This window comes from Triturus cristatus, chromosome 2_2 (assembly GCF_964204655.1).
Source record: "Triturus cristatus chromosome 2_2, aTriCri1.1, whole genome shotgun sequence".
Taxonomy (NCBI): domain Eukaryota; kingdom Metazoa; phylum Chordata; class Amphibia; order Caudata; family Salamandridae; genus Triturus; species Triturus cristatus.
Genome location: NC_140582.1, coordinates 1,153,588,330 through 1,154,741,762, shown reverse-complemented (window position 1 = coordinate 1,154,741,762; position 1,153,433 = coordinate 1,153,588,330). Strand labels below are relative to the sequence as shown.

The 1,153,433-nt window shown below is 47.2% G+C and overlaps 1 protein-coding gene across 3 annotated transcripts; it reads right to left on the bottom strand.

Annotated features, from left to right (window-relative positions):
* Positions 1-208,755: 208,755 nt before the first annotated feature.
* ATRN (attractin) lies at positions 208,756-1,109,364 on the bottom strand. 3 transcript variants are annotated; one of them, XM_085642692.1, is made up of 29 exons: positions 1,108,784-1,109,364; positions 1,058,784-1,058,867; positions 1,025,773-1,025,886; positions 981,538-981,666; positions 974,877-975,076; positions 968,400-968,568; positions 964,808-964,898; positions 938,474-938,717; positions 931,395-931,578; positions 899,589-899,743; positions 883,167-883,251; positions 848,571-848,791; positions 841,361-841,479; positions 813,078-813,216; positions 810,269-810,444; positions 801,493-801,712; positions 775,291-775,476; positions 750,409-750,642; positions 706,109-706,246; positions 675,619-675,712; positions 665,855-665,907; positions 660,967-661,061; positions 591,651-591,726; positions 589,669-589,826; positions 575,675-575,736; positions 512,716-512,794; positions 265,171-265,278; positions 235,607-235,721; positions 208,756-211,590 (listed from the first exon to the last, which is right to left on the bottom strand). In XM_085642692.1, the coding sequence occupies exons 1-29, from the start codon at positions 1,109,047-1,109,049 to the stop codon at positions 211,466-211,468; spliced, it is 4,119 nt and encodes a 1,372-aa protein (XP_085498818.1). In that variant the 5' UTR covers positions 1,109,050-1,109,364; the 3' UTR covers positions 208,756-211,465. The 3 variants fall into 3 exon arrangements, with proteins under 3 accessions (XP_085498818.1, XP_085498817.1, XP_085498819.1); XM_085642691.1 differs by having other exon boundaries at positions 810,263-810,444; positions 1,108,784-1,109,213; XM_085642693.1 differs by lacking the exons at positions 208,756-211,590; positions 235,607-235,721; positions 265,171-265,278 and adding an exon at positions 365,590-365,725 and having other exon boundaries at positions 810,263-810,444; positions 1,108,784-1,109,213.
* Between the last annotated feature and the right edge of the window lie 44,069 nt (positions 1,109,365-1,153,433).

Genomic DNA, 1,153,433 nt, shown 5'->3' with positions numbered 1-1,153,433 from the left:
CCTGTCTCTCCTCTTCCAAGAGGGGTCGTGGAGCGAAAAGCATTGACATTATAATGGTTTGGCCTACATGAAAGGGAGTCAACACTTTTGATAAAAAGGCTGCTCGGTCCTCTGCACCAAATTGCTTGGGAGAAATGGGGCCGAGGGCAGTTGCTCTGAAAGCATCCGTAGTTCACATATGCAGTGTGCATAGGTGATAACAATGAGGAAGATAGTTTGAGTTTTAAGAGTCACAATGAGCAGCTGTGCATTGGCTGAAAGGGCGTGCAAAAGAGAAATATTAACATTAGATATAAATATCATTGTGGCATGCTGAATGACTTAGTGGAAATATGTGAGTCAGACCTATGATACAATGCATTACAACCACTGATTTGAATAATATGGTTCATCATGTAAACACAAACAGGCAGGAAGGGTCAATAAGTGTTTCTGCCTGCAGAGGTACATTTTGCTGAGCACCACACAAGGAAGCAAATTTAACCCAGTGTAGTTGGACTCCATGGAGCTGTGGGTACCAAAATCTCCTGGCCTAGTCCGGGGTGATTAAGATGACTTGGTTCGGGTCATCCTGATATTTCTCATAACTTGAGGCAGGAAAGTTGGTGCTGGAAATGCATAAGGTAGACTGTTTGCCAGCTCATAGAATAAGTCTGCTAGAGAGTACCATGGCGGAAACTCCAACACACAAACATTTGGTCACAGTGTGTTCTTGATGGTGGTGAATGCATCAATCTGAGGCATAACACATTGGTCGCAGATGCCCTGCACCACCTCTGGATGGAAACACCTTGTGGCCTGCCAACCAACATCTACTCAGCTCATCTGCTCTGCAATTTAGGGATCCAGCTAGATGTTTGGCAACCAGAAAGATGTTCTGCTGGTCCAACCACCTGTGACAGAGAATCCAGGACCCCACTACACCCTGCATGGTGGTGAAATATGATGGGGCAGTCATGGTGTCAATGAGGACTTGTACTAGTCTCCCCTTGATAGACAGGAGGTAGAATGTAAAGCCAGATGAATCACATGAAGCTCCAGAAGATCTATGTGGAGCTGGATCTCCACTGGAGAACAAAGCCTCTGATCTCCACCTCTCCAGGAGACCCTCACTACCCAGCAAGGAAGCATCTAGCACAACTTTGAGATCTGCGTGAGGAAGGAAGAATGGCTTGCCATATGTCAGGTTTGTTCTTGTCAGCCACCATTTCAGATTCTGAACCGTCTCCTTTGAGATCTGAATGGAGTCAGAGAGGCAGCCCTGATATTCGGCGCAATGGGACCTGAGGTTCCCCTGTATGGCCCATATATGCCATCCGGTATGCAGAACAAGAAAAATGCACAAATCAAGCAGCCTCAGAGCCATCCTCGTTGAGATTCTGGCCCTAATTGGCGTCTGTCTGTATAATTACTAGTTACATCTTTGTTATTTCATAGTGCAACACAGGCCTCGAGTGGGTCCATGTCAATTCGGGGTTAGAGACAGGCATCGGAATCTAACCTCAGGCCGTCAGAGTTGATGTTGACACCATCACGTAAAGAACTGTATAGGGCCATGTTGCTGGTGTGGAAGTCTGAACCTGTGTCGGTACGGGTACTCCTGAGTGGTCAATCAGCGTTATGGGTTGACCCACTATTGGGGGACCCTGCAGCACCAGAGGGAGCTGGAAGTGCCTGAAAAATGTACACTATGTCTTCTTTGAAAGCCACTTTTTGCTGTGGAATGAACGACTGCCTGGGAAGTTTTGGTCACACTGGAACCAGCTGCAACATCTGGTTAGATTCTGGAGACACTGGAGGGCTACGATCCTTAGCTTAATGCCCTCGTGCCTTTTCATCAGACTTCAAGTAGCAGGATGGGGTAGAGTCCCGCTTGACATTCTTTCACTTATGGTGCGTATTCAACTGGACGACTTCGATTGTGAGTTGGCAAACGACTTGCACAGAGAGTGGGACTTGTGTTTCAACCATGATCGCTTATGTTTTATAGGGTATTGCTTCTCATTCTCCAATAGTCTTTGAGGGCATAAAGGTGCACTTATTCCACGACTGCATAGTGACTAGAGCCAAGTCAGCACAAGCACACATCGAGCAGGGCCTTGTCGTACACCTGTTTCTGCAATTTTGGCACAGTTTGAGTCCTGTTGTTTTTAGAGCAGACTATTTCCCTAACACACTGCTGTAATATGAACTCTGAAGTCGTTGGAAGACATTTAGAGTTGGGAGACGAGCTTTGTATCTGTATTGATGTTGTCAGCATGCAGAGGTGGTGCTTACATGCATCTCTTGCCTGTCACTTCTGTGGCAAAACAGAGCCCCGTGGCGACACCTACAAGAACATTGCTGGAAAAAATAAATCGGATCCGGTATAGCATCTGGGAATATTCTATATATGAGGAATCTGCAGTTAGAAATACGCATCAGAATGTACTTTACTGTCAACACACAAAGGGTACTACTGTACACAAAAATCAGAGAGCAACAATATGGAACACAGTTACTGAGTTTTAAGAGTCACAATGAGCAGCTGTGCATTGGATGAAAGGGCGTGCAAAAGAGAAATATTAACATTAGATATAAATACCATTGTGGCATGCTGAATGACTTAGTGGAAATATGTGAGTCAGACCTATGATTCAATGCATTACAACCACTGATTTGAATAATATGGTTCATCATGTAAACACAAACAGGCAGGAAGGGTCAATAAGTGTTTCAGCCTGCAGAGGTACATTTTGCTGAGCACCACACAAGGAAGCAAATTTAACCCAGTGTAGTTGGACTCCATGGAGCTGTGGGCACCAAAATCTCCTGGCCTAGTCCGGGGTGATTAAGATGACTTGGTTCGGGTCATCCTGATATTTCTCATAACTTGAGGCAGGAAAGTTGGTGCTGAAAATGCATAAGGTAGACTGTTTGCCAGCTCATAGAATAAGTCTGCTAGAGAGTACCATGGCGGAAACTCCAACACACAAACATTTGGTCACAGTGTGTTCTTGATAGTGGTGAATGCATCAATCTGAGGCATAACACATTGGTCGCAGATGCCCTGCACCACCTCTGGATGGAAACACCTTGTGGCCTGCCAACCAACATCTACTCAGCTCATCTGCTCTGCAATTTAGGGATCCAGCTAGATGGTTGGCAACCAGAAAGATGTTCTGCTGGTCCAACCACCTGTGACAGAGAATCCAGGACCCCACTACACCCTGCATGGTGGTGAAATATGATGTGGCAGTCATGGTGTCAATGAGGACTTGTACTAGTCTCCCCTTGATAGACAGGAGGTAGAATGTAAAGCCAGATGAATCACATGAAGCTCCAGAAGATCTATGTGGAGCTGGATCTCCACTGGGGAACAAAGCCTCTGATCTCCACCTCTCCAGGAGACCTTCACTACCCAGCAAGGAAGCATCTAGCACAACTTTGAGATCTGCGTGAGAAAGGAACAATGGCTTGCCATATGTCAGGTTTGTTCTTGTCAGCCACCATTGCAGATTCTGAACCGTCTCCTTTGAGATCTGAATGGAGTCAGAGAGGCAGCCCTGATATTCGGCGCAATGGGACCTGAGGTTCCCCTGTATGGCCTATATATGCCATCCGGTATGCAGAACAAGAAGAATGCACAAATCAAGCAGCCTCAGAGCCATCCTCATTGAGATTCTGGCCCTAATTGGCGTCTGTCTGTATAATTACTAGTTACATCTTTGTTATTTCATAGTGCAACACAGGCCTCGAGTGGGTCCATGTCAATTCGGGGTTAGAGACAGGAATCGGAATCTAACCTCAGGCCGTCAGAGTTAATGTTGACACCATCACGTAAAGAACTGTATAAGGCCATGTTGCTGGTGTGGAAGTCTGAACCTGTGTCGGTACGGGTACTCCTGAGTGGTCAATCAGCGTTATGGGTTGACCCACTATTGGGGGACCCTGCAGCACCAGAGGGAGCTGGAAGTGCCTGAAAAATGTACACTATGTCTTCTTTGAAAGCCACTTTTTGCTGTGGAATGAACGACTGCCTGGGAAGTTTTGGTCACACTGGAACCAGCTGCAAAATTTGGTTAGATTCTGGAGACACTGGAGGGCTACGATCCTTAGCTTAATGCCCTCGTGCCTTTTCATCAGATGTCAAGTAGCAGGATGGGGTAGAGTCCCGCTTGACATTCTTGCACTTATGGTGCGTATTCAACTGGACGACTTCGACTGTGAGTTGGCAAACGACTTGCACAGAGAGTGGGACTTGTGTTTCAGCCATGATCGCTTATGTTTTATAGGGTATTGCTTCTCATTCTCCAATAGACTTTGAGGGCATAAAGGTGCACTTAATGCACGACTTCATAGTGACTAGAGCCAAGTCAGCACAAGCACACATCGAGCAGGGCCTTGTCATACATCTGTTTCTGCAATTTTGGCACAGTTTGAGTCCTGTTGTTTTTAGGGCAGACTATTTCCCTAACACACTGCTGTAGTATGAACTCTGAAGTCGTTGGAAGACATACAGAGTTGGGAGACGAGCTTTGTATCTGTATTGATGTTGTCAGCATGCAGAGGTGGTGCTTACATGCATCTCTTGCCTGTCACTTCTGTGGCAAAACAGAGCCGCGTGGCGCCACCTACAAGAGCATGGCTGGAAAAAAAAAAAATGGATCCGGTATAGCATCTGGGAAAATTCTATATATGAGGAATCTGCAGTTAGAAATACGCATCAGAATGTACTTTAATGTCAACACACAAAGGGTACTACTGTACACAAAAATCAGAGAGCAAAGGAGGTAACCAATGTGTGAGAGAACCAGTGGGCCTTGGTTTAAGTTGTTGCCATTGGTAAGGTGAAACCAACAGAAGGTGCACAGTCCGTTCAGAACAAAATAGCAACCCAATAGTTATTGTAAAGACATGCATGAGATCCTGCGAATAGTTGAGACACCCCCCCGCAGGAGGTAGGAGTCCATCAGCCCACCCTTATTGGCGGAGCATCGTCATCTGGAACTCCAAGGAATCACTGTCTGAGCCCGGGGTCGCAGATCACCAAGGACTCTGCCTGGTGCGCAGGCTAGTGATACCCAGAAAGAAAATGAACTCCTGCCAGGGTGTATACCCAAGTAATCGAGGGCTCCAGTGAAGTGCAGTGCTAGAGAGTGATGTGAAGTTAAAAATGAATACTTGATCAAAAAATGTGTTTAATATGGATCAACCAAGTTTCATCTCTAAAAGAACCTATAGTCTGATAGTAAAATTCATATCAGACTATAGGTTCTTTTAGAGATGAAACTTGGTTGATCCATATTAAACACATTTTTTGATCAAGTATTCATTTTTAACTTCACATCACTCTCTAGCACTGCACTTCACTGGAGCCCTCGATTACTTGGGTATACACCCTGGCAGGAGTTCATTTTCTTTCTGGGTATCACTAGCCTGCGCACCAGGCAGAGTCCTTGGTGATCTGCGACCCCGGGCTCAGACAGTGATTCCTTGGAGTTCCAGATGACGATGCTCCGCCAATAAGGGTGGGCTGATGGACTCCTACCTCCTGCGGGGGGGTGTCTCAACTATTCGCAGGATCTCATGCATGTCTTTACAATAACTATTGGGTTGCTATTTTGTTCTGAACGGACTGTGCACCTTCTGTTGGTTTCATTGTGTCTATTTGGGATTGGAGGTGCTTCAGTCCTTAAACCAAGTCCCTTTTGTCTTTGACCCTCTTATAAAATTGTTGTTTGGCCATTGGTAAGGTACCATGTCATACAGATACAGTCAGTGCAATATAGGACTAATTGCCCCCTCCCCATGCCCCCGGGGAAATTGATGGTTAAAGGTCTCCTGACGCCCGTTTGGGTTCCCTGTCTAGGCGCCTCTCCATATCAACAGTTTGTGTTTATGTTCTTGGTGCAGTGTGGCTTGGCCAAAAGTCCAAAATTCAAACTTCTTGCATCCCCTTGCACAGTAACATAGAGTGCAGGGGCTCTCTTCTGCCACCTCGGGCAGGAGCTGTGCTGCTCCCAGTGGTGTGCATTTCTCTACAGAAAGCAGAGGCTGAACAGAGCGACGGACCAAGCAGGTTGCACCTCACTTAGTAAGTGCAATTTAGTGTTGAAGTTTGCGCACAATTCATCCAGTATGTGTTGCCCTTTTGTTCCACTGTAAACAGAGTTCCAAATATGATCAAAGCAAGGAGGTGCACCAAGAAAGCAGATTCAGTCCATTGTAAGTGTTGAAGAAAAATTATTTATTCGAAAGTTCGTGCAAATTCAATGAACAACCAGCCAACGCCTTTTATTCCCAAGAGACTTTCATGGCTACTGCATCACAAGCGAACTTGGAGGAGAAGTAAACAATGTGAGAATATGAATCTCTACACATGCATCTGGTATACAAGATTAAAAATACCACTGCCCGTGAGCCCAACCTTCACGACTGTGTTCATTCTTATCAGTATGAATCGATGGACAAAGTGTAGAGAGTAGAGATTCATTTTCTCATGTTGTTTACTTCTCCTCCCAGTTCACTTGTGAAGCAGTTGCCTGAACAGTGGTTCAGCTTTCAAGTACTGTTATTTGCTCGAGTTATCTCATCTGAATATATCGGGTCCACCATGACGAAGTTTCATGAAAGTATCTTGGGAACGGAATGCGTTGGCTGGTTGTTCATTGATTGCACAAACTTTTTAATAAATAATTTTTCAACACATCCAATGGACTGAATCTTCTTTCTTGGTGCACCTCCTTGCTTTGATTGCATTTCTCTACAGCCTAGTAAGAGAAGCCCCGCTAATTCTGCCCTGGCTGACACTGTTTCTTATGGTCTGGTACTTACCTAAGTCCCCTACTGCACTACTGGACTCTACAAATTATGGGTATGGATGTCATCTCCCTTCCCCCTGGCTACAGCATTGAAACCACACCACTGGGAAGGATGACTCCCTCGGCCCCCGCACCCCGACAGCCTACTTACCAGCTGTCACTACCCCTGGAGTTACATGGTGCTCACCGCTAAGGACCGAAGACTATGCTTACCAAACATGACCTTACCACCCGACCAGAGACACACAACTAAATACGACAAAATTTAGCTGAAACAGAATCTCAAATACTACACTTTTAATATATGTTAATTTCAACAATTACATTCAAAACTTCTGCTACCTGAAAATGAAGAAAAAAGGTTAGGAAACAAAAGCAAAATACCGATACATTCGCAGAACAGGCCCTTCCAAACTCTGCCTTAGGGGATGGTGGGTTGGAAAGGAAAAAAAAGGTTACGGGCCCTCGGCTGGCCCGGTGGACAATTCTGTGGGGAGCAAGAACAAGAGACTGTTCTTCTCCCCACTGCTCCCTTATAAAGGGGGGCACCCAGGCTGACCAGTCCAGGCCGGTCTGCCTGGGCGTAGAAGTGCTTCCGGTTCAAACGTGCCGCCTTTTGCCGATTGGTTGGGTGGAAGCGCCACGTCACTGATTGACGCGGCCTCCCCTCCTCCTAAATCCCCGGGGACTAGTGCGACCGCCATAATGGCGTCGCAGGCTATGCTAGCCCTCGCCTTCCCCATATGATCTGGTACTTACCTAGGTCCCCTACTGCACTACTGGACTCTACAAATTATGGGTATAGTTATCACCTCCCTTCCCCCTGGCTACAGCATTGAAACCACACCAAATATTATATTTTTGGATTGGGGGGTGTAACCCCCCCGGCCGTATTTATTTAACAATTAAAAAACATCTTTAAAACATTATGTACAAAATTTACGCAGAAAGTACAGACACATTGATAGACAAATGTTGTTACAGGGCTAACCTTAACACAGTCTAATACACAAGACACTCCTAACGTAAATCTAACAATGCATACATTTACTTTCTGCGTGTCCCATCTAGAGCCTACGGCAAGGTCAATGACTGGCAGCGCCCCTGTTCCCAGTGTTCTACCAATACTACTCCCGGAGTAAGGTTGCGCAGGGGGTACAGCTTATCGGACGGATACTTTCCCCCGGGCCCCCCCTACGCCCTGTTCCTTAAACTCTATTACAAGGGCTGCAGACTTCTGCTTACTGGCGCCTTGATGCGCATGCATGTGCGGGGGTGGCCCTAGGCCCACTGGGAAAGATGACTCCCCCGGCCCCCGCACCCCGACAGCCTACTTACCAGCTGTCGCTACCCCTGGAGTTACATGGCGCTGACCGCTATGGACCGAAGACTATGCTTACCAATCATGACCTTACCGCCACAGGCCAGCGTAGTTGCCCGACTACCTGGCCTGCCCCACACTCACTAGGAAGGTCATACACTGTGCCCCATACGCCCCACCCAAGCTAGGATGTCCTCCATGCAAGCCTGATTCCCTCTATGTGTGAGGTGCACCCCGTCTTGGAGAAAGAACTGTTCCCCCCGATGTATCTGTGTCCTATTGATCTCAATCTAGCGGTCCTGAAAAGCTTATCAAATTTGTTGTTGATCCATTTTACGGTGTGATTTAATGCTCTTACTGACTCGCCCCCCACTCCACTGGAACCTAGGGATCATGTGAGACCATGCGATTATCGACTGAGAACATTGCTTCACCAACCACCCCACTTCTGTGAGCAGATCTTCCACTAGCACCCTCCGGCCCAATCAGGCCAAGTCATTACCCCCTTGGTGCAGGATCCAGATCGCAGGTGGTCCCTTACTTGCTTTCAAACTGTGGTTCACCAGCTCCCTGATTTGACATACGCACAAGCCACCCTGTCCAAAAAATGATATCCTAAACCCCAGCTGCTGCGCCCTAGCCCTTAAGCACCCTGAAAAGAAAGATTTTAAACGGCGGATATGTGAATGCTCCACAACCCAAATATCTTGATATTCCTGGGGCGAAGAGTGAACTTGTGCCATCACCTCTGCTGTTTGCTTGAAGTTTGTCGTCCGAAGTTCTTCAGGTTGGTGCTGTGGCTTTTGAGTGCGGAGCAGTGCAGGCTTCTCCCCTGAGTCACAGGATGAAGAAACTGCAGGTAACGTGGAAACGAAAAGGAGCCTAGGTAAATGCATTGCTATGCCAGCATGCTAAACACCTCACAAACTGCCCATAGCACTATCTAATAGTGAACTGCAACCTCCTCCCTGAGTCACAGGATAAAGGAAAGACGCAATCTGTAGGTAAGACCAACAGTTCCACCATGCTAGAGCATGTGCAGCCGCACATACCTCTTAAAACAATTAGAGGACCACCTACCAATCCTCTTGAGACGCTCGTCCCCCAGCCCTCTTGCTGCTGCTTCAGTGGCAGCCCCTATTCTAAAAGAATGAGTCCTGAAGTCAGCAGTGTCTAGCCCAGCATTCTCCAAGGCCAGAAACCTTAACCTCTTAAACTGGAATATAGTGAGGGGTGACCTGTCCTTATGTATCAAGAGAGGCCCTCTCGTGACTTGTGCACGTTGGGCCATAAAGGCCTCCAGCCTGGAGACAGGGCAACATGCATTGTTCCCTGCCCTGTGTGGTACCATGCTCTCCCCTCTCCCTGCCTGATCAATTTTGGACTTCTGTATGGAAATCAGCACGGAATCCCTCCCCACGTTTACATGTCCTATCTGTAGGCCACCCAGCCAATCCTTCTTGTTCTTTGGCACCAGTTCTCCTACCCTAAATGCCCCATAAAATGCAAGGCAAAATGCTGCTTGAAACAAGACCACCTCACCCGGGAAAACACAAACCCGTGGCAGGGCCCCCAATAATTTCCCTAACGTTTCCAGTCATATAGGTCTTCTGACATCTGGCTGTCCTCCCTGCAAGCGCTGCCATCCTTTCAGCGCCTGTCTCACTATGAAGCTCCTCGTGGGATCACCTCTTCCCCTTATTTTTGCAAAAAATGATATTGCTGTGATATGTCTCCTTGCCCCTGATACTGTGCGTTCCTGTTCCCTCATGAAAGCGAGATATGCCACCACTGACTCGGGGTCGTGCCACCTGTGTTCCCACTGTTCCCCCAAGAAAAGACAAAAAGACCCAAACACTCCTTCGTAGGCACTCCTGGTTCTGGGCGCTAGGCTCGCTGCCACGAGGTTCGATACTCGGGGCACCAAGCTGCCAAAGCTGTTCTGGGAAAGGTGTTGGGTGCACCGCTGCCTCTGGGATGTGTGCCCTGAATGCCTGCATTTTAAAACGAGACAATGCATCAGCTGCATGGTTCAAAATACTTGGCACATGTTTAGCTTTAAAAAGGACATTCAATTTCATGCAGTGTAACACAATTTCTTTCAACAAACGCAGCATCATGCTGCACTTAGCAGTTTGGCTATTAATGCATTCTACTACTGCCATGTTGTCAGACCAGAATATCACAGACTGGTTCCTCAAACCCTCCTCCCATACGGACAGTGCCACCAGGATTGGAAAAAGCTCTAGGAAGTTAATGTTACTTGTGAGCCCCGAGTTCCTCCACCAACTTGGCCATCGCTGAGCCACCCACTCGCACCCCAGAATGGCCCCGAAACCTTCGCTACCAGCTGCGTCGGTCATCAGGCCCAAATCCGGACTGGACCTGGGCGGGCTAGGCCACATCACTCTCCCATTAAAGTCACGCAGGAATGCTTTCTAAATCAGCATGTCCTGTCTGACTTCGCCGGACAGCCTGGTGTGATGATGCTTCTCTCTGAGGCCTGACATGGCCTGAGCGATGGTGCGGGAAAATGGGCGTGCCATTGGAATTATGCGTAGTGCGAAATTCAACTGACCTACTACCTGCTGTAACTGATGCAGTGTAACCTTGTCCTTGCTGAGGCAGTGTTGCAAAGCCACCCAGAAATCCTTCACCTTGTCTGCTGGTAATCTAGACACCCCTTGCACAGAATCTAGTTCAATCCCCATGAATTCAATGGTAGTGCTCGGACCCACTGTCTTACCGGGTGCCAAAGGCACGCCAAAAACCTGCATAAGGGTACAACATTTTGACAGAGCGGCCCCGCATTCCCCTGAGCCTGGTACCCCTAGAAAAAGAAAGTCGTCAAGGTAATGCAGCACCCACTGGTGCCCCGAGTCCCTCCTGAATGCCCACTCCAAGAAAGAGCTGAATTTTTCAAAGCAGGCACAAGACACTGAACAACCCATTGACATACATTTGTCTACATAGTACTTCCCCTGGAATTGGAAGCCCAGCAGGTGGAAATCTGAAGGGTGCACCAGCAGTAATCTGAAAGCGGACTCAATGTCGGATTTTGCCAGAAAAGTTCCCTGACCTAACGACCTGAGCATGTCTACTGCCTAGTCAAAAGATGCATATTTCACACTACAAAGTGCGTCTGAAATGGCATCATTCACAGAACCGCCCCTTGGCGCAGAGAGATTGTGGATCAATCTGAATTTGCCCGGCAGTTTCTTAGGAACCACCCCTAGAGGTGAACATACAAAATCCTCCATTGGGACGTCCTCAAAAGGTCCTGCCACCCTACCAAGGCTTACTTCCTTCTGAATTTTTGCTGCTGCTATACCTCCATTGGACCTAACTGAGAGCTGATTCCTGCAATGTGCCACCCCATTGTAGCTCTTGGCTGGAATCCTGAAACCCTAAAAAAAAACCTCTCTGATCGTCCTGGCTGCTTCAGGGCAATTGTACAATTCTAGCCAGGGGATCATAGCGCTAACATTAACTGGGGATCTCGCCTTTCCTAAAATTTCCTCACTATTCTTGCTTTTTGCCCCCTTTTTCTCTAGATTTTTTGTGACACCTGGACTCGGGGTAGGACGCGTTACCACAGAAAGCACATGAATGTTTGAACCTACATGTGCCTGGCGCTCTGCTGCAGGTTCTTTTGTTATAATCGAAACAGACACCTTTTCTACCTGTGCCCTCCGTTGTTACCGGCGGGGCCTGCCTTAAAAGGCTGGAACCACAAACTGTCCGGTGTCTGACCGTCTGTTGTCTGTTGGGCCTTGAACCAAATGCTTCAAATGAATAAACATATCAGTCTGGCTCCATGTTAATGTTGGGTCCTGTGCTTTAGCCCTCCTAAAATCTTGATCATATTCCTTCCACCCATCACCCCCCTTTGTTGCGTGTGCGGCGGTGATCCTATTCTGGTAACATGCCATCTCAGACCCAACTGCCCGGAAACGCTCTAGCATGACAGCCATGTATATGGTGAAACCCTGAATCCAATTGGCCAGGTTCTCCTCCACCCTGTATTGCAGAATTATGTTTGACCACTCCTTGTGATGTGTCCATTCTTTATTCTTAGTTGCCTCTTCCCTTTCTGCCTCGTCTATCAACAGGGAAAACATGCTAACACAAGCCCCCTTCCATATCTTCTCTTTAGTTTCTTGAGACAAATGCCGTCCCAAATGTTCCCTCTCTGAGCGCATTTCCCCCAAGCCTATAGGAGGCAATGTCGCACTCGTACCTGCTGGTGCTGCTGCATCAGCCGACTTACCCGCTTCTGTGTCCTTTGTGTTGCTGACTGCTACCAGGACGCCTGGCACCGGGAGTTGCACCCCCCACCGGTACTGCCGGCACCCCAACTGCCTTCCCTTTACTCAAGTCAGCCATTAGTTTCTTGGCTCTTTCAATTGTGTCTCCCCCGCCGCTGGATGCCCCCGTTGTGTGAGACCAATTCCCCACCGTCTCCAAGGTGGGATGCTATGTCCGGCTGATCCGGCGTGGCCCCCCCTTGCCCTTCCAATTGAGAGCACTCAGGAACACTAGCCTGACCCTCTGTTAGCCCTACTGGCCCTGTGTTATTTGGGCCCTCATTGCCCTGAGGGCTTGGTGTAAGAGCAGGTGGCACCTGCACTGGCTCACCTGGTGCCACCCCCGGGCCCCCTCCGCCCCTCTCCCACTGGGCCTGTGCCTGCTCTGCTTTGGCAATGGTGGGGAGTAGGTTTTTGGAGGACCAATCCGCCGCCTCGGCCTTCCTTCTAGCACCTCTGGACCGTCCACCTTATCTTGCAATCTGTTGAGGGTCTGCCCCATCACCTGTACTTGCTGCATTAAAGCCTCCAGCAAGACGTCCGTGCGCGAACGCTTCTCATTCCGCCGTACCTTAGGGGCCATGGCAAATGAGACTACTGATCTTGGACTTGCCCGTACGCAACCTGTAACACGCGTAGCCTGCAGCCCCCGATAGATGACTGTATCACCTCTTACCTTCAAGCAGTAGCAGCCCCAGCCAACCCTTGCATCCACGCAACCAGAGACACGACCCACTGGCTAACCCAGTAGGCTCAGGTGAGCCACCTGCTCAAACCCTCTGTAGCTCCCGGAGGTGATAAGATGCTGGCTAGCCGGTGGTGCCCAAACCCGGTTCTTCCAGTGTCCACCAGCGACCTCCCTGCGTGGGCAACAGCCTTGTCCTCCCAGCAATGATCCCTGTCACCGTTGGAAAAAAAAAATACTGGTTTCGCTGCGCGCCTCTAGCTGTCCCGCACCAAAGAGACTAGCCCCTCCTGCTCTCTAATGTGTCACCACCCAACCTTGCTGGTGTTCTCAGCGTCAAGATCACGTAGTGCACTATGCACTTCAGCTAAAACAGTGAAAGCAAAATACTAAGCCACATGCGTTCACCACAGCACCCTGCTTTGCCCCCGGCAGTTTCTTAGGCTTTAAAAAACTATGCTGCCCCCAATGAATGTCCCAAAACAGCCCCCCAAATGCGCGCTCTCCACAGAGGCTACACGCGCCTTAATACAAATAAGGGAAGGGAAAGTGAAATACTCTTCGCGGTGGTGGGGAGCTGAATATCAGGCACTCATGAAAGAGATCTAACCGAGCAGAAACATTGGGAATTGAACACTTAACCTTGAAGCAAGAGCCTCAGACCCTAACCATTACGCCTGCCCCCAACACAGTTACTCGCCTACAAAATGCCTTCAAAGGGGCCTGCGACAGTGCCTCTGCGCTATCGCTCCTCGCCTCGCCAGTTACAGGGCTGCGTGCCTACTGGGACAGTTAGCGGTCCCGGTAAGGTCTGCTCACCGCCGTGCTGCCTTTGATGACCTCGATCCTCTGCCCAAGTCCTGCCGAGGAACGTGGTAAAAAACACCCGCTCCGCTCCTCTACGCGGTGAACCGAAGCTGGCTCTTCCTTGTCCGCTGACCGCCGGGGAACCTGTAAGGGGCGATAAAACAAGGAGAAAGTTCTTCCCACGATGTGATGACTGATGCGCGGCTCCTTCTTCGTGCTCCACTCGCAACGCGGCTCACTGCCCCCGACTTTCACACCTATAAGTAACAAAGGAAAAAAGGTTACAGGCCCTCGGCTAGCCCGGAGGACAATCCTGTGGGGAGCAAGAACAAGAGACTGTTCTGCTCCCCACTGCTCCCTTATAAAGGGGAGGTGCCCAGGCTGACCAGTCGAGGCCGGTCTGCCTGGACGCAGCCTGGACCGGAAGCACAGAAGTGCTTCCGGTTCAAACGTGCTGCCTTTCGCCGATTGGTTGGGTGGGAGCGCCGCGTCACTGACTGACGCGGCCTCCCCCCCCCCACCTGAACCCCTGGGGACTAGTGCGACCGCCATAATGGCGTCGCAGGCTATGCTAGCCCTCGCCTTCCCCAGTCTCAAGCTTCCGCATCTTGTGAGCAGGCATGCACCTCTGGCTGTTAAAGATGTGGTTACCTGAACACAGGTGATCAGGGCCGAGTAGATCATTTCTCTTTGGGATCTTCCTTTGGCTTCAACACAAATCCATCACCCAAACTAAGTGAAGACACCACCCTGGGTCAAAGCGGTGCTGAAGGTACCTACAATTTTATGCAAGATATAGCAGCAAACATCCAGAGGCTTTGTCTGAACAAGCAGTCGAATGCGGTTGCAAATAGCGCCAAGCTGTGACGGGTGCTTCAGCTTCCAGCCATAGTGCAGGGGAAGCAAGAGCGCAAGGTTTTACCACAGGGCCTGGGGGTGCACCTCTTATCTGGAGTATTGTGATTCATTCCCAGCTCCTTGCAGTTCTCCTTTCCTATGTAGACTTTCTGTCTAGCAACGGTATCTCCAGCAGCCCTCCGCTGCAGTCAGTCATTTCCAGATGAGTAGCTTGGTCAGTAAGATTTTTTTGGGGGGGGGAGGGGTGAGCTTAAGATTTCCGTACAATCAAGCTGGAATATAATAAGCATTATATGACAAGCAGGGCCCGTAAAATAAGAAACTTTTTTTTTACTTTCTAAACAAAGATGAGAGAATGTGTTGTTGTCAGTGTTTGCGTGCAAGATTCCGAGGTGAAATCCGACAGACACCTCCACATACCTGACTGAAAGGACCTGTACCCCACTATTCATTAGAAATACATGTATTTGGTGGGTGTAACACCCCAAACACCCCCACCCCCCTGAAGCTACGCCCCTGGTCATCTCCTTCCAAAACTGGAAAACAGGAGTACATAAGAATTTTTCAGTCACCACTGATCTCTACTGGTATTAGACCTTGAAAATCATGGTAGAAAGACTGGTTGTCTCTGCTCCAAAATTATACTAAGTCTGCAGACTGTTTGTTTTTCCCAGAGTCCTGCTCTACGACCCCTTTTAGGCTGTTACTGACTTTCGTGTGTTCTTTCTGAACTTTGGTGCGTTCTATAGCCTCAAGTTGCAGCAGGAAGGTGGGCTGGGGAGACCCAATTCAAAGTCACAACAGGTGGAGAGGATTAGGGGCATATGTATCAAAGAAGAGAATTACCATTCCCAAATAGTGATTTTTACCGAATCGCTATTTGAGAAACGCGATGTATGTAAAAAATTGCAAAGATTTAGCGAATCGGCAATAATCACAATCGCCGATTTCTAAAATAGCGATTCCTTAATAGCGTAATCGCTATTAAGAATTCGCAAATTTGATACCAGGAATTGTTACTGCCCATGCTGTTTCTGATTGCCTGAGGCTGTATCAGAGGCTGGGAGCAGGAGCACACCTCTCTGAAGTCCATCTGTAGTGCAAAGACACCATCCAAAACACTATGGATACACAGGGAAAGGAAAAGGAGGCTGCTGTAAGGAAAAGGTAACAAACAAATTTAGTGAAAAAGAACTTGAGGTCCTCATTGAGGAGATGGTGAAGGGTCAGGAAGTGCTTTTTGGCAAGAAATCTCTGCACATCCCAGAGTCAGAGAAGATCAAATCTGGCTGGACATACAGGCTAAAGTAAATGCCACTGGTGTCACACAGCGCTGACATTGGGGACCTACGGCATGCGCTCAAGAGCTAAAGAAAAGGTTGCCAACAGGCTTGCGGAGACTTAGAAAACTGGTGGAGGTCCATCTACTGACCCTGCATCCACATCCTCGGCTGTGAAGAGGTAAGAGAATGTGTGGCGATTTGTTCTTCTTTTTAAAATCAGGGAAGGCCCAGCAAGACACATACTTTGTGTATGCTTTATTTACAATAAAAAATGTCCAGATAACTCTGGTGATTAATGATCCTGCTAGAGCGCAATCCTTTGTCTGTTGGTAGTTTTGAAATGCAGATAAACTGTATTTTATGTGGCTATCTCAGTGGGTTACCGCCTTTGTCACAGAGATTCTTGTGTTACTTGCAGTTCAGTAGTTACAATCCTATCATAGGGCAATGACCGATGAATTGTCATCAAAGAGCTACATACACACCTGAATGGTATAGTTAAAACATAACTTTTTTGTGTGTTGTGATATAGTTAGAACTTCCCCAGTCTTTCATTGTTCTAATGTTGCTAAAAAAGAGTTTGTTTGGGCAGATGAACATTTTTATCAGTAAAACCAACCGCTAACCACTGGGGTACGCTTTAAATCCTGAGTTTGTGCTTCTCTAGACCAAACCCTCCTAAACCATACTGCCCACCAGTATGGATGACATGTGATTCCTCCATCTTGTAATCCTCATTGCTTATGTGACATTCCCTGTAGACTGATTTAAATACTCGCATAATTGATTGTCTCTGCATATTGTGTGCGTGATGTAAAGTACCGTGACACCCTACACTGATATGAGTAGCGCTATACAACAAATGAAATGCATATAAGAGAGTGGCTATGGAGAGAGGAGGGGCGCTGGTGTAGGGTGGTAGTGAAGGAATCCTGAGGAGGTCATAATGGGGAGGGACAACGAAGAGATGAGGGGCACTGAAGGCGGGTGGTAGTGAGGGACTCTGAGGAGGAGGTCATGATGGGGAGGGGCTATGGAGAGATGAGGGGCGCTGGTGGAGTGTTGTAGTGAGGGAGTCCGAGAAGGAGGTCAATGGGAGGGCTACGGACAGATGAGCGGGGCGATGGTGGAGGGCGGCAGTGAGGGAATCCGAGGAGGAGGACAAAGGGGGGCGGGCTATGGAGAGATGAGGGTAGCTGGTCGAGGGTGGCAGTGAGGGACTCCATGAAGGAGGTCATTGGGGCAGGGCTCAGATGAGGGGCACTGGTGAAGGGTGGAAGTGAGGGAATCCGAGGAGTAGGTCAATAGGGGGAGGGGCTACAGAGATGAGGGGCAGTGAAGGAGGGTGGTAGTGAGGGAGTCTGAGGAGGTCATTGGGGGAGGGGCTACGGAGAGATGAGGGGCATTGGAGGAGAGTGGCAGTGAGGGAGTCCAAGAAGGAGGTCAATAGAGGGGACTACGGAGAGATGAGGGGCGCTGGTGGAAGGTGGTAGTTGTGGTGTCGTAGGAAGTACGAGAAGGAGGTCAATGGGGGGCTACGGAGAGATGAGGGGCGCTCGTTGATGGTGGCAGTGAGGGAATCCGAGGAGAAGGTCAATGGGGGGGCTACGGAAAGATGAGGGGCGCTGGTGGAGGGTGGCAGTGAGGGAATCCAAGGAGGAGGTCAATGGGGGAGGGTCTACGGAAATGAGGGGCACTGAAGGAGGGTGGTAGTGAGGGAGTCTGAGGAGGTCATTGGGGGAGGGGCTACGGAGAGATGAGGGGCATTGGAGGAGGGTGGCAGTGAGGGAATCCGAGGAGGAGGTCCATGGGGGGGCTACGGAGAGAGGGTGGTAGTGAGGGAGTCTGAGGAGGTCATTGGGGGAGGGGCTACGGAGAGATGAGGGGCACTGGTGGATGGTGGCAGTGAAGGAATCCGAGGAGGAGGTCATGAGGGAGAGCCCAAGAAGTGTCACTTGCCTGATACTCCCACCTCAGAAACCTCCTCTTCCCATCAAAGTGACATTACATGGGAAAAAAACACTTTTTGAGAGTGATAACATTTAGAAAGAGATTTGGAAAAGAATGCGTTTTACTGGGCCTTGTAAGACTAAGAAGAGATAAAGGAGGGCCCGGAAGCAGACCTGACTAGAGATATAAGTGACAAATCGGGCCCACAGTGGCCCACCAGAATGCGTTCTTGGCCCACCCAAATAAAGATTCCTGGAGCCGGGCCTACACCCACTGTGGCACCGTGCGAGTTGGCAGGTATGGGGATAGGTCTTGATTATTTTGCCAATAACAACTTCACTTTATTAAAAAGTGGTCCAAAGACTGCAACTCTTTTATTTGGCCCAGCATTATAGTCGTGTATTTCTTCCCAGTCTAAATGCAGGCAGACGTCTCCTTAAAGCTTTCTCAATAGTCATGCATGGACAAGTTTCCCGAATGTACCCAGTGCCAGCATAATTTCACTTCGCCCACTCCGACATTCCATGTGTATTCTCCAACATAAATAAGACATCAAGCTAGAGGGAAGGATATTTCCACTCTGCCAGCTGAATGGCACAGAGGATACAGAATAAATACCAGTCGACTGCGGCCTTTCCTGGTTCTGCTGCCGGAAGTCCCGCCCTGGCACTTCCGGCAATAGAAACAAGCATTTGCAATGCAATAGGTCTCGCATTTGCCAGAGTTTGAGCTATTGGCATTGTAAATGACAATGCCTTTTATTTATGTGCTTTGAAAACCTGCAAGCGGTGCGTAACCACACACTTTGTACTCATAGTCCTTGCTTACGAGAAGCAAGGCTGGTAGTAAAAGAGATTCAGTTACTGCCAGCCTTGCTTCTCATAGGCAGCGACTATAAGTACAAAGTGCGTGTTTACGCACCGCTTGCAGGTTGTTAAAAACACATAAATAAAAGCCATTGTCATTTACAATGCCAATGGTTTGTGTAACGTGCTATGTGACAAGCTCGATGTGTGTGTCCAATACATATATCTGAAAGCATTCTTTGACATGCACTGAGCAGCACTCCCGCTGTGCTCCAAGCAGGGCCCATTTGGTGCATGTGAGAGCTGCAACGCTGTTGTGCAAATTGCAACCTCGCCTCTTAGAAGTGTGGCACTGACTCTAAATCTGGTTGAGAGCACACATATAGGCTTAGAGATGCGGCTGCTTCATTACAACACATGCTCATCGTCAAACAAAAAATGCAACCAAAAAGCTGGGAACAGCAGTTATGTTGGGTGTCTCATGTGCGCAAAAGGGTAAGAATGGAAACAAAACAAACATTAGAATCACGTTACGTGATAAGAGGGCTAACTGATACCCCACTACCTCGTGAGCATACGCGCTTGGACTTGAAATTGACCAGAAAAGGGTCAAAATCAATGGAGCACACGCCGTTCACAACAACTCACGAGCCACGAGTTGAAAGTAGAAAATGATTTTCTTGCAAAGTGAGAAGCTATCACAAGTTTTTTTCTAAATCTCGCTTTTACTGGCCGTGCCATATTGCTTTTAGAACGCTTGAGAAAGTCTGGTGGGGGCTGAATCTTTTAAGCCATAATAAAGAGTGGAACTGGAGGGGCACTTAGAAAGGGTGAAACAACAGCAAGGCCTCATTAACTTGCAAATGGTCTTTTAAAGACCTGTGAAGTGCTCGGGAGCGGCTGTGTGTGGCCCGGGAAGCTGTCTCATCCGGTGCTGCCACACCCGAGGAGGAGAGCGGGGGGGGGACGGGCGCTGAAGCCCTTTGAGTCCAATGAGTGTTGCGCGCCTGGCAGTTGCCGTGTGTTTACAGGCAGAAGTTACCCCTTGAAACGATTGGATTTAAGCAAGCAAAGTCGGACGCCGCCCCCGCAATCCCAGAATCCTGCATTAATTTCTTCCAGACCCGTGTGGAGCAGCCATGGGTATCCTGTATTCAGAGGTACGTTCTCATTCTACGTTTGGTGTTTGACTGAAACCTAAAAGCCACCTCGTGAGTGAACCCACACGTTAAGTTAATGAATGCATAAACATGTATAATGAATGCATAAACATGTCCATTTTAAATGCGAGCAGTTACCTCTATGGTTCCTTAAAAAATAATATTTTGAGCCAAGCTGTTTTATTTTATCTCCCACATGTATATTTTGCAAAGGCACGCTGAGGGTGATAACGAGTCTTTCTTGAACCAACGGAAAAACAGTCACTGTCTCTAATGCTCAGAAATGTTGCTGACTTTTTTTCCCCTGAGGTACTGAATTCTAAGCATGAAACTTTTGAGAGTTAGTCGGTCCGTGTTGCATAGTACATTTACCCGGCGTTGTGCAAAGCCGGGGAATAAGCCGATATGCAAACATGCCGGCCCCTGGAGCAGTTTTGAAAAATAAGTTGCCTCTTTCGAGCGATCAAAGCGTGCCTCACTCGCTCAACCTATAACGTAGAGACTAAAGTGAACGCAATACTAGCGGGCCTCAAGTTTGCCTACGATGGGTGGGAGCGTGTGGTTTTCACAGTGAAAGCACTATTTATACTGTCTTGTACTCGTTTTGCAGGTGAAAGCTTGTTAGTGTCTACAAAATGCTGTTTTCACATAGTCCGATAGATACTGTGAGAATGTGTGTGCGGCATTGGTATGTGAAAGGAGTGTGAGCAGTGGCCTGTTTGTTCCTTCTTTTAAGATATGTGAGGGTGTAAGGAACTGGGAAAGGCGAGGTTCATTCCACTCTGCAAAGATGGGGAGTAGGGGCAGATTACAGAATGAAGAAAAGCGGATGTCAGGTGAAGAGGAGTGCGTAAAACTCACTATATGCCTGAATGTGTAATGTAAATGGGGTGCTATGTAAAGCGCTCCAATACCTTCGGGTCGAGTTCGCGCTATATAAATATGCACAAAAAAAAAACAAGACAAGCGTGGCACGCGCGCTTGGCGGGGGCGGGGGAGCGGTCATTATCACAGCATGCCTCTGCAGACCTATAATTAACTCAGCAGGTCTTCCGGAGAGGAGCACTCAACGCGCAGATGCTGTTCATGTGAAGCGCAGACACATGGCGCTGCGCGCGTGCACGTTCACGTGCACTGTAGCTTTAGGCAACGGCAGCACTTTGAAAAAGCCCAGATATAAAATGTCTCTTCGAGCCTTGCTCGCGAGACCTAAAAAGGCTCTAGAATGGCACCTCACAAAACATAGGTAGGCAACTGCGGAGCAACATTCGCCAAGCTGCAGCTGGAAGGTTCCATCTGCAGGACAGAGTCTGTCTGCAGTTTGTGTTCAGTGCTTTAAATGGCACCAGCTTTGCGGACTGTGAAGCCAGCTCAATCTAAGACAAGCATTTGCAATGCAATAGGTCTCGCATTTACGCGAGTTTGAGCTATTGACATTGCAAATGACAATGCCTTTTATTTTTGTTTTTAGAACTTAAATAAAAGGCATTGTCATTTACAATGCCAATAGCTTAAACTCGTGTAAATGCGAGACCTATTGCATTGCAAATGCTTGGTTTCTTTTGCAGACAAAATTTTCCGCAGTTTAGACCGTGCAAAACTTTGCTATGTGAGAGCTGTAAACTTTGCTGAGCTCTGCAGTTTTGAAATGTAAATCCCATCTGTAGCTATTTGAAGTGAGCGACAGTGGGTACAGATGGGTAAGAAAGGTGGTTCCTGCGCTCAGCCCCCTCTGGTTGGGGAAGCTGAAATGCAACAATAAACCTTTACTGCTACAAAAACATGGCTTCTGCCCCCCGATGAATGACCCGCTGACCTTGAACCTTCGAGACGGGGGCCTGGGGCGGTACCACCTCCTCCGCAGGTGTGGGACAAAGCTCTTTAAAGCCACCCCCCCCCCCCCCCGCAGTGTCCACCACACCCTGAACAACCCCCGCCCCATTAATCTTCTACGATATTCATGAATTCACCAACCTGTAGGTAGGTACACCCGCCCCGTGTGGGGGCTACCCTGGCCCGCATTACTCATTCATCCACGGATCTACGGGTGGTTCATGCCTCGGGTAGGCGAGGCCTACGGTGCATGGCTGACCTGCTCCACATTTCACTACTCATCAGTATCCAGGGGTCACCGCAGGGTCACTGTGCGAGTGAGTGACCCTGCACGGGCCGCCGAGGTCTGAGGCACTGATGCCAAACCCACTCAGCTGTATAATGATTGATTTAAGAGTAGCAGCTAACTCTAACTAACATATCTACAGGCAGCTCTGTGGGCCAGCTGAGGCGCTGCACACCCCCTGCTCCAGCGAGTAAATGTACTAGCTCCTTACTCCAGGCCGTCTGGACTATTCACGTCACACATGTACACAGTGCTTGTGAGAGGGCGTGAAAATCCTTGCACCCTTCCCAAAAGATGCACTGCTTCAATCGTGAGAAGAAACTTCTGCAAAAAGAGACTTTACGAAAAAAATCCCAGTAACAGCGCGTTTCTATAGGGAGAGCTCTCTGGTGCCCACAAGAAAAGTCTTCTGTAAGAGGAATCACGAAATGTAAAAGAATTTTACCCCAGTGAAGTGCAGCATTTTTAGGCTTCACAGATGAAAAGTAACATGCCAGCTCCTCTTTCTCATGAGTGAGCGTCCCCCGCCCACCTCAATCACAGGTAAAGGACTGACACACACTACACCATTCATTCAGTCAACAATAATCAAACATCAAGCAAAAAGCTTCATTGAACAGTCTCGTGGCTTCATGGCGCTACAAATACATTGTTTATGATTGTCCAAACCATGGAAAGTCGTTTTATGTCCAACGTGGCACGACAGAAGTAGGAGTGAGACCAAGATGGGAATCTGGGACTAGCAGGCTGAAGGCAGTAGGCGCAGTAACCCACAGAGCTATCCTGCCGCAACATGCTTTAAAAAGTCTGTAACGGTTAGTGAGAGCTCTGAGAGGTGGAGGGGACACCGAGCACAGAGGGAGGAGTGCAGGAGGGATGCGAGATCCCTGGGTGGATGAGATGTGGATAAAGACAGCTCTGAAAGGAAGAGAGTGGAGGAGATATCTAGAACAGAGAGGGGAGGGGGAGATCACAGAGGAGTGTTTGGTGGAGGGGAGCGAGAGTGTCCGGGTAGAGAAGGGCAGTAAAGAAATGAGTGAGGGGGGAGAGAGTGCTTGGTAACTTAGAGAGAGATCAACTCTAGAGCACAGAAGTAGGCTATAAAGAGGGTGTCTCCAGAAGGGAGAAAAGTGGCTTGAGAGGCCCAGAAAACAGGAGGGTTAAGATTCAGAGCACCCCCTGGGTGGTGATAGTAAGAATGTGGGTGGTGAAAGAGATGAAAACAAGGCACAAGAAGAGAAAAGGCAGGCTAGTGAGACAGTGAAAGAGAAACTGAAAGTGAACTGGAAAGAATGGAAAAACGAAAGTGCTCGAGAAGGAGGCATTGATCGTGACAGCGAAAGGGTTCAGGAAAGGGACGTACTGAGAGACAATGAAAAACAGACCAACAAAGACAGGTAAAGAGACATACATTGAAAGGCAAAGATGGGAAAAAGTCACCGAGGGTGAAATGAGATAAAACGGAGCTTGCGAAAAAGTGTCGTAAAGAGAGTAAGTAGGGAGGGGGAGGTATGTGTTGGCACAAACAGAACTTCTAACAGAACCCAGGACTTAGTACTGAAAAAAGGGCCCGTGGGACAGGGTCAGACCCGCCTGGTGTAGGGAGAGGGGGTGCGGGGTTTATGGAGGCCAAGGGAGTAAATGTGCGTGCCTCGGGGGTTTCAGGCAGTTCCACAGGGTGGGGGCTCCAGAGGAGAAGCCCCTGCGACACAAGAGTGAGCGAAAGCCTGGAAGTGAGGACCAGGGGGTATCAGTGGAGGTTTGTGTGGGGACGTGCAAGGCCGGGGCTTGGGAGGGATGGTCAGTGCACAGTCGCTCACTCACCCTCAGGCACCAGTACCAGGAGTATGTGCTGTGAGCTGCGAGCCTTGGGCTTGGTGATGAAAGGACGGGGTGGAGTATGTCCCGGCACGGATGACCAGGGTTCCTGTAGCGCAGGAGTACAGAGCACGTCCAACGAGCCGATATCCAAGTCACTAAACCGGCTCAGCACCAGCGCAGCAACCAGAGGTTTTGATGAAGGAAAATCTAGGTTTTTGGGTATCCGGAGGAGGGGTGCGCGAAATTTAGGTCATTTGCTTTCATGTCATTAAATGAAATGAAGACATGGCTTGGCAGTTCGGGCTGGACTGTTCCCATGAGGCACAGGGTCAAGACTGATTTGCATATGGCCATGTCTGAACTGGGGTGGCGTAGTGGGCAAAAGAACGATGTATTTAACCCAGATCTCTTGACTGGGGGAAAATGTCTGCATTGTCAGCATTCCGTCCATCATTTGTTTGTTGTAACGCTTTTCGCCCTTAGTGGGATGGGTATTCCCAGACGTGGGACCCGTGCTCACTACGCCACTGGAGTCAAGCTATCCTGGCTGATGACGGCTGAAAGCCAAAAACCGGTCCTAGGATGCTTGATTCCGGTCCAGGGAAGACATGGCTTGGCAGTTTGGGCTGGACTGTTCCCATGAGGCACAGGGTCAAGACTGATTTGCATATGGCCATGTCTGAACTGGGGTGGCGTAGTGGGCAAAAGAACAATGGATTTAACCCAGATCTCTTGACTGGGGGAGAATGTCTGCATTGTCAGCATTCCGTCCATCATTTGTTTGTTGTAACGCTTTTCGCCCTTAGTGGGATGGGTATTCCCAGACGTGGGACCCGTGCGCACTACGCCACTGGAGTCAAGCTATCCTGGCTGATGACGGCTGAAAGCCAGAAACCGGTCCTAGGATGTTGACTCGAAGATTCCTCGGGAGCGGAACGATGCAAAAAGGGGTCCACCTCTCGACAGCCCCAACCCTGACTGCTATTAAAGCACAGGAGAGTGGGATGGTCAAGCGGGGGAAGGAAAGGATGGGAACAGCTGGGAGGGAGATCTGAAAGTAAAAGACACTCAACACATTAGCCTTTCCCTTAGTATGTCTATTCAACTCACTCTAGAGGAAGAATGCGTACCTGCAAATAAACTTAAACCATGTTTTCTCCAGGTGTACTCATCCTGGATCCCACTCAAGCAATACCCTGTTCTGAATGATATAGAGGATTCTAGGAACAAAAGGAAGGCAACATGAAAACACCTCTTCACACTCTGTGGCCAAGCAAACAGCAAACACTCTATCATATGCTCTTTATCATACACACCACTTGGGTTGACTTGCTTCGCTTCACAGGGGATGAGCAGACTGACGCCTCATGGCCCCCTGTTAATAAACAATGGTCCGGAGTTAAAATGCTTCTTTCAACTCCGTGGCATTTAAGTCAATGTCAACCGTTGGTTAATGTTTCAGGGTGAGCATACACAAGTACCACTAATCACCTAAGATCACCCAGGAAATTGTACACAGAGAATGCAAAATAATAATACTCATGAATATGGAGTAGCCAAGCGGCCAAGGTATACACTCAGCAAAGAACAGCAGGGTAGGGTTTCTCTCGCCACACAAGGAAAGTCTAGGCGGGAGTACGAAGTCTTTGCAATAACAATATCGAGAGCAGCGGCTCTCAATGATCCAGGTGGTGCATGTGCACCCTTACCCTACACGGGCGAACAGCAGATGTCGGGGATCTCGGCTGCATCGGAGGAATAATCAGCAACGAGTGAAACGCCGAACGGCGTTTTCAAAGGTTTACCTCTTCCGGGTTCTTCCCACGTGATCGGACTTGGTTGCGGAAGTGCAGGGATCATGGGAGTTGTAGTATTAACTCCCGTTTTGCTCTCGTTCCGTCTCCACCATCCGGCTAACCACCCCATCAGCGCTCTCGCCTTAGCGTCTGGTGAGCTATTCCGGGCATGACGTGAGTCAGGTAAGGCACGGAGAGGAAGGAGTGTAACAGCACATCCTTTCTTCGGGGCCCCCTTTTGAGGGCCAGGTTTACCAGGGTTCTTTTTATGAAACAGATTTACCAATCGAGGGGCATGCACGTTAGTTGCTGGCTCCCACGAGTTTTCTTCAGGGCCATAGTTCTTCCAAGCCAAAAGGTACCATAAGGAATTGCGTCTCCACTTGGAGTCGAGTATTCTCTTCACCTCGTACTCTGGTTGTCCATCTATTATTGCAGGAGACGTTGGTTGTCGAGGTGGTTTGGCAGATGGTTTCAGAAGGGAAACGTGAAAAACCGGATGGATCCTCATGTGTGAGGGTAAGGCGAGTTTGAACGCCACTGGATTAATCTTTTTCACTATGCGATACGGGCCCACGTATCGAGGATTGAAAACACTGTATTTGCGAAACCTGAAATTCCTTGTGGACAGCCATACATAGTCACCCTTCTTATAGGTAGGACCTGGTCTACGATGCTTGTCGGCCTGTTTTTTGTATTGTTCCTTGGTTTTTTGTAGGTTTGTTCTGGCGGTTTTCAGAGTTTCTTGAATCACTGTAACCCTTTCTTGTACACTCGGTATTTTCTCATTATACTGAGGTTTCACTATGGGAAGAAAGCGTGGATGAAATCCATAGGTACAGAAAAAGGGTGTCATTTTGTTGGAACTATGCTGAGTGTCGTTGTAGGCCACTTCTGCTAACCACAGAAGGTCCACCCATTCGTCCGTTGTTTGATCCACGTAGCAACGTAATTATTTCTTTAAGGTTTGGTTCAGACGTTCTGTTTGACCGTCTGTCTGTGGGTGGAAGGCCGTGGAGGTGTTGTTTGCTATATGAAGTGTTGAGCACCAGGTTTTCCAAAATTTGCTGGTAAATTGAGGACCCCTATCTGTAATGATGACTTTGGGTATCCCATGAAGACGCACGACATTTGTGAGCAGCAAGGTTGCCAATCGGGATGAGGAGGGCAGGTCAGCGCACGCTATGAAGTGACCCAACTTAGTTAGGTTATCCACGACCACTAAAATGGTCGTACAGCCTTTATCCTTTGGTAAACTGACGATAAAGTCCATGGATACGTATTCCCAAGGTTCTTCTGGAGAGGGTAACGGTTGCAGCAGCCCTTGAGGTTTTCTATGGTCTGCCTTGGCCTGACAGCACACAACGCATTCTTGGATTCTTTTAGTGATGTCTTGTTTAATCTTGGGCCACCAAAAGTGGTGTAGAATTTTTTCCATAGTTTTCTCCAAGCCTGTATGACCAGCGCGTGGGTCTTCATGGCACCAAGCGAAGACTGTTTTTCTTAGTGCAGAGACAGGTATTAACAGCTGATGCTGGCGCATGGGAAGACCGTCCTTTAAGTGCCATTCTGTCTTGTCCTTCATCCAGGTTTTCCAAGAGGGGCTTTTAATGGCCTGTTTTACTTGGTCTAGGAAGTTCTCTGTTTGTATTACACACACAATCTTTGTGGAGGGAATGATGGCCTGCTGCTCCTGTTTGTTCTCAGCAAGGGAATTGTCACGACGAGATAAGGCGTCTGCCTTCCTATTCTCCGTCCCGGGTCTATAAGTAACCACAAAGTCGAACTCCGCAAAGAACAACATCCACCGTAGTTGACGAGGAGTGAGTAACCGAGCCGACTTCATAAATTGCAGGTTTCGATGGTCTGTATATACCGTTACGGTATGTCGTGCCCCCATCAGATGATGCCTCCATTCTGTAAAGGCGTCTTTGATAGCAAGGAGTTCTTTTTCTGCTATGGTGTAGTGGGTTTCCGCCGTGTTTAATTTTCGGGACATATAGGCCACCGGATGTAATTGCCCGTTCATTTTGTTTCTTTGTGATAAAATGGCTCCAATGGCCACATCCGAAGCATCTGCCTCCACTACGTATGGTATGTCAGTGTCAGGGTGGGCAAGAATAGGTGCAGTGGTGAAGGCGGTTTTTAACACAGTGAATGCCTGCTGGGCATCTTCTGTCCACACATAAGGAACGTTCTTCTTCAGTAGTCTGGTTAGAGGAGCCGCCACTTGCGAGAACTGCTGAATAAAACGTCTGTAAAAATTGGCAAACCCCAGAAAACACTGCAGTTCTTTTATGCCTTTGGGGGGTAGCCAATCTAAAACAGCTTGTATTTTACGTGCTGCCATTTCTTGTCCTTCAGCCGATAGAATGATTCCTAGGAATTCCACTCTCCTCACGTGGAATTCACATTTGCTTATTTTACAAAATAAGCGATGTTTTCGTAGTGTGAGCAGAACCGCTCGAACGTCTTCTACGTGGTTTTCTTCTTTCTCAGAGTATATTAAGATGTCGCCAATATAAATGATAACCGTAACATCAAGGAACTCACGCAGGACGTCGGTTAAGAAAAACTGAAATGCGGCTGGGGCGTTGCATAGGCCGTATGGCATCACACAGTACTCAAATAGGCCATACCTTGTGCGGAAGGCCGTCTTCCACTCATCACCAGCACGCATTCTTACCAAATGGTAAGCGCCTTTCAAATCCAAGCGGGTATATATTACCGCTCGGCGTACTTGGTCTAACAATACTGGAATGAGGGGCAGAGGGTAGCGATTCTTAATGGTGATGTTATTCAACGCTCTGAAATCCACACAGGCTCTGAGTTCTCGATTGGCCTTAGGTATAAAAAAGAGTGGTGATGCAGCGGGTGATTTGGACGGTCTTATGAAACCGTTGTCTAAGTATGTGTCTAGATAGTGGCGTAAATGCTCATTTTCTGGTTCGGTGAGCGCATAGATTCTTCCACATGGCACCACAGCCCCGGGAACCAGATCAATTTGGCAGTCGTAGCTACGATGCGGTGGTAAAATATTGGCTTGGTCTTCGTCAAACACGTCCCGGAGGTCGTGGTATGGTGAAGGTAAACAAACGTCTTTCTCCTCAGCAGTGGCTATCATATGCGTTCGAGAGGACCCTTTCGTCGTACTCTGTTGATTAGAACTACAGTGTTCTATGCAATAGGGTGAATTAAATTCGATCGTCTCTTTCTCCCAATCAATTATCGGATTGTGTTTCCGGAGCCAGGGGAGACCCAATATGATTCCGTACTGGGGTGCCTTTATCACATTGAAACAAAGCGTTTCCCAATGTTGTTCTTCCCAAGATATCTCAAGGTTTTCCGTACAGTACCGGATGGGGCCAGAAACCAATTGCCGCCCATCTACCGTCATTACAATTTTGGGTTCGGCCTTAGGTATTAGTTTTAATTTCAAGGCGTGAGCTAAGTCCTTATCTATAAAAAGACCAGTTGCTCCCGAATCTACCATGGCCTTGAGGGGGCGTTTCTGCTCTCCCAGATGGAGGTGTAATGACACATGCAAATGGGACGTCGAACTGTCATCAATGTTTTGTACTGAAGGGATCGCCTTTATGCCCAAGAACCTCCCTTCTTGTCTTCTTGAGCCTTGAAGTTTTCCGTCTTCAGAGTTTCTCCACTCCTACGGGACAAGACCTCTTTATCCCTTCCTGGAGGTTTAGCCAAACACTCCCTCACATAATGCCCCTTTTTTCCGCAATATAGGCACAGCCCATTCTTGCGTCTCTGCTCCTTTTCTTCTGTGGTAAGAGCGGCTCGAACTGAACCTATTTCCATGGGTTCCGAAGTGGAGTTATATCCTCCGGGAGCTGGTCTAGCTCGGTCAAACCTAAATGAGGTTTTCTCTCCTCTCCTTTTATCCACCCTACGTTCTGCTAATCTGTGGTCTAACCTCTGGGTTAGTTCAATGAGTGCCTTGCAAGAGGTGGGTTGAGGATCTATAGTAGCCACTACGTCCTTCAATTCATCCTTAAGGCCCTGATAAAACAACGCGCGTTGTTTATTCTCGGGCCACTCGGTCTCTGCAACCAATCGTTGGAAGGCGTTGACATACACAACTAAATCTTTATTCCCTTGTCTTAATTCGAGCAGTTCACGTTCAGCTGTAAAGGTGGCGGCTCTGCGATCAAACACTCGTTCAAATTCGTCTCGAAATGCATCCCAGTCATACAAAAGTGGATCATCGCGCCGCACCAAGGGAACAGCCCACTGTGCGGCATCACCGTTCAAATAGGAAATGGTGAAGGCTACTCTAGATTGGTTGGAAGGGAAAGCCTTGGGTTTACACGAAAAGTGCAGCAGGATTTGTGTAATAAATACTTGCACCTTATGGGCATCTCCTGAAAACCTTTCAGGAGCTGCAAGGGGAATAGGCGTAGGCAGCTCTACACTGAAGGGTGCGGCTGAGGCTGAAAAGCCACCGAAGGGAACCCGCCCCATACCTGCATCAAAGGGGTTGCGTTGCATTCCTTCAACCCTCTGCCTTAAGGCTGCTGTTTCGGCTCGAGAAGCGGCTAGTTCTTGTTGTACTAAGGTTAAGGCACCTACAACTTCATCTAATGTGGCCATGTTTTGCATCGACCCGCCCAGGAGGAAGTCAATTCGTGGGCTGATTATTCTGTTGACTCGAAGATTCCTCGGGACAACCCCAACCCTGACTGCTATTAAAGCACAGGAGAGTGGGATGGTCAAGCGGGGGAAGGAAAGGATGGGAACAGCTGGGAGGGAGATCTGAAAGTAAAAGACACTCAACACATTAGCCTTTCCCTTAGTATGTCTATTCAACTCACTCTAGAGGAAGAATGCGTACCTGCAAATAAACTTAAACCATGTTTTCTCCAGGTGTACTCATCCTGGATCCCACTCAAGCAATACCCTGTTCTGAATGATATAGAGGATTCTAGGAACAAAAGGAAGGCAACATGAAAACACCTCATCACACTCTGTGGCCAAGCAAACAGCAAACACTCTATCATATGCTCTTTATCATACACACCACTTGGGTTGACTTGCTTCGCTTCACAGGGGATGAGCAGACTGCCGCCTCATGGCCCCCTGTTAATAAACAATGGTCCGGAGTTAAAATGCTTCTTTCAACTCCGTGGCATTTAAGTCAATGTCAACCGTTGGTTAATGTTTCAGGGCGAGCATACACAAGTACCACTAATCACCTAAGATCACCCAGGAAATTGTACACAGAGAATGCGAAATAATAATACTCATGAATATGGAGTAGCCAAGCGGCCAAGGTATACACTCAGCAAAGAACAGCAGGGTAGGGTTTCTCTCGCCACACAAGGAAAGTCTAGGCGGGAGTACGAAGTCTTTGCAATAACAATATCGAGAGCAGCGGCTCTCAATGATCCAGGTGGTGCATGTGCACCCTTACCCTACACGGGCGAACAGCAGACGTCGGGGATCTCGGCTGCATCGGGAGAATAATCAGCAACGAGTGAAACGCCGAACGGCGTTTTCAAAGGTTTACCTCTTCCGGGTTCTTCCCACGTGATCGGACTTGGTTGCGGAAGTGCAGGGATCATGGGAGTTGTAGTATTAACTCCCGTTTTGCTCTCGTTCCGTCTCCACCATCCGGCTAACCACCCCATCAGCGCTCTCGCCTTAGCGTCTGGTGAGCTATTCCGGGCATGACGTGAGTCAGGTAAGGCACGGAGAGGAAGGAGTGTAACATAGGATGCTTGATTCCGGTCCAGGGAAGACATGGCTTGGCAGTTCGGGCTGGACTGTTCCCATGAGGCACAGGGTCAAGACTGATTTGCATATGGCCATGTCTGAACTGGGGTGGCGTAGTGGGCAAAAGAACGATGGATTTAACCCAGATCTCTTGACTGGGGGAGAATGTCTGCATTGTCAGCATTCCGTCCATCATTTGTTTGTTGTAACGCATTAAATGAAATTAGGCATAAATATAACGAAGCGCGCACTGAAGTTGACGAGGAGGGAGTGGGAGGGGGGAGTGGGGGCGGGCACAGTGGTGCGGCCGCAGTTGTAAAAGAACAGGGAGAGGGTGAGATTGAGAAAGGGAAACATAGGGATCAAAGGAAACAATAACAAGCAGGAAGGGGGTGGCAAATGGTGTGCATTTTGATGTCCTCAGTGGCCGCGCGGCTCACTGAGGACATCAAAGGGGCCGCAAAGTGATCAGGCAGTGCTTTTCAGGCCGCCAAATGGTGCACGCGCCCGGCGCACATGCACTGTATTTGGAGGCCTGAAAAGCACTGTTTGCACTTCCAGATCCCCCTTTTACAAAAGCTCTCGCGAGAGCAGCGCTAAAGCGCTGTCTCAGGCGAGACCTAAAAAACGTGCAAAAATGCAAGGTTGCCGACTTTACTCACTCGGACACAGATTTTAACTTCACGCATCCTTACTAGCTGCTCATTTCCATAGCGTACACTTGTTTTTTAAATTAAATACTTCTCTTTTTAGAGGGATCAGATAATCTATTAAATATATAATTTGATATTTGATTAAAACCTGTGTTAGACCACAAGTAAATGGCAGAGCATCCAGACTGCATCCCGACCGACAGTCTGCCACTGCCCGCGTCCCACGCAGGGGGACATCAGCAGGGCAGCCCTCTAGTGGCCACCCGTCGGAGCCTCCCCCCCCCTTCTTGTTTTATCTCTCCCGAGAGGCCGTGCCATGGGGGAGGGGAGGCCTCATTAGGCATAGCTGGGGGCGCGGGCCACCGGTGCTGGGCGGGGCGAGGCCCTACTTAAGCCTTTCCGCCCCCGCAGACCGCCCTCTGCTTCCTGGGGTACACACCTGTGCCGGGACCTGCAAGGGTTAGAGCCACGCGCACATGGATGATATCGGGACTCCGAGTCCACTGTTCTCTCAGGAAACTTCGATTGACGAGACGCAGACGAGCGCGTCGCAAGACGGGATGTGGGCAGAATTCATGGCGATCGCTAGAGAGAAGGGGCCGGCGTGGGTTCAGGGTTTTATCGAAGCTCGCAGGCAGGACGACTCGGGCGTGGTGGTCGCATCGCCCCCTTCCGAGGGTAACCCCGGCCTTTCGGGGGCGGAGCCCTGGAGGTCCACCCGGGTACTCAAGCCCACAAACAAAGACATGCCGGAGGCCCCTCCGGCAAAGAAACGGCAGGCGGCGGCGCCACGTAACACCGTGCCAGGTGCTGCACCATCGGGGGTGCATGACTCTGCCACGGGCATCAAGGACATTGCGCAAATGGGTAAGGCCATGGACCACATGCTGTGCCTCATGACTGTATTCCAGGGTCGATTGGACGCTTTATCTGCCCCGCCACAGGTGACACCAGCAGCGGTGACCGCGGCAGCACAGGCACCTGTGCTCCAAGTTTGGGCAGGCCAGACCGCGGCTTTGGGAACACCTACTGGTGAGCCAGGGGGGGGCCCCAGTGCTGGCACCCACAGGGAGTGCTAGCCCCCCCCATCTACAACACCAGTCGTACCTACCGGTGGAGCACCGGTTACCACACCCACCCCACCAGCAAGTGGTCCGGCCACCGCCAACGTTTCTCTTGACCCCAGCGTAGGGAGCGGGGCGGCGCAGCCGGCCCAGCCCGCCGTGGCCCGAGGGTCAGCTGTTCCACCAGGGGGGGGTGCAGGGGAGGTTCCGAGACCCCTTGTCACCCAGGCACCACTGGTATCAGGCCGTTGTTCCCTGGCGTGGCAGGTACCGCAGGCCGCGAAGGAGGGGATATGGAGGCGGGAGTACATAGATATTCTTACACTGCTTATGCACGGTTCGGCAGGCACGGACACTAGAAAGATGGGTCGGAAGGAGGATGAAAAGATCAGATACCAACGCTGGCCAGATAGGACAATTGAGAACTGGACGGCAGCATTCAACATCTTAGCGGCAGTAGTTGTGCAGAAATTCCCAGACCAGAGTGAGCCCCTCATGCATGATGCCAGTACAATTCAGGAAGAGGCTAGGCTTTCTGGGGGGCTGGGCTGGTTTTATTATGATCAGGACTTCCGGAAGAGAATGGCCATATGCCTGGACCTGGGGTGGGACCAGAAGGAGATCCAACTCTGGGTTCAACACATGTGCCGGCCCACCCAGGAGGGGAGGGAGCAGTCATACAAAGGGCAAGGGGAGACAGAAAGCAGGAGAAAGGATCAGTTTCCTAGGCGCCCCTTCAAGCAGTCCCTTCGGGGGGGCTGGGGGAGAGGGCAGAGGCCAGGCTCCAGGCGCTTCAATTCAGGCACGTGCCGGCTATACAACGGGGGCAATTGCACCTGGGGCAGGGCATGCAAATTTACACACAGCTGCAGCAAGTGTGGTGCACAGCATCCAGCGAACTCCTGCACGTCTAGCCAGTGCGCCCCCCAACCCACCCAACACAACAGAGCAGATACGCAACGCCAATGAGGCCACAAGTGCCTGTGCCCCCCCCCCCATGGAACCTCACCACCACCCCACGCACACCTGGCACCCCCGCGCAGCGCCCCGAAGCCTCCAAGGGCCCCTCCCCCATCATCATGGATAATTTCATTCCACTCATCAGGCGCTATCCATTGGTACAAGACAGAGCCATGCTAGCAGGAGGGTTCATTGATGGTTTTAAGATACCATACAAGGGGCCACTGGTGTCCAGGGACGCATTGAACTTAAAGTCAGCCAGGGACCTGCCCGGGGTGGTAGCCCAAAAAATACAAAAGGAGTTGTCAGCAGGGAGGGTGGCGGGGCCGTTCAGCAGCCCTCCCCTCGACCACTTCGTGGTTTCACCGCTGGGGGTGGTACCAAAGAAACAGCAGGGCGCCTATCGCTTGATCCACCATCTATCTTACCCGGAGGGAAATTCAGTGAACCACTGGTTAGAAGAAGGGGGATGTTCAGTGTCGTACTGCTCACTGGACATGGCCATTGACATGATACGAAGAGCTGGAAAAGGGACGTGGCTGGCCAAGGCGGACATTGAGTCTGCATTCCGCCTGCTGCCGGTTCACCCCTCCAGCCAGCACCTGCTGGGTTTCAAATGGGCGGGGCAGTTCTTTTACGACTGCTGCATGCCAATGGGGTGCACAGTCTCCTGTGCCTACTTCGAAGCCTTCCGCTCGTTCCTTCAGTGGGCATTGGCGGACCTCCATGGGATCACGCAGGTGACCCATTACCTAGACGATGTTTTGTTTTTAGGCCCTTCAGGAACAGGAGTGTGTGCGGCAGGGTTGAGGCGCTTTGAGGATATGGCTGAGTACCTAGGGGTTCCCCTTTCCCCAGGTAAGACCGAGGGGCCGGCGCAGGTCCTGACCTTTTTGGGTGTGGAGCTTGACACGGTTAAAGGTGAATCGAGGCTCCCCGCTGATAAGGTTCAGGGCTTGCAGCAGGACATCCAGGCGCTGCTGGGCAAGTTCAAAGCGACCCTAGGGGCTGTCCAGAGCCTGGTGGGCAAGTTGAACTTCGCAGCTAGAGTGATACCAGCTGGCAGGGTATTCTCACGGAGGCTGGCGGGGGCCACGGCCAATGTAGTACAGAAGCACCACTTTGTAAGGTTGGGTTCAGGTTTGAAGGCTGATCTAGCGACGTGGGCGGAATTTCTCATCAATTTCAATGGTACAGTGATTTGGAGGGCCCCTTGGATAGCTAGCCAGGAGCTTTGCCTGTTCTCAGACGCTTCAGGTAGGGAAGGTTTTGGCGTAATCCTGGGCGAGGAATGGTGTGCAATGAGGTGGCCGAATGCATGGCGAAAAAAGAAAGTAACGAGCAATATTGCAGTATTGGAACTCTTCCCCATCCTTGTAGCCCTGCACTTATGGCGGGCAGCGCTAAGCAACAGGAAAGTGGTGTTCTGGTCGGACAACATGGCAGTGGTGCACGCAATAAACGGCCTTACCGCATCTTGCCCGCTAGTTTTAAGCCTGCTTAGGGAATTAATGAAGGCAGGACTGCGCAACAACATCGAGTTTAGGGCGCGGCACATCGCGGGTGTCAAGAATGTGGCAGCTGACGCTCTTTATCGCTTTCAGTGGCTCCGGTTCCGAGAGGCATGGCTGCGGGCAAGGGCGGAGATGACACCGTTCCCAGCACCCCTTTGGCGTCTGCTACGGTGGGGGAACGACTGAGGAAGATGGGGGAGAGGTCCCTGGCGCCGGAGACACAGAGGAAGTACAGCTCCCAGCTAGCGACATTTAGAGCAGTATCGGAGGCACTAGGTGGACAAGCCTTGGGGAGCGAGGAACAAGTAGAGAGCTTCGTAGTGTGGGCCAAGGAGAACGGCAAAAGCCACTCATGGACATGTGGTCACCTGGCTGCCGTGCGCCACGACACCAGGCTAGATGGGGGTGTCGACCCAACGGGGTCATTCAAGATCAGGGCGGCCCTGAAGGGGTGGGCCAGGGATGAGATCAGACAACCGGACACAAGGGCGCCCATTGAATTTGTTGACCTGCAGCACATTCTAGACGCAGTGCCCCTGGTTACCCACTCCCCGTTTGAAGCTAGGCTCTTCGCAACGGCATTCTGCCTGGCCTTCTTCGGGGTCTTTAGGGTTAGCGAACTGGTGGCGAAATCCAAGGTCGACATGTCTGGGGCAGCGCTGGGAATAGCAGATGTCTGTCTGAATGTAGCACTGGAGCTCCGCATCCGGAAAGCCAAGACGGACCAGGCAGGGAGGGGAACGACAGTAGTCTTACAAGCACTGGGGGACACCAGGTATTGCCCGGTCCATACAGTCAGAGAGTACTTGGGCATGTGCCCAGCGGCCCCGGGGCCCTTCCTGATACATGCAGATGGGGCTCCCCTCACCAGGTTTCAGTTTGACCGCATCTTGGGGGCCGCCCTTGCCAAGGGGGGTTTGGCAGGGAGTGGGCGCAGATTCTCCTCCCACTCTTTCCGAATTGGCGCCGCCACCTCTGCAGCTAAGGCCGGCATGGGTCCAGAGGGCATTAAGGGTGTGGGGCGCTGGAGCTCCGATTGCTTTAAAAGATATATCCGGCCTTGAGGCCGCGGTATTCCTTCAGGCGTGGTGCGAAATATAGATGCAAAGTACATGTACATTACAGTAGTGTTCCATAACGTGTGTACCCAAAGAGTGTTGTGTGCAAATAAATATACAACTGCCTAAAGCTGCTTCAACGTTTTATTTGGCAGGCCACCAGGTATGGTTGATGGGACACTCTTACATCAGAAGGCTGGAACGCTGGGCAGCGCACAGAAACTGGTCGCAGAGTTTCGTTAACACTCAGTTCGTATGGTTGGGCTCCCCGGGGATGAAATGGAGCGAAGCACGGGGCACAATCGAACAGCGCCTGGCGGCCGGGGGGGCCCAGCCGTCGGTCCTCATCTTGGGGGGAATGACTTTGTTGCCAGGGGGAGGAGGGCTCTGCTACAGTCCATGCAAGCTGACTTGGCAGCCATCAGTCAGGCACTGGGTTCGTGTGAGCTGTGGTGGTCGGAGATCATCCCCCGCAGGACTTGGAGGGGAGCCAGGTCCCCGGCTGCAGTAAATAGGTCGCGCAGGAGGGTCAATAGGTCCATGCAGAAATTCATGGAGCACAGGGGCATGGGTTTCATCAGACATGCGTTGATCCAGGAGAAGGTGGAAGGGTACTATGAGGCTGATGGGGTACACCTGTCCAGGGTAGGGATGGACATGTTCTTGCTGGATGTGCAAGAGGCGCTCGCAGGGGCAGGGCATCAATAACAGCGAAGGGAGGAAGGGGGGGTCTCTGGCAGCGACGGGAGCCTCCCCAGAGCTGTGGCGGAGTTACAGGACGATCTGGAGGCAGAAGGGTACAGTAAGGGTACCTCTGCGACAGTTGGTACAGTAAGGGTACCCCTGTCCGGCACAGTAAGGGTGCCCGAGCCAAGGTCTGGGAGCCGAAGGAGGTTCTGGGAAGACCGCGACGGCGCCCCGTTAGTCCTTCGGGCGGTTGGGGGGCCTGACCAACCGGGGGTGTGCCATAACACGCTCCGCCCCCGTTAAAGGGGGCGGGAGTATTAGACAGATCACGTGATCCAAAGGGGGATCTGGAAAAGGTGCCGCACTGCCGGGCATCGACCCACCGTGCTGGCTGGCTCGTAAGGCGGGTGGAGCAGCGAGGGGCTGCTTGCCCTGGGTCGCCCGTAAGATAACCCACTCTATCGTCATACTTATATTGTATGAAATAAACCTGCAGCAGTTCTTCACCCATAACAAATGTGTCAGTGTATTCATTGGGTGATGTCTGTGCATACATGTTGAGTGGAGCGGTTGACGGTGTGGTCACTATGAATGTTGTCAGTGAACTCATGCAGTTGCTAGTCTTATTTTTATACTAAGGAGAACATTTCTGTCTTTACTCCTACAGATATCGGAGACCAATCTTGTCCTCCACATTTTCCCTTCAATGACATCTACAAGGCGCTGTTTGATCTCCGTGTGGCTGGACGACAAAAAGCTAAGGCACAATGTTGGCGTCATAGGCTCTTACTATTGGGCTCAGCATGCAGCCACCATTGCAGTGAATGAACCTTAACTGTTCAGTGAAAATGTAGTCTGGAGTATTTGCAAGTAAGAACAAAAAGAGAGCAAGGAAAAAAGAGAGGAAACTTGTCCTCTTTCCCAATAACTTTAGCAAAACAAAGTGGACAAGTTTTTTTGGGTGATTTAGAGCAAACGTTTTTCGCTGTCACCTATTGAGAAACTTGGAAGGAGAGTACACAACTGTTGTATGAAAACCCCTCACCCACCTACCTAGTAGGTGGCATGCTTCATCATTGGGGCCCAACTGGATTGCCTCGTGCAACCCAGCTGTGCTGCGACGCCTGAGTTACAGCGGAGCTGGATGTTTGAAGTGGAACAGAAAGTGACGTGCTATGTGAGGTGTAGCTATGGGTTAAAAATGTCTCTGAGAAATGCCCTTTTAGGAAAAGTTTTTATTAGAAGGGTCCCAGGACATGAGTTAAAAACATATACGGGATCTCTACTAAGGAATATTATTTTCCTTGGTATCCCTTGTAAATAAGGTCTACTAGTTTCAGCCTACTAGATGGTTCTGGAGGCTTTCGTCAGGACCGAAAAAATGGTGAATGGCCGCAAAAAATAGTAAAGGCCAGGTGAAGTGTAGATATCAGCACACACCCTAAAGTGTGCTGTGAGTGTAGTGGGTAATGGCGATTTACTCACAATACCTCCGTTGAGAGTACTTGGGTTTCGAGGTGGTTATGCCTCTGGTATCCGATCGGTGTGTAACATCCCCTGTTGACCGTTTGTCAGGGGAAGTTAGGTCCGGAGTACCTAGAACGCCGATCGGGTCCGCTGGAGTATTTGGTCAAGAGACTGCAAAGAGTGCAGGCAGCTACAGCTAAACTGACTTTAAGCAGATGCCGAAGATCCTCTGCGTCCAACGCCCTCAGGGAGATTCATTGACTTCCCATAGAGCAGATGATCCTTTTCAAATCTATGTGTAATGTGTTTAAAGCCCTTCAGAGTAAGGGGCCGGCTCCATTGCAAATTTTACTTAAAAGATCCGTTCCGAGGAGACTACTAGGTTTCACTATGGCTAACCTTGTTCAGGAGCATAGGTTCTGAAAGGTACGCCAAGGCTGACGAGCTTTCTCAGGTGAAGCGGCTCAGCTATGGAATAAGCTGCCACCAAATTTAAGGCCACAAACGGATTTGCTGAAATTTAGGAAAGCTTTGAAGACCTGGTTGTTCCCAAAACAATAAGTGCCTGAGATTGATGTTACTATTCTCTGCTTGTACATTCGGGAGGACCAGGAGCAGCCGCATAGGACGAATGAGGAAGACCTTCCTGAGGCAGGCTGACAACAGGAGTTTTCCCTCCCCCTCCCCCCAAGGGGCAAGTAGTTGTTGCATTTAGGGCTTGACATTTGGCAGCCGTTTTGGAAGTGGAGAGTGGCACAGGCCACACCCGCACAGTGGTATCTTCTTGCCACCAGTTGGTAAGAACGGAGCCCCCTTCTTTATACTTAGGTCCTGATGAATGCCCTGGACTCACTTGGGCCAACACGGCAGAAACATGTTGACCACCTACACGACGGTTAGGGGACAATAAATTCCCCACACACCGTCCACTGATTTTAATATCATATAGTTATTAGCCACATTAAAATGTATTTAAAATTACTATAATGATTTTTATCTTCACTCACATCCTCACGGGTCCCCACTTAGTTTAGAAGTGCATCCCTGTCGTCAGGTGTATGCCCGCCCTCTATCAAACTAAGGTTTTAGAGGGCGAGGACTGATCAATGATGAAGCATGACACCAGGTGGTGTGTGAGACCAGTCCGTCACATTTTGTGAGATGCCCTTACTCACAATGTAATCGTAACCTCAATAGGGTCACTACACTTGGAGCAGCTCTTTTTGTGGTAAACTATTCTCTGCTTCTCTTACTCTTAGACTTTAGTTTCCTCACAGCCAGGATACCAGTCTGGTCACAGTGAACTCTATAAGTACAATAAATAAATAAAATAAATTACTATCCTTGGTTTCAGTTCTGTCAAAATGATCGTTCCAAGAAGATGCTTTATAAATCATTATACCTTGTTATTTATAACTAGCGGCCTCCTTCAGCGGATCCTCTCTCAAGAGATCATCTTGTTCTTTTGGTAGTTAATGTTTAACTCATACTTGTTCACATAGAGTTACAGTGCATTATGCATTAAGTTGTTACTACAATCTTTCCTGGGTCATTTTTGGAATAAATGCATTATTAACATAATGGATCCCAACTCAATTCAACTAAGGTGTGTGAATGGGAATCTCATATTAAAATATTATTCCCTATTCTGGCCTGAAAAACCCTGAATCAGAAGGCAAAGCAATCTGCACTATTACGTAGACCATGCGATAACTGAATATTCTTCAGGAGGTTTCATCGCTCGATTCTCCAAGCAGGTCTCTGCATGAGGTTGTTAGTATCAGTATGCAAAATATATATCAGACTTACAAGGTCAAGATCCATAACCCCTATTCTTGATTTAGTTCATAGTGTTATTTAATTTCGAACGTTCCCTTAAAGTCAATGATAGCAACCCTTCCTCCTTTTAGCAATTGTTTCCAACCAGCCTGGTAAGAGTGGGTTTTGCAATTTGCAGAAAGGACACCCGTCTGATTAGAGTAAGATATAACAGTCCTAATGCAATTCTTTTACCTGCCTGAGGAGTCATTCTGATAACAATGCTCTCCTGGGTCCCAGAGGTAATTAGCCTGAAGATGGCTGACTCGTTTGTATACCCCTACCAATGTATTAGGTGTGTGTTAAAAACAAAGTCTACCCTACACATGAGTCAAACAGATATGCGCTGCATTGTACATGCTGTCCTAGTGAACACTATATATGCTGGGGAAAACAGATATTTTATGCAAACACCCTGATCATGAATGTGTCAGAAGAGGGGGTGCTGTTTATCACACCCAATACAATCAGACAACACTAAGATCAAAATTTATCAGGTGCAATAAATAGCACCTGTTACAAGATTTCCCAGAAATAATAGAGAATAGCACACAAAATGTGGGGCTTAGGACTAAAATATTTGGTTAGACTGATCACAAGCACACAATTTTTGGGATGACCTTCTACACTTGGCAAGCACTTTCAAACCATTTTCCTACTCGTAATGATGCCCATTTCTTTTTTTTTTTGGATCAATCATATTATTAACCTGGGTGCCCCTCATGAGCTTCCCTGAACTGGACACCAGTTTCCCACCTTTCTTTTTTCAATTCACAAAAATCGTAGGCCTGCCAGGATAGTCTCAGAACTTTAAAAGAGTCTGTCAGTAGCTATCCTTCTTTGGACGGTTGACAAATGTCTCTTGATGCGAAGGTGAGGTCTGTTGCGTCTTTGTAGGTCGCGCATTCGAGACCTCTTGAATATACTTTAGTATATACTTATGTGTGTATGTACTTTGTGGGCTTGGGAGATCAGCCCTAGGACTTGTCTGCTTCCGCTTAGGGACTTTTTTTCTGTTCAACTGCCTCTATTTAACTGTCTTGATAGTAAACGACCAGCAGAGGTCAGTAAAACACCAGAATTGCATTCTGCTTTCAGTAAAATTCCAGAATCACTTTAGCATTCTCTAGATTCCCGTCTATAGAAATTGTCTTCCACGAGCACCCTTAGACAATAATATATATATTTTTTAAATCTTGTACTTTCAGTGACATGTTCACCAAAGGCCCTGATTTTATATTAGAAACAGTGCTTTGGACTATACTATTTCCGGCTGAAGGGCAATATTTCTCTCCATGTGTTCCCATACCTGGCATTTGGTGCTTACTTTCCCTTCATGTTAAAGAACAGTAGATGTTTCAGCACCCAGGCTAATGTGCTGCATAGCTAAATACATATAAGGCTCCAAAGGCGAGACCGATGCATTGCACATGCTTGTTTCCTGCTTGAAATCAAGAGTTGTAATAGGAGAGAAGGAATGGCCAGATTGTTGCCCCTGCAACAGCACCAAGACATGGCCACAAGGAGTGCCCACACCCAGGTGGACTGCAATGGCAGCTCCTCAGTAAGGGTGTTCGGGCTCTGCCCTACCACTTGTGAGTTATCCTACAATACCCCTGTACACTGCCTACACTGCTATTTATTTTATTTAGCAATGTTTATGAAAACATGAAGTTCGTGCTCTCACAAACAGTGCCTGTGCACAGCCTCTCCAGGCTCCTGATGGGGGAGGGGGAGGGGCTGAGCCATGGTCCTTCTGCAGGGTGCTGTTTGAGATTACAGGACTCTGTCTGCTGAATGTGTGGGGGAAAAGGCTAGGGGCATTATATAGCGGCTCACCGGAGGCAGAACACTGCCCAAATGCCCTGTTGGCCAGCTGCCAGTGTTAAATACACTCTTAGCTTTTCAGAAAGCTTCATCTCAGGATTGTGCTTTAAGATGCATTCATTTCAAAGTTTTCTCGGGAAGAGAACCCCCAACATTTGCAGAAGATCAGGCTTGCCTGGTTGACTCATTGGACTTCAATGTTTACATTCACAAGCTATTATGGCCTCATTAAAGATGATTTACCATGGGCGTGGCTAGGCGCCCGAAGGAGATGGCGGCGTCCGGGTGACGGCTCCGTCCGAACCGGAGAGTACCGGCGGTTCGCGCACCCGTTTCCAGCAACGAAGGGAAGCCCCTTGCACCGGAAGATGCCAGGCTCATTTTCATCCCCCTTTCGCTCCTGAGGCACAGCTATTTTGGACTTAACAGCCCTTTTCACCTCCGGTCGCGGCTTATCATCGGCCGCGGCCGCCATTTTGTCTATCTTTGCCCGCGAATGCTTCAACAGCGCGTTCTAGCGCGCATGAAATTCATGGATGCCTCGTTCGCACACATATGACCCCAGCAGCCTCTGAGGCACAAATGCGGCAGACCAATATTCTAAGGTGACTTTCTTTATTTTTCTTTTGAAAGGGTGACCTTTTTCATGGTTTTGACTGGAATTTTTTGGCTCTCCTCATCCACGGCGGCCATTTTATGACCTTAGCCTTAGATAGCTACGTCTACAGTTTTTTGTCTGGCACATCTATACATTAATGTGTCCTGTGGAGTTCTTTTTAGTTGAACATTGAGACCATCTTACATGTTCTGACTGGAATTTTCACCTCTCCTCATGAAGGGCGGCCACCTTTAGGACTTCAGTTTCTAACTCCTACCAGTCCAATTTTTTGACCTGGCAAGTCTCTGTATTAATCTGCTTTCTGCTCCCTTCTGAGTCAGGCAATAGGATATCTTAAGACCTCATGCTCCACAGGTGTGCTGATGGCGGATTGCTCCAGTAGAGTTCAAAAGCGTAATTTCATTAAAAATTCCAAGCTATTCACTGCACTAGCTCATTTGGAAGCTTCAACTGAGATGACGTCGACTGCGGACACCCCCTCACAACCCTCAGCAAAAGCGAACTCTAAGAGGTTAAAAAAGGACCCTCCTTCGCCTCCTAAGCCTTCTTCGCCCATTTCTATGGAGCTACTTCTCGAAGAGATACGGGCCTTGCGCCCTTACATGGAAGAGACCAATGCTAAGCTGCAGATTCTCACTGACAACTGGGCTTCGATGGATGAAAGAGTTTCGTCGGTGGAGCGTGACGTGTCCTCTCTTCAGGACTCTGTCACCAAGGTCTCTCACGTGCACACGCAGATTTCCTCCCTTCAGAAGCAGGTGGAGGATCTTGAAAACCGAAACAGACGCAACAATCTCCGTATTTACGGCCTGATGGAGGGTTGTGAGGGAAATGATCCCATTAGTTTCTTCAAATCCTTTCTCCCGAAGCTTCTTCATCTTCCTGAAGATACCTCACTAAACATCCAACGTGCCCACAGGCTTGGTCGAGCTCCCTCTTCTCCTTCCACGTCAACGAAGCCTAGAGGTGTAATAATGTACTTTCTAGAGTACACAGACTTGCTGAAAGTTCTCTTAGCCGCCAAAGCATCTCCTCGTCTCACATGGTCAGGCTCCACTTTGTTCTTTGCACAGGACTATGCCAGGGCCACTGCAAACCGTCGTAGAGCCTTCCTTGATATGAGACCAGACCTTCGCTCCATTGGTGCCAGATATGGGCTTTTTCATCCTTGTTTATTTAAGGTCACTCACAACAACAAGACAACGACATATGAGGATCCAGCGCGACTTCGAAGCTTCTTGAACTCCTGTGGTCAACATGACATGGAGATAGCTGGTTCCTCTTCCCACCCACCATGACTTGTTTTTGTAGTTGCAATTTGACCCTCTAATCTATTTACTTTTTTTGCCTTCATTTCTGCAGGTTCCTCTGATTTTATGACTTCTAGTTAAGATTATATTTCTCATTTTATAGTTTGATAGTGTTGTTCTAGTTCCTCAGTTGGTCATATGTTTTCTTTTTTATCTTTGTTGCGTTCGAGTTTCTAACCTTGTTATTTTTCTCCCTTCACAGATCATTGTTTTGCGTTCCGTTGTGTTATCTCTGGTTGGACGTTCCCCTCATCCCGACTGCCTTGCCTCTCCCAGTTGGCCCTACCTCCCTTCCCTCATCTCCACATGTATTTCCGTTTGTTCCCAGTTCCTGATTGTATTTCTCCCATGCTTCCCCTCGTAAGTACTCTTCATTCCTTATTTATCATGTTTTTTTACGTTCGATGTTTCCTTACCTCCCCTTTTCCCTTGTTGCCTTCAGATTTATTGGTGTCACTATCTTTTCCATGGTTCTTCTACACTTCTCTTTCGTCACTCTCTATTTTCCTCATTGTTTGTTGGCTCTCTTGCTTGTATTCATCTCTCTTTACCTATTTGATTCTCCCTCTCATCTCTCTCATCATTATCTTTAAGAATTATTGTGTCTTCCTATCATTCTTCTTACTTTCTTGGCTCTTTCCTACCTCTATGGCCTCACTGGTTCCTCTATCTCTTTTTCTTCTACTCCTGTTCATTCACATTAATTCTCGCCTCACTCTCTTTTTCTCTTGTGCCCTTGCTCGTTGCGAGGTATTTCCCTATTGTCCTACCTTTCAACTGATCCACTTTCTGATTAATCCTTAATGTCAGTCCGAATTGTTTCCTGGAATGTTAAAGGTCTGCATTCTCCTATTAAGAGACAAAAAATCCTTTCTCATTTAGCCAAACTGAATGTAGACGTTGCCTTTTTACAAGAAACACATCTGTCTGATGATGAGGCTGCCAAACTTAAGAGAGGTTGGGTGGGTTCTGTGTTCTCATCTCCGGGTGATGGTAAGAGGAACGGAGTGGTTGTTTTAGTTCGTAAATCTTTTGCTCACTTGCTCTTGAGTTCTGAATCAGACCCTGATGGCAGATGGTTATACGTTAAACTCTCCTCAAAGGGCGCCCCTCTTTCCCTCCTTAATATTTACGCCCCTACTGGTGGTGATCAGTTTTTTTGGCGTGCAATGGCCTCCCGTATCACCGAATATATCGACGATAATTTTATCTTAGCAGGTGACTGTAACCTTCCCTTCGACCCTTTTTTAGACAGGAACTCCAAGGTACCCTTTGTCCCTAATAAATCCCACAAGCTTTTCGCCCAAGCGATATCCCAACATAAACTCATTGATGCTTGGCGTCTCTGCAATCCCACCTCTAAAGAATTCACCTTTTATTCCCCAACTCACCATTCCCAGTCACGTATTGACTACATTTTCCTCTCCCACCATTTGTCCCAATCCCTAACCCACGCTGATATAGGCCCCATCTTATTTTCTGATCATGCCCCCGTTTTGGTAAACATTGACATTTTACCCAAGTCCACCGGACCAAAGAGATGGCGCTTCAATAACACTTTACTCCTTGACCCCAAATTCTCCGCCTCCTTTGTAGATTTCACCACAGAATTTTTCACCATTAATGATACACCCACTGTGCCTAACCACGTTGTTTGGGATGCCTATAAAGCAGCAGCTAGAGGTTTCATTATCAGTTTTGTGGCCACCAAACGCAAGAATGCTCGCAAACGCATCAATGATCTCCTCTGTATGATTAAAAAGCTAGAGCACTCTTTCTACACATCCCATTCGCAAGAAAGTCTGACCGCCCTCATTGCTGCTAAGATGCAATTTAATAAACAATCCACTGAGGATGCTTCATTGTACTTGTTGAAATCCAGTTCAAAATTTTATGGTGGTAAAAATAAGGCGGGGAAGGTTTTAGCCAACTATTTAAAAGTCAAACAGAACAAACTGAATATTGAATCTGTTTACGATGCTAATTCTGTTTTAAAGCATACAGATGTTGACATTTTAGAACAATTTTCCCAGTTTTATTCCAAACTCTATTCTTCTGAGACGCACCCCACTGCTCAATCTCTTGCTGTTTTTTTTGCCACCATCCAACCGCCTTCTAATTTCCCTGTTGATTTATCTGCCCTTGAATCACCAATTTCTGGTGATGAATTACTCACAGCGCTTCAGTCACTCAAGAAGGATAAGGCCCCTGGGCCAGACGGATTCACAGTAGAATTTTATTTACATTTTTCTAAATTGTTGCTGCCCAGACTCCACTCCCTTATTGATTCCTTCATATTAAACGGTTCCTCCTCAGGTACATTCTCAGACGCCCACATTTGCATTATACCCAAAGAAGGCAAAGACACCCAGCATTGTAAGAATTACAGACCAATTTCTTTAGTCAACATTGACTATAAATTGTATGCCAAATCTCTCGCCATTCGATTAGACCCTTACCTTCCCGAACTGCTAGGCCCTGAACAGTCTGGCTTCGTTAAGGGTCGCTTCATCACTGATAACACCAGACTGTTGTTTAATGTCCTTTCCAAATCTCCACAGTTCCAAGACTCATTAACAGCCATTGCCCTAGACGCAGAAAAAGCGTTTGATAGGGTGGAGTGGACTTTCCTTTTCTCTGCCCTCAAATGGTTTGGATTTGGTCCACGTTTTATTTCTTTTATCTCCTTCCTTTATTCCAGTCCTAGAGCGGCGGTTTGCGCCAATGGTCTAGTCTCCTCTTTTTTTAACCTTGGTAGGGGTGTTCGTCAGGGATGTCCTCTCTCCCCTTTTCTCTTTAATTTGGCCCTGGAACCTTTTCTTTCAAAACTTCGTCAAAATCCCAACTTACACGGTTTCCAAATCTCCCACACTAACATTAAACTTGCTGCCTACGCAGACGATATTCTATTATTCATGTCTAATCCCGCAACTTCCATTCCCGCATTCTTAGCTGAAGTCCACGAATACTCCCAGATTTCAGGCTATAAGCTAAACAATGACAAGTGTGAGATTCTACCCCTCACTAAGTTCACTTTTAAACCGGACTTTATGGCATCCAACTTTACTTGGAGCCCCTCACACATCAAATACCTAGGTCTACACATAACTCCCTCCCTCTCCGACACTGTCTCGCTGTGTCTCACCAAATGCACCCAGAAATTATCCGACCTCACTTCCAGATGGCACCCATTATACCTTTCCTGGTGGGGTCGTCTTGATACGATTAAAATGATGCTTTCCCCGTTAGTCCTCTACACCATCTCCAACATCCCAATTCCTATCCCTGCTAAGTTCTTTAAGAAAATTAACACCATTCTCTCCTCCTTTCTTTGGTCCGGCAAAAAAGCACGCATGTCCCTGCTTAGATTGCAACTTCCCAAATCCGAGGGTGGAGTTAATTTCCCGAATTTCCCCGCTTACCACAAAGCATTCCTTTTGCGGCAAGCTTCCCATTGGCTGCAAGACCCTGCTGAGCCGTCCCCCTTATGGGTTACCACTGAGCGGCTTTCATTAGCCCCTTTCACTTTTGCTGAATATCTCTCATTCTCTCGTAAACCTCACTTTTCCTCCATTCCTATCCACAAGTTCACAGCCAAGTTGCTTCTTTCCACCTCTCCAGACCCCCCTTCCTCCACAGCAGAGTTCCTCAATTCCACTATCTGGCACAATAATAGTATTACCATTAATCGCAAGCCCTTTTATTGGAAAACCTGGAGACAGAGGGGTCTACTTTGGGTTTCTCAACTCTTCTCTAATTCTGATTTCTTATCCTTCTCCGCTCTCAGCCAGCACTTCCATCTCCCTCGTTCTTTTGCCTGCAAGTATCTTGTGCTTAAAAATGCAGTTATGTCCACTTATGCTCTCCTTTCTAACCCCCTCACGCATGCCCATCCCCCAAATCATACCTCACAGCTTCACTCCTTCTTGCGCACTCACCCTACAGCCTCCTCAATATACCACTCATTTCACACGATTCTCACACCTAGGCCAAAGTCCAAAGTTGAGGAACAATGGGAGTCTGACCTTGCCATCTCTTGGCCCACCTCCCTTTGGGATAAACTATGGACCAAACTTCGCAAGACATCTAGAGCTGCTTCTCTTACACAAACCCTCTTTTTCATATACAACAGGCTTCTCTTTTCTCCCCAGGTGTTGAACAAGAGATTCTCTTCTACACCAGATCTTTGTTGGTCCTGTTCTGCTCCTAAGGCCACTCTCTTCCACATGCTTTTCTCTTGCACTTTCACGCAAAATTTCTGGACACTAGTTTGGACCCAAATCAATGCCATATTCCACACCACATTCCCCTTCTCTCTTGTCAATATTTTTTTAGGAAGCCTTTCACCTTGTTGGGATAATACTGACCTTAACACGCAAATTGTTGACTTGCTATTAGCTGTTGCTTTCCAGCAAATCACCGTCAACTGGAAAGACTTTACGAATATTTCTTTTAAAGCATGGTGGTACAATGTTTGCTATAATCACAGGCTAGATACTGCTTTTGTACACCCCCTTAGTCTAGCTGCTAAACGACATGATTTATGGCTTCCTGTAACCTTGTATCTAGATACCTGTGCTAAACGTTCCTCTCATGTCTCACCTATTCAGCAAGAGGTCCCTAAGCCCCCCTGATTGACATTGATTTTCATTTGTAATATTCTATTTATATAAGCTACTTTATTGCTCATTAGTACCAGTGCTGATTTTTGTTACTCAGCCTTAAAACTTCTGTTATCCTCTGATCAATTGTATATTTTCATTACCATGTTTTACTTTCTCCTCTAATTGAAGATATGTTTGTATTTTCTTTTTCCTCATATATTGACACCTTTACTTATCCAATAAAAACCTTTTGAACTTAAAAAGATGATTTACCATGAACATCAGCTTTAAGACAAAAGGGTCAAATAGCTACTGGATGCGATTCTTCATCTGTACAATCCTATAACATGGATTCTTCAAAGAAGAACAAAAATCTAAAGAAACCAGACTCCTTAAATACTATTCATTTATTACAACAGAATTCAGATGGGAACATCCCCGGAGGACAAGAAACCCTTGCAGAACAATGTACATCTTCCTTCAAGCTCTCGACATGTTTCTTCAAGAGATGCAGCGATGCAGCTTCCACCGTTTATTTTCTGATAGCACAGAAAACTGGTATTGATTAAGTTTAGATTGTATCCGATGGTTTTTCAGACGTGTGGCTGTTTCTGGCGGCATAGTTTGTAGGAGGGATCAGGCGCGTGGGTTTCGTTGGACACCAGACAAAGAAGAACTCGGCAGATTAGAGAAACACATCGCTTCATCACTGAATTATTCACAACAAACCCCGCAACTGAAGTAGTCAACAGTATGGGAAATAAGATGAAAGTGGCTACCTGCCAACCAATAGAAAACTAAAGGTCTTTACACAGAAACAATGTTAAATAATAAAACTATTGGACAGCAAACTAATGACGAGTGGGAGAATACAAGAAAACCACCAGCCTGGACCGCGAAGACCAAATCTTCTGTTAAAAGTTTCACAAATTAGACTGTGACTGAAACTTGAGAAAGATGGCAGGTTTTTCTTCAACACTATGAAATCATATACTGAGCAGCAGTTGATGAACCACCCTTGAAAATAGACACTTTTTTTAAACAATATATTTTTATTGAGTTTCTGCCGTACCAACAGGGCGAAGCCCAGCAGGCATACGACATACCAAATGCAAGAGGTACACTACGTATATCAAAGAAAATAGACACCTTTTGGCCTCAATTTAAATTTCCTAAATGTACAGAAGAACAGGCGACAAAATTATTAGATCCCATTGAGACAAATTCATATCCACTTTGGGAGATCTTGCAAATGGAAAGGGCTTGTGGTGGGGATTGCTTTCCTCTAAATTATTTGAATTTTTTTACCCAGAATGGTGAGCCAGTCCTGAATGCATTTTATGAAGTGATTGTTACGTTTTTTGGAAAGAGGGAAAAATTCTGATATTCTGAGGTCCTATCTCCAGTTTCTTCGCTTAATTCAGACTATAAATTATTAACCAAAACACTAACTATAAGAGTGACACCAAAAGCAAGGAATTTGGTACATTCTGCTCAAAACAGCTTTATTTTTGGCAGGCAATTAGTGCCCAACACGTCTTAATACAACCCTTTGAATCTTTTTCTATTTCGTACATTAACAAGGATGTGATCATAACTGTTGATGTTGAAAAAGCATTTGGTCTAGTTAACACCGTTCCGGTTAGTTCCTGATCACTTCAACCACTGCTATTGCCAGGAAATCACTCACATGGAGTTATGTGAGTTAGGCAGGCAGTCGTCAGTCTCTGTAATGTGTATGTAGAACCAGTGATCTCTATAAGGTGTCGAGTGTTCCTCTATAGATTGAACATGTCCCATTACCATCTCCTGGGACACTGGAATTATGCAGCAGGTTTGACCAAATTATGCGGCAAGAAAAGGCAAATTATGCTGGGGAACGTGGTACATTTTGTGATAATATTACTTCATTATTTTGCCAGTTTTACACATGGCAACGTTATTTGGAAAAATAGTACATCATTTTATTACCAGTTTAATACCCAAGTACAGTAATAAGCAGCCGAAAGGTGACCAGTCAACCTTTTCCAAGGGCCTTCACTGCGCAGAAACACGTGTCGCCATGTTTTTAGTAACTTTTCATCCGTTTGAGCTGAAAATAGTAAAAAAGAAATCTGCATATTATGCAGCAGATGGTGAATAACGTTGCAAATGCAGCAAATCCTTTGTAATGCGGAAACCGCCACGGAATCGTATAATTCCAGTGGCTCTGACCATCACCAATGCAACCTGGATGACCTCACACATAATCTTAGGGGCGTCTTTTCTTCCTGCTCTGTTCTGGTTACCTCAACCTGCCAATAACTGCAAAGGCACCATGAGCACACCACAGAAATCAACGCTGGCCTAATTAAAAGGCAACAGAGATCCCCCAATCAACACAAGATCAGCCCTTTTCTTTTCAAGACAGTCGCTACATCCTGTTTCCGAGTCGTTTCGAGAGTTCACGCTGCCGTGTTGTTTCCTGATCGCATCCGCATCGTTCTTAACGTTGGGCAACAGATGTGCCCTGCAGATGTGTGCATGAGCGGCCGCTCTTGACTGACAGGTCGTGGTTGGTGCAGTCCAAGGTCGTGGTTGGTCCATTCCAGGGGCGTGAGTTGGAATAAACGTGGTATTTTAGATTATGCTGGATCTCATAAACATTTTCTCAGCCTGCTCTTCCAAAGGATGGTTTCAATCAAAATAACATGTTAACCCAGTCGCACTTCAGGTTCTGCCGATATGTTTATCGTAGGAATCAATAATCGGCTCTGCCTTGCACCTCCACAGCGCCGAAGCAGGAAAACTAGAAAATTACAATTAGTGACTGATATTGCCCAGGATTTTCAGGGCTCAGTGACCAAGGGATTGTGTGTTGGGAGAAGTGCCTTGAAACTGAAGGTTGTCCAGGGAGACGTGAAAGCAGCTTGGAACGAGACCTCATCTGGACACCTAGGCCTCTGGTCCTGGGCTCCGCCGAGGCTGCCCTCTAGGAGAGGGGTGCCAGAAGGAAGTGCTTTCTGAACGGAGAGTTGACACTGAGACATCACCCCCAAAACAGTGTCATGCTAGAGCGAGCCAGAGTGCAGCCTCAAAGGTGCAAACTGGAAGCAAACAGAACTATTGAGTTTGGGTGTGTGGTTAACGTGTGCCTGTGGGCCCTACTAGTACTTATTTCAGGGACCAGGGGCCCTTTTAATCTTTCCGCATGTGGTGGCCCACAAGGCCTTTTAGGCTGCCTGCCCTTTGGGTTCTGTGAATTCATAGCACGAGCCTTGTGCAGTGCCACAAATGATGCTCTGTGATGGTACTGTGGCGGGCAGTACTGGGAGAAGGTCGCGAGGCCAGTCACTCCACTAGGCTTCCGTTCATTCTCAGCTGTGATGGCATAATATTTCAACAATTGGATCCACTCCTGTGCTGCCTCCCCTCAAACCCAGCAATACAACAAGATCTAGACCCCAGGCCATGGAAGAACTCAGACTGATGAAACATCACTGCACACGGCTGGAGAGCAAATGGAGAATAAGCCAGGACAACACAGGCAGAAGCACACTCAAATCCACTCTGAGATGCTACTGCTAAGTGATCCGGACCACCAAACGAGCTGCTCCAGCAGAGTGCATTGATGCCAGCAGCAACAGAACTAAAGACATTTTCGCCATTGTGAGGAATTTCACCTCACCAGCACCAGCAGCTGCCTCCAAACTCTGCAACAGTCTCTCTCAGAACTTCAGCTACAAAATCACCACCATTTACATCAACTTCAACCTACAGCTGAACCAGCCAAACCGCACTAAAAGCTTTCAGATCTTACCCAAAGAACTAATGCTAACCCCATCTTCCGTCATCACCCCAGAAGAAACTGCCACCACCATGAAGTCCATCGACCCAGGGGCAATATTGGACCCCTGCCCTCACCATCCCTACTCCAGAGGACCGCAGCACCTCAGCTCCATGCTTACACCCATTCTTAATGCCTACATCTCTTCTGTATGCAAAAGAAACAGTTGATGGACGGAATGCTGGACTATGCCAACATTCACCCCCAGTCACAAGGATCTGGGTTAAATCCATCATTCTTTTGCTCATCACACCACCCCAGTTTGGACCCAGCCATATGCAAATCAGTCTTGATCCTGTTCCTTGTGGGAACAGTCCAGCCCGAACTGCCAAGCCAGGTCCTCCCTGGACCAGAAACAAGCATCCTGGAACCGGTTTCAGAGCATCACCCTTCATCAGCCAGGCTAGCTTGAATCCAGTGGTGCAGTGAGCACGGGTCCAAACTGGAATAGCATGGTGAGCAAAAAAACAATGGATTTAGGCCCAGATCTCTGTACTGGGGTGAATGTATGACATTGTTCTGCATTCTGTCCATCAATTGTTCTTTTTGCATTTCTCACCCCGAATGGGACGGGTATGCCCAGAAGTGGGTCCCGAGCTCTCCATGCCACTGGAGTCAAGCTATCCTGGCTGATGAGGGCTGTAAGCCCGAAACCGGTCTTAGGATGCTTGTTTCAAGTCCAGGGAGGACCTGGCCTGGAAGTTAGGGCTGGACTGTTCCCATTGGGCGTAGGATCAAGACTGATTTGCATATGGCTGGGTCCAAACTGCAATGGCATGGTGAGCAAAAAGCAATGGATTTAGGCCCAGTGCCTCAGTAAAGACATTGTACGGACAATAGTTGCACTGGAATGTGTGGCCGAGCGCAGGCCAATCCCCCATCTCGCTTATGCTGAAACTAAAACGTAGGCACACACACCAGTGTTGTGGAGTGTCGTTGAGTGGATTAGAGTAGAGTGTCATAGAGTAGAGTGTCATGGAGTAGAGTGTCATGGAGTAGAGTGTCATGGAGTAGAGTGTCATGGAGTAGAGTGTCATGGAGTAGTGTCATAGAGTGGAGTGTCGTAGAGTGGAGTCGAGTAGAGTGATGTATAGCGAGGTGGCATACTGTCGTCGAGTGGAGTGGTGAAGAGTTGAGTGGCAGAGTGGAGTGGAGTGGCAGAGTGGAGTGGAGTAGAGTCCAGTAGTGTGTTATAGAGTACAGTGGAATAAAGTGGTGTGCAGTGGCATAAAGGAAGCTGCGTAGAGTGACTGTTGTAGAGGAGAATGTCAAAGTGGAGTGTCATAGAGTGGAGTGTCATAGAGGGTCTTAGAGTGGAGTGATAGAGTGGTGTAGAGTGGAGTGGTGTGGAGTAGAGTAGAGTGGACTAGTGTGCCAGAGCATAATGGAGTTAAGTGGCATGAAGTGGCATAGAGTGGAGTAGAGTATCGCAGAGTGGCATAAAGTGGAGTAGACTGTTGTACAGTAGAGTGGTATAGAATGGAGTAGAGTGTCGGAATGGAGGGGCATAGAGTATCATAGAGTGGAGTGGCGTACAGAGGAGTAAAGTGTTAGAATTGAGTGGCGTAGTATAAGAGTGGAGTGTCGTGTTGTAGAGAGGTGTGGTGTGGCGCTGAGTCGAGTGGTGTAGAATGTAGGGGCGTAGACAGTAGCGTAACATTAGCCATTACAGACAACACATCTTCAATGATAATTACCATTATATTTGCACAGACACACAGTTTTACTGATAAAAGTATACAGCACACAAACGATAATGGGCGGAAATATCATCACCTAGTGTATTGATTGTTTTGATCATATTAAAATATCTGTTTCCACCACACCAAGCTCCCTCGAAAGACTTGGCCTGACATTTGACCTCTGTCTATGAATGCACAGCAAATGTGACAAGATAAGAGCAAGATTTAAAGGGCTGTTTACAGAAAGGGAGCAATCGGAAGGTTACAGTAAATAAGGAGATACATATAAAGCCAGCAAACAGAAAACCAGACAATGTGACTTACAATGCCAACGGTAAGCAATGGATGGAATACATTCCCAGGGAAGCTTTCCGATAGTGCGCTAGATGTTGTTTGCAAACTAGACAGCTGCGCTGTCTGGTTGGCTTCGACCAAACAAGCATTTGCAATGCAACAGGTCTCGCATTAGGAAAGTTTGAGCTTTTTGTCTTGTAAATTGACTAACTTTTTATTTATGTGTTGGTATTGAAAATATTGAAATTACTAGCTTTCTCATGTACAATGTCAATAGTTTTAACTGTTGCAAATGTGACACCTATAGCATTTGTAATGCAATATGTGTTGTATTTACGTGACTTAGATGTATTGATATTACAAATAACAATGGCTTTTAATTTTTGCAAATAATTAATATTTAAATAAAAGTTAATGTAAATTATAATGCAATCGTTTAAACTTTTGTTAATAACTCTTGTGAAGATTATGTTTAGTGTATTTAATTGCGCCTAAAATCCAAGAACAGAAGTTAAATATTATCATTTTTTTGTGCCATTTGTAATAAAGCCTAAATATTGAGAGAACATATTAGAGCCAGTTGTTGTTGAATGGTTGTACAGATTGATACTGTGGTGGCGGTGAGGGATGTTGTGGTGGTGTCGAGTGATGCTGTGGCGTTAATTGATGCTGTGTTAGCGCATAGTGATGTAGTGGTGCCCTTGAGTGATGCTGTGGTGGTGCTAAGTGATGCTGTGGTGATGCGATAGATAGATAGAGTGCAATAGATAGATAGATAGATAGATAAGATAAGATAAGATAGATAAGATAGATAAGATAGATAAGATAAGATAGATAAGATAGATAAGATAGATAAGATAGATAAGATAGATAAGATAGATAAGATAGATAAGATAGGTAAGATAGATAAGATAGATAAGATAGATAAGATAGATAAAATAGATAAGATAAGATAGATAAGATAGATAAGATAGATAAGATAGATAAGATAGATAAGATAGATAAGATAGATAAAATAGATAAAATAGATTAGATAGATTAGATAGATTAGATTAGATAGGATAGATAGATAGATAGATAGATAGATAGATAGATAGATAGAGTGTAATTATGTAGAATATAATTATGTGGCACTAAGTGGTTTTGTGTGCAGTGTATGTTGATTTTAGTGGCGTGTAATTATGTGGCATTGAGTGTTATTTTGAGTGTATCTTGCATTGTTTGCATTGTAATTAATTGGCACTGAGTGTTATTTGGAGTGCATGTGGCATTGAGTGTAGTGTAATTATGTGGTGTGTAATTATGTGGCGCTGAGTGGTATTTGAAGTGTATGTGGCATTGAGCGCTGTGTAATTATGTGGTGTGTAACTATGTGGCACTGATTGGTTTTTGGAGTGTCTGTTGTATTGAGTGCATTGTAGTTATGTGGCATGTAATTATGTGGCTCTGAGTGGCATTCGGAGTGTATGTTGCATCGAGTGCAATGCAATTATGTGTTGTGTAATCATGTGGCCCTGAGTGGTATTTGGGGTGTATGTTGAATTCAGTGGAGTGTAAATATGTGGCGTGTAATTATGTGGCAGTAAGTGGCATTTACAGTGTATGTTGCATTGAGTGCAGTGTAATTATTTGACGTTTAATTATGTGGCACTGAGTTGTATTTGGAGTGTATGTTGCCTCTAATGAAGTGTAACAATGTGGTGTGTATTATGTTGCACTGAGTGTGATTTGCAGTGTATATTGGATTGAGTGCAGTGTAATTACGTTGTGTCTAATATGTGGCTCTGAGTGGTATTTGGGGTGTATGTTGAATGCAGTGGAGTGTAAATATGTGGTGTGTAATTATGTGGCAGTAAGTGGCATTTACAGTGTATGTTGCATTGAGCGGAGTGTTATTATGTTGCGTGTAATTATGTGGCATTGAGTTCTTTTTGGAGTGTATGTTGCATTGAGCGCAGTGTAATTATGTGGAACTGAGTGCTATTTGGATTGTATGTTGCATTGAGTGTAGGGTAATTATGTCACATGTAAGTAGGTGGCATTAGTGCAGTGTAATTTTGTGATGTGTAATTATATGGCATTGAGTGTTATTGTTTTGTGGGTTTGTAGCATATCAATATGTGGTGCTGAGTGGTATTGTGTGGAGTGTGTGTTGCATTTAGTGCAGTGTAAATCTGTGGCGTGCAATTGTGTTGCATTTTGTGGTATATGTAGTGTATGTTTTATATAGTGCAGTGTACGGGAGCAGAGAGTAGAGAGGAGTGGATGTAGTGGCAGGTACGAGTATTCGGTGTGTTTGTAGTGATGTATTATGTATCCCTTTGAAAAATAAAACTAAAATTTTATTTTCCTTTAAGGTGTTGTTCCGAATATGTAAAAAATATAAATTAATCTTAAATTCAATATTTCCTGTTTTTTTGTTTTCTTTAATGTTGTGGCTGTTTTTTATGCTGTGTAATAAAAAGTGTACCGGAGTCTTTCGAAAGTGCTGTTGTTAAGAATGCGCTTGTTTGTTACGCGTGCAGGGTAAACTATTTTTTGGGGTTGTTTGAGACGCAGGGGTGCGTGTGATGAGTGCCTGTGTGTGTGAGCTGTGGGGCTGTGTGTGTGAAGTGCCTAAAGTTGCAAGAACACATATGGTTATTTAAATCCTTAGACGCAGAATTAATGGAGCCAATGTTATCGACCTTAGAAGGATGAAAAGGGAATGAGCGCGGCATATGTTAACTTTGTAAGCGCAGAAAGCGTGCAGGGCAAACTTATTATTTTGGTTGTTTGAAACTCAGATCTGGGCAAAGCTGCAAGAAAACACGTAGAGGGGAGGGCGGGGGAGAGATAGGCGAGAGGCATGTGTGTGTGGCAAACACTGGTGGGGCTCAGAGCGTTCTGTTGCTGCCTTGTCTTGTATTTCTATGGTTCCTTAAACCCTTAGAGGCAATTCTTTTATTTTAACTAAAAGGATGGTAGTTAAATGGTGTTTACGGCAGGATGGTCGTAAACGCAATAGCTAGGCGAGACCTAAAAACGCTGAGGCCACGGAGAGACGGGAAACACATCATTGGGCCAGAATCGTGGCTACGTCATACACACGTGCCCGCTCATAGCGTGTGCACACAGCTGGCCTGCTGGCACGCGCAGAGACGACCGGAAGGGTTACGGCCCCCAGCAATGGTAATATGGTCGGTTAGCTTATGGACCTGCAGCCCCCCAAAGATATACCTAACTGCAGTGTTCTTTGAATACACGTGGTTAAAGCACAGGGCATGCAGCAAAGTAACGAGATTAGCAGAATCTCAAGAACACCCCTGTCCTCAACTTCAGGACCATGTGTGGTGGACGGAGACCCAGTTAATAAAAGCCGACCTGTCTTCATAAAGTGAAATAAAAATGAAGTAAGCAAGCTCTGGCAGCTCACCATGTCAAAAGACTGTAGGCACGTCTCTTGTGGTCACTCTAAAACCCGCAAATTAAATGCACTGCCAGCAAATACAAGCGTCCTGTCGCAATAAAAGAAATAAATGAGGCGGCAGATCTTGGCCGTTGCTCTGTTTAGTGGGTGTTTGATGCACTCGTCACAAAAGAAGCCCCTTCCATCTTTTGACTCGGTGGGCCACCTCTGACCTTGCCTGCGTGTTTCCCTTTAAAGCAAGTCTTAACTGCGGTCGGAGTGGTGACAGGAGACTCGGGCTTTTATAGGCCTTTCTAGAGCTCCTTGCAGATCTGATGTGTGCAACGACCTGGAAATAGCGGGGCTCGGCGGAGTCACTGATGGCCGTTAAATATTGCCGCGCGCCCTCGTGGAACAGATTGAGGCATTTCTTTCGCAATATTGAATACACTGGCTCGCGCCGAGATATGCGGTGCGAGTGGAGCATTAGTGGCGCTTTGTCTCTTCAAGAACGATTTTCTGAAGCAGTGTTTGCGCCACAATTTTGTCAATGTGTCCATTTCCAGTTTCACTGTCCTGCTGTGTTTAACGGCACTGTCGATATTTTCAGCAAACAAGAGTCTTAAAAACAAGGTTGACGAATAAAAGCATAGTCGAAAATCGTCCTAAAGACTAGTGCTCTATCTCGGTTGTGAAAACAAGCGCTTTTCCAAAATAGCATGCCTGGGATCTAGCGCTCAGGCGTTTAGATACACATACATAGCTGAAGGACTCCAATGCCTTTACACGAAGAGACCCACCTGCCAGGAACGCAACACAAGCATTGGCATAGCCAATAGGTCTTGCTTTTGGGACCTTATAAGTGTTTAACTATGCAACAGTTGCATAACTAAATACTTATAAGGTCCCAAAAGCGAGACCTATTGGCTATGCCAATGCTTGATTTTTGGTAGGCACGAAGAGCCACCCTCCCCGTGTAATGCCAGCTGCTGCAACAGGGGGAGGGACGGACTCTGAGGAGAGAGAGCAGAGGAGGAAAGAGCAACAGAGAACCAGTCTGCCAAGTAGGTGCGAACGTTAAAGTGAAAGTAATCATTTCGCGGGCGCTTTGATGTTCGCAGTGGCCGCGCGGCTGACTGAGAACATCAAAGCGCCCGCGAAATGTACACGCAGGCTGCCAAATGGTGCGCGCGCCCGGCGCACATGCACTGTAGTTGGGGGCCTGAAAAGCACTCGTTTGCACTTCCAAATCCCCGTTTTCTATAGCTCTTGCCAGAGCAACGCTAAAGCGCTGGCTCAGGCGAGACCTAAAAAGGGCAATGGAGGGAGCAGCAGCCAGGAGGGAGCCAGAGGGGGGGGGGGGGAATTACCCGAATCACATTGGGAGCAGCGGATGGGCACAGATCAAGTTTAATCAATCGGTGCTTAGTCCCTGCTCCACAAGCAGCATCCTTGGTGATGCTGCGCTGCATCGGCCAATTAAGACACTGAAAAGAAGAGTGACGCTGAAGCAGTCAAAATGGTAAGCAATGGGTGAGGTCCAAGCTCTTTTTGTAGATAACAGTGTCTCTCAAGAAAGACGAATTCGCTAGCGCATGCTCTCGCAGGCTGCACCCTAAAAATGCTGAGCTGACAGTCATGTTTTGAAACATGCAATTAGTTTCACTCTGAGGTAAAAGTGGGTGCCAGTGGTTTATTTTGAGTCAAATCTGAACAGGGTTCAAAGATATCCATACTGAAGGGGTATCAACCAGCACAACTGGTCAAGTGTCAATGAGATTTAAAGGCCACTTCACAGCCGCTTTGGAGGCTCTCCTGCAATGGAGGCCTGTCATCAGTGGTGGCATATGGAACATCACAAAGCATGTAGGAACAGTCATATTAGGAAACATGGCAAGCAATGCAAATGCAGCTTTACGTGGTTTGGAGATACCCCTTCTCCTCTAAGGACTGTGAGAAAATGGGGGCCAATGGCACATAGTACAACGGGCCTGCGATATTGATGAAAACTGGACAGAAGGAAAAGATGGCTTTATGGGTCAGGAGCTAGAACTTCCAGAAAGCTGAACAAAATATTTTATTTTTTAAAACAACTTTAGCCATAAACATAGTGTACACTGGGTCTGGTTCAATATCAGTTCTGAGCTTGGTGGACAAACATATTAAAAGCGGATACACATTAGTGCCAGCTCCATGCTGTGGGAACCAAGCTATTTCATCGTACAGCATCACAGGCCACCCATAAATAGGTCTGTAAAAATCTCCTGCTGGTCAATCGCTGCAAGTTCTCAGCTCCACAAATCTTCTGCAACAGCTTTCAGCAACCCCCGTTATAATTCTGAAGAAAGGGGCCGCTCTATACATTTATACAACATTGTTTTTCTTGTAAAATCATACAGGGGCACTCGAACTGCATCTTCACTCCTGCCAACTGCGACCATTCTCTGGTTTCTCTGTTCTGGTCAATTAATAACACATTTGCTTTGAAAATACCACAGGGCTCAACTGCGTTGCCTTTAAAAGAAGCGAGGAAAGCTAAAGGCCTCAACAGGAGAATATGTGTGCGGTGCTTGGAGAGATTTATTGAAATGGAGGAAATGTGAACTTAGAAACCTTCAATCCGGCCCTCCCGCACCTTTAAACTTGCATCCACCTGGCAGCCGCCAAATCACCCTTCTCCATCAATCCTCTCCTCAAACATAAAACATGTCTCCAGGATGCACACAGATACTCCTGAGGAAAGACAGGTCAATCTAGTTGGGATCAGATTAAAGGAAAACATAATAGTTTGGGCCTCGGTGGAGAGAAGTGAATTATGCGCAGGTTGCAACAGTTGTGCACCCCTAAAGGCCTTTAAGATTTATGCACATCTGGAACTTTCATGTTATGAAGTTTTACCAACAATTGCCAGAACAGATGTGGCTGCGCCAATGGGGTCTTGAGCATTCGCAGGATACGAGATAAGATGCTTCGTTTAAGAGTATTTTCGTTTCCTTTACAGAGGGTGGATCTGTAGCTAGTAGCATGTAAGGTTTTGCGTCCTGGTACTTACGTCAAATGTGTTCTGGGGCTCGTTGGTGAGGACGCTCACCCCAAAACAAGGCCCACAGTGAAGTCTGCGGCGCCATGTGTTTCCACTGTAGCTAGAACAGAGCCAAGTTCCATGGGGGAGCACGCGTCATAATAACTTCAGGTTTCCAGGAACTCTCTTTACAAAGCCCAAATGGATTATTTCATCTGGAATGACTTGCCTTTGCTAGAAAGTTCTGCTCATGCAAAAATACTTAACTGACGCCGCGCATGAACTCTGAATTGAGGCAATAACAGGCAGAGCAGCGGCCTCTGTGCCCTACACAGGTCCTGCGTGTGCTTGGTAGGCCTACCCAGGCCCTGTGTGTGCCTGGTAAGCCTACACAGGTCCTGTGTGTGTCTTTTAAGCCTACACAGGTCCTGTGTGTGCCTGGTAGGCCTACAACGGTCCTGCGTGTGCCTGGTAGGCCTACACAGGTCCTGTGTGTGCCTGGTAGGCCTACACAGGTCCTTCGTGTGCCTGGTAAGCCTACACAGGCCCTGTGTGTGCCTGGTAAGCCTACACAGGTCCTGTGTGTGTCTGGTAAGCCTACACAGGTCCTGTGTGTGTCTGATAAGCCTACACAGGTCCTGTGTGTGCCTGATAAGCCTACACAGGTCCTGTGTGTTTCTGGTAAGCCCACACAGGCCCCGTGTGTGTCTGGTAAGCCTACACAGGTCCTGTGTGTGTCTGGTAAGCCTACACAGGTCCTGTGTGTGTCTGGTAAGCCTACACAGGTCCTGTGTGTGCCTGGTAGGCCTACAACTCCCAGATTTGGGCTCCTTCTGTGGGACCCGCAGACTGGTAGATTGGTCCTGTGAGTTGGAAATCAATCAATCAATCAGGTCTGGTAAAGCGTAACTACTCACCCGTGAGGGTCACAAGGCGCTTGGGGTGGAGGGGGGCGGCTCCGTTGAGTGCTGGGGTCACCCGAAAAGCCAGGTCTTGGGGTCCTTCCTGAACTGGGGCAATGAGGGAGTTAGCTGGAGGTGGAGGGGTAGGGTGTTCCAGGCTTTGGCTGCGTGGTAGGCTGCAATGAGGCTGGCATACAGAGGGGGCCAGGGGGGCTGCCCTTATTTAATGGAAATGTTATCTTAATAAACCCAGCTGTAACCAGACAATGACAATGCCGGTTTCTTAGAGTTTGAGTTTGGTGGATTCGGGGCTTCAGTACACACATTCAGTAGGGCAAACGGGGCATCTGCCAAAATCTGGAAGATGTCCTACATCTGCCAAACTCTCTATAACCGGTGAAATATCCTGTCAAAATCATCAGGTCTCACAGGATATCATCTGAGGTGTGTCAGGAAGTGCATGTGAAAATAATCTGTTAAAACCAAAGTCTAGGGAGTGGCCTGAGGCGTCAAAATGGCGGTCGCACTCTAAGAGTGCTCCGGACCTCCCCGTCATCCGCCTTGAATCCGGCCCATATTGGCAACAATCCGTGTGTCCTACCTGCATCTGGGGAGTCCCTGACACGGTGGCATCTTCCTCCTGAGTCCGAAGTTTCGGTGTGGGGCCCATGGAGGCGGCGGTGACATGCGGCCTGCGGCAGCCTGCTCATCCTGCAGTGGCGCCCACTGTGTGCTGGAGCGGGCCAGAGCCCTGTAGGCGGTGGCGGTCGGGATGCCGCTGATACCCTGACCTTAGTGGCAGTACCAGCATATGGGGAGCAGAAGTGACCCTGAGGAGCTCCGGGGGTCCGACCGCCAGCGGAGCTGGTGGTGGCGTCGGCAAGTCGCATATCCGGCATCCCTGGTGATCGGCCAGTGTCTCGGCTGGTGTGAGGAGAGGTGCGGGGCGCCTGCGGATCCCGATCGCGGTTGGCCCCAGACTGCGGGCAGCAGCTACGAACTCCGGTGGTGAGTGGGGCTGGGATCGGCTGTCAGCTCGGGCAGCAGGGCGCTCTTCCCCCCAACCCCCCCTCCCGGTCCGGCGAGGTGCTCTCTCCGTCCTCCCCCACTGCCGGCTCTGCCACGCATCTCCAAGGGCGGCCTGGAGTGGTGCACAGATTTCCAGCTGGAACTGAAGGCACTCTCAACCCCCGGGGTGCGGTGGGGATCGGCTGTCAGCCCGGGCAGCAGCAAGCTCGTGGGTCGCGTGCCCCCTCCCCCTCTGGGCCTGGAACTGCGGGCCTAGCACCAATAACTCGCTGTGAGGTGGCGGCCTCAGGACCTGGTGGGCCCTGGCGATTCCCGCCGTTCCCGTTGGGTTAGGAGCGGGGGTGCACACGTCGCGGCTCGCTGTGGGGGTGAGGCTGGCCCTGAAGGCTGACTGCGCCAGCGCTCATCCTACTGAGACTACGGGCGGCCCTATCCTCCGGTGGGTAGGGGTGGGGACCGGCTGTCTGATCGGGCAGCGGGGCACGTGATATCGCGTGCCCCCCCGGGTCAGGTGCAGTGTGGCGTTTTGCACCCCCCCAACGCTGTGTGTTGATCTTGGGACTCTGAGGACTGGAATGAGGCCTGTTGCATAGGAGGGGCCGGGGCCTTTCCCTTTTCTGCGGCCTACTTCCTAGGGTTTTACTCCTAGCCTCCGTCCCCCTACGTGTGGGGCAGGTCAACGGCAGCGGTGTGTGTGGGGCACGGCCCGGGGAAACCCCCCCCCCAATCTGAGACTGCCCCAGGGTTGCGGCGGCTGGATAAGCTGCAGTGGCCCTCCTCTCACTGGCTCCCTGAGGTCTGAATACAGTCTGCTGTTTCAACGGAGGGGGTGTCCTCTGGCTGATTGTTGAGCAGGTGCCTGCCGGGCCGACTGGTCACCCGGGGGCTCCCGGGGTGGATACCGGAACACTTCCATCTGGTGAGGCCCTCGAGTCGCTTGTGGACTTCCCATGCATCTGCAGGTCCCTGGCCTCCATCCAACCCCAGTCTCCTGCGGCCAGTGACATTGGGACCTGCCCCTGGCCATGGGGAGGGATAGGGGCCCCAAGCCTACACCTGCCTCCACACAGACCAAAATGGACCGGTTTACTACTTCCGAGTCGGAGCCTCCCGGGGGGGCGGCGGGGAACCCCCACAGGACACGGATCTGGCCACCATCCTCCAGGCTATCAGTGCCTCTCAGGCGTCCGTCGAGGGAAAGATTGGAGAAATCAAGATGGATGTGTCCCTCCTCAGACAGGACCTTCGTAACACCACCACGCGATTGACAGAGGCTGAATCCCGCATCTCCACGGCCGAGGATGACATCTCCCAACTTAAAGATCAGGTGGCCCAACTTCGTGCTTGTACCGGGGAGCTTCACAGGCGTGCCGAAGATGCTGAAAACCGCGCGCGTCGTAATAACCTCCGTCTGGTGGGGTTTCCCGAGGGGAGGGGAGCGGAAGCGGGACAAACGGCCACCTTCGTTGAAGATTGGTTCAAGTCATGGATGCCGGAAGATGCCCTGTCGACATGGTTTGTTGTGGAGAGGGCCCACAGGTCCCTGGCGCCCAAGCCTCGTCCTGGTGCCTCACCCCACCCCATCATCCTGAAAGTCCTCAACTTCAAAGATCGTGACGCAAACTTACGGGAGGCCAGGGCGAGAGGTCCCCCAGGTTCCAAAACCACGTCATTATGATATTCCTAGACTATACCAGGGAAGTCCAAGACCTTCGGCGCTCCTACACAGAGGTCAAGAAGAAGTTGCGCACCCTATGCCTGCAATATCAACTCCAATTTCCGGCACGCCTTCGAGTAATTTTTCAGGGCAACACACAATTCTTCGAATCGCCCCAGGCGGCATGAACATGGCTGACAGAGGAACGTCCCCGCCGCCCCGACACGAAGGCACATCGGAACACACTGAGTCACAGCCGGTGGGGCCGGGATCGCCGGGACGCCAGCGCCCGCGTCGCACAAGGTCTCGTAAGGGGTGCCAGTCACATACTTTGACATCCAGATCCCTCAGTGTAGTGGCTCCCGACCGCAGTGACTCCTCCAGTCAATGAGGCTCTCCGCCGCGCGGCAGGCCCCGATCCTCTGAAAACTTACTGGGATCAGCCCTACCACAGGCCCAGGTGGACTCGGACCTTTCCCGCACTCCCTCTCTCTAGCAGCCAAGTGTTCAGCTTTGGACAAATGACCGCCAATGGGGTACGGTGCTTCAACGGGGGGGTCATCAGATTCTGATGGACTTCTATGTTAATGTACATTGCTTCATGCCGATGCACTGCTTATCCGTTCTTCTGAAGGGGTCCTCCACGCTACAGATCCGAGCGTTTTAATTTGGTTTAGTTAAATGGGGGGTCGACAGATGCTTCCGTTCTCGAAGTGTAGGCAGGGGGGAGGTGGATGGGGGGTGGTTTGGGGGGGGGATTTCTTCCCCAGTTGTTGTTCTTTCATTTGTTCTGTGGCTTCAGCTCCCACGGACAGGTATATGCCTCATCTGCAAAGACTGTACTATCTCTTAATGCGCGCGACCAACCACACACATATCGGCCCCAGCTCACACTCACCCCCCCAAAGGGGTGGCACAGCCTCGTCCCAGACACCGCCCACCATGATTGATGACACCACGACCAGGGCTTCCCTCCAAGTTCTGTCCTGGAACATTAAGGGTCTCCTGGACAGGCTGAAGTGCACCGTGGTCCTGCGCTATGCGCAACGCCTCCACATTGACATCCTTCTTCTCCAGGAGACTCATCTTCTGGGTAACTGCTGCTCCTTTCTTGCCCGGTGCGGGTACGACAGAGTGTGGCACTCCGGCTTCTCCAGGGGTTCCCGAGGGGTGGCCATCCTCATGAGATGCAACCTACCCTTCGTTCTGTCCCGGGTGATCCATGACCCTCAAGGCACGTACGTGATGGTATGTGGCTCCCTGGCCAGCTCCCCGCTCCATCTTGTATCCATATATTCGCCTCCGTCTATGCTTACCCCTACACTGACACAGACCTCCGCCCTCCTCGCCACTCTCCCCCTAGGTGTCATGGTTGTGGGCGGTGATTTCAACGCGATCTCCAGCCCAGCACTAGACACAACAGGCCCTCCCTCCGCTGTCCGCATCACGCAAGCAAAACAATTGAGGTCATTGGGCCTCTGTGATGTGTGGCGCACGTGGCACCCACGGGCCACCCACTTTACTCACACCTCCGCAGCCCACCACACGCAGACACGCATAGACATGATCTTTCTCCCTGCAGCTGACTGCTCAACAGTTGTAGACACTCGTATCCTACCCAGGGGAATTTCAGACCACTCCCCAGTGCTCCTCAGGACAGGGACTCCTCCCCCCTCAGCCCGCCAAACGTGGAGGATGAATGCATGGTTCCTCCAAGACAAAGATTTCAAGAAGACGGTAGGGAAGGAGCTCGAACAATATTTCCTCACCAACGAGGGCTCCGTATCCTCCCCAGGGAACCTATGGGAGGCTGGGAAGTCAACCATTTGGGGCTTCGTGAAGGGGCAACTCAAGAAGCAGAGGCAAGAGCAACATCGGGAAATCACCGCGAAAGAAGCGCAGGCGCTTCGTTTGGAACAATCCCCTTCCCTGCTCGACGACGACGCCCAAAGCCGACAACTAGCTCTTATCCGGTCTGAAATTAGACAACTATCTCTAGAAGCAGCCACGCTCCTATGGAGGTCCTCGGTGGCAAGAATTTATGGCTGGGGGAACAAAAATGGCACAATTTGGCACAGGCTGGCCACGTTTCTCAGGGCAAACCGTATAATTCCGGAAGTGGTGGACGGCCAGGGAACGGTACGCAATGCCCCTTCAGCGGGTAAGACTCCGGGACCAGATGGTCTTCCCCAAGAATACTACGCGGCTTACCGCGACACACTAGTGCCCCACTTGGCTGGCCTTTTTCAGGAGGCCCTTGATCAGGGCTCTTTCCCGCTGGAGACAGACATTGCCACTATTGTGGTCCTTCCGAAATCCCAACCCCCCTCCCATCACTGCGCAGATTACCGGCCCACATCCCTCCTCAATACAGAGATCAAACTTTATGCCACCATCCTGGCCCAACGGCTAAAGCCGCACCTGCCCACATTGGTCCACCCGGACCAATGTGGCTTTATGCCCGCACGCGCGACCCGTCATTGCCTCCGGAGGGTGCAACTGGCTCTGGCCCACCGACACGTACTCATCCCTTATTTGGCCCTCCTCCTTATAGATTTCGAAAAAGCTTTAGATTCGGTGGACTGGGCATATCTCCAAGACGTGTTGACGGAGATGGGATTTGGGCCCCAGTTCCGGGCTTTGGTCCGGGTGCTGTATGCCCAGCCACGGGCGCTAGTGAACGGCGTCCTGTCCGAGGCCTTTCCCATTGCTAGGGGCACGCGGCAGGGTTGTCCCCTTTCACCCCTGTTGTTTGCTCTGACAATGGAACCCCTGAGGGCCCTGGTGCGGGCTGACGTCCGTGTTAAAGGATGGGAGTGGTCGAAAGTCGACACGGACAAGATCGCGCTTTATGCGAATGACGTCCTGCTCTTTCTGGCCGTGCCCGCTTCCTCGGGACCGCACTATCTCCGATTGTTGCAGGCGTTTGGGCAAGCGTCAGGTCTTAGGCTGAACCCCGCGAAATCAGTACTGGTCCCACTTCACCTGTCAAGGGACTGTTACGATTGGCAGTCCAATATTCCGATCCGACACAATTCCTTTAAATATCTGGGAATATGGATTACCCTGCTCCCGGAACTGGGCTGGTCCCTCATGTGACCCCACTGGTCAAAAATGCCAAAGAAGACCTTCAGAAATGGAAGACACTGCCCGTGAACGCTCTAGGCCTGGTCGCCTTGTTTAAAATGCTGATCCTTCCTAGGTTCCTCTACATCCTCCAGAACACCCCGTTCTGTTTCCCCAGATCCTGGTTTAAGGAGTTGGACGGCTTACTTACCCGATTTTTATGGGGCGGTGGGAGGCCGCGTCTGGCTCTCTCCACATGCAGGATTCCTTCCTTTGACGGGGCATGAGCATGACACACCTGTACCTCTACTATATAGCCACACGTTTGCTGGTGGTCCATGATTGGTTTAACGGGGGATGGTCTGACCCGGCCTACCGGCTGGAGTTGTGTGAACTGGGATTTTCTAAAGTACAAGCCATGTTGTACGGGGGACCCGTCCCGATCCAGCTGCCAGACGTGACGCATTCGGTATTCCTGACTTGGCAGGCTTCACTGCACCATACCGGCTGGACCGGCAAATTGACCCAATGCACCCCCCTCTGGCATGGGGCTTGGCTCCGGGAGGTGAGGGGTCTGCCCGGGTTCAGGACCTGGGACCTCATAGGCATAACACAGCTTGGGAACGTCTGGGCGGGGGTCCACATGCTTTCCTTCCAAGATATGCACAACCGTTATTCCCTACACCTATCCCAACTCTACAAATATTTACAGTTAAGACACGCCCTCCACACACACATCACAGATGACACTCGGCTCCCAGAATACAGCCCCACGGAGGCCCAGACGTTATTGGGGGACTTGGGCAGGGGGGGGCATTTCCCGTATGTACCGCACCTTAATTAACAATACTCCCACCTCCTTGGACAAACTGAAGGACCAATGGACAGACTGGGTGGGGCCCCTGGACGAAAAGGACTGGCGCGATGCGCTCATGGCGCCCAAAACAATTACCGCCTCCGCCAAACTTAGACTAATCCAATTATACTATTTGCACACCGCTTACCTCACTCCGGTACGCCTTCACCGAGCGGGCCTACGCTCTGACGCTTCTTGCGCTAGGTGCGGCCAGGCCCCAGCAGATTTCTTCCACGTGGTCTGGACCTGTCCCTGGCTGGCAAATTTTTGGGGAGCCATTGAAGAGGAACTTACGGAGGTCTTGGGGTGGACAGTTCCTCACGATCCACTGCACTCACTACTGGGGATAACAGATGGGCTAGACGGGTCCCGGAACGATAAGACCTTCTTTAACACAGCTATGATAGTTGCCAAGCGCGACATAGCGGCAGCATGGATTTTTCCCGATCCACCAGCTCCGGGAAAGTGGCGCAAGGGAGTGGACTGGTGCGCGATACAAGATAAAGTTCTATACGCGGCACGCGGATGCCCCAAGAAATACCGGAGGGTGTGGGGTAAATTGATGGGCGCTGTCGAAGAAAGCGAATGATACTCTAACTCTATCTGTGGTTGTACGCCCCACGTGGTGCAGACCCGGGGTCATATGGACTTTGATGATGTAACTGAATATCTACTATCCGTGATTTTGCTGATTTGTTTGTGTGTGTTGAAATTCAATAAAATTTGAATATAAAAAAAAAACCAAAGTCTACATTGACACAGGGCGGCTCCCCCATAATGGCAGAGGAGCGTCGCACCCAGTAGCGGCGCCTGGAGGGAGTGCTGTGGGGCGGGGGAGGATCAGGGTAGGGATAGTACACTACGGCATGCGGCTTAACAGAGGTAAGTAAACAAATAAATAAATAAAACGAAATTCATTTTGCGTGCTGCATTGTCAAATGCGATGCAGCGTGCGCAACGAAATTCGTTTTATTTATTTATTTGTTTTCTTACCTCTGGTTGGCCGTATGCCATAGTTTACTACCCCTCACCCTGCTCCTTCCCCGCCCCGCCCCACCGCCCGCAGCACTACCTCCAGGAGCCGCTACTGGTCGCACCCCTAAGTCAGTCTGAGAAAAATAAAATGATAATAAAAAGATATTATCACTTCTTTTCCGCTGAATGACCGAGCCAGGGAGCATTGGGTGGGGTGGCACAGAGGAGGAGTGGTAGGTGCACTGTAAAGTGTGCATGTCGGTTGGGCCACCCGTCTCAGGCCTGACAAACAGACATGAGCACTTAGCTTTCTCCAACCCAGATTTGTTGCACTGCCAGGTTGGAGAACTGCACAGACTCCCAGGCACACCAGGCCGCTCGGACCAATCCTGGCGCTGCTCTCATGCTATTGAGAGCAGCGCCGGGATTGGGTATGGAGCCTGTGCTGGTGTCCCAGGGACTACTGGGACACCATCAGGAGCAGGAGAGAAGAGGAGCACTGAGAAGACCAGCAGCCTCAGCAGGTTTTATTATTATTATTTCCCTAATCCCAGGTCCCCTCCTACCCCCGCCTCCCACTTGAGTTTTGCAGCAGTCGCCACTGCAATGACGTCATATGAGGTCAAGCTGGAAATTTACATGGAAATCCTCTGAAGTCAAACAAGAAAAACTTGTTGAAACCAACTCACTACGCTGAAAGCACCTGATTATCTGACGTTAAGCAGGAAGTACATGCTGGAATCATCTGAGATTAAGAAGGAAGCATCTGTTGAAATCATCTGAGGGGAAAGAGGAAGTATAACAATCATCAATAAGCGTCGCCTTCATAATATGAGTGCTAAGCTTTTGGCTGTGCCAGTGCTTGTTTGTAAACATTGTTTAAAAAAGAAAAGAAAAAGCATTTCAGAACACTGGAGAAAAAGTAAACACATATCTTAAGGTACTTTACTGTACATTAAATTTATTATTATGAATCTTAATAAATGGCCTGTTTTCTTCCAAATATTATATTTCACTCAGTATGCTCGGAACATAATTTAAAAAGAAAAGAGGAAAACTCAGAATTTAAAAGAAAAAGCTTTCCAAGGCCTCATTTTCTGTTTACAAGACTCCAAAGTGAAATGTGCTCCAGCCATTTGCTCCTCTGCAGTAGCCCAAGGAGCAGATGTATGGACCTCCATAAGAAGCCTGCCTCAAATGGCAGCTGAATGCAACAACCTCCCCCAGCACCATTAAAGACTATTAAAGACTATGCAGAAGACAAGCATTTGCAATGCAATAGGTCTTGCATTTTCGAGAGTTTAAGCTATTGGCATTGTAAATGACAATGCCTTTTATTTATCTGTTTTGATAATTAACACATAAATAAAAGGCATTGTCATTTACAATCCCAATAGCTCAAACTCTTGTAAATGCAAGACCTATTCAAAGAAGCGGCCGCCATTGTCCCGGCCTGCTAAGAACGTGAAACCGTGCATGGCGCGCTGAATGTTGCATGAAAGCATGTCGTGGCTGGAGTAGGAGAAACTATTTAAATAAAATAGTGCTTACAGAGTAAAAAAGACTCACTGTGTAACAACCGAAGTAAAAGGGCCAGTCCTTATGGGAGGTTACGAATGAAGACAAGGTGGTACTAAGGAGGGACGAACAAGCCTGTTATTGAATCAGAAGCCAGCATTTATGAAGGACAATGACACAAGCCAATAACAAAGTGGTCGGGGTTTCTATTCGGTACCCGAATACAGCATGGCTCGCAGAGCAGCGAATGCGCTGCCTAGGCTTCACCTAAAAATCACCATGGTGTGCAGGTATTTTGCCTTTGCAGGAAGGCAGGGATAGCATACCTCTTGTTTATGTTTCTACTTTTTGAATGACCTCTTATAGTGTAAAGGTTTTACAGCTTTTTTTTGGGCAACAGTGATAATTGTGTGGTACTTCATCTAGCCACACCCTACTCCACCTCCCTTGAGCTATGCAATGACTGCTCACCCATGTCTTCCCACAGAGTCAACAGTGTTTGATAAACCTATCTTTCCATCACAAACCATGGGCTTGAGTGGTTCGTGGCCTTGGGAACTGTAGGCACAGAGATAACGCCTGGCAATATTGTCTTGTCAAACGTTTTTTGCCTTAAACTGGGTGATTTTTATGCGCAAATAAAATACACCAGAACTCAGTTCATTCTGGTGAAACAACTCCTGAGTCCTGGGGAAGTTGTAAGGTACATTCTGGACAAGCAGAGAAATTGGTGCACTGTACTTATTTTGAGTAGGACTGTGATTTTTTCGTGATTTTTGTCAGCCCACAGTTGACCTACGTTGGAGGATGCGACAGCTGATCTCACAGTTCCAGGACAAAGGCGCCCAAGTCTTCCTCCTGAACCCGTCGCGGTTGAAGATTGTTGTTAAAGGGCGGACAATGATGCTTTTTGATGAGTTATCGGCCAAGGAGTTTCTTCAGACTTTAGAACATTTAACCGATGAATGCATTATTCTTCTTGTACAGTATGGAGAAATTGAATTGCAGTTACTAGATTTAGTTCTGCTTTGGGAGAGGAGACAGGGGAGTGGGAGGGGTGGGCGCCCGACTCTGCATCGCAAGGGACTTGATCCCAATGCCTCATGGGGTGGCAGGGTGATTGTGGGGAGGTGGGGGGGTTGGGGGTGTTTGCACTGGGTGGGGGGATTAAGGGGGAGGTTGGGGTTGAAAATTTCAGCAGTGGAAGATTACTTCATGTATCGGTCTGGAGGGTATTCCTCAATTTATTTTTTCAGTACTCGTTTGATATTAGCAATAATGTGTCTTAGTCAGAGAAGGAATGCTGATTGTCAGTGGGGGGAGTATTGGGGGACGAGAAGTGTTGTATTTGGGGAAACTTGCAGCAATATAAATGGGTAAACTTACAATCTGTTCTCTCAATATATGTGGTCTGAATGATTCTAACAAGAGGAGGGTTTTGGCTAGAATAGTGCATGACTTGTCTTGGGATGTTTTGTGTTTACAAGAGACGCATATAGCATGGTCGAACCGAGGTTGGCTTAAGGCTTTAGGTATGGACCTGGTTGTCTGCTCTCGTCAGTCAATAAATTCACGGGGGTTGCTATTCTTTCTAAGAAGGGGGTATTAGCGGTTAGGAAGTTTAAGGAGGACAAGTGGGGGCGCTGGGTACTTGCTGAGGTTATTTTTAATAGTAAAACGTTTACAATTTGCACTGTATATGGTCCAAATTTAGATGAGGCCGAATTTTTTGATAAGATTAATTTAGAATTGTCCACCTGGCCACAATCGTTTGTAATCTGCGGGGATTTAAACATACATTTGGATGGGGGGTTTGATGTCAAAAGCAATCAGGCCTATCTTGGTAGGAAGCCCAGAGTATACAAAAGTGTGCGTAGACTGGCCTTGGATCAAGGATTATTTGATGCCTGGAACGAACTTAATGTGGATCAACCAGTTTACACGTTTTTCTCTGCCCCTCATAAAAAATTGGTTCGATTGGATTACTTTTTTGTTTCTAATTCTCTGCTGAGTAGGGCGAATATATTTACTCTCCCAAGGTTTATTTCTGACCATAATCCTTTAGTTTTAAAAATTGAGTTGGATTTAGTTACCTCACGGAATTATGAGTGGACATTTGACAGAAAACTGCTGTCCGATACTGAGTATTGTAATCATATTAAGGTATGGATTCCATGCTTTTTCGAGATTAATAGGAATTCTGCTCCGGAAGGGACGGTATGGGACGCTTTTAAGGCGGGACTTAGGGGTGAGACGCTTAGTTTTGCAGCTTATAAACGCAAGAAATTGAAGGCAGTTTTGGCAAATCGCATTAGGGAGCTAGGTAATATTGAACGTGAGGTGGATAAAAAAATTAAAGAGGAAGCGGACTTGACTGAGATATTGAGAAGGCTTGCTATTAATAGATCTGCTTTATTTCAACAGTTTGCTGAGGAGGTGGCTGCTAAGTTTCAGCTATATAAAAGGGAATGCTATGAGTATGGGGAGAAGACTGGAAGAGCATTAGCCAATCGACTTCGACAAAGAGAGGTGCAGAATAAAATCCTTAAAGTTAAAGATACTCAGGGAGTACTCCAGGAATCGCCCCAAGGGATGAGGAAAGCTTTTCAAATTTTTTATGAGAATCTATATTCTAATGAGGACACGGATAAGGCGGATAGTTACTTAGCAGGGATTGCCTCCTCCTCCTTAACAGAAGAGCAGAAAGATATTCTATCTGAGTCAATTACACTAGAAGAAGTGGAGGCTGCTATCCTCTCACTTCCAAGTGGCAAAGCAATGGGCCCTGATAAAATACCTTTGGAGTTTTATAGCAAGTTTCGGGCAGAGTTGGGGTCAGAGTTAGTGGCTCTAATGAAAAATGCTTTTAAAGGATTTTCGCCGGACTCATGGTCTAAGACGACAATTATGGTCTTCAAGAAGAAGGGGAAGGATGGGCTACAACTAGGCTCATATCTTTAATAAATTCAGACAGTAAAATCTATTCGAAACTCCTTGCCAAGAGAATCGCTGAAGTCATCACCTCAATTGTCTCATTGCGTCAGCATGGTTTTATTGCAGGACGGGGGACCACCGACCACATTGCCCGGGTTATATCCTTGCTGGATTGGGCACAGGCTACAGACTCTCAGGTTGGCGTGGCCCTGTTGGATGCCGAAAAGGCATTCGACAGGGTCTCCTGGGCTTACCTGTGGGAAGTTCTTTTTTGGAAGGGATTCCCCTTTGACTTTTTTGTGGGCTATACAGACTTTATATATAAATCCGGCTGCCACAGTAAGGGTTTCTGGGGTGGAAACGGAGGAGTTTAAAGTGTTACGGGGCACTCAACAGGGATGCCCTTGCTCGCCCCTTCTGTTTGCCCTTTATATAGAGCCGCTGATTTGTAAACTGGAATACGACTTGTTAATTATTCCTGTTAAACCTCAGTTACATGATGTAAAAGTTTTAGCCTATGCGGATGACCTTGCGGTATTGACAAGGGATGTGGCTACCGCGTTAATTAGAATTGAGATTCTGATGAACGAATTTGCTCAGTTTTCAGGCTATAAGCTGAATTTAGCTAAGACCCAGATCCTGCACTCGGAAAAGGGACGCCCAGCAGACCCTAAAATTGTTGCTGAGGCAGTTTATCTGGGTATTATAATCTCGGCAAAAGTACAGGATATTCCTGCCTGAAATGTGGATCCTATTGTTTTAGAGTCTAATAAGACTTTGGAGAGATTAGATCATTTGCACTTATCACTTTATGGGAGAAGTAATGTTATTAAGATGCTAATCTTTCCGAAGTTTTTATATGTTTTCCGGGCTGTTCCGCTATTGTTTCCTAATTCTTTATTATTGAGGATTGAAAGGATGTGCTCTCGGTTTTTGTGGAGTTATCAGAGGGCGAGAAGAGCTATGAAATGGCTTTATTTTCCTATTGCTCGTGGGGGGTGGGCTATCCCTAATTTTCGGTTTTATTATTATGCATTGATGCTTCAACACTTTGGAATTTTGATTTTTGGAGACACGATTAGCCAGGACTTGGCTATTTTTCCCTCTATTTTTGAATTCGTTTTGGGTCTAGAAGCACGGTATTTATTAGTTAGGGTTATTGAGCCAAGTTATTACAAAAAAACTAGATTTAAAATTTTGTCAGCAGCATTTTTTGTTTGGAAGAGGATCTGCTTGTTGTGTAAGATAAAGGAATTTAATTGTTTTACTCCGATTGGTCTCCCAGGGGCTTTCTCAACAGTCCTTATAGACTCTGTTGCCCGGAAGTGGCGTACTGTTGGCATTCGGACTGTTGGTGATTTATATGAACATGGCCAAATAATGTCGTATGCCTCACTGAGAGTAAAATTTGATTTAGATAAGGGTGACTTTTTAAAATATTTACTGCTGCAAAGTTATCTAGATAAAAGTATAATGAAGGGTATTTGTTCTTTAGAGGGAATTCAAATTCTTGAGGCTGTATTACGTAGGGGGAAGTTGGCGCAAATATATCATTAATTTACTCGAGGACAGCTAGATGACCTCTTTATGCAGGAACTAAAATGGGAAAGAAGGCTTGGAATTCAGCACATAGATTTACAGGAGTCTTTAGAACTGACAAGCTTAATCTTGCTATCCGGAAGTCTGAAGAGTCAGTGTTTTATGTCAATTTTTGATCTTTATTATACTCCAGCCAAGATTGCAAAACAGAAGTCGGGTAGGGAAGATAAGTGTCCCCGATCTGGGGAGATTGCAGCGGATGCTGCACATATGTTTTTCTTGTGTCCTTCATTGGCCCCTTTCCTATCTGAATTGCAACTTTTTTTTATTCCTCCCTAAAAATTTCGGTGGTTTTTAATCCGGGTTTTGCCCTCTTTGGTATTTAGTTTGATCCATATAGGGGTTTTCTATTTTTATGTATGGCTGTGATGCGCCTTTGTATAACTTCACAGTGGCTGAGCCCGGATCCACCCCTTTTCTCTGAATGGAGGGCAAGGATACTTGCTTTATACCGTATGGAAATGGCCCTCTATAAATTGAAGGGTCATAGAAGAAACCAATTTGGCGAGCAATTATGGGCGCCAATAACCGGATGGATTTGAATAGTGATGAATGTTAATAGTCTTAGTCTGGGAATTTATGTTTGCTATGTTTCTTTTACTGTATAAAGTTTGGCTATTTTGTGACTTTTTTGTAATCAGACACTGTTGAATAAAACTTCAAAAAAAAAAAAAAAAAGAGTCCTGGGGAAGTTGTAAGGTACATTCTGGACAAGCAGAGAAATTGGTGCACTGTACTTATTTTGAGTGAAGAAAGTCTCCTCTATGTGCATAGTGTTAATCTTTCCAATCTCTGCATCTTGTGTGTTGTTCCTTAAATCTATCCAACATAGTTCTTCTCAGAGAATCTTGCCATGTTTTGCAAAACCCCTGTACCTTGATATATATATATATATATATATATATATATATATATATATATATATATATTGAGAGTCTGACAAGCGAAATAGTCAGATATTGCAAATCAGCACATTTTTAATGTGTAGAATGGAACAATGGCTGACACTGTTAAACCTACTAGCATGTTAGCCTGTTTGAGGATAAAGAATTACAATCATCACCACATTCCCTTCTTTGGTGAGCTGATGCTCCTGCTAAAAGCAATTGCTATTAATGTATTCTTCTCCAGGAGTCGTTGGCATGCATCCTTTCAATCCCGTCCGCCATCAACGCGATGTCGTAAGGGCTCACTTACCTGTTGGTGGGCCGAAGGCTGTAAGGACATCATCATTTTCACTTTTCCTGCCAGGGAATGTCATGCTGGACAGGAGGATGCAGGCAGGAAAAACCTCAGTGGACTCTGTGTTGGATGGGTTGCCTTAAAAAGGGTAGCTGCTCTAACCCCTTGTGTACATCGGTCGCATAACAGACAGCAAGGTTGCCTAGATAGCAAAGATGCATTCTGAAAGAGGTGGGCAGGCCCCCCCATTGCTACAGCAAGTGCTTGAACTCTTAATGGGCATTTCCTCTAAAGTGCTGCCTTGGGGCTCTGTTTTATGTCATGTGCAGATCATGCTAGCTCAAATCTTTTTCTATCATGCTGAGGCACAGTGAGTACATACTTTCACCACTGCAAAGAGGAGGAAACTCCATCTCATGTCAAATATCTCTATAACAGCAACTGTACATTACCATTAAAAATGTATTGCTGAGAGGCAGACATAACAGGGACAGAGTCAAAGTCAGTTCAATGCGATGCAGTAATGTCAATAAACTGACTCGGTAACTAACTACCCCAGTCATCCCTGCCTTTCAAGGTCTGCATTCACAGCACAGCTGTCTGCAAGCCTCCTGCGCGTGGGCTCTTACCATTGGCTTATTTGGATCATACTCAGTATCATCAGCCAATCAGTTGACGCGTTGGATACACATCTTAGATCAGCTTGGAGGATTTCTCACTCAACACATATTATAGGCCGTCCAATGTATTCAAAAAATCTCATTCCATCTCCTAACGAGCACTTGCATTAAAATGCATGAGTGACTATTTTACAACAAAAATGAATACAATACCATGACACTTTTAGTTCATTGTTTGCCTCATACAAGCATTGGATACAGAAAGCAATATTTGATACTGCAATGGGCATATTTCAATACTTTTGATATTCCCATAACATGGCCTGCTAATTGTTTTATGTTTAGTATATCTAAAATACCGCACATCCACCAGCACTATACCAATACCACCACTGTATTGCACCACGGGTACCATCACAAATACCATACACTATACCTAAATCAACACCACCAATACCACCATCACTAGTACCAATTCTGGCACCACCAATGTAACCAATGGCCCCTCCACCACCACCAATACCACCAGCAATACCACACCACCAAGACAACCACTGTTACAGTGACAATCCTACTGAAACGAGCACTACAATACCACCCGAATACCATCACCAATAGAATTCTACCACAATCAATACCACGTCACAGACATCAACACCTTCACCATTAACAATACCACCAAAGCCAATAGTGAGGTCTTTTAGATGCTGTCACACAGAAACAAATCTTTGCATGCCTCTGTTTGCTTGTCTTGTCAAAGTAATATACCTGCCAACCTACCCGATTTATGAGGAACTTTACTGCAAGAAATGCTCGTACATTAGCTTTCTCCCCTGTTAAAACTTCCCCACTCCAATACAAGTTTATAAGGAATTCAAGGCCACATCATTTTTTATTTTTTACTGAATCTTCCTCGTAGCTATGTCTAAATGTTGCCAAGTGTGTATGAAACTCAGACCAATTGGTTTTGGCAATGCTTGTTGAGAAAATAGCCTACAGCTCACTCGTTAGACTAATGTTAAATCTTTCATTTACACTACAAAAATGTACATGACGGATTGTCATGCATACCTCTCGCACAGCTCTGAATTTGTTACTTTGCAAGTAACACAGTATATAAACATATTAAAACTGAACTAACCAAAAAAGTAGACAAGCATTTACGCGAGACCTATTGCATTAGAAGGCATGGACTTCGGGAGGGCAGGCGTGGGGGTGGGGGAGGAGAAGAGAAGGCATGGACTACGGGAGGGTGGGCGGCGGGGTGGGGGAGGAGAAGAGGCACGGACAGCGGGAGGGGGGTAGGGGAAAAGAAGGCACGGACAACAAGAGGGGAGTAGAAGGCACCAAAGCATACATTAACTGGTCAATGTTCTGCGGCGGGCTCCGGCTCCAAAAGGAAATAGTACACACGCGCTCCGTGTAACAACCAAGTAAAGGGGCCAGTAGGCATGGGAGGATACAAATGACGACATGGCTGTACTAAGGAAGGACTAACAAGTGTCTTAATAAATCAGAAGACAGCATTTACAAAGGACAAACACACAAGGCAATGAAAAATCAGGGGAATGGGCGAAGCTTCTCTCCGTACTGAACTACCACAGCTCTTTGCAGAGCAGCACTTGCGCGCTGGCTCATGCTCGACCAGGAAGAGTAAGGCTTGGTCCGTTAGGAAGACCAGGTGCAACATGGCCTATATTAGCAGGCTACACACCTCATCCTGACATTGAAACAATGTCACAGCCAGAATTACTCATCCAACACAAAGATTTAATTAGAATCTACAGAAACCTGACACAATTTGTCATGAGGACTTCCACAGTCCAACCAACAACAGTTGCAACAAATGGAACTCAACATCAGAGTACAGGAACTAAAATTACACCACAAACACTACACGCGGTAATGCCATTCTGGGTAGCTCAGAAAATACCTCAGCTCGAAGCAGTATTCCCGAATACTACCCCGTTTGAAAAACACGGAATGCTAACAATCTGCTAGCCCATGGGGATAACACCACAAGTAGAGGACTGCACCACTTGGGGTACAGTTTTTGCTGCCATATATACCAGAACTCATGGTATTCCTTCATTAGCGGTGATAACGGATGTATTAAGACAAATAGAGAACGAGTATGGAGCAGAGTCTGCTCTGAACTTGGGGATGATGTTACTAAATAACTATGACCAGGTATCAGCCATAATACTAGCTAATATTAAAGGGGAAGCTGCTTCAGTGGCAATCCGCCAACGCCTAAGGGAGTACAGTCCGTTGGATCAACAACACAAACTGCCCAAAATAATTGAAACTGCATATGCAGAATTAGGCAGAGACAGTTCGGGTGAGAAAGCTTTAAAACCACAACTGATGGGCAGTCCTGAAAAGGACACTTCAAAGCAGACATCGGCTTCTTCTAAAAAGAAGTGGGATAATAAAAAAACAACAACATTTTAGAGAAAAGAGATCCGAATCCCGAGGTAGATCACCACAGAAGCCCTCTGAAAAGAGGTATAATCTCAGGAATAGGGATAATATTAGGAAACCTGACAGGTATCAGGATACTGATACACGTTCCTCTCGTTCCTTTCAGGGCTCGACAAAAAACTCAGAGAGAGAAGGACGGTCAGAACACAAAGAAGAGTGTACAAAGTCCAGAGACAAGCAGCACGCTCAAGACTACACTTCCAAAAAAGAAGACAAGCCAAAATTAAAACCTCAATTTAAGAAAAAGAAAGTTGCAGGCCTGAAGATCAGACATGCCCAGAATTCTGAGGACACAGCTTCTGAACAGGGAATGGGCTCTGATGATGCTAGACAGTGCGGCAGAAGTAACAATAGCTCACCAGAACCTGATGGAATTTCTGGTGACAGCGGACTTGAATTATTACATCACGGTGGAAACACCAGACACAAGGGTGAGCGTCCCATATAAGTTAGATGAAATAACACTCCAAATAGAGGGGGACAAGTCCAGGAAAGTTTAAGGTCTCTTTTGGGAAAATCTGTCATCTGGTAATGACATTCTATTAGCAGAACAAGACTGGCCGTTAGCATTAGTTATGGAGTGCCCTAGGGGGGGAAGATATCATTTTTCCAGCATTCTCAGACCTCGTTCCCATACATCTTAAACATGCATATGCACGGGAGAGGGCAGTAGCCCTAGCTCCAGCATTTTATAAGAATCATGAGGATTCAACCCACCACGTGATCCCATTAAAAGTTTCACCAAATGCTCAGAGGCAATACCCAATAAAGCAAGATGCTAAAAAACAGGTCAGGGAGATCTTAGAACAACTTGAATACCAAGGGGTGATTGAAACATGCACCTCACCAATGAACAATCCTTTGTTTCCCGTGTCAAAACCAGACAACACATATTGTTTAGTTTTAGATTATAGACATTTAAACTCATGCATAAAGACATTTGCTGTCCAAAATGCAAACAGTGCTGCATTAATGAATAACATTGTATTTGAAAAAATACAAAACCGCACTTGATATCTCAAATAGATTTTTCTGCCAAAATATAGCCCCTGGGGGCATGGCCAAGATGGCGGTGAGGAAGGACGTGCCTCGCTACCTCTCCACCGACCGCCGTATTTTAGCACCGCATCACAGCCACTCACTGCACGAAATTTAGCAAGCGGTGACCTCCAACAGCAGCGCACCATCTGAGTTTGAGGAGGGGCTGATTCCGGTGCCCTGAGGCCGAGTAGCCGGCTCCCGATCGGGAGCTGGTGTTGAGCGGTGGGGTCCCGTGGTTGGTGACGGCGTTGCTCCTGTGGCGGTCGGGGGGCTGACCCTGAGGCCTCCGGGCCGTGTTGGCTTCCTGTGGCATCTCCCAGCTGATGACTGCCCACCCAGCCGCTCTGGGCTGGACAGCGAGGCCACCACTATCGAGGCTGGGTGACGAGCGAGTGCTGCGACCTCTAACCCACCATCTTGCCGGGAGGAGGCGGCCCATCCACTGTGGGAGCTCAGCGGTGAGCAGACGCCCGCTCGGACTGCAGGGGCTCTGCGGGCGCTGACAAGCGGAGGGGAACCACACCTGCGGGGGACAGCCTGTTGGCCGGTGCTTTAAGGATGGAGTGGGAGGCCGAGGTGAGTCTGCCCGCTACGGCCACTTCTAGGGTGGACCCTGTTCGAGGCCCCGATTTCTCCACCATCTCAGCGGCCTGGCCCCTACATACACCGCAATCCTGCCCCGGCCGATAGACTGCTTGTACCGCGCCCCCCTTTAACTCTTGGGGGGGTGCGCTTCTACAGGAGAGGTCTGCCACTACAGACTCCCACGGTGCGATCTCTGTTGGACTGGACCTGCCCCGGCATTGATGCCAGAGGCGCGGGCCGAGGGTCTGCGGCCGCAGCGGCGCACCGCCATCTTGTTGGGTGGTGCCCAGGCCTGCATTGAGGGCCGTTGTGACCGGTGGACCCTGGGTGCGAGAGAAGCGTCGAGGGCCCCTGTTCGTGGTCCTGTGGGCCATAGACTTTGCCTGGAAGAGGTGGGAGTGGCGGCCTCCACCATCTCCCTAGAGTGTGCTGTAGCGAGCCTGGGGTGGGCCCGGGCGGGGGAGAGAGCCTGGGGTGTCACTTGCCTGAGAGGCGGAGCGTGTTGGGTGCAGAGATATTTCTGTTGCTGCACCCTGCAGTCAGCTTTCCGTGGTCCTTGCACAGGGAGTGAAGCACCGGTGGGCCAACCCGTTGTGCGCGTACCTGACTGGCGTGACCTTACTCCAGCACTTCGTGAGGGTGGGTCTGACTGGCTCGACCCCGGCAACACCGAGCCGGGCTATGACCTCCACCCAAGCCAAGAAAGACAGAAGGACCCCAAGTCGGACCTCCCAAGATGAGGGAGATGCACGAGAGGAGCCAGTGAAGCGTGCCTTCCTTGGGTCTCTCTCTTCACGGCGCTCCGGGAGGACCTGCAGAAGGTGAAGCGCGATCTCACCTCAGAGATCCAGGACATTCACAGGGATGTTGATTACACTGGGAATGGGTTGCAGCGCTCGAGGAGAAAGGGGACAGCAGGGAGACGGAATTCTCCATGCTCCAGCAAGAGGTTATCCGCATTCATGAGCAACAGGTGGACCTTAAGGCGCACCCTGAGGACCTCGAAAACCACTCTCGGAGGCATAACGTTAGAATTTGGAGGGTTGCTACAAATGCGGAAGCGGGGGACATTTTTGCATATGTGAGGGAGCTGTTCAACCACGACCTGGGGAACCCTCCTGATTTTGATATCAAGATTGACAGAGCCCATGGGATGGGGCCTCCCATGGCAGACAGAGCGGCCCAGGCTGATATCCTGGCCTGCATCCAAGACTTTCGCACAAAAGAAGAGATCCTTCGCAATGCGAGAGCCATGCACCCAATTACTTACCAGGACCAAAGCCCTACCCTTTACCAAGATCTCGCAGCGATCACCTTGCTGAAACGCAGGCTTTTTCGCCCCATCATGTCCCACCTTTGCCAACTGGACATTTCTTACTCCTGGGGGCCCCCGTTACGACTAATCTTCCGCTTAGACGGGAAACAGTACCAGCTTCACTCCCTGTCGGAGGCCTGCAAACTTCTTGGCATCGAGGTCCCGGAGGAGGAGGGGGGAACCCGTGGCTCGAGCCCCGTCGTGGGTGTTCTGCTATCGGACTGGCAGCGGCGCCGAAGACGCCCTAAATTCCGAGTCAGAGGGCGACCCTGGATTCCCTCCCGGGAAAGCTCGCAAAAACTCATTCCTCATGACTCTAGAAGGAGCCGCCAGTTCATTTGAGGCGGGGAGGGTACAGTTTTGGCCACTCTATGGACACCTTGACGAACATTTCCTGGTCATCCTGGGATGACGGACTACCTTGTTCAAGATGTTAGCTGCCTGTTGCTTTCCCTTTCCCCTCTGGTGGAGTTTGCTTTCACTCTCCTTCATGGAACAGATCAGTTCTCGTTCATATTCACAACATGGTGGTTCTTGTCTTTTTGGTGTTTTTCTCTTTTCACTTAATTTTCTTTGGGGGCCATCGTTCACTGTCTTTTAATGTTAGCCCTGTTAGGCTCACTTCCCTGACTACACATCCCTACTCAACAGGCCCTGGTAACCAGATATGCCTATGGTTCTTCCTCCTCTAGATGGCACCCACCACACTTAGTATTCTCACCCTGAATGTGCAGGGGCTCAATAACCCTGTCAAGCGGAGGGCGATCCTCTCTCTCTTAGAATATTCAAAGGCAGACATAGGGAGTAAACAACAATACAGCGCAGCGCGTGCTATCAATATCATGCGGGACCGAAAGTTCCATCCAAGTTGCACTAAAATGCAATCTCTAGGAGACTGCATGGCTCAGTTGGCAGAGTTAAAAGCACTGATACTGACACTTGTAAATACGGATCACGAATTCCCCACACTAATAGTGTGTGATTCTTTTTACTGTGTACAGTCATACAATGAATACTGATATCATTGGGAACAAAACAGGCTTAAAGATGCAAAAGGCGTCACAATTAAGCATAAAATGCTATAGGAACAGGTAGTTGAGTTGAAAAACGAACTACCACGGGCTCACGTGATGCACACACTGAGTCATCAACGTGATGTCGTTCACGTTGAAGGGAATTCATTGGCTGATGAAGCTGCAAAGGGGGCTGTACGCACGGCTTCCGTAGCTGCAATCACTCGTTCTAAAATGAGAATAGACGGCGAGATAATGGTGGCTGTCATTGCTTCACACAAGGGCACCTCAGCAGTACCAAAGAAATTTCCACTCCAAGTACTCCTACAAGTTAGATGCGAACAACATTCCATATGCTCAGATTTCTGGAGTGGGGGACAGAGTAACACCAAATATGGATCGTAGACAAGGTTTGATTATTGCAGTACACAAGGGTTACAGCGACTATTTCTTTATTGAAACACACTATTAGTGGCCAGGACTAACAAAACAAACCAAAGACTACGTCTTTGAAATGTGACATCTGCCAACAGATGAAAGGCTCCACCATAACACGCCCGGCACAGACACCATTATTAAAATCAGACAACCCTCTTGCTTGTGTGTATCTGGACCACTGCGGCCCCTTACAATCTGATGTGGCTTACAAGTATGTCTTGGTGGCAGTGGATTCATGCTCAAGATTCCTATGGGTATGGCCTCAGCGCTCAGCTGACGCTTAAACTGTTATCAAAGATTTGCTAGTCTTTATAGGGACATGCGAAGTTGGCACGCTACATTCTGACCGTGGCCCGGCGTTTAGCTCTTGGGCTTACAAAGAGGCCATGAAAAGTATGGGCGTAGCATTGCGGTACTCCTCTCCATACCATCCTGAGGGAAAATTGGTTGTGGAGTTGAAAAACAGGGACTCAAAGCAATCTTTAACAGCTAGGGTATTAGGCAAGGGCGGTAGTTGGGTCAATCACTTATATGGGGGTACAGAGAGACCTCAACAACCAGGCAAGAAGTTCTCTAGGGGGTGTAACTCAATATGAGGTCCTATTTGGGACGAGAATGTGGGTACCTGATCTTGAATGTGAAGGCGAAGTGGCGGATGGAAAAGCATTTGATATCCATGATCGTTTGGCTGTTTTACAGGATCCAAGTGAATCCAGGACAAGACAAAGTAACGTTCACATAAAATAGACCGCCACTGGGGAAGTCAAGGCAGTCACGGCAAGAACTGTCTGGATCCCAAAGGACAGGGATCTGGTCATAGGAGGAAATAGTGGACAAAAAATAATTTGGGCCATCCTACAGAAAACCTGTACCGATCCTAGCAGTACAAGGAACAAGAACTATATTTTTGCCACCTCTTGCCGGAAAAAAGGAGAAAAGCTTTGTCTCAATTGACTTAATCAAACCACACTATGTGGCCGATACTGAAGAGTAGGCCTCATGGACTCCACAGTAGCAGACACCCTCCTCTAGCTACAATACAAGAAGTTCAAACAGAAAGACTCATCACGTTTGAAGAGCCTCCTTTATGGAATGAAGGACTATGCAACAATGCTATGGAACTCGTTCCCCTTAAATCCGAACTTCATCATCGTAATGAAACTCAAAACAACACTCAAGTTGCAATTAGACCGAATACAGACGTCTACATCAACATGCCTCGACGATAGCAAAATACGATTTCAACAAATCCTGATGCAATTCCAACAATTGATCGAACTGCTTCTGGCTACTTCATGAACTTTGATATGTTTTTTTGGATCCAAGTGAACCTGAAACGAAGCAAGCCCAAAAATCATTCAAGCAGCAAATGAAAGACTTTCTGAACTTTTTCAAAAAGACTTACCTGGTATCACCTTGGTTAGAGCTCTGGGTAATTACTGGGATACTATTTTTTCTTTTCTGGCTAGGTTTAGTTATCACTTTTAGCATGCTTATTAATGGACGATACCTTCAACAGAGCTCTACAGCCCAAAAAGTTAATTTGATTTTAAACCCACATCAATCGTCTTATCGTAAACAAAGGGACTTGTCATCAGTGAACATCACAGCGGTTCCTATACCGGATGGTGTGGGACAAGGTTGATTTCGAAATATTCGGTCCTACTGAACTTTTAACATTTTTTACATGTATTTAACATTTCATTAAGTGAGATCATTACCTCCAGTACATTTTCTGATGATTGGGACACTGAGACTGTTAATAACTTGTTGTCTGATTTAGGAAAAACTGCTGCATTTCCGAACACCGAAATGTTAGAAGGTATTTCAGACTAACACGTTGTACTGTTACCAACATTATGGTCATCATTTTCTGCACACATCTATTTCACCTAGAAAATGTTTTGAGTACCATCAGTGGGAACATTGCCCTACACCTCCTAAAAGTATTTCCCCAATATTTGCACAGACATTTTCATATTTTTCAGGGTTTAACACTACTGACCCAACCTCATATTATTATAAGGTTACACCGACATCGGCGCTGAAAATTTTGCTGACCAACACCAAACCGATTTACTCTGCTGCCTTTATTGCCTAACTGACTGAACAGGGTTTTGACCTATAGAAGGACACAATAGACTTAGAATCAGTTTGGGGTTCTAAAGACTGGCAAGTACAGGGAACAGAAGCGCTATTTAGAGCATGCCTCATTCCACGGCAGATGATTTTTCTAAATGAAACTGTGCAACACACATCCTGTCTCGGACTAGCCAAGAACAAGGACTTTAACACACCTCGGTTTCCAACACCATCACAGATGGGGTGGGGGTGGCAAAATTCAACTTCACAGTAAGGGGAAAAAATAGATGACATTTTTGCAGTACAATAGATCAAACCCTAATTGGAAGGAATGGTTGGTTTGGCCCTTAGACACAAACAGATGTCAGAAAATATTCTGGGATACCACCGAAGGGTTTAGTATCCATAAGCCAGATCCACGTTATTTACAAAGAGAACACCCAGGGGAAGTGACATCCTACAGTGTTGGGAAGTTGTGCCTTGATTGGCTAGAAACCTCAACACTCACAGAAGTGAAACAACACTTATCCTTACTCTCACAGGACATGGATCGTAGGGATTTTCTACAAGGTCCCAGGAAACATCGTAAACAAACCAAACATTTCATATATGCTGGCATTTATGCTGCCTATAATGAAATCTGGAAAATATCTCAACAAGAGGCTGCAGAGAGGATAGGGGAAATAGACCGTATTAACTTGGAGAAATCTCTAGCAGTGGTAAACAATATGTTAACAACTTTGTCCTCCAGGATATATTCCTTAGGCAACATTGTATCTTCTGCGATAAATATACTGGAACAAGATTCAGCCATATTACAACATGGGCAATCTCAGTTACGTTCTATTATGCTATTAAGCTGGATGCTGCAATCTTTCCATGCAGGCTATGTGCCTTGGCGTTTTATCAACAGTACGTCTCTGTTTTCTGAATATAATCTAACAGATAAACAGGTTGAAATTACACAAAGTGGAGCGAAATATACAATGCTGCGTATTGAAAAACTGGACTGACTACCATTTACACTAGCGGAATCTCCATCTACGGAGTAGCTTATCCACCGCCACATAACTCTACTGGTCACTACTTTTCAGTTTCAATATTGCCTTGAACAGAGGCAGGGGGTCAAATATGAAAAGTGGGTAAGGAATACTTTAAGGTATCCTGGGAATTACCATATAGATTTCGATGCCGGAGTAGGGATCGAGAAGTGTTTCTAAGTGGTACAAACTGCAAAAACGCTTTGAGCGGTTCTCTCATGTGCCAGGACATTTCACTGCACGGAGCATGTAATGGTTCGGTAGTGAATTTGTCTTGCCACATGAAAGGGACTCCAACTGCCGTGATTACACCGGTATTCGAGCTGCTCTCGAATGGGAGTTACTTGATGCTGAACAATCAAGGTTGTTGTGGGATGCTTCCGGGCATTGCCTATCTGGTCACTGTGAACTCCAGGGTTACTAGCTGTCTGCAAGTATTGTTTCCCCCAACAAGTACAGTCAGGGAGGCGCCGTTATGGCCTTCGTTGAATGTTTCCTTTATACAATTTGATACTTTGAGCAGACTGAAAGCCATGCTTTTACAGCAAACAGTACCCTTATTATTATTATTATTATTATGTTTCTTATATAGCGCCTGAATCGACCCCCGAAGGGGTATCTCCGCGCTTGTCTTGGGAACCCGTCCTGGCTTTTCCCTGTGAGATAGCCCCTACAGGACATCCCCAAGGTGAAAGCCAGGCATCCCGCCGCAGGGGGCCGTTGTGGAGATTAAGCAAGCTTAATGCCCAGAGTTGCAGAGTGTGAACCCATGATTAGGTCAGGCACCGAAGCGAGAATTATCGAGTCCATGGACATTTGAGCTCAAGACCCTGCCGCGTCTGGAATTGAACCCTGGTCCCGGGTCTGACCTCTGCTTCAGGGTCTGCCTGCTCTAACCAGTGAGCCACACTTCTCCACAACCTCAACCTTAACCTCAACTCAAGAGACCTTTGATCTTTAAATCGCATGGACCTTGACTGAGATACAGACACATATACATACAAACTTCCCCTTTCATTTCACAGAAATGGTGGGTCGTATCTTCAATATTTCTGATATGCGTGGTATTGTACACCTATTTAAGACCATAGTGTCAGGATTTCTAAGCACCTTCCAGACAATCCTCGGAATTATTCCAAACTTTATACACTCCATATTTGGAAGCATTTTTGGAGGTCTACCTCTGATCCTGCTATCAATAGCGGGAATCCTGATTGTCTTTTATCTGCTACGCAATGGATGGCCCGATCACCAACAAGATGGCAAAAGCACTCCTGGAGTGCAAGTACAGTGAACGCATGGTACAGCATCTAGGCACACCTCGCCTACAGGAATTAAGCGCCTCTTGGTTCCTATTGTTTAGACCAGTCTGGATGGACTGCATCTTACCTGTTCTTCGATGCCTGTTTTGCGGTGAATAATGCGGGTTGGACCTCTGTCTGACACTTGCAATGGACACGCCGACAAACTTGAATACCAGGCTGGACCCCCTGAGAGCCCATGCTCGGCAATGTCCCCAGTGTATTCCCATCTTGATGGCTGCATTCCTCGAGAATCCGCAGGTGCCTTTTACAACTGGATTGAGCATCGGCTCCTCCACTAGCACCCAGGTATCGACTACAGCAGCAGCTGCCTCTACACCAGCTATTATATATTCCTGCCCATCTTAAAGACACTACAGCCTTTTTAAACAGAATAGCATCGGTCAGGTTTGACAACAAAAGCCAGTTGATGGTGACACTTGATGTGGTGTCGCTTTACACCCAAATACCCCAAGATCAAGCGTTAGAGACATTAACGTGGTTCTTAGGCAAAAGAGAACGGCCGGTCCAAGTTCCTACGGAATTTATCCTGACACTTGCCAAATTTGCACTGTCAAAAAACTATTTTACATTTGAGTCACAGATTTTCTTTCAAACAAGAGGCGTGGCGATGGGGTGTCCTTTCGCCCCAGAATTAGCGGTGCTATTCATGGGACTTTATGAAAACAATTTCATATACAACAACAACCCGTATTCAGCAAACATTTCCAGCTACATGCGGTACATAGATGACATCTTTTTAATTTGGTCTGGCACACAACAACTACTAGACGAGTTTGTAGGATGGCTCAATGAACGATCGAGAGACATCAAGTTTAGCTGTTCGGCATCAAATCAATCTATTACATTTTTGGATGTAAAAGTGGAGGAATCGGAGGGTCAGCTAGAAACTACACTTTTCAGAAAATCAACTGATAGAAATAAGGCGCTCCATTACACCAGCAACCATCCTCGAAGTTTGAGACAGAATTTGCCATACGGTCAGTTCCTGCGGATCCGCAGGAATTGTTCAAAAAAAGAGGAATATTTTGCTCATGCTAACAAACTAAAAGAACGTTTAATGGAAAGAGGGTACCCAAAAAAATTACTCAAACACTCCCTTAAGAGAGCATGGTGGACTCCAAGGGAAACACTGTTGGAGCAAAAAACAAAGAAGATGATTAATAGGCCAGTTTGCGTCACAACGTTTTGCCCGAACACACACCAACTTCGCAAACTGATCCTTTCAAACTGGCCCTTGATCAAAGACCTCCATGAGGACTTTTCTACACCACCCCTCTTTGCGTTCAAAAAAGAAAAAAGCGGGAGGAGGAGCTTAGCGCGTGATCAAGATGGCCGCGTGAGCCTAGAGCTCCCGAGACCCTCGCTCCCTCCGGCAGCTATCCTGTCTATTATCCTGCTTTTGATGCCCGGAATATTGTAGGGGAGCCGTTGCTGAGGCGAGAGCCGCTGTCCAGATCGAAATCGCCCACCGGAGACCGAAGTTGTACTGCCTGGAAGTTTGTGGCCTACTCCCCGAAGGGTGCCCGGGACTTGCGTTGGCACAGTGCCCGTGCACTAATTGAACAACAGCGGCCGTGCTGGGGGAGAGTCGGCGGAAGGAAGGTGTTTTCACTTTCACTTGCACTTTCGCCTTCCAGTCTCCACCGCGCCCGGGATGGGGCGTGCGTAGTGCCAGCCACTGGTTGCATGGTTGTTTACTCTGTATGGGCAAGGAGATTGTCTACACGGCAGATTGCGATGTCGAGCAAATCGGACGCCGAAAAACAGAAGCCCAAGAGTACCAGGCGGGGCGGCTACACCCAGACTAACAACATGGACCGTTATGCCCATCAGAAGGGGTCTCCGGGCGGATCGGGCCCGACACTGGAGGCCTCGAAGGACGCGACACCCCCCTCCGCAGAACTAACCCTGCAAGATATCATGGGTGCCATCGAAGGGATGAAGTCCTCGATTGGGCAACAATTCGAGACCCTTGCGCATAAAGTGGATGCCATATCGATTGACGTCAATCTGGTTCGGGCAGACCTGGGTAAAACTAATGAGCGGGTTCAGTCCTTGGACCTCAAGACTGCCGGCCTCCTGGGCGACGTCTCCGGCCTTCAGCAGGAAGTCCGTACCCTGCGGACGGCAAATGATCACTTTGCCCGACGGTTGGAAGAGTTTGAAGGCCGTGCAAGGCGCAATAACGTGCGCATCATTGGGGTCCCGGAAAATTCGGAGGAGCAGTCGGTTGACCTGTTTGTGGAGGACCTGGTGGTGAACCATCTGGCGCCCAAAGGCCTCAGCAAGTTCTTTACTGTCGAACGGGCCCATAGAGTCCCTGGCGGGAGGCCCAAGGTGGGGGCCCCCCCGAGGCCGATTGTCGCCAGGATTTTTAACTTCAGGGACCGAGATGCCATTCTGCAAGCATCGCGGGTGGCCGGCCCGCTGCCATTCCAGAACACTACCGTAAGTTTCTATCCGGACTTTACCCAGATGGTGCAGAAGCAACGGCAAGGCTTCCTGGCGGTCAAGAGAAGGCTACGAGATAAGGGACTGAAATATGCCATGCTCTTCCCGGCCAGGTTGCGTGTGGTGTTCGAAGAGCGGACTTTCTTTTTTGAGTCACCTGACATGGTCGGAGACTGGCTGGACACATTGCCCCAAGGACGGACTGGCGTGGAACGCTCCGGTGGCGCAGACGGTGGTGGGGATGAACACTGAGCCAGGACTTAAGTACTAGGACTCCGGTTCCCCCGGGAGGTTGATAGTCCGGGGGGTAGCGGGGGCAGTATGGGAGCTTTTTCCTCCTCTGGGGTTCTTTTTGTAGATTAGTCGTTATAAGGGGCGACAGGCACACTGCAAGTTGGGGGGCACTTTAGAGCTTACGCAGGGGTGCAGGGTGGATGGGGGTTGTTGTTGGGGTTGTTGTTGTTTTTGGTTATGCAAGGCGTAAGGATGCAAGCTTCTGTGACTCGGGTCTGGTTCCACGCGGGGGGTGGTGGTCTCCTTACATGTTGGGATGGGGGGTAGGGGCCTAAAAATACTCAGTTGGAATGTAAATGGCTTGGGGGATCGTATTAAGCGTGGGATTGTCCTGCAATTTCTGAAGCGATGTACCCCTGATATTGTCTTATTGCAAGAGACGCACTTGATTGGTAACACGTGCTATGCACTCAATAGGAAAGGCTATAAATTTGTCGCACACTCCGGGTTTTCCTCGGGTTCTAGAGGGGCGGGAATACTTGTCAGGTCCTCTCTGCCATTCGAGGTTGACTCCACTACTGTTGACGATAGGGGACGCTTTGCGGCAGTAGCGGGGCGGTGGGAGGGCAGGACGCTGGTCCTGGTGTCGGTTTATGTCCCCCCTGCACTGCAGCCTGCTACACTTGCGGACTTAGAGAGGACATTGTTGGATCTCCCAGAGGGAATGTTGGTGGTGGGTGGCGACTTCAATGCGGTTGGCTCCGGCTTGCTCGACAGACACCCGCAAAGGAGTTCGGGGGGGGCTCAGAAGTGGCTTCCTGATTTTGTAGATACCCTTGGGCTGGTTGATTGTTGGAGACTGTTGCATCCCACACAACGACAATACACTTTCCATTCAGGGGCGCATGGCAGTCTCTCCAGAATTGATTATGTCCTTACCCTAGCTGCGCACGCCTCCTTTGTCTCTGAGGCCAGGCACATGGCACGGGGTATTTCCGACCATTCTCCGGTGTGGATCTGTATGGATGTTGGTAGAGGAGTGGGTGGTAGGGTGGCCCCAATTAACCCGTGGTATTTCAGGGACCCTACGACTCGTAGTGCGGTACTGAAGGCGGTCGATCGTTATTTCCAAGAAAACCTCGGCTCGGTCACGTCGGCGGTGTCTTTGTGGGAAGCGTTCAAAACAGTGATTAGGGGTGAGGCCCTCTCCTTGATAACAGCGGCCAAGCGTCGGAGAGACGCGGAGGTCGCCCAGATTGAGGCGGAGATCGCGGATCTAGAGCTGGCTCTGGAGGGGGGGGTCACGGCGGAGGCGCTGCACAATTTGAGCCTTAAACAATCGGAGTACAGGGCCCTCGTGACGGATGCGGCCAAAGCCTTGAGTAGGGAACAGCGGGGCCGTCTGTACGACGTCGGGGACAAGGCCGGGAAGTTGATCGCGTGGCTGGATAAAAAGGAGCGGGTCAATCGTGTTGTGCCGGACCTCGTGACGGAGGATGGCGTCATGGTCACGGAGCCGGATGGCATAGTCCAGTGCTTTGCGGATTACTTCCACACGGTCTGTACCTCCGTGTCGGACAGGCCTGTGGAGGATTCATGTGAGCTCCTGCGCGACCTTTTTCTGCCTTGCCTCTCCGACATAGACAGAGACGATCTTGATGGCGACATCACAGTCGACGAAATTGCGGGGGCTATCCGTTCTTTGCGTCCGGGCAAGGCCTCGGGTCCGAATGGCCTGCCAATTGAGCTTTACAAACTCCGACCGGATAAGATCGCTCCGCATTTGCGAGCTATGTTTGTGGAGGCGCGGGAGACGGGCTGCCTCCCGCTCGACCAGCGCCTGGCAACGATCGTGGTCATCCCTAAAGATGGCAAGCCCAGGAACAGGTGCAGCTCATACAGGCCTATCTCGCTCCTTAATGCTGAGCCGAAGATCCTCGCCAAAATCCTCGCTAACCGGCTGGTCAGGGTGGTCGGTGATCTGATCCACCCTGACCAATCTGGCTTCATCCCGCATCGTAATACCGCTTTGAATCTTAGGCGCATCCACGGAGTGATCGCAAGGGTGGGGACGATGCGGGAGCCGGCCATGGTGGCTGCGCGCGACGCAACGATGGCGTTCGATACGGTAGAGTGGGCATACCTGTGGGCTGCGCTTGCGAAATTCAGCTTCGGGCCCGGATTTGTGGGCTGGGGGAGGCTATTATACGAAGGACCTCTCGCCAAAGTCGCAGTCAACGGTAGGGCGTCCCGTCCCTTCGACCTGGGGAGGGGTACCAGGCAGGGTTGTCCTCTGTCGCCGCTGTTGTTCGCTCTCGCCCTTGAGCCGCTGGCGGCCTGGATACGATGGCACCCAGATGTGAGGGGGATTCGATGGTCCCCTGATCACGAAGACCGCATTTCCCTCTATGCCGACGATATTCTGCTCTATCTCACTTCACCCCGGAAGTCCCTTATAGTTGTCTGCAACATATTGACTTCCTTCGGGAGGAATTCGGGACTAACCATTAACTGGGGTAAGTCATATCTGTATGCCCTGTGTGGAGACGTCCCGGTTCCCTCGCGGAATTGCCCGATCCAGATCGCCCGGGAGGGTTTCATGTATCTTGGGATTTATATCTCTGCCGACCCAACGGTACGGTATGAGAAGAACCTGCTCCCTCCATTGGCGCGCCTGCGGCGGGACGTGGCGGGCTGGCGGCGGCTGCCGCTTTCCCTCCTTGGCCGTGCGGTGCTATTCAAAATGATGTCTCTTCCCCGTTTTCTCTATGCCCTGCAGAACACCCAGGAGCTGGTTCCGGCCAGCTACTTTCGGGAGGTTGAGAGTCTACAGCGCTCGCTGCTGTGGGACGGCCGCCCGCGTATAGCGATAGCAAAATTAACTCTCCCTTGGTACGATGGGGGTCTCGCGCTTCCTGACATCCGAAGATACTATTGGGCCTCCCAACTGAGCGCGATCAATCATGGAGTCTACGGTCCGGCGCTTAGCCCTGGCTTTGCTATGGACCGGTGGCTGCTGCGTGGTGGTGGCTACTATAGAGCACTTTATTCGAGGCCCCCGGCTGGGTCCCTCACGGGGCCGACCGAGGTGGCGGTGCACGTGTGGAAGACAGTCACGAACTCACTGGGATGGAAGGATAGGCTCACCCTCGCCACTCCGTTGTATGACTCAGACATGCTGGGGAAACTCTGGCACTCTAAGGGATTCGACAAATGGGATCTGATTGGCATCTCCAGGGTGGGGGACATGCTGACCAAGGGGCGGATTAAGTCGTTTGACGAGCTGCGGACGGAATATGAGCTGGAGGGCACGGAATACTTCCGGTATGCGCAGGTGCGCCATGCGCTGCGGTCGGTCCTCGTTGAGGGGGAAAAGGTGCCTGAGTCCTCTCCATTGGAGGACCGGATCCTGGACGGCCATATGCCGGAGAGCACAATCTCCCTAATCTACAAAAAGCTTGTGAACGTTCGGACCGATCTCCTCCTGGGGGTGCGGGATCAGTGGACTAGGGACGGCCTTGAGCTGGACGATGAGGATTGGCAGTACGCCGTCTCCTCCCCTAAGGAGGTCGCAATCCCCGCCAGGTTGCGGCTGGTCCAGCTTAAGATACTCCACAGAGTCTATGTCACTGGGCCCCGGCTGGTCCATATGGGTTTTTCCGAGGATGGGCTGTGTAAGAGGGGCTGCGGGATGGTGGGCACCTTCCTGCACATTATATGGGAGTGCGGTGTGATTGCAGAATTATGGAAGCGGATTCACGTTGTGATGCAGGAGGTCACGGGTATTGTACTGCACCCAGAGGCGCGGCGCTGTCTTTTGAATGTGTGGGGTCCTACAGACTACGACGCTGCGCAGACTCAATGGGTGACCCTAGGCAATATGGTGGCTAAGCGAGATATTGCAAGATTGTGGGGATCCCCTAGCCCGCCCACCCTGGATGCGTGGAAGGACAACATGGACTGGTGCATGTTTCGGGAGAAAACGGTGTATAGTGCGCGGGGGAGGCCTAAGAAATGGCATAAGGTATGGGGAGGTTGGAACCAGTATAGGGGGTGCATATGTTTGCCTCCTGCCACTGAACCACCAGAGGAGCAGCTTTCCCCCTAGCCTCACCTCCGACCTGGGTCTTTCTGATGCACCTCCGTTAGAATGTTAGCGCCTCTGCTTCTCCCTCATCCTCTCGATCGGTGGCTTTGATCTGATGCTGGAAATGGGGCCGCCCCCTCGTTGGGAACTGACGCGAACTTATGATGTATATTGCCTTGCTTGTTGTGTTCATTTTAGGTAGTTTTCAAAATTGAAACCTTTGTTTTTATCCTGCATGAGAGCTATAGATGACTTCATGTGTCGATTGACGAGCTGCCGAACCTCCGGGATGTCGGCTGAATAGCTGTGTATCTGAATTATACGAATAAAGGTTTTATTAAAAAAAAAAGAAAAAAAAAAAAAGAAAAAAGCATAGCCAATTTCATCGTTAGAGCAGCTTTACCGAAACAGCAGACCCCTACTTTGAGAGGTTTGCTAGCCCTGCCGCCTATCGTAGGGCATCACAAATGCGGGACATGTATGTGTTGTGAGCAAACTATAGAAGGAGATGTCTTTTTCTTCGATAACATTAATTGGAAACACAACACATTTACAAACTGTAGAACCAAGAATGTTGTTTATGCAGTAACTTGCCCATGTCCAAAACTCTACATTGGAAAGACTTCTCAAGAAGTGTGGCAGCGCATCACTCAGCACAAGTCGAGGATTCGACGGAGAGTGGAAAATGCTCCGCTAGTAAGTCACTGGGTCTCAAAAACACATTGTGAGGAAGACTTCAAATGGACAGTGCTGTCCAAAATTGAGAAAGACCCCCGTGGGGGCGATTTGGAAAGGCTCTTGAGCCAACGAGAGGCCTTTCTTATTATGAAATTTAATACGACAACGAACGGACTTAATGAGACAGCAGAGATCTTTAGACCAATCATTACATGAAGATGCACTTAGGTCTGGCTGTCCTCACAGGCTATGCGTTTAATTGTGCCACTTAACCATCGCAGCATTGTAGGCTCCGTTTTACTAAGTTTATCGTTTATTATAGCAATGCCGCTTTCCTTCTAGTATGCATAAAAAACGCCAGGTCGGTATCACTCCATCAGGAAACTACATCTCCCACCTTTTTGTTGGAAGAAACTACAAATCCCATGAGCTAATGGCAGCATCGTGACCCGGGAGGAATCAATCGTAACTCCATCCGGTTTGGGCTGGACGTGCCTTACATGGACTAACGGGATCGTGAGATGCCGCAACAGTGAAAACTTCAGTAAGCGGGACACGGACCCTTTTTCACATCTTAGTCAACTGCGTCGATAGAAATAGTCGATTTTATCTAATGGCGACGTCTTTTTGACCTTTAGTTTCAGTGGACGGTACGAGAAACGAAAGGGAAATTACTAAGGACCCAGCAAACGTCGGGACAGAATTATTTGATCTGCCCAGACATTGAGTCAGACTATAGGAGGAATTCATGGTGAGAAAAAATGAAACTTAGCTGTTGTGTTGCCGGTTATGTTTGTCATATCATAGGAAGAATGACAATACGAGTGGGAATTATCTATTTGTTTTCACAGCTCCAGTTGAAGCGTTTAGAGTTCTTTGAAGGTCATACTGACACACTTTCGTAAGGTGGGTGTTCTAAACCGCTGGTGGAGGCTGGCGTTAGTTCTCAAGCTGTGTTCACTTTTCTAAATAGGTTTCTTGTTTTCTTGTTTTGTTTCACAGAAATTGGTTGGTCCTGAGGAGAACCTCATAAAGATAGAGGTTCGAAACGCGTCGACCAGTCGGTCCTTTATACATCCATTTTAAAAGCTCTGCCCTATATGTGCTTTTGGTGCTTAAACTGTATATGAAAAAAAGATAAAATGTCACAATACACATAAAGTGTGGATAATAATTCATCTCAAAAGGGAGAGGTGTCATAAGGACCGTTTTTTGTAGTTTTTTGTAGTGTATGTCAGTTGCTGGTATGAATGGATTGGCCAAGAATGCTTGATGAATGAATGCAGTTTAAAAAAAACCCTAGGGTATTTACAGTCTTGTTTTATTTTGTTTGAATATATTTGTATGTTTACTGTATTGTGTTTTGTAAATTTCAAATGTGCAATGAATTATTGCGGATCACACAAAAAAGAAAAATGTTGAATAAATAATAAATGTTTTTCTGAGTAATAGGCAATTCGTAAAGCCTTCCTTTCCTGTTTCACTTCATGATTGGTTTTTGCTGAAAAGGGATTGTTGTTTAATAGGTCTCAGTTTGGACAAGATGTGTTGTTGGTCTACACCAGCTATTGGCAGTACTGAATATCATCTGTGCTGCATTGACGTACTCTGCGAGGTGTTACAAGGACCGTCCCCTGCAGCAGCAGGCAACAATGATGTTACGTCTCCCAGCCAGGACACTTAATCTAGAATTGGCTCATCATGTGCTGAGAAAGAAATCGGATTTTCCTTTTGGTTTCAAAACTCGACTAAATTTGGAAAATTGCCTAAAAATCGACACTTTCTCGCTGAAAAGCCTGGCCTTTTGACGCTTGTAGAAGTTTAACTTATATAAACTGACTCAATTAAGAACTGCGACTTAAAGTAGCAATTCCAAACAATTGATTTTCGTAGTAGATATTTTTTCTTCCTTTTTAGTGTTTTTAAAAATGGTTTTAACGTTTTACAGAGCTCACTGATGGTTTTTATGCACTGCTACCTAGTAAAGATATGAGTCTGCTAGCATTTTTACCATTATTGACTGTTCGGAAGAGGAGTGGGTGTTGTGTCATATAGGTACCCTAATATAGGACCAGGTAATATCATACACCGTCACCTACATTATCCCCCTTGTACTACATAGTAACAAGCCTTTAGGATTGAACCTTTACCTAGTTCCAGTACTGGGTGCGGAAGGAGGGTTTCTCCTGAACAATCGAGTCCTATAACTTCATCAATAGACTCACACTGTATGAATGAATATTCATAAGGGTTCATGGAAACCAGGCAGGGGCTACACCACATACCCCACCATATCTACGCATAAGGTCCATCCCATACGTCATCCTCAAATCCAACAATGGCTAACACATGAGACAAGGGACAAAGGAGCCCTAGGTACTTTCTGCATAAATACAGCACATCTTGCTGGAATTAGGCAGAGGGAACCGAGACTTCCAGGCCGACACACCGACCAGAGACGCTGAGGCTCCAGCATGCAGACGCTCCAGCTGACAGTGGTCTAAACATCCCTCGCGGGGTGTCCAACTCAAAACCAGGACGGGCTCCTACATTCTCACACTTCAGGTAATGGGTTCGACTAAATCCTAGAGGGATTCTTGGCTTCACACCTACTTACAGGCTAGGTACACTTAGTTACATCTAGACTGTCATCGTAGGAGTATGCACACTTTTATCCTGCATTTTATATTCATGTGTTTATTCATGCTTATTGCAAGATGGTAGAACTGTACTATCCTTTTATATTCACAGTACTGCTAATCATATATTTCTGCTACTGTCTAATGGTTGTTGCAGCTCATATATTCTACATGAGAATAACAACTGTTCAATACATCCTTATTGAAATGCCAAGACTGTTTATTCTGTGTATCTCTGAGACAAACTAAGTGAGCACGAGTGACTGACCGAAAACTAATACATTGTTTCCACGATACTGAGGGATCAGGTTTGTCATGTTCTAAGGTTTCCAGAAACTATTCTCTCCCACATAAGAGGATACACTAGTGACACTGTGAGCTAGCTAATGCATACAGGCTTACATTTCTCGGCGGGGGTGTTCAGAGTCAGTCTGCCACCAAACCCACAGTTTATGTTATTCGAACCCGCAGGTCCTGTAGGGGTACTATAGGAACTTCACGACACTAAATGCCAGGTAGAGGACGTAGACTTATTGCATATGTTGGGGACATGCCCACGCCTCAGGGGGTTCTGGTCCTCAGTCACACAAATCATAGGAGATATAACGTGCCTCCCCAACTGGGACACAGCAGAGCGCTGCCTGTTAGGACCATTCCGGCGCCCTAAGTCACAGAAAGTGCGGCTCTGATTCGCTGATATGGCCCTCCTCATAGCAAAGCACTTTATTACAATGAAATGGAAATCAGCCTTTCCCCCAACTGTATCTACCTGGCACGGGGAGACGGTATGATGGGGTGGAGCAGAAAGCTCAGTCATCAGATGGGAGGAGTACCACGGGCTGCGGAAAATATCTATCTCCATGGAATGGGACCTGATGCTAGAGGCCTTTATGCCATCGACCCTTTTACGCCACACAGCGCATAGCACACAACACCCCCTCTCCTTAACATGAGACATTGTTGAGCCTCCCCACTCATCCCCACCTGACTCTTGCTCGATCCACGTGACCTTTACCCTTACCCAGTGACTCTAAAAACATGCATATTCAAACAATAAGCAGAAGCCTCAAGGTTGAATCATTTCTTCTAGGGGTGAGCCAGACCAGTGGGAGGGGGGTGGGCTGTTCCGAAATGTTCTATTTTTGGTTGTTATTATTGTACAATGTATAACTGGAATATCTGATGCAATTGTCCTATCCTGAAAATGACGATACCCACAACGGGTTACTAACTGCACTTAAATTAAAATGCTACAATGCCTAAGCCGTACCTCACTGTGTAAGAAATACAAGAGCTATGTACCAATGTTCCATTGGAGGCGACGATGACCAAGGCGCCACAATGTACCAAATCAATAAGATCTGTTTGAAAAAAAATGAGTGGCAAAGAGGTTTATCTGAAAAGTCCCCCACAGCTGGAACAGGGTTCAAGTCTCGGCATCGGCTCAACATCCTGTGATTCTGGGCAAATCACTTAATTTCCCTGTAAATTAATGTGTCCTTAACTAGCACTCATGGAAAGCACTGGTGTTGCTGATAAAGTTCAAGTGCTGAGCACCGGAAACCACCGGCTCAAATTAAGCACTGCACTGGAGGGCCCTCATGTGCCAGTATGCATGCCCAACGTATCCATACAGGAGGCTAGCAAACCGAGCAGGCATAAGGCAGTCAGGACGTGAACGGTCTCTCCACTCTCAAACATCAGGAACATAGCCTGAATATCTTGAATGCTCTAGTGAGGAATGGCTTGATGTGGTGTCTTGTTCTGCCCCTATGAACAGGATGTGCTGAGAGGGTACTAGTTGAGATTTAGTCTTGTTGATCGAAAAGCTCAGATTGAACATCAGCGTGGTTGTTGCCTGCAAGTGGCAGGACACTATCTCCAAAGACCTGGCTTTGATGAACCAGTCATGCAGGTCAGGGAATACCCAGATTCCCCTTCGTCTGAGACAAGCAGCAACCACCACCGTCACATTTGTTAATACTTGAGGGGCGGAAGTGAGGTCAAATGAAATACCCACAAACTGGTAGTGTATGGATCGTAAATCCAAGTTGACAACAAAACTTTTTTTACGCGGACTTTGACCCCGCATACCATTACTCCGCGAGGACTTTGATCCCGCATACCATCACTTCGCATTTTTTTACAATGCGTGTGCATTTACCACGCATGCCTTTACAACGAATTACGTTGTAAAGGCATGTATGGTAAATGCACACGCATTGTGAAAAAAAAAATTTGGGAGATCCACATCATTGTGAGGAAACAGAAGCTCTTCCGTTTTGTCACTACGACGTACAGTGCCCCGCAGAGACAGACGACAGACTTCGTGAAGAAGGAACCAGGAGAAGAGAGGAACCAGGAGGAGAGAGGAACTACGAGGAGAGAGAGGTAAGGGGGATTGGGTCAATTTTTTAGGGGTGGCAGTGCTGGGGTAGTGTTTTAGGGTTTAGGGTAGTGTTTGTGTAGTGTAGGGCAGTGTTTTAGGGTTTAGGGTGGTGTTGTGCTGTTTGTGTAGTGTTGGGTCACACTGGGGTAGTGTTTTAGGGTTTAGGGTAGTGTCTGGGGTCTTGCAGGGTAGTGTTTTAGGGTTTAGGGTAGTGTTGTGGTGTTTGTGTAGTGTAGGTTCGTGCTGGGGTAGTGTTTTAGGGTTTAGGGTAGTGTCGGGGGGGTCATGCAGGGTAGTGTTATAGGGTTTAGGGTAGTGTTGTGGTGATTGTGTAGTGTAGGGTACTGTTTTAGGGTTTAAGGTAGTGTCGGGGGTCGTGCAGGGTAGTGTTTTAGGGTTCAGGGTAGTGTTGTGGTGTTTGTGTGGTGTAGGGTCGTGCTGGGGTAGTGTTTTAGGGTTTAGGGTAGTGTTGTGGTGTTTGTGTAGTGTAGGGTAGTGTTTTAGGGTTTAGGGTAGTGTTGTGGTTGTGTAGTGTAGGGTACTGTTTTGGGGTTTAGGGTAGTGTTGTGGTGTGGTGTTTGTGTAGTGTAGGGTCGTGCTGGGGGTAGTGTTTTAGGGTTTAAGGTGGTGTTGTGGTGTTTGTGTAGTGTAGAGTAGTGTTTTAGGGTTTAGGGTAGTGTCGGGGGTCGTGCAGGGTAGTGTTTGAGTGTAGGGACCGGACTGGGGGCCAGGGGGTTCGAGCTGGGGGTAGTGTTTTAGGGATTAGGGTAGTGTTTGTGTAGTGTAGGGTAGTGTTGTGGTGTTTGTGTAGTGTCGTGCTGGGGGTAGTATTTTAGGGTACTGTTTTAGTGTTTGTGTAGTGCAGAGTAGTGGTTTATGGTAGTGTTGGGGGGTCGTGCTGGGTAGTGTAAATGTAGGAAAAGGACTGGGTGTCGAGGGAGGGTCGTGCAGGTGTACTACATTAGGGTGTAGGGTAGGGTAGGGTACTCTCACTTACCTTTAAAACTTTTACAATGAGTATACCTTTACCGCGCATGCCTTTGCGTTGTAAAGGCATGCGTGGTAAATGGCATAGTCGTTGTAAAAGTTTGCATTGTGATAATTTGCGGGGTCATTGTAATTGCGGGGTGATGGTATGCGGGATAATTGATTTTGGGATAACGTCACATATTCGTATGGATCAGACCGTGAAGCAAAAGATCCTTACTGTGTGCAGGATAAGGATATGGAAGTAAGGCATCCTGCAGGTCGATAAGCACCATCCAGTCTTCTGCTTCCAGTGCAAGTAGAACATGAGCTGAGGAAAGCATTTTGAACTTTCCCTTTTTGAGGAACCAGTTCAAAACCCTGAGGTGTAGGATCGAATAGAGGCCACCATAGGCACCAGTAGCATCCTTGTTCTCTTTCTTGCTCTGGAACCAACTCCATTGCTGCTTTGAGAAGCAATGACTGAATTTCTTGGTGGAGGACGCGTAGATGGTCTACTGAGAGCATAACCAATCTGGGCGGGGGGAGGGGTTTGTTGGAAGGGTAGAGCGCACACCCTACTCCACAATTTGCAAGACCCAAAGGTATAAGGATAACCACCCTCCAAGGGACTGTGTGTGGTCTGGTAAAATGGAACAAGGGCTGCTTCTCTGTGGTGGCTGGGGAAGTGGAGAATGAGGTAGGGAGCGGGATAGCTAGTGTTTGGCCTTTGGCTTGTCCTCTATATTGTATGTAGAGGGGGTTCATAGGCGGTTATTGAGCTGCAAACTGTTGACGGCCTCGAAATGAAAAGCCCCTGCTAAAGCCACAAAAGGTTCGACATGGACAGTAGTCTCTAGGTTGTATTTGGAGACCGAGGGATCTGGATGTGGCTTTACTCTCTTTGCAGAGTCTGAGATATGTCAAATCAGAGGTCAATTAGTGTGGTCTGCACATCTGGTGAAAAGCCTGAGATTCTCAACCAGGCATGATGTCATAGGGAGAAGGATGTCCCCATTGCTCTTGCCATTGAATTTGCGTTGTCCAGGCTCAACTTACCTGCTTCATGGCAGCCTATGCGCCATCTAATGTGGCATGCAAGTATCTGCCCAGAAGTCCGGTGGCGTTTATGAGCATGGGGCTTGTTAGCTTACCAGATGGGATTATGAATGTAGGAAGGTAGAGTATTATGTGTGATACTGGTGAGGCTTCACCACGCAATACTCTTAATACACCAAAGATGGTCCTTGGATTCACAATAATAAATCCGTAGCTCACTTCTGGTAGAGTGGCAAAGAGCAGTCAGGCTTTACTAGTGGAAGATGTGTTAAGCATTTCAGAGTAATACCATGAACGATAAGTAATTGACATGACTTGAAAGAAATCTGACACTAATTCATAAAAAATAATGTAGATTTTTATCTTAATTTAGACACCAAAACAAATGCGATCATATACATATAACCAGAGTTACGGGTTTTAGAAGAAAACATAAACCACAACAATTCAATACTGCAGAACGTTTGCATTGCAGTCAATGAAAAAATGTGTTCTGACAATCGGTCACTTGCAGGTCGAGTTACATAGAACCCATGGAGGGTAAAGGTGAGACGGGTCCCAGGACAAAGCCACAACAGTCAGTTCCATTTTACTTGCCTCTAGAAGCCAGGGAGCAGAGTTGTCCTGGCTGTCTTTGGTGGTGAAGCGGAGCTGGGTTTACCGCTTTACCGCTGGTGGAAAACTGGTGGGGAACATGGTGCAAAAAATTGTCAACGAACACGCGGCTGACGTCGGATGAAGGTCTTGCGATGATCCCTCGAGATGCAGCATTGAGTAATGAAGACGGTTTCTCGGCCTGGGGACCAACAAGACTTGGCAGTGGTAAGCACAGCAGAAAGGGATTTCAACATTCGTAGGTCCTGGGGAACACGGGAGCAGCATGAAACTCCATGGAGGTCAGGACTGAGTTTCTAACAATGCACTGGACCATCTACTACTGGGCAATCTCTGAGGGGCTGATCGCCAGCGATTCTTCTGTTCTGGTACGTTGTTTTTACCTGCTGTTGCGGGGGACTAGTACCACTAGTCCAGGGGAGGATGGTAATCCCTTTGGCTCACAAAGGGCTCCCTTTGTCTGGGGGAACCAGACTTTGGTACAGGACGAGCTGTGTTTGTGCAGTTCTAGGAAGGTTGGTACAGGTGCAGAGTATCACACCTTTGGTTTGTGCAGCTCCTGTTGTCACAGAGACAGGTGTCTTCCTTTGTCCTTATTTCAAGTCAGAGCAGAACTGAGATTCTGGTGTCAAGGGGGTCCCGTAAATCCTAGATTTAAGGGTGTTAGGAGTGTAGGTGTAAGTGGCCAATAGCTACTAGCCCCAGCGGCTAATCCACCCCTGTGGTGACCACATTCGGGGTTGTAGGTCGCTTTTCTCCCAAGAACTTACTATTCTACCACTTTTAAAAATGGCAGAAGGCTTCCTTAGCTGTACAGGCCAGGTAGCTCACCCTAGAGGTGTGGCTAGACATTTTTGGGCATACACCTCCTGAATACCTAGTTTTCCCGCCTCCCCAGGTGCAATTGTGCCTGAGGGCAGGGGGAGGGCTGTGGCCTCCTTTGGGAGGCAGCCTGGTCGTATATCACAGGTGTTGCAGCTTTAAAGCTCACCACCTTGATGTGCCACTTCATGAGCCAGACTTTCTTGGTGCAAACTCCCACACCGCGACGGTCACGGGTCCCAACGATTCAACAGTGGTAACTTAATTGGTGATCCCTGGCATGCAGGGTCACTGCAGTCTGGTGTTACAGGTTTGCCCAGGACTGCATAGCACTTCACTCTTGGCTCAGTCTCCAGTGTCCCTCTCCTGGCATACAGGGGTCACAGAGTGCACATGGGCAACAGCTCGATCAGTGCACAGCCTGACACCTTACTCAGAATCCACTTGTAGGGCTCCACACTGGAACTCTCTCCCTCCAGCGCTCTCCTCTTACACAGAGGGCGCATTGGTCTTGGCAAGCCGGCTGGTGCTTCAGGCTCTAGGGCCGGTGATCTTGGTGTCCTGGGTGATGTCCCCTCACCCAGCAGGAAGACTAGCCGGTCTTTGCCCCTAATCTTGGTCACAGTCAGAAGTCTTGCAGAGCTTCCCCTTCTAACACAACCGGTCTGGTTGCCTTTCAGAAGACCGATTTTGGGATCTCAAACTACCGTTATAGTCCATTTCCCGATACCAAATGTGATTTAGGGTCTGGGGCTTTAAAGTTTCATGTTGGGTTTCTGCTTCTTTTGAAGAGGACACTTCTCCTTTTCTTCTGCCTTCATGAAAGACTGTCTGCCATGGCAGGGAAGACTCCAACGCTGATTGGTTACTCCAATGCATTGTGTTGTGGGACAAAGTTCACACCTGGATGTCAGCCACAGTGTTATGTGCATCCCAAGGTTAATCCCAGACCCCCAGCCTACGCTTTGATTCCCTTATCAACCCCCATCTCCCTTTTGAGAAGTGTCAAGGTCCCTTCCTTATAGTTTTTCACTGCATCTAAGAGCACTCTTTTGAAGTGTAAAGGGATTCTCCCTTTTTAACTCCAGTAGAGCTATTGGTGTTGTAAATGGCAACGTGTTTTACCCTTGTTTTATGTATGGAGTGTAATATATGAGCAACATAAAATTAATTTTAATTCAAAGAGCCGAGAGCATTGTAGGCAAGTTTTTTAAATTAAGCATTGTGTACCATTTTGTTACAATGCTAATGAGGTTTTTGTGTAACGATAAACTAAAAATAAATACAAATTAAAGCAAATATATGACTTAGAAAACAGAGTAGCGCTGTAAGTTAATACATAGACGGACTTGTTTGCTAATCAGTGTGAATGTGCTACTTGATACCACACTTAGCAGTGGTGAAGAAGACCGTCCCACAACAGCTGGACCAGATCATGTATGCTACTGGGGAAACAGATATTTCCCAGTCCTAACTTTCTATTAATTTCTTACCCTTTTCAGAATTGTTCAACTAAATAACATGAACCAAGACTGCAACTCCCAGAAAGCACTAGCTGAATAAGCAATTGCTGTTGGCTAGAATAGGTGATGAGTAAAGACCAGGAGCATGAGGCTTTAATATTTCCCAATCAACTTTCACTTCAGCTCATCAAGTGAAAGCCCACGCCATGCCCACTGAGCTGAAAAACATGAGCAAACATTTAGCCACCGCAGCTGCAGACGGGCTGAAGAGCATGGTACCAGACACGAAGGTTAATGAAGCAACTTTAAGTCTCTGTGTTGCAACCCCTAATGCATTCTGGGACTTGTAGTCCTGTGTGGTTCAGTTAAATATTCACACACTTAAAAAATAATGTGTAAAAGAAAAGCCCACAAATGGTGCATTGCATCGCTGGTGACCTGCAGTCACCTGGAAGCCTTTCCAGAGCCACAGCTTAGCCCTGGTGTGTTCAACCCTGCAAAATGTGTCTGTCGCTGGTGAGGAAAGTGACAAGGCCTGTCCAGCAGCTGCTTTCCTCAAACCCCACTTACATTCTTCCCCAATAACACTTTGCAACACTCTAACAGAAAGCAGGAATAAGCTATTTCCAGGGGCAGAGAGGTGTGTTTAGCTCTGAACTTTCCATGAAAATACAAGTTTGAAATCGAGACAGATGCACTTAGTCCCACAAAGAGGCTAACTGCCCTATTTCCGCCAAAGCACGTCATGTCATAACACTCCACAAGCAGTCCTAGCCATTTAGCTACAGGAACACTGCATTCTGGGTCGTGTAGTTGTGTTTCTTTTCATAAAAAGGGCAGCAAATAACATCAGGAGTGGTCGAATGCATTACAAAGATATCATAGGGGCCTCCTTAATTCAACACTGCACAACAATAACAGAATACGTTATAGCATACTGACACACACTGCCTATGGAACCGCTTCTTACAGTGCATATATTTAAAGCCACTCTGAACATAGGGACATCAAAACAGAAAGCATGTTGGAGGTGTGCTGTGTTACTAGTGAGGCATACCAATGTGGTTAGTCGCCCAAGGGATGTTTGTGTGACTCCCCCCTTTGAGCGTAAGTCCAGATAGTCACGACTCTGACGTAGGGACGAGCGAAGTAAAATAAAAAGGCTCGGCATGCAGACGAGAGACACTGGCCCCTTACGCTGCATTGAAGACATTGTCTAGGCAGTTCACCACTTCACAGCTGCCTCCCGAACGGCATCAAGAAGTCTATAGCAGACAAGAACAAAGCCCGGAGACAGCGGCAAAGGTATCGCACCCCTGACCTGCTGAAGAAGTACAATGAGCTGACAAGACAGCTGAAGACGCAAATAAGTCAGCACATAGGTGAAAAATGGGAAGCAGCTACTTCTAACTTGAAGGACTAGGACAACTCTCTCTGGAGAATGACCCGACTCTTGTCTGGAAAGAAGGAAACAAACCCACCAATACAAGGAAAGACACACCTGGCATGCAGCAACAGGGACAAGGCTGAGGTCTTCGCAGACACACTGGAGGCATTCTTCAGGCCTAACCAGGCAAGTAAACTGGTAGCAGAAGTCGAGCAAGAGGTCACTAAGCATCACCTGGAGCACCCGCCAGAAACAGAAGCTGCAACCATTGAGGAATGCTCAACCGGATGAAGTACTGGCCCTGGTAGAGAAACTGAAAAACAGCAAGGCTCCTGGAAAGGACGGAATAACCAACTAAGCCATCAAGATGCTCCCAGATGCCGCAGTGGATCGACTTGTAGAGATATTCAACGTGTGTATGCAGCACCAGTACTTCCCCAACGTTTAGAAAGAAGCAAGAGTTTTGGCTAAGGCTGCAAAACCACTACAAAACCCTGCAAACTACCGCCCCATAAGTCTACTATCAGGTCTATCGAAGCTCTACTAAAAAGTTATTCTTGGTTGTCTCATCAACTGTGCATCAAGTGAAAACATCCTCTCCAAAGAAATGTTTTGGTTCCAGAAAGACCACTCAACAAATCACCAACTTCTCAGAGTTGTGTATATCATTAGTCATGGATTCAACATCCACAAGTCTACTGGAGTAGTCTTTTTGGATGTAGCCAAAGCATTCAACATCGTATGGTACAAGCTTATCAAGCTCAAGTTACCTGGTTAACTGCTGTCTAGCTACTTGTTAGAACAGACCTTTCATGTGGCGGTACGAGAAGAATGCTCAACATCACGCCCTATTCTTGCTGGAGAGCCTCTGGAATCAATTCTTGGACCTTTCCTCTGTAATATATTTATGAACGGTATCCCCACAGACTTAAAGAAGACTGATCTTGCTCTTTACGCCGATGATGTTGCAGTCATCTCCCAATCCTTCAGCAAAAAAGAAGTGGCTAAGAACCTTGAGACATCGCTGAGCAGACTCTCCAAATGGTGCAGCAACTGGCAGATAACCCTGAACACAAGCAAAACCACAGCAACATTATTCACCAGAAAGCTGAACAGTAAGCATCCACAGATCCTCCTCATTGGAGAGATCAAATGGGAAACCAACAGCTCCTACCTAGGGATGACTCTGGACTGCATACTCAGCTTGAGAAACCACATAGAGAAGACCTGCCAGAAAGCAACAACCAAACTGGCTGCATTGTACCTACTCCTGAAGACCAAGTCGATGCCCATGCAAAGCAAGGTGTGAGCAATCAACGCAATGATTCGACCAACAATGACATACGCTTCACCAGTTTGGAGTAGCTGCCATCCAAAGTATCGGCAAGACTTGCAGAAAGTACAGAGCAAGGCCTTACATATTGCAGTAGGGGCTCCTAGCTTCACAAGAACAGCAGACCTCCACAGAGACCTAGGCGTTGAGATGTTGGACGACCATCCCCGCAAAATCAACAAGAATTTCTACTAAGGTTTGGATCAAAAGGAAAACCCACTGATCAGGAAACTTGCCGACATCTCTACAGACCCATTTGACCGCTACCCGCGTCCCATCACAGCGATGACCTTGTGAACCCGAAACAGTGATTAGAAACAAAATTCAGAAAAAATGTGGAGCAATCAGGCTACTGCCTCGGCATCCAAAATTAATCACTGTCAGAAGGCTACAGCCTCGGCAGGCATCCAAAAACTCATCACTATCAGAAGGTATTAGACAGACAAGACTCTTCGAAGAAACTTGCTGACATTTCTGCAAACTCAATTAACCGCTATCCTCGGCCCATCACAGCGCTGACCATGTGAACCAACTTCAACTGTGACAAAGTGTCACAGATCAATAAGAAAACTGAAACAGTGACTAACAAACTAAAAATAAATGTGGGGTAATGAGGCCACTGCCTCGGTATCTAAAACACACACCTGTCAGAAGGCATTTGACAGCCAAAGAGAAGACCAAGACGAGCGTAAGAAGAGCACCAAGTTATTGTGTCCTGGTTTGCTTAATTGCTTGATCCAACGTACGTTCACCGTCAGGAGAGGTGAACATAACAGGAGGGCGCACCTCTCACCATTAAAAACACATTTTCTCAAACCAGTGCCTAGAAAATCCATGTTCATTAAACAAATTGCCTGGCTATAAAGTACACCAGTTCCAAAAACAACTAAGAGCACAGGTTTCAAATAAATATTCCAAGCATCGAAGACATATTCCAAGCATCGCACCAACAAACAAGAAGCTGGCAGAGGGGGGCTGGTGGAAGGGGCTGGCGGAGGTGGGGGCACACAAAGTCACCTGGATGGTGCATCTTTGCTTGTTAACACCTCCCAGCCTGGAAGGCATCATCAGGCAGCCTGCCTCCGAGGCTGAGACAAAGATGCAGGTCTCCATAAAGGGCTGGTGAAGCAGCCCACAATGATGCGACAGCAGATTGAATTAAACAAGCATTGGCATAGCCAATAGGTCTCGCTTTTGGGACCTTAATAAGTATTTAGTTATACAGCACAATATCCTTGGTGCAACAACATTAACTGTTGCATGGTTAAACACTTATAAGGTCCCAGAGGCGAGACCTATTGGCTATGCCAATGCTTGTTGTGCATGAAAATAGTGCTAGGTGAGTGTGTGTAAGAAACAGCAAAAGGGCTGCAACTTAAAGAATGCATCCATCCTTGGTGCCGCATGCTGGTACCAGTGCGTTTTACACCACTAAAGGTAGGCAAGTGAAAAGGCATTAAAAGGGAAACTCACAGCCAATATTCCCTACAACCTTTATGCAGTGCCGTATCCCTACAGATCAGCATAATTCTGAAGTTGCTTGAACGTTGCATTATTAAAGGGTCAATGTGCAAAACATTGAGTGTTGCCTCCGGGTACTTGTTTCAAAACCAGAAGGGTGGCGGGTGGCTGGCTGTCAAGAAATATTGATGAGGAGTTCATGTTGCTGAATGACCACTTTTTGTCACCGTTACTGCTGTTCCTTTTATCTATGTCGTGCCGCTCCATTCAAGCTCACGCACTCGGAAGGCAGTCTGTGAAATGTTACTGTTTCACAAGCGAAGTTACACTGCAAGGGATTAAACTGATGGTAAAACAGCAACTGCCTGCTATAGCTATGGATACCTTGAAACTTCTCACAAGGGAGGGGTAAAGGGTAACTGGGAAGAGCTGGTTACACATTCATATGCCAGAGGACGCCGCTCAAACCCATTCTGCCCAGGATTTCCAAACAAAGGCCACAATTACGAAAGCTTTGGGGGCTTCTTAAATATTTGGACATCATCTGGCAATTCCACTTTAAAAACGAGAGGTAGTAGGTGAAACTCAAGTTGCAGTGTTACTCTCACAGTCTATGTTCCTATAAGGGACTGTGTGTTGGCGTCATTTGTTGCTCGCTCTCGATGGCTTTGTGCTGGGGTGTAGAGGGTTAGAGCGTGCTCTGACACCGAAGTCTGGCCGGAGCATACAATACTAAAAGATAAGGTGGCCATAAAGCGTGCAACGTAAGCAAACAGTGACATGAGCTGGGTCCATGGAATAATGAAAACAGAAAAAAGCACTAGAAAATGTCTACTGTCTGAGGCGGCATTGGCTTAGTCGGAAGTGAATTGCTCCTTCAAGCATTCATATCAGATGCTTCCGAAGTTAAGCATAACAAGCTAACGAGGAGGGAGGGGTGAAGGGAGGGGGCAGTGAGAGCAGACAGCAAGGTGTGGAGCAAGGGGTGGAGGAGCATGATTCACACACTGGAAGGCTTAATGAGCCATGACAGAAAGGCAGATGGCGTCACGTGCACGCAAGCTTTAGGCCACCAAAAGCCTGTGGCAGCACTTTGAAAACCAATACACTAAATGTCTCGCAGAGCAGCGCATGCTCTGCCTCAGTGATACCTAAAAATCCCTCTGCAAAGAGGGAAATAAAGCGAGCATGCAGCCTGAAAGGTGTCTATAAGCATGGTTGCTGGTGGGAGAAGGGCTACTCACTTCCTGGATGGGCGCACGGCACCGTGTTTGTAATGAACGGTGGTTGACGGGGCTCATGATTTGCAGGAATGGTAACGGCTGTAGTGGGCAGGGCTTGTGGTGTGCAGGGATGGTACGGGCTGTGGTGGGGCGGTCCTGGTGCACCTAAGCATACACGCCCAAGTGCACAATGCCACCGCAACCTGCTTCTGGGGGGAAATGAGAGGCTGTTGCAATTATGAACCCAAACTGCTGTGGAGCAAGCATTCTTTAGGACAGCCCCATCGGGATTCTGCGAGGGGAGACATCCCCCATTCCCATGCAGGTTGAAGCACCACTGTCAAGAGGTTAGTCCTGACTGCCACCGTAGGGAGCTTGAGGTTGAGAGCCTCAGCTGCCCTAAGCAACACCACTGCATAAGACGCTCCCTCCTCAGTAGCCATGGTAGGAGGAGACAACAGGAGGGCTGGTGGGAAAGAGTGCATCCGGAGGTTATCGACTATGGATCAATAGAAGGGGAGGTGCTCCGGTGAGCGCTCAGACAGCTTCCAGGTGCCTAAACAGCTGCCTCAGACGAAGGGCGAAACCAAAACTCAGCCTCAGAAAAGAGCTGTTCTCAAAGGTTTGCTGATGCCCTGGACCCGGAGGGTATCGATTATGGATCAATAGAAGGGGGGGATGCTCTGGTGACCGCTCAAACTGGTTCAATGTGCTTGTACAGGTGCTGCAGTCGGAGGACAAAACCAATACTCGGCCTCAAAAAGGAGCTGTTCTCAAATGTTTGCTGGTGCCCTGGATACGGAGGGTATTGATTAAGTATTGATTGGGCAGTGCCAGCGGGGAAAGTTAGCGGTGTCTTTGATTTAGTCTTCATCGGGACGCCACAGTACACCGGACCTTCTCGGAAACATTGCCGCACATAACCCGACATCGGAACTTTTGCTGCTGATGACGGTGCCAAAAAGTTGATCTTTGATGCCTTAACTTGAAACTTCAGCCGGGCTGCTGTTCTCGCCGAGAATCAGTACGGGACCCCAAAATGGCGCCTTCACTGCACAGACGCTGATAAGCTAAGAAGCTGAGCAAACTCCGTTCTGCCAGTGCACCTCCACTACCATCGCAACTGTTCTTCTGCCACAAACAGTTGGGCATATGGACACAAGGTACCCACAGCGTTATTTTAAAGCGGAGGAAACCTTGTTTGTTCCAGCGTGAGCTTGCCTGACCCAGATATGGTGGCAGAAATGTCTCTGCGAGGCGCGGCTCTGTCTGTAACCAAGACTGCCTTACATACGTGGTAGCGACGGTTGCTGGAAGGGGGTAGGCACTAGAAGCGGCAGAAGTTTATGTCCAACAAGCTAATCGGCCATGGCTCAGATTCAGGGGGTGCATCGGGTGAACTACACGTTGCTTCACAAGCTTGCCTGACCCTGACATGGCGACGGGTGTCAGACAATAGACCCGATCCTGAGAGAGCGATCATGGAGTGTAACAGCTGCTTTACTTCGGAATACTCCCTCGGCACCAAGGCCACCAATTATCACCTGCTACCATAAGTAAACGATATACCTGCACAACGAGGTATCTACAGCGATCTACACATCCCAACAGATCATCCTGCTGCAAGAAGGATACACTTTTTTTTGTAGAAATATGTTCTACAAAATATGTTCTACATGTGTCCTATTGGATGGGGCTTTGGTACACAGGCACCTGAGTGTCCTACCTGAGTGACTGTTGAGGACTTGGGCACCCTTGGAGATCGCAAGTAGCCCTTGGAGTGAGCTCTAATCCCAGCCTGGAGTGAGCACCGATCCAGAGACTAAGGTAGGACCAAGGTACCGTGACTGTCTTTGACGATCAGCAGTTCTATGAGGCCTCATGATGACTGAGGAGGTTTGAGTCTACAATGCCTGACTTTACAAAGGAGCCATACAGCGCACTAAGGCAGTTAACCTCTCTTGACTACTGGTATTTGTGCCCTCTTCTTCCTCTTACACTGCTTAGTTGGGTATCTTCACCAGACCTCTGGAATATGTGCCCCCTTCTTCTCCTTATACTTCTACTCATCACCGCTACCCTAGTAACTCCCTTCTCATATCCCCACCACCCTCCTCCTCCTCATTCTCTCAACATGGCCACCATTCGAGTTAAGTCTGGAATTAATTGCTACAAAATCATTTACCCTCCTAACCTGAGTAAAGCTTCAGCAAAACGATTCAAGCACAACACCATTGAATGTTTCCCCGATTCCCTTTTTGTTGATCAATTCTACAGTAGTCGTTATGGGAGGCTCAAAAACGATTTCATTTTTTTCACTCACGACATCCCCTCCTGGTCCACCAGCTTATATAATTCCCTTAACGTCTCCTCCTCCTCTTCTATCCCTCATGGGAAACAGCTAAAAAATATCCCCCTAGGAGTGTTTTAACGGCTCCCTCACTATCTCACTCTATAACAACGGTACTGTCATGATCCACGATAAAGACACCCGTCTCTCTCTCTTCGACCACCTCTTCCCTTCCCTGCTTCCCTCCCCTGTGACTGAGTCCTCTCCTGACTCTTCTTCTAACTCCACCCATTACTCCCTATCTCCTCCCATGACCCCCCCTACACTCCAATAAGTTGCACCCTCTGGAGGCACAGGTCAACCCTTCCCCCCCCCCCTCATCACATCAGCCTCTCTTTTAGCTAATATGCTCCCCGTCCAATCTGCACCGTCCCGGTACTCCAATTTTACCTCCTACCCCCAACCCTACCTGCCACCCCCCTACTTAGTCCACCTCATCTCCAAGCTACTCTCCAAGTTAACTTTCCTTACGTTCCCCCTATTCCCTCCTCTTTTCTACCCCCTCCTCCCCTCGCCGTGTACCCTGAATTCTTCACACACCCCATGCATCCCTCTTCTTCCCCCCACTCCTCCAGTAATGTTGTGCTACTCCCTATCCACCCTTGGTAATCCCTTCCCTTTCCCTCCCTTGGACCTTGCAGAACCACTCTTTCTTCAACCACCCAATCTCCCAACACCCCTCACTCTACCAGGTGCCCGTTCCCTCACATCCACCTCACCTAGCTTACAGGACCTCTCCAACTCCCTCCCCTCTCTTCCTCCCAAACCTCCTTCCTTTCTACGACTCCACACATTCCCCTCCGCTCTCTCTACCCCACTGCCTCGTTCCTCTCCTATCTCCCCCTCTCCCCCTAATTATGTCCTCAATTCCTATCCTCCATGTAACTTCAACAAAGACAACTCTCTTGCACCCCTGATGCACCAACACCCACTCTCAACCATCACCTTTCCCCACCCCTGAACCTTGTACCCCCACCTCTCCCTGCCCTCCACTGCCAATTGCACCCCCTCCTGTTTCCATCGAGCCACCAAACATGCCGTGCTCTGCCTTACTCTCTCTGGAAAATAAGCTTGGATCTCTCATCACCTCCATCTCCCAGCTTGACACTACCATCTCACTCTTAAGCTCCAAGATTGCCACCTTTCCATACACCTTAATTCCTTTGGCAAACACTCACTTTCCCAAACCCACGAGATGCACCTCGCCCCCAAACCCCAAAATAGACAATCATAATCTGTCATCTCCAAACATTGCGAACTCACACAAGTCCTCAAACGCCACCCTTCTTCCACTTTCCTCTCCAAGTAACCATACTATCTACACTATTTCTCTGTCAGAACCAATCACCAGCCTAAATACTCCCGTGCACCCTCGTACAAGTACAATATTCCTATCACTCCTCATAGCCCAAGTGCCCCCGTCACCAAAACAGGGTTGCGCTGTCTGCTGCATAACTGCAGATCTGCAATGAAACACAAACTTGAAATCTTCATTACCATCATCCTTCACAATATTGACATGCTCTTCCTTAAAGAGACCTGGTTCAACGATACCTCTCACTCTATGTTTGATCTCCTAATTCCCACAGGCTACTCTATACTTAGAAAGGACAGAATAGACAAAGTTGGAGGAGGTGTTGCAGTCATTTTTAGAAACTCCCTTCAACTCAAGGCTTTTCCTAACAGCTCCTTCCATACCTTTGAATGCCTATCTCTTGAGCTTCAAGTGCACCACGGCTCACCCCTCAGATTGCATGCCATTTACTGCCTGCCTGTTAGTGGCCCTTCGTTTTTGGAGGAACTCACTGACTTCATCAGTGACCAATACTCGCAAAGTGACAGTCAGATCTTTCTGGGTGACTGCAATCTCCACTGGGGCTTGCTGGAAGACTCCCCGGCGAATTTGCTGGCCACCTTTCTCTCAGCAAATGATCTTGTCCAACATTGCACAGAAACAACACACTCTAAGGGCTCAATCCTGGACCTTGTTATTTCTAAAGCAGATATGCTTACTATCGCAATCCCTGTTCATGTAGGCTGGTCTGACCACCTCCTCATCCCCTTCTCTCTTCACCTATCACACTCTATAACTCTCTGCCAACCTAAGAGGACTACCACCTGGTTCCGCAAAACTAAAAATATTGACCTTGGCGCTCTCTGTGATTCGGCTTTGCTATCACTTCGAAGGCTAGACCCGAACCTAGATGTCAACAAACTCACCACCCAATGCCTCTCAGTCCTTGCAGTCGAAATCAACAATGTCGCTCCTCTCCAAAGCAAAAAGAAAAGGCCTACTCCCTCTGCACCTTGGTTCAACAAACCCCTTTATGAAGACAGGAAGTACCTAAGAATCCTGGAGAAACAATGGAGACAGGCGCCCTCCACCAATAATCTTGCTACGCTTCACTCAGCAAGATCCAAGTACCACAAGCACATCTTTCTTGAAAAAGCATCACACTTCAGAACCCTCCTCAACTCAGCCAAAAATAGACCCAAAAAACTATTCGACATCATCAACAATCCAAACTGCTCTCTCCCAACCCCCAAGTTGGAGGACTCTACAAAGAAAGCAGCGGAATTCGCTATATTCTTTGACCGAAAAGTGAAATCCCTTGTGGAGCAGGTCATTCATCCTACCCCTCCAGAGGAGCGCAAATCCTTAGCCATTTGGCAGAACTTTGACACCATCTCTGAAGATACCCTCCTCAAATGCATCCTTGAAACAAAGCCCTCCAACCATTCTCTTGACCCCATCCCTAGTGACATTACCATAGACTTCTACACCCATTCTCTTTCCTATTGGACCACTCTGGTTAACCTCCCCCTCAGTCAAGGCTCCCTTCCTGTGTCCTTCAAAACTGGGCAGGATACCCCTCTTAAAAAAAAACACAGCTGATGCGAACGACCTCAACAACTTCCGCCCCATCACTAACCTACCTTGTCTGGCGAAAATCACAGAAAGATGTGTAGCGAAACAACTCTCCCGTCATGTCAAGGATAATGATCTTCTTGACAATTTCCAGTCTGGCTTCATGCAAAACTGCAGCACTGAAACAGCCCTGCTGCAAGTGATTGATGACGCGCTGCGGATACTCAATGTAGAGGTCTTGTCTTCTGATTCTCCTTGACCTTTCTGCAGCCTCTGACACTGTCAATCACAACACTCTCCTTAACACTCTTCAACAGAGAATGGGCGTGGAAGGCACATTGCTTAAATGGTTTGCTTCCTTCCTCTCTGATAGATCCCAAATGATCAAAATAGCGAACAGTCTTTCACCTCCTTTGGCGGTAGGTCAAGGTGTCCCTCAAGGCTCTATTCTTGCACCCACTTTGTTGAACCTCTGTTTGGAACCATTGGGAAATCTCTTAAGTAAATCTGGGATCCTCTATCATCTTTATGCGGACGACACCCAAATCTACCTTAAGGTGTACTCCACACACGATAGCTCCATACTAAACTCTACTCTCAACTCCATTCAAAACTGGATGTCAACTCATCAACTCATTCTGAATTCCTCCTCCTCTCCTCCTCACTCTCTCCTCCTCCGGTTTATTCATGGATGGATTAGATGAATCTACTTAACAATAAACCCATTGTTGTCGACAGCGCAAAATCCCTTGGTGTCATACTCGACAAAAGACTCAATCTACTCTCCCACATCAATTCCATTGCAAAGACTGCTCGATACCAACTGCGCCTTCTTTGGGGGATCCGACGCTTCCTCCCGGAACAAGACCTGAAAACCCTGGTGCAATCGCTGGTTCTCTCTAGATTGGACTACTGCAATTTTCTTCTTACTGGCCTCCCCAAATCTCACTTGTCCCCCCTTAAATCTGTTCTCCATTCTGCAGCTCGTTTCATATATGGGGCCAAAAGAAGCGACCACATCACACCCATTTTATCTTCCCTCCGTTGGCTTCCCATCGAGGCAAGATCTATCTACAAGACTGCCTGTATCACCTACAAAGCCTTGCACTCCTCCTCTCCTTGCTACTTGGCGAATAAACTGAAACTCTCAGGAGGCTCTAAACCATCACGCAATGCGGAAAATGTATTGCTTGAACCTCCCACTTTCAAAAGGGAAAGATCGATGGTCCAATCCTTTTCAGGCAACGCAGTGAGAATCTGGAACCCACTTCCGCCTCAGCTCCGGACCACCACCTCCCCCCGGTCCTTCAAAACTGACCTCAAACTTCTCCTCCTTCAAAGATACTTCCAAACCTAATCCACGCTATATCTATTCCCTAAAGGAAGTTCTCTCACTATAGGAAATTCTGTACTCCATCCCTTTAGAAGTGCCTTCCCAGTGTGTTCTTGTGATTTTAATGACTGCCACTTATTGCAGTATTATATCTCTACTTTTATCCAGTATGCTTATGTAATTTACCGAATTCATGCCACATCTATTCCCTCAAGGAAGTTCTTTCACTATAGGAAATTCTGTACTCCTTGCTTATAGAAGTGCCTTCCCAGTGTGTTCTTGTGTTTGGAGTGACTGCCACTTATTACAGTATTATACCTCTATTTGTATCCAGTATGCTTATGTAACATGCACACTTGTCACTCTTTCCTCTTGTAACGTATCGTTTGCTACCTCATCTTGTATCTTGTTTACTGTTATTACTTGCACAATTGTCACTTTTTCCTCATGTAACATAACATTTGCTCTTGTACTATGCACACTTGTAATTGCTCCTCATGTAACATTACTGTTCCTATTGTGAAGCGCTCTGCCATGCCAACGTCCGGTGAGGTATCCAGACCACTGGCTTCCCCCAGTTCCCCTCTCCAGTCCGGTCCGTAACCCAACTGCTGAGTCAAAGGATCTCCAGACCCCTCCCAGTCCTACTCACCCTCCTCTGGATGCCAATCTGGCCTAAAAGAACTAGGGTAGAACAGGGGCACAAAAGTACCCGTCGGCACCAGATCCGTTTCTACATCGGGGTGGAGGGCGGGGTCAACGGCGGCTGGGGACACCACCGTCGGCTGCGGGCGTGGCGCCGGGGGAGGTGTGATCAGGTTGACCAGTGCCGATGCGGATCCAGGCCTGGATCCAAGGGGACTCTGCGGTGCCAGGGCCGGAGCCGCCGGCATCGAAGGCCCAGGGCCACCAGCCGAGTCCAGGGGCCGAATGCGCACCAGCGGAGTCGGGCTTCCCAAAGATGGCATGCATCGCTTCGCAAAAGGTGCAAAGCTGGGCAGGGGTCGCTCTGGGTCCCAAGAAAAGAGAGAAACTCGAAGTTGACCATTCAGGTAACACACGCGTAGCCGCAGGAGGGGCACCACCCGCATCCCTCGTCGCATCGGCCGACCGATGGGGAGAAGTTGAAGAGCGACGATGCTTCTTCGATTTCTTCTTGTGCTTCGAATTACCTGAGGAGTGTGAAGACTTTGAAGAAGACTGGTGGTGGTGGCTCCGTGACCGGTTCCTCGACCTGCCACGTGACCGGTTCCTCGACCTGCCACGTGACCGGTTCCTCGACCTGCCACGCGACTGGTCACTCGACCTCCCACGTGACCAGGTCCTTGAATGGCACGGAGCCGACTGCCAGGCCTCGAGAAGCTCTCGGGACCGCTCCTGCAAAGATTTCAGATTCATGGTTCAGCAGTCGGAGCACGACTTGGGGTCGGGGTCGCGCTCCAGGCAAAACAGGCACACGCGGTGCAGATCCGTCACCAACATCAGTCGGCTGCAGGAGCCGCAAACCTTGAAACCGGGCTTCCCTGACATGCACCATGAATCGAAGACTCAAACACAGTGTCTACACAAGTCATCCAAAAAGTCAGTCAAAAAGTGACTGGAGGTACCACTCTTGCCAGATCTGCGCTGGCTGGCGCGGAAAAAGGAAGAACTAACGTCAGCACGCAACGACGAACGCGGGGCAAACCGACGCCACCTTTCGACGTTCAGGGGCACTGCTGACCAAAAAACTTTCCGGATCCAGTCTGACGCCTGGGGGTAATTCTAAGGTGAGGAATCCATAACTAATTGTCTCTTTCAGATGACGGTAATACTACCAGAGTTTCTCTACCAATTCAATAACATCCCCAGTCGCTTATTTAAACAAGCATTTGCAATGCAATAGGTCTCGCATTTACGCGAGTTTGAGCTATTGGCATTGTAAATGACAATGCATTTTATTTATATTTTGGTTTATAAAACATAAATAAAAGGCATTGACATTTACAATGCCAATAGCTTAAACTCGCGTAAACACGAGACCTATTGCATTGCAAATGCTTGTTCTCTCTGGTCAAGGAACTGTGCGCTCTCTTGGGGAGCTCGGTGTGCTTCCTTTATGGATCTCTGCACTCTTGCTCTCGCTGGTCGAGGTGCTCGGCACCTGTTCTGGTGGGATCTCTGTGCTCTTGCTTTCTCGTGGGGGTCTATGTGCTGTCCCTGAAGGGGCAAGTCTGTTCTCTCTTTCTCTGGCCGTCTCTGTATACTTTTGGTGGGTCAGTGCTTTCTTGCTCTTTGTTTGAGGATCTGTGCTCTCTCTTGGGAAATGCTGTGTTCTCGCTCTCTCCAAAGATCTATGTGCACTCTTTATGGATGTGTGAATCAATTGTCTCCCTTTTCGGGTCTCTGTACACACTGTGGGGGAGTGACCATGTGCGCTCCCTCTTGGGGACTACTGGACATGCTCTGCGGTGAGAAGGCTTCATTGTTCTCTCTCTGAAGTGGGACTCTGTAGTCTCGAAGTTTCTGGGCGTCAGTGTTCTCCCTCTCCCCAGCCGAGGTGTGCACTCGCTGGGGAACTCTGTGTGTTGCCCCTGTCCCTGGAGAGGGGTGCTACTCTGATCTTTCTAGGGGGTCTGAATTTGCCCAGTATTCTGGAGCTGTGCACTCTCGGTGGGGGAGCTCTGTGTGTTCTCCCTATCTCAGGAGGGGGGCGTGACTGTAATCTTTCGGGGGGGCAGTGTTCTCCCTGTCCCCGGGGATTGGGGCTGTGCTCTCTCGGGGGGGGGAGGGGGGTCGAGGGGAGCGCGGGCAGTATTTGCCCGGTCTTCGGGGGCTCTACTGTACATGCTCGGTGGGGGAGCTGTGTGCTCCCCATCTGTTTGGGAATGGGTGTTAACTCTGGGGTCACGGGGGGTACACTCTCGCTCTCTTTGAGGGAGGGGTGTCAGTGTTCTCCTTGTCCCCGAGGAGTTGGTGAGGCTGTGCTATCTTGGGGGATGGGGCAGTTTTCTCCTTGACCTCGAGGGGGGGGGGGAGGGGGTGATCAAGTTTTCTCCCTATCCCGGGGCGGGAGAAGGAGGGGGGCTGTGCTCTCTCTCGCTGGGAGGTCAGTATATTCCCTGTCCCTGGATCAGTGTTCTCCTTGTCCTGTAAGGAGGGGGGGGGGAGCTGTGCTCTCCTGTCCCCGGGGAGGAGGGGAGCTGCGCACTCTCACTCGAGGGTAGGTGAGTGTTCTCAGTGTCCCGGGGAGGGGGGGCTGTGCTCATTCTCGGGAGGAGGACAGGTCAGTGTTCTCCCTGTCCCCGGGGTGTGTTAGAGGGGAGCTGCGCACTCTCTCTGGCGAGGCTCAGTCTGCACAGGCCATGCCACGGCGTGAGAGGGGATCCCATGCAGCTCCTGAGCCGCGCGACCCGGAAGCGGTTGCTGGGCCGGGAGAGTTCGCTTCCGGCTGCGGCAGGGCTGGCTGGCGCTGGGGGGAGCAGCAGGAGAAGTAGCGGCGGTGGGAGCGCTAGGCCTCGGAGGGCAGCCAGAGCCGGGATGTGAGCCACCCCTAGCGGCACACAGAGAGAGGCAGATGCAACGGAGACAAGCCGAGGTAAGGGGCGGGCAGGGTCTGGGGTCCCGGGGAACAGGAAGGGGAGGCCGGCCCCCGGGGGTCTCAACAGCCTCCCACACCTGGGGGGCTCTAGTCTTTAGGTCACCAAGCCAGCACCGGGGGGCCACGGAATGTGAAGCCGGGCTTCTCTAACCAACACTTACCTTGGACAGAGAACACGCCTCTGCATAAAAATAAAAAAAATCAGTGGCTTGTCGGCCCCTCCCCTAAACATATTTATGCAGTCTGTAGTCTTCCCAGCAGAGAATCATAAACAAGCGCTTGCCATGACGTATTTGCTCGGCTTTCTCGCCTGCTAAAAGGTTTCTTGTTTTTATGGGGCCATGTGTTTGGCCCCATAAAGATAAGAAACCTTTTGCGACGAACGCAAAGCAGGCGAGGCCGTCCAAATGGGACGGCCGAAAAAGGCGAGCGAATACGTCACAAGGAGCTCTTTTCCAATGGCTGGCCACCGTTGAAAATAAACGGTGACGCCAGCCAATGGAAAAGAGTGGCGGGGCTTAATGCCCCTTACAGAAAATACCCATATCATTAAATCTCGCCAGCGAGACTGCGCATGCGTGCAGCCTACGCCAGGCGAGACCTAAAAAGGCTGCACACACACTTAGCATGGGAGAGTAAACAGCCCAGAAAAGAATGGGACACCATGATGCTTCCATATGGGACAGGTGGCTTTGCGGCAACTGACTTGTACTTATACTATATAAGCACCCAAGCTCAATACGTTCATTACTGGTTACACCCCCCGGAACAAACCGCATCTGGCAGTGGAAATGGAAGACGCACACCCAATACTGCTAAGAAGCATGCTGCCGCACCAGTGTAGAGACATTCCACACCGAAATAAACACGTTCCATTGCACAATGGCGGCATGGAATGCAATGGGTGCAAGAGCTGCAAAACTCCCCTTATACACCCCGTCAATGCTGCCGGAATATCACCCGTCTATATCAGAGTCTCAGGAAGGGAGGGAACCGTACTCTTCTCAAACGGGTGGGTATCATGACGATGGGAGATCTATACCAGAAGAGCCAGTTTTTGGAAGCGACAGACATGGCCTATGTATTTGATGAAACATCAATATTCAGATTTACATACTGCCACCTTCGTGCAGCGATTAAAGCGCTATACCCATAATTACTGAAGGAGCACCCCCCCATGCTGACCGCACTGCAGAAACGAATCACTAGCCCCACAAGTGGCACACGGTCACAACACTGTACAGGGTAATGCAAGCAGAGGACGCACGGTGTGAGAGTGAGGCGCATGAGAGATGGACCAAGTGCTTGAGTTGCCCCAGACTCAAGAGGAATGGGAAGTCTGCTGTGCCCTGAATGGGATGCAGACTCCCAATAGTAACCTACGCATTATACATTTTGAATACCTGTACTACACGCCAGCTCGGTTACACAGATATGGGATGCAGGAGGACACGCAATGTAAAAGATGTGGAGTTTTAGATGCGGGCTTTCTGCATGTAGCTGAGGTCTGGTTCAGGAATTCTGAGGAAAAGTGATAAAGGATTTCTGTTCTATGACGATGTGCCCTGTGGAATGTTCGATGCAAGTGTGTTTGTTAGGAATGCTTAAGTTGATAAAACTCCAACAGTGTAAATGTATAGCCATGACACTGGTGTTGGCCAAAAGGAGAGTAGTCATACACTGGGGGAGTCGCTCAAAGCCCTTATACAGACAATGGCTTATTGACATGGTATATTGCAGGGACAATCTGATGGGGAGGAGTAGCCAGTCTCTTCGCGACCAAAAGATAATGGGACTCGCTAACTGCTTACCTACAGAAGCATCCAGACGGCATGGGAACCGTACAGGTGGACTGATAATGAAGGGAGGTGAAGGTATCGGTCTATTGAGAATGCAATAACTGGTTACCATGAGATGTGTACGTACAGTATGTAACAGAAATGTAAACCTGATGGCTTGACCTTTTGCTCTGTTGTTCAGAATAACTAATAAAAGATTTTAAAAACATTAAAAAAAATATTATGTACAAGTTGAAATTACAGATCAGCAGCTAAGCCCTCCTGAAAGACTATGATTTGGAAATACAAATTGAGGGAGACATACAACGTACTATGAAAGTAATATTCTGACAGAATTTAACTAATGAATACAGCATTCTCTTGGCTGAGGCTGATTTGACACCAGAGTTTGTTAGCAAAGTCCCACAAGGGGAGGATGTTGTATGTACTTTGTGGGGTTTGACTCCTCCCATCACTGTGGTTTGGCTTTTGTCTGTGTCACTTAAAAATCGTAGCCTGGTACATGTCCCACCTTTTCTCACAAGCTATCTCACATGGAGTATAGCAGTGGAAGTAAGAAGAGGGGACAGGACACGCTTTGCTCCAACAGCTCTTTCCTCTATGTGTATTTGTCTGGCCAGAACATGAGGGCTCGTGTTTTGAGTCGCTGTTGGTTTCTGGCCGTAACAATTGGTTTTATAGGTCTCTGCAACACGTCCACACAACGGGAAATGCTGCAGAGTACCGCAGTTTGCTTAACTTAACGCACTTTGTTTAACCTACAGGCTGACAAAAATCTGTCATTTCGCATTAAGAGCTTTTTTAGGCAAGGAGCAATTAAGCAAGCCTTTACTTGTATAAGCCATGCCCTACTTAATGGTGAGTTAAGCATATGTAAAGGATTCAAATCATTGTCTACGTGTAGTCCTAGTGGGGGGGTAGGAGGAAGTCTTCTTTTTATCCAATTGTAGGCTTTCTTGTAAAGCACGTGAAGAGAATTCTCTCCCTGTATCACCTCTGTGTCCTTGTCACGGAGTATGAACCAGCTTTCTGGTTCCTACTAATGACCGCCCATAAAAAATCTGCTTGTCTCTCCCTGTCTTTGGATTCCATCTAACCAATACACAGAGGCAATCAATGAGACGGCAAGTCTGCAATGATTAACAGGCTGTGGGCCGTACCAAAAGGCCCCTCCTGGCAGTACTGACCAATAACGTCTGCAATTGGTTATTAAAAATAAAAGATCCGTACCAAGGCATCTTGTACTCTTTGACCTGCTCCCCTGCCCGATGTCCCGCTGTCCTTCCTCTTTGGGGGCCTGCTTAGCCGCGCCTCCACTGGCCCCCTCTTCTGTCCTGGGCTATGGCTGACCCTCCTGTCCCTAGGGCCGCCATGCGCATATTATCCTGGAACGTCAATGGTCTTCTGGACCGTTTCAAACGCATGGCGGTCCTCAAATACGCGCAGCGTGCGGAGATTGATGTACTCCTCCTCCAGGAGACTCACCTCTTGGGCAATAACTGTCCCTTTCTTGGCCGCTATGGTTATGACAGGGTGTGGCACTCAGGTTTTACAAGGGGTTCCCGGGGGGTAGCTATTCTGCTCCGCAAGTCCCTTCCCTTTGTCCTGACCCAGGTGCACTTGGACCCCCAGGGCATGGTAGTGGTGGTATGTGGTACTCTCGAGGGGCGGCCCCTCACGCTGATGTCCCTTTACGCGGCTTCGTCCCTCCTGCCGTCGGCCCTCTCCTACACCGCGGGCCTCCTCCCGACGCTTCCGGCGGGTTCCCTCATTCTCGGCGGGGATTTTAACGCTGTCTACACGCCCCACCTGGACTCGACGGGTCCGATATCCCTGGCCCGCGCCGCTCGCGCGAAGCAGCTCTCGTCTTGGGCTGAATCTCAGGGCCTCTGCGATGTATGGAGGATCTGGCACCCGCAGGCTCGCCAATACACCCACACATCAGCGGCCCATCACTCCCATGCCCGGATCGACCTCATCTTTGTACCGTCTACCGACTGCGCAGGGGTGCAGGATGCGCGCATTCTCCCGAGGGGCCTCTCGGACCACTCACCAGTACTCCTTGCATTTGGCCCCCCCCCCTCTCCGCCCGTCCGATGTGGCGTTTGAACGCCTGGTTCCTCCACGACAAGGCTTTCCGGAAGGTGGTCGGGGGCGAGATAGCTGATTACTACTCTCACAACGAGGGCTCTGTCCCCTCCCCTGCCGTCCTGTGGGAGGCTGGCAAGGCGACTATTCGGGGCGCCGCTAAGGGGCATCTGCAACGGCAACGGCGGGCCCAATCTCAGAGGCTCGCGGACTGCGAGGCTCAAGCCTTGGACCTGGAGCGCAACCTGGGGGGGTTGGATGACAGCACACGGTCTCGTCGCCTGGCTTTCCTGCGGGAAGAGATTCGCTTACACTCCTTGGAGGCAGCAAAGACTCTGTGGCGCTCCTCGGTGGCCCGGGTATACGGCTGGGGAGACAAAAACGGCACGCTTCTCCACCGGCTGGCTACTTACCCCCGGGCAGGTAGGATCATTCCGGCCATCACGGACTCGGCGGGGGGCCTCCACACAGCCTCGGTGGCGATGGCCCAGGCGTTCGCCGACTACTATTCCCGGCTGTACCGACTCCGGACGTCCACGCTCTCCCTAGAGGAGTTGCTGGGGACGAATGGGGCGATGCTTGAGCGGCTGCAGCCTGAGGTCTCTGAGAGCCTCGACTCGCCTATAGAGCTGCAGGAGATTGAGGAGGCGATCGGCTGCCTGGCGCCCGGGAAGACCCCGGGACCCGACGGGTTCCCTCAGGAATACTACGCTCACTATCGTGAGACTCTGGCCCCGAGGCTTCGGGACCTGTTCGCGGACGTGGTGGAGACGGGCTCGTTCCGGCCTGAAACGGACACAGCGACCATAGTTGTCCTCCCCAAGACGCAGCCCCCCCCGCGGTCCTGCTCGGACTACCGGCCAATATCCCTTATCAACACCGAAATCAAAATCTATGCCACAGTCCTCGCACAGCGGTTGCGCCCATCTCTTGCCTCTCTGGTCCACCCGGATCAATGCGGATTTATGCCGGACCGAGGGACCAGGCACTGCCTGCGGCGCCTGCACCTCACGATGGCGCACCGCGGCCGCCTTTCCCCCTATCTGGCCCTCCTGCTGGTCGACTTTGAAAAGGCTTTCGACTCAGTGGGGTGGGCATACTTGGGTAAGGTCCTTGAGCACATGGGTTTCGGTCCCCGGTTCCGTGCCATGGTTGCGGTCCTGTACGCGAGCCCGCGGGCCCGTGTTTTGGTCAATGGGGCTCTGTCTCACCCGTTTCCCATAGGTCGAGGTACGCGTCAGGGATGTCCGCTCTCGCCCCTCCTGTTCGCTCTGGCCATGGAACCCCTGGCGGTATTGATTCGCTCGGATCCCGCTCTTCGCGGATGGGATTGGCCAGGCCTGGCCCCTGATAAGATCGCCCTCTACGCGGACGACGTCCTCCTCTATCTTTCTGATCCAGCGACCTCGGGTCCCCAGGTCCGCCGGATTCTCCGCCGGTTTGGCCAAGCATCGGGTCTCCATCTGAACCCTAAAAAATCCGTTCTCGTCCCGCTGCACCCGTCCCGGGACTGCTTCGATTGGCAATCGGATATTCCCCTCCGGAGACTCTCCTTTAAATACCTGAGGATCTGGGTCACCCTCCTTCCGGAACTCTGCTGGGCCCTCAATGTGGCTCCTGTAGTCAACAAGACCAGATCCGATATGCTCCGGTGGCAATCGCTCCCGTTTAATCCGCTGGGGAGAGTCGCCCTCTATAAAATGATGGTCCTCCCCAAGTTTCTATACATGCTACAAAACACTCCGTGCCCCTTTCCGCGCCCGTGGTTCCGGGAACTGGATAAGATGGTGACTAAATTTCTCTGGGGCGGCGGCAGGCCCCGCCTGGCCTTAGATCGCTGCAGAGTCCCCTCCTACGACGGCGGCCTGAGCATGACAAACCTATATCTCTATTATCTGGCCACCCAGCTACTGGTGATCCACGACTGGTTCTCGGGTGGATGGGGCGATCCGGCTTATCGACTCGAGGTGCATTGCCTCGGGTTCTCCTCTATCCAAAACATGCTCTATGGAGCAGCGGTTCCCCTGTCGCTCCCCGGCGTCGTGCGGGCCCCTTTTCTCGCGTGGCGCGCAGCTCTGAGGCACACCCGGTGGTCGGGGACGAACACGCAACTCACACCGCTTTGGCACGGGACATGGTTGCGGGAGGTGGTGGGACTGGTGGGCTTTCGGCAGTGGGATCTTCTCGGGATCTCCACTCTGGGCGATATATGGCGTGGGAGCCACATGTGTTCCTTCCAGGAGCTTCAGGCCCGCTTCTCGCTGCAGCCTTCTCAATTTTATCGCTACCTTCAATTGCGCCATGCGGTCCGGACCCACGTCCCTCTTGACTCCAGATTGCCTTCCCATAGCCCGCCTGAAGCCCAGGTGATGTTAGGGTGTCTGGGGAAGGGGGGCATATCCCGAATTTACAAATCCCTGATTAACAATACCCCGGTAGACTGGAGCGGACTAAAACAGCGATGGGAGGCCTGGGTGGGACCCCTAGATGACGCGGACTGGAGGGACGCCCTTATGGCCCCTCGGTCGCTTACCACCTCCGCTAGGTTGCGGCTCATCCAACTCTACTACCTCCACACCGCCTATCTGACTCCGGACCGCCTATACCGTGCGGGCCTCCGCGTGGATGCCTCCTGTGCCCGCTGTGGGATGGCTCCGGCGGACTTTTTCCATATGGTGTGGTCTTGTCCCCACCTGGCAGACTACTGGGCAGCGATTGAAGCCGACCTGGCGGAGGTTCTGGGATGGGAGGTCCCCCATGAGCCTAGAATGGCCCTGCTGGGCATCACGGACGGGATGGATGGGTCCCGTAACGACAAGTACTTCCTCACTACTGCCCTAATGGTGGCTAAGAGGGATATAGCAGCCGCATGGTCACAGCCAGACCCGCCCAGAAGGGCTACCTGGAGTAGAGGGGTGGATTGGTGTGCGGCCCAAGAGCGGTCGTTATACGCTGCCCGGGGCTGCCCCAAAAACTCCGCAAAATATGGGGGAAATGGTTGGGGGGACTGCTTTGAGGGGTGGGGGCGCAGAGGGTGGGGACGGGGGCTGGGGGGGGGAAGGGGGTGTTTTTACATTCGTTTGTCGATACCTTCCTGATTGCAGGTACTGATGCCATGTTCAATGCACTGTTGTATATCTTTCTTGATATTGTCCTTTATGCTGTAAAACACAATAAATTTGTTTATCAAAAAAAAAAAAAAAGATCCACACAACAATAAATAACCAATCCCCACCATCTAGAAACTGACCACCCTCCCGCATGTGGGTTTGCACTCAAAGCACTGTGCACCTTTGTTCTTCGCGCTGCTGCTGGAGAAGGCGGTCCCATAGAAGGCTACTGGGGTGGCTATGTATTCACCTTAGGCCAAGGGCAGGTAGACAGGTGGACACCTGCAGCAGCATGTGAGTTGCAAGAGGGTACCATAGTGATGGTGTCTCTGTTATTAGTTGCTCACCAAGCAACAGCTTGAGAGTTTTGAAAAGGCGACAGCGACTCTCAGGTCACCTGATCGGCACTTCAAAAGATCTCTGTTTCCAACACAGATCTCATGAGGTAACATTATTTGGTGCATCCTGGTGATTCGATACAAATAGCTCTTATCCATCAGTATTTAGCTGATAATACTAAGTTATTCATAAAAATACACACACTGACATATCCAGGCTGAGTATATGTGGGATCACGTTTTTCCTGCTGTTCTTGTGCTGCACTGGCTGCTAGATTATGAACACATAAAATTCAAGTCTCTGCATCTTGCAATGTATAATCTATTTCCCAGTTTTATCACAATTTTTTTCCCAAATTCAGAAAGGGTCACCCTGACCATTGTTTTTTCCAGCAGCTAAGCTGAATAACTCTGCCATGTATTTTAAATTCTTTCAAGGCCACTGTGCTTTTTGGCACTCAGTATAAACTTACTTGCTTAATGCACGTGTCAGTGGTCTGTAGATACATTCTAGAATCAAAGATACAACCTAAGTGTTTACTTAGGCTAGTAGCCACTCATAAAAGAGAGGCAATGGCTAATTTTCCCCAAAATCTATGCCCAGCTGCCAGTGCCTAAAGGAACGAAAATGTTGGTGAAAAGTGCCCTAAAAAGAGCATGGTATACACCGAGAGAAACTTTATTAATCCCGAAAGAACAGGATAAGAATATCCCTTTGACATGTGTACTCACGTACGATCCAAAAGCGAACAGAGTTAAAAAAATCCTTCAAAAAAATTGGAAAATAATTGAACATCTAGGAATTTCCAAACCACTTTTTGCTTTAAAAAAGGGAAAGAATATTAGACAACAACTTGTGAGAGCAGCCAGGCATACAGGGACATCAAAAAAAGATTTGAGAGCCCTACTTAGTTTACCACCAGTGGTGGGACATTTTCGATGTCAGAACTGTTTGGCGTGCAACTTAACAGAAGACTCTAAACAGTTGAATATTAATGGTCAGATACACTATCAAAGAGTGTTCTCGAATTGCAACTCAAAGAATGCAATATACTGTATAAAATGCCCATGTAATAAATATTACATAGGTCAAACGACACAAGCCTTAAAAAAACGCATTCTACAACACAAATCAAGGATCAAATGCAAAGTCCAGGGGGCACCATTGGTACAGCATTATCAACATTTAAATCACTCCGAAAATGATATAAAGTGGTCAGTTTTATGTGTGATCAGATGCGTGAAAAGAGAAGAATTGCAAATTAAATTGAACAGATTGGAAGCTAGACTAATTGAGAAATATCATACTGCTGCGAGGGGCCTTAATGATAAAGATGAGATTTGGGCATTATTACAATAAAATATTTGTCTAGATGTAATGAGACATAAATATGGATTGGATTGAGATTATTCCATACAGTATCCACCAGTCTATAAGAAATACCATGGATGAGAAGATTGTAAGGAGTGGCGTTTCAATAATGGGTGTTAAGGTACCTATATTCACATATTATTTTTTCTTTAATTATTTTCTGTTTATTTGTAGCATGGGTGATTGCAAAATAGCTACGAGTTCGATTTGGGGTAAGAACGATAAGATTAATATGCACTATGGTACATATGGTCTGTGGAATATTTGGCAATAATTCAAAGAGATGATAAAAAATTAAATAGTTTTTCCTCTATTGCGAGGTGGTTTACAGTAGTAGTCTTTTCTCTGTATTTATTAAAACATGAGACGCCTTTCTGTTGTGTCGGGACTCTCACTTCCGTAATTATACAAACCTCCGCATTACGCAAGTAAAATACGAGACATAAGGATCAATATAATACAAGTATGTTAAAACGAGTGTACAATTGTTCATATGGTCAGTTGATCAAATATTTGGCCATAAAATATACTGATGATACCGCATTCTTTTCTTTTATGTTTCTTTTGTGTTTGTCTTAAATAGTAGTCTTTTATCTGTGTCTATTAGAAAAAGCGAGTTCTTTTTTATTGTCGAGGACATTTACTTTTATATATAGACTTACTTCCGCATTACGCGCGATTGTGCGGGTGAAATACGCGGTGGAAGGATAGAGGAGGAAGAGCCCCGGATACAATGACACAAGGTATATTATACTAAAATAGTCTTTATAAAATAGTATAAGAACATTAGAGAAACCTAGTGGGATCCGTTTTGTTTATTTATTTGTGTTTCTTTGTTACTTAGTGATGTTGCCAGAAAGAATTTTTCGGTTCCGTGAGGGGAGTAAATCGCATTGAGATCGTTTTGAAAGGCACAAGGTATGAATTGTAGTGTCCCAATGGTGAAGATAGTATAAAGACTGAATAAAAAAGAAGCATAGATTGAGTTTTATATATTTTCGTACTAGAAATAAAGTGGAAGCTGAATAGAAAGAAAAGAGATCGAGGAAAAGCTCCATAGATATTGGGTTGAAAGTGAATAAACCACTCTTCATTAAGTAAGTAATGAAACTGACCAATAAGGGGGTCAGTATGAAAGATATATATCTAGATAAAGTTGCTTTTGGTATATTCGGAATTTAGAAGATATGGTATTAGGAGAATTGGTTATTTACATAATTTGGGAGAAAGTGCGGTAAATAGGTATACACTCTTTTGGTATTTGTTAAATATTTGGTGTTGGTAGAGGCTTGTCTAATTGCACCTCACGTTCCTTTGGTTCCGAGCACGTTTAAAAAATTGTTTTTATGCACATTTTGGGAGTGGTGTATAAATTAGTTCGTGTGTTGGACGCCACTTCAGAAAAATATATGAACACTATCTTGTTGAGACTCATGGAGTCTGTGGTTCCCATTTGTGTATATATGTAAATAATAGTAGACATGCTGTACATATGGATTAAAAGGTGTATTTAATTTATAGGTTGAATTACGAAATTACACGTTCAACTGCCTTAGTCCTGAAGAGGCCTGAAATGATTAAGGCTGAAACGCGTCGACAGATAATTTGAAGACACCCATATGAATCTAAATAAGATCAAATAGATAAAAGAATACTCAATAAGTGTATGGTGGAATAAATAGACCTTTGAGTTTCTTTAGAAGAGTGATCTTCGTTTCAAAGGAATGCTGGTGTGAAAAAGTGTTGAAAGCATCCTCATTGATTAATAGGGCAAGGAGAAAAGTGTAAAATGTAAATTTGAAGTATAAATATGTATATATATGTATAATTTGTCTCTATATATATTATGAAAAGAAGAAATACATGTTATGTAAAAGGTAGAATAAATAGTATAAACTTTTTTGACACATATTAGTCAGTATACATTTTTTGCTGGATTTTCTTTGACTTTGGATTTAAAAACATAAATATATATATTTTTTAACAAAAATAAGACGTTTATAAAGAGATAACTAAACTAGCTCTTCATTTAATTGTGTTCTGTATTGATCCCAAGGCATTACTTATTTTATAATCTTGTTTATTCACCCAGATGCCAGAGGGTTAAATGGGTAAACCCCCTTCTTTTTGAAGAGGTTTTCATTACACTTAGTGAAGTGTGGGGGTATTACGAGAGAGAAGACATACATTAGGTCTAAGGTACATAAACAATTGAGAACTAAGTATATCTCCAGTCAAATGATGATTCAGCTTTTATTATCTTTGTAGAATAGTACACGTATGGGAACACTTCACAAAAACATCCATAGATATATTTTTTATCATGTCAGAACCTCCGGTAGTGAGTTACACTGAAGAAGAAATCAGTGCTTTATGCAAAATTCCCTCATTATTGAGTGGGGACCAAGCAGTGGTACAAATCATAAATGTGGACAAAATAGAAAGACTAAAACAACTGAAAAAGAAAAATATTATAACTCAACTGCATGCACAAGTATTGTTAGAACATCTAAAAAACAACACTATTCCAGTGGGACTGCAAGTGAGAAATATTCCAGTTATTTTCATCACAGACAAAGCTTACTTAGGTAGATTTGGCGGTGTTGGAACAAAATGTTCAAGAGATTGGATGGCATTATCAATAGAAACAGCGTTGAGATTGAATGACGAAGAACTTAGAGAAATAGAGGCACTAGAACAAGAAATTCTAGGAGACACTACTATTAAAGATTCTAAGACGTTATTAGAATCTGTAGAAAAAACGATTGCTGAGTTTAAAGTGCACACTACAAACCAAAAAACTACTAAAGTAGCAAGGGACATAAAAAACTTCAAACTAGAAGAGATTTACCCCTATTTGAAAGAAGATTATCAAAATAATAATCCAAGTTCATTAAATCTTCAGTATAGAGGTAGATCACGAAGTACATTTATCACTTTTTCACATACCTCGTCTGATTCAGATCAAGGGTCATATAGTGGCTATCGTCCATACCCCCAATACCCAAGATCCCAACCTTTTTTTTGGCAGAGGCAGGTATCGAAACAGAGGAGGGGGAACAGGATGGCGAGGCTACAACCACCAAGTGGGCCAATATCAACAGCAGGGCCAGTACCAGACCCCAGATCAATATCAGAACCAAGAATCAGAACCGTTCCGAACCCGGAAGAAAACATACAGACGGTGAATAAAAATAATATGAATCTGCCAGAAATACTTGAAACCATACCGATCTATAATTTATCTAATTACATTCCAACTGAAACAGAACTATCAGGGTTATACAAAGGGTTATCCTTTGTACCCACTGTTTTACAAAATCCAGTTGATACAAAAACAGAGGTTTTACATTTCTTGAGAAAGGTTAGATTAAAAGCTTTCTTTTTAGAAAGAGAAATGAGGGAACAGACCAATATTAGCGGGTTGAGAATAAATCAGACTATATTCCAGAAAGTGTACTTCTACCAGCAGAAATACTGGTATTTGAAGAACACACTTTAGGAGAATTAGATGCCCTTCAGAATAAGAAGATCTTCTATAATGCCAATTGTAGCAAACAAGAAATGAAAGCCTTAAAAGATTTATCAGAGAATCCAGCGATAATAATCAAGCCGGCTGACAAAGGGGGAGGAATTGTGCTCTGGGATACCAAAAAATATGATGAAGAGGTTACACAGCAGTTGTCCAATCCCTTACATTATAGACTACTAGAAACTAACCCTACATTGGAATTAAAACAAGAGATCTTAGAAATTACCAAAGAAGGGTTAGATGAAGGTTGGCTATGCCAAAACGAGTTACATTTTTTAAATAGAAGTACCTAATATATATGTTTTGCCAAAGGTACACACATCCATGACAAATCCACCAGGAAGGCCTAGTGTTTCGGCATGTGGGTCAATTCTAGAGCCCCTAGCAAAATATATTGACACCTTTTTGATTCCCTTAGTAAAGGAGACACAATCCTATGTTAGAGATACAATGGATCTGATATCAAAGGTAGAAGGGTTACCTTATGCTATGGAAAAATAATTTTTGGTATTGTTTGACATCGAATCATTGTACACAAACATACCTCAGGATGAGGCATTGGCAGTGATGAAATATACACTGGATCAACGAGTTCGGCCCCATCAGGTTCCCACTGATTTTATAATATCATTAGCGAACCTGTGCTAAAGAATAACTTCTTTAAGTTTAACGAGAGTTTGTATTTACAAGTCTCAGGAGTTGCAATGGGTTGCAGCTTTTCGCCAGAAATTGCAAATCTAGTCATGGCAGAATTCGAAAAGAAATGGATATATAGCGACACCAACCCGTTTAAAATCTTTGTAGGGTTTTGGTGTCGTTATATAGACGACATATTTATGATTTGGAATGGAGAGGAAACACAATTGATAGACTTCCACAATTGGTTAAATTCAAGAACACTGGAGTTTAATTTTACCATGTCTAAGGACCATGCGAAGATAAATTTCTTAGATGTATTCGCGCAACAAGAAAAAGACCAATTAGGGGTGAGTCTATATACAAAAACTACAGACCGGAATACCCTGTTACATTTTGCCAGCAGTCACCCTCGCACGTTGAAAGAAAACTTGCCATATGGGCAATTTCTTCTTGTAAGGAGGAACTGCACCAATAGAGAGGATTATTTCTCTAATGCCGAGAAACTTAAGAATAAATTGATAACTCGGGGATACCCTAAAAAGTTGGTGAAAGGTGCCCTAAAAAGAGCATGGTATACACCGAGAGAAACTTTATTAATCCCGAAAGAACAGGATAAGAACATCCCTTTGACATGTGCACTCACGTACGATCCAAAAGCAAACAGAGTTAAAAAAATCATTCAAAAAAATTGGAAAATAATTGAACATCTAGGAATTTCTAAACCACTTTTTGCTTTCAAAAAGGGGAGGAATATTAGACAACAACTTGTGAGAGCAGCCAGGCATACAGAGACATCAAAAAAAGATTTGAGAACCCTACTTAGTTTACCACCAGTGGTGGGACATTTTCGATGTCAGAATCTCAAAACTCATCTGTTTTAATCTTCTATTGTTCTACAGTCCTCGTGGCTCGCGCCGGGACACTCCTAGGAGTAGCTGAGCGCGCTATAAATTCACAATACCATAACATAACATAACTGTTTGGCGTGCAACTTAACAGAAGACTCTAAACAGTTGAATATTAATGGTCAGATACACTATCAGAGTGTTCTCGAATTGCAACTCAAAGAATGCAATATACTGTATAAAATGCCCATGTAATAAATATTACATAGGTCAAACGACACAAGCCTTAAAAAACGCATTCTACAACACAAATCAAGGATCAAATGCAAAGTCCAGGGGGCACCATTGGTACAGCATTATCAAAATTTAAATCACTCCAAAAATGATATATAGTGGTCAGTTTTATGTGTGATCGGAAGCGTGAAAAGAGAAGAATTGCAAATTAAACTGAACAGATTGGAAGCTAGACTAATTGAGAAATATCATACTGCTGCGAGGGGCCTTAATGATAAAGATGAGATTTGGGCATTATTACAATAAAATATTTGTCTGGATGTAATGAGACATAAATATGGATTGGATTGAGATTATTCCATACAGTATCCACGAGTCTATAAGAAATACTATGGATCAGAAGATTGTAAGGAGTGGCGTTTCAATAATGGGTGTTAAGGTACCTATATTCACATATTATTTTTTCTTTAGTTATTTTCTGTTTATTTGTAGCATGGGTGATTGCAAAATAGCTACGAGTTCGATTTGGGGTAAGAACGATAAGATTAATATGCACTATGGTACATATGGTCTGTGGAATATTTGGCAATAATTCAAAGAGATGATAAAAAATTAAACAGTTTTTCCTCTATTGCGAGGTGGTTTCCAGTAGTAGTCTTTTTTCTGTATTTATTAAAACATGAGACGCCTTTCTGTTGTGTCGGGACTCTCACTGCTGTAATTATACAAACCTCCGCATTACGCAAGTAAAATACGAGACATAAGGATCAATATAATACAAGTATGTTAAAACGAGTGTACAATTGTTCATATGGTCAGTTGATCAAATATTTGGCCATAAAATATACTGAAGATACCGCTTTCTTTTCTTTTATGTTTCTTTTGTATTTGTCTTAAATAGTAGTCTTTTATCTGTGTCTATTAGAAAAAGCGAGTCCTTTTTTAGTGTTGAGGACATTTACTTTTATATATAGACTTACTTCCGCATTACGCGCGGTTGTGCGAGTGAAATACGCGGTGGAAGGATAGAGGAGAAAGAGCCCCGGATACAATGACACATAAGGTATATTATACTAAAATAGACTTTATAAAATATTATAAGAACATTAGAGAAACCTAGTGGGATCCGTTTTGTTTATTTATTTGTGTTTCTTTGTTACTTAGTGATGTTGCCAGAAAGAATTTTTCGGTTCCGTGAGGGGAGTAAATCGCATTGAGATCGTTTTGAAAGGCACAAGGTATGAATTGTAGTGTCACAATGGTGAAGATAGTATAAAGACTGAATAAAAAAGAAGCATAGATTGAGTTGTATATATTTTCGTACTAGAAATAAAGTGGAAGCTGAATAGAAAGAAAAGAGATCGAGGAAAAGCTCCATAGATATTGGGTTGAAAGTGAATAAACCGCTCTTCATTAAGTAAGTAATGAAACTGACCAATAAGGGGGTTAGTATGAAAGATATATATCTAGATAAAGTTGCTTTTGGTATATTCGGAATTTAGAAGATATGGTATTAGGAGAATTGGTTATTTACATAGTTTGGGAGAAAGTGCGGTAAATAGGTATACACTCTTTTGGTATTTGTTAAATATTTGGTGTTGGTAGAGGCTTGTCTAATTGCACATCACGTTCCTTTGGTTCCGAGCACGTTTAAAAAATTGTTTTTATGCACATTTTGGGTGTGGTGTATAAATTAGTTTGTGTGTTGGACGCCACTTCAGATAAATATATGAACACTGTATCTTGTTGAGACTCATGGAGTCTGTGGTTCCCCTTTGTGTATATATGTAAATAATAGTAGACACGCTGTACATATGGATTAAAAGGTGTATTTAATTTATAGGTTTTATTATGAAATTACACGTTCAACTGCCCTAGTCCCGAAGAGGCCTGAAATGATTAAGGCTGAAACGCGTCGACAGATAATTTGAAGACACCCATATGAATCTAAATAAGATCAAATAGATAAAAGAATACTCAATAAGTGTATGGTGGAATAAATAGACCTTTGAGTTTCTTTAGAAGAGTGATCTTCGTTTCAAAGGAATGCTGGTGTGAAAAAGTGTTGAAAGCATCCTCATTGATTAATAGGGCAAGGAGAAAAGTGTAAAATGTAAATTTGAAGTATAAATAAGTATATATATGTAGAATTTGTCTCTATATACATTATGAGAAGAAGAAATACATGTTATGTAAAAGGAATAATAAATAGTATAAACTTTTTTGACACATATTAGTCAGTATACATTTTTTGCTGGATTTTCTTTGACTTTGGATTTAAAAACATAAATATAGATTTTTCAACAAAAATAAGACGTTTATGAAGAGATAACTAAGCTAGCTCTTCATTTAATTGTGTTCTGTATTGATCCCAAGGCATTACTTATTTTATAATCTTGAAGGAACTTGTTTGTCCCTAGGAATTGGCTGTGATTTCATGTAAGGTGCGATGGTCTGAGAGTGCAGGGTGCATTATGGTTGGCAGGTGGCTAAGAGTGCAGGCAGTGCTGAGTTAGGCACAATGGGGACAACAGGTGGGAAACATGAGAACTTGTTTAAACTTACAAAACAAGTTACTTACCTTCGGTAACAATATATCTGTAAGAGACATATATTAGTTATATATTCCTTACCTTAGAATTACCCCCAGGCTCAGTCAGACTGGATACAGAGAATTTTTTCTCAGCAGTAACCCGGCGGGTCAGTAGGTGGTGTCGGTCGACTCCACCTTTGTATTTGTGATCGCCGGGATGACGTCGCAGTATCTACTTGGACGCTGCTGCTGCGCGCTGACGTCAGTTCTTTTACACTAAATTCCACAATAAAAGTGCAGAGCCATGCAAAACGCTGACCACTGGTGCACAAAACTAGGGCCCTGAAAGGGAGTACCTTACTCTATAAGTCAGTTCACAGAACAGGGAGGATGGGTGGGTTGGTAAGGCATCTATAACCAATATATGTCTCTTACAGATATATCATTACAGAAGGTAATAACTTGTTCATCTGAAAGAGACTATTAGTTATAGATTCCTTACCTTAGAATAGATACCCCAGCAATACCAACCCCAGAGGTGAGTCTGCAAACAAAGTTCACACCAGAAAGTCCTGGAGAACTGAACGGCCGAAGAAGCCGTCTCTCCAGACTTGACTATCCAGGCAGTAATGTTTAGAGAACGTGTGCAGTGATGACCACATGGCTGCCTGGCAGATGTCACTGAGGGGGAATCCACGTCCCAAAGCAGTAGGGGCTGCCGTCGCCCAGGTGGAATGGGCGCGCAGTCCTACCGGAGGCTCCTTTTTCGCCAGGGAATAACAAATCTTAATGCAAAGGACGACCCATCGAGGGATTGTCAGTTTTGTATGGCCCGACCTTTCTTGGCGCCCACATAAACAACAAAGAGTTGATCGTCCACCCCGAATTGTTTTGTGCGATCTAGATAAAATGATAATGCACGTTTTTGATCCAGACGGTGGAGTCTTTCTTCCTCCTTGGAAGGATGCGGGGGCTGGAATAAGGTGGGCAAAGAGATGGTCTTTTCTATGTGGAAAGAGGCAACCACTTTGGGTAGAAAAGAAGGCCTAGTTCGAAGGACAACCTTGTCCAGATGGACAGCAAGGAAAGGAGGTTTAGAAGATAGCGCCTGAAGCTCACTCACCCTGTGAGCAGAGGTAATGGCAACCAGAAAAGCAGTTTTTAAAGTCAAGAGTCTGAGAGGCCAATAATGTAGTGGCTCGAAAGGAGCACACATAAGGTAAGACAACTTATGCCCCACTGGGGTATTACGAAAGGAATAGGAGGAAAGAGGTGAGTAATGCCCTTAAGAAACCTATTTACAATAGGGGACTTGAAAAGAGAAGGCTGATCAGGAAGGTGAAGAAAGGCCGAAATGGCTGAAAGATAGCACTTAAGGGTGCCTAGAACAGAGCCCTGTTGGGTCAATGAAAGTATGAAGAGGAGAACCTCAAAAAGAGGGGCAGATAGGTGATCCACAGCCTTTGTGGCGCACCATGCCACAAATTTGATCCATCTAAAGGCATATACTGTTTTAGTAGAGGGACACCTGGCTGCCAAAATGACATTACAGACTTCGGGAGGGAGGGCGAAAGCTGTCAACTGTCATCGCTCGATCAGAGGATTGATGGTCATGTTCAAGAGCTCGGGATACCAGACTCTTCGTGCCCAGTCAGGGCCACAAGAATGACTTGGGTCCGGTCGCGCTTGATCATCTTCAGCACTCTGTGGCATAGGCGGAAAGGCATATAAAAAACCGCAATTCCACTACTGCCGAAAAGCATCATCTAGCGAGTGCGCCATGGAAATTCCAATGCACAGAACTGCTGACATTGCACGTTCTCTTCGGTGGCGAACAGAACCAACCAAGACTCTCCCCACTGCTGAAAGAGACCTTGCATCACCTCAGAGTGAAGACGCCATTCGTGATGCATCATACACCGGCGGCTGATTTTGTCCGCCCTGGCGTTCAGGGAGCCTGCCAGGTGTTGAACCACCAGGGACATGCTCTGATGTTCCAACCATGGCCAAAGACGGAGAGGCGGTGGTGTTATCCGTGAACACCTGCACTACTCTTCCTCTGACAGAAGGAATGTCTTCAGTGCAAGACTAATCGCCCGTAGCTCCAGAAGGTTGATGTGGAGCCTGTACTCCGCCGGAGACCAGAGGTCTCTGAACTCCACCTCTCCCATGTTGCCGCCCCATCCCAAGAGTGACAGATCTGTGACTACTATGAACTCTGGTTGGGGAAGGGAGAGGGATCTGCTGTTGACCCAATCCTGGTCTGTTATCCACCACTGCAATTGGTGTGCAGTGCCCTCCAAGATCTGGACGCAATCAGAAAAATTCCCTTGATGATGCACCCACTGGAACTTCAGGTCCTACCGCAGAGACTGTATATGCCTCCTGGCATGATCCACCAGCAGGATGCAGGAGACCATGAGGCCCAGCAGCCTCAGGATCATTCTCACAGAAATCCGGGATAGAGGCTGAAACATCGGTATCATAGCCCGAATATCCCAGATTCGCTGCTCGGGAGGATAGGCCCGAAACTGCGCTGTGTCCAGAACCACTCTGATGAAAAGGAGTTTCTATGACGGAATCAAGTGCGACTTCGGCAGGTTAAGTGTGAACCCCAGTGAAGGCAGGAGGTCCGCTGTAGTCTGGAGGTGGGAGATGACAGCCTAGGGCGAGCCCGCCTTTAACAGCCAGTCGTCAAGATAGGGTAAGACTGGAATCCCTGATCTGCGCAGATGAGCTGCGACCACCGTCAACACCCGAGTGGCGCTGGTAAGGCCAAAGGGGAGCACGGTGAACTGAAAACGCTCGTTGCCTACCGTGAACCACAAGTAGCGTCTGTGGGCTGGCAGAACAAGACTATGGAAATAGGCATCCTGCAAGTCCAACACCACCATCCAGTCTTCAGGGTCGAGGGCAGACAGGACCTGAGTCAATGTGAGCATTTTGAACTTCTTCCGGAGGAAGCGGTTGAGGGCCCTGAAGTCTAGGATAGGACGCATTCCTTTGTCCTTTTTGGGCACCAAAAAGTAGCAGGAGTAGCAACAACGAGCCACTTCTGGCACATCGACCCTTTCGATTGCTCCCTTGGCCAAGAGAACTAAAACTTCCTGGTGGAGGAGCACCAAATGATCCTCCGACATGCGATCGGAAGACAGTGGCATGGAAGAAGGGGTTAGTCTTGAAGGGGAGGGAGTAGCCCCTTTGGACTATCTGCAAAACCCACCTGTCGGACGTGATGGTTTGCAAGTGGGGGGTGTTGATGAATCCTACCACCCACTGGCCACTGATGGGCCTGAGAGGTCAAACTAGGAGGGTTTGGAGGCTGCTGCAGGGGGGAAGGGTGGACTGGCCCCCCTGCTGGGTCCCACGACCGCGCAGCGGCTGTGCAACTAGCACCGACCGGTGGCTAGACTGGGCCAGACGTGGTGGGGTGCCGCTTCCGTAGCCACAAAATGGGGTAAAGCCAGACTGTGATGGACGGGAGGACGCTGCGAGGCCTAAGGAGCTGGCCGTAGCTCAGGAATCCTTAAAGCGATCCAGCGCCTTGTCACCAAAAAAGGCGACGGCCATGTCCAGCAGAGACATGGCTTGGCAGTTTGGGCTAGACTGTTCCCATGAGGCACAGGGTCAAGACTGATTTGCATATAGCTGTGTCTGAACTGGGGTGGCAAAGTGAGGTAAAGAACAATGATGGATTCAACCCAGATCTATGACTGGGGGTGAGTGTCTGAAAAGTTTCAGCGCTCCGTCCATCATCTCCTTGTGTTTCCTTCGTCCGCCCTGAGTTTGCAGGGTATGCCCAGACGTGGGTCCCTTGCTCACTTTGCCACTGGATTCAAGCTAGCCTGGCTGATTAGGGCTGTTAGCCCAAAACCGGTCCCAGGATGCTTGTTTCCAGTCCAGGGAAGACATGGCTTGGCAGGTCGGGCTGGACTGTTCCCACGAGGCACAGGGTTAAGACTGATTTGCATGGGAGGAGGAGCCTAGCGCTTGACCAAGATGGCCGCGTGAGCTTTGAGCTCCCGAGACCCTCGTGCCCTCCGTCAACTATCCTGTCTCTAATCCTGTTTGCATGCATGGCATCGTGCAGATGACTTGTCAGGGAGGCGATTGATGCTACCCGAGGTCGGATCGCCCACCGGGAACCGGAGTTATGCATGGCGGAAGATTGAGGCCTATCTCCGAGGGATGCCAGGGGCTAGAGTTGGCAGGATGCCCGACCTCTAATTGAACAACAGCGGCCAGGCGAGGTGTGAACTACCGGACGGAGGTCCCCATCCTTTCACTTTCACTTTCTCGCCCTTTGTTTGCCCTGCCCAGGGAGTGCTCTCGGCTGCTTTATTACCATTTGGACGCTCTGCATGCTACTCAGGCGGCCCATCGCAGGACTGAGCACTCCTGATCCCTTTCGCTGAGAGAGGGCCGTCCGGTTTGAACCAACTCGCTTGAGCCAACCATGTTGGGCAAAGCAGAGGTGGATCGGCTGAAGCCTAAGGCCACCAGGCGGGGAGCCTATACTCAAGCCAATAATATGGACCTCTATGCCCAGCAGAAGGGGTCACCGGGTGGACCGAGCCAGTCGCCGGATACACAGAAGACTGCCTCACCCTTGGCCCCGGAGCTCTCGCTGCAGGATGTCATGGGCGCGCTCGAAGGGCTGCAGACTTCGATTGGGAGACAGTTTGAGGCCCTGGCGCACAAAGTGGATACCATCTTGGTGGACGTTAATCTGATCCGCGCGGATTTGGGCAAAACAAATGAACGAGTTAAAACCCTGGACCTCAAGACCACGGGCCTCGCTGACGATGTCTCGGAACTACAGACCGAGGTCCGTAAGCTGCGGACCGAGAGTGATCTCGCCGCCCGTCGGCTGGAGGACTTTGAGAGCCGGGCCAGGCGCAACAACGTGCGCGTTATCGGGGTCCCGGAGTCCTCGGACGAGACTTCTGTAGACCTGCTCGTGGAGGACTTGGTGCTTAACCATCTGCAGCCTAAGGGTCTTGGGAAGTTTTTCGCAGTTGAGAGGGCCCATAGAGTGCCGGGTGGTAGGCCCAAGGTGGGAGCCCCACCGAGGCCGATTGTCGCCCGGCTCTTTCATTTTCGAGATCGGGACGCTATCCTGCAAGCATCGAGGGTGAAGGGCCCGGTCCCCTTCCAGAACGCGTCGGTGAATTTCTATCCTGACTTCACCCAGCAGGTACAGAGGCAGCGGCAGGGCTTCCTGGGGGTGAAGAGGCGGCTTCGGGAGAGGGAACTGAAATATGCCATGCTCTTCCCTGCCAGACTACGTGTGGTGTACGAAGACCGAACATTCTTCTTTGAGTCGCCTGCCATGGCCGATGAATGGCTGGACGCTCTGCCCCGACGACGGACGGGAGAGGACACTGCCGCAGACGGGGACAGTGGCCGAGATGAACAAGGTTGATGTCTTCGGAACCGGACTGACTCGATTTGACTCTAGCTAATGACTTGAACAGAATGCAGTAAATACGGAGGGTTGTGGGAGGACGAGGGGAGCTCTTTCCTCCCTTAGGGTACTTTTTGTAGATTTTGGGTTTGGTAGGGCGACAGGCACACTGCAAGTTGGGGGGGCTTTGTAAGCTGCAGCAGGGGTGCAGGGTGGGGGGGATAGTTGGGATTTTGGGTTTGTTGTTGGGGGGTTCGTTTCTGCAAGGCGTATTGATTATTTTCAGGACTGTTCCATGGTGGCTCTTCGGGTGTGGGGTGGGCCTCCTTACGTTTGGGGATGGGGGGTAGGGGTTTAAGTGTTATTAGCTGGAATGTTAATGGTTTGGGGGATCGCATTAAGCGCGGGATTGTTTTGCAATTTTTGAAACGGTCATTGCCGGATGTCGCCCTACTTCAGGAGACGCACCTTATAGGTAACACGTGCTATGCTCTTAATAGGAAGGGTTATAAATTCATAGCTCATTCGGGATTCTCCTCTGGGTCCAGGGGTGTGGGCATCCTAGTCAGAGCCTCGCTACCATTTGAGGTGGACTCCACCATTGTTGACGATAGGGGGAGGTTTGTGGCGGTGGCGGGGCGGTGGGAAGGAAGAACTTTGGTTTTAGTTTCGGTTTATGTCCCGCCGGCCCTGCAGGCCTCCACGTTTACAGATTTGGGTAGGGCCTTGCTGGATCTCCCGGGGGGGATGCTTGTGGTGGGGGGTGATTTCAATGCGGTCGGCTCTGGGCTGCTGGATAGATACCCGCCCAGAGACACAGGGGGGGCTCAGAAGTGGCTTCCAGACTTTCTAGACACACTTGGCCTGATAGACTGCTGGAGGCTCCGGCACCCCACACAGAGCCAATACACCTTCCACTCCGGGGCGCATGGTAGCCTCTCTAGGATTGATTACCTGCTCACTCTGGCTACGCACGCCTCATTGGTGTCCGAGGCCAGGCACATGGCGCGTGGTATATCGGACCATTCGCCAGTGTGGGTCAGGCTGGATGTCGGCCGTGAGGGAGGGGGAAGGGTGGCTCCTATTAACCCTTGGTACTTTCGAGACCCCAAGATGCGCAGTGCACTGGTGAAGACAGTTGATAATTTTTTCAAGGACAATCAGGGATCCGTGGACTCGGCAGTGTCGTTGTGGGAAGCATTTAAGACCGTGCTGCGAGGGGAGGCCCTCTCCCTTGTAGTGGCGGCCAAGCGGCGGAGAGATGGCGAGGTTATGCAGGTTGAGGAGGAGATCGTGACTTTGGAGGGAGCGCTAGAGGAGGAGGTTACAGAGGCCACACTGCATGAGCTGAGCTTGAAGCAAGCCGAGTATAAGGACCTGGTGACGAATGCCGCTAAGACCCTCAGTAGGGAACAGCAGGGCCGCCTGTATGATGTTGGTGACAAGGCCGGGAAACTCCTAGCTTGGCTGGACAAGAAAGAACGGGTTAATAGAGTAGTGCCGGAGTTGACGGGAGAGGGGGGAGAGGTGATTGTGGAACCTGAGAGGATTGTACAGTGTTTCTCGGACTATTTCCGTGTGGTTTATGCCTCAGTGTCGGATAGGCCGCCCGAGGACTTGCGTGACCTCTTGCGTGATATCGCTTTGCCCTGTCTCTCTGACGTAGATAGGGATGATCTTGATGGAGACATAACGGTCGATGAGGTGGCGGGAGCTATCCGCGCGCTGAACTCGGGCAAGGCCTCGGGCCCGAATGGCTTGCCGATTGACCTGTACAAGCTGTTTCCGGATAGGGTTGCCCCTCACCTGCGCGCCATGTTCGTGGAGGCGCGGGGGAGTGGGACCCTCCCGTTGGATCAGCGACTGGCGACAATTGTTGTTATACACAAAGATGGTAAACCCCGAGATAAGTGTGCCTCATATAGGCCTATCTCACTCCTTAACGCCGAGCCGAAGATTCTGGCTAAAATCCTGGCGGCCCGATTGATCAGGGTACTTGGAGACTTGATCCACCCGGATCAATCCGGTTTTATTCCGCATCGTAACACTGCGTTAAACCTTCGGCGCCTTCATGGTGTAATCGCCAGGGCGGGCACGCTGCGTGAACCAGCTATTGTGGCGTCTCTCGATGCCACGATGGCCTTTGATACGGTGGAATGGGCATATTTGTGGGCTGTGCTGGCCAAGTTCGGCTTTGGCCATGGTTTTGTGAGCTGGGTGAGGTTGCTGTATGAGGGACCCCTTACGAGTGTGGTGGTAAATGGCCGGGCATCGACTCCGTTTCAGCTTGGGAGGGGCACTCGGCAAGGTTGACCCTTTGTCGCCATTGTTGTTCGCCCTCGCCCTTGAGCCGCTGGCAGCGTGGATACGCTGGCACCCGGATATACGGGGACTGAGATGGTCGCCCGAACACGAGGACCGCATTTCGCTATATGCTGATGACATCCTGTTGTATCTTGCCTCGCCCAAGAAATCACTTATAGTGGTCTGTGACGTTCTTACATCTTTCGGTAGGAATTCGGGTCTCGTCATCAACTGGAGTAAATCGTATTTATATGTTCTGAGTGGCGAGGTTCCACCGATCCCGCGAACTTGTTCGATCCAGATCGCTCAGCAGGGCTTCGTGTATCTGGGGATCTTTATCTCCACGGACTCCGCTTTGCGGTATGAGAGAAACCTGCTCCCCCCCCTAGCGCGCCTGCGGCGGGATGTAGAGGGCTGGCGGAGGCTGCCGCTCTCCCTCGTTGGGCGCGCTGCCTTGTTCAAAATGATGTCTCTTCCCCGGTTCCTCTACGCATTGCAGAATACTCTAGATTGGGTACCGGCCAACTACTTTCAGGAGGTCGAAAGCCTCCAACGAACGTTGTTGTGGGATGGGCGGCCGCGAATAGCAATTGCTAAGTTGACGCTTCCATGGTATGATGGGGGTATTGCGCTTCCAGACATCCGACGCTACTATTGGGCCACCCAGCTGAGCGCGATTAATCATGGTCCTGCCCTCAGCTCTGGTTATGCCATGGACAGGTTATGCCATGGACAGGTGGTTGCTGCGTGGTGGTAACTATCACAGGGCGTTGTACTCGCGGTCCCTGGACTCGTCCCTCACGGGGCCCACTGGGGTGGCGGTGCATGTGTGGAAGATGGCAACTGACTCGCTGGGCTGGAAGGATAGGCTCACGCTCGCTACCCCGCTGTTTGAATCTGAAAGATTGGGTAGGCTTTGGCATACAAAAGGTTTTGATAAATGGGACTTGATCGGCATCTCCAGGGTCGGAGATGTGCTGATTAAGGGGAGGGTGAAGTCCTTTGAAGAGTTGCAGAAGGAGTATGAGCTGGGGACATCCGAGTTTTTCCGCTATGTTCAGGTGCGTCATGCCCTCCGGTCAGTCCTCGTGGAGGGTGAGAAGGTGCCTGAGTCCTCTCCTTTGGAGGACCGGATCCTTGATGGCCATATGCCTGAGAGCACGATCTCGCTCATCTACAAGAAATTGATAAATGTCCGGGCGGATATGCTTCTGGGGCTGCGGGACCAGTGGACTAGGGATGGACTCGAGTTGGATGACGAGGATTGGCAGTCTGCTGTTTCCTCTCCCAAGGAGGTTGCGATCCCGTCGCGTCTGAGGCTGGTGCAGCTCAAAATACTGCATCGAGTGTATGTAACGGGGCCAAGGCTGGTTCATATGGGATTCTCTGAGGAAGGCCTATGTAGGAGGGGATGTGGTATGGTGGGTACTTTCCTGCATATCATTTGGGAATGTGGTGTCATCACGGAATTCTGGAGGAGAGTCCATGCAGTGATGGGGGAGGTGACGGTTATTGCTATGCAGCCAGAAGCGCGGTGTTGTCTCCTGAATGTCTGGGGGCCCACTGATCACGATGAGGCACAGACCCAATGGGTGACTCTGGGTAACATGGTCGCTAAAAGAGACATCGCGCAATTGTGGGGCTCCGTGGGGCCCCCCACATTGACCGCGTGGAAAGAAAATATGGACTGGAGTATGCTCAGGGAAAAGACAGTATATTGCGCTAGAGGCCGCCCTCGGAAGTGGCATGCCATCTGGGGGCGGTGGAATCAATACAGGGGGGGAATATGTCTTGCCCCTGATTTGGATCCCCCCGAGGAACAGCTTTCTTCTTGACATTCTTTCCAGCTCAGTATAAAAGATGTGATGGTTGACTTCTTGGGCCTCTGCCGTCCCCCTTCTTCCTCTTATCACAGTACTGTGACTGTTGGATGATTGGGGTCCGGCCTCCCCTGGGGGGCTATCACCATGGGCATTCAGTGTTCTTGCCTTGCTGGGGTTTGTTGTGTGTTTGTGTTTATTTAAAAATGGAATCTTTTCACTGCTCCTTTAATGCAATGTGGACGCTTCTCTGTCCTTCTCTACCGAAGCTGCCGAACCTCCGGGTTGTCGGCTGAATAGCTGTGTCCAGACTTTTGAAGAAATAAAGGTTTTTAAAAAAACAAAAAAAAAAGACTGATTTGCATATAGCTGTGTCTGAATTGGGATGGCAAAGTGAGCTAAAGAACGATGATGGATTCAACCCAGATCTGTGACTGTGGGTGAGTGTCTGAAAAGTTTCAGCGCTCTGTCCACCATCTCCTTGTGTTTAGCAGTGGCTTGGACATCCCCCGAAAAGCCAGATGTCCCTAACCAGCATTAGTGCCAAAAGGCTCCAAACGTGGCAATCATTCTGCCCAGTGAGTCGGTGGTATCCAGTCCACAGCGAATAGTGAATTTCACTGCGCCTCTCCCATCTGCCATGGCCTGTGAGAGAACGACCCAGGCTTCCTCCGGGCACGGAGGCAGCACTTGCGCAACCATATTCTAGACTGTATGGGTGTCTCGGCCCAAGAGGCAAAGGGTATTCACGGACCGCAGTGCCAAGCTGCAGGAAGAGAACATGCACTTCCCAAGATGATCCAGCTTATTGGCTTTCTTGTCTGGGGAGCAGAAGGGAATGCGCATTTGGAGGAAGAAGCTTGGACCACCAAGCTTTTGGGGGAAGGGTGTTGGGTGAAGAAAATGAGATCACCTGGAGCTGGACAGTAGTGACATGAAATCTTCCATTCCACAGGAGCCCCTGTGCTGGGTTTGGGCCAAGTGCCCAGAAGGACGTCCATGAGGGCTTTGTTGAAGGGAAAGAGGGGTTCTGAGGAATTTGCCTCAGGTTGAAGCACCTCTGGCAGGAGATTAGTCCTGAATGCCACTGTAGGGAGCTCCAGGCCCAAGGCCTCGGCTGTCCTACGCACCACCACTGCATAGGACGCTCTCTCCTCCGTAGCCACAGTAGGGGAGAAAGCATGCCAAGGTCTGGTGAAGTGTCCAGACCACTGACATCACCCAAGTCCTCTCTCCAGTCCGTTTCTTCCAACTGGCCTGCCAAAGGGTCCAAGGGCCCCTCCAAGTCCTCATCACCACCTTCAGGGCGATAGGGAACACCTGGGATGAACAAGGGAACAAAAGTACCCTCCGGCATCGGATTTGACGTCGGCTGATGTTGGTCTGGCTAGGGTCCATCTCGGGTATGAGGATGAGAACAACGTCGGCCAGTAAGGTCGACCGGAGTTGATCCGGAACCAGGCTTGGACCCATGGGGGCCCTTCAGTGCTGGGGTTGGAGCCGCCGGTTTCGAAGGCCCAAGGCCCCTGACTGACTCCACGGGGCGAAGGCACACCAACTAAGTCGGGTGCTCAAAGATGCGGTGGAGGGCTTCGTAGAAAGTATGAAGCTGGGCAGGGTAGGCCCCGGCTCCCGGAAACAGGGGGGGGGGGGGAGGGAGGAAGGGTGTCGAGTCGTCCCTAAATTAGCCACCAGAGACAGAGCTTTAGAAAAACAACACTCCAGATCTTGCGTCAGCTGTCCGACCGAAGGGGAGAAGGTGAAGAGTGATCATGCTTCTTCACCTTATTCTTGTGCTTTGACTTACCCGAGGAGTGGGAAGACTTGAATGAGGTGTGGTGGCTCTACAAACGGTCTCAAGACCTTCCCCTCAAGCGAGACCGGGAGCGACGTAGAGCTGACTGCCGGGCCTCCAAAAGCTTTGGGGAATGCTCCCGTAAAGACTTTGGATTCATGGCCCGGCAGTCGGAGCACGACTTTGGGTCGTGGTCATGCTCCAGACACCAAAGGCACACGAGGTACGGGTACGTCACAGACATCAGTTTGTGACAGCCCTCGCAGGGCTTGAAGCCTGACAGACGATAGGATATCCCTCGCGCACCTGGAGTCAATGACTTGAAAAAAGAAGTCAATAAAAGTAAAAACTAGCTTATTCCAAAAATGACTAAACGGGTAGGTTCTCTCCGGATCTGCACTAGGCTGGTGCAGAAAAAGAAAGAACTGACGTCAGTGTGCAGGGGCGCATCTAAGTAGGCACCGCGGCATCATCCCAGCTACCACAACGCCAATGATGGGTGCATAGGGGTACTGATAAGAGAAAATATTCTCTGTATCCTGTCTGACGCCTGGGGGTAATTCCAAGGTAAGGAATCTATAACTAATAGTCTCTTTCAGATAGTAGAATGTTGTACATGTGTAAGGTGCATTGATGAGGAAACGCCTTGTGTTAAATTTATTTCTTAACTTATTTTGGGCATGCACTAGCAAACGTTTTTCACTTGAGATCTTTTACTCTTGACTGCAGTGTATGTGCAGTTTCTAGTTCCCCTTTCTGCGTTTATGCAGTGGCTAGAGATGTCTTGTTCTTTAGCGCAGTCTGCTTCCCATATACAGGTATACCCAAAAACTGTCAGTTGGACTAGTTTGAAAAATGTGAAAGCATAGTCTAGACTGTATTAATTTATAGTGCCTTTCCTGCTACTTATTTTAAGGAGGGTGTGCCTTTCCCATATATTTCCCAGACCACAGCAGGAAAGCTGAGAACTAGTATAAGAACTAGTGTATGTGAAAGATAGTTCTAAAGTTTTTCCTTCCACATGAGCCACCAGACAGTTCCCATTTACAAAAATATGAGAAATGGGTGCTGTGCATTCTGACATTTGATTCTAGCTATGTACACATGCAGACGTTACACATTTTATTGAATGTATCAAATAAGAACAGCTGATGATGGGAATTAAACATGAGTTTATAATTTGAACTATCATTGATCAATAGACACACACCTCATCTTGGATCTTATACCGCAAACATTGTGTACCCTGATCTGTAATGGAAACCTTCCCTATGCAAAACGAGGTTTCTCTGTATCATTTGTTTTACAACTTCAAGAATTCCCAGGATAATGTGCTTAATAGCTAAAAACATATAAGGTCCCAAAGGCAAGACCTATTGCATTGCAAACACTTGTTGTTCTTGTTCCTGAGGAAGTTAAAGCAGGGTATGCTGCAGAATGGGCTCTTGCACAGGCCCCAGCATTATATCGCACTCAAACGGGTTGGGATAAAGACTCACCTAATCATGTTATACCTATAAGGTCCAGCCCGCAGGTGCATGCACAATAGCATATTAAACACGAGGCTAAACGCCCTGTTAGAGAGATTCTATCACAGTTAGAATATGAAGGTGTGATTAAGCAGTGTGTCTCCCCAATGAATAATCCATTATTTCTTGTGCTTAAACCTAATAATTCATATAGTACAGTCTTGGACTATCGCCATTTAAACAGTCACACATGGACTTTTGCTGTACAAAATTCACATAGCATATGCTTCATAAATAATATAGTTTGCAAAAAATACAAAACTACATTGGACATTTAAATTTGTTTTTCCTTCAGAATATGGCGCCTGAAAGTCACAATATGAACAGTCACGGTCTGTTTTCTGACCGAGTGACGTCAATTTTACAAGAATTTAACTCATTTGCATTGCCCTATGTTGAAGATATTTTTCTCACAGATAATTTAAATACACATTTGGCCAGAGTAGATCGTATTCTTTTCCATTCGCTGACCATAGCTGTAAATTAAAATTTTCAAAATCTAGTATTGCCTCAGTGTCCTATTCTTGGGATACGAATGATCACACGAAGGCAAACGCCTAGCACCACATTTTGTATATAAATGTGCTCTCCTGCAACCACCAAATACACTATAAAAGCTTCAATTGGACTCCTCAACTTTGGTAGAACATACATACCAGGTTATGCACAACAGGTTAAACTGTTGTACAATTTAATTATTCCTGATTTTTCTAATGCACATTGGACTACTATTCTCAGAAACCTACATCTTTGCTAGAGTCTAAACATTTACATACTCGTGTTACCATTACTAATTTAGTGATGTGCATAATTGTGGTTCCCATATGTTTTATTCAATAAAGAAGAAACAGGTGTGATTGCTTATACTTCTATTACAAGGCAGAAATGCGTTTTGCATCAGACTTTTTTTTTTACTGCAGTTCTGGCAGCCGTCCTGAAGGAACGTCCAGTAGCTCTGGGGAAACACATTATTGTAGTGTCTCCTGTTACAGCCTTCGAGGATGGCCAGCATTCCAAACGTGAAAGCCTTACATCCATGATGGATCCAGTGAGCCACTTCCTTGACAGCTACTGACTTGGGTTATGTTTTTTTTTACCCTACTTTGCAAATACAAGAATATCTCTAATATGAACAAGAATACCCCTTGTCCAGTGAAATTTGCCTCTAGATCAGTATGCTTTCATAATCTCCATTGATGGTTCCGCTCAGCCCATGGCTGGGACTGAATACAAGTACTAGTATGATGCTGAGGCTGCGGGCATGGTCCATGGGTGTAGGTGGGTTGCCTAGGGCAGGGGGCCAGCAGGTCTCGCTCCACGCGGAGGGGGCAGATCTGAGGACGAGGGCTTCCGTCTTCTCTGAGTTGAGCTTCAGGCAGCTGCTGCTCATCCATGTTGCGACGTCCTGCATTCCTTCTTGGAATTTGTGCTTGTTGATGTCTGGTTTCTTGGTAAGGGAGAGGATGCGCTGGGTGTCGCCTGCATAGGAGACTATACTGAGTCTGTGTTTTCTGACGATGGTTGAAAGGGGGGCCATGTAGATGATGAAAAGCATGGGGTTGAGGGAGGATTCTTGGGGTTCTCCACGTCTGATCTCTGTGGGTTTCGAAGAGTAAGGAGTCTAATTATTTTATTAATTATTGGCACTTGAATGGATTCAGGGATCTTTAAGGTAATGCTATCAGGCATAAGCTTCATAAGGATAAGGTGCTTTGTCACTGGCTCATGTGATCCACACACTGATTAATCAACATGTTGGTATGCACGTTGCAGGAAATTCGTTGGCTGATGAAGATGTCAAGAAGGCTGCTCAGACTGTATTAGCAGCTACGATTACTTGTTCACATACAAGGATAAATGACATCGTGCCTGCTGTCACTACTTTGGCTAGTGGCTATTCAGCAAAAAAAGATCTATTTAGTCCTCAAAATATTCCCGCTGCCTACATTCCCAAGGTGGGTATCGAATGATACCCAACCGGGACCGCAGGTTAAAGTTAATAATAGCTGCTAATGAGGGACTAGCATCTGTCCATGCTGGTGTGGCAGCTAGTTTCTTTATTATAGAAACGCTACTGGTGGCAGGGTCTTTATAAAACTGACTCGAAAACGCGTCCTTTGCTGTAACATTTGTCAACAAATTAAAAGTTGCACACCCACTGCAGACACCACTTTTAGCTTAAATAAGCAATTTCAGTGTGTCTTTTTAGATAACAGTGGACCACTCCATTCGGAGGGTGACTTTAAATTTAGCTTAGTGGCAGTTGATTCTTGTTCTCCATTTCTATTGCAGTATTCCACTCAGACCAGGGACCGACTTTTGCTTCTAAGGCATATGGGAATACTATGGGCAGTCTGGGTGTTTGTTTTGAATTATTCCACTCCCTACCATCCTGGGGAAACTTCAACAGTGGAACAGAAGAACTGTGACTTAAAGCAGTCCTTACCAGCTAGAGTATTAGGTTCAGGTCGTAGTAGGATCTATCACCTGATGGGGTCCGGCGAGAGTTGCATAATCTGTTTAGACAGCTTTTGGGTGATTAGACTTCCTAATTGGTATTTTTTTTGGGCCCACATGTTTGTTCCAAATCTTGACAACTCTGGCGTAGTGGATGGAGTTGGCCCTTTGACATCAATGAACTTTTCAATCTCTTACAGGAATTACAAGGCTTCTGAGATAAGCACTCCAAGAGTGAAGGAGCAACTAGTAGTTTCTGGCTGGATTTCTAAAGTTTGAGATCTAGCCGGGGAGAAGACTGCAGATGAAAAAGAGTTTGGCCCATCCTGCCGTGCCTCTCCTTGCCATCCACAGTTCTCGAACTGTGATTTTGAAAACCCTTGGTAGTTGTAAATAGAAACAAGTTTCCATTGGTTTGAACTAGTTACACAATGTGGTCAGTTCTCCAAAGTAGGCCATGGGGGTTTCTGGGTAGTTCCTTGTCACCTCTTCCTACCCTGCTTGAAATCCCTTTACAAGAAATAAGTATAACTAATGACAATATTCCCCAGCTTGGGCCTTTAGGTGCGGAACTTTCAATCATACCAGTTAATAATGAAAATGAACAAGTTACTTACCTTCGGTAACGATATATCTGTAAGAAACATAGGTCAGTTATAGATTCCTTACCTTAGACTTACCCCCAGGCGTCAGACTGGATCTGGAAAGTTTTTCGTCAGCAGTACCGCTGCGCCTCGGAAGGTGGTGTCGGTCGACTCTGCGTCCGTTGTTGGTGTCGCCGGGATGTCATCGCAGTAGCTACTAAGACGCCGCCTTCGCGTGCTGATGTCAGTTCTGTACAGGACTTTCCGCGCCAGAAATGCAGAGCCATGCAAGATACTGACCACTGGTGCACAAAACTAGGGCCTTGAAATGATATCCTTAACCCTAGAAATCAGTTCGCAGAACAAGGAGGATGGGTGGGGCGGAAAGGAATCTATAACTAACCTATGTGTCTTAAAGATATAGCGATATCGAAGGTAAGTAACTTGTCATCTGAAGGAAACAGTTAGTTATAGATTCCTTACCTTAGAATAGATACCCTGCAATACCAACCCCAGAGGTGGGTCTGCGAACCAACATCTCACCAGAAAATCCTGGAGAACAGAACGGTCAAAGAAACCATCTCTCAGGACTTGGCTGTCCAGGCAGTAGTGTTTTGATAACGTGTGCAGCGATGCCCACGTAGCTGCCTGACAGATGTCATTCAGAGGCACACCTCATCCCAAAGCAGTAGTGGCTGCCATCGCCCTGGTGGAATGGGCGCGTAGTCCCACTGGAGGCTCCTTTTTTGCTAGAGAATAGCAGGCTTTAATACACAAAACGACCCATCTAGAGATGGTCCGTTTGTGTACGGCCCGACCTTTCTTGGGGCCCATGTAGCCAACAAAGAGCTGGTCATCCACCCGGAACTGTTTGGTGCGATCCAGATAGAAGGAAAATGCATGCTTTGGGTCCAGACGGTGGAGCCTCTCTTCCTCTTTAGAAGGCTGCGTAGGCGGAAATAAGGTGGGCAAAGTGATGGTTTGCGGTGACCACCTTGGGAAGAAAGGATGGACGAGTTCTTAGGACAACCTTGTCCGGATGTACAGCCAGAAAAGGAGGCTTGGATGAAAGAGCCTGGAGCTCACTGACTCTTCTGGCAGATGTGATGGCTACCAGGAATGCAGTCTTAAGAGCTAAGAGTCGTAGAGGACAGTTGTGAAGCGGCTCAAAGGGCTCGCACATCAAATAGGTCAAGACCAAATTCAAGTCCCACTAAGGCATTACGAAGGGAATAGGAGGAAAGAGAAGAGTAATGCCTTTTAAGAAACAATTTACAACCGGGGACTTGAAGAGAGAAGGCTGATCAGGAAGCCTTAGAAAAGCAGAAATGGCCTAAAGATAGCCCTTGATAGTGCCCAGAGCAGAGCCCTGCTGGGCCAAAGAAAGGAGGAGCAAGAGAACCTCGGAAAGAGGGGCAGAAAGGGGATCCACAGTCTTTGCTGCACACCATGCCACAAAGTTGTTCCATCGGCAGGCGTATACCGTCATAGTGGAGGGATGCCTGGCTGCCAAGATTACATTACAGACTTCGGGAGGCAAGTCAAATGGCGTCAACTGCCGCTGCTCAATCTCCACGCAAGGAGGTGGAGGCTGTACAGGTTCAGGTGGAGGAACGTCCCCTGCTGCTGTGACAGAAGATCCTCCCGAAGAGTATCAACGGCGATGTTGAGCAGCTCGGGATACCAGACTCTTCGTGCCCAATCCGTAGCCACGAGAATGACTTGGGCCCGGTCACGCTTGATCTTCTTCAGCACTCTGGGCAGAAGCGGTATAGGCGGAAAGGGTATACAAGACCGCAACTCCACTTGCGTTGAAAAGCGTTGCCTAGCGAGTGCCGCGTTGGAAATTCCAAAGCGCAGAATTGCTGACATTGCACGTTCTCTTTGGCGGCGAATAGATCTAACCAAGGCTCTCCCCACTGCTGAAAGAGACCTTGCGCCACCTCCGAGTGAAGACGCCATTCGTGATCCATCATGCACCTGCGGCTGAGTTCATCCGGCCTGGCGTTCAGAGAACCTGGCAGGTGTTGAACCAACGGGGATATGCCCTGATGTTCCAGCCATGTCCAGAGGCACAGCGCCTCCTGACTTAGGTTCCACAACCCCACCTCGCCTTGTTTGTTGAAGTACCACATTGCAGTGGTGTGGTCTGTGTACACCTGCACTACTCTTCCCCGAACAGAGGGAAGAAAGGCTTTGAGTGCAAGATGGATCACCTGAAGTTCCAGAAGGTTGATGTGGACCAGAGGCCTCTGATCTCCGCCTCTCCCATGTGGCTACCCCATCCCAGAAGGGATGCATCTGTCACCTGTCGTTAACCCAATCCTGGTTCGTGAGCCAGCACTGCAATTGTCGTGCAGTGCCCTCTGAGATCTGAACGCAATCGTACAGATTGCCCTGATGCTGCGCCCACTGGAACTTCAGGTCCCACGGCAGAGCCCGCATATGCCACCTGGCAAGATCGACCAGCAGGATGCCGAAGGCCATGAGGCCCAGCAGCCTCAGGGTCATCCTGATCGAAACCCCGAATCATAGCCCGAATATCCCGGACTCGCTGCTCTGGAGGATAAACCCGAAACTGCGTCATATCCAGAACCGCTCTGATGAAGAGGAGCGTCTGAGAGGGGGTCTGGTGTGACTTCGGCACATTGATGGAGAACCCCAGTAAATGCTGGAGGTAGGCAGTAGTCTGGAAGTGGGAGACGACAGTCTGGGGCAAGCCTGCCTTCAACAGCCAGTCGTCGAGATAGGGAAAGACTGGAACTCCTGATCTGCGCAGATGTGCTGCGACCACCGCCATCACTTTCATGAACACCCGAGGGGCGCTGGTAAGGCCAAAGGGGAGCACGGTAAACTGAAAGTGCTCGTGGCCTACCGTGAACTGCAAGAACGCCGGTGGGCCGGCAGGACGGGGATATGAAAATAAGCGTCCTGTAAGTCCAACGCTACCATCCAGTCTCCAGGGTCGAGGGCAGACAAGACCTTAGCGAGTACAAACATCTTGAACTTCTCCTTCCGGAGGAAGCGGTTGACGTTCCGGAGATCCAAGATAGGACGCAGGCCCTTGTCCTTCTTGGGTACCAGAAAGTAGTGGAAATAGCAACCAGACAACTCCTGGTCCCCCACTTGATATCCTTGTTTGAAGAGATGGGTGAGAGTGGTATGATGCCGCCGTCAAAGGAGGAGGCTCTGTTGATCACCCTCCTGAAACCAGGTAAGCCTCCGGATGAGTGCTCATCATATGGACCGCTTTCCTTACTGAACGTGGACACTAAACTGTTTGCTAAAGTACTCGCCAATTGTTTGGCTCCACTGGTACCGATACTGGTCAGTCCCGAGCAAGCTAGCTTTGTACCGGGCCACACTCTCACCCACAATCTGTGCAGAGTTTTTGGAGCTATCCGACATACCAATCCCGAAGTCAAAGCACCTGCAATATTCTTGGATGCCGAAAAGGCTTTCAACTCGGTTGAGTGGGACTTTATGCTGTTGGTCCTGAGGTGAATAGGCATAGGCGACCTCTTCTCCAACCTAGTGTCTAGCCTATACAACTCCCCCAACGGCCAGGGTCAAGGTGCTTAATATGGTCACGCCCCTCTTTAGGATTTCCAGGGGCACTCGTTAGGGGTGTCCACTGTCGCCACTCCTTTATGCGATTGTGGCTGAGCCCTTGGCGTGCGCTCTTCGGGAGTATTACAGTCACCGAGGGATTCGTTTCCCTGGGTATAACCTAATCATCTCTATTTACGCAGACGACACCTTCCTATACATTAGAGACCCGAGTCCAACCTCTCCCCAGTTTTGAGGGAGGTGGTGCGTTATGGCGAGTTCTCTATTCTACATATTAACTGGACTTAGTCTGCCATTTTCCCACTCATGCCGGCCCTGGAACCTATTGAGCTGGAGTTTCCACTGCAGTGGACTACCGACTGTGCAATATCTGGGTATACAAGTTCACACTAACTCAGAAGTGGTGTTCAATGAGAACTATGGCAGTCCGGTGGCCAGACTCGAAGTTTATGTCTGCAGATGGGTGCGCTTGCCTTTATCCCTCATGGGCAGAGTCTCTTTAATGAAAATGGTAGTTCTCAATCGGTTTTTATTTCTGTTTTGCAACATACCGATGATACTCCCTGCTCCTTTCTTTAAGCGCATTAAGTCGCTGTTGATTCAACTAGACTGGGCTGGTATACAGTCACGGGTCAGATGGGACGCTACCTTATTCCATGGGAGGTCTGGGTGCCCCGGACTTGGAACTTTACTATTATGCGGCACGTTTGCCTGCTTTTTACTGGCTACACCAGCAAGCCCCTCCGCCTCATTTGCACATAGAGAGGGTTGTGGCTGCGCCCTCTTCACTGGCTTCGTTCCTGTTCCGTGCATGGTACAACATACTGAAGAAGCAGGCAGCTACTATTTTATATTCTCCATCAGCCCCAGTAGAACTGTGCTCTTGGCTGCTGGTCCTCATTGAACCGGGGATGCAGCGCACACTAACATCACTCGACATTACCCGTATTGGTGACCTCTTTGAGGATGGAGTTGGGCGAGGATGGGAAGACATTGTTTCAGACCGTCGGGACGTCACCCCTCTGATGACATTTCACTATTATAGGGTTAGGCAAGCAATTCGTGGCATTTTGGGCGATGAAGTGTCCGAACCGCCAGAAGTTGACCCTTTTCCCCTCTTGCTGTGGGCAGAATCCCCTCGGAAGGTTGTTTCAAACATTTACTCTCTTACCCAAGATTAACAGAAAAGTCATTTCACTAAAGCCAGGCTCGACTGGCAAACTGACCTAGAAAGGGTACTAGATGATACATGGAGCTACTGTTGCGAGGACACACAACACCTCTCCCTGAACATGCGGCACCGCCATATACATTTTAAATCTATCAATAGAGCATATTACACCCCGGCCTTCTCCACAAATATGGTTTCCGTGACTCCACTAGATTTGAAAGGTGTGGTATTGACCCTGCAGGGTTCATCCACATGGCTTAGTTGTGCCCTGAAGTGGCCAACTACTGGATGGCCATCTTCCAGAAACTTAGTGATATTACTGGAGAGACTCTGAATCCTGACCCACTGCTGGCTCTGCTTGGCTTCTCCAAACACATTTGCAAAGGTATTCGGTGTTTGGTCGACATAGGACTGCTGTTAGCTAAGCGTGTGGTGTCAATGCACTGGGCCAGAGGTCCCACATACACCAAAGTGTGTCGTACTTTAACATTTGGGACCGCGTAAGAGGCAGGGCCCTACCCCCGTCTATCCCGGTATTAGCGAACCGCGAATGGTCAATGCGGTATGTACAAGTGCTTTGTGTAACGTTTTAGCTATGAATGCACTGTGTATACGTTATTATACATTGACTCCATGGGTTCCATCTTAGAGCGGTGGCCATCTTATGGTTGCCCTCACATAGGCTACATATCATGAAGCAAATACGGCCCTTTCAGAGCACATGTGCCTTCCTTTGACTTCTCTGTGACCTGGGCAGCTTGGCTCCGCTGCCCCAGGTCAGTCCGGTCCCACGAGCTCCCCGTCCTCTGGCCACCTGTGATTAGCATCAGGGTTTGACACACCATAAAGCCTTTTCATCCCACACGAGCCTCCAGCTAATCTCTTTCACACCTGACTGTTCCTGCTTTATGGCTTGTTTTCTAAACAGGAGATGCTCGTGTTTATTGGGGCCTATCGATATCTGATGTGGGATCTGAGCCTTGCTGGGTAAATAATTGTGGGCTGGTTTAACTGGAATGTGGGATGGTCATCATGACTCTGCCTTTTCGTTTGAAATGTATACATATGAATGACCATGCCATAAAACAAGGAATGTATGCCTGAAGCAGGATATTTTGTATTTAAGGAGAAGCCCGTTTCTGTAATTTTTAGCAGTCTCCTGAGAACATACACGCTGTTGTACTTCTAGGATACCTGTGATTGGTCTGCAGCCAATAAACTGATCTTTGACTTCACCCAGAAGACTCTGTGTTTCTGTAGGTCTGAAACAGGAAGAACCCGAAGTCATAGGGTGTGTTCCCCTGCACCGCTGGGCTTAAAATTCCCAGTACTTCAGTTGGCGCCCAACTCGGCGCGATTTCAGCGGTACCGGTCCAAGCCAGAGGTTCGTGAGGAGCTTCGTGTGGAAATTCTGGAGGAAGGCCGCCACTTCATCGACCCCTGCATGTCGACGTGGTCCGAAAGTCTTTTCTGCGAGGTTCTCCGCGTCCCGACGGCTACGAAGGACTGCTGCCCTGATTAATCGCCCTGTTTTGGACCCTTGACGATTTTGGTAGAGCGAAACAATCGAGAGAGTCTTCTGGTGACGCCATTGATCATCGATATTCAGTTAAGTATAAGTGGAGCGTCTCCCAGTTTGAATTTGGTATCCTTCGGGATTATTTTGATTTGGAGTTTGCAAACGCCAAAGCCAGAGGACTCGTGTATTCACGAGACTATCGTAATCGATAATCCTTTGAAGTTTGGAACTAGACTAGTGAGCAAAGATGCCTGGTGCTAGTGTATTTGGAAGATTGTTTAGTTTGAGTTGTGGAAGGGATTTCCAGTTAGAGGATTCATGTCCGGTTCCTCCAATTGGAACTCCAACTTATGAGCTTTATGTAAAACATGGCGTGGGCCCCATTGCATATAATGAAGTATGGATCCGATATACCAGAAAGGACGGTGTTTTAAAATGGCCCCAAAATGGTAGTTTCGATACAAATATCTTAGATAATTTGGAAGTGAAATTGTTTAAAAAGAAAGCCCGGCCGGAGATGTTTGATTCTTTCCGCCTATGGCGAAAGGAAGCCAAACAGAAGGAAATTAAGCTAGCGAAAAGGAATAAGAGAGAAAGAGGTATGTCAGTTATGCAAGCAGCTGTGCAATTTAAAGATAATGAGGAGGAACAAATGAATGAGCAATTACATAGACAGCGCAAACTAGGGATCGATAAATGTTACCCTGTTTTGTCACCCCTTGTGCAAGATGAGACAAAAGAGAAAGAGAAAGATTCCCTAATGTCCCTTTTGCTAAGTTCGCCACCCCCGTATGCGCAAAATGCCACAGCACCTCCACAGCTTGTAAATGTGCAGCCTCTAGTAAATATGCCGCAAGCCTTCCCGCAGCTGCCAGCTCCTCTTCAGCTGGCTCCTATCCCTGCAGTGCAGCCCTCTCAAGGGCCGCCAGTTTTGCTACCTGTTACCCCCGCGCTTCCTGCGACTTTACCTAGCACGCCAGCGGCTTCCCCTGGCGCTCCTTCTTACACTACCCAGGTACCTGTATCTGAATCCATTTTTCTTCCCTCTGTCTATCCCCCCGTTTTCGCCTCAACTTCTCCTTCTGCACGACAACGACTAGCTAATGTAGTTACTAGTTTAATGTCGCCTCTCTTTGGGTCATCTAGTGCGACTCCTGGCTTACAGCGTAAGCAATTGCGCAGTCAGCTGCCTGGTCCCGACGAGAAAGAGGTGTTAGATCATCTGGCGCGTAGGTGGATTGGTTTCCCTTCACTCTATGATGTGGAATCAGTTAACGTTTTTCACCAATGGGATGCCCCAAAGCAGAGGTATGTCTTTGATAAGATGTGTGAATTCCTCTGTGAGGAATTGGAGGATAATGGTGCAAACCCAAACCCACAGGAATTGTGTCGAGTGCGATTTGATTTTGAAACAGGTATAATTGTGGGCCCCAATGTAGATAAAGCAGTTGCGACTTTACTGTCCCTCAGAAATGGGGATTGTCAGCAATCGTTGTTCGAACAGGAATTCCCTGTGGGGAAGAAGGTAAAAGCACGCCAATATCCAATGCGTGAGGTTCCTCCAGTTTGGAGACCTGGTGATTTAGCTGCTAACCCACCTGTTCAGCCATATTTTCAGCGTGTTTGGGTGCATGTCCCTTGGAAGCGTTCTGAGGTCTTAGCGCTTAAACAGACATTGCCTGACCCCTGTAAAAATCCTACAGGTTATTATAAGGAGTTATCACAAACTGCAGAATCATGTGTAATGAATCTGGCTGACATAGACATGTTGTTTGGGAATGTTGTTCCACAGCCTTTATGGGGATCCATTCGTAATGTAGATCATGCTGCAGAATTGGGTAACACATGGGCTAATATCATTGCTGCAGATGCTGGACAAGTTGGTGGCGCGAAGCCTGACCCTTTGGTAGCAGAACTCCCTGGTAGAATTATTACATACATGAAAACTATAATGCCTGCGATGCGCGTAAATTGGGATAAGCTATCCGCATGTAAGCAGAAGAAAGATGAGACAGTGTCCGATTTCTTTACCAGGTTTGAAGAAACGTTTATCGACCACAGTGGTCAAGACATGAGTACTGAAGGTGGCCAACGGTTATTTGTTGATAAATTTGTGCAGAATCTACTTCCCGAGTTGTGTAAAAAATTAAAAGACTCAGAAAGTTCTTGGGCTGTTTCCTCTTCAGCGCAAATACTGGCTACTGCACAGTATTATGAAAATAGAGATAAAGACGAGAAAGATAGAACAGATAAGAAAACCAAAGAACTGAAAACAAAGGTCCTCTTGCAGCAGGCTTATCCACCACGTGGAGGACAGAATAACTATAGGCAAACACAAGGTATCTATCAGCAACCCCAACAGTTTCAGAATAATCAACAAATGAATGGGTATTATCAACCACGTATCCCTGTAGGTCCCAACCAATGTTCATATTGCAAAGAGGAAGGTCATTTTAAATATAGTTGCCCTAAATTAATGCAGCATAACAGTAATGCGTATGGCGCAAGAGGTAGAGGTGGTCAGCAAGCTCCTAGAGGCAGAGGGCGTGGAAATGTTCCCCAGAACGCGCGTCCTCTTCCACCTCAAAATACCATAAATAGCTTTGATCAGCAAGCCAACGCGACTGGTAATACAGCTCAGTACTACAATAATGATTATTATGCAGAAGACGACAATGTAGAAGATAATGATTACTAGGACAGCCGTAGACAGAGAGAGGGAGTTGTTTCAGTGGATCAGAGCGGACCTTATGTTAAAGTAACTACAGCAAATGTAATGGAGCCCTTTCTGCTGGATACTGGTGCTGTAAAGAGTTCAATCATGCATTCAAAACTCCCTGGCGCGCCTTTGTCTGGTGAAATGAATGTCTCAGTAGGTTTTTCTGGCGCCCCAGTTAGGAACCCGATTTCTAGTCCTATGTCGCTTTCTGTTGGACCTTGTGAGCTAAAAGCACCCCTCATTCTAACAACAGGTTGTGGTGAAAGTTTGCTAGGATTAGATTTGCTAAAAAGATTGCATGCAACACTATATTGTTCTCCCTCAGGAGTACAACTTACATTAGGCAAGAAAGTGATTTCCCCGATGTATTTGTCTAAAAATGCAATGCCACCTGAATTGTCATCCCTTCCGGATGTCCTTTGGGCTACTGGTCCCAATGATGTGGGTCTTCTGGAAATACCGCCATATGTGGTAACTTTAAAAGCCAATGTCAGATTGCCACGTATTCCCCAGTACAAGATCTCCAATGAAGGTCAGAAAGCATTGTTAGCAATTGTCAGTGATTTGATTAAAAAGGATGTAATTGAAGAGACAAGAGGCAACGTTTGCAATAGTCCTGTTTTACCTGTCTTAAAACGAACGGACCCTTCACAGCCACCTGTTTACAGATTTGTGATTGATCTTAGAGAGGTTAATAAGATTGTTGTGCCACAGTTTCCAGTTGTCCCTGATATAACTGCCTTGTTAACCATGATTCCAGCCTCCACTGCATGGTTCTCGGTGATCGATCTAAAGAATGCTTTCTTTAGCATCCCAATTGCAGAGGAGAGCAGAGATATTTTTGGCTTTAGTTTAGGAGGTCGCAGCTTCCGCTTTAAACGCGCTCCCCAGGGCTACTGTGAAAGTCCATCAATATACAGTCAAGCTTTAAAAGCGCAGCTTGATGCACTGGTTTTACCCAGTGGCGCTATCCTCATTCAGTACGTTGACGATTTACTAATCGCCGCGGATACTGAAAAGATTTGCAAAAACGCTACCTTGTCATTGTTGCGTCATTTGTCTGCCTTCCATCACAAAGTGTCTCTCTCAAAGCTGCAATATTGTCGACAAGAAGTGACCTACTTAGGTCATCTCTTATCGAAGGAGGGAAGGAAACTGACCCCAGAAAGAATTCAAGCCATTACACAGTTGAGTGTGCCAAGAACACAGAGAGAAGTGCGTGCTTTCTTGGGCATTACTTCGTACTGTAGGCATTGGATTCCCAATTTTTCCTTGTTGGCAAAACCTTTGTTAGCATTAACATGCAAAGACACACCGAATCCTATTCCATGGTCTGAAGAGTGTCAGAAACGTTTTTGGGAATTGCGTAATGCATTATGTTCAGCTCCTGTGTTGGGTACCCCTGACTACAGCAAGCCTTTTACATTGTATGTTCATGAAAAAGATGGTTGCGCATTGTCAGTGTTAACACAGCCTTTTGGCGATAGACCGCGTCCATGCGCATATTTTTCGTCAACCTTGGACCCGGTAGCGAGGGCATTGCCAAGTTGTCTGAGAGCTACAGCCGCCGCAGCTATGTCTATTCGACAGTCTGCTGGCCTAGTAATGGATCAAACATTGATTGTTATGGTTCCACATGCTGTGGACACATTGTTAAACAGGACCAAGAAACAACACTTAACTAGTGCGCGATTATCTGGTTATGAGCTGACACTGTTAGCAAACCATATACACATAAAGAGATGCAACACGTTGAATCCAGCTACACTATTACCAATTCCAGCAGACCTAGATGAGATTGAGCAACATGATTGTCTGTTCAGAACAGAAGAAGAGACGAAAGGGAGAGTAGATCTTAAAGATACTCCCCTGACTGAGTGTGATGGTACTTTATGGGTGGATGGTTCGTGTTTCAAGCTTCCGAATGGTGATACGACTGCTGCATATGCTATCACGACTTTGCACACGATTGTGGAAACTGCACGTGTGCTACAAAATTCGGCTCAAGCAGCAGAACTGATTGCCCTTACGAGAGCATGTGTGTTGTCTGAAGGAATGAAAGTGAACATATATACGGATAGCCAATACGCCTTTGGCGTGTCTCACAGTTTTGGGCGATTGTGGAAAGAACGTGGGTTCCTGACTTCGCATGGAGCTAAGATTCAGAATGGCAAGTTGGTGAATGATCTTCTTGAGTCACTGACCCTACCGTTGCAAGTTGCGATTATGAAATGCAGTGCGCACAAGAAAATCACTGATGATGTTGGTCGTGGTAATGCGTTTGCTGATGAAGTCGCAAAAGAAACAGCAAAAGATGTGAAGACTCGAATGTATGTTGCAGGCCCTGCCAGATGGGTTGGTGATGTTGGAATGTGTGAAAAGACAATAGAAAGTGTAAAGTCCCTTCAAGCTGAAGCCACAGAGAAAGAGTTGAGCAAGTGGAGAGAAAGTATGGGTAAGTTGGATGAGAATGGTTGTTGGATTGATTTGTCAGAACATAGGCGATGGTTGTTACCTGATGCATATGTGCTTCCAGTGGTTACTATGGCACATGGAATGGCACATATCAGTATGAAAGGAATCTGTAAGTTGTTGGCTCCAGTATGGCAGAATGCTGGAATTCCCAAGTGTGCAGAGAATGTGGTCAAGAATTGTATGGTATGCTTGAAATACAACCCTGGTAGGGGAACCCCAACTCCAGCTGGTCATTTTGCGCCTCCATCATATCCATTTGAAGTTTTGCAGCTAGATTTTATCCACATGGAAAGGTGCAACAACCTGAAATTTGTATTGGTGGTTGTTTGCGCTTTTTCAAAATGGATAGAGGCCTATCCCCAAAAGGACAACACTGCTCTATCCACAGCCAAAGCCCTTGTGAAGGAATTTTTCCCTAGGTTTGGAATGCCAAGAATGAGGTGGAGTGATAATGGGAGTGAATTTGTGGGTCAAGTGATGAAGAATGTGTGTGAGGGATTAGGGATCAAGCAGAAGTTCTACGCTGCAAATCACCCCCAATCAGCTGGATTAGTAGAGCGCTACAATGGCGCTCTAAAACTCAAGCTGGCCAAAATCCAAGCGAGCTCAGGTCTTAAATGGCCTGACGCTCTGCCTCTAGCACTCCTGTCCACCAGAATGACCGTACACTCACGAGTGGGACTTAGCCCATACGAGGTTATTTTTGGCCGCCCGGCTAATGTATGGGATGTGCAAAGACCGGCGAAATTCAGCAAAATCGAACATCCAGTACTGCTTGATTACTTGTATGAATTGACGGCTAAATTGCGTGTTTTACACCAACAGGGGCACGATACTCTTCCCCAGGCCTCTGAGGCTCCAGGACACCCTATCGACCCTGGCACGTGGGTTCTGGTGAAAAATTTCCAGCGCAAAAGCAACGATGAGCCTAGTTGGATCGGCCCTCATCTCGTACTTCTGTCTACAAGATCAGCTGTTCGGGTAAAGGGGAAGAAGAACTGGATCCACGGCGCCCACGTTAAAAGAATCCCTTTGCCTCTGCCGTATGACCAGTGGGTCCAGGAGGGTATCGCAGACTCTGAAACAGACACTGTACCTCGTTTTGTGCCGTTCAGTGATGCACGCATAAAAGGCACAACTTCAGCACAACAGAGCGACGATATTTTGCAAGAAGCTGTGCCACCGTCAATTCGATTGGACACTACAGAGCCTGAACTCTTGTTTCAAGATCAGACAGTACCTGCCCGTCTCCACTACAATCTAAGACCAAGGCCTATGGACAAATAAATATTCTTTTCCTTACCTTTTTGGTTTTTGATACCATAGCTCTCCCATCTGAAGGACTTTCTTGATTTTTGTTTTTCGAACCACCATCCGGGTTCAGCCGCAGGGTCGCGGTGCCAAGACTTTGGGGTACAGGCCGAAGACGTTAGGTCAACGGTTCTGGTTGGTCTAGGGCGTTCCCTGGACTGACAGGCGTACTCCTTAGCAGAAGATACTCACCCGCCGCGAGCGGCACGATTAGAGGATGAAGTTTTTTAAGATGGAGAGACTCGCTGAGGAAATGAACTTTAAAGCAAGAATGTGTAAAATACTGAAGAGCAAACGTTTTGTATTTTTATGTCTGTTTATACTATGTAGTATGGTAGTGTTTGCTGTAGGATTTGTATTCTTCTCCTCTCAAGAGCCCATTGCACCCACTGTACAGCCTATATCTCCTCCTACTGTCTCCTCACACTCTTTTCACCCTCTGCCTGAACATGAACAAGCTAGACGGTCTGAGTTTGTAAACAACTCGTTTATTCAGCTCCTGCACCAGCACCAACTAGTCATGAATACAACCAATTGTTGGGTGTGTGGTTTAATGCCACATACCATTAATAAGGGTATTCCATATCTAGTGCTGCCGTTTAGTTACAATGGGTCGTCATGGGGATTCCAGACCATGTTTCTCTTTGCTCTAGATGCGTACTCCCCGCGACAACCGCGTTCCATCAGACCTAGCACAAATAATAAAGCTTTAATGAAAGGAGTTGCCGATATGAGCAGAGATATCGACGCATACTCATCTATACCCAAGGAGGAATTGAGAGCTTATGTAGGGTGGAACGCCACGGGGTATAGTATTAATCTGGGTGAAAGACAGCGAAAAATCTCATCCCCAATCTGGGTCGTACCCCACATAGGTCGGTTCTGTTTACAAGGTAATGGTCAGAATCCAAGAGCTCAGCTGGGGAGAAGTGACTGTACTGAAACGTACACCTTTCCATCACAGCTTTCCCCAGCGTTTTTGGCTGCCAAGGGCACATATTTTGTCTGCAATGACCGAGCATATACATGGTTGCCCCCTGACTTCTCGGGCACATGTTATATTGCAAATTTGCTACCGCCAACATTCACTGCTGCCTCCGACTATCACAAGACCAGAGTTGTGAGAGGCGTGATTAGTAAGGAGGATACTGCCAGTCAGGAAGCGGGAGACTTCTTTTTGGGTTTCCTGCCGTTTTGGGGACCTATAGTTAATAGTAGGAACCTGAGACAACTGACTCGTGTGGTTGAATCCACCGTTAATGTTACGGCTGGTGCCCTTGGTAATTTAACAGCTGAGCTCCAAGCGGATCGCCTCATGACTTTGCAGAACCGCATGGTTCTAGACGTTATACTTGCAGACCGCGGTGGGGTATGTAAGGTTATCCAATCTAGTTGTTGCATTTTCATACCAGACAACGCTCCAACAGTTTATCAAGCCATCTCCAAACTACATAAAATATCTGAGTCCATACACGTGGATAAAGGAGATTGGTCACTGGTGGGGTGGTTCTGGGAACTGATATCTGCCTGGGGTTGGAAGATTCTGATGATCATTGGAATGATCTTAGCCATCCTTTTCCTGTTCTGTCTGTGCATACAGTGTGCTCCTGCGATATGTGGCCTCTGGGCTACATTATGTGTAAGGAAACCTGTATCGAGGGATGAGCTAAGTAATAGGATGATGCTACAGCAACATCTCCATGACTTCGTGAATACTGACCTAGACTCGGATTGAAATGAGTATAGTTATTGCCTATGTAAGGGCAAAAGGAGGGTCTGTCGTACTTTAAAATTTGGGACCGCGTAGGAGGCAGGGCCCTACCCATGTCTATCCCGGTATTAGCGAACCGCGAATGGTCAATGCGGTATGTACAAGTGCTTTGTGTAACGTTTTAGCTATGAATGCACTATGTATGCGTTATTACACATTGACTCCGTGGGTTCCATCTTAGAGTGGTGGCCATCTTATGGTTGCCCTCACATAGGCTACATATCATGAAGCAAATACGGGCCTTTTAGAGCACATGTGCCTTCCTTTGACTTCTCTGTGACCTGAGCAGCTTGGCTCCGCTGCCCCAGGTCAGTCCGGTCCCACGAGCTCCCAGTCCTCTGGCCACCTGTGATTAGCATCAGGGTTTGACACACCATAAAGCCTTTTCATCCCACACGAGCCTCCAGCTAATCTCTTTCACACCTGACTGTTCCTGCTTTATGGCTTGTTTTCTAAACAAGAGATGCTCGTGTTTATTGGGGCCTATCGATATCTGATGTGGGATCTGAGCCTTGCTGGGTAAATAATTGTGGGCTGGCTTAACTGGAATGTGGGATGGTCATCATGACTCTGCCTTTTCGTTTGAAATGTATACATATGAATGACCATGCCATAAAACAAGGAATGTATGCCTGAAGCAGGATATTTTGTATTTAAGGAGAAGCCCGTTTCTGTAATTTTTAGCAGTCTCCTGAGAACATACACGCTGTTGTACTTCTAGGATACCTGTGATTGGTCTGCAGCCAATAAACTGATCTTTGACTTCACCCAGAAGACTCTGTGTTTCTGTAGGTCTGAAACAGGAAGAACCCGAAGTCATAGGGTGTGTTCCCCTGCACCGCTGGGCTTAAAATTCCCAGTACTTCAAGTGCAATGGTCCCAAGAAATGCTATATTGCAATACACAAACTGTATTGCTATCCCCCCCGGAGCAGTCCCAAGAATTTCTGGAGCCTATATCAAGACTATCTGGCGGGTAAAACGTAAACAGATAACTGTGGAATCCTTCTCTCTCACCCGGCAGGGGGCAGTGGCAGGATATTAGTGGTCCCCCTCGTGGGAATCGTTTTTGAGTGGCTGCTCAGTGTATTGCTCCCGTAGGCAGTTTTTGTTGACCTTCCTTGCGACCTCTCACCACCTATTGATACTCTATATTGTTATTACTGCTTCTTAACAATGATTGTAACTGTCTCCCTGTATTGCTCATCATCTCTTACTGTAAAGCCCTGCGATAATGTGTATTACGCAAGAGAATGTCTTTGGAACAAGCATCTATGCATACTGTGATTGATGGTTATTGTTCTTTTCCTCAGTCATAATTGCTATTATTTGTTCTGTCTTATTTGATTGTAAAATTAATAAAAAGAAAAAAATAGCAACCACTACCTACTTCTGGGGCAGGAATGCGCTCGATGGCTCCCTTGGCCAGGAGAGCCGTGACTTCCTGTTGGAGAAGGCCCAGATGATCCTCCGACATGCGATGGTACCGAGGTGGCATGGCTGGAGGGGTAGCCTCAAAGGGGAGGGAGTAGCCCCTTCAGACTATCTGTAAAACCCACCTGTCCGACGTGATGGTGCGCCAGTGGGGGAGGTGATGGCGGATCCTGCCGCCCACTGGCGGTTGATGGGCCTGAAATGTCGGACTAGGAAGGTTTGGAGGCTGAAGCAGGGGGGGGGGGGTTGCTGGACTGGCCCGCCCGCTGGCCCCCAGAACCGTGGCGGTGGTTCCCACATCCCATGCCGCACGAAGGTTGGGGGAATAGTATCAGCCTGTGGCTCTGGGCAGGACATAGTGGGGCATCCCTTCTGTAGCCATGAAAGGGGCGAAAAGCAGACTGCGCAGGGCGGCTGGAGAGGCCCAAGGACTTGACCATAGCCCGTGAGTCCTTGAAACGCTCTAGAGCGTGGTCTGCTTTGTCGCCAAAAAGGTGACGGCAATCAAAGGGCATGTGCATAACGGTGTTCTGGACATCCCCAGAAAAGCCAGTCGATCTCATCCAGGCGTAGCGTCGAAGGGCTACCGAGGTGAAAATCGTCCGGCCTAGAGAGTCGGCGGTACCCAGCCCACAATGGATGGTAAACTTTGCTCTCAGGGGTGGGGTGTTGGGAGAAGAAAGTGGAGTCACCCGGGGCCGGGCGGTGGCGTCGGGCAATCATCCTATCCACGGGAGCCCCCATGTTGGGCCTGGACCAGGTGCCCAAAAGGACGTCGGTTAGGGCTTCATTAAATGGCAGCAGGGGCTCTGAAGAGCTTTCTTGAGGTTGAAGCACCTCTGACAGGAGGTTAGTCCTGACCGCCACTGTAGGGAGCTTGAGGTGGAGAGCCTCGGCCGCCCCAAGCAAAAGCACTGCATAGGAAGCTCCCTCCTCCGTAGCCACAGTAGGAGGAGACAACATGCCAATGTCAGGGGAGGTATCAAGACCACTAGCATCCCCCAGGTCCTCTCTCCAGTCCGGGTCATACTCCAACTGACCCCTCCCAGTCCTCCTCGTTCTCTGGGTGCCAATCTGGCCTGAAAGGGACCCCAGGAGTGAACAGGGGCACAAAAACCCCACTCGGTGTCGGATCCGGCACGGTGTCCACATCAGGATGGAGGTTGGGGGTCAATGCATTCCCTCTGTAGTGAGATTTGGTAACTGCCAACATTTTGTTAACTTTAGAGAAGAACTCCTTAATGAAATGGTGCAGAATGAAACATACAATTCTTCACTTTCTGGTTCAGATGGGTGGTGATTGTGGCTGCAATGTTTGTGTTTTAAACTCCCCAAGGGGGTTAAAGCTAACAGGCAAGACCCCCAGGGTATATTCAGTCACAACACTTGGGGTGGTTACTACCTTCGGCGTAGGAGAATTATGCCAGCAATGGTTAGAAGATTTTACCTTATCAGCACTTAAACACCACTCATCCCTCCTTTCAGAAAATATGGATTTACAGGATGTTTTTATTCAGTCCCAGATCTCCTTGTTCTAAGCGTTTTGTGTATTCCTCTAATAATTAAGTTTGGAAAATTTCGCAACAAGAAGCTGCTGAACAGTTAGGACAAACTGATAAGAAAACTTAGAAAAGCCTTTGGCTGTTATCGATGGAGGCAAGACTACAATGTCCACCTGCATTTATTTGTTGAATAATGTAAGTAAGTAATAATCTTTATTGCACGATTAATAAAAAACCTTTGCAATGAACTACTTGATAAAACACCTGTGCAGAACACATAAAACAACCTATTTCCTCACAATGAGGTTGATTTAAAATCCTTTTAAAATTTGCAATGTGTTTATGCTACTGTAGGGAAATAAAATATAAAACCTCACATTCAGTGCAAGCATTAAAGTGCAATGAAAAAAACATAAGAGTTCAAGTTGATAGTTATTAGACTGATGCTAACTTCTAGGTATTGAGCCCTAGAAGCCATAACTGATCTGATACAAAAGGCTAGTGTGATCTTCAGGGTATCAATAAGTTTTTAAGATCAGTTCATTTTTTTGCCAATAAAAGATTATACAGCTGGTTCTAGATTTAGCAATATTCACAGATTTATGACCAGTTTTTCAGCTGGCTACTGGATTTAACTTAGTTCTGGCTATACTCAAAGCGGACCAGCCTACAGGTTAACTGAAAGTCTCCTCCTTCGAAACAAGCTTTCAATGCCTGTCTACATGTTCGAATCTGTCTTTGATTCAAGAGTGGTTTTAACAATAGTCTTCATTCTTTTTCTAGACACTTACAAATACACAGTAAATGCAGAACATCCTCTTTAGGGTTGCCACAGAGTCTGCAGTTTGTTATGTCTAAACATTTCCATGGTGGAAGGTGCTGCCGGTAGAATTCCCAACCTCAGATGCAGATAACCTTTCTTCATAGCTCTCGAGAAACCTGTTCCCAAATAGGTTTGCAGCAGGCGCCTTGAATAACTTTGGATAACAAACCATCCGTGGGCCCACCTGGTTAGTGTGGCTTTATCTTCTTCCAGAGACCGTATCTTTACTGATTTGTTTACATGCTCCTTGAAACATTTATGGAGCCCAATAGTTTCCCAGAGGCCATGTAAAGCAAGAGAACTTAATGCCAATTGAAGGTAGGCCATGGCTGGACTGTCTTTTTTCCTTTTCAGCTTTACATAAGTATGAGTTCAGCATGCCAGACTCGGCTCCCTTTATTTTGTGCCAGCATTTGGCATGAGCACCCTTTCATGTTATTTGCTGCTTTTGGAGACCAAACTCTAGCCTTATTTGTGCTGGCGAGGTGTACTGTGGGAGGTTGCATATTATTCAAGGCTTTGGACACCACTTTGTCCAGGGTGGTCTCATCTCTGTCTCTCATGCATTCACTGCCGTAGGTGATGGTTGGTAAAAGCCTTGCTCGAAGCACCTTTAATAGAGAGGTTAAGTTTAGGCCTGTTATTTTGTGCTTGATATTCTTTAGTGCAATGGCCAATGTAGTCCCTATTGCTCAAATAGCCGCTTTTTGTTGCAGGAACAAGCCCTTCCGGTCAAAGATTATACCCAGGTACTTATATTCTTCGATCGTTTCCAACTGCTGACCCCACAGTTCCCACCGAGGATGGTGGTTTTTACTCCTTTGATTTAGTAGCATCGCTTTGGATTTTTCTAGGTTTATACATAACCCATCCTTTTATCTGAAAAGTTACTTGTGGTGTTTATAAGGTGTTTGCAAGCCGACTGGGGTTTGGCTAATCATTATTAGATCGTCAGCGTACAGTACGTTCAACAGTGTTAGACCCCCCCAGATTCGTGGCATGATGGTTACAATTGTCTAGCTCTGTTGAAAGATCAGACATAAAGAGATTAAATAAGGTTGGGGCAAGGACGCAAACCTGCTTCAATCCCTTAGTGGTCGGTACTTACCTTGATAGGCAGTCACCTGCCTCCAGCTTTATTTGAATCTATGTCTTGGGATGGAGTAAAATTAACTGATTCAGGAGTTTCGGGGCTATTTCCCAACCAGATAATTTTGCCTAGAGCTTTCCCCTGTCTATACTATCGAAGGCGGCTGTATAGTCTATAAAGCAAACAAATAATGGCTTGTTGATGTTTTTGGTAGCATCTATTAGGAGTGAAAGAGCGAGGATATTTGTTGTTGTCCCCATGCATTTTTGGAAACCTGTTTGGTTAATGGGAATTAAGGCGTTCCCCAGTGCCCACTCTGTAAGTTCATCCAGTAGGAGGCCCACAAAGTATTTGGCATCAACATCAATTAATACAATGAGCCTTTAGTTCTTTGCTTCATTCCTACTGCCTTTTTTTAATAGATTGGCGAGATGATTGATCCCTTCCAGGAGTCTGGAATTCTTTCAACTTCCATAATGTTACTGAAGAGAGGCAATAGTGCTTCAGCCCAGTAATTCGAATCCTGCTTATATAAGATTGGTGGAATGCCGTTGTGCCCAGGTGCCCCCTCCTTTCTGCCTTTTGCTATTCTGTTCTCAATCTGTTTTATTGTGAACGAATAGTGGATCTCCGAGGCTTGGCATTTTAGGCCCGGCAGGTCACATTGGCAAACCACGGCGCCTTGTTCGATTTCATCAACTTCCCTATTAAAGTGATGCAGTAGATACTTTACCCAGGCTTCCTCAGTTATGTGGGAGTTGATTCCTGGAGCCCTTGAGTTCCCTATGTTGGTCACTGTGTGCCAAAACCTGGCACTATTGTTGGTTTTTGCATAATATAACAATTTAGCCCATATCTTATCTGCATTTTCCTGTTTCACTTGCCAAATGATTTTATTCTTACTGGACTTCAGCCTCCTCAATTCCATCTGTATGTTGTTAACAGGGCCCATTTGATGGAGACTGCGAATAGCTCTGTTAATGTCCCTCTTTATTTGTCTTCGTTTAGCAGTTTGGATTGTTGAAAGATGGATTCTTTGGTTACTTGTGTGCCCGAAAGATGTTTCCTGTTGGTCTTTCGACCCTAGATTTGCTTTAGTTGGTTTTGGTTTAGAATTGACTAGACTGAAGCTTTTTGTAAAGTTCTCCCAGGCTTACAGACTATTGTCGTTCAGCAATTTATTTTCTTCCCACCAAATCTTTGCCTCTGCCAAAAACTTTCCTGGATCACTCGTTTTGCATTTAATTCTCTTGAAGTTTGATGTGAGCATTGAATTTAGATCTTCACTTGGAAAATTAAGTGCTGTTCCATGTACGACAAGTGTAAGCTCTTGTGGCAAATGGTCACTGTAATCAGACGTTCTGATCCTAAAATCTTTAATTGATTTAAAAAGTGGTAAAGATAAGAAAGTATAGTCTATTGCAGTACTTGCCACGGTAGTGTGAAAAGTTGCTGCTTGAGGGCGATCGCCCACAAATCTACCATTTAATGCTACCAGGCTCAAACTTTCAAAGTCTTTCAGTAGGTCTTTGGATACCCTAGTTTGTTTGCCCCATTTGCTTTCATCCTGGGGTGGGACCACCCCATGCCGACACAAGGTCTTCTGCCAGCTGCTCATTGTCCGCTCTTCCTGAAAGGAACATATTGAGGTCTCCTGAGAACATAATTCGAAGTTACCTCTTCAGTAATTGGCCTCGTCAATTCTGTCACCAGTAGTTTTGCACCAGTTTTTTTCTCGCTTGAATGTAAATAAATATTTACAAGTATTAGCTGTTGTTTATTTTTTCCATAGGCTGATGTGTGTTTTCTCGTCAATTCTTTAGCTGTATTCATGGTTTTTATTGAGGCATACATAGTGAGACCTCCTTTCAAGTGACCGAATTTCAAACTTCTGCTGGCTGGAAGATGGCATGACTTGTAGCCTTGCAAGTGGAAGGGCTCTTCCAACCAGGTTTCTTGGAGTAAGATTAAATCAAATTGTTGGAAGTACTTCAATAGATCTTTGTCTGTGATTTTGGATCCTAGATCATTTATATTCCAAGAACAAAGCTTTAGCTGTGGAACATTCTTTTCCTGTTCCGTGATCTGTCATGGGCCTTCGGGCCTGGTATTTATTGCTTTTGCTATCCAGGTCCAATGTTTTGTTGTATCGTTTTCGCCTTTGTCCTAAAGACTCTGAGTGTTACTGTCCATGACCTCCACACAAATACTTCGGGCCCCTTTAAGCACAGATTTGGTAGGCCCAGTGGATCTGTATTTCTTGACTTTTTATTGTTATGCTCTTGGTGGTGCCTTAGTAGTGGCTCTGGGTAACCTGACATTGTGATGGAGCTTTAGTTGGATCACCCAGGCTTCTAATTGATGTTCCTCCTTTAGAATTTTCTCCACTATTTCCCGTGTGACCCAAGTTGTTTTTGTTACCTCTTGTTCCGACAGGTGTTTAAACTTTTCGGATTCAAGGTTTTGAGAGTCTGTGCCGGCCAAATTACTGATGGAAGTTAGCAATCGGAGAATATTGCTTCTACTTAGGATATCTCCCCGACCTTTTGATTTAAACTCTGGAATGAACAGAATTATCTTGGAAGCCTCCCGTCGGAACCTGTTTTCAGGTTTTTCAATTCTTGACGGTTTCCTTTCTCCACAATTTTCGGGGTGGCTGGGTTTTGGAACCCGCCTTGTTTACTATTTCCACTTTTAATATAATATCGGCTACTTCTGTTGGCTCGGTGGGCACTTTTACGGCTGCGGCTTCCTGGAAGTCAATTTTCCCTGCTTTTGCCATTTCCATGTTGTTTGCGGCCTGTTCTGTTGGTCTGTTGGCTTCTGAGGTCTTACATTCACTCAGGGGTGTCTTTCCTGAATCTTCTGACCTCATTGGATAAGATTCATTGGTATGCTTCACCTGCGCGATTGGTGGATCGCCAGTTTCTCTTTGATCTATTTGAATTCATGTCGGGGTCTTACTTGCTAATTGAAAGAAAGATTGTATAGGTGTATTTTTGTTCCTCCCTTTTCTCCTCTGTTTCCGGCGTTGTTTCGTTCATTGCCTTTTATTAATCAGTATATCTTCTACTTCTGGATTGCTTGTCTGCTTGGTGAGGCTACTAAGATGCGGCTCTTCTTGTTGAGAGTTGTCTGGGAGCCCTGTTTGAAAAGGGCCCAAAAACCTACTCCCCTTGAAGTTGCCTTTATCCCAAAGTTCTTCTTGTTGTACCGACCCTAGGACGACGACTCCTTTCCACAGATCCTTTCCATCCTCAGAGGAGTCGTCCAATATATTTTCATTCTTATTGGGTTTAAAGAAAGCGGTGCAGTCCCCCTTCTATTGGGTTATTACAGGGTTCTCTTTCTGGTATGATTTCTGATCTATTTCCATCTGTGTTAAAATTTCCTATATTTTTGGTGTTGTGTTTTTTATGTCCACTAGGAGATCTACCATCACTGCTGGTAGAGTAGCAAGTTTATGTATAATTGAATAGCAAGCGCAGCTCAGAGAGCGTTTCGGATTGAACTCTCTTAATCAAATTGTTCAATTCCGACAGCTTGTTGTCAATGCTTGTAACATGCGTGGCTAAACAATTAAGGAGAGTTCGTTGGATGTCCATCTTATCTGAGTGATATTCCATGGCCTTTGTTGAGAGTTGCATGGTGTTTAAAAGAGAGGCTCATAATGTATTCCCTTCCGTTGATGTGTCCTCAGTCACATCCTTTGTTGCATTTCCTGTATCTTGATGTATTGTGTCACCTTTTTCTTCTGAGGAATATGTAGTGACCAGTTTTTCCCACTCTTCTGTTGTGAGAAAGGACATACTGCTGGCTACGAGACTAGGGTTCTCTACTCGTTCACTGCCAGTCTTCTCTATTCTGCTATCAGGAGTCTTGTGCATGAATTCTAATTGTTGTCCAACTGAAGCTGGGTCTATGAACTCAACATTCATTAAATCCTTTCCCTGGTCCCGGCTATGCTGTGTTCTCTTGTTGGGGCTATTATAATCTGGAGCTGGTGCATCACTTGTGGGTCCGATGGTTCTTCAGTTTTTGTTGGTGATTCAACTAAGGTGGCAACGTCAGCTTTGCTTTCTGAGGGCGTGTCGAAGATGGATAAGGGCTTTTGTTTCCAGATATGTCGCCGCCGCATCAATCGTTACATGTTGGCGAGTCCGAATTTTAATGTTTGGTTCCATTGGTATTCTAGCGACCTCCAGGGAACAAGTAATACAAGTAATAGGCGAATTTCCTGAGGTATGCCTAACTTCCTTAATCTCTTTTTCTATGTGCTTAACGGTAAACTTGTCTTTACAATCCTTGGCTTGCGTCCGATCTTGATCTAATTTTTCCTTTCCACTTCTATGAATTTTTTGTTCTGTGTAGTGCTCTCTACCGCTGCCATTTCCCAGTGTGGGTTCGGCTGATATACCTATTCCTATTGGAGCATTTTTTTCTGGGTGTAGTGGGGAGGGGAGCCCCTTTTGCGGGTTATTGGCAAAATTTAGCACAGTTCCTGCATCCTTTAAAAATGAAAATTTCGAGTATATTTTGGGTTGGTAGCAGATTTTTATTGGTTTCGCAAGTGACGATGCTGCTCTATCTGTTGCTCTTTCTATTTTCACCAACATAACATGGTCCTTGTTGGCCGGTATATCAGTTATATCCGTTATAGCATTTTTTCCCTGGCCGTTAATGGATTCACTAAGAATCTTGTTTTTTTCTTTTCCGGTTATTGATAACGTTTGCGATGGTCCGCCTTGCTTTCCCAGACCTCATGCTTGTCTTCTGGTATTGTGGCATGGTAAGACGATTATAATATTTCGCCAGGTTTAGGGCTCGCCTGATCGGTAGTGCCCAAACTCGGGCTTAAATTAGATAAGGTAGTAACTTTAGTCAATGCGAGGCTAGTCCCCCAAGCCAATATGCTCCTTAGCTACCAACCAGGAGGACCACCAGGGGGGCCGCCTTGATCCTGGAATTGATGCACTGATTCAGGGATCAATGCACAACAGCAATGGCAGCAAACAAGAGAAGGCAGCCCCAGACTTCCTCGCCTAACCAACCGTACACTGCCCTCCTATTTGCCCCTCTCTTCAGAGCGAGCAGGGCTCACAGGTGGTCCACAAGCTGCACCCGACCTAGTCGGGCTGCCTCCTTGGGCTCACCGGGCTCACACTCAGTGGCCACACCTAATGGTGGCCACGCTCGCCACTCACCGCACGTAGCTGTCTTAGTTGGCAGGTTGAGTCGGGTAAGGTGGGTCCGGGTATTGCACCTCGGGCTTCCGGCTCTCAGGCTTCTTGACAACTGCTCCCCCTGCTGTTGTTGGCCGGCGTCGATGACTCAAGACTCAGGGGCACGGGGCTGACTGCACAATAGCCCCCAAAGGCCCACCACATCTCGAGACTCGCGGCTGCCCCGATCCTGCTCGGTCCTATCTGCCTCAATTCCGGTCTCCTACCGGACTTCCACCAGAGAAAGGAAATGTTCGGTCTGATGATGCGGGTTTATTCGCTAAAAGGGGGGGTGGCTCTTCAACGTTTGATAGCAGCATATGCAAATTTTATGACATCACTGGACTTGAATGTCAATGAAACAAAATATTTTGCCCTACTAACAGGCGTACCACCAGCTAAGTGAGTCACACAGTTTTATATAGGAGCCAGGAGATTGGAGCTAGTAGATTCCTTCTCTTATAAAGGGGTCACATTTGATAAAGCCCAGACCTGGTCAAGTATTGTGCAAAAGAGGGCTTTGGTGATGGAGAGTAGTATGGCAGCCATCTCTAGCTTTGTTAGGAAACTCAGGTCAAAATCAATTGCCCCCATAAAAAAGATATATGGGGCAAAGACACTATACGTGGCAACCTATGGGGCTGGTGTGTGAGGCAAGGAGTCGAGGAAAGCTCCGCCCCACCTCTATTGATGTGTTCTGTGGATGCGGGTTCCTTCTTGGTCCCCAATGACACTCTGGAAATGGATGTGGTGGACATTTCAGAGATGTCATTCTTCAATTCAGATGCCCCCAAGACTCATTAATTGGCTTTTTAAGTTTTATGAAATTCTGTTTATTTTATAGCAGTTTGCGCGTTTTTTGAAATTTGGTATTTTTTATGGCTTGAGTTACATATATTCATTGCTATTTTTTTTACACAAGTTGTCGCATTCAACCTAGGTGAGGGTGCTGTACAGCTTACATTTAACCTCCATTTTAGCTCTCTGTTTTAACTTAGCCTCTTTTTCTAATAGTGGTTTGCACGTTTTCCCATAGTACAAAAATGTGCCACATGCATTTATTCCTGGTAGGCACTGTCGCCCTATAGCCTGCACAATTAGTTCCAGGGTCACACAATTAGAACACGATGCCCTCGTTATATTTTTGTGCTCATAGGCGATGACTCTTGCTCCCCAGAATAACTAAAGATGCTGCCCTGCACTTCTGGTACAGTAAGGTAAGGATGGTTTTATTATTTAAACAGCATTCATGCTGAATCTGGTAAGAGGCACTTCATGCTGAATTAGTATGGAAACTGCTGTGACTGAGATGCTGCCCTGGTGGCCCTGACCTTCATCCTGAGAAGGAAAATAGCCGTACGAGAGAAGTGTGCAGGCCTGCACTCTCAGATGGGGTGCATTTGTTAATGCACTGAGGCCAGCTTCCTGACACATCATACCATGTGAGGTATGATCATTTCAACAGGTCTGGCAAAAGGGTAGCCCTGCATCGCTTTCTCTAGTATAGATGCATCAATGATAATTAGGAGAAACATTAGGAAAAATTAACGTTTGAATTGTTTTATTTTTATTCCATTTTAAAAATGCCCAAAATGATGTGTCTCATCTGTCTAATAATTGCAACTCATGTTTTATTTACAAGGATTAGAGCCCTCAATAATCATTTGAAAATGCAATATTGTTTCTTTTCTTCAACTTGGGCATGCAAAAGCGACAAAAGAAAGGGTTCGATCTGTTTCCACAAATTCCTTGGGAATCACCTGAACATGACCACTGTGTGGTGGGGTGGTGCTGTGAGCTAGCCAAAACCAACATTTACGGATATTAGTAGACTCAGTCTCTATACTGTGAAGTTTTATTGACCCAATATAGAGTTCTACAAATTTGTAGGATCCGTATAACAACTTCGACTTCTTCTCCACGAATGAAATGAATCATCTGTAGCAGACTTTGAAACTTCACCTACAGAAATAAGTTGCATGACCTAATGTGGGTTTTTAAAAGCAGACAAGAAGTCCAGCATGCTAAAGGTTATCCCTTACTGACTTCGGCCAGGAGCTATCCCAAAATGTAATCAATGATGTTTCAATCTCCTGCCTGGGACGTAAATTGAACTGATAATTTTCCAGGATCCATGCCAAGTAATTGGGCCAGGGCCAGGTAACAGATGTAAATCAGAACCATCCGGAATTCACTGCAGAAACAACCCTACATTGCAAACCCAAGATGTTTCACTGAAAGAAATGCCCTTTAGCTTTAATAGCCCTGTTGGCAGATTAAGCTGGATAACCCCATTACTCACAGTGGTAAATGATACCTCTCAGGGACCGAGGACTCCACATCCAGATGCGATGCATTCAAGGATGGAGGTCTTGGTGCTAAAGAACAAGTTACTTACCTTCGGTAACAATATATCTGTACGAAACATTGGTTAGTTATAGATTTCTTACCTTAGAATCTCCACCAGGCGTCAGACAGGACCCAGAAAGTTTTCTGTAAGCAGTACCCCTGCGTGTCGGAAGGTGGCATTGGTCGACTCCGCGTTAGTCGTGGTGGTCGCGGCAGCTACATACACGCCGTCTCGTGAGCTGACGTCAGTTCTGTACACGACTTTCCACGCCAGAAGCGCAGAGCCATGCAAGACACTGACCACTGGTGTACAAAATTAGGGCCCTGAAAGAATTACCTCAACCCTAGAAGTCAGTTCGCAGAACAGGGAGGATGGGTGGAGGGGGTTAAGGAATCTAAAACTAACCTATGCTTCTTATAGATATATCGTTACCGAAGGTAAGTAACTTGTTCATCTGAAAGAGACAATTAGTTATAGATTCCTTACCTTAGAATAGATACTCCAGCAATACCAACCCCCGGAGGTGGGTCTGCAAACTAAGTTCACACCAGAAAGTCCTGGAGAACAGAACGGCAAAAGAAGCCATCTCTCCATACTTGGCTGTCCAGGCAGTAGGGTTTGGTGAACATGTGCAGCAATGCCCACGTAGCTACCTGACAGATGTCATTTAGGGGGGGACTCCTCATCCCAAAGCAGTGGCAGCTGCCGTCGCCCTGGTGGAATGGGCGCGCAGTCCTACTGGAGGCTCCTTCTTTGCCAAAGAATAGCAGGCTCTGATGCACAGAACCCACCTGGAGATGATCTGTTCGTGCACGGCCCAACCTTTCTTAGCGCCCACGTAACCAACAAAGAGCTGGACGTCCACTCAGAATTATTTTGTGCGATCCAAGTAGAATGAAAGCGCATGTTTTGGATCCAGCCAGTGGAGCCTCTCTTCCTCTTTTGAAGGATGCGGAAAGAAGGTGGGCAAAGTGACCTTGTCCGGATGGACAGCCAGAAAGGGAGGCTTGGATGAAAGAGCTAGTAGCTCACTCACCATGCGTGCAGAGGTGATGGCCACCAGAAAGGCAGTTTTCAAAGTAAGAAGCCTGAGAGGGCAGTTATACAGTGGCTCAAAGGGGGCACACATAAGATAAGTAAGCACCAATTTCAAGTCCAACAGGGAATAGGAGGAAAGAGATGAGTAATACCCTTAAGGAATCTATTTACAACAGGGGACTTGAAAAGAGAATGCTGATCAGGAAGCCTAAGGAAGGCAGAAATTGCCTGGCTGCCAAGAGAACATTGCAGACTTCGGAAGGCAGGTCAAACGACGTCAACTGCTGCTGCTCAATCTCCACGCAAGGAGGTGGAGGCTGGGCAGGTTCAGGTGGAGGACTGTCCCCTGCTGCAGCAAAAGAACATCCTCCCGAAGAGGCAGTCTGATCAGAGGATCGATGGCCATCATAAGCAGCTCGGGATACCAGACTCTTTGTGCCCAATCCGGAGCCACAAGTATGACTTGGGCCCGGTCGTGCTTGATCTTCTTCAGCACTCTGGGCAGAAGTGGTATAGGCAGAAAGGCGTATAGAAGACCGCAACTCCACTCGTGACGCCAACCGAGTGCTGCCTTGGAAATTCCAACGCACAGAACTGCTGACATTGCACGTTCCCTTCAGTGGTGAATAGATCTAACCAAGGCTCTCCCCACTGCTGAAAGAGACCTTGCACCACCTCCGAGTGAAGATGCCATTCGTGATCCATCATGCACCTGCGGCTGAGTTCGTCCACCCTGGCGTTCAGAGAACCTGCCAGGTGATGTTCCAGCCAATATCCACCTTGTTTGTTGCATTACCACATGGCGGTAGTGTTGTCCGTGAACACCTGCACTACTCTTCCCCGGACAGAGGGAAGGAATGCCTTGAGTGCAAGACGAATCGCCCAAAGCTCCAGAAGGTTGATGTGGAGCTTGGGCTCCATCGGAGACCAGAGGCCTCTGATCTCCGCCTCCCCCATGTGGCAGCCCCATCCCTGGAGTGATGCATCGGCCACCACTGTGAACTCTGGTTGTGGATGGGAGAGAGATCCGCCTTCGACCCAATCCTGGTTCGTAAGCCACAACTGCAATTGGTGTGCAGTGCCCTCCGAGATCTGGACGCAATCTGACAGATTCCCTTGATGTTGGGCTCACTGGAACTTCAGGCCCTAATGCAAAGCCCGCAAATGCCATCTGGCATGATTCACCAGCAGGATGCAGGAGGCCATTAGACCCAGCAGCCGGAGGGTCATCCTGACCGAAACCCGGGATAGAGGCTGAAAGATCCGAATCATAGCCCAAATATCCCGGACTCGCTGTTCGGGAGGATGAACCTGAAACTGCGTCGCGTCCAGAACCGCTCAGATTAAGAGGAAATTCTGAGAGGGGGTCAGGTGTGACTTAGGCACGTTGATTGAGAACCCCAGTGAATGCAGGAGGTCGGCCTTAGTCTGGAGGTGGGAGATGACAGCCTGGGGTGAACCCGCCTTCAACAGCCAGTCGTCGAGATAGGGGAAACCTGGAACCCCTGATCTGAGCAGATGAGCTGCGTAGGCCAAAGGGGAGCAGGGTATACTGAAAATGCTCATGGCCTACCGTGAACTGTAGGTAACGCCTGTGGGCTGGCAGGACGGGGATGTGGAAATAGGCGTCCTGCAAGTCCAACGCTACCAATCAGTCTCCTGGGTCGAGGGCAGACAAGACCTCAGCAAGCGCCCACATTTTGAACTTCTCCTTCCGGAGGAAACGGTTTACGTTCCGGAGATCGAAGATAGGACGCAGACATTTGTCCTTCTTGGGCACCAGAAAGTAGTGGGAATAGCAACCACGACCTACTTCTGGGGCAGGAATGCGCTTGATGGCCCCCCTGGCCTAGAGTGCCGAAACCTCCTGTTGGAGAAGGGCCAGGTGATCCTCCGACATGCAATGGTACTGAGGTGGCATGGATGGAGGGGTAGTCCCGAAGGAGAGGGATTAGCCCCTTCGGACTATTTGCAAAACCCACCTGTCCGACGTGATGGTGCGCCAGTGGACGAGGTGAAGGCGGATCCTGCGACCCACTGGCGTTTGGTGGCCCTGAAGCACAAGTTACTACTTGACATTAGTTAGTGATAGATTCCTTACCTTAGAATAATCTCCAGGCGTCAGACTGGATCGGGACAGTTTTGATAGCAGTACCCCTGCGCGTCAATAGGTGGCGCCGTGTGGCTCCGCGTTCGTCGCTGGCATCGTAAGCGCTGAGATGACGTCACGGAGACTACTTATTCACCACCCATGCGTGCTGACGTCAGTTCTGTACACGACTTTCCGCGCCAGGAACGCAGAGCCATGCAAGAAACTGACACTGGTGCCAAGAAAACTAGGGCCCTGAAAGGAATGACCTTAACCCTAGAAATCAGTTCGCAGAACGGGGAGGATGGGAGGGTCGGTGAGGAATCTAACTAACTAATGTTTCTTACAGATACATCGTTACCGAAGGTTAGTAACTTGTTCATCTGAAAGAAACACGTTAGTTAGATTCCTCACCTTAGAATAGATACCCAAGCAATACCATCCCCGGTGGTGGGTCTGCGAACCAAGATCACACCAGAAAGTCCTGGAGGACAGAACGGCCAAAGAAGCCATCCCTCCGGACTTGGCTGTCAAGGCAATAATGCCTGGCAAACGTGTGTAGCGAAGCCCACGTCGCCGCCTGACAGATGTCCTGCAAAGGGACTCCCCGTCCCAAGGCAGTAGTAGCCGCCGTGGCCTGAGTAGAATGGGCGCGCAGCCCAACAGGAGGGTCCTTTTTAGCCAAGGAATAGCAGATTTTTATACACAAAACGACCCACCGAGAGATGGTTCGTTTGTGCACAGCTTTCCCCTTCTTAGCGCCCACGTAACCAACAAAAAGCTGGTCGTCCACCCGGAACTGTTTTGTGCGGTCCAGATAAAAGGAGAGCGCACGTTTTGGGTCCAGACGGTGGAGCCTCTCTTCCTCTTTGGAAGGATGCGGAGGCGGAAAGAAGGTGGGCAAGGTGACAGACTGCCCAAGGTGAAATGGAGTCACCACTTTAGGAAGAAAGGAGGGACGAGGCCGAAGGACAACCTTGTCCGGATGAACAGATAGAAAAGGAGGCTTTGAAGATAAAGCCTGGAGCTCACTCACCCGTCTAGCCGAGGTGATGGCTACCAGAAAAGCAGTCTTTAGAGTTAGAAGACGAAGAGGGCAATTGTGAAGAGGCTCGAAGGGAGCGCACATCAGGAATGTCAAAACCAGATTCAAGTCCCACTGAGGCATTACAAAAGGGACAGGAGGGAACGTGTGTGTAATGTCTTTGAGAAGGCCTGTAACCACAGGGGACTTGAAAAGAGAAGGCTGATCAGGAAGCCGCAAGAAGGCGGAGATGGCAGCAAGATAACCTTTCAGGGTGCCCAGGGCAGAGCCCTGCCGGGCCAGAGAAAGAAGGAAGAGGAGAACCTCAGAAAGAGGGGCGGAAAGGGGATCCACAGCCTTTGCTGTGCACCATGCCACAAATTTGTTCCACCGGCAGGCGTATACCGACTTTGTGGAGGGACGCCTGGCTGCCAGAATGATATCACAGACTTCAGGAGGCAAGTCAAATGGCATCAACTGCCGCCGCTCAATCTCCACGCATGGAGGTGGAGGCTGGACAGGTTCGGGTGGAGGACCGTCCCCTGCTGCTGCGACAGAAGATCCTCCCGAAGGGGCAGACGTATCGGGGGATCGGTCAACAGACTGAGTAGCTCGGGATACCAGTATCTTCGTGCCCAATCCGGAGCCACCAAGATGACTTGGGCCCGGTCGCGCCTGATCTTCTTCAGCACTCTGGGCAGAAGTGGTATAGGCGGAAAGGCGTACAACAGACCGCAACTCCACTCGTGACGAAAAGCGTCGCCGAGCGAGTGCCGCCTTGGAAATTCCAACGCGCAGAACTGCTGACATTGCGCGTTCTCTTCGGTGGCGAATAGATCTAACCAAGGCTCTCCCCACTGCTGAAAGAGACCTTGCGCCACTTCGGAGTTCAGACGCCATTCGTGATCCATCATGCACCGGCGGCTGAGTTCGTCTGCTCTGGCGTTCAGAGAGCCCGCCAGATGTTGAACCACCAGGGTGACGCCCTGGTGTTCCAGCCATGTCCAGAGGCGCAGAGCCTCCTGACAAAGGGTCCACGACCCCACCCCGCCCTGTTTGTTGCAGTACCACATGGCGGTGGTGTTGTCCGTGAACACCTGCACGACACTTCCCCTGACAGAGGGAAGGAAGGCTTTCAGTGCAAGCCGGATCGCTCTCAACTCCAACAGGTTGATGTGGAGACGAGACTCCGCCGGAGACCAGAGGCCTCTGATCTCCGCCTCTCCCATATGGCCACCCCATCCCAGGAGGGACGCATCCGTCACTACGACATGCTCCGGTTGGGGAAGGGAGAGGCTCTTGCCCTTGACCCACTCGCGGTCCTTGAGCCACCACTGCAACTGCTGTGCAGTGCCCTCCGAGATCAAGACATGGTCGGACAGGTTGCCGTGATGCTGGGCCCACTGAAACTTCAGGTCCCACTGCAGAGCCCGCATGCGCCGCCTGGCGTGATGCACTAGTAGGATGCAGGAGGCCATCAGCCCCAGAAGCCGCAACACTAGCCTGACCGAAACCCGGGATAGAGGCCGAAAGATGGGAATCAGGGCCTGTATATCCCGGACCCGCTGTTCCGGTGGATGGACCCGGAACTGCGCCGAATCGAGAACCGCTCCGATGAAGAGGAGCTTCTGAGAGGGACTCAAGTGTGACTTCGGCACGTTGATGGAAAACCCCAGCAAATGCAGGAGATCCGCCGTAGTCTGGAGGTGGGAGACGACTGCCTGGGGCGAGCCCGCCTTCAACAACCAGTCGTCGAGATAGGGGAAGACTGGGACCCCTGATCTGCGCAGATGAGCTGCGACCACCGCCATCACTTTCGTGAACACCCGAGGGGCACTGGTGAGGCCGAAGGGGAGCACGGTAAACTGAAAGTGCTCTTGGCCTACCGTGAACCGCAGGTAACGCCGGTGGGCCGGCAGGACGGGGATATGGAAATATGCGTCCTGCAAGTCCAACGCTACCATCCAGTCTCCAGGGTCTAGGGCAGCTAAAACCTGAGCCAACGTTAGCATCTTGAACCTTTCCTTTCGGAGGAAGGCATTGACGTTCCGGAGGTCCAAGATAGGGCGCAGGCCCCCCTTGCCCTTCTTGGGAACCAGAAAGTAGTGGGAATAACAACCACGACCTACTTCTGGACTCGGAACGCGCTCGACGGCCCCCTTGGCCAAGAGAGCCGAAACTTCCTCGCGGAGAAGATCCAAATGATCCCCCGAGATACGGTGGTGCTGCGGTGGCATGGCTGGAGGGGTCGTCTCGAAGGGGAGGGAGTAGCCCCTTCGGACGATTTGCAGCACCCACCTGTCCGATGTTATGGACCGCCAGTGGAGCAGGTGATGGCGAACTCTGCCGCCCACTGGCGTGGTATGGGCCTGAAAGCTCGGACTAGGAAGGCTTTGAGGCGGATGCTGCCGGGGTGGATGTGGGCTGACCACGTCGGCCTCCATTTCCGCCACGGCGGAAGCCACGTCCGCGACCGCGCGCAGGTTGGTTCTGCGGCTGGTGGCTTTGCGGACGTGAGGAGGCGCCCCTTCCTTGGCCACGAAAGGGGCGAAAAGCGGAGGTGTGCGCCCGCGGAGCCGAGAGGCCCAAGGACTTGGCCGTAGCCCGGGAGTCCTTAAAGCGGTTCAGAGCACTGTCCGCCTTCTCACCAAACAGGCGAGTGCCATCAAAGGGCATGTCCATGAGGGTGTTCTGGACATCCCCGGAAAATGACGTGGAGCGCATCCAGGCGTGGCGGCGGAGCGCCACCGTGGTGGAAATCGCCCGACCTAGCGAGTCCTGGGTAAGACGCGGCCGGACCTCCTCCGGACACAGGGGCAGCACGTCCTCCACCGTATCCCACAGGGAATGGGAATAACGGTCCAAGAGACAGGCGGTATTTAAGGACCGCAGGCCCAAACTAAGGGACGAGAACAGTTTCTTGCCAAACTGCTCGAGTCTCTTGGAATCCCGGTCCGGCGGAGCGGTCGGGAAGGAGGATTGGGAAGTAGAGGCCTGGATAACCAGACTCTCGGGGGTGGGGTGTTGTGACAGGAAACTGGGGTCGCCCGGAGCCGGGCGGTGGCGCCTGGCAACGTTCCTATCCACAGGAGGAACTGTGGAGGGCTTGGACCAGGTGCCCTGCAGAACGTCAGTGAGGGCCTCGTTGAACGGCAGCAGAGGCTCAGTGGAGCTTGCTGAGGTTTGAAGCACCTCAGTGAGGATGTTGGTCCTCACAGCCACGGCAGGCAACTCGAGCCCAAGGGCCTCAGCCGCCTTGCGCAGCACCACGGAAAATGCTGCACCCTCCTCCGAAGCCACGGTCGGAGGAGAAGTGAATCCAGCGTCTGGCGAGGTGTCCAGCCCGCTGGCCTCCCCCAGTTCATCTGCCCAGTCCTGAGAAAGCTGTGACTGAACAGCCAGAGGGTCCTCGAACCCCTCCCAGTCGCCCCCTTCTTCCGATTCCTGATAAACAGGAGGAATGATCGGAACCGGACTGTAGAGATGGTAGGTCTCAAGCGGCGTCGGATGCGGCGTCGGCGGACGCCATGCCGGCGTCGGGTCCGGATGAGGGCTAAACCGGGGCGTCGGCGTCACAGGCGTCGGCGGCTCAGGCGTCGGCGCCGGTGGAGGAGTGACAAGGTCAACCGGCGTCGACTGGGGCCCAGGCAAGGGCCCCGCGGGGACCTGCGGCGTCGAGACCGGAGTCGTCGACGGCGCCGGGGCCGGAGCCGCCGGCACGCGAGGTCGCCCAGTCGAGTCCGCGGGGCCCGAAGGCGCGCCAGCGGGCGTCGACGGCGGGGCCAGGCTCCTCATGGCCGAGAGGAAGGCACTGATCTCCGCCGGCGCCGCGTCAGCCCCAGGGACCGGAAGGTATGGGGGCGGACGCGGCGCCTGCGGCTCCGCCGGAGCCGCGGGGGTGGAACCACTTGGACCCTCGGCCGAGTCGCGCGATCGGCGAGGGGAGTCCGAAGAGCGATGTCGCCGCTTGGACTTCTTAGAGTGTTTGGACTTACCCGACGACTTGGAGCCCGACGATCGATGGTGGCGTCGGCTAGGGCTCCGCGAGCGATCCTTGGACCTCCTCCTGGACCGGGATCGCGCACGACGCGGAGCCGAGTGGCGGAGCTCGAGAAGCTTGCGGGACCGCTCCCGCCTAGCCTTCGAAGTCAGGGCCTGACAGTCGTTGCACGACTCCGCATCGTGGTCGAGGCCTAAGCAGTAGAGGCACCGGCGGTGGTGATCGGTCACCGACATCAGTCGATGACAATCTTCACAAGCCTTGAACCCAGGCATCCTACCGGCACCAGATGTCGACAGACAAGGATCAAAAATGATCAAAAAAGATTTAGTCAAAAAAGACTAAAAGGGGTAGCTCTCCCGGATCTGCGCTTACTGGCGCGGAAAAAAGAACTGACGTCAGCGCGCGAGGGCGGCGTCTAAGTACTCCGACGACGTCATCCCGGCGCACGACGCCGACGACGGACGCGGAGCCGCAGACGACGCCTAGCGACGCGCAAGGGGTATTGCTGACGAAAAATCTTCCGGATCCAGTCTGACGCCTGGGGATATTCTAAGGTGAGGAATCTAACTTACGTGTTTCTTTCAGATGCAGAGAACGACCCACCGAGAGATGGTCCGTTTGTGCACAGCCCAACGTTTTTGGGCGCCCACGTAGCCAACAAAGAGCTGGTCGTCCACCCGGAACTGTTGTGTGCGCTGCAGGTAGAACGAGAGCGCACATTTTGGGTCCAGACGGTGGAGCCTCTCTTCCTCACTTGAAGGATGCGGAGGCAGAAAGAAGGTGGGCAAAGTGATGGTCTGCCCGATGTGGAAGAGCGTGACAACCTTTGTCAAGAAAGAAGGACGGGTCCTTAAAACCACCTTGTCCGGATGAACAGAAAGGAAAGGAGGTTTAGAGATAAGAGCCCGGAGCTCACTCACTCTCCTGGCAGAGGTGATAGCTACCAGGAAAGCAGTCTTTAGAGTGGGAAGACGCAAAGGACAGCGATGAAAGGGCTCAAAAGGAGCACACATCAGAAAGGTCAAGACAAGAAGCAAATCCCATTGAGGCATTATGAAAGGCATGGGAGGAAACATGGGTAATGCCTTTCAGGAAACGGTTAACAACCGGGGACTTGAAAAGAGAAGGCTGATCTGGAAGCCGTAAAAAGGCGGAGATGGCCGAAAGATAACCTTTGATAGTGCCCAGAGCAGAGCCCTGCTGGGCCAAAGAAAGAAAGAACAGAAGGACTTCGGAAAGAGGGGCAGAAAGGGGATCCACAGACTTTGCTGTGCACCATGCCACAAACTTGTTCCATCGGCAGGCGTATACCGTTTTAGTGGAGGGACGCCTGGCTGCCAGAATGACATCACAGACTTCGGGAGGAAGATCAAAAGCTGTCAACTGTCGCCGCTCAATCTTCACGCATGGAGGTGGAGGCGGAGGCTGGACAGGTTCGGGTGGAGGACAGAATATCCTCCCGAAGAGGCAGTCGGATCGGGGGATCGATCGCCAGGCTGAGTAGCTCGGGATACCAGTATCTTCGTGCCCAATCCGGAGCTACAAGGATGACTTGGGCCTGGTCGCACCGAATCTTCTTCAGCACTCTGGGCAGAAGTGGTATAGGCGGAAAGGCGTACAACAGACCACAACTCCACTCGCGACGAAAAGCATCGCCTAGCGAGTGCCGCCTTGGAATTTCCAACGCGCAGAACTGATGACAATGCGCTTTCTCTTCGGTGGCGAATAGATCTAACCAAGGCTATCCCCACTGCTGAAAGCGACCTTGCGCCACGTCCGAGTTCAGACGCCAGTCGTGATCCATCATGCACCGGCGGCTGAGTTCGTCCACCTTTGCGTTCCGAGAAACTGCCAGGTGTTGAACCACCAAGGTAATGCCTTGAAGTACCAGCATATGCAGAGGTGCAGAGCCTCCTCACAGGGTTCAGGACCCCACGCTGCCCTGTTTGTTGCAATACCACATGGCGGTGATGTTGTCCGTGAGCACCTGCACCACACTTCCCCGGACAGAGGGAAGGAATGCTTTCAGTGCAAGTCGGATCGCCCGAAGCTCCAAAAGGTTGATATGGAGCAGGGACTCCGCCAGAGACCAGAGTCCTCTGATCTCCGCCTCTCCCAAGTGGCCTCCCCATCCCAGGAGAGTCGCATCCGTCACCACGGTGTGCTCCGGTTGGGGAAGGGAGAGGATCTGCCACTGACCCAATCGCGATTCGTGAGCCACCACTGCAATTGTCGTGCAGTGCCCTCCAAGATCTGGACATAATCGAACAGGTTGCCCCGATGCTGCGCCCACTGGAACTTCAGGTCCCACTGCAGAGCCCGCATATGCCATCTGGCATGTTGCACTAGCAGAATGCAGAAGGCCATCAGGCCCAGGAGCCGGAGGGTCATCCTAACAAACCCGGGACAGAGGCTGAAATCATAGCATGAATATCCCGGACTCGCTGCTCGGTAGGATAAACCCGAAACAGCGTCGAATCCAGAACCGCTCCAATGAAGGGGAGCTTCGGAGAGGGACTCCGGTGCGACTTCGGCACGTTGGAGAACCCCAGCAAATGCAGGACGTCAGTCATAGTCTGAAGGTGGATGATGACTGTCTGGGGTGAGCCTGCCTTCAACAACCAGTTGTCAAGAAAGGGCAAGACTGAAAACTCTGACCTGCGCAGATGAGCTGCGACCACCGAGAACACTTTCGGGAACACCCGAGGGGCGCTGGTAAGGCCGAAGGGGAGCATGGCAAATTGAAAATGCTCTCGGCCTACCGTGAACCGCAGGTAACGCCGGTGGGCCGGCAGGACAGAGATGTGAAAATATGCGTCCTACAAGTCCAACGCTACCATCCAGTCTCCAGGGTCGAGGGCAGCCAAGACCTGAGCCAAAGTCAACATCTTCAACTTCTCCTTCCGGAGGAATCGATTGACGTTCCTGAGGTCCAAGATGGGGCGCAGGCCCCCTTTGTCCTTCTAGGGGACCAGAAAGCAGTGGGATTAACAACCACGTCCTACTTCTGGCCCAGGAACGTGCCCCATGGCCCCCTTGGCCAAAAGGGCCGTGACTTCCTGCTGGAGAAGCACCAAGTAATCCCCCGACATGCAGTGGCACCAAGGTGGCATGGCTGGAGGGGAGGACTGAAAGGGAAGGGTGTAACCCCTGCGGATGATCGGCAACACCCACTTGTCTGATGTGATATCGCGCCAGTGGAGGAGGTGGTGGCGGATGCTCCACAAAGCTCGGCTTAGGAAGGTTTGGAGGTAGAAGCAGCGGGGGTGGACTGACCCCTACACTGATTCCCAGACCCGCCCCTGCGGAAGCCGCGTCCGCGCCTGAGGCTGGGTCTGCACAGGCTTGATGAAGGAACGTGCCTGGGCGCCTCTGCTATGGCCACAAAAGGAACGAAACCCAGGAGTGGCCGGGCTTTTTGCAGAAAGACCCAAGGACTTTCTGTGGCCCGCGAGTCCTTAAAGCGCTCCAGAGCACTGTCGGCCTTATCGCCAAACAGGCGAGTGCCATCAAAGGGCATGTCCATGAGCGAGCTCTGAACATCAGGCGAGAACCCGGTGGATCTCAGCCAGGCGTGGCGACGAAGTGTCACCATCGTAGAAATCGCCCTGCCGAGTGAGTCAGCGGAGTCCAAACCACATCGAATGGCGAACTTAGCCGCATCTTTACCCTCAGCAATTGCTTGGGACAGCACAGCGCTGATCTCCTGAGGACACTGAGGCAACACCTGAGCAACTGCATCCCACACCGCGTGGGAATAGCGGCCCAACAAGCAGACGGTGTTCACCGACCGCAGCCCCAACATGGCCGAAGAGAACAACCGCTTTCCAAACTATTCCAGCTTCTTGAGAGTCCTTATCCGGCGGAGCCGTGGGAAAGGCACTCTGAGGCCTGGATGACCAGACTCTCAGGCATAGGATGAGTGGTCAGAAACGCGGGGTCACCAGGCGGTGACGCCTGGTGACATTCTTATCCACAGGAGCCCCTGTGGCCGGCCTCAACCAAGTGCCCAATAAGACGTCAGTGAGGGCGTCGTTGAAGGGAAGCAGGGGCTCCGACGAAGTGGACGCCGTCTGGAGCACCACAGTGAGGAGATTAGTCTTGAGAGCCACCGTAGGGAGGTCGAGATGGAGGACCTCAGCCACCCGACGGAGCACCATCGTGTAGGGGGAGGAGAGGCAAACCCCGGGTCAGAGGAGACATCGAGGTCACCAGCGTCCTCAAGGGTGTCCACCCAGTCCTGCTTGGAGTCACACTTACGAGCAAGCGGGTCCTTGGACCCCTCCCAGTCCTCCTCCGCCTCCGTTGCAGGAGGAATCAGCCGCGGCGTGGTGCCGTCTCCCCAAGCGGATCTCCGGCAGGAACAAAATGGTCCTGGAACCAGGGCAAGGGCGGAACGAACAGCACCAACTGCGGCAGCGCCAGACCTCGTGGCGCCGGGGCCGGAGCCAACGGTGCAGGATCCTGTGGCGCCGAAGCTGGCTCCGCCGGCGGCACCGACGGGCCAACAGGATCTGGACACGGGACCACAGGGCCCAAAGGCGCGCCGGCGGGAGCCCGAGGCCTAAAAAGGTGGTCCATGGTGGCAAGAAACTCTTGCACCTGTTCGGGAGTCGCCGATGGACCCGGGTAAGGCTGGTAGGCCGCGGGACTCTCAGGCTGCAAAGGAGCCGCAGGGGCAGAGCCCCTGTCCCCCTCATCCACATCTGAGGACCGACGGGGGGGACGTCGAAGAGCAAGCACGCTTCTTTGACTTCTTTTTATGACATCGCTTACCGGAATCCGAGAGCGAAGACTTGGAGCTCGACGAACGACGACTGCGGCCCTGCGAGCGATCCCGGGAACGGTCCCTGGATCTGGAACGGCGCTGGGACGAGTAGCGGGCCTCCACCAGCTTCCAGCGCCGCTCCCTAAAGGCCTTCGGGGCCATGGCCCGACAATACAGGCAGAACCAGGAGTCGTGGCCGGTGTACAGGCAGTAGAGGCAGACATCGTGGGGGTCCGCCACCGACCTATTGCGACGGCAGGCCCCACAAGACTTATACCCAGGCATGCCTACGTGCACCAGGAGAACAAAGGGGAGACAAAAAGTCTCAAAAGAGTAGTCAAAAAGTGACTAAGGTACGTGCTCTAACCGGATCTGCGCTTGCTGGCGCGGAAAAAGAAAGCACTGACGTCAGCGCGCATGGGTGGCGCCTAAGTAGTCTCTGACGTCATCTCGGTGCTTACGATGCCAGCGATGGACGCGGAGCCGCACAACGCCACCTACTGACGTGCAGGGGTACTGCTAGCAAAACTTTCCGGATCCAGTCGGACGACTGGGGATATTCTAAGGAATCTATCGCTAACGTGTCTCTTTCAGATAGGTTGGACTATGAGGATTTGGAGGCTGCTGCAGAGGGGGCTGTGGTGGACTGGCCCGCCGCTGGCCCCTAGAACCACGGCCGTGGTTCCCATGTCCCCGGCCGCATTGGGGCTGAAAAGCTTGCACTGGCCTGTGGCGGGACGTAGCGGGTACCCCTTTGATAGCCATGAAAGGGGCGAAAGGCAGGCTGTGCAGGGCGAGTGGTGAAGAGGCTCAAGGACTTGACCGTAGCCTGAGAGTCCTTAAAGCGCTCTAGCGCGTTGTCTGCCTTGTCGCCGAAAAGGCGACGGCCATCAAAGGGCATGTTCATAAGTGTAAATTGGACATCCATGGAAAAACCAGTCTAACGCAACCAGGCGTAGCGTCGAAGGGCTACTGACGTGGAAATCGTCCTGCCAAGTGCATCGGTGGTATCCAGCCCACAGCGGATAGTAAACTTTGCTGCGTCTCTCCCTTCAGCAACCGCTCGAGAGAGCACGGCCCGGGCCTCCTCCGGGCACTGAGGCAGCACTTGCGCAACTGTGTGCCACACAGAGTGGTTGTAACGGCCCAATAGTCATGTGGTGTTGGACTACCAAACTCTCAGGGGTGGGGTGTTGGGAGAAGAAAGAGGGGTCGCCAGGGGCCGGGCGGTGGCGTCGGGCAATCATCCTGTCAACAGGAGCCCCTGTGTGGGGCCTGGACCAGGTGCCCAAAAAGATGTCGTTAGAGCTTCATTATACGGCAGCAGGGGCTCCTTAGAGCTCGCTGCTGGTTGAAGCACCTCTGTCAGGAGGTTAGTCCTGACTGCCACCTTAGGTAGCTCGAGGTGGAAAGCCTCGGCTGCCCTACGCCACACCACTGCGTATGACGCTCCCTCCTCCGTAGCCACGGTAGGAGGAGACGACATGCCAAGGTCTGGTGAGGTATCCAAACCACTGGCTTCCCCCAGTTTCTCTCTCCAGTCCTGCTCATACACGAGCTGGTCTGTTAAAGGGTCTCCAGACCCCTACCTGTCCTCCTCACCCTCCTCTGGCTGCCAATCTGGTATCAAAGAGCCAGGGTAGAACAGGGGCACAAAGGTACCCGCCGGCATCGCAGCTGGAGCCGGTCCAACTCAGTGTCAACCTCAAGGTGGAGCCCGGGGTTGACGTCGGCTGGGGAAACAGCAGACACCGGTGGTGGATGTGGAGCCGGTGGAATTGGCGCTGGGGGAGGCGTAAAGAGCTCCACCAGCGCCGATCCTGATCCAGGGGGACTCTGTGGCACCAAGGCCAAAGCCGCCGACGCTGAAGGTCCAGGGCCCCCAGCCGAGTTTGCAGGGCTCGAAGCCGCGGCAGTGGAGTCGGGTGGCCCAAAGATGGCATGCAGCGCTTCCTATAAACTCCGAAGCTGGGCTGGGGTCACACCGGGTCCCGGAAAGGGAGGGAAGCCCGAAGTCGATTCAGCAGGTTTCACACGCGGAGCCACGGGAGGGGCACCACCCACATCCCTCGTCGCGTACACTGGCGGACGGGGGTAAGTCAAAGAGCAACAATGCTACCTTGACTTCTTTTTGTACTTCGACTTACCTGACCCCGAGTGCGAAGACTTCGACGAAGAATGGAGTTGGCTCCGCGACAGGCCCCTCGACCTCCTCTGCTACCGGGACCTCGAGTGGCATGGAGCTGACTGCCGGGCCTCGAGTAGCTTTTGGGACCGCTCCCGCAAAGACTTCAGGGCCATGATCAGGCAGTCGGAGCGCGACTTAGAGTTGTGGTCGCGCTCCAGGTAGTAGAGGCATACGCGGTGCGGATTCATCACATGAGTCAGTTACAGGAACGGCAAGCCTTAGAGCCAGGCATCCCTTGTGCACCAGGAGTCGAGGGACTCAACAACAATGAAGTCAACAAAAGTGGAGAAAAAAGTCCAGTCAAAAATTGACTGGGGGTACCGCTCTCTCCGGTTCTTCGTTTGCTGGCGCGGAAAAAGAAAGAACTGAAGTCAGCGCGAGAGGGTGGCATCTATGTTGCTACCGCGACATCAACCCGGTGAACACGATGACGAACGCGGAGTCGACCAAGGCCACCTTCCGTACGCAGGGGTACTGCTGACAAAAAAAATTCCGGATCCATTCTGACGCCTGGGTGAGATTCTAAGGTAAGGAATCTATAATTAACTGTTTCTTTCAGATATAATGAGTATCTAGGCAAAGAGGATGTGTAAACCTGTGAGGTATACATTCTTAAGGTTGGGTGAAGGTCCCAAATATAAAGATAATGAAAGGTTTTGGCTATCCTTGGTTCTCCACCTAGCACTAAGCCGCTCAATCCAATATCGTGGGAGAAAAAAGGAAGAAATATCAAATGGGCCACAAAATGTTTTATTTTAGTGAGAATCATGTTGCCAGGTCCTAAAAGGATAAACAAGCTTTTGGGGCACAATGAAAAGTTGGGTAACAAACTGGCTCAATACACTTTATTGGAGTGGATTTTAACCTACTGCTAACGATAAAATAAACCATTATTCTGCACTGTATACCTCTAAGGCAGAGGTCTTCAAACTTTTGTATGTTGAGCCCCCCTAGCTGAATTTTTTTAGATGTTGCCCCCCCCCCCCCCCCCCCCCCCCCGCTGAAAAATTTCTGGAATCGACCGCCACACGCATATTCCGGGCATATCCAGCAAATAATGTTCAATACAATAAGAGTGTTTAGTAAACTGCAGGTTTATGAGTGGGTGTGGTGAAATGACAGAGGCTTATTACACAGCACAAAACACCAATTTTCAAGATAAAATGTGCGCAGATTGTTTTTACCAGGATGCTTTGTTTTATACATGACATAGATTGATATCAACACCCTCAACATAAATGTGACAAGGTGTGCCTGTTTTTCAGAGACGATCAGTCTGTGGATGGATTTTTGCTACTGCCATCCTCAGATTGTGCTCCACATCCAGTCTTGAACGGTACTTAGTATTTAACACTGCAAGTGCTGAAAACCCAATCTCACATAAATAGGACGAGCTGAAAGGCAAGAGAGTTTTGATAGCAGTTTCTCCCAAAGTTGAATATTCTGCAGACTTTTCAGCCAAGACAGGGACTGTAAGGGAGACAGTTAGATTTTTCGAGAACTCCCTAGCTCAGAGCTCATACACGAGAAACAATTCTTCTCTAGAAATCATTAACAAACATTTTAGGCAGCATTATAATGGGATAATTGCCCACCAACCAGTTATGGATCCGAAGACAGTTGAAAGCCCACAGAGAGGGCGTTGAACGAACACCTAATTGAGAATTCCTAAGTAGTACGATAAGTTGCTTGCCTGAAGCAGTGGGAGTTTAGGACACCACGGGCTTAAGTTTAAAAAAAAATAGAACTAATAATAAATTAATGATGTTGTCTATTTTACTTCAGGGTAATGTTGTCTGAAAGACTTTGTGATGGCATGGACATGTTAGTAATTGTGGGTGCCCTGGGCCAAAACTATTTTGGGGGCCCCTGTTCAGTACAGCTTTGAGTTTAAATGATTTACTTTCAACTCTGCCATACCCTATTTAGCCAGGCTACTAACGGTGCATAGGCACTGTAGTCGAAATTCTAAAAGCGTTTACATCTAATATTCCGAGATAGTGATGTGTTTTCACTGTTGTAACAAAGCAGCAGCCCACTAATTTTACAGTGAATAATATCTGTGATATCCTCCAATTTCTCATATGTGAGGACTCGCTTGGAGCTAACTTTTTTATGGTTAACGTTTTTATGGTTGTTGCATGAAACAAACACATTTCTCTGCAAATAGTAATAGACTCCCTCACATCAATCACATTAAAAAGAAATTAAACAAAAGGGTATTTGCAAGAATCTGTTCAGGAATTATTACAGGCCATCAAGGCAAAAACAGAACTGTCTCTATCAAGGAGCCCCTGGAAGGCTGGATTGCAGTGCATTTAGATGTCTCCTTTTGTAATTTAGGACGAAAACCTTGATGGGGCAGGACATGCCCATACTTGCGTACAGGGGTGAGTGAGGTGACCATATGAATTTGGGTGCGCATGTTGGTGCAGAGTGGGACGAATGAATGTATGGTTAGTGGTGGGCTTATTTGAGTGAGATTGCAGATTGAACAGTGAGGGGGACAGTTGAGTGAAGTGTCACGAGTGTAGGTTGAGTCGTGGGCTCGTGTAACTGCAGGGTGAGGTTCAGGGTGAACAGCGCAAGTGCATTGTGAGTGCAGAGTGATCAGTGTGAGTGCAGGGTGAGCGGGTGAATGGTGTGAGTGCATGGTGATCAGTGTGAGTGGAAGGTAAGTGGGTGAATGGTGTGAGTGTATCGATCAGTGTGAGTGCAGGGTGAGGGTGAAAGTGAAGGGCGGGAATGAGGAACGAGTTGTCTGAATGCAAGGTGCAATCCCAGACACTTGAAGTAACTCAGCATGTTATTGACCGCAGCGTAGGGTTTCAAATGTGTTAAACTATTGCTATTATGGCAGTAACCAGGGATCAGGGTGGAGGAAAGAAATAGTGTGCTGATCCCTCAACAAACTTCCAGTCTTATGATTAGGGTAGGCCAGCTCATTATTTTGATGTCACAGATGGTATAAAAATAAGCAGTCATCTAAAGCCGTATTTTCAGCACTTGTCTGTGCATACTTTGAACAGCAAATATAAATAGAAAGAACGTTTAATTGTTTTCTAGAGATGCCTGAATGATCCATGACTGATAATAAAATGGAACAAAGACAGAAAAGTCACATTACAAATGAATACATACTACTTTATTTATAACCATATTTAGTGTCAAGACAAGCAATTTGCATGCTGTTTAAACACCACATGGTTGGCTGGCCTTTTGCGTGCCTGCCTGTGTAATTTTAAAAGAAACTTTCAGGGATGTTGTAAAGATTTTGAGGGCCCTGGGCCAAATGTATTTTGGGGGCCCCTGTTCGGACCAGCTTTGATTTTATGATCCAGTCTCAGCTCTTTCATGCCTTCTTTGGTCAAATACTAAATGTGTGTACATATGATATTCAGGGATAGTGATGTGTGTTTTCAGTTTGTAACAACAGCACTTCACTAATATTACTGCAAATAATTTGTCACACCCTCCTATTTCTCATATGCGAGGTCCTGTATTGATCTAAAATAACTTTTTAAATGGATGTTACATGACGCATAAACAACTTTTGGCTGCAAAATGTCTGTAATAGACTCTTCTTACACATTAAAAATGAATGATAGAAAACGCTATTTACAACATAGTATTTAAAAAAAATGTCAAAGTCATGAGGGCAAGACTCTGTAGAACAGAGCTGGCTCTTTCAGCACCGCCTCCCCCCCCACCCGCTTTAAAAGGCTGGGGCCCTGGGTCAGAGCCCACCTTCCCCATGCCTTAAAACATCCCTGGAAACTGTCTCCTTTCTGGGAAGAGCTATCTCTCCCAGGAGGGGGTTAATTCATAGACCTGAAATGCTTCAGCTGCAGTGGAAGGCAAGGGGTCTCCTCTGCTGTGATATCGATCGCAATGGAACAGGACTGTCTGTTCCTTTGCTTTCGGTTTTAGCAGAGGAGACATCCTGCCTCCCACTGCAGCTGAAGCGTTTCAGCTCTATGAATTACCCCCCCCCCCCCACAGAGTTAGCAAAACAAAAGCATGGGATCGTAAGGAAATATTAGAGAGGAGTGCGCGCCCCCCCCTGAGATGGCGTCGCGGCCCACAGGGGGGCGCGCCAGACAGATTGAAGATCTCTGCTCTAAGGGGAAATGGCAGTGGCATGAAAATGAAAAGGATAAATCTGTGGTTGTGCCGGTTCAGTAAATTCAGTAGTAATGATGCAGAGATAACCTTTTATAAGATTAAATTACTTCCAAGAACTTAGTGATCCTACACTGCAAGTCTGTCCAAAAACAGGCATCCTTAATGTAGCAACCTTTGTAAATGAGAGAAATTCTAAATAAAGCCAGGAGCAGCATCATTCAATTTCCTTTGTTTAAATTGCAACCCTTAGCAGCATACCACAGTATCCTTTAAAAAATAAGTTAAATGTTGAATGCACAGAGGATGCTAAAGTAGCAGTAGCTTTGGTGGCCTTAGGGTGTGAATTTTGATATTGATAAACCAAATCATACATCTAGGATGTTATAACAGATCTAAGAAGCTTCTTACAGGTAGAGCTGGCCAAATAAAAATCGCCAAATCTGATGGTCAAAGAGGAAACCTTAGATCATGACACTGAAGTATACGCAAGTATTTAGATAACAAACAAAAAAAATTGCTCCTTTGAAATATGTACTATGATTAAAAGCTTCCTTTGAATCGAGGCTCAATTCTAAAATGTAGACTTATTTGATGTACAGGTAATGGAGGAACAACACTTTAGAGTGGTGACCATAATCCTGTCCTTATGTTAAACTTGGTTGAGTATGATTTGAGGTCAAAAGAAGACAGTACTAGGATTGTGTGTTAAGCTACTACTCTTTCCCTTTAGACTTGGTTTCACTTGTAATACGTTACGTTGTGATAGAAGTGAGTTAGGTCTTGGAACCAAACCAGTGGCAGTTCTCTTTGAAGTCTTCAAACTGACTGGACTACTACTATGACTCAATATGAGTTCTTTTGGGGGATTGATCTAGAGCCTGATCACCCTCAAACAACCAATACATAGTGTGTGTTCTTAATGAGACATTAGTGTGAACTCAGATTTGCATGCAGAACAACTTGTTTTAAATATAATACAATGCACCTCAACATCCATGACTTGAAACTGATACTTTGCACATTTACTTTGTCTGATGGGATCTCCAATTCTCACATACCTCGAATTTAAGATATGATTCCAAACTCAGAAATGCAATACCTCAAAGCATCTATGCACATACATCTATGATGTGAAGTACTCAAGACACTCAGTCAGGGATTTATTGCTATATGTCAAAAACTAGGTAAAACAATGTAATAAACTGCAAAAATGTGGTTAAGGTATAATCAATATTATCGAATAATTTCATACATTAGTGGGATCTTTGTATTCTAAACTAATGTGTGAAGGGAAAACTATCACTTTCGTAATACAGATTTTTGATGTGCAACACTAAACGAGCTAGGCCCTAAAAATGGTGGAGTTACCTTTACAGAGGGAAAAAATAAACATTACACAAGTTTATCAATGTGCTAAATTTTACTTAACTGTATACTGGGGTATGGTGTTACTTATATTACTTTTGCTTTTACCTGAAACATGATCAAACTTTAGCACATTCTGAGTACATCAAATACAAGAATCAAATGAACGGACAACAGATAAAGGATCCCTTTGCAGGTCAACTCTGAAGAAAAAATGTCTTCAAAAACCCTAAAGAAAAGGATTACATAATACTGATAATAGTTTCCCTGCTACCACTGGTGCAATCACAAGTTAGCAGTGTACAGGTATGATACTAGGGTACGTGTTAACAAGGCGTGTATTCTGGTGGGGGGTAGTCGGTAACAACAAAATGTATAGCAATAACATCTTCTATGCGAAGGATTTATGAAAGCATCTGCTCTGGCAAACTATCGGATTGGAAAGGAAGCTGAAGAAAAGACAATTCAAGTTGCCAACAACAAACCGATCAACTACAAAATAACAGAATAAAAATACAACCAGATAAAGTTTTACTTTTATTGCAAAAACATTTTGTATTTTTTTTATTTTGTACATGTGGTTCACTATTGTGTTTAAATGTGGATATTCCATTATTCTATTGTTCCTTCTTAAATTAGCTGGTATCTTACAATAAAAAGTATACCAAAAGTTACAGCCTTAGAGGTTTTTCTTACGTTAAAACTCCAACCTCCACCCCCCACACAAATAGTTTACAATACTAACTCAGTATTTACAAACTGTATGAGTGCAATCAATGCAAAATTATACATATTAACAACTATAGTAATTTGTACAAGAAACCACGGTAACGGAACCAAAGAAAATTATGAGGATGATGGTTCACAAATTAGGCAAACAGATTTTCTAGGTCAAAGAACAATATATAAATAAATTATCTGGAAGAGTGCAGTTTCTGTAACTTTCTCAAAATAACAAGTTTATTAATCCTTATCAAAAAGATATCTTTTGTCACAGATAACTGGGTTTAACAGACGAAACGTCTTCAGAATGAGCACAGTACCCGGAAGACGCACACAGCTGTTTGTATAACACTCAATTGTGAGTCCTTCTGTTACAGAAGACAAACTACAGCATTTCTTAGAGAACATACGAGGAAGGTGAGGGACTAAGCCACTCAAGATACAGGCATCATATATATATATATCCAAAGTCCAATGAGAGTACAGAGTGTGTTTTAAATAACAAAGGTCAAGTGCTACCTACATTTTAAGCAGATATATCAAATGTTTCCTTGTTTTGCTTCTATGGGAAACATGTGTAATGAGTTAAGAGTTTAACAAACTACAAGCCAGGACATATCGTTGTAAACATCCTTGTGCCATAATTATGACAAGATGGATTGGTGTTACTGCATTTGTGGGATTACAAACAACAAGGTGTCCCAGATAAGTCGGAAAATAGACTATAATGTAAAGACACGAGACCTGTCAAGTGCTGGAAATGCTTTGTTTAATCCAAGCAACCTAAACAAAAGTGTGGACAAATAGTTGCTGCTGTTGCACATGCTACAAAAATTGATTCCAAGGTGCTGTCTGCATAAAGTGCACAAAAGAATTGGCAAAATTAACAGCGAATATACTATATTTGCCCGTTTTAGATTGAGCTGTACTACACACTTCTCTTGAAGTATATTTTATTAATTAAAATGAGCTCCAGAAGGTATGCTGCAATGGAATTTGTGTGCTTATGGGTTGAATTGCTAATATTTGGTATTCACAAGTAACATTAAAACAACTCTGACCAGCCTGGTATATTTTTAAAAAGTACTTAGCTTATATTTCAGGAAATGTATTTAGTCTAATTAATACCATTCTTAAGAAAATTAAATGCTTATACTCCATTAGCTGATCATTGAAGTGCACCAACTATGTGCTTTGGCTATGCCACCTAAGCAACACAAAGTGACATACCAAGTACTACAAAGCTGTATGAAATCTCAGAATGGACTACAAATTTTATTTGAAACAGGTAATTTGACGAAAGAAAAATCCAATTCAAGTTTAATATAAATAGTTGCTTTGCAATTAAAATTACACCTCGAGCAGAAAGCGCCTAATGCAATATGAAAGATGTTTATAGGTATTTTGGGGGTTCCACATATAACCTGCATATTAGTAGAACATATAGGCTGGAGGGTACAGGATATAATGAAATGGAAAAATAATATAAGCTCAAAATTTAAGACGTAGGAAAATGGTAGTTTCACAATTTAGCATGTTTTAGATTTGCTTGAACGAGCCCAGAAATATCGTTTTGTTTATCAAGAAGGAAATACATTGAAACTGAATCTTCAACATTAGTAATTTATGTAAGGCTAACAGTGTTTTACCAACATTGGTCAGTATCAGCACTTCATGTAATGATTACACAGCTTTGGAAAATATTGAAACAGATTAAAGTACTTTTCATCAAAAATACATTAGACATTTTTCTTTTATATGTACACTTGAACCCCCGCACAACAACACACCTCCTTATATCATATTTACAAGTGCAAAACGTGGCTGTTTATCTGGCTATTTACAGAATATGAAAACTTTGCCTTTATATCTATTGCAGAATATCATAATTCACATAGCACTGGATTAGCCATTGAAATATTTTACTTTTTTTATCCATGGGTTTCAATGGGTACAGAGCAGTTGTGCCACAAGGAATACCAAAGTGGCTTTTGTCTTCATAATAGATATGAGACACTACAGTTTGCCCATTTTCCCTCAAAATCTGTAAAGCAGTGAATCTAGTAATTTTAGCACTTGTATGCATTGCATTAAACAACTGGTTGTTGGTAAATGCTATAAAGGACCATTAACACATTACAAATAGTAAGCAAGCTAATATATTAAGATTAACCTTCAAAACAAGTCATTTGCATTCTTTAATACATGAACTTATGACACTTCATCTGACAGCAACTGAAGCTGAAATGCCCTATATGCTATATGGCTCACAACACTTGTGCTAATAATGTTTAGTAATGTTTTGCAGATTGAAGTTCAAAAGTAAGATCTGACAGCAGTATATGATCTATTACATTTCACTGCATTTAAAGTTTGTTAATCACATGATTTCAAGACAATCGGTTCCTCATAATTTAAGAGAATATTGTGCTACCCTTCGAGTAATCAACATGATCATTAATGGAGTTGTGTGTGAATTGAAGTTACGCAAAGTTCAAACCCTAATTTGTCTAGTCCAAATGAGTTTCTAGAATAGATTAACCTTAACCTGTTTGAGGTAATGTGTATATCGTCTACTTAACAACAAATAAAAAAGTACCACAAAGTTAAAAAATAATTTTAACTTGGGATACAAAAACTAGTAATAGAGAAAATATCAGAAGAAATTACATTACAACAGAAGAAATAATGTACAGCTAATCTTTACAATATATACACAAATTTATACATGTCTATTAACAGGACACAGCAGATTTTTCTGAACTCGTGTTTAGGAAGGTGAGGAAATGTCTTAAAGATTGTAGCATGCACTTCTCCAAGAATACATTTGGAAAGATCATTACAAGCAAACTGAAATGTAGGACTCTAAAGGATGACAGCTTAGCCATATTTTACCAACAAACAAAATGAGCAATTTGAAACAAAAACCAGTTATAGTGAATATGAAGACATTATGAAATTGTGAGCAAGGGAAAATATTACTGCGCATCTGTGTATTATGTTTTAGAGATGTATACCTAAGCACACATGAATCCTGAAACCCAACCAATGTCTATTTATGAATGATTTCTCTTAAGACAATGGAAAATAATGTTACAAAAAGGTACTACAAGAAGAAGAGTAGCATATGAGAGGGGGAAACTACCAAGGACATGCAACAGCCCATCAATCTTAGCAAAAAGACATTTCAAAGAGATTAAGCATTATGCTCATCGGAACCAAGTCATTCATTCACAAATAAAGTTTACTCTCGCCAGTGATACAGGGAAGAGAAACCAGTAAACCTAACCACCCTCACATCTGGAACACAGAATACTGCTTAAATAGTTTCAGCCACATCTAAATTGAAACTATTAAAATACAGTGTAAAAATAGTTTTTTTACTTATAGTTGCACTGGTAATAGATGTAATTACCAAATTCACCAAATATACGTATAGCTACTGTGTTACAGTGTTGGACAACATTGTTTAATTCACATATACGTACTGTGGACTATTCAAGACCTTAGGAAAATATTTAGATTTGATAAAATTCCTGGAACCACTAAAATTCATAATCAAATGTGCCTTAGGGTTAGCCATTAGACATCCAGCAAACACATATAAACATTTTTAACTTGCTCCAGAGTCTAACCACGGATATATATATATATATATATATATATATATATATATATATATATATATATATATATATATATATATATATATATATATATATATATATATATATATATATATATATACACACACACACACCATGTCATGGGAGCTGCTGAACATGATAGCTATTGAAGTATTGATACAAATAAGAAGTATGGATATGGTAAGGGCCTTATAATTCCACTGAGTTGAACTGCCTAAAGAAGAAAAGTACTCCCTTCCCCACAAGTGCAAAACATTTTGTTCAGGTTTCCAAAGCCGCAGATCAGAGATGCTTACCCAGCAATTGGTTAAACACAGGGTACCTGCCACCTTTTTTCCCAGACAGGTGCCACTACTTGGTCATCTTCACACAATGGGCGTTGAGTGAATGTGATCAAAAGATAGGAGTAGGGAATGTCACACAAGCTCTAATCTAAGCTGTGCCCAGCTCTAAGCATCGCTCTGCTTCTGACCAATGGTGATCATTATGGAGCGAGCACAAATGAAAAAGAAATCCAATATAGCAGGGAGACAGAATCCTGCATGTTTGTACAGTGACTATCAACTAAAACTACATGTGATGCCCAAAGTTATAGGAAGCCTACACAAGTAAACACAGGCTATCTTTGATCTTGCTCTTTTAATGTATTTTTTTATTGATTTCCTGCTCTCTCTCTCATGGGACTATTGATCATCTTACAGAAAGGAGACCTGCAACAAAAGATCCTATTGATGATCAGTGGGTTGAGATTATGATGTTCACTACAACTTCTGGTTAGGCTTAAAGACTCTCAAAATGTGAATGTTTTAGATTTTCTCAATTCTGAAAAAGAAGCAAAACAGTAGGAATTGGAAGTGATACAACAGCCTTTCTAACTAGTTAGCTATTACGATGAATAATTTTGCTAAATATTCTTCAAATATTTCCCACTTCTACATCAATGAATAAGTATTACAGTAGGGGAATTTCTTGAATATATGAATAATAATGTAATTCCATCTAATTATATACAAATACATAGTGACCAAATGCAAGAAACGGGTAGAAAGTGTTCGAAACAGGTTACTTTTATCAGTAAACATCTTGCCTACGATGTTGTCATCCTCTATGAATAGTATAGCTGAAATGCAATGGTGTAGGACTTTTAGCTGCTTCTTTACCCCCTCCTCAAAGATGTTCTGTTGGAGGCATCTGCCAATTACAAAAGGTACATTCTGAAAACGCTAGTATACCTACCACTTTTTTAAGCTTGTAGACGAGAGAACCAAGGACACAATTGGAAGAGGATTATTGTTAGCTGTGGAGATATTTGGCAATGTGACGACAGAGTAAAACGTACCAATTTTAAAAGTTCAAAATCTTACACTTCCCTTTTTAAAAACACCCTACTGTTTAGTTACACCTGAAATACGAAATTAAATCCAGTAAGGAAAAGTAAAACCTTAAGACCTCTTTCCACAGTAAATCATAAATACTGCTACTGTTTTAACACGGACACATTAATTATTGTATGCCTGATTAATATATTAAGAAATTAATGTATGCTTGCATGACAAGGGCCTAGAGGTATACTCTGTAAATCTTATGCTACATAGATAGTTGGTGCATAGCTTTCTTTCGCAGGGCTAAAATCTAGAAGGATTATTATATATACACACACACACACACACAAACATACAGGTAAGGGTTTGTGGATATGATTTTTAAGGAAATACTCTGAAGTCTAACATTTTCAAAATTATGTTAACAGTTCTTATAGTTGTGTATGGAACATCTTGACTGTGTGCTGCATTTACGATCAACCTGTATAACAATGTAAGATAATCATCCCAGGGATTAAAAATTGCCCCATTTAAGAAATTTGAAACAAATAATTTATTCTATATACAATCTGTAAATTGTCCCTCTGCACTATCTACTTGCCAAAACAACAGGCATATATTAGAGGGAGTTAATATGTTAAGGGGTAATTAAATAGCTACTTACAGAAAGTAAACTAGGGCATGGGATTACTGGATTAAAAAGTAAGGCTGAACACGCATCAAGGATGTTGCAGAAAGAACGATCATCCGAAATGCTATTGATACTTATCCGTCAATTGTACTGGTCTTTGTAAAAACAAACTCTGCTTCATAAGGAAAGATATAACAATCTTTCAAAAATAAATACCAATGTAAAGCACTGAGCTCCAATGAAATATCAAACTAAAGTCTAAATCAAGGTGATGAACCAAATTCTATTTGAGGAGTGAAAGACACATTTCTAGTGGTAGTCACTAGAGAGGGAATATTAAGATGTGTTGCTCAAACAAGCTGTAACGACGGGATACAATCATATGTGACTGGTGGGACAGTATCCAAAAGTATAACAAAGCCAAATTATCAATTCTTCAGTTATATGATAATTCTTTAGGAGTTTTGTTTTCATCCTTTTAAGCCGAGTAGGTGTCACATAGGTAAATAATGTTGCTTAAACCTCTTTCCTAAAATGATCATTAGATCAAGCAGAGGGTTCACAAGAAAGATGTTATTTCATGAATTAATACAAAATTATGCAACAAGTAGGTGGGGGGGAGACATTTTAAAGAGCATAATTCATACGGGCTTGTAAGGTTTCCTTTAATGTTTCTTGATTCAGAATGCGTCTTAAGTACAAGGCCTTAGTGTTCACATATTTACAGAGACAACAAGCTCCTTAAAATGCCAGAATTACCCCCCCCGCCCCTCCAAAATAAAAACCCTCAGTAGCTCATCAGGGTCTTATTATGTGTGATGGTTGGCTTCACAGTTTCAATTAAACATTCCACAGAGATAAAAAGTTTAAGAGATTTAGCAAAAGAGTAAAAACTCCTACATAGAGTGGATGTTTCAGAAGCAGTCACATGGCATATCTTAATTACAGTTGAAGGTCAGTTGTTTAGAAAACTACTTGCAAGGTGGACATGAGGCAATGAGTGCCTCGCAAAACACTTAAAAGAAGCGTGTCCTAAATTTATTCCCCACTCTTAACAAATGAAAGCTAGTACTGGCCTTTAGAGCATCGTAAACATTGAGATTTGTATTAAAAGGCTCAACTATAACCTCCCATGTTGGGCAAGGAGTAGGTTTTCAAGGATTTGCTTGAACATTATTAGAAAGCCGTGAGAGGTTACGAAGGTCAGTAGGGAAAACATGGAACTGCAATATCCTTCATTGAGTTTCTTTCATTGAATATGAAATAAGTGGTTGTGAGAACCACAGGAACTCAGAGATGGCACAGTGAACATCAAAAACGCCTCTACCACCCTCCATTCTTATTTCTGCACAATGAAAATACACAGAAGACATTGCAATGAATAACGATCAACAATGTTTCATACTGAATTGACCACAATAACTATGTCTTGGCAACTAATTCATCCTTTTTCAAGTAGCAATGGTAGTGTACAAACGTGTGTAGAGTCAAACTAACAATTGACTTGTATACACAGCTGTAAATCTTTCACAAAATGTTAATGCTTGTTGAAGGGTGAATATGTTTTAAAATGTTTCATATGCCAGGAATTGATCTCCAAAGGAGATTTCAAAAGCTGTGATAATCAAGAAGAGTTCATCGGAATGCAATAACATGCATATTAACCATCAGATAAACATACATTAACTGGTGACTATCTTGCACTTTTAAACAATTAAAACAATATTAAGTAGGCAGATTTGATGAAAACTGCCCCCACAAACTCTTCTGCTTATTACTGCATCAATACTATCACAATAGTCAACCAAACAACATACTAGTATTCCACAAGCAAAGCGTGCCAAAGTTTAACCCAAAATAAAGAAGAAAAATGTTTGACCAATATTTCTTTTGGTTTCAAGTCAAGTCCTGCAAATCTCATGTTTCTGCTCTGAGTGTGCTGTGATCACTACTCAAGTATTCTGCTGATTCTCTCCCGCTTGAAGATCTACAGATAAAAATCGAGCCATGGTACCAATGCAAATTGCACTGTACATATCTCTCAGTACAATAATGGCACCAAACTTTACCACATACCTTATACATTTTGCAACACTATCCCAGAGTACAGTGCCGTTCACCTAGATTACATTATCAGGAATTATCAAATAATTATGTGATGATTTGGTAAACATCAGTACTGCACAGTGTAAGGCATGCCCACTTTTCTTCAATGAGGCCTGTGTACCAGTAAGGTGTTTTTACTGCTATAGCAAATAGAGCAAACACAATTAAGAAGCAAAGGCACCTATGCACAGCTCAATGGTCTCACTGTTTCAAATATTAACTATAGTATACAAGTGTGTATTTAGCAGAAAGTTGAAACAATTTACAGTAAACGGCACAGCACGGTAGACGAGCTTAGGAACATACAAATCCTTACTTTAAGGCTGATTCTAATCTGGCACAGGTCATCATCAAAGGACTTCATTGCTATTTGAATGCTCTGGTGTCCTACTTATGAGCTTATTGGTTGTATCCCTGTAGAAGAGGCAACATCTCTTCAAATCAAAAAAGAACTTAAAATACCACATTTGACACCAACAGTGTAGCAGTCATTATCAATAAGACGGATGTCCATTGTTATGTAAGTCTTGGCAGTAGATAACTATTTGTCTAGTGTACAATTCTATACAAATGTCTTAAATTACTGGTTTACGCCTGAATTGCGCTATAACTGTTGCATAGTTTGCACAATAACTGGAAGAAATCCCTTAAGTTTAAGCAACACCGGCTTGATTTCCCTCCTTTAATATAGTATAAAGTTTTGGAACCTGAACCCCGACATCTATATGTGAGACTTCCAGACTCTTTAATAAGCACCTTAAATTGTTCAGATAAGAATCACATTCAGGATGTTAAACATTAACTTCATCTGTAAATATTTTAGGGCTATAAAAACATATCCTTGTAGCAGAATGTTCCAATAGTGGAGCAGAGTGGATTCCACTGCAGCAGAAAACACCTCCTGGAGAGAAACCTGAGTGTTGTTCCTTCTAGATATCCCTTTGAGATTTTTATTCTGACCAACATACAAAAGATGAGTTAAAGGTTACAGGGCCTGCTGAGAATGGCCTGACAATTTTTTCAAACATAAAGAGAAGGCAAGACATTGAAAATTGGTACTCCGAATGAGGAAAATAACCTGGAGCAATTACATGATGTCATACTTCAGTCATGCACCCCCTGGAAAAAGGTTGGCTCAAGGAAGATGAAAAATGTTTCAAGGTTTCCAGTCTTTTTGATCAGGAACTCTAAAATAATTTTTTCGCCTAGGCATATTTGTGTTTAAAACCCTACAGATAGTCCAGATCACCAATCATATACATGTTCCCGGTTGCGCGGAGGGATGGTGCTTTCTGTTCCGTGCTCCTCCAGACTTTTCTTTGTAGGCGATTGGCATTTGCTGTGAAATGTCCACCAAAGCACTTGCTACTGCAAGACCTGAATCAGTAAACAATAAACAAGAATTAAGAATAATAATACTCATCAGTAAAAAAACACAAGTTACTTACCTGAACACTGTGGTTCTCCAGTATTGATATCTTTCATAGATTCACTTGCTTGAATCTTCCCCATTGCCATTGTCCACAGTAACATCAATAGAAAAGCAATGTTAATAGATAGGCCTTAGAAAACCAATTGAAAACAGTTAACCTATTGAATTTGTTTTAAAGCATCCAAACTTCAGCCAATCAGGGCAGAGACCCAGAAGGAGTAGTTTCTTTTCTGTAACTCCAGTTCTGTAGTAGGGGTATCTGTTATAGTCATAATCTAGTGAATAGTCCCGCCCATGTGCGTGGACCCCGGAGCAATAAAAATAATCTCTTAAGTTGTCAAGCCATGCAGACCTGCATCTACACTTAAGAGAGAATTCAAAGACAGATAATGCAGCCTATATCCACAGGATACACTGTCCAGTACTTCAACTAGAAAATTCCACCAACATCCACCAACAGCACTGCCTGCCCAGCTTTTTCCACAGAGAAAAACCTGCCTCTACCAGCAAAAGCCTCTGGAATGACAGACAAGCCCCATAGGCTGCCATTATGTGGCTCAGAACAGGATACTGTGCCTTTAATAAAACTTTCCAGAACTTTTCCAGTATCCCAGAATGCACAGTAGGTCCCTTTCACTTTCAGTTCTTTTTGAAGGCGTAACACGCCAGACCTGTAGCATTCCGTACATTAACATTTATCTCTCCACCGGGGAGGAGGGCGGGCGCTTATGACTATAACAGAGATACCCCTACTACAGAACTGGAGTTACAGAAAAGAAACTACTCCTTCTGTAGTAGGGGATCTCTGTGTATAGTCATAATCTAGTGAATAGAATGGCAAGCCCATCCCCACACCAAAACGGCGGTGGAGAAGACTACAAAATAATACCACTACTGTGCGAACAAATTTCGCAGCGAAGCCTGCCCAACCTGAGCATCTGCCCTGGCATCCGTGTCCAGACAGTAATGCGCAGCAAAGGTATGGACCGACCTCCAAGTGGCCGCCTTGCAGATTTCTGCAATCGGAACATTACGCAGCAAAGCAGTCGTGGCAGCTCTGCCCCTGGTGGAATGAGCCTTAGGTTTACCCCCTAAGGTCTTATTAGCCTTTTGGTAACACAATTGTATACAGGACACAATCCACCAAGAGATGGACTGTTTGGAGGTAGCAAGACCGGTCCTGACTGATCCATAATTGATAAACAATTGGACTGACCTACTAATATCTTTGGTCTTATCAAGATAAAACTTCAACACCCTACTAACGTCCAGGGAATGTAGAGACCTTTCCGCTGGAGAAGAAGGATTCTGAAAAAACGTAGGTAAAGTTATGGTCTGGTTGACATGAAAATCAGATATAACCTTAGGAAGAAATTTAGGGTGTGTACGCATAACAACCGTAGCAGCATGAAATACCATATAAGGTTCTAGGCCGACGTAATGGCCACTAGGAACGCCGCCTTCCAAGACAGGTGCTGCAACGAAGCCTTGTGAATAGGTTCAAAAGGCTCCTTCATCAATCTGGACAGCACCACATTCAATTCCCATGAAGGCGAGGGAAGTCTGACAGGAGGGAACACTTTCTTCAAGCCTTCCAAAAAAACCCTTGATCACAGGGATCTGAAAGAAGGAAGTCTGTGAAGGGCATTTCCTGTAAGCAGTAAAAGCAGCGAGATGGACCTTAATGGAATGGAAATTAAGGCCAGACTGCGCCAAATGGAAAAAGGTACGGAAGGATGACATCTTCCTTACATGTCGTCGGGTCAAATTGCTTGGACTTGCACCAGATGCAGAACCTCTTCCACTTGTAAGCATAGGACGTTCTAGAGGAAGGTCGCTTAGCCTCCTTCAGTATATCCATACAATCTGCTGGTAGATTCAAATGGCCATATTGCACTATCTCAGGACCCATGCCGCCCAACTCAAAGACGAGAGGTTGGGGTGCACCAACTGCCCCCCGAACTTCGTGAGAAGGTCCGGCCTGCACGGCAGCCATATGCGAGGAAGGAGAGACCGGTGAAGCAGGTCCGTGAACCACCACTGTCTGGGCCATTCCGGGGCAATCAGGATCATCCGCGCCCCGGACTGGGACAGCTTGATGAGCACCGCCGGAATCAGGGGAATGGGTGGAAAAGCGTACAGAAAGCTGTTCGACCAGTCGATCCATAGCGCATTCCCCAGCGTCCCCCGCTGGTAGTACCTGGATGCGAAGTCTCGGCATTTGCTGTTTTCGGCGGTGGCGAACAGATCTACGTCTGGAGTCCCCCACCTTGCGAAGACGTCCCCTAGCACTTCGTTGTTTTCCTGAATCAGTCTGCTCAGTGCCTCCGCCTGAACATTCTGCACACCTGGCAGATGCGTGGCCGTAATCGTCAGACCTCGGGCCAGAAGCCAGTGCCAGATCGACTGCGCCTCCTGCGACAGCGTGCGTGATCTCGACCCCCCCTGCTTGTTGAGGTAATACATCGTGGTTGTATTGCCCGTCTGCACAAGCAGCGAGTTGGTCTGGAAGGACGGATGGAAGGCCTTCAATGCCCAGTGAACGGCTCTGAGTTCCAGGAAATTGATGTGGTACGTCGACTCCAACGGGGACCACTTTCCTTGTATCTGTAAGTCTCCGGAATGCGCTCCCCAGCCGTGGAGAGACGCATCCGTCACGATACTCTGCGTGGGAATGTCCTTGTGGAAGGGAACCCCCTGAGGAGATTGTCCGCCGAACACCACCACTTCAGCAACTGAAGAGCATGCAGAGACAGCCGTATCTTGTCGTCCCAAGAACCTGTCCTCTGATCCCACTGATCCTCCAAGCACTCCTGCAGTGGTCTCATGTGCAGCCGTGCGTGAGGTGTGAGGAAGATACATGAGGCCATCAATCCCAGCAGCGAAGACACCTTCCTCACTGTCGTAGATGGCGCGGTCATAAGATCCTGAGCCTTCCGAAGGAGTGATAACCGTCTCTCCTCCGAAGGAGACACGCTTGCGGACAGCGTATTGATGGAGGCCCCCCAAGTACTGTATGCACTGGACCGGAGTCGGGACAGACTTGGACATGTTGACGTGCAACCCCAGCTTGTTCAAGAGAACGCATGTCTTCTGGAAGTGCGCTTGTGCTTCCGAGAAGGAGAAGGCCTTGATCAACCAATCGTCCAGGTACGGGTAGACAAACAACTTGTTCCTCCGCAGGTGTGCAGCTACCACTGCCATGCACTTCGAGAAGGTCCTGGGCGCAGACTTTAGCCCGAATGGCAGTACTGTGTATTGATAATGATTGGCGCCGACTTGGAATCGCAGGAACTTCCTGTGCTTCCGTGCAATGGGCACATGGAAGTACGCATCCTGTAGGTCTATGGCACAGAGCCAGTCTCCCCGTTGCAGCTGAAGGTAAATCTGGTGCAACAATAGCATGCGGAATTTCTCTCTGCGAATCCATTTGTTTGCTTGCCTCAAATCCAGAATGGGCCTGAACTCGTTCTTGTCCTTCTTGCGAACCAGGAAGAACCGAGAGAACAGACCTCTTCCCCTTTGAGACAGAGGTACGTCTTCCACCGCCTTTTTCCTCAACAGGATGTCTGCCTCCGCCTGGAGCTCTCGCAGTTGATACCGTGAGCTTACCGGCGGAATCGCTGGAGGCGGGCTAATGAACCGAAGACTGTATCCATTGCAAACAATATTCAGCACCCACTTGTCCTGAGTAATTTTTCTCCGCTCTGCCAGAAAAAATTGAACGCTTCCCCCCACTGGAGTGGGTAACGGTTGAAGGGGAAGTAATCACTCAGGGCCGAGACCCAGCCGGGCCCTTGGTCGCTGTAGCGGACTGCTGGCCTCCTCTACCCTTCTGGCGCTTCTGGAAGGGTTTCCGGAACTGCTGGTGCTGTTGTTGCTTCTGTCCCGAGGCCTGCCCACGCCCTCTGCCTGCAGCCCCGAACCGTCTCTGGAACGGGCGCTTTTTCTTCTCAGACTTCTCTAACCCGACAGCCGTCAGGGTCTCTGCCTCCGTCTTCATGCGGGCCATTTCGTCGTCCGCATGCTGGCCGAACAGGGTCTCCCCCGAGAATGGAAGGTTGGGCACTCTCTGTTGTGCCTCCGGTTTGAGTGAGGTAAGGCGAAGCCAAGCGTGATGCCGTTGGTTGATGCCATGACAATATCCATGTGCCGCTAACAGAGACACATCCGCCGCCGCGCTGATAATCTGATTTGACACCAGCATCCCCTCACGCAAAGTCTCCAGAAAGTCCTTCTTCTTGTCGCGAGGCAGTAGCTCTGCGTACTGCTGGAGAGACTCCCATAGGGCACGGTCGTAGCACCCCAACAGTGCCCCGGCACTCGCCGCCTTCATGGTGGTAGAAGCCGTCCCGAGTCCGGTTTCGGGTCCATCCTCAGAAAGGTCGGGTCCGAGTCCGGCGCCCGATACTTCTTCAGGAGCCTTGAGGGGGCTGGTTTTGTCACCGCCGGAGTGAGGAACAACTCCGTAGCGGGCTCCACCAATCCCGGCACTAGTGGCAGCAGGGGGCGAGACAGGTGCTTCTTGTGCAGCGTCTCGAAGATCACGGACGTCGTAGGTGTTGGCACCGTCACCGTGATCCCTAGCTTGGCCGCACCCCTCAGTAGCACCTCCTGGAAGGAGACTACATCGTCGACAGGCGATGCACCCATCACTGGCGAGTTCGACAGCGTCGGCGAGTAGTCCCTGGTAGACGATTGGGTGCGGGATCTGGTTCTGCGCCTCCTGCGGCGTCGGCCAGATGCCGATGACAACCGTCCACGGCTCCGTGACCTTCATCTCCGTCAGGAGTGGGATCCGTTTGTCTTCGGCCCCCCAGCCGGCCTCACAGGCGCAGGCGATGGTGGCGTAACCTGGTGCCGCGGCCTCGGAGTTCTCTTCGGTGGCGTCGGATACCTAGGCAACGACACCGACCGTGGCGGGGCCACAGGTGGGCCCGACGGTGTGTGGGGAGGAGGAGGAGGAGGAGGAAGGGGAGGAGGAGGAGGAGGAGGAAGAGGAGGAGGAAGAGGAGGAGGAAGAGGAGGAGGAGGAGGAGGTGGAGGAGGTGGAGGAGGTGGAGGAGGTGTATACACCACTGAGTCCTCTTCCCTTGTGACCCCAAGGGACTCCCGGCGTCAGGACTCCTCCTGCGCTGCCTCGGCGTCGACGAACGCCTCCTCGACGGCGAACGCCTCCTCGACGGCGAACGCCCCTTCGACGGCGAACGCCTCCTCGACGGCGAACGCCTCGGACCGGTCCTCGACGTCGGGGATCCCCTCGACGGTGACCTTCTCCTCTTTGTCGACGGCGAACGGCGACCTCGCCTCGACGGCGAGTGCCTACGACGGGACTGGTTTCGACGCCGATGACTCGACGGAGAAGTCGACAGCGTCGACGAAGATGCTGATGTCGTCGACGGCGGACTGCTCAGCTCCCTCGACGGCGAGCATCGACGCCGTTTCTCCCCAGAGCCCTGGGGAGACAGGGAACAGACTGCAGCCATCCCCCTCGACGCCATAGTCGACGGAGAATGGGGGCGTTTGCTGGGCTTCCTGCCCCTGGGGAGCCCCCCAGGGGCCTCAGCATGTCCTGACCCACCTTGTGACCTCAGCCTTCTGTCCTCCAGGCCTTGGAGCCTGATCTTCATCCTTTCTCTCAGGGTCCTGACTGAGAAAGATTGACAAATGTCACACTCCTCTGGAACATGGGACTGGGGAAGGCAGACGATGCACACCCTGTGTCGGTCCGTCTTGGCCTTCTTTCTCTCACACTCTGGGCACTTGTCAAACAGGCCAGGCATGTTGACAACACAGAGCACACACAAGAAGGAAGGCAACAAGGTACGTAATAAGCACTTGAAAAGTGAACAAATTCAAACTAAACCCTTGAAAAGGGAGAGCTCAATGCTCCAGGGTCCTGCTAGCAGGAGCTGGAAAAAAGAACTGAACGTAAAAGGGACCTGCTGTGCATTCTGGGATACTGGAAAAGTTCTGGAAAGTTTTCTTAAAGGCACAGTATCCTGTTCTGAGCCACATAATGGCAGCCTATGGGGCTTGTCTGTCCATTCCTCCCTCTCTATCATTCCAGAGGCTTTTGCTGGTAGAGGCAGGTTTTTCTCTGTGGAAAAAGCTGGGCAGGCAGTGCTGTTGGTGGATGTTGGTGGAATTTTCTAGTTGAAGTACTGGACAGTGTAGCCTGTGGATATAGGCTGCATTATCTGTCTTTGAATTCTCTCTTAAGTGTAGATGCAGGTCTGCATGGCTTGACAACTTAAGAGATTATTTTTATTGCTCCGGGGTCCACGCACATGGGCGGGACTATTCCCTAGATTATGACTATACACAGAGATCCCCTACTTCAGAAGCACTCTTCCACTGTAGAGCACCATACCTCAGATTTCGAGCATGAGTTTAATGCCTGGAGGATAAAAGGTGAAGTAATAGTGAGCCTGAAAGGGTAGGGTTGCATGTAAATCTATGAAATATATCAATACTGGAGAACTACAGTGTACAGGCAGGTAACTTGCTTTTTCCCCAGTATTATATCTTTCATAAATTCACATGCCTGAATCAGAGTAGCAAGCAGTATCAAATGGGTTTAGGAGGTGGGATAGGCGAACCTTCCCACTATGAAACCCGTACAACGTTATATGATATACTGGTGAAATAATGTATTCACAAGAACCAATGTTTTATAACTGCATAAATCAAACTCTTAAAATATTGCATTTGAACATCTTCAGAACTTCTAATCATATATGATGACCTAGACATTTAAATAAAAGAGACAAAGAGGATAAAGAAATATGAAAAACGTATCTTGTTATAAAAGACTTAAACTTGCATACCTTATGAAAACAGGCGACGTAAAGCAGCTTGCCCAACTGCCACATAAGCCTTGTGCCACGAGTCCAGGCAGTAGTAGATCGTACAGGCATTAACCCATGTGGCTGCCTTACAGATGTCAGGAAGTAAAACCCCACAAACTGAGCCAAAAAAGAAGCTACTTTTCTTGTGGAATACCCCTTCACTTTAGTTGACAGTGGTCTTCCTGCTTTTTTCATGCAAAATGTGAAGACTGCAGCAACCCAATGTCCGGTACTGGCCCTAGAGAGGGCTTGTCCTTTTCTGGTGAGGCAAAAGTAGATCAGATTTTCTGAACGATTTAGTTCTGTCCAGGTAGAACTTGAGACATCTTTCAATGTCTAAAGAAGTTAAAACAAATCCGCAGAGGAAGATGGATTATGGAAAGAAGTTGCTTGTTGAGATAAAAAGTGGTTGGTAGCTTTGGAATAAACTTGGGGTTAGTTCTCAGAATTACTCTTAAACTGAAGGTATGGTTCTCAGATTGCCAGAGCCTGAATTTCGCTTATTCTCCTTGCGGAGGTAATAGCCAGGAGAAATGTCACCTACCAGGAAAGAAATGTTAACTCAACCTTGTGAATCGGCTTGAAAGGAGGCTTCATTAATTGTGATAAGACTGTATTGAGTTGCCAGGTCACCGGTGGATGCTTGACCGGAAGATAAGACCAGAACTGTCCTTTCACATAAACTCTTTAGCGAGTCTGTTGGACCACAAAGTGAGCTTTCCTTTCTGTCATCTGAATCTGGAGATTGCCGCCAGGTGAACCTTCACATAGACAAGCTTGACTTTGCCAGGTGCAACGAGTAAGGAAGAACTTGTTCTAGTGTTGAAGCGATAGGATGTACAGAGTGAGAAGCGCACCAACGACAAAGCCTTTTCCATTTGCGATATAACACTTATTTGTAGATTCCGCTTGAGCTTGACGCAGAATCATTCTGCAAACTTCAGACAAATTTATTGATTTGAAATCAAATGTCATGAGGAGCCGGGCAGTCAAATTTAAGGTTCAGAGCTGCAGATGCAGAACTTAAACCTTGCTCAATGAAAGGAGATCCTCCCCTGGCAGGAATGTGTGAGGAAAACTGTCAGAAAGGAGAAGAAGCTTGGCGTACCACTACTATCTTGGCCAAGTCAGAGGTATTAGAATTAGACGGCACGGTTCTAGCTGCATCTTCCTGATGATCCTGGAGATGAGAGGAAAAGGCGGAAAGCCATATGCAAACATCCCTGTCCATGCCCGATTTAAAGCATTCCCTAGGGATCCTGGTTGACGATATCTGCTGGCAAACAGATTGCATTTCTTGTTTAGCAGGGTATCAAACAGTTGGGTGTTTCCCTTTGGTCAGGTTATATTGATTCAGCACCCACTCGTGACCGTGTTTGTCCATCCAGCTTAGGGCGTCTGCCCATTCATTGTTTTCTGCTGGGACATGCTCCACCTTTAAGCTGATAATGTTGTTGAGCACCTATTTCCAGATCTGTTGTGTTGGAGTGGAGAGAACCTTTGATCTTGTGCCCCCTTTCTTGAACAGGTAGAGAATGGTGGTGGTGTTGTCCGTCTGAACTAACACTGAGGAATTGCATACCCTGGTTACAAAAGCCTGAAGACCCATGCTTTCAGCTCCAAAAGATTGATGTGGGAGGCAGCTACCTGCATGGTCCACTTGCTGTGGATCTCCAAATCTTGCAAATGAGCTACCCATCCCTCGAGGAAAGCATCTGTTGTCATCATTATGTGAGGCCTTGCAGGGATATATGAGAGGCCCTGAATTTCCATTCACCAGGACATTGCAGACTTCATTTGACGAGGTATTGGGATGGAATCCACAAAAGACCCTTGACTTTGTGCCCATTGCTTGTTCAACACATTCTGCAGCGGGCGCACTCGGAAAAAGACAGTTTAGTATTAACGGTACGCAGGATGACATCCCCAACATTGACTTGTACTTGCGTAATGAAGTGTACCTTCTTGTTGACAGCAGTTTTATTTAAGCGGTTGAATTCTCTCTGAAGTAGGAAACGTCTTTGAGGTCCTCGTGTCTATCACTCCTCCTAGAAAGTCCACTATTGTTGAAGGAATAAGTGAGGCCTTTCCTTTGTTCAACTGGAGACCTAGAGACTGGAACTGTTTAGACGGGCACGAGTCGAGCTGGTGGCTGAAAGAAAGGTGGGTACTTTGATAAGCCAATTGTCCAAGTAAGAGAAAAACCGGTGACCTGATGTTCTCAGAAAAGCCATCACCGGAGCCATGCATTTCGTGAAGACTCTTGCGGCAGAGCCAAAGCTAAAAGGAAACACCTTGAACTGATAATGACACCCTGCAACTTCGAAGCAAAGGAATTTCGGAATGTTTGGTGTGGATGGGTATGTGGCAATACTTATTCAGATCATCTAGGGATGTCATGAAATCTCCTGAGTCACCTAATTGGAGAATTTCTTGCAAAAAAAAAAAAAAGCATTCAGAAGGATTGCTTCTTGATGAACTTGTTCAGAAGCCTTAAATCCATCACCTGTCTCCATTTGCCAGTTTTCTTTCTGAGAAGAAAATAATTAGAATAGAGGTCTTTGTTGCGCTAATCTAGCGGGATGTCTTCTATTGCATTCTTGGAGAGAAGTACACTCCTCTCCTGCTAAACTAGGTCCCAGTGAGATGTTTTGCATGGAGGATAATTTGGAGGCTTTTGAACAAATTCCAGGGTGCGACCATGCTTGAGCGCTGGGCTGATATCGAGCCTGTTGGTATAGCGGTTAGTTTGTGAAGAACAAGTTACTTACCTTCGGTAACGATATATCTGAAAGAGACATTAGTTAGTGATAGATTCCTTACCTTAAAATTACCCCCAGGCGTCAGACTGGATTCGGAAAGTTTTAGTCAGCAGTACCCCTGAGCGTCGGTAGGCGTTGTCGGGAGGCTCCACGTATGTCGGTGGCATAAAAGTTGTCGAGATGACTACGCTGGAGCTACTTAGACGCGCCCACACGCGCTGTCAGTTCAGTACACGACTTTCTGCGCCAGTAACGCAGAGCCATGCAAGATACTGACCACTGGTGCATTGAAACCAGGGCCCTGAAAGGGATGACCTTAACCCTAGAAATCAGGGCGCAGAACGGGGAGGATGGGTGGGGCAGTAAGGAATCTATCACTAACTAATGTCTCTTACAGATATGTTGTTACCGAAGATAAGTAACTTGTTCATCTGAAAGAGACACGTTAGTGATTAGATTTCTTACCTTAGAATAGATACCCCAGCAATACCAACCCCGGTGGTAGGTCTGCGAACCAAGATCACACCAGAAAGTGACAGAGAACAGAACGGCCAAAGAAGCAGTCTCTCCGGACTTGGCTGTCCAGACAGTAATGCTTTGTAAAAGTGTGCAGCGAAGCCCACAGGGCTGCCTGACAGATGTCTTGCAGGGGGACACCACGTCACAAAGCAGTAGTAGCTGCTGTCGCCCTGGGAGAATAGGCGGGCAACCCCAACGGAGTTTCCTTTTTAGCCAGAGAATAACAGGCTTTGATACACTAGATGACCCAGCGGGAGATAGTCCTCTTGTGTACAGCCCGGCCTTTCTTGGCGCCTACATAGCCAACAAAGAGCTGGTCATCCACCCGGAACTGTTGTGTGCGATCCAGGAAAAAGGAGAGCGCATGTTTTGGCCCAGACAGTGGAGCCTCTCTTCTTCTCTGGAAGGGTGCGTGCGGCGGAAAGAAAGTGGGCAAGGTGATAGTCTGCCCTATGTGGAAGGGAGTAACGACCTTTGGCAATAAAGAAGGACGAGTGCGGAGCACAACCTTGTGCGGATGAACCGACAAAAACGGAGGGTTTCAGGAAAGCCTGGAGCTCACTCACACGCCTAGCGGAGGTGATGGCAACCAGGAAAGCAGTCTTCAAAGTCAGTAAACGAAGAGGACAGTTGTGAAGCGGCTCAAAAGGAGCGCACATCAAAGAAGTAAGAACCAGATTCAAGTCCCACTGTGGCATCACAAACTGAATAGGAGGGAAAAGGTGAGTAATGCCTTTGAGAAATCTATTTACGACTGGGGACTTGAAAAGAGAGGGCTGATCAGGGAGCCGAAGAAAAGCCGATATTGCAGAAAGATAGCCTTTAATAGTGCCCAGAGCAGAGCCCTACCGGGCCCAAGAAAGAAGGAACAAAAGGACCTCTGAAAGAAGGGCGGAAAGGGTATCCACCGCCTTTGCTGTGCACCATGCCACAAATTTGTTCCACCTGCATTCGTATACAGATTTAGTGGAGGGACGCCTAGCTGCCAAAATGATATCACAGACTTCAGGAGGCAAATCAAATGGAAGCAACTGTCGCAGCTCAATCTCCACGCATGGAGGTGGAGGCTGGACAGGTTCAGGTGGAGGACCGTCCCCTGCTGCTGCAACAGAAGATCCTTCCGAAGAGGCAGTCGGATCGGGGGATCCACGCTCATACGGAGTAGCTTGGGATACCAAACTCTTCGAGCCGAGTCCGGGGCCACAAGAATGACTTGGGCCCGGTTGCACCTGATCTTCTTCAGCACTCTGGGTATAAGTGGTATAGGCGGAAAGGCATACAATAGACAGCAACTCCACTTGTGACGAAAAGCGTCGCTGAGCGAGTCCCGCCTTGGAAATTCCAACGCACAGAACTGCTGACATTGCTTGTTCTCTTCGGTGGCGAATAGATCTAACCAAGGCTCTCCCCACTGCTGAAAGAGACCTTGCGCCACCTCCGAGTGAAGACGCCATTCGCTATCCATTATGCATCTACGGCTGAGTTCGTCCACCCTGACGTTCGAAGAACCTGCCAAGTGTTGAACCACCAAAGAAATGCCTTGACGTTCCAGCCATGTCCAGAGACGCAGAGCCTCCTGACATAGGGTCCACGACCCCACCCTGCCTTGCTTGTTGCAGTAATACATGGCGGTGGTGTTGTCTGTGAACACCTGCACCACTCTCCCCTTGACAGAGGGAGGGAATGCCTTCAGTGCAAGTAGTATTGCCTGGAGCTCCAGAAGGGAAAGGCCTCTGATCTCCGCCTCTTCCATGTGGCCATCCCACCCCAGGAGGGACGCATCTGTCACCACTGTGTGCTCCGGTTGGGGAAGGGAAGAATGATCTGCCGCTGACCCAATGCTGGTTCGTGAGCCACCACTGCAACTGCTGTCCAGTGCCCTCTAAGATCTGGACATATTCGGACAGGTCCCCTCTTGATGCTGCGCCTACTGGAACTTCAGGTCCCACTGCAGAGCCTGCATATGCCACCTGGCATGATTGGTCAGCAGGATGCAGGAGGCTATGAGGCCCAGCAGCCTCAAGGTCGTCCTGAGCCCCCTTGCGGCCATCGCTCGCCAACACAACCTCAACATCATCTCCTACGCCGACGACACCCAGCTGATCCTCTCCCTGACCAACGACCCCGCCGCCGCCAGAGCCAACCTCCACGAAGGGATGAAAGACGTAGCCGAGTGGATGATGACCAGCCGCCTGAAACTGAACTCAGACAAGACGGAAGTCCTCATCCTGGGCTCCTCGCCCTCCGCCTGGGACGACTCCTGGTGGCCCCTCGCCCTGGGCACCGCACCCAAACCGACAGACCACGCACGAAACCTGGGCTTCATCCTGGACTCCTCCCTCTCGATGACCAGACAAGTCAACGCCGTCTCCTCGTCCTGTTTCAACATCCTGCGCATGCTACGGAAGATCTTCCGGTGGATCCCCACCGAGACCAGGAAGACGGTCACCCAGGCCCTTGTCACCAGCCGACTGGACTACGGCAACGCCCTCTACGCCGGAACCACCGCCAAGCTCCAGAAGAGACTCCAGCGGATACAGAACGCCTCAGCCAGACTCATCCTCGACATCCCCCGAAGCAGCCACATCTCCGGACATCTGAGAGACCTGCACTGGCTCCCCGTCAACAAGAGAATCACCTTCCGTCTCCTCACCCACGCACACAAAGCCCTACACGACCAAGGCCCGAGCTACCTCAACAACCGCCTCAACTTCTACGCTCCCGAACGCCATCTCCGATCAGCCAGCCACGCCCTCGCCGCCGTCCCCCGCATCCGAAGAGCGACAACAGGAGGAAGGTCCTTCTCATACCTGGCCGCCAAGTCCTGGAACTCCCTCCCGACCGACCTGCGCCTGACCCAAGACCACCTCTCCTTCAGGAAGAAGCTCAAGACCTGGCTGTTCGAGCAGTAGCGGCACCCCCCCCCCCCCTAGCGCCTTGAGACCCTCCGGGTGAGTAGTGCGCTTTATAAATGGCTTGATTGATTGATTGACCGAAACCCAGGACAAGGGCTGAAAGATCGGAATCATAGCCCAAATGTCCCGGACTCGCTGTTCGGGAGGATAAACCTGAAACTGCGCCAAATCCAGAACCGCTCCGATAAAGAGGAGCTTCTGCGAGCCCGCCTTCAACAGCCAGTCGTCGAGAAAGGGGAAGACTGAAACCCCTGTTCTGCGCAGATGAGCTGCGACCACCGCCATCACTTTCGTGAACACCCGAGGGGCGCTGGTAAGGCCGAAAAGGAGCACGGTGTACTGAAAGTGCTTGTGGCCTACCGTGAACCTTAGGTAACGCCGGTGGGCCGGCAGGATGGGGATATGAAAATAAGCAACCTGCAAGTCCAACGCTACCAGCCAGTCTTGCGGGTCTATGGCAGACCAGACCTGAGCATCTTGAACTTCTCCTTCCAGAGGAAGCGATTGACGTTCCGGAGGTCTAAGATAGGACGCAGGCCCTTGTCCTTCTTTGGAACCAAGAAGTAGTGGGAATAACAACCACAACCTACTTCTGGCGTTGGAACGTGCTCGATGGCCCCCGCAACTTCCTGCTGGAGAAGTGCCAAGTGATCCCCCAACATGCGGTGGCACTGAGGTGGCATGGCTGGAGGGGTAGACTCGAAGGGGAGGGAGTAGCCCCTTCGGACTATTTGGAGAACCCACCTGTCCGAAGTGACGGTGCGCCGGTGGGGTAGGTGATGGCGAATCCTGCCGCCCACTGGCATCCGGTGGGCCTGAAACACGGGACTAGGAAGGTTTTGAGGCGGTGGTGGATTGACCCGCCCGCTGGCCCCGGGACCCACCACGACAGGCCCCACGACCGCGAGCTGCGCTGAGGTCGCGTTAGCTGGCGGTTCTGAAAGGAACGTGCTTGGGCGCCTGGACCCTGACCTCGAAAGGAGCGAAAAGCAGACCCCGAGGAAGCGCGTGTGGTGGCGAGATCCAAGAACTGGGCTGTAGCCCGAGAGTCCTTAAAGCGTTCCAGGGTGCTATCTGCCTCGACAACAACAGAGTGTTCTGGACATCCCTGGAAAAGCCAGGAGATTGGAGCCAAGCGTAACGGCGGAGCGTCACCGTTGTGGAAAGAGCTCTGCCGAGGGAGTTGGCCGTGTCAAGTCCACAACGGATAGTGAATTTGGCAGCATTTCTCCTCTAGGTAATGGCCTGGGAGAGCACCGCCCGAGCTTCCACAGGGCACTGAGGCAGCACTTGTGCCACGGTGTCCCACACAGAATGTGAGTAGCGGCCAAACTGGCATGCAGTATTCACCGCCGCAATCCGGAACTGGCAGAAGTGAAAATCTTTTTCCAAATTGCTCCAGTTTCTTAGATTCTTTATCCGGAGGAGCAGAAGGGAATGCTCTCGGAGAGGCAGAGGCCTGGACAACCAGACTCTGAGGCATCGGGTGTTGTGTGAGAAAGCTGGGATCGCCAGGCGATGGCGGCATGCTACACCCTTATCCACAGGAACCCCGGTGTTAGGTTTGTTCCAGGTGGTCGACAGGATGTCAGTAAGGGCGTTGTTGAAGGGCAGCAGCGGCTCCGCGGAGGAGGACGCTGGCTGTAGCACTTCAGTCAGGAGATTGGTCCTGATAGGCACAGAAGGGAGCTCGAGGTTAAGAGCCTCAGCCACTCTTCGCAACACCACAGAAAAGGTCCCAACCTCCTCCATAGCCACGGAGGAAGGGGACAGGGGGACAGAGTACCAGGGTGTGGAGAGAAATCCAGATCGCCTGGACCTCCCATATCATCCTCCAGTCCGGTTTATCCTCGCATTGAGCTACGAGAGGGTCCTCAGACCCCTCCCAGTACTCCCCTTCGTCCACCGGCTGTGGAGGAGGCCGGTAAGTACTAGGTGCTCTCGACCTCCTACAGGAGCAGGACCTCGAGCGATACAGAACCGATTGTTGGACCTCCAACAACTTTTGGGAACGCTCCCGCAAAGCTTTCGGCGCCATGGCCTGACAACCGGGGCATGCCTCGGGGTCATGGGCGTGCCCCAAGCAGAAAAGAGACACGTCACGCGGGTCCGCCACCGACATGTTCCGACGGCAGGCTCTACAGGACTTAAACCCGTGCATCCCTACTGCACCTGGAGTACTCGACAAAACAAGTTCTCAGAAACCAAGTTAAAATATCAACTAGGGGTACCGCTCTCTCTCTCTCGTGTTGAACTATGCTTAAAATGGCCACTGAGACTCCATTTCGTGTTGCCATGCTCTCGGCAACCTGGTGAAGGATTGCTTTCTATGTCCCTGTTAGAACTTGCTTAACCCTCCTCGCGGTTGAGCCGATTCCTGAAGCTGCCTGTGTACCTCGCCCCACCCCTCCCCCCCCCGGTTGTGCCAGAGACTTAGCCACATCCTGTCCACTGTTGGTAACTCAGCCTCTTACACCAACAGCTGTGCTCCTTGACCATGCCATCTGGGCGCTGAAGCAAGAGCCTGTGTACATTGTGCAATCAGAGACAGACTCTCTCTGGCCACGATTACGCCACCTGAGACTGATGAGGAACTTTTTGGATGTGTCTAGTGCTATAATTATGTGTACGCTGCGGAGTGAAGCAGCAGTCTCCGTAGAATTGTCTTTGTACCATTCTGGGACCCTGTCCTTAGCTCGAGCTAATAAATTAAATTTACTTTCCTCCACAGCCAAGTTGTCCTGGTCTCTTTGGTAATGCATGAGTAATCAAGGTGAACCCGTAGATTCTAGGTGTCCCCTGCACCGCTGGCTTTGACCCTCCAGTCGGGAGGGGTCTCTAAAAGCCGGTTCTACAATCGGATCTACGCTTGCTGGCGTGGAAAAAGAAAACTGTCAGCGTGCATGGCCGCGTCCAAGTAGCTCTGACGACGTCATCTCGGTGGCTACGATGCCAGCGACGTACGCGGAGCAGCATGACGACGCCTACCGACGCGCATGGGTACTGCTGATGAAAAACTTACCGGACCCAGTCTGACGCCTGGGGATATTCTAAGGTAAGTAATCTATCACTAACGTGTCTTTCAGATATGCATAGTCTCTTTTGTTCTCAACGACGGGATCTTGGGCAGCAACGATAAAGATGTGACTGGTGCTATGCGGGCGGCCATTGACAGTCTTGCTGGAGCCTTCGACGTAGAGCAGGAGTTGGTCGTCGATGTTCTAGTTGGTATCGACGCTTCAGTGGTAACTGGCGTCGAGGCTGACTATCGTCGATGCTCTCGACAACAAAGCTGCCAATGACGGTGTTGCTGTCGTCAACGGATTTGTAGACAGGATCATTTCTAGAGTCACTGGCTCCTTGAAGGCTGTCACAGGAACTGAAGGAGGAGCAGATGGAGATCTTCAGAGGGAGGAAGATGCTCTAGGAAGATTCCGGTCACTCGACCTCCCAGTACTTGGTTACCTGGAATGGGATTTCGCCCTCTTTGGAACTTTGCTGCATCTGCCAGTCCTAATTTTTACACCATTTAGAGGTTGTATGTCCTTTTTCGTTGCTGTCAGAACCAGAGTCTGACAGAGACTTCTTCTTTATCAGGAGCCAGAGTAGTATTCTGGCCTGCCTGTCTTTCAGAGTCTTCGCAGAAAAAGTATGCGAGAAGGTGGCCTGAAATATGCTGTCCACTTGTTCTAGTGGGCACCTTGTATCAATCCAAACAACCCCTTATGGTGATTGGTTAAAGGCAACCTTTATTGAAAGCTATCCTAGTAGTAGCTATGGAGAGCAGCCTTCAGGCTAAGTCTTGAAGGAATGTAAAGCAGCTTGTTTTACCAGTCTATAATCTCTTGAATGATCAAATGAAAGGACAACCACACCAGGTATATATTCAAAATATATGTATTTAAGATAGATCACACCCCTCTAGTCTCTTTAAGAGACTAGAGTTCGAAGTACTTAATTTACAAGTTAGCAATCAACAGTAATAGCACAAATACACGTTTGGGCCCTAGGGGCGTACCAAACCATATAGCAAAAAAGTGGTATAAGAACCACGACTTAACTAGACACAAGGCCTAGAGCCTGTAGAATCGCTGAGACCCCAAGGAACCGCCCAAGGTAGTGACACAGGGGACCCACGGGAGCCGTGTGCAGTGTGTAAACACAACAGCGGGTTCTCGTTAGCTTCTATGGGCAATGTCGCGGTTGAAAATTTAAAGATTAGGGACACTTAAAATCGAGTCAGGACCAAACCCTTTTGGACTTAAGAAGTTCTAGGGCTAGCACCCACGGGAACACCGGAGTACTCAAGTTACCTCACCCAGGGAAGTCGGGTGCATAGGTGTCCGAAGAGATCCAAGCCTGGATCTAGGATGGAAGGCGCTTGAAAGCAGAGGGGACGGAGTCTGGTCACTTGCCAGTGACCTAGGGCAGGATGGACCAATGCCCACAGCTGTCGGATGCTTCAGGTGAGTTGATGGGTGTCTTGACTCTTCAGCCATGAGGTCCAGGAGGCGTCGACGAAGTCCACGAGCCGGATTCGAGCTGTTCCACGAAGTCTGTCGAGTGCTGCGGTGTCGGCGACCAGATTGGACCCAACAAGCCTTGGCAACGGCAAGTCTCGTGGAAAGAGAAGAAGGACGTTGGTGCAGACCAGCAAGGTCTGAGGGACTCATCCAGCGAGCGGAAGTCAGGGCACATCTGGAGCAACCAGGGAAGCCCAAGTAGAAGAGGAGTTGCCTTCGTGGGGACACACTAGCCAACGGGCTAGCGATCGCAAAGGAGCCTCGAGCGGTCGCACTGGAACCCGGCCCATGGGTCACTCGTAGAGCGGAGGCCAGAGATCTTCGGTGCAGTCAATGCTCAAGGCTGGGGCTACTCGGAGCCCAAAGCAGAACTTCAAGGATAAACAGGAAGTCGATGTACCAGCAATAGTACGCGGTGCCCAGGGGTCAGGGTTCCTCGTCACCCACGATAGCCACGGGCCTCAGCTTTGCTGTGGCCTCAGGGTAGCCTCGGGAAGTCAGGAAATCCACCTCTGGTGATGCAGAGACTTCGGCGTCCAGCGGGAGCTTGGAACTGCAGACCGGACAGTTGCTTCTTTGGTGCCTGCTGAGCAGGCGAGTCACTCCTTGACTCCAAGGGAGATTTCTTCAGTCTTCTAGTCAGGATAGAACGTCGAAGGTCCAGAATATATGTTGCAGAGTTTCGTCCAGGGTAATCTAAAGTCGCAAGGACTGGGTTCCCATACTTATACTAAGTTTGGGGGTTGGACATACTCTAGGGACCCACCTATGGGAGGGTTTGGAAAGAGGGGTGGTTACACCCATTTCCTTTGTCCAGTTTCGCACCAGAGCAGGGGCAGGTAGCCCCTGCAGCCGGTTTGAACTGGACTATGCACAGGGACACCAAGTGAGCCCCCAGTGCAGGACTTCAAAGCACCAGAGTGCGCTCCCGCCCAGCCCCAATACACATCTGCCTGTCTGGGGAGGTGGTTACACCTCCCTGCGACAGGAAACCTATTGTCCAGGCCTCCCCTGCCGGAGTTTCGGTCAGCAGCAGGAGGCCAGACCCGTGTCTGTGGCAGAGGCATCCATTTTGTGATGCCAGGGCTCTAGAAAGTCCTACCGGGTTAAACCAGTGTGAACATGTCTCTCCCTCTAGAAGGGTGGAATGATGCACACGCCACCAGAACTGGCGAGGGGTAGTATTCCAAAGCATTTGACACCAAACACAACATGTTTCCGTGCAGCCATCCCAAAGTTAGCATTGACCGCGAGGTTATAATGCACTTAAGAGTATATGGTCAGGCTGCACCACAAACCGCATCAGAGGAGATACTCCGAACGCTGCAGAGGGGCTCTGCTCATGCAGGGGCACCCTCTCACATAAAAACTAAGCACTCTGCCTTCAGGATTGTTAATGCCTGCCATAGGAGTGACTTATCGGTTTTATATGTGTGTGCAATGGTAGTGATATAGGTAACCTATACCACTGTAAGGGGTGCAAGCAAACCCTTACCCAGGCTGCAGTAGTAGACCTGTGGTGCCATATTGGAGTGCTTCCCAGGGGTGGCATAATACATGCTTCAGCCCCTGGTAGGCCTCTGAGGTACCTATGCCCTAGGTACATAGTATACCATATACTAGGGGCTTATAAGGCACTCCAGAATCCAATTAAATATGTACCTAATGTACATGGAAACCATTTTAGAGAGGAATCAGTTAGGCTGTGGTCCTGATTAGCAGGGCCACAGCCAGACTAAGGTCGAAAAACAGTGAAACACCAGCAAAAAGTGGGGGTACCCATGTGAAGCAAATCCTACCCTCCTACACAGTAGAGCAGTACTTGTATTCTTTTGGCATGTGTTGGGGCCACAGGCAGTATAAACACTCTTTGTGGGGATCTTCTGAATAAAGCCTGGATTTCCCACAAGATTTGCAGAACCTAAAAGGCTTTTTCCTGGACTCAGATTTGACCAAAGTTTTGAGAAGTAATCCCCCACACTATACCTCAGAAGTAGCCGGAGGTTCAAAAGTCACCGAATAGTTGACAAGCAAAAGGTCAAAGCGGACTGAGCAGAGCTCAGGGAGACTCCCTATCATATAGCATACAGTAAGAAATCTGTGGTATGGTGGCCTCTGCAGGGGAAGAGTGCTTCTGGGTCTCTGCTCTGTTTGAAGTTTGGATGCTTTAAAACAATGTCAATAGATTAACAATTTCTATGGTGTTCAATGGGTTTTCTAAGGCCTATTTATTAGCATTGCTTTTCTATTACAGTTACTGTAGGACTCCCACAATGACAGGAGAGATTCAAGCATGTGAATCTATGAACTATATAATAATGCAGAAAATATTTTATTCAAGTCACGTTTTTAAAACCCCTTCCTTAGCAGTGTCATACACTGTTATAACATTTGATAAAGTGAATCTCCAAATGGCCAGTAATCACTGGATGCCCAGCACTGCCACAGAAATCAACTTGCACACTATCCTCGAGAGACCAACAACAAGCACTCATCATACTCAGACAGCGTAAACAATAAAGTGCTGGTAATGTGTCTTACTCCTGGCATTAACTCGAAAGGGAATCATTCTCATTAGGGTATCTGATTGCAGCCAGTTATGCCGGTAAGGCTGAACTCTAAAGAGGTCAAATTGGTGATAGTGGATAGGTAAGACCAAAAGAACACTTCACATGTTCATATTGAGTGAAAGACTGATGAGGTACACAGTGGAAGGGTAAGGAAAAACCAGATTCTCCCAGCCATTGTGCACAAAGTTACTCTCAACTGTGAGGGAACTGAAGAAACTGGCTCTGGGAAAGCAGGACATTTACATGAACGTGTTCTCCAAGATCAAGGACACCATCTATCTATTCACCAGGATCTAAGGCAGAATAAATCTGGGACAACATCTTGAACGTGCCATTCAGAATATAGGTATACAGAAGTCAAACGTCCATTTATTTATTTACAGTGATTTTCTATAGAGCGTTTACACCAGGTAGTATTAGAGCGCTGCAACATATAATAAAAATTACATATTTAGTGAGCTTATATACAGACAAATATGTCAAACAGCAGAATAATCAAGAATGGGGGGTGGGTATGGTTGTAGTGAGAGGTACGAGTAAGTGGGTAGATGGTGTCAATATAGTGACTTGATCCAAATAATATGAGAACAGGAGTGAACTGACAATTTGAAGAAGCAATGATAGACGCATTGCATTTTGTCTAGTCTAGAGTCAATTTTTTTTTTTTTGGCACCAAAAAGTTTCAGGACTAATAACCCTTGTGCTTCAATGCCTCCGGAAATTCTGGCTATGCTACCTTTGACCAGCAGAGTGAACTTACTGGGACAGGATGTAGACATGATCTGCCAAATTCTGAACATACAGATGTGGAATATGAGGTGGCAAACTGCTATAAAAAGGAGGGAATAAGTATGCAGAACAACCTGCAGCGCCCACTGGTTTGAGGTAATTGCACGCCAGTCAAACAAGTAAAAGGTGAATTCTGTCCCCTACCAGCCATACATGATCAAGGCAGAATGAATGAAAGCAGCTTGGTAACAGTCAAGGCAGGCAAGAAGGACTACTACCTCCTGTGGGGGCCACACCTTGGTTACCATCCCATCCTCTGGAGCAGGAAACGCAGGATGTGCTGATTGTTGTACAGGTTGTGAGGGCGCTGTGTCTGACAATGCTGATGAAACTGGTGTGCCAGTGATAAACAAAGAGCAGGATATAGCACATCTTTCTTTAAGGGCCAGCGTCCGAGAGGTCAAATGGCATACCCGTAATGGGGAAATCCTGTTGGGTGCATTTAGACATGATACTTGATCACTACACTAGTGACCATGGCATGACCCACACAGATGGTTGAGTCCACGGCAACTCTTAAGATATACTTAGAGACTTCCTATTCACTTTGCTGATGGAGACTTGAACTACCAAGCAGTGGGGAAATCGGATGCTGGCACTGGGGCGGGCCTATGAGGCCTAGCCACCAAACTAAATAGATGGTGAGGTCCAACATCAGTGTAAAATTATGGGGGGAGTACATCATCAGCCTTCTCATTATAATGTATAACATTTTGAAGTCTATGAATGATCAAATCTCATCAGAACAAGGCATTCAGCACACAATAGTACTGGCATTGAAGGTGAGGCTGCCCAGGCTGACATCAGCTCTGGAATAGAAAAAGGGGCTGAGTTTAGCTCTGGAGTAGGCAGGTCATGAGCTGAGGTCTGCAAAAGTGTGGTAGGAACCGAAGAGGCCTCTGACACAAGAGTGAATGATTGGACCTGCGCCGGTAAGAGTTTGAGCAGAGGTGCTTTGGGGTCAATGGTCATCAGGGCAAGGCCCACCAAAGTCTGACAGGCTTCTGTAGCTCCATGGGAACATAATGTGCTCCAGAGAAAGCAGATGTCTTCCAAATATTTTCAGCATGGCTTCCATGAATGTCTCTATGTGCTGCCAGGTAGAAGACAGCCCGTGGGGCCCATTGGGCATTGCAGCGCAGGCCCAACGAGGAGCTGCCCTATGATGAAGCATGACACCCTCAGGGGTGTGTGAGGGCCCTTGCTCCTTCTTGGAGCTATCCCTGGACGAGCACTCACTTTCTCGCTCCCTTTAGCACCTACCTTTCCCGACGTGTCCTGTACTCTTCCTCCCCCTTCCCACGCTCCCTCCTCAGTCCCCCTAGGAACAGCATACCCTTTGTCTTCCGGCAATTTCTATGATTCAACTTTTGTGAACTCCCTAGTAAAATCAATTTTTCAAACGTTAAGTTAGCCTGTCTTTGGTCCACAGTCAGCATGCTATCTTTCGCAGAACTGGTGAAAGTGTAATTTTCATCTAAACGCAATTCTGATACAAACTCTTCAATATCAACATTTCAAGATTTAACAGTAGATATGGAAGATAAACATTGGACGGTCCCTTTGTGCCTTGACCCCTTCTCTCTGGAATCTCCCCCCCCTCCTCCTTAGGAAAATCCAGAATCACCTTCTCTTTAGAAAATCTCTCAAGACCTGGGTTTTTCCATCTAACCCTCGTTTCTCATTTTTCTGTAGGCGTTTGCAGCTCGTACGTTTTCAGGGTCTATTGCTGGGAAGCCCGGTTTCGGGGCAGCTATGCACTTTACAAACCATGTAACCTAACATGAACATGTAGTCCAAGTTGATGTATTTTCATCTCGCTGGTTGAGACCGTATGCAGCTAGAAGTTTGGAAAATCCTCACAAGATACTGCAATACAGGCTCAAAGTTAGTGGTCAATATCCAACATAAATCCCTGGAATTGAGTATTGAGTAATAGAGGCCTTCGCACCAGGTTATCCGGAGAGGTTGTGCCAGACTGTTGGAACATCCACACTTATGCCAAGAGTCAATCCAGTGAGGAGAAGAGCTGAGCTCCAGCTGATAGTGTTTCTTTGCTTCTGAGAGCACACTTGCTTCCTAGTTGAAGGCTGATAAACACAGCTGATCCACTGTGAACAGATCTGCAGTGCACAGGGCCCCCAGAAACTGTAGAGGAAAGTTAGCTATTCCATGGTCTATAGTGTAGCACACAGAAGTAGTGTTAGTATGTTAGGAACATTCTAAAACATGTAAGAACAGTTCATTGTATTCTCGCTTCTAGCAATATGCACTAGTGTTAATTATATTATGTGTGGGTACGCTTCATGTTCTAAGCAACAGTATTAGACTGCTGTAATAAACTATTTACCATAAACAGTGTAATTCTTGCTTGAGTGCGACCTGAACCCTTTATGAGACTGTTAGTAACCCAGAAAACACCACCTGTGCAGGAATGTGGGACTGCAGTTAAAATGGACTTCCTTCCTCAGTGATGGTGCAATGAACTAAGTCTGTGCATCAGTGGGTTTGAAACCCAACCCGACCTGGGATCTAGAACACATCATTTTTAACACAGTCAAGTGCCTGGGGAAATTCGAAAAGGGAGGAATCTGTGGATAGAAGTATTCACCAGATGATGACTGACTTAGAAAGCATAAGGAGCAACTTGGCCGAGAACATCAAACCCTGCCAAGCCATTCCTGTGTTCAGGCTTTCAGCAGGAGAAGATTCTACATGTTTTCACTGTGGATTTACTGCCTGCTGCAATCCATTGTTTTGTAACCTATAAAATTTCAGTGTTGACTTTTATGCAATGCTATGTAATTAAAATACATCATTTTGAGTCCCCCACCCCAGCAACCTATCAGAGTGCGTCTCAGAAAGGCATTTCCTTGTAACACATATAATTTCCAATAGAATAACAGTCATCAATACTGTATCTGGAGTGTTTTTTGAAGTCCTTGGATGTATGGAACCAAGCCACAAATGAAAAAATATTCATAGACATATATCCACATATATGTAGGTTTAGCAAACTGAACAATTCTCACCTGACTGCCCAGGTGGTGGAATACCTCCAACTCCACGTGGCAACCGAACAAATATTGAAAGGACAGCAGCTCTGTTACCAAAACAGGGCTCCAGGGCTATGGGTTTCGGAACAGTCTGTAATAAAGAAGGAAGACAAAAAATAGAGTAAATCTGAAAGGAACTCATTACCACTTGAGGAATAGTAGAGTTTTATACATTCAACCGTGGTAAGTTAACACAGTTTAACAGCTACTTATTTGCAATACATTTTTTGGTGTAGGATTGTCAACATTATTAACAATTTCCAAGAACAAAGAGGTTAGTAATTAAATCTGTCACTGCCACAGATTTCTTATTCCACAATTGTACGAAATTGAGTTATTAGTCAAGGGGAATGGGGGTGATTGCCTGCTTTGAGGAAATAAAAACAATCCTGGTGAACCCTCAAGGCCAATAAATTAAACTGAGCTCAACCCCCTGGTAGCTATGGCACAGACAAGACATACTTAACATAGGACAATGTGTAAAGTATTTGTACAGCACCAAAATAGTAATGTAGTCACAACACAATAAAAACCCCAAACCGAATAAGGAAAGTGAGTAAATATTAATAAATAAAATGACACCAAAACAAAAGAAATCCATTAAGGGGGAATCGGCGATATGACTTTTTAAAGCTATAAATAACAATAGTGCTAAATAGTGTTAGGAGCAAACCGTGGTCAAGTGGTCATGATAGGCCGGGACAAAGGCGCAATTTGAGTTTTACGGAAGAATGTGATGGAGGGCGAGTCGATACAGAAACCAAGTTCAACCAAGTTGGAGGTCTTACCCTGCACATGAGTCTTAAAAATGGAAGATCATAATCTTCAGGGGCTGGGGCTGAAGCGGGCTCCATGAGTTCAGATAGCCATTGGATTCAGTCTTGGTGAAGCCATTGGTTTTGGCAGGAAAAGCTTTGAGTGGCAGAAATTTGAATTTCATGCCCAAGGAAGTCCTCTCACCAGCTGGATACTTTCGGTGCCTTCACCCGGCCAAGATTTCGATGTTCACACTTAGGCACTTTTTCAGAGATCCGAATTCTTCAGTGGCACAAGGCAAGGATAGGCTGTAGCCAAAGAGGTCTCCAAGACGCCAGATACCTTCTCCGCGAGGTCCTGCCAGATCGCCTTTGCTGCTGTGGTGAAACCTGAAGCGGTAGAAACTGGAGTCTCCATCCCTGTGGCAACACAGCTTGGGCGGATCAGCTTGCGAGGCTTGGAGTTGAAAAGGTTTTAAAGTGTCAGGTTTTCGGGGGAAGTAGCCCACTAAGACACAGTCAAGGGTCCCATGACCTCAGGAACAGCAGTTGAGGGTAAGACCTCACACCAGCAGAGGTCAACAGGAGGGACCAGGTTAGGTCCAGTTGGAACTGGTCAGCTGGGCATTTTCAGGAAAAGACCTCTTGTAGCTTGTTGTGCCCTGTAGCTTGGAAAGGAGGCCAACCCTTATGACACTTGAAGTCAACGTCTTTGTCCTGTGTATAAAAAAGAGAGCAGATTCAGTCCCTCAGGGCTGCTCTCAGGTCAGACATCAGGTGTGGTCCTTGTCAGGTCCAGAAAGTGTTCTGCATAGGATGACAGGGGATGCCACACATGTACGAGTATAGGTGAGGTGACTTATTGCATCCACCTACCCAAAGGGATACAAGTTTCAAGGGGTAACCCTACCCACTTTTGCAAAGGTTCCTGTCTGCACTACTGCAAACAATGCCACAATGCCTCAAATTCAAATATCTAAATAGTAAAACCCTTCTCCCTTTGTGTAGAGCCGGTGCTCCCACCCAGAGGTGTAACCAGTGTAATGAGATACCCTCCTCTGTAGTCACTGTGAAGCAGTGCTGGGGGGGGAAGTCTCCCCCACTAAGCCTGGTGCCTGTCTGACTGGGAGCACAAAAGAAGGGGCCTGTCCAGGTGTCACATGACATCTGCTTGTGACAGGGTTACCCCTTTGAAATACAATAAATTCCTGGGCGTAGTCCAAATTATCATCCTGCCAGAGTGTAGGAGAGTAGGGTCTGCAATCCTATGATCACCCAGATTTTTTGCTTTTGCTTCATTGTTTTACGACTTTCCCCGGCTGTGGGCCTGCCAATCAGACCCACAGCCTAGCTGTTCTCTCTCGAAATTAACACACATGTACATTAGGTGCATCCACTAATTGGAACTGGGCCACCTTGTCAGTCCCTGTCTCAGCATACCACAGGTATCCAGGGCATCGGTGTACCCAGGGCCTACCAGGGGCTGCAGCATGTATTATGCCACCCCTGGATGGCCGCCCCAAATCTGACACAACTGGCTGCACGACAGCTGGGGCAAAGTGGTGTAATCACCCGTTGCTGTAGGTGTAGTATTCCTACACCTAACCCTAAAATGGACACATGGACTCCTATCAGTCACTCCTATGGCAGGCCTTATCAATCCTGAAGGCAGAGTGCAGGGAATCATGTGGGACGGTGCTCTGGCGATAGCTGAGCCCGTCGACGGCTTGCGGACCCAAGTCCTAATAGCCGTTCCATGGTGACGCGGGCCAACTACTTTTAATGCATTATAATCCTTGCGGTTATTTGCTAACTTTGGCATCGCATCACCTACACATGTCGAGTAAGGTGTCATACGAATTGGAATACGAACCCCTCGCCAGTCCTGGCGACGGGGTTAGCATTCCCCCCTTTTAGAGGGGCACGACATGGAAGTAACCTTGAACCCCGGTTAAAGTTGACTCAAGCCTCAGCATCACTAGATGGATGCTGCCACCAGACACAAGTCTGACCTCCTGCTGCTGGGAGACCTTCCAGCGAGGGGAGCTTGGACAAAGGGTTTCCTGTCGAGGGCGGTGTTAGCACCATCCCAGACAGGGTTTGTGTATCCCAGGTAGGCAGGGCTGAAAGGAAGGTGATTGCAAGTGGCACCCCGGTGCTCACTGTGCATAGCCCGGCTCAAACCAGTTTCGGGGGCAACCCTGCCCCTGAGCCGGGGCGAAGCCGGACAAAGGATAGGGGTGTCACCACCCCCCTCCTGGCTCCACCCATAGGTAGGACCTAGTCACGGGCCAGCCCCTTTTCCTAGAATAAAGGTAGGAGCGAGTCCCCTTCCCAAATTGGATAATTCTGAATCTTGAACTACTTTCCACGAAAGGAACTCTTGACTATTTCTGAAGACTCTCCCTTGTGGCTAAGGAGTAGCCACCCTGCACCAGCAGGCACCACCTAAGCGCTTGCGGTTTGCTGTAAGTCTCTCCTACGGATCAAGACTGCCCAGCTCGACGAGACCCGAGTTCCCTGCCATCTCTGACCTTTTACCTACATCATCAGCCCAGCTGAGAGTCGTAGGTGTGACGAGACCTGCGGGACCGGCCATCTTCAGAACCTGCACGACGCTTATCTAGCACGCCCACCGAGGGACCCTCGAGTGAGTGCACCTAGGGTTTGAGAAGCCCTAACCCTGAGCAGCTCCAGCACCGAAGTCTGCCTCCCCAGCATCCACGAGATCTGCGTGGGGGCCCTTCCGCTCCTTGCTGTTCACCGCGTTGTCCGACCACTTGCCGACCGGCTTGTGGCCCTCTTCACGATGCACCAAGATTGTTTCATCACTAGTCTGGTTGCTCCAGACTGGCCCTTGCTCCCCTTCCAGAGAGGAGTACCACGGACCCTCCTGGTCCACTCCAGACGCCATCTTGACTCCACCGCATGGGCTTGCCACTGCCAAGACCTGCTGCCCCACTCCTGGGCCCAGCATCATCGACAGCAGACACCTGCGTGGGACAGCTCGCCCTCCATCCTGGTCGCCGCCGCGCCTCCTGGTCCGAGGAACAGCCGAGTCCGACGTCATCCACTCACCTGGTCGAGGTGACTTCAGCCGGTACCCTCCTGGTGCCCACACGATCGCTGGCTAGCGGTTGAGAACTGAGTCCCCTCTGCTTTCAGGTTTCCTTCATCACCGATCCAGGCTTGGATCTCGCTGAACATCGTCACTGGTCGCCTGCCAGCAACTTCTTCTTTCAGGCTCCTGAGACTACAACGAGGACTCCCGACATCTTGCCGAACCTCCCGCAGCCGCAGCCTCTGGGCTAGGTAACTCGAGCATTTCGGTGCTCCATCGCAGGTTCGCTCTACAAGTGTCCAGTTCCTTTTTCGTTTAGTCCCATTGATCGGATCACTCCGGAATCAGTAACTCCAGACTCTAACCATTCGCATTTCACTGTTAGTGTATATGGTTTCTCGTGCCCCTCGGGCATTTGTGTAAATTGTGCAACTTGAAGTATTTTCGTAAGAGTTTTGTAGTGTGCTTAGCTCCCTGACTCATAAAGAGCCAGGGTAATCTTGTTACAAATAAATATCCTTTATTTTCATAACAACTTGTGTGGTGTCCTTTCACTTGGTGTTCAAGGGGTATATGTGATGGTAAACAGCTGGCTTAACACGCCCTCTAGAGTTTAGCCTAAGACTGCTCGTATCCACGCTACTAAGATAGCTGGTCTATAAGGTTGACTTACAACCAATCATCAATAAGGGTCGTTTGGAATGATACACAGTGATCACTAGAATAGTGAGCACTACATATCAGGCCAACTTCTCACACAGAGAACAAAAGAAACTTGGAACACCCAGGCTTTGTCTCTGCTCTCGAAGCAGATTTTGCACCTCATTCAGGGCCATTCACTAACTGGTTAACAGCTGGAAAGATCATGTAAACTAGCCTACACGAGTTTTCGGCAGCGAAAATCTGACTTTCTAAAATGTACTCTTTTTCAATATTGATTAAACATTTGACTTACTCTTCTTCAATATTGATTAAACATCTGACTTCACCCCTGACATGGGCTTTTAATAAATATTAAAAAGATATTAAACATATTTCTAGCTGTTCTCTAAACGGAAGATAGCAAACTCTTCTCAGTGTTTCTCTTTGAGCCAGCCAGGCTTCCCCTAAGTGAATATAACTTTTAGGAGCTAGTCACTGTAAGGACACGTTAACATTTTTACATGTACTACTTTTAAAAACCATGGACTCTGCCTTCTGGGCTACAAGGCATACTTAGGTGTGACTTTTTCATATATAAAATGAAAGCTTACACCTGTCAAAAGGTTTTATTGGGACAGGTTGATTTGCAGTTTGTATGCTGCTCCAGTCGGGGTACAATAGTAGGTCTGAAGCAATGTTTGCACTGCTACTGCAGTGGATGGCACAATAGGTGCTTTAGTCCACCGGTGGCATTTAACTTCCAAGGCCTAGGTATACTTTGTATGACATAATAGGGACTTTTAGACCAGGTCAATATACCAATTAGGAGCATGCCATTTAAATCATGTTTAAAGGGGGAACTTAGGCACTTACCTACTGGTTAGCAGGGGTTTAGTGCACAGAGTTTTAAATCCGCAAAAACAGTGTGACCATGAAGAAATGGCAGATTTCTTACAACAATGATTCTCTCATTTGATTTGAGCTGACGGAGATATGCTATATATATTTTTAGCCACTATCAGAACTCATATCAACGAGAGATTTCTATTCCCAGAACTAGTTTCCCTCCTAGTGAAACTGAGAGTTTTATCTTTAAATGCAATCCTATGGAGGGAAAGATTTCACACTAACTTGCTGCCTACATTAAGTCACAACAACATGGTACTTTAGAACAACTTCCACAAATAAAGACACTTCCATAAACAGATCAACGTTTGAGTTTAAAGTTCAGATAAAATGTTGCAGACAGTATGGTCAACACAACATAATAAAACCACTGTGCTAGGGAGCAATGTGAGTTCTAAAATGCATACATGAATGAGCTGGTTTTATGTTGCAATATGCTGAGGTAAAAATATTGACCTACACATACATCAGCTTTGTAAGATGGATAACAAGTATAGTCTCAAGGTAAGTGTATATTGGGAAGTACAGATTTACTATCCTTAACATCTACTTACATTGACAAGATGTGAAGTTGATTTAAGTGCAGGTTGATGTTAACACTTTAATACCGTGGCAGAACATTTGTGGACTACAATAAAGTGCAAAGAGCAATACACTGGGTCCCAAGACTAGCGTTATTCCTTATCCCTTCCATAGGATCCTCCTTCTTTCTGAGCTCAAACACAGTATATTGGTGGACAGAAAGACAGACCCAAAAGGACTTCTAGTACGGATAAACCTAACTGAACACGCTGCCTTTAAAAATAAATTACTTTTTATACCCTACAAACGTTAACTTGACAGCGTACAACATATGTGTATGCCATGCCATTAAAAATGAATGTGGGCCAATACACATTATTTAAAGCAGGTACAATAATAAATGCCCATTCACACAACTAATAATACACTGAAAAGCTCACCTAGCACATTAATACAACACAGTGTAACAGATATGTGAAACACTGCTTACTGAATTTGTAGTACATTGAAAAGGCAGAGGAAATCTTTGCTAATAGCCATGAGGTCTAATTTGTGATTTTATCTCAAATATGTAATCATTTGTTTCCTGGGTCTAGGCAAATGTGGTTATGCATGACTTCTCTAATATACAAAACAGTTACTAACAATACATGCACGTAGAGATCACTGGGAGGTATAGGGTAGCCTCCCATAAAGCATATGTATCTATATATAGAAGACACGTGTACAAAAATTAATGTGGCCAAATAGAATACGTACCTACCTTCATTGATGATTTTTCTGGTGGACTCCATCTAACAGCAGATTTCTCATCTTAAGAATGTCACAGGGCATAAGCCTGGATGTGAGACAAAGCCCTAGAATGGATCCGCTCCTTCCTCACCGGCCAAACGCAGCGTCAGACGTCCACAGTCAAATACAATCCTCCCGAGCCCCACCCTCTTCAACATCTACATGGTACCACTTGCAGCCATCGTCATAAGTCACGGACTCAACATCATCTCCTATGTCAAAGACCCCATGTTCGCAGCAGGAAACGGCGTTCACTTCAGCCATCACAGACGAACCCACAGCGGACAAGAGCAACCGCCAAGACGGGATGAAGGCAGTGACCACTTGGATGGACAGCTGCCTCAAGCTTAACTCAGACAAGTCCTAATCTGGACTCCTCCCCCAACACCTGGGATGACTAATAGCGGACTGCAGCGCTCAGAATCTCCCCCCACCACTCCCAAGGACCATGCACGAAACCTCAGCATCATCCTGGACTCCAATGACCACCAAATCAACGTTGTCTCGTCATTCTGCTTCCACAGGCTCCGCCTCCTTCGTAAGATCTTCAAGTAGATCCGAGTCCAGGAAAATGGTCACCCATGCACTCGTCAGCAGCAGACTAGACTACGGCAACACACATATGCCAGCACCACCCAGAAACTAAAAAGTAAACTGTAGACTGCCCAGAACGCCTCCGCCAGACTCATCCTGAACATCCCACGCTGCAACCACATCAACGCCCGCCTGAGAGCCCTTCACTGGCTACCTATCAATAAGAGAATCACCTTCAAGCTTCTCACGTACACCTACAAAGTCCTCCACAATGCCAGACTTGCGTTACCTCAACCACTGCCTCTCCTTCTACACTCCCACCAGATATCTCAGATCCGCCCACCTGGCCCAGGCCACCATCCCACAGATCTGCATGACCATGGCTGGAGGAAGATCCTTCTCCTATCTTGCTGCAAAGACCTGGAACTCCCTGTCTCTGCACTTCAGGCAATCTCCATCGCTACCGCAATTCAGGAAGGACCTCAAGACCTGGCTCTTCGACTGAACTGCAGATCCAGCACCCACTCCCCCACTAAGTTCCTTGAGACGCTCACAGGTGAGTAGTTGTGCTTTATAAGATTCTGATTGACTGGATCTGGAGAATTTATCAGCAATGCTCCCACAGGTTGATAGGCAGAGTTGTGTGGCTCTGTGGTGAGTATATCGACCCAGAAGTGATGTAACCGAGAAGCATATAAGAGTCACCCCTGCATGATATCAGTTTCTTAATCTTGTGATATTCTTGTCCACAGATGCAGAGCACTCTAACGAATCGTAGGTTATAGCGATCTAAAATCTAACCTCAGACCTTATTATAATGGTCAGGAGTACACACTAGAGTGTGGGGAATTGGGAGGGCAGTGAGGAATCTGCGGTTAGAGTATCGACCAGAAAGAGCGTGACCAAAGGTCAGTAACTTGTCCTTCTGATGAATACCTCTAAACCTAGATTCCTCACCTTTTTCAATAGGTTCTGAGGTGTGGAGTAGGACCGTGACCTCCGGCCTGGGTCCACTCTCTCCCCGGCAGCTCTGCCACACCTACGCCTTGCCGTACTGCTGAGCCTTCCTCCTGGTCAGGGTTCATGGATGCAGTCCAAGACTGTCTGCACCAGAGCTGCGCCTGTCTCCGCCTGCCTGCTGCCTCTAATCTTTAGGGTCTCTGCCTATTCCCCCTTTACACAGTAGCCCCTTATTCTTAATTACCTTATCCCCCGCCGCTTTTTCCTGCCGCTGCTGCCCATGCGGCCCATCCCCCTGCACAGCCCCTGCTCCCACCTGCCAGCCTCGTGCACCGCTCCCCTCCCCAATGGCGGCCGCTGGCGCGCCAAAGGCAAGGCCATCTGCTCCCATCCGCAACCCAATCGCGACCAGCACCAGGAACCCTGGATCTCCCACCATCCACAGATACAGCACAGCCGCCCTCCACGCACTCAGCCCCGGAAGACTCAGACTGCCAACAGGCCACGCCGAACACGACCCACGGACAGTTCTCCTGCCTCTGCTGCCGCCAGACCTTCACCACCACTCTGACCTCCAACACCGCAGAAACCAACACCGGCGAAACCCCAAGATGCATGCTCCTCAACGTGCGCTCCATGCACAAACACGCCATGGAGATCTGGAACCTGCTCGACTCTCTCTCGCCAGACATCGCCTTCTTCACGGAGACCTGGACCAACGCCTCATCCACCCCCGACATCAACGCCGCCATCACCGACTGGTACAAGATCCAGAGGAAGGACCGCCCTAACCAGCAGGGAGGGGGGCCTCGCCATCGCTCACAAGAACACCCTCCAGCTCACCACCTCCAATAAACCTTACCCTCCGCCAAACACCTGCACTTCCAGATCCAGACCAGCCCCAACTCCACGATCGGGGGAACCCTCGTCTACAGACTCCCCGGCCTCCGTTCACCTTCATCACCGACCTCATCGCACCCCACCCCATCGCCACAATGAAATACATACTCATCTGAGACCTGAACTTCCACCTCGGCAACGCCAGCGACTTCAACTCCACCAAACTTCACGATAACCTTGCCAACATCGGACTCAAACAACTCGTCTCCACACCGACCCACAGGGCAGGACACACCCTCGACCCCATCTTCGCAGCAGGGAACAGCTTTCACTTCAGCCATCACAACGCAACCCCCATGGACCGACCACTACTGCGCACATTTCACCGTCTACAAACCCAGGGCAACCAAACCAGCCCCACGCCCACCATGAAGGAACTGGAGCAAGGTCACCGACTACCAACTCAACTCTGCCCTCACCCTAAATAACCACACTTCAGCATCCGACGCCAACATCGCAGCCAGAGAACTCCACACCTGGATCTCCAAATGCACGGATAAGCTTGCCACTCTACGCAACCCTGACAAACAGCTCCCCAGGAAAGCCGCCTGGTTCACCACCGACCTCCAAGAAGCCAGACGCACCTGCAGACGCCTGGGGAAGAACTGGAGAAATACCAAGACACCCGAAAACCACACCACCTACAAGGATGCCATGATGGACTACCACAAACAAATCAGAACCACCAAGAGGACTTTCATCCACACCAAAATCCTCGCCAACTCCAAGGAACTAGTCACTGTCATCCTGGAATTCAGACACCCTTGCAGCGAAGCCACAGACATCACACCGTCCCAAGACCTCTGCGACAAGCTAGGAACCTACTTCCAACTCAAGATCAAAAACCTCTACGACAACTTTGACCTCCCACCTGATACCTCAGCCGGCCCTCCCCCCACACGCACCAGCCAGCCCACCATCTCCACCTGGACGCTGATCACAGCTGAAGACACCACCTCAATCCTGAAAGGCATCCACTGAGGGGCCCCACCGACCCCTGCCTCCCTCACATCTACCAGAGAGCCGCCATCGCACCTGAACTACAACGCACCATCAACACCTCCCTCGAAACAGGCACCTTCCCAGATGACTGAAAACACACATAAGTCAGGCACCTGCTAAAGAAGCCGACAGCCGACCCTACCGACCTCAAGAACTATCGGCCCATCTCGCTCCACCCTATCGTGGCCAAAGTCGCAGAGAAAACAGTCAACAGGGAACTGACATGATTAATTGAAAACAATGCCATCCTCGACCTATCCCAATCCGGATTGCCAAGCAACCACAGCACATAAACTGCCCTACTCGCCGCCACAGATGACATCCGCACCCTCCTGGACCAAGGCCAATCCGCAGCCCTCATCCTACTCGACCTATCAGCAGCCTTCCACACAGTCTCCCACCGCACACTAATCGCCAGACTACATCACGCCGGCATACAAGGAACAGCCCTAGACTGGATTCGATCATTCCTCACCGGACGAGGCCAAAGAATCAGACTGCCGCCCTTCCTCTCCGATCCCACGGAAATCGCCTGCGGAGTGCCACTGGGATCATCACTGAGCCCGACCCTCTTCAACATCTACATGGCCCCCTTCGCCGCCATCGTCCGACATCACGGCCTCAACATTGTCACCTACGCCAACTACACCCAGCTCATCCTCTCCCTCACCAAAGACCCCGCCACCGCCAGACTCAACTTCTAGAAAGGAATGCAGGAGGTTGCAGTCTGGATGACCAACAGCTGCCTCCCCTCACACCAGACTGTTAAGTAGTGTTTGAGAACATACGCACGGACACCCATCACAGACAGGCAGGTTTCTGTAACTGGCAACCCTGTCAAAGCAGCCGTAGCAACATTGGGGTAGATTGAGCGCCTAGGTCTTCAGGGGCTTACTTCTTAGCTAACTTTCAATGCAGTGTACTATCAATCTTGACAGGGTTCTTTTCTGGTCCACATTCATTTTCTTTGCTCTGTAGATTTCTTTAAAGAGTTGATCATGCACACAATGATCTGTCGTGTATTCCATGTACAAACTCAAAGCCCTCTTGTGGTCAAGCTGATTGAGCCTCTCCTTGAAAAAGTTACTTACCTTCGGTAATTATATTTCTGTAAGTCATATGTTAGGTATAGATCCCTTACCTTAGAATTACCCTCATGAGTCAGACTGGATCCGGAGATTTTTTTCTTCGCAGTACCCCTGCGAGTCGGTAGGAGGCGTAGGTCGACTCGGCGTCCATTGTCGTCATCGTGGTTGCAGGGATGACGTTGCGGTGTCTACTTAGACGCCGCCCCTGCGAGCCGACGTCAGTTCTGAAACGACTTTCCACACCAGAACCACAGAGCCATACAAGACACTGACCACTGGTGAGCCAAAACTATGGTCCTGTACGGGAGTCCCTGTTCCTAGAAGTCAGTTCGCAGAGCGGGGAGGATGGGTAGGCCAGTAAGGAGTCTATAACTAACATATGGCTCTTACAGATAAATCGTTACAGAAGGAAAGTAACTTGTTCATCTGAAAGAGACAGTTATAGATTCCTTACCTTAGAATAGATACCCCAGCAATACCAACCCCGGAGAAGGTTCTGCTAACTAAGTTCACACCACAAAGTCCCTCCGGACTTGGCTGTCCAGGCAGTAATGTCTGGTGAACGTGTGCAAGGATGCCCCCGTGACCGCCTGACAAATGTCAAGAAGTGGGACTCCACGTGCCAAATCAGTAGTTGTTGCCGTAGTCCTAGTGGAGTAAGCACGCAGCCCTACTGGAGGTTCCTTTTTTGCTAAAGCATAACACATTTTAATACAAAGTACAACCCATTGAGAGATGGTATGCTTTTGAACGGCTCAGCCTTTCGTGGCAACGACATAGCCAACGAAGAGTTGATCATCCACCGGAAATCTCTTGTGTGGTCAAGATAGAAGGACAGCGCATGTCTCGGGTCCAGACCGTGGAGTCTCTCCTCCTCTTTGGAAGGGTGCGGAGGTGGGAAGAAGGTAGGCAACGGGATTGTTTATCCTATGTGAAAAGGTGTAACCACTTTAGGAAGGAACAAGGGCCTCGTCCTAAGCACCACTGTCGGGATACACAGAGAAGAAAGGGGGCTTGGAACAGAGGGCTTGCAGCTCACTCACCCTGTGAGCAGAGGTGATGGTAACAAGGAAGGCAGTTTTCAGGGTTAGGAGCCTAAGAGGACAGTTGTGAAGAGGCTCAAAGGGAGCATACAGAAGGTAAGTTAAGACAAGGTTCGAATCCTACTGGGGCATTATGAAAGGAGATGGTGGAAAGAGATGAATAATGCCCTTAAAGAATCTTTGTACAATAGGGGACTTGAACAAGGAAGGCTGATCTGGCAGCCGAAGGAAAGCAGAAATAGCTGCAAGATAACCTTTAAGAGTGCCCAGAGCAGAGCCCTGCTGGTCCAAAGAAAGTATATACAAGAGAACCTCCGAAAGAGGAGCAGAAAGGGGATCCACAGCCTTTACTGTGCACCATGCCACAAACTTGTTCCAGCTACAGACGTATACAGTTTAATGGAGGGACGCCTGGCTGCCAAGATGACATTACAGACTTCGTGCGGGAAGTCAAAAGATGTCAACTGTCACTGCTCAGTCTTCATGCAAGGAGGTGGAGGCTTGACAGATTCGGGTGCAGACCGTCCCCTGCTGCCGCAACGAAAGATACTCCTGAAGAGGCAGGCTGATCGGAGGATCGATGGCCATGCTCAGAAGCTCGGGTACCATAAACTTTTTGCGCAGTCTGGGGCCACAAGAATAACTTAAGCCAGGTCATGCTTGATCTTCAGCACTCTGGGTAGAAGTGGCACAGGCAGAAAGGCGTACAGAAGGCCGCAACTCCACTCGCCACAAAAAGTCACCAAGCGAATACCGCCTAGGAAACTCCATTGTGCAGAACTGCTAACATTGCATGTTCTCTTCGGTGGCAAACAGATCTAACCAAGACTCTCCCCACTGCTAAAAGAGTCCCTGCACCACCTCTGAGTGAAGACGCCATTCGTGATCCATCAGGCACCGGTGGCTGAGTTAGTCTGCCCTGGCATTCAGAGAGCTTGCCAGGTGTTGAACTACCACGGTCACACCCTGGTGTTCCAGCCACGTCCAGAGGCGAAGAGCCTCATGACACAGGGCCCACGACCCCACCCCACCTGTTACAGTACCACATGGCGGTGGTGTTGTAGGTGAACACCTGCACCACTTTTCCTTTGAGAAAAGGAAGGAACGCTTTCAGGGCCAAGTGGATCGCCCGGAGCTCCAACAGGTTGATATGGTGTTGGACTCCGCCAGAGACCAGACGCCTCTGATCTCCATCTCAGAAGTGACGCATCTCTCACCACTATCAAATCTGGTTGTGGAAGGGAAAGGGATCTGCCTCTGACCCAATTTTGGGTCATTAGCCACCACTCCAAGTGGTGTGCAGTCCTCTCTGAGATCTGAAAGCAGTCGGCGAGATTCCCCTGATGCTGCGCCCACTAGAATTCCAGGTCCCATGGCAGAGCCCGTATATACCCTCTGGCATGATTCACTTGCAGGAGGCCAAAAGGCCCAGCAGGCTCAGGGTCACTCACCAAAATGCGGGATGAGGCTGAAACATCGGTATCATAGCCTGAATATCCCGGACCTGCTGCTCTGGAGGATAGGTCAGAAACTGCACTGTGTCCAGAACAGCTCAGATGAAAGGTAGCGTCTGAGATGAAGTCAGGTGTGACTTTGGCACGTTTATAGTGAACCCCAGCGAGTGCAGGAGGTCCGCCGTAGTCTGGAGGTGGGAGCCATCCTTCAACAGCCAGTCGTCGAGATAGGGGAAGACTGGAACCCCTGATCTGCGCAGATGAGCTGCGACCACCGACATCACTTTCGTGAACACCCGAGGGGCACTGCTAAAGCCAAAGGGGAGCACGGTGATCTGAAAATGCTCCCGGAGAAAGACTTTGGATTCATGGCCCGGCAGTCGAAGCACGACTTCGGGTTGTGGTCGCACTGCAGACACCAAAGGCACACGAGGTGCGGATCTGTTACAGACATCAGCTTGCTGCAGGAGTCGCAAGGCTTGAAACCGGTCCGGCGTTGAGACATCTCTCGCGCACCCGACTTGAAAAGAGTTCATCAAAACATCGAAAAAAGTTTGTTAAAAAGTGACTAAGGGGTAGCTCTCTCTGGATCTGCACTAGGCTGGCGCAGAAAAAGAAAACGGACGTCAGCGCGCAGGGGCGACCTCTACAACACCGCAACGTCATCCCAGCGATCACGACGCCAGATGCAGAGGCGACCGATGCCACCTACCAACGCGCAGGGATACTGCTAAGTAAAAATCTCCAGATCCAGTCTGACGCCTGGTGTTAATTCTAAGGTAAGGAATCTATAACTAACAGTCTCTTTCAGATAATGTTGGCAGAGTGAGAAATGGGTCAAAGTGTCAACTTTGGGTAAGATCCTCAGCACTAATTTGTCTGGGAAGAAAGTATTGTAAGGCAGTTGCACTGAGACCGCTTGCAGTTCACTTAGGCAACATGCAAAGGTGATAATCAATTAAACAGCTTTGAGCGTTAGCAGTCACTGTGAACAGTTGTGCACTGGCTTAAACGTAATGCACATAAGAAATGTCAACACCAAGTTCAAATCCCATTGTACAGGATGATTGGTTTTGGGGTAAACGAGCAAATCAGATCTTTGATAAAACATATCACAACAAGTGATTTAAGCAGAGATTGTTGATAAGGTTAACACAATAAATAACCCTCCCGGGATAACAATTTACATAACAGTGCCCAGTGTCGATAGGACAAGCACTACAAGAGGAAACCCATTTCTCCCAGTGCCAACATACAAGGAATTTGTTGAAGGGTGTCTGGCTGCAAGTATGACCAACTAATGGGGCTGGCAGGGCAAACATATTTAACTGTTACTTCTCAATCTCCACGCTTGGAGGTATAGGTTGGGAAGCACCACCCCCTGCTGCTGAGACAGGAGGCTCTCCTGAAGAATTAGCCAGAGAGGAGGGCAAATGCCAATGCTAGGAGTTTTAGATATAATTCTTCTGGCACAGACCAAGGTGATTAAGATGACTAGAGCCCATATGTCTGGATTTTCCTCAGAACTTGAGGGAGGAGAGGAGAACTTCAGTGTGCAGCTGTTTTGACACTGCACGTTCAAAAGTGGCAAACAGAACTAACCGGGTCACCACTGATCGAAGATTTCCCTTGCCACCTTGGGAGTAAGATGCTATTTTTGAGCCGCTAGCTGATGCTCTGGCATTTAAAGATTCTGCAAGATGGTTGGCTATCAGAAAGATGTTCTGCTGGTCATGCCACTCCAGCCTGCTTGTGACTATACCACATAGCAATCCCGTTGCCCGTGAGGACATGCATCAATCTCACACTGGTGGATGTTAGGAAGGCTTTCAGGGCCAGATAGATCACCCAAAGCTGCAAAAGACTGATGTGGAATTGGCTCTCCACTGAAGACCAGAGACATGTGATCCCCTCCTCCATCTGACACCCCTCTACCCAGCAGTGATGCATCTTTCACAACAGTCAAATCTAGGTAGGGAACGTAGAGTGACCTGCACCAGATCAGACTGATGCTTGTCTGTCACTACAGAAGATTCTGGGCATTCTCTTGCCATATCTTCTCAGAGTTGGAGAGGCCGTCCTGATGCTAACCCCACTAAAACCAGAGGTTCCACTGCAATGCCTGCATAAATAATTTGACGTTTGGATGAGGAAAACGCAGATGGCTAGGAATCCAAGAAACTTCAGTACTATCCTCACAGAGACCCAGGACAGGACGCAAATCAGAGAACATATCCTGAATGTCTCAGACTCGTAGCAGTGGAAAGACCTTGAATGCCACTACGTCCAGGATAGTCTTTAAAGAATAACATCTCTACCAGACAAGGTGTTACTGAAGGTAAGTAACTTATTCATCTGATAGAGACGTCTAGCTGCAGATTCCTTACCTTTGAATGCGATACCCAAGCAATACAATCCCGGAAGGGGGAGTGGGGGGTCTGTGAACCAATTCCAAGTAAGATCCCTAGCTAGGCTATCTGGACTACATAAGAAAAGGCGAGGGGGAGAAAGAGAGACCGCTTGCCAGGAAGGGAGGGTGAAGAAGAAAATATCGTGCCAGAAAACTCAGGGAGAGCCCAGTACAGAACTGAATCAGCAGCTGGGCAAAAACATGGGAAAAACAACAAGGCAGAAGAATAAGACGAATGGGAAGAACGAACAAGTTACTTACCTTCGGTAACGATGTATCTGTAAGAAACATTAGTTAGATTCCTCACCTTAGAATATCCCCAGGCGTCAGACTGGATCCGGAAGATATTTGTAGCAATACCCCTTGCGCGTCGCTAGGCGTCGTCTGCGGCTCCGCGTCCGTCGTTGGCATCGTGCGCCGGAATGACGTCGGAGTACTTAGACGCCGCCCTCACGCGCTGACGTCAGTTCTTGTACATAGCTTTCCGCGCCAGGAACGCAGAGCCATGCAAGAGACCGACACTGGTGCCAAAAACTCTAGGGCCCTGAAAAGGATAGCCTTAACCCTAGATGTCAGTTCGCAGAACGGGGAGGATGGGTGGGTCGGTGAGGAATCTAACTAACTAATGTTTCTTACAGATACATCGTTACCGAAGGTAAGTAACTTGTTCATCTGAAAGAAACACGTTAGATTCCCCCCCTTAGAATAGATACCCAAGCAATACCAACCCCGGTGGTGGGTCTGCGAACCAAGATCACACCAGAAAGTCCTGGAGGACAGAACGGCCAAAGAAGCCATCCCTCCGGACTTGGCTGTCTAGGCAATAGTGCCTGGCAAACGAGTGCAGCGAAGCCCACGTCGCCGCCTGACAGATGTTCTGCAAAGGGACTCCCCGTCCCAAAGCAGTAGTAGCCGCTGTGGCCCGAGTAGAATGGGCTCGCAGCCCAACAGGAGGGACCTTTTTTGCCAAAGAATAACAGGTTTTTATACACAAAACGACCCACCGGGAGATGGTCCATTTGTGCACAGCTTTACCCTTCTTTTTTTTGATAAACAAGTTTTTATTGTTTTCTTGTGCAACAAAAAACAGTGAGCCTTTCAGACCAGCCTTATACATTAGTCCCATCTGGGAATCAATCCCCTTTAGCGCCCCCCCATCCCCGAACCACCTCCCCCTTCCGCCCCACCAATCACAATACATTCCCTAACCATTTCCCCCAAACCCTGCGATACTTTTTGTGGCAGCCCCGAGCTTGGTAAAGAGTCCGCTCCTGCGCCGCACACCAGTCCACCCCCGCGCTCCACCTGGTCAGACTAGGCGGCTGCGGCTGTTTCCAGGCTGCCGCAATGTCCCTTTTTGCCACCATTAACTCTGTCATGATAAACACTTTTTCAGCGCGCGTGCCGTCCAGGCCGTCAGTGATACCCAGTAGGATGTGTTTGGGGTCGTGCGGCACCTCCCACCCCAGGACCTCCGTCAAGTCAGTCTCTATACCACGCCAATACCCCTCCAGTTCCGGGCAGGACCATACCATGTGGAGGAAGTCAGCCGGGTCAAAACTACAACGAGGGCAAGCTGCGTCGGTGGAGAGGCCCGCGCGGCGCAGGCGCGCTGGTGTAAGGTAGGCCGTGCGCAGATAGTAGATTTGAATGAGTCTCAGTTTGGCGGATGCCGTCACTAGCCTGGGAGCCATAAGGGCTTCCCGCCAATCGATCTCGTCCAGGGGACCCACCCATTCCTCCCATCGCTCCTTCAGACCCTCCTGGGGCACAGGGGTATTGTTAACAAGGGAACGATATATTCTGGATATGCCTCCCCTTCCTAGGTTACCCATCAGGACCTGAGCCTCCGGTGGGCTATGATCCGGCAGCCGGATGTCAAGCGGGGTGTGGGCCCGTATGGCGTGTCTCAATTGAAGGTACCTATAGAATTGGGACGAGTGGAGAGAAAAGCGCGCCTGCAGTTCCGAATATGAGCACATGCGTCCCCCCCGCCATACATCTCCCAACTGGGAGATGTCCGAGCAAGTCCCACGGCTCAAAACCCTCCAACCCCGCAACCTCCCGTAACCATGTCCCATGCCAGAGAGGGGTGGCGCGCGTCAGCTTCCCGGTCCATCCGGTGTGGCGGAGTGCTGCCCGCCAAGCCAGGAAGACCGCCCTGGTGATGTCGGGGCAGGAGGTAGGAATCGGGGCTCCGTACATGCGGTCCTGAACACTGGAGAGACCCAAGGCCTCCAGTTCCACCCTATAGGCCGGATCGGACCATCCCCCCCCAAACCAGTCATGAATGACCAGAAGCCGGGTGGCCAGGTAGTAAAGGTAGAGGTTGGTCATGCTCAGCCCCCCGTCAAAGGTGGGGAGGCGGCAGATCGGCAAGGCCAACCGTGGCCTCTTCCCACCCCAGAGGAACCTGGTGGCCATCCCGTCCAACTCGCGAAACCACGACCTCGGAAAGGACACCGGAGTGTTCTGCAAAACATACAGAAACCGGGGGAGGATCATCATTTTGTAGAGCGCCACTCTCCCCAGCGGGTTCAGCGGGAGAGAATGCCACCGAGTAAGGTCTGCCTTGGCTTTCTTGACCAAAGGGGCCACGTTGAGCGCCCAGCTCAATTCCGGGAGGAGGGAGACCCAGATGCCCAGATACTTGAAAGACAGACGGCGGAGGGGAATCGTGGTCTGCCAATCGAAGCATTCCCGGGAGGGGTGAAGGGGTACGAGGACCGACTTGTGCGAATTGAGGCGGAGGCCAGAGGCGCGGGCAAAGCGGCCCAAGATATGGAGAGCTCGAGGGCCCGAACGCGCTGGGTCACCAAGGTACAGCAGAACGTCGTCCGCATAAAGGGCGATCTTGTCCGCCTCAAGGCCCGGCCATTCCCACCCCCGAATGAGAGAGTCCGCTCTGATTAGGGCAGCAAGGGGCTCCATTGCGAGCGCAAAAAGAAGGGGTGAGAGTGGGCACCCCTGCCGCGTGCCCCGACCGATCGGGAACGCTCTCGACAGCGCCCCGTTAACCAACACTCTAGCGCGAGAGCGCGCGTACAGAACCCGCACCATCCCAACAAACTTGGGACCGAAGCCCATATGGGCTAATACGTCGAACAGGTAGGGCCATCCCACCGAATCGAAGGCTTTCTCGAAGTCGGCGAGCAGGAGAGTGAGGTAGGGAGATATGCGATGGCGGTGTGCCAGAGCCACGTGGAGGCGGCGGAGGCAGTGGCGGGTGCCCCGATCCGGCATAAAGCCGCATTGATCCGGGTGCACCAGGCATGACAGGAGGGGCCGGAGCCGCTGGGCCAGAACCGCCGCATACAGTTTGATATCGGTATTGATCAGAGAGATCGGCCGGTAGGCCGACCTTTCCCTGGGCGGCGGAGTGGATTTAGGCAGGACCACAATCGTGGCAATGTCAGCCTCCGGGGGGAAGGAACCTCTTTCAACCGCCTCCGCATATAGGGCACCCAGCCGCGGAACCAAGTGTTCCTTGTAGGTGGCATAAAATTCCTGTGGGAACCCGTCCGGACCAGGGGTCTTCCCGGCGGACGTGCGCCCTATCGCGTCTCCGATCTCTTCAGGAGAGATGGGAACCTCCAGACTCTCCCAATCACTGGGCCGCAGCCGGGGAAGGCGTAAATTACCAGCGGTGAGCAATGACGCCAAAGGCAGATCCGTTGCTCGTGCCCGGTAGAGTTGTGAATAGTACTGAGCGAAAGCGTCTGCTATAGCCACGGACGAGGACTGAAGCGTGCCCCCCGAGTCGGTCACCGCCGGGATGATGCGCGATGCCCTGGGATAAGTGGCCAGCCGGTGCAGGAGCGCCCCATTTTTGTCGCCCCAGCCATATACCCGCGCCACCGAGGATTGCCAGAGAAGTTTAGCCGCGTCAAGCGACCGCTGACGAATCTCCTCGCGTAGGAGCTGCAGCTGCCGGGTCTCGGCCGGATCCCCGGAGTCAGAAACCGATTCTTCCAGACGCAGCGCCTGAGCCTCGCAGGCCGTGAGCCGCTGCAGCCGTGCCTGGCGATGTTTCACCACCTGCGCCTTGGCAACCCCCCTAACCGTGGCCTTACATGCCTCCCAGAGGGTGCCCGCCGAGGAGACCGATCCGTCATTGTCGCCAAAATAGAGGGCCAGCACGGATCCCACTTCCTTACGGAGCGTTTTGTCCTGCAGGAACCATGCATTGAAGCGCCACATTTGGCGAGCCCCGTGAGGCGGGGGGCCCAAGCCCAACAAGAGCGGAGAATGGTCGGATATCCCCCGGGGAAGGATACGGACGTCTTGGATACCCGGGCAGTCGGCCGGGGGGACAAAGATCGCGTCGATGCGTGCCTGAGAGTGGTGGGCGGCTGAGGTGTGTGTATATTGTCGCGTGTGTGGGTGCCAGAGCCGCCACGCGTCGCAGAGTCCCTGAGCTTCCGCCCACCCGGCCAGCTGCCTCGCCCGCGCCGCGCGGGAGTCCGAGACCGGGCCTGAAGAGTCGAGGTGCGGGGCCGAAACGGCGTTGAAGTCCCCTCCAATGACAACAGTGCCGAGCGGAAAAGTCGCTAGCCAGGACGCAGCCAGAGCTAAGGCCGAGGACAGCCCCGTGGGCGGCACATAGAGTGACAAGAGGCTGAGTGGTCGGCCTTCAAGCGTGCCGGTAACCGCAACCCCCCTCCCCTGGGAGTCGTGGACCACCCGGGCCAACACAAAGGGAAAGGAACGGCGCAGGAGGACCGCAACCCCACGCGACCCGCGCGAGAACCTGGAGTGCCACACCCGGTCGTATCCGAAGCACGCCAGAAAGGGACAGTTCTCACCAAGGAGGTGGGTTTCCTGAAGCAGGATCACGTCAGCACCCACGCGCTGGGCGTATTTGAGAGCGACAGTGCGCTTAAGCCGGTCCAGCAGGCCATTCACATTCCAGGACAGGATGCGCACCTGGGCTTTGGGAGCTAAATCAGCCATGGCAGCAGTGAGAAAGAAGCGCGCCGGGAAGGGGGCAGGCAGGGAGCGCCGGGGGGACACCCGTGGACCCGGGCGCCAGCGGGATGGGGCACGGAGCGCGTATGCCCCGGAGGGACCATTGGGCTCCACCAGGGGAAGTGGTCGGACGGTGGCTAAAGGTGAGCGGCAGTAGAGTGCACAGGAAGAGCGGGATGAAGGGACACGACGCCGGGCGCCGCGCAGCGCTGTATGAGAGGCTCAGCAAATAACAATTCAAACCCAAACAGAACAGTCTCATAAAGAGAGACCCCAAGCAAACACCAAACCCCAACCCCCCACCCCCCACCCTACACTTCGAAACCAGAAGCATCTGTCGCCCGAACCAAACTAACAGTCACAAGACCCCAAGCTCAGGTGCTCGGGTATAAAGAGCGTAGTGGACCCCTCCTGAAGTACGGATGACATTGTTCTGACCTGGGCTGGCACTGGGAGGCACAATATGGTGAAGCCCCCCACCCCCGCCCTCGGGCAAGACAGTCACCTTCCCCACAACTGCAAGAAACAAGGAGAAAGTCATATAGCGGGACTGCGGGAAAGGTCCGATGAGTCAATGCGCGTGATGAGGGGGGTCGGAGACCCGTCCGGCCCAGGCGATGCTCGGCGTCGGGATCCCCCGGCTGCCCGGGAGGAGGCTTCGGAAGAGGCGGAAGAGTCTCTCATTGGTCTGCCAGAAGCGCTCGCAGACCCGACCTTGGTGACCGCGGCACCTCGCCGCTGCCGGGAGCGCGTGCGCTTCCCGCGCCGTGGCCGCTGGGACCCAGCCACCACAGGGCACCCGGGGCCCGCAACGGACTGCCCCCGCAGGGGCCTCTCCTCGTTAAGCCATGTCCAGGCCGCCCTGGGGGTGTCGAAGAACAGCGTCTTACCCTGAAAGACAAGTCGGAGGCGGGCCGGGAACTGGAGCTGGTACTGAAGGCCCAGGGAGCGCAGCTTTTGCTTCACCTCCGTATATGAGCGGCGTTGCTCCTGGACCTCCCGGGTGTAATCTGGGAAAATCATAATGGTGTGGTTGTTATATGTCAGTTTGCCACTCACCCGAGCCTCCCGCAGAATGGCATCTCTGTCCCGGAAGTTAAGGATCCGAAGAATAAAGGGGCGTGGAGGGGCCCCCACCGGAGGCCTGGACGCCAGCGACCGATGTGCCCTCTCCACTACGAACCAGGTAGACAAGCTGCCCGCCGGCATCCAGGATTTAAACCAGGCCTCTAGGAAGTCGTCGGCCCGGCCCGACTCGACCCCCTCCGGAAAGCCCACCAGGCGAAGGTTGTTGCGGCGGGCGCGATTTTCGGCATCCTCCGCCCGCCTGTGCAGTTCCTTGGAGTGGGTCGTGAGCTCCCGGACTTGGTCCTGCAATTGATGGATGTCGTCCTCCGTCGCGGAGATCCGCGATTCTGCCTCCGTGATGCGGGCCGTGGCGTTGCGGAGATCCTGCCGCAGAAGCGCGACATCAACCTTCACCACCCCAACCATCCCTTCCAGAGAGGTGCGAGATGCATCGAGTGCGTGGAGGATGGTGGCCAAGTCGTTGTTGGGGGCGGGCGCCTCCCCCCCGCCGGGTCGGGGGTCGCGTAGCAGTCAATCTTCGTTTGGTGGGATGCCGCCGGCTGCCTAGGGCCTTTTTCCTTGCCCATGGTGGGTCCACACGTCTCACCACCCGAACCAGAGTCCGGACCAGCACCGCCCCGCCACTAGCCCCGCGCTGCGGGCAATTCCGGGAGACGGCCCCCAGGCTAGCTGCGACACTCGGGCCACACCAACGCCGTCCACGGCCTCAGTCCGTCGGGGCAGTCCTGCAGCTCGGAGCGCCGCTACTCTCCAGCTCGGGGCCCACAGCTCGATCCTTCCCAGGACGCAGATGTCGCAGGGCGCCCCTTTCCAGCCCTGACACAGCTCCGTGGGCAGCCTCGCCGGGCGAGGAGGACGAGGGGGAAGGGGCAGGGGGGGGGGTCCCCTCAGCAACAGTCACCAAACAGATGGCACCAAGCAGAACAGTCCAGCGCAGCTCCCCCGTCAGGAGATCCAGGAAGGGCCAAGCTTCCACCCCGCCAGCAGCAAATCCCCACCTGGCGTGCAGAGCGGGAGGGCAGGAGGGCAGAGGAGGGCAGTCCCCCGGGGGACACACCGGCCCGCAGGCCAAGGCGCTACGACGCGCAAGGTGGCGGCAATCACCAAGCCGGGCCCGGTCACACAGGCTCTCAGCACCCGGGCCGGCCTGCCCGCCGATCGGGGCCCCGCGGCCGGGGTGGTCCGGGGAGGCGCTTAGGAGCCGTCGCCCCCCCCCTCCCCCGACTCACCCGCAGCGCGCCACAAGCCGAAGTTCGTCTCCGCGGGCGTCTCCCGCCTCAGTCCAGTCGCCAGCAGACAGCGGCCCACGTCCCTCGTGTGGCGCCGCGGGCGCTCGTAGCAGGCGCCGCCGGCCGAGGAACCGGCCGAAAGCGCGCCTCAGCAACGGTGCCGCTCTCGGGCGGCAGAACTCAGTCCCCAAGGCTCGGAAACGGCCCAAAGTTGCGGCGAGGGTAGGGTTACGGCTCCGCAGCAGATATCGGGAAGCGGAGTGCGCCCAGGACAGCAGCAACAGGATCAGGACGGATGCGAGGGGTCAGGCATCGCAGAGCTCTACCTCGGCGCGGCCATCTTAGCTAGCGCCACCTAGCGCTCTCAGCTTTACCCTTCTTAGCACCCACGTAGCCAACGAAAAGCTGGTCGTCCACCCGGAACTGCTTTGTGCGGTCCAAATAAAAGGAGAGCGCACGTTTTGGGTCCAGACGGTTGAGCCGCTCTTCCCCTTTGGAAGGATGCGGAGGCGGAAAGAAGGTGGGCAAGGTGACAGATTGCCCAAGATGAAAGGGGGTCACCACTTTCGGTAGAAAGGAAGGACGAGGCCGAAGGACAACCTTGTCCGGATGAACAGATAGAAAAGGAGGCTTGGACGATAGGGCCTGGAGCTCACTCACCCGTCTAGCCGAGGTGATGGCTACTAGGAAAGCAGTCTTAAGAGTCAGAAGACGAAGAGGACAATTGTGAAGAGGCTCAAAGGGAGCACACATCAGAAACGTTAGAACAAGATTCAAGTCCCACTGAGGCATTACGAAAGGGACAGGAGGGAACGTGTGAGTAATGCCACTACAGGGGACTTGAAAAGAGAGGGCTGATTAGGAAGCCGTAAGAAGGCAGAGATGGCAGCAAGATAACCTTTCAAGGTGCCCAGGGCAGAGCCCTGCTGGGCCAAAGAAAGAAGAAAGAGGAGAACCTCAGAAAGAGGGGCGGAAAGGGGATCCACAGCCTTTGCTGTGCACCATGCCACAAATTTGTTCCACCGGCAGGCGTATACCGACTTTGTGGAGGGACGCCTGGCTGCCAGAATGATATCACAGACTTCAGGAGGCAAGTCAAATGGCATCAACTGCTGCCGCTCAATCTCCACGCATGGAGGTGGAGGCTGGACAGGTTCGGGTGGAGGACCGTCCCCTGCTGCTGCGACAGAAGATCCTCCCGAAGGGGCAGACGTATCGGAGGATCGGTCAACATACTGAGTAGCTCGGGATACCAGTACTTTCGTGCCCAATCCGGAGCCACCAAGATGACTTGGGCCCGGTCGCACCTGATTATCTTCAGCACTCTGGGCAGAAGTGGTATAGGCGGAAAGGCGTACAACAGACCACAACTCCACTCGCGACGAAAAGCGTCGCCGAGCGAGTGCCGCCTTGGAAATTCCAACGCGCAGAACTGCTGACATTGCGCGTTCTCGTCGGTGGCAAATAGATCTAACCAAGGCTCTCCCCACTGCTGAAAGATACCTTGCGCCACCTCGGAGTTCAGACGCCATTCGTGATCCATCATGCACCGGCGGCTGAGCCTCCTGACAAAGGGTCCACGACCCCACCCCGCCCTGTTTGTTGCAATACCACATGGCGGTGGTGTTGTCCGTGAACACCTGCACGACACTTCCCCGGACAGAGGGAAGGAAGGCTTTCAGTGCAAGTCGGATCGCTCTCAGCTCCAACAAGTTGATGTGGAGGTGAGACTCCGCCGGAGACCAGAGGCCTCTGATCTCCGCCTCTCCCATATGGCCACCCCATCACAGGAGGGACGCATCCGTCACTAAGACATGCTCTGGTAGGGGTAGGGAGAGGCTCTTGCCCGTGACCCAATCGCGGTCCATGAGCCACCACTGCAACTGCTGTGCAGTGACCTCCGAGATCAAGACATGGTCGGACAGGTTGCCGTGATGCTGGGCCCACTGAAACTTCAGGTCCCACTGCAGAGCCCGCATGCGCCGCCTGGCATGATGCACTAGTAGGATGCAGGAGGCCATCAGCCCCAGAAGCCGCAACACTAGCCTGACCGAAACCTGGATAGAGGCCGAAAGATGGGAATCAGGGCCTGTATATCCCGGACCCGCTGTTCTGGTGGATGAATCCGGAACTGCGCCGAATCGAGAACCGCTCCGATGAAGAGGAGCTTCTGAGAGGGGCTCAGGTGTGACTTCGGCACGTTGATGGAAAACCCCAGCAAATGCAGGAGATCGAGGTGGGAGACAACTGTCTGGGGCGAGCCCGCCTTCAACAAACAGTCGTCGAGATAGGGGAAGACTGGAACCCCCTGATCTGCGCAGATGAGCTGCGACCACCGCCATCACTTTCGTGAACACCCGAGGGGCACTGGTAAGGCCGAAGGGGAGCACGGTGAACTGAAAGTGCTCCTGACCCACCGTGAACCGCAGGTAACGCCGGTGGGCCGGCAGGACGGGGATGTGGAAATATGCGTCCTGCAAGTCCAACGCTACCATCCAGTCTCGAGGGTCTAGGGCAGCTAGAACCTGAGCCAAAGTCAACATTTTGAACCGTTCCTTCCGGAGGAAGGCATTGACGTTCCGGAGGTCCAAGATAGGACGTAGGCCCCTTTGCCCTTCTTGGGAACCAGAAAGTAGTGGGAATAACAACCACGACCTACTTCTGGGCTCGGAACGCGCTCGACGGCCTCTTTGGCCAAGAGGGCCAAAACTACCTCTCGCAGAAGATTCAAATGATCCTCCGAGATACGGTGGTGCTGCGGTTGCATGGCTGAAGGGGTCGTCTCGAAGGGGAGGGAGTAGCCCCTTCAGACGATTTGCAGCACCCACCTGTCCAAAGTGATGGTACGCCAGTGGAGCAGGTGATGGCGAACCCGGATCCCCACTGGCGAGGAATGGGCCTGAAAGCTCGGACTAGGAATGCTTTGAGGCGGATGCTGCCGGGGTGGGTGTGGACTGACCGGGTTGTCCTCCAGTACCGCCTCGGCAAAAACCACGTCCGCGACCGCGTGCAGGCTGGTTCTGCGGCCGGTGGCTAGGCGGACGTGAGGAGGTGCCCCTTCCTTGGCCACGAAAGGAGCGAAAAGCGGAAGTTTGTGGCCGCGGGGCCGAGTGGCCCAAGGACTTGGTCGTAGCCCGGGAGTCCTTGAAGCGATCCAGCGCACTGTCTGCTTTCTCACCAAAAAGGCGAGCGCCATCAAAAGGCATGTCCATGAGAGTGCTCTGGACATCCCCTGAAAAGGACGTGGACCGCAGCCAGGCGTGACGTCGAAGCGCCACCGTGGTAGAAATCGCCCTACCCAGCGAGTCCGTAGTGTCGAGTCCACATCGGATTGCATGGCGCGCTGCATCTCTCCCATCGGCCAGAGCCGAGGAAAGCCGTGCCCGGGCCTCCTCTGAGCACAGGGGCAGCACGTCCTCCACCGTATCCCACAGAGAGTGGGAATAACGGTCCAAGAGACAGGCGGTGTTCAAAGACCGCAGGCCCAAACTGAGCGAGGAGAACAGCTTTTTACCGAACTGTTCCAGTCTCTTGGAATCCCGGTCCGGTGGAGCGGACGGGAAGGAGAATTGGTAGGTAGAGGCCTGGATAACCAGACTCTCGGGGGTTGGGTGTTGGAACAGAAAATTGGGGTCGCCCGGAGCAGGGCGGTGGCGCCTGGCAACGTTCCTATCCACAGGAGGGACTGTGGAGGGCTTGGACCAGGTGCCCTGCAGAACGTCAATGAGGGCCTCATTGAATTGCAGCAGAGTCTCAGTGGAGCATGCGGCAGACTGAAGCACCTCAGTGAGGATGTTAGTCCTCACAGCCACGGCAGGCAGCTCAAGCCCAAGGGCCGCGGCCGCCTTGCGCAGCACCACAGAAAAAGCTGCACCCTCCTCCGAAGCCACAGTCGGAGGAGAGATGAATCCAGTGTCCGGTGAGGTATCCAAACCACTGGCCTCCCCCAGTTCATCTGCCCAGTCCTGTGCAAGTTGGCCCTGAAGGGCCAAAGGGTCCACTGACCCCTCCCAGTCGCCCCCGTCATCCGATTCCTGGTAAACAGGAGGAATGATCGGAGCCGGTCGATAGACATAATGTGTCTCTAGCGGCGTCTGATGCGGCGTCGCATCGGCGTCGGGACCGGACAGGGGCTGGACAGGGGCTGAACCGTGGATCGACGTCGACCGGAGTTGGCGGTGGCACCGGTGTCAACGCCGGCAGAGGAGGCGTGTCGAGGTCGACCGGCGTCGACGGGGGCCCAGGCTCGGGCCCCTCAGGGACCTGCGGCGTCGGGGCCGGAGCCTCCAACGGCGCCGGGGCCAGAGCTGCCGGCGCGCAAGGTCGCCCAGTCGAGTCCGCGGGCCCGATGGCGTGCCAGCGGGCATCGACGGCGGGGCCAGGCTCATCATGGTCGAGAGGAAGGCACTGACCCCCGCCGGCGTCGCGTCAGTCCCAGGGACCGGCGGGTATGGGGACGTGCGCGGCGCCTGCGGCTCCAGCGGAGCCGCGGGGGTGGAACCACCCTGACCCTCGGCCGAGTCGCGCGACCGGCGAGGGGAGTCCGAAGAGCGGTGTCGCCTCTTGGACTTCTTGGAGCGCTTCGACTTACCCGAAGACTTCGAGCCAGACGAGCGACGATGTCGATTGCGGCTCCGCGACCGATCCTTGGACCTCCTCCTGAACCGGGATCGAGAGGGGCGCGGAGCCGAGTGGCGAAGCTCGAGAAGCTTACGGGACCGCTTCCGCCTAGCTTTCGAGGTCAGGGCCATACAATCGGAGCACCACTCCGCGTCGTGGTCGAGGCCCAAGCAGTACAGGCACCGGCGGTGATGATCGGTCACCGACATCAGTCGGTGACAGTCGTCGCAGGCCTTGAAACCAGTCATCCTACCGGCACCAGAGTCGAAAAAGTGACCAAAGAGAGTCAAAGTTAATCAAAAAGTGACTAAAGGGGTAGCTCTCCTGGATCGGCGCTTACTGGCGCGGAAAAAAGAAGAACTGACGTCAGCGCGCGAGGGCGGCGTCTAAGTACTCCGACGACGTCATTCCGGCGCACGACGCCAATGACGGACACGGAGCCGCAGACGACGCCTAGCGACACGCAAGGGGTATTGCTACAAAAATCTTCCGGATCCAGTCTGACCTCTGGGGATATTCTAAGGTGAGGAATCTAACTAACGTGTTTCTTTCAGATTCAGAGTTTGTTGAGCCTTAATGGCTTGTATAGACAAATGTGTAGGTTAGCACACACTATCTCTTACATTCAGGGGTACACTTTTCAGCACTGTATGTGGTGAGGTAGCAACAGGGGGGGGGGGCAACCATTGTAAGGTACCCACTGCATCCCATTCATGGCTTAGCTTTTACTACACATCAGGCGGGGAGTGTGGCCTGTTTTTCTTGCTTGGTGCCACTGCTTTAACTTTTATCAAAATGTAACTTTAGTCATCTTTATATCTCAGAAGAGGAATCCAAGTTTTAATGTTCACTTGCTTTTTGGTCAGTAAACGCCTGAGTAGAAGTGTGAATGGAAACTTGAAGTTTTTCAGGGTTTGAGTAATCTGGATCAAAAAGCAAAAAGTCATCAGTGCCTTATCACTGGGATCTTTATGGTACGAAGCATGCAGAGTACTTCTGTGCTACTGCCATGATGTCAGTGAAATATCCCAACTGGGATAGTTTTTAATATATTAGTTGTGTATACGTTAGTGGAAGTATTTTAGGAGGCAGATCTCATATGTGGCAATTTTTGGAACGTTAACTTGGTCAATTCATTTAGTGAAATGTCACAAACATCAAAAGAGCATGATACGCCTAATTTGTTTTCAGTATACATAAGAAATAAACTCAAGAATAAATAACTACTTCTAGAAGGCAGTTCACATCACACAGCAACCTGAAATTCAGAAAGCTCATAGGAGGAGGACCAGAAGCAGTACCTCTGGCATAAGAACAAATAAGTAACAGACTCACTTGTACAAGGCAGAGAATCGGAGTGATATTTCAGAACAGTAATATGCCAAAAGCAAGCTAAAACATTCACCCTCAGACCATCATGGGGCCCTGAAACACATCTTTACAATAAAGTGCCCAAGTTAATGTGCCTACGAAGGGCAATTATTTAATTTTCAGTCCCTCAACTGCACTTGCCAACCATGGGGACTCCTCCACCAACTGAGTAACTATAGAGACACACTACCCACCTTTATGCTTCCACCAATTAGATCAGGAGGCTCCTCATCCATCTCCAATGCAACATTAATTGAAGCGAACGGGCGACTTGCCATCTGCTGCATCTCACGAAGAAGTTGCTAATAAAACAAAATATATGCAGAATCATGGTTAAACTGTTATCATTTCCTGCAAGAGCAAGTAACACCATACATACCTTTGGTAACATTTTCTATGGCATGTCTCCAACTTGCAGAATTATTTTATGAAATACCTTCAAGGTGCAGACTGCATATGGAAAGCTTTGCACAGCCATTAAGGTTGAGGAGGGGGGGAGGGGGTGGCAGGGTCATAGTGTCTCTACAGTGATCGCATCATGCAATAAACAAACTGGACCAGAAGTAGTATACTGTAATACATGCCCATTCGGACCTTCTTTGTCCCCCTTCACATTTACCAAATTTCTTCACCCCCACAGATCAGATGTACTGCTAACATTCGGGTCACTACATTATTTTCTTTTTAAAGCCAACTTAACAATTGGTACTGATTTGTGAGTGTTTCATATGTCAATTAAAGTATAAGTAATAAAAGAAAGTTACTCACCGTCGGTATTAATGTTTCTGGTGGATGATGTATCTTCCTGCAGATCCTTCACCTTATGAATCACCCAACCCCCAGATTGAATCTGGATTTTCTTTTTTGGCTGGCATCAGCTCTATCATGGTCAGGATATGCCATGAGGCTTCAACTGCCCAAGCTATGATGACAGGAGAACTAAACAGCCAGTTGGCATCGGTTTTAGGTGCTTTTTCAACACTACATAAAAGCAGGTGGAAAGGGAGCGAGAGGGCGTAAATGACAGCAACAATAGAAAGCACTTTAAATACCACAGGATCTTATTAGCACAGGCACTTTCGGGGGAGGTGAGGAATCAGATGATATATATATATATATATATATATATACACATTCACACATATATATATGAATTAATCAATGTCCACAATATATATATATATTTAACTTATAAGCAATTTTTCTTCTGAGGCATACTTCATTCCACAGGTTCTTCCTCTTATGAATGGGTCGCAAAGCAATGACCTTGGGAAATGGAATTGAGTAATGACAATTAATCAAGCAAGTCATGCAGTGCAGCCATAGTCAAGTAACGATCACTTAAACCTAAGTCGTGAGGCAATAATGCTCAGCAAAAGTATGTAAGGCTGACCAGGTCGCGACCCACACATTTTAGCTATTGGGACACCATACTATTGGCTGCAGTGCACATGAATGCCAGCCAGATGGTCTTTGTCGTCCCCGGGAGAGCAGATAATAATACTGATAGTAAGCCAACATAAGATAATGCGTTTCGTTACCACAACCTTTCTTGGCTCCAGTGAAGACCACTGAGAACTGATCGCCCACTCTCTATGTGTCTATCTATGCTGTATTCATATAGCGTGAACCTAGCCAAAAGACAGCAGAGCACAGAGTCAAATACAAGAGTAAAGTTAAAGTGTGATAGAATAGAGAAGTGGTTTGTTGACTGTTAATGCATTATGATGTTGTGTTTTTTAAAGACATGCATCTTCAACTCTTTCCTAAATTGAAGCAATGCTGGGGTAGTCTTGATGGATAGGAGAGTGTGCTCCATATCCTGAGAGCACAGATGGAAAGGGTTTGCTGCCTTGGTTTTTCTCTTTTTTGTTTTACACTTCTTAGTTTGCAATCTGGAGGTGTCCTGGCTGCAGGTGTGCTGAGACCCACTAGGACACGATGGCTTTATAAATGATGTAGCTGGTTTTGAAGATGGTGCGTGCTGGCAAGGGGAGCCAATAGAGTTCCATCAGGATGGGGTGATGTGATCATACTTCTGCAGGCAGTCGATGAGATGTGCTGCAGTATGGGGATGCCCTTATGGGGAAGACAGTGTGGAGTCTGGAAGGCCATGGAGCAGAGCGTTATCACCATACAAAGGCAAATACCACAGTTCTGAAAGTGTTTTCTGGAATGGTTTCACTTTTTGTAGAAGTGAGATTGTTGCTTTAAAAGTGAGGTCTTAGCTTTTTTTTATCAATCTGGTTCTCAAGGTTAAGGCAGGTGTCCAGGGTAAATCAAAATTACTTGTCATTTGATGAAAGCTGTGGTTACTAATCGTCTAGGTTCATGTCATGTTGAGCCAGGTTTATAAAGGTTCTTGTGGGTGTTCTTGGTAGAAAACAGGAGTTATGTTATATGTTCTTATAAAGCGCATGGCTGCCCCAGCAACGGGGCGTCCCAGCACTAAAGCGGACAGGAGCATGCAGAGGAGAGATTTGAATTAGAGGTTAGAGAAAAGCCACGTTTTGATAATTTTTCTGAAAGCCCAATGGTCTTGCATGCCACGGGTAGCAAGAGGAATAGAATAGGCAGTGCAAAAACATAAGGGCAGGCGCGTCCTGCACTCGTTGGAGTCTTTTAGTCTAGGCTTTATTCACACCGAATAATAGCCCGTTACAGTAATTAATTGAGACTGCACAGTGGATTGGACAATCATTTGACGGGTCGGTGCGTCAAGGAATCCTAGAATGGGTTTCAGGCCGCGTAGGAGACCAAAGCAGGTACCTGTCACTGTCTTAGCTTGACTCTCAAATGAGTCTTGGTTGGGTTGAGCTTCAGGTATGAACAGGAGATCCAGGGCTGTCCTTTTGTGAGCAGGCAATACATTATGACTCCGCATGCCTCAAGTCGAGTCTATGCAGTCACTCCTCATGTTTGTGGGGTATGCAGGAGAGAAGGTGGACAACTGAGAGAACAGCTCATGTTAAAGGCCAACACTTCGCATAAATGTAGGACAGGTGCAACGCATCAGTTTATCTAAAAATGACTCTGGGGAAGGTGGTTAGACTGAAGCACATGCAGTTCATCAACCCCATGGCCAAATTAATTGTGGCCAAGAAAATAATTAGCATCATTAGAAGGAGAACCAGACAACTGCGCATTAGTTCAAATGGAGACACCATGAGGAACATTAAAAGTAAATTCAAATCCTGCTGTAGAATAATGAACAGATCCGTCAGAGACCAATAAAGCAAAGCTTTCAGAAAAGGTGCCTTAATTGTCAGCTTAAAGGCTGCTCATGAAGGCAAGTAGCCTTTAACACTAGTGACTGCGAAGCCCTGTTAGAACCATAGAACATCAGAAAGGTGGGACCAAAAAGGATTACTTATATCACTCAACAAACATACTCCATTAGCACGCATAATTATATTTTGTTTCGTGTTTGCTGACGGGTAAGATGATGTCTGCTACCATCGCCAAATCTCCACTCATGCAGACGCAAAGTCAGATGACTGGGGTAGAGTATCCAACCACCCTCCTGTGAAAGCAGATCTGCACATTGCAGGAGACAATCGGGCACAGTGCGGATTTCCAAGATATGGCACCAAATCCTCCTCACAGAAACTGGGACCATCAGTTGGGCTTCATCCCCTTCTGCCCCAGACGCTTTTAGGACTCTAAGCAGACATGGAATCAGCAGGAATGCATTAAGCAGATTGAGAATGACGGTCGTAGAAGACATTGATGGGGAAGTGCGTGGAAGAAAATAGAGGACACTTCCATGGCTATGGCAAATATTTCCATGCATGGACACACCAATCTGGAGCGGATTAGGTCTGTTACTTGGGCGTGAAGCACTCACTCGTATTACTGTAAGGAGATATCAGTCAGCCCACCATCACAATGCAAAAATGGGACTCAACTGAAAAAATGCTCCACTGCAGAACCACAGCTCTATCACTTACCAACACAGGATTCATGACACAACAGCATCTTGAGAGAGAGACAGTGAGTGAGTGCACACGTGTGTGTTTTTGAACAGTGGCTCCCGCTTAAGTCTCATGCACCCCCAACAAGCAGCATCAGAGAAGTTCATGGAGTAAAGAAAAAAGAAAAAAAAGAAAAAAAAAGAACTACGAACGTCAATAGGTTTCACCTATACAAGGCCTATTGGTGTTCTCATGTTTTTTTTAAAGATGTTGCACAGCAGACAATCATGGCTTTTGTCTGTTTACCCTTAAGCCTGTGCTGCTGTGCAACATCTTGAAAAAACATTGACAACGCCAAGAGGTCTCTCATAGGCCAAACGTAATAGCTTTGCATCAATCACTAAAGATTTTGCAATTGCTGTACAGACAACACCTTATAATTACGAGAGGATTTACAAGGTTTCGCTAGCACAAGCAAAACCTACTGAAGAACCACTCCTTTAAAGAATTGATTTGATAAAAAAAGTCAAAATAGCTGCAATTAAATGTGATCAGTACAGACATTGTCATCTATATATCTGTTTACAATCTACAGTTCATTTAAATTCACCCGAAAAGTATTTGTGTGTTTTGTTTTAAAGTACTCCACACTTTACAAAACGTGCTCCACAGGTTGATAAAAGAGAGTACGATGCAAATGCAAAAATAGCAATAAATAGCAGGCAACACCTGCCTTAAGTTATGAAGAAATCCCTAGTAAAGCAGATGGCGGCTGTCTGTTTCCGAGTTTCCTTGAATACACAGTCACTTTTACTACCAACCACAGACAGCTGCAGATGAATACTTTGGCGATAGTTCCTTATTGCCATTTAAATCTAATACAGTCCAGCAGTGACACCCTCCCTTTCCACAGCACGTTTTGATTACCATCTAAGTATTTCAGTGGCAAAAAGGGACTGCAAACCACGGAACCATGTGTGCTGGACTGTTGTTGAATGTTTACTTAATACGTGGGGGCTGGTGCAAGCAACAACATGTGGGGAAGGGGCTCTGGGTGCAAGCAACGATGTTCAAGGGGTGCGAGAGTGGAGGGGAGACCATCAGAAAAAAACGTGCACTCTTCTGGAGTATACATAGTAACTGGAGGAGCATGTGGACAGTGGAAGGACATCGGCTCCCGGCTGGAAACTGTACTTGGTCCATGCTCCAGGGAACAGCCGAACAACAGGGAGAGGAAAGATGAAGTGAAACCTGATGCTGCTGAACAGTGAGAAGCAAGAAAATGAGTGATGGCGAAGCCAACGAACGTTAAGTAACTGGTGGGTTGTAAGCCCCTTTTAAGATTTCCATTTATTCATTACAAGAGATTACGAAAGCACATTGCAAATGGAACCTAATAATTACAAGTGATTTCGCAAGCACAGCAGGCAAAACCTAAAAATGAACAGTCACCTTTCCATCTATCCCATCCCTTCCAGTGCTGTAAATGCGTGGCCCAGACTTTGATGCTGCACAGGCCAGGGCTCCTGAAGCATATGCGCTGCGCTCTGGTCGAGCATAAGTCAGCTCGTGATTTCTGCATTAAACTCTCTACGTCTCTTATTTTGTCATGAAGGATAAATACATTATGAATGAGGGAATGGGTCGGATTGTCACAAAAACAGTTTAAGGACCAGGACCGTGTCAGTACATATATATATAAAACATTAGGCTCGCCAAGCCAATATCAGACTTTATTGAGTTCGGAGACATCGGAAAGCGTACGTTAGTCCATGTAACACTCCATACATAATTATGTTGATGGTAATAATAATGCATATTAATGTTATTTACATACCACTTTCATTGTAGATGCCCATCCACTAATAGCTACACATATGGGGCATTTTAGTACTCAAATTAAATGGTACTCCTTGTATCTACCTCTGAAAGATGACATACCGATTTTCTCTGTCAGTGTTAAAAACACACATATATATATATATATATATACCCGCACACACACACACACACATATACAAATATAGCATACAATAGGAAACACAGCCAGAGCGCTCAGCAGCGGGTGCGGTCGTGAGGCCGAATCCGTGGTCTGAATTAATTTTTAGAACCAAAATAACGCCACTATCGGGATTCTTTGTTTGCATTTATTAAACAAACAGACCCAGACTGTCAAACCAACGCGTTTCAGCCACACAGGGCCTTGCTCAGGATAGATATCTATCTATAGACACATACACACACATATATATATTAGCCCAGATGGAAACGCGACAACAAGGCCGACCAAGAACAACAACATGGGGAAGGGGGAGGGGTCAAAACCCACCCCAATAAGACGTGGCAAGAGAAGGAGCAAGGCCAAAAAGAGGAGAAGAAAAGAAAAAGCAAAAATAAAAAACTTCACTTAGTCAAAATCTAGTCATCAACCTTTCCAGCTTGATCTTGAATTCGGATCATATTAGCCTGCTTAACAAAGGACTAACTTTCTGCCCTAATACAACCTTAGACGTTCCAAATGTACGAATCGACCTATACAAATTTTGTCGCAAGGTCAAATTAAAAAAATACTTTGAAGAAAAGTCGACATCAGCAGGAGGGGACTCAACTATTAAAATTCTAAACATCACCCCATTAAACCGTAAAGATCTGCCAGCTTTAAAGATATTGTCCAATCTTGGGAGCTCGAACCCAGACAGCCATACTAGTTCTAGTTCCAGCATTGAAGATGACCTAAGATTTTGCCAAGAAGAAGGTATTAACACTCATGTAGGTGGAGAAAGTGGGTTAAAGTCTAAGTCTAAATTTTGTCCACAGTTACCCCCAGGAAATAAGATTGACCTATTTCACGAGATCGTAGTAGATGAAATCAATCAACTGTCCATGAGAAAACAAAGGAGACATAATAAACCATCATGGAATCTCTCACGGGGGGGGGGGGGAAGAGAAAGCAATGAAGGAATGAAGAGATAATCATAACATCATTATAAGAGCCGCCGATAAAGGCGGCAATATTGTTCTACAAAATCGAGAGCAATACATTGCTGAAGCCTACAGGCAACTCAGGAATCTGGATCATTACAAAAAATTGGATAAAAAACCGACGATGCAATGGACCGCAGAATATCATCAACAACTATTAACCTGGAAAGAGAGAGGGCTAATCAACTTCGAGGAATTCATGTACCTCAAAGTTGATAATCCGGTTACACCTATCATTTACATTCTCCCAAAAGTGCATACATCAACAATAGATCCTCTAGGCAGACCAATTGTCGGCTCAATGGGTTCATTTTTGGAAAGAACATCTCATTACATCGATGTGTTACTGATTGAATATGTGATGAAATTACCCTCATATTTAAAAGATACCACGGCTTTTCTGAACAAATTAAAAACTATCCATTGGAACGAGCATCAGATCTTGATTACAATAGATGTAACCTCATTGTATACGTCTATTTGCCATAAAGATGGTCTTGCAGCAGTCAATGCTTTTTTGGAAACCAGATCATTGAGCTTTTTGGAACATTCACAAATGATCATAGACATGTTGAATCATTGCCGGACACAATGTTTTTCTTTTTAATGGGGAGATATTTGTTCAGAGACAAGGCACAGCAATGGGGACTTCCTTTGCCCCGACGTATGCCAATTTATTTATGGCAGTCTGGGAAGATGTATGAATCAAGTGGAGGGAGAAAGAAGGAGTTGCGACCCACTCAGATTCTTTTACAGATATCTAAATATCAGATTGAGAGTGGATCACTGGCCCTGAAAGAACCAAGGTAAGCATCACCAGGTCAGGGACTGTTAAGAAACCCTCAATCACGTTTATCGCAGGTGGTATTTCAGCGGTATGTTCGATTATCCGCTTGTGCTTAACAATGTGACAGCATCATCATCGTGTTACTGTGTGCTTCCTCCACCCGGAGGTTTTTGCCTCTGGTTTTTTCAGTAGTGATCGTAGTGTGGGGTGAGGTGATCAACGTGAGTGTAAGTTAAAAAACTCGTACAGCCAGTCAAAACATTTTTTTAATAGAACTGGGTTCGGGTTTATTAAAAACGTATATCGTGCATAGATAGACGCTTTAGGGTCTAATGCACTAGGTGAAAAAGTCCAAAAGATAGGTCGACATGTTTCAGCCCTGTCTCGTGCCCCTGAGGGTCAGGTGGGCTTTCATCAGGACCAAGTGTAAGTGTGGAGGACCCTAATATTCAAGGGATTCCTTGACGAGGATGGAGTGATTAGTCCAGCCAAAAAATAAAATAAGAATTCAATTTGAACCCGTTTGAAATGAAAAACGGGGGGGGGGAGGGAGAGAAAGAATGATGAAGACTCATATTCAGTCTGGATGCTGTAGCTGTGTTCAAAACTTAGAGCATCAGCCGTTGTTGCAACTGTAAAATGGCAATACTTTTATGGTAATAATGCCAATTAACACAAAGGCTCATATTGACATTAAGTTACGGCAAAAAATAGCCCTCTTTTTGTATTAAAAGCAAATTGTAAGAAGACAAAATCACAAACCCAAGATCCATTTTTGTCATTAAACACAAAACAATACCAATTTTTGTCAAACAATGATACAGAGACCGTTCGCGTTTTAGCGTGTAAAGCGCGGTAGGACATGCTGGTATAATGCTATCGTTTCTGATTGCGTGGTAATAGCCTTAGTGGGGGAAGAAATGGTAAGATGCATCTAAATAAAACACAGTGGACTGCATCTCTGATATCACAAAATAAGGACAATCGCATCATGAATGCCTGTTTAGGTATTACTGTTTTACGCTGCAATTAACAAAAGGAGTGTGCTAATTGGGAGGGGAATGTTACCATGGGTGGAATTGGTCATTGTGCGCACAGCTGTAGAGCTTAAATCATTTTGCTAAAAATTCCGTTTAGTTTTTTAACCTGCGTGAAAGCTCATTCAGGCATTAAATCATACAATCAGATGGTATTAGGGAAAAGAATACCTTGTTTACTCAAGTTGAGGAAACCATCGGGTACAGGAGGCTAAATCCCGCTCTTGAAAAAAGGGAAGGAACAAGCAAAATATTAAGAAAGAACAAATACATTACGTTCCTTCGTCGGCGTCCTCGTGTGTGTTCCAGTCGTTACCTTGCGCTGGGAAGTTTGTGACTTGTTCTGCCGCCGCCTCTCTTGCCCCGGTATGCAGCCCAGTAAGCCGGGTCAGGACTTAAGTAGGTGGGGCCATCACACAGATAGACAGAATTGACAATCTGAGTTTCTTATGGTTCCTGTTGAAAGACGGCTTCGCTTACAAAAACGTTTTTGTCAACCGAAAAATATTCCATTGATAGAAAATATCTTGGATTTACAAAATAGGGGAAGATTACTAAATTGCAAAAGTGGTCTAACTCAAGTAACAAGAAGCGCATCCTGTCAACACTTGAAGACGGAGTGTTCATATTGTCCCGCAACGGTCTCAAAGTTTTAGAGTGATGCAAAAGATGCCTTTCAAGCAATTGTTCTTCAAACATATCATTGAGCCATGCAGTGCAGAAATTTACGTTTCTCGACCTTTGATGTGGCTAAGATCGTTAGTAGAGGGCTCTCATGTGGGTGATACTCATGTCGCCTGGTAATCGACTCAGATCACATGGAGCAGATCCTGTCATCACTTAAAACGTAATGTTCATATTGCCCCGAAAAAGTCTTTAAAAAGTTTTTGTATGATTCCGAGTATATTTATCTTTGAGGAGCATAACCAGTAGTCGTGAAATGTAGAAATTCACTTTTTTCGACTTTTAGTGTGGCCAAAGTCTTTGAAAGAGTGCTTTTATAAGGGTGATACTCATAAGAAGTAGGTAGTTTATGGAAGGTGGTTTAAGGTTATTCCAAGGTTATGGTGAGACTTATTATAATAAAGAGGTACATCCTTCAACTATGGTGTAGTTCAAGATCCATATTTTAACTTTTTACGCTACAGTTATCATTTGTAGATGCTTAACCACGGGATGTTATCATTTAATCCATGTACATGAGTGCATAGACGGTGGACCCATCTTTGTTCTTTTTCGAACAAGATTTTTTCTGCGTTGTGATTTTTGACGGTAAGTGTTTCCAAAATTACCCACTGAAGGTGATTGATCGTGTGTCCTTTCTCCAGGTAATGGTTACTCATTTTAGTAGAGTTTTTTTTACATTTGATATTACTCCTATGTTCGCAGAGTCGTTGTTTGACTCTGCGGCATGTCATCCCAATATAGCGTAGTTCGCAAGGACATGTAATCATATAGATCACATGGGTGGTATTACAATTTGTATGTGTTCGGATTGTCCATTGTAAATCTGGCAGTAGTTGCAAGGTTTTGGCTGCTTTTGTGAGATGGCAAACTGAACATGTGCCACAGGGGTAATGGCCAGTTACTGGTGATTTGCTCCAGAGACTCAAGGTCGTGTCCAAACTAGGTTTTTGAGGGGGTCTTGTGTGTACCAGTATGTCCTTTAGGTTCAGAGTCCTCTTATTTGAGAATCTAGGTTTGGGCCATTTTAAAGCACCTGACGTTAAGATTTTCCAGTTCTTGTTAATGATTTTCTTAACGTCATTGGATACCGGACTGTAGGTGCTGACACACGTGACCAGATCTTTAGTAGATTCTTTCACAGTTGTTTCCATTAGGGTTTCTCTCTGTTGGTTTCTAGCCCTCTTTTGACATTTCTTGATGGTACTTGGAGGGTAATCTCTTTTCATTCATTTCTCACGAAGATCTTTCGCTTGTTCTTTGTAGTCCTGGATGTTACTACAGTTGCGTCTAAGTCGGAGGAACTGACTATACGGAAGGTTCTCCCTCATTGGACGTGGATGGAAGCTTTTAAAGGAAAGTAAGCTGTTCTTAGCAGTGGGTTTAAAAAAAGTTTTTGTCTGAATGGTATTGTTATCAATAAAGATGGTGACATCCAGGAAGTCGAGTTTATTTGGACTTGCTGAGTAGGTAAATTTGAGCCACTCATCTCTGATGTTCAACCATTGGTGAAAGTCGACGAGGGTTCCCATATCACCTTCCCAAATCAGCAGGACATCATCGATGTACAGTTTCCAAAAGATAATTCGTTTGAGGAATGGATTGGTAGGGCTCTGTACAAAGTTCGCTTCGAAATCGTTCACATATAATCCGGCCACGCTCGGCGCGAAGGTACTTCCCATGGAAGTACCATGGCATTGTCGGTACATGGTTTGGTTGTACTCGAAATGGTTCTCGGTAAGCGCTAGTCTGCAGCACTCCAGAATGAAATGTCTGGGTGTCTTGTGGTTCCACTGCTGATTGAACAGCAGCTCTTCAAGCGTGTCCAGTGTTTTCTTCTGTGGGAGACTGGTGTACAGACTTTTGACGTCCAAAACAACTAGTAGCATACTTCCTTCTGTGAATTGTTGGTCCCTTAGGAGGTTAAGGAGATCTTTAGTATCCTTAAGATAGGTAGGTGTCTGTTGTACTAGTGGTTTTAGATAGTGGTCCGCAAACTGTGATAGAGGTTCCAGGACCGAATCGATCCCGGAGACAATCGGTCTTCCCGGCGGTGGTCTTCGTTCCTTATGAATCTTGGGAAGGGAATAAAAATACGGCATTCTAGGTGTTCGGGCTACCAGGAACTCTGCTTCACTCTTGGAGATCCAGTTGTTAATTTCCGCTTTGTCAACCATCAGTGTGAAGGTTCTTTGTAGACGTTCTGTTGGGTCCGTTGTGATGATCTCATAGAACTTCCTGTCAGATAGGAGGTCTGTGCATTGCTGATCATACCCTTCTCTACTGAGCAGCACAATACCTCCGCCTTTATCGGCAGGTTTTATTACCAGGTCACCATTTTTCCGTAGTGTATCCAAAGCTATTTGTTCAGCTCTGGATACATTCACAAATGGTCTCTTGGTTTGGTCTTTGAGACTTCCTACTTCTCTCATGATGGCTTGTTCGAATGCCACGATCTCCACTGGGACCTGATGGTTGAGTGGGCAAAATCTAGACTTGCGGCGTAAGGTGGTATCGCCGTCTCTCGTTCGTTCTTCTTGTTCCTTGAAGAAGATGGCATTTTGAAAAGCAGACACAGGCCTAACATCAAAGCATGGATGAGGTACATAGACGATTTGTTTGTAGTGTGGGAAGGAGACGAATCGTCCTTGGAAGAATTCATCCAGAGCCTGAATGAGAATAATTATAATCTATCCTTCACATCCAACTGGAGTAAAAATCAAGTAACCTACTTGGATGTAGAAGTGTTCATATGTGAACAAAAGATCTGCACCAGAATCCATCGGAAACCCACAGCAACTAACAGCATCCTCCATGCCAATAGCGGACACCCACAACATCTAAAATGGAGCATTCCGTATGGTGAGATGCTCCGCATCAAGAGGAATTGTTCGGAAATCTATGACAGAGACAAATTTAGAAGACGAGAGTGCTAGATTCCTGGCAAGAGATTATCCCCTGAAAGTTATAACTGATTCAAAGAAGAGAACAATGGAAAAACCGAGAACAGAACTATTGAAAGAACGAGATGATACGGACAATGATGAAACAGTGAGGATAATTATGGATTTTAATTTTGAAAATAAGTGCCTAAGGAAAATCATTAAAAAGAATTGGAACATTTTATTGCTTGATGATTCACTAAAGAAAACTTTACCATCGACTCCTAAAATAACCTATAGGAAGACCTCTTCATTAGGTGATATTTTAACACAAAGTCATTTGAATATACCCAAAAATGAAAAAGCAACATGGTTAACCACACCTGGTTTTTGGAAATGTTCCAAATGTAAAGCATGTGAACATGGCAATAACACACTGTCATATACACTAGCCAATGGTAAAAAGGAATGGATCACTGCACATACCACGTGTGAAACAAAATACATGGTATAAGTTTTAGAATGCCCATGTAAACAACTATATGTTGGAAGTACCATCAATAAATTAAAGCTGCGCATCCTACAACATTTACGAGCAATAAAAAACCGAGATCTGGCGTATCCTATGGCTAAACACTTTTTCGAAAAACATCAAGGGAATTCAGAAGGATTACGCTATTTTGGAGCTAAAATGATGAAACCAAATGAGAGAGGGGGAGATATAACTCTGGAACTAAGAAGAGCTGAGTCCAGATTCATCTTAGCTCTTGGAACAGAAAAACCCTTTGGCCATAATTTGGATGCAGAACTACATGTTCATCTATGAGATTCATGAAGATCCAACCTTGACTATTGACATTGAGTGGAGAAAATAAGGGGAATACAAGGCCGATTAAGACTGAAACCAAATTGACTGCCAAAATAATTAATGAATCGTGGTGTATCCCGAGCAAAAACATATAGAGATAAAAAAAAGAGTTCTTGAAGCTATGAAACTATTATTGATAATATACTTGAAATTGCAACTTTGCACAACATAATAGTACTGTATGTAAACTTAGATAATTCGCAGCATCAAATCATAGATCCTAAGGGGTTGAAACTGCTCTTTAGCACAATATCTTTGCACTATGTGACAGTTATGGTAGTCTGTACTTATGAGTCTAAAAATTGCATTTTTGCACAACACACCTGCACTTTAAATTAATTACTTAAATTTTTTTAGTGAACAATATGCTTTGCTGTACTTTATTGGATACTTATCTTTCTCCCTTCCCCTTCGCCTGTAGGATAATATTATCTTTGAATTGACAATTTGTTGAGATATAACTTGCACATTGCACAAGTCACTTTCGTATCTAACTTCAAGCTTTTATAACTTTTTTGCTCTGGAGTGTAGTATTTGAAACCATGGTTTTTTGACTTTTGACTTTTAACTTTTAATTGTCGACTGGCTCTCCTTTGTGTCTTAAGGCTGTTCCCTAACTCAGGCAATGCTATCTTTTTAGAATGTGTATATGAGCAAAGGCATGTATATTCAATGGCCCATATTTGTTCACATCAATGCTTTCCAATCCTGACGAGTACTTTACTAAACAAAACTGCCTAATTTGTTTGTTTATCTGTTAATAAGATCAAAATTACAATATGCAATAATTCGCAAAAAAAAGAAAAAAAAGAAAAAAATCAAATTGAAATGTAAAATGGCACCGAACGTATGCCACGTTAGTAGAAGTTGAATGTGGGTTAACATTCTAGCTTATTGAAACACATAAGGTGAATTTTCTGTTTTTACTGCACTTGTCACTTTAAAAAGATTGTCTAGAAATCGGGACTCTATGGTCCAGTTGAAGGCATTCGCCGAAACGCGTCGACCGTCCCTGTTGTTGTGCACTTGGTGAAGAAGATAAAATAAAAAAAGATATCCAACTGACCTTGCCGTGTTGTGAACTCCTTGGTGCCGTGGATGCTCTGGTGGGGGACGCTGCCGAGTTTCCTTTCAAATATATATATATATATATATATATACACACATACATATATATACACATATACACACATACATATATATACACATATATATAGGAAACTAGGTCCTAACTATAACTATCTACTGGCGACTGCCAGTAGATTATATATATATATATATATATATATATATATATATATATATATATATATATATATAATCTACTGGCAGTCGCCAGTAGATAGTTATAGTTACAACCTAGTTTCCATAGGAAATCTCAAAATTCTATTTTGAATAACTTTGGCGCCGGTTGACGAATCCTCGCGAAATTTTCAAAACTAATGGGGCGCTCCGCTCAGCTCCCACCCTGAAAGTCTCGGGGTGATTCGTCAAGCGGGGGCCGAGAAAAAAGGGGGGGTCCCAAAACGCGTTTTCCCCATGTTATTTTCCATAGGACCTTTAGACACAGCTACACCCCGAATGGCTGAACAGAATTCCGTGAAATTTGGCAGAGAGGTAGCCATAAGGTCAAGGAAGTGTCTTTTGGTGTAAATCTGTTCAGTATTTCCTGAGAAAATAGCATTTAAAAGCATATCAATATCTATACGCGCGCACACTGTGCGCGCACCCTGCCGTGCGCGAGCGCAATTCTGATTGGTTGTCAGATGTCGGTAAACATTCGAATCGGTCGAAACCAGCAAGTGTCGGCATTTTGTCTCTCGCAGTCTGAGGGGGTGAAAAAAAAGGTGGAGAACGTGAAAAGGGGGCAGAGTGGACAGTTCCTGACCCCCTAGCCTTGGTCAGGGGGTCACAGAAGGACCCCCAAGGGAGAAAAAAACAATCTTTTTTATTTTTTAAAAATCGCGAGGTGCGCGCACGGCACGAACTGCGAACCGTGGGTGCTCAGTGCGAGAAGCGCACCGAGCGCCCACAGTGCGCGCAGGGTGCGCGCACCGAGCGAGTTTAAAAAAAAAAAAAAACACGGTGGGCGCACGGTGAAAAACCTGAATTTTTTTTTATTAATAAATACATAACTTAGCATTTAAAAAAACGTACAAATTCACTGAAAAAAACATAGGTTTCACACACGTTATAGTTACGAATTAGCATTTAAAAAACCTTGCAAATTCACTTAAAAAACCACAGGTTTCACACATGTTATAGTTAGCTGGACATTTCACTCGTAAAAAAACAATGAAATTCCCCCGTTATAGTTACTGCAGGCACCTATAATTCACGCGACCGCAATCCTCTGCTGATGACCTCAGATATTACATCACTGATGACATATGTGTATTTATGAAAAATAAATATTAGTAATAAATGTATAGCTAAAGATTTAGGAAAAAGAAATGGGTAAATAAGTGTCCAAATACAGTGATGTAATATCTGAGGTCATCAGCAGAGGATTGCGGTCGCGTGAGTTATAGTTGCCTGCACTAACTATAACGGGGGAATTTCATTGGTTTTTTACGAGTGAAATGTCCAGCTAACTATAAAATGTGTGAAACCTATGTTTTTTTAAGTGAATTTGCAAGGTTTTTTAAATGCTAATTCGTAACTATAACGTGTGTGAAACCTATGGTTTTTTCAGTGAATATATATATATATATATATATATATATATATATATATAAAATCTACTGGCGACTGCCAGTAGATATATATATATATATATATATATATATATATATATACATATACATATATATCAGCAAATCGTAAACTCCAAAAACCTCCAGAAACTGGAGAAAAAGGAGACAGACTACAGGAATCTGGCGAGATGATTTATTTAGACCAATGTCCCAGCATACGACGCGTTTCGGGCCCAAGAGCCCTTGTTGACATACGGGTCACAGCAGAAATTACTTTTCTTAAATGCTTAAAGTGCACACCCACCCCCATCACATTTTTGGTCACCTAACCATGAAAAGTGAAAACATACTTTCATTCGGTTTGATGAGCTTCATTTCGTTTTAGTCAACGAAACAGAGATAAGTCTCAATTTTGCAAATGCTCATAAATGCAATTATAAAATAAAGCTACATTTGATTATTATTCACAATTAGCAGCAAATTGACCTCATAATGTATGCTATTCTGACCATTCTATTTGTATAAATACGCTGGTAAAAGAAGAGTTGTATTCTAAAATATATACAATCAAGATTATATTTCTTACTCTTCCTTTAATTTGGACATTTGTTTACAGGGCCTAAAGTTCCCTATTTCTAATAAATGGATAAATCCTATCAGAAAAAGCCGCTAAATGAGATATATATATTAAATATTTAAAATACAATTGCAAGATTTAAATGTTAAAAAGAATGCTGTAATATGGAAGACTCACTAAAGTGCAAAAATTAAAACAAAGCAGCAATCAAGTTACTATGCAAAACTGTGCAAATAGTGCAAACGTATTTTGAATTAAAGTGCAATCCGTATGATTAAAATGCATAAATATTACTAACAATAAAAAAAAATCCTGGGTAATATTGTTTAAATCATATTAATAACATTCCTAAAATTCATCATATCGGAAAGATAGTGCAAAGAGGTGTTAAAATTATTTGTTTTCATATAGAAGGCATTAGAGCTATTCGGATACCTACTTATTAAAACAAAAGAAGTAAACAAAACTTTGTGTTAGATAAAAGACACATATCCTGGCAAAGTTATATATTCACAAAGTCGATGAGTACACAAAACGGGGAACTAGAGGCATTAAAGAAAATTGTACATATCCTCTGTATTGTTCAACCCGTTTGGCCATTTACTATCAAATTCCAAAATCATTTTGGTTTCAAGTTGTCTCAACTGACGTTCACGATTTCCCCCTCTTCGAGATTTCGGAACTGACCCTACCACAAAATATTTCAGGCATGTTACACCATTGTTTGGGTTCTCTTAAAATGGCGTGCTACAGGGTATGCAGGATCACTGTGCAGAATTGCACGAAGATGCTGAAAAATCCTAACATATATGAACAAGTTACTTACCTTCGGTAACGATGTATCTGTAAGAAACATTAGTTAGTTAGATTCCTCACCTTAGAATATTCCCAGGCGTCAGACTGGATCCGGATGATTTTTCGTCAGCAATACCCCTTGCGCGTCGCTAGGCGTCGTCTGCGGCTCCGCGTCCGTCGTCGGCGTCGTGCGCCGGGATCACGTCGGAGTACTTAGACGCCGCCCTCGCGCGCTGACGTCAGTTCTTGTACACAGCCTTCCGCGCCAGGAATGCAGAGCCATGCAAAGACCGACACTGGTGCCAAAAATAAAATCTAGGGGCCTGAAAAGGATAACCTTAACCCTAGATGTCAGTTCGCAGAACGGGGAAGATGGGTGGGTCGGTGAGGAATCTAACTAACTAATGTTTCTTACAGATACATCGTTACCGAAGGTAAGTAACTTGTTCATCTGAAAGAAACACGTTAGTTAGATTCCTCACCTTAGAATAGATACCCAAGCAATACCATCCCCGGTGGTCGGTCTGCGAACCAAGATCACACCAGAAAGTCCTGGAGGACAGAACGGCCAAAGAAGCCTTCCCTCCGGACTTGGCTGTCAAGGCAGTAATGCCTGGCAAACGTGTGTAGCGAAGCCCACGTCGCCGCCTGACAGATATCCTGCAAAGGGACACCCCGTCATAAAGCAGTAGTAGCCGCTGTGGCCCGAGTAGAATGGGCGCGCAGCCCCAACAGGAGGGTCCTTTTTAGCCAAGGAGTAACAAATTTTGATGCACAAAACGACCCACCGAGAGATGGTCCGTTTGTGCACAGCTTTCCCCTTCTTAGCACCCACGTATCCAACGAAAAGTTGGTCGTCCACCCGGAACTGCTTTGTGCGGTCCAAATAAAAAGAGAGCACACGTTTTGGGTCCAGACGGTGGAGCCTCTCTTCCTCTTTGGAAGGATGCGGAGGCGGAAAGAAGGTGGGCAAGGTGACAGACTGCCCAAGATGAAATGGAGTCACCACTTTCGGAAGAAAGGAGGGACGAGGACGAAGGACAACCTTGTCCGGATTAACAGATAGAAAAGGAGGCTTTGAAGATAAAGCCTGGAGCTCACTCACCCGTCTAGCCGAGGTGATGGCTACCAGAAAAGCAGTCTTAAGCGTCAGCAGACGAAGAGGACAATTACGAAGAGGCTCAAAGGGAGAACACATTAGAAATGTGAGAACAAGATTCAAGTCCCACTGAGGCATTACAAAAGGGACAGGAGGGAACGTGTGAGTAATGCCTTTTAGAAAGCGTGTAACCACAGGGGACTTGAAAAGAGAAGGCTGATCAGGAAGCCGCAAGAAGGCAGAGATGGCAGCAAGATAACCTTTCAGGGTGCCCAGGGCAGAGCCCTGCCGGGCCAAAGAAAGAAGAAAGAGGAGAACCTCAGAAAGAGGGGCGGAAAGGGGATCCACGGCCTTTGCTGTGCACCATGACACAAATTTGTTCCACCGGCAGGCGTATACCGACTTTGTGGAGGGACGCCTGGCTGCCAGAATGATATCACAGACTTCAGGAGGCAAGTCAAATGGCATCAACTGTCGCCGCTCAATCTCCACGCATGGAGGTGGAGGCTGGACAGGTTCGGGTGGAGGACCGTCCCCTGCTGCTGCGACAGAAGGTCCTCCCGAAGGGGCAGATGTATCGGAGGATATGTCAACATACTGAGTAGCTCGGGATACCAGTACCTTCGTGCCCAATCCGGAGCCACCAAGATGACTTGGGCCCGGTCGCGCCTGATCTTCTTCAGCACTCTGGGCAGAAGTGGTATAGGCGGAAAGGCGTACAACAGACCGCAACTCCACTCGTGACGAAAAGCGTCGCCGAGCGAGTGCCGCCTTGGAAATTCCAACGCGCAGAACTGCTGACATTGCGCATTCTCTTCGGTGGCGAATAGATCTAACCAAGGCTCTCCCCACTGCTGAAAGAGACCTTGCGCCACTTCGGAGTTCAGACGCCATTCGTGATCCATCATGCACCGGCGGCTGAGTTCGTCTGCTCTGGCGTTCAGAGAGCCCGCCAGATGTTGAACCACTAGGGTGACGCCCTGGTGTTCCAGCCACGTCCAGAGGCGCAGGGCCTCCTGACAAAGGGTCCACGACCCCACCCCGCCCTGTTTTTTGCAATACCACATGGCGGTGGTGTTGTCCGTGAACACCTGCACGACACTTCCCCTGACAGAGGGAAGGAAGGCTTTCAGTGCAAGTCGGATCGCTCTCAACTCCAACAGGTTGATGTGGAGACGAGACTCCGCCGGAGACCAGAGGCCTCTGATCTCCGCCTCTCCCATATGGCCACCCCATCCCAGGAGGAACGCATCCGTCACTACGACATGCTCCGGTTGGGGAAGGGAGAGGCTTCTGCCCATGACCCAATCGCGGTCCGTGAGCCACCACTGCAACTGCTGTGCAGTGCCCTCCGAGATCAAGACATGGTCGGACAGGTTGCCGTGATGCTGGGCCCACTGAAACTTCAGGTCCCACTGCAGAGCCCGCATGCGCCGCCTGGCGTGATGCACTAGTAGGATGCAGGAGGCCATCAGCCCCAGAAGCCGCAACACTATCCTGACCGAAACCCAGGATAGAGGCCGAAAGATGGGAATCAGGGCCTGTATATCCCGGACCCGCTGTTCCGGTGGATAGACCCGAACTGCACCGAATCGAGAACCGCTCCGATGAAAAGGAGCGTCTGAGAGGGACTCAGGTGTGACTTCGGCACGTTGATGGAAAACCCCAGCAAATGCAGGAGATCCGCCATAGTCTGGAGGTGGGAGACGATTGCCTGGGGCGAGCCCGCCTTCAACAACCAGTCGTCGAGATAGGGGAAGACTGGAACCCCTGATCTGCGCAGATGAGCTGCGACCACCGCCATCACTTTCGTGAACACCCGAGGGGCACTGGTGAGGCCGAAGGGGAGCACGGTAAACTGAAAGTGCTCTTGGCCCACCGTGAACCGCAGGTAACGCCGGTGGGCCGGCAGGACGGGGATGTGGAAATATGCGTCCTGCAAGTCCAACGCTACCATCCAGTCTCCGGGGTCTAGGGCAGCTAGAACCTGAGCCAAAGTCAACATCTTGAACCTTTCCTTCCGGAGGAAGGCATTGACGTTCCGGAGGTCCAAGATAGGGCGTAGGCCCCCTTTGCCCTTCTTGGGAACCAGAAAGTAGTGGGAATAACAACCACGACCTACTTCTGGACTCGGAACGCGCTCGACGGCCCCCTTGGCCAAGAGGGCCGAAACTTCCTCGTGGAGAAGATTCAAATGATCCCCCGAGATACGGTGGTGCTGCGGTGGCATGGCTGGAGGGGTCGTCTCGAAGGGGAGGGAGTAGCCCCTTCGGACGATTTGCAGCACCCACCTGTCCGATGTGATGGACCACAAGTGGAGCAGGTGATGGCGAACTCTGCCGCCCACTGGCGTGGAATGGGCCTGAAAGCTCGGACTAGGAAGGCTTTGAGGCGGATGCTGCCGGGGTGGATGTGGGCTGACCTCGTCGTCCTCCAGAACCGCCTCGGCGGAAACCACGTCCGCGCGCAGGTTGGATCTGCGGCTGGTGGCCAGGCGCACGTGAGGAGGCACCCCTTCCTTGGCCACGAAAGGGGCAAAAGGCGGAAGATTGCGACCGCGGGGCCGAGAGGCCCAAGGACTTGGCCGTAGAGCGCACTGTCCGCTTTCTCGCCAAACAGGCGAGTGCCATCAAACGGCATGTCCATGAGAGTGCTCTGGACATCGCCCGAAAATGACGTGGACCGCAGCCAGGCGTGACGTCTAAGCGCCACTGTGGTAGAAATGGCCCTACCCAGCGAGTCCGTGGTGTCAAGCCCACAACGTATAGCATGTCGCGCGGCATCCCTCCCATCGGCCAGAGCCTGGGTAAGTCGTGTCCGGACCTCCTCCGGACACAGGGGCAGCGCGTCCTCCACCGCATCCCACAGAGAGTGGGAATAACGGTCCAAGAGACAAGCGGCCCAAACTAAGGGAAGAGAACAGCTTCTTGCCAAACTGTTCTAGTCTCTTGGAATCCCGGTCCGGCGGGGCGGTCGGGAAAGAGGATTGGGAGGTGGAGGCCTGGATAACCAGGCTCTCAGGGGTAGGGTGTTGGGACAGAAAACTGGGGTCGCCCGGAGCAGGGCGGTGGCGCCTGGCGACGTTCCTGTCCACAGGAGGAACTGTGGAGGGCTTGGACCAGGTGCCCTGCAGAACGTCATTGAGGGCCTCATTGAATTGCAGCAGAGGCTCAGTGGAGCTTGCCGCAGACTGAAGCACCTCAGTAAGGACGTTAGTCCTCACAGCCACGGCAGGCAGCTCGAGCCCAAGGGCTGCGGCCGCCTTGCGCAGCACCACAGAGAAAGCAGCGCCCTCCTCCGAAGCCACAGTCGGAGGAGAGACAAATCCAGTGTCTGGAGAGGTATCCAGGCCACTGGCCTCCCCCAATTCATCTGCCCAGTCCTGGGACAGTTGAGCCTAAACGGCCATAGGATCCTCGGATCCCTCCCAGTTGTCCCCATCATCCGACTCCTGGTATAGAGGAGAAAGTAACGGAGTCGGGCGGTAGACATAATGTGTCTCTAGTGGCGCCGATCTCGGCGTCCATCGACGCCGGACCGGCGCCGGGCCCGGAGTGGGACTGAACTGGGGCACGACGTCGAGCGGAGTCGACGTCGGCGGTGGTACCGGTGTCGACGCCGGCGGAGGAGGCGTGACGAGGTCGACCGGCGTCGACGGGGACTCGAGAACGGGTCCCTCGGGCGCTTGCGGCGTCGAGGCCGGAGCCGTCAACGGCGCCGGGGCCGGAGCCACCGGCAGGCAAGGCAGCCCAGTCGGGTCCGTGGGGCCCGAAGGCGCACCAGCGGGCGCCGACGGCGGAGCCAGGTTCCTCATGGCCGAGAGGAAGGCACTGACTTCCGCCGGCGTCGCGTCAGTCCCAGGGACCGGAGGGTATGGGGACGTGTGCGGCGCCTGCGGCTCCGCCGGAGCCGCGGGGGTGGAACCACCCTGACCCTCGGCCGAGTCGCGCGACCGGCGAGGGGAGTCCGAAGAGCGGTGTCGCCTCTTGGACTTCTTGGAATGCTTCGACTTACCCGAAGCCTTGGATCCCGACGACCGATGGTGACGTCGGCTGCGGCTCCGCGACCGATCCTTGGACCTCCTCCTGGACCGGGATCGAGAGGCGCGCGGAGCATAGTGGCGAATCTCGAGAAGCTTACGGGACCGCTCCCGTCTAGCCTTCGAGGTCAGGGCCTTGCAGTCCGAACACGACTCCGCGTCGTGATCGAGGCCCAAGCAGTAAAGGCACCGGCGGTGATGGTCCGTAACCGACATCAATCGGTTACAGTCCGTACAGGCTTTAAACCCAGGCATCCTACCGGCACCGGTGTCGAGACACGATCAAAAAGGATCAAAAAAGTTAGTCAAAAATTGACTAAAGGGGTAGCTCTCCCGGATCTGCGCTTACTGGCGCGGAAAAAAGAAGAACTGACGTCAGCGCGCGAGGGCGGCGTCTAAGTACTCCGACGACGTCATCCCGGAGCACGACGCCGACGACGGAGCCGCAGACGACGCCTAGCGACGCGCAAGGGGTATTGCTGACGAAAAATCTTCCGGATCCAGTCTGACGCCTGGGGATATTCTAAGGTGAGGAATCTAACTAACGTGTTTCTTTCAGATATATACATATATACACACACACACACACACACACACACACACACATATATATACACACACATAAATACGTACCAGTTACTTTCCTACGGTAACAATGTATCTGAAAGGCTGCGTTTAGCCCGATCTCCATTTTAAATTGCATTTTGTTTCACTGTTCGTTTTATTGAGGGAAATTGGGGGGGGTTTATTTTAATTGTGTGAATTTGGTATGAGCATCGTGTAACGGCCTGCTCCTCTGGGGGACTTTCTGTATCACAGCGGCCATCTTGAAGGCGACGCGCGTTTTTCGCGGTCAGCGCTCTAGATGTTGCACGCAGAACCCCGGTCCCAGCCACACTATTTAAGTAGGAGGCCTGACAGGAAGCGCAGCAGACGAGCGCAGCGGGCGCGCCTAAGGCAAGCCCGTCTGCGCCCGTCAGCGCACAGTCAGGGCCCAGGGCATGTTATTCTGCCCATTTTGCCTCAGAGTCCTTCTCCCCTATTATCTTCTCGGCAGAGAGGCTGAAATCCCTGCAACCCCCTCCGTGTCCAACTTATAAAGTTTGTTCTAAAGTTCCCCCCAATGACTTTTCTTGTAGTGACTGTGCGTTTCACTTTTCACCGGAGCTGACACCGATGGGTTTAGCTGATGTCTCTTTAAGTTCTGTAACCATCAGCGCCTGCCTCATTAATGCGAGATCTGTGAAGAAGCATTGTGTGGATGTGTTTGATCTGGTCACAGATAATAAACTGGATATCTTGTTTGTGACTGAGTCTTGGCTAGACGCCTTCTCTAATCCTGTAGTGGCCATGGCTACGCCTGTGGGAATTAAAGTTCACCGGGTGGATCGCTGCTCTGGCAGAGGTGGTGGCTTGGCCATTTGGTATAGGGACAACTGGACCTTTCGGAGTGAAATTTCTACTCTTTGGTGCCATTGAGAAGCTTTGAAATTTAGTCTCCAACTTTCGGCCCAATTCACTCTTGGTGGCTCTCTGATCTATCGCCCCCCTGGCTCAGCTGTGAACTTCCTAGCGTCTTGTGGTGAGGGATTAGCAGAGAAGGCCCTGAGGTTCTCGAAGTTTGTACTCCTTGGGGATGTTAACATCCACCTTGATTGTAGCGAGGAGGCTGATTCTGTAGCCTTTTTAGACTCCCTACATCTCGTGAATCTCTCCCAAGGGGTCATGTTCCCAACTCATCAGGGTGGCCACACTCTAGATATAATTTGCACAAATTTCCCCATATTAGTTATGAAGCCGCGTCCAGTGGCGTGGTCTGATCACTTTCCTATCTTCTTTTCTTGGGCCTTGCGAGAGTTATGGAGACAGTCCAACTGTAAACGCCCGCCCCTCTCCAGGAAGGTTGATCCTATTCAGCTCAGCCTTGCGCTAGATGCCTCTCTGCCCATTTTCGGCACAGGCTTGGAGGTAAATGTCACCCATTTTGCGGATTGGATTACTGGTGGCTTCGGTGTCGGCAGTAGGGCCGCCAAGGCTGAGAAGAGATGCACCTTCTAAGCCATGGTTCACTCCCACGTTGCGGAGTCTTAAGCACGTCTGCAAAGTTGCGGAGAGGACCTGGCGATCTGGTGGATATCAGCACCATGATAAAGAGATTCTTAGATCTAAACAAAAACTTTACTACAGAGAGATAGGGGAGGCCAAGGGTCTGTATTATGCAGCCCGTATCGAACGTGCTAATAACAACTCTAAAGAGATCTTTGCCATAGTGCAGAGTTTCCTAGCCCCTAGTTCTCAGGTGGCAGTAGCCCCTGTCTCGGCAGCCTGGTGTAATACCCTGGCATCTTTTTTTAGGGATAAAATTATTAGCATTCAGGAGACATTTCGGCCCTTGAGGAGGTCTGGGCTCCTTTCCTGCCCAGGGCCTCTCTGATTTCCAGCTTCTCTGAGTTTTGTCCCATTGACTTGATTGGCTGCCTTAGAATTCTTAAAGCCCTCAAGTCTGGCTCGCCTAACGACCCGTGCGCTGCTAGACTACTTTCGGATGTGGCTGATACCATCAACTCAGAGGTTAATTTCCTGGTTAATCATTCAGTAAAGGAAGCGCATGCTTTAATTTTGCCTCTTCTTAAAAAGCCATCCCTTGATCCTTTGCTCCCAGAAAACTACCGCCCCATCTCGCTTCTGCCTAGTTTGGCCAAAGTTTGCGAGAAGGCGGTCACGTCCCAACTGACTAATTTCGTCGAGGGTGCAGGTGTGCTCCATCCGGCGCAATCTGGATTCCGTGCCTCCTACAGTACCGAATCTGCTCTGTTGGAGGTTTCGGAGTCGATTCTGGAGTGTCTGGATGCCGGCGGGAGAGCTGCACTGATACTGCTTAATCTCTCGGCGGCGTTCGACACGGTGCCCCATGCCATGCTCCTTGACCGCCTTTCGGATATTGGTTTATCTGGGAGAGCACTGCTTTGGATCAGCTCCTTTTTGGAGGGAAGGATGCAGCAGGTTTGGCTCCCTCCGTGCGCCTCGGTCCCCTTGAGGGTTACCACGGGGGTACCATAAGGGTCGTCACTTAGCCCTCTGTTATTTAACATCTATGTGACTCCGCTGATTTTTCTGGCGGAGTCTCGGCGGGCTAAAGTGATTGCCTACGCTGATGATACCCAGCTGCTGTTCACTTGGAACAAGGAAGACGACTCAGTGGCTAGACCTCATCAGTGTTTGTCCTCTGTCTTTTAGTGGTTGGCTAATGCACAGCTGAAATGCAATGAGGCAAAGTCGGAGGTCCTGTTGTTCGGCTCTTTCTCTTCTGAGTTTAGAGCAAGACTCTGGCCCTCGGGCTTTCCATGTCCCCCAGTGATTAATGGGGCCGTAAAAAATCTCGGCGTCTGGTTCGACGAGAACTTGAACTTTGCATCACATGTAAAAAAACTAGCTGGCACATGTTTTGGGCTGCTGAGGAGTCTGAAGAAGTTTTTTCCCTTGCTGCCATACAGGGACAGAGAGACGTTGGTGCGTGCACTGGTTCTCTCCCGCCTGGATTACGCAAATGCCCTCCTGGTTGGCAGCCCGGGCTACCTTGTAAAGAAATTGCAGGTGGTCCAAAATTCGGCTGCCAGACTTCTAGGGGGGCTGTCCCCCAGGCATAGCGCTCAGGCACAGCTTCGGTCACTTCATTGGCTTCCTGTGGAATCACGACTCAAATTCAAAATGCTGTCTATCATGCAACAGGCCCTTTATGGTTTAGGCCCCTTGTATTTGCAGGACAGATTCTCCTTTTACATGCCTAGGAGACAGTTGAGGTCGTCCTCTTTGCTGTTGAAGCAGGTCCCCAAATTTAAGCGTCAACGGTTGGGGGGCAACTCGTTTGCCCGTAGAGCCTGCCTTGCCTGGAATTCACTTCCTCTGACTTTGAGGGCTATCTGTGAGCCTCGTCTGTTTAGGAAGTCCCTGAAGACTCTGCTGTTTTAATGGACTTCTGTGTTTTTAGGCCGCCTTTCTGTTGTTAGCGCCTGGACACTTCAGAGTAGCTGTGCGCTGAAAAAATTAAAATAACATAACATAACATCTGGTAGAGACGATTCTAGCCGCAGATTCCTTCACGTAGAATTATCCCCCAGGCGTGAGACTGGATCCGGAAATCTTTTTTGCCCAGCATCCCCGCGTGCCGGGGGAACGGCATCATGCGACTCCGCCCAGGAGTCTTCCGCGTACGTGACGTCAGCGAGGTCACATAAGTCGCACCCCAGCGCGCCTACGTCAGTTTTCTTTGGAGAACATTTCCGTGACACAATGCGGAGTCAGCAGACAAAACTGTGAGAGTATAGGAACAGTGTACGAAAGAGCAGAAAAAAGAATGTTGAGGAACAACACCATAAGGAGCAGCGCCTGGCACTGCAGTACCCAAAGGCAGGGAAAGAATAAAGAACAGAGCAGCAACCCTGTCAGTACAGGGACAGCCCCCCTGGAGACAAGGGACATATGTAAAAATGTCACGATAACCTGCAACAGGACTACAACCCCAACCGAAGACAAGGAAGGGGAACCAGTCGGGGACACACAGGGGACGACAAAACTCCAAGACATCCCCATCACAGAGTGTGATAACCCCCATCAGGAGCAAGGGCAGAGGCACAGCCAAAAGACCCCAACCTCAAGGATCGCAAAGAGCCGGAAGTACCAAGAAACCTACCCTCCCAAGTGACAGCGGGGAGGAAAAAGGGACAGCCTGACAGAAAGAATGTACTCATAGAGACACAGCCACCCACAGGGAAGCAAGTGCAAAAGACCAAATCACAAGCCCTCGCAGAACGGGGAAGGGCAGGCCGTGAAGGAATCTGCGGCTAGAATCGTCTCTATCAGATATATCGTTACCGAAGGTAAGTAACTCGTACCTCTGATAGATACTACTAGACGCAGATTCCTTCAGGTAGAATAGATACCCTAGCCCTACCCAAGGGGAAGGAGTGTCTGCGAGCGGACCCCAACCACCTGAGCATAGCAGAGGACCACACAGGGGCCAAGTCCGAAAACAGGACAAGGAGCCCCGTCCCCCAGGCAAAGGGAAAAGAAGAGAAGAAGAAGATTGACTGTCCTCACTAAGCAGAGGAAAGAAGGCAAGGCGCAAAGAGGCCAAACACCCCACGCGAGGCAACAAAACCTCCGGCCAAGGCAAGGAAAGGGCACCGAAGGAGAAGAGCAACCGAGAGACTCCAAGGAGAAGAGGCAGAGCAAAGGCACTCCCAGACAGGATGGTGCCGGCAGCAAGAATCAGGCGGAAGCCGAAAAGGGGAACTCAAGGTCACCCAGAAAGAATCGTCCAATGCCCCGCAGGGACAAACTGCGCCCGCAAGAGGGTCCAGAAGTCAGTTACCACCCCCCCCCCCCCAACAGGGAGAAGAGGTAGAACCGAGTGCAAGGCCCACTGGACGCAGCGGTGAAGGCAGGATAACAGTCTCACTAAAGCCCCAAGAAGGCACAACGGTGCAGAAAGAAAAGAGGGCGGCACTGGCAAGCTCTGCTAGACGTCAGGGACACCACAGAACGAAACACTCAAAGCAAAAAGGCGAAGAAGAAGGTTGCATCCGCAACATACCAGAACGCCACAAAGAGCAAAAGCCCGCAGGCAACCACAACTCCCCAGCACATACCATGGCTATATAACAGCCAACCCTGCCCCACATAGGGCATGTCATATCCCAAGACATGGGAACCTCTTAGGAGGAAACCTCCGCAGCAGAGGACAACACAAAAGACCTGCGGCAAAAAACCCAGCAGGAGGCCAATCAAGCAGCCAGAGGGTAACGCAGAAGGCCCAATCTCAGGCCCAGCATGGTGTAAAAAACCCAAAGGAAAAACACACAGTCAAAAAGGGCTAGCCAACAGAACCACAGTCTCGGCCAAAAGAGCACCATCGAAGGGAAGGTCCACCAGCCATTCTCGAACATTCTCCGGGAACCCACTGTCCCGAAGCCAGGCATGACGATGAAGGGCCACCGAAGAAGCCATGGCACGACCCAGCACCTCCGAGATGTCCGGAGCGGAGCAAAGGATAAATGACGCCAGCTCCCGACCATCCAAGACATGGTGTCTCACATCCACACAGGCACCCTCCTGGGAAGCGGCAGACATAAGGGACTCCGCCGAATCCCACAAGCAAGAAGTGGCCCTAGCCAAAACACACAGTGTGTTAAGGGCCCGCAGAGCCGCACTGGTCGAGGCAAACATATTGCGCCCCCAGGAGTCCAGCCAGCGTGCCTCCCGTGACGGGGAAGACAACAGCAGTGGCAAAGCAGGAAAGGCAGACTGCAGAAGGGGGCCCCTGGTGAAAGGGTGAAGAGAAATGCACACCGGATCACGCAATGCCGGATGGTGGAGGTGCAGAAGGTGCTGGGGCACCGGGTCCCCCCGTGGCGGGTCGGCCCCAAGTCCCCAAGAGAGAAGAGTGGAGTGAACCCTCGAAGGGAAGCACCAGTTCCCTACCACCAGAGCCCTGATAGAGAACCTCCAGAAGATGATCTGCGGGGAAATGGGTAGCTGGATCACCCATGCGCAAAATTCCCACAGCCGTGGAAACCGCGCTGGCGAAAGCCGCACCCGCCTCCGTTGGGCCCCGCGGAGGGGAAAGCAGCTCCTCGTTGGGTAACAGCTGCAAGCTAAGGCGGCCATCCCCCAAGCCAACCGGAGGAAGGGCCAAGGCCGGAAGGAAGGAAGAGGGACGAGGAGTGGGGGACCTGCGGCTCCTCCGGCGAAGACCGCGGTCGTGGAGACGGCGAGGAGTCACCTTTAGACGACGTCGGGGAAAAAGCCACAACACGGTGGCCCGACTCCGGCGAGGATGACAGCAGCAACCGCCAAAACTCTGGAGAAGAGGAGACGTCCTAAGACGAGTCAACGACCCGATGCCGGCCCGGCACCGAAGAGTCCACAACCTGAGGCAGGACACCGTCGTCGAGCTCGACCGGAGCCAGGGTGGCGAAGGGGTAGCGCCGACCTGTCCTCCGACAAGGCAGCCGCCTGCGTGGAGGGACGAGAAAGGCCTGGGGAGGGACGAGAAGTCCCCTGGCAGCCGCGACCCATGACAGGGCGAGATGGGCCCTCTGCCGACCCCTGTGGCGCCGTAGCGGCGTCACCTCGGCCAAGGCTGCCACCTGTCCCGAGGACCGAGAGGGGCTCGGGGGTGCGATCCAAGCCCCGACGACCACCCGCGACACCACAGGGACTCCTGCTCGAGTTTGCAGCTAAGCAGAGGCGCCGTGGTCCGAAGGAGGGACCCCTGAAGGGCCGCACCACATCCTCTGAGCCTGGATCCGAACCAGCCGGGGCGGAGCCACCGGCGACGGCGCAGAGGGCCCCGCACACTGCAAGGGATCTGCTGACATCCCAGGAGGGGGAAGGAGGAGGAGCAGAAGTCAGCAAGGCCTGCAAAGCCGCCACATATGTCTCCATCTGGGCTCTGGTCATCCCCACGCGGAGAAGGGGACAATGCGTGGGGCCGCACCACCTGCAGAGAGCTCACGTCCCCGACAGACTGGAACCCGACCCTCGGGGACAAACTGCGACACTTACAAAGAGTTGAGCGGCGCTCTTGCGACCTGGGAGAAGATCGAAGTCTGCGAGGGAAGCCGCAGGTCAGAGAACCCTCTGCCAACGCCCACGCCGACCTGAACACACGAGCCGAAAGAAGTTTCATCCAGCGCTCCCGCCGGGATTTCGGCTTCATCTGCCGGCAAGGACCACAATGAGTGGAGTCGTGGTGGTCCCCCAAACACCACATACAGATGGGGTGAGGATCCGTCGCCGACATAAGGGGGCCACACGACGTGCAAGTTTTAAAGCCCGAAGGCATTCGCACACTGTTCCCACACACGCAGCAATAGCATTAGGGAAAGGCCTAAACAGGCCCAGAGCACAAACCGGATCCGTGTTGTACGCGGAAAAGAAAAAAAACTGACGAAGGCACGCCAGGGGGGGAGGGGTAAACTTATGTGACCTCGCTGACGTCGGGTGATGCTGGGCAAAAAAGTTTTCTGGATCCAGACTCACGCCTGGGTATAATTCTACATGAAGGAATCTGCGGCTAGAAGTCTCTATCAGATATACATATATATATATACACGCACATATATATATGGGAAACTAGGTCCTAACTATATCTACTGGCGACCGCCAGTAGAAAAAAAAAAATATATATATATATATATATATATATACATATATGTATATACATACATATATATCTCCCCAAAAAGACTCCTGATCCAAGAAGAAAAGGCCACACGGGGAAATTCCCCTGGAAGCACTTTATTGGACCTTTTGCAAGGCATATTGCATTTTGGCTATGAATAGCCTTCCTCAGATGCCGCTATTGTCCGGATGCTGTCACATCAACGTTTAAATAAGTCCCATAGCACTTCAATTGGTGCAAGCACTGTTCACCCCAGGTCACGTGATCGCCTGTCAGAAGTAGCCTGGTGCTGACTGCAACTCTCAGAGTTCACCTTGGGAAGATGTTGCGTGGGGAACCTGTGTTGGAATGCTCGTCGCAGTGGACTGGTGCTGTGTGGGACTCGACATGATGTGTCCGATAGAAGGGGTTCGGTCAGGTAAGTGTCCTCAGGGCTTTGAGTCCCCGCATATGTTCCAGCCCCAAGAGCAAGAGTCTGTCGGGCCGTGAGCTGGAAATAAGTAAGACCAACTCCTCGTACAGTGACAATCTGCACCTGGCAGCAGCCCTTACTTTACTTGCTCGCTGAGGCGGGCCGGAGCTTATCCAATACCTTGGCGAAAAACGAAAACTGCAGATGCAGATTCCAGTAAGGCTCCAGCCTGCTTGTGGAACAGGGCCTCTAAACACGCCTCTGGCTGACGTGAAAATATCCCAAAAAACCCCTCCTGAACCAAGAAGGAAGAGACCACACGGGGAAATTCCTCTGGAAGCACTTTATTGGACCTTTTGCAGGGCATAATGCATTTCGGCTTTGATTTGCCTTCCTCAGATGCCGCTATTGTCCGGATGCTGTCACATCAACGTTTAAATAAGTCCCATAGCACGACGAGGAGGGAGGGTGAGGGGGTGTGTGTGTATATGTGTATGTGTGTATATATATATATATATATATATATATCCCCCAAAGGGTAAGAGTGAGCCTCACACATCGTGGTAAAATTAGAATTTCAGTTCAGCGGTTGATCAAGCTCCGTATGCATTTCAGCCACCTTGGCCTTCCTCAGAGGAGGAGCTGCAGACATCTGGGGGCCGCACGAACACATGTTAGAACCCGGAAAGTTCTCAATTTAATATCTCTGCTTATTGGTTCGTACCAGAGGGCGAGTTCAACACTCTACCATATAGTTCACCTTCTAACTCTCACTATGGGATCCAGCCGAGAAGGGACACTCACTCAGTAAGCCGGGGAAGTTCTTGCTGGGAACTGTGATTCATTGATGTTGACTGCAGGGAGGCCTCATTTACTAACTCGGCGCAGCTGAAGTGTCGCAACCGACGTGAGAGCGTTGAACATTTAAAGGCAAACTGGTGGGTGACACATTTGTTTTATGGCATATGAAAAAGGCCGAAACGCGTCATGCCATTGCTTCTAATAAAGTACTCCTCCTGGTATCCCCGCTGTGTCCCTCCGATCACTTCAGCAGAAGGAAATCGCAATATATATATATATATATATATATATATATATATATATATATATATATATATACACATATACATACATACATACATACATACATACATACATACACACACACACACATGCATATGTACAGGCTCCCACCATTGAACGGCGCCTATGGAATGTCGTGTTTGTTGGCAAGGTTGCACGAGTGCACTTGTAATTTCCGTTGTTACTCCTCGGAAGCCATCCCGTGATCAAGGGCGAGGACGCCCGCAATGCGTAGGGGAATTTTGACAGACTTGAGCTGTGTCCGCGGAGCTGTTGTGAAATGCTGCCTTGCCAATAAATAACTTTACAACACGCCATGTGCGGCATCTTCAATGGGGGGAGCCTGTCAAGTGGAGATATATATATTACCTACTGGCGGTCGCCAGTAGGTAGTTATAGTTAGGACCACGTTTCCATAGGAAAACCTCAACATTCTATTTTGAATAACTTTGGCGCCGGTCGACGAATCCTCGCGAATTTCTCAAAATAGGTGGGGCGCTACGCTCCGCTCCTACCCTGAAAGTCTCGGGGGGATCCGTCAAGCGGGGGCTGAGATAAAAGGGGGGTCCCAAAACGCGTTTTTCCCATGCATTTTTCCATAGGACCTTTAGAACGAGCTACAGCCCGAACGGCTGAACAGAATTACTCAAAATTTGGCAGAGAGGTAGTCCCTAGGTCAAGGAAGTGCCTTTTGTAGGTTTGGTGTAAATCTGTTCAGTAGATTCTGAGAAAATAGCCTTTAAATCAATATATATATCTGAGCCAGCTTACGGTACGCTTACCGTACGCTTACGGTAAGCGTACGGTGGCGTGCGCGAGCGCGATTCTGATTGGCTCTTAGATCTTAGTAAACATTCGAATCGGCCGAAACCAGGAAGCGGCGGCCGCCATTTTGTCTCTCGCACTGAGAGTGATTTTTAAAATATCAAGCCCAAAAACATGTAAAGGGGCTGTTTTGACACATAGTCATGTTGAGGGAGTCCCCAAACATCCCCCAAGTGCAAAAACGGTTTTATTTTTTTTTCGGCAATTTCGCGGGGTACGCTTACCGTACGCTTACCGTAAGCGTACGGTAAAAAAATAAAAATAAAAAAAACACTATCCACACTTACCCCACCCCCTGTGCTTTTGGTGGCCGAAGGCCACCAAAAGCACAGGGCTTTTGTTAAGGGCAAAAAACACTATCCACACTTACCCCACCCCCTGTGCTTTTGGTGGCCGAAGGCCACCAAATGTACAGGGCTTATTATAAGGGAAAAAAACATAGCATTTAAAAAACCGTACTAATTCACTGAAAAAACCATAGGTTTCACACACGTTATAGTTAGGAATTAGCATTTAAAAAACCTTGCAAATTCACTGAAAAAACCATAGGTTTCACACATGTTATAGTTAGCGGAAATTTTACTGATAAAAAACCAGTGAAATTCCCCCGTTATAGTTAGCGCAGGCAACTATAACTCACGCGACTGCAATCTTCTGCTGATGACATATGTGTCTTTATGAAAAAAATATATTTGTAATATATGTATAGCTAAAAATGTATGGAAGAAGACATGGGCAAATAAGTGTCTAAATACAGTATTAGCATCAGCAGAGGATTGCGGTCGCGTGAGTTATAGTTGCCTGCGCTAACTATAACGGGGGAATTTCACTGGTTTTTTATCAGTAAAATTTCCGCTAACTATAACATGTGTGAAACCTATGGTTTTTTCAGTGAATATATATATATATTACACCGGAAGGTTTCTTGGCGCTTTGCTTTGGACAGTATCAAGGCAACAACGGATTACGCATGAGCCTGCTTAAATAACCATGTTTTGAGCATTTTTCTAAACCCCAGGGGGTTGTTGCATGATCGAATCCCTAATGGTAGGGAGTTCCAGAATTTGGGGCCCAACTAATAAAACCTACACCCTCCCTGGCATTTAAGCTTGAAGGTGGGGGTGATGTGCTGAGCGCAAGTTGCAGGACGAAGCATGCCTCGATATCAAGCAGTTGATGAATTTAGGACTCCTACAATGAAGGGCCTTGAAAATTAGGCACCCTGTCTTGAAAGCTTCCCGTTGTGCGATTGGGAGCCAGTGGAGTTTTACTAGTAAAGGTCTGGCAGATTACCATTTTGGTTGTTTGTGAACAAGTCTCGCAGTTTGGTTTTGCACCAGCTGGAGGCATTTAAGTAGAAACAGAGGCGGGCCAAAGTAGATTGAATTCGAGAAGTCAAGATGAGAGAGTACCAGGGCGATCACTACCTGTATGAGGGCAATGTGGGTTAGCAGGTGGGCGATCTTCTATAGCTGGAAGAAACAAGAGAAGACCACTGCCCCCACTTGGCCTCTAAGCGAAAGAACAGCGTTTATGGTGACTCCTAAGCTTTTTACCGAGGGGGACGGGATGGGGGAGGTCCCAGTTCGGTCGGCCAGTAGTGTGGGACCCAAAAGGTCTGGGCCTTCCCGACCAAAACTAATTCGGTCTTACCAGGGTTGAGTTTAAGATGGCTAAGATCCATCCAACGCTGAATATGAAGCATGGTGGCTTGGAAATCCTGCATTGAGTCAGGGGAGTTATCTATAGTAAAAATCAGTTGGAGGTCATCCGCGTAGTTAAAAAAGGTTACCTTCCTGTTCCTTAGGGAGTGAATCAAGGGCAGGAGGTAAAGGTTAAACAGGTGGGGAGACAGCGATGAGCCTTGTGGGACCCCACATGTGGTAGCGATCCTTGTAGCAGTGAAAGGGGCGAGACGCACTGCTTGGGTGCGGCCCTCAAGGGAGGATTTAATCCAATCGAAGGCTGAACCCTGTATGTCGGCCTGTCTGACACGGTCCATCAGGATTTCATGGTCGACCGTGTCAAATGCGGTAGACAGATCCAGGAGCCCCAGGGCCTGAGGTGTGCCCTTGTCCGCCTTAGCTCGTAAGGCGTCCAGGACCGCGTGTATAACCGACTCATTCGAGTGAGCGGGTCGGAAGCCAGCTTGGTGAGAATCAAGGTGTTCAGAGTGTTTAATAAAGTTCGACAGACACCTGGCAACATGTGCCTCCAATATCTTGGCCAGAAATGGGAGCAAGGAACTAGGACGATAGTTCAAAGGATTCAGGGGGATCAGCTCCTTGTTTTTTTAGGAGACCACTATTGCATTCTTGAACGCGCTAGGGACCCGACCTTGCGATAGAGATTCATTTAAAAAGGGCAGCGCGGTGTGTGGTAAAGCAGAAAAGATATCCTTTAGAATATAGGGGGAGGGCAGCAGTCTCTAGGGGAGCCTGATTTGACTTGGGCCAGCAAGTCAGAAGGTCTGTGAACAAATGGCGGGGAAGTGATCTAAGATGTCTGTATTAGTGCACAAAGTATGTGAAGGCACCATATATGCCTGGCAGTGGAAATGCTGGCTTTAATGCTGGCAATTTTATTCATAAAGTAGTCATTCAGGGAGTTAAATAGGTCTTGAGTAGGAGACTGTTTAGGGAGTGTTGTCTCGGCATTGCAAAGGTCATTAACAATCATAAAAATTTCCTTTGACCTATTGTGGGGGCTCACGATTCTAGCGGAGAAGTGAGCGGCCTTGGCTGCAGTAATCGCGTTTTTGTACTCTTTGCGAGCCTTTAAGAACTGAATTTTTTCTTTGGGGGAGTAACGTAAGCTCCATCTCCTCTTTTTCGGACGGAGGGCTAGTTTTAGATTTTTTAATTAGTCAGAGAACCATTTCTGAGCGTCGGCTTGGCTCGCCCGCTTGAATTATGTGAGGGGGCACGTGTGTTGCTTGCGGCAAGCAGCCAGGTAGAGATATTGTCTTCCATGGAATTAATATTGGGTGCTGAATTGGCTTAGGTGTTAATGAAATCCTGTTTAAGAGCCCTAGAATTTCTTATCATGTGTGTGCGCACACACACACACACACACACACACACACACACACACACACACACACACACACACACACACACACACACAATAGTTAGGACCAAGTTTTCATAGGAAGAGCATTTGTAATTCTGCTTATAACTTCAGCGTCATTTGCTGAATCTTCATGAAATTTTCCAAACTAATTCTTTGTTCATATCAGCTCATATGTGAGAAGTTTGGGGAGGATTCGTCAAGGGGGGGGCTGAGAAAAAAGGGGGGTCCCAAATCAGGTTTTCTCTATGTTAATTTCCATAGGAAAGTTTAGACAAGGCTACAGGTCGAACGGGTGAACAAAATTACCCCAAATTTGGCAGGGAGAAGGGTCTTGGTCTAGAAAGCACACTTTTGTTAATTTGGTGTAAATCCGTTCAGTAGTTTTTGAGAAATATCTAAATTTACAAATATCGATATTTGTGAATTCTGCCATGTGATTGGTTGAGGCGTTACAAGCACAAGCTTGCTTCTTATTGGTTGTGAGCGCTCTGAGCGGTTGCAAATAGGAAGTGTTGGCTGCAATTTTGTGATTCCGTTGAAGCGAGTAAGGGGAAAAAAGGGCGAAAAGAGTAGGAAAAAGAAGGGTAGGAGCGCTGTGAGGTGTGTGGGGTGGTTAGGGTGTGCTACACAGTGAATGTGAAGCAATGTATTCACCCCTACCGGTGTGAAAGTGCTGTTTTGAGATGGTGCTGAGGTGAGGTGCCGGTATACTCGGGGATGAAACCTTGAGCTGATTGCTGTAAACTGATGTGCTCTGAGCGTTGTAGGATACTGGCCGCTGTAGCATAGCTGTGCAAGTGGTGTTAGTATGAGTTTAGACTATAGCGGGAGTGGGAAGCAAACTACTCACCCCTACCGGTCTGAAGAATCCAATGGAGTGTTTTAGCAAGCAGGAATAAAGAAATAATCGTGAAGAATATAATGCAGAATGTTGCAGTGCCACAGAAGACAAATGGTGAAATTAGGTGTGTTTAAGAAAGTGGTTGTGTGGGATAAAGCGATGGAGTCTGCAAGTTATATAAAAAGTGTCTTTATATAAGTGCCATAAATGGAACCACTGGTGCAAGAGCGAAGGCATCTAGCTGAGGCAAACTCCAACCGCTTCTGTTGTATTCAAACGTAAGCTCCTGCATCAGTCATTTCCACATTACATGTTACAGTTCAATGTGACAAACAATACCTATTAGACATGAATGACTGTAAATTTTAAAATGAAAATAAAGGTAGGATACGATTACCACACTGTGCCAACCAGTTCCTAAACAATGCCGTGTTTTTTTATCTTGATCGCCAGTTCGTGAGCACAGGCTGAGGATGAGTTAATTTGTGTGAAAGGGCTTCGTGGATAAGAGGCAGGCAGAGAGATGTGTGTACAAAGAATAGATATGGTTTCAAAATGGATGTCGGGTTTAGGGTAATTTAGCAAGTAAATAGTGTATTTGCATAGGCCATACATCATCCATTCCTGTTTAGTGTGGAGAGGTAAGGGCCAATAATGAAAACAGAGTTCAAATGGCTAAGCATACTTAGAAAGTTATTATATGAAAATAGTTCAATTGAAGTGTATTAAAAAAATGTAATAGGAAAAAGTCAAAAAAGTTGGAAAAAATCAATCCAAGAATAAAGTGAATTTCTTACAAGTCTTGGAGATTGCAGTCCGGAAGTTCTTCAGCGGCTTGAGATGCGTAATGTTCCAAGAGGCGATTGTTGCCATCGTGTGAGAAAAGCGAAGCGATCCAATTCATATCCTCGAAGGGACAGTAATGTTCCTCGAATGTTGGAGCGGCAATTTGAATTGGCAGGCAATCTGCGAAGATGTCACAGGTTGCACGTTGCAGGAGATCTTGCGCGGCTGCACAGAAATCCCATTCCGCCAGGATACCTTTGGGCGTTGCATCCGCCATTGCTCCACTGCCCGAACAATCAAGTTCATGGTTTTCAAGATACATTACCTGCTGGATATCGGGAGTGTTTGCTGGGATGTTGGCAAGGCATAGATCCATTCGCCAGTCGATTGGGCAAGTTTTTCACTAAAAAGACGGTTGCACGCAGATTGTATATGTGTAAATAAATGTCATGTTGTAGCTGGCTCCGATAATAGATAGAGGCAGGCAGCCGAAAAGCTGTTCCATTTTTTCACGGTATGGATGTAGCTTCGCGTAGAGGCGTATTCTGTCGGACATGCTTGTTACCACAGTGAGCGTAGCCATTTTTAAGAAGCTAAAGTAGTAGTAGGATGGTCGCAAACAGAGCGAGAATTATGGGCACTGTTGCTGTTATTCCAGAGATGATCGAATGAATGAAGTCTGGTATTAGACTAAAAACAGTTTGAAAGCCTGTGAGAAGGCCAGAGGAGACAATGTTATAAATGTGTGCCAGACTTTAAATGTCAGATGAGTTGAAAATTGTGCAACAATTCACAAAGTGTAATGGGAGGTTCGTATTTAAAAGGGAGCGTATTTTACTTGAAGTTCATGCTATCTGCAGTAGATAAATTACTTTTGGAGAGGTAAGGGACACTTTTGTTTGAAACAAAAGCGCCTTCAGTTTGCTCCATTTAATAAAATCTGTTTTCAAAGTAGGTATTGAAGGCCAAGTTGAACTTTGGGAGTTACTTTGTGTGGGTGGGAACAGAGATTGCCAGATGAGGTTATCCGGTTTGAAACAGTAAGGACATACGGTATGCCAGCTCCCATTGCGTAGCAGTCCATGTTATTAAGAAGCAGATAAAACTGCCGTTAGAAAGCTGTGTGAATGTTGGTCTGATTGTGGGAATTGGCGTGCTTTTAAGAAAGCACGCAAGATTGGGGGCTGTAAGCTTAGAAGCGTCGTGCAGTTGGACATTCTTGCATAGTAATGAATGACTGCCATTGTGGTTGCACTTTTCACCTGTGAGAAAAACTTCTGTATCCTCTTTAAGACAGCGATATGTAAATGGGCGAAACCACTGCTCATGAATAAACACGCTACCTTATATAGTCACATACAACATGACAAACAACATGTACACCTAGCAGACACAACAACACTACGTACTGTGGGAACCGTGGCTAGCCATGTACACAAACCAAACATGGCATGGCACCTCTGCCATACAATGCAGAATGCGGGGAGAGATGGGAGAAAAGTATGTGCGAAGGAGGCAAGTGATTCTCGATTATAAAAGTATACAATGCAAAGTGTTGAGGGGATGTGCCGGAGAGACTGGAGTATGCAGAGCACACACATTTACATGTCAAGATACACTGATGGTCTATTGAGTGAAGTCGACAGTGGACGCAACCATGATAGTACAGTAAATAGGGAATATCACGAAAACATAGCGCGTACGTGCCCCCCCCCTCCAAATCTTTAGCGTAGTGGGCTGGCTTGGCGTACGCAAGGCTAGCGTAGGGGTATGAATAAAAGGCACGTTTCTCTGGGTGTGGTTCTCTTCCGGAATGGCGAACATGTCTGCCAGGTCTGCGCAGCTTACACCGCCACGAGGCCGACGCCGTGACCGAGGGTGGCTGCGGGAATAATGCTCTCAGCCTGCTGCTACCCAGAAACCGGCATGGCCACTGCGACGCACATATGCCCCACAGTTCACCTTTCGACACAGTCGTATGTGAAAGAGGGCCCACCACGTGCTGGCGGAAGTTTTTGGGCCGAGGTCTGCGAGCTGGGAAGGCTCCTGAGATCAACGCTGGTTACCGCGACAGAGGCAGACAGCGCCCAGCCTGAGGCCCAGCACCGTGAAGTGCTCTGTATACTACTAACACAGTAGTCGAAGAGGTACCAACAGTGGAACGGTGTCTTGATCCCACAATGGACGATGTTCGAACTGCATCTGAGAGTGCAGATGAAGGTACTCCTTTAGACCAGCTGTAACCAACTCTAGGTCCCAACAGTGGAACGGTGTCTTAACCCCACAATGGACGATGTCCGATATTAGCTGCTGCTTGTGAATTCTCACAGAAGTCCCTGCGTTGACGTGCATCAGGCTCTGTGCTTCCATAGCTAAGTGCTGCACATGATTATTGTGCTTGGTTGGCACCAGTCAGTGGAGTACACTGCGGTACAGCAGGTCCGAACAGTGGAACCGGGTCTTGATCCGAAAATGGATGATGTTAGAACTGCATCTGAGAGTGGAGATTAAGGTAACCAACTCTAGGTCCCCCAACAGTGGAACGGTGTCTTGATCCCAGAATGGACGACGTCCGATACTACATGCTACTTGGTTTTCACAGAACTCCCTCAGTTGAGGTGCATCAGACTCTGTGCTTCCGTATCTAATTGCTGCACATGATTATTGGGGTTGTGTGACTGCAGTCGGTGGAGTACACTGGGGTACAGCAGGTCCGATCAGTGGAACGGGGTCTTGATCCCACTATGGACGATGTTAGAACTGTATCTGAGAGTGGAGATGAAGGTACTCCCTTCAACCAGGTGCAAGCAACTCTAGGTCCCAACAGTGGAACTGTGTCTTGATCCAAAAATGGACGATGTCCGATATTACTTGCTGCTTGGTTTTGACAGAACTCCCTCCGTTGAGGTGCCACAGACTCTGTACTTCCGTAGCTAACTGCTGCACATGATTATTGGGCTTGGTTGACTGCAGTCGGTGGAGTACACCGTGGTACAGCAGGTGGGAACAGTGAAACGGGGTGTTAATTCTGTGATTGAGGATGTCAGAAGTTACAGTTTGTGATGATTTCCGTGTACCCACTCTGATCAGGTGCAACCAACTGCATGCTTCCGAATCCAACGGCACGTGGCTGTGAGGCGTTAATGAGAACTGCCTCTGGCCTACAGTGCGGTCAGCAGGGCTCACAATTCAGATGGAGTGGTGATTGTTTAATTACAGAATCCAGTAGGCAACTAACTACAGCCTCTATTGAAATATACACAATAGCCTTTTAGTATACTTGCTTGAAGAAGTTTTTAAAGATGACTTATAGGTCTAGTACAATGACCAAATTCTTCTTGGTAGTGGTAAAGAACACTGAATAACAGTGTACACAGTGGACAGCAGAGATCGCAATTCGCATTGTTTTGATTTATTTATTGCAGAGTTTTGTTTAATTTATGTTGTTGTATTTTGTGAAGAGGAAGTGAGAAAAAGTATTCATGGAAGACTGTGCTCACTACTGCCTTCAATTTACACTGCAGACAGCAGTGTTCACAATTCAGATACGAGTCGCTATTTTAGATGACGTAGTCCTTTAGGCAAAAGACATTGCTCCAGTGCGCTCTGTCCGCACCACGCATACGCGTCCGCACACAGTTTTTGTTGCTTCGCGTACGGAAAACAGGACGGCTCAAGTCAACGCCACGTGGCTGTGGGCCCTTGCTGACCGCTCTCTGGCCTACACTGCAGACAGCAGTGTTTACAAGTCAGATCGAGTCGCTATTGCAGATGATGTAGTGTTGTAGGCAACAGATATTGCTCCTAGTACGGCCCGCCCGCAGCACGCATCATCGCTGGCTGTGCACATGCTGAATGCTTTTGATGTGGCTATCTAAGTGCACTAGACCTGATGGACCCTTTATGATACAATCTTTTTGTGTATTATTTCAGATCTACTGCCTGTATCTTAGTATACCACAAGTTATGGTTATTTTACGATAGAATTTTTTCTGTATTATTTCACATCTAGTGTCCCTACCTTACTGCAGCACACACTATAGACCCTTTTATTATTGAATCTCTGTGTGTGATCCAATGATTACTGTTGTAGTTGATGCTAGCAGCAACCATTTCCTGAGGGCTGCTTTACACTCATCCCACATCCCACCATGTCAGGAGTGATGTAATATGTGACATCATCAGCAGTGCATTGCTGGGGCGTGAGTTATAGTTAGCTAAACTAACTATAACGGGGGAATTTCTATGGTTTTGTACGAGTGAAATGTCCAACTAACTAGAACTTTCCCTAAAACCTATGTTTTTTCCAGTGAATTTCAAAGGTTTTTTAAATGCGTTTCTAACTATGCCTACAGAGGTAGGACATGTGAAGAAAAAAGAAAAAACGCACAGAAAGTAGCAAAAGAAATGCAGAAAGAAGCAACAGAAGTCCACAAAGACTAAGAAAAGTGCAGGAAGAAGCAAGACATGTGCAGAAAGAACCGACAGAGGAGCAGAAAGAGGACTTATTGAAAAATCATCCTGTGCCCACAACTTTTTCCAGACGAGTACTGGTGGTAACTGACTGCCTAAACAGGCCTAGAGCCAGTGCTATGCTAAAAGATACTTAGAATACAGTGAAAACACCTACATAAACTAGGGAACACTATGCGTTGGGGTACCCCTGTGATTAGCATGACCTCCTCTGTAAGTCCCTAGTACATAATAGGGCAGGGGGATTAAAACTACCTCTTAAAACGCGCTACGGGGAGATTCAGTCCCCTTGAGTCCTGACCGTCCCTGGGGTCCAACTAGCCAACCAGGTACCTCCAGTAAGCGCCACAGAGCTGCGTTGCAGAGAGGTGTAAAAAGGGGCGTGGCCTGGCCCACCTCTCTGCAACGCAGCGCAGTGGCGCTTACTGGAAGCACCTGGTGGGCTAGTTGCCCCCCAGTATTGAAGGGGAATTAATTCCCCAACTTAAAACGCGCCACAGGGTGTGTTTGCACACATGTCACCTCAGGCCCCGCACGGTCCCGCCAGCTTCCCGCGTGAGCCGGCATTGCTTTTCCACATGGGGAGCTGCTAACATGCAGCTCCCCTTGTGGAAAAGCAATCTGCTTTGCTTCATTGAAGCGAGAGCAGGTTTCCCTGCTCTCGCTTCAATGAAGCAAAGCAGTTTGCAATGACAGGGCGGGAGCAAACAGCAGTGGGCACCCCAGGACATTGCAGGAGCCGACCCTGGGGGGTGGTGGTTCCCAGGGCCATCAAGGGCTCCAGGAGGAGGGCCACGCGGCCCCCCTCCCACCTATTGCACAGCCCCGAGGGGGTGGTGGTCCCCGGGCTCGGGGGTCCGTTACCGACCTCCTAATTTGCATATTAGTGCCCCGGGGAGGTGGCGGTACCCAGGGCGTGTGTGTGTGGGGGGGGGGGGGCCCTCGAGCACCTCCCCACAGGTGTATATTTTATAAAATAGAAGCCCCGGGGCATGAAGCTCGTGATCGGGAGGGTGCGCGGATCCTCCGTGCCTCTAAATATCGAAACTTTTATTTTGTCGGCAACTACTGAACGGATTTACACCATTTTTAAAAAGGTCGCTTTCTGGGCCAAGCAGTACCTTTTTGCCAAATTTGGGGTAAAGCCGTTCAGTAGTTTCGGCTGTAGCCTTGCATAAAGTTTCCTATGGGAAGTAGATTTTTTGACTCTTATTTATTGAATTTCTTAGCAACTACTGAACGGATTCGCACCATTTTAAAAAACGGTCCATTTCTGAACCAAAGGCTACCTTTTTGCCAAATTTGGTGTAATTCCGTTCAGCAATTCGGGCTGTAGTCGTGTCTAAAGTTTCCTATGGGAAATAACATGGAGAAAACGTGTTTTGGGACCCTCCTTTTTTCTCAGCCCCCGCTTGGCGAATCACCCCGAAACTTTCAAGATAGGAGCTGACAGGAGCGGGCCATAGGTTTTGAAAAATTTGCGATGATTCGTCAACCGGCGCCAAAGTTATTGGTAAAAGTAAAAACGCTTTTTGTATAGAAACAAGGTCCTAACTAGAACTACCTATATAGCGACCGTCAGTAGGTAATACACACACATATATATATCTGTGAGCAAGGACATTTTGTCCGAAACGCGTCAGATTGCAGCTCTGAAATAAACATTTCATCTGTGTCTATTACCTGGGAGATATATATATATATATATATATAATAGAAATAGAAACAGTCCTTTTCCGCTCTATTTTCAGCAGAAGTAAAGGTACGGACCTCTCGCCTCCAGAAATCGAATGAAACATCCCACAACACAGAAAGTGGGTGAAGCAGGTGATTTATTTCCTTCCTCAAAAAAAAATATAAGTTTCAGAAAATAGCAAGACCAGTGTCCTCCATGACGCGTTTCACTCCACGCAGGGAGCTTGATCACATGATGCGTCTCCGTGTGATGATGTCATAAATAGAGACACTGAGCACCAACCAAGAAGTGAAATGAAAAACAGACTCCAAAATTTTCTAATCATTCAGTATCACAATGTCCGAATAGTTGATAATGCTGTTATAAATAACAAATGCAAAAAAAGAACGCTAATGAAGGATAGCACATCGTAATGACAGGAAAAAACACAGATGTCTCCAAAATCACAAATAGATGACAGAAAGGCGGTAATCAAATGCATACATAGTGTATAGTCCGCCTCTAAAGTTACCTAAATTGCCCTTTGTAAGAACTGTGTAGAGAATAGAGGACAAGTGTCCAGATTTGGAAACCACACAATACTGTCATGTCTTAAATAAATGCGTGAAAGGCGAATAAAAAACCTTGTAAATGCATAAAACTGACATTATGATGTTGAAAAAGAAAAGAGAAATAAAATGCATAGAGTGCTAGCTAAAACAAAATATAATAACAAAGGAGATTTCAGCATATCTAAATAATCAGATTGGCAATATACATGTTACACTCAAATGCAGGTGTACTGGTAAACGAAGCTTGTCACTGAATAAAATCCATATGCTAAAAGAGCATAGAGTTACAAGAAATTGACCAAACATAATGAACTAAAAGCCCCTATTGGTAATATTAGCAGCATGTAGGAAAAATAGCAATGCTAGTGCAACAATTCTAAATAAGCTAAAAACCATAAATAGATAAAATCTCCAGTTATAAAATTGCATTGAAAAAATAGTAAGACTCTATACAAGAAAATACCCTGATGGTAAATAGTCTGTAACAATCTTAAAAGCTAAAGTGCTTAAAGGAACAGTGCAAAATAGTGCTCTGAAACAACGATAGAAACAATAGCAGCAAGTCAAGATAGTCTAATGGGCAGAGAGAACAGATGTATAAATAGTTTAAATAAATAAATAAATAACTCTTATTCTCAATGTACACAGAAAGAATAAAAATATACAGGGTATCTATATATATATATATGTATCCTACTGGCAGTCGCCAGTAGGTCGTTATAGTTAGGACCTATTTTTCATAGGAAATCCACAACGTTCTATTCCCAATAACTTTGGCGCCTGTTTACAAATCCTTGCGAATTTTTCAAAACTTTTGGCCAGTTCCAGTCCGCTCCTATCGTGAAAGTCTCGGATTGATTCGTCAAGCGGGGGCCAAAAAAAAAGGGGGGTCCCAAAACGTGTTTTCCCCATGCAATTTTCCATAGAAACCTTTAGTCGCAGCTACAGCCCCGAACTGCTGAACGGAATTACACCAAATTTGGCAAAAAGGTAGCCCTTGGTTCAGAGTCGTGCCTTTTGGTTAAATGGTGTAAATCCATTCAGTAATTCCTGAGAAAATTAAAAGTAAAATCACATATATATCTATGGGCGCGGTGGATCCGCGCACCCTGCCGAGCACGAGCTGTATGCTAATTGGCTGTCAACACTCCAAACAAGGAAGTGTTGGCAGCCATCTTGTGCCTCGGTAGAACCGAGGCACAGGAAAACAGAAGGAAAAATGCACAAAACGCAAAAAGGGGGCAGGGTAGAAACACCCTGACCCCCTAAGCCTGCTCAGGGCGTCCCACAAGGACCCCCAAGACCCAAATATTTTTTTTCTTTTTTAAATCGGCAAAATCAGCGTTGGGTGCGCGGATCCTGCCGATAAAAAAAGAAAAACTAAGCGCAGGCTCCCGCGCATCTTTGGTAATTAGCCCCCGGAGGGCCAAATCCCAGGAGCAATAGTTATTATGTATAGAGAGGCCCAGAGGGCCCCCCCAGCCCCTGGGACCGCCACCCACGGAGCTTTAAGAAAATACCCTGTGTGGGGGGGCTCAAGGCCCCCCACACGCCCCGGGGACCACCACCACCTCCCCTGGGCTCTAAATATTTAAATTGGGGGGTCCGTGACGGACCCCCCAGCCCTGGGGACCACCACCCCCGGAACTCTGTAGATTGTGGGAGGGGGGGCCACGCGGACCTCTCCTGGAGCCTGTGATGGCCCTGGGGACCGCCACCCCCCAGGGCCGGCTCCTGTAGTGTCCCGGGGTGCCCACCCCTGGGACACTGTAGTTTGCTATGGCAGGGCGGGAACCTCGCGGCTCCCGCACTGCCATAGCAAACTTGGTTTGAATTTTGAAAGAGAGAGCAGGGAAACCTGCTCTCTCTTTCAAAATTTAAACCAAATTGCTTTTCCACACAGGGAGCTGCATCTTAGCAGCTTCCCATGTGGAAAAGCAATGCCGGCTCCCGAGGGACACGGGGAGCCGGCAGGGACCGTGGGGGGATTGGGGACTGCCCCCACGGTCCCCAACGGAGAGGGCCAGCCCCGGGGGATGGGATCCCCGGGGCTACAAGTGGCCCAGGAGGGGGGCCACGCGGCCCCTCTCCCCAAAATTTAAATAATTTTTTAAAAATTTTAAAAAACAAAGGCTGGCCCCGCAGGGACAGCTTAAGGATTTTGGGGGCCCTGGGCCAAACATATTTTGGGGGCCCCTGTTCAGAACAGCTTTGATTTTATGCTCCAATTTGAGCCCCTGTTTCCCACACAGTTTCCGCTTCCTCAGCTGTGTTAGTGATCCAGTTTTCATCATAGGCATTTGCCTATAAATTCCCGATGCAAACAGAAACGCGCAGCTGACAGTGGTAGGATTTAGTGTTTCCTGCCATGCTACTATGTTTTTAATACTTTTTAAATTGTATATATGTGGCTTAATTACTCTGTGCTTTTTAACAATTTCTTCTACCTACGCGCACTTGCACTTTACTGGATTCTGCTTGCCTACACCTCCTTAGCTGCTTCGATTCGCATCACGCTTTTCCTCCAATCCTGGTCGGCCGCGGCTGATACGCCGATTGTGCAGAGGGTTGGGGCTACTATCGGGCTCCACACTACTGCCCACTCAGTTTCCACTTCCTCAGCTGCGTTAGCGATCCAGTATGCATCATTGGTATTAGCCTATATATTCCCGATGCAAACGGACGCGCGCAGCGGGCGTGCCGAAGGCACACCAAAGGCAAGCCCGTCTGCGCCTGGAGGCGTTCCGGAGGCGTCCAGTGCCGGCCATGCTGCCCAGTTCCCCTCCGGTGTGTTTCTTCCACTATATTACAATAGGGAAAAACTGCTTAGCCTTAGGCGGCTACCATTATGTCAGTGTACAGCGGCTGATCCGAGCTTGGAGGTAGACTTTTGATGCAATAAGTGCAACTTGTCTCTCCTCCAGACCATGATACTCACACCCAAGACCCTCCCACGCAACAATAAGTGTAAAAACAATAAGAAAACAGAGGACTTAAAGGCCATCCTTTTAAATTGTCACTCTATGCAAAAGCATGAACCACACATTTATGGCCTACTTTTAGACGAACAGCCTGATCTTTTATTTCTCACTGAGACCTGGCTGTCTGAAGCCTCCAACCCTACTATCACCTCGGCAATCCCTACGGGTTATAAAATCCTTAGGAGGGACCGGCCGAGTGGGAACGGGGTGGTGTCACCAAAATTTACAATAAAAAACTAGACTGCTCTCCCTTCCTGATGGAAAAAATCGAGGGTGCAGAGTCCTTAGGCTTCCGCTGTCCCTTATTCCCCCATCATAGCTTAGCTGGTTTTCTGATTTACAGACCTCCCAGTGCCATTGGAAATTGTATTAGTACGCTTAATACAGCCACCACCTCCCTGGCCTTAAAATACAACAACTGCCTTATTCTGGGAGATTTCAATAAACATATGGACAATGGAAAAGAAACTCAAGCAATTTCCTTGTTGGAGACTCTGCAGGCCTGCAACATGTTTCCATCTAATTCTTCGGCCACCCATGAGAAGGGTCATACCCTAAATCAAATCTTTCACAACTTTGACATATCAGTAAGCCTACCTCTTCCCATTATCTGTTCTGACCACCTCCTATCAAAATTCGTCATTCCCAACTCTGCCACAGCCCCTCGGGCTAACGCAGGGCAGAGGGTCCCTAATTACAGGACGTTCCATAAAATATCCATCCCGATGTTCGCAGACGCCCTCGGTCATTCCTCACCAGAGCTGTCTGGCTGCCCCGACTCGGACGCCCTCTCAATAGATTCATGGCTCCGAACCAACATTGATGCAGCGGTACTGGTTGTTTCGCGCTCCTCAAAGAGTTTGACCCCACCAGCTCCATGATTTAACGATTCCCTCAGATCTAGCTAAAGAAATTGTAGAAAAATTGAACGAAATTGCGTAAATCCTATCTACCTGAGGACAGGAAGGTGTATAAAGACAACTTAAAAGCTAATTACATTCTTGTGAAGGCAGAGAAGAAAAACGTCTTTCAAACCAAGGTAAAAAATGCCCAAAATAAGAGTAAGGAAATGTTTAGCATAGTCAAATCCTTTACCTCCCCGAAAGTCGGCACAAAGGCAGGGCCATGCAAGGAAGGATGGTCTAAGCAAATAGCTCAAATCTTCCACAAAAGATGTCCGTGATCCAACAAGCCTTCACTAACATCTCACCTCTTGGATCCTCCATCTTTACTAGCTTTCCCTGAGTTTCAGCTTGAAGAGTCACTGACCCTTCTCCAAAGCATTAAGTCTGGCTCGCCTACCGTCCCATGTCCAGCGAATATCCTGAACCTATTAGCTCCCACCATAAACCCCACGATAAAACAGCTCTTCCTTCCTTCTCCTCAGACAACATGCTGAAATTATGGAAGAATGCTAAGATTCTTCCACTGATAAAAAAGGCTAACGCCAAACCGAAGGACCCTGCCAACTACAGGCCAATCTCCCTTCTTCCGGCCCTCTCCAAATTATTAGAGAAGCATGTAAACAAGGCCCTCCAAAAACACATTGAAAATGGGAAGCTCCTTCATGAGTCCCAATCCGGTTTTAGGGCTAACTACAGTACGGAATCTTCTCTGCTGGAAGTGACTAAATTTCTCAAGGGTAAGCTGGACCAGGGAGGCAAGGACGTATTGATACTGCTCGATCTGTCGGCTGCCTTCGATACGGTCCCACATGAGAGGCTCCTGGAGAGACTTACTAACATCGGCCTGGGGGGACTGCCTGAACATGGATGTCATCCTTCTTGGCAAATAGATCTCAGGACATCTGGCTCCCCCCCCTTTCTCATCCCCAGTTCCGGCCATGAATGTAGGTGTCCCTCAGGGCTCCATTCTCAGTCTTACCCTTTTTATTATATATCTATCCCCGTGCATTTCTGGTAGAGGATGAGGGCGCCAAAATGGTTTCCTATGCTGATGACACTCAGCTGATTTTTACGTGTGAAAAAGTAACCGACTTTGACGGGGCAATGATTAGGTCTTGCCTCACAAAGGTTTTTAACTGGCTTAAGATCTATCAGCTGAAGTGCAATCCGGACAAAACTGAAGTTATTTTCTTTAGTAATCCAGAAACACCTGACAGGAGCACTTGGTGGCCAAAATATCTGCCGCCCCCGCCCGCGGAAAAGGAGAAAGTCAAAAACTTAGGAATTGTCATAGACAAGACCCTCTCCATGCGCTTTCAAATCCAAAATCTAACTGGCGCTTGCTTTGGCATACTCTGGATGCTAAAAGAATTCCTGCCACTGTTACCGCTTGAGAGCAGAAAGATCGCGGTGCAGGCTCTGGTGACATAAAAGCTTGACTATGTCAACAGCTTGTACTTCGGTCTTCCCAAATCCCTTATCCAGCGCCTACAAGTAGTACAAAATGTGGAGGCCAGAGCCATCCTGAGACCTAAACCCAGATCTAGTATGACACCTATTCTTAAGTCTCTACACTGGCTCCGCATAAAAGAACGGATTGACTTCAAAGCGATGACCATCTTCTTTAAAGCTTTCCACGGCTTAGAAGCCGGCTACCTAAATAAGTGAGTTAATCGCTACACAACATCTAGACCCCTAAGATCTTCCAATGCCAACCTGGCCAACGAGCCTAAAATATGCCCTGCCCGCACTGGAGGCAGATCCCTCTGCTTTCTAGGCGCAAAATTGTGGAATAGCCTCCCTGAGTCTACCCACAGACCTACTCTCTTTCAGGAAGAACCTTTACACACGTTTTCCTCCCGCTGTCACGTGCCAGGACACTCTAGTCTGAGTAGCTGCGCTCTTTGATAAATACACTATTTCATTAGGTCCCTGACAGTGCAAAGGAACACTCGTTCAAATTCTAAGGGCCTTTTATGCCGCCAGTGCGTCATGTTTTGTGACGCACCGGCAGCGTAAAAAAATGTGCCATGTTGCGCCCTATTTACAAAGTGACGCATCTAGGCAGATGCGTCACTTTGTAAACCCCTGCACCACATTATACCTGTATGCAGGGTGGGTGCTGCCCCGCAAAAAGCCTCGTAGAAGTGGCGCATTGAAATCTATGAGAACTCAGTGCGCCACTTCTAGGACGCCATTGTGTCAATATCTTACACCTGCCTCACAGCAGGTGTAAGACTGATGCAGGGCCTTTCACAAGGGGCTTGCCCCATGTGAAAGGACACATTACTGGAGCTGCGTCTATTTTCAGACACACCCCAGCAATGCATCACTTGTGCGCCTACAAATACGTCAGAAATGCTGCTGTATCTGTAACTCCTTGCGACATAATGCGTCATACAGTAAATATGATGCATCCATCATGTTGCATGGGGGGCGCGCTAAGAAGTGGCGCATCCCTGTTTTCACACAGCGATGCGTCACTTCTCATAAATGAGGCCCTAAATGTGTTTACATCTAATACTCAGGGATAGTTATGTGTGTTTTCAATATTGTAACACAGCAGCAGTTCACCAATATTACTGCAAATAATCTCTGTGACGCCCTCCCATTTCTTATATGTAAGGCCTTGTTTTGATCTTAAAGAAAATTCTTTTATGTATATTGCATGAAACAAACAACATTTCTCTGGAAAATGGCTGTACTAGACTCTCACACATCAGGTACATAAAAATAAATTAAAGGAAAATAGTATTTAAAACAATCTGTTTGAGAAATATTCCAGGTCATTAGGGCAAAACTCTGGAGAACAGAGCTGACTCTGTCAGGGGGCCCCCTGAAAGGCTGGGGCCCTGGGCCAGAGCCCACTTTGCCCATGCAATAAAAGTCTCTGTGGCCCCGGGGGATGGGGGCCCCGGGGCCTTAAGTGGCCTGAGGAGGGGGGCAACACAGCCCCCCTCCAAAACAATTGTTTTTTTTTCAAAAAGGCCATGCCCCGGGGGATGGGGTCCCCAGGGCTGATTAAGGCCTCCGAAGGGTGGAGGGGAGAGGTGGGGGGGCACACGGCCACCTTCCCAATTTTTTTTTAAAAAATTTATAAATTTGGGGGCATGCCCTGGGGGATGGGGTCGCCAGGGCCAAGGATAGTGGGGTAAAAAGGGGGGGGGGGGGGGGGGCACAGCCCTTCTTAATTTTTTTTTTTTTTTTTTAAAAAGGACCGGCATTGCGCCGAAGGCCACGTCCCCTCCTTTGAGCACTCTGCAAACGCACCCCCTGGCGCGTTTGCAGATGGGGAAAGAATTCCGCTTGAATACTGGGGGTCAACTAGCCCACCAGGAACCTCCAGTATGCGCCATGGGGCTGCGTTGCAGAGAGGTGTTCTGAGGCCACGCCCCTTTTTACACCTCTCTGCAACGCAGCTCTGTGGCGCTTACTGGAGGTAGCTGGTGGGCTAGTTGCACCCCAGGGACCCTCAGGATTCAAGGGGAGTTAATTCCCCAACTTAAACCATGCCACGGGGCGCGTTTACACAGTGAATGGAGGGGGCGGGGCCTGAGATGACATGTGTGCAAACACACCCTGTGGCACACTTTTAAGTTCGGGAATTAATTCCTCTTCAATCCTGAGGGTCCCTGGAGGCCAACTAGCCCACCAGGTACCTCCAGTAAGCCCCTCAGAGCTGTGTTGCAGAGGGTTGTAAAAATGGGCATGGCCTCTGAACACCCATCTGCAACGCAGCTCTCTGGCGCGTGCTGGAGGTACCTGGTGGGCTAGTTGGCCTCCAGGGACCCTCAGGATTGAAGAGGAATTAATTCCCCAACTTAAACCGCGCCACAGGGTGTGTTTGCACACATGTCACCCCAGGCCACGCCCCCTTCCTTCACCACTGTTCAAACACGCCCCTTAGCGCTTTTTAAGTTGGGTTTAACTCTTTCAATACTGAGGGTCCCTGAGGGCCAACTAGCACAACAGGCATCTCCAGTATGCGCCAGGGAGCTGCGTTGCAGGTGTTCAGAGGCCACGCCCCTTTTTACAGCTTTCTGGAACACAGCTCTGTGGCGCTTACTGGAGGTACCTAGTGGGCTAGTTTGACCCTAGGGACCCTTAAGATTCAAGGGGACTTAATCTCTCAAGTTAGAACGGCCACAGGTCGTATTTACACAATGGTGAAGGGAGGGGACGGGGCCTGAGGTGACGTGTGCAAACAAGCACTATGGCGCATTTTAAGTTGGGGGAAATAATTCCCATTCAATACTGAGGGCCCATGGGGGCCAACTAGTCCACCAGGTGCTTCCAGTAAGCGCTACTGCGCTGCGTTGCAGAGAGGTGGACCAGGCCATTCCCGTTTTTTCTGCAACCCAGTTCTGTGGTGCTAACTAGAGATACCTGATGGGCTAGTTGTACCCAATGGACACTCAGGATTCAAGGGGACTTTATCCTCCAAATAAAAACGGCCACAGGGCGTGTTTGCACACATCAGCTCAGCTCCCCCCCCTCCCTTCACCAGTGTGCGAACGCACCCTGTGGCGCGTTTTAAGAGGTAGTTTTAATCCCCCTGCCCTATTATATACTAGGGGCTTACAGAGGAGGTCATGCTAATAACAGGGGTACCCCAACGCATAGTGTTCCCTAGTGTATGTAGGTGTTTTCACTGTATTCTTAAGTGTCTTATAGCTTAGCAATGGCTCTAGGACTGGTTAGTCAGAGTCAGTTACCACCAGTACCCATCTGAAAAAGTTGAGGGTACAGGATGATTTTGCAACAAAGGCCTATTTCTACTCCTCTGTTTGTTCTTTCTGCACGTCTTCCTCCTTCCTGCACTTTTCTTCGTCTTTGAGGACTTCTGTTGCTTCTTTCTGCATTTCTTTTTCTTCTTTTGTGTGTTTTTTCTTCTTTATGCTTCTGTAGGCATAGTTAGAAACTAGCATTTAAAAAACCTTTGAAATTCACTGAAAAAACCATAGGTTTCAGGGGCGTTATAGTTAGCTGGACATTTCACTCGTACAAAACCATAGAAATTCCCCCAATATAGTTAGTTCAGCTAACTATAACTCGCGCGCCCGCAATGCACTGCTGATGACGTCACATATTACATCACTCATGACCTGGTCAGTGACATCACTGATTACATCACTGATGACATCTCAAATGACATCATCCTTGTGATAGAGTGGCAGACCTCCTCTCACCCTAATATAACCTTTGAGAAACACATTCAAAAATAGAAACTAAAATTTTCAAAAAAATGGACATACCAATACCAGTTACAACAACTTATTCAGTAATTCCACGATCTACATACACATTGACCCATTCACCAACAGTCCTATATAGTCACTCATACATGTACTCACTCATCATATGTACTCCTACACCTATACATCCTATTACACACCGCCACTCATTCATAGAGTTACTCACACACAGTTACTCATGCTAATAAAGAATCAAACATCCATTTACTTGCATATACCGTTATACACACACCACTACACTTACTTCTACAGAAACATACATATACTTACTCTCTTAAACAATCACTTATAGAAACACATACTTAATTATACAGGAACTCTTCCTATCTCTCACTCTCACATATACTCACTTATATACACCAATACTCACATATACTAGTTTAAAACATATGTAGTTACTCATAAAAACACTATTGAGACAGTCATTCACTCACTAACACACCCATACACACACTAATCCACCCACAGTCCTGCACACATGCTCTCTTCAAAACACATACAAACAGTGAGTCACTCATTCATGCATCTATGCGCCAAGTAATACCCCCACCGAACCATAGACACTCATGCTAATACTCAAAAAACCAACTAATAACCCATATAGACACTCATGTAGCTACTTACCAACCCATGCAGCCAATTATACACAAAGCGAGAGACTGACACAGATATTTACATATTTAAACATTACTCACTAACCCATGTATTCACTAAGATTATCAGTCCATTATACAATCAATTTTACAAAACAAATCATCCATTTACACACTTATTTTCCTATCTATTCTTCCATCGAGCTTGAGATATACATATATAAAACATATTTAATTTTCAGAAAAACACACATTCACTGGATGATGTCATCAGTGATGTCACTGACCATGTCATGAGTGATGTAATATGTGACGTCATCAGCAGTGCATTGCGGGCACGCAAATTATAGTTAGCTGAACTAACTATAACAGGGCAATTTCTATGGTTTTGTACGAGTGAAATGTCCAGTTAACTATAACGCCCCTGAAACCTATTTTTTTTTCAGTGAATATATATATATATATATATATATATATATATATATATACACACACACACACACACACACACACACACACACACACACACACACACACACACACACACACACACACACACACACACACACACACACACACACACACACACACACACACCCACACACACGAAACACGTCCGGTATGTCCTGGTTCTATGACTGAAAGCGGCAGGGGTGCTCCGATCGCCGCCTAACCCAGTTGTGTCCGACTGGGCAAGGACACTACCACGGAGGAGGATTGCATGAGTAAGAGTCAATTGTTTAAATCTAAACGTGGCAGGCGATGCTACTACAGTAGCGGAATGCTGAGAGAAAAGATTGGGCCGTGGCAGGAGTTCTTTACTGACATTGTTACGATAAGATTCCTAAACTGCAAAGTAAACTCGTGAACAGTGGTTGCTGCCGACTACGGTAGCGGTTTGCAGAGAGAAAAGATTGAGCCGTGAAAGGAGTTTTTATATTGACATTGCTACGATAAGATTCCTAAGCTGCAAAGTAAACTTGTGAACAGTGGTTGCTACCGACTACGGTAGCGGTTTGCAGAGAGAAAAGATTGAGCCGTGAAAGGAGTTTTTATATTGACATTGCTACGATAAGATTCCTAAGCTGCAAAGTAAACTTGTGAACAGTGGTTGCTGCCGACTACGGTAGCGGTTTGCAGAGAGAAAAGATTGAGCCGTGACAGGAGTTTTTTTATTGACATTGCTACGATAAGATTCCTAAGCTGCCAAATAAACCCGTAAATGGTTGCTGCCTTTTTCCCGTAACACGATCCCCGCCGTATATCGGACAGTGTCTAGAGATTGTTACAATTGTTACAAGCATAGCTACGGGGTATTCTTGTCTAACTGAGAACGTCATCAGCGGCTGCTGTTTTCCCCCCAGGACACTATACCCGTTGCACGACAGACTCTGGGACGGCTGCCGGGATTAACTGTAAAGTTACGGAGACCGGGGGCTTGGTGAAAAATATCCTAGTATTCAAAGGGATTTACCAGAGGGGATCAACGCAAGCGGCCAACTGCTGTTACGATCTCTTTATCATGAGCGAGGCGCATCCACCCTCAAAAAGGAACTATACAGACTAGAAAAACTGTGCAAGAAGGAGATCAACAGAAGTTGGGAGGTTATTTCGCTCCACAACTACATCGAGGTGGAGCGCGTCCCATGTGGACTTCGGATCCTGATTACACCTACTTATCAGAATCCCAACCCCAAACTCCTGGAGGATTGGTCTGCACTCATGGCTTCCACACACAGGCAGATGTTGGAAATGCTAGCCAAATATGCAGCCCTCGAGTTGGAACAAGTTGAGGCATAAATTAAATCACTTCGTGAAATGCTGGACAAGCATGAATCCCAGAGTGAGATCGCTTCCTTTTTGAAAAGATATGGATGTCAGGCTTCTGAAGTAAAGGAAGGCATCAAATCCAAGAAGCGTTGGAAATTTGTAAGGGACCGCAATGATTATGCCCAAGGACGTATACTAACCTTTGGTCGCAAATATGACTCAGCAAGGAGGGATTTTGTGTAATCCGAGACGGCGCACACTGCGGAACCTGGAACCTCGGAATCCAGCTCGGATGTTCCATCGGATCTGGACGAGGCACCTGGCATACTGGCACCAATAAGAGGCCCCTTTCCTTAACTCACTGAATGCCGTTTTTACGGGAAAGCCTGGGTGGAAGAAAGAAACCACCCAGGGGAAGAGGAAAAGGCGGAAACAGCGCACAAGAAAAAGACAAACCAGGAGAGTAGGCGAAGGCCAAAGACAACGAGACACCCTATGGGAAAGGACAACGGCATTCCAAGCGCAACAAATGATGGGTGAGCAATCTAATACTAACAATCTTTCTATTATTAACATCTCCTCCCACAAAAATATTACCAATGAGGAACGTGCAGTGTTAAAACTTGGTTTGTTCTTTTGCCCCACTGCTAATTTTAATTTCCCAAGAGCCCGCATTGACATTTTTCTGTATATAAGGAAACTAAAACTTCTTAAGGTCCACACTTTGAAACAAGGTGGGGCTGTTCCTGCCTGGACACCACCACCCAGTACTCCGAGTCTTGCACCTGACCCTTTGACTGTATGTGACATTGTTCTAATGGCAGCGGCAAGAGAGACTGAGCAGGGTAGCAAAGACTGGGACACGGATCGGGAACTTCTGATTAATATGGGAATTACTATTGATCACAAGCGTAGGAAGGATTTTAAGCCAAAATCCAGATTTAATCCAGTGACCCTACATGATGGAATCTATACATATCACGAGACGATTCTATCGGAGCTTTTGGGGCTCCGGGAGAAACAGAATAATTCCTTTAGCAATAACCTTACATCTGCACAGAGGGTGGGCCTACAATCCCTGCAGAATGCCAATTCTCTTGTCATTAAGCCCTCTGACAAAGGGGGGAACGTTGTACTGTGGGATATCAATAAGTACAAGACTGAAGCAATTCGGCAGCTGGAGTTCTCAGGTAGCTATTTAAGATCAAGCCAAGCTGACTATAGCAATACCATTGTCCGATATCACCAACTATTAGAGACATGGTATGGGCAAGGGACCCGGAGACGTAATGAATTCCTCTTCCTGATGATAAAGACACCAGCTGTCCCAGTATTTTACATGCTCCCTAAGTTGCACCAAGACCTCACCAATCCACCTGGGAGACCCATCATTGCAGCCAACCAAAGCTTACTAGAAAACTCCTCCATATACCATGACTTTTTCCTCTGCGACTATGTTTTTAATTTACCCTCCTACTGCAGGGACACTATGGATTTCCTTTCCAAAATACAAGGCATTCCATGGAAAGCGTTATCGGTACTTGCTACCGTTGATGTGGTGTCATTGTACACCTGCATTGAACACAATCTAGGTCTGGAGGCATGTAAATATTTCCTACGTGATAGACCCATCTCAATGTTTGACCACATTGTACTACTCTTGGACATGCTACACTTTTGCCTGCATAACAACTGCTTTCTATTTGGGGACACATGGTACAAACAATACACAGGTACTGCGATGGGGAGAAGCTTCGCCCCTCGTTATGCCTGTATCTTTGTGGGAGGCGGAGCATCTCTGGCATCAAGGCAATGGGTGCTACTCAGATATTGTTATCCTGTGGACCCGCAACATTGACGATATTTTTCTGATTTGGGATGGTCCACAGGATTCTCTACAGGATTTCATTGCTGGACTCTCCACTAATAGCCTTAATCTCAGGTTCACTAGTAAGATTAATACCACAACCATAGAATTTCTGGATGTCCCAGTGGAGGTTTATGACACTATGCACACAAGCCTGTTCAGGAAGGCTAATGTCGGAAACATCATTCTACATGCACTGGGTCACCACCCAGAAGGCCTTAAGAGGAGCATCCCTTATGGAGAGCTCCTCAGAGCTAGATGTAATTGTAGTACTCCACAGGCATTGTCCAAGGAACAAGTAAATATGGTTGACCGCTTTAAAGCCCGGGCTACTCGGGAAAAACCATTCGAGCAGCCATTGAGAAATCTTCCACCAGAGACCGGGACAGTCTCATGATCCAGAGAACACGAGAAAAGGGCAAACAGGAAGTTAGGCTTATCACCACGTTTTCCAATGCATCTCAGGCACTACATAAGATTGTTAGGAAACATTGGTACCTGGCCAGACAGGATTCAGTCATCGGTAAGCTGGTCAGCCCCAAACCACAAATCACATACCGTAGGTGCAAATCCTTACAGGACACACTGGTACATAGTCATCTCACGCAACAAGTTAAAACAACAGGCACGTGGCTAAAGGAACTCCCCGGCTTTCACAAATGCGGCCGGTGCAAGGCCTGTGCTAACAGTTGCAATGTTAAAAGTTATTTGTTACCATTCGGAAGGAATGAGAAAATACTTACTTTTATCAATTGCACTACGGAATATGTTGTTTATGTTGCGACTTGTATTTGTGGTTTGCGCTATGTTGGTAGCACTCTGTTTCCTGTGAAGAAGCGTATACTCAGAAATAGGGATTTAACTTACACTGTTGCCAAACACTGCGCGCAAGAGCATGGAGAGGTATCTGATGTCAGCTCTAAGATTTCATATTTTGGATCGACTGGGTTGCAGTGCATCCTCGCGGTGTTGACCGAGAACGCTGCCTGCGACGCTTGGAATCAGAATACATCATTCGCCTGCAGAGCAAGGCTCCCGGAGGCCTCAATCGAGAGGAGGACCTTCATGTTCATCTAGGATGAGGAGATCATATTCCTGTGGTGCCCCAACATTTTGGACTATATATATATCTATATCTATCTATCTATCTACATATATACACACACACACACACACACACACACACACACACACACACATACATACATACATACATACTCTGGTTCCCAGGGGGCCCCCTGCAGTTCCCCCCTTTTTCTCCTGTCATTCCACCTCTATGATTATCCCCGCCCATGATAGTCTAAAGTCCTCTCTCTCCTGCGATGCTCTTTTGGCCGCAACTCCTTCCAAGCGGCTGCTTGGGTGAGTAGTATGCATAGCCACCACGTTTTGACTTTATTGCACTGGGGGGTGGGTTTTTCCAAGCCTTTCTTTATTTTTCCTCGGATACACGGACTGTGAAATTTTTATAATTTTTCTATTCATGTTTTTCACCTTAATTCCTTAGCCTTGCCATTTAGCGCCCACCCTAGGGAAGTCGATACTTGCAGAGCAATAGTATATTACAGAACCTGCTATTTGTTAGGTACTGCTTAAGATACATGAACGTATATGCTTCCTTGGTGTTTATTTCCCACCAACGTTATTCTGCTTGCATCTGAAATGCCACTTGGCAGTTTCACTGACTCTGGATGTGAACCATTTTTTATCCTGGTACACATTTGATGGGAGCATTCTTTTGCACACAGCGGTTTAAGCTTGCGCTAGTAAGATGGCTTGTGCTTCTTTCTGGTTTGTTCATATTTAATTCATTTTATTTTATTTTTTCATTTTCCACACTAAGCATTTATAATAAAGGCATGTTGAACAAGTTACTTACCTTCGGTAACGATATATCTGTAAGAAACATTAGTTCGTTAGATTCCTTACCTTAGACTATCCCCTGACGTCAGGCTGAATCCAGAAAGATTTTTCGTCAGCAATTCCCTTGCGCGTCGCTAGGCGTCGTCTGCGACTCCGCGTCCGTCGTCGGCGTCGTGATCGCCGGGATGACGTCGGAGTACTTAGACGCTACCCTCACGCACTGACGTCAGTTCTTGTACATAGCTTTGCGCGCCAGGAACGCAGAGCCATGCAAGAAATCGACACTGGTGCCATGAATCTAGGGCCCTGAAAGGGATGACCTTAACCCTAGATATCAGTTCGCAGAACGGGGAGGATGGGTAGGGCGGTAAGGAATCTAACTAATGTTTCTTACAGATATATCGTTACCGAAGGTAAGTAACTTGTTCATCTGAAAGAAACACGTTAGTTAGATTCCTTACCTTAGAATAGATACCCCAGCAATACCAACCCCGGTGGTGGGTCTGCGAAGCAAGATCACACCAGGAAGTCCTGGAGAACGGAACGGCCAAAGAAGCCGTCTCTCCGGGCTTGGCTGTCCAGGCAGTAATGCTTAGCAAACGTGTGCAGCGAGGCCCACGTAGCTGCCTGACAAATGTCCTGCAGAGGGACTCCCCGTCCGAGGGCAGTAGTAGCCGCTGTGGCCCGAGTGGAATGGGCACGTTTTGGGTCCAGACGGTGGAGCCGCTCTTCCTCTTTCGAGGGATGCGGAAAGAAGGTGGGCAATGTAACAGACTGGCTGATGTGAAAGACAGTAACCACCTTAGGGAGAAAGGAAGGACGAGTCCTGAGAACAACCTTGTCCGGATGGACAGAGGAAAGGAGGTTCAGAAGAAAGAGCCTGGAGCTCACTCACCCGTCTGGCCGAGGTGATGGCAACCAGGAAAGCAGTCTTAAGAGTCAGAAGACGAAGAGGACAATTGTGAAGTGGCTCAAAAGGAGTGCACATCAGATAGGTTAACACCAGGTTCAAGTCCCACTGAGGCATTACGAAAGGGACAGGTGGAAACATGTGAGTAATGCCTTTAAAGAATCTAGCAACAACAGGGGGCTTGAAAAGAGAAGGCTGATCAGGAAGCCGTAAGAAGGCAGAAACAGCTGAAAGATATCCCTTGAGGGTGCCCAGAGCAGAGCCCTGCTGGGCCAGGGAAAGAAGAGAACTTCAGAAAGAGGGGCGGAAAGGGTATCCACAGCCTTTGCTGTGCACCATGCCACAAATTTGTTCCACCTGCAGGCGTATACTCTTTTAGTGGAGAGACGCCTGGCTGCCAGAATGACATCACAGACTTCAGGAGGCAAGTCAAATGGCATCAACTGCCGCCGCTTAATCTCCACGGATGGAGGTGGAGACTGGACAGGTTCGGGTGGAGGACCGTCCCCTGCTGCTGCGACAGAAGGTCCTCCTGAAGAGGCAGTCGAATCGGTGGATCGATTGACAGACTGAGTAGCTCGGGATACCAGTATCTTCGTGCCCAATCCGGAGCCACAAGGATGACTTGGGCCCGGTCAAGCCTGATCTTCTTCTGCTCAGAGTGCTGAAGTGGTATAGGCGGAAAGACGTACAACAGACCGCAACTCCACTCACGATGAAAAGCGTCTGAGCGAGTGCTGCCTTGGAAATTCCAACACGCAGAACTGATGACATTGCGCGTTCTCTTCGGTGGCGAATAGATCTAACCAAGGCTCTCCCCACTGCCGAAAGAGGCCTTGCGCCACGTCCGAAGTTCAGACGCCATTCGTGATCCATCATGCACCGGTGGCTGAGTTTGTCCGCCCTGGCGTTCAAAGAGCCCGCCAGGTATGGAACCACCAGGGTGATGCCCTGATGTTTCAGCCATGTCCAGAGGCGCAGAGCCTCCTGACAAAGGGTCCACGACCCCACCCCACCCGGTTTGTTGCAATACCATATGGCGGTGGTGTTGTCCGTGAACACCTGCACCGCACTTCCCCGTACAGAGGGAAGGAATGCCTTCAGTGCAAGCAGAATTGCCCGCAGCTCCAATAGGTTGATATGGTGCCGGGACTCCGCCAGAGACCAGAGGCCTCTGATCTCCGCCTCTCCCATGTGGCACTCCCATCCCAGGAGCGACGCATCCGTCACCAATGTGTGCTCCGGTTGGGGAAGGGAGAGGGATCTGCCACTGACCCATTCACAGTCCGCGAGTCACCACTGCAACTGTCTTGTAGTGCCCTCCGAGATCAGGATGTGGTCGGACAGGTTGCCCCGATGTTGAGCCCACTGGAACTTCAGGTCCCACTGCATAGCCCGTGTCCACCACCTGGCGTGATGTACCAGCAGGATGCAGGAGGCCATCAGACCCAGCAGACGCAGCACCAACCTGACCGAAAATCGGGATAAAGGCTGAAAGATCGGAATCAGAGCCTAGATATCCCGAACCCGCTGTTCTGGAGGATAGACCTGGGAGGGACTCAGATGCGACTTCGACACGTTGATGGAGCCGGCCTTCAACAACCAGTCGTCGAGAAAGGGGAAGACTGGAAGCCCTAATCTGCGCAGATGAGCTGTGACCACCGCCATCACTTTCGTGAACACCCGAGGGGCACTGCTGAGGCCGAAGGGGAGCACGGTAAACTGAAAGTGCTCGTGGCCTACCATAAACCGCAGGTAACGCCAGTGGGCCGGCAGGACAGGGATGTGGAAATATGCGTCTTGCAAGTCCAAAGCTACCATCCAGTCTCCAGGGTCTAGGGCAGCCAGAACCTGAGCTAAGGTGAGCATCTTGAACTTCTCCTTCCGGAGGAAAGCGTTAACGCTCCTGAGGTCCAAGATAGGGCGTAGGCCCCCATTGCCCTTCATGGGAACCAGAAAGTAGTGAGAGTAACAAAGTAGTGAGAGTAACAACTACTCTGGGCCAGGAACGTGCTCGATGGCCCCCTTGGTCAAGAGGGCCGTAACTTCCTCCTGCAGAAGTTGCAAGTGATCCCCCGACATGCGGTGGTACTGCGGTGTCATGGCTGGAGGGGTCAGCTTGAAGGGGAGGGATTTGCAGCACACACCTGTCCGACGTGATGGTACACCAGTGGAGCAGGTGATGGCGAACTCTGCCTCCCACTGGAGTGGAATGGGCCTGAAAGGTCGGACTAGGAAGTTTTTGAGGCAGATGCTGCTGGGGCAGATGTGGGCTGACCGGCTCTGCCTCCCTGCTCCGCCTCGCCGGAACCCACGTCCGCATGGAGGCTGGTTCTGCGGCCTGTGGCTAGACGAACGTGTGGGGGCGCCCCTTCCTTGGCCACGAAAGGGGCGAAAAGTGAAAGTTTGCGGGCGCGGGCTGAGAGGCCCAAGGACTTGGCCGTAGCCCTGGAATCCTTAAAGCGCTCCAGCGCACTATCCACCTTGTCGCCAAAAAGGCAATGGCCATCGAAGGGCATGTCCATGAGGGTGCTCTGGACATCCCCGGAGAAATTTGTGGTACAGACAACTAGCATCAAAACTTCCTGGGCAAGGAAGAGTAGCCAAATAATAGCCAACAAGTACCCCACATAGAGACAAGCTCGTAGGTAGAGGCTCAACAAGAAAGGTAAAAACAGCTGAACCAGAATAAAGGAAATAAACTTGGCTGAACAGCCCGACTGCCCAGAAGGAGGGAATGTCTTCAGTGCAAGATGGATAGCCCATAGCTCCAGAAGGTTGATATGGAGCTGGGACTCCGCCGGAGACCAGAGGCCTCTGATCTCCTCCTCTCCCATGTGGCCGCCCCATCCCAGAAGTGATCATCTGTCAGTTCTGTGAACACTGGTTGGCGAGGGAGAGTGATCTGCCGGCGACCCAATCCTGGTTCAAAAGCCACAACTGCAGTTGGTGTGCAATGCCCTCGGAGATCTGGACGCAATCGGAAAGATTCCCTTGATGCTGCGCCCACTGGAATTTCAGGTACCACTGCAGGGCCTGCATGTGCCATCTGGCATGATCCACCAGCAGGATGCAGGCCATGAGGCCCAGCAGCCTCAGGGTCAGTTTAAATGAAACCCGGGACAATGGCTGAAACATCGGTATCATAGCCCGAACATCCCGGACTTGCTGCTCAGGAGGATAGGCCTGAAACTGCGCTGTGTCCAGAACCACTCCAATGAAAAGGAGCTTCTGAGAGCGAATCAGGTGTGACTTGGCCACGTTGATAGTGAACCCCAGCGAATGCAGGAGGTCCACCGTAGTCTGAAGGTGTGAGACGACAGCCTGGGGCGCACCTGCCTTCAACAGCCAGTCGTCGACCTAGGGGAAGAATGGAACCCCTGATCTGAGCAGATTAACTGCGACCACTGCCATCACTTTCGTGAACACCTGAGGGGCATTGGTAAGGCCAAAGGGGAGCGCGTGAACTGAAAATGCTCGTGGCCTACCGTGAACCGTAGGCAATGTCGATGGGCAGGCAGGACAGGGATGTGAAAATAAGTGTCCTGAAAATCCAATGCTACCATCCAGTCTCCAGGGTCGAGGGCAGACAGGACCTGAGCCTGAGTCAACATCTTGAACTTCTGCTTCCGGACGAACCAGTTGATGTTCCGGAGGTCCAAGATAGGACGCAGGCTTTTGTCCTTCTTGGGCACCAGAAAAGTAGTGAGAGTAACAGCCACAACCTACTTCTAGCAGAGGGACTCGTTTGATGGCTCCCTTGGCCAAGAGAGCCGTAACTTCCTGACGGAGAAGGGCCAAGTGATCCTCCAACATGTGTCGAAATACTGGTGGCATGGATGAGGGTGGCGAAGTCTCGAAGGGGCGGGAGTAGCCCTTCGGACTATTTGCAAAACCCACCTAGTCGATGTGATGGTGGACCAGTGGAGAAGGTGATTGCGAATCCTGCCGCCCACTGGTCTTTGGTGAACCTGAAGGGTCTGACTAGGAAGGTTTGGAGGCTGCAGCAGAGGGGGCGGTGTTGGACTGGCCCACCCTCTAGCCCCCCCAACCCACGTCGTTGGGTCCCACGTCCCCAGTCGTGCAGAGGCTGGTTAGTTTGCGCCGGGCTGTGGCTCTGGTCGGAACGTGGTGTGGCACCCCTTCCGTAGCCATGAAATGGGCGGAAAGCAGACTGCAAGGGACGAGAGGACACTGCGAGGTCTAAGGACCTGGCCGTAGCCTTAGAATCCTTAAAGCGCTCAAGTGCGTTGTCTGCCTTGTCACCAAACAAGCGACTGTCATCGAAGGGCATGTCCAAAAGAGTAGATTGGACATCCCCTGAAAAGCCAGATGTTCTCAGCCAGGCATACCATCTGAGTGCTGACGTTGAAACCGTCCTGCCTAGTGAGTCGGCGGTGTCCAGTCCACACCTGATGGTGAGCTTTGCTGCATCTCGACCCTCTGCAACGGCATGGGCAAGGACAGCCCGGGCCTCCTCTGGGCATTGTGGCAGCACTTAAGCAACCGTGTCCCACATAAAGTGTTGGCACAGGCCCAAGAGACATGCAGTGCTCACTGACTGCAATCCTAAGCTGGCAGGTGAAAACATTTTCTTTCCAAGATAGTCCAACTTCTTGGATTCCCCATCTTGTGGAGTTGTAGGGAACGCGCTACCTTTTGAAGACAAGGCTTGAACCACTAAGCTCTAGGGGTAGGGTTTTGGGAGAGGAAAGTGGGTCGCCCGGAGCCGGGCAGTGGCGTTGGGCGATGTTCCTATCCAAAGGAGCCCCTGTGTTGGGCTTGGACCAGGAGCCCAAAAGGACATCAGTGAGGGCTTTGTTACATGGCAGCAATGGCTCTGAAGAGGATGTTGTTGGCTGAAGGACCTCAGTTAGGAGGTTAGTCCCTACTGCCACTGTAGGAAGCTCAAGGCCCAAGGCCTCAGCCGCCCTACGCAACACCACTGCGTATGACGCTCCCTCCTCGGTAGGGAGAGAAAGCATGCCAAGATCTGGGGAGGTATCCAGACCACTGGCATCACCCAGTTCCTCTCTCCAGTCAGGCTCCTCCAGCTGGTCTGTTAGATGGTCACCAGATCCCTCCCAGTCCTCCTCCTCATCCTCATCCTCTGGCCGCCAGTCAGGGCGAAAGGGAACACCAGGGAAGAACGTGGGCACAAAAAGTACCCTTCGGCTCTAGTACCGGCGTCGATCGACATTGGTCCGGCTCCGCGTCAGAGTCGGGAGGAAGGCTGGGGACTCAACCGGCGTCGCCTGCGTCAGAGTCGTCGACAGTCGAAACGGTGTCAGGGAAGGACCAGTGAGGTCGACCGGCACTGATCCGGATCCAGACCAGGAACTATGGTGGACCTGCGGCATCGGGCCGGAGCCGCGGGAGTCAAAGGCCTAGGCCCCTCAACTGAATCCACGGGGCCCGAAGGAGCACATGCGGAGTCGGAGTGCCCAAAGATGGCATATATCACTTTGTAAAACTGACAAAGCTGGGCAAGGGTCGCTCCGGCTCCCGGAAAGGGAGGGAAGTGCGGAGTCAACCCTGCAGGCTCTGCTGGTGGAGCCGGAGAGTGATGACCCTCCGCATCCTGCATCAGCCGACAGATGGGGAGTAGGCGTTGAGCGACGATCCTTCTTCACCTTCTTCTTGTGCTTTGACTTACCCGAGGAGTGCGAAGACTTCAATGACGAGTGGTGGTGGTGGCTCCCCGACCTTCATCTGGACCGGGACAATGGGACATCCCTCGCACACCATGAGTCGATATTAGACTCGAAAAGACGTCAACAAAAGTAAAAAATGTTTTGTCAAAAAGTGACAAAAAGAGGCAAGCTTCTCTCGGGATATGCGCTGGCTGGCGCGGAAAAAGTAAGAACTGAAGTCAGTGCGCAGGGGCGGCGTCTAAGGAGATACCGCGACACCTTCAAGGCGATCACAGCGCCGCCGACCGACGCGGAGTTGACCGACGCCACCCACCGGCACGCAGGGATACTACTAAGAAAAACGTTCTCCGGATCCAGTCTGACGCCTGTGGGTAATTCTAAGGTATGGAAGCTATAACTAATTGTCTCTTTCAGATACAAACCTCACAGGATGTTTCTTTGTGTTCCTTAGACAAACATAGATTGCATACTTTATGTAAGTCCTATCAGAAATGGAATATTTAGCATAGCAATTTGGGTAAAAACTGAAGGGCGTACTTTTTCTCCCTCATGGACGTATTCTTGTAAAATGGAGTAGAAGAAGTTGATTAAAGGTGGGTCCGAGCCCAGGGTGTGCCGTGCATATAGAGGTATCACCAGTTTCTGATTTCCGGATCTCAGATTTATCGGCTCGGAGAGAATACCGAAAGCCTAAAAAGGCCTCGGTTTAGACTGATGCTTTGATCCCAGAGCTGCAATAATGCCGTCCGAACCCAATGGCGGAAAAGAATCATCTAACATTGGAGCAGAGGAACATGCGCAAAACACACTGGAGGAGGAGTCACAATACCTTGTGAGTCGAAGACTTCCTCGAAGAAAGAGAACTTGTAATTGTCCGAGACACTAATGGCAGGATAATGCTAAGCATATATATCTACGCTCAACACATGCTATGAATTTTCGATATTGCAGCAAATCGTATGATCGCAGCAATCTTATGTTTCAGTATAAAAATGCTCTTCGTAATCCATGAACGGCAAAGTTGCGACTCAGAGTCTGACCACCGCCAAGTAATAAAATGTGGTTAGTCTCTCCAAATTGTCCCCACTCGGTGCCAGTTTGTCTCTAAACTTCTTATGTGGGTTTATTACAATATATATTTGATTTTACTTAAAAGAATTTATCTCTAGGCCAATCAGTGCTCAAAACTTTTTCCAATAAAGTCTGTAACCCATTTGAAGTTTTTGAAACCAATAGCGTGTTCTGTACATAAAAAGGTAGGTGTTTTTATGCCAGCTATACTTCGGGAATGATTCTCGCAATTTCTTATGTAACTAACAGAACCCTTTATAAATATAAGAAATAGGGTGTGTGTCATGTGGTCACATTCTGACCGAGCGAGAACACTACCATTTTGCATGTTTACTTTTAGACTTGACATCTTTTCTTGACCACTGAACATTTGACACATTTCATTGCGGGCGTGCCTGTGCAGCATAATATTCTCTGAAACCGCTTTCATTTCCACTTTGTGGGCATATTACCAACTACCTTGAACATTCTGTACAGGGGCTAAGTTCATTACGCAAAATGTTGTCACTTATTTTTGTCCGCTCGGCAACAGTGAGATCACAATATAATAAAATAAACAATAGCAGCCTGACTGAGGCTTTAGCATGGCAGCATTGGTGAGTTTTGTTCAGGGGGGGTCACCAGCATCAAAACCCTTGCCTATAGGTTTTAGCAATCCACTCATAACAGCTGTTTGCCTTTAATCCATACTTTTCACAGTAAGGCCTACATTATAGGGCTGATAAGCCATTCCTTTAGTTTGGAATGTTCTCCTCTTACAGTTCCCCTATCATTCCTTTGCTTCTCTTTTCACTTTAATATTTCCTAAGAGGATACCACAGCTCTCCAGACAGCGCTAATGAGTTGCTTGCTTGCTGCTCACTTCATTTGCAGTGTGCTGCATTCCAAGTGAACACTTCTGCTAAACAAGGAGATCACTGTATCGTTGCTTTACCATTTCAAGATGGCCAACACCTTGGCTCTAAATGTGGGGGCCATGCTTGAACTTTAAAAAAATTAGACTATTTACAATACCTTTGCAAGACAGAAACTGTTTAGTTTTGTTATTGCAAACATATGCCAGCTGTGTTTAGAAGGCAGCATGTTTGCTTTTAATTTGTCTTCCATATGTTGTTGAGTTCATGTGTGTTTAATTGCGATTGTGTCAGAGGTTGAATGGAAGGATGAGCCAGTGTATTGATGCATGAGTGCAAAGATGTGTGACTGTGTGTGTATGGTGACTTATTGTGAGTCTACAACCATCAGAATTACAAGGGGCCCTTAAATTCATAAGCCAGACCTATTAACAGTGCCAATGCTTGTTTGGGTTAAGTGTGCAAATGCCTCAAGGAGACATCAGATGGGGAACATTTTGAAACTCTCCTTCACACTCACAGACATAGCAGAGAGAAAACGGGTTGTAGGATATAAGGGCTACCCGCGCTTGGTTTAAAATAGAGAATTTTTTTTTAAAACTGCTCTACTGTTTATCAACTAATACCAAAAAGTGCACAGCCCCTTACTCTTTAACCTCTTTTCATGCTTTAAGTTTGTGATATTTGGAGAGTAATCACCACATTGTACCTATATGAGACCACTTCGGGGTACTTGTAAGCATCAACAATTCTAAACTGTGTGAAAATGTTGAAATTTCAAAACTAGTGTAGCTTATCCCCAGAATGCACACAGTTTAAATGTAAAGAATGGATAAGTGTGTGTCAGGGAGTGCAGTGCCATAAAGACTGCTTTCGCCAAGAGACTATGAACAAGACAACACTTGTTATGAATTGAAATAGTGTTTGCCATGGCAACTGACTATTCTAATCGAACGTTTAAAAGGTTTAACATTAACTTAATTGTTTGACTTTTTTTCTAGTCCATTGCAGTTTTTAGGTGGATATGTTCCCCGAGAAACCTGCCGCAAGGGCCAGTGCCTTTTTCATCATTTCAAGTTTTGGAAACTGCTAGATTGTATTGGTACCTAAATTCAGAGACTTAAAACACAAGTTACTTACTTGTGTAACGATATATCTGTAAGAGACATTAGTTAGTGATAGATTCCTTACCTTAGAGTATCCCCAGGTGTCAGACTGGATCTAGAAAGTTTTTCTTCAGCAGTACCCCTGCGCGTCGGTAGGCATCGTCATACGGCTCCGTGTATGTCGCTGGCGTCGTAGCCGCTGAGATGACGTCGTTGGAGCAACTTAGACACGCCCACGCGTGCTGACGTCAGTTCTGTACACGACTTTTACGCACCAGGAACGCAGAGCCATGCTAGAGACAGACTACTGGTGCAATATAACTAGTACCCTGAAAGGGATGACCTGAACCCTAGGGAACAGTTCGCAGAACGGGGAGGATGGGCGGGCGGTAAGGAATCTATCACTAACCAATGTCTCTTACAGATATATCGTTACACAAGTAAGTAACTTGTGCCTCTGAAAGGGGCACGTTAGTGATTGATTCCTTACCTTAGAATACATACCCAAGCAATACCAACCCCGGTGGTGGATCTGCGAAGTGAGATTACACCAGAAAGTCACGGAGAACTGAACGGGCAAAGAAGCTGTCTCTCCAGACTTGACTGTCAAGGCAATAGTGCTTAGTGAAAGTATGCAGCGAGGCCCAAGTGGCTGCTTGACAGACGTCTTGCAGGGGGACACTGCGTCCCAATGCTGTAGTAGCCGCAGTCGCCCTGGTAGAATGGGAGCGCAGTCCTACCGGAGGATCCTTTTTAGCCAGAGAGTAACAGGATTTAATGCACAGGACAACCCATCGGGAGATAGTCCGCTTGTGCACAGCCCGGTCTTTCTTGGCGCCCACAGTCAACTAAGAGCTGGTCATCCACCCAGAACTGTGTGTGCGGTTGAGATAGAATGAAAGCGCACGTTTTGGGTCCAGACGGTGGACCCTCTCCTCTTCTCTTGAAGGGTGCGGAGGCGGAAATAAAGTGGGCAGAGTAACAGTTTGCCTGAAATGAAAGGCAGAGACTACTTTTGGTAGGAAGGAGGGACGCGGTCGAAGCACAACCTTGTCTGGATAAATCGCCAGAAAAGGAGGTTTACAGGAAAGAGCCTGGAGCTCACTCACCCGCCGAGCGGAGGTGATGGCCACCAGGAATACAGTTTTCAAAGTTAATAACCACAATACTGATGTGAAGATTGTAGCAAAAATATTGGCCACTCGCCTTCAGCCGTTGATGCAAAATTTGGTCCTTCCAGACCAATCTGGGTTCATACCCACTTGATCTACATCTTATAACTTTCGCACTTTATTTGCGTTGTTCCACACTCTCTCTCCTTATTTGCCAGCTGTATCTGTCATGCTTGACGCTGCCAAGGCGTTTGATTCAATTGAATGGGACTATTTATTTTTTTATACTCCAGCGAATGGGCTTCTCTCCCTTCTTTGTTAATTGGGTCAGATTACTTTATGCACGGCCTACGGCGCGGGTCCGAGTGGGGGGTCATACCTCAGACTCGATTTCCATAACTAGAGGCACTCGGCAGGGGTGCCCACTGTCGCCACTGCTGTTTGCCCTAACATTGGAACCCTTGGCCTGTCTCATTCGACAGTGTCACAAACAAACGGCTATTAAAATGCATCATCGCCCTCTCATCATTTCGCTTTATGCGGATGACATGCTGCTTTTTATACGCGAACCCCGCACCTATTTGGTGCCGGTTCTGCAAGAATACATCCGGTTTGCTCGCTTCTCTGGATTGTCTATAAACTGGTCTAAATCGGTGGTAGTGCCACTAACCATATGTACACATCCACATGAGCTAGAATGCCCCCTCGTATGGGCGACCGAGTCGGTAAAGTATTTGGGAGTTTGGATACACCGTGATCCCGATATAGTTCTCTGGGAGAATTATGGCACCGCTACAACGTGGCTGGAACACCAAATAGACAGATGGATTCGCCTTCCACTCTCTCTTGCGGATCGCATCGCACTTATAAAGATGGTGGTACTGTCGACATTTCTATATCTTTTTAATAACGTGCCTATCCCTCTCTCTCAACATTTTTTTAAGACACTACATACGTTGCTCCTTCGTTTAATCTGGGGTGGAAAGCAGGCCCGAGTGGGCTGGCAAACTCTTCTTCTTGATTATAAACATGGGGGCTTTAATGTGCCGGATATCTATCTGTACTATTTACGTGCACAGGCACATTACGCACATTTCTGGTTCACATCTCATGACTTCATTCCCCATGTGGCGGTGGAGCACTGGGATGCACACCCCATTCCGCTGAGCTCCATCCTTGCACACAGCCGTCAGCTTACGCCCCGTGATACAATCAATACAATCAATTCAACGATTGCTGCGTGGCAGGCATTGGGCAACTACCTTCATATTCTCCAAAGCTCCCCATCGCTTGCCATGCGGACATTTCAGTGACGCATGAAGAGGGAATCATGCGTATCTTGGCTCACGCGGACAAAATGCAGGATTTATTCCCCAATGGCTCTTTTTTACGTCTGCCGATACGGATTGCATCCACCATAAAACACCCTGCTGTTTACATTCTCGCTTCACTGATTGAGAGGAGCGTCGCAGGTCCACTTCCCCACAAATCCTGTGGAACCTCCGTCGTCCTTGGCCTTGCACACCTTACTCACTAGCTCCACTAGGCCCAAGCTTGTTACTAAATTATATCATGCCGCCAGGGAGATAGAACACTCCCCGAGGATAAGAGCTTGAATAAATGGAACGAGTGTCTAGACCCGCAGCTCACCCGATAAGATTGGGAACACTGCTGTGCATTAACTGGTGCTCTCACATCCAACGGGAACTTACGCATTATACATTTTAAATTCCTTCACCAGACCTATCATACACCTCACCGGCTTTTTAGATATGGTCTCAGGGAGTCAGATGTGTGTACACGATGCGGTGCTTTGGGAGTAGATTTTTGGCACTTAGCCTGGTCCTGCAGCAAGGTAAAGAATTACTGGACCGAAGTGACCGCTAGACTGTCAAAAATTATTTGAGTTACCTTGATGTGTTCACCTCAGGTGTGTTTATTGTGTCTGCTCCCCTTTTTAAAAGGTGTTACAGGTAAACTAGCTAGAGTACCACTACTTATTGCGAAGAGACGAGTAGCGATGGTATGGGATAGTAAACGGAGCCCCACAGTGGGACAATGGCTCAAAGACTTGACATATTGCAGGCAAAACTTGGTGTTATATGCGGAGGAGCTGCCTGTGGCCTCTCGGCCAAATGATATTTGGGAACCCCTGTTGATATACTTACGTTCCATTGTTCCAAATGATGCCTCTGATACGGAGACTGTATAACTGCTATTACTATAAATGTCTATGATGTATTAGTACTACAACTACACTGTCGAAATTGGAATCTACCCTTTATTTATGTATTCTATGGCCGCTTTTCCTTTTTTTTATGTTTGATGACACTGTTCCTTTTTTTCCCTGTCCATCCATTCTGTCATCATTTTGCATTATCGTCTTTATGTATTTTATGACACTATATGGAAAATCAAACATAAAAAAAAAGTTAATAACCGCAAAGGACAGTTATGAAGAGGCTCAAAGGGAGCGCACATCAAATATGTGAGAACCAGGTTCAAGTCCCACTGAGGCATCACAAAAGGAATAGGAGGGAAAAGGTGAGTAATGCCTTTGAGAAATCTAGTGACGACAGGGGACTTGAAAATTGAGGAATGATCAGGCAGCCTGAGAAAGGCTGAAAGAGCAGAAAGGTAGCCCTTGATAGTGCCCAGAGCATAGCCCTGCTGGGCCAAAGAGAGAAGGAACAAAAGGACGTCAGAAAGAGGGGCAGAAAGGGGATCCACAGCTTTCGCCATGTACCATGCCACAAACTTATTCCACCGGCAGGCGTATACAGTTTTAGTTGAGGGACGCCTGGCTGCCAGAATCACATTACAGACTTCAGGAGGCAAGTCAAATGGAATCAACTGTCGCCGCTCAATCTCCACTCAAGGAGGTAGAGGCTGGACAGGTTCGGTGGAGGACTGTCCCCTGTTGCTGCGACAGGAGATCCTCCTGAAGAGGCAGTTGTATCAGGGGATCTACGCTCATACTGAGTAGCTCGGGATATCAAGCTCTTCAAGCCCAGTCCAGTGCCACAAGAATGACCTGGGCCCGGTCGCGTCTAATTTTCTTCAGCACTCTGGGTAGAAGTGATATAGGCGGCAAGGCGTACAACTGACCGCAACTACACTTGCGATGAAAAGCGTCTCCAAGCGAGTGCTGCCTTGGAAACTCCAACGCGCAGAACTGCTGATATTGCGCGTTCTCTTCGCTGGCGAATAGACCTTGTGCCCCCTCCGAGTCAAGACGCCATTCGTGATCCAACATGCACCTGCGGCTGAGTTTGTCCGCCCTGACGTTCAATAAATTATTCAAGAACATCTATAGAGCGCGCTACTCATCCGTGAGGGTCTCAAGGCGCTGAAGGGAGGGGGGTGGGTGCTGCTACTGCTCGAAAAGCCAGGTCTTGAGGTGTTACCTGAAAGTGAGATGGTCCTGGGTCAGTCGTAGGTGTGCGGGGAGGGAGTTCCAGGTCTTGGCTGCCAGGTAGGAGAACGATCTTTCTCCGGTGGTGGTTCTCAGAATCCTTGGGACGGTGGCGAGGGCGAGGCTGGCGGAGCGGAGCTGGCGGGTGGGGGTGTAGAACGAGAAGCGGTTGTTGAGGTATTCTGGGCCCATGTTGTGGAGTGCTTTGTGTGCGTGGGTGAGCAGCCTGAACGTGATCCTCTTGTTGACGGGGAGCCAGTGCAGGTTTCTCAGGTGGGCAGATATGTGGCTGTGGCGAGGGATGTCGAGGATGAGTCGTGCGGAGGCGTTCTGTATGCGCTGGAGACGTTTCTGGAGTTTGGCTGTGGTTCCTGCGTATAGAGCGTTCCCGTAGTCCAGACGGCTGGTGACGAGGGCTTGGGTGACAGTCTTTCTGATTTCCGTGGGGATCCACCAGAAGATCTTTCGGAGCATGCGCAGGGTGTTGAAGCATGCGGACGAGACGGCGTTGACTTGCTTGGTCATCGTGAGGGAGGAGTCCAGGATGAATCCCAGGTTGCGTGCGTGGTCTGTGGGTGTAGGTGCGGTGCCCAGCGATGTGGGCCACCAGGAGTCGTCCCAGGCGGATGGGGATTAGGACCTCCGTTTTGTCCGAGTTGAGCTTCAGACGGCTGTGCTTCATCCATTCAGCGACATCTTTCATTCCTTCCTGGAGGTTGGTTTTGGCGGTGGCTGGGTCATTGGTGAGGTAGAGTATCAGCTGGGCGGTGTCAGCGTAAGAGATGATGTTGATGTTGTGTTTACGTGCGATGGCGGCGAGGGGGCTCATGTAGATATTGAAGAGGGTTGGGCTGAGCGAGGAGCCTTGGGCTACGACACAGATGATCTCGGTGGCCGCGGAGATAAAGGGGGGGAAGGCGAATTCTCTGGGTTCTGTCGGAGAGCAACAAGGTGATCCAGTCCAGGGCCTTTCCTTGATCCCAGTATTGTAGAGGCGAGTTATTAGGGTGCGGTGGCAGACTGTATCAAAGGCTGCCGAGAGGTCCAGGAGGATGAGAGCGGTTGTTTCTCCGTTGTCCATCAGGGTCCTGATGTCATCGGTGGCTGCGATGAGGGCAGTCTCGGTGCTGTGGTTGGCTCGAAAACCTGACTGGGATGGGTCGAGCGAGTTTTTGCTCCGATAAATGTAGTCAGCTGTTTATTGACGTCTTCTCGATGACTTTAGCCAGGAAGGGGAGGAGGGAGATGGGGCGGAAGTTCTTTAGGTCTTTGGGGTCCACTGTGGGTTTCTTCAGAAGGGCGTTGATCTCTGCGTGTTTCCAGCTCTAAGGGAAGGTGGCTGACATGAAGGAGCTGTTTATGAAGTTCCGGAGGTGGGGTGCAATGGTGGTGTCGGCTTTGTTGAAGATATGATGAGGGCATGGGTCGGAGAACCTGCCAAGTGTTTAACCGCCAAGGAAATGCCTTGACGTTGCAGCCATGTCCAGAGACGCAGAGCCTCCTGACATAGCGTCCACGATCCCACCCCGCCTTGCTGGTTACAGTATCACATGGCTGTGGTGTTGTATGTGAACACATGCACTACCCTCCCCTTGACAGAGGGAAGGAATGCTTTCAGTGCAAGGAGGATCGCCCTGAGCTCCAAAAGGTTGATATGGAGCTTGTACTCCGCCAGAGACCAGAGGTCAATAATCTCCGCCTCTCTCACGTGGCCGCCCCATCCCAGGAGGGACGCGTCCGTCACCACTGTGTGCTCCGGTTGGGGAAGGGAGAGGGATCTGCCACTGACCCAACGCTGGGCCGTGAGCCACCACTGCAAGTCCTGTGCAGTGCCCTCCGAGATCTGGACGTAGTCGGACATATTTCCCCGATGCTGCGCCCACTGGAACTTCAGGTCCCACTGCAGAGCCTGCATATGCCACCTGGCATGATTGATGAGCAGGATGCAGGAGGCCATGAGGCCCAGCAGCCTCAGGGTCTTCCGGACCGAAACCCAGGACCAGGACCGAAAGATCGGAATCATAGCCCATATGTGCTGGACTCGCTGTTCGGGAGGATAAACCCGAAACTGCCTGGGAAATCGAGATAGGGGAAGACAAACCTCTGATCTGCGCAGATGAGCTGAGAACACCGCCATCACTTTCGTGAACACCCGAGGGGCGCTGGAAAGGCCGAAAGGGAGCACGGTGAACTGAAAGTGTTCGTGGCCTACCGTGAACCGTAGGGAACGCCGGTGGGCCGGCAGGATGGGGATATGAAATTAAGCATCCTGCAAGTCCAACGCTACCAGCCAGTCTTGCGGGTCTAGGGCAGACAAGACCTGAGCAAGCGTGAGCATCTTGAACTTCTCCTTCCGAAGGAAGCGATTGACGTTCCGGAGGTTTAAGGTAGGACGCAGGCCCTTGTCCTTCTTTGGAACCAAGAAGTAGAGGGAATAACAACCACGACCTACTTCTGGCGTGGGAACGCGCTCGATGGCCCCCTTGGCCAAGAGGGCCGTAACTTCCTGCTGGAGAAGTGCCAAGTGATCCCCTGACATGTGGTGGCACTGAGGTGGCATGGCTGGAGGGTAGACTCGAGGGGGAGGGAGAAGCCTCTTTGGACTATCTAGAGAACCCACCTGTCCGAAGTGATGGTGCGCCAGTGGGGGAGGTGATGGCGAATGCTGCCGCCCACTGACTGCCGGTGGGCCTGAAACACCGGACTAGGAAGGTTTTGAGGTGGTGGTGACAGGGGCGGTGGTGGATTGACCCACCCGCTGGCCCCAGGACCCCACCACAGCGGGCCCCACGACCCCAGCTTCGCTGACGTTTCGGTTACATTGGCCAGCGGTTCTGAAAGGAACGCGCTTGGGAGCCTCAACCCTGACCACGAAAAGAGCAAAAAGCAGAACCCGAGAGAGCACGCGTGGTGGGGAGACCCAAGGACTGGAATCCGACGAGTGCTGGTGTCTGCTGCGCGACTGGTCCCTCGACCTCCCACGGCAGCGGGACCTCGAGCGGCACGGAACCGATTGTCGGACCTCCAACAACTTTTGGGAACGCTCCCGCAAAGCTTTCGGTGCCATGGCCCGACAATCGAGGCACGCCTCAGGGTCATGGGCGTGCCCCAGGCAGAAGAGACACACGTTGTGCGGGTCCGCCACCGACCTGTTTCCACGGCAGGCCCTACAGGACTTAAACCCGGGCATCCCTACTGCACCAGGAGTCGAATACTCGACAAAACAAGAGAAACAGGTTCTCAGAAACAAAGTTAAAATATTAATTAGGGGTACTGCTCTCTCTCGGATCTGCGTTTGCTGGCGCGGAAAAAGAAAGAATTGACGTTAGCGCGTGTGGGTGCGTCTAAGTAGCTCCGACGACATCATCTCGGCGGCTACGATGCCAGCGGCGTACCATAGCCGTATGACGATGCCTACCGACGTGCAGGGGTACTGCTGACGAAAAACTTTCCGGATCCAGTCTGACGCCTGGGGATATTCTAAGGTAAGGAATCTATAACTAACGTGTCTCTTTCAGATAAAATATATGAACGTGGCTTCAATGTTCAGTAAAAGCAAACTGTTCATAGCGAATTTATTTCAATTGGGAAAAGAAATCTGCATTCTGAATTTGCAACATTGTCTGGGCAATTAATATGTTAGTATTTTTTGCGATATGTCATTTCAAGGGTGTTTAACAAAGATAGATTGATATTAACCAGTTCAAGTAACAAAATGTGACTCAAAGGTGTTTCTGCTAGCAAAGCATCCTTATGGAATCAGACCCCAATGAGTCTGATCTTGTATCAGATCAGAATTCTTACATGGTTGCACTCTGAGATCAGATCATCCCCAGGTGAATCACACCCTGTCTGAGATAGGGATCCAGATGACAGACTTCCCACGTTTAGTGCTGCGTCGTAAACAGTGAAGATCCCATTCGGGGTACTAAACCACCTGAAACTAGGATCATTTTCCTTATGATTCTGGCCATAGGAAGAATTTCAAACTATGCTGAGACACAAGGCGCATGACTATACCAACCCTGATTTAGTCCTACTGGACGAAACGCGTTTACTGGGCTGATTGACTGTTGATGAAGAAATCCATAAAATTGGATTTGATTAAAAATACACAACTTCTGATGGACTGAATTTGAATGGGTGTCATTTGTGACTTTTGGATGACAAACGTTTCTATTTAGAAATGTCATTACTGAAACTGATACAACAAACAAATGATGGACGGAATGCTGACAATGCAAACATTCTCCCCCAGTCAAGAGATCTGGGTTAAATCCATCGTTCTTTTGCCCACTACACCACCCCAGTTTAGACATGGCCATATGCAAATCAGTCTTGACCCTGTGCCTCATGGGAACAGTCCAGCCCGAACTGCCAAGCCATGTCTTCCCTGGACCGGAATCAAGCATCCTAGGACCGGTTTCTGGCTATCAGCCGTCATCAGCCAGGATAGCTTGACTCCAGTGGCATAGTGAGCACGGGTCCCACGTCTGGGAATAACCATCCCACTTAGGGCGAAAAGCGTTACAACAAACAAATGATGGACGGAATGCTGACAATGCAAACATTCTCCCCCAGTCAAGAGATCTGGGTTAAATCCATCGTTCTTTTGCCCACTACACCACCCCAGTTTAGACATGGCCATATGCAAATCAGTCTTGACCCTGTGCCTCATGGGAACAGTCCAGCCCGAACTGCCAAGCCATGTCTTCCCTGGACCGGAATCAAGCATCCTAGGACCGGTTTCTGGCTATCAGCCGTCATCAGCCAGGATAGCTTGACTCCAGTGGCATAGTGAGCACGGGTCCCACGTCTGGGAATAACCATCCCACTTAGGGCGAAAAGCGTTACAACAAACAAATGATGGACGGAATGCTGACAATGCAAAGATTCTCCCCCAGTCAAGAGATCTGGGTTAAATCCATCGTTCTTTTGCCCACTACACAACGAACGATGGATTTAACCCAGATCTCTTGACTGGGGGAGAATGTCTGCATTGTCAGCATTCCGTCCATCATTTGTTTGTTGTATTACTGAAACTGAGACATACTTATAGGGATTATTAGCGCTCCTTTTCCAGTTGAGAGTAACAGTTAAAAAAAAAGAAACAGACACTAGTGCGATCCTAGATGTCCTACAATGCTTATGTGTTGTTTCTTGTGAGATCCATTAGGAGTCACCCGCCCCACCACAGGAGTCAGACCCCGTCTGAAATAGAGTTCTGGAGAGTCAACCCCCCAGGAGTCATACCCTGAGATAGGTATTCGTATGGAGTCATCCTCCCAGGAGTCGGACCCTGACTGAGATAGGGATCTGTATGGAGTCATCCCACGAGGAGGCAGACCCTGAGATGAGCAATCATATGGAGTCATTCCCCCCCCACCCCCCCGCTCCGATCCCCCTTCCAGGAGTCAGACCCTGAGACAGGGATATGTATGGAGTCGCCCTCCGCCAGGAGTCAGACCACCCTGAAATAGAGATCTGTGTGCAGTCATGCCATCAGGATTCAGACCCAGCCCGAGATAGGGATCTGTATGGTGTTATACCATCTGAAGTCAGACCCTGTCTGAGAAAGATACCCGTATGGAGTCATCCCTCAGATGTTAGAGCCTGTCTGAGGTAGGTATCCGTATGGAATCATCCCTCTCAGAAATGAGACCTTTCCTGAGATCTGAATCTTTATGCAGTCATCCGCCCCCCAACCACAGCAGGAGTCAGACCCTGTGTGACATCCGGATCCTTAAGGAGTCAGCATCAGGAGTGAGACTCTAAGATTAGATCTTGATTCTTTAAGCGCGCACAACTCAAATATCGAGTTCAAATCTTCCTCCTTAAGCTCAATGAGGAAGCTTTTATTTTCTATACTGCCTTCTCATCATCTTTACAGAGGCTACTTTATAAATTGCATACACGGGTCAGATAATTATATATTCCAAGTCATTATGATCCAAATCTATGGGTGAATTACCCAACAACAGTTATAGTTCACGGTCTTGCAGTTCTGCTTATTACTGCAAGGAGGCAGATAATTCCATCAGAGATTTGTCTAGCAAGTAAACAGTATAGTGAAGGTCGAAGCTGTTCATTCTAAATATTCAAGTTTGTTTGCATCATTATTGATCTCAGCTGAGGTCTACAAACCACATCATAACAACATAGTAAAAACACACCACCCCAGTCATAAAAATCACCACAATACGTATCACCAAACTCATAAAATATATACATAAAAACGGCTATAAACTTTTTTCAAATGTATAAACTTTAAAACGAGTAAACTCATTCAGCAGATTTTTTTGCATCTCCATCACATCTTGATGTGTGCCCAGATTCTATCTCTTTATCAGGGGTAATGAATATTTGGTTCGAGCCTCTTGCAATGCCAGACATAAATGCAAAACATGAAACATATTTTGAGTTCTTTTATAGCAGAGTTCACAAACATAGGTTTATCAGGAGTTCTTATTCCATTTTGCCACAACAATATTTAAAAGGACATTTCCAAGCATAAGGACATAATAAAACATCTAATGCTATGAGGGATTTGAAAGGACAAATATAGCTGGACCAGTGTGAATGAAATATTATTACATGTTGAATCATACGATTTCAAAGAAACAGTGATTCTTATCGAGCTTAAAACTAGGAAGCAAAGATTGGGGTCTAGGAAACAGTTGGAAAATGCTATGGCAACCGTCCCTTTAAAAGTGGATAATTGCACTTACCCAAACAAACTGAATACGTTGCAATTTTATACAAAACTTCTGTTTTAAGGAGAGATCTCAAAGTAGGGGTCATGGAGCAGTGTATATCCCAATCAAATAATATTGTCTAGAGACTGAACAAATGTACTCAATTCTAAATACCAATTTTAAGAATTGGACAGGCAGAGATGGAGTTTGCTAACAGAACTTTCTTAAACATTTACCTGAACACTGGTTTAAAAAAGCCCAATCAGATTAAAGGTACGCTCTAAACGATTTAGTGTGGGGATAAAATTAGAAAGGCCTTGAACTCCCCCAGCAGTAGTTTACGCCTAGCTGAAAAATGCAAAGACACCAGAAGATGCAGATCACTCAGTAACCCTAAGGCGGAGAATTTTTGCCATAGAGAGTCTCTGCAAAGAGAGAAATGCAGTGGAAAAGTCAATAAAAGCTGCGTGTAAATCAGACTTATTCCTTACAACATACTTTTCTAACAAAAACGGACCGATTTTCTCTAAAACCAGATTGTTCAAGGGGAATAATATTCGCTTTCTAAATCCAATTCTGCATGTGCTCAAACATGCTCAATGCAAAGACCTTCTCCACTGTATCCAGCAAGGAGATTTGTTGGTAATTTCCTGGTAGTGATTTACTTCCTTTCTTGTGTAAAGGAATGATGACACTCCCCCTCAAATGTTCTGGAAACTTGCCAGTAGGATAACAAAATTTGAGTGTGTGAACAAGGTGTCTGGCCACATGTCAGAACTATTTCTATTGCCAAAATAGGAACTTCATCTGGAACCACTGCTGCCAAGGACCTTGTTTTCTTAACATTCCCTATTATCTGATCAAAGGAGAGGGACTGAATAACTTCAAATCTTTGCAGGAAAATCTCAGAAGAGCATGCATCCTTATTTGGCTTAAACAAGTCCTTGATGTACAAGTTCTTGATGTACAAGTTACTTACCTTCGGTAAAGATGTATCTGGTAGAGATGATTCTAGCTGCAGATTCCTTCACGTAGAATTATCCCCAGGCGTGAGACTGGACTTGGAAAACTTTCTTGCCCAGCATCGCTGCGTGCCGGGGGTCGGTACCACGCGACTCCGCCCCGACGTCTTCCGCGGGCGTGACGTCAGCGAGGTCAGGTAAGCCCCACCCGGCGCGCTGATGTCAGTTATCTTCTTTTCCGCGTGCAACACGGATCCGGATCGTGTTCCTGGCCTGTTTCAGGCCTTCTTTTTCCACCTTAAGCGTTTTTTCTTGAGAACAGTGTGCGAATGCCTTCAGGCTTCAAGACGTGCTCGTCTTGCGCGCGCCACATGTCGGCGATGGATCCTCATCTGCATTTGGTGTTTGGGGGAGCGCCACGACTCCACGGACTGCGAGGCGTGTCAGCAAATGAAGCCAAAGTCCCGGCGGGAGCGCCGGATGAAACTCCTTTCAGCACGCATGTCCAGGTCGGCGGCGTCGCTGCGCCCGTCCCCCGCGGAAGGCTTCAAGACTCGCCGCTTCCGTCTCTGACATCGTCCCTCTCCCAGGCCGCAAGGGCGTCGCTCACCTGTTGGTGTCGCAGTTTGTCCCCGAGGCCCGGTCCCCGGCCTGTTGGGGGCGCGGGTTTTCCACGGGTGGTGCGGCCCAGTGCGTCGCCACCATATCCGCCGTTCCCTGGCGCGGGGCGACCAGAGCCCAGATGGAGGCCTATGCAGCGGCCTTGCAGACCTCTTTGGCTCTTCCCTCTTCTCTACCTGGGACATCTGCGGATCCCTGCAAATGGAATCTTATTTGCTGTTGGGCCCTGCTTTAGGCCAGAGTTTTGAGGGATTATATTTCAGAAAGCATTTGTGAATTTCTCTGAGGCTGCTTGCTGTGGAGAAATCCAAAGCAGAAATTGTTGCTTAAACTACACAGATCATCTTTGCTATTTCCACTTCTCCTCCATTCTTTATGAACTATTTATTCTCTGTAGAGAAGAATTTATATTGTTTCTGAATTAACCTATATATTTGAACAGATATCTGCCATTCCATGATATCCTTTAATGGCCTTCCAATTCTTTGCCTATTTCTATCTGCTTTTTTTAATACACTTAACTGTTTCAGCCATTAGACACTCATATGAGGAAACTGGATCACTTGTCTGCACTTCCTTCTGACTACATGAAGAACGGCAGCCTTTTAGTTAAATTTAGCCACATTATAGGGATTCCAATATAACTTATCATTTCCTGTATGAATATCTGCCATCCCAGTATATGCACACAATGACAGGTACTTAACACTTTCAGGGAGTGATTTCAGCACAGAAAGGATAATTGCATGATCACTGAATAGAGTTTCTATTACAAAGAAATGTGCTATTAAATGGAAGGTCATACAAGAAGATGTGGTATAGCCAATAATAGAAGAACTAGGAGACCCATGTCTGGCATCTTTGCCAGAATGTCGGAGTCTTTTGGACCATTCAAATGGATCATACCAAGGAGATTTATTTTAGAAATATAGCCTCCGGTATTCTCCAGATTTCTTCTAGGTCAGAATGCTGAATTAGCTCCAGCAAATTATTAAAGATTTTAGAATTAAAATATTTAGTAATTAAGATTTTATAGATCTTTTATTTATCTCTTACTTCCTTTATAGTCATCATAATTTATTTTAAAATACAATTATGGAGGCATCCTGATGGCATAACCATTAAATACTGAAAATGAAATTCCCCAAGGTGGCAGCAGGAATGTCAACGAGATCTTTAGACCATGAAGGTATTTACTTTCTATAGTAACATAACATAGTCAAGCCCCCTTTAGCATGTCCTATTTTTGGTGCTATTGCAGGGTAGTTAAAACACATAGTAAGAGCAAACTGTTAAAGCATTTACTAACCAGGTTTCTTGGAGACAAGTTTGGGCAGGAATCTGAGGTTTAAGGACATTCATTTTACTCTTGCGAATTCCATTAAAGAATTAGGATGTATTCTTGCTAAACAAATCGTGAATTTAAAGAAGTGATTCTGCTACTGTTCACTGCTCCTTGGGGCTATAGCCATAATGAGGCTTTCATTATGGGTTGATCAGACTATTGCTGTTCTTGCGTTTTAATCAATCTTCCCGTGGAGTTTGGTTTTAGTTATACAGACCAAGCAAGGTGGTACAAGTACCTCCAAGAGTTCAAATGACTTGGATTAGAGAGGAAGGGGCTCTCAAGATAATTACAAATTACTTTATCATATGGTTCTTCTTTCAGGCTCTGTGGGAGGAGATAAAGAATATATATCATATCCAATCTTCCTGAAGAATTAACATTTGATAAAACGATTTTAGGTGCCATACGAGAACAGAAATCTTATTTTGATCAGGAATGAAACCTTTTTTTGTTTCTGCTGAAGAAATACTATTTAACAGAGTAAATAAATGCAATAAAGGTAAGATCTTCTCTGTTTAATTGAACTTTGTTGCTTACAAATAAGAAGGAAAAATCTATTAAACCTGGTGACCAATGGGGGTTTGATGTTCAATTCAGTTAACCATGAAATTTCACAAGTAGCAAAATTTTTTAGATTCCTTGCATTTTGGGAATCTAAAGATGCAGACCCAATCGGATGAATGTTGGTAGCAAGGGGGTTAAGTGGGATTCTTCCCTCCATCTTGTTTCTTGATTTTGTTTGCTTCATAGTGTGCGTGTGTGTGTCATCTTGACATCCCTGCCCTTTGCCTACTTGTCGAAGGACCTATTGCAGAAATACTAGAGTTGTGTATTTCAACCTCTAACATACGTTGTGATTCTGGAGACGTTTAGTTGCTATCCGCTGATCAAATAATCCCCTGCATTGAACCAATGGGGTTGGCTGTATCTACTTCAGACTCCAAGGTGGCAATGTCTTCCCTAGCCACCTTATTTTTTCCAATCTCCCTTTCTTTTGTATTCTCCTATTACTTTTAAATCTTTTGTTTCTTCCTATCTTTTTTACTTTTTCCTCAATATTAATATTATTGGGGGCCGGAATCTGACTCTCTGAGCTTTCAATTTCAGCCAAAGAGACGACTGTGACTGAGATCAGCTTACTCAGCTTGACCCATTTTTTCTCAAATATAGCAGAAAGCACTAAGGGCACCTGAGCATTTTGGCACTGACGAGTACTTGCGTTAAATTTGAATCTCACAAATCACCCCTTTAGCATGATTCAAAGAGATTCCGAAGAGAGTAAACTACTTCATCTGGTCTTTTTGCCATCTTTTTTTTCTTGAATGTGTTGTTACTTCTTTTGTCTTTGTTACCATCATTTCTGGAGTTAAGGGGGATGCAAACATTTAAAGAGAAGTGTCTTAGGAAGAGGGAAGATTCACACAATACCATACGTCCTTTTTCTGAGTTTTATGGGTGATAGAGAATTCCAGAATTTTAATATAGATTCCAATATACCCAATGAGGCAAGGAGAGCTACAGACAAGACAACATATTCTCCAGACTGATGAACACTAGCATTTATTGGGAGTTCTTGATGTATTATACCGATCATCCAGGGGTAGTGGAATACTTTAAAAATTGTACACAATCAATATCTACATATAGTCAATCACCTGGTACTGCTGTCGGAAGAGACATTTTCCCCAACGAGAATCTATTTTAGAAGATTCTTGAGGCTGGAGTAAAATCCCCCAAACTGGTTCGAAGTTCAAATTGTAATCACTCTTAGTTGGTGTTTACCCTACAAAAGTATCTGTGTTTACTGTTGAATTAGTAGAAGTTAGAAGTTGAAGGAGAGTACTGGTCCCAGTGTCAAAAAGGCTCGAATCGGCACACCACAGAAAAAGGCCACAATGTACAAGGCACTGCAACACCCCTTGGCTGTGCTTTTATAATGAAACGTAGTGCAGGGAGATCTCACCACAATATGTCCTTTTCTCAGCTTTTTAATTGTCATGTTTCACTGATTGAAAACTCCTCTTACGAAGAAAGATCACAAGGGGATGAGGAGAAATGTAGCTCCACTTCTAAAGGTCTTAAAGTACCCAAAAACCTTTAGTCACAGGGGTGGCAAAATGAGAATACATTTTTGGGATGAAAAATGTGAAATTTAAAATAGTCCGCTTCTGACCAGAATATGCTTCATAACCCGCATACCACACCAGGCTCCGCCACCGGCGCCTCTTGCACTGCTCAATTCCTATCCAGCCCTAGCCTTACCACGGAGCTCCTATGCCCCCGATCAGAAAATGATCATCCCAAAAACCACCAACCACCCTAAACATCAGTACATCAACATCCTCTCAAACAACTCACCACAGCGCCAATCAAGGAAGGAGGGATTCTGGCAACATAGTTAGAAAAAGGATCTGCCCACTGCCCGACTACTCATGCAGTAGAGCTGATCTCTCGTAAGGGCTCACCAGCCATCTGCAGTCTCACTTGTTTTCCAGCTCCCAGCAGGACCACTGATATTCCTACCGAACCTGTAGTGAATCGCGTTTGGGAGTGAGATTATGGGGGGGGAGGAGGGAGGGAAGACTCAGACGAGGTAAATGTGTGATAGGGCAAGATTCACCCTCCAAGGAGAAGTACAGAGCTCCTGCAGCTCAGCGTGGCTCCTCACAAAGACTAAAGTGCAGGTGAGGGCATGAGCATGCGCGGCCGCTTTGCGAGTTAGCTTTAAATGTAAATGCTAAGTTATTTCAATCTGTACAGTGTTTCTAACATCAGGGTAGTACCACACCCATTTCTTAAACTGGGTGTGCTTTTGTGCAGCTCTGGGAATATCATCATCTGGTTGTGTATGTTGCTGAACAAAATAACATAATAAGTTTTTCTTGCATGCCTCTATATTTATTTGAACATTCCACACTAGGAATCAAACCATAATCCCAGTACTTGACCACAGACACCACAGTAGTGGTTCGAAGTGATTAAAAGCGGAAGCGGAAATGGTAAGATGTAGGAAAACAGGAGACAAAACAGTAATATGTCTGTGGAGATAACCAGAAGTAGAGAACATCCAACCACAAAAACAAGTGGGAAACTAGATCTGGTCAAATGTTAAGGCCACTAGCTTTCTTAAGTTATAGTCTCGTGTGTGAAACAACTGGAGCAAGTAACTCCAAAGAGTCATCTCCCACCAATAGTAGCAAGATTACCCTCATCCTAAACCTCAACCTAGAGACCAAAACGTTATTTTATCAGAATAACCTGGAAATATGGCAGAAAATATTATTTGCTAACTTGTAGTGAAGGAGGAGTGGCACACAGGCTCGAGTGTGGGGTGGGCACAGAGCTGCAAGTGGTGCCCCTGACAGTGCTTGAACTGTATCAAATGTTGCCATTGTCAGAAAATGTCACGTTTCGACTCATTATGTTGGTGGAAGCACAAACCAAACATGCAGACTTAAAAATCTGGGATCTCATGGCAGCTGAAGAGCAGTGACGACTGGGAGATGTCCTTGCAGGAAAGACCACATGGCTTTGCTCCATCAGCACAGAGCATGGAACCTTACCTTTATCTTCTCTAGGATGTGCAGCAACTCTGCAGTGGTCTCAAACATCAATTCTTACAGTGGTTCTTCTGGTAAAGAAAAGGGCTGAAGAGACTTCGTCTGAGCAGCTCTTGAAAGAGGACACTCTGACAAAAAGTCTATTTTCTTTCTCAGGTCAGTGGATGGTGCTTACTTAGCCAGACACACTTAATGGCTGATTGGAATCTGACTTGAGAACGGATTGCGAGATCAAGGCCTTCACTACCTGTTCTTGGATTGTTTTAGTATTTGTATGCTGGCCTTGGTGACCCGTCACTCCAGACAGGTACTTTCAGCATTCTTTGTAGGATAGAAAATTAAACGTTTTCAGTGTTAGCTTTCATATAACAAGTTCAATAATTTCAGAGGCATTTGTCATACAAACACTGTTGAGCTAGATCAAGCTTTAAAAATAAAACCATGACGTCATGTGGGAAGAGCCATTGTAAGAAGGATAGCATTGTGATGGAGAAGTACAAATATTTAATAATTCAGTATGTGCTTACCTAATTTCAGAGATGAGGAATCTGCAGGTATGGATTTTATCATAAATATTCTTTGATTGATTATTTTATATAACAAAAGAATATACCAATGAAAGCTAACAGTATATATTGTTACTTTCTCGCTTAAAACGCATGTAATGAATACCAATGTAAGCTGATGTAAAAAAAAAAAGATTTCAGCTTTAAGCAGGTTTTGATGTAGGCCCTTTCTTTAAGAAATAATTTGAAAATGATCTTCATACATTTAATTCATCTAGAAACAGCCCTATTATACCATGTGCAATAAAGATTGAAATTTGCGCCTAGCAGGTATGGATTTGGGCAATGCAGCAAATGCATCTTAGCTCAGACCTCTTATTCCTTTGCTCAATACACCATCCTGTGTTGATTTTGGATTTTATATATTCATATTTAGTGTAACTGTTTAAAATGCAGCTTGAGTGCGTTTCAAATTTAGAAATGGAAAGTGCAATTCGTAGTTTAGGTATAACAGGAATCCAATGTAAATGGGTTGTGATATTTTCTAACACGTTAGTGTGTCCTTAAGTCTTTCCATATTCCTCTGCTGCTAATGAAATCAGAGCTCAATCCTACAACACAGCGTCTTTGCACACAATTCATGCTTTTGCACGAAACGTCATTGCATATCAAGGGATTCCTTTCATTTATAAGGCCGAACATACACTTCATACTAATATCTGTGGGTGAACATAGTAATGCACTGTGACATTCCACAGTGCATGGATTCAGGGGGTAAGGAGCAGTGAAAAGTATGCACTCTGTCAGAACGTCTTTTTGATGTTCCATGAAAGGTTTTCCATAAGGAAAAGCAAATCCATAACTGATGATTCAGAATGGCGCATGAGTATCGAAAAAAAGTGAGTGAAACAGCACTGTTATTTCAGATTGGATAGAACAAGAATGTACCATACAATTATATTTTATGAACTAAGCTAACTGCCCAATGCTGGTACTTCGCCTGTTTTTTAATGAATCTCTGTTAAAACTCATTTAGAAAACAGATTTTGACCTCTGAAAAGCTTACATTTATTTGACTTGGACTTTCACAATCAACATTAGATCCACAAGATTTCATGTTCCCAGAGAATTCTATACCAGCGACTTTGCTTCACAATGTACCTTTCTAAAATCCCAGTTTCCTTAAAAGAGTACAAAGTGTCTTTATAAAGGTATTTATCACCATAAACAAGCTAAAACAGTCTCTGACGAGAAAGGTTAAAAGTGGTCTTGTGCAGTTAAAATTATTATCAAATACCACACAGTAGTACCAGAAGGACTAAAAAGAACATAAATCTGTCCTGCAGTAGAAATTGTGCTTGGATGCCATGCTTACGTCAAACTCTAATTTTGTGTTTCGTGGCGTCAGTGTCCCTCAGCAGCGAAGGTTGATTAATAGTTCTACTCTCCAAAAGAGATTAGGTGGTCAATGGTGAAACTTGATTTAAGTAAGGCACGTGTATAACAGTAATATTGATTGTTATGGTGTGTTATGTTTCAGTAACAGGAAGCAATGTACAGGACAAGCGAAGAGACTTCGCCAGATTTTGCGAGGACAAAACCTGAATCAGGAAAACTTTACAAAAAAGGATTGGAACCAGAGGTGCCTGCACATGCCTTTTTTTAACCTACCCATCTCAAGCTATTTTCCTCAATGGTGTAACAGTAACCCGTCTAGCATCTTCTGGACTCAAAAGGGACTTGCCCTAGGAAGATGGTACCCAGATCACACTATTCTATTTAGCTTGTAACATGTTCACAAAATATGGGACTGGGGCCCGGTCAAGCTAGGAAGAAGGGACATTTGCGACTCAGTTCAGTTCAGTTCAGTTCAGAAGGCTTTATTCGGAGCTTAAAACAAGTCCATAAAAGCAAGACAAAATACACATCAAATACATCAGACAATACATAGTTAAAATGTAGACAGGTTACATGATTTAAGAATATAAATAATTAAAAAAGCATACCAGGCCTTACTTTGATAGCTAATAGGAGGAAGGTTGCAGTAAAAAAGCATACATCAGGATATGGTTTAAAAAGCAGCTTCATGGCGTCTTTCCTGTTCCTTACTCCATATTTTAAAAAGATGGGTTTGAGATAGGCTCGACGGTAATTATCATAAAGGTTACATGACAAAAGAAAGTGCATGGTGCTTTGAGCTGATACGTTATCGCATGGGCATAGGCCTACCGGGTGTTTTTTAATATATGGGTAAGCCACCAGATGGTGAACTATCCCAAACCTTAATCTGGTGATAACGTACCTGTGGGAGGGTCGAGTGACTAGACTCAGATATAACTGAAAACCCTCATCTTCGCAAAAACTACTATAAAATACACATGTACTTAAATTACTTCTAGTTCTTTCCCTTTGCTCTTGTTTAAAATTCGTAAAAGCTAATTTCATCACTTTTTTAGACAGACTGGAGGAGGCGTTACAGTCGTTTTTAAGACTAATACCATAAATCTCGAAGTAACAATTAATGACATATTTAATCCAAGGAATTTTCATATGGCCATCAATGGAGAGACAATCTCCGATAATTGCTCTGCTTAGGGAGGTCTCTTCTTTTAACCATACAGAACGCCACAACATTAAGGGCCTTAATGCCAGTAAATCTGAGAGGTGGGAGATACCTAGTTCTCTATGAACCAAATCATTTGTGGCAGATTTAGGTAGACACAACAACCTTTTTAGAAAGAGGTTTTCCTCTACTTGCAGGTTCCCTGTCTTGGTATGCCCCCACACTCCAGCTCCATAAAGGGCAACGGACAAACATCTCATTTGAAAGATCATCAACATATCTTTGATCCGTTTATCTCCAATGTTTGTAGCGAATTTGAACACCCCATGCGAGCTATTCGCCATCCTAGCCTGGACATTATTAATCTCACTAGTCCAGCTGCCTGATTTAGAAAAGGTGATGCCGAAATAATTAAAAGATTCCACTGCTGACACCTTGTGACCTTCCAAAAAGTAAGCATGAGGTTTTTTACATACCGCCCCACACTCCATAATGAAGGTTTTAGTCTTGTTGATCAACAGTTTTCTATCGTTGATGAACAGCAAGAACCTGTAGGCCAATAGGGGTCCTAGACAGAATTACAGCGTCGTCCGCATAGAGGAGTACGGGGACGCTGAAATCTTTAATTTTTGGTGCGTCAGCCGCAATCTCCTTTAAAGCTGCGTCCACTTTATTGATAAAAAGAATAAAAAGCAGAGGGGCAAGCACACACCCTTGCCTGATTCCCCGTCTAACCCTAAACTTGGGGGTACACTCCCCGGCCTGGCCGTAGCGGACACTAGAATTTAATTTTGCATAGAGTCTCGCTAGAAAGTAAACAATTGCCTCTGGGGCCCCCATTTCCAATAGTGTGGTCCATAGGGTACTGTGATCCACCATGTCAAAGGCACTGCTCAGGTCTGCAAAGCAGAGATAGAGCGATCCTTTTTTTGCCTTGGTATATTTGCCTATGATTAAATCTAGGTTGAGGCATTGTTCTAATGTTCCTCTACCCCGCCTGAAGCCGTATTGGGAATCAGCAAGGATATTATTGGACTCGGCCCATTCTTCTAACCTGACCATGAGTACCCGGCTCATGACTTTCACCGAGGAGTCCAGGAGGGATATTGGGCGGTAATTCTTTGCATCCCCCCTGTCTCCTTTCTTGAAAATCGGTACGATAATGGATTCTTCCCAGGTGTGTGGAACCCCAGAACGTACAGCAGTATTAAAAACTTTTGTGAGCAGCGGGCCCCATAATTCAGGTACTGTTTTGTATACATCAATAGGGACCCCGTCAGGTCCCTGGGCCTTCCCACCCTTGCTGGATTTAATACTATCCCACACTTCGGCAATAGTGATGTCCAAGGATATAACAGGCCATCTGTCGTCATGGGAATCTCCGATTCTGGTCGAATCAAAGATCTGGGAAAAATGGGTAACCCAGCTCTCTGAACTAACATTAGCTGTTAATTCTGGGATCTTTTCGTCCTTCAAAAAAGGGCTATTTACTGTTGCCCAAAATAGAGAAGAATCCGCTGTAGAGGCTGCTAGATCTAATTTTTCCCAAGCCTCTTGTCTTAGTTCAGTTTTCCTGGACTTGGTAGCCATCTGATAAATCCCTCTTAATTCCCTGATGGTTCCGATATCTCTCTTCTTATCTGACAATGCTATTTTAAGTTTTTTAAGTGCGATAGGGCAGGCGTGGTCAAACCATCCCTTGGGCTGGTGTTTCGTACCCTTGTGCGGTACAGTGAAGTTGCTATTTATAATTAAATTAAGATTGGTAAAAGTATGCAAGATTTCAGCATTTCCCTCCTCCCGTTCTAATATAGTAACTATTTCTGTGAGACACTTTGACACAATGGCATTGGACTGAATGTCCGCTTTATTGCCTTTCCATCTGATACGAATACCGTTAGGGCGATGGGGCTCGATATTAGTAATGGTACATGGGGCTGACACAGGTCGTTCCTTCCATAAAATTAACTCGGCAGTGATACAGTTATGGTCGCTAATCATGTTGTCTACAACCACAGGGGTAGAGCACCTTGGAGCGATTCCGGATGATAAACAGATAAAATCAATCACTGTGTTGGCGTTCCTTCCCGTATAAGTGGGGACAACTTCGCCTGAGTTGTTAGTCTGATTAGCCAATATTTCCATGTCATATGTCGTTAAGATTTTGTTCAAAGAATTACCATATGCGTTGTGAGGGAAATGGGGGACCCCATCCCCCCAACAATCAATAAAGCCACATACCCTTTGGGTGGCAAAAGGACACACCATTGTATTGAAGTCTCCCACCCAGATGATATCAAAAACAATATCAAACTTAGTTACTATATCTTCCATAGCAGATTCTAATGCGAGTACAACCTGGTACCTTGAGTTATCAAAGACATTGTTATAAAAATTAATTAAAAGCATATTCCTGTCCTGCTCCTGTTGAAGCCATAAAATCTGAGAATGTGTGCCAACCAACACATGTTTTTTGACTTTGACAGGTATATCAACAGCAATCATAACCAATAGCCCACCCTTGGCTCTACCCGATGATGAGGCCTCAGCTGGTAGGTTATAAGAAACAAAGCCATTGTAATTGATTGGATCAACACACCAGGTTTCCTGAAAACATAAAATGTTAAAAGTGTTAATAAATTCAGCCCATCCTGGGCAAGTAATCTTAGAGGAATGTCCAGCAATGTTCCAGCTAGCGATCGAACAGACACTCTGGCTCCGGGATCTAAGGCGGGAAGGGGGGTTAGTGGAGTCAGAAGGGGTGGGACTGCAGGGCTGGTCACTGAGCAAAGGGGCACAATTCTCGCCTTCACAGTGGCCAAACTTTCCAGCGGTAATAACAGACCCACTGACGTTCACTGGGTCTGGAACCCTCACAGCATCAGTCCCTCCCTTATCTCCCGTGATATTAGCCACAATGGTTGACTCAAACAGATCTATCCCCAGTCAATCATTCCCGTCTAGTCCGCTCAATGCTTCAAATCGATTTACCATGGTAAAGATAGGACCAGGGGGAACATACTTATCTTTTTCCCTCACCCCAGTATGTACAGTATTTGGACGGGTGTTATGGTGCCTGTAAAAATAACCTAAAGGCCGAAGGGATATCCCTTGGTCCAATGAGGGAGACGATTGCGCTCTTAGCAGAGCTGTGGAAGCAAGGTGCGGGTTACGGAAATTAACTATAAAACAATCACCCCCACAGGTCTTACGCGAGCTCCCAATCCAATCAGCTCTTCTAGTACTTATGATATCCTTTGCCAAGGCTACTGGAAAGCCGCACTCCCGGTGCAGCCAGTCCACAGTTTTATTTTTCAAAGAAACATGGCTTTCACTGGAGTTACGGCCAATTTCTTTAACTTGTGGCACATTGGTAAGAACCGCCACGAACGGAGCGCAGGCTGGGGGCAGGTCGGGCCTGGGGGTCCCCAAATTTTTTACGCCAGGACCAGGGGTATATGGCAATCCTTGTTGGTCCGGGATCGGCAGGGAATCAATGGCATTTCTACTTTCATTAACTTGCACGCCTAGTGAGATCTTAGTGGGGTTGACCGCTGGGTTAACTAACTCAGGGGCCGGTCGGAGAGCAGGACTGTTTACTGGGGTTTCAGCGATCGCTTGAGCACCAGTGCTTGCTTTAAGGTGAGATTCTAACAGACCTCCCAGCCTAGCCACCTCAGTAATTGCCATATCTAATTTATTCATTAAAGGTTTGATTAGTAAGTCAAACTTGGCGTCAATCATGCTAATTAGAAGGTCCAACTGACCGCTTTCAATAATGACCGGATTACTATCCATCACAGTGGGAGGGGTTTGGGTAGAATTCACAGCTAAAGGATCAATTCTCTTAGGTAATGCTCTCCCCCCCCCCCCCCCTCCTAGAATGCACAGTCTTATTGTATGTCTTATTATGTGACCGACTGGAACGTAATATTCTTTGCGATGTGGTAGCCGCTGTAACAGCAGTCGAAGAGTCTACAGTACATGTTAGGTCCTCAGGAGATGGATCAACTATGTTGGTGTCATCAGCGGGGGCAACCACACTCAGATCTGCCGTATCATGGGTCCGATCATGATCACGGAGCTCATAGTTAGCATTGACATTGTCTGTAGCAGATAAATGGGAAGGAGGGTTGATATCTACAAGAATAGGGTCAATAACCTCCACCCGCCCCAATGATTTTCTCCGCTCTTGATTTATTTTATCTACAATCTTCACCAAATAATTGTCCATGGTTGATTTAGTCGTGGGAGGTTTGGCTTTAGACATGGGGTACTCTAACACCACACTGCTATGAATCAATAAAGATAAACAATTATTTCCCCTGGCACTTCTCTCGCGTTCCCCTCAGTCCGCAGTAACCAGTTACCAGGTAGTGCCACAAAAAGAAGACAAGGGGTGGATGGAGCCCCTCCCGTCCTCAACGAACAACAGGATGCCACAGACCTGCACCTAGTATTGATAACAGTACCTTCACACACTGTCCCACTATCCGTGTCGCGGCACCTCAGGGGGGTGGCCCAGCCCGGCCTCCTCTGGCCTCTGACGGCCACAGACGGTCCCGCCCTTGTCCCGGGCTTCTCCCGGCGCCGACCCGCGCGCGGTCCCGCGACGCGGAGGGAGCCTCTGAACAAGTAGCGCCTCCGGGCGCGTCGTCCTGCGTGAGTGGGCGGGGCTAAGGGGAATGCTGGGGCTTGCGGTTCTACCCTGCGGCAGCCTCAGGTGGCGCGAGGCAGCAGCGGCAGGGGAACCGGGCGTCCACACGAAGCTGAAGAGAGGATCACAACAGCCCCCAAGAGCCTGGTAGGTGCAGCGCTTGTCCACTTCAAAGCGACTCATTTCTGCCCTTACCACCTGGTTGTCCCTTCTATTCTCCTCCACACACACAGAGGCAAATCTCTTCGAAAGATTATGCAAGCACTTACCAATTGGGTGGATCACACAAAGTAGGAAGTTGTCCAAAAGGACCCTTGACAATGAATCAAGTAATTTTAAGTCTCTGAGATGGCAGATAAATATGAAAATGCAAAGCAGCAATCAATTTTTAGAATTAAAGTGCTTTCAACGTCATAAACTGATTAAAGCACTGGCAAGATATGCAGACCTCACATGTTTCAGTGCTTCGCAGAATAATTAATACACCTATGCGAATAACCAAGTCTAGGAAATAATCAAACTAAACACCCACATAGCCAATAAACAGTTTTCTGATTCCCATCAACTATTTAAAAACCTACATTATCAGGAAGAATTATGCAAAATAAATACCATTTTCTTGAGGCATCAGAAAACCCAAGAAAAAGTTCAGTTACTACATAAAGATAACTTCCTTGGTTTGGTTACCAGCGACTGGAAATCACATGTTGAGACAACTAAGAAGTTGAAACTGTTCTGCTCAAACGTTAGAAACTGGATCAATCAGATCAGACAGCTCTTTTTCAAACAAACAAAAATCCTAATGTTCCTAAAACACATCTATAAACTTTCTAGCTTAAGCAAACACAGATCAAAAAGCACAAAGAAAATGCAAAGAAAATGCCGGAATTTTATGCTGAAACTTCTGCAAAGAACACATTATGCTGCTGGAAGTAGACAACAGGTTTATTCCAATTTAGACAGAAGTTAAAAAGTTGTCAAGAGCCATGCAGCAAAAAGGTCAACATCCATGAAAGAGAATTTGACACACAGCTCAAATCGAATGTGATAAAGTTAATTAAGCAGGATGTTTCAGACATTAAATAAACGCCTACAAACAGTTCTATCTGTTCGAACTGAAATCACCACAAAATGACCACCTACAAATGAGTAAATGAAGAAATGGTCAGAGAACATTAGAGAGCTCAGAGGGATTCACTGTTACATATCCTTGAAACTTCGGGCCACTCAATTTTAAGCACACCCCTCTAGGTAACTACAGAAAAAGAAAAACAGTGTAATGTTTTAACAACTGCTAACTTTGTCTGAGCTTATATTTCTATGATAGGAATCACATTGTTTATATGTTTTGACCACATAGAGAACCGGAAAATTTCAACTATATCTAAAACGGGGAAACATAGAAGATAAGAAGATCAGGACTAACTTTGTTCTGTGACTAGTTCTTCTAAGCGATGCTAGTTATGGCAGGCAGCGGGGAATATCCGGGGAAAGTGCAATGAGGCTACAAATGTAACTGAAAATATAGAACTTGCCTTCAACCCGGAAAATGCAAGAAACCACTAAGGAAGAATGGAATAACTTAAGGAAAAAGAACAAAGGATGATGCTAGGAGACTGATAAAGTCGACCTTTTAAGGACATGCTTTGCCCACCTATCCCCACACTCATTTTTTCTCATCTTCTCTTTACCATCACCTGCAGTGTTTTGAAAACTTCACTGTAATATGCCACTCCGCAACAATTTCCTAGGTATTTTCTTGAGAGGAAGGAATCGTACAACCAAAAGTGGTGTTGAGGGATGCCTGTGTACTCTGGTAATAATAATGGTGAAGTAAAGCCCCCCACCAACTTGTCTTCAATGCCAAAAGGCCATAAGAGAATTATATTTGGCTAGCAAAAATGTATCACATAGTATTTAAAAATACATTACATGATCAGTAGTTATGAGGAAGCACTGTTTTGCTAGTTGGTGCATGGAATATAATCAGAAATACTGCAAGTAGACATTATTTCGTTCCGGCATTTAGCCATTTAATGGGTTACACATTATAACAGTGCATATATAGCTCACGATTTGTAAATGTAGACTTGTAAACAATATGTAAATGAAAACCTATAAAAGACAGTTATATTAAAATTCTCCAGAATCTGTGCTTTATTTTAACTGAGAATTTTGTTGGCCGCATGGTTTATACCAAACATGCGTATGGATGATGGCGTTAACCAGCAATAACATTCAATGAAATACTGAATTCTAAGAAAACAAAAGTATCTATCTACTTTTAGTAATGTTAGAAGTAATTGAAATACTACTCCATTAATGGTCTATCAGCTGGTTAACAATAAAGGCACAAGTTACTACATTAGTTAGTGATAGATTCCTTACCTTAGAATATCCCCAATCGTCAGACTGGATCGGGAAAGTTTTTTCGTTAGCGGGTCAGTAGGTGGCGTCGTGCAGCTCCGCATCCGTCGCTGGCGTCGTATGCACCGAGATGACATCACGGAGACTACTTAGGTGCCACCCATACGCACGGACGTCAGTTGTGTACACAACTTTCCGCGCCAGGAATGCAGAGCCATGCAAGAAACTGACCACTGGTGCCAAGAAACTAGGGCCCTGAAAGATGATTAAGTTCACCCTAGTAATCAGTTCGCAGAAAGGGGAGGATGGGCAGTGCGGTAAGGAATCTATCACTAACTAATGTCTCTTACAGATATATCGTTACACAAGTAGTAACTTGTGCATTTGAAAGAAACACGTTAGTGATAGATTCCTTACCTTAGAATAGATACCCCAGCAATACCACCCCCGGTGGTGGGTCTGCGAATAGATTACACCAGAAAGTCACGGAGAACAGAACGGCCAAAGAAGCAGTCTCTCCGGACTGGACTGTCATGGCAGTAATGCTTGGTAAACGTGTGCAGCAAGGCCCACGTAGCTAGGTGATAGCTACCAGGAAAGCCGCCTTGAGAGTAAGAAGACGTAAAGGACAGGTATGAAGGGGCTCAAAAGGAGCGCACATCAGAGAGGTCAAGACAAGATTTAAGTCCCATTGAGGCATTATGAAAGGCACGGGAGGAAACGTGTGCGTAATGCCTTTCAAGAAACCGTTAACATCCGGGTACTTAAAGAGAGAAGGCTGATCTGGAAGCCTTAGAAAGGCGGAGATGGCCGAAAGATAAGCTTTGATAGTGCCCAGAGCAGAACCCTGCTGGGCCAAAGATAGCAGGAGCAGAAGGACCTCAGAAAGAAGGGCAGAAAGGGGATCCACAGACTTTGCTGTGCACCATGCCACAAACTTGTTTCACCGGCAGGTGTACACCGTCTTAGTGGAGGGATGCCTGGCTGCCAGAATGACATCACAGACTTCGGGAGGAGGATCGAAAGCGGTCAACTGTCGCCGCTCAACCTCCACGCATGGAGGCGGAGGCTGGACAGGTTCAGGTGGAGGACCGTCCCCTGCTGCTGTGACAGAAGATCCTCCCGAAGAGGCAGTCGGATCGGAGGATCGATAGCCATGCTGAGTAGCTCGGGATACCAGTATCTCCGCGCCCAATCCGGAGCCACAAGGACGACTTGGGCCCGGTCGCGCCGAATCTTCTTCAGCACTCTGGGCAAAGCGTCGCCGAGCGAGTGCCTCCTTGAAAATTTCAACGCGCAGAACTGATGACATTGTGCGTTCTCTTCGGTGGCAAATAGATCTAACCAAGGCTCTCCCCACTGCAGAAAGAGACCTTGCGCCACCTCAGAGTGAAAACGCTATTCGTGATCCATCAAGCACCTACGGCTGAGTTCGCCCGCCCTGGCGTTCAGAGAACCTGCCAGGTGTTGTACCACCAAGGTAATGCCTTGATGTTCCAGCCACGTCCAGAGGCGCAGAGCCTCTTGACATAGGGTCCACGACCCCACCCCGCCCTGTTGGTTGCAATACCACATGGCGGTGTTGTCCGTGAACACCTGCACCACACTTCCCCGGACAAAGGGAAGGAATGCCTTCAGAGCAAGTCGGATCGCCCGAATCTGCAGAAGGTTGACATGGAGCCGGAACTCCGCCAGAGACCAGAGTCCTCTGATCTCCGCCTCTCCCAAGTGGCCTCCCCATCCCAGGAGGGACGCATCCGTCACCACTGTGTGCTCCAGTTGGGGAAGGGAGAGAGATCTGCCATTGACCCAATCGCGATTCGTGAGCCACCACTGCGATTGTCGTGCAGTGCCCTCCGAGATCTGGACATGATCAGACAGGTTGCCCTGATGCTGCGCCCACTGGAACTTCAGGTCCCACTGCAGAGCACGCATATGCCATCTGGCATTTTTCACTATCAGGATGCCATCAGGCCCAGGAGCCGGAGGGTCATCCTGACTGAAACCCAGGAGAGAGGCTGAAAGATTGGAATCCGAGCCTAAATATCCCAGACTCGCTGCTCGGGAGGAGAAACCCGAAACCGCGTCGTATTCAGAACCGCTCTGATGAAGGTAAGCTTCTGAGAGGGGCTCAGGTGCGACTTCGGCACGTTGATGGAGAACCCCAGCAAATGCAGGAGGTCGGCCGTAGTCTGAAGGTGGGAGATGACTGCCTGGGCCGAGCTCGCCTTCAACAACCAGTCGTCGAGGTAGGGGAAGACTGACACCCCTAACCTGCGCAGATGAGCTGCGACCACCGCCATCACCTTCGTGAACACCCGCAGGGCGCTGGTAAGGCCGAAGGGTAGCACGGCATACGGAAAATGCCCCGGGCCTACCATAAACCGCAGGTAACGTCGGTGGGCCGGCAGGAGGGGGAAGTGAAAATATGCATCCTGCAAGTCCAACGCTACCATTCAGTCTCCAGGGACGAGGGCAGCCAAGACCTGAGCCAGAGTCAGCATCTTGAACTTCTCCTTTTGAAGGAAGCGGTTGACGTTCCGGAGGTCCAAGATGGGACGCAGACCCCCTTTGTCCTTCCTGGGGACCAGAAAGTAGTGGAAATAACAACCACTCCCCACTTCCGGCCCAGGAACGCACTCGATGGCTCCCTTGGCCAAGAGGGTCGTAGCTTACTGCTGGAGAGTTGCCAAATGTTCCCCCGACATGCGGTGGCACCGAGGTGGCATGGCTGGAGGGGTAGACTGAAAGGGAAAGGAGTAACCCTTGTGGATGATCTGCAACACCCACTTGTCCGATGTGATAGTGTGCCAGTGGGGGAGGTGATGGCGAATCCTGCCATCTGGGCTCCGAAGTAGCCACAGGGGCAGAATCACTGTCCCCCTTGTCAGCATCCGGGAATCGACAGGGGGACGTCGGAGAGCGTCAACGCTTCTTCAACTTCATTTTGTGTCGTCTCTTACCCGAATCCGAGGGTGAAGACTTGGAGCCCGAGGAGCGATGATGGTGGCCCTGCGAGCGTTCCCTGGAGCGGCCCCTGGACCACGAACGGCAAGGGGACGAGTGCCGGACCTCAAACAGCTTCCGGCACCACTCCCTCAAGGCCTTCGGGGCATTGGCCAAACAGTCCATGCTGGCCGGGAGTCGTGGTCGCTCTCCAGGCAGAAAAGACAGACGTCGTGGGGGTCCGTCACCGACATATTGCAGCAGCAGGCCCCACAAGACTTAAAACCAGGCATCCCTACAGCACCGAACTCACACTTACAGGAGACAAAAAGTCTCAAAAAGATAGTCAAAAAGTGACTAAGGTACGTGCTCTAACCGGATCTGCGCTTACTGGCACGGAAAAAGGAAGAACTGACGTCAGCGCGCATGGGTGGAGTTTCCGCGACGTCATCTCGGCACATACAATGCCAGCGACGGACGCGGAGTTGCACGACACCACCTACTGACGTGCAGGGGTACTGCTAACAAAAAACTATGTGGATCCAGTCTGACGCCTGGGGATATTCTAAGATAAGGAATCTATCACCAACGTGTCTCTTTCAGATATGGCACTAAATTTTTATTACAAATTCTTCAATGGAACAGTTCATGAGAAAATAATAGGAAATTTCCTGGACAATTATGGTCCCTTTGGCACCTTCAACAACTCCAAGACGGCATGCCACGATGTTAGGAGCCACTGGGTGAGGACATTGCTCGGCCATAGGAGGTCTCCTTATGATAGCTATTTTCTGAAGCTTGTTAGAAGCGAAAAAAATCCTGCACATCTTCTGCAGGGCTTGCATCAGGTGTACTTTGCAAGAATCCCAAAATTTGCCATGTTACTGTTTGGCAGAAAAAAAAACACTAGCTAAGCAATGGATCATATACATCAACAGCACCTACACATCTAAGCTACGACGTGAAACAACACAAAATATAGTGCTTATGTGACGATTAAAACGGGTCTTTGAGTCAATCATCATTAAGAAAATATAACTTTATATCTGACAGCATCATAGAAGAGCTAATAAAGCGCAAACTGCAGCTTAACATTGAAGTCAACCACTCAAGCAAATGACCGCTGGAACCACTGTCAATATGAGAAAAGTGTACTTAACTAAGCAAGCAGCTTCTCTCCTGTGACGGGTTACTTGGAAGTGCATTAATCGGCCACGTGCAGAACGAGAGCACCATGACTAGCATGTAGAGAACTTAAAGATTGGATCAGCAGAGCCAGGCACTCTTATGTGAAGTAGCGGAGTGCTGTTCCTTCCGAGTACGAAACAGCAGTCTATATTGCACGTGGGTAGTGCATAAAAATGCACTTCATAAGGTGAGCTCAGTACTGATCTATGGAAAGTATTGCTTCAATACTTGCTAAAGACGTTGCCCTACAATTCCCTTTTGCCGCTGCTTCTCAGGTGAAACCAGACTCGTCTATACTGCTGCCCTTCAAATCTTCCTCCAGTCTGTCCACCCCGTGTACCGCTGTACTGTCCATCTACAGGCTTTCACTTGTCTTAATGTCTTCAGGTCACTGCCTTAAGTGGGAACGTTGAATTAGCGCCAGTGAGGACATCTTGTGTATTGCAATTTTGTGTTTTAGATGGTTCTTCTCGCTATGATGGCACATTAAGTTGATATCTAAAAAGCATCGGCAGAGAAGTAATAGTGTTTTAAAATTAGCAGAAGAAAAAAAAAAAAAAAGAAAATTGGATATTGGATATTTCCAATTCAGGAAGAAAACATTACTTGGTAACAACTAAACGCTGTGAACAGGCAGGTGTAATACCAGCATCCCAAACTACTGCCCACCACTACCTCCTACTAGCAAAATGAATCAGACCTCTATTTGTCAGGGGATAAACCCTTCAGAAATACCAGAAGGAAAACTGTGACATATGAATATTCCATCACCATCCATGCAGTCTACTGTGCGCTTTTACAGTCAGATTTCAAAAGCCACAGCTGTTCCTCTATATCTCCAGTTACAACATGCTCTGAAAACAACATATGTTAAGTTTCCCAATTATGCATGGCCATCACACTAAGCATGTTTGTGACACAATAAATCAATCAATCTGTACTTATAAAGCACAGCTTATCACCTGTGAAGGTATCTAGGCGCTGGGCTGAGGCTCTCAGTTGAAGAGCCAGATACTAAGTCCCTTCCTGAAGTCCGCCAATGAGAGTGCTGTTAGAAGGTGGAAGGGAATTAAAGGATTTGGCGAGGAGGTGGGAGAAGGATCAACCTTCGGTGTGGCAACGGCAGATGCGCGGTGTCTGTGCGATGGTGAGGTGAGCAGAGCAAAGGTACTGGATGGTTGGTGGAAGTTCAAGCAGTGGTTCATGTATGCCAGTCCTAGGTCGTAGAGGGTTTTGTAGGCATGGGTCAGGAGCTTGAAGTGGCATCTCTTCTGGATGGGTAGTCAGTGGAGGTCTCAGGTGCTGGGAGATGTGGGTCTCATCCAGGTTGAAACGTTCTTCATGCAGTTGTGAAGGTTGTTTCTTGACGTAGTGGGGTCCTCTGAGAATGAGAGGATGAGCTGTGTGTCGTGGGCGTAGGAGATGATGTTAATGTTGTGGGCTCTGACAATGTCTGCTAGCTGCGTCATATAGATGTTGAAGAGGGTGGAACTGGTGGATGAGTGCCGCAGATGGTGCGCTTGTGCTCTTGTGCTGTGAGGTCAAGAGAGACAAATCCTCTGTGTGCACACCGTGAGGAGGGATGCCATCCATGTAGGAGTGCCATCTTTGATGCCGATCTGGTGCAGAAGGTATATTAGTGTGTGGTGGGAGACAATGTCAAAGACAGCGGTGGGGTCGAAAAGAATCAGGGTGGCTGCCAGGGTGGCTGCTTCTCCTCGGTCGAGTAGGGTACAGATGTTGTCTGTCATTGCGATCAGGGATGTCTTGGGGCTATGGTTAGCTCTGAATCCAGACTGGGAGTGTGTCTAGAAGGTTACTTCTCTCTAGGTGTTCAGCGAGTTAGAGGTTGATGGCCCTCTCCACAACTTTGGCAGGGAACGGGAGCAGCAACATAGGGCAATAGTTCTGGAGGTAGTAGGGGTCTGCTTTCGGGTTTTTGAAGAGGAGACGGACCTCTTGAGTGTTTCCAAGCATCGGCAAGGTGGCTGTGGAGATGGACCATTTGAGGATGGTGGTGAGCTAGTGGCTAATCTCGTCGCTTCCAAGGTTGAAGAGTCGATGGGGGTATGGGTCAGTGGGTGCACCTGAGTGAATGGCTCGCCCTTCCTCAGGGCTATGTGCTGAAGACGGTTAATAGAGAGGTGGGGCATGGTGGTGGTATTGCACTAATTATTAAAGATGTCTATAACTGTAGTTTTATAAAAGAAACTATTGTGGAATGTGAAAGTGCAGCGTTTAAAGTTATGCTGACCCCTAATTTCACTATGTCAGGCCTTTTAGTTTACCGGCCCCCGGGTCCCGCAACCGGCTTCAGGGAGGACTTTGAGTAAAATTGCAGGCAGGGCGTCAAATTTTACTATTTTAGGGGATCTCAACCTTCATTTTGAGATGCATGAGAAAGCGGTGATTTCGAACCTGCTGGCAGATTTGGAGGCCTTTCAGTTGATGCAATGCGTCTCTGCGAATACTCATGAGGCAGGGCATTTGCTGGACCCTATATTCTCGAATCTACATCCTTTACAGGTCTCCTCTCCAGTTCCCCAGGCCTGGACGGATCATTTCTTAGTCCCTTTTGTGCTGCGATTGCAGGGGAAAGCTGTACCCCTACGCTCTGTCCCCGTGCTGAAGCGTCCTTGGCATAAATTAGATCTTTGCCAACTTTCGGCCTGCTTGGCCGATAGTAGGCCTTTAATGCCCTCTGACATGGAGGCAGCAATTTCTTGCTTCCATGAATGGGTTATTCTGGGCCTGGATACTTGTATCCCGGCCCGCCTGGGAGCAAGAAGTACAAGGTCTTCCAACCCTTGGTTTGACACATCACTTGTGTCTGCCAAAAAGGGCTGTAAGCAGCTGGAACGTGTCTGGAGACGCTCTTATGACGTCTCAGCTAAGCTGGAATATCGGGCTGCCATTAAACAGTATCACCGACTTATCCGGAAGGTGCAAGCTGAGTATGTGGCTAAAGAAATCTTGGCAAGCACTAATCCTGCCAAGTCGGTGTTTGCCCTGCTTAAAAGTATGAAAAGTGCAGGCTCTGTGGTATCCTCCCCGATTGTCTCCAATCAACAGTGTAGTGAGCTGGCTCGTTACTTCCTGGATAAGGTTGAGCAGATCTATTCCAACCTGCTGCCGGTAGATCTGTGTGCTGGGAGTGAGTCTTCTATCACATCTGGCCCCATGGCGGGTTGTAGCCTGGTATCCTTTCCATCTCTATCTTCCAACGAGTTTGATGTACTCTGTTTGAAGATTAAGTCTGGATCCCCAGCTGATCCCCTGACTCCTGCCTTATTTCGTCAACTCCACTCTGTGATCGTCCCTTGGGTTATGGGTTTAGTGAATCTATCCTTGTCTTCTGCAGTGGTCCCCAGGGTTTGGAAACATGCCAAAGTTGTTCCTTTACTTAAGAAACCCTCCCTGGACCCTGTGGAACCGGGCAATTATCTCCCTGCTCCCGTTTCTGGCTAAGGTGACGGAATCTCATATCAACTCTGCCCTTTCGGAGTATATTGGTCAAAACTCCATTCTGGACCCCTTGCAACATGGCTTCCGTGTGCGTCATGGGACCGAATCTGCACTGTTGGCAGTGTCGGAAGCTATTAGGGATAGTCTGGATAGGGGTGACTCTGTAGCTTTGGTCCTTTTGGATCTAAGTGCCGCCTTCGACACCATTTCACATGCAACTTTATTAACTCGTCTGCAGGAAATTGGTGTTGAGGGTGAGGCTTTGGGCTGGTTCCGCTCCTTCTTAGAGGAAAGGTCTTTCCAAGTCTCCATGCCTCCGTTCCATTCCCAGGAGTTTGCTCTGCATCAGGGAGTACCGCAGGGCTCAGTTTTGAGCCCGCTTCTGTTTAATATCTATGTTCGCCCCCTGGCTGCGGTAGCTAAAAACAGAGGGCTTGTATTGGTGTCATATGCCGATGACACCCAACTGTTGATCTCTTTCTCTAAGAACTGTGATGCCAATCTGGGGAAATTCAGGGAGGATCTTCTAGCAGTGGCGGACTGGATGGCGGCTAACTTTCTGCAGCTCAACGCTAGCAAATCAGAGATCCTACTGTTTGGGAAGGACCAGGAACTATGGTCCGAACAGTGCTGGCCGGAGCGTCTTAAACCTGCGCCCTCTCACAAAAAGGTTGTAAAGAATCTAGGGATATGGTTTAATCAGGGTTTGACTTTTGAAGCGCAATCTAAAACAGTGGCTGGGGTGTGTTTTGGGCTTTTACGAGGCCTTAGACCCGTGATTGGCTTTTTCCCCCCCAAAGTGCTTCAAACCATAGTCCAGGCCCTAATTTTGTCTAGGCTGGACTATGCGAACGTACTTTATTTGGGCACTAATAAGGCCAGTATCAATCGTCTGCTGCGGGTCCAGAATGCTGCTGCGCGGCTGCTGGTAGCACTTCCTAAGTCTAGCTCAGTGGCCGCTTTGCTCCCTAAACTGCACTGGCTGCCTGTGGAAAAACACATCCAGTTTAAGGCTTTATGTGTGGCGCACAAAATCTTGTCTGGTCAGGCCCCTGGGGGCCTGGCCAATCTACTTAAGCCCTACACCCCACAACGCCTATTAAGATTGGCTGGCTGCGCCCTGGTCTGTACCCCTCGCGTTTTCAAAGCCAGAGCAGGTGGCCGCTCCTTTCGGAACTTAGCCGCCAAACTCTGAAACTCATTACCCGTCTCTATCAGAGTTATTCAGAAGCACTTGGCCTTTCGTAAAGCTATAAAAACCTGGCTGTTCTCTGACCCTGCTAAATCTGTATATGTTTAGCTCTCATCTTGCTTCTGCCTCCGGGTTGTTGGTCCTGGTTGGGGTCGCGCTGGGACGCCCCGTTGCTGGGGCAGCCATGAGCGTTATAAATCGGACTAATAATAATAATGGAGTTCATTAAGGCCTTGGAGTCGCTGTGCCGAGTTTGTCCCATGTCGTGAGAGGGTGGTTGGTGGCGGTCTTCAAAGAAGTGTCTATGCTGAGAACGGTGGCTTGGGGATTGAAGTTTCTGTAATTGGTGGCTATCTTTCTGTGGAAATGGTCTGCATGTGCGTCGCAGAATTCCTTTGAGGGCGGAGTCAAGTTTTCTCTGGCTGATGGGCCGAAGAGTACCTTGGTCCGGATGGTGCTGGCCTCGATGCGGTGAGTCAGGGCACTCTTTTTCACAGTTTTAGGTTTAAGTACATGGTGGTAGTTGTTGAGGGCAGACATGAAGAAGGCTCGATCACTGTTTTTGCTGGTGCGCCATTTTCTTTCCAGGTGTTTGCATCTGCATTTTGCTGTGCTGAGTTCTGGGGTGTATCAGCTGGCTTCTTTGGTGGTCTGTGCTTTCTGGCTGGTTTGGTGGTGGGGGTTGGGAAACAAGCATTGAAGATCTCTACTGCCTGGTTCAGGTTGGTGGAGGGTCTGGGCGAGGCGGAGGGCCTCGGTCCACTGGTGACGAGTGACCTTGGCCCGGCTGCGGAAAGGGGCGATGTCGTGGTTGGGGGTGGTGATGTGACCGTATCTGATTTTGTTGCTGGACATGGGGTTCAATGCGTGTCCAGCTGTGTGTGTGGGGTCCGAGACGATCTCTGTGAGGCTGATGTCCATTTGTTTCAGGAGGTCGTGGAGTTGGTGTCTGTGGGGTCATCCAGGTGAAAGTTGAGCTCTCCCAAAAAGACGTAGGGCCATATGTAGGAAGCCCAATACCGGTCGGTAACGGCCGATTTTCGGTAAAAATCCCGTTACCGACCGGTATTCAGGCTTTTGGTATATAGGGGGCACATTTCAGGATTCGGTAATTTACCGAATCGGTATAATTACCGATTTGGTAATTTTACCGATTCGGTAAATACCGAATCCTGAAATGAGATGTAGGGGGAGTGTGTGGGTGTTGTGTGGATTCGTTATTTACCACCAACTAAAAGTTGGTGGTAAATGACGAATGGCTTTGAAAAAGCATTTTTTTGGACTTAGAAGTGTGCAATGTGGCAGACATACATGCCCTTAGGGCATGTATGTGTGCCACATGTGCACACATGCAGGAATCAGGGGTGCAACAGGGTGTCACTGTGACACCCTGCCACCCTTGATTGTGCTCCCCCCCATTACCGAATCGGTATTTACCGATTCGGTAATGGTAACTGGCTTCCCATTGATTCCGATGGGCCTCCTGGCCCATAGGAATCAATGGGAAGCCAGTTACCATTACCGAATCGGTAAATACCGATTCTAAAATACCGACTCATTCGAACCGGTAAATATTACCGATGGATTACCTACATAGCATTTACCACTTCATAAATACCGAATCGGTAAAATTCGGTATTTATGAAGTGGTAAATGTTAGGCCACCTACATATGGCCCGTAGTGTTCAGAATCGATGGCAAGAGGGGTGAGGAATTCAGTAATGGTGTCGCTGAGGCCGGTTCACGGTCCTGGGGTCTCTATGCAAGGGTGCCGCTGATGGTGGTTTTGCTGTTGGTATGGTAGGAAATTCCGGTGTTCCATGAACGGCCTGGTTTCGGCTTCGGTGGTCATACAGACAATTGCTTCCTTGTGTTCGATGGGGATGCCGCTTCTAGGTCTGTTACTGTGGTGTTTCATCTTGTAGCTGCTGGGCAGCGTAGTCCAGGGATAACGTGGGGTGAGCCAAGTCTCTGTGATGATCACGTCAAGGACGAGAGTAGAAACGGTGTCCCAGACTTTGGTGGCATGTTTGCACAGTGATCTTGCTTTGATCAGGAGGCATCTGCGTTGATCGGGGCAGGTGCCTCTTGCTGCGGGGACCATGCTAGGGCGGTCAGTCATAGGGTGGCAGTGATTGACAGGTGAAAGGTCCTGCTGTGGAGCAAGGAGATGTGAAGCAGCAGTCTTTGCATCCGGGGATTAGGGTGTGAAGATCAGCGGAAGTGCACCTGGGGGTGTCGGCGGGCATCTGAATATACACAATGAAATCAGCCTCACCATCTGCCTATTAGTCTCACAAATAGTAGTATGAAGATGAAAGAATCCTTGTATTTGAATTAGATAAGCGTGCACTATATACATATAGTTCCAGAGGGTCTTTAGAGAAGTCAGTTGATAACGTTTTTACGATTGTCCCACTGAGAAAATTCAAATCGTACTCAACTAGTTTTTTTCTTTCAAGTATTTTAAAGAACTGGGAAAGTTGAATGTCATTTTTGTCTCTCGAATGAAATCGCAGGAATGCCTAAAATTGACAATTGATGACGTCTAAAATAACAAAAAGCCATTCCCTTAGTCAATTCTAGTTCAGTTCACTTTTTTGAAATTGTTAAACACTGACCTCATTTTTGTGTGACAAGTGATGGGTGTTATGTGGTGTATTTAGTCATGGCTGTAAACAAAATAAGTTGCTATTGTAGTAGAGGTTATGGGCCCAGTGTTGACATTTGCAAACTTAACATGAGCTTCTCTGCCATGCGGCTGCTTTTGCGCACGACACTGCAAGCATGTGAGACATTGGCCTGATATATGATGTCACTAATTCTAGTGTACACCTTGTATCAGTCCAAACAACCCTTATGGTGATTGGTTGTAAAGTCAGCCTTATAGAACAGCTATCCTAGTGGTAGCATGGACAAGAGCAGTCTTAGGCTAAACTCTGGATGGCATGTGAAGCCAGCTGTTATACCATATGTAATCCCTTGAATACCAAATGAAAGGACACCACAACAGATATATATAAAAATAGAATGTATTTATTCTAGTCAAACCCTCAGCACTCTTTATGAGATTCGAGGTAAGTACAACACAGTCTTATTTAAGCATACATTAAGTCACACAGGTAAGTAATACAGTTAGGCCCTAGGGGCCACGCAAACCATATACTAAGAAAATGGTATAAGAACCACTGTCACGAACACAGGATAGGCCTAGGGAATCGCTGGGGCTACACTATACTACCAAAGGTTAGGAAGTGGGAGGCCCACGGGATTCAGGTGCAGAGTGGAAACACTCACGCGTAATGCGTAAAAGTCGATAGAAATGGAAGTTGTTAGAAATTAACAGTTTTAGGACACTTCTGGTATAGCTAGGAAGTCGAGACTCGGAAACTAGACCCTAGGATAGTCAATACCCTTGTGAGCACCGGAGTACTCAAGTTACCTAGCCCACGGTCTGTGGGTGCATAGGTGTGAACTTGCGTCGGGTTTCGTCGTTGACTCCTATGGATGCCTGAAGGAAAGTTGGTGACAGGCAGTCAGTGAAGAGTGTCCGGTGGATCCCAAGGATGGGATCAAGAAGGAAGGAACCTGCAAGCAGAAGGGACAGAGTCTAGGTCACCAGCCAGGAGTCGGGAAGGGACCAGGAAGGAACCAGGCGATGTCGTGAAGATGCAGGTGAAGAGGTGAAGCTTGTCGCAGCAGTCACGGGTACCAGGAGGCGTCGAGGACGACCAGGACCAGGAGGTGAGCTGTCCCACGAAGGCTCTTGCTGTCGGCGGCGAAGTCGAGTCAGGACCCAACAAGCCTTGGCAAGCGGAACCCACGCAGGATGGAGGACTTGCTTCTGGTGCAGACCAGGAAGGTCTGGGGTGCTTCTCTTTCACAGAGGAGCGGGTGCCAGTCTGGAGGAGCCGGACCAGCAAGATGAAAACAAAGGTTCGTCGTCGCAGAGGTCACTAGCCAACGGGCCAGCAACCGGACAACACGTCGAGCAACTCAGGTGCAGAAGGGCCCCACGCAGAACACGTTAAGTGTGGGGAGCTGGTCTTCTTTGCAGATGGTGCTCGGGATGGGGGCTTCTCAATTCCCAAAGCACAGCCTCGAGGGAGCCTCGGAAGTCGTGCTAGTCAGTTACTAGCCACTTTTCCCAAGTCGCCGGTCCCACGTCCCTCATCGCCTCCACGGGTCTCAGCTTCGCCGGAGATGTGGATCTGGGTCAGAGGTGTCTGGAAGTCTCGGCGCTGGTCAGTCTCTGCAGTCGTCCCTCGTAGGATCAGTCGCAAAGCAGCGGTCGCTGGATGGTGCCTGGTTGCCCAGGGTGGTCACTCCTTGGCCACAAGGGAGATTTCTTCAGTCTTCTTCCTGAGGTCGAATGTCGAAGGTCCAGAGTTTCTGTACAAGTTGCAGGTTCATCTAATTTAGCAGGGCTTAGCTACCTACTGATATACTGGGCTAGTGGGCTGGGCTACCTGCAAGGTCCCTCCTATGGGTGGGACCAGGAAGGGGAGTGGTTACACCCCCTTTCCTTTGTCCAGTTTCGTGCCAGAGCTGGGGCTGGAGTGCCCCAGCGCCGGTTTGAACTGGACTATGCATGGGACACCTTGTGTGCCCCAGGCAGAGTCTAGTTTCATTCAAACCTCCCTGCCCCAATATACTAAATCCGGTCTAGGGTGGTGCTCGTACCTCCCAAGGCAAGAAACCTATTTTCCAAGCCTCCTTGCTGGAAGGACTCCCAGCAGCAGGAGGTCAGACTTGTGTCTGTGGCAGCAGCATCCATTTTGTGCTGCTGGGGCTCTGGTTAACTTTAACCGGGTAAGTAGGTTTCAACATGTCTGCTCCCTCTAGAAGGGAGGAATAATATCCTCATTGCCAGAAATGGTATGGAGGTATTATTCCAAAGTGTTAGACACCTTACACGACATGTTTTGATAAAGCCAAAGCATAGTTACCATAACTGTTTAAGATTATAAGGCACTTTAAGAGTATATGGTAGGCTATATCATAGAACAGCTATAAGGACATGGTTCCGAAAGCTGCAGACAGGCTCAGCTCATGCTAGAGCACCATCTCACATGTTACCAAGCACTCTGCCTCCAGGATTGTTAAGGCCTGCCATAGGAGTGGCTGATAGGTACACATGTGTCTATATATAAGGTAGGTATAGGAATACTACACCCAAGCAAGGAGTGATTACACGACCTTGCCCCAGCTGAGTGATCAGCCAGTTGTGTCATAATGGAAGGCCAGGCCAGGGGTGGCACAATACATGCTGCAGCCCCTGGTAGGCCTAGGGTACACCTATGCCCTGGGTACCTAAGGTACACTGTACAGGGGCCAATAAGGTGATCTTAACCAATTGGGTTATGCACCTAAAGTACATAGTATACATTTAGAGAGAGAACAGCTGGGCTGTGGGTCTGATTGGCAGGCCCACAGCCACATCTAAGTCGAAAACCAGAGAAGCAAAATCAAAAAGTGGGGGTGAATTTAGAAAGCAGACCCTACTCTCCTACAAAGCATATATTTCGCAAGAGATTGTGTGTGCCCCGTTCACATGAGAACTGTCTGCTTTTTGTGTTCTCTGCTGTCGATCAACAATGCCCCTTGTTATTTTGTTCTGGTCAGTCCCTTGCACCTAGGCATAACAAACTACCCAGAGCTGCACTACTGGAAATCGTGTGCTTTAATATTGCAAGCAAAACATGTAATGACACACTCGGAGAGACACCTTTCCAGAGAGAAGAGCTGTGCGTGTTCTGTGATGTGAACATTTCATCTAGGCCTTGAGGTATGGGGTCTGCTGACAAAGCCCAGAGGTCTTCTTTTTTAGAATAAACTATTTCTTACACCGGGTAAGGTGGTTAGGACTCTTAGTCTCTTTTCCACTGTGTTTATAAAAAGATATCTCCGTTTGTATTCTATGGAATGGTGATAATGCGGACTATATTGTGTTTATGCATTTTGCTGCTAGTAACGTCACATGTACTGTACCATAGAGCGAGTTAGTTAAAATAAGCATTTTAAACTATACCTCGTCTGTTTATTCGCATTGTGGACAAGTATGAGTGATTGAGCGAAAGAGTTGTCTGGCTCCCGTGATTCCCAAGAGAGTGACGTGTTCTGGGTTGTCTAATCACTGGTAGCTTCGCTGTAGTCGGTGAACGAATGAGACACTATAGCTCGTCTGTTTGGGATTTTGGGTACTAATGTGGTAGGTTGGTACACCCCTATTCACTGAGGTCCTGTTTTCCTGGGCATAGTTCTGTATATGTGCAGAATCCCTGCAACATGACGCCCCCAACATTTGGTATGGTTCTTATTCTGCGAGATGCTTGAGTAGTGCTTATGCTGGTCCACAATTCCCTCACTTCTGCCTCCGGAGACAGCTGTGACGGTGTAGCGTCCTATATTGACGTTTTTATAGGTTCTTTCAAGCTTTAAGTTTTAAAAAAGGTTTCTCTCTTTGTTCTTAACCCTAGTTGTGCTGCTGATTTATAAGTTGTACGTCTTTGCTTTTCGTATTGGCACATAATATTTCGCCACCTAATCGCACTCCGCTCAGGGATTATTTACGACACCATGGTGTCCTTGATGCTGGAGTAGACCTGATTTTTGTAGTAGAGACGGATCCAGCATACCGCTTCGAAGTCTTTTACTCTTGGGTCACCTTTCCTGCGATGGACGGGACGGATAACCTGTTCCATGAATATACTGACACGGCTTTTCCGATCGCGTATCAGCCTATCAGACCCTTAAGGTTCCGCTCCCAGCTTGGCAACATCGAACTTTGTTTAATGGCGCCCTTCCACATTCATACACGCTGGTCCGTTTAGGTCCTTTGTCAATTGAAGGGGCCACTTGGCCGGTGTTGGCTGGGTATGCCCCTCACCCACGTGCGTTGACGGCAGCTACACTGCCTGAACTACGCGCGTTACATACTTCACTGGTAGCAGTACATCGAGCTGTTATTCAGTTCATGTTGCGCAACTTCCAGGTGGGACCACCAGCGGGACCTGGTGGGGTTACTATCAGTCCTGTCGAACAAGTTACTTACCTTCGGTAACGATATATTTGTAAGAAACATTAGTTAGTTAGATTCCTCACCTTAGAATATCCCCAGGCGTCAGGCTGGATCCGGAAAAATTTGTCAGCAATACCCTTGCGCGTCGCTAGGCGTCATCTGCGGCTCCGCGTCAGTCGTTGGCGTCGCGCGCCGGGATGACATCGGAGTACTTAAGACTCCACCCTCGCGCGCGGACGTCAGTTCTTCTTTTTTCCGCGACAGACAGTGCCTATCCGGGAAGAGCATACCCTTTTAGTCACTTTTTGACTAAACTTTTTTGAACTCCTTTGGTTCTATTCTCGTCGACTCGTCTCTGGTGCCGGTAGGGATGCCTGGCTTTAAAGCTTGTAACTCCTGTCACCGACTGTGCCGGTTACGGACCACCACTGCCGGTGCCTCTATTGCTTGGGGCCGACCACGATGCAGAGTCGTGCCCCGACTCCCGGGCCTGGACTTCGAAGGCTAGACGGGAGTGGTCCTGCAAGTGGTGGGGTTACTATCAGTCCCTTCATTGTTAATTCGGTGATGGGCAAGCGACCACAAAATAAGGATGAATTACCTTATTGGTTTGCCGAAAAATTTTGACAGCTTGAAGCTGTTTTTCCTAATACATCTCCTGTAGAAAAACACCGGATTTTGACTATTAGTTTGCCTAAAGACTTACTTCCCGAGTTGGCTGATTGTAACACCTGGGGCAAGGTGTTCGCAGCGGTGTACTCGAAGTGTTTTGGCACTCCCTCTATGACTGTACTCCCCTCCGTGATTAAGCGTGTTCAAGATTAGCATGGTGCTGAAGCGGCTGTGGAATTGGGGATGAGACTGATGGGATTGTTCGACATGGTTGCTGATCTGATCCTTGCCAATGTCAAGGGCGATGCAGTAAGCTTTCAAGTCGCTAACGGCTTACAGGCTATCCCTGATGTGGACAAACCACGCGAATTACCAAAAATTATTGCAAAGGCCTATAAAACCATTGGCCGCAATAGTTTGGGACTTAAGACTTTTGCTCAGATGCAAACACAGTCTCAAACTCAACAGAAAGCTCAATCTGACACAGATGGGCGTCCAGTCTTCTAAAAAGAACTGGAAAAATAAAAAGCGGGGGCAGCAGCAACAGAAGCAAGGGCCGTGTGCTGGTCCACCGACACCGGAGACTTCTGAGCGTACTTATGACTTGCACGACCGTGCGAAAATTAAGACTCATGATAGATTTCAGGTCCCTGATTAGCGTTCTCCTCATTCTTCACAGGACTCATCTGGCTTACTGGTCGGTGGTGGGGACAGCCAGGATCGTGGCAAAAGTCATCCTGCGCCACAGGGACGTGAACAGCCTCGTCAGTTTGACGGCAAGGGGAAACAGGAGGAACAACCACACTTCCTTGCCCTGTTTCAAAAGAAACAAGTTGCCGCTTTGAAAGCGAGATATGCCTCTGACGGTGAGAACCTGACTGCTGGACTGGACTTGGGCGGTAACCCTGCTAGACAGCGCAGCGGAAGATACAATAGTGCAGGAGGCACTGCGTCCTTGTCTGGAGGCGACAGCAACTGAAACTTTCATCACTGTAGAGACAGCTGACACCCGGGTTGCCCCCCCGGATCCGCTGTATAATATAGTTTTTCGCATTGAGGGTGACATTGAGCGTGTAGTCACTGGGATTTTTGGGGAGAATCGGACCGCTTCCTATGATTTTTTGTTAGCAGAGGAAGACTGGCCCCCACCTTTTGTTCTAGCCGCAGCATGGGGGGGGGGGGGTTGGGGGGAGGATGTGATACTACCAAGTTTTTCGCGTTTACGGATACAAATTTAATTTTGCAAACTCACTCATCGCTTGTTATGCTGTGCTCTTTTTAATAATGAAGGTCGGGGCTTAGCGCCCCACTTCCTTTTGAAATGCACACATTTGCAATCGCCGACCAACCTGAAAAAACGTCAGTCTTTGCTGGGATTATTGAATTTGGACAATCTCACATTTCCGATTATGCCCAGCGTATCAAGCCTCTTTAGGCTCCTGGAACATTCTGCTATTTTGCATTCTTTGCAATCTGATTTGCTTGAATCCAAGTACTTATGGACGCGTGATAACCACACAAACCTGGTGATACGAATCATACCAGGCGCAGTGGGTTTCACTTACTTGACTTACAATGAAGGTGACCGTACCTATCGCATAGAAATCGCATTTATACACTTCTGCCTAGATGCGGTTTTTGACTGTTGAGAAAGTTGACAGCTGTACAGATGGAGGTCCTGAAGGACCATGCACTGGGACAAGGGAAACGCATTTTGGTGGTTACGACTTACCCTGCTTTAGAAGTGGTGACAAAGACAAGTGTGCCAAACTCCAAAGCATTACATCCCCGTTGGATACAATGGGCTACTTCTTAGACGTCTCCGGATGTCACGTTTATTTTTGACCCCTCTCTACAGACACAGGAGTTCTTGCAGTATGAACACGTTCATCCGCCTCCTCTGTCTTTGCTTCCTTTGGAGGAGTACGCGTGTATCATTCACACAGATGGTTCGGCGCAAACAGCCACTGGTTCTAAACATACATATTCAGCAGCTTGTGCTATTGTGGCTGGTACAATGGTGAATGGGGAGTTCAAGTCTAACGTAGTGCATACACAGGCGGCTAGGACACCGTATCGCTCAGTTGGCTGAGCTGCGCGCTCTGGTTCTTGCTCTCGAGTTTACAGATCCAAAGGTGTCAACTCTTATTGTATGCGACTCGTATGACTGTGTTCAGTCTTTCAATGACAACTTATTCTTTTGATCTCAAAATGATTATCCAGAATCTAAAGGCAGCACAATTAAGCATAAAACGCTTTGGGTTTGAGTTGCGGATCTTAAACAATGTCTGCCACTCACACATGTTAATCATACTCTTGGCCACCAGCGTGTGGGAGCACACGCTGTTGGGAATTATTTGGCCGATGAAGTGGCCAAATCTGCAGCAGCCACGTGTTACTTAGCAGCCGATATTAGGTCCATGACTAAGATTGATAATGATATTTGGGCAGCAATTGCTGCAACTTCGGAGGGCTCTAATTATCCACAGGGTTTCCCTTCAAAGTATTCTTATCAGTTAACTCCAGAACAAGTTCCTTTTGCTAGAATACCTGACATTGGAGATCGGCTGATTACCAACGCAGACCGCAGACCCACTTTAATCAACACCGCACACGAAGGTATGGCTTCGGCCTATGTCGGCGACTGTTTCTATCTTGCAACAACGTTATTGGTGGCGTGGTTTATATAAACAAACCCGTTATTACGTACTTTTTTGTGACATTTGTTAGCAAATCAAGCCTTCTATGGTAACACAATCACTGCTTTGCATTGCCAATCACCCTTTTGCTTGTGTGTATCTTGATCACTGCAGTCCATTTTCTTCTGATACTGCATATAAATACATTTTAGTTGCAGTGGATTCGTGCACTAGATTCCTTTGGGTTTGGCCACAACGCAGTGCTGATGCTCGAAATGACATCAGGGATTTGCCTGTCTTTTTAGGGATTTTTGCCTGTTGCACCTTTCATTCTGACCAAGGTCCAGCGTTTGCCTCTAAGGCGTACAAGGATGCAATGAAGTCTATAGGGGTGTTGATGCAGTTTTCGTCTCCATACAGGCCTGAGGGCAACTCAATTGTGGAGAAAATGAACAGTGACTTAAAGCAATCCTTGACAGCTAGAGTCTTAGGTACTGGCAGGAACTGATTAGTGTCAGGGTTTAGCCGTGGCGCCTGCCTGAACTACAGTTCCCATGAACGGGGCTTTGACTACATTTCCCAGAAGCCCGAGCGACCGGACAGGATATAGTGAGGCGCGGCTGCTTGGGAAGTGTTCGTGATTTTGGTGAACTCAGCGGGAGAGGCTGCTCCCGGTTTCAGGCTTCAATCTTGACGGAGCGTTTTCAGAGGATCAGTGCAGGTTCCCAGCGAGCGTCCTGCAGGGGTATCGTTATCGGGAGAGACCCAGTGCCTTATACTTATTGTTACAGAGCGGAACGCTCGAGTATTCATGTAGGAGGCAGGCTGTCTAACCCGTGACTATTCAGCGTCTGTCTTGGCCGTTTGTCTTCATGGCGAAGTAAAGGGCCATGATTCATGCTTTTCAGGAATTCGTGTTAGGTTGATGCAGGTGGCGGAGTGCTGGGGGGAAGTACTACTCCGCACTACCGACACGAAGAAGTAACGCTTGGTTTGTTGGATTACAAGTGCCAAAGCGGACGGCGGTAGTATAGACACTACGCCCTGCCGTATTTGGCGGACCATTGAGCGGGGAGGAGTCTCGTGGGCACCGGTGTATATGACGGAATATACACAGGGAAACTCCATATCGTTGCTTGTATTGTCTTGGTGGAACTAAGGAACGATAACTTAGACACGACTTTGGGTATTCGGATGAATACATTGGATTACTTCAGTACATTAAGGAGGGGTACGTGGCTTACAATCAAATACGTGCTTTGTCCAGATAGTGATGCACCCTGTGCCCGCTAATGGGGTTTTGTCTTGTATTGTGTAGGATAAGAAAGACAAGGAGAGCACCGTCGCCTTGAAGATCCTTCTCAGAGGCTGCTCAGGTGACACCTCCTTCTTTAGCGAGACATTATTGAGAGTAGGAAGTTTTCTATATACTAACCTATGTGTTTTGTTTTGCAGCTTCCTTTCCCTGCCGTGCCTTCCCTTCCCTTCCTGCGGTTTTTCCCCTTTGGGGTTTTTTCCCTCGCCGCATCATTCAAATACCCTGTACATATCTATAACTCAGGGTGTTTGGAAGGTCTGGAGGTGGAGGTTATTGCTACGATTGGATCCTGCAGAGTGAAACCCTGACAGAATCACAAACCCAAGAATTGCATTTTGCCCGGTTCAGTCGTAGCAATAATGGCGTCCATGGAGGAAGTGTTGCATGCTTTAGTCCTGGTTCAGCAGGAATTAGCGTCAGCTAGAGCCGAGACTACGGCGTTAAGAGATAAGGTAGAACAGTTATATAGGAATCCTTTTAATGCATCTACTCCTGCATCCTCCATACAGGTGACAGTGCCTCCACCCATTCCTTTGTCTACCCCTGAAAGGTTCTCAGGCGACCCTCTCAAGACACAAGTTTTCTTAACACAGATATTGTTGCACTTTGTGTAAACCGGCTTCGTTCCCTACCAATCACTCACGAGTGGCGTTTGCCATATCGTATTTGGCGGGGGACGCAGCAAATTGGGCTGTACCTTTAGTTAAGAACAATGATGCTATTCTGTCCGATTGGTCTGCCTTTAAGGCAGAATTCGAGAAAGTATTTGATCGCAGGGCAACGACTTTTAGTGTAGACAAGGAACTTCTGGAATTGAGGCAGGGTAAAGGTGAGCTAATTACGTACTTGACCACGTTTAACAGACTGGTGGCTGAGGCGGAATGGCCCGAGGAAAAAAGACTGTCTCTTTTTTATCAGGGGTTAAAAGAGGAATTGAAAGATGTGGTGGCACAAGTAGACCCTCAGCCCACTACGTGCGTGGATATGATCAATCTAGCGTTAAGATTGGATAGTCGTATGACAGAAAGAGGGGGTAGCCGGCGAAAATGGGACAGGGGATCATTCAGTTATGAACGGTCCACTCGTAAGCCATCCGGAGGGTTAGAAGGCTGTCCTGAACCTATGGAGGTCGGAGCCCTCCGAGCCCCGCTATCGAAAGAAGAGAGAGAAAGCCGGCAAACGCAGGGCCTTTGCATGTACTGTGGGAAGAAGGGGCACTACGTTAGAGAATGCCCCTCAAAACCCAAGATCCCTAGTGCTTCTAGATTCAAGAGATTCGCTGTTTCTTCCCTAGCGTCTGAAACGGTGCAGGTGGAAAATCCGAGATCAGAGGCTGAGGGAGGGCTGGAATGGAAACTCACATCGCTCTCCACTATGGGGATAGGGGAAACCGAGGCACATCTGGTCATAGGCATGACGCTTACATGCGAGCAGGAGATCCACCAAGTATTGGTTATGTTAGACTCCGGAGCCACGGGCAATTTTATAGATGAAGGCTTGGTGTCCCGCTTGGCATTACCCCGTGTTTCGAGAGAGAACCCTGAGGAAATCTTGGCCGTAGACGGACAGCCGTTTAAATCAGGTCGCATAAAGGAAAGAACTAGCGAGTTAGGTCTCTCTGTGGTTACAGAAGGGTATACACATTCAGAGCTTTTGACCTTAAACATCATCGCAGCTCCTCAATATGAGGTCATCTTAGGTATGCCATGGTTATGTAGGCATAACCCTGTGGTCGATTAGAGGTCTAAGACGCTCCTTTTCTTGCCCGAGTTCTGTCAGGATCATGTTTTGCCTAGTCCCCCTGTGCATGTAGCGGTGTTAGACACCCCGTATTTGGCAGCTACGGCAGTGGAAACCAACGTTCGACTCCCGGTGGAATACAGTAGCTATAGTGATGTGTTCAGTGAAATCAAGGCGGAATCACCCCCCCCCCCCCCCCATAGGGAGTATGATTGCCGCATTGATTTGGTGGAGGGTGCTACCATTCCCACTTGTAGAGTGTACGCATTGTCAGTATCGGAAACGGTTCACCTAAAGGAGTACCTTGATCACAATCTCCGCCTGGGGTTTATTAGGCCTTCCCGCTCCCCTGCCGCGTCCCCTATTTTTTTTATATCGAAAGCTAATGGGGATTTACGGGCTTGTGTGGATTATCGCGTCTTGAACAAAAACACCGTGCGCAACCGTTATCCTCTCCCCCTCATCTCGGTGTTGCTCGATCAGGTGAGGGAAGCAAAGATCTATACCCGTTTGGATTTGCGGGGGGCTTATCACCTGGTCAGAGTACGCAAGGGGGACGAGTGGAAGACGGCATTCAAAACGCGATATGGACTTTACGAATATTTGGTGATGCCGTTCGGGCTTTGTAATGCCCAGACGGCTTTCCAATTTTTTATTAATGATGTGTTGAAGGACTATGTGGACCATTTTGTGGTCATGTAGATCGATGATATATTGATATACTCCCAGGATGAACCTTGCCATACGGAACATGTGGGACGAGTTCTGGAGAGGTTGAGGGAACATCGCTTATATGTGAAATTGAGCAAGTGTGAGTTTGGGGTACGTGAGGTGGAGTTCCTGGGGGTGAACCTCAGTCCTAAGGGATTGCAGATGTCAGATCGGAAGGTTCGGGCGGTTCAGGAATGGCCGGCCCCAAAGGATGTGCGGGAAGTGCAGAGTTTTTTGGGGTTCGCCAATTACTACCGCCGGTTCATTGTACAGTTTTCTCAGACGGCTGTTCCCATAACCCGGTTGTTAAGAAAGGGGGTTCCTTTTGTATGGAGCAGAGAGGCCGAGGAGGCATTCACGACCTTAAAAAAGGCGTTCACAACGGCGCCGGTGTTGGCTCATCCGGTGTTAGAACATCCCTTTGTGGTAGAAGCCGACGCTTCTGAGGAAGCGATAGGGGCTGTTCTGTCTCAGAGGGATGCGCACACTGGCCACCTCCATCCTGTGGCATATCTGTCAAGAAAGTAGAGCCCTGCGGAGGTCAACTATACCATAGCGGAGAAAGAACTTCTCGCTATCAAGCGTGCTTTTCAGGGGTGGAGGCAATATCTGTGGGGGGCTTACCACGCGGTGACCGTTTACACCGACCACCGAAACCTCCAGTATATGACTTCGGCTAGGCATTTGACACAAAGACAAATGCGTTGGATGCTTTTCTTTGCCGAGTACAACTTTGCAGTGACCTATAGACCTGGCATTGACAACAAGAAAGCAGACGCTTTGTCCCGGCAAGTGATGCCGGTAGAACAACAGGAAGCAGTTCCTCAGGCCATTATCCCGGCATCAAAAGTAGTGTGTGTGGTTAGGGCAGAGAATTTCCTGGAAAAGGTTAGAAGTTCTCGGTCTTTGACGGCGTGGGAACGATGGGCCGCCGGTAAACCTGGAAGGGTGGTGAGACAAGGGCTGCCTTTTCAGGGAGAGTGTGTGTACTTGCCCAATATTGAGATCCGGAAAAGGGCGTTTGGCTGGTGTCATGTAACGCCTATGGCAGGTCACCCCGGAGTTAACAAAACTGTACGTCTGCTTCGTAGATATTTTTGGTGGGAGTCGTTGGTTAAAGACGCTACTCTGTGGGTGAAGGAATGTGAGGAGTGTGCCAGAGCTAAGGGAGAGAACACAAGGATGAAAGGACTACTAATGCCCATGCCCACGCCTGCTCGCCCATGGCAAAACATAAGCCTGGATTACATCACAGGTTTGCCCCTGGATCAGGGCTGTTCGGCCATATTGGTGGTAGTAGACAATTTAACTAAGATGGGTAATTTTATTCCTTGTTCGAACCTTCCCACGGCGAGCCAAACAGCCCAACTATTGGCTTCTCAGGTCATACGGCTACACGGCCTTCCTCAGGTGATAGTGTTGGATAGGGGCCCGCAGTTTGTTGCCCGCTTTTGGAGAACTTGGTGTCGGGCACTGGGAATTGAAGCAGCACTTTCAACGAGCTTCCACCCGCAAACAGACGGACAGACGGAAAGGCTGAACCAGACTTTGAAGAAATACCTGTGGTGTTATTCTAAGGAAGCGCATGAATCATGGGTGGACCTGTTATAGATGGCCGAATTGGCATATAACAATGCGTGGCATAGCTCTACGGGCCTGTCTCCTTTCAAGGCCAATTATGGTTATGATGCCAACACCTTGCCCATACACATCCCTCCGGATGTAGCTAACCAGCCCACTGTGTTGGCTCGCATTCGTAAATTGAAGAAAGTGCATAAGTTTGTGCAAACACATCTGTTGAAGGCGAAAGAGGTGTATAAGCGGTGGGAGGATAAGCACAGGGATTCCTGCCCTCAGTTTCAAGTGGGGGATAAGGTTTGGCTGTCCACCAGGTACATCCGATTCAAGCTTCGAAGTGTATTCCATCCACGCTTTATTGGTCCCTTTCCGATAGTGAGACAAGTCAATCCTGTGGCGTTCAAACTAAGGTTGCCTTGCTCCCTCAGGATCCAACCAGTATTTCATGTACATTTATTGAAGAAGGCGCTCACGTCCCAGAGGAGAAAACCACCGCCGGTGGAAGGGGACGGAAGACTTGAATACGAAGTGCGGTCCATACGCGACTCTAAGTTGCGTAGGGGGGTGCTTTGGTATTTGGTCTCCTGGAAGGGTTATGCGGTGGAGGATGACTCCTGGGAACCCTGGAGTAACGTACACGCCCCGAGAGCCATAGCCTCCTTCCATCGGAGATATCCATCCAAACCGGGCCCTAGGAGGCGCTTGGGAGGAGGACGTACTGTCAGGGTTTAGCCGTGGCGCCTGCCTGAACTACAGTTCCCATGAACAACGGGGCTTTGACTACATTTCCCAGGAGCCCGCGCGACCGGACAGGATATAGTGAGGCGCGGCTGCTTGGGAAGTGTTCGTGATTTTGGTGAACTCAGCGGGAGCGGCTGCTCCCGGTTTCAGGCTTCAATCTTGACGGAGCGTTTTCAGAGGATCAGTGCAGGTTCCCAGCGTCCTGCAGGGGTATCGTTATCGGGAGAGACCCAGTGCCTTATACTTATTGTTACAGAGCGGAACGCTCGAGTATTCACGTAGGAGGCAGGCTGTCTAACCCGTGACTATTCAGCGTCTGTCTTGGCCGTTTGTCTTCATGGCGAAGTAAAGGGCCATGATTCATGTTTTTCAGGAATTCGTGTTAGGTTGATGCAAGTGGCGGAGTGCTGGGGGGGGGGGGGGGGACTACTCCGCACTACCAACACGAAGAAGTAACGCTTGGTTTGTTGGATTACAAGTGCCAAAGCGGACGGCGGTAGTATAGACACTACGCCCTGCCGTATTTGGCGGACCATTGAGCGGGGAGGAGTCTCGTGGGCACCGGTGTATATGACGGAATATACACAGGGAAACTCCATATCGTTGCTTGTATTGTCTTGGTGGAACTAAGGAACGATAACTTAGACACGACTTTGGGTATTCGGATGAATACATTGGATTACTTAAGTACATTAAGGAGGGGTACGTGGCTTACCATCAAATACGTGCTTTGTCCAGATAGTGAAGCACCCTGTGCCCGCTAATGGGGTTTTGTCTTGTATTGTGTAGGATAAGGAAGACAAGGAGAGCACCGTCGCCTTGAAGATCCTTCTCAGAGGCTGCTCAGGTGACACCTCCTTCTTTAGCGAGACATTATTGAGAGTAGGAAGTTTTCTATATACTAACCTATGTGTTTTGTTTTGCAGCTTCCTTTCCCTGCCGTCCCTTCCTGCGGTTTTTCCCCTTTGGGGTTTTTTCCCTCGCCGTATCATTCAAATACCCTGTACATATCTATAACTCAGGGTGTTTGGAAGGTCCGGAGGTGGAGGTTATTGCTACGATTGGATCCTGCAGAGTGAAACCCTGACAATTAGCCCATTTGTATGGAGTCCAACTTGCACTTAATAATCTCCCTAGAAGACCTCTGGGTGGGCGGACCCCATACGAGATGCTCTTGAGCATTAAAATGTTTGCCAGACCTTGAAGATCTAGACGTTGCGCCTGTTGCCGCGACCTTTGACGTAGATAATCATTCTACTATGTTACAGAACCTACAAGAGACCCGTGCCAGTCTTGCTACTGAACATTTGTCCTCCGCAACTGATGCAGCACTACTGAATCCGGTGGTCGGCTGGCTTCCTAAAGTTTGAGATCTGGTCCGAGAAAAGGTGGAGAACAAAAAATAATTTGGTTCCCCATATCATGCACCGGTTGCAGTGCTTGGCCTAAAGGGTACTCGAACAGTGATTTTACTTCCTCTTCCTGGTCTCAAGGACAACAGATACATTTCAGTGGACAATGTCAAGCTACAACATCTGGCTGATTCGGAATAGTGTGACGCCTGCTGTTTCGAGTCCCACTATTTCGAGGACTCGTTAGAGTGGAAGGTCTTCCAGTATACCACACGACACGGTCATCGAGATGGACCCTGTTGTTGACCATTAGCTTCCTCCTGCAACGCGTTGGCTGAATATACATATCCCTCAAGTGAGTCTTTGCATGATTTGCCAGATAGTCCTTTGCACCATGGCAGTTTTTCCTATGACTCGTCCTCCACCTCATAAAGTGGCCCAATCGCATTGGCTATTTTTTTCTCCTGGTTTAAACAGACTTATTTGGTCTCTCCATGGACATACGTCTGGTTGGTCCTTATCCTGATTTTTCTTTTCATGTCGATTGGATTTGTAACAGTTTTTTTCCTACTCATCAATGATCACTATTTGCCTGAACACTCTACTGTAAACTTGGTTTATGGTGTTTTGCCCCCCCCACTCATCTTCCCACATCATGAAGTGTGACCAGACTCTTGTTAACATTTCAGCGTTCCCAGTTTCTGATGGTATCGTCTGGGATAAAGTGGATTATCAGGTCTATGGTCCGACTGAGATGTACCATACCTATTTCGTGTTTCTATGGGTGATGTGGTGACACAGGACATATGTTCTGATGATTGGGATGTGCATGCAATACAGGCCTTGTTTTCTGATTTAAAGTATTATGCTGCTTTTGATGCTGAAGATTTATATATGAATTCTGCCAATTATGCCGATCTGTTCTGTTATCAACATTATAGGCATCATTTCCTACACAAGACTAATACATTACGTCCTGTGGTTAATTATACTCAGTGGCAACATTGCCCAACATCGTAAAAAGTGGGGTCAAAAACACTTATAAATAAGTTTACATACTTTACAGACTTTGATAGGTTAAATCCTGAGTCGTATCATTTTAAACTGAGTGGTTCTTCCTCTCCAAAAGGCATGTTGACCCACTGTAAATAAATGTATTCCAATTCTTTCAGACGTGATCTGTCTCTAAAAGGTTATGATCATTGGAAGGACACCGTTGATTTGAAATCAATCAGGGGTTCTAAGAACTGGTAAGTGCAAGGCACTGAGGCCTTGCATCGTGCCCGCCTCATCCCAGCCAAAATGTAATTTTTAAATAATACAGTGTACCAAACTATATGCTTTGGGTTGGCTAGTGCAAAGAAAATAAACGCCCCTGCTATTCAATTGCGTTCTGTAATGCAATTTGCATGGACTTTGCAAACTCTGAAAATGGGAAAAGTACAGTGGGATTATTTGAATGCAACTGGTTTGTTTTTGCCGTTTAATTTAACCCCTTCGCTGCGGCGGGAATTCCGCCGCAGCGCTGGGGAGTGCGGGGGGGGGGGAATTGCGCTTGGTGGTGCGGGGGGGCAGCGCGGTGGCGCTGTGCTCATGACTGAGCCACTCCGTCATGAGCCACGGTTGAGCTGTGCTCATGACGGAGCGGTTCCGTCATGACTCCGCCCAGTTGCGTTGTCCCCCCGCACAGGCGGGGAAACAGCGCCGCGTGGGCGGTGCGGCCGCCAACGGTCGTGGCATGACGGAACCGCTCCATCATGAGCACACGGCAACCGTGGCTTATGACGGAGCGGTTCCGTCATGAGCGGGGAAGGGGTTAACAGACAAACAACAATTCATGTTCATGAAAGATGCTACCTACACTCTTCTGCACATTGAAATAGATCCTTTACCCTTTTCTGTCGCAGAAACGGACTCTGCTGTTTGGCTAATCCATGGGGTTATATCTCTGCCTTTCTCGCGGTTTCAATTCACTTCTTGCATGAAACATTACCCTTTAGGCCACTTTGAACCCCTTGGAAGGGCTTTTCTGTATGAACTAAGGTCTTTGTCTTTCACCTATCAATGTTTTAGGAACGACATGGAAGTATACCTTACCGGGGATGACTAATTCCACAGTAGGTCATTCCCTGGTATGCAAAAACACAGTTGCATGGAGCATGTAACGTGTCAGCACCGACCCTCGCTTGTGTTTTAAAAGGTAAACCAGCTCTCACAATAGTTCCCACGTTCACTCTGCTTATTAACGGTAGTTATCATATTTTAAATAACCAAGAATGCTGCGGCTTGCTAGCTGGAATACCATACATGGTTACGGTTTCACAGCACGTAATATGTTGCAATAATGTGCTTTTTCCGCCCCCGCAAGGTCTGCAGGATAGTTCTGTTTGGCCTTCAATACCTACATTGAAAGCAGATTTCAACAAGTTGAGCAGATTAAAGGCACTTTTAACCCAACAAGAAGTGCCGCTTACTTCCGCGCGAGAAACCTACAGGTGGCTAAAGCAGCTACTGAAGTTCAAATGCTTCTAAACACTAACCTCCCACTACACTTTGGGGAGCTCATCCATCGCATATTTAATGCGTCCGCTACTCAAGGCCGGGCACATTTCTTTAAGGTTGTCGGCTCTGGCCTTGTTACTTCTTTTCAAACTATACTTTGTGCAACACCTGGATTCATTCATTTTATCTTTTCCAGCGTCTTTGGAGGGTTTCCTTTGGTATTGGCGTTAGTCTCTGGAATCCTGATTCCGCTGTGCCTGCTCCTCTTGTGCTACTACACAGACCGGGCTGGCTCCAATTGCTCCGTGACCGAATGCATGTATGCTTCGGTACATTACCACTGGCAACACTCAGTGTGTCTTATGGGTTATCCTTCCGTTTTGCATATTTTACTTGCGTGCAATCCGTCTTTTCATGCTTGAGATGTGATTTTGCATGGGCGTTGCATTTATGCCTTTCCAATACGACATGTCCGGACCCGGATTTCGAACAGCTGATGAACCCCTTTGTGGCTCATGAGCAGGACTGTTCTGGGATTGGATTAATGGCATGTGAGGCTGCACTTGGAATTTTGGCTTAATGGGATATCTGTGCGGCTGCACAGAATCTCCTACTTCAGAGTTATATTGAATATCACGCAAGTTATTCAGCGATGCTAATGGAGGCACCCTGCTATGAGGAACACTCTTGTTCATTCACATTGTTAAATTGGATGGTGTATCTTTTTTTCTACAGACCACAATGATGTCCTTTTGGAGGGTGTTGCATTTTTTTGCTCCTACACCTTAATGAATTAACCGCATACATGGCCAGCCTGCATCATTTGGGTTTTGGATTCCTTTTCCCACTATATTTATTTTTCCACTTCTTCCAGAACTTGGTTTTTTATATAGACTCATCTTCGCTTTTTCCAAATTTATAGACACGCCTGTTGATATCTGCTCATGCTTTTTGAACTCTGTTTTCGTCCTATGTCTACATAAGATGTACTTACCAGGGGGAGGGTGTAGTAGAGCTTATGGGCCCATTGTCGACATTTGCCAACTTAGCATGAGCTTCGCTGCCATGAGGCTGCTTTTGCGCACGACAATGATCGCATATATTCCGCAAGAGATTGTTTGTGCCCCGTTCACATGAGAACTGTCTGCTTTTCTCGTTCTCTGCTGTGTTCTGAGATTTAGTCGGCACACGATGTACAAGGTCAATCAACATTGCCCCTGGTTATTCTGTTCTGGTCAGTCCCTCGCACCTAGAAATAACATACGACCCACAGCTGCACTACTGGAAATCGTGTATGTAATGACACACTTGGAGAGACACCTTTCCAGAGAGAAGTGCTGTGCTAGTCCTGTGATGTGAACATTTCATCTAGCCCTTGAGGTATTGGGTCTGCTGAAAAAGCACAGCGGTCTTCTTTTATTATAATAAACTATTTTTTACAACGGGGAGGGTAGTTAGGTCTCTTAGTTCCTTTTCCACTGTCTTTATAAAATGATATCCCAGTTTGTATTCTATGGAATGGTGACAATGCGGACTATATTGTGTTTATGCATTTTGCTGCTAGTAACGGCACGTTTACTGTACCATAGAGCGCGTTAGTTAAAATAAACATTTTAAACTATACCGCGCCCCTGTTAATTTGCATCGTGGACAAGTATGAGTAAGCGAGCGTAAGAGTTGTCTGGCTCCTGCGATTCCCAAGAGAGAGTGACGTGTTCTGGGTTGTCTAATCATTGGTAGCTTCGCTGTAGTCAGAGAACAAATGAGACACTATAGCTAGTAGGTTTGGGATTTTGGGTACTAATGTGTTAGGTTGGTACACCCCTATTCACTGAGGTCCCATTTTCCTGTGCATAGTTCTGTATATGTGCAGAATCCCTGCAACACTAGTAAGGAAATGCTACTTACCAGTAGGCATCTGTTCTTGGCATGTAGAGCTGCAGAGATTCACACTCTGCATAGATCACATCTGGTGTTGGGCTCAGATGCTTGCACCTTGTTGTTGTCTTGGAAGAAGTCTTTTGTAGTCACAAGATAGGCGACTCCTCCCTTGGACGATAGTGCGCATGGGCATCGACTCCATCCTCAGACTGTTTTTCGCCATGATGGGAAATGATGGAGTTTGTAAGAAACAGAAAAGATATCCATGTGAATGTATCCAAGTAAGATAACACTGGAACAGATACAGGTTCCGGGGAGGTGGGTGGGCATGTGAATCTCTGCAGCTCTACATGCCAACAACAGATGCATACTGGTAAGTAGCATTTTCCGTTCGAGGCATATGAGCTGCAGAATTCACACTCTGTGCATAGTCTGTACAGCAGTGTCTCCCCTAGCGGTGGTCGCCTGTATCGGTTACAGTACTTTGAAAAAGTGTCTTAAGAGCAGCCTTGCCTACAGAAGCTTGTTGCTTCGTCTGCACATCTACACAATAGTGTTTGGTGAAGGTGTGTGTAGTAGACCATGTTGCTGCCTTACAAATGTCTTCTAGGGGAATGTTCACTAAGAATGCCATGGAAGAACCTAGTTTGCGAGTTGAATGCGCCCTAAGGGAAATTGTTAATGTACGTTTTGCTTTTTGGTAGCATATTTAAATGCATTTGACTATCCACCTTGCATTTCCAGCTTTGGAGATGGGGTTGCCCTTATGAGGTGGAGAGAAAGCTACAAACAGTTGGTCTTTCTGAAGGCTTTAGTCCTGTCTATCTAATAAAGCAAAGCTGTTTTGACATCAAGCGTGTGAAGAACTCTTTCCGCTACCGAATCAGGGTTTTGGAAAAATACTGGTAACTCTACTAATTGATTAAGATAGAAAGCAGATATTACTTTGGGAAGGAATTTTGGATTTGTCCTAAGAACCACCTTGTTACAATGTATTTGTAAGAATGGCTCTTGTATGGTTAAAGCCTGGATCTCACTTACTCTCCTGAGAGAGGTGATTGCGACAAGGAAAGCTACTTTCCATGTAAGGAATTGTAATTCGCATTTGTGTAATGGCTCAAGTGGGGGACCCATGAGTCTAGTAAGAACAATGTTTAGGTTCCACACCCGAGAGGGTGGCAGAATGAGTGGAATTATCATTTTAAGGCCTTCCATAAAGGCTTTGATAGCAGGTACTCTAAACAATGACAAATGTTGTCTGTTTTGTAGGTAGGCGGCAAGGGCAGCCAGATGTAGTCTTATAGATGAGTATGCCAGATTGCATCTTTGTAGATGCAGCAAATAGCAAATTATGTTTTGAATTGAAGCATCAATCGGGTCAATTTTGTTATTGCAGTACATGCCAAATCTTTTCCATTTAGCTGCATAGCAAGCTCTTGTAGTGGGTCATCTGGCTTCTTTAATAATGTTCATACAGTCGGGTAGAAGGTTGAGGTAACCGAACTCTAGGATTTCAAGAGCCAGATTGCTAGGTTCAGTTGTGCTGGATCTAGGTGCCTTATCTCTCCAAGGCTCTGCGTGAGCAGCCTTGGGGAGAGACGTAGTTTTTGGTGTGGAACTACTGAGAGTCCGAGTAGTGTTGTGAACCATGGTTGCAGTGCACATGTGGGAGCAACCAGGATCATCTTGAGAGACTGCTGTTTGAGCTTGCGTACTACTAGTGGAATGAGTGGGAGTGGCGAAAAAGCGTACGCATATCTGCCTGACCCGTTCATTCATATTGCATTGCCCTCGGACAACAGTTGTTGGTACCTGGCGGCGAAGGTTGGGCATTTTGCGTTTGCGACAAACAGATCTATGTCTGGGTGGCCCCACTTGTGGAAAAAGGGTTGAAGAACTTGCGGATGAAGTACCCATTTGTGTATCTGCCGAGTCTGACGACTCAAGAGATCCGCAATCTGATTCTTCACTCCTGGAAGATGTGCCAGAAGATATATGTTTTGTGGAATGGCCCATCTCCATGTGCTTGTTGAGACAGCTGCAACGAGTGTGTTCCTCCTTGTTTTTGTATGCAATACATTCCTGTCATATTGGTGCGGACAAGGACAGTTTTGTGGAGGAGATATACTTGGAATGACTAACGCTAGAAATATTGCTAGTAATTCTAGGTGATTGATGTGGAGCAGCTTTTGTTGAGTGGTCCACTTGCCCTGAATTGAGTGGTTTAGGAGATGGGCTCCCCAGCCTGTGAGTGATGCGTCCGCTGTTAGCACTATTTGTGGAACTGACTCTAGGAACGGCCGCCCTCTGGAAAGGTTTTGTGTGTTCCATCACTGCATAGAGCGATGTGTGCGGCTGTCCACCAACACCATATCTCTAAGTTGACCTTGAGCCTGATTCAACTGACGTGCTAAGCATTCCTGTAAAGGGCGCATATAAAGTCTTGGGTGAGGTACAATGAGAATGCAAGAAGCAATCATTCCTATGAGTTGCATAAACACTCGGGCTGGAAGAGAGTGTTGGGGCTGAAATTTGGTGATGAGGCTTTGCATACTGGCTGGATTGGGGTATGCTAGAGCTTTGGAAGTGTCTATTGTGGCTCCTAGGGACTGATGTAGGTAGGAGGGTTGAAGGTGTGACTTGGTGTAGTTCACTGTGAACCCCAAACTGTGTAGCAGCTGAATAGTTTGATAAGTGTGGTGAACACACTGGTTGTATGACTTGGCTTTTATCAGCCAGTCGTCAAAGTATGGAAATACATGGATATGCTGCCTTCGCAAGTGCGCTGCTACTACCGCAAGGCACTTTGTGAATACTCTGGGTGCGGTGGTCAACCCGAATGGCAGAACTTTGAACTGATAGTTTTGGCCGTCCACTGTGAACCTTACATATTTCCTGTGAGCAGGGAGTATGAGAATATGGAAGTAGGCGTCCTTGAGATCTAGTGTTGCAAGGAAGTCGCCTTGTTGAAGCAGCGGAAGGACTTGTTGAAGAGTGATCATGTGAAAATGATCTGACTGTATGTAAAGATTTGAGAGGTCTGAGGTCCAGTATTGGTCTTCGAGTACCGTCTTTTTTGGGGACGAGGAAATACAGGGGGTAACTCCTGTTCCTTGATGCTGTAAGGGAACTAGTTCTATTGCATGCTTTTGAAGCAGTGAGAGAACTTCCTGTTTCAGGAGCGTCAGATGGTCCGTGGACATCGGACGTTGTTTGGGAGGTATGTTGGGGAGAGTTGCAGTAAGTTCCAGGCAGTAACCATACTAGATAATTTGTCTTACTCACTTGCCTGTAGTGATGGAATTCCAGACAGGTAGGAACTGAGAGAGTCTCCCTCCGACCAGAGTGGAATGGTGTGGAGGGAAGTCACTGTTTATTAGTAGGAGAGGCACAAGTGTTGTTGTTACCTCGGCCTCTACCTTTGTTATTTCCCTTGTACCCACCTCTAAAATATCCCTGGTTAGGGTATGTTTGTTTGGGGTTTTCATAGGAGGAAGAAGCAGTGTCTGTACTGATGTTTTTGGATGCTCCCCTATAAAAGGAGCGCTGAAAGGAGCCTCGTGTAGATGGAGACTGTAATGCTCACATGGATTTAGAAGTCTCCAAGTCCTTTTTAATTTTTTATAAGCTGTCTCCACAGCTGGGCCAAAAAGTTGTTCGTGATTGAACAGCTGATTGAGGATAGTAGTCTGCACTTCTTGTTTGAAACCAGAAATGCGCAGCCAGGCATGTCTTCTTAGTAACACACTAGATGCGGTGTCTGCTGCATCGAGGGCACACTTAATTGATGCATTTGTTATTAACTTGCCCTCCTGAATCAAATCATTGGCTTTATATTGGTCAGGCAAATGCTGCATTAGGGTTTTAAGCTCATCGTAATGAGCCATATCGTACCTGGCAAGTAATGCCTGCGCATTAGCTATCCTCCAGTGATTAGCTGCCTGGGCGGTAACTCGTTTGCCCGAAGCGTCTAGTAATTAGACTCTTTGTCTGGAGGTGGAGCATCACTGGAGATCTGAGAGTTGGCACGGTTTCTAGCATTGGTCACTACCAGAGAGTCTAAGGGAAGTTGGCCCTTAATGTAGGTGGGATCACTAGGCGCTGGTTTATATTTTTTATCAATCCGAGGATTGAGAATTCTAGCCCTTACAGGGTCTTTGAATATCTCTGGGGCATGTTTAATGACGCCTTTTAACATGGGTAAAGATTGCACTGTCTTTTGTGACTGGCCAAAAGTGTCTATTAGGAAGTCTTCCTCTGTGGGGTCTGAATGCATTTGAATACCATGATACTGGGCAGCCCAATCAATGAGCTAAAGCCATATTGTCATCTGGGGGAGATGGCTTTGTTGGGTATGCATCAGGAAGGTCTGGAAGATCTACTGGGTTATCATAGTCATCCCATGTGTCCTGTGGTATGTCATATCATCAGGGTCAGTAAAAGGGTCATTGTTGCCTTCCCCACCCCCTAAATTATCATCATCCTGTGGTGGTGGTGAATATGGGTTAAGTATGGGAGACTTTGGAGGAGAGGAAGGCTTAGTAGGAAGAACAGGAGAAGAGGGTCTTAAAGGTGAAGTTGCATAGTCTCTTCTTTACAGGCACCTCAGGGATGTGTGGGGTGTCCAATTTCCTAGTCTTGTGTGGAATGCTTACAATATGGCCTGTCTTGGAGTCCACTTGGAGCGTTTTTTGTTTTGGATAGATGGGATCCGCCAGAAAAAGTTCTTCCTCTTCGATAGTCGCTTTCGGTGCCGATTTTTTCGGTTCCGAGCGGGATTTAGATTTCTGCTCTGGAGCTTTTGAAGGGGTTTTTGAATCCTTTGGCTTCAGTGTCGAGTCGGAAATCTTTTTCGGTTCCGAGTGTTTTGGTTTTGGATCCAAGGCCTTTTTGGAGACTGCGGGAGTAGGATGTGCTTCCGACTTCGGTGCCGATAGTGTCTGTGGGGCACCGACATGCGGCTTGCTCGGTCCCGAGCCGTCGGAAGGCTTTTCCATTGTCTTCGGAGCCGGGCTCGGGGGCGGGGCTGCTGAAGCTTTCTTTCGGTCACGACTAGGGCCTGCAGGCGAAGTCGTGACCGGAGCCTTCTTTTTTTCGCGTGGGATCGGGCAGGGGCAATTGTACTCACTCGCTGACCTAGAGTGATGTGGTAGTCTGAGTCGTCTGCCTTGGAAACGATGTCCAGATCCTCCGAATCCTCTGCCTCCGGAACATCGGGGCCTTCATCGAAGAGGTCTTCTGGCACTGGTGCAGCATGTTGCGCCATAACGTGTCGTCGGGCCTGGCGATCACGGATAGTCTTCTTGGAACAGAAGAAGGCGCAGGCTTGGCAAGTTTTCTCCTCGTGCTCGGGCGAGAGACACAGGTTGCAGACCTTGTGTTGGTCGTTGTGTGGGAATTTTGCTGCACACTGGGGGCATTTTTTTAACGGAGTCCTTTCCATTAGACGTAGGCCCGAAAAGCGTCATTAGGCCCAGCGGCCCGGGACGACGACCAGAATAGAGTATTTGAGTTAGCGTGTCGAAAGGCACGCGAACGAAAACGATACTGTCCAGTTTGCGATGGTTTGCGCGTCGAAAAGGTTTGGATAACACAGTACCGAACCGGAGCGCTGAAGTTCCATCTGAACCCGATGGCGGAAAAAACACAATCTGAGGATGAGTCTATGCCCAAGCGCACTATCGTCCAAGGGAGGAGTCACCCATCGTACGAGTTACTTACCTTCGGTAACGATGTATCTGATAGAAACGATTCTAGCCGCAGATTCCTTCACGTAGAATTATCCCCAGGTGTGAGACTGGATCCGGAAACTTTTTGCCACAGCATCCCTGGGCGCCAGGGGCGGGGCGACATTATGCGACTCTGCCCAGGCGTCGTCTGCGTATGTGACGTCAGCGAGGTCACATAAGACCCGCCCCGGCGCACCCACGTCAGTTTTCTTCGGAGAAGTTTTCCGCACCACAACGCGGAACCACCAGATAAACTGTGGGAGCATGGGAACAGTGTGCGAAGAGCAGAAAAATTGGAAAGAAACGGTGACTAACAACACCACCAGGGTAGTGCCAACACCGCAGACCCCAAGGACAGGGAAAGAAGAAGAAGCAGAAACCTGCGCAGCCACCCTGCCCGCACATAGACAACCTCCGATCCCTGTGCCCCGAAGGGAAGAACAGGCACACATAGGAAGCCCACCCACCTCATCCTGAGCAAGGAATGGGACCAGTCCCAAGACAGACAGGGACAACAAACCACCAAGCTACCCCAACCTAGAGGGCAACCACCCACAAGGACAAGGCATGGCCAGAGGACCCTCAAACCAGAGGATAGCAATGGAAGGGAGGACAAGGATAGAAGCAATACCCCCCCCCCCAAACCTGGAGTAGCCAGAGCAGCAGTGCACCGAAACCCCATCCTCCAAAGAACCAAGGGAGGAATGAACCGCCCCCAGACGGAGCCACCCATCAAGAACAAGGAAGGCACTCACAGGAGAGACAGCCCCCCACTGGGAGGCGAGTATCAAAGACCAACCCAAGGGTCCTCGCAGAATAGGGAAGGAATGGCAGGCCGTGAAGGAATCTGCGGCTAGAATCGTCTCTACCAGATACATCGTTACCGAAGGTAAGTAACTCGTACATCTGATAGCAATACCCCCTGGGAAGGAGGTTCTGCAAAAGGACCCCACCAGCCAAAGCAGAACAGAGGGCCCCACAGAGGACCAAATCTGTGGACCAGGTAGAACCTTGCCCCTACCAGGCCAAGGGAACCCCCACAAGCAGAACCCCACCAACCCCAAAGCGACATAGGAGGGAAGGAAGGCTGGAGAGGCTTGTACACTCACAGCAGAGGGATCAAGGGCAACGACTGAGAGGCCGAAGCACCCCACTCTCCCAAAAGGAAACATAGCTTCCACTGAATGCCAAGACAGGAAGACGGAAGAAGAAGAAGAAGAAGCCTAGAGGGCCCAAGGAAACCAAGGAGAAGAAGGCGAGCCCATTCCAAATAGAGAGCAGCCTGCCCGGCAGAACAATGCCGGCAGTCAAGGCCAGAAGCATGAAGAACAGCCCAAGGCCCCAGGAAGACGAAGTAGGCAACGCCTGGCAAGGGAACATAGGGACATCCCAGACCGCAGAACGGGAGCAGGGAGAGGAGGAGAGACCCGAGCCACCACAACGAGTGGCCGCGCACACGACCTCAGGAAGCAAAAGCACCCTACGTAAACACCATGGAGAAAAGGTACCCGAAGGCGACAAGAACCCTCCAGCAGAGCACAAGCCATATGACAGCTACCAGAACCCCACATAGGGCACGTGAAGTCCCAATATATGGGAACCCTCTTTGGAAGAACTTCCACAGCAGAGGAAGAAACAAAAGAACCACGGGGGAAAAGAAAAAAAAAAAAGCACCCCTGCTACAGGCTTGACAGCAGCGCAAGCAAAGCAGAAGGCCCAATCTCAGGGACAAGTCTGCGCAACAACTCCTGCAGAACTCACACACAAAAACAAAGGGGCCGACCAGCAGCCAACAATGTTAAAGTCCCAAGGAAGGACGTAAACGGCCAGAAAAACATACTCCACAACCATAACCGCCGGCCTAAGAAGGCCCAAAAGCAACCCTAACTCAGAAGTCACTGAGTGGGGACCGAGGAGGAGAAGGACGGAGCCCTGCCAAGAGCCTCTGGATGGCAGAGTCGGCCGGGGCATGAAACAACAGACAGCCATCAAATGGGAGATCAATGAGCCTCTTCCGAATATTTTCGGGGAAGATGGCGTCCCGAAGCCAAGCATGGCGACGGAGAGCGACTGAGGAAGCCATGGCCCTGCCCAGCGCCTCAGACATCCGCAGCGGAGAATAATCGCAGCAAGCTCCCGGCCATCCAATGCATGGTGCCGCAAATCCCCCTGAGCAGACTCCTGGGATGCTGCAGATCCCAGAGACTCAGCTGAGCCCCACAAACAGGAGGAGGCCCTAGCCAGCACACACAAGGTGTTAAGGGCCCACAGGGCCTTGCTGGTCGAGGCGAAAATGTTGCGTCCCCAAGTGTCCAGCCAGCGGGCCTCTCTGGACAGCGGAGCCAACACGGGCGGCAGGGAGGGAAAAGCAGTCCGCAGAAGGGGACTGGCGGCTGAGGGGTGAATGGACAGGCACGCCGGGTCATGCGGCGTAGGGAGGTGCTGATGCAGAAGATGCGGAGGCACCGGGTCCCCGGAGGCAGGATGCCTCCCCGCCCCTGTCAAGGCAGAAAGGAGCGAACCTTCAAAGGGAAGCAAAATTTCCCTGCCACCAGAGCCCTGGTGGAGGACCTCCAACAAATGGTCCGCCGGAAAGTAAGCCACCGGGTCACCCATGCATAGGATGCCCACTGCCATGGACACCGCGTGAGCGAAGGCCGCACCAGCATCCGTAGGGCCACGCGGTGAAGAAAGCAGCTAATCTGTGGGCGACGGCTGCAAACTACGGCGGCCGTCCCCGAGGCCAAGCGGGACAGGCAAGGGCCAGACCTGGAAGTCAGGAGGAGCCGAAGAATGAGGGACCTGCCGCTCTTCCGACAAACACCCCTGCCTCAGAAGGGCGGGCAGCCACCCTTCGACGCTGGTGAAAAGGACAACACACGGCGACCAGTCTCCGGGGAGGACGATACCAATATGCAGCCTGCCTCTGGAGAAGGACGTCCGAAGACGAATCCACGGTACGACCCTTGCACTGAGCCGTAGAGTCCGCTGCTTGAGGCAGGACACCGGCGCCATCCGGTGTCGCCGGGCAAGGGACCTCCAAGTCACCCAAAACCGGAGACCGGAGCACGGACCGGAGTAGAGCTGGAGCCGCACCGGCCCTGGAGCCGCACCGGCCCTGGAGCCGCACCGGCCCGACCCCCACCCAGGCAACCACCTGTGTGGGGGAATGGGATGGGCCCGGGGAGGAGCCCGAAGCCTTCCGCCGGCCGCGGCACAGGAGGCGAAGGTTGCCCGGCAATCCCTGTGGCGGCGCCAGGGACGATACAACCGACTCGCCCTCCAACGAGGCAACCGCCTGTGAGGAGGTACGAGAGGGGCGCGGAGAGGGACGAAGGGTCCGACCTCGACCCAGAGCGGGACGAGAAGTGTCCTCAGACCCCTGTGGCTCCGCACGGTCCAGCTGCTGCCGGCGCCGTAGCGGCATCACCTCAGCCTTAGACAGGACCACCCTGCCAAGGGCCTCAGAGGGGCTCGGGAATGCGACCCGAGCCCCGGCAACCTCCCGCGACACCACAGGGACCCCGCGGGAGTTTGCAGCGAGGCAGAGACGCCGTGGCCTGAAGGAGGTGCCCCAGAGGAGCCGTACCCCAACAGCACCACCTGGATATGACCCAGTCGGTGCCGGAGCCACCGACGGCGCTGCGGAGGGCCCTGCGCAAGGCAAGGGATCCGCCGACGCCCCAGGAGGGGAAGGAGGAGGAGACGCCAGCGAGGCCTGCAAAGCTGTGCGTAAGTCTCCATCTGGACTCTCGATGCCCCGACACCGGGAAACGGTGGATACAACGACACGCGGGGCCACATCACCCACGAGAGTCCACGCCCCCGGTAGGCCGGAAACCAGCCCCCGGGGACGAACTGCGACACTTACCCACTGGGGAGCGATGCTCACGTGACATCGGAGAAAGGCGAGGACGACGTCCACAGCCGGACCTGAAGCCGTCCGCCGAAGCAGACCGAGGGGAGGACTTCGACCTGGAGAGACGCGCTGAGAGAAGTTTCATTCGGCGCTCCCGCCGCGACTTCAACTTTTGGCACGCAGCATAATCTGAGGTGCCGTGATCCTCCCCCAAACACCACATGCAAATGAGGGGAGGGTCCGTCGCCGACATAAGACGCCCACAAAACGTGCAAGTTTTAAAGCCCAAATGCATTCGCACACTGTTCCCCCCCCCCCCCCCCCCAAAAAAAAAGAATTGAAGAAAGGGCGCCTTAAACAGGCCCGCAGCAAGGAACAGATCCGCGTTGCACGCGGAAAAGGAAAAAACTGAAGTGGGCGGGGCGGGTCTTATGTGACCTCACTGACTTCACGTACGTGGACGATGCCTGGTCGGAGTCGCGTGATGTCGCCCTGGCGCACAGGGATGCTGTGGCACAAAGTTTCCGGATCCAGTCTCACACCTGGGGATAATTCTACGTGAAGGAATCTGCGGCTAGTAGTCTCTATCAGATTCGTGACTACAAAAGACTTCTTCCAAGACAACATGGTGCAAGCATCTGAGCCAAACACCAGATGGCGATCTATGCAGAGTATGAATTCTGCAGCTCATATGCCCCGAACTCTTATTTTCATTCACTAAAATTTAAAAATATATAACAAACATTACCAAAGCCAGCAGTCCTGGCATTAGTTGCTAGCCTTTTGGCTTTGCTTATGCTTGTTTTCTTCTGCCAGTGCTTTTTTTAAATAAAAAAAAATATTGTTGGGTGAGCTGCCAAGTGCTCAGTTTATATATATATATATATAAACACAAGCCAGACAAAAATATTTCTTTTAATCTCAAAAAACATACATTTCCATAATCACTGGCACTGGAGATAACTACTTTGTGTGTATGTGCTATTTGTAGAGCAGAATGCGGTACCCTCACAGTGAAGTTAGCCAATGGCTAAAATGGCTGACCCATTGCCCTATGCTGTAGTGGGCAGGAATAAAATGTGAATGACACCAACAAACCAGTGGATGAAAAGATTTAGTTTAGCCAAAAGCCCCTATATTAGATATACAGAATGTATTTAAATCAAAAGGTCTTTGCTAACGTCAGACCTAAAAAAGCACTGGCAAAGCTAATACGTCTTGGGCTGATGGGGGCTATAAACCTGTCCTCGGGAGCAGGGGCGGCTGGTGACATTTGAAAGTGGCGGGGCGTAAAATGAATGTTGTACTGCACTGGGGCGAGCACGCGTAGCAAGCGAGCCCCTACAACCTAAGGAGGGTTCGGGGGGAGAAAAGTTTGAAAAAAGAGTGGGCAAATGGTGCATTTTCAAGCAAATTTGAGGAAGCAGGAAGGTTAATAAAGCAATACGATTGAATTATTTATCATTTAAGAAATTGCCCATTTTTATGAGCTTTAGAGGTGATGGAGCTACGTCGCTCAGGAATTATCTAGTGTTACCATTTTACAAAGTGTGCATTTCCTGTGTTCCAATGCCGCTTTAACTGTTATTTTTGATTTTTTTGTATCTTCTACTTAAGGAAATAGACTTGTAATTACTCGTTGATATTGTAAAACATACAAATAATATTTTAACATGCAGCACATCCTCCTGAATAATGCCACAAATGGAATACAGTGACTTGAATGTCTTTTTTTTAATTTTTTTTTTTTTTTTAACCCCTTCGGTGCTCATGACGGAATGGTTCCGTCATGACCCACGGTTGAGCTGTGCTCATGACGGAACCATTCCGTCATGACCACGCCCGCGCAAGATTCCGTCAGCACAGCGGCGGAATCTGCGCAGCATCGAAGGGGTTAAGAATGCTGCATGTTTCCTGCTCTATTAAGATTTATCTCTGCATTTTACTTTACTGTGGATGCACACATTTGAGAACATGATTAGGTTGGTGAACGTTATTTTAGAAATGCTGCTATTACTTTCATGCTCCTTATCAAACCGCCTCCTGCTTCACCCTAATGTCTCACCTTGGACAAGTGATTCCTTTGTTCAATGCCCAGGCTGACGGCCTTTTTTTTCAGAGCCACAGGTGCATCTGCATTAAAGAACAAGTTACTTACCTTCGGTAACGATGTATCTGCAGGAAACATTAGTTAGTTAGATTCCTCACCTTAGAATATCCCCATGCGTCAGACTGGATCCGGAAGATTTTTGTAGCAATACCCCTTGCGCGTCGCTAGGCGTCGTCTGCGGCTCCGCGTCCGTCGTTGGCGTCGTGCGCCGGAATGACGTCGGAGTACTTAGACGCCGCCCTCGCGCGCTGACGTCAGTTCTTGTACATAGCTTTCCGCGCCAGGAACGCAGAGCCATGCAAGAGACCGACACTGGTGCCAGAAAATCTAGGGCCCTGAAAAGGATTGCCTTAACCCTAGATATCAGTTCGCAGAACGGGGAGGATGGGTGAGTCGGTGAGGAATCTAACTAACTAATGTTTCTTACAGATACATCGTTACCGAAGGTAAGTAACTTGTTCATCTGAAAGAAACACGTTAGATAGATTCCTCACCTTAGAATAGATACCCAAGCAATACCAACCCCGGTGGTGGGTCTGCGAACCAATATCACACCAGAAAGTCCTGGAGGACAGAACGGCCAAAGAAGCCATCCCTCCGGACTTGGCTGTCTAGGCAATAGTGCCTGGCAAACGTGTGCAGCGAAGCCCACGTCGCCGCCTGACAGATGTCCTGCAAAGCGACTCCCCGTCCCAAAGCAGTAGTAGCCGCTGTGGCCCGAGTAGAATGGGCGCGCAGCCCAACAGGAAGGACCTTTTTTGCCAAAGAATAGCAGGTTTTTATACACAAAAAGACCCGCCGGGAGATGGTCCGTTTGTGCACAGCTTTACCCTTCTTAGCACCCACGTAGCCAACGAAAAGCTGATCGTCCACCCGGAACTGCTTCATGCGGTCCAAATAAAAGGAGCGCGCACGTTTTGGGTCCAGACAGTGGAGCCGCTCTTCCTCTTTGGAAGGATGCGGAGGCGGAAAGAAGGTGGGCAAGGTGACAGATTGCCCAAGATGAAAGGGGGTCACCACTTTCGGTAGAAAGGAAGGACGAGGCCGAAGGACAACCTTGTCCGGATGAACAGATAGAAAAGGAGGCTTGGACGATAGGGCCTGGAGCTCACTCACCCGTCTAGCCGAGGTGATGGCTACCAGGAAAGCAGTCTTAAGAGTGAGAAGACGAAGAGGACAATTGTGAAGAGGCTCAAAGGGAGCGCACATCAGGAATGTCAAGACAAGATTCAAGTCCCACTGAGGCATTACGAAAGGGACAGGAGGGAACGTGTGAGTAATGCCTTTAAGAACGCGTGACACTACAGGGGACTTGAAAAGAGAGGGCTGATCAGGAAGCCGTAAGAAGGCAGAGATGGCAGCAAGATAACCTTTCAAGGTGCCCAGGGCAGAGCCCTGCTGGGCCAAACAAAGAAGAAAGAGGAGAACCTCAGAAAGAGGGGCGGAAAGGGGATCCACAGCCTTTGCTGTGCACCATGCCACAAATTTGTTCCACCGGCAGGCGTATACCGTCTTTGTGGAGGGACGCCTGGCTGCCAGAATGATATCACAGACTTCAGGAGGCAAGTCAAATGGCATCAACTGCCGCCGCTCAATCTCCACGCATGGAGGTGGAGGCTGGACAGGTTCGGGTGGAGGACCGTCCCCTGCTGCTGCGACAGAAGATCCTCCCGAAGGGGCAGACGTATCGGAGGATCGGTCAACATACTGAGTAGTTCGGGATACCAGTACCTTCGTGCCCAATCCGGAGCCACCAAGATGACATGGGCCCGGTCGCGCCTGAACTTCTTCAGCACTCTGGGCAGAAGTGGTATAGGCGGAAAGGCGTACAACAGACCGCAACTCCACTCGCGACGAAAAGCGTCGCCGAGCGAGTGCCGCCTTGGAAATTCCAACGCGCAGAACTGCTGACATTGCGCGTTCTCGTCGGTGGCGAATAGATCTAACCAAGGCTCTCCCCACTGCTGAAAGAGACCTTGCGCCACCTCGGAGTTCAGACGCCATTCGTGATCCATCATGCACCGGCGGCTGAGTTAGTCTGCTCTGGCGTTCAGAGAGCCCGCCAGATGTTGAACCACCAGGGTGATGCCCTGATGTTCCAGCCATGTCCAGAGGCGCAGAGCCTCTTGACAAAGGGTCCACGACCCCACCCCGCCCTGTTAGTTGCAATACCACATGGCGGTGGTGTTGTCCGTGAACACCTGCACGACACTTCTCCGGACAGAGGGAAGGAAGGCTTTCAGTGCAAGTCGGATCGTTCTCAGCTCCAACAAGTTGATGTGGAGGTGAGACTCCGCCGGAGACTAGAGGCCTCTGATCTCCGGCTCTCCGAAATGGCCACCCCATCCCAGGAGGGACGCATCCGTCACTACGACATGCTCCGGTAGGGGTAGGGAGAGGCTCTTGCCCGTGACCCAATCGCGGTCCGTGAGCCGCCACTGCAACTGCTGTGCAGTGCCCTCCGAGATCAAGACATGGTCGGACAGGTTGCCGTGATGCTGGGCCCACTGAAACTTCAGGTCCCACTGCAGAGCCCGCATGCGCCGCCTGGCGTGATGCACTAGTAGGATGCAGGAGGCCATCAGCCCCAGAAGCCGCAACACTAGCCTGACCGAAACCCAGGATAGAGGCCGAAAGATGGGAATCAGGGCCTGTATATCCCGGACCCGCTGTTCCGGTGGATGAACCCGGAACTGCGCCGAATCGAGAACCGCTCCGATGAAAAGGAGCTTCTGAGAGGGGCTCAGGTGTGACTTCGGCACGTTGATGGAAAACCCCAGCAAATGCAGGAGATCCGCCGTAGTCTGGAGGTGGGAGACGACTGCCTGGGGTGAGCCCGCCTTCAACAACCAGTTGTCGAGATAGGGGAAGACTGGAACCCCTGATCTGCGCAGATGAGCTGCGACCACCGCCATCACTTTTGTGAACACCCGAGGGGCACTGGTGAGGCCTTAGGGGAGCACGGTGAACTGAAAGTGCTCCTGACCCACCGTGAACCGCAGGTAACGCCGGTGGGCCAGCAGGACGGGGATGTGGAAATATGCGTCCTGCAAGTCCAACGCTACCATCCAGCCTCCAGGGTCGAGGGCAGCTAGAACCTGAGCCAAAGTTAACATTTTGAACCGTTCCTTCTGGAGGAAGGCATGGACGTTCCGGATGTCCAAGATACGGCGTAGGCCCCCTTTGCCCTTCTTGGGAACCAGAAAGTAGTGGGAATAACTACCACGACCCACTTCTGGGCTCGGAACGCGCTCGACGGCCTCTTTAGCCAAGAGGGCCGAAACTTCCTCTCGCAGAAGATTCAAATGATCCTCCGAGATACGGTGGTGCTGCGGTGGCATGGCTGGAGGGGTCGTCTCGAAGTGGAGGGAGTAGCCCCTTCGGACGATTTGCAGCACCCACATGTCCGAAGCGATGGTACGCCAGTGGAGCAGGTGATGGCGAACCCGGCCCCCCCACTGGCGAGGAATGGGCCTGAAAGCTCGGACTAGGAAGGCTTTGAGGCGAATGCTGCCGGGGTGGATGTGGACTGACCGCGTTGTCCTCCAGTACCGCCTTGGCGGAAACCACGTCCACGACCGCGTGCAGGCTGGTTCTGCGGCCGGTGGCTAGGCGGACGTGAGGAGGTGCCCCTTCCTTGGCCACGAAAGGAGTGAAAAGCGGAAGTTTGTGGTCACGGGGCCGAGAGGCCCAAGGACTTGGCCGTAGCCCGAGAGTCTTTGAAGCGAACCAGCGCACTGTCCGCTTTCTCACCAAAAAGGAGAGTGCCATGAAAAGGCATGTCCTTGAGAGTGTTCTGGACATCCCCTGAAAAGGACGTGGACCGCAGCCAGGCGTGACGTCGAAGCGCCACCGTGGTAGAAATCGCCCTACCCAGCGAGTCCGTAGTGTCAAGTCCACATCGGATGGCATGGCGCGCTGCATCTCTCCCATCGGCCAGGGCCGAGGAAAGCCGTGCCCGGGCCTCCTCCGGGCACAGGGGCAGCACGTCCTCCACCGTAAACCACAGAGAGTGGGAATAACGGTCCAAGAGACAGGCGGTGTTCAAAGACCGCAGGCCCAAACTGAGCGAGGAGAACAGCTTTTTACCGAACTGTTCCAGTCTCTTGGAATCCCGGTCCGGAGGAGCGGACGGGAAGGAGGATTGGGAGGTAGAGGCCTGGATAACCAGACTCTCGGGGGTGGGGTGTTGGGACAGATAACCGGGGTCGCCCGGAGCAGGGCGGTGGCACCTGGCAACGTTCCTATCCACAGGAGGGACTGTGGAGGGCTTGGACCAGGTGCCCTGCAGAACGCCAATGAGGGCCTCATTGAATTGCAGCAGAGGCTCAGTGGAGCATGCGGCAGACTGAAGCACCTCAGTGAGGATGTTAGTCCTCACAGCCACGGCAGGCAGCTCAAGCCCAAGGGCCGCGGCTGCCTTGGGCAGCACCACAGAAAAAGCTGCACCCTCCTCCGAAGCCACAGTCGGAGGACAGATGAATCCAGTGTCCGGTGAGGTATCCAAACCACTGGCCTCCCCCAGTTCATCTGCCCAGTCCTGAACAAGTTGGATTTGAAGGGCCAAAGGGTCCTCGGACCCCTCCCAGTCACCCCCGTCATCCGACTCCTGGTAAACAGGAGGAATGATCGGAGCCGGTCGATAGACATGATGTGTCTCTAGCGGCGTCGGGACCGGACAGGGGCTGAACCGGGGAACGACGTCGACCGGAGTCGGCATCGGAGGTGGCACTGGTGTCGACGCCGGCGGAGGAGGCGTGACGAGGTCGACCGGCGTCGACGGGGTCCCAGGCAGGGGCCTCTCGGGGACCTGAGGCGCCGGGGCCGGAGCCGCCGGCACGCAAGGTCGCCCAGTCGAGTCCGCGGGGCCCGAAGGCGCGCCAGCAGGCGTCGATGGCGGAGCCAGGCCCCTCATGGCCGAGAGGAAGGCACTGACCTCCGCCGGCGTCGCGTCAGTCCCAGGGACCGGCGGGTATGGGGACGGACGCGGCGCCTGCGGCTCCGGCGGAGCCGCGGGGGTGGAACCACCCTGACCCTCGGCCGAGTCGCGAGACCGGCGAGGGGAGTCCAAAGAGCGGTGTCGCCTCTTGGACTTCTTGGAGTGCTTCGACTTACCCGAAGACTTCGAGCCAGACGAGCGACGATGTCGAGGGCGGCTCCGCGGCTGATCCTTGGACCTCCTCCTGGACCGGGATCGAGAGGTGCGCGGAGCCGAGTGGCGAAGCTCGAGAAGCTTACGGGACCGCTCCCGCCTAGCCTTCGAGGTCAGGGCCTGACAATCGGAGCACGAGTCCGCGTCGTGGTCGAGGCCCAAGCAGTACAGGCACCGGCGGTGATGATCGGTCACCGACATAAGTCGGTGACAGTCGTTGCAGGCCTTGAAACCAGGCATCCTACCGGTACCAGATGTCGAGAAAAGACCAAAACGAGTCAAAAATTGACTAAAGGGGTAGCTCTCCCGGATCGGCGCTTACTGGCGCGGAAAAAAGAAGAACTGACGTCAGCGCGCGAGGGCGGCGTCTAAGTACTCAGACGACGTCATTCCGGCGCACGACGCCAACGACGGACGCAGAGCCGCAGACGACGCCTAGCGACGCGCAAGGGGTATTGCTACAAAAATCTTCCGGATCCAGTCGGACGCCTGGGGATATTCTAAGGTGAGGAATCTAACTAACGTGTTTCTTTCAGATTTTGAATCTCTATGTAGCTTTATTGTTTGAGATGTAAATTATAACAGGAAACCACAGAATAATTCTGTTTTTCCAAATGTTCAGCCACAAATTAATACAATTGGAAAAAACACATTTTTAGCTCTGCTTTTATTTGTAAGCATTTTTTAAAGTTTTTACTGAAATATAGCTAAAATGTGACTTGGTTTAAAAACACGCCTGTGGGAGAGGGGTCACAATATCTGCTGTCAGCTCACAGTAAAACATGTACCTAATGCATCGGTTCTGCGTTTGAATTTCATTTTTTTTTTTTTTTATTGGAACCTGCTTTTACTTTCCATTGCCATATTTCCGAACCCACACTGTTATTTGAAAGCTATTTCAGCTGCCTCAGTGCTGATCTGCAGATTGTGCTGCCCTGGGGTGGATCTTTGCCATGTTCAGTGTTTGTGCGCCCCTGGGGACCACAGATTCCCCCTCTCGGTTTTATTTTATATTGTCACTTTGCAGCCTGGGATTTTTAAGCCCCTTCTTATAATACAAGTCACAAGAGACAGGTACCGGCTGCCACGCTACAGAAAGGGGCGCAATGTGCTCTGCAGAGACAGACATGGGATGAACACTACAACAAGACACAGGCATAGGATGTGCACTGCCGAAACAGAAAAACACAGGCTGTGCAGAGCTGCCAAGGTTTCAGATTGCTATTTGTGACAATTTCATAATTTCTGTGAAATTATGAGTGACATTTACGACTAAGAGTGACACTTCTCGGGAGCAAAATCAAGCAATGAAGATAAGGGAAACATATAAATATCAGAACTGACACCCATTTGAGCAAAAAAGAAATTCTAAGAAGATCTTAAAACTGCTGTAATCACCAGAAATGGAAGGGTATCGTGGGACCCCAGAGATCCAGCTACTGCTTACTGAGGAGGCCAGTCACAGTGTAACTGTGTACAGTACAGGAGGCTCGGGTTTGCAAGTCAGTGTACAAAGGAGGCACAGAGATTATCGATGGCTTGGGGTTTAAATAGGAGAGCAGTGTGCACAGAGAAGGGGAGGAGGTTACATACAGCCTGACATTTAAAAAGGTTATACAGGAGGCCAATAGACCAAGTATTGAAGGTTAAGGTGTTTACATGAGGCTCATGGCCTTCCACTGGCTTCTGTAGAAAGTACCGGGGAGGCCTGGGCCTGCTTGGTGTACAAAAGAGGTCCACGGACTCCGCAGCCAGTGCAAGTGCACACAGAATGGATAGGGGTTACAGAGTGACACTAAGGTGTACGCTGGAGACACAGGGGGCTGCCTATTGTTCACCCTCTGGATTGCCTTTTGCTGTTTGGTCTTCCCTGCCTGCGCTCCTCTCCCTCCCAGGAATCCTCCTTACCAGCAGGGTCTAGGGAAGCTTGAAGCCTAGCTCCTCTGCTCCCATCCTACGCCTCCTGCCGTGTCCCTCGGCTCCACTCTCAGGAACAGCTGATCGCACTGCCCTTACTTCGAGGCTCTGATAGTGTATGCCTGTGCACAGGAAAGTGTTAGGATTCCCAGGGAGGGCCTTTCTGGGGCTTGCAGTTCTTCCAGTTTCATTTTCCAAAGGAATCTAGTAACGCTTGGACTTAATGTCCCAGCAAGCAACGAGGTAAACCGAGAAAAGATTCACACCCAAAACATGTAGATAAAAGGCAGGCATGAATGACAAGCCGGTCATAATCGTTTGCGCGTTGTCTTTTGTAATAGGCTGCACTCCGCGCTCATTAATGCGCAGCGCTATAATTAATTTGCGGAGAGGTCGACTGTGCAGCACTAAAGACTAGCAAAAGGAGGTTTGTGTCTACTCTCTTCCCACAAAGCATGTGCCACCCAAATGCGTCCATAACTCAGCATAACCTGGACGTGTGTGTGGGGAGAGGGAGAGAGAGGGGGAATGGAGCAGGGTGAAGTTCTCGTCTGTTGTGAAGCACCTGCAGTAGAGTGAGACAGCGAGCACGTGGGTGTCCAGACCGTGAAATAAAAGCAATTTTAATTTTAGAATGTGTATGATGCATGTTGGGCAATTAATTGTGTGGAAAATATGTGGCATTAGCAGACGTAGTATCAATGAGTGCGTTTAGGCCTGCTGCAGTGCAGTCAAATGTACATCTACCGCCAGAGGCACAACTAGAGCCAAAATCTGGGGTGGTAGGGTTGGGCGGGGAAGGCGGATTCTTCAAGCTAAAGTGAGATTCGAGCTGCAGGGACTCTAAGAAGGGGTGAAAAACATCAAAGTCTTGTTAATACGTAAACGGTCTTTTAAAGGCCTGTGAAGTACTCGGGTGCGGTTGTGGGTGCCTGGGAAGCTGTCTCATCCCAGGTTGACACACACACACGACGGGGGGTGGGGGGTACCTGTGCACGAGGTGAAACGAGGTTCAAGTGAAACAGATAAAGTAGCCTGAAAGTAACTTTCATAAATGAAACTGAAATTGTACCTACGTGGCAAAAGAAACATGGAATTAATTACTCCAACATTACCATAAAGGCTGTGCTGTTTTTCTATCACTCCACGTGTCACACCTTCTCTGGAGTTTTACTTTCACGATACAACCCTGGCTCACAGACACGTGCATCCTCCATATTGAAGCTCCACTCGGCAGTGCAACACCCTGACAAACAACCTGAGCTGATCACAAACCCATCAACCTGATTCCGGATCCCTAGCTCACTAGGAAGGCAGGAGACGGAAAACGTTTTGAGAGATGATAAAAAGGCACTGCGCGCTGTTCTAGTCTTGGGCTCTTGGCGCCATATCTATGGAGCTAAAAATAGCTGAACTCTCTAATGTAGCCAGGGGGCTCATATAATAGCAGCTTAAAGAAAACATAGGTGCCAACCTGTATTCTTTTGGGCCTGTGTGTCGTACAAGATGAGAGAGGTGTCCACAAAGAAAGGCCTCAGGCTCAGCTCGATAAGCAACGTTTCCAAAAGTGAAAGCACACTATGCAGGAGGCATGAAGGGAGAATCCAGCTGCACCCCTCCTACAGCCCGCCCCCTACTCGTGATGAGTTTAAATTGTTAACACCCATTACCTCGTTCTCCCGCTCGGCCTGCCCCGCCCCCTGCCATTGAAATGCATGGAGTTCTGTGAACTCCTCCCAGGGCCATTGTGAAAGCGCCCGAATTCCAACCTTATTCAGGGTATTGAAAATCGGCACGCCCTCTGCCCTGATGTCACAGCTGTAGCTTGTGCCTGCAGGTCGAAGAATAACTCGCCCAGCAGGCACATGCACAGCAGGAGCAGGACATCTGCAAAGTTAATCACAGCTGCCCATAAAAAATAAGAGCAGCAAGTAGTATTTTATTTTCAGCTGCGTGATGATTTTCTAAATTCTCTTTTTGCCTCTCCCCTCAGAGTGGTAGGGCGACGCCCATTTTGCCCATTAACACCAGCCGCCCCTGCTCGGGAGTACTTCCATTTTCCTACTTGAAAATAATTGGGATGAAGCCAATAAAGGTATTATAATCATAGATGTAACAAAAGAAAAATATAACAGTTGTTTAATAACAAACTTTGAGTGGTTAAGTCAGAAACAATACTTTTAAGCACTGGGGTCTGGATTTATTTTTAACTATTTTTTGCTTTTAAAAATACTATACAGTGAAAGGGGTGAAGACTTTGCTCTTGATCCTTGGTGAACAGTCCTACAGTGGGAACTGTGAGGATTCTTACTCCAGTTTAATTTTTTGTGCCAGAGCCAAGTTCCAGGCTAACGGGGTAGATCGTCCTGGATCTGAAGGCCAACATTTGGATAAATGCGGGGCAACTATATTTAAAAAGTGCTTTCTGTGTGGATCAGTAACTTTGCAGGTGGATGGAATGCTCTCTTTTCCCCCAACAGGCTCCCAGGCGAAAATTCCTCACATCATGGACAAGGCAAAATGTATATTTTCCAAGTTGTGTCCTGTTTGTGAGCAGGTGCTGGGGGCATGCCACCAGACTCAGCAGGCCATCAGTGTATGTAAACAAATACACATTCGACTATTTATCTATCACATAATTATTAAAAGCATTGGTTTTTGGCACTCAATAATAATGGTTTACTACTTCACAATGGAACCAATTTCATCAACCTTAGAATATTGACAATCTGAATTCAAGCCTGCATGGACAGTAACTTTTTTTTTTGCAGCTTTCTACAGCGCAAACTCGACCCAGATTTATTGGAGCGCTTCACATGAGCACAAGTTACATTACACAAGGACACAATTGCTTTTGTAGGCACAAGGAGATAAAGTGATTTGCCCAGAAACACACAATGTTGAGCCGAAGCAGACACTCTAATCTGGTTCCCCAGTTCCAAAGTTGGCAGCTCTGGTCGTTACGCTACATCCTCTCCCCACTTGAGACTTTTAGGCGAAAGCAGTTGTTTGCAAGTGGAGCAAAACCCACTGAGACACTTTAAAAAGATTGTGACTTGCATGTTACACAATGATTTCTTCCACAAATGCATTATGATGCACTATCTTATTAATAATACACGGTGGGCACTGAGGGTATTATGCTTGCATAGGACATAAACAACAAGCATAGCCAATGCAAACATCTCAAATTCTGGCAGAGAGTAGCTACTTCTGTTCGGGCGTGGAAGGGACCAGTCATGCATGGAACCACTGGCATAGGCCGAGTACGTTAGAGGCTTGAGTCCCAAAATGGAAAGAAACAAGCAGGATTGGACGAGCACTCATGCATTATTTCACAGTTCTGCAGTAATTGATGTATGCGGCTCGTTATTTCTGCCTTTCTTGCAGGAGGCTTGGTGAATACAATTGTCTCTCTATTAGTGGGCTGATAGGATGAAACTAAGGAAAACTTAATTAAACATCTTCTCAACTTGGCTCAGCTAATTTTTGTCACTTGCTGCCTTTTAGAAAGAACTTGTACAGCTGTAGGTAAGATGGACTGGAGTACCACGAGACCGCATGGGAAACAGATACCATTTGCTCTCTACCCTCCTCGACTTAGAGTTTATTTTCCTTCTTTTCTCCAGGTAATCAAAGTGGAATTCTGGTGATAGTACAAAATAAATACATTTGTCAAGCAGATTTAAAGAAAGGGGGGGTGGGGTCATATTGCTCTACTATGCATTTACTTTGATAATGAAGAAAGCCTTTGGGGGAAATGTGGGCATGTTTAGGCGTCAACACTGTCTCGGTCTGTGAAAAAACAACATGAAAACTAATGTTCGCACATAACAGAGGGCACGCCGTCTGTTTGGTGGCAAGTTTACCCGTTAAGCTAGAACAGCACCCTAATCCCACAACCTAATGCACTTACGGCGCACCAGGCTAGTTTTTGTGGTGTTGATCGGTAACCACTGTAGCCATTTCTATAATCTGAAGGACCTACTGGTGCAAAACAAGCATTTGCAATGGAATAGGTCTTGCATTTTCTTTTTTTTAGAGTTAGAGCTATTGCCGCTGTAATGGAATGTTTGTTAGATTTAGTATGAAGATTGTATTTAGCACCCTTTAAGTGCCCTTAAGTAGTGTATCACAGCTGCATTTATTTTTTAGGGTGTTTGTATCATTTGATATGCAGTTACCTGGAGATGAAAAAGCACCCAAGTAATTACAGTCCATACTGAATACTGCATGCCTCGCAAACAGAGCAGCACATGCGCGCTGCCAGGACACCTGACCTCCTATATACTCCACGTGGGGTTGGAGCAACAAACTAGGAATTTATTTCTGGAGGCATGGGGAGGAAAGAGGAGGAGGGTTGCAAGGTGGATCCACACCTCGTCCTCTGGGATGACGCTGTAATGATGAACGAGGGGGTTAGGTTTCTCTGGAGTGGCTGATATTGCCTGGAATGGAAGGAGTAAATTCTCCCAAAGGCACAAAAGCAGCAAAAGGGCTGAAAGTTCTTGGCTGGTGGTAAAACCTGGAAGCCCAGTGAATGTGCCGTGGATCTTGATGTTTTGAATCTCCCCAGCGCTGAGACCGCCATATCAAAGAGGAGGTGCACCACCGCCAAAGAGAAGATCCTTTAGGTTGGACTGGACGTCGCAAGAGAAATTGGATGTAGAGAGCCAAGCATGGCAACAAATAGAGAAGGAAGTCCAGATGGCCCGAACTATGGAGTCAACTGTGTCAAGATCGGACTTCAAAATGTGACAAGAAACCTTCTGTCTATTCGCAATGATCTCCTGAAATTGAAGGTATTTGCTGCAGCATCATTTGGGCCCTGTCCCACAATGCATTGCAAGAAGGCAGTTGGTGTTCAACAATTTTAACACCATACTTCCAACCGAGGCAAGTCTTGCCCCAAACCTTTACTCTTTTGAACTCCCTGTCCTATAGTAACGTAGAAAAGGAACCACCCAAATGTGTACCAGAACAGGTCGCCTAGATAACCAGGCTCTCCGCTGATGGGTGCATGGAGAGGAATGGCGGGTAACATGGGGCTGTGCACAAGCCTGTCTAAAGATGGTGTAGATGATTGCTTCTCCCAAAATGCCAGGACAAGCGCCAGCAATGCTTCACTGAAAGGCAGCAAGGGCTCAGATGTTGCCGATGAGGGCTGTAAAACTTGTGTAAGAGCACTAGTCTAGCTTCTGCCAATAGAAAATGTAAAACCAAGGTCTTTGCAGCCTTCAGCATAATTTTAAGGAGGCACACCTCATGGCATTGGTGGCCCAGCAGTGAACTCGATTGCCAATTCTGGCATGTATCCAGACCACTAGCCGATGATAGGCCCTGAAAGACTTGCAGGGGGTCCTGTACTTGCTCACCACCGCACAGGGCTTCCACCGGGTCCAGGTCCATGCCAAACATTTCATGGAGGCGTTCTCGGTAAGCCTCCTCATCCATTAGTCTCTGTGCATCTCAGCTGGAGTGAACAAGGGATTTGACGTCTGCCTGCGGCACCTGTGACTCACCAGCCATGAGGGAAGTTGCGGCGCCGAAAGTCAAAGCTCTGGGTTAAACAAAGCAGGGCAAGCGAAGGATCTGAGTGTGGTGCTGAATGGCGCTGGAGGGAATATCGGGAGCCATGGTGGAGACGTCGAGCAAGAGAGGGCTCTGCAAAGCGTCAACACCTTTGCAAAGATGCTTTGCATGGCAATGGGGAACGCTGCTGGATCAGAATCCAGCGTCAGGAATTTGAGGAACTTTGGAATCGAAGGCTCAGGCAAGGGAGCTGGTGCCCAAGGCTTGGGCGCAGTGGAGGTCTGTCCAGAGCCGGACCCAATGGAGGAGCAGGGCTGCGTGGAGAATCCCTGGGAATCTCAACTAACTTCTGCTCCAAGGACGAATGTCCTGTGGGAGTTGGAGACCGACTGGGTGACTTGCCTTTGGATAGCTTCTTCGATTTTTTTTATGATGGTTCCTGCGCTTGATGGATGAAGAAGAAAGAAAGGGAACAAAGTCGAGACTGCTTCTGACGTAGACAATAGTCTTTGGGGCTGGCAATAAAGAGTTTGACCTCATGGGATTCATGCTGAGGGAGGAGGTACAGGATTTGATGTTGTGACCAGAGCCCAAGCACCATAAACAAATTGAGTGAGGGACATGATATCCCTCACAATCCCTACAGGGTTTAAAACCAGATGTCTTTGGAGGTGACATGGTACTGCCTTTGAGACTTATGTGAGGAAAATTCCTGATATCCAAGTTACAGATCTCCATCGGAGGCATGTAAAAAAAGGGAACTGATGTTGATACCCTGGGGCACACGCTTTAAGGCCTCAGGGACATCGCCTGACGTCACTTCGAGCGCTGACTGAGTGCAGCACCCTCTAATGACGGTATTGCAGCTTTGAAGTTTTCTGGAACCAGTCTAACGCCTAGGGTTTTGTTCTAGATGTGAGGAATCTGCAGGTAGAAGTATATGTCAGAAATGGATTTACATTTAATTAAGATAGGTCTGAAGACCCCTAAACATACACCAAGTCGTCTTAACTGACATGGTTTTAGGATGGCAAACAGGCTTTTTTCAATTATTTGGCAACAGATTTGAATAATTACTATTGAATCAGTAAGAAATAATGTGCAAAAAAACCAACAAAAATACGATTTATATGCTAGTGCCCCAAATGTATTACTTGCTGGAGAATAGTAGAAACAACAACAATGGATGTTATAATGTTAAATTACTAATTAGAATCTGCAAAGACATTTTTGAGGAAACAGATTTTCTAAACACTTTTCTTCTGGAAAAAGAAAAAAAATACGTAACACTAAGGAAGGTAATACTTTCTAGAGCTCAACAAGGTACTCATTTATCTGTATTTTATTCTTACAAAACAGCCTTCTTCTTCTTCATATAAGTATTCATATGGTTTCACACGGAGAGTCTATCTACTCTTCCATGACTCGAAATTGAAAAGATTGTGATAGAGAATGTACCATTATCAATTCTAATGACATTTTACAAATTAGATTCTTTCCACGTAAAATATATGCCCGACAATTAAGAGGCATTAACGCAAAAGGATAATACACCTGAAGTAAAAAAGTCAATATCAAATTTAGCTTCTCTCTGGCCTAAACAAATATGAATACTGAGGATACTTCATTTCTCTAAAGAGAATAGACTAATTGGGGAATTCCTGAATGAATGATTTGGGCAAGAGAAAAAAGTTTCAATTTGAAAAACACGGAATTCTATAGATTCCTAAAACTAAATATTGATCCATCAAAGTAAAAAAACTGGATATCTAAATCACTGCCTTTCAACTTCATTATCTCAAATATATAAAAAAAACTGTACATATTGTTTAAAAGAAATTAACAGATCCATCGATCAACGTTTACATCAGTTATCAAATCAAAGTAGAACAAATGGTTCAAAACTAAAACCCATGATATTTTGTAATGCTATTCGAACAGAAGATAGAATGCACCCTTTAATAATAAGTTCATACCAACTAGACTACTGCTGGAGGAGCAAACTATACAACTTAAAACACAGACAATGAGAACTGTTGGAATTGTAATAAAGCACTAGGAGTCATTAAACATAAGTTTTTGATTGTCCTCTTTTCGTTGAATTCTGGATTAAAACTAAAGACGTAAAATCAAAAGTATTTCAGATGGCAATTATCTTCAATTACAAAATGATATCTCTTCATAGTGCATGAATACTGGAACACACTGAGAGAACAATGCTCGTTTATCAATGCCTCATACTCCTTCTCAGTATTTCTTAATATAACTGTGGAATAACATGGAAACTACCTGTAGTCTATTGAAAACCATGATCATCTAATTAACTCTGTCCAGGCTATGATAACTGATGAAGGAAAAGCACAGACTGACTTTTAATATAGGACTTATTTGACTGTTTCTCGTTCTAGATTGTGTTCCCGTACTTTTATATACCTCATTACAAAATACGTCTTGAATTTAAAAAATCAACTTGCTCCTTATTCCATGCATGAATGACGTAAACGTAATGTATGATGATTTAGTTACTACAGACATAAAAAATAGTGGCTAATGCATTGCAGGCACTTTGTAGGAGATGAAATGATAAATCAACAGTTGTTAGCATGAGGTGAGAGGGCAACACTTCTCGGGGTAGTGTTAAAGCCCACACTAGCTACATGTTAAAGAAATGACAGCAATAGGGCATGCAGACAAGTGTGTTGTCAATTCAAACCTAAAAAAATAAGTCTAAGGGGTTCTTTCAGAAAAGGTTTGAATGGGTTGCTAAACACTATGGTTATGCGAACAAGCATTTGCAATGCAATAGGTTTCGCATTTACGCGAGTTTGACCTATTAGCATTGTAAATGACAATGGCTTTTAGGTTTCAAAAACCAAAACATAAATAAAAGGCAATGTCATTTACAATAAAAATAGCTCAAACTCTCGCAAATGCTAGACTTATTGCATTGCAAAGGCTTGTGATATTAAAAGCTAAACTATAAATCCCAGAAAGCGGCGTGGTCTTGGGTTTAAAAAAAATAACACAGACACGGGTAATTTTATCATATAATAACGATGGGCCGACCCCTTGTTCTGCTCGTCAGAAGATTGGTCTAATGTGCTACATGAACACTTTAAAAGCGGTGACATGCCGGGAAGTTTGTATCCTAAAATCAATCCATGTCATTTCTAACCCGGACTGTGACATGAGTCTTTGCAAGCACCCTGTAGTATACGTGTGGTTTGGTAAGTATTCATTACTTGGCTTTACATTGTATGTTCAATAAAGAAGATTACACCAGCAAACCTCTGGAGGTGTTTTAATGAAGGATTACTACACAACCCAGCACATGGGTATTTGTGTGTGTAGCCCAACAATTATATGGGGAGTAGAGAGGCTGTACCTGTTGAGAAGCCAATTCCTGGTCGCTTTCATCAACCGCTACGTCACAGCCTACGCGTAAGCCCCAGGACTCGTCCATGACTCGCAAGTGCACTGCAAAAGCGAGCCCAATCCCCACCTGTTCTTCAGGACCCCTTCCCCCTCACCCTGTGGAAATGTGGATTTTCCTGGTCAGTTATGTCCCCTATCTTGGACCCCAACGGTTCTATATGCATGTTACAAGTACATGTATGTTCCCTCCAGTTCCAGTTTCTAAGACGCAAACATATGTGTGTCTACCGTCAACATGTTCTCTGTCAGATCCGCCATCAATGGGCTGGATATTCGATTCCTAAGTATAAAAGGCCACCGACTTTATATGGCCAAGTTACTCCATTTTTACAGTTCAGGCGAGTAGGCCCGATTCTGTCCTCAAAGCCTTTCCCTGCTCTCTGTCTCTGACAGCTTCAGTTTGAGCTCGCATCTGTATCCATGAACTTTGTCCTACTCCCTGTGCAGCTAACGGTGCCTGCCTCGGCCAGTTTTCGCCTGTCTGCCAAGAAGTTGTATTTCACCTTCGAATTATCTATTTTGCTCTTCAGCCGATGCATTCTTGCCTAGTAGTTTAAGTAAACATTCCTCCAGTTACCAAGCAAAAGGCCAGGCTTCTCTGTCTTCATGCAAGTGATTCATAGCCCTGTTGCTATGGAAAGTTTTCTGCCCCTCGCATCTCATATAGACACTTAGACGCTTGTACACGCACACAGTCAGTATAGAATAGATTCTGTCCGAGAGTTCTTCCTTGTGGATAACATAGTTCTTTAAACATAGGATGTTAGATATGATTTGGGATTAGGTTGACATAACCCCAGACTTCTCGTCTCCACATGTAGAGCTAAATGTCAAGTCCCCTTCACCCCCTAGTTACACGTCAATTACACGTCATGCTGCTGCGCGCGCATCTATGCCAAGTATTATCTTATAGATCCACCTATGTCTGATAATGCAAGCCAATCATGTTTCTTTTATTCCTTATTACGCCTAGTTTCGATTATGTCACTGTCACGTCATTTTTCTTATCAAATGTTACGCCTTCTACATTCGTTTCATTGTAATGTACTTATTATAAAAATACATGTCTGTTAATAAATTATTGTACTTCACTTCCTGAACCTTCGTGGTGACGGAACCTGAAGGCCGCCACTCGAGTCGGCCATTTTGAATGGAATAAAGCCCATTAGAGAACCTCTTATACCACGGATTCTGCCTCTTGTTATTTTGAGCTATTTTACTTTATTTTAAGACTCCGTACGAAATTCAGTCAGGTAATATTTATTTTATTTACCACATAATGGCGCCCGAACAGGGACACTTTCTCATCTCACGCGCCGGCGGTGCGTTGCAGGCCCGGTCTCCTGCCACAGCTGGACGGACCATAAACGCGTACCAGCAGGATTTCCTGTAAGCTCCCTCCGGTCAAGCGGGGGCGACTGAGGCTGCGATCAACCCAGACGAGGCGGTGAGAAGTGCGAAGTATCCCGACCAGAGCCTAGCTGAGAGAGCAAGATCCGAGGTATACAGAGGCCCACCAGGTTTTCCGAAATCCCGATGTGCAGAGGGTCCGATGTCCACAGTCGTCGAGTCCTGTCCATTCTCTGAGGCCTTCCGTTTCAAGGAGCTACTCGGTGAGTACCATCGCCGGGGAGGCGTGTTGACGTGCACATAGGTTGTGCCGGTCAAGACGGATTTGGGTACACAAATCCGGTCTGCACTGTTTAGCAGTGTATATGTACTGTTTAGCAGTATATCAAGTATTCCGAAGTATTCAGTTATTGTCAAGAATTCAGCGTGGTGATTAGTTAAGCAGACTGTCATCATTGTCGACCATTATTAAATGTTTAATGTTTAATGTTTAAAGTATTCAGAAAATGTCTTGCATATTGTGGTATGAATGACTGTTCATTGTTCACTGTTCATTATTGTGTTTCTCGTATTAAGTAAGTTCAAGAGTAAGTATCAGATCAGTTGTCAATATGCCGCTCTTCTCGAAGTTAAGACAGATTACTACCAGAAAAGGGGTGCTTGAAGAAGCAGTTCCTATTCCTCCTAGAGACACTCCAGGACATTTCATGTACCATAAACATGGCTTAGATGCCATATTGTTTCTTGATCTATGGGTAGATTATACCAAGGGATTACCAGAAAGTCAAAGGTGGCCCGCAGCGGGAACCTGGGATGCAGAGTGCATCATGAAAGTGGAGGAAGAGTTATGGAAAAGAAAGGTCAGACAGTCACAGAAAGACGCTGTTGAGTTATGGCGTAAAGAATCTCATAGACGAACAGAAAAAGCACGTAGACAAGAAGAGAGGAGTAAAGAAAGTTCAAATAAAGTTCAAGAAAATCTATTAACTGAGGAAGGTATCCGAGTGAAATCAGAACAAGTAAATAGACAAAGAAATGCTCTTATGAATGGTATGTATCCCTTGCTAGCCGAAGGATTACCTAAGGCTGCTCCAGAGATACCAAAAGACTTGCCACCCCCATTATTTCCAATTAAGGTACATCCAAAAGGGCATCCCAGAACCGCAGAAGATGTTTTTCTTTCCTCATATCTAGATGACGCAGCTCCCGAGTATGCTAACGCCACACCACATAGACCGTCTGGCAGAGGGGTTCAACGTCAGGTTCAAGTATCTGTTCCCGTGCAACAGCAAGTCCCGACACAAACGTCGGCAAGCACATCTGTTTCCGCATCTGTCTCCGCAGTCGACTCTACAGGGGTAACAACACCCATAGTTGCTGTGTCACGTTCAACGAACCCATTCACACCCGACGCCCCAGATGGGGCCACGGGAGGTGCTAGCAGTACTTTTACACCACCTAGAATAAATAAACTTGTCTTTCAAGAGTCAACGCATTCACGTACACCAAAATTCGTAAATGAACGTACGCTTAAGGAACTCCTTGTAAATTGTAGATATGACCCAGTGGTTGGTAAAGAGGACGAAATGGTCCTGGCATCATTACGTATTAGGCGAGCCGCAGAGTATTTAGCAAGGTTACCAGGAATGACTACGCATCTGGATAACATATATCATTTTGTTCAAACAGGACGAGATCCAGGATGTATTAACAGAGCTATGGAATTCCAGAAAGTAGAAATACAGGGGGAACTGTTACGTTTCCTCATAAACTGTGTGATCAGAAATCAAGATCGTCCGGGGGTAGACATGAACGTAATGCTTACTCTTACAAGATGGAGTCAGAATATATCAGAAGGGAGACACGATAAGCAAAATTGTATAATAGCCATGTGCCGAAAAATCCGTAAAGAAATAGAACGTATTCATGAAGAGAGATTGGGAACAGACGAGTTTGAGCAAGATGAAGTGTCCGAATCAGAGAATTCCGCAAGACAGTCAGAAACCATAGCCTATGTAGGCAGAGGAAGATCCTGTGAAAATACTAGATGTTTTTCTGATCCCATACATTCTGTATGTCCAAATAATAGCAGAACGTATCCAACGCCTGTGATAAATCTGAAGTCTCCTGAACATTCGTTTCAAGCCGCAGATAAAATACTACGAGAACGAAGGGGTTACCACCTCCTCGATTCCATGGATGAGCAAGAATTAGCCAGATCAGCCGTGCACTGGATTGTTAGTCCTGAAAAATACGGTGATGAGACCGTAGCACACACGTTTCTCAATCTCAGTACAGATGAACAACGTTTAGCTGGAATCTATATGATTCAGCAACTCCTCATATTATATAAGAGCCAACATGCTGATCCTGGTCCTTTACCTGATATATTAACGGAACTACTCACGAACAGATGGAGAGGTTCTAGTAACAAGTTAATTAAAGAGATATTAGTGTCACGTAAACAGTATGTCCTTTTTGTAAGTCCGGATTCTCTCTCGCTGCCCCATAGAGAAAGAACGCCGTACTATATGGATAGACAAAATCCTTTACGAGAAGTGCACCCAATAAAAGGCGAAGACAATGAGTTTCACCGTGTATTTGTTTACACACCTATATCAAAAATGGAATTATTAGAAATGAAGAAAGTAGTACCTAGCCATGATAAAGACCCAGCGGGTTTCCACCGAGAAATTAAAGACATGTTACTGATGGGAGAGTACACCTTTCCTGATATTATGACGATATTAAAGGTGCTTTTGCCTGCTGGCATTTATGAAAAACTGAAAGAAAAAGAGTGGGAAGTGGGAGACCAAAAGATAGACTGGACAGCATTAGCAGAGGAAGAAAGGACCCGAGCTGCAGGTTCAGGGCTCGGGGATAAAGTTAAATTGTTACCAGGTTTACTAGTACAGGTACTGCCACGTTTATTAACTACAAAAAAGGAAGATTGGGGTGCAATCACAGCCTGCAAACAAAAGCAAGATGAAGACACAAGCGATTATTATGCTCGATTTGAAAAATGTTTTGGTATAAATAGTGGTATAAAAGCAAGTAGTGACTCATATCCACATTTATTTGTGACAAAATTAGTGGAAAATGCATTACCTCCAGTAAAGAATAGAATATTGAAATTCGAGAGTACCTGGCAAAGTAACACTCCGTCGCAAATGCTACAAATGTTACAGTATCATCACAATAGAATTAGGGATGAACAAGAACACGAGCATAGACGCATGAAGGATACAAAAATGAAAATGCTAGTTTCTCAGACAGTACCAGCAGATGGTCACAAAAAGGGTGTGACACATTCTGGTGATTCTGCAGTTCCTGTAAAAGGAACCTGCAATTACTGTAAACAACTGGGCCATCATGTACACGATTGTCCAGTCCTGAAACGTAATATAGCTACAGGCATTACAAAGGAGAGACCACGATTAGTTAGACAAGATCAGAATGAACAAGGAGCTATGCAGCATGGACAGTCCATGCCAGCCTCACAGCAACCCATACAGTTTGTGCCAGCTGCACCACCGTTGCCTGCTACTGCCACACAAACTACAACACGACAACTGTATCAGACTGCACAGTATGAATACCCTGAATACCAGCGTTACGCATGAACCAGCCTAGAGAGGGAAGTTGACTTACCACTTATCGAGATTCCTGTAGATCAAGAAGGACCTTATGTACATAGTGAATTGTTAGGTCAAGATAGAAAATTCTTACTCGATACAGGGGCAAGTCGAACAACTATAAAACGTAGCGAAGTTCCAGGGGCACCCCTCTCAGGCTCTCAAAATGTTTCCCTTGGTTTTTCAGGAAAACCTATTGTTAATGAAGTATCAAAGCCTCTACCACTTACAATAGGACCTTTGACACGAACTACAGATTTATTGCTTACTAAATCATGCCCAGAAAATTTGCTAGGAATTAAAACTCTGAAAGCACTAGGAGCCATAATATGTTGTTCTCCGGAAGGAGTAAGGTTGTTTTTACGTGATTTTAAAGGTCACTATGTGTCTAGAGACATGGATCCCCGACTACAGACTTTACCAGTACATCTATGGGCACAAGGCCCTACGGATGTTGGCTGCATGAACATTACACCCTATCGAGTCACACTGAAAGCAGGAGTGGTACTACCACAAATGCGACAATACAAGTTACCGCATGATGCTGTAGTGGCTTTGCTGAAAATCATTGATGAGCTAATTGCCCAGGGAGTAGTTGTAGAAACAGACTCCAATGTATGTAATTCACCGATAATTCCGATTCTTAAACGAACTGATCCTACTGCCCCACCAGTGTACCGATTGGTTATTGATTTGCGTGAACTAAACAAGTGTATTGTACCACAATTCCCTGTGGTCCCTGATATATCATCATTATTGACAGCAATTGATTCCGAAGCAACATTCTTTACTGTAATTGATCTCAAGAATGCCTTTTTCAGCGTCCCAATAGATCCGGAAAGCCAATACTTGTTCGGATTCAGTTTAAATGGGCGCAGCTTTAAATTCTCACGCGCTCCTCAAGGATTTACAGAAAGTCCCAGCATCTACAGCCAAGCACTGAAACGAGAACTTGACAGTATCCACATGCCAGTCAATACTGCACTGCTTCAATATGTCGATGATCTGCTGATCACCGCGAGAAGCGAGCCAGAATGTGAAAAAGCTTCTCTGACAGTTTTACATTTCCTAGCCGACAAGGGGCACAAGGTGTCCCCTTCTAAGCTGCAATTCTGTGTTCAGCGAGTTATTTATCTTGGTCACTCGCTGTCCAAGGAGGGAAGGCAGCTTACACCAGATCGCATCCAGTTAATTGCTAACATGTCAATACCCCAGACACAAAAGGAGGTGCGGGCTTTCATAGGCCTCACTTCATATTGTAGACAGTGGATCCCTCAGTACGCATTTCTAGCAAAACCACTCATTCAGTTAACCACACAGGAGGCAGCCACATCGACTGTTCTCCCTTGGACTCAGGAACATACACAAGCTTTTGAAAGCCTAAAGGAAGCTTTATGTCAAGCACCTGTTTTAGCAACACCATGTTATAGCAAACATTTTACACTCTTTGTTACAGAACGCGAAGGTACTGCCTTATCAGTACTCACTCAGGATCAAGCAGGATCACGCAAGCCATGTGCTTATTTTTCCAGTACATTAGATCCCGTAGCTCAGGCTTTGCCTGCATGCCTGAAATCAGTGGCAGCGACAGCTTTAGCAATCAGACAAAGCGATGCCATAGTTTTAGGACACCCATTGACAGTACAAGTACCACATGCAGTAGAGGTTCTTGTGAACCGAACACAAACACAACACTTGACCATAGCAAGACTTACTGGTTATGAACTGACATTGTTTCAACCACACATAGAGATCCGACGGTGTAATACATTGAATCCTGCTACACTATTACCTGTAATTGGAACAGACCCACTAGCTCATGATTGTGTTGAAATCATTGAAATAAAGACGAAACCTAGACAAGACTTGACAGACGTTCCATTGTTAGATCCAGACCTGACGTTGTATGTAGACGGATCGTGCATGAGAACAAATACAGGAGATTTAGTGGCCGCGTATGCAGTCACAACAGACACTGAAGTTATTGAGACAAATTGTATAGATACTCTGTCAGCCCAAGCAGCAGAACTTATTGCTCTAACAAAAGCCTGTATTCAAGCCACAAATAAGAAAGTTAATGTATACACTGATTCACGTTATGCATTCGGAGTTGTACACGACTTCGGCGTGCTGTGGCGAGAGAGAGGTTATTTAACTTCCCATGGTGCCCACATTCAGCACGGACCCCTCATTCATGCCTTGTTAGACGCAATACATCTACCCACTGCTATATCAATTATGAAATGTAAAGCACATACGAAGGTTACTGATACCATTTCTCAAGGCAATGACTTAGCTGACAGAACAGCTAAACAGACTGCTCAGAATCGCACATTAGACATGACAAAGCCAATAGTTCAGACACCAACACAGTGTATGACAATTAAGGATCCCGCACTTGACGTAATTGACATACAGACACATGCCACAGCAGAAGAAATAAAGAAGTGGACTGAACTAGGAGGGATCCAGACAGATCAAGGATGGATGACGAAGGAGAAATCTGTATGGTTTCTCCCTGATTCCATGGTTCAAGCCATTATAGCTACAGTTCACAGTCCAGCACATTTAGGAGAGAAGGCTATGCTAGACAGCATTCAGCACATTTGGTTCAACAAACATTTACGAGCAGCAGCTAAACAAAAAGTTCGTACCTGTATGATATGTTGTCAGTTTAATCCAGGAAAGAGTGTTCCCGTAGAGCAGGGTGGATTTCAGCCTCCTGACCATCCTTTTGAAGTCCTCCAGATGGATTATATTCAAATGGAACGTTGTCGAGGATTCAAATATGTCCTCGTAGTTGTCTGCGCTCTCTCCCGTTGGACAGAGGCGTATCCCGTATCAGATTACACTGCCCCGACTACTGCCAAACAGCTAGTTCGAGAATTCTTCCCACGGTACGGTTTACCACGTGTTGTATATTCAGACAACGGCCAGCCTTTCTCATCCGAATTAATGAAACATGTCTCACTTTTGTTGGGATATCAGTGGAAATTCCACTGTGTCCGACACCCCGAGGCAGCAGGTCTCGTGGAACGACATAATCAACTTTTAAAAATCAGATTGTCTAAAATATGTCAGGAAAAAGGTGTGGACTGGATAGTAGCCTTACCAGTTGCGCTATTCTACATGAGAATGGTAGCACACTCTCGAACAGGGCTATCCCCGTATGAGGTGATCTTTGGTAGACCACCGAATATGTGGGGGACGCCTATACCCCGTAAAATAACTGATGTTGACTGTAATATGCTGACAGATTACCTGGCTTCCTTGATGTCTGCACTACAATCTTCTCGTTCACAGGTGGTCGCAGCTTTTCCTGACAACACTGAGGTGAAGCCCCATGACGTGGTCCCCGGGGACTTTGTCCTGGTTCGGAATTTTGATAGGAAAAGCCAATTGGATCCTAGGTGGAAGTTGCCTAAGCAGGTCCTGCTGACGACCAGAACAGCTGTGAAGATCGAAGGACGGAAAGGATGGGTGCATTCCACCCATATAAAAAAATTTCATGGACTTCCTCCTGACACAAACAGTACTTCCCGTGTGTCTTCCCCCATTGACTCAAAGCTACCTTTGGCTGAGGCCAGTAGCACCGAACTCTATAAACAGAAACTCAGGTCCAGATCTAAACTGTCGGACGATTTGATTGTTTAAGTCCTCTCCAAGGTGAAGCGGTTGAATCTGTCCCGACATGTATCCCTTAGGTCTGAATGATGTAGAGTCCAGAATCATAATGAAACGACATGCTTATTGTAAATTACTGCGTAACCACTGTATTGTGACTTTATTAATTTTGTTTTCCTTGAGTTTTTTTATAGTTATTGCAAGTATATTGTTGCATATGTATTATCCTGTTTCTAAACGTGTTCTCAATATAACTGATGAACATTCTTTTAGTGACCTACCGCCACATGAGTTGTCCTATAGACTTGCGCTGCGCAATAACACATTCATTAGTATGTTACATCATTCCCATCAGACTAGTAATGCCACCAATTGTTGGGTGTGTGGCCGACTCCCTCCCTATCAGAATAACAAAGGAGTTCTGCCTTTCTTTCCACATCCATTTACACGCAATGGCTCCTGTGGAGCATGGTTTAGTTTATTAAATTCCATAGACCCAGACACAGCAGTTTATCAACAACATTGGATATGGGGAAATCTGAATCTAGTTTTATTCAAAGTCTGTCACCCTAATAAGGAGGGTCACCCCAGTAGAACAGGAACTGATTTAGAAAATGAAGTGTATAAATTAGGTAATTTTACGCCTAATCTTATGATTTTGAATGTCAAATCCGAAGTTGAACTAATTCTGCCCACTATGTCAGTATTTCCAGTTAAGGGTGAATTATGTGTGAGAAAAGTTGGTTCCATACATATGGGCCATAGCCAATGCGTTACTACAGTAGAATATAGTGATCAAGGCAAATCTTCATTTAGAGCTTCTCGCCATTCTTACTTTATATGTGGTCAGACGGCATATATGCGTCTGCCTCTAGATTGGGATGGTACCTGTTATATAGCATTCCTTCTGCCACCTGTTTTCCTAGCTCCCCCTGATTATTATCGAAATGTTCATTTAGTACACAATAGAGAGCGAAGAGATCTCCCAGTTGTCGATTATACTGAGACGGCATGGGACAAGTATGTAGATTTCAATAAAGGTATCTTTCCCTATATAGGTACAATATCAAATAGTAAGCTGATACGCAGACTCACCAAGACTCTTGAAGCTGTAGTAAACGAGACTATAGCCGCCCTAGGCAATCTGACAGAGGAACAATCAGTGATGAGAATTGTTGTTCTCCAGAATCGTCTTGTCCTTGACGTCATCCTGGCCGATAGGGGCGGAGCTTGCAGGGTCATCGGATCCAGCTGCTGCATATTCATACCAGAAAATTCGCCATCTGTATATAAAGCTATAACACGCCTTCATAAGATTGTAAGCCAGATACACGAGAATCCAGGCACTTGGACGTGGTCCGGGTGGTTTTGGAATGTGATATCAGCCTGGGGATGGAGAGTTCTATCCTTCCTAGGTATTGGCCTTCTTATGCTTTTCAGTTGTTGCATATGTCTGCAATGTGGACCAGCGATTTGTGGTTTGTGTGCCACATCGTGTATTCCACATCAAGGTTTTGGCTCAAGATCCCGGAAGAAGAAAGAAGAAGAAATGATGCTCCATGAGCAAATCGATGGAATGATGAAGATTGATGTCTCGTGAAGGGCAAGAAGGGGACAAGGAGGGAATGTGGAAATGTGGATTTTCCTGGTCAGTTATGTCCCCTATCTTGGACCCCAACGGTTCTATATGCATGTTACAAGTACATGTATGTTCCCTCCAGTTCCAGTTTCTAAGACGCAAACATATGTGTGTCTACCGTCAACATGTTCTCTGTCAGATCCGCCATCAATGGGCTGGATATTCGATTCCTAAGTATAAAAGGCCACCGACTTTATATGGCCAAGTTACTCCATTTTTACAGTTCAGGCGAGTAGGCCCGATTCTGTCCTCAAAGCCTTTCCCTGCTCTCTGTCTCTGACAGCTTCAGTTTGAGCTCGCATCTGTATCCATGAACTTTGTCCTACTCCCTGTGCAGCTAACGGTGCCTGCCTCGGCCAGTTTTCGCCTGTCTGCCAAGAAGTTGTATTTCACCTTCGAATTATCTATTTTGCTCTTCAGCCGATGCATTCTTGCCTAGTAGTTTAAGTAAACATTCCTCCAGTTACCAAGCAAAAGGCCAGGCTTCTCTGTCTTCATGCAAGTGATTCATAGCCCTGTTGCTATGGAAAGTTTTCTGCCCCTCGCATCTCATATAGACACTTAGACGCTTGTACACGCACACAGTCAGTATAGAATAGATTCTGTCCGAGAGTTCTTCCTTGTGGATAACATAGTTCTTTAAACATAGGATGTTAGATATGATTTGGGATTAGGTTGACATAACCCCAGACTTCTCGTCTCCACATGTAGAGCTAAATGTCAAGTCCCCTTCACCCCCTAGTTACACGTCAATTACACGTCATGCTGCTGCGCGCGCATCTATGCCAAGTATTATCTTATAGATCCACCTATGTCTGATAATGTCTGCCAAGAAGTTGTATTTCACCTTCGAATTATCTATTTTGCTCTTCAGCCGATGCATTCTTGCCTAGTAGTTTAAGTAAACATTCCTCCAGTTACCAAGCAAAAGGCCAGGCTTCTCTGTCTTCATGCAAGTGATTCATAGCCCTGTTGCTATGGAAAGTTTTCTGCCCCTCGCATCTCATATAGACACTTAGACGCTTGTACACGCACACAGTCAGTATAGAATAGATTCTGTCCGAGAGTTCTTCCTTGTGGATAACATAGTTCTTTAAACATAGGATGTTAGATATGATTTGGGATTAGGTTGACATAACCCCAGACTTCTCGTCTCCACATGTAGAGCTAAATGTCAAGTCCCCTTCACCCCCTAGTTACACGTCAATTACACGTCATGCTGCTGCGCGCGCATCTATGCCAAGTATTATCTTATAGATCCACCTATGTCTGATAATGCAAGCCAATCATGTTTCTTTTATTCCTTATTACGCCTAGTTTCGATTATGTCACTGTCACGTCATTTTTCTTATCAAATGTTACGCCTTCTACATTCGTTTCATTGTAATGTACTTATTATAAAAATACATGTCTGTTAATAAATTATTGTACTTCACTTCCTGAACCTTCGTGGTGACGGAACCTGAAGGCCGCCACTCGAGTCGGCCATTTTGAATGGAATAAAGCCCATTAGAGAACCTCTTATACCACGGATTCTGCCTCTTGTTATTTTGAGCTATTTTACTTTATTTTAAGACTCCGTACGAAATTCAGTCAGGTAATATTTATTTTATTTACCACAACCCCGTCAAAGCATTTCAGTTGTCACGCTCATCAACGCCATTTCCTGCATTGTGACGTTGGCGCCCCTACGGACAACATTACGAGCCATTCCCTCCTCTATCTTTCTGCGGTGCTAGGCCCAGTCTTTCAGAACATACGCCGGTAGTTTATAACTGGACACATATGCTTTAAACATTCATTGCACTTAAAACGTCCACTTGGTCTTAAGGTGCGGGAAAGCCGTTAAAGAAAAACAAACTGCACTGAAAGCGATCGCGAAAGTGGTCGCCATTGAAAAGAAAAAAAAAGAAAAAAGAAGCACACCCGCTAGTGGTGCGCGCGCGTGCCACAGCGAGCCATATGTTTTCAATTATCGCGCCCGTGTCTGGGCACGATAATTGAAACCACATGGGCTTTGGTGCGTGTAACAGACACCAATAGGCCATGGGCAGAGCAATGCGCCCACCTTTGGCCTATTGCGTGGTCTGCTAAAAAAAAAAAACACGCACTCAAAGCCCAATAACGGAAGCCAAAACTAAAAACACACGCACACGCGTGTACAATTCCAGGGTCCGTTTCGGAACCGCGGACAAAAGGACTCCCGCTGCGCGAGACCTGATAAAAAACAGAGGTGATAAAGCATCTAAATGACCCTCTAAAGTCCAATAGCTAATATTGTTCTATGCACGAAAAAAATCACAATTGAAGGAATATAGACATTTCTGCCGATACTTAACCCTAATTTATATCCACACACTAGTCTAAGAATTTCTGGAATTTAACTGAACATATCTATATGGTAAACAGATTTTCACTTCTGAAACTACCTTCATAACATAACATAACATAACATAACATAATCAGCCGTAATGCAACCTGCTAAAGTGCCTTTCGACTTCCAATCAATAGATTTGAGCGTAGACCCTTTCCATTTTGCTCAGGTACCAACTCTTCTCAGTGGCAGGCTCCAAGGTGGCCAGAGACTGAGCTACAGAACATTAGAGAACCAACTGCAACTTGCCCAATCTGGGACTAAGAGGATAAGCCATCACAATTTGGCCCCCTCGATTTAATCAACTCAAATTAGAGAAGACATTTTTAAGTCTAACCTTAATTCATCGTCTAAAAACTCCTGTAAAGGAATTTCTAAGCAAAGAGGTCAATGCTGGAGTTTTTCTCAAAGAAAAAAAGTCTTCATCCAAACATTTTGGGGTGTTATCAAACTACAATTGCCTACAGTCATTCTTCTAAATGATACAGCTTTGAAATTTCAAATATGGTCAAATGGAATTCCTGGTCAAGTGCTCAAAGCAATAACTTCATAGGCTTTATGGCATTGCTTCCTGGAGCATCATCATGGTTTCTCAAAGTGTTAAACTAATCAGAACAAGACACCCAGCCGTTTCCACAAGACCATCATGATTTAAAACCGATTTGAATCAATTTTCTAAAAGGAAGAATGATGACAGTTTGAAATGCAGATGTAGGTACAGTAATCTACCCACTTTTGCCATTTCCATTTTTGTCAACTCTAACAAGAGAGCGCATTCCTGTTAAAGGAGGTTTAGGATGGGTGAATGGATTGTGAAACAATTTTGCAACTATGGTGGTACAGTGCCATAAAAGACACTCTAAATATCGGGCAATGGCATAAATGTTCGTTGGCCTATACAGGAAGCCAGAAGAGTTTTCACAGCATGTCTATAGTATGTTCTTTCAATAATATGGCTGTAACCGTCTGTACTACAGAACACTTTCATTGTAATTTTGAAATCACCAATCTTTAATCAAAGGGGGATCAAGCCCAGGGACAGACTGAATTATGAAATGCACAGAAACCCCTTTCAGAGAGCAGGAATCCAGTTCCAATACCACACTATTCACATCCAATAGACTGAGTGCCAGAAATGAGATACTTTAAAAATCGAGCCTTTAGACAGCCCCAACCTACGCTGTTATGCTATTTAGTCGCATTATACGTATGGCTCATTTAGTCACCCTTGTTTATAAAGAACATACCGAAAACCTGATTAATAATTCCCTGAAGTCGAGGAGGAGCCTAGCGCGCAACCAAGATGGCCGCGTAGGTGCGAGGCTCCCGAGGACCTCCGCAACCTCCTACGATTATCCTGAAATTATCCTGTCCCGGATGAGGGGACTGTGTTGGTGAGCCTGAGCTGAGGTGGCACCCGTTTCCCGTTTCCGAATCGGACCTCGGACACCGGAGTGAGCACCGATTGAGGTTTGCGGCCTTCTCCTCGCCGGACCCCGGATTTGCGCTGTGGGGTGATCCAGTGACAAAGCGAACAACAGCGGCAGGCAGGGCCTGGCCACTCGCGTACCCCGCACTTTCGCTTTCGCACCCCCTTGCCGTCTCTGCGAGGTTGGGTCGCGGGGCTCTTTGTGTTGGTGTGGCCTCGCTAGGAGACACTGCCTGCCCGCCGGCTGTGATCCACCCCGCGGATCTGAGGTGGCTCCCCCCGGAACTCGTGTCCCTGCTTGCCTGCCCTTCACGACGTGGCTGGTGCGACTGGGAGACTGGTGGCCATGGCCACGAAACAAGATGGAGACCGGGCAAAGATCAAATCGACCCGGCGTGGCGTCGTTCATCAGGCCAACAGTATGGACCGCTATACCCTCCAGAAGGGATCTCCCGATGGACCGCACAAGTCCCCTGAGGGCCCTCCTGATGCCCCAGACCTGCCCACGGATCTGACTCTGCGAGATGTCATGGGCGCCATTGCCGAGATTAAGGCCTCGGTGGGCCAGCGGTTCGATACACTGGCGCAGAAGATCGACTCGGTCCTCGTGAATGTTGGCCTGGTGAGGGCCGATCTTTCCAAAACCAACGACCGAGTTGATTCTTTGGCCCACACCGCATCGGGCCTTACGACAGATGTGGCAGCCCTACAAACAGAGGTGCGCCGGCTTAGTCAGGCGAGTGCGCTTATGGATCGACGCCTGGAGGACTCCGAGAGTCGGGCCCGGAGGAACAACATCCGCATCATCGGGGTGCCCGAGGGACGCGAGGAGGCGGCGGCGGACCTCTTTGTGGAGGACCTGATTGCTACCCATCTCCAGCCACAGGGGCTGAGTAAATTCTTCGCTGTGGAGAGGGCCCACAGGGTTCCCGGGGGAAGGCCGAAGGTCGGAGCCCCTCCGAGACCTCTCATTGCCCGGATTTTCAATTTTCGGGACAGAGACGCTATCCTGCAAACCTCCAGACTGCATGGACCGGTTAAGCTTGACAATATGGAGGTGAATTTTTACCCTGATTTCACCCCAGCGGTCCAGAAGCAGAGACTGAGCTTCCTAGGCGTCAAACGCCGTCTTCGGGACCTAAACCTCAAATACGCCATGCTCTTCCCAGCCAAGCTGCGAGTGGAGGTGGAAGGTCGCACGCACTTTTTTGATCGTCCCGAAGCGGCCGGGGACTGGCTGGATACTCTGTCTGGGGATCGTGATCGGGGGGGCGGGGGGGCGGCGGGGGGAGACGGCCCACTGGATCGGGACTGAGGGTTTAATATTAGGCCTCGCTCTGGACGAAAATGATGCCACTTTCGATTATGCGTCTGTCTGTGTAAGTTCCCCTCCTATGGAGGTTGTGTTGGGTCTATTGGGGGTTCTCCCTCCTCCTCTAGGGGGTCTAGTTAGTTTAACTATATATGGGGCGACAGGCACACTGCACGTTGGGGGGGCTGTTCGGGCTCATGCAGGGGTGCAGGGAGGGGGGAGTTTTGTTGGGGTGGGTGGGTAGGGATGGGGTGTTGTTCGTTTTCATCACAAGGCAAAAGTATTTTTGTGTTAGTTCTAAAGTGCTCTCGGGGGGACGAATGATGGCTTCTGTATATGATGGGGGGTAGGGAATTAACTTTGTTGTCTTGGAATATGAATGGACTGAGGGACAGGATCAAACGAGGTGTGGTCCTACAGTTCTTGAAGCGAATCTCGCCCGATGTAGTCTTTCTGCAGGAGACACACCTCATTGGCAACTCCTTCTGCGCCATGAATCGGCGTGGCTATCGCCTAGTAGCCCACTCGGGCTTCACGTCTGGCTCAAGGGGTGTGGGCATCATGGTGAAGAACTCGCTCCCGTTGGAGATTGATGAGGTGCTCCACGATGACAGGGGACGTTACACGGTCTTGGTGGGAAGAATGGAGGGCAAAGTGGTTGTCTTTGTGTCAGTATAAATCCCACCGGGGCTGCAGTCGACCACCTTTGCGGACCTGGGGCGCCTTCTCCTTGGCCTTCCGGGGGGGGTTCTAGTGGTGGGGGGGGATTTCAATCCGGTGGTTTCTGGGACTGTGGATCGTCACCCCCCTAGGGACCTCCCCCGGGCACAGGCGTGGCTATCTGGCCTCTTGGATACATTGGGATTGGTGGACTGCTGGCGTTTAAAACACCCCACGCAGCTGCAGTACACTTTCCACTCGGGGGCCCATGGTAGTCTCTCACGACTAGATTATGTCCTTGTCCCGGCGGCCTATGTTGGGAGGGTGGGAGAGGTGCGCCATTTGGCACGGGGTATCTCGGCCACTCCCCGCTCCTGTTACACTTTGATGTCTTTCCGAGGGGTGAGGGTAGGGTGGTCCCGATCAATCCCTGGTACCTGCGCGACCCCACCATTCGCGCTGACTTGATTAAATCCCTTCAGCGATATTTTGACGAGAATGTGGGGTCCGTGCCTTCGGCTGTATCACTATGGGAGGCCTTCAAGACAGTACTCCGAGGGGAGGCCCTATCCCTTATTTCCCACGCCCGGAGGCGCGAGCGGGAGGAGGTGACCCGGGTGGAAGCTGAAATAGCCGAGTTGGAGGGTAATCTAGAAGGTGGGGTGACGGATGCCGCATTACATGTCCTCCAACTCAAGCAAGCGGCCTATAGGGCCCTCGTCACGGAGGCGGCCAGGGGCCTTAGTAGAGAGCAACAGGGGCGACTGTATGATGTGGGTGATAAGGCTGGTAAACTGATAGCGTGGTTGGACAAAAAAGAGAGAGCGAATCGTGTGGTCCCGCTGATTGAGAAAACGGATGGTGTGTGTGTAACTGAGCCAGAAGAAATTGTCTCCTGTTTCGCGGATTATTTCCGTGGGGTGTATTCCCCGGTGTCTTCCTGCTCTGAAGAGGATTCCCGTGCCCTGCTCAGGGATATCGCGCTGCCGTCCCTTTCGGGGGAGGACAGGGTGTCGCTGGACGCCGCTCCCACCTCCGACGAAATCGCCCTCGCCATACGCTCGGTCGCTTCCGGCAAGGCCATGGGTCCGAATGGTCTCCCTATCGAGTTGTACAAGTTGCGACCGGATACGCTGGCACCACACCTCCGGGCTATGTTCCTGGCGGCCCACTCGGTGGGCTCCCTCCCGTTGGACCAGCGTCTGGCTACAATCGTGGTTATCCACAAGGAGGGGAGACCTCGGGACTGGGTTACATCCTATCGGCCCATTTCGCTACTGAATGCGGAGCCCAAAATTCTCGCCAAGGTGCTAGCCAATCGGCTGGTCGGCGTGGTGGGCGATTTGGTTCATCAGGGCCAGTCCGGCTTTATTCCCCATCGCAACACAGCCCTTAACTTGCGGCGTTTGCATGGGGTGCTCGCACGTGTCCCGTTCATACGGGAGCCGGCCATTTTGGCGTCCTTAGACGCCACCATGGCGTTTGACACGCTTGAATGGCCATACATCTGGGCGATGCTTGCGAAGTTTGGATTTGGCCCAGGGTTCATCAGTTGGGTCAAATTGCTGTATTCGGGCCCATTGGCGCAGGTGGTGGTGAACGGTAGAGTATCGGCTCCGTTCGAGCTGGGCCGGGGCACGCGGCAGGGCTGCCCCTTATCGCCGCTCCTATTTGCGCTCGCCTTGGAGCCCCTGGCGGAGTGGCTGCGGTGGCATCCTTCTATCCGTGGTCTCCGCTGGACCCCCGAGTATGAGGACCGCGTATCCCTATACGCTGATGACATCCTCTTGTACCTAGCCTCCCCACGTAAATCACTGATAGTACTGGTTGATGTTTTACATTCATTTGGTCGCAACTCCGGCCTTGTCATCAACTGGGCTAAATCATGTGTGTATGTGCTCTCTGGGGAGGCTCCCATCCTCCCGCGGGGCTGTCCGATCCAGATCGCCCCGCGGGGGTTCAGGTACCTGGGTGTCTTCATTACTCTGGACCCGGAGGCCCGCTACGATCGGAACTTGCTTCCCCCCCTCCAGCGCCTGAAGGAGGACGTCGCGCGCTGGCGGCGCCTGCCGCTTTCGCCGCTCGGCCGGGCGGCATTGTTTAAGATGATGTCGTTGCCGCGTTTCCTGTACGCTTTGCAGAACACTATGGACCTAGTCCCGGCACGCTACTTCCGTGAGGTGGAGAGTTTGCAACGCCGCCTGTTCTGGGACGGGAGGCCGCGTATTGCCCTGGTGAAGTTGACGCTCCCATGGTATGACGGGGGGATTGCCCTCCCGGATATTAAACGGTACTATTGGGCCTCCCAGCTAGCTGCGATTAATCACGGCCTATACGGGCCCGCCTTAAACCCGGCATTCGAAATGGATAAGATGCTACTCCCAGGGGGTGACTATAATCGAGCGCTCTACTCTAGCGCGCCTGACGCTCGCCTAACGGGCCCCACGCATGTCATGGTGCGAGTGTGGCACGCAGCCAATGTAGCTATGGGGTGGAAGGACCGTTTGACCCGGGCGTCACCACTATACGCGTCTGAGCGGTTGGGCTCCCTGTGGACCTCGAAGGGCTTCGAGAAGTGGGACATAATAGGCATCAGCAAAGTGGGGGATCTCTGGACGAGGGGAGGATTTAAAACGTTCGAGATGCTGCAGACGGAATTTCAGTTGCAGGGCAGTGAGTACTTTCGGTATTTGCAGGTCCGTCATGCACTGGGCTCCGTCTTCCCGGACGTTGCCTCCATCCCGGAGTATTCCCCCCTGGAGGATAGAGTGCTGGCTGGACACGTCCCGGACAGCACGATCTCACTGATCTACAAAAAACTGATCAACGACCGCTCGGGCTTGTTGACTGCCCTTCGTGAGGCTTGGGTTGCCGATGGGCTGGAGCTGGACGACGAGGACTGGATCTCCGCGGTGGCCTCCCCGAAAGAGGTGGCCATACCGGCTCACCTTCGCTTCGTCCAGCTCAAGATACTCCACAGGGTCTACATGACGGGGCCAAGGCTCCTGCGTATGGGCTATGCTGAGGACGGGTTGTGTAAGCGTGGGTGTGGTGCTTTGGGGACTTTTCTGCATATCTTGTGGGAGTGCCCGGAGGTGGAGGGGTTCTGGCGTGGTGTGCATGAGGTGCTGCGAGTGGTTACGCATGTGGCGCTGTTGCCCGAAGCGAGGAGATGCCTGTTGAATGTGTGGGAACCTACCGATTACTCGGCGCCGCAGACGTGGTGGGTGACTCTGGGATATATGGTGGCCAAGCGTGATATTGCTCAACTGTGGGGATCCCAGAGGCCCCCGACTGTCTCGGCCTGGAAGGAACATATGGATTGGTGCATGTTTCGGGAAAAGGTGGTGTATGTGGCGAGAGGTAAGCCTGGGACATGGGTGAAAGTATGGGGCCCCTGGAACGCCTACCGCAGGGGAATCTGTGCTCCGCCGTTATTGCCCGATCCGTCGCCGGCCCCGTCCCCTTAGCCGACTCATCCCCCCGGTACCGGGCATTGGGTTTACCTAGTCCTGATCTCTTCCCCTTCTTGAGACTCCTATGGAGGGTTAGGGTCCCCCCTCTAGGGGAGCACGTGCTGCTATTTCCGATTGTGGATTGCCTTGTGGGTTTGTTTTTTCTCGTTGTTCTTTAAGTTTAAAATGAAACCGTATAGTGGGGTCTGGATGGTGTGGCTCTCAACGCTGTTACCTCCTGTGCATGCTCCTCCGCAGCACCACGTGCTTTATAAATGTGTATCGTATGCTCCTTTTCTTTGCTAGCGGCCGGCCGGAAGGTTGTAGGCCCATCTTTGTATAATTTTGAGTCTTGTAATAAACGGTTTAAAAAAAAAATAATAATAATAATTCCCTGAAGTCAAAGTCCTGGAACTTTGACTGCAGCCTTGAGTAATCATATCAAAACCATGATGAGTAACTAAGTGGCACAGCAACAAGAGGTCTTGAAACAAAAAAATCTTGAGTGCTAGATGTTACACATTGTAAGAGGGAACTGGAGATAAGGGCATGTGAGACAATATCTCTTGAAGAAAACAAGTGATTTCAAAGATGGGATACACACACGATCATGTGCTCTAATGTCACTCTCGATCAAGTGAAGTGAATTATTTCCAGGCATATAAATAATAGTTGAAGGTTAGCACGACATCGCACAAGTTACTACTTGTGTAACGATACATCTGTAAGAGACATTAGTTAGTGATAGATTCCTTACCTAAGAATATCCCCATGCGTCACACTGGATCCGGAAAGCTTTCGTCAGCAGTACCCCTGTGCGTCGCCGAGATGACGTCCCTGGAGCTACTTAGACGCGCCCACGCGCGCTGACGTCAGTTCTGTACACAACTTTCCGCGACAGGAACGCAGAGACATGGAAGATACTGACCACAGGTGCATAGAAACTAGGGCATGAAAGGATGACCTTAACCCTAGAAATCAGTTCGCAGAACGGGGAGGTTGGGTGGGCGGTAAGGAATCAATCACTAACTAATGTCTCTTACAGATATATCGTTACACAAGTAGTAACATGTGCATCTGGAAGAGACATGTTAGTGAAAGATACCTTACCTTATAATAGATACCCCAGCAATACCAACCCCAGTGGTGGGTCTGCGAACAAGATTACACCAGAAAGTCACGGAGAACAGAACGGCCAAAGAAGCCGTCTCTCCGGACCGGACTGTCAAGGCAATAATGTTTTGTAAAAGTGTGCAGCGAAGCCCACGTGGCAGCCTAACAGATCTCCTGCAGGTGGATACTGCGTCCCAATGCAGTAGTAGCTGCTGTCGCCCTGGTAGAATGAGCATGCAGCCCCACCGGAGGTTCCTTTTTAGCCATAGAATAACAGGCACAATTTACTACTTGTGTAACGATATATCTGTAAGAGACATTAGTGATAGATTCCTTACCATAGAATATCCCCAGGCGTCAGACTGGATCCGGAAGTTTTTCCTCAGCAGGCGGCGTTGTGCGGCTCCGCGTCCGTCACTGGCGTCGTATGCACCGAAATGACGTCACGGAGACTACTTAGGCGCCACCCATGCGCTCGGATGTCAGTTCTATACACGGCTATCCGCGCCAGGAATGCAGAGCCATGCAAGAAACTGACCACTGGTGCCATGAAACTAGGGCCATGAAAGGGATGACCTTAACCCTAGAATCAGTTCGCAGAACAGGGAGGATGGGTGAGGCGGTAAGGAATTTATCACTAACTAATGTCTCTTACAGATATATCGTTACACAAGTAGTAACTTGTGCATCTGAAAGAGACACGTTAGTGATAGATTCCTTACCTTAGAATAGATACCCCAGCAATGCCAACACCGGTGGTGGGTCTGCGAATAAGATCACACCAGGAAGTCACGGAGAACAGAACGGCCAAAGAAGCCGTCCCTCTGGACCTGACCATCAAGGCAGTAGTGCTTGGTAAATGTGTGCAACGAAGCCCACGTAGCTGCCTGACAAATATCCTGCAAGGGAACGCCGCGTCCCAAGGCAGTAATTGCCGCCGTCACCCTGGTAGAATGGGCACGCAGCCCCACAGGAGGCTCCTTCTTAGCCAGCGAGTAACACGCTTTGATGCACAGAACGACCCACCGAGAGATGGTCCGTTTGTGCACGGCCCAACCTTTTTCCGCGCCCATGTAGCTAACAAAGAGCTGGTCATCCACTCGGAACTGTTGTATATGCTTCAGATAGAACGAGATCGCACGTTTTGGGTCCAGACGGTGAAGCCTCTCTTCCTCTATTAAAGGAGGCGGAGGCGGAAAGAAGGTGGGCAAAGTGATGGTCTGCCCGATGTGGAAGGGTGTGACAACCTTTGGCAAGAAAGGACGGGTCCTTAAAACCACCTTGTCAGGATGAACAGAAAGGAAAGGAGATGTAGAAGAAAGAGCCTGGAACTCACTCACACTTCTGGAAGAGGTGATAGCTACCAGGAAAGCAGTCTTTAGAGTGAGAAGATGTAAAGGACAGTTATGATGGGGCTTAAAAGGAGAGCACATTAGATAGGTCAAGACAAGATTCAAGTCCCATTGAGGCATTATGAAAGGCACGGGAGGAAACGTGTGTGTAATGCCTTTTAGGAAACGGTTAACAACCGGAGACTTAAAAAGAGAAGGCTGATCTGGAAGCCTTAGAAAGGCAGAGATGGCCGAAAGATCACCTTTGAGAGTGCCCAGAGCAGAGTCCTGCTGGGCCAAGGAGAGTAGGAACAGAAGAACCTCAGAAAGAGGGGCAGAAAGGGGATCCACTGACTCTGCTGCGCACCATGCCACAAACTTGTTCCACCAGCAGGCATATACCGTCTTAGTGGAGGGACGCCTGGCGGCCAGAATAACATCACAGACTTCGGGAGGAAGATCGAAAACTGTCAACTGTCACCGCTCAACCTCCACGCATGGAGGTGGAGGCTGAACAGGTTCGGGTGGAGGACCGTCTCCTGCTGCTGCGACAGAAGATCCTCCCGAAGCGGCAGTCGGATGGGGGGATCGATAGCCATGCTGAGTAGCTCGGGATACCAGTATCTTCGTGTCCAATCAGAAGACACAAGGATGACTTGGGCCCAGTCGCGCCAAAACTTCTTCAGCACTCTGGGCAGAAGTGGTATAGGCGGAAAGGCGTACAACAGACCGCAACTCCACTCGCGACGAAAAGCGTCGCCGAGCGAGTGCCGCCTTGGAAATTCCAACACGCACAACTGATAACATTGCGCGTTCTCTTCGGTAGCGAATAGATCTAACCGAGGCTCTCCCCACTGCACAAAGAGACCTTGCGCCACGTCCGAGTGCAGACGCCATTCGTGATCCATCAAGCACCGGTGGCTGAGTTTGCCCGCCCTGGGGTTCAGAGAACCTGCCAGGTGTGGAACCACCAAGGGAATGCCTTGATGTTCCAGCCATGTCCAGAGGCACAGAGCCTCCTGACATAAGGTCCACGACCCCACCCCGCCCTGTTTGTTGCAAAACCACAAGGCGGTGGTAGGAATGCCTTCAGTGCAAGACGGATCGCCCGAAGCTCCAAAAGGTTGATATGGAGCCGGGAGTCCGCAGAGACCAGAGACCTCTGATCTCCGCCTCTCCCAAGTGGCCTCCCCAGCCCAGGAGGGACGCATCAGTCACCACTGTGTGATCTGGTTGGGGAAGGGAGAGGGATCTGCCATTGACCCAATCGCGATTCGTGAGCCACAACTTAAAATTGTCCTGCAGTGCCCTCCGAGATCTGGCCATGATCGGACAGGTTGCCCTGATGCTTCAGGTCCCACTGCAGAGCCTGCATATGCCACCTGGCATGTTGCACAAGCAGGATGCAGGAGGCCATCAGGCCCAGGAGCCAGAGCATCAACCTGACTGAAACCCAGGATAGAGGCTGAAAGATTGTAATCATAGCCTGAATATTCCGGACTTGCTGTTCGGGAGGATAAACCCAAAACTGCGCCGTGTCCAGAACCGCTTTGATGAAGAGAAGCTTCTGGGAGGGAATCAGGTGCGACTTGGGCACGTTGATGGAAAACCCCAGAAAATGAAGGTCGGTCGTAGTCTGGAGGTAGGAGACGACTGTGTGGGGCGAGCCCACCTTGAACAATCAGTCGTCGAGATAGGGGAAGACTGAAACCCCTGATCTGCGCGGATAAACTGCGACCACCGCCATCACTTTTGTGAACACCCGAGGAGCGCTGGTAAGGCCAAAGGGGAGCACAGTGAACTGAAAATGCTCCTGGCACATCCATGAATCGCAGGTAACGCTGATGGGGCGGCAGGACGGGAATATGAAAATAAGCGTCCTGCAGGTCCAGTGCCACCATCCAGTCTTGTGGGTCGAGAGCAGACAAGACCTGAGCTAGAGTGAGCATTTTGAACTTCTCCTTCCAGAGGAAGCGATTTACGCTCCGAAGGTCTAAGATGGGACGTAGACCCTTGTCCTTCTTTGGAACCAAGAAGTAGTGAGAGTAAGAACCATGACCTACTTCTGGCGTCGGAACGCGCTTGATGCCCCCTTGGCCTAGAGGGCCATAATTTCCTGCTGGAGAAGTGCCAAATGATCCCTCGACATGCGGTGGAACTGCGGCGGCATGGCTGGGGGGGAGGGGGGTTGGGGGGGGGTGTAGACTCAAAGGGGAGGGGGTAGCCCCAAACAATCTCCAAAAACCCACCTGTCTGATGTAATGGTGCGCCAGTGGGGGAGGTGATGACGAATCATGCCCTCCACTGGCGTCTGGTGGGTCTGAAACACCGGACTAGGAAGGTGTGGAAGCGGGGTTGTTGGTGGACTGACCCGTACGCTGGCCCCGTAAACCACCTCTGCGAGCCTCACGTCTGCGGCTGCGCTGGGACTGTTGCTGCGCAGGCTTGTTCTGAAATGAACGTGTTTGTACGCCCCTTCTGGAGCTTCGAAAGGAACGAAAGTTATAAGCGGAAGGAGTACGTGTAGCTGAAAGGCCCAAGGACTTAGCCGTGGCCCGAGAGTCCTTGAAACGCTCCAATGTGGAATCTGCCTTATCACCAAAGTGGCGAGAGCCATCGAAGGGCATGTCCATCAAAGTATTCTGGACATCTGCTGAAAAACCAGTGGTCCTCAACCTGGCACGACAACGGAGCGGCACCGTTGTGGAAATTGCCCTACCAAGCGAATCTGTGGTATCCAGACCACAACGTATAGTGAATTTGGTGGTGACGCTCCCCTCCATAAGAGCTTGGGAGAGAACTGCCTGGGCCACCTCCGGACACTGAGGTAGCACTTGTTCAACCGCATCCCATGGAATAGCGTACCAAGAGACAGGTAGTGTTCACAGACCGCAGTCCAGAACTTGCAGAAGAATAAATCTTCTTGCCAAACTGCCCCAACTTCTTGGTTACCTAGTCTGGCGGAGCAGAAGGAATCGCACTCTGAGACGTCGAGGCCTGAACCACCAAACTCAAAGGTGTAGGGTGTTGGGTGAGGAAGGCAGGGTCGCCCGGGGTCGGGCGAAGGCGTTGGCCTACACCCTTCTCCACAGGGGCCCCTGTGTTGGGCCAGGATCAGGTGCCCAGAAGCAAATCAGTAAGTGCATCATTAAACAGCAACAACGGTTCTGTAGAAGAAGAGGCTGGCCAAAGCACTTCAGTCAGTAGGTTGGTCCTGACAGCCAAAGTAGGGAGCTCGAGGCCAAGAGCCTTGGCCGCCCTACGTAGCACCGTGGAAAAGGTACCACTCTCCTCCATAGTAGCTGAAGGGGATGGTGAACCAGGCACCGGAGTGTAATCCGGGCCACGGTCTCCGCCTCCTCAACCCAGTCAGGGACAGACTCGCACTGTACTGCGAGAGGGTCTCCAAACCCCTCCCAGTCCTCCCCTTCCTCCACAAGTGGACGAGGATGTGGATGAAAAAAAGGGTAAATGTTCCCCATCGGCGTCGGGAGACATCCCTCCGGCACGGTGTCGACGTCGGAAAAGAAGTCGACGGCCAAGGCGGCCGCCGGCGACGTCAATGACGGCGGGGGCCGTACGGGGTCCACTGGCAAGAACGGGGAGCCATGGCCGGAGCCATGGAGGCCTCTGGGCGTCTAGGAACACGGAACAGTGGGGCCCGCGGGGCCAGAAGGCGTGCCGAAGATACGTGCCATTGCAGACACGGACTCTTGCAATTCGGCCGTAGTGCTGATGGACCCAGGAAAGGTGGGTAAGCCAACGGTAAATGCTCAGGCTCGACCCACGAGGGGAGGACGAAGAGCGTCGCTTCTTCGACTTCTTGTGCTTCGACTTACCTGACTCCGAGTGCTAAGACTTTGAAAGATGCTGCTTGCTCTGCGACCGGGCCTTCGACCTCCCACGGGACCGATGTGGGGCCGACTCACGGGCCTCCAGCCACTTTCGGGACCGCTCCTGCAAAGTTTTCGGGGCCATGGCCCGGCAGTGGGGGCACCAATAGAGAGAAGGTACCCCCTTCTGAGGGAAGTGATGGGCACTAGAAAAGCTGTCTTCCATGTGAGAATTCCAGCTCGCACTTATGTAATGGTTCGAAAGGGGGTCCCATTAACCGTGTGAGGACTATATTCAAGTTCCAAACAAGTGAGGGTGGCACTCTGGGTGGAATTACTCTTTTGAGGCCTTCCATAAAGGCTTTGATGGCAGGTACTTTGAAAAGTGAGAGGTGCTGCCTGTTTTGTAAATAGGCAGCCATTGCAGCAGGGTGTAACCGAATGGGGGTATATGCTAGGTTACACCTTTGTAAATGGAGTAAATAACATATAATGTGTTGTATGGACACATTTAAGGGATTGATCGTGTTGTTGTGGCAGTAAATAACAAATCTTTTCCACTTTGCTGCATAGCACGTCCTAGTAGTAGGGCGTCTAGCTTCCCTGATAATGTTCATGCAATCAGGGGGAAGGTTAAGGTATCCAAATTCTAGGACCTCAGGAGCCAGATCGCAAGGTTGAGCTGAGCTGGGTCCGGGTGCCTGATCTCTCCATGGTTCTGGGTTAGGAGGCATGGCATGGTGAGAGGCGTAGCTTTTGGTGTGGTACTACTGAGATTTCCAGCAGCGTGGTGTACCACGGTTGTCTGGCCCATGTTGGAGCTACTAGGATTAGAGTTAGGGAATGTTGCTGTAGCTTCCGGACCACTAATGGAATTAGTGGGAGAGGTGGAAATGCGTATGCAAATTTGTTTGACCAGTTCATCCATATCGCATTGACTTTGGACAATGGGTGTGGATATCTGGTGGCGAAGCTTGGGCATTTTTTGTTTTCGTGGGTGGCGAATAGGTCTATGTGTGGATGCCCCCACTTCTGAAAGAACGGGTGAAGAACCTGTGGGTTAAGTTCCCACTCGTGGATTTGCTGTGTCTGTCTGGCCAGCAGATCTGCCACGGTGTTTTGTACTCCTGGGATGTGTTGGGCTAGGAGAAAAATCTATTGTGGAATTGCCCATCTCCATATGCTCTGTGCTAACTGAGAGAGCGGTGGAGAGTGTGTGCCCCCCTGTTTTTGAATGTAGTGCATGGCAGTCATGTTGTCTGTGCGAATGAGGACTGCCTTGCCTGAAATCTGCGCCTGGAAGGATTTTAGGGCGAGGAAGATCGCCAGTAACTCCAGATGGTTTATGTGGAGTAACATTTGTTGCGGCGTCCATGTGCCCTGTGCTGTGAGATGTAACAGATGAGCTCCCCAGCCGGAGAGCGATGCATCTGCCGTTAAGACTATTTGTGGGACCGGGTCCAGGAACGGTCGAACTCTGGAAAGGTTTGTGGTGTTCCACCACTGCAGAGAGCGATGGGTGCGACCGTCTACCAACACCAGATCTGTCAGTTGCCCCTGGGCCTGGTTCCACTGGCGCGCCAAACACTCTTGGAGTGGGCGCATCTGGAGTCTTGCATGTGGCACTATAAAGATGCAAGAGGCCATCATCCCTATGAGCTGGGAGAGAGTGTTGGGATAGGAATTTTTGACGCAGCGCCTGTATTTTTGCAATCCTGGCAGGATTGGGATAGGCTATGGCCTTTGAGGTGTCTATGGTGGCGCCGAGATATTGTTTTGTGTGTGATGGTACCAGGTGGGATTTTTGATGGTTCACCGTGAAGCCTAGCTGGTGAAGTAGTTGGACTGTAGCGGCGGTATGGTGCACACACTGTTGGTAGGACGTGGCTTTGATGAGCCAATCGTCCAGATAGGGGAAGACGTGAATGTGCGGTCTTCTGAGATGTGCAGCCACTACTGCCAGGCACTTGGTGAACACCCTTGGTGCTGTTGTTACCCTGAACGGGAGCACCTTGAACTGGTAGTGTTGTCCGTCTACCACAAACCTGAGGTACTTTCTGTGAGCTTGGTGTACTGGGATGTGAAAGTACGCGTCTTTCAAGTCCAGAGTGGTGAGAAAGTCGTTCTGGGAGAGAAGTGGAAGAACCTGTTAGAGGGTTACCATGTGAAAATGGTCCGAATGAATGTAAGTGTTTAGAGGTCTGAGATCTAAGATAGGTCGTAGGGTCTCGTCTGTCTTTGGAATTAGAAAGTACAGGGAGTAGACCCCTAAATTTCGTTGATTTATGGGGACCTGCTCTATTGCTCCTTTTTGGAGGAGGGAGATCACCTCTTGTGTCAGTAGCGCAGTATGCTCTTGCGACATAGGGCAGTGCCTGGGTGGAATGTGGGGGGGTGTAGATGTTAATTCTAGGCAATACCCTGACTGAATAATTTGTGTCACCCATTTGTCTGAGGTGATTGTCTCCCAGAGTTGAAGGAAATGTCGTAGTCTGCCTCCGACCGGAGTGGAATGGTCTGGAGGGAGCGGGGGAAAGTGATTGGGCAGGAGGTGTGGCAGAGCGGGCGGTATTTGTTTTGCCTCTGCCCTTATTATTATTGCCTCTGTATCCGCCTTTTTGATAACCTTTTGTGAAGGTAGACTGAGGGGGGGATTTATAGGACGTGGATGCACTGTCCGATGAGTAGCCTCTGCCCGTGCCCCGAAAGGAAGAACGGCGAAAGGACCACCTGGGAGTCTGTGTTTGTAGGGCTCCCATAGATTTCGCCGTGTCTGTATCTTTTTTCATTTTTTCCAGGGCTTCATCTACTTTAGGACCAAATAGATGATCTTGGTCGAATGGGTGATTTAGTATAGAGGCTTGAACCTCTGGTTTAAACCCTGAAACCCTGAGCCAGGCATGGCGACGGAGGAGGACACTGGTGTTGATGCCCTGGAGGCTGTATCTGCCGCATTGAGGGCACATCTTATCGAGGTATTGGTTAATGTTTTTCCCTCTTGAATAAGTTCATTAGCCCTAGTCTTGTACTTTTCAGGGAGATGGTGCATGATGGTCTCTAGCTCATCATAGTGCGCCCTGTCGTAACGGGCCAACAGTGCTTGCGTATTGGCAATACGCCATATATTGGCCGCTTGTGACGCAGTGCGCTTCCCTGACGCATCTATGAGCTTGGACTCTTTGTCAGGTGGGGGCGCTTCGCCTGACACCTGAGAATTTGAGCGCTTCCTGTCTGTGGATACCACTAGGGAATCTAATGGTGCAGGGCCCTTAATGTAAGAAGGGTCTGTAGGGGCGGCTTTGTACTTCTTTTCTATCCCGAGGGTTTAGGACCCTGGCCCTGACTGGGTCCTTAAAAACCTCAGTGGCATGTTTAATTACGCCCTTTAACATAGGTAGAATGGCAGTGGACCTATGTTTATCATCGAAGGTGTCTAGGAGGAAGTCCTCCTCCACTGGGTCGGTATGTAACTCCACCCCGTGGTAGTGTGCCGCCCTTTGTAACAAGTGGTGAAAACCCAAGGAATCTTCAGGAGGGGATGGCCTAGATGGATAAAGGTCATCCTGTGGGACATCTGGGATGTCCGGATTGTTATAATCATGCCATGGGTCTGGGGATCCAGTAGGGGTGGGATCTTGTGGCACATCTGCTGGATCAAAGTAAGGGTCCCCCAAATTGTCCGGGACAGGGGACAAGGTGGGGGAACGATGAGGTGAAGGGGGTGGAGGTGGAGAGGGTGGAGGAGGTAAAGGAAGTGGGGAAGGCACCCTGAAAGGAGAGGTAGCAATGTCCTTTCTCTTTGGAGGTGGAGCCGGCTTGTCCAAGTGTCTCTTTTTGGAAGACAATGTCAAGTGTCCGGTCTTTGGATCCTTGGTGAGGGTTTTCTGCAAAGGATCCGGTGTGAAGAGCTCCTGTGACACCGTTTGATCGGTCGGCGCCGACTGTTTCGGGGCCGAAGGCTTCTTAGGTTTGTCAAAGCCGTGCTTCCTGGGAACCTCCGGTTTTTTGGTCGGTGCCGAAAGGGGTTTCGCACGGGAGTGTCGGTGCCGAGGGTCTTGGGATGTTTGGTCGGCACCGGAGCAGGTTTCGGCACCGAAGACTCTGGTGCCGAGGTCGGTGTGGAGGTGGAGGCCGATTTTTTCTTCGGTGCCGAAGGGTGTTTGTCGGCACCGGTGGCTGGCTGGCTGGCTGGAGCCCGAGCTGCCGGAAGGCTTAGAAGGCTTCTTTACCGGGCCCGAAGGTGGGGTGTGAGAAGCAGTGTCCTTGGTCTTGCCTGGGCCCGGAGGTGAAGGTGTGACCGAAGCCTTTTTCGGAATCGGCGTGGGTGGGGGAGGGGGAATTGTACTCACGACCCGCTGCGCCGGGGTGATGTCCTCCACATCTGAGTCGTCGGCCTCGGAAGCGCTGACGAGGTCGTCGTCCTCCTGTTCGATGTCCTGCCGTCCCAGAGCTTCGACGTCGTCCCTGAAGATGTCGACTGGAGTGGAGGTCGAGGAGTGCGCCATGTTGCGTCGAGCCCGTCGATCTCGAATGGTCTTTTTTGAGCGAAAAAACTTGCAGGGGGGACAGTCTCGGGCCTCGTGCTCTGGGGAGAGGCAGAGGTTGCACACCTCATGGAGATCGGTGTGGGGAAACTTGGACCCACATCGAGGGCACTTTCTTTCTATCAGCCGAGACCGGAGCCGGAATAGGCCCGAAGGCCGCCGTCGACCACCGGAATTGAAGAAGTGCAGAAGAGAAGATGAATAAGATGATTTATGTCGAAGAAGCTCGATGAGCGAGGATTTGCGTTGATCGGTGAACTGGGAAGTTCGGGACCGGAGCACGAAGTTTTACATCCGAGCCCGATGGCGGAAAAAAACAATCTGAGGATGGAGCAGAAGCCCATGTGCAATACTAACCAGAGGAGGAGTCACCGACCTCGTGACTCCCAAAGACTTTCCAAGAGGAAAAACAAACTGCAAACATCCGGGCCCAACACCAGATGGCGATCTATGCACAGTGTATAATCTGCAGCTCATATGCCTCACACAGACAGTTTTCCACTATAGAATTGTAATGTTGCATTTGACATGCCTCAAGATATACCTTACATATAAAAGTATATATGTAAAAGCATATAAGTAAGAACTCTTAGTATGCTGAATTGTGGGGGGGGGACAGAATCAAGTTATAAGCCAAACTATTTCCTCATTGAGTCCTTGACGGACTGTATCAAGAGAGAAAATCCAGAACGTTTCTCTAATCTTTCTCGTTTTCTCTACCTCCTTGCCTGGTATAATTTTGTACATGCTCCAGTATCAACCATGAAAGTTTATTTTCTGAGTGACTATGTTCTACACAATGTTTCACCATTGGTGCTTGCATCTTCTGCGTTCTGATAGCTGACGTGTTCAGAATACCGGACGTGAAATTCGCGTCCTGTTTCCCCTATGTAGCCAAGGACACAGGGGCACAGGATAAGGAACACTATGTTGGTTGTTCTACAGTTCGTCATCTATGCTAATTTGCCTGTCTTGCCTCTATATGTCCAATTTTGTGTGGTGATGGCTGTTGGGCAAGCATGGCAATTGCCACAACTGTAGTTTCCTATGCAGAATGGTCTTCCTTCTAGTGTTGTTTGTCTCATTGTGGTCTTGGGTTTTGGCCTGCTATGAACTAATTTGTCTCGAAGATTAGAGTTTCTTCTATAGGCAACAATAGGTTTCCTTAAGTCTTGGTCATAGACTGAGTATCCTCCAATTTTTGTCAAGAATTTGTTTAATCTTATTGTTTATACTGGAGTGGTCCACTACACATACCATAGTATCAGAGTTTTTTATTTCTACCTCTTAGCAGTGATTCTCTATTGTAGTATTTTTCCCGCTTTAGAGATTGACGCACTAATCTTTTGGGGTATCCTCTCTGAAGAAGACATGTTTGAATTTGTTCTGCATTATCTTAGAAATCTTTAATGGAGGTACAATTTCTTCTTATCCTTAAGAATTCCCCGAAGGTGATTGAGTCTTTTTGGCAAGCTGGGTGATAGCTACTGTGCTCTAGAATTGTGTTTTTCGCTGTAGGTTTTCTGAAAAGACTTACTTTAAGATGTTCCTGCCTTGCCATAATCCAGATGTCCAAGAACTCTACTTGGTCCTTTGAGTAGTTACATGTAAATTTCAAGTTAGCATCACTCAGATTAAGCCAAACTATAAAGTCAAGTAAGTCCTGCTCAGGCCCTGTCCATATAAAGAAAATATCGTCAATGAACCTATGCCAGTAGGTGATATTCTCGTAATAGGGTGGGACCTCATTAAAAATATGTATTCGCTCATGCTCTCCCATATCGATATTCGCCACACTCGGCGCACAGGAAGCCCCCATGCTGGTACCTTTCGTTTGTTTGTATAAGAGGTCATTGAATTGAAAATAATTGTGATGTAACACTATATCCAAACATTCCAGAATGAAATGGTGAGGTCTCTCCCCAGGAATCCTGGCCAATAGGGCTGCCACTGACTCTATGGCCAGGTCTTGGGGTATGTTAGTATATAGCGACTCAATATCTAAGGTTACCATGTACTGAGTATGTTGATTAAAAGGTTCGTTTTCAAGAGTGTTTATCATGTGTCCTGTGTCTTTGATATAGGAGGCATAAAAAGTGGTTAGAGGACATAAAAATGCATCCACATATTGTGAAAGGGGTTCTGTGATGGAATTTATAGCAGATATTATCAGTCTAAGAGGTGGGTCTGATATGTTTTTATGTGTTTTCGGTATACCATACAACACTGGTGTTACTGTGTTTGGTTTACTCAGGAAGTCTAACTCCTTTTGACAGATGTATCCATCTACAAAGGCATATTTAATATGAGACAAGAAAGAAATATAGGTCGGATAAAGGGTCAATATATGCCGGCAGTGGGGGCACGACTCGGTGTCGTGGTCACGCCCCAGGCAGAAGAGACACTCACGGTGCGGGTCCATCAGCGATATCGTGCGAGGACAGGCTCTGCAAAGCTTGAAACCGGGCATCCCTGTGCACCAGGGGTAAGTTTACTTACAAATTATAACAAACAAATACTTAGTCAACAAGTGACGGGGTACCGCTCTCTCCGGATCTGCGCTTGCTGGCGTGGAAAAAGAAAGAACTGACGTCAGCGTTCGTGGGCGCGTCTAAGTAGCTCCAGTGATGTCATCTCGGCAAATACGACGCCAGCGATGCACGTGGAGCCGTACGACGCCTATCGGCGAGCAGGGGTACTGCTGACGAAAGCTTTCCGGATCTAGTCTGATGCCTGGGGATATTCTAAGGTAAGGAATCTATCACTAACGTGTCTCTTTCAGATACTTAATTCTCAATCAAATTGACAAACTTAAACAAAAATACTTTTTAATTTGATGGAGTAATGAGTGCCTTTGGAATTGGAAAATCCTGATGTACATGTTCAGTGCCAACTGAGATTCACCAATAGCTACATACTCCAAAAGAATAATGTACTTCCGTTTGCTAAACTCTTTCTTTCTAGTAAATATTGCATGGAACTGCAGATTCCTCACCTGATAGTTCTCCCCAATACCAGAATGATTCCAGAACCTCTTGCAATAGCTCTGGCATAGTGACATTAATGTCATCCTTCCTTCATACATTTCAACACTTGAACATTGGACAATCTGTGCCAAAAAACACCAGGCACAGCTAACAATTGATCTTTCAATGACATTGTGCACCACCCAACTTAGACCCTTATTACCCAGAGGACTACTCCACAGAACAGGGAGGTGGGCAGGTGATGAGGAATCTGCAATTATACAGAGTATTGTAAGGAAATGCCTCTTTTTGTATGGTCACCCTCAAGTTTTCCGACTGATGCTGCTTGTTTTTCAACTAAGAATGCATTAAGGCTGACTCATCAGACCTCTGTGCCAGTGCTCTGGCCATAAAGTGTATGTTGAAATGGCTGTACCCCAATTGGAAATGGCCTACTTACCTGTAAGTCCCTTGTATATGGTACCCTGGTACCCAGGACATGTAGGTTAGAGGGGTACTCCAGTGCTTGCAGCACTGGTTGTGCCACCCAGGAGGTCCCGAAAAGAAAACAAGTCCCCCAGTCTGCCACTGCAGACTAGTAGAGAGTCGGGCACAGCTAGCCCGACGTTGCTATTAAAAACAATGGCAAAGCAACCACTTCAATGGTACATCTGTAAAAGTCACCCGTCTGGCAGGCCTTCCAAGTCGTAAAGCAGGGTGCAACATATGACAAAGGCAGAACATGTACTTTACATGTCCTCGAAGTAAAACTGGATAACTACCAGTTTACTGTGGAAAGACTCAGTTGCCCAATTTGCGAGTAAAGGATGACACACAGCCGTACTAACGTCTGAACAGTGAGACCAACGCATTAACGCTACATTAAGACACACTTGCATCTCAAGTCAAAACTCATGTAACTTGTCGCAGTGTGCAGCTTTAGCAAAGCTGCAACTTTGATGCCTTTAAAACTCCTGCGCCTTACAAGGCACACATGGAGCCTGTTCCACCAGACAGCTTCTTGCCCTCCTGGGGAGATGTGCCACCAACTCCCAGGATGGAGAACAATGAATGATTGCAGGCCAGGAAGCGGTTACCTCCCTCCTGCTGGAACCCACTTAGGTGTTAGGTCCAAAAGGCAGGTTGCACAGGGGAAGCTGCCTTTGAAGGACAGAGGTGTCACACTAGGTAGGAGGCATGCCCCATTGTTTACACAGACAGGCTGTCATGGGGATCAGGGAGGGGAAACCTGTTGCCAAATGGGTTTCCCCAGCAGCGTGTACCCTGTGGTAGCCACACCCCAGTGGTGGACTAGGAAGGTTCGAACACCGAAAGAGGGGTCTCCCCCCCTTGGGAGTGGGCAGAATGGTGCATTTTGGGATAGTCTGTTGCCACATTCCATAGGAAGTGGTCGCCAGGTAGGAGGGACCATAGCAGTCTACTGTCTCTCAACCACATCCTGCCCTGAAGGCATCTTCTGAGCATAAGAGGGCACTCCTGGCACCCAGATCTCAAATCAATCTCGACCGACTTGGAAGGAGGACTGCCCAAGGGACCAGCAAAGAGGCTGCAACGGGTGGCCAGAGAAGAGAGGGACTGCGCCTACTGTGTCTTGCTCAAGAAGAAGCTGTCTCCAGAGCCCAGTCAAGCCAAGAGACTCCAAGTGCAAGCTGACTGGCCTCCTCTTCAAAGCACTGTGACACAGCAGCTGAAAAAGTCTGCTGGGGTGAGTAGCAGCCCACAGTCTTCAAACCACCACCAAAGCAGCCGTGCAGCACCAAGGGCTGATGTACAAAGTTGGACCAGAGTTCGCGGAGATCTGGAGTGCAGACGAGGAGCTGATGGGACCCTCAGAAAGCAAGTTAATCCAGCCAGGAAGGATTGGCCAGTGATTACGACACTGGCGATTGAATTTCAGCCAGACCAGAGAGGACATCATGGGACGTCGATCCTGCAACCATCTTTGTGGACTGAGAAATCCCTGCAGAAAACCCCGTCGACAGCGTTGCATACATAGCATCCTTGGAGCATCTTCAACATCTTTTATCCCTTGCATCAGACTACTTCGGAGAAATCCATTGCAATGTGGCTTAAGTACCCAGAACTGCTGGAGGACCGCTTCTTCTGTGAAGGTAACTGTTCTTGAGGATCTTGCTGGCCCCCCTGACTTGCACCGTGCTGGAGTTGGCAACCCCGAGTACTTCTAACTGACTGCAGTGATACTTACCCCAGTTTTCTTTGAAAAGTTTTCCAAGTGTCAAATGGGTCGAATTTGCCAAGGCTTGTTCGCTTTTGAGTTATAATGCTTTTCTTTCTTGTTGCTTGTAAAATCTATATCTCTGGAACCCTCTGGCGGATCCTTTTCGTTCTAATGTCTAAATTCTTGTAAAAATACAATTTTTATATACTGGTGTTGGATTTCTTGAGTGTTGTGCTGATTTCTACTTCAATTGTTTTGGTGCTGTTTAAATGCTTTAAATTTGTCACTCTGTGTAAACCTTGCTGCTTAGTGCTACAGCTACCCAGGTTGAGCCGATAGCGGTGGCTCCTCTGGCGGAGTAGTGTCGCCCCACTGCCCTCAGAGTAATGCCACAAGGAAAGTTAAAATGATAACACAGCGTTATTATTATTTTATTTGTCTGCACGGAGCCAGGCTAGGGCGGGGCTGGTTCACTGGATGGAGGAGGAGTGGTATGGGAACTACTAAGTGCGCATGAAGGTTTGGCCAGCCATCTTGGGCCAGATAAACCAGATAAACGCTGCTGTCATGCTTGTGACAGCGGTGTTGTGATTGGCTTAAGGGAGCCTGGGAGCATTCTGGAGTCCTGCGGAAGAGAAGAGGACAGGGGAGAGGCGGCGGGTAAAACCAGGTAAGGGATTTTTTTTTCAACCAACAACACCCCCCAGCCCCACCACACCACACCCATTCCTTAGCAGCCGCCACTGTGACCTGAGGGTTTGACAGATGAAACCTAAGGGTCCTAAAGAACAAGTTACTTACCATTGTTAATGATATATCTGTAAGAAACGTTAGTAGTGATAGATTCCTTACCTTAGAATTACCCCCAGGCATCAGACTAGATCCAGAAAATTTTCGTCAGCAGTACCAATGAGCGTCAGAAGGTGGCGTCGTGCGGCTCCGCGTCCGTCGTTTGCGTCGTGGTCGCCAAGATGGCGTCACGGCAGCTACTTAGACGCCGCCCTCGCGCACTGACGTCAGTTCTGTACACGACTTTCTGCGCAAGAAAACAGAGCCATGCAAGATGCGGACCACTGGGCCCTGAAAGGAATGACCTTAACCCTAGAAATCAGTTCGCAGATCGGGTAGGATGGTTGGGGCGGTAAGGAATCTATCACTAACTAATGTCTCTTACAGATATATCGTTACACAAGTAGTAACTTGTGCATCTGAAAGACACGTTAGTGATAGATTCCTTACCTTAGAATAGACCAGCAATACCAACCCCGGTGGTGGGTCTGCGAACCAAGATCACACCAGGGAGTCTCGGAGAAAAGAACAGACAAAGAAGCCGTCTGTCCGGACTTGGGCTGTCCAGGCATTAGTGCTTAGTAAAAGTGTGCAGCTAGGCCCACGTAGCTGACTGACAGATGTCTTGCAGGAGGACACCACGTCCCAATGCGGCAGTAGCTGCAGTCGCCCTGATGGAATGGGCGCACAGCCCAAACGGAGCTTCCTTTTTAGCCAGTGAAGAACAGGCTTTAATACACAAGATGACCCATCTGGAGATAGTTTGCTTGTGTACAGCCCGACCTTTTTTGGCGCCAACGTAGCCAACAAAGAGCTGGTCACCCACCCGGAACTGTTGTGTGCGCTTCAAATAAAATGAAAGCGCACGTTTTGGGTCGAGATGGTGGAGACTCTCTCCCTCTCTAGCAGGAGGCGGAAAGAAGGTGGGCAAAGTGATGGTCTGCCCGATGTGAAAGGCAGTGACAACATTTGGCAGAAAGGATGGACGTGTCTTGAGCACAACCTTGTCCGAATGCACAGATAGAAAAGGAGGTTTACAAGAAAGAGCCTGGAGCTCACTCACTCTCCTGGCAGAGGTGATGGCAACCAGGAAAGCAGTTTTCAAAGTCAGTAGACTGAGAGGACAGTTATGAAGAAGAGGCTCAAAGGGAGCGCACATTAAATATGTTAGAACCAGGTTCAATTCCCACTGTAGCATCACAAAAGGAATAGGAGGGAAAAGGTGCGTAATGCCTTTGAGAAATCCATTTACAACTGGGGACTTGAAAAGAGAGGGCTGATCAGGGAGCCTGAGAAAGACCGAAATAGCACAAAGGCAGCCCTTGTTAGTGCCCAGAGCAGAGCCCTGCTGGGCCAGTGACAGAAGAAACAGAAGAACTTCTGAAAGAGGGAAAGAAAGGGGATCCACAGCCTTTTCTGTGCACCATGCCACAAATTTCTTCCACCTGCAGGCATATACCAACTTAGTGGAGGGCCGCATGGCCGCCAGAATAACATTACAAACTTCAGGAGGCAAGTCAAAAGGAATCAACTGCCACCCCTCAATCTCCACGGAAGGAAGTGGAGACTGGACAGGTTTGGGTGGAGGACCGTCCCCTGCTGCTGCGACAGAAGATCCTCCCGGAGAGGCAGTCGGATCGGGGGATCTATTGTCATACTGAGTAGCTCGGGATACCATACTCTTCGAGCCAAGTCCAGAGACACAAGAATGACTTGGGCCCTGTCGCACCTGATCTTCAGCAATCTAGGAAGAAGTGGTATAGGCGGAAAGGCGTACAACAGACCGCAACTCCACTCGCGACGAAAAGCGTCACCTCACGAGTGCTGCCTTGGAAATTCCAATGTGCAGAACTGCTGACATTGCGTGTTCTCTTCGGTGGCAAAGAGTTCTAACCAAGGCTCTCCCCACTGTTGAAAGATACCTTGCGCCACGTCCAAGTGAAGACGTCATTCGTGATCCATCATGCACCTGCGGCTGAGCTCGTCCACCCTGGCGTTCAGTGAACCTGCCAGGTGTTGAACCACCAGGGAAATGCCCTGATGTTCCAGCTATGTCCAGAGGCACAGAGCCCCCTTCCCCTGACAAAGGGGAGGAATGCCTTAGGTGCAAGTCGGATCGCCCAAAGCTCCAGAAGGTTGATCTCCGCCTCTCCCATGAGACCGCCCCATCCCAGGAGGGACGCATCCGTCACCACTGTGTGCTCCAGTTGGGGAAGGGAGAGGGATCTGCCACTGACCCAAGTCCGGTTTGTGAGCCACCACTGCAATTGTCTTGCAAAGCCCTCCGAGATCTGGATGGACTCGGACAGGTTCCCCTGGTGCTGCGCCCACTGGAACTTCAGGTCCCACTGCAGAGCCCGTATATGCCATCTGGCATGATCGACCAGCAGGATGCAGGAGGCCATGAGGCCCAGCAGCCTCAGCCTGACCGAAACCCAGGACCAGGGCCGAAAGATCGGAATCATAGCCCGAATGCCACAGACTCGCTTTTCGGGAGGATAAACCCGAAACTGCGCCGTATCCAGAACCGCTCTGATGAAGAGGAGCTTCTCAGAGGGAATCAGGTGTGACTTCGGCACATTGATGGAGAACCCCAGCACATGAAGGAGGTTGGCCGTAGTCTGGAGGTGGGAGACGACAGCCAGTCGTCGAGATCGCGGAAGACTGGAAACCCTGATCTGCGCAGATGAGCTGCGACCACCGCCATCACTTTCGTAAACACCCGAGGGGCGCTGGTAAGGCCAAAGAGGAGCACGGTAAACTGAAAGTGCTTGTGGCCTACCGTAAACCACAGGTAACGCCGGAGGGCCGGCAGGACGGGAATATGGAAATATGCGTCCTGCAGATCCAACGCTACCATCCAGTCTCCAGGGTCGAGGGCAGATAAGACCTGAGCCAGAGTTAACATCTTGAACTTCTCCTTCAAGAGGAAGCGATTGATGTTCCGGAGGTCTAAGATAGGACGCCGGCCCTTGCCCTTCTTGGGCACCAGAAAGTAGTGGAAACAACAACCACAACCTACTTCTGGCGAAGGAACGTGTTCCATGGCCCCGTTGACCAAGAGTGCCACAACTTCCTGTTGAAGAAGAGCAAAGTGATTCGGACTATTTGTAAAACCCACCTGTCCGTAGTGATGGTGCGCCAGTGGGGGAGGTGATGGCGAATCCTGCCGACCACTGGCGTTTGATGGGCCTGAAAATCAGATTAGGAAGGTTTGGAAGCAGTGGTGGCCGGGGTGGACTGACCTGCCCGCTGGCCCCTGACCCGCCTCTGCGGGTCCTACGTCCGCGGCGAGACTGTTGCTGCTGCGGCCTGTGGCTCTGGAGCGAATGTGTTAGGGCACAACTTCCGCGGCCACGAAAGGAGCGAAAAGCAGAAGATCGAGGAGGGCGAGTGCCCGAAAGGCCTAAGGACTTGGCTGTAGCCCACGAGTCCTTAAAACGCTCCAATGCACTGCCTTGTTGCCAAAAAGGCGAATGCCATCAAAGGGCATGTCCATCAGTGTGTTCTGGACATCCCCGGAGAAGCCAGTAGTCCTCAGCCAGGCGTGGCGGCGGAGCGCCACTGTCGTGGAAATCGCCCTGCCCAGTGAGTCGGCGGTGTCAAGGCCACATCGTATTGTGAACTTTGTCGCATCTCTCCATTCAGCAATAGCATTGGAGAGCACTGTCCGAGCCTCCTCCGGATACTAAGGCAGCACCAGCGCCACCGTATCCCACACAGAGTGGGAATAACGGGCCAAGAGACATGCGGTGTTCACAGACCGCAGCCCTGAACTGGCGGAAGAAAAAATCTTCTCCCCAAACTGTTCCAGTCTCTTGGATTCCGTATCCGGAGGTGCGATAGGGAAGGCGCTTTGGGACGTAGAGGCTTGGACAACCAAGCTCTCAGGGGTGGGGTGTTGGGAGAGAAAGAGGGGGGGTCGCCTGAGGCCGAATGATGGCGTTGGGCCACGTTCCTATCCACAGGAGCTCCTGTGTTGGGCCTGGACCAGGTGCCCAAAAGAACGTCGGAAAGTGCATCATTAAAGGGCAGCAGTGGCTCTGCAGAGGTAGTCGCCGGCTGAAGTACTTCTGTCAGGAGGTTAGTCCTGACGGCCACTGTAGGGAGTTCAAGGTGTGAAGCCTCGGCTGCCCTACGCAACACCACTGCATAACTTGCACCCTCCTCCGTAGCCACAGTAGGAGGAGTTAGCATGCCAAGGTCAGGAGAGGTGTCAAGACACCTGGCATCCCCCAATTCCTCAACCCAGTCCGGGTCAAACTCACACTGTGCTGTGAGAGGGTCCTCAGACCCCTTCCAGTCCTCCCCTTCCTCTGACGATTGTGGAACAGGCCGAACAAAATGGAGGCTGGTGGACATAGGGATAGAAAGGCCCCATTGGCATCGGAACCGGCGTTGAGCGACACCGTTCTGGCGGCGTGTCCACTTCAGGGCTGAAACCGGGGACGTCGTCGTCCGGGGGCACAGGCGACGTCTGAAGTGGTGCAGGTGGGGTCAATGTCGGTGGAGGTGTCACTAGGTCAACCGGCGTCGACCGGGATCCAGGCCTGGATCGTTGGGGGCCCTGTGGCGCCAGAGCCGACAGCGATGCCGGAGCCGCTGACAAAGAAGTGTGAGGACCCCCAGTCGGGCCCGCAGGTGCCCAATGACCCAAAGACGCGAGCCATGGGCTGCCAGAAATTCCTGCAGCTGGGCCGGAGTTGCCGACGGACCCAGGAAGGGCGGGTAGGCCGACGGCGACACCGTGGCTCCGCTGGAGTCACGGGTGAGGCACCACCCGCACCCTTAGCCGCGACGGGCAGAGGGAAAGTAGTCGAGCGATGACGCTTCCTCGACTTCTTGTACTTGGTCTTACCTGACCCAGAGTGCGAAGACTTCGATCCAGAAGAACGATGGTTGTAAATCTGTGACAGGTCCCTCGGCCTCCCACGGGACCGGGACCTCGAGCGTCGTGGAGGTGACTGCCGGACTTCAAGCAACTTTCGGGACCGCTCCCGCAAAGTCTTAGGTGCCATAGCCCTAGCCCGGCACGAATTGGGGTCGTGGTCGCGCCCTAGGCAGTAGAGACGCATGCAGTGCGGGTCCGTCACCGACATCATCCGATGACATTCCCCGCAAGACTTGAAACCGGGCATCCCTACGACACCAGGAGTCGATCGACTCGAAATGCGAGACAAAAAGCCTCAAAAACAGTCAACAAATTACTTGGGGTACTACTCTCTCCGGACTTGTGCTTGCTGGCAAGGAAAAAGAAAGAACTAACGTCAGCGTGCGAGGGTGGCATCTAAGTAGCTGCCGCGACGACATCTGGACGACCACGACGCCAATGAGGGACGCGGAGCTGCACAATGCCACCTTCTCACGCGCAGGGGTACTGCTGACTAAAACTTTCCGGATCCAGTTTGACGCCTGGAGGTAAATCTAAGGTAAGGAATCTATCACTATGTGTTTCTTTCAGATGGGGTTCGTAAGTGTATTACAGGGTGAGGTTGCACAACTGCACCATAAACTATCCTTCTCAATCGAAATAACTGACTAATATCCACCACTCAAATTACTTTCATATTTCACTATACTAATTTACCACTAATCCTTTATGGGTTCCAGAGTAGCGTGCTATTCACCGAAAAAAGCGCTTCAACACCCCATCAGGAGTAACAAGCGCTTTATAAATGCAAACCTTTTTCCCTCTTTTGTCCCTCCGCTATCCTTCTGAATCCAAATAACTGACTAACCTTTCCACCACTTTAATTTCATTGTTCACTATACTAATTCAACACTAATCCTTTATGGGTTCCGGAGTAGCGTGCTACATGCTGAAAAAGCGGGTAGTAAGCGCTATATAAATGCGATTACAATACAATATAATATAATATAATGCACCCCATTTCTTCATAAGTATTCACCAGGAGGAGCATTAAGAAAGGAAAGTGATTTATACTTCTGATGGATATTCCTGATTCGAGATTCTTCAACTTGTGAATTGATACTAAAGCATTAATTCTCCCATAGAGGTGGGTCTTGGAAGTAAACTATACAACTGGGAAGTTGTGCAGGATCAAGCAGGCAAACCGACCCTCTCTGTGAACTTGTGAATTAGTGCAGCAATGCCTGGTGAGAAGATGGCTTGATGCCCCTATGGCTCCTCGGCATATGTCCAAAACCAGAACACCTCAAGGAAAAAGCATCAGGTGCAGTCTTGGCTCTGGTGCAATGGGCCTGAAGGACAATACTTTATGGCCAGGGCATAAAGTTTGATGCAGAGAACAATCCATTCGGACAAGGTCCAAACAGCTGATCAGCCACCAGGTACACCTTAGTCCTAACAAAAAACTAAAGGTATGCCGTGGAATCCAACGGCTGATAGTTTTAGTCGGAGTGCGGAAGCTAGTAATTCCTCTTGTTTAGTTATGCTGGTTATAAGCGAAGAGTTAGCCATTCTGCGTTCCGTATTTTGTCTGATCGTGTAAGCTTGGGTGAATCCCCTGATACTAGCTTTACAAGCATCCCAGACAATGCCACAAGCTGTAGAGTCTATGTTGATATCCATAAAATCTATAAGGTGAGATTTAAGCTGCATCACATACTGTGGGTCTGTGGTCAAGTATCTAGGGAAAGAGAATGGTCTAGGCGGAGTCCTAGTGTGTGAGGTGCTTATTGTAAGAATTAATGGATTATGATCTGAGGAGATTCGAGGGCATAGAACCAGATTAGAGCTCTTCAATAGATTATCCCCTATTAATACCATATCTAATCTTGAGCATAGTTTGTGGGGTGCGGAGTAATAAGTATAACCCGGTTGGTTTGGGTGTAAGTATCGCCAGGCATCTTTAATGTTATGGATGCGGCAGAGATCTAAAATGGATAATCTGGTTTTACGCATCCTTTGAAAACTACCAGGTCTGGTTGTGTCAATTTTATAGTCCATGATACAATTAAAATCTCCCATAACAATAAGCTCTCCCTCCCAGCCCAGGAGTGTGGTGTTCAGCTGGTCGAAAATCTTCGGTTCATCTGTGTTTGAGCCATAGATTACACAAAAAACATATTTATGGCTCTCAAAATTAATCTGAGCAATCGCCCATCTACCCTCTTTGTCGCAGAGGGTCTGTAGTGTTTCAATCTTGAACCGTTTATCCTTAAGAATGACCACACCTCTTGTTGGTTGAGTAAAATTCGATCCTATCAAAGTGTCATAGCCCAGTTGATTCATTAATTTGCTATCTTTGCCCGCTATGTGTGTTTCAGTAAGAAGAGCGATATGAGGGTTATGTAATTTTAATTCTTCTGTAATCAAAAGCCTTTTATTTTTACTATTCAAACCGGAAACATTCCAGGTTATACATTTTATATCATACATTATAATAAGTAGAGAGCACAGCCTTAACCCCAGTTCCGAAAACCCTGATGCAGTTCCTATTATTTGCCCCTAAGGTAATAATAATAAATGTGAAGAATAAAATAAAAGAAAAAAAGAAAAGAGAGAGTTGAGCTGAAATAATCTCTAGTAGCTCGTTGAACTCGTCCCTGTCTGCCTGTGAGTTTTTTAAGGTGATTTTACCCCACCCCCAAACCCCCCCACCCCTCCCCTCCCTGGTTCCAACCCCAACAGGGGCAGAACCGCCCTTAGAAAACAGCTGCCGTTGGAAGGGCAGCTTCCTGTGGCATATCACCCCAGGGCCCCAATCCACCCAATCATCCATCCCTCCCTCACCCAAAAATATATAAAAAAAAGAAAAGCCTAAAGTGTAAAACGAGATAGGAGATAGAAGATAAGGGATCCTCTAAATAAGTACAGTTTCGTAAGTTCATAGGTTCAATTGTTCATAGGACGTGCTAAATTGACCAATTTTTCAATAATTAGCTCAAACCCTAATGTACCATCATTTTTCTGTCTGATTCCTGCCTTCATTCAGACTAGAAATAAATGCTTCAACAGCTTTGGCTTCGTTAAAGAAGTATATGCGTCCATTTTTGATAACTTTCAGGCGGGCAGGTTCCTGTAAGAAAGCCTGGCCCCCATTAGATTTGATTGGATCGCTAAATCTACGGAGCATCCAGCGTCGGTCCATGGTTTCTTTACTTAAATCGGAGCGGGCGAAGATTGAAAAATCCCCTATAGCAATAGGGGTATTAGGGCGAGCTCTCTGCCATACTGCTTGGCGAAGTAGAAAATTACCAAAGAACAACAGAAAGGGGCGTGGAAATTGGCTTGCTCTGTTTTTCATCACCAGTGGTAAGCGGTGAGCGCGTTGTATTTGTGAGTCCCAGTCCCAGTCTGCCAAGTCCGGGAAAGCCTTCTGAAGCAGTCCCACTACGTAAGCCCTTGGGTCGGAACCCTCGGAACCTTCTGGAACCCCAAACAGTCTTAGATTGGAGCGTCTTTGTCGGTTTTCCAAATCTTCGATCTTCTGTTGAAGAGTGGATAGCAAATCGTCATGCTTTTCTACTTTAGCGGTCATTTGAGTGTTAGCCTCTTCAATCTCAACCACTCGTTGTTGCAGCTCGGTAACATCTTGACAGATCCCTCCAATTTTAGAAGTGAGTTCTTGTAGCGAGTTTTGTACTTTACTGTTATCTTCCCTCAGTTGAGTATGGTGTTCTTGGGCTACCTTGCGTTGATCGTTCAGAATCTGCAGTATTAAATCTATTGAGGAGTGATCCGCTATATCGTCCCCAGCTCCCTCATCCCCAGCTCCCTCTTTGGTGATAAGTAAATGTGGGTGTTCACTTTGGGGGGGTAGGGAGAGTGGCGTTTGTATAGTAGTGCCCACTTTAGGTTGTGGAGAGATATAGCTTGATAATACAGGAGCTGTGTTAGCATTAGCATTAGACAATGAATTTGCATCAGCTCGGCTTAAAGAGTAGTCCAAATGGCCAAGATGGGCTTGAGTCGGAGTCAGTTCTTGTTCGTTTGAGCCAACTAATGCCGAGTTGATTTGAGCGGTGGTAACGCTGGCGGAGCCCGAGGTGGGTGAAGGTTCTACCTGTTCTGAAGAATCGTTCGGGCTGGCACCCGACAGCCTCAGCGTCATATTTTTGACCAGCCCCCTTGTTTCAATCCATTTTCTTAGTGGGCTTTTATCTACTTGCATTTTCTTTATATTTTTAACAGGCTGAGATAAAGTGGCAGTAGTCTTGCCTCCTCTTCTGGATTTTGCCTTGCTTCTTAGTTTGCGACCTCTATTTGCTCGCAGTTTAGCCCTGCCATCTGTGCCACCTGTGCCCTGATCCTTCCTATGCGCCTCCCCGAACTCATCCTCTTCCTCAGTATGTGCGGATAGCTCTTCAGACATTTCTTGCTCACTGACTTCAGCATGGTCGTAATGCTCAGAGGTCCCTGTCCCTGCAATAGCATCAGTAGCTTCAATGGTTGTCTTAGGGTCCGCTAGAGATCCTACACTACCAGGATCCTGTATATCCTGTATATCATCAGCACGGCCTCTGAGGTTTGTCATACCAGTAGAGGGATCAGACACCAGGTCCTCCAAACCCCCCACTTTTCCGTCTCTGGAGTGCTCCAATGCCTGCATCTGTATCTGTATGTGTTCTGTTGTGGAAAGAACAGGGGCCGGGTCGAAAGCAGTCCCAGTGACAGTATCAGTATCAGAGTTAGTAGAGTTAGTAGGACGAAACAGTGTGGCCCCCCCTGAAGCTTGAAGGGGTACAGGATCAATAGCATTATTCGTTTCACCCCCCATCGCCTCACTCTCGTTAGTCAGAGTCATATCCGCCCCTTTACCCATTCTACTAGGGGGGCACTTAGGGTGTGAGGCTACAATCAAAGTGGGTGGCTTCAGTACCTGTTTACGATTGTTCTCTCCCGTCTGCTCAGCTGACAGAGACGGGGCAGGCTTCAGCAATGTGGGCAGCTGCGTTTCTTTTTTCGCGCTCTCCAACTCCACCTCCAACAACAACTGAAATAGGCCTCAAACTCGGACTTCTAAAAAATGAAACTAAAACTAAGCTTATACAGAAGCGCAGTACTAAGATCCACAAATTCAAAATTGCACAATACGAGGGTGGCGATAAAATTGGCAAAATTCTGGCCTATAAGGTTGCGGAAGATAGAGCTAGTACAATAATTACCAGTATACGGGGGAGCGACAATAAAAGCTATAACCAACCTCAGGATATAGTAGGACAATTCGCTAACTACTATAAGAATTTATACACCCCAGAAAGCACTCCTAATTCAGACGCAATCCGATGCTATTTGGACAAACACATAACAAACTCACAGACCACAACCGGAATAGATTTATTGTCCAATAATATTACAATGGCTGAACTACATCAAGCCATAGCCCTCCTACCTGTTGGGAAAGCGGCAGGGGAAGACTCAATACCATTAGAGCTATATATCAATCCACAGCAACATGGGTTTATATCCGGTCGAGACACCACTATGCACGTAAATATGGCCATAACGGCATTTGACGTAGCAGAGATAGAGACCACCCCACTCGGCATGATACTTTTAGACGCCGAGAAGGCATTTGACCGAGTGGGATGGGACTACCTATGGTGCGTCCTTTCTAAAATGGGGTTTGGGGGACAATTTTTGCGGGGTATACAGCCCTCTACGACAACCCTACTGCTTATGTCTGTCACGCGGGCTTGATCTCCCCTGACTTTCCAATATGCCGTGGCACCCGTCAAGGTTGCCCCCTCTCACCCCTCTTGTTTGCTCTTCACTAGAACCTTTTTTATCTGCTCTACAGTCCCAAGACCAAATTGTACCTTTTAGTTCTGGCTTAAAAACACTGAAAATAACAGCATATGCCGATGACATCGCTATTTATACACAAGATATTGTGATGGCACTCAAAAGTATTGTCTCTGAGGCTGGGAAATTTGGGAATATCTCAGGGTATAAACTTAATGTACAAAAGACTCAGGTTATTGCTAATTATACCCCAAACGTGATGGTTCCTGAAATCTGTAAGAGCGCTACATATTTAGGTGTAAAACTAACGGCTAAAATCCAGGAAATTAATAATATAAACTACAAAGCATTAATCAAATCCACTACCTTACTCTTAAAAAAATGGCACAGATTACCCCTGAACCTAATTGGAAGAATTAATCTTATTAAGATGACGATATTGCCTAAATTCTTATATCTCTTTGGATCTATACCACTTAATTTAAATAATACATTTTTTAAAGAGCTAGACGGTGTATTCAGCAGATTTATTTGGAGCGACAAAAAGGCGAGAAGGTCGATAAAATCTCTGACAAATAATACGAATCTAGGAGGGCTGAATTTCCCTGATTTTAAGTTGTATTTTTGGTCTGCTTTTGTTTTGCGTATTCGCTCACTGCTCATCAAAGAAAGAACACTCCCCTTTCATACCCTTATGCTAAAACAAGACGCAAACATGTTTTTGCTCCGCGCCAACGACCCAAACTATTTTAAAAGAGTCAAATTTAAGACCGCCAAAGACATAATAAAGATATGGGGCAACATCTCAAATTACTGTAAAATAACTTACTATCATCAAATGATGCCGTTATGGGGTAACCCGGGTTTACCGTGCATCTTTAACGACAACTCTACTTATAGCTGGTCTAGGAAAGGTATCAATTTATTAGGGGATCTATATGGCACTCATGGATTTATAGAATTCAATACTCTTAAATTATTATTTGATCTCCCTGAAACTATGAGATACAAACACTTGCAACTGCACGACTATTTGATTAATAAAAAACAAATCTTAGCAGTTATAGACAACGAAATCTGGTCCTGTCTATATTCTGGGAAAACTAAATCAACTATAAGAGACACTTATCATGTTCTATCTTGTTATAAATCAAACGACTGTTCTAAGTTAGCAGATAAATGGGGCCGACTATTAGGTATAAATATTACAGCTAGAGAAATAGGGTGCTCTATGTCAAATATTAATAAACTGGTTCGCTCTTCAAGTTTAAGGCTTCAACAGTTTAGAACGAGCTGTATGCTATATTATACCCCTGAAATAATATCTAAATGGTCTTTTAATAATTCTTTCAGTGATCGAACTAAATGTCCAAAGTGCTCTACTGAGGCCGCCGACTTGATACACATGTTGTTTTCGTGTCCTACCCTCAAGGATTATTGGGGGGACATTCAGATGGTTCTAAAAATCAAACATATTCAAATACCTATGTTTACCGCTGCCTCAGTTCTGCTTGATATATACTCTAATCCAATCCCACAAGCTGCGTTGACCTCAATACTTATGTCATGCGCTAAACTCACTGTGGCAAGAGCCTGGATCTGCACCGATCCACCTACGGTTTGGGATTGGTGGGCGCTGGTTACTGAGATATACACCATGGAGTCAGCTTTAGCTCGGCTAAGAGGGAGCCGCTCCATAAGTAAACATGAAAAAATTGGGGAACCTTGATAGTATGAGGTGGTTTCTATCATCTTTTCCTTTTTTTTTTTTTTCACTTTTTTTATTATTTCTTTTTTCCTGTTTCCTCTCGCGCTTACAGCTCAAGTTTTGTTATTTAGTGCTGAGAATGTATTGTAATTTTCTCGATTATAGACGTTAATTGATGTAAGCATTTATATGTGTTTCTCCTGTCAGCCTGTTCAATAAAAAATATAAAAAAATAAATAAAAAAAAGGAATCCAACGGCTGTAGCCTCTCCTCCTCTTTAGATAAAAATGACAAAGAAAAGAATGAAAGAATGCTAGAAGCGTGACAGACTGCCACATTTGGAACAGCAACATCAATTTAAGAATCAAGGACGCAAGCATCAGAAGTATCAGTCTGTCTGCACAAATGTGAAGAGGCTCAAAAGGAGCACACATCAAGAACATTAGACTTAAATTAAGGTGCCACTGGCATACTTAAGAGGACACGGGGAAACATTTGTTAAAGCGCCTTTACGAACAGAATCACAACAGGTGATTTGAATAATAAAGACTGATCAGGCAAACAAAAGAAGGCTGAAATGACTGACAAGTAATCCTTTTAAACAGTGTGCACAGCAACGCCTTGTCGGGCCAAAGATATCAGCAGAAGCATATCCCATCTTTTATCCTGTAGAGGGTGAACCTGCTACTCTTTGCACCAAGCAACAAACTGGGACCAGAGGTCTGAACCATTTGATTTGGTAGAAGGGAGACAAGCAGACAAACTGGGGCCAATCACCTCAGGATGGTAGATCAAAGCCGCTCAATTATGCAGTTGTAAATAGAGGATGGGACAGCAGGTCTTCCCGAAGAGAAAGTTTAAGTGGAGAGCAGATGGTTGGCAGTTGATATACTAAATCCTCCTGAAATACCAGAATCAGCTGGGCTCGGTCCCCCTCCCCTTCAGGACCTGATGTAGGTTCTGAACTGCTTATAGGAGAGTTGCAAACCAAATAAGGCAGAAAATGCTTCACATTAGTCCCTTGAAAAGGAAATTCACAAAAAAGAGGGCAATGAGACAGCAAATTGGTTCACTGGGGGCACATATCACTGGCTAAGGACATCCCACGCCACCTCTGAATAGGTAGCCAGTGTGATCATCAAGATGAGATGATCTGCCCCGATTGTGAGAAGTTGGCCTGATGTATGATGTCACTAGTTATAGTGTACACCTTATATCAGTCCAAATACCCTTATGGTGATTGGTTGTAAAGTCAACCTTATAGACCAGCTATCCTAGTGGTAGCATGGACAAGAGCAGTCTTAGGCTAAACTCTGAATGGCATGTGAAGCCAGCTGTGATACCATATATAATCCCTTGAATACCAAATGAAAGGACACCACAACAGATATATATATAAAATAAAGTGTATTTATTCTAAGCAAACCCTCAGCACTCTTTATGAGTTTAGAGGTAAGTACAACACAGTCTTATTAATGCATACAGTAAGTCACACAGGTAAGTAATACAGTTAGGCCCTAGGGGCCACGCAAACCATATACTAAGTAAGTGGTATAAGAACCACTGTCACGGAAATAGAATAGGCCTAGGCCTAGGGAATCGCTGGGGCTACACTACACTAGCGTTAGTTAGGAAGTGGGAGGCCCACGGGATTCGTGTGCAGAGTGGAAACACTCACGCGTAATGCGTAAAAGTCAATAGCAATGTTACAGTTTAGAAATAGATAGATTTAGGACACTTCCGGAGTAGCTAGGAAGTTGAGACTTGAAAACTAGACACTAGGATAGTCACTATCCTGATGAGCACCGGAGTACCCAAGTTACCTAGCCCACAGGCTGCGGGTGCATAGGGGTGAAGATGCGTCGTTTTCGTCGTCGACTCCTATGGATGCCTGAAGAAAGATGCTGACAGGCAGTCAGTGAAGAGTGTCCGGTGGATCCCAAGGCTGGGATCAAGAAGAGAAGAAACCTGCAAGCAGAAGGGACAGAGTCAAGGTCACTAGCCAGTGACCACGTGGAACCAGGAAGGAACCAGGCGATGTCGTGAAGAGTTGCAGGTGAAGGTGAAGCTTGTCGCTGCAGCCAGGAGGACCAGGAAGCGTCGAGGACGACCAGGACCAGGAGGCGAGCTGTCCCACGAAGGCTCTTGCTGTCGGCGGCGTCGAAGTTGGACTAGGACTCACCACGCCTTGGCAAGCGGAACCCACGAAGAACAAGGGACTTGCTTATGGTGCAGACCAGGAAGGTCTGGGGTGCTTCTTCTTTGCAGAGAAGCGGGAGCCAGTCTGGAGGAGCTAAACCAGCGCAGAAGATTTCAGGGAGCGTCGTCACAGAGGCCACTAGCCAGCGGGCAAGCAACCGGACAGACGCGGCAAGCAGGAAAATGCTGAAGGGCCCCACGCAGGACTCGTGGAGTGTGGGGGGCTGATCTTCGGTGCAGATGGTGCTTGGGGTTGGGGCTTCTCAGTCCCCGGTGCACAACTTCGAGGGTACCTCAGAAGCTGCGCTGTAAGTTACTAGCCACTTTTCCCAGGTAGCCGGTCCCACGTCGCTAGTCGCCTCCACGGATCTCAGCTCTGCTGCAGATGTGGATGAGGGTCGGAGAAGTCTGGAAGTCAAGGCTCTGGTCGGGCTCTGCAGTCGGTTCCTCGTAGAACGGTCGCAAAGCAAAGGGTAGTCTCTTGATGGTGCCTGTTTGCACAGGGTAGCCACTCCTTGGCTACAAGGGAGATTCTTCAGTCTTCTTCTTTCGTCGAATGTCGAAGGTCCAGAGTTTCTGTTCAAGTTTGCAGGTTCAGGATAATCTAAAGTCTTGAGGCCCAACTCCCACTCTTATACTAATCTGGGGGGCTGGGATACCTGCTAGGTCACGCCTTATGGGTGGGACCTGGGAGGGGGTGGTTACACCCACTTCCCTTTGTCCAGTTTCGCGCCAGAGCTGGGGCTGGAGTGCCCCAGCGCCGGTTTGAACTGGACTATGCAAGGAACACCTTGTGTGCCCCAGGCATGTCTCATTCCTTTCAGCCCACCCTGCCCCAATACACTAAAGGCTGTCTGGGGAGGTGCTAGCACCTCCCCAAGCAGGAAACCTATTGTCCAGGCCTCCCTGGCTGGGATCACTCCCAGCTGCAGGAGGTCAGACTTGTGTCGTGGCAGCAGCATCCATTTTGTGATGCTGAGGCTTTGGTCAGAGGCTAACAGTTGAAGTATGATTTTAACATGTCTTTCCCTCTAGAAGGGGGGAATAATATTCTCATGTCCAGAAATGGCATGGGGGTATTATTCCCGAGTGTTAGACACCTTACACGACATGTTTTGATAAAGCCAAACCATAGTTACCATAACCGTCTAAGATTATAAGGCACTTTAAGAGTATATGGTAGGCTATATCATAGAACAGCTATAAGGACAAGGTTCCGAAAGCTGCAGCCAGGCTCAGCTCATGCTAGAGCCCCATCTCACATGTTACCAAGCACTCTGCCTCCAGGATTGTCAAGGCCTGCCATAGGAGTGACTGATAGGTACACATGTGTCTATATGTAAGTTAGGTATAGGAATACTACACCTAAGCAAGGGGTGATTACACGACCTTGCCCCAGCTGAGTGATCAGCCAGATGTGTCAAAATGGAAGGCCAGGCCAGGGGTGGCACAATACATGCTGCAGCCCCTGGTAGGCCTAGGGTACACCTATGCCCTGGGTACCTAGGGTACACTGTACAGGGGCCAATAAGGTGATCCTATCCAAATGGGTTATGCACCTAAAGTACATAGTATTAATTTAGAGAGAGAACAGCAGGGCTGTGGGTCTGATTAGCAGGCCCACAGCCACATCTAAGTCGAAAACCAGTAAAGCAAAAGCAAAAAGTGGGGGTGAACATAGAAAGCAGACCCTACTCTCCTACACAACCCCCCCCCCCCAAACTTAGGGACATTAAACTAACCTTGACCAGTTGAGTCTTCATGTTCTAAGTGGAAATATCTGGAGAGTCCATCTGCATTGGCATGGTCAGTCCCAGGTCTATGCTCCACTGTGAAGTCCATCCCCTGTAGGGAAATGGACCACCTAAGAAGTTTGGGATTTTCACCCTTCATCTGATTTAGCCACAAGAGGGGCTTATGGTCTGTCTGAATCTTGAAGTGAGTGCCAAACAAGTATGCCCTCAGCTTCTTCAGGGCCCAAACCACAGCAAAGGCCTCCCTCTCAATAGCTGACCAACGTTTCTCTCTAGGGGTCAGCCTTCTACTTATAAAAGCAATGGGCTGGTCTTGACCATCTACATTCAGTTGTGAAAGAACAGCTCCCACACCTAACTCAGAAGCATCTGTCTGGACAATGAACTCTTTGGAGTAGTCTGGACTTTTCAGAATAGGTGCACTGCACATGGCCTGCTTCAGGTCATCAAATGCTTTTTGACAGCTTACTGTCCACTGAACTTTCTTTGGCATCTTCTTGGAGGTCAAGTCATTAAGTGGTGTCACTATGGACCCATAGTTCTTAACAAACTTTCTGTAGTACCCAGACAGGCCCAAGAAAGCTCTGACCTGAGTCTGGGTAGTTGGAGGAGCCCAGTCCTTTATGGTCTGGATCTTGCTCTCCAGTGGTTGAACCTGACCCCCACCAACTAGGTGGCCCAGGTATACAACCTTGCTCTGCCCTATCTGGCACTTAGTGGCCTTGATAGTGAGGCCTGCCTTTTGCAGGGCCTCTAAAACATTCCTCAGGTGGACCAGGTGATCCTCCCAGGTGGAGCTAAAGACAGCAATATCATCAAGATAAGCTGCACAATAATCATCCAACCCAGTAAGGACTTGATTCACCAGCCTTTGGAAAGTGGCAGGTGCATTCTTCAAACCAAAGGGCATTACCACAAATTGATAATGTCCTCCTGGGGTCGAGAAAGCAGTTTTGGCCTTTGCACTCTCAGCTAGTCTGATTTGCCAGTAGCCTGCTGTTAGGTCAAATGTGCTCAAAAACTTAGCAGCTGCCAGTCTGTCAATGAGCTCATCTGCCCTAGGTATTGGGTGGGCATCTGTCCTAGTGACAGCATTGAGACCTCTGTAATCCACGCAAAACCTCATCTCTCTCTTACCATCTTGGGTGTGAGGTTTTGGCACAAGGACTACAGGACTAGCCCAAGGGCTCTCTGAAGGTTCAATGACTCCCAGCTCCAACATCTTTTGTACCTCAACTTTTATGCAGTCCCTGACATGGTCAGGTTGCCTGTAGATTTTACTCTTCACAGGCAGACTGTCACCAGTGTCCACCTCATGGGTGCACCAGTTTGTCTGACTTGGGGTCAGAGAGAACATATGTCTGTAGGCCTGCAGAACTTGTCTGCAGTCCTGTTGCTGATGGACAGTGAGGCTGTCAGAAAAGACCACACCATCAACTGAGCCATCATCAGGGTTCTGAGTCAACAGGTCTGGGAGAGGGTCACTCTCTTCCTCCTGCCCCTCATCTGTAGCCATGAGTAGCCCCATGTCTGCCCTGTCAACATATGCCTTCAGTCTGTTGACATGAAGCACCCTGTGGGGGCTTCTGGGAGTCCCAAGGTCCACCAAGTAGGTGACTTCTCCCTTTTTCTCAACAATAGTGTGGGGTCCAGACCATTTGTCTTGGAGTGCTGCTGGGGCCACTGGCTCCAACACCCACACTTTCTGTCCTGGCTGGTAAACAGTCAGTACAGCCTTTTGGTCATGCCAAGCTTTTTGGAGTTCTTGGCTTGCCTCAAGGTTTTTAGAAGCCTTCTTCATATACTCTGCCATCCTGGAGCGGAGACCAAGTACATAATCCACTATGTCTAGTTTGGGTTGTCTGAGAGGTCTCTCCCATCCTTCCTTCACCAAACACACGGGTCCTCTTACAGGATGCCCAAACAAAAGCTCAAAAGGGCTGTAGCCAACCCCCTTTTGTGGGACCTCTCTGTAAGCAAACAGAAGGCAGGGTAAAAGGATGTCCCATCTTCGCCTAAGCTTGTCTGGTAATCCTTTTATCATTCCCTTTAGGGTCTTGTTGAATCTCTCAACAAGCCCATTGCACTGTGGGTGATAGGGTGTGGTGAACTTATAGTTAACACCACACTTCTTCCACATTGCAGTCAAGTATCCTGACATAAAGTTGGCACCTCTGTCAGAAATGACCTCCTTTGGAAAGCCCACTCTGGAGAATACTCCAAGCAGGGCCCTTGCCACAACAGGAGCTGTTGTGGTCCTCAGGGGAATTGCCTCTGGGTACCTGGTGGCATGGTCCACTATCACCAGTATGAATCTGTGCCCAGATGCTGTTTGTGGGTCCATTGGTCCTACAATATCTATGCCCACTCTTTCAAAGGGGACCCCCACCACAGGTAGTGGTATGAGGGGGGCCTTTGTGGTGCCACCTGATTTGCCACTGGCTTGGCAGGTGACACAGGAGCGACAAAACTCCTTAGTATCTTCTGACATATGGGGCCAGTGAAAGTGAGGGACAAGCCTGTCCCAAGTCTTGTTCTGGCCTAAATGTCCTGCAAGGGGAATATCATGGGCCAAGGTTAGAAGGAAGCCTCTGAACTTCAGTGGTATGACCAACCTCCTGGATGCACCAGGCTTGGGGTCTCTAGCCTCTGAATACAGTAGCCCTTCATCCCAATACACTCTATGGGTACCTTGAGCATTCCCTGCAGCCTCAGCAGCAGCCAGCTGTCTGAGGGGTTCAAGAGAGGGGCAGTCTAATTGAGCCTGCCTCAGATCTGCCCTGGAAGGTCCCCCTGTCCCAAGAAACTCAACCTGATCAGGTTCAAGTTCTTCTAGGACAGTTCCTTCAGGGCTCTCAGAATCATCCTCCTGGGAGGGCTGATCCACCACCTGAGGCAGGGGGGAAGGCACAGCCTTAACCCTACTGCTCTTTCTCTTGGATTGTGACTGGTCCATAGTTTCAGGATCCAGCACTTGTTCAGTGTTGCACTTTTTGGCCTGTGACCTGGTCACAGCAAGGACATGTGCATCTATCCCCAGCATTTCTGCATGGGTCCTATACTCCACTTCAGACCAGACTGAAGTTTCAAGATCATTGCCCAGTAAACACTCTACAGGAAGGTCTGAACTAACAACAACTTTCTTGAGGCCAGTTACCCCTCCCCAGGAGAAGTTAACAATAGCCACACTATGGGAGGTAGTGGCATTGCTAGCGTTGGTCACTAGGTAATTCTCACCTAGTATGATCTGTCCAGGGTCCACAAAAGCAGGTGTCACCATTGTGACACTAGCTCCAGTGTCCCTGTAGGCCTGAGCCATTCTTTGGTTGATAAAAGGTGTCTGTCTGTACTTGCCCAGGTTACTGGGGCCTACAGTAGAGGACAAAGCTAAGTCCCCATCACAGATCAGGACAGACTGAGTAGGTACTCTGACTAGGCCAGAATCCTCCTCAGTTCCCAGGGTTAACCCTACTACACCCTTTTGCTGGGAACCACCACTTACAGCTGAACTAGGGGGTACAGTTGCCTTAGGGGCAATGGTGGTTGGGGGCTTATCCTTTTTGGTGCACTCACTAAACCAATGTGAGGTAGACTTACAATAGTTGCACCATGGTTTCTTTTGGCCTTCTTTCTTCTTATCCTTTTTGGAACCACCCTCCCCCTGAGCCTTTTGGGGGCCTGGTGAAGACTTCTGGTCTTTTTGTTTCTGCTCATTACCCTTCTGGTCTGCCTTTTTCTGATCACCGCCCTGGTTCTGGTTTTTCTGCTTAACTCTAGTCCTGACCCATCTATCTGCCTTCTTTCCCAATTCTTGGGGAGAAGTCAGATCAGAATCAATCAGGTGTTGATGCAGCAGCTGGTTTTGACATTTGTTAAGTATTTGTTCTCTCATGATCAAATTATACAATCCTGAATAGTCCTTAACCTTACTTCCCATTAGCCAGCCTTCCAGAGCCTTAGTGGCACAATCTACAAAGTCAGTCCAGTCCTGAGTCTGTGTCTTCTGGGTATCCCTGAACAACAACCTGTATTGTTCAGTGGTTAGGCCAAACCCATCAATCAGAGCACTCTTCAGGACAGTGTAATTATCTGCATCCTCATCACTAACTGTGAGGAGCTTGTCTCTTCCTTTCTCAGAGAAGGAGAGCCACAAGATAGCTGCCCACTGACTTTGGGGTACCTGCTGTACTTTGCAAGCTCTCTCCAAAGCAGTTATCCATTTGTGGATGTCATCCCCACACTTGTAGGGAGGGACAATCTTGCTCAGGTTTCTATTATCATAGTGCCTGTCTCTATCTCTAGGAATGTTGCTGCCACCAGTGGGTTCTAACCCACTTAACTTTTGTTCTCTAGCCAGAGCAAGCTTCTCTTTGGCAAGGGCAAGTTCTTCCCTCTGAATCCTCAGATTAGCCTCCCTCATTCTGGCTGCATGCTCCTTTCTCTCAGGTGAAGTCATTCCCCTGTGAGAGGAAGCATTAGAGATGTTAGAGACATGGGAGTGGATGGATTCCCTTGAAGGGGATCTGTCCCTCCTGCTTCTCTGTGAATGTCTACTTGTGGGTCTGTATGGGGGGATCCCATGCAAACTCCCATGTAAACTTAAGTTAGCCTGGCTAAGTCTCCTTACTTGGCTCTGGCTGTCTACCTCCCCATCTGAAGCCCCATCTGACTCCTCTGTGGTGGGTAGACCCTCCTCTGCGCCTAGGGCACCTTCCTGAGATGCCCTCTGAGCATCATACTCCTCTAGGAGTTGTCTTAACTGAAGGAGGGTAGGGTTTGCACCCTGTTTTATTCCTCTGGAGGTACACAATTGTCTCATCTCCTGGAATGTTAAGGTATCATACCTAGAGGGGGTCTTCTGCAGACCTGCCCCTCCTGAGAGAGCATCTACTTGATCTCCTCCCAGAGGCATGATCTAGTGAGGGTGTGGTGTGTGCACCTACCTACACTAGTTGTTTCTACTAAACCTCTCTAGTAGTTGTAGTCAGGGTGTGTTACTCCCTTCAACCTACAACCACTAAGTCCAGTAGGACTTAAGTATTATAAACTATGTTATATGTACCTAGACAATATCTGTGTGATCTTTCAATTTAGTATCTCAAGATTACAATGGTATTACAACAGCAAGCTCAGATCCCAACCGCTGCTCACCAATGTGAGAAGTTGGCCTGATGTATGATGTCACTAGTTATAGTGTACACCTTATATCAGTCCAAATACCCTTATGGTGATTGGTTGTAAAGTCAACCTTATAGACCAGCTATCCTAGTGGTAGCATGGACAAGAGCAGTCTTAGGCTAAACTCTGAATGGCATGTGAAGCCAGCTGTGATACCATATATAATCCCTTGAATACCAAATGAAAGGACACCACAACAGATATATATATAAAATAAAGTGTATTTATTCTAAGCAAACCCTCAGCACTCTTTATGAGTTTAGAGGTAAGTACAACACAGTCTTATTAATGCATACAGTAAGTCACACAGGTAAGTAATACAGTTAGGCCCTAGGGGCCACGCAAACCATATACTAAGTAAGTGGTATAAGAACCACTGTCACGGAAATAGAATAGGCCTAGGCCTAGGGAATCGCTGGGGCTACACTACACTAGCGTTAGTTAGGAAGTGGGAGGCCCACGGGATTCGTGTGCAGAGTGGAAACACTCACGCGTAATGCGTAAAAGTCAATAGCAATGTTACAGTTTAGAAATAGATAGATTTAGGACACTTCCGGAGTAGCTAGGAAGTTGAGACTTGAAAACTAGACACTAGGATAGTCACTATCCTGATGAGCACCGGAGTACCCAAGTTACCTAGCCCACAGGCTGCGGGTGCATAGGGGTGAAGATGCGTCGTTTTCGTCGTCGACTCCTATGGATGCCTGAAGAAAGATGCTGACAGGCAGTCAGTGAAGAGTGTCCGGTGGATCCCAAGGCTGGGATCAAGAAGAGAAGAAACCTGCAAGCAGAAGGGACAGAGTCAAGGTCACTAGCCAGTGACCACGTGGAACCAGGAAGGAACCAGGCGATGTCGTGAAGAGTTGCAGGTGAAGGTGAAGCTTGTCGCTGCAGCCAGGAGGACCAGGAAGCGTCGAGGACGACCAGGACCAGGAGGCGAGCTGTCCCACAAAGGCTCTTGCTGTCGGCGGCGTCGAAGTTGGACTAGGACTCACCACGCCTTGGCAAGCGGAACCCACGAAGAACAAGGGACTTGCTTCTGGTGCAGACCAGGAAGGTCTGGGGTGCTTCTTCTTTGCAGAGAAGCGGGAGCCAGTCTGGAGGAGCCAAACCAGCGCAGAAGATTTCAGGGAGCGTCGTCACAGAGGCCACTAGCCAGCGGGCAAGCAACCGGACAGACGCGGCAAGCAGGAAAATGCTGAAGGGCCCCACGCAGGACTCGTGGAGTGTGGGGCGCTGATCTTCGGTGCAGATGGTGCTTGGGGTTGGGGCTTCTCAGTCCCCGGTGCACAACTTCGAGGGTACCTCAGAAGCTGCGCTGTAAGTTACTAGCCACTTTTCCCAGGTAGCCGGTCCCACGTTGCTCGTCGCCTCCACGGATCTCAGCTCTGCTGCAGATGTGGATGAGGGTCGGAGAAGTCTGGAAGTCAAGGCTCTGGTCGGGCTCTGCAGTCGGTTCCTCGTAGAACGGTCGCAAAGCAAAGGGTAGTCTCTTGATGGTGCCTGTTTGCACAGGGTAGCCACTCCTTGGCTACAAGGGAGATTCTTCAGTCTTCTTCTTTCGTCGAATGTCGAAGGTCCAGAGTTTCTGTTCAAGTTTGCAGGTTCAGGATAATCTAAAGTCTTGAGGCCCAACTCCCACTCTTATACTAATCTGGGGGGCTGGGATACCTGCTAGGTCACGCCTTATGGGTGGGACCTGGGAGGGGGTGGTTACACCCACTTCCCTTTGTCCAGTTTCGCGCCAGAGCTGGGGCTGGAGTGCCCCAGCGCCGGTTTGAACTGGACTATGCAAGGAACACCTTGTGTGCCCCAGGCATGTCTCATTCCTTTCAGCCCACCCTGCCCCAATACACTAAAGGCTGTCTGGGGAGGTGCTAGCACCTCCCCAAGCAGGAAACCTATTGTCCAGGCCTCCCTGGCTGGGATCACTCCCAGCTGCAGGAGGTCAGACTTGTGTCGTGGCAGCAGCATCCATTTTGTGATGCTGAGGCTTTGGTCAGAGGCTAACAGTAAAGTATGATTTTAACATGTCATTCCCTCTAGAAGGGGGGAATAATATTCTCATGTCCAGAAATGGCATGGGGGTATTATTCCCGAGTGTTAGACACCTTACACGACATGTTTTGATAAAGCCAAACCATAGTTACCATAACCGTCTAAGATTATAAGGCACTTTAAGAGTATATGGTAGGCTATATCATAGAACAGCTATAAGGACAAGGTTCCGAAAGCTGCAGCCAGGCTCAGCTCATGCTAGAGCCCCATCTCACATGTTACCAAGCACTCTGCCTCCAGGATTGTCAAGGCCTGCCATAGGAGTGACTGATAGGTACACATGTGTCTATATGTAAGTTAGGTATAGGAATACTACACCTAAGCAAGGGGTGATTACACGACCTTGCCCCAGCTGAGTGATCAGCCAGTTGTGTCAAAATGGAAGGCCAGGCCAGGGGTGGCACAATACATGCTGCAGCCCCTGGTAGGCCTAGGGTACACCTATGCCCTGGGTACCTAGGGTACACTGTACAGGGGCCAATAAGGTGATCCTATCCAAATGGGGTATGCACCTAAAGTACATAGTATTAATTTAGAGAGAGAACAGCAGGGCTGTGGGTCTGATTAGCAGGCCCACAGCCACATCTAAGTCGAAAACCAGTAAAGCAAAAGCAAAAAGTGGGGGTGAACATAGAAAGCAGACCCTACTCTCCTACACCGATCTAGACAGATCCCGTAAAGTTACTGACCACGTGGGAAATCTCTTTAAGTGTCATTGCCAAAGCTAGCAAACCTCCAAACAGAGGGTATGTGAGGAAAAGGGGTGAATTACATGGTGTGGTTGTGCGACCTCCCCATGTAATACACTTTGCAACCCCTTTTGGACCCTTAGATTTCGTTGGTCAAACCTTCAGCTCAACCCTGGGTATTGTGACTGAGCAGCAAAGCTTGCACAAAGGAACAAGTATTGAACAGCCTTTACAGTTGATCTTATATTTGCCTTTTTAAAAATCAACTGTCGCTGCATTTTTCTAAAATAGAAAAGTTTGGGATAAATACATAAAATAAGCAACAGGGTTTCAGCCGTAGGTACACACAAGCAGTAATTCCTTTAAGTGCTGGATTGCACTTCCCCTCAAATTCATAAATGGGGATGTAGAGCAGCCTGAAACTTTCAAATTTCATTTTAACTGTAGCCGGCAGACTTGACCCTACACATTTTTGGTTCCATGAGGTGAGTTTTTCAGAAACTAAGTTCATCATTTTCTATTGTTGTGACTAGGCCAAGTCGTTCTCTCTCTGTTTGCTGGTGAAAAACCCTCAAAGTAGACTTTTCCGGGCCAGCTGGTTTAATTTTGCCACTGAATCTAGGTCAAGTTGAGTATATGTTTCTAGAGCCGTTTTTGAAAATACGGTGTTCAGTTCCATGTCCTTGTATGAGGTTTTCTTTAGTTGCTGATGAATTAAGGATTTTAAGGTGGACTGTTCCACCCTTGCACAGTCACAGGAATAATTCAAACTGCTTCTGTAGTGAAGTAACATATTTTTAGATTTAATTCCAACATGATGACACAGCGTGGAATGACGGTGCGAAGATGCAAAATATTGCGTACACACTGCATAGTTGTTTTAGCGAGATTAGCTATGACCGTGTAATTTAAAGCATGTGATGCATAAAGTAAGTGAAAAGTTTAATATTTAGTGCCTTCAAAGAAGATTTGATTGCTCTGCCCCCAAACAGGTCGGAACATTTTAAGAAAGCTTTTGTAATTGTAGTGGACTTAAGCTTTCTTGTAAATAGGGAGTTAGTCCATGAAAGTTAACTGTCAAATTAAACTCCACGATAGTCGTATTCATTGACTGTTTTGATTGAGGCGTCTTCAAAAATCAACAATATGGACTTGCTTTTCTTTCCAAAGGTGATCATTTTGGTTTTTGACAGGTTGGCACTTAGTCCATTCTCCAAATTAAATTCATTTAGATGGTTTAGTAAATATTGTAGCCCTTTTTGGGTCTGCAACAATATCACCATGATCGTCAGCCTAGGCCAGGAGTGAAATTCTATTGCTTTCCAGCTTAGGTGGAAACCAAGGTCTGATTTAAGATTCTCTATCAGACCACTGATATACAAAGAGAACAATAAAGGGGCCAGAATGCAGCCTTAACGGCCATTCTCAGTGCAGAACTTGGATGACAAAACCTTGTCAGTGGTTAACCTTACTTACAGCCATGTGTCAGTATGCAGCTTGATGAGGAAGTGCAATAAGGAAGGATCAATTCCCCAGTTCTCGAGCTTTGCCCATGGTCTTTGATGATCCACTCTGTCGAAATCAGTGGAATAGTCCACAAAGCAGGCATACAACATTGTTTTATTTTTTTATTTTTAAGATCTTGTTTACCAGATTATTTAATCAGTGTTTGGCGAATAGCTTCCCTTCAGAATATAAAAGGGCTATTAACGGATAGCCGGCTGGATATTGTATGGGTCCCCTTTTATAGACAGGATGAGCTACTGTACCTTTCCATGAAGTAGGAACTTGTCCGGTCTTGGTGACATTGAGAAATATCTGTTGCCATAATGAACTCCAGAAAGGCACATGAAGTTTAATCAAGCCTAAGGGTGTTCCATTTTAGCCAGCAGCTTTAGAAGGGCGAGAACCTTTTATTAATTATATTTCCTTCTTGGTGATGGCAGAGTATGATACCAAGTCCGGTAAGGGTTTGAATTAAGACAAAAAGATCTGGTTTATAGAGAGACTTTATGTAGATTTCCCATTTATCGTTTGAAATGAACAGGTCTTTGGGCTGCTGAGAAGACACTTAACCTTCATGAACCAGAGTCCAAAAGGTCCTTGAATTTTTTGATGAAATGGAATGTATCAATATGTCGAAAACATTTTCTTGTTTGAGATGTTTTCTTTCTGTAATTTTCCTCTTAAACGCGAACTTCAAGCTCCTGATTTTACACTGCGGTCCTTCAAGGGCATTTGCTTTAAAATGTGTTGTAGTGTCTTACGGTGAATCCTTTTTGCCGGACTTATTTCCTGAGCAATGGACGCGTGAAAAGTTCGGTGCATTTGGTAACTTTGTGCTCAAAGCAGCCAAGATGTTGTCTCGGATCTGTTGCCAAGTTTCGAACCAGACTCTGCAGAACAAGAATATGGAATGTTCGTTTTCAATATATGAATAAAATGGGCAAAAAACTTCACATACATTTTAAGCGTAATTTTTTAGAACCCTGTTCCATTTGAGCTTCTTGGCATTGACAGATATTGTTCAATTACTGTTTGCCATTTTCCTAGATTCCAGTAGGCCTGGTTTAAAATTAAAAACTATTTTTTTTTTGTGGGTCATGGTTGCTCTCAGACCTCTCCTGAGGAGTGTGGCTCAATGGTTAGAGTGGCAGACCCTGAAGCAGAGTTCTGGCCAGGGACCAGGGTTCGATTCCCGCCTCGGCGGGGCTCGGGCTCAATTTCCTCGGACCTGTCTATTCTCGCCTCGGTGCCTATTCTAATCACGGGCCCCACGCTGCAACTCTGGGCAATAGCTTGCTTAGCCTCCACACCAGCCCCAACAGCGCTAAGGATGCCTGGCTTCACCCTGGGGGTGCCCAGGAGTGGACACTTCACAGGGAAAGCCAGGAGGGGTTCCACAGCGGTATGAGTATCAGCGCCAGGAAACCGCAAAAGGCGACACCGCAAGGTGGCCGTCTGGTGACAGTGCGCTCTATAAGTACCTTGACATTTACATTTACATTTATTAACTAAGTTCTTGCAGGAATGGAAGTTGGAATAATAAATGAAGGTGTAATCAATGGTGGTATGTCGGTATGGCGGACTGATCATTGACAAATCTACCATTAAGTGTTCTATAGTCGGAGTCTATCAGGAGATTACAAGCAAGTCTGTTTTTGGTGATTGGGCCCTTACGTTTCCCAGGCTGGATTATTTTAGGAATGGGGATGTTATAACTTGGATCCAGGTCCACAGTGGAAGGGGCATAATTCGCTGGCGGAAACAGATATTGATTAAAGTCCCCAATAATGATACCAAACTGACGGCCATACTTTTCCAATAGTAAATCCAGTTTGTCTAATGTGATGTGATATTTATGTTTGTTTTTAGAAGATGAGGGGGATAATAGATGTTTATGATCAGAAATCTTGCAGTAGTGTGGCGCTTTAGTAAGACTGCTAATACATAGTTGAAAGACTATTTCAATTTGATAAGTTTGTTATTGATCATTATGGCCAGCACTCCACTCTGTCTCCCAGTCCTTTTTAAGTCTCGCACCTAGCGTTGCAGTGCGCAGCACTGCTCGTGCAGCAAGAGACCTCATGTAGGGGGTTCTGAAAGCTGACCACACGCACATGGGCGTGCTTGTATTTTCGTCAGCTGCTATTGGCTATGGCGTGCATTTTTTAAATAAAGACAGCACGCCATTGGTGAAATGTGTGTGCATGTCCCAGCTTCTTTAGAAATGTAAACGCCCATTTCCCGGTGGTGTCTGTTACGCGCAGCAGCGGAATCAGGTTGTAATTATAAACATGTGTTTATAATTAGTGCGCGTTCGCTTTGCTGCCGCGCTCGCTCACCGCGGCTCCTCTCTCCTTTTACTCGAGCTGAATTTTTTGTTTATATTTATGACAGTGCCGCATTTGGTGGCAAGTTTTTGCCACACAAAGCTGATGATTATTTGTTGTATTATGTGAGCCGGAGTTAGCGCGCACACGCCCGCACACAACTCCACCGCCCACCACATATCTGACCAATGCTTGTATTTACTTTGAGCCATGCAGCACATCAGTGGTTATTCATTTAAGATCTGACACCTATTCCAACCTTAGGTTATAACAATCTCTTTCGGTATCAGAAAGCTGTCGCCTGGCGCCCAGCTGCATAGTCCTCCTACCCGTAGAGCTCCGGTCCGCCCTGTCTAGTGATGCCGTTACAGGCCCGCTGTCAAGCCTGCACTGCCACAGCTCTGATGCGTGGAATCCAGAGGCCGGTTTAAGCTCACCTAGCCGGGGACACACCCTCGCCCCCCACAAGCCCGGTCGCTGCCGCTGATTTTGCTTTCTGTGCGTTGCTCATCTTTGCTGGGCCCAGAGTTTTCTTTGCTCAGCGGTCCCTCGTGCGCGGCTGCCTCAAGGGCGCCTTCGGTGTGGTTTCTGGATGTAGTCGCTGCGCCGGTGCTGCAGTAACCTTGCTTTCACTAGTAGAGGCCCTGGCTATGCCTTGTACGTAGGATGGGGGGGGGTGGGGGAGAAGCACCAGTATCTGCGGCTTTAATGCCTAATATCTGAAATTGCCTCCAAATGTGTTGTCATGGTTAATAGCTGCAGGGCTGCTAACTGTCTAATTATTGAATTCATTTTGGGTGGCAGTGTAGAAGGTATAAGTGTCTTGATGCTGCCGGGGCTGGGAGGGGAGCAGGAATTCTATGTTGTTTGAGAATGTTCTTCCTCCTCAAGGGCATTGGCTTCCAAGAAGTCAAGGGCCAGGAAAACATCCGCGTACTCATCGTTTGGTTTGATTTCTTCAACTATGCGTTTTTCATTTAAAGAAATATTTGCTGAAATTGTAACGCATTTTGAGTGTTCTTGTGCGGCTCCCTTCCTCCCTCAAAGAATCGGGTTTGTTCGGAATTTTCTCCCTCGGTGCTTCTCCTCTGTTTCTCCTCGGTACTTCCCGGATCTAACCCTCCCCTCCTGCTTTTCGGTTCCTGACGGATGTGCCACCCCCCACACTCACTCCGCTTCCCAAATTATTGCGATGTGTCTCTCAATTCAACCCCCCACCCCAAACAAGCATTTTTCTACATTGGCATGCTGCCCTCCCTTTGAAGACTAGATTCCGGATTTGTATTCCCCTGTCAAATACAAACAAGCATTTTTTTATACTGCAATCAAAAGAAATAAAGCGGAGCAGGACCGTTGATGACATGTGAGGTACACTGCACACAGACTGAGGATGTGTGTGTCTATACACTCCGGCACCCGCGCACATATACAGTGGTACGCACACAGCAACGCACGCACACTAACAAACATATAGATACACAGCACGGAACATGCACACAAAGACAGTGGCTCACACACGCACACACAGTAGGCAACATACAGTAACTCGCTGTACACACACACACACACACACAGTACATTGCGCTCCACATACACACACACTCAAGGTTAAACGGACACGCATACAGTGGCACAGACACAGTGGGGGTCACATACAACAGCAAGGTCAGTAACGGTCAGTTACAAACCCACTCGCAAACAGCGCGACTCACAAGCGCAGTAGAGCATACACTCACACGGTTACATGCTTAAAGTAGCACACAGTCTACGATGGAGTGACACATAGACTATTACTATGAAGCACACACACTTAAGACAGACATACCTAGGCACGTGCATGCCTGATTAGAGATTTGGACGTAGCATTCGCTGCGTTCTGTAGTCAGAGGCATTTGACACACACAACCACCCACCTTTAGCTCATACACACAGAAGGTGCCAGCGCGGAGCTCCTGCCTATATCAGCCTTAATACGCTCTTGTTCTGCCAATTAATTAGCCTCCGGGGGTGGGGGCGGTCGCACTTGTGATTCCTGCCCCGCCTGCCGGGAGGCTCGGGCACATTACAGACGGAACAGCAGCGGTCCCCAGGCCTTCAGCTGCCTAATAACTGAGCTGCCTGCAGCCCGGCGGGGCACAGCTGGGACCTGCCTCGCTGGGCTCGGCACCGACAGCTCCCCATATCAGCCGGCCAACTGCGAGCCGCTCTTTAGCACGCAGATGGTGTGACTTTGGACACTTTTACCCGCGTTAAAGTATTGCATGCCCCGCCCGCAAACTATACACCCCTGTTTTCCAGTGGAGGCTGGAGGGCATCTTACTCATCCTAAAGACTAATTACTACTCTGATTTCTATTATTTATTTGGAAGGGGCACAGAAGTTGCAATTGTGTCTTGCATGATTTCTTATCAAGCACGTAGCAGCAAACACCTGGGTAGGTCAAATGCATGAGAGTATTTTTCTAAGGTTTATCCCAAGCTCAAGCATTTAAAAGTACTTTGAGATGTGATAAATGCCCAAGATCACACAGGATTTGCCTGCAGTGACGCAGTAATTGTGCCCAGCTATCGGGTATTACAGTTTGCACTTCAGCCGCTGGATGGGAGGTAGGATTTGTAAAGTGTGCCCAGGATCCCACAGTGTGGTCATGCAGCGGTTTTATAGTCTACTGGACCAATAAAACTAACAATGTCCAGTATACCAATCAAATTGCTCTCCAATGACACCTGGCAAAGCGGACGCTCTCTCCAACAGATCACCAAGCGCACCCAGCTGTGCGACTGCAATCAACAAACCTATCAACCTTCATTGGAAATATGCACCACACAAACAAGATGTATTATTCCTCCCAATCTGGATGCATCCATTGTCCAACTTAACACTGCACTTCCTTAATGTGCAGTGTTACTGCTTATTTGCAGGTAAATCATATGTGTGGCATTTAATGTGCAGTACTAGTACTTTTTCATTTGCAATGCCAATAACTTAAACATTCCCTAATGCGAGACCTATTGCATTGCAAATGCTTGTTTGTTTTGCCTTAGTTTCATGGACAGTATAATTTAGCATATTTAAATTTGAAGGGGTCCATTTTCTTGTACACATACCACCCAGTGGTCATTAATTAAAGTTACCAGTGTTTCCCCAGTATGATTTAATTGCCTCTCAAAGTCTGCAATGTTCAAGGAAATAATGGGAAAGTCATTGAAGGAACATTCTGAACTTCTCAGTGCACTAGATAACCTGATTAGTTATTAGAAACGTCAGTTGGTTTATTAACCGTGAGTTCTCGTGCAGTGAGATCACTCGTGCGTTAGTTAATATTCCTGCGGTTGTAACTTTTAGATTTTCAAATGGTATGTTTGAATCTGTACCTTTATAGTTTGGAATAGTAAGTGGTGAGGGGTTATACGGCACAGAATGCTGTTGGTTCCTGAGCACGTGTGGATATTTGTTATTTTTACATTTGTGAGACCATAATCCCCAATCTGCTAGAAGTACTCTAAGTGACCATATTCTTTGGTACCTGGTTTGTGTGGAACAAGCAGTTCTGGTAGTTTCATTACCCGAGTTAATTTTGCGAGTATGAATAAAGCATACGGTTAGACAAAGATTTTTAGTTAAGATCTTTTAGTTCTTCAAATGAGCTTAATTTCTGTATGTGCTGACGGTTTAATATGTGTCATGGGGGCCTTCTGACTTATACGAGGGTGCAAAATCTTTTATACACTCCTCACAAGTGGATAACTCCACGTTTTGACTGTGAATATTATTAGCCTAGTCCAGATTGTTTATGGTCGCAGATTGTTCTTGGTTGCTATTTAATTGTTGCAAATAAGGAGCATTTCTTCTTGATTTGGTATTCAAACAGGGAGCTTCACTTGATATTAGCGTTTAGTGGGTAAGGTTTGGATTTGCTGAAACAAATATACTTGGAGGAACTACTAACAATCTGGCTACGCCGTCCATAATATGTTTGAGCATCTCTGAATCGTTAATCTGCTTTGGAGTCAAAGTTGCATTGATTTGATTTTTGCCATTTGAGGAAAATAAAAATTATGAGGCCTATGTGTCCCCATGTGCCCCCCCCAACGCTTATGTGCACATGCATGTAACCTATGCATTTCCCCTCCATGGCCTTTCTATCATGATGCTTATGCTATAACGTGGCCTGCCATCATCCAGTCTCCCATGAGAGAAACGACAAATCTGTATTGAGGCCTACACGTTTTGCATCATGTTTTCCTGCACCACATGAAAACCCGTGTTTTGTGGCTCAGCCAGACCTGAACAGAGGTTTCAGGCCTCAGACGCTCAGAAAGCTGCAGCTGCGTATCCTTGGCCTTGCACACTTGGGCCTCATCCAAAGGGGCCCTGTCAAAAGGTGCCGAGACAGTATTGAGCACGGTTATCTGCTTACTCCTACAGAGCCGCATTCCTGCCTGGAGAAGGAGGGATCAACATAACCCATCAGCAAAGGAGAAAGCCTAGCCTTTCTGTCTCGGTTTGTGAGATTGCAAAGCTCACGTCAGTAAAAAGCCCATAGCCCCCATGTAAGGCCTCTGCAGTAAATTAAGTAAATGAAGAAATAGATGCCACATTGGCTCTTGGTGATGGGCAACCTATGTCACAAATCAGTCCCTGCCCCAGACATCGGATATCAGATAAAACAAGATGTGCTGGTCGTCCTCACTCACTGAAGGCCTCACTTCTAGACTTCCCGGTTGCATAGCAACCCTCCCCACGTCAGTTACACGTCATGCTCGAGTCGAGCACAAGTAAGGCAAAGTTCCAGTACAATTCCAGCAGATCACGCAACCCCCTCCAGGTATCCACCCACCTATGACAAATTACCCATTATCATCAAGTGGACGCCCACATGGACGCCCACCTTCACACCTACTTACACGCCCACATGCTCTCATCTCATTCTCTTTTGCTCTTTTGCTTACGTACAATTGAGAAATGTATATATACTGTACTCTGTGAATAATGTTTTGAGAATACTTTGAGACCCTTCCTGATCCCTTGTGGTGATGGTACTATTCTCCCTATGACTCGAGTTATTGGAATAAAGCCCTTTTTGAACCTGATACCACAGACTCAGCCTCTTGCTTTATGCATGATCTTATTGATATTATGAAATTATGAGAGCGTAATATTTTATTTACGACACATTAGCAGACTCAATTTCACCATGTCAGGAGGAGTGGAAAGAAAATAATTTGGGTTCACTCTACTCAGACGCCTGTACTACAAAGCATACAAGAAGTGGATGCTCAGTCAAAAGCTTTGTATTTCTGGCCAGAGAGGTCTTGCAATGGGTTGACTCTCAGCTGGAGCGGAAAATGGTTTCAACCAAGCAGCCAGCACTGAGTCAGTCACTGCACTGTTGAAAGGCAACAAGGGCTCAAACCTCAGAGGTCCAAGTTGCAAAATTTCTGGGCGGTAAGCCTTAGTCTCCTTGGTGGTAAGTGGCGGTTCCAAACCTTCAGCAGCCCTCCAAACCACAACAACAAAGGATGCTCTTTCCTTGGTAGGAGGCTTCAAGGGAAAAACAATGATTCCAGAGAGGTATCAAAGTCTCTGAAAATCTGCAAATCAGCATTTGTATAATGAGTTGGAAGCAAATTATTTGACTCAAAATAATTTTCGTTATGTATAACAAGTTACAGGCCTCCAAAACTACTGCCAACAAAAAAACATGTCCTTTAGCCTACAGAAGTACTAATGAAGAGGCAGGGGACACAGAGGACAGCCATCATCCCCAGCATCAGCTGTGGTAATGGTGTACCTTGAGATCAGGTAGGCTCATGCAGAAGATAACTGCACATCTGAGACTGGAGGCAGTGAGGGATCTTACAACACCAGAATCGTAGACAGCATCAACAGAGAGGAAGCTGGGACCAACTACATAAGAGCGGAATCACAGCCAGGCAGCTGACAAGGCTGGCTTTGACCCAGATCAATCAGGGGAGGACCTGCTGAAGGATGAATATAGGCCCTGATTGGTCCAAGAAGGCCAGAAGGCACACTAGCGCAACCCAGAAGAAGCGTAAATATTTGCATCATGGTTTTTTTAAAGACCATAATTTGAGAGTGTTTACTACTTAGATAAACTTGATGAATTAATCAATGAGTCTTCTGGTGGGAAGTAAGAAGTGTCCACATCGTAATCAGTCACTCATGGGTAGCAAGTCCTAAAGCCCATAGATCAAGTGAATGTTAACAGAGGCAGCCAAAGGGAACATGACACAGTGGGGCTCCATTGCATTCATGGACACACTGCAGCATTGCCAATGGAAGAATCCTATACAGAGCTCATAATTTAAAGGAAGAAGGACTCCAACTCTCCCTTTCCAAAAGGAAGGGGTCTTAACTTCGGTAACGCATTATCTGGTAGAGACCATATCTAGCTGTAGATTCCTTACTTTTGAATTTTCCAGGCGTCAGACTGGATCTGGAAACTTTTGCATGAGCAGTACCCCTGCGCACCATTGGGTGTTTTGTTCGGTTCTGGGCAGCATCGTCAGCACTGGGAGTGACGTGGTCACCTATGTAAGCACCACCCCAAGTAAGGTAAGGAATCTGCAACTAAAAGTCTCTATCAGATGCTCTTTCCAGAAGCAAAGAATGGATATTCCTAGTGCCCTTTCAAAGCCACAAGAGCCACTTCAGTAATTTCCATACAAGGGTATTATTAATCAGACTATGGGGCCTGCAATGAAACCTATAATGACAGGGGTGTAGGATGGCGTTTCAAATCCAGTCAAACCTTCCAGAAAAGGGGGTCCCATTTAAGGGACAAAGTTTAATACAATAGAATATCATCATGTAAATGAAAGCCAGATAATGACAGTCAACAGCCTATCCCTGGCTGGTACTGAGCACACTTAACCCATGGATGTAGTATGGAGAGTATACCACCGAGACAACAATTAGTTTAAGAGCTCTTCTCATGATTCTGCACAGCGTGAACTTCCTAAGCACAGTTTAGGAAAAGCCCCTGTCCATGCTCTGAGAGGAGATCTCCACAGGTAAAGTGTTATTGGACCTGTAAGTGGCAGCTACACCACTGCCCTTTGAGAGAAGATGGATCAGAGACAATGGACTTCACAGCAGAAGCTGACTAGTGTTATTAGCCAATGAATTCAGTGGTTAATCAGAATAGCTGAACACTGAATATAACAAGCAGCATTGCAGACTGACTGAGGTTCTACAGAGGGCTCTGACCTCGTTGGTATACATCACAGATGAGAAGAAAGTAAGGTCCTGAAGAAAATGTTACTTAGCTTTGGTAACAATATTTCTGGTGAATGCTATATCTTCCTGCACTTTTTTCATCTTATAAGTGTTCCCTAGGTGATAGACTACATCTGGACCATTTTCCCAAGCAAGAGCTCTTCTCGGCAACAAAATCAGCCAAATGAAAAAAGGTTACGAGATTAAGATCCAGGATGGGTCTCAGGTCCTAGTCTTGTTTGGGGTGCAAGAAGTAAAGGGGCAAAAATCCTTTGCCCATCTCCCTCAAGAGTACTACTTCGATTGCACCTTTGAATAGAACAGCAAGAACCCTCGGCTTCCAAGATTGAGGCTTGTCCCAGGGAGCACAGTTCTGCTGAAGGAGGGGGTCTGGGCAAAGGTAGGGAAGGGTGCAGACCTGGAGGATAAGTTGGACCAGCCAGAAATCTATTGTAATCTTCCAAATGGTGACAACGTAGAATACCCATCCCCTATCTAAGAAGGCAGCAGAGGAGGGAGGAGTAAGAGGTTGAAGTGGTAGATCCAGCTGAAGATGGATAGGACTGTTGTAAATTGAAACAACGATGTGATTAAGCATTTACTAAAGACATTAATTCCCCTTTTATAGATCGTGTTTTCTCTGTTATGTTGACCGAAGCTTGGACTCCATTTTGTATTGTCATGCTTCCACGTGTTCCCCACGAGAAGAGTCCAACCTCTATGTTAGTTGCTCTTGCAATCTGCCTAGTAACAGTCTATAAATAGCTCCTTTGTCCATCTGGCACATGCCCAGACTTGACCACATCTGTTATTACTTAGCCTTGCTTGACCATGTTTCCGCGGGCTCAAGGAGTGCGTTAGCTCCGCCCACATATTGATTCAGTATCGAAAATGACCATAAATGGTAATGTTCCTCGACTTCATGTTGTATCCACCCACTTATGAGCCCCTCTATTGTGTATAAAAGGGGACCATGTACGTAAGTTCTTTGTGCTACTCTATGCAATACTGAAGAGTGTTGTGTGGATTGTAGGACCACCCTTAAGGGTTAATAAATGCTGTCTTTGTACTTTGCAGTTTCCGTGCCAACTTCCTTATAGATTCCATTACAGGAGAGCGAACCCTTGTGTCCTGCGGGCCTAGCTGGGGCCTGTATTCATCAATTGGCGCCCGTCACGTGGGGCTCATCGGCGACTCGGATGCTCGAAGGACTGGTCGCGACGAAGGTGAGGAATTGGGCCGGGGACGTGATCACTGCCAGCGGCGTCTTAGCCCTGGCATCCCGAGGTTTTTCTTCCTTCCCTTCCGAGCTGACCGTCTGGGTGGCGCCGGTCCTCGACTGAGACCTCTTCTGTCGGTCTTGCCGTGAAAGCCGTTTGGGCGATTGTGGAGCTTGGCAGTTGGAATCTGGACTCTTGATTGGTAAGAACCGGTGTACGGTACTTGCTCCGAGTTTTTGAAGCCTGATCTGGCTATTTGAGTTTGATTTGTGATGACTAGTCATATTTTGAATTTGTCTTTGTGAATATATATGCGTTGCAACACATATAGGCAGGTAATGTGGAGAGATTTCTCCGGAGCTGTGTAACTTTGAACGGCGCAACGATTAAGTGCCATTTTTCTATAATATTGCATATTTTGCATTATTTCTGAGCATGCCTGCTTTCAGCGCACTCCGTAAGTGGTGTGGCTGTTTTGGGAACCGGTTGAACCTCGAGGAATCTGCTCCAGCTCCCCCAGAGGGGACTCCTAATAGGGATATGTATGTGAAGCATGGTCTTTCTTCCATAATGTACAGCACAGTATGGAGGAAATATACAAAAAAGGATCCTGAGTTGCGATGGCCTTTGTATGGATCGTTTGATATACGTAAGATTGAGTATGTGGAACAGTGTATGTGTAAGCGGCGTGCTCGTCAGGATATGTTTGAGTGTGTGCGGTTGTGGGTGAAGGAGGTGCGTGAGCGAGAGAAGCGTGAGAAAGCGCTGTTTGATAAAGAACAACGGAAGAATGATCATGTGCGAGCACAGGAAGCGAAGCGTCGGGAGGACAGAGAGCAGACGGACAGGCAAGAGAAGGAGCGTAGGCTACAAGTTTCGGGTCAATACGCTGTTCGGCAGCCACTTTATCCTGTCCTTAATAATCTTGATGATGATTTTTATTTACTAGATCGCTCTCCGCCCCCTTATGTCGGCGCATCTGCTCCGAGGCCGCAAGATTCTGTCCCGGGTCAGGTAGATACGCGGTCCATGTTATCAGCCGAACAAATGGCTGCGCTTCGGCAAATTTCCTTCCGTGCACTTAACGGCAAGGTATCCATAGAGGAATTATTCCATACTTGGGGGCCGTGGCAGGAAAGAGATAAATTGTATTTTCTGGGTCATTTCGCGGAGGAAGTGATTGATGCTTTCCGGAAACGTTCTGGTGTTTTTGAGCCCGACGAAGTGTCATCGGATGCTAAAGCATTGCGTAATGGTGTTTTCTCTTTTTCTAAGGCTCCAGATACGGCTCGGCGGCTGTTCGCCTTGCGGGACGAGGTGCTGGTCTTTAAAGAGAAAGCGCGCCAGCGAGCAGGGGAGGAGAAGCAGTCGGATTCGTGCACAACAGAGGGCCACTCATCCACCTCCCAGTCAGATAAGGATGACATAGTGCATGTTAAACCAATGCGAGAGGCGGCGCCTTTGTATGTTCCTCCTAAAGGAGCGGGTACTAGCTCGGACATTACCTCCGCCGATGCTAAGGGATATTTTGTGTATAATTGGGTTTACACTCCATGGCATAGGGCTGATGTTATGGCATTGAAGAATGCGCTGCCCGACCCCCGCAAGAATCCAGCGGCCTTCTATGAAGAAGTCGAGGGGGCCTTGAATTCTTGCGTTATGACTTTAGCAGATATAGATTTGTTCTTTGGGCTTATTCTACCACCAGATATGTGGCGATCTGTGCGAAAGGTAGATGATGCTGCCACTTTTAAGGCTCGATGGTCTGAACTGGAGGATGAGGATAGGGAGAGGAAGCCTGCGCAGAAACCGCCCCAGAATATTTTAGATCTCCCTGCTGCTATTGTGGCTAAGTTGAAGACAATTATCCCCCCTAAAAGGATTGACTGGAATATGTTAGCTGCATGTAAACAGAAAGTTGATGAGTCAGTTGCGGACTTCTTTACGCGCTTTGAGGAGACGTTTCATGATTTTAGTGGACAGTCGCTTACCGACGATACGGGACGCCACCTTTTTGCGGATAAATATGTGGCTAATCTGCTGCCGGCAGTTGCGGCCCGTCTAAAAGCGAGTGAAAGTTCTTGGTCCTCCGCTACACCGACGGCCCTCCTGACTATCGCCCAGTATTATGAGCGTCAGGAGCAAGAAGCAAAGGGTCAGGAGGAAAAGAAATCGAAAGATTTGAAAACAAAGGTGATGTTGGCACAAGTCTATGGCCCGCCTCGACGGGGTAGTAATAGAGGTAGGGGAGGATCTTATGGTCCTCCCTCGGGCCGGTCTGATTTGAATAGGAATCAATGTGCGTATTGTAAGCAATCGGGTCATTGGGCTAGGGACTGCCCGGTGTTGCATGCATCGCGTCAGGGGCATACCCACGGTGGCCCGCGAGGTAGAGGGGGTTTCTCGAACTTCCGAGGGAATTCTAACGAACAGGCTCGTTTTGACTCTGCTGGGCAGCACCGAGATAGATCAAATGTTTTCGATCGCCAGCATCAGTATCAAGCGTCAGGGATTGACCGGTCGGGTACCATGACTCTCAGCATGCATAGGAAAGCGTTGGATGGGGGTTAGAATCAGTTGAGGTGCCGGTCGATCAGAAGGGCCCTTATGTATCGGCTGAGGTTTTGGGCTCTACTGATCAGTTCCTAGTGGATACTGGAGCGACACGTAGTGCGCTATCTAAGCAATTGGTTCCGGGGGCTCCCCCATCCGGCTTAATGGTCACATCGGTAGGGTTTGATGGTACACTCTCCCGAAGCCCTCTTTCACAGCCCCTCATGTTTAAGGTCGATTCTTTTTCTGCACCCTGTCCGTTTCTGCTTGCCCCGTACACACCGGACAATATTATGGGTCTTGATATGTTAAAGCATTTTAGGGCTACTATCCGCTGCTCCCCTGCTGGTGTGCGGGTAATATTGAATGACAATTACCCCCGCTCTGCACGGATGTGTACGATGTCAGAGGATGCGCTGTTAGCTACCCTCCCTCGTGCTTTGTGGGCAACTTCGGATACTGATATGGGACAAATGGTGATTCCACCGGTCCACATTAGCGTCCAGGAGGGGGCGGTGTTACCACGCCTCCCACAGTACCGTATTTCCCAGGAGGGGGAGGAGGCTCTTATACAGATAGTGCAGGATTTGATAACGGTTGGGGTAGTCGAGGAAGTCCCCTACAACATTTGTAACAGTCCGATTCTTCCCATACTGAAAAAGGATACGGATGCCAGAGTTTATCGGTTTATAATTGATTTGAGAGAAGTGAACAAGATCGTGATACCTCAATACCCAGTGGTTTCCGATATCACGACATTGCTTACTTTGGTCCCGCCTACGGCGACCATGTTCTCAGTGATTGATTTGAAAAATGCCTTCTTTTCCATTCCCATTCACCCTGATAGCCGATATCTTTTTGGGTTTACATTATGTAGGACTTGGCCCTTTTACCCTCAGTTGTTTTCATTTTTCATGTTGCTACAGGTTCAGGGAGCCATTTTATCTACCCCTGAAACTTCTAACTGAGGGCCTGAAGCACAAAATGGTGGCCTCCTATGACATCACCAGCATCCACTGGAACCTACCAGCACCTTCCAGAACCTTCCAGGAGATTCCAGAACTGTGTGACAGTTGGAAACCGTTTAGAATGTTGGGAGGATAAGAGAGGCAGTTGGCAGTTGGAGCTGGCAGTTGGCACCTGACTGGTGAAGAGAGAGGAGCACAACAGTGAAGGAGGAAGGAGTGAAGCAGCAGGGGTGGAAACTTGTGCCTGGAGTGGGGTCCATAAACCCACCCTTGATACTTGTCCCTACTGATGGATCCCAGCCTATAGCCCTGTGTGGGAAGAAGTCAGAAGAAAACCATCCTAAGGACCTGGACAGCAGGAACAGGCCTTAGAACCAAGAAAGCAGCAAGATTCTGACCTGAGAACTGGTTTCCCTGGAGCCTGGCGTCGAGTAGCCGAAGACCTGGAGCCCGAGGTGGAGAAGCGGCGCTGACTGAGGTAGCAGACGTCGTACCCGGAGCCGCCTGAGGTCGTAAGAGGGCGCCGGCGGGGGTCGAGAGGAATACCAGAGGTCGAGGAGGAAGTGAACCGAGGTCGAGTGAGCGGCGTCATCGGAAGGGTGAAGTCCGCCCTCCGGAGTCGTCGGAGACCGAGGTCGAGGAGCACCGGAGGTCGGGAGTGAGGATCGCACTCCGGAGTCGCCCGGAACCTGAGAGGAGGAGCACCGGAGGTCGGGGGTGAGGATCACACCCCGGAGTCGCCGGAAGTCGACATCGAGGCCAGGCCGGCCGACGTCATCGAAGCAGAGAGCGCCATCGGACCGGAGCCGCCCGAGGTCGACATCGAGTAGAGACTGCCCGACGCCGTCGAATAGGAGGTCGAGATCGAACCGAGGCCGCCGACATCGGACCGGAACCGCCTACCGGCGTCGTCTAGAACTGACACTGTGCCGAGGCCGCCGAGACCGAACCGGAACCGCCTCACGGCGTCGACACGACTCCAGCGGCGTCGGAACATCAGAAAAGGGCAGTAAGTGGAGTAGAGGGCGCCTAAGGCCCTGTGGAGACCTGAGAGACTACTCTGAGGGGCTAGGGAGGTGCTGAAACCCACCTGACTGTGCCTGGGGTGAACTGGGACTAACCTAGAGAGGTTGTGTGGAGAGGGAAGCCAGGGCATTGGAATTTCCCCCCCCCTTTTTTTGATCTACCTCAGTTTAGGCCTCAGCCTTTGCCTCAGCCAGGGAGTAGCCCCCCTCAAGCCTTCCACACCCTACAAGCTGTACCTGGGCCAAATCAGCCCTTAAGAATTGAAGTGCCATCTGATTCACAAAGTGTACTGTATACTTCTAATTATCTATTGGGGATACTGTATTTATTAAGTTCCTATCTATTTAATGCTGCACTGTATTTATAGGTCCACAGGACTTGTTGGTGTACAGTATTTATTGGTACAGTATTTATTGGTACAGTATTTATTACCTCAAAGTATTTAATTGTCTGTATATATTGCACTTGTATTTATGCCCTGTTATTTATGATCACCCCTATTTATTTCAGCAAACAGCAAATATTTATTTGACCTGCTCTATTTAAAATGTATATACTGTGATTGTTATTTATTTTCCCAATCAGCAACTAAGAGAAGAAAGATAAAGAAACATATTTTCATAATTTTTACGGTGTAGAGTCGTTTTTGGAACGGATGCACGCATGGTTATTGTATGGGTATATTGTATGCTTAGCACTGCGCCTGTTTCCTGACCACTCGAGCCAAGCTACCCCGTTGTGTCGGGAAGGTCCGCCACCACCCTGCGGAGTGGGAGTGGGCTGTTTCCAACATAAATTGGTGTTCAGTGGTGGGATAGAGCTGTGCCTACATATACTCAACAATAACTGTGGGTAGTCCATAGGCCTACACCGGGAGTTTTCTCACAGCGGCCTTCCTAATTGTGGGTTTTTGTTTTTTCCAAATTTACTCTGGTGGTGGGAGGAGGTATTATTAAAGGTACCCCCCTGCATAGTTACTGCACAAAAACCTGTCCTCTAACCTGAGTGGGCAAGATGGAGGTTGTACTAGACAATCTAAAAACGTACACTGTGGCCCAAGTCAGGAAGTTAACAGACCGGAGGGAGAAAAGACAGCTCGCATGGGACTTAGCAAGGCTGGAGAAAGAGATGGAGGAGAAAAGGAGGGCGCACGAGCTTTGGATGAAGGAGATGAAGCTGCGTGCCCTCCAGATGAGTGTGTCCAGCGAGGACACTGGTGGCAGCATACCAGAAGCTTCACAGGAGCTAGAAGTTTATTTACCCCAGGAAGACATCACCAGGGTGTCTGAGGAGGCATTGGGGTGTGAACCTGAAGGGGGTAGTGAGGGATCTCCCCACCCAGCGAGGTGAGAGAAGTGGCAGATAGCCCAGCTAGGTCCCAGGGAGAGAGGGTTGTAGGGCCTCACGACCTATCTGTAGGAAGGCGTGAGACGGGGAGGTGTCCCGAGGTGCCCCAACCGAAGTCTCAGGGCCTGGAGAGTTCCGCAAGGGAGCCCCAGGTTGGGAGCCTAGGCTGTCCCGATGTGCCCTCCAGTGCAGGGGAGCCCCTAGTGTCAGGAGGACCCAGGGTGACTGTAACCAGCGCGCCTGAGGTTCTGGGGTTAGCCCAGTTTCAGGGTTTAGGTCCTGGGCTGGGATGCCAGGCTCAGGGGTTGCCTGACCTGGCGGGTGGGGCCTCGGTTAACCGGGTCCCCCCGAAATTGACTTCCAGGGGTACTTTTCCCGTTAGGAGGGTGCTGAAATCTGGAAGGGGGTGCAGAGGGAGGAAGGTCTCGCCTCGGGCACCGACTCAGCCTAAGGGTTTAGACCCTAGGTTGAAGGATCAGTTGAGGGGTCAAGGCCCTAGACTAAGGAGGAAGTGTTGGTCTGAGGGTGCCTCGCAGGGAAGGATGAGGAACCCCAGAAGGAGAGTTAGGGGGAGGAGAGCCTCGCCCCTGAAGGCTGGTCAGCCTAAGGGTGTGAAACCCAGGAGGAAGGACCAGAGGCAGTTTAGGACTGCAAGGAGGAGGACCGGAGTGGTCAACGGGCACTACAGGCCTGGGGCTACTGCCCCCCACTCCGCGAGATCACTCGGGCCAGAGACATCTGGATGGTCCAGGGGCCGGTCCTGGCCACAACTAGCTAGGGAACCCCCGTGGGGTGGTTTTGTTGGTCCAGGGAGGTTAGTTAGGGAACCATTGGGTTCCAGAGCGGAGGAGAACTTGCGGGTGCTCCTGCCGTTGCGGGCCTGCGTCCACCTTTTCTCGCCCCAAGCAGGGAAGACCATCAAGGCATTGATCGGTCTACCCTGGCTTTTGGCTGGAAGGGGGTTGTGTAGGACTTGGCCCTTTTACCCTCAGTTGTTTTCATTTTTCATGTTGCTACAGGTTCAGGGAGCCATTTTATCTACCCCTGAAACTTCTAACTGAGGGCCTGAAGCACAAAATGGTGGCCTCCTATGACATCACCAGCATCCACTGGAACCTACCAGCACCTTCCAGAACCTTCCAGGAGATTCCAGAACTGTGTGACAGTTGGAAACCGTTTAGAATGTTGGGAGGATAAGAGAGGCAGTTGGCAGTTGGAGCTGGCAGTTGGCACCTGACTGGTGAAGAGAGAGGAGCACAACAGTGAAGGAGGAAGGAGTGAAGCAGCAGGGGTGGAAACTTGTGCCTGGAGTGGGGTCCATAAACCCACCCTTGATACTTGTCCCTACTGATGGATCCCAGCCTATAGCCCTGTGTGGGAAGAAGTCAGAAGAAAACCATCCTAAGGACCTGGACAGCAGGAACAGGCCTTAGAACCAAGAAAGCAGCAAGATTCTGACCTGAGAACTGGTTTCCCTGGAGCCTGGCGTCGAGTAGCCGAAGACCTGGAGCCCGAGGTGGAGAAGCGGCGCTGACTGAGGTAGCAGACGTCGTACCCGGAGCCGCCTGAGGTCGTAAGAGGGCGCCGGCGGGGGTCGAGAGGAATACCAGAGGTCGAGGAGGAAGTGAACCGAGGTCGAGTGAGCGGCGTCATCGGAAGGGTGAAGTCCGCCCTCCGGAGTCGTCGGAGACCGAGGTCGAGGAGCACCGGAGGTCGGGAGTGAGGATCGCACTCCGGAGTCGCCCGGAACCTGAGAGGAGGAGCACCGGAGGTCGGGGGTGAGGATCGCACCCCGGAGTCGCCGGAAGTCGACATCGAGGCCAGGCCGGCCGACGTCATCGAAGCCGAGAGCGCCATCGGACCGGAGCCGCCCGAGGTCGACATCGAGTAGAGACTGCCCGACGCCGTCGAATAGGAGGTCGAGATCGAACCGAGGCCGCCGACATCGGACCGGAACCGCCTACCGGCGTCGTCTAGAACTGACACTGTGCCGAGGCCGTCGAGACCGAACCGGAACCGCCTCACGGCGTCGACACGACTCCAGCGGCGTCGGAACATCAGAAAAGGGCAGTAAGTGGAGTAGAGGGCGCCTAAGGCCCTGTGGAGACCTGAGAGACTACTCTGAGGGGCTAGGGAGGTGCTGAAACCCACCTGACTGTGCCTGGGGTGAACTGGGACTAACCTAGAGAGGTTGTGTGGAGAGGGAAGCCAGGGCATTGGAATTTCCCCCTCCCTTTTTTTGATCTACCTCAGTTTAGGCCTCAGCCTTTGCCTCAGCCAGGGAGTAGCCCCCCTCAAGCCTTCCACACCCTACAAGCTGTACCTGGGCCAAATCAGCCCTTAAGAATTGAAGTGCCATCTGATTCACAAAGTGTACTGTATACTTCTAATTATCTATTGGGGATACTGTATTTATTAAGTTCCTATCTATTTAATGCTGCACTGTATTTATAGGTCCACAGGACTTGTTGGTGTACAGTATTTATTGGTACAGTATTTATTGGTACAGTATTTATTACCTCAAAGTATTTAATTGTCTGTATATATTGCACTTGTATTTATGCCCTGTTATTTATGATCACCCCTATTTATTTCAGCAAACAGCAAATATTTATTTGACCTGCTCTATTTAAAATGTATATACTGTGATTGTTATTTATTTTCCCAATCAGCAACTAAGAGAAGAAAGATAAAGAAACATATTTTCATAATTTTTACGGTGTAGAGTCGTTTTTGGAACGGATGCACGCATGGTTATTGTATGGGTATATTGTATGCTTAGCACTGCGCCTGTTTCCTGACCACTCGAGCCAAGCTACCCCGTTGTGTCGGGAAGGTCCGCCACCACCCTGCGGAGTGGGAGTGGGCTGTTTCCAACACATTAAATAATAGATCTTATCGTTTCTGTAGGATTCCTCAGGGCTATACAGAAAGCCCTAGCATTTACAGTCAGGCTTTGAAAAGACAATTGGATTCCTTTGTTCTGCTCGAGGGGGTCGCCCTCATTCAATATGTTGATGACATCTTGCTGGCGGCTGACACCCTGGAGTTGTGTGAAAAAAGTACGTTATCCTTACTTTCTTTTTTAGCATCCCACAATCATAAGGTATCTAGGAAGAAATTGCAATTCTGTAGACCAAAGGTGACTTATTTGGGTCACCTTTTGTCTAAGGAGGGACGTGCACTCACACCGGATCGTATCCAAGTAATTTTGGATACACCGAGGCCGTCCACACAGAAGGATGTGCGTGCATTTTTGGGCCTTGTTTCTTTTTGTAGACAGTGGATACTGGGGTTTTCGCACATAGCTAAGCCATTGTTAGCCCTCTTGACAAAGGACACGCCTATCCCAATCCCTTGGTCAGATGAGTGTGATACTGCTTTTCAGCGACTACGACAGGCCCTTTGTTCAGCACCAGTGTTAGGGACCCCTGATTATGCAAAACCCTTTTCGTTGTATGTGCATGAGAAAGATGGATGTGCACTGTCAGTTTTAGTACAGATGCATGGCGATAAGCAGCGCCCATGTGCATATTTTTCGGCTGTACTTGATCCTGTCGCCCGAGCATTACCAGGGTGTTTTCGCTCGGTTGCGGCGACAGCTGTGTCAATACGCCAAAGCGAGGGAATTGTGTTATCTCATAAGCTGTTGGTATTAGTCCCCCATGCTGTCGATGCCCTGCTTAATCAAACAAAGACGCAGCATTTGACCAGTGCCCGTTTAACGGGATATGAGTTGACGCTTTTGGCTCCTCATATTACGTTGAAAAGGTGCGTAACGTTAAACCCGGCAACATTGTTGCCATACCCCGAAACCCAGCCTGAGGCGCGGAAAGCGCATGATTGTATTCTCGTGACTGAGGAACAAACAAAGGGTCGTATTGATCTCCAGGATACGCCCTTTCCAGATGTAGATGGAGAACTGTGGGTGGATGGATCCTGTCTGAAGCTACCAGATGGTACGACTTCAGCCGCGTATGCAATTACCACATTACAAACGATAGTGGAGACAGCACGCATACCACAGAAATCAGCTCAAGCAGCGGAACTGATAGCATTAACACGAGCATGTGAGCTCAGTACAGGACTATGTGTGAATGTTTATACAGATAGCCGCTATGCCTTCGGAGTAGCGCATGACTTCGGCCTACTCTGGAAGGAGAGAGGGTTTTTAACGTCACATGGAGTACAGATAATGCATGGAGAGTTAGTTCATAATCTTCTAACTGCATTGACATACCCAAAGAAAATTGCCATCGTTAAGTGTAGCGCCCATAAGAAAGTAGTTGATAAAGTTGGAGAAGGAAATGCGTTAGCGGATCGAGTAGCACGGGAGACTGCGATGCAGCCCGGTACTACTGCCATGTATGTAGTGAAATCACAGGTGGAGAGATGGCATGACGCGAAAGAGGAAGTGCGAGAAATGCAAAGGACCGCTTCTGACAAAGAGCGGGAACAATGGGCTAGCGAGGGAGAACTGGATGACGAGGGTTGCTGGAGAAATAAGCAGATGGATAGATGGAAATTACCCACGGCCTTTGTACAACCTATGGTTCAGATGGCACATGGGCTAGCACATGTTGGAGCTTCCGCAATTGTAAAATTGCTTACCCAAGTCTGGGAGCATCCAGAGATTGCTAGCACAGCGAAGAGGGTGGTGCAGACCTGTATGGTCTGCCTGAGGTATAACCCAGGAAAAGGTACTCGAACTCCAGCAGGAGGATTTGTGACACCCACTGCACCCTTTGAGGTTCTGCAGATGGATTATATCCAACTGGAGCGCTGTAATAATCTGAAGTATGTTCTAGTAGTGGTCTGCGCTTTCAGCAAATGGGTTGAAGCGTACCCTACGAAAGACAATACTGCAATGACTACTGCGAAGATGCTGCTGAAAGAGTTCTTCCCTCGATATGGCGTTTGTAGACTTCTGTGGAGTGATAACGGCCCTCACTTTGTAGCGGATGTTATAAAGTATGTCTTGAAGGGCCTAGGCATCACTCAGAAGTTCCACGCCGTGTTTCACCCTCAGTCTGCAGGCCTAGTTGAGAAGTATAATGGTACACTGAAGCTTAAGATCGCCAAAATTCAAGCTTCGACGTCTTTGACTTGGCCAGACGCTCTGCCACTGGCGTTATTGTCAATTAGATCAGTACCGCACTCTCGAACTGGCCTTACGCCATATGAGATCGTTTTTGGACGCCCAATGAATATTTGGGGTCCACAAAGACCTAAGGCTGTGTATGATGTACCTTGTGTAATGATGAGCGATTATCTGGCACAGTTAACGGATAACTTGGTTTCTATCCATCAACAGGTCCGAGAGGCGCTCCCTGATCGGTCTACCGGCGAAGGACATGGTCTCCGGCCTGGTGACCATGTCATGGTGAAAGTCTTCGACAGAACGAACAGTTTGGAGCCAAGATGGGTGGGCCCTGAGCAGGTCCTCCTCGCCACGAGGACGGCTGTGCGAGTCTCCAACCGAAAGAATTGGATCCACTCTCTGCACTGTAGGAAGGTGCCGTCCGGATTGGTGGAACCTGCCGCGCTGACCGATCAACGAGAAATTTTGGCTGCAGAGACAGGCCGTGCTGCGGAGCCAAACGCCACTGAGGAGCTCTTTCCGGACCACGCGACTTCTGGAGGAAGGCGATATCATCTTCGACCAAGGAAGTGAGTTTTCCAGTACCGGGACATACTGTCAGAACGGCCCTTGGGTTAGTGAAACGGAGAGCCGATGAGGCAAGGGGGGGGGGATCAGCCCTGCATTAGTGTAGCGACACCCGTCTTGGCCCGCTGGTGAAGAAATCAACCGCTGCCCAAGGGGAAGAGTTCTGACAGACTTTTAGTTTCAGGAAGATATTGGGTTTTATTTTTGCTTTGATATGGAGAAAAAGAAAATCCTTTGTGCATTAGGGTTCATGTTGACAGTAGCCATTGTTGGGATAACCACATGGTTTGTGGAGGATGTAACTCCCGCTCGGAAGATTCTTGTGTTGACAACTCCGGTGCCTGAGGAGCACTACTTTTATACATTACCGTATCAAGAGTTGAAGCATCGACAATCTTACTTGAATAACACTTTCATCCAGATGCTGCATCATACCCACGTTGCTACGAATGCTACGAACTGTTGGATATGTGGGATGATGCCAGCTCATCAGAAGAAAGGAGGAACGCCATTTATACCACTTCCTTTCTCTCATAATGGCTCTTGTAGAGCATGGTATACTTTGCTTTTTGCCACTCGGAAACCGACAGTGGGACGATTGCTTTTTAGACTTAATAAAGAATGCCATCAAGACAAAAATGGGTATCCACAAGCGAACGGGACAATTTGGGAGTGGGAAGAGTACCGACCAGACAATGAATCCATTCCCTACATCTTCACGAACACAAGAGACACTGTGGGAAAAGACAAATTTGTGATCCAAGTAGCACAAGCTCAAGCGGACCTGTGTGTCCAGAGTGTGGGTTTCATCCCTGTTGGTGTTAGTGATTGCATTACTGTTTTGAATATTGATGGGTTGAACAATAGTACCTTCTTGGCCTCCCATAATACGTATTTTGTGTGTGGAAATAAAGGTTATTACCGTCTGCCGGCTGGGTGGTCTGGGGTATGCTATGTATCATTTCTATTACCTCCTGTATTCCTAGCACCCGCATCTTATCACAAGGATCTGAAATTATTGAATAATGTGACTGTAAATAGGTATAAACGTACTTTATCAATTGACGATGTAGATCAGACCGATACCAGTCTGCAGCAGTATATTGATTTTAACTTAGGACTGTTTTTCTTTGTTGGAGCTGCCCTGAACAGTAGGAAGATCCGAAGGTTAACAAGAGTGGTAGAAGCTGTGACAAATCAGACTGCTGCTGCTCTTGGGAATCTTACTGAGGAATTGCAGATTACTAGAATTGTTGCATTGCAGAATCGTATGGTGTTAGACGTTATGCTAGCTGACAGAGGAGGAGCATGTAAAATTATTGGAAGTAGCTGTTGTGTGTTTATCCCTGATCATACGCCATCAGTTTATAATGCCATCAATAAACTGCATAAAATTGCAGCTGAGATCCATACAGAGAACGGCACTTGGTCCTTTTCTGGATGGTTTTGGGCGTTAATTACCGCCTGGGGATGGAAGGTTCTAACTGGTCTCTGCATTATTGTAGCGGTTCTGTTTTCATGCTGTATCTGTATTCAATGTGGTCCCTTGCTCTGCTCATTATGTGTATCATTTTGTATCCCGGATAAGAAAGCTATTGCCGATGTTGCCCACCAAAAACGTTTAGCTAAAGAAGTTGAAGAAATGATGACAATTGACATATATGATGATTATCCTAACAAACCGGATGTCTTCAGTAAATGCTGAAAGGGTCGTCTGTTGTAAATTGAAACAACGATGTGATTAAGCATTTACTAAAGACATTAATTCCCCTTTTATAGATCGTGTTTTCTCTGTTATGTTGACCGAAGCTTGGACTCCATTTTGTATTGTCATGCTTCCACGTGTTCCCCACGAGAAGAGTCCAACCTCTGTGTTAGTTGCTCTTGCAATCTGCCTAGTAACAGTCTATAAATAGCTCCTTTGTCCATCTGGCACATGCCCAGACTTGACCACATCTGTTATTAGTTAGCCTTGCTTGACCATGTTTCCGCGGGCTCAAGGAGTGCGTTAGCTCCGCCCACATATTGATTCAGTATCGAAAATGACCATAAATGGTAATGTTCCTCGACTTCATGTTGTATCCACCCACTTATGAGCCCCTCTATTGTGTATAAAAGGGGACCATGTACGTAAGTTCTTTGTGCTACTCTATGCAATACTGAAGAGTGTTGTGTGGATTGTAGGACCACCCTTAAGGGTTAATAAATGCTGTCTTTGTACTTTGCAGTTTCCGTGCCAACTTCCTTATAGATTCCATTACAGGAGAGCGAACCCTTGTGTTCTGCGGGCCTAGCTGGGGCCTGTATTCATCAGGACAGGAACTGTTGCTGATAATGGCATCTTTCAAAACAATCCCTGCACCTTAAGGACAGTTGAAGCTGCATGGGCCCTTATTCTGGTTGGAAAGGTTACTGTTGGTGTGAGAGATGCCCCGCTGGAAAACCCCAAAAGCCATGGCAATGATAGTGGAACAATTTTGCTGGAAGGCTAGGCCACAGCAGAACTCCTGGCACCTTTATATACTGGATGCCCTACCTTACTTCTCTTTATCCATGTACCATTAATTGTTTGGGTATCTCAAATTGTATAAAGATTTTTACTTTCACTTACCTTTTGTTGAGCCTACCACAATCGCGGTATATACAAAATCACGTGTCACTTGCGCCGTCACCAAAACGTCACGAGCACTTGTACACAGTATATTATCGGTTACATGTCATTTAATGTAACACAGTGCTACTGCCTCATGTGATTGTACATATGAAGTTTAATATGTCCAACATGATCAACAATTGAAATACAATTGATCTTCTGCAAAAATGTCTCCCTGGCTTTCTTCCCTCTTGATATAATCTATGGTAATTCATTGTGCCTATTATACTTGTATGCCAAATAATACCCTTGCTTGAGACACTGTTTGTTACACATTACTGCCCTAGTCTTCATGTGGTTACCTCCTGTAGTCCGATACGGAAGGCTAGGCCAAGTGAGCACCCCAATGCATTTTCATCGTCTCCCACAAAGTATGAACATATGGCAGAGAAGGCATGTAGCATTGGCAATGCAGAGTGCTAGACCTTCAGAAGCAATTTTTTATCTCCTTAGTCGCACCTTTTTAGTTTTTGGTCTGGGAGAGCTGTAGTAAAAGTATTTGTTTTGTTACAATATTTTTACTTTTCATTTCATCAGTGTTGAAGATGACATTTTTGGTACTTAAATTGGTGCCACCTAGGCACGCTGACATCAGATACTTTTCATGACCTTCCACGCCAGAAGCGCAGAGCCAAGGAGGACACTAACCACATTGTTGTCAAAACTAGGGCCCTGAATAGGGTCATCCCTTTTCCTACAAATCCGTTCGCACAGCTTGGAGGATGTGTGGGTCGGTAAGGAATCTGCAGCTTGATATGGTCTCTACCAGATAATACTTTACTGAAGGTAAGTAACTTGTTCATTTGATAGAGACTTCTAGCTGCAGATTCCTTACCTTTTGAATAGATACTCAAGCAATACCATCCCTGGAGGAGGGTCTGGGAACTCATTTCAAACGAGAAAATCCTACAGGAACTAACAAACAAACATTACATCCCTGCAGACCTGACTGTCAAGACAGCAATGCTTAGCGAGTGTGTGCAGGGAAGCCCACGTTGCTGCCTGGCAGATATCCAGAACCAGTGTTAGCACAGTGGTCGGTGCTTTAGCTCTGGTGGAATGAGCCCGCAAACCATAAGGAGGCTGCTTCTTGGCCAGTATGTAGCAGACTTGGATGCGGAGCATGACCCATCAGGAGATGATCCACTTCTGCACTGACCGACCTTTCTTTGCACCAGGATTCCTGATGAAGAGTTGGTTTTTCACATGGAACTCATGTGCAGTCAAGATAGAACGACAAAGCTCTTTTTGGGTCCAGATGGTGGAGTCGCTCCTCTTCCTTAGAGGGATGAGGAGGAGTACAAATGTAGGCAAAGTGATAGGCTGACCTACATGAAAAAGGGTGACTGCTTTTGGCAGAAAGGAAGCCCTTGTGTGCAGCACCACTTTTGTCAGGCTAGACTGATAGTTAAGCCAGCTTAGATAAGGCCTGAAGCTCACTTACTCCGCGGGCAGATGTAAGGGCCACAAGGAATTCTGTTTTCAAGGTAAGAAGCCTGAGGGGACAACACGAAAGGAGCACACACAAAAAAAGTCTAAACCAAATTAAGGTCCCACTGAGGCATAATGTATGGTGAAAGTAAGACCCTTGAGGAAGTTGTGTACAATAGGGGACTTGAATAAAGAATTGATCAGGCAACAACAGCAAAAAAACAGAAAAGGCAGAATGACACCCCTTAATTGCTCCGAGAGGAGTGCCCTGCTGGGTAAGAGAAAGAACGAACAAACAACTTCAGAAAGAGGGGCAGAAAGGAGAGCAATGAAATGTATATCAAACCCTGCCACAATTGTTTTCCAAAGGTAGGATTATACCATTTTGGTTGAGGGACGGCTGGCTGCCAGATTAACACTCTAGACTCCAGGAAGCACGTCAAAAGCTGTAAACTTTCACTGCTCAATCTCCATGCAACATGGCATAGAGATGACAGGTTCGGGTGGAGATCCCTACCCTGCTGCTGCAACAGACGATCTTCCTGAAGGGGCAGCCTGATCGGAGGATCGTTGCTCATGCTGTGAAGCTTGGGATACCAGACTCTCCTTGCTCCGTCTGGAGCCAGAAGGATGACTTGGGCCCGGTCATTTCTCATCTTCTTGAGAGCTCTGGGCAGAAGCGCTATTGACGTAAAGGCGTATAGGAGGCCTGAGCTCCACTCAAGATGAAGACCATCTATGACCAAGAGCCACCTTGGAAACTTCACCATGAAAAACTGCCAGAACAGCTCTGATGAAAAGGAGCATCTGAGAGGGAGTCCGGTGTGACTTCCACAAAGTTTATAGTGAACCCCAGCAAATGCAGGAGGTTCATCATAGTCTGAAGGTGATAGACGACAACCCGGGACAAGCCTGCCTTAAACAGTCAGTCATCTAAAAAGGGGAAAACTGGCAACTCTGATCTCCACAAACGAGCTGCCACCACTGCCATCAGCTTAGTCAATACCAGAGGGCGCTGGTAAGGCCAAAAGAGAGCACAATGGATTGAATGTGTTTGTGTCCTATTGTAAACTGCAGATAATGCTGATGGGCAGGCAGGACGGGTATGTGAAAATAGGCGTCCTGCAAATCCATTGCTACCATGCAATCTCCTGGGTCCAGGGCAGACAAAACCTGAGCCACTGTGAGAATATTGAACTTCTCCTTTTTGAGGAAGAGGTTAAGGGTTCTCAGATCTAAGATAGGGCAAAGCTCTTTGTTATTTTTGGGAATCAGAAAGTAGTGGTAATAGCAATCACTGAATCACTGCCTACGTCAGACACCGGAACCCTGTCTATGCCTCTCTTGTCCAAGAAAGCCCTGACTTACTCCGAAAGCAAGGACAATTCATCCTCCGTCAGCTGGTTGTGAGATGGAGGCAAGGGGGAGGAGAGGATTCAAAGGGCAGGGGGAAGACCCTACAAATAATCCATAAAACCCACCTGCCCGATATTATTGACTGCCAGTGGTGGAAATGATGGCTAATTCTGAAACCAGCTGGACACCCATGATCTTGTAGGGCAAATTAGGAGGAGTTAGAGGCTGTGGCTGCAGGGAGATTGGGGTTGTGGCAGACCTCAGGCAACCTGACCCACGGGGGTCGGTATGAACCCCACCATCTCCCCGCATAGACTTGGAAGCTTGCATGCGGTGGTGGCAGAAATAGGGTGGACGTGTTTGTATGCACCTCCCGAAAGGGGAGATAGGCAGACTGGGGATGACGCAGGGCATCTGTGAGGCCCAAGGATTTGGTCGTAGCCCGCAAGTCCTTAAAGCGCTCCAGCGCAGAGTCTAACTTGCCTCCGAAGACAAGTTTGCCATCAAAGGGCATGCCCATGAGAGAAGCTTTGACAGCCCCTGAAAAGCCAGATGTTCTCAGCACCACTGTCAATGAAACCACTCTGTCCAGTGAATTGGTCGTGTCCAAACAACACTTAATGGTGAATTTTGGTGGGTCTCTCCCGTCCTTGACCCCTTGGGAGAGAATTGTCTGGGAACTATGGCAGCACTTGCGCAACAGTGTCCTACAATGTGAGGGAGTAGCGGTCCAATATGAATGTGGTATTCACCTACCGCAAGGCAAGGCTGGTGGAAGAAAACATCATCGATCCCAAGCTATCCAGTCTCTTGGATTTCTTGTCCGGGGGTGCGGCAGGGAACGTGCCATGGGATTTACGGGCTTGGACCACCAAGCCCTCAGGGGTAGAGTGTTGGGTGAGGAAGTTCGGTTCCCCAGGTACACCAGTCCATCTCTTCCTGACCTTCTAACTGGAATTCAGAAGGGCCAAGTGACCCCTTTCATTCTTCCCTGAGGCCTAGCCCTTTAGAATAGGGTTCAGGAGCTGACCTAGGACACGGGGCTCCTGTCGGAGCCGGAACCGGCATCGGTCGATTCAGTTCCGGCTCTGTGTCCACTTCTTGGATACAAAGAAGGCTGCTGCTGTCAATGGATCATCCGTGTCGGGGCCAGCATCGGGAGAGGCACGACCGACACCGGCCACAGCTGAACAGATCCACAGGGCCCATCGGATTCAAGGCTGAAGATACCGGCACGGAACCAGATGGGGGCTTCTTTGACACTGCGGGGCCCGAAGGCATGCTGGAGGTGTCAGGCCACTCAAATATACGGCGCATGGCCTTGTAAAATAATTTTATCTGATCGGGGGTTGCTCTGGGTCCGGAAAAGCTGGGAGGTCGGAGTCAGCCCTGCCAACGACTCTGAAGAACCATGCCTCGAATGCAGACGCTTCTTCGTTGTGTCAGCCGACGAACGATGAGAAGTTAAAACACTCTTAGGCTTCTTTTGCCTCTTGCCCGAATGATGAAATGGAATGGGAAAAAAATTACTTTGGGTTCCTGGAGTGGTCTTCGGACCTCCCTCTCGATCGGGATCGAGGTCTCAGAGGAGTTGTGAGACGCAGTGTCACCTGCCAGGTCTCTATCATCTTCAGGGACCGCTCCCTCAAAGAGTTCAGAGTCATGGCCTGGCAGCCTGAGCATGACTTGGAGTCGTGGTTGCGCTTGAGACACCACAGACGCATGGTTTGGGTCTGTAACAGACAATAGAGCGGTGACAGCCGCCACACGGTTTAAACCCTGTCTTCCTCTAAGACATCGTCAACACAACCAGGACAAAGACTTCCTCACAAAACAGAACAAGTAAAAACGTTGAAAAAAATTCTGTTATCAACCGACAGAGGGGTGGATCTTTCTCCGGAGCAGTGCTAACTGGCGCAGAGAGAAAAAAAACTAACATCAGAAGTTTGTGCCTATATAGGGGACACGGACGTCACTTCTGGCGTGGATGTAGCAGCACAAAGCTAATCGACGCCACTTAACGGTGCACAGGGGTACTGCTCAGGCAAAAAGCTTTCGGATCCAGTCTGACACATGGGAAATTCAAAGACAAGGAATCTGTGGATAATAGTCTCTAGCAGATAACTGGAATTAACATTACAACAATTTTATTAATGTGAAAATTAAGATTGAGAGGAATGCCCAGAATGAAGCCTGTGGATTTTGTTGACTAATGGCGGATTTAAAATTCAGAAGATTGGGTGACGAAGCCAGACATATTGCAAGGAATACATTTGTGTGTCATTGGTGCACTGGTGGAACATAGTCAAAAACATACAGACTGAATAGAGGAGTTTCTAAATGAGGAAATGAGAAGGTCTGAGACAAAAAAAGGCATTGCTTTTAACTAACCTCTCTCCTTCGTGATGCCCAACAGCTTTGCTTGATCTTCCAAACCACAGCAGCAACAAGGAGCAAAGAGAGAAAACAACTGGAGGAAAAAAAAAAAATTAATACCAGTGCATATATTTTTGATTATTTCAAATTTACATGATACTTTGAACGTGTTCTGGAGTGCAGAAAGAGTACAAATATACAACAATCACATTAAATCAGACTAGATTAACTGTACATACAAACAGTCATACTTGTTGAACAACTTACTTACCTGCGATAATCTTTCTTGTGGGAATTACCCAGGCACTAAACTGGATTTAGAATTTTTCACACTAACCACTTCAGTGCACTGGCAGGTAGCAAAACAGGACACCACCACTGCTATTTTTTTGTGATCTTGTATGCCTCTGGAAGTGACATCATGGATCAGTATATAGGCACTCACTTCGTGCTGACATCAGTTAATCTCCATCTCTAGAACGGACACTTCATTGAAAACCAAATGCCAGAGTATCAGTTTTTGAAAATAACAATATCAGACAATAACATACCGGGCTTTCTATAGCTTGGCAGTTCCAATAGAAAATTAAATTTCAAGGAAAAATTAACTGTAATCCTAGATCTTCTCCAGGAAAATCCTCATCAAAGTCGTAAGCAGTGAATGGGTCCGGCCGTATATGAGATCCCAGAGCACTTTACCAAAAGAAATAGGTCTTTACAGACCAATAAGAGACTGAAATTGATTGGCCAAATTTCATTTATTTATTTTCATTTGAAAAAACAGACGACAATCAAACCAAATGGAATATACTACTTACCAGTATGCATCTGTTCTTGGCATGTAGAGCTGCAGATCTACACACTTGTGCATAGATCGCCATCTGGTGTTGGGCCCGGATGTTTGCAGTTGTTTTTCCTCTTGGAAGCTCTTTGGAAGTCATGAGGTCGGTGACTCCTCCTTTGGATCGTATTGCGCATGGGCTTCGGCTCCATCCTCAGATTGTTTTTCGCCAACAGGGAAAGATGGAGCGTAGTAATAACAGTGAAGAAACCCATGTGTTTTGTATCTAAATAAGATAAACTGGAACAGATAAAGGTAGCCGGGGAGGCGGGTGGACGTGTGTAGATCTGCAGCTCTACATGCCAAGAACAGATGCATACTGGTAAGTAGCATATTCCGTTCGAGGCATATGAGCTGCAGATTACACACTTGTGCATAGATTATATAGCAGTACGCACCCTTAGCGGCGACCACCCGTACCTGTTGCAGTGGTTTGAAATCATGTTTTGAGTACAGCCTGGCCCACACTAGCTTGTTGCTTAGTTTGCACATCTACACAATAGTGTTTAGTGAAAGTGTGCGGTATTGACCATGTGCTGCTCTGCAGATATCATCTAATGGGATGTTCCCTAAAAATGCCATTGAAGCCCCTGTTTTACGTGTAGAGTGGGCTTTAGGGGGAACGGATAGCGTTCGTTTTGCTTTGTGGTAGCAAATCTGAATGCATTTGACAATCCACCAGCTATACCCGACTTGGAGATGGGGCTGCCCTTGTGTGGTGGCGAGACAGAGACAAACAGCTGTTTGGTCTTGCGGAAAGGTTGTGTTCTCTGTATGTAGTAGAGTAAGGCTCTTTTGACATCTAGTGTGTGAAGAGCTCTTTCTGCAACGGTTTGTGGTTGCGAAAAGAAAACTGGTAGTTCAACCACTTGGTTTATGTGAAAGGGAGAAATGACTTTAGGGAGGAATTTTGGGTTGGTACGGAGAACAACCTTGTTATGGTGCATTTGCAGAAAAGGTTCTTGAATGGTAAGTGCTTTTATCTCACTGACCCTTCTGAGGGAAGTGATGGCTACAAGAAAAGCGGTTTTCCATGTTCGGAATTGAAGTTCACATTTGTGCAGAGGTTCGAAGGGAGGCCCCATTAGTCTGGTGAGAACGATGTTTAGGTTCCACACAGGTGAGGGTGGCAGCCTGGTTGGAATTATCCTTTTAAGGCCTTCCATGAAGGCTTTAATGGCAGGTACTCTAAAAAGTGATAGATGTTGCCTGTTTTGCAGATAAGCTGCTATGGCTGTGAGATGAAGTCTAATAGACGTATAGGCTAGATTGCATCTTTGCAGGTGTAGTAAATAGCCTATGATGTGTTGAATGGACACATCTAGGGGATTGATGGTATTGTTGTGACAGTAGACAACAAAACGCTTCCACTTGGCGGCGTAGCACGCTCTAGTGGTGGCTCGCCTAGCTTCTTTGATGACGTTCAAACAGTCAGGGGGAAGATTGAGGTAACCGAATTCTAGGATTTCAAGAGCCAGATCGCTAGGTTGAGCTGAGCTGGGTCCGTGTGTCTGATCTCTCCATGGTTCTGGGTTAAGAGGTGTGGAGAGAGGTGTAACTATTGGTTTGGTGCTACAGATAATTCCAGCAGTGTGGTGTACCACGGTTGACTGCCCCAAGTTGGAGCTACAAGTATGAGAGTGAGAGAGTGTTGTAGTTTGCGCACCACTAATGGAATGAGTGGGAGATGAGGAAAAGCGTACGCAAATTTGCCTGACCAGTTCATCCATATTGCATTGCCTTTGGACAATGGGTGTGGAAATCTGGCGGCGAAGCTTAGGCATTTGGCTTTTTCGTGGGTGGCGAAGAGGTCTATCTGTTGATGCCCCCACAGTTGAAAGTACGGGTGAAGAACTTGTGGCTGTAGTTCCCACTCGTGGATCTGTTTTGTCTGTCTGCTGAGTAGATCGGCCATAGTGTTTTGGACTCCTGGGACATGTTGGGCCAGGAGAAAGATTTTCTGGGGTATGGCCCATCTCCATATAATCTGTGCTAGCTGAGAGAGCTCTGGAGAGTGTGTGCCGCCTTGTTTTTGTATGTAGTACATGGCTGTCATGTTGTCTGTGCGGACTAGGACTGCCTTGCCTGAAATCTGTGTTTGGAAGGATTTCAGGGCTAAGAATATCGCTAGTTACTCCAGATGGTTGATGTGGAGTAACTTTTGTTGAGGTGTCCATCTGCCCTGCATGGTGTAACAGGTGAGCTCCCCAGCCGGAGAGCGATGCGTCCATTGTCAGTATTATCTGAGGAACCGGGTCCAGGAACGGTCGCCCTTTGGAAAGGTTTTTGGTGGCCCACTACTGCAGAGAGCGATGGGTACGACCGTCTACCAACACCAGATCTGTTAATTGATCTTGGGCCTGGTTCCATTGGCGCGCTAAGCACTCTTGGAGAGGACACATCTGGAGTCTTGCGTGAGGTACTATGAATATGCAAGAGGCCATCATCCCGATTAGTTGCATGAACACTCGAGCTGTAAGGGAGTGTTGTACTGTAAATTTTGCGCGTAGAGCCTGAATGCTTGTGATCCTGGCCGGACTGGGGTAGGCTAGCGCTTTTGAGGTGTCTATGGTGGCACCGAGGTATTGTTTTACGTGGGACGGTTGCAGATGGGACTTTGCGTGGTTTACCGTGAAGCCCAGTTGTTGAAGTAGCTGGATAGTGGCATGCGTGTGTTGAACACACTGGTAGTATGAAGGAGTAGTTTCTTTTCTGTAACTCCAGTTCTGTAGTAGGGGTATCTCTGTTATAGTCATAATCTAGTGAATAGTCCCGCCCATGTGCGCGGACCCCGGAGCAATAAAAAATAATCTCTAAAAGGTGACAAATCATGCAGACCTGCATACACCTTTAAGAGAGAATTTAATTTAAAGACAGATAATGCAGCCTATACCCACAGGCTACACTGTCCAGTACTTCAACTAGAATTCCACCAATATCCACAAACAGCACTGCCTGTCCAGTGTTTCTCCACATAGGAAAAAAACCCTGCCTCTACCAGCAAAAGCCTCTGGAATGATAGAGAGGAAGGAGTGGACAGACAAGCCCCATAGGCTGCCATTATGTGGCTTGGAACAGGATACTGTGCCTTTAAGAAAACTTTCCAGTTTTCCAGAACTTTCCCCAGTATCCCAGAATGCCCAGCAGGTCCCATTTACTTTGTTCTTTTTGAAGGCGTAGCACGCCAGACCTGTAGCATTCTACATATGAATAAGTATCTCTCCACCGGGGAGGAGGGCGGGCGCTTATGACTATAACAGAGATACCCCTACTACAGAACTGGAGTTACAGAAAAGAAACTACTCCTTCTGTAGTAGGGGATCTCTGTGTATAGTCATAATCTAGTGAATAGAATGGCAAGCCCATCCCCACACAACAAAAGCGGTGGAGAACACATAAGACACTACCACTACTGTGCGAACAAATTTCGCAGCGAAGCCTGCCCAACCTGAGCATCTGCCCTGGCATCCGTGTCCAGACAGTAATGCGCAGCAAAGGTATGGACCGACTTCCAAGTGGCCGCCTTACAGATTTCCGCAATCGGAACATTACGCAGCAAAGCCGTCGTGGCAGCTTTGCCCCTGGTGGAATGAGCCTTAGGTTTACCCCCTAAGGTCTTATTAGCCTTTTGATAACACAACTGCATGCAGGACACAATCCACCGAGAGATGGACTGCTTAGAGGTCGCAAGACCAGTCCTGACTGAGCCATAATTAACAAACAATTGGTCAGACCTACGAATATCCTTGGTCTTATCCAGATAAAATTTCAACACCCTTCGGACATCCAGGGAATGGAGAGCCCTTTCCGCTGGTGAAGAGGGATTCTGAAAGAACGTAGGTAAAGTTATGGTCTGATTGACATGAAAGTCAGAGATAACCTTAGGAAGGAACTTAGGGTGAGTACGCATCACAACATTAGCAGCATGAAACACAGTATAAGGTTCTTGACAACATAATGCCTGAAGTTCACTCACCCTGCGGGCCGATGTAATGGCCACTAGGAACGCCGCCTTCCAGGATAGGTGCTGCAATGAAGCCTTGTGAATAGGTTCAAAAGGCTCTCTCATCAGTCTGGACAGCACCACATTCAAGTCCCAAGAAGGCGAGGGAAGTCTGACAGGAGGGAACACCTTCTTCAAGCCTTCCAAAAAATCCTTGACCACAGGAATCTGAAAGAAGGACGTCTGTGAAGGGCACTTCCTGTAAGCAGTCAAAGCAGCCAGATGAACCTTAATGGAATGGAAATTAAGGCCAGACTGCGCCAGATGCAAAAGGTATGGAAGGATGACATCTTCCTTACATGTTGTCGGATCAAAGTTCTTGGACTTACACCAGATACAGAACCTCTTCCACTTGTAAGCATAGGATGTCCTAGTGGAAGGTCGCTTAGACTCCTTCAGAATGTCCATACAATCGTCTGGTAGATTCAGATGACCATATTGCACTATTTCAGGAGCCATGCCGCCAAACTCAAAGACGAGAGGTTGGGGTGCACCATCCGCCCCCCGAACTTCGTGAGAAGGTCCGGCCTGCACGGCAACCGCATGTGAGGAAGGAGAGACCGGTGAAGAAGGTCCGTGAACCACCACTGCCTGGGCCACTCCGGGGCGATCAGGATCATCCGCGCCCTGGACTGGGACAGCTTGATGAGCACCGCCGGAATCAGGGGAATGGGTGGAAAAGCGTACAGAAAGCTGTTCGACCAATCGATCCATAGCGCATTCCCCAGCGTCCCCCGCTGGTAGTACCTGGATGCGAAGTCTCGGCATTTGCTGTTTTCGGCGGTGGCGAACAGATCTACGTCTGGAGTCCCCCACCTTGCGAAGACTTCTCCTAGTACTTCGTCGTTTATGACCCATTCGTGGTTTTCCTGAATCAGCCTGCTCAAGGCGTCCGCCTGAGCATTCTGCACCCCTGGCAGATGCGTGGCCGTAATAGTCAGTCCTCGGGCCAGCAGCCAGCGCCAGATCGCCTGCGCCTCCTGTGACCGAGTGCGCGATCTCGACCCCCCCTGCTTGTTGAGGTAATACATCGTGGTTGTATTGTCCGTCTGTATCAGCAGCGAGTTGGTCTGGAAGGACGGAAGGAAAGCCTTCAGTGCCAGGAAGACAGCTCTGAGTTCCAGGAAATTGATGTGGTACGTCGATTCCAAAGGAGACCACTTCCCTTGAATCTGCAGGTCCCCGGAATGCGCACCCCAGCCCTGGAGAGAAGCATCCGTCACCACATTCGTCGTGGGAATGTCCTTGTGGAAGGGAACCCCCTGGAGGAGGTTTTCCGCCGAACACCACCACTTCAGAGACTGACGAGCATGTAGAGACAGTCGGATCTTGTCGTCCCAAGAGCCTGTCTTCTGATCCCACTGATCCTCCAAGCACTCCTGCAGTGGTCGCATCTGTAGACGTGCGTGCGGAGTGAGGAAGATACAGGAGGCCATCGATCCCAGTAGAGACGACACCTTCCTCACAGTCGTCGATGGAGCAGTCCTGAGGTCCTGAGCCTTCCGAAGGAGTGATAACCGTCTCTCCTCCGAAGGAGACACGCTTGCTGACCGCGTATCTATGGAGGCACCCAGGTACTGTATGCACTGTACCGGAGATGGGACCGATTTGGACATGTTGACGTGTAACCCCAGCTTGTTCAAGAGCTCGCACGTCCATCGGAAGTGTTCTTGCGCTTCCTCGAAGGATGACGCCTTGATCAGCCAATCGTCCAGATACGGGTAGACAAACACCTTGTTCCTCCGCAGGTGTGCCGCCACCACCGCCATGCACTTCGAAAAAGTCCTGGGAGCAGACTTTAGCCCGAATGGCAGTACTGTGTATTGATAGTGATTGGCGCCGACTTGGAATCGCAGGAACTTCCTGTGCTTCCGTGCTATGGGCACATGGAAGTACGCATCCTGTAGATCTATGGCACAGAGCCAGTCTCCCCGTTGCAGCTGAGGGTAAATCTGGTGCAACGATAGCATGCGAAACTTCTCTCTGCGAATCCACTTGTTTGCTTGTCGCAAATCCAGAATGGGCCTGAACTCGTTCTTGTCCTTCTTGCGAACGAGGAAGAACCGAGAGTACAGACCTCTTCCCCTTTGAGACAAAGGTACTTCTTCTACCGCCTTTTTTCTCAACAAGATGTCTGCCTCCGCCTGGAGCTCCCTCAGCTGGAAGCGAGAGCTGACCGGCGGAATCGCTGGAGGCGGGCTGATGAACCGAAGACTGTATCCATTGCAAACAATATTCAGCACCCACTTGTCCTGAGTAATTTTTTCTCCACTCTGCCGGAAAAAATCGAATGCTTCCCCCCACTGGAGTGGGTAACGGTTGAGAGGGAAGTAACAGCTCAGGGCCGAGACCCGGCCGGGCCCTTGTTTGTGGTAGTAGCCTGCTGGCCACCTCTACCCCTCTGGCGCTTCTGGAAGGGCTTGCGGAACTGCTGCTGTTGTGGCTGCTGCTGTCCCGAGCCCTGCCCACGCCCTCGGCCCGACGACCCGAACCTCCTCTGGAACGGTCGTTTCTTTTTCTCGGCCTTCTCTAACCCGACGGCCGTCAGGGTTTCCGCTTCAGCCTTCATGCGGGCCATTTCATCGTCCGCATGCTTCCCGAACAGGGTTTCCCCCGAGAAGGGCAGGTTGGCTACTCTCTGCTGCGCCTCCGGCTTGAGGGACGTCAGGCGCAACCAGGAATGGCGCCGCTGGTGGACGCCATGACAGTAGGCGTGGGCGGCCAATAGCGATATATCCGCCGCTGCGCTGATCGTTTGGTTAGAAACCAGCATGCCTTCGCGCACCGTCTCCAAGAAGTCCTCCTTCTTGTCTCGTGGCAGGAGGTCCGCATATTGCTGCAGGGATTCCCACAGGGCCCAGTCGTAACGGCCCAACAACGTCCCTGCACTCGCCGCCTTCATCGTGGTGGCGGCGGTGCCACATACCTTCCTGCCCGCAGAGTCCAGCCAGCGGCTTTCCTTGTCCGGTGGCACCGTGGAGGCCGGGGCGGTCGCATGTTGTTTTCTCGCCGCCGTCACGATAACCGAATCCGGCTTCGGGTCCCCTCTCAAGAAGGACGGATCCGACTCCGGGGCCCTATATTTCTTCATGAGCCTGGACGGAGCGGCCTTCGCTGTTGCGGGAGTGAGGAACAGTTCCAAGGCTGGTTCCACCAGTCCAGGCACGAGAGGCAGGAGGGGGCGAGACAAGTGTCTTTTATGAAGCGTCTCAAATATCAAGGACGTCGTGGGTGTTGGGACCGTCACCGTGATATTCAGCTTCGCAGCCCCTCGCAACAGCACCTCCTGGAACGAGACCAAGTCGTCCACTGGCGACACCCTAGTCCCCGGGGAGTCCGACAGCGTCGGGGAAAGGTCCCTGTCCGAGGAGCGCGACCTGGACCTATACCTCCTGCGGCGTCGTCTAGAGTCTGACTAGGATCGCCCTCGGCTCCGCGATCGTCGCCTCCTGTGAGAGCGGGAGCGCGACCTCTTCGGCTTAGGCCTGTCCGTCGGTCTCGCTGGTCCAGGCGACCGTGGGCGTCGTGGCTTCGGGGTCCCCTGCGGCGGAGTCGGGTACCGTGGAAGGGAAACCGACCTCGGGGGGACCGGCGGCGGTCCCGCAGGAGTGCTTGGCAGCAACAGAGGCTGGGGTGGCGGAGACAGAGTCCGCGGCCGCAGAGGAGGCGGTGGAGGAGGTGGAGACTGTGGTGGAGGAGGTGGCGGTGGTGGAGGTGGCGGTGGTGGAGGAGGCGGTGGCAGAGGTGGGAGAGGAGGAGGCGACGGAGACCTCCGAGGCGGGGTATACACCACTGAGTACACCGATCCCGGCGACTCTCTTCCTCGACGTCGACCTGTGCCTCGACGGCGATCTTCTCGGCGTCGATCTCTTCCTAGACGGCGACCTCCGCCTCGACGGCGACCTCCGCCTCGACGGCGACCTCCGCCTCGACGGCGACCTCCGCCTCGACGGCGATCTCCGCCTCGACGGCGATCTCCGCCTCGACGGCGATCTCCGCCTCGACGGCGATCTCCTTCTCTTCATCGACGGCGAGCTGCGATCCCTCGACGCCGAACGCTGACGCCGGGTCTTCTCTCGACGTCGACCGCTGGACGCAGCCGAAGACGGCGTCGTCGCCGACGACGCCGATGTAGTCGACGGCGGCCTATTCAGGTCCCTCGACGGCGATCGTCGACGCCGCTTCTCCCCAGAGCCCTGGGGAGACGGCGAACAGACGGTGGTCATCCTCCTCGACGTCGACGCCCTCGACGTCGACGGGGAGCGGGAGCGCTTACTGGTCTTCCTGCCCCTGGGGAGCCCCCCAGAGGCCTCAGTATGGGCCAAATCAGCCCCTCCAGACCCACCTGGTGCCTTCAGTCTTCGCTCCTCCAGAGCTTGAAGCCTGCTCTTCATCCTGTCCCTCAGGGTCCTGGCTGAAAACGAGTGGCAGATGGTACAGCTTTCAGGCACGTGGGACTGGGGAAGGCAAGCTATGCACACCTCGTGTGGGTCAGTTTTAGCCTTCTTTCGACCACATTCCGGGCACTTGTCGAACAAGCCAGGCATGTTGACAGTACCAGCTACTAAACACAAGAAAAAGTGACAAAAATTGCCAAAATCTCAATGAAAACCTTGAAAAAGGGAGAGCTCAATGCTCCAGGGTCCTGCTAGCAGGAGCCGGAAAAAAGAACTGAAAGTAAATGGGACCTGCTGGGCATTCTGGGATACTGGGGAAAGTTCTGGAAAACTGGAAAGTTTTCTTAAAGGCACAGTATCCTGTTCCAAGCCACATAATGGCAGCCTATGGGGCTTGTCTGTCCACTCCTTCCTCTCTATCATTCCAGAGGCTTTTGCTGGTAGAGGCAGGGTTTTTTCCTATGTGGAGAAAAACTGGACAGGCAGTGCTGTTTGTGGATATTGGTGGAATTCTAGTTGAAGTACTGGACAGTGTAGCCTGTGGGTATAGGCTGCATTATCTGTCTTTAAATTAAATTCTCTCTTAAAGGTGTATGCAGGTCTGCATGATTTGTCACCTTTTAGAGATTATTTTTTATTGCTCCGGGGTCCGCGCACATGGGCGGGACTATTCACTAGATTATGACTATACACAGAGATCCCCTACTACAGAACTGGCTTTTATTAGCCAGACGTCTAGGTATGGTAAGACATGGATGTGTTGTCTCCTGAGGTGTGCTGCCACGACTGCTAGGCACTTGGTGAATACCCGTGGTGCTGTTGTGACTCCGGGAGTACTTTGAATTGGTAGTGTTGGTTGTCCACTACGAATCTGAGGAGCTTCCTGTGAGCGTGGTGTACAGGAATGTGGAAGTAAGCGTCTTAGGTCTAAAGTGATCAGGAAGTCGTTTTGGGAGAGCAGGGGAAGTACCTGCTGAAGTGTTACCATGTGAAAATGGTCTGAGTGTATGTATGTGTTTAGGGGCCGGAGGTCTAGGATGGGCCGTAGAGTCTCATCCCTTTTTGGTATGAGAAAATATAGGGAGTAAACCCCCAGATTTCGTTGGTTGGTAGGAACGAGTTCTATTGACCTTTTTTGTAGGAGGGAGATTACCTCCTGCTTTAGTAATGCTAGATGTTCCTGTGACATTGGGCGTTGTCTGGGTGGAATGTTTGGGGGGGTAGACATTAGTTCTAGGCAGTAGCCTGACCGAATTATTTGTGTCACCCATTTGTCTGAGGTGATGGTAGCCCAGACATGACGGAAATTTTGGAGTCTGCCCCGACCGGAGTGGGGTGGTCTGGGGGGAATGGAGGGAAGTCATTGGGTAGGTGTGGAGGCAGAGCGGGTGGTGTTTGTTTTGCCTCTGCCTTTATTATTGTTGCCCCTGTAGCCGCCTCTTTGGTAACCCCTTGTGAAGGTGGATTGGGTAGGAGCTTTGTATGACGTGGAAGCGGTATCAGAGGAGTAGCCTCTGGATGTGCTCCGAAAGGAGGAACGGCGAAAGGAACGCCTGGGAGGGTGTGATTGTAATGCTCCCATAGATTTCGCCGTGTCGGTGTCTTTTTTCATTTTTTCTATGTTCCTGGTCAAAGGGATGGTTCTAGCTCGTCATAATGGGCCCTGTCATATCTAGCCAGTAACGCTTGTGTATTGCCTATACGCCATATGTTGGCAGCTTGTGATGCAGTGCGTTTGCCGGATGCGTCCAAGAGTTTTGACTCTGTCAGGTGGTGGTGCTTCGCCTGACGCCTGGGAGTTGGCCCTCTTTCGTGCTGTGGACACTACCAGGGAATCTAGTGGGGCTGGCCCTCTGATGTAGGAGGGATCTTTAGGGCGGCTTTATATTTCTTCTCGATGCATGGGTTAATGACCCTGGCTCTGACTGGGTCTTTAAAGACCTCTGGCGCATGTTTTATAACCCCTTTGAGCATGGGCAGTATGGAGGTGGCCCTATGCGTGGTATCGAAAGTATCGAGGAGGAACTCCTCCTCCACGGGGTCGGTATGGAGATCTACCCCGTGATAGTGTGGTTGAACCCCAATGAGTCTTCTGGTGGGGATGGTCTCGAAGGATAGAGATCATCTTGTGGGACGTTAGGGATGTCGGGGATGTTATAGTCGTCCCATGGGTCTGGGGAGCCTGTGGGAGAGTCATGGGGTGCGCCCCCTATGTCATCATATATGTTATCATGATCATCATCATCCGGAGGGTGTGTTGGGGAGTGATGAGAAGGGGGTGGAGATGGAGAAGGTGGAGGGGGGGTGGGGGAGGTGGAGGGGATGGACGAGGTGGGGAAGGTATTCTGAATGGTGACGTAGTAGAGTCCTTCCTTTTTGGCGGGGGAGGTGGGGCAGGTTTCTCCAGCTGTCTCTTTTTGATGCTGAGCATCAAATATCCGGTTTTGGGATCCTTGGCCAATGTCTTTTGCAAGGGATCCGGTGTAAAGAGTTCCTCCGAAGGTGGCTTATCCGTCGGCGCTTAAGGCATCAGGGCCGTTGGTTTTTTGACTTTAGTGTCCTGTTTAGAAGTATGCGGCTTGGAAAGGGCTTTTTGTTTGGTCGGTGCCGAGATAGGTTTCGACTTCGAGATCTCGGTGCCGGGGGCATTTGTGTGCTTTCGTCGGTTCCGAAGATGGATTCGGTACCGAGGAGCTGTAACTGGTTTTCGGCACAGAGTGTTCCGGTATGGGGTTTGATGCTGAAGAGGAGGCCATTTTCTTTTTCGGTGTCGGTGCGGAGGAATGTTTTTCAGCACCGACGGTGGGCTGGCTAGAGCCCGAGCCACCTGAAGGCTTAATAGGCTTCTTTACCGGTCCCAAAGATGCAGTGTGGGAAGCAGTGTCTTTGGTCTTACCTAGGCCCGGAGGCGAAGGCATGACCGGCGAGGGTGGGGGGCGGCAAATTGGTACTCACGACCCTCTGTGCCGGAGCGATGTCCTCCACATCTGAATCGTCGGCTTCGGAAGCGCTGACAAGGCCCTCGTCTGTGTGGTGTTCTTCTGGAGCATCAACACCCTCTCCGAAGATGTCATCTGGAATCGCCGTCGACGAGTGTGCCATGGTTCTTCTTGTCCTTCGGTCTCGAATAGTTTTCTTGGACCGGAAGGACATGCACGCCGGACAGTCTCGAGCCTCATGTTCAGGGGAGAGGCATAGATTGCATACTTCGTGGAGATCGGTGTGGGGGAATTTGGACCCACATCGAGGGCACTTCTTGAAGGGAGTCCTTTCCATGAGCCAGGACCGGAGCTTGGGTAGGCCCAAAGGCCGGCGTCGACAAATGAAATCGAAGGTTTTGATCGATGAGAGCCGCGCAGAGTGTGGAGATCACGATCGAAACAATACCGCGAATTGGGGTGAGGATTGCACGTCGACTGAACTGGAAACCTGTTCAGAACCGTAGCGCGAAGATCACATCCGAGCCCGATGGCGGAAAAAAACAATCTGAGGATGGAGCCGAAGCCCATGCGCAATACGATCCAAAGAAGGAGTCACCTACCTCGTGACTTCCAAAGACTTTACAAGAGGAAAAACTACTGCAAACATCCGGGCCCAACACCAGATGGCGATCTATGCACAAGTGTGTGATCTGCAGCTCGTATGCCTCGAACACACATTAAGTAAACAAAAGTTTACTAGAAAAATCTTTCATAAACCTTTTCTAAAAGGAGAAAGATAGAGGGTGAAGTTCACATATGGGCTGTCATAAGACAAGTCTAACAACTGGGGATCCTTATCAATAATCATAAGACCAGAGTAGAATATCAAGCCCACTGACTAGAAAAGGAGAACAAGAGAGTAAAGCAGCATTAACCATACCCAAACAAATTCCTCAAAGAAGCCTGACCTACCGGGGCATTCATCCTTGGAGTCCGTACCAAGACAATAGTATATCAAATGTATCAACAGATCTCAGTAGAATAATTTTAAAATGTAAGCATTTCTCGATAGTGCTGTGGGAGCAGATTAATGTGCTTTAGTCCTACCAGGAAGAGAATAGTCCACTAACTCCTAAATTAAAATGCAAGACCCTATTCACTCGTGAGCTTTGTGGTAGTAGACTGGCTCTTACAAAACCAACGTTTTTAAACAAATGATGAGATTGCTCAACATATCGTGTCATTCCCACCAAGAATTTCAAAATCCACTTTAAGTCTAACTGTGAAGGATTCTTCCTACTGGAGTTGAAAGGTTCGCAAGAAAAGTATGCAAGGAAATGGTCTGATTAAAGTTAAAATCTGAAATCAGCCAAGGTAGGAAACTCGGATGAGTTCTTTACACAGCCCTGTTTGTATAGAAAATAGCGTAATGTTTCTGGAAACAAAATCCCTGAGGCTCACTCACATTCTGGACTGACGCAACAGCTACTAAAAAGTCAGTGCTCCAAGTCAAATGCTAAAGGTTGCCTTAAGTAGATGTGTCTCTTTCTCTGGGACCCTGCACCTGCCTGGTGAGAAGAGGAAGATCACTGGTACTAAGGCAGGTGAGGAGAAGTACGGAAGAACAAGTTACTTATCTTCGATAACGATATATCTGTAAGAGACATAGGTTAGTTATGGATTCCTCACCTTAGAATTACCCCCCAGGTATCAGACGATCGGGCGATGGTTCCTTTTTGCACGGCCCGACCTTTCTTGGCGCCCATATAACCAACAAAGAACTTGTCATCCACCCGGAATTGTTTTGTGCGATCTAGATAAAACGAAAGCGCACGTTTTGTATCCAGACGGTGGAGCCTCTCTTCCTCTTTAGAAGGATACAGAAGATGAAAGAAGGTGGGCAAAGTAATGGTCTGTCCTATATGGAAAGAAGTAACCACTTTGGAAAGAAAAGAAGGCCTAGTGCTGAGGACATATTTGTCCGGATGAACAGCCAGGAAAGGAGGCTTAGAAGAAAGAGCGTGTAGCTCACTCACCCTGCGAGCAGAGGTGATGGCAACCAGAAAGGCAGTTTTAAGGGTCAGGAGTCTGAGAGGACAGTTATGTAGTGGCTTAAAAGGAGCACATAAAAGAAAAGTGAGAACCAGGTTCAAGTCCCACTGGGGCATCATGAAAGGAGTTGGAGGAAACAAATGAGTAATGCCCTTTAGGAAGCAATTTACAATAGGGGACTTGAAAAGTGAAGGCTGGTCAGGGAGCCGAAGGAAGGCTGAAATGTATTTATTTGTTAAAAAAGTTTTGTATAGCGCGACCAAGACCTCAAAGGGTATCAGAGCGCTTCACAATAATGGAAGTGGAGAATAAGGTTAAGGGGAACATTGTAGAGGGAGTAGGAGAGGATAACAAAATGAGCTAATAAAAATGTACAAGGATGCGCACAAGCATTACTTGGAACAGTAAGGTAGACAATACCGAGTATTACAGTTGTTAGGCCAGAAAGAAAAAAAACAACAAAAAAAACATGTAGAAAACAGACGACCAATGGTCATTTAAGGCAGGAACCTGTTAATTAGGATTGTTTTTACTTCATGTTTGAAAGCAGGCGTGTAGGGAATGGCTGAAACATAGCCTTTGAGTGTGCCCAGAGCAGAGCCCTGCTGGGCCAAAGAAATAATAAAGAGGAGAACCTCAGAAAGGGGATCCACAGCCTTTGCTGCGCACCATGCCACAAACTTGTTCCATCTACAGGCGTATACCGTTTTGGTGGAGGGACGCCGGCTGCCAAGATAACATTACAGACTTCGGCAGGAAGGTCGAAAGCTGTCAACTGTTGCCGCTCAATCTCCACGCAAAGAGGTGGAGGCTGGACAGGTTTGAGTGGAGTACCGTCTCCGCCTGCTGCGACAGAAGATCCTCCGGAAGAGGCAGTCTGATCGGAGGATCGATGGCCATGTGTAATAGATCAGGATACCAGACTCTTCGTGCCCAATCCTGAGCCACAAGAATGTTATGTTATGTTAAAGTCAATTTGTAGAGCGCCTATCACCATCGGTCTAAGCGCTTACACAGAAAGAACATAACCAGTCCGCCAGCCGTCCTACTTAGGATGAAGATATTATCTTTTAAACAAATGAGTCTTCAAGTTCTTCCAGAAGGACAGTAGTTGCGGGTCTGCCTTCAGGCTGGCTGGTAACTCATTCCACAATTGCGGGAGGAGTGCAGATAAAGCTCGGCCCCCTTTTGATTTTAGCTTAAATCGAGGTTGAAAGAGGTTGGAGGCCGAACCCGAGCGCATGGTTCTGCCTGGAATGTACTTCCTCAGGCGCTGCTTAATGTAGTCTGGAGCTTTGCCAAAAATTGCCTTATGAGCCATGCAAAGACATTTAAACTGCACTCTAGACTTGACAGGCAGCCAGTGTAACTTCCGAAGGAGAGGGGTGACGTGCGAGTTCCGAGGTAGGGAATAGATCAACCTAGCAGCGTCATTCTGCACTACCTGTAGTTTCCTCAACAGCCTCTGTGGCAAGCCAAGATACAGGGCATTACCATAGTCTAGCCTTGAGATAACTGTGGCGGACACAATGGACTGCAGGGTGGGGGCAGAAAGAATAGGAACTAACTTGCGCAGTTGTCTCAGCACCCCCGTGCACGACCCAACCACTGCCGAGACTTGGGGGGCCATAGAGAGGTCTGCATCGATCTTTAGTTCTAAACTTTTCACCACCCTACCCGGAATGGGAGTTGAACCAAGTTCTGGAGGCCAAAACAGGTCACACCAGGGGTTAGCTTGATTTGGGATGACCAAAACCTCTGTCTTCTCAGCATTTACTTTCAGAAGGTTGTTGGTCATCCAGTTTACAGTGAATCGAAGCAGGTTCCTTATCGATTCCTGTGCTTCCATTGAGTCTTCCAATTGGAGCAAAAGCTGGGTATCATCGGCATAGTTAAAGATTTGACAATTCCTATGCATTAGCTCCTCCACCAGGGGTTTTAGATAGATGTTGAAAAGTAGAGGAGAAAGAGCGGACCCTTGGGGCACACCCCAGGTCACAGCACTAGCCTCGGATAACTGGTCCCCCAATTGCACTCTCTGGGTACGACCCGTCAAAAAGGACTCAAGCCACTTAAGCACTTGTCCTGTAATTCCCAGCCTTGCGATACGGTCCAATAGAATGGTATGGCTGACCGTATCGAAGGCCGCTGACAAGTCTAAAAGAATCAGGGCACAAGGCTGTTTATTATCCGCCCTGATTCTCAGCTCATCAGTGACGGCGGCCATTACCAGCTCAGTGCTATGTTGGGGTCGAAAGCCCGCCTGCCTGGGGTGGAGTAAACCATGTTCCTCCAGGTAGCTAGCCAGAGTGTTCAAAGCATGCTTTTCCAGGATTTTGCCCAGGAATGGCAGTTGCGAGATAGGCCGGTAGTTCTTTAGGGCCTTGGTGTCTGTACCTGCTTTCTTTAACAGTGGAGAGACCCTGGCTTCCTTCAACTGGACTGGGAGATAACCCTCCTTTAGCGATTCATTCAAAAGACTCCGCAACTGAGTTTGAATAGCTGGCAGGGCCATTTGGAAGATCCTTGGGGGGCATGGGTCCGTATTGGACCCTGACTTAACTTTACCAACAAGCACGGCCAGGCTCTCCAAGTTGATACAAGGGAAATTGCTCAATGTCCCTGGCAACTCCTGACTAGCCGAGCAGGAAGACAACAAAGGATCAGCTGAGATTGTTGTGACATCCCTAATGATGTCCTGTACCTTCTGAAGAAAGAACCTTTGGAAGGCATCGCAGTCAGGCTGGTTACTAGCAGGAATCCTCCCATCCAGCTGCGTTAGTTCCCTTAAGATAGCAAAGGTCTCTCTTTGTTTATTCGTGGCTACTCTGATCCTGTTTTCATAGAAGGCTGAGTTCCTCACCAGAATCTCCGCCTTGTATTTTGATAGAGACTTTTTATAATTTTCTGCCTCAGCAAGACTGTAGTTAAGTCTCCACCTTCTTTCCACCTTGCGAAGAGCTTGTTTTTGTTCTCTAAGTGAAGCATCAAACCACAGTGCTCCCTTTCCTTTAGCTCTGGTCTTTTCTAGCCGTTCGGAAGCTAATTTGTCCAGAGCGGCACGGATCCAGGCCATGAGGGCTGTGGTATCAGAATCCAGATTTGATTCCCTCACCATAGGAGGTGAAGTGGAAAGCAGCGTGGCAAGTAAGGAATCTGCCTCTATCTTTTTCCACGACCGGAACTTTGTCCACAGTTGACTCGACCCTGCGGGTGGGGGAACTCCTGGGACCCAGCACTTGATCAAAAAGTGGTCTGACCATATACAGGGACTGACCTCAATTATTTCTGTCTGGGGTATAGAGGACCAAATTAAATCAAGTGTGTGGCCCTTCTTGTGTGTAGGTCCTACTACTAATTGCTGTAGGTTAAGTGAGGAAAGATTATTTCCAAACTCGCCCACTATGGGGTCTCTAGGTATCTTATCCCAGTGGTAATTGAAGTCCCCTACCACCATAAGGAATTTAGATATAGAGGACAAGTTAACCAAGAGCTCCAGAAAAGTATCATTAAAATCTGGCGAGCTCTGGGGTGGGCGATACACAGCCAAAAGCATGAAGCAGGAGGTTTTGAGTGAAATTTTTATCCCTAGGAGCTCTGCACAGTCACAGTTTTCAGCCACCACTTGTGTTACCTTAAGACTTTTGTTAAACAGAAAGGCAACCCCCCCCCCTCTGCAATTATTAGGGCGATTATACCATAACGCATCATAGTCCGGAGGAAGTGCCGCCAGTATATCTGGCGTAGATGAAGAACCTAGCCAGGTCTCTGTAAGGGCAAGGATATCAATCTCGCCAGCAGCAAGAAGTGTGAAAACCTCTAAGTGGTGTTTTTGTAAAGAGCGCGTATTGAGCGTTGCAATTTTTAGCCCTGGAAGCTTCGGTGGGTGTGGCGGGCACAAGAATCGTGAAGGTTCACCTACTACCCGCAATAAAGATTCTTCCTGTAGCTTAGCTAATGTAACAGTATCTACCCCCGTAATACCTGGCCGTAGAGCCCGGAGAGTATCCATAGTATACAGTAGGGGCGGACAAAGGGACCTGGCCCCAAGGCCCGTCCTGGCGCGGACGGGCGCAGACGGGCTTTCCTCTGGCGCTCCTCCGGCGCGACGCTGCGCGTGTGCGCTGCGCGCTCGCATGCTGTGCCCCTAAATAGTGTGTGGCAAAGGACCTGCGTCGAGACTAGAACGCTAACCCCAGAGGCGTCTTGGGAGCGTCACAAACACACATACAAGATGGCGGTCGGGAGCAAAGCCGCGCGAAAATCACCCAAATAGTGAGTCTTGTGAGTCTCAATTTAAAGTGCGAGCAATGCGGGCATGAGGGGGAGTGGGGAGGATAAAATTGGCAAAAATCACAGTACAGTACAATCAGAATTGTTAAAAGAGCAAAGTGCTCCGACAATGTTAAAATGTTAAAAAAGAACGTGCAGCAGTTGAACTAGACCAGCAGCGGTAGCGTGATAGTCCGATGGGCCTGGTTGCACCTGATCTTCTTCAGCACTCTGGGAAGAAGTGGTATAGGCGGAAAGGCGTATAGAAGACCGCAACTCCACTTGTGACGTAAAGCGTCGCCGAGCGAGTGCCACCATGGAAATTCCAACGCGCAAAACTGCAGACATTGCACGTTCTCTTCAGTGGCAAACAGATCTAACCAAGGCTCTCCCCACTGCTGAAAGAGACCTTGCACCACCTCCCAGTGTAGACGCCATTCGTGATCGATCATGCACCTGCGGCTGAGCTTGTCCACCCTGGTGTTCAGAGAACCTGCCAGGTGTTGAACCACCAGAGATATGCCCTGATGTTCCAGCCATGTCCAAAGGCAGAGAGCAACTTGACATAGGGTCCACGATCCATCCCCGCCCTGTTTGTTGCAGTACCACATGGCAGTGGTGTTGTCTGTGAACACCTGCACTACTCCTCCCCTGACAGAGGGAAGGAATGCCTTTAGTGCAAGACAAATCGCCCAAAGCTCCAGAAGGTTGATATGGAGTCTAGACTCCGCCGGAGACCAGAGGCCTCTGATCTCCGCCCCTCCCATGTGGCCGCCCCACCCCAGCAGTGATGCATCTGTCACCACTGTGAACTCTGGTTGGGGAAGGGAGAGGGATCTGCCGTTGACCCAATCCCGGTTCGTTAGCCACCACTGCAATTGACGTGCAGTGCCATCCGAGATTTGGACGCAATCGGAAAGATTCCCCTGATGCTGTGTCCACTGGAACTTCAGGTCCCACTGCAGAGCCTGCATATGGCATAGTTCACCAGCAGGATGCAGGAGGCCATGAGACCCAGCAGCCTCAGGGTCAGTCTGACCGAAACTCGGGATAGAGGCTGAAAGATAAGAATCAAAGCCCGAATATCCCAGACTCGCTGCTCAGAAGGATAAGGCCGAAACTACGCTGTGTCCAGAACCGCTCCGATGAAAAGAAGCTTCTGAGAGTGAATCAGGTGTGACTTTGGCACATTGATGGTGAACCCCAGCAAATGCAAGAGGTCGGCCATAGTCTGGAGGTGGGAGACAACAGCCTGGGGCGAGCCTGCCTTCAACAGCCAGTCAGAGATAGGGGAAGACTGCAACCCCTGATCTACGCAGATAAGCTGCGACAACTGCCATCACTTTCATGAACACCTGATGGGCGCCGGTAAGGCCGAAGGAGAGCACGGTAAACAAAGTGCCCGTGGCCTACCGTGAACCATAGGTAATGCCGATGGGCCGGCAGAACGGGGATGTGAAACTAGGCGTCCTGCAAGTCAAACGCTACCATCCAGTCTCCAGGGTTGAGAACAGAGAGGACCTGAGCCAGGGTCACCATTCTGAACTTCTCCTTCCGCAGGAAGCAGTTGACGTTCTGTAGATCCAAGATAGGATGCAGGCCCTTGTCCTTTTTGGGCACCAGAAAGTAGTGGGAATAACAACCACAAACTACTTCTGGGGCAGGAAATGGCTGGATGGCTCCCTTGGCCAAGAGGAGGGGAAGTCTCGAAGGGGAAGGAGTAGCCCCTTTCGACTATCTGCAAAACCCACCTATCTGACGTGATGGTGAGCCAGTGGGGGAGGTGATGGCGAACCCTGTTGCCCACTGGCAAAAGGTGGCCCTGAAAGGTCAGACTAGGAGGACTTGGAGGCTGCTGCAGAGGGGGCGCTGGTGGACTGGCACGCCCGCTGGCCCCCAGACCCACGACGGTGGGTCCCATGTCCCCGGCTGCATAGAGGCTGGACAGCGTGCGGCCTATGGCTCTGGGCAGAACGTGGTGGGGCACCCCTTCCACAGCCACATAAGGGGCGAAAGGCACACTGCGCTGGAGGGAGGTGGATGCGAGGACCAAGGACCTGGCCGTAGCCCGGTAGTCCTTAAAGCGCTCAAGCGCATTGTCCGCCTTGTCGCCATACAAGCGACGGCCATCAAAGGGCATGTCCAAAAGCGTAGCTTGGACATCACCCGAAAAGCTATTAGACCTTAACCAGGCGCTGCGCCTACGGGCTACCAATGTGGAAATCGTACTACCTAGTGAGTCGGTGGTGTCCAGCCCATATCAGATGACGAACTTCGCAGTGTCTCTCCCTTCCACAACTGCACAGGAGAGCAGAGCCTGAGCCTCCTCTGGGCACTGTGGCAGCACCTGCGCAACCGTGTCCCACAGTGAGTGCTAGTAACAGCCCAAGATGCATGCGGTGTTCACCGACTGCAGTCCCAAGCTGGATGAAGAAAAATCTTCTTTCCCAAGGTGGTTCACATTCTTGGATTTTATATCAGGTGGTGCGTTAGGGAATGCGCCCCTGGAAGTCGAGGCTATGACTACCAAGCTCTCAGGGGTGGGGTGGTGAGAGAGGAAAATGGGGTCGGCCGGGGGGTGGTGTCGGGTAATCATCCTATCCACAGGAGCCCCAGTGTTGGGCTTGGACCAAGTTCCAAAAAGGATGTCCGTGAGGGCCTCATTGAACGGCAGCAGGGGCTCCGAAGAGGCAGGTGCCGGCTGAAACACCTCGGTCAGGAGGTTAGTCCTGACCAACACCGTAGGTAGCTCGAGGTTTAAGGACTCAGTCGCCGTACGCAACACCACTGTGTAAGATGCACACTCCTCCGCAAACCACGGTAGGGTGAGAAAGCATGCCAAGGTCTGGGGAGGTGTCCAGACCACTGGCATCACCCAACTCCTCTCTCCAGTCCAGTTCTTCTAACTGGTCTGCAGGAGGGTCCACGGACCCCTCCGAGTCATCCTCACCCTCTCCTGGTAGCCATTCAGGGCGGTAGGAAACATCAGGGGAGAACAGGGGTACAAAAGTACCGGTCTGCGAGGGTCCAGACGTCGGACGTGTCCACATCAAGGGGGAGGCTGGGGTCAATGCCGGCTGGGGACCCAACTGGCGTCTGAGGGGGCAGACGTTTCGTCACTGGAGTAGGTGTCACGAGGTCTGCCAGCTCCGATCTGGATCAAGGCCTGTATCCTTGGGGGCCCTGCAGCTCCGAAGCCGCCAGCATCGAAAGCCTAGAGCCCCCAACCGAGTCTGAGGAGCCCGAAGGAACGCCAGTGGAGTTGGGCTGCCCAAAGATGGAATGCAAGGCTTCGTAAAAGTTGTGGTGCTGGGCAGGGGCCGCTCCGGCTCCCGGAAAGGGAGGGAAGGCCGGAGTTGACCCAACAGGCTCCGCGGGCAGAGCCGGATGACTACCTTCCGCTTCCCGAGTCGCGCCGGCTGACGGACGGGGAGAACGCAAAGAGCGACGATGTTTCTTCGCCTTCTTCTTGTGCTTCGACTTACACTCTCGCAACCTCCCTCTCGACCGGGATCTCGAACAGCGCAGATCAGACTACCGGGCCTTGAGAAGCTTTCAGGACCGCTCCCGCAAATACTTCGGGTTCATGGCCCAGCAGTCCGAATACGACTTTGGGTCGTGGTCGCGCTCCAAGCACCAAAGGCACACGAGGTGCGGGTCCGTGACCGACATCAACTTGCGACAGGAGTTGCAAGCCTTGAAGCCGGTCCGGCGTGACATCTCTCCGCGCACCAAGAGTCGGACCACTCAAAGATGTCAACAAAAGTCGCAAAAACGGAGTCAAAAAGTGACTCGAGGTACTGTTCTCTCCGGATCTGCGTTGGCTGGCACAGAAAAAGAAAGAACTGACATCCGCGCACGAGGGCGGAGTCAAAGTAGATACCGCAACATCATTCCGGCAACCACGATGCAAAGGACGAAAGCGGAGCCGACCGACGCCACCCATCGATGCCCAGGGGTACTGCTGGGGAAAAAATTCTCTAGATCCAGTCCGACGCCCAGGGCTAATTCTAATGTGAGGAATCCATAGCTAATCGTCTTTCAGATAGGAAGGCTGTATGGACATGTTGCCCCCCCCCCCCCCCCCCCTACCCCCCCCCTCCCCAAGAAAGCTTCTGCAGGCCAAAGTGCCTCAACTGGAGCTAAAGAACACCACGCAGACATTGGCTCCCTCCCGGTCATTTTTTCAAACTGAGTGACTTGGCTGGTGTGGGGGGTCAGAGCCTCTCAAAAGTGGGAACTTTAGTTTTTCTATGGACTCTATGCTAGGCACTAGCAGTTGGGCTGCACATTATGATCACTGAAGACTTTGCCTGGCAGGGGGCATAGGACCTCCAGAACTGGAGCAGGTGAGAAAGAGGGTGAGAGTCAGGGTGTACACCAGACCCTGATAACTTTGTAAGGCTGAAGCATTCTCACTGTGTATTATACCTTACTTAGTGCCTCACCCAAACAACAACTGTAATCAAGGGGACACATGAGCAGGTATTAGTGTAAAGCAGTTTAGTGCAGGATGACTGGAGCAATTGCGAAGGAGTCCAATGTGGGAGCTCTACCCCAATACTTTGTATCCCCCTCGGTAAATCCCTGACCATACCACCCTGCTTAAGGCACCTAGACTGCGCAACTCCTGCGTTGGAGACAGCAAAGTAGGCACACTGGCAGCCTTTAACAATGGCTTGATCTAAAATTAACAGCCTTGAGGTGACATAAATCCTGCAATGGGGACACACCCTCTGGAACAAGAGGACCCCCCTTCTCTCCCACAGGATAAAAAGACTGCTTGTGCTACAATCGCTGGCCACGGCAGGGGATAGCAAGCAGGTCTAGTGCCCACCCTACAGGAGACTGAGGGGGGTCACATTCCAACCCTACTGCTGTCATCCAGACACCAGCACTGCGGACTGATATGGTTTGAGGCACTTAAGGATACCAGCGCAATCCTGACTGCGTGGCAGGTGCAAAGGAAGCCTAATTCAAACAATTTCCAAATCACTGGGACCCCTCTTATAGCATTTGATGCTCAAAGGGGGATCCCAATTGCCTCTCCTTCACAGCTCCTGTAGATCATGTTGGACTGCAACGTGGGCAAGCCACGAAGCTTGGGGTTCCCCGCAGAGGGGGACCCCAGTAGTTCAGTATAGAGAACTCTCCAGCGGTGGAACTACACAGAGATAGACCTACATGGCCTAATGGCTAGAGCGCTCAACCTCGAAGCTGGGGAACTGGGTTTGAGTCTTCAGCAGGGATGCTGAACATCTGTGATTCTGGGCAAATCACGTAATCTACCCGTACCTAACAAAATATTAATGTGTCCGGCTGTAAGGCAACTGGTGCTCATGTAAAGCGCTCCGATACCTTCGGGTCGAGTTCGCCCTATAAAAACTATAAAAATAAATCAGGACATGATCCTTGAGGCCATAAGATTGACAAAGACTGCCTCTGAAAGGAAGATCGATGCCACTGCCATAGCTGCCTGCCTACTGCAGGATGACCGCAAAAAAAAGTCAGATTGAATCAGGGCTGAAGAAGGCATTACAGGATTTACAGAGCCGAACATACAGCAGCAAGTTAAAAACCTCACAAAGAGCACTGTTTTCCCTGAGGGCAGGGCGTAGAACGCCAACACTCACCCACAACAAAGTAACATGAGAGTGGTAGGCATGCCTGAGGGCTCCAAAGTACAGGGCGCGGTTATCTTTCTTACAACATGTTCATGAGGTTTGTGGCAGCTCATGCCATCTCCCATTGATTCTATTGAGAGAGCAAATTGAGTCTCGGACGGCCACCTGATGCTAAAATCCTCAACTAGGAAAATCATGATGAAATCCTGTGAGTGGCTCGACAGGCAGGGTGTCTCAAGCTTGACAACTATCTCATATTTCCAGACTACACTTTGGCTGTGCAGCACCAAAGAGCCTACTTCCTGGGGTTCAAGAGGAAACTTGGAAAATTGGGAATAAGGTACTCATCACTGATCCTAACTTAAGATATTATTCGATGAGGAGACTTTTTTCTTTACTGAACCAGAGGCAGCTAGGGACTGGACAGAGTACCAGGGATGATCTTCTCCGGCAGATGCACTCCACTTATGGGAACGTAAGATATGTTGGCACTGGTGGCAAAACTCGAAAATGAGACCCATGGCAGCCCTGCCCTCAATTAAGGAACAATTGTAATTATAGGCCCAGACGCTCTGCCCTAGTGGCAGAGATGATCTCCTGAGATCCTACTGAGGTAGTGACTGCTCCCTCTTACGAGTGCTCCGAGTAAGAAGATGACTCATTCCCCCAGTCTCATTCTTGCGCAGGAGTTACCCCCTCCAGCAGGGACTCCACAAACAGATGGCACTATCTAACAGAGGAACTTCCCTCACACTTCCCCTCCACACGTAATTTCCAGAGTGGAACGGCGTCAGTGCGGAGCCACATAGTGCTATCTACCGGTGTTCAGAGGTACTGATAAAAGGTTTCCAAATTCAATGTGACACCAGGAGAATATTCAAAAGGTGAGGAATCTGCAGTTAGAAGTCTCTATCGGAATAACATCCACATCTGTGCAACACCCAAAGAAATGCAGAAAAGCAATTTACCAGAATATGTACAGAACCTCTTTGAAGCCATATTGGAGAGTTCGGGCAAAATACAGATTAGACTGGATTCAACGCACAGTTATCTAGCATCACAATGCCAGAGGCTCTCCCCCCTGACGTAGTGCCAGAGTTCACTTTTAGGGGGAAATGTGACTAAGGAGGCACAATTTTAATTCCAAGGCACAGCAATAGAACTCTTACAGGAAATATCCCCATCACGTTAACCAAACATAGATTATTTAGACCAATCACAGATCTACTTAAGTAAAAAGGCTTAAAATACAGGCAGGGCACCAATTTCTGATACAATTTGTCAGGCAGCTGGGCCTGCGCAAGTATGCTGCCACTATGACCCCAGCAGACATGAGGAAATTAAGAGTCCTGGAAAACAGTGATGATCAAATGACATAATCCGAAGCCTGGCATAAAAGAGATCACAACTAACAAAGATTGAGTCATGTGTCCAGGCGACACTTCGTCTTGCCACTGCCTAGCCAAGGGCTGAACGAACTTCAACATAAGGCATCAAATGATAGCTGGGGTAGGCCAGGCAGGGGCTGGCCTAATATGTATAGTTTAAATTTAGGGCTGGGAAGGAAGGGCCTAGCTGGATCCAAGCCGGTGAGAGATGGCAGGGCCATTACACCTCATTAGGTTAACTTTCTGCAACTTTAGGTAGGGTAGGAGAGTGAGGGAGAAATAGTTCTCTGGATTTCAATCCTGCCAATGACTCATAAATATTTATTACGGACACTGTTCTTTATGATGTTGTTGGTTATGTTTAACCACAGCATCTTCAGTTGCATGTATTTGAAAGTTCGTATGGATTTTGTATTTCTGGGACGATTCATCACAGAGCTTTGAGATAATGATAAGACCAGACTTACCACCCCCCTCTTTCAAATTCTCTTGCTTCATGTAGTGTGACAGAGTCCCACAAGGGAGTCTCTAGAGTTAGTTCAGCCCTCCACCTTGCTCAATTTAAAGTATTGTCAAATTTGGCCTCCGTATGGGCCCAGAAACAAGTCTTCTATTTGATGTTCCTGCCATACAGCTGCCTCAAACATCTGGTGGTGACATAGTTCTTCTATCTGCCGTTTGGGAAGGCTCTTGTTGTGTGGAGAATGCCAGACATTCAGGAGCATTAATTGAGATGCCCTTAAAAGTTTTTTTAAGTCCGTAGGGCTATTACCCCTTAATAGTGGTTCCTCGTGGGTGTATTGAATTCTATACTGGGAGGCCTTGGTCACACAGTCTACCCTAGCAAAGAAGTCGTGGTAGACCATGTAAAGAGTATTTTGTAGCATAAACAAGAACTTAGGGAGAGTAATAATTTTATAGAGTGCTGTCTTGGCCAGGGCAGATATTGGGAGTTTCTGTCAGTGCTCAGTATCAATCTAGTACTTGTCTAGGATTCTACTTAAGTTGTTTCTCATGAACACCCTTGTGCCAGTCGTTACGTAGATACCACGGTATCGGAACAAATGATTTTCTTCCAATTGATGTGTATACCCAAATATGCAAAGAGATCTCCAATACCCTCGGTATGGACTACAGAAGGTCTGCCACATACAAAAGGTATTCCATATGCAAATGGGGAGAACTCATCCACCTAATATGGATAGCAGGCAGCCCTGTCTTGTCCATCTAAACAACGAGAATTCCCTTGACAAAGTCCAATTCACCCCGACTAGAGCAATGGAGGTAACAAACTGTCATGAAGTCCGGCTCAAAACCCATTTTCCGCAAGATTATTCAGGTATGGCCATTCAAGAAAATCAAAAGCCTTACTGGCATCTAAACAGAGCATCACAGCATATTCCTTTGAAGCATTTGCTCTGGCTAGTGCAACATATTAGCGTTGCAGGTGAGGATGTGTTGATCTGTGTGGAATAAAACCAGACTGGTCTGCGATAACCGTTTTTCTACCATAACAGAGATAAGCCAATGCCATAAGCAATATTTTGGCCTCCACACGGATCAGAGAGATGGGTCTTTGGGAGGTGCAGTCTTCCAATGGTTTATGTTTTTTATGTATTAAAACAATAGATGCTGTTCATAGATCAGGAGATTTCCCTTCCTTTGGTTCTAGTAGAACAACCATGTGAGGGTATTTGCACAGCTTTCTGCTTAAGGCATTTATACATTTCAGGAGGCAGGCTGCTATGACTAGGAATCTTCTAACATTAATATATTTGATGGTTTCAGTCACATTTGCTGTCTCTATCTTTTGGTCCAGCATTGCCCTATCCTCAGCTGAGATACTAGGAGTAGGATTACAGTCTACAAACTGCCTCAACTCTCCAAGGTGCATCTTACTTCTTGGGCAATATAAGTTCTACAAGTATCTAAAAGGTTTCTGCGACTTCATTTACAGTGGAGGCTTTATTGCTTTATGCTGTGCACACCCCTTGCAAACACCTCCATCTTTGTTAGACATGCCAGCAGTATCCAAGCCTGTTGACCACCTCAAAGTTTGAATTGTTGCACCCAGTGGTGTGCTTTAACTTCATCTTCTACTACCTGCTTGCATTCCTCTCTGACAAGGGGTCTTTTATGGGAGAGTTCATTGTTGGGATCTTGCAGGAATTCAGCTTTCCAAGTGCACAACTGTTACTCTAGGTCATGCATGAGCTTATACTTTCTAGGTCATGCATGAGCTTATATTTTCCCTATGTCCCCCCAATGAGGTGGCTATCCGGTGCACCGGATTGTTTTATATGCTTCGCACATCATCGCTTCAGACTACACGGTCTCCGGTATTTTCTGAAAGGAATATGCTACTTACCAGTATGCATCTGTTCTTAGCATGTTGAGCTGCAGATCTACACACTTTTGCATAGATCGCCATCTGGTGTTGGGCCCGGATGTTTGCAGTTTGTTTTTCCTCTTGGAAAGTTTTGGGAAGTCACGAGGTCGGTGACTCCTCCTTTGCATCGTATTGCGCATGGGCTTCGGCTCCATCCTCAGATTGTTTTTCGCCAGCAGGGAAAGATGGAGCGTAGTAATAACAGTGAAGAATTCAATGTGTGTGTATCTAAATAAGATAAGCTGGAACAGATACAGGTAGCCGGGGAGGCGGGTGGGCGTGTGTAGATATGCAGCTCTACATGCCAAGAACAGATGCGTACTGGTAAGTAGCATATTCCGTTCGAGGCATATGAGCTGCAGATTACACACTTTTGCATAGATTATATAGCAGTTGCCAACCTTAGCGGCGACCACCCGTATCTGTTGCAGTGGTTTGAAATAACGTTTTTAGTACAGCCTGGCCCACACTAGCTTGTTGCTTAGTTTGCACATCTACACAATAGTGTTTGGTGAAAGTGTGCGGTGTTGACCATGTAGCTGCTTTGCAGATATCATCTAATGGAATGTTCCCTAAGAATGGCATGGAAGCCCCCATCTTTCTGTAGAATGGGCTTTAGGGGGAACAGATAGTGTTCGTTTTGCTTTGTGATAGCAAATTTGAATACATTTTACAATCCACCTAGCTATCCCTGATTTTGAGATGGGGTTGCCCTTGTGTGGTGGAGAGAAAGATACAAACAGTTGTTTGGTCTTACGGAAAGGTTATGTTCTCTCGATGTAGTAAAGTAAGGCTCGTTTGACACCTAGTGTGTGTAGAGCTCTTTCTGCAACGGTCTGAGGTTGCGAGAAAAATACTGGTAGTTCTACTGATTGGTTGAGGTGAAAAGGGGAAATGACTTTAGGAATTTTGGATTGGTACGGAGAACAACCTTGTTATGGTGCATTTGAAGAAACGGTTCTTGTATGGTAAATGCTTGTATTTCACTGACCCTTCTGAGGGAAGTGATGGCTACCAGGAAAGCTGTTTTCCAGGTTAGAAATTGTAGTTGGCGTTTGTGTAAGGGTTCGAAGAGAGGCCCCATCAGCCTTGTGAGAACGATGTTTAAGTTCCACACAGGTGAGGGTGGTACTCTGGGGGGAATTATTCTTTTTAGGCCTTCCATGAAGGATTTAATGGCGGGCACTCTAAAGGGTGACAGATGTTGCCTGTTTTGTAGGTAAGCTGCAATAGCTGCAAGATGCAGTCGAATGGACGAATAGGCTAGATTACACCTTTGTAGGTGGAGTAAGTAGCCTATGATGTGTTGAATGGACACATCCAGGGGATTGATAGTGTTATTATGGCAATAGACAACAAATTGTTTCCACTTGGCGGCGTAGCACGCTCTAGTGGTAGGACGCCTAGCTTCTCTGATAACGTTCATGCAGTCAGGGGGAAGATTTAGGTATCCGAATTCTAGGATTTCAGGAGCCAGATCGCAAGGTTGAGCTGAGCTGGGTCCGGGTGCCTGATCTCTCCATGGTTCTGGGTTAGGAGGCATGGTGAGGTGTAGTTTTTGGTGTGGTACTACAGAGAGTTCCAGCAGTGTGGTGTACCACGGTTGTCTGGCCTACGTTGGAGCCACTAGGATTAGTATGAGGGAGTGCTGCTGTAGTTTGCGCACCACTAGTGGAATGAGTGGGAGAGGCAGAAAAGCGTATGCAAATCTGCCTGACCAGTTCATCCATATCGCATTTCCTTTGGATAATGGGTGTGGGTATCTGGCGGCGAAGTTTGGGCATTTTGTGTTTTCGTGGGTGGCAAAGAGGTCTATCTGTGGATACCCCCATATTTGAAAGAACGGATGAAGAACCTGTGGGTGAAGTTCCCACTCGTGTATCTGTTGTGTTTGTCTGCTGAGCAGATCTGCCACAGTGTTTTGGACGCCTGGGACACGTTGAGCCAGGAGAAAGATTCTGTGGGGTATTGCCCATCTCCATATGCTCTGTGCTAGTTGAGAGAGCTGTGGAGAGTGTGTGCCGCCTTGTTTTTGGAAATAATACATGGCCGTCATGTTGTCTGTGCGAATGAGGACTGCCTTGCCTGAAATCTGTGTTTGGAAAGATTTTAGGGCTAAGAAGATTGCTAGTAACTCCAGATGGTTGATATGGAGTAACTTTTGTTGAGGTGTCCATTTATCCTGTATGGTGAGATATAATAGATGAGCTCCCCAGCAGGAGAGCGATGCGTCCGTTGTTAGTACTATTTGAGGAACCGGGTCCAGGAACGGTCGACCGTTGGAAAGGTTTTGTGGTGTTCCACCACTGCAGAGAGCGATGGGTGCGACCGTCTACCAACACCAGATCTGTCAGTTCACCTTGGGCCTGGTTCCACTGGAGCGCTAAGCACTCTTGGAGAGGACGCATCTGGAGTCTTGCGTGCGGTACTATAAAAATGCAAGAGGCCATCATCCCTATTAGTTGCATGAACACTCGAGCTGGAAGTGAGTGTTGTGCTATGAATTTGGCACGTAAAGTCTGAATGCTTGCAATCCTGGCTGGATTGGGGTAAACTAGCTCTTTTGAGGTGTCTATGGTGGCACCGAGGTATTGCTTTATGTGCGATGGTTGTAGCTTGGACTTTTGGTGATTGACCGTGAAACCCAGTTGGTGAAGTAGTTGGATTGTGGTGGTGGTGTGTTGTACACACTGATTGTATGAACTGGCTTTTATCAGCCAGTCGTCTAGGTACGGGAAGACGTGAATGTGTTGTCTTCGTAAGTGTGCTGCCACCACTGCTAGGCACTTGGTGAAAACTCGTGGTGCTGTTGTGACTCCGAATGGGAGCACTTTGAATTGGTAGTGTTGCCCGTCCACTACAAATCTGGGGTACTTTCTGTGAGCGTAGTGCACTGGGATGTGAAAGTACACGTCTTTTAAGTCCAGAGTGGTGAGGAAGTCGTTTTGTGAGAGGAGCAGAAGTACCTGCTGAAGCGTCACCATGTGAAAATGGTCTGAGTGTATGTATGTGTTTAGGGGCCGGAGATCCAGGATGGGTCATAGGGTCTCATCCCTCTTTGGTATGAGAAAATATAGGGAGTAGACACCCATATTTTGTTGTTTGATAGGAACGTGTTCTATTGCCTGATTCTGTAGAAGGGAGGTCACCTCTTTCTTCAGCAATATTAAATGTTGTTGTGACATTGGGCGCTGTCTGGGTGGAATGTTTGGGGGGGTAGATTTTAGTTCTAGGCAGTAGCCTGATTGAATTATCTGTGTCACCCATTTGTCTGAGGTGATTGTCGCCCAGACTGGAAGGAAATTTTGAAGTCTGCCCCCGACCGGAGTGGGATGGTCTGGGGGGAGTGAGGGGAAGTCATTGTGTAGGCGGTGTGGCAGATCGGGCGGTATTTGTTTTGCCTCTGCCTTTATTGTTGTTACCCCTATAGCCGCCTCTTTGATACCCCTTTGTGAAAGTGGACTGAGTGGGGGATTTGTAGGAAGTGGACTCGTTGTCTGAGGAGTAACCTCTAGATGTACTCCGAAAGGAAGAGCGGCGAAAGGAGCGTCTTGGAGTGTGTGACTGAAAGGCTCCCATTGGATTTCGCCGTATCCGTGTCCTTTTTCATTTTTTCGAGGGCCTCATCCACCTTTGGGCCAAATAGGTGTTCCTGGTCAAAAGGGTGATTAAGGATGGAGGCTTGTACCTCCGGTTAAAACCCTGATATTCGTAGCCAAGCATGGCGATGGAGGACACTAGTATTAATGGCCCTGGAAGCTGTGTCTGCTGCATCTAGGGCACAGCGTATAGAGGTGTTATTGATCGTCTTACCCTCTTGAATTAATTCGTTGGCCCTAGATTTATATTTGTCAGGGAGGTGGTGCATGATGCTTTCTAATTCATCATAATGTGCCCTATCATATCTGGCCAATAGCGCTTGTGTATTGGCGATACGCCACATATTGGCTGCCTGTGACGCAGTGCGTTTTCCTGATGCGTCTAGGGGCTTGGACTCCTTATCAGGTGGTGGTGCCTCGCCTGACGCCTGGGAATTTGATCTCTTTCGTGCAGTGGACACCACTAGGGAATCCAGTGTCGCTGGCCCCTTGATGTAGGCGGGATCTGTGGGTGCAGCTTTGTATTTTTTGTCTATGCGAGGGTTAATGACCCTGGCCCTAACTCGGTCTTTAAAGACTTCTGGCGCATGTTTTACCACGCCTTTAAGCATAGGTAATATGGAGGTAGACCTATGTGTGGTATCAAATGTGTCGAGGAGGAAATCCTCCTCCACGGGGTCAGTAGGTAAGTCTACCCCGTGGTAATGTGCCGCCCTCTGAAGTAGATAGTGAAACCCCAGTGAGTCTTCCGGTGGAGATGGCCTGGAGGGGTAAAGGTCATCTTGTGGGACATCGGGGATGTCTGGGTTATTGTAGTCGCCCCATTGGTCTGGGGATCCTGTAGGGGTGGGGTCTTGTGGCACATCCCCTAGATCATGATCTGGGTCTCCTTGATCATCATCGTCTGGAGACGGGGTCGGAGAACGATGAGGTGGGGGTAGAGAGGGTGGGGAAGGTGGAGGGGGTGGGGGAGGTGGAGGAGATGGAGGAGGTGGGGAGGGTACTCTGAATGGAGAGGTAGCAGAGTCCTTCCTCTTTGGAGGTGGCGGCGGAGCCGGTTTGTCCAAATGTCTCTTTTTGGTAGAGAGTGTCAAATGACCAGTTTTTGGATCCTTGGTGAGAGTCTTTTGCAAAGGATCCGGTGTAAATAGTTCTTGTGAAAGTGTGTGGTCCGTCGGCGCCGAAGGCGTCTGGGCCGTTGTCTTTTTTGGCTTTTGGGTGCCGGTTTGTTGCTTAGAACCTGGCTTGGGAATTTCCGGTCTTTTGGTGGGCACCGAGATGGATTTCAGCTTGGAAGTGTCGGTGCCGGTGGCCTTATGGGTCTTGGTCGGTACCGAAGATGGTGTCGGTACCGAAGAGCTGGGTTTCGACCCCGAAAGCTTTGTTGCGGAGCTCGGTGTCGAGGTGGAGGCCATTTTCTTTTTCGGTGCCGAAGCGTGTTTCTCGGCACCACTGGTAGGCTGGCTCGAGCCCGAGCCGCCGGAAGGCTTGCTTGGCTTCTTCACCGGGCCCGAAGGTGGGGTGTGTGAAGCGGTATCTTTGGTTTTGCCTATGCCCGGAGGCGAAGGCGTGACCGCAGCCTTTTTCGAAGCCGGTAAGGGTTTGGGGGAGTGGGGGGTTATAGTACTCACGACCCTCTGCGCCGGAGTGATGTCCTCCACATCTGACTCGCCGGCCTCGGAAGCGCTGACGAGGTCCTCTTCAGTGCGATGCTGTCCCGGATCTTCGATGTCGTCTCCGAAGATATCGACTGGAGCGGAGGTCGAGGAGTGTGCCATGTTCCTTCTGGCTCTTCCGTCCCGAATAGTATTTTTCGATCGGAAAGACTTACAGGCCGGACAGTCTTGAGCCTCGTGTTCAGGGGAGAGGCAGAGGTTGCATACCTCATGAAGATCGGTGTGGGGGAATTTGGACCCACATTGAGGGCACTTCTTGAATGGAGTTCTTTCCATCAGCCGGGACCGGTGCTTGGGTAGGCCCGAAGGCCGCCTTCGACGACTGGAACCGAAGGTTTGTCGATGAGAAGGTGCGTTGATTGAGGAGATCGCGATCGAAACAATACCGCGATGTGGGGTGACGATTACGCGTCGATCGTCGAACTGGAACTGTTCGGAACCGGAGCGCGAAGATTACATCCGAGCCCAATGGCGGAAAAAAACAATCTGAGGATGGAGCCGAAGCCCATGCGCAATACGATCCAAAGGAGGAGTCACCGACCTCGTGACTTCCAAAGACTTTCCAAGAGGAAAAACAAACTGTAAACATCCGGGCCAAACACCAGATGGCGATCTATGCAAAAGTGTGTAATCTGCAGCTCATATGCCTCGAACAAGATTGTTCTGTGGTGATGGTCAGGTGTTTGTTTCCCAGCTCCCATGGTTGAAGTCTCCAATTAACCTTATGCACTAGTGGTCTTGTATCTAATCTGGTATACAACGGAGAGTGGTCCGAGAAGCCTCTCACTAGGAACTGGGTATCAGTAGATCTAGCCTCTTTTGTCACTGGCATTAGAAAATAACCAAATCTGAAACACAAAAACCGCTTTCCTGAGACATATTAATATTGCCTCTACCCTGGGTGAGACAACAGATACAGGTACGCTAAGCCAAGGGCACCTGTGAAATTAAAAAGTCTCCTGTCTTCCCTTCTAGTGTACATGGCTGACTTGGTCCTATCCATCACTATTTGTAATTGTGAGATTTGAATCACCAGGATTAAAAGTGCATCAGGCATCTGGATAAACAATTTTCCCATTTTTTCCAGTGTCATCGACTAAAGCCCAAGGGAAAAACAGAGAAATCATACATATTTGCCATTCCAAATCGCATAGTATTCTAATAAATTTACCCATATCTGTGTGACTGTAAAGGTTAGGGACCTGCATCCCAGCACCCACCGCCCCGCCCACCTCACGAGCAGGATATGAAACCTTAATGTGCTCAAAACCTATATCTCCCCTTACCCAGGAATCCATATTTTGTTACCCACCAGGTGTGTCTCTAGGAGTAATAACCGATCTGGATCTTTGAGGGCAAGACATTTCATTACCACCCCACACCCAAGCCACAGGCATGTTAGGATTCCTAACTTGACTGATCCTTTCATTGGATCGATCATCGCACTCGCCCCCTTTTCTTTCCACCCGATGTATCCATTGCCGCGTTGACAACCTGCGATCTGACCACTGCGTCCTGAGATGCTAACTCTCATTCCAAACCCTAACAACATTCACTCCTTTTCTCCCTACTGCCTCATGCTGTGGGTCTAGAACTGCCCCAAGCTATTTTGGTCCATCAGTTCGGCATTTGAATCTGCCATTACCTGTCTGAGATCTACTGCGTTGGCTGCCATTGTTTTCGGTGATGCAAAGACCCGGGTTCCCTCCTGTGCAGACGTCCAGATAGCCTTGTATCTCTTGTGGTCAACTGGATGCCACCTTTCCAGCCATTCCCGAAGTCATCCGGCATCGACAAGAACCACAATTGGCCCTCAGACAGTAGGGGAAAAATATCAACCATTGGATGTTCCTTTTGCAAAGATCAGCTTGAGCCTGGTCTAGGATCGCCTCCACTATTGGCCATTTTAAGTGTAATCCAGAAAAGCTATGAGGATGATGTTCAGTTGCAGGGGGCTTTGTTGGCGGGCTGCCATCCCGTTCTTCAAAGTTTGAAACTCTGGCAATTGGAGCTCAGTGACACCGGGTTTCGGTGGTATGCCTGGGACATGGTTCATCCATTCAATGGCAAAGTGGTTAGATAGGGTCTCTAGCTGAATTGTTCAAATAATTCAACCTCCCGTCTTACAACCTTTTCTGGAAGCACTAAGAGAATGTGGTTTCTTTTGGACCTTCCTGCAGCATCTTCTGCCCTGGCATGCAAATGTTGGGTTGTCGTTATCAGGTGGCGGATCTCAGTTGTGAGCATTTTAATTACATTTGTATGTTCTTCCAGGGTACATTCGGCTTAGTTGACCCTGGCTGACATTTTGTGGAAATCTAGCCTTAACAGATTAATATCTAGTGCAACCGTGTCTATTTTATTTTTCAGGGTCATTTTTTCAGTGTTTCATCTTGCTCGACTTGGCTGTATGATCGATTGCTTAAGGACTGATTACGCTCCTCCCAGGCCAGGGCCTTTCTAAATCCATATTTTTTAAGTCTATTAGGCTCGGTTTGTTTCTGTGGTTTATCTCGACCCATGTCGTCAAATGTGAGATGGAAAGTACGTTGCTACCAGATATCAAGTATGTCTTGCTGTAAGATGTCAGACTCCTTCTAAACGTCTGTTTGCACAGTATCCCTATTGTGGTGTATTTTTACTGTTTGATTCAATAAAGGAGTTAGGCCAAGTGCAACAGAAAGCCCCACCGAGCCCCCAGAAAGTAGTCCATTACTTCATTCAATGGGGCTTCCCAGAGCTGAGGCCAATCAGGTTCCTAATATTAGGCCCCACTAATATATATTGCAAGTACTCACCCCTCTGTTAAACCGTGCGTTTCTAACAAATAGCATACCCGCATCATGGAGAGGCAGCATCCTTCACCCAATTTTCAAAGACGGTAGTAGATCAGATCCGGCAAATTACAGATTGATTGCTCTCATAGACGTAGAAGCCAAGTTATATGTCTGGAATCTCCTCAGACTTCGAAGAATGGGTCACTTCCAGCAAGATCCTTCCAATTTCCCAAACAGGCTTCAGACCAGGCACAAGCACAATGAGCAATCTCTTGGCTTTGAACCTCCTAGCCGAAAAATCCCTGCAAAAGTCTACCAAATTGAACACATGCTTTGTGGATTTAAACGCAGCTTTCAACATGGTACCAAGAGAGCTCCTATGGTTAAAGATGGCAAAATGGGGCATCCCGCCATAGTTAATAAGAGCCATAACAAACTTGTAGTCATACACTTGGGTCCAGGTAAAGCTAGGCAACGGAGAGAGAACCACAGTAAAGATTCCAACACATAGAGGCCTAAAACAAGGATGTGTGCTGGCCTCTAGTTTTTTAAAATATCTTTACAGCCGATTTAGATGCCAGGCTGTCAGAAGTCCGAAGCGACCCTCCCAAGCTAGCAAACCACCAAGTCAGAAGCCTACAATAAATGGACTACATAGTTGTATGTAGCTAGTCCCCAATTGCCCTTCAGCGATTGAAATCCAAACTGTTGGAATATACAGAGGCACTCGGACTACTCAAACTATAATAAAACAAAGGTTATCTGTTTTTCTACAAACACCAACAGCCACAACAAAAAACCTAAATGGTTTGCAGCAGAGAACAGAATAGAGCAGGTCAGCTCATACAAATATGTAGGGGTGGTGGTAGACTCCAAATTAACATTTAAAGACCATCTAACCAAAAGACGAGCCCAGGAGAGCAAACTGCGCTTTGCACTAAACACACTACAATCAAAACTAAGGTGTCCAGCCAATTCCCACCTTCTACAAGTAATTGGCGACAAGTTTCACCCAACATCCACTTACGGCTCTGAACTTTTTAAAGGCAAAGATGCAGATTTCCTGAATTTACAACAATCCAGTCTTTTTAAACAAATTTTTCATATCCTGCAATTTACCTCCCAGGCGCAGGTCTGACTGGAATTTGGGCTATTCAATCAACTGCCGGTAAGGTCAGCAGCACTGATCAAACTGTACTGGAAGACGAGAGCGACAGAAGAAGAATCCCGGGTAGGTCTCTGCAGGTCGGAACTAAAGTACCAGCCTAAACGTAAGAGTGATTGGCGAAAAGCGCTTCAGAAAATGTTAACCGCCCTCAATCTGCATGAAGTACGAGGCATAAATACCAGCTTCCCCGCATTAAAAGAAATTGAAAATAAAGCGGCTAAACAGAAAGCCTGGTTATTAGATAAAGCAGCGCTCGCAAAGAAAAAACATGGATGGATGGTTTTATCGTCGTATGGGGTCTGGACACCGCAGCTGTATCTCATATCTCCAACAATACAGCATTCATTACTCCTCATTCGATTAGGAGCTTATTCTTCAGAAGATCATGTTCCAACATGGAGACAAACCTGTCCGACTAATCTGTGCTGAATCTGAGTGCAGAAGAGACAGTTTTTTGCGTATTTGCCCAGCCATCAGTCAATGGAGACGGCAACTTCTACTTCCAGCTCTTTAATCTCTCCGGATTAAGATCCTGTAGAACCGCCGTAATGGCCTTACTAAATAGCCAGACACTGCAGCTCTCATGCAGAACAACAAAGTTTCTCCAAGTTAGCACACTGTTACAAACGCAGCAGGGGAGAGTGACCAGTACAAACTAATTCCACTACTCAGATTTTCGTGAATCAGAAGAAACAGAGCGATTTTACTGCCCAGATTTTCAACTTCACTTGGACAAACATCAAAGGGTCGCATAGGGCATTGCATTGTCTAAAGATGTTCTCTTGTATTTGCATGCAATCTAGGATCAACCACGTGCAATAACGAGAAAATTCACTCTGCCCAGTTCGCATACTCAAAATTAATAGCAGGGATGTATATTGTATTGAACCCTTAACTTTACACATTGAACCCCAAGCTTTCTGGCAGCTCTAGATAGCACAATGCACTTTCACAATCTTTATTTAAAAAAAAGGACAGTGTATACTTTGCATATTTTCCACATTGAATCAACTTTACTGTTAGATGTAAAACGTATTATGTCTCATTTGCATACTCAACATCAATGGTAGGGATGTTTATAGTTTTGAATCCTTAATTTCGAACATTGAACCCCAGCATTGTGGCAGCTCCAGATAGCACAGTGCACTTTTATATTCCTCGGAAAAGAGGACAGTATATATTAGCATATTTTACACTTCGAATCAACTTCACTGTTTTTAGATGTAATATGTATTATGCCTCATTTTAAGATTAATGTCTCAATTTTCTAGCTTCAGCATGCGTCATGTAATTTGTTTTCTTAAATAATGCAACGGTGGTGGAATATCCCAACACAAGCAATTAATGTTTTATGCAATGTTAATTAAGTCAAATTTTTAATTGAGAACTTTGTTGCATTTGGCTTATTCTATGCTAAATTGTAATGGTTTTAATTAACTACACAATAAATACTCCAAACATTCTAAGTACTAGATCTTTGTCTCACTGGCGACATTTACTGCTTGCTGTCCTCGCCGCTGTGGCTTTGGCCAGTATAGTGGCATATTTCTTCACCAATATAGGTTTGTCCATGTTCTTTTCAAACCTCCTACTGGCCCAGTCCACTCGCCTAAGCCCATGGTGACGCGCTGTGTTCCAGTAGAATGAGTGTGCTAACGGAGACTGAAGGGTGCTCATACACTTGGTCTCTGCTCTCCGTATTGGATGTTAAGTATTGATTCTAGTGTTCCTTCCATGTGCACAACTGGGACCTTGCTGATTTAAAGACTAGTGTAAGGAAACACTTTTTTTGTATGGCCACCCCCAAGTTTTTTGATTGATGCTGCTGGTTTTTTGACTCGGAGTGCAAAGAGGCCTACTAATCAGACCGCAAGTGCCAGTGTCCTAACTCTAAAGTGTATGTCGAATTGGCTGTGCCCAATTGGAAATGGCTAGCTTACATGTAAGAAAGTCCCTAGTATATCTGGTACCCAGGACATGTAAGATAGAGGAGTAGCCCAGAGCTTGCAGCAATAGCTGTGCCATTCTGGAGGCCCCCCACGTAAAACAAGTTCCCCCAGCCCGCCTCTGCAGACTGGTGAAGTCGTGCACCGTTAGCCGGACTTTGCCGCCACTACTTCCTTGTACATCTGTTTAAGTCATTCCTCTGGCTGGCCTATCGAGTCTTGGGCAGAGTGCAACATGGCACAGTTGGGGCATGTATTTTACATGTTCTGACAGTAAAATCGCGAAGCAGACGTTTTTGCTGTGGAAAGACTTGGTTGCTTGATTGGCGAGTGCAGTAAAGCGAGCACCCCTGGCCGCCTGGTAAGTCTCAACTGACCTGCAAAAAGGACTGCACTCCTGCACAAAGGTACCAACAAAGAAAGGCTGCACCACTGAATACTGCACCTGCTGCACGTGGTAGCTAGCGAAAAGATAGTGTCCCTACAGTATCCTGCTGAAGGAGAACTTCTCTTCAGAGCCCAGCAAAGCCCAGAGACTCCAAGGGCCAGACGACTGCCCTCCCGTTCGTAGCACAGGGACCCAATAGCTGCAGAAGCCTGCAGGGGCAGGTTGGTAGCAAAAGACTTCAAGCGGATATCACTGCCGCCGTGCAGCATCTGGGACACAGACCAGACGCACAGAGATGCACTGAGTTCGCTGAACCCAGAAGTACTGTCGGAGAGCTGCTGGCATCCTTAGAGGACAAGCTATCTACGCAGGAAACATAGGCCTATGACTGCGACACCGAGCGACTGGTAGCCCAGTGGTGACTGGACATCTGCCAGCCTGAAGAGGACTTTGTGGGACGTCACCCTTGTGACCAAAACCACCACACCCAACTCAGGGATTGAGGAGTAGTCGCAGCAAGACTCTGCATCACATACACAGCCTCCTTGGAGCATCTTCAGTATCCTTCATCCCTTGCATCAGGACCACTCTAAAGAGATCCATTGCAACATGGATAAAGTGCCTGGAACTGCTGGAGGGCTTCTTCTGGGAAGATAACTTATTGAGGACCTTGTTGGTCCCCCAGAATAGCTCCCTGCCTGATATGGTCACCCCAAAAGACTATCTGACTGCATTGGCACTTACCCAAGTTTTCCTTGAAAACTTTCCAAGTTTCTATGGGTCAAATTAGTTGAATTTGCCAATGTTTGTTCGTGGTGGAGTGAAACGCTTTGATTTATTGTTGCTTGTATATTCCATATCTCTGGAACCTTCCAGTCGATCTTTTTCGTTGTGGTGGTCAATTCTCATAAATACAGTCTATTTTAATAAATCAGTGTAGGATTTCTTGTGTCACATTGTTTTGATGCTTAACACTAGTTCCTCCAGGTAAGCCTTGCTGTACAGTGCCACAGTTACCCCAGATTGAGCTGAGGGTTTGACAGACAAAACCTACTAGTCCTAAAGGGGCTGTTAAGTGTATTACACAGTGAGGTTGCGCAACCATGCCATAGAATACACCCCAAATCTTCACAGATGGCAACAGTCATCAACTTTGCAGTCGCGGAGAGCCCAATTATGTTGTGTAGAGCACCGATCTCAAGTCAGGCTGGTTGGTCTCCAGTCAAACTGCAACAGGCATGAGGATCGCTTTCACTGTGACTCAACCCAAGCCATGGGGAGGAACTGAATGCTACTATTATGGCAGGATTGCCGCCAGTTTTGCCACCCTCTGCAGGAGCAAAGGCTCAACATACCAGCTTGCCTCAGCTGCTTGGCCATGCTCCTATGTTCATTAATGTTGCTTTGACGGTTACAAAGAAGTTGGTCAATCTGAGCCAGGCATGTGTTCATAAGGATACTGAGAAGTCCATAGCCGTGACCACTGAATCAGCAGTATTTGGTACCACAATTTCTGCCATAGCCCTGAAAGCTTGGACCTACTTCCACAACAAACATGTTGCATTCAGAGAACACAGGGCTAAGGTACCTGCTGAAAAGACGTACCCGTCCACGGCTTTCAGTTCTTTCGACTATCTGGAAGGGCTACAGGAAAAGCACTAGGGGTTTGCTTTTGTGGAGGGAGGAGGAGCCTGCACCACTAGACTTTCTGCAGACGGGTGTACCAACAAGAAAGCTGTGCCCCCAGGTGCCTGTTTATGAAGTCTCTGAACATGGAGTGGTAAGATGCACACCAACGTTTTCCCAGTGTTTAAACCAAATTAGTCTTTTGAAACTGTAGAAGCGTGCATACTTGATTCGTGCTCCGTCCATTGCGCTGCAATATAACTAAACCCGAAGGAACTGTGTTTCCGGTTCCTATTCAAGCTGCACAGCCACGTAACTGAATTAACCCAATCAATCGAATCCTTTATGTTTTAACGTTCAACTTTTCTTAGGTTTATGCTTTCATTTTCATCTTTTTCATATTTCTTCGATTCATTTTACTCATCCAAATCCAATGTGACGATGTTAACATAAACGTTTGCTAAGCAGTAAGTTAATCTGTTTTAAGCAAACATTTAAAAATGATTTGAGATAATGCATCATTGTATGAATATGGAATAATTAAGTTGAAGGCATACATATGACCTGTTCTATATGGTTTTTTCTAGATACCCCTGATGAAGGGTTTAATCCCGAAATGCATTGGGTTTTTAATAAAAGAGGTGACATGTGGAAACCTTTTTCTCTGCTGTGTTTATGTTAACATCGTCACATTGGATTTGGATGAGTAAAATGAATCAAAGAAATATGAAAAAGATGAAAATGAAAGCATAAACTAAGAAAGGCTGAAAGTTAAAACAAAGGATTCGATTGATTGGATTCGTTCAGTTACGTGGCTGTGCAGCTTGAATAGGAACCGGAAAAACGGTTCCGTCGTGTTTACGTTTATGAAGTCTGGCATACAAACTGAACTGCTGTGGGCTTCTTCCAAATAAACACACCAACATAATGGAGAGAGTGCTTAAACATTTCAACCACTCACCCCCAGTCAAGAGATCTGGGTTTGATCCATCGTTCTTTTGCTAACTATGCCACACTGCTTCAATCCAGTGAGCAAGGGACCCATGTATGGGCATACCCTTGGGGCAAACATAGCAAACACAACAAGATAAAAGAGAGTGCTGAATTTGTTCAACCTCTCACCCCCAATCAAGAGATATGGGTGTAATCCATTATTCTTTTGCTCACTATGCCACCCCAGTTTGCACTTGAGTCAAGCTAAACTTGCGGATGAAGGGTGATACGTCCAGGGAGGACCTGGCCCGACAGTTCGGACTGGACTGTTTCCATGGAGAGCAGGCTCAAGACTGATTTGCATATGGCTGGGTTTAAACTGGAATGGCATGGGAAGCAAAAAAACAATGGATTTATGCCGAGATCTCTGGACTGGGGTGAATGTTTGACATTGTGCAGCGTTCTGTCCATCAATTGTTCTTTTTGCAGTGGGCTTCTTCCAGGCAGCTTTTTCCCATGAGGGCCTCACTAATAGATTGTAGAAGTTCTGACACTGATGAAGGGCGGTTACAAGACCTGTGTTAGAATGTTCAATTTCACCTCTAGAGTGTGTGAGTGGGTGTGTGTGTGTGTGTGGAGGGGGGGGGGGGGGGGGGGGGAGGGGGAGGGGAAGGGTGGCGGGTGAAAGACAGCTCTAATAAATCAGCTGCGTTTCTGAAGATGAAAGGATGCCACCTTACAGGGACATACCATATCAGTTTCGGGTGAGGGGCAGTATGTCATCTGCATCATGTTGAATGACATCTAGCAACTGAAGTGAACCTGAATCTGTGCCAAATATATCATGAGATTGAAGTGAGGACTCAGAAAAATGATACATGTTTACATGTTAAGTTATGTTAAACAATTTATATAGTGCTACAGCTACCCCAGCACGGGGGTGTCCCGGCGCTAACCTAAAGAGTAAAAGGAACCGCTACCAGGTGGAACAGCTTACGGCCTAATCCCTAGAGAAAAGGTATGTCTTGATTGCCTTCCTAAAGTGTAGGTAGCTGCTGATACTTCGAATATAAGATGGCAGAGAATTCCAAAGTCTGGCAGCCTTCAATCTAAAGGCTCTACCTCCCGCCCTGATTTTCTTTATCCGTGGAACCAACAACAAATTTTGGTCAGAGGAACAAAATTGGCGCATAGGCTCATAGGGCGTGACTAGATCTTTCAGAATCTCTGGTGAAGTCAGCCTCCATGCTTTAAAAACCATACAGAGGGCCTTGAACTCAAAGCGCCTCTGCATGGGTAGCCAGTGTAGACGCCGTAGGGCAGTCCTGGCTGAACATGATCTCTGCTGTCTTAAAAGTATTTTAGCCGCCAGGTCTGAACCCTCTGGAGCCGATTGATCTCTGACTTATTGGCTCCCAAATACAGAACCGAGCCATAGTCCAGGCGAGACAAAATAGTCGCCTGGACAATGATTTGACACGTAGGAGCATCAAAAAATCTGAAAGTGGGCTTAAGCTTCCGCAATAGCCCAAAGCAGGTTCCTGCCACTTTCTTTGTTTGAATTTGAAAGTTGAGAGCCTCGTCCATCCAAACCCCTAAATTCTTCACCACAGTCCTAGGGGTAGGGGCGGCGCCAAGATTAGTAGGCCACCAACGATCACTCCAGGAGCCCTTATCTTTATCTACTATCAGGACCTCGGTTTTGGATGCGTTTAACTGCAGACAATTTGTGGACAACCAGTCCACCATAGAAGCCAAGCTGTTTTGAAAATCCTCTGGGGCAGTGTCACAGCTATTAGTGCTGAAAAGAGCTACCACCAGCTGCGTATCGTCTGCATACGAAACCAAGGTCAAATCCCTGCTCCTTGCTAGCAAAGCCAGCGGCAAAATGTAAATATTAAAAAGCAGGGGAGTCAGAGAAGAGCCCTGCGGCACACCTTGGCTGACCTTGAAGGTATTAGAGGAGAATGGGGGCACATCCACTTGAAATGTCCGCTCCTCCAAGAAAGAGGTCAGCCAACTCAACGCCAAGCCCCGGATCCCCACTTCCTCCAGCCGTCGCAAAAGAATAGAATGGGACACCGTATCGAAAGCTGCACTCAAATCGAGCAATAAAAGTGCAGATGTAGTGCCACCATCGAGGGCGGCCCATAGATGTTCAGTCACCGCCAACAGTGCGGACTCAGTACTATGGCCAGGACGAAATCCATTTTGCGAGGAATCAAGGATATTATTGATAGAAAGGAATTCGGAAAGAGTGGCGTTGACATGTGCCTCCAAAATTTTTGCTGCCCAAGGGAGTCTTGAAATAGGTCTATAATTCTCAACACTGGCAGGGTCTAAATTATGTTTCTTTAGCAGTGGTAGAACCTTAGCCTGTTTCCAGGAGTTGGGGACAGAACCTGAGGCAAGAGACGCGTTCAGTACTTGCCCAAACGGCTGTTAAAGGACCGGCAGCAATTTAAGAAAATGAGCTGGCTTCAGGGGATCCAACGGAGACCCAGATGTTATTTGTATGCAAAGAGCTTCCAGTACTAACTCAGAAATCTGTGGAATCATACTCCGAAAGGAAGTGGACGATCGTACCTGCTCTGATGAATATACTAACACCGGAAAGGCTTTGTATATCTTATCCACCTTAGCGATGAAGTGTTCAGCCAAATCATCGCATTGTTTATTGGACTGAATAGCTGACTCACTAGTGGCCTTCGTCAATGAGGCGACCAATGAAAAGATACACTTTGCCTTATTCTCTGTGTTTTTCAATTGTTCTGCATAAAAGGAGGCCCGAACTACCTGGATCCTTCTCTGGTACTCCTTTATAGCTGACCTATATTGGTTTTTGGCCAGTAAATCGTAGTCCAGCCTCCAGATACGCTCCAACCCTTTGCAATGTTTCCTAAGGGAAGCCAGCTCTGCATTATACCAGCGGCTACCCTTAGCTTTGCGAACAGGTGTCCATTTTTCAGGAACTAGGTGATCTAAAGGTCGCCTAATCCATGATACAAACTCATCATAACCCTCCGTAGGGTCTTTGTCCAACATAAGGACCGATGCCTGAAGCTCATTAGTGAGATGCTCCCAGTTGAGCTTATGCCAGGCACGTTTAAATAAATATTGATGAGAGCCTCTAACACTAGGCTGTTCAATCCGCAGGTTCATCTTGATCAAATAATGATCTGTCCACAATAGTTTATCAGGGGCATGCACCACCAGTGTATTTAAATTTGAAAAAACTGGGTCCAAAAGGTGACCTGCCACATGAGTGGGTCCTTGCACCAATTGCGCAAGTTGACACGCCCCTAAGTCCGCCAGAAAATTGACTATATCTGGCTCTTCCAGATTCTCAAGATGGAGGTTTAGGTCTCCCACCAAAGTGAAGTTGGCCCAACCTATAGCGAGCCTACTCACCAATTCCACACAAGCTAATTTAAAAGCTTTCGACGTACCAGGCGGCCTGTATATTAATAAGCCAGAAAATGTAAACTTCTGAGAGATTAAAACATTGAAACTGGCGCATTCACTTCCCTCTAGTTCCTGTTGTTAAATTTTGCAAATATAGTTAACTCTAAAATCACTGCTAGCCCACCCCCTCTTGAATCTCTATTCGTGGTCGAGATTTTATAGCCATCTGGAAGTGCTAGCAGTGCTATTGTCGATAAATCGGCCGTGAGCCATGTCTCAGTGAGAAAGCAGACATCTGGCTGATGATCTTCCAAGATGACAAATATCCTCAAAATGCCTAACCATAGAGCGGCAATTGAGGGAAAGAATCACCAAATTCTTTTCCTCCCCAGTCTGAACAGCCTTACCAGGACCCATCGACTCATCTCTATGCTGACCATATAGAGAAGAAAACTTACAGTTCCGACAGCTAAATGGACCTTCGCACGGAGCTAACCCCTGAGCAGAGCACTCAAGGCTAGCTTTTCTTAATGAACGAATAAAATCAGCAGTTAAGGGCAGTCTCCCTGGGGCACGGCCGGCAGCATCCCTGGCTCCTAGCGTTTGACTGGCACTGACGGGCGCAGACGGGCTTGCCTCTGGCGCGCCATCGGCGTGCCCGCTGCGCGCGCGCTTGCATCAGGCTCGATTACATACATACAACTGGATTCAAGTATTACCATAAAAACACAATTCATTTTCTAACAAAGTCTTGCCATCTTTTCGTGCATACCTATAGCAAGAACTTCTCAGACAGTTGTCATTTTCTGAAGTTGATTTTTCAGGCCTTCCTCTACAACCAATCTCATAACCATTGTGTACACTTGGATCCAAAGCAATACGAGATGTGGCTAAGATTCAAGTAATCAAATGACCAAAAAGAAATTCAATAGGAATAATCCGATTACATTTTTGGGAGTCTTGTGAATGTGTTCAGAATCCGCTTTTATTCATTTTTGTTCATGACAAAAATAATTTTCAAATCAGCCCAGCCAACATGTTTCGTCTCTTAGGACTTCATCAGGGTTGTGCATTCCAAAATTCTTAGATTTTTCAATGGCGTGAAATTGAGTTTCTGGTTCGATCTTTCTACTTCGTGTTGCAGAGCTCAAATGCCACGTGATAAACGCCTAGGTAGTCATAAGGGATAAAACGCGTTGGCTGGGCCGATTGGAAAAAGGTTTTTGTCAAACATAAAATAATACGAATTGGATTCTGAACACATTTGCAAGACTCTCAAAAATGTAATCAGATTATTCATATTAGACTCATTTTCCCGCACTTCTTGAACTGTTGTCCCTGGGCAGGACAATTCCTGAAAAGAGATGTGTGTTGGTGAACAACACCTCAAAAAGCTATTTTGTTTATTATTGTTGAGACGTAATACTAGATCTATTCAATGGTTTGGATCTTCTATTTTCTGGAGGAACATTGAAACTGGTTTATGAACTATAACTACAGCTCCGGAAATTTTACACTTAGTTAAAGACGTTGCATCCTTGCGCGAACCTTCAATGCTCTTAACTAGGTCTATGGAAGCTGGCTCTGTATATACTATACCAAAATGAGGTTTAGTGTGCACAGGGTCCAGTGAAACCCCAAAGGTAGGCAGAGGTAAAAGTAGATAGCACCTTACTCTCTAGATGTGGTAGTGTGGGAAGGCAGTAAGGCTTTATCAGAGGGTAGTGTTAAACATTTGTTGTACACACTCAGGCAGCAAATGAGGTTACACACTCAAAGACTGAACTCAGACCAATTTCTTTGTATCAAAAATATTAAGTTATTTTATTTCTTAGATCTAAGTCAAAGCTGATAAGTGAAATAAATCCTTTGCAAAATCTCATGCAATGTTTTACAATTGAATGCAGGTTCAAATGCAGTTGAATGAATTACAAGTAAGTCACTGTTTCGAAACTAGTTCTCAGTTACTTTTCAGTTTACTATGCACGTTACTTTTTAGATTACTTTTCAGATTCATTTTGCTAGTCAGAGTGATAGCCATACATATCACACTGAAACATCTCCTAGACAAAAGGTAAGTAATTCACTTTTTGTACATATGCAGTTTTTCAATGTTCCATACAAGCCAAATCCACACTTAAAACTATTTTAAAGGAAAAATAGTCAATGCAATCCTATGGAGAAAAACGAAGTCAACGGTTTGCAGGTGGGTACTTAGTTGTGGGAGATGGTATTTTGCAGTTTGAAGCAGGGATCCCCAGGGTCAGGGTGCACTCTTGAAACAACCTCAGCGGCACTAGGTCGACTGGGTGCTGAGGCCCAATGTTATCCAATAAGGATAGGGGGTCTCCGGTTGGTGGCTGCTCACAAGCAGGCAACAAGGTTGTGGGAGCAAAGCTTCTGGTGATAGGCTTAGGGCAAAGGGGGGGTCCGTGTTAGAATACATTGGCACCCACAGCGCGACAGGCGCGGCAGGGTGCTGTTTTGGCATCGGGTGCCCGGTTTTCAATGGGGATTGCGGTTTATGGCTGCAGGCTCTGTCCAGGAACACTTAGGGGAGGAACCAAGAGCTGGGCAGTTAAGTTGGAGGGCTCGAGAACGTAGGAGCACCTCTGGTTCTCTTTTCCATGGCGCAGGGCAGCTGGATGCAGAGGTGTCTTTTAAGGACGGATTTCACCTTACTGGGCCACTCGCGATTGGGGGGGGGGTTGGGAAATCTGTCTCTGGGCAGTGGCTGCAGGCGACGTCGGGGAGTCCTGGAGGGGTCAACCCACTGTGGACTTGGACTCTGGAGGCCCTCGCTGGGACCGGAGGGCCACCCGGATTCGGGCCGTAGGCGCCCAGTGCAGTGGTGGTTCAGTCTTTCTTTTGGATTCTTTTGAAAAGGAGAGATTCAGTCTTTGCTGAAGGCAGTCAGTTTAGCCAGGGTTTCTGGAGGTCGCTGGCTGCAGGACAAGGTGACTTTTGGTGCAGAATCTCTGGAAACTGCAGACGGGTTGATAGGGCTGAGGCCAAGTCAGTTGTTCTCTGCAGTTTCTCCTGCTTGGTGTCTTCTTTCATCCTTTCTCATAGGTTGCGGGAATCTGTCTTCTTGGTTCAGGGCTGCCCCCTAAATACTGTATTTAGGGGGTGTTTTAGAGGTCTTGACATCAGTAGGCAATGGGTTACTGACATTAGGGTGACTACACCCTTGGTGAGCTCACCCCACGTGCGGAACTGGGCACAATCCCTCATTCTGATTGGAGAGTGCCTGCCATCTGCAAGATGGCGGGCACTAAAGAGTGGGCTTCACCTCCCCTCCCCCACATGAGGGTGGGGTTGGCAGAGGTGGGCACACCTTCTGGGCTGTGCTAATTTTTCTTGCCTGTCTTCCCCACGAAAAGGATAGGAGACAGTAAGGGGGCCTGCTCCTGATAGCAGAAGAGGCTGGGGGTCACATTACAAAGGCAGCAAGGCCTTTGAAGCTCCCCTGCCACAGATGGCTCTTACTGGCCTGGGGTAGGTGTGACCACCTCCGCCCAAGAAAATCTTTGTTTCTTGCCTCAGGGAGCAAAGACTCCCACCACAGGGGTCCATAAACATGTCTCGTGGTGGCATGCTGATGTGTACCAGTCAGGGAACCCACCAGAGGCTGGCCGTTTTCCAGAGGGCATCTCTAAGATGCTCTCTATGTAAATTTTTCATTAAATCCTACACTGGCATCACTGTGGGTTTAATGTGATGAGAAGTTTGATACCAAACTTCTTCCTTTTCAGTAAAGCCATTATGGTACTGTGGAGTTCGTAATAAACTCCCAGCTCCATGTACTCTTAATGGCATTACTGCACTAACAATGTCTAAGAATTGGCTTTGACACTGTAGGGGTACAGGGCTCATGCACTTGTACCCTCACCACTGGTATAGTGCACCCAGCTAGAGGGGTGGCTGATCTATGCCAGGTCAGTTGGTTGTAGGCATGGCACACAGGGAAGTGTGCCATGTCGACTCTGCACTTTTTTCTGCACCAAAACACGCAGCCTGCAAAGGCAGTATGTGAGTGTAAAGGTACAGGGCCTCCAAGGGTGGCACAATAAGTGCTGCAGCCCCTTGGGGACCTTTCCTGGTCACAGTGCTCTTGGTACTCATGGTACCTTTTACAAGGGTCTGAATGTGGCCAGAGAGGTGCCAATTGGGGGTACAAAGGTACAGTTTGGGCAAAGAACACAGACCCTGGGAACCTGATTGACAGGAACCCAGGGCACATCAAGTCAAAGTAGTCTGGCAACAGAAACCCAGCTTCCTACATGGTCTTACCCAAAGAAGAATCTTTGCACGTCAGTAAATGCTCCTGTATCTTTTTTGAACCACACCTTGCTACCAGCTGGTCTCTGATCAATTCTGATAAAATGTTGTCAAACTCACACTTAGCTGCCAACATTTTTAATGCTGTAATAAAAGTAACAATGCTTTCATTGGGCTGTGGCATTCTTCATTTTTGAAAAACACTTGCCTAACTGAGCTACTGCTGTGCTGAACTCATCCAGATCCTCATCTTCCGTGGATTCATGCTCAGTTGATCATACACATTCTGACTATCAAACCCTAAATAATAGTACATTAGACTCTTCCTCCTTTCAGTCCTAAAATTTTGCACATCAATTGCTCCTAAATATGCTTTAAATGATCTTACCCATCGATTCCATTCAATTGGTGGTTCACTTGGGTCTTGCAGAAAAGGAGGTGGAACATTTTGCATTATTGCAATACCGTTAGAATGAACCAAAAATAATACTCAAAAAAAGACCTGTAAAAAAAAAAAAAAAGAAAAAACCTAGAAACCTACAAAAAAAAAAATGGAGTAAAATCTGGGGTGATTGACGGTTAAATGGAATGTACAGAATATATATTTTTTTTATAGTGTGCGCAAATTGCTAAAATTTGCACAATATAGTTGTTTATCCTTCTGTAAGTGTGTAAATCGCTGAACTTGGATATATATCAATGTTGACATTAGGCACATCCGGCCCGTTAGCAAGCATGTTGAACATATTATGCCACAATAAAGGGTGCAAATCACAGATTGCCTGTTTGCACTACTGGGTTTATACTATCACAGTAAAGCATACAAATCGCTGTTTGCCTTTTTGCACAATTAAAGATAAAATGAGTTCTATCTCTACGCCAACTCAGACTGGAAGGCTGAGGAAGGATACAGGCAGAGTTGACAGGAGCATGGCCTGCTTCACCCGTACAGGTTAGCGCCAGCACCCAGTGCCTTATTGTACTCTCAAAGCGGCTTCCAACAAGAGCTTGGACGCGCAGCTCGCGCTTGACTGCTTACAATCTGATTGCAATATGGCTCGTGGTAACACAATGTGCGGACAAACTCCTCACATGTGGAGTGTTGGAATGTTGTTCATGCGGACTACACTCGCTTCACGCTCCTACTCCGGTGACAGTTCATTTTATAACGATGCACAAAGAAGGCAGAAGAATTCTACAAAAGTCTACTTGGTTTTGGTCGAAATGTTCTGTAACGCCTCTCACCTCTTTTCTTTATATTCAACGATGATTACCATGCTCTTGCTTCCACATGTACCTTCCTGTCCACGTTAGCCTCTGGCCCCCGTTTTCTCCTTCAATGCTCGTAGTATTGTCTTCCTCTTCGCTCCGTTACTTCACTCGTTGCCAAAATATTGAAGTGAGCACTCAAACGCCTTAGCGTTCAAATGATTTATTTAATGAGCTAAGACATCTATAAAACAGGGTCTCAGAGATAACTGTTGTGCATAGAATCTCGTGATTTCGACGGGCATTCTATGACTTAACACTCTATACAATACATCACCACAGAGTGGCAGTATATCATGTGCATCATGTCCAATGAAATCTACCACCTGAAGTGAATCAGAGTCTGTGCCAAAGATCCCATACATCGTGTGCCAATAGCGTTGGTGCACAAGTTACTACTTGTGTAACGATATATCTGTAAGGGACATTAGTTAGTGATAGATTTCTTATCTAAGAATATCCCCAGGCGTCAGACTTGGTCCGGAAAGTTTCGCTTAGCAGTACCCCTGCGTGTCAGTAGATGGGGTCGTGCGGCTCCACGTCCGTCACTGGCGTCGTAAGCGCCGAGATGACGCCACGGAGAGTACTTAGGCGCCACCCATGCGCGCTGACGTCAGTTCTGTACACGACTTTCCGCACCAGGAACGCAGAGCCATGCAGAATACTGACGATTGGTGCAAAAAAACTAGGGCCCTAAGAGGGATGACCTTAACCCTAGTAACCAGTTTGCAGAACGGGGAAGATGGGTGGGGCGGTAAGGAATCTATCACTAACAATTGTCTCTTATAGATATATCGTTACACAAGTAATAACTTGTGCATCTGAAAGAGACAATTTAGTGATAGATTCCTTACCTTAGAATAGATACCCCAGCAATACCAACCCTGGTGGCGGGTCTGCGAACAAGATTACACCAGAAAGTCACGGAGCACGGAACGACCAAAGAAGCTTCCCTCCGGACTGGACTGTCAAGGCAGTAGTGCTTGGTAAACTTGTGCATCGAGGCCCACGTAGCTGCCTAACAAATGTCCTGCAAGGGAACGCCGCGTCCCAAGGCAGTAGTGGCTGCCGTTGCCCTGGTGGAATGGGCACGCAGCCCCATAGGAGGCTCCTTCTTAGCCAACGAGTAACAGGCCTTGATGCACAGAACGACCCATTGAGAGATGGTCCGCTTATGCACGGCCCGACCTATTTTGGTGCCCACGTAGCCAACAAAGAGTTGGTCATCAACCCGGAACCGCTGTGTGCTCGTCAGATAGAATGAGAGCTCACGTTTCGGGTCCAGATGGTGGAGCCTTTCTTCTTCTTTTGAAGGATGTGGAGGCAGAAAGAAGGTAGGCAAAGTGATGGTCTGCCCGATGTGAAAGGGCGTAACAACCTTCGGCAAGAAAGAAGGACGGGTCTTAAAACCACCTTGTCCGAAGGAACAGAAAGGAAAGGAGGTTTGGAAGAAAGGGCCTGGAGCTCACGCACTCATCTGGCAGAGGTGATAGCAACCAGGAAAGCAGTCTTTAAGGTGAGAAAACGCAAGGGACAGTTGTGAAGCGGCTCAAAGGGAGCGCACATCAAGTAAGTCAACACAAGGTTCAAGTCCCACTGGGGCATGACGAATGGAACTGGAGGGAACGTGTGTAATGCCTTTCAGGAAACGGTTAACAACCGGAGACTTTAAAAGAGAAGGCTGATCAGGAAGCCGGAGAAAGGCGGAGATGGCAGAAAGATAACCTTTGATAGTGCCCAGAGCAGAGCCCTGCCGGGCCAAGGAAGGCAGGAACAGAAGAACTTCCGAAAGAGGGGCAGAAAGGGGATCCACAGCCTTCGCTGTGCACCATGGCACAAATTTGCTACACCAACAGGCGTACAACGTTTTAGTGGTGGGACGCCTGGCTGCCAAGATGACATCACACACTTTGGGAGGAAGATCGAAAGCTGTCAACTGTTGCCGCTAAATCTCCACGCATGGAGGTGGAGGCTGGACAGGTTCGAGTGGAAGACCGTCCGCTGCTGCTGCGACAGAAGATCCTCCCGAAGAGGCAGTCAGATCGGGAGATCGATCGCCATGCTGAGTAGCTCGGGATACCAGTATCTTCGTGCCCAATCCGGAGCCACAAGGATGACTTGGGCCCGGTCCCGCCTGATCTTCAGCACTCTGGACAGAAGTGGTATAGGCGGAAAGGCGTACAACAGACCGCAACTCCACACACGACGAAAAGCGTCGCCGAGCGAGTGCCGCCTTGGAAATTCCAACGTGCATAACTGATGACATTGCGCGTTCTCTACGGTGGCGAATAGATCTAACCAAGGCTCTCCCCACTGTTGAAAGAGACCTTGCGCCACGTCCGAATTCAGACGCCATTCGTGGTCCATCAAGCACCGGTGGCTTAGTTCGTCCGCCCTGGTGTTCAGAGAACCTGCCAGGTGTTGAACCACCAAGGTAATGCCTTGATGTTTCAGCCAAGTCCAGAGGCGCAGAGCCTCCTGACATAGGGTCCACGACCCCACCCGCCCTGTTTGTTGCAATACCACATGGCGGTGGTGTTGTCCATGAACACCTGCACCACACTCCCCTGGACAAAGGGAAGGAATGCCTTCAGTGCAAGTCGGATCGCCCGAAGCTCCAAAAGGTTGGTATGGAGCCAGGACTCCGCCGGAGACCAGAGTCCTCTAATCTCCGCCTCTCCCAAGTAGCCTTTCCATCCCAGGAGGGACACATCGGTCACCACTGTGTGCTCCGGTTGCGGAAGGGAGAGGGATCTGCCACTGACCCAATCGCGATTCGTGAGCCACCACTGCAATTGTTGTGCAGTGCCCTCCGAGTTCTGGACATGATCTGACAGGTTGCCCTGATGCTGCTCCCACTGGAACTTCAGGTCCCACTGCAGTGCCCACATGTGCCATCTGGCATGTTGCACCACCAGGATGCAGGAGGCCAGCAGGCTCAGGAGCCGGAGGGTCATCCTGACTGAAACCCGGGATAGAGGCTGAAAGATCGGAATCATAGCATGAATATCCCGGACTTGCTGCTCGGGAGGATAAACCCGAAACCGGGTTGAATCCAGAACCGCTCCGATGAAGGGGAGCTTCTGAGAGGGACTCAGGTGCGACTTCGGCACGTTGATGGAGAACCGCAGCAAATGCAGGAGATCGGCCGTTGTCTGAAGGTGGGTGACAACTGCCTGGGGTGAGCCTGCCTTCAACAGCCAGTCGTCGAGGTAGGGGAAGACTGACACCCCTGACCTGTGCAGATGAGCTGCGACCACCGCCATCACTTTCGTGAACACCCGAGGGGCGGTGGTAAGGCCGAAGGGGAGCACGGCAAACTGAAAATGCTCCTGGCCTACCATGAACCGCAGGCAACGCCGGTGGGCCGGCAGGACTGGAATGTGAAAATAAGCGTCCTGCAAGTCCAACGCTACCATCCAGTCTCCAGGGCAGACAGGACCTGAGCCAGAGTCAGCATCTTGAACTTCTCCTTCCGGAGGAATCGGTTGGCGACCCGGAGGTCCAAGATGGGGCGCAGGCCTCCCTTTTCCTTCTTGGGGATCAAAAAGTAGTGGGAATAGCAACCACCCAATACTTCCTGATCGGGAACATACTCGATGGCCCCCTTGGCCAGGAGGGCCGCGACTTCCTGACGGAGAAGAGACAAATGATCCCCCGACATGCGGTGGTACCGAGGTGGCACCGCTGGAGGGGAGGACAGAAAAGGGAGCGAGTAACCTTGGCAGATTAGCTGCAGCACCCACTCGTCCAAAGTGATACCGTGCCAGTGGTGGAGGTGGTGACGAACCCTGCCTCCAACCGGCACGGGGTGCCCCCTGAAGCTCGGATTAGGAAGGCTTGGAGGCGGAAGCAGCGGGTGCGGAGGTGGACTACCCCGCCCGCTGGTTACCAGACCCTCCCCTGCGGAAGCCCTGTCCGCGGCCACGCTGAGGCAAGTTCTGCACAGGCTTTGCAGAGGAGCAGGACTGGATGCCCTTACCCTGGCCACGAAAGGAACAAAACCCAGGTGTGGCAGGGCTCTTAGCGTCAAGACCCAATGACTTAGCCGTAGCCCGTGAGTCCTTAAAGCGCTGCAGGGCACTGTCTGCCTTGTCGCCAAAGAGGCAAGAGTCATCAAAAGGCATGTCCATGCGCGAGCCCTGGAAATCAAGCGAGAACCCAGTAGACCGCAACCAGGCAAGACGCCGCAACGCCACAGTCGTGGAAATCGCCCTGCCAAAGGAATCAGCCGTGTCCAGACCACACCTGATGGCAAACTTCACCACATCCTTGCCCTCCGCAATCGCTTGGGAAAGGACGGCCTGGACCTCTTCAGAACACTGAGGCAGGACGTCTGCTACCGTATCCCACACGGCATGAGAGTAACGGCCCAACAAGCAGACGGTATTAACCGACTGCAACCCCAAGTTGGACAAGGAGAACAACTTCTTGCCATATTGGTCCAGCTTCTTAGAGTCCTTATCCGGCCGAGACGTGGGCAAGGCACTCTCAGGCGTGGGGTGAGTGGTCAAGAAGGCAGGGTCACCGGGTGCCAGGCAACGATGCATAGCGATGTTCTTATCCACTGGTGCCCCGAGGCCGGCCGCAACCAAGTGCCCAAGAGGACTTCGGTAAGGGCCTCATTGAAAGAGAGCAGTGGCTCATACGACAGACGCCATCTGGAGCATCTCCGTAAGGGGGTTGGTCTTAAGGGCCACCACTGGGAGGTCGAGATGGAGAGCCTCCGCAGCTCAACACAGCACCATAGTGTAGGAAGCGCCCTCCTCCATAGCAGGTCAGAAGACACATCAAGTTCACCCGCATCTTGAAGGTCATCCACCCAATCCTGCTCGGAGTCACACTGCCGCGCAAGGCGTTCCAGTCCTCATCTGGCTCCGGGGTAGAAGGAGCCAGCCGCGGCGGAGAACCGGAGCCGGCGAGGGGGCCAGCAGCACCGGGAGAGGCGCCGGCCGGGGCCAACCTGGAACCGCATCTCAATGAGGATCCCAGGTCGGAACAAAATGGTCCGAGAACCGGGACAAGGGTGGGATAAACGGCACCCAGTGCGGCGCCTGTGGCAGGGTCAGGGGCGGCGCTGGGGCGGGAGCCAACGGCAGTGCCATGGCCGGAGCCAGCGGTGCTACACCTTGTGGCGCCGGAGCAGCGGGCGCTGGATCCAGCGGCTCTGGGGCCGGCGGGTCAACAGGATCTGGACACGGGACCGCGGGGCCCGCAGGCGCGCCGGTGGGAGCCAGAGGCCTAAACAGGCGGTCCATGGCAGCAGGAAACTCTTGCATCTGTTCGGGAGTTGCCGATGGGCACGGGAATAGCGTGTAGGCCGCGGGACTCCCAGGCTCCGGAGGAGCCGCAAGGGCGGAGCCCCTGTTCCCCTCGTCTGCCTCCGGGGAGCGATGGGGGGGGGGTGGGGGGGGTGAGGGGGGGAACTTCGGAGAGCGAACACGCTTCTTCGACTTCTTATGGCGTCGCTCACCGGAATCTGAAGGTGAAGACTTCAGAGTCCGAGGAGCGATGGCTTCGGTCCCGCGAGCGGTCCCGCAAACGGCCCCTAGACCCAGAGCGGCGGCGAGAGGAGTGCCGAACCTCCAGCAACTTCTGGCGCCGCTCCCGCAAGGCCTTCGGGACCATGGCATGGCAGTCCCGACAATCCCAGGAGTCATGGTCGGTCTCCAGGCAGTAGAGGCAGACTTCATAGGGATCCACCACCGACACAAGACTTAAAGCCGGGCATCCCTACGTGCACCAGGAGACAAGAGAAGGAGACAAAAGGCTCAAAAAAGTGGTCAACAATTGACCGGGGTACGTGCTCAATCCGGATCTGCGCTGTCGGCGCGGAAAAAAAAATAACAGACGTGAGCGCGCATGGGTGCCGCCTAAGTAGCCTCAGTGACGTCATCCCGGCGCGCACGACGCCAGTGACGGGTGTGGAGCCGTACGGCGCCGCCTACTGGCGCGCAGGGGTACTGCTAAGCAGAAAACTTTCCGGATCCAGACTGACGCCTGGGGAATATTCTAAAGTTAGGAATCTATCACTAACGTGTCTCTTTCAGATTTACTTATTTCTCAACATTGAGTTGACTTTTGGCAAAGGATCTTTGGATGCCCTCTTTTTATTCCACTTCTCCCTAGAGGATTTTACCCAAGAAGAGGAGCAGCATTTCGAAGGACGACGGCTGGGTAGACACAGGCCATAAAAATTTGGCGTCACACTTTCATCGCCTTGCGATGCAGGAGGTGCCACAGCACACCCAGCAAAGTACTGAGAAGCTCAAGTAATGGTCTTGCAGCATGTAGCAAAAGTAGAGATAGTCTGCATACCCCATGGGCAGCTGGTAGTTTGGCAAGTCTTTGTACCTGTGCTGATCACTCAATTTAAGAAGGAACTAAGGAGGGTTGCCATAATGTAGTTCTTCCCTGCGGCTACAGTTAGGAAGCGTGTGTTCCTTCTACAACTTACTTTGTGCCAGGAAATGTATATTCAGCTAATAAGGCTCAGGGACCTCTTGAATTTTGGGACCATCACTGACAGAGGTTTGGACAACTTTCTCATCTACCAGAATGCAACACGGATCTTCTAGGGTCTCTGCAGGCGGATGTAGAATAATCTAAAATGAAGCAACATGCAATAAATGCAGAGGGATTGTGGCTATCTCAGCCAAGGCCATGGAGAGCTCACTAGTTAGGCATCAAAATGGTACGTGCTGAAGGGGAGAGAGGGGGAGGGTGCTGATGGTAGGCAAGACAACAGTGTGGCTGCAGTTGATGGACCTGCTGAGGAGGCAGGAGCCACTAACAAGATGCTTTGGTAGGGACCAGGTTGATGAGAGACTAGTCTTCACTGGCACAAACTGTAGGTTTGTTGTTGATATGGTCTTGGAAAAGTCGAGCACTTCATTAGACAAGCGGTATTCTTGCCAATGGCACAGAACTCATAGAACTTGTATCTTAGGCAGGATTACTGATGGGGAGGAGGTATACAGGCACAGATGTCACAGGAGGAATGAGCTGCTAGTACTGAAACTATGGATGGGAAAAAAAGAATTTTTCACCGGGGAGCAGGAGAAGAGTTTTTTTTTTTAAGTAAGCCTTGACAACGTCTGTGAAACAAACTGCTTGTGGAATCACCAGCTTCCCGTTACACTTTAGAATTCAGTAGCTTACAAGACACAGGCCAACCTTCTCTCACAAAGTGTCCTGGCACATAATGTGTGACTTGCATCACATTTCTAATTTTTATGCTCCTAGTGCAGACAAGACAATGCTTGTGTAGATTGACAAATCTCTTTCTAAACATGTGAAAAGCTCTGAAAAGGGATGCCTTAGAAGAAAAATCTGCCTCAGACATAGTGATAGAAGCTTAAGTACCTGTACTCCCTAAGGAAATGAAAAAAAAGAAATATTAAGGTTCATCACCTCTTCTTGGACTATATGTTAAACCCCATGAAGCCAAATTGTAAAAGAGCCCAAACGTAGAATTTACTTACCTTTGGTAAAGTTGTATCTGGTAGAGACGATTCTAGCCACAGATTCCTTCACGTAGAATAATCCCCAGGCGTGAGACTGGATCCGGAAAACTTCTTATCCCAGCGCGCCGGGGGGATGGTATCTCGCGACTCCGCCCAGGCTCGTCCACGCACGTGACGTCAGTGAGGTCACATAAGTCCCACCCCGGCGCGCCTACGTCAGTTTTCTTCGGAGAACTTTTCCGCGCCACAACGGGGAGCCAGCAGACAAAACTGTGAGAGAACAGGAACAGTGTGCGAAAGAGCAGACACAGGAATGGTAAGAAACAACACCATAAAGAGCAGCGCCCGGCACTGCAGTACCCAAAGGCAGGGAGAGAATAAAGAACAGAGCAGCAACCTTGCCAGTACAGAGACATCTCCCCCCCCCCCCCCCCCCCCCCCAGACAAGGGACATGTGTAAAAATGTCACGATAACATGCACCAGGACTACAACCCCAACCAAAGGCAAGGAAGGGGAACCAGTCGGGGACACACAGGGAATGACAAAACTCCAAGACATCCCCATCACAGAGCGTGACAAACCCCATCAGGAACAAGGGCAGAGGCACAGCCAAAAGACCCTAACCTAAAGGATCGCAAAGAGCCAGAAGTACCAATAAACCTACCCTTCCATGGGACAACGGGGAGGAAAAAAGGGACAGCCTGACAGAAAGAGGGAAAGACTGTACACCTAGAAGACACAGCCACCCACAAAAGGCCAAATCACAAGCCCTCGCAGAACGGGGAGGAAGGGCGGGCCATGACGTAATCTGCGGCTAGCATCGTCTCTACCTGATACACCGTTACCGAAGGTAAGTAAATCGTACATCTGATAGAGACTACTAGCCGCAGATTCCTTCACATAGAATAGATACCCTAGCCATACCCAAGGGGAAAGGAGGGTCTGCGAGAGGACCCCTCCCACCTGGGCAGAACAGAGGACCGCCCGGGGGCCGATTCCGAAAACAGGACGAGGAGCCCCGTCCCCCAGGCAAAGGGAAACCCCCCGCCAGCAGGAAGCCACCAGCCTCAAAAAAGGCAAGGGGGGGGTGTTCGGGAAAAGAGGAGAAGAGAGCCAGTCCTCACTCATCAGAGGAAACGAGGCAAGGCAAGGAAAGGAGCACCGAAAGAGAAGAGCAACCTAGAGACTCCAAGGAGAAGAGGCAGAGCAAAGGCAATCCCAGACAGGATGGCGCCAGCAGCAAGAAGCAGGCGGAAGCCAAAAAGGGGAACTCGAGGTCACCAGGAAGAATCGTCCAACGCCCCGCAAGGACAAACTGCGCCCGCAAGAGGGTCCAGAAGTCAGGGACCATCCCCCCAAAATGGAGAAAAGGTAGAACTGAGTGCAAGACCCACTGGAAGCAGCGGAGAAGGCAGGATGACAGTCCCACCAAAGCCCCAAGAAGGCACAACAGTGAGAAAGAACAAGAGGGTAGCACTAGCAAGCTCCGCCCAACGCCAGGGGCACCACAGAAAGAAACACTCAAAGCAAAAAGGCGAAGAAAGTTGCATCCACAATATACCATAACGCCATGAAGAGCAGAAGCCCGCAGGCGACCACAACTCCCCAGCACATACCAGGGCTATATAACAGCCAACCCTGCTCCACATAGGGCACGTCATATCCAAGACATGGGAACCTCTTAGGAAGAAACTTCAGCAGCAGTGGACAACAAAAAAGACCTGCGGCAAAAAACCCCGCAGAAGGCCTATCAAACAGCCAGAGGGGAAACGCAGAAGGCCCAATCTCAGGCCCAGCATGGTGTAAAAAACCCAAAGGAAAAACACACAGTCAAAAAGGGGCTGGCCCGCAGCCAACAGAACCACAGCCTGAGCAAGGAGGACTAGAGTGGCCATGAAGCACACAGAACAGACAACCGGAGCGACCCGCCCCAACGGAAGAACAACTCCAAGAACCAGATCAAGACGCAAGTCACTGAGGAGGAGAAGAAGGAGAAGGGGGAGGAGGAGGAGGAGGAGGAGGACGAAGCCCCACCAAGAACCTCTGGATGGCTGAGTCCGCAGGGGCATGGAACAAAAGAGCACCATCGAAGGGGAGGTTCACCAGCCGTTCTCAAACATTCTCCGGGAACACACTTTCCCGAACCCAGGCATGGCGATGAAAGGCAGCCTTAGAAGCCATGGCACGGTCCAGCACCTCCGAGATATCCAGAGCGGAGCGAAGGATAAACGCCGCCAGTTCCCGACCATCCAAGACATGGTGTCTCAAATCCACACAGGCACCCTCCTGAGAAGCGGCATACATAAGGGACTCCGCAGAGTCCCACAAGCAAGAAGTGGCCCTAGCCAAAACACACAGTGTTAAGGGCCGGATGGTGGCGGTGCAGAAGGTGCTGGGGCACGGGTCCCCTGTGGCCGGACGGTCCCAAGTCCCCAAGAGAGAAGAGGGGAGTGAACCCTCGAAGGAAAGCAACAGTTCCCTACCACCAGAGCCCTGATGGAGAACCTCCAGAAGATGATCTGCGGGAAAATGGGTAGCTGGACCACCCAGGTGCAAAATTCCCACAGCTGTGGAAACAGCGCGGGCGAAAGCCGCACCCGCCTCCGTAGGGCCCCGCGGAGGGGAAAGCAGCTCCTCATTAGGTGATGGCTGCAAGCTAACGCGGCCATCCCTCAAGCCAACCGGAGGAAGAAAGGGCCCAGGCAGGAAGGAAGGAAGAGGGACCGAGGAGTGGGGGGCCTGCGGCTCCTCCGGCGAAGACGGCGGTCGTGGCGACGGCGAGGAGCCGCCTTAAGACAACGTCTAGGAAAAAGTAACGACACGGTGACCCGTCCCCGGCGAGGATGACACCAGCAACCGCCGAACCTCTGGAGAAGAGGAGACGTCCGAAGACGAGTCAACAACCAGACGTCGGCCCGGCGCCGAAGAGTCTGCAACCTGAGGCAGGGCACAGTCATCGACCGGCACCGGAGGAGACGCCGGGGCGACCTCCGACACAGCACACGGCGCAGGGGACCGGAGCCGGGGTGGCGAAGGGGCGGCACCGACCTGACCTCCAACGATGCAGCCGCCTGCGTGGAGGGAGGAGAAGGGCCCGGGGAGGGACGAGGAGACCCCCGCCAGGCGTGCCCCGTGACAGGGTGAGATGGGCCCTCCGCCGACCCCTGTAGCGCCGCCAGTGCCAGCAGCCGCCTGCGCCGTAGCGGCGTCACCTTGGCCTCAGACAAGGCTGCCACCAGTCCCGATAACCTAGAGGGTCTTGGGGGCGCGACCCGAGCCCCAGCGACTTCCCACAACACCACAGGGACTCCCGCGGGAGTTTGCGGTGAAGCAGAGGCGCCGTGGTCCGAAGGAGGGACCCCCGAATAGCTGCACCCCAACGGCACCACATCCTCGGAGCCTGGATCCTAACCAGTCGGCACCGGGGCTGGAGCCGCCGTCGACGCCGCGGGGGCCCTGCACACTGCCAGGGATCCGCTGACGTCCCAGGAGGGGAAGGAGGAGAAGCCAGCGAGGCCTGCAAAGCCGCCGCATATGTCTCCATCTGGGCTCGGAGAGCCCATGCCCCCGACAGGCCGGAACCCGACCCTCGGCGACAAACTGCGACACTTACCAAGAGGTATGAAGCGCTCTTGCGACCTGGGAGAAAATCGAAGTCTGCAAGGGAAGCCGCGGGTCCGAGAACCGTCCGCAGGGGCCGGGCGAGATGACGACGCCGACCTGGACACACAAGCCGAAAAAAGTTTCATCCGGCGCTCATCTGCTGGCACGCCTCACAATCAGGGGATTCGTGGTGGTCCCCCAAACACCACATACAGATGGGTAGAGGATCCGTCGCCAACATGAGGCGGCCACACGACGTGCAAGTTTTAAAGCCCAAAGGCATACGCACACTGTTCCCACAAACGCAGCAATAGCATAAGGGAAAGGCCTAAACAGGCCCAGAGCACAAACCGGATCCGCGTTGCAGGCGGAAAAGGAAAAAACTGACGTAGGCGCGCCGGGGTGGGACTTGTGACCTCGCTGACGTCACGTACGCGGACAACGCCTGGGCGGAGTCCCGTGTGCCATCCCCCCAGCGCGCGGGGATGCTGGGCAAAGAAGGTTTCCGGATCCAGTCTCACGCCTGGGGATAATTCTACGTGAAGGAATCTGCCGCTAGTAGTCTATCAGATAGGGGATTGCCTCACATCTGACAAGTGGGAGAATATCAGAGCTATGCAAGCCTTGGACTGGAGCACTGAAGACCTGAAGGCTGTACAAGTCAAATAAAAATATCCTAAAGTTTGCAAAACAAGGCATTTAATTTACAAACTGAACTATAGGCACATCTCATTCAAGATAATTTAATGTACTATCATGTAGAAGACATAGTAACATTTTGAAAGTACTACACTAATTACATTAAAGTAGGCTTTTTTCAAAATTCAAATTATAATTAGTTCAGACATTCTTTGATTATCAACACACATTTTGTAACTCATAGTGGAGATTGAAAATAATTGTAATTCATAAGAAAGAGCCAAAATATTAAAATATGCTTGATACACACCTGAAAAATGTTACAAAGAACTGTACAAGGTCCATAAAGTTGCTGTGCTGTGAAAATGCAATCTGGAAGACACAATAAAAGCACTATGAGTATACCTCTCACATTAGTAACAAAAAACTTGACTAAACAGCGATTTCAGAACTAAAATCCTGGGATTTGGTTATACATATTTGACAAGTTTAACTTTCTTCTTTTTTTTAAGTTTTGCAGTTCTATGCAGTTATAAACAGTAAGTCTTATTAATAAGTTTGTGCTTGTGTTGGCAGACTTGTAAACTAAATTGATCTGAAGCAATCAGTTGAAAGACCCATTGAGCTAGCACATATATTTATATGCATCTTAGAAATTCACGTGTTAACAAGTACCCTGTAAGGGTATAATGCAGCTCACACCATATACTGTTATTGTTCTTATAACTGAAATCATTAAATCTTTTTTACACTTGTACAAAAGATATAGTCAATTATATTTAGTGATAACCTGAAGCCAGTTTTTACTTTTTGCTTAAGGTGTGGTCAAATATTAAGAATAAGATATGGGGGCTGGGGTGGTCTGCCTCATATCTCCAGTGCTTCTCCTTACATTGCTGTGAAAAGTACAACCCCTTCAGAACTTGATACTCTGTGGAAATGGAGAGCACACATAGGCTTATCAGGAAGGTAACGTAAGGCTAAGTAAGCTCGACAAACAGACCAGCAGCACAATAACTGAATGTTCAACCTAGTGCTTTTCTTAGATAAGAAAAGTGCTATAATACACACACTCAAAATGGAACACCACACAGATAATATTAAAAACAACGTTATACTGGTACTATGATTACTGTTCCTGGCTACTACCCTCAATTCCCTCCTCTCGTTTTAGTCTCCCTATAAACAATTTCAACCACATGCAGGTCTTCATGTCAGTTTCAACAGTCATCCCCAGCAACATGTGCATTGAACCTCTCCCGGGTGGAAGCATACTAGCAGCAGACGCAGCCATTGCATCTGGCAGGCCGCACTATGATGGGGCAGTGGGTGCTGCTGTCTGGAGTCCTTCTGAATTGGTAAGTACTGAATATAAGTGGAGGCTCTCAGCAGACATCAAACCTGCTTCTTGGTCGCTCGGCGATGGACAGCAAGCCAGACGCCCCACAGATGGAATGGATCGGGGGTCAGGTCACAGCAGCACAAAGGGGACACACTTCTCAGAGGCGACTGCCACACGCACTCTCTCAAGTTTGGTAGCAACGACTATTACGGGTATAGTTCATGATTTTGGTGGCAATGTCAACCACAGACATAACTCTTAGCGGCAATGTCAACCACTGGCGCAGCTCTGGTCTTCAGAGGTGAAATCCACCACATGTACAACTCTTGATAGGAGCAGCATGAATAGTAGTGAATGGTCTTATGCATAATAATAAGCTTAATCATTAATCTGCGATTCCTGCTCAGAAACACTCCTAGAGAGATTCCGCCGAAGATCCTAGGGCTCACATTATTAATTGCCACAGTCTTCCTCGGCTTGACAGACCCAAACCACTGGAATTTGCCTGCTTCTGGTACTTCATGGACAGATACCTCCTGCAGGTTTCTCTCTCTCTGGAGGCAGGTTGGATTCCAGGCACTTTAAGGTCAGCGGCACAGCAAAAGGCTTAATCAAATTCTTACAGGAGCATTGTCTCCTCACTCCCAAGTTCAGGGTCTAGGTCGCCACATTTTGGGACACTTGCTGAAATTTTGCCAGCTGTCCCAGAAGAACTTCAAGCAAATTTAGCACAGACCATTCAGGATGCGGCTAAATGTGTCATGCATTTTGGACTAGACACGACTGACTCCTAGGCAGGGCAGTGGGCAAAAGGGTGGTGCAGCTTCGCCATCAGTGGATAAGATGGAAGTATCACATATGCCCTGTGAGCCTAGTCTCTTTGTTCAAAAAGCAGACTCCAACCTGGAGCGCTCGAAAGACAACAGAGCAACTCCCTCTGCTTTTCTAGGCCCTCAAGGCAATACCCAAACCATTTGGCTCCTTTTAGGAAATCACTAGAGGTTTCACATTCAGACAATGCTAAGATTCCACACAGCAACAGCAAGTGACCCAGTCCTTTTGAGGCCGAGGTAGGTGGTCCGGCAGGCAAAATCCAGGACAGCAGGGACAACAAACTTCCAAGTTCCCCATCCCCTGCCAGTAACAGCCTCATTGCTGCTTTAGTTTGCCCTTAGAAGCACACGGTCAGCCTGCTGGAGGCAGGATCACTAATTTTCTTCATGAGTAGCCAGCAATAATATCCTACAAGTGAGTCCTGCAGATCGTCCAGCAAGATTGCGGCATGCCATTCCTACACCATCCCCTACACCAGAGCTGCTGTCTGAGGACCATTTGTCCATTTTGCTGCAGGAATTCTAGGCTCTTTTGGCCAAAGGAGCCATCGAGAGAAAATTCTGGCCTCGGTAACTAGCTGTTATTTCCACTATTTTTTAGTGCAGAGGAAGGGCAGAAGCATTCGCCCCACCTTGGATCTTTGCCCGCTCACCTTCTTCCAGGGGGAAAGGAGAAATTCAAGATAACCTTAGTCCAGGTTCTCTCTGCCCTGGACCCAGGAGACAGGATGGTGGCATTGGAACTGCAGGAGGTGTACTGCTTTTGCACTGCTTTGGTATCTATTCACAAGGTGAGGTATCTGCGGCTTGAAGTCTCTATCAGAAAAACATGATATTTAACTTCAGTAACTGCATTTTTGGTTGAGACTATCTAACCGGAGAATCCTCACCAAGTCACCCTCCTCCCCATTCTGTGTAGTTGACCATTATTTTCTTTAATAAGATGCCAAATATAAATGATCTGAACACTGTACTACCTGATTTTCATGGCTCTTGGTCCGATGGCATGAACAGACATCAGAAAGAAACTGATGTCAGCGCATTGAGGTGGTGCATATATAGGGGCATGACATCACATTAGAAGCAACAGAGCCACACAATGCCGCCTACTGACACGCAGGGGAATTGCTGTAAAGTTTCCAGAGTCAGTCCGGGGCTTGGGGAAATTTACAAGGTGAGGAATCTGAGGTTAGATAATCTCTTTCCCTGGAAAGGACCTTATTGAAGGGAAGTAACTTGTTCTTCTGAGGGATGGAAAAGACTTGTCTCAGCTGTTATCAATCATGAAGCCTCTGAGGCTGAAGTGGAGTAGTTTCAATAGTCACAATTGTATAATATTGCTTCAAATGTTTTTTGATGCATTTGGTGCTTGCATAAGGTTCAATTTGAATATACATTATGCTTTTCCAGAAAGTTTGTTGCCAAAGCTAAATAGCTTGTTTTTCATGTTTCCCTCATTCTTATGCTGCACTATGAAAGGAAAACTCCAAAGTTTTGTGAAGTACAGAACATGCCTGTTCAGCCCCTATAGCACACAATTGCTGTTTTGCTTTTTTATAACAAGTTTTTCAAATCCGTAATTTGTATTATTTAGTAATGCTTGTCCAAGCCATGCTTGCTAAAGTATAAGTTAATGGCCAAATTATTTTGTTCCTTTTGAGATCCTGGATGTTCAGATCTAGGTAGGCACTTTAAACAGTGGCACATCAGTCAGCACGGAGTTTAGGAACAAGCAATCACAATTGTTACAATATGAGAATACAACAAAGTATTTTATGTAATTTGGGGCTACCCACTTGCAATTTATAGAATATAACACACAGTTATCACAAGGTCTAACCTCTGACCTGAAAGTTGCTGTGGGTTGAATCATGGATCCAAAAATAATGGACTTGCTCATTGAAAATCGATCTTTATGTAGGCTGGCTTTACACAAGAATTGCTAATTGTTTGTATGCTCAAGAGCCGATTTCCTTTTTAAAAAAGTGAGATAGTGAAACTGTGCCTCAACTTATCATGTCTCCAGCACCAAGTATATTGATTCATATCTTTTGCGCATGCCTGTCTACAAATAATCTTTAGAATAGGTAGAAGGATACAATAGCGTACCCATGATTTTCAGATCAGGTATTAGTCATCATTCTGGAAAAAACAAGATCTGAGGCCTGTGATTACATGAGCACAGTTCATAAGGTCATTGGATGTAGGAACAAGATATACACCTAGTGTGCCATAATGAAGGACCACCATTGAGTGATTTTTTGTAATCGAATACTAAAGATTATATCAAGACCTCTCTTGCAGTGGAAAATGGCTGCTTGGATAATATGTAGAATCCACAAGACATAATATCATAGGACATATTCAGCATCACAGGAACTAAAGCAGCAGTTTAACTGGTTATATCAGGCAAGCCTCACTTGAGAGTAAAGAAACGTTCCAGGGAATTCACTATAAAGTTTAGCAACAAAAGGAGGTAGCCATATAAGCGTGTAATCCAGATATGAATCAGTGGATGTTAACAATTAATATAGAAAGAGGAGGTAAAGGGATGCCCAGAACAAGTACTTAAAAACATTGGCAAAGTATGGAGGCCTATGGGTTTTATTTTGAAATTCCCTAGTCTGTTCCTGTGCACAAGATGAGGTGAGATTGTTTCCCCATAAAGTGGAAGTGTATTGCTCACATTACGGACATTTTAGGACATTGGCCTTCCCCAAAATGTGTGGGAGTAGTGTCTCAGCAAACAGCAGGTGTTGACGAATCCAAGGGCAAGGCTGGGCTGTCAGAAGAGAACATTCTCACCCGGAAAGCCTCCATTCTCTTCAACTTCTTATCTGACAGGGTCATGAGGAAGGAGTTTGGGTTGATCCTGCTGATGGGGGCCTGTACCATCAGGCTTTCTGGGGTTGGATGCTGGGACAAAAAGGCTGGGTCACCTGAAGCTCATCTGTGGCGATGTGTGAATGGTCTGCTTACTGGAGAGAAAAGCAAGGTTTCACCCAAGTTTTAAATGAGTGTGTCAATAAATGCCTCCTTAAATGAAGCAGAGGCTTTGAGGAGGTTTGCCTTGGTTGTAAAACCTCTATAAGTACATTTGTTTTTACTTCAACTAAAGGAAGTTACAGGTCTAGCACCTCAGCAACATTTTTAAGGACCATGGCAAAAGGCAGATTCTTCAGTAGAATGACTGGGCAAGTGGGTGAACACTGACCACGTATCAGGTGACATGTCTAGGCCACTGGCCTCTTGCAGGTCAGTGTAGAAATTATCATAATCATCTTCATGCTAATACAGGCTGACTCTGGTCAGAGTCCAGAAAGCTGTTGTTGTGAGCAACTTCTAGGGAGAGGCATTGTCTTATCGGAGTCATAAGGGATTTGCACCAGGTACTGAACAAGTGTGCTGCTTTGTACCAGGGAGGGATGGATTTGGTTCAGAGTCAGACAGCGCTATTGTTATATCCTGAGTTGTTGTTCTTTTGTATATTTGGGAGAAAGGGGGATATTTTATATCCCGAGTTCAATGCTATTCATGCCCGGCCTGTAGAATCTTACTGTGATGGCATGTTATAGAATGTTGTGAGTCAAATAGTCACAGTTAGCTGGGCTGAGCAGCATGCTGGCTGCTCCTGGTGGGGCCTCACTCTGGTCTCCTTATGGTCTTCCTGTGATCTTGTACCATCTTGAATAAAACCTCCTTGAATCACCTGAACCTACGTGGACATGATCACTACAGCTATGTGCTCGAAATTCTCCTCTAGAGTAGTTTGGGGGTCGGTGTCAACGCTGCAGGAACTCACATGCATCATGGCGCCGGGTGAGGAACCTGCTCTGGATTCGGAGCTGAACCTGAAGTAGATTCAGAAGGCCCAGCTGGCAATTCGGCGGACATGGCAGAGGTAGCCCAGCCTGACACCTTTGCGGAATTCCAGGTGGGCCTTGTTCCATCCTCGTCTCTCTCTCTCTCTCTCTCTCTCTCTCAATTATGTCACAATGATATCAGGATGCTCTGCGATCTAGTTCCTCGATTAAAGCAGCGGTTAGAAGAATCCATTAAAAATAGGTCTGTTGTGAATTATGTTTTGTTGTTTACAGTACAATAATGTCTGCATGAAATGTAAGCCTCCCTTCACACCTTGCATACATTTGAGTAGAGTATACCGTAACCTGCCACCAATACCATGTACAGTAGCCATGCACATTTTACAGCTCAACAAATAATATGGTGCCTGGGAAGAGGTAGGCTTATCATTTTCTCTGTTAAGATGTAGCTTTAAATTCCTTGTTCAAAACGTTGGTCAGGTATGTAGGAAGCTGGCTCTGTATATACTATACCAAATAAGGCATAGTTTGCACAGCGTCCAGTAGATCCACTGAGGCTTTACAGAGGCTAAAGTAGATAATACTAATACTCTCTTTTGTAGTATTATGGGCGAGCAGTTAGGCATAATAGGGGGAAGTGCTCGCCATTTGTTGTACACACATAGGTAAGAAATGATTACACACACTCAATGACTAAATCCAAGACCAATTGTTTGTAAAAAGAACTGACGTCCGTGCGCCTGGGTGGTGCCTATATAGGTGACTGACGTCATAACCAACGCTAAGGACGCTGACGTCACACAGAGCGAAACGGAGCCACCCAATGGCGCGCACAAGAGATATTGCTTGAGCAAACATTTTCGGATCCAGCCTGACCCCTGGGAAATTCAAAGGTAAGGAATCTGCAGCTAGAAGTCTCTATCAGATACTTTATTACTAGTACCAAAGAAACTTTTCTGCAGGTAAGTACGGTTTTCAAATTGGCAATCCTTTTCAATGCAGGAAATAAATACTTAATGCAAGACTTCAGTTCAGCAAGGTAGATACAGTTTTAGAAATAACAATAGTTGGCAATGCAGAAAGATGCTCACTTGAGCACTGTTATCCTATGGGAGGAAGACAAGAATGCAATTTCACAGGAAAGTTCCTTACTTACAAACCCAGACTTCAGGGTTTTAGGTCAGCACAGGGCAAGGTTGAAGTGAGCATCAAGACTGCACCACCAGTGGCACTGGGGCAGCCGGGTGCAGAGGTAAAATTCTGAGTTGGGTGCCAAATGTTAACCAACATAGACTGGGGGCGCTCGAAGTTGTGCAACTTAAAGGTAAGTTAAGCAGAGTTAGAGGTCAACCTCCGGGGGTTGAGACAAACACTGAGGGGGTCACGAGGCAGCACCAAACATACACCCTCAGCGGCAAAAAGGCATCCTGGTGCAGAGTGCCAACACAGCATCTGGCGCACAATACAAGTCAAAGGGGGATGGCTTTTTCAAACAAAGATTGCAGGCTAGGACCTAGAAGCTGGACGAAGGAAACCAGTGGCTGTGGAGGTAGGTTCTGAGGTTGAGGGTCACCGGGCCATCGTTGGTTGGGCTCCCCAAGGCCTGGGGGCTGCGTGTGCAGGGGTGTCCTTTGACGTCCGAAAGCCTTACCTGAGCCGGTCGCGTCTTGAGGCTGCAGGCGTCATTGTGGAGTCCAGGAGGGATCAACTAACAATGGATTCAGGCTCTGGATCGCTGGGGACTCTAGCTGGGGCTGGTGGGCCACTTGGACTCGGGGCTGGAGGCATCGAGTGCAGTGGTGGATCCGGAAGTGGGATTTCAAAGTTCCGCAGGTCACAGAGGCCTTACTTCGAGTTTCTTGTGGAACAGAGCCGCTTTTCTCGTGACTTCTGGTCTTTGTTTAAGGCAGCAGTCCTTCTGGAGGTTTCTGGAGGTTGCTGGGTGGAAGAATCTCCGAGGACTGCAGGCAGGCTGGGCCATGTCAGTGGGTGTCTTCAGTCATCTTCTGCTAAACGTCTCAGGGATGTCCTCTTCCTCGCAGGTCGTAAGGAACTCAGAGGATTAAGTGTCAGGGGTGACCCTAAATACTTTATTTAGAAGCGTTATGGGGTGAAAAGGTAGTAGATAATGGGCTACGTACCTTGAGGGTGCCTACACCATTTGTATGTTCACTTCCTCTGGAAAGGAGGAATACCCCTAACCCTACTGGCGGAAATACTCCAAAACAATATGGAGGATTTTCAACGGAGGGGGTCACTTCAGCTCGGGGCAACTTAGGGGTGGTCCTGGCTGAGAGGGGACACACGTCTCTTGTTTACTAATTTTCCAACCAACCTTGCTGCCAAAAGTGGAGCTTAGTCAGGGGGGCAGGCATTTCCACTAGCTGGAGAGGCCCTGGTCAGCATAACAAAGGATGGGAGCCTCTGAGGCTCACCACCTTTCTAAGCTGTTCCTAGTTGGGGGTAAGGTGTGAAGCACTTCCAACCACAGCAGGCTTTGTTTCTGACCCACAAGAGCAAACGGCTCCCACCTCAAGGGGGGCAGAAACAGGTCTAGAGGTGGCAGGCTGATGCAGAGCAATCGGGCACATATTAGTGGTATGTACTCAGTAAGGCTTCACTGTGCACTCTAAAGAATGGACTTAGACACTATAGGGGCATATCTACTCATGCCATTATGCCCTCAAAGGAAGTATAGTGTACCCTGCCTTAGGACGGTAAGGCCGGCTGAAAGGGTGACTTACCTATGCCTCTTGCAGTGCTAGTATGCCTGGAACACAAGGGTGGGTGCCAGGTCGACTCCTCACTTTTATCTGCACCAAAACATGCAGGCTGCAGTGGCAGTGTGCATGTGTTTGGTGAGGGGTTTCTTAGGGTGGCACAATACATGCTGCAGCCCTCAGAGACCCTCTCTGGTCACAGGGTCCTTGGTCCCACTGATACCTTTTACAAGAGACTTATATGTAAGCCCGAGGTGTGCCAATTGTGGAAACATTGGTACAGTTTTGGAAAAGAACGCAGGTACTGGGAACTTGGTTAGCAGGAACCCAGTGCACACTGAATCAAAGATGCATCAGAGTCTGGCAAAGATTTTTGGGGTACTGCAACAAAAATAAACACTTTCCTACAAGATATATGTGCTGGGTAGGTTCACTTCACGCCTCTGATAATACAAGGTTCCATAGGGACGGTATGGCAGAAGTAGTATTGAAAGAGAAGACAAAAAAGAATAGGTTTAGACTTGCAATTGTTTTTGCCTGGGGTACTTTCTCATGACCAAAACCAGCAAAAGAAAATTTGACTAGAAGAGAAACCGAAAGGTCATGATAGGATATGATTTACTGGTTGCAAACTATTGCGCATTAGCAAAGACAGCCCTCACCACAGGCTGAACGTATCTAAAGAGGCTTGTAGAGGTGCTTTTAGAACGAAACAAGGATGGTTTGTTTTCGCCTAAACTTAACTGTGGCATATTTGTACATTGACACTTCATGCTCAGTTTTTATGAACTAAAGAATCACTTGAGGATGCCTGGTCCTGAAAACAGTCTTTTCCGAGGATAAGACCATGTAAAAGTCTCTTCTGTATGTCTTTAGGAGCACTAAGTAGTTACCAAGGAGATGTTGGAGATGCTTTTTATAGACACATTCACACCAACAACACAAACACTGCTGCATATGTGTATATGCATACACACACCCTCAGGCTTGCAACTCAAAAACTTACATTTAGTGGTTTACTTGCTCACTGTGCACTGCCAGCAACACTTCTTCCTAATAGCAAATCTAATAAAGACAGTGTTGGAAAGCTATTTACTCAAAATATTGCCAAATGAGAAACTGTTCTGAGCGAGAATAAAACTACTGCCAAAGAAAATATGACTGGGTAAGTGGAAAGGAAGTCACTGTTTCATATGAAAAAGTCTTGTTCAACTAGCAGCTTAAACTCCATCTCCAACCTGTTCTCTACTAACCGGGGTTGTGAAAGGTGATTTATTTGCAACCTCCTCTGAATCTTTGGTTTAAAACTAAACTCAATTATACATTGCTGTTACACATTAGAAACTACCGTACAGTGCTAATATTAACAAAAATTGACATTCAATCACAACTAATACCTTTATGTAACAGAGTAGTGACAAAAATAGCAATTTTGTATATAACACACACACACACACACACACGTTATCAAATGGCTGGATTTTTTGGTTTGCTAATAAATTTGGCATCAATTGATGAATCATCCTACATTTCCCCAAAAAAAGTTGATTCACCTCAACTTCTTCCTTGAAAGTTTCAGGCTGATCTGACATGCAGGGAGCGAGAGAGAGAAATAAAAAAATAAAAATAAAAAATAAGGTCCCAAAACGGAATTTGCTGATGCAATTTTAATTATGTTCATGGGGATTTTGGACATCACAACAACCAAAACAGCTGAAAGGAATTACACCAAATTTGGAAGAACTGATCTAAATCTGTTTGGTAGTTTTCTAAAATTTAAGGTTCAAAATATTTAAGATATCTGGACGGATGGGTCTGTGGGACTCTCGTGGGAGTCACGCAGGCATTCAACTTCAAACAGTAGAGCGATCGGATTGTCCGAGGGTACTTTTTCACCTGGTCAGCTGACTCGTTCCTGCTCGAGTCCCACAGGAGCTCACACTCTTGATTGCCTGGCTGCAACAAGCAGAGAAATGTTGTAGTCGTCATTAAAGAACACAGGGACTAAGTCTCCATGTACTGAAAGTGGAAAGAAAAAAGTATAAGAGGGCACAGTAGGAATGCCCTGACCCACTTGGACCTGGTGTGTGTGTTTTTTTTTTGGTGGGGGGAAGTGGGGGGGATGCAGGGTGGAACTGCTCCACTCCCAGAGAGATCTCCAACTCAACCCCCCCCCACCAACCAGAACAAATGTATATTTTTTTTGCTGTGCTGCAATTCTGCAGGACTCTTGCAGTCGCCACTAGTTTGGATCGTGTTTCCATAGGTAATGCCTTTTTTGTGTTGCTAAAAACGTTGGTGTCGTTTGATGAATCGCCTCAGGCGATTCGTCAAGCGGAGGGAAAAGGGAGGGGCCACAAAATGAGTTTTCCCCATTCATTTTTCCAAAGGGACTTTAGAAACCGTTACAGCCTAAACAGCTGAACAGATTTACAACAAATTTGACAGAAAGCAAGATCTTGGTTCAGAAAGAGTGTTTGTGATTTGGTGTAAATCCAATCAATAGTTTGAGAAATTAAGGCTTAAAAGAATTGTATGCATCATGCTGCAGAGAATCCACAGAGCCAACAGATAATCAATAGGGAAGTGGTAGCAGCCATCTCAGGCCTCAGTTCTCCGTCCAGAGTCCCATGAAAACGAGAAAAAAAAAAAGACATGAGGGCAGGGTTGGGATACCCAGGATGCTGCGAATTTGCAAAGGGTTCACGGCCTTGCGATGCACTGCTAATTACCCCAATATTTCTGTTGTCAAAAAAATAATCTTCAAACATATTTGCGCAAATACTAATGATGACCTAGATTAACGCACAGGCCTCAATTGTGAGGAGTAATTAGCAGCACATTTGAAAACAATTGACTATATAGTTTCCGCTCTTAAAAACTGCGATCTTTTAAAACACTTTGGCACTATAATTTTTTCACTGTTGGTTATATATTTTAATTTTATGTTTTCGGGAGGGTTGTTCGTGATTGATTAAGAAACGTACATATACAACAGTCTTTGAAGAAACAAGATATATGGAATACATGGAGGGAGAAGGAACATCGAGTGGCTACTTAAGCAAAGAATATAATCCTTAATGTGCCATTGTAAATAACGATCAGCCGAATATTTATTACCAGTAAATTACACACACTAGAGCTTTGACTGCAACCCTTAATTATGAACAATCATCGCTGAGAAGTCTGCTTTCGATTTGATGCATCATAATTGGACACATTTTTAAGTTAAAAGGACATTTGAGTCTTTTTACTCTATGATATGTAACAATGCTGTATATTACTGATGATCATATACTCTCAAACAATCACTGCACTCATTTTCCACCCCACCATTTCTTATTTTTTAATGTGAGAACTCTCCCCATATCGATGAATTCGAAACAATCACATCTGTGTAACCTCTCTATATCATTATGCACTTTTAGGTAGTAATGTGGACATGGTACGTAGCCCACCGTTGGTGGAGGTTGCACCATTTTAAGCACCTTGAACTGGAACTTAGTCATGTAATCAAGACCCAAGTGGGATGAAATACGTCCGGTCCATCATTGAGCATAGAGTAAAAGCATTTTTTGAAGCTGAATCACTAGAGTGGCTCGTGCTTGTTTCCTGTATGAGTTATGGATTCTTTTGATCATTAGTAGTGGGTCTCAGTTGTCCCTTGCTCGAGCCCCGCCCTAAAGCAGGCTTCCACTTTCATGGTGAGCAATATATGTATGTCTTTAAAGTTCTTGATATACAGGTCTTTAAAGATCTGTACACAATGTAGATGGGGGACTTTAAGGAAAGGTTTCCATTTGCTCAGTCTGGTACAATAGCTGGGACTCCCTATTAAAAGATCAAGTGTAGAGCCTTGCACCTGACAATGTCATTTCCTATGCACAGCAAAAAAGCTAAGCTTCACTTCTCTCCTTCTCAACCTTTACTTGTAAGAGGAGGAAGACTTGCAAAAGTCTTAGTCATGTGAAACATATACCTCCTTAAGATTAAAACGTTTTATAGTTTACGATGCATCTAAAGTTAACATCAAGTTGTCGCTCAATTGCAAACTTATGATAAAACCTAATCTGAAATGAAACTTGTGATTCAGTGTGATCTTTGTGGACATACGTCTCCTAAGGCTCTGCCACAGTATCTCTATTAGGTCTTTTTGTAATTTCACCTGCCCATTACAAAATCCCAATTCTTTTTTCCCTCAGCTATTTAGTAATCGATTTGCTAATGTGTCATTTCCCTATTGCACAATTCACTTTCAGTTGAGATTTAGCTACAACACTGATGGTGTCACATTTTTGTCTAGAATGTGCTGATATAGAGAGGAATTCATAGGGGGCCTCAAAGGCTTAGATGCCCAGGTGCTGCTGCAAAGCACATCCACATCATCACCCCATTGCCACTGCGCTCGACAGTTGCTGCGAGGATTTGACACACTGAACTGTCCAGCAGTTTTCCTTTCGGACACAAACAAATTTTTCTCCACCTTTACTTTAAAGGAAGCTGTAGTTGTTCATTCTTTTATTAATGGCAGAGTCTTTTATTAATGGCAGAATTGTTACCTGGAGCATAATACAGTCTGATCATGGGTAAAATTGTTCAGACTCTCACTCCTGGCAACCATCCTAAACCTTCGCTATTTGTAATGAATATTTTTCACTGCGGAAGGACGGCCATCATATTGTATGGAAAAAGCTTAATATCCCTTACCAGACTGATAAACAACAACAACAAATCTTCCAAAAAGAGAAAAAATCAGAATGCTATAGCCCAAACTGAAACAGTTTTTGATTTTAAGTATTGGTGGTACAACTTCCTGATGAAGTAATCATGCACACCCAAATTAAATGACCTTCTTAATTCATGTAGAAGCAGTAATGGTACACTTTTTTCACACAATGCTACTGAATATTGGCTGATTTGTGTTAAATACATGTGCTATTTGGCACACAAGGTTGGATTTATCAACTGTTAGGACTCAGTGAAGACTTGATGAGTAGCAGATACATAGTAAGATGTAAAACTAAAGACTATTATTAGGGAGCCCTCATTTTCACATCATTATACTCATTTATTATTCAGCTCTGAACCATCTTGCTGCATACAAAATATTTAAGCCAATGCTTGTAATTATTTTACATTCTGAAATTCCATGTTTGCTTTACCTCATTAATTCTAAAAACATATAAAACACACTGCAGAATCTATTCTGGTGGCCAAATATGTTATTATTAAGACGATGAGTCCCACAACTTTCAACACTTGTGGATGTACTTAAACATTTAATGCAGCTTACAAATATTAGTGTAACCATAACCATGCATTATGCAGTTTCAAAATGACAGCCCCAAGTGAGGTGTAGCAGATGTAACCTTAAGTTCTTGGCAGGCATTTAAAAATAGTATTAAAGAAACAAACTGTAAATTGCACAATGCAAAGCATTTTGCTACTGGTAAATACCAAGGGGACATACACTAGGAGCAGGGAAGAAGTGTTTTTTGAGTAGGGGCAATCCACTGCTTGCAGCGACTATAATTTTATAGGACAATTAACACGTGTTTTAAGTAATAAACAAAAGCAGAATTTACCTGTATTTTGATTGGCCAGGTGAAATTGCTGACATACACAAAAAATGTGATGTTCGGGTTATTGTGGAATTCAAATTTTTCATTAGAGAAGCTGTCCTTATACTCCTTAATATTTGTCCTGGATACAACAGGAGTCTCTTCTCCAGACTGTGTACCAGCTGAGGAGAAAACAAAGAGGGACAACGAAAACTTTGTTGAAATTTCAGCGTGCATAAATTATCTCAATATAATAGGAATTAAAAACAAAAAAGAACTTCATAAATTTCAAGAGAGGGAATGAGGGCAAATCATTTGAAACTTAGGTGTTAAGCAAATTACATGTTTTGAATTATTCGCGTGCACTAAAGAGTTACCTTTTATTTCTTCTATTCAAAAACATGATTAGTACTAATAAAACAAGTATTCTTTTCAAGTAAGAGGATTTTTGTGTCCGTCATGTACAACTTTTTTCTTGTACAAATTGGAGGTACAAGGGTAAATTCTAGTACAGCATAAAAAGTGTTAAAAGGAAGAGTGGGAGCAAAGTCAGACATGGGTCAGGAACCCACCTTCTTCTAATGCATGTAAGGCTTTCATCTCTCAGTACCTATTTTCTCAGTTTAAACAAAAGTATTCAGAAACCCTGAAATTTCAATTAGTCTTCTGGATGAATGTGGGAAAAATCAGGAGCAAAACAACTGTAACAGTAAGCAAGCTCTATAAAATACTGCAACCAACCTCCAAATTCTTCCAAAATTTGGGGAAGATTTAGTAACATATAAAGATTCTATTTTGGGGTGATGGCAGAAAGCATCAGTCTAAAAAAAAAATATTTCTCGACAAGACCTGACCACTTTCAGCATCAACTGCAGTTCACTTCCAAGACACGATTGTGAATAACAATCTGATAGAGACTTTTAGCTGCAGATTCCTTAACTGTGAATTACCCAGGAGTCAAGCTGGATCCGGAAACCTTTTGCGTGAGCAGTGCCACTCGACGTGCCATCAGGTGGCTTCATTTGACTCCATGTAACATCGTTAGCATCGAATAGGACGTCACAGTCACCTATATAGGTGCCACTCAGGGGCGCAGACGTCCATTCTTTTCTTTCCACGCCATTTAAGCACCGATCTGGAGAAGAGATACCCCTCTGTCTCTTTTTGACAGGATTGGTTTGACTTTGCTAACCAAAATTTCTCTAGTGTGTTGAGGATGTCTTTTAGAAAGGCAGGGTTTAAGTCATGTGGTGCCTGTCACCATGCCATGTCGGTAACTGATCCCCTACTCGTCTGTCTCTGGTGTCTCGAGCGCGACTATGACTAAGTCGTGCTGGGACCGTCTGGCCCTGGCCCTGAAGTCCTTCCGCAAGCGAGCTATGAAGCTCCTTGCTGCTCAACAGTCTGCACCGGCTGGCGAGACTCCGCGGAGATCCCTCTAGCAAGGTACTTTCAGATTTAGTATCGCTGATGGATCCAGTAGTTTGTTTAAATAGCAGTGATGTATGCAGATCTGGAAAACCAAAGACAGTCCAGATATAGCGGACAGCAGCCTAGAAGGCTTTGGTGCCGTAAAAACTCTGTACCATAGCAGAATACTGGATGAAAACCCACATGCAGGAGAGTATTGGAGGTGCATGAGACAAGTCTCACCTATGACTGTCAAACTCCTAGAGGCTGTAGTTGAAGCACCGCTGTGTGCTGTCAACAAAGAGCAATTACATTGCCTCCAATGAACTCTCTCAACAAACGTACTTACACCTGGACCATTGGTGCCAAGTAAACTAAAATGCCCAAAGAACACTCAAAATTGAAACTGCAGTTGAACAACCAGGGCCAGTTAAGGAGCATGAGATGTAAGAATAGGACCACATTCTTCTGAACCATAATGTTCTCTTAAAATCCCCTAAATTAAATTTTGAAATACAAATTACATTCAATACTTTGAGACTAAAGGTTGTTAATTTGCACACAACCAATACATGTTTAAAGGATGATTTCACTACCTGCAAAGCTTGTTGCCAGAGTAATGTTGAGGTTGAAGTTCTTGGATGCATTAATGAACATATCCAGGTCTCGATTCTGCCAAATAAAAATAAAGGGGAATTTGTAAATATTGTTTTTAGACTATTTTATCACAATTAAATGAATTCATCATTATGAAAAGAAAAGTAAACCAAACACAATGTTAAAAAGGCTGTGATAGTCTTGTAACCCCATTGACCATTGTTCATCTATGTGTGGGAGTGTGTAAATTCTACTTTTTTTCTTTTTTACTCCTGCCCCTTTCGTAACTTTACACAAACATGCAAATAGTTGGGTATTCGAATTTGTGAAGTCGAAAGGACTTTCGGAAGAGAATATACAAGTCAATTACAGGTTACTGTTTTGAACATGTCACCTAGAAAGTGGTTTCTCCGAACCAAATTGTCATACTGTATTCTATTAGTCACATGCATACAGCCATCCATTTCTCCAGGGGGGTGATCACCCATTATCTTCAGTTCTGTCCACCAAGGATGCAATGCAGTAGACACCATGAGACAAACCGTAGCACAAGAGGACAGTGCTCAACAGTAAGAACTTAAAGGCTTGAAGATCATCAGTTGCAAGAGAACAATCTATTAGTTCCCTTAGTGATACGTGACACTTATCACTCAACTCTTTATACCTACTCCAAAACTATCATGCTGTAATTCAACACACTTTAAACAATATTCTCTAAACTTCAGAATGCAACTCATAGGTTGCAGCAGCAATAGAAGTGTGAAAATGATTTGCTTAACAGGTACGTTACTTACTTCATCCACATTTCCATGTGTTTACTTGTTTAATTTAATACACAATTGTATTTCTTATGGAGATTCCCCTCAAATGCATTTCCAAACCAGCCACCTAAGATCGTCTCACAGATAAGTACTACTCATAAACAAACTTACAAAGCTGAGAGAAGTGGGGCACCATTACTGAGGCAGATATTGAAAATCTTTTCTGGCAAGCCTTGCTGGCAATCTTAGCAGTATGGGTTTTTAAGTGTATGCTCAGAAGACTTGGTAGCGGAAAATGTCCAGGACTGAAAGTTTCATGCAGGCAGCGGAAGCAATTTAATTTAAAAAAACAGATTCCAATGCATTCAGAGACAGGCAACACAGATGCACCAGACATTTCCTCAATGACAGCTTTGCTTAGAGTCTGCACAATAGGTCTGAATTTAGCAAAGCCATGCACTTACAAAGGAGGCATGGGCTCTAAGAACTAGCACAGTATGAGAACGATCCTGAAGGTAGGTACAGAAACTAGTTAGGTTTATTCTTAAACCACCAATGTCCTGATGAAAATCAGGAAACAGCAAATGAATATTTGTGTGTGCATGCTTTGCGATTTAATGCACCAGCGTCCATTTTGGCTTTTGTGAGACCCTCTCAGACTGCGTCAAATACACTCCCTACTCTGAGTAGAGAGGATCAGCAGTCAAAGGTTTCTGAGGGAGATGGTGCAAGTGTACTGTCCAGACCAGTGTTTATCTTAGTAAACATCTAGCACTTTAATCTCACAGCATAACAAAATAGAACACAGTTAAACTGGATACTGTTTCAGGAATGCAAATCTCTACTACAATTTTCAGTGAATGGTTACATCCCCCTACAGTGCCCTCATCATTCTAGGAATTTTACTGAAGTCTACAGTGACTTGTGTGAAGTACTGGCACAGGCATGGATAAGGCTCATGTGCATTTCCCTCTGAATTCCCCCCCTGGCTTACACGTACTTCGATTAAACCATTCCTGCCACAAAGAAGACACATAAGCAAAGGTTTCTTGTGGCAACTTTACTTCTGCACATTCAGTCTTTCAGCCGTCTCACGGCTAAGCCCTGCTTTACCTGTTCGGTGGAGCTACAGTTCTTGTGACGTTGGGCAGTTTATGAGAAATCCTTTCTGTTGCAGTGGCTTCAATAGGGTGAGATAACCGTGGAAGCCTCACTCAAGCCAAGGACCTGTAGGAGGAGATTAGAGCAGCAGGTCTGCACAGCGGGGTCTCATTTTCACTCCGCTGCAAATTCCAAAACCAGAAGCAGACTGGCGCTTAGCTTATCTGGCTTATCTTTGGCAGAAGAGAAGAACAAGTTACTTACCTTCAGCAACATTCTTTCTGGAGCATACTTTACCTAACTGCAGAATCCTTACCTTTAGAATACTCTCAGGTGCCAGACTGGAAACGGAAGATTTAAATGTTTATGTTTATATGTTTCTAAAGCGCTCGAATGCCGAAGGGTCTTGGCGCTGGGGATGCAATGGCAGGGAAAAGCGGGGTTAAGTGGCCTATGTGGCTGCGTAGAGCTTAGTTTTTAGGCTTTTTCTGAACATCTGAAGGTTGGATTGGAGCCTCATGGACTGGGGCAACTTATTCCAAAGTCTAGCCGCACAGTATGTGATCGTCTGCCGCCCCCCCCCCCCCAACCTTCTCTTCTGATCTTAGGTACTTTGACTAAACCTTGAGTTGCCGATCTTGGGGTACGTAACAGGACATAGGGTACAAAGAAACTTTCCAAGTCCTCAGCAGCCCCCCCATAAATTGCCTTATGCACGTATGTAAGCACTTTGAATCAAATGCGCTGCTTTATAGTCAGCCAATGGAGGGATCGTATCCCATCTGAAGCGGGTTGTCCTCTGTGTAGGCCTAAAATCAGCCTAGCTGCCGCGTTCTGCAATGATTGTAGTTTCAACAATTGAAACCTATTGATCCCCAAGAACAGGGCGTTTGAATAGTCCAGCTTCGAAAGAAAAAGCTCCTGAGGTATGAAGGGGAACATTTTGATCAGCGTCTTCAATAGGAAAAAGCACGAGGACATAAGACTATTGACTTGTGCAGCAAAATTAAGCTTGCTGTCGAAAAGGATCCCCAAGTTTCTGACCTTCTCTACTGGGGGTGGACATTCTCCCGCCTCCACCGGCCACCATGATTGATTCCACAGGGGTGGACCCGGCCCAAACTCCATCACCTCTGTTTTCTCTGTGTTTATTTTTAGATCATTCTGGCCCATCCAGGACATGATTTCTTTAAGACATGCATAAAATCTGCGTGCAATGGTTTCGAGCTGATTGGTGGTAGATATAATCAGTTGGGAATCATCAGCGTTCGATACCATCATAAAACCATGTTTCCTGACGAGGTCAGCTAGAGGTGTAACATATAGATTAAACAGAGTTGGAGATAGGGCCGACCCCTTTGGAACTCCGCAGGGGAGGTGGAAGCTGTCAGATCTCATACCTTCCCAGAACAACCTGTGCGCTCTATTTTCTAGGAAGGAAGTTAGTAGTGACAAGGCGGTCCCTCCCACTCCCATGTCCCTCAGCCGCTGCACCAGAACTCTGTGGTTGACGGTGTCGAAAGCGGCCGACAAAACGAAGAGTACCAGGACCGCCTTCCCACCACCATCCACTACCCTGCGAATCTGTTCGACTGTTTTGACTAATGCTGATTCAGTCGAGTGGCGTGGTCGAAAGCCATGTTGAGAGGGGTCTAGCAAGCCATTTGTGTCTAAATGGACAGTAAGGGATTTATTCAGATGTTTCTCTAGGACCTTAGCTGCGAGGGGGGAGGGCTGCAATAGGGTGATAGTTGTTGGGGTTACAAGGGTCCAAACTGTTTTTTTTTAACAAGGGGGTAATGGCTGCCTTTTTCCAAGTAGTGGGATATTATCCAGAGATTATGATTTGATTTAAGATGGGAGTGAGGTGTTCAGAAATGGGGCCTACAGCTTGATGCATAATAATCAGTGGACATGGATCAGTGGGCGCCCCTGATTTTAAAGAGAGGAGAGTTTTATTAACCTCTTCTTTACTCATCAGCTGAAAGCTAGTCAGCGTACAGCTGGAGCGTATAGTGGGCCCTATCGAATCCAAGGGTTTTATGGTGTTAGGAGAAGTTGTTATATTTTTTTTTAACCTTCTTTTGGAAGGGGTCCGCGAGGGTGTTACAAAAGTGTTGGTCTGGCTTGAAGGTACTGACTTGCTGGGGTTTTACCAGCAGGTTGACCGTCTTGAACAGTTCCCTAGTGGAATTTCCTGCGTCCTTAATTTTGACTGTAAAAAAATGTTTTTTGCAGCTACTATAGCCTCTTTGTATATTTTAGTAGAGAGACTATATAGGATTTTCTTTTGTCTGTCAGTCTATCCTCCAGTGCTGTTCCGCCTTTCTGCATTTGATCTTTAGGTCCTTAAGTTCGGGGGTGTACCATGGAGCTGATGTCTTTACTCTCTTCATTTTAACTATTTTTATTGGAGCAATCCTATCGGCTGCTGCCAATATCCAGTCATTGAACTGCTGTACAGCCTTATTTTTGTCATGTTCTAGCTTAATTGGACCCTGGATTGGAGTGCTGTAGGACTGTACCTTCGTACTTAGTTCTGCCCCGGAAGTTCCAATGGAGCCGCACATAAGCACCACTCCTGCACATCAATGTCAGTTTCTTTCTTGACTCAGCCTCTCCCTCAGATGCAGAGCCCAACAACAATCAGAGGTATCAGAGAGCAGATCTCCAATTTCGGATCTTTTTAGATGGGAAAAAAGAGACCATTTCACACAACCCAAAAGGTGGGAAGTAGTGAGGAATCTACCAGAAAGAGTATTACGAAAGGTAACTAACTTATTCTGATGGGTACTGCTAACCGCGGACTCCTCCCTTTTAGAATAAGTACCGAAGCAGTGTCCTGACAAATTGGTGGGTTTGTAGAATGGCTCAGAATACAAATGTTCTGTAGAACCTAATGGGCGGAATGGCCTTCACATCAGACCTGGTTGTCAAGGCAGTAAAGCTTTGCGAACATCGCAGCCTCTTTGATATCTAAAAAGAGGCATTCTGTGTGCCAACACAATGGTAGCAGCGCTGGCCCAGCTGGAATGGGCCCATAATCCTTTTGGAGGCTGCTTCTTGGGCATTGTGTAGTAGATCTTAATGCAGATGACTATTCACCTTAAAGTCCTTTGCTTCACTGTCTTGCCTTTCTTAGCCTTCAGGAACCCCATAAAAAGCTGATGGTTTTTGGTAGAATCTATGTAAAAACTCAAGGCTCTCCTGGAATCTAGTCATCGGAGTGTCTCCTTAGATGAGGGGGAGCAAAGAAGCTGGTAGTGTGATGGATTGCCCAATGTAAAAAGGTGTTATGACCTTTGGCAAAAACACCATTCTGGTCCTCAACAACACTATCGGGGAAAAAGGTGGTGTAAGACGGCTTCACAAAGAGAGCTAGGAATTCACTCACGTGACAAGCAAATGTTACAGCAACCATGAATACAGTTTTCAAAGTCAGGAGTAGTAGAGGAGAACTGTGCACCAGTTTGAAAAGAATGCACATGAGTAAGTTGAGACCAAACTAAGGAAACAAGTGTCACACATTTTATATACCATATCACCAAAGATTTGAACAAGGATGGTTGGACCGGCAAAAAAAACAAAAAAAAAAAAAGGCTGTAAAGGTCAACAAAACCCTTAATGGTGCCCAGTCCAAGTTCTTTCAGGGCAGGGGATAAGAACAACAAGACACCTAACAGTGTGGACAGCAATGGGTTTCATTGCATGTGGCACATCAGGTAGCTCTATCCTGGTCCTCCATGGCCCAGGCGGCAAGCAAGGCAGCCAACAGCTGCTCCTTTCCTTTCTATAATCCCCCAGTGGCCTAGAGAAAAGTGGAGAAGCAAGAAACGCTGAAGGATCCAAGACCTAGGGCCAGAAGTAATTATATTAAGAAGATAAAACATCTCTGTGCAGTTTGGGCAAGGCAGGGATGGAGGAAGAGATCTCTATTGTTAGCCAAGGAGAAGGGGAATAACTACACCCCTCAGTCCTTGAGCAAGAAGGGGGTGTGATACTACAAGCTGAGAAAACGATCCCCTCTCCATGCTTTTCAATTGCCCTCTCTTCATGCATATCCATGACAGCTTTAATGACAAATGCAACTAAATGTTTTAATTAACTTTTAACTTCACCTGGATTTTTTTTGGTTTATATTTCATGAAAACATTAGGAGATGAAACCAACAAATCCATTCCCAGCAACCCGGAGCAAGGTGGGCCCCTCACCATGGTCCATGCAGGAGGATAAATTGACAAACATATCCCATTCCCACCTCTTCAGCAAAGTAGGGAAGGAATGCACAACACTACAGCCATTGGCAAGACAACAAGGATGAATATTTCATGGTCCGTCCCATTTCTTCCTAACACACATGCACACCCCCGATACCTCTGTATATAATCAAAAATGCTACATGGCCCACCTGTCAACAGGAACCCATACATGCCATTGGAGACCCACAAGTTAGCTGGCAAGACACAATGAGATTCCCCCACACACATAAAAGACGTCAACAAACAAGCCTTCAGATGTTCATGAAGGATCCAGAGGTTCACAAATTAATTATTACAGCCATGTCACCAAACTCACCGGGACAGACCACTCCATCATCCATTTCACCATCACCAGAGCCTCCAGAACCGCAATCAAGCCATGCAGCACCTCACACCGCAGCTGGAACAAAGTATCTGAAAGCCAATGGACTGGCGCCCACAACACCTCCCCCAAACATCACAACAAACCTTTCATTGCCTGGGCCACTGACTGCGCCGACAGTCGCCCCCCCTCAAACTCTCCAAACTCAAGAGAACCACCAAACACGCCAGTGTGTACCCACCAAAACTGAGAACTACAAAACGCAGATGGAAGCAACTAGAAAGAAAAAGGCACACCAACAAGGAACCCACAGACTGCACCACCTTCAAGACATCGCTCAACCACTGCCACCATCTCCTGAAAGAGACTAAAAAGAACGTCATAGCCGACCGCATAAAAGCCAGCTCCACCCACAGCAAAGAACTCTTCAGCATCGTCAAGGAGTTCTCCAACAGCTCAGCAACTGAAAACATCAGCACCCCCTCCCAAGAAATATGCGACACCCTGCCGGACTTCTTCCTTGACAAGATTTCCACCATCTATAAACTCCGAACTTCAATCCTGCCTCCTCTGACATACTCTGCCTCCTCACCCATCTCGCTGCTCTGCTTTACCGCCAAAGTCTTCGAAAAGGCCATCAACCACCAACTCACGGAATACCTAGAGAACAACGATCTGCTGGACCCATCCTAATCAGGATTCTGCACGAATCAAAGCACCAAAACTGCCCTGATTGCAGCCACCGATGAAATCACAGCCCCACTAGACCGGGGAGAAACGGCTGCCCTGATCATCCTCAACCGCTCAGCGGCCTTCGACAATGTGTCCCACCACACCCTGATCAAGAGGCTCAATTATATCTGAATCCAATAAGATGCCGAAGGTGAGCTTATAAGAGATAAACTGTTATGTGAATCTGATGTCTATGGTTAATGTACTTTAACCCCTTTGGTGCTCAAGACAGAATGGTTCCGTCATGAGCACCAGTGCTCGTGTGCTCATGATGGAACTATTTCGTCATGTGTACATGAGCACTAAATCCAACTGCTGGAAACAGCAGAGGGATTTCCTTTTTTCTTGTGCCTCAAGAGGTGGGGAAGAGCTTCCCCAACCTCCTGAGGCTTTTTTTTGTTTCCAATATAATGACGATTGTGCGCATTGCACGCTGATGTCATTACATTGAAAATGAAACAGAAAGTTTGTTTCACTGTTTCGGAGCTCGTGGGGCTGTCACAGCCCCCGAGCAATGAAACATATGGGAGAGGTATCGGTGGAAAGGGGAGAATCGCCCCTTTCCAATGGTACCCCTCCTTAGTGGATCCATGGTTAGGGATCACCCCAGGAGGGGGATCCCCGACCAGGGGTCCACACACTGGGCACTTGGGCGGTGGGAGCGGACCCTTGGGCAAGGGTCTTTGCCCCCCCCCTTAAAGTGGGCATATAGTCTTTCTGCCAATCCCTCACCGGGGGTGGGTGAGGGGGGAGGGGCAGAAAGCACCCTAGACACCAGAGATTATTTACGGTCATGCAAAAGTCTTTCTCACCACTCCACCCCCGATGGGGCAGATAGGGGCAATAGTACCCGATCTCCAACACCCCCCCCCCCCTTCCAACCTCCGGGATATCGAGGGCAGATAGCCCACTAGGCACCAGGGATTAGATTTTTGTTTATTCAAAAGTAGGGGTGGGGCCAGCCCAGAATGGGCCAGCCAATGCCCCCACCCCATAAATGTTTGAGATTTGTAGGTTTCCCTTGATAGCCGTCAACCCAGCTCGTTTTGATTGGGAGACCAAGAGGAACGCTGGGTGGTAGGACATTTGTGCTGGCGCAGTGATCCCAGGCAGAAATGTAGGGAAAATGTGATTTGTTTTAGCTAAATTTGAGGTTTGCAGGGGATTATAGGTAGGAAAACATTGGCGGATTCACGGAAGCCACACCTCCCTGCACTCCCCCGGGTGTCTCGTTTTCAGAAATGTGTGGGTTTGGTAGGTTTCCCCAGATGGCAGTCGAACCCGGGACTAAAAACGCAGGTGCCCGGTGATCCAACAACTTTTCCACACAGAAAAGTGAGAACATTTAGATTTTTTTCAGCTAGATTTGAGGTTTGCAGGGGATTCTGAGTAGGAAAACATTGGGGGAACCACGCAAGTCACACTTCCCTGGACTCTCCTGGGTGTCTAGTTTCAGAATATGTATTGGATCGGTAGGTTTTCCCGAGATGGCCGTCGAGCCTGGGATCAAAAACGCAGGTGCCTCCCTCGCAAAACAAGGTCTTTGTGCAATTGATAATTTTGACGTCTCCACATCAAGCTTTAGGCCGTTACCTGTCACAGGCACTAGGCCTACCCACGCAAGTGAGGTACCAGTTTTATAGGGAGACTTTGGGAAATGCTGGGTGGGTGGGAGTTTGTGGATCCACATTGATTTTAGAACTTTCCATCGCAGAAATGTGAGGAAAGGAAAATGCTACTGTTCTTGGCATGTAGAGCTGTAGATTTGTATACTTGTGCATAGATCGCCATCTGGTGTTGGGCTCGGATGTTTGCACTTTGTTTTTGTCTTGGAAGAAGTCTTTTGTAGTCACGAGGTAGGCGACTCCTCCTGAGGACGATAGTGCGCATGGGCATTGACTCCATCTTCAGATTGTTTGCCATGTAGGGTCGTGATGGAGATAGTAAGAAATAGAAAAGGATGTCCATGTGTAAAGTATTTAAGTAAGATAGTACTGGAACAGATAGAGGTATCCAGGGAGGCGGGTGGGCGTATACAAATCTAAAGCTCTACATGCCAAGAACAGATGCATATTGGTAAGTAGCATTTTCTGTTTGAGGCATATGAGCTGTAGATCGTATACTTGTGCATAGACTACACAGCAGTTACCCCTTTAGCGGTGGTTACCTGTATCTGTTGCAGTGGTTTGAAAAAGTGTTCTTAATGCAGCCTGGCCCACACTAGCTTGTTATTTTGCTTGCACATCTACCACAAAGGTGTTTTGTGAACGTTTGAGGTGAAGTTGCTGCTTTGCAAATATCATCTAGGGGAATGTTCCATAACAATGCCATAGATGCTCCTAGTTTACGTGTGGAGTGAGCCCTAGGGGGAATGGTTGAGGTCTGTTAGTCTTTCGCCCAGCATATTTGGATGCATTTAACAATCCACCTTTCAATCCCTGTTTTTGAGATAGGATTGCCTTTACGAGGTGGGGAGAAAGCCACAAAAAGTTGTTTAGTCTTTCGAAAAGATTTTGTTCTTTCAATGTAGTAAAGTATTGCTCTTTTTACATCTATTGTGTGAAGAGCCCGTTCTGCTACGGAGTCTGGTAAAGGGAAAAACACTGGGAGCTCTACAGACCGGTTAAGGTGGAAAGCAGACGACTGGATTAGTCCCTAGAACTACTTTGTTATGATGAATTTGAAGAAATGGTTCTTGTATGGTTAATGCCTGGAGTTCAATGACTCTTCTAAGAGGTGATCGCAACTAGGAAAGCTACTTTCCATGAGAGAAATTGCAATTCGCATTTATGCATAGGTTCAAATGGGGGACCAATGAGTCTGGTAAGTACCACATTTAGGTTCCATACTGGAGAGGGTGGAACTCTAGGTGGAATTATTCTTTTAAGTCCTTCCATAAATGCCTCGATAGCTGGTACCCTAAACAAAGAGAAATGTTGTCGGTTTTGGAGCTAGGCTACTATTGCCACAAGATGTAGTCTAAAGGATGTATACGCTAGGTTACATTGTTGTAGATGCAAAAGGTAACAGATGATGTCTAGAATGGAAGCATCTAGTGGGTTGATTTTGTTATTTGAACAGTAAATTACACATCTTTTCCACTTTGCGGCATAGCAAGCTCTAGTGATAGGACGTCTGGCCTCCTTAATGATGTTCATGCAGTCTGGCGGTAAATTTAGGTAGCCAAATTCTAGGACTTCAGGTGCCAGATCGCAAGGTTGAGTTGATTGGGATCTGGATGCCTGATCTCTCCATGGTTCTGAGCGAGAAGCTTGGGTGAGAGGGGTAGCTTTTGATGAGGAACTACTGATAGTTCCAAGAGGGTTGTGAACCATGGTTGTCAAGCCCATGTTGGAGCAACCAGGATCATTGTGAGGGAATGCTGCTTGAGTTTCAGAACCACTAGTAGAATGAGTGGGAGAGGTGGAAAAGCGGAAGCAAATTTGCCTGACCAGTTGATCCATAGCGCATTACCTTTGGACAATGGGTGTGGATACCTGGATGCGAAGCTTGGGCATTTTGCGTTTTGGTGTGTGGCGAACAGGTCTATTTCTGGGTGGCCCCACATTTGAAAGAATGGAAGCAGAACTTGAGGATGAAGTTCCCATTCGTGGATCTGCTTTTCTTGGCGACTGAGTAGATCCGCAATTTGATTGTGTAATCCTGAGAGAAGTTCTGCAAGGAGATATATTTTTTTGAGGAATGGCCCATCTCCATATGCTTTGAGCTAGGTGTGAAAGCTGGAGAGTGTGTGTCCCTTCCTGTTTCTGTATGAAGTACATTGCTGTCATGTTGTCTGTACGGACCAGGACAGCTTTGCTTACGAGGTGGAGTTGAACAGATTTTAACACTAGGAAGATTGCCAACAATTCCAGGTTTATGTGGAATTGTTTTTGTTGAGGGGTCCATATGCCTTGAAAGGTATGGGTTTGACGATGAGCTCCCCAGCCGGTGAGCGATGCGTCTGTTGTTAGCACTATTTGTGGAACCGGGTCGAGAAAGGACCGCCCTTTGGAAAGGTTTTGTGTGTTCCATCACTGCAGAGAGTTATGGGTGCGGTCGTCTACCAACACCAGATCTGTTAGCTGACCTTAAGCCTGGTTCCACTGACGTGCCAAACACTCCTGTAAGGGACGCATTTGGAGTCTTGCATAAGGGACGATGAAAATGCAAGAGGCCATCATCCCAATTAACTGCATGAACACTTGTGCTGGAAGTGAGTGTTGAGGTTGAAATATTTGTATTAGAGCTTGTATGGCACTTATCCTGACTGGATTGGGGTATGCTAGAGCTTTTGAAGTTTCTATTGTAGCCCCTAGATATAGTTGTATGTTGGACGGGGGGGATTTGGTGAGGTTTACCGTGAATCCCAAGTGGTGTAGCAGTTGGATTGTTTTGTGTGTATGGTGCACACAGCTGCTGTGTGACTTGGCTTATATGAGCCAGTTCTCTAGATAAGGGAAAACATGAATGTGCTGTCTTCTTAAGTGGGCTGCAACTACTGCGAGACACTTGGTGAAGACTCTGGGTGCTGTAGTGAACCCGAATGGGAGGACCTTGAACTGGTAGTGTTGACCATCTACCACAAACCTGAGATATGTCCTGTGAATGGGGTGAATGGGAATATGAAAGTAGGCGTCTTAATCCAGAGTGGAGAGAAAGTTACAAAGTTGAAGTAGTGGAATGCACCTGTTGAAGAGTGACCACCTCGAAGTGGTCCGACTGAATGTAGAGGTTTAGTGGTCTGAGGTCCAATATGGGCCTGAGAGAGTCATCCTTTTTTGGGATTAGAAAATAGAGGAAGTAAACCCTGTGCCTTGGTGAGGCAGGGGGACTGATTCTATTGCATGTTTTTGTAATAGAGAAAGTACTTTTTGTTCGAGAAGTGTTAGATGTTCCGTGGACATTGGACGTTGTCTGGGAGGAATGTTTTGGGGGTAGAGGTGAGTTCCAGGCAGTAACCATACTGGATAATTTTTCTTACCCACTTGTCTGTTGTGATTAAATTCCAGACAGGTAGAAACTGTGTTAGACTTCCCCCGACAGGAGTGGAGTGATCGGGGGGTAATGGAGGGAAGTCACGGTTTGGTGGTAGGGGAAGTCCGGGTGGAGTTTAATCTACCTCTATTGTTCTTCCTTCTGTATCCTCCCCGAAAATATCCTCTGGATGAGGAGGATTGATTGGGGCTTTTACATGACGAGGCGGTGTATTGAAGCCATCCCTATAAAAGGAGCGACGAAAAGAACCTCTGTTAGAGGGTAGTTGTAATTCCGCCATGGCTTTAGCAGTCTCGGTGTCTTTCCTAATTTTTTCCAATGAAGAATAGATTGTGGGGCCAAAAAGGTGTTGTTGATCAAATGGTTGATTAAGAAGTGCTGACTGTACTTCTTGTTTGAAGCCTGAGATTCGGAGCCAGGCGTGTAGTCGTAACAAAATGCTGGTGTTAATTGCGCACGAGGCTGTATCAGCAGCATCAAGGGCACATTTAATGGAAGTGTTTATTATAAGTTTACCCTCTTGAATGAGGTTGTGAGCTTTAGCTTTGTATTGGTCTGGTAAGTGTTGCATTCGTTTTTCTAGCTAGTCATAGTGAGCTCTATCATACCAGCCAGAAGAGCTTGTGCATTGGCAATGCGCCAATGATTGGCCGCTTGAGATGTGATTCTTTTGCCTGATGCATCTATAAGTTTTGATTCTTTATCAGTTGGAGGGGCGTCACCTGTTGTCTGAGAATTTGCCCTTTTTCGTGCATTTTAAACAACATGTGAATCTAAAGGTACCTGACCCCTGATGTAAATTGGGTCTGTTGGAGCGGCTTTATATTTTTTGTCCATCCTTGGCGTAAGTATTTTAGCTCTAACAGGGTCTTTGAATACCTCATTGGCGTAATTTATCATACCCTTAAGCATGGGCAGTGTGTTTGTGGTTTTTTGTGATGGAGCAAAAGTTTCTACTAAAAAATCCTCTTCCAAGGTGTCAGTGTGTAATTCCACCTCATGGTATTGAGCAGCTCTATTAATGAGCTGTGTGAAACCAATATTGTCATTGGGTGGTGATGGTCTGGAGGGATACAGATCGGGGTCATTAGTATGATCCGAGTCCTTATCATAATCATCCCAAGGGTCTGGGTCCTGTTGAATGTTGTCCTGATCATCCTCTCCATTTCCTTCCCATCCCCATCATTATCATCCTGTTGCCCATGTGAAAAATGTGGTGGTGGTGAATTTGCTGGTAAAATTATTAGACGTGGGTTCAAAGGTGGAGGAGAGGGAGGTATGTAAGGGTGAGAAGGATTAGTACCCATGTCTTTTTTCTTAAAAGGTATGTGGTAGTCTTCAGGGAGGTCCAGCTTCCGTTTTTTGTGTAGTGTTGCTCGAAATTTCCCAGTGTCTGGGTCAATATGCAACTGTTTTTGCTTCGGATCCAAAGACTCTTGTGGAGGAAGTTCTTTGGATGGAGTCTGTTTATTAGGGCTTCCGTGTTTTTTAGGGTCGGTGGCCTTCAGTGCGGGCTGTTTCGACTCCGAAGACTTAGTTTTTCCCTGTTTCGGAACCAAAGGTTTTTCTTTTGGTTCCGAATTTTTTCTTTAATTGGTTTCGGCTCCAATGCTTTCAGTTTAACCGGTGTCTATCCCGAAGCTTTCGGTCTCGGTGGTATCGGCTCCGAAGTCTTTGGTTTTTGTGAATCTTTTGATGCCGAAGAGGTCTTTGGTGCCGACAGCGGAGCATCAGACTTGGCCTTGTGTTTCGGTGCCAAAGATGTGGGCTAGACACCTGAACGAGGTTGGCTCGATCCCAAGCCGGAAGGCTTGTCTTTATGTTTCATAGCCGGGCTAGAAAGTGGGGCGTCTGAAGAGTGTCACGGTGTCTCATCTCGTGCCGTTGAGCCAGACGGTCACGAATTTTAATGATCAAAATGATCGACAGGCCTTGCAGCAGGTTACTTCCTGCTCCGGGGAGAGGCAGAGGTTACAGACCTCGTGCAAGTCCATGTGTGTGAACTTAGCACCACACCCGGGGCATTTCTTAAATAGGATTCCGTTCCATGGACTGCTTGCGTGGTCCGCGCGGGTAGGCCTCACGGCCCGCGTCTAAGCGTTGATCGAAATACTTGGATTTTTACGATGCGCGACTTAAGGGAAACCGCAGTAGAAACAATACCTTCGAAAAGGTTCTAAGACTATCCCGAACCGGAGCGTCGCAATACACATCTGAACCCGATGACGGAAAAAAACAATCTGGAGATGGAGTCGATGCCCATGCGCACTATCGTCCTAAGGAGGAGTCACCTACCTCGTGACTACAAGAGACTCCTTCCAAGACAAAAACAAAGTGCAAACATCTGAGCCCAACACCGGATGGCGATTTATGCACAAGTATACGATCTACAGCTCATAAGCCTCGAACATGTGTTTTTTTATACAAATTTTGAGGTTTGCAAGGATTCTGGGTAACAGAACCTGCTGAGAGTCACACATCACCACATCCTGGATTCTCCTGGATATCTAGTTTTCAAAAATGTAAAAGACCTGCTAGGTTTCCTTAGGTGCCGTCAGAGCTAGTGTCCAAAAATCCACAGCTAGTCATTTTGCATGACAAGCATTTGCAATGCAATCAGTCTTGCCTTTGGGGCCTTATAAGTATTTAGTCATGCAGCACATTTTTTGCAGCTGGTTGGCCAGTAGCGGTTCCACCGGGAAGCAGGGAAGAAGAAATAACAGAGAAAACAATGGGACAATTCATGCATGTACCTTTGAAAAAGTCTTGAAATGAACGCACAACAACATCTATACACCTTCGATGGGGACACGTTTGCCTTTGAAGGTATCCTCTTATAGTTGCACCTTTCTGATGCAGATACCAATGCATAAGTTACTTACCTTCGGAAAAGATGTATCTGTAAGAAACATTAGTTGGTTATAGATTCCTTACCTTAGAATTACCCCCAGGCGTCAGACTGGATCTGGAACGTTTTTTCGTCAGCAGTACCTCGGCACGTCGGAAGGTGGCGTCGGTCGAATCCACATCTGTCCTCGGCGTCGTGGTTGCCAGGATGACATCGAGGCAGCTACTTAGACGCCCCCCTTGCGTGCTGCTGTCAGTTCTGTACACAACTTTTCGTGCCAGAAACGCAGAGCCATGCAAGACACTGACCATTGGTGCACAAAACTAGGGCCCTTAACCCTAGAAATCAGTTCGCAGAACGAGGAGGATGGGTGTGGCGGTAAGGAATCTATAACTGTGTCTTACAAATATATTGTTACCGAAGGTAAGTAACTTGTGCATCTGAAAGAAACACGTTAGTTATAGATTCCTTACCTTACAATAGATAGTACAGCAATACCAACCCCGGTGGTGGGTCTGCGAACCAAGATCACACCAGAAAATCCTGGAGAACATAATGGCCAAAGAAGCCGTCTCTCCAGACCTGGCTGTCCAGGCAGTAGTGTTTGGTGAACGTGTGCAGCGATGCCCACGTGGCAGCCTGACAGATGTCATTTAGAGGCACTGCTCTTCCCAAGGCAGTAGTGGCTCCCGTCGCCCTGGTGGAGTGAGCTCGTAGCCCAACTGGAGGCTCCTTTTTAGTCAGAGAGTAACAAGCCTTAATACACAACACGACCCATCGAGAAATCGTGCGTTTGTGTTCGGCCCGACCCTTCTTTGCACCCACATAGCCAACAAAAAGATGATTGATCCAGATAGAAGGAGAGCACATGCTTTGGGTCCAAACGATGGAGCATCTCTTCTTCCTTTGAAGGATGCGGAGGCGGAAAGAAGGTGGTCAAAGTAATCGTCTGTCCGATGTGGAAGGCAGTGACCACCTTAGGAAGAAAGGATGGACGGGCCCTGAGAACCACCTTGTCTGGATGAACAGACAGGAAACTAGGTTTGGAAAAAGAGCCTAGAGCTCACTCACTCTCCTACCATAAGTTATGGCTACCAGGAACGCATTTTTAAGAGTCAGAAGGCGCAAGGGACAGTTATGCAGTGGCTCAAAGGGAGCACACATGAGATAGGTGAGCACTAGGTTCAAATCCCACTGAGGCATAACGAAGGGGATTGGAGGAGAAAGATGCGCTAAGCCTTTTAAGAAACAGTTAACTACCGGGGACTTGAAAAGAGAAGGCTGATTTGGCAACCGAAGGAAGGCAGAGATGGCTGAAATATAGCACTTGATAGTGCCCAGACCAGAGCCCTGCTGGCCCAAAGAGAGAAGAAACAAGAGTATTTCAGAAAGAGGGGCAGAAAGGAGATCCATAGCCTTTGCTGTGCACCATGCCACGAATTTGTTCCACCTACAGGCGTATACCGTCTTAGTGGAGGGACGCCTGGTTGCCAAGATTACATCACAGACTTCAGGAGGCAGGTCGAAAGATGTCAACTGCCACCGCTCAATCTCCATGCAAGGACGCAGAGACTTGACAGGTTCGGGTGGAGAACTGTCCCCTGCTGCTGTGACAGAAGATCCTTTTGAAGAGGCAGTCTGTTCGGAGGATCGATGGCCATGTGGAGCAGTTTGGGATACCAGACTCTTCGTGCCCAATCCGGAGCAACAAGAATGACTTGGGCCCGGTCGCGCCTGATCTTCTTCAGCACTCTGAGCAGAAGTGGTATAGGTGGAAAGGCATACAACAGACTGCAACTCCACTCGCGATGAAAAGCGTCGCCGAGCGAATGCCGCCTTGGAAATTCAAACGCGCAGAATTGCTGACATTGCGCGTTCTCTTCGGTGGCGAACAGATCTAACCAAGGCTCTCCCCACTGTCAAAAGAGACCTTGCACCACCTCAGAGTGAAGACATCATTTGTTATCCATCATGCACCTGCGGCTGCGTTTGTCTGCCCTGGCGTTCAGGGAACCGGCCATGTGTTGAACCACCAAGGAAATGCCCTGATGTTCCAGCCATGTCCAGAGGCAGAGGGCCTCCTGACATGGGGTCCTCAATCCCACCTCGCCCCTTTGGTTGCAATACCACATGGCAGTGTTGTAGACCATGAACATCTGCACTACTCTTCCCCGGACAGAGGGAAGGAATGCCTTCAGTGCAAGACGAATTGCCCGGAGCTCCAGAAGGTTGATATGTAGCCCAGACTCCGTCGGAGAACAGAGGTCTCTGATTTCCACCTCTCCCATGTGGCCGCCGTATCCCAGAAGGGATGCATCCGTCACCACGGTGTGGTCTGGTTGGGGAAGTGAGAGGGATCTGCCATTGACCCAATCCTGGTTCGTAAGCCACCACTGCAGTTGTTGGGCAGGGCCCTCCAAGATCTAAACGCAATCGGACAGATTCCCTCAACGCTGCGCCCACTGGAACTTCAGGTCCCACTGCACAGCCCGCATATGCCATCTGGCATGATCGACCAGCAGGATGCAGGAGGCCATGATGCGTAGGTAACGCCGATGGGCCGGCCGGACAAGGATATGAAAATAAGGGTCCGGCAAGTCCAATGCTACCATCCAGTATTGCGAGTCGAGGGCAGACAAGACCCGAGCAAGCGTCAACATCTTGAACTTCTCCTTCCGGAGGACGCGATTGACGTCCCTGAGATCCAAGATAGGACGCAGGCCCTTGTCCTTCTGGGGACCAGAAAGTAGTGAGAGTAACAACCACGACCTACTTCTGGGACAGGAACGCGCTCGATGGCTCACTTGGCCAAGAGAGCCATAACTTCCTGCTGGAGAAAGGCCAGATGATCCTCCGACATGTGGTGGTATCTGGTGGCATGGCTGGAGGGGTAGTCTCGAAGGGGAGGGAGTAGCCCTTCGGACTATTTGCAAAACCCACATGTCGGACGTGATGGTGCACCAGTGGGGGAGGTAATGGCGAATCCTGCCGCCCTCTGGCGTTTGATGGGCCTGGCAGGTCTGACTAAGAGAGTTTGGAGGCTGCTGCAGAGGGGGGGGTTGGTGGACTGGACCGCCCGCTGGCCCCCAGAACCACGACTGTCGTTCACACATACCCAGCCGCGCGAAGGTTGGGTAACTTGCTGCGGCCTGTGGCTCTGGGCGGGACATAGCGGGGCATCCCTTCCGTAGCCACGAAAGGGGCAAAAAGCAGACTCCACAGGACAGGTGGAGAGGCCCAAGGACTTGGCCGTAGCCCGTGAGTCCATAAAATGCTCTAGAGCGTTGTCTGTTTTGTCGCCAAAAAGGCGACAGCCATCAAAGGGCATGTCCATCAAGGTGTTCTGGACATCCCCTGAAAAGCCAGTCGATCTCATCCAGGCGTAGCGAGTAAGCGCAACGGAGGTTGAAAGGGTCCTGCCAAGAGAGTAGGTGGTGTCCAGCCCACAACGGATGGTAATCTTCGCCGCATCCCTACTGGAGGCGACAGCCTGGGAGAGCACTGCCCGGACCTCCACCGGACACTGAGGCAGCACCTACGCAACTGTATCCCACACCGAGTCGGATTAACGGCCCAAGAGACATGCGGTGTTTACAAGCTGGCAGAAGAGAACATTTTCTTTCCAAGATGGTCCAGCTTCTTGGATTCCCTTTCTGGTGGAGCAGTAGGGAATGTGCTCTTGGAAGTGGAGGCTTGGACCACCAAGCTCTCCGGGGTGTGGTTTTGGGAGAGGTAAGAGGGGTCGCCCGGAGCCGGGCGGTGGAGTTGGGCAATCATCCCACTGCTGACTTTGGTGATGTAAACCAGGGTTCGAGCCTCGGGGTCGCGTCCACATCCTGGGATTCTGGGCAAATCACTTAATCTCCCCGTGCCTGAATGTGTAATATAAATAAGGTGCTCGTGTAAAGAGCGCCAATACCTTCGGGTCGAGTTCGTGCTATATAAATATGCAAAAAAACAATTCTGGTCGAAAAGGGACCCCAAGACTTAACAGGGGCGCAAAATCCCACTTGGTGCCGGATCCGGCGTCTGGCAACACCAGTCCGGCTCCATACCGAGATGGAGGCTGGGGTAGACAACGCTGGGGGTGGGGGGGGTGCGGGGGTGGAGGAGTTGAACCGGCGTCGAACGCGGTAGTGGTGGCGGAGGAAGTGGCGGCAGTGGAGGCGTAATCAGGTCAACTGGTGCTGGATCCAAGGGGGGCCTGCGGCACCGGAGCCGTTAGCAGAGAAGGCCTAGACCCCCCCCCCAACCGAGTTCGCTTGGCCCGAAGGCACGCCGGCGGGTTCAGGCAGCCCAAAGATGTCATGCATCGACTCGTAGAACGTACAAAGCTGGGCTGGAGTCGATCCGGGTCCTGGAAAGGGAGGGAAACGCAGAGTCACCTCTTCGGGCTCCGCGTGCGGAGCCGCGGAAGGGGCACCAGCCGCGTCCCTAGTGGGGTCGAGTGCGAAGACTTGGACGGATGGTGGTGGCTCAGCAACCGGTCCCTCGACCTCCCTTGCGACCAGGACCTCGAAAGGCACGGAGCAGACTGCCGGTGCTCAAGCAGCTTTTGGGACCGCTCCCGCAAAGCCTTCGGCGCCATCAACCAGCAGTCGAAGCACGACTTGGGGTCGTGGTCGCACTCCGGCAAAAGAGACACACGCGGTGCGGATACGTCACCCGACATCATCCGACGACAGGAACCGCATGGCTTGAAACCGAGCATCCCTCGTGCATCAGGAGTCGAAGACTCGAAAAAGTCGTTGACAAAAGTCGAGAAAAAAGTAGGTAAAAAAAATGACTGGAGGTACCGCTCTCCACGGATCTGCGCTGGCTGGCGCGGAAAAAAATTAGACTGACGTCAGAGCATGAGGGCGGTTTTTAAGTAGCTATCGCAACGTCATCCCGGCGACCACAATGCCAACGATGGACGCTGAGCCGACCGACCCCCACCTTCCGACGCGCAGCGGTATTGCTGACGAAAAAACTTTCCGGATCCAGTCTGACGCATTGGGGTAATTTTAAGTTAAGGAATCTATAACTAGCGTGTTTATTTCAGATGTGTATATAATTGTACTCAGTTATATAGTAGGCTCCCAACCAAATCTACCCACATGCCCACCAACACTCAAAACCCTGCACACAGTAAGACTCCTGGATACAAACAAACCTCTAAACAATCACCCATGCACACCATCACATCAGAACATCACACAACGCCCTTCAAAAGAGCACATGCAGACAGTCTGCCTCTCTTCACTATACAATAGGCAAGTAACTATAGCGGATTTAACAAAAGTACCAACAAAACGGGCCCACAGCTGGCCCAGCAGTCTCCCTGCAATATAAATGCAAAAAGAACTATTGATGGACAGAATGCAGAACAATGTCATACATTCACCCCAGTACAGAGAAACCGGTTCTAGGATGCTTGTTTCCAGTCCAGGGAGGACCTGGCTTGGCAGTTCGGGCTTAACTGTTTTCATGAGGCACAGGGTCAAGACTGATTTGCATATGGCTGGATTCAAACTGGAACAGCATGGTGAGCAAAAAAATGATTGATTTAGGCCCAGATCTCTGTACTGGGGTGAATGTATGACATTGTTCTGCATTCTGTCCATCAACTGTTGTTTTTGTACCTGCAATATAAAGCCAGGTAAGGGAGACTGTTCCAGCTGCCTGACTCCCTCCTTTGCCCACAAGGACAGTGACTTGGTGCAGCTCCTCAGGTGCCAGTTTTTATAGGTAACTGGGCATTTGTTGCAGTTATACCCCACTTGTTGCCCCCTTTTGTAGCTACTAGATGTGGATTTTCGACTCGGACAGTGCACTGAGACTTGCTAACCAGACCTCAGTGCCAGTTCCCCTTACCCAAAACAAGGTGTTGTCTAATTGTGCTACAATTAGATAAAGACTTTGGCACCCATGTAAATCCCTAGTAAATGGTATCCCAGGTACTTAGGGCATGAGTGCTAAAGAAGGTCTACAAGGGCTGAAGCATCTCTTATGCCACCCTAAGGAACCCACAGACAAAATCCACACAGACTGCTATTGGGTGCCACTGCATCGAATATATGTAAGCCTCCCCTACAGCAGGCCTTTGAGCCCTAAGGCAGGGTGCATTATATTTTATGAGAGGACATATCGGCATGAGCAGATATGCCCCTGTGATTTCTAGTTCGATTTACTTGTTTTTTTAAGCGAGCAGGGAAGCCATCTTACGGTATGTACTGGCCACTGGTCAAAAATAGTTCACCAGCTACATAATGGCTTCACTGAAACATATGGTGTTTGTTATCAAACAACTCCTATTAATAAACCCACATGGATACCAGTGATAGATTTATTAATACATGCACACGTCCCAAAGCTACCCTCTGAAACTTACCAGCCCTCTAGTATGCTGGCTGGCTGACTGGTCCAGTCTGCCACCACAGATGAGTTTCCGACCCCCAGGGTGGGTGTCCACACTCCCAGAAGGTCAGGAACAATGTCAGAGGCGTGTCCACCTTCGGGCTAGTTCCACCCCTAATGTGGCCTACCTGATGTGAATACAAAATTTAAAAATCTGCCATCTTGGGGATGGCACGATTAGGAACTCTGGGACAGGGTTATTCCCACTTCCTAGAGGAAGTGGTCATATAGGGTATATAATGACCCCAGGGGCAAGTAGCCCATTGGCTACTACCCTACACTTTCCTAATGCCCCTAAATCTAGTATTTAGGGTAGCCCCCGGCACAAGTAAATCAGATTCCTGCCACAGAAGAGCCGCGAGAATCCAGGATTGTGTAAAAGCAACTGACTGGGTGCCAACCCTGCCAGTCTGTCAGCTGTTCCCGCCTGATTGCACTAAAGTTGTCTTGTCATGCAGCTGCAGTGCCGCTAAAAGCCTGAGTGGCTTGCCTACCTTCAACAAAAACCCAGGAACTTCCATGGGGTAGTGAAGCGGCTTTCCATCCAACCTGCAGGCACTCCAAAAGAACTATGATGACTCACGACTGCCGCAAACCTGACACCGGAGAGCACCACTGCACCTGTGCCCCCCTGGATCGAGTTGAAGTGGCCCAACAGTGCCAGCGCGGTCCCAGGACCCTCCAGAGACACCATGGATCACCAATGCCACCTGAGGCCTCTTTGTGTAGGCCGCCTCCATCGCAAGTATCTCCTGTGAAGAAAACCCAGCGCCTCAGAATGCCTCTGCACCCGGCTGCCCTGGAGAAGAGGAGCAAAGGTGTCCCCACGTCCCCGAGCATTGCGAGACCGTAGCTCCCCTGATTAGTCTCCCTGTCCCAGCCTCTGTGCAACTGTACCTTTGCCCATTAAAGTGAATGGGACACCTAACGCCGTAACACACCTCTGGACACGTGTGCCCCAGAGCCTCCTGAGGTCACCTGTTGGTGTGGCCTTGGACTTTGTTCCATACTCACCTTAAGTCCACGAGATTGGTCCCATAAGTCGCTGTGAAGTGTGCAAATGCAGTACATGTTTTTCCCCTAAAAGGATAAGATGGGGCACCCGACGCTGAAAGGCACCTCTGCACCCGGCTGCCCCAGAGCAGCCAAAGGTGACCTGTTAGAGCTGCATTGGACCTTGTCTCATACTTACCTTAAGTCCAGTAAATTGGTTTAATAAGTCGCTGAGAAGTACCTGTATGCAGTGTATGTCTTTCCTCCATAGGATAACATTACTGCTTCAGAAATTGCACTGTGTCCATTTAAAAAAATTGTAAAAATTCATAACTCGAAAAGTACTTCCCTCATTCCAATGAACCTGGTATATAAATTAATATAAAAGTATGTGTTTTTATAAATTGGTGTCAGAATTCTTTGAGTGTGGTCTCACCTACTGCTTTTGTGTGTGCAATAAATAATTAGCAATACCCTCTGACATGCATGATTGCTCTCCCACACTAACACAAAAGTGTTAGACGTGGCATCCTAGGAGTGGTTTTCCACAGATTTTTTGCCTCTACCTCCTTTGTTTTTGATGCTCTACTGGATTTAGGTTTTGCTGGCTTAGATGCTTTGGGCAATGTGCACTGCTGATTAGTGTCAAAGTGCAAGTGATCCTTGTGTAAATTGTAGTAACGATTGGTTATCCATGATTGGCATATTTGATTTACTAGTAAAGTGCATTGAGTGCGCCAGGGCCCGTAAATCAAATGCTACTAGTGGGCCTGCAGCACTGATTGTGCCACCCACAAGTAGCCCTGTAAATGTCTCTCAGACCTACCACTGTAGTGTCTGCGAGCAAAGTTTTAAACTGCCATGTGACCTGAAGTACAACCACATGCCAGGCCCTAACCTTCTCTTTTCTTACACGTAAGGACCCCCTCAGATAGGCTCAAGGTATCCCATGGGAAGGATGCAGTGTATGTTAAAGGTAGGACATGTTCTGGTGTGTTTTACATATCTTGATAGTGAAATATTGTGTACTTTGTTTTTCACTATTAAAAGGCTGTCTATCCTGTAGGTTAACATGAGAGCTGCACTGTAACATCTTACAACCTTAACTTCCCGTTGGGACAGGATAGAGAAATAGAGTTTAGGCTCTCTGAACTCAGAATTTACTAACATCTTTTAGTAATGGTGGTTTTTAAATTGTGTATTTGAAAATGCCACCTTTAGAAAATATATATTTTCTAATTCAACCATTCTGTGTGCCTCTGCCCGTTTATGCATTCGCAGTATGGTTTTGGAGTAACAGGAACTGGGGATGCACATTCACTCTAGACAGTCACAAAGGGGGTTGAGCTGTGTCCTGCCTTTCCTGAGTGACTTATAGGGGGAGGACTTTTACTAGCACTGGAATAGGCTGTGTCTCTTTTGCACAATGCTGTCTCCACTTCCTGAAGGAAAGCTGGGCCAGAGAGGACTGAACTGGTTTGGACTGGGCTCAGAGACCCTTGCCACAAAGAGGAAATGGAGGATAAGAGTTGGACCTTAAACCCCAGAGAATTAGATCACTTCTGGACTCAAGAGAAACCTCTGCTAAGGAGAAGAGCCGGAGAGCTGTAAGATGGAGTACTGTCCCTTTGCTGTGTGTGCTTTGCTGGGATGGCCTGCAGTTGCTGCTTCTGCCAAGGAGAGGATAAAGAATAGAACTTTGCTATAAACCTGCTTGAGGAAGAATCCCCAAGGGCTTATGTGTGCTTGCCTCCTGTTCTGAAGTCTCAGGGCCACAAAGATTAAACCTGCAAACCACTGGCCAGCACTTGGACGCCTGTGTTCAAACGTGTGCCAGTACCAATCCCTGGGCCCTGAGAATAGTGTAGTTAGTGCTGCAAAGCAAGAGGAACACCTCAGACACAGTCAGCAACCGGCACTGTGGCCGGGGGCACCGCTCGTGAAGTGCAGGACGCACTGCCCCACCTGCACCGCAGCTCAGACGCCTGCAGTTATCGGCCTTCCTGACGCCAGCACTCGCACTGACGCAGTCACCGTGAGCATCATGTTATGGCGGAGCCGATAACTGACAGAGAGGCTTCTTAATTTCCCCTGTCCTGGATTGGAGAACCTTGCCTCCCCGTGGCAGAAAGGGACCAGCTTCATGCATCGTCTGTTGACTTCGTTTCCAAGGTACTGTTTGTTGGGTCCTTGTGACTCCATGCCCAACCCGCGCACCTCGCAGTCGGCGCCATACTTTGTATTTGTGCCTGTCACAACATTGTAATAGCCCCAGGTGGATCTATTTGTTTCTACAAGTTCCATTTTTGAAGTAACCGTTTTAAAAGTGATATCTTAATAAACGTATGTTGGATTTATAATTTTGGTCTTGTTTGGTTTAGATAAAGATACTTTATGTTTCTCAACTGGGGTGGTGTCCATTTGTGGTGTTTTCACTGGGTTAATGTGTGTTTTGGGTACAAATACTTTACACAGGGCCTTTGGGATAGGCCTGCCTGCTTGTGCCAAGCTACTATGGGGTTATCTGAAGTGTGTAATCCCCTTACCCAGACTTGAAGGAAGATCATACTTAGACAAATGTGCTTACCACTGCCAACTAGAGACCACCATTTCTAACAGAGAGCATTTGGGGTGTCATTTGTGCATCTAATTCCTTTGGGGTTTGCTTCTACTTTTTACACAGTGTACTACTTTTTGGTCCACTATATAAAGAGCCAGCTTCCTACAGTTTGCAATTTTATGCAAGGCATCAAACCTATTCCATGTCTCAATTACCCTCAAAAACATGACGAAATAAGACACCTGGGACCACTGACACCAGGACAGCAACATTCTCCAAAATAACAAAGTGCAGAGGTAAATGCAAGCTCTTTGAAGAGCACAACCACAGCTATCAGCTGTCCCAAAAAACAATCATTCTTCAAAAGAGTGGTGTGAAAAAGGCCTTGGACAGCTGTACCTGACACAATGTTCACAAAAGCAAACAAACTGGCAGGGTGAATTCTACTGCTCAATGTAAAAGCTGTATTTCTATGAAAAAACAAGTCACTAAAAAAAGATGCATTTAAAGGTATGTTAAGGTTGATAGGGGGTTAATAGTGACCAAAGGTCAAAATCAGAAATGTACATATCATGGTACTTCCTTACAGGTAACTTCCAACCACTGCAGTACATAATTAACGTCCATCCTTGCCATCACTTTTAAAAGGTGGAAAAGAAATGTGAATGAGTGTGACTAAAGTACATTTATGATTACATCTCTAAGCATCACAAACATAATGTTTGTCAAATTTAGACACTCTTTACTGGGGTTGCAACAAGTTTTTGAAAAAGCTCAGTCTAAATTTCTTGAATTCCTCTCACATCAGACCGGTTTTGTGCTAGAAGCATGTACAATATAGTGACTAATGAGGTAAAATACGACTGAAAATGAGAGGAAACTAGTCTTACCCCTTGCCTTTATGTGCAAAGTTGTCTGTACTTCATCATAGGCTTAATCTCATGTAGTCACCAGAAAGAGCAATTGGCAAAATGTCATTAACCACGTTCATGCTGCTAATAGTCATATCAGCCTTCTATGCTGCAGACTCCTATCTATGGGGTCTAAAAGCACTTGGATTGGAGAACGTACAAACACGTCAAATGTTTTGGGGGACTAGTATGAACCACATTTCATTCCATGAGCAGCCAACACAGCTATTGGAGCCTATTTTGACTTGGTCACAGAACCCCAGGCTGGAGTAACTCCTTGCTTCAGAGCCTCATGTATGGTCTCCATGAATCCCACAGATTAGTTCACCCAGAGAGTTTGCAGATTGACACAGTGCTGTGCAGTGGCTGTTGGCCTGCTACCGGTCATTTGTGCCATGGTAATGTGATTGAGCAGGCTTTAGCGGGCAAGTACTCATTTGTCACATACTTAAAATCTCTCCCTTTAAAGACCCACTGTTTAAACAAAAGCTCCACTAGCACCAAAGGGGGCAAGCTCTTCTCACCGGAAGCCAACTGACGTTGGTTGTTCAATACAGTTTACAACAAAATTTCTGATGAAAAAAAAAAAAAAGGTTAAGTGAGGCTTACTTTAAGACAAACACAAGCTCCATACTACGTGCGGTTATAGGAGCAGTATCTTAAAAGAAGCTCAGTATGTACAAAGCCATAACACTACCATCAGCTGATTAAACTTTATACACCACAAAATAGGAGAGGCATATGTGGGCTACCATAGGTGGAGTGTGAGGTCTCTGCCAAGCCACATGAGCTAAAATGCGCAAGTACTCACAAGGAGATGATTAGCTCCAGAGGGTCCCGTCCATAAAAAAAAAACTTATTCACTGGGATGTTCTGCTGTTAACTCCATGAGGAGAAGACCAGAAGGCCAACTTCCAATGCAGAATATAACAACCGGGTGTCCTTTGACTCGCTCCCCAAGTCGGTCCTGGGGTTAGGACCAGAGCTCCTATGTTCTCATTCAAAGACTTAGTTGGGTTCAGAGAGAGAGAATGCAGTTTAGATTAAGAGAAGGAAGACACTCCGCAACAAATGTTACAAGTTGTAGATCTAAGTATAGATACTAGGCCCTGGTCATTTAGGTGCTCTGCACAGGGACACCCCAGAAAGTGTAATTTATACTGTGTGTTACTAAGAAAAGAAATGCAACCTGCACGCCTAGAGCTACGATTTATAAATCACCAAGCACTGGTAAAAGAATACCGTTAAGATTAGACTCTTCACCAAGACTTCTCCAACATGCTGGGAAGGCCATCTTCCCTTCAAACAGCCCAATGAATGGAGAGAAACTGCTGCCAGAATGAGCCATAGATGCAAGTCTTTGGAAGAGGGCTGTGTTTAACCAAAGACCAATAAGTAAACACTTTGATAAACTACATCCCTCCAGTGTTGTCATTCTATACTTGGATATTCAAGACAGGGCTTGTAGAGATGGTATCCCCAAAAGGACTCATAGGGAATGCTCGAATTGCATGTTCTACTCTGATCTTTGCTAGCTTCAGATAGGAAACAGTAAAGTACAGACTTGAAGTCTTTGGATGTTCAAGATATCAATCATTTTGATGGGAGGTAGAGGAATAGCAAGGCCAACGCAGGACATGCCTAGTCTCTGGTAGCCTCATGGCATTGGTCGATTTGGCACAATGCCTGGCTAGATGATTAGCCATGGATCATACTAAAAGATATACAAATAATAATTCAATTGTTTGCAGTTCCTCGTATTGCACTCCTACCATAGATGTTACGATCATAAAATCTATCGCTAATCAACGTACTGACCCTGGAAGGTAGAAAGGCAAATTGGCCTTGCTAGGGTTCAAACACAAAAAAGTGGATGGTAGGAATGCTTGCAATTTGTTGAACTACTGGCAATCGCTCAGGGTAGCATTCCAACCCATAGTTCTTTTGCCCACTATGCCACCTCAGATTAGACTTGCCATCTTTATTGATCCATTAATAATTTTTGAGTTTTGTTAAGCGTGGACGTGATTCATGGAAATAAGAGCTCTGTGCAGTATTAAACTTGCAATCATAAGTTGATGTTTACAGTAAGCATAGGTTGATCAGCATGCATACTAATTATGTAGTGTACAGGAAAGCAGAAAGTACTTCTAGGCTTTTCCATATAGTTTTGCTGAGGATGGTCATGTCCTCTGATGTATGTAGAATGGATCAAATCTTCTGTGGGATAGGAACAGTCAAGCCCGAACTGCCAAGCCAGGCAATCTCTGAACCGGAACACAATAACCCAAGATCGTTTAGGTCTCATTGGGTCCAACAAGGTCAAAACCAGTCTTGAGTTGCTTGTGTTCCCTTCTGGAGGGGGACTGGTCAGGCAGTTTGGCATGGACTGTTCTCATAAGGGGCAGGGTCAGTACAGATTTGTAGAAGGCCTGCCTTTGTCGAAAGTGGCACAGTGGGTGAAAAACAATGAGTTGAAATGCTACCCAGAGCAGTGGCTAGACTTTTTTAAAGCATTCCTCCCATCGCCTTTTGTGTGATTCTTGCTGGGACTCAAACAGGTGGCTGACAGATGGCATCAGGTATAACCAGTAGGCTATTTAAACAGTGACCAGTAACCCAATTTAAGCTGCTGAAATGGACCACTATGCCCACCCTACTGTTCACAGGTCAATGGGAAATCTGCTATACTTTATTGACAATCTGGGAGGGTGGTTGGGAAGCACTTTTTTCTCTTGCAAGATCAAATGTCTCCCTTATTACTTTAACCTGCTTACTTGTAGGGGCATCTGAGCATCTCTAAGATGAGGTTATACACACAAAGCAGTATTTTGTCTAGGGGTAAAGTGCAGGAAAATATAGCTGACCTTTAGGACCCCTTTCCCCACTCTTCGTGTACATACCAACTCCCTCCCACCCACCCCCTCCTGATCCCAATGCTGGGCATTTGCTTAGGCCATATAAGTTGCTATTCATCTGCAATAGCAGACATTTATTTTCATTATTGTTAAACAATGTGCATTAAATGAAATACAGTTATCAAGTGTTTTGATAACATGCTTCGGGGTCATCTATTCATGTAGTGTTTGAATATATGATACTAAAAAATAAAAAAAGCTGGAAAGTTTCGAGTTTTCACATGAGTGATCGCAGGAGGGAGTGTGGTCTGAAGCTAATGGAGTGAACAGCTTGGTCTGCGGACTCCCGGGAAACCTGCACTTATCTGACACCATCTGTGAGAAAGTGCCATCTTTCTTGCACGGTATACCCCCACTTTTTGCTGAATTGCTGAATGTACTTTGACTGAGTGTGCCCTGGACTCCTGCCAATCAGGTGCCCAGGGCCTATGTTCCTTCCCTAAAACCTAAAACCCAAATTGGCAAACCCTGGCCACATGTCAGCCCCTGTTAAATGGTACCCTAGGTACCCAGGGCCTTGTGACCAGGGAAGGCCTCTAAGGGCTGCAGCACTTATTGTGCCACCCTTAGAGGCCCTGTACCCTAACACAAACACACTGCCCTTGCAGGCTGAGTGTCTGGGTACAAGAAAGAACTAAAAGTCGACATGGCACACATCCCTGTGTGCCATGCCCACAACCTACACTGCCCTGGCATACATCAGCCACCCCTCTAGCTGGGTGCCCTATGCCAGTGGTGTGGGCACAGGAGCATGAGCCCTGTGCCCCTACAGTATCCAGGTCCATCCCTGGGCACTGTAAGTGCAGTGCTGCCATTTAAGAGTATACTTGTGCTGGGAGCTCGTCAAACACGAACTCCACAGCACCATAATAGCAACATTGAAGACTGAGAAGTTTGGTATCAAACTTCTCAGCACATGAAACCCGCACTGATGCCAGTGTGGGATTTTATGTACAAAGCACTACAGAGGGCATCTTAGAGATGCCCCCTGAAACCGAACCTACAATACACGTCTTGTCTGAGAGGCTGCCACACAGCAGACATGTTGCTGGACCCCTGGGTGGAGATCTCCCGCTCTCCTGGGCCTGCAACAACGCACATCCTGGGCGAGGTGCTAGGTCTCCTCCCACAGGATGGGCACGGGGAAGCTTCGAAGGCATGCAGCCTTTGTGAGCTTCTCCAGGCCACTTGCTGTACTCAGCAACTGGCCCCCACTGGTTTTGACCCCCACTCTGGTGGGAAGACTGGCCGGAAACTCCAAGTAAGGACAGGGGATGTGCCAGCCCTGCCAACCCCACACCTCAGGTGGGGGAGGAGAGGTGAAGCACATCTCGGGGCCCTCGCCATCTTGAAGATGGGGAGCCCTACCCAATCAGGACTAGGCCACTGCCCCCCTCCCACAGGAGAGTGGCAGGATTGCGGGTGTACCCACCCCAGGACAGGGACCCAGTGGTCCCTGCCCTTTACCTACCTGTAACACCCCTAAATTTAGTATTTAGGGGCACCCTGAACCTTCCTTCCTTAGATTCCAGATTCTAAAACAGCAAAGAAGATCAAGAAGAAAGAAGACCTGCCCTGCAGCTGCTAAGAAGAAGAAGAAGACATCAACTGCTTTTGCCCCAGCCCTACCAGCCTGTCGACCCTCGAACCTGCTCCTGCTAAATCCTGGCACCTCCTGTGGCCAGCAACCTCACAAACCCCGGAGGACCTGGCTACCTTGTGACTGAGCACCTGGGACTCCCACGAGCAGTGGCTCTGCTCAAAGCAAGTATCTAACCCCTGGCATCAGCCCGGAACCGCGAAGCCTGCACACTCTGCACCCACCAAGCCTGGCCTGTGCCGGAGTGGACAAAGACCCCGAGGACGTCCCCCCAGCGACTGTGACCCCGAATCCGCCACCCAAGGACCCACCTCGACGCTCCCGACGACGCCTGCAGCCTCAGAACCAGGGACCCCCCAACCGCGATCAACAGAGGGTAAGATTTCCCAACACCAAAAGGCACCCCTGCAACCGGCGCCCGGCAGACCCCTGTGCCCGACTCCTGTGTACCTACCTATCCTCCAACTACCCAACTTACCTCTTGAAGTGGTGGTGGCACCTGAAGAATCTTCGTCCCCGAGCTTGCAGCCTTTGTTCGTCCTTGAGCTTTTCCACAGCAATCCATTGAGCGCCCGAAGGCTCAAAAGCACCCTGCACCCAGCCACCAGAGTGGCCCTGGCAGTGCAACTTCAACTCCTACCTACTTCCCCATTTGCCCTGAGCAAGTGACCAGGAGCACAGCTCCCACAGCCGCGTGGCCTGCTAAACAGTAGCCACCAACCAAGGGCCCCCTGCATTCCATAGGATAACATTGGGCCCAACTCACTCTGCACCCGGCTGCCCCTGTACCGCTGAGGGTGTAACAACTGTACTTACCTGACCCTGGGAGACCCCTGAGTCTATGCCCAGAACCTTAACTCTGCCAGTCGAGTACTTACCCAAAAGCCGACAACTCACTTTTCTTCCATAGGGTAACCTTGTGGAGTTTGTAAACTTTCAAATATTCACCTAAAATCAATCACTGACCCTGAAAAGTACTTAAGACCGTACTTACCACTAACTCAATTTTCTCCCATAGGAAATCACTTTTTTCCAAGAACTGTCGCAAGACTGAATCTAGGATCCAGTCCTGGAGTTAGAAAAGTAATCCTGAAAGTAATCAATTGCACATAACTTAAAATTCCCATTGAGCTCAATGTATTATTGTGTTTGAAATTGTGTTGCCTATTGCAACAAACTGTGACTCTTACCTGCAAAAGTCAATTGCCTATTGCAAAGTATTTAGCTAAAGCATCTCATTCTGAGAAAGTATATTTTGATACCTATTGTTGGTACTAAAATAAAACAACCATATATTTATTTATACAAACCATTGGCCTAGAGTTCAGTTCTTGAGTGTGTGAGACCATTTGCTGACTGAGTGTGTACACCAAATGCTTTACACTGTCCTCTGATACTGCCTTACTGCTCGACCAAGCTACCACTTTAGGGAGTGAGATTATATCTAACTTTAACCTCTGCCAAACCTCTGGGGACTGTGGACTCTGTACATACTGTACCTATTTGGGAGCAGTATATACAGAGACTTTCTTACACCATCCTGTCACATATTTGTCCTCCATGGCATCTAAACTGACAGAGCAATCTTCCTGGTTACCTGCCTAACTTCATGGGGCCATCTTCTGCCCGCTGGCACGATCCAGAGAGTGGCGGAATCACCAATACGACTGGGCCCGAGCTGAAGGTTTTTAAGGTAGCGGCCTGCGCGGACACAACTGGCCAAGAAGTGGCATGGAAGAGATCGAGGCACCAATGGGCTCATTCGGACTGCCCAGGGGTGAAGCAGGACGCCCGAGAACCATCCCTGAATCCCGCGGCTGGAGAACGTGGCAGCACCACCTGAGCACGGCTGATCAGTGGACTGGTAATATTCTCATTGCCAAGAGGACGTCTAACCGGCCTGATTGTAATGTTGGTGGGCTGTGCAGGGGCTCGATTCTGCAGACTCGGGCATGCCGCCGAATTTGCCTCCCTTGAGGGACATGGGGGCTGAGTGGTCCCTTGCTGCCCTGCTTGCCACAGAGATCGGACCAGGTGCGCCTTGCAGACCGCTTGAACACCTCTGACCCAGCCTACCTAGTATGACCTATATTTTTTGGTGGTCATGGGGCACCACACAAAGCTTCAAGGCGAGGACGGGGAACCGACACAACTGTCCTCCCTTGCCAGCCAAAGACAAGGAGGACGGCCCACCCATGATCCAACTGCTTCCTCTGGAGTCAACTCTGGATTCTATCCTGCCCGCCATTACTATAACCAGAAAGACATTAGAAGACGGAATTGGATACTGTGGTGGCAGACTTGAGCATCCTCCATGATGACCAATGCATACTATCAGAGAGACTCGCTACCGCGGAGAGCACTATTGGGGAGACACAGACAACAGTAGGGTCCCTTCAAGACCTCTGCTCAAACTGGGATGCTTGTCCACTGATGTCAATGCATATAGACCCTTGTCCATGTTAAATGTTGACTATAAAATCCTTGCCATGATTTTGTCCACATGACTCCTGCACTATATGCATTGAATTATTAAAACGGATCAGACATGTTTCACCCTGGAACGCAACACAGCCCTAAATATCTGGAGGGTCACAGCACTTCTACTGGTGTTTCAACACTTGAACCTGGAGGCGGTAGTAAGGTTGGTAAACAGAGAAAGCCTTCAATAAGCTAAATTGAGAGTATCTATATGCAGCGATGAGGAAGATGGGTCTTGGCAGTGGGTTTACTAATAGGACAAGATGGTTATATACTTCCCCTGTAGTACAGGTGAAAATTGGAGGGGTGATCTCCGATGCCTATAGTGTGGAACGAGGCAGTAGACGGGTGCCCTTTGTCCACTCTGCTCTTTGCCATCGCAGTGGAACCCCTAATGCGCAAAGCTCGACAAGGACTGCATCATACTGACATTGCTGCCCTGGGAAACATCAATCACATTATATGCAGATGACATGTTCCTTTTCCTCAATAATAAACGAGATCTTGCCGTAGCCTCTTGACTTTTGGCCAACTTCAGGAAGCTTTCAGGACTGCAGGTGAATGGACACAAACCTGCTTTTCCCCACTACAGTCTATGGATGAGAACGCAGACCCTGGGACAAAAGCAGACCTTGTTTCGGTATTTAGGAGTTCAACTTTATATAAGAGTGAAACTGATATCTGGAAGTCAATTTCAGCTTTTATATTACTGTGCTACTCTCCCCATAGTTATCCCCAGAATTCAGGGAACTCAATACCCTACTCACTCACCTAATATGGAATAAAGGTAGATGCAGAGTGGCACTCAAAAATCTTCCAACGTCCTATTCTTGATGGTGGCCTTGCGGCCCCAGCTTTAAATCCTATTACTGGGTGGCTCAGCTGCACTTGGTGACACAATGGATAGCAGCTAGGGTTCAGAACTGGACCATGCTTGGGGCAGATATCACATCACCCGGTGGTTGTCCCAGTTGCTTTTGGACCCTTAGAAACTTAGTTCTGAACCTGGGAGTTTACAGCTTGTGGCTAAATGCTGCTGGGCCCGTCACATCCAGAAAACTAACACCATGACCCCCTACTCACCAGCTCTACCACTAAGCTGAATTTCGGTCTCCTTACCAGCAGATGCCTGACCATGGTTAGCGGACTGGACAGAGTCAGGCATCGAGAATTGCAAACATTTGAGGATCTGCAACTCACATATGTCTTTCCAGCAGGACAATTTTGTTTTTTGGGTCACTCTCTGCAGTGATCTGTAGGACATGGGAAGTGGGCTATGCTGAGCCTAACACACACACACACACGCGATGCCACATAATATGCACAACCTCAAATAAACGCAAGGTGATAACTCGCCTTTATTACACACTGTTGGGAGTACATACTTGCCACCCTACAGGAACTAAGAGACACATGGGTGACCGATGTCGGAATCCCATTAACAGATGGGGATTAGACATGGGTGCTAACTACCACTCCCCAAGTGTCTCAGAATGCCCATTTTAAATTATTAAACTTTTATTACATGCACAGGGCGTACCTCACACTAGGTAAGATTAACAAATTCTACTCAGGCAGCATGCCCCTGGTGTGGTACAGTGGGTGCTGATCAGTTACACATGACATTGGACTGCCTCCCATCTTACTGAATTTTGGACTGACATAATGACGTTTCTTAACTACATCACTGACCGCAATATTGGACAATCCCCCTTGACATGTCTCTTGGATCTATTCCCATGGCCGGCCAAACAAAAGGTGACCACTAATTTTATAGACCTAGCACTAAAATTAGCCAAGAGGCACATAACTATTAACGTGAAAAGCATTAGTGGCCCACACTTGGCAAAATGGCGTAGCAACTTGGAACGATGGACAGAATATGAGGGCATGGCCCTTATGCGGGATGCCAAATGAGGAAGGGTCCCAAAGGAGATGGCCAAAGCCTGGGAGAGCCTACTTGACGACCTTAAACAGGGTGATGCTCACAACCACCAAGTGTACACACACTCCCTAGATGGACCCTGCTAGCAATACCCCTGGTGTCTCACACACCCTCCCGGACGGGTGCTATACCAGGCCCACCACCTACTCCCATTGTATTTTTGCATAGAAGCTTGAGTGACTTACCACCCCCATGCCTTAGTGTAAACCTCCACGCCGTCCGTGTTTTAAGTGCTGTGAACAATTTGAGAACCTATTAGTATACTTCCTATTGGGTGACCATTTGACTGGGCCTGGGTTGGGATTGGGTACTTCGGCTTGCAGGTATTGTAGGTATAAACTAATGGATGGTATTACTTGTGCACATGTACTATCACTACGTATGCAATGCCCCTCAAATGCTGTATGTTGTCCACCTGTTCCTTCTTAGTTAACTTCCATAACATTCCAATAAAAACAATAAAATAGGTTTGAGAAAAAAAAAATCGCGATCACGGGAATTCTCTCATTATTTCTCTGGCCTTACATCGCAATCACAAATTTCATTCTTCTCTAAATATACTGCTTAGAAATATAACCACTCTCCATGAAAGAGATCGAAACTTGAATATTCCAGACAGCAGAGCAGCTTGGCTCAAAGTCCGCCATCTAAGAATGTTTGTCCTGTAACATTTATTCTCATACTGACATAACTCAGGGTTGTCTTGCGGACAGGGCTGTAAACCAGATAAACATAAATGAGTGCCAGGTACGAATGAATGTTGGTTCCACTGAAATAATTTCCTTAATTATGGCAATATTTCTGATGGTTTAAGATTAGGCAAGTGGTGATTCTCTATAAAGCTTCGCATATAATACTTTCAATTTTCATCATATCCACATATTTGGGGCAGAAATAATATGCTGAACAAGCAAATGTAATCTACGATAGTAGTGAGAACTAATGAATATACAAATGTATTGTCGAGAATAATGTTAATCACGAAAGGCAATAAAATATGTAAAACAAAAAAATAAATCATATCTACATGTTTGGTTCGGGCACTCACTACTACTTTCTTGATCTCTGCAATTATTGTTTCATTTATTCCGAACCTAAAACTTGCTTAATATCAATCATTTAGAATAAGGATAATGTTACTTAGCCAGTAAGCATCTGTTCTTTGCATGTAGAGCTGTAGATTCACTTGCATTGCATACTCCTGCCATCTAGTGTTGGGTCAGGATGTTTGCAAGTTGGTTTTCTTCAAAGAAGTCTTTCCATTCACGAGGTAAGGTGACTCCTCCTTTCGGTGATAGCGCGCATGGGCATCGACTCCATTGTTAGATTCTTCTCCCGCAGCGGGTGAGACTGGAGTAAGTAAGTTTAGAATAGAGATGTCCAAGCGTATGTATGTAAAGTAAGAAACTGCAACAACAGGTATCCGGTGAGGCGGGTGGGTGCATGTGAATCTGCAGCTCTACTTACCAAGAACAGATGCTTACTGGGTAAGTAACTTTATCCGTTCGAGGCATGTGAACTGCAGATCACATGCTTTGCATAGACTATACAGCAGTATGCTCCCATAGTGGTTGCTAACCTGTAGCAGTTGTTTTAAGTACTGCCTGGCCTACATTAGTTTGTTGCCACGCTAACGCATCTACGCCTTACAGCTGTCAGTTAGGGGAACGAATATTCCCTAAGAAGGCCAAAGTAGCCCCTATCTTGTGAGCGGGATGCACTTTATGGGATATTATCAGAGTTCTTTTTGCTTTCACATAACATGTCCGGATACATTTCACAATCCATCTTGCAATGCCAGATTTAGATATGAGATTGTCTGTGTGGTGGCGAAAAAGCAACAAAAAGCTGGTTTGTTTTGCGAATTTATTTTGTTCTTTTCACATAATATAGTAGAGCTCTTCTAACATCAAGTGTCTGAAGAGCTCATTCTGGTACAGAATCAGGTTGAGGAAAGAACACAGGTAACGGATTGATTGATATGAAAAGCAGAAACTAGGAAGAAATTTGGGATTAGTTCGAACAACCACTGTCTTTGTGAAGCTAAAAGAAAGGCTCTAGTATAGTTAATGCCTGGAGTTCACCAACTCTCCTTAGTGAAGTGACTGCAATGAGAAAAGCAACCTTCCATTGAAGGAATTGTAATTGTGCATTGGTTCAAATGGTGGATCCATTAGCCTTGTAAGGACTATGTTTAAGTACCATACTGGTGCAGGTAGGACTATTGGTGGTATCACCCTTTTTAATCCTTCCATAAAGGCTTTAATCACTGGTGCTTTGAATGGGGGTAAGTGTTGTCTGTTTTGTAAGTATGCAGCTACTGCTGCTAGGTGTAAGCAAATGGATGTATAGGCTAGCCCAGATTGCTATGAATGTAACAGTTAACAGATGATGTTTTGCACAGAAGCATCAAGAGGATTGATATTGTTATTGTTGCAATAGATAAACTGTTTCCATTTTGCTGCATAACATGCCATAGTAGTAGGTTTTCTAGCCTCTTTTAGGATATTCATACAGTCTTGTGGTAATTGTAAATAACCAAACTCTAGGATTTCAGGATCCAAATGGCTAGGTTTAGTTCTTTGGGATTTGGATGTCTGATTTCTCCATGGCACAGAGTGAGGAGACTGGAGTTGAGAGGCAGCTTTTGGTGTCGAACTACTGAGAACTCCAGCAGGGTGGTGAACCAAGGAGGACGTGCCCATGTGGGAGCTATGAGAATCAGTTTGAAGGATGAGCTTCCGAACTACCAACAGAATGAGTGGGAGAGGTGGAAAAGAGTAGGCAAATATCCCTGACCAGCTCATCCATAGGGCATTGCCTTTGGAAAGCAGGTATGGGAACCTGGAGGTAAAGCTTGGGCATTTTGCGTTTTGAGCTGTGGCAAACAAGTCTATGTGAGGTAATCCCCATTCCTGAAGTAGAAGAGGAGAATTTGGGGATGAAGTGGATTTGCTGTCTGTCTGCTGAGAAGGTCTGCAATCTGATTGTTTACTCCTGGAAGATGTTCTGCCAGGAGATAAATCTTGTGGTGTATAGCCCTTTTCCAAATAGCTTGTGCTAGGCGTGACAGTTGGAGAGTGTGTCACCCCCCTGTTTCTGTATACAACACATAGCTGTCATGTTGTTGTGCGGACTGGGAAAGCTTTGCTTATGAGGTGAATTTGAAAAGCTTTGAGCATTAGAAACACTGCTAGTAACTCTAGGTGATTTATATGAAGACTCTTGTACTTTAGACTCCACAACCCTTGGATTGTGTGATTGTGTAGGTGAACACCCCCAACCAGTGAGCGATGTGTCTGCTGTTAGCACTGTGAAACAGGGTCGATGAAAGGCCGCCCTATATGATGAGAAATTTATAGAGTGCGACAAATACCCGGGGGTGCCTAGGCGCTGCCTTTAATCCAATCAGTAGGAACAGAGAAGTAAACAATTAGACTGAACATCAGGTTTTTAGGCCCTTCCTAAATTTGAAGAGACTATCTCACCCTACTGCCTCTAGGAACAATAAGGTTTCTCAGTTCAGCCGATCTGAGGACTCTGGCAGGAGTGTATGGTTTAAGGAATTTAGTCAACTGTAATGGCCCAAGTTGTTAAGAGATTTATAAGCGATTCATCATGATTTAAATTGGATCCTCTTAACTACAGGTATCCTGTGTAGTCTGACCAAAGCTGAGGAGACGGAGTCGAATTTGGAGATGCCCCACAGTAATCTTGCCGCTGCATTCTGGGCCATTTGAAGTTTATTGATGTTACGCCACAGAGCACTAGAAAAGACGGCATTACAGTAGTCCAGTCTTTAAGAAATCAGCACTGAAACCACTGTCTTCCTAAGATCCATAGGTATTGCCGGGAGGATTTTCCTCAACATTTTCAGGAAAAAGATGCAGAAGTAGTCGAGTTGATTTGTGCTTCAAAGGCTAGCTTGGTGTCAAAGAAGACGCCCAGATATTTGGCTTTAGGCACTGGCTTGGTCAAATGGCTCAACGGGTCCGGCCACCAGCTGTTTGACCAAAATGATGGATTGTTGCCCAGCAACAAAACTTCAGTCTTGGAAAAGTTCAATTTCAGACAGTTGTCTGACATCCACTTTGCGATGTGGCTCATACAGTCGTGAAATCTGGTAGCTGTCTGGCTGGCAGAGCTGCTCACCGAGACGACAATCTGTGTGTCTTCCGCATATGACACAAGGGCAAAGCCGTAGCTTCTTACTAGACTGGCAAGAGGGGTGACGTAGAGGTTAAAGAGCTTTGGACTCAGGGAAGAGCCCTGGGGAAACCCACAAGGCAACGTAAAGGGGGATGACACCATATTCCCCAAAGCCACTTCCTGAGACCGCTCAGACAAAAAGAGCTTAACAGGGACAGTGCCTTATCTCTGATCCCGATGGAACTCAACCGGTCCCACAGCAACCCGTGATTAACAGTATAAAAGGTTGCTGACCGGTCCAGGAGGATCGGCGCTGCGTTCCTCCCAGTGTCCATAATCAGCCTGACCTCCTCTGTTGCAGTAATGAGAGCCAGCTCTGTGTTGAGCACGAAACCCAAATTGGGAGGGATCCAGAATAGCATTGTCATGGATAAAGACAGAGTTCAGTGTTTATCGCTTTTTCAATTACATATGAGGGAAATAGAAGTCTTGAGATTGGTCATTAATTAAGGGTCTTTTAAGTTAGGAGAGATGACTTTTATTCAATTCGGGTAGTTGCATTATCTTCAAGTCTCTACTTTCTCTCTGATTTGCAACATAGTTGTTTCTGTGCTTTCAATGTGTCATTAAACCATGGTTCTGATGGTGTTCTCCTGGATTGATGACACTGTTTGGGGGGGGCGCTAATTGTGTCAAGGTCGAATCAAGCCAGAAGTGGTATTGTGTTTAGGCTTGATCATGATCAGTGGACAAATTTGGCAGAGTTTTTAGAATAATGGTATTTAAAGAGCCAGCTTTACTTTCATCCAGGAGCGACTCACATAGGGTTCTCTGGGAGCTTTAAGACGATTATTTTTTTTGCAGCAGTGATTTGCCTTGTGATCTGACTAGATCAACGGCAGAGCTTTAGTCCAACTTAGTGGGGGGTTATCTGAGAAAATACCATTTAAGCAGTATCCAGCATATTGTGTTGGACCCATCACTAGTTAGCGCATCTCTGCAATATCCATTTGATCTAAAAGTGCTTTCGTATCAGGGTCGGCATATTTTTCTAAATGGAAATTAACATCCCCTAGCAACGTGAAATTGGGGTGTTCTGCATTGGGAGCTAACAAGGTGCCTAAATTATCTAGAAAAGCGACCTTGGATTTGGGCAGGCGATAGAGTAAAATTCCATTGAAAGAGTGTTGGCCAAGCAATTCAATTTTAAAATCAAATGCTTCACAGTCCTAATTATCCATATTCATTTTAATACAAGACTTGAAGCTGGATTTAAGAATAAGAGCAATTCCCCCGCCTTTCTTCCCTTCCGGGTCCATTGTGTGGATTTTTTTACCCTACAGGTAAAGCCAACAATAGATCCAGGTCTGAAGAGGCGTCTGCCCTGGTCTCTGTGACAAAGGCTATTTTTCTGTTTGGACTCCACATGCTCTCGAAATGCAATAGCGTTCTTGATTAATGATCTAGAGTTTATAATAACACAGGCTACTCCTCTGAGGTGTGCCTTATTAACAGTGTGGGTTTGGGTGGATGAAGAGGTGAGCAGGGTTGTTAGGCTGCAGTACATGCATCGTACTCCGCCCTGAGCTTGTCACAGCTCAATGCGCAGTCCCGCACAAGTTATACCTGCCCATTGTAGTTCGATAAAAGTCTCGACTATACTGTATTTTGGGCTTCAGACTAGAAGTATCTGGCCCAAAACCGGCAGCATGGCCGGCGCTGAGCGCGTCCAGAGCACTGACAGGCGCAGACAGGCTTGCCTTTGGCGCGCCTGGATTTCGCCCATCTTTTGTAGTGGGCTGCTGATCTCCGATAGGCTAGACCGTCACCTCCTTGCAAAATGGCAGTCAGCCAGAAGTAGTTAACGCTATATGCTAATTTGGATCAACTCTCTCCACTATGAACGGGAAGAACCCGGTGGCGGACCAGAGAGTTGATCCTACTGTCAGGTGAGGTGCACGCTGATAGCTGCCAACAAGTAAGTGCACAGTGCCAGTTATTTAGACCCCTTAAAAATATTAAAATCTAGTAAAAAACAGTAAAAGTTTTTTAAAATAACTTTCCCCCCTGTTTCCACCCGATTGCACAAATTACAAAGCTTCTTTAAACTGACTGAGCAACAAAGGCAAACACGAGTGGCGCAATGCTTACTTTCTGCATCAGCTGCGAGCCCAGATTTCGCCCATCTTTTGTAGTGGGCTGCTGATCCGATAGGCTATGGATAAAGTTTGTGGGTTTCACCACTTCAGAGAGTGATGGGTACGGTCATCTATCAACACTGGGTCAGTCAACTGACCCTGCGACTGGTTCCACTGACTTGCTAAGCATTCTTGAAGGGAACGCTTGTGAAGTCTTACGTGGGGAACAATTACGATGCAAGACGCCATCATTCCTAGCAACTGCATGAATACTCTTGCTGGTAATGATTGGATGGGCTGAAACTGGGTTAGAAAGGACTGAATGAACAAGTTACTTACCTTCGATAATGATGTATCTGGTAGAAACACAGTCTAGCTGCGAGACACAGTCTAGCTGCAGATTGCCTAACTTAGAATATCCCCCAGGGGCCAGTCTGGATCTGGAGATTTTTCAGCAGTACCTCTGTGCACCGGGTGACGGTGTTGCATGGCTCTGCCCTGAATTCGTCCACGGATATGACGTCAGTGGAGCCATACAAGTCCCTCCCAGTGTGCTGACGTCAGTTTTCTACTGTGAAACGTTTCTGCGCCAGAACGCAGAGCTACTACTAAAACTGAGTGTGTGGGAACAGTGTGACAAAAAAGATTAACAAGCATTTGCAATGCAATAGGTCTCGCATTACTGAAAGTTTGAGCTATTGTTGTTGCAAACAATAATGCAACGCCAATAGCTCAAACTTTCAGTAATGCGAGACCTATTGCATTGCAAATGCTTGTTCTTTGAGTGCCTAGTAATTCGTTGACATATGGCTGTAGCCGGTGGCAGTCCGCGGACCACTTGGCCACAGAGCAGTTACTTTGACTATTCGTTGGCCTCTGGGATAAACTTTAATGAGCAGTCTGTCCTGAAGAACCATTATCCTGTTTAGGGTGGTGATGACGGGTTGGAGAAACACCGTGTCTAGAGCTGGTATTGGGAAAACTTGCAAGATTCGCGGTTAACATTAAGTATGCATGTCTCAAACAGGGAGGTTCTGAGTTTAATGGCATTTTCAAATGATTTGTATCTATTCTTAAGTACAGGTAGGTACAGGACAGCGTCATTGATCCACAGTGCCTGCAGCCCGCCTGTGTGTGGCATTCCACTCCTGCTAAGCCTACGGTCGCCTCCTGTGGGCGTTAGTGCACACTGACCAGGCTGTCGCATTGTCACCTTAATATTTTAATTTTGCCTGCTGAGGTTGTACGAGGAGCCGTGCGTTCCAGGCCGGGACTTGTGACGTCACTCTTTTTTATCTACTCCAATGTTGTTGCCCTCTCCTCATCCTTTTGGGGTGTCAGTCACCCTGCAAGTGACTGCCTAAGGCCAGAGGCGGAGTGTAAACAGGCAGAGGAGGAGTCACCCTTCCAACTCCAGCCCTGATCCCTTTCCACTTGAACATACTACAGCTCCAAAATGTAACAAAAACGGAAGGCCAGCCTCTTGAAAGAAGTCTTTGCATCCGATCTGGACACCACTGGAACTAATAGTCTTTCCGAAAGAGCCACAGGGCCTTTCCGAGTGCAGTTTGCCTCTCTGGACATCTGTTCTTCCAATTCGCGTGACCTCCTCGACCCACCACTGTTGCAGACTTTCCATCGACTGCAACGATGGTTAACAAAAGAACTGCCTTCATCATAGCCATCAGCACTGAAGAATGGCGGCCTGTCACAAGCCAATCAAGAGAGGAGGCTGTCGTGTACCTACTGCCCCGGCCCTTGGTAAGGTCCTACGTGGAGGGTCGCGTGCAGCTTCTAAGACCGCACTCGAAGTACCCTGTGCAGTTGCGTGGGAAACCTCTCTCCAACTATGTAACCCATTAAAGCAAGACTCCGAAGGTGGGTGACACTCGAAGTACCCTGTGCAGTTGAGAAGGGATACATTTCACCATATACATAACCCATTAGTGCAAGACTCCGAAGGCCGCCCCCAAAGTACCCTGTGCAGTTGACGAGGGGTAAGTTTCCCCATATATGTAACAATAAGTGCAAGAATCCGAAGGCCGCACTTGAAGTGCCCTAGACAGTTGCAGAGGGATGCATTTCACCTTTAGTGCAAGAAACTTTCACATCAGCATGACAATTTTGGTGACCGGACCTCGGCTTGACACCTATTATTCTAATGTCAGTTCTAGATATGTGGATGCCTGAGCCATGTCCGTGTCATGACAAGAGCTTTTTATCAATCAATCATTGGCATTTATAAAGCGCGCTACTCACCCGTAAGGGTCTCAAGGCGCTGGGGGGCAGGGGGTTATTGTTCGTACAGCCAGGTCTTGAGCTGCCTTCTGAAGGAGAGGTGGTCCTGTGTTAAGCGGAGATGGCTGGGGAGAGAGTTCCAGGTCTTCACTGCGAGGTAGGAAAAAGATTTGCCTCCGGCGGTGGCTTTGCGGATGCGGGGGACGGCTGCCAGGGCTTGTCCGGTCGATCGCAGGGTGCGGGTGGGTATGTAGAAGGAGACGCGGTGGTTGATGAGTTTGGGTCCTTGGTTGTGAAGGGCTTTGTGTGCGTGGGTGAGGAGTCTGAACGTGATCCTCTTGCTGACTGGGAGCCAGTGAAGCTTTTCCAGGTGTCCGGAGATGTGGTGGTGGCTCGGGACGTCCAGGATGAGGCGTGCGGCGGCGTTCTGGATTCGTTGGAGTTTCTTCTGTAGTTTGATCGTGGTGCCGGCGTAGAGGGTGTTGCCATAGTCCAGGCGGCTGGTGACGAGGGCGTGGGTGACTGTCTTCCTTGTGTCGGTGGGGATCCAGTGGAAGATCTTGCGGAGCATGCGAAGGGTGTTGAAGCATGCCGATGTGACTGCGTTGACTTGTCTGGTCATGGAGAGGGAGGAGTCCAGGATGAAGCCCAGGTTGCGGGCGTGGTCGGTGGGTTGGGGAGTGCTGCCTAGGGCGGGGGGCCACGAGGAGTCGTCCCATGCGGAGGGAGTAGGGCCTAGGATGAGGACTTCCATCTTGTCGGTGTTGAGTTTAAGCCGGCTGTCCGTCATCCAGTCCGCTGCTTCCTTCATTCCTTCGTGTAGTCTGGTTCTAGCAGAGGAAGGGTCGTTGGTGAGGGAGAGGATGAGTTGGGTGTCGTCTGCGTAGGAGATGAGGTTGAGTCCGTGTTTGCGTGCGATGTTTGCCAGGGGCGTCATGTAGATGTTGAAGAGGGTAGGGCTGAGGGAGGATCCTTGTGGGACGCCGCAGATGACCTTGGTCACTGTTGATCTGAAGGGGGAGAGGCGGACTCTCCAAGTTCTTCCGGCGAGGAACGAGATGATCCAGTCCAAGGCCTTGCCTCGGATGCCGGCGTTGTTGAGGCGCTGTATCAGGGTGCGGTGGCATACCGTGTCGAAGGCTGCAGAGAGGTCAAGGAGTATGAGGGCCACGGTCTCTCCCTTATCGGTCAGGGATCTGATGTCGTCCGTGGCTGCGATGAGGGCGGTCTCGGTGCTGTGGTTGGCCCTGAAACCGAACTGCGAGGGGTCGAGTGATTCGTTGGTTTCGAGGAAGGTAGTCAGTTGAGTGTTGACGGTTTTCTCAATAACCTTTGCTGGGAACGGGAAGAGAGAGATGGGTCGGAAGTTCTTGAGGTCTGTGGGGTCTGCTGTCGGCTTATTGAGGAGGGCGTTGAGTTCGGCGTGTTTCCAGCTCTCGGGGAAGGTGGTGGTGGTGAAGGATGTGTTGATGACGTCTCGGAGATGGGGGGGCGATGATGTTGTCGGCTTTGTTGAAGATGTAGTGGGGCATGGGTCGGCGGGTGATCCTGAGTGGATGGAGTTCATCTTGCGGGTGGTTTCCTCGGTGGTGATCGGGTTCCAGGCGTGGATGGTGGTGCTGTGGGGGGTGGGTTCTGGTGGTGGGTTCGCGTTTGTTGTGGTGAAGCTGTTGTAGATGTCGGTGATTTTGTGGTGGAAGAAGGCTGCGAGGGAGTCGCAGAGGTCTTGTGAGGGGGTGATGGCGTTGTTTTCGGCGTCGGGGTTGGAGAGTTCTCTGACGATGCCGAAAAGTTCTTTGCTGTTGTGGGAGTTGTTGTCAAGTCTGTCTTTGAAGGAAGATTTTCTTGCGGCGCGGAGGAGTTGATGGTGTTTCCGAGTGGCGTTTTTGAGGGCTGACATGTTCTTGTCGGTCTGGTCGAGGCGCCAGGTTTTCTCGAAGGTGCGGCATCGTTTTTTGGAGTCCTTGAGGGTGGAGTTAAACCAGGAGCTTCTTTTGTGGTTGGCTCTGTTCGCTCGGGTCTTCAGGGGAGCCAGGATGTTAGCACAGTCGGAGATCCAGCTCGTGGTGTTGTTGGCTGCTTCGTTGGGGTCTGAGGTACTGGTGGGCGGGTTCTGGGAGAGAGCTGATGCGAGTTGGTCGGCGGTGATTTGGTTCCATTGTCTTCTCGGTGGTTGTTGAGCGTGGTGGTGGGTTGTGGTTTTCCTGTAGCTGAAGTGGACGCACCTGTGGTCCGTCCAGGAGAGTTTGGTGGTGTGGTTGAAGGAGATGTGTTTGCTGGAGGAGAAGATGGGGTCGAGCGTGTGTCCGGCGTAGTGGGTGGGGGTGTTGACCAGTTGCTTGAGTCAGAGGTTGGAGGGGTTGTCCAGTAGGGTGGTGGTGGTGGTGTTGTCGTTGTAGTTCTTCAGGTGGAAGTTGAGGTCTCCCAGGAGGATGTAGTCGGCGGAGGGGAGGGCGTGTGGGCTGACGAAGTCTGCGATGTCTTCGCTGAAATTGGTGCGTGGTCCGGGGGGTCTGTAGATGAGGGTTCCTCTGAGGGTGGTTTTGGGGTCGCTGTGGATTTGGAAGTGGAGGTGTTCAGCGTCGGAGTGTGTGTGGTCGGTGTTGGTTATGATGCGGATGGAGCTCTTCTGGACGATGGCGATGCTGCCTCCGGTGCGGTTGGTGCGGTCTTTCCTGATGATTTTGTATCCATCAGTGATGGCTATGGCGATGTCGGGTGCCGAGGAGGGGTTCATCCAGGTCTCAGTGAGGAAGGCGATGTCCGGGGCTGTTGAGTCGATGAGGTTCCACAGTTCGATGGCGTGTCTGGACGGATCGCGTGTTGATCAGGATGCACTCGAGGTTGTGTCCGGGGGTGGTGTTCTTGTGGGGTGCGTTGGGGGTCCGTACGCAGGTGAATCGGCAGTTGCGGCAGGTAAAAAGACCGTGGGTGCGTCTCGGGGTGGTGCGGCAGCAGCCCGGCGCTCTGCCGGGGTTGAGTTTGGTCAGGGCGGCGGTGTCGTAGATCAGGCGTGGGAGGTGTGGGGCGCAGGGGCCAGGAGTCATGGCGCTGGGCGCGGTCCAGTCGGGGACGGGCGCAGACGTGATTGCCTTAGGCGCGCCACCGGTCTCGCAGCGGCCGCCATATATGGGGTAGCCAGGGAGGAGGGGTCAGCTGGGAGGCAGGCGGCGGGAGGGTAGGGGGGGAAAAACGGCAGGAAAAGCGGCGAGGGCAAAAAGGCGAAAAAAGACGAGAAGCGAGAGAAACGAAGCAAATGGGGAATCGGCCACTAAAAGGGGGGCACAACAACAACCGGGCACTCTGGGGGGCACACACTCAGGAAACAAGGAAAAAAAGGGGGCAGCACTCACAATAACAGCCGCGCACGCAGTATTGTCATGTTGTTGCAGCGGTTGTGTTATGGGAGCTCTAGGATTCTTTAGTAGGTGGAAGAAGCGGAGACCGGAGGGCGGAATGCCTTAAACTATGTCTCCTGCAATGGAAGCAATGTGTGGGTTGGTTTAGAGTTGTGATACTGTCTGTGAACTGTCATTAGTGTTAACTTCCAAATTATATACAAAATTACATATTTGGTAAAGTCCATATGATTCTACTAAGCTTGGCTGTGTCCAGTGCGTTTACCATTCCATATAGTCGCCTTCTGTCGAATTCAGTGGTGGCCAGTTAGGAAAACGTCTCTCTCTATCGCAGCCCTCAGATAACCACGGCTGTCAGCCAGATAACCGGCAGGACATCAATATTTAACTGGCGATTTGGTGCAGAAAGTGGGAGCCAGGCAGAAAGCAATCAATGGGTCTTAACGATCTGCTGAGCGGTATTGTTTGCCCTTTCCTGGTTTATCTACTCGGCCCTCCCCCGGTCCCCTCCCTGGTGGAAGCTCGGCTACCTGGAGGGCTCGGACTTAAGCTCAGTGCCGGTCACTGCCACGGAGAACAGCGCGCGCCCTATCTTCAGGCCAGGGTGGCTGAGACAATCAGCAGCCCCTCCCAGGGATGTCTTGGGCAGCTGATACCAGCCTCGGCCCCCATTATAGTTCACGAAATAATACAGAGTAATCTTTCGGCAATGATGGGCTTCGATTACATACATAACATGCCCTGAAACAATGGCTGCCGGTGGTAGCAGAGGAAATCACCTATAGCCGATTTCCTACCTCTCGATTGTTTCAATACAGACAGCTCCTCAAATGATAACTATGAAAAACAAAGCTGCCCCGTATTACTAGCGTTACAACCGGAAAGCAATCTTGTTCCCTCCCCGAAAAAGCCCTTTTCATGCTTTAATGTGTAGGCCCATGCTCACGAGAGAAAAAAAAACAAAACTAAACTACAAGTCCCAGAATACAACGTTCTGGACAGCATCAATCCAAGAATGCCTGAAACCCCCACGACATTGTAGCAATACACAGCTAGACCCCAGCTCACCTGACAATCGGCAGTGAAAGCAAGCGATTGCGAAAGCGATCGCTATTAAAAAAAAGAACCAAAAAAAAAAAAAAACACCCCCGCGCCACAGCGAGCCATATGTTTTCAATTATCGCGCCCGTGTCTGGGCACAATAATTGAAACCACATTGTCTTTGGTGCGCGTAATAGACACCAATAGGCATGGGGCGGAGCAATGCGCCCGCCTTTGGCCTATTGCGTGCTCTCTTGGGAAAAAACACGCACACAAAGGCCAATAGCGGGGCACAAAAGGAAAAGCACACGCATGATTCCTGGCTCCGTTTTGGAACCCCGGACAAAAGGACTCTCGCTGCGAATAGATCTCAAACTAATGGAGAAAAGTATCTGGGGGAGGGAGGAAAGAAATTACCAATCACCACACTGGAAAGAACAAGGGTGCAAGAGCGTGGATGGATAAAAGAGCCCACCACCCAAAACAAGAATGAGTGGAAAAGCAACAGGTAAAACAGAATAAGACATCCTGATCTGGGAAGAATGTGAAGAAGACTAACATGCATGAAGCACTGGTAGAAAGACCAATGGGTAAAATCCCCACCTGAAAAGGTCCTCGCAGAACAGGGAGGATGGGTGGGCATTAAGGAATCTGCAGCTAGACTGTCTCTACCAGATACATCGTTACCGAAGGTAAGTAACTTGTTCATCTGATAGAGACATCTAGCTGCAGATTCCTTAACTTAGAATAGATACCAAAGCTATACCCCATTGGAGGAGGGTCTGCGACTGAACCCCACCAAGTTCCCAAAGGGAACTAATCCGTCAATAAAGATGGACTAAAACAAGTGGAGACAGCAAGTGCACGCGTGGCTGACACTAGACCCCTAAAGCTCTGAAAAGGAGCATGAGCAAGGAAAGACAATGGCACCACAGTCCATCAGAGGACAGCACAAGACTTTCACCGTCCAGGAAGGGACGAAGGAAAATCAAAGAAGCCAGAATGGCCTGTGCATATTGGAAGAAAATCCAGAAGCTTCTGTAAGAACGAGTAGGAGCAGAACTGTGCGCAGGATCCCATGGATCTGCAAAAAGTAAAACTCCCAGAGGAAGGACAAAATAGCATGACAGAGTCAGAGTGTACAAAATGGATGCCAAGAGTGACAAGTGTAGAGACAGATATCATACATCAAAAAAGGTACCTCCTGATAATGCTTTGAGGTCCAAGAAAAGGGTGAAAGAAGAAAAGAATACTGTTGGAAACAGCCCCACCCCCACTCCGCAGGGTGGTGGCGGACCTTCCCAACACAATGGGGTAGCTTGGCTCGAGTGGTCAGGAAACAGGCACAGTGCTAAACATACAATATACCCATACAATAACCATGCGTGCATCCGTTCCAAAAACGACTCTACACCGTAAAAATTATGAAAATATTCTTTCTTTATCTTTTTCTCTTAGTTGCTGATTGGAAAAATAAATAGGTCAATCACAATATACAAGTTTCAATTAGTGCAGGTCAAATAAATATTGGCTGTTTGATGAAATAAATAGGGGTGATCATAAATAACAGGGCATAAATACAAGGGCAATATATACAGACAATTAAATACTTTGAGGCAATAAATACTGTATCAATAAATATTGTACACCAACAAGTCCTGTGGACCTATAAATATAGTGCAGCAATAAATAGGTAAAAACTCAATAACTACAGTATCCCCAATAAATAATTAAAAGTATACAGCACCCCTCATATAATCAGATGACACTTCACTTCTTAAGGGCTGATTTGGCCCAGGCACAGCTTGTAGGGTTGTGGAGGGCTTGAGGGGGGAGGCTACTCCCTGGCTGGGACAAGGCTGAGGCCTAAACTGAGGTAGATCAAAGGGGGGAATACCAATGCCCTGGCTTTCCTTCTCCACACAACCTCTCTAGGTCAGTCCCAGTTCACCCCAGGCACAGTCAGGTGGGTTTCAGCACCTCCCTAGCCCCTTAGAGCAGTCTCTCAGGTCTCCACAGGGCCTTAGGCGCCCTCTACTCCACTTACTGCCCTTTTTCTGATGTTCCGACGCCGCTGGAGTCGTGTCGACGCCGTGAGGCGGTTCCGGTTCGGTCTCGGCGGCCTCGGCACAATGTCAGTTCTTTGACGACGCCGGTAGGCGGTTCCGGTCCGATGTCGGCGGCCTCAGTTCGATCTCTACCTCCGATTCGACGACGTCTGGCAATCTCTTCACGATGTCGACTTCGGGCGGCTCCGGTCCGATGGCGCTCTCGACTCCGATGACGTCGGCCGGCCTGGCCTCGATGTCGACTTCCGGCGACTCCGGGGTGCGATCCTCACCCCCGACCTCCGGTGCTCCTCCTCACAGGTTCCGGGCGACTCCGGAGTGCGATCCTCACTCCCGACCTCCGGTGCTCCTCTACCTCGGTCTCCGACGACTCCGGAGGGCGGACTTCACTCCTCCGATGACGCCGCTCGCTCGACCTCGGTTCACTTCCTCCTCGACCTCTGGTATTCCTCTCGACCCCCGTCGGCGCCCTCTCACGACCTCAGGCGGCTCCGGGTACGACGTCTGCTACTTCAGTCAGCGCCGCTTCTCCACCTCGGGCTCCAGGTCTTCAGGCTACTCGACGCCGGACTCCAGGGAAACCAGTTCTCAGGTCAGAATCTTGCTGTTTTCTTGGTTCTAAGGCCTGTTCCTGCTGTCCAGGTCCTTAGGATGGTTTTCTTCTGTCTTCTCCCCACACAGGGCTATAGGCTGGGATCCATCAGTAGGGACAAGTATCAAGGGTGGGTTTATGGACCCCACTCCAGGCACAAGTTTCCACCCCTGCTGCTTCACTCCTTCCTCCTTCACTGTTGTGCTCCTCTCTCTTCACCAGTCAGGTGCCAACTGCCAGCTCCAACTGCCAACTGCCTCTCTTATCCTCCCAACATTCTAAACCGCCTCCAACGGTCACAGGGTTCTGGAAGCTCCTGGAATTTTCTGGAAGGTGCTGGTAGGTTCCAGTGGATGCTGGTGATGTCACAGGTGGCCACCATTTTGTGCTTCAGGCCCTCAGACAGAAGTTTCAGGGGTAGCTAAAATGGCTCCCTGAATCTGTAGCAACACGAAAAAGTCTGGTGGTTCCCAAAAAGGAAAAATTCAAACAGGGTTTGAGGCAAAAGTGGGACAAAATAAATAATGATGAGGAGGGACCACCCAAAGGGCTGACAGGTCTAACACGCGTCCCCCCCAGCTGAAAGTGGGGAGAGCTACCCAACCCCTTGGGAGTTCTCATCACTAAGGCGGAAGTACCTTGAGAGACCGTCTGCATTGGCGTGGTCCACTCCAGGCCGATGTTCCACCTGAAAGTCCATCCCCTGTAGGGAAATAGACCACCTCAACAACTTGGGATTCTCCCCCTTCATTTGCATCAGCCAACGAAGGGGTCTGTGGTCGGTCTGAACGAGGAAGTGCGATCCAAACAGGTATGGCCGCAACTTCTTCAGAGCCCATACCACTGCAAAGGCTTCACGCTCTATTGCACTCCACTTCTGTTCCCTGGGAAGTAGTCTCCGGGATAGGAAGACCACGGGTTGATCCAGACCCTCTTCGTTGAGTTGCGATAACACTGCCCCAATGCCATGTTCTGATGCATCTGTCTGGACAATGAACTTCTTGGAAAAGTCTGGGGCCCTTAAGACCGGGGCCTCGCACATGGCTTTCTTCAATCTCTCAAAGGCTTGCTGACAAGCCTCCGTCCAGACTACCCGTCGAGGTTGTTTCTTGGACGTGAGCTCCGTGAGAGGGGCTACGATGGTACCGTACCCCTTCACGAAGCGGCGATAGTATCCCGTGAGGCCCAGAAATGCTCGGACCTCAGTCTGTGTCTTGGGGGGTTCCCAGGCCATGATGGCCTCGATCTTCGCCTGGAGGGGTTGCACCGTTCCCCTACCCACCAAGTGTCCAAGATACACTACCGACCCCTGCCCGATCAGGCACTTGCTGGCCTTGATCGTCAATCCAGCTTGTCTCAGGGCCTGGAGAACAGCTTGCAGGTGACGCAAGTGATCCTCCCAGCTGTTACTGAAGACGGCTATGTCATCCAGATAAGCAGCAGAGAAACTCTCCATTCCGGTGAGGATCTGGTTTACCAGGCGCTGAAACGTGGCAGGTGCGTTCTTGAGCCCAAAGGGCATCACACAGAACTGGTAGTGGCCATTGGGCGTGGAGAAGGCTGACCTTTCCCTTGCTCCATCAGTCAACGAGATCTGCCAGTACCCTGAAGTAAGGTCAAAGGTACTTAGATATTGGGCAGCTCCCAGCCGGTCAATCAATTCATCCGCCCTAGGGATCGGATGTGCATCAGTCTTTGTCACTGAATTCAGTCCCCGGTAGTCCACACAGAACCTCAGTTCTGGTTGGGCACCCGGTGGTGCAGCTTTCGGTACTAACACCACCGGACTAGACCAGGGGCTGCTAGAAGGTTCAATCACTCCTAGCTCCAGCATCTTAGTGACTTCACTATGAATGCTGGCCTTCACCTTGTCTGACATCCGGTAGATCTTGGACTTCACAGGTGGGCTGTCCCCTGTGTCCATGTCATGGACGCACAGGTGAGTCCTACCCGGGACAAGGGAGAACAACGAGGAGTACTGCCCCAGGACCTGGCGACAGTCCTCCTGCTGTTCAGGAGTTAGAGATGGGGAGAGAATCACTCCCTCCACCGACCCATCCTTTTCTTGAGACGCAAACAGATCAGGGAGAGGCTCGCTTTCCACGTCCTCTCCTCCGTCAGTCACCATCATCAAGATGACTTCGGGCCTCTCGTGGTGGGGTTTGAGGCGGTTGGCATGCAGCACCCGCAGGGGCTGACGAGGGGTCTTCAGGTCCACCAAGTAGGTAGCCTTACCCTTCTTCTCCAACACCTCAAAGGGTCCTGACTCTTATGAAAACTCGTCAGACCTATGTACTTTTACTAATGGCTTGCCTACGACTCAAAATGCAGGCTATTCCACAGCAATAAATCTTTCCATTCCAAGCTGTTCAAAATTCATTGATATTTATTAAAATATTTTTTCATTTTTTATATATATATATTCAACATTTTCTCAAGTTTTTATATCCAGTAGACTTTTTACACCTTGGACCTCATGCTAGTTATATCAGATACACATGCCATTCAGCATTAGGCATGAACATTACATACGTCTTGTGATATTGGCTGCACCATCATGTCTTAGGCTACACAAAGAGATGTCTTATTGAACTCTACTTTTAAGGTTAGATTGTGACACACAGTTGAACATAACAGGTGTTCGCAACAATAAGACCAGGCCATCATGCCACACAGGTACGTTTAAATGTCAGATTTCCTACTGCAACCAGTAGGATGAGTAACTAAGTCAACCAGACTGGACCAATACAATCATATTCACCAGATGGAGCAGTACTCCTGCACATTCTAAGGGTTAGAGTTTAGGATAACAACCTTATGTCGCTGTGTAAGTAAGCACAAAACTTACATACAACCATTTCACCTCTGTTACCCTACAGTCGGATAACGTTGCACCACAAATCAAACTCCACTGCAGATCAACAAGGAGCCATTTGACTTGTAATGTATGACACTCAGTATAAGTATCCCCGCATTTGTCTGCGAGCCATAGCCATAGTTGTGAGGATTTAAGATTTACACCTTCGTATTAAAAGGTGTGTCGGACTGTGCCCCGTCCTGCTATGGCCCCACCTCGCGACTCTCCTGATCCCTCCGCTTTCTCTTCATTGCAGCCCCCAGACGGCCGCGGACACATCAGGCTCCATAGTGAGGGAACTGAGGACTGGCCCTTTAATCCCGGCCCGTCCCCCGGGGAGGCGGAGTTCTACCTCCCTATCCCGGATAAGGGGAGTATGACGCCGGAAGAGAGAGGAACCAGGAAGACGGAAGAAGCAGTTTGGACGCCGTATGCAGAGACGTCGCAGAACCAGGGAGAAGAGGCCCGGAACACCGAACTCGCGACAAGGGAGTCAAGAGGCCATCCGGAGGACGCAGCACCAAGCCACGGCCCCGGAGGGTTGTGGCTTGAACAGGTGCGTGCTCGGGTACGGGGGCTCGGGAGCACAAAAGCCAACCGGGTAAAACAGGGGCAGCCACACTAGCTTCCATCGTGTGCACTACCAAAACCCTCTATGCCGGTCCTGGCCTGTTCCCAGCATTTTGTTTTTCCTCTGGTGACGGTGTTCTGATTCCGCCCCCCCCCTCCCCCCTCGCTCGAAGCGCTCCAAATCTCCAAGCACGGTCTTTCTCCCCCCCCCTTTTTTGAGGTGAAAGTGGTTCCTCTGCACTAATCAGTGCCTTTCTTTGTTTTGTGTTTTCGCCACTACCCCCCGACTTGACGAGCTTACACATCGCCCTGAGACCTGAAGGAAAAGCAGCCCAACGACGAAGGAAGGGAGAAGGATCCTAGTTTCCTACAGAAAGTGGCGTCGGGACTGTACCTTAATAGTTAAATAAATACCAGGCATTGCCCTGTCTAACCCCTACAAAAGCCTTGTGGTCTGTCTATCGCATTAGGGAACTCCACAAGGTGCCACATGGAAGAAAAACGTCTCTTGCTTGCTCTTCCCTCCGTTTCTTTCTCTTCTTCTTTCCTTCTTCAACTTTTCCCTTTCTTTCTCTTTGCTATCCTCCTTCCTCTCAGGTTGGTGGCATGGAAGAGTATTCTTTAGCCCCTGTGAGGGGCTTTTGAGGTAGCACACAGACAAACTTATATCACGGTGGCATCCACATCATAGTTCAGAGCACTAGCAATGTCTTTGCACCAAAGGATGTAATTATATTCCCTAATTATCACTTCTTAACTTAGTCTCTATGGGCAGTTCCCATTAACTATTTGTGAACAATCCTATTTGTACTCATTTATTCATAGAGAGCCCCAGTCCACTCACCTGCAAACTTTGCAAAGACAACACAATAGTGTGACATTATGAGATTGAGTGAGCCCACTGGGTCATCTATAGTGTATGTCATAATTGGATAGAAGTTTCCCCAGGATTGTTGTCTGAGTGTGAGTGTGTTGCTTGTGAGAGATAGTTCTGGTTGGTGAGATTTAATGTTTGATGGTGTGTTTTGGGGTCAGTTGTATGAATTACCAGAAGGATTTTTTTTATGTCTTTCCGCGCATTTTATCTGTGAATAATATGTTTGTGGCTATGTGAATCATGAAATATTTTCAAAGAACTTGGATGTATTTTCATACATTGACACTTGAAAATGATTGTATATGTTTGCACTGATTGTTATTTTGAACAAAAAACTATAAAATTGTATAAAAACTTGAGAAAATGTTGAATATAAATAAAAAGAAAAAATATTGTAATAAATATCAATAAATTTGGACAACTTTGAATGGAAAGACTTATTGCTGTGGAACAGCTCGTGTGTTGAGCACTAGGCAGGCCATTAGTAAAAGTACATAGGTCTGACAAGAGTTTTCATAAGAGTATTAGAGCCAGATATCAACCATGTAGAGATCAACAAAACCATGACTACAAGGAGAGACATTGATGTGGACAGAAAAGGGGAAAACATATGCAGACAGTGTGGAGCGTGGGAGCCACACCGCACACATGCAAAATCCCATGGAATGAAGCAGCAACAGCCCACATGCGGCAGCAGAAGACACAGCTTAACACCAGGTAGTCATACTTGCCACCTAAACACTAGGTGCATTGGTTAAAGGATACTGGCAGAAGCCGAACACAAACACAGGGCTCGCCCTCAAGAAAGGGGGCGAAAGAGAGAGAGAGAGCGAGAGACCGAATCTGGGGCAAGGAACCCAAGAAAGAAAGAAAAAACCCTGTATGTGTAATATATATTGTGTGTGTGTTTTTGGAAAGACAAGGGGCACCTACAGCACCAATCTGAACCAAAGCAGGACATAACACATGTCAAACACAGTAAATTAGACAGATATATATTCAGAAACATCTATATCAATATACAGGTACTGTATAATTCACCATGAGCATCTCGAAACAGAGAGACTTCCAAGGATAAAATCGTCAGAGACCAGGAGCAAAGGGACTTGAGCCCCTTGAGCCCCTGCTCAGAGGGAAGACCAAGGACATCTGGGCTTCCAAACATCAGAGATTGAAGAGCAAACAATACCACAAACATGAGAACGCAGCCAACGCTGTGGCGCAAGATGGACCAGCAGGCACACAGTGCCTGTGAAAGTAACCAGTGTGTAACCCCATACCATGCCATTACTAAAAGTGGATAGAAACTGTTCCGGACGTGGAACAGAAAAACATGCTCACAAGAGCCACTGGATGACGGCTGAGACAGCTAACATAGGCAACAGAGGGCGGAAACACAGCGAAACGCTGGAGAGACATGCAAAGGCAAACCAATAAAGAGGGAAACACGCCGGGACATGCCTGTCATTGCGTAACCCCAACAATACTCTGGAGAAGTCCGAATACTCCGAGGCAGGAGAGAACTAAGGACCAACCGTAAAAGACAAGCATATAAGCTCCAAGAGAGCAACGCCACCATGTAAGCTCCAAAACAACGCTACCCGTGTGGGTTGTACCAGAGGAGAGTTCCCACTCCAGTAGGGAGAGCGTGAAGAAGCAAACAACCATATCGCAATAAGTGAACTATATGAAAATTACAGAGAGAAAGAAGATAACAATCCTAAGAGGACCGCGCAGGATCCTCAGGAAGGACCTACACCATCCAAGAAGAACAGTTACCGTGGTAAGGTAGAATGGCTATACAATAACCAACCACTACCTCACATAGGGTATGTCACATCCCTATAAAAGCAAGGGAACACCTCTTGAGACTAGCTCTTAGGCAGAGGAAATGAAAATAAGGGCAGAAATAGCTGTACCGTCCATCAGGGAAATAACTTGAACCCAGAGGAGGACACCAGAGAAAAGAAATGACAATACTGTAAACAATGCAAACCAGTCCTCAACAATGGCCTGAAAACAGTGTCAATCACAGGAAGCTAGAAATGAGACACCGAACCGCCGAGTCTGCATGACTGTCAAAAAGATGGGCCCCATCAAAGGGCAAATCTCAAAGACGCTCCTGAAAATTTTCAGGAAAACTGCCATCATGCAGCAAAGCATGGCGACGCAGAGAAACTGACCTGGCCATAGCCCAATCCACAGAGTCAGTGGTGTCCATGGCTGATCGAATAGAAAATGCTGCCAGGTCACGACCATCTTGGAGGACCCGAGTCAGGTCAGCCAAAGAGCCTTCCGGAAGAGAGGGAAGGAGGTGCTCAACCCAGAGTCCCAGAGGGGGAAAGTAGCCCATGCAAAAACGCAGGACGCGTTCAAGGACCGAAGGCCCGAGCTCGCAGACACAAACAGTTGTCTACCACATGTCTCCAACCAGCGAAACTCCCTAATCGGTCGATGTAGCAGAGGAGAGGACAAGAGCAGCGAAGCTGAGGCTGCCTGGACAACAAGCCCTTGAGCCCTTAGGTGTAGGGACAGACAGACGGGGTCATTTGGAGCCGGGTGATGACGATGTGCAATAGCACGTCTCACAGGGTCCCCCGAGGAGGGCCCCGGCCAGGTCCCTAGAAGAATGTCGCACGACGCGCCAAACGGCAGCAAGGGCTCGACATCCGTGTTGCCCTGGTGGAGCAGATTCAAGGGATCGGAAGGTAGGTAGACAGAGGGAGGCTGGAACTGTAAAATGCCAGCAGCTTTGCGAACAACCCATTCAAATGCTGCAGTAGCCTCCATGGCCATTCTAGGTGGCAACAGCAGATCATAATTAGGGGGCGGTTGCAGGCTAATAAGTCCACTGAAAGCCGAAGGCTTTGCAGCCCGAGGATGCTCAAAGGCCTGCAGATGCTCCACATCCACGTTTCGAATAACGCGCAAGCAACAATGGAGGGGGTGAATCCCCAGGGACCTCATCCACCAGTAGCAAGGGAGGAAGAAAGTATGTCTCCGGCATCAAACGATGTTGATGAATGCCGAAGGAGACTCCGATGACAGTGTCGGGCTGGAGTCAACTCAACATCCACCGCAATGGGAGACAGCGGTGTGGGACTGAGTCATCTCAGGGAGCCCCACAGGGCTGTGCTCAGACACTGTAGGTGGACTGCGGCCAGACGTGTGAACGGGAAGCCCCACCGGCCGACTCCCGACATTGCAGTGACTCCAAGACAGGAGTCAGGGTACTCGATTGGTGCCAAGGGCGGACCTGCCGGCGAGCTCCCAATCTGAGTCCCTACCACCTCTGTGGGGCCCGTAGGCGCACCTGAGAGAGGGTTCGACCCAAAGGTTGCCTGCAAAGCTTGGAAATAGGCTTCCATCTGGGTCCTAGTCGCCCCAACGCCAGGAAATGGGGGTAGGAGGGGTTAGACTTCTGCGGTGTCGTGTCCGGCAAATACCAGGAGCAGCAGGCACTGAAGTCATGACCAAGTGAGGCCAAAGGCTGTCGTGACTTCTTCTTGTGCTTACCTGAGGAAGACGAGCGACATCCTCAGGAACGACTGAGAACTGCCACGGACAGGAGCCCCTTCTTGAGATGGACTGGCAAAGCTTGGACTTCGAACGGGACATCCGGGCTGACAACAACTTCATCCTACGTTCCAACAGGAACTTCAGGTTTCGACAGGCGTCGCACTCCTCTGAGTCGTGGTGCTCACCCAAGCACCACATACAGATCGCGTGCGGATCTGTCTTCGCAATCTGCCACGTACATGTCTTGCACAATTTAAAGCCCGAAGGCATCGGCACACTGTTCCTGGACGCGAAAAGGCGTCAGTAAGGCCTAATAACTAAAACAGACCAGAGGAACCACTTCACCTGGATCCGCTTAGCAGGCACAGAAAAGAAGAAAACTGACGTCAGCCCACAGGAGGGACTTATATGGCTCCACTGACTTCATATCCATGGACTACGCCAGGGCGGAGACATGCGATGCCGTCCCCCAGCATGCAGAGGTACTACTGAAAAATCTCCAGATCCAGACTGGCGCCTGGGGCATATTCTAAGTTAAGGAATCTGCGGCTAGATGTCTCTATCAGATACTGAGAATTCTGGCTGCATTGTTATTGTGGCTCACAGATAGGTTTGTGTGTTGGAAGTCTGTATATGAGACTTCAACGTGTTCACTGTAAACCCTAGTTGGCGTAATAAGTGAATTGTGGCTTGAGTGTGTTGGACACAGTTTTGGTAAGTGCTGGCTTTGATGAGCCATTTGTCGATGTATGGGAAGACATGGATTTGCTGTCTTCTTAGATGAGGTGCAACTACTGCCAGGCATTTGGTAAATACCCTGGGAGCAGTGGTGATACAAACGGTAGTACTTTGAATTGGTAATGATGACCCGCCATCATGAATCTGACGTATTTGCAATGAGTGGGATGAATTGGAATGGGGAAATAGGAGTCCTTTAAATCTAGAGTGGACATAAAGTCACCCTGCTTTAGAAGTGGGAGCACTTGTTGAAGTGTCACCATGTGGTAATGTAATGTAATGTAATGTAAAAGTGAATTTATACCGCGCGGCTACCACTCCAAGGAGCATCTTGGCGCTAAGTCAACCAGATGGAGAAGTTGATGGGGGAAGACATAATTCACACAGGTACCAAGACTACACCATAGCTAGGCAAGCTGCATCGGTAAGAGAAAAGATCCATGTTTTTAGAGCCTTTCTGAATTGAGCCTCCTGCGACAAGGAACGAATGAAGGAGGGAAGAGCATTCCAGGCCTTAGCGCCCAAGACGAAGAGAGATTTGCCACCCTTGGTGGCTAGCTTGAATTTAGGGATGGTGAGCAGATTCAGTCCTGAGGATCTCAAGCAACGTGCCGGATGGTAGCGTTTAAAGCCATTACACAAATACTTCGGGCCTTGCTGATGGAAGGCCCTGAAAGTAAGTAGAAGGAGCTTAAAAAGAATCCTTTTACCAATAGGAAGCCAGTGGAGTGTGTTCAGTGCGGCTGATGCAGACGATTTACGCGGCCAGCGTAGTACCAGACGAGCTGCAGCGTGCTGGACTATTTGCAGTTTACGTAGAACAGTTTTAGTAGTTCCTGCGTATAAACTGTTACAATAGTCCAGCCTGGAGGTAATCAGAGCAACTGCGACTGTCTTCCTGGCTGGCAATGGCAGGAGATCAAAAAACTTCCTCAGTGATTTTATTATACCGAAGCATGAGCCTGCCACTGTCAGCGCTTGTTGTTTAAAGGATAGCTGGCAATCAAACCTAATGCCCAAATTCCGGGCAGAGGTGATGGTCATAGGGGGAACTTCAGCATCCTCCGGCCAGCAAGTAGTTGGAGAAAACAGATTTTGTTTACCAAAGGGGATAATTTCTGTTTTGCCAGCGTTGCATTTGAGGTGATTGTCCGCCATCCAATGAAAAGTAGCAGCTAGGCACTGTCTGAGATTATCCTCACTTTCTGTATGGTCACCGTCTAGCACTAAAATAAGCTGAGTATCATCAGCATAAGAGACACTACTAATCTGGAAGCTAGCAATTAATTTCATCAGAGGGACCATATACAAGTTGAAGAGCAGAGGACTCAAGCTTGATCCCTGAGGAACTCCAGAGCAGAGAGGTCTGGCCTCCGATTGAAAATTACCAAGCACTGTAACTTGTTGTCTGTTAGTAAGAACATTTTTTAGCCAGGCCAGAACCACCCCACCTACTCCTGCGGCAGCCAGACGGTTCAGAAGAATGTTATGAGAAACCGTATCAAAGGCTGCCGACAGGTCAAGTAGGATTAATACGGCTTTCTTACCCCGGTCCAAGGCCATCCGAAGGGTCTCTGCTGTATACAGCAGGGCAGATTCAGTGGAGTGATTAGATCTGAACCCTGACTGATTGGAATGCAGAATGTTATTATCTTCCAAGAAACTCGTGAGCTGGTAATTCACGAACTTCTCGGTCATTTTGGATAAAGCGGGGAGTAGGGATATTGGCCGTAGATTAGAGAGGGTGGTCGGGTCGGCCAGTGCTTTTTTTTGAAGAGGCTTAAGAGCAGCAAGTTTCCAGTCATGTGGGATATCCGCTGTGGTAAGGGATGAGTTAATGATCCCATTGATAATGGGGTTCATTACTGTGGCTAGAGTATGTAGGACTAATGGGGGACATGGATCAAAAGGTGAGCCCGATTTGCAGGCAAGAATGGCCTTTAAAGAGTCTTCTAGCGTTACGTGTGAGAATGTTTCTAGGGAAGCAGTGCTTTCCTTACTCTCACTGGTCTCCATAATGTCTGTGAATTGTACCGTGGACGAGGTTTGGGGGAAGGTCTTAACAATGTCCACGATCTTATTTTCAAAATACAGTGCAATTTCATCACAGAGTTTCTGGGATGGCGGGATTTCCTGCCGAAGAGCTAACGGATTGGTAAAATCTTTAACTATTTTAAAAATTTCTTTCTCCTTGTTGCCTTGGGCTGCCATAGAAATGGCCTGGAGAAAGTGGGCTTTCTTAGCTGATTTTATATGGGCATGATAGGTTCTTCTTGCTTGTTTGTAGATGTCCCGCGCAGAGGCTTCATATAGCCTGCGCCATTTCCGTTCCAGTTTTTTTAGCTCTATCAGTTCTAACCGAAGGGCAGATGAGAACCAAGGAGCTTTCCTCTTTGTTGTTCTGGTACTGGAACTTGAGACCTGCGATCTAATGGGGTCTAATTGGTGGCCTATCTTATTTAGCCAATCACAAAAACCTTGATTGTCTCCAGTAGCGTTCCCTGTTGTCCTAGGAGCAGTAGCTATAAGCGACTCAATCAACTCGGGTCTCCTAGATAGATTCTTCCAATTAGGTTTACACATAGACTTAGAAGTAGGAATCTTGTGACGATTCGGTCTCATAGTATTGTGATTTAATAAAATATGAAAAGGTATGAAAAAGTGGTCAGACCAGATCTGGGGACAAGGTGAATTAACGACAAGATTGGTAGCGTTGGAGCATATACAATCCAGAATGTGACCTCCTGAATGGGTACTTTCATGGGTCAATAAAGTGAGTCCCAGGACATTTATAGTCTCCATGAAGCTATCAACTCCTGGCGCAGAGGGAGTGTCAAGGTGCAAATTTAAATCTCCTAACATAGTAAAATTAGAGAATCTAAGCACTAAATCGCTTAGTATGTTTCCCAAGCTGTCAATGAATTCCTTTGCTGGGCCAGGGGGGCGATAGATCAATATCCCAGAGAAGGTAGACGAGTCGTGAATGGTCAGGGAGAAGACTAAAGCTTCAGCCCCTCTAATGTCAACCAGCTCATGGGAGGCACATTTTAGGGTGCTACGGTGAATAATAGCAATGCCTCCACCTCGTTGTATGGGTCTGTCTAACCGCTGAATGGAGTAGTCCTGAGGTAAGGCTATGGCTAGGTCAGGATTACACCACGGTTTCAGCCAGGTTTCGGTGACCAACACCCAATCAAGCTTATTTTCGGAAATCAAATCGTGGATATTCTGTGCGTTCTTACAGATGGAACGGGCATTGATGAGGCCACCTCGAAGTGCTGTTGAGTGAGCAGAGATCATAGTATGCGAGCCATGCGGTGCGCGCGGTGGCGAGGCATCCCTGGGTAACATGGTCGGCATACACAAACAGCAATAGCAAGGATTACACACTCACGATAGAGGGCCGCCTCCACGCCTCCGTTACGCTGACGGGCGCAGACGGGCAGGACTCTGGCCTGACTCAGGCACGAGTCAGGCACGACCGCTGCGCGTTACCGCTGCGCGGGCTAAGGGAGGGTTAAGTAATGACTCCCCACACGCCCAGCTGATCACTAGAACTGATCACTAGAGCGCTCAATGCAATGGCACCACCCGCTTAATCCATTCCCCCAAGATGGCGGCCAAGGATCAAATATACAGTGAAGCAATCCGCTAAAATAGCGGTGAAATCACAAATTATAGTGCGGGAGTGTGGGCAACTGAGAGTGCGGTTAAAAGCAAGGCATAACGAGGCAAGTATCAAAAATACAGAACAAAGAATATTGTTTTTAAAAAACGCTTAGTAAATTGCGTTTACAACGAGCGAAGCGCTAGCGAGTACAAAGCGCCGTGATAGAATGTCTGGCTGTCCCTAGTACGCGAGACCAGGCGGTCAGCTTAAGTAATGACTCCCCACACGCCCAGCTGATCACTAGAACTGATCACTAGAGCGCTCAATGCAATGGCACCACCCGCTTAATCCATTCCCCCAAGATGGCGGCCAAGGATCAAATATACAGTGAAGCAATCCGCTAAAATAGCGGTGAAATCACAAATTATAGTGCGGGAGTGTGGGCAACTGAGAGTGCGGTTAAAAGCAAGGCATAACGAGGCAAGTATCAAAAATACAGAACAAAGAATATTGTTTTTAAAAAACGCTTAGTAAATTGCGTTTACAACGAGCGTTTACAACGAGCGAAGCGCTAGCGAGTACAAAGCGCCGTGATAGAATGTCTGACTGCTCTGACAGTATGTAGTGATTTAGTTCTCGGAGGTCCAGAATAGGTCTCAAGGAGCTGTCCTTTTTGGGAATTAGAAAATACAGGGAGTACACGCCTGACCCTTGATATTGTAACGGTACAGGCTCTATGGCTCCTTTTAGCAAGAGACTGGACTTCCTGTTTGAGCAGGTCCAAATGTTCTGGTGACATTTTGTGAGAGCGGGGTGGAATGTTTGGAGGATTGTTGGTTAGCTCCAGGCAATAACCATGTTGGATAATTCCTAACATCCATTTGTCTTGGTTATGGATTACCAAATGGGGAGGAATTGTAGAAGACGTCCCCCAACAGGTGTTAAATGATCGTGGGAAAGTGTAGGCAAGTCACTGCTTGCTAGGGGATGGAGAATTACGTGGTGTGCTACCTTTGCCATGTTACCTCTGTATCCTCCTCTAAAGAAGCTTCTTGAGGAGGAGGATTGATTGTTGCCTTTGTAAGAAGCAGCAGTATTGTCCGAGGACATGGTCTTGGACGATAGGAGTGACAAAAGGAGCCACGATTAGAAGGAGACTGTAGGGCTCCCATTGACTTATCCACTTCCGTATTGTTCTTCATTTTCTCCAATGACTTATCTACTTCGGTCCAAAGAGATGCTCTTTGTCAAATGGAATATTTAAAGTGGACTGTCGGACTTCAGGTTTAAAACCAGAAATCCTCAACTATGCTTCCCTCTTCAGTAACACACCAGTGTTGATCTCTCTAGCTGCGGTACCAAAAGCACAACTAATAGAGGAATTGGAAATAAGCTTTCCTTCTTGCACTAAATCTTGAGCTTAAGCCTTGTGCTCATCTGGGAGATATTGGAGCAATTGCTCTATTTCATCGCAGTGTGCTCTATCATACGTGGTTAGTAAGGCCTGTGTGTTGGCAATGCGCCAATGATTTGCTGCTTGGACGGCTACTCTTTTACCAGAGGCGTTTAATCATTCTGACTCTTTGTCTGGAGGGGGGGTATCCCCTGAAGTTTGTGGATTGGCCCGTTTATGGGCATTAGAGATGACCAAAGAGTCCAGTGGTAACTGTCTTTTAATAAAAGCTGGATCAGAAGGAGCAGGCTTATATTTTTTGTCTATTCTGTCGGCGACAATACGAGCACCAACAGGGTCTTTGAATATATCATCATGCCTTTGTGCATCGGGAGAGTCTGACTAGACCTTAGTGTGCTACTGAGCATCTCAAATAAGAAATCTTCCTCTAGGGATTCTTTGTGTAATTGTACCCCATGATATTCTGCAGCTATAGCAAGTAATTCTAGATACACTACGTTGTCGTCAGGAGGGGAAGGCTTTGCAGGGTAAAGGTATGGGTTATTGTCTGTGGGTGAATCAGTGTTGTAGTCTTTCCAGGGATCTACCGGTAAAATATTATCCCCACCATCTCCATCATCGTCGTCAGGTTGTGGTGGTGGAGAGTTAGTTGGTGTAATAATTAAATGTTCCTAATGGTGGGGAAGGTGGTGTATAGGAATGTGGAGGAGGAGGAGAAGGAGGAGGAGGGGGGTTAGTACCAACATTCTTCCTCTTCAAAGGAAAGTGATAGTGTGGCCTCTGACTCAGGTTTGCGCTTCTGAGGCGGTTTAGTAAGAACAAGTCCTGTATCGGGATTAATATGTAGTTCCTTTTGGTTTGGGTCCGATTTAGGTGGTGGAATGTCGAAAATAAGATCCTGCAGCTTCGGAGTAGCATTTTTCTGTTTTGGCACGAGGACTTCGGTTCTGAAGCAGTCTTTGATTTCGGTGTTATGTTATTGTTATTTGTAAAGCGCACTGTAACCCTATGGGCATCCTGGCGCTGAGATACATGTACACTACCACCATACTCGCTGCAGAAATATGCAAGGTTGAACCTGCTTAAACTCTAGGGAAGACACAGGTTTTTATTTTCTTACGAAACAGCAGCAGGTCCTGCACCTGTCTCAATTCAGAAGGCAGACTATTCCATAGCCTGGCAGCTGCGATACTAAAGGCTCTTCCCCCCGAATTTACTTTTTTGATCAATATTGTTACCAAATTAGCCGAAGAGCGAAGAGTATGGGTAGAAACATACCAACCAAATTTGCTATGCAACGTTTTAGGCCCAAGCCCATGCAATGCCTTAAAAACAATGCAGAACAATTTGAATTGTATCCTCTGTAAAACAGGGAGCCAATGCAGCTCGGCCAAGGCCTGGGATGATGATGACCGTCGAGGTCTCATTAGGACAAGCTTTACCGCCACAGTCCGAATTCTCTGGAGCTTCCCATTCAAATACCTGGGAGACTCCAGTAGCAAAGCATTGCAGTAATCCAGACGGCTCAGAAGAGTACTCCTTACCACTAAAGCTCTGGCCTGGATTGGCAGCATCGGAAGAATCTTCCGAAGTACTCTAATAAGTGAGAAACAACTCCCCACAATTTTGTTGACTTGTGTCTCTAGGTTCAGTTTGTCATTAAAACTGACACCTAGGTTTCGTACAGTCTCAACGGTACATCTGTGGGGATAGGCCAGAAGTCAATTGGGAGTCACTTTCCCTACCGCACAGTGTAAAATCTCAGTTTTTTCACTATTGAATTGCAGGGAGTTGTTGCTCAGCCATTTTACTGTTTCTTGCATTCCTAAGGAGGCGGTGTGATCCCTTCCAGTGACAAGATCAGCTGCGTGTCATCAGCATAGTTGACAAAACCAACATTATATGACTTAATGATGGCCATCAACTGACACATATAGGCATTAAATAATATTGGGCTGATTGCCGACCGCTGGGGTACACCATGCTCAATATCAACAAAGTCTGATTGGTAGGAGATGGGGGGGTGGATGAGAGCCACTGCCGGACGTCTTTTAGCCAGATAAGATTGAAACCATTGCAGGGCCACATCCACAACCCCTATTCTTTCTCTTCCTGTCTAGAAGGACCGCATGGTTAACTGTATTGAAAGCAGCAGACAGGTCCAGCAAAATCCGAATGGCTGACTGTCCCCTGTCTCCACGCATTCGAAGATCGTCCAAGACGGTTTCCAAGGCGGTCACCGTCCCATGTACTGGGCGGAAGCCGAATTGTGCATCCTCCAGTTTGTTATTAGTCTCTAGAAACTTTGAAAAGTGTCCCACTCACCAGGCGCTCTATGATCTTCACTGGGTACGGTATAAGAGAAATGGGCCTATAGCTCTTAAGACACGAGGGATCAAGTGTTGGCTTCTTCAAAAGTGGCGTGATTATCGCCTGTTTCCAGCAGGGTGGTACCAATCCAATGCTTAAGGATTGTCCACACAACTGATGGAGTATCGGGAAGAGTTCAGGTCCTAGCTCTTTCCAGGTTTTATGAGGGAGGTGGTCCATAGGCGAGCCTGAAGATACACTTAAGGCTACTATTTTAAACTCCTCCTCTGAGGGTAGCTCAAAAAGGTCTAGAAGGGCCACCTGATCTCCTGACTTGGTCCCACCAACCCCACTCCGTTGATTGTTTAATGATGACCTGTCATCCGCCCCGCCGGAATCAGCCCTTTAATGATCTTGCCTATTTTCTGCTCGAAGAAAACTGATAAATTAGCACATAACTTCTGTGTGGGAAGGATCTTGCTTTTTGTGCTGTCTGGACTAGCAATACTAAAAATACTCCTTGTGCTATTGGGTGCCTTCATGATATCTGCATAATATTCTGCTTTTACAATGGCAATTTCTCTTTTGTAACTAGCAATTTTCTCCTTCCATATAACTTTTTCATTTTCCACATACTCCTTCCTCCATTGCCGCTCTGCATGTTTGCATTCCTTTTTTAAATTCCTCAATTTTTCATTATACCAGGGGGCAGATGGTCTACCCAATTTCCAGTTTTTAAAGGAGCGATCTGATCAGGTTTTTCATTTATACCTTCACAGAATGCTGCATAGTTCTCGTCCACCTGTTCCTGGGGTCAAAAGTCCCATTAAAGTGGAAGACATGGGACATTTTTGCCCTTTTCACCAGTCCGTTCCAGTCCCTGCCTGTATAGCTCCTTCCCGCATTAGGGGAAGAGGCTTTCATACTAAGGTTATCCACCCGAAACCTGACCACGTGATGATCAGACCAGCCCACCGGTAGGATACTTTCCATACCGATGGAGTCTTTATCGGCAAGGATCAGATCCAGTACATGCCCTCCCTTGAGAGTAGTTTCTGTGACCCAATGAAACAAATTCATATTCCCAAAAGATTGTATAAAATTTGTATAGCCCGAGTCCAACTTCCCATTGGCCCATAGATTAAAATCTCATATTGCTAAAGGCATGACTGCCCCCGGAGGTCTGTAACAGACCATACCCTGTATGATTATTTTTTTGGCGAAAAACCCAGCAATTCAATGCCTGTCACCTCATCAATGTCCATTGGTGAAAAGTCCCATGATTCTTTGAAAATAACCCCCACCCCTCCACCTCTGCCACTGGGCCTAGGCTTATGAAATGCTTTATATCCAAGTGGGCAAGTCAGGGTCAAGGGTTTCTGCTCCAAAGAAGTTTTTGGCTTAGAGCCTGAAGGTTTTGTCTCGGTGCCTGACTTTGGCCGACTCGATCCTGAGCCGAAAGGCTTATCAACGTGTTTCGGAGCAGAGTTGAAGGCATGGCTTCAAACATCCTCTTGGTGCCAACCGTGGAAGGGAAGGCGGGGGTGGAACTGAAGCGTTTTGCTTGGTCTGATTTCGATTTTGTGGAAAGGGGTGTCTGGTACTCACGGGACATTCACCTTGCAGTGTGTCGTCTTCCATCTCGTAGTCTGATTCCGGAATGGATACAAGTTCTTCCTGTTCTTCTTCTGCCCCTTGTGCATCAAATTCTTCTTGCACGGATCCTTCACTGAAGATGCCTGGCATGTATTCGATGTTTTGCCTTTGCATTTCACGACGTCGATCGCGGAGCGTTGTCTTAGACCGAAACAATCTGCACGCATCACAGTACTATTTGTTGTGCTACGGAGATATGCACAAGTTGCACACTTCATGCGAGTCGGTACATAGATTCTTCGCGTGGCACCGAGGACAGAATTTGAATGGAATCCGTTCCATTGACTTCGAGGTGGACCGACGCGGTTAGGCCCAATGGCCCCCCAGAGTTTACGATCGAAATAGAGATTTCCCTTGACCGATACGATACACAGAAAGCCGAGATACGCGTTCGAAACAATACCAACGCAGGTAGAGTGGATTGTGCACCGAGGTGAACCCGAAGAACTGTTTCGAACCAGAGCGCAGCAATACACGTCCGAAACCGCAAAAAACAATCAAAGAATGGAGTCGATGCCCATGCGCACTATCACCAAAAATGAGGAGTCACCTTACCTCGTGACTGGAAAGACTTCTTCGAAGAAAACCAACTTGCAAACATCCGGACCCAACACTAGATGGCAGGAGTATGCAAAGCATGTGATCTACAGCTCATATGCCTTAAACACTAGTTTTAACAACAAAGACAAATAAGCCAGACTCTCTGCCACTGTTACATGACCAATATGCATCATCTCCAGGCATGTTGAGGGAGATGCCTGGGTCTTAACTAGTCTGTCTCTTCTGTCCAGAATTGTTTAGTTGGTTGATACAGTGCTTTACGGGGGGGGTATACTGGGTCGTGTTCACAAAGTGCTTGTAAAAATCTAACAAGCGCTATGTATTTCATACATTAACTACATATACACACACATGCGTGCGCACACACGCACACATACATTAATCAATACACAAATAATGGCATAATACAACTGTTTATTTTAATAACAGAACGTGACTTGCTCACGATCACACACTTTTGGTCAAGTGTAAAGGTGTGAATAAAACCTAAGACTCTGGGTTCCACGTCAGTAATGCAAAAACAATGGCACAGTTCCCCTCACGGATTTGACAATTTACTCTCATCCACTGGAAAACACACTCCGTTATTAGACTGCTAACGTATAAAAGTGTACATTGCCAGCATAACTACTATGTATAATTACTGGTGCAATGTATATCACATTTGTAGCTGTAATAAGATGGTGACAGAAGGTTTCTCACATTTGAGCAATGTCCATTTAGATTAAAAAAAATAAGTGGCTAAACATTGTCTCAGTGTTTGAAGGGTTTTAGTCTTTAAACACTTACTTCTTCAGGTGTGGCCACAAAATTGATTGCTGTATAGTATCGATCATCCTCTTGAGACAAGCTGAAGGTGAACTGATAATCAATCAGAAGAGTATCTAAATAAAATAAATAAATGTTTAACTCCTGGTGACAGAAAATGTTAGGGTAACATACAGGGTTTACTTGCAGAATCGAGAGAGCTAGCGTTTAAGTGCCTTTTTGCCAGTCTTTCGTTGTCTGCATACAAAAGACCACAAAAGGCCTAAAAAAAAACCCAGGTGTGTGGGGGTGTGGGTGTGTGTCTGTGTGTATATATATATATATATATATATATATATATATATATATATATATATATATATATATATATATATATATATATATATATATATATATATATATATATATATATATATATATATATATATATATATATATATATATATATATATATATATATATATATATATATATATATATATATATATATATATATATATATATATATATATATATATATATATATATATATATATATATATATATATATATATATATATATATATATATATATATATATATATATATATATATATATATATATATATATATATATATATATATATATATATATATATATATATATATATATTGGCTCAATTCTACCAAACCAACCTTAAGATACACACCACCATGTGGTGAGGAAAGGAAATGTTGATTACTTACCCGTAATCTTCAGTATGCCAAGTTCTACTCTTCCTCTTCCCAGTCCTTCTTTGCCACTCTCCTACCGCAGGAGTGGTGGAATCCACTTATAATTGCTTGTCATTTATATGGGACTTCTTAATGGCTGTCAGTATTATTACAGCCTGTAGCGGATAGGGCATAATGAAGATTGCTTTAAGTACATTACCACTTCATCCCTCTCCTTTGTCCCAGTCCTAAAACTTATAAGGCATAGCAAAAAATTTTAGAGGCATTGTTAGAGACCGATTTCTAGGATGATGGCTAAACAAGATTTTATTATTCAGTGAAATAAATTAGGAAAAGAAGGAAAATAACTAATCAGTTACTACACTCAGAACTGCAGATGTGAAATTCCTTACTACAGTTACGAACCTGCAAACTATAGTGTTTAACAAAAGTGATAGGAGAGGCTCCTGTTGCTAAACCGATCCATTATCAAGCCTCGCCTCTCCACTCCCGAGGCTACTACCTTTGAGGGAGGGACTCCTGTAGTATGTTCTTGAATAGGAGAAGGAACAGTAACTCCTGCGTGGGAGTAACGGCCCAATAGGCAGGCGGTATTAACCGATCTCAACCCCAAACTGGCTGAGGAGAACCACCTTTTGCCATATTGGTCCAGCCTCTTAAGAGTCCTTGTCCGGCGGAGCAGAGGGAAAGGCACTCTGCGATGTTGAGGCCTGAATGACCAGGCTGTCAGGCGTGGGGTGAGAGGTCAAGAAGGCAGGATCACCAGGCGCCGGGCGATGACGCCTAGCGACGTTCTTATCCACCGGCACCCCCGAGGCCAGCCGCAACCAAGTACCCAAGAGGACTTAGGTAAGGGCCTCATTGAAAGGGAGCAGCGGCTCCGATGACGTAGGCGCCGTCTGGAGCACCTCCGTAAGGAGGTTGGTCTTAAGGGCCACCGTAGGGAGGTCGAGGTGGAGTCTCCGCGGCTCAATGCAGCACCATAGTGTAGGAAGCGCCCTCCTCCATAGTAGGCGGAGGCGAGGCAAACCCCGGGTCAGAAGACACATCAAGTTCACCCGCGTCTTGAAGGTCACCCACCCAATCCTGCTCGGAGTCACAATGCTGCGCAAGGGGGTCCTCGGATCCGTCCCAGTCCTCATCCGGCTTCGGGGTAGAAGGAGCCGGTCGCGGCGGCAGGACCGGAGCCGGAGATGGGGCCGGCGGCGGGGGGCGCGGCGCCAGCCGGGGCCGAACCGGAGCCCCATCCCAATGAGGATCCCAGGTCGGAACGAAATGGTCCGAGGCCGGGGCGGGATTAACGGCACCCAGTGCAGCGCCTGTGGCGGAGTCAAGGGCGGCGCTGTGGCCGGAGCCAAGGGCAGCACCGGGACCGGAGCCAGCTGCATTGTACCTTGTGGCGCCGGAGCCGCTGGCGCCGGAGTCGGTGGTGCCGGGTCAATAGGATCTAGACACGGGGCCGTGGGGCCCGCAGGCGCCTCGGCGGGAGCCCGAGGCCTAAACAGGCGGTCCAAGGCAGCAAGAAACTCTTGCCGCTGTTCGGGAGTCGCCGACGGACCCGGGTATAGCGGGTAGGCCGCGGGACTCCCAGGCTCCACAGGAGCCGCAGGGGCAGAGCCCCTGTCCCCCACGTCCGTTTCCGGGGAGCGACGGGGGGACATCGGAGAGCGAACACGGTTCGACTTATCATGGCATCGCTTACCGGAATCTGAAGGTGAAGACTTCGAGTCCGAGGAGCGACGGCTGCGGTCCCGCGAGCGGTCCCGCGAACGGCCCCTAGACCCGGAGCAGCGGTGAGAGGAGTGCCGGACCTCCAGCAACTTCCGGCGTCGGTCCCGTAATGCCTTCGGGGCCATGGTACGGCAGTCCCGACAATCCCTGGAGTCGTGGTCGGTCTCCAGGCAGTAGAGGCAGACTTCATGGGGGTCCACCACCGACATATTACGGTGGCACAACCCGCAAGACTTAAAGCCAGGCATCCCTACATGCACCAGGAGACAAAAGAAGGAGACAAAAAGTCTGAAAAAGTGGACAAAAATGACCGAGGTACGTGCTCAATCAGGATCTGCACTTTCGGCACGGAAAAAGAAAGAACTGACGTCAGCGCGCATGGGTGGCGCCTAAGTAGCCTCCGTGACGTCGTCACGGCACACACGACGCCAGTGACGGGCGCGGAGCCGCACTGCACCACCTACTGGCGCGCAGGGGTACTGCTAAGCAGAACATTTTCCGGATGCAGACTGACGCCTGGGGAATATTCTAAGGTAAGGAATCTATCACTAACGTGTCTCTTTCAGATAAAAAGTTTAAAGACCTCTGCCCTACCCCAAAGGGCACACGGACACATCATCGACTATGCCTATGGGAACAGGCAGGTGTGTCAACGGTGGGAGCACTGTCTGAGAATGGCATGTTGTTGAGCTACACAGACTTTGTGAATGAGCAATGATTGCCATACTCGCTGTTCCTTACACATGCAATTATCACATGGTATGTCAAACTTTCATTGGGCTCCAGAAGGAAAAGAACGCTTGAATTAGTACAATCCATATAATTTAATGGGCATTGGCAGACATCTGATATGGTGGTTATATCGAGGCCTATGGTCACACTTAACAACATCTTTGACACAGTTGCGGAACCAGTGGGAGCTCGACATAAGCAGGGAATTACTAGACAAGGTCTTCTTGAATTTCCCCCCAAAATCTCCTGCAATTCCAGATTCAATTTCATACAATATACAATTCTACATCAAGCCTACCTCACACCCCACAGACTTCACGCTATGTTTCTGCAGCATGCCCTAGATGCCCTAAACATTTTGCGGGACTGTTACACATGTTGTGAGCCTGTCCAACCCTTTCCTCCTATTGGGGCGCAGATCAGCACAAAACTGGAGGAAATAACAGGAGGGACTAACTGGTATACAGCCGAAAGCGGTCTGCTGGGGCTGTACCCATGCCCAAAGGGTTATAAAGTGCAAGCGAGGTTTGCAGACTTGGCGCTCCTCCTAGTAAAACATGTGATAACCAGAATATGGAAATCGGCATCCCATCCTGATATATTAACTTGGAGGAAAGATGTGATACGATGGAGTATGGTGTAAAATGGAGCGCTCCGCTGAGAGGAATTTAGAAGGTTGTGAAAAAGACAATCATTGACTGGGATTTTCTACTGGAGTTCTTTAAAGACTTGAACATGCCCAGTGCCAGACTGGAGCACACTGCAGCCCCTATCCAGTTTGGGAGGACTGTACACACCTGTGAGCCCTTGCTTAATGTTTTACAGACTGAAATAATACAATGGGTGTACAATACACAGATGCACACAAACAGGAATGCCCCGCATAATTTAATATACAATAATATGAATGATTATGTACAATGGATCATGACAATAGTTAACAAAGCATTTGTACTTTCCACACCTGTTATGCTGGTAACTGACTTGGGAATTTCTTAGCATTTAGATGGTTATGAAACCATTAAAGTGCACATTCACATTTTTTTTTTTAGAACTAAAAACTCACAGCTTTCAAATGACAAGCAGACAGAAATGGGACTCAAGTGGGTGACCATTAGATTTGTTTTTAGTTTTCAAATGAACCCATCTGTTGTGTCTTTAGAGCTATTAATGAATGCACCATTTCATATTCATAGAGCACAGTTTAAGGGAGTCTGAATCCTTGCTTGTAATGAAGGTGGAAGAGGAAGACCTTTCAATAGGACCAAATTTAGACTAGGCTGAACATCATTTCAAACTTATTTCACCAGCATCCCCTCAAAAACTACAAAAATGATTACAGAAATCTAGTGAAGGTGGGTGTTCTCCTTTAAAAATCAGACTGCAGCCATACTGACAGCGTAACCACATTTAGGGACCTATTTTATAGAAGCACCCCTTCCTTGGGCACTCTGAAAGGCCAGTTGGAAAATTAGCTTTGCATCTTGCTCAAAAATGGGTCAACCCATAAGTTAAAGGAAACAATTAATGAAACTATTTTAGATGGGAGTAAGAGTAGGCAACCCCAAATTTCAACACAACTACTTTCACATTTCTACAGTTTGCACCACATTATTAACAAGCAATTCACACCAGAAACAAATAATTATTAATTAAGCATTAAAAGCAAAGAAGGCCTTGTTCTGCATAAAAGTTACCATGTGCTGCTAGCTATTACTACAATCTTACTTACAGTAACATGTTCCTTTCAGAGGATTCCCTTGGTAACGATTTTCAATTTCACACCTGCCCAAAAATAAAAAAAAATAAAAAGCTCATTTTTTAAAGTTCTATTCATATATGTGACAATTGATACCATTCTTGTCACTAATGCATGTAAGCTTATTTCTGCTCTAGCACAGGCTCGGCTCTCCTCAATGAGCATATGGATTACTTTCTATGGATTACTTTCTACATTAGAGTTATAGTACAATGGCTATAGAAGGAATATGTTACTTACCCTATAAGCATATGTTTGTGGCATATAGTGCTGTAGATTCACATGCTCTGCATACTTCCACCCTCTACTGTTGGGTTGAGATGTGTGCAAGTTGTTTTTCTTCGAAGAAGTCTTTCGAGTCACGAGACAAAGCCACTCCACCTCTAGGTAATAGTGTGCATGGACATCGGCTCCATTGTTAGACTGCTTTCCCCCAGGTGGGTGAGAATGAAGTGAAGCATCAGTAAAGAGATGTCCATGGAAATTAACTAGTGTAAAGGACGGTACTGCAATGGTCGTAAGTGTCTGGGGAGGAGGGTGGGCGCATGTGAATCTACAGCACTACATGTCACTTACAGATGCTTAAAGGGTAACATAATTTGTTCGATGGCATGTGTGGCTGTAGATGCACATGCTCTGCATAGACTGTAAAGCAGTCCCTCCACAAAATAGGTGGCTATCCAGTGGTTGTTGCAGTTGTTTCAAAGAGTGCGTAGCATGCCTGTCCTACTTTGGCTTGTTGGTGTGCTAAAACATCCACACAATAATGTTTAGTCAAAGTGTGTTGTGTAGATCATGTAGCTGCTTTACAAATATCAGCTATTGGGATATTGCCTAGAAACACCATGGAAGCACCTATTTTACAGGTAGAGTGTGCGCTAGGTGGCGTAGGCAAAGTTTTTAGCTTTGGAGTAACATGTCTGAATGCATTTAATTATCCATCTAGAACTGCCCGTTTTAGTTATGGGCTTTCCTATGTAAGGGGGTAAAAAAGCAACAAAGTTGTTTAGTTTTCGAAACTGTTTAGTGCTGTCAGGTATAATACATTGAAGCTCTTTTGACATCTAGCATATAAAGAGATTATCTGCAACTGAATCCGGTTGTGGACGGAAAGCATTTAAATCAACTGATTGATGTGGAAAGCTGAAACTACTTTTGGAAGAAATATTGGGTTGATTCCAGCATGGAATCCCAATATAGTGCTTACCAGGCTTATAGTCCACCATGCAAACCATTGCACAACTGCTCCCCACAATTCTTCTCTTGGAAGGTTGCCTTTTTTAGTAGCCATTACCTCACTTAGACTGACTCTGGACTGATCCGGGATGTGATCTGAATCGTGTGTCTGAGAGCCCTACTTTTATACCTGGTGCCCACTTTGAACTGGAAGAAACATCTGGCATTCCCCCCCCACAGAAGTGTCTGAAATTTCTTGCCTCCCTGCCCTGGTCCGAGTCAGATGGCTCTTTGAAGTCAGACTCCTCCACCTGCACTACATCAGTCTCCTTGAATAATTCTTTGTCACTCAACAATCGCAAGTCCTTAAGGAAGGGCTGTTTGGTATTTGTCTCAATGCAGAGTGTGGTCACCTCTGCTTCTCCCCTGCTTTAAGAGTCCTAGGAAGGAAATCCACCCATGACATTAATCCGTCAAACGTATAGTCTCTGAATAGACAAATATTACAAAACTTGCGCTTGTCTTTCTATACAAGTTTATGGTGTCAATTTTGGCACAAACTATAGGTGATATTATCAATTTCATCAGAGAAAGCCCTACCCTCCAATTGCATATTCTCAGACAAATGTGCTTGAAGCCCTAGTGGAAAATCATTTTCTTTTTCATTTTTTAAATCAGTTTTTGAGGTTGTTTTTCAGCATTTTCCTTGCTCTTCTTCAGTGGTGCCCTAATGTCTTTGGTGATCTTCAACATGGAGCTCTTGGTTGTGGTTCTCAACCCAAGGACGGAAAAAAGAAACAAAAGATGGTGACCATGCAGTGGGGCATTGTGGGTGTATGTCTGACGCCATACATGGTTGGCTAGTTACTTTTGGGTCGACGCCCAAAAGAAAATATAAAAAAAAGAAAGATGGAATAGGGACAGTCTGAACCCAAGCACTAGATGTTGGAATGATATACAGCATTACCAAGCACTAGATGTTGGAATGATATACAGCATTAATAATACAGAAATGATCAATGCAGTGAAACTCTAAATTTCTTCCAACATAACTGTAGGAAGGTGGATATCTGACTATGGTTACCCCCAACTTTTTGCCTGGTGTCTAGCTGGTTTTTCGACTTAGTTGGCCTGAGATCCTGCCATTCAGGGTCTCAGGCGGTCTGCTCCCTCTTTAAAATGGACACCATGTACCCTAGGTACATACACAATTGGTAAGGATCACCTTATTGGACCCTGTACAGTGTACCCTAGGTACCCAGGGCATAGGTGTACCCTAGGCCTCCCAGGGGCTGCAGCATGTATTATGCCACCCCTGGTCTGGCCTTCCAACCAGACACAACTGGCTGATCACTCAGCTGGGGCAAGGTCGTGTAATCACCCCTTGCTTAGATATAGTATACCTATATCTACCCTTAAAATAGACACATGTGTACCTATCAGCCACTCCTATGGCAGGCCTTAACAATCCTGGAGGCAGAGTGCTTGGTAACATGTGAGATGGTGCTCTAGCATGAGCCGAGCCTGTCTGCAGCTTTCGGAACCATGTCCTTATAGCTGTTCTATGATATAGCCTACCATATACTCTTAAAGTGCCTTATAATCTTAAACGGTTATGGTAACTATGGTTTGGCTTTATCAAAACATGTCGTGTAAGGTGTCTAACACTTTGGAATAATACCCCCATACCATTTCTGGTGATAAGGAGATTATTCCCCCCTTCTAGAGGGAGAGACATGTTAAAATCCTACTTTGCTGTTTAACTCTAACCAAAGCCTCAGCATCACAAAATGGATGCTGCTGCCACAGACACGAGTCTGACCTCCTGCTGCTGGGAGTGATCCCGGCCAGGGAGGCTTGGACAATAGGTTTCCTGCTTGGGGAGGTGCTAGCACCTCCCCAGACAGACTTTAGTGTATTGGGGCAGGGTGGGCTGAAAGGAATGAGACATGCCTGGGGCACACAAGGTGTCCCATGCATAGTCCAGTTCAAACCGGTGCTGGGGCACACCAGCCCCAGTCCTGGCGCGAAACTGGACAAAGGGAAGTGGGTGTAACCACCCCCCTCCCAGGTCCCACCCATAAGGCGTGACCTAGCAGGCAACCCAGCCCCCCAGATTAGTATAAGAGTGGTAGCTGGGCCCCAGGAGATTAGATTATCCTGAACCTGGAACTTGAACAGAAACTCTGGACCTTCGACATTCGACGAAAGAAGAAGACTGAAGAATCTCCCTTGTGGCCAAGGAGTGGCTACCCTGTGCAAACAGGCACCATCAAGAGACTTACCCTTTGCTTTGCTGAAGTTCTACGAGGGACCGACTGCAGAGCCCGACCAGAGCCTCGACTTCCAGACTTCTCCGACCCTGATCCACATCCACAGCCGAGCTGAGATCCGTGGAGGCGACGAGAGACGTGGGACCGGCTACCTGGGAAAAGTGGCGAGTATCTTCCAGCGCAGCTTCTGAGGTACCCTCGAAGTTGTGCCCCGGGGATTGAGAAGCCCCAACCCCAAGCACCATCTGCACCGAAGATCAGCCCCCCCACACTCCGCGAGTCCTGCGTGGGGCCCTTCTGCATTTTCCTGCTTGCCGCGTCTGTCCGGTTGCTTGCCCGTTGGCTAGCGGCCTTTGCGACGACACACCTTTGTATCTTCACTGCTGGTTTGGCTCCTCCAGACTGGCTCCCGCTCCTCTGCAAAAGAGAAGCACCCCAGACCTTCCTGGTCTGCACCAGAAGCAGGTCCTTCATTCTTCGTGGGTTCCGCTTGCCAAGGCTTGGTGAGTCCTAGTTCGACTTCGACGCCGCCGACAGCAAGAGCCTTCGTGGGACAGCTCGCCTCCTGGTCCTGGTCGTCCTCGACGTCTCCTGGTACCCGTGGCTGCTGCGACAAGCTACACCTCTCCACCTGCAATCTTCACGACATCACCTGGTTCCTTCCTGGTTCCACGTGGTCACTGGCTAGTGACCTTGACTCTGTCCCTTCTGCTTGCAGGTACCCTTCCTTCTTGATCCTGGCCTTGGGATCCACCGGACACTCTGCACTAACTGCCTGTCAGCAACTTTCCTTCAGGCATCCATAGAAGTCTACGACGAAACCCGACGCAAGTTCACACCTATGCACCCGCAGCCCGTGGGCTAGGTAACTTGGGTACTTCGGTGCTCACAAGGGTAGTGACTATCCTAGGGTCTAGTTTCCGAGTCTCGACTTTCTAGCTACTCCAGAAGTGTCCTAAAACTGCTTATTTCAGATTTGTACTATTTCTATCGATTATACACATTACGCGTGAGTGTTTCCACTCTGCACCTGAATCCCGTGGGCCTCCCACTTCCTAACCTTGGGTAGTGTAGTGTAGCCCCAGCGATTCCCTAGGCCTAGGCCTATTCTATTTCCGTGACAGTGGTCCTTATACCACTTCTTTAGTATATGGTTTGCGTGGCCCCTGGGGCCTAACTGTATTACTTACCTGTGTGACTTAATGTATGCTTAAATAAGACTGTGTTGTACTTACCTCGAATCTCGTGCTGAGGGTTTGACTAGAATAAATACACATTATTTTATATATATATCTGTTGTGGTGTCCTTTCATTTGGTATTCAAGGGATTATATATGGTATAACAGCTGGCTTCACATGCCATTAAGAGTTTAGCCTAAGACTGCTCTTGTCCATGCTACCACTAGGATAGCTGGTCTATAAAGTTGACTTTACAACCAATCACCATAAGGGTTGTTTGGACTGATATAAGGTGTACACTAGAACTAGTGACATCATACATCAGGCCAACTTCTCACAAGAACCATGTGGGGATGTGATGCATTTTGAATAATGTATGGGAAATTACATCTTTTCCCAATACTAATATTAAAGGAGATCATTAGTATAGATACAGAATCACTTAGATTATTTGCAGTACTTCTCGGTCTTTTGTCTAATAATGGTTTGCAGCAAGGAACCAAACTTCTTATGATTTAGAACATGGGTACTCACAAACATTTCCCCCACGGTCCACAAACCATGGTCTGTGGTGTGCAGAAGGCTGCATTAATGGCAGCACGGTTAGTGGGCCTTTGTGGGGGGTTAAAGAAGGCGTAGGGGAAGCAAATCACATACATGGTGTAGTCAGCTGACTTAGTGGACTAATACATACACTGCAGGGGCCTGTGTTCGACCTCATGGTAACAGGTTCAAACTCCGGTGGGTCCGGTTCAAACTCCGGTGGGTCCACTCAGCCTTTCATCCTTCTGAGGCCGATAAAATGGGTACCATTGAGTTGGGTAACAAACATGTGCTATTCAACGCCAAGATACCCTTGGGTAAACGTGCGCTTTACAAATACACGTTATGTTGTTATGTGTCAGTGAGTCATTGAATTATTTTAAGGGTTTCTTTCCTTAGTGCCCTCTAAATGAAGTTCCCAGTCTCCAGTCGAGTTATCGCTTTGACGATATTGTGTTAGTCTGTATCTGAACTGCTATCCCTCTATCGCACCTTGGGGTAAGCCTTTCTGCTTGCTATCGCTACCTTGGGAGACGCAAGTGGAAAAAGGAAGTAACCAGAAAATCTAAGATCAATCCCGGCTTCCCCACTTGATCCACCTGTTTGAACATAGGTAACTGCCTAATTTCACTTTACCTCTTTAATTCATTATGACAAAAAAGAGCACCTTGAAATACACGAGTTCCTTTTTGTTTTAATAAATTCACTTTCCTCCTTTCTGTTGTGTTTTCTGTGGTGTTGCATTTTTACCTGCCATGCGCCTGGACGCCCCTTAGCTGGGGCAGCAGTGCGCATTACAAATGTATGTAACATAACATAACATAACATAACATATATGCTGTACAGACCACTTGTATTTGAGTTAATAAACAATAATACCCATGTATAATAACAACCATGACTACCGAGAGGCTTCCATGTGGCAACTGACTTGCCTCTTAGTTCACCATTGACACTGTTGGAGGCATAAATATTTCTACACATTTTTTCATTTACTTCAATTAGCCTATAAATAAACCCTTTCCCATTTATTTAACTTATTTTCTAATGCTAGCGCTTTTTGAAGTAAACCGCAGCCTAGTGCAGTCATTCAGCTGGGGGCCGCAAGTGAAGGTCAGAAAGGCAATACTTTGAGTACCACAGATTTAGAAAGTTTGTGGTTAACAGATCTTCTCTCCATTAGCAACAAAATTTGAACGACGTAGACTTTCTGCAAAAGGCAGCTGTTTTAGGTTGCTTTGTGATGGATCAAGAGGTAACAAATATGAACTGTAAAGGTGGCGGCACTGACCAACAGGGTAGAACATATATAATTAACAGTATCTAAATTAGATGTACAGTCCGTTGATGAAAACGTCTGATGAGGTTAGGGTATAATGAAGTTGTAGTTTGAAATTCCTTCCTTATGACTTATCTTGTATTGTATATTGCTTTAATGCCAACAGAGGGTGAAAAGGAGTATTTATTTTCTTATTCTACAGTTTACTTTCCTGGGTGAAAATAAGCTATGGGAGAGGGGAAAAAATAGCGCATTTAGTAAGTTAGCTATCATTGCCTTAAATTAATTATTATAATAAATTTACTTAGAAGGTGCTGACTGTTACCTATATAGGCATCCTGGTGATCACTACCAGAGACCAGTCTGAACATGTACAAAGACCTAGAGATTGTAGAGCCAGGTCTTCGAGGCTTTCCTAAAACTAAAGAGTTTGCCAATGGAGCAAAGTGACAGTGGCAATCTGCTAGAGAGACCAGCCTCCTGCACAGAAAACGCTCTACATCCTGTGAGTTTTCTTGAATTTGGAAACCTTTAGTAAATTGGCATTGACTGAACAAAGCTGTCGAAGCAGTATATAGCGTAACTTATAAAACAGCAGGTGCGGTACAGTATGATGGAACTCTCTGTGTATTATGCACAGTGATTTAAAATGGATTTGCTTGGCTACTGGAAGCCAATGAATGGAGTTCAAAGCTGCTGAAGTCGAAGAGTGACGAGACACGAAAAGTGCAAGTTTTGCTGCGCAGTCTGTATAGGATGCAAGCGCCAAACAAACTTTACTGGTGACCATAGACTCAGGGAGTTATCGAGTCTGCTCAAGACGATGCTTTGTACTACAAGGGAGCAAATATGAAGTGGTAATAATGGCAGTACAAAATTCCCTATTAGGTGAAAACAAGTAGAAAATAATTTATGAGTATGAGATAGATAAATCATGGTCCATGTCGACTCCCAGACTCTACCAGATGTCACAGTTATTGGAGTGGAGTTTTCCTTTGGCAGCTAAAAATCCACCAGCAAAGGCCACAAAGAGGGATCTTATCTTATCTTATCTTAGTTTTGAATTTAAGGGTGTTGGCTTGGAGTCACTGTGAGATGTCTAATATACAGTCATGAAAAAGGCCATTGGAGGGTGTGAAGTATAGTCGAGAGTAAGAGTTGTGTTTCATCAGCATAATTCACAGATTTTATGCCATGAAATCTAGTTAACTTGGCCAATAGTCTTACCAACACATTAAATAGTTTTGGGTTAAGGGAAGAGCCCTGAGGAACTCCCTGTATAACTGCTCTGAAAGGGGATCAAAAGGAAGATAGATGAATTGCTTGCAATCTTCCTTCTAGAGACAAGGCCAGTCATCACAAACCTCTTCCCTTAACCCAGCCAACCTTGTTATCTGGATGTCATGGCTGACAGCATCAAATGGTGTGGACAGGTCAAGTAGTACTAAACTACCTGATGACCCTTAACCGGTACCATGCGCAGATCATCCAATGCAGTAACCAGGCCGCCTCACATTATTTGGAGGGACGGCAACCCAAACTGAGCCTGAAAAGGGGTTTTCCTCCAGGAACCAGGAGAGACTTTTGTTCACATAATTTTACAGGATTTTGCTAAGGAAGAGCAAGAGAGAGATGGGTCTAAAATTACTGGACACTGACAGGTCTGCCGAAGGCTTCTTCAAAAGAAGAAGCACTAATGTCTTTTTTAAATTCTGGCGGGACAGAGGTCGCCTCCAGAGACTGATTACATATAGCCGTTAAATGGCCAGCAAGATAGTCAGATAGAAGCTTCCCAACTCTGGGAGGTAGTGAGTCCACCGATGATGCAGAGATAATAGAATTATCAGTGTCAAGGAATTTGCTTCCAGATAGATGACCAAGTTCATCTAACAGAATTGAGGAAGATCCTGCAATTGGAGAAGCCAGACAGGTCTCCGACGTGGAGGGTGGGGATGGCTGTCAGGACATGTGAGCTGCGAGGGTTGTCAGAATATCTTTGACCTTATTCTCAGAACAGGATGCCAAATCTTCACTGAGTAATTGAGTACGAGTAGCTTGATGTAGAGCACAGGAAGGATTAGACAGATAGCAGATGATTGAAAAAATGGGTTCAGCCAGGCTTAATTAGCTGATGAAATTTCATTTGTAAATAGACATCCTTATCTGTTTTAAACAGCTTCTTTTATATCCTTATGCTTGCTTATAGTCAGATCTCTGTTCCAACGAGTAATTTGGGCACCAGGCTCTCAAGTTTTTTACAATGGTTTTTAGTTGCTTGTAAATCAGAGCGCAGAAGAGTGCTGACAGGAATGGTCTATTCTTAAAAGGTAGCGTTATGTCAATGGCCTTGGTAACGCACATCTGATAATTATCATATGCCTCTGCTACCAACCTGATCTCGCGGGGGGGGATATGAAGATTTTGTGGGATACTAAAATGATGTGGGATAAGCCAGTCTGATGCTCAATATAGGGAGGGTGTTCTTTTTGAGGAAAATTTGATGTCACTTGGTAAATGGACCCTGAATATACTATGCAGAGAAAACTAAAGATATTTCAAGTGTACACCGGGCAATGGGATTGTGACTTTCAGATTATGAAAACCAGTGCTCAATTTCCTGATATACTGACTTGAAGATAAACAAAAGTTAAATGTAATTATTTTTAAAAGAAATGATGAAAATGCTACATAGGTCCTCATTTATTTAATGGAACATACTTCTAATCCTCTTTTGGAGTATTGCATCCTACCCTGCCATATTGCATACAATATGACACAAAGGAAATAAATTGGCAAGTGCGCCACTCAAACAAATTTTTAACTAAATTTTAAACCTCAAACTGGTCACAGGTAAGTTTTCTAAATAAATCAAATCCAGCTTCGGGGTCTCTTTATGCATGTGTAAATTTTGTTAACTGTAATGTGTTAGTGTAAAACTAAAAATAAGGCATAAACAAAGACCTAAGAAGTTGCACATTAAAAAACGAGAGGCAATTAAAGAAATACACAAATGCTGAACAGCTCATGGATAATGTAACCATAGAAATAGTGAACTCCCTTGGTGGTGTGCCCAGATTCCTCCCTTACTGTGACATGATTGTAAATGATTTCCTTTTTTTCCCCATTGTACATTTCCCTCCGGATGCCACCTTTTGCCCTGCAAGCCTTTAATAATGTCAATGATATGTCTACATACACTGATTTGATGCCAAATGCCTCTTTTTGTATTTGTAATCTGAAAAATAAAGTTTATAAAATAAACAACAAAAAATAAAGAGTGAACTCACAGTTGACACTCATCTCCTTTAATTCCTTTTGTGGTACAGAAACATTTTCCAGTATTAGTGTTGCAGATGGATGCATGACCGTTGCACTTGCATGCTGTTCAGAAAAGAAAAGATAGGTATTACGTCAATGTCAATTCCTCGCAAACACAATTAGGTTCCAGTTGCTGATAACAAGATTACAAGGATATTATGCAGGCCTTTGGAAAACTACAAGGCAAATGAGCAAGCCGGCTACTTTTTAAGAGGGCAAAAAGGAAGTACACTGAAAACCATATGGATATGCAGTAAAAAAGATCCTAGATTAAATAAACTTTGTAAAAATTAGGTCACAATGATTGCATCAGATTCAACTGTTTAATGTGTCACCTCGCTCGCTGGCAGCTCAATTAACCCATCTACTTGTGAACTCAGATCTACATACAACAAATTCCAAAACCCCCAACTCTAAATAGATACTATTTAAAGTGATCCATACTAGCAGTAGTCAACAAAATTAATAGCCTATTGTAGGCAGCTGGCTTTTTATGTGGTGTACCAAAAAGAGTACACTATGAAGAAAGTCCAGATTACCCTTATTGGCTTACAGGACTTACATTTATAATCCTGAATGCTAGTGTGGGTGAGCAGTTTAGGCTTATCAGAGGGTAGTGTTAGCAATGTGTTATACACACAGTCAATAAATGAGAGATACACTCAATAAGAAACTCGAGACCAATTTTAGAAAAATAACTGATTTATATATATATATTTTAACACCAAGAGCTTTGTAATTGAGTAGGTCCTGAGATATCAAATTTTACAGGTAGGTAAAAGATTCACACAAATGCATTTTTACGCGGTAAAGCTATTCTATGCGAATTCTATGGAGAAAGGAAAACATATTGCATGCAGGTACTTGCAATCCTATTCAAGGGGGTCTCCTTTAAAACTTAAGGTGCTAGGGGGCCAAGGTGCAAAGTACTACCAGCAGTTTGAGCTTGCCTGCCCAGGAGTGTCTGGGTGCAGAGCTGCTGGAGTGGTTGGTAGCCTTGCGTGCTACTCTGTAGGCAAAGAGGACGGCCACCTAGAGAAGTTGAAGAGGGGGACTTGGGAACAAGTCTGGGAGCTCCCAATGGGGGGCTCAGTTCGTGAGAGTCCTGGGAGCAGCAGAGCACAGTTGGCTGTCATGGACCGCGGTAGGGGAGCTCTGGTGCAGAGGGTTTTAGTGTGCAGAGGGTTTTGGTTGGCTGGGCCCGTTTGGTTACTGCAAGGGGTCCAGTACCCCGCGTATTGTTGCAGTGTGGCTCGGTTGGTCCTGGCATCTTCACACTTGGTGGAGAGATGGATCTGACCTCCTGGAGCACAGTGCCCACCTCCTGGGCGGCTGCTGCATAAGTGTACCCGGTGGTCAGCTGAACGGTAAACCAGATGTTGCGGTCTGTGCCTGCAGGGAAGTGGCTCCTCTACGTCAAGGGAGATGCTGACAGCTTGGCGAAGTGCTGGAGGCCCTCCAAAGCGTTTGGAAAATGCACAGCTGCAGGGCGAGTTGGATTGTCAAAACAGGTGCAGGAAGGCAGAGCTTGGCACCAAAGTCCACCTCTATTCCGCAGCTCTCGCTTCTTCAGCTCTTCTTGGACCTTCTTCTTCTCATGTCAAGAGAATATGAGTTGCTAGTATCACGGTACTGCCCAAAAGCTGAATTTAAGGGCATTAAAGGGAGTGAAGGGTAGTAGCCAATAGGCTTCTTACCCTTGGGGTCACTAGACTCCTCATATGACCAGTTCCTGTGGGGAGTGGGCATAACCCTGTCCCAGAGTTCCTAATTCCACCAAAAACAAGATGGTGGAATCCTTTCATGGGCACATAAGGCGGCCCACCTTAGGAGTGCGACTGTCCTGGCAGTGCACCACGCCTCCTTGCATAGCTAATTTCCCACCAGTCCTGGTGCCAAAAGGGCCTCAGGGCAGGGGATGGCAGCTCCTAGGTCTGGGGGAAGCCCGGTTCGCATATCAAAGGCGGCAAAGTTTTGAAGCCTCTGGCCTTGGTATTTAGATTCACTAGCCATCCTGCTGGAGGAGGTGATAACACCTACTGCCAGAGAAGGCATTGTTCCTTACCTCCTAGGAACGTGAGCTCTCACCTGCAGGGGTTCAGAAATGCATCTCTGGTGGCAGGCTGGACGGATCCAGTAAGTAAGCGCACTTAAAGACTAGTAAGGTTTCAAGGGGCACCTCTAAGATGTCCTCTGGGTGCAGTGTCATAATCAATTTAGTACTGGCATTGGTACAGATTTATTAAGACAAGGTGTTTAATACCAAACACCAGTATTGTCAGTGAAGCCATCATGCAGCTGGGGAACTCATAATGACCAGTGCCCAGTACATTTACTTAAGATGCCTTCCCTGTTCACTTGTACCGTCTAGTAATTGAACTAGACGGTACAGGGGCAGATCTGTGAGGGAGAGCCGCAGCTTGGTGGCGTAGTAAACGATTTAGAGTCTCTGGCTTCTGATGATGGCTGCAAGCAGGGCCATGTAGATGTTGAAGAGGGTGGGGCTCAGGGAGAATCACAGAGGCTCTCTGCAGCTAATATCTGTGGGTTCCGATTTGAACAGTGGAAGTCTGACTCTCTGCTTTACGCCGGTGAGGAAGGAGCGGATCCATTCGGGGACTTTTTCGACGTTCCTAGCGTTGCAGAGTTTTGCAAGGTGGGAGACTGTGTCGAAGGCAACTGAGAGGTCCAGGAGGATGAGGGCTGCAGTGTCTCCTCGGTCAAGGAGGGTGCAGATGTCATCTGTAGCGGCGAGGAGAGCGGTCTCAGTGTTGTGGTTGCATCTGAAGCCCGATTGGGAGGGGTCCAGGATGTTGTTCGTTTTGGCGAACTCTGAGAGTCGGGCATTGATGGCTTGCTTTATAACTTTGGCTGGGAAAGGGAGCAGAGTTATGGGTCTGTAGTTCCAAAGGCCCGTCGGCAGAAGTTTTCTTCAGCCAGGGCTGAATCTCAGCGTTCTTCCAGTCTTCCAGGAAAGTTGCAAGCTCGATGGAGCAGTCGATGGTGCGGCAGAGTTCAGGAGCGAATGATCAAGTAAAATTAGAAGTACTGTTTTGAATCTGAGTAGTCAGCAAAACAAAGCAATAATATCTTTTGAAGTCCAGGGATAATATGCTTGAACATTTGTAGCGGAAAAAAAAATGGTACCTAAATTAACTGATATTTTTTGCGCTGAGTTACTGTTTAAATTTAAAGACAGTTTCTGATGATTATAAAGGAATATTATGTATTCTGTTCTTGTTTTAAAAAGAAAGATCTAATGCTAACTTTGAACAACTCATCTGCCCAGATGCCAATAAGAAGGAAAAAAAATTTGATTTGTTCTGATAAAGCGATTTTATTTTGAGAAACACCTTTTGGAATAAATAAAGTCAGACTGCGACTTGTTCAGAGGATAAATAAATCATAATAAACTGTAATTTGACACAGCAGTCAATTGTCATATGCCCACAGAGACAAATATGAGATTGCTGCTCAGCAGCCTGGAAAAGTTAATTAAGCTACTTCTAAATAATATGAAGTCCTTGACAGAATGACAAAAAAAGCTACAACTGAAGAAAGTAAGACAGTTGCCAATCTGCCCAGAAGTGAGCGACCCAACAATTTCACCCCAAGATCAGATGGTCTAAATCTCCCAAACATTTTGAAGAAACCCACAGCTAGACCCAGAGATCGACAGTCCTCTGTCATTCCTACAGAAGTTAGATTTCAAAATTCCGCCATGGCAAAAAGACTGAACAAGTACAGCTTCTATAAAAGGGGACCCAGGAAAACATACCTTCTCCATAAAACGAAAACTGCTGCACATCTAAGGTTTGCAAAACAGCATTTGAATATTCCACACATCTTCTGGAATAATATTGTCAGGACACATAGGAACATAAGGATGTCCGTTAGCTGTAATGCACATCATCATGCTAGACAAAAAACAAACACTATCACCATAAGCACCTTGTATCAACTATCAAGCATGAGTGCTGAGGGCTTGCTTGGCTGCGTCAGAATAATGTAGTTCCACAATCAAGTTCATCATGAATTTCTCTTTATAGACCAGTACTTTCAAATTGAAAATCTAAGACCATCTGTCCAACATCTATCGGAATACTGAAATGAACAAGCCAGAATACCAGTCTTCGTCCCAATTGAGATGCTTAACAGGAATTGAAACTCGAGCTTAAACAACTGCCTTCGAAAATCATGAGCATAAGCAGTTTTGTAAGGAGTGGGCCACAATTCCTCCCAGGCGACATAAGAGTCTTATACTCTCACAGAAAACATTTAGTTACTAGTTAATGCTGTTTATCTTACTAGATGGCAGGTTGCATTTTTTCACAGAAAGAGTAAAATATAAGTGCCATTCATCACAAAGTAAGAGTTATCAAACATGGAGTGGATCAGATGAAGGTCCGATGTGTTTTAGTCTTCGGTAGGAGGTCTGGCCTGGTTGTGGCCCTAAGAGAGTGCATGGAGCAAACCTGGGAACATCGCCATGTCAGCAGTGAGGCCCTGTAGACCATTTCTTGAGTGCAGGGCTCTGCCTGATTCCAGCAGTCACTACTATGGCAAGTAATTAAAAAGCATTGAAAATGCAATAGGTCTATGCCTCGTTTAAGTTAAAGCAATTCTGTTTGTAATTAAGTGGCTTTTTGGCTTTGCTTTTATTAGTGTTTTTCAAACTTTCATGTACATAACATGCATATGTATGCGAATATGTATGCATGCATTTATATTTGTATTTATATAGATATGCAGATGTATTTATATGTTTATATATGTTTATATATGTATATATATATATTCACTGAAAAAACCATAGGTTTCACACATGTTATAGTTAGCGGAAATTTTACTGATAAAAAACCAATGAAATTGCCCCGTTATAGTTAGTGCTGGCAACTATAACTCACGCGACCGCAATCCTCTGCTGATGCTAATACTGTATTTAGACACTTATTTGCCCATGTCTTCTTCCATACATTTTTAGCTATACATATATTACAAATATTTTTTTTTCATAAAGACACATATGTCATCAGCAGAAGATTGCGGTCGCGTGAGTTATAGTTGCCAGCACTAACTATAACGGGGCAATTTCATTGGTTTTTTATCAGTAAAATTTCCGCTAACTATAACATGTGTGAAACCTATGGTTTTTTCAGTGAATTTGCAAGGTTTTTTAAATGCTAATTCCTAACTATAACGTGTGTGAAACCTATGGTTTTTTCAGTGAATTTGTACGGTTTTTTAAATGCTAAGTGACTTTACGCCATTCGTGGCGTGCGCGCCCACTTAACGCAGTTCGTTCCGTGCGCGCACGGTGCGCTTCGCGCACCGTGTGCGCACAGTGAGCACGCGGTGCGCTTCGCGCACCGCGCACCCACTTTACGCAGTTAGTGCCGTGCCCACGTTACGCTAGATGGGCCATGTACGCACGATGCGCTTCGCGCACCGTGCGCACATGGAGGACATATTATGCGCTTCCTTGTGATAGGTAATCTGTTGACATTTTTTGGGAAATTTCTGTGCTGTGATAGGCCATGCACAAATGGTGGCCTTCGGCCACCATTTGCACAAGGGGTGGAGAAAGTGTGGATAGTGTTTTTTTTATTTTTATTTTTTTACCGTACGCTTACGGTAAGCGTACGGTAAGCGTACCCCGCGAAATTGCCGAAAAAAAAATAATGCCGTTTTTGCTCTTGGGGGATGTTTGGGGACTCCCTCAACATGACTATGTGAGAGGGAGTTGTCAAAACATCCCCGTAACATGTTTTTGGCCATCATGTTTGATACATAACACTCAGTGCGGTAGACAAAATGGCGGACGCCGCTTCCTGGTTTCTGCCGATTCGAATGTTTACTAAGATCTAAGAGCCAATCAAAATCGCGCTCGCGCACGCCACCGTACGCTTACCGTAAGCGTACGGTAAGCGTACCGTAAGCGGGCTCAGATATATATATTGATTTAAAGGCTATTTTCTCAGAATCTACTGAACAGATTTACACCAAACCTACAAAAGGCACTTCCTTGACCTAGGGACTACCTCTCTGCCAAATTTCTAGTAATTCTGTTCAGCCGTTCGGGCTGTAGCTCGTTCTAAAGGTCCTATGGAAAAATGCATGGGAAAAACGCGTTTTGGGACCCCCCTTTTATCTCAGCCCCCGCTTGACGAATCCCCCCGAGACTTTCAGGGTAGGAGCGGAGCGTAGCGCCCCACCTATTTTGAGAAATTCGCGAGGATTCGTCGACCGGCGCCAAAGTTATTCAAAATAGAATGTTGAGGTTTTCCTATGGAAACGTGGTCCTAACTATAACTACCTACTGGCGACCGCCAGTAGGTAATAAATATATATATATATATATATATATATATATATATATATATATATATATATACACATATATAAACATATAAATACATCTGCATATCTATATAAATACAAATATAAATGCATGCGCGCACGGAACGAACTGCGTTAACTGGGCGCGCACGCCACGAATGGCGTAAAGTAACTTAGCATTTAAAAAACCGTACAAATTCACTGAAAAAACCATAGGTTTCACACACGTTATAGTTAGGAATTAGCATTTAAAAAACCTTGCAAATTCACTGAAAAAACCATAGGTTTCACACATGTTATAGTTCGCTGTACATTTCACTCGTAAAAAACCAATGAAATTCCCCCGTTATAGTTAGTGCAGGCAACTATAACTCAAGCAACCGCAATCCTCTGCTGATGCTAATACTGTATTTAGACACTTATTTGCCCATGTCTTCTTCCATTAAATTTGAGCTATACATATATTACAAATATTTTTTTTTCATAAAGACACATATGTCATCAGCAGAAGATTGCGGTCGCGTGAGTTATAGTTGCCTGCACTAACTATAACGGGGGAATTTCATTGGTTTTTTACGAGTGAAATGTACAGATAACTATAACATGTGTGAAACCTATGGTTTTTTCAGTGAATTTGCAAGGTTTTTTAAATGCTAATTCCTAACTATAACGTGTGTGAAACCTATGGTTTTTTCAGTGAATTTGTACGGTTTTTTAAATGCTAAGTTACTTTACGCCATTCGTGGCGTGCGCGCCCAGTTAACGCAGTTCGTTCCGTGCGCGCACGGTGCGCGCACAGTGAGCACGCGGTGCGCTTCGCGCACCGCGCGCCCACTTTACGCAGTTAGTGCCGTGCACGCACGTGCCCAAGTTATGCGGGATGGGCCATGTACGCACGATGCGCTTCGCGCACCGTGCGCACATGGGGGACATATTATGCGCATCTTTGTGAAATTTTTATTTTTTTTATTTTTTACCTGTAATAAGCCATGCAATAATGGTGCCCTTCGGGCACCATTTGCACACGGGGTGGGGAGAGTGTGGATAATTTTTTTTTTTTTTTTAATTTTTTACCGTACGCGTAGGGTAAGCTTAATCGGCGATTTTCCGAAAAAAAAAATATTTTTTTATTTGGGCTTGGGGGTTGTTTGGGGACCCCTATATCAATGCTGGGTGGTTAGGATCTCAAGAAACTGCCTCTTTAGACATTTTTTGGCATCGTTTTTGCTGCCCAACTCAGAGAGCGAGAGAGAAAATGGCGGCCGCCGCTTCCTGGTTTCGACCGATTCGAATGTTTACTAAGATCTAACAGCAGATCAAAATCGCGCTCGCGCACGCCACCGTACGCGTACAGTAAGCGCACCGTAAGCGCACCGTAAGCTGGCTCAGATATATATATTGATTTAAAGGCTATTTTCTCAGAATCTACTGAACAGATTTACACCAAACCTACAAAAGGCACTTCCTTGACCTGAGGACTACCTCTCTGCCAAATTTCAAGTAATTCTGTTAAGCCGTTCGGGCTGTAGCTGTGTCTAAAGGTCCTATGGAAAAATGCATGGGAAAAACGCGTTTTGGGACCCCCCTTTTATCTCAGCCCCCGCTTGACGAATCCCCCCCGAGACTTTCACGGTAGGAGCAGAGCGTAGCGCCCCACCTATTTTGAAAATTTCGCGAGGATTCGTCAACCGGCGCCAAAGTTATTCAAAATAGAATGTTGCGGATTTCCTATGGAAACAGGGTCCTAACTATAACTACCTACTGGCGACCGCCAGTAGGTAATATAAATATATATATATATATATACGCATGTGTGTGCGCGGAGAGTGGTAGAGAGTGGTAGAGAGTGGTAGAGAGTGGTAGAGAGTGGTAGAGAGTGGTAGAGAGTGGTAGAGAGTGGTAGAGAGTGGTAGAGAGTGGTAGAGAGTGGTAGAGAGTGGTAGAGAGTGGTAGAGAGTGGTAGAGAGTGGTAGAGAGTGGTAGAGAGTGGTAGAGAGTGGTAGAGAGTGGTAGAGAGTGAGGGGTAGAGAGTGGTAGAGAGTGGTAGAGTGAGGGGTAGAGAGTGGTAGAGAGTGAGGGGTAGAGAGTGAGGGGTAGAGAGTGAGTGGTAGAGAGTGGTAGAGAGTGGTAGAGAGTGAGGGGTAGAGAGTGGTAGAGAGTGAGGGGTAGAGAGTGGTAGAGAGTGAGGGGTAGAGTGGTAGAGAGTGAGGGGTAGAGTGGTAGAGAGTGAGGGGTAGAGAGTGGTAGAGAGTGAGTGGTAGAGAGTGGTAGAGAGTGGTAGAGAGTGGTAGAGAGTGAGTGGTAGAGAGTGGTAGAGTGGTAGAGAGTGGTAGAGAGTGAGGGGTAGAGAGGGGTAGAGAGAGGGGTAGAGAGAGGGGTAGAGAGAGGGGTAGAGAGAGGGGTAGAGAGGGGGGTAGAGAGAGGGTTAGAGAGGGGGGTAGAGAGAGGGGGGTAGAGAGAGGGGTAGAGAGAGGGGTAGAGAGAGGGGGGTAGAGAGAGGGGTAGAGAGAGGGGTATAGAGAGAGGGGTAGAGAGAGGGGTAGAGAGAGGGGTAGAGAGAGGGGTAGAGAGAGGGGTAGAGAGAGGGGTAGAGAGAGGGGTAGAGAGAGGGGTAGAGAGAGGGGTAGAGAGAGGGGTAGAGAGAGGGGTAGAGAGAGGGGTAGAGAGAGGGGTAGAGAGAGGGGTAGAGAGAGGGGTAGAGAGAGGGGTAGAGAGAGGGGTAGAGAGAGGGGTAGAGAGAGGGGTAGAGAGAGGGGTAGAGAGAGGGGTAGAGAGAGGAGAGGGGTAGAGAGAGGAGAGGGGTAGAGAGAGGAGAGGGGTAGAGAGAGGAGAGGGGTAGAGAGAGGGGTAGAGTAGAAGTGAGTAGTAGAGAGTAGAGTAGTGGAGAGTAGTAGTAGAGAGAGTAGTAGAGAGTGAGAGTAGAGAGTAGTAGAGAGTGAGTAGTAGAGTGAGTAGTAGAGTGAGTAGTAGAGAGCAGTAGAGTAGTAGAGTGATTAGTAGAGTGAGTAGTAGAGAGCAGTAGAGTAGTAGAGACAGTTGCAGAGAGCAGTAGAGTAGTAGATAGTGAGTAGTAGAGTACTAGAGAGTGAGTAGTAGAGAAGAGGGTAGTAGAGTAGAGGGTAGTAGAGAGTAGTAGAGAAAGAGTAGTAGAGAGTAGTAGAGAAAGAGTAGTAGAGAGTGAGTAGTAGAGAGTTGTAGAGAGCAGTAGAGTTAGTAGAGAGTGAGCAGTAGAGAGTAGTGTAGAGAGTAGTAGACAGTAGTAGAGTGAGTAGTAGAGTGGTAGAGAGTAGTAGTAGAGAGTGTGTAGTAGAGTAGTAAGAGAGTGAGTAGGTAGAGAGTAATAGAGAGTGAGTAGGTAGAGAGTAATAGAGAGTGAGTAGGTAGAGAGTAATAGAGAGTGAGTAGGTAGAGAGTAATAGAGAGTGTAGTAGAGTGTAGTAGAGTGTAGTAGAGTGTAGTAGAGTGTAGTAGAGTGTAGTAGAGTGTAGTAGAGTGTAGTAGAGTGTAGTAGAGTGTAGTAGAGTGTAGTAGAGTGTAGTAGAGTGTAGTAGAGTGAGTAGCAGAGTGAGTAGCAGAGTGAGTAGCAGAGTGAGTAGCAGAGTGAGTAGCAGAGAGAGAGTAGCAGAGAGAGTAGCAGAGAGAGTAGTAGCAGAGAGAGTAGTAGCAGAGAGAGTAGTAGCAGAGAGAGTAGTAGCAGAGAGAGTAGTAGTAGAGAGTGAGTAGTAGAGAGTGAGTAGTAGAGAGTGAGTAGTGGAGAGGGAGTAGTAGAGAGGGAGTAGTGGAGAGGGAGTAGTGGAGAGGGAGTAGTGGAGAGGGAGTAGTGGAGAGGGAGTAGTGGAGAGGGAGTAGTGGAGAGGGAGTGGAGAGGGAGTAGAGAGTAGAGAGTGAGCAGCAGAGAGTGAGTAGTAGAGAGTGAGTAGTAGAGAGTGAGTAGTAGAGAGTGAGTAGTAGAGTGAGTAGTAGAGAGTAGAAGAAAGTGAGTAGTAGAGAGTAGTACAGAGAGAGTAGTACAGTGAGTAGTACAGTGAGTAGTAAGTGAGTAGTAGAGAGTGAGTAGTAGAGAGTGAGTAGTAGAGAGTGAGTAGTAAGAGAGTAGTAAGAGAGTAGTAAGAGAGTAGTAAGAGAGTAGTAAGAGAGTAGTAAGAGAGTAGTAAGAGAGTAGTAAGAGAGTAGTAAGAGAGTAGTAAGAGAGTAGTAAGAGAGTAGTAAGAGAGTAGTAGAGTGAGTAGTAGAGAGGGAGTAGTAGAGAGTGAGTAGTAGAGAGTGGATGTTTAAATGCCTGGTGAATATGTACCTTCCAAACCTTAGACTGTTTATTCAAGCTAGCACAAACCGCTACAAGAAACATCAATTAGTCCCGTCAGACATAAGGTTAATGCAGACTATAAACACAACGTATTATCACTAAGTGAAGAAACAAGTTTTAAAGAACCCACGTAACCAAGCGCTGTGTCTGCTGAACCCAGGCTGACTCTACTTAATTCTGAGGCCTTACATGGCGTATCTGACCAGTGAAGTACAATTAATCCTCGTTTTCTGCCTTGAGCAAAAAAAGTGCATTTATTAATTGCACGTCAATACCGGTTTGCATGCAACATGTGCATGTCATATTTGTAAATGACACTTTCATCGTCCAAAAGTTCTTACATTTTTGGCGCGTTTACTTGTACCAAGAGCCAAGGTAACAGTTTGGAGTCCTGACAACATGGCACCGCCGTGTATCCTTTTGACTGATAATAACCCGTAGTAAGACTGATTTAATGTTTGGTGCCAAACTGTTGGGGTGAAAAGGCACGTCCAAGACAGCCTGCCCTCTAAACTTAATGTTTGCTGAGAGTACAGCAGCCATTTTTTGGGGCGTAAGTGCTTACAATCACAGCGGGAGCACTTTCAGAGAAACTGCACAATGCCAACGGGACATAGCATGACGGCTCGGGCAGAAGTGTACATGGTTTGGTTTTCAAGGACTCCATCAAAATAAAAATAATTTGGAGCTTGTGAAAGCAACAAAAAACGCATTACAAAAAAACACTCCAAAAAAACCTGAGGATGTGTGTCTTGAAACCACCATCAACTGCATGGTAAAACAATTCCAAGAACGGGTGAAAGGCACCAGATTCTTGCACACAGCAGGTGTTCCCGCCAAAAACTGCACGCTTCTGAAATCTCCACATTTATCAAGATTATGAGTCAGCTCAAGAGAAGCTGGCATATGGGCGTTCAGAGACTTAGACGGTGGGGGCGCAAACTCTCCCAAGCACTTCCTACGGGACTGCTGCTGAAAACAAAGGAGACACGGTATTGTGGCGAGTTAAGGTGTCTGAATATTGTGGGGAGTTTATTTTTAAGGATCCGTTTGTATTCCTAAAGTGCTCATAGATATTTTAATCAAATTGTGGTTCATACTCTTCGTTTCGATAATGTACTTACAAAATGTCCGACTACAAATGTATCAAACTTCATCACTTACACACAAACCATTAGCCTAGCATTGTCACATCTATGGGGACATCTTTAACTGGCCGGTGCGGTCCTGAAAGCGAAAGAGGATCTCTTGTCTTTATGGGGCCACGTGTTTAAACACATGGCCCCATAAAGATAAGAAACCTTTTATGCCAGAAGGAAAGCAGAAGAGCCCGTCCAAGTGGGCCGTCCAAAAAAGCCAAAGAAAGGCAACTTAAAACCCTCCTTTTCAATGGGAAGCCAGCATTTGACAAACGCTGACGCTACCCAATGAAAATGAGGGGCGTGCCTCGAGCCCCCTTCTCCCAAACTAAGCGGATTACTATAAGTCTCGAGGCGAGGAGCCCATGCGCTCCAACGCCAGCCGAGACCTAAAAAGGTGCAGAGGACGACTTCCCATATATGGTGAAAAACCAGGAGTACCCTGAAAAACTCGGTTCCCGAACCATCTGAGGAAACTGAGATTTCACATGGTGAGAGGTTCTCCTTGAGTCTACAAATGTACTGATGACGGCCCCACATGAGTAGAAATGCATGACTGAGGAAGAGGTTGCTGAAACACAACAGAAATTTGAGGGTCTAAGCTCTGCAGTATGGAAAGTGAGAAGGTATAGAAAGAGCAGCGGTTGTCTATGCGTAACTTGAAGGACCATCTAGCTCACACCATAGTGAGCAGGAACTGGAAATCTTTTGGCCGGGACTCAAGTGCAAACGGACAACAGATACATAAGGTTTGACAGGAGAGGCCTCAGAGTGAGCTCACTGAACATATTGAAGAGGTGGTATGGGGCTTTTGGATTGCAGAGAAAGGAAGCTCACAAGGTATTTCTGCACACCCGCAGACTCTCTGCAAGACAGGAGCAGCCTGAAGACAAATCAGGAGATACAGTGAGGTTGGGGGTTTGATCCGCAGAGAGGAGCGACAAAATCTTGCAAGAAGAAATGCAGGAAAACAGCAGCAATAATTGGTGTGAAGCACTTCCTATTATTCCTGGATCTGAATCCTACCTCCTTGGCCAGAAATAAAGTTGCTCAGTATGAAACAAGAACTGGTGACAAAAGGATGTCAGACTTGACTTCAGTGGGCTAACCTGAAGCAGTTGAATGTGGAGCATAGAGGGAAGAAAATCAAATTTTCACAAGACGACTTAGTGAGATTAATTCAGCAGACCCTGGAAGAAGACTCTGGTGGTGTTTGTGTGGGATTTTCCAAGCACTTACCAGGAAAGTGCGACATCTGTATATCTCACAGTATTTTCAGGGATGGGGATTGACTTTCAAGAGTAGGGAAGGAAGAGTCAGGGACAGGAGGTGAGGCTACTGTTTTTGTTTGATAACATGCTATTTCTATTGGATCGTCTGTCCTCTAACCTTACCTCTTGCATGACGCTACTGAGCAACTAAAGAACTGGTTTTGCTGACATACTGGAGAAGGAAACATTCTGAACTGATAGTTTAGTTGCATTCCAGGTTTTAGTTCTCCACCGGACTCACATGGTGGAGGCCTGTGAGATGTGTTCACCTACCGTGAGTTCATTAGTCTTCAGAATTTCACATACATTGATTTTTGCTAATAAACTAAATTAAAAAACTTTATTTAAAACAGGGAGGGAACTGTCAAACACCCTCAATTAGTCATACATGTATACTATTAGCCAGATTTTAATGCATTTTAGACGTTCTTGTATTTGAATGCACCCAACATTTGCGGATAGGAAAGCGAAGAAACTAGTGACCTAAAGATCTACTGAGAGTTGCTGTGGTAATGTTTTAATTATGCAATCACACACAAGCTAAATAAACTGGTGGATTTCCTGCACTGAATGACATTTTAGATATGTTTGTCTGAAGATTCAATACACAGGCTATTTATAAGCTGAAGGTTTTCTTCTTTAGAAGATGGTAGACTAACCATGCTCAACTGACAAGTACGTCCCAACAATAAGTTAAAAGGAGTTAGCCAAACTAAATAAAATTGAGTGGATTCCCACTTTCAAATGACGATCTGGAGGTGATAAAAATGCATCTACCCCTTGAAACATGGGAGAGGCCACAAGGGCTTCAACTGACTGCACGTAAAAATAACTTTTTTATGCTTCTTTGTATCCCTGAAAAAGTAAATTTCAACATAGCAGACAGAGATGTGCCACTGTAGAACATAAGAGATTACACATTTTTAGGATAGTAATTGCAAAAGAACAGATGTGATAAATAGGGATGCAAAATAACCCCTTTCAAATAGAGTTCCCTTTCATAATGGTTGTACCGCAACTTCTTTTTTGAAATGAGTTATGCAAGGAGGATGGATTTAGCATGTGCCACTTTCCTGTAAGCATGTAGAGACAAGATTTCACAGGCCTGATTTTTTTTTTTTTTACCATATAGCACAGTGTTTCCAGCCCCAGGTGAAGGTCAGACCAAATGTGTACTGCATCTATATTGAACCCCCTGCTCACAAAGGATTGCTGAAACTGGTCTAAAAGATGCTGCTGGTGAGTAAATGCAGTCAGGTCATGATAGACTAGTGACTTCAAAACTATTTTACAATTTGTCCGCGATAGGTTACCTGACAGAAAATCAGTTAACACTAGTCAATATATCGGGCAGATTGGTTCTTCTGGTGGAATATTCTCATTGATCTGTGAGCTGGTCTAGCCGAATAGATTCTTCGGAGGTGTCCAGGATGACTGCAAGTAGGACCCGAACATATGCCTTGATCTCACTTCCCTCAGCTCCTCTATAGACCCAACAAAAATGCAGGTTGTTGCAGCGCAAACAATACTCCAAAAGGAATATGCTACTTACCAGTATGTATCTGTTCTTTGCATGTAGAGCTGCAGATCTACACACTTTTGCATAGATCGCTATCTGGTGTTGGGCCCGGATGTTTGCAGTTTGTTTTTCCTCTTGGAAAGTCTTTGGAAGTCACGAGGTCGGTGACTCCTCCTTTGGATCGTATTGCGCATGGGCTTCGGCTCCATCCTCAGATTGTTTTTCACCAGCAGGGAAATATGGAACGTAGTAATAACAGTGAAGAAACCCATGTATGTGTATCTAAATAAGATAAGCTGGAACAGATGCAGGTAGCCGGGGAGGCGGGTGGGCGTGTGTAGATCTGCAGCTCTACATGCCAAGAACAGATGCATACTGGTAAGTAGCATATTCCGTTCAAGGCATATGAGCTGCAGATTACACACTTTTGTATAGATTATATAGCAGTTGCCAACCTTAGCGGCGGCCACCTGTATCTGTTGCAGTGGTTTGAAATAATGTTTTTAGTACAGCCTGGCCCACACTAGCTTGTTGCTTAGTTTGCACATCTACACAATAGTGTTTGGTGAAAGTGTGCGGTGTTGACCATGTAGTTGCTTTGCAGATATCATCTAATGGAATATTCCCCAAGAATGCCATGGAACATGGCGACCAGGCTGGACGATCAAGAGGGGCGCTGTCGCCGCAACAACGTGCGCATCACAGGGATTCCCGAAAGCGAGGGGCACCCGGCCATGGACCTCTACATTAAAGACTTGATCAAGTCCAAATTGCAAATCAGGGGCCTGTCAACCTTTTTCTCGGTGGAACGCGCCCATAGAGTACCCGGCGGCCGACCGCGAGTGGGTGCGCTTCCGCGGCCTGTCCTGGCCCGCCTGTTCAATTTCCGCGACAGGGATGCCATTCTTCAAGCGGCGCGGGTGGCGCCGCCCATCCGTCTGCAGAACTCCACGGTGTCCTTCTTCCCGGACTATACGGCGGCGGTGACGGCGCAGCGCCGAAGCTTCCTGGAGGTCAAAAAGAAACTAAGGGCCCGAGAACTTCCCTAGGCTATGCTCTTCCCGGCGCGACTCCGCGTTGTGGCGGATGGCAAACCTGTATTCTTCAACACACCGGAGGAGGCTCACGACTGGCTGGAGGGATGGCGCCAAGCTACGGGTGGTGGACGTTCGGCCCGCAGGACGAGGCGCCTAGGGAGTGAGGAGGAATCTGATGGCCGCGACCGGCGCGCGGAGGAGACTGAGGGGGAGCCCACCGGCTGATGTCGTGGCAGCGGCATGAAGCCGGAGACTAATATCTGGTGCCCACCGATGCTGGACTGGCCTACGTCCTATTGCCAGAGGGTGTGAACGATGGGACCTGGGGACAGGGGATGTTTGGGTCTTCCCCGGACCCCACGCTCCTTACAGCGCAAGTACTGGTTGGGGTTCTGGGAATGGAGCACTCTGCTGAGTTGGGGTGGCGGGCAGTTCTAAGTCCGTGTGGCAGGGAGGCAGGGAGGGGGGTGGAGGGGTGGGGAATGTTTTACGGTTTTGTTGTTCTGTTGGGGTTCTGTAGGACACGGGCCTTTGACCTAAACCCAGCGCGATCTCGCTGCATGACACATGCATCACGCCACGCTATCTGCACCATGCTCCGTCACTTTGCCCAACCACCGTAATGTCCGGCGTGAAGCATGACCCACCCCCTGACAACGCTCGGACTCCGGCGCAACCCCTCTCTTTACTCACGTGGAATGTACGGGGCTTGGGAGATAAAATCAAGCGGGGCCTGGTCTTGCATAGTCTCAAAAGATGCTCCCCGACAGTGGCCCTGCTCCAAGAAACCCACCTCACTGGCACCACAACTAAAGCGCTTGACCGATGGGGGTATAAGATGGTGGCGCACTCTGAATTCACCTCTGGGTCCCGGGGGGTTGGTATCCTGCTGCGGCAACGGTCCCCCTTGATCGCGCTCAGTGTACACACGGACGGGGCTGGGCGCTTCGCCGTAGCGCACACACAGTGGGAGGGCCGGCCCCTCAACATAGTGTCTGTCTATATCCCACCTGGACTGCACGCTTCGGCGCTCCCGGCACTCAGCGAGTTTCTGCTCGCACTACCGGAGGGGGAGGTGTTATTGGGTGGCGACTTTAATGCTGTAATGAACGATCTCACTGACCGGTCTCCGCCTCGGGGGAAGAGTGGGGGAGTGTCCCGCCTTGCGGGCTTCGCGATGGCGATCGGGTTAACGGACATATGGCGGCTCCATCATCCGACGGCACAGCATTACACGTATCACTCCGGGGTGCATGACAGTCTCACCCGCATTGATTACTTTCTAGGTTCCCCCGGTTGTCTCCACAATGTTGACAGTATAGACATTCGACCCAGAGGCATCTCTGATCACTCCCCGATCTTCTTGCAATACACTAGTTACCACCTAATGCGCCGTCGCGCTTATCCGCTGCGCCCTAGCTACATGCACCTACCAAAGATTAATAAATCCATAGTGCAAGCGACAAAATTTTACTTCCAGGAAAATGCCGCCTCGGTCGACTCCCCTGCGGTTCTTTGGGAGGCGTACAAAACGGTGGTGCGGGGCCGGGCGATGGCCGCCGTTTCGGAACACAAGCGTGAACAGGTAGCTGAACTACAGTCGCTTGAGCTCGAGCTCCGGGCGGCGGAGGCCCGCCAGGCCGCGGCTCCCTCCCGTGCAGCCTCACATGACCTGCATGTGGTTCAGACGAAATATAAAGAGCACCTCGCAGAGCGCGTCAGGCAGCGCCTAGAGGCCTCGAGGCACACAGTTTATGATGTGGGAGACAAAACCGGTAGGCTGCTGGCGTGGCTTGACAGGCGCGATAAGGGCGCCAGGTGGATTGCGCAGCTGAGCACTGATGAGGGATTGGCAGCAACAGACCCACGAGTAATAGTGCGCACTCTGGCAGAGCATTTTCGCGAAGTATACTCCTCCAACTCGTCCATGACGGTGGAGATGGCACTGACTTACATCAGAGACCTGCAGATGCCCAAGCTTTCCCCTGAGGCTCGAGAGACACTTGAGGCTGAGCTCACGGTGGAGGAGCTCCAGGCGGCTATCGGCGCGCTGCAGCCTGGTAAGGCGCTCGGACCGAACGGCATCCCAATCGAGCTTTACCAGCGGCTCTGAGACGTTAGCGCCGCACCTACTGAATATGTTCACGCATAGCCTCGGGGTGGGAGAACTCCCTGAGGACCAGCGAACGGCCACCATTGTGGTAATTCCGAAGGCGGGTAAGCCGGCGGACCGATGTACCTCCTACCGTCCCATTTCGCTGATCAACGCGGAGGCCAAGATCCTCGCGAAAGTGTTGGCCGCCCGGCTCACACCTCACTTATCTGACATTGTACACCCGGATCAATCCGGTTTTATGCCTGGCAGAAGTACGTCTCACAATCTGAGGCGACTGCATGGTGTGCTGGCCCGAGTGGAGCGGTTGCAGGAACCGGCTGTTATTCTCTCCCTTGACGCACGAATGGCGTTCGACATGGTGGAGTGGCCCTTTCTCTTCGCGGTGCTCCAGCATCTGGGGTTCGGACCGAGATTTTGCGCCTGGGTCCAGCTCCTCTATACTAAACCACTAGCCCATGTCACGGCCAACGGACACATGTCGGAGGACTTCCCATTGACACGTGGCACGAGACAGGGCTGCCCTCTGTCGCCTCTGCTTTTCGCCCTAGTGCTTGAGCCGCTTGCGGCTTGGATTCGCTGGGAGCCCATGATGCGGGGCCTCCGGTGGTCTGCCGACTGGGAGGACCGCGTCTCACTCTACGCGGATGACATACTGCTCTATTTGTCCTCCCCGAGGCGTTCCATCTTGACACTACTTAACATCTGCGAGATTTTCGGCCGGGCGTCTGGCTACACGATCAACTGGTCGAAGTCGGTCCTCCTGGTGCTACGGGGCCCACCTCCGCGGCTACCGACGAGTTGCCCGCTCCGGGTGGCGGAGGGGTCGTTCAAATACCTGGGGATACACATCGCGCTGGATCAGACGGAGTTCTTCAAGCGCAATCTAAGCCCTCAGATGGACCGCCTTAAGCGGGATGTGCAGTATTGGGGAGCGCTGCCCCGGACCCTGGTTGGGAGAGCGGCGCTCTTCAAGATGATGGCTCTGCCGCGGTTTCTATACGTGCTAGAGAATACCCCGTACCAGGTGCCTCCGGCCTACTTACGCGCGATAGCGGCGCAGGTGTCCAGCCTGCTCTGGGGCAACAAGCCGGCGCGCATAGCGCAGTCTAAGCTGGTTTGCGGGTGGTATGATGGAGGAATTGCACTCCCGGATATCCAGCTTTATTACTGGGCGGCGCAGCTGAAGGTGATTAACCAGTGGCTCCACGCGCCTCAATCTGACCCGGCATTTAAGGCGGATAGGGATGTGCTGTGTGAGAGGGGTATGCTGTCCCCACTGTATGATACCCGACTGGCCTCGAGGATGATCGGCCCTTTGCGGCAGACTATATCCATCTGGCATGCTGCACAGGCCAGGTTGGGATGTCAAGGGGTCTTGACTCAGCTAACACCTCTGTGGGATGCCAAGAAGCTGGGACGTTTGAGGGACAGCAAGGGCTTCGACGCTTGGGACAACATTGGAATATCGGTGATAGGCGATGTGTGGCAAAAGGGGGAGGTTGTCCGGTTTGCGCGCCTGCAACAGCAGTACGAGCTGGCAACCTCGGAGTGGTTCAGATACCTCCAGATGAGGCATGCCCTAATGACACAGCTGGCTCCTGGAGCGAAGGTTCCGGAGGTGTCCCCGTTGGAGGACAGGTTGCTGACGGAATATATGCCAAAGAAGGCTACTTCCTTCACGTACCGCAAACTGATCAACAATCTGCCGGACCCCATGGAGCTCCTGCGGGAGCGGTGGGCTGACGAGATCGGCGATTTTGATGACCCAGAGTGGCTTGAGGCGCTGGCCTCGCCGCGCGAGGCGGGTATACCTTCGAGGCTGCGACTGGTGCAGCTTCGTATTTTACATCGCTCCTACTGCACCAGGTGCTTACTACACAATATGGGCAGAGCGCCACATCCCTTCTGCTTGCGGGGTTGTGGGGAGGAGGGAACTTTTTACCACACTATCTGGGAATGCCCAATCATTCAAGACTTTTGGAAGAGAGTGCTACGTACAATGTCACAGGCGTGTGGAATATCGTTGGTGCCGGAGCCCAGACGCTGTTTGGTAAATGTATGGGAGCCCAATGACCTCGATCGTCAGACGCAGGGCTGGGTGACGCTGGGGATCATGACGGCCAAAAGGAATATAGCCCAAAAATGGGGTGCAGAGGAGGTGCCATTGCTGTCCACGTGGCGTGGGGAGATGGACGCAGCCATGTTTGCAGAGCGTTCTGTATTTATTAGACGGGGATGCCCTCGCAAGTGGGCCAAGGTCTGGGGGGCATGGAATAAGTACAGGGGAGGAATATGCGATCCGCCGCCTCTTTCAGATGAGGACTCCTCTGACTCGGATGGTTAAGAGGACCTGCGGGATGGTGGGACGGTGGGGAGCCAGAGTCTTTCGCACTGCAGTAGAACTAGGGTTGGTTGAGGGATTGTGCAATTGGGTGGTGATCTGTCTAGGGATATGTATACAAGGTTTGTTTCAGTGTCCTACTGTTTTAACTGTTTTACAAAACAATAAAATTCTTTTACAAAAAAAAAAAAAAAAAAAAAAAGAATGCCATGGAAGCCCCTATCTTTCTTGTAGAATGAGCTTTAGGGGGAACAGATAGTGTTCGTTTTGCTTTGTGGTAGCAAATTTGAATACATTTTACAATCCACCTAGCTATCCCTGATTTTGAGATGGGGTTGCCCTTGTGTGGGGGATAGAAAGATACAAACAGTTGTTTGCTCTTACGGAAAGGTTGTGTTCTCTCGATGTAGTAAAGTAAGGCTCGTTTGACATCTAGTGTGTGCAGAGCCCTTTCTGCAACGGTCTGAGGTTGCGAGAAAAATACTGGTAGTTCTACCGATTGGTTGAGGTGAAAAGGGGAAATGACTTTAGGAATTTTGGATTGGTACGGAGAACAACCTTGTTATGGTGCATTTGAAGAAACGGTTCTTGTATGGTAAATGCTTGTATTTCACTGACCCTTCTGAGGGAAGTGATGGCTACCAGGAAAGCTGTTTTCCAAGTTAGAAATTGTAGTTGGCATTTGTGCAAGGGTTCGAAGGGAGGCCCCATCAGCCTTGTGAGAACGAAGTTTAAGTTCCACACAGGTGAGGGTGGTACTCTGGGGGGAATTATTCTTTTTAGGCCTTCCATGAAGGCTTTAATGCCTGTTTTGTAGGTAAGCTGCAATAGCAGCAAGATGCAGTCGAATGGACGTATAGGCTAGATTACACCTTTGTAGGTGGAGTAAGTAGCCTATGATGTGTTGAATGGACACATCCAGGGGATTGATAGTGTTATTATGGCAATAGACAACAAATCGTTTCCACTTGGCGGCGTAGCACGCTCTAGTGGTAGGACGCCTAGCTTCTCTGATGACGTTCATGCAGTCAGGGGAAAGATTTAGGTATCCAAATTCTAGGATTTCAGGAGCCAGATCGCAAGGTTGAGCTGAGCTGGGTCCGGGTGCCTGATCTCTCCATGGTTCTGGGTTAGGAGGCATGGTGAGAGGTGTAGTTTTTGGTGTGGTACTACAGAGAGTTCCAGCAGTGTGGTGTACCACGGTTGTCTGGCCCACGTTGGAGCCACTAGGATTAATGTGAGGGAGTGTTGCTGTAGTTTGCGCACCACTAGTGGAATGAGTGGGAGAGGCGGAAAAGCGTACGCCCATCTGCCTGACCAGTTCGTCCATATCGCATTTCCTTTGGATAATGGGTGTGGGTATCTGGTGGCGAAGCTTGGGCATTTTGTGTTTTCGTGGGTTGCAAAGAGGTCTATCTGTGGATGCCCCCATATTTGAAAGAACGGATGAAGAACCTGTGGGTGAAGTTCCCACTCGTGTATCTGTTGTGTTTGTCTGCTGAGCAGATCTGCCACAGTGTTTTGGACTCCTGGGACACGTTGAGCCAGGAGAAAGATTTTGTGGGGTATTGCCCATCTCCATATGCTCTGTGCTAGTTGAGAGAGCTGTGGAGATTGTGTGCTGCCTTGTTTTTGGATATAATACATGGCCGTCATGTTGTCTGTGCGACTGAGGACTGCCTTGCCTGAAATCTGTGTTTGGAAAGATTTTAGGGCTAAGAAGATTGCTAGTAACTCCAGATGGTTGATATGGAGTAACTTTTGTTGAGGTGTCCATTTGCCCTGTATGGTGAGATGTAATAGATGAGCTCCCCAGCCGGAGAGCGATGCGTCCATTGTTAGTACTATTTGAGGAACCGGGTCCAGGAACGGTCGACCTTTGGAAAGGTTTGTGGTGTTCCAACACTGCAGAGAGCGATGGGTGCGACCGTCTACCAACACCAGATCTGTCAGTTCACCTTGGGCCTGGTTCCACTGGTGAGCTAAGCACTCTTGGAGAGGACGCATCTGGAGTCTTGCGTGCAGTACTATAAAATGCAAGAGGCCATCATCCCTATTAGTTGCATGAACACTCGAGCTGGAAGGGAGTGTTGTGCTATGAATTTGGCGCGTAAAGTCTGAATGCATGCAATCCTGACTGGACTGGGGTAAGATGGCGCTTTGAGGTGTCTATGGTGGCACCGAGGTATTGCTTTATGTGGGATGGTTGTAGCTGGGACTTTTGGTGATTGACCGTGAAACCCAGTTGGTTAAGTAGTTGGATTGTGGTGGAGGTGTGTTGTACACACTGATTTTATGAACTGGCTTTTATCAGCCAGTCTTCTAGGTACGGGAAGACGTGAATGTGTTGTCTTCGTAAGTGTGCTGCCACCACTGCTAGGCACTTGGTGAATACTCGTGGTGCTGTTGTGACTCCGAATGGGAGCACTTTGAATTGGTAGTGTTGCCCGTCCACCACAAATCTGAGGTACATTCTGTGAGCGTAGTGCACTGGGATGTGAAAGTACGCGTCTTAAGTACAGAGTGGTGAGGAAGTCGTTTTGTGAGAGGAGCAGAAGTACCTGCTGAAGCGTTACCATGTGAAAATGGTCTGAGTGTATGTATGTGTTTAGGAGCCGGAGATCCAGGATGGGTCGAGGGTCTCGTCCCTCTTTGGTATGAAAAAATATAGGGAGTAGACCCCCATATTTTGTTGTTTGATAGGAATGTGTTCTATTGCCTGCTTTTGTAGAAGGGAGGTCAGCTCTTTCTTCAGCAATATTAAATGTTGTTGTGACATTGGGCGCTGTCTGGGTGGAATGTTTGGGGGGTAGATTTTAGTTCTAGGCAGTAGCCTGATTGATTGATCTGTGTCACCCATTTGTCTGAGGTGATGGTCGCCCAGACTGGAAGGAAATTTTGGAATCTGCCCCCGACCGGAGTGGGATGGTCTGGGGGGAGTGAGGGGAAGTCATTGTGTAGGTGGTGTGGCAGAGCGGGCGGTATTTGTTTTGCCTCTGCCTTTATTGTTGTTACCCCTATAGCTGCCTCTTTGATACCCCTTTGTGAAGGTGGACTGAGTGGGGGATTTGTAGGAAGTGGACTCGTTGTCTGAGGAGTAACCTCTAGATGTACTCCGAAAGGAAGAGCGGCGAAAGGAGCGTCTTGGAGTGTGTGACTGAAAGGCTCCCATGGATTTCGCCTTATCCGTGTCCTTTTTCATTTTTTCAAGGGCCTCATCCACCTTTGGGCCAAATAGGTGTTCCTGGTCAAAAGAGTGATTAAGGATGGAGGCTTGTACCTCCGGTTTAAAGCCTGATATTCGTAGCCAAGCATGGCGACGGAGGAGGACACTAGTATTAATGGCCCTGGAAGCTGTGTCTGCTGCATCTAGGGCACAGCGTATAGAGGTGTTAGTGATCGTCTTACCCTCTTGAATTAATTAGTTGGCCCTAGATTTATATTTTTCAGGGAGGTGGTGCATGATGCTTTCTAATTCATCATAATGTGCCCCATCATATCTGGCCAATAGCGCTTGTGTATTGGCGATACGCCACATATTGGCTGCCTGTGACGCATTGCGTTTTCCTGATGCGTCTAGGAGCTTGGACTCCTTATCAGGTGGTGGTGCCTCGCCCGACGCCTGGGAATTTGATCTCTTTCGTGCAGTGGACACCACTAGGGAATCCAGTGTCGCTGGCCGCCTAATGTAGGCGGGATCTGTGGGTGCAGCCTTGTATTTTTTGTCTATGCGTGGGTTAATGACCCTGGCCCTAACAGGGTCTTTAAAGACTTCTGGCACATGTTTTACCACGCCTTTAAGCATAGGTAATATGGAGGTAGACCTATGTGTGGTATCAAATGTGTCGAGGAGGAAATCCTCCTCCACGGGGTCAGTATGTAAGTCTACCCCGTGGTAATGTGCCGCACGCTGAAGTAGATGGTGAAACCCCAGTGAGTCTTCCGGTGGAGATGGCCTGGAGGGGTAAAGGTCATCTTGTGGGACATCGGGGATGTCCGGGTTATTGTAGTCGTCGCATGGGTCTGGGGATCCTGTAGGCGTGGGGTCTTGTTCATGATCTGAGTCTCCATGATCATCATCGTTTTGAGACGGGGTCGGAGGTGGGGGTAGAGAGGGTGGGGAAGGTTGAGGGGGTGGAGGAGGTGGGGAGGGTACTCTGAATGGAGAGGTAGAAGAGTCCTTCCTCTTTGGAGGTGGCGGCGGAGCCGGTTTGTCCAAATGTCTCTTTTTGGTAGAGAGTGTCAAATGACCAGTTTTTGGATCGTTGGTGAGAGTCTTTTGCAAAGGATCCGGTGTAAATAGTTCTTGTGAAATTGTTTGGTCCGTCGGCGCCGAAGGCGTCTGGGCCGTTGTCTTTTTTGGCTTTTGGGTGCCGGCTTGTTGCTTAGAACCTGGCTTGGGAATTTCCGGTCTTTTGGTCGGCGCCGAGATGGATTTCGGCTTGGAAGTGTCTGTGCCGGTGGCCTTATGGGTCTTGGTCGGTATCGAAGATGGTGTCGGTACCGAAGAGCTGGGTTTCGACCCCGAAAGCTTCGTTGCGGAGCTCAGTGTCGAGGTGGAGGCCATTTTCTTTTTCGGTGCCGAAGCGTGTTTCTCGGCACCACTAGTAGGCTTGGCTTCTTCACCGGGCCCGAAGGTGGGGTGTGTGAAGCGGCATCTTTGGTTTTGCCTAGGCCCGGAGGCGAAGGAGTGACCACAGCCTTTTTTTCAGAGCCGGCAAGGGTGTGTGTGTGTGTGTGGGGGGGGGGGGGGGGGGGGGTTTGGTGATAGTAATCACGACCCTCTGCGCCGGAGTGATGTCCTCCACATCTGACTCGTCGGCCTCGGAAGCGCTGACGAGGTCCTCTTCAGTGCGCTGCTGTCCCGGATCTTCGATGTCGTCTCCGAAGATATCGACTGGAACGGAGGTCGAGAATTGTGCCATGTTCCTTCTGGCTCTTCGGTCCCGAATAGTCTTTTTCGATCGTTAAGACTTGCAGGCCGTACAGTCTCGAGCCTCGTGTTCAGGGGAGAGGCAGAGGTTGCATACCTCATGAAGATCGGTGTGGGGGAATTTGGACCGACATTGAGGGCACTTCTTGAATGGAGTTCTTTCCATTAGCCGGGACCGGAGCTTGGGTAGGCCCGAAGGCCGCCTTCGACGACTGGAACCGAAGGTTTGTCGATGAGAAGGTTGCGTTGATTGAGGAGATTGCGATCGAAACAATACCGCGATGTGGGGTGAGGATTCCGCGTCGATCGTCCAACTGGAAACTGTTCGGAACCGGAGCGCGAAGATTACATCCAAGCCCGATGGCGGAAAAAAACAATCTGAGGATGGAGCCGAAGCCCATGTGCAATACGATCCAAAGCAGGAGTCACCGAACTCGTGACTTCCAAAGACTTTCCAAGAGGAAAAACAAACATTCGGGCCCAACACCAGATGGCGATCTATGCACAAGTGTGTAATCTGCAGCTCATATGCCTCGAACACACTTATTTATCCAGGGAGCAGCAATTCTAGCACTAGAAATTGTTGAATCTGGTACTGGTCAATTGTCTGTCCATCCATTTTCACTTCTAGCATTGGCACGGGGTTCACTAATTGAGAAACATTCTTGCAAATCTCGAATTTCTGCCTGAATTTCTTGACTAATGTTGCATTCAAATTTTACATAAATCCTTACGGCACAGGCCCTTCACCTGAGCACGTTTGATCCTCTATGGTGACCTGATTGACTAGGTTATCTAACGGTTTCACTTTTGCAGTGTTTTGATGAAATCTTTTTGATTTTGGGGGCCACAAGAGCAATATTTCTTAGTGACATTCACATTAGGTGGTCTGTGCTGTACCTCAAAGCGAAAGGAACAATTGATGGACAGAATGCAGACCAATGTCATACATTAACCCTAGTACAGAGATCCGGGCCTAAATACATCGTTTTTTTGCTCCCCATGCCATTTAAGTTTGAACCCAGCCATATGCAAATCAGTCTTGACCCTGCGCTCAATGGGAACAGTCCAGCCCTAACTGCCATGCCAGGTCCTCCCTGGACTGGAAACAAACATACTAGGACCGGTTTCGGGGTTTCACCCCTCATCAGCCACGATAGCTTGACTCCAGTGGCATGGAGAGCACAGGACCCACGTCTGGGCATATCCGTCCTACTGAGGATGACAAACGCAAATGTACCTCAAAGCTATACACCACTTGCTGTCTCCCATGGTTCAGTAGCACTTCAGACCAAAAAGCCATGAGAAACGTACAATAGTAATGTAATGTGCAAGTCGGTGCCAATCGATCAGGGGGCAGTAGCTTAGACACAAACTTCTTTTTAGGTGGCAGAACCCTTGAAGGCGCTGAGATGAGGTGTCAGAGCCACCAAACCGGCAGAAGAGGGACTCGCCCTTGGGGAGAAAACCTGAGGGTGCCAGAGCCATCTTGAACAAATTCAAAATGGAAATTTAGAAGATCTAGACCTGCAAGTAGGGCTGCCACCTGGGTGTATTTTTATCAACATGACCCGTATTTTTTATGTACCAGTTGCTACCAAAATAAGTAACATATTTAAAACAGTAATTTTAAGACAATACTTTAAAATGTGCCCAGAGTGGTCTTTCTGACCTTTGACTGATAAAATAAAGACGGAAATGCCATTTCAAAAGGGAAACAAGACTTTATATTAAGTTCTGTTTTTTTATCTTGTCCAGGCATTTGCAGAAACTTAAAACATGAACAAATGGCCAGTATTTATCCGTGGGATAGCTGGCAACCCTACCTTCATGGTGCTAGCTGACAGAGTAGGAAATTAGGACAGCATCTCTTTTAATGAAGGGTTTGTCAGTTCAACATCAGGCAACAAATTTGAGGCTCTGAACAGAAATGGGAGCAGGACAGTTTCTGGCACTTTTTGTGTTTTTATGATGGAGGATCTGTTAGACCATTCCAGTCAATAGACTCACCGAAAGGGGAACGCTTTGCCATGACCAGGATTAGCCTGCCATCACTAACTCAAATGACTGCCTTAAGTAAGAGGTTCTTTGCCTGTGGTCTGAGGACCCCTTGGGGTTGGTGAGAACTACTCAGGGGGTCCACTCCTACTTAGAACATTTTAGAATATTAATAGCTTAATAAAGTGTACATAAATAAAGAAGCAAAATGCTCTGTAAATGTGAAGGAATTTGAAATTGGTGGCTAAAAATTAAGTTGGTTGCCTCAGATTTATTTGTGGGAACAGTGCAAGTGCATCTAACTCTGGATTTAGAAACTGACAAAACATTTGCAAATCAGGCGACATACGAACTATAACTCCAGTAAAGTTATCTACCCGATTACCTGCCCCTGCAATCTTAGATATGTGGGGATGACAAGCCGCAAAATAAAGGTACAAATATGTGAGCATAGAAGCAACATTCGTTGCAAGAAAAACACCACCAAAATGACGAATCATATTCTGGAAATGGGCCACACCACTAACGACATGAGCTCGGTGGTCATTGAACAACTAGACACTGGTCTAAACAACCTTCAACATCGCCTACATGAAATAAAACAGCGTTCGGTATATCGCCTTAATACACACAACAAAGGCCCCAATGATAATATTCCCTGGAACGTGCTAAATAGACCATCTTAGAGCTATTCCCGTGTAACTTTCCAATCACTAACAGACAGGTGACCTAAATAACCATATAATGAGGGATAACGGATTGGTTAGATATCTCTCACCCTCCCCTTTTAGCACACCATCTACAGATGTGTAAGAATGACACAGATATGCAACACTCTGTGACCAAAGGGTTTTCAAACTCTTCGCGCCCGGGTGGCAACCTTCTATTGCAGCACATCAGGTGACGAGGACACATCAAATACCACGCTGCTTGATTACTGGAGTCCTTTAAAGTCACTGGTCTTAATTAGAATGAATTTAATGTTCTTGTTCCTCATTTTTAATAACAATTAATATGGTGCTACGATGTTTAAATATTCCATGCGGGTACATGTATTGACTGGTGAGGTCAAAATGACTGCTCTCCTTAAACGTGTGCTCCGCTGCTTAGTGTCCGATTACATAACATTTATCATTGCAAGCCTCTGGGTACACTTGGAGCTTAAAATCTACATCTCACAGGTAGCTTGCTTCGTCCCAGTGGTCAGATTGCACACTGGACACGTTCGGATGACACGGTCACGTTACACGGCCAGGCCATCCGACGTAGCCACGCCCACCAGCTACCGGCTTTCTCCTTCATAATCCAAACACACACGGAGACCTGTGTCGGCGGGATCCCTTGGAGCCAGAAGTAGGTGTTTACACGGGAGGTTCTCCTTGACCAAGTAAGTGTGTGAGCACAGGTTAGCCAGCAGCGAACACCGAGCGGTATTTAATAGCATATTACACCGCTTGTTCACACTTCTGTTTTGTAGTGTGTGACTACAGGAGCCCCCCCACCTTCAGGAATCCGTTTGACCTTTACTTAGTAACAAACAAAGTAAGAACTTGTTTCTTTTTCCTGTGTTTCTGCCCATGTTAATAATTTTTCCCTGTGATACCAGGACCAGCATAGACATTTAAATTTGAGCAGCGCTTACGAGTAGTCATTAGCGCGCCACTTGTATGCCTACAAAAGATACTCCTAAGTATCATTTTATGTAGACCACTTCTAACAAGATTAATTTATCTTGCTGCACATTTTGGTGATGTACACATGACAAAATAAGCTCACCTAGCTCACATCGTGTCACTCATGCGCATACTTGTGACTACGCAAGGTGTTCAAGCATCATTTATTTTGCATGCTTGCATCATATCATATGCACAGAATCGGACTTGTTGGGATGTCCACAGTATGCCTGTATAGATTTGTTGGTATATTGAGACACCTCACTTCATTGTTTCGATCACGTATGAATACAAGAGTGCTTATGGGAGCACAGGATGTACGAATGCATGGTAACGCCTAGCAAGTGGTATGGCAAGCCTTTCTATTTGTAATGTTTGTCAATTTATGTTGTAAGTCCTTTTCTTCCTTACAGATTGTTACCAGCCTGTAGGTCCGCAAGAATGGTCATTACACTCCATGCACAGCACACCTTAGCGTGTGCGCTGAAAATCACCCATTCACTCGCATGGCAAAAATAATTTTTCTCTGCTATTTCACGATTAACTAGTCACGGCCCTGAAGAAAGCCTCATTTAATTACAGTGAGGCTGAAAAATGTCAGCCTTTTTTTAGACTGAGATATGGAAGCTTATTTTGTTTTTCACAATATCTCACCTTGATTTTAATAATTCCTAAGGCCTTTCAAATAAATCACTACTCGTTTGTTCACTTTAGAGACATTTTTAACCAAGACACACACACACACCTTCACAAAAAAACCTGCTCCACTGTAATCTGGTGTTGTAGCACAGCTGTGTTGTACTCAGCAACCCAGCTGGGACCCCGATGATGAAGCATACCACCAACTAGGTTGGTGGGTGAGGGTTATTTTAATAACCTTAACTGTTTCCTGCACTCTAGTATCCAATAGCAAGTAGGAAATTCCTCATGGAATAACCTACGAGTTCATCCAAGTTGTTATATTCATTCATTGTGTCGGGAAGAGGATGTACTCCCTATCTTCCTTGCTCTGCTTTGTGCTTAGCAGACATGCCAATACCACACAGGAGAGCAGCAGGCCGTGGAAGAAAGGACTGGTAAAGAGACTGGATATCAATACACAACATTGATCATGAAATGAAGCATGACCTTTTCACCTATGGTTTCATTTCCTAAGAATACAGGTTTTTTCCTGGACAGAAAAAGCCATTCACCTCCTACTGAAATTGTGGATGAATAGGTTATTATGAATTAGCATTTGCATCGAGAAAGAACTTCTTCACTGTATCCAATACAGACTGGGGCCTGATTCCGTTTTGTGAATGTGTGCAATCTGTTAGGCGAATATCTCAGTTTTACTGAGTTGTAGCATTTCTGGTGGGGGAGGAGACTGGAGAGATGAATCAGATTGCTTACATTTTCCAGCTTTGGTAAGGCTGTCCAGTGCCAAACAATAGTATAAATGTGTTAAATAACTGCCAACAGTGAGTGATTTAATAGCCAGTCAAAGGTATATCCTGACTTTATTGGGACACATTTCCTGAGTTAATGTATAGTTATATTATGGAGTGTGGCATGTATTAGTGCCCAATTTAGTCACATCCAGGAAGAGTAGGATAACCGCAATTCAACATTACTTTTATCAAACATTTCTAAAGTGATTTATCGAGCAACTCAAAAATCACTGTAGTTGAAACTTTACAATTACTTTAAATTTACTAGAAATGAAAAATCACACACATCTCACTTTAACCAAAATACAGTGAATAGAACCAAGAGCAAAATGGCAACTAAACAAAGTTTCTTACGTTGACAAGTCCCTCCATTGGTAGGGTCTCCATAATACCCAGATATGCAGATATCACAGTTTTTTCCAGTTGTCAGATTCTCACACTTTTCACATATGCTTTCATTGATGCATTTACTATGCCCATTGCACTGGCATGCTGCAAACAAACAAAATAATTATCAAAGATGATATCTTTTGCTCAAAAGACAATTATTACCTTTACAATATAGCTGGAAAACAGGCACTCAACACAAAATCACTGCCAATGCCTACCATAACTCAAAAGGTATTTGTGCTCTTCTCTAGGATAACAAAGTGGACTCTACAACGTGTCTTCAGTAAAAAAGTAAAAAGTATACACAACTATCACATTTTTTATTTTTACAGCATGAGGCTTCCAAGTAAGTAACCACATTTTATATTTGGAAACCACTAAATTCAATTGAAAAGATAGTACTTAAAATGTGCCGAATACAGTAATAGTCATGACAATTGCCATTTTTTACGCATCGTGGTGGACAAAAAAATAATGCAAGTCACTATCTTCCTGTGCCTCAAAGTATAACTGGGTATTTTAATACAACCATATATTATGAAAAAAAGTGTGATGTTTAAGATTATATCACCTGTTTCACATGTTCCTGTTGCAACAAGAAAAACATTATTTGCTGTAAAACTCATTGTGAAACTTGTAGTGCTTTAGATTAAAATTCTATGCACACTCCCGCCATCTGGTGTTTGGTTTGTAACATTACAAATGGTTTTGAGGCATTTCGGTTTTGGGGTGACTTGTGAAATGTTCCCTAAATCTAAATTACACTAGCACACAGACTTCACAGTAAACTATTCCTTCCTCGCCCCCAACCACACTGATAGGGTCGCTAGCAACTGTGTGACGGAAAATAGAAGGCAACGCCCTTGATTGGCTGACATGAAAGGATGAGCTGACGTTTGACAAGAAGCAGGAGTACATCTGGAGTATGACTGTCTCTATGTACTTGCATAGGTGTTTCTTTGACTGAAAAAGCCTGAAGTTCACTAATCCTCCTGAAAGAGAGGTAAAAGACATAACAAAAGAAGCCTGTCAAGAGAGGGTGCCTCACTGAGCTTTATGTGGACAACATTAATTTCCAAGGACAGGATCAGGGGCAACCTACACAGGATTACCCTACTAAGACTTTTCAAGAAGACCTTAATGACAGAAATTGTATGTTTTTGTGAGTGGCAAACAGGCCCATCCTTTGGGTCCCCTCATCTGGGCAGTGTTGGTTGAGAACATGGGGAGTTGATTCTGCTAAGGAAGTTAGCAAATTTGTCTACTACTAGCAGATGCTCCGCCAACAAAATTAATTTGTTGGCAGACCAGTGCCAAACTGTTTGTTGTGACAAGTGCTTACCTTACTCCTCATATCGTGATGTAATATATGTTGTCAGTTCAGATTAGCACTACTTTGTTGCAGAGTCAGTTTGAAAGGCTGGAAGAGGTAGCCATACAACGTTGTGCTCTAGTACACGGATGTGTAAGACGTATTTCTGAAGTCAAGTTGGTATTGATGATCACCTATGGAATGGGGTGGAAAATGGTCTGTCCAATAATTGGTCGTTCTTGTTGAACCATATTAGCATGTACTTAACTTTGACTATGCATAAACTAAACCCTTTTAGTACCGTCACAAGTGACCATTGTCCGACAAGGCATTCCTGTAGAGAGGATGCAAGTGTAAACTTTTTCATTTGGGACCAGAACTGCATTTGACACAATCATTCCTAACAGTTTTATTATCATTCTCACACAGAGTAGACGGTTGACTATCAGATCGTGCTTTTAGACTGACAGAATTTGCCATGCAAATTGAGTTGCTGCCTCTATTTCAAACTGTTTGTTTGCAGCATCAAACTTCTTGCTTTCTTTTTCGGGAGGCAGGTTGTATCCTGTATCCTAAATTATAGCTAATTTCCGGGTTGTGTGCAAAACCAGAGAGTCCAAACATGCTCACAAATGAATAATGGACCTTGATGTGTGGGCCTAAACTCCTTTAGTAGCTGTGTTGTAACCATCTCGACTTGCGCAGGGTCCTCTAAATTCTCCGAGTACTTAAACATAGTTCTAAGGAGTAGCAAAAACTGGGTGCTGCTCTCTCTCCCGGAAAGGATCTCTTTGAGGAAGTTGTCCTTCTCCTCTTTCACTTGTAATATAACTTTGTTGTGCTGTAAATGTAAGTGCTGTCACAGTGTTACAGAAATATTTTAAGGTTGCTTTATCCTGACTATCCAACCTGTATTCACGCCACTTATATTCTTAACTGTTGATCCTGGTATGGATGCTGTGGATGGGTCATCTCACTCCAATTGAACAGTGTGGTTTGAAGTCATTTTGAGGTGGTGACGTTGTTAAAAATTGTGCCAGTTTCTCTTCCTTTAGATAGGCAAGCTCTGATCTCTCTAAAAACCTCCTCAGTGAGCTAGTTTTTCTTATGAAGTGGCTGTGTGGAATAAGGGACATCAAGCAATCAGCCTTATGTAGGTTTGATGTAAATCATCCTCTCCATCCTGGCTTCAGATTGTGCTGCATCACTGTTGTCATGTTGTGGCTACTATGTACTGGGCATCAAAGTCTTACTAAGCTTTGAAGCACAGCTAGACGCGGAAGGGTGATTGGAATTCTCTCAGCTCCACAGTTTAAGGCACTGACTTTGAGACTTTTTGGGCCGCGAGGGTGAAATTAAATGAATGAAATGAAAAGATAATTTATAAAGCGCGATGGCTACCCTGGGGCGTCCCAGCGCTGCATAGGTTGGGCTGGGCGGAGTACGCTAGACTTAAACGAATTATTAAAATGATTTATTAAAAAGAGGATTTATTAAAAAGATGATTTATTAAAAAAGCCAGGTTTTAAGGAGCTTTCGGAAGGTAAGTAGATTAGGTTCTGATCTGATTGAGAGGGGAAGAGTGTTCCAGATCTTGGCTAGGTTGTAGGAGAGCAACAGGCCTCCACACCTGGCTCTCTTGATTCGGGGCACTGTGGTGAGATAAGATGTCCCGGATCTGAGGAGACGATTGGGATGATAGGCATTTACCAGGGGGCGATTGATAGCAGGGCCTGTTCCCCAGTAGGAGCGATGGGCAATACACATGGCCTTGAATTCAATCCTCGATTTCACAGGAAGCCAGTGGAGATCTTTCAGTCGAGCTTTGACTGAGACTCGTCGCGGGATATCGAGAAGGGTCCTGGTGGCACAGTTTTGGACAATTTGAAGTCTATTGAGCGTGGACTGTGGAGCCCCAAGGTATAGGGCATTTCCGCAGTCAAGGCGAGATAGAATCAGCCCTTGGATCATGATCCGTTTTGAGTGGAACGGGAGAAGGTGGAGGATTTTACGAAGTAGCCTCAGGAGCCCGAAGCATGTGGCAGCAAGCTTAGTTGCCTGGTAGTTAAAGTTGAGTGTTCTGTCCAGCCAAATGCCGAGACTTTTGATTTGTTCTTTGGGTTCGGGGGGACAGCCTAGGCAAAGGGGCCCGATGGAGTCGATAGATTTGGTGATGGTATTTCCCAAGAGCATAATCTCTGTTTTCTCCCCGTTTAGTTTTAAGCAGGAGGCCGACATCCAGGCGGCGACTGCTTCCAGACATTTGTATAGGCTGTGGTGGGAATTGAGAGGGGGTCCAACGCCACCACAAGCTGTGTGTCGTCCGCATAGGTGATAATTTTCACTCCAAAGGGGCGGACGACATCAGCCAAAGGACTAAGGTAAACATTAAAAAGGGTGGGGCTCAGGGAGGAGCCCTGGGGCACCCCACAGTTCAGGGGTCTGCTGGAGGAGGTGAAATCTTTCTCAAATACCTGAAAAGATCGATCTGTGAGAAAGGATCTCAGCCAGGTGAGTGCCGCTCCCGAGATTCCTATCCTACTGATGCCAGCGTGGAGAGAGGAGTTAAGCAGGTCCCGAATGGTGGGTGAGATCTGACTGGTGATCGGGGTGAGAACTCGCGGAGGGGCCGGGTCAGTGGGTGATCCTGATTTGACCTGTTGCATAATACTTTCTACATGGCTAAGATCTAAGGGCGGGATATATGTGAGGGAGACGGGTAGTGCTGCCGCAGAACCTGGGTCTACAGGGCAGCTGGGCCGAGGGATATTTTGAGAGAAAGAGGAATTAAAGATTCTATTTTGCGGTAAAAGAAGTCCGCTAGCTCGTCACAGTGGACCTGGGTGTTGCTGTGCTCCTTTGGTGTCTCGGGTAGTTGAAGGAGGGATTTTGCTATCCGATAGATCTCCTTGGGCTTAGAGGCTGCCTTGTCAATTCTTTCCTCAATGTATTTTGCCTGCGCTAATTTAATGCTGGATTTGTAGCTTTTGATAGCTGCTTTGTAAGCTGTTTTGTCCGTTGGTAAGTAGTCGAGACGCCATTTTCTCTCAATTCTTTTACAGTTGCGTTTGGCGTCTCGGAGGTCAGTAGTGTACCACGGGCGGTCGGATTCCCCCGCTTGGGGTGGGTGCGTTTAAATGGAAGTACCAGATCTAGAGAATTGGTAATCCAGCTGTTGTAGTTCTCATTGCCCTCTATGGGGTTGGAGGTTTTAGTGGGTACGGTTAGATCAAGGTTCTCCCGCCATTCCGGCTGGGGAAGTTTGGACCAATTACGTGACTATTGGGCAGTCATGGGTTTAGGTAAGGGGTGGTTGGGGAGGGTCCATGTGAAAGGGATAAGGAAGTGATCAGTCCAGGGAAGGGGGGAAGGGTTTCCAACTTGTAGGTTCGGGCAGTTGCTGAATATGGGGTCCAAAAGGTGTCCGTTTAGGTGGGTGGGCCCAAGGACTAGTTGCTGTAGTTCGAGGGCACCTAGACTGGAGGATAGTTCTCTAGCGTTTGAGTCGTTAGGGTCATCAAGGTGAGTATTGGGTGCCTTTCGACATCAAACAGTTTCAACAACAGTGGGTACTATGGAATGTTGAAGTTTGTTCAGAGAAGGTCCTACAGTCAAGGAATGGTGTCCTTGGGGGCCATTCCTTGCCATAGAGCCGAGGTACCTTTTAAAATACATCCTGGGTTGAGGTAGACCATTGCCTTGTGGAGGATTGTGTTTTCTGGCGGTTTTGTGACCAGTCCAAGGTTTTGGGGCCTAAACCCCTGGGTGTCATTCATTGCTCAACAGTAACAAGGCAGTCAAAACAAACAGTCTGAGGTGGAATTTGTCTTCGTTGGTTTCAGGAAAGGGGGGTGGGGGGAGGAGTTACTTCAAACCCAAATTATTTTTAATGCTCTAAACACAAAACTAGATGGCAGGAGTGTGCACAGCATACGACCTACATCAACACATGCTGCAAAGAACAACTTACCTTCTGCAACACTCCTTCTGGTTGTTAATTGATTTTACCACACATTCTTCACCTTTAGAACACCTCCAAGTTTCAGGCTGGACACAGAGAACTTCATCAGCAGCGCTCTAATGAGCCAGCTGGTTGTAGTGGTACTGCTCTGGCCAGGCTCTGTACCACCCCAGAAGTGATAGAATTGAGCAGCATATAAGCTCCAACTCAGCATGGTGACGTATATTTTTTCTCTTTTCTTTTCTGTCGCCTCAGATGAAAAGTGTAGAACAATGGTTTAGAATAGTGTGCTGATATCTAGCTTGGGATCCTATTAAATGTTAAGAAAACCACTCGAGAAAATGGAGAGGTGCGGGAGTAATGAGCAATCTGTGGTTAGAAAGATCATCTTCCAGAAAGAGCAGTACTTAACGTAGGCAACTTGTTCTTTAGATGTGTGAGGAAGGAAAATGCTACTTACCAGTAAGCATCTGTTCTTGGCATGTAGAGCTGCAGATTCACACACAGTGCATAGATCGCGATCTGGTGTTGGGCCCGGATGTTCGCACTGTGTTGATGTCTTGGAAGAAGTCTTTGGAAGTCACGAGATAGGTGACTCCTCCTTTGGACAATAGTGCGCATGGGCATCGACACCAATGTCAGATTTTTTTCGCCAAGAAGGGAAATGGAGTTTCGTATGAAACAGAAATAGATGTCCATGTATGTTGCATCTAATTAAGATAATACTGGAACAGATAAAGATAGTCAGGGAGGTGGGTGGGCGTGTGTGAATCTGCAGCTCTACATGCCAAGAACAGATGCATACTGGTAAGTAGCATTTTCCTTTCGAGGCATATGAGCTGCAGATCACACACTGTGCATAGATTGCATAGCAGTACTCCTCCTTAGCGGCGACCACCAGTATCTGTTGCAGTAGTTTGAAATAGCGTTTTGAGTACAGCTTTAGTGGGCTTTAGGGGGAATAGACAGTGTACATTTTGCTTTGTGATAGCAAATTTGTATACATTTGACAATCCACCTTGCAATTCCAGACTTTGAAATGGGATTGCCTTTATTTGGTGGTGAGAAGGATATAAAAAGTTGTTTTGTTTTGCGAAAAGGTTTTGTTCTGTCAATATAGTAAAGGAGTGTTCTTTTCACGCCGAGTGTATGAAGAGCTCTTTCTGCTCCTGTTTGTGTTTGCGAGAAGAACACTGGCAACTCAACAGATTGGTTTAGATGGAAGGGAGAAATGACTTTAGGAAGGAATTTGGGATTTGTCCTGAGAACCGCTTTATGATGGAGTTGGAAAAATGGTTCTTGAATAGTTAGTGCTTGTAGCTCACCGACTCTTCTAAAAATTGAAATGACCACAAGGAAAGCGACTTTCCATGTAAGAAATTGTACCTCGCATTTATGCAGTGGTTCTAATGGAGGACCCATTAATCTTGTGAGGACGATGTTCAAATTCCACACTGGGGAGGGAGGTACCCTGGGAGGAATTATTCTCTTGAGGCCTTCCATAAATGCATTAATGGCAGGCACCTTGAACAATGACAGATGTTGTCTATTTTGTAGGTAAGCTGCAATGGCAGCGAGATGTAATCTAATTGATGTGTATGCTAGATTACATCTTTGAAGATGCAGCAGGTAACATATGATGTGCTGAGTGGAGGCATCTGGAGGATTAATGTTGTTATTGTTACAATATATAACACATCTTTTCCACATGGCTGCATAGCAGGCTCTTGTGGTGGGGCGCCTAGCTTCTTTGATAACGTTCATACAATCAGGTGGAAGATTGAGATAACCAAACTCTAAGACTTCAGGAGCCAGAACGCTAGGTTGAGCTGTGCTGGATCTGGGTGTCCGATCTCTCCATGGTTCTGTGTTAAGAGCTGTGGGGAGAGGTGTAGTTTTTGGTGCGGGACTACTGATAGTTACAGCAATGTTGTGTACCACAGTTGTCTGGCATATGTTGGAGCAACCAGGATCAGCGATAGTGACTGTTGTTGCAGCTTGCGCACCACTAATGGAATGAGTGGGAGAGGTGGAAAAGTGTACGCAAATCTGCCTGACCAATTCATCCATATTGCATTGCCTTTGGACAATGGGTGTGGATATCTGGCGGCGAAGCTTGGGCATTTTGTGTTGTAATGTGTGGCAAAGAGATCAATCTCTGGCTGCCCCCACATTTGGAAGAACGGTTGAAGAACTTGTGGATGAAGCTCCCACTCGTGAATCTGTTGTGTCTGTCGACTTAACAGATCTGCCATGTGGTTTTGAATTCCTGGGAGATATTGGGCTAACAGGAATATGTTTTGAGGAATGGCCCACCTCCATATGCTCTGTGCTAGTTGAGAGAGCTGGAGAGTGCGTGTGTGTGTGTGTGTGTGTGTGTCCCTGCTTTTGTAAATAGTACATTGCTGTCATATTGTCCGTGCGGACTAAGACAGCTTTGCCGGATATCTGTTTCTGGCATGATTTAATGCCAGAAAGATTGCTAGTAACTCCAAATGGTTGATGTGGAGTAGCCTTTGCTGAGGTGTCCATGCGCCCTGTATGGTGTGATGAAGTAAATGAGCTCCCCAGCTGGTGAGCGATGCGTCTGCTGTTAGCACAATCTGTGGAACCGGCTCTAGGAAGGTCGTCCTTTGGAAAGGTTTTGGGTGTTCCAGGAGCATTTGTATCACGCACATATCCTTCACACAAGTCTCATGACGCTTGCAGACGGCTCTGATAAACGGACCAGATCTAATTTCCAAAAAGCCAGGTCTTAAACTCTTTACGGAATTTACTGTGTTCTGGAATGCTACGAAGGTAGAAAGGCATTTTATTCCAGGACGATGGTGCCAAATAGGAGAACGAACGGCCTCCTTGCCTGACAGTGTAGATTCTAAATGGGGTCAGCAATGCCGCATCGCTGGAGCGTAGCATCCTGGACGGGTGATACCAATGTAACTTTGTCAGCCAGTAATTTGAAACAGTTCCATGCCTATGCTTAGGGGTCAAACATAGTATTTTAAAAAGAGTTTGTTTTTTCACCGGGAGCCAGTGAAGAGTGTTTAAACATGCTACAGAAGGAGATCTATATGGGCGGTCAAGGACTAATCTGGCAGCGGTGTTCTGTAGAACCTGAAGTCTATTTATAAGATCTTCATTTATTGACAGCAATAGTGCGTTGCCATAATCCATTGTATTGATGATCAGTCCTTGTGTCAAGGGTTTTCGTGCCTCTATGGGGAGCCATTTAAAAACCTTTCGTAGGCTACGCATGACACCAAAACAAGTGCCAACGACATGGTTAACATGGCCCCGCATGGATAGACAGTCGTCCATGTAGAACCTAGATTACGTACGACGTTCTTTGGGGCACGACATGAGCCAAGGCTAGAAGGCCACCAATAGTGCAACCAATGGTCGATAGCTTTACCAAAGAGCATGATCTCCGACTTGCCCCCGTTCAGCTGGAGATGGTTTGATCTCATCGATTTGTCGACATGGGTAAGAATTTTTACAACGTTGCTTAGTGTCATTGGGATCGGGGCCTAAGGTGACCAGAATCTGCGTGTCATCTGCGTAGGATATGACATCACAACCATGTGATCTGATCACCTCAGCCAAGGGGGTCATATAAAGATTAAAAAGAGTGGGGCTCAAAATAGAGCCCTGTGGAACTCCCATCTTTACCGGTCTTTCACAAGAAATAATGTTTCCCATCTGGACAGTAGTTGTACGTTCTGATAGGTAGCTGATAACCCATTTAAGAGCATTCCCCCTGACACCAACCTTCCAGAGCCTTTGTTCAAGAATCTTATGGGAAATGGTGTCAAAGGCAGCAGACAGATCAAGCAGGATGAGGACAGCCGATTGATGTTTATCTAGAGCTAGTCCGATATTATCAGTGACCTCAATCAGTGCTTTCTCCGTACAGTGCGCCGTTCTAAAGCCGGACTGAGAGGAGTCTAAAAGTCCAAGGCTCTCAAGATGGTTTACCAGCTGTTGATTCACAAGGGACTCCAGCATTTTCCCAAAATAGGGAAGTAGTGAAATGGGTCAATAATTTAGAAGCACCTTGGGGTCGGCTGTCGGCTTCTTTAGGATAGGTCTAATTCTGGCTGCCTTCCAGACAGAAGGAAAATCAGCTTCAGAGAAGGATTTATTGAAAAGGTCAATCAATCCGTCTAAAACTGTAGGCGCCATAATAGAAAATAATTTTGAAGGAAAGGGGTCAGGTGGGGAGCCTGATTTTATCTTTAGCATAGCCGAAGTGACAGACTTATGGTCACATTCTATAAACTCATGTAAAATGCCGGGAGGGTCAGGTAAAAGACGGGGCAGTTCTTCGAAAAGGGTGGTGGTATGTAGGGGTAGAAAAGTCCGATGAATATTCATAATTGTTGCTTCAAAGAATTCAGATAAAGACTTGATCCAGTTTTGAGAAGCAGACAGTGGGCAGATCTGTAGGAACAGTAAATTCTTTTAAAATATGATAGAGTTCCCTGGAGGAATTTTCTGCCATTCTCATCCGATTGATCAAAAAGGATTTTTTTGCCAATTTTATTTCATTCATGTAGCTATGATGCTGTTTCTTATAACTTTCACGGTCTGCGGGGTTTCTACTTTTTCACCATAATCTTTCGGCAGTTCTACACAGACTTTTAGTGGTTTTTAATTGATCAGTAAACCAGGTTGCAGTTCTAGTCTTAAACTTAACGTTATGTAAAGGGGCAATTATGTCTAGAGTGGTCAAAATGGCCTTATTAAATTGTAATGCCATGTGGTTGACACTTGCTGCTGGGTCTATCGGGTCAGAGCAGAATTTGTTTTGAAAAAGGGACAGAGTTACTTTGCACCAAGAGCTGTGTAACACGACTTCGCTATCTAAATTATTTTTTTCTTTTAAAACAGTGGGAATAGCGAATTTCAATAGGTAATGATCAGTCCATAACAACGGTTCAGGGGATTCCATAATCATTTCGGAGGCATTCGTAAATAGAAGATCCAGTGTGTGGCCGGCGCAGTGGGTGGAACCAACCACCAACTGAGCAAGAGTACTCATATTAGAGATTAGTTTGTCAGTATCAGGGTTTAATAGCATTTCTGCATAGTGATTAAAATCTCCAATCAGGAAAAAATTGTCAGAGGCTAAGACATGGGGCGCAATAATTTCTAATAGCGGATTTGAGAAATCTCCTTTTATACCGGGGGGTCGGTAAACCAGTGCCCCTCTCCAAGAACCATTGGAGAGGCCAGTGATCTTAAGGGTACATATTTCTATTTGACTGTGCATTATATTTTCCAAAACAGTAATCGTTAAAGCACATTTGTAAGCAATTAACAAGCCGCCCCCTATTTTCTCTTTCCTATCGATTCGAATGAATTTATATTGTGAGGGGAAAGCGATGTGTACATCCAGAGAGGCGTGTTCCTGAAGCCAAGTTTCCGTAACGAAACATGTCTCTGGATCAGTTTGGTCTAATAAGCTCCATATCTCTATAGGATGTTTGGAGATGGAGCGTGCATTGAAATAAATCGCTCTGAAAGATCCAGGAGGCGCATTGTGTTAGCTGGGGCCCAAGGAGCTATTAGGCACTTTAAGGTCAGTTGAAACAGGAGAACGCCCAATGTCTGGGACCCTAGATCAGTCAGTTTCCCACACACCTGTAAATTTTTTCGAAGAGGTAATTAAATCTTTTATTTCTTGACTCGTGTATTGGATGAAGCCCATGGTTCATCGGGCAGACAAAGAAATGTCAATAGAATGTGATAAGAAGATAGGAAACTCCTGGGTTCAAGACAGGGGCAAAAAAAATCAAAAATACAGGGGTCCTGGCTTCTGGCTGCGGTCAGGCGCGGACGGGCGCAGACGGGCTTGCCTTTGGCGCGCCGCCGGACGCGTCCGCGCCCTTCGCCCAAATAAATAAAGGAGGGACGAAAAAGGCTGGAGTGCTAACCTAGAGCTTCCGGTTGCACACCTGAAGCAGTGCAAGCCCCAGGCGACCCTCCGTTCAATCGGCACACGCCGTGACGGACCGGGGTCAGACCGGGGCCTGCTGAGAGCGAGGAGTGCGGCCGTCCACCAACACCAGATCTGTTAGCTGACCTTGAACTTGGTTCCACTGACGTACCAAGCATTCCTGTAAGGGGGGTGTTAGACCTGTCAGCCCTTTGGGTGGTCCCTCCTCATCATTATTTATTTTGTCCCACTTTTGCCTCAAACCCTGTTTGAATTTTTCCTTTTTGGGAACCACCAGACTTTTTAGTGTTGCTGCAGATTCAGGGAGCCATTTTATCTACCCCTGAAACTTCTGTCTGAGGGCCTGGAGCACAAAATGGTGGCCATCTGTGACATCACCAGCACCCACTGGAACCTACTAGCACCTTCCAGAACATTCCAGAACCCTGTGACCGTTGGAGGCGGTTTAGAATGTTGGGAAGCGAAGACAGAGAGTTGACAGTTGGAGCTGGCAGTTGGCACCTGACTGGTGAAGAGTGAGCAGCAGAAACCTGAAGGAGGAAGGAGTGAGGCAGCAGGGGTGGAAACTTGTGCCTGGAGTGGGGTCCATAAACCCACCCTTGATACTAGTCCCTACTGACTGAGCCCAGCCTGGAGCCCTGTGTGGGAAGAAGCAAGAAAAACCATCCTAAGGACCTGGACAGCAGGAACAGGCCTTAGAAACCGAGAACAGCAAGATCCTGACCTGGAAACTGGTTTCCCTGGAGTCCGACGTCGAGTAGCCTGAGACCTGGAGCCCGAGGTGGAGAAGCGGCACCGACTGGAAAGCGGACGTCGTACCCGGAGCCGCCAGAGGTCGAGAGAGGGCGCCGTCAGAGGTCGTGAGGAGTACCAGAGGTCGAGGAGGAAGTCACCCGAGGTCGAGTGAGCGGCGTCATCGGAGGAGTGAAGTCCGCCCTCCGGAGTCGTCGGAGACCAAGGTGAAGTGTACCGGAGGTCGGGAGTGAGGATCGCACTCCGGAGTCGCTGGAACCTGAGAGAATCGTGCCGGAGGTCGGGAGTGGAGGTCGCACTCCGGAGTCGCCGGAAACCTAAGGAGAGGAGCACCGGAGGTCGGGAGTGAGGATCGCACTCCGGATCCGCCGGAAGTCGACATCGAGTCAAGGCCGGCCGACGTCATCGAAGTTGAGGTCGCCATCGGACCGGAGCCACCCGAAGTCGACATCGAGTAAAGACTGCCCGACGCCATCGAGTCGGAGGTCGAGATCGAGCCGAGGCCGCCGACATCGAACCGGAGCCGCCTACCGGCGTCGTCAAGAACTGACATTGTGCCGAGGCCGCCGACATCGAACCGGAACCGCCTCACGGCGTCGACCCGACTCCAGCGGCGTCGGAGCATCAGAAAAAGGGCAGTAAGTGGAGTAGAGGGCGCCTGAGGCCCTGTGGAGACCTGAGAGACTGCTCTAAGGGGCTAGGGAGGTGCTGGAACCAAACTGACTGTGCCAGGGGGTGAGCTGAGACTAATTTAGAGGGGTTGTGTGGAGGGAGAGAGCCAGGTCTCTGGTATTCCCCCCCTTGATCTACCTCAGTTTAGGCCTCAGCCTTGTCCAAGCCAGGGAGTAGACACCCCCAAGCCTTCCACATCCCCACAAGCTGTGCCTGGGCCAAATCAGCCCTTAGGAATTCAAAAGTGATCTGATTCTATGAGTGTCACTGTCAGCTTTTAAGTATTTATTAGGGGCACTGTATTTATTGTATTTAACCTATTTATTGCTTCACTGTATTTATTGGTCCACAGTATTTATTGATGCACAATATTTATTGGTTTACAGTATTTATTGCCTCAGAATATTTAATTGCCTGTATGTATTGCACTTATATTTATGCCTTCATTATTTATGATCACCCCTATTTATTGAATCATTAAGCCAGTATTTATTTGACCTGCACTATCTAAAAAGTTTGTATATTGTGATTGTTATTTATTTTATCCAATCAGCAACTAAGAGAAAAAGAAGATAAAGAAAGATATTTTCATAATTTTTACGGTGTAGAGTCGTTTTTGGAACGGATGCACGCATGGTTATTGTATGGGTATGTCGTATGCTTAGCACGGAGCCTGATTCCTGACCACTCGAGCCAAGCTACCACAGTGTGTTGAGGAGGACACCACCACCCTTTCAGTGTGGGAGTGTGTTTTTCCAACAGGGGGCATCTGGAGTCTTGCATGAGGTACTATGAATATGCAAGAGGCCATCATCCCCATGAGTTGCATGAACACTCGAGCTGGAAGTGAGTGTTACGGCTGGAATCTTGTTATAAGGGCTTGTATGCTTGCCATCCTGGCTGGACTGGGATATGCAAGGCTTTTTGAGGTGTTTATTGTGGCACCCAGATATTGTTGGATGTGGGATGGTTGAAGGTGAGACTTTGTGAGGTTTATGGTAAACCCTAAGTCGTGAAGTAGTTGGATTGTGGCGTGTGTGTGAGTTACACACTGGGTATGTGACTTGGCTTTTATGAGCCAGTCGTCTAAATATGGGAAGACGTGAATTTGTTGTCTTCTTAAGTGGGCTGCTACCACTGCCAGACATTTTGTGAAGACCCTGGGTGCTGTGGTGACTCTGAATGGGAGAACCTTGAATGGGTAATGCTGATCGTCCACTACAAACCAAAGATATTTCCTGTGAGCAGGGTGAATGGGAATGTGGAAGTAGGCGTCCTTGAGATCTAATGTGGCAAGGAAGTCGCCCTGTTTGAGTAGAGGGAGGACCTGTTGAAGAGTGATCATATGGAAATGGTCTGATTGCATGTAGAGGTTTAATGGTCTGAGGTCCAAGATGGGTCTCAGGGTTCCGTCCTTCTTTGGAACGAGGAAGTACAGGGAGTAAACCCCTGTGTTTTGGTGATGAAGGGGAACTGGTTCTATGTCATGTTTTTCTAGGCGGGAAAGCCTCTCTTGTTTTTGGAGCGTTAAGTGCTCTGTTGACATTGGACGCTGTTTGGGTGGTATGTTTGGGGGAGTTGAAGTGAGCTCTAGGCAATAACCTGATTGAATGATTTGTCTTACCCACCTGTCCGTGGTAATGTTGTTCCAGACAGGTAGGAACTGTAGCAATCTTCCCCCGACCGGACTAGAGCGGTCCGGGGGTAGTGGAGAGAAGTCATTGTTTAGGTGTAGAGGTGGTACGAGTATTAGTAGTTTTGCCTCTACCCTGGTTGTTATTGCCCCTGTAGCCTCCTCTGTAATAGCCTCTGTTAGATGAGGTCTGGGTGGGACTCTTGTAGGAAGTGGAGGGGTTATCCATGGTAAAACCTCTAGAGTGGCCTCTATAAGAGGAGCAACGAAAGGAACTTCTGGGAGCTTGCGATTGCAAAGCTCCCATTGATTTGGAAGTGTCGGTATCCTTCTTCAAAGATGAACCTACAGTGGGCCCAAATAAGTGTTCCTGGTCAAACGGTTGATTAAATATGGTAGTTTGAACTTCGGGTTTGAAGCTGGAAATGTGTAGCCAGGCATGCCTGCGTAAAAGGACACTGGTATTAATAGCCCGGGATGCTGTGTCTGCAGCGTCCAGAGCACAACGAATGGAGGTATTATTTATGAACTTGCCTTCCTGGATGAGGTAATTGGCTCATGTTTTATATTTGTCTGGAAGGTGTTGTGGTAGGGTCTCTAGCTCGTCTTAGTGTGCCCTATCATATCTAGCGAGCAAAACCTGTGTGTTGGCAATCATCCATATGTTGGCTGCTTGGGACGCCGTTCTTTTACCAGATACGTCCAGCAGTTTTTACTCCTTATCAGGAGGGGGAGCATCTCCTGTGGTTTGTGAATTAGCCCTTTTCCTGGTGTTGGAGACCACTAAGGGATCCAAGGGTACCTGCCCTTTAATATAAACAGGGTCAGCTGGGGCAGACTTCTACTTCTTTTCTACCCTGGGATTAATGACTCTGGCCCTTACAGGATCCTTAAACACTCCAGGAGCGTGTTTGATCACCCCTTTTAACATTGGGAGAATGGAAGTGGACCTCTGGGATGGTGCGAAAGTGTCCACGAGGAAATCTTCCTCTACAGGGTCTGTGTGCAAGTTCACCCCGTGGTATTCTGCTGCTCTGTGTATGAGCTGAGTGAATCCTATAGTGTCCTCCAGAAGGGATGGTCTAGATGGGTAGATGTCATCCTGTGGTGTGTCTGGGACATCTGGTGTGTCATAATCCTTCCATGTGCCTTTTGGGGTACCAGGAGGACTAGGTTCCCCTAAAGGTTGATCATCCCCTTCATCTTCAGAGGTGTCATCATCATCCTGAGGTGGAGGAGATGGTGAGGGCAGTGAATATGGGATAGGAGAGTGATGTGGAGGAAGAGGTGGAGAAGGAATCCTTAAAGGAGAAGTTGCAATGTCTCTCTTTTTTAAAGGAAGTGGAGCTGGTACAGGTTTGTCCAGTTTCCTTTTCTTGGAAGGACTAAGTAAAGTTGACCTGTCTTGGGGTCTTTTTGAAGAGTTTTTTGGGTTGGATCAGGTCGAAGAAGCTCCACCTCGGTGCCGATTTTTTCGGGTCCGATTGTTTGTATGGCAGAGGTTTTAGAGTCGTTTTGTGCTCCTTAGGTCTGGAATCGGGAGTTTTCCTGGGTTCCGGTAGGGTCTTCGGCACTGGTTGTTTCTTCGGTTCTGATGGTTTTTTTCGGATCCGTAGTTTGAGCGTCAGTGTTCTTTGGAACCGGTCATTTGGTCTGTTCTGAGGGTTTTTTTGGTCTCTGAAGACTGAGCGCCCAAGGTCTTTGGAACCGGGTGTTTACTTGGTTCCGATGATTTTTTCAGTGCCGGGACGTCCGTAACAATGGATTTCGGCGCCAAAGGCGTCGATGTGGAGCTAGGTGTTGGTGCGGAGGAAAGCAGGGGTTTCTTTTTTGCTGCCGGATATAGAGGATCGGCACCAACGGCAAGCTGGCTCGATCCAGAGTGGCCTGAAGGCTTGTGTATCGACTTCTTTGCCGAGCCCGAAGGTGGGGCATGAGAAGTTTTGTCCCGGTGTGCACCTAGGCCCGAAGGTGAAGGAGTGACAAAGCCTTTTTGGGAATGAGTGGTGGGGAGAGGTCGACGTCAGTACTTGCGACCCGCTGCCCCGGAGTGATGTCTTCGACGTCGGAGTCGTCGGCTTTGGAGGCGCTGATGTAGCCCTCTTGAATCTGCTCCTGTCCGTTGATGCCTTCCTGGAAGATGTCATCCGGAATCGATGTCAATGATAGAGCCATGGTTCTTCGAGCTCGACGATCCCGAATTGTCTTATTGGAGCGGAAAGAGGCAAAAGCTAGACAGTCTTTGGCATCGTGCTCAGGTGAAAGGCAGAGGTAACGCACCTCGTGAAGATCGGCGTGTGGAAACTTGGATCCACATTTAGGACACTTTTTGAAGGGAGTCCTTTCTATGAGCCAAAGGCCTTATGGCGCAGGTAGGCCCGAAGGCCTGCGTCGACGACCAGAATTGAAGAATTCAAGTTTGCAGAGATGCGCGTCGAATGGGAAACGCGATCGAAACGATACCAAAGAATGGGAGAAGGATTTTGCGTCGAACAGTAGATCGGTAACACCGAACTGGAGAGCAATAAACACATCTGAGCCCGATGGCGGAAAAAACAATCTAACGATGGAGTCGATGCCCATGCGCACTATTGTCGAAAGGAGTTGTCACCTATCTCGTGACTTCCAAAGACTTCTTCCAAGACAACAACAAAGTGCAAGCATCAGGGCCCAACACCAGATGGCAATCTAATGACAGTGTGTGATCTGCAGCTCATATGCCTCGAACATGTTGTTTATTGTATGGTGTTCCTGTGAGATCTGACCGTGCAATAACCTCACAAACCAGTTGAGTCCAGTCAGGCTTGTTTGTAAAACAATAGCTCAACCCTGGATAGCTGTGGCTTTGAGCAGTCAGGCTTAAACAAACGAACAAGTGCAAAGCATGAAGTGCCACCAAAACAATTGAATAGAAAAGAAACAACTCAAGAAATCCAACACCAATTCATAAAAATAGACTGTATTCTTGAAAATGTATAGACACTACAAAGAACAAGATCCACAGGAGGGTTACAGAGATAAATACTTGAAGAAACAATAAATCACAGCTTTTTACTCAACCGCAAACAAGCATCGATAAGTACCACAAAACCGGGACTTGGAAACGTTTACTAAACTTTGACAAAGTTGTATGCGGTCACTTCCATTTAACTTTGGCGACCAACTCCAGGATGGAGCTGGTCATCAGGGGAGTAACAAAGATCCAAAGAACAGTTACCTTATAGAAAAATCAGGCTCCAGTCAAGTTCCAGCGTTAATGGAATGGTCCGTCAGCTAGTCTGCCGACTTTGGTGCTGGAAACCAGGATTCGAGCCTCGGGGTCGCGTATACATCCTGTGATTCTGGGCAAATCACTTAATTTCCCCGTGCCTGAATGTGTAACGTAACCGATGCTCATTTAAAGCACTCCAATACCTTCGGGTCGAGTTCGCACTATATAAAATCTGCAAAAAATAAAAATAAAATGGCAACTTACCATTGACTTCAATGGAGTGGTCCTGATGCAAGGGATGCAGGAAGATAAAGCTACTCAAGAATGGTCTCCGGTGACAACGGTCCAGACTGCGTCTTTCAGGCTGCAATTTGGTAGTGAGCAACAATCCAGAGATATGGACTACCAACTCACCAAGGCAGACTGCTTTAGCTTTTGTGGCCCTGGTGCTGAAACAGGAATTCAGCCAACAGACTCTTGGAGGTTAGTCTTCTGTCTGCAGCTCAGGGAAGACTCTTCCTCAAGCAGAGCACCACAAGCACAGTTCTCTTTGCAAGCTCAAAGTGCAGCAGGGGCAGACCGATTTTGGTGCAGCCTCTTTTTGCCCGGTGCAGGTTCAGCAGAGCAGTCCTTCTTTAGACTTCTCCAGTACAGAAAAGATCTGAGGTCTGGGTGCCTAATTTATGCACAGAAAGTGCCCTCAGGGGATGCGGTGTTCACTAGCCAATGGGCTACTTGTATACCTCCCATCGGATGCCAAATTCCTATGAAGCAGAGCATCCAGGTATCTCAGAATGCTGTGTTCTGCCTACACTCAAAATGGCAGAACCCCTCTCTTGGCTTGTGGAGCTTGGTTGCCCACCCTAAGGGTGTGGCTACCTTAGGGCTACACGCCCACAGGAAAACCATTTTAGCCACTCGTTTCCCCTCTCTGTCCTTGACTTCACCATTTCCAGGAAACAACAGGAGCAGCTCTTCTTGTATGTGCTTGAGGTTTGCCCATCAAAGGCGGATCCGCATTTAAAGATCTCCTTTTGGATCCACACCCAGTTTTGCTTTTCCTTCCAGGAAGAGAAAATACCTCCTGCGTCCACTGTGATTTACTTCCCTACCTGGGTATCATTCACACCTCTCCACAGGATGTCAGGAGGCTGCCTAAAAGACCATCTATGTGTGCAACAATAAACTGGAAAACCTTGGGTAACAAAGTAACAACTTAGCAGAAGGTTGCACTATTGCCACCAGTGACGTTAAATCAAATGTAACCATTAAATCAGAGTTAATGCACTGATTATTTTGATACCTAGAAGTACCAATCTTAGTAGTACCATTCAGAAGTTCTCATTAGCAAAATGTCAGCATGCAACTTTGCACTCGCCAATGGGGCTACTAACCCTTTTAAAACAGAAACCACAACATTGTGGGTTTATTATTTTTAGGACCTTCGACCATGAAACTGCAGGTCCAGCCTTTAAATATAGTGCACCCTGCACCTTTAGGGTTCAAAAGGCCTGCTTTAGGGGTGACTTTCAAATATTAAAGAGGAAAGCTTGGGCTTTGCCAAAGTGTAGTTAGCAATTCAAAACTGCTCTGCCAGCCAGGAATGGCATGCTGGGAGTCATGCTTTAGCCTGGTCACACTCATGGTGGAACAACTAGTGATGCAGTCCCTGAGAGACAACTTAAACTTACAGGCCCTTGTTCCCCCGAGTACCATATATTAGAGACTTACAAGCAAGTTAAGTTTTGCCAATTGGGAATGAGCCAATTAAGCATGTACTTTTTATGGGTCGGAGCGCATGCAGAGCTTAGGGCATTTCAGAATCACCTAGTAGTCAAAATAGGGGCAAAACGTGGGGGTGACCCAGCAAACAAACATGTTTCCGTACAAGATGGATACATCTAACTGCAAATTACTCAACTTTAGAAAAGAAACCAAGGCAGTTCCCCTTCCCCCCCCCCCCCCCCCCCCCCAAAATCGGAGGATCTTGAGTGGACCGAGACAAAACTATCCTGCAGGACTGACCGTACAAAAGTGCCATTCTCGTCGGATATTGCTGTCAAAAGCTGTAGTACTTTGTGAAAGCAGCACCTTGGAGGAAACTCTAGAGTGCCAAACTACTGACACTGCGTGCTCCCAACCATAGCAAATAAATATAGCCAGGGCTTCTCTCATGATAGAAGACACCCAAAAACACCTCTGGGCAGAGACGCCACTTGTGATATACCACACACCTGCTCAGTTTGTTCACTCTAGCCTTTAGGGATCCTGCCAGGTGGCTGGCGACATGGATCATTTTCTGTTGTTCTACCCACCTCCAGAAACGCAGTCTCGAGGCACTGGGCCTAGGACCCCACTTCGCTCTACTTGTTGCAGTACCACATGGAAATAGTGTTGTCCATGAGAACCTGCACCAACCTTTCTTTGATGGATGGTAGGAAGGCCATGAGGGCCAAGCTCCACCAGGTTGATGTGGAGCCAGCTCTGGGTCACAAAGTGTTCTCACAACTGCAGAAGTGATATTTCTGCAACAAATAGGACTTCATTAAATGTATACATTTTATTACACCTTATTACACCTTAACTAACCTCTTATAGGCTAGCCAATTGGAATAGCCTTTGATTTTTTTAAATTGAGGAGGGATTGGTTTTACTGGCATCAGTTACCTTAAAAAGTGTGCAGTAGCTCGGCAGTCTTTAAATCTCTCTAGTGCCACTTTTTCCACAAAGAGTTCAGTCCCATCAAAGGGCATATCAATTTGGGACACTTACACAGTGCCAGAAAATCCAGTCTACCTCATCCATGCATGCAGTCTAAGCAGAGTACAGATGCCAACAGACCTGCCAAAGAAATCAGAAATATCCAGGCCCCACAGATGACATACTCCGCTACATCCTTTTGTGTAAAGTCAGGGCTAGATAAGCTCCAATGTCCTCCAGGCCTGGGGGCAAGGTTTCAGTGGCCCGGACCAGTAAGCAAACCAAATTTATAGACCTTATGTCAGATTCGCAAATGAAAACATTCTTTGACCAAAAAAGTCAATCCTTTTCTAAATCCTATTAGGCTTTGTCAGGAAGGAATTGGGAATGATAGCCATTACTAATTGAGATATTCACTATAATGCTCTCACATGTAGAGTTCTTAGTTAGGAAGTCTAAATCATCAGGCTATTGGCCGGCTGACTTCCAGACCTGAAGTCTTGGACCATGTAGCTGTCAAAGTATCAGTGAGGGTACCAATAAATGGCAGCAAGGGCATAAACGTTAACCCTGGTAGGACAATTTCTGTTATGTTTGTTTTTTTGTCTCAGTGGAGTTCAGATCTAGCACATCAGCTGGTCTACGGATCACAGCTGCAAGCAAGTCACTTTCTTCCACTGTTCTTGGTTCTGCTCAGGGCATCTGTGAATGTGTTGTGGACTCCAGACCGATGTTTGGCCTTTAACAAAATATTGAGAGCTGTGAGACAATCCCAAAGCTCTTGGGCTTCTTGATGTAATGTGAGCGACGAGTACCTCTGTTTGTTGATATAATACACACTGGTTGTATTGCCAGTGGTTTCAGTTCCCACTCTGGTCAGCTGCCCTCGGATTTGCTGAGTGTCTATTGAAGTACTGAGATCTATCCTGTGGATTGTTAGCTAGACGCACAGCTGTGTATTTCTTGGGAAAGTGCACTCGATAGAGTACGTTCAAGTTTGTAATATAATGGATGCTAGCCATATATAGTTTGAACACACTAATATGGAACAGAGTGCTATTGGTGGAAGAAAAGCTTGCTGGGAGAGGAAGACTGTGCCACATTTCAAGCGGTTAATGTATAGTGTTGTGCATTGCAAACTATCACTGTTGAATTTGCTAGTCTTGAAGATGGTCGCCCTGGTTTTCTAGAGAGACATTTGCATGTCTAAGGACATGGGACAATAGGGGGAAGGAGATGAGGCCCTGTGATAAGCGAGAAGGAGACCAACACTAGCATTTCCATAATACTTATGGTGATGTTTAGGATGTGCTCATAAAATTTGTGTGCTTGTATCCATTATACGTGTAGCTCCTGTTACCATGGTCTTATCCTCAGACACGCAGTAGGTACTGGATTGATCGTGAAGGGTATCATGCCCAGCAACAAGATGTGAAGAAACAGGTCCTGTTTTGGAGTAATTAGCAGTGAAATTTCATAGTCTCAGCCAAGTGCAGGAGTGCGAGAGAGAAAGAGTGAGATCGTGAGAGTGACATCGTCGCGAGAGGGACATCGTCGCGAGAGGGACATCGTCGCGAGAGGGACATCGTCGCGAGAGGGACATCGTCGCGAGTGGGACATCGTCGCGAGTGGGACATCGTCGCGAGTGGGACATCGTCGCGAGTGGGACATCGTCGCGAGTGGGACATCGTCGCGAGTGTGAGATCGTCACGAGTGTGAGATCGTCGCGAGAGTGATCGTCGCGAGAGTGAGATCGGCGCGAGTGTGAGATCGGCGCGAGTGTGAGATCGTCGAGAGAGTGAGATCGTCGAGAGAGTGAGATCGTCGAGAGAGTGAGATCGTCGAGAGAGTGAGATCGTCGAGAGAGTGAGATCGTCGTGAGAGTGAGATCGTCGTGAGAGAGATCGTCGTGAGAGTGAGATCGTCGTGAGAGTGAGATCGTCGTGCGAGTGAGATCGTCGTGCGAGTGAGATCGTCGTGCGAGTGAGATCGTCGTGCGAGTGAGATCGTCGTGAGAGTGAGATCGTCGTGAGAGTGAGATCGTCGTGAGAGTGAGATCGTCGTGAGAGTGAGATCGTCGCGAGAGTGAGATCGTCGTGCGAGTGAGATCGTCGTGAGAGTGAGATCGTCGTGAGAGTGAGATCGTCGTGAGAGTGAGATCGTCGTGAGAGTGAGATCGTCGTGAGAGTGAGATCGTCGTGAGAGTGAGATCGTCGTGAGAGTGAGATCGTCGTGAGAGTGAGATCGTCGTGAGAGTGAGATCGTCGTGAGAGTGAGATCGTCGTGAGAGTGAGATCGTCGTGAGAGTGAGATCGTCGTGAGAGTGAGATCGTCGTGCGAGAGTGCGAGAGATGCTATAGATCTTGCAAGTCTTGAAACAGTGAATGACTTCTGAACATTGAGGGAAAGATCTTGATTCTTGAATCTTTGGTTACTTAGGATACGTTGGTCTGCATTGGAGCTTTTAGCAGCCAGTCCTCTATGGTTGGGAAATACCTACTGACCTTAATTTGTAGCTGGTAATGGTGGCAGGCATTTAGTGAGCATGTGGGGTGGTGATAAGAGGCCTAATGGGAGGACTCAGAATAGATAAGGGGTGTGGTATTTCTGTAAATTGGAGAGACTTCCAGTGTTTGGGACGTATGGGGATGTGGGCCTACACGTCCCGTAAGTTGAGATATGTGGCACAGCCTGCGCTGCTTAAAAAATAAAGGATGTGCGAGATTGGAACCATCTGAAGCATCTAGGATGGATCCACATTGCTTTTTTTCTTTTTTAAAGAAGCGGGAGTAGAAACCGAGAGTTGTACGGAAATATAGAACTCTGTGGACTGTTACTAGCACGATAAGGACTCCTTTGTTGAATAATTGTAGCCAAGGAGAAGAACATCCCGTTCGTTGATCGGTATGGGGTGAAAGTAAAGGGTAATACATAGGTGACCAACCCAATACCCATGTGATTGAAGTTATCTTCCCCCATAGGGAAGCAAGTAGGCAGGGTTCGCATCCACAAGATGAGGGGTGATTTGAGGTAGGCGGCACCTGACAGAGATAACTACTTGTGAGCCGTCTCCCAACTCTGATGGGGACTTGTTTAAAAGTGAGCCACCGCAAGCGACTGAAAATATATATTGTTGTTAGTAAGTGAGCCTATTTTGCGACTGAAAGGGAAGAAACTGTAGGGATCGCAGATACTCTTTCCTCATGGTTGAGAATGGTCAAGCTGATGCCCATAGAACAAAACAATCTTTGACGAAAAAGGTGCCCAGGGATGTGGCCGTTTCTGTTACCATGAGAACCAAACAGGGTTCGGTGAAGCTAGGTCCAGAATTCTGGAGTACAATTGAGGGTTAAAAGATGTTTCTTTAGGCCCTCCTTGCCATCAAGGCCGCCAATTCTGCCGGCTGACTAAACCTTGTCCGACTGTTGACCTGTGGCACGAGACCTGTACTTGCACACACGTTAGAACTATATTTATGGGTGATAGTGACCCAATTTAATAAAAAAAAGCAGCAACAAGGTAGTAGCAGACACTGGGGAAACCTTAAGCATATATAGACTAGGCGCCCACCCTTGCAACCAGGGATTGCGACTGGTGTAGGTGAATATTAAAGCGCCGTTGAGCCACTTGGTCACCATAGCCAGAATCTCTTCTTACCCAAGTGAAGAGGCCGGTGAAGACTCTGGCAACTTCTACTTATACACATCGGCGGAAATAACGCTGCCAGTTTGGCTGGGTTCCAGATTATTCTAACACTTATTTTCTTTTTCGAACACACTACAATATGGGAATAGCAAACAACAAGTTCCCTGTTTGATCTTAAGTGTTATCTAAGAAACAATATGTCCCTTTGACGTCAAACTCTAAGCAGTTTCGTTTTTTTGCTGTTTTTTTGTTTGCAGTTGTGAAGCGACTATGTAGGATCATCCTTTGGAGACCGCAAAATACCTGCTGGAGGCACTAACCAAGAAATTCCGAGCGGTGGGGTCTTGGGTGGGGAAACATCATGCTGTAGTGGCGCAATTGGCTTTTTAACATGTCTGATATTTCGATGCATAGACTTTGGAAAATAGATAATGCTCACAGAAGATGTTCTTGTGAAGGTTAGAGCACAAACCCTGTGGCATTTAGGACATTTCTGAAAACGTGGTTGCTTTGTATGGACTAGCTTCCTATCAGGTTGTATTGACTGCATCACATGTAGTGCCAAGACGCCTGTGGGTATTTTAGAACTCTACAGGAACAATTAACCTAACTTAACGTGACATGTCAGCCTGTTATAGTGTCCTTGTTTGCAATTATTTTCGTCTCTTTATATTTTTGGCCGTGAGAGAATATCTATAATAGGGACCGTGGGTGGCATAGAATTGAATATAGAATTTATAAGGAATTAAACAGGCAGTGTTTGAACCTCTTGACAGGAGATGATGATCCAAATAACCATAATATATACCAATTTAAAAAAAACTTTCCTCCTTAGCTTTCATCGACTGTACCGTTGATGACCGCCGTTGACGACGACTGGGACGACAGCAGCTGTCAGCTATCCCAACGGCAGGTATAGCAGATGGCGAGGGGCCACAGTCGTCGACGAGACAGCCACCAACGGCGCAGTACCCACGGGGCCACCGTCGACAGATTAATATACTGACAGCGATAAAGCCCTCGTCGCCATGTTATAGGCACTGAGGTGTAGTAGGCGTCATTGATGCCCAAGTTACTGTAACAGTTAACCTAGTCGACGATGGCAATGACGGCGACATGGTGGTTGTGGTCGAAGCAGCCTATGCTTAGCTAAAGGCTTTAAATCAACTGGCTTGAAGAGGACACAAAAGAACGAACTCCTAGTGTCAGCAAAGGAGTTGTGAACTAAGATATGTACGTTTTTGAGGAGAATCTATATATATATATATATATATATATATATATATATATATATTCTGTTTTTCCTTCTTGAACTGGCCTTTATAGACCCCAGATGAGTCTTTTCTAAGGACCTCCAGTGAGGCTTCTTGGTTTCCTTGCTCCGTTTGTGTGACTTTCTGAAGAGGCCAAATAAGTGTCACTGTCTTTTTAAGAGCAGCATTTAAATCTATAGGAGCAGACTTACTTCTTAGTTTAGGGCAACAGACAAGACTACAATCTTTGTGGGAATTATCTGTAATAAAGACATTCTCACACGACTGCCATAGGGTAAAGGAGCCTGTAGTACAGGTGTTTTAAGTAGGTTAGTAATAATAATGAAGATTTACAACAACAGAGGTAGATAACTGAGTAGAGCTCAGGGATACTCTGGTTGAAAATCTGAGGGACTCCGCCCCTCTTGGAAGTGTTCTAGAGGGTGCTAGCAGCTGATCGGTTATAGTTCAAGTTTGTTCCTTAAAACATTTTTTAAAAAGGAAATGGATAGGCTATTACACTGGGGGCCTAGGGCCATTCTAGCCTATGATAAGTTTTCATTACCACTTGATTATGTTCAGTACTTAAAATGCTTCAAGCATGGGAATCTATGAAAGATACCCCAATACTGGACAATGGCTAGTACCCAGTACCCATTTGTCTGTGGTGATGGAATCCCAGTCTGGGGAAAAAAGTTGGGTAGTCACTGTTTTGCAGTGGGTGTTGTTCTGCATGCAGAGACACCCCTGCCCTTCCCCAATTGTTACAGCCTCTAAAGGAACCTCTAAAAAAACATTTGCTGTAAGCGGACTGAGTTTGATTTTATTGGGAAGTGGAGGCATCCGTGGAGGTCAACTCATATGCCCCTCTGTAGCCTGGACGACGAAAGGAACCTCTAGGAGTGGCAGTTTGTAAAACCCCATCGCCTTAGCTATGCCAGTGTCTTGTTTCATTTTAGCAAGGGTGGAATCAACCTGCGGTCCAAAAAAGGGCTCTTTATCCAAAGTTAAGTTTAAGACTGCCTGCTGGACATCTGGTTTGAAACCAAAACACCTAAGCCATGCACATCTTAGAAGGACACTGGTATTAATACCTCTGGCTGCCGTATGTGCTGCATCAAGGGCACAGAGGATGGAGTTGTTGGTAATGGCCTGCCCCTCTGTGACAAGCTGTTGACCCTTTTTGTCTTCTTCCAGGAAATACTGCAAGAGTTCCTCCATCTCGTTTCAATGGGCTCTATTGTATTGGGCAAGAAGGGCCTGTGAGTTGACGGTGCGCCTATGATTAGCTGCTTGTGGTGACACCCTCTTGCCAGCTGCATCTATGCACTTGCTTTCTTTTTCAGGAGAGGGGTGGGGTATCCCCAGTAGCCTGACTGTATGCCTTTTTGGGTGTAGTTGTACCAATGGAGTCATGTGGTACTTGACTCCGATTAAACAAGGGGTTGGAAGGCGCCGCTTTATATTTTTTTGTCCACCCTAGGGGTGATGACCTGGGCATGCACTGGCTCTTTAAAAATGTCCTAGGCATGCCTCATCATGCCAGGAAGCATGGCCAAAAATTGAGTGTCTGTGTGTAGAAGTAAGGCTGTCAAATTGAAAGTCCTGCTCTAGGGATTCTTTATGAAGCTTCACATTACGAAAAGGCACTGCCCTAGAGATAACCTGCTGGAAGGAAGTGGCATCCTCAGGATGGAAGGGACGAGCTGGATAGAAGTCGGGATCTTTGAGGGTATCCCACGGGTCTAGATCACCTAATGGCCACCCCTAGCCCAACAATATTTGAATGTGGGGACCTTTGAGGTGAAACATCAAGTGGGCCGTGTGTTGGAGAGAGCGAGAAGGGGGTGGAGATGGAGGTGATGGTTGAGGAGGAGGCGTAGGAGGAGGATTGTAGGCAGGGCTGGTGGGTTTGTCTTTGCTTTCTTCGTGGGAGGAAGGGAAATGTTGCGTGCCCCTGAAACGTACATTTCCTTTTTGGAGGTGGAGAAGCAAGGATTCCACCAGTTCACTTCTGTATGTGAATTTTCCTCTGACGAATGTCCAATTTTTCTAGAATGGGCTCGACAGGAGATGTGGAGGCCGAAGATGCTTTGAGTCTTTCGGCTCTGAAGGTTTCGGTGCTGAGGTTTTCATTGTCCAAGTGGGATGCTTGGTCACCATCGGCGGGCAGCCGCCAGTTCCGTACGAAACATTGGCCCGGTATCATAGCATGTTCTCGGTCCGAAGAGGTCAATGCCGAAGGTTTGCATACATTTTCGGTGGCGGGGCATCCAAATCACCAGTTTTTTGGATCCAACCATGGTCTGGCGACCTCTACCGGGAGTGACGGAAATGTTTTGGCCGGCTTAAATGGTGGGGATGGGGACACAGTACTCAAGCCCTGACCAGATGCTAAGTCCTGTATTGACATGTGTAATCCAGGTTGGAGTCAGATCTTTCGTCGATTGAGAAAGCCTGCACTTCCTCAGCGATCAGATCATCTTGAGTTTGTTCTTCACCGAAAAGTTTGGGAGTGCTGTCTTTGGCTTTTTGAGACATTTTCAGGAGTCGAGCCAATCCCAAAGGGTTTTCTTAGACAAAGACACCTTACACGCGTTGCAGTCGGCAAGGTGTTGGTTAGTGTGGGGAAATTTGCGTGGCAATGCAAACAAAAACTGGAGGGTTTAAGTTCCATTTGAAGCGCATGTTCGATGGAGCCGGAGGCACGCAGAAAGGTATGACCCAGACGGGCAATGCCCCGAAGGGTGGTCGGTGGAAGCTAGAACTGAAAAATTCGAGAGTAGTGCAGAACTGAAAAAGCCCAAACAAAAACAATACAGTTGAGGACAGTAAAGGAACTGAGCAATCATACAGAAACAGTTGAAACACGGAGCAGAGGCACACACGTCCGAACCAGACGGCAGAGAGAAAACAATCTAATAATGGAGTTGATGCCCATGCACAATATCACCAAGAGGAGTCACCCGACCCAGTGACTCAAAAGACTTCTCTGAAGAAAAACAACTTGCACAACTCTGGACCCAACATTAGATGGCAGGAGTATGCAAAGAATGTCTATCGTCAGCCACACATCATGCCATCGGACATCTGGTTCAATAGTGGCCTCTTGCGTTTGACAATGTACTTTAGTCCTGGATCACCTTCATCTGCAGGAGGGCACATGCCGCCCAACTTAAGGGTCGTGACCGGAGGCAAGGCATCAAAACCACACCTCATGTAGGTCCCTGTCCCCCCATCTACTTTCTGCGGTCTCGGCACAGTTTGAAGCCCATAGTTTTTGGCTTGGGAACATTTTGAAGCACATCGTTTTTGGAGGGGACAACATTCCCAAGCACACTGTCTAATGAATTTGGAAATTATTGGAAAACTAAAGTTTTGAGCTGAGTTCTGGGATCTGCATCGGAAGGCACAAAATAGTAAGGAAATTACACCCATATGTAGCTCTGGTCTACCACAATCTGTAAAGGTACGTAGCAACAGGACACAACCTGCTGGCACACAGGAGTATTGCTGCTGAAATTCTCTGGATCTAGTCTAACGCCTGGGAATATTTTAAAGGTGAGGAATCTTCATTTAAGAAGTAATCACCAGAATATATGTTTACGCAGAGCACTGACATGCTCCTTAGAGCTAAGTCTCTACAATATCAAAAACAGGACGTGAAAGCGAGCATACCAAAGCCATCATTATCCTTTTTATGTACTTCCAATAAAATGAAGAGGCAGTACGAGTTTCACATTACTTATCTATTGCTTATTTCGTCCATTTGATATTTTAGAAGGAATATGCTACTTACCAGTATGCATCTGTTCTTGGCATGTAGAGCTGCAGATCTACACACTGTGCATAGATCGCCATCTGGTGTTGGGCCCGGATGTTGCAGTTGTTTTTCTCTTGGAAAGTCTTTGGAAGTCACGAGGTATGGGACTCCTCCTTTGGATCATATTGCGCATGGGCTTCAGCTCCATCCTCAGATTCTTTTTTGCCAGGAGGGAAATGATGGAGCTTTGTAAGAAACAGGAAAGATGCCCATGTGTGCTGTATCTAAATAAGATAATACTGGAACAGATAAAGGTTGCCGGGGAGGCGGGTGGGCGTGTGTAGATCTGCAGCTCTACATGCCAAGAACAGATGCATGCTGGTAAGTAGCATATTCCGTTCGAGGCATATGAGCTGCAGATTACACACTGTGCATAGATTATATAGCAGTACTTGCTCCTAGCGGCGACCACCAGTATCTGTTGCAGTTGTTTGAAACAATGTTTTGAGGACAGCCTGGCCAACACTAGCTTGTTGCTTAGTTTGCACATCTACACAATAGTGTTTAGTGAAAATGTGCGGTGTAGACCATGTAGCTGCTTTGCAGATATCATCTAAGGGGATGTTCCCTAAAAATGCCATGGAAGACCCTATCTTACGTGTAGAGTGGGCTTTAGGGGGAACAGATAGCGTTCGTTTTGCTTTGTGGTAGCAAATCTGTATGCATTTAACAATCCACCTAGCTATCCCAGATTTGGAGATGGGGTTGCCTTTGTGTGGTGGTGAGAAAGACACGAATAGTTGTTTGGTCTTACGAAAAGGTTGTGTTCTCTCGATGTAGTAGAGTAAAGCTCTTTTGACATCTAGGGTGTGTAGAGCTCTTTCTGCAATGGTTTGTGGCTGCGAGAAGAATACGGGCAGTTCCACAGATTGATTGAGGTGAAAGGGAGAAATGACTTTAGGAAGGAATTTCGGATTAGTGCGGAGAACAACTTCATTATGATGCATTTGCAGAAAGGGTTCTTGAATGGTGAGTGCTTGTATCTCACTGACCCTTCTGAGCGAAGTAATGGCTACAAGGAAGGAATATGCTACTTACCAGTATGCATCTGTTCTTGGCATGTAGAGCTGCAGAGTTGTACACTTAGCATAGATCGCCATCTGGTGATGGGCCTGGATGTTTGCAGTTTGTTTTTCTTCTTGGACAGTCTTTGGAAGTCACGAGTTTGGTGACTCCTCCTTCGGTCCGTACTGCGCATGGGCTTCGGCTCCATCCTCAGATTGTTTTTCGCCAACAGGGAAATGATGGAGCGTAGTAATAACAGTGAGAAACCCATGTGTTGTATCTAAATAAGATGTACTGGAACGGATACAGGTAGCCGGGGAGGCGGGTGGGCGTGTACAACTCTGCAGCTCTACATGCCAAGAACAGATGCATACTGGTAAGTAGCATATTCCGTTCGAGGCATATGAGCTGCAGATTGTACACTTAGCATAGATTATATAGCAGTACCCAACCTTAGCGGCGACCACCGGTATCCGTTGCAGCTGTTTGAAAAAGTGTCCTTAGTACAGCCTGGCCCACCCTAGCTTGCTGCTTGGAATGCACATCTACACAATAGTGTTTTGTGAAGGTGTGCGGTGTAGACCATGTGGCTGCTTTGCAGATGTCATCTAAGGGTATATTCCCTAGAAAAGCCATAGAAGCCCCTAACTTTCTTGTAGAGTGGGCTTTCGGAGGAACACATAATGTTCTCTTTGCCTTTTGATAGCAAATTTGTATGCATTTTACAATCCACCTAGCTATCCCTGATTTAGAAATGGGGTTGCCTTTATGTGGTGGAGAGAAGGAAACGAACAATTGTTTAGTCTTCCTGAAGGGTTGCGTTCTTTGTATGTAGTATAGCAACGCCCTTTTCACATCAAGTGTGTGTAAGGCCCTTTCTGCAACAGATTGGGGTTGCGAAAAGAAGACAGGTAATTCCACTGATTGATTGAGGTGGAAGGGGGAAATGACTTTGGGCAGAAACTTCGGATTTGTGCGAAGTATGACCTTGCTGTGATGCATTTGTATGTAGGGTTCCTGTATGGTGAACGCTTGTATTTCACCAACCCTTCTAAGGGAAGTGATAGCTACAAGGAAAGCTGTTTTCCAGGTGAGAAACTGTAGCTCACATTTGTGCATTGGTTCGAAGGGCGGACCCATTAGTCGTGTAAGAACTAAATTTAGATTCCATACAGGGGAAGGTGGTGCCCTGGGAGGAATTACTCTTTTAAGGCCTTCCATGAAGGTTTTAATAGCGGGCACTCTGAAGAGTGATAAATGCTGTCTGTTTTCTAGATAGGCAGCGATCGCTGCTAGGTGTAGGCGTATGGATGAATGTGCCAGGTTACACCTGTGCAGATGGAGCAGATAGCATATGATGTGCTGTATGGATGCATCTAGAGGGTTGATTGTATTGTTACGGCAGTAAATTACAAATCTTTTCCACTTTGCGGCATAGCATGCTCTAGTGGTAGGACGTCTGGCTTCCATGATGATGTTCATGCAATCAGAGGGAAGGTTAAGATATCCGAATTCTAGGATTTCAGGAGCCAGATCGCCAGGTTGAGCTGAGCTGGGTCCGGGTGCCTGATTTCTCCATGGTTCTGGGTTAGGAGGCATGGGGATAGATGCAGTTTTTGATGTGGTACCACTGACAGTTGTAGTAGCGTGGTGTACCACGGCTGCCTGGCCCACGTCGGAGCTACCAGAATGAGTGTGAGGGAGTGCTGTTGTAGCTTCCTGACCACTAATGGAATTAGTGGGAGAGGTGGAAAGGCGTATGCAAATCTGCCTGACCAGTTCATCCATATCGCATTGCCCTTGGACAATGGGTGTGGGTATCTGGCGGCGAAGCTTGGGCATTTTTTGTTTTCGTGGGTGGCGAAGAGGTCTATCTGAGGATGCCCCCACTGTTGGAAGAATGGGTGAAGAACTTGTGGATGCAGTTCCCATTCGTGTAGTTGTTGTGTTTGTCTGCTGAGCAGATCTGCCATGGTGTTTTGTACGCCTGGAACGTGCTGTGCCAGGAGAAAGATGTTTTGGGGAATTGCCCATCTCCATATGCTCTGGGCTAAGCGGGAGAGCTGGGGAGAGTGTGTCCCCCCCTGTTTTTGTATATAATACATCGCAGTCATATTGTCTGTGCGAATGAGGACTGCTTTGCCCGAAATCTGTGTTTGGAAAGATTTTAGGGCTAGAAAGATAGCCAAGAGCTCCAGGTGGTTGATGTGGAGCGATTTTTGCTGTGGCGTCCATAGACCTTGCATGGTGAGGTGTAGGAGGTGCGCTCCCCAGCCGGAGAGCGATGCGTCCGCTGTTAGAATCACCTGAGGAACCGGGTCCAGGAACGGCCGCCCTTTGGAAAGGTTTGTGGTGTTCCACCACTGCAGAGAGTGATGTGTGCGGCCGTCCACCAACACCAGATCCGTCAGCTGACCCTGGGCCTGGTTCCACTGTTGTGCTAGGCACTCTTGAAGTGGACGCATGTGGAGTCTTGCATGGGGCACTATGAAGATGCAAGACGCCATCATTCCTATGAGCTTCATAAACACTCTTGCTGGAAGAGAGTGTTGAGGAAGGAATGTTTTGCGTAAGGCTTGAATGCTTGTGATTCTGGCTGAGTTTGGATAGGCAATACCCTTGGAGGTGTCTATAGTGGCCCCGAGATATTGCTTTGTGTGAGATGGTATGAGGTGGGACTTTTGGTAGTTCACCGTGAAGCCTAGCTGGTGGAGCAGTTGGATGGTGCTGTTTGTATGTTGCACACATTGGTTGTAGGACGCGGCTTTTATCAGCCAGTCGTCCAGGTAAGGGAAGACGTGAATGTGTTGACGTCTGAGGTGTGCTGCTACCACTGCTAGGCATTTGGTAAACACCCGTGGTGCGGTGGTGACCCCGAAGGGGAGAACCGTGAATTGGTAATGTTGCCCGTCCACCACGAACCTGAGGTATTTCCTGTGAGAGGGGTGTATTGGAATGTGAAAGTATGCGTCTTTCAGATCCAAGGTTGTGAGAAAGTCTCCCTGGCAGAGGAGTGGGAGGACTTGCTGTAGGGTGACCATGTGAAAATGGTCTGAATGTATGTAGGCATTTAGAGGCCGGAGGTCGAGAATGGGTCTGAGGGTCCCGTCTTTCTTTGGTATTAAGAAATATAGGGAGTAGACCCCTAGATTTTGTTGATTGACGGGGACCTGCTCTATAGCGTGTTTTTGGAGGAGTGAGAGTACCTCTTGTTTGAGCAGTGTGGAATGTTCTTGAGACATTGGACGGTGCCTTGGTGGGATATTGGGTGGGGTAGATGTTAGTTCGAGACAGTACCCTGACCGAATGATTTGGGTCACCCATTTGTCCGATGTTATGGACTCCCATACGTGGATAAAGTTTTGTAGTCTGCCCCCGACCGGAGTGGAATGGTCTGGGGGGAGCGGAGGGGAGTCATTGTGCGGGGGGGGTGGCAGAACGGGTGTTGTTGGTTTTGCCCCTGCCCTTATTGTTGTTACCCCTGTAACCACCTCTCTGATTGCCCTTTGAAAAGGTATTTTGAGGAGGGGACTTGTAGGAGGTAGAGGCGTTATCGGTGGAGGAGCCTCTGCCTGTGCCACGAAAGGACGAGCGTCGAAAGGAACGTTTGGATGCTTGTGTTTGGAGTGCCCCCATAGACTTTGCTGTGTCTGTGTCTTTCTTCATCTTTTCGAGCGCTTCGTCTACCTTTGGCCCAAAGAGTGTTTCCTGGTCAAAGGGGTGATTGAGTATGGATGCCTGGACTTCAGGCTTGAACCCTGAGATCCTGAGCCAGGCGTGGCGGCGAAGCAGGACACTGGTATTTATGGCCCTAGAAGCAGTGTCGGCTGCATCGAGGGCACACTTAATGGAGGTGTTTGTAATTAGTTTACCCTCCTGTATCAGGTCATGAGCCTTGTGCTTGTATTTTTCTGGAAGGTGCTGCATAAGAGCCTCTAGTTCGTCATAGTGTGCTCTATCATATCGCGCAAGCAGTGCTTGTGTGTTTGCAATGCGCCACATGTTTGCAGCTTGGGAGGCGGTGCGTTTACCAGACGCGTCCAGAAGTTTAGATTCTTTGTCTGGCGGTGGGGCATCTCCTGAGGATTGGGAGTTAGCCCGCTTTCTAGCTGTGGAGACAACTAGGGAATCTAGGGGAGCAGGGCCCTTGATGTAAGCAGGGTCTGTGGGTGCCGCCTTATACTTCTTCTCTATTCTAGGGTTCAGTACTCTGGCTCTGACAGGGTCTTTGAACACCTCTGTAGCGTGCTTGGTGACACCCTTAAGCATGGGTAAAATGGAAGTGGATTTGTCTTGTATATCAAATGTATCCAGTAGGAAGTCTTCTTCTACTGGTTCACTGTGCATGTCCACCCCGTGGTAGTGTGCTGCTCTCTGCACTAAATGGTGAAACCCTAAGGAGTCCTCTGGAGGAGACGGTCTTGATGGGTATAGGTCGTCCTGAGGTACGTTGGGTATATCAGGGTTATTGTAATCCTCCCATGGATCTGGGGTCCCTGGTGGAGTGGGATCCATTGGGGCGTCCGCCGGGTAATTGTCCGGATCCCCATCATCCGGATCTGGGGATGGGGTCGGATCGTAGTGAGGTACAGGTGGCGGAGACCTGTGAGGTGGAGGCGGTGGAGGAGGTGGAGGGGGTAGGGGAGGCGGAGGTGGGGAGGGCACTCTGAGGGGAGAAGTAGCAGAGTCCTTCCTTTTGGGTGGAGGAGGAGGAGCCGGAGCATCAAGGCGTCTTTTCTTGGTAGTTAAAGTCAAAAGCCCAGTCTTTGGATCTTTGGACAAAGTCTTTTGTAAAGGGTCTGGTGTAAACAGAGCCAATGGTGTCGAGTCGTCTGTCGGCACCGGTGATTTCGGAACCGGGGGTTTCGATGGTCTGTGTGCGCCATGCTTTTTTGAGGTCTCCGGGTGTTTCGGCGTCGAATGATGTTTCGGCGTCGGAGCATCGGTGCCGACAGATTTATGTTTGTGTTTGGTCGGCACCGAGTGTCCAGGCTTCGGCACCGGTGGTTTCGGAGTCGAGCTGGATTTTGCAGTCTTCGGTGCCGGATGCTGTTTTTCGGCACCGGGTGTTGGCTGGCTCGATCCCGAGCTGCCATGAGACTTTGGGAGCTTCGACACCGGGCCCGAAGGTGGAGTGATCGAAGTTTTGGTTTTGGTTTTGCCCAGGCCGGCAGGCGAGGGAGTAACCTGAGTCTCTTTGGTTTTCGGCGTGGGGGTGGGAGGGGGCATATTACTCACGGCCCGCTGCGCTGGTGTAATGTCCTCCACGTCGGAGTCGTCGGCCTCGGAAGCGCTGACGACGTCTTCCTCCTGCTCGGTGTGTGTTTGCCCCGAAGCTTCGGCGTCGTCTCCGAAGATGTCCGGTGGAGCTGCAGAGGATGAGTGCGCCATGGTGCGTCGAGCTCTTCGATCTCGGATGGTCTTCTTCGATCGAAAAGACTTGCAGGCGGGGCAGTCTCTGGCCTCGTGTTCCGGAGAGAGGCAAAGGTTACACACCTGATGGAGGTAGGTGTGGGGAAATTTAGACCCACATTTTGGGCACTTTTTGAACGGAGTCCTTTCCATCGGCCGGGACCGGAGTCGCGGAGGGCCCGAAGGCCGGTGTCGATGTACGGGATGGAGAAAGTGCCGCTTCGAGAGATGAAGATGATGAAGGAACTCGAAGAATCGAGGATTTTCCGTCGAGGCTGGAACCGTAGAAGTTCGAAGCCAGAGCACGAAGTATCACATCCGAGCCCGATGGCGGAAAAAAACAATCTGAGGATGGAGCCGAAGCCCATGCGCAGTACGGACCGAAGGAGGAGTCACCAAACTCGTGACTTCCAAAGACTGTCCAAGAAGAAAAACAAACTGCAAACATCCGGGCCCAACACCAGATGGCGATCTATGCTAAGTGTACAATCTGCAGCTCATATGCCTCGAACAGATGTTTTGGGGAATTGCCCATCTCCATATGCTCTGGGCTAAGCGGGAGAGCTGGGGAGAGTGTGTCCCCCCCTGTTTTTGGATATAATACATCGCAGTCATATTGTCTGTGCGAATGAGGACTGCTTTGCCTGAAATCTGTTTTTGGAAAGATTTTAGGGCTAGAAAGATCGCCAAGAGCTCCAGATGGTTGATGTGGAGCGATTTTTGCTGTGGCGTCCATAGACCTTGCATGTTGAGGTGTAGGAGGTGCGCTCCCCAGCCGGGGAGCGATGCGTCCGCTGTTAGAATCACCTGAGGAACCGGGTCCAGGAACGGCCGCCCTTTGGAAAGGTTTGTGGTGTTCCACCACTGCAGAGAGTGATGTGTGCGGCCGTCCACCAACACCAGATCCGTCAGCTGACCCTGGGCCTGGTTCCACTGTTGTGCTAGGCACTCTTGAAGTGGACGCATGTGGAGTCTTGCATGGGGCACTATGAAGATGCAAGACGCCATCATTCCTATGAGCTTCATAAACACTCTTGCTGGAAGAGAGTGTTGAGGAAGGAATGTTTTGCGTAAGGCTTGAATGCTTGTGATTCTGGCTGAGTTTGGATAGGCAATACCCTTGGAGGTGTCTATAGTGGCCCCGAGATATTGCTTTGTGTGAGATGGTATGAGGTGGGACTTTTGGTAGTTCACCGTGAAGCCTAGCTGGTGGAGCAGTTGGATGGTGCTGTTTGTATGTTGCACACATTGGTCGTAGGACGCGGCTTTTATCAGCCAGTCGTCTAGGTAAGGGAAGACGTGAATATGTTGACGTCTGAGGTGTGCTGCTACTACTGCTAAGCATTTGGTAAACACCCGTGGTGCGGTGGTGACCCCGAAGGGGAGAACCGTGAATTGGTAATGTTGCCCGTCCACCACGAACCTGAGGTATTTCCTGTGAGAGGGGTGTATTGGAATGTGAAAGTATGCGTCTTTCAGATCCAAGGTTGTGAGAAAGTCTCCCTGGCAGAGGAGTGGGAGGACTTGCTGTAGGGTGACCATGTGAAAATGGTCTGAATGTATGTAGGCATTTAGAGGCCGGAGGTCGAGAATGGGTCTGAGGGTCCCGTCTTTCTTTGGTATTAAGAAATATAGGGAGTAGACCCCTAGATTTTGTTGATTGACGGGGACCTGCTCTATAGCGTGTTTTTGGAGGAGTGAGAGTACCTCTTGTTTGAGCAGTGTGGAATGTTCTTGAGACATTGGACGGTGCCTTGGTGGGATATTGGGTGGGGTAGATGTTAGTTCAAGACAGTACCCTGACCGAATGATTTGGGTCACCCATTTGTCCGATGTTATGGACTCCCATGTGTGGATAAAGTCTTGTAGTCTGCCCCCGACCGGAGTGTGATGATCTGGGGGGAGCGGAGGGGAGTCATTGTGTGGGTGGGGTGGCAGAACGGGTGTTGTTGGTTTTGCCCCTGCCCTTATTGTTGTTGCCTCTGTAACCGCCCCTTTGATTGCCCTTTGAAAAGGTATTTTGAGGAGGGGACTTGTAGGAGGTAGAGGCGTTATCGGTGGAGGAGCCTCTGCCTGTGCCACGAAAGGACGAGCGTCGAAAGGAACGTTTAGAGGCTTGTGTTTGGAGTGCCCCCATAGACTTTGCTGTGTCTGTGTCCTTTTTCATCTTTTCCAACGCTTCGTCTACCTTTGGCCCAAAGAGAGTTTGCTGGTCAAAGGGGTGATTGAGTATGGACGCCTGGACTTCAGGCTTGAACCCTGAGATCCTGAGCCAGGCATGGCGACGAAGCAGGACACTTGTATTTATGGCTCTAGAAGCAGTGTCGGCTGCATCGAGGGCACACTTAATGGAGGTGTTTGTAATTAGTTTACCCTCCTGTATCAGATCATGAGCCTTGCGCTTGTGTTTTTCTGGAAGGTGCTGCATAAGAGCCTCTAGTTCGTCATAGTGTGCTCTGTCATATCGCGCAAGCAGTGCTTGTGTGTTTGCAATGCGCCACATGTTTGCAGCTTGGGAGGCGGTGCGTTTACCAGACGCGTCCAGAAGTTTAGATTCCTTGTCTGGCGGTGGGGCTTCTCCTGAGGATTGGGAGTTAGCCCGCTTTCTAGCTGTGGAGACAACTAGGGAATTTAGGGGAGCAGGGCCCTTAATGTATGCAGGGTCTGTGGGTGCCGCTTTGTACTTCTCTATTCTAGGGTTAAGTACTCTGGCCCTGACAGGGTCTTTGAACACCTCTGTAGCGTGTTTGGTGACACCCTTAAGCATGGGTAAAATAGAAGTGGATTTGTCCTGTATGTCAAATGTGTCCAGTAGGAAGTCTTCTTCCACTGGTTCACTGTGCATGTCCACCCCATGGTAGTGTGCTGCTCTCTGCACTAAATGATGAAACCCTAAGGAGTCCTCTGGAGGAGACGGCCTGGATGGGTATAGGTCGTCCTGAGGAATATCGGGTACATCAGGGTTATTGTAATCCTCCCACGGGTCTGGGGTCCCTGGTGGAGTGGGATCCATTGGGACGTCCGCCGGGTAATTGTCCGGGTCCCCATCATCCGGATCTGGGGATGGGGCCGGATCGTAGTGAGGTGGAGGTGGCGGAGATCTGGGAGGGGGAGGGGGTGGAGGTGGTGGAGGAGGTAAGGGAGGCGGTAGTGGGGAGGGCACTCTGAGGGGAGAAGTAGCAGAGTCCTTCCTTTTGGGTGGTGGAGAAGGAGCCGGAGTATCAAGGCGTCTTTTCTTGATAATTAAAGTCAATAGTCCAGTCTTTGGATCTTTGGACAGAGTCTTTTGTAGAGGGTCTGGTGTAAACAGAGCCAGTGGCGTCGAATCGTCCGTCGGCACCGGTGATTTCGGAGCCGAGGGCTTCGATGGTTTGTGTGCGCCATGCTTTTTTGGGGCCTCCTGTTTTTTCGGCGTCGAAGGAGTTTTCGGCGTCGGAGCGTCGGTGCCGACAGATTTATGTTTGTGTTTGGTCGGCACCGAGAGTCCAGACTTCGGCACCGGTGGCTTCGGAGTCGAGCTGGATATTGCTTTCTTCGGTGCCGGATGCTGTTTTTCGGCACCGGGCGTCGGCTGGCTCGATCCCGAGCTGCCGTGAGACTTTGGGTGCTTCGACACCGAGCCCGAAGGTGGGGTGATCGAAGCTTTGGTCTTGGTTTTGCCCAGGCCGGCAGGCGAGGGAGTAACCTGAGTCTCTTTGGTTTTGGGCGCGGGGGTGGGAGGGGGCACAGTACTCACGGCCCGCTGCGCCGGTGTGATGTCCTCCACGTCGGAGTCGTCGGCTTCGGAAGCGCTGACGACGTCTTCTTCCTGCTCGGTGTGTGTTTGCCCCGAAGCTTCGGCGCCGTCTCCGAAGATGTCCGGTGGAGCTGCAGACGATGAGTGCGCCATGGTGCGTCGAGCTTTTCGATCCCGGATGGTTTTCTTCGATCGAAAAGACTTACAGGCGGGGCAGTCTCTGGCCTCGTGTTCTGGAGAGAGGCAAAGATTACACACCTGATGGAGGTCGGTGTGGGGAAATTTAGACCCACATTTTGGGCACTTTTTGAACGGAGTCCTTTCCATCGGCCGGGACCGGAGTCGAGGAGGGCCCGAAGGCCGGTGCCGATGTACGGGATGGAGAAAAGTGCCGCTTCGAGAGATGAAGAAACTCGAAGATACGAGGATTTTCCGTCGAGGCTGGAACCGTAGAAGTTCGAAGCCGGAGCACGAAGTATCACATCCGAGCCCGATGGCGGAAAAAAACAATCTGAGGATGGAGCCGAAGCCCATGCGCAGTACGGACCGAAGGAGGAGTCACCAAACTCGTGACTTCCAAAGACTGTCCAAGAAGAAAAACAAACTGCAAACATCCGGGCCCAACACCAGATGGCGATCTATGCTAAGTGTACAATCTGCAGTTTTCCATGTTAAAAATTGAAGCTCACATTTATGTAGAGGTTCAAATGGAGGCCCCATTAGTCTTGTGAGAACTATGTTTAGGTTCCACACAGGTGAGGGTGGCACTCGGGGGGAATTATTCTCTTAAGGCCTTCCATGAAGGCTTTAATGGCAGGTACTCTGAAGAGTGATAGATGCTGTCTATTTTATAGATACGCTGCTATGGCAGCAAGGTGTAGTCTAATAGACATGTAGGCTAGGTTGCATCTTTGTAGGTGTAGTAAGTAGCCTATAATGTGTTGGATAGACACATCTAAGGGATTGACGTTATTGTTGTGACAATAGATCACAAAACGTTTCCACTTGGCTGCGTAGCAAGCTCTAGTGGTAGGTCGTCTAGCTTCTCTAATGACGTTCATACAGTCAGGGGGAAGATTAAGGTAACCAAATTCTAGGATTTCAGGAGCCAGATCGCAAGGTTGAGCTGAGCTGGGTCTGGGTGTTTGATCTCTCCATAGTTCTGGGTTAAGAGGCGTGGAGAGAGGTGTAACTTTTGGTGCGGAACTAAGGAGAGTTCCAGCAATGTGGTGTACCCCGGTTGTCTGGCCCAAGTCGGAGCAACTAGGATGAGAGTTAGGGAATATTGCTGTAGTTTGCGCACCACTAATGGAATGAGTGGGAGAGGCGGAAAAGCGTACGCAAATCTGCCTGACCAGTTCATCCATATCGCATTGCCTTTGGACAATGGGTGTGGATATCTGGCGGCGAAGCTTGGGCATTTGGCGTTTGAGAGTGGCGAAGAGGTCTATATGTGGTTGCCCCCACATTTGAAAGAATGGTTGAAGAACTTGTGGATGAAGTTCCCACTCGTGGATCTGTTGCGTTTGACGGCTCAACAGATCTGCAATGGTGTTTGGGACATGTTGGGCTTGGAGAAAAATGTTTTGAGGTGTGCCGCCCTGTTTTTGGATGTAGTACATGGCTGTCATGTTGTCTGTGCGGACTAAGACAGCCTTGCCTGAGACGTGTGTTTGAAAGGCTTTTAGGGCTAGGAATATGGCCAGTAACTCCAGATGGTTGGTGTGGAGTAACTTTTGTTGAGGTGTCCACCTGCCCTGCATGGTGTGATGTAGTAGGTGAGCTCCCCAGCCGGAGAGCGATGCGTCCGCAGTTAGAACTATTTGAGGAACCGGCTCTAGGAACAGTCGTCCTTTGGAAAGGTTTTTGGTGGTCCACCATTGCAGAGAGCGATGGGCACGACCGTCTACCAACACCAGATCTGATAATTGACCGTGAGCCTGGTTCCACTGGCGTGCTAAGCACTCTTGGAGAGGACGCATCAGGAGTCTTGCATGAGGTACTATGAATATGCAAGAGGCCATCATCCCTATAAGTTGCAATAACACTCGGGCTGGAAGAGAGTGATGTGGTTGAAATTTGGCGCTTAGAGCCTGTATGCTTGCTATCCTGGTGGGACTGGGGTAGGCTAACGCTCTTGAGGTGTCTATGGTGGCACCGAGGTATTGTTGTACGTGGGACGGATGCAGATGGGACTTGGCGTAGTTTACTGTGAAGCCCAGGTCGTGAAGTAGTTGGATAGTGGCGTGGGTGTGTTGTACACACTGGTTGTATGAGCTGGCTTTTATGAGCCAGTCGTCTAAGTATGGGAAGACGTGGATGTGTTGTCTTCTCAGGTGTGCTGCCACTACCGCTAGGCACTTGTTAAACACTCGTGGTGCTGTGGTGACTCCGAATGGGAGTACTTAATTAGTAGTGCTGACAGTCCACTACGAATCTGAGAAACTTCCTGTGAGCGTTGTGAACGGGAATGTGGAAATAGGCGTCCTTGAGGTCTATGGTGGCAAGGAAGTCGTTCCGGGAGAGCAGAGGAAATACTTCTGGAGTGTGACCATGTGAAAGTGGTCTGAGTGTATGTATTGGTTTAGGGGTCTGAGGTCCAGAATGGGTCTGAGAGAGCCGTCCTTTTTTTTGGTATAAGAAAATATAGGCAGAAAACTCCTTGTTTTGTTGGTGGGTAGGAACTGGTTCTATTGCACTTTTTTGTAGGAGGGAGATCACCTCCTGCTTTAAAAGTGTCAAATATTCCAGTGACATCGGGCGCTGTTTGGGTGGAATGGTTGGGGGGGTAGATGTTAGTTCTAGACAGTAGCCTGATTGAATTATCTGTTGCACCCATCTGTCTGAGGTAATGGTAGCGCAGACAGGAAGGAAATTGTGGAGTCTGCCCCCGACTGGAGTGGAATAGTCTGGGGGGACTGGAGGGAAGTCACTGGGTGGGGGTGGAGGCAGAGCGGGATGTGTTAGTTTTGCCTCTGCCTTTGTTACCCCTGTAACTGCCTCTTTGGTAACCCCTAGTGAAGGATTGGGTAGGGGCCTTGTAGGAAGTGGAGGCGCTGTCGGAGGAGTAGCCTCTGGTGGTGCTTCTAAAGGAGGAACGGCGAAAGGAGCGCCTGGGAGCTTGCGACTGCAAGGCTCCCATAGATTTTGCCGTGTCTGTGTCCTTTTTCATTTTTTCGAGGGCTACGTCGACATTAGGGCCAAACAGGTGTTTCTCATCAAAGGGGTGGTTGAGGATGGAACTCTGAACCTCAGGTTTGAACCCTGAAATGCGTAGCCAGGCATGCCTACGCAGAAGGACGCTAGTATTTATTGCCCTGGAGGCGGTGTCAGCTACATCGAGGGCACAACGGATGGAGGTATTAGTGATAGTTTTACCCTCCTGAATTAGTTTGTTGGCCCTATGTTTATATTTGTCAGGGAGGTGTTGCATTATTTACTCCAGCTCATCATAATGTGCCCTGTCATATCTGGCTAAGAGCGCTTGGGTGTTAGCACTGCGCCATATGTTGGCCGCTTGGGACACTGTCCGCTTGCCAGAGGCGTCCAGGAGTTTAGACTACTTATCTGGCGGTGGAGCCTCACCTGATGCCTGGGAATTGGCACGTTTCCTCGCATTGGAGACTATCAGGGAGTCTAGTGGTGCGGGACCTCTAATGTAGGGTGGCTCTGTTGGGGCGGCCTTATATTTTTTCTCAATGCGAGGGTTGATGACCCTGGCCCTAACCGGGTCATTAAAGACCTCTGGTGCGTGCTTAATAACCCCCTTAAGCATGGGCAGAATTGAGGTGGACCTCTGTGCAGTGTCAAATGTATCTAAGAGGAAATCCTCCTTGACGGGGTCTGTGTGGAGATCAACCCCGTGGTAGTGGGTAGCCCTATGGAGTAGCTGGTTAAAGCCCATTGTGTCCTGGGGGGGGGTGGGGGTCAGGAAGGGTAAAGATCGTGGCGGTGGTGGTGGTGGCGGCGGTGGTGGTGGTGGTGGTGGAATCCTCAAAGGGGAGGTGGCAAAGTCTCTCCTTTTTGGTGGTGGAGCTGGTGCAGGCTTGTCCAGTGATCTTTTACTGGTGCTAAGCGTCAAATGCCCAGTCTTTGGATCCTTTACGAGGGTTTTTTGGTAAGGATCGGGTCGAAACAGTTACTCTGTAAGGGGCAGATTATTCGGTGCCAATGGTGTCGGAGCCGTGGGTTTTTTAGGACGTTGATTCAGCACTGGTTCTTGGTTTGGAACCGTGGGGTTTAGAAGTGTCTTGACTTCCTCGGTTCCGAGGTGGGTTTCGGCTTTGAGGTTTGGAAGTCGAGGCTTGTCTGTTTCTTGCTCGGCTCTGAGGATGTTATTGGTGCCGAGGAGCCTTCTTCGGTGTGCTGTTGTTGTTCCGGAACATACACGCCTTCTTCGAAGATGTCGTCGGGGATCGAAGTCGACAAGTGAGCCATAGTTCTCCTTGCTCGTCGGTCCCGGATCGTCTTCTTCGATCAGAAGGAGGCGCAAGCTGGACAGTCCCTTGCCTCGTGTTCTGGAGAGAGGCAGAGGTTGCACACCTCATGTAGATCTGTTTGGGGAAACTTCAACCCACATTGAGGACAATTTTTAAATGGTGCCCTTTCCATGAGCCAGGACAGGAGCCTAGGTAGGCCCGTAAACCTTAGTCAACGACCGGAATCGAAGACTTCGATTGTTGAGAGTCGCGTCGAGTGTGGAGAACGACGATCGAGACAATACCGTCGAAGGGGGAAGGATTGCGCGCCGAACAGGAAAACTGGAACCGTTCCGAACTGGAGCGCGAAGAACACATCCGAGCCACGATGGTGGAAAAAAACAAATCTGAGGATGGAGCCGAAGTACATGCGCAATATGATCCAAAGGAGGAGTCAGATACCTTGTGACTTCCAAAGACTTTCCAAGAGAAAAACAACTGCAACATCCGGCCCCCACACCAGATGGCGATCTATGCACAGTGTGTAATCTGCAGCACATATGCCTCGAACACAATGTTCCAAGTGCAAGACATTGAATACTTGACATTAATTTAGTTATTTACCAGTAATCTAGCCACATATAAAACAAGACAAATAATAGTTAAGAATCATTAAAAATAAATAAAAAAAGGCATTTTCCACAGTTTTCTGCTGAAATAGCAATCATAACACAAAATAACTTTCCGAAAGGATTTTTTGCAATTAAATACCTGGACATGCAATAAAAGACCAGTTGTATTTATTCTCGACAGGACACATGCTGATGTTGAGAACTGGTTCAATGTAGTTGTTTTGCGTTGGCAAGTTATTTGGAAATACCATTGGACCCTGGAATGAGCCTTCAATACACTGGCCTTTGCCTGTGTCACTTGGATCAGTACACCAGCCGCAGCCTGGCTGGTCTAAGCAATTTCCACAAGTACGGTAGCCAGTGCAATTTCCAGCTAAAAAGAAAAAAACGAGGCATTAAAATTATTGTGCTTCTGACAAGAAGTTATAAAGAAAATATATAAAATTGATAACGTTTATAATAAACATTCTTTCAATTCACTTAAAGTCGAATAAGAACCTTAAAGAAGAAAATGGAACTAGGTTTACACTCTATTACATAAATTATTTTAATTAGGTAGCTATGTAAAGCATTGCCCGTCGTCTAATAGCTACTTTAGAGCACATAGAATTCAGTTCTAGATGTGCAAGTGGTTTGATTCAGCCCGCAAATAAAAATACAATGTTGCTCCAAGTACAACTTTGATCTACTGATCTTTAAGCCTCATATTCTCTTCTGCCAACAGCAAAACTAGATTCCCAAAAGTCAATTAGACATGTTGAAAGACCCGTTACTCAGCGCACCTCAAATTTGAAGACCAAAACTATGCACGATGAGACAGATCCTCAAATAGCCATAGGTTATTCAAGACTACTAACAAATGAGCATTATAAAATAATGACGGTGCAGATAACCTTACACCAGATTTGCTACTGATACAACTAAAAGGAACCCTCAACGCTGTTCTGAGTTTCAAAGGCATCTCTGCCTGAATGCCACAGAGTTGGTCTCAGGAGTCTCCACAGTCATGGTTTTGCTCATTATGTTTCTGTAAGGAAAGGACCAGAGCCCAAGACATTCACTAGCCTCAGCTCTCCTAATCTTCTACCTATGCAAACTCACTATGCTGACTCTAATGACGGTGAAACATAAGCATCAGATTGCTCAGCAGACTTACAGTGTCCATTCCTCTACATGAACCTTTGTTAAAGCATCTCCCTCTCTAAAAGCTCACCTGTGCTACCAATGTGCCTTCATGCACCGGTACATTAAAGACTGGTGTACTAGACACCCTTCTCTACATCAGGACATTGCCGGTCAATGGAAAACATTCCATCCTTTGTCTAAGAGGGCATCCTCCATCAATGAAATGACTGCCCTCATAGTATCCAGCTATGTGTCTTGCCAGGTGGGTTTGGAGTTGTAGTGTGGTTGAAAGATTTCTTACACATATGTTTGGCGGACGTTAAGAGGAGGAGTCGGGGGTCATAGTCATTACTGCCCTGAATAGACACATTTTGGAGACTCTACAGTGTGGTCTATGTAAAGCACCTTCCTATGGTTTTTGTCATGGAGTTTACAATCTAAAATTGCTTCCTATTGCAAATCAAAGGGCTCTTTATGTAAAAGCTTTTTTTATTGCATTTATCAGAGGATTTACAATGTAAAGCCACTTCATTTCGTTTTTCAAAGAAGTTCAATGTAAAACCATATACTATAATATTTGTCAGAGTTCACACTGAAACCTTTCTTACTGTATAGTTTCACTATGCAACCATTCCTGTTTGATGTGGGGTCTGAGTTAACAATCTCCCAGTCTGTTCTGAACAATGCAAAAAAAAAAAATCTTAGCTGGACTACCTCGACTATTTTTTACTCAAATGCTAAAGAGAAGATGATCGATATGGGTGTGTGTAGGAAGATGGGTTTCTGTTGCGGAAACCCCCTCCCCCCCACTTTTTTCTGAACTGCTGATGTACTTTGAGCGTGCCCTGGGCTCCTGCTAACCAGGTACTCAGGACCTATGTTCTTTCCCTAAAACTGCATTGAAGACAAAACCGAATTGGCACCTTCTGGCCACAGGTCGGTCACTGGTAAATGGCACCACGGGTACCCAGGGCACTGTGACCAGGGAAGGCCTCTAAGGGCTGCAGCACTTATTGTGCCACCCTTAGAGGCCCTGTACCTTTACACTCAAACAGTGCCTTTGCATGCGTGTTTTGGTGCAGGCAAAGTGAAAAGTCGACATGGCACACATCTGCCATGCCTACAACCCACTGCCCTGGAATAGATCCACCCCCCTCTAGCTGGGTGCACTATACAAGTGGTGAGGGTAAAGGTGCATGCGCCCTGTACCCTTACAGTGTCTAAGCCAATTCTTAGACATTGTAGGTGCAGTAATGCCATCAAGAGTATATGGTGCTGGGAGTTTGTCATTACGAACTCTACAGTACCATAATGGCTTTACTGAAAACTGGAAGTTTAGTATCAAACTTCTCAGCACATTAAACCCACACTGATGCCAGTGTGGAATTTAAAGAAAATATAGACAGATGGCATCTTAGAGATACCCCCTGAAAAACTAACTACCACTAGTGTCCAGGCTGAGTTCCTGCTTGCCAGCTGCCACCACCAAACATGTTTCTGGACAAGTAAGGAAGAGAGGTGTGCCCACCCCACCCCTCAGGTGCGGAAGGCGAGGTGAAGCACAACTTATCCATTTTGCAGATGGGGGGGACCCAGCCAACCAGAGTAAGGCATATGCCCTCCTCCCACTGGAGGCTGACATAATAGGGAGTGTACCCACCCCAAGGAAGGGACCCATTGGTCCCAACCTCTTACTTGCCTATAACGCCCCTAAATCCAGTATTTAGCACACCCCTGAACCTTGCCTCCTCAGACAAGCAACGATCAAGAAGAAAAGAAGAAGGACCGAACAGTCTGGCAGAAGCTAAGAAGAGGACGACGCCTCCTGACTTGGTCCCAGCCCTACCGGCCTGTCCCCACCTCAAACCTGCAGAAGTGAAACTCCGGTGTGTCCTGCAGCCAGCAACCTCAAGAACCCCGAGGACCTGCCCTGCCTTCCAAGGAAAAGACTTTGCTTCCCGTGAACACCGGATTTGTTCACCAAACGGACTCCAGCTCTGGAAAAATCAGTGAGTCTGCACCATTCTGCACCCTACATCCCCGGCAAGAGTTCAAGTGGCCCAACACCACAAGGAAGTCTCCCCGGCGATCCAGACCGGAGATCCCTGACCTGCCTCAAGCAGACGCCTGCAGCCTCAATCCGGAAGGTCCCCCCAACCGTGACCAGGAGCTGGTAAGAAGCTCTGACTCTAAAAGACTCCCCTGCACCAGACGCCCTACGGCCTTGGGTGGCCCAAACAACAGTGTCAATCCCCAGCATCCCAACTCGCCTCTCCAAGTGGTGGTCCCTCCCAGAAGACCTCATCCCCGAGCCTGAAGTCAATCAATCAATCAATCAGGGGTTTATAAGCGCGCTACTCACCCGTGAGGGTCTCAAGGCGCTTGGGGGAGGAGGGAGGGAGGGGAGGCAACTCTGGATCAGTCGAAGAGCCGGGTCTTGAGGACCTTCCTGAATGTGTGCAGGGTCGGGGAGCGCCTGATGTTCACCAGGAGCTCGTTCCAGGTCTTGGCCGCGATGTAGGAGAAGGCTCTGCCGCCTGTTGTGTTCCTGCAGATGCGGGGGACCTCAGCAAGGGAGAGGTCGGTGGAATGGAGGTTCCTCTTGGGTACGTGGAAGGATACTCGCTCGATGAGGTATTTGGGTCCGATGTTGTCGAGGGATTTGTAGGCGTGGGTGAGGAGTTTGAAGGTGGCCCTCTTCTCGACGGGAAGCCAGTGGAGGTCTCACAGGTGTAGGTTCATGTGTTTGCTACGAGGTGTCCGGAGGACGAGTCTGGTTGCGACGTTCTGAATGATCTGGAGCCTGTGTAGAGGAGTCCTGTTGATTCCGGTGTATAGGGAGTTGCCGTAGTCCAGTCTGTTGGTTACGAGTGCGTGGGTGACAGTCCTTCTGCAGTCAGAGGGGATCCATTTGAAGGTCTTGCTGAGGATGCGCAGGCAGTTGAAGCTAGTGGAAGCGACGGCGTTGATCTGGCGATTCATGGAGAGGGAGGAGTCGAGGATTATGCCAAGGTCTCGTAAGTGGTCTGCAGGGGTGGGTGGGTTCCCGAGGGCAGAAGGCCACCAGGTGTTGTCCCAAGCGGAGGTGCAGGGTCCGAGGATGAGGACCATGGTCATTTCTGAGTTGAGTTTCAGACAGCTGTCTTTTATCCAGGCTGCCACGTTCTTCATTCCTTCCTGGAAGCAGAGTCTGGTGTCATCGGGATTCTTCGTGAGTGAGAGGCTAAGCTGGGTGTCATCGGCGTAGGACACCATGCTGAGCCCATGCTGTCTGACGATGGCGGCGAGCGGGGCCATGTAGATGTTGAAGAGCGTGTGGCTGAGTGAAGTTCCTTGGGGTACTCCGCAGTAGATATCGGAGGGTTCGGAGAGGAAGGGGGTGGGGTTCGGGGGGGAAGAGTCTGATCCTGTGGGTTCAGCTGGAGAGAAAGGATTGGATCCAGTCGAGGGCGGCTCCTTGTATCCCTGTGTTGTGAAGTCTGGTTGTGAGGGTGGAATGTGAGACGGTGTTGAAGGCTGCAGATAGGTCCAGAAGGATGTTTGCAAACCGGAGAATCCTCATTGAAAGTAACAGGGCACCCAATGACAACAAGCATTACAAATGCAATAGGTCTCGCCTTTCATTAAATTAAAGCCACTTGCTTTGCTATACAACACCATTAGCAAAGCAAATGGCTAACTTAATAAAAGGAGAGACCTATTGCATTTTCAATGTGCCCGGGACGATTTTTGATCCCAATCCAACCCTGCAAATACCTACATGTAATACATAACATGAGGTGTGCAATAGTAAACATGTCTTGGATGTGTCATTTCTTACCTAAGATGTAAGCACACGCCTGGGGCATCTAGTGTAAGCAGCGGTATAGGCGTGTGCTTCAAACGCTTTCGTCTGAGGTTTCCATTTGTCTTAACCATGAACACGGATCCACTTCAATGCATGTTTCAGTAACTGATCCACGCCCACTTGTGATCCAGAAGCATTCAGTTACTCCAGGCTGTACGCGGAGGTATTAGGCTGAACAGTCCTGCCTGGTGCTGTAGGTAAGCATCAATAATATCTGTGTTTTCAGAACGGCATCACCCTTTTACAACATTCACGGTTTAGTGCCTTAGTTTTGGCCTACATTAAGATACATTAAATAGTTGTTTTCATTTATCCACGCATCGTAGCCACCACTACTTCCAATGGGAAAAACCGCGAAAGTTGTCGAAATTTAATTTAAGTAGTCTGGTTGGAGGTGTCCAGCGGTCTGTTAATAATAATGATTAATTAGCTCAGTCGCCCCTAAAATTCCATACCAAGTTAATAAGCCTTCCCCGGTGTTATGTGTAGAGATTCAGAGCCCAGGATCGCTTCAGCAGTTCCCTCGATTCCCTCTGCTGGGTAGGGCATTTCACAAAAAACACTCAAACCCGTAAGGGAATACTATGACCGTTGCGCAGATCAGGAGGTGGGTCTACAGCATTTGTGGGGGCCTCCAATCTCCCTTGAAGGCAAGTGTCACGTATTCCAGGTGCATGCTCGAGTGTCTAACTAAATCAAGGTTTTTTACTTTACCGTCTGAAACTTGCAGTCTTGATTTTATAATGTGATAAAAACAGAACTACAAATCCCACAATGCAAAACAGAAAAAAAAATGGGGATGAATGCCCGGTGAAAGCAATGAAGGGACGTCAGCGAAGGAGTGCGCGCGCAGTCTGCTCTTTTTCGAAGCACAGTCGTGCTTGTGGCACGCCCCCTGCTCGCTCCCGAAAGGTGGATGCCGCCACAAGCACGAGTATGTCCTTCAAAAAAAGAGCAGAACGACGGCTAAAGGTCCTCCTATGCAACGCACGCGTGCTGCGTAGGCGAGACCTAAAAAAGCACCCTCACCTGGCCGCACTAGTGCCACTGAGTGTGTACCTTTGGTGCTAACTTGAACCCCCAATTGCCATGAGCTTAAGTCCAGAAGCTTTGCTCCCACAACCTTGTGGCCTGCTCGTGAGCAGCCACCAACCGGAGGTCCACGAGCCCCCATTGGATAACATTGCTCTGCACCCGGCCGCCCTAGTGCCGCTGAGGGTGCTTTGAGGGTGCATCCTCTACCCTGGGGGATCCCGGGGTCTAACCCCAGAAACCCAACTCCCACAACAAAGTACTTACCTCTGAACCGATAACGCAATTTTCTCCCATGGGATAACATGGAGTGTTTCCTATGAAAAGTGTGGAGTTGGAAAATCTATGAAAGTCTCTAAAACTGTAACCAAATAACCAAATCACTTTTACTTACAGGAAATGTCGCATTGCAGTATCCAGGTATATACTGCAGAATGTAAGAAAAGTAATCTGTAAAGTAATCTACTTGACATCCTATTGAAAAGTCAATATAAAGTATATGTACAACATTTCAAAGTATTGCATTACCAGTAATTCTACTGTAATCAAACTAAAGTATATATATATATATATATATATATATATATATATATATATATATACACACACACACACACACACACACACACACACACACACAACTGCAATTCAAACTGTATTACTGCAAAGTATAAATCACTTGCGTGTGCCAGGCTTGCGCTTGGTTCTAGGAAATAAAATAACTAAAATAATATTTTTATACAAAACCAATTGTTCTAAAGTTCAGTCTTTGAGTGTGTGCAATCATTTGCTGATTGAGTGTGCACAAAAAATGCTCAACACAACCCTCTGCTAAAGCCTTACTGCTCGCCCACACTACCACAAATAGAGAGTATGGTGCTATCTACTTTTACCTCTGCCTACCTTTGGGGTTATACCTCACTTTGGTATAGTATATACAGAGCCAGCTTCCTACAGGGCGGAACCACAGATACCCTTTTGGTACTACATCTTACAGCCTTTCCAGGTGCCCATATAAGCCCTTGCAGGGCTACGGCTCAAAAAACAATGAAATTCCAAATAAACAGGGTCTGACCCATGGGACACCAAACCCTTTGCCTACTAAGGTAATCTGTGTGAATTCCTGTTTGAACATACTTGTTTAGAGGCTTAAAGGTGTAATAAAAATACACCCCAGTCCGACATTTATGACATAGATGTTGTCATTGCGGATTGTTGATCTCCATGGTCCATTTGTGCTCCTACATATGGGTAAATCATGTCGGTGGTGGCCAGATATTGTTGTATGGTTTGGTTTGCTTCAAAATCCAATACAAAGTTATGTACACATACATACACATACATATATATATATATATATATACACTCATATATAAACACACATACATATAAATACATACATACATATATATATATATATATACAGTGAACAAGGCTCGCCCGAGCCGAAACGCGTATCGACGACATATGGATAATAAATAATATCGCAAGCACCTACTCTGGGTCTGTGTCCATCCTTTTGGTTTCCCATCAACTTGGAGCCTTGCTGGAAAGAAGTGATATATATACACATATACATCCAAACATATACATACATATATATCTAAACCAAGGCAGGTAATGTGTGTAATGAGACTAAAAAACGACATTTGGCATTGAAGTTCCTTTCTTTAGCCTAATGCGTTTCAGACCTTCATTGGTCCTTGGTCACAGGCAGAAATACAGCTTTACACAAACACTCCTGCATCACCTCCTATTGGCATGATAATTAACAGTATTTTCCTCTAGTGGGCCTCCCAGGTGAGCTTTTCAACTTTACAGAGCATGCTTGATTTGTAGCATTAACAGTTTTTTTAAAATTTCCTTTAGTAAATGTGCACTGTCATATAAGGAAAATGCTACATACCCAGTATGCATCTGTTCTTGGTATATAGAGCTGTAGAATCTCATGCTTTGCATAAGATCGCCATCTAGTGTTAGGTCTGGATGTTTGCACTTTGTTTTTCTGGAAGAAGGTTTCCCTAGTCACGAGCTAGGGGACTTCTCCCTTAGGTGACAGTGTGTATGGTCATTGACTCCATCTTCAGATTGTTTTCCGCAGAGGGTGAGAGAATGGAGTAGTAGTAAATACTAGAGATGTCCATGCGTAAGTATGTGTAGTAAAACAGAGAAATACAGCAGTTACAGGTACCCGGGGAGGTGGGTGCTCGCATGAGATTCTACAGCTCTACATGCCAAGAACAGATGCCTACTGGGTAAGTAGCATTTTCCGTTCGAGGCATGTGATCTGTAGATCACATGCTTTGTATAGACTACACAGCAGTCTCCCCGAAGCGGTGGCTATACTGTTGGAATTGTCTGAAATAAAGTTTTAAGTACTGCTTGACCCACATTAGCTTGTTGTCTTGCTAATACATCGACACAATAGTGTTTGGTGAATGTGTGTGGTGTAGACCATGTTGCAGCTTTGCAGATATCAGTTATCCGGATATTCCCTAAGAAAGCCATAGTAGCCCCTAACTTAGGCCTGAAATGTGCTTTGGGGGTACTGTGAGAGTCCTTTTGGCTTTTTGATAACAAATCTGAATACAATTGACAATCCACCTAGCAATTCCTGATTTAGAGATAGGATTGCCTTTGTGAGGTGGTGCAAAAACTACAAAGAGTTGTTTGGTTTTATGAAATGACTTTGTTCTTTCAGTGTAATACAAAGGCATGTAAAGCTCATTCTGCAACAGTCAGGTTGAGGGTAGAATACAGGTAATTCAACCGACTGATTGATGTGAAATACAGATGCAACCTTTGGTAGGAATTTAGGGTTGGTACGGAGAACCACTTTATCTTTATTTAACTGGAAGAAGGGTTCTTCTATGGTTAATGCCTGTAGTTCACCCACTCTCCTCAATGAAGTGATTGCAATGAGGAAAGCCGTTTCCAAGTAAGGAACGCATGGTTTCAAATGGCAGACCCATTAGCCTTGTGAGGACTATGTTAAGATTCCATCCTGGGGCAGGTGGAAGTCTTGGTGGTATTACCCTTTTTAGCCCTTCCATAAATGCTTTGATAACAGGCACTCGAAATAGCGATAACTGTTGCCTATTTTGAAGGTAAGCTGCTATGGCAGCAAGATGCAGTCTGATGGTTATATAGGCCAATGCGGACTGCTGCAATGCAATAGATAGCACAGTATTTTCTGTATGAAAGCATCAAGAGCATCGGTCTCCAACCAGTTGATCGCGAGCTACCGGTAGCTCAAGACTCAGTGCCCACTTTTGTACCCGGTCATGGTCATTTTGTATATTTTTAGGCCTTTTTAGCTTGGTATGCGTTCCTGCCTGCTGTCTCACGAACCAACTGCTCCCATTAGCTATTGAGCTTTAGCTGGGGAGAGGTGAGGCGAAGCGAGTGATTCTGGCCCGGCAAGAGCAGTGTTAAACTGCTCATGGGGAACCACGACACCTGCCTTCTGCGGTCCAGCACCGCACTTTGATTCTGCAAGACTTGTACGACCCGAGCAGCAGCCTTGGAGGCACAACCAGACTGCCAGCCTCCGGTCTGTGGAAGAGAGAAACGTTTGTTAGAAAAAGATGCCCGTAAAAGGCTTTATTCTGGGCATCAAAATGCAAATATACTGTTTATGTTGTCAGAAGAAACCTGTTCGAAACATTGATTTAATTTAACATTAAGTTAAAGCAGTGTTTTACAGGGATCTTTCCTTTTTAAATAAAGTACATTGCAAGTTGTTTCTGGCCGTAAACAGGAGACAGGAATATCATTTTATGTTTCTTTTCATTACATTTTAATGGAATAATGAGAGAAACGTAAAATTAAGTTCCTGGATCCGATTTGTGCATAGAGACAACTTGCAGGAGGTACTTAATTTATTTATTTTAAGAACCCCTGTAAAACGCTGCTTCAATTTAATTAAATAACGGGAGATATTTCAAATGAAGTGTTAATTTTAACACACAATGAACAGAAGGCTTAACACGGCATTTTGAACTGATCTCTTTAAAATAAGAAGTACCTCCCTCATACAGTGGCTGTATTTTTCAGTTGTAAGTACAGCCAATAAACAGGGTAAACTGAGACATGAGTCAAACAGTGAAAGCTGAGACATGATCCAAGCTTACGTGTATAACCCCTTCTTTGCGCAAACATACATTTGTAAATATTGCAAAAAGTGACACAGAAGTCATACAAAAATGCATCTTTTGAAAAACAAATCACAACTTTTATTGCTCCAACATGTAGAACCACTTAATAAGAACATCAAATTAGATCAGTGCCTTAAGAGGCATTTTTAGAAGTGATCGTTTTTAAACCTTGAAATAGTCATGGTCTCCCACCATCCATGATGACAATGTTATTTTAATGAAGTAAGAGGCAAGTTGTGTTCCATACATCTTGCATAGGTTATAACTACATGGAGCATCATGAGTTTGCCAGGAGAGGGGTTTGTATTGTGCACAGTGCACACCCTACATTCAAGCATATCAAGGTGCCATCAGGCCTGATAATAAAGAAAAAGAAGGCATGGTGTAATAAAATAATTGTATTGCAGCATTTATATAGCATGTACTACCCCTTAGTGGGGCACTGAATCGCTCACCTACATGCTCTGCAAGCTAGGCCATGTAAGCTATGTGATTGGAATGGCCTGGTCATTGTTTTGTGAACCTATATGGGACATGTTTCCATGTCATGCGTGATGACCACTAAGGTGCATTTACTGTGTTATGGACGACAAGTTATGAGAGACATACGTGCAGTTTGTTTTCTGTATGCTGGTAGCTTTGCACAGCTCGGCAGAGCCCTATAATTTCTTACGATTGTAGTCTACTGTGCTGGTGACTGCAGAGCTCAGGATCCAAACATTTGTTGAAGAGGAAAGCCAGGTTTTCTGGTTTCATGTTGTGCATTGCATTCAATAAATGTGTATCTCTTTCTCTGTAGAGGCCCTCTAGTCAATTAAGCAGGTGTGGAGGGGACTTTGGGAACAACGTGCGAGTTGCTCGGCCTTTAGTAGCTCATGATGATTTTCACTGATCATAAGTAGCTCTCACTACAGAAAAGTTTGGAGACCCCTGATCAAGAGGGTTGATATGATTGTTTTTGCAATAGATAACAAAACGCTTCAGCTGCGTAGCAGAACCTTGTGGTAGGCTTTCTTGCCTCTCTAATGTTCATACAGTCTGGTGGAAGGTTAAGATAACCAAACTCTAGGACTTCAGGAGCCAGATGGCAAGGTTCAGCTGTTTGGGATCTGTTTGATTTCTCCATGGCTCTGTGAGAGGAGACTAGGAGTTAAATGTAATTGTAATTTTTGGTGTGGTACCAGAGAGAGTCCAATAGGGTTCTGAACCAGGGTTGACGCACCCATGTTGGAGCTACTAATATTAGCGTGTGTGATGTTTGCCTGAGTTTGCAAACCACTGATGGAATGAGTTGGAGAGGCGGAAAAGCATAGGCAAATATCCCTGACCAGTTCATTCATAGAGCATTGCCTTTGGACAACGGGTGTGGCTAACTGGAGTCAAAGCTTTTGCATTTTGCGTTTTCGGGTGTTGCAAACAGGTCTATGTGAGGGACTCCCAAAGCTTGGAAGCATGGGTGGAGAACTTGAGAGTGAAGTTCCCACTCATGTATTTGATACCTCTGCCTGCTGAGGAGGTCAGCAATCTGATTGTTGACTCCTTGGAGGTGTTCCGCTAGGAGATAAATGTTGTGGTGAAAAGCCCACTTCCAGATGTCCTGGGCTAAGTGGGACAGTTGGAGGACAATTGGAGAGAGTTTGTCCCCCTGTTTTTGTATGTAATACATAACTGTCATGTGGTCGCTTCAGACTACCATAGCTTTGCCAAATAGGTGATCTTGAAAGGCTTTGAGAGCTAGAAAGATTGCCATGAGCTCTAAATGATTGATGTGGAGCATATTTTGCTGGGGACTCCACAGCCCTTGTACTGCGTGTTGTTGAAGATGAGCTCCCCAGCCAGTAAGGGATGCGTCTGCTGTTAAAACTGTCTGTGTGCTTGCGACATAGCTGATAGCTTTGATGAGCCAGTCGTCCAGATAGGGAAAGACATGTATGCTTTGGCTTCTGAGATGCGCAGCTACGAACGTCAGACATTTTGTGAAGACTCTGGGGGAAGTGGTGACTCCGAATGGGAGCACTTTGAATTGGTAGTGTTGACCAGCTACCACAAACCTGAGAAATTTGGGGTGAGCTGGATGGATTGGAATATGAAAGTAGGCGTCTTTTAAATCTAGAGTAGAAAGAAAATCGCCCTTTTGCAAAAGAGGCAGTATTTGTTGTAGTGTTACAATGTGAAAGTGATCTGACTGTATGTAAAGATTGAGTTCTCGGAGATCCAATATGGGTCTGAGAGAGACGTCCTGTTTTGGAATTAGAAAGTAAAAAGAGTACACGCCCGACCCTTGATCTTGTGGGGTTATGGGTTCTATGGCTTGTTTTAGTAGCAGGGATTGTACTTCCTGTTTGAGAAGGTCTAGGTGATCCGGTGAAAGTCTGTGCGGCTTTGGGGGAATGTTTGGAGGAGTGTTGATGAACTCCAGGCAGTAACCAGAATGGATAATTTGAAGAACCCATTTGTCTGTTATTACTGCCACTTTGGTAGGAATTGTGACAGTCATCCCCCTACAGGTGTTAAGTGGTCAGGGGGGAACTATGGGCAAGTCACTGATTTACAGGTGAAACCGTTGACACAAATGACTGTTTTTTCCAAGTAATTTTCAATTTTTCACATATTCAACGATTAGTTTCTATAAAGAAACATTGAAGGATCTACACAAATGACCCCTTGCTGAATTCTGAATTTTGTCTACTTTTCTAAAATGTATAGCGTTCTAGGATCCATTATTGCTTTCATACCAATTTCTACCATTAACTGGAAAGAGGTTGAAAGCACAAAAAATAGCAAAAATAGGCTATGTCCCAGAAAAATCCCAAAACTGTAAAAAAAAATTAGGTTTTCTGACACCATTTGCAGGGGAAAAGAAACCAGACGCTTTCATCTGTATCCCTTTTTTCAAATTTTTCCCCAAAAAAACCCAACATTTAGCTGTATTTTGGCTACTTTCTGGGTACCCTCCAGGGGAATCCACAAACCCTGGGTACCTTTAGAATCCCCATGATGTTGGAAAAAAAGGACTCAAATTTGGCATGGATAACTCATGTGGTTAAAAAGTTACAGGGGCCTAAGCGCGAACTACCCCAAATAGCCAAAAAAAGGCTTTGCACAGGGTGGAAAAGGCCTAGCAGTGAAGGGATTAAAGAAAACAAATCGGCAGGAGAATGTTTTGATTTAAGTGATACTTAGATACCACTTTTGTCAAGAACTGTGGGTTCGTTTTTAAGATTACTTTATCCTTGTGGATTTGTAAGTAGGGTTCTTGTATTGTTAACGCTTGCAGCTCACTTACTCTTCGTAGTGAGGTTATCGCAATGAGAAAGGCTGTCTTTAGATTAATGTGGTGGAGGTCCGCTGTATGCATGGGCTCGAAGGGCTTTTCTCTTACTTGAGAAAGAACTGTATTGAAGCTCCATGTGGGTACTGGAGCTACTCTTAGTGGGGCAATTCTTTTTGCTCCTTCTAAAAACCTTTTGATAACTCGTCTTGTAAAAAACACTTTTGCATGATTTTCCTCTTGTGTATGCTACTATAGCAGCAAGGTGCACCTTTATGCTTGAGTAGTTGATGTTGCTGTTCAAGAAGTAAGTAAGGTATGGCATAACCGTTTCTTGCGTGTTGATTGAACTGTTTCTGGTTAGCGGTGCACCATGTGGTAGATCGCTTCCATCTTGCTGTGTAGTATTTTCTTGTTGACCGTTTTGCCTCTTTTAGAATTTCCATGGTTTGCAGAGGAAGATTGAGGTGCCCAAATTCTATGTTTTCAGGTGCTAAGCTGCTCGATGTAGCGTTGCTGGCTCTGGGTGAAAGATCTGGCACTGTTGCATTGTTAGCAGGTCCTTTTCTGCTTTTGATCTTGATCATTTCTGCCCTGGATAGTTCTAGGAGGGTTGAGTACCAGGTTTGCCTTGGCCATTGAGGGGCAATGAGAATCATATTTGTTTCTGGAATTTTTGCTTTTTGCACCACTCTTTGCATCAGGGGTATTGGTAGAAAAGCGTAAGCAAATGTCTGACAAGTTGAGTGAAAGTGCATTTCCCTTCGATAGGTGGTGTGGAAACTTCGAGGCAAAGGACTGACTCTGCACTGTTGCAAACAGGTCTATCACTGGTGTTTTTGAACAGATAATGTACTGTTTACAGCTTCAACTCCCACTCGTAGGAGCAGGTGTTCTGTCTGCTCAGCTGGTCCACTGCAATATTGTCTACTCCTGGTAGATGTACTGTCTTGTCGGTTGATTTTGTGAATTATTGCCCATGGATTAAGATGGTTTTCCCCTGAATGTGTTTCTGGAATGCCTTGAGTGTCAAAGACAGTTTTCATTTCCAAAAAGGTGATGTTCTTTGTGGAATCCTGTTTGTTCCATTGACCATAAACTTTCAGCTGGTTAAGATGCGCTCCAAACCGTTGAGGGATGCATCCATGGTTACTGTCACAGATGGAGTTGGGAGGTCTCCCCTGTGCTATGTTTGATGCCCACCATTGTATCTCTGCTTGCACCCTTTGTGTAACAACCACTATATCCTCCCAACTTCCTATAGCTTGAGACCAGCTGTTGGTAAGCTATTCTTCGAATGGGAGCATGTGTAGGCGGGCGTGAGGGATACGTGGGATGCATGATGCCATCATGCCCATTAGTTTCATGACCTTCCTCACTGTCAGAGACTGACCCCTATGGTAGAGGGTTGTTTCTTGATAGATGGCTTGTATCCTGCTCTCTGAGGAGTATGCCCTTGCTTTAGCTGTATTTAACCTTGCACCCAGGAAGGTTTTTTCTCTTTCTGGTGTTGAAGATTTTTTGTGGTTTATTGAGAAACCCAGACTTTGTTGCGTTTGGATCATTTTTTTAACATGATTGTGACTTGTTTGTTGTGAATGTCCCCTTGTGAGCCAGTCTTCTAGATAGGGGTACACGTGGATTCTCTCTCTTCTCAGGTGTGCCGCCACTGTGGCTAGACACTTTGTGAACACCCGTGGAGCTGATTTTATTCCGAAAGGAAGTACCTTGAATTGGTAGTGTGTTCCCTTGTGCATGAATCTTGGGTACTTTCGGTGTCTTTTGTTCATGGGGATATTTAAGTAGGCGTGTTTGATGTCTACTGTTGCCAAGTAATCCCCCTTTTGAATTTGTGGGATTATTTCTTGGAGGGTACACTTTTAAAGCGTTTTGTTAGTATGAACTTGTTTATGAATCTCAAGTATATGATTGGTCTTAAGAGTTTGATCCTGTTTGGGTATTAGGAAATATGGGGAGTAAGTTTCCTGTGAAACATTCTTGTCTTGGTACATTTTCTATTGCCTCTTTTAGGATTAGTTCCTTGATCTCTGCGTTTAGCAGTGTTTGTTCTGATCTCCTCAATATCTTTGCTTTTGGTGGGTTTGCAGATGGTATCTTTGTTAGCTCAATGCAATACCCGTGTTTTACTAAATGTACTATCCAATTGTCTGTTGTGATCCATTCCCATTGTCTGTGGAAAAAATAACTTTTCTAACTCTAAGGGTACACCAAATGTATTTGCTCTCCTTTTTACAATGTCATTATAGAAAGCTATGTCATTAGGAGGTGAAGCTTTCGAAGGGTTAACTGCAAATTTCCTCTTCTGGGCTCTGGGTGTCGAGGTCGTTCCACATATCCTCAGAAGTTTCGGAGTTTTGCTTCTCTGTAGGCATGTGTCCATATTCCTCTGGTTCTGGTTCCTCGTCTCAAGGTTCAGGTGTTGGAGGGAAGTCGAAGATACCTTCTTCTCCCTCTGCGTCTTCTGCCTCTTCTGCGTCGACGTTCTCTAGGTCGTCAGCCGGTGTTTTGGGGATTCAAAAATCCTTCAATGGGGTGACTGATTCCTTTTGCTTTTGTAGGAACGTTGCCATTTCCTTCTCAAGTCTTTTCCTTTTTCTTTCGACCTCGAGGGCCCTCTCGGCGTCTGAGGCTGGAGATTTTCGTTTCTTGCCGACGACGTTAGTGTTCGGCAATGTAGTGCCCTTTTTTGCAGGTTCGGTGTCAACCCTTGGCTTTGGCGTTTTCAACAATTTTTCCTCCTCGGGTACCTTCGGTTGGGTTCCACGGGATTCCTTTAATCGCGGCTGACCCTCAATCGCCTTCTTGCTCAGCGTCGGGGCTGCCTTGTGCACCTTACGTTTGTGGCCTTGAGGTTCCGACAGATTTTTATGGTGTCTTATCTTCTCCATCTCCTTTCTCGGATCCCTCGCCTTCTTCTCGGCGTGGATTTTTTCGGAGTCTCCTTGTAGGATCTCGACGTCCGATCCCTTGTGCGTTGACTCCGCTGGTGCTCCATGTTCTTCCTCGTCGCTAGAGAAACCCAAGTCTCTCAGGGAAGTTTTCTTTGTTGTCTGCGACATTGTGGCGTAGTGGGCCTGATTTTGGTGTGTCGTCAGCGTCTTCCGTAGGAACGCTGAGCAGGCCTCACAGTCCTAGTTCTGATGATCTTCTGGCAGGTAAAGGTTGCAGACATCGTGTGGGTCCCATTGAGCATACTTGTGGTGGCACTTGGGTGTTAAACCGAAGCTCTGTTCCGGTCTCGGACTACGACGTCGATGATCAATGATATTTTTCGGAAATCTTCTGCTTTTTCGAAGTTTTTGAGAAAAAACAAAACTTTCTTCTGAGCTTTCCGTCTTGCTTCCAGACCCAATGGCGGAAAAAAGAATCTGAAGATGGTCACCGCGCACGTCGACCTCCAGGATACCGTCTTACGTCACACAGGGGACATACCTAGCACCAAATGGTGGTCGACGGCAACCAAATCAAGAAGAAAAAAAAATAGACAATTCAGGACCCAACGGGTAGATGGCGGAATGATGCACAGCATGTCAATCCAAACAAGCATTTACAATGCAATGGTCTCGGCAATATTATAGGTAGAGCTATTGGTATTGCTCATTATTTTTTTATCATTATTGTATCCCTAAATAAATGGCATTGTCATTTCTATTGGCATTAGCTTTTTTTTTTTGCATATGTGATACCTATTGCATTAGCAGAGAGAGAGTGAGGTAGTGAGATAGAGAGAGAGAGTGAGGTATTGAAATAGAGTGAGGTAGTGAGAGTGAGGTAGATAGAGAGTGAGTTAGTGAGATAGAGAGTGAGGTAGTGAAAGAGTGAGGTAGTGAGGGAGAGTGAGGTAGTGAGATAGAGAGTGAGGTAGTGAGATAGAGAGAGTGAGGTAGTGAAAGAGTGAGGTAGTGAGGGAGAGGGATGTTGTGAGGTAGTGATATATAAGCATAGAGTGATGTTGTGACTGGCCTTTCTTGTGATTGGACTCAATCCTATTTCACGTTGGATATTACATTTTACAACTAACCTATTATTCACTATGAATATATGCCAGCTACTAATTGCTCATCTTATCTTTCAAAATGACTTGAGTGTAGTATGAAGCCCACAGATTTTAATATCAGTTCATGAGTACATCTGGAGCGTAAAACGGGCGTACACTTACCCTTACTTCTCTCGGAGGGTGGATGAGACGGGCATGCACTCCTCTTCAAGGGGGTGGGTGTTAGGCAGACGTGCACTTACTCCTCTCTGAGGGGGTGAGACGGGCGCGCTCTTACTCCTCCTCTGAGGGGATGAGACGGGCGTGCACTTGATTTACTCATGCCTTCCAGATTTAGCAGGGCATGCGCAGGTTAGGGGCGTATTGTATCCTGGGCATCTTCCCCTCATTTGAATGAATGAATGAATGATTAAACACCAGAGGGAAGCTGTGCTGACTGCCGATGTGGTGTCTGCAGGGTGATAGTTTAAAAGCTTTTTTTCCCCAAAAGGATAAACTGGTACGTGAAATCCTATCCTGGCGAATCCGGTGCCAATGCTGGGTGCCTGCAAGATCGGCCCGCTATACAAACACACTTCACAAACTGAATGCCACGGACGTGGAGTCATCCACACTGCTGGGGTGGGCACAGTTGGCACGGCGTGGCATCCATCTATTTGTTTATGTGAACATTCCACCGTTATAATGGATTTCCGCAACAGCCAATTGAGTCCAAAGGGTGGGCTCGTCAGCGTCCCTTGATGGTCACCTGTAAAAGGGCAGTCACCCCTAGAGTACAACCCCAGCCCACTGGCACCCAGAACGGTGTTTCACGTGAAGATGAAACGCACCTTCCCAAATTTTTTTCTAGAATGACTATATAACACCGTCAACACAGGCTCTGGAAACCTAGCACTAACGTATAATATACAATCTATATTGAACTCCTGCATATTACATTATCCAGAAACTATACAGTGGATCGGGCCTGCGCTTGACACCCTGGGTTGTGCATCCTATATTCCAATAGGATCAAAAGAGCTTCCACCGCATGTGTGATCCGCTGCATGTGTGTGTGGCAAATACTGCAGATCACACACTGCGATACAATGCTCACGGTCTGCAGTACGGCTGTGTAGGAGTCTAGAAACCACGCGCCTCCTATATATGGAACGCTCACAAACTGAAGGACTGATGCTCTCAATGGTTTCACCGCGCGCCAGTGCCACACCAACTGTCAAAGATTTTTTTTTTTTAACTCAAATACACAAATAGCACAATATCTCGTGACAAATCTGGACCATCATAACATCACCCCAATACACAACATCTTTGCAAAAAGCCTGCAGGAAGGCTCGGTGAGCTGAGCGCTCCCTGCTGATGAATGCGGTGTTCTGAAGATCAAGAGTTCGAATCCGGGAAGGCAGACTCAGCCTTTCAACTTTAAATGTATTGAAATACAAAATAGTGACATCTTTCATTTACAGTGCTTAGAAATGGCACTAGTGCTGCTTGTAGCGCCCCATAAAGCGCTGGCTAGGGCGTCCGACCTCGAATCTGGGGAACTGGGTTCGAGTCTTGGCAATGACGCAGAACATCCTGTGATTCTGGGCAAACCACTTAATCTCCCAGAGACAAAAATGAATGTGTCCTCATGTAATGCAACTGGTGCTATGTAAAGCGCTCTGAAACCCGATTCGGGTCAAGTTCGCGCTATATAAAACTATGTACAAAAAAATATATCTGAACGTAACACAATAACAGGTAACACATCCAACCAAAAGGCAGCAGCACAAACCGGCAAGAGATGCAGTGTGTGAGGGGACATGTATACGGGAGATGAGGTTGTGTGATCTTGGGCCTTTAACGATTGTGAGCGCTTAGAATTAGACGAAATGCTTGGTTGCCGTTTGTCCAAAACTGGATATTTACAATTACAATATAGAATGGGTACCTTCATGCCCACTGACAGTTTTGTGACTGAGAACTCTGGCGTCAGGCCCTGTGTTTTTGAAACAGTAACGGTCTGTGTTTAAAATGGACAGCATTTCAATAGGTGCGCCAATTTAAAGCACTACTGTGGGTACATCCAATAATGCCCAGGTGTAACAAATGAATACAAAAAGAAAAAAAATGTGAGTGAAGGAGATACAGAGAGTTCTTCTCAATTCACCACCAGCACTGCCGTAGTGACCAAAGCAGAGAAGATGGAGGCGTAAGCCGCGGGCAGCTGCAAAAACATAAAAACACGCTACTATTGCGTGTCGGATTACAAGGTTATTTTTTTTATACGTGAAAAATGCACTCTTTCATTTACTTGAAGTGCCAGCTAAGAAGTATGGATTACATGAAATGGAGAGTCATGGTTGATCAATTAAACACACATTTGTCAACGTTACTCATTTAAAAAAGCTCCCCTTTGGAATGAGGTTTGAGGTATTTAATCCTTAAGAAAACATTTTACTGTCAGTTTCCAAAAGTAAGGAATAAAATCCTCCCCTTTCAAAACCTTATCTGCAGCCTCGCACAGAGGCCTTTAATTCTAGTTTTTAGCTTGGCACAGCATGCGGCGGGAAGGGTGCTAGAAAGCAAGGACTGGAGGCGCTGGACACGGGCCTGCGCACCCTCTCCCCGTGAGTGCATTCTTCCGGGGTTGACGTGGGGTCTCCCATAGAGTGTTTTTCTAACGTGCGCCCGAGGGTTTCTTGGCACAGTATAACAGATGTTTATTACACCTCAAACGTATTAATTTGATCAGCCTCAGGAGGATGAAAGCCCGACCGGCCCTGCTGTGACAATGGGGTCACACACAGTCCCAGTGTCCGCTGAGCCCATCAGCCCGTTCGGCTGGGGAGGCTTCGCCGGATACATGCAAACAATATATATATATATATATATATATATATATATATATATTTTCTACTTTATCTCGCTTTGCTCAAGTGGTGGTGAAATAAATGGGGTGCCGAGTAGAAAGCTGCGGCGCTTGGCTTTACGACCCATCCTTGGGAGGGCCTTGGGGGTGAAGAGAGCCTTTTGCATTACCTTTCCTTGGAAGGGGGGGGAGGGGGGGAAGGGGGGGGGGGGTATGCCTCGGCTTGTGGGCGCACACCTCCCCCATCTGTCATCCTGCCTCCCAGAGCCTCAGCAGCCAGGCCTCTTCACGGGACTTCAAGCTAATCCCGCGGCTCCTGCCTGTGACAGGTCATTGTTAAACACCCCTTCCCATTTCCACCCCCTCCCCATTGTCATGAAGGTGTGACTGCAAGGAAGCCCTACCCCTCTCAACGCTGCCAGCAGCAGCTCTTGGGAGCCATGTATGCTGTTTTCTGAGGTTTGGAAGAGTTGCCAACTTGACACCATGCCTTGAGACATCGGCTTTCATGTCATAAATCAGTGCATTCTGGGACTTGTAGTATTCCGTTACTTCACTAAAAGCAGCTGGTGAAAGTGATCTGTTAACAGTGATTTGTGAAACGAGAGCACACGACTGACTTTGGTTGCACATCCTGCATGAGCCTTTGCTAAGTTTCTGGGGCTTGCAAGTGTGTTATGCGGGTACTCAAACACACATGGCAAGTACGGATCGCTTGTGACCTTCCGTGTCTAGTGTGTGTAATGGCGGGGGTGTCCCTGGCTCTCATAAGAGCTCACTTTATCAGATCGCAGACGACACACATCCAGTTCGTCACACAATATTACGAATGGGACCGGGTCGCCACCTTACCACATGGCTGTACAAGTCGATTAGGGAACTGACACCCCCACCACTAGTACCCCTGCGGTCCCTCTGGGAGGAGGAAGCGGGACGATCATTTCATGATAGCAAGTGGGAAAGAGCGATAGAATTCCCCAAAAAAGTATCCAGGAACGCCCGTTTTAAGAATATACAGTTTCACATAGGGCCTACCTAACACCAGCGCGCCTACAGCGCTTCTACCCCAATACGACCTTCCTCTGTCCTCGTTGTCAAGCGCGGGATGCAGACTTTTCCCATATGTTTTGGACCTGCCCGGGCATTCAGGACTATTGGTCATTTATCCACTCGACACTTCGAGATCTCACCGGACTGGCCCACTTGACCACTTGGGAGGGTTGCGCGTTGGGCATACTCGGGCGAAGGAAACGTCACAAAATACCAATGCGCTTTGTTTCCCTAGCCCACCTGCTGGCCAAACGCTGTATAGCTATGCACTGGCGCTCCCAGTCGGGCCCTCGGATTGCGGCGTGGGTGGGGGCGGTGCTTAAGTGGGCTGCAGCTGAGGAGGACGCAGTGCGTGAGGAAGAAGCTAAAGGTATCCGCAAAGTCCCAATTTCTCTAAAATGGGCGCTTCCATTACACCAATTCAAACAGTCCCAGACCCCGGAGGACCCGGTCACCGACACAACTACCCCTGACACCACACAGCTACCTGCTGTACATGCTCCCAGGGCAGGGGATCCCCCCCCCCCCCCCCCGATAACCCACGCCACCCTTAGACCCGCTAGGCTTACCCCCGCTGGCCGGACATACTGAACGGTCCCCTACACCAGCCCGCGCACCCATCCCCTCCTAAGCGAGATGCAGCTGTACCGTCGAGTAGGTATCCGCGGACTCACAGCATTTGCCTGGCCCAACCACTAAGAACCCCATGGGACCTCCTAGTTCGGTTCTTCCCCCCAGTTTTTCTTTCTGGCGAACACCTGCTACAACACATGCCGCATCTACGCGGAATAAGACGCAAATGTACTCTCTATATTGATGTTGGTCAATTCTGTTGCACATGTGCCACAGTTACTGGTATGGAATGTAACGTCTTTATGATTATAACAACAAATGCCAATAAAAAGAATTTACAAAAAAAAAAAAAAGTTGAATTTTGTTTAACTATTACAAAAAAAAGTACTTTTCAAAAGTTACCTTCTGCCTGCCCAACAACTCTGGAGGCCATTCTGTAAATATCCAGCAGTCACTAGGGCGCCTGATGGCTCCTCTGTTGTGAGAGGTGAACTGCTCCCAGGACAGAGTTAATGGGCCTTGGGTGTGCGGTGGAGGTGTCCTCCCCTTGACAGGATGGCCTGGGGGCTGAGCCGAGACCCTTTGTGTACTTGAAAATTGCCTTCCCTGTCCACTAAAAAGGTTTTGTTAATGTACATGTGTGTGTCTAAATTCTTTTTGATGGTTTCTGTTGTTCTGCCCTAAGCTCATGTTTTTAGGTTTACACGGAAGCGTTGGAGAGATTGATTTACTCGTTCCCCCCTGGTTTCTTTCTGCTTACGATTGGAGGACTGTCGTATGCATCATGTATTATCCAGGTCCTTAGAGCTAATTTTGGGTCACCCCATTGTTTTGTAATAGTTACCCTGTCACAGGCAGCTATTGCTCACCCCTGGGCCTGCCACACCTTTCATCCTCTTAGTCAGCCAAGCACCAACCCTACTGGGAGTGAGAGCTATCTCAAAACTGGTTTAGAGTGACCACCGGAGTGGCGCTGTGAGCATTCTCTTTGCCATTACAGTATCACAGCCAGTTTTACAGGTCTGCTGGGTTAACATATAATATTTTGGCACACGTCAAAGGAGGGAAACAAATAACAAAACATTTTGTGCGTATCTGCTGTCTGGTTGCTGAAAGCTCAGCTTTCAAGTTAACAGACTTCTGCCTTTTTAGGAGACTCTGCAGCTTTTCCAGACCTTCCCAATCCATTACTTTTCATGTCACATAGTGTTTGGTGTCATTCCCCTCTTCTGCTTTTTTATTATCTAAAGATCTCAGCTTGGTTGGAGGGTACGTCCCAACAAAGCTGTGCTACTTCACTACCCCAACTCATCCTCACTCTTGAAGAATTCCACTATCAGATTCCAGATGCCTGGTTTTCTTCAATCCTCTTAACTCCTCATCGAGCAAGGTGTTATTTTTCTTTCCTTACACTTTTGGCTTTTTCCTCCTGAGAAGTTGGCTGCTTCTCGAGGCACTTGACTCCAACATATTCCAGAATGGATCAACAGCGAAGGTGTTCTGGTTACAACTGTCTTAAGAGATTCTCAATGTCAAAAACCTGGAAAGCCTCCTGTGATGTCAATGCCATTGGTGTTGAACTAGCCTTCCAATGAACATGTTTGGGACGTTGCCCTGGAACGTGACAGCGTTACGTTAGACGTCAATCTTGAATGACAGGGAGTGGTGTTGGTTCTGATCTTTCCCTCTCAATCTCCACTCCTTGGATATCCCTCAGTAGAAGTCTTTAAGGGCGCGGCTGCTTTTCAGATGCTGATTTTAAATAGGATTGCTCCATCCTTTTCTTTTTCTCTCTACATTAACTTTAATGTCCAGGAGTGTAAAAAAGAACTGGTTATGAGAGCTGTCAATAGAGTGCGCATCAGGTGTGAAGGAAGTTCCTGGAACTTTAAAACAAGAACAGTTTCACAGCTTTCACTGTAAGAGGCTGCACTTGTTTTTTGTTCATTTGGCACCCCACATTTTGCAATACAGTCTGGGCATTGGTTCTCTAGAATGTGTCAGTCTACACGCAAGAAAAAATATTTCTTTTGATGTACTTCGAACAGGTGTTGCTCATCCCATGAGCATGAGGCCAATTGCACCTTATGATGATTTTATATAGACATATATATAAAAAAGTGTTTCAAGGCCCACGCATTCAGCAGGAATTATTCGAACATTAATTACTTCAAATAAAACCCTACAATACGCAACTCATTTTTGGTATTGTTTTTGAAGGATCAGTGTATTATGGTCAAAAAGAAGGTAACAGAAAAGAACTGAGCATGCATCCTTAACAGAGCTGCTGCCGTATACACACAGAATATACGCAATGATGCATTAACTTTAAGTATAAAGTTCGAGCAATTTTGTCCTTTACATAGTTACACCTAATATTTCAGTGCTATGATAGTCCTTGGAAAGAAGGAATTTGGAGCTAGTGCTGCTGACATTATGTTGTGCAATTCACACACAGATTTTTGGAGCAAGCCCTTATAATTCAATAAGCTACATCATCACCATTATGTTAATCAAATTTTGCCTCTGAACTATCAGCTAGCAAAGCCCATTAAGCAAAAGAGAGAAGTCTCAATACTGCAAAGAAGCCAGTCGAGAAAACCAAGATTTTATTTTGTAAATAATTAATCATAATTAAGTCTTTAGCTCAATTGTTCAAATGTATGTCCTTCCAATAGCTTCTCCTGGGTACAAATATGCATTAGGACAAGAATAATGCAATGTCACAAAGATGTATGGAATTTGCAGGTCTGAGCCTTAAAAGTTTCTGGCTAAGTTGTTATTAAGTAATTTGCTGGATGTCAGTGGAAAATGTTTCAAATAGTAACAGCTGCACAAAGATGTCAGAAGCATACCATTTTCAAAGAACAAATGGGCCTGGGCCTGTTTGGAAAGTAACAGTCTACAACAGATGCCAAAAGAGTCCAGAAACATCTGGAAATACACACCTATGTTTTTAGCAAAGCATTATTGGCCTTATCACAAAACTTTAAGTAGTTTTCGGTCTGTGCCCATGTAAGTAAGTAAACTTATTACAATGTAAAAACAGGTAAAGTTTACTACTTAGAGATGAACTGCTACATTATATACTCACGTGGACAGTTGCTTACGGTGTACCACTCCATACACTGTCCAAAAGGAAAGGATGCCACATAAGCATTTGAGTCGACACACTGTTTCATATTACTGCACCACATACACTCTGAACTGCCGCTTGTGCACTCTCCACAAGCCGTCCTTGAGGCACATGGGGTTCGGCACTGCTTCGCACTGTGATTTGCTGCAAAGAATAAAAACAAACATTTACTTGTCAGCCAAGCGCAAATATTTAAGGCTAAATAACATTGATGAATTTTTATTTTTCAGATCATAAAGTAAAACCCACTGAACACTTTCAGACTCATTGGGGTAACCACTCTATAAATATGTAGAAAAAGTTATCACATAAAATGGTTGGGAACAAATGACCAGCCCCATCTTATGACCTTTGCAGAATGGTCATTTAACAGCACAAGGCAGAGCTATCTGATCATTTTACGCCCCTTAACCCCTTCAGTGCCCATGACGAGATAGTCTCGTCATGGAGCGCGGTTGCGCTGTGCCCATGACGAGACTATCTCGTCATGAACCCCGCCCGCTAATGAAACGCCCAGCACAGGGCGTGGAAAGGGCGGGGCACTGAAGAGGTTAATGGGCCCTTTGGATTTAAAAGTGACTCAGTTCAGTTCGTTCAGTATCTTTATTTTGTTGCTTTTTGAATCTTAAAAGAAAACAAGAGATGAAAACTCATTCAAAACAAGACATAAAGGCCAATAAAAACGAGATGACAGTGTTAAAATTAAACACTCCTAGTCTTTCCATAAGTTACTTAGTACCATGATGGCTCTTAAAAAGCAGGTTATACGCTAAAGATTTTAAATTAATCAGGTAACATCTGGAGATATACAAGTGTAGGGCGTACCTTGGAAAAATCCTTGTCCTATAACAATGAAAAAATAAAAAATCTTCTGGGTTCATCATAACATTTGCAGAACATCACAAAGTGTAAATTGTCCTGCTGGGACACTATGTTGCAGCCGCAGGACACCATAGACTCCTGGTTAAAACAACCCTTGGCAAGCAGATATCGATCTCTACTGAGACCAAGAACGGAGGCTGAAATATCGGTCTGATAGCCCAAATGTCCGGGACTCTGATCTGGAAAAATGTCCCCAGAATGCACCGTATCCAGGGTGGCTCAGATAAAAGAGCCTCTGAGAAGGAGTGAATATGCTACTTACCAGTATGCATCTGTTCTTGGCATGTAGGGCTGCTGACATTCATATCTGTGCATAGATCGCCGCCTAGTGTTGGGTCCGGATGATTGCACATTGTTGTCCTGGAAGAGTCTTCGAAGTATCACGAGATAGGTGACTCCTCCCCTGGACCACAGTGCGCATGGGCATCTTCTCCATCCTCAGATTGTTTTTCGCCATTGTGGCAGAGATGGAGTAGATACAGTAAGTGATGACCATGCTATATAGTAATACTGAGTGCTGCAGCCGCTACAGGCGCCGGGGAGGAGGGTGGGCGATATGAATGTCAGCAGCCCTACATGCCAAGAACAGATGCATACTGGTAAGTAGCATATTCAGTTCGAGGCATGTGGGCTGCTGAATTCATATCTGTGCATAGAATACATAGCAGTTCCTCCATTAGCGGCGGCTACCCGTGCCAGCTGCAGCAGTCTGAAAAAAAATTTTGAGAACAGCCTGTCTTACAGCTGCTTGCTGTTTTGAGTGTACATCTACACAGTAGTGTTTGGTAAATGTAAGTATAGTGGACCATGTGGCTGCTCTACATATTTGGAATGTTTCCTAGGAAAGCCATGGACGCCCCTAACTTTCGTGTTGAGTGGGCTCGTGGGGGAATCGTTAATGTGCGTTTAGCTTTTTGATAGCAAATTTGAATACATTTAACGATCCATCTGGCTATCCCTGCTTTGGAAATGGCGTTGCCCTTGTGTTGTGGAGAAAAGGCAACGAAAAGTTGTTTTGTTTTCCTAAAGTCCTTAGTTCTGTCTATATAGTACATGAGGGCCCTCTTTACATCTAGTGTATGGAGCATTCTCTCTGCGACATTATGTGGATTTGGAAAGAAAACAGGCAGTTCGATAGTTTGATTCATGTGGAACTGCGATATCACTTTGGGCATGAATTTGGGGTTGGTACATAGTACAACCCTGTTTGCGTGAACCTGTATGAATGGCTCTTGAATGGTTAGTGCCTGGAGCTCACTAACTCTTCTTAACGAAGTGATTGCCACTAAGAAAGCTACTTTCCAGGTGAGGAATGGACTCTCACATGAATGGAGAGGTTCAAAGGGTGGACCCATTAATCTGGTGAGGACTAAATTGAGGTTCCACACCGGTGTCAGTGGGTGTCTTGGGGGAATTACTTGTTTGAGTCCCTCCAAGAAGGCTTTGATAACAGGCACTCTGAATAAAGAGAGGTGCTGCCTGTTTTGGAGATAGGCTGCTATTGCGGTTAAATGGATACGTATTGAGTTGTATGCCAGATTGCATCGGTATAAGTGTAAGAGGTAACAGATGATGTTTTGAATGGATGCGTCCAGCGGGTTAATGTCATTGTTGTTGCAGTAAATGACAAACCTTTTCCATTTAGCCGCATAGCAAGCTCTGGTAGTGGGTCTCCTGGCCTCCTTGATGATATCCATACAGTCAGGTGGCAGGTTTAGGTAGCCAAACTCTAAGACTTCAGGAGCCAGATTGCCAGGTTCAGCTGTTGCGGATCTGGGTGCTGAATCTCGCCATGGTTCTGCGTTAAAAGTGCGGGTTTGATCCGCAGCCTTTGATGCGGCACCACGGAAAGTTCTAGAAAGGTGGTGTACCATGGTTGGCGCGCCCATGTGGGAGCAACTAGGATGAGTGTCAGTGAGTGTTGTCGCAGTTGCGGGCCACTAGAGGTATTAATGGCGCTGGGGGAAAAGCGTACGCAAATCTGCCGGACCAGTTCATCCATGTCGCATTGCCCTGTGACTGTGGATGTGGGAACCTGGCGGCAAAGCTTTGGCATTTTGCGTTTTCGTTTGTGGCAAATAGGTCTATCTCTGGATGACCCCACTGTTGGAAGTACGGTTGGAGAACTGACGGATGTAGTTCCCACTCGTGCATCTGGTGGCTGTGTCTGCTGAGCAGATCCGCCATCTGGTTGTCCTTGCCGGGGAGGTGTTCCGCCATGAGGAATATGTTCCTCTGAATGGCCCACTTCCACATGCTCTGAGCCAGATGAGACAACTGTGGAGAGTGTGTTCCTCCCTGCTTTTGTATGTAGTACATGGCAGTCATGTTGTCCGTCCGGATCAACACGACTTTGTTGCACAAGTGTACTTTGAATGCCTTCATGGCTAGGAAGATTGCCATCAGTTCCAGAACGTTGATGTGCATCTTCTTTTGTTGCGTTGTCCATAGTCCCTGCACTGTGTAAGTGAGTACATGAGCTCCTCAACCCTGGAGAGAGGCGTCCGCTGTCAGTATAATTTGTGGAACAGGCTCTTGGAACGGTCGGCCCTTGAAAAGGTTTTGTGGATTCCACCAATGCAGAGAGTTGTATGCCCGACCGCTCACCAACACTAGGTCTTTTAATTGGCCGTGAGCCTGATTCCATTGACGTGCCAAGCACTCCTGAAGCGGGCGCATATGTAGTCTCGCATGCGGGACTATGAAAATGCAGGAGGCCATCATGCCTATCAACTGCATGAACACTCGCGCAGGAAGGGAGTGTTGAGGTTTGAACTTTGAGATCAGCAGTTGCATGCTGTTGATCCTCACTAAATTTGGCTGAGCTGTGGCTGCCAGAGTGTTTATGGTCGCGCCCAGGTACTGTCGCACGTGTGCGGGTTGGAGATGTGATTTTGGGTAATTTAGTGAGAATCCCAGACTGTGAAGAAGGTGAATGGTGAGGGACATGTGGCTGGCACATTGCTGGGCTGACTTTGCCTGAACAAGCCAGTCGTCCAGGTAAGGGAAGACGTGAATGTGTTGTCTCCATAGATGTGCCGCCACTGTTGCTAGGCACTTGGTAAAGACCCGGGGTGCTGTTGTTACTCCGAAGGGGAGAACTTTGAACTGATAGTGATGGTTTTGAATAGTGAACCTGAGATATTTCCTGTGTGAAGGGTGTATGGGTATGTGGAAATACGCATCTTTTAGGTCTAGTGTGGCTAGGAAGTCTCCCTGGCTGAGCAGCGGGAGAACCTGCTGTAGGGTGAGCATATGGAAATGCTCTGAGAGAATTTATTGGTTGAGGGGTCTCAGGTCTAGTATAGGTCTGAGCGACCCGTCCTTTTTTGGGATTAAGAAGTACAGAGAGTACACCCCTGTCCCCTGCTGGTTGACGGGCACGACCTCTATTGCACCTTTTTGTAGCATACTTAGCACTTCCTGCTGCAATAATGCCAAGTGCTCTACGGACATAGGACGGTGCTTTGGCGGTATGTTGGGTGGAGTGGACGTTAATTCGAGACAGTAACCGTGTTGGATAATGTCCCTGACCCACCTGTCTGTGGTGATGGTCTTCACGCTGACCGGAACTGTTGGAGTCTCCCCCCGACAGGTGTTATGTGGTCGGGGGGCAGGGAGAGGGCGTCACGGTTTGTTTTTGGGGGAGGACCTGGTGTTGCCGTAACCACGTCCTCTGCCCTTGGTGCTGGAGCCACGATATCCAACTCTGTTGGTTTTATTGTAGGTACTTTGTGTGCCCCCTTTAGTGTACTGCTGCTGTGACCCCTGACCTCTAGCTGCTCCTCTATTCCCGGGGCGACGAAAGGAGCCACTACGAAACTGCTGCGTCTGCAGAGCACCCATTGATTTCGCAGTGTCAGTGTCTTTTTTAATTTTGAGGGTAGTGTCAACTTCAGGGCCAAATAAATAGTCTGGGTTGACCGGTTGATTCAGGATATTGTTCTGAATCTCTGGCTTGAAGCCTGAGATTCTCAACCATGCATGCCGTCTTAACATGACGCTTGTGTTGATTGCCCTCGCCGCTGTGTCGGCTGCATTCAGTGCGCACTTGATGGATGTGTTGGTAAGGAGTTGTCCCTCTCTAATGAGGATCTCCGCTGCCTCTTTATATTCATCTGGCAAATGTTGGAGTAGGGATTCGAGTGTGTCGTAGTGGGACCTATCATAACGGGCCAGGAGTGCCTGTGTGTTTGCAATGCGCCAGATGTTCGCTGCTTGCGCTGCAATCCGTTTGCCTGATGTCTCCAGCACTTTGGACTCCTTGTCTGGGGGAGGAGCATCACCTCTTGTTTGTGAGTGGGCTCTTTTGCGAGCATTAGCAACCACCATGGAGTCCAAAGGTAACTGACCCCTAATGTACATAGGGTCTCCGGGTGCAGGCTTGTACTTTTTTTCAATCCTGGGGTTTAGCACCCGTGCCCTGGTTGTATCCTTAAAAATGTCTTTGGCAGGTTTGAGGAGCCCTTTTAACATGGGCAGAGTCTTGACAGTTCTTTCGGAAGAGGCGAAAGTGTCCACCAAGAAGTCTTCTTCGACAGTGTCAGAATGGAGTTCCACTCCATGATTGGCAGCAGCCCGTTCAATGAGGGCATTAAAGACAGCAGTGTCCTCTGTGGGAGATGTCTTTATGTTATAAAGCTGCGTATCATGGGTATCTGGTGCGGTACCCTGGTCTGTGGGGTCATCCCATGCCTGATCTGGGTCTTGCAGGTGATCATCAGGATCGATATCCCCAGGGTAGGTGGTATCATCCCCTACATAGTCCTCTACTGCGTCTGCCTCTGAAGGCGTCGGAGAAAAGGACGGTGGATCCTGATGGAAGGGTTGAAAGTGTTCATGAAGCACTGGCTCTGACCCTGCCGGCAACTTGTGTTTGAGAGGAATTTTATAGGAGTCAAATCCCCTCTCTGGCGTGATTTTCCTCTTGCGAAGCATCAACCTGCCAGTGTTGGCGTCGATAAATTGTGGCTGTGAAGGCTCGAGATCTGTTTGTCCAGTGGCTGGGGACTGTGTCTGGCAGACACGTGTCCGAATCTCGAACAGTTTCGGCGCCGTGGGCGGCGGCAACCCAAACGTGATGTTGGTCGGCGCCGAGGGTGCTTTGGAAGCCTTGTGCGTGTCGGGACCCGACGTAGAGTGGAGGGCTGCCCGTTCTCTGATGTGTTGCAACGATGCCGAGACCTGTTGCACGGTGAACGCAGATAGCTCTTTGGAACCGATCGGCACCTTGGAGGTAGGCGTCGAAGCGGCCCCCGACTTCTTTGCAGTCAAGGGGTCATCGATCCGAAGGGCGGTATCGACGCTCGTTTGAGTCGATGACTTGGCAGGCGCCGCCGTCTTAGACGTCGACGTTATGTTATGTTATGTTAAATAAATTTATAAGGGCGCAACTAACACCATTAGGTTTCTTGGCGCCAAAGTAAAGAGAGCAGAAGATAGCGCAAAGGCCGTTTATTGATAAGATTCTGTGAAAAGAAAAGTTTTAAGGGCAGATCTGAAGCTGGGGTACGAAGTGGTCAATCTCAGGGACAAGGGGAGGGAGTTCCAAAAAGTGGGGGCCAGGAAGGAGAACTTGAGGCCGCCGTGTTTCTTCCTCTTATATCTAGGGATGGAAAGCAAGACCATTTGGGAAGACCGGAGAGTGCGGGAAGGGACATAGGATTGAAGAAGGGAAGAAAAGTAGACAGGGTGGCCACCTTGAATTTGGTGGTTGGGGCCGACGTCTTCGGTGCCAGAGGCCGAGGCGCCTTGTGGGGTCCGAGGGCCTTCCTCTTTGGTTCGGCAACCGTATCCGCTGCGGTGAGCTCGGCACCGAAATCCCTTTTTGCGCGGTCGGAGCCGATGACCTTTGCCGGCGTCGAAGGAGTGGAGGGCTTCGAGGCCTTCGAGCCGATCACAACCAGTTTCACTTTCGGTTTCGATGGAACTGGTCCGATGGATGGTTTCGGTTTCGCTGAAGGGAACCCAGTCGTCTTCGACAATAATGGCTCTTGCGAAATGTTCGAGGCCGGGCCTGAAGGCGGGGCCGAAGAACCGTGAGATTGATCTCGGGTAAGGCCCGAAGGCGATCCCTCGACCTGAGCCTCATGACGACGTATTTTGTCGGCCTCCGTATCGACGGGTTGGCCTAGCTCCTCGCTGGAGCTATCTTCCTCGGCCCCAAAGGCCTCATCGTAGTCTCCTACCTCGTCGACGACTTCTCTCTGAAAGATCACCTCATTGTCGTCTTCCGATCGGGAATCGTGTTCGGAAGCGGAGCTGGAGTCTACGTCTTCCACGCTCTCGGCGTCCTCGTCTTCGGTGCTAAAGATGTTGGCCGGGGCAGGCGCCGATTGCTGCGCCTCCAATCTCGCTGCCCGTCGATTCCGGAGAGTCTTCTTTGAGCGGAATCGGGCACAGGCCATACATTTCGACTCATCGTGATCCGGTGAGAGACATTTGTTGCATACCGGGTGGACGTCGATGTGTGGGTATTTCGCGTGGCACAAAGGACACCTTTTGAACGGAGTCCTCGATTCCATCGTCTATGGAAGTTCGATGTTCGGACCCAGCGGATCCGAAAAGCTGGAAGAAGGTGCCAAAGCACTAAGAAACTATTCGATACCGAACGGGAACAGTACCGACGAGAACTAAAGGCCTTTTGGCCTTAAACTGAAATTTGCTAACTTGAGCTGAGATAAGCACATCCGAACCCAATGGCGGAAAAAAACAATCTAAGGATGGAGAGGATGCCCATGCGCACTGTGGTCCAGGGGAGGAGTCACCTATCTCGTGATACTTCGAAGACTCTTCCAGGACAACAATGTGCAATCATCCGGACCCAACACTAGGCGGCGATCTATGCACAGATATGAATTCAGCAGCCCACATGCCTCGAACTGAGGTGTTACTTTAGCATGTGGATTGTGAACGCCAGCAATGTCAGGAATTTACAGACATCTGGAGGAGGTCAGCAACTGACTCTTTAGTCAAGACGTCTGGGTAGGGTTAGACTGGTACACCCGACCTGCGAAGGCATGCTGCAACTGCCACCATCGTGGCCATCCAGGGGTCACTGGAGAGGCAAAAAGGGAGTACGACAAACTGAAAATTCTCATGGCCCACCTTGAATCATAACTTGCGCCTGTGGGCCTACAAGAGAGGAACATGGAAATAGGTGTCTTGCTTGTCCAGCGCTATCATCCTGTCTCCTGGAACCAGTGTCCGTCTTCTGGACCTCAGTAAACATCTCTAATTTGTCCTTCCACATTAACAAATTTAGATGTTGAAGATCTATAATAGGACAAATGCCTCCGCCCTTTTTCGACACAAGGAAATAACAGGAGGAACAGCCAGTTCCGATTTTTGAGACCAAAATACATTTACGGCTCCTTTCCCAAAACAGTCGGAGCTTCCTACAGCAAAATGGACGAGGGTCTTTCCAAAAGCTGCTCTGCGGTAGGTGGAAGAGGTAGTGTGTCAAAGGAATGACAAGGTTAGCCCCATAAAACTGCATGACCCACCTGACGGATGTTATTGCTGATTCTGCCAGCCACAGGGACTGCTGACATTGTGCATTCTCGGCGGTGGCGAACAGTTCTAACTAAGGCTCACCCAACTGCTGAAAGAGAACTTGCACCACTTCTGGATGGAGACGCCATTCCTGATCCCCTAGACACCTTCGGCTGATTTCTCCCGATCTGGTGTTCAGAGAACCAGCCATATGTTGAAGCACCAGAGAAATGCCCTGGCATTCCAGCCACGTCCAGAGGCGCTGGGCCTCTTGACAAAAGGTCCACGACCCCACTCCGCCCTATTTGTTGTAGTACCACATGGCGGTGGTGTCAGTGAAAACGTGCACTAGCCTGCCCCTGATGGAGGGGAGAAAGGCTTCTGAAGCTAGTCGGTTCACACAGAACTCCATAAGGTTGATGTGAAGTCCTGATTCCGCAGGGGACCAGAGTCCCCTGATCTCCACCTCTCCCAGATGGCCGCCCCAGCCCAGGAATGACGCATCTGACACTACTGTGAAATCTGGTTGGGGTAGGGAGAGGGGTCTGCCCCTGACCCAATCACAGTTGGTCAGCCTCCACTGCAGATCAATCGCCTTCGAAATCTAGACCTTGTAGGAGACATTGGCCTAATGCTGTGCCACTGGAACCTCAGGTGCTACCAGAGAGCCCACATATGCCATCTGTAATGTGTCACCAGCAGAACAGCTCTGATGAAAAGGATCGTCTGAGAGGGAGTCAGGTGTGACGTTGGCATATTTATATTGAACCCCAGCGAGTGCAGGAGGTTTGCCACAGTCTGGATGTGGGAGAAGATAGCCTGGGACAAGCATGTCTTCAACAGCCAGTTATCGAGATACGAGATAAGGGGAAGACTGGCACCCCTTCTCTCTGCAGATGAGCTGCAACCACTGCTATCACCTTGGTAAACACCCGAGGAGCTCTAGCCAGGCCAAAAGGGAGCACAGTGAACTGAAAATACTCAGTCTTCCCTGAGCCCTGGCGGATAAAAAGAGGGCTCAGGAGATGCCGCTCAGGCTCTGTGTCAGAAACAGGAATCGTGATGATGGGGACGGCACAGCTTGGGGGCGTTGGGAGCATCGGCCCTGCACCAGGGAACGTCTAGATGGCTCGACTGGCACCATTGCGAATCCAGGAATGGATCCGTGGGACACCGCCGGGGCTGAAGCAACCAGCACGAAACCAGTGGAGTATCATCAGGGTCAGACCACCCAAAAATGAGGAGAACGGCCTCATAAAATTGATTCAGCTAAGCAGGGGTCGCTGCAGCCTTGGGCAATTCTGGATGGTGCGGAGTCGGCCCAGGCGCGGGTTCCGGCGAATGAGGCCTAGAACGCAGAGGCTCCCTCACCTTGTCAGCCAAGGACAAGAAGAAGTCGTAGAACGCTGTGACTTCTTACTCTTGTTCTTATGCCTCCTACATGAATGTCCAGATGACTTCGAGCGGGACACAGAGGACTTTGGACTCGATGAATGATCCCAGGACCTTCCACCTGACCAGGATCCTGACCGCCACTGAGTCACATACCAGGCCGAAAGCATCTTCAAAGACTGCTCCCACAAAACCTTCGGGCCATGGCCCTGCAATCAGAGCACGCATTGGTGCTGTGGTCGCGCTGCAGGAACCATAGGCAGACAAGGTGCGAGTCTGTCGCAAACATCAGCCGGTGACAGGCGCCGCAGGGCTAAAAACCCAACCTGCGCAAGGACATTCTCGACACTAGGAGGCAACTTCAAAAGAAGTTGACAAAACGTCCAGAAAAGGCCTGTCAAACAGTGACAGAGGGGTAGCTCTAATCCGCATCAGGGCTGGCTAGTGTGGAAAGAAAAGAACTGACATAAGAGTGCCATGTGGTGCCTGTCACATCCAGCATGGAAGACGACAGACGCGGTGCCAATCTACACCACCTACCGGTGCGCAGGGGTACTTCTCAACAATAATCTTCCTGATCCAGTCTGAGGCCTGGGGGGGAATTATAAGGTGAGGAATCTGCAGCTAGAAGTCTCTATCAGATCTAGATTTACTTACTCTCCAGGTCGATGTGAACACTAGCAGGATACAAACTTCAGATCTGTCTGGTGAACTGGTTCAAATAGGATTTCCATAAATTGAGACAGGATTGTATAAAGCTTTCACTTCACAAAAGGCATTCAAACAAACTAAATGGCTCTTAACTGTTCCTTGAACCCTTGATACAATACTTTCAGAAAAGAGATGCAGTTTCCAAAGAGTGGTCAAACTTGGTTATCACTGAGAAATGGACCCCCACCAAACTCTATTTCGGGTTAGGCAGACAAACATAACCAGTAAGGCATGCAGAAAATGCTTTGGCTTGGATAGGAATTTCAAAGCAGACCTCAGGACAAATCGTAACATTTTGAACTTGCAACATTGACCAGCTACTTCGAATTGAAGAAAATTGCAGTGCCTGATATCTAGGAGTATACAACAGAATATGTCTTGTTTGTACAGTGATGCTGAATTATCCTTCTTGGAGTAATTGGAGGGCTACCTAAAGGGTCACCATGCAAAATGGCTTTTGAGGAACTTGGTTAAATTAAATAAGTCCAGGATCACTCACCCACATTGCTTCTTCAACGAAAAGAAAACCTAGTAAAATTCATTGTTTCGCTGTGATTGGGCAAAGAGGTTTGAAATGCCTTTTCAGCATCATGGAGAGAATTTTGGCATGAAAGACTGCAGAGTTTACGGTCCTCATTCTGTTGAGGGAACAGTGGAGGAACTATCAAATTCCAGTGTGCCAGTACCACCTCCATACCTCTAATACTACGAATACCAATACCACATGTACCACAATCACCATACCACCAGCATACTACCACCACCGCCACTCTATCACCATCAGTGTCATCAATACAACACAGTACAAGGACCACAGGTGCTAGGTACCACGACCAGCAGAGGGAATGAGTCAGGCTCGATTTCTCATGAGTTATAACCTCGATTGGAAGCTTTTTCGGATTCTAGTAGTCGTCCCGTAGTAGCACTATCTCTGGAGCATCCCAGAGAATAATAGGACTGGCAGTAGTAGGGCTGTTGTAGTTGTGCAAACTGGAATGGTTGGTAAATTCCACTGAATGACTGCTAACTGTAGTCTCATGCCCTACATAAATTATGTTACCCGAGGGCACCCAAAGACTTAGCTGTCTGTGTCAGCATTTAGGAATCAATCGTTTTATTGAGAGGAAGTTATACTAGTCATACACAGCTTCCTGCCTACATCCTTTGGCCGGCAGAACGGACCGTATGTATAAGTACACAGTGTTTAAGCCACAACCCCGGAGGCCAGCCGCTTATTGTTCAAAGCTAATGTGCGTTAATTTGCGACTTCCAACTTTCAGGGATAAAAAAAAAAAAAAAAAAGAACATGTATAGAAAAAGGTAACAGTCAAGAACAAACCTTGAAACAAAATGTGAAAAAAAAACAACCTCCTACCTGCCCCCCCTCCCGCACCAGCTATTGCCTCGATATTCTAATCTGAGCGTCCCACAGGAGAACCAAGCAAGCCATATACTTTAGTCCTCTGAGGACTGAGCTGCGGGTGGTTTCTCCAGTGGTAATAACCGAAGGACCTGCAAGTACTTAGGGCAAGTGACGTTTCTCTCATGTCACGTGTTAGGAGATGTATAAAAGGAGCCCTCAGTGTAGCAAAATCTCTCCCTTTACCCTCCACTCCAAGGGACAGGCGCTCCATAGCTAGAAGGTGCCATAAACGGTGTATCCAGGACAGTAATTTGGGTGCCGCCGCAGTGCCCCACTGTGCTAAGATGACCCATCTGGCTGCCAGCAGCGCTAGTGCGATTTGCCTACCTCTAAGAGATTTCAGTGGAAAGGCCTTAGGGTGTGAGAGGCCCAAGAGGGTATGTTCCGGAGCACGGGGCAAGGAGATATCAAACACAGCGTCTATGTTGTCTAAGACCTCTGACCAGTATCTGTGTAGTTTCGGAAAATGCCAGAGCAAATGCACTAGGGTACCGGACATCCCACACCCCCGCCAGCAGTGGACTGTCTTGCTTTTGTCCCAGCTGTATATGCGAGGGGGCGCGTAATACCAATATGAGAAAATCTTACAGGAGGATTCAGTCCCTGCTACATTATGTGCTGTGTCATGCGTGCGGTATAGGATGCATTCCCATTCCTTGGGGGACTGTGGTCTACCACAGTGTTTCCCAAACTTTTGACTCCTGAGGACCCCCACTGAGTCACCACTGGAAGCCGGGGACCCCCAAGCAATTTGTAGGATTTAAATTTCAAACATTAAAACAGTAATTCGAAAAAAATAAACAAACGTGTGCACACGAAACAAATACTCAAATTACTAAGGATTTTAGGGGCATATTTACAAGTCCCTATCGCCATGGGAACGTCACTTTTTGCGATGTTCCTGTGGCAATAGGGGCTTTGCCTTATTTACAAGGCAGTGTTAAGCCACTTATTGTGGCTTAACGCTGCCTTGTAAATAAGGACCTCTTTCACGCAATGCTTAGCGTGAAAAAGGTGGGCAGTGGGAGTTGCAGTGGGTGTTTCACTCCAACACCCATTGATTTTGACGCTGCCCTCTATTTACAAGGTCAACTTAAATAGGAGACAGTACCAAAATGAAGACCATGAAAAACCTAGTCTTAACATGGAGAAATGCCTTATTTCTCCTCGTTTTTGCTTTTTCCAACGGAAAAAGCAAAACACCTTTGATTATTTATGTGCAGGATGGTGACCCTTCCTGCACAAACAATCTTTAATAAACATGTTGTTTTGTAACTTCCATGTGTGCTGCATTAGGCAGCACACATAGAAGTGACAAAAAGGCATTACAAAAGTGTTCATGTGCAGGAAGTGGGAACATAGCAGCATCAGGATAATGATAGACTGGGAATAAACATATGTTGCTAACTTTTAACATGCAGTTTGTAAGCAGCTCTTTGACAGTTTATAGGACACTGTGCTAGATTACAATTGTCCCTTATGAATTGCACTGTGACAAAAGAATCTCTGTGACAAAATCAGTAGCCCACTGACCTATGCACATAAAATACTGTTTTTTAAAATGTATTGTCCACGTTCTTTGCAGTAGGCATATTAACCCTTTGTGTCACATTAGATAAGTCAAAGCTGCCACTAGACAAAACTCATCTCTCTCCAGCAGGTACGTTAATCACTGGCATTTTCTTGACACTTATAGTTGCTCGAAAACTGCTAATTTTACAAGGAACTTTGCAGTGCTTTTAAAACTGCTGCCTGCGGACCCCCTGGGAATGTGCCACGGACCCCTGGGGGTCCTCGGACCCCAGTTTTTGAAACACTGGTCTACCAAACTCCATTTCCCAGCAGACCTGTGCTCTAGTGCGCTGTCTAGTGGGCCCAGTCAGAAGCATGGTGTACAGTTTGGATATGAGGCGGTGGTCGTCTGCTTTACGTATCAGCCATTTCTCAAACGCTGTAAGCGGTCTGGTCATTTGGTCATAGTTGGAAGGTCGCGTGACCCAGTGGGCTATTTGGCTGTATGAGTATGCATCAGTGGTAGGCAGCTCATAGTCCTGTCGCAGTTGTGGAAATGGGACCAACCCCTCCATGTCAAAGAGGGACCACACTCGCTTGCACCCTTGTTCTCGCCAACGCTGAAATATCACAGAGTCCTGACCTGGAGGAAAGTCGGCATGGTCTACGATGGGAGTCATCGGCGAGGGAAAAGAGGTCCATCCCTTCTAGATCGCCACCCTGTCCCATACTTTGAGCACCGGTGACGTGACCGGTGAGGAATAAAGGCACCAAGCCCTATGCTTACGGGGTAGCCACAGTTCTCTCCATACATTTCTGCCCGCCACCGCCTGGTCCATAAAGTTCCAGTGCTCGTCTGAAAGCAATCTATTCCATTCTACCAAGTACCAAAGGCATGTGGCCTGATAGTATCCTCAGAGAAGAGGCAGGCCCACTCCACCCTGTGCCTTCGGACATGTCATCTGTGCAAGTGAAAGACGTGGCTTCTTTCCCCCCAGACAAACTTATTAATATGGGCCTGCAGTTGTTTGACTGCTCGGGGTGGTGGAGCCATAGGTATCATTTGAAAAATATAGAGAATGCGCGGGAGGATAGATATTTTAACAGCCGCAATCCACCCAAACCACGCAAGGCGCAATCTTGTTGTCTGTTCCATTAATTTTGCGTAGTTAAGCGTAACCGGGCGGGCAAGTGACGGGGCCAAGCGAATACCAAAGTACAGTATGTCATTCTGCGTCCAGTGAAATGGAAATTGTTCCTGCATAGCCGTCATATCCTCTGGGGGGGATGGCCACGTTCAGTATGATGGATTTATGGAGGTTCACTTTAAACCCCGACACTTCTCCAAAGGTAGCGAGTTCGTCCATTAGGGCCGGCAGTGAAGTCTGCGGCTGCACGAGGGATAAGATCGCGTACAGACTTATTTTGTGGATATCCACACCAAACTTCATGCCTACAATGCGTTGATCCGCTCTAATACGCTGAGCCAATGGCCCCATACAGAGCGCAAACAAGAGCGGTGACAGGGGGCACCCCTGTCGGGTCCCCCTAGTGATCGGGAATTGTAAGGATCTGCAGCCATTTGCACGCACGAAAGCTGATGGGGCGTTGTATATACACTGGATCCATTTAAGGAATCCTTCCCCAAATCCGAAGTATCGCAGCATCTCGAAAAGATAGGCCCAGTCCAACCAATCGAATGCCTTTTCAGGGTCTATTGCTAGCGGGAGGGCCTTTCGGTCTGATCGCCGTGCGCTGTCTAGAAGGTGGAATAGCCGTTTGGTGTGGTCTCTGCCCTGGCGTGTGGGAATGAATCCTGATTGGTCCGGATCTATGAGTCCCGCTGTAGTGGAGGCAGCGTTTTAGATGCATACATTGCTATGTTAGCATAAGTGTCTTAGATGTTAGAAATGCCATCTTGCCACTTTTGCTGGTTTTGCACACGACACTGCAGATCGATATTATTTGAAAACTGCTTGCTTGCCTTTTCTTTACATGAGAACTGTCTGTTGTTCACATCCCTAGACATGCACTGCGACCTTGGTCTGAACATTGTGTGCAGAAACAGTCTGAGCCACCAAACAATGTATGCTTTTGAGTTCAGGTTGATCGGCCCACGCTCTAGCCATAACACACACACAGCTGCAAATATCTGAAAGTCGAGAGCGTTTAATATTGCAGTTTACATGCATTAGACACACATTCTGAAGAACAACTTTTCCAGGCGCAGAGCAAAGCTGATCCTGTGATGTGATTCACCTAAGCTGATCTTTACGGTATGGGGTTCCCCATTCAAACCTAGAGACCTTCTATTAGTCTAATACTAGCTTAATAGCGAAGGGAGGGTGGTTGTATTCCACTATCATTTGTAATAGGATTACTCCCTTCATTTTCTATGGTATTGTAACAATGCTGATGGTTTTAATTTTAATCATTTGTCTGCTTATGTTAGCCAAAGTACTGCATCTTAGGACACGTCGTTTATAAAATAAACATTTTAAACTTTACTGTGTCTCTGAATACACATGTTGTGGACTGATATGAGAATAATAACGAACAGGTATTTCTGATTCCCACCATTCCTGGGAGTACTCTAAAGTCGCATGTTCTGGGTTGTCTAATCATTGGTAGCTTCTATATGGTAAGAAGAGCGAATGAGACACTGGTGCTGGTCAGATAGGGGTTCTGGGTAATGAGGTGAGTTTTTGGTTCACCTCAATTCACTGAGGTCCTGGTTTCCTGCGCATAGTTCTGTGCATGAGCAGAATCCCTGCAACACCGCCATGAGGGGGTTAATTCTAGCTGCTAGAACCCCGGCGAAAATCTTCACGTCTATGTTGAGGAGAGAAATGGACCTATAGATCCGCATTCCTTCGCATCTTTTCCAGGTTTCGGGATTACGGTAATCGTAGACATAGACATGGTAATCCGTAGACATGGAGGGCGTGACTTTACCTGTCTCTAACAATGAGTTAAACAGTTTAGTTAAAAAGGGAGCCAGCTCCACACAAAGTCTTATAGAAAGAGGCCGGGAATCCATCCGGACCAGGCGACTTAGCCACCTTCAGTCTGGAAATAACCGTAATCACCTCCTCTATACGGATAGCCGTCTCAAGCCCCTCTGCTGCAAACGTAGAGAGAGGTGTGATCTCGCAGGTATCAAGGTATTCACGAGGATCTCGAGCGGGCGGGTCTTGCCCATTGTAGAGAACACTATAAAACGTGCAGAATGCTTCCACTATATTTTCATCTGCAGTGTGTTCCACCCCATGTGATCTCTTACGGACGGGATCTGAGAGGCTTGCGTTTTGGCCCTCAATCTATGTGCTAGCATCTGGCCACACTTATCGCTGTGGAGGCAAAATTTGTGGCGTAGACGGAGAAGGGCGTATTCTGCCCTGTCCCAGTCTAGATGTTTCAACATGCGTCTACGGCGTTCCAGTTCCCTACAGACTCGCGGAGCTCCAGTAAGTTTATGGATTGATTCGAGCTCTAGGACCTCCTTTTCTATCTCTCTGCGTTTCTCTTTACGGAGCTTGTTGTACGCTGCCGATATGGCAATGAATTCTCCCCTAGTAACTAGTTTCAGCGCCTCCCAAACTGAGGACAAGGACGTATTGCCCACGTCATTGTGTAATAATCTTTAATTGTCGTTCTGATGCAGTGTACGGTCTTGTCGGAGTGCAAGAGAGTCTCCCGAAGGAGCCAACTTGGGGGGAATGTACGCGTGCGCTGCGCTGGAATGTGGACGATCATGGGTGCGTGGTCCGATAGGGAGCGAGCCTCTATCGTGGTTGTATGTAGTAGAGGTAGCAAAGCGGCAGAGGACAGGAAGTGATCTAGCCTTGCATATGTCTTGTGGGCCGCTGAGTAGTGGGTGTAGTCCCGCTCCCCTGGGTGGTGGGGTCACCATACATCCCACAAGCCATTGTCCTCAAACCACGCTCGTCCCCTGGAGGAGAGCTCCCCTGTCTGACCTACGCGCTGCCCAGACCTATCCAGCTCAGCATTCATAACAAGATTCAAACCCCCTCCCTCCAGTATCGCCGTGTCTGGTGTTTTAAGAATTTCTGTCAGTGCGGAAATGAGGAAGGTCTCCTGCTGAGTGTTAGGAGCGTAAAGGGAGGCTATGGTAAAATAAGACCCACCCCACTGCACTCTGATAGCCAGAAAGCGCTCCTTCATCTCGGCCACCGTTGCCACCATCATCCCAGTAAAGCGGGCTCCCAATAAAATAGCCACCCGTTCCTCTTAGAAAGCCCTGCTGACCAGAATTATTGGGGAAAGCGCCTGTCCCGCATCCGTGTGGTGTCCTTGGAAAGGAGGCGGGTCTCTTGTAAGAGACAAATATCACCCTCTGTACTTGCGATTAGAGACAGCATGGCTGCCCTATTCACTGGATTATTTAGACCTCTTACATTGAGACTAACTACCTTAAGGTCTCTCCCCATCTATAGGGTGTGTGGACTCCGCTATGGGTCGGGGCGAAGTGCCAATGCTCGAGACAGCGATGCTCGATGTACTAGCTAGAAAACCCCTGAGGTAGAACTTACATGGTGACTGGTGCGGAGGCCCCAAACTAAAACCCAGTCGAAACCCCTCCCAAACAAAAACCCAACAGTGTAGAACAGGTGTCCCTGAAGGGAAATGACCAAAGTCTCAAGATGAAGAAAGTCCAAAGGGACATGGCGTGTGCAGCAAGTCAGCCCAACGCAGGCCAGTGTCGCACCCACCCGCCTGCAGACAGGTTATCAGAAAACACTTGGGACGTCCCTCCCGTCCCTCAGACACCCCCCTAGGCCCCTCTCCCAGAGCCCAGTTTAGAGTACCTTACATGGAGTCCTGGCACCCCAGATGATCCTTCATCAGAGCCCTGTACTGGATACTTCATTAATTCTCGGATTGCTCCGTGACGTGTGTTAGTTCGAGAATCGCTGCTGCCCTCTCTTTGTGTAGTGCTGCCTGATCTGGTTTCTGGACCGTGCCATTTTTGCTGACTTTCTGCCATTCTGTTGTGTGGTGGGAAGTACCCTTCTTCGGCTCGGCTGAAGAGGTCTGTGGTTGTGGCTTTGTCCAGCCCGAGTAACTTCACAGCCGCAGAGTGCGGATCTGGTGCAGTTTCCCATTCAGTTTAAAGATAATGCAAAAGGAATGGCTCCACGAGTAGGGGATACCTTGCGCACGCAAGTGTGTGGTAACAGCTCTGAAATCTCGTTGTTTGTTAAGCGTGGAGGCAGCTAGGTCCTGATATATCGCTAGTGGGTGCTCACGAAAGCGTAGAGGTTGCCTTCTCTTGCTCTGCGGATGATGCGCTCCTTTAATTGAAAATCGTACACACACACACGAGGATGTCCGGCGGCGGGGAGCCAGCACCCCGCAGGATGCTCACCCTGTGAACGCGGCCCATTTTAATATCCATGAGCTCGGGCTCACCTAGCACCTGACGAAATAGAGCTTCCACGTAGGCCTGTAGATCGTCTCCCTCTTCCTTCCACGGCACGCCTCTAATTCGCACGTTGTTGCGCCAAGACCTGTTCTCTAGGTCTTCGGCATGAGCTTCCAGATCCAAGTGCTGTTCCTGGAGGCAAAGCAGGTCCTACTGTAGTTGATGGAGTTCCTCTCCCTGGCTGAGGTCATGTTCCTCCAGCGTGGCCACCCACTCCCCGATACCGTCCACATCTCTCCGCACTTCTCTTAAGTCCGCGGCCAGTTGACCCCTGAGCTCCTGAATATCCTCCTTTATGGCTGCGAACAGCTCTAACATGAAGGCTTTGGTGGCCGGGGTGTCGTCTCCCTCTCCCAGCCCTTGAGGCTTATCGCTTGAGGTCACGGTTGGTCCCGGTTGCCTTGCAAGCATTTCTTTTAAGATCTTCACCTTTTTAGCGAGCGAGTTCGCCATGCCGTGGTTGGTTTGTTAGGAGTGCTTCCCACACTGCGGCCTCGTATGGCCGTCTCTGGTCTACCTCCACTGGGGTGTCACCCCTTCATGCCGTCTTCACCGAGGCACCTTGACTTTGACTAGGCCTTAGGCGGGACATATCCGTGAATTATCCCCACCTGGCCCCGCGATCTGCTGCGTGTCTCGATGGCGGAGCATAGTATCAGGTGCCAGGCACACGCTCTGAGGGGCTTCTCCGAGCTACCCTGCTTCTGGGTCCCGTTTATGTCGGCTCTAGAGTCACCTCTCGCTGTCGTTGGTGATCGGGCTCACCACTGGGCCACAGGCACTTTTTAAACGGCTCCCACGGCCGTGATCTAGAAAGGCGGGTAGCTGCTCTTGCTCTTTCGTCACTTCTCAATGTGTTGCAGGGGTCCGGTCTTTGGTGCAGTCTCGGCGGTCCCAGGAGGGACCACACTCGCTCTGGAGCCGATCCGTTGTTGGCTCACCTTCGGGCCCAGGGGCACTTTCTCCACCTTCAGCTGCATCTAAAATGGCGGTTCGTTCGCGGGGGCAGCGCTCATCCCATCCGCGAGATCATGGGCAGACAGGTCTCAAGACAGCCAGTGTCGGGGCCCTCCACGCCTCCCAGCTTGACCGTTCCCCCTCCCCCCCCAACCCCCGCACTCAGGCCGCTTCCCAGATTCAGGAAGAGATGGGTCCTCAGGTCACCGTCTCGCCTTGACAGGTGGCACGCTCCTCCACCTCGCACCTAGCCGCCAGATGCTGTAGCTTGCTGGCGCTCAGTGGCTTCTAAACTCAGGGGGAGTACTCACGGAGCTCCGGAGACGTCCGCCGATGCTCCTCCAGCGCCACTCAGCTCATGCGTGTTCACGGGGCATGCTGCACCACCGCGGAGCCCGGAACGTCACTCCAGACTCGCACTGGCACGTCCGCCGGGACCCCCCACCCCACCAGGGCACCGATGCTGCAGACAGCCAAAAAAGGCACTCACCCGGCACTCCTCTCTTGGCGGCAGTCGCTCGTCGTCTATGCCGGTGGCCGCCTCGGTCCAGTCCACGTAATCGCCGCTCCGCTCCACTAGCTAATGCAGCCCACAACGCTCAGGTCCTTTCCTCCAGCCAGCATGGCTCGCGGCCACGCTCTCGTACCCTCTCAGCTCCGCTAGGCCCCGGCTCATTGAGGAGCCGTCCAACGCAGATCCAGAGAGCCGGGATTTTCACAGCTGGCGTAGCTCAGTTCCCCGGGAGCTTCCAGGACCCAGTGTGTGGTCGCAGGCCCTAGGGAAGAGGCAATATCACAAGGCTTAAGTGTGGCGGTGGCGGAGGGACTCGATCCAGCGCCATACCAAGCCACCATCTTGGCCACGCCCTCCTGTGTCATCATTTATAGGATAATGTTGTCAACATGGCATCCAAATAACGCCTTCCCTTTGATGACCATAGTCCGCATCGAATTCGCATTTTCAACCTTATGGAATTATGATCCTTCGCAAACAACTTGGTTAGACAGAACAAGGTCTTGGAAAAGGACGTAGAAGTATGGCTGCCATATTTTGCACATGTTGATGTTTGTTTGTAAGGGTTTTGGCAGGCCTATGTAAAGAGCAAGTCATCCAATCGAGAAGTTTTTAAGGCATGATCACAGTTTTTCTAGCCTTGAGGGGAGAAAATCCAATATATTATGGAGAAATTTCTGTCACCTGAAGCAGATACTTACTGTAAGAAAGAGAGCTGGCTATCACATTCTGCACTTTTGCTGCCTTATTTTCACATCTCTCTCTCTTTCTGCCTTTTGCCTTTTTCAGCCAGTTTCCCCCCGCAGCCCTTCTCCCCCCCTCCCCCCCCCCCCCCAGCACGACTAGTGCGACTAGTGCGACCGGCACAATCTAGCTCCCCTCCCCACTCACGCCTCCCAGCCCTCCCCAACCCCTACTAAATGGCAGCCGCGCAGCGGGCGCCCCAAAAGCAAGCCAGTCTGCCCCCATCCACGACCCGACTGCGACCAGCACCAGGAACCCTGGATCTCTGCACCGCCAACCCTACGACCTAGCAGCACTCCATGCTCTCAACCCAGGCCGCAAGAACTGCAGGCTAACATCACCAGCAGACACCCACGGACCCTTCAACTGTCACTGCTGCCGGCACACCTGCAGCACCGCCAAGACCACGGACCCAGCGCAACCCGCCCGCAAGAACACAACAAACGGAAGACCCTGCAATGCATCCTCCTCAATGTTCGATCCCTCCACAAACATGCCATCAAAATCTGGGATCTCCTCGACAGCATCATCCCGGACGTAGCATTCTTTACCGAAACCTGGACCAACACCATCTAGGGACCGGACATCGCCATTCCCCAGTGGCTCCGCTCGCCCCCCATCGTCAGAACCTACGGACTCAACATTGTGTCATAGGCAGACAACACCCAACTCATCCTCTCCCTATCCAACGAACCCAACACAGTCAGACCATATTTTCGAGAAGGCATGGAAGCAGTCACCAAATGGATGAAAAAAAGCTGCCTACAACTAAACACCAACAAAACGGAAATAATCATCATGGTCCCAAACCCCGACGCCTGGAACGACACCTAGTGGCCCCCAGCCCTCAGAAGCCCACTTACCCCCACGGACCATGCACGCAACCTGGGAATCATCCTGGATTCAGAGCTCAAAATGGGCCGCCAGATCAACTCCATCTCGTCCTCCTGCTTCCACACCCTCCACCTCCTACGTAAGACCTTCAAATGGATCCCCCTCGAACACAGAAAGACCGTCACTCATGCCTTGGTCACCAGCAGGCTCGACTACGGCAATGCACTCTATGCCGGAATAAACAAAAACCTCACCCGCAAGCTACAGAACATCCAAAATGCCACCGCAAAACTGGTCCTCAACCTGCCAAGACACTACCACATCTCCCAGCACCTGCGCACACTCCACTGGCTCCCCATCGAAGCTAAAGTCACCTTCAAGATGCTAACCCACGCTCACAAGGCCCTCCACGACACCGGACCAGCATACCTGAAGAACCGACTCAAATTTCATGCACCCCAAAGCACCCTACGATCAGCCCAGCTCTCCTACGCCATGGTCCCCTGCACCAAAAAGACTATATCGGGAGGCCGCTCCTTCTCCTTCCGCGCGGCCAGAGCCTTGAACGCCCTTCCGCTCAACCTCAGACAGACAACATAGCTCCCCATCTTCGCAAGAAACCTCAAAACCTGGCTCTTCGACAGACCCCCTCCTTGATGGACAGGAACTTGCGACCCCCCTCCCCACCCCAGGGCCTAGAGACCCTTACGGGTGAGTAGTCGCGCTTAACAAACACCTGATTGATTGAGGAGTCAGACTGGATCCAGAAAAAAAATTTCTTCGCAGTACCCCTGCGCGTCGGTAGATAGCGTCAGTCGACTCCACGTCTGTCGTCGGCGTCCTGGTCACCGGGATGACATTGCGATGTCTACTTAAGACTCCGCTCCTGCATGCTGACTTCAGTTCTGACACGACTTTCCACGTCAGAAGCACAGAGCCATGCAAGACACTGACCACTGGTGCACAAAACTATGGCACTAAAAGTGATTCCCATACACTAGAAGTCAGTTCGCAGAACAGGGAGGATGGGTGGGGCAGTAAGGAATTTATAATGAATGAATGATTAAAGCTTATAGAGTGCTTGGTTACTCCAACGGAGTGTCCCCGTGCTAAGACATCTCAGTCCCCAACAACAGAGCCCTATCCCCCAAAAAGAAAAGAAACCTCTGATCCCAGCATAGATGATTGATCCGCAACAACCGCGCTTAACACCAGTCCCCCGGGGACGACTGAAAAAAACTAGTCTTAAGTTTCCTACGAAACATCGGTTCAGACGGATGCATCCTCAATTCCAGAGGCAGTTTATTCAAAGCTTTGGCTGCTAAAAAGCCTAAGGATGTACCTCCCAAACGTGCTTTTTGAAACTTTGGCACTACCAGCTTAGCAGTGCCCACGGACCTAAGGTTTCGAGTAGGTCTGTAAGGGTTAAGTAAAGGGCGCAGGTACCTAGGCCCTTACGCATTAAGAATCCTGTGGCAGAAACATAGCACTATAAAAGTTTGTCTTGCCTTTACTGGTAACCAGTGTATCTTCCTCAGGGCAGCTCCCCCAGGGTGCGCCTCGGAATGTTAAGTAGCATCCGGGCAGCTGCATTTTGGACCTTCTGTAACCTATTCAAGTTGCTTTTTGTAACCCCTAAATATAGGATGTTGCAGTAGTCCAGACGAGATGTAATAAGGGCCTGCACAATGGTCTTTTTGGCATCTAAGGGTAGAATATCTAAGATTTTGCATAGCATTTTTAAAATACCAAAGCAGGTGCCTGCCAGGGCGGATATCTGATCTGCAAAAGATAGGGTGTTATTGAACCAGACTCCCAAATTTTCAATCTTAGGTTTTGGAGACGGGTTGGTTCTAGTTTTTCTGGACATCACATGGGGGACCAGATGGAGGGTTGTTTAACAATTACCATGATCACAGTTATGTCTTCAACTGCAGGCAGCTGAACTTCATCCAGTTAGTCAGATCACTCAAGCAAGCTTTACATTTTGGGGCAGCCTCTGCATCCTTTTGCTCTAATGTGACAATCAGTGGAGTGTCATCAGCATATGACACCAGTTTTAACCCAGGTTTCCAAACTATATCTGCCAGTGGATGCATATACACATTGAATAATGTTGAACTGAGGGCAGAACCCTGTGATACCCCTTGAGATATAGGAAATGTCTCGGACTTAAAGGTGCATTGTAGAACCTGGAAAGATCTATTCTGTAGGAAGGGTTTGATCCATTCCCATGTACTACCTCTAACACCGGTCTCCCACAGCCGCTTCAAGAGGAGGCCGTAGGAGACCATATCTAACGCCACACTCCAATCCAGCAATATCAGTGCTGCTGTCCTTCCCTCATCCGCTGCTATTTTTAGCACCTCAGAAGCCAGGAGTAAGGCCGATTCAATACTGGGAAGCACCCCAAAGTCAGACTGAGTTTCATGGAGTACCTAGTTTTCTTCCATGAACTTAGTCAATTGGATATTTAAGAATTTCTCTGCAATTTTCTCAAAGAATGGAAGCAGAGATACTGGTCTCAGATTTTCAGGGAGCGCAGGATCTAAAGATGGTTTCTTTAGTAACAGCACCTCCATTGCATGTTTCCAATTATTTAGAACCTGCCCCAAGTGGAAAGACATTCAGCAAATTAGTAAGCACTTGTGCAATAGTTTCCCTCCCTGTAACATATTTGGAGGGATAGTGTCCATGGGGAACCAAATTTGACTACTGACATGAGTTGGGGTACGTCAGTTTCCACAGGTGGATGGAAAATAAAGCTTCCCTCGCATAATGTTTCACTTTTTGGTGGAGCTTGTTTCAGGGAAGGTAGCATATAATAGGTAGCTGATATAACAAATTCCTGTTGTATTTTCAGTTACTTCTACCAATCTCACCCCCCCTCCCCCACTACTAGACAAAGATTTAAAGAATTGCTCTTGTCAATGTATTAATCCAGTCAAGGAAAAACTATGGCAATTCAATTTTACGTTGCACTCCCCAAAAAATCAAAGATAAGGCAATTATTGCAGAATGTAGCAGTATCATTGCTTTGTGATCTGAAAAAAGGTCAGCAAGAAGTAACCTCAGATGGCTGTATATGAGAGAATTATATTGAAAGCTTTAACTATTGCCCACAAAACCATCTACACCAACACCCCTGTCTTCATAACCAAAAGATTTTTCGGACACCACCCTACCAGAAACCTGCAAGCTATTCAACATTTATTTTGATGAATACGTAGAGTACATACTTCAACCTATGGAATGCTCTCCATTTTCATCTCCCGAAACTATCTTCTCTACAAAACATCTCTACAAACAGACCTGATAAAACCAATATCCCATCTCTAGCAACTTCACCACTAACAATAGTGCCAAGAAACCTTACGTAAACGGTGCACTTGAGCAATAATGTAAACAAACATTATTTGCAAATAAGGGCTATCCATGTAGGGGATTGCTGTGGTTTTGTGTAAGACTGCCATGTAATGTTAAATGATGTGTCCCAAATTGCTGGTGTAAATGATCACTGAAGGGGGTAGCATCATAACCATGGCAAAGCACTGTAAACTACACATGTAAATACTTGTCAGCAATGGCTGCAAGAAATGGCGACAACTGCTGGCATGAGATAGATACACACAATATATATTTCTACTAACACATAGTTCTATCTATAAACACATACACATAGATAACCATATATATATTATATGTATGCATGCATGCATGCCAATCAAGCGCAGTAAATTACTTAGGCTGGACGCACACCATACAGGAATTATTGACACTCAAATAATTTATTTCACCTCCAATCATTCAAACAACCAACTAACAGGCTCCACACATTTCAACAGGGACGCCCTGACCACTACTCTAAAACCACAACTAACTTCCGCTTCAAAATCGACTAACCTAAGTTTAAAGCTATTGACTTTTTGTCTGGGTACAACAGATGTAAAAAAAATTCCTTCATTTAATAATTTCTATTAGATGTTTTTGAAAGAGGAGATTTTAGAAAATTAACATGCCTTTTCAGAAGGTTAGCCAAGTCACCATTTAAATGTAAAACACCAACAGACTCTTGAATGTATGAGCACTTTAAAAGTTCCATTTAACCTAAAAATAGACTCTACACCTGTTACAATGAATTATTTGCCACCCAGCCATGGTGATTATTTTAAAAGTTTACATTTTCTGCTAACAAGAACACAATTAAACTAATAAAACGGACCTATGATGCCACCCTAAAGAAATACTTACCAGGTCTCTCACAGATGCTACCATTTATTTGCTGGATGCAAACAGCTGCTTTCAGTCCCATGGTTGCAGGCTCAGCTAAGTACCCACAAAATCCAGCATCACTGGGTTCACCTGGCAGCCACTGAAGCGAGGTATTTGTAAATGGCGACATATCTTCCCAGCACCAATAAGACACGTTAATCTTTCTTAGTCCAACCCAAGGAGTCAAAATTGTTTTAGGCTATTGACCAAAAAGAAAAAATTGCATCATTACAAAGTCAAAACTGAAATATCAAACCCTGGAAGTTGAAATGAGGTAAACCAAGAGCATGCCTTTACGTACACCAGGAAAAAGTCAAGACAGTCATCAGTAAATCGAATATTTTAACTTGAAATTAACCCTTTTTAAAACATTACATTCCAGCTGCTTCATTTTCCACTTGGGAAACATTCCAAACTTTATTAAAGTGCACTATTTATTATTAGTTTAGACATTAATCAACTTGTAGTGAAAGAAGAGTTTTGCGTAGACAGCAGAGACCGAATACGAGAATATTCAAAGTAGGGGTGGGTGTAACTCACAATAATTTGCTGTAGCATAATTACGTAAACCACAGCAAAATTTTGCAATATTATATGGCATTTCACAAGGAGCGTAACCCAGCATTTAGCACTATTTTTCAAAATGGAACAGAGGATGCGAATAGTGCTAAATTTAACGTTACACTAACAGAAGCAGCCAGCAATTGCTCGCACTCACTAATTTGTCGTTCCTGTGCATATGCATTAGGATTTTGTGGCAAATTACCCAGAATTACCGTAAATTATGAGATGACGCCCGTTTGCAGAATTATGTGTCAAAAGAGCAAAACAAAATTACCGACCTTATACTGGTTTAGTTCAAATTTCAGCCAGACTTCAACCAGACATAATTTAAAGTCAGATACCAGACCTGCAGTAATTTGACAGAATATCACCAAAGCACTGAGCCACAGAAATACCTGATCAGAAACAGACACGAACAACGTAGTGCAGAGTCACTGGACTATCATAGCAGAAGCAATTGATTTGAGCCACTAAAAGGTATAACAACTTCGGAACAACCAGTAACAAACTACAGGAAAAAAGACAACCAAAGAAAACAACCTTTTCCCCAGATTTCCAGGCCTTAAGGAAAATAAATATATGTAAAAAGGTTCAGTGAAAACTCTTTGCATAGGCTGCCTGATTCTGCCTTTCTCTTTCTCATTTGCTGTGGAATCGAACACCTCCCCTACCACTGCGTTTTTGGTCATGACCTGGAAGGTCAATTACCTGCTGACTTTATCAAGATGACAACTGTCCTTCGGTACAACAAGAGGGCTAAACCTGCTGTGTTGAAGTTTCAAAAGACATTTACTGGTGTCAAGACGTCCCTCTCTTGCTTTAGTGGGGTGGTCATACTCTTGTGCAGCAATTTTCCTCTAGTGGTTTTGGGGACTGTATCAGATTCCTTTGAAAGATATGTCGTTAGAGGGCCTGTTTTAAGAGAAGCTTTGAAACTTTTTAAGAGTGGACAAAAAACCTCAAATGCCCAAACCTCTCCTAGCGGCAATCAAATGGTTATCATGAACCTCACAAGGCATCACTTTTATAGGAGGAGACGTTAAAGCATTGCTCAACCCAGGTATTGATTCAATAGGTGTCCCAAACTCTGGCCGGATGGAGATCCAAATTGCTAACTAACTAGATTGCCTCACAGGGGCGGTGTTATGCCTGGAGAGCGTGGAACCCGTAAGCTAGAGAATACAAACATACTTTGGAAGTGCATAAATCGCTGTCCCAAATATATCTACCACTTGCCTAGGACATTCCCCACATGATGACAGCAGCCATCTTCAAGAGGTTTCCCAGATCCTTCACTATTCATCGCTGGAATTGGAGAGCCACCGTAGACGGCCGGCCTATATGGCACTTTAACACGTGGTGCCGTATAAATGATGAATTATCTGACTACTTGTCAATATAGCTCCAATCTTATTGTGCCAGAGATAACGGCTCAGTCCCCTCTATGAGCACACTTTGGGAAGCTGGAAAAGCCACCAGATGTGTGGCAGGGACCTACAGGCCTATATTAGGCATAAAGAACAAGACAAACAATATTATTTAGTTGAAGTCGACGCCCAGACCCGGAAACAGGAGGGCCAATGTTTGGTAGATTTGTCACTTACCCTTCATTGTCAACTTGAACCTGATAAAGCCTCACTACAGCAGAACTCTCTGGGCTAGACCCGTCATTGTCTTGACTAGAAGGGTCTATGAACACTGCGCTAAAACTGGAAATCCACTATTCTGGTTGTATACCAGAGAGATGTCCTCTTAGATAATTCCAGAGATTTCTGGACCACAGTGACCTGAGGTGATGCAAATAAGTATAAATCGCCACAGTATTTACCGACTATCACACACATAATGCCCAACAATGCTCCCTAGATGAAAAGCCCAAGTCTATCTGTACAGAAATACTGCTCCCTTCATTTACAGCATCCCAAAAAGATAGAGATAGAAGAAGCATTACATAATATGAATTCGTAGAAGACACCAAGACCACGTGTTCCCTCTTTAATACTACTGCTAATTCCACAAAATTCTCACCCTCCATGACTAGTTGCCCTGCCCACACACGGCGAAAGGCATTTTCCCTCCAGAATTAAGATTAGGCACTTCCGTGGTCATTCACACGCCCAGTCAACCCGTAAACCAGTGCACCTCCTACAGACCCACCTCTGATTAATACAGAGGTTAAAATGTTCACTAAAGCCCGACTGAATAGATTACAGAGGTTTCTGACTACGCTAACACACCCGCCATGGCATACGTTGACTACATCTGGCACGGTCCCGCCTTCACCAAATTACAGAGCCTTGGGCTCTTTCCCTGTTAAATGTGAGAAGTCGCTTGGTTGTTCTTAGACAATATTGGAAATTTGAATTGGCCCCAGTTTAGGATGTATGCACAGGTATGAACAAACACTCAAACCCTGTTTTAATCCGCAGAAGGACAAGTCAGAGTTGCAGCTCTCCCCGCTCCTCTAAACCCTTGCTATAGAACCTCTAGCTTGTTTGAATTAGTGTGATGCTCAAATATGGGGATGGCGATGAGGAGATGGAGCAGAGACAGAATAGCACTATATGTTGATGATGTGTTTCTCTTCCTCGGCAACCCTCACCTGTCAGGACCTTACCTTCTACAAAATTCTCAAGCTATATGAAGAGGCTTTTGGGTTCCAAGTGTACTGCAATACGTCCCTACTTGTCTCACTTTAGGGAGATAATGAAACCATAACTTGGCATAACTGTCTTCCAATAAAGCATTTGGGGTTCCAAATACCTTTACATTTACATTGTACAGGAACCATGCTTTAGGCTGAACCTTAGCCTTTCCCAACCTACCTAAAATGAAATAAGATCTTCAAAGATGGTCCAAGCTCCTGCTGTGTATACTTGGCAGACTAGCCCTGCTCAAAATGATTTCCCCACTATTTCACTATTCTCTGCAGAAATCTCAGCTGACTAAGTGATTTAAAAACCTTAAAACTACAATTAGCTCCTTTATGTGGGTGGGCAACCCTCCTCAAATAGTAATATATGATGGAGGGATGGCAGCTATACGTTTATACTTCCGGGCATCACAATTGTTTTACATCAATGATTCGCTTTGAGGAGGAAGGGATGACCCAGTCTATAAGGCTGAATAGCCTTACTTGGTCATTGACAATATTATGGTATTATGGAACTCATTTATGGCAGACCCACCCCTCAAACACCTCACAGAGATTACACAAGTGGCACTCCTGAACTGGTGATCAGCATTGTGTTCAAATGGGCAGGACCATTGATTAATACAACAGCCCACGTTGTGACATGGAAATATACTGCTTAACTAACTGGGCTTAGCAAGTGGGACACTGGCATTACAAATCTAGGAGACGTTTGGTAGGGATCACACATGAGGAACTTCAGGCACACTTTATTCTGAACAAAAGCCAATTTTGCACATATTTTCAATGTGGACCATGCCCTCCCTAGCTACCAAACTGCGCTTTTTGAGCTCCCAGAATATAACCTGCTGGCAGCCAAAATCCTAATAGGATGATTGGAGAATGGTGGGATTTCCAAAATGTATCACATTTCTATTGTGAATGCTACAGATACTCATAACTCTAAAACAGAAGAGCGTGAAATGGGGTGGGTCCCTCAATAATACGGACAAAGATGCTAGGATGTCTCGCCTGGGATCTCTATGTCGACTGATTAACTGAAATATCGTCATAACATACGTTACACCCCTAACAGCTGTGGTATGTCCTGCCCCACCTCTTTCTGTGGAACAGACCAAAATGCTGACTTTTCCACGTCGTCTGGAAAGCCCTAAACCTGTCAAATATTGGGAGTCCAAGGGAGTAATGATAACAATTCTGGAAAAACCAATGAAACTAACACTTGCAGTTGTCCTGTTGGGAAACCTGGATGAACTTGCTGGGGTCCAAGGGGAGTGTGCACTGATAAGAAACCATTGCTTATGGCCATTCCTAACTGTAACCCTAGTTCTCGCTCAGGGGAATCACCAATGAAATCACAAGCACTGAATAGTCCTGCTAGAGTGCAGAGACCCCGGAGTAGTTCTTTCAATTTACATCCACTTCGCCTTACTTCGGAAAGGCGAAAAGACATATGTGATACAAATAAAATAAAAAAACATTAAAAAAAAAAATTGCCAGCCTTACAGGATACTATATGGCAAAACTTAATGTATTACTTTAAAAACTAGAAGGAAAAATTGTAAAACCCTTAAAAGTGCCTTCAGTAAAATAAAACAAATTTTTACAAAAACATTCTTCACACTTTTTGCTTCTTTTTAAAGTAAAAGAGAAAGATAAGATAAAAAAAATGTGGCTGTAGGCTGCAGCACTGAAAACAATGAAAATAGGACACTGCACCTTGAAGTGCCCCTTGTCTTCTAGTGTCCCAAAATGCCCTGCAGGTGGCATTTTACTCTGTTCTTTTTTTTCTGGCTCCTGCATAGGGGGATCCTGGAACAGAGCTCTGACTTTTTTAAAGGTTTTTTTTACTCAACTGTTTTCATCTCATTCTTTTTAAAGGTGGTTTTAGATATTTTCCTGGAAGGAAATATATCTAATTTTTCACAAAATGCTTCTTTTTTTGCAAACTGCTAAAAGTGAGGCAACAAAATGGCAAAAAAAAAAAAGAACAGCACAGGAAGTGAATCTTATGTTTGGCACACTTTCATGACCCAAAAATGTGTCGCCACTGCAAGACCCTCTCCAGGTGCACTTTGAGGGGGAGAGAGAAAGAGAAGATACGCCTCCATGGCCAAACAGAGCACGAAGAAGGCAACATTTCTTGGCTAAAGAGACTTCAGAAGGTTGAGGAGAGACTGCTCCGTCTACCAGTGCTTTTATGTCTCACTCCAAAAGGAGAATACCTCATGAAAAAAAACATTTTCATTTGACGTCGAGGGCATCAACTTCAAGAAGAGGTACAGCACCTAATTATGCAGCCTCAAGGCCCATATACACTTACATTAGGAACTAGTTACGGACTCCATGCCAGTCGCCAGGATCTCCAACATCTGAGAACAGACCAAAAGTTGAAGTAGCAGCAACATAGTCTATTCCAGAAAGAGGCAAAGCAGAGCAAGTTCAGGGTTGTATACTGCTTGGAGTGGTGCGCCTCCAGGGATGGGCGACCTCTCATGCTTGAAAAATTATTGTTGTACCTTGAAAGAAGCTGATGGCTTTTGGTTCTTCAAAGCATAACTTCGATATGGACCATTGCAGAATAAATAGAGAAATCTAGATGAAGGGAAAGGATAAAAAGCAAACCGATCGAAAACATCAAAGATAATGGAGCTATATTGTGTATAGCAGAATCACTATGCAAGAAAAGCAGGTTCTATCCGGACATCAATTTGTGAAAATAAAGAAATTGTGCTGGCATGCATAAACGTGTTGTGCCATCTATGATATAAATGGTACTGAAGCACTTAAAAAGTTATAGAAGCAGCTTCCAGTTCCACAACTAAGAGTAACATTTATAGAATTCAGGCTGTAAAGAAATGCCTATTTGTTTGGTCAGCAACAGGTTTTTGGACTGATGCTGCTGGTTTTTCGACTCAGAGTCCACCGAGGACAGCTAACTAGACCGCTGTGCCCGAACTCTAAAGTGCATGTCAAATTGGCTGTACCCAACTGGAAATGGCTAGCTTACCTGTAAGTCCCTAGTATATGGTACCCAGGGTCTGTAAGTTAGACTAGTCAAAGAAACTGCAGCACTGGACATGATACCCTGGGGGTGCCAAGGTAAAACATGGCTCCTAGTTTGCCACGGCTGACTGGAAGGACAGTTTACAAACTGTCAACTCGACCTTCCTACTTGAAGCAATTACAAAGTCAAGTCCTCCCTTATAACATATGTAAGTCACTCTTAAGGTAGGCCTAGAGAGCACTAAAGCAGGGTGCAGTCAATTAGAAAATGGAACATGCGTTTTTACAAGATCCAAGAGTAAAAATCCACGATCGTCATTTTTAATGTGGAGAAGGCTACTGGCGAGTGCAGAGTTGCATGCTGCCAGAGCAGCCCTGCTAACTTCTGATGGAGACTAGTAAAGTTGATACTGTAAGGAATAAAATAACTCATTACTTTAGTCCTGACTTGATGCCAAAGTCCAGATTAATGCAACTTGTCGCAGTGTGCAACTTTTACAAAGTCGCCACTTTATTGCCCTAAATCCCCTGTGCCCGTCCACGAGTGCATGCAGGGTCTGTCTCGGACAGCTTTCTGCCCTCCTAGAGAGATGTGCAAAGTACTCCAATGATAGAAGACAATAGCAGCCGGTACGGAAGAGAGGTGTAGCCTCTCCCTGGCAGGAGGCCACATCGGTGTTGGCTCAAAAGGTGACCTTCGAAGGAGAAGCCACATTTGAAGAGCATATGGGAAACACCTGGGAGAGGGAATGTCATATTGTTTAGGTAAACAGGCTAGCACTCAGGCAGGAGAGGAGAAACCAGTTGCTAAAACTGGTTTTCAGGGGTATGTAGCCCCCTTGATAGCCACGTCTCTAGGTTGGAGGAGTCTCTTGGCGTCCAGGGAGCTCTGAACACCAAGAGAGCGGTCCTGCTATTTTGAGAGTGGGCAGAATGGTGCATCCTGGAATAGTCACATGCCACACTTTACAGAAAGGGGACATCAGGAGGAAGGGAACCCGGTAGCCTATTGGCAACCAACCACATCCTTTGAGCATAGAAAGGGCACACCCAGCACTCAGATTTCACTGGACTGACCGAAAGAGGACTGCCCTGCTGCACAAAGGACCCAGCGAAGAGAGGCTGCACCGACGTGTAGTGCACCTGCTGAATCTGGTCGTTAGCAGAGGAGAAGAGGCTGTGTCTGCTGTGTCCTGCTCATGGAGAAGTCGTTTTCCTAACCCAGCCAAAGCAAAAGACTCCAAAGGTCAGTTGGCTGACCTGTTTTCGGCAAAAGTCCACAGCAGCTGAAGACGCCTGCTGGAGCATGTTGGTAGCTCAGATTTTTGTATCACCGCCACTTGCAATTGTGCAGCACCGGAGACCCAAACCAAAGTTGCATCAGAGTCTGCTGGACCCAGAAGAGAAATGGGAGTGCAGCTTTATCACTCAAAAAAGGATTTGGCTGCAGCCGTGATCATGTGCCACTGGACTTTTACCAAGAACAATAGGACTTCGAGGGACGTCAACCTCTGCGGCCAGAAAAGTCTCACCCCATCCAGGGCCTGAGGAACAGCCGCAGGTAGAGTCCCACTGCATCGCATCCACAACTCCTTGAGCATCTTAAGCATGTATCGCTTGCATCAGGACCACTTCCATAGGAGTCTATGGCAAGGAGACAGAAGTGCCTGGAACTCGCTATAGAAAGCTTCTGCCATTGAGGTACCTCTTTCCCGTGGACCTTGCTGGTCCTCTTGACTGGTCTGGTTGCCTAAAGTAATTGGAAGTAACCTTATTGATACTTACCAATGTTTTTCCTGAAAAAGTTTGTCAAATTTGTTGAATTTGCCAATGACGCAGTTAAGGGAAAAGGTGCATATTTACTACACCCTGTACATTTTTTGTTTAAATGCTGAACCCTTGTTTCTTTGTGTAAGCCTTGCTGTTCAGATACAGAGGTATATAGGGTTGAGGTAGAAGGGTTAACAAACTAAACTTACTGGCCCTAAAGGGGTTGGTAAGTGCATTACACGGTGAAGTCGCACAACCACACCACATAATACACACTATTTACTCACAAAGGCTGCTCTCAAAACCTAATTTAGATAAAATGTAAATAAAAAAAGATTAAAAATAAAAAAAGTTACTAGAATGTGGAAAAATGTCCCATATAAGAAAGCCAACTATGAAATTTGAATTCCCGACACAACCAAGTTCTTTTTTCCTTTGCTCTTCATGACGAATGAGCGCATCAAACATTAGGCAAAAGAGATGGCTAATGCTATCCTGAGGCATACCAATGAATATAAATTAACAAAGCCATTAAGAGTTAGAATGTTTCTTCTGTCCCCCATGACCATATTCTATTTTTCCAATACATTTGACGAAAAAAGTGAAAACAACATTTGTTCAGGTAGGAAAAAGGACTAAGACATTGTCCAAATAATTACATTTTTGATTGAAAGCAGTGTTTTTACTTCATATTCACACTACATGAAATGTAAAGTACTCACATATACCTGCATATGCTGTAGCTAAAGTACTCACATATACCTGCATATTCTGTAGCTGTTTCAGGAAAAATTCCACTTTCTTTGGAGTTGTGAGTGAAGCCAGTGCAGCATTATGAGTCCGACAAGCCAGCTTAGAGTTATCATAATTATCTTTTGTTGAAGTGATCTTCAAGCAGGAGCTCCCAACTAAATACCAGTTAGCACCACATATATTATCTAGAGAATAGAAAAAGCGAAATGGACTAAAGGAGTCTGCATTGAACCATAACACATTAGAAATCAGACAAAAATAAAAACATTGACAAAACCAATAGGTCTTGCTATTTTTTCAAAAGGCACTGAATGCGCTTGAAAAGCTGCTGTATGGGCTTTTCTGATGAAGGTTGCGGTAGCTTAGGTTGTTACTAGAGGTCAGTTGAGTTAGAGAAAAGTCACGACAGCACACAGGTGGGCACAAACCGAGTTAACCACTGGGAGAGGGTAAATGCAGACCAGACATTTTTCAATTTAAAACTTAATTTATTAAGTGCAACTTATGCACAAAACAGGGCTTAAAAGCACTAAAGGCAGGAGCAGGGGAAGCAGCAACTCGCATGGAAGAAACTGGCTAAGAATAACTTTCTTTGCCAAAAGCCTTGTTTTAAGTTTCATAGTAAACTTAGCTCTGTTAGATTCACATCGAAGAGATGGGACAGAGTTCCAAAGTCTGGTCCATGCAACCGCTGCAGACCCTCCTCCTAGCCAAATGGTGCTCTACAGAGATGTCAGGCAGGAGTGGTTCACTTGTGGAGTCTAGAACAACCATGTTAATGCAGTCTGAATGCGAAAGGTGTGATTATAACCTTATTGATGCCCTATTACTAAAATTTAGCATAGCAGCAGGGAGGTAAATGAAAAATTCAAAAATGATAGTATATAAACAAAAAAGAATATTGAAAAATCCCCAAAACAATTTTCAGGGAAGCAGGTTATAAGCATAGAACTTAGGTCAAGTAATAGTTTATTAACAAATAGTGTCCCACAATTTTCTTCTGATTAACACAAACAAATTAAAATGACCTCTTATCATGAGAGAGACATGAAAGAAGACAGCGCTGCCATTCTTAACATAATGAAACACGTATAAGGAGACCACACAAAATATGCTTGACAAGAATGTCTCTGCAGTAAAAATCTGCAGGTCATCAACATGAACCCTAAGTGCTACAACTTAGCACACACACACACCTACACACCTACACACACCTACACACACACCTACACACACACACACACCTACACACACACACACCTACCTACCTACCTACCTTTAAGGACTGTACATTTCCTCCCTTCTAACCCCAGGTAAAGTGTTTTTGCTCTCCCCTTTAAACTTGGTAAAATTGGCTTACAACTGATTGGTACATTTCATTTACTTGCAAGTCTCCGGTATGGTACTACATGTACCCAGGGCTTGTTAATTAAATGCTACTAGTGGGCGTCAGCACTCATTGTGTCACCCACTAAGATAGCTTTTTAAAAGATGTCACAGGCCTGCCATTGCAGCCTGCAGTGTAGTTTGGAACTGCCATTTTAGTCTGGCAAAATAAACCCTTTGCCAGGCCTAAACCTTCATTTTGCTTTACTTATAAGTCAACCCTAAGGTAGGCCCTAACCACTCATATTGCAGGGTGAATGGTATTTAAAAAGTGATTTCTAAAGACAGGGGTCCCTAGACACTTTATAGATACTGTAGGTAATAAATATAGACTAAATAGATTCTATATTCTTTGTCCAGCCGGACAGAATTTAATATTCAATAAGTACATAGAGGGAAATTCATACAAAATTCAAGTGGGACACCACCTGCGTCCTACTACCACATATAGACAAAACAATTATGGAAAAAGGTTCAGGCAAAGAAAACGAGTCTGTAAACCATAGAATATAGCAGACTTGAATAGCGTGGCAACACCCTTGCAGAAGAGGCTATACAAAGTATTTACATGCATATGGTGTACAAATTGTCAACGGCGTTTCGATCCCTGCGACAGGATAGAGGGATCATCTTCAGGACATTTTGTTATTCATGCCTGTATACATTGTGCTCAGGTCAATACAAAAATCCTGTCCGAGAACATTTAGCAATGAATGCTAGTTGTCACCTATATGAGGGAAATCACAGGACTTAGTGGCTTGGCTCAGTTAATTAACCTGCCGAAAAACCAGACGTGTTAACCGAAGGACAGTGCACGTCGGGGTAATGAGATGGGATTTCCTCGATGGGACTCCACCCAGCTGAGTCATAACGCACAATTAGAAGGTGGCGGCTGAATCCACTGTGGGGGACCGAGGGTATCTCGGGTTGGGACCATGCGATGGGGTCCTGGAGTATTTAAAAAGTAGCACATGTGTGTTTAAGTTTTATATGTTCTGGAGGTGAGAAACTGAAGTCGCTCTGTCACTGTTGTAAGGCTATCAAGCCCACAGACTAACACTGGCATACTTTATTACACCTAATAAGATATAGAAATTCGGCTTACACTCAAATGAATTATTAATTTAAAATCATCTTTAATGGTAAAGTCAGATTTTAAGTTACTATTCCGAAAATGCCACTGTAAGAAGGTTGGAATGGTCTGTCCTAAATCAAACGTGCCTTTCTGGTAATGAGTAAGAGTTGAAGCAAATTTAGAATAGTTTTTTGCACTGTGAAAAGGCAGAGCTCAGAGTAAAAACAGTGCGCGATTAAACAGAGGGCAGAAGTCAATTACAAATTGCACTGGAAACAGTCATTCAGATGCACGACTAAGCTTGACAAGATATCTTGCTCATAATAATACTACAGACATTTGTTAGTTATCACATACCTGGTAATGCTATGCACTCTTGATTCCTGGGCTCCCACTGACAGTTCTGGTCCATGGCACAACTCTTACAGCTTGTTTTTTTGGTGCAGTGATACCCTGGATTGTCCTTTGTGCAGTTATCACACTTAGTAATGGGACCCTAAAAGAAAAAAATGGTCATAATTTAATTTAATTTTCCTAGTTAATTTAATATAGAATGGTGTATGGGAAGATGCTTTATAGAGTAACTCCTTCTCGCCATTTTAACAGTAACCACAATGTGAAGACTGGATTAGTTGTAGTAATCCCCTCAATGCATTTCTCTGACGAGACTTTATTTTCTGCAGTGCTGGTTTTCTTCTTTTTAGTCATCCACTGCACTTAACATTAACCATGACCCAGACACTAGCAATGTTAACACATTTTTAAGCCATCATTAGCTGTCAAAATCTAGCAGTACATTCTCTCAAAAATAAGGCAGTCTTCTGATTAGCAGCTCAAACCTGAGCACTGCCAGATTATTACACTTTTGCAGGTTCCAGATCACACCTCTGGAGCAGCGGGCAGACAGTTTAAGATAGCGGTCGACAAGGGACAGCACTCGTGGAGTGCAGAGGCCCTGAAGAAGGCTGTTGGGTGCTTAAAGCCATCACGCCTTGGGGTAGTCCTTGCCTCAGATCCCAGCAGCGGCCTGTGTTGATAGCTGGGATGATGACCGCCACCAAGTGAGGGTGCACAGCGGCCTGCACCAAAAGAAGTATGCATCAGTGGATGGGCCTCCCGGGAAGAGATTGCTGCTTTAAGTTCCTGCACGCCCATCAGCCACCAGGCAGGGGGTCCTGGGGCATAGAATTGTGACGAGGCCAGCTGGAATTCACCTGATGGGAGTGATGCCCTGGACAGCTGCGGATGTCCTAACTCTAAGAGGAGCAACGGTCCCGTGGCCCTGTAACAGGAGACATGGAGGGGAGCTGTGGTTGCACAGTCAGTGAGCATGGGGTGCTCGTGCCTGCGGGTTGGTCATAGAGTCCTGCCGGGGGGTTGGTGGGGGTCTTCCTCTCTTTCAGGCTGGGCTGCGGGGACAGGGTGACAACAGCTCAGGTCAGGTGGTGGCAGACATACCACTTCACGGATCCCTGTGGGTGACAACAGATGGGCAATGTTGTCAGCATTGTCAGAGGGTTCAGCGGGTGATTTTGCTGCATTACAGGAGGACCCGCATGAGTTAGGAATTGCCAGAAGTTACACAGATGACTGGACATAAGTTGTGAGGCCTGGGGAGGCTCATTTCAGTTGCTGGGGCTACAGACACCTTGAGCAAACAGGTAGTTCTAGATCTGCTGCATGATGTTGGAGGAGGGTGGCCATGCCAAGGGGCAGCACAGACAAAGGCACATATACATGGCCCTCCCATCATGGCGGTACAATTAACACCTGGTGCAACCCTGGGGTTAACCCTCAAGGTCTCTCCTGGAACATTAATAGCCTGGGAAACTAGCTGAAAGGGGGTGAGGAGGTAGTGTGGACATATCTGTCTGGACACAATCCTGATATCCTGCTTCAGGAAATCCATCTTGGGGGTAATAACTGCAGGGTTCTCTACCATGGGAAATATAACCTACTGGTTCATACAGGGTTCTCCTTTGGATCCAGGAGGGTGGGAATTCTTGTTTGCAGGACCTTCCTGCTGTAGGTCACCCATTCATGGGCGGATGAGTGGGGGTGTCCAGTGGCAGTGAGCGGGAGATGGAATGTTGAGACTGCATTACTAGCGTCATGGCACTTCCCCGCACGCCTCCAAATAGCGGCACTGGGGAAACTGGGTGATGGGTTGCAAAACAACCAGAGGCCGTGCTACTCACTGGAGGGGACCTCAATACAACATTACAAGGTGATCTAGGAAGAGTGATGGTCCCGGTGACAGTCCAAGGAAGGACCTGAGCCTGGCCTCTTTTCTCGACTCCAGGGGGATGGTTGATTTGTGGCAGTAAAAATAACCTGGGACACGACAATATTCCTATGCATCTAATGCCATGGGCTCCCAGTCCAGCTTAGATTATCTCTTGGTGCTGCGTCATCAGTTGAGGAGTTTCGGGGGCACCAACCTTCTATCGAGAGGCATTTCTGACCGCTTGCCAGTGGTCACACACATATTAATGTCTATACCAGAGAAGAGAGGCGAATGGAAACTCAACTAGACCCAGAGGCAAGTCATAAGCTAGAGGGCGAGACTACAGAGACTAACAATCAGAGGCAATGGCACAGATAAAAAAGGGGGTAAATACCCTAGCCCGAACGGTATGCCACTCCATGAGCTCTTGCAGGGTTTGATACAACTAATTTTACAAAAGATCCCGACACCCCTCTAGAGGATGACGTGGACAGTGAACAGGACAGTGGGAAAAGTACTCCAGGAGATTATTCCCCTAAACTCAGAGAAAGTGAAGAGGTACCCCCTCACATCTACCCTAGGACTATCTCCAGTGCCTTCCCCTACTGGAGGTAGGGTCAGGCAACTCAAGGTTCAGAGAAGAGCTGGAGAATGAAGAAGCAAATCATGGGAGACTAGCCAGACGGAAGTGCAGCCTTTGAAGCCAAAATCCAGGCTGAGATGGGTCTAGCACTCATGAGTGGTGGCAGCAACAAACAAAACAGGGGAAGAGAGTAAACCTTTGATACCAAAACCCCCAAATGGATGGCCCCCAAATATGTTGAGGGTAATGATTTCACAACTTGTTTTACATCCTTTGAGAGGGCTTGTAAAATGAGGATTTTACCCCAGAGATACTAGGGGTCTCTGAAGAGTACAGGATTAAGTTCTGGGAGACTCCCAAAACCTCAAGTCAGTCCTGGGTGGATTTTGTTGACTTCTCGGGCAAAACACTAGGTGGCTGGTTGAAAGGCAGTAAGGTGCAAGACTATGAAGGGCTTAATAATTTGATAATGAAGGAACATCTGTTAAGTAATTGTACTTCAGAAAACCTTCAGCAGTACTTTGTGGAATTAAAGTTAGTCTCTCCCCAAGGGCAGTGGCAGAAGGCTGACCAGTGGTTCAAAACAAAGGAGTCCAGAAAGACCCATGGTGGAGGTGACCAAAAGAAAGGGGTTATTGCTCCCCTTCAAACACCCCCCTCCCCACCCCCTTCCTGCGGGAAATGTGTGGACACAAAGGGCAAAATCCTAAAGAGTCTTCCAAAGACCCCCAAAATTTTTTTCAGGAGGGCAGACACAGAGACACTTCCTAATCAACGGGTGGGTACCAGGGTGAAAACTGAAATCCCAAGAAGGATCGGAGCCATATCCTTAAGCAAAATGGTCACCAAACTGGGGACTCTTCCTGCCCAAAAAAGGCTTACCCAGGTGTAATGCTAGAGGGAGTCTTGCGGTCTGATACCCTGTGAAGACCTTTGAATACCATTATTTTAATTGACTTTAATGTGTTACTTTATCCTAGCCTGAATGTATAACGTCCTGTATATGCCTTGTTTCTCTTAAAAGGTTTATTTCTTTTAATCTTGCAGTCTTTCAGAGGAAGCGGTCACGGAGTAGGACAGCCTGCCAAGAACAGAACGGGTGGGATGTGCATTTAAAAGCATGAGGGAGAGAAAGGTGTGGAATGTACTTTTCGGTGTCGAAGTGCAGTGTTGTGAGCAGCTGTTCGCAAATGTACACTGTGGTGCACATTGAGAGGTGAAGTATGTGATGCTATAAGCAGTGTGTTCACAAATGAGCACTGTTTTGTACCATGGTAGAATTATGAACTGGAACATGCGAGATTGGAGGGGGAACGCGGGAACTCCTTCCTGCCATTGGAATGCTTGCTTGGAAGCTGGCCAGTTCTGGTAAGATTCCTCTGGGGCGGGGGGGGAGGTTTCTCTCAAACCTTCTAGTGTGTTTAGAGATTATAAAGCTGAGTGTTGTTGACTTTGAAGTGAATCCCAATTTACGAATCACAAGTGTGCTTCTCACCGTACCACCTACCAGTACATGTATTGTATGCCTCCCAGCAGGTTTAACTGCTGGGTCCGTTTTCTTTTTCCCTTTGTCCCCTTTGGTCTTCTCTCCCCTCTCTTACAGGTCTCTGTACATCCCAGTACTAGTTCTTTATTAATTACCCCCTACCGTAATTAGCAACTATTGCTATACGGCAGTACACGCATTTCACATTCACATGGTCCTGACGAAGTGCCATTCCTTGTGCACTACCTAGCCCTCACACCCACACGCACCCATACAGCTACTTCAAAAGATCCCCGATAAAGAGCCCCGGTTTCGGGAGCCCGTCAGGAATTGCAGCGCCGGCCTGACGAGGGGCAAATGCCCAAATGATGAAGCATGACATCCCTTGGGGTGTGTGAGGGCATTTCGAAGAAAGACCTGTTCTTCCCCTTCCCTCCCTTTCCACTCCCTCTGTATTAGACAGCAACCCCTAGGAACTGCTCATTCCTTATACAAAATTTAGTGGATCCTCCCACAAGGTTGTTAGGCCCAAGTCTTTAAGAGACTCATGCATCCTACGGAGCCACTTAACCCTAAGGAAGGTATCCAATCTAATAATATCCAAAAGGCCAAGAGCAAAAAGCCTAAGTTCTGGAGTGACCCAGAAACGTCGCCAATACAATATGGGGCGAAACGAGGCAATTAGAGCTATTGGCCTCATTCCTAGGTCATAAAACAGAGGGCACAGGGGAGTACTCTGATGTAGTTTGGTAAGGTTTCGTAGAAATCTATTTTCAGAGGTAGATAGTTTGTATAAATTGTCAAATCCCCATAACAACTCCGTAAAGGACAGCCCCGACAACTTTGCCATCATACACACGAAGTGCAGGGTAAATAGGTTTGGTCAAGGATTGGGTATGTTCTTTACACAGCGCACCGGAAAGTTGTGAGTGTTTAATAGTTGCCAAATCCACTTGCTTTTTCTATCCCAAATCATGTTGGATACAAATACCTAGGTAAATAAAATCCTGAACCTGGTCCAATGGCAGGTTGTTCATAAATATTTTGCCTTTGAAAGATTTGGACTGGTTGAAGGTCATACATTTTGATTTTAAAACATTTATTTCAATCCCACGGGCTGAACAGAAGTCATCGAATATGCCTAAGGAGTTCTGTAAGCCACTCAGGGTTTGGGCGATAATAAGACAATCGTCGGCGAACATTAAAATAGGAATTTTGGCACCTGCCAATATAGGGGCATCAACGTTAGCATCAATTAATAATTTGGCCACGTCGTTAATGTACAAGGAGAATAAGGTCGGAGCAAGGACACAGCCTTGCCTAACCCCCTTCAGGATAGGGAACTGGCTAGTCACTTGGCCTACACCACCCCACATAATCTGTGCAAAATTATCTTCATGGAGTCTAGCAATAAGGGAGATTAGAACAGCTGGCATACCCGTCTTGTCTAAGGCAGCCCATAGAGATGCCCGCGGAACAAGATCGAAGGCTGCCCTAAGATCTATAAAGGCAGCAAATAAGCTGCCTCCCCCCAGGTAGACCACCTTCCAATAGAGCATAGCAAAATGCAACACCTGGTCAATGGTGCTTATTCCGGCTCTAAAACCTGCTTGTAGATGGGAGAGAATTGCATTTTCAGAGACCCAATCCAACACTTTATTCAAGATCAGCCTGCCTAGGATTTTTTGCATGGTATCAATCAGGCTGATTGGTCGATAATTTGCAGGAAGGGACTTATCTCCTTTCTTGAACACCGGAATGATTTCGGCGCCTTTCCAGGAAGTAGGGATCGGGGCACCTCTGGCAATCAGATTAGCTAAGATTAGGATATAATTTCCCCAAAGTTCACTGTTACTCAAAAAGATGTCTACGGGGACTCCATCCATCCCGGGGGCCCTTCCTGGAACCAATTGTTTAAGGGCGTTAGCAACATCGCCCAAGGTGAAGGGATCTTCCTTGTAAAAGGTAAGTTGATACTTAGTGGAGGCGGTCGAGACCTCTCCAACAGCGTAGAGTGACTCGAAATGTTTGACCCAAGCGTCTTGCGAGACCCAATTTTGGGGTTTATCAGGGTTACCCCCATTCCCCCACTTTAGGACAGACCAAAACCGTCTCGTGTTCTTTTGAGCACCTGCTTCCCTGAGATCCTGCCATCTTTGGTAGTCCCACGCTCGTTTTGATTTTAGGATTGCTTGCTTATAAGCATGTCTCGCAGAACGAAATTTTAGACTATCGCCAGTTTTCAAGGCGATACCCAGGTTCGTACGAGCATCCCTGCACTCGGCAGTATACCATCGAGGCGAAGGGTCAAGCTTAGGCGTGGATGATTTACAAGGCCTTACAAAGATATCTTTAAGTTCTAAAAAGAAGGAATCATGGATCTGTATTCCAGGTATGCAGGATAGATCCAGTGGACATTGATTATAAAAGTCTCCTAAGTCCTTAGTGGCAAGCTTTAAACTATTAAAAATACGGGTAAGACATTCTAGACTTTGAGCTACCTTGGCCCATTTGAGGTGTCGCATATCATTTGCGACAACTACGTCTTGGTGATACTGAGGAGAGGGATCATTAGGGGCAGTGGGGTTCACCCATAACAAAGTAGACAGAGAGAGAGGATTGTGATCACTCTCCAATCTATCTATAACCTCCATACCCCTCAGAACATCCCATAGATCTAGTGTTAGCAGGATATAGTCAATTCTCCTAGCACGTGAGCCACTCTTAAAAGTAGTGGACCCTAATTTATCTTGCTCAGACCTGCCATTTGTTGCACGAAGCCCTTTATTCAAACCGAGGGCGTTGATCTGGATTGCCAGTTCAGACCAGCGAGTGACAGGTTCGAGATCTAGTTTGTAACACCCCATAGGCTGTCCTCAACCTCCGAAATGCTCCAATCAACACCGAATAAGGGTTCGAAGGTAGTGTTAAAATCTCCACCAAGAATTACATGGGAGTACTGCGCAAGAGTCATTAATCACTGCGCGTGTATTATGCTTCTTTTTCCAAAAAACGGGGTCGATTCATGTCTGACCTCACAAGAGACACGAGTCAAAGAGGTTTGGCAAAAGTCCAAGTAGTTAATTCTTTCAGTCAGTCGGGTGATTTACACGATCTGCTGAAAATGACATCTCTCCAGCTCTCAGTGCGAATCGCACTTTCCCAACTATTCCTTCATTTGTTATACTAAGTGTACTAAGTGTATTGTCTGTATTTACTTCTACATGTCACACCTCTTTCACAATTCTTTCAATTGGACCATTGTAGCCCAATTTATTTGTTACTTCTTAAAATATTGATTGAAACTTTCGCTTGGGTGTTGTTCTTTTCTCTTCCTAAATCATGGATACAAATTACATGTAATGTATTTATATTGTGAACATCCCAAAGCAATTGTATTTCCCATTAGGGTTGTAGGCGGCATGTTGTGTATTGATTTTCTGCACTGCCAATTAAAAAAGATTTAATGATAAAACTTTGAGTAAGTTAGTCACCCACTTCTACGTGGAAGGTATGTCCCAGAAAGTGAAGGAGTTCTGCAGCTACTGTGTTATCTGTCAAGCCACTGGCAAGACAGGTAGCAAACCAAAGGCCCCCTTAACTCCACTACCAGTGGTTGGGGTTCCCTTTGAAAGGATAGGGATTTATATTCTTGGTCCCCTTGACCCTCAAGCAGCATCAGGAAACAGATTCATCCTGGTGGTAGTGGATCATGCCACCAAGTATCCTGAAGCAATTCCCCTTATGACGGTCACTGCTCCTGCAGAGGTAGTAACTTTAGGTCTGCTTACCTAGAGGCAATGTGGAATGAATGTGGTGTGACTTACATGCTCACTACCACATATCACCCAAAAACAATGGTCTGGTTGAGTTTGGCCATCCTGTTAGGGGACCACTGAGTCTAGTGAGGGAAGGCTGGGAGAAGCCTCTAAAAAAGCCCAAACTGGACACTGTGGATTATGTGCTTGGCCTTCGTTCCAGGGTGGCTGAGTACATGGAGAAAATAAATGAAATCCTCAAGGCCAGCCAAGATTTCCAGAATAATAGTTTGACCAAAAGGTTGCACTAGTCAAGTTTCAGCCAGGCCAGGGGTACGAGTTTTGGAGCTTGTGGAACCAGGGCATCCAGGACAAATGGAGTGGTCTCTAGCATATCCTAGAAAGAAAAGAGGCGATCACCTACTTGGTAGGACTAGGCACTTGCAGGAACCCCCACAGGGTCACCCATGTGAACCGCCTTAAACTCTATCACAACAGGGATGATGTGAGCATGCTGATGGTCACTGATGAGGGTGAAGCTCCCACTGACTTTCTTTCAAACCACCCTAAAGACCGGTCAGTTGAGGGAGTTGGGTTTTCAGACATCCTCACTGCCCAACAGCAAACTGACCGCAGGCAAGTCCGGAGGCAGTATGCTGAGCTCATTCTTTGACCACTGGTCACACAACTTTGTGAACACATACATGATGTGGACACCGGAGAACGTCTACCTGTTAAAAATATAGTTTACAGGCAGTCTGATCAAGTCAAAGAAAGCATCAGAGCTGAAGTCAGCAAGATACTGGAGTTAGAGGTGATTGAACCATCTGAGGGTCCCTGCGCCAGCCCAGTGGTTTCAGTCTCCAAACCTCATTCCAAGAGAGGTAAACAATAGCTGAGGTTTTGTGGACTATAGAGGTCTCAATGCTGTCCCTAATACAGATGCACACCATATTCCAAGGGCTGATGAACTAATTGAAAGGTTGGGTGCAGCTAAGTTTCTCAGTATTTTTGATTTGACATCAGAGTACTGGAAAATTGGTCTTACCCCAGGAGCCAAATCAAAAACAGAATTCTCGACCTCAGATGCACGTTACCAGTTTACTGTAACGGTCTTTGGTTTAAAGAATGTTCTCCATCCTTTGGAAGGTGGCAGGAGCAAAGTCCTGGCTGGGCTGGGGTCTTTCAGTGCAGCACATCTTGACGATATTGCTGCCTAGCAGGATCACCGGATCCACCTTGGAAAGGTCCTTGAGGCCCTGCAGAAAGTAGGTCTCAATTTCAAAGCAAGCAAGTGCCAGATAGAGCAGGACTCAGTTGTATAATTGGGCCACCTTGTAGGTGGAGGCCAAGTTACACCCTTACAGCCCAAGATCCAGACTAACCTGGACTGGGAGGCTTCAACAACCCAGACTCAAGTCAAGGCGTCCCTAGGCTTAGCTGGATACTACCAGAGGTTTGGGAATGGGTGTGGTACTATTGTGGCACCCCTCACAGAACTGACCTCCAAGAAAGTAAACTAGTGTAGGAAACTGGCTCTATATATACTACACCAAAATGAGGTATAGTGTGTATAGAGTCCAAGTGACCCCAGAGGTAGGCAAAGGCTGAAGTTAGATAGAACCTTACTCTCTATCGGTGGTAGAGTGGTCGAGCAGTGAGGCAGTATCAGAGGACAGGGTTAAGCATTTGATGTACATACTCAGTCAGCAAATGAATTCACACACCCAAGAACTGAACTCTAGGCCAATTGTGTTTGTATAAAAATATATACTGTTTTATTTTAGAACCAAGCACGCCTGGCACAGGTAAGCGTAAAATACTTTACAGGAATAAGTTGCCGATTGTAGAACAGTTTGAAAATGCAATGGAAATTGTACTTTGTTTGATTTATAGGGAATGCAGTAGGTTGCAACACTTAGCAAATACAGTACATTGGAAAGAACAGGCTTTTTCAGTAAATTGCAGGGAAGTTACTTTGTACGTTACTTTTCTTACTCCGTGCTAAACACCTGGATTCTGCACTGGGACATTTCCTGTAAACAGGTGAGTAAATAAGTTTGTTACTTGTGCGATTTTTAAAGAATATTTTTAGAGATTTCAAAATTCCACACAAACTTTTTGGAAGAAAATTGTCAATGTTATCCTATGGAGGAAAATCAGGTTATCGGTTCACAGGTAAGTAATCGTCTGTGGGAGTTAAGGTTCTGGTGTTAGACTCAGAGGTCCCCCAAGGTCAGTGATGCACTTTTATTTCACCCTCAGCGGCACTAGGGCGGCCGGGTACAGTGTGTTGAGGGCCAATGTTATCCTGTGGAGGATAGGGGGCCTCCGGTTGGTGGCTGCTGGCAAGCAGGCCACATGGCTATAGGAGCAAAGCTCCTAGGGTTTATGTCAGGGCAAATAGGGAACCAAATTAGCACTAAAGGTGACCCCTCAGCGGCACTAGGGCGGCCGGGTGCAGGGTGCTGTTTTGAGGTTGGGTGCCCTATTGTTTTCAATGGAGAACCTCCGGTTTACAAATGCACTGCAAGCAGGGAGACAAAGCACTTCTGGGTGTGACCACCACTTCGAGAGGTAAGTTGGGAAGTTAAGGGTTGGTTAGATACCGTTGGTTTGGGCACACAAGGCCGTGGGGCGTCGAGTGCAGGGGTGGCTTTTGGGGTCGGATCTTCTTACCAGCTGTGGGTCGTGGTCAGGGGGGCCTTCTGGATTTAGGTTGCAGGCTGGAGGCTTGAGGCAGGTCAGGGGTTGCCGGATCTCGGGTCAGGATCACCGAGGGGACCTCCTCGTGTTTTTCCGCTCTGGCTGGGTTTGGCGGCTGCAGAGTGGGCTGGATTCGCGGTATCCGGCCGGAGCCAGAAGCTGCAGTTTGAACAAATCCGGTGTTCATGGGAAAAGCAGTCTTGGAAGTGAAGGCAGGCAGGTCCTCTGGGGTTTTCGAGGTTGCACTTATAGATTGCATTGGATTTTGCATATAGGTGATGAGATGTTCTTAAATCGCCTAAACTGATTAATGTATTATTTGTGTTGGTAACTAGTCTTTGAGAATTTATTTAAGATTACACTTTGGATTCTATCTGGGCTTCTTTTGGTCTTTTTCTACGAATACACTTGGTGTTTCTATTTTCAATTCTCTATTGAAATTAATCATTTGATTTGGGTTCTTATGGTTTTTCTCTCTTCCGTTTTTTCTCACAGCTGTTAATTATAACAGAAGTTGGATCCAATTTATTATGGATATATTTAAATCTGAGTTTTTGATATTGTCTGTTGAGCAAGTCATACTATATACTGTTATGAGATATATGTTTTATGTTACTCTTTACAGCCCTGAGGAAGCCCGTTTTGCTGCTGCTATATATGATCGTCGCGCAATATTAAAGAAAATATTTTTGTACTAATGAAGAATTTGGACTCGAGTGTCTATTGTATAGTTTCTACACATTTTTGAGTTTTTGCCCCTCTTTGTGCTATTGATATGCCCCCTAAATACTAGATTTAGGGGTGTTACAGGTAGGTAAGGGCAGGGACCAATGGTTCCCTTCCCTGGGGTGGGTACACCCCCTATCGTGCCACCCTCCAGTGGGAGGGGGGCAGGAGCCTGTCCCTGGTTGGCTAGGTCACCCCCATCCTCAAGATGGCGGGACTCAGTTGTGCTTCACCTCGCCTCCCCCACCGGAGGGGTGGAGTTGGCAGAGGTGGGCACACCTCTTTCCCTCACTTGTTTTTCCTGCCGGTTCTCCCGCCCAGAGTGGGGGGTAGAACAAGGGGGGACCAGTTGCTGAAAGCATCAATTGGTCTGGGAGGCTCACAAAGGTGGATGCCTTTGAAGCTTCCCCTTCGTGAACCCAGCCCATACGGGGTAAGGAGGCTTGGCACCTCGTCCCAGGATGTGCATTGTTTCAGGCCCCCAAGTGCAGCAGGTTATCGACCCAAGGGTCCAGAAATATGTCGGTTTGTGGCAGCCTATGCAGCCACTCAGTGAGGTCACTAGAAGTTGGTCGAGTTTCAAGGGGCATCTCTAAGATGCCCTCTGTTGTGCGTTTTACATTAAATCCCACACTGGCATCAGTGTGGGTTCAATATGGTGAGAAATTTGATACCAAACTTCCCAGTTTTCAGTGTAGCTGTTATGGTGTTGTGGAGTTCGTAATGACAAGCTCTCAGCACCATATACTCCTAATGGCAGCACTGCACTTACAGTGCCCAGGAATGGACTAGGACACTGTAGGTGTACAGGGCTCATGCACCTGTACCCTCACTACTGGCATAGGGCACCCAGCTAGAGGGGTGACTGATGTATGCCAGGGCAATGGTTTGTGGGCATGGCACACAGGGATGTGTGCCATGTCGACTATTCACTTTGTTCTGCACCAAGACACGCAGTCTGCAAAGGCAGTGTGTGAGTCTGAGGGTGCAGGACCTCTATGGATGGCACAATAAGTGCTGCAGCCCTTAGAGGCCTTTTCTGGTGACAGTGCCCTGGGTACCTATGGTACCATTTACCAGGGGCTGACATGTGGCCAGAGATGCAAATTGGGTTTAGGATTCAATGCAGTTTTTAGGGAAGGAACATAGGCCCTGGGTACTGGATTAGCAGGAGCCCACTCAGTCAAAGAACATCAGCAATTCAGTAAAAAGTGGGGGCATACCAAGCAAGAAAGAGGGCACTTTCTCACGACTAGACAGTGAGCTTTCAAAAGGCTTTTGACACTCTGAAGGAAGCAATGTGCTTAGCACCCATTTTAAAAGCTCTAGATTATACTAAACAGATCATTGTGCAGACAGATGCCTCTGAGCGCGGAATAGGAGCAGTCCTATCAAAGACCAATGATGATGGTCAGGACCAGCCTGTTGCTTTTATTACCAGAGAACAGGGTTAGACTGCCATTAAGAGGGAAGCCTTTGCTGCGGTTTCATCCTGGAAGAACCTGGGACCATGCCTGTTTGACACTTGCTTCCTTGTACAAACTGACCACAGGCCTCTCAAATGGCTGATGGAAATGAAGGGCGGAAACAGTAAACGACTAAGGTGGTCCATCTACCTACAGGGAATGGACGTTGCAGTGGAACACAGACCTGGGACTGACTATGTCAATGCAGATGGCCTTTCCAGGTTCCTTCACTTAGACAATGAAGACTCTCTTAGGAAAGAGGAGTCTCATTGCCTTTTGTTTGGAGTTGTGGGGGTATGTAGGATAGTGCCCCTTTTTGATCTGGTCGCCCACCTTTTTTTTGGCCTAGTACTGATGCTGTGCGACCTAAAGTGCTCTGGGTCCCTGCTAACCAGGACCCCCAGTGTCAGTGCTCCTTCTCTTCAAGCAAGTAAAATGTTTTACTGTAACCTAACTGGAAAGGACTTTAGCACACCTGTTAGTCCCTAGTAAATGGTACCCCTGGTACCTGGGGCATGGGTATTAAAGAGGGTCCCTTTGGGCTGCAGCATGTATTATGCCACCCAACAGGGTCCCATACAAAAACTGCAGGAAGCCTGCCATTGCAGGATGCGTGAAATTATACAAACCATTTTGAAAACAGGACATGGCACACTCCCTGTGTGCCATGCCAATGTACATCGCATATACTATATGTAAGGCACCACTACAGCAGGCCTTAGAGCCCGAAGGCAGCGTGAACTACACTATATGCAAGGGTCCATTTGCATGAGCAGATGAGCCCTTGGGATGTTTGGTCCCATTACTAGATATTGCAAGTGATGAGGCAGGCAACTGAATAACAAATATTGAGCAATGGTCATTATGAGTTACCAGGCTAGAAGATGGCTGCACTGAAACCAATACTGATGCCCGTACTAGATTTATTATGACATGCACCCAGAGGGCAGCTTACAGGTGCAGCCTGAAAACCTAATGGTCCCCTAGTGTGCTGGCTGACTGGTATCACCTAGCATGCCACCACAGGACCACAGGACATTTTCTACACCCCCCCCCCCCTTGTAGGTGAGAACCTGTGCTCTCAGATGCCAGAAATAGTGACTGCTCCGGAGGGAGGTTTACACAGCTCCTCCAGCAGGATGGCTAGTAAAATAGCATGTCAAGGCCAAAAGCTTCAAATCCTCGGCCGCCTGAGATGAGCGACAACGGCTTACCCCAGACCTGGGGCCCATTTGGCACCAGAGCAGGCGGAAAATTAGTTAATCAGGAGGACTTTCAGGCTAAGCACACCCCTGAGGTGGGCCACCTGAAGTGGACAACCAAGGGGAATTCTGGGAATTGAAGTTCGTTAATAATTGATGGTACAACGATATTAAACTGCATCAACATCAATTGATTATAATGGTTTCATGAAACTTGATATAAACTATTAAATCCTTCTATAAGGACCACGCCTGTGCCCGGGGGACATACCCCATGGATATGGGGGTGCAACTCGTTTTTACCTATGTTGTGTCCTGTGTGAAGTGTATTGAATCTGTCTTTGCTGCTGCATTTTCTCTCCTGAGGCGCAAAGCCGGGAGATCTTTCCTGTACTCTCGCTCTGTTTTGGGGGCTTAGGGGACTCTCTTCTTACCTTGGGGCAGCGGAGCGAAGTCACTTGCTCCGGTGTCCGGGTCTCGCTGCTCCGCGCTCTCCTCCTTCCTGCTGTGCTCTCTGGGCGATCCTCTCGCTGGTCAGTGTACAGCGGGATAGTCGCACGGGGACGGCGGACATCTTGAGTGAGGCAGGCTCGCTGGTCGGCGGACTAGGCTTGCTGCCTCACGGGCAGGAAGTATAAAACTAGATGGTGATGACTCCGCGCAGCGGACGCACATTGCGGAGGTGCCTTTCCCGCGCCAAAGGAGCGCCTAAGGAAAGCCCGTCTGCGCCCGTCAGCGTCCTGGATGCGGACGGATGCGGCACTGTGGAGTACACAGGCCCTCAGCTGCGTGCTTTAAGAACTGACCTGCACAGCAACTGTGGGGTGTGTGACCTTGGTACCGGGGAGAATCTGAGTTGTCCGGGGTGTGGTTGGTCTGTGGGATGGGACCGGGTGAAGCCAATGGCTCCCAAGCTTAGTCGGCAGTTAACCACTACAACGACTCATAACACGGACGACCGCTCTTACAGTTGTGCTCTTTTAAACACTCGTTCGGCCAGCAAGCATGCTCAGGATCTGTTCAGCTTCCTGACCGATTTCAAGCCAGCCTGTCTCTTTCTTACTGAAACATGGCTTGATGATACGTCGGGCCCTGATATTGCTAATGCCTTGCCCTCTAATTATTACATACTTAGAAAAGACAGGATGAACAGAAAGGGTGGGGGAGTAGCATTGCTGATAGATAGACAATACGAATGCTCCATTATTCCCATTAATGAAATCCACGGGGTAGAAGCACTGGGTTTTTGCCTTTCTTTTTCGCCGGCTCAATCTTGTGCCTGTCTGCTGATATATCGACCTCCAGGCCCCTTGGGATCTTTTAGCGAAGAGCTTGACACTATAATATCAACTCTGAGCATTCAATTTAAACATTTTATCCTTTTGGGCGATTTTAACGTACATTTTGATACTTTGGATGCCACTGACACTATCCATATACTTGATATCACTGCACCTTTGGGCCTTCTACCCTACGTGATATCGCCGACCCACGATAAAGGCCACACGCTGGATCAGATCTTCTCCACCTCTCCCATCTCTGTTGCGCCCCCTCTTCCTGTCTTATGGTCGGACCATTCGCTACTAACTTTTAAGATTCAGTCCCTGTTCGCGGTGACTGGTAGGCCTGTCGGCTGTCAGTCCCGCCTGTCACGTCCCTTTCATCTGGTCACACCTGATATGATTGAGCAATATAGGCTGTCTCACCCCTGTTCTCTCACCGGGGACTTAGAACTGGACCTCTCTCGCTTTCAAACATGGCTAGCACAGTGCTTGGAGTACTTAGCCCCGCCTAAGCGTTCCCTTAAGAAATCTTCACGTGCCTCTGGCCCCTGGTTCACGCACGCTCTCAATACCAGCAGAAGGCTCTGTAAGAAGGCCGAGAGAGCTTGGCGTGCCAATTATTTAGATTCACTAAAGGAGGCCTATAGGTCCTGTATTAAGGCCTATCATAAAGAAATTTATGTAGCCAAAAAAACGTACTTCACCCAAAGGATTGAAGAAGCTGCGAACACTAGCAAGGAAATCTTTGCTATTGTTAAAGAATTCACCTCTCCCGCTGCCAGCTCCCTTAAATGTTCCTTTTCGGAGACGTGGGTTTCTCAATTAGCCAGCTTCTTCTCCAATAAAATCAGGAGTATTCAGGCTACTTTTACCTCTCTCAACCTGGGAGGACTGTCCTGGCCCAAAACCCCATCTGAGGTGCCTGTGCAGGGTCAACCCAGCCTGACGAGTTTCCCTCCTCTCCAACTTCATGACTCTCTGGAAATACTCTTAAAAATAAGATCGGGCTCTCCGTTGGACCCCTGCCCTGCTAAGCTGTTGGCTAAAGTGGCCCATGTGCTCAACCCGATGGTGAACCCCATCATAAATCGCTCCTTAGAAACAGGGACAGTTCCGTCCATCTGGAAGCAAGCGATGGTCGTTCCACTGCTGAAGAAGCCTTCCTTAGATCACACCACTCATGCCAACTATCGACCTATCTCCTTGCTCCCAGCCTTGGCAAAAGTTGCGGAAAAGCACGTGCAGTCTGTCCTCTCGCTCTTCGTTGAGTCCCATGGTATTCTGCACCACACTCAGTCCGGTTTCCGTACCAACATGAGCACGGAGACGGCCCTGTTGGAGGTGACTGAGGCCATTAAGGAAGTTCTGGACTCTGGGGGGAAGGCAATGCTGATTTTGCTTGATCTCTCGGCGGCATTCGACACCGTCCCTCATGGCCGCCTTCTGGCGCACCTTGAGGAGATCGGTATTGGTGGAACGGCGCTCAACTGGTTTTCGTCTTTTCTGTCCAACCGCCAACAAACAGTCTGGGCACCCCCACACTCCGCGGTAGTGCCGCCCATGGAGGTGGGTGTCCCTCAGGGATCAATCCTGAGTCCAACTCTTTTTAATATCTATATCTCCCCTCTGGCGGCACTTGCGGAGTCTCTCGGTGCCCAGATTGTCTCATATGCTGATGATACTCAGCTCCTTTTCTCATGCGGGAAAGATATGGACTTCGATGGTGCTCTCATCAAAGGCTGCCTGGAGGCAGTTTTTAATTGGCTTCAAGAGAATCAACTCAAATGCAACTCGGATAAATCCGAGGTTCTCTTTTTTGGCTGTCCCCCTGATACTTGTTGGAAATCCTGGTGGCCGCTGGACATGTCCCCCCCCTCTAATGCAACACTGGTGGCAAAAAATCTTGGGGTTAAGCTGGACACCTCTCTCACTCAAACAACAAATTATGAGTCTGGTTGGTCAGTGTTTTGGGGTCTTGAAATCACTTAGAAAATGTCTTCCCCTTCTCCCCATTGCCCATAGGAAAACGGCAGTGCAGGCCCTAATAGGATCCAGGCTTGATTATGCCAATGTCCTTTATTTGGGCCTCCCGAAGTTTCTCCTCTCGCGCCTGCAGATTGTGCAAAATTCGGCCGCTCGGGCGATCTTTGGTCTTGGTCATCGCGCCCATGCGACCGGCCTGCTGCAAACCCTTCACTGGCTTCCTATCCAGAGGCGCATTGAGTTTAAAACACTCACCCTTGCTTTTAAAACCCTTCAAGGCTTGGGCCCTAGCTACCTCAGAAAGAGGTTTGTCCTCCATAGACCAGCCAGAGCCTTGCGCTCAGCGTCTCCATCTCTCACCATGGTCCCAGCAATCAGGCGCGCCCGTATTGGTGGACGCTCCTTCAAGTACCTTGTCGCCCCGGGCTTGGAATGCCCTCCCACTCTCTTTAAGGAAGAGCGAGAGCTTGCTGTCCTTCAGAAAAGAGCTCAAAACTTGGCTCTTTAGCCAATAAGCCCCCCTACCCCTGGTTAGAGTTCTGTGGTTTCGGGTCTGACAGCGCCGGGACACTCTGCTTGAGTAGCTGAGCGCTTAACAAAACCCCGTCTAAAAAAAAAAAAAAAAAAAAAAAACTCCAGTAATATTTATTACACTCTGTTCAGAGGGTGATACCCTGGAGCACGGAACACCCATACAAACTTACTTACTTACTTGGTTGTGCATTGGCTGAACCCCAAATATACTCTTGCCAGCTTACCCATTGCTCCTTTCAGCAAAGGGAGGAGACCCAATAAGCACACCTGTGGCGAGCAAGGTAATTCCACTCCAAGGATTTTGGACAGCCTAGCAATCACCTCAGTCCAGTATGCTCCCACTCGCCCACAGGCCCAGGACAGGTGCCAAAAGTCTGCACCCAAGGCGCCACAACGTGCACATGCATCTGTCTCTCGCAAGCCATATTTAAAGAGTCTTTGGGGCGTATGGTAGACTTGATGAAGACATTTAAAATGTATAATACACAAATTCAGATTGGAGGTGAGAGCACCAGTCAGGCTACAGCAGCACACCCAATCGTCATGGGAGACCTGTGGGTCTAAATATTCGTTACATTTGGCTAGACTCTCATCACTAGGGAGAGCCCTATCTTCTCTAACAGCTCTATATAGTTTAGTGACGAGTTTGTGTCGGGTGGGACTAATAAGTAAGGTGTGGTCAATGCGAGGGACTCTAGAGGTTCTGCAGGGAACGTTGGATTGTAGGCTTGTGCTGCTTTTTTTTAATCTGTGTAGCGTGAATTTGAATAGCAGAGTCTGATGTTGAACATAATCTACGTCAGCGAATGTCAGAAAGGTGCCATTAGGGTACAAGTCCTGCATTTTGTCAATTCCCGCCTGAGCCAGTATACGCATCGCCCCCATCTCATGTGTCACTGATGTGTTTTCGTGGTAAGCAGTAAGAAGCAGTGGAGAGTACAATGGTAATTTCCCATCCTGCGGCCCAGCGCCTGCCACGCTGCGATCGTCTAGATAACTGTGTTGAATGTGGCACGGGGCGTGGATCTACACTTAAAAGGGAGCGTAAGGGGATGGGATGTGCGTCCCAGTGCTCCACCGCCACATGCGGGATAAAGTTGTGAAAAGTAAACCAAAAGTGCGCATATTGCGCATGTGCACATAGATAGTATACGTAAATATCCAGAACCCCGAATCCCCCATGTTTGTAGTCCAGGGTTAGAGTGCACCAGCCCACACGGGCCTGTCGCCCACCCCAAAACAGACGGAGAAGCAGCCAATGCACTGTTTTAAAAAAGTGTTGCGAGAGAGGGATCGGTATGTTATAAAAAAGATATAAAAATGTAGGCATCACCACCATTTTTATTAAAGCAATACGATCTGCAAGGATGAGAGGAAGATGGCCGACCTGTCAACTTGTTGCCCCAACAACGTTACTGCAGTGCCGTAATTTTCACCGAGGACTCTACCAGGATCACGATGCACCCAGATGCCCAGGTACTTAACCGACTCCGTTGTCCACTCAAGGGGGAATTCCGGCTCGTGCGGGTATATAGTCAATGGTAGCACCACCTACTTAGACCAGTTGATATGTAACCCAGAGAATCTAGCAAACCGAATGTGCTCACGCAAAACCAGCGCCAGATGAGTGTGGAGTTCTCAAATAAAAAGCAACATATCATCTGCATAGATGATGATGTAGGTTAAGTGCCGCAAATTTATGACATTGCCTTATGAGGCAGGCCAGCTGTTCCAGAGTCAAGGCGAACAGGAGTGGTGAGAGGGGGCACCCCTGCCTGGTGCCCCTAGCAATAAAAAAAGGTTCAGAGGTGCCCTCCCCCCCCACTCGGACCCGCGTCGTGGGGCGTGAGTAAAGGAGTCGCACCCAGTTTATAAAAAAGAGAATCCCATTTGTTGGAGTATGTAGAATAGGTATCCCCATTTGATGGAATCGAACGCTTTGGCAGCGTCAAGCATGACTGCTGCCGCCGGAAGATCAGGGGAAAGTATGTGAAAGAGAGCAAGTAGTGTACGAAGATTGTGGTAGGTGGTCCGTGTAGGGATAAACCCAGACTGATCTGGCAACACCAGATTCTGCATGAGTGGTTGAAGGCGGGTGGCTGGTATCTTCGCTAAAATTTTGACATCTGTGTTAATGAGCGACAGGGGGTGGTACGAGTCAGGCGGTTTGTCTTTTTTCAATAAAGTAATAATTAGTGCCTCACGAAGTGAAGGGGGGAGAATGCCTGTATCATATGCCTCGGCATACATTTCTAGCAGGAAGGGGGTGAGCTCCTCCGCATAGCCCTTGTAGAACTCGGAAGGGAAGCCATCCTGTCCAGGTGCTTTCCCATTAGGAAGGGAGGCTATTGCCATGAGAACGTCTTCCTCCATAATAGGCTGACCTAGATGATCTCTCTGCCCCTCAGACAACCATGCAATAGCTACCTGTGGTAAATAGGCATCCAGTTCTTCAGTGGCCGTCTCACCCTGCGATATTTATAATTTAGCATAGGTTTGCCTGAACTGTTCCAATATGTCCGTGACACTAAAATGGTCGCGTCCCAACCGATCAGTGATCTTAGTGATTACGTCTTGATGTATGCAATGTGTAATCTTCGTGGCCAAGTGGTGTCCCGGTCTCCCACCCTCCACATAAGAGCGAGCCACAGCACGTCTCGAGATATAACGCAGCTCTTCATCTGCTAAGCTAGTATGCTCAATAACGGCTTCCTTAATGGAAGCCAAGGTCGCCTCACATGGAACTCGCTCATAGTCTCGGTCAAGGTTGGTTAGTGTAGCCTCCACTTTAGTGAGTTGGCCCAATAAAACCTTTAAAATACCAGCCAATGTATTGATACATGCAAAAAGAACTATTGATGGACAGAATGCAGAACAATGTCATACATTCACCCCAGTACAGAGATTTGGGCCTAAATCCATCGTTTTTTTGCTCACCATGCCATTCCAGTTTGGAGCCAGCCACATGCAAATCAGTCTTGACCCTGAGCCCAATGGGAACAGTCCAGCCCGAACTGCCAGGCCAGGTCCTCCCTGGACTGGAAACAAGCATCCTAGGACCGGTTTCGGGGTTTCATCCCTCTACAGCCAGGATCGCTTGATTCCAGTGGCATGTAGAGCACAGGACTCACGTCTAAGCATACCCGTTCCATTCCGTCCATCAATTGTGTGTCTTTTGCTTTCGCACCGTAAGTGCGTCAGGTATGCCCAGATGTGGATCCTGGACACACTGGGCCACTGGAGTCAAGCTATCCTGGCTGAAGAGGAGTGAAACCCCGAAACCGGTCCTAGGATGCTTGTTTCCAGTCCAGGGAGGACCTGGCTTGGCAGTTCCGGCTGGACTGTTCCCATGAGGCACAGGGTCCAGACTGATTTGCATATGGGCAGGTCTTAACTGGGGTGGCATGGTGAGCAAAAGAATGATGACTTTAACCCAGATCTCTTGACTGGGGGTGAATGTTTTACTTTGTTCTGCATTCCGTCCATCAATTGTGTGTCTAATGCACCCAGAATGGTGGCTTTAAACCCCTCCCACAGTATCCCCACGCTATCAACAGATGCCTTATTGTGGTCAAAATATTGAATAATGGCCTCGCAAATAGTTTCTAAATAGAGGGGGTCTAGCAGCGCCGCAGGGCGGAAGCGCCAGGTAAAGGATCGAGGGATCTGCTGAGGAATACAGAGAGTGAGCTGAACGGGGCAGTGATCAGAAAGTGTGCGTGGTAAGCTCTCCACAGCCGCCACCCACTCACCTATCAGCCAATAATCAAGGCGAGACCAACTGCCATGAGCTGTGGAGAGGTGCGTGCCCTCAAGCGTCTCTGCATGTCTGACGCCATATGTCCAGCAATCCAAGTTCCACCATCCCATCATTAATCGCACAAGCTGCGCCTGGGGAATGCCCCTCTGTACCGCTAGACTTATCTTTGCTGGGGACCAGATGCGTGTTAAGGTCTCCCCCCCCCCCCCCCCCCCAAGCCCCCAAAGAATTGCGGCGTCTGGCCAATCACGCAGTGTCGCAATGAGGTTCCGAAATAGCCCAGGATCGTCTATTTTAGGACCATAAGTGTTCACAATGGTAACAAGTTTGCCTGCCAGTGTCCCGTGTACAATAGCATAACGGCCCGCAGAGTCAACATGAGTGCGATGTAATGTAAATGGAGTCCCTTCTTCACCAGGGTGAGCACCCCCCTGGAGGTGGAAGCCAGGCGGTAGCCAGCCCAGCGGGCCCCAACCAATTTATCTGTAAACTTTGTAGAAGGGCAATGCTGATTCTATGGCGTTCTAGGTGACCTATCACCTGACTAATTTATTTGGGGGAGTTAGGCCCCCAGACGTTCCACGTGAGGCAAGTAATTGTCATACCCTTACTGTGCATTCCAATAAAGCATGTGGAAGGCGGAATCAACCTTGTATCCAGCACATGAGCAAAATGTGTGAGTAATATCTAGCAGGATAGGAAAAATATTCAGCCACATGAACAAACTCCATAGTAACATCCTCCTCCCTCTTTTTGGTGTATTAACAACCCCTACAACACGCCCCACCTACCAGCTCCCCCCACCCACTCCAGCAGCCCCAACATGCCAAAGCCTTCCCAAACCCTCAGAAACAAATCCCAAGTACACTGCCAAGGGAGTAACCAATTGTGGGGAATACCCATAAGGGGGGCGCCTGAGAACAGTATCCCTCCCGATGAAAAAGGAGGTGGCCAAGCCATCATGATAGCACCATCTGGCCCACTGTGGAGTTAGCAGTGCCTGGATAGAAAAGAAAAAAAAAATCTTCCTCAGCGCAGTGCAAGCATAGCAAAACAACAACAAGGTTATCATAATATCAATACATTGCAAACATCAACATTACTGGCGTTAGAGTTCAATGCAGCAAAGCGACAGATACAGGCCACCCCATGCAGGAAAGCGACGCAATAAACTGAAGCGGAATTATCACATGCGGACCACAGCCATCAAAACTCATCTGTCATTTCGCTAGGTCCCCCTTCATCACTCGGAGGTAGCCAAACTCTAAGATTTCAGGAGCCAGATCACAAGGTTGAGTTGAATGGGATCTGGATGCCTTATCTCTACATTGTTCTGAGTGAGAAGCTTGGGTGAGAGACGTAGCTTTTGATGAGGAACTACTAATAGTTCCAAGAGGGTTGTGAACCATGGTTGTCGGGCCCATGTTGGTGCAACCAGGATCATTGTGAGGGAATGCTGTTGAGTTTCCGAACCATTAGGGGAATGAGTGGGAGAGGCGGAAAAGCATAAGCAAATTTGTCTGACCAGTTCATCCATAGCACATTGCCTTTGGACAATGGGTGTGGATACCTGGATGCGAAGCTTGGACATTTTGCGTTTTGGTGTGTGGCAAACAGGTCTATTTCTGGATAGCCCCACATTTGAAAGAATGAAAGCATAACTTGAGGATAAAGTTAGCATTCATGGATCTGCGGTTTTTGACGACTGAGCAGATCTGCAATCTGATTGTATACTCCTGGGAGGTGTTCTGCAAGGAGGTATATGTTTTGCGGAATGGCCCATCTCCATATGCTTTGAGCTAGGTGTGAAAGCTGCAGAGAGTGTCCCCCCCCCCTCTTTTTTGTATGTAATACATTGCTGTCATGTTGCCTGTACGTATCAGGACAGCTTTGCCTACGAGGTGGAGTTGAAATGATTTCAATTTTAGGAAGATTGGTTTCAATTACAGATAATTTATGTGGAATTGTTTTTGTTGAGGGGTCCATTGGCCCTGAATAGTATGATTTTGATGATAAGCTCCCCAGCCGGTGAGCGATGCGTCTGTTGTGAGCACTATCTGTGGAACCGGGTCAAGGAACGGCCGCCCTTCGGAAAGGTTTTGAGTGTTCCACCACTGCAGAGCGCGATGTGTGAGGCTGTCCACCAACACCAGACCTGTTAGCCGACCTGGAGCCTGGTTCCACTGACGTGCCAAACACCCCTGTAAGGGACGCATCTGGCGTCTTGTTTATCGGACTAGAAGAATGCAAGAAGACATCATCCCGATTAAGTGCATGAACACTCGAGTCGGTAAGGAGTGCTGAAGCGTAAATTTTTGTATGAGGGCTTGCATGGTGCTTATTCTGACTGGGTTGGGATATGCAAGAGCTTTTGAAGTGTTTTTTTGTAGCTCCTAGATATTGTTGTGTTGTGGACGGTTGGAGATGGGATTTGGAGAGGTTGACTGAATACCAAATAATGCAGCAACTGTATTGTTTTGTATGTGTGTAGAACACAGCTGCTGTGTGACTTGGCTTTTATGAGCCAGTCGTCCAGGTAAGGGAAAACGTGAATACGTTGTCTTGGTAAGTGAGCCACCACTACTGCGAGGCACTTGGTGAAGACTCTGGGTGCTGTGGTTACTCCGAATGGGAGGAGTTTGAATTGGTAGTTTATTTCCTGTGAGCGGGGTTAATGGGAATGTGAAAGTATGCGCTCTTTAAATCCAGAGTGGATAGAAAGTCACCTTGTTGGAGTAGTGGGAGTACCTGTTGGAGAGTGACCATATGGAAATGGTCTGACTCAATGTATAGATTTAATGGTCTGAGGTCTAGTATTGGTCTGAGAGAGCAGTCCTTTTTTGGTATTAGAAAGTATAGTGAATACACTACTGTGCCTTGCTGAGGCAAGGGGACTGGTTCTATTGCATGTTTTTGTAATAGGGAGAGAACCTCTTGTTTGAGAAGAGTGAGATGTTCTGAGGACATTGGGCGTTCTCTGGGAGGAATTTTTGGTGGAGTACTACTGAGCTCCAGGCAATAACCATACTGGATAATTTGTTTTACCCACTTGTCTGTTGTAATGCCAGACAGGTAGGAACTCTGATAGGCGTCCCCCGACAGGAGTGGATGGTCGGGGTTAGCGGGGGGAAGTCACTGCTTGGTTGCAGGGGAAGTTCATGTGGAATTGTTGTTTTGCCTCTTCCCCTATTGTTGTTTTCTCTATATCCTCCTCGATAGAACCCCCGGGAGGAGGACTGATTTTGTTTTTTGAAATTAGAGGAGGTATTCTCAGACTACATTGTTTTGGAGCGCCCCTATAAAAGTAGCGACAAAAGGAGCCTCTGTTAGAGGGTAGTTGTAGGGCTCCCATAGATTTGACAATTTCTGTGTCTTTCTTCATTTTTTCTAATGAAGAGTTTACAATTGGTCCAAAGGGTTGGTTTAATATAGCTGACTGAACCTCCTGTTTGAATCCGGAGATTCGAAGCAAAGCATGGCGGCATAGCAAGATGCTGGTGTTAATGCCGCAGGATGCTGTGTCCGGGGCATCAAGTGCACATTTCATAGAGGTGTTTGTAATTAATTTACCCTCTTGAATGAGGTTGTTAGCTTTACCCTTGCGTATTGATCTGGTAAATGCTGTATCAGCGTTTCCAGTTCATCATAATGTGCTCTGTCATAGTGCGCTGCGCATTGGCAATACGCCAACTATTAGCGGCTTGTGATGCAATTTGTTTGCCTGACGCGTCTATAAGCTTTGACTCCTTATCAGGAGTAGGTGTGTCGCCTATGGCTTGTGAATTGGCTCGCTTGCGGGCATTAGATACAACAAGGGAGCCCAGGGGGACTTGACCTCTAATATAAACTGGGTCTGTAGGAGCAGCTTTATATTTTTTGTCCACTCTAGGGGTAAGTATTTGTGCTCTAACTGGGTACTTGAATACTTCAGTAGTATGCTTTAACATGCCTTTTAACATTGGCAATGTATTAGTAGATTTTTGGGATGGAGTGAAAGTTTCCATGAGGAAATCTTCCTCTAATCGGTCAGTGTGCAATTCCACTCCATGATATAGAGCAGCCCTATTGATAATCTGTGCGAATTCTATATTATCGTCGGGTGGTGATGGTCTGGAGGGATATAGGTCCGGAGCATTACTATTGTCTGGGTCTTTATCATAGCCGTTCCATGGATCCGGGTGGTCTTGTGGTATGGTGTGATGGTCATTATCCCCATCCCCTTCCCAACCCCCATCCGCATCAGTATAGCCATCTGTGTCATTATCCCCTTGTGGGTCAGGGGACAAATGAGGAGGTGGTGAGTTATATGGAGATATTAGTAAGTTAGGATCAATAGGTGGAGGAGAGGGAGGTATGTAAGGGGGAGAGGGATTAGTACCCATGTCCTTATTCCTTTTGGGAGGTATATGGGGGTTCCTCTGAAATGTCCTGTTTTCTTTTCTTAGGAAGGGTTGCTACAAGATGTCCAGTTGTTGAATCAATATGAAGTTTCTTTTGCATGGGATCCATTGGTTCTTGTAAAGGAAGTTCTTTAGGTGGCGATTTCTTTTCTTTGGGTGTTTCAGAGGGTGTTTTATGGGTAGTTTGTCTTTTCGGTTCCGAATCCTTTGGTGCATATTTATGCTCAGAAGGTTTTTGTAAAGGCTTGTCCTTTTAACTTTCGGTTCCAAAGGTTTGTCTTTAGGCTTTGGATCCGAAGGCTTATCTTTGGGTTTCGGCTCTGAAGATTTGGGCTTAGTTATTGCTGGTTCCGAAATCTTTTGTTTATGAGATTTGGGGTTGGAGTCTTTCGGTGCCGAAGAGGACCTCGGTGCCGGTATCAAAGCATCGGATCCATGCTTGGATTTGGTTTTCGGTGCCAGAGATAGAGTTTCAGTACTGTGGGGACGGCTCTGTTCCGAGCAGAGGCTGTGTCTTTTGGTTTTTATAGCCGGAGGGCGGGGCATCTGAACCATGTTTTTGGTGTTTCCCTAGGCCCGAAGGCGAAGGTAGTACCGGAGCCTTCATGTGTTTTTTGGTGACTTGGGGCTTGTTACTCACAGTTCGTGGACCTGGAGAGATGTGAGAGTCTTTCTCCATGTCTGAGTCATCAGCTTCAGACAGAGATTTCTTCCTCTTGATCAGCACTGTGCTGATGAGTCACCCTGTTCTCCGAAGATGTCCAGCACCGGGATAGTGCCGCGTCTCATCCCGTGACGTCAAGCCAGACAGTCACAAATCGTTTTAATCAATCGGAATTATCGACAGGCCTCGCAGCTACTTTCTTCTTGCTCTGGCGATAGGCACAGATTACAAACCTCGTGTAGGTCTGTGTGTGGAAATTTAGCACCACACTCGGGGCATTTTTTAAATGGAGTTCGTTCCATCGAGTGCTGGCATGGTCAGCGCGGGTAGGCCTTGCGGCCCGCATCGAAGGTCTCGATCGAAGTTGCTGGATTTCAACGATGCACGAAGATGAAACCCGTGATAAAATCAATACCGCCAAGGGGAATGATTGCGCGTCTAAATGGTTCGAAGACTATCCCGAACCGGAGCGCAGCAATACATATCCGAACCCAATGGCGGAAAAAAACAATCTGAAGATGGATTCGATGCCCATTTGCACTATCCAGGAGGAGTCACCTACTTCGTGACTACAAAGACTTCTTCCAGGACAAAAACAAACTGCAAACATCCGAGCCCAAACCCAGATGGCGATCTATGCACAAGTATACAATCTACAGCGCATATGCCTTGAACATACATTTCCATATTATACAAAAGACAAAAACGTCAAACTAGTCGAACACACAAAGGGCGTAAAGGATAGAAAGACGACTTATGCAAATTTGCCACACTAGAATTCCTCATAGCCTGGGTTGACGGAGCACACTTTAAGGACACTACTTATCAGTACAGTCTAGCTCTATAGACAAACTATATTGAAAAGCAGAGCACCTCAGATAAGACTCACACATTGTAGAGTTTGTTGGAGAAAAGACAAAGGATTTGCCTGGGGTAAAAAAAACTGAAAAAAGAAGCGCTTCAAAAAAACAGGTAGCTGAATTTTTGCCCTAATGCGCCAAAACCAGTCGCCCCAACTGATTGTATTGTGAACCCAGGTAGTTGCCCTCTTACGCCAATGTAAGTGATTTGGCATTCTCCTTGAACTTCATAAGGAGGAAGAAGCATTCTTGAACAAGAGCTTTCCTACTCAAAGTAAATTGCAAGTTCATGTACATTGATTTACTGCCCAAACATGCATGTAGGCACCAGATAGAGGGAGATGACCCTCATACAAATACAGAGACAATGCCAAAATCGGACACCGGACCAGGACCCAAAACTATCCTAAACCAGATATGATGGGGGACAAGCTGCCACAGATTCAAAGATCACTTGCAGAACCTGTTCTTCCTAGGATATCAGTGTCAGCCCTCAGCTACCTTGGTTGGATTCCTGCATCAAATTAGCAAATGTTAATTCTCTCCCCCACCCCCCAACCATGGCACACAGGTCTAGCAAGGATCTAGCAAGGATCAGCTGCCGAAAAGAATACACTGCACCACATATCTTGACTAAAGGCATATGATAAAGATGATGATTATTTGCTTTTATTAATATCGAATGTATATTGAAGAAACAGAATGACTACCATCACTTACAGGAATTGAAAAGAACACTTTATTTCAACCAAGAGGAGGATTCAAGAGGAGCTGTGCTGAGATGGTGGGTGACGCATGGAAAGGGGGCAAGAATGGGAACAATTGATTCTTTTTAACAGTGAAAGAACTCTAAAACATGAGTCTCCAACACATATCCGAGGGCGTCGATCCCTATTACAATAATTTACATAACCATTGTTATTTCAATGAGAACAGGTTAAACAAAATAGGCTCATTAAACAATGCCACCTTTGTAGCCATTAAAGAACAACACAAGCTTACCGGGCTCTCTGTGCAGTTACTGTTCAAGGAGATACACTTGTCACACCATTGACAGCCATTTGTATTTGCTGTACAGCTACAGCAATCTGTATATTGATCACATTTTTCATTATCAGCATCTATGTGGGGGAGAGAGGATCATGACCACAGGTTAAAAGTTATTCAATAAAAGGTACTACTGAATACAGAATCATTTGTCTAAGTTTTACAGGCTCATTGCTATATTTAGTGCTATAATTAGATTAATATTTCAGATCATTTATATCACACACATGAATCTTCAAAGTACAAGTACCTAATGAAAGACCTTCAGACATTTCTAGGAGTCATGCCTGGATTTTATTTTTCATATTCAGGATGTCTACGATTTAGACATTAATAGGGCTGTCTTACTAACATTAACTTGATGTAAATTGCAAATATTTTTATATCCTACAATATCAAAAATGCTTCTATATGCATTCTCCCATTTATTCACATACATTTTAACTTTAGACTCTTGTCACTAGTGGAGAAATAGCGTTGCTAATCAACTTTCCAACAATCACACATTCGGCATATCTGCTCATTCCTCTTCAACTTTCACATGTAGTGACTTACTCAAACATACTTTTTTTTGGAAGAAATTACAGGCAATTTGGATGGCATTTTCATGGGGGCTCATGATAAACTGTGGGCAGTCAGAATGCCTTATTCGTTGGTTTGATAACGGGACCTTCATCTTTTGGTGAAGTTAGGGAGTGGAGGTCTTCTAGGATCACAGCATCCGAAGGCATGCTAAATGTATTGGTATCATTTACTTCACAGGAGTAAAATCTGAGTTCAACAGGCGTCAATATCCTGGAATGCCCATTGAACTCTAGTTACACCTCTGACAAACCCAGATGAGTCTGGTGAGACTGACTGATGACTAGCCAGGCTTTGTATAAAAGAAGGGTCTGAATTATGCACACGTCACATTTTTTGTGTCATGGGCCCTCGGCAGGTAGTGGTATCAGATCTCATAGTTATTCTTCTGGGGAAACTTTTGGTGGCACTCAAGCAGAACCTAAAAGGTGTATTTTTCATTTTCCTGGGTAGTTCTCTCTCCCCTTCCGTGCATTCTATGACCGCATGATCGACTATTTACACAGTCTGCTCTCTTCTCTGGTGATCTTCTGTCACTACTCCAGGTGATTTTCGGTGTTTTTCACTTTCTGTTCTTTGATTTTGTATCTCCTCTGTTTTTTAGACGATCTGTCGCTTCTTTTTTAAATGTCTCTTTGCGCCCAAAGAGCTTTGGCTGTTACTTCCAGACTCAATGACAGAAAAAAGAATTCTAAAGGAAGACCATGACGTCATTGAACAATGGCTATAGCATCCAATGGCTACAGACTATGTCCAAAAGCCAAAAAAGGATTAACAAGAAGATTCCGTACCCAAACAACTAGATGGTAAAATAATGCACCGCGTGTGTATCCAGAAAAGGATTCATGCTGTAAAATATTTTTACAGAAATGGACACCACCCTTAAGATGCACCCCTTCTCTACCGCCATTTTCATTACTCTTGCCGACTGGTTTGCCGGAGATGGGCATGCATTGAAGGTACTTGTGGAAAAAGCAGAAAGACTTCACCAGCTTGTAGAAAATGAAGGATGTGGTTTTTTTCAGGTGTGCTGTGGAAGAACGGGTACTGGTAGGAAACCGCATTAGTCTATTTGAGAAAGAATGAGAGCCGCCTCAGATGTAACACGAGCTGTGGTAGAAATCCAACACAGTAAGAGAATCTAGCATCAAAAAGTAAAACCAGTTAGTTCTCTGTAATGAACTGTGGACTTCCCCATGTAGCTTAACTATCAATTAAACAAAATGAAAATGAGGCAACCAGCATACATGGATCAGAAGACATTAAAGTGCACTGGGAAACTTTTGCATTTATAATGAGTCTATATAGCTGAAAAATTAAACACCAATTCTCTGGCTCAGATCCTCAGAGGAGAAAAATACAATAGGGGAGAGCAGTGTATATTTTTTTAGGCCCGGAAAAAAGTAATAACCACCTGGAAGTGGTTTTAAAAATAAAAGTAAGTTTACTGCCAGAAATATCTCCATTTATGTCTGCCAGGAATACAGAAAAGGATTCCTAGCAGGAATAAATTAATATTCTCCTGTGGATTTCTCGACCATGAGTGCAGAGAAATCAGCAGACAAATTTCACGAAAGGTGTAGAAAGTGGACATGGTTTTCCTAGTAAGTTTTGAACCCCCCTACCCATGAACATTTCTGGATATTTACAAACTAAAAGTATGAGCAATTAGGACACATCTCATGACATTCCAGCAGTGCAACTGTAAGTCTGTGCCTGGGGCTGCCTTCCAGGAGTACTTCTGGGAATGTATGCGATTGGAAAAATGTAAAAGTACATCCAAGCAGGGGTGTAAATTACACCTGTACTTAGTGTTTTTTTCATTAACTGGGCTCAATGTTCTTAGTTAACTGGCTTTTGAAGGGGAACATTTTCCTAACTTGCTAAATATTAAAAATCCGATTAAAGCAAATATTCAGATTTACAGAAAATGTACACAGATTTAATAGTTTTCCAAATATCGCCAAATTGTCAGGGAGAGTTCCTTAGGCACCAGACAATGAGTTTAACTGGGGAGAAGCTTTTACCCCATCCACAGTAAGGACAACAGCCAAACATCCGGTCATCAAACGTTCACTGCTTTTTCTCCAGGTAAATGCAAAGCAATCACTATAATGGATGCCATCTTCTTCCCACACTTTGCAAAAAGTAGCACACATGAGTAGGCACTCTTAGATCTGTCCCAGATGCTGCTTCTTGTGGATTGAAAGGTGAACTTAGCTGATGGCAAGAGTAGCCCTTAGAGTCAAAGATTCAGGGGAGGAAGCAGGAATAGCCCTCAGTGATTTGACACGCAGGCAGAAATTCTTCCACCGTCACACTCTTGTCAGATTCCAGCAGCATTCACATTTGTGAGTGAGGGAAACCAGATTTCAAACTAACCCACTAATGACTGGTGAATTCTCTAACTGAATCATATCTGTAAGAAACTGGCTCTATATATACTGCACCAAAGTGAGGTGCAGTGTGTATAGATTCCAAGAGTCTCCAGAGGTTTGGCAGAGGTTAAAGTTAGATAGAACCTTACTCTCTAAAGTGGTAGCTTGGTCGAGCAGTAAGGCAGTATCCGAGGACAGTGTAAAGCATTTGATGTACACACTCAGTCAGCAAATGGTCTCACACTCAAGAACTGAACTCTAGGCCAATTGTTTTGCATAAAAAAATATACTGTTTTATTTCTATAACCAAGCAAGCCTGGTACAGGTAAGCATACAAATACTTTGCAGAAGTAATTGACTTGTTTGAACACAGTTCAGAAGTGCAGTGTAATTGGTACTGGTTTTGATTACAGGTTTAAGAAAGCAGATTGCAACACATTGCAGGTATAGTACATTCAATTGAATGGGCTTTTTAAGTAAAATGCAGTTAATTACTTTTCAGATTACTTTTCTAACCACAGGACTGAGATCCTAGATTCAGCCCTGGGACATTTTCTGAAAACAGGCGGGTAAATGCGTTTTGGTTAAAGGTATGATTTTTAAGGAATATTATTGTATTTAAAAAGTTGACACTAAGAAACCTTTTTACATAGAATTACCAATGTTATCCTATGGGAGGAAATTCACTCCGCAGGTAAGTTAGGTTATCGTTACTTTTTCTTACTCAGTGCTGGATCCGGGATTCAGCACTGGGACATTTCCTGAAAACAGTTGAGAAAATGCGTTTTGGTTAATCGGATGATTTTTAAGGAATATTTGCAGTTTTCAAAAGTCGACACTTAGAAACTTTTTGGGAGAAAAAGTGTCAATGTTATCCTAAAGGGAAAAATTAGTCATCGGTTTCAAGCCAAGTAATCGGTCTTTTGAGTTAGGGTTCTGGGGTTAGACTCAGGGGTCTCCCAGAGTTAGTGATGCACTGTTGTTGCACCTTCAGCAGCACTCGGGCAGCTGGGTGCAGAGTGTTGAGGCCAAATGTTATCCTATGGCGGATAGGGGGGACTTCGGTTGGTGACTGCTGGCAAGCAGGCCACAGGGTTGTGGGAGCAAAGCTCCTAGGGTTAAGCTCAGGGCACGTTGGGGACCAATTTAGCACCAAAGGGACACCCTCAGCAGCGTCAGGGCAGCCGGTTGCAGTTTGAAGGTCGGGGGCCCTGTTGAATTCAATTGAGATTCTCCTGGACAAAGAAACACTGCAGGCTTGGGGACGAAGATCTTCCAGGAGTGACCACCACTTCGGGGGTAAGTTGGGATGTAGAGGGATGGTCAAGCACCAGTGGGTTGGGCACACAAGGCAGTGGGGCATTGGGTGCAGGGGTGCCTTTAGACGTCGGGTTTTCTTACCCGCTCTGGTTGCGGTAGGGGGGGGTTCCCCTGGATTGAGGCTGCAGGCGTTGTCTGGAGGCTTGAGGCAGGTCAGGGGTCCCCGGATCTTTGGTCAGGATCGCTGGGGGAGCCTCCTCGTGGTGTTTGTTCACTCAAACACAGGCCGGGCTCGGCGGGTGCAGAGTGTGTTGGATTCGCAGTTTCTGGCTGGCACCAGAAGCTGCAGTTCAAACACGTCCGGTGTTCACGGGAGAAACAGCTTGGAGAGTGAATGCAGGCAGGTCCTCCGGTGTTTTTGAGGTTGCTGGCCGCTGGACACGCCGGAAATTTGCAGGAGCAGGTTCGAGGGTAGACAGGCCTGTAAGGCTCGGGCCAAGTCAGTGGGCGTCGTCCTCTTGTTAGCTCTGCACAGCTTCTCGTCCTTCTTTTCTTGTGGTTGCTGGATCTGAGGAAGGTAGGTTCAGGGTGCCCCTAAATACGAAATTTAGGAGCGTTACAGGTAGGTAAAGGGCAGGGGCCAATGGGTCCCTTCCCTGGGGTGGGTACAGTACCTATCCTGCCACTCACCAGGGGGATGGGGGCAGGAGCCTGTCCCTGGTTGGCTGGGTCCCCCCCCCATCCTCAAGATGGCGGGGACTCGAGGTTGTGCTTCACCTCGCCTCACCTCCCCCACCTTAGGGGCGGAGTTGGCAGAGGTGGGCACACCTCTTCCTCACTTTGTTTTTCCCACCCGGTCTCCCGCCCAAAGTGGGGGGTAGAACCAGTGGGGACCAGTTGCTGAGAATCTCACAAAGGCGGCATGCCTTTGAAGCTTCTCCTTCGTGAACCCTACCTATTCTGAGGGAAGGAGGCTTGGCACCTCGTCCCAGGATGTGCATGGTTTCAGGCCCCAGAGAGCAGCAAGCTCTCAACCCAGGAGTCCAGAAACATGTCTGGTGGTGGCAGCCTGCGCAGCCACTCGGTCAGGTCACAGGGAGTTGGTTGAGTTTCAGGGGGCATCTCTAAGATGCCCTCTGTCGTGCATTTTACATTAGATTCCACACTGGCATCAGTGTGGGTTTACCGTGCTGAGAAGTTTGATACCAAACTTCCCAGTCTTCAGTGCAGCCATTATGGTGCTGTGGAGTTCGTAATGACAACCTCCCATCACCATATACTCGTATTGGCAGCACTGCAATTACAGGGCCCAGGAATTGACCTGGGCACTGTAGGGGTACAGGGCTCATGCACCTTTACCCTCACCACTGGCACAGGGCACCCAGCTAGAGGGTTGACTGATGTATGCCAGGGAAGTGGTTTGTGGGCATGGCACACAGGCATGTGTGCCATGTCGTCTCTATGTTTTGTTATGCACCCAGACACACAGCCTGCAAAGGCAGTGTGCGTGTGTCAGGGTACAGGGCCTCTAAGGGTGGCACAATAAGTGTTGCAGCCCTTAGGGGCCCTTCTCTGGTCACAGTGCCCTGGGTACCTATGGTACCATTTACCAGGGGCTGACATGTGGCCAGAGACGCCAATTGGGTTTTAGGCTTCAATGCAGTTTTAGGGAAGGAACACAGGCCCTGGGTACCCGATTGGCAGGAGCCCAGGGCACACTCAAAGTATATCAGCAATTCAGCAAAAAGTGTGGGCATACCATGCAAGAAAGAGGGCACTTTCTCCCAATATCAAAATTTCCCCATATCCTCCACCTCCATTTTGCAGCATGGTGATCAAGTTTCTACAACCTATGACGGAAAGTTAACAATCAATGGCATATTTGAAATTGGGGAAAGAAACTGTTGCCTAAGATTACTCCCCCGGCTACCTCCCTCCACTCCTTCATGGTCAACTTCAATTATACCCTCTAGGCGCACTTGAAAGACAGAACTCCCATGGAGGAAGGCCTCAGTAGGTCTATGTGATCTTCCAGCTTCAAACTAATTTTCTGCACCTGTACATCAAAATGCTACAACAGGTTTGAATTGACAAAACCCAGCTCCTTAAAGAGCACTACATCCCTCACCCAATAGGACTCCAACTAATTGTCTCCTTCGGAAAATTCAAACACTAAACCTCACACCTTTTGTTCAGCATTCCCCCGCTCTCTATAATGTCTTGCCCTATAAGAACTTACGTGTAAGGCTACATTGTTAGAAAACACTGTGTTTAGGTTAACCTTCAAAACATGCAAGGGGTGCTACTTCAAATCTGAACATTACGCAGGAGCATCTTGCTGCTCAAAACACACCGATAGCTGTCTCACCAAATACAAAGCTCAGTAGCTCAACAGGTTGATATTGTAACCCCATGCTGGCTACACTTTTATAACAAACAGATGGATAAAGCCTCAATGAAGCACATATGGGGTAAGGGACTTTCATGCTCCCTGCGCAGTACATGAGCATCTATGTCATCGTTGTCCAGAGGTCTGAAACACCAGTTATCAGGTACATTGAAATATTACATTGAAAAGTTTAGGGGTACACTGGAAAGATTTCCTTATACTATTTGTATTTGAAAAGTCCCTGAACAGGGATGAGGAAGCGTAGTTATAAGATTGAAGCTGAAAGTTGAAATGTTGCTTTAAATACTGACCTTGATTACCTGCGTAGTGGGGGAGGAAGAGAAGAGACATTTCTGAAAACTAAAGAGCAAGATACCACACTACAAGAAAAATAAGCTTATTATTTTCAAGCTTTAGTTTAAAAGTTCTCATCGATTCAACATTATGATTAAATGCATTATCAAACCAAACTATTGTATCCATTAAAATATTATTTTACATTAAAAGATCATATTTACTGGAAACTTATCATGATTAAGCAAATTTCATAACCTACTTGTTTTAGTGGGACACAAGGAGAGAATGTGCTCCTCTTCTTCTGGCGTAGCCAATTCCCAAGGAGAACAAATGGAAAGGCTGCTGTTCCACACACATCGAATACCAGGTCCTGCACCCAAACATGAATTTCGATTTGAGAAAGCTTCACAACTCTCTGGAGTAAACATGAGAATGTCGCTTAGTAGCAGACTATTAAACCCTCCAAACACATACATGGTGCTGAAAAGAAAAAGCATGGAGACGTTCAGTTCTTTCATCATTCACTCATTTATCAAAGTGCCTACAAGCACAGTCATCAACTCAAAAGTACTTGTATTAATCGTTACATGACCGATCAGAATGATGAGCATAAATTGAAACCAGGGTAAGAAATGGTTAATTGCTTGTACTCGTGATCCTGCATTGTATGAATCTTAAAACAAGTAATGCATGTTAAGACACTAGGTCTCGCCTATGACTTTGCCAATATGTTTTAGCTATGGCTAAAAGTTATTGGTTTCAAGGGGCATGAAGTGTTCTAAAGTGGAGTAGAGTGTAGTGTTATGGAGGGACGCGTCGTAGACTGGTATGGTGTGTTATGGAGGGACGTGTTGTGTAATATAGAGAGGATAGTGTTGTATAGTGAAAGGGCATTGAGTGATGCAGAGCAGAGTTGTGTGGCGTAAAGGGTGTTGTGCAGATAAAAGCGGCCTAGAGCGGAGTAGATTGTGAGAGTACAGTAGAATAGAGAATGAATGAGCGCATGTGTGAGGGAGTGGTAAAGGACGGGGGGGAGAGAGGGAGAGGGAGAGAGGGAGAGGGAGAGAGGGAGAAATCCCTATTGCATTATGTGGGAAAATTGAGACGGTGAATGCGCCATACGTTAGTCCGAATGTCATTAATCATTTTATTTCTGGGTGCAGGTTGGATAATAGAATTAATCCTGCAGTTAATCTGACAAATGTTTCCTCTGAAGGAACTAAGAATAGTTTAGTAGCAGGTGGTCTACACTCTGGCATGGACCCAGTTTAGTGACCTCTGTTGTGTCTATGAGGAGAAGATCAAGCATTTAATTATATGAATGTTATATTTCACCCCTTGTACGACTCAAGAGGTATGCATGACATTTTGAACCAGAGAACGATATCGAAACTTACATCTTCCAGTTCTGAACTATTTATATTATGAAGTCAGAGGATCTTTATCTGTTCAGTTCAAGCAAGTTCTACCGAATTCTGTAAGTGAATCTACTATCACTACTTGGTCCAACAATGAAAACGTAAACAAAGGTCTTGACTGCAGCTCATACCTCACAGAATGAGGCACTGAGGTTAAAAAATCTTCACCCACAATTATGCCTCCGTGTTGTAATTAGAAGTCCCAAAAAAACAAAGAATGTTTCATTTAATACGAGAAAGATAATCACTAAGAAATCAACTGCATATTATGGGGAATGTATGGTTGGAGTTAATCATTAATCCATATAGCCATGGCACTGCCAACTCAACTGGCCCATCTCGGAATTATTATCCTATGAAGAATAATGCGATATCGGTAATGACTGGGAGTATCCATAGTCCAGCAGTGTCTTTATAAGTTTCCGAATCCCTGAACAAAAAATGAAATAGTCACTTTTTTGCATCAGTTAAGAACTAATGGGGTCCCAGGTTCAAATAGTCGACCAGATGCTATATTTCGAGCCAATCCCGATTTGTGGGCCGAGGTCTTGACTCCCCTGTACAATGAGGTTCTATCAATGAATATAATTCCAGAGTCCTGGCAAGGAAGTATCCTGCAGCCAATTCACAAAAGTAACCCATTAGATAACCTGTCAAACTATTGGTTAACTGCTTTAACTGATGTTGAGGCAAAAAAAAATTGCCTCCTGCGTACTGGTCGACTTGGAAGAGTGGGCAACAGCACAGGAACTAATCCCGATTAATCCATCGGGATTTCGTAAGGGCCAATCCACAATTACTAACTTATTGACCCTCACCCTGCTGGCAGAGCAAGCTATTTCAAAAAACAAAATGTATACTTCTGCTTTATAGACCTAAAAGCTGTATTTGATTCTATTTCACAAACTATACTATGGAGACAACTTGCTGGATGTGGTATCCCTCAAAAAATGTTGGCTGCTATTATACTGTTGTACACATACAAAAGTACAGGTTAAGTTAAGCTATGGCTTCAGCTGTCCCAGAGAATCAAAACCTGCAATGGCATCAAACAAAGCGGTGTCTTTTTAAACTTTTTATGTCAGATTTGTTACAGCACCTAGAAGCCATCAATGCTCACCCTCCTAAACTTGCAATTTTTCAGTTAAAATCTTTGGTATGCGGATGATACAATATTGCTTAGCCAAACCCCAATAGGATATAACAGCTATTCGCTGCATTTGATGAATAGATTACAGGAGGCTGTTTGGAGCGGAACATTAAGAAAACTGAGATAACGTCAACAGGTCCATCGACTACCAAAATTTGAACTTGGCAAGTGAGAGGGAGAACAATTGAGATTGTAGAGACCAATATATGGGCATCCTATTTGATAATAAAGTTCTGTTTAAAAGTCCTTTTAACATCTTAAGAGCAAAAACATCATCCTTAATATTAGCTTTTAAGTCACTACGAAATACACTAAGATACCAATCGTATGAACATCTTCTCAAAGTCATGGGTGCCGAGCAGCTTCAGACTACTGCCGAAGGCTCACCTATCATCAAGGGAAAGGATGCCAAATTATTGATAATCAAGGCCTACAAGTCTGTTTTTAAAATCACAAAAGCTATTGGCCAAGCTGCATATGTTTGGAATTAGGACTCCGAAGACAAGTTTTACCAAGTATGGGGTCGTTTTTTAAATGTATGCATTCACTGAGGCATGGATACAAAAGCAACAATTCGTAGGTTTTAATCCCACAGATGATGGAGGACAATGATGACCGAAAAGGTCAGTCTTCACCCGTTGCGGTCTTCTTTAGGGAAATGAAATAGTTTACACAGTCCAGAAAGGGAATTCCAAATGATGTATGCCGAATTAGGTCGGCACTTTCTGATCGTGTTTGATCTCAATCGCAGAGTCTAAGAAACGATATATTCAATGTGCAAATAGACTTCAGTCACTATCGCATTCGAGGAACAGGGTTTATGGGGTGTTGCGCGCTCAATCGCTGGCCTTATCACGCGGCCATCCGGCAAGCTTGTGTCACTTCAAATGTTTCAGGAAAAGACTTCATCATCTGTGAGATTAAAACCTACGAATTGTTGCTTTTGTATCAAAGCCTCTCTCAATTTATGTGCTTCCATGTTGTATTTAAAACTAAGAGAAAAGACTTTAGCCTCAGCCTAAGGTACATGCTCTGAAGCGCCTGGTAAAGGGCTCAGAGTTACGGTGGCAACACAGGAAGTGAGGAAGCCCACCAGCGCAGGTCAGCTTTCTAGTAGCTGTCTCCTGCACTTTAAAACCCACATGTCCGGAGTCACGCGCAGCGGACGCAAGAGAAAAAGACTTTAGCCTCAGCCTAAGGTACATGCTCTGAAGCGCCTGGTAAAGGGCTCAGAGTTACGGTGGCATTGTTTTGTTTTAATTTTGCCTTGTGCTCTTAACGTTGGGAAGCTTTTATCTGTATTTAAAAAAAAAACTCACTAATTCTTTGCTTACCTTCACGCTGTGTCTTGCGATTCCCCGGTCCACCACTGAAAGTTCAGATTGAGTGGAGGGAAAATACCGCAACACAGGAAGTGAGGAAGCCCACCAGCGCAGGTCAGCTTTCTAGTAGCTGTCTCCTGCACTTTAAAACCCACATGTCCGGAGTCACGCGCAGCGGACGCGCGCAGCGGACGCGGCGCCGGCGCGCCAAAGGCAAGCCCGTCTGCGCCCTTCCGCACCAGTCCGGGCCCAGGGTCCCCAAACCCTGCATCTGGGTCCCCCCTTTAACATCAATACTCGCTCGCTCAGCTCAAACAGCTTAACAGACCTGCAAGTATCGCTTGTACACATTCCATTCCGCCGGATAAAATCCCCGAATATTGCCCTCACTGTCTGCACAAATTCACCCCTCTTAACCTTGAGCCTTCCTCCCTTTCTGCAGTTCTCAAAATATCACTACTAAACTCTAGATCCCTCTCTAAACATACTACCGAAATCTGGATGCTCCTCAAAGATCTAGACCCAGACGTGCTATTTCTGACGGAAACATGGCTCACCTCATGCGCAGAACCCGACATCATTCAAGCCCTCCCTCAAGGCTTTGTGATGCAGAGGGTCGACCGCCCAATAGGCAGGGGGGGGCGGGATAGCGATTATTCATAAAGACCAATTCATCTGTCGTCTGTTCGGGAGTCCAATCACCGACTGCAAAAGCACTCACTTTAACATAGAAATCTCACCGAACCTATCATTCTCGGGTATTCTTATTTATCGTCCGCCTGGAGCCCTAGGCTCCTTCCACCATTCGCTGCTCGAGACCACAGCTAACCTAGCAAGTCTAGCACCCAATTTCACTCTCTTGGGAGATTACAACCTCCACTTTGATGATATCTCGGCTGGCAACGCTAAGGAGCTGACTAGGGACCTCTCTGCACTACACATGATGAAAAAAATTCTACAAGCCACCCATGCTAAAGGCCACCTATTAGATAAAGTTTTCTCAAATCTAGTAGACCTCAAAGGAGGTGACCCTATTCCTCTCCCATGGACAGATCATTTTCTGATAAACCTCTCCTGGAGCCTTCCACACATAAATCCTCCCCTCCAAACCTCCTGGACTTACGACCGTCCCTGGGCTAAACTTCCGCTGGAGAAATGGATCCAAACCCTTGAAAGAACCCATCCCGAATCTAACCCCTGCCCAACAATTGCCAACAAAAATTTCTCAGACTGGATAAATCAATCACTGGACTTCGTCCTCCCCAAAGTCAGAATAAAAAAGTCTGAAAGGCCCCACAATGCCCCTTGGCTTACCCCCGAGTTAAGAGCATTTAAACAGGAATGCAAAACCAAGGAAAGGCAATGGAGAAAAGAATACCTCCTTCCAAAAAATTAGAATACAGAGCGGCCATCCAAAAGTATAAATCTCAAATAAAAAAGGCCCAATCTTCCTACTACGAAGAAAAGATTCTCTCAGCCCAGAACTCGCCCAGAGAAACATTCACCATTATTAAAAAATTACTTAAAACACCCGCCCCCCGCACTGCTCCCGACCCGTCAGGCCAGCGTTGCAACAAATTAGCTAGCTTCTTCAACCACAAAGTACAAACCATCCTCTAATCTCTCCCTCAGAGGAATGAAGTTCTGGAAACATCACTCTACCCAGAACCTCACTCAACCAAACCCATTTTGAAGAACTTTCCCCTATGAACCAGGAAACCCTTCTCACCCTGCTTTCCACCATAAAAAGCGGATCACCAAAAGACCCAGCTCCACTATACATTCTGAAGAAAGCAATAACCACCTTAGCCCCCAACATACTGAACCTGATTAACGCCTCACTCAACACAGGATCAGTCCCTGCCAGCTGGAAACAGGCAATGGTTAAGGCTCTACTCAAGAAACCTAACTTAGACCTCACTGAAATGGGAAATTACCGCCCAATTTCTCTTCTACCAGGAATAAGCAAAATTACTGAAAAATTTGTCAATCGGACTCATTCAGGCTTCCTAGAAACTCACAACCTGCTTCATTCCTCCCAGACAGGATTCCGACCTCGTCAGAGCACGGAGACTGCCCTGCTAGCAGTAGTTGAGGAAAGCAGAAAATTCCTCGATTCAGGAGGCTCCACGGCCATTATCCTCCTAGACCTAAGCGCGGCATTCGACACAGTGAACCATGAGACCCTCATCAACCGTTTGAGGAATATAGGAGTCACAGGCACTGTGCTTCAATGGATGCGGTCCTTCCTAGAAGGAAGAACCTTTCACGTGTTCGAGGAGAAAGTAATTTCTGAACCAGCCAATTTAACGAGTGGGGTCCCACAGAGCTCCTCTCTATGCGGACGACACGCAACTGGTGGTGGCACTTAACCAGGCAGTAAATAACACCAATAGCCTCCATTCCTGTCTAAAAGACATCTCAGAATGGATGGATCACTCCCAACTCAAGCTCAACGGTGGAAAGACTGAGATCATGGTCTTAGCAGCAGCTATCACCCTAACTCAATGTGGCCTCTAAGCATGGGACCACCCCCCACCCATAAGCCCGAAATCAAAAGTCTGGGCATCTGACTGGACCAAGACCTGACATTTAGAATACAGGCCAGGAAGACAACAGCCACCTGTTTTGGTATGCTCAGGATAGTCCGGAAAGTCCTTCCTCTGCTCCCCACTCCAGCGAAAAAAATACTGATACAATCCCTTATACTCTCTAGGCTGGACTATGGGAATGCCTTATACCTAGGCGCACCCTCCTCAGTTATTGCCAAACTCCAGCTGGTTCAAAACAGCGCAGCCAGAATTCTGACAGGCACCTCAAACAGACAATCAGCCAAACCTGCCATTCACTCTCTCCACTGGCTTCCCGTGTTGGAACGCATTAAATTTAAGTCACTGTGTATTGCCCATATAACACTGTCAGGTACAGGCCCATCAATCAACTCAGCCCTGATTCTTCCCTACAAAGCCAAGAGAAAACTTCGATCAGATGACCTGCGTCTGGCCGAGGTGCCGAGAATAAAAAGAGCCAGAAGTGGCGGACAACTTTTTTCTTACAATGTCTCCAAACTCTGGAACTCCCTGCCGCTTCAGCTACGCCTGATTCCCAATCACTTGTCCTTTAGAAAACAACTTAAGACCTTGCTGTTTCCATAGTCCGGCCTCTGACGCTGTCCGGTTCCGTAGCGCTGGAACACTCCCGGGTAGCCATGCGCTTTATAAATACCGCTTTCATTTCATAATAGGTGGCTGGTTTCGGGAGGTGGGCTTTGACTGTTAGAAATTACACTGAATATGTATGCTATAGTCTCTTCCATCTCACCCTTAGGATGGACCGATCATTTCCTAGTGGATATTCGGGCCTCTTTGCCTGATATTCCTTCTACTCCTTCGGTCAGATCAGTCCCTAGAAGACATTGGAGTAAACTTAGGTTAGAGGACCTGCACCATTTTTTGGCTATTGATCCGCTAGGACCCCTGGATGACGTTGAAACGGGTTATGACCTGTTCTGTCAATGGATTACCAGGGCGCTTGACTCTTTGATCCCGACTATTACAAGTAAATTGAGCCCCAGAAAGTCGAATCCCTGGTATGACAGCGCTTTACGTGCTTTGAAAGGGAACTGTAGGCGGGCCGAGAGAGAATGGCGGAGGTCTTATGATACGGCTAAGAAAGAGGTGTATCTGGCCTCCATTAAGATTTATCACCGTGCCATTTGCAGAGCTCGTGCGGCGTTCTACTCTCTGGAATTCCGCAACAGCACAAACCCGTCTAAAACCATATTCAAGGCCCTTAAAGATCTTCTGTCAAAAAGAATTTCCTCCCCGGCAATGGCTTCTACCTCTCATTGTGAGGCTTTAGCATCTTTCTTCTTGGAGAAAGTGCAGGGCATTTACCGGGCCTTTCCCTGTACGGGGCCACCCTCGGAGGCTTTGGATATTATTCCTGCCCCTCCTACTATGGACTGTTTTCCCCTGCTCATACCTGAGGTTTTTGATAAACTGGCCCAGAAGATTAAATCTGGATCTCCTTTGGACCCGGAAAGATCTGCCCTCTTCAGGGATCAGTCTTTTGTGGGTCGCTCCACGATCTGTTCTTTGATCAACATCTCGCTGGCTACGGGCATGGTTCCAGCTAAATGGAAGCGTGCAGTAGTCTCTCCTATCCTGAAGAAACCATCTTTGGATCCTTTAAGGTTGGAGAGCTACCGGCCCATCTCTCTGCTTCCTTGGCCGGCAAAATTGGTGGAGGCTCACGTCAACCAGGCTCTCTCCGACCATCTCACCCGAGCTAACATTCTGGATGCTACCCAGAACGGGTTCCGGGCTGGGCACAGCACGGAGACAGCCCTCCTCGCTATGGTTGAACATTTACGTTCGGTGCTGGATGGGGGACAGACGGCGGCGCTAGTATTATTAGATCTGAGCGCCGCCTTCGATACTGTTTCACACCGCATCCTTTTACATCGCCTGGAGGAGATTGGCATTGGTGGGTTAGCCCTACAGTGGTTCCGTTCCTTTCTTGACGACCGGTCCTTCTGCGTTGCTATACCACCGTATCAGTCCAAATTCCATCCGCTGGGCCTGGGGGTGCCGCAGGGTTCCTCGCTGAGTCCCACGTTATTTAACCTTTACGTGAGACCGCTGGCTGATGTCGTCAAGCAGTGGGGCATGAATATGGTCTCATATGCGGACGACACACAGCTGGCGGTTACTATCAGCGGGGATGCTGACTTGGATGCCCCTAGGTTCCAGAATGGACTGAGGGCGGTGGCGAGCTGGATGAATGCCAACTGTCTCCAGCTCAACGCTAAGAAGACTGAGGTTATGGCGGTCGGGAGGGGTAAGGAACTTTGGGGGGATAGATGGTGGCCTCTGGAACTTGGGCCGTCTCCAACTCCGGTTACGGAGTTGAGAAATTTGGGAATGTGGATGGACTCCTCTCTGAGCTTTGTTGGGCACACCAAGAAAACCGCAGCCTGCTGTTTTGGGGTCCTTCGGGGCCTAAGACCTATCCTGAAGTTTTTTGACCCCCCTACCAGGCAGCTGGTGGTTCAGGCAACAGTAATATCTTGTCTGGACTATGCCAGCTCGCTCCTGATAGGGACAAACCAGGCAGAAATCATCCGCCTTCAACGTGTTCAAAATGCTGCAGCTAGAGCCATAGTTGGCTTGCCTAGGTCTTGCTCTGTTTCAAGTACTCTCCGATCGTTACACTGGCTGCCGGTTAAGTCTAGAATTCATTTTAAAGTTGTATGCCTGGCTTTTAAGATTATGAAAGGATTAGCTCCCCAGATCCTTTCGAATCTTTTGACCTGCTACATTCCGACCCGTTTTTTAAGATCAATGGGCCAAGCGCTCGCTGTAGTTCCGAGGTTTAAGCTCAGTCGAGTTGGTGGTCGATCTTTTCGGGTAAAAGCAGCAGTGCTCTGGAACTCGCTTCCGTTTGAGATTCGCGTGATGGAAGACCTTCTTCTGTTTCGTAAAGCTATAAAAACCCTCTTGTTTTAAATTTCGTTCCCTCCTTTTGAGGCCCCCTCTTCTGTTTCCAATTTCAGTGTTAGTTGTGTTTTACCGGTCATGCGCCAGGACGCCCCTTAGCTGGGGCAGCTGTGCGCACTATAAAAGTTCCTAACATAACACAACATGTTTTGATCTATTTATAAGAAACACTGGTAGTCTGTGCAGTAAGATATACACTGCCACCGTTCTTGTATGGAGTAGACAAATATTAACTGGGATGAAATAAATAATTTCGAATATTCTGGCACTTGGAGATCCTACCCATCAGTGTGCTTCTGAAGCTTTGATCTACACTCGGTGTTCTCTGAATTGAATAAGCTTGTTTTAAACAGAACAGATAAAAGTTAACTCGATCATTGCTGACACGGGGGCTTTAGCTGCAAAGAAGCATCCCTAGAGAGTGAAATTCTCATCAGAGACTGGAAATTCAACCCTACTTGCCTCATTTTCCATCATGTACGAGGGACAAATTTCTAAAACCTCTGAGGTGGCAGATATGCCACTAAGAACGGCACTCAAAAATTGATCCTGCAATGGGCGTTGTAGAGATTGTAGACTGGGCGAGCTTTCGCAAGAAGCTTTATTGCACGTTGTCTGCCCAAACCTGCTTAATGCATGTCGCATATTTATAAAGCCATAATTTCTCGATGCAGGGGTGAGGTCTGTCCACCCGGCCCTCATTCTATGCTTGACAGGTGTCTCCATAACACTGACTTGTCAGTTGATAAAGTTTTTGACCATGGCAGAAACCATGTTTGCATCTTCACTATAAGAATTAGAAACTTTGGTTAATTTCTCCCATCACATTCAGTGTGCAAAAATTCTCTTTTCTCTCTCAATGTGGGTAAGCCTTTCATCTTATATCAGGAGCCATAACTTCAAACAGTTGCCACGCAAAGATTTAACCACAGTAAAATAATCTTTATATAATAAGTTTAAAATCTCTTTTTATATTCTACTTCCATGTTTGGTCAGATTGAGTTCCTTTGTCAGGATAATGCACTCGGTACTTATGAAAATATATTTGTCTCTATCTGAATAGGTCATTTTTTGTCAACTAAGAGCGTGTATTGTATAGAAGCACAACACTTTGTCGTACCCTGTATGGTCCTCAACGGGTTAGGATAAGAGAAGCGCTATTTGCAAACAAGCAATGGTTTTCTGCGGGCTAGGATAAATGCAGCTTTATTCTCAGCTCTGACAAATCTTAAACGGGTATTGCTTTTAATTGATTAGCAGAATGATTGTATAATGTTATATGGTCTATATAAGAATATTTTATGTTAAACTGCTGGATATGTACTGCAATTTATCATTTTGTGCTGATTTTTATTAATCAGGCAATAAAACCTACTAGGCCTTAATAAAATCAAATGCCGAACATACATAGCATAATCATTAATAAATTGCAATTCCCAGCTTCCTAAACAAATAACTTGGTGAACTCGGGAACGTTTTTTGACCTGCCATTTATTTTCATAGCTTGCAAACAAAGACTATGAAATTAGCTTTACACAAACAATGAAAGCAGTTTAACGGTTAGCATACGTCAGTAATTGTGATTACGGATGTGGCTTTAGCTGAGATAATAAAGGGCATTTAAATAGCTGAGATACAGGTTAAAAATATTAGAAACACCAAATTTAGTGAATGTCGCAATTTGTTCACATGTAAATGGTAGATTTAGCATTATGTACCTTCCTGTATCAGGCATACATGGAGAACTAACTGTAAAAAGAGGAATAAACAGGTTTGAATGAGCTGCCGTCTGGTAATACAGTGCACATTGCATTATTAATTGCCTCTTGGCACTTGATAGTAAAGGAAATGACGCTCCTTTTACTTCTCTTGGAAAGGTGACATTTTGAGTCAGCACAGATTCAGAGGTGGGCCTACAGAGTTCAACCCACTGAGCTATCACCCTATCGATCAACCAATATCAATGTCTGTTCTATACGGTTTTCACTGCACACATCTCTTGTTCTAATGGCGAGGCACTAGAGGCCCTGCGACCTCCTGGGCAGTGGATCACTTTTAACCCGGCCAGAGATCGATCAGGCGAACCAGCTGAGCACTGCGCGGAATCATGGCAAGCCCTTGCCACGCACACTCAGCTCCATACTCAGGACGGACCAGTGCGGGCACTTCTGCTGGTTACATAGACAGCATGGCGTGTTGACGCGCACTAGACGAAAAGGGAGTGCAATACAAATACAGGTGATTTTGTCCTTGAATTTGCTGACTTTTTTTTTTTAGCTCAATCATTTAAGCAGAACTGCAATGATGTTTTTAAGGAGCACATATTGAATAAAAAACAATTCTTAACATTGCATGCATATCTGCACAGATTGGTATTTTTTGCTGTTTTACTAATGCGCAAACTATGTTAATACCCAAGAACTAATGTTAGAGATTATGTGGAAATTAAGGGACTCCATGGGCAACTTGCCGAAGTGCACATCTATTTATTTTTGTATTTTATAGAGCATCATCAAAGCCCTTGAGGTGGGCTGTCTGGTGCTTACAAGCAGGGTGAAGTGTATACGTATTCCATGTGCGTAAAAAACTTCACGCACTCCAATCGGCATTATGAACATACATAGCTCCTACATGCTGAACGTGGCTGCTGGAACACTGAAAGCAGAACTTTAGCCACGCGACTAAGAACCACAGTTTCCTCTAGAAGCCTCTCGCTGACTACCTTTTGAAAACTGCTGCACTAATTAGATTGTACCACAGAAGCCAGCCACGGATGCTGCAATTAGTCACACAAACGAAACAAGCATTTGCAATGCAATATGTCTCGCATTATTAAAGTTTGAGCTATTGGTGTAGCATTATTTAGCAATGCCAATAGCTCAAAGTTTAATAATGCGAGACCTATTGCATTGCAAATGCTTGTCTTTCCATGCTTCAAGGTTGACATTTATCGGCGCTACACAAAAAAGCGCATTCTTTTAGATTCCATGCAAAATAGAAAGGAGTGGGTGGAATGGATGAATATATTGCCCTGGTCAATGTTTATTTAAACAAGAAAAATATAAAGATTAGATTCAATAAAAATGACCGTGTCAAGCAAGCGATATCAATCTTGGCAATATACACAGGATGCATTCAGCAATGTAAGATTATATCACATGGAAGTAACTCTGAAACTCTCTAGAGCTAGCCGCAGCCCTGAAATAAAATAAAATTACCTCAGTGCACATCTGGTAATTCATTCCAAAGAGCAAAAAAAAAAAAAGCAGAAGCTCTATAACAATATAAACAAGCATTTGAAGTGTTCTGACGGGGCAGTGGGAGAGTGGAAGCAGCCTTGACGTGGGAGTGGTGTGGGAGGCAGGAGGAAGTCAGGACAGGGAGGGGAGACTGCTTGCTAGAAGAACATGCACACTCATGGAGCACATTAACAAGGACGTTGCCCGACTTCCACAGTTGGGGTCCCCTATGTTAATGCCTACAATGCAGAAGAGAATATAATGTGCACTCCGTCTAGCCTGAAAATCAGACATTATTCGAAGAGACTAGAACCACCAGCTGTACAAAGTCATTTTTGCACGATGCTCCGCGTCTCAGCAGGTAACCTTTGAAATCTAGGAGTGACAAGAGAATACAAACACAAGCCATCAAATTCACATAAACTAACACTCAAGAAATACATCACCAAGAGAACACAAGTCGATAATTCTGCACATCGCCACTTGCAAATCCGCAATTGAGCTTTTATTTTGGAGAGATCTGCAAAGATTCCCAATTACAGAAACAATTAAGAGAGATTCAGGAGATGAGCGTGGGAGGGGCGGTCTCTGTCTCAGGTAAACCCAGTATAGCTATGTTTTGTGATCTTTTGCAAGACAAGGGGCTACAGACCCCGCCATCAATGCAGAGATGGGAGACCTGGTGAGAGCGCAATATGACAGAAGAGATATCACCTCTGCTAACAACCAACATGCACAAGCGACACCTGCAGGAGACCAATCAAGCACGACCCTGGTGCCGGAAGACCATGCTTCCATGCAGGATGAACCCCGCCCCTGCCTCGATAGAAGGCAGGGCCCTCTACCCCACACCTCCTAGTTAATGACAACCCGCTGCTGCCTGCACCCAAAGCACACAAGTCTGGACTGACATCAAAGGGGAGTGTAGAGTAAACTTAGGCATCCTTTTCACCCGACTCTCCCACCCCCCTCCCCCTCCGCGCACCCCAATTCCCTGACAAACACTTTCGAGGTAAATAAGTAGCTTTAGAAATAAAGGAAAACCAAAGGTAGACGACTGGAAACATTTCACCTTTAGTAAGGCGCCCTATTAACACAACAAACTGAGATTGTTTTAAAGGTGGAAAAAGTAATAACATTGTGAACCCGGTGTGGTAAAATCCTGAGGACTGCAACGCTAGGCGCGAGACCGAATGAGACACTACCATCATTCGCTTCCCACAATCCCATCCCTGTCTACCCAACAACTTCCCCTTCACTGTTTTCAGTATATATTGTATACTCAGCCAAAAACTTCTGGTGCATGGCCAAGTTTTGTATTGACCAATGGGATGGAGTCAGGAGGAGAGATCGCCTGTCCGTTAGACGTACCCACTACAGGAGAGTCTTAGGATGTGGATAATGCTTTCATCACTGAAAGGCTCTTTAGGCGGCGGGATGAAGGAAAAGACTTGTTCAAATGTGTGCTTCCAAGAGTTGAATCAAGGTGGCCAACAATGGACTCCACAGTCGTGTGACATTGCTGATATGCTGCTCTTCAGCAACTCTGGGTTCTAGTTTCTGGGAACACGGTGGAAATAACTCTGGGCGAGGGGGACAATACAGCCTCCATGCGTCACTAAAAGATACGTCATCACCAGACTGACACTCAGAGAAAGTGCATAGACACACCTAGAAGAAAGGCATATTACCAAGATGGCTTCTGGAACAACTGAGAAGGTTTCATCGCTAGATGAATTTTGTTTCTATGTCCCTTAGGCCAAGTAGGCCCGTGTTTTGTTTTTACATCTCCTACAGTTTTTGTCCTATTATTCTTCGGCCCCTTGATGATCTGGCCCGGGGCCTAGTCCAACAATGAGAGTCACAAGAATGGAAGGGAAGACATTTTTAAAATTATTTAAATTATTTTTAAAATGTATTTAAATAATGATTCTTCCCGTTTGTAACTTCCAATTTGTAATCTATGGTAACAAAATCTAAAGTAATATAACTACATAGTTTTTGGATTGTAGTGCTTGGACACCTAGCTGGTCCAGTTTGTGCGATGTAAAGCCCCAAAAATAAATTAAATAAATAAAACTTCAGCTGCACATACTAGTAAAGAGAGAAGGTGCAGAAGATACACGCTTGCGCCCACTGACCACAAGATAGCGCATTTAAGCAACAGTAGAAACACTGTTGGAGATGCAACAGGATTCATGCATGCACGGGGCCTCTTCCTTGTGGAGGGGTGTTGCCAGACACCCCCTGCCAGAAAAAAAACGTTTGTAAACTAAATGCACATAGTAACAGGAAAAATAGACACGAGTCAGTGTTTCCTAAAGACCTCTATGCTCTGTTGTTGTGACCCTTACGCTGCCTTTCTGTTCCAGAACGCTCGAGAGATCGCACTGGCACTTGTAAATGAACAACCAGTCCGTGTTACTTTTAAATAGATACACAGCCAATGACGTAGCACGAAATGATTGGGCATCCCTACTAATGTGACGAAGTTTCCCTGAGACTCGCATATTGCACAAATACTCATAGGTCTTGGACTGAAAGAGCCCCCTCCACAATAACGCATGCATTCATTTCAGGGGGGCGCCTTTATGCCCTTGATCCAAGTCACGATGCACATTCAAGAGCAGTCTCGGTGCGCTTTATGAATGTCTAGTACGTCATGAACTGACCACTGTTCTTTTTAGAGAGGGCTGTAGTCCCTTGAAGTCCGTACCGTCCAGCTAAATTTCTCTGCGGCTGTAGACAGTAATCCCTCACGTGGCCTTGCGCTCTTATTCGCACTTGAAAATATATTAAATATTCCAGTGCTTGCTAGAAAAAAAAAAACATATTTCACACTTTCCTCCCCCGCGCTCTCAGCGCCCTTCTCCATTCCTAACCGATAAATACACAGCATTCTCCAGCTTCCAACGCTAGTCAGCGCAGACTGCCCTTTGAAAAGTGTAGTTAGTTCTCTCAGAGCTCTCTACTCGTGCCTCTCACACATTATTTGCACAACCTGTTCTCTGTCATGTCAGCATTTTTCTGCCGTCGTTCCTGGACTCGCGCTGCACAACCTAGTGTGGGGCTTTCGCAGAGCTTTATCTCAAACTGTGTTGCTGATGTGACTGCCTACTGTTTATTCCTTGGCTGCTGAACAATGGATTGTTAAAAACCCTTAAAGCACCTTGCATTTGTGATTGTTAATGATGTATTTTGGGGAAGCGTGTAAGATTTTTTCTTTTCACTGGACAGCCATTTAAAATGGCGCTAATGGCGCTGCTGTGCGCCTCTACCTGCTATGTGGTGAACACAGTCTGAACCCCCCACACCCCTGCTCTGACACACACCATTAGACTTCCTTTCGAGGTCTCGCGGCCCAGTCTCTCCTGCTGTGTGGGCATGGGAGGACTCCTGCCCCTCACCCCTTGCTGTGGGCACCGTCCCTTGGAGCCTGCTCTGATCGATGCACCGCTACTTCACTCAGGATTACCCCGCCTCGCTGCACACCAGACCAAGAAGCTGCCGCGCGCGCTGCAGAGGCCAGTCTCTGAAAGTTAAGCACTCACAATCTTCCAAACACAAGCTACTGGTGAACTGCTACGATGCACTGATATTGTGACACGCAGGTGAACTGTGCCACCACTGACCCGACAACTTTTATCATCTGAAAAGTGAGTGTGATCTTCGAACTGAACTGTGTTAACGTGATGTAACCACGAGAAAGGCAGCATACAGTGACAAGAGGCAATTTATATTGTTTGTATCAGAGATAAATGAATTACTACTCACAGCCACCAGGGTGATGCAAGAGCCTGAAAGACATGATGAGGAGGCACTAAGACACATCTCCTAGTTTCAAAGCCGCAGGGGAAATGTACAAAACACGTCCGCGAGTGGTGCGCGCCCCTGCCAAGCATGTGATTTCAATTATCACGCCCATGTCTGGGCACGATCATTGCTCCTCCCACGGCCTATTGGTGTCTATTACACGCTTGGTGCGCGTAATAGACACCAATAGGCCGTGGGAGGAGGAATGCGCCCGCCTTTGGCCAATAGCGTGCAGTCTTTCATTAAAAGACGCACGCTAAGGCCAATGGGGTAGCTGAAAAGGAAACTCACACACACGAGCGTGTGCGATACCTAGGTCAGCTTAGATTCCCTGTTTTTCACCTACAAAATGTCTCGCGCTGTGCGAGCACCGCTACGAAGTGCACCACTAGGCGCGAGACCTAAAAAAAGGAATCGGACAGGAAAAAGAAAGGTTTCATTCACCAATGAAGCCTCATACCAGGAATGCGTATGTGTTTCAAGATCGGAGAGAAAGAACAGTAACAGCAATATACCACAGTTTAAGGGTGCTGAGTGGATTTAAACACCGCAAGGTGATGCAGAACATTTACTTGAGTAACTCTTCTTGGGTTCTTCGATTTGCTTTCTTGACCCAGAAGCTTGCTTACCCTATTAACAATTTTTGACTATTAGTCTCACAATGCATTGAAAAAAAGCAGATTGGATACACTAACCCATTAAAATGAACAACCTGGGCGATCTTTCAGCGTTTAATGCTTACATTTTCAGGTGTGCTACGGTATGAAAATGATAGGTTATCATCATGCCAAGGGCGGGCCCGTCGAGGTCCGTTCGAGGCCGGGCTGGGCAACCTCACTGACATCCGTTGCAGGACCCCTGAGCTGTAAATGCTGCTGGTGGTGGGGCTGTGTGGTTATGCTATTTGCCCTTATGCATTTGTTAACCCCCGGTGCAGCATTGTTTATTTTTCCTCTATAATCCCCTAGGCGTCCTTGTGATATTTCGGTCTCTGTGCTATTTGATTTATTCGGACTTGGTCATACTACCTGGCATTGCCCCATAGGTCACGAAGGATATAAGCTGTCATTATCTGTGGGCTGATAGGGGCTGCAGATAAGCCTGTCGCGGGCCAGTGGCTCTTATTGGGACCGTTGAACTATCCTACCCGTGTTCTCCTCCAACCGCCCTGTGTGCTGTTGCTGTATTTCCCTCCCGCCGGCGCTTCTCAAACATATCGCGGCCGCTGTGTGGAGGATTCCATCTCCCAGGCACCCAAGCACCGGAAGGCGGATCCTGAGACTTTTACTGACGTACCTGGAAGCTCGCTAAATCCTTGTTGTCTCCCGCGTCGCGGGAACAGCGTGCGGGCAGCGGGCAAAGGGCGGGCCCCCTGTGGCCCAAATAGATCGGACTGGGCCAGGGACCTTGGTTGTGCGCCCACTACAGACATTAGAACTGCAAGCTCTTTGATTTCTTATTGTTATACTTGTAGTATCTAAGGGGTGACTATATTGTTGATATAATTCATCTGTAAGTTATCACATTTCGCCCATACGAAGTTTAGATCTTATAGGGGAATAGTATCATCCTAAAACCCACAGGAGCATTAAGTGGGAATAATATGGGTAAGATCAAGTGCACACCAATGGCAACTCGCTCAATTTCCAGGAAAAAGGCTCAGGTTACCACACCACTCCCTAGCATCACTGCTATAGACAGGATGCTTCAAAGGACCATAGGAGTCGTGGTCAACGCGATTGAGAATACCGAAAGGCACCTCTCATTACCCCCAAGTATGTGTCTATCGACCCAATCGACTGAGGGCATAAATATCGGTGCAAATACCTCTATTATTACCGCATACTCAGAGGATTCCATTCTTATGGGCTCATTTGCCAGTTTCCCAGTAACAGAGACAAATCAGATAATTCCCTCACAACAAATTTCCCCCCCTGAGTTTATAAGCCGGGAAAGTAGGCTGTCAGTGACCCCAAACACTCAGATAAACATAGAATCTCCGCCACTTGTTAACACCTCAGAAGGCGAGGTAGGGACGGATGTCTGAATCATTAATGAAGATAGTAATGCACCTGACAAAGTTAATCCCACATGTAATCATCTGAGGGAGAAAGGGCGTACAGACAAGCTGGAACCCAAAACAAAGGTGAGGGCTGCTAATAAATCAAGGGTAAAATCAAAAGTTGCAAGGCCCAAACATGGATCAGGGCAGGGTAGAAATGTGAGCCCTGTGTCAAGAATCACCAATAGGGTAATACAACCTATAACACATACAGATCAATCGCAGAAAACAGCTACTCAGGGAAGTACATGTTATGAAATGAATATGCTACTTACCAGTATGCATCTGTTCTTGGCATGTAGGGCTGCTGACATTCATATCTGTGCATAGATCGCCGCCTAGTGTTGGGTCCGGATGATTGCACATTGTTGTCATGGAAGAGTCTTCGAAGTATCACGAGATAGGTGACTCCTCCCCTGGACCACAGTGCGCATGGGCATCCTCTCCATCCTTAGATTGTTTTTCGCCATTGTGGCAGTGATGGAGTAGATACAGTAAGTGATGACCATGCTATACAGTAATTCTGAGTGCTGCAGCCGCTACAGGCGCCGGGGTGGAGGGTGGGCGATCTGAATGTCAGCAGCCCTACATGCCAAGAACAGATGCATACTGGTAAGTAGCATATTCAGTTCGAGGCATGTGGGCTGCTGAATTCATATCTGTACATAGAATACATAGCAGTACCTCCATTAGCGGCGGCTACCCGTGCCAGCTGCAGTAGGCTGAAAAAGAGTTTTGAGAACAGCCTGTCCTACAGCTGCCTGCTGTTTTGAGTGTACATCTACATAGTAGTGTTTGGTAAATGTATGTATAGTGGACCATGTGGCTGCTCTACATTTTTCCTGTAAAGGAATGTTTCCCAGGAAAGCCATGGATGCCCCTAACTTTCGTGTTGAGTGGGCTCGTGGGGGAATCGTTAATGTGCGTTTAGCTTTTTGATAGCAAATTTGAATACATTTAACGATCCATCTGGCTATACCTGCTTTGAAAATGGCGTTGCCCTTGTGTTGTGGAGAAAAGGCAACGAAAAGTTGTTTTGTTTTCCTAAAGTCCTTAGTTCTGTCTATATAGTACATGAGGGCCCTCTTTACATCTAGTGTATGGAGCATTCGCTCTGCGACATTCTGTGGATTTTGAAAGAAAACAGGCAGTTCGATAGTTTGATTCATGTGGAACTGCGATATGACTTTGGGCATGAATTTGGGGTTGGTACGTAGTACAACCCTGTTTGCGTGAACCTGTATGAATGGCTCTTGAATGGTTAGTGCCTGGAGTTCACTAACTCTTCTTAACGAAGCGATTGCCACTAGGAAAGACACTTTCCAGGTGAGGAACTGAATCTCACATGAATGGAGAGGTTCAAAGGGTGGACCCATTAATCTGGTGAGGACCAAATTGAGGTTCCACACCGGTGCCGGTGGGTGTCTTGGGGGAATTACTCGTTTGAGTCCCTCCAAGAAGGCTTTGATGGCAGGCACTCTGAATAAAGAGAGGTGCTGCCTGTTTTGGAGATAGGCTGCTATCGCGGTTAAATGGATACGTATTGAGTTGTATGCCAGATTGCATCGGTATAGGTGTAGGAGGTAACAGATGATGTTTTGAATGGATGCGTCCAGCGAGTTAATGTCATTGTTGTTGCAGTAAATGACAAACCTCTTCCATTTAGCCGCATAGCAAGCTCTGGTAGTGCGTCTCCTGGCCTCCTTGATGATATCCATACAGTCAGGTGGCAGGTTTAGGTAGCCAAACTCTAAGACTTCAGGAGCCAGATTGCCAGGTTCAGCTGTTGCGGATCTGGGTGCTGAATTTCGCCATGGTTCTGCGTTAAAAGTGCGGGTTTGATCCGCAGCCTTTGATGCGGCACCACGGAAAGTTCTAGAAAGGTGGTGTACCATGGTTGGCGCGCCCATGTGGGAGCAACTAGGATGAGTGTCAGTGAGTGTTGTCGCAGTTTGCATGCCACTAGAGGTATTAATGGCGCTGGGGGAAAAGCGTACGCAAATCTGCCGGACCAGTTCATCCATATCGCATTGCCCTGTGACTGTGGATGTGGGAACCTGGCGGCAAAGCTTTGGCATTTTGCATTTTCGTTTGTGGCGAATAGGTCTATCTCTGGATGACCCCACTGTTGGAAGTACGGTTGGAGAACTGACGGATGTAGCTCCCACTCGTGCATCTGGTGGCTGTGTCTGCTGAGCAGATCCGCCATCTGGTTGTCCTTGCCGGGGAGGTGTTCCGCCATGAGGAATATGTTCCTCTGAATGGCCCACTTTCACATGCTCTGAGCCAGATGAGACAACTGTGGAGAGTGTGTTCCTCCCTGCTTCTGTATGTAGTACATGGCAGTCATGTTGTCCGTCCGGATCAACACGGCTTTGTTGCACAAGTGTACTTTGAATGCCTTCATGGCTAGGAAGATTGCCATCAGTTCCAGAACGTTGATGTGCATCTTCTTTTGTTGCGTTGTCCATAGTCCCTGCACTGTGTAAGTGAGTACATGAGCTCCCCAACCCTGGAGAGAGGCGTCCGCTGTCAGTATTTGTGGAACAGGCTCTTGGAACGGTCGGCCCTTGCAAAGGTTTTGTGGATTCCACCAATGCAGAGAGTTGTATGCCCGACCGCTCACCAACACTAGGTTTTTTAGTTGCCCGTGAGCCTGATTCCATTGACTTGCTAAGCACTCCTGAAGCGGGCGCATATGTAGTCTCGCGTGCGGGACTATGAAAATGCAGGAGGCCATCACGCCCATCAACTGCATGAACACTCGCGCAGGACGGGAGTGTTGAGGTTTGAATTTTGAGATCAGCAGTTGCATGCTGTTGATCCTCACTAAATTTGGCTGAGCTGTGGCTGCCAGAGTGTTTATGGTCGCGCCCAGGTACTGTCGTACGTGTGCGGGTTGGAGATGTGATTTTGGGTAATTTAGTGAGAATCCCAGACTGTGAAGAAGGTGAATGGTGAGGGACATGTGGCTGGCACATTGCTGGGCTGACTTTGCCTGAACAAGCCAGTCGTCCAGGTAAGGGAAGACGTGAAATTGTTGTCTTCGTAGATGTGCCGCTACTGTTGCTAGGCACTTGGTAAAGACCCTGGGTGCTGTTGTTACTCCGAACGAGAGAACTTTGAACTGGTAGTGATGCCCCTGAATAGTGAACCTGAGATATTTCCTGTGTGAAGGGTGTATGGGTATGTGGAAATACGCATCTTTTAGGTCCAATGTGGCGAGGAAGTCTCCCTGACTGACTAGCGGGAGAACCTGCTGTAGGGTGAGCATATGGAAATGCTCTGAGAGAATGTATTGGTTGAGGGGTCTCAGGTCTAGTATAGGTCTGAGCGACCCGTCCTTTTTTGGGATTAAGAAGTACAGAGTACACCCCTGTCCCCTGCTGGTTGACGGGCACGACCTCTATTGCACCTTTTTGCAGCATACTTAGCACTTCCTGCTGCAATAATGCCAAGTGCTCTACAGACATAGGACGGTGCTTTGTCGGTATGTTAGGTGGAGTGGACGTTAATTCGAGACAGTAACCGTGCTGGATAATGTCCCTGACCCACCTGTCTGTGGTGATGGTTTTCCACGCTGACAGGAACCGTTGGAGTCTCCCCCCGACAGGTGTTGTGTGGTCAGGGGGCAGGGAGAGGGCGTCACTGTTTGTTTTTGGGGAGGACCTGGTGTTGCCGTAACCACGTCCTCTGCCCTTGGTGCTGGAGCCACGATATCCACCTCTGTTGGTTTTATCATAGGTACTTTGTGTGCCTCCTTTAGTGTACTGCTGCTGTGACCCCTGACCTCTAGCTGCTCCTCTATTCCCGGGGCGACGAAAGGAGCCACTACGAAACTGCTGCGTCTGCAGAGCCCCCATTGATTTCGCAGTGTCCGTGTCTTTTTTAATCTTTGAGGGTAGTGTCAACTTCAGGGCCACATAAATAGTCTGGGTTGACCGGTTGATTTAGGATATTGTTCTGAATCTCCAGCTTGAAGCCTGAGATTCTCAACCATGCATGCCGTCTCAACATGACGCTTGTGTTGATTGCCCTCGCCGCTGTGTCGGCTGCATCCAGTGCGCACTTGATGGATGCATTGGTAAGGAGTTGTCCCTCTCTAATGAGGAGCTCCGCTGCCTCTTTATATTCATCTGGCAAATGTTGGAGTAGTGCCTCTAGTGTGTCGTAGTGGGACCTATCATAACGGGCCAGGAGTGCCTGTGTGTTAGCAATGCGCCAGACAAGGAGTGCTGCTTGCGCTGCAATCCGTTTGCCTGATGTCTCCAGCACTTTGGACTCCTTGTCTGGGGGAGGAGCATCACCTGTTTGTGAGTGGGCTCTCTTGCGAGCATTAGCAACCACCATGGAGTCCAAAGGTAACTGGCCCCTAATGTACATAGGGTCTCCGGGTGCAGGCTTGTATTTTTTTTCAATCCTGGGGTTTAGCACCCGCGCCCTGGTTGTTTCTTTAAAAATGTCTTTGGCAGGTTTGAGGACCCCTTTTAACATGGGCAGAGTATTGACAGTTCTTTCGGAAGAGGCAAAAGTGTCCACCAAGAAGTCGTCTTCGACAGTGTCAGAATGGAGTTCTACTCCATGATTGGCAGCAGCCCGTTCTATGAGGGCATTAAAGGCAGCAGTGTCCTCTGTGGGAGATGTCTTTATGTTATAAAGCTGCGGGTCATGGGTATCTGATGCTGTACCCTGGTCTGTGGGGTCATCCCATGCCTGATCTGGGTTTTGCAGGTGATCATCAGGATCGATATCCCCAGGATTGGTGGTATCATCCCCTACATAGTCCTCTACTGCGTCTGCCTCTGAAGGCGTAGGAGAAAAGGACGGTGGATCCTGATGGAAGGGTTGAAAGTGTTCATGAAGCACTGGCTCTGACCCTGCCGGTAATTTGTGTTTGAGAGGAATTTTGTAGGAGTCCAATCCCCTCTCTGGCGTGATTTTCCGCTTGCGGAGCATCAACCTACCAGTGTTGGCGTCGATAAATTGTGGCTGTGAAGGCTCGAGATCTGTTTGTCCAGTGGATGGGGACTGTGTCCGGCGGACACTTGTCCGAATCTCGAACAGTCTCGGCGCCGTGGGCGGCGGCAACCCAAACGTGATGTTGGTTGGCGCCGAGGGTGCTTTCGAAGCCTTGTGCGTGTCAGGACCAGACGTGGAGTGGAGGGCTGCCCGTTCTCTGATGCGTTGCAACGATGCCGAGACCTGTTGCACGGTGAACGCAGATGGCTGTTTGGAACCGGTCGGCACCTTGGAGGTAGGCGTCGAAGCAGCCCCCGAGTTTTCTGCAGTCATGGGGTCATCGATCCGAAGGGAGGTATCGACGCTCGTTGGAGTCGATGACTTGGCAGGCGCCGCCGTCTTAGACGTCGACGCAGATGGGGTGGCCACCTTGACTTTGGTGGTTGGGGCCGATGTTTTCGGTGCCAGAGGCCGAGGCGCCTTGTGGGGACCGAGGGCCTTCTTCTTTGGCTCGGCACCCATATCCGCTGCGGTGAGCTCGGCACCGAAATCCCTTTATGGGCGGTCGGAGCCGATGACCTTTGCCGGCGTCGAAGGAGTGGAGGGCTTCGAGCCGATCACAACCAGTTTCACTTTCGGTTTCGATGGAACTGGTGCGATGGATGGTTTCGGTTTCGCTGAATGGAACCCAGTCGTCTTCGATAATAATGGCTCTTGCGAAATGTTCGAGGCCGGGCCGGAAGGCGGGGCCGAAGAACCGTGAGATTGATCTTGGGTAAGGCCCGAAGGCGATCCCTTGACCGGAGCCTCATGACGACGTATTTTGTCGGCCTCCATATCGACGGGTTGGCCTAGCTCCTCGCTGGAGCTATCTTCCTCGGCCCCAAAGGCCTCATCGTAGTCTCCTACCTCATCGACGACTTCTTCTCTCTGAAAGATCACCTCATCGTCGTCTTCCGATCGGGAGTCGTGTTCGGAAGCGGTGCTGGAGTCTACGTCTTCCACGCTCTCAGCGTCCTCGGTGCTAAAGATGTTGGCCGGGGCAGGCACCGATTGCTGCGCCTCCAATCTCGCTGCCCGTCGATTTCGGAGAGTCTTCTTCGAGCGGAATCAGGCACAGGCCATACATTTCGACTCCTCGTGATCCGGTGAGAGACATTTGTTGCATACCGGGTGGACGTCGATGTGTGGGTATTTCGCGTGGCATAAAGGACACCTTTTGAATGGAGTCCTCGATTCCATCGTCGATCGAAGTTTGATGTTCGGACCAAGCGGATCCGAAAAGCTGGAAGAAGGTGCTTAAGCACTAAAGAAACTAGTCGATACCGAACGGGAAAAGTACCGACGAGAACTAAAGGCCTTTTGGCCTTAAACTGATTTTTCCTAACTTGAGCTAAGATAAGCACATCCGAACCCAATGGCGGAAAAAAACAATCCAAGGATGGAGAGGAAGCCCATGCACACTGTGGTGCAGGGGAGGAGTCACCTATCTCGTGATACTTCGAAGACTCTTCCAGGACAACAATGTGCAATCATCCGGACCCAACACTAGGCGGCGATCTATGCACAGATATGAATTCAGTAGCCCACATGCCTCGAACCTGTTGATACTGTTTTATGTAACGAGGAAAGTATTAACAATTCCTGTATGGAGAACTTTATGTCTAGAATGGAACAGTTAATGAAGTCGCTCATGCTTCCTGTGAATGAAAGGGTAAAAATAATAGGGGAAAGGTTGGAGAAAATTGGAAAAGCCTAACAGCAAAATAATGAAATCATGTCGAAATTTGCCCAGTCTTTTCAAACACAGAGCCAAAATAATATTAATGACAAGCCAGGGCATCCACGAAATAATGAGAATATTTTAAGAGATGCGTCGGACATTAGCAAGCATATTCAATTATCCCAGCGACTCACATCTTTAAACAATGGGCATAAGGAGTCGCTAACAGCCCCTCAAAAGAGCCTGGATGGGGTAAAAGAAGCACCATCTCTCCCTAGTGTACAGATCGGAGATCTAGGTACAGAGTGCACCATTGGGAAGGATGGGAGTGAGTGGGCAGTCAAGGGACTATGTGGTAACAACAGCAATGCCACTCAGGAACAATCCGAGAGACTAAGGCCATTCAGTAAGAGTACACGTGTCGACTTACCTCCAGAATCGCACCCTTTCACTGTGGTCATGATAGGAGTACCAACTTTAGGAGAGGGCAAGTCAGAAAACTACATTGAAATGAAGAATAAGGTCAGCCAATGGCTATCTCGACATAGGCCTATTACCCCATATTTAAATGGTCAAATACTCAATGTTAGAAGATTAAATTGGGTGGGACAGAGACAAAAGAAGGTGACTGTATTATTATAAATTTCAAAGATAGACGTTTAGTAAATTACATTAGTGGGTGGAGGGAGGGTGACTTAGAAAGTAGAATTCAAACAGTGGAACTTACCTATTTTTACCCACCCTCCCCGCTTGCCCAAAGAAACTGGTCTCGAAATTTTATACAAGGAAACAGGCACTTCGATTATTACGATAATCGATACATGGCTCAAAGTCACCCACGCCCAAAACCCATATACGAAAATAGGCATTTTGACTATTACGAAAATCAATATAGGATACCTATTTATAATCGTTTTGATGCCTTTAATTCTCAAGGTTTAGAGGGTGTGGATTGACCTTTTGAAGAGATTATGACACTAACAATTTTTAATCCATTTGAATTAAAAGGTAGTGTAATAATCAAAGAACAGGCTCAGGTACCCTTGAACCCAGTAGACGAGTGGCATGCCAGCCCCAATTTATTGTCCGTAAATAATTTCGGGGACCAGGACAAGAATAAGAAATACCCAGGGCAATCGGTGGCCGCTAATGAATCCTTGATTATTAAAAATCCACTTAAAGATTTATTTCCATATATGTGTGAACCTATAAGATCCCCAATAACAGACCAAAATAAAGTCTATGATTTAAAAATAATTAGTTGGAACGTCGCTGGCCTTGAACCCAGACTAAAGGATAAAGACTGGGTTGAGTTAATTACAAGGTACGACATAATTATGTTCCAAGAAACTTGGGCACCATATAATCTGCACATTAATGGGTTCCACTGTTAGAATATACCAGCGCGTAAATTGCAACATGGTCGGGCTGTTGGTGGGTTGTTCGTAGGTTTTAGTATAATGGCCGGGGGAAGTCATAGGGCCATCGACACTGATAATGTTAACATACAGGCCATTGAGTATAAGCGGAAAACCCCCTTTGTCTTAATACATTTTTATAACAATGATTTTATAACAGTCCCAAATAAGAATTTTATAGCATTGTCTAATTTCATCTCCAAATCAGCTGATAGATGGGGAAAAACTGCTGGGCCCGAAATTGTTGTGGCCGGGGATTTTAATGCTCAGCTCCCAAGTTATGTATGGCAGGTAGAACAGCGAAAGTGGTATCTTGCTAATCAAAGGGGTCAGGAATTGAGAGCCCTCTTAGATGAGCATATCCTTAGTAATATAATGGATTATGGACCAAAATTATCGCAGCAGCAGGTACCTACACATAGAGGACTAGCTAGTACCTCCACTATTGATTTTATCTTTGTCTCCCCTGGCATGGCTGATCGCATAATGGAAACTGACACGGTAGTGACAGACTTTGGGGGTCACAACCCTGTAACTGTAACATTTAAACTAGCGTCAAAACCGGTCTACAGTTCAATGCAGGGAGCGAAAGATCTAAGTGTAACTACTGATAAATTACGGTTAAAGTGGAAAGGTATAGACAAAGCAGGAATCATGGAATCTCTGTTAGGGGAAAATCAGCAGTGTATAGATTTTTGTTTAGATCCAACAGCTAGTGGCCAGTTAATTATAACACATTTTAGTAAAATATGTGCCATAGTTAGGACTATGCTGCTGGCCCAAGCCCCTCAGAGCCCTAAAGATCCCAGGTGGTTCGACCACAGTTGTTCCGTGGCAAACAGGAACCTACGCAAGACACTTACAGAAATCCCTAGAGTTGGGGCAAAAGTAAGTGTAGCAAGGAAGGCTTACAAATTAGCCCTAGAGAAAAGGAGATCTACGCTCTTGGGAGAACGCTGGGAAGCATCGGCACTGACTGCAGGAAGGAAATCAAGTAACTTATTCTGGCCAGCAGTAAAAGAACTCCGGAATATGGGCCAACAATTTACCCCAATCAGCTGTACCATTTCCGCTAGTTCCTGGGAACTACACTTCTCTAAAACTTATGCTGCCCCGGTAAAAGGCCTAATTACTAACATCTCTGAAACCTCTGTCAATTTAAAGATAACTGCGGGAGAAGTGGAGGAGGCATTTGCCCAGAGCCTCGGCAATAAGGCCCCTGACCCAGATGGACTTCCGAAAGATCTCATCAAATGGCAACCTGATTTTTGGGCACCCATATTGGTGAATGTTTTTAATAGTTTGCCCGAATCAACAATGCCCGATACATGGAGCACCAGCATAATAGTCCCAATTTACAAGAAAGGGGATAGGTCTGATCCTATAAATTATAGACCAATCTCATTGCTAGACAATACACTGAAAATATTAGGTCGCGTTATCTATAATAGGTTAATTACATGGACAGAGGAAACTGGGATATTATCCCCCTGTCAATTAGGATGTATATCAAGGGTTGGCACAGTGGAACAATGCCTTAATCTTAAATTATTGACAAATACAATATTGCCCGTTCTGCACCCATTTATTTAGCTTTTATGGATTTGTCATCCGCCTTTGATTTGGTTAATCGGTCCAAACTTTGGACTATTTTATTAGAGTATGGTTTGGATATCTCCCTGGTCCACTTTTTAGCTTTTTTACATATGGACCTAAAGTCCAGAGTGAGAATAGGCGTAGGTGGGGAACTGTCTGGACCCATTGAAATTGGAAGAGGAGTTAGGCAGGGGTGCGTTTTAGCACCCCTGCTTTTTATTATTTATATAAATGGGCTCAGTAATTATCTTGTAAAGTTTAGACCGGACGTACCCCTTAATAAATGGCAAAGCCATACCCACTCTTCTGTACGCAGACGATGCGGTGTTAATGGGCCGTACGCCAAACTCACTCCGCTCTTTGGTTCTTAATTTTACCACATTTATGGATGACCTGGACTTACGAGTCAATTTTAAAAAATCTTTTATAATGGCATGTGGTCCAGGCAAACGACAATTGAGTCCCATACAGGTCGGGGGAGAAAAACTTATTGTAACCAATATCTTCCCGTACTTGGGCGTGACCTTTGCTGCGAATGGCTCATGGTCTGAGCATTTGGCCCAGGCCGCGAGCAAATTCTCAAAGGCCACAAACTCGATTTTAAGTATTCCCAAACCAAAGAGATCGGGAGTTACTAAGGCGATTGTTAAGATTTTTAAACTTCAATGTGTCCCAGTGGCAACTTATGGAGCAGAAGTTTGGGGCATTGGGAACAGCATCTCTATTCAGCGAGTAGAGAATCGGTTTTGTAGGAGACTATTAAATGTGCCAATTTTTACATCCAATTTTATCACACATCATGAATTAAACTTAAACTTTATCTCAGATTTTGTCAGGTCCCGACCAGTGCTATTTTGGCACTCTGTCTGGATGAACAAATCAGCGTCACTTACGCAAGAGATATTAATTGATTGTTTAAGTTGTGATAGGGGGTTGAAGATCCCGTGGATTTCTTATATATATACAAATTTGCGAGAAATAGGCATGGATAACATCTTTATTAATACTAACCATGCCAGTAAAATTAAGAAATCCGAATTAAAAGAGGCATTAAGTGCACTGTACTCCCAAAGGAGACTCAGGAGGGAGCAAGAGAAACCAACAGTCACGAGGTACATGGATATAGCAGTACCCAGATATCCCCTTGCACTATATTTAACACTACAACTGACAAATTGGGAAAGAAGTCTATGTCGTCTGAGGGCTGGAACTATTAGGTATCTGTTAAATTTTCCTCTGGGCTATCAGGAAAGTACGACTATGATGAGCTGTCCCTGCAATGGGCAAAGTAAACAAAGTGATTTGCACTTCTTTTTTCTCTGTAATTTCTATTCAAAATACACAAACTGGTTTTTAATTTCTTATTTTAAAAAATTCAGACCAATTAGCTTGGTCAAATCTTATCAGGCACTGTTAACACTTGAAAATGAGGAAATAATTTTTCGTGTTTGTACTTTTTTAAAGATTGCTGTCCATGCGCGTAGAACGATGGAAATGTGTAAATAATGTGTTTTAATCTGTATGTTTTTTACTGGGAAATTAGATTTTTGTGTGTGTTATAAGACGTGCTTTTATGAGTTGTTACAATTCGAATAAAGATTCTTTGAAACTGAAACTGACTATTAGTCTCACAATGCATTGAAAAAAAAGCAGATTGGATACACTAACCCTTTAAAATGAACAACCTGGGCGATCTTTCAGCGTTTAATGCTTACATTTTCAGGTGTGCTAGGGTATGAAAATGATAGGTTATCATCAAGCAGGATAGGGATACGAGGCAAATGGTCTGATGACCTGGGCATGGATTTGAGTGATGCTGAGTGGGAGTAGTGCTGTGGAACACTCCTAAATGTTCCTGCAACTCAAGATTTTAACAGTAATACTGTATGGATAGGGACTATATAACCCCCAAACGCATTAACTGTATGTATCCTGCATGTCCCTGATGAGAAGAAAGGGGGGTAGGGGCTTCTTTTACATGATCTGGGATTGTCAGCAACTACGACATTATTAGTCCAGCGGTGAGCTTACTAGACCTGTTAAGGCCGTGAAGGTAACCACCAGATTTATTATTCGGGCACTGTGTAACCTGTGGCCTATTGTCTTTCTTGGTAGCTTCTCCCTCGACCATTTTCAGGTCGGTGTCGAATGCTTTCCCCCTTGACCCTTTTGGCAACGTTTTCCTCCTAGTTCCTCGACAGACCCAGGCTTCTTAGGGATGGTGCGGTTTCTTTCCCGGCATGACGTAGTGTGCTTCTCTCTGTTTCTCACTCGCCCTCAGAGTCTTCGACTTGAACAGGGCACATGCGTTGAGGTCATCGCTTCGATGATCGATTGGCAGGCAGAGTTTGCTGACCTGGTGTTGATCCTTCTGCGCAAACTTGTGGTTGCATAACTGGAACGGAGTCTTCTCCGTCACGCCAAATAGCAACCCGTTGTCTGGGCATTCACGAAATAGTCAAGGAAACTCCCCCTACACGATAAGTATCTCCACCAGTACCTCATCTTCAATGACCTTCTCCAAAATTAGCGAACTTCTTTAGAACTTTCTTCTTTTTCATGTTGGAGCCTTAAACAAAGCATGCAGACTCAATGGCAGAAAACAAGAATCTTAAGATGGCGAGCAAGAATGGGAGCTTCTGGGGGAGGGCATACAATGTCACATGGAGCACCAAATGGGGAAATATTCTACGCCTAACAAACAACAAAAATTGAAGGACTACAAAAAAGTGGAGAATTACGTACCCTGTCACTACGTGGCAGCATGTGACTCATGAAAAGATTCACACTAAAAATGCTGCTCAGTCTTCTCAGGTGCATCACACAGAGCTCGACAGCTCACCAGCAAGAGGGGGCATTACCTAAAAAAAAACAAGCATTTGCAATGCAATAGGTCTCGCATTTGCGAGAGTTTGAGCTATTAGCATTGTAAATGACAGTGCCTTTTATTTCTGTTTTTAAAAAAACAAACTTAAATAAAAAGCATTGTCATTTACAATGCCAATAGCTCAAACTCTTATAAATGCGAGACCTATTGCATTGCAAATGCTTGTTGTAAACAGTCAACGGCGTTTCGACCCTTTGTGCAATGTAGAGTCTCTTTAGGAGCTAGGAGTGTAGGGACATCTACAAAAAAGATGGGGGGGATAGTATTCAGTATGCGTCACATACACACTCTCAGGCCCTAGCGATAGGCGTTGCTCTCCTCTGTATCATAACTCCTGCACCACTTGACACACACCCCATCCAAATACACTTCACTAATTAAGTTTGCTAAGTATAAATAGACTCGCTATCTGTATGCCACCATACCACTGGTCTGTTGTTTATTTCCACTATTGATGCAAGTGCACCGAGTTTCATCGTCATATGTAAATCTATAGTCAGGTCTGGTTGGAAAATTCAGTGTGGTTCTGGCGGGAAAATAGCCCTTAAGTATACCCAATTAATCACTGGCCCCTTGTCATCGAACCGAACAGACAGACACACGCTGTTCTGCTACGAAGTGGTCGAAGTGCAGGTCAACAGAAATCCACGATCAAGTAAGGTGAGAAATATCAAAACATTAGTTGGTAAATCCTAGACAAACAGTGCCACCGAGTGGTTTTTTAGCATGCTCAGCATCTGATTTTTATTATGCCTTCATAGATTTCTTCACCGGATTCAAATTACACTAATTTTCAGGGAGACGGAGCAGCAGCCCCTGTAACAAGCCGTCTCCGTGGAGCAAGTCAGCAACGAGGTGTGTGCGCGCGCGTTAGGCAGCCGGGGTCGGCAGCGGCGGGGTGTGTGCGTGCGCGTGTGTCTGTGTGTGCGTCTGCGCGTCCACAGACCCCGATCGCTGCGCGTGCCCCGGTCTGTCTCCCTTGGGAGGCAACAATAGTACTCGCTGGCGGCAGCGCTTCGCGCTGCAACGCCAGCGAGACCTAAAAAGGGGGCGGAGTACCCTGGTTTCATGATAATTGTTCTTCATAAGTAGAGTGCAACACATGCATCTGAGTTAAATTGGTCCTGGGGTGTTAGGCACTGTGCTCCCTTCCCCTTTTGTTTGCCACTGCTTCTGTGCATGTTTTGATCATGTTTGAGGATAGGACTACAGACAAACAGGAATCGCCACACATTGGCAATGGAAAGTCCCTAATACAATTTTAAGGTAATTACTGTGCTTCTTTGTTAAAGCAGAACATGGAAGGGGTCTTGTAGATCTACAACTGCCAGTCCAAGCGCTGGGAGCCTATTAGGCTGCACTTCTCCTCATTAAGTTGACAGCAGGTTGTGTTAGACGTGCTGCCAGTTAGTTTTGAGATTTTTTTATTTTTTAATTACAAAAAGGTTTGCAAAAGAGTTCATTTTTTTTTAAATGTCACATACGGATATAGGTACATTTCCGTTTTTATTGCATGAAGAGATAGGACTACAAAAGTTAAATCTCAAATGCACATGCCAAAAGGGACAAGGTGGGACGATTGCTGCTGTGGCTTATTACTCCGAACAAGAAATCCATCCCTGTATTATAAATCTATAATTTGTTTAATCAGTTGATGTACACCCATTCAGATCAACTACGTGTTCAAACCTCATTATGAGGGCCGTATGCCAGTGGGGAGTCCCCAGATTTCCCAACTATGCACGAATATATGACTGGGGCCTCGAATACAAGTTTTTCATGCGAAGAGGCATGAGAGGGGAACTAGACATCGTTGCCCCAGTCACTTATACTATTTGCAATTGCTGTGCCACCGTTGGCATTAACCAATCAGCAGGGGCACAGTTTTTAGAGCCTACAGATTAAAGGAATCCCACTCCATATGTCACTTTACCTGGATGATAAATTGCTGCGTTTACGTGGAGAGAGTAAAGGCAATCTAGGCTCTGGGGGAAGATTGGCACATTATCCAGGTTAAAGGCGAACAGGGGGAAAATAATCCTTTTACTCCGTAAAGAACAGGAACCGGTGGGCTTGGAGGGGACCTACAGAGCTAGGGCCTGATAAACACTGGGAACCACCACTATAAAATGTCTGGGAGGGCGTATATTCCGAACGGAAGTGAACCTGTTGGAGGGGAGGTTTACTGCAATCCTATTGTCACTATGATAGGTTATACAATTCTGGCAAATGCTGCACAGCTCAGTGATGGGGAAGATAGCCTTAGACAATATATCCTCCTCCCTAGACTGGTATACTTCTTCTCTTCCCTGCCTAAACACATATGCCTGTGCAGTTGTTTTAGGAAATGGACAGAATGCAGATAGACTTGCTATGGAATAATGGCAGATGTAGGGTAGTGATGTACTAACTGCAAATGCCAGGTGATTCGCTGCCCGGGAATTCTAGCTCTATTTTGCTGCCCACTTACAATGGACAACCAAGGGGGGGTGGCCTGTTGGGCTGGCATGGGTCTAAGGACAACTGATGCTCCTTCAAGTTCATAATTACTCATATGCTCCTTGAACCCTTCAGGAAGGCACAATTTAAGGGAGCGTATCTACTGGTGAAAACGCTCCAGTATGTCTGAATGCAGTTGTTCCAGAGAGAGCATTCATGTCTCCCGTATGCTACAGAGATCCTCATAAAATTCTTGTTAGCATTACCACATAATGGGAACTGGGGAGCACTGGGGCCTGGGAGGTGCATGATCTGGCCACAGTAGGACCACTGTATAGGGATGGGTTCTATATATTTTGGTGCCCTTCAAGAGGAATGATATTCTGGTTACCAACTTTTTGCTATATGATGCACTACTAGCAACACTACAAAATTGTGGAGACAGGGTACACAGGAAGGCTCGGTACACAGTTGCCAGAAGGACATATGGTATAGGGCAGGAGAAGTGCGCTCCTAAATCTCTTGAAGTGAGATCTAATAGGGCTGCGAGGAAAATGGTCTGATGATATGGGCACGGATTTGAGTGATGTTATGTGGGATATAGTGCTGCAGAACACTCCTAAATTTTCTTGCAACTTAAGATTTCAACAATATTATCATTTGGATAGGGTCTATATAACCCCCAAACGCATTAATTGGATGTATACAGCATGTCCCCGATGTGAAGAAAATGGTTAACCGCATACGATAAGTCTGCGGAATGGGAAGGCCATGCACTCCGGCTGGAGGTCAAAACGGGTGTATGCCCATCAGACTTTTCACGTCTGGGATGCAATTGTAGCGGCTCGCCCCATGCTGGATGGCGATTGCCATGTGATACCGACAAAGGAAGACAAAGATTGATGCCACCTACACTTTAAAGTTGTATAGTATACACTCCGGCACTGTGATAACTGGAGAGCTCTGTAAGTGCACCTAGATTGATCTGGCTTACGCCACAAACTTCTGCATGTTATTTACTAGTTCTAGTTAATCAATATGCTCTATAAGAAACCATAGTTCAGTGGTATGTAGTTGAAACTGTTGAATGTTGCAACTGGATGGATGGATAGCACAAAGTAATGAAGCTTGTGTAGTTTGATAATAAGATCTGCTAGTAGGCGTGTAAATCATGATTCAGTGACTGTTGATCAGGTTGCTCTATACTTTGCTGTAATGATGTTAACATGCATGAACAAGTTTCAATATCATACATGTTTTGCAACTGTTAACATAAATGAAAAATTGGGATTAAAAATTATTTTTATTTAAATTGCATGCTCGCTTACCTGTTGTTCAACACAGCTGAATGACCAAACCGGTTTACATCATGATGTAGATCTGGTGGAGGAAGGACGGACCAATGGTCGCAAGCTAAGAAAAAGAAATGCATTTTGAAACCTCAACAAATGTTATGTATAAACAATAAATGGTATTATAACAAGAAAATAAGATGGTCAGGTTAAGCTAAACTATTAAAGACAGATTACACTATTAATGGGTAACTATTCATACATACAGCTGTCATCATTTGGAGGGCTGATTCTGTAAAGAGGTTTATCACTAAATGATTAGAATAGGCAGCATTGCGCTTAAACAGTAGCTAGTAAAAATTCACACAATCCTGCATATCTGCCCCCCAAAACAAAAGAAAAATAACAGTAAATCCTATGTAAAAGCGCGCAGCTTACCTTTCACTTAAAAACAGCAGACACAATAGGTAACCATTTACAAGGATTGTGAGGCATTTGTTATAACAAACTACCCTGAGAACAAGACTATTCAAAAGCAGTTAGCTAAAAAAATAAAACACACCTTTATCAAAGCAAGGCACTGGTTTCACGTTGGCACTGCATGAGTGTAGCTTTGAACAGATCACAACCCTTCCAGCTCTATTAAAGCACATACACTGGGTAAGTCTTACCATAGCTAAAATGAAGGATGTCAGGTATCCGATAAACAACCAGAAATCACAGCTTATGGGCAAATCAGAAGCTCCCCAGTTCCACCTTTGAAATCAGTACATGAGGGTGGAATTTCTTCACAGAACACATTCTTTGGGGTCAACCCTTTTATTGCCAGTACCACAGTAAGGATTTCCTGCAACTAAGGCAAGGTTTTTATTAAAATGGTTGAGTTGTTCGAATCTACATATATGGCTCATTAATGAAAAGCCTCTTCTACTATGTGTGAGAAAGTGCCATCTTTCTTGCATGGTATGCCCCCACTTTTTGCTGAATTGCTGAATGTACTTTGACTGAGTGTACCCTGGACTCCTGCCAATCAGGTGCCCAGGGCCTATGTTCCTTCCCTAAAAACACAAAACCCAAATTGGCAAACCCTGGCCACATGTCAGCCCCTGGTAAATGGTACCCTACATACCCAGGGCCTTGTGACCAGGGAAGGCCTCTAAGGGCTGCAGCACTCATTGTGCCACCCTTAGAGGCCCTGTACCCTTACACACACACACACACTGCCCTTGTAGGCTGGGTGTCTGGGTGCAAGACAAAACAAAGAGTCGACATGGCACACATCCCTGTGTGCCATGTCCATCACCTACACTGCCATGGCACATATCAGCCACCCCTCTAGCTGGGTGCCTTATGCCAATGGTGTGGGCGCAGGAGCCCTGTGCCGCTACAGTACCCAGGTCCATTCCTGGGCACTGTAAGTGCAGTGCTGCCATTTAAGAGTGCATGGTGCTGAGAGCTCGTCAAACACGAACTCCACAGCACCATATTGGCAACACTGAAGACTGAGAAGTTTGGTATCAACTTCTCAGCACATTAAACCACACTGATGCCAGTGTGGGATTTAATGTACCAAGCACCCCAGAGGGCATCTTAGAGATGCCCCCTAAAACCTAACCTACAATCCATGTCTGATATTGCCTAGGCTGCCACACAGCAGACATGTTGCTGGACCCCTGGGTAGGAGAGCCCCTGCTCTCCTGGGCCTGCAACAATGCACATCCTGGGCGAGGTGCTAAATCTCATCCCCCAGGATGGGCAGGGGGAAGCTTCAAAGGCATGCCGCCTCTGTGAGCTTCCCCAGGCCACTGCAACCCCCCACTCTGGTGGGAAGCTCGGCCGGAAACCCCAAATAAGGACAGGGGATGTGCCAGCCTGCCAACCCCACCCCTCAGGTGGGGGAGGCGAGGTGAAGCACATCTCCAGGCTCTCGCCATCTTGAAGATGGGAAGCCCTAACCTATCAGGACTAGGCTACTGACCCTCTACCACAGGAGAGAGGCAGGATAGGGGGTGTACCCACCCTAGGACAGGGACCCATTGGTCCCTGCCCTTCACCTACCTGTAACGCCCCTAAATCTAGTATTTAGGGGCACCCTGAACCTTCCTTCCCGAGATTCCAGACTCCAAAATCCGAAGAAGAGCTAGAAGAAAGAAGACCTGCCCTGCAGCTGCTAAGAAGAGGAAGACACCAACTGCTTTGGCCCCAGTGCTACCGGCCTGTCGACCCTCGAACCTGCTCCTGCTCCAACCCGGCATCTCTTGTGGCCAGCAACCTCACAAACCCTGGAGGACCTGGCTACCTTTTGACTCTAAGCCCCCTGGGACTCCCATGAGTAGAGGCTCTACTCAAAATCTACTTCTAATCCCTGGCAGCAGCCCGGAACCGCGAACCCAGCACACTCTGCACCAGCCATGCCTGGCCTGTGCCAGAGTGAACAAAGACCACGAGGACGGCCCCACGGCGACTGTGACCCAGAGTCCAGCACCCAAGGACCTCCCTCGACACTCCTGAAGAAGCCTGCAGCCTCAGAACCAGGTGCCCCCCCAACCGCGATCAACAGAGGGTAAGATTTCCCAACACCAAAAGGCACCCCTGCACCCGGCACCCCGCGGCCCCCTGTGCTCAATCCCGGGGTACCTACCTATCCTCCAACTACCCAACTTACCTCTCGAAGTGGTGGTGGCACCTGAAGAATCTTCGTCCCCGAGCTTGCAGTCTTTTTCCAAACCGGAGATATCCCATTGAAATCAATTGAGCGCCCGAAGGCTCAAAAGCACCCTGCACCCAGCCTCCCAAGTGGCCCTGGCAGTGCAATCTCTACACCCATCTAACTCCCCACTTGCCCTGAGTAAGTGACCAGGAGCCCAGCTCCCACAGCCGCGTGGCCTGCTAGTCAGCAGCCACCAACCAAGGCCCCCCCCTACCTCTCATAGGATAACATTGGGTCTAACTCTCTCTGCACCCAGCCGCCCTTGTGGCGCTGAGGGTAAACCAACTGTACCTACCTGACCCTGGGAGACCCCCGAGTCTATGTCCAGAACCTTAACTCTGCCAGTCGAGTACTTACCTTTAAACCGATAACTCAATTTTCTTCCTAGGGTAACATTGACTGGCTTTTCCTGAAATTTCTTCTAAGCGTGGACGTTTCAAATCTTAAAATATTCACCAAAAATCAGCCGAGTAACGAAAACGAAGATACTCACCTGCTATTAGGTGTGCTCCCAGTGCTGGATCTTGGTGCCCAGCACGGACTCTGAACAATACTTACAACTGTACTTACCAGTAACCCAATTTTCTCCCATAGGAAACCATTGACTGTTTTTCTGTGAAATTTCTTCTAAGTGTCAATTTCTGCAAACTTCAAATATTCTTTAAAAATCGTATAACTTCTGAAAACGTAATTGCTTACCTGTTTTGGATAAATGTCCCAGTACAGAGTCTAGGTACCCAGTACTGGATTACAAAAGTAACAAGAACATACTATACCTGCAACTTGAACTTCCTTCCATAGGGAAGCATTGACCGTTTTCTATGAAATATTTTCTAAGTGTCAACTTTTAAAATATCAAAATATTGTCTAAAAATCATCACAGTATGTAAGTCGACTTTTATCACTTGATTCTAAGTACTGACACAGGACTGAATCTAGGATCCAGTCCTGGAATTCCAAAAGTAATCCTAAAAGTAATCTGTTGCAAATAACTTGAAACTTCCATTGAACTCAATGCATTATGATGTTTAAAATTGTGTTGCCTATTGCAACCATTTGTAACTTTCTACAAAAGTCAATTGCATATTGCAAAAGTATTTATATAAAGCATCTCAATCTGAGAAAGTATATCTGAATACCTATTGTTGGTTCTAAAATAAAACAAGCATATATTTTTTATATATAAACCATTGGCCTAGAGTTCAGTTAGTGAGTGTGTGAGACTATTTGCTGACTGAGTGTGTACAACAAATGCTTTACACTGTCCTCTGATACTGCCTTACTGCTCGACCAAGCTACCACTTTAGAGAGTAAGGTTATATCTAACTTTAGCCTCTGCCAAACCTCTGGGGACTGTGGACTCTGTACACCCTGTACCTATTTGGGAACAGTATATACAGAGCCACTTTCTCACACTATGGTTAGCACTTTAAGAAAAATGCTGTGAGCTCAGCCTGCATTATTGACCGAGGCTGCAGTATAAAAATGTATACTCAGGTTTGCCAAATTAAACAACTTGAAGCTACTTATAATGTTCCCCGATTATATGCAAATCCATTCCGAAGCTGAAAACACGACTGGTGATTGCTTGCATTCATAATGAAAAACTGCATAAAAAAAGTCACAGAAAGTGCCCTCTGGTATACATCCTTGCATTGGCGTAGATTTACGACTTCAGGAATTTACAAGAACTGGAAACCACACTCATAACAAATGTTTGTGAACTTATTTTCAAATAATAAATGCATCTGTATATCTGATCATGCAAAAGCCTGCCGAGCGGCTGCAAATTCCTTTCCCCACAACCCCTTTTTCTCCACCCTGGAAAAAGTTTCACTCCTGTCTTTCGCAGGAGTAAATTTACAAACTTTCACCAGTGACTAGAGAGGAGTTGTTGACTACCCTTCATCATGCCCATAGAACTACCAGTCTACTTCCAGATTCTGTATGTGGATTTGTGGAAAGGTAGCCAAATCAGAACCCTGTTAGAATCCATATCCTGATAGAATGTGAGCCCTGCCACAATCATAGAGACTATTAGCAGAGCTCTGAAGTAAAGCTGGACACTCCAGGACAACTGTGTCAAGAAGTTCACAGCACATAATGGATGCCACCGTTATGGTGCTGCACTTGCACTTCTTTTCAGTATAATGCTCATTTCAGTATAGTGCACATTTTCTGGCTCCCGCACGGCTCATTCTGTGACTAAGATGAATTATGTGAAGTTCTGGCCCCCAAAGAAGAGTTCCTTGAATTACACTGGAGCAGGTTTTGAGCCTTTTAACACTCTAAATGATAACAAATATACAAAAAGAGTGTTCCTTTCACCTGCGTAAAGGTCCAAGATGGATCATTTCTAAAGAAAGCCACTGAGAGTCTGAATACATGGATTCGCTCAGTAGCAACCCCAGTACAAGCATCTAGAATGTACAAATGTAGAGACTGTTTCAACTCCTCGGCTGGAAAAAAATCTTCTGGGTTAGCATGCCATAAAAACCATTACTCTATTAAAATTGTGAGAGATGGGATGCCATGAGCAGCGAAAAAGGTGCACTATGATGGTTAATAGGGAAGAACCTACCGGCGTCCAGTGAACCCAGTTACATAAATCTTTACATACCCACTGAGAAGCTGGCTCTGTATAGGTTATAACACTAGGTGGTTCTACCGTGAACAGAGTCTAGAGATTCCCCAAAAGTGTACAGGGCTCAATGCAAACACAAGATGCTCTATTATGGTAGTATGGTTGAGTAGCCTTAGACCTAGTACAGAGCAGTGTAAGACATTTATTGCACACACATGATCAATAACAATAAAAAAGGAGATCCTCACTAATTTTATAAAAATAAGCTTGGTTTGGGTTTTATTTTAAGATCAAGATCTTCGCAATAAGGTAAGTAAGTTTTTAAATAAAAAATACTTTTCAGTTACAAAAGTAGACACTTACATTTTTGTTATCCTATGGAGGAGAACAATAATGCGGTTATATAGGTAAGTATGTGACTTACAGTTCCAGTCTTCGGGACAAAAGGTCGGCAAGGGTCAGGTGAGTACCAATCGAAACTGCACCATCAGCAGCACAGGGGCAGCCGGGTGCAGAACTCAAAATCAGAGTACTACCCAATGCATTACAATGGAGACTGGGGGTGCTAGACGCCACAGTATTTGCTGGTAGGTAAATTGTTTCCAGGGGCCAAGCTTTAGGGGTAAGAACAAAAACGGGGGAAGCACCAAACATATGCCACCAGGGTGCAGGGTGCAAATTCAGCATCAGGAGTCCAACGCGTTTCAATGGGGTACTTGCTTCGGACAAACAGACTGCTGGCGTTGCACCAGAAGTTGCAGGAGGGAAAATTACGACAGCACAGGTAAGAGATGTAGGGGGGTCATAGCGGCCCCATCAATTCAGCTCACCAAGGCACAGGAGCTTCAGGTGCAGGGATGCCTTGAGACGTCTGAATCTTCTTACAGTACCCGGGCGCGGTCAGAGGGAGCCTCTGGTTTCGGGTATAGGCGTCGTTGTGGAGTCCAGGAGGGGTCAGCCAATGCTGGACTTGAGCTGTTCTGGGTCGGTGGTCCACCTGGACACAGGCTGGAAGTGTTGGGTGCAGAGTGGGCAGGACTTGCGGATCTGAGGCATCGGAGTCCTATGTGTTTGTTTCTTGGGGAGAGAACTGCTGTCCTCAGGAGTTCTTGTCTTCTTCAAAGTTCAGGCAGTCTTCCTCGGGTTTCTGGTTGTCGCTGGCAGCAGGACATGCGTAGGCTTTTCGCAGAGTCTTGGATGCTGGAGAGAAGCCGGTAGGAATAGGGTCAAGTCGGTCGCCGTCTTCAGGCTTCGCTGCAAGGCGCCTTCTTTGCCCTTCTTAGGTCATAGGTAACTAGTTTCAAGCTCTTAGGTAGCTGTCTAAGTACTAGATTTAGGGGGTGTTTAGAGGGCTTAACAGGTACTACCAATGGGCACCTCACTTGGGGTGACCACACCCTTCAATATGCCACCCTCCCTCCAGTGGGAGGGAGCATAGTCCTAGCCCCGATTGAAAGTCCCCTCATCTTCAAGATGGTTGGGACTGAAAAGTGTGCTCAACTTCGTCTCGTCCACCTGAAGGGGTGGAGTTGGCCAAGGTGGGCACACCTCTTAGTCGGTCTACGTTTTCCCACCAAAGTGGGGGTGTAAACCGTGAGCTGCCATCCGCTGCTAGCAGCAGGGGCTGGGGGTCACATTACAAAGGAAGCAGGCCTTTGAAGTTCACCTTCAAGCACGGAGTCCATCCTGGAGGAGGAGGTGTGACAACTCCCCTCTGGATGTGCATGGTTTCTGGTCCCAGAGAGCAGAGGCTCTCCATCCAAGGGTCCAGAAACATGAGTGTGTGTGGCAGGCTGCCTAAAGCCGGTCAGTGAGCACACCAGGGTTGGGAGGTTTTCAGGGGGCACCTCTAAGGTGCCCCCTGGGTACATGGTTGAATAAATCCCACACTAGTATCAGTGTGGGTTTATTTAAAGCAGTAGTTTGGTACCAGACACTCCTGAGTTTAGTGAACTCATCATGGTGCTGTGGAACTCTAGTTGTCAAGTTCCCAGCCCATATACTCTATGGCTTCCCTGGCACTTACACTATTAAGGAAATGACCCTAATACTTTAGGAGCATATCTGATCATTCACATATGCACACACCTGTGACTTACCTGTATCTTGGCAGTGCTAGTTGGCATGGCACAAAGGCAGTAGGCAAAGTCGACTTTGTTGTTTTGTCTGCACCAGGCCATGCATGCTGCAGTGGCAGTCTGCATGGCCTATGTGAAAGGTCCATAGGGGACCCCCCCTCCCTTCAGTCCCAAAGCCCTAGGTACTGATTTATCTTTTACTAGGGCCTCACAGGGGGTCTGAAGGACCAATTGTGGATCTGTTTTAGGGAAAGAATACTGGTACAGGGAAACTGGACAGCATGGACCAAGTACTCTACAGTCACAGTTGCATCAACCACTAGGCAAAAAGTAGGGGGGTACTTCAACAGAACCCCATTTTTTCACATCCTCGATGCTCCTTCAAAACCTTGCCATAAAGGAGGCGGGTACTTAAAGTGAGCATGGGCACGAACTAGATATACACATGAGGCAATTGTCAAAGCTGGACAAATTCAAACAATTAAGGGGCACGGTTTCACATCAGAGCCAGATTTTAGCCTAAGTGAAAGCTCCCCGCAACCATCAGTGATTCAAGGATAAAATAGGTAATTAGGAGGTGACTGATCTTGCATGATATGCAAAAGGTACCTTTGAAAGTAACGAAATTGAGGAAATTGTTTCAGGGGTTATGATTTGATTTATATATTTAATAGTCAAATGTCTGAAATGATTGTGTCTGGAGTCAAATGCAGAGGATGCTCAAGATGAAAATCACAGGTTTGTCATGGTCACAGAAAATGCACACCTTAATATTACAAAGAATTGTCCAAGAGTGAAGGCAGAAAAAGTGCCACACATCATGAAGAGTGCACATGGTGGCAATGGCGATGGCGGTCGTGCCGTGGCTCCACGACGGGCGTCGATCCTGGCAAATTAACAGACGTTCAGCAATCGGAACCCACAGGGCATCCACCGACATTGAGCCCCTTCTGAAACCGCCCGGGACTACGAGCAGAGCAGAGCCGTTAAGGGACCCAGTGCTGGGCGGCAAGAAGGTGGCCGCCCGCGCCTTTGCCCGACATCCGAGGGTCTAGGTGCGTTGAGAGAAACGCGTCCCAAGGTCCAATCTCGAGCCCGGGAAGACCGGACTGTGAAGCACTGGGGCAGCCCGTGTGCCAGGCAGCAGCACTCGCCGTACAAGACGCCGTGGGAAACCCCCATGCACCGAGCAGATCCCCGAGCCTCCGCCTCATAAGCCGCAGCAGACTGACAGACGGGCACGCCGGACTGCCACAGCCGGTCGAGACTGTGAAGAGGAAACAAGCTGGGCAGCTGTAGACCGGTGGCACTGGGTTGACTCCCCCTCCTGGGCCGTTGGCCACCGGAGCACCATTTAGACAGAGGCTGCCTGACTTCAACACGGCGCCCGAAGAACACAACTGAAGAGCCTTCCGAGGGAGTGAGCAGAGAGTCGGACCGGTTGGGTGTGGACAACGCAGCCTAGCAGACGGTGAGTGGTGGGGGAAAACACCCCCCCTGCCCCCCGGGGCTGCCTGATCCTGGGGAGTGTGTGGGGTACCCCCCCACCACCGAGGACCAACTCAACAGCTGCCTGACCCCAAGATGGCGGATTAACAGGCCGCTTGGCGCCCAGAGCAGTGCTTAGCCCTCACCAGCCAGCCGACCACAGAGTGCGCAACACCATACCGGTCTGGACCCTCCCGGCTATGCAAGTCACCTAAATCACAAAGACAGCAGGCGGGGAAGGGGGAGGTACCAACGCCGATGACGGCTACGCCCACTGAGTGACTCATACAGTGCCCACCGCAGAGCGCGGTCGGGGAGAAGCATCCCCAGATCAGACAGCGGGAGCATTCGCCTCGTCCAGCGGTGCAGATGGGGGACAGCGCTTACCCAGAACCCACACCAGAGGAGAACAGGTCCTGCATAGTGTCTGCCAGGCCCCAGCACCACCACACGGACCCGAGAGGGGCAAGGCACCCAAGGAGGCACGATGGGGAAACCTAGGGCCATGCAAACCGCCATGGTGCCAGAGACGGCGCTGGAAAATATGCCACAGCACAAGACGGGGACCAAATTGACAGCGACCCCGCCCAACCTGTCCATATCGGACAAACTGGACAGAGTATTGGCCACCATCGAACTCTCCAGGGTATCTATGGAGGAGAGGCTTGGCACTCTTGGCACTCTAACGACCGACATCAGCCTCATCAAGGACGACCACCAAAAGCTGGCCGACAGGGTCAGCGAAGGGGGAAAGATCATGGCAGACCTCCAATCTGCAGTAAAAGACCAACAAAAGACAATCCGAGATATCCTGACGCGCCTATCCACTATGGAGGAACGAATGGTCGACTTGGAGGGACGCTCAAGGCGCTGTAATATACGGGTGCTTGGGCTACCAGAAGGAATCGAGAGGCAATACCCGGTAGAGCACATGGAGGCATGGGTGAAATCCTTTACCCCAGCTGCGGACCGGTCGGCCTTCTCCATTGAGCGCGCCCACAGAGTCCCGACGCAAAGGCCCCAGCCTGGAGCGCCCCCCGACCGATTCTAGCGAAATTCCCCACACTTCAGAGACCGGGATGCAGTGCTCAGAGCCGCTAGACGATCGGGCCCCCTCCGGGTCGAGGACAAACATGTGATGGTCTTTCCAGATTATGCACGGGCGGTGCAGCAGCAGAGATCGCTCTTCCTGGAGGTGAAATAGCGGCTACATGCAAATAACATTCAATATTCCCTGTTATTTTCCGCCAGACTCAGAATTATCTACAACAACTCTGCCTTATTCTTTACATGCGCGGAGGAGGCGAGGGACTGGGCGGACTTACACTGCCCGCAGCTATCCGGGTCAGAACCCGTGCGAGGACAAAGAAACAGGGCGCCATGACCCAGGAAAAACAACACAAACAAGGGGCGCAATAGCGAGAACACTATAGCACGGAGCCCCGCACTTGACTCCCCGGATTTGGAGCAAATCATGCAGGCACGCCGAGGCGTTCTACGGGCCGTGACAGCATTACAGGCCTCATCGCCTTCAGATGACATGGACACAGCCCCGCGCCTGTTCTCCTCGGCTGGTGAAGATAGCGACGAAGCGTCATTTAAGGGAGACTCAATCACCCTACCACAAGTCACCCCCCAGACAGCAGATCTCATAAGTTAGGGATCACGTAGGGTGACACAACAGAGACCACCATGGAAACACTATCCTCAGTCTCTCGTAGCATAGACGCAGGGTAGCCCTATTAGCAGGTGGCCGAGGCCCCCTCAACAACTGCAGTCCTCCCTCGCTACACACGTAACAATGTTCAGACACTGCCAGGGACCAGATGACGCACACTGATCCTTCATGGACCCGCCCAAGGACCACCCTCGCATGCACGCACTACCACCACCACCACCACCCCATAGTTGTTAATTTCTTGTTCACGCTCTCCTTCCTTTAGAGCGCTAGTTTGGACGTATCGCTCCCAGTGATAGGTCCCCAGTATTAGGACTGTTTCCGGCCCCAGTTCTCAGTTCACCCACCCCATGTATCATGATCTCGTATTACCTCCCATATACAGGGCAGGGGCGCACACCGACAACCCTACACAGCTCCGCACACAACATCCATCAGCTAGAGATAGGAGACTCCACTCCCCAAGTGGCCCAGAGCTGGCAGGGCACAACTAACATTCCAACATGGAACACGCAGACTTTCAGTTTTTAACCCTAAATGTACGGGGGATGCACACAGCCAGGAAACGCTATGCGATATATGCATATATTAAGCGGCAGCAGGCACAGAACATATCCCTCCAAGAGACCCACCTCACAAAAGAGTAATTACGCAAACTCCAGAAAAAATGGTGTGGCACTTTCTGCACCACAACCTACTCCGCCTTTGCGAGAGGAGCGCTGATCTGGATCCGGCCCGGAGTGCCCTTTCGCGAGACCGGTCGAGGCGTGGACCCAGAGGGCTGCTACGCGCTACTAGAAGGGTTATTGGATGGGAAGCCCATCCTCGTAGGCAGCATCTACGCCCCCAATATAGATCAGACACCGTTTTGGGAGACCCTGTTGAACGCCTTGGCGGGATTCACACACTCCCCATGGATACTAGGAGGGGATTACAATTGCTCCTTAGACCTCGCACTGAATAGATCCTACCCTCCCCCCCCCCCCCCCATCAAACACTCCCCAGCCCACGCGCACACAGCCGCGTTCCGCGCCTGGGCTGCCCACTGGTCCCTAGCGGACGCATGGCGACACGCACCAGACCACCAAAATATATTCCTTTCACTCGATACCTCACAACTTACGAGTCCGTCTGGACCGCTTCATGTGCGCACAGTCGCTCCTTCCACGCATCAGGCACTCGGACTACTTCGGTAGGGTCATTTCAGATCACGATGCGCATATCGTGTCACTCAAATGGCGGCCACCTGTACCACCGATCCCTAAATGGCGCCTCCCGCAGGACTGCCTTATGGACCCAGTGTTCCACTACGAGCAGTCATACACCATTCAACACTACTTTGCTGAAAATACGGGCACTACAACCCGACTAGAGCCCTAGAAAGGGACACTTTTAAGGTGGTCCTGCGGGGAGCATGCATCAGGCAAATTACGGGAGTAAAACAAACACTAGAGAGGGCGGTTCAAAGCACAGAGCAACAAGTAGAGCAGTTATCTAAAGCGGCTGATCAACGGGAGCTTCCCCCCACGCAACTAGCAGAGGCCAAAACCAAATATGAGAAGGCGTGTGCCGATCTACGGCGCTATAATTTTCGCACATATACCACTAGAGTCCACAATGAGGAACCGCGCCGGCACCCTGCTAGCTTGGCTCATTCGTCAGGATACGCAAACACAACCGATCACCGGCATTCACAATGCCGTGGGGGAGGTGGTATACGCGCAGGCTGACATTTTATCAGCCTTCCAGGACTACTACACCATGCTTTATGAGGAGCCGACCCAGGGCAGAGTGGGAACACATTCGGAACATGCTAACCAAAGACACCATAGTCCAAATCACGGATGAGGAGCGCACGACATTAGATGATCCACTCACAACAGAACAGCAGAAATCAAATCTGCCATTCACCGCTTAGCCAAAAACGAGGCTCCGAGGACGACGGGTTATCGATAGAACTGTACTCCACATTCTCTCAGCAGCTAGTCCCGCAGCTTGACACAATCTTTCGGGAGGCGTTAGAAGTGGGACTACTCCCTCAATTGATGCGGGAATCCGTACTGGTAACGTTCCCCAAGCCCGATCGGGATCCTCTGCTCCGAACTTCCCATCGCCATATCACCCTCCTGATGACGGATTGCAGAATTCTAGGGAGGATCCTGGCAGATAGTCTCACAGAGATACTACCTAGACTGGTACACACGGAGCAGAGTGGATTGGTCCCCGGGAGAAACACCTCCCAGAATATACGCCGACTGTTCCAGGTCCAGGACGGGGTGCCGGACCGGTTCCCACGTGCGGCGTGCCTTGTACTGGATCTTGAGAAGGCGTTCGACACCCTAGCGTGAGAATACCTCTTTGAGACACTCCCGAGGGTGGGAATAGGGCCTTAATTTATAGCGTACACCCGGCTATTATACACCGACATCACCACAAGGGTTAGGATAGGCCGATACATATCCTCTCCCATCCCGATCATGCGCAGCACACGCCAGGGGTGCCCCTTGTCCCCCGTCATATTTGCCATCGCTATGGAGCCGCTGGCAGCACGGCTGCGGGAGGTAGGCGAGCATTTGGGCATCCCATTGGGAGGTCGCACACATTGCATCTCCCTCTATGCGGATGATCTCATCATTTACGTTAGAGACATCACAGCAGACATTACCACCCTCTGGACCACGCTCACAGATTGAGAGAGCTGCAGGGTTACGGGTGAATTGGGAGAAATCATCTATCCATCCCCTGCACCCGAATACCCCACACAGGGAAATTCATCTAGGACTTGCCTCACTGGCATGGACGGGCGACGCCCAGCACTACTTAGGTATCAGACTCTACCATGAGCCCCGAGACCTCCTGGAAGGCAACCACTACCGAGCCCTCCGAGGACTCAAAAGTCAAGTTAGCTTCTGGCGGACCCTACCTTAGGCTCCCATCGGGAGGGTAGCCTTATCCAAAATGATCATGGTGCCCTGGCTCCTTTACTACTACGCTAATATTCCAGTTAACCCGCCGCGGACCTTCTTCCAAGAGCTAAATTCATTGCTAGTCTCCCTGATCTGGGGGAGGGGCCGCTGCAGAGTAGGCCTGTCGGCCTTGCAGCTGCCACGCGATAAGGGGGTGGGGGGGGGAGGGAGGGGCACCCCATCATTTGAAGCCTAGTTCTTACCGGCGCAGCTGCAGTGGCTATCGTGCTGGACAGTGCATCGTAACCTCGGGGAAACGGAAGCTCCAGATGGACAGATAACAGTCCCGGAGCTGACCCGAATGCGCCTTCCGGGTAACAAACCCAACCCAGCTCATCCATTACTGATCAAAACGGCCAGAACCTGTACCATGCGGGTTCACCGTATGGCCAAAAGGGACACCGATATATATTCCCCATTACTACCGCTGGTAGGACTCCCTAAAGGACACAAGTTCTACACCGCAGGAGAGCTTAGGATTTGGACCGAACACCAGCTCACCGAAACTGAAGCCCTGTTCTCCGATGGCAGACTGATCTCGTTCGCAGGCTTGGCCGAAGAAACCGGGCTTCCAGCCGGCCAATTCCTGCTGCACCGGCAGTTGGTGGCGGACTGCAGACGGACCTGGGACCTCGGGGACGAAGAACCCAAGACTCACCCGGTGTTGCACACACTACTGCATATGGGGGCTGGTAGACACCATATCACATGGATCTATAAATCCATCATGGAACTCACACACGTACAACTGACACAATTACAGCGCCGCTGGGAGGAGGACTTCGGCCGCAACCTCCAGGATAGAGTGGCTGACGGCCCTAGAACACCACAAAAGAGTGTCTCGCAACCAAAGATTGAAAAATGGCCAGTTTAACGTACTGCACCGCGCTTATCTCACACCGGCGCAGCTTAAACGCTTTTACCCATCATCCCATTTTGAATGCCCCCGCTGTCACGCTCCGGACGCCCCATTTATTCACATGTTTTGGACATGCCCCGTGATACAAGTCCTCTGGACGACGGTACACACCACACTACACAGAGTCACAGGCCTAACAGATTGCCACACATGGGAGGCATGCGCCCTAGGCATCTACAAGCACAATAAACGTAAGAAGGTAGAAACCAAATTTGCTATGCTGGCTGTCCGACTAGTAAAACGTAGTGTGGCAATGCACTGGTGCGCAGCAGAAGGTCCCCTAATAGCAGCATGGTGGGCGGCGGTAAAGAAATGGGCCGCAGCTGAAGACCTCATCCGTCAGGAGGAAGCTCGAGGCATACGAAAGCGTCCCATTTCATTAGAATGGGCGATGCTACTGCATGACTACAAGAAAACACTCACCGATGGCGCGGAACCCCCGCAAGACACCCAAGCGGCGCCAGGACCAGGCGCACCCTAATCCGCCTGCGCGCTCTCTCCCTCCTGCTCACCCCCCAGGCCACCCTCCGGGAATCACACCACCAGTGAGGATAGTAAAGAGTGCATATAGTTAGTGGAATAACACGGAGCTACACTACATTTGCCACCGCCACAGGTGACCCCAAGCCCCCTTCCCCTCCCCTTCCCCCCACCCCTCACTCCCCGAGTTCTGAATCCCCAAGTTCAGTTTAGAATCTGGATTACCATTTACCGACACCCTTTGCAGGGGACCATGGACTAGAGACTGTCATACGGGTCAGAGAATTGCGGTAACCTTAGCAACAACCGCTTCTTCGATGCCTCCTGGCATCTCCAGCGGAGATGATGGGGAGGCTACCCGTCATTAATTAACGAATTAATTACTTGATTAAATGCTGCTATTTGTCACAACAATGTTACTATTAATTGTAATACTGCAGCAGACGAGTATGATTAATGTATGACATGTGTAAGCATGAAATCCAATAAAAAGGTTTATAAACAAAAAAATCATGAAGAGTGCACATTTCACCTAATGATAATCAAATGGTCACAAAGCCCGCCAAGTCATTTGAGGAAGTAAAAAAGAGAAAGCGATGTTGTAGTAAAACCGCTCTCGGTCCACATTAAAAAAACTGTGTGATTTGTTTGAAACAATAACAATCGAAAGAGAAATAATCAAATAAACTCACAAATACAGTCCAGCAAAAGAAGGACAGTGACATGGAGGGTGACTATGACAAATATACATGTAGGGCAGTAGATAAGTTAAAACAAAGACCAGTAATAAGAATAGCAGATTGCAATGAAAAAATGCAACGTAGGCACAAAAAGTTAGAGTAGGCTTGGAAACCTTTAGCAAGCTACTGAGAAGCACAAAGTGATACCCAGAGGGTAAATGGAAGTGATGGGCAGGGTTAAGAATAGCAAAATAACCTTGACAAATGAACTCTTACAGGCACACAGGTTAGAGGGTGGGTGCAGCTTAAATAGAAGTCAGTTATCAAGGTCAGAGCCGCAACGCCTACTGATTGAGCTCACATAGTTTGTGGAAAGAGCGGAACAACGTGTTTAAAGAGAGACAAGCTTCAGACTGAATGTGTTCTGTAGACTCATGATGGCACCGGTTAAGCTTTCTCCTGCAACATGCCAAGAAGCAGTTCTGCCACCTTTACTTGACGAATTCGGATCTTCACTTCTCATCTAACAAAGTACACCCAGATCACAGAAAGCCATATCAACGCTTGCATTTAACACATCAATTGATTTCAGATTACTTTTAAAGGATTCAGAAATCCAACTTAACATAGTATTCAATTTGACCTGGGATGAATGTTGATGAATGGGTGAGAATAGAGCACGTGCATGTATAGGGATATTACAGTGGGAGGCTTTCGGTAGCTTACCTGGAAGGAGGGTCCATGCTGACAAAGATCAGATAAATAACACAAAAGGGGTGACCCCGCCAAGATCGAGGGAGACTATGGCAGGAGTGTAGATAATGTACATTAACTGATGTCTAGGAGACTCCGATTAGTATGATTATTTAACTTACCAATGTCATAGGCCATGAAGTCTGAAGAGAAACACTTGGCGCCATAACTCATTGAGGTATCATTGTGAGTATTTCCACCAAATACCAGCATAGTTCCACTGATAATCACAGCAGTGTGCAAGTAACGAAAGAAACGGCTGTCCTTGCAAATTGTCCTTTGGAAAAAGAATATCATTATTTTTTACCAACTAAAATACATAAAAGCAAATTGCTTTGAAACAAGTGTGCAGCATGGAATTACACTAAGGAGGGTATTTACGATCAAATGGTAAACCTTTTCTACTCTCAAACATAATAGGGTCACATTTGTTTCAAAATGAGATCTTCCCAAATGTTAATGTTCTCTTTGTGAACAAATTGTGCCTCATTTGAAAAATCTGTTCTGCTACAAAGAACACTGAAAAGAAATCATTCTGCAAATATTTTAATCCAAGATGAAAATAAGCTACAAGGACCTTAGCATTCAACAGTATACAAAACATTTGAATTTGGAACCACAGGAATGGCAACTATAACATAACTAAAACTGAAATAAAATGTGACAAAATTGTGTCAGTTCTTCTAAAGTAGAGAAAAGAGTAAAGGCAATGCTAGATGCTCTTAAAGAGAAATCTACACACATCAAGGGACAAAAAAGGCACAAGGTGCATGTATTGTGTTCATCTCTACTTAAAAAAAGGAGCAAAAGAGCCTGGTGAAGAGAGAATGCTCAAAAAATATAATGAAATGTATACGTTTTTAAAGGCTAAACAAGTAAGTTACCTCCATAACAGTTTATCTGAATGAAATACCATGTTTTCACAAATTCATCTCTTGAAATAAACCTGAGAAAACAGAATCCAGAAAAACCTTTAAATCCAGCAATGGAGTAGCACTGGCACGTCTCCAACCACGGCCGACACCAGTCACCGGAAGGCAAACACTACCTCCATATGTCAAAGACGAGAACTTGTGTTCATGACTCCGACTGCCTATTTCCCAAAGCACAGATGCTCAGATAAAAAGACAGAACTAAATTAACAATACTAATAAGCAAAACATTCCTCAAAAGAACAAAATCCTCAAACAGGCAGATTGGAGGACAACTAAACTAATATTCTAAAGAGCACCTTTTCTCACAGGTTTCTCATCATGAAATAACCAAAATCTTCTACACCTGTAGCAATAGCAAGCAAATACCGAACAGCAAAATAAGATACAACTTGTGCAAACTTAAAGAAACTCTGTCTTAATCAGCAACTAGTAACCTAGTTAAAGCTTTCCTTAAGTGCTCACAAATGGAACTCTGTCGCAAATCAAAAACTCGCATAACTGATATTGAGCTATCTAGACCTACTCCAAAACGCAGGCAGGGTTAAATGTCTGTTAATCAGTCCTGTGGCTTATTCACTCCCAACAGGCCCTTGTTTTATCTATTACCTGCCAAAAGACAGAAAAACCTTTGTTGAACAGATCAGTGGTCAACCTACAGATTTAGGCATCTTCTAATCACCTCTGAGATTTCAACCACTACTGTGGGGACACAAATGACTTTCCTGTCTCACAACAGGCTGCAGGTTTGCTCAGCAATGACTGTATTCAACATTCTACTATCCCACAAGATATAGCTACAAAGGTGGCCCTTCAGGCGGATCCTGAAAACAGTCAAATGATCAGATCACTTCTTGGCACCATTCCCCATGACCTCCTTTAGAAAAATAACCAGAAGCCGACAGAGAAACTCCTTATTATGAAGGAGAGAAGTACACCCCATGATAACACACAAAAGAAACGTTAACCAGGAAATAAAAGCCAACCAGGAAATAAAAGCCCTCCAAGAGACGGAATAGAGCCGATAGCTTAACCCTTCTGGGAAACACCACCAAAAACTACAAACTGAGAGAAACCAGAACAAAAGCATTTGCGGTCAAAGCATATTTTATTGAAACAGAGAACATAAATATTAAAATCAACCAAAACACCAACTTGATTTTGCAAAGCAGTGAATTCTCCGTCTAACTATGCCTAATAATTCAGTGGGAAAACTGCACACAATGTACTCCCCTCTTTAAAGAAAAAAATCACAATCTCCCTTGTCCAGACTCCCACTACCCATGTAAATGTGGAACCTACACTGAAAACCACTCATGTCTAAATTCAGAGAAAACATTAAGAATTGCACAAACACACTGCAAAAATGAGAATACTATCTGCTGTAAGGATCCCACCCTCCCTCTAGACTCAAAGAAATCAGTACTTGCATAATGCCATACTGGGGCAGGCTAAATATGTATCACTATCTCATAGTGGTATTGAGACTGCCTAAAAACAAGAGCAGTCATTCTACTTCTGAAAACTAGGGGCTGATCGCTAAACAACAAAAATTAACCCATGGTATTGAACCAAACCTTCCCAGTCAATAGAATGCCAACGAGAACCAGCTAAAACACTTAATACCTAAAAATGAGACCCTGAAGCTACAAATTGCATATTACACACTCTGTAGGAAATCTGACAGTACTGCGCGATTACCTGGATTTTTCAACTTTTCCTGGATTGTATATTTTGCTGGTTTAAAAAATGTGTCACTTCACCACTGCGAACCAGTAGTAAGTGTCTGTGCTCTCCCAGCACAACTATAGTGGTGAGAGGTCATGCCACATCCATCGGTCCTAATGGCCCAATATTGCAAATGTATTTTTGGCTTGGACTCATGTTACTGCCATCAAATTAATTCTATAGCCTAAATTATATATCAACCAACTGTCTGTTAGATGGTGCTGCCAATAGCATGATTTGATTACTGGATCTGGATTAAGCTGCTGACATAATAATGGAGTTTGGCTTCAGATGACCCATAAGGCAAACAAGGGCCGAATCTGAGCCTTGAACTTTTTGTAAACAGGGCATCACTGCTGGAACCGTAGCTGGCAATCATCGATTATTTTTACTTTCTGACCATACAAAGTCCAGTATGGGTATGGATCTTATTGATTTATGTGGGAGTTATTTAAAGTAATAGAAGAGACATTGCTGCTCCATCCAAGTCATCGGGAGATTGAATTTCTTAGCCACCTTCTCCATCAGAGTTTTAAAATGGGCCACGTCGGCCTGAGGGTATTTTGGGTTGGCAGGCGATGTATCCCGCATCCCTGGGTAAGATAGTCTTTCCATTAATCACAGCCTCCATCATCTTCTTGTGGGATTTCACCATCTTCTTCAAAATCTGAATACATAGAATCCAAGGAATCTTCATTCTGCGTGTCCTTAGGTGTTGTCAGTTCCAATTGTTGTGTGACAGCTCTGGGGGGTTTGTCCATAGAAGGACAAGGAGGTGCAGGAGCTGGAGGAATAGGTACGGTTGAGGTCGAGGACAGGGAGGAGTAGCTCGGCCAGTTGTTGTTGAAAGGGATCCTTCATCTGCTGCTAAGTTGACAAAAAACTCACAAAGCAGCTGAACAAAATCAGATTTCTTAAAGCAATGACGTAGCCCATAAGACTGAGGGGGAGTCGTCAGCTACAAAGGTCTATAGCTGATGCGCATACTCCTGGTAGGCTTACTCTTCATTTAAGGCATCTTCATCAAACTCAGGAACTTACCGCACATCCAAATGCAAAGGACTGTAAAGTGCCTCTGAGACATCCTGGTTGCCGAGATTGGCCTCCAGCTCAGAGTCCAGAATCTGGGTGAATGGGCTTGCGGTCCCCTTTATCGGGGGTCATTGACAGTATCATCGACAAGGTAGTAGGCATCATTCCTAGATTGGTCATCTAAGCTACATGATGGGTCATCATAGACAGTTAAAGGAGAGCCAACCTTGGAGTGATTATAGACTGTAATGCCGCATATGACCGTCTTGCTGCCGAAGGTTTCATTGAGAATAAGGCCCTGAGCAGTGACCATGTCATCTTCAACAAAGTCTTTTTCATAGTCGTTGACTAGGCTGGTCCCCTCAGAGACAATTTGAATGCCATCATTGACAAGGTTGTTGACTGTGGTTTTTTCTTTGTAGTTTATGAAGCAGATTTAGAAGTCACTGGTGAGAAAAAATGTTCAGCCAGGACGCCAGGGGAGCAGGAGTTTCACAGTTTGTTTGCGCAGGTTGATGCTTGTTCTTCCTGGAGTGTTTTCCTGAGGAATCTCCATTTTTTCCTGCTATGAGGTGGCAGCGGGCACTTAAGTTCTTGAGTCCAGTTCTGCAAAACACAGGTCTGCTGTTTGTGCTACTTTCGTGGAAGTGCTTGGTGGAGCACTTTTCACTAAATCATTCCCAGCTGAGTGGGAAGGAGGATGGAAAATAATACTTACAAGTATGCATCTATTCTTGGCATGTAGAGCTGCAGATCACACACTTCGCATTAGATCACCATCTGGTGTTGGGCTCGGATGCTTACACCTTGTTTTTGTCTGGAAGAAGTCTTTGTAGTCATGAGATAGATGACTCCTCCCTTGGACGATAGTGCGCATGGGCATCGACTCCATCCTCAGATTGTTTTTCGCCATGATGGGAAATGATGGCGTTAGTAGAAAAGAAAGATGTCCATGTGTGTATATCTAAGTAAGATAGAACTGGAACAGATACAGATCCCGGGAAGGTGGGTGGGCGTGTGTGGATCTGCAGCTCTACATGCCAAGAACAGATGCATAATGGTAAATAGCATTTTCCGTTCGAGGCATATGAGCTGCAGATCACACACTTAGCATAGACTGTACAGCAGTGTCTCCCCTAGCGGTGGTCACCTGTATCGGTTGCAGTAGTTTGAAAGAGTTTTAAGAACAGCTTGGCCTACAGAAGCTTGTTGCTTTGGCTTGCAGGTCAACACAATAGTGTTTAGTGAAGGTGTGTGTGGTAGACCATGTCGCTGCCTTACAAATTTCTTCTTGGGGAATGTTCCCTAAGAAAGCCATGGAAGCCCCTAGTTTGCGTGTGGAATGCGTCCAAAGGGGAATTGTCAATGTGCATTTAGCCTTTTGGTTGCATATTTGGATACATTTAACAATCCACCGTGCAATCCCAGCTTTGGAGACTGAGTTACCTTTATGAGGTGGGGAGAAAGCTACAAACAATTGTTTTGTTATGCGAAAGGATTTAGTTCTGTCAATGTAATAAAGCAGGGCTCTTTTGACGTCTAGCGTGTGAAGAGCTCTCTCCGCTACGGAGTCTGGGTTTTGAAAAAACACCGGTAGCTCCACTGATTGGTGAAGGTGAAATGCAGAGATGACTTTAGGCAGAAATTTTGGATTTGTTCTGAGAACCACTTTCTTACGATTTAGTTATAAGAAGGGTTCTTGTATGGTTAAAGCCTGGATCTCACTCACCCTTCTGAGAGAGGTGATTGAAATAAGGAAAGCTATTTTCCATGTGAGGAACTGAAGTTCACATTTGTGAAGAGGTTCAAATGGGGGTCCCATGAGCCTAGTAAGTACAATGTTGAGATTCCATACCGGAGAGGGTGGTAATCTGGGAGGAATGATCCTTTTAAGGACCCTTTTAAATGGACTGGAGGGAGGAGCCTAGCGCGCAACCAAGATGGCCGCGTAGGTGCGAGGCTCCCGAGGACCTCCGCGACCTCCTGAATAAATCCTGACAGAATCCTGTCCCAGATGAGGGGACTGTATTTGTGAGCCCGAGCAGAGGTGACGCCCGTTTTCCATTTTTAAATCGGACCTCGGACACCGGCAGGAGCATCGATTGAGGTTTGCGGCCTTCTCCACACCGGCCCCCCGTACTGGAGTTGTGGGGCGATCCGGGCACAAAGTGAACAACAGCGGCGGGCAAGGCTGGGTGACTCGCGTACCCCGCACTTTCACTTTCGCTTTTGCGCCCTCCTTGCTGCCAGGCGAGGTTGGGCTGCGGGGCGGTGTGCGGTGGTGTGGTCTCGCTGGGGTGCCCTGCCGGTCCGCCAGCTGCGGTCCGTCCTGCGGAGCGGTGGTCGCTCCCCCCTGGACCCCTTGAACTGGATTGTCGGCCCCCCTTTTTCTTGAGGAGACTGACTCGTCTTGGGGATCGAAACCATGTCCACAAAACAAGATGGCGATCGGGCTAAGATAAAATCGACCCGCCGTGGCGCGGCCCAGCAATCCAACAGTATGGACCGCTACACCCTCCAGAAGGGATCCCCAGAGGCGCCGCGTAGGTCCCCTACAGGCCCGACTGATGCTTCCGCTCTGCCCACGGACCTGACCCTCCGAGACGTCATGGGCGCCATCGCCGAGATGAAGGCCTCGGTGGACCAGCGCTTCGACACTCTGGCGCAGAAGATTGACTCGGTCCTCGTGGACGTGGGCCTCGTGAGGGCTGATTTGTCTAAAACCAACGACCGGGTCGACTCCTTGGCCCACTCTACCACGGGCCTCACAACGGACGTGGCGGCCCTCCAACAGGAGGTGCGCAGGCTTGGCCAGGCGAGCGCCCTGATGAATCGTCGGCTGGAGGATTCCGAGGTTCGGGCCCGGAGGAACAACGTTCGCATTATCAGGGTGCCGGAGGGACGCGAGGCGGAGGCGGCGGATCTATTTGTTGAGGACCTGGTTCTCACCCATCTCCAGCCTCGGGGGCTGAGTAAATTCTTTGCGGTGGAGCGTGCCCACAGGGTCCCCGGGGGTAGGCCTAAGGTTGGAGCCCCTCCGAGGCCTCTCATCGCCCGGATGTTCAATTTTCGGGACAGAGACGCTATCCTACAGACTTCCAGGCTACAAGGGCCGGTCAAACTTGACAATATGGACATCAATTTCTATCCTGACTTCACTCCGGCAGTCCAAAAGCAGAGACTGAGCTTTCTTGGTGTTAAACGTCGCCTAAGGGACCTGAATCTCAAATATGCGATGCTTTTTCCAGCTAAGCTGAGAGTGGAGGTGGATGGCCACACGCACTTTTTTGATCGACCCGAGGTGGCCGGGGACTGGCTAGACACTTTGCCCGGAGATCGGGTCCGGGGGGTGGGGGGGGTGCGGTTGGTGGGGAGGGCCCGCCGGATCAGGACTGAGGGACTAATGGTAGGCCTTGCTCTGGACTGCGTTGTTGTCACTATTGACTGTTAGGGTAAGTTCCCCTCCTGTGGAGGTCGTGTGGGGTCTCTTGGGGGATCTCCCTCCTCCTCTGGGGGACTAGTTAGTTTTCTTATCTATGGGGCGACAGGCACACTGCACTTTGGGGGGGCTGTTTGGGCTCATGCAGGGGTGCAGGGTGGGGGGAGTTCTGTTGGGTTGGGTGGGTTGGGGTGGGGTGTGGTTCGTTTCTACCGCAAGGCAAACCCGTTATTGTATTGTTGTTTTTGAGATGCTCGGGGGGGGACAAATGATGGCTTCGCTATGTGATGGGGGGTAGGGATTTGACTTTGTTGTCCTGGAATGTTAACGGACTGGGTGATAGGATCAAGCGGGGTGTGGTCCTGCAGTATCTGAAACGGATTTCGCCTGATGTGGTCTTTCTGCAGGAGACACATCTTATTGGTAACTCCTTTTGTGCCATGAATCGCCGTGGCTTTCGCTTGGTGGCCCACTCGGGCTTCACATCAGGCTCACGGGGGGTGGGCATTATGGTCAAGACCTCGCTCCCGCTAGAAATAGACTAGGTGCGCCATGATGAGAGGGGACGCTACACTGTCTTGGTGGGGAGGATGGAGGGCAAGGTAGTTGTCTTTGTCTCTGTGTACGTCCCACCGGGGCTACAGTCCACCACCTATGCAGATCTGGGGCGCCTCCTCCTTGACCTCCCGGGGGGGCTTCTGGTGGTTGGGGGGGGATTTCAATGCGGTGGCTTCTGGGAATATGGATAGTCATCCCCCTAGGGACCTCCCCCGGGCACAGGCGTGGTTAGCGGGCCTTTTAGACACACTGGGATTGGTGGACTGCTGGCGTTTAAAGCATCCCGCCCAGCGGCAGTACACCTTCCATTCGGGTGCCCATGGTAGCCTCTCGCGGCTTGATTATGTCCTTGTCCCTGCGGCTCATGCCGGAAGGGTGGGAGAGGTGCGCCATCTGGCGCGGGGTATTTCAGATCATTCCCCGCTCCTATTGCACTTGGGTGTCTTCCCGAGGGGGGAGGGCAGGGTAGCCCCAATCAATGCTTGGTACCTGCGTGACCCCACTATTCGTGCTGACCTGATTAAATCATTGCAACGGTATTTTGAGGAGAATGTGAGGTCCGTTCCGTCGGCCATCTCTCTGTGGGAAGCCTTCAAAACAGTTCTCAGAGGGGAGGCCCTCTCCTTTATCTCCCATGCCCGCAGACGCGCACAGGAGGAGGTGACCCGGGTGGAGGCCGAAATTACTGAATTGGAGGGTGGTCTGGGGAGTGGGGTGACTGACGCGGCGCTGCATGTTCTACACCTTAAACAGGTGGCCTATAGGGCCCTCGTCACGGAGGCGGCCAGGGGCCTTAGCAGAGAGCAACAGGGGCGACTGTACGATGTGGGTGATAAGGCTGGCAAACTGATTGCGTGGTTGGATAAGAAGGAGAGAGCTAGTCGTGTGGTCCCGCTGATTGAGAGGATGGATGGTGTACGAATTACTGAGCCGGAAGGCATTGTTTCTTGCTTCGCGGATTATTTCCGCGAGGTATATTCTCCGGTCTCTCCCTGCTCGGAGGAGGATTCTCATGCCCTGCTGCGGGACATCGCGCTGCCCTCGCTTTCAGTGGAGGACAGGGACTCGTTGGATGCCGCTCCCACCTCGGATGAAATCGCCCTCGCCATACGCTCGGTCGCCTCGGGCAAGGCCATGGGCCCGAATGGCCTTCCTATTGAATTGTATAAGCTGCGACCGGATGTACTGGCACCTCACCTCCGCGCGATGTTCCTTGCGGCCCACTCGCGGGGCTCCCTCCCGCCGGACCAGCGTCTAGCTACCATCGTGGTTATCCACAAGGAGGGGAAACCGCGAGACCGGGTTACATCCTATCGGCCGATCTCGCTTTTGAATGCGGAGCCTAAAATCCTCGCCAAGTTGCTTGCTAACCGGCTGGTCGGCGTGGTGGGCGATCTGGTCCACCAAGACCAGTCCGGCTTTATTCCCCATCGCAACACGGCCCTTAACCTGCGGCGCTTGCACGGGGTGCTCGCGCGTGTTCCATTCGTGCGGGAGCCGGCCATCTTGGCGTCCTTGGACGCCACCATGGCGTTTGACACGCTCGAGTGGCCGTACATCTGGGCGATGTTGGCGAAATTTGGATTTGGCCCGGGATTCATCAGCTGGGTCAAATTGTTGTACTCTGACCCATTGGCGCAGGTGGTGGTGAATGGTCGAGTCTCGGCCCCATTCGTGCTGGGACGGGGCACGCGACAGGGTTGCCCCCTGTCGCCGCTCCTGTTTGCACTGGCCTTGGAACCTCTGGCGGAGTGGCTGCGGTGGCACCCTTCTATCCGTGGTCTCCGTTGGACCCCCTGAGTATGAGGACCGCGTGTCCCTCTACGCCGACGACATCCTGTTGTACTTAGCCTCCCCGCGTAAATCACTGTTTGTCCTGGTCGATGTTCTGCGCTCCTTCGGCCGTAACTCAGGTCTTGTCATCAACTGGGCTAAATCCTGTGTCTATGTGCTCTCCGGGGAGGCTCCTGTCCTCCCGCGGGGCTGCCCGATCCAGATTGCCTCGCAGGGGTTTCGTTACCTGGGCATCTATATTACGCTGGACCCGGTGGCCCGCTACGAGCGGAATTTGCTTCCCCCCCTCCAGCGCCTGAAGGAGGACGTCGCGCGCTGGCGGCGCTTACCGCTTTCGCCGCTCGGCCGGGCGGCATTGTTCAAGATGATGTCATTGCCGCGCTTTCTGTACGCACTTCAGAACTCGATGGACCTGGTCCCGGCGCGTTACTTCCGCGAGGTGGAGAGTTTGCAGCGCCGCCTGTTCTGGGACGGGAGGCCGCGTATAGCCCTGGCAAAGTTGACGCTCCCGTGGTATGACGGAGGGATTGCCCTCCCGGATATTAAGCGGTATTACTGGGCCTCCCAATTAGCTGCAATTAATCACGGCCTCTACGGGCCCGCCTTAAACCCGGCATTTGAAATGGACAAGATGCTCCTGCCCGGTGGCGATTACAATCGAGCGCTCTACACTAGCGTGCCCGATTCCCGCCTGACGGGACCCACGCGTGTCATGGTGCGAGTATGGCACGCGGCCAATGCAGCTATGGGATGGAAGGACCGTTTGACCCGGGCGTCACCGTTGTATGCGTCTGAGAGGTCGGGCTCCCTATGGACCTCGAAGGGCTTCGATAGGTGGGACACGATAGGCATCAGTACAGTGGGGGACCTCTGGACGAGGGGAGGATTCAAAACATTCGAGACACTGCAGGCGGAGTTTCAGCTGCAGGGCAGTGAATACTTTCGATACCTGCAGGTCCGTCACGCACTGGGTTCTGTCTTCCCAGACGTGGCCGCCATCCCGGAGTCCTCCCCACTGGAGGATAGAGTGCTAGATGGCCACGTTCCGGACAGCACGATCTCCCTCATCTACAAGAAGTTGATTAATGACCGCTCGGGCCTACTGACTGGGCTCCGCGAGGCTTGGGTTGCCGATGGGTTGGAGCTGGACGACGAGGACTGGATTTCCGCGGTGGCCTCCCCGAAGGAGGTGGCCATCCCGGCTCGCCTTCGCTTCGTCCAGCTTAAGATACTTCACCGGGTGTACATGACGGGGCCAGGGCTTCTGCGCATGGGCTATGCCGAGGATGGACTGTGTAAGCGTGGGTGCGGTGCATTGGCGACTTTTTTACATATTCTGTGGGAATGCCCGAGGGTGGAGCGATTCTGGCGTGGTGTGCATGAGGTCCTGCGAGCGGTTACGCATGTCGTGCTGGTGCCTGAAGCGAGGAGATGCCTGCTGAATGTGTGGGAACCGACCGACTACTCGGTTCCGCAGACGCGATGGGTGACGCTGGGTTATATGATTGCTAAACGTGACATCGCTCAACTGTGGGGATCCCAGAGGCCCCCGGCTGTGTCGGCCTGGAAAGAACACATGGATTGGTTCATGTTCCGAGAGAAGGTGGTGTATGTGGCGCGGGGTAAGCCTGGGGCGTGGCTGAAGGTGTGGGGCCCCTGGAACGCCTACCTCGGGGGTATTTGCGAGCCGCCATTGTTGCCTCCCGCTTCACCAGCTCCGTCCCCCTAGATGACCCCCTCCCTTAATCCCGGGCACAGTGCTTTCCCAGTCCCGGACCTATTCCCCTTCCCCTCCTTCGATCTTAGTGTATGGTTGGGGTCCCCCCCATTTGAGGAGCATATGTTGTCATTTTCGCTCTCGGGTTGCCTTGCGGGTGTGGTTTTATGTTGTTGTGTTGTATAAAACGAAACCGTATTGTGAGCTCAGAGTCATGTGGCCCACGTTGTTGATACCTCCTGCTTCAGCCTCTCTGTAACGCCAAGTGCCTTATTGTATATATGTCATTTATCTCTGTCACTTTTAGCGGCCGGCCGGAAGGTTGTAGGCCCATGCCTGTATATATTTGAGATTGTAATGAACGGTTTCAACAACAAAAAAAACAAAAAAAAAAAAAAATGGACTGAGGCAAGAAAGCCCTTAGTACAGGGACTAATTGTTAGCCGTATGGATTATGGCAATGCCTTGCTTGCAGCCATAAATGAGAATCTTTTGTTAAGGCTACAGGTCGTGCAGAATACTGCAGCTAGGTTGGTACTTTATCTGCCACCTAGATCTCCGTCGGCTCCCAGCTTGAAACTTTTGCATTGGTTGCCCGAAAGGAAGCGAATTCAATTCAAGATTCTTTGTTTAACACATAAGAACATGTATGTAAAAGGTCTGGGTTTCTGACAGAAAAGCTAAACTGGTATCTCCCTGGTAGAACTTGGAGATCCAGTAACACAGCTCTTCTTGTATCTCCCAGAATTCGTACTGCTACCAATGGAGGTAGATCCTTTTCTTTTCTTGCCCCCTCATTCTGGAATAAACTGCCACTCCAGTTACAGACTACAATTGATCATAACCGCTTTCGTAGTAAGCTGAAGGCATTGCTGTTTGAGATAAGATAGTTTTGGTGCAGTTTAGATGTCAGAGTTATCCACCAGCGCCATGAGACTTTTGTAGTGATATGTGCGCTTAAGAAATATCCCATGATTTGAAGGTCCTCCATAAAGACTTTAATTGCTGGGACCCTAAAAAGTGACAAGTGTTGTCTATTTTGTAAGTAAGCGGCAAGTGCTGCTAGATGTTGACGTATGGATAAGTATGCTAAATTACATCTTTGCAAATGTAGTAAGTAGCAAATGATGTTCTAGATGGATGCATCCAGTGGTTCGATATGATTGTTAGAGCAGTAAATGGCAAATCTCTTCCATTTTGCTGCATAGCAAGCTCTGGTGGTAGGACGTCTGGCTTCTTTAATGATGTTCATATAGTCCGGCGGAAGGTTAAGATAACCGAATTCTAGGACTTCAGGAGCCAGATCGCCAGATTCATTTGAGTTGGATCGGGGTGCCTTATCTTTCCATGGTTCTGCATTAGTAGTGATGGGGAGAGGCGTAGTTTTTGGTGTGAGACTAGTGAGAGTTCCACCAGTGTTGTGAACCACGGTTGGCGTGCCCATGTGGGAGCCACTAGGATCATGTTTAGAGACTGTTGTCGGAGCTTGCGTACCACTAGTGGAATCAGTGGGAGTGGCGGAAAAGCGTACGCAAATCTGCCTGACCAGTTCATCCATATCGCATTGCCCTTGGACAGCGGGTGTGGAAACCTGGCGGCAAAGGTTGGGCATTTTGCATTTTCGTGTGTGGCAAAAAGATCGATGTCTGGTTGACCCCACATTTGGAAAAATGGTAGAAGAACTTGCAGATGTAGTTCCCATTCGTGAATCTGTTGTGTCTGTCGGCTTAACAGATCCACAATCTGATTTTGAACTCCTGGAAGGTGTTCTGCCAGCAGGTATAGGTTTTGTGGGATGGCCCACCTCCAAATGTTCTGTGCTAGATGAGACAGGTATAGAGAATGTGTGCCACCTTGTTTCTGTATGTAATACATGGCGTACTTAAGCACAGTCGCACCCTCTTTTTATCCTTATTTCTGGACGCTACTGAAAAACCAGTTGGTCTTCCTCCAGGTGGAGGTCAGCATATATATTAACACAAGCATTTACAATGCAATGGTCTCGGCATTGGTAAAGTTAGAGCTATTGGCATTGCTCATGACATTATTTTTGTTTATGTTTTTGTTTTTAAAACATTTAAAGAAACTGCATTGTCATGAGCAATGCCAATAGCTCTAACTTTACCAATGCCGAGACCATTGCATTGTAAATGCTTGTTTGGCCTTTGGCAAAATTGGATAAGGTTTGCCAGGACCAGATGCCAAGGTGGGCAGTGTTCCAAAACCAGCATACAAGTACCAAGAACAGTCTGAACTCCGAGCCAGAGCCACAAAGGCTGTACATGTAACTTATTCTTGTAGCATTTTGAATTCATGCCTGCCAACATTTGGCAACAGGAACGAGGGAGGTTTCGAAAAAATAACTGGGGAAAGAAATTCTCCATCAAGTTGCATTGCAATGAGGGAAAAGTGAAGTGCGAGTAAGCTGAAATAATGAGTTATTTACTTTAAAGAGTGAAAATCTCCCACCTGCATCCAAGTAATCCCAAGTAAGTCACATGTATTTTTTGCGACTAGGACCCTCAAAATTGACTAAAAACCTACATTACCAGTGGCTTAAGACATGTCCAAAGCAAGGCTGAATATAAAAGGCGTGTAATAACAGAGGAAAAACAGCCAGGGCGAGCTGCAGAAGCTACTGTAAAATGCACTTAGAAAGGTATACAATAACACCCAGAGCACTCCAAAGTCTTTTATAAGGTCTGCAAAATGAAAGCAGGTCCGATTATTGTACATGATTCAAGGGTCCAACTTGTTTGCACATTGAAAGACAGCCGACACGTGTTTCGTCTTAAACGACTTTTTCAAGGCTGAACAGTATCTAAGTAACTGATGTAAACAGGTCCACAAGAGTACAGTAAGTAAAGGACACAACCTGCAAGTAAACAGCATTGGTACGTAAATGTGGACTGCAAGGAGGAACCTTGAAAAGCCCCCATTTGTCCCCCAAACGTAAGGTTTGTGTTCCGAGGCGAGTACAGCACTTAGAAATGTACACACCCTAGGTATTACCGGACTAAACAATAGCAGTGTCAGACCTGCATGAAATTACCGTAGGAAATGGAAATACCCCAAGAGCAACTCACCAAAGGGACGGCACTCTCACCCACCAAAGGGAGCAGAAAGCAGCACTCTCACCCATCAAAGGTAGCAGGAAGCAGCGCTCTCACCCACCAAAAGGACAGCACTCTCACCCACCCCAGGGAGCAGATGATCTCCCCCACCCCTGAAGTAGGAAGCAGCTGAGCCCTGCACTCTATACCACCCCGGGAGCAGGAAGCAGTACTCTCACCAACGCCAGGAGCAGCACTCTCACCAACGCCAGGAGCAGCACTCTCACCAACCCCAGGAGCAGGACGCAGCTGAGACCGGCACTCTCACCCACCTTAGGGACGCAGGCGCAGTAGTAGCAGAGGTAGGCAGTGCTGACACCCAGTATCAGGGGCAAGGGCCTGCCCCAGTTGGGCAGCAAGGCATCGTGCACGATCTGCGTGTACCCGAGCATCCTTCGCACTCTGCGCCTCCAGCAAGCAGCGCACACTTCAGCCCGCACCGGTATCTGCCCACCGCAGCTGCCACCCGCGAGAGTGGGAGGTTTAACCGGAAGCGCCAATAAATCCAGTCACAACTTCAATGTGCGCGCCTGTCCTCGGGGCTTCAAGTGCGGGAGATCAAGGCGCCCTCTAGCACACGTACAAATCCATCGCCCATATGTAGAGATCTAATCATACAGACCAGCACATCTACTCATACGTTTCGTACGATATGCGAACACTCGCCCTGCACGCATCAATTACATACACACGCTCCAACCTGCTCCATTCACACACACACCTTTCGCCATTCACACAGACTTTTCAATGCATATTGATTCATACATGCATCGCACACATACATACCATGCACGTACAGAAAAGTCATTAAATCTCCCGACTTCCGGTTCTGCCTTCGGCAGACCGGTAGTCCTCAACCTAAAAACTAAATCCACATCCAATAGAGTAAGTAACGTACTCGTACTTTCGGCTACCTTTTATGGTCACTGTAAATCTTAACTATGTGTTGCATTTGACGAAGCCATACATCGCTGTTATTGGTAGCAGGCTCGGCTGAGTCCTTCTTTTGTGTCTAACCTCTTGTCCTTAGAGTGAAAGTACTGGATAGCATCGTTCCCCGGTCTACATAATTTGTGAATCTAGAGTGTGAATACTGTATTTCCAGCGAGTAATTTGCGAGATAGTTTTTATAATATTAGTTATGACTGGTTGTAAGTTTTTCGGGCTGGGCTGGTGACTGAGCAGCTGCGACAAACGTTGAGGGAGAGAAACAAGATGGCGACTGACGGAGCCGGGGAACAGGCAATGGAAGGTAGGAAGGCGTAGGGGACGGGGGTACAGGACCGTGGTTAGTGAACATATTTGTAGTGAACATGTCATTACAAGGTAGTGATAATAATGGCGATTTAAGACCGTCGCCTAGTATATAGGTGCCAATTTGATGTAAGCGAGAAATGGCTCAGTTTCAGGAAGAAAGTAGTGTATGAGTAAGCTGAAAGGGTTTTGCGATGTCTGGAAAGGGGTATCATTGTGATATTTATTGTAACACACTTGCATAAAAACAATTCTGGTCGGTTTGTAGCATTACGCATGATATAGGAGCAGATACAAGAGCAACGTCGCCGTGCGGTATTTAAATATGCGCGTCCAAAATTTTCACATCCAACTAATTACTTTTTTTGAGAGGATACCCTTTTAGCGGGTCTCACAACACACCAGTCGCCAAGTTTAAAGTAGATTCTAGGGGTTGACTGGAGGGCACCGGAAGACACAGCCGCCTTTCTCCGAGGCAGAGCAGAAATGCCTCGGAGAAACGCAGCGTCCTTTTCGGATTCGGGGGCGTGTTTTGCTGTTGTCTCCTCCCTGAGACTTCTCGCAAAAAACACGCCCCCCGATCCGAAAAGGACGGGGCCTAAATTGAGTGACTGACCTCTTCTCCAGTGGCTGGCCAGCATTCAAGAGGCCAGCCAATGGAGAACAGGGGAGAAGAGGGGCGGGTGCAAGCCCCTCTTCTCAAAGTCATTAATTCTCGCGAGCGAGACTGCGCAAGCGCAGCCTTCGCTAGCCGAGACCTAAAAAACCCAATGATGATGCTATGACAGTACACCTAGGCGGAGAATCAAGATATACCGCCATTCCTACCTGTGTACGTATATGAAGGTTTTTTTACAACGGAATCTATACAAATAAGACTCTGGTTACACAGGACAAGTGGTCCATTCTCCCCTCATCTTGATTTTTTGTGCTAACCATTGGAAGCCGAATGGACCACAGCTTCTCTTTCCTTCCTCATTGATTATTATGTAATACATGGCTGTCATGTTGTCCGTCCAGATCAGGACAGCCTTGTTCTGCACAAGAACTTGAAATGATTTTAAAGCTAGGAATATTGCTAGCAGTTCCAGGTTGATATGGAGCACCGTTTGTTGAGTGGTCCATATGCCTTGATTGTGTGATTGAGGTGTGCTCCCCATCCTGTGAGTAATGAGTCTGTTAGTACTATCTGTGGGACAGGCTCAAAGAACGGCCGCCCTTTGGATAAGATTTTTGTGTTCCACCACTGCAGAGAGCGATGTGTGCGGCTGTCCACCAACACAAGATCTGTAAGTTGTCCCTGAGCTTGATTCCACTGATTTGCCAGACATTCCTGTAAGGGACGCATCTGAAGTCTTGCATAAGGTACAATAAATATGCAAGATGCCATCATGCCTATGAGTTGCATGAACACTCTGGCTGGGAGAGAATGTTGGGTTTGAAATTTGTTGATGAGAGCTTGTATACTGGCAATCCTGGCTGGGCTGGGATATGCTAGAGCTGTGGAAGTATTTATTGTGGCCCCTAGGTATTGATGTACTAGAGAGGGTTGGAGTTGCGACTTGGTATAGTTGATTGTGAACCCCAAGTTGTGCAGTGTTTGAATGGTTTCATGGTTGTTTTGAACACACTGGTTGAATGATTTGGCTTTTATTAGCCAGTAGTCCAGATATGGGAAGACATGGATTTGTTGTTTTCTTAGGTGTGCTGCTACCACTGCCAGACATTTGGTAAATACTCTGGGAGCGGTGGTGACTCCGAATGGAAGGACTTTGAAGTGATAGTGTTGTCCGTCCACTACGAACCTTAGATACTTCCTGTGAGGAGGATGTATGGGAATGTGGAAGTAGGCGTCCTTGAGATCTTGTGTGGCAAGGAAGTCTTGTTGTTGGGAGTAGTGGAAGCACTTATTGGAGAGTGATCATGTGAAAATGATCTGAGTGTATGTACAGATTGAGGGGTCTGAGGTAGAGTATTGGCCTTAGGGTCTGTCCTTTTGGGGGATTAGGAAATACAGGGAGTAAACCCCTGTTCCCTGATGCAGTAAGGGGACTGGCTCTATGGCCTGCTTTTGAAGCAGCAAGAGAACTTCTTGTTTTAAAAGTGTAAGATGTTCTGTGGACATTGGACGTAGCTTTGGTGGTATGTTTGGGGGGGGGGGGGGGTAGCTGTAAATTCCAGGCAGTAACCATATTGGATAATTTGTTTTACACACTTGTCTGTTGTGATGGATTCCCACACAGGCAGGAACTGTGATAATCTTCCCCCGACTGCAGTGGAATGGTCTGGGGGGAGTGGAGGGAAGTCGATGTTTAGCAGCATGGGTGTGCGAGTGTTGTTGTTACCTCGGCCTCTCCCTTTATTGTTATTCCCTCTGTATCCTCCTCTAAAATATCCTCTATTGGGGATTGTTTGGGTGGTTGTTTTAAAAGAAGAAAAGAAGATGAGGTATCTGCGCCCGTGTTCTTGGAGGCCCCTCTATAAAAGGAGCGACGAAAGGAGCCACGTGTTTGTGGAGACTGTAACGCTCCCATGGACTTAGCAGTCTCTGTGTCTTTTTTCATCTTTTCAAGAGCAGTGTCTACAGCCGGTCCAAAAAGTTGTTGATTGAACGGCTGGTTTAGAATGGTTGTCTGGAACTCTTGCCTAAAGCCTGAAATGCGTAGCCAGGCATGTCGTCTGAGCAGTAACTAGTATTAATGGACCTAGAGGCAGTGTCTGCTGCATCAAGGGCACATGTAATTGAGGCGTTTGTTATCAGTTTGCCCTCTTGAATTTGATCGTTTGCCTGAGTTTTATATTGGTCAGGCAAATGCTGTAACAGGGTTTCCAATTGGTCATAGTGGGTCCTATCATATCTAGCCAGCAGTGCTTGAGTGTTGGCTATGCGCCAGTGATTGGCCGCCTGCACAGCTACTCTTTTGCCAGATGCGTCTAGTAATTTGGATTCTTTATCCGGGGGTGGTGCATCCCCGGAAGTTTGTGAATTGGCGCGCTTCCTAGGGTTGGAAACTACTAGTGAATCCAAAGGCAGCTGTCCTTTGATGTAAGCAGGGTCGTCAGGGGAAGGTCTATATTTTTTATCGATCCTAGGATTAAGAATCCTGGCTCGTACTGGATCTTTGAATACGTATGGGGCATGTGTGATGACCCCTTTAATCATTGGTAATATTTGTACAGTTTTTTGTGACTGTTCAAATGTATCTAAAATGAAATCCTCCTCTGCTGTGTCTGAGTGCATTGTCACACCGTGAAAAATGGCAGCCCTATTGATCAATTGCCTAAAACCAATGTTATCGTCTGGGGGAGATGGTTTTGTTGGGTATGGTTGAGGGCTTGGGAGGTCTGGTAGATCTATTGGGTCAGGGTAATTCCAATCGTCCTGTGGTGGGTCGTCTGGATCCGTGAACGGATCATTGGTGTCTCCCCCCACCCCTAGATCATAAACATCATCATCATCATCTGGTGGTGGTGTATGTGGTGGAGAAGTTACCGGCAGAGGTGGTTTAACAGGTTTAGGGAGAGGAAGGGGGTTAGAAGGAAGTACAGGAGAAGAAAGGCATAGGTGATGTAGCATAGTCATTCTTCTTGACAGGCACTGGAGGGGCGTGTGCTGTGTCTAACTTCCTCTTCTTGCATGGCACAGCTGTGACATGTCCTGTTTTAGGGTTAATGTAGATTTTTTTCTGTGTGGGATCAACAGGATCTGGATGACAGAGTTCCTCTTCCTCGACAACCGCTTTTGGCGCCGATTTTTTCGGTTCCGAGCGGGGCTGTTGTCGAGTTAGTTGCTCTTCGGCCTTAGGAGGCGTTGTAGAATCCTTAGGCTTGTTTTTCGATTCCGAAGGTTTTGGTTTCGGAGCGGAGGTGTGATCCTTAGGCTTAGAAGTGTTCGAAGCCGGTTTATCTATGGGCCTCGAGGTGTTCGGGCCAATTTGTCTTTCGGCGTGGAATGAGTCGGAGCCGATTTCGGAGCAGGGTGTTCTTTTGGTTTCGGTGCCGGTGGGACTATTACATGCGGTTTGCTCGGTCCCGAGCTACCGGAAGGCTTGTCTTTTTTTTTCTGAGCCAGGCCCGGGGGTGGGGCTTTTGAAGTGTGTTTTCGGTCGCGACTGGGGCCAACAGGCGAAGTCTTGACCAGTGCCTTCTGTTTTGGTGGTGGGGTAGGGGTAGGCGTAGTAGTACTCACTCGTTGACCAGGAGTGATGGGGTCGTCCGAGTCTTCTGCCTCTGACAAGATTTCTAGATCTTTGGAATCTTCTTCTGGGACATCCAAACCCTCGTCAAAGATGTCCTCTGGTTCCGGAGCTGATCTCTGCGCCATGATGTGTCGTCGACCCCGACGATCTCGGATAGTCTTTTTTGATCGAAAAGCGGCTCAGGCTGGGCAGCTGGACTCGTCGTGTTCTGGTGAGAGGCACAAGTTGCAGACCTTATGATGGTCACTGTGTGGAAACTTCGCTCCACACTGGGGGCATTTTTTGAACGGCATCCTTTCCATGAGCAGTAGGCCTTCCGGCATCGATAGGCCCAGCGACCCGTGTCGACGACTGAAATCGAAGCAGCGAAAGGCGCAAAGATTTCAATGTTTGAAGTCAATCAGAAGAGTTAAAGTTTTGCGTGTCGAAAAAGTTTGAAAGTTAAGTTTCGAACCGGAGCGCGAAAGTTGCATCCGAACCCAATGGCTGAAAAAAACAATCTGAGGATGCGATCGTCCAAGGGAGGAGTCACCTATCTCATGAATACAAAGACTTCTTCCAAGACAACAACAAGGTGCAAGTATCCGAGCCCAACACCAAATGGTGATCTAATGCTAAGTGTGTGATCTGCAGCTCATATGCCTTGAACATTTATTTTTGTCCAGTAAATATAGTGGCATCCTCTTCTACCTATTCTGCAGTTTTGGGCGAGAAAGGGTTCACAAATGAAACAGCATGAAGTCTTGCACAATGGATAAAGGCAATAAATATACTGGTTATGTGGATCATAAGTATAGTCCTTTTCACAGGTGAAGCAGGATTCTAAAGAATTATGTTACTTATCCAGAAAGCATCTGTTCTTGGCATGTAGAGCTGTAGATTCACATGCTTTGCATACTCATGCCACCTAGTGTTCGGTCCAGATGTTTGCAAGTTGTTTTTCTTCCAAGGAGTATTTCCAGTCACGAGGTAAGGTGACTCCTCCTTTCGGTGACCGTGCGTATGGGTATCGACTCTAATGTTGGATTGTTTTCCCGAAAAGGGTGAGAGTAAAGGTAGTATAGAGATGTCCATGCATATATAATGTAGATAATGAGATCTGCAACAACTACAGATGCCCGGGGAGGTGAGAGGGTGCATGTGAATCTACAGCTCTACATGCCAAGAACAGATGCTTATTGGGTAAGTAAGCTAATCCGTTCAAGGCATGTGTGCTGTAGATACACATATTTTGCATAGACTATATAGCAGGTATCTCCCAAAGCCGTGGCTAACCAGTAGATGGCACAGTTGTCTGGAAAAGTTTCTTTAGCACTGCTTAGCCTGCATTAGCCTGTTGCCGTGCTAACACATCCACACAATAGTGTTTGGTAAATGTGTGTGGTAAATGGGTGTGGTGTGGACCATGTTGCTGATTTACAGATGTCAGCTATGGAAATGTTACCTAAAAAGGCCATAGTTGCTCCTATTTTGCGAGTGGAATGCGCTCTAGAAAGTATAGATACATTTCTTTTAGCTTTAGCATTGCAAGTCTGAATGCATTTAACAATCTATCTTGAATTGACAGATTTAGAGGTGTATTGCCCTTGTGAGGTGAAGCAAATGCAACAAACAGTTGGTTTGTTTAACTTAAATCCTTTGTCCTTTCAATTTTGTACAATGGCGCTCTTCTGACATCAAGTGTGTGAGGAGCTCTTTCTGCTACTGATTTAGGTTGAGGGGAAAACACAGGTAACTCAACTGATAATATGAGAAGCAGAAACTACATTAGGGAGGAACTGTGGGTTGATGCGAAGAACTACCCTATGTTTATGAAGCTGATAGAAGGGTTCTTCTAAGGTTAATACCTGCAGCTCACCATCTCTCCTTACTGAAGTGATTGCAATGAGAAAGTCAATCTTCCATGAAAGGAACTGTAAAGGACAGTTATGTACTAGTTCAAAGGGTGGACCCATAAGTCTTGTAAGTACAATGTTAAGATTCCACACAGGTGCCGGAGGTATTCTGGGTGGCATTACCCTCTTCAAGCCCTCCAAAAAGGCTTAAATGACAGGAATTTTGAACAAGGATAAATGCGGTCTGTTGTGTAAATACACCGCTATTGCTGCAAGGTGCAACCAAATAGAAGTGCAAGGTAGATTAGATTACTGAAGGTGCAAAAGGGAACAAATAATGCTTTGAACAGAAGCCTCTAGAGGATCAATTTTATTGTTGTTACAATAGACTACAAATAGTTTTCACTTTGCTGCATAACAAGCTCTAGTGGTAGACTTTCTTTCCTCTTTCAGAATATTCATACAGTATATTGGCAAGTTTATATATACAAACTCTATGATTTCAGGAGCCAGACTGCTAATTTGAGTTCCTTGGGATTTGGATACATGATTTCTGCATGGTTCTGAGTGAGAAGACTGGAGGCGTGATGCAGCTTTTGATGTGGAACTACCAACAGCTCGAATAGGGTGGTGTACCACGATCGGTGGGCCCATGTGGGAGCTACTAAAAATCAGTGTGAGTGATGTTTGTCTGAGTTACCGAACCAAAAAATAAGAGTGGGAGAGGCGGAAAAGCGTAGGCAAATATCTTTGACCAATTGATCCATAGGGCATTGCTTTTGGAGAGAGGGTGCGGGAACCTGGAGGCTACGTTTGGGCATTTTGTGTTATCTACTGCAGCGAATAGATCTATTTGTGGAAATCCCCATTGTTGGAAGTATGGAAGGAGAACTTGAGGATGAAGTTCCCACTTGTGTATTTGCTGCCTGCTTCTGCTGAGGAGGTCGGCAATCTGTTTACTCCTGGAAGGTGTTCTGCCAGAAGATGAATCCTGTGATGGATTGCCCAGCTCCAGATGCTCTGAGAGAGGCGGGACAGCTGGAGAGTGCAACACCACCGCCCTTGATTTTTATATTGTACATAGCAGTCATGTTGTCCGTGCAGACTAGGACAACTTTGCCTATGAGACGAGACTGAAAACCTTTCAGCGCTAGAAATACTGCTAGAAGCTCTAGGTAGTTGATGTGGATATATTTATGCTTGTTGAGACCCTGGATTGTGTAATTGAGGAGATGGGCACCTCAACCTGTGAGAGATGCATCCGTTAGCACAATCTGTAGAAGAGGGTTGATGAAGGGACCGCCCTTTCAATAAATTGTGAGGGTTCCACTACTTCAGAGCAATGGGTGCGGCCATCTACCAACGCTAGATCGGTTAAGTGACCCTGTGACTGATTCCACTGACGAGCTAAGAATTCTTGTAGAGGAGGCATGTGTATTCTTGCATAAGGAACTGGTGCAATGCATGACACGATCATTCCTAGCAGTTGCATGAAAGTTCTGGCTGGCAAGGTTTGGTTGGCCTGAAACTGTAGCAACAGAGTTTGGATGTTGTTAATTCTGGCTGCATTGGGAGAGGCTAGAGCTGTGTGAGGGTTGAGCGAAGCTCTCAGATAAGTCTGTATCTGTGAAGGCTGCAGATGAGACTTCATCGCAATGACCGTAAAACCTAATTGGTGGAGTACAGCCAGTGTGATCGGAATGTTTTTGCAGACATTTGTGATACGTGCTGGCTTTGATGAGCCAGTCGTCTAGGTACGGGAAGACATTAATGTGTTGTCATCCGAGATGAGCTGCCACTCCTGCGAGGCATTTGGTAAAGACTCTAGGAGCAGTAGTTACTCAGAATGGGAGTACTTTGAACTGGTAGTGTTTGTCTGCTATTACAAATCTGAGGTATTTGCGATGAGCTGCGTTGATTGGAATGTGAAAGTATGCGTCTTAAGTCTAGTGTGGACATAAAATCGCCTGGCTGTAAAAGTGGAAGCACTTGTTGAAGCGTTACCATATGGAAGTGCTATGACATTTAATATTTTGAGATCCAGAATTGGTCTCAAGGAGCCATCCTTTTTGGGGATTAGAAAATAGAGAGTAAAACCCTGAACCTTGCACTGTAATGAAACTGGTTCTATGGCACCCTTTATCAAGAGTGATTGCACTGCTTGTTTGAGTAACTGTAAGTGATCTGGCGACAGTTTGTCAGAGCGAGGTGGACTGTTTGGAGGATTGGTGGTAAGCTCCAGGCAATAACCATGTTGGATAAGGCTGATTACCCATTTTTCGGTTGTTATAGGATAGGATAGGATAGCCATTTATATAGCGCAACGAATGCCGAAGCGTCTTGGCGCTGGTAAGCAGGGAGAGAAAGACACCATCTTAGCAACAGATCTCGTCAAAGAGCCATGTTTTTAACAGTTTTCTGAAAGCTTGAGGACTATCTGTTGATTTCAAAGAACAAGGGAGCTTGTTCCAGAGACTAGCAGCATGGAAAGAAAAGGCTCTACCGCCCCATCTAGCTTTCCTGATCCGATTTATCTTAATGAGGCTTTGAGTAGAGGACCTAAGTGCCCGACCCGGAGAGTAAGGAATAAAGAGCTTCTGAACATCCTTGGCTCCCCCCAAACACAGCCTTATGTACTAGGCATATAGCCTTAAAGTCTATACGCTGCTGAGCCGGGAGCCTGTGTAGTGTTTTGATTCCCACAGCGATGGATTGATCTCTGCGGACATCTAACAGAAGTCTTGCTGCAGCATTCTGCAGAATCTGCAGCCTCTTCATCAGTCTTATTTATCCCTAACAGCTAGGCGTTGCAGTAGTCCAGTCTAGATAACACGAGGGCCACTACCACCGTCTTGCGACGGTCAGGTTCAATGAAAGGAAGGATCTTCCGCAGGGTCCTTATTAAAAAGGAACAGGATGACGCAAGGTTACTAACGTGCGCCGAGAAGTTGAGCTGGTTGTCAAACAACACGCCCAGATTTCTAACTTTGGGCACGGGACAGGGGCACTCCCCAGCCTCCGCCGGCCACCAAGATCCATTCCACAAGGGGGTACCCGGGCCAAACTCGATCTCCGTCTTCTCAGTGTTGATTTTCAGGAAGCTCACTCGCATCCAGCTCATGATTTCCGACAGGCAACTATGAAAATTGATAGCCATGTCATTTGATTGTTCGACCGCCGAAACTATGAGCTGGGAGTCATCAGCATAGGAGATTATCGTAAAGCCATGTTTCCTCATGAGCTTGGCCAAAGGGGCTACATAGATGTTGAATAGCGTCGGTGATCAGGCTAAACCCTGCGGTACTCCACACGGCAGATGGAAAGTGTTTGACTGCAAGCTGTCCCATAGCAGGCTCTGCTCCCTACCTTCCAAAAATGAGGATAGGAGGGCCAATGTAGCTCCCTGAACACCAATCTCCTGGAGCCTCCGAATCAAAACCGCGTGGTTAACAGTATCGAAGGCAGCCAACAGACCTAACATCACCAGGACTGCCCGACCTCCCCCGTCTACTATGCTACGAATTTTCTCTACTGCCACCAGAAGTGCTGACTCCGTAGAGTGTTGAGCATGGAAACCGTGCTAAGAGGATTCAAGCAGATCGTGGGAACCCAAATATTCCGTTAAGGAGCGATTTAACTCCCTGTCCAGAATCTTGGCAGCCATAGGCAGTGCAGCAATTGGACGATAGTGCTTTAAAATATGGGGCTCCAGCGTAGTTTTTTTTAACAATGGTCTAATTATTGCCCTCTTCCAACTTGAGGGGTAGCAGCCGGATTCAATTACTTTATTGATTAACTGGGACAGCTCCTCCGCAATCAACTCTGCAGGGGGGCAGGGATCCAAGGGTGATCCTGATTTTGTTAAAGTGATCAACCTACATGTTTCCTCCTCTGTAATGGGGGCAAAGTTACTAAGGCCAGTATTACCCTTAAGACTAAGTTCCTGCCTCTGGCCGCAACTCTCCGAGCCGGGAGCCAAGCTCATAAACTCATTATAAATGGTCTACCTTATCCTGGAAATACACGGCCAACTTTTGGCAGGTTTCTAGGTCAGGTCGATAGGTGTTATCCTGAGGAGGCTTAGAGAGAGCAGATATAGTCTTAAAGAGCTCCTTGGCCGAATTACCAGCTTCCCTAATCTTGGTCGCAAAAAAGGCACTTTTGGCTACAATTATTGCTTGCCTGTAGGCTGTAAGAGTGCAATTTTAGTGTTCTTTACCCTCAACACTATAGTCCCTTCTCCACAGACGCTCTGCCCTCCTACAAGTGCCCTTCAGGGTCTTAAGTTCGTTGTTGTAGCAGGGCGCTGATGGTTTGGATCTCCTAGAGCCAAGCCACTTCTCAGGTGCTACCTTATCAACCGCGGCCGCCAGCCATCCCTTAAAGAGCAAAGCCGCCTCGGAGATATCATTGCTGTAGGTAGGACGTGAACCTCCCAATACAGAAACAAGATTATCCGCGGTCACCTGAAACCATGGTCTGATCTTTTGCTTCTGTAATCTGGGACCAGGGGGAATAACTGATACTCCAGTCATAACATTAAAATAAACTGTCCTATGATCAGACCAGGGAAGAGTCAGAATATCGACAATCTTCAGGTCCATGTTTTGATAAAAATACCATCTAAAGTGTGGACCAAACTGTGAGTAGGGCCCTTAACTACTTGGTTAAAATCTAATGCTGCTAAATTGTCAGTCAGCACAGCCACTTCTGCCTGATCCGTGCGTTCCAGGCGGTAATTAAAAACGCCCAGGATCATAAAAGGATGGTGATCCATCCGGGATTCTAAAAAATGCATAAGCATTGCAGGAAAAGTGGACTTAGGCCCAGATGGACGGTAAGCTAATACTCCTTGGAATTTGTAGGAATTGCCTACATAGATAGTAAAAGAAAGTGCTTCCGCAGGAAGATCTAGATAGGTTTCCACACAAATTTTTAGGTGTGTTGAATTAACAATTGCTATCCCCCCCACCCCCTTCTTACCCATGCTATCCTGGGAGGAAACAACATACCCACTAGGTAAGGCAATATTCCAGTCCGGACTGGATGTATTGTCCGTCCAAGTTTCAGTTAAGAAAATTATATCAGGCGCACCACTCTCAATCAAATCATACATTTGATAACTGTGTTTATGTAGCGAACGGACGTTTACCAAAATACAACTTAACGTTTGGGGCTGTTCAGCTCTCGTCACAGAGTGGGCATTATGTCCGCCCTTGTTTCTCTGCATCTACCATGTGCTGCCTGTCCAGCAGGTTCTTCCGGCCAGCCCCCTTGCAATGTCCCTGGTTCTGAAAATCACATCCAGTGCAGGACCCGAGCCCTGCGACCTCCCAAGATGGATCCCAGTCCTGGGGCCTGCATGGGGAGTTATTCAAAGTCAACAGCTCGCCTCTTCTGTAGGGGTATGTGTATGGAGGGGCAGGGGTCCTGGCGCTGGGCATGATCCGGGCGCAGACAGGCTTGCCTTTGGCGCGCCTTGGGCGCGCGGCCGGCGCGCCCGCTATGCGCGCCCGCTGAGCAGCCGTCCCAGCGCCACTTTTGAGTGCATTAGCCACGCCCCCCCCACTGACGCGTCGAGCCCAGTTGCAATGCGGACCCGCCTACTACCGGGTCCACTTGGGTCGAGCGTCTAAAATGCCAGCAGGATAACAAACAAAGAAAAACTCCCCCAGTAATGCCGCTAAACGAAATGGTGAAACTGTTGAAGTCTTCCCCCGACAGCTGCAGAGTAATCGGGGAAAGTGTGGGCAAGTCAGTGTTTATTGGGGGAAGAGGTGTTACAGGATGTGGCGCCCTCACCCCTACCCTTGGAGTGGTTTCCTCTATATCCTCCTCTATTGAAACATCAAAAGGAAGAGGACTGGTTGTTGCCTTTGTAAGGGAAGCCTTCGGGTCTGAGGATATGGTTTTAGACCCTGCCTGAAAAGGAGGGGCGAAAGGAGCATCTATTTGAAGGCGACTGGAGTGCTCCCATGGACTTTGCCACTTCGGTGTCTTTTTTTCATCTTTTCAAGAGCCTGATCGACTACAGGACCAAAAAGATGTTCCTTGTCAAAGGGAGTGTTTATGATGAATTGTTAAACTTCGGGTGTATACCTAGAAATTCTAAGCCATGAATGCCTTCTAAGGAGAATGTTGGTATTGATTTCGCTAGCTGCGATGTCAGCAGCGTCTAGAGCACACCCAATTGAAGAGTTGGAAATTAAGTTGCACTCCTGAACCAATTCTAGAGCTTTAGCCTTGTTTTCTTCCAGGAGATATTGGAGCAGTTGCTCCATTTTATCCCAGTGTGCCCTGTAGTACCTAGCTAGTAGGCCCTGTGTATTTGCGAATCGCCAGCTTGAGCAACTACATGTTTTCCAGAAGAATCCATGAGCTTGGATTCTATGTCTGGGGGTGGTGAATCACCAAAAGTTTGAGAATTAGCTCTTTTGCAAGCATTGGAGACTACAAGTGAGTCAAGAGGCAGTTGACCTTCAACAAAGACAGGGTAACACGGTGAAGATATATATATATATATATATCTTCGCCAGTAGGTAGTTATAGTTAGGACCCTGTTTCCATAGGAAAACCGCAACATTCTATTTGGAATAACTTTGGCGCCGGTCGACGAATCCTCGCGAAATTTTCAAAATAATGGGGCGCTACGCTCCGCTCCTACCCAGAGTCTCGGGGGGGATTAGTCAAGCAAGGGCTGAGAAAAAAGGGGGGTCCCAAAACGCGTTTTTCCCATGCATTTTTCCATAGGACCTTTAGACACAGCTACAGCCCGAACGGCTGAACAGAGTTACTTGAAATTTGGTAGAGAGGTAGTCTACAGGTCAAGGAAGTGCCTTTTGTAGGTCTGGTGTACATCTGTTCAGTAGTTCCTGAGAAAATAGCATTTAAATCAATATATATATATATCTGTGGCAGCTTACGGTAAGCTTACCGTACGCGTACGGTGCCGTGCGCGAATCTGATTGGCTGTTACAGCTTAGTAAACATTCGAATCGGTCGAAACCAGGAAGCGGCGGCCGCCATTTTCTCTCTCGCACTCTGAGGGGGGATGGAAAAACAAAGGTTGAAAACATGTAAAGGGGCATGTTAGAAAAGCTCCTAGCCACCTAGCCTTGATTAAGGTGTCCTAATAGAACCACCCAAGGTAAAAAATTAAATTTTAATTTTTTTCGAAAAAACGCCGATTACGCTTACCGTACGCGTACGGTAAAAAATTCATATAAAAAAAAAAAAACTATCCACACTTTCCCACCCTCGTGTGCTAAAGGTGCCCGAACTGCACCTTTTGTGCATGGCATATATTCTTCAAGGAACAATTAATAGATTAACTTTCACAACGAAGCGCATAATATGTCCTCCGTGTGCGGACGGTGCGCGAAGCGCATCGTGCGTACATGGCCCATCCAGCGTAACGTGCACGGCACTAACTGCGTAAAGTGGGCGCGCGGTGCGCGAAGCGCACCGCGTGCTCACTGTGCGCGCACGGAACGAACTGCGTTAAGTGGGCGCGCACGCCACGAACGGCGTAAAGTAACTTAGCATTTAAAAAACCGTACAAATTCACTGAAAAAAACCATAGGTTTTACACATGTTATAGTTAGCTGGACATTTTACTGATAAAAAACCATTGAAATTCCCCCGTTATAGTTAGTGCAGGCAACTATAACTCACGCGACCGCAATCATCTGCTGATGACATATGTGTCTTTATGAAAAAAAAATATTTGCAATATATGTATAGCTAAAATTTAATGGGAGTAGACATGGGCAATTAAGTGTCTAAATACAGTATTAGCATCAGCAGAGGATTGCGGTCGCGTGAGTTATAGTTGCCTGCACTAACTATAACGGGGGAATTTCAATGGTTTTTTTTCAGTAAAATGTCCAGCTAACTATAACATGTGTAAAACCTATGGTTTTTTCAGTGAAATATATATATATATATATATATGATACATTTTCATTTACTTATTTTTTTTTATTTTTTTTTTAACTCGACTCCTTTAGCATAGGAAGTGTCAGGCTAAACCTGTGTGTGGACCCAAGTTTTTGGAATAAAAAGTCCTCTTCTAATGACTCTTTATGTAACGCTACTCCATAGTACTCTGCTGCTCTAGCAATGAGTTCTTGATAAGCCAATTTATCATCAGGTGGGGGTGGCTTTGCAGGGTAACGGTCTAGATCAGTGTCTAATGGAGGATCAATAGTGTAATCGTTCCATGGGTCTACAGGTGATTGAACATCTTCCTCCTCAATATCATCCCCTTCCAGCTGTGAAAGTGGGGATCCCCGAGGTGTGATGTGTAGAGGATCTAAATGTGGAAAAGAGGGTGGAGGTGTTGGCAGGGCAGGATGAGCAGAGCTGGTAGCCATGTCCATCTTCTTCGTCACATCAATCTTGTAGTCAGAGTCTTTAGAAGAAAGCTTGTGTTTAGATAAATATTTAGCATGAATATGTCCTGTATCAGGGCTCATATAAATGTTCTTTTGTTTGGGTTCCAATTTGGGATAAACAATGTCTAATTTTGGGTCAGAAGGCTCGGAGAGACTCTTGATTTGTGCATCGAAAGTTTGGGTGCAGAGATGGGTTTGCTTTTGTGAGCGGAAGACTTCGGCTCCAAAGCATGCTATTGTTTCAGCGCGTAGGGTTTCGGCTCGGAGCTGGTTTTGATCTTTGAACTGGAAGGTTTCGGATCCGAAGAGGATTTCGCCCATTTATCCCGAGCCGGAAGACTTCACTATCTGTTTCGGTGCCCCGCCCCCGGCTCTCTGTCGGAAACATCATCTCGGTGCAAACCTTGGCCAGAAGGCAGAGGGGGTGCCTAAGTCTTACGTTTTTTAGGCGTGAGTATAGAGGGCAAGGTGTCTTCGGTACTCACAGCACCTTATCCCAGAGGCACGTCTTCGAAATCCAGATCCATCCCGACGCGGTACGGCCCGAAAGCCGCCCATGAAGTTTTTGATCGAAAGTGAAGGATTCGTTGACTGAAACGATATGTGGAGAAGTGGAAACGCGTACAAAAAAATACCGCCAAGGGTAGAGTGGATTGTGTACCGAAGGGAACCCGAAGAATGGTTTCGAAGCACAGCAACACACGTCCAAATCCGATGGCAGGAAAAAACAATTCAACAATGGAGTTGATGCCCATGCGCACTATCATCGAAAGGACGAGTCACCTCACCTTGTGACTGGAAAGACTTCTTCGAATAAAAACAACTTGCAAACATCCGGACCCAACACTAGATGGCAGGAGTATGCAAAGCATGTGTATCTACAGCACACATGCCTCAAATAGAAATGTTTTTGTCAGTCATGATGACAGCTCATGGCAGAGGAGAGGGTGACCCAGAAAATTGAGCTTTCCAAGGAAATTACCCTGAAAACAACTTACAGAACTCCGAAAGCTGAAGACGAGGCTGTTTCATTTACAGGGCAGGAAAGTAACCGATAAGCTCACTGAGCGGTTAGAGCAGAGCTTATTTTATTGACTTCCTCACACACTACCTGCAGTAAAAATAAAGCTATGAGCTATGGTGGTATCTAGCGTGGAGTAGGAAAACTCAGCATTTCCATTTCCACCTCATTGGCTGGAGTGTGGGTTATTTCAAATGAGGTGGATGTGCTACTAAATAAATACTGCTGTTGAGGCCTATGGTCGTTTTAGCCCTGTACACTATTGGAAGTTTTCCGGTGATTACCATCCTGATGATATTAAATGGTTTAAGCATGTGAATATACAAAAGATCCAATCCAAATAAATTATAATTATTATAGTCAAACCCGTTTCACCACGCATCAATCATTTCACACTACATACCTAATTTACCAGTGAAGCTCTTGCGACTGAATATAGCTGCTACTAGATGATACAATGAAATGTGTGCAGGGAAAGAGGAAGATTAACAGTTACTGAAGGGTATATTTTATGAGGCTAATCAAATGCAAGTTTCAATTGTCTACCTAGGAGTTTCAGTCTTTAGGAAGGTCCAGTCTGTATTTTGACGGTTTTATCTACATTTGCACCAGTAGGAGACTTGTATGAAACTGACATGAAAGCTCTGTAGCTAAAACCTTTTCATCTTGTAGCATGGAGGCACCAGAACACTATCACTAGCCAACCTTCACACATATTACTATATATGTTTGTATGTTCAAGCAAAAGGTAATTCAAACACTTAAGAAAAAAAACCTAAGCTCTGAATTCAACAGATGGGTATTGTTTATGTGGGGTATTACATATTGCATTTTATACAGGTCACATGAGGTACTTCATGATGTACATTAAAAGAGTGTGTTAAATCTACACAAGAAGAGAGGCACCTACCACATCCGGGTATCAATTTCATATCTGTACAGGTCATCTGCCAGTCTATATTTGTTGGCACTGAAAGCTTTATAACCTCCATGAATGTAGATGGCTCTCGTTTTAGGATCATAAACACTGCTGTGGCCATAGCCTCCTTGTACCAAGGCCCCATTTGTAGGCAAGATTCTCCAAGTGTTTGTACCTGGGAAAATATACATGAAAATAAAGTTAGAACAAATAGCTTATGTTAGGAATATTCTTCTTTTCAATTCACTTTTCTGTAAACTTTTGTACGAAGTCAAAATAGAATGAATTAAGGAGAAATCATGAATATAAACTGCAGACTGTGCACTTTGGAATAAGCATGAGAAAATAAAAAGTTACTTACCCATAATTCTAGTTCTCTTCCAGGGGAATTCTTTATCAAACACTGAATAGTCTTGCCTATGCGCTATATCCTGGAGCTCTTCAAACATAAATATATATGAATATGTACAACTCCACAATACCTTTTGGTAGAAAGGAGCACTCACAATAAGAAAGTAATTATGTATGCAACCTACAAAAAGATCAACAAAGGCGAAATTGTATTTAATTTTCATTGTATTGAATTCTTTTTATAAAAGCATCTAATTTAATAAGAAAAAGTGACAAAACTTTTTTTTTTTTTTTAAAGGAAAGGGAATAAAAAGGTATTTGTAAAGTATATTGCTTGTTGGAAAAAGATGACCCAATCATACCGTCAGTGCCCCAGTGTATGTTTTCCAGAAGACCATCACCCTGAATACTGCAGCCTCTTACAGAAATTTTCCACAAGGACACTGAAGGACAGGCAGAAGATAAGGCTGCATGGCCGGTTAGAAAAGCTTCAGGATTCAGACATTTGGACATCTAAGGGACGAGGTGCAGGTCACCATCTCCAGACTTGCTTCAACAACTACTGAAAAGTAAAGAACCTCTGATTTGGATTATTTCAGAACCTATTAGGGAAGTCACCTGTGAGGTAGTTTTGTCTAGGTCACCTTAGCCAAGTGGTTCTAATTCTCCACACTTCTCGCTGGGCACTCCTACTTATCCAGTACCTTTGGAATTTCCACGGTTGTATCCAATGCATCCATAGCTTTTGCCTCTCATTCCCGTAAGGAAAGGAATCCCCGCAGAAGGACAAGATGACTGTCCAAACAACTGTAATACCTGAAAAGGAAAGAAGTCCCTAGAGAAGACAAAGATCACTGTGTAGAACCTCTTCTAGAGAACGGTCTAGAAAATCCTCAAGAGGGAGATGAAGTCACATTGCAGATCTAAACATAGCATCAGAAGATCTCAATCACAAGGATGTATGAGCTACATACTGGTCCTCTTCTTCATTTCGCTTTATTGGAGATTATACCCAACTCTGATTCACCTCTTGTTAGAAGATCACCTGTAAATTACTCTCCTAGTTTCTGGTAAAAGGAGCAGCAAAGCCGAACATTTCTATTCTGACCCAAAATACAACTACTTTGGTAATATTCAAGACTTACATCAAGAGAACAGCGTTCATTTCTCTTCTGCATTTGGTTCCAGGATTGCTTGATCCTGCTATACGATTATTTCTAACCCCTGCTTCAGTAAAGTCTGCATAATTCAGACTTATGAAGATGCGTAGACTTTCAGACCAAAATCCTCTTTCCCTCAGAAAAAGATCCTTTTGTGGACTCTCTAATAGTGTCTGCTGCAAAGAAAGCTTTCGCCTCTGTTCTGCCAGATAAAGAAAGTGAGAGGATGGCTTTTGTAGCAATAAAAAGGTCTTGTACGTTAGCAGCAACAATTAAGTTTTCTATTGTCCCTGCACTTTTAGGAACACACAGCGGATCTTTTTGAAACTCTCTCCAAAGATTCACAGAGTATCTGCCAAAGAAAGCCAGTTTAGAATTTCCTAGAAATATTTAATGAGGATATACGCGTCATTAGTATAGCGTTGGATATATAAAAACTGGCTGTTCATGGATACGGCCACAACATTTGCCTGAAACAGAGTTCTTGGTGGAGGCTAACAGCACTAAAACCTGAGGCTCATACACGCATCTTGGGTTTCCCATGTTCATCAAACTCTGTCGTCGGCCTACATGTGAGTGACATAACGAGCTGCATGAAACATTAAGAGTGGCTGATCTTGTTAAGAATTAAGAATATAAGAAGAAATACAGACTATATTGTAGATACTTCTTCTCACAGAAGGGGAAGAATATTCAAGAGTGGTGCTTCATAACAAACAGATGGGTCACATATAGTTCAGAAAACATATTCTCTATGATTGAGGTCTTCTCCACCCACTATATCACTAAAGAAAAAGTAGTCATCGGGACGTGGAAAGAAGTGAAGTGAACATCTTACAACAGAAGCATGCAGTGGAGGAGGTTCTCAATCACCAAAAAGGAGCAGTAATTTATTGTTGTTATTTTCAGGTTTTAAAAAATGGTCAAAAAGAATTCAGGAGAGAAGATGTAGCCTTACGGCTAGAGCGGTCGACCTTGCAACTGGGATACCAGGTTCGAGTCTCTGCGACGACACTAAACATCCTGTGATTCTGGGCAAATCACTTACTCTCCCTGTGCCTAACAAAAATGAATGTGTTCTGTAACAAAACTGGTGCTCATGTAAAGCGCTCCGATACCCGATTTCTCAGGTCTAGGTCGCGCTATATAAAACTAAAAAAAAATACCTATTCTTGGTCTACGAATGATGAAAATTATAAATAGATTAAAATGCAAGATGTTGGCATTACACCAGAATTACCCTCAATTACATCATGTGTGTGATAGAGCTTTCGGATGCTTATTTTCACATCCCCATAATACAGAAGCATCATTTGGGCTGAAGTCTGCTTTTCGAACTTTCACAAAGTGTATGGCCGTCATTGCAGTACATTTGAGGAGGCAGGATAACTTACTCTGACCCTATTTAGACAACTCACTAATAAAGGTGGCATTATCGGTAGAAAATTAGAAATATTTTCGATTATGCCTGAACACCCAGTACGATTGGGTTTTCAAGTCAGTCTGAAAAGGTTGATGGTCACTCCGGTTCAAAGAATAGACTCTCAGGTCACAAATGTTTATTCTTTGGAGAACAGACTATCCTCTAAAATTTCAAAGTGTCTCTGTCTGTTACAAAGACCTTATCAGACAACACAAAAATATCATCTCTCCTAGATCAATGGCTTCCTGTATTTTCCTGGTTTCCCATGAAAGACTCAAGTTAATCCTCTTAAACAGTGCCTGAGGGCAGTGGATTCTATTTTCAGGTAGCTGAAAGAAAAAGCTGGTGTCGCAATAAGCAACCCAATCTTTTACATTGTGGCATCATGAAAAAAAATTAAATGAATAAATTATTGAAGGAGATCCCAATCCATCAGGATCTTTAGCTCAAACAAATTACAGAGGTCTCTCCAGGGATAAGTAGCTCACATGGGCTCAAGGCACCTTGTCATATCATCTCAACCTTCTCAAACGGAGAGCAGTCCATCAGCCCAAAAGTCGCTTTTTCCTTCCTTTATGACAAACTCCCTTCTTCATTCGACAGTAAAACAATAATGTTTTAACTGAACAACAAGGGAGATATTCATTACAGACTGCAGTCCCTGGAATCACAAGTGATCCTGAAATGGTTAATAGCAAGTGACTTGCACATCACTGTTGTTCACTTGCCAGGAACTCACAATACAGAAGTAGACAAACGCAGTTGGTTGTTGCACTACTTCATCTTCAACTACATCCAAGACTAGGGAATCCGCAAACAAATTTGTTTGCAGTTGCAAGAAAGGCACATATTACATCAGATAATACAAGCCAGGGTCAAATAGGAATGACCCCTATATACATTGGTCTTGTACACGTTTCCTCCCATTTTACTGATACCCAGTATTCGGATCAAGCTGTATCATTCCAAGGCCAGGATGATCCGGATAACACAGGAATAGCCACAGCAGTGGTGGTGGTTTACAGACCAAATGCATCTATCGGAGCAATAACTGTGGAGGCTGCTGTGCAGACAGTATCTCATGTGCAAGTTCACGTATCATGTCTTGAATCCCCAGCCTCACATCGTTGAACTTAGCAGCCTGGCTCCTAATTCTTACACTATGGACTTCTAAATTTGCCTCAAGATTTTATGGTCAATCTCAGAGAGGCCAAAGTCCTTCTATAAGAACATCATACGCCTTTAGTTGGAAGAGGTTCTGCATTTGGTGCATTTAGAACAACCATGGTGCCTTCAGGTGCCAGGAAGAAATGGGGATTCCTTATCTGCTTCATCCAGCAAGGTTTGACCTAAAATTTCCATCCCTTAAAGTACATCTTACGACAATCCCTGTGATAGGAAATTTCATTCACAAACCTTTTTCTTCAGAATGGCTATGATTGAAGGTTACTTAGATGGTCCTGGGAGGTACTTCCTCCCACTAAATTTCCTTCCCCTCTTTGATAACTAAGGGCCATACGTGCAAACCATTTCTGTGGTTGCAAACAGCCTAAATCTGCTTGCGACCGCAAAATTGCTTTTTGACACGTACAAAGCCCAAACAGCGCTTCAGTAACTTGTTACCGAATCACAATTTGGGTTTTGCTATAGGTATTCGGAAGGGGCGTCCCTTCCCAATACTGCATCGCAGTGGTACATGTGAATGTTTTGGGGCCGAAATGCAGTCGCAAAACATACACAAATTTCTGCAATTTGGAAAATGGTGGTGAATCCATTCACAAATGGGAAGGGGCTCCCTAAAGGACCCGTTCCCCTTTGAGAATGGGTCGTAAAACGTTTCTTTAGAGCAGGCTTCTTTAGAGCAGGCAGTAAACCCACAGACCACTGCCTACTCTTAAAAAATGTATAGAACACTTTATGTATTTTTTTTAAACATCCCATTTTCCCCTACAACAAACAGGTTGCAATACAAAAAAAAATTGCTTCATTTAAAAAAAAGTAACAGACATGGGGGTCTGCTGACCCCAGCAGGCCACAATTCCCAGGGATGGATGAGATTCCAAATGGGTCGCAAATTGCGAACAACCTCGAATATTTATGAGGTAGGTCGGTTTGCGACCCATTAGGAATTGCTATAGAAAACCTTTACATTTTCTTACATTACGAATTGTGATTTCCTAATTGCAATTTGTTATCAATCGCAATTATGAAATCCCAATTCTGACGTTTTGTACACGTGACCCTAAATGTTGCACTTTCTAAATTAATGGCTCTTTCAATTAAGCTTACTCATAACGCTTCATTTTAACATATTACCTGGAAGGCTGCCATCTTGGTAGCCATCACTTCGGCCAGATCAAGTAAAAATCAGGTATTACATTCTCAAAAACCTTACACTGTCTTTCATAAGTCCAGAATACTCATGAAAACTCGTTCTAGTTTTCATCCAAAAGTGGTCTCAGATTTTCATGTCAACGAGATAATTTCTTTACCAAAATTTTTTCCAAAATCCTTAAACTACGGCAGAAAGTGCTCTTTATACGATGAATGTGAAAAGGGTTTAAAATTCTGCTTAGATATGACAAAATAGATAAGACAACTGGATCTTCTATTCGTAATTTATGGTTCTTTAAAGACCTGTTTATCCACAACAAGAAATCTATTTTTAGATGGGTAGTATTGTGCCTCTCACTGCCTAACCAGCTGGCAAATAGGTTGTTTCCTATTACATAGATATATAAAGCTGCCACTTGGATATCAGTGCATACATTAACAAGACAGTGTTGTCTGAATTTGGACTGCATGGTGGATTCCCTAAAGTAGGGTTAGTTTCTCGGAGTAAGCTTTTGGGTGATGTTAATGCTGCAGTTAGTTCTTGTCCACCTGATTTGGGGCAGGGCTTGATATTATGTTCAGTGCTTCTAAACCACTGAAAGAAAAGAAAAAGTTACTTACCTGTAATCCTAGTTCTCTTCAAGGGAAATTCTCCTCCTAAATCATAAGCAACCTTCCAACCTTCCTGGACGAGCAAAAAATTACAGTGTTTTCTGCCATTAATTCAGGACACTCTTTCTGTAAAAATGGAACGGACTGTCTCTGGGACATGATGGGTTTCTTAGGGTACTGTGAGCCCTTTACAGATAGGCTGCAATGAAAATGAATACAAAAACTAGCACTATCTTCAGGGTTCGCTTGGGGAATTTCTGTAAGTGGCTGTAGTATTCAGCGTGATGGTCTTCTGGGAAACATACAATAGACACCGAGGGTCTGACTGGGTCATCTTTTTCCCCACAAGCTAGGCACTTCGTGAAGGGATTCTTACAGGAGAAAGAAAGCTTTTCTTTCTGAAAAATATTTAAATGCACTCAGTCTGAAAAGAAGTTGAGCGAATCAAAACAATCAGGTTTGGAACTATTTCCAATGAGAAATAAATCCAAAAGTCAGAGCTCATGCCCAGGATTTTGTTACCAGGAGCAAGAGAAGAAAAAAAAGAAGAAAAAAAAAAAAAGAACTGACATCCCACCAGGATGGAAAACAAAGGGTAGAGTGCCGTCCTTAAACGAACAGTGGCAGTTTTTGTATGCATCTGCATTGCAGCCCGTCCGCTAACATTGCCATTCATTCACTTTCCTATATAAAAAAAAAAGTGAAAGATAGTCACTTTATTTATTTTGCTCATATTCTAATAAATTGGACGCTTATTAAAAATGTAAATTAAATTTGTTCATTTTTCTTTTAGCTTTTTATAAGCTGCAAATACAGTTATTCGCATTATTATTGTGCTCCCTTCTACAGAAAGGCATTTTGCAGGAGTACATGTACAAGTTTATATAGATTTTGGTTGAAATGCTTTGGGACCCTGCATGCTGGCATGACTATTCAGTGCTTAGGACTACTGATGAGGATCCCTTGGAAGAGAAGGATAAATTAGATCCTTGTAAACTGTGACAGTCATATTTGATGTTTGCCTCAAATTAAACATCGCCAGGGGAAGTCTTTAAGTCTACAAAGACACTCGGAATAGCTTGAGATACTAGCAGCAAATGTATGCTCAACAACAATCACGGAATGTCTGGCTGAACAAAATTACAATTGCTTGAAGCAAGCTTATTACCAAGATATTTATTTATACATACCTAGATTATATTCTTGAATGCTGCTTATATATCCATAGAGTGGACAGTGCCCAAAGATGACCAGCATCACAGTACTGTCATCTTCAAGTGTGACGATGTGTGCCGAATGCCCAACCACTGCATACTGCTCTTTGGCTTGTGGAATCAGCTGAGACCAGGACTGGTTCTTAACATGAAAGATCCATAACTGATTTGTAACATTGCCAGATTCATCTCTTTTTCCACCATACATGTATAGGTTATCCTAAAAAAATAAAAACCATAAACAAATTATAATTTGAATTACTTCAAAGATTGGAAAAAACATCAAACTGCAGTATTTAATAAGTTGGGATTGTGGATTAAAAAGGTATGCAACATTTGAAAAGGTTTTATGATTTAAGCACAGCTTAACAGTCGTATCATAAAAACTGACAATCTTCTTTTGATGTACGTCTCCTGCCATTTACTTTACTTGTACCCTATCAACATGTACCCTAATATTACATTCATTTCATCATTCTCCACAACAGTTCCTCTAACTACATATTTGTCTTTTATTCGGTATTCGGGACCATCTAGACATACTGCACTTCATTCCTCATCTCAGGACGAAGTGTAAAGATTGTTGGAGGGTGATGGAAAGATAAATCATGGATGTGGTTAATTGCGTACAAATACAGCATTCAAGCAAGACAAACGTGTTAACTAAAGCATAAGGCTTCTACAGACCTGGGGGTACCCTGTGTGGAATATTCAGTTTAAGTCCCTCCATAAATGCTTTGATTACTGGGACTCTGAACAGGAAGGCCTGGTGGCTGTAAATGATGCAGGTAGCAAGCTATGTTTTGGACCACTGGTTTCAATCGGTCAATGTGTTTGGGAAGGCAGTAATGGACAAACCATTTCCATTTGTCCGCTTAGCAGCCTCATGTTGTGGGTCCGCAGGCCTCCTTTAGAATGTGCATACATTCAGGAGGCAGATTGAGGTAGTCAATCTCTATGATTTTAGGAGCCAAATTGAAAGATTGAGCTGCCTGCGGTTTGGGCACCTAATGGTGCCCTGGTTCTGAGTTAGAAAATATGGCCGGTTGGGCAGCTTCTCAAGTGACATGTTGAGAAGGATGGTGAACCAGGATTTTCTGGCCCACATGAGAGCAACCAGGATGAGTGAGGGATGTTCGCCGAAGCTTACGGACCACGAATGGAAGGAGTGGGAGAGGAGAAAAGCATAGGCAAATACCCATGACTGGTTCATCCACAGTGCATTGCCCATGGGCTGTGGGAACCTGGTTGCGAACCTTGGGGTTTTGGCGTTTTCTGCTGTGGAGAAGAGCTCTATGTCCAGGAACACTCAATGACAGATGTACGAGAGGAGGACTGGTGGCTTAAGTTTCAACTGACTTGCTGAATCCTGCAAAGCTGGTGTGCAAAGTTGCTGTCTACTCGCAGTATGTACTCCAGTAGATGGATCCTGTGGTGGAGTGCCCAACGCCAAATGCCCTGTGCTAATGCTGACAGCTGTTGCGTACGTCTGTCTCCTTGTTTAGTGCATGGCTGTTATGTTGTCTATCCGGATGAGTGACACCTAGTGTTGTAGGTGACAGAAAAAGGCTTTGAGAGCCAACTGAACAGCTAGTAGCTTCAGGTAGTTGATGTGGAAACCTGGATGGTGGGGTGCCAACATACCCAGATCGGTCAAGTACTGAAGATTAACACTTCCACACCCCTGCTCCCTCCCCTCTCCACAATGCATCTTTGGTGATGGTCACTTGCGGAACTGGGTTGAGATAGGGCCTGCCCTGCCAGAGATTGCTACTACTCCACCACCGCAGCGAGTGATAGGTGCTAGCCCAAATCAACACTAGATCTTCCCAGGGGCCGTCTGCTTATTCGACCATTGTGCTGCTAGTCACTCTTGTAGCGGATGCAACTGTAATAGGGCATAAGGGAACAATACAAGAGGTCATCATGACAAAAAGGCACATGCCGTCCTGACCTTTAAGTGGTGATTCACTGAAAAAGAGGCAGTAACGACTGGCAAACTTGGATCCAGCCTTGGCTGGGGTAAACTTTTCAAATGAGTGGGTTGAGAACTGCTTCTAGGAAAGGCTTTATCTGAAGGGCTCAAGGTGGGACTTTACAGTGTTGTTCGAACTTTGAAGATTCCTGGTGTCTTTCCTCCAAATGTACCCTTTACAAAATATTTTCTAGCAGTGCCATCTGAATTTTCGTCAGAAAATTGAGTTATTTAAGATCTGACCTTTTGTAGCTAAATTAAGAGTCTGTTTACTCTATCTTTTTAATAGAGTAGTTGAAAAGGTAAGGCATATTTTGCACTCCTTAGCTTTATGGTTAGGATACAGACAATAAATACACTACTTATGAGGGTCTTCAGAGGGTAAGAAGCCTTTACCCCATGGTCTTTATCCTGCATGACTTACCAAACAAGTAAGAACCAGACAGGTAATAAAATAGTTACTTAACGGTAGGATTAGTTTTGCAACTTGAAAACATTTTCTGGATTCACATGGTGCACATTATTTTGCCATCTAGTGGTTGGGTCAGAAACTCTTTTAATAGTCTTTCTCTGTTTTTTTGTTGGTTGGCAAGTGTTGCCACCATTTGGAGCCTGGTCCATTATTCTCCTGATGTCACACATCCACCCCAGAAGCCCCTGTGCATAGTCGCCATCTTCGGATTCTTTTTCCCCTGGTGATTGTTTATTTTAGCTCATGTAGGCTTCCCCTGGTCTTGCATTTTGCGCTTGTCCTCGATTCGCCTAATTTCCAGGGGAGGCAGTTGAGTCGTATGTGAATCCAGAAAATTCTTCAAGCTGCAAAACGAATCCTCCTGGCAGTGTGAATCTTTTCTGGATTCATATGGTGTGCACTGATTTTGTAGCAGTTTTTCTCACTGCAGTTGTGTTTGAAATTAGGCTGAAATTACAAACAAATGTTCCACTTGCGATTCTGCATTCACTTGGATGTCTGAGTAGCAATGTTTTGTCAATGTGTGGACTGATGACCATGTGGCGGCCATGCATGTCACTTAACGGAACGTTCACTAGGTAAGCTAAGGTTGCGCCCTTCTTCCTTGTCGAGTATGTTCTTGGCTTCCTTTCCATTCCTTTCCAGTGGAATGCCCACCTTCAAGTGACACATTTGGATAGTCTGGCTTGTCCACCTTGCAATGGTGTTTTTTGTGACTAACACCTCTATTTTTTTCTGCAAAGGACACAAAGAACTGTTTCCCCTTCTTGATTGGCTTTGATCTCTCCAAGTAATACATTATTGCTCAGCACACGTCCAGTGTTTGTAGGGCTCTTTCGGCTCGAGTCTTTGGTTTCTAGAAAAAGCTAGGTATTTGGATTGCTTGGTTTATGTGAAACTGACATGACCTTCAGTCCGTAGAATTGGGTGGTTCTCATAACTACCCAGTCCTTGAGTATTTGCAGATATAGTATCTGGGTTTTAAGTTCTCGCAATACACTTATTCTGCACAGCAATGACATCGCAATTAGGAGGGCTGTCTTTAATGTGAAATATGGCTGTCCTGTGGAGTGGCTCAATGGGGTCTTTCATCAGTTGCATTAGCACCAGGTTTAGGTTCCTCTTGGGTGTTGGTGCGCACCTTGGTGGGGATATGCTCTAGCCCCCCTCTAGGAACATTTTGACCAGTGGTGTAGTGAAGAAACTTGTGCCTATGTGGGCCCTTGTGTGGTCCCCTATTTCTGCAAAATCTACCTTTAGTGAAATGCAAGTAATTTTCATGTCCAGTAGGTGGGTAAGGTATCTAATGACTGTGGTGTCCTGTGTTTTACTTTGGAACAGGCCTTATTTATGGCACTACTTAGTATACTTTAACCAGAAGACTATGTAACATTTACTTGCAGCTGGCCTTCTTACCTCCCTGAGGACTTCAACTGCTCCCTCTGGGAGTCCCAAGTGTTCGATTCCTACATCATCACAAGCCATGCTGCTAGACTCCGGGTGTTGGGTTCAGATTATCCACCTTCCCCCTGCCAGATAGTAGGTTGTGCAACATTAGCTGCCTCTGCACGTTTGGTTCTACTTCTATCAGTTCGGAGAACCACGTCGCCCACTGGGAGGAAATAAGCATTAGCATCATATGCCACTGTTTGTGCTTGTTTATCACAACTGGCAATAGCGGAATTGGGAGAAAAACGTACAAAAATCTCCCTGAGCAGTATATCAACTGCATTCCCCAGGGAGTGTTGGTGTGGGAATAGAGTCGGCTTTCTGAATTCTGCGGTGTTGCGAATAGGTCAATCTCCGGTGTCCCCCACCTCTTCAACATTTTTTCGACCATGGTCTCATAAGCTTCCACTTGTAGGAGCCACTTGCCCACTTCCACGCTGCCTAATTCTGGTAGGTGTATTGCTGTTAGGGTTATTTCGCTTTGAATGGCTTACTTCCATGTTTCCTGCGCTAGTGGGTGAAGTTTTCCCCTGCTTGTTGAGGCAGAACACTTTTTGTTGTGTTGGCCATCTGGACTACACAATTTCTTCCTGTACTTTCTGCATGACAACCACTAGATCCTCCCAACTCCCTATTGCCTGTGACCATTGGCAAATGTAAGGAAATTCCTCTTTTTGTATGGTCACCCGCAAATATTTCAACTTATACAGCTGTTTTTTCAACTCAGAGTGCACCGAGGCCGGCTAAGCAAACCTCACTGCCATTCCCCTGACTCTAAAGTATAGGTTGAATTGGTTATTCCCAATTGAAAATGGAACTTACCTGTAAGTCCCCAGTAAATGGTATCCAGGAAATGTAATATAGAGGGGTAGCCCAGGGCTTGCAGCACTGATTGTGCCACCCTGGAGGTCCCCCAAGTAAAACCAGCACCCAATCCGTAACTGCAGACTGGTAGAGCAGTCATTTACTGCTAGCCTGGCTTTCCCACTGGAAGCAATGGCAAAGCCACCACTTCCTCTGTCCTTGTGTGGAAGTCAACCCTCTGGCAGGCCTACTGAGCAGCATACGGCCCAGGCAGGACATGTACTTTGTGTGTCCTGACAGTAAAACAAACAAAACTGCAGTTATTACTGTGGAAAGACTTAGACACCCAATTGGAGAGTAAACAGTTACACGCTGAGCCCTCAGCTGTGCTAACTCCTGAATGGTGCAACTAAAGTAGGCACTCCAAACTATAATGTTCCCATGGACTTGCAGGTTTTTTTATTTCAATCTGCTGTAATCTGTCATCCACTGCACTACCAAATAGCTGTTCCCCGTTGAACAGGCATATTAGCCTGCACTTCGTTTTTTAAACCAGACATTCACAGCCAGGCTTCCTAAATGTTGTCCCTGATACCAGCTGTTTGCTCTCTTAAATGAGTGTTGGATATATATTTGCCTTTCTCCACAAGAGAGCTTGCCCTCTTCTTATACTGCTCTGACAGGAGCTTCAGCAGTTCTACCGCGCTCTTCCAGTGCTAGTGGGCATATCTATTTAGTAGGGCACTGGAGTTTGCGATATTCCATTGTGTAGCCACACCCCTTTTGTACTTGCACCCGGCCATTTCCAATCTCTTACTTTCCTTATCAGGGGGACCTGATTAAGTTGGTATGTTAGCTCTTTTCCTTCAGGTGGCTACAATAATTGAATCTGCTGAAACACACAAAAACAAACACGCAAACAAACACACAAAAACACACACACACACCCCTACCTACCTACACACCCACCCACCCACCCACCCACCTACAGCTAGTTAGGACCCAGTTTCTATCAAAAGGTGATTTTCAGTTGCCTGCATCATTAGCGTCGGTTGATAAATCTTCATGAAACTTTCCAAATAAATTTGCCCGGTATTTCAGCCGCTGTCTGGAAAGTTTCAGGGGGGTTCATTAAGTGGGGGTTGAGAAAAAAGTGGGGCCCCAAAACTCATTTTCCCAATGTTAATTCCAATAGCACCTTTGCACAAGACTACAGACCGACCCACTGGACAGAATTATACCAAATTTAGCAGAAAGCAAGCGTTTGTTCCACAGATCGTGCTTTTTGTGATTTGGAGTTAATTTGTTTAGTGTTTTGGAGATAATAAGGGAAATTCAAAGTTGTATATATAGGGACACAGATCCAACAGTCCCCGTGCTGTAATCTGATTGGCTGCCAACACTTCAACCAAGAGGTGTTGGCACACATCTTGGGACTCTGCTTGAGCAGAGTACCACAAAACACACAAAAAATAAAGAAATGGGGACAGAGTAGGACTACTCTGCCCCCTAGAACTGGGGGTGGGGTCCCACAGGAACCCCGCTGAGTGTTAAAAACTGTTTATCTATTAACCCATGGGTGGACTTGCAGCAAAATTGAACAAGCATTGGCATAGCCAATAGGTCTCACCTTTGGGACCTTATAAGTGTTTAGCCATGCAACAGTTGATGTTGTTGCACCAAGGATATTGAGCTGCATAACTAAATACTTAAAAGGTCCGAAAAGCGAGACCTGTTGGCTATGCCAATGCTTGTTTTGCCTTTGTCATCATTCTTTGTGTTGATGAACGAGCTTCTGATGGACATGGCGAAGACCCTAAAAATATAAACACATCGGATTCTGATCTTGTGTTTTTTTAACCAATGAGGGCAAAGTGAATAAAGTCAAGACAACCATCACATAATAGCCAAGTAGGGAAACATCAATTTACTTGAAATACTTAATTAGAAATTCGCGCAGCTAAATTTCAGGAACAAACGGCCAGGATAATCAAGAAAGAAAGGGGACCTCTACCCCTTTACAGTGTGTCCTGTGCGGAATAAATCCAACTTTTACTTTAAATGGCTCCGTGCGTTAAACAGAATGGCTGTCAAAGTATTAATATTTGCCTACACGTTCCAGGAGTCCCAAGTTATAAAGTACTGTCGATAATGCCTGCATGTGATTTGTGTGAGGGATTCAAAAACTACATACAGCAATCCATCCTCCTGGCATCTCATCAGCCAAACACAGCAGTCTTACGGGGGCATTTTCGAATGTCCGAGAGCATAGCAATTAAAACAAAACCAGAAATACGTTTTATCTGCTTATCTGTCAGAAGAGCATTGTGGTAATCCGCAGCGCCGGGTAGATCCCACCCCGGGCGTAACTAGGGGCATTGCCCAACTCCCAGCTAAACATGTACAGGACAATATTGTAGGAAAGTGGCTCTGTATATACTGTTCCCAAATAGGTGCAGTGTGTACAGAGTCCACAGTCCCCAGAGGTTTGGCAGAGGCTAAAGTTAGATATAACCTTACTCACTAAAGTGGTAGCTTGGTCGAGCAGTAAGGCAGTATCAGAGGACAGTGTAAAGCATTTGTTGTACACACTCAGTCAGCAAATGGTCTCACACACTCAAGAACAGAACTCTAGGCTAATGGTTTGTATATAAAAATATATGGTCGTTTTATTTTGGAACAAACAATAGGTATCAAAATATACTTTCTCAGAATGAGATGCTTTAAATACTTTGATAGGCAATAGTCTTTTGAATGCAATAGTTACAGTTTGTTGCAATTGGCAACACAACTCAAACAGAATTTCCCATGGAGCTCAATGTATAATTGTAAGTAAATGCAATTGATTACTTTTAGGATTACTTTTCTAACTCCAGGACTGGATCCTAGAATCAGTCCTGGGACAGTTCCTCGAAACAGGTGAGTAAATACTGTTTAGTTACTGTTGTGATTTTTAAGCAATATTTTGGTATTTTAAAAGTTGAGACTTAGAAACTTTTTCTAATGAAATCACCAATGTTATCCTATGGGAGGAAATTAATTTAGCAGGTAAGTGGGGTTATTGTTACTTTTCTAGCTCAGTGTTGAATCCTGGATCCAGCACTAGTGTACCACCTGTAAGCAGTTGAGAGAATGCGTTTAGGTTATACAGGCGATTTTTAACGAATATTTGTAAGTTTGCAAAATCGACACTTAGAAACTTTTTCAGCAAAAACCAGGCAATGTTATCCTACGGAAGGAAATTCAAGTTGCAGGTAACGTACGTTCACGTTACTTTTGTAATCTAGTGCTGGGCTCCTAGGCTCAGTACTGGGACGTTTATCTAAACCAGTTAAGTAATTACGTTTTCACAGTTGGTACGATTTTTAAAGAATATTTGTAGTTTGCAAAAATCGACACTTAGAAGAAATTTCACAGAAAAACAGTCAATGGTTTCATATGGAAGAAAACGGAGTTAGCGGTAAGTATGGTTGTGATTACTTTTCAGGGTCAGTGCTGCGCACCAAGATCCAGCACTGGGATCTCTCCTAATAGCAGGCGAGTATTTTCGATTTAGTTACTCGGGTTGATTTTAGGTGAATATTTAAAAGTTTAGAAACTCCACACTTAGAAAATTTTTCAAGTGAAACCAGTCAATGTTACCCTACGGAAGAAAAGTGAGTTATCGGCTTTTGGGTAAGTACTCGACTGGCAGAGTTAAGGTTCTGGGCTTAGACTCCGGGGTCTCCCAGGGTCAGGTAGGTACAGTTGTTACACCCTCAGCGGCACAGGGGCAGCCGGGTGCAAAGTGAGATAGGCCCAATGTTATCCTATGGGAGGCAAGGGGCCCGTGGTTGGTGGCTGCTGGCTAGCAGGCCACGCGGCTGTGGGAGCTGGCTCCTGGTCACTTGCTCAGGGCAAATGGGGAAGTAGGTTAGAGTAGAAGTAGGTTAGAGTAGAAGTTGCACTGAGAGGGCCACTCGGGCGGCTGGGTGCAGAGTGCTTTTGAGCCGTCAGGCGCTCAATGGATTGCAATGGAGAAGCTCAAGAACGAACAAAGGCTGCAAGCTCGGAGACTAAGATTTTTCAGGTGCGAACACCACTTCGAGAGGTAAGTTGGGTAGTTGGAGGATAGGTAGGTACCCAGGAGTTGGGCACAGGGGGCCACAGGGCGCCGGGTCCAGGGGTGCCTTTTGGTGTTGGGAAATCTTACTCTGTTGATCGCGGTTGGGGAGGTCCCTGGTTCTGCGGCTGCAGGCGTTGTCAGGAGCGTAGATGTGGGTCCTTGGGTGCTGGATTCGGGGTCAGAGTCGCCGGGGGGACGTCCTGGTGGTCTTTGTCCACTCCAGCACAGGCCAGGCTTGGCGGGTGCAGAGTGTGAAGGGTTCGCACTTCCTGGCTGATGCCAGGGGTCAGTTACTTGCTTTGAACAGTACCACTGCTCGTGGGAGTCCCAGATGCTCAGTGTCACAAGGTAGCCAGGTCCTCCGGGGTTTGTGAGGTTGCTGGCCACGGGAGATGCCGGGATTTAGCCGGAGCAGGTTCGAGGGTCGACAGGCCGGTAGGGCTGGGGCAAAAGCAGTTGGTGTCTTCCTCTGGTTAGCAGCTGCACGGCAGGTCTTCTTTTTGCTTGATCTTCTTTGCTGTTTCGGAATCTGGATCTAAGGAAGGAAGGTTCAGGGTGCCCCTAAATAATAAATGTAGGGGCTTTACAGGTAGGTTAAGGGCAGGGACCACTGGGACACCCCTATCCTGCCACTGTCCTGTGGGAGGGGGGCAGTGGCCTTGTCCTGATTGGGCAGGGTTCCCCATCTTCAAGATGGTGAGAGCCCGGAGATGTGCTTCACCATGCCTCCCCCACCTGAGGGGCGGGGATGGCAGAGGCTGGCACACACCCTGTCCTTCCTTGGGGTTTCCGGCCAGTCTTCCTGCCAGAGTGGGGGTTTAGAACCGGTAGAGGCCAGTTGCTGAGTACAGCAAGTGGCCTGGAGAAGCTCACAAAGGCAAAATGCCTTTGAAGCTTCCCCTGCCCATCCTGGCAGAGGAGACCTAGCACCTCGCCCAGGATGTGCATTGTTGCAGGCCCAGGAGAGCAGATGGCTCTCTACCCAGGGGTCCCGCAACTTGTGAAATGAAATGAAAATGAAATGAAAAGGGGAATTTGTTTAAGCGCACTGCGGCCAAGCGGCTTCCTGGCGCTGAGGACTCATCCATGCTCACAAAGAAACCCAAAAGGACTAGCTAGGAAAAGCCTGAGAAAACAGGAAAGTTTTGAGGGCCTTACGGAAGTGGGTGTAGATGGGAATGGAACGAATAGAGAGAGGAAGACTATTCCAAAACCGGGGGGCCAAGACCGAGAAGCGGGTGCCCCCAGTGCGAGTTTTGCGAAAGCGGGGGACGTGAAGCAGAGAAAGTGATGAGGACCGGAGAGTTCGTCTGGGAGCGTGGGAAGTGATGAGGGAATTGATGAAATGAGGGGCAGAATGATGATGAGCCCGAAAGACCAAACAGGCGAGTTTGAAGAAGGATCTAAAGTAAACAGGGAGCCAATGAAGAGACTTAAGAGTGGGTGTTATGTGAGAAAATTTAGGTAGGCGAAAGATAAGACGGGCCGCCTGGTTTTGAATGGCCTGAAGTCGACGAGTTTCGTAGGCGGGGATGCCAACGTACAGGCCATTTCCATAGTCAAGGCGAGAGATGACAAGAGCGATGACTATGGTTTTGAGGGCATCAACAGAAAAAATCCGAGAACTCTTACGAATAAGACGAAGGGAAAAGAAGCACGAAGAGACAACGGAACTGATTTGTGAATGCATGGATAGGTCATGGCTAATCTTAATGCCCAAGGTCCGGACAGAAGAAACCGGAACCAGGGGGGGGCCAAAAGAGAGGGGCCAATGAGCAAGGGACCAGGGATTAGAGGGACCACCCGTGAGGACAAGCTCCGTTTTATCTGGATTAAGCTTCAGATGATTGGAGCTCATCCACTGAGAGATGAAAACTAGAGTGGAACAGAGCTTGGGGAGGGAAACAAGAGGAGAAGAGAGATCAAAGACGAGCTGGAGGTCATCGGCGTAATTATACACAGAGACCCCCAGCTCGAGAAGAGAGAAGACAAGGGGACGAATATAGAGATTGAAAAGAAGAGGAGAGAGGGAAGAGCCCTGCGGAACCCCACAGGAAACCGAACGAGGGGGAGCAGAGAAACCGGAAAGGTGAACTGCTTGCGTCCTGCCTTGAAGGAAGGACGCGATCCAAGAAAGGGCGATGCCCTGAATGCCCGCTGTGCTGACACGGTCGAGAAGAGTGGTATGATCGACCGTGTCAAACGCAGCGGACAAGTCGAGGAGAACCAGAGCTTGGGGGAGATTCAGATCAGCTTTCCCCTTAAGTTCATCCATGACCGCAATCACCACTCCCTCAGTGGAGTGGCCAGGGCGGAAACCCGCTTGATGGGTGGCCAGAAGATGGTTCTCCTCGAGATAGGTGGACAAGCAGGATGTGACGTGGCTTTCAAGGATCTTCCCAAGATAGGGAAGCAAAGAGATAGGCCTAAAGTTAGATAAAAGAGAAGGATCCAGACTAGGTTTTTTAAGAATAGGGAGAACAATGGCAGATTTGAATGAAGAAGGGACAGAACCCAAAGTAAGAGAAGCATTGAGAAGAGCAAGAGGTGGGTCAGGGCAGCTGGTGTAGAGTACTCTGAGGATGCGTGCGGGAGCGCAATCTGCGGGAGAGCCAGACTTAACCTTAACAAGCAGGTCCAAAAAGAGCTGAGGGGAAATGAGTTGGAAGTGGTTAAGAGAAGAAAGGGGTGGAGGAAGAGAAGCAGAGAGTACCGGTTGAGGTACAGCAGGGATGTTGGCCTTAATGTTAGAGATCTTATCAATGAAATAGTCATTAAGTGAGGAGCATAGGGATTGAGATGGAAGGGAAGTGCACGCACGATCGGAAAAGGCAAGGTTATGGACAAGTGGAAAAATGTCTGCTGTGTGGCAGCCTAGGCAGCCCCTCAGACAAGACGTGGATTGTAGGTTAGGTTCAGGGGGCATCTCTAAGATACCCTCCGTCGTGCATTGTACAATAAATCCTGCACTAGCATCAGTGCGGGTTTAATGTGCTGAGAAGTTTGATACCAAACTTCTCAGTCTTCAGTGGCGCCATCATGGTGCTGTGGAGTTCGTGTTGACGATCTCCCAGCACCATATACTCTTAAATGGCAGCACTGCACTGGAATGGACCTGGGTACTGTAGGGGCACAGGGCTGTACCCACACCACTGGCATAGGGCACCCAGCTAGAGGGGTGGCTGATGTATGCCAGGGCAGTGTGTGTTGTTGTTATGGCACACAGGGATGTGTGCCATGTCGACTCTGTTTTGTTCTATACCCAGACACTCAGCCTGCAAGGGTAGTGTTTTTGTGTCAGGGTACAGGGCCTCTAAGGGTGGCACAATAAGTGCTGCAGCCCCTAGGGGCCTTCCCTGATCACATGGCCCTGGGTACCTAGTGTACCATTTACCAGGGGCTGACATGTGGCCAAGGTTTGCCAATTTGGGTTTTAGGTTTCAGCACAGCTTTTAGGGAAGGAACATATGCCCAGGGGACCTGATTGGCAGGAGCTCAGGGCACACTCAGTCAAAGTAAATTCAGCAATTCAGCAAAAAGTGGGGGCATACCATGCAAGAAAGATGGCACTTTCTCAAAGATATGCTATCATAAGGCACTCCGGAACACACCTCTCTGCCCTGAAGTCAGCAGAAGGGGAAACCCCACATCATACAATGCTGAGCCATTGTCCGGACTCGAACCACGTTCGTTCCCAGCTTCGAGGCTGGCAGTTCTGGCCACTAGACAACATCACATCCCGAAGACCTGCAGTAAAGCGCTTGCAGTTTACTCCTATGGTTGTGTAGTACACGAGGTATTTGTATTAATATGTAGAATGCATTAGGCCATAGTTCCTGCACTGCACAGAGACAAAGGTTTTTTTTTCTAAGTGAATCGAATAGGCGAGTGCTTCTTACAGATTGAACATGCTCCATCCTAATGACACATGGCCCCTTTAGAAGTTATATGGCTGATTAACTTCTAAGCCACGATAATGAATTTCGTAGGTTATAGGGGTGCCCCCCTCATGCAGGAGAGAGAAATAGAGGGAGCGGGAGAAGGAGAGGGAGGGGGAGAGGGAGGACAAACTGGACGGTCAACAGTGAAGCACTCGTCGACGGAGACAGTGTTACAACAGTCGACGATGGCGACACCACCACTTCCGTCTTAGACGACACAGGCGCCGTCGTCATCTTGACCGACGTCGCTGACAAGCCCGTCAACGGAGCGCCTGATTTTGTGGGAATGGAGGCCGTAGGTGGTGATTTCTTAATCAACTGAGTCGTCGATAAGTAGATTTTCACAGATAATCCCTAAAGGGAGTATAAGGCGCTGACGGTGAAGCAGAACCAGCTCTTTGATGAGAGGAAGAGGGATCAGGCTGGTCTTTTTTTAATCCTCTTTTCTTAGGCCTCTCCTTACTTTGAGATCTAGATTTTTTAGGATCTCTCTGCTGAGAGGAAGATCCTTCTTCCTTTATTTTCTTGGAGGAGGTATGAGGCTTCTCCTCATCATCAGAGTCCTGACCAGCCTTTTTTCTTTGCAGCCACAGAAGCAGCCTACCCTCACGATCTCGGAGGGTTTTTGTTGAAAATGAACAACAGTACTTGCATGCTCTGGGCTTCGATACAAGCAATAAAGGCACTCCTTATGTGGGTCCTCTGAATACAGTCTGGACTTTCCACAAGTCTTGAAGGGCCTAAACAACCCTTTTTTAAACTCGGACATAATGCAGTACTTTACACTTAGAAGTAAGCTTCCATTCATCACAACCGGAGATCACCTGTTGGATAGACATTTACAGCATTCAAGCTAAATACAAGCCCACTTAATATTTCTGCTTTGCCTTTCATTTGAAGGCCTATGAAATGGAAGAATACATTTAGCGTACATGTTTCTAAGTAGGAAACTACACTAAAGGATTTTTCACAATTTCTAATAATAACTATGCACCAAACGAATGGCAAGAGATTATATATATATAGCTCATTTAATTGTAGGTTATTTCACATGAAAGAAGATCCAACATGAATATTTTTTCTATTTTAGTAATATGGACAATCATGATTACGATTTGGCAGGAAAATGACTGTGCATGTATGTTAGACCTGTCAGCCCTTTGGGTGGTCCCTCCTCATCATTATTTATTTTGTCCCACTTTTGCCTCAAACCCTGTTATACTTTTTCCTTTTTGGGAACCACCAGACTTTTTAGTGTTGATGCAGGGTCAGGGAGCCATTTTCCCTACCCCTGGAACTTCTGTCGGAGGGCCTGAGACACAAAATGGTGGCCACCTGTGACATCATCAGAACCCACTGGAGATTTCTAGAACCTTCCATAACATTCTTGAACCCTGTGACAGTGAGAGGCAGTTTAGAATGTTGGGAGGCCATCTCAGAGTGGCAGTTGGCAACTGACTGGAGAGGAGAGAGGAGCAGTTCAGAAGGCGGTCGGAGTAAGGCAGCAGGGGTGGAAACCAGTGCTTGGAGTGGGGTCCAGAAACCCACCCTTGATGCTAGTCCCTACTGACCAAGCCCAGCCTAGAGCCCTGTGTGGGACCAAGACCAGAAAAACCATCTTAAGGACCTACATATTGTGAAGAGGCCTTAAAGAAGAAGACCAGCAAGCTCCTGACCTGTTTAGCGGTGTCCTCCTGGAGTCCTGACGTCGAGAAGCCTGGAGACCTGAGGCCTGAGGTGGAGAAGCGGCGCTGACAGAAAGCAGACGTCGTACCCGGAACCGTCAGAGGTCGAGTGAGGGCGCAGACGGAGGTCGTGGAGAGGCACCGGAGGTCGTGGAGAGGCACCGGAGGTCGAGTAAGGAGTCACCTGAGGTCGAGGTGAAGCGCGCCGGAGGTCGGGAGTGGAGGTCGCACTCCGGAGACACCCGGAAGCGGGGAGGCCGTGACCCTGCGACGCCGGAAGGCGACATCGAGCCGGAACAGCCCAGCGACACCGAACCGAGGCCGCCCAGCGACACCGAACCGAGGCCGCCCAGCGACACCGAACCGAGGCCGCCCAGCGACACCGAACCGAGGCCGCCCAGCGACATCGACCCGGCGCCGAGCAGAGCCGATCATCGTGAAAAGGGCAGTAAGTGGTAGAGGGGGCGTCTGAGGCCCCGTGGAGCCCTCAAAGACCATTCTAGGGGCCAGAGGGGTGTTAGAACCAGCTTGGGAGTGCCAGGGGTGAACTGAGACTGGTGCAGTGACCTCTGTGAGGGGTTGTGTATTTTGGGAGAGCCAGATCCTTGGGTTACCCTTATTCTACCTCAGTTCAGGCCCAGCCTTGACCAATCTAGGTGGGACACCCCCCATGCCATCCAAGTGTCCTTAAGTTGTACTTGGGCAAAGTGAAACCAAACTACCTCGTGAAAGTGTTGTGAACTGTAATTGTCATTGATTGTGTTATTTAAGTTATTGAGGGTGCTTTATTTATTGTCCTGCACTGTATTTATTCCTGCACTGTATTTAATCCTGACTGTATTTATTTGCCATCTGCATTTATTGCACCTATATTTATTCTGTGTTTATTTATGACCTGATCCTATTTATTGAAACCCCACTGTGGTATTATTTATTTGACCTGCTATTTTCAAGAAAAGTCTTATGGTATTGTATGTATGTTTTGAAACCTGCAACTAAGAGAAAATAAGATAAAGACAAACTACTTTCTTTCATAATTTTTACGGTGTAGTGTCGTTTTTGGAACGGATGAACGCATGGTTATTGTGAGGGTGTGACGTACGCTTAACACAGTGCCTGACCCCCAACCGCTCGAGCCAAGCTACCATTGTGCTGGGAACCTGGTGTTCAGTGGTGGGATAGAGCTGTGCTTGCGTCTACTCTACAATAACTGTGGGTAGTCCATAGGCCTACACCGGGAGTTTTCTCCAAGCGGACTTCCTAATTTTGAGTTTTGTTTTTTCCAAATTTACTTCTGGTGGTGGGAGGAGGTATTATAAAAGGTACCCCCCTGCATAGATTCTGTAAGCAACTGTCTTCTATCCTGAGTGGGCAAAATGGAGTTTGTATTAGAGGATGTGGAAACTTATACTGTGGCCCAACTCAGAGAGTTTTGTGAGCGAGAGGGGGTGTTTTGTCCCCAAGGTGCAAAGAAGGGTGAACTCCAGACCAGCTTGAGGGCTTGGGGGGGGAGGCACGGCGAGAAAGTAAGGTTGAGAAGGAGGACAGGGATGGACAGCCTGACAGCGAGGGGGCTGGTTTGTACCAACCTGAGGTGGGGGACCTAGTAGCGGGGACCAGAACACCTTCAAGGAAGGGCAGCAGTGTCTCTAGCCACGGCTTATTAGAAGCAGAATTCACTGACCGGAGGGAGAAAAGACAGCTCACATGGGATTTGGCGAAGCTGGAGAAAGAAAAAGAGGAACGGAGGATGGCTCACGAGTTGAGGCTCAGGGAGATAGATCTGCAGATCCTACGGGTCGGGGCACACCCTGTTCCTAGTGGTGGCAGCGAAGAAAGAGAAATCACCAGGGAATCCAAACCCTATTTGCCAAAAGACATAGTAGCTAGTTATAGTGCGGGTGATGATATTGCCAAGTGGCTAGCGGCCTATGAGATCTCATTAAGAGTCCATGGGGTTCCAGAGAAGTATTGGGGAGGGGGATTGTATAAATACATGCCTCCAGCTGGTAGGGATACATTATTGGCCCTGGAGCAGGATGAGCAGACCCACTACCCCACCATGAAAGTGGCGCTCGTGAGGAAGTTTGGACTAACACCCGAGAAGTATAGGCAGAAGTTCCGGGGTAGCCACAAACTGGGCACACAGAATTGGGTGGATTTCCTGGACTATGCAAAGAAGGCATTAGAGGGTTGGATACAGGGCAGTGAGGTGAGGAACTACGAGGGGTTGTTTGATTTAATGTTGAAGGAACACCTGCTCGAAAAATGTTTCCCTGAACTGCGTCAACACCTGGTGGATAGCAAGCTGACCAATCCCCGGAAGCTTGCTGAGGAGGCGAACATTTGGGCTAGTACCCGGGTGTCCACAAGGGGGACTGGAGGGGACTCTCAAAAGACCGGACAGGGCGCCCCCCAGAAGAAAGAGGGAGGGGAAAAGAAAACGGAGTTCTCTAAAGGCCCCCAAAATAGTTCCCAAGGGAAGGGAACAGGATTCACCCCTAGAGCTAACCCACCCAGAAACCCTAATCCTGGCCAGAGTCAGCAGCCAAGGGTTGTCCATTGCTACGAGTGCGGTGGTGTCGGACACTATAAGGGAGATGTGAAGTGCCCAAAAAGACCACCCCCTCCCATCGGAGGAAAGACCCCCGGAGTAGCTAGTGTAGTGCTCGGGGAGGAGATGCCTTTAGATAAGGGAAGGGAGTGGGCGGGTGTCACTTTAGTGTTCCTGGGAGAACGGGAGATGGTTCCTAAGATCCAGGTGCCCGCAAATACCACAAAGTATGGGCAATGGGTCACCATCAACGGCCAAAGAGGGGAGGCTCTGAGAGACACAGGAACCAGTATGACTATGGTACGTAGCCAACTGGTGTCTCCAGAGCCGGTGATTCCCCATGTACTCCACCCTGCCGCGATGGCTGACGGCAGAATGGGCCACTATCCGGTGGCCGAGGTTCCATTTGAATGGGAAGGGGTTGCAGGGTTACTTCGAGTTGCCGTAAGCCCTGCCGTGCCAGTCGATTGTCTGCTGGGGAATGACATGGAGCATAATGCTTGGAAGGAGGTGGAATACCGGACTCATGCTGAGATGCTGGGTACACCTGACTGGGCCTGTGTCAGCACAAGGTCTGCGACTACCCGGAGGGGGAGTTCGTTTAGGCGGGAGCCTGGAACAAAGGCACCGCCAGCTGCCAATCAAGGGAAGAACCGAGGACAGGAGGAGCCTGCCTCGGCATCCGCGCCCCGTGTGACGGATAGGCCACCGGAGGAGGTGGACCAGGAGTCCGCAGAGGGGGATGTTACCAAACTGGAGAACCTACCCATCCCGGCCGAGTGGCACGTGGAGGGAGGGCCGACCAGGGAGGAATTCTGCAAGGGCCAGAAGGAGTGTCCTACCCTTGAGGGACGGAGGCGACAGGCCGACGCCCAGGCAGCAGGGAACGTTGAGGGGAACTATAATATTTACTGGGAGGATGGCCTCCTCTACAGTGAACCCAAGGCGCCCATGCACGGATCGTCACGGGCCTTGGTTGTCCCTCAACGTTACCGAGCCTTCCTTCTGGAATTGGCTCATGAAATCCCCTTGGCAGGACACCTGGGGCAAGACAAGACCTTTGCCAGTCTTGTCCCACACTTTTATTGGCCTCAAATGAAAGTGTCGTCCGACACCTACTGCCGGACGTGTGTGTCTTGTCAAGCCAGTGGGAAAACAGGGGTGAAGCTGAAAGCTCCCCTGGAACCACTTCCTGTCGTTAGCACCCCCTTTGAAAGGGTGGGCATCGACATTGTGGGTCCGCTAGATCCGCCTACTACAGCTGGTCACAGGTTTATCCTGGTTCTGGTGGATCATGCCACACGGTACCCAGAGGCCATACCTCTGAGGACCATTACTGCACCTGTTGTGGCTAGGGCCCTGATGGGAATCTTTACCAGAGTGGGTTTTCCCAAGGAAGTTGTGTCCGACAGGGGGACCAACTTCATGTCAGCATACATGCGGGCGATGTGGAAGGAGTGTGGAGTGACCTACCGGTTCACCACTCCTTACCACCCCCAGACCAATGGTCTGGTGGAGAGGTTTAACAAAACCTTGAAGGGCATGATCAGAAGTCTGCCTGAAAGCCTGCGGAGGAAATGGGACGTCCTCCTACCCTGTCTATTGTTTTCCTACAGGGAAGTGCCACAGAAGGGAGTGGGGTTCAGCCCCTTCAAGCTTTTGTATGGGCACCCTGTGCGTGGACCTCTCAGCCTGGTGAGAGACGGATGGGAAAGAACTCCCAGAAAGCTTCCCCAGGACGTGGTGAGCTACATGCTGGCCTTCCGGAGCCAAATGGCTAAGTTGTGGAAGCAAGCTTCTGACAACTTGGAAGCCAGCCAAGCAGTGATGAAGGCGTGGTATGACCACAATGCTCACCCGGTGGAGTTGGAGCCTGGCCAGAAGGTGTGGGTGATCGAACCAGGAGAGCTTAGCGCCCTCCAGGATCGCTGGTCAGGACCCTTTGAGGTGTTGGAGAAGAAGGGTAAGGCTACCTACTTGGTGGATCTGAAGACCCCTCGTCAGCCCCTACGGGTGCTGCATGCCAACTGCCTCAAACCCCACCATGAGAGGCCCGAAGTCCTATTGTTAATGGTGACTGACGGAGCAGAGGACGTGGAAAGCGAGCCTCTCCCCGACTTATTTGCGTCTCAAGAAAAGGATGGGTTGGTGGAGGGAGTGATTCTCTCCCCGTCCCTAACTCCTGAACAGCAGGAGGACTGCCGCCAGGTCCTGGGGCAGTACTCTTCGTTGTTCTCCCTTGTTCCGGGTAGGACTCACCTGTGCGTCCATGACGTGGACACAGGAGACAGCCCACCTGTGAAGTCAAAGATCTACCGGATGACAGACAAGGTGAAGGCCAGCATTCACAGTGAAGTCACTAAGATGCAGGAGCTAGGAGTAATTGAACCTTCCAGCAGCCCCTGGTCCAGTCCGGTGGTACTAGTACCAAAAGCTGTACCACCGGGTGCCCAACTGGAACTGAGGTTCTGTGTGGACTACTGGGGACTGAACTCAGTAACCAAGACTGATGCTCATCCGATCCCGAGGGCGGATGAACTGATTTACCAGCTGGGAGCTGCCCAATATTTGAGTACCTTTGACCTTACTTCTGGGTACTGGCAGATCTCTCTGACTGATGGAGCTAAGGAAAGGTCAGCCTTCTCCACGCCCAAGGGCCACTACCAGTTCTGCGTGATGCCCTTTGGGCTCAAGAACGCACCTGCCACGTTTCAGCGTCTGGTGAACCAGATCCTCACTGGAATGGAGAGTTTCTCTGCTGCTTATCTGGACGACATTGCCGTCTTCAGTAACAGCTGGGAGGATCACTTGCGTCACCTGCAAGCTGTTCTCCAGGCCCTGAAACACGCTGGTTTAACGATCAAGGCCAGTAAATGCCAGATCGGGCAGGGGTCGGTAGTGTACCTTGGACACTTGGTGGGTAGGGGTGCGGTGCAACCCCTCCAGGCAAAAATCGAGGCAATCATGGCCTGGGAACCCCCCAAGACTCAGACTGAGGTCCGAGCTTTTCTGGGCCTCACAGGATATTACCGCCGCTTCGTGAAGGGGTACGGTACCATTGTGGCCCCCCTCACGGAGCTTACGTCCAAGAAACAACCTCAACGGGTAGTCTGGACGGAGGCTTGCCAGCAGGCCTTTGTGAAACTGAAGCAAGCCATGTGCGAGGCCCCGGTCTTAAGGGCCCCAGATTTTTCCAAGGAGTTCATTGTCCAGACGGATGCATCGGAACATGGCATTGGGGCAGTGTTATCGCAACTCAATGAAGAAGGTCTGGATCAACCCGTGGTCTTCCTATCCCGGAGACTACTTCCCAGGGAACAGAAGTGGAGTGCAATAGAGCGTGAAGTGTGAGAAAGTGGCTCTGTATATACGGTTCCCTAATAGGTACAGGGTGTACAGAGTCCACAGTCCCCCAGAGGCTGATAGAGGTCAAAGTTAGGTATGACCTTACTCTCAAAAGTGGTAGCTTGGTCGAGCAGTAAGGCAGTACCAGAGGACAGTGTAAAGCATTTATTGTACACACTCAGTCAGCAAATGGTTTCACACACTCAATAACTGAACTCTAGGCCAATGATTTGTATATATAAAATATATGCTTGTTTTATTTTTAGAACCACAAAGGGGGTAAAAATATACTTTCTCAGAATGAGAGGTTGAATATAAATACTTTTGTTTCAAGCAATAAATCTGTGTAAACAGTCACAGTTGGTTGCAATAAACAATCCTATTTCCTAAACATAACAATGCATTGAGCTCAATGGTAAATTCAGGTTATTTGTAATAAATTACTTTTCAGATTACTTTTGGAATTCCAGGTCTGGATCCTAGAACCAGCCTGGGGTCAGTATTCAGAATCAAGTGATGAATGTCGACTTAATAACTGTAATGATTTTTAAATAATATTTAGCTATTTCAAAAGTTAGCACTTAGAAAATATTTCACAGAAAACATTCAATGGATCTCTATGGCAAGAAATTCAAATTGCAGGTAGAGTACTTTATCGTTACTTTAGTAATCCAGGACTGGGTGCCTGGACCCAGGACTGGGGTCCTTATCAAAAACAGGTAAGTAATTTCGTTTGCAGAAATGGTACGATTTTAAAAGAATATTTCAAATTTGCAAAAATAGACACTTAGAAGAACTTTCACAGAAAAGCAGACAATGGTTTCCTATGGGAGAAAAATGAGTTAGAGGTAAGTATAGTTGTGAGTACTTTTTAGGGTCAGGGCTGGGCACCAAGATCCAGCACTGGGAGCTCACCCAGGAACAGGTGAGTAAATTCGTTTTTGTCACTTGGCTGATTTTTGGTGAATTTTTACAGTTTTGAAAAGTTCACACTTAGAAGATTTTTGAAGAAAAAGCCAGTCAATGTTACCCTATGAGGAAAATGAAGTTAGCGGTTTAAGGGTAAGTACTCGACTGGCAGAGTTGAAATTCCGGGCATAGACTCAGGGGTCCCCCAGTGTCAGGTAGGTACAGTTGGTTCACCCTCAGCGGTTTCAGGACGGCCGGGTGCAGAGTGAGTTAGGCCCAATGTTATCCTATGAGGGATAGGGGGGCCTTAGTTGGTGGCTGCTGTCTGGCAAGCCACGCGTCTGTGGGAGCTGGGCTCCTGGTCACTTACTCAGGGCAAGTGGGGAAGTAAGTTAGTGTAGAGAGTGCACTGCCAGGGCCACTCGGGCGGCTGGGTGCAGGGTGCTTTTGAGCCTTCGGGAGCTCAATGGAAATCAATGGGAATGTTCCGGTTTGGAAAAAGGCTGCAGGCTCTGGGACGAGGATGTTTCCGGTGCCACCACCACTTCGAGGGGTAAGTTGGGTACTTGTAGGTTAGGTGGGTACCCCGGGATTGGGCACAGGGGGCCGCAGGGCACCGGGTGCAGGGGTGCCTTTTGACGTCGGGAATCTTACCCTCTGGTTGATCGCGGCTGGGGTGGCACTCGGTTCTGAGACTGCAGGCTTAGTCCAGGATGTCGAGGGGGGTCCTTGGGTGCCGGACTCGGGGTCACAGTCGCCGTGGGGTCGTCCTCAGGGTCTTTGTCCACTCCGGCATTGGCCAGGCTTGGCTGGTGCAGTGTGTCGGGTCCGCGGTTCCGGGCTGCTGCCAGGAGGTAGGAATAGGTTTCTCGAGTAGGGCCTCTACTCATGGGAGTCCCAGGGAATCAGAGTTCAAAGGTAGCCAGGTCCTCCGGGGTTTTTGAGGTTGCTGGCCACAAGAGATGCCGCGCTGGAGCAGGAGCAGGTTCGAGGGTCGAGGGTCGACAGGCCGGTAGGGCTGGGGCCAAAGCAGTTGGTGTCTTCCTCTTTTTAGCAGCTGCAGGGCAGGTCTTTTTTCTTCTTGCTCTTCTTGTAGGTTTCTATCTGGAATCTGGGGAAGGAAGGTTCAGGGGGCCCCTAAATACTAGATTTAGGGGCGTTACAGGTAGGTGAAGGCCAGGGACCAATGGGTCCTTGTCCTGGGGTGGGTACACCCCCTATCCTGCCTCTCTCCTGTGGGAGGAGGGCAGTAGCCTAATCCTGATAGGGTAGGGCCTCCCATCTTCAAGATGGCGAGAGCCCGGAGATGTGCTTCACCTCGCCTCCCCCACCTGAGGGGTGGGGTGGGCAGGCTGGCACATCCCCTGTCCTTGTATGGGGTTTCCGGCCAAGCTTCCTGCCAGAGTGGGGGGTTGCAGTGGCCTGGGGAAACTCCAACTGGCGGCATGCCTTTGAAGCTTCCCTTTGCTCATCCTGGGGGAGGAGATTTCTCACCTCACCCAGGATGTGCATTGTTGCAGGCCCGGGAGAGCAGGGACTTTCCCACCCAGGGGTCCAGCAACGTGTCTGCTGTGTGGCAGCCTGGGCAGCCTCAGAGCAGACGTGGATTGTAGGTTAGCTGTAAGGGGGCATCTCTAAGATGCCCTCTGGGGTGCTTAGTACATTAAATCCCACACTGGCATCAGTGTGGGTTTAATGTGCTGAGAAGTTTGATACCAAACTTCCCAGTCTTCAGTGTTGCCATTATGGTGCTGTGGAGTTCGTGTTTGACGAGCTCTCAGCACCATGTACTTGTAAAAGGCAGCACTGTACTTACAGTGCCCAGGAATGGACCTGGGTACTGTAGGGGCACAGGGCTCCTGCTCCTGTGCCCACACCATAGGCATAAGGCACCCAGCCAGAGGGGTGGCTGACATATGCCTTGGCAGTATAGGTAATGGGCATGGCACACAGAGATGTGTGCCATGTCGACTCTTTGTTTTGTCCTGCACCCAGACACTCAGCCTGCAAAGGCAGTGTGTGTGTGTAAGGGTACAGGGCCTCTAAGGGTGGCACAATGAGTGCTGCAGCCCTCAGAGGCCTTCCCTGGTCACAAGGCCCTGGGTACCTAGGGTACCATTTACCAGGGGCTGACATGTGGCCAGGGTTTGCCAATTGGGAGTTTGTGTGTTTTAAGGAAGGAACATAGGCCCTGGGCACCTGATTGGCAGGAGCCCAGGGCACAACAAGGAAAAGTGCATCAGCTATTAGGCAAAAAAAAGGGGGGGTTACTGCAACAGAAACCCACTTTCTCACATGAAGCCTTTGCAGTGGTATGGACTCTGAAGAAGTTGCGGCCATACCTGTTTGGCTCGCACTTCCTGGTTCAGACCGACCACAGACCCCTTCGTTGGCTGATGCAGATGAAGGGGGAGAATCCCAAGTTGCTAAGGTGGTCTATTTCCCTACAGGGAATGGACTTTCAGGTGGAACATCGGCCTGGAGTGGAACACGCCAATGCAGACGGTCTCTCAAGGTATTTCCGCCTTAGTGATGAGAACTCCCAAGGGGTTGGGTAGCTCTCCCCACTTTCAGCTGGGGGGGGGACGCGTGTTAGACCTGTCAGCCCTTTGGGTGGTCCCTCCTCATCATTATTTATTTTGTCCCACTTTTGCCTCAAACCCTGTTATACTTTTTCCTTTTTGGGAAACACCAGACTTTTTAGTGTTGATGCAGGGTCAGGGAGCCATTTTCCCTACCCCTGGAACTTCTGTCTGAGGGCCTGAGACACAAAATGATGGCCACCTGTGACATCATCAGAACCCACTGGAGATTTCTAGAACCTTCCGTAACATTCTGGAACCCTGTGACAGTGAGAGGCAGTTTAGAATGTTGGGAGGCCATCTCAGAGTGGCAGTTGGCAACTGACTGGAGAGGAGAGAGGAGCAGTTCAGAAGGAGGTCGGAGTAAGGCAGCAGGGGTGGAAACCAGTGCTTGGAGTGGGGTCCAGAAACCCACCCTTGATGCTAGTCCCTACTGACCAAGCTCAGCCTAGAGCTCTGTGTGGGACCAAGACCAGAAAAACCATCTTAAGGACCTACATATTGTGAAGAGGCCTTAAAGAAGAAGACCAGCAAGCTCCTGACCTGTTTAGCGGTGTCCTCCTGGAGTCCTGACGTCGAGAAGCCTGGAGACCTGAGGCCTGAGGTGGAGAAGCGGCGCTGACAGAAAGCAGACGTCGTACCCGGAGCCGTCAGAGGTCGAGGTGAAGCGCGCCGGAGGTCGGGAGTGGAGGTCGCACTCTGGAGACACCCGGAAGCGGGGAGGCCGTGACCCTGCGAAGCCGGAAGGCGACATCGAGCCGGAGCAGCCCAGCGACATCGAGCCGGAGCAGCCCAGCGACATCGAGCCAAGGCCGCCCAGCGACACCGAGCCAAGGCCGCCCAGCGACACCGAGCCAAGGCCGCCCAGCGACACCGAGCCAAGGCCGCCCAGCGACACCGAGCCAAGGCCGCCCAGCGACACCGAGCCAAGGCCGCCCAGCGACACCGAGCCAAGGCCGCCCAGCGACACCGAGCCAAGGCCGCCCAGCGACACCGAGCCAAGGCCGCCCAGCGACACCGAACCAAGGCCGCCCAGCGACACCGAACCAAGGCCGCCCAGCGACACCGAACCAAGGCCGCCCAGCGACACCGAACCAAGGCCGCCCAGCGACACCGAACCAAGGCCGCCCAGCGACACCGAACCAAGGCCGCCCAGCGACACCGAACCGGAGCCGCCCAGCGACACCGAACCGGAGCCGTCCAGCGACACCGAACCGGAGCCGTCCAGCGACGTCGACCCGGCGCCGAGCGGAGGCGATCATCGTGAAAAGGGCAGTAAGTGGTAGAGGGGGCGTCTGAGGCCCCGTGGAGCCCTAAAAGACCATTCTAGGGGCCAGAGGGGTGTTAGAACCAGCTTGGGAGTGCCAGGGGTGAACTGAGACTGGTGCAGTGACCTCTGTGAGGGGTTGTGTATTTTGGGAGAGCCAGATCCTTGGGTTACCCTTCTTCTACCTCAGTTCAGGCCCAGCCTTGACCAATCTAGGTGGGACACCCCCCATGCCATCCAAGTGTCCTTAAGTTGTACTTGGGCAAAGTGAAACCAAACTACCTCGTGAAAGTGTTGTGAACTGTAATTGTCATTGATTGTGTTATTTAAGTTATTGAGGGTGCTTTATTTATTGTCCTGCACTGTATTTATTCCTGCACTGTATTTATTCCTGACTGTATTTATTTGCCATCTGCATTTATTGCACCTATATTTATTCTGTGTTTATTTATGACCTGATCCTATTTATTGAAACCCCACTGTGGTATTATTTATTTGACCTGCTATTTTCAAGAAAAGTCTTCTGGTATTGTATGTATGTTTTGAAACCTGCAACTAAGAGAAAATAAGAAAGACAAACTACTTTCTTTCATAATTTTTACGGTGTAGTGTCGTTTTTGGAACGGATGAACGCATGGTTATTGTGAGGGTGTGACGTAACGCTTAACACGGTGCCTGACCCCCAACCGCTCGAGCCAAGCTACCATTGTGCTGGGAACCTGGTGACTGCTAACCCGGTTGCCCGGTTTCCAACAATGTATTATAAAGTAAAGAAAGTATTTGCACCGATTAACTCTGGAAAGGAAAATGTTTAGCCAACTGGGGTAAAGACTAATTACATTTTTATTAAATTAGAGTTTTATGGCATTGGCAATTAGTAGAGTTTATACTCACCAACTTAACGGAACAATAGTGTGAATATTTACTGCAAGAAATTCAAGTTTCAATAAAAGAATGTTGAGGCTACATATTCAACATGTGGGATTAGTAACATTTTAAAAGCAAACTTAGCAAGCGTGAATTGACTTTTCTAACCTTACATTTCAGAGCCAATGAAATAGAATTGGAAAAAGTTGATATTATTTAGGATAAGAAATATGCTCATAGTAGACTGAAACCTCTTCCACAAAACTTTAATATCTACAGTCGATAATGGTGAACTCCAATATGCAGGGTCATGATTCCAAGCATGAATTCCTACATATTGTAAAAATGTATGTACCTTATGCAGAGCTATAGAATGCCCATATCGGATAGCAACAGAATTCACAGTGCTGTTTAATGGAATCCATTCCAGAGAAGCCAGATCAAACCTAGAAAATGAAAGATACTCTTTTAGTCCTTAATAAATAAGTGTAATGTCAATGCATATTCAATTTTCAACACCAAGAATATTAAGTAAAACTATGTATTGGAGAACCGTTTTTGAAATGCGTGCAGTAAAGATTTGTCTCTTTAAAATAATTAATATCTTGGGCAATAAGCGTTTTAAGTGTTTAATTTTACATACACTAGATATGAGGGTTTAACACAAAAGCCATTATCAGAGTGAAAAAGCAGACTTAAAACTGGTGACAGCTTGTCATAATGTAAACATCCTATTGCAGGACAAAGTAGGCAGAGATGCATCAAATAGAAAGTAGAAAATTCAATGGAATTAAAGGACATGGGAAAAGGTATTCATACATTAAGCCTGTATTTTGCACATTAAAGTTGAAATGTCAATAGAAAACTGGCATCGCCTACGTAGTTAAACCTTCTTACTGCAGCCTTTACCCACAGCGTCAGATACACATGGCAATAAGAAGAATAAAGGTATTTCACTTGAACTTTTGTAATATGTAAATATAAGATTGAAACCGGTGCTTAATATGACCAAACCATTTAAAATGAAGTACGGGAGCAACCCGTACACATTGAGAAGACATGGGTACAGGCAATGGCAGCAACAATGTCCAACAAGGTATGATTTACATAGAGACAAAGGTTGATTACGCTTTTGGGCGGACTACTTCACTCATCCGAACCATGTATTGACCATTTACAACAGTGAGCACTTATGCAATTGTTTGTTTGATGAGTATTTTGTCGGTGGCGTATATTATTGATGTACATTAATAACTTTTCTTCTATTTGCATGGCCTCTAAAGTTTTATGTGATCTTCACATTTGTTTTGTGCTATGACATATATTAAGCATATCACCAAATACTTTATCTCTTTGCAAATGAATCCTTGTTGGACATTGTTACCATTTATAAGACACTGTCAGTAAACATCAGATTGGTGAGGAAATATATATTTAAGCCACCATCATGATCGAAGAAGAGGGCTTACGTGTTTTTTGTTGACTTCAGAATGTGGGTTACTGCTGGACTAGCGAGGCACCACAAAGAAATGTGTACAAGTTGCTGTAGTAATTTACGCTCAATAGGTTTAGGAACACTCCACTGACTGTTGACAATATCCTGTACTTGATTCCTTTATTGTTACTAGTCAAAGTATTATTCACTATAAAGTACTTTTAAAGATTTACAGATATCAATGTATACTTAATCTCTTCCTTATTGCACGCCCATTAGTCTATAGACCTGGATGCTCAGATTAAAGATTTACCATAGTGGTTCGTATCAGCTTGGGCTAATGAAACAATATAGCATCAGCTCATTGTTGCGGGAGTATGATAACCATGCTGTTCCAGTGCTAAGCACCTTGGACAAAACAATACAGTCAGAATACAGCACCTTGCATTGGTGTGTACTAGCGACTAAAAACTAAAAAAAATACCTCATCAAATGAGCATCCCAGTGGATGACCAATTAAGGTTGTGATGGCAGTTACAACAATCAGGCAACTCCCCACAATCTCCAAAGCACAGAAATTCACACATGATGCTCCAAAATTCACATGTCATAGATAACAGTGTAATGAAATCACAGGTGACAGGACGAATCACATTACAGTGACACTGCCAATGAAATCACAGTAAGCGTTGCAGACACCTACATCCCGGAATCCCTTCACGTGAAATCTCTGCAATAGACAGCAGACTGGGGAAGATGGGGCAGGCTTCAGACCGACCCTAAATGAAGCATTTAATGTTGCTCAGCCAAACACTTCAGACATACAGCAGAGTTTTTCGTTTTTGTGTGGATTTTCTTTCATTATTTAGGCAGGGTCTACCGTCCCTTGAAAATGCCACCTCTAACAAGTTCTCCTTGGCATCAGGGCATTCTCACCCAGCCTGCTTACATCTTCATCAACTTTTGACCTAGACTCTTGAATACACCCAAATACCTCCCTCCAAAATGAGAGTATTCATGAAGAGACTCAGCAAGTCCTTTGCTGTATTGTTTTGTCAAAGATGCTTAGCACTGGATCAGCATGGTTATTATAATCACTCAACAATGAGTTGATGCTATACAGTGAGCATAACCTTTAGAGGTTCTTCCTGCAGTTTCCTTAACAAACCATTATTTATGGGACAAGGTTTTTATCTTTGTGCCCAACCTGATGGACCAGTGGATCGTGCTAAACCTGGTGTCCACCCTTGACCTGTCCAGCTTGAGCGGACCTACCAGGAGACTAAGCTTCCACTGGCATAATTCTCCAAGTCACTGAGATACGCAAGCCCTTCGACCATTTCAAGAGGGCGACTGGGCATAACATAAGGCCAAGCCAGAGGCATCAGATGGACCTTATTCTCTACTCTGGAGTATACAGATGACAGGCATTCTCTCTCTCTCAAACACACACCATCATATGCAGGAACAGAAGTCTTGTCTCAATGTCTATGCACAACAAGTGGGCCTGAAGATTAACTCGAAGATATCAGAAGTAATGCCACTCAACATCTCAAAAACCTTCACTAATCAAGGTGGATGTGAAGGATATAGCCATGGCTGCATTCACCTACCTAGGTAGGCCTATTAGACATGATGAGCAAGCAGTGACATCAATAGCAGACTGACCAGGCCACTCATATCTTCAGGATGCTGAACAATGTGTGTAGGTCATCGCATTACAGCTTTAGAACCTTTACAAGATATGGTTTTCTTGCCTTTCTCTAAAAACAATACTCACTTGAAAACAGTACTTGACAAACATTAGCTCTGAAAATCCTGCTCATCACTTCTCAACCACCCTCCACAGATTTAAAGAAAATCATGAAGTGAATGATGCCTCCAATTTTAATTATCCCATGCCTTGGATTGGCAACGAATTGCTCCACTGAGGCACAACAATATCAAAGATATCGGGTTCATTGGTACATCAACAAAACCAATGACGAGAAAAAAACATCTCAGTGTCTTGTGGACAAACTACCTCCTCGGCTAATCAAGAACAGGTTTGTGTTGACCAAATATGTAGAAAAAAAAACGTATCTTTAAAACTAAATCCTTATGCATCAAGTCACAAATTTAGTTGGCCAAGAAGCTTTCAGATTGTAAAATCAATCATCAACTCAACCGCTTCAATTTAACTGACCCAGATAAGAAATGTCAACAATGTATTAGTCATTTCATCAACTTTAAAGTTAAAAAGATCATAGCATCTCTATCTTGTCCCTCTAGCTCCACATCCTCCCATGACTAAGAACATCTGTGTGCAACCGGTGTTGGCTAAACATTTCTGATTTGAATTTAAATCTGACTTATGTGAACTATTTCTAATCTTAGTCCTTCCCCCAGCACATCATAAATGATCTTCTAAATAACCTAAATATGAATAACATTAGGACTATAGTATTGTACAGTTTTAAAAGTTTAACAAACACAAATATTGGTATCAGTTTTCTGCAATGTGTATACTCACGCCATAACCATCTGATAGTTTGAGTGGTTGAACAAATAGCCTCCAATTATCCACATTACATTGTCAAGGACTACAGCTTTGTGAGACGCTCTGGACAGCTTTGGGTTGAAATACTCCTCACGAGTCCAAAAGGAAATATTTGCTGGCACAGGGACTGAACAGCTGGGGCCTATGTGGTAAAAAGATATTTCAAACATTGATTTCAGAATTAAAGAATATGCACAAAACAATTCCCAAATGAAACCATTCGTGCAACTAAGGCTACTGGTAAAAATGCAATCCTACCTAATTAAAATCTAACCACTATTACTGTCATGAAATAATATACGGTTGTGGTAGGTACAAACATGTTAGGGATTATGTCACTTACCTTGCAAGCATCTGTTTTTGACATGTAAAGTGCTGTGGATTAACAAGATTTGCATACTCCAGCCATCTAGTGTTGGGTCTGGATGATTGCAAGTTGGTTTTCTTCGAAGAAGTCTTTCGAGTCACAAGGTAAGGTAACTCCTCCTCTTGGTAACAAGTGATCATGGGCATCAACTCCATTGCTAGATTGTTTCCCCACAAGAGAGTGAGAATGGAGCATAAGTAAAGATATGTGAAGCATATGAAAATATAGATTAGGACTGCAACGACCATTGATGTCCAGGGAGAAAGGGGGGGGGGGGGGCGCATGTGAATCTACTGCACTACATGCTAAGAACAGATGCTTACAGAGTAAGCAACATAATCCGTTCGAGGCATGTGTGGCTGAAGATACGCATGCTTTGTATAAACTGTATAAACTGTAAAGCAGTGCCCTCCAGTGGTCATTGCAGTAGTTTGACCAAATGTATGTGGCACGGCCTGTCCAATATAAGCTGTTGCCATGCTAAAACGTCCACACAATAGTGCTTGGTAAATGTGTATGGTGTAGACCATGTAGCTGCTTTACAAATGTTAGCAATGGGAATGTTACCCAAAAAAAGCCATAGATGTCCCGATCATACCAGTAGAGTGCACTCTCGGGGGCATAGACAAAGTCCTCTTGGCTTTGAGATAGCATGTCTGGGAGCATTTAACAATGCACCTAGAAATGCCCGATTTAGAAAGGGTTTCCTTTTATGAGGGGGAGCAAACCCTTTGTCCTATCCTGACCAACACGCCTTAGTGAGGTGATCTCAATTAAGAAAGCAACCTTACAAGAAAGAAACTGGAGGATGCACTTGTGCAAGGGTTCAAGGGGTGGACCCATAAGTCTTGTTAGAACAATATTGAGATTCCACATCGGTGCTGGTGAGACCTTTGGGAGCACAAAGCCTTACATAAATGCCTTATTAACTGTCACTCTGAACAATGAAAAGTGCTGCGTGTTTTGAAGATAGGCAGATACCGCCGCAAGATGTAGACATACGTAAGTGTAAGTAAGGCCTGAGAGTTGTAAATGCAAAAGGTAACAAACAATGTTCTCTGCAGATGCACGGAGTGGGTCAATCTTTTGGTAATTACAATAAATAAACAAACTTTTTCACTTCGCTGCGTAACAAGCTCTATTGGTGGGTTTACGTGCTTCCTTAAGAATGGCCATACATTCTACTGGCAGATTTAGATATCTGAATTCTATGACTATAGGAGCGAAATCGCCAGATTTAACTCTTTTTGATGTCTGATTTCGCATTGGTTCAGAGTGAGATGGTTTGGGCTGAGGTGAAGCTTCTCATGTGGAACTGCTGAAAGTTCTAGTAGTGTGGTGAACCATGGTTGAAGAGCCCATGTGGGAGCTACTAGAATGAAGGTGAGAGATATCTCCCTGAAAACAACATTGACCTGCCATGAGGAAGGAGGCTGTCTTATTGGTTGGAAGATCCTGAAAGGGCATTTATAAAACTCCTTTTTAAGTCTGTTTGACCACAGAGATTGTTGGTTCAATTTTCTCTTGAAGTGAGGAATAGTGGCTAAATGTACCCCGATTGACTTTGTCGCAAAACAATAAGCTTCTTTCTAGGGGAAAGACAACCAGGCCATGGTTTACCTTCGCTGGAGCCACTAGATGAGGGTTTGTTTCCTCTGAGAAGTTACTTGCATTGAGCTGTCGAATCTACCTGTTTTTTAACAACCGTTTATCCAATGCTTCTTGAAATACCCTCATGTGAAAGCAGCAGTGTGGGATCAAAGTGATGAAGGGTGATATCATTCCTAAAAAGAACTTGAAAATTCACAGAGTTGTTTTTGATTTTTGTAAGCGTATTACCAAGGATGCAAGTCAAGACATTTTCTTTGATCAGGAAAGCTTTGTTTGTCCATGTATCTAAAGTTCAAGATTAAACAGCTACAGACAGCCGGTCAGATTGCATAGCGTTTTTAAAAAATGTTGTCTTAACTTGCCAATTGTCTAAATAGGTGAATACCAGAAGACTCAGTCTCCTGAAATAAGCAGCGACTTGTGCAATGCATTTCATAAAATGCTTGGAGTAGATCTGCGATCGAAAGGGAGGACTTAGAATTGATAATTGCAATCATTAACATATAAACTCAAGAATTTCTGATGAGGGGGGTGAATAGGAATACGAAAGTATGCGGCCTGTAGGTCCAAATGTCATACATTCCTTGTCTTGTAAAAGATGTATTACCTCCTGCAACACCAAGCGGATTCTGTGCCTTTACAGATATTTTTTGAGCTTTCAAAGACCCAATACACTTGCCCAATATTTTCCTTATTAGGAAAAATGCCAAAATGACTGCATATTTGGGACCAACTCTGTTGACCCCTTTTTTAACATGACATACATTTCCTTTCGTAATAGACTTAGTTGGTTCATCCTATGCAGTGGTGTCATTGGAGGCTTTTGCACAAATTCTAGCATGTGGCTGCATTTTATAAGATTGAACACCCAGTGGTCTTCTGTAAAGTTGACCCAATTGTTAGAATGGAAAGGGATGTTTACACCAACAGGTCCATCGTGGTGCATTGTGACCGTCACAAATGTGTCACAGCCCATTAGCTCTGTTGTTTTGGGATTGACTTAGATTCCTTGAGAGAGTGGTTTACCATAGGAGGTAGATGGTGGAGCCTGGAACTGTTGGTAAGAGCTGGCGATATGGAATTTGAGGGGGTAATAAATTAGTGGTAGCTATAGGGCCGATAGCCTCTTCTGTAGGAAAGTATGGCACTTCCACGACTCCTTAAAAGGACAGCGGGAGTCTTTGTAGGAGCAACACAAGAGATCTAGCTGTTTGTGTGTCTGATTTAATAGGGCCTCATCGACATGAGAGCCAAATAATTCTTTGCCATCATGTGGCATTTCTAATATCTTGCTTTTCACTTTAGGTCCAAAACACTTCTCACAGCCAACCTCATCTTCGCAACACTGCTGCTTCAGCAAGTTGTCTTAATCTGGTATTAGTGATGTTCATAGCCATGTCAATTATTGATAAATACATTTTTCTCTACTTCTAATAAAATAGGTTTTACCTTAGCTTTTTTATTGTCTGGTAAATGTTCTAGGTATGGCCCTTGACTGACTACATTTGTCTGTCATATATAGAGAGAATCGCTTAAGATGGAGGTGGCCGGCGTGGATCAAAATCGTTAAACGTTTCTAATGTCCTGAAGTCTCCAGCCTTCTCTGCATGGCGGTACAGCTCATGATGAAGTTAGGTTTCTGGAACACCTTTGAGCAACCTGCAAGACAACGGAGTCTGCCCTGTGATGGCCAATTAGACAAGTAGGAGCGTTTTCTGGTGCTTGGTGATTCTTGTCTAAGCGTGGAATTACTGTGTTTTATCTCATTATTTTGAATCCTTCCGCTCAAATGTGGTCAATTACAGGAATCAACCTAATATTTTTCCTGGCAGGTTCTTTAAAATCCTAAAGAAAACAATAGTTTTCCTTAGCTGTCCATGGCAATTCAAATCTTGTGAAATCCACCAATATCACCTTGTGGAGATTTTGCAAAAGTGACAACTCCTTGTGTAGGAGCTACATAGTCGCCCCAGTCTAGACCTGAATTTCAAGGTGTATTTATGAAAAGCCCTTCTTTCTGTCTGTCATCTGTATCTGGTCCTTGTGGCTAAATAAACTGTGGCATCAAAGGTGAATGATGCAAAGATGGAGCTATCTATTGGACTGATTGTAGGTGGAAAATGCACTGTTGTGCAGCATGCGGTTGGTCTACTTTTTTGGTCTGTAACATGCCAGTGTTGTAGGTTTCAGAGGATTTTATTTTGTGGTGAGACGCATGGAGATCAGGAAAGTGTGTAGCACAGTCAGATTGTATGAGACGTAGATCTTTGACCAAGGCCAAAGGCACCTGCATTAACTAGTCTATTGCGTATTCAGAGTTGTCTAAATTAGTGTTTCCCATACAGTTGGTTGCTACCTGATTTGTGGTGGGTCACGAAACTCCAAGCAATAAATAAAGATCCCTTTAGATTCTGTATTTATCTTGTCACATTTGCAGCACTTCAAAGACGGAGGTCAAATGCCATGCTATGTCTTCTAATAAATTGCTGCTTATTTTTTTATTTTATTTTTTTAACGCAGGGATTGGTGTTTACAAACTCCTCTCACTTAGCAGTCAGAAAAATAAAAGTAAACTGAATTATGTAACAATCTTGCTCGGATACAGGGAGTGTGAAAGGAAAGTCATTTTTTGTAACACTACACAATGTAAATCCTGTTAAACTGTAGACATTCAGCAGTTAGGAAAGTAACAATTAAGCACATTATTTTTAAACTCTGAAGTGTGATGAAAACAAAGATGTTAATGGTATCAAAACAAATTAAGATAATTTATGTACAAATTATAAATATTCATTGAAACACAATTTCCACACATTACCATGTGTGCAATATGGTTTTATCAGTAAAAATGTCCGTGCTAACGCAGAGGCCATTTCAAAGGAATGTGTTGTCTGTAAATGACAGAGCACTACCACTTGATGCTTTAGTTACAGTTAAAAAGCAAAAATGATTGTCTCATGACCATTTTTGCTAGGCGAGTCCCCGAACGTCTGTCATTCTAAAAATTGGCTTATGGTTCGAAAAGGTTTGAGAATCACTGGTCTAACCATAGTACCATCCAGCCTCACTTTCATTATCCTGAAGTTGAACAAAGGACAGATAAAGTGCACAGAGGCTGGAGTCACCACCTGCCTGTGATCTGATGGAGACACAGGCTCCCCATAATATTCTTCTTCTGGATCCAGTCATTTCACCTTCAGCTGGTCCAAAATGGCCTCCGCGCCTGAATAGATGCAGTGGTGGATAAGGTGGCACCTTCCTTGGGGAAGGATGTTCAGGCATTAAAATCTTTGGCAAACTCTTATCGTAAACCAGGGTTATTTTTGAACTTTTTCATGTTGAGGGTATGTTTGTTCTTCTCGTAAGTGTGGTCATTGTCTATGTTGCGGTCACTGTTAGTGTGCAGGTTGGCATGGCCTTTGAAAATGTAGGTATGGGTATGGGGTCTGAAGTAGTCATCAATGGAGTTCTTAGCAACAGTATTCTAGTTGCAGGTGGTGTCCTCGTTATCAGACATGTGCATTGTCGATGAGGTCATCAACGGGCTCTCATTGACTGTTGTGGCCAATGCAGATGTCGTCTGCAATGGTTTCTTCCTCATTGGTGGTGATATCTATGAAGTGTTTGTTGATGGTAAAGATGAGGAGGGTTTTGAATATGCCAAAGCCAGCTTTTTCTTTCTGGAATTTCATGGCACAGCGGAGGTTAGAACTAGCCCTTCAGAGGATGGGCTTTCTTCTCTTGTGGGTTTTTTGAAGACTTTTTTTTAGGTGGTTTGGTCTTCAGATTCTGCCATTGAAGGATGGGCTGAGTGTGAATGCACTGGTTTATGACATTTTAACGAGATTTAAAAGAGCTTTTCCCCTTCCCCTTCCTTCCTGGAGGAGTGGACATCCTCAACTTTTAACTTCTTGAGCCAAAATAGCAGCCTCGTCTCGGTCCTTCAACATTTGTGTACAAAATGTTCTAAAACTTTTATAGTCCTTTTCCTTATGTGTTGGATGTAGGCGATATATACATTCTTTGTGTGGGTCCTCAGATTGGAGAATTTTCCCCACACAGTTTCCACTTGGCAGCTATAGGCACAGTCTGACGATTTTTAAGCTTAGTAAATAGTTAAATTCTTTGGAAATGTTGAGATAAATATAAAAATTACCAAATACGATTGACTGTACAGAGCTCAAGGGGACTCTCTTCACACACAATGTGTGGTAGAATTATGGCGTCTTGGTTCAATAGAGGTGAATGCTGTGCTTTGCTCTGAATGGCAGAGTTCTGGATCTATTTTAATGATGTGAATAGGCTACTCTACAGTCTTTGTTAAAGCTATTCTGTGTAAGTTTAACATTGTACTGCTCGCTATGTTTACCATGACACTCCCAGCTCGACAGTGGTGATGAATCAGTATGTGAATCTATGAAAGATCCAATACTGGAGAAAGAACATTTCTTTGGTGTGCATAATAAACTTACCTTGCCAGCCTGCATTACACAAACACCCTTTTGTGCCGTTGCAGAGACCTCGTTCAGGTTCACCACAGTAATCTGTGCAAAATGGAATATCACAAGATTCTCCTTTCCAGTGTTCTGAGCATTCACATTCAACAATGGTAGTGCTGTTGGTTAACCTGCACTCTCCATGTCCAGAGCAATTATTGGGGCAGGTGTTTATGCTGAAATCAAAGCAGAAAATAAATTTCAATTGAGCATATTAGTTTAGAGACTTGCTTTGATATAATTATAATTCTTTGTTTATTACCACTACACTTTGGAGGATGTCAAACAGGTAAAATAAATGAGAAACAGGCTTAAAATTGGTCTGCTAGGCAATGTACATAGAAAGTGGGCAAATGTTTAATGTAGACACTGCCCTTTTGCTACTGCCAGCTACGTTTATAAGAATTTGCGAAAATAAACACAAAACATTTCACCCAAGATCGCAGATCCTTTCAAAGCAGATTGAACATTCGAGTCAGATGAAGTTGCTTCCTCAACTAGAGAAAAAAGAACAAGCTTATGCAAGTGATCGTGAGATGGGAATAAGATAAACTAAGCTGTGAGGGTTGCAAGATCTAAAAGTTTCAAAGTGCTATGATTATTTATTGCAGTAATGTGCCTCAGAGTGACAGTATTTGCTCGCAGATTTTAAGGATCAGTCAATCATCTTAAAAAACTGAAGAGCACACACATATGATATGTATACTATTACAGCTGCTGCTCATAGCAAATCCATAAACCTGCAGAAGCAAAGTCATCACTTAATGGCAGGCTCGTCCGAGACACCCTTTTTTGGTTCAGATAATACTCACTTGAAGCTCTGCAGCCATAGTAAAATGGTGGCAGCCAGGACAGTAAAACAAATACAATTTGAAAACACAAAAGCAACTTCCACACACTTAATAGTTTCAGTGAATAATCCTGTAAGGGTCTCAGCAGTTCTCATAATATACACTGAAAGCAATTCTCAAAGCTCCCGCTGACCGCTACTACCTTAACAAAATTGCTTAGGAAACAGGATTAAGTAATTATACCATAGATTGAAGGGACCATGCACTGAATGATGTTGTATCTAACCAGGAGCAGAAAGAGATGGTTGAATTTATAGAATGACAAACAAAATACCAAATTGCCTAATAAAATCATGCAAGCAAGCACGTGCGCGGCAATACTTTGCACAGTCATAGTGAAAATGTATTTCACTACAAGACCGGAGGCTAACATTATGCATAATCTCTATATTATGCCACTCCTCAGCAGCCCCTATACAGAACACTTAAATAACAACAATCCAGAATTGAAACAAAAAAGAACCACAAAAGTCTCTTGTATGGAACGTTCTGCCTCTTTTAAATGCTGCTCCTGATGATATAAGTAGCCTTACAATCATTATATCTTGTATGTTTGTGATGAATAGGTTGTGTTGTGTGTTGCTTGCTTCTAATTTTCAGAAGCAGAGTTTGTGTGTTTGGGAGATGTTTTAGTAAGAATGAGAAATTTTTTATAAGGTAATGTTATAGATGTTTAAAATTGTATTTAGGAATCAAATCTATAAAGAGTTTTAATATCTATCTTGCTTAATTTTCACAAAAGTCTGAAATATTGTACAAGAGGAGTTTCACTTGCCGAGTTTAGCTCGTGAATTTAGAGGGGAAGCGGTTTCGCAGTTTATTGCTCACGCTGCCCTCTTGACTTCAGGCATATTTGCACGCTTTCCTTCGCGTGCAGGTTTCATGCTTGCAGTTACAGAGCTTTGCTAGCTCGGGCAGGCATCTCGTGCAGGAAATAATCATCGTGTGCAGGTTGTGAGGACGGTGGTAATGGTATTGGTTGTCTCGCGCTGTCCTCTCTTCATTCCGTGACGTGTGAGTTCGCGTCTGTTGACGCGAGAGCAGTTCAAGGAACTGATTGGCTACTTGTGATCTCGCGCGATCACGGTAGCCATCTTAGTTTGGGAAGTTATACATAAGATTGAACAGTTTAGAGCGCATTACTAGGCAACGGATGACCACAGTTGCCGATAACGGTTAGCTTTTACGATCGGATTGATTTTGGAGGTTTATTGTGTGAAAGGGATTTAGAGGGTTTAATAAGAAGTATAAAAGCTTAAATTAAAAGAGAAAAGAATGAATACAGAAGAGATTGTTGTGCAGCCACAAGTTATGGAAGGTAGGGTTAATGAAAATAGTTTTAGGAGACTTATTCAGAATGAGGTAAAGTCTATGAGAGAAGTGGTTGATATAGTTTTGGATAGTAAAAGAAAGGGGAACAGAACTGAGGAAGATTTCTGGTCAGGTTCTGATGATAATGTTCCCAAAGGTGGAAAGAGACTAAGAAAGTCAAGACATTTGAATAAAGGAATAAAGGCATAAAAAGAAAAAGGTGTCCTTGGCGGCACGCAGGATCAGTCGGATGTTGATGCTCAGATGGAAGCGGAGATGGAGGGGTCAAGTAAATTTTATGATGAGTTTGTCTTTGACATGGACCAGGATGACGACATTAATGATGACTTGAGGGATGATGTAGCTACATCAAGCAAGTCTGTGATTAGAGACCCTTTAGGAGGCGAAATGTTTAATCCATTTGAATTAAGTCATCCTAGGAGTGCTGACTGGTGGCCTTTGGACCAGGTCAGTAGATTCATTAAAAAATGGATTAGGAAGCCAATAGAGAAGGAAGTAAGAAATATTTTGACGGCAGAATGTTTTTGGCCACAAATAGAGAATAAGGTTTGTTACACTCCAAATTTGGACCCAGAACCTATAACTTATTTTTTAAATTGGGCAGAGACCCTCACAAGGGGCTGAAACGCTCATTAAAGCAGTGCCAGGACAAATTGCTTGATACACTAGGACCCCTAGCCAAGATTATGGACATGGCAGAGGAGGCACATATGAATGGTAAACAGGTGGATGTTGAGTTGCTTAGAGGATGGAGTCAGAGAGCAATGGTGTTTTTGGGAAACGGAAACGCTAGTTTGTTAGCAGAGAAGAGACAGTCTGTATTGATGAAGATTAACACTAAGTTGGATGAAATGGCAGAGAAGGAGATAAGTGTAAATGTAAAAGGTCTATTGTTTGGAGAAGGAATGGTGAAAGGATTGGGTAAGCATGTTGCAACATTTACTGCCTTGGATAAGGCACAAAACATGAGAAAGGTGTTTGGAGGGGTTTTTGGCAGGGCCGGCAGACAGGGGTCTTAGGTCGGTGGTGGATTCCAAAGATCCCAGTACAATTTCTTGCACAGAGGTTCTGGAAGATAATTTCAAGGTTCCTCTGGACTCTATGCATAGATTGCAAACATCCTGACCCAACACTAGATGGCGATCTTGCATGTGATCTACAGCTCACATGCCTCGAACAGTTATTTCTAGAGGACTGGAAAGAGATCACAAGGGATCCTTTGGTTCTGGAGACCGTGCAAGGGTTCGAGATAGAATTTTTAGAAGTTCCAGGGCAAATTATGGATTCGAAAGAATTCTTTCGCAAGAAAAAAATGGAGCAAGCAGATAGAGATAGAAGCAATGTTGTAAAGGGTGCAATCTGTTTGGTAGAGGAGGAATTGAGAGGCTGCGTGAGCACTTTGTTTCTGGTGGGAAAAAAAGGACAAAGGGTGGAGACCGGTAATAAATTTGAGAGGATTAAACCAAAATTTAGTTTACAGGCATTTCACGATGGAGGGTATCTATCTTTTAAGAGACATTTTGCAGAAGGGATATTGGATGGTAACGTTAGATTTGAAGGATGCATATTTTACAATTCCGATGAAGGAGAGTCAGAGTTATTTGCAGTTCAGGTGGAGAGGAAGGTTATACCAGTTTGTTTGTCATCCTATCGGGCTTTCTTCGGCACCGTGGTCTTTTACGAAAGTGATTGTACACCTGAACGACATTTTGATTATGTCTCAGGATGCAGAGTTGCTGAGGAGTCAGTTGCAGTTGGCAATCAATCTTTTGGAGAATTTGGGTCTTATAATCAACTGTGTTGATTACATCTCAGAGTATGGAGTTTTGAGGTTTCAGAATAGATTCCAAGGAGGAGATCTTGAAGTTACCATTGAGGAAGGTGACTAAGATAAAGAAGGAGGTTATTCGTGTTTTGCAAAGGGAAACTTTGTCTTTAAGGGACTTGGCAAGAGTTAAGTTTTCTTTCTTCTTCGAGCCAAGCGATTTTTCCAGGTCCTTTGCATTATCGTACCTTGCAGAGGGTGAAGGCAGATGCATTGAGAAGAGGTTTATGGTATGCTGACCAAGTGAAGTTGGATGCGAAGGAGAATTTAGAATGGTGGTTAAACAACTTGGATGCTTGGAATGGAAGAGCAATTTTTGGTTACGTTCCGGATTTTGTCTTGGAGATGGATTCAAGTGGCTCGCGATGGGAAGCATGTTTGGGAGGGATGGAGACAGGTGGTGTTTGGACGGATTTGGAGAGAAAGATGCACATAAATTGCCTGAAATTAACAGCAGGTTTATTTGCTTTGAAATGTTTCAAGAAGAAAATTCAGGGTCATACAGTATTATTAAAGATGGACAATGTTTCTGCAGTTTGTTACATAAACCGGTTGTGAGGTTGCAAGTCAAAGGAACTTTTGGATGTTGCAAAGGAGTTTTGGAATTTATGTCTGGAGCACAAGATTGCTTTAAGAGCAGAGTATCTTCCAGGGAATTTGAAGTTTGTGGCGGATTGGTATTCAAGATATGTGAAAGACTATAGCGATTGGATGCTGAATTAAGTCTGTTTTGCAAAGATAGAGAGATTGGGTCCGTTAGAGGTGGATTTGTTTGTGACAAGGCTGAATTGTTAGTAGGTGAGGTTTTACAGTTGGTTACCAGATCCGCAAGCGGAGGCAGTGGATGCGTTTCAGCAGAGGTGGATAGTGATGAGGGAGTATGCTTTCCCTCCATTTGCAATGATTGAGAGGGTTCTTCTGAAGGTGGGAAAGGAGAAATGTCAATTGGTCCTAGTGACCCCATTTTGGGTTTCCCAGGCGTGGTTTCCAGGTGATTGGATTTAACATGCGAGGTGCCCCTATTGATTCCGGCACCAGAAGGTTTACTGAGCAACGAGTTGGGAAAGGAGCATCCTTCGGTTTTAGAAGGGGTGTTGAACCTTCTTGTTTGGAAGGTGTCAGGCGTTCAGAGGACTTTCAAAGGAGGCTGCAAAGTTACGAGGAGTCTTGGGCCCCAGGTACTAGGAGAAGGTATAAGGGAATTTGGAAGTTTTGGGAGAGTTGGTGCTTGGAAAGGAATTTGGATCCCGTGGACCATTCGGTGGTTGGTGGAAAACCAGTAGGTTGTAATGATTTAGTTTGTAGGGTTTTAAAAAATAAGCGGATTAAGAGACCATCTAGAGCCAGGTATGAGGTTTTATGGGATGTGAAGCTAGTTTCAAAACCTTTTATGGATTGGTCTTCAAAATGTATTTGTCGGATAAGTATATTTCAGCTAAGTTAGCAACTTTGTTGTGTTTAAATTCATGTAAAAGAGGTTCATATGTTAAGTTTCTGGAGGTAAGTAATAGAGTGTTCGGTCCTGATGGTGTTTTCTTTGAGATAAGAAAGGGAAATAAGACCATGGCAAGTTAAATTTTTTATCCTAAGTACAAAGAATGTAAGAAGCTTTGCGTGGTTGAGTGTTTAAAGGAATAAAGGAATATGAATGCAGAATGCGATAGGTCATGGTGTGCATCAGTTGTTGATTTCTTTTGTCAGACCTTTTGGTAAGTACGGCTACAATTTCAAGATGGGTGAAATTTACTATTAAGGAAGCTGGAGTGGATGTGGAGAAGTTTCAAGCGCATTCGGTAAGGGGTGCAATGGCAAGTAAAGCATGTTGGCCAGGTGCGAGTTTGGAAAGGATTTTGAAAGCGGCAGATTGGTCTAACGTGGGAACTTTTGCAAGTCATATGTCGAATGTTGTGTTGGAGGGCTTTCAACATGCATAATGTTAGCCTTTGGTCTTGTAATAAAATGGCGATTCTCAGATTTACATGACAAGAGAATCTGGATTTTATTAAAGACACGGAGGCTAACATTATCCCACCCACCTCTCCCTAGGAGTATTTTGTATGTTTGTTCTAAATTTAAATAATATTACAAAAAATGTTCTTAAAGAATGTGTTTTGTGATTAATAATAAGTTTATGAAGTTTTGATGCATTAGGATTAAGTGAAGTTATAAGGTTGTAAGTTTTTTAGGTTTAATATTGTTTTTTGGGGCAGATGCACAAGTGTGACGTCAGGAATCATGGATAAGTGGAAAGGAGAAGAAGTAGTGTTTATCTTCACAGTTTCGCATTTAAAAGAGGAAGCACATTCCATGTAAGAGACTTTTGAGGTTCTTTTTTGTTCCAATTATGGATTGTTATATTAGTGTTCTTTAAATGGACTGCTGAGGAGTAGCATAAAAAAAAAAAGAGATTATGCATAATGTTAGCCTCTGTGTCTTTAATTAAATCCATTTTCTCTTGTCATGTAAATCTGAGAATCGCCATTCTCACAACACTTTCTTGCTTTGATAATCAACAAAAAATATAACAATGTTACATTTTGCTAAGTTTTCTCGAATGGTCTCTCAAAATTAGGTGGACCGAGTTATAGTCTCCAAGATCTGAAGCATCTGCAGATCACTCATTACTTACTTGTAACTGATGTTAAATCCTGTGAGATTGTAGGCAGCATCACTGAAAAAATGAAGCAATGCATAACCGGAAGTGGCAGCAACTTCTGGCACAGTTTCATTATTATCTTTTTCAGGAATGATAAGTCCACTAAAACAAAAAAGACAATTAATAAAGAAAATATCTAACAATACACATCAGTAACTTTTATTCGTTTATAGGAAAATGGCACAGACAAAAAAAGTATTCATGAATGAGCCACCAGGAAAAGTTGTACCGCATCCTCACGAACATTGCTTAAATCTAAAAAGAGTAAACAAATACTAGCTACATCAACTGAAATAAATATGAAGGTAACTGACATATCAAAATAGATCTTTCCAGTGCAATTTTCATTACCTATGGCATGCATTCATGGTCTATGAAAGAAAATTCATTATATGCGCCCCAAGGTGAGAATAAATAGCATGGGCTGTAATCTCTACCATCCTTCCCCCAACAGAAAGCGACATCTTATCTTAAAGTGCAACACATTTAAAATATACTGCACTGCTACTCTGAGCAAGTACCACAGCAGAATCCTCAAAATAAAGTCTCTGGGAAAAACATACACGGATGTCAGATTCCAAACTGAAATGTAGGCTGAGGATACTATTGGTAATCAGTCAAAGATGTTGTACATAAGCATAACAAAATTTGCCATCAAGAGCTAGCAAAGGGTCCATCACATAAAAAGCTGACACGGACAATGGCGCGAGAATCAAAGGAATTTAGATGCCTGTTCCACAACAGTATTGTTTTTTCCTTTTTTGTTTTGTTTTTTAGAATTCCAAGCGGTTATTGGAAAGACGACGGAAAACTGTCTTCATTGAATGTTTTTAATTAACTATATTTATACTGTAAGTCAGCAGCTGACTCCAATGACATTTTATTCATAACCAATTAATATTTTTACATTTCGTCACGCTAAAGGGAAACACCAACGTCTCAAAATTTCTTTACCTGGAATTCCAAACAGGATTTACCTGTTCAGAACCGATAAGAGACCAAGTCTGTCCACAACAAGGATTAAAAGCAGGGAATAGGAGGTCTGTATCAAAGAAATTACATGGCAGGGAGTACAAATGAAATCGCATAACTGATTTCCAAATCAGCTCAAATAGTATAGTAATTGAAAGAAAAAAAATGAAAAAAATCCAGTCAGGATCAACAATAATATAAGGTAAGTACTCGCCCAAACGTTTCAAAACAAAATACAGTTCCTACAGTACGTAAGGGATTTCTACAAGTGTTCATGGTTTCAACAAGTCAGGCAAGGAATAAACAAAAGAGAGGCAGTACGGTGTCACAAATAAATAAAGCATACGAAGTAATGAGACAAGAGAGCTCATGTAGGACATGTTACTTACCTTCGGTAATGCCGGACATGATCTAGCAGCAGATTCCTTACCTTTTAACTTCCAGGCGTCAGGTTAGAAGCATAAGATTTTTTTATGGCAGTACCATTGTGCACCGATAAGTGGCGCCAGTCGTGAAGTCATAGGTGTTGGGTTCACCGCCGTGGGGACATCCACATCATCTACATAGGCAGCGCGCGGACATCAGTACTTTTCACGACTTTCCACACCAGAAGCAGAGCCATGAAGGGACTGACCGGGGCGTGTAAAAAAAAATAAAAAAATAAAAAAAACTAGGGTCGGGGGTAACCGCCCAGCACTAAACCAATCTGCAGTGCAGGGGGAATAGGTGGGTCTGTAAGGAATCTGCAGCAAAATCATGTTTCTACCAGATAAGGCATTACCGAAGGTAAGTAACTTGTCCGACTGATAGAGACATCTAGCCGCAGGTTTTTACCTTTCAATGGATACCCATGCAATACCATACCAGGAGGGACTGCAGAAAGGTTTTAGACTAAGTTATCCTACAAGACAGAGCAGCCAAAGAGGCCTTCCCAGCAGACCTGAAAATCCAGGCAGCAGTGAATGGCAAACGTGTGTAGAGATGCTCACATGGCCGCTTGGCAGATTTCAGTAACCGGGACACCAAACTGAAGAGCAGTGGTTGTTGCTTTCCCACTGGTGGAATGGGCCCTAAAGCCTTCAGGAGGCTGTTTCTTCGCCAAGGCATAACATATTTTAATGCAAAGGATCATACATCGCGAAATGGTCCTCTTCAGAACTGCTCGCCCCGTCTTTGCTCCAACATACACTATGAAGAGTTGGTCATCCACTCAGAACTCTTTAGTGTGATCAAGGTAGAACGATGACGCTCTTTTTGGGTCCAGACGGTGAAAACACTCTTCCTTGGAAGGATGCGGTGGTGCATAGAAGGTAAGCCGAGTAACAGATTGAGCCAGATGGAAAGTTGTTGCCACTTGAAGCAGAAAAGATGCCCTAGTGAGGAGCACTAATTTGTCCAGAAAGAAGGTCAGGTAAGTGCCTGCAGTTCGCTCACCTTTCTGGCAGATGTTATTGCCACTAAAAAGGCTGTTTTGATAGTGAGCAGCCAGAGGGGGCAATTGTGCCGAGGTTCAAACGGTGCACACATCAAAAAGGTAAGGACCAAATGAAGATCCCATTGGTGCACAATAAAAGGAGAAGGGGGAAACAGTCGAGTAAGCCCCTTCAAAAATCTCTGTACAAGACGAAACTTAAAAAGTGATGGCTCATCTGGCAGCTGAAGAAAAGCATACAGGGCCGAAAGGTAGCCCTTCATAGTGCCGTGAGCGGAGCCCTGCTGGGCCAAGGAAAGAATGAAAAGAAGAACATCTGATAGGGAGGCAAACGTTCAACAGACTGTTTTGTAAAGTATTTACAAAACGTTTGCCATTGGCAGGTGTATACTGACTTCGTGGCGGTACGCTTGGCTGCCAGAATAACCACAGACTTCAACAGGAAAGTCAAAAGCTGTCAACTAGTCAAAAGCTGTCAACTGTCGCCGCTCAATTGCCATGGAAGGAGGCGGAGATTGGACAGGTTCGATGAAGGACCCGCCCCTGCAACAGGAGATCCTACTGAAGGAGCAGCCTGACCGGAAGATCGATGCTCATTTGCAGAAGCTCGGGATACCAGAATCTCCATGTCCGGAGCCACAAGAATGACTTGTGCCCGGTCGCTATTAATCTTCTTGAGAACTCTGGGCAGGAATGTTATGTATGGAAAGGCGTACAAAAGGCCTGTGCTCCACTTGCGAAAAAAAGTGTCGCCAGATGAGAGCCGCCTTGGAAAATTCAATGCGCAAAACTGCTGTCGCTTTCTCTTCCGAGGCTAATTGATCTAAGCAAGGCATTCCCCATGTTAGATTTGGGGGTCTCTAGTTGGCAATGGTTGGCACCTTTGTCCAAATAGGGACCCTTGCGTCTAGTGAGGGGCTATACTTCTAAAATAACCCCTGCTCACCCCCTTGGTAGCTTAGCACGAGCAGGCAGGCTTTTCTCAGAGGCAGTGTGTAAAGCATTTGTGAACACATAAGTAATACAGTGAAACACTAAAAATGGACACCACACCAGTTTAGAACATGCATTTGTATTGCAATAGGTCTCGCAGTTACGACAGTCTCAGCTTTTGGCATTGTAAATAACTATGCCTTTTATTTATGTTTTTGAAACAAAAATAAAAGGCATTATTTGCAATATCAATAACTCAAACCAGCATAAATAAGAGACCTATTGCATTGCAAATGCATGTTGTGGATGTAAGCGACACGAAGCGCCAGTAGTTAGTGCGCGCGAAGTGACCTTGTGAGATGTAGACGCCACAGTCATTAATGTGAATGGTCTTAGTGACATATCCTTGAGATTATGACAAGTGACAATAACAAACGTTATCACTAAAAATATCTTCGTGTCTTGGTTATTGGTTGCTGGGAATCAACGTGTACTTAGTAGGACTAATTGTCTCTGCTGTGCGCATGTACATCTTATGAGATCCCCACGGTTTCTTGGACGAGCAGTGCTGTGTGCTGGCAAACCCAGCTACTCTTCAAAAGAGTTCATTTTGGACGGAGGACGCCCGCTTCGTTAAATAGGAGTTCATTATTATTCAGAGACACCCACATATTAAGCCACTGTTTTATACGAAGAGCCGTCTATCAACAGTCCGGACTCCCTTGGAAATGTAGTCCCACCCAAGTCAATGCTACCTCTGCCTCAACCACATGTGGACGACAGCCCACCAGGATTGAAAACCGCGGCCTGTACGGTGCAAACGACAGCCCACCAGGATTGAAAACCGCGGCCTGTACGGTGCAAACAGATCTCTACAGCACACCCCCAACCCACTCAGCCACCATAACAACTTCACACCAACAGCTTGCATGACTGCCAGCAACAAGCACACAGCCCACATCTCCAGCCTCCCCCCCCGCCTCCCAAAACATGCACGGTAAACACACAAACAGAGGGCAGTTCACAGCCAGTCACTTCTTGTAGGAAAACAGCAACTTCGTGCAACTGCGAAGTAAACACGGCCGGCCTTCAGGGGTCAGGGAGAGACCTGCGAATTCCTCAGTGCCTTCTGCTGTGTGTGTGTGTGGGCACTGCCTGCGCTGAGAGCGGCTCCCGGCCTGGGCCAGGCACTGCAGCCTGCTAAAACCCAGCATCGCACTCTGATACAGGACAACTGCACAGCACAACCCCAATGGGGTTCAAGTGCTGGAATGATGGAGGCTATGAATGCCCACCTCCAATGGCACTCATCGCAGTGGCCTCAGAATGATGAACGGTTGAGTCAGGCACTGCTGCTTTTAACTGCTAAAACACAGATGTCAAGTGCAGGCACATGAAGCATAAAGATAATAAAAATATCAATCCAGCTATCTTTTGTAGTGCATATATGGGGCCACCGTACAACAGAGCACTAAGCAGAGAACATTTGTATAGCAGGACAGCAAGGTCATGGTGAGGTGAAGCTCAGGGGCAGGTGAAACAGGTAGATGGGAAGACAGGGAGGGGGGGCGGAGGGGGGCAGCGCAAGGCAGTATACTGCACAGTCGTATTTCCACATCATCTACATTACAAATAATGACAATTTAAGATACAGGGAGCTAAAGTTCTACCCAGAATCTCACATTTTTTGCACAGAGCTGAAACTTAGATGAGAACCTTGGTCTCATGGATACACGTGTAATAATCCACCTCAGTCACTTCCGCATCATTGCAAATATTCTATATGAGGAGACACCGGAATTATGGGACTGAGGCAGTTTTTTTTTTTTTTTACATAATTATCAATTTGCTGCCTTTGCCACACAATCCAGCGTGTTTCTAGCTCAAACGAACCAAACGTTACTAAAAATGCTGTGACGTGTTGCTGTGCAGTGAAAGACTGACTTGACTGTTCACCTTTCAGTTGCATATTGTTGTATAGGGTGTCCTTGGACCAAAGAGTACAGTGACTATTTACCTTTGTTCTCTATACTTTAGGACTCACCGAAGTAAATATCACTGGTTATGCAAATGGCTCCGGCACTGCTGACGCCGTGCAGGGTCCCCGGGAGCTTCCGATATTATCTGGCGCACGAGGGGAGGGGGGGGGCCAGGGCGGGTTGGTGAAAACCTTGAATAAGTCATAGTATAACCGCCATGCGAGTGAATACACAAATTATGGTATTTTTACCACCTCGTGCTGAAGAGTAAAGTACAACTGCGGAATTTACCCCTCCACTTTTGAACTCAAGCGCTGCAGTAAAGCTTAGCACACATGTGCTGCGTCGCTAGGCGAGACCTAAATATAAGTAATCTTTACTAGACTTTACACAAGACCAAACGACAAAAATCTACAATACTGTAATAAAAATAAGACTTTAAAATGGCAGAAATAGCTTAGTTCACTTAAGATTGTAAATGCAACACTTTACTCTCAAAGTACCTGGGATGCGTAACGCAAAACAAACAAAAGGGTCGCAGGGAAGGTGATGTGCCGTTCCTTACACTTAGGGGAGTGGATGAGTAGGTTCCTCACTGCTTAACAGGAGAGTTGAGGCTTGCTTCCTTAGTGTGTGAGGAGTTGACACGCTAGTTTCTTGCTGCGATCCGATGACGGTCTGGTGCGATGCGACTAAATGGTGTCTTGGTTACAGTGCGACAACGTAGATACGTGCACGCCCGACGGCCGTGTGGCGACTATGTGAACTTCTGAGCCGCGACAGGCCCTGCAACATGCTTCTCCGGTAATGCGACGATGACCTCTGCGACGGCGGCACGCTTCTCCCGTGATGAGACGCGCCTCGGTGATGTGATGGCTATAGCGGCGGCACGCTTATTCGGCAATGCGACAACTGCTGCGGCGGCGACAAGCTTCTTCTTTGTTGAGTCGCGCTTCCAGCTCCCAGCGACAAGCGGTCTCTTAGAAGGCCCAGCACAACAGCAGGCACTTCAATTCCCAGCAAGGGAATTCAGGGATGAGCTGCTGGTGAAGTCTTGTATCCCTGAGACTTCAGGCAGGAGGCAAGCACAGTTCCGGCGCTTGGAGATTCTTCTTCAAGATGATGAAAGCACACTCAGTCCTTTTTCTCCTTTCTTTGGCAATGAAGCAACCACTGCAGGTCAACCCCCGAACAGCACACAGCACAGGGGTAGTCTCCTCCTTCAGTTTCCTCCCAGAGCCCCACACTGTTTAATGTCTACATGAGTCCTTTGGCAGAGATTGTCCATTTGGCATAAAAATCATTACCTACGCTGATGACACTCAACTTGTGGCGGTAATAAACCACCCCGAGAAGTCACCAAGCGACCTAGGAAGTTGCTTAGAGGAGGTAGCCAAATGGATGGAACTCTCTTGCCTAAAAGTCAACATGGACAAGACTGAGCTTATGCTTCTCAGTAACTCTCCCTCTTTTAATCCGGAGCTACTCCGGCCGAAATGCCTTGGCCCTGCTCCAGTCCCCAAAGACCAGATTAAAAGCCTCGGCATCTGGTTGGACCGTTCCCTCAGCTTCAACTACAAAGTGGCAAAATTATCAGCCAATTGCTATGGCCTGCTGGGGAAGTTACGTAAAATACTTCCATTTCAGGCAAAAAGAATCATGGTCCAAGCTCTCATTCTATCCCACTTGGACTATGGGAACGCCCTGTATTTAGAAGCCCCTCAATCCGCTACACGCAAGCTCCAGATTATTCAAAACTGCACAGCTCGCCTGCTCCTCCAGACTCCTCATCGGCAATCCACAATACCAGCACTGAGGAGCCTTCACTAGCTGCCGGTCAGGGAGAGAATCCAATTCAAAGCCATGTGTATTGCTCATAAGACCTTCTGAAGCAATGGCCCAGCAGTCAGCCGATCTATGATAACCCCTTACCAACCTAGTAGACACCTCCGCTCGGCGCCCTCTTCCCTCGCCCTACTCCCAAGAATAAAGAGAGCTAGACGTGGCAGACGCTCCTTTTCCTACAACTCGCCCAAGTTATGGAACGCTCTTCCCCCACGCATACAGGCGGAGCCTAATCTGCTCCCCTTTCGCAAACTCCTAAAAGCACTGCTCTTTAACAAATGCTTCTAACCTCTGGGCTTTCTCTGCCTGTCCGCGTTCGTCTGCAGCGCTGGAACGCCTCAAGGTAGCGATCGTGCTATATGAATGTTTTTTTCTCAATTCATTTCATTTCCCTAGGGTCTGACAAGTAAACCAAATAAGCCAATCATGGAGTCACTAATCCATTACATCAATTTAACATACGGAGCACTTGCACTGTGGCACTGATTAGCAGTGGCACAGTGCCCAAAGCATCTTTACAAGCAAAACATATAGCAAAAACACAGGAGGCAACTGCAAAAAATGGAAGGGAGACCCACGCCAATGGTGCCAGGTCTAACACCCACTACTGAAAAAGATGTTGCACAACCTTCGGATGGAGACGCCATTAATGATCCGCAAGGTACCAGTAGCTGAGATGGACCGATCTGGCATTCATAGAACCGACCAGATGTTGAACCACCAGGGAAATGCATTGTTGTTCCAGCCAAGTCGAGAGACGCAGGGTCTCTTGACAAGGGATTCACGACCTTACCCCGCCCTGCCTGTTGCACAAGGTAGTAGTGTGGTCTGTGAACACCTGAACTAGTCTTCCTTTCACGGATGATAAAAAGGCTTTCAGTGCCAACCGGATCACACGAAGCTCCAACAGGTTGATATGGAGCCTTGCTTCCGCCAGAGACCAGAGTCATCGGATCTCCACCTCTCCAAGATGGCCGTCCCATCCCAGAAGGGACCCATCTGTCACGAACGTGAGATGTGGGTGATTAAGAGAAAGGGGTCTGCTGCTGACTCCAATCGCTGTTTGTCCGCCACCACCGCAGGTCGTTCACTGTTTCCTGCGGTATCAACTAGGTCAGTGAGATTTTCATGATGCTGTGCCCATTGGAACTTCAGGTCCCACTGCAGAAAACCATCTGGCACGGTCCACTAGCAGGATGCAGGGGTCCATGAGGCCCAACAGCCTCAGAGTAATTCTCACTGAAATCCATGATAGAGGCTGAAACATCGGTGTCATAGCCTGAATACCCTGGACTCGCTGCTCTGGAGGATAAGCCCAAAACTGCACCGTGTCCAGAACTGCTCTCATGAAAGGGAGCTTCTGAGAGGGTGTTGGGTGTGATTTCGGAACGTTGGTAGTAAAGTCCAGTGAATGCAGGAGGTTCACAATAGTCTGGAGGTGGGAGACTGCTTGGGAGTCCAATGCTTGGGCCAAGCCCGCCTTCAACAACCAGTCGTCGAGATAGGGGAAGACTAGGACCCCTGATCTCTACACATGGGCTGCGACCACCGCCATCAACTTGGTGAACACCCGAGGGCACGGGTGAGGCCGAAGAGCAGCAGGGTAAACTGAAAGTGCTTGAGGCTCACCGTAAACCACAGATAGCGACGATGGGCTGGCAAAGCGGAAATGTGGAACTAGGTGCGCTGCAGATCAAATGCTACCATCCCTGAGCAAGGATGAGCATCATGAACTTCGCCTTTTTGAGCAAGTAGTTGAGGGCTCTGCAGTCTAGGATAGGACGAGAGCCTCCATCCTTCTTTGGAACCAGAAGATAGTGGGAATAGCAACCACAGCCTCTTTCTAGCCCGGTAACCCTACCTATAGCTCCCTTGGCCAAGACAGCCTTGACTTCCTCGCGGAGTAAGGCAAGGCAATCCTCCATCAGCTGATCGTAAGTTGGAGGCATGGAGGGAAGAGTAGTCTGGAAGGGGGTCGGGGGAGTACGGCCTTTCGACTGTTTGCAGCACCCACCTGTCTTAGGTGATATCTTGGCACTGGTGGAGGTGATGGCGTTTCCTGCCACCAACTGGACATCCATGATCCGGAGGGATCGGACTAGGAAGGTTTTGAAGTGGAGGAGGGGGGTTGATGTGGCCTGACCGGACTTCTGGCCTCCTGACCCGTGGGATCGAGGTGAACCGCATTCACCGCCCCGCAGAGGTTGCTGGACTAGTGGGGTCCTCTGGCTGGAATACAGTTGGCGCAGTTGGAAGCACCTTCCGTAGCAACGAAAGGGGCGAAAAGCAAACACAGGCCGGGATGAGGTGGAGAAACCCAGGGACTTTGCTGTAGCCCACAGGTTCTTGAAGCGTTCAAGCAATGCATCTGTGTAGGAAAGTAGGATCTGCTTTCATGGTTACCCCCACTTTTTGCTGGTGTTATTCTGTTTAGGACTAGTATGACTGGGATCCTGCTAATCAGGACCCCAGTCACTGTGCTTTTTCTCTAAATTTGACAGTGGTACTTCGGTACCTTCCCAAGTGCCTACTGGTATACCCTTTAAGTCCCTTGTAGGAAAGTGCCCCTTTTTGCATGGTAACCCCGCCCCCCTCGCCCTACTTTGTGCCCGACATCTGATGCAACCTGACCTGATGTGCCCTGGGTCCCTGCCAATCAGGTTTCAAAGGCCTGTATTCTTTACCAAATCTGTACCTTTGTACCCACAATGGGCACATCTCTGGCCATAGGTAAGCCCCTTGTAAAAGGTACCATGGGTACCAAGGGTACTGTGACCAAGGGCACTGTGACCAGGAAAGTGCTTCAAGGGCTGCAGCACCTATTGTGCCACCACTGGAGGGTGGCATAATAGGGGGTTTACCCACCCAAAGTAAGGGACCCACTGGTCCCGACCTACACACCCCTTTAAATGTCCCTAAATCTAGTATTTTGGGGCAACCCTAAACCTTGCCTCCTCAGATTCAAGGAAGAATGGAGGACCGAAGAGCCGGGCTAACCCAGGAAGAAGAGGAAACCTACTGCTTTGGCCCCAGCCCTACCGGCCTGTCCTGACTCAGACCTGCCTACAGCAAAGAAACCAGTGTGTACAGCATTCAGCAGCACCCCCTGCCCACAGAGCCCAGAGGACCTGCCATGCACTTACCTTACAGACTGTCTCCTGTGAGCACCGGATTTGCACATGCAAAGACTTCAAGACCAGAATTCCGATTCAAGTATCTCCAAGATTCTGCTACACTTTGCACCAGACGCCCACGGCCAGAGTTCGAGGAGGTCTCCCATGCGATCCTGACCTGGTGATCCCCAACCTCCCTCAAGCCGATGCCTGCAGCCTGAAGGGTCATCCCGACCACGACGACCAGAGCTGGAAAGAAAACCAGACGACAGAAGAAACCCCTGCACCCCACGACCTTGAGTAGCCCAACAGATGATGTCCAGGCATCCTCCAAGATCCCAACTTACCTTTCCAACCCGTGGTCACCTTCAGGAAGTTTCCCTGCCTGAGCCTGCAGCAACTTCACAGAGTAAGGTCTCCATTGAAAAGCATAGGGCCCCCCCATGTCCTTTCTGCACAATGCACCCCAGTGCCACTGGTGGTGCAGCTCCTGTGCTGGTCACTGGCCCCTGCAGTGCTAACCTCCCCCCGAGGAGCTTTGCTCCCACATCAGAGTGGCTTGCTCTTCAGCAGTCCCTATCCAAAGGCCCCCTTAGCCCCATTGGGCCCCTGCACTCTGCACCGGGCCGATCCACTGCCGCTGGTGGGGTAACTCTAGCGCCCATCTAGACCTTGGGGAACCTTGGTCCAAACCACCAAAACTCCCAATCATAAGTTGTGTACTTACCTGAGAAATCGCTACCACTTTTTCTCCCATAAGAATCTATGTTAAGAGATTTTGGGCCTAAAACGTTCTTAGTGTTGAACTGTTTGTATGGTGAAAAGAGAACTAAATTGAAAGTCTAAGAAATCTTAAGTACCATGTATTGTAAGAACCCTTGGTGTGGTATCTAGGCATACCTCCCCCAGTACTCAAAGTAATATAAAAAAAGACTAAAAAGAATAAAAAGAATTATGAAAGTAATTACCTGTGTACTTTTAACTGTTTTAAAGTGATGGAAACCTGTAATAACTGCAATTCAATCCTCAATGTAAAGGTTTACAATTAAAAGTACATTTCACATACCTACCTACCTCGTGCTTGGTTCTAGAAATAATATACCAGTATACCTTCTTTATACTTACCCAATTGGTCTGCATTTTGTCTCGGAGTGCATGCCATCAGTCTTGATTGAGTGAATACAATAAATGCTTAACACACCCTCTGGATGAGCCCAACTGCTCACCCACAAAACCACAAATACAGCTGTTAGTACTTACCGAATTTAGACTCTGCCTTACCTCTGGGGGCTACCTGGACCCTGTGAACACTATACCTCAGTTTGGTATAGTATATACAGAGCCAGCTTCCTACATCCCTAGTATATGGCACTGAGGTTCCCAGGGCATAGGTACGGCGGGGTTCCGTCCTAGGCTGCAGCATGTATTGTGCCACCCAGAAGAGTCCACTTAAACTATGACTACAGGCCTGCCATTGCTGCCTGTGTGAGCTCGTGTTTGCACCTCTCACCGCAGATATGTTTCTTTATATCCGAGGTCACTACACTTAAAACCTATAAGTCACCCCTATAGCAGGCTCTTCAGAGCTGTGGGAAGGGTGCTTGGTTTCCAGAGTGAGGGTGCCACTGGATGAGCAGGACACCCCTACAATCCCCGGAGTCAAGTCTCCAGGCTTTGTAAGTACGGTCAGGCATTTAATACATATAGTGGACATCGTCATTTATGAGATGTCCAAGTAAATATGGGCTATACCAAAACCAGTCATGTTTGATATCAAACATGTTCGAATCCTACCCCATCATAGATTCCTGTGTTGGCTGTAGGATCCCATGTACTGGGGGGCTCCCCTAGGGTGCCCCCTCATATTCCCGGTACCAACCTTTCAGGGTCTAACAGCAAGCTAGTGCTGCTGCAGACAACAGACATGTGTCTGTCCTCCTGCTGCTTAGTTGAGCTAGAAGGGGAATGCAGAACAAAAGGTTTCCTGTCACAGGGATGTGTGACCACCTCCCAGACAGGACTTCGTGTATTGGGCTGGGGTAGGGGAGCTTGCCAGCTTTGAAGGGCACATTTGGTGCCCTCCTTGCATACTTCAGTTGGAGCTAGTTCAGGGAGCCCTTGGTTCACGCTCTGGCGTGAAACTGGACAAAGGACATTGGAATATGCTCCCCTATAACCAGCCCCTCCTCTGGGCAGGACCCCGGATTTGTTCCAACACTTTCACTACGGTACTTAAGGGCTTTCCTGTGGGTGGCTCTTCAGATTCGTCGTGGCACAAGATTCAAACCCGAAACCACTTCAACTTCGATCATCTGGGCACCTTGACTTCGCTGGACTTTGCTTGGAACCGAGATTGCACCAAGGAAGATTCCTGCTGCTCCTGGTCTCGCTGTTCTGCAAGTCTTCTTCGTTGTTTGTACTTCTTCCGGGTTCCTCTCCAGGCCTGTGGGTATCAAAGACACCTGAAGTAATCTCCCTTGCAGTGAAGGAGTCACTCCCCTGCATCTGCAGGCACAGCAACAAGGCCGACTGGGCTGCTGCTACGGATGCCCCACAGACTTCGAAAGGCTCAGCACCACAGGTGTTGGTTCTGTAACTCCCTCGAGACTTGACCTGTCCTTTCAGCAATTTTGAGGCCAGTATCCCTGAGCAGAACCGCTGGAACAGAACACCTGTGCACCGCATCGACTTGCCGTTGCAAAGGCTTGTTGGGTCTATACTCCAGAGATCTTTGGGCTACAGGAAGCTCAGACCTACAGCATCTCTTCCTGCCAAGATCTTTGCCCTCACTGCATCCTCTGCGTCTGCATCTTTGGTGAGCTGCTTGTGATCCTTTTGTGACTCCTGTGCCTTCGGCCTGTGCGCTCTAGTGATGGGTCACTTTGGCTTCAGTGGGTTCCCTTGCTTGCTCGTGACCTACTCCGACTCTCCTGCATTTGGAGAGACCCTTGGACCTTGCTAGTCCCAACGTTGCTCCTTTATCGTTTACCATGTCTGTTGTTGCTGCCAAGGCTTGTTGGAGCTCCTGCCAGGCAGACCCCCTGGCTCTCAACTTCCGACGTGGGACAGCTCGTGAACAGCTCCTGGTCTTCCACAGCATCGCCTGGTCTTCACAGCTGCAGGAACAAGGTCACGGCCATTACGCCTGCATCTTCACTGATCGGTGGTCATTGCTCTTCGGTGCCTCCTGGTCACCTTTGAGTGGCACAGACAGCCCCCAATGCTTGCAGGTTTTTCTCTTCAAAAATCCATCCTTTAATTCAACCGGACTCTTTCACCTTCTTCGTAAGCGGAATCTTACATGAAGTCCTCCATTGCGGTCTACGGCGGTTACAGACATCACTTCACACCTATGCACCCAGCTTCCCTGGAGTAGGTATCCCGGTTCCTGGGGCATTTACGGGTGGGGTGACTCTCCAACCTTCTGTCTTCCACAGGGCTTTTTCAGGGTCCACTGGGAGGGGTGCTGCTTCTTTAAAACTGCAACCGCAACTTTCCCATTGACTTGTTTGGAGTACGCGGCTGTGTTTCCACTCTTCACACAGCCTCAGTGGGGTTCCTGGGAACTTACCTCTGTTGGTTCCTTGTGTCCCCAGCTCTTCTGAGTCTCTTGGTACTGTGTATTTGTGTTGATATCTCCGGCTAGGAGCTAAACCATTGTGTTTGTGACTGTAGTGTAATAAATAGACATTCTCATAACTACATTGTGCGATTCTTTTTTTTTTAACTAGCACTACATAATTAGATCTGGTAAAACAAGCTGCTTAATTCTCCTTCTGGACTAAGCCTGAAGGCTGCTCTCCACAGCTACCACTATGGTTGTCTAAGACCATTAAACCACCCTAAGTGTTTTCTGGATTAGAGCAGGGTGCTACACTTCAATAAGTGTGCACCATATACTAGGTGAGACACCTACAATCTGCCTGGTCTCCGATGAGACGGGCCATCAAAGGGCATGTCCATGAGGTTAGCTTGGACATTCCCCGAAAAGCCGGACAGCCTCAGCCAGGTGGGGCACCTAACGGCAGTTGCCGAGGAAATTGCTCTGCCTAGAGTCCGCTGTGTCAAAGCCACATCAAATGGCAAACTTCCCTGCATTCCTCCGGTCCGTAAAAGCTTGGGAGAGGAGAGCCCAGGCAGTACTTGCCCAAACGTATCCCATAGCGAAGGAGAGTAACGGCCCGAGAGGCATGCAGTGTTTACAGACCGCAATAATATGCAGATGGAAAAAAAATCCCTTCTTAAAAGCTGTTCAACCATTTGGATTCCCTGTCCGGAGTGAGGACCGGAAAGCACAATGGGAAGTGGCGGCTTGGATCACCAAGCTCTGTGGGGTTGGATGGATAGAGAGGACAGCTGGGTCACCCGGTGCAGGGCGGTGGCGGCAGTCAATGGTTCTATTCACAGGAGCCCCTGTGCTAGGCTTGAACCAGGTGCCCAGTAGAACATCTTTCATGGCCTCATTGAAAGGCAGCGAGGACTCAGAGGAGGCGACACCAGGCTGCAGGACCTCCGTCAAGATGTTGGTCTTGACTGCCACCGTAGGAAGCGGCAGGTCCAAGACCTTAAAAGACCTACGCATCACCATTGCAAATTAGGCTGCCTCCTCCGTAGCCAGTTTAGGGGGGAGACAGCATGTCAGAATCTGGAAAGTGTCCATGCCGCTGGCAGCACCCAGGTTCTCATACCAGTCCAGGTCTTGATTGGTTTGAGGGATTTCTAAGGGATCCTGCTACCCCTTCCAATCCTCATCCTCAAAGCCTAACCCTTCAGAATAGGGCAGGTTGAACTCATGGAACCGTACTGCTCTGTCTGCGCAGGTCTGGGCTGCGGTGGAGGACATCTGGAATGACAAGGGGGAGGGGGGGGGGGGGGTGCTGCTGCCGGTGGGCACGGGGTTAGGTCGCATAAGTACGACTGGCACTGGTCCCGATCCAGGGACAGATCCAAGAGAAGGCTGTGGCCGAAGCCGGAGGCGAGGAACACATGGGATCTCCTTCAGCTGAGCCTGCTGGGCCGAAGGCACGCCGGCAGGTTCAGGCCGCCCAAATATGGCACACATGGCATCCTAAAAACGGGGCAGGGGTCGGTCCCGGCCCTGGAAAAGGAGGAAAAAAGCAGAGCGGACCTAGACACATCCTCCACGGAGCAAGGCCTCCAACGCCGAGGCTCCTCAGTCTCGTCGAATGGCGGACGGCACGAAGCCGAATAATGCTACGACTTCTTGTGCTTTTTGTGGTGCTTCTTACCTGACCGCGTTGACTTAGAGGAAAAATACTTTGTTCCCCAGGAGCGGTGCTCAGACCTTCCTCTTGACCGGGACAGAGATAGACGAGGAGATTACTGTGTTGCCGGACGCAACAGGAATATGCGGCTAGATGTCTTTCAGATATATATAAAACTTCTAATTTCTCAAAACATAACTGAAGTGCAGGAGGAAGTTGATGGGAGCTTGGAAAATGAAACACAGGAAATGAAAACGACGCTGAGCTCTCTGAAAGGAGTCACGACAAGAACACAAATCTGACATCCAAGATAAAATTATCTTGAAAAAGGCAAGAGAAAAGCACAAGCTCGCTGTTATAAATAGAAACCCTTTTTAGGTCTCGCCTGCCCCAGCGCATGAGCTGGTCTGGCGAGACTTTTAGTAAGGGCTTCTAAAATGCTACCCACGGCCGGCCTACAGCGTGCGTGCATGTGCGCAGGCGCGCGCTTACAAGCAGAGGCGCCATATGGCTTTCCTCGTCATGCTCATTAAGTGCATCGCTCGCCACGCTTGATCGCGATTGCGATCACTTTCGCGGCCGGCTTTTTATACACCTCAAGTTAAATGCCTTCATCTTTCAACAAAAAGTGCCCGTCACATACTTACATATTTTTTTCCTAGATATTTATACTGCCTTGCATCCTAATTAGGATTTCTGGACCATCCACGCATGTTCCTAACATACCAATAGAATGCGACATTTAAAGAAGCCACCCAGTGAATAATTTTACAGTAGAACTCAGGCCCCCAGCAGACATCATTGAACAAAGTAAACATTCTAGACTCCAATGCCATGCGATCCGAGAAGTAAAGGAAGGTTTTTTTCTATGACCTGGATGACCCCTTTAAGGTGTTGAATGTGTACATTTGATTTTACAAAAAGTATTCCACCTCCGCATCCGGTGGAGGATGCTTACTTAAGTACGCACTACAGCCCACCTATAACACGTTGTGTCCTGATCAGAAACATCCACTGCGTATCGCCCTTACCATCTTTATTTTCCTTGTTCCACTGTCATCGCCTGAGCACAGGAAGTACCTTTCATAATAAAGAGCATTGTGGCATGTGAGCAAAGCGTCAAATCGTGCACGCACCGCTGTGGATTTTCTTTCAGCTCCTTTGAAAAGAGTGTAGGGGCTTTCGAAGTAAACAGCGAGCGACGGACCCCGCTTCTTTGATGCCGGCTGGAGGTATCTCTCCCGGCTAGGGCTGGCGATAAAAGAAGGCATGAGGGAAAAGGTCAGGCCCATTTTGCAGGCGGCTGGTGCTTTGTCAGACGACACAGAAAGCCGCCCCCAGTGTTTCTAGTGTCACACTTCAGGTGCGAACATAAACAAAACAAAATGACGGATAATTCCCCACCACATGAAAGGGTGAGACTTGGGCTCGGTGCCAGCCCTCTGCTACTGGCAGACACAGCAGGTCACACCTTAACATTTTGAAGTTTCCATCAGAGCCGGTGCTGCTTTAGAGAGCCGGATAAGATTTGTTTTCCCCCGCAAGTTTGCCATTAATCTATCCAGCGAAATGTGAATAATTAAGGTGGCTTAGGAAAGGTACTCCCCTGGGGGACTCGTGTGGTTTTCTCTCTCGCCTGCCTGAACACGTGCAGTCCAAAGCAATTCTGTGGCTGGGTTCTTTACGAACGGGGTATGCACGTTAGTGTGTATTAATGAGGGTGAGTATTAGAACGCCAACGAATGCTCTCCAGGCAGTACTAGCCAGTACGGTGAAATATTCATTTACCTCTGGGTGGTGCAGAACCGAAATTTACGATCAATACTGCAAGAGAACAAGGCAAGTGACGCATTGCAAGGAATTGTAATTGTATTCCTGTAGCTCCTACTAGCCCTAATGAGGCTTTGAAGCGCTTTACGCCCAGCAAGCACCACGCCTGCTCCAGAACACAAGTTTAATGGTTAGTTCAGTATTATTGACGAATGTTACCATTCCCGATCAATCTCATACATGGCATGTTACGGGAAAAAATAAAACAGCGAAACTTTAAAAGGCTCAAAACGTTTCCAATTAGCTAAGAATACATTTTCTAGGCTTGTGGTGTAAAAACAGAAGAAGATTGTGAAATACTTGACATATTTCCTTATTCTGGATGTGATTAGAGCTATTTGTGGAAAAAAATATGTATTTTTGCTAGTCGCCTGTCCCCGGCGGAGTATGATAATCATATTCTTACTTGGAGAAAGCTCCTTACTCTTTCCTCCCAAAGTAACTTCTCACCGACCAACAAAACAAGCATTTGCAATGCAATAGGTCTCGCATTTGCAAAAGTTTGAGCTATTGGCATTGTAAATGACAAACCTTTTATCTATGTGTTGGAGGCGATCACAAAAAAGCAGTTTTTTCAAAATCTAGCAGCTAGTCTGTGCTCGACTTTTACCAGCTCATATACATCACCCTAGCCTTGAAAGGCCATAATTGACCCCCCTTGAACCAAAAAAAAGGCAATTTTTTTTTTAAACATTGCGGGGGTGGGAGTGATACAAATCGGGCACACTGTGGAAAATTTAAACACAAACGCCTCCTCTTCTGAAAGTGTAAAAATAATGGGGTCCTTCATCAAGAATCCACCATCCAACTTTAACTCTGTATTTAAAAAATATCACAGGCAAATACTGCATTACTCAGTCATGGCTATCTTAAGAGATGCTGCATAATCAACATCCTTTAATAACTTTCATCAGACCAGACGCAAAAAGACTTAAGGCAGCTCCACAACACTTTACAAGCTTACAGTTTCATTGTATGCATACAGGCTAGCACTGCCTATTCCGCTCATCCAGACATTCCTCTGTTTAACCATCACGCCACAGTATTATCCCTGCAATTACAAAACAAAACTCAATTACTGAGAACCAAAATCCATAACAACTATTCCCAACACACCCATAACCAACCTAGTAGCGATAGTCTATTGAATAGCAGTAACATGTATAAGGAAAGAAGAAAGGCTTTTCCTAAAAATGCAAGCCTAGAATTTGAGCAACTAACCTCATGAACCACCTTTCTTAAAAAGGGCCTTGGATGCTACAGCAATAGAGCAACCACATCCAAAAAGCCGTGGCGGTTGTCAAACTGGAATAATCACACAACACTTAATGGTGCTGGCACGTTTCCCTTACTTGCTGACATTTAGTTAGTCCCGCCACAAGAACTTTCCCTTGATCATTCTGGCAACCCACTTCCACCAGAGACTCAACTAACCCACGCAACTCACGTAATCAGAGTTCATAACTTTTTCCATTACTGGTCTTTAGGACTCTTAGCATGAACCTAACTCGCATGCAGAGGACGAGTTCCTGGTGGACGTTTTGCTGCCTCACTTGGATGCTGAATAAGGAAGTCCATGGGCAGCAGCATAACCAGAGGAAATTTAAATAAAAGACATGTAAACGGAAATCCCAGCCAGACAACAGATGTTTGATAGAGCATTATAAGATTTTTAAAAAAATCTATGGTCTCGCTGTTACAGTAAGTACAAAGTGAGTCTGGACACTTATGATTCAGGTCACTAAATCCCTGATGTTCAATCAGGGAGTTATAGCATCGATCCCTGGGCAAGGAACCTCTCCACTGTGCCAGCCATTGGGCCATTTAATGCTGAATGCGGACATGAACATTTTGGATAACACCCTTTCCAAAAAACTAATTTCACTAAGTCCCTCTCTGATTCACCCAACACAATTGGGATTTGTGCATGCTAGGTCTGGTGAGGATAATATGAGAATGCCCCTTCACCGCATCAGGTAGGTATGTGATGATGGTTATGACAAGGTGGCCCTCTCTCAACGCTGAGAAAGTGTTCAATCATGTGGATGTCTCATTAGAACCAAAGACAAGCATTTACAATGCAATGGTCTCGGCACTGTTAAAGTTAGAGGTACTGGCATTGCTCATGACATTATTTTTGTTTTTGATTTTAAAACATTTAAAGAAACGGCATTGTTATTTACAATGTCAATAGCTTAATCACTGTCAAATGCGAGACCTATTGCATTTGCACCCACACACAGAATCACACACACAAAGCCATCCACACACACAGAGCCACTCACATAGAGCAACCCACATACAAATAGAGCCACCCACAGAGCCACCTACACACACACGCAGTAGCCCACTGACCTATTTACATTATGTGCACTTTGTGTTCTGCATGGTACATGTTCTTTGCTGCAGGCACATTAACCCTATGTGCTACCTTTCCAGGAGTCAAAACTTCCACTAGACAAAACTCCGATCTCTCTCTAGGAAGAACATTAAACACCAGAGTCAACTTGCCATTTTTATTGTTGCCGAAAATTGCTGAAGGCCAGGAAGGAAGCAGCAAGCGCTTTTAAAACCTTAATTTACTTGCAAACATAATGTCTCCACCCACAGTCAGCGCCCGGTCACACCGGTTGCACTGCCCTAGAGCTGGCCCTTCTCAAGGGTCCTGTGACCTCAGTGACAGAGTCACTGTTGTTCTTGGCTGTGCTGCTTCATAGGCCTGCTAGCAAGACTGGAGGTGAACTTCAGTATGGATTGTGGTGGACAAACCTTGAAGGTTAACCCAGACTTGCCAGTGCTAGGGTCCACCTGATGGTGCTAAGACACCAGCGCTTCTAAGGTCTTGCGAAGCCTTCTAAAGTCTAGCACGGGATTGTGCTCTCAGGAGAGTCGTCTGGTGGACTGGTTATTAAGACTGAACCTGGTTCCCCAGTTCCAAGTTCAGTAGCTCTGGCCATAGTGCCACATAGTCTCCCCCACTGAACACCATACTGTCCCACTGAGCAAAACTCACACTGCCTTCAACTACAACCCAATTGCTGCCGGCTATAAACACCTGGGTGCGGCTCAATTTAAATGACGCAATAGACAAGAGCAATATGCGTCCTACAGAAAATAGTAACATCATCCATGATATCCCAAAACATGCATTGACAAAGTCAAAAGTTTGGCAGCCAATGCCAGTTTTATTGGCTTTATCAGTGCTTGTCTTATAGCATGGCATCACATTTTTGAATTCTTAAATAACTAACTTATTTGCTCAATCTCACCTGCTTTCCATGAGCAGAAAACAAGCAGGTGTTGCACACCGCACCTTTTGTTTTTATCAAAGTAATAATCCGTTATTTGTATAGCGCTTTTACAAAAGTGCTTTACGTCGAAGGTGGAAAGGAACATGAGTGGCTCAAATTATGGCTGCCATGCGATGGGGTGTCATTTACCTCCCCCCCCACACTTTATCAGCTTGATCTGGGGTTGGGCATCACAGGGTCATTTTGTGTAACATGAAAAATGTACTTTTTAATGGCTTCTTTGACTTTGTTCAGAGACTCTGGCCTCCAGGAAGTTCGTAAATACCATCTCTTGCAGTGCAAGGGGAGGGATCAAGGATGATGAGACGGAAGGATGGAGAGACGGAAGGATGGAGAGACGGAAGGATGGAGAGACGGAAGGATGGAGAGACGGAAGGATGGAGAGACGGAAGGATGGAGAGACGGAAGGATGGAGAGACGGAAGGATGGAGAGACGGAAGGATGGAGAGACGGAAGGATGGAGAGACGGAAGGATGGAGAGACGGAAGGATGGATGTTTTTTGCCCTGCACTTTCCTCAATAAAGACTCCATTCTGAGAGTTGTAGGATTGGTTGAGTTAAATGTGACTGACCCCTAAAAACAATGATTTGGGAAAGGAAAACTCGGCACTGGAAACAGAGCATCCGGTAGCCCTGAGTAACCTGGTAACCCTAGCTTCAATGCCTAAAGCGGCTTCATGAAGTTCTGAAAATAAGAGAAACAGACCTTTTGTGCTAGGTATTTTGTCAGAGGTTCAGGGCGACATGGAATCGGAAAAACAACAGGTGATAGTCCCGGAGAAGGTGTGATCGCAGCTCAGCACCTGGAAATCGGATCCATTCTAGCACCCACTTGTCCCGCCCCCTTGCCCTCCTGAGACTGAGGGCAAACAAAGGCTTTGTGTGTTCTAAACAAACACCCAGGACTGCTCTTTGGATATAGTGCGAGATCCCTCAAAAACACACTGGGAGGTGGGCAAGGGGTGTAAGGAGTGGGGCAGGGAACGGACGGCGCCCGGAAGAAAGATAGAAATGCATCGACGACGATGCTCAGCAGGCGCTCTAACGCACACCTACCTCTCTGTGTGTCATCTGCGGTTTGGGTGTGGCAAACAACATGTTATTTGAACAACAACATCGGCAGAGGTGCTCAAACCACACCACCCCTCCCCCCCCCCCCCCCGCAGGAGGCCGTGGCTTGAATGGAGTCATGAAGGCATGGACGGGTCAAGCAGGGTCTATACTGCTCTGAAAACAGCCCCCAGACCAAATTGTGAAAATCACACACAAGACATGCACTTACACATAAAAGTTGGACTCGAGCTGTGTAGCAACTGAGTAAAACAATGACTTAAACGACGGAACATAGAAATCGAACAAAACGCAGACAATAGCATGCAACTTTGACGCACAGTATCATCTGTGCCACTTGCATTGCGTCCTCATGAGGCTTGCTGCGCAGCTCTCACTGGCACACATATAACGCTTACTACCCTGCCCCGACAAGGCATTGATTCGCTTTGCGAGTAGTAGCATGTCAGAAATAAGCAGTCAAGAAGAAAAACAATGCTGTGCTGTAGCTGCATTTGTGCATCACCAGCCAAAGACTTACTTACTATGCGCAGCAGATCAGGCGGCTTCTCGCGGTCCAGCGCTCCCGCCGATCTCCGATGCACCCTCTGCCCAGCCACTCCGTGCCGCGGCCTGGAGCATTAGCAGGCCGCTTCTCCTCCTTTCTCGGCTCGCAGAGGACTCCAGCGGCCGTGAGCCTCTCGGTGGATTTCTTGAGCTCCCGCTTGCAGGCCGCCCTCACCTCGGTGTGCAGGGCAGCCCTCTTCGAGGAGGCCAGCCGATGGGGGGAAAATGGCTGCATCGCACCACGCGAATCTACAGCATGTGTTGCTCATGCTGCCTGCACGCGCCAGTCGGCTCTCTGATTGGTTGACAAGGTCCACCAATCACAGTGCTTATTTGGTAGTTGCCAACCAATCAGAGAGCCGACTGGCGCGTGTAGGCAGCGTGAAGACATGCTGTCTTGTGGGCGTGTAAGGTGCGGGCAAACCATAATGAGGAACGTTGCAAAAAAAACGCCCCCGAATCCGAAAAGGACGGGGCCTGTTCGGAGTGACAAACCTCTTCTCCAATGGCTGGCCAGCATTCAAGAGGCCAGCCAATGGAGAAGAGGGGAGAAGAGGGGCTGGTTCAAGCCCCTCTTCTCCAAAACATTAAATCTCCGACTTCCGGTTCTGCCTTCGGCAGACCGGACGAACCTCTTCTCCAATGGCTGGCCAGCATTCAAGAGGCCAGCCAATGGAGAAGAGTGGAGAAGAGGGGCGGGTTCAAGCCCCTCTTCTCCTAAACATTAAATCTCCGACTTCCGGTTCTGCCTTTGGCAGACCAGACGGTCCTCGACCTAAAAAAGCAGGACTGGGTGTGAACAAGAAACGTTCGTCACAAGTCGCCTACAATGATTTTCTTTTACAAGCCATTCCTGATGCACACAGGGACCTTCCAGGGAAGCCCGATATTGCCCCTCTTGTTCATTTTAGCTCAAAGCTGCAAGCTGCTATTATCCGTCAGACAGTCACTGTGAAAGGCATTTACTCTCACAGACACAAAAACACACAGAAAATCCTTTTGTAAGTGGATGGTGTCCTGCTGAAGTTCTTCTATCCCACCATTCCCTCCATCCCAATACATCCCTTTGGTTGAGGAGTTCTCCCTCTTTTTGAATACAGTATTAACTGGGCCAAAAGTGAGGCTCTTCCGAGGTTTGTGTCCATGGCAAGAGAGGCTTGAGGCAACCACTCTTTCTAATGGATGCTATTTAACTCCAGATATATGGGTATTTCACTCAATCAATGCCCAAGAAATACTGTGTGGGACAACACCCAACCACAAATGATGAAAACATGATGATCTCAAAATTGCCGAACCCTTAATTGCGCTTCTGAGACAGAGTGAAAGTGGATAACAAAAAAATCCATAACACATCACCAATACCTAGCACTACTTTGTTGGAGATCAATTCCACCCTCAAGAAATTAATATGAAGCTCAACTAGAACAAATTGCGCGCAACCGCACTGAGACACAGCATCCAGCCACCACACACAAATCTTACTGTTAGGCACATCAACAGTGCTACATCTCATTCCTGCTACTGGCAAGCCGGAAAAACCAATGTGGTCCAAATCAAAAACAGGTTGCTGTCCACAAGGGGTGACCTTGTTTTGGTGAACATTAATGCCTAAAGTGCCTGGATGATGCAATCCTATCATTCGTGCTACAGCTCTTATATGGCTTAGTACCTACAAACTTCTGAAAACAGTCAACCGAGTAAGAATTGACTCACTACACTTACACAAAAGTATGCACTATTAACTTTCCCTTTAGGGTTTGATGCCGTTAATTAGGTCCCTAGGTCGTTTGCTCCTGAAGGCTGTTTTCTCCCTACACTCCTAAACGAAGTTTTCTTTCTGAACGTTCCTGATTTCGTGGATGACAACTGCTAGCCTCTTTCTGCTTCCCCTTCCTTCCACGCCGTCACTTGCCCCATAATAGCCCTTTCGCATTTCTCTGGTTTTGAGACCCTTTTTGTAAATCTGGCTATTAACTCCTTAGTGTATTTTGTTCCAGTTTATGATGGAATGACACTTGCTGATTGGACTGTAATTACTCAACTCATTCCTCATCATGTGCTACCCATCAGATTCAACTTAATTTTGCACTGATGCATACTCTTCTAAAATAAATCTGAGTGCAAAAAAACGGTTACAGGGATGGCCGCCAATATTAGATCCCACGCCAGTAAATATAATAGAAATGGACTAGTACTGCTAGGCTGAAATGTTATGGAATTTAAACTTTATGCTTACTCAAAAAGACATGACTACTGCAAGCTCACATTAAGTAAGGCCAAATGCCAAAACGTGAACAGTTTTAGTTACATACACATTACATTAGCAGATTTAAAAATGTGTTTGCCAAAACTTCAGCAACTACAGTTTCATAATTACAGTGAAAATTCACCTGCGCAGGGGCATGGCCAAGATGGCAACTGAGTAGGACGTGCCTACTCTTCACTCCGTCCTGCCTACAGCACCCACCAGCTCTGGCTTCGTTCAGCTGGACCACACAACCGGCCCTGGGCTGCAGCCTACCGCTCCAGAGGTCCGGTGATGGCCGGTGTTACCCAGGGGCTAGCGTGGAGCCGATGGAGCAGTGCGGACTGCACCTGGGGCACCCCTGAGGCCCTGATGAATCTGCAGCAGACCGCAGCCAGCTGACCACTCTGACAGCCTCCAGTTCCAGAGTGAGAGGGGCACTGTGCGGGGCCGCATCAATTAATCAATCAATCAAGCGGCCGGAGAACTGATGAGTACTGTTGGGGGGGGGGGAATAATATATTGCGGAGATAGATGATAAAGTCGAGTTTTTTGATCTTTCCGTGTGGACGGACGCTAGCTTTCCTAATGATTCTGCAAACAATTTTTATGACGCAGCTAAGACACCATAAGTAGAGGGGTCACGATCCTCCTTTGAAAATACCACTAACAATTTGAACTGACCTTGATCCTTTGATCTGAGACAACTCGCCTATTTCACAGAAGCAGCGAGATCTACATCTCCACGTTAAAGATTATTCGTGTTGAGTCTAATTAATGAAGGTTTTTTTATATGCAATACCTACTGTCCTGAAGACGCCACTCAAGACCGAAATGTCGATTTTATCATCTATCGCCGCAATATTCACCATTTTCAGTTGAACATTATTCTCATTAGGAGATATATCTCTGTTAACTTCACTGGAATAGATGTTTTTTTCATGAACTGTGGACTAAATTCAGGTTTCCCTCTTTCATGATCTATTGCTTAATTAACTGTTCATTTGTACTCTTTTTAATTGGATTGATACATAAAAATATTTGTATATTTTCTAAAAAAAGATATTCCCGTGTATGTGTTTTCTATATATTGAAGTATTGGTTCAGTTAACTGACATTGGGGTTGGTGTTTTGAGTAAACTCACCCGTAAAGTAAGTTCTAAAATTAATAACTGGAGAATTTTTCTGAAGTAAAATCCCTTGTAGGCATTTTTACCTGTTATTATTCAGCTTGCCCAAGCCCTCAAGGGTGTATTGAGTATTTTCCCTATGGTTACGTTGCCTTCTCAGTCCAACACGCGAGTCTCCCGGCCTACTTGGCCATTAGCCGCCACCTGGGGGGGCTCCAGTGCGAGAGAGGCGCATTGCTGCTGTCTCCCCCTTTCCCCTCCCTTGGCAAGCACTAGCCCAGCGAACGATCCATGTGAGACTCAGGGACGGGGATCTAGCAGGGAGAACACCGCATCAAGAGGGCCAGAGGGCGTTTGCCCCTCTCCTCCCCTCCCTCCCCCCCGCAACGGTGATCAAGGCAGTTGGAGGCATGTAACATTTGCACAGAGGAGGTGTCACCTTATCGGGTGAGACTCCTCAATGCACCTGGAAATGACTGCCTAGCCACAGAGCTCCATTGGGGTGGTTCACAGACTGGCCCAGCTTGGACGACTATATTCCCATTCACCTACCGGGAGTCTCTTAAAGGCCCCTGCACTGAAGATAAAGTGGCGGTTCCCACTGGGGCGCTGCACAGATCCGAACAGAGGATATAGGTCTCAGGAGGACTTCCAGTCAGTGCGCTCCTCTTTTGCTGGGTCAACTGGGGATATCCGGGGAAAAAAAGCATTGGTACATCTCTGGAGGATGCAAACACAAGGAGATGATAGACGGAGCGCTGAAACCTTTCAGACACTCATCCCCAGTCACAGATCTGGGTTGAATCCATCATCGTTCTTTAGCTCACTTCGCCACCGCAGTTGATACCCAGCTATATGCAAATCAGTCTTGACCCTGTGCCTCATGGGAACAGTCCAGCCCTGAACCAGAAAGAAGCATCCTGGGACCCGTTTCGGGGTAACACCCTGTGACAGGTTCGACGGACCTCATGACGGGGATAGGGACAGTGACCCTCTATCTTCGTTGCAGGATCAGGACTGGCCCTTTAAGGAAGACGTGGACTCTGAGGAGGCGGAGTTGGCCCCCCGTGACGTCAGCCTTTGTCGACCTATCCTTGAAGAGGGACGACCCGGAAGACGCCAGCGCGAAAGCCGTGAATACCAAAGAAGAGTCGAGCGAGAAGTCCGGAGAGCGGAGGAGAAAGGTGCACGCCAGGGACGATGAAGCGGACACCGGGAACAGAGCGGAATCATCAGGAGGAGGGCCAGGAGGCCAAGTACACCGCGCATCGTCCAGCCGCACTTCAGGAGAAGTGTGGCTACCCGAGGTACGGAGGAGAATCCGGGGGTTGTTCTCATTGAAAGGGGGAACCGGGTGAATTGCGGAAGAGACATCCCAGGGGGAACGAGGTGCATGCCTAAGTAGGTTCCCTCTCCGTAGGGAAACGTGTACAACCTGTCACAGTTGGTGGTGGTCTCTGGTGAACTCGCAATTCCCGCACTCCCGTCCCTAAACGTATAAATAGATCCCGCGAGTATCCCCCTAAAGCCCTATTCTCTCTTTGTTTATTTTATGACATCGCTTCCACTGCTGGCCGTGAGGAAACGCCGGAGGGCACGAGAAGTCGGGGGGAGGAGAAAGGAAACCGGCAAGAAAGAAGACCCGGATGGGATCTACCCAGACTGTTGTATTCTGTTTCTACCCGACTTAAATAAACCACCTTCGTAAACTCGCCATTGTATTGGCTCCTTCCCTTCTTGTCCCTTCAACCGGGTGACACACCCCTCATCAGCCAGGCTAGCTGGGCCCAGTGGCAAAGGGAGCAAGGGACCCACATCTGGGGATAGCCTGTCAATTTAGGGCAAAAAAAGCAAGCACAAGGAGATGACATCTCTGGAGGATACCACTCGCCCCCACTATGGCAACCACCAAGGGGAAGAAAGACCGCTCGGTTAAATCTTCCGCCTCAAAACGCCCTGTTCCAACACTGAAGCTTCTACATCACTCCCAGAAATTCTAGTATCTACCAAGGATGAGGATACCGAGCCCCCTCTCACTCGCTCCTTTAAAGAAACGTTATTTGCCTCGCTGAGGGACGATTTAACAAACCATGAAAAAGGAACTAGCTCAGGTAAACAGAGGTGTGAGAAAAGATGTGGACTCGCTAGGAGACAGGGTCGACACTTAAAAATCACAAGGCACAACCAGAGATGAGGAGCTAGAACACCTCCAACAAGAGATTATTCACCCAAGAGACCAGCATCTGGATCTCCAAGCACACGCCGAAGACTTAGAGAATCGCTCGGAGCGGAATAAAATACGCATTCGGAGAGTGACACAAGGAGCGGAGGGCCAAAACATTGCCTAGTTTGTGGAGGATCTTTTCCCATCCATTATTGGGGCCCCTCCTGACCAAGCAATCAAATTAGACCGTACACATCGAGCAGGACCAAAGAGGTCCCCCTCTGGCACCCCCTGCTGACATTCTCACATGCGTATATGATTTTCAGCTCAAGGAAAGTATCCTCCAAAAAGCCTGAGGCAATCACCCAGTCCAGTTTCAGAGACATCGCCCCAACCTTTTCCAAGACCTAACAGCCTGCACATTACAAAAAAGAAGAACATTCTGTCCAATTACAGCTCACCTCTGCTCTATCGTAGTCCCATACTCCTGGGGCCATCCCTTTCGGCTGATCTTCCTCCTGGACGGGAAGATACATCAGATCCGCTCTGTAGAGGAGGCCCTATAGCGGATCCTCTGGAGAATCCGCAATTGGCTGCCGGCTCAGACAGACACCCAGCAACTCGTAATTGGATGACAATGGGCCACGCCTCAACCAGTGTTGGCCCTGATCCAAAGAGTGCGGTCTTGGCCTCCCTGGGAGAAAGCACTGATGGTCCAGCATGAAAAGGAACTACATTCTGCCACCAGTGCACTGCAAAGGGGCTGGACTAGTGCTACTATGGTCCCTCTTAAATTTTTCTACTCTCTGCTCGGGTTGGGCAGGTGGCGGGATGGGCTCTGCTGACCTCTTCCACCCCTCTCTCATGGGTCATAGCATCCAGGACACTGAATGTTTCTCGAGTACTGTTAATTGTTTTGAATTGAGTGTGAAGGATGTCCCCCCCACTCCCAGATCTCATTAGTCTAATTCCCTGGATAGCCTCCCCGATACGGCACTGGTCTCAAGTGCTCTTTCCTTCCAATCCTCAACTGTGGGCCTTTATTCTCCCTCTCCTCCCCCCCCCCCCCCTTGCAAGCTCCAAAAGACTTCCCCCAGAGACGCTTACAATGACCCAGCCTTTTAAAATTATTTGTGGAACGTAAAAGGCCTCAACAACCCAGTTAAATAGCACACCATACTTTCCTACCTCGACAACACAGGAGCACACATTTGCCTCCTCCAAGAAACCCACTTAATTCCAGGAGATACTCATAGGCTTCGTTCCAAAGCATTCCCCCCATCAGCTGATTTCCTTCCAATCCAACAAAACTGCAGCATTTGCCATCCTGATCTCCTCCACATTCAGAGGAAAGATCGATCCAAAAGGTGCAGAACTTAAGGGCAGACTACTGACCTACTCTTCCCCCTTAGACTCCCACACTCTTACCATAGGCTCGGTTTACGCCCCAAATGAGGGTCAGGAGAGGTTCCTGCATAGGGCAGTGACAAATTTCTAGATCACCTGACTGGATGCTGCAGCTGCTGCTGGGGAAGTGGGGCGACCTAACCCCGGCTCTTGACAAAGCGTTCGATAGATCAGCCCAAAGACAGGGACAATCAGGAGCCCTCTCAGAGGAGGGATTACAGACACTAAAGGAAACTGGGTTAATAGATGTCTGGAGAACTCTATCCTACGGGTCGTGAATGCACTTTCTATTCTCATTTCCACAAGACTTATGCATACTCAACAAGCAGACATACTGTCACGCACACTATCGGACCACTTTGCAGTGATGATGATGACTCTTACCCTTCCCAGTACTCGCCCCGCCTTGGAGCCTTAGAGAAATGATGCTCCATCGCCCGAGGTGGTACATCAGATCTAGAAGGCATTAAACGATTACTTCGCAATAAATGAGCAGTAAAATCAACTAAAAACAAAATGTTCACATGTCATGACGAGAATGCATGCATCGCGACACATGCATGAGTAGCAATGCTCAGCCACAAGCATACATGTGCAAGTATGGATTATAGAGCTGCTTATTTTTCCTGAAAACACGTTCTTTTTGCCAATGCAGAGTAACATTGGCAAAGACTATAGGTCTATTCTGGCATGGTCATAAGGACAGAGCTATTCGCTCTGTAAACTACTTATGTCATGCATATAAAATGTCCTAAACTGACGCAAGTTGTGAGAATACTTCAGTTTAATCATGCTTTAACCGCTGGCACATGCAGTTAAAACAAGCATTTGCAATGCAATAGGTCTCGCATTTACGCGAGTTTTAGCTATTGACATTGCAAACGGCAATGGCTTTTATTCTTGTTTTCGTTTTTGAAACATAAATAAAAGTCAGTCATTTGCAATGTCAATAGCTCAAACTCGCATAAATGCAAGACCTATTGCATTGAAAATGCTAACGGCTGCCCTGCAGTTCCCCCCGGGGCACAAGCAGGCATCCACTTCTGTGAGGACAGCTAATCTCAGCACAAAGACAGAAGTGGATTCTTGCTTGTGCCCCGGGGGGACTGACAAAAAAAAAAAAAACAAGCGGAGAGGCATTTTGTTGCTATGGCAACAAAATGGCGTGGGACTGTCCACAGTCCCAGGGACACACGCATGCTGTTTGCAATGGACAAATGGCGAGAGCAGCCATCTTTGTCCATTGCAGACGCGTGCATGAGAGCCCTCGCGGAATTGATTACAAAAGGTGCTCTCCTGGCTAGAGCACTGCATGCGCTGCTTTCGCCAGGCGAGACCTAAAAAAGCAGATCTAGCCAACATGTAAAGGTCTTGCAGATAATTAGATGCAAATACAAAGTAGATACGGATGTGTTACTATTTTAAAAATGCTTTGATGCTCACTTCTTATATGAAATCTCTACAAATTCTATGATTCTGGGGTCAGAATACAGCAAAGAAATAGGGCAGGTATATCACAGAAGTGATACCTAGTTGGTCTGAAGTTCACCAAACCAGGAATCTAAAATCAATTTGTGATCTGACCTTTCCTAAAACTCCTTGGGGTCTCAAGCATTTAATTGTTGATGTGTTGCTTTTATGGATAGGATTTCAGACAGAAGCAAGTGACGGCTCTCCCATAACACACAGGCCCTCGTTACAAGCCTGGCAAATCGTTATCACAGGGGGCGAGGGACTGCAGACTGAGCCCAGCCACGACCCTACACCCCTTCTACACTACATCTGAGGAGTGAGAGAGCATGGAATGCTCCACCCATTCATTAAACATGAATCCAGCCCTCATTGCCATCACCTTCTCAACCCACAGCTCTTCTGCTGCACCTATTCTCAGAGCTTGCTTGCACCGCCTTGTTCGCTAATGACAGATTTACATTGCTACTGAACGGTCTTCCTCTTTTCGCATGGTCCGTTTTCTTAGAATAAACCTTTGTAATTAAACACATTAAATGTACAAAATGGAGTTTGTATTGTGGCTAAAGAAAGCTTTTTATTAACAACTTCCAATTTAACTATGTGAATGATTTCAGTAACCTCTGATGAATTGATGAGAAAGAAAATGATGGAAGGCCAATCTTTGCTAGATGATTGATACAATAACATTCAGCTTCCTTTTGCCAAGGAAGGGGGGGGGGGGGGAAATCACAACCTTTTAATATATGCAGTTTTAATTGGTTGCAAGCATCCTCCATTAGGATACAGATTCTATACAATCTTTGCAGAGCATCTAGCCGTCCATATTGATAACTTCAGGATCAACACGGACACATTTGATGACATCAGCTTTAAATGAAATGAGCTACCTTGCAGCCCGACTAGCTAGCCTGCACAACAACTTTTTAGGTCATTGGTTTGCAACCTGTAGAAAGTTAAAGTTTCACTGCTCTACGACCTGAAAAGGAAAATGGAAATTAAATTTCAAGACTACCCTGGAGTTTATTAAAATAGGAGGAAACTTGTAGATTTTAAAACCTACATATCATTAGAGTGCCATAAGTTGGACACAACGTGAATGACCTCTTTCTGTTTATTCCTATTTTATACTACTGAATAAGATGGTGCCTGGAAATAATAATTTATCAAAGATGTTGACAAGCACTGCATTTAGAGCCTCTTCACACTAATACCAGAGCGGTCTATTTAGAGTCTGTGCAGATTTCTATGTTCTAGGCAGATGGGCAGCTATAGGTCAAAGTACATGGCTTATTCATAGTGACAAGTAGTTTGGGCTTCTTTTGACAGAGGTTGCAGTTTTTATCACAATAGAATTTTCTGGCCATCATGGTTACGAATGCTTTTAGAGAAAAATGTATTATTCCAAATGAGTTTCCTGCGATGGATCAAGAACCTAGGACCGTTTCTACATGGTCTCAAGTCTGAAGTGATGAATGGGGGTGAAGGGAATTGCTTACCCCTTGTTTTACTTGATCTTTAAGAGTGACATTAAAACTGCATACTTTCATTGCAAACAGTTCTGCATTTTGCTCAGGCCCCTGGAAGCTTGGTGCCAACAGTCATCAGAGGACTCTTGTCCTAATCTTGTATTAGGCATTTCATAAGTAACTGGGAATTCTCAGGACACTACAAGCCCCAACTATATGCCAGAGTAGTCCTTAACACCAGCTTCCTTGCCCCTCTTCTGCACCTTGCACTAGCATCTATCCTGTCTTGTGTACTTGCAAACCTACCTTAGCGGGTTACGCTTAGCTTCAGCAAAGGTTCTGAAACTATGGCTCATTTTGAATAACCATCTCCAGACATCAGGTGGGCTGAAAGGTCTGGCCAAAGTGTGTTAGTATCTTACAGGGTACTAAGGAATAGAGTTAAAAAACGAATGGTGCAGTGAAGTCTTGTACAAGTACAAGAATCACTATTTCAGCATCCCAATTACAAAGCAATGGCTGATGGGGAAAATATGTTGGATGAAGTTGGAGACAGGTGAAGTGGCAATAACCCTTTCAATGGTACAAGCTCATGTCTGATGAAGCAATAGTGTTAAGAAAGGAGGACAGAAGCAAAAACAGAAAATACACAAAAAGGGTGTGCGTAGGAGCAGGACATCTCACAGCTACCTATAACGTTTAGATATGGCTGTTATTTGCATTAAAGTAAGAAAAGCGTTAGCAGCTTGATAGAAATCTAGATTTATATATTGTGTACCACCCACAACTGTAGTGGTGGGATTAAAAAATATGTATCGACTACGGATCTTTAAGCATCAACCACAGACAGAAGCAATATTCAGTTGGTCTTCTAACTCTCCTATGCCTCCATAAATAGAAACCGGGACTTTAAGAGCACACTGCCAAGTTCAGCAGCTTGAGGTTTGGTCACATCGGGAGACAGTGATGTGATTGCAGCTTACTGTAATTTTATTAGGTGTGCAAAGCATATCTTCCTGACCTACTAAGGGGATGTCATAAACAATGCCTGTAGGATGGTATGCATTTGCTGATCACCCGTTGAATTAGTGGCATTTGAGGAAAGGTGCCAACTGGTGAGCAGGACACTGCCCCTTAACCCAAATTGTGGGTATCTGAAGGTAGAATCTAACTAATCAAAGTGCCGGCGATACAATCAAGGATAGATTATTTGAATAACAGTATGATCTTGCTCCTAGTAGTGGAGATCTCCAAAATCTCTGCGGAGTACAATGTTGTTGTGGTCTCCCAAACAAATGATTAACGTTACCTTTTTCGGAAGCCCACGCCAAACGTCTGTGCTCATTTGGTACACTGGGTCATACTTTTGTCCATAGGTTCATTCTGACAAAAGCGGATTATGTCTTAAGATCCAGACCATTTTGCCTGGTGTGGGAATTCAAAAGCTTTAAAAGCCAGTGCACCATCCACAGCCAAACTATAGAGATATGCTAGATTTTTGTGGCTTGTGGCAACTGGCCCTAATGGCAAGTTCTGCTCCCTTTTCAGCTACACCATGCAACTGTACTTTTAATTAAACAAATCGCAACATCAAATCTAATGGAAAATAAAATCAGGGATCATCAAAAACCCAATTAATTTGGCCAATTAAGAATGAAAGTATATCAGATCAGGGGATCCCATGCTTAAACTGTATCACCATTATGTTCAAGTGAAGCAGGGTACCAAAAAACCTTTAAAGTCATATATTCCCTTTTCTACTATAAAATTCCCAGTAAAGGAAAATCCTCCTAAAAAAGAAAGGTCAATTGACTTGTAAGGTTTGTTTAAGGCCGCTTTGGAGCTCTTACGGTTACTTGTGGCCAAAGTTAAGAGTATCATCTCCAAATTTGTTTGCTTTTTCTCATGTATTGAATGAATTCAGTGTGTTGGTATCACACATGATTACATGTAATCGGTCTCCGTATTTCAGGTGTAACTTTTTTTTAGTGGGGACACGATACACTCTGTATCCATCAAAACTGGGTTTGAAAAGGGGATCCAGGACTTTAGAAAACCACATATCTATTAATTCAGTGTAGGAGTTAGCACGATTTTCTGTTTGCCAGGAGATACAGAAGAATTTTTGCATGTTATGTCGAAGACTGAAAGTCGCATATTCCGATTCCGCTCTAAAAGTTGTGGATTGTGGTTTGGGATTCAGTATCTTTTTTCAGGTTTTTCCTTGGTGTCTCGGAGGTTGCTCTTTCCAATTACTATGATGGTTTGTAATTTGTACTACATTAGCGGAGAACAGCAATTTTTGGGCTGAAGGCTTCCAGACTGTGCAGCAGACGTTCAGAAAACTTCCTTGGGAATGTATTGCACCTGTTGCTTACCATTGGTTTTGTGGTTAGTAGTGTTTCACACTAGCTCTCCCATTATTCTTCCACAAGTGCTCCTTTGTGTAAACAGGCCTGTAAACCTTTTTCTTATCTGGTCACATTTGCTGTGTATTCACAGACAAGGGCAAAATCTCAGGCTCTGCGTCCAAGGGGAGCTTGGTGTTTATTTTTCTTTCACCAACTTCAAAGTGAGAGGATTTATGTAACAATCATGCTGAATACTGGTGGTAGAAAAGTTTTTTTTTTTTAAGCACACATTTAAATGAACTGGGAAAATATTACATAATATATCAGAATTCGGAAAGCACAAATAATGCACATTTATTGTTAATTCTGAAGTGTGTTGGAAGCAAATATCTTATTATCAAAACAAATCTGTACATTAGGTGGTGCCATTGCCACACATTATCATTTGTGTACTGTATACATGTATTAGAAAAATTGTATGTTTGTGCAAATGTAATGGTAATTTCTATTGAAAATGTGTTGTCTGTAATGGCAGTATGCTACCACACCATGCATACTATAATCTACACCACTCTAATATGTGCCACTTCATGCAACTATTCTATGCCAATTCACTCTACGCCACTCTACTGTGTAGCACACAACTCTACACTCCAGTACTTTATGACAATCTACCGTGCACCACTCCACTTCACTCTGAAACAATAGACTATGCCACTGCGCTCTACAATGCACCTCTGCGCAACTGCATTATTCACGGCTGAATTCTATGCCACGATACACTGCAACACTCTACACCACTGTACTCAACGCCACTGCAATCTGCAGCACTCCACACCATTCTGCAGCACTCCACACCATTCTGCAGCACTCCACACCATTCTGCAGCACTCCACACCATTCTGCAGCACTCCACACCATTCTGCAGCACTCCACACCATTCTGCAGCACTCCACTCACCCAGCTCTGCAGCACTCCACACCACCCCACCCCACCCCACTCCACCCCGCTTCCCAGCACTCCACCCCATCCCGCTTCGCAGCACTCCACCCCACCCTGCTCTGCAGCACCCCATGCTGCCCTCCACCCCGCAGCGCTACACTCGACGCAACTGCACTCCGCAGCACTCTACTTGACGCAACTGCACTCCGCTGCGCTCCACTCGACGCAACTGCACTCCGCAGCGCTCTACTCGATGCAACTGCACTCCGCAGCGCTCTACTCGATGCAACTGCACTCCGCAGCGCTCCACTCGACGCAACTGCACTCGATGCCACTATACTCTGCACCACTGCACTCTACTATACAACACACTAATCTACGCCTCTGCATTCTACGATGTTGCATTGTACACCGCTGAATTCTATAACACTCCAACTCTATGAGACTATACTCTGAAACTCTATGCCAATACATCCTACACCAGTCCACTCTATGCGACTCCACTCTATGCCACTCCAATACAGACACTCTATGGCACTCTTCGCCATTCCACTCTATGAGGCTCTGCTTCACCTTCCTTTATACCATTAATTTTTAGCCATGCTGAACAGCACCCACACTGTAGTACAACATGGCTAAAACCATTGGCAAAGCCAATCGCTTTTGCATAGGCGAAACCTACAGGTTTTGCCAATGCTTGCTAATTATAGTAGGTCAGTGTTAGTCTTAGTATTTTGCACTAGCTTGTGCAGATCTGAAAGTTTTTAAAGCAAAGTTCCTAATGTGTGGTGGATATTCACCTTGATTTTTATATGGTAGAATCTGGGTTAAGGGGCTCAACTTTCATTCTTTCCTTTTGCTAGGGAACCAGTCGCCATTTTGAGCAAAAATATTTTTTACAAATATGTTTTTATTAGTTTTCAATGATATATGCATATGGGGAAGTACAACAGCCCCCTTGTCAATACAAATGATGCAACAAATAAAGTACATTGTAACATGTCCATACAGGCGAAGGAACTGTACACAATCCGTGGTACAGGAAGGGAGGAATTTTGTGTTAAATTTAAGCATTTGGGTGCCTAAAAAAAATTCGCGGAAACTCTTTAAGTGGAGGAGCATTGTTCCATACAGACTCCATGAAGTTTCATACAGGTTTCCTAATTTCTTGTAGTCTGTAGGAGTGTTACGTATTAGAAAAGGTGTGGGCACCATTTTGAAGTCAAACTTGGCTTACAACCCGAAATCACCGTAGATAAAAAACTGCTATACAGAAAAGTGGTTGACTCCTGAATAATTAGAGACTATTAGAACTAGTGGAAAAGGAGTTGGATTGGTGGCAGTTTCATAAATACTAAAATCGGGGTGGTCACCATTTCAACAATAGGCATGGCTTGTGTGTGGTTGGGATTACTCGTACAAACAAAAAAAAAAAGCCAGTGTACAGGAAGAAGGCTGACTGCAAAGAGGGACAGCTCCTGGATATATTGAGCGAGCTCTGTCCATTTTATTGGCAAGTAGACAGCCATTTTAGATGTAGCTGGATGCTAGCTAGAAATAGGCCACATTGATGTGAACGGCTAGTAGACCTTATTATGGAATCATCTTTATAAATAAAAAAATGACATTGTCTGCATACCTGTGAGACAGGAGAGCAGCTGGATGATGCTTCAAGTTGGACATATTTTAATAGTTGTCCCCGTGCAGTGCAGAGCCTCAGGGCTATCATTATCTTCCTTTGTGCTCAAGCCTTTACTCACCAATACTTACCTGCATCTCGATGAGAATACATATATTGAACCCATCCTTATCTCAGATCATACAGGCATTGCAATGAAGATGCCAAATCCAATGTAGGATGTTGGAGAACAAAGACATTCAAAATAAAACAGAAATCATCAAAATAATAAAGAAAGCAATTAGAAATTACTTCAATAACTCCTAATTGGATCCTCACCCAAAAATATACTCCTACGCCTTTAGGGTTAAAATCAGAAGGAAGATATGTATAAGAGTCAAGTAAAATAAAGTAATAAAATAATTAGAGGATATTCAAAAAGAAATTAATCTCCTTAATCATAACTTCAGACACTACAAAGGCCTTAGCCTGCTAGAGCAGATAGAAATTCACTCATGAAAACAATAACATCCTTAGGAACATAACAGGCTTAGAAGTTAAAAAAAAAAGACAAACGATCACCACCACAGGTCCTAACAACTCTATGAATCCTATCAAGCACGGAAGATGCTAGACAACTATCTAAAGTTCAAGCAAGCTCCAAAACTAATGACATCAATCACAGAGAAATACAGATTGTGCTATTTGGAACCATCTTCAAGTGTTGATACCTATACAGAACCCTCCGGAAAAAACAACCCTCTTAGATCTATTCAGATACATTTAAGCTGCCTAACCGCAGTCTTCTACTGGCTAGCCAAAGCTCAACTTAAATGCAATGAGGAAAAGACAGAAATCCTCTTCTTTGGGACATTCCTACCAAACTTCTGGCAAACTATTTGGCCAGACGATGCCTCCCCTCCAGGTCCCCAGAAGGACTCTGTAAAAAAACCTGGGAATAACCTTTGACAATAGACTATCTTTCTGTCCTCAAGTCAAAAGGTTAGTAGGTATATGTTTCAGAATTATGAGGTCCCTCAAGAAATGCCTGCCCTTGCTATCCTTCTCAGCAAGGAAAACGGTCATCCAGGCATCTGTTGCATCTAGAATAGATCAGATCCAATGCACTATATCTGGGCATACTGGAGTTCTTAATGAAAAAATTGCAAGTGATCCAGAACACGGCAGCTCGCCTCTTGCTAAATGTGCAGAGAAGACAGCACATAGCTCACATTTGCAGGGACTCCACTGGTTGCCCATCAGGGAGAGGGTCAAATTTAAGGCTCCGACATTGGTACATGATGCCTTGTATCAGACAATCTCCCATTACCTTAGAGCTAGATTTAGCTACAACCCTACTAGAAATGTATGATCTACCAACACATTCCTGGAAGTGATCCCAAAGTTTCAGCATCAAAGATCAGGGGGTAGATCATTAACATTCTTGGGCGTATTGGCATGGAATCAGCTTCCGTTGGAGCGAAGCTCCATAAGTAATCCAATGGTGTTCAGGAAGAAACTGAACACCTGGTTCTTTGTGCAAGTCTAATTCCTTCTCTGCTGACCACTCTACGTCTGCGCCGAGACACTCCTTGGAATAGCTGTGCATATTATATATTGTCCATCATATCATATATCAGAATTCACTCATCAAAAACTATAGGCCTATAAATAACTGCAAAATCAAGTGTCAAAATGCTAGCAAATTGACTGAACCAACTCCTACCCAATTGATCAATCCATCTAAAAAAGGCTTTATGTTAACAGATAGTACATGACAGTTCAGCTACATTCTAATAAAAGTAAAAATATACCAAACGTATACATAGTCTTAGAGGCAGAAAAGTCTTTTGACAAAGTAGCTTGGCCCTTCCTTCACGAAATCCTCAAACAATTGCCCTAGAGAATACTTTCATCAAAATGGCTATGGTCTCCAACTCAAACCCATCAACTATAGCAAGAACGGGAGGAGCAATTTCTAGATCGCTTATTCTGAACAAATAAAGAATAAGACAAGGCTGTCCCCTTGCAACAGCTTTAGTACTCCTAGAAACTAACCTACTGTTAGAAGCAATAGGAGTGAATCCTCATATTGAAGGCATAGCATTCAAAAACCTAACCTGTAAAACCTATCTCTATGGTGACAATACTCGAATATTCAGAGAAAATGCCAATAGAACCCTTCCACCCCCAAACAATAGGCATTTAACCAAGCCCAGCACTTATATCTCATGCGCATGGCATATTACACAACCAGATCTTCTAGCTAAAAAAAGTATGAACTTGCTTTCCACTATTTCCACCAGTATTAATATAGCGGCCTCCCAATATATAGCATGGGTTGATAAAGCAGCCCAACTATAAGCACCACCTAAATTAAGGAAAGTCAAAACGAAAGGCACTCTTAGCCCCTTGGTTCACAGCAGAGCAAAGAGCACTAAAACAAAATTGCTGCAGGCAGAAAATATTGGGACAGAATTACGAGGATGAGAATACTAGTTGCAAGCTCTGCTTAGCTGCGTACAAGTCTCTTATTCTCAAACACAATACATCTTATTTCATCAGAAAGATAGAAGCAGCAAATAATTCCTCAAAATACTTCTTCAGGCAGTGGCTAAACTGACTACTGGTGTATACAAAATGACCAACTCTAGTAGCCAATCCTTCTGCAACAGCTTACTGGACTTTTTTAGAAAAGGTTGAAGCAGTTTACAACCTATTCTCTTCCTCTACTCACAAATCATAAAGTATCAAAGACCCCACCATCATATATAAGAAATGATCAAGTCTCTGTAAATTGACACCACCTACCCTAGAACAGGTAACTAATTTACTGAGAACAACATTGTCAGGTTCCACACACGAACCATGCCCACCAAAGATAGCTTCTACTTAAATCCTTTCTTTCTGACAGAGAACAGTCGGTCAGATTTGATAAGTTTGTATCTTATTCTTTCTTCTTTCCATGCGGTGTTCCCCCAGGGATCATCGCTCAGTGCCTTTCTATTCATTATTCAGATCACACCTCTGGCTAATATAAACAAAAGATTTGGCTTTTCCTTTACTTCTTACGCAGACGACATTCGAATCGTCGCCTTGCTAGCCAAGGAGGACACATGTTTAAGCACCAGATTCTGAGACTGTATGCAGGCAGTCAGCTTATGGATGAGAAGGAACTGTCTGAAATTAAATGCAGGTAAAACAGAAGCGATACTCTTTGGAGCACAAACTTCATTCTGGACCCCATCTTGCTGGCCAGCAGAGAAGGGTTCTTTGCCTGCCCCAGTCACCAAGGCCCAAAATCTGGGAGTTTTGATTGACAATAAACTAACTTTCCCAAATCATGTCAGTGCCTTATCTTCGGTATTCCTCACTTTGAGAATGCTAAAAAAAAATCCTCCCATTTATTCCTTTATACTTCCAAAACACTCTTATTGCACCACTAGTTATACTAAGTTGGATTATTGCAACGGTTTACAACTCACAGCACATCAACACATCAACACATCCTTAACAGGGTACAGGTACTACAAAATACGGCAATACTCCTGCTAAAGATATCCAAACATCACTCTGTAACCACAGTCATTAAATACTTGCACTGGCTCACTATTAGAAAGAGATGCATTTTTAAAGCACACTGCATTGCCTACAAGGCACTCTATGGACTAGGTTCCACTAATCTTTAACAAAGTTTTAACTGGTACATCGCAGGCAGAGCTCCACGTTCTGCCTCTGCTAAACATATTGTTGTACCTAGATTAAAACTATAAACCTGCGGCGGCAGAAGCTTCTTTCTAGGCATGTCAAAAGCATGGAACGTGTTCCCACTACATATTAAAAATGCAATGTGTCGAGTTTTAGGAAACATCTGAAGACTTGGGTCTTCGGCATTTGCTAGCTAATACCCATTCATCCAATCTCTCTCCTTTATCAAAGACAGCGCCGAGACACCCTCTGCTTATCGAGCGCTTCAGAAGACATATTAACTTAAAAAAACATATCTACCGCAGCCTTGATTAATACTACCCATACATTCACAAAAGTCTCATGATATACATTCAAGATATATCTGAAATGAGACCACTAAATGTCTTCTGCCCAAGATGTGTTAGGCGACAGGAGCCAACCAGGCTACCTAAATACCTTGGAACAGAATACAAACGCAACAACCTCACAGAATCAGTAAGAAATAAACAAAACAAACAGAAAACAGACTTGGATGGTTGGTCCTCAAAATTCAACTAGAGAGGGACAATCGACATCATTGAGATGATGGTAACCCCCAATAAATAACTTATTCAATATGATACAGTCAGGAGAACCAAAGAATTCTACAGGAAATATGTAAAACTTATTTATATGTTCACTTGGAAAGGCAAAAAAAAAAAAAAAAAGTATTACTCTACAAACATGAAGACTCACTGGACACTAAGGAGACATTGACTTGGCAGATTTTCATTCCTGTTATACAGATTTCATGTTTCGACAAAGATCCCTCCGGCTCCATGATAATTCCTTGTCGCTCTCTACATGATTTGAAGAAGAGAAATTTCTAACAGCAGACATCCCAGTAATATCAACCGTGACCGTGCACAAAGTTAGTCTACAACAAAAAACTAACGTGGCTTTATTTCTGGAAGATGGCAAACTTTAAATTAAAATGTCACATTCGAATTTGGTCTTAATATGGTTAAAAAAAAAAAAAATTAAAATCTAACATTTTCCAGTACGTTGGAAGGAAAGGATGAAGTGTGGCACTTTTCTGGTCACGGATTAGGTTCCAGAAATGAACCTAGATCTTTTGGGAAACAGCAACATCTCTACAACCTAGAAAGCAAAGGACTGTCCGTGTTTCTCAAATTGAAATTGCGACATTGTAAAACCCTTAAAGTACATTAAAACCCCTCATTACCAACCGTAATTGCCAAACTATAGAAAACCGAACATATGTTATCTAAAATCTACTAACAAATAAGCCCAAAAACATCCTAACTACTGACCTTATTCAAATAGGATTGACAACTACCACAGAATTATCCAATCATTATAGTGCAAGTATTGGAGATCCCGGTCAATAACTACATTCTACCCACTTTAGCACAATACAAATTCATGCTGCTCCATAGAGCAATATGGACACCACAAACAACAGAGACTGTAAGAGACAACTGCAGTTTTTGTAACTGTAACTCTAAAGGAGACTTTAATCACCTGCTTTTCTGAAGCCCTCTACTAGAGTTTGGAATAGCATCCAAGAAATTATTTTCAATATTTTCCAAATCACAAACTACATAACAATTAACCCAAGAGTTTAGAATTTAACACACTTTCTCCGCAACCGAACAAGGGATTTTTTCCCAGGACCTGCAGCTTGTAGACTGTAAAATATATCTGTGTATGCTTGTTTCGTTCGATGTAAAATATGTTGCCAAATATTATGCCACAAGACAAAACTCCTCCTACTCAGACCTTATAAGCCTTGAGAAAGCCCTGGTCAAACTGACAGTCAAAGGGCGAAACACGCGTTGGCTGCTGCAACAACTTTCTGTAATACTTTGGAAAACCATGACAACCTATGTATCATGAAATAAGGATGAAGATTAAAAGCATAAGATAAAAATACAAGAAATCCAAAATAATAAATACAAAGACAAATATCAAATTGGAATTATGTGGTTGTTAAATCAAAAGAATTCCAACATTAATTAAGGAGGAGTATGTACTCACTTGTTTTCTTACTAGGATTTAACACATACCTTGAACTAAAACCTATAGATTTCCAAGTAACGGGACTTACTTTAGGCACTAGCAACTGGAAAACTTTCAATAACATTTCATACCACACATAATGGAAATGTCCATCCTAAATCAGAAGTGCAGACAGCATAGCTTTATCTAAAAAAAAACATGGCTACCTGCCACACATTTAATGAGAGGAATTAGATGAATACAGACTGGTTCAAACCACATTAAGGCACCAGATCTCTCCTCTTACGAGACTGTCACCTTATTACAAACTTTCCACATAATTAATTTATATTTTGCAGCCAACTTTCCCCGACAATGATATGCCAGCACAATAGTGCAAGGTCCAATGATGCTACCAGAGGTCTAAAGGCAGAATTTTTCAACAAACTAAACATTCGAGAGACCTATTAGCTGAACAGAAACCCACAGGCATATACGTATATAGTATTTCTAAAGCACTTACCTAGCCAAGAAGCAGCATCTCTAAGTAGTACTTAATCTTAGAATGTATCTAAATATCATACTGTTTATACAACTACCATGGTCTGCACTTTATTCAATTCACCCAAGCCCGGTCATAATTGACTCTATTCTACCTTTCTACTTTTAGATACATTTTCCTCTCTTATATCTTACAGGCACAAAAAGATAAAAGGCATATTATTTACCAACTACAATTTGCATCAGACAGCAAACAAACACACCACAATCAATTTACAAATGGACTGTCAATATCTACCTTGTATCCAAGCAAGTCCTATAGATATTTTTATTTTCTATTAAATATTGTTTGTTTTCATTTTATATTAAAAAAGGTCTAAATGGATAGGAACCAAGTATGCCTCAAGATACATTTAATACTTGAAAAAAAATTATGATTTGATACAGGGCAACACCGTTTAAGCAGTAGTTTTTCACATTTTAAAAAGACAAAGTTTGCCAAATGTTATATTGTAAATTAATGCTCAAAAGTGGTTATGCCATTTTCTGACACAAATCATTCCCCCAAATGACAGGCAAGCTCCACAATAAATTATCCACCACCCTCTATATTAACTTTAAACTATTCAGATAATGGCACCTTCAGATTTCCCTTGCCACATGTGTAACAGACCGCACTTGCAATATCAAAAAATACTAGCTACCCTATTACCCAGACCACCACAGCAACCCTCTTACCAAGAAAACCGAAGAAACTTAATAACCAGAAAATCCCAGAAAGTCTGAAGCCTAAAACACACAGCAAGTACAATGGCAGAAACCCCCAATACTAGAAACTGATGAAGTTCAAACTCAGATTTCCTAAGCAAGATTACACCTAGAACTCAGTTAAAATGCTAAATAGTTTATTCAAAACTAGTCACAGGAATGAAATTAAAACACAAACAAATGGAGTCTTACCTGAAAGCTGCCAATAAAGGGGCATATATTGAGTCGCCATCGTAAACATACAAGTGGTCCCAACTACACTCTGTAGCAAAATGATTGAAGCGTAGCCGCAGAACTGTATTTGGTCTGAATGAAACAAAGTATTCAGTTTAAAAGAGGGTAACATTACAAGAATAACAACTTAATATCCATCTTAAACACTACAGAAAGCATAAAAAGTAAATAAAAACAATTTAAAAAGCAGGGTAAAAAATCCTGAATGAATAATTCACCAAACAGTAACACTAAAATGCACACTAACCGGTCAAACAAAGAAGATGAAATACAATAGAAAAGGCATGTCGGGGAACAGGTATTTTCAATTAGGATTTCACAGTTTTAAATTTTGGTCAAACTTCTTAAGACACTATCTCTGTAGAAGAAGAAATATAGACTCTCGAGGGCGCTAGAGGGCGCTAGAGGGCGCCAGACCGACATGGCCGCACATCTGTGAGGCTCTTGCCAGCCGGGCGCTTCGCTGCCTTATCAGCTCATCCTGCATCATGGAACCACATATTTAACCAGTACCGATCGTTGGGCTACAGCCAGAGAGCACCTGTGGCAAATCTTGAGCCTTTTTGTCCGATGGTCTGGTAGAAATCATTGCTGATTTTTCCTGCGGCCGCGGCTGGAGCCCGCTTGGAGCGCAGAGGCCGGCGTGCGTATGCACGCAACGACGTGGATTCAACGTGCGCTGCAGGCCGCGGTCGTTGTCGGGGGAGACGGACGGCGCCCGACACTCATGCGGAGACCTCCTCTGACCATCGCTAACCATCCGGAACACCGGTAAGGTGGAGGCGGGCTGAGGCGGCGCTGAAAGCTCTGGGCTGCGGGACTGCCGCCGTGTGTTTGATTTCGGCCTCGGAGGCCGGAGTGGGGAGAGCTTGTCCCGTCCTGGGCGGCTCTAGAAGAGGCGAGGGGTGAGGATTCTTGGATGCTGGCCCCTCCCCCCCGGACTCACAGCAGGGATCTGCCCACCATTTACCCCGCATCGTCTCGGCCCCGGCGGGGAGCTACCGGGAGAGACGACCTCGCGGAGGGTGGGCGCCGCTGCCATCGCTGGGTGACCTGAGGAGTGTTGGGGGCCCGAGGAGGGCGACGTAGCTGCCCCCCACACGCTGCCATCACTACCCCTGCATACCCGGAGGATTGGGAGGCACGGGATTGATCGGGACGGAGCCGCCACCTGGGCTGGACCAACCATTGAAGCTGGGCTCCTGCTAGCCCTGTGGGGTGCACATTGAGGGTGCTGCTGCCGTGGGTCGACCTCCTTCCCTGGCGGAGGACATTGCTTGGGGCGCTTTGTTGGGGGCGAATCCCCCCTTACTGATTGTCGGTGGGCCACTTGCTTTGCTGACACTAAGTGAAACTCCCGTGGGAGTGGATCCGCAGAACAGTTCCATATTGCAACACACAACCGGGCTTTGGCTATCTCGGTGGGACTGCTCCGTGCTGGTGTGCCTACGTGGTGGTCTGATATTTCTACGCCATAATGGGGAAGACGGACACTAAGCAATCCCGGCTCCCCTTCGAATCCCAAAAAAAGAAAAAACTCCATGCCCCGCCGCCGGGAGACGGCGATTCTGATGTAGGGGACGCCGAAGAGGTGGACTGGAAGGCGCTCCTACTTAATATGCAGACTAGCCTCACTTCAATTGACTAAGATAGACGGCATGTCTCGCCGCCTGGACTCCGTAGTGCATAGACTGGACCAACAAGAGGAGCGAGTTAAAGAGGCCGAGCAGCGGATTTCTGGACTAGAAGATGGGGCGACGGCTACCGCGTCCAGGGTTTCGCAGATGGAGAGATTGCTGAAGGTGATCGCCGACAAGAACGAAGACTTAGAAGCGCGATCACGTCGCAATAACGTGCGCCTTCTTGGGCTGGCGGAGACTACTTCTGTGGGCAAGATGGAACTCTTTATTGAAAAACTCCTGTCTGACCTCTTTGGCGCGGATGCCTTCTGTCCGCAGTTGGTGGTGGAGCGGGCGCATCGCACCCTGGGCCCTCGCCCGGTGCCTGGGGCGCCCCCGAGGCCTGTCGTCATCCGCTTCCTGAATTATAGAGATCGTGATACCCTGCTCCGCCTCGCCCGGGAGAAACAGCCTGTCCACTTTGAAAACACCACGCTCTCCTTCTTTCCAGATTTTACGCAGTCGGTGCAAGATGCGCGCCGTAAATTTGGACAGGTCAAGAAGCGACTAATTCAAAATGGGATTCCATACTCCATGTTGTACCCGGCTCGTTTGCGGGTGGTTCACCATGGCAAGCCTCACATCTTTCAGGATCCCTCCCAGGTTAAACTATTTCTGAAGGACCATAAAAGATCTCCTGAGGCAGCCCGACCCCTGATGGAGAGGGCGGGCTCCCATTCGCCCACTTCTGCCCCTGACTGATTGGGAACTTTCCAGTGGCTGTTCCTATCTCCTTTGACAATCTTCTGGTGTAGCCTTGCCTTGTTCCCGCCTTCTGCGAGGCTCTAGTGCTCATTAAGTACTTAGCTCTGTGCTTCAGCCCTATATTAATGAGCCACCACTAGTTGGGCTCTGTTGCTCTTAGAGGTTCCTTGATGTTGTTTAACTTTGACTTCGCCCTGGCACCTACCTCCCCCTCCCGCGCCTTCCGCTGGCTACTGGTCCCAGGGGATAGCGGGTGCAATATCGGGGGAGTTGGATGGCGGGTCTGGACCCCTGGTGTCCCCCAATTGGGTGTTCCCTGGCACAGTAATGACAGGACATTGTGGGTTTTTGTGGGGTGGGGGAGATGCCCGACATGTTTGGGATGTCGGAGTGGTTGGGCGGGTTGGTTCTCACGGGGTTGTTTTGGTTTTGTTCGAATTCGGTATGGACACTTGCGAAATACATAGTGATGTTGCACATGCTGCCACCTCTGATAGACACTTGCACTTGTGGAGACAATGTTTGATGGGCTCCTTGACCTATGATTCCCCTATCTGCAATCCTGAACCACGCCACACACCTTGATCCGGGTGGGGGACTGCTCTCCGCTATTACCTGGAATGTCAGAGGACTGGGGGACCCGAGAAAGCGGAGGCAAATCTTGGATGCATTGGATAGACTAAATGTCCAGATTGTATTCTTGCAGGAGACCCATATGGACCCCAACCGCAGAAGTGCCTTTACTGCCAGATGGGCAGCGCACTCGACTCTAGCGCCATACTCGTCTTATGCGAGAGGCACTGCTATTCTAATAAAAAGAGGTGTTCCCTATACTCCCCTAGGCTCCGTCGCGGACCGAGAGGGCCGGTATTTTATAGCTTGGGGCAGGATAGGTGTCGAGACCATCACCCTGGCCTGCTCCTATGTCCCTAATTGCGATGACCCGAGCATCTTCATTGCTCTTTGGAATAAGATCAGGGACGTAGGCTCGACACATCTCATTTGGGGAGGAGACTTTAACGCTGTGCTGGACCCCGCTCTTGACAGATCCAACCCCTCCGCACACCACTACACTAACACTCACAAATACCTGAAGGACATTTGCGACACTCGGGACGTCGTGGATACCTGGCGTCACTTACACCCGACTTTAACGGAAGGCACCGACTGGAATACTGCTCATGCCACGTGGGCCAGACTGGACTACATTCTGGTGAATAGGGCACTGGCCCCCTCCCTGGTTGCGGTGCAACATGTGGGCCGCACATTCTCTGACCATTCCCCGGTGCTGGCCAAGTTCCGCTTACCGGACATAATGGGTAGGCCCCCGACATGGCGACTTCAGCCCAACGTTTTACTCGACGAACTTTTTCGTACCGAACTCTGTCAAGAACTTGAAGATTTCCTCTCCCGTAACAAAGGATCGGTGGACCAGGTGGCCACCCTGTGGGAGGCGCTAAAAGTCACAGTACGTGGGCTCTGTATCTCTAAAAGCTCAGGAGTGCTGAGTGCCTTGCGCGCTACACTACATAAATTGGAGAACACACTAGAAACTAGACCAGACTATGCCATCAACTCCGATGCACAGGCACAGTACCGCGAGGCGCTGTCCGAAAACACTTCCACCGCTGAACGAGAGGTCAACTTCCGGGGCAAACACTTCAGGGCTCGGGCATACGGGGAGGGAGAGCGACCCGGTAGGTTTCTGGCGGGGGTGGTTCGCCCGCCACGCGGATCCAATTTCGTGTTGGAATTGGTGGGGGATGGTGAGATTCCTATACGCGACACACACTCGCTCTTGGCTGCCTTCACTACACACTATTCTACACTCTACTCAACTACAAGAGTGGGTGAACTAAACATAGACGAATACCTGAGGGAGCTTACCCTGAGCTGGCTTTCAGACCACCAAAGGGAGTTTTTGGCGGAACCTATAGGCCTGGATGAAATTAGAGACGCAATCAATCAGATGGCACCCGGGAAGGCCCCAGGCCTGGACGGTCTACCTATGGACTTCTACAGGCCTATGTGGATATTCTTGCACCGGTACTCCGAGAGGTTTTCATGGAGGCTCATGAGTCTGGCATGCTCCCCCCTTCCATGCGGGAGGCACTAATTACCTCCCTACTAAAGCCTGGGAAACCACCTCAACATTGCGACTCTTACCGTCCTCTCTCATTACTTAACTGTGATGCCAAAATTTTGACCAAAGGTGTTGGCCAATCGGTTGCAGTTGATATTAGGGGGCTTGGTGCTGTCGGATCAGGCGGGTTTCGTCCCTGGCAGGGCTACCTCCCATAATCTTCGGACACTCTTTTCCATCCTGCATAATGTGGACCCTGACTTGCCGTTGGTGGCGGTCTTTCTGGACGCCACCAAAGCCTTTGATTCCTTAGAGTGAGACTATCTCCACTGTATTTTGCGGAACATGGGAATGCCACTAGGATTCACGCAGTGGATCTGTCTCCTATATCGTCGGCCGGTTGCTAGGGTGGGGTTGAACGGTCGGCTGTCGGAGGACTTTGCAGTGTCGAGGGGAACTCGTCAGGGATGCCCCCTATCTCCGTTGCTGTTCGCCATAGCGATGGAACCGCTGGCCGCCCGACTCCGACAGCACCACCGGGACAAGGCCCTGCGCTGCCTTCAGCGGGAGGTACTCATTTCCCTGTACGCGGATGACATCACGCTCTATATTCGTGACCCCGCTACTAATCTCAACCCCATCCTCAGGGAGTTCATTCGCTTTGCAGGCATGTCTGGTATTCATATTAACTGGGGAAAATCCACTATCTTTCCGCTCACTGCGGCTGCTCAGCCGTTCCCCCTGGACTACCCTCTAGGGTGGGATGAGGATGAGGTTCGCTATCTGGGCATACTTCTATCTCGTGAGCGGGAGGAATTGATGCGGATGAACTATGGCCGCACATTTGATCATATTCAAACCTGCGTGACCAGATGGATCACGCTGCCTCTCTCTTTCGCGGGCCGCGCATCTCTCATTAAGATGGTGGGTCTTCCTAAGCTCCTCTATCTCTTCCTAAATATCCCGTATTATCCAGGCAAGTCCTTCTTTCAACTTCTACGGTCTGAGCTTATTCGACTGGTCTGGGGAGGGAGGAGGCCACGTCGGAGTTGGGAAATATTGACCCGTCCTTTCGCGCAGGGTGGCTTTGACTTACCGGACTTTGAAATGAACGTAATGGGCCTGAGCGCTATAATAGTACATCATTGGATTCACCCCACTCCCTTTCTACCGCAGATAGCGGTGGAACATTGGTTGGCGGATCCTATCCCATTGGAGGGGGCTATATTTAGTCCACCGGAGACACGGGCGGCGCACCATACCACGATTTCTAGCTCCATTCTAGCATGGCGGTATATCGCGAAAAAAAAAACCCACACGACACTGCTGTATTCTCCACTGCTTCCCCTGGCATACCACCCCCTACTACCCCTTCTACAGGAACAGTTGTTTAAGAATTTTATGGCCAAACTCAACATTAAGACATGGGGAGATCTCTATCAGGACGGGCGCTTCCGCTCGCAGACACACGTTAGCCGACCTCACACCTACTCCCATGGACACATTTCTTTACATTCAACTTCGTAGTGGTGTTAGGGCATTGACGGAGGAGTACCCTGACAAACCACCCACTTTAGAACCCTTACATCAGTTACTCAAGGCTGCTACTCCGGCACATGCGGTGTCTACCCTATATCACTCACTACGTACTGCACCGGACCCAGTCCCTTGCAAAGCACGCGCCAAATGGGAGGCGGAATTGGGGCTGCCCATGGACGATGAACTCTGGAGCTATTGCTGTTTGCAAACCGAACAGATCTCCTCCAGCAGTAGATTCAGGGTCATTCATTATAAATTCCTACATAGGCTCTACTGTACTCCAGCTCACATGTATAGGGTGGGCCTCCGAGGGGACGATCTCTGTTGGCGTTGTCGTGCGGCGGACTTTCTACACATGGCCTGGGGATGCCGGGAAATAACCGACTATTGGCGGCAGGTATATTCTGGCATTTCAGAGATGATAGACGTCCCATTGTCGCCCTCTCCAACGCAGGCACTTCTGGGCTACACGAAGACCATTAAGAAACCGGTGCGCAGATTTGCCACGGTCGCTTTTCTCATGGCGAAGAGACTAATAGCTTGTAGGTGGGGGAGGGGCAGGGCTCCTAAATTCAAGGATTGGATCAGAGACATGGTACAGTGTCAAGACACGTTGCTCAGATATGCAGAACTCCTACCTGCCGCATCCAGGCCGGTTGGTATCTGGGGTCCTCTTAAGGCGTATCTGTTGTCGCATCCGCAGTTATGACGGGCCTTCCCTGTCCCTCTTTCCTCAGATTCTACAACCCTATTTTCACTGGGGCAACCTGATTGAGAGGGCAGGTGTGGGGATGTTGTCGCCGGGAGGCGGGATTGGGGTCTCTCCCTCACATCGATTGGTTCCACACTGTGCTTCTGATATACTACACAATTTGGGATATGGATGGGGGTGCCAGTGCACATGATGGTATTCACCTCGGTACAACTCGTACATGTTAATACGGAACAATTGCTAAGTGCACGTCACGAAACACTAGAAATGATATGGCCCATTGGACTATCCTTCTGCTCATCGGTGATTATTGAGCCGCGGCCGGCCCCTGGCGGGTTGTAGGCAGGCAGCTGTGTGCAACACTGAATTTATCTTCATACCACGCTGCCGGCCACTCGGTGGTTGTAGGCATGGGGCTGTGTATTGTGTGTTCATGCTGAATAAAGGTTTTGGAAAATTAAAAATAGATATATATATATATATATATATATATATATACTCTCAACGGACATTGTCAAACAACACAAAGGATAGGCTATACCTTTGTAATCTTCTGGTAAACAGTTTGTGTTTTACAAAAGTCTGCTTCATCACTCTCGTATTTATTTACGATAGAAATAAGAGATGGTCTTCAAGCCACAAATAGATCTAGGGCACAGCAGGGTGTATTCACTCCAGCAATGGTATAAAAGGACTCAGCCACTATGAGTGGATCACATGTGCAAACCAAAAAGGGCACATGAGGGCCAAGTCTTCCGCCTTTAACTTTTATAAACACAGTATCCCTAGTGTACAATTAAAGAAATAAATAATTTAACATGGAACCAATGCATTCTGGCCATCTGGGTGGGCCTCAGTATTAGGCCTTTCCACTAATCATAACGAGCCATCTTTAGGGATTACCCCTCGGTTATGGCGAGCAGACAACAGATGTTCTGCTTGCTCAAAAGGGAATGAGCAATAAATATGCATTTAAATCTTGTTATCTTGTCTCATTTGCCCAGCTTTCAAAGACAGAGGTTAAAGGTCAGTGTGTCTTCCTATATTTACTTTTCTTTCTGTGACTGAAGATGGAGGATTTTGAAAAGTGAACTGTGTGACAATCATGCTGTGCAAAGCCTGTGAAAGGAAAGGCTGCAAGATTTCACGCTTTTTTTTCTAACACAACACTTTAGTAGCTAGTAAGTGAACTGTTCAAACATTTCAAATCTATTTCATTAGTTACAGAGACAATTCTGTGGTGGAAAAAAGATTTTTTTTTTTTAATAGGATCAAAAACAAAACAGTACACTTGATGTGCAAATTTTAAACATTTTTGCTGAAACCCAATTTCCAAACATTGATTATGCGCCATTATCAGTAAAACTACATGTTAGTGGGAAAGTTGTGAGGCCATTTCAATGGAAAAGTGCTGTCTGCAAATTACAGTGCACTAACACGTCATGCTTTAGTAATACATTTATGAAAGGTGAGTTTTTGAACAGGAACTGGGAAATATTTTTGCTCCTGCCCAGATGACAATGCTTTTAGTGAACTAATAGGCAAGTCAAGCATCATGTGTATGAGCAGGTGTATGTTTGAATCTATAGTCATTACTTCTACTTATTACTTTTCTTCTTATTCAGCATATCCAGTGCATTACCCCGTTTTTCACCATATACCTCTATCAATATAGCCATTACCGCCACCCTTTAATTCATCCCAAATCTCATACCACTACTATGATCCCCAAAATAACCTTTTCAAGACTCTTCCCCTACTCCACCCCTTCTTTCATCATCTCATACCACTTTTTTTTCCAACTTCTTTTTATTACAGTGTTACAGCAAAATTACATACACACCATTTATTGGTTATCCACCATTCCGAAAAACATATCAGCAGCTTACATAAACTGTCTGTATTGCTATTTCTCAAATTCTTCGCCAGTTTTTCCCCACCCCCTATTGAGTAGACTTCCCTCACTGCTTTGTTTCTTCTAATCCATCATGGTCTTTAAAAACAAAAACTTTAAAAAAAAAAAAATCTTTTAGAGGGCCTGCCAAACACAATTTGCTACCAGCAGTTATTGTGTTTTAATTTACTGCTCATAGATCTCTTTAAGCCATCTAGGAACTATAAGTAAATAAAGCTGCAAAAATACACCTCCCACCTGTGAGGAAAGTGATCTATTATATGGTGTGGTCCAGTCAGGAACGTTTGTGAAACCATAGCTCAACCCTGGGTAGATGTGGCTTCGAGAAGTCAGGCTTTGTCAAAGGAATGAGTGTAAAACATTTTGAAGTACCAAAACAGTTGAATAAGAAACACGACACAAAGGAAATCCAAACACCAATTAATACAAATAGCCTTTATTTGTATTTTTTTCCCACACCAAAATGAACAAATCCAGCAATGCTTTTTATTAAAATCACAAACAAGCATTGGCAACTATTGTGGTTAGCGGATATTTTGAAAAGTTGTGTTCAGTTTCCCCGGCCTGCTTTGGGTGACGTCGGTTCACGAACACGGTGGGACGATTTTGGCCACGGGGGTCAATGTCCCTCGAAGTCCAACTCCAGTCCAGGCGGAAACAAGTTGCCACTGGTCTTCTGCTCTCTAGCTACAGTGAGACCAGCAGTTCCCTGTAAATGAGACTAGTGTCCATCCTAGGTGGCCAAATTCCACTCCGATGACTCTCCGGGGTCCAGCAGACACGGGGAACGAGGGTGGGGACACTTCGGAAGTCAGCAGCCGTAAAACAATTGTGGCTACCAACTCACCAAGTCAGACCTCTTCTGCTTTTGTGGCACTGTAGCTGGAGCAGAAGTCAGCCAACTGACCCTTAGGGTCGCTTCTGTCTGTAGCTCGGGAAAACGTTATCTCAAACAGCGCACCACAGGCACAGTCCTCCATTTGATAGCCCAAGGATCAGCAGGTGCAGCCCTGTCTCCCTTTAATGGGTCCAGGGAACAGCGTGGTGGTCCTCTCACCAGTGCAGACATGACTGGAGGTCTGGGTGCCACTTTTATGACCACAACTTGCTCTCTGGGGATGCAGTGACTACTAGACAATGAGCGACTAGCCACCACCCTCTCACCCACCTGATGACTACTTTCTGCAGTGTGTGGCATCTGGCTATCCCAGATGGCAAAATTCTTCCCACTCCCAAGATAGTAGAACCCTTCTCTTGTGTGTGGGGCTTGGTAGCCCACCTTAGAAGTGCACCATCCTGAGGGCTGCATGCCCACTGGAAAACTGATTTGGCAACTGTTTACCGCACTCCGACCCAGATGCCAACCTGCCTATTAGAACAAAATAGCAGCCCCTTTCGTGTGTGTCCACAATTTGCCCTCCAAAGGCAGCTTCCCATTTAAAGATGGTCATTTGGGCTCACATCCTGTTTGTTCTGCTTGTCAGGGAGAGATAACACCTTTTATAATGATGGGCCCTGTGTGTTCCTTCCTGGGAGTTGTTCACACCCCACCCTAGAAGGCTGTCTCATGGCCAGCATCCGGAAGCAGTCACTGCAAGCCTCTGGCAACATAGTGGCAACTTTCTAAATTTGCCTTTAACATAAAAGTTACATTAAATTCGACTTGGGCATCAAGTTGGGTTTGAAGTAACAATTCTTTTAATATCTGAAAGTACCAACTTTAGTAGCCCCATTCAGAAGTGAGCAAAGCGGAGTGGTCAGCGTGCAACCATACACTCCCCCAGTGGGGCTACTAGCCTCTCTGTAGCAAAACAACATTTTGAGGATTTTACTGTTAGGACCCATAAACCACAAGTCCTGTTTTGTTTTGTTTTTTAAATATACAGCACCCTGCTTAGGGCTAGATTGGCGTACCTTAGGGGTGACCGATATATTAAAATATCGGTACTTGGTCATCAATTAAAAGGGCAAAGTTGAATGGCAAATTCTAGTTACTTGTTCGAAAACTGCTCAGTCAGCCAGCAGTGGCAGGCTTGGAGCCTTGCTTTGTTACTCGTGTTGGCACAGTAAGTGCTGCAGTCATTGAGAGACTTTTTAACTTACAGGCTCTGGCGCCTGGTGGAGAATCTTTGGCTAGGATTGGACATAAAGCCCAGGCCCTCACAGTTTTTGATAGCCAGAGATGTAGGCGATCCCTTCTAGTAGCCACATTGCTGCAGACACAGAACGGCGCAAGCAGAAAGTGCCTTGAAGAACTGTACCCAACATGGAGGAAAAAGCCTCAGGGCAAAAAAAAAATAATAATAATAAAATCGAGTTGACTTCAAAGCACTGGAAGAATTTAAAATTAGTAATCAAGGCAGAGATGGCGCCTGGAGAAGGATAGAGGCCAAACCAACAGGCGACAAAAAGAACACAGTGAGGAATTTAGGAAGAAAGATGGTAGATTCCAAGTAGACCCTCAGAAAGGAATGGACCTGGTAGCGTGGCAACAGAATTCCCTCCTTAAATAGATAGAAAACTGTACGTAAATACCTCACAGGAAATTAGGCCACAATGTTGAATTGGACGTCACAGTATTACGTCCTCCTCCCCACCAGAAGCTCTGGGTTTATCCGGGAACCTATGGAACAAGCAGCAGACCAAAATAGGGACAAGAACAGAGGAGACAGGTTCCCAAGATCCTTTGTTTGGAGGGTAGCCTTTCCAGTGAATCAGTATTTCGAACTGCCCACGAATAATGGAAAAATCACAAATCTCCTGGACCTCATTCAGCTTCTAATTGACCAAAATAGGAAAGAGGCAAAGAAAATAAACACCAAAAAAGATCTACTCTGGATGCATTTAATTGAGAAGTGTGAAATATAGGGTGGATCTTCCAATAAAGAGCTAATTGGACCTTTCAGGCAACTGGATTGATAATCTGAACAATTATAAAAGGCCCATTAAATCAGTGTTTAAATTGATTGGGGGAGAGTTGAAAAGGTAAATTTTTTAGAGGGCACCGGGCCTTATCCCCCATCTTGTAGGAAGGAAAAGGGACGTAGCGGTTATTAGCAGAAACTTTCATCCATTTTTTAGATGCCCGAAGATTATGAGAAATCTGTCAAACAGCTTTTGGCTGTCAGAGAAAGTTGGCGCCAACAGGTTCCATTAACAGAATTCAGAGATTTAGAAGGAATTATCCAAGGATTAAGACCATGGAGCCAGAAAACTGGTGTAGATTCGGTGACACTATGGATGGAATGGTTATAGGAAAGATTCAGCCAGGACCAAATAGGAAGGAAAGTCACTTTGAGTGGAGTTACAGAAACACCGGAGACATCGTTCCAGCCCTTGGTTCAATCATTGGGTCGGACCATAGTGTATGTGTGAAAACCAGAAGACAAGGCTACGTAAATTTAAAGAGATTTCCAAAAACGGGAAACGTAACGAGGGCCACAATCATACAATAACCTGGTGCAAACCATGCAAACGAAATATTTACTGCAAAAAGATCTGCCCCAAAGCCCTTAAAAAATAAAAAGGACATTTTTTAAGGGCTATGAAAGGAGTAATTTTTTTTAAAAAGAGTCAGTGTCCATGATAATCAGATTTCCTTTAGAAGGTTATAGAGCAATAATAAAGCCAATAGAGATAATGTGCCAAAGTTCTGGGAGAAGGGGTAGAGGTTCCAATAGTCCGGAGGGACAGGAATGAAAAGGATTGCCCTGAGCGCAGCTAGGACAGGACCCAACATAGAGCTCAGTATCACTGCAAACAGGTGGCCACCAAAAGGATCAAAGAGAGAGTTCCAAAGTAGTTTTAAAACCTCTATGATCAGGTACAGGAGATTAGTGACGTCTTGACAGATACAATTCTCAGGTCCTTAAATAGGATGAATAGGGCCTTTCTTAATGGAGCTTCGGGATATTTTCATGAGCGAGCATCAGCCAATTTGATTTTGGGAACAGGGATATGAGTGAAGATGAAGTAGTACTAGTTGGAGACATAAGCCCAACAAGCTTGTCGATTGTTCCTGCACTTCATATTCCACTCGCAGTTGCACTGATTGGTGTGAATTCAAACTGTTCATGTGCTCTTATCAATAAGTGTCTCGATTCCATGTAAGCATTTTTTATGGTGAATAGTTCTCTTTCCAGGACTGAATAATTCTTCTCGGAATCTGGCAGGATATGAGAGAGGTAAAAGATTGGATGTTCTAACCAGTCGCCTTCTTGAAGCTGCAAAAGGACTGCTCTAATAGCTCGGTTCGAAGCATCAGTCTCAACAATTAATGTTTGTTGAATCGGGGTGGCGCCGGATTGTAGCTGAAGTAAAGGCGTGTTTTAGAGCCTGAAAGGCTTCTCAGCTATAGAGACCCACTGAAAGCCACAGCTAATCATATCTTTCTCAAATCGGCAAGTAATATTACAAGTCAACTGAGAAAAATTATCAAGTAGAAATTAGACAAACCAAGAAAGCATAGTTTCTCGTTGACGCTTGAAAGAGAAGGTCAATCAAAAACGGCTGATATTTTACAAGGATCCCTGGAAATTCCAGTGCTATTTAGTCAAAAACCCAAGTAATCAACAGCAGGCTGGTCGAAAACACATTTTTAAAGCTTGCAGTAGAGTTGGTTTTCGGCAAAGTCTGGTCAATACTCAACTGACGTACTTGTTGTTTAAGGATCTTTGGAGAATATGATCCATAGAGTGTTGAAACATGGAATGTGAATTGCTTAGGCCAAAAGGTATTACACTGTATTCAAAGTGGCCTAACTTCGTTCGAAAAGCAGTCTTTCCTTCGTCGCCCTCTTGACAATGGTAGGCTAAACAAAAATCTAATTTAGTGAATATCTTGGCATTTCTTATAGATTCTAAAATGTCCTTGATTGAAGGAAGAGGACATCTGTCCTTTTCACTGACCATGCTTAAGCCTCGAAAGTCAAGCGTTAAGTCGTTTTACAGGTTTTCTTGCAGATATTGCTGGAGGGTTTCCATTTCTGACTCAGACACAGAATACAACCTTCCAAAAGGAACAGTGGTTCCTGGTTCGATAGGAACATTAAAATCAAATTTCCAGTGACGAGGTAAGGATATTGCTTTTAGTTTCTCGAAAAGGTCAGAAAGAAAATGGAATTGAACAGGAACTCCTTGAAGATTAATCATGCTTGATCCTTGTACAGAATCATTTCCTTTGTCTCCTGAAGAATAACAGTGTTTATGACAAAACTGGGAAGATTGTTCTGGATTCCCAGTTGATATATAGGTTATGGCGAATCAGCCAAGGGACACCCAAAATAGCAGTATGATTAGGAGAGGATACTAGATCAAAGAGAACGTGTCCTGGGGTTTACCAAATGTTATTCTCAAGGGTATGGCCTTTCTTTGAATGGCCCCAAATTTAAGGGTATCCCATTGACGTTGTAAACTTGTTCTTGAGATATTAAAGTAATCCTTGCAATGTTCTTGTTCCTTGCAACTTGCTCCACAAACCAGCAATACAAGGATTTTCTCTCGCTTTCCGCCAGGAAAATCCAATAACATTGGTAAAAGAAAAGTGGAAATATTGTTCTCACCAGATACTCAAACGAAAGGGACTTGAAATAGCCCTGTCCTTCTCCACTTCACAAAGGATGGGAATTGCTGTTTCCTGAAGACCTTTGAGTAGGGATTAGACACTCACAGATCAGATGTTCAGGGGATCTGCAATACACACACAGGCCTTTCTTTTGGAACGTTTCTCTTTTTGGTCTAAGAAAGAGAGCCCGAGCTAGGCCTACTGCATAGGTTCTTCGTTGGAGTTAGAGGAAGGCTTCTCAAAAGGAACGTCCGCCTTCCGACATGGAAGTCTGGACCCACCAAGGCCTGTAGAAGGCCGGGCCCATGGACTTACTGATCTGCGCTCTCGCAGGCTGTGTTTTGTCTGTAGAAAGTGTTGGATTAAGGAAGAAAAGAATTCTGGTCAGGTTCAATGTACGCGCTAGTACTTCACTCTTTTCTGTAGAGGCCTCAAGCAAGAGATTATCAGGGTTTGTCCTACCCAGGATGTATCAGAGGCTAGGTGACGGAAGTGAGATACATATGTCAAGATATATTCATATACCTGCTGGATCTACAGACAGTTCTTCTGCAGAGTATTTCAAAACTGGTCTTTCAAACGTTTGTTTAAAAGCAGTCAAGAAAATTGGGTAATTAGTGAGACTGCAGCAACTAAAACAGTCGCCCAGGCTAACACTGGACCTTTAAGGCACTGATTAAATATCGTACCTTAACCAGATCTTGCAGAAACGGAGCAAGTTGAAAGGCAAATAATACAGCTTAAGTGTTAATAACGCCTTTAATTTATTTGGATCTTAAGAGAACTGTTGTGTAGTTGGCAAAACTATAGAACATCGGAAACTTTGGCGGTTAAGGCTGGTGGTAAAGCTAAATTTTCATCTCTCAATTGTTGTAATTCTGGGGTCTGCTGCTGAACAGTCTGAACAAGGGCCCAAGCCTGGTCCAGCTGTACTCCTTTGAGCAGAGCTGCATCTAGTTCCATTTTTTTCTGGAATAGGACTAGTCTTGGGGTGTCACAAACGGTCAAAGAGCTTAAGTCTGGTGGAGAGTCTTTGGCTGCGGGTTGGACCTGAAGGCCAGGTATTCACGATTCTTGACTGTCAGAGATACAGACGACCACTTCCAGTATCCGCACTGCTGCTGACACAAAAGCACCTAAGCAGAAATTGCCTTCAGGAATTGGTCCCAGCAGGGAGGGAAAAGCAAAGCCAAATAAAACTCCAAAATGACTTCAAGGCACTAGAAGAACTTCAAATCAGGAATCAAGGCGAAGATGGTAAATTGGAAGGATCCAGATCAACAGGTGACAACAGGAACATAGCGAGAAATTCAGGAAGGAAGACCAGTGATTCCCAGCGGACTGTAAGAAAGGATTAGACCTAGAAGCGTTGCGACAGAATTCCATCCTTAAATAGGCAAAAAACTGAAAATACCTCACAGGAAATTAGGCCACTACGTTGGATTGGGAATATACCATAGATATCAATGTGGGACTGTCATCTTGGATTGGGCAGTATAACCTATCCCAAAGATCCTCAGTAGAAGACTCTGGGAAGAACACAGGCGGGGTGGCCGCTCTTAGGCGAGGGAGTTGAGGGCCTGCAGCAGCCCAAGGGAATTTCGACAGTCTATTCTGCTCCTACAGAAACGTGTGCCCCGTCCAGCCCAACATGGCCTCGGCCGCAGACTCTGGGCGGGACGCCTCGTATTCTACAGACTTACAATCAAGTTAACTAATGCCAATTGTGTGTAAACCAAACATATACCCTTTTCAGGGTCAGAGCACAGGCACAGATGTCTGGTTTGCAGGCCTCAGTGCACATCAAGCCGAAAATCCAGCTGCATCAGTACAAAGCCTTGGGGGTGATCATGCAAAGAGAGACATTTGCTTACACCACCGAAGCACCAGGGCATGTCTAAGTCACGGTACTTTCTTTCGCCAATACTGTGCAGCAATAGCAAAAAATGACCTCATTTTGGCAATGCTAAACAGATTTGGTGAAAGGAATTGGCTAAGACAATAGGTCTGCATCTTCTTCACCAAAAAGTAATCATTTTCTAGTCCCATCCTTGAAATCCTCAGCGCTTCCCTTTTTAAACTAAATCCATTAATATCATTGGAAATGTCATATGGCACCATTCTACTGAAGGGGATTGTTTGCTATATTGTAAAGGTTTGTGGTAAACACTGAAATCTTAATATTGTTTAAGCTCAGTAATCAAAGAGGGATAGGAGCATTGTGGTTCCAAGGGACACTGGCACATAGCTACTCTGGCCAGGATTAGTGGAATCAATTAAATGAACAGTTTCATTAACAAGACCACGCACTGTGCCTATTGTAATCTGTACACTGTGTGATAATAAACACTCGTAGAAAATGTAAGTGAAATTGCCCGAGTACCTACATTACCCAATTCAAGAATCCATTCTCAAAACCCATCGTTTTTAAGGTGCCCATCAGTAAATCACAGCCAGTCTAGTCAAACAAATTCTTTGTGTGATACTAGGTAAATGTGTGACCGACATTATCCAAATTTACAGGGGTGTTTCACATTAGTCAACCTGCCTCTTCAGATATAAAAGGATTGATCAGAGTGCACCCACATCAGAGGGTCTTGATAGTCTGACAATCCACTAGTTCATATTTTAACATCTGTGCTAAAATGTGTTGGCGCCACATATAGTCAGGTTATTGGCATGACTAACATAACCTCGTAATGGATCGTGTAATACTTCACCATGTGCAAAATGATGTTACGAACGTTTTTACACACCGAAGAGAGGTAAAGGTTAAACTTTTTAAAGAAAATGGTCATAATTCTATCTGGGCCTGAAGCCTTAGACCTATCTAATCTTACTGATTTATTCTTTTTGAGATAACTTTTCAAGGCCCTGGCCTATTGTTAATCATTTAACACCACTGTTATGACCAACTCTAGTAGTTCAGTTTTTATTCTCTCCCTTTGCTATGATCTAGTAAAACTTTCTAAACTGGTATAGTTACTATACCTCCTCCAAGCCACACAGGGAACGCAATCTCTTGATTACTGGTGGACAGCTTTTAGCTTTTGTTCATTTTTGGTTTTTTACCAGCCAGGATATTTCCTACTTTGTTCCTTAAGTGCAAACTTGGGCCGAGACCTCTTTCCCAACTCCCAATCCTTCTCCATCTTATCTTTAATAAGTCTTATTTTGTTGAGACGAGCCACCAAGAAATCCAAAAACCTGAAGAGCTTTCCACGACATCTCAAATCTCACTTTTCCCCATTAGGGTTTGGAATATCACTGTGAGCATTGTTCAGTAACTGAACTAACTACAGGATATGCTATTAACCCCTCTTTTAGCCCCCGTGTGTGCTGGCGAAGACAGCATGCTGAACAGTAGACAGACAGGTTAACAGAGTCCATACATGTGTCGATGAATTTGTCCCTAGGGATGTTGCTGTAGTTAGCATTGATGGCAGCTCTAGTAAGAATTGGTGGCAGTAAAGGAGAAAGTCAAATCTGGCTTTCCTTAATTCATTGTTCTCCAGGGGGTATTCCCCCAATGTTCTAAACTGCCATCCTTCAGAAAGCTATGCCATACCATTTTTCTGCCACCTGCAGAATCTTCAGAAGACAGCATATTAAAAACTCATAACTCACAATACAGTGAATTCACTGGGTCTTAAAATGAATGTCTCATGTCTACCTTCATATTGCTGAACTCTGATACAAATGAACTGCTGAAGGATTAGAATTCGGAGCTAATCTGTCTTTAGCAGAGGTTTGTTTTAAAGCACACATTTACCTTTGTTGTTTAGTTCCTATAAAACCGATACATGATCTGCGCATTTGAACAACACACTCTGTTGGATTGGTGTCAGACTGATTCTACACACCCCCAACGGGTACGTTGGCCTGTGTCCCAGCTAGCACACAGTGCCACTAGAAACTCTTCATACCAAGGAGAGATTAGTTCTTGGCAACTATCGAACAGGATAACCCTGATCCCTCAGGGCCGTGGAAACAGTGTACTACTTTTCGCTCAGTCACTCGTGATCACTTAGACTCAGACATTCACAGGATAACCGGTAGGGACGTTTTCAATAAGTATTTGTTGAACAGTCGTTACTCTTCTGTAAAATAGGTGTGCTGAAACAATCATTGGACAGTAACAGATATAGAGGATTAGAAGCACTAAGAAAGTAAAAGGGTGGTAGAGTTCTACCATTTTGCCATAACCCTGAATATAGGCAAGTACATAAAATAGATGATAATAAAATGCGTTCTCCTACAACGCAATCCTAACTAATCTACCTAATTGTACCTAGCATGTGTGTAGGTGTTATGCCAAGAATCCCTCTAGGATAAAGTCAACCCCCATTACCTTTAGTGAGAAACTGTGGGATCCTGTCCTGGTCTCGGGTTGAACACCCCGCAAGGGATGTCAGACCACTGCAAGCTGGAGTATCGGCATGCAGTGGCTTCAGCGTCTAGCGTCAGTGTGTCGGCATGGAAGTCCTGATCTCCTCGACTTCTCAGCAAGATGTGATGTTTATACACCCGAACGTATCCCCAGGGGTTCTACCTTGCTATGCCATTGTCGGACTTAGGATGACGTCGGGAATGAACCTTGTACATAGTTATTATGCAAGAGATGGTAGTCCTGCTGAGTTTCCAAAAATCCAAGGATCCTCATGCATAATGTATGAAACTACTGTTCAGGGAAAACCCCACGTTCTGTAATCAGTACTGTAACTAGGTAAAGGGTAAGTCCTAGCAGCCTGTTATGTGTGTAGTGTAGAGATGAATATAGGTGAAAGGTTGGGGTGTTACCAGCGCCTATATTGGGGTACCTATATAGTATATAACACCCACTCCTCATCCGACTGGACGACAATCTAATTATAACATACTACCTGTCTCAGTACTGTTACGCAAACATATGTAGTAACAACCATAGTTCTGCTAAAAAAAAACTTAAGTGTTTAAAAACTCTAAAAAGTGTAAAACAGAAAATTGTCATTCAAGTCATAGCTATAATATGTCTGTATATATAGTTCGAACAACTACAATCATCGAAAAGCCATGCAGGTCATAAAAAGTGTCTACTGGTGTTGGAGTTCCAAATTGAGTTCTTGTTTTACAAAACCAATTTTTTTCCCAGCACACAATGATCCAAATGTTTGCGTGTCCTGGCTGGTAGACGCAACAATGCTGTTGACTGCCTCTGCAGACGACAGTCCCTGTAACACCGCGCAGAGTACGTCTATCGAGCACAGATAATCTTCAGTACTGACTGCAGCCGATGCTGGGGCAGCCTGTGTTCCATCCAAGGCCTTGTTGTCAGTGAAGGAGCCGTATCCATTCCGACAGTAGCGGAAACTTCCTGAAAAGGCTCTAAGAATGCCCCCATCAACATTGGAATACAGTCGGGACACAGCAAAACATGGGCCGTTATTGGGTCCAGTAGTGCATCAACGTCCGGTGGATGGAAGTGTCAGACAGAGATCCAACACGCATTCTTCTCCGCAGAACAGGCATCGGAGAACAGATAAGATGCAGTCCATCCAGACTGGTCTAAATGACAGGAACCAAGAAGCACTTAATTCCCGTAAGCGAGGTGTGCCCAGATGTTCTACCATGCAATCACGATATTTGCGCTCCAGGAGAGCTTTTTCAATCTCCGTGGTGACTGGGATGTCCATTGCATTGGAGAAAAATTACAATCAGGATACCTGCTATTAGAAACAGGATCAGCAGAAGCAATGTATAAAGTTTGGTTTATCTCCGAGGACTGTCTGAAAGGTGCTAAACAGTCCAGAACCTATGGTCTTAAAAAGGTGTACTATACCAGTCGTATCAGACATGTTAAAGATACGATTTACCATTTCTGCAAAATGGAAGGGGCAGTTCGTACAAATGAGTGCCTGTATCTCGGCCGAGGACCTTGCGATCTGGAAATCAAAAGTCTCCCGGGCAAAGGTTAAGGGCACGGTTTTCTGTAAAAGAATGACTTTCATTCTACTCAAGAGTATCAAATCATAGAAGAGAAACATTTAGTGAAGGCCATAACGGAGCCTCCCTGACTGCATGTGTAAGTGGAAACAATACTTGCATACAGCAAGTAACCCTGGAGCTCACGGTTACTGATATGCGATGCCCGGAAGCATGCCACAACAATCTTGATCGTTCAGCATCAAGTAACGCTCATTCGAAAGTAGCTTGAATACCGGAGAAATCACAGCTGCTGGGGTACTCCTCAAGTGGCAGGACAGGTTTGCTACCAAACAATTGCAGGCCCCGTGCAACATAATATCCTGGCATATGAGAGATCCACTCAAAGTGCTCTCGCAGTTTGTACCGCTTAGAAACAATTCTCGAGCCCAACTCCTGCATCAAAATCAGTACTTTAATTCCCAAGATTTCTTGATATATTCCCTACCCTTTTCTTCATATCTGCCTGCCTATTCTAATCTAGGCAATATTGAAATTGGAAAGTTGTGACTATGGATCAACCACTCTGTGGACGGTGATTCTGCCACAGTAAAAGGTAATATGTCCAGTTTTTTTAATCCGCAGCATTGTATATTTTGCTCCCCTCTGTGCCATTCTCATCTGTTTTTCTGCATGACTGTATGCTGAAAATAGTGACGAACTGTTGATGAAACGCCAAGGCATATAACCTGCGCGCAATGTTTGCAGCGTCCAGCTCAATAACATAATAGAACGTAATTGTTATTGTCCGTGCTGTAGCATGAACAAACCTTGTTCTAGTACATCAATAGCATAAGATACAATGTTGCCCAGTGAATAAATCCTGGATGTTAACGTAGTCATACCACTGTCAACTACGGCTAAAGCCTTTTCTAAATTAATCCCATCTATTTCTCGTAGCCTCTCGGCTGCTTCTTGTTGGGAGATTTTCCAAATGTTCATTATAGACAGCATAATAGAAACATTTCTGACGTGGCTTTCTGGGACCTAGTAAAAAATCCCTTAGGTCCACATCGTCCGTTAGTAAGGAGAAGTGTTGTTTCACCTGTGTTAGTGTTGAGGTTCTTAGCCAATAACTTCCCAACACTGTATGATGTCACCACCCCTGGATGTTCCAGAGCGTGGGTCTGACCTATGGATACTGTACCCTTTGGTTGTATCCCTGAATCTTTCCTGACATCTATTAGGGTCTGTGGGCCAAACCAACAATCCCTTCCAATTGGGGTCTAATCTATTGTATTGTAAGAGGTCATCTAATGTAGCCCCTTTCAATGATGTAAAATTACCCCCGGCCTGTGATGGTGTTGGAATTCGAGGTGTATTTAAATCCTTATTCTTGGCTATTCCAAGGCAGGAAGTCTGTTGCACAGTCTCGTTCAGAAATATATTGTGCTGAGGAATGAGGCATTCTCTAAATAGCGCCTCTGTTACCTGAACTTGCCCGTTTCATGAACTCCACACTGAATTTGTGTCTATAGTGTCTCTCCATAAGTCGAAAGCCTGTTCAGACAATTGGGTAATAAAGGAAGCAGAGTAAATCTGTTTGGTGTTAGTCAACATATTTTTTGTGCAGTTGTAGGTGCAGCCTTATAGTAATATGAGGTCGGGTCTAAAATATTAAACCCTGAAAAATATGAAAATGTTTGCGCAAAAGTTTTCGAACTACTTTTCGTTGGTGTTGGGCAATGTTCCCATTGGTGATATGTGAAAACATTTCTAGGGTTACTGGATTTGTGTAGAGAATGATGACCATAATAATGTTGATAACAATACATTGTGTTAAAGTCTGATGTGTCCTCTAACACTTCATTGCTAGAAAATGCGGCAGATTGTTCTAAATCAGACAACATATTATTCACAGTTTCAAAATCCCAATCATCGGAAAATGTACTGGAGGTAATGATATCATTCAAGGAATTTTTAAATTAATGTGTTTTTTTTTTTTTAAGTTCTGTCGGTCCGAATATAGAATAATCAACCTTGTCCCATACTGTATAGGAACTGCTGTAATGTTCACCGATGACAAGTCTCTTGGTTCACGATGTGAGGAAACATGAGGTTTCAGGAGCAAGTTCACTTTTGATGTTGCAGAGATTTGGCGAAGGTAAGTTCCATTAACAAGTAGGCAGAAGACAGCTACTTAGCCTAACCAGAAGAGAAAGAAGAGTATCCCGGTGCTTATCCAAAATTCTATCCAAGGTGACACCAAGTAAGTCTTTTTAAGAAAAATGTAGAAATCTTCGATTTGTTGTTTACGAGAAATTGGAGCTGGTGTTGTTTCAGGTTCAATTGGATCCAAACAAAAGGTATCGATGAAATAGCCAGATGCTGGTCCATCTATTTTAGGTAGCTCAGCAGGTTTTGTTGAACTTGTAGATGGTGCTTGTTGAGGCATATTTATGTAGACAGTGTTAGGTCGAATTGAAATTTGTCTTTCTTCTTGATTTTGTGTTCCTTGTTCAAGGGGAACGAGTTCCATGGCATTGATGCTTATTCCATCATTCCATATGGGTGGCTCCTCGAAGGTGATGAGCCTTTGTTTGAACTTTCTGTATGGTAGTGAGAGGAGTGCGTCAGCTACCTAGGAGCCCGTGAGGCCTACTATTCAGTATCGGCCATATAGTGTGGTTTTATCAGATCAATGGAGACAAATCTCTTCTCCTTTTTTCCGGCAAGAGGCAGCAGAAGTACAGTTCTTGTTCCTTCAACTGCCAAGACAGGTACAGGCTTTCTGTATGATCCCTAATTCTTTTTGTCCGTTATCTTTTCCCTGACCAGATCCCCAACATATAGAATTCAGACAGGTCTTGCGGTGACTGACTTGACTTCCCCAGTGGCAAAACTTTTCACTTGGGACATTGCTCTGTAGTGCCCATGATTCATTCAGATCCTGTAAAACAGCCAAACGTTTATGGGTGTCAAAAGGTTTTTCATCCGCCACTGTGCCTTCACAATCAAGATCAGGTACCCACATTCTCGTCCCAAATAGGACCTCCAAAGGAGTGAACCCCCCCCCCGAGAGTTTTTTGGCATGTTGTTTTATGCCCTCTGAACCCCATATAAGTGATTGATCTAACTACCACCTTTGCCTAATACTTTGGCTGTTAATGATTGCTTTAAGTCCCGGTTTTCCCATTCCATTACTTAATTTCCCTCGGGATGGTACGGAGAGGAGCACCACAATGCTACACCCAAACCTCCTATGGTCTCCTTGTAAGCCTTAGAGCTAAACGTAGGACCACGGTCAGAATGTAATGTGCCAACTGCGTATGTCCCTATAAAGACTCGCAAATCTTTGATAACAGTTAGAGCGTCAGCCGAGAGATAAGGCCATACCCGCAGGAATCCACTGCAGCCATGATATACTTGTAAGCCCCATCAGATTGAAAGGGGCCGCAGTGGTCCAAATAGACACACGCGAGTGGTCTGTCAGATATTAGCAATGGTGTCTGCACTGGACGTATTATGGTGGAACCCTTCATCTGTTGACAAATGTCGCACTTTAAGACAATCTTTGGTCTGCTTCGTTAACCCTGGCCACCAATAGCGTTGTTTAAATAAAGAAACAGTTGCCATAAATTCTGCGTGTGCAAAACCCAAACCCTTGTGTACAGCTAATATTAAGCCTAATCTGCGATACAAGTTTGGTATTACTGTATGCCCCTCTCCAGGAATCTGAGCAAATAAAACGTTGTTTGCATCTAACTTGTAGGAGTACTTGAGCGGAAAACCTTTCGGAAGTGCTTTGTTGACTTTGCGTGAAGCAATGACAGCTACCATTATCTGTCCGTCTATTCTTGTTTTTGAACGAGTGATTTCAGCTACGGAAGCGGTTCGTACTGCCCCATTCGCGGCTTCATCAGCCAATGAATTCCCTTCAACGTGAACACCATAACGATGACTCAGCGTATCACGTGAGCTCTTGATACTTCATTTTTCAACTCAGCTACCTGTTCCCATAGCATTTTATGCTTAATCGTAGCACCCTTTGAGTCTTTAAAACCATTTTGCCCCCAATAATGAAGATATTAATTGTATGATTGGACACAGTAAATAAGATAATCGCAGACTATTAGTTTGGGGAATCCTCGATCAGTATTTATCAGTGCCAGTAAAAAAGCTTTTAGTTCTGCTAACTGAGCCATGCAGTGTCCTAGAGACTGAGTCCTTGTACAGCTTGGATGGAACATACCATTTTGCATATGACCTTTTACAATCACACACGCGGCGATGTCTTGTTGTTTACTTCCTATGGCCAGTTGTGCAGATCCGTCAGTGTAAATTATGCATTCATACTAATCTAGAGGCATTATTTCAGTCGGGAGAGGATAATCTTGTTCATATTGCAGAAATGCTCGTGTTTTCAGATTCGGATCATGTCTGTATTCTACATCTGATGCAGTGAGCGAATTAACCCATAGAATCCATCTCGGATGCAATGCTTTAGCGTTAGGAACGCTCGCCTTTGCAGCAGCCTCTAAGACTAGTACTGGAGTCACGACAATTCTTCATTTCCCCTGAGCCAGTGCTCGCTCTCTCTCACTACAGCAGTCTGTACTGTGGCCAGAATCTTTTTCTGTGGATGTGAAACCCATCTCAGCATTTGTATACAAGTGTCATTTGTAAGCAATGGGTACTGTTTCGCCTTCATTATATGTGAGGTATGTGTAACCAGATACACCCGCAACTATACGGATCACCAGGTTGCGGACATTTACGCGTGTCTGTAAGTGTTTAGACGCTATCATGTCAGCCTGGAGGGAATGAAGTGTATCTGTGTGTTCCTGTGTCAATTGCCTAACTGAAAAATCAGGTCTTATGAGGTCGCAGAAAGGTTTAACTCTTTTTGCCTAATCCAAAATGTATGTTCTGCCGAACTTCAGGAATCCCAGTATGGATTGTAAATTTTTCAATAATTCTGGAGGTTGGAGCAGCACATACTTTTCTAAAAGTTAGTTGCCAGGCTTTTGCCTTCACTTGAAAGCTCATATCCCAAAAATAGGATGCTGAGGGGGCTATTTTTGACTTTTTTGGAGTTACATTTGTAACCCTCCAAGGCGAATCCGAAAATGAAGGTGTTCGCCCTGGTCAAGTGTTCCTCCAGGTCATCATCCGTCAGATAAATATCATCTACATAGGAAAATGCCTCTTCATCCAGATTCTGAAGTAACTCAGTTACCCTGGGGGAAAACAACCTCGGGCTGTTCTTATATCCCTGGGCGAGTCGACAAAATTAACCCTGGGACCCAAGCGCTGAAAATGCTGTCAAGTATCTGCTCTCAGGCACTATATTCTGGCAGAAAAATCAATTTGAGATATCTAGTGTTGGTTTGTATTTTTTCCGTACAATGTTATTCATTAATGCGGCATGGTGTGCATTTTGTACTGCAAACGTTTTAGTGCATGAATTCAGATGTCTGTAATCCAAAACTGGCATAGGCGTACCCGCCGTCGCCACTACATTTACCACAGTCCTTTGGGGCAACTTGCTGGTGTGACGAGCAGTGTGCGACCAACTTTTGCACAATTTATTACGGCTCCCTTGAGCCAACGGGCTGACGAGCCTTGGATCTGCACCTGCGCGCCATGAGAGGTACTTGACCTGTTTTTAATTACATTTTGGCAGTCCACACGGCACCCCTTTACACTGACCTGCTCCCTGCTGACGAGAGGCAACTACCTCGAAACACGTGTCCAGGGATGGCTAACGCAACACATACTGTTCTTTTTACACATCGTGGCATAGGCGTACCCGCCGTCGCCACTACATTTACCACAGTCCTTTGGGGCAACTTGCTGGTGTGACGAGCAGTGTGCGACCAACTTTTGCACAATTTATTACGGCTCCCTTGAGCCAACGGGCTGACGAGCCTTGGATCTGCACCTGCGCGCCATGAGAGGTACTGGACCTGTTTTTAATTACATTTTGGCAGTCCACACGGCACCCCTTTACACTGACCTGCTCCCTGCTGACGAGAGGCAACTACCTCGAAACACGTGTCCAGGGATGGCTAACGCAACACATACTGTTCTTTTTACACATCGTGGCATAGGCGTACCCGCCGTCGCCACTACATTTACCACAGTCCTTTGGGGCAACTTGCTGGTGTGACGAGCAGTGTGCGACCAACTTTTGCACAATTTATTACGGCTCCCTTGAGCCAACGGGCTGACGAGCCTTGGATCTGCACCTGCGCGCCATGAGAGGTACTTGACCTGTTTTTAATTACATTTTGGCAGTCCACACGGCACCCCTTTACACTGACCTGCTCCCTGCTGACGAGAGGCAACTACCTCGAAACACGTGTCCAGGGATGGCTAACGCAACACATACTGTTCTTTTGACACATCGTGGCATAGGCGTACCCGCCGTCGCCACTACATTTACCACAGTCCTTTGGGGCAACTTGCTGGTGTGACGAGCAGTGTGCGACCAACTTTTGCGCGTGTCTGTAAGTGTTTAGACGCTATCATGTCAGCCTGGAGGGAATGAAGTGTATCTGTGTGTTCCTGTGTCAATTGCCTAACTGAAAAATCAGGTCTTATGAGGTCGCAGAAAGGTTTAACTCTTTTTGCCTAATCCAAAATGTATGTTCTGCCGAACTTCAGGAATCCCAGTATGGATTGTAAATTTTTCAATAATTCTGGAGGTTGGAGCAGCACATACTTTTCTAAAAGTTAGTTGCCAGGCTTTTGCCTTCACTTGAAAGCTCATATCCCAAAAATAGGATGCTGAGGGGGCTATTTTTGACTTTTTTGGAGTTACATTTGTAACCCTCCAAGGCGAATCCGAAAATGAAGGTGTTCGCCCTGGTCAAGTGTTCCTCCAGGTCATCATCCGTCAGATAAATATCATCTACATAGGAAAATGCCTCTTCATCCAGATTCTGAAGTAACTCAGTTACCCTGGGGGAAAACAACCTCGGGCTGTTCTTATATCCCTGGGCGAGTCGACAAAATTAACCCTGGGACCCAAGCGCTGAAAATGCTGTCAAGTATCTGCTCTCAGGCACTATATTCTGGCAGAAAAATCAATTTGAGATATCTAGTGTTGGTTTGTATTTTTTCCGTACAATGTTATTCATTAATGCGGCATGGTGTGCATTTTGTACTGCAAACGTTTTAGTGCATGAATTCAGATGTCTGTAATCCAAAACTAGACGATATGTATGGTCAGGTTTCATTACCAGAAACAAAGGATTATTCATTGAGGAGGTGCAAGTTTCAATCACCCCCTGGTATTCAAGTCGATTCAAGATCTCCCTGACCTGTTTTTTAGCTTCTTGCTTTATGGGATACTGTCTCTGTGGAGTTGGAGTAGATTTTAATGGGATCACGTGGTGGTTTGACCCAATCATCCCATCCAACATGGTTTCAATATAGTGCTGGAGCAAGGGCTACTGCCCACTCCCGTGCATATGTACGTTTTAAATATTGGGGAAAGAGGTCGGAAAAAGCTGGCATACTTGCCGTTTCCCCTTTTGGGCAATCCATAACAATAGCAGGTGGACAATCTTTTTCAGCTAATAAAATGTCCTACTCAAAAGCTAAGTTATCCCAAAAGAGACCTTTAGTTTGCCCACTCCATTCGGAGTGTTATCTCATGTAACCTATGTGCGACGCTTACCCTACTATCAGGCGTTTCCACCGTGATATGTTCACTAAAATTCGCTGTCACCAAAAATTCCATCAGGTTCTGAAGAGCTATTGTTACTTCTGCTGCACTGTCTAGCATAGTCAGAGCCCATTCCCCGTTCAGCAGTGGAGTCCTCAGAATTCTGGGCATGTCTGATCTTGAGACCTGCTACTTTCTTCTTTTTAAAATGGAGGTTTAGGTTTTTGTTTTTCTTCTTTCTTAGGTGCATAGTAAGCAGCGCCTTGCGTGTCTCTGGACTTTGCACGCTCCTCCTGCCTGTGTTCTGACCGTCCTCCGCTCTTGGAGTTTTTCAAAGAGCCATGAAAGGAACGAGAGGAACGTGCATCAGTGTCCTGATACCTGTCAGGTTTTCTAATGTTGTCCCTAATCCTAAGGTTATACCTCCTTTCAGAGGGATGCTGTTGAGGAGATCGACCTCTGGATTGAGATTTATTTTCTTTATTCTTTTTTTGTTTGTTATTGTCCCATTTATTTTTTGAAGAAGCAGGTGCTTGCTTAAAGGTATCCTTTTCAGGATTCCCCATTAGTTGAGGTTTTACTGGTCTAGCTCCCAAACTATCTCTACCTAATTCTGCATAAGCAGTTTCGATTATTTTAGGTAATTCGGGCTCCTGTTGTAGAGGTGTGAAATCTCTCAAGCGCTGGCGTATTGCCACTGATGCTGCTTCCCCTTTGATGTTTGCTAATATTATAGCGGATACCTGGGCAATTTACCCATCACTGTGTGTAATGTCCGTGGTGTAATTTTAGATGTAGAGGTTTGAACTAGTCCTGCATGTGTAGCCGGTGTTGGCTAAAGTGGGAGTGTTCTCACCACAAACTGTCATGTTTCTGTGAAGTTTTATTAATATTTTATTTTGTATAAGTAAGTCTCCTCCGGACATTGTGTTAATGTCAGGATGTGGTGTGTAGGCCGCTAATACTGGCCATTTTGTTCCATCTCAACCAAGTGGACAGAGTCTTATTCGATTTCATATATGGGGTAGGGCGCCTTTAAACCAGTATAAATGTTCCTGGTAAGTAAGTGAAATTTCAATGTCCTCGTACAGACAATATTGGTTAGGTATTTCATCTTCTGTGTAGTAATGTAATGTCTTTGTTAATCATTCACCTGTGGAAATGAAACCCATGAATAGAATACCTCTGTTCTGAAAGATTTGTGTGCCTCAATCACGAATGTTACCTGCCCACCACTACATGTTAAGCCGTATGCGGCTAGTTTCAGGGTGATGGCAGTACTAACATTTTCTGAAACGTGTATTGCATTTGCATCTTCTTCTCCTCCAGAGAGATTTAATTGAACCAGAGGATCTTCCTGTACAGTCATTGCTTTTAGTAAGAAGAGCCTTTCAAAGGAACTGAGATAAGGGGTTATGCACAAATAGGAACAATGTGTCCTTCAAGCTTGATTAACCAACAGGCAATACATAGGCTTTTGCCTACTCACCTGTGGCGGAATTTGTACCCTCTCACTCCAGAAGTCTCTGGGGAAATGTGAGTAGGAGTCAGTGAGAATAGCACGACTGAACTACTCAGATTGGACTGCTAAATAAGTACCCAACCAACATTGGGCACCATGTCGTGTAGTTCCTATAAAACCTATACAGGATCTGCGCGTTTGGACAACATACTCTGCAGAATTGGTGTCAGATTGATTCTAGACACCACCAACGGGTATGTTGGCCTGTGTCCCAGCTAGCTCACAGTGCCACTAGAAACTCCTGTAACCAAGGAGAGAATAGTTCTTGGCAACTATCGAACATGACAACCCTGATCCCTCAGGGCCATGGAAACAGTGTACTACTTTTCGCTTAGTCTCAAAGAGATACAAAGAATAACCGGTAGGGACATTTTCAATAAGTATTTATGGAACAGTCGTTACTCTTCTGTAAAATAGGTGTGCTGAAACAATCATTAGACATTAACAAATATGGAAAATTAGAAGCACTAGGAAAGTAAAGGTGTGGTAGAGTTCTACCATTTTGCTATAACCATGAATACAGGTAAGTACATAAAATACATGATAATAAAATGCATACTCCTGCGATGCAATCCTAACTAGAGGTACCTAAATGTACCTAGCATGTGTGTAAGTGTTAAGCCAAGAATCCCTCTAGGATAAAGTCAACCCCCATTACCTGAAGTAAGAAACTGTGGGACCCCGTCCTGGTCTCGGGTTGGACACCCCGCAAGGGCTGTCAGACCACTGCGAGCTGGAGTATCTGCATGCAGTGGCTTCAGCGTCACGCGTCAGTGTGTCGGAATGGACGTCCTGATCTCCTCTCCCTATTTCAGCAAGATGTGACACTTATATACTCAAAGGTATCCACAGGTTCTACCTTGCTGTGCCACTATAGGCCTTAGGATGACATCAGAAATGAACCTTGTACATAATTATGCAGGAGATGGTAGTCCTGCCGAGCTTCCAAGAATCCAAGGATACTCATGCATAATGTATGAGGCCATTGTTCAGCGAAAACCCCACGTTCTTTAAGCAGTACTGTAACTAGGTAAAGAGTCCGTGTTAGCAGCCCATTATGTATGTAGTGTAGGGATGAATTTAGGTGAAAGGTTGGGATGTTACCCAAGCCTACATTGGGGTACCTATATGGAATATAACACCTTAGCTTCACTCAGAAGAAAACCCCTTATCCATCTAATTAAGACCTCCAACATACAGAGATAGTCGTGACTATTCGGAGCAAATCCATTTTAGATACTCCCCAAACTTCTATCAATAGGTCATATAAAGCCAAAGTATTACCTAAAGAACCGGCTCCCTTGCCAGGCTATGCAAATGTTATGACCTAAAGACTTCCAAGCAGTGCATTTATACAATTACATGAATGCCTCCTGACCAATGTTAAATACACTTCCCTAGTCACCCTTAAAGATTAAATGTTTCCCCGCCAGATACTGGCAGATGAGCACTGGATCTGGTTATCTTTCTAAAAACGGACCCCTAAAAAAAAATATATATAATATTAATAATCCATTTGTATGGTCAAGGGACATCGTTGCTTGTAACAGGTCTATATGGTGGGAACCACACCAAGCGACAATCTTGTGCTAGCATCCGACAAATACATTTTGTAGCGGGACGCCTGACTGCTAGAATGGCATCCACATCTTTTGGAGGGAGATCAAAAGCAGTCAACTGTTGTTGCTTAATATCCACACAAAGGAGGTGTAGATTGCATAGGACCAGGTGCAGGGCTCTGCTTTACTGCTGAGAGAGTTGATTCTCTCAAAATAGTAGACTGATCAGAGGACAGATGCTCATGCCAATAAATTCCGGACGCCACACGCTCCTGGTCCAATCCGGAGCCACTAGGATTACTTGGGCTCAGTCATTCCTGAACTTCTTCGAAATTTGGTGCAGGCGAGTTAGAGGTGGAAAGGAATACAGAAGTCCAGAGCTCTACTCCAGGAGAATTGCATCTCAGAGAGCCTTCTTGGGAACTTCAATGCGCAAAAATGTGGATATTACAAGTTCTCAGCTGTTACAAATCAATTGAGCTAGGGCTCCCCACATTGCTGGAAGATGCCATTTGCAATCGGCTAGGCACCGGCAGATCAGGTCTTCTGCCTTGGCGTTTAAAGATCTCACAAGATGGTTCACGACCGGGAATTGGCACCGACGGCTCAGCCAGTTTCAGAGAAAACAAAGTCTCCTGGCAAAGGGCCTAAGACCCCACACCAACCTGCAAGAACTCCAACAGATTGATGCGGAGGTGGGTCTCTGCTGGAGACCAGTCTTCTGATCTCCACCTTGCCCTGGTGACCTCCCCAACAGAGCAGTGATGCATCAGCCACGACCATCAACTCTGGGTGGAGTAGGGAGAGAGCTCTGCCGCAAGTTCAATTGCAGTCAACCATCCACAACTGAAGATCTTTTGCACTTTCCTCCAAAACCTGGATGGAATCAGACTAGCTCCCTTGGATCTGAGCCCACTGAGACTTTAGATCCCACTGCAGAGCCTGTATAACCATATGGCATAGTTCACAAACAGGATGCCAAGAAGTCTCAGAGCCACTCTCACTGAGACCAAAACTGAAATATTGGGCCCAAGCCCAAATGTCCTGTACTCAAGGAGTGGGAGGGAAGGCTCAAAATTGCACTATATACGGAATGGCACTGATGTACTGGGGCCTCTGCACAGGAGTCAGAAGTAATTTCAACACATTAATTGAGAACACCAAAGATGTTAGGAGCCCCCCCCCCCTCACGCTCAGTTGCCTGGAGGTGGTTCAATTTAGACGGTGGTGAGCCCATCTTCAACAGCCAGGCATCAAGGTAGGGTAAGCTCGGTAAACCCAGCACCCGAAGGTGTACTGAATCCCCCGTCATCAATTTTAAGAGTACTGAAGTAATATGACCATGTCAATGGCTACTCGTACATAATCAGAAAGGACGCAACTCTCAGTGACACACAAAAAAGATGAATATACAGGTGGGACTAAGAGTCTTTGTTTATCTTGGTATCTTGGTAAATTCACACCTTTGAAAACAATTCAGTGTAACATTCAAAATGACTGATATGCAGAGTACAGAGGAAAAGAAGGCGGTTAGGGCAGGTAAAAGAAGAAGCAGAAGTAAGAGATGGACAAGGGTGTGCACTTCTAGGTAAGCACTGTTTGTTATGAACTATGCTTCAAAAAGCCTAGTCTGGTTTCACTACAAGAGACGTCAGTCCTCATGAGAAATCACAGGAACTGTACGCTGAAGTAGAATACTTTGATAATGGTTTGTTACATTACTCCAATACATTTTAGCACAAGTAATCCATGCCTAGAGGAAGTAACGTGCCTTCTTTAACCTGCATATTTGTCAACAGTCGACGATCAAAAACATTTGCAATACACTGCGGTGATAACATTTGTAAATCTTTGACAAGAATCGTGAGGTTTACTATGTAGTTAAATAAACTGACCTTTACTTATTAAAATGAGCACCATTGAGTTGGGTAAGAAGCATCTGTTATTCAGCGCCAAGATGCCCTTTTGGGTGAACATGTGCTTTAAAGATACACGGTAGGTTATGTTATTTATTATTGCGAAACGAATATCGAAAAATCTGGCTCTGCGATTCTGAAGACTGCCAACTTAAATAAAGACAGACAGGACAACCGTGTGTAAAGAGACATTATACTTACCGGCCTTCAATAAGCCAAGTGCACTTGGTTTTGTACTTGTAATTTCCAGGCCCATCAGTTACATAGCCATTCGGACCCGTTAACCTGAAAAAGAAAGAAATATGCATTTTTTCAGAGTTTTACAACACATAAAACTATGGCAATAACAGAAGAGAGAGAAATTCTTAAAACAGTAGCCAAGGTGAAGAGCACAGATCCTAATCAAACTACTAACATTATTGGATATTGAATACAAGTTACAGCACCTTTATAAACCGAATGACATTTGCAAATACAGTAGCATGAGTGTCTAGATCGACAAAATGAACAGAAAGGACACGAACAAAATGAAGCACTTTACCAATTTGTGATAGGTGCTTTAAACATCAGAACAGCACGTTGACATAGAAAATTGGTTATGCTACTGGTTTGTGGTCCAAATCTGCACTGGGTAAAAGTAAAACCACTAACTTACATGAATAAACCCTCAAATTATTTAACGTAAAGAAAAATGCTAATTTTGGGCAGGCTAGAGAGTGTGGCATGCGCTTTAATTGGCACATTGTTGAAGGGGATGGGGTGTACGCACAGAGTTAAGAAACCAGATTTCATTCAAAGCATTAATTTTGCCCATACTGAAAACCAAAAAACACTCTTCCAAATCTGTATTGTTGAGAAGCGAGGTATCGATCAGTAATCTATTTGTTCCTTTCAGAGTGCAGCAAATAAAGCATTCTTATATGGAAATAACAGAACAAAATATGCGTTGCTATAAAGAAATGTGTATACTTGATCAATAGTATCGCAAGTTAATTCAATAACTCTCATAAAAACGTTTTCGCCAAATGAGAGCTATGCTGATATAAAGACCGAAGTGGAGTCAAAGTATAAATGGTTTAATACAGTGGAAGTTAAGCAAAGGGGAAAAAGCATTAGTAATGCCAATAGTAATGGTGTGTACATAGCTATTGGCTTGGTCATCTTTTTCCTGCAATACTCTATGTTTAAAACCATTTTAAGCTGATGTTGGAGTAAGTAAGAGCAAACGATGCTATACAAAGTGTTGTCGGCCACCCTATTAAGTAAATCTGCACTGTCAAAACTCACTGTTTCTATACAATATAGGTGCGATTTCCTTCCTTTCAAAGTTCCTCACGGCCAAGCAAGAACAAGGAGGTTCTAATCTAAACAATAAAACAGCATGGTAACTGACGAAGATCTTAAACATACTGAATGTACACATGTAAGGAAAGAAGGACGGTGGCCACTAATGTGCAAACTTAATACCGCGCTTTAAAACACTGTTTTTACGCTTCAACTAGAGACAGGCCAAATTTAAATTAGAAAGTAGTAGAAGGTGACAAGCATTTACATGAAAAATGGTGTTAAACCACGGAATTGGAGTCATACGACATTATTCTGCCTTCTGAGCCTCAAAGACAAACAAGCATTTGCAATGCGTCTTGCATTTACGCGAGTTTGAGCTATTGACATTGCAAATAACAATGCATTTTATTTTTGTTTTCGTTTTTGAAACATAAATAAAAGGCATTGTCATTTACAATGCGAATAGCTTAAACTTGCGTAAATGCGAGACCTATTGCATTGCAAATACTTGTTTAATAAGTCTTCCCAATTGCACCTCACTGGAGGCCAGTGCCTCTTGCTGAACATTAGATCATCTATCAAAGACGCTTAGAATCTAGGTATTAGTTTCGTCAGATTAATTCTCGACCTTGAGACACTCTGCAGCTATAAGATGCATTAAAAAAATAAACAAGCATTGGCAAAGCAAATTGGTCTTGTCTTTTTGATTTTTTGGCTTTTGTCAATGCCTTTGCCAATGTTTAGTAGCATCTGTATAAAAGCAAATGCTTTTTGCCGAAATTGTTCAGAATAAGCACCAAACATCTTGGAAAATAAAAACAGTGCAACAATTAGCATATATCACGGCACATTTGCACTTATGTGTCATGAAGCTACATTGCACTGCTTTATTGATAAATGTACCCTCATACAATGACGGACGGCCGTAATTCTCTTCATTTTTGTTTGCTGTTCTAATCATGGAGCAGTAAATTGGATTTAAAAAAAATCAAATTGAGAGTGCATATGAAAAAAGAATGAGTGGCCTAGCAACTACCAGGTCCCTCCATAAAATGTAAAAATGAATTATTAATTTTTAACATTGGTTTAAAATAACAATACAGGAGAACAGGAAAACCAAGGAATGGGCTGGGAATGGTTGACATTCTTTGTCAGTCGAGCTGCAAGTCACCAGACTAGAAAGGCAGCCGTTACCCCAGTCGTTTCTCTGAGTCATCTCTGGACACACTTTTTCTTATGAAGGCTTAGCAAGAATAGCCTCCTAAAAACAGGAAATAATTATTTTGTTAACCCTGAAAGAATACAATTCTTTCCTGTTTTCTTATTAAACGAAGATCATTATATCAATCTACCCTTAAAATACAGAAGGTGAAGACCCTCCAGACCAACTGGTGAATTGTATAGTTTAAGCGGCCTATAAATAGCTCTATGAATATGTAGACATAAGTGAATAATCAGCAACGGCAGACAACCATCAAGCCCACAAAGGCGGACTATTTTCGGACATACTGTTCTACTCAGAGACCAAAATTAACATATGCAATTTGCATGGGGTAAATCTAAATACAAATCATATTTCTGCAGTCAATGGCGTCTTTTTTAATTTCATTGCTTTTCTGAAGACCACCCACTTGGAAGGCATATTTGTACATCCCAATAACAAAGAGGATTTTTTTTTACATCACCAACAATACTGGACTTGCTAATATACAGATTATGAAGGGAGACAGGGACTGGACTGTCAATCCCATGTAATTTTCCCATTCGACTGCTCTTGGTAATGCCACACATACCAGAAAACATGCGATAAGGATGCAACAGCTTGCTCCCAACCATTGACACTAAGAGGGAGGTCCATTTGAGAGGTCTGGCATAGACAGAGTTTGTCTCTAAAATTCTGTCCATCAGTCAGCATCACTTAATTTTATCTACAGCGGATCACATCATGTGGCATCCGGAAGAAGAATGTGCGGGAATGCAGCACATGAATGCAGAAGTCTCTTTGCCCTAGTCAGAGGTTTAAGACAACATCTATTGACACTGTGCAGAGCATTCAGCTTGACTCAACTTTATATACAATCACCAACACAATGGGCTTTAGGAATAGTTTAATCGAAGGCTAAACAATTATGAAACCTGCAATATAAAACAGATAGGACAAACAGCCTTGCCACTGTACAAATGTAAAATATGCACACTGTAAAACATCTGCGAAATGACACTTTGCAGCTGTACTGATCAGGTGTTACCAACAGCCTTTGCACCAAGGCCCAGGTGTATATAACCAGTGAAATTAGGTCATCCTACAGGTGAGTGAGTGCTGCAGTAGGGAAGGCTGTAGCTTGTGGGTGGAGATCCAATTCAAATTATCACGGACTGTGCGAATATAAAAGGTCCTGTAGAAGTCTGGAACCTGAGGTGGAATTCAAAAGGTTTATCCGATATCAAATACGTTATCACCAAACGTCATCACTTGAAATAAATCAAAATCCATTTACTCCGCGCCCCACCCCACGCACACACAAAATGGGATTAGGTTACTTATTTTGGAACCATAGCACTTTTACTGAACGAGGGTAAACGAAATGACTGGTATTACACGAGAAACACGGAGACAAACAGACTCTGAGCTATGCCTTATCTGACGCAAGGAATGAGTGCACGTGTTAAAATGGCACACTGACACTATTTTACGCTCGTTTCCAGCACACGAACAATATACATCTCATTCAAATGGACCCAGGGTGAGGGGCACCGACCTGAGTTGAATTTAAACAAACACACGCGAAAGAGACAGGTTTCCATTTCAGCGTACCAGCGGGGTGAAGGGGGGTGCCGTCCACGCCATAAACGAGGGAGGTAGAGAGGTGTCAGAGAGTGATGGCGGGTAAATCCTTGGAAACAGCAGAACTGCAAGCATACCCTCCCGCCCACAAAGAAAGGGGCACATGTGCCTTCCCCTCACAACCATCAACTGCATTCCTCAAAAGGAGTCAACTCTTTGGATCTCATCCAACATCAGAAATGTTTCCAACTCGGGATAGTCCCTGGTGGGGACGGGAAAGGCTTGGGTGGCTGGTCGCCAGTGCGTAGGTCACACCAGCTGCCCCATCCAGCCACCAGGTGTTTAAAAGCATGCAAGGTCATTCAGAGTGGTCTAAAACAGTGTAAACCCAAACCAATGTAACAAACAACAGGATTCAGGGAAAACCATTGTGTACAAACTAAAGGTCCTCAGAATAACGCACGTGGGAATATCGGAGAGATGAGAATACAAGTTGTCCGCCTTTTATTTGAGGAAAGTGTGCGTGCATAGGAAGTAAAGACGATTGTGGCATAATTTGCGCAAGAAAGGCGCACCAGCCTAAAATCAAAATGGGATGTCTCCGCAAAGCACTCCATGATGCACTGAGGACTCATACAGTTGTACCAGAAGTTGTAACATAAACAAGGGCACGGAGGCAGCCGCCTTACCGTTCTGCTCCGTGGCGCTGCTGGTGTGCAGCTTGCTGCTGAGGTTGGATTCCGCCCGGGATCCATGCTGCTGGAGGTGTAGGGCAGAGGCTAGGAGGAGGAGCAGGGCAGGCACCAGAGGGGTCATTTGGAAGAGCTGGGTGCACACGGGTGAGAAAGGAACTCGAGGACTGCACGCTCAGAGTCAGCCTGGGAGCGGGGCAGGGACGGGCCTGGCAGCATGGGCAGCGGAGACAGGCAGGACACTGCCGGACTCCCATCCAAGGCCACCCGGCTCTCGATGCCAGCAGCCCCCTCCTCTCTCCAGCTTGACGCAAAAAGAGGGGGTCAGAGAACCCGTCCGACCACCAGGTCAGCTGCCCAACACCGGGGGAGATCCCACTAAATGGCAGAGTGCCACTGGACGGCGCTTCTACCGCGAGGGGACACCTGTCACAGGAGCAGTCCGCAACAGTGCGCAGAGCTGGCAAAGTGTACACAAAAACACCAAACGGATTTCCCCCGATGGTGACTCTCTACTCCTCTGAGCAACGTTCAAGCGGCCAAAGTGACGGAAAATCTGCAAGAAGCTAGCCAGCGCGCGCAGTGCCAAGAGGCCCTAAACTCCTTCAAAGTTTTCGCGTGTACGTCATCACTGGATGCTGAGGAAGCTAGAGCGCGGCTGCAGCCCTCCCTCCGGGAGGAGGAGAATGTAACCCTCAGCACACATGCCATGTGGGCAAGCAAGGGCTTTCCTCTCACACCTCCTGCCGAGCAAGGGGTTGCCTCTTACACCTCCTGCCTTTCTTCTCGCCGCCAGCTGCTTACGGCACGGGAAAAAAACAAACAAACAAAAAAGCGCTCGCCATGACGTTTTCGTTTAGCTTTTTCTGCCGTGGCCTCGCCTGCTAAAAGGTTTCTTGTCTTTATGGGGCCATGTGTTTGGCCCCATAAAGATAAGAAACCTTTTGCGACCAACGCAAAGCAGGCGAGGCCGTCCAAATGGGACAGCTCGAAAAGCCAAGCAAAAACGTCACCGGCACCTCTTTCCCAATGGCTGGCCGCCGTTTACCATAAATGGTGACGCCGGCCAATGGGAAAGAGGGGCGGGGCTTAATGCCCCTTACTGAAAATACCCTGTCAACACTAAATCTTGCCAGCGAGACTGCGCATGCGCGCAGCCTACGCTAGGCGAGACCTAAAAATGTACATTAAGGAGCACGTTTCAAATATGCTCCCTTTACATGAAAAGTATTAGAAATGGCAAATGGTTGTGGTTTAGCAGCAACTTCTCACAGTGCCTTATTTTAGATTAGAGTGCAGTCCCAAGTAACAGACCTTTAAATGAAAACTGCTGTTTTAAGAAAGGCTGTTCGGCTTTAGGAGCAAAATGAGCAGTTGCTAAAAGCAAGCTGTTTAACACTAAATATTGTGCAGCGGTATTTGCCATCCGCAAAACAAGCATTGGCAAAATCAGCAGGTCCTGCCTTGCATTACCGATACCCAAAACAATATCTTTCAACTCAGCCTGCATCCCCCTGGGACATACCTGCAGTTAAAATGAGAATCTTTTAATCCTCTTAATCTGGCCTTAATCCAGGCCTTGCTGTTTGCAAAACACAACCTAGTGCAATAGCAGTTTCTTTGTGATTTCTACTTACACTCACTGACTGGTCCATTTGGACTCTGATCCTGGAAGCTCTGTGCTCTCTTGTTGCGCAGAAAGTGACTATTTGCTGGCTGAAGCCTGTAAAAGCCTCTTCTTTTACCTCTGTGCAGCTTTTTTTCCTGCCGTCCGCTCTTCCCTCTCGTTCTCTCTTCTGCCCCCACACTAGCCTTCATGTGATTCTGAGCACCTTCACTTCCCCAGTTCTTCCCTCACAGGCCATACTCACTACCTGGGACTGCTTATGAACGAAATAAGTGTGTAATCCGGAGTACAATCAATAGGGCACATTAAGGCATCCACTGAGTTACAGCATACGAAAGGGAGCTCTGTTTTGGATCAGCTTTTTGTGCTGAAGCTTGTGAGGTGTGTGAAATTCTGCCCGACGTTAACAAATCTTTACTGCTGCAAAACCCAGTCTTCCTACATCCATCCTCCAGTTTTGCTCCATACCCACTCCTGCTTTGCATCTCTTCCAGGCACATGTTGTGGATAAGAAATCAGAAAACACCCCATCTCCATTTGCACTAATTTGGTGGTTGTTGGGAACCCACTAGGCTGGGCCTGCAGGTGAGCCCGAGAAAGGATCATGTGACTATCTCATCACCTGGCTCCAAACTCGGGTGGCATAGTCAGCAAAAGAACGATGGATTAAACTCAGGTCTGTGACTGGGGCGAGTGGCTGAAATGTTTCAGCACTCAGTCCATCATCTTGTTGTGTTGGCTATCTCACCACAAGCCCATGCAACCCCTCTTGCCAGGACAGCTCAGCCGGGAGGGGAGGACAAAGGTGATTTTTCTATTTGGAACTGGTAGGGCCAGAGATGCGGACTATTTTCTTTTAACTATTTAAATCAAAGGGGGCATGGTTACGGCGCGAGGCGAACGGCTGCCTCTTGAGGGAGCTCCGCACGCCAGACCGGCACATTCGGTAAATACCATGGTCTCTGGACACCTGTGCCGCTAAAAACTACATGCAGCGGTAATAATTTCACTTGTCACGATCGGTGAGGTTTCCGGGCTTGACGGAGCGGTGGAACCCTCTTTAATTTGCACTGGAATCGCCGATCACCCGCTAAGAAAATGGCGCCCGCCCACAGCTTTACGGCGAGAGAAGCCTGCTGAGGAGCGGAGAAGGCGCAGTGCACGCATTCGGTGTACCGGTCCCTGAAAAAACAGCATTGTGAAACACGCGAGATAGCTGGCTGCCGGCTGTGTGAGGCTCCTGTGCCGGGGCTGTAACCATTGAGGTGCGCGAGGCTGCTGCGGCGGCGAATGCCCCGGAGGCTGGGAGCTGCCACCATGAGACGGGAGGAGCCTTACTGAGAGCAGCCAGTGGACCTGAGACGGAGATCGGTGCACCTGAGGACCCAGTGGAGGTGCCGTAAGTGAGGCAGGGGCCGCATGCTGTGTTTGGTGCGGGTCGGGCTGCGTGGCTTTGCTTAAACACTCCTGCTATAGTACACGGGCGGTGTTTGGACGGGCTGTCTGTGTCGGGCGCAGTGTGGTGGCATCACCGCAGCTTGCCTAGTGGGAAGTTGTCCGGCTTAGCGCCCCGGGGTGTGGCGGTGCCAGTTTGAGCACCCTGGTACATAACCAAGCCTGCTTCTGCGGGCAAGGGTGGTTAGGGCTCTGCTGGTGCCTCTGTGCCGCGGGTGGGGGGGGGGGGCATGTGCGAACTCCAAGCACGAGTAGGGGTGCCGGTGCGACCTGTGAGCTCCCGGGGGGGTGCGGGCTGTGGCGCTGGCGGCTGACCTTACCTGGCAGCACGAACGAAAGGCTCCAGCCGTGCTCCTAGTTGACAGAGGGTGAGAGCTGCACCGGAGGCAACTGGATCTAATGGTGGCCCTGCAGGACATATCATTGTCATACCATAGACTTATCCTGTGTGGGGGCAATTCCCGAGGCCTGCTTGGATACTGCCTAGGCGACTGAGATTGCAAGAGACATCCGGGTGTGTTTACGACCACGCTGACCCTCTGAGACTGACCAGGGTGAGCATCTCCACTGTTTGCTATAGTTACCTGGCTGGTGTGTGGCACGGAGATCTCGCTGCACTACTGGAGGGCTGGATCGCTGGCGCAGAAGATCGCAGCACAGGCTATTTGAACACGAGGAGAGGCGTGGTGGGGCAGGAGTACTTTACACTGCTCACATACCTCCACCACTATGGGAAAATCTGACCCCAAACAGCCGAAACTCCAGTTTGAAAGCAAGCGTAATACACACGCGAACGAAGCCATGGGGGACCAGTCTGGGACGCAGGGCGCTTCGGAGGGTGTGCAAGACTGAGGACGACACCAGGACTATCCTGCTTAAATTGTGTTCTCGAATGAAATCAACAGACCGTAAAATAGACGCGCTAGCGACCAGTCTAGATGTGGTAAAGAAGCAGGTAGACACGCACAAACATAAGCTTGATGTCTTGGGAGAACAGACTATCGGACACGCAGGACTCGCAAGCAGAATCCCTGACCCAAATTTTACAAATGGAGAAGGTTTTAGAGGTCATTGAAGCGAAAAATGAGGATTTACAAGCGCGATCTAGGCGCAACAATCTTCGTATAATTGGCCTGCCAGAGTTCACCGCCATTTCCAAAATGGAGACTTTCATTGACTGCCTGCTGCACGAACAAACTATTTGGCTCTGTGTTATCAACAGTAATGATTGTGGAGAGAGCACATCGATCATTGGGCCCTAGACCTAAACTAGGTGCACCACTGCGCCCGATAATTGCACGCCTACTGAACTATGCTGACAGGGACGCAATTTTGTAGGAGGCCAGAGCTAGGAGCATACTTATGTCCCCTTACTCAAACATATGCCTCCTATATCCGAGACACCGGAGATATCATCAGCAAGCTTGAGGGTAGACAATTCAGCCCTATTACTGAAATTTTGGTGAAGTTTGACATTGAGGCGTTATATACTAACACCCCTCAATGTCAGGCTATACAGGCTGTAGCCTCTTTGCTGCGAAGGTTTCCTGAAGATAGACCTGACAGTTTTATACTTGAATGTTTGGAAATAGTACTTATGAATAATTTCTTTGAATTCAATGGATCCTTACATCAGCAGGTCAAAAGGTACTAGCATGGGAGCTTCTCGTGCTCCCAGCGTTGCCAACACCTATATGGGAGAGTGGGAAATTAAGCATGTCTTGAATGAGGCGGCTCCATTTTTTGACAATGTCGGAACGTGGAGGCGCTTCATTGATGACATTTTTTTCATTTGGAAAGGGGATAGTGATTCTCTTAGTGAATATATTGCATGGTTGAAGGCTAGCGATAGCAATCTGAGTTTTACAGTCAAGAGTAGTGCCCTCTCTGTTGAATTTTTGGACATTCTTATCTCAGGGTCTAATAATGTATTGGAGGTTAGTCTCTTCAGAAAACCTACTGCTAAAAACACAATTTTGCAATATCAGAGTGATCACCCTAATATCTAAATGGACTCTATTCCTTTTGGAGAGTTCCTTAAAGTAAGAAGAAATTGCACCAATATGCTTGATTTCCATGTACATGGTGACGCTCTTAGAACTAGACTTCTTGCTAGGGGATATCCTAAGAGATTGGTGCGTCATGCCTACAAAAGGGCTAAGTATTATAACCGTGATGCCCTTTTGGAGGGAGTACAGCATACACCAAAAGAACAGGTAGTTTGTGTGATCAACCATTCTCCTTTAAATTTTAAGATTAAAAACATCATCCAGAAGAATTAGAAAATCTTAAATACAAATACTGATGAAACTCAGTTACAACAACCCCTAGTAGCATATCACAGAAATCGTTATCTTCGTGATATTCTGGTTCATAGTAGACCGAATATACAAAACATTATGCGTCAGACTACCTTAGCGGGTCTCCCGATTGTGACAGGAAACCACATTTGTGGATCCTGTCACGCTTGTGACTCGGCTATAGTAACGGAGTCATTTGTATATCAGGGATATAATGCAAAACTCAAAGATTTTACGAATTGCAGAAGTCACAATGCAATCTATATTCTTACCTGTCCATGTGATTTAGCCTATATAGGTGAAACATCATGTGAATTCAGGGTAAGATATAGTGAGCATAAATCTGCGATACGCACCAGTAAGGTCGCTGCCCCACTTGTCCAACACTTTCTTGCAAAACACCATACTGAAAAATATATTAAATGGTGTATTTTAGGGAAGGTAAAAGGTCAGACAGGTATACCTATGGAGGTCTTGCGAAAAAGGAGGGAGACCTTTTGGATTTTTACTTTAGACAGTGTGAAGCGAGACCTTAATGAAGAGATTCAATGGAATATTACAAAACCATGGTGAATTTTCATTCACCATCTAATTAAAATGTCCTCTGAAACATTGGAACTAGCTCTGCCCTTCTGACATTGGTGGCTTATCATTTGATTGATTGTGAGTATTGTCTATAGGAATTTCTTGGCAGTATGATTCTGAAAATCTATACAATGGACGGCTGTTCATGTGTTGCTTTTGGGTTTAGGTGTGTGTCTCACTCAATGTGTTGTCCCATTTGATGTATAAAACGTGGGTATAAGGCTAAAGACGATATTGAAGAAGTAATTCAGTTCCAAGTGTAAGAGTAAATGGTATTGTTGATAGTTTGTACCTGGTGACCTTGAAAAAAATAAAGTTTAAGAATAGGTTATGATGGCGAAACTATGTTCTTAGTGTATGTCATATTAAATAGTTGCCCCTTTGGATTTTGGTGATTTTTCAGAAAATAATTTGTGAATTTATGGTTGTATTCCAGAAATATGTATTTGGATAAAAAGGTAAATGAGTAAATATGTTTCTGTGATGCGCTATTTTTCCTCCCTTATTTGAGTTTGTTAACTACATTTATGATGGCGTTACCGGGCTGAATGGTTTTAGTCCATTGACGCTTTTGTTTGTTTAGTTTGTTTATTTGTGTAGAGAAGTCACGAGCCCGAATCAAGATGGCGCCCTTAGGATTAGAAGCGGGCTAGTCTTTTATTTATTTTTGTGATTCCCCAGGTGATACGCTTGCTTGGTGATTTTTCGCGCGTGTCTCAATTAAGAATGGACCGGTATAAAAGGAGGTTATCTCGCGCAGTGCATTTTACCGTATTCCTGCAGAGATACCTGTTGATTGAGGCACGTAAATGGAAGACGAATACGTCGATTAGAGAAGGTGAGCTATGTGCGAACTGTTTCGAAGTAGCGACTTCAATACTTAGCAACTTTGTGACGGAGAGTTTTGCTTAGGGGACTCTGTTATGGGACGAGTTTTGAATTTAATTAACTGACCTGTTTTGGAGATGTTCGCTTAGGATTTCTATGTATACTATCTTCCTTATACTGATTAGATGACTTGTGGTTTCGGATTTAATGTTGTCTCCTTTGGACTTTGGTAGTGTGTATGTGTCTCAGTCCTATCCTTTCTCCTGACAGCGGTATTGCGATGAGTTTTGAAGTCCTGGCATTTTACCTGTGGTCGCGCATTTGGGCAGTAGAAGTGACCATCAATGTTTAGGTGACAAGAATAATATTGGGACTGCAGAAAAGGACACAATATTGAGGTATTATAGCTCATTTACCATTTTTTTTGTTGGTATAATAGATAGTTAGATTTATATACATGTATTCACATCAGTATAAAAATTCCCTCATACAGGTATATGGAATACATGTGTAATCAATTAGCGAAAGGACAGCAACTCTGATACATCTGGATAAAACAAGAGAAAAAGGAGAAAAAAAAAAAAAGGATAAAAAGGGTATCACCTGTGGGTAAGAAAATGCTGTCTTTACTATGTGAGGCCAACATATAGCATAGTAGAGGAAAGTACAGCTGAGTAATAGGCAGTAATAATTTATATCCTTTTTTGTGCTTTGTTTTTGTTAGGACACGAGCATATCAACACATATGGTACTATTGTGGGTGCCTTATGTTATAACAGGAAGTTCTTTATACCAGTATCAGACTTCTATCTAGTAAGTACCTTTGCCCCTTCCTCTATCTGGTAGGGTGAAATTGTAATATTTAGGTTATACCTTTATAATATGCCCATATAGTAGAATCATGTTTGGGAATGATAGCGATATAGGCTGCCCTGTTATTTATTAGATTATTTTTCTCTCACTTCTTATTCTACTTTTAAATAGGAACTATACAAGTATGAAACAGAACATGATCATACCTGCTTGGATTACTAATATTTATACCCCGGAATGAGACAAAGAGTCACTTGTCTAGTTGATCACTTCTGTATGTTATAAATGTTGGTAAACTGGTTCAATCAAGGTCTTTTAATTTTTAAATTCTAGGTAGTTTTGGGCTGGTAACTAATACTATTTTATATCTTCTTAGGAAATCCCAGGGTTTGAGAACTATTGATGTGATAAGTGGCGGGTCCTGATGAAGGTGGCTTCCATGGTTCTTTATGCCACCGAAACGCGTCGACCAAGTCCTTTTTAATCCTACTAATTCAGTAGTAGCCCTCCTTGAGGGTCATTGAGACTGTAACCAACCCGAATGCGTTAATTAGGATTTATGAGATACGTATGGTGTGTGGATGTATGAATGAGTGGTGTGTATGAAAAAAGTTGTTTTTTTCTCTACCTGGGTTTATTAAAAGAAATATATTTTTGTATTGGAGATGTATTATAAACAATAGAAATGCATAATTTTGATAATGTTATATATGAATAATGATGACAAAATAATAATATATATAAAAAAATAACAAAAATAAAGAAATAAAAAATTGTATTGGTAAATTGAATATTCTAGCCCATGCTTTTTGTATTAGAAATTAGTGGTTTAAAAGTATAGGAAATGATGTTTAGGTAATGAGGGAGCTTTATCCTTTGGATTGTTTGTTGTCTCCCCTCTTCTCCCTGACCTTTGAAAATTAAATTGTATAGAGGGGGTCCCAATTCCTTTTGCATGGCCAGAGCTAGGAGCCCCATCAATTATAAGGGAGAGAACCTGTCCTTTTTTCCAGACTACACCCCTGAGGTGCAGGCAGCACGTAGGGAGTTTGTGCCGGTGAAGAAGCTGCTGCAGACTGCCTCTGTACCATATGCACTGTTATACCCTGCCAAATTGTAAATTTCTCACGAGGGCCAGGCGCACTTCTTCACGGACTAGAAGTCAGCCCTGAAATTTTCAAAACATATCTGCAAATCTAGGCCCCGACAGGGCGGGCTGGGGAGCCAGTCAGCCTCACCCAATCTAGAGGACACAGATTAGTAATGGTGACATTGTCTTTTCGATGGACGAGGGGGGATTTATAATGTGGCTGCGGGTGGCTGGTGATCGGATTTCGTTTGTTTGAACTGTTGTAGTTGTAGGACGGTTCCCCCATATCTATTTCACATATTTGCATGGAGTTGTTTTGCATTACACTGGTTCAGCGTCCTGGACGTTGAATGCACTCATGGTTGATGGCGCACAGATGTGCCACATAGTTAAAGTCTGGCAAATCTCACCACGGAGTGAGTGTTCGCTGCCGTTCCCTCCCCCCTAGCGGGTGTTCCCCTTTTGACGAGTTGTATGGAAGATGGGTAACTTTGAGGGAGGCGAGATGGTCCCGACCTAATTGGGAGGTTGGACGATGGGGGTATGTGTTTTTCATTTGTGTGATTGTTGCATTTTTGTCAGTTAGAGTGAGAGCTGGTCGGTATGGCAAGTTGGATGCATGTGGCATTGGAACTGCCCTTCTATTGCTGATCGCATTGATTGTTAGGCTGGCAGGAGTCACCAGGCTTCATTATGGGTGAGCGATATAGATTATTGACTTGGAATATGAGGGGTCTCAATTCCCCAAAGAAAGTGCGCCAGGTGTTGGCTTATCTGACGCGCCACGACATACATATCGCCCTGTTGCAGGAAACACATTTGACTAAGCATACAGAGCGAGGTATTGCTGAAGATGGGCAGGATTTAAACTGGCGTCTTCTTATTCATCGTATGCCAGAGGATCGCTGATTCCGATTAGATGGGGCGACGCATTTACACCTGCCCGGACATATGTAGATGAGGAGGGCCGATGTGCAATGGTACAGGGTAAGCTGGGAGGCTCCTTGGTATCTATAGTCCGCATGTACAGGCCTATTGTAGATGACCCGGAGGGTTTTTTACGAAATGTATGCCAAATTGAGGGTAGGGCCGGAAGCAGATATTCTGTGGGGAGGTGATTTAAATACATATTTGAACCCTGACCTGGATAAGTCTAATCCAATGTCGCACCGAACTCCCAGAGTGGCCCAGTGTGTAAAAAGTGCTATGCTAGAATTTGGATTGGGTGATGTGTGGAGGGTGCGAAATGCTCTAGTGAAAGAGGGAACGCATGCGACACCGCTATACAACATTTGGTCGCGATTAGACTATTAGCTGCTGGGTGGAGATGCGCTCGAATAAGTACTGGAGGTCGTGAACTTGCCGCGCACTCTATCAGATCACAATCCGGTACAATTAGACATAAGGATTCCGACGGCCGTACCTCGCCCATTCACGTGGCGTCTGCGCTCGGAGGCGCTACTTGATCCAGTGTATGAAGCTGCGGTGCTGGATGCCATAGAACAATACTTTCTACTCAATAAGGGTTCAGTGGATAGTGCCTCCACCTTGTGGGAGGCTTTCAAAGCAACAATTAGGGGGGTGTGCATTGGTACCGCAGCGGGCATATTGAAAGATATCGGAGAGCAGCTTCTCAAAGTGGAGACTGCGCTTCAGGCACTGGAACGTAGCTACACGGTGGCTCCATCGGCTGACATTCTGGCCCGCATACACGAGCTGGTCTTGGAATGACACCTTAGCTGAAACATGTTACATTTCGTGTAGGGACACGGCCCAAAGGTACGGAGGGGGGGGGAGGGAAAGGGGGGGACCAGGCCGTACACTGGCAAGCAAGATTAGAGACCGTATGGAGCAACCTCATATAGATAAGATCATAGACTCCCACTTGTAAGGAACATTATCACCCACTCGCTATTACCGAGCAATTCCGCAACTTTTACGCGGATCTCTATACCTCCAGGGGGGAGGCGACAAAGACTGAGATGGAGGGGTACTTGGAGGACGTGGCGTGCGCCTGGCTGTCTGATGTCCACAGGGAATATCTAAGCTTACCAATTGATGCGGAGGATATTAAAGCTGCTATTCTAGCTCTACCCAATGGGAAAGCGCCGGGGCCAGATGGCCTTACGGTCGAATTATATAAAACATATGCGGATCTGGTCACACCGTATCTGCTAGAAGTATATGCAGAGGCGCACGATTCAGGGATATTACCGCCGTCGCTTCGGCAGGCGCTGACCATAACGTTGCTCAAGAAAGACAAGCACCCAGATAAATGTGACTCTTAACGACCCCTTTCACGGATTAATATAGATGCCAAGATACTTGCCAAAATTTTAGCTGTTCAACTACTACAACCCCTGATGCCGTGCCTAGTGTTGCCGGACCAGTCGGGTTTTATACCTGACCGGTCCACGTCCCACAATCTTCGGACTATATTTTCCATGTTTCATAGCTTGGAGCCAAGCATGTAGGCCGCGGCGGTAATGCTGGACGCGGCGAAGGAGTTCGATTCGGTTGAGTGGAAATGTATATATTTTATCCTTCCGCGTATGGGATTTCCGTCTATATTTATACATTGGATCAGGGTGCTATATGCGGATCCATCAGCCAGGGTGCGTGTCGGTGGTTTGACGTCAGACCCATTTGATATCAAGAGGGGCACTCGTCAGGGCTGCCCTCCATCTCCGATGCTTTTTGCAATTATATTGGAGCTGCTGGCGTGCGTTACCAGGCAGAGACACAGAGAAACCGTGCTAAACTTTAACTATCGTCCAGTTGCCATCTCACTATATGCTGATGATATGGTGCTTTTTGTTCGGGAACCTTCAAGGTACTTGGCACAGCTGTTGAGGGAGTATGTAAGGTTTGGTCGCTTGTCGGGACTAGTTGTAAATTGGGAAAAATCCGTTGTTATCCCTCTGACGGAGTCCACGGTACAACCGGACATGGATTTCCCATTGGTATGGTCTGTAGACCCAATAAAATATCTTGGAGTCTGGATTCACCGAGACCCGGATAGGGTGATACGCGAGAATTATGGGAGGGCATACACCAAATTGGACCAGCAGGTGGATATATGGGTAACTTTACCGCTTCCTTTGGTGGATCGTATTGCATTAATTAAGATGGTGGTCCTGCGATGGTTTTTATATTTATTTACTAACATCCCGATTGTGTTATCAAAAGGATTTTTTAGCACTCTCCGTGGGACCCTGCTCCGGTTGGCTTGGGGAGACAAACATGCCCGTGTAAAATGGTCGGTCCTAACTAGCGATTATGATAAAGGAGGGTTTGGGGCTCCGGACTTCTATGTTTATTATCTCAGTGCGCAGGCCCAATATGCGTATTATTGGATGAGACCGCATGAGTTTACTCCGCATATCGCGGTAGAGGAGGGGGGCGTATATCCAGTTCCGTTACACAGCATGATCACATACCAGGCACGTGGAATCCCGAGAACGGAGATAAATGCAGTAGAAATGACAATAGCTGCCTGGCAAGAGATAGGGCGTCTGGCGCGTAAGCTGCCATTGTACGCGCCAGCCATGTACATAGAACATCATGCTGCACTGTCAGTAACCCACGAGGCACCATCGATGCGGCTGTTTAAAGAGGCAGGCTTTCAGCTGATGCAGGATATCTATCCAGAAGAGTCGTTTCTCACACCAGACACCCTGCAATATATCAGTAATCCTACGATGTTGTTCAGATTTGCGATGCACAGACTTAGACACGCGATTATAACTCACTATGACACCTACCCTCTAGAACCTCCCACATTGAGGTCTTTACAATTCGTGCTTACTACTCCACTAATAAAAAACTGATCTCCAGGCTATATAGGTTGATACAGGAAGAATGCATGAGTCAGCCGGACAGAAGTTGGGAGGGATGGAATACCTGTTTACTTGCTCCGATACCGGAGAAAGATTGGAAGTATGTATGTGAATTAACAGGTACACTTATCATGAATAGGCACTTACGTATTATACATTTTAAATATATACACCAGGCGTGTTCTACGCCTGCACGTTGTATCGATTTGGGTTGCGCGAGTCTAGCTGCTATGCGCTCCGCGGACAATCAGATGCTGACTTTCTGCATCTCGCTTGGGGATGTAGGAGGGTAGCTGAGTTCTGGACACTTGTAGTGAGAGGCTTAAAGGCCATGGCAGGTGTGGAGCTACAGTGCACTCCGCTTGTCTTTCTGTTGTGTGCCCCACGTCAAAGGAGTGAGTGGTAGATTTGTACGACTGGCACTGCTTATGGCTACACGGAGAGTGGCAATTACATGGGGCGGGAGGCGTATACCGAAAGTAGATCACTGGATAAAGGACTTGGTCTACTGCAAAGATAACATGGAGACATATGCGGAAGAATTACCTACGATTTCAAGGCCAAAGGACATTTGGGAGCCCCTGAGACTCTCTTCTGAAAAGGGCAGCTGAAGCAGAGCAGGGCGACACAAGCTAATAGTTACAGTGTGGAGTAGTGTGTGGCCTGGAAGTGCGGTATGAGTGAATGGAAGGGAGATGCTCTATTATTCCAACACGACTTTGTAATGATCGCTCAGGAATGATGTGGGGGTTTGTTTTGGTAGTATAATTTGGTGTCTTTATGTATTGTGTTGGATTTGTGGGAAAGTTTTTGTTTATGATTATTCACGTATACTGATGATATGCTACATGAAAAAAAAAATTCATTTGTTGTATATGTTTTGTGATGTCTTTTTTTGAAAATAAAAAGTTAAAAAAATAAAAATAAAGTTTTAAGCTAGCATTAAATTAGAAATAAAAAAAACTATTTAAATCAAACAGAACACAACCACTAACATGCATGCAATCTCTCAACAAATACCTACCAATCCCAGCAAACAAGGCCGTTCTACCTACTCTCACTCACCAAACATCCACATCTACAAAACATTCCTACATATCCGTTTACCCCCTAACTCCACACAAAGATCCCCTTCACTTTGACACAACCCACACCCCACAATTAAGTACAAAGCACAAATCCAATACAAGTATCCCACTAGGCCACTGCCTCACGTAACACATATCCATACTCACCCCAATCTCACAAACCCTCTTCTTTAATCCTTCCACTACTCCATGCCAATCCCAAATATTCGCCATACCAGTCTTTCCAGCCCCCTAAATACCCTCCAACTACACAACCCCCCCCCTTTTCTTTTGCTATTCAAAGCCCAGGGTAACACTTTTTAAACACTTCTCGCCACTAATAAACCAACCTCTTCCCCTTACAACTAACACTTCTAACCCCTAGTTATCCCTCTCCTGCCACGTCCAACCATACCCCCTCTCCGTGAACGTCCACAACCACCCCAATCTCTCACATTCTAATCCTACATCTCAAGCCACTACAAAAATATCATGCCATATTAACCAACCAAAACAAAAATAACCACTCACACAACCTTTCTCTATACAACAGCTCACACATTAAACTCCACCTATCCCACAATTATACATCTAATGCCAACACAAATACCACATTCTCATCGACCTATAGCTAAGTTTCCAAGCAACCACACAGTCCATCATCCATTGCAGAATTCTGAGCCATACAAATCAGACCCCTAGGCTCCACCACCTGTCAACTATACCCCTACAAGAAGCTCCAGCATCTCTTCCCTCCAAGCACTGCGTCCTCACCGCATGTCTGCACTGTGGGCCTTTCTTCTTGGTGAGCTGCTCGGGGTCCACTTGCGACTCCTGTGCCTTTGGCCTGTGGGTTCTCCTGAGTGTCTTCTCCTGCTTCAGTGGGCTCTGAGGATCCAGCTGTTGGCGAGTCGCTTGGATCTTGCTGGTCCAAGCATTACTCCTTCATTCTCCATGCCAGCAGCGGCTACCAAGAATTGTTTGTGCTCCCGCCAGACCCCGATTACCTAGTCACTGACATCCGACATGGGACAGCTCATGCAAGGCTCCTGGTCTTCCGCAGCATCGCGTGGTTCTCACAGCTGCAATGACAATCACCGCTGACTCTCTGGAAACTTCAGACATCAGTAGGCATTGCTCTTCCATGCCTCTTGGTCACTCCTGATTGGCATAGACTCGGTCCTCTCTGCCTGCAGGTTCTTAACTTACAGAATCCACCCTTGGATTCTATCACTTCTTCACCTTTTTTTCCAGAGGCATGCCATCATCATCTACAGATGTTTCTGACGTCTCTTCACCCCTATGCACCTTGCTTCCCTGATGTAGGTAACCTGGTTACCAGGTCATCCACAGCTTGGTTGGCTCTCCAACTTTCTGTTCTCCAAGGGTATTCTTCGGGGTCCTCTGGGAAGGGTCCCTCTTCTACAAAACGGAAACTTCTCCATTGACTTCCATTGAGCACGCAGCTGTGTTCCCACTCTGCACACAGCCTCCGTGGGTTTCCTGGGTACTTAGCTTGGGTGGTTCCTTGCGTCCCTGACTCCTCTCGGTCTTGTGGTCCATGTCCAGGTCCTCTTCTGCAGTTCGCATTCCACTTTCTTAGCATATGGTTTGGTCTCCCCCTGGTGACCACTGTATTTTGTGCTACCAATGTGTTAGTGAGTGTTGCCTAATAAATCGTAGTATTTTTATAATAACACTGTGGTTCTCTTTCATTTAAACTGGTAAAACAGGCTGCGTAATACTCCTTCAAGATAAGTCTGAAGGCTGCTCTCCACAGCTACCACTTTGAGAGCTTTCTATGGTTATCAAAGACCACTAAAATAACCATATGGGTTGGCTGGATTAGTGCAAGGTGCCTCACTTAAATAAGGGTGCGCCATATACTAAGCCAGCCTCCTATAATAAGGATATAAGAAATATATATACACAGCTAAAAATAGAAAAAACAATAAAGGTATACAATATGTAAAACAATAAACGTATATGTATGCATTACTAGAGCATGTTTAAATCTCCCACTAGAAGGGATCAAACATGCCTTGCCTGCCTGCATTAGTGCAGGCACGAAAACTAAGTGTGCTCACAGCCGGCAGGAGAAGACTTCTGTTTCCGTGCCGCACTCCTGCGGGCAAGGAAAACAGATATTGCTCCCGCCCTGAGGGAGCCTGCAAACAATGCCAGATCCCGCACTATGCAGGGAGCTGGCTAGGGCAGGGGAGCCCTGGGGCGTCCACATGGTCCCCTACTAGTAGTTTGTGGTACCCACCTAAGGTCCTTGGGGATGGAGTCCCAGAAAAGGCCCGAGGGAGGTGGGGTGGAGGGAGCTGCACATCCCCGCCCCTTAATTTAGAATTTAGGCCCTGGGGAGGGAGTTCCCTGGCCTTATTAAGGCTCAGGGCGGCACACGGCCCCCTTCTTTTTTATTGCTTTGGGCCCCATGGGGGATTGGTCTCTGGGTCCTAATAAGGCTCGGGGAGGGGTGTTTCTCGGACCCCTGACCTTTTTGAATGTATTTTGCCCCTGGGGTGGGATCCCTGGGACCAATTAGCCACAGGGAGGGGGCCGTACATTGCCCTCCCCATAGAATTGGGCCCCGGGGATGGGTTTCCAAGAAGGCTCTGGCAAGGTTGCTGCATGCCCCCCACCCCACATTATGCAAATCTGCCCTGGGGGTGGTATCCCCAGGGCATGTTTAGGCTTGGGGAGACTGGCCTCGCACCCGCCCACCCCATAATTAAAATATGGCCGTGGGGGAGGTTTTCCTGGGGCATCTAAAGCCTCGGAGAGGAGGGCCGCGTGTCCCAACCCCTAATATATTGTTGGACCCCAGGTCAATAGTGGCTTGGGGAGGGGGCTGCGCGACTCCCTTCCCCAGTAGAAGTTAACTGCTTACGGGGAGCTGAATGCCCTGTGGGCAACCCAAAGCTGCGCACGGTCTAGGCTGCGCATAGTGGGGTTGGCAGCTGGATCTGACAGCAGGCCATGGAGGATGGCTTTTCTTATGGTAATAAAATATTACTTTCCATTAAGTATACCCTAGAAATTCACTAAAATAACAAAAGGTTAGATTGATGTTAGTTAGGTGAATCTGTCAGTGCCAACATAACCTTTTGAACGCCAAAATAAAACCAAAGAAAACCACAGAAATTCACCAGTTTTAAATAGTAGACCTAACTACAACTTGTGTGCGCACCATGCACAGGTTAGGACCTCACAGAATACATCACTCATGACACATTATATGACATTACTGATGTTAGACTGGCTGAGGGAATTGGAGAAATAGCAATGTATATTGAGTGTTGGAGTTGTTTATACATGTGACTGTACTTGGGAATCTGGGTTTATGATTTTTATGTGCAATGCTATGTAAATTCCCAAGAGGCTTAAAGGAGAAAATCCTTGAATTGTGCTTATTAGTTATTTACATGCAAAAAAAGTGCCAAAATTATTGATGACAATATGGCATCAGTGTAATCCTACACTAAGTTACTGCTTAGTTTTAAAGTCTAAGAAATATTGGAGGGAAAAAAAAAAATGAATATTTGAAAGCAGTGGATGTTCAACCTACACAAACAATGGCAGCAGAAACTTTAGATAGTGTCCACGCCGTCCTTTGTAATAGATTTGTACTTCAACCAGGGCCCATAAAATATACGGTACACTGGAGGCGCAATGAGTGAATGCACCAGTTTTCTGCAACATCAGAGCAGTGTAATATTACAAGTGTCTGTGGCCCCTTCTCTGGAAAATAAATAGTGTATGGGGCTATCCTAAAGGACTGTTCCCTTATTAGCAGGGTCTCATGATAATGAAGAAAACCATTTGCCTCTTTGGCCATGGCGCATTATGGACGAAGCTGTAGAGGTAAAGAGATCAGCATGAAGCACAATGGTTGTGCGCCGCGAGGTGGTGCATAGTCAGTGTGCCACCCGCCGACACCCCCCCCTCAAGGTCACCCTCTGAAAGGGAATAAGATGAGGGGGGGGGGGGGGGGTCTCAGACAACTCACCCCAAAAAACATCACCCTACAGGCAAGTGCAGTCACTCCCTTCACCCACCTACTTCGTCTTCCTTTTCAACTGCAGAATGGCTGAAGTTGGCACCGAGAAAGACTGTATGGCTGCTTCAAAGAGCCGCTCCACTAATGAGCCGACTCCAGGGCAGACTAGAGTTTGCGGTTGTACTATGGGCAGCACATTATATGTAATATGAAGCAATGTCTCTGCTTACGCCCGGTGAAACTCGTTAAATCCTGCCCCACAGCACAATCAGGAACAGTGTGTACTAAGTGTAATAAGGTCACTTAACGTCAGCTAGAGGGCATACAAACTCCTTAACCAAATACTCATTAACCTAAAAGTGGGCATACAAGCTCATTAACCTAAAAGAGGGCATACAAGCTCATTAACCAAATGCTCATTAACCTAAAAGATGGCATACAAGATAATTAACCTAAAAGAGGGTATACAAGCTCATTAACCTAAAAGAGGTAATACAAGCTCATTAACCAAATGCTCATTAACCTAAAAGAGGGCATACAAGCTCATTAACCTAAAAGAGGGTTTTAGAGCCCCCACTAAGAGCCACGATCAACTCTGCTGCGAGACTCATCACTGGCTCAAAGAGAAACTCCCACTTTTCTCCAGACTTGAGAACACTCAACTGGCTTCCGTTTGAAGTCAGAATTCATCTGAAAATTGCTTGTATGACTCATAAGGCCCTCCACCATAATGCCCCACACTACCTAGTTCAGAAATTGGTGCTATCTTTGGGCAACAGAGCCTCCAGGAGTGCCAAGACTCTCCTCCTGAAACCTCAAAGATTTGCCCCAAAAAAAAACCCAGAACCGATCCTTTTCTGGTACGGCTCCTAGGATCTGGAATGCCTTACCCAGTGAAACAAGAATGAACCCTTCTTCTGCCGCATTTAAAAAAGAAGTGAAAGCGATCCTCATGGCTAAATTCACATGAACTCTGTAACGTTTTTTTTTTTGTATATTGTTGTTTGACGTATGACGTTTTCATATCTTCAGTTTGTCCCTCGGTTTAGCTTAATCTCTATGACTTTCAGAACTGCACCCTTGAACTGTAAAGCGCTCTGTTACTCGCAAGAGTCTTGTTCGCGCTATATAAAACTTTCAAAATAAAATAAAAAATAAAAATAAACAAGCTCATTAACCAAAAGAGGGCATACAAGCTCATTAACCAAAAGAGGGCATACAAGCTCATTAACCAAAAGAGGGCATCCGTGTTCTTAACAAGATAGTTTCTCTCGGACATCCGGAGATACCAGAACAATCAAAGTTTACAATTCTTTAAATTGTTATCAGAAGCACACTGTTTAGTAAAAGTAAATTAGAAATCAATGTTTGCTAAATTTCTGTTTTGCTACCTATATTATTAGGAAACGATTTAGGACCAATCTGAAGGTAGCTGAAATTACATTACCAATCACAGATTAATGTCTCATTAAAATAAAACTGGAAGGGTGGCTACAAGTTTACACGTGTTTTCAGCAAACGATTGTGCTTTAGGTGCAACCTCCAAGACGGGTTCAATTTTATATTAAAAAGAACAGTGCAAAGTAACACACTTATAACGGTTTTAAAAAGCATTTATGCTTTAGGAGCAGATGCACCCACTAGATCCATTAAGAAGCAACCATGGAGAGCAGTTCAATAAATTTAGATTATACAGCACAGTGAAAGTTAACGTGTTTACATAAAAACTGTTTATTAAAGCATCAAAGTGGTGTCAGTAGTTATTTTGCTTTACAACCAATATCAGCAAAAAAAATACATTTAGGAAGATGGCCTGAGCTCAGACAAGTATTAAAACAATTTGGTTGGAACTACAAAGCTGATTTTGAAAGTCTGCGCTCATGAACTGTTAAAAAAAAAAAAGGTTCAAAACACAAATTTGGGATGGGGGAATTTGAGCAAGGAAGCAGAACATGAAGGCGAGAGCTAGAAACTATAAGCACTTGTATGAAGTGCTGAAAGAAGAAAAGTAGTTCCCTGAAAGGAAGCGGTGGAATTATACAAGGATGGTCAAGAAGTTATGATTGGAAAAAGAGAAAAATACATGTAGAGGAAGCAAACCAATAAAAAAAGCAAACAAATAGGATTGACAATAGGCCAACCAATAAGCGGACTGTAAGCCACTAAGGTTAGGTATGGTCTGCAAGTGGTATCACAGAAGAAGACAGCTAAAGGGTGTCTGTAGGCAACACCTAAAAATAACTTCTACATAGTCTCCTTAAAAAAAAACTACAATCGAGTTGAAGGCTATTTCACAACAAATCTGTCCCTCTGTTTCAGGAGACCTTCCGTTCCAACGCAACATGTATCAGAGTTTCTAGCCAAGTGAGATTTGATTCACGAACTGGCATGTGGGCTATTCTAAATGGTTTTAGGGGTGAGAAAAAAGTCAGCCAGCACCAAGCATAACTGTGGCATCCATATCAGTTTTGAGGCTAGTAAAAGGTTAGATTAATGTAAATTAAAACAGATCTTACACGTGTCAATGAGAGGTTGAGAGTTTTCAAAGATTGCTCAAGCTTTGCTGAACTCCCTACTCTCTAACCTGCCTTTATAAAGAGAAGACGCCTCATTCAAAAAGAACAGAGTAGGAGTTAAGTGTTACAAGAGCAGTCCTCCTGGCTTACTCATGAATTTTAGGCTTAAACTAGGAAAACTGTTGGAATTCAGGTCAGTCAAAGAGAAATATTTTAAGACAGACCATCATTCTTTAATTTCTGGAAAGAAGCATGCATTGCCAGAGACTGGCAGAAGGGAAGAGGAGAATGAAGAGAGCATTGAGTCTACTGAATTCTAACAGTTCAAAAGGTTTACTAATCAAAACAGTATACCCCAAAATGAGACCTTCAACGTTAAGCTTTGTAATGTAGTGGATGTGACATTCAAATCCTCAAACCAAGGGCTGTGAAACTCTATGGTGCTCACACAAGAGGACTTCTTTTCATAGTCCCCAACATCAGGCTACTGAGGTTTTTCTTTTTTTGACATACTATCATCTCGCGTGGTATGCTGACAATCAATTCTGAAAGTAAAAGCATAATGAGAATTCTCAAGTCATTGCGATTCATGCTGGGGGGAATAGTTCGAACACTCTTTTCCCCCACCCAGAATCAATCACAAAGGGAGAGGTAGAGGTGAAAAGGGAAGAATCTCCCCTTTCTAACAGCACCTCCTCTCATCGGTGGATGCCTGCTCTCTCTGGGATCTGTTAAGGAGGGTGAACAAGCCGGGATCCATCCACTAAACTACCAGGCCTGAATGCCTCCCATCATACCGGCCCTGCAGCACTGGAGAAGTGCACTCTGGGTTTCGGTTTTCAGAAAGATTGAAATAATGAAAAGCCCAGCATGTGCGCACAAATAAGGACCGGTATATTCTTCAAACAGGAGTAGGGATTCGTTGCAGCTTGAAGGCCAGCATATTGTTTAATGTGTAAGTGTGTCATCTTTATGGAAGCACGGCGGCGAAAGAGATCTGTGCTTGGAAAGGGTCTGTATTCACTGACAGGATGGGTGGGAGTCATGTATACACACCTCCTTGCCTATAAAGCACAGATCTTATGACTAGATGCTCCCAGTGCATTGGGTACCATGGACCATGTCTGGATGTACCACACCACTTCAGAGGCAGGACAGCGCAAGGATTATCAGCCCAGCTAAAATCTACTTTTACGTATGGTGCCTCGATTCGCAATAAGGAGGACGCATCTGCAGCTCCCACTGGCAATATGGCATCCATTGCTGGCGGCACTTTACAATAAACGCCTCACCTCATTTTACATGTGTGCTGGTACCCTGTAAAGGGCCCATATCTAATGCCTGTTGGAGGGCATACAAGTTTAGGACTCAGAAAAACTGACATTCAATTCACCAGTACAGAAAATATCTGGAACGCAGTTGCTTAGAAGTAACTTTGAGCACTTAGAAGCAGAAGTAGAATTGCATTAGGCCCTCAACTACATTTCCATGACAAGCACAGAGTTTAGTTCACACCTTCCTTTAGCCCTACTGCGTGTTGTGTAGCAACTGTGCCTTAGGCCCTAATGCAAACCAAAACAGTCCTAATTTGGATCTAGATGGCCTCTCGGGTTCCGGTGCCACTGAACCCGGTGCATTACTGATAGCTAGATCCCTGCCTACAGTATAGCCACTCTCTCTCTAGCAGATGAGAACCTGTCACATTCTGTTCTTTACTGGGCCTTTAAGTAAGACATGCGATATTCTGAGAAACGAATGTCATTGGCTAGAAAGGATTAGCCAATCAGCGAAAAGAAAATGCATGGTTACAAAAACAGACCAAAGGCTGGGCTGCTCAATCCCTTTGTTCCATAAATAAACTGAGAGCAGACTGCCTGGTCTGGGAGGAAACCAAGCAACGGATTGTACCAGGAATGCCTTTAAATGCAACTTTACTAATTTGGTCATATTTCTTCCCCAGGAAAGAGGCTCGACAGTGACAAATGGCGCCTGAAGGCTGCTTGGATCACTGTTACATCATCCATTCGACTGGAAAATAAAGAATGAGGTTAGCCTTGAGCTGACATTCTACACCAGAGGCGAGAAATGTTCTAGAGCGCCATTCATATTTGGTTGGACGAATGGAATGGGAGCCTGCTGCCATTGTGCCTAGTGGCATTTTAAAGATAGCTGCTCCAACAGTTTTTTGGACCTGGTTTTCTAAGGTTGTCCATCACTGAAGGTGCCTCTTGGGATGAGAAGTGATTAAGAGGTTGGTTCCATTTAGAACACACAAGCAGAGTCAATCCCGTGATAAGCGGATATGCTACAGATACTTACATTTTACTGCGGCTTTCCAGAGCTTGGCATGCTGGGAGAATCCTCACAGGCCAGTCCAACTCTGGGTACCAAGGCAGCTGTTGGCATGGATGCCAAACCGGAGATAAACAACAATCTTGCAGGATTTCGCCAATTTGTTTGAGGTTCACAACAAGATTCAAAATGGACAATTGGAGAAAAGAATATGGCTTCCTAATCTCTCAGACACAAATTCTCTCAGACTCAGAAACTTAAAACGGTTATGTTGAACCAGAGTTCTTCAACAGAGTTATAAAGGGGCCTAACAAGGGGGCTAAGCCAAGTGGTGTCTCCTGACCGAGTCACTTGGTGTGGCGGTGCTGGGAGAAAATTCCTACATCTGTCTAGAAAACATTTCTGACCATTAGATTTTTGGTCTGGGCCACTTTAAACATGGCCACTGGAATTATGGGATTTCACGGCTGCAGAGTTTTCCCTCATAATTTTGGATTGGGCAGCACTTGCCACTTAATCCACTATCTGATACATAATTTATGAATGTCAATACATACCTTGTTTCTAGCTCAAAAAGTTGCTAAAATATTCGGCACAAGGTGCAAAGGAGCTTTCGAAGCTCAAAAGGTTAACTGGGTAACTTTCACCTGCTGATTGGTGATTTCAGAAATGAATGGCATGAGAATTTTGTTCAAAAGGTGTATACCCAATCAATGGACTGGGTTGGGTGGAGGTTAATTGTCTTCAATGGGAAAGAAAAACAACCTAAATTTAACAAAATAGACAGATCCCTTTTTGTCACAAAATATTTGTATGTTTTTCTAATCATGGAAATTAATGTCTACATCGGTTTCGCAGAGCAGAAGTTATTTCATGAGTGCTGTCCGAGTTTGGGAAGATTCAAAAATGTTTGCATCTCTCTTCATGGATTGGAGTGTTTTTAAAACAGGCACCAACTTGTATAGGCCATACACACCTTGCGATCCTTTTATGCAAGGAAGGCTCTGGAAGCGATACTGACAACATCGCGATACCCTGAAGTGCAAAAGTATACGAGAGGTGCGTGGGATATTAAAAGAATACTGGCCTGAAGAATTCATGGTTAGTTTAGTGTGCCCATCACCCTTGTCTCGATAAGTCTCCATAGAAGAGCGGTGTATGCGTAGACATGATCCGCGGATTCGCCCAGCTTAGCTCAAAATGCACAATTCTGATTTGGGGTGATATCAAGGCTGGTTTGCAAAACATTAATCCAATTCTGTAACAACACAGACAAGCTACAAACGATGGAATGGAATGCTGGCGATGGAATGGAATGCTGGTGAGTGCTGAAGCATTTGCATCCATCGCTCTTTGGTCCTTGGGGCAGTAGGAGTGCATGAACTCAGCGCGGGCTTCCAGTCAGCCCATCACCAGCTGACACCTCTCGCTGGCACTCTTCCTGACACACAGATGAGGGCTGCAGATAGATCATCTTCAAGGGGTTGTCTCGGCCGGGGGAAGAGCTCCACATTTTTCTTGTAAACATCTCAAGCCACTCCAAGGAGCAGAGAGAGGCCTGGCTGGCACCCGCCAGTAAAACTCGAAGTATTACGACGTGCTGCTTCACTTTAACGTTATGTAATCATCCCAAAAAAATGTTCCTAAAATACTTCGCTCTTTTCCCCACATTAAGTTCGGCCTACTTCCCCTTGCGAGCTAAGTTCTATCCGTATCAGACTGCTATCTATCCGCAGGTCTGGCGCTGACCGAGAGTGGACACCTCCATGATCCGGAGAGCACTGGCTGTGCCTCTATGCCGTATTGTGCAATACTCGGCCAGCTGGGCCAGGCGCTAAGGGTATCTTCAGAGCAACGATGGTCAGAGTTCCAAGGGTGTGGCTTCAGTGCAAGGTCAGGACTATCAAGAGCTCAAACGGTGTAGCTTCAGTGCAAGGATTATCAGAGCTCCAAGCAAAATAGTATTTTATCCTTTGCGTGCTCCCCCGCCCATGCAACAAGGCTGTCTTTGAAAGCTTTTTTTGCGATCTGGGGCACTCTTTGAATCTTTTGTGCTGGTGCCATGGGCCATCTACCTACAGACGCCTTATTAAAGTGCCGGCCCTGATGAGGTATTTGTAGTTCGGTTTTCCCCAAAAGGTAGGGGTGTAGCGGTCATGTGCAATCCATGATGAGCTGCACACGCTGCTCGACTCAGACACAAAAGCAATGAATCCTACCTTGCTAAGGGAAGTTGCATACGCGCTAAAGCGTTGCAATAACCAGGTGAGAGGTGCGTGAGTCTCCGTCAAAATACACACGCAAGGGCGTGGTGGGTGTGTGGAGGGGCCTACACTCCCTCCTGAAGGTGAGCTCGTCACGTGTAAAATAAAACTAGCCAGGAATTTCAAAACCCATAAAAACGCAAGAACCCTCTTTCAATGCAACGGTGGGGGTCCTGTCAGCGTCTCATCGCCTCGACCAGCAGTCTGAAGGAGCAGTGCGTTAGAAATCGGACATTTTGATTTTGGCAGATTTACGTCACCAGGTTCTCCCAGACCCGCACAGATAATGAATAGCACCCCACCCCTCTAATATACCAGCTAAGATTTGCAGCGGGGCTATTAAAGTGTTTGTGCAAATGTGAAACGCGATAACAGCGCGCCCCGATTTTCACTTTACCTAATTCACGAAAGGGCACTCGCCAATCCACAGCATGGTCGGCGTTTGCGCTCACTGAGGTGCGGTTGGTTGTAAGAGGGTCTTCGCCTCATTGTTGTCCTTATATGACACACATTCCTATAGGCTTGCAAGCAGGGCTCTCTCTTCAGTCCAATCTGGTCACGGGGAGAGAGGGGAAGCCCTGCTAGGGTGCCAGACAATGGGCTGCTTGTGAAACTGGAATGGCTGAGGTAGCCTCCACCCTCCCAGACCCAATAGCTTCCATGACGGATCAGCGTAACATTTTCTAATAGGCACACGCGTGATTTGCTGCTGAGGAGAAAAGGATGCCTGCTGGCACGCGGCCAGGCCCCAAAGCGCTGGGCATTATCACCGTTCCCCCCTGTGGCCGCGAGAATGGAGCGGTCTGAGGAACAAACTTCCTGCCTGCACCTGCGTTGCCGGAGTTCTAGCACCTTCGTCTGAGCCTGTGAGATCTGTTTTCAATTTTTCACCCCTGTCTCTTTTCAGCAACTTTCTAGTCATAATATGATTTAGAAACTTCTCGGAAGAAAAGGCAAGACGGAAAAAGGTCACAATGTGGAAGGCAGAAGTAAGAAGGTGCTCTCCATCTGTTTGCTCTCAGCTGCTTGTTTATATTTGCATCGCGCTCTCACTTTAAGTGAAAGCGCGATGCAAAAATAAATACGAGGCTGAGTAAAAACAGATGGCCCCCATAAAGATAAGAAATTGCTGTGCCGCAGCCGCAAAGCAGCCAACCCTGTCCGGATCGGCCGGACTAAAGTGAGAAAGGGCAGTGGCCTAAAAACCTCATTTTCAATGGCAGGCCACCGTTTAACATAACCGGTGATGCCAGGCAATGAAAATGAGGGGCGCGGCTTCAAGTCCCCTTCTCAATTCTACTCTCTTACAATATCTCTCGCCCAGCAAGCAGCGCTTTGCGCTGCAACGCCATGCGAGACCTAAAAATTAGAGTGACTCTCGCGATGCAACACAGGCAAGCGCCCAAGGGGCCCACTACCAAAGAAGGCCTTACCTTGCAGGACATTATGGCTGCCTTAAATAAAGAACAAGCCTCACTGGAACCCAGAATGGTCTCCACAGAGGTCTCCGTTGTCAGGGCGGACCTTAGGAAAATGGGCTCGAGAGCCATGGAAGTGGAAGAGAAGACAGCGGACCTCCAGAAAGACACTGCTACATTAAAATGTCAACTTACGTGAACTGTACGAGACAAGCAAAGTGATGGAGGCCAAGCTCGAATATAAAGGGAGGTCAAGGCATAACAATGTGAGAATTATTGGGGTCTCTGAACAATCAAAAGGACCGGCAGCAGACCTATTCAATGAGGGTCTTATTCTGAAATTTCTCCAGCCCCGCTGCCTTTCCAACTATTTTGCAGTGGAGCGTGCTCACCAAGTTCCCGGGGAACGACCAAGACCAGGGGGACCACCAAGATCGATATTAGCTCGCATCTTCAAATTCCGGGATCAAGAAGCAATACTCCAAACAGCTCGGACGCCACTGGTGCGCTATAAAAACAACGATTCAATCAAAGTCCAGAAACAAAGGCGCAGGTCAAAAAAGCCCTGAGAGAGACGGAATTAAAATATGCAATGCTGGTCCCTGCTAAGCTGAGAGTGGAGGCGGAGGGGAAAGACTGGTTCTTCACAAGCCCAGACGCATAGGAATGGCTAGATGGATGACAGCATATCGGAGATCTCAGTTCCAAAGCAAAAAGAGACAAACATCTGAGAAAGAGACATGGAGCTGGGGATGCTAAGAGGGCTGACACTGACCAGAACAGGGAAGATTTACCTGAAGAACCAACAGCAGCAACGATGGATCCCTGAGAGCGAACCTGGATAACTTGACAGAAGGTTGATGTATATAACAGACCCCCATGAGAAGCCAACGCAGTATATGAGATGCAAGAGGAGGGGTCACAGGTTTCACGAATCACCTACTCTATTTCGTGGGAACTTGTAACACTCCTAGCTGGGAGCCATGCTGGTTCGAGAGAAGTTAGGACAATTCAAGTAATATTGTGCCTTGCATACATTGAAGGGAAGAGGAGGGAAGCTGGGTCATTGCCTCCAAAGTTAGGGCTGGGAAGGGATGACAGGCGCGCTGCAAAGTTGGGAAGGTGGGTAGTTTAAGGCCAGAGATGCATGGAGGGAGGGGGACTTAACAATAGACCACAGGGGTAGTTGTGTAGTTTTCATAGTCATTAGTGTTAGTGAGAGTTTGACTTGACGAACCGGTCCTCTAGTTCAGGTACCAATGAGGGTACACTACAGTCACACACACACAGTTACTCTCCTTTAAGAAGAATCGCATCTCTCCAAGATAGTCCACTACCCACTCTAACCATCGGGAACGAGGAGACAAAGGTTAATATCATGGTATGAACGACATGATCAATAACCCAGACTGCGGCTGCGTTCATGGAATTTAAAAGGGCAGGGGGTTAAATTGAAAAGGGGGCTGGTATTGCAGTGTATCAAACAACATTTATCAGATGTAGCCCTCTTGCAGGAAACGCACCTGGTGGGAAATACCTGTATGGCTCTAGAAAGGTGGGGGGATATACATTAGTAGAACACTCTGGTTTCACTTCTGGGTCAAGAGAGGAGGGTGTTCTGGTGAGGAGGCAGTTTCTCCTAATGGTGGAATGGACTTCGTTGGACGGAAAAGTAGGTTTGCTGTGCTAACCGCTAAGTGGGAGGGGAAAACGGAAAGGTAGGTTTGCTGTGCTAACCGCTAAATGGGAGGGGAAAACGGTCAATATTGTCTCTGTATACATGCCGCTGCATACCATAGCTACTCCTGATCTGAGCGCATTTTTGCTGAAGCTGCCCAAGGGAGAACTCCTGATTGGAGGTGACTTTAATATGACGCTGAATGACCTCCAAGATCGACACCCCCCCACTTCACCTATTATTCAGGGAAGCATAATAGTCACTCGCGTATAGTCATTATTCTAACATTATTCACGCAGATGGGGTCCCTAACTTCAGGGATTTACACCAATTGGTGCGGGGCATCTATGACGACTCCCAGTTGAGGGCTTGCGATTTAGCTGGAACACTAAGCGCTCAGCGAGGTATATCAGCTCAAACGGGAGGACCTGTTGGCCCTCCTGTCTTCTAGCCTTCCTATTCTTGACAACCTTGATCCAGAACAAGCTTACACGGAAATTTGTGACTGGATCTATGCTGCACTTGACTCCCTTATCCCATTAAAGTGGTCGAAGGGTCGCGGCGCCTGCCCTAATCCTTGGTACACAGACTCTCTTGCCACAATGCGCAGCACCTGCAAACACAGTGAGCGAGCTTGGCGTAAGGACTACTGCCCATTAAGGAAGAAGCAATATCAGGCTACTTTAAAAAGTTATCACAAAGCCATACACCACGCCCGCACGGCCTTCTTCACGAACCAAATTGCTTCCAGCAACAACCCTACTAAATGTATTTTCAAAATCCTTAATGATTTGAAAAAAAGGAAGGATCCTCTCACGCCACATATCGCCTCTGATAAACAATGTGAAGAATTGGCCTCCTACTTCGTTCAAAATGTTGCTGACATTTATAAATCCTTCCCTAATCATTCCACAAAGCAAGAACACCTCCCGATCGCTACGCACTATTCTCCCCTGGAATGTATTCCTCCCATTTCGCAAGAGGAGTTCCTGACCCTCAGCTCTAAAGTTAAATCAGGGTCCCCTCTGGACCCCATGAGACCCTCTCAATACCGAGACTGTCTCCCGGTCCTCCTTCAACCTTTTCTCTCTACTATCAACTCCTCCTTTAGCAGGGCTTCGGTCCCTTTGGCCTGGAAACAGGCCAAGGTACTCCCCCTGTTAAAAAAACTGCACCTTGACTCTTCTAAACCTGAGAATTTTCGGCCAATCTCTTTTACCATGGGCGGCAAAAGTTACTGAGGCCCATGTCAATAAAGTTCTTGCCGAGCATATAACCAAAAACAAGATTTTAGATCAATCCCAAAACGGTTTTCGCGCGGGCTTTAGCACCGAAACCGCTCTTCTAGCTGTAAGCGAAAATTTACGTTCTATCCTTGACAACGGCCAAACAGCAGCACTCATATTATTGGACTTGAGCGCGGCATTTGATACGGTTTCGCATCAGATTCTCCTACGCCGGTTGGAAGAAGCCGGGATAAAAGACGCTGCTCTTGAATGGTTCCGTTCCTTTTTGACCGATCGATCCTTTCAAGTCTCGGCCCCTCCTTTTTCCTCCGCTATTAAATCTATCACGCAGGGGGTCCCCCAGGGTTCAGCACTCAGCCCGGCTCTGTTCAATCTTTATGTTCAGCCCCTGGCCGCTGTCGCACGTCACCACGGACTCTCAATGGTTTCGTATGCTGACGACACCCAGCTCACGGTAGCTCTCTCTGACGATGTTGCTCAAGACGCCGCCCAATTCCAACAGGGCCTTGAAGCTATCGCGGGCTGGTTGACGGAGAACTGTCTCCAGCTCAATGCTGGTAAATCAGAGGTCCTTTTAGTAGGCAAAAACAAGGAGCTCTGGAACTCCCATTGGTGGCCTCCATCTCTGGGACCTCCCCCCCCCCTCCCCCTAAATCGGTGGTGAAGAACCTCGGCTTGTTGTTTGATTCGACCTTAAACTTCCAGGATCACACTAAAAAGATAGCTGGCACCTGTTTTGGGCTGCTGCGTACTCTAAGGCCTGCTCCCCGCTTCTTTGATTCAGCCACTCGCCAACTTATAGTCCAAGCTACCATTCTTTCAAGACTGGACTATGCCAACTCTTTGCTGCTGGGGGCCAATAAAGCTGAGCTCAACCATCTCCAGCGCACTCAAAATTCCGCAGCGCGTGCCATTCTGGGCCTGTCTAGATCATGCTCTGGAAGAGGAGCCATTCGTCGCCTCCACTGGCTCCCAATCTCCAAAAGAATTTAATATAAATCCCTCTGTCTTACCTTCAAAATCCTCAAACTCTCCGCTCCCGACATCTTGTCTGATCTTATCAATCCCTATACCCCTAGGCGCACCCTGCGCTCATCCGAATTGATGCTGGCTGCTGTCCCCAGAGTCAAGAGATCCAGAGCTGGAGGCAAATCTTTTCGTCTCTTGGTACCTAAGCTCTGGAACTCCCTGCCTTTGTCAATCCGTACTATGGACTGTTTGACCACATTCCGTAAAGCTATCAAGACCTACCTTTTCCCTGTGGCTTGATATCCCCCTTCCATCCCTCTGGATTTTTGTGGTTAGCGCCGGGACGCCCCTTCGTTGGGGCAGCTGTGCGCTTTATAAAAAGGCGTAACATAACATAACATCGCTGCAGCCATGGGGCCCGAGGGTTCCACAGATACGAAAAGGAGTAGTGCAGGCCACATAAGCCTATTTAGAAGAAAATGAGAACTTGGTGGAGTAATCGCAGATCTTGTGGGAGGCGTACAAGACATTCATAAAAGGGGAGAGACTCTCCCTCGTGGTGGCAAACACAAGAGAGATAAGAGGGCAGCTATGGACGCGCTGGAGGGCAACATATTAACCTGGAGAACCAATTGACCAGAGACTACACGGACATCACACACATTGCAGCTTAGAAGACAGGAATATAGAGAACTAACCCTAGAGGGAGACGGAGCCAAGTTGTCAGCAAAAAGCAACAGAATTTATGAGCATGGTCATAAAGCTGGGAAGTTATTGGTCTTGATCGAGAGGCGTGAACAGGTAGATAGTTCGTGCGTGCACTCAGCTCAGAATCAGGCAGATACATGGGTGATCCCCAGGATATAGCCGAGGCATTCGCACAGTATTATACCACCATATACACCGGAGTTCCAACCGCCACAGCTGAAGCCTCAAGAGACAGCCTAATGGACCCCCCACTCCCAGTGCTTACCCCTAAAGACTAGTCCGGTATGGAAAGGGAAATAAAGGTTGAGAAAATAGCTTCAGCCATCCGTAGCATTCAATCTGGAAAAGCTATGGAACCAAATGGCCTACCAATAGAATTAAAGGCAGTAGGTCCCCAAGTGGCGCCACATCTGCTTTCGAATGTTCTCCGAGAACCAACGCCTGACTTAAATAGTAGTTATCCACAACCCCGGTGAGCCGGCAGGCCTTTGTGCCTCGTACTGCCTAGCTCACTCCTTCGTGCCGAAATTAAAATACTGGCCAAGCGTCTCGCCTCCAGACTTGTCCAACGCATCTTACTTGATACACCTGGACCAATCCGGTTTTATGCCGGGGAGAAATACAGCACTCAATCTGTACCACATACATGGGGTAATGGGCAGGAAAGATACCATCCGAGAAGATGCTGTGGTGACATCCCTGGACGCGCATGGTGATCGACACGGTTGAGTGGCCATACTTAGTCGCAGTCCTGGAGAAAATGGGATTCGGGCCCAAGTGCCTGGCATAGATTCGGCTACTATACATGGGCCCAAGGCACAGGTAGTGGTGAACGAGCGGGTCCCAGTTGCATTTAGGCTTCGGAGTGGGACTTGTCAGGGTTGTCCCCTGTCACCACTCCCATTTGCGTTGGTTCATGAACCACTGGCAGTTTGGTCAGGGGAGACCTGCTGATAAGGTCTCCATTGGACAGACGGTTGGAGGATGGTATATTATATGCCAATTACATCCTGTTGTATGTTGCCTACCCACGCCATTCGATAGCCAGAATTAGAACCATTCTCGCAAACTTGGACAAACAATCCAGCTACTCCATCAAATTGGTCTAAATCCACAAATTATGTACTATATGGCTGAACCCCGGTGCTACCGGTAGAATGTGAAGCGACGTTAGTAGTCGGGGCATCCACCATCTCGGGATATTTGTGACAGCAGACCCAGAGCTGTTCTATATTTATTTTATTTATTTGCATGTTTGTACCGCGCTGGAATCGACTCCCTGAGGAGTATCTCCGCGCCCTTTAGCACCATCAATAAACAAAAGAACAGACACTAGCCGTGTACCATTATAACATTGAAGTGGTATCCTAATTCTGAAAAAGGAAGGTTTTTAATTGTTTCCTGAAAGGAAAATGTTCTCTGTACAGTCTGGTAGCTATGGGGAGGCTGTTCCACAACATAGGACCTGCCAAAGATAAAGCTCTGGACCCCTGTCTTGCTTTCCTAGCTCTGGGGACCCATAGCAAGGCCTGTTCACTAGATCTGAGAGAGCGTGTGGGGACATACGGAGTAAATTTGTTGGCCAGGTAGGCCGGCCTCTCCCAGTCAGGCATTTCTGTATATCCAAAACATACATGCCCCACTGAAACACAGCTATGTCCACAATTGGAGGAAATTGCCATTATCGTTACTGGGACATCGCTAGTCAAAATGATGGGGTTGCCTCGTTTTTTATATGCCCCACAAAACACCGCGTACGAAATTCCTCAAGTATTCTTCTGAGCTATTCAGAGCGAGGTGCGGGAAACCCTGTGAATACCCATGCAGAAGTTGATATGGGGGTGGTACAATGGGGGCAAAGCATAGTCGCATATCCAAGATGTTACTGGGCAGCCCAGCAAGTAGTAATAAATCAATGGGTGCACCGACCACAAGATGAACCGGCCTACAGGATGGATAGGTTTCTGATGGGCACTCGAGCCTTATATACCAAACCAAGAGGGAATGTACGTAAAGGACCCACTGCACACACAATTACCCTATGGCACAAGGTAAATAAAAGGTACGGCATTCTAACTCAAAGCACACTGCTCTGGGACAGGGAGCAGTTAGGCAGGCTTCACACTTGCAGGGGATTCAACAAGTGGGACCTTATAGGTACCTTGACAGTGGGAGACTTGTGGATAAGGGGAGGGGGGGGGGGGAATGGGGAGGGGTCCTTTCACTGATCTACAGAATAAGTTCACACTAGCCCCAACTGAAACCTTCAGGTACCTACAAGTAAGACACGCTTTAATGAGAGCCATTCCACCAGGGAGTAATCTGCCTGAAGCCTCACTATTAGAGGACAGGCTTCTTACAGACTTTATGGAATGCAAGACACTCTACTTGACTTATCAAAAGCAAATACATAACTCATCTGACCCCCTGCAGAAACTTCGTGGGCACTGGCACAGGGACTTAAGTGAACTGGATGACAAGGATTGGCAAAAAGCTCTCAGGTCCCCTGGGGAAGTAGCCATCTCTGCAAAATTCTGGCTTATTCAACCAGGAATCTTACACAGAGCCTACCTCCCTAGAGCTACCTAGGTCAAGATGGGTAGAGAAACCTCAACATTTTGCTAACTATCATGTGGACAGGAAGGTACATTTTATCATCAAAACATTTTTGTCCGATTGGACGTTGTCATTTACAAATAAAAAGCTATTTTGAAAAAATGATAGCGACATTGAAAACACATAGTGGTATATTACAGGTAGGTTGTAAACCACCTAAAATGTAAACAATACATCTCGCAGCACATGCACTGTGTAGGCAAGACCTAAAAAGGAATGAGGAGAGGCTGACATGTCCTGGCATTGAGCGATCCCACAACCCCTAGACCAAAGACATTTCTTCTGCCCATGTGAGGTGCAGAAAGCCCACTAGACACCAAGGAAAGGATTAAGAAATAAAAAATAAAAGAGGAAGGACTGGAAGAGGGGGGCTGAAACGTTCTAGCATTTGGCTGCGCTCCTCAAACCATGACCAAGATAACCTTTCGGCCCTCATGGAGGCCATTGCCTGAATGCCATTCCCTTTGAGTGTGAGGAAATATGGATTCCTTAGGGCATAGTTGGGACATACTGGACAGAAGAGCAGAGTAAACCTCTATTCTTGCTCCCAAGGAAGAACGTCATCCTGTCTTGTAGTTGTTGTTTAAACTGTGCTCCAGAGAAAATTTCTCTTTTCTGTCTTATTTTTTTGAAGTGTAAAAAAATCGATTTTTTTTAAAGAATGGTATAGAGCAAGCTTTGTTTAGCCCATCATGCCCATTCTCGAATAGTAAATGGGATTATGTTTATGTTAAAATTTAAAATCTGATTCTCTTGTTTTTTGATTAAGCTATGCCTCATCCATTTCTCACCCCTGCTCTGCTTTCAGCCTGGCTCTATCCTTGACACCGCATCTGTATAAACATGAGTAAAGAATCTAGATTGGGGCATTGTAGTCTGTGTATACATGCAGAGTCAGTGCAAAAGAACAGCTGGCGTATGCACAGGGTTTTTCAGACAGTGGTAAAGCCTCAAGTAAAGTTTGTTCAGATAGCATATCTTGTTGTGCAGCTTCAGGACGCGACAGTTACACAAGGGACCATGGCTGTTGATTCTTACCGATGGTTTCATTTGTGTCTTCTTCCCAAAGTTCTATTTACTTCTGGGCGTCCCCGTTTGTGATCTTTGCTATAAAAATCCATGTAACCATCGTTCGGTGTGCTCTCTCCTTGAGTATCTCTATAGTGCTTGTCGGACGGAGCCCCATTCATGAATGCTAATTAAACGACCTATGGTTTGTACTTCGCTCCAGTGTCTATTCCTCCTTACTTGTTAAGAACCCGTGGACTAAAGGGTGACCCTGTACCAGTGGGTTGTTAATAATCCACTTCCACATTTACATGGAATCAGGCCATGTAACATGAATTGTTACACAAAAGCCTTGCCGCTTAAGCAGAATCAAGATTGTATGCAGCAGGTAAACAAATGGCTCAACTCCTAGAGGTTATGGGACATTCCTCTGTGGCAGTCAGTGCCTTGGGATATCATGGTATTGCGACAAAAGATCTGGATACACGTTTACTTCCCTACAGTAACACTACAGCCAATTCCTTTGCAAGTGATGCTGATCTAGGTGAAAGACCGGGATTTGAATATACTACGGTGGCGGTGTGGAGATGCTCAATTAACACAGCGCTCCCCTGCTGCTGCAGCCGTTGGTATATGACAACAAATATGTTTTGGACTCCTGCATTGCAATAGACCAACTGATGGAACAGCATTTTATGCTACCACAGCGGAATTGGCCTTCAAACTGAAGATCATGTCAAAGAACTACATTTCCTATGTTATATGCAGACACCCTTAACAGTGGGCTATTCGTTCAGCACAAAAGACAAGGTGTACAGCAGTAAACAAGGGTGTGCTCCAAGAAGTAACACAATTATTCACTACAGAATTCATGGAGTCACCTGGTCAGCATTGGATGTCATAACAGCGGTCACCCAAAGTTTAATAAAGAAATATTTTAAGTAAAGGCTTCAAAATCGACAAAGGTTACTTTTGAGTTCGAGGGATCAAGAGGGTTCATTTCTTTTTTTTAAAGTAGTGCAACACAGGAACTGGTTTAAGGGGCTAACACTACTAGATGTAGCGGTCTCCCTGGAAGAAAGACTGTAATTTCATAGGGAAGTGGAGAACATATGGACAAAGATATAGATAGGTAAATGGCATCACTGATATTTATGTGGGCAGGCTGCACCCCTAAAAATGTACACCTCAAAACATGCCCACTGATTGGTATTCGCAGCGCCCCCGATTCGCCCAATTTCATGAATCAATGTGTCCCAGAGACTAAATCAGCATTTCAAAATTAAGTTAAATAAGGATGGACCGACTCAAAAAGTGAGTTTTGGACTAGAATTTTGGGAAACGATTAAGGTAATAACAAAATTCAAAAGGAGTACAACACAGAAATGTTAAAGTGCGGATGCAGCAAATCTCATTTAAATGATTAAAAGAAGGAAAAGAAGGGGGGAAAGAAGAAGAATGCCCCCGGGGTCAGCGCTCTCCCCTAAGGGTGCGGGAGGGTCTTGCTTGCGGGACTTGTGTGTCAACAAGACTGAGAAGTCTGAGATAATGAGGGCATGTCAATTCCCTGAATTCAGCCGTGAGTAGTGTCAAGAGGCACCACAGCTCAGGAAACTCAGACCCTCTGCCCGCAAGAGTGAGGGAGAGCTTTTCCATGCCCAGTACCTGCCAAAGCCTCTGCAGCCATCTGGAATGTGTTGGTGGATGAGGGGGAACGCCAGTGCGCGAGAACATTCTGCGTTGCTGCCCCCAGTGTGATCGCTATCACCCTATCACATATCCTCTCAAATTTAGACGGGCCGGTTGATAGTGATCACACGGGGGGCAGCAACGCAGAATGTTCTCGCGCACTGGCGTTCCCCTCATCCACCAACACATTCCTGATGGCTGCAGAGGATTTGGCGGGTACTGGGCATGGAAAAGCTCTCCCTCACTCTTGCGGGAAGAGGGTCTGAGTTTCCTGAGCTGTGGTGCCTCTTGACACTATTCACGGCTGAATTCAGGGAATTGACATGCCCTCATTATCTCAGACTTCTCAGTCTTGTTGACACACAAGTCCCGCAAGCAAGACCCTCCCGCACCCTTAGGCGAGAGCGCTGACCCCGGGGGCATTCTTTTTCTTTCCCCCCTTCTTTTCCTTCTTCTCTTTTCTTTCTACTTGTTTGTGGACGGGGGGTGGGGGTTCTGGGATTGGTTTATGTCCTTTATCCCCACCCTTAGTTTCTTTTGTTGACCCGCTCCAAGCATCTTACTTTTGTAATGTCCTTACTTGCGACACTTAATGTCCTTATTGCACTGTTTACAGGGAGCTGGGGGTCGCTTTGTTGTTTCTTTAAAACTAATAAAAGATTTAAACCATAAATGCTTAAATCAAAGAAGGCTTGCAGTAATATAATGCAGAATAGGCATAATCATTAATTGGCACTGCTACTTCCCAAATGTGTAGGATAATTTGTAAGAATGTGGACAGCATCCCTAGTAGAACCCAAAATATCACTGACTAACCCTCAAATTTGAGGATTCATAACAAATTTCTGCACAGCAAATAATGGAAACCGCAAAACGTCAGTGTGGGATGAGCTTTTAAATAAATGTTCGACAAATGAGAACATAGATTTTACAAACTTAGTTCAGCCTTACCACCAAAGTACTGACCCACTACATGACTATTGATTCAGCCCTTCTAAGCGAATGTCATCTGGAGGTGTCAGAACAAACTAGTTACATAGGAGTAAACAGTGTGGTTCCATATCAATTCTGGAGCAGTGTATGCCAAGTCCACTAAGAGGTTCTGAACTAGTCCTGCATCTGCTTTGATCATTCATAACTCTGTTCAGCACATACAGATATCCCTAATGAGAGATTGGGTTACTTGCCTTCGCAATCCATAAAAAGAGCTTTCCTATGCCTAGGAAGGAAAGACAAATACAAATGTCTTATCAGCCTCAACAGAATCCTTCAGAAACAAAAGACTAATTTATGGTGGGTGACAAAGCTTTGGATGACATAGTAAACCACTTAGAGATAATAGTGCAGTAACAACATTCTGATCTTAAGCAAGGAGTATCCAGGCATTACAATGATGCCGATCATGGTAACAAGAGGACAAACAAGGGAGACACCACTATGAATCGACATCAGAACAAACTTTAAAGAAGTCTAGTCCAAATGTAACAAAGTACATCCGCTGGGACTGGTATGTGGGCAGCGACTTCCCTCATGTGATGGAGGAACTAGAAGACTTCCAAAGAGTCTCTGGTCTACGACTTAACTGCGTAAAATCCTGCTTGGTTCCCTTGCGAAGACTCGCACAACCGTAGCAGGAGACATTGCCTCACTTGACTCTGGAATGGCACCCTGTTAAGTTCAGATACTTGGGGATAAATATCTAACACTCTGACAACAACCTTATACAAGGGAAGCTGGGGGTGGCGGATGCTGGCATACATAGCTCACCGGCATTCAGGTGCTCCCTACCACCATCACCTATGGGCAGGATGGTATTAGCTATAATGGTGGCACTGCTCAGATTGCTGTACCTTTGCTCTGCCCTTCCCGTTTACCTACACAAGCGCTTGATGAGCCACCTTTCTGTTGCTTATTGGTATATTTGGGTATTGAACTTGTGCAAATGAGGTGCAACCACTGCCCAGGCAGTGGTAACAAGTGTAAATATGACAATATAATGAAGTATTAGAATCATAGAATCTGCCACATTATGCTGCATAGTTTGCTTTTTTGCCGCATAATTTACTCAAACCTGCCACCTGATTTGGCCCTTTCCTGCTGCATGATTCCAGTGGCGCTGGCTATATTATGACGCAGCTCAATTGCAGTGGTCAATATGTTGGCTCTCCAACGTTCCCAACCCTTGAGCGGACGATCATACAGTGATTATGGGGGATGGGGGGGGGGGGGGTGCTATAGCAGACTTGCTGATGGAATCCTCCCGGATCGCCATACGCCCAGGCCATTGGGTAAAAGCTGCTAAGCAATGTTACTCAAGTGTGTCCAGTTTAAGCGTCACCGGCTGCCATATTCACCTTGCCTCCAACTGTGGGCACTTTCAGTCCTCTGAGAATAGCACCACCCCTTGGGGGGTGTCACCTCAATGCACAGCGTTATGCTTGTTGATTTACATGAAATCAGTCTGAGGCAGGTTAGTCTGTTTTCATATACTGAATTTATTCACTCTGAATAAAGTTTGTAATCCACATTGATTCGATAAGTAGTGAACTTGGAAAAGAAAAATAGAACTGAAAATTCCAAGTTATGTTACAATTTGGTAGTCCTAAAGCATTTCAGGCTGTAGGGAGCCCTTCATCAGGGGAATGTTAACCTCCTAAACAAGCATTGGCATAGCCAATAGGTCTCGCCTTTGGACCTTACAAGTGTTTAGCCATGCAACAGTTGCGTAACTAAATACTTATAAGGTCCCAAAAGCGAGACCTATTGGCTATGCAAAGCGGCCTTGCGGCCGTGAAAGTGAAAGTGATCGCGATCACGAAAGTGAAAGTAATCACGGTAAAACGCGGCGCGCGCGCCCGCGCACATGCACTGTAGCTCTAGGCTGGCCTGGTAGCACTTTTGGGAGCCCTCTCAATAAGTCTCGCCAGACCAGCGCATGCGCTGGGTCATGCGAGACCTAAAAATGAAGCAGTTCTAGAATGGCCTGTCCTATGGACTGTTCCCAATGGACTCGGATGATGTTTGGCCCAGTTGGCCATGTATTTTGGTGTTTTTGGTTTTTTTTCTTATTCTATTCTTTCTTTTCCCTTCTCCTGCTGTGCTGCTGTTGGTGGGTTTGGGACTGGCTTGCGGCGCTTGAGTCTTTAGGGTACCCTGGAGGGTATCAAGCAAACATGGGGGTTTTGGGGCCGCAATTGAGTCTATCGCCGTGCTGTGGAGCGACTACGGGGAAGCTTCTGAGCCCGCACCGCTGGCCTAGACGTTGCTATGGGCAAGCTGACCGTTTAGTATGGATCTGACTAATCCTGTGAAATTCCTCTCTGAACGTAAAGGGGCTCAACTCTCCCAATAAAAGACGTCAAGTTTGGCGGTATCTACTTCAGCAAGATCCTGACATCATATTCCCTCAAGAGACCCACCTCCTTTCTTCTGACACTCGCCTCATGACCCACCCTAAGTATTGTCGGCAATTCTGGGCTTGTGCTCCTATAAAACGGGTGGTGTGGCCATTCTCCTTAAAGCCGGATGGGGAGTCCAAAGTGCTAGGGCTACGAAAGACAAGAATGGGAGGTTTTTAAAAATCCAAATAGCCTGGGGTGGGTGATCCCTGACCCTTGTGAACATATATGCTCCTAATCAGAACCAGTGTACATACTTACGCTGCCACCTTCATGATCTCCTTCTCCGTCATCACACCGATCATTCTTGGGGGGGGGGGGGGGGAGGCACGGCACCAGCCCTCCACCAGGCCGGAGCAATGATGGCCACTCTAAAAATCGTTATCACAGACCTAGGATAATCAAAGCATGGTGGTACTTGCATCCAGACTCTAAAGACTACTCCTTTTTTTCCTCACGTGCATCTTTAATACTTCCGTATCGACTACTACTTTCTTTCTTTACCATTACTACATAGGCTAGCCACCGCTGAGATATCTTATCTCTCTGTCAGACCATGCGCACTTATCAATATCTCTACAATCCCCTAGGCCCCATACGGAGGCCATCCCCAGGTGGAGGCTCCCGCCCCAGGTTCTACGAGACCCTGTTGATATAGCGGCCATCCGTAAGGAGATTGAGGCATTTTTTTTTTTTTTTTTTTATTTATTTTTTTTTTTTTTTTCGGTGAATGACCTCACGGACACCTCTGAAGCTACTAGGTGGGATACCTTTAATGCTAAAATCCGTGGGGTTATCGCTACTATATCAATCGCGAGAATCCAGGAATTGAGTCTCAGAGTATACACTGGCCGTGGATATTAAAACATTAGAACGACAGGACCACCTACACCCAAGGGGTCAACTACGTTTACATCGCACTAACAAGGCGGAGAGACTTCTGCTTGCCCTTAAACAGAAATTTTACGTGGGTGGGGACATGTCTCACACTGTGGCTTGGGGCTAAGAACACGAGGGCACATATAGCCAAGCTCAAACGCACGGATGGTACATGGGCTATCTCAGAGCTCGATAAGTTTACAGTTCTCTCTGATTTTTATGGGGCACTTAACGCAGTTGCCCCCTGCCCCCCCTTCCCCGAGGCAATCGTGGAATTTTGGGACTTTTGCCTTTGGGATACTATCATTGCCCATCACAAGGGTCTGATGGAGGAACCCATCTCGCAAGAGGAAATAGCGAAAGCTCTGAAGCAGCTCCCAGTGGGGAAAACTCCGGGACCCGATGGCCTACCAGTGGCCTTCTATTGGGCCTTCTATCTGCAACTGCGAGAACATTTACTACACCTTTTTTTACAGTTTTACAGAGGTTTGAAGTCTTACTCAGACCATGGCAGAAGCAGAGATTGTTCTTTTCCCCAAACCTGGAAAAGACCACTCTTTCCCTCACCCGTACCGCCTTTTAGCTCTCTCAAATACGGATGCTAAAATCTACACTAAGATCTTGGTGAACTGGCTAGAACTTCAACTTCCGGGTCGGATTGATCCTGATCAGGTCAGGTTTATCCACCACCAACAGCAGGGAGCAGACAACATTCGCAGAATCGTCCATATAGTGGAAAAGGCACAGATCAGAGGTATGCCGGCTTGTCTGGTGTCCCTAGACGCTGAGAAAGCATTCAATCGGGTGGACTGGCGCTTTCTTCGAGAGGTACTGCAGAGGGTGGGCTTGGGCCCTGTGATGATCTCTAGGTTGATGACCTCTCGTCCACATCCGTTTTAATGGACGTCTCACTGCTTCCATCCCGATTCACCGCGGTACCAGACAGGGATGCCCTCTATCCCCTCTACTATTTGCCCTTGTGGTGGAACCCCTTGCCATCGACTTAATCCCGAGATCCGGGGAATCCCTTTTGGGGAATATGATCACAAGGTTTCCCTCTTCGCTGATTATCTCTTGCTTTCTCTCTCCTCCCAGTCTTCCTCTCTTCCAGCTTTAGCCACGCTTATGCCACCTTTCGAGAAAGCTTTGGGATTCCGGATTATTCTTACTAAATCTCATGCCCCCAATCTTACCCTATCGGCCTCGGAGGTTCAGGACCTGGAAGGTTTACTCCTTCAGTGGTCGTACAAGTTGATCAGATACCTGGGGTTAGATTTGACCACCTCGCTTCCCTTCTGGACATCGGCTAACCGGCCTAGATATAGTGGGGGCTGTACAGGAGGAATTGTGTAGATGGAAAAGTCTCCCTCTTGCATGGCTGGGACGTATTAATGCTATAAAATGTCACTTCTTCCAAAGATTCTATATTTATTTCAATCCCTTCCCACCCGATACCTCAGGCTGACATCCTTTCACTCCAACGTGACTTTACCTCTTTCATATGGGGGCGGTCGAACCCGCGTTTTTCTAACAAGATTCTGATGTTGCCTCGGGACCAAGGTGGTCTTGCGTGCCCCAATCTCTTGGAATACTATTGGGCTTGTCACCTTCGGTATATATCAGAATGGGTGGTCTGCGAGAGTGAGAAACATTGGTTCTATATGGACCGGGCCGTTTCCTGTAGGCCCTTGTGGGATTTGGCTTGGCGCTCTCGTGGAGCTCGGCCCCGTAGTGCATACATTGCTACCTCTATTAAAACTGTTCTGGAGATCTGGGATAAATTGGCGGTCTCTCGCGGTCTGACTACTTTCCCTTCCCCAAACATCCCTATTGTGCAGAATACCATTTACCCCCCGCACTGCAACCTTGGGCGTTTGGCACGTGGTCTGATGGTGAATGTCATGTCATTCAAGACAACAAATTCCTCTCTTTCGATCAATGCAAACGGTTCTTCCATCTTAAGGATGGTGCTCGGATGTGATACTATCAGTTACGGCATTGGTTGCTCGCTCAGGCCTATGCAGTGTTATAGGATACAGTGGTGCACAGTAGACAGGCATAGAGTTGAGTAGCGTAGACTGGAGTGGTGCAAGGTATATTGGAGTGGCACAGGGTAGATTGAATTGGTGTAGAGTAGAGTGGCGCAGATTGGAGTGGCACAGAGTGGTGCAGAGTAGCGTGGCATAGAGTCCAGTGGCGAAGTGTGCAGTGTTGCAGAGTAGAGTGCCGCAGAGTGCACTGTATAGTAGAGTGGCTTAGAGTGCAGAGGCATAGAGTCCAGGGGTGTTAAGCAATTGAGTGGTTTAGAGTGCAGTGTAGATTGGTGCAAAGCGCACTGGTTTTGAGTTAAGGTTTGTAAAGCGTAGTGGTCAATCGCGTAGAGTGCACATTGCAGTGGCATAGAGTGCAGTGGTGTACAGCAGAATGTGCAGAGTATAGGGTGTAGAGTGCAGCAGCACAGTTTAGATTGTTTCAGAATAGAGTGAAGTGGCATGGAGTGGAGCAGGGTAGATTATAGTGGTGTAAAGTGGAAAGATATAGAGTAAAGTTGCATAGAGTACAGTGTTGTGGAGCTCATAAGAGTGGAGTGGTGCAGAGTAGACTAGAGGGATGTAGAGCACAGTGGTGTGGAGTGGCATCGGGTAGAGTTGAGCAGCGTAAAGTGCCCCCAAGATGTCTTTAGCAAACCAGACAGCTGTTCTGTCTGGCAGGCTTCGACCTAAAAAGCAACTACAACCAAAACAAAGGCGATTAAGGGCTGTGCTAGGAAAAGACGTATTTTCATAAACTAGAATATGTATGTGTGTCTGGGTGGACACAGAATAATTCACGTAGTAACTCTGTATTCCACAAAAACGGAGTTAGTAAATGGCATAACAAACAATTGTATATCTGATCGGCGGCTAACAGTGTCCTCACACTTCCTCCCTGCCAGGTGAGACATATTGCCTATAATAGTTAACAATACTTTTATAAACAAAATACAAGGTGCTCCATTGGAGGTGAAAAGAGCTACTGTGCTCGTGCAATGTGAAATCAGTACAAAAAAAAAAAAACACAATTAGATGCAAATCAGATATCGAAGCATGGCTACAGGAGTGACATCATTTTGAAGTTGGTAGGAATGCATATCTCATCACTATGGGCAATCTAGTTACCCAATGTCAATCACAAACATGGGTCAATGAATCGAGTGTCAACTGCACACTGCTCCATGCTCTTAGCTGACATTGGGAGTACAATATTATTCCGAGTGATTAATATTTGTTTAACGTGTTACTCGTACATTTTTACATTGCCTAAGAATGGTTACAAATCACCGTACGTTTGATGGTACACCCATATTTTGCCCTGATGAAGACCCGGCCAGATGAAATTATAAAATACGTACTTACAGGTTAAAACATCAACATTCTACATTATTGTGCCTGGTCTATATGACCTCAATTAGGCAAAAATTGATATATGCATTATTGCAGACTTCAAAAATGTTTGTACTCCTGTAGCCAGGCCAAGCACACAAAAGGTTGGGATTAAAAAAACATAACCGTGCCCGTAGTACTTTCAGCTTCATCTAGCGTGAGATGTGTGGGGCTCGTAATGGATTTTTTTAGGAAAACTGGCCCACCATGGTCAGCACCTAGAATTTGCCCAAAATACATTTATCTCAGTAAAATCAAAAAGTATGGCGCACATCAGAAAAATACACACTACTGTTTTACTACATTGCATTACAAAAGTGCACACAAGTTTGGATTCTGAATCCAACGTAATCGCTAGCAAAAAAATCCTCTAAATTTTCAGTTTCCGTCTTTGTCTCAGATTAGATCAGTGGCATGACTCCCTTCAGGAACTACCTCTTCTTTGGAAAAGCTACTTACATTACATGACACTTGACACCACCGGCACGAATACTAATAATGAATATTCACATTAAAATTAAACAAAAGACAAGCACACATCCATCTGATTTAGCATGATGTTCTACTCAATGTATACACACGTCAAACATCAGATTGGCTCACTCCCGTTAGGGACTGGCAAAAAAGATTTAGAAAGCTTCAACATCAACTGCGGTAGGGATCATGCTTAAACACGCCTTTAATTTAAGATGGCAACGAGCAGAAGAGAAATAGATAAGATTGACATAAGCAACCCTCTTAACAAGCCAGTATCTAATTAACATCACTCCATTCTACACAACTATTCACAGCTAGACACAAGATGCTGTCTGCTGAACTTGTGCACAGACAGGACTTCACACCAAGGCATTCGATTCTGGAGGAGCTTCAGACCAAAGGTTATCATATCCGCCGATTTCTCTAATCCCATGCTGTTAACATGTGTAGAGACCGATTACCGAATGCCTTCCTTGAGTTATCTCTAGGGCTACTAATGGAATGACATCGGTTTTGTTGCAAATTATGCTCACTACTGGATAACTGTTAGCCATTCTTACATGCTTCCAATATAACAACACTTTGAAGTGGCCTTGTGTGGAACTTCATGCAACACCAAAACAGAGTATGGGAGAAAAGAGCCGTGTTATAAGCAGGAAGGAATGCCTCGCCATTGTGAAAGATAACTTACAAACTGCAAAACGTCTCAGATGATAAATGTACCCACATCTATGTAATCTTGTAGTTCCTTATAGTTCAAACCCCAATGAAGCAACTAATTCCACAACACTGCCGGGTTAAATAAAGTAAGTACTTCTGATGAGATTCATCACATAACCCGTGCAGCAGGCAAAACTGTGATCTGGGATAGAAATAATTCAGTTTGGACTGTACAAAAGTGCATCAATTATATAACGAAACAAAATGACCTCGCTTGACACATATCCATCACTGGAAGGTGGCATATACTTATTTGCCCCTTCTCTTACATACTAATCTCTACCCTTAACGCTCTGCCACAGCTCTCTTGGCACAAGAGCTCGTCCCACCATACCCCATAAGCACGGGGCCGTTGTCCTTCGTGACAGATGCCCTGCACTAAGCTGCTTCCTCGTTGTACCGCTCCTCTGATAAAGGCAGGCACTCACCGGTAAGGTCTCGTTCTTATCCCTTTGCCATAGTTACTTGGTGCCCTTAAGGCCCATGAATTGTAACCCAACAACCTCTGACAGTGCCTGGTACTCACCTGAACCGGCCCCCGCAGTGCTGGCACTGATCCCCGACCCAGCCGGCCTGGCACAAGCACTGCCCGCTCGCCGGGTTACAGGCCCCATTCACGCAGGGCTTGTCGCACTCCTTGGGTAACAAGGCGCCGAGCACAGCAGCACTGGATCCGGCTCCCCCTGCTGCTGCGGCTCGGGCACCAGGCCCTACCGCTAACAAGAGGCAGAGCAAGAACGAGCAGGGCCACCCAGGGGTCTCCGTGGTGCTGAGCCGCCGGAGGCGCTCCATGCTGCGCCGCTCTGCTACAGCCGCCAAAGGGGATACCGTCTCGTCACATGGGGGCCTCGAACGGGAGGGTTGGCACAGAGGTGGCAGGTGCGAGCACGAGATGCAGCTCCAATATGCCGGGCACCTAAGACTCCATCAGAAGCTTCAAAGTCCAGATTATGAAACCGGCACCGCCGCCAGGCCAAGCCTGATGACGTCACTGTACGTCGGCCACACGTTGACGTCACTCCACGACGGGCTCTCACTGACGTCGCCACTTACGGGCGGAGAGGATGAAAAAGACAACAAATGGGACCCGGAGGCCTCTCAGACGGGGGGCGTGCCTTACTGGTTACACAGGGGGCGTAGATGTAGAAGTTCTGCAGCTGGGAAACGGCAAAAGGACGGAACGATATGTAGGAGGAGCTTAACGTGCCTGGAAAGGGGCGGGCCAAGGATTCATTTATCATAGGGGGCGGGTTCAAGAAGTAGTCAGAGATTGTGGTGGGCGGGGCTAAAAGTATTTCTAGTTGTGGCTTTACTTTTCCTATGAAGAGAGGTAGTGAATGTGTGGGAAATAAAACCGGGTGGAGCCTTCTACTTTAAGATCAGCAGGAAGGGAGTGAGGCCATGCCGATGCATTTAAACGCAGAGGCGAAGCTGAGAGAATGAAAAAATGATTTCAAGGGCAAACATTACATAATAAGGGAAACGAGCTGGAGCCATCGCTTTTGTGAATGTATGAGAGCGCGGGTGTCGCGTTAGGAAACCACCGAGGAAAACCTAATCTGGCAGTGAGGCAATAGTTGGACGAAGGCATATCACTCGGGCATGTAGGGGTTTCTGTTGTCTTTCAACATCTGGCTTTTTTATGTGGAGTTCTCGTGAGGCAGTATAGTTGCAACAACAAAACATTTATGTGTGTTAGCGAGGATAGTAAATTATAAACATGTCAAAACAATAATATTAAATTACGTATATTAGAATTATACCAAACAGTTGATTCTTTTGAATTGATCACTTGATTTACGCGGCACAGGAGCCGCAGGTAATGAAAAATGATCTCTGCCTTCCTGGGGTCATGGTATTTGTAGATGGCCACTGGACCCAGTTGACTCATGGCATCAGATCACGCGCTTCGTGTCCGTCTTCTATGTCGGTGATCTAGGCTCTGCTTAGAGGTGCTTTGGCAGATAGCTCATACACTGCCGCAGATGGCTTTCAGGGGGCGTGGCTAACATCCTTGCAGAGCAAGTCAATGTTTATTGGCTTATAGTTTCTAGAAAGCGCAGAGCTCAGTAAACCTCAGGGGTGGAGGATGCAGGCGTGCGCGAGGATGCTGCGGATGCCCTCTAAACCGTACTAGCCGTAGCACTAATCGCAGGATGTAGCTCTCATAGGATTCTTTTAACACAGTTGGTGTGATTATCTGCTCACTGCCATATTGGACGCTCGTGACCTCCTGTCAAATTACGGGGGTTAGCCACAGGAGCTAGCTCAGCAGTCCTTGAACTGGTAAAATTGCATAGTCAGTTAAATAAACAAGCATTGGAAATGCAATCGGTCTCGCATTTGTTTGAGTTGGAGCTATTGGCATTGTAAATGGCAATGTATTTGCCTATGTGTTATGAAGTGTATGTATGTGGTGTGTAGTGGGGTTATGTGGGCTGGATTGGATTAGTTAGTTGTGTAACTGTGTGGCATGGAAGTGTATGGTGAGAAGTGGATTTGTGTAGTGGAATTATGTGGCTTGGTGTGCTCTGCTATTATGTGAATAGTAATTATGTATTTTTGAGTACTGGAATTATGTGTAGTGAGACTGTGTTATTGAGTGTAATTATGTGGAATGGTATTTTGTGTTGTGGAGTGGTATGTATTAGAGTTTATGTGGTGTGCTGTTGAATTTTAGGGCACTATGTTGAATTGTGTGGTGTGTTGTGTTGTTGAGTTGTATTATGTGGTTTTATGTTGAATTATGTGGTGTGGATTGGAAATGTTTGGAGTTAAATTGTGTGACGTGGAACTGTCTGGATAACTTTGCCTTTTTGGTGATGAAAACGAACAAATAGGTAGGAGCTAAGCTCTAGATCTGTGTGCTAAAAAAAGAGAGAGCTATTGCTATTGTAAATGTAAATGTCTCTTACCTATGCCAAGTCAAGTGTGGAGTGGAATTTTGTGCCATGGTGTACAGTTATATTATTTGGATAGTAATAATGTGGTATTGAGTGTATTAAAAGGATGCGGAATGGGATTGTGTGTTATGGAGTATAATTATGTGAAATGGTATTTTGTGGTGTGGACCATTATGTAGTAGAGTGTTATGCTGTGTGCTGCTTAGGTTTGTGGTATGATGTTTAAATATGTGTTGTGAATTGGATATATGTGGTGTGTAGTGGAATTGTGTTGTTGAGGGGAATTATGTGGTTTGGTGTTGAATTATGTGGTGTGAAATATATTTGTGTGGAGTTGAATAGTGTGGCATGGAACAATGTGGTGTTGAGTGAAATTATGTTGATTGGAAATATGTGGCATGGTGTGGAGTGTATTCATGTGGATTGTTGTTATGTGGCATAGAGTGGATATATGTGGGGTGTATTTATGTGGTATGTAGCATGTTTTGTGGAGACTTTTCCCCACATGATAGCCATATGCAGGAACAATGTCACTGCTGGAATAGTGGAGCATGGTCTTTAATCATACAGGCGGAGAGATATTCAGCACGTGAGCTCTAAATTAGGTTTTGCATCCATTATAAAAGGTATGGATAATGTGCCCCAGTACATTCCCTGAGCTGCCATCCCTAGATAGGTCCACCGAGTCACCAGGAAATATGTTCTGCTCCATCGCACCAGAAGAAATTGCCAAGTTCTGTACTTTTGTAGAACATTGTCAAGAGGAGTCCTGCACCCAGGAACAGCAGACGAAAACTGTCCACATGTTTTTAACAATAGATTTGGCTTTAATCACACGCAAATATCCGTTGCGCATGTTCTGTTCACACATTAGCACTATAAAGCTAGATCTTTCAGCATTCCCATTGTTAGTTTGTCCAGTTGTCATTATTACTTTCCAGCAAAGCCATTGTTTTCTGGATAAAGTTAAAAACCGAAACAAGCATAGGCTAATACATTGGTGGCCAGCCAGGCATTCTACAATTTCTCTGAAATGGGCAGTGAAGTCGAAGGGTGGTATCACATCACATCTAATGATCGCAGCTTTTGATATGTAGTTGTTTTAGTGCACCCCTACTGCATAGAGCACTTGGTGAAGGCTGCTACTAAGGGGCTGGGTGAAAAATACTAGCGATAAACCCATCATTTATCTAGAATTAGCCATTGTATAAATAATACTCAATAAAGTTGTGTGCTATCTGTACAGTTCTCATTAAATGTGGCCTGGCAATGTGTAGGATGCAGCCTCCACTGGCTGTTTCTGTGACATTTTAGGGTTTAAACCACAACACAAACAACTTATCAGGGATGCCAAACATGCATGGTCACACAAGCACAATATATGATTCTCCTTCTGCAGAGCTTAAGAAACAACCTCACCAACACCATATTAAGAAACAAGTCCCCATAAATATATATGGCTTGTTTTAAATAAAAACAACAACATCGCGTACCTTGCCTTTCCTTAGAACCAATAGAGCCTCAGGCAGATTTTGCCATGCATCCGTAATTAATTAAAACAAGGAACAGCTGTTCTATATGAAATGAATACGAATTTTAATAGCTCAAGTATTTGCTATATTTTCACCTCTTGTTGTGGAACAAAGTAAGTTAACTTTTAATTATCTGCACGATTTTTTTCTCCACTTTATGTTGTTCTTATTTTGATGTTTATTGTTAAGATGGTGGGTACATGTACAGTGTTTCTTTAACTTTGTTCTGTGGCACATGCCCTGGATCCACCAGCAGTAAGGAAAGGTAAGCACGGACAGAGAAACAAGCTGGCCAGAATGTAACAAAACCGGTATCATGGCTGGTGTTTCACAGAAGTGCAGTACCGACTATCTCCTTTACAAGAAATAAAGTTAAAATATTTATGCTAAGTGACTCTTGTTAGATGATATACACGTGTTTTCAGGAACAAAAATGACAATTTAGCTGTAATAAATAAAGGATTAAATAACGCAATGCCTTGCAGCCGAAAGTTTAATTTAGACCAACATTTCCATTTATTATTTACAATATTTGTTTCCAACAGCAGTACAGTGTGGTCCTGGAGCAATAGGGGGTGTAGGCGGGTGATGGCAGAGGGTAGTAAGGGGGTAAGGTAGAAGCAACACGAGGGACAGTGTGTGGGTGAAAGTGAAAGCAATAAGGGGGAGGGGGAGTGTAGGCAGTGGAGCGAAGCACAAGGATGAGCCCAACAGGGAGGGGGCCTGGCCCTAGCCGTACTTGCAGTGCTGGGACATGTGAGGCAAGGGAGGGGAGTGGAGGTGAGGGGGTGTCTCAGACGTGAATCCTGAAGAGCTCCACACTCAGCTCTGCCACTTCCAGCTCTGTAAATGCAAAGTGAACGCGCTTGCAAAACAGAAACAATTCATCATCTCGTGCTCTATAAGCTGCAATTGTTCATGAAACGGATGCCATTCATTAGACATAAAAAAATTGGAAATGTATAACAGAAACTGTTCTAACGTGAACGGCGGGGACGGGGGAGCGCATTCCAGGTGGGGGAGCGGACCCTTTGAAGTAGGATGCCGAGGCTGTGGCTACACGTGCACGCGCCAGTGGCCTGAAGTGCTTCCCCAAACGGATTGCATGGCAGCACGATGCACGTGATTGTGCGCGTGCTCGCCATGCAATCCACTTTTAGGAGCACTTTGAAATGCCCCTCTTACTAGAGTCTCGCATTGCGATTGCGTAAACGCAATAGCTAGGCGAGACCCCAAAACGGGATTTGAAGAATTCGAAAAATCTCCTCAGAATTGTGTTATGCTTTAATGGGTTCAATTAATTAGGACTACCTACCATTGAACCCAATACACACACCATTTATTTGTTTTCTATCTGTTGTAACAGATTACATTCTACATGGGCCTTGTAGTTGAATAAGGATAGAGTGTTAGACCTAGCACCTTGGCGTGGGTCTCCCTTTCATTTTTTTGCTATTGCTTCATGTGTTTTTGCTGGTTATAGATGCTTTGGGCACTGTGCCACTGCTGTCCAGTGCCACAGTGCAAGTGATCCCTATGGTAAATTTATGTATGTTTTAGTGATTCCATGATTGGCTAGTTTGGTTTACCTGTCAGACCCTAGTACAGTGCACCAGGAGTGCCCGGGGCTTGTAAACCAAATGTTGCTGGTGGACTTGCAGCACTGGTTGTGCCACCCACAGAAGCAGCCTGTAAAGCGTGTCTCAGGTTTGCCATTGCAGAGCCTGTGTGCAGTCTGGTACTGTCATGCTGACTGGGCAAGTGCACCCACTTGCCAGTCCCTAAACCTTCCCTTTTCTTCATATCAAACACCCCTATGGTAGGCCCAAGGGCAGGGTGCATTGTAAGTATAAGATAGGACATGACCTGGTGTGTGTGGCATGTCCTAATAGTGAAAAAAGCAAGACCCTGGGCACACATTATTAGGATAACTGCGCTAAGTAGCACATTTCTCCAGAAATCGCACAATATCCTCTTAATAAGTCCATTCAAGTCTTTTTGAAATGTCTTTCAAATTGTTTTACTCATAAATATTGAAAGCACAACCAGCCAACACGTGTTACGTCACAGCGGGAGGTATCCCGTGACTTCTTAAGGGCTGGGAAGGATACAAAATATAATATAAGTACATGGGTAGCCCACAATGCAAACAGGCACTGGAGCATCCCCTGGTATCATTGGTGGTTAAGCGAAAGAACACCCTTAGGTATTGGAAACCCTAAAAGAAAAGTGTTGAAACACATCAAGGTGACTTGTAATTGGGAAAGAGAAAACAACAATAAAGGCCAGTGACTTGAATATTGCGTGACTGTATGTAGCAACATACGTGACTGTGGATCAACCTAGATGAAAACCAAGTATGTCTATTCACATGATAACGTGACAGTAAACAATCGTGTGGTGCACGGTGACGTGAACCACCATGTAAATAGGTGGGGTGGTAGTACACACAACAGTTGAAAGTAACAAGGACCCCCTGATAAATTGGTAAAACAATTCCTAGGACAGGGTAATTATACAGTAGAGAATATATTCCTAGGCAACCAAACAGTTATTAATATATAGACAATATTTGATGGACACAGTGTAAATAATCAAGTTGCACATTATATAAAAATCAAAATATTGAATTATCAATTATATAAACTTATGTAAACACATCATTACATTAAAATACAAATTTAATAACATAAAAAGATCATCTTAGTACTCAACAAAATTAATTATAATCCAATTCCAATAAAAAGACCCAAAGTGTGGCAGAAGTTAAGTCTTCGACGCGCGTTTCGGTGCAATATGCGCCTTCGTCAGGAATTGCCACAATATAATCTGAAAACAAAATTATATACTGAGAACTCGCATGATGTAAAATACAATATTACATTGCAACTTATAAATAATTACACTGAGAATTATATTTATAATTATAATCATAGTTCATAAAGAGGTTTTACAGAGTGCCTTCATGCAATTAGACCAACATTTTTAAAGACCATACAAGAATTCTTATGGATAGAAAATGAAATAAAGTGTAGAAAAGATGAGATCTGAGAGTTTCAATATTAACTATATATCACATAAGTACTAAGTCCTATTATGCTTACATTCAAGAGAATGATAAATGGCACGAAACTGGATCGAGATGGTATGCGTATTCTTTGTCTTTGATATGATAAAATCTGCAATGATCCATATCATAATATTAGACATAGTATGATAGACATAATTGTCAACAAAAGTTTTTATTAAAAATGATTAAAATAAGGTCTATACCTTTGAATGTAGATCCCCCAGATATTTTATGTGGAGTTTTATATATTGAGGGTTCTTTGTTCTTGCTTAAAAACTTTGAACGATGGATATTTCTATGTCTAAATAATCCAAAAAGAGAAATCTCGTAATTCCAGTCTTACTGCGATACGATTTCATTATAAACTGATTATGTTTATGAAGTTTACCTATTATAAAATAAAATTCTTGCTTGTCGCAATTATCGCATACAAGTGGTGATATATCTAAGGAATATAAAGGTTTTGTTTAGTATGGATATCCCCACATTTTCTTCTTTTATTTTCTAAATAAACGAGTACTCTTAAATGTATTACCTGATTTAAAATTGTGCACACTAACAAAGTCGATATGGGCAGCCTGCTTAAATGGCAAACATCCGTAGTTCAGAGTGTAGCTTCTGAAAAACGACAAAGCAAAGTTGCAGCTAGAATTATTAATCTGCCCTCGTTTTCTAGTTTAAACTATTTCAATCAAATTTTGGGTTCAAACGTACAGCTTGGTTCGGCATTATTTTACCTTTTAAATGGTGCTTCTTTTGTTCGAGGTGCCGTGCTGAATGGCTACTGGCTTCTCCTCGGTCCTGTTTCAGGCATCAAAATTAAACGCGTACTCTATGGTTTTATATACTAGATTGTCTCTTTCGATTGCGATCACATGACCTTGGTGGTATGGCGTGAACGCATATGCGTCATGTGAAAATCGCTTGTTTAATGGTAGATACCTTTTACCTAGGGGAATCCAAATAAAGACAAGAACAAGAACCTGATTATAAGTTCTATCTTTTCTCGCGAGTGACGCTGATCTCAACTTGTGATCATTGCATCCGTGTTTATTTTACTGAGTGTAGATTACACCTTTTATTTTTATTAGCGAATTTTTTTACATAAAGATTAGATATCATAGTATGTCTCATTGATGAGATATGATTGAATACTGCATAATTTTCGAAATTATAGATATTCTTAACCGTATTTTGCCATAAAATTAAGAAGAAATACTGGTTATGTTTCTTTTAAAATAAAAGTTTTTTTTGCCTATTAATGAGACTATATATAGGAACAATATATATCATCATAAGAACCTATATAATTGAGAATTAGCTACCCATAATAGAAATGCGAATGTGAACATTCAATAACTGAGGGGTAATGGAGATGGATCACCATAGGCACTATAATTTCGAGTTGTAGAATCTATGACTAGCGTACACATCTACCAATAATAAAGCATGAGTTAGACTATGTGAAATACTAAAAAGAAAGTATCAGTATAGGACAGTATAAATCTATAGTGTCTGGTTTAATAAAGTTGTTTAACAAATCCTTGGTATAGTTTTTAAAATAATTTTCAATAAAAGGTGTAATGTACACTCAGTAAAACAAACACGGATGCAATGATCACAAGTTGAGACTGCCCATATCGACTTTGTTAGCGTGCTCAATTTTAAATCAGGTAATACATTTAAGATTACTTGTTTATTTAGAAAATAAAAGAAGAAAATGTCGGGATATCCATACTAAACAAAACCTTTATATTCCTTAGATATATCACCACTTGTATGCGATAATTGCGACAAGCAAGAATTTTAATTTATAACAGGTAAACATCATAAACATAATCAGTTTATAATGAAATCATATCGCAGTAAGACTGGAATTACGAGATTTCTCTTTTTGGATTATTTAGACATAGAAATATCCAACACTAGACGTTCAACATTTTTAAGCAAGGACAAAGAACCCTCAATATATAAAACTCCACATAAAATATCTGGGAGATCTAAATTTAAAGGTATAGACCTTATTTTAATCCTTTTTAATAAAAACTTTTGTTGATAATTATGTCTAGCATACTATGTCTAATATTATGATATGGATCATTGCAGATTTTATCATATCAAAGACAAAGAATACGGCATACCATCTCGATCCAGTTTCGTGCCATTTATCATTCTCTTGAATGTGAGCATAATTGGACTTAGTACTTATGTGATATATAGTTAATATTGAAACTCTCAGATCTCATCTTTTCTACACTTTATTTCATTTTCTATCCATAAGAATTCTCGTATGATCTTTAAAAATGTTGGTCTAATTGCATGAAGGCACTCTGTAAAATCTCTTTATGAACTTTGATTATAAATATAAATATAATTCTCAGTGTAATTATTTATAAGTTGCAATGTAATATTGTATTTTACATCATGCGAGTTCTCAGTATATAATTTTGTTGTTTTCAGATTATATTGTGGCAATTCCTGACGAAGGCACATATTGCGCCGAAACACACGTCGAAGACTTAACTTCTGCCACACTTTGGGTCTTTTTATTGGAATTTGATTATAATTAATTTTGTTGAGTACTAAGATCTTTTAATGTTATTAAATTTGTATTTTAATGTAATGAATGTGTTTACATAAGTTTATATAATTGATAATGAAATATTTTGATTTTTATATACTGTGCAACTTGATTATTTACACTGTGTCCATCAAATATTGTCTATATATTATTTAACTGTTTGGTTGCCTAGGAATATATTCTCTACAGTGCACACAACAGTGTCAGTATAATTCCACAACGTCTGTCTTGAGCGACCTTATTGTAAGGGATCCTAAAGTGAAGCCTCCTAGCGTTGGTGCCATTGTATTGACCATAGATAGTTAGGGATGTGGCCACCAATAGTCTAAGTATGCCTTATCAAAACAAATTAATTTGCAGTCTCAAAATGTGGAGCGGAGAAAAAGCAAATATTGAAATACTGCCAGAATAGAGCTAGTTTAAGTGGAATCTAAAGTGGAAGCCAGAATCACAATAAGGTAGAGTAAGAAAAATGAGCTACCTGAAAAGCAAAAGGAGAGCCTACTGTTCAACCTGATAAAACAAAGGAGTGACACAGAATGATTAACTGCCCATGGGGGAGCTGTTTTAATCTCGCTAGAGATAACCAAAAGGAGAGAAAAACTGTGTCTCACCGTCTATCCGGTGATAATTCCAAACCGGAATGGCTGAGTAGGGTAATGTAGGACAGGTAATCACGGTACAGGAAGAAGTAAATCTGAAAGTCAGACACTGTGTGTAAATAAATACCCTAAGGATGATTGTAAAAGATGCGAGGAAAAGTGTTGTGTTTCTTCCCAAACACAGCGATTTTGTAATCAGACAATTCTAAGTATCAATGTTGCGCGGCGAGTATGCCTATAACGCAACAGGCAGTGGTAATCGAGGCAGTCTGGAAGCAATAATGACAGCATGGTATGGGGTTAAAAGATGTGGTGCACAACAAAACACTCAAACAAGGGGACAGGGGTTGGGTTTGTAAAACAACCGGGAGCAAAACTCACCACCTCACTGGTGAGAATAAGAGCAACTGCTCTAAAAACGAATAGTAATAACAGAAGGGTGTAAAGCTGGGAAAACCTGAAAGGCAACGCGTTAGGATTGCATAAAGGTGACTGCAGCAATGCCCTAGCATAGCCGAAATGACGGAGATCCAAGCCGGAAAGTGCCGGTTTGGTTAAAATAAATGAAAGGTGGTGCCGGGAAAAACCTGGGAACAAGTAAAGACAAGGAAATGATAAGCGTCGTGAAAGGGTGCAGCGATAACAAGTAAAGCACTGCTAAGTCTAGGCAGCATGTGGGGAAGGCACAAAAGTACGAGAGATCTTACAGGGGCACCGGCGATCAAGGATCTTGCCACTTCGTCAAACGATGGTTAACAGGCGGATACGCCGTTTACCATGACCTAAAAGAAAGAGCTCAATAAGCTCAGAATCTAACAATATAAAGGAGCAGTATATCGGCTAAAGATTAGGGTGAGAACAGCTGGCTTACCTTCAGTGGGTACGCTGGATATTTTTTCACATGCTTTACCTAATCTTGCATTACCTATAAGTGTTTGCTTTTTCAAGGATTTTGTTACTTTTTTTTTTCCTTCCAGGCATCATATCACTCGTCTCTCCTCCCTTATAAGCTATTTCCAGGTTCTCCAACGCCACAATGTCCTAATAGTGAATTACAGCCATTTTCGTTATTCACTATTGCAAGGCTACCTGTTCCCCATAGGCCAGAATGGGCAATTTGATTTTTACATCTTATAATCCTAACTGACTCAGGGAACTAGGTAGAAATTCGAGTTTAGTATGCCTGAACTCAGAATGATAAAATACATCTTTTAGTGAAGTTGGTTTTAACATTCTGTGTTTGAAAATACCACATTTAGAAAGTAGGTATTTTCTTGTCTAACCATCCAAGCCTGCCTCTGCTAGGTTGTGTATTCCTTGTCTGGAGTTTTAGTGACAGGGGCTGGGGGATTCCAGGAGACAGGGTGAGCCAGCACAGGGCTGAATAGAAAGATCTGCATGTAGATGGGTGGGAGGAGTTGCACCTGGGACCTAAATAGGGCTGTGGCTTCCCTCCACAATGCTGGCTCCACCTCCTGTGGTGCGTCTGATGTCTCTGCCCTGCACTATGAAAGGAAAGAAGGAGTCTTGTCAACAAAGTGCTCCAGGACTGACCAGAACTGGTTTGGACTAGGCAAAGGCCTCTCTGCCTTCAGAGAACAAAGAGAAACTGAGTATACATATTGGGACCCGAACCCACAAACTTTAGATCACTTTGGGAAACAAGAAGAAACCTTTGCTGAGGAGAGGAACCAGAGAGACTGAGGAGTGACTATCCCTAAGCTGAAGTGCTGCTTAGGGGATTGGCCTGCAGTGGTTGCCTAAACTGCCAAAGAAAGGAGTGAGGAACTTTGTGTGTACTTTCATCAACTTGTAAAGGATCTCCAAGGGCCGTGAGAGAGAGCTTGCCTCCCCTGAAGTCTCAGGGACAACAGACTTCCCCCACCAGCTCCCCAAGAGTTCTTTTGGAAGTGACTGCTATGAGTGCCTGCTGCGAGGCTTTCTGAAGGACTGCGTGTCGCATGGAGCTAGAATCGCGACTCACGAAGAAGAAGCGTGTCACAACCGCTGCAGTTGACGCATCGTTGCCGAAGCGCCTCGCATCACTGGAAAAGAGGATCGACGTCGCATCACCGGGAAGCGTGTCACAGGGCCTGTCGTGGCTCAGAAGAATCGTTGAGTCACCGCACGGCTGTCGCATCGTTGCCGAAGCGTCTCGCATCACCAGAGAAGAGGATCGACGTCGCATCAGACGCCGCCGCATCACCGAGAAGCGTGTCACAGGGCCTGTTGCAGCTCAGAAGTATCGTTGAGTCGCCGTCGGGCATGTACGCATCGTGTCACATCAAGAAGAAGACGCCATCTTTGTCGCATTGTACCGGATCTTCATCGCATCACGGCGTTGCGAGCCGCATCGCCACGGAAGCGCAGTAAGAAACCGACGCATCACCTCCCCTCACAGAGAAGAACCGACGCATCCCCTACGCAGCAGTAGGGACCCGATGCATCACCGTTCTTGCGTGTGGGAATCCAGCGCATCACCTTCCCTGCAACACTTTCGTTGTATAGCGTTACGCATCCTAAGGTACATTGAACTCAAAGTGTCGCGTTTTAGCATCTAAAGAGAACTAAGCTAATTCTACCATTTCAAGTACAGTATTGTGGATTTTTGTCGTTTGTGGTCTTGTGTTAAGTCTATATAAAAGATACTTATTTTTAATATACAACCTGTGGTGTCCATCTGTAGTGTTGTCACTGGTTTACTGTATGTGTTCACAAATGCTTTACACACTGCCTCTGAGATAAGCCTGTCTGCTCGTGCCAAGCTACCAAGGGGGTGAGCAGGGGTTATTTTGGGAGTGTACCACCTTACCCTGACTAGACGCAAGGGTCCCTATTTGTCAAAGATACCTACCTCTGCCAACTAGAGACCCCTAAATCTAACATAGAGGTTCTCTAACATCCTTATTATCTCTGTCCCTATAGTTGAGAACTTCAGCAATAATTGTCTTAGGAAATAAACCAGGTGGAGGAGGGTGATCTAAGACTCTACGTGCTCTCTCTGTGATGGAAAACGAGAGCAGACTCTCCAGTTTAAGGTCTATAAACCAGAAACCCAGAATGAGTTCCGGACTCCACACCTTCCAGATATGCCACAAACTGCAGGCTATTACTGCAAGCCCTTCCCTCTTCTACTCAAAGCAAAAGGCCAGCCTGTGAGCCAGATCTAAGAGGGGTTCCACCTTTACCTTCAGGTCCGAGACTAAAGCTTTCATCTCCTCCACCGATTTTTCTGTTGCCAAGGACCTGTCACTAACCTTGCAGAAGTCGGCTTGCATGCAGCAAATTAACTTCTATTCACATTGTGTCTGGAGCTGTCAATGGCTGATAATATTTGGGATGATGAAGTTTTAATGCCTAATTCAAGGTCGCATGAGTGTTGTATCTGGAAGTTGTATTTACAGCATAGGATGTGAACGTGCTCGTTGCCGTGCTTTGTTAGATGCGGGTTCCATGAATTCTATGTCTTGCATCATTTGTATTTGTGCGTCTCAAGTTATGTCTCTTGCGCGCTGACTTACGGTTGCCAGTTTGGCCAGTCAGTTGCAGGACAGCAGAGTTGGAGGGACACGTGCGGATAGGCTCTTTGATTGAATTAAGAAAGAAGAAACTTTGTTGTGGATTATCCTTTACCTTGGATTTGCTTTATTTCTGGTTCATCCACTACCTTGAGCCACCTCCTTCCTCCATCACTTCCCACTCCGCAAGCCCACCTCAAACTGACCCATTTTGGATTGCTGGGACCACCTGAGAATAAAATCCTTTCCCATGGCGAGCAGACAGGTAGAGCACTCAGCACCTCCGGACAAGGAACATCACTGGGAATAGTCCATCCACCGTTAAACTTTCAGGCCACCACTGCAGTCTCCACTGGGAATCTGCTCCTCCAAGTGGCACTCCGAGGTGGCAAGTGCAACTAAAGATCCAGGCTAACCCACTGCTAGGCCCTACAGCGTTGGTCCAGGGACACAGTTTGGAACCGCAAATTATATCCATATCCCACCACAGGGCGTAAACATCCAACATGCTTCCAGTGCCAGGATCCCATCCGGGATAGGGCCCACTCCATCCTTGAAGCTCAGCCCCCGAAGATCCCAGGGTACATTAACTACTTCGCCCCAGCCTAAAAAAGAGCCCTTTATAGCCGCCAAGCAGAGGTTTATCGACCTATATTCATGCTGCAATTCAAGGGACACACTCCATGTACCCAATTACTTGGAATAGCTTATCAACAGTTAATAATAGTAATATTTTATTGTTTGGATAATTAAAACCTTTACAATCTAAAATGGCAGTTGAGATTAAAACAACAGTGATTAAGCTGAAGAAGTTCATGCTTGTTGCAACAGGTATATTATGTCACATTGGTCGGCCGCATATGTATAGCAACTGGTTATTCCTTGGTTTAAGTAGCGCAACCTTAATTAAAGTGCATGTGTGTTTGTAAGGCCTTTTTTTACATGAATAATGTAATGGGTTAAGTTCAACAGGTAGAATAACATGAAATGCTCAATCGAATTGATTAGGTACATTTTCTGCTGTGCCTGTGCTGTAAATGTTCCGTGGCCTGTGTGCTATGCCAAGTGCATTAGTGCTTTACATTCAATTGAAAATATATATATATATATATATATATATATATATATATATATATATATTTTTTTTTTTTTTTAAACGAACACCTACGTTTTGAGTCCGTTCTTCAAGTGCTGTTACAGTAAGCAATGACATGCTGGAATATTTTGTTAATGCGAGATGCTACCCCACCCGGAGCCTGCAGTGCTGAAATGTGCTGCTTGTCATCAGTACCGAAAAATGTCATAGAAGACTCTCCTCGGGCCATGAGAGTGGATTAAAATGCAGTGAGAAACCTAACAGAGTGGGGACAAATGTTGGAAGGAATGTCTGACGGCTGGCCAGAATGAAAGCGAGGTCGTACACACACAGACCCCGAACCACACCCTACCAGTATCCACCACAAGAAATTAAAATGGCCCTCTCACCCTAACATAAAGCGAGATACATAGTCTCCCTGAAGGTCAGATCCTAGACACATTGTTAGGTCTCGCCTGGCAAAAGCAGCGCATGCGCTGCTCTCGCTATTGTGGGTACCTTTTGGAATCAACTCTGCCGAGGGCTTTCATGCACACGTCTGCTTGGACAAACATGGCTGCTCTCGCCATTTGTCCATAGCAAACAGCATGCGCGTGTCCGTAGGGACTGTGGACAGTCCGACGCCATCTTGTGAAGCTTTCGATGTCATAGCAACGAAAATGCCGCTTCGCGTATGCAGCTTGCCGTGGACAGTCTGCCGCCATCTTGCAAAGCTTTTTCTATTTTGCTTTTTCTATTTTGCTTTTCCAGACGCACCTAGCTGCTTACTGTGCACACCGCGGGGTTGTTAGAGGGGATTACACCTCCTATTACTGTTTGCTCTGCGTTTTTTGTTCTAGGATGGTGTTTATTTTTTCCAGTTAAGGCTCTCTACCCCTCCCCCAACTGACAAGTTAGAATTGCGGGTGACAAATATTTTTTGTACCACTTTCAGTGTGAAAATACCAAGCAACCTGTGTCCCACTTTCATGTCCTTAAAGTTTTTTTACATTTAAAGTACCAGGCAGGATTTTGAATAATTTTCAAACTGCTACGACTTTTTACATATGGCAGCTCGCCACCTTTGCCCCGCCCTCCAAAGCCCCGCCCCCTCGAGGTGCCCTCAGCAATTGACTTCCCAGGAATGTATATTGTCCGCAGCCCAATGGCCAATGACGATGCGCGAGCCCGTGAGACAAGAGGTAGAGCTCATGACTGGGACGGAGGGTGCTTCTCGCCAGGCGGCTGCTGGGACTTTTGACCTGTGAACTCGAGCTCCTGGGACTGCGAAGGTAATGACATGTCAGGCTGATGAAAAAGGTGCGTTTTATTTCATCTTTTGTGTTTCAGGTGTTTCATTTGTGATGTTGTGGGCGCTCTTGAGTTAACCGCACACCTGCCAACATGTGAATTTTCCTAAAGAGAGACTTGTTTTGCACTTAATGAGATCTCTTGGAGTTCCATTAAAGCCCGTCGAAGGGCCAGGCTTGGACATTTCAGGAGGAACAGAGCGGGCAGATTATACAATGTGTGTCTCAAAAGCGCACTGTAGATTTGTTGACCTGTTTGTTTTAAAAAAAAAAAAAGTTGAGTTTCGGTTTAAGTAAATTGAAGACAAACCGAGACATGGCAGCGTCTTGGGCGGAATGTGCTACTTGAGCATTTTTTATGAATCAGGAAGCGAGGGTTTTTCATTTAAATATATGCATATGAAATTAGATGGAAGCAGGTGCATTACGCATGTGGAAAAAAGCATTTCTGAAGGCTCTGCTTCTGCTATGAGAACAGACACGGTGTCTGAAATTATTTTAGCTCGGAAATTGTTGCTCCATCCTTGGGTCTTGCATTTCAGTCTCCGCCGCACAGCGTGCACTGCTTCCACCAAGCATGCACTTTGTGCACAAATAATTGGAAAACCTTGGCTACAAGTACATTTGCAAAACGTGAAAATCTGGTCCTGTACTGGGGTGGTGTGTTTCTGACATTGAATGGATCATGGATGCCAGGGAAGCATCGCCATTGGGTGCTGTTGTTGGGTCAGGCAGCTAGCATCTTTAAAGTGGGGAGTTGTTATGTTGGATCAGGTAGTGTGGCCAGAGGGTTACGTAGTGTGCTAATTGGATGAGGCCAGACAAGATGTCTAGAGTGCACACAGTTTTAGACCACACACGGTGCTCCCCTTAGGTTGTGTGTCAAACAGTTCAAGCAGCACTTGCAGTCAAGTAATGTCTTTTCTTCCAGGTCAGGCATATGTTTCCTTTTGAGTCAGGCTGCATTTTTTTATTCTATGAAACGTACCATTCTGCACCAGTCCGTTTTAGGCCTAGCTCAGAGACTGCTTTAACTGTTTAGCCCGTCTCGTATAATAAAAAAAACAGTAACAAAAGAGAGCAACCTCTCAAACCAAGGGGACATGATTAACAAACCAAATCACCAAAAAAGCCTTCCCTAGGTGTTCATTTATCCACAAAAATCATAAATCCACTTTCAAACATACACTCCCTTGTTTTGTGTGCATGTGTGTTTTTTGCACAGGGCTCACACAGTTGGTTGATGATACAATGGAGTGTAAGTTTGAATGTGGATGTCTCGCCTTTGGGACCTTATAAATGTTTAGCCATGCAACAGTTGATGTTGTTGCACCAAGGATATTGTACTGCATAACAAAATACTTATAAGGTCCCAAAGGCGAGACCTATTGGCTATACCAATGCTTGTTTTTATTCTTCTCACATATAGGTTGGGCACTGCCACCAGTCATTGCCAAAGGTTTCTCTTGTTTCTTTGTTTACCTTTTGTTTCCTTTAATTTATTTTTCTTTAATCAAAAAAATTGATGAGCATTTCTATGCACAGTGATCCATTGGGTAAGTGGATGTTGTTGAACACCTTCAAGAGTTATGATAAACTTAAACAATGCACCACTGCATGTGATACACGGATAGTCTAATGATGTGGAAAGTTATAATTGGTTCTTAATGGTATAGCGCTGACATTCTGTAATATGTATATGACAGATTTGGGATGTGATGCCAACAGGTATGGGTAAGGCTTCAATACTTTGCATGTGGGCAAGACCACCCACGCTTGCCTTTTGTTTACCAAGGCTGCTTTGCCTGCTAAAAGTGATTGATGTTTGTCTGATTAATTGGTTGTCCGTTCCAACCCTCGATACTCTGTTATGGTGTGCCAAGCCTCCTATATTTTTAGGGCTGCTATTGACTGCTTTCATGAAGTGTAGACAGATTTCTTGGCGCTGACCGGTTTTTGTATTTTGAGCCAACAGTTTTGCAGGTAATCTTTTTTAATAACATGGTCCTTGGGACCTTGTCAAAGGCTTCTTTGAGGTCGATGAAACAAGCATAAAGTTTGCTGGATTTAGTGTTGGCTTGCTCGCCCAAAAGAGTGACTGCTGATAGTTTGATTAAGGTGCTCATTCCTGCTCTAAAGCCTGTTTGCAATTTGGCAACAAGGTTTGTGCTGGTCACCTAGTCCTCTTAGTCAGTCAGCATTTTTGAGGTATATATTTTGGCCTCCACATCTATTAGTGCTATTAATCTGTAGTAGTTAAGGTTTGAGCTCTCCCCCATTTTATATATTGGTTGAAATGTGCTGCCTCTCCATGAGTCTGAGATGATGCATTTTTCCAGTGCATGTGTGAACAGGGGGGTTAAATGTGTTGACTAGAAACTGGGGTATTTTTTTAAATAAAGCGTTAAGTAGGCAGTTTGGCCCTCACACCCCTTGGACCTGAGTTTGTTTATGACATCCATTACCTGCTTTTGAGCGAGCTGTTGGATGTTGACCTGAGAATTTGTCTGAGTAGTTGGGACCCTGCTGGGCTTTGCATCTCTTGATGGAGAACTGGCCTGAGCCACTTGGTTGTTATCGGTGGTGATGTGTTACCCGAACGGCTTCCATAGAATCAGAATTGTTGTACACTGCCTGCCTTTGTTCTGCCTGTAAGTTGTCAGCCTTGTATGTTTTCAGTGTTAGTTGGGCACTTCGTGGCTCTGCATGTTTTGTTGGTATACTGTCCTGCGCCGAGTGGTTGTACTCTGTGGTTATGTGGTTTGTCCAATCGGCCTCTGTGATGTCTGAGTTGTAATGCCGGTTGCGGCTGTTTTCCAAGCTGTTTATTTTGGCCCAAAAGTATTTTGAATTTCTTTGCTGGCTTGTGTGTAGCTGTTTCATCCAGATTCTCTTGTTGTGTTTCTGTTTTACCACACTGGTCGCTTTTTTGTAAGTTTGTTTCATTTTAGCGATTGAATCTTGACTTGGTTTATGTCTGAGTGAGCGAGTGTTTCTGAGTTTTTGGTTAAGTTGTTTTTGTGTTAAACGGTAAAACTGTATGCACTCCCCCATTTTGTCTGTGACCACCCATTTTGTGTTTCTGCAAAGACTTTTGCAAAGTCAGAAATTACATGCTCACTGAAAGCTGGTTGGACTGATAATACTTACATGTCATAGTAGAGCTCCTGCCCTGCCCAAAGGCCCAAGCACGCAGATGTTCCTATCTACAAGCCCACCAATGCCTGTACCCAGCCTGCCTATCTATAAAAGTCAGAAATTACATGCTCACTGAAAGCTGGTTGGACTGATAATACTTACATGTCATAGTAGAGCCCCTGCCCTGCCCAAAGGCCCAAGCACGCATATGTTCCTATCTACAAGCCCACCAATGCCTGTACCCATCCCTGCCTATCTATAAAAGTGACGTGGGAGGGGTTTATCAGGATTCAACAGTTCAGCATGTAATCATTATGTAACAATGACAAAGGGGTTCTGTAAGGGATTGTGTAAGCATTACGTAACAATGACAAAGGGGTTTTAGTGCTTGTCCTACTATACCAAATTTGTATAAATACCAGGTTTGAAACCATGCTAGTCAGTTCCCTCTCAGACACTTGCAGTGTCTGTATGATGGAGCCCGCTCGTGAGATGTAATAAACTTGTGTTTTATTCTACTCCAGTGTCGATCCTCATTTTGTGAACCCGTAGACTAAGGGTGTTCCTGCACCAGTGAGTCAGATAAAAATCTCACTTCTACAATTGGCGCCGGCAACGTGAGGCCCCATTGAAGACTGCAGCTGGATCAGAAGGAGGTCGCTTCGACAAGACAGAAACACCAAGGGGCGCCCCGCAGAGGAGACTTGGTTCTCGCTGCCGAGGTGACTTTCAGCTAATCAACCTGACTTTCGTGGCATCTGCGTGTCTCAACTGGGCTCTTCGGTTGGCATTTGATGGTGATCTATTGATCTGAGGATCAGCATGTGGGAGTTGGAGAATTCCGATCAGGTAGGATCGAAATTGTTGTCTTCTTGGTTTTGGTTTGATAAGACATTTGCAAATGTTTTAGAAAGGTAATGTGAGAATTTTTTCTCATTTCTAGGTTTGTGGTATGAAAGTCTCTTGACAACATTGTTAAGAAGAAATTTGGTAAACATGCCTGTTTTGAGCACACTTCGTGCATTATGTTGTTGTTGCAACAAAAATAGAATTTGGAAGAAAAACAGCCAGCGCCTCTAGAAGGCACTCTGAATTATGAAATGTACATTAAACACAGTATTTCTTCCATACTGTTTAGCACATTGTGGAACAAATATATGAAGGCAGATGCCATTTTTCACTGGCCACTTAATGGTACCTTTGATTTAAATACATTGCAATATGTAGAGGAGCAGTTTTTAAAAAAGAAAAGTCGGCAGAGTATGTTTGATGCTGTAGGATTATGGAGAAAACATATTAAACAAAAACAGATTAATGAAGAAATTTGAAGAACAGACTACTGTACAGAAAATTAAAGAATTACAATTAAAAGCACAAGAAGAGAGTGTAGAAAGTGAGGACAGAAGGGTTAAAACTTTAATACATAAAGTATATGTGGCCAGGGCACTTCCTGGTTGCCTGAAGGACGTGGAAGCAACTGCCATTTCAATCAGACAATCGGCAGGACTTGTACTGGATCATAAATTGACGGTTTTTGTTTCCTATTCAGTTGATGTATTATTGAATCAGACTAAGACACAAAATTTGAGGAGTGCCCGTCTTACCGGGTACAAACTCACTTTGTTAGCACCACACATTACACTTAAACGCTGCCTAACCTTGAATCCAGCTACTTTGTTGCCATTGCCCTCTGAACAGTCCAGTGATATACATGATTGTATTTTTACCACTGAGGAACAAACAAAGTGTGGAGTGGACCTGACTGACATGCCCCTGCCTGATGCTCAGGGTGAATTGTATGTAGATGGATCTTGTTTTAAGCTACCCAATGGCACCACGACTGCAGCTTATGCTATTACTACACTGCATACAATTGTGGAGACAGCATGGAGAGTTAGTTAACAATGTGCTGACTGCATTAACGTTACCAAAGCGAGTGGCTATTGTCAAGTGTAGTGCACACCAGAAAGTAGTAGATGTTAATTATCAGATTCCTGATGAGGATGTACATTTTAAAATGGCCCAACACGAGACAGCAATATCAGAAATGACAGTAGAAAAATTACCTTTTGATTTGAAAGAAATAATAAACACAGAAGTAAGGGAGTTCACAGAGAAAGATGTTAGATTCATAAAACATACAGAACACGTCTTATTCAAATTAGAACTAAATGACATGTGTTCAAGAACACCATCAGTTGCAGAAATTTTACTAATAATTGGAGATAAACTGAGTAAAGATTTTTTATGGAATTGATTGGAAGTTTAAGTAAGTTTCTGATCACAGGTTCACAGAAACTAAATGAAAACAAGAATAATGCAGGAGAGTAGCAGGATAACTTTTCTAGGTTCCATCCAATATATTATTTTTACATTCCACATGCTGAAGAATGGCTTACTGTTATTGATTTTTGTCAAGTTTCTGTCACAGTGCTATTGCATGAGAATAGTCAGGAATACTGTCAAAAAAAAGATGAATGTCTGGGAAACATAATTGGAAAAGGAGCTAGAAAGGTAACCAGAGAGAGTGGAAATAATTTACCAGATGAATCCACCTCAAATTCAGAAAAAGTCAGGATTTTTTGGGGGGTTGGCTGCTGTAGTGAGTGGTTACCAAACCTTTCCCTAGTGGCTAAGCCTTTACTGAGGCTGACACACAAGGATGTGTCTGATCCGCTTCCATTGGATAACAAGTGCACAAAAGCATTTCCTAGAGTTGAAAGAGAAAAAGTGTTGTGCCCCAGCACTAGGAGTGCAAGTTTATTTCAATCTCAGTGCCTGTTCAAAAATATGAATGTGTTCAAAGGTCTGTGACGTATTTCCCAATGACCCTTGACCCCAACGTCACAGAAATGCCCAGCTGCCTTAATTTTGTAGCTATGGTAAATATCAATCACAAAAGAGTGAGAAAATAATGATAAAATGTCCAATTGCTGGAAAGGTTCCTTCCTTTGTAAAGTTGTTGGGGAAAATACTGTGACCAAGAAATGTCTGAATTCAAATGTATTGAGCTTACAGCCAACAAATGAAATTGTTTGTGATGAAACTGAACCTGAATGTCTAGGTGTCATGAATCTATACATAAAGCCAAGGTTAGACTTTTAAGGATTAACGTCTGATTGACCCCAACAATGACCATTTTGTAGATTGCCCATGTTTGAAAGGTAACAACGACAGATTAGGAGCAGCACATGCTGTGCTCCCTATACATTATATTGTCAAAGCCTAATGGCTTTCAGTAGTTACCTCAGCCCAAAATTTAAAATTGATTGCCCTTACCATAACATGCAGTATAACTGCTCAAATGGGAGTCATTATTGTCATGGGAGAGACAAATGCTAATTCAGTTGTACAATATTGTGTCCTGTTAGCATATACATTCAATGGAATTTTCACAGGTGAAGCTGAAAAGGATTTATTTATTTATTTATTTATTATTTATTTTACAGTTTTATAGAGCGCGAACCAGACCCGTGAGGGTATCAGAGCGCTTTACAGGATTAAGGGTGGTATATAAAGCATTGGGAAGGGAGGGATCAATTGGGTTAAATAGGGGATACATAATGCAAGAAAAACACGCAGTCTAAAGTTTAGGCTACATGTGGGAAAGAAATTTAAAAAAGTAGATACATTATACAAGAAGACACGTAGTCTCAATTCTTGGGGGGATGCCCAGGAGTGCAGGAATAGGTTTCATCCATACAATGATAATAATGTAAGGTGTTCATTAGACGAGCTATTTACCCATTAAGAAGGTTTTGGTCTCCTTCTTTTTTTTTTTTATAAACAAATTTGATTGTTTTCACACACGATTTCAGCCACTTATCACAATACATTGAAAAAGCGAATGTATGCACAAAGGTTAGACTTTCCAAAATACTGATCTGGTAGGATACAGAATAATATGCATAAACATTCCCTGTAAGTCTAAACCAATCCCCCCAACCACTTCCCCCAAACCCTGCGATATTTCTTGGGACAAACACGTGCCTCGTACAGTGTTTTCTCCTGCGTGGCGCACCAGTCAACCCCGCTCCGCCAGCACCCAATGCTCGGAGGGTCCAGGCATTTCCAAGAAGCAGCTATGTCCCTTTCAGCCACGGCCATTGTAGTGGTTTTTCATTCCTGGATCCAGAAGTGTGTGTCAAGGATCATGGGGAACCTCCCAACCCAGCACCTCCATGAGTTCCTCTTCAATGTCACCCCAGAACCGCGACAGCTTGGGACAAGCCTATGCTATATGGAAGAAGTCAGCGGGTTCCTGTGCGCACCTGGTGCATGCGGGGGTCGGGCGAAATCCAGCCCGATGAAGGCGTGACGGGGTCAGGTAGGCCACATTCAAGTAATAGAGTTGGACCAGGCAGTCTCTGGCGGAGGCAGTGACAGTCCTGGGGGCCATAATGGCGTCGCGCCAGTTCTCCTCGTTCAGAGCTCCCACCCATTGCTCCCATTGTTGCCGGAGTCGGTCTAACGTGGTCGGAGTGTTATTGATCAGTGTGCAGTAGATGCGTGGGATTCCCCCCTTCTCCAGGTTCCCAAGCATGATCTGTGCCTCAGGCGGGCTGTGTTCAGGAATCCACGTTCCTTCAGGGAGGTGTACATGGAGGGTGTGGGGCAGTTGTAAATATTTGTAAAATTGGGACTGGTGTAGGGAATATCGGGTCTGGAGGTCTGCGAAGGAGCACATATGACCGCTCGCCCACACATACCCAACTGCGAGATCCCGATAAGATCCCAGGACCGAAAGCCCTGCAGGTCACTCACTTCCTTAAGCCAGGTGTCATGCCAGAGGGGGGGTGCACCGGGTCAATCTGCGTGTCCACTGAGTGTGCCGCAGTGCAGCCCGCCAGGCAAGCAGCACAGAGCGCGTCACGTCTGGTAGTCGGGATGGAATGGGGTCCCCATATAGCATAGCTTGGATGTCAGTAAGCTCCAGTGTGTGCAGCTCAAGCCTGAAGCCGGGTCGGACCACCCTCCGTTAAACCAATCATGTATGGAGAGTAGGCGTGTGGCCAGGTAATAAAGATATAAATGAGTCATTCCCAGACCCCCATCAAATGATGGTATCCTACATGTATTCAGGGCCAGGTGAGCCCTCCCCTTCCCCCACAGGAATTTAGAGGCCATACTGTCCAGTTCCTGGAACCAGGCCCTCGGGAAGCAGAGGGGGGTGTTTTGGAGAACGTAGAGGAACCGGGGAAGGATCATCATTTTAAACAGGGCGACTCTCCCCATGAGGTTCAGAGGTAGCGTCTGCCATTTCTGGAGATCTGCTTTGGCTTTCTTAACCAACGGAGTGACATTAAGGGCCCAGCCCCAGTCGGGGAGCAGAGTCACCCATATCCCCAAATATTTACACGATTGCCACCTGAGTGGTATGTTGGACTGCCAGTCGTAGCATTCTCTGAAGAGGTGGAGAGGGACCAGGGCGGACTTGTCGAGGTTCAGCCGGAGGCCGGAAACCCGCTCAAAGGACTGGAGAATCCGGAGGCAGTGAGGCCCGGACCGGGCGGGATCTATCAGGTAGATAAGAGCATTGTCTGCGTAGAGGGCGATCTTGTCAGCCTCTACATTGAGCCAATCCCAGCCCTGCACTCGCTGCTGGGACCTTATCAGAGCCGCCAAGGGTTCCATCACCAAGGCAAAGAGCATAGGGGAGAGAAGGCACCCCTGTCGCATTCCTTGGTAAACAGGAAAGGGCTCCGACAAGACCCCATTGACAAGAACACAAGCTGTTGGATGGGAATATAGGACACGGACCAGGCCCCGAAGATGTGGACCGAAGCCCATTGTGGTAAGAACGGCGTCCAGAAACCCCCAGTCCACCGAGTCGAAGGCTTTCTCGAAGTCCACCAGGAGGACCGCCAGATATGGGGTGAGCAAGTGATGATGGTCCAGGGCCAGGTGCAGCCGTCGGAGACAATGTCGGGTGCCATGGGAGGGCATAAACCCACACTGGTCCGGATGAACCAGTGCAGACAGGTGCGGTTGGAGCCGCCGGGCAAGGATGGTGGCAAAAAGTTTTAGTTCCGTATTAATAAGGGAGATGGGGCGGTAGTCCGCACATCGCGGGGAGGGTGGCTGGGATTTGGGAAGGACCACGATGGTGGCCATGTTTGTCTCGGGTGGGAAGGAGCCCTTGTCAACTGCCTCCTCGAACAACCCAGCAAGGTATGGAATGAGGGTCTCTCGATACTGGGCGTAATAATTTTGCGGGAGGCCGTCTGGACCTGGCGTTTTGTCGGAGGCGGTAAGGGTGATTGCCTCACCGATCTCCTCAGGAGTGATCGGGCGGTCAAGGTCCGCCTGGATGATGGGATCCAGGCTCGGCAGGTGAGTGCCCCCAGTCTCTAGCAAGCCCTTTGTAACGCCCTGAACGTCTCAGGATCGTTTAACAGACACGACAATGAGGACGCAACCACTTGTGAAGGGTTAGTTCTTTTAATGAAGGCAAATAAAATACAAAGAACAAACAAAAGTTATAGTCACTGGAATCCTCCAGGCTAAGTACGTTACCAGCCCACAGCACGGATGGTCCTAACCGTCCTCTGCATATACGCCGATCCCGGCGTATGCCAACAGAGGGCAGAAATGAAATGGCCGACAATGCCAATCGGTAGGCTGTGAGGGGCACGAAGAGTGTTGGGGAGAATCGAGGAGTCAGGGAAACACCCAGCCGGGGTCTCTACCTGAAGGGAGCAGCCGCTCAACCTCTTCCTCAGACTGCACCGGGACGCGGAGTCACCTCCTGGTGATGCGTCACCGATACCCCAATCACAAGCAAGAAGACTGAACCGAGAGCAGCCGCTCGATCGATCCTGTGGACTTCCGAGTCTGTAACGCGGCAAACACCTCCTGGTGTGCGTTACAGCTGGCAGTCCCTGTGTCTCTGGTCGGGCTGGGAGTTACGACTCCAACCAGCAAAAGCGCCACTGCGCTTGGACTCAGCCGAGTCAAAAAGCGAAGCTCAATGGTTGACCGGTAGAGCTTCCGGGTCCTTCACAGGTGACGATGGGGCAAGACACGGCCCAGGGAGTAACGACTCGACCTACCTCCGTTCTTGCCTTACTGGAGCACCACTCCGGAACACTGCTCTTCACGAAGCAGGTACGTCGGTGTAAACACAATATCCGACAGCCTTGTACCTCCCGGTTCCTCCCTTTATAGGGCGTGTTTTCCTTGAGTTATGTAACAGCTCTCCTGTTTACATAAGGGCGTGTTTCCCTTGAGTTATGTAACAGCTCTCCTGTTTACATAAGGGCGTGTTTCCCTTGAGTTATGTAACAGCTCTCCTGTTTACATAAGGGCGTGTTTCCCTTGAGTTATGTAACAGCTCTCCTGTTTACATAAGGGCTTGTTTCCCTTGAGTTATGTAACAGCTCTCCTGTTTACATAACCACTCAACCGCTAAGCATCCTGGGAGATGTAGTCCGTTTTCGCTGGTTACCGTTTTCCTCCCCTCGTATGACAGGAATTCTTGACACCCATGAGTGAGAGTGTCGGGGATCTGGCCATGTATAGTTGGCAGCAGTAGGAGGCGAAGGCGCGGGCCATCTCCAAGGAGGAGCGATACGCCGAGCCGTCCGGACCGACTATTTCGGTTTGCCCTGGGATAGGTGGCCACTCTGTGAAGGAGGGAGCCGTTCTTGTTGCCCCATCGGTATACCCTGGCAACGGATGAACGCCAGAGAAGTATGGCCGCCTCCGTGGATAGTTGGGTAATCTCGGCGCGAAGGCGAACAAGAAGTCTCTCCCCGGGCAGGTCCGCAGCCACGGACAAGGTCTGTTCGAGGCGCAGGGCCTGCGCCTCACGTGAGGAAATCTGTTGTAGTTGCTCCTGCCGCTGCCGCTTAAGCTGGCCCTTAATGACACCACGGATCGTGGCCTTGCACGCTTCCCACAGGGTACCTGGAGAAAACACAGATCCGTCGTTGGCCAGAAAGTATTGCTTGAGTTCCTGTCCCACTACTTTCCGGAACTCCTTATCCTGAAGGAACCATGCGTTCAGTCTCCAAGTCTGACGCATGGAGGAAGGAGGGGTCCCGCGCCAAGCAGGACCGGAGAGTGATCAGATATGCCCCTAGGGAGATTACGTACATCTTGGATTGTGACACAGTCCGTCGAGGGGACAAATATTGCATCGATACGCGCGTGTGTGTGGTGGGCTGGGGAGGTGTGGGTGAACTGTTTGGTCTGCGGATTCCAGATACGCCAGGCATCGCAGAGCCCCAGAGACTTGGACCAGCTCGCTAATTGATTTGCTTGTGCGGTTCTACTGTGGGACGGGGGGTCCGACGTGTCCAGATCTAGGGAGGAAACCGTGTTAAAGTCCCCTCCAATGAAAGTGGAGCCCAAAGGCAGCGATGACACGAGTGCTGCTGATTTGGCCAAGGTCGCTGCGAGCATCGAAGGGGGTGAGTACGTGGATCCTAAGTTCAGGGGGTTGCCGTTCAATGAGCCACAAAGAGCCACTGACGTGCCCTGCGGGTCGTAAATGACCTTGGAAGTCACGAAGGGGAGGGAACGCTTCAATAGGATTGCCACCCCGCGAAAGCCCCTGGTGAACCCAGAGTGCCATACCCGATCATACCCATACCGTGCCAAAAAGGGACAGTGATTACCTAGCAAGTGAGTTACCTGAAGTAGGAGAGCCTCCACCCCGAGGCGTTGTGCATATCGCAGTACAGCCATACGTTTGAAGCGGTATAGGAGGCCATTAACGTTCCAGGACAATATGTGAAGGGAGGCTCTTGGAACGGGCATATCAGTCATGGTGGTAGGTGGTTGTAATGGTGGAAGGAGACTACTCCAGGAGCCGTGGTTGAGGGAGGGAACGCTTGCACGCTATACCGGGTTCCAGGAAGGGGCCAGAGATGACCCAAAGGAAAATGAGGCAGGGTGTCGTGTAAGTGCTGGTGTGAGGACACAACAAAAACAAACAAAAACAAATGCAAACTGTGGGAAAGAACAATCCCAACCCCCTCCTCCACCTCATCTCCCACCCTATACTTCGAGAACGGAAGCATCTGTCGACCCCTCTTATGAAACTAGGAACTAAACTAAAACGCTCGGGTTGAGATGCGTGGAAGGACCCCTCCATATGAACGGATGCGTAGTGTTTCGACAGAAAAACTATGAATCAGAGCAGGGGTCTCCAACCTTTTCTTTTGTGAGAGCTACTTCTGCTCAAGGGAAGACTTGCAGAGCTACTAGCATATTTTATCTCTGTAATATAGTGACAAAACGTGTTCATATTACACTGTGACCGCCATAAACAGGACTACCAATAGTGACCAATAAGCATTCCAGGCAAGGTGACCAATTGAAATGCCAGGAAAATGTTAATTCATATTAAAAGCCTCCACCGAGTTATGAATTAAAATTCAAATCTTTACATGCCTTGTGGCACCAAGGACATAACCATGGCAGTAAGTCTCCTCAACTCACACTCTACTGTCAATAGGCTATCAAATTTAATGTGTTTTAGAATTGCAATATTTTGTCTTTGTTAGCATATTAGTTATTAAAAATGCACATATTTTCCCATCAAATACCACCTTTCTCTTTTTTGTCTTCAAAAAACTGTTTTCATTAAAAAAAAATACAAAGCGCCTAAACATAAATACATCATTTTCATTGAGCACTATCATGTAAAAATTCCTCACATGGACAAATTCAGCTTCAAATACTCCGGTATTACAATCATAGACCATAAGTGGTCACCATAACACAAAGAATGCCTGTGTTATGCTAATATTAAAACCACAATTATCCCAAAGCTACCACTATGCTAAGGCTGGACGCCAGACCATCCAGGGTCCCCATTCTATACCAGTCATGGGCATTATTATGCAAGAAGCTGTCACCATTCTGCCAGAGATGGCTAAAAGTATGCCGGTCATGCTCTTAATATGTGAATTGCGGTAGCCAGTATAGTCTACCTCTACAAAAGGTGATGGCCATTATTATGCTATTGCCACTATTATGCCAGGCAAAGCGCTGGGATGCCGTTTGGTAGCCATGCGCTATATAAATGTGTATTCATTCATTCATGCACTGACACAATCGCACCAAAGATAAAACCCTTGACTTTAGATGTGGCTTCCGAGAAACAACACTGTTTATTCGGGAGGGGCACAATGTCAGACAGGCACACACATAAATAAATGCAGATAAGGCTCTTAATTTTCTCTACCCTGGATCCATGCCCTGCTCTTATCAGCCCCTGGGCTAATCATGCTTCCAACTAACACATTTTCACTCTGGTACTTGCAGTCACACAGTTTGATTAGCCAGCACTGGTAACTGCAGGCACTCTTCTTTGTTGGTGCATTGTTTGCACATGTGGTGCAACTGATAGACCAGTACATATAACATGGTTAATCTCGTTGTGACTTAGTTAGATTTAAAGTGGATACAGATGGTTATTTGGCAGACCCCATAAGCCAAGACAGTGCATGTTTGAGTGTTATCATAATACCCTGTCATTGATTTTGCTGGTCGTCACTCTAACGGTCTTGAAATGAGCATTGCTGCTTTGTTTAATGTGCACAGACTGCGATTGGCTTAGCTTCACCTCTGAGAGCTACTTTGAGGGTGTGGGTGAGCTACCAGTAGCTCCCGAGCTACTCGTTGGAGACCCCTGAATCAGAGCAAACAGTCTGCCAGAGCTCCAGGCTCCCAGAAGGTTGGAGCATGTCCTCAAACGTCAGCAGCCGCGCCGGCTACCCGCCAGCTCTTCAGAGGGTCGGACTATGGGAGAGATCAGTGTCTGCATCTGGGGACACATGCCGGGACGGCAATCAGGGATCCACGAGCGGGCCACCTGAAGACTGGAGCTTGAGGCGGGGGTGGAGAGGCCGAGGGGCTCAAAGAGTCCCGGAGTCTATGTGCTGCTAGGCTGGAGGATCTCTGGGATGCCACCTAAGACCGGTGTCTACTGCGGGATTGCGTATGTCTCCGGCGCTGGCGCCCCGGTGATCGGGGCTGCGAGGGCTGGGAGCTCGGTGGTCCAAGCGGCGGATTGTGCTCCGGCCTGAGGGGCCGCTCCTCCGTTAACCAAGTACAGGCCGCTTGAGGAGAGTCAAAGAAGTGTGTTGCATTTTGAAAAACTACCCACAGACGTGCCGGGAACTGCAGCTTTGGTCTCCTTCTTAAAGTGTGCCAAGGACGGAAGTCTTCTGATGGCTGGTGGGAGAGAGTTCCAAATCCTTGGCGCTGCCCCAGAGAAGGCCCGATTGTAGGTTTTTTGCTTCCGGAAGCGTGCTGGTTGCAGCAGCAGGTCTTTGACAGATCGGGAGTTTCTGGCTCCTCCTGATATCACAAGTTTTTGTGCGAGAAATGTAGGGAAGTTGTTATAAAGAGCTTTGTGAGTAATGGAGGCCAGTTTAGATTCTGGCCTCTAGGAGAAGCCAGTTCAGAGCTTTGAGGTGGGGAGAGATGGGGTCAAATTTCTTTGAGCAAGTTAGGGGTCTGGCGGCAGTGTTGAGGCAGGCTTTCAATGGGGCCAGAGATTTGTTGGGTAGCCCTGCAAGAGTAGATCATCCATATTCTAGTCTGGAAATGACTAGTGCCTGGATTGCCGTTTTAAGGTCGGACTCATCGAGGAAGGGTTTTAGGTTTCTTAGGTAACTCAGGTGGAATCTAACCATTTTGGCCATAGAGTTTATATGGCCACGCATGTTCAGGCCGCCGTCAAGGGTTATTCCAAGGGATTTCGCCGAGTCAACAATGGTAGGGGGCAGTTTAGTGCTGTGATGGTCTTGATCCATTCCTGGATGTCTGGATTGGGTTTGGGCGGGGAGTTCAGAAGAAATTCAGTTTTATTTGCGTTGAGTTTAAGCTGGTTGGTGGTGAGCCAGTGGACTGTCAGCTTCAGGGCCTCGTTCAGGGAGAAAATGTCCTCAGGGGAAGAGATTTTTATGTAGATTTGTGTATCGTCGGCGTACATAAGGTAGGAGATATTGGCGGCACGTAGTACCTCGGTGAGAGGTTCAAGGTAAAGGTTGAAGAGGGTTGGGGAGAGGGTTGATCCTTGGGGGACTCCAACCGTAACCGGAGAGGGGGCGGATAGATTACCGTTGCTGAGGACTCTCTGTGGGCGGTTTTGGAGGAAGGATCTAAACCATTCAAGGGCAGTGCCATCCAACCCCATCCTGAGTTTGAGGCGTTCAAGGAGAAATTGGTGGTTAACCGTGTCGAAGCCAGAGGAAAGGTCTAGGAGGATTAGGAGACAGGTTTTGCCTTGGTCGAGGGCTTGGAGAGTGTCATCTACAATGTGGAGGAGGGTGGTTTCCATGCTGTGACCCGATCTGAACCCGGCTTGGAAGTCATCTAACAGGTGAAATTTGTTGATGTGTAGGCTCAGCTGCTGTTGCACACATTTTCCAGAACTTTAGCTAGGAGTGGGATGTTGGATATGGGTCTATAGTTCTCAGCGGGAGCAGGGTCCAGCGTGTTTTTTTTAGGATGGGGACAACTTGGCCAGCCTTGAGCAAATCAGGAATTGAGCCCTTTATTGAGGTCCAGAAAGAGATGATAGCCTGAGAGGCGGCAGCTAGGCAGTTAGATGAGAGAGGATCATTAAAGTGATTGTTCGGGTTTAAGGAGGCAAGAATTTTCGAGACAGAGTGTTAGTCATAGATTTTAAAATTGGACCAGTGCGCTAGGTTTTTGGGTGAGGTTTGGGAGGACAACGCAGAGAGAAGAGGTAGAGCTGGCAGATTTTGATTTTGGTGGTGAGTTGTGGATTTAAGTTCATTTCCTAGGGCAGAGATTTTGTCGCAGAAGAAGGAAGATAATTCCTCGCTTGTTATTAGGGGTTTAGGTGTTTCTTTGGAGGTTTTTGCTAGTTTGTTGGATTGATGTTTGACCAAGTCGAACAGCTTGCAAGGTCGATTTTTGGGGTTCTCCAGTTCAGTTCTGAAGAATTCTTTTTTTGAGTTGAGGATTTTCTTATTGTAGGCATTTATGGCCTGGCGGAGAAGTTTTAGATGTGCTGCTGAAGGGTGTTGTTTCCAGTTACGTTCAGTCTGTCGAAGGGATCTCCTCTCCTTGTTGAGGGATCCGCTGAACCAGGGATTTCTGTCTTTGATCTGGGTTCTTTTTCATTTTAGTGGTGCCAGGTCATCGAGAATGACGGATATGGTTGAGGAGTAATTACCCGCTAGGTTGTCGACCGAGGTGCACTGGGGGGGGGGAGGTCGGTCTCATAACGCACTGCCAGTTTCTCGTGATCAAGGTTCTTGGTGTCTCTAAACCATCATTTGGGAATCACGGGTTGAGGTGTCCATGTCTTGTGGGTGCTGGGCAGGAGAAAGGTGATGGCGTGGTGGTCAGACCAATCATAAGTGTCAATAGAGATAAGTTTGACTGCTGATTCCTTAGCAATGATCCAGTCTAGGGTGGCGCCTTTCGAATGAGTAGGTAGGGAGCAGGCTTGGGTGAGGGCTTGATCAGCCAAGAAGTCTCTGATGGCATTGACCGGAGGATCCTTAGGATCGTTCCAATGCAAGTTGAAGTCGCCAAGGAAAATGTCATTAGAGTTTGGAGAAACCTTGGCTGTGATGATTTCCATGAGGAGGTCCGTAAAGGTGTCCTTCTTGCCTGGGGGGTGGTAAAAGATGTGAAGTTTGCACAGCTGTGAAGTGTTGTTGGAGATGGAGAGTGCGAGGTATTCGCAGGAGTCTGTAGGGTCCACCGGCAGTTCCGTAACAAGGAGGTTGGAGCAGTAGATGCAGCCAATGCCACCCCTTTTTTAGGTCTCGCCTGGCTATCGCGTAAGCAATCGCACAGCGAGACTTATGTAGGGGCTTCAGAAAATGCTCCCAAAGGCTTCCCAGGCGGATCGGGTGGCGGTTACGAGCACAACCACACGCATTCCATTTGCCACCAGCTACTTCCTGTGCGTGCGCCGCCTCACGCATTCAGAGAGATTTAGTAAGGGGCACAAGACCTTAGGAATGCGGTTTATGGCCAGTGCATGTGAGGCATTCAAGCGCGAAGCTGGCATCTGGCATCGGACTTGAAAGCAGCAGATTGCTTTCGCCAGCGCGCGCTCGGCCTCACTTCCTGCATCCCCTCTTACAATAATTAACTTTCGTTATAACTCACACCCCATATGCTCGTTCCCTCCCACCCTTCTTTTGATGTCCGCTTTTCTTGTTGTTTACAAACCATGCCACACACTGCTGCACGCCACACACTGCTGCACGCCACACACTGCTGCACGCCACACACTGCTGCACGCCGCACACTGCTGCACGCCGCACACTACTGCACGCTACACACTGCTGCACACACTGCTGCATTACACACTGCTGCATTACACACTGCTGCACGCCGCACACTGCTGCACGCCGCACACTGCTGCACGCCTCACACTGCTACACGAAACACTGCTGCACGCCTCACACTGCTGCACGCCTCACACTGCTGCACGCCTCACACTGCTGCACGCCTCACACTGCTGCACGCCTCACACTGCTGCACGCCACACACTGCTGCACGCCACACACTGCTGCACGCCTCACACTGCTGCACGCCGCACACTGCTGCACGCCTCACACTGCTGCACGCCTCACACTGCTGCACGCCGCACACTGCTACACGCCGCACACTGCTGCATGCCGCACACTGCTGCACGCCGCACACTGCAGCACGCAACACACTGCTGCATGCCGCACACTGCTGCACGTCGCACACTGCTGCATGCCACACACTGCTGCACACAGCACACTGCTGCACGTCGCACACTGCTGCACGTCGCACACTGCTGCACGCCGCACACTGCTACATGAAACACTGCTGCACGCCACACTGCTGCATGCCACACACTGCTGCACGCCACACACTGCTTCACGCCGCACAATGCTACACGAAACACTGCTGCACTCCACACACTGCTGCACGGCACACACTGCTGCACACCGCACACTGCTGCACACCACACACTGCTGGACACTGCTGCATTACTCACTGCTGCATGCTGCATGACACTGCTGCACGCAGCACACTGCTGCACGCCGCACACTGCTGCACGCCGCTGCACGCCACACAGTGCTGCATGCCTCACACTGCTACACGAAACACTGCTGCACGCCACACACTGCTGCATGCCTCACACTGCTGCACGCCTCACACTGCTGCACGCCACACACGGCTGCACGCCGCACACTGCTGCACGCCGCACACTGCTGTACGCCGCACACTGCTGCACTCCACACACTGCTTTTATGCGAGTTTATCCTACTGACATTGTAAATGACAATGCCTTTTATTTGTTTTAAAACCAAAACATAAATAAAATGCATTGTAATTTTACAATGCCAATAGCTCAAACTCTTATAAATGCGAGTCCTATTGCATTGCAAATGCTTGTTTCTTTGAGTGCCTGTCCATCCTTATGATGTTATAATTGGGCGGGACTAAGAGGTCTAGGTAGGACGATGAGGATTCCTTGAGCCAAGATTCAGTCAAGATCGCTAGGTCCGATTTATGTCTCAGGATGAGATCGGCGACATCAGATGCATGTTTTACAGCTGACCGACAGTTTATTAGGAGGCTAGGGAGGGGCAGGAGTGAGTGTCAAGGGTAGAAGCAGAGATGGGAACTCTAGCTAGGTTGCTATTAACCACCCCTCTGATGCGAAGGGTAGCAGATCTGTTAGGGTTGGATGCAACCGTGCCGATAGGGAGTTCTTCCCTCAGGTCTGAGGGGCATGGGTTGTCAAGGCAGTGTCGTAGCCACTGAGGAGGTCAGCCACTTCTTCCTCCGAGAGTTCTGAGGGATTAAGCGTGCCAGAGGTGGGTTTGTAGGTATGGAGGAGAGCAAGAATGTCCTCCTCTGAGAGGTGGCAGGGTTGCTTGCGGGGACGCAAGTATCTCAGGGATAGTGGTAGTGGGTGAAGGAGGGGCTTTGTGACGGGGATGTGGGTCGCGTTCTGCGAGAGCCAGAGATTGGAGAAGGAGAGTTCGGTGATGTGAAGGAGGTGCTTTAGGTCCAGAATGGACTTGTGGATTCCCAGGGTTAATTTGGTGGCTCTGCGGTGAAGATGATCAATATCTCTAAGAGAGGTAGGTTCTGGCAGGCAGGTGGCCTGTTGCAAGGGAGTGGTCCTGATAGTGTGTGCTGGTAGCCGAGAGGTGGGTTTAGGCGGGCCGAGGGCTGGTTGCAGGCGAGCTATTCGGATGGAGTGAGGGGGCTAGGTCGATCGGCGTCACTATGAGAGGGAAGATCTTGCGGGCAGGGATGCTGTTTATTTAATGCTGATGTTAATGACTTACACTAAAAGAGGTACAAGAAAGTGTTTTATAAGCAGAACAACAAGGTTGTGTCAGAACAGAATTTGAGAAAAAGGACAACTGTATAGTAGGAAATGAGTTATTGCAAAAACTGATGCCCAGGTATAGATTGCCAGTTTCTCTGAAATCAGATCATAATGAGGTCTCAAAGATGATGTGTGCAGAACCACATATTGGGCAAATATTGGATTGTAGCTACCTGCCTGAAGTGTCAAGCACAATAAAGCAACACAAAGACAGCACAGAGTTACACTTTGCAAAAGACTGTGTTTCAGCATCACTGAAGTGGCTTGAATAGGTACATGCAAATGCACTTGTGAAAGACACTGATGAAAAGACTAGCCAATGCTGTGAAGGTCTGATTGATGTGGAGCGTGCAGTTTCTCACCAGATTGCAGCGGCTACACAAGATCTGCATAATGGTTGGTGCCAAAACTTTGATCTGAGAAATGCTGTGAAATGGAAAGGCCTGTTCCAACTTATCTTGGCAAAGACTGTTGTGAAATGTGGTGGCCTTCCAAATCGGGTGCATGCCTCTCACACACGTATGGTCCCGTGTCTCCCTGATAAAACAGCTCCTCTTCAAGAAAAGATTCCAGCAGTGGTCAAAAGCCAACATAAGAGGGTCAGTCAAGCTGTAAGGGAACACAAACAGTCTGAAACAGCACTAAAGTAAACTGCACTGGAAAAGCAAAAAGTGAAAACTGGCTCAGAGGAAAGCGGTGTCAAAGGGGGGAATGAGTCAGGTGCAGCCTCTGAAGGAAAAATTAGTGCTGTGGGCCTATGAGTGGAAGTAGAAAAAAGCTGGCTGAAAGGGTATTCAAAATGTCTGCAGTGTTCCCTTGAAAAATCCTTTGCACCCATAGTTGAAACGTCTGAAACTGATCAAAGTGAAAATAAAAGTGAAAGGCTTGGATTGAAAACGTGCAAAGGATTGATGGCACTCTGTTGGAGTTTCTCAGCACTTGAGTGGTCATATTGCATGGAAAAAGTGCAGAATGCCACATTGATTTAACCGTGTAATGCGAGGCTTGAACTGTATGAGCCACCCTCATGACAAGCTGAAAACAAAGAGTCAAGAAATGCTGAAATAACTGAGAACTGTCAAAAGCTGAAGAGAAAAGAATCTTTGAATGGAAAGAATAAAAAGTTTGTGGTGCAGAAAACTGCTGATACTATCCGTGTGTACATTACTTTGCTCTGCCCAGGGTGGGAAATAGAATCTGAACTTTCTACCAGTTGGCCCAGAAATATTTCTTGAAAAAAGCAATCTATTTAACGATCCTTCAGGCTGTTGCAGATGAACTTGTGGATGACCTTTCCAGAAGTACTTGTTGTACGGACTTCATTGCTACAGTCATTTTGAACTGCAAAGTTTCCACAATCTTGTTCAGCTCCTGGCATAGAGCCTGTTGAAGTGAAACTGTGTTTGTTTGCCCAAAGGATTGCTTTTTCCTTTATTGACTATGTATCGAATTCAGAGTAACATTTGAGAAAGAACATTTATGAAATGAGTTGGTAAAAATCATAAGAGACTATACAGTGAGAGACTTTGTTGACCTCGATATTGTGAATGCCCATCATGGAGGAAGATCGTCTGGACGTTCAACACGCTACGAAGAAAATGATCAGCTCTAAATGGACATTTATTTGTTTGGCAGCAAGTTTATTTTATTGTTATGAGTATTTGTGTAATAGCTTGGTTCCTACATGTGAAATTTCCTATGCATACACTTGTACGCCCAACACCTACACCGCATGAACATTATTATTTCACTCTTTCACTGTTAGATGAGAAACATAGGTTTTCTTACCAGAACAATTAATTTATTCAAATGTTGCATTATACACATCGTATTGCTAATATTTCTGATTGTTGGGTTTGTGGATTGTTGCCCGCACACCAGGAAAAAGGGGGAACGCCTCTCATACCACTCCCATTCTTCCACAATGGCTCTTGCACGGCTTGGTTTGGAGTCTTGTGGGCAGCACATGCTGATAAGATTTTTAGCTTTGATATAGGAGGTCTTAATAAAGAGCTAAATATAGCATGTTATCCAGATAATGATGGTAACCCACAGGTAAAAGGATCAGATTTAGAAGTGGAGGAATATGGTGGTCATGGTGATTATATCACTAAGTATGTTAATTTGTTCTCTTTTATGCTTTCTGCATTCATGAAGTTTTATGTATCTGGAATATATATCTTTTATTATTTAATTAGACAAAATGTGTTTAGCAGAGGCTAAAAGGAGGGCTTGTTAAACGGTAAAAATGTATTCTGTTAAATTAGCCTCCGCTCTCCCCCATTTTGTCTGTGAACACCCATTTTGTGTTTCCGGGAGGACTTTTGCAAAGTCAGAAGTTACATGTTCACTGAAAGCTGTTTGTACACATGAAACTTACGTGCCAGAGTAGAGGCCCTGCCCTGCCAAAAGGCCCAGAGCACGCAGATGTTCCTATCTACAAGCCCAGCAATACCTATACCCACCCCTGCCTATCTATGAAAGTGACATGGGAGGGGGTTTATCAAGATTCAACAGTTCAGCATGAAAGCATTATGTAACAATGACAAAGGGGTTGTGTAACGGGTTGTGCAAGCATTATGTAACAATAACAAAGGAGTTTTAGTGCTTCTCTTACTGTACCAAATTTGTATAAATACCAGGTTTGAAACCATGCTAGTCGGTTCCCTCTCAGACACTTGCAGTGTCTGTATGACGGAGCCCGCTCATGAGATGTAATAAACTTGTTTTTTGTTCCACTCACGTGTCAGTCCTCATTTTTTGAACCCGTAGACTAAGGGTGTCCCTGCACCAGTGAGACAGATATAAATCTCACTTCTACATTAAGTTTGGAGTGACCCATTCAGTCCTGGTGTTTCCTGTTGATTTTATGATGTGGTGTTCGATCGAGAATTTTGAGGTAAGTGTTTTGATTAATTCTTCCCGGGCCTGTGTCAGAGTCAACTTGTCTTCTGCGCTTGTCGGTACCAAAGTAACGCAGATGGTGCTGGTCTCCATTATTGCGTCTATCGTATCTTCCTTCCATTTGAGACGCCTTAAATGGAGTAATTGTAATCAGGAGTGAATGCAAGTAGGGGGAAGAAGTGGTGCTCATCTATGTCGTGCTAGTGTAAAACATCTGTTACAGTGCTCTAAAGGAGGAGGGATTTATCCTAGACCCTCCCAATGGGATCAAAACATGAGCCCTATTAGAATTAATCCATGTCTCTGAGCACACACTGTAAAACAACACCCACAATTATATGTAATTCAACAACATAATGAGTATTTGTTGTTTCCTTTATTTTCTGTCTTCTTTTAGCCAGCCAACACGTGTTTCTTTGTTCGAAGCAGGACAGCGCACTTGACATACGTAGCGGGGATCATGCAAGTGTACTCTCCTGCAGATCGCACACTGTGGAGGAGATACTGAAGGAGGGAGACTCACCAGACACAATCCATGTTAGCAAGAGCGTGAACACACAAGCTTACTTATTTTGGTATTCCGAGTTTTATCCTGATACTAAAACAATGTACAGGAAATTTACATAGTACAGTACTGGGACGGAAGTAAAACTGGTGGCATGGATTGGTAGAACATAATGCAAGAACCGAGAAAACCCTGAAGAAGTCGTGGGTTAATCCTTACAAGATGAAACATGTGTTGACTGACTAAAAGAAGACAGAAAATAAAGGAAACAACTAATATTGATAGTGTTTTTGAATTACCTATAATTGTGGGTTTTGTATTACAGTGTGTGCTCAGGGACATGGTTTAAGCCTTAAGTTGAATGGCTGTGTAATTGAGACGAGGCCCTGTGCTTTTTGAGCCCCAGAGGGAGTGAAGTCCAGGGTAAAGGTTTGGGCAAAATGGTCGCTGTCAGATCTTTCTTTTGTGTTGATGTTGGAGATGCTCTTGATCCACCAGAGTAAAGTCTATAGTTGAGCAGGCTGGTCACTCTAGTAAAGTCTGCTGGATGATCCAATGGACAGCATCCATTGAGTGTGAGCAAGTCCAGATGCCCAAGCGCAGTGATGCATTTTTTGCCAGACGAATCGTGTCTTGTTTGGTTGCCCAGCGTTTCCTGTGTTTGGCCTGGTAATTTTCTTTTATAGCCCTGTAATAAGTTCATATTGAAGTCCCCTGACAATATTATGGTTGTTTATGGGCATGTAGACTTCAGGGTTTCAAGCGTCCATATCAAGGTCTGAACCTTTTTGGCTTTGTGTTTGAGAGCTGGGTGTATGTATAGATTCAGAATTATTAGTGTGAGATAAGGTGCTGTTTCACGCTTAACGCACTACATCCATGTTGTATCCAGAGCCACCTCTTCGTGGGCACAAAGTATGTTGGTGGTCGATAGGCCTCCCTCTGCTCAGCCAGAGCTTGCTTCTTTGATGACTGTGTTGTGTTATCCACTAGACTCCTAGCTTCTAAACTATGGAACACTATGCTCCGGGACCTGAGATCGGAGCCATCTGAAGATCGTTTTCGGAAAACTCTCAAGACTTGTCTATTTAGGAAATAGTGCAGGGCTGATCTTCCCCTGCTGCAAAACCTGACTGATTGATACTTGGAGCTTAGTGCAGCTTATCTTCAACACAGGGACACTCCTTCTGGAGTAGCCATGAACTTTATAAACTTCATAACATAACTTAACATAACATTGGTGTGTTAGTAAGCTGTCAGGTTTCCTGCAGTAGCAGAACCTCGTGTTCTCTGAGAAATTTTGTAAAGTCGTCCTCATCCACCTCACAGCTTAAACCATTTACGTTCCAGGAGCAGATTTTGCAAAGGTGAGCCGGAAGAGTAGAGCTTGAGGGCCTCACTCATGCTTTTCTGTTATGTCTGCCTATACGGGGCCCGACTAGCTGATTTTCTTCAAGGTTGGCTGTTTACTGTATTGAATTTGTGACAGAAAAGTGACTCATTATTTGCGGTCCTTCTTTAAATGCTATGGGGTGGTCTGGGCCTATGACTCCCTTCAGCATACTTTGAGTTGATTTTGGCCATTGCAGTGACTGGGATAGCATAGTGACTCTGCCTTCGTTAACTCCATGCCCCATGATGCAAAGTTTTCCCTGCACTGCCATACTTGTGCTGCTATAATTGCGTCTGACCAAGTGATTGTGATGTCGTACTTCTAGTAGTCTTAGTACTTCACCTCGACTTAAAATGTGATGTGACTTATAATGTGGGATCAACTCGATCTTGGCACCATCCTTACTTGGTGAATCACATGACTTGGTCAATCACATGCCTGTCTTCGATTGCACTGGGTGGGAGTTGCTACTAGTGCCTCTGTTGGTCCTAGATATGTTTTCGTGGCATGTGTAATTGATTCTGTTGGATGCTTAGGGGATCTTTGGAACTCAGTTTGGGGGCCTTCCCATATGATTCTTTTTTAGGACTTTCTTGTATCTGGGCATATGGCCTGTCCCTGCGGTGGTATAGTCCCCTCGATGGAATAAGGCCTCCTGCCATTGTGGGTGTCTTCAGTACTGAGTCAAGCACAATAAAGCAACACAAAGACAGCACAGAGTTACACTTTGCAAAAGACTGTGTTTCAGCATCACTGAAGTGGCTTGAATATGTACATGCAAATGCACTTGTGAAAAACACTGATGAAAAGACTAGCCAATGCTGTGAATGTCTGATTGATGTGGAGCGTGCAGTTTCTCACCAGATTGCAGCGGCTACACAAGATCTGCATAATGGTTGGTGCCAAAACTTTGATCTGAGAAATGCTGTGAAATGGAAAGGCCTGTTCCAAATTATCTTGGCAAAGACTGTTGTGAAATGTGGTGGCCTTCCAAATCGGGTGCATGCCTCTCACACACGTATGGTCCCGTGTCTCCTTGATAAAACAGCTCCTCTTCAAGAAAAGATTCCAGCAGTGGTCAAAAGCCAACATAAGAGGGTCAGTCAAGCTGTAAGGGAACACAAACAGTCTGAAACAGCACTAAAGTAAACTGCACTGGAAAAGCAAAAAGTGAAAACTGGCTCAGAGGAAAGCGGTGTCAAAGGGGGGAATGAGTCAGGTGCAGCCTCTGAAGGAAAAATTAGTGCTGTGGGCCTATGAGTGGAAGTAGAAAAAAGCTGGCTGAAAGGGTATTCAAAATGTCTGCAGTGTTCCCTTGAAAAATCCTTTGCACCCATAGTTGAAACGTCTGAAACTGATCAAAGTGAAAATAAAAGTGAAAGGCTTGGATTGAAAACGTGCAAAGGATTGATGGCACTCTGTTGGAGTTTCTCAGCCCTTGAGTGGTCATATTGCATGGAAAAAGTGCAGAATGCCACATTGATTTAACCGTGTAATGCGAGGCTTGAACTGTATGAGCCACCCTCATGACAAGCTGAAAACAAAGAGTCAAGAAATGCTGAAATAACTGAGAACTGTCAAAAGCTGAAGAGAAAAGAATCTTTGAATGGAAAGAATAAAAAGTTTGTGGTGCAGAAAACTGCTGATACTATCCGTGTGTACATTACTTTGCTCTGCCCAGGGTTGGAAATAGAATCTGAACTTTCTACCAGTTGGCCCAGAAATATTTCTTGAAAAAAGCAATCTATTTAACGATCCTTCAGGCTGTTGCAGATGAACTTGTGGATGACCTTTCCAGAAGTACTTGTTGTACGGACTTCATTGCTACAGTCATTTTGAACTGCAAAGTTTCAACAATCTTGTTCAGCTCCTGGCATAGAGCCTGTTGAAGTGAAACTGTGTTTGTTTGCCCAAAGGATTGCTTTTTCCTTTATTGACTATGTATCGAATTCAGAGTAACATTTGAGAAAGAACATTTATGAAATGAGTTGGTAAAAATCATAAGAGACTATACAGTGAGAGACTTTGTTGACCTCGATATTGTGAATGCCCATCATGGAGGAAGATCGTCTGGACGTTCAACACGCTACGAAGAAAATGATCAGCTCTAAATGGACATTTATTTGTTTGGCAGCAAGTTTATTTTATTGTTATGAGTATTTGTGTAATAGCTTGGTTCCTACATGTGAAATTTCCTATGCATACACTTGTACGCCCAACACCTACACCGCATGAACATTATTATTTCACTCTTTCACTGTTAGATGAGAAACATAGGTTTTCTTACCAGAACAATTAATTTATTCAAATGTTGCATTATACACATCGTATTGCTAATATTTCTGATTGTTGGGTTTGTGGATTGTTGCCCGCACACCAGGAAAAAGGGGGAACGCCTCTCATACCACTCCCATTCTTCCACAATGGCTCTTGCACAGCTTGGTTTGGAGTCTTGTGGGCAGCACATGCTGATAAGATTTTTAGCTTTGATATAGGAGGTCTTAATAAAGAGCTAAATATAGCATGTTATCCAGATAATGATGGTAACCCACAGGTAAAAGGATCAGATTTAGAAGTGGAGGAATATGGTGGTCATGGTGATTATATCACTAAGTATGTTAATTTGTTCTCTTTTATGCTTTCTGCATTCATGAAGTTTTATGTATCTGGAATATATATCTTTTATTATTTAATTAGACAAAATGTGTTTAGCAGAGGCTAAAAGGAGGGCTTGTTAAACGGTAAAAATGTATTCTGTTAAATTAGCCTCCGCTCTCCCCCATTTTGTCTGTGAACACCCATTTTGTGTTTCCGCGAGGACTTTTGCAAAGTCAGAAGTTACATGTTCACTGAAAGCTGTTTGTACTGATGAAACTTACGTGCCAGAGTAGAGGCCCTGCCCTGCCAAAAGGCCCAGAGCACGCAGATGTTCCTATCTACAAGCCCAGCAATACCTGTACCCACCCCTGCCTATCTATGAAAGTGACATGGGAGGGGGTTTATCAAGATTCAACAGTTCAGCATGAAAGCATTATGTAACAATGACAAAGGGGTTGTGTAACGGGTTGTGCAAGCATTATGTAACAATAACAAAGGAGTTTTAGTGCTTCTCTTACTGTACCAAATTTGTATAAATACCAGGTTTGAAACCATGCTAGTCGGTTCCCTCTCAGACACTTGCAGTGTCTGTATGACGGAGCCCGCTCATGAGATGTAATAAACTTGTTTTTTGTTCCACTCACGTGTCAGTCCTCATTTTTTGAACCCGTAGACTAAGGGTGTCCCTGCACCAGTGAGACAGATATAAATCTCACTTCTACATTAGGTTTGGAGTGAACCATTCTGTCCTGGTGTTTCCTGTTGATTTTATGATGTGGTGTTCGATCGAGAATTTTGAGGTAAGTGTTTTGATTAATTCTTCCCAGGCCTGTGTCAGAGTCAACTTGTCTTCTGCGCTTGTCGGTACCAAAGTAACGCAGATGGTGCTGGTCTCCATTATTGCGTCTATCGTATCTTCCTTCCATTTGAGACGCCTTAAATGGAGTAATTGTCATCAGGAGTGAATGCAAGTAGGGGGAAGAAGTGGTGCTCATCTATGTCGTGCTAGTGTAAAACATCTGTTACGGTGCTCTAAAGGAGGAGGGATTTATCCTAGAGCCTCCCAATGGGATCAAAACATGAGCCCTATTAGAATTAATCCATGTCTCTGAGCACACACTGTAAAACAAAACCCACAATTATATGTAATTCAACAACATAATGAGTATTTGTTGTTTCCTTTATTTTCTGTCTTCTTTTAGCCAGCCAACACGTGTTTCGTTGTTCGAAGCAGGACAGCGCACTTGACATACGTAGCGGGGATCATGCAAGTGTACTCTCCTGCAGATCGCACACTGTGGAGGAGATACTGAAGGAGGGAGACTCACCAGACACAATCCATGTTAGCAAGAGCGTGAACACACAAGCTTACTTATTTTGGTATTCCGAGTTTTATCCTGATACTAAAACAATGTACAGGAAATTTACATAGTACAGTACTGGGACGGAAGTAAAACTGGTGGCATGGATTGGTAGAACATAATGCAAGAACCGAGAAAACCCTGAAGAAGTCGTGGGTTAATCCTTACAAGATGAAACATGTGTTGACTGACTAAAAGAAGACAGAAAATAAAGGAAACAACTAATATTGATAGTGTTTTTGAATTACCTATAATTGTGGGTTTTGTATTACAGTGTGTGCTCAGGGACATGGTTTAAGCCTTAAGTTGAATGTAAATGTATGTGTCTTGTAAATGTATGTGTCTTGTAAAGCGCACTG

Coding starts and splice junctions, on each gene's coding strand:
- ATRN (XM_085642691.1), bottom strand. CDS start 1,109,049: ATGGAGCGCCTCCGGCGGCTCAGCACCACGGAGACCCCTGGGTGGCCC. Junction 1,025,887..1,058,783: donor ACTTGGCTTATTGAAGGCCG/GTAAGTATAATG, acceptor TGTTTCATTCAG/ACCAAATACAGTTCTGCGGC. Junction 775,477..801,492: donor TAGCATCTGTGAGAGACCTG/GTAAGTATTTCT, acceptor TATTCTTTGCAG/CAAATCACAGTGCGAAGCAG.